We start from the raw sequence: 1,082,364 nt of genomic DNA, 5'->3' as shown, positions 1-1,082,364 counted from the left end.
TCCTAAATCCTGTTAGGACTGAGTAGGGTGGAGATTGATTCCAAGTATCTTCATTGTATCAATTCTAAAATCAATCATTACTCAAAGAAATTCCTGTTCTATGCTTAAGCATAGGTCAAAGTCCTTTCCATTGTTCAGCAAAAGGTTTCTGTCCTAAAGTAATCTTAAGAAGGGAGGAGGAGGAACCTCCCATGGCAATGGGGTTCACATTCCAATAGACTATCAGTAAGAAATTTTCCAAGTATGAAATATCCCAATGGTGAAATTTCCAACATTTATAAGTCTAAGGAATTTTAAGGTTTACACTTCTATGCTGGTGGAGTTGGCTCTGTCGAGGACTTCCCAGTTGGTGATTCGGTCCTGCCATCGGATCCTCATGATTGACTGGAGGGAGCGTTGGTGGAATTGCTCCAGCTGTTTCATGTGCTTCCAGTACAGTGTCCATGTCTCACAACTGTACAGGAGCGAGCTGAGGACCACTGCGTTATACATTTTGAGCTTCGTCTCAGTGCTTACACCGCTGTGTTGGAGGACTTTGGAGCACAGCAGCCCGAGTGCCTGGCTGGCCTTTTGGAGCCTGGCATTGATCTCGTGGTCTAGGGAGTCATTGGTGATGGTGCTGCCCAAGTACTGAAAGTGTTGACGTTAGAAAGCTGAGTGCCATCGATTGTAATGCAAGGCTGGTTAGTTGGCCTCCCTGGTGCGGGTTGGAACAGCACCTCTGTTTTGTTGAGGCTGATAGTCAGGCCAAACAGTTTTGTTGAGGTGGAGAACCAGTCCACAATGGTTTGGAGATGATTTCCTTGGTGGGCCATGAGAGCACAGTCATCTGCGAAGAGAGCTTCCAGGATGAGTCTCTCTGTTGTCTTTGTTTTTGCAGTCAGGTGGCGAAGGTCAAATAGTGAGCCATCCAGTCGGTATTTGATGTAGACGCCCAGGTCTAGATCCATCACAGCATGTCGTAATACTTGGGTGAAGCATAGGTTGAATAGTACCAGAGCGAGGACACAGCCTTGTTTCACGCCATTGGAGATGTTGAAGCAATCAGAAGTCTCTCCACCAGATAGGACTTCCCCTGTCATGTCGACATGAAAGAGCTGGATCAGTTTGACGAATTTTGCTGGGCAACTGAGCTTGCTAAGGATCACCCACAATGTGTCTCTGTTCACTGTGTCGAATGCCTTCATCAGGTCTATGAAGACAATGTAGAGACTCAGGTTCTACTGAAGGCATTTTTCCTGCATTTGCCTCACCATAAAGACCATGTCAATGGTGTTGCGATCTGGTTGAAAGCCACATTGTGATTCATGCAGGTTCTGCTCTGAAACAGATGACAGGAGTCTGTTGAGTATAACACGGGTGAGGATCTTTCCAGCAGTGGAGAGTAGTGAGATGCCTCTGTAGTTGTCACAGGCTGCTCGTGAGACTTTGTTCTTGTATAGGGCTATGATGGAGGCATCTCTGAGTTCTGGGGGCATGTCTTCCTCTTCCCATATGCTGGTCAGCACTATGTGGAATGCCTGGAGCACCTTTCCCTTTAAGGCTTTGTACACCTTGGTTGGGATCCTGTCTTTACCGGGTGCCTTGCCTGCACTCATTTGTTTAATGGCTTTTTGGACTTCTATTGAAGGAGGGACGTCAAGTTGTTCAGTGGTGCGGTTTTGGGGGATCTGGTCAAGGGCGCTTTGGTCGACTGAAGAAGGTTGTTTGAGAAGCTGACTGAAGTGTTCTTTCCACCTGTTTCTGATGCCTTTTTTTATCTTTTATGAGAGTGTCACCATCAGAGGATAGCAAGGGAGTGGTGGTGGGTTTTAATGGCCCATAGACAGTCTTGAGGGCACTGAAAAATTGTTTGTAGTTTTTCGTATCAGCAAAATGGTGGGTTTCTTCTGCCTTTTTTCCCCACCATTGGTCTTGCATCTTTCTGATCTCATATTGTGCCATGGCTTGGAGAGACTTGAATCTGTCCTTTTTAGGAGCAGAGTTTGGGTTATTTTGCCACTCCGTGAAGGCTTTGTTCTTTTTGCTCAATAGGTCTTCAATAGCAGTGTTGTTCTCAACGAACCAGTCCTGGTGGTTGTGTTCTTTGGGGCCTATGGCTGCCTTTGATGATTCCATCACTGTGTCTCTGAACTGGTTCCATTTCTTGGTTGAGCTTCCAGTGAGTGGTCCTTTGGCAGACAGTTTGTCATCCAGGCAGGACTGGAATGTTTGCAAATAAGATGGATCTCTAAGACGACTTATGTTGTAAAATGCGTGAACTGTCTGGGTGTGTTTTGGATGGCGAGGCGCAATGCGCATTTGAAGAGTCACTCTAACCAATTGGTCATCTGTCCAGCATTCAGCTCCTCTCATGGCTCTGGTGAACTGTACATCCTGGATGTCTTGCCAGCTTACAATGATAGAGTCAATGAGATGCCACTGTTTTGATTTAGAAATATGTAAACTAACTCCAGGATTGGGAATGTAGTTGGAAGAATGATCTGTAGAAACATTTCAAGGACACTAACTTGCTCTGATCTCCTGTGATACTCAGGTCCTTTCCTCCTTGCAGCTCTAAAGCCAGTATAGCCAAATTGAAGTTGGGCCATTGTGAAATAGGGATACACCCCAGAAGTACAGATTCATTCCCAGGAAGCTCTCTTTCTTGTATAGTTGTTAAATCTGGCATGTCTTAATGGAATTGAATCTCGCCCCCACTCCCTCATTCTCCAGTAATTAATATTTTCTATTATTACTTTTCCCCCATCTCTTGGAAAATGATTTTACTTTGTATTTTGCACTTACTTATCTATGTACACGCTAATCTTCCCAAAATGACATAAGCTTCTTGAGGGAAGAGAGTGCTTTGATTTTATCTTTCATCTCTAGCAGGTAGCAGAGTTTCTGGTATATAGTAAATGATGAATAAACACGTACTGAATGAAAGAATGATTCTCCAAAAGCATTAAATATATCTCAAAGAAATGGTCATATTCTAGCTTCTTATTACTGATGTTTAAATGTTTTATTAATGCCCTTTGTAAAAATAAATAAATAAATAAATTCTTGGGTATTTAATTAAGCTCAGTATAGAACACGATAATCAGCATGTGATCAAAAGAAATAACTTCCCTTTATTGTAAAAGTTATATTTAAATATAGTTATGATCCCACTCCCACCCCTAATAGACTGATGCCTCCATGAGATCAGAGGCTCTGAGATTTTTGTGGTTGGGAGAGAAGGGTGTTACCTTCTTTTAAATCTATAATATTTAGCACTTGGTAGATCCTTCTTAACAAATGCTTCTTGTTTTGACTTTACTTAACTGAACCCTGTCTTATGAACTAGGAATAGAAAACTATATTCCAAGGTAATGGAGATCATAGGCTATGCTATTGTCAGTGATCTTTGAATGATCAGAGAGAATAGAATAGTTCTTTAGGACTAGACAGAAACAAATATTCTTATTTTCCAAAAGGATAACTTTAGGAATTATTTCTGGTGAGTTTGACTTCAATTTGTAAAAAAAAAAGAAAAAAACAAAACTCTAGTATTCATTTTTAATTTTATTTTTTTCAATTAAAAGATAGATTTTTCTTTTTATTAAATGAAATTTCAAGCCAAATTAGTTTGTATAAAAGCCTATTTCTAGTAAAGAGATGTCTTTTAGCAGACTGTGAATAAACAGGTTAAGAGAATTATCACATATACCTTTTGGACAATATAAACAATTTCTTGTTGCAAAGGAACAGTATCCAAAGTAACATTTCCAATTGCAAAATGTGTTTTTAGATCAAATTTGAGTAACATGGAACAATTCCAACAAAATAATTGTAAGTTATATTTAGTACAATACAATTTGAAATTTTAAGGTACATGAAAAGAGTCAATTTCATTACAAATGCATAGACATTTAGAAAATGTTTGTAAGTAAATTAATAATAGTCTTTTGCAGGCAAAGTTCTCTTAGTAAAAAGTTCATTTGTGTGGATAGTTCATTAAACCTGTTCTTAAGTCAGTGGCTGTGCCTTGTTTGTTCTGCTGTTTTTCTGGGATTTAGTGGCTGTGTTGTCTGGTGATTAAAACTGGACAGACTCTCTGGGTTAGTCTTCTCTGGGAATGCTTTATGACTCTGGTTTTCTTCCTTGGATATCTGATATCTTGACTCCGTTTTATCTTACTTAGCAGCTCTCTGTGATCTCTCTTCAGGTGTCCATGCTTTTTGCAAAAATAACACCTTCCCTCCCTCAGCCTTTTGGTTGGGTACCTGAAAGAAAAACATCTTTTTTCCTTGCTTGGAGATTGATCCAGCTCAGATTGTCTCCTGGTATGTCTCTGAAGCCATTGGTTGAAAACTTCCCTTCTTCCCTTTCTGCATTTTCGATTCCTTGAACTGGCCACTCTGATAATCTTGAGCCCTTGACTCAACTCCAAATGGGTTGTGTGGGTACCTCACATCTTGAGGTCCTTGTTAGCAGGGCAGCTTAGGCAGCTGGGACTTCGCAATCTCAGTGGAGAACCTCCATTTGTTAACCCTGGGAATGCCAACTGCTCTAGATTGGACAATTCCCCAGTATTCATTTTTAAATGGACAAATTGTAAGCACTTAGAAAAGGAATCACGAAGAACTAACTGGGTTTCACCAAGAACTGATGGTATCAGATTAACCTTATTTCCTTTTTTTGACAAGGTTGCTAAACTAGTAAATGAGAGAAATATGATAGTTATTGTATTACTGGATCTCTGCAAGACTCAAGATATCCTTGTGGAGAGATTTCAAAAGAGTTAAGGTACAATGAAGTGTAATAAGAACTAGTTTGACAATTGAACCCAAAGACTAGTAATTAATAGATCCACGTCAAACTGGAAGAAGCTTTCTAATGAAGTATCCTGTGGATCTGTCCTTGGGTCTCTATTGTTCAACATTTTTACCAGTGATTTTGAAGAAGGGATAGTTCAATATTAGTGATGTGGCAGCAAAAAAAAATGTGATCTTAGTCTTCATCTTTGAATAAAAGTTCCAAGTTAAAAGGAAAATGTATTCTCTCGTCAGACAGTATCTGGAGTACTACTTAGTTCAAGGGTCAGGATGTATATCTCTCTAGGGAAGCCCAGGTTACCAGAATACCTACTAGCATTTTGTAAAACCAGACAATTATTGCTCTTTTTTGCCTGGCCCTCCCTTCCATTGCAGCATTGCCTCTGACAAAGTTTGAGGAATTCAGGAGAAAAAGAAATAGAGAAAGAGAGGAGGGAGGTATTTGTTCTGCAGGCATCATGCTTTTCCCTCTTGCTGGAACTTGACTCGAGGATCACTTAGCTGGTTTGGGTAGTCTATGCTACTTATCTTCTCCCACCTCACCTCTTTACTATAGATAATTTGTCCGGCTCCCTATTGTATGATGTTACAATGATGATATATGCTCTGACAAATTGTCAAATTTCAGAATGGATTTTGGAAAGCAAAGTAAGTTCAACAAGATGATAAGGATAAAATCATGCCAGGACATGTTGAAATAACTGGAGACTCTTAGTGGAGAGAAGACATAAGGAAGAATAAGAAAAATATCTTTAAGTACTGAAGAAGCTATCATGTGTAAGAGGGATTATAATCATTTTGCTTTGCCTAATAGATCAGAAACAGGAGCAAGGTATGACATTTGCAGAACTCAACCTTGATTCAATATAAGAAAAAACTCCATAACAATTAGAGCAGTGAAATGGATTGCTTTAGAAAATACAAAGTTGTTTTTCTATCACTGAAGATTTTAAAGATCACAGGATGACCATTTCTTGTGAGTGTTTGTTGAGATTAGATTGTAAACTCCTTCAAGGCAGGGATTGCCTTTCTTTTTCTTATTTGTATCCCCAGTTCTTAGCACAAGTGCTTGGCACATAGCAGGTGCTTACTAAATGTTTATTGAACTGAATTAATAGAGATATTTTTTGTTCTGATTTAAGCCAGACCAGAAATCCTTGGTGGTGTTTTCAAACTCGAGATTTTGTGATTATCTGAACTCTCTGAGTCTGACTCATTGAAAAGATAATTTATTGTCTACCTTCCATAAAGTTACTGTGGAGCTCTTTGACCTCTCTAAGTGCTTTTCTCCAGAATATTTTTAGATGTGCTTAAGCAATAATATACATATTAATGGATTAAAACCAAAGATTATGTATGATATTACTTTTCTTTAATTTTATAGATTATTTTGTTTCCACATTTTCTTACTCTTTGAGATTTAAAAGAACTTTTTGATGTAGAAAAAAAATTAGGAAATGTACAAACCAGGTCACCTTATGAGTACTTTAAGCATTTTTTCCCTCTTCTATTAATCTGGGCAATTTATATTTTTGTATTCATCCATTTTACTTAGATTTTTCAGATTTATTGGTATTTATAGTGCAGTCATTTGGTTGTGTCCTACTCTTCATGACCTCTTTGGAGTTTTCTTGGCAAATATTCTGGAGTGGTTTGCCATTTCCTTTTCTAGTTCATTTTATAGATAAGGAAACTGAGGCAAACAAAGTTAAATGACTTGCCCAGGTTAACATAGCTGACTAGGGTTAGCAGTGAAAAGTGGTCTCTAAAATCATAGAAGTTCTCTGAAATCAATTTTTTCCATAATGGTGCTTTTGACATGGGCATTTTACCCCCAGAAACTGAGGCAAACTATTAATCAGGGAAACTCCCTTGTTCCCTTACATCCTCCTGACTCTGAGCCTAAAAACATCCAATGACTCCTCTAAGGTCCTGAGATAATTGTCCTCCTTTGATTGATCCTATCAGGCTACATCTCAGATATCCGTTTGTTTCCTAAAACTAAGGAATCTTTATGCCTCCAGGCAGACCCCAGTCAGATGACCACCTTAGGCCACCAAATGCCCCAGTGACTAGCACTCTAGAGTCATGTCCACACCATGACATACCATCTGTTGTAAAGAGTATAAAATCCCCAGAACTGATGTCATCTGGAGGACAGCTTTTCCATTCATGCTATTCTCCCAGGAACTGCTCCCCATCTTGCTGTCTCACCTTGCTATCCTCCTGGCCACTCTCAACATTACTCCCTAAACTAATAAATTTCTCTTTTTGTTTTTAAGCTAGTTTTGGAGTCTTGCATTATGGCAAAAGGTATCCTTCCTGAACCCCCGGGGTACACATCTGCACCCCATAACACTTTTTACTTTTTATGCTTTTTACTAATTAGCAGGTATTAGAATCTATGTGTTTCCCCAGCTGCTCCCAGCTAAAGAGCTTGCCTTGTTAAGTGGAAGAGGGGAAGCACTGAAGCTAACTTGTAAATTATTATAACTTTATTATCTTTTGATGAGAGTTTGAAGGCTGAGACACCACAACATCCTTGACTGCCAGACAATGGGACTTTGGGAGGAAAATTGCCTAGAGGCACTGGGGATCTTAGCATTCTTTCCGGGTCCCCTTCCTCTGGAGTGTAATCTAAGGAAGGGTGGAGAACTCATAGTACCAGAAGAAGGCAGACCCATAAAACAAACAAACAAACAAACAACAACAACAACAACAAAACAGAAAAATCTGAAACTCTGGGAATTGGGGGTATTTCCATCACCCTGGGCATTTCATTACCAAGAGCATTTTTCATCACTCTGGGGCTTCCCCATTGTCCTGGCTAAAATACCTGTAAAATCATGTAATAACTATTTTTATTCCTTAAGATGAAGGAGTCTGTATGCAATTATCTGAGCAAGAACTAAAATTTGCTCTCCTAAAACAAAATTTGTTTTTCTGCAATAAAGCTAGTAAGTGCCTGAGGCCAGATTTTAACTCGGCTTTTCCTGATTATAGGTTCAATGTTCCATCCATTGACCACCTAGATGCCCCTTATTAGCATAGAATTGGGCAAAATAGCTCCTAATAATTACTTTAATTTCATCTTCATTGGTGGTCAATTGAAGTCATCAATTCATTGGAGTCAATACTGTGTATTGGCTCCAAGGCAGAAGAGTGGTAAGGGCTAGGCAATGGGGGTCAAGTGAATTGCACAGGGTCACACAGCTGGGAAGTGTCTGAGGTCAGATTTGAACCTAGGATATCCCGTCTCTAGGCCTGACTGGCTCAGTAGAGCTACCCAGCTGCCCCCACTCTTTTCATTTTTGATTCTGGTCATTTGATTTTCTTTTTTTTTTCCTTTTAAACATTATTATATTTGGTCATTTTCAAACATTATTGATTGGAAACAAAGACCATTTTCTTTTTCTCCCACCCCCTCACCCCTCCCATAGCCAACGTGTGATTCCTCTGGGTATCACATGTGTCCTTGATCTGAACTCATTTCCATGTTCTTGGTATTTGCATTGGAGTGTTCATTCAAAGTCTCTCCTCAGTCATATCCCCTCGACCCTTGTAGTCAAGCAGTTGCCTTTCCTTGTTGTTTATACTCCCACTGATTGTCCTCTGCTTGTGGATAGTGTTTTTTCTCCTAGATCCCTGCAGATTATTCAGGGATATTGCATTGACACTAATGGAGAAATCCATTACGTTCGATTATACCACATTGTATCAGTCTCTGTGTACAATATTCTCCTGGTTCTGCTCCTTTTGCTCTGCATCACTTCCTGGAGGTTGTTCCAGTTCCCATGGAATTCCTCCAGTTCATTATTCCTTTTAGCACAATAGTATTCCATAACCAACATATACCACAATTTGTTCAGCCATTCCCCAATTGAAGGGCATCCCCTCATTTTCCAATTTTTGGCCATCACAAAGAGTGCAGCTATGAATATTTTTGTACAAGTCTTTTTCCTTATAATCTCTTTGGGGTACAAACCCAGCAGTGCTCTGGCTAGATCAAAAGTCAGACAGTCTTTTATTGCCCTTTGGGCATCGTTCCAAATTGCCCTCCAGAATTGTTGGATCAATTGACAACTCCACCAGCAATGAATTAATGTCCCAACTTCGTCACATCCTCTCCAGCATTCATTACTTTCCTTTGCTGTCATGTTAGCCAATCTGCTAGGTGTGAGGTAATACCTCAGAGTTGTTTTGATTTGCAACTCTCTGATTATAAGAGATTTAGAACACTTTTTACATGTGCTTATTAATCATTTTGATTTCTTTGACTGAAAATTGCCTATTCATGTCCCTTGCCCATTTATCAATTGGAGAATGGCTTGATTTTTTGTACAACTGGTTTACCTTTTCGTAAATTTGAGTAATTAAACCTTTATCAGAGGTTTTTGTTATGAAGATTGTTTCTCAATTTGTTGCTTCCCTTCTAATTTTGGTTACATTGATTTTGTTTGTACAAACCTTTTTAATTTGATGTAGTCAAAATTATTTATTTTACATTTTGTGACTCTTTCTAAGTCTTGCTTGGTTTTAAAATCTTTCCCTTCCCAAAGGTCTGACATGTATACTATTCTGTGTTCACCTAGTTTACTTATAGTTTCCTTCTTTATGTTCAAATCATTCACCCATTCTGAGTTTATCTTGGTGTAGGGTGTGAGGTGTTGATCCAAACCTAATCTTTCCCACACTGTCTTCCAATATCCCCAGCAGTTTTTATCAAATAGTGGATTTTTGTCCCAAAGGCTGGGGTCTTTGGGTTTGTCATAGACTGTCTTGCTGAGGTCATTTACCCCAAGTCTATTCCACTGAACCTCCTTTCTGTCTCTTAGCCAGTACCAAATTGTTTTGATGACCACTGCTTTATAGTGTAGTTTGAGATCTGGGACTGCAAGGCCCCCTTCCTTTGTATTTTTTTTTTTCATTATTTCCCTGGATATCCTTGATCCTTTGTTCTTCCAAATGCACTTTGTTATGGCTTTTTATAATTCAGTAAAAAAGTTTTTTGGAAGTTCAATGGGTATGCCACAAAACAGATAGATAAGTCTGGGGAGGATGGTCATTTTTATTATATTAGCTCGTCCTACCCATGAGCAGTTAATGTTTTTCCAATTGCTCAAGTCTAGTTTTAGTTGTGTGGAGAGTGTTTTGTAGTTGTGTTCATATAGTTCCTGTGTTTGTCTTGGCAAATAGATTCCTAAGTATTTCATATTGTCTAAGGTGATTTTGAATGTGATTTCTCTTTCTAGCTCTTGCTGCTGAGATGTGTTGGAGATATATAGAAATGCTGATGACTTATGTGGGTTTATTTTGTATCCTGCCACTTTGCTAAAGTTGTTGATTATTTCCACTAGCTTTTTTGTTGATTCTCTAGGATTCCTTAAGTACACCATCATATCATCCACAAAGAGTGACAGCTTGGTCTCCTCGTTGCCAATTTTAATACCTTCAATTTCTTTTTCTTCTCTAATTGCTACTGCTAGTGGTTCTAGTACAATGTTGAATAATAGAGGTGATAATGGGCATCCTTGTTTCACTCCTGATCTTATTGGGAATGCATCTAGTTTATCCCCATTGCAGATGATGTTTGCTGATGGTTTTAGATATATACTATTTATTATTTTTAGGAAAGACCCTTCTATTCCTATGCTTTCTAGTGTTTTTAAAAGGAATTGGTGTTGTATTTTATCAAAGGCTTTTTCTTCGTCTATTGAGATAATCATGTGGTTTTCGTTGGATTGCTTGTTGATATGGCCAATTATATGGATGGTTTTCCTAATATTAAACCATCCTTGCATTCCTTATATAAATCCTACTTGATATTTGATTTTCTTATTCATTTTTAAAATCAATTTAAACAAAGGTTTATCTTATTTTATTGTTTTCCCCCTCACAAAACCAACTCCTACTTTTATTTGTTCAATTTTTTTACTTTCAATTTTATTAATATATTTTTGAAGAAAATTTTTTTCAGGATTTTAATTTTGATGTTTAATTGGAGATTTTTAATTTGTTCTTTTCCTAGTTTTTTAGTTGCATGCCCAATTCATTGATCTACTCTTTCTCTTTTTTATTGTTGTAAATATTTAAAAATATAAGATTTCCCCAAAGTATTGTTTTAGCTGCAGCCCACAAATTTTGGTATATTGTTTCATTGTTGTCATCATGATATTTGAATTGTTTCTTTTTGACTGCTTACAGTAGAAACTCAAGAAATTAGATCATTCAAAATTAGTTACTATCAGTTGGATATAAAATGCCTTTGAAAGGAAATTACTTTCCTTTGCTAAATTTCCACAAAACACATAATCCAATGGCTTAAAGAAATAAAATACTTTTCTCAGCCTAAGATAATGTCCAGAAAGGTGGACAGAAGAGGCAAAGAAGTGTGTTGTCAAGCATGCCCAGGTTCCACCAAGATGGTTATTATCTTCTTCAACCAGGGCAAACCTGACTGCTAATGAACTTTCTCTTGGCCAAGAATCCAGATTATTGATAGAATGGCTCCTTTTCCTTTTAATATTCATCTTCTCTCTTCCTTTTCTATCTGAAGAGAAAAAGATTGAAATCCAAAGTTCTGTGCCTCCTTTCAAACTATGATTTACTTTTCCAATAGTACTTCAATGTTCTCTACATCAAAGATAAAATTGATCTTACTTGTTCTGCAAGTATGTCTTTTAATTGCATGGATAGAGAGCCAACTGTATAGCCTTTGGCTGTTGAACAGCATCAATTTTAATTGGCTTGGAAGTTTACTTTTCAACTTAGAGGCAGAAACCACTTGGGACTTGACAAGTTGTTATAATTGTATTAATAACCAGTGTAAAAGGGGACTGATGAGGAGGCTTGGTGTGCTTGGCTGATGCAATCTCTGCATGGAAGAGGCTGAGAAACCTGTTCCTGGTGTCAACATGGAATCTAGAAACCCCCAAATTATAGCCTATTAAGATCTATTGAACCCCAAATTTTAGGACTAGATTGTAAATTGGAGACCCCAAAGCTTGTACTTGTTCCCTGTTTCTGTGAGAATCCATCCTGAAGGGAATCTCAGACTAACAGTTCCTAGTTAGGTGGGACTAAGCATATGCTAAGTACCCTTTAGTTTTAGGTAGTTCTTGCTATTGTATCAGAGACCCTCCCCAATAAGACCCACACTTGTGCAGGGACCATCCTTTAGTATCCATTGTAAGCAGCCCCATCCCTTAGACCCTAGCCTCTAGCTATGATTCTTTTCCCAAGCTTGATTGTATTTTGTCAGTATGGTTTGAACACTCCACTTTCTTTGTAGCTATGGTGATGTTAATCATCTTCCCCTGCCCCTAGATCCCCCAAATGGTATATAGGTTCCCCAAATTCTTTTGTTTCTTGGAGTTGTCATCTAGTATGGTAGCAATTCCAGGGATTATGTCCCCAAAGTCCAAGGTGTAAACCCTGTAAAAGTTGTGGCACCAGACTCTGAGTAAAGGGCCAAATATTGGACTTATCCCTATCCTGATTAAATAGTGGTTTTTCTGACTACTTTGGTAGTTCCATGTTATTTCCAAGTTAACACTGGAAAGACATGATGACATGTAATGCAGGGACCCTACACCTCAATTTGGAACACACACAGACATTCCAAAACCAGTTCCTTTCTGCTAACCACATTATGAAGAGCCTATCCGTTGACTGATTATAGAGTCAGAATGGTGTGCATTCAAAAGATACTAAGTAATACGAAAGAATCCTCATTCTTGGCTGGCTGTGTTCATATGAGGAGGCAAAGATTTGGTCCTTGGTGGACATTGAGGCTTTTCTCATACACTCATGCTTCACTCGTTCATGTAACTCATGAACAAAAAGCGAGGTTGTAAAGAAGTCCTGAGTACTATAAAAAATAGACTCGAATACAGGACTACAATCCCCATGAGCCTTTGCTACACTTCCCCAGAATGCCTTGTAATCTCACCTGGGCCGAGATAGAGAAGGTATTTAAGCTGATTCAAAGGCTTTTGAGGCTCTCACTCTTTTGGACTTCCATTTTGGAGCAGGCGTATCTCTTGCGTGATGTGAGGTTATTTTGTCTAGGCCTCTGGCCTAGGCACATGTTTCTTACTTGTATATTCTTTAATCTTTAACCTTTAATAAACCTCTAAAAAATATAATACTTCTTGCAGAGAGAAACTAATTTCTACCTGCCTCAGTCTCCCCATATTCCTAAATTTTAATCTTTACAGTACCCTACCCCATTGTGAGACCAATCTAGCATAAATAGAAATGTAAGCTGTTCAACCCATTTACTGTGCCACCTTCAGAAGCCCTCAAGGAAATCACAATGTAATGGGAGACATCAAGCAAATAAATATGTAGTAACAAGTTATATATTGAATAAGTAAAAAATCACTAAAAGAAGGAAAACACTAGAGAGGATGTGAAAGGTTTCCTGTACAAAATAGAATTTTAGTCATGACTTAAAGGAATCCAGTAGACAAAGGGAAGATCCAGGAAGAAGAGCATTCCAGGTTCATGGGGTATCCAGAAACAAATCCCTGGGATGAAGAGATGAAGTATTTTATTCATGGAACGTCAAAGAAGCCATTGCACTGGATAGAAGAGTATGTGGCAGGGAGTAAGGTATGAGATGAAAATGGTAAATTGTTTTCTTCTATTATGAAAGTAAGTTCCTTGAGGAAGATTTTGTTGCAATTTTGTCTTTGTTTTCGTCAGCACACAAAGCAGAACCTTGCATAGTAAGTACATATTAAATGTTTATTGAATTTAACTTAAATACCAGTATTGCATATTTCTGTATATACACATATTTTTCAGTTATATATGTTATATCTGGAGCAGCTAGGTAGCAGAATGGATATAGTGCCACCTAGCAGGCAGGCTTCCACCTATTCTGCTCTCCTGGTCAGATTCAGCATTATTTTCCAAATTAATAAATTTCTCCTTTTATTTATTTTTAAATTTTTTTATTTAGTCAGTTTAGAACATTATTCCTTGGTTACAAGAATCGTATTCTATCCCTCCCTCCCCTCCCCTCACCCTTCCTATAGCCTACGTGCAATTCCTCTGGGTTTTACATGTGTCTTTGATCAGAACCTATTTCCATGTTGTTGGTGTTTGCATCAGGATGTTCATTTAGAGTCTACATCCCCAACCATTGAAGTGCCCAGTTAATGATCCCAAGGATGAAACAGGACCAACAATGTAACACACAGGAGGGAGTTTATTAAACAAACTGAAGTTTGGGCTCAGCACTCTAAAAATAGCTGGCCCTGAGTCTAGGGCTTGCAGGCTTTTTATACACTTTTGTGGTAGAGGGAGTGAACAGGAACTCCTGGGGCTGGGGTGTTATCAGTTCCTAGCACATTCCAGGGCATGGTAACTGTTTCTTCATTAACTTGACATTAACTATGGCTGGTCCTTCACCATATCCCCTTGAACCTATGTAATCAAGCAGTTGTTTTCCTTCTGTGTTTCTACTCCCACAGTTTTTCCTCTGAATATGGATAGCATTTTTTCTCATAGTTCCCCCCAAGTTGTTCAGGAACACTGCATTGCCACGAATGGAGAAGTCCATTACATTTGATTGTACCACAGTGTATCAGTCTCTATATACAATGTTCTCCTGGTTCTGCTCCTTTTGCTCTGTATCACTTCCTGGAGGTTGTTCCAATTCCCATGGAATTCCTCTACTTTATTATTCCTTTGAGCACAATAGTATTCCATCACCAAAATATACCACAATTTGTTCAACCATTCCCCAATTGAAGGGCATCCCCTCATTTTCCAATTTTTTTGCCACCACAAAGAGCTCAGCTATGAATATTCTTGTACATGTATTTTCCGTTATTATTTCTTTGGGGGTATAAACCCAGCAGTGCTATGAAAGGGCAGACAGTCTTTTAGTGCCCTTTGGGCATAGTTTCAGATTGCCCTCCAGAATGGTTGGATCAATTCACAACTCCACCAGCAATGAATTAATGTCCCAACTTTGCCACATCCCCTCCAGCATTCATTACTTTCCTTTGCTGTCATGTTAGCCAATCTGCTAGGTGTGAGGTGATACCTCAGAGTTGTTTTGATTTGCATCTCTTTGATTATAAGAGCCTCTGTTTATTTTTGAGCTAAGTTTCAGAGTCTTGCATTCTTACAAAAGGTATCCTTCCCAAACCCAGGGGTTCACCTCTATACTCCACAACATTTTGGCACCCAACGTGATTGACTCTCCTGAAAACTACTCTTGTACCCTGGATCATCCATGAGGACATACCTCAGGAAGATCATCCCACACATGTACAACATGCACGCTTATGGCTGCTTACAACAGGGCTGGTGCCTCAAGCTGAGTACCACTTGGTTCCAAAGATGGCTCTCAACCATTGTTCTCCACCTGCTCTTAGAGTCACAGAATCAGTTTCTACTTGGATTTTTCTCCTATTCCCATTGTATAGCAGGGTGTAATTCCAAAGATTTTTTTCTGTTTTCCTCCTATATTCAAATAACTCTAACCTCTTAGATTTTTTTTTTCTGTCTGACATTTTTTCTCCTTGAAATATCAGGGAAACAAATAGGAATAAAAGAACAGATAATGGGGAACTTCCCAATAATAAGAAATTTTTAAAATTCTTAGCAAATTGTACCTTTCTTCTAAGACCAGCTGCCATGGCGGGGGGTTGGGGGGGGAGACAAAAGAATTGAGAAGGAAATAGATTTTAAAAATTTGAAACATTTTATTTGAAATTAGTTTAAGAGCTGAAACAAGAAGACAACATGTTGGTTTATGGGTCACAGAACGTATGGAGTAAAAGATAGAGTGTCCCTAAACATTAGATTTTCAGCTTTCTCACAACTAACTCAAATTGGCTAACCCATGGCACAACAGAAAGGATCAGATGAGAGATTCATTTAATAAAAAGACCAAGGGAAAAAATGTGTTCTGAACTTAACCTTTTTATTATTTAAAATTTCTTAATAGATGAAAAAAATCACAGAAATCTTTTCCTAAGAAATATTTAAACAACCCGAACTTTATAAACTATATCCCTCCACCCAACCAGTTAACAGAAAATCTTATCTTTTAATTTTGATTGGATATTCTAATCTTGACTTTTGTATTTGACCAGAGTTGGTGTTTTATAAAATCTATAGTAATGATAAAAAAAATTTTTTTTTGGTAGAGGCTTACTAAAGGTTTGTTGACTACAATGTAATGGCTTGATGTTTTCCTTTAAGTATTGAGGATGTTAGCTCTATGTTTATCCAGGCATCAGGGAAAAAAAGAACATTTCTATATTTTCTCTTGTGCTCAAATTTATAATCATCTTGTGTGAAGGTCATCATATTGCTTACAAGTATATTGGTAGAACTGCTACAGTTTCATACTTGGTATAGTAAGAAGAGCAAAGGATTAGGAGAAAGGAAATTTGGGGCTAAATATTAATTTCATGATTGATTGTGTGATCTTGGACAACTCCCCTAACTTTTCTATGTCTCAAGATCCTAGTTTATAAAATAGATGTAGTTGTTATATGCAATTGAGGAGAGCAAAAGGAAAGACTCACTTTTCTCTGATGCCTTGAGCCCATACAATGGTGTCAATAAAAAGAATTATATTCCCTTAATTCCCTGGGGCAAGATGCTGATTATGATTTGAAGAAAGGAGATTTATGGGAACAAGATGGTGTCACCATTCTTCTAGACTCCCAAGTTCTCAAAATTAAAGACATCCTTGATTATTCTTTTTTCTCAATCCCCATATCCAGTGTAAATCTTGAAATCTCTCAGACTTGTGAATGTTAAAAATTTCCCCATCGGGGAATTCTTAATTGGAACAAATTCCCTACTGAGAAACATTCCCCATTTTGATGTGAGAACGCGCCAGGATCAGAAATGGGAGGACCTCTACTCCAATCGTACTTAAGACTGCTTTAGGGGAGAAAACTCCTTGCTATGGGAGGACCCCTACTCTACCTGTACTTAAGACTGCTTTAGGAGAGAAAACTCCTTGATAAACAATGAAAGTACTTGGACCCATGCTTATAATAAAGCAAGGAGTTCTTTGAGCCAGACCTGGTTTTAGAATTGATACAATGGGATGCTAGGTACCTAAAAGGGTCGGGCAAGTTTTCTCTTGATGAGATTAGTTGACTCAGCTGTGTTTTCTCTCATTCAGATTTGCTGAGGAGATTGGTCGACTTAGCAGGAATTTAGATGGGCAGTCTTTTGGAAAGCATCTACAGTGATTGGTAGATTTAGGGACTTAGGGGAGGTGACATGGGAGAAAAACCCCAATATAAGAAAAAGCAGAATCTCTTGAGGGAGATCCTTTTGGAGAATTCCTTTTGGAGGATCTCTGATGAGGACCGCTTGGGAAGAATCTCTTGAGAGAAGCTCTGGAGAAGGGAAGCTCTTGGAGGACAATCTCTAAGGAGGTCTCGCTGGAGCTCATCTAAGGGGACTCTGTCCCTCTGGAGGCTCTGGAGAGAGGCCCTTTGGAACAGTCTCTGGCTGGAAGGCTCTCTGGTGAAGTCAGCTGAGATGGAGCTGTCCTGGTGTCACTAGAATCCTTGCTTAGGCAAACCTTGTGGTGAGTGTTAAAAGACTGACTGACTGATCTCTCTCTCTCTTAAGACTCAGGTCTAGGCCATGCTGGCTTAAGGCCCTTCATACTTATTTCCTTTTCTTTCTTTCTCTCTTTTTCTTTAATTCCACATTTGTATTAATTAAAATCTCTATAAAATCCAGTTGATTTGGGTATTTGAATAATTGGGAATATTTCCCTGGCGACCACCTTATATTTGATTTAAAAACCAAGACACTGTAGTGAAACATATTTTTCTGTGGTCAAATTTATTCACCCTCTCTTATATCTATCACAATTTATATCTTCCACCATTTTAATCACTACAGTTTAAGACCTCAACCATTTTAAATCTTACACCAGTCAGTTCCAAGTTTTATTGGCCCTACCTCCATACCATTGTTTTAATCCATTCTCATTTCTTGTCCTCTAGAATGTCTGAGCAGTGGTCTCTGAACCCTCTAGTCCTAAAAATATTTTAGCATACACTTCCAATATATGAATGCAACCATTGGTTCTGTCTCTGGAAAGGAGAAATGAATGCTAGGGATGAAATCCTGCTTGCCAAAGCCAATATTCATTGTGTAACAGGCATCTAACCAAGACTGGGGCATTTTGTATACTACTATATCTGATGTGACTATGAATTGATGGAGAGAATATTGAGTGTGATGTAATGCTGCATATGTTAATGATTAAGAGACAATGAGTTGGGGCCCAAGTTTCCTTGGAAAGAGACACATTTGGTTCTAGGGAGTCTTTGGGAGAGATAAATGAAGAGAAGCTGTAGACATGTAGGAGAAATTGTCACCTTCACCTGGTGTTCCTAGAGACTACTAGGATTGAACTCCTTAGTTTGGACTGTCTCTCTCTCTCTCTCTCTCTCTCTCTCTCTCTCTCTCTCTCTCTCTCTCTCTCTCTCTCTCTCTCTCTCTCTGCCCTGCCATCAAAGCTAACTCTTGGCTCTCCTCCCCTACTTGGCTTCTGAGGCAAGCATGTGTTTGGAATGGGACCAAATTTAGGTAGTATCTTCTTGGAGTCTTGTTAGATGTCAAAAGGCAATAATCATCTCTCCCTCTTCCTGGGAAACCATGCAGCTACAGAGGAGTTGCAGCAGCAAGTATCAACGGAAGTATATTGGCCAAAAGAAATAGAGTGGCCCACAGAAACAAAGAATACAGGAAATAAAGAGCCCTTTTGAGATTGATCAGGCTATACACAGTAGATGTAGACTGTAAAATAGCTAATGAACAGCCCTGTAGCAACTGCCCAGTGAAGCTTGAGTATTAGCTTCTCATCCAACTATAATTATTATATGGTTCTTTATTGCTTAGCATTCCCTTTTCTGTATTTCGGGAAAGAACTTCCTGTTCTGTATCTGGTTCACATTTATATTTTAAGCACCATTTTATTTCCCCAGCCCCACTCCCTGCTGGGGAGTACCCCTATATTAGAATCACAAATGTAATTATTCCTCAATGATCCTCAAGGATCTGAGGTAGAATCAGAAAACCCAGATCCAAAAACAATAAAGCCATTGCAAAAAGGACAGGATTTGGTGAAGCTCCTCACCCTTTTCGGTCAATAACCTAGACTCCTTTGGTACCTGGCTAATTACTGTGGTAGATAAATATGGATTGATCATTACTCTTCCAGATGCGTGATTTCATTCTTTTTTAATAGAGAATTAAGAAAAAACATAGCCAAGGAAGACAAAGTATAGAAATAAAAGGAAAGGGGATAAAGAGAATGTACTCTGTCTAAATTATAAAAATTCTATATTGACTGGGGACTCACAAATTATAAGACGAAGTATTCCTGATTATTCTATTGTATTATATTTTCCAAAACAAAGTAAAAATGTGGATCCTGTCCTTTTGTTTTCTTTTAGCCTAAAGGGACTGTGAACCTAAAATTAGTAAGGTGGCTGCCTGGTACAGGCTGGGTCCTGGATTACTTCGCTTTCTCCCTTATTCCCTTCCATGTGTGCTCAGAGAAATCCTTCTGGTACAAGTGGAGCTAAGAGTCATTATTAGAGAGTAGATCAAACTTGGTGGGAAAACCAGGGGAGGAGTAACTATTTAAGACCAAATATGTACATTACATATGTAATATGTATATGTATTACATATATATATATATATCCCTATAAGACTAAGGGTAAGTGCCTAGAGAGGGATAGGGAGTACCTCTCCCTTCATAGAGTAGTCCAGGTTGAAACTTTTTTTTTTAACTTTTCACTAAAACAAACCTCTAATCTCTTTTAGATGCCCTGCTGGATGTATATTATTTTCTTTAAAAAACTATGTACATATTTGTCACTGTTGTTTATTTGTGTCTGATGCTTCATGGTGTAAAGATTAAAATTTAGGGAATATGGGGAGACTGAGGCAGGTAGAAATTAGTTTCTTTCTGCAAGGAGTATTATATTTTTTAGAGGTTTATTAAAGGTTAAAGATTAAAGAAAATACAGAATAAGAAAAAACACATGCCTAGGCCAGAGGCCTAGGCCAGATAACCTCACATCACAGAAGAGATGCATCTGCTCCAAAACGGAAGTCTAAAAGAGAAGACCCAAAAACCTTTGCCACCAGCTTAAATCCTTCCTCTATCTCGGCCCACCTCAGAATTCCCGTGAGATTACAAAGCATTTTGGGGAAGTGAGCAAAGGCTTGTGGGGATTGTAGTCCTGTATTCCAGTCTATTTTTTACAATGGCCCCATGGGGTTTTCTTGGTAAAGATCCTGGAATGGTCTGTCATTTCCTTCTGCAGTAGATTAAGGCAAATAAAGGTTTAAGTGGCTTGCCTAGAATCACACAGCTAGTAAGTGTATGAGGCCTGATCTGAACTCAGATTTTGTTGACTCCATGCCCAGCACTCCATCCACCAAGCCACCCAGATGCATCCTTATATACATAAGTACTATATATACTTATGTAAGTATATATACTATATACTTATATACATTAGAACATTGTAATAATAATATGTATATTACAAAACACACTCAAAAAGAAATTTTAAAGAAATGAAGTGAAGGTAAAATAAAATTTGATCCTAGAGACAATAGGGAACGAATAGAATTTACTGAGTAAGGGAATAACATAATGGGATACCTGTTTTAGGAAAATCGCTTAGTCAGTTCTGTGGAGAATAGACAGAAAATGGGAAAATCTTAAGGCCAAGAGACCAATTAGGAGACTATTGGAATATTCCAGTGTAAAGGGGATAAGGGCCTGACCTAGGCTATGCAGGGGGATAGGAGACAAGGTATAGGGGAAATGGAGGGGAATGGAGAGAATTTTGCTCCTGTAACTGTTCTGGGTACTGGAAACTTAATTATAAGAGGTAACCACACAGGACCCATGCCTAAGTAGATATATGGTTGGCCATTGAAAGAGGAACAAAGCAAGAGAATGATGAAGGAAGTGGACTAGTTGTATTGCAGATGATCTATTAGGCATCAGCAGAAGACAATCCTGGTTTCTTCTCTTTCTGCTAGACTGGCCATTCTTTCTCCTGAGAATCCCAATTGAAAAAATTCTTTGACTTTCTATACACAATTAGGTGTTTCAAGGCCTAATCAGAAAAATTTGGTTTTGTTTTTAAAAAAGCATTTTGTATCAGCTAATTGGTAAGAAGAAAAGTGGGTTTCTATCTACATCTCATCTCTTCTGTAAATACTAGGTCATATTGCCTGGAAAAAGAAAACTTGCCATGTTGGGAAAACCTTCAGATGAACTAATTGCTAAACTATAATTGACTCTGTTACTTAAAAACCTTGCACCATATAGTGTTAGGCTGATTTAACTGAACTGTTTTTCTTTATTACAAAAGAAGATTCACTGTGGCCATAGGAGGTGGGAAATATCTATCTAAAAATGTCTGTGATGTACAAACAAAAGGCATCAATCAAACTTTAATTAAATATAAAGAAACACTCTAAACCAAAATAATCTTTAGCTTAAATGAGCAATCTACAAAATTTTGGCTTGAAGGTAGTTATTTTCTGAAAGGAATATTAAAGTATCTAAATCTAGGGAATCACCCTAAGCCCATTTTGGTAGCTATTCAATTGGATTTACTTCATTTTCTAAATTGCCCTTCAGATCTGATAGGCTGCCTTATGCAATAGTTTAGATGGAAATTCATTTTTAGTTATTGATGGGCAGAGATTTTAAAATAGCAGTTCATCTTAGAAATGTAAAAGCAGCTCATTATATTTCCCAACAGCGCCTCTGCCAAAGGTGCTATTTATTTGCCATACTGCAGCTTATTGCAGAATAAGCCATTTCACATGGGGAAGGAGTATGAATTGTCTCCCTGTCTTTACTTTCCAGTCTGTTTTTTGCTGCCTATTTTCGAGAGAGGTTATAAGCCTTAATACAATGTAAATTCTACCTGTATTCCAAATAGCTAGGCTATAAATACTTTATACATGTTATTAATATTTTGGGTTTTTTCCTTTTTAGCCTGAAAGAAGTCCAGTTGAAAGAAATGGCTTTTTGTCTTGCTGCATTCCATTTACAGTAGGTGTATGCTTATTATGTGTACCTTTAGTCATTACTAAGAGAAATATTCATTATTTTGCTAAACAACATCAAAATTAATCTAACCTGGATGCTTTGAGGAACATTCTTTGAGAATAACTTTGGCTGCAGTATCAAACATCCAGATTCCAGTTTCCTTAAGTGTTATTCCTTTAAGCTATGCATCTTGAAAGTTTCCCACCCCAAATACTTACTCTAAAAGAGCACAGTCACTGTGTAGGTTGGATTTGCTTGACTGTTTTCTTTTGTGACAAGAGAGGGCTCATAGTGGTAGCAGTGGGGGAGGACACATCAGGAAATGACAGATGAAAGAACAAAAGACATCACTAAAACTTCTTTTATTAAAAGAGGCTTTGGAGGAACATTCCTCACCACTCTTATTTCCACAGTGGCCTTGAAGCAGCAGAGAGGGAGACAAAGGAGAACAGTTAGCTATGGAAGTAGAAGAGAGGGAGAAGGAACATTTCATAGGATCATAAATCATTGGATCATAGATTTAGAAGTCGAAAGGATCTTAAGGAAGGGGAAGAAAATATTCATATAGCATCTACTATGTGCCAGGTCCTAGTCTAAGCACCTAACAAACATTCTCTCATTTTATCCTTACAACAATCCTGAGAGGTAGGTGTTGTTATTACTCTCATTTTCCATTTGAGGAAGCTGAGGTGAATAGAGGTTAAGTGGCTTGCCCAGGATTCCACAACTAGTGAGTGTCTGAGGTCAAATTTGAATTCAGGTCTTCCCTGTTTGCCTCAGTTTCCTCATCTATAAAATGAGCAGCAAAAGAAAATGGCAAACCACTCCAATATCTTTGCCAAGAAAATTCCAAATGGGGTCATGAAGAGTCAGACAAGAAATGACTGAACTGAACCTCATGAGTTCAGAAAGAACCCAGTGCTCCATCTACTGTATTACCATAGAAGCTAGAGAGTCCAGCCCCTTAATTTCATAGAAACTAAGGCTCAGAGAGATTAAATTACTTTGCCCAAGGTCATATTCTTTGAGAGTGTCTGAGGCCAAATTTAAACTCCGGTGTCCCTGACTCCAAGCTTAGTGCCTTATCCATTTATATCACGTTGTCTTCAATTTCTTCTGTGCTGTGTTCCTAGAATCAGTGAATCATAGAATTATTTATTATAAGCAACCTTAGAGCTCATCTAGCCCAATACAATCTGGACAGGAATTCACTCTGTAGTATTGACATAGTGAATAAATGGCCATCTAGTCTTTACGCAAAAATATCCAGTGATGGGATACTTTCTCTTGAGAAAGCCTGTTGAACTTGGAGATCATTCTGGCTGCTTACAGGAAGTTTCCTTTAGCTCAAAACCAGCTTCTCCATGGCTTTGAACTATTGCTACTAGTTCTGTCCTGTAAGAACAACTCTTATCCTTTTTCTAAGCAACAGTCAGTAAGACAGAAAGACAATATCTGTGTCCTACATAGGTCTACCCTTATCATAGTTCCTTTTAGACACAGAAGATTGCACATTAAAATGGGAAGTCTTATTGGTAGGACCAGAAGCCTTTGGCTTAGCATCATCATTGGTTGGAAGAGAGATGGTGAATCTTAAAGAGACTTTGTTGGGTAAAGACAGTCTGTCCCACTCTTCCAAAGCCAGGTCACCTACATCAGCCTCTCAGGGTTCTAGGGTACCATGAATTTTGTGGGTGTCTATATTTACTACTACCATTTACTCAAACTCTCACTAGCTATGTTTTTCTACCACCACCTTAGATATCAGTGACTCAGATCCGTTTAGCCACTCACATTGAATAGCTTTTACAAAAAAAAAATTTACTTTAAAAATGATAAAGAACAAAGTATGTTTTTCTCAATACCTCAGATTTCATTCTCTTTTATATCACTTCATCCTCTGAAGAGTGGAGGCTCATGTAACAGAATTCTTATATGACATTGGTCTGACCAAGTTCTCATTCAGATGTGGCATTACTAACTGATAAATCCTTACTGCTTAAGGCTGGGTCCTGAAAGTCACTCTTTGCTCCACAGGGCAAAAATGCTGGGTTGGCTACAAACTCTAGCATGGATTCCAACTCCCAGATTCTTCTGGTTCTCTATCATGACCTCTAGATTAATTCCCTTCATCAAAATGGAAAAGAATAAATTTCTTGGGGACACAGAGCCTTAATGGGGAAAAGGTCACAAAGCCTCTTCTCATTACAGAAATGTCTCTCAGCAGACACCATTAGTAGAATGAGTGAGATCCTCCAAGTGCATAGACAAAAAGAAAATGGCTAAAGATATAAGACTAGGCTGAGGCTAACTGAAGCCTTTTTTAAAGATATCTTCAGTTCTGGCTGCAGAGCCAACTAAACAAAGTCTTTCCTAATAATGTAATTAGCACACTGGGACCAGTTATAAAACAACTGACAATACATATTCCATATTCTTTCTAAGGCAGTTCCATCTCCGGTCATCCCACCTCTAATAGAAGGAGGTTTCTCAGCCAAGTGCATTAGCCAAACAAGTTAATACACTTTGGGCATACACTAGATCCCCATTAGAGTTGTCTCCATTGTTTTCCCTACTGTAGGACAGGCATCACATAAAGTAGAGAATGGGTAAGCAAAAAGTCTAAACATCTAAGCTGTAGTGGACAGTAGCACCCAGAGTTTCAATGAGTTTTGTTTGCATTAGGGATTGTGACTCGAGAATGGTTTTGAGAAAGAGAAATGGGGAATGGAGAAGAGAGGGCTAGATATCATGGACTATCCCAACCTCAATGAATCCAAGAAGGGATGTGGCTGGAATGGACTAAAGTTTGTAGAAATGTTCTTTCCTAAGGATTTCATAAAAGACAATGATATCATTCCTTTTGACTTCCTTCTCCCCTTCTTGTTGCCTGAGATAAGATGTATTAATGAAAAATTTTCTCATATTTTGTCATGATTGATGATTTAATTAATACTTAAACATTGGCTTACATTCAAAACTGCTTTTGACTCATGTGCTTTGTTATTTGTGAATAGAAAAGAGCAAAAGAAAGTATCAGTGAGTAGTCTTGGTATAGAGGTAAAAGTGAATTAGTTGTAAATCCTGATATCAAATGGAGATTCAGTCATAATATGAGAAAGAATATTATTGATGTATTCATTTTAATATATATTCCCACAGTATATAAAGTAGCATATAAGACTTTTCCCTTTAGGGAAAAGCAAGTCAATCACCATCACTATTGAGTAGGAGGCTGGGCCATCAGGTCAAACCATTCTTTTTTATTATATCTACTTTTCTCCTATATATGTGCAAAGAAATTTCTGTAGATGTAGAGTTGAGGCAAGTGATTAGTGAGAAATTCTATCCAGTAGGAGGGGGAAGTATATCTGGACAAGGATAGTAGCATCCACATTCTGAGGGTAGTGGGCCACAGAAGGGAGTATGGACTGTGTGCTTTCCATTTTCATCTTCTATCCAAAAACACTTCAAACCTAGGCAACACAAAAGCTCCTGGGCAATGTAATTGGATCATAATGTTATAGCTTTAGACCTGGAAGGGAACTTAGAATGTACTTAGTCTCACTCCTTCATATTACAGAAAAACTGCTGCCCAGAGAGATTAAATAGGTTGTCCTAAGTCACCCTACTAGTCAGTGTCTGAAGCAAGATCCTGGTCCAGGACTTCCTTACTCAAAAGTCCAACACTGTAGCTACTATACCACACTGCTTTCATTTCCTTTAGTCAGGAGGACAGGGAGATCTATAGACTTGAAGACCACTACAAAACCTGAAGTGGGACTTCCTCAAGTGTAGCATTTTCTGAGTTCCCCTGGTTGCCTTACTAATATAACGGCATCAGAAGAGTTTTTGTATTGGTATCCCTGGGCTGCCATGTAAGTTTCTGGCTATGATTTTTACTGTCCCAAAACAGTTTATCTTCATTCACCTAGGGGACAAGACTATGCTGCCAAATCCACAAATGCTTCATCCCTGAGAGCAATCTCTTTGAGCTACTCCCCTTAAGGGAATGTCAGTGCTAACAAGGAATTATACTGGACCCAATGTAATGATAATCTATATATGTAGCACTTCAAGATTTACTAAAAGCTTTTCTCATTATAGCCTCACAAGGAAGATATACAATAATTATTATTACCATTTTACAAGTGCAGAAATTTAGCCTTAAAACATTCAATGATCTACCCATGGCTATTGTGAAGATAGGATTCACTCTGTCCTTGCATATTTTTAGTTAAACAATCAAGAACTCAAAGCACCCCTACTTAACACTAAGTAAGAGAATTCATGAGTCACTTACTAGAGTAAGTTCCCTTTGGTAGTGCTAGGCAAATTGAAAGATTGTTATTGATTCCCATAAAGTGGGAAAGGGACAGGAAGTGCTGTGGGAAAAATACTATAAAAAGTCCTGAACTTCCTGTCCAAGGGACTTCTGCTTTGGGCTTCATTCTCTTACTTAGTGTTAAGTAGGGGTACTTTGAGTTCTTGATTTGTTTAGCTAAAAATAGGCAAGGGGAGAGTTAATCCTATCTTCACACTGTGTAGCCCAAAGGCCGCAGGCCTGGGACTAAAACTTAGACTTCTAATTCCAAATTCATTTCCTTTTCCACTATAACAAATTGTCTCTTTCATAACTCAAGAAGTATCTGCATATGTTTCTCAAAGTATCAGGATTAAAATTCTCTGGAGAGTGTATATTAATTTATAATTATTTGTTAGTAAAAATTAGGCATAGAGAGAATCCCATAATAATCTGGCCTTGCCTAACTAATCTGAGTTCTTCCAAGCTTGTCTCTGTTTTTTAGACAAAAGTGGCCACCCCAAGAGTCTCCAGTCACTTCCTCCCACCTATCTCTTAAAACCCCACTGATATCACTCTTTCTGAGTCTCTCTGGTTAGACAGACTTGACCACAGTCTGGGTCAGAACCCAGTCTTCCTAATGCCGGGAGCCACACAAGATTAAGGATAGCTTCCTCCAGGTATCTAGGGAGTCAGGAGGCTTCTGACATCTTCCCATAGTATGCATACATACCCAGGCAAAGTGTTGGTACTAATACAGACCAAAATGAGTTTTCAAAAGGAATACAATTTATATTAAATTTACACAAAGTTCTTAGTGGTTTTGTTTTCATAGAATACAAAATGAGCCAGCAATGAACCAAAGTCATCCACTCTGTTTTTGAATAGTTCTAATTATTAGGAAGTTTGTCTTACATGCCAATAAATGCCTTTCTGGACCTTCCACCCATTGAACCATTGCATCTGGTTCTGGTCTTTATTTGCAAGCAGAGAAAGTCTTATTTCTCTTCAACCTGACAGATCTTCAAATACAGTCAAATATCACCCCTCCCCCCCAAGCATCTCTTCTTCTCTAGAGTATGTCTAGTTCAACAAATTTTCATTTGAAATGACCTTGAGGCTCTTCATTATCCTGGCCCTGTTCCTCTGAATCCTCTCTAGTCTGTCAGCATTATTCTGAAAATATGATGCTCAGAACTCAGTTCAGTATTCCATAGATATGATCTGATTGGGCCAGAGTATAATGGAACTATCACTTTCCTTGTTTCAGATGCTAGGTTTCTTTTAATATAGCCTAAGGCCACAACAGTTTTTCTTTTTTTGGTCATTTCAAACCCTTGAAGGATATATAGCTTAAAGCCCACTAAAGCACTTAAGATATATTTTTTGGATGAACTCTTTATCTATTCATGCTTTTCTCACCTATTATTTGTGAGGATTTTTTAAAACGCAAATAAAAAGCTTTACAATAGTCTCCTTTAAATTTCATTTTATGAAACCAGTCAAATCTTTGGGAATTTTTACCCATGGTTCAATGTGCCCCTACTAATTTTTTGTCTTAATGTTGTTTTGAGGGTGTTTTGATAAATATACTTCTATACTTTTTAGGCAAGTCATTGATAAAATTTTTTTGAACAACAAATGGTCAAGCACAAATCTTGGGGGCTATCCAATAGAAACCTCTTTTTAAGATGATTGAGAATGAGTATTAATTACAAATAATATTTTTTCTGTAGCAGTCTACCCCTAGCTGTGGGCAAGGGGAACAGTTGGTATGTACAGATTGCCTTGGAAGAGAGCATGCTCAGTCTTGAGCATGCTCAGTATTGCATGTGGCTGGGAAGGCCTCTGACCCTTGATCCCAGCTTCCCCCAGGTGAGGCGGGAACACAAGTTTCTTTGTGCTCACCTGGTTAAGAGAAACCACACCTAAACCTTGTCATTAACCAGTGATGATCATCCCTATGTACTGTGTATATTTGCATATCAAAGAGATTAAATAGGGCCCAGCCAGCTCCGCCTCTCTCTCTTCTGCTCTTGCTCCCTTCCAGCTAGCACTGATGGCTGTCCTTGCTGGAGCCTGGCCCAAGGCCAGGCTCCATCTTTAATCTCTCTCTATTATCTCTCCGACCTGTGTGGTATTAAATCTGGATCTCTGGACTGGTAAAAGCCTTCGGAAGGGTCCTTTGATCAGAGCTTTGGCTGTGGCTCATTGGTAATTAATAAAGACTCATTCCTGCCACCTCATATCTCTAATTCGACTCCGTCATCCCCCTCGTGGTATCTAAAACTTCTATCCTTTCTCTATCTTCCTACCTTAAAGCTTCTCTCTCCCCTCTGAGGAAGCTTTATTTTCTTTGGGTCAGTCTATTCAATCCATTTCTAATTCACTTAATTATTTCCTCTAACTCATAGTTTTCCATGTTTTCAGCACAAATAACAGAAAAGATTTTGTCTAATAATTTCTTAAAATCTAGATGAACTATATTATCTTCACTTGAGCTATCGATCAAATAACTTTATTTTTAAAAGAAAATGATATTTTTATGGCATAATTTGTTTCAAAAAAAGACATGTTGGGTCTTTATGATGCTCTCTTCCTTTTCTAAATGTTTCCAACCCATACCTCTTATAATATGTTCTAGAATTTGACTCTATGCTCTTCTCTTTTTAGAAAAATAGGATATTTATCTTCTGTGGGATGACTAAACAAGTTGTGATACATGAACGTAATGGAATATTATTGAATTATAAGAAATGACAAATATAAATAGAAGCATGAAAAGATTTACATGATCTGATTCAGTTAGAGACAAGAAAACAATATGATATACATAATAACTACAACAATATCAAGAACAACTTTACAAAACAACACAAATTGAATATTACAAAATTATTAAGAACAACCATATCTCTAAAGAAGTGAGAGGAGAAGAAAGTCCTATCCCTGTTCCTTTGCAAAAGTAGAAGATCCATAGATGTGGTGTATTGCATATATTTTCAGACTTTTTTGATATGTTGATTAATCTTACTGATTTTTCTCTCTTTTTAAAAAAACTATTCTTGGTTACATGATATAGCTCTCTGGGAGAGATAAAGAGAGAAGCACCGGGAGAAATTTTGGAGATATATGAGAGAAAAGATAATAAAAGTTTTTTTTTTTAAAGATTAGAACATTTACTTTCCATCCTTGAGATACTTTCCCCATTCTTTCTGATCTTTCAAAGATCCCTGATAGTGGTATAGCAATCACATCTACCAATTATTTAGGTATTCTAAGATACAGTTCTTCTAGACTTGATGGCTTGAAGTCATGAAGAAAAGTTAGGGGCTCTTAGAGGGTTTTACTGTCTCCCAATTTAGGTTGGAATTCAGCTCACTGTTAGTCTTTTTGTTCTGTCCTTTCCAATTCCAAAATAAGTCTTCATGACAGACAAAACAGAAGCAAAATGATTTTAATAGTTCAGTCATTTTTCTTTACCAATGTTCCATCTATTTAGAGCATCTCCTTTGGCAACCTGAAATAAAGAGGACTACCAAAGTAGCAATAACAAAAGCAAGGGGATTTCAGTCCAGGATACCACACTGCACAGCACCTAGGGCAGGAGTGTCCACAAGGAGCAGAAGGGGAAGGGTTTAAAAATATTTCAGTGGGGAGGGAGTCATTAGGAGGGGCAGCAACAGAAAGGAATTAAGTTGTTTTGCAAAACAGCAAAAGGCTGGGGAGTGTAATATCAGAACCATGGGTTCCAGGTGCAGAGAGTTGGCAGATATCACAAGATCTGCTCCAGCCATGGGGTTAGTGAGGTCAGGGTTAGGTAGCCCCTTCTGATGACTGCATTCAACACCTTTTTTTGAGCCTCCTATAACTGCTGATATAATTAAAACAAAGGCCCTTTTTATGCCTTTAGCTTTCTTGGTTAACCTCAGGTCATTTAGAACATTAGCAGTCTTGACACTAATTTTTATAAGATGATACCAAGAATTTATATTTGTCCTCCACTATTACCTGCCCTTGTTTATACCTTTGGTACACTTAAAAAAAATTAAATTAAGGAAGTTCTTTGTTTGTTAGACTAATGTTTCCAGGTATCTCCAAGCACTAGAGAAGGCATCATTTGACAAAAAGATATATGTATCTGTAAAACTATGTCTTTCTTGCTTATTTCTGTTTATCAGTTCTTTCTCTGGCAGTAGTCATAAATAAGTTATTCTTCAAACAATATTTCTTTTGCTGTATTTCATGTAGGTCTTTCCATGATTTTTCATGTTTTACCATCCATTAAGGGTTTGTAAAGATTTTTTTGTTATGTTGTTTTCTAGAATACATGTAGATACAATTTTTAATAATCATTTTCTGACATTTTGGATCCATGTTCTCCTTGAGATGGCAGGTAATATGATGATATGTTATACATGTGCTATCATGCAATACATATTTCCATTTTCATCATGATATGAAAAAAGATATATATTGCTTATACAAGAAAAAAACTCCTGTAGGAAATAAAGTTTAAAATTTTTTGCTTCAATCTACATTCAGGCTTCCATCTTTAGCAGTGAATAGTTTTTTTTCTAAGTCTCTTGGATCCTTGAATTGCTGATAATATTTCAGTCATTTACAGTTGATTATCATATATTATCACTGTTATTGTGTACAACATTCCCATTTCTACTAATTTCATTTTGCATCACTTAATATGTCTTTCCAGATTTTTTTGTGATTGTTCTTTTTTTTAAATTTGCCATTTCTTATGGCACAATAGTATTCCGTTGCCATCATATACCACAATTTGTTCTTCCATTTCCCAATTGATAGACATCCTTTCAGTTTCCAATTTTTTGCCACCACAAAGAGTTGCTATAATAAATCTTTTGGTGCAAGTAGACCCTTTCCCCCTATCTTTGATCTCTGGATTCAGACCTAGTGATGGTATTGCTGTGTCAAAGGGAAAGTACAGTTTCATGGCCTTTTGAACATGGTTACAAATTATTTTCCAGAATGGTTGTATCAATTCATAGCTCCACCAATAGTTTATTAGTGCCTCAATTTTCCTACATTCCCTTCAACATATGTCATTTTCTTTTTTGTCATATTAGACAGTCTAATAGGTATGAAATGGTACCTCAGGGCTATTTTATTTTTCATTTCTCTAATTAATAGTGATTTGGAAAATTTTTTTCTTATGACTAAAGATTATTTTAATTTCTTCATCTGAGAACTGCCTGCTCATATCCTTTGACCATTTGTCAATTAGGGAATTTCTGTGTTTTCAACAATTATCCTGCTCATCATTTCTTTAATACAGTAGTATTTTCATCAACTTGTGGCATATGATTGTGATTATTCCTCAAGGGATAACCAGCCTTTCAGTGTCTAATTCTTTGCCACCATAAAGAGAGATATAGCTTCTTTACTTTTTACCATGATTACCTTAGGAAACAAACCTAATAATGATATTTCTGTGTCAGAGGGTATACATTGTTTTTTAATGCTTTGGGCATAATTCCAAACTACACTCCAAAATGGTTGGATCAGAGTTCATAGGTCCACCAATAGTGTCCCTATTTTACCGCATCCCCTCCAACATCTATCATTTTAGCTAGGATGATAAGTATGAGATGGTATTTTAATGTTTTGATTTATACTTCTCTATTCAAAAATGGTAAAGAATATTTTTCTATATAATTATATATAACTTTGATTTCCTCATTTAAAATTGTTCCTATTTTTGACCATTTATGAATTGGGGAATGGCTCATATTCTTATAAATCTGATAAAGTTTTCTATATATTTTAGATATGAGATTTCTACCTGAGAAAGGCTGTGAAGGAATCCCAGAGATCATATAGTTCAGTGAACTCATTTTACAAATAAAGAAACGGATATATGCAAAGTCAGAAAGTAGAAAGCATCAGAGACAGGACTTGAAATTGTTTCCTTTGACACCAGAAAAAATGTTCTTTCTGTTGTACTATGTTGCATAACGAAGCATATACTCATTTCTAGTCCTTCAGGAAGAAGCTACAGACCAAAAAGGAAGATGTTAGGGAAGGAAAAATATTTGGCATCTAACAAAAATTGGTCAAAATTGTCCTTCTCATATTTTTCCTTCCTCCTTCTCTGCCTGTTTATTGCCTCCCTTTTGTGGTGATATAACAAGAAAACAGTGTGGCTTTTTGATTTAGAACCTAGTGGAAAACAGGCCATAAAGTTTGTTAATGTTTGAGTTCTGACACGGAGAGAAAAAGTAGGGTCAGACGAGGGCCATGCATAAGCTCCATTTATTATAGATATTATAGATATTTATTATAGCTATGAGAAAGATTTTATAGAGAGTAGAGTGCTAAGCATTACATCCTATCAAAGGCATTTCTTTTCCTCAGAATATTGTTTTTGTAAAAGCATTACCCAAAACATTTCTAGGACTCTTCTACAAACCCAAACAATCCCAGGGGCCATAGTTCACTCCCAGATATCCCACCTGCTGCTTGTGTAAACAGCTTTGCTGTGTCCTTCAGCAGAACACGGAGATGTCCCTGCGAAAATTATTTGTGGCTCCTCTCTCTGGGTCAGACCCCAAATTTATTCATGGCTCTTTTCTCACTGGATCAGACCCTAACATCTCTTTGACCTTATCAAAAGTTAATGGAAAATTGTAAAGTATAAGATAGCCATTTAGACCAAATCTGTAGGATATATCTCCCACCACTCAGATATCCCCCTTCATGGAAGCTCCCTCTTAACTCTAGAGAAGTACATGGCCCAACCAACCATGGACTGACTATGGAATAATATAGACATACCATGTAACATGCTGATTGGGGTTTTTTAAATCATCCAGAGTTGCAAACAAGAACACTTAAATTTGTTCATGAGTGGACAGAGTTGATATAATTAAAATGAAAATCCTACTTAAACTAATCTACTTATTTAATGCCATTCCAATTAAATTACCAAAAAATTATTTTATTGAATTGGAAAAAATAATAACAAAACTAATTTGGAAGAACAAAAGATCAAGAATATCAAAAGAATTAATGAAAAAATGTTAAAAGTCTAGCTGTACTAGATTTTAAATTTTATTATAAAATAGTAATTGTCAAAACAATCTGGTTCTGGTTAAGAAATAGAAAGGTAGATCTGAGGAACAAGGCAGACTACAATAAACAATGGTGAAAGATTATAGTAATCTTGTTTTTGAAAAAAAAAAAAAGCAGAGAGCCAGGTTTGAGGGATAAGAAATCATGATTTGGCAAAAATTGTTGGGACAACTGGACATTCTAAAATATGAGTCATGTCTGATTCACTACAACCCAATTTCGGGATTTTCTTGACAAAAAAAAACTGGATTGGTTTGCAATTTCTTTCTCCAGCTCATTTTACAGATGAGGAAATTGAGGAAAACAGGGTTAAAAGATTAGCCTAGTTTTTCTCTCAACTAGTAAATGCCTGAAGCTGGATTTGAACTGGTGGGGAGGGGTAATAACGTTAGTGGAAAATGGAGAAAAGGCAGAACTACTCAACTTTAATTTTGTTTCTAGATTATTTGCCCAATTGAATGATTTGGGGACCAAAATAGGTACATAAAAATGTTTAAAATATAATTAAAAACAAAAATGGAAAGAGATAATATTATTTTTAAGTCACAATGCCCTGATGAATTAAAACCAGGGTAGTGAATATGATTTGGAGGCAGTTTTCAGGGATTTTGAAAATTCATGGAAAGTGAGAAATTTTTTTTAAAGTAATGGTGACTATCACCATTTTAGTTTATTTAAAAAAAAAAACAACTCTTACCTTCCATTTTAAAATCAATGCTGTGTGTGGTTTTAAGGCAGAAGAGCAGCATGGGCTACACATTGGGAGTTAAGTTGCTTGTCTCTAGTCACACAACTAGGAAGTATCTGAGGACATATTTGAACACAAGATCTTCAGTCTCTAGGCCTGGCTCTCAATCCATTGAGTTTCCTTGCTGCCCCCTTCTATCACCATTTTCAAGAAAAGTTTAATCATTGCAATTAGCAGGGAGACCAAAAAGGGCCAGGAACTACCAGCAAATACTTGCCGAATAAATATAGTAGTTGAACATTTTCTTTTTTTTTTGTTGCTGTTTTTCACTGCTTGTCAAATCCAGAATCTTCCAACTCTCTTCATATACATTGTATTCATAGTGTACATGCATGAGGACTCTGAGTAGTGTACATATTATCCTTTCATTTCTTGATACTGAAACATATTTTAAAATATTACTTTCATCATCCCAGATCTATATTGAAGTCATTGAGCAGCAATGTATAAGTTACTTTAGCTTGGAACCTCTCATCAAGATCACCACAAAATGTCTCTTCATCTTTTGCACCAGATGTCAGGTCATAAACTGCCTGAAGAGATAGAACAACTTACAGACAAATGCAGTAGCCATGCAGTATGCAATTTGGTCAGCAGCCATGTGTCTTATATCTAAGACTCAGCATGCTTTACCAAGTGATGTACGATGGAATCTGTTTGTTTGTTTAATAGGAATTTTTAAGGTGGTGACAAAAATGAAAAATTGATGTAGAAACAAAAAAAAGAGATAGGCAGAAGGAAGAAGGGAGGACAGAGTAGGAAGAACACATAGTATTTGAAGTCTTTTTCCACCTCACCTAAAGAGTTATAATCCAAAAAGTTATTTTTATTTTAACCTACTTTCTCTCTACTTATTAAGAGAAGACTGCAAAGAAGTAAAATCATAAATAGCATTGAGAGGTATATTCTGCTTTAGAAATTGGTGCTAAAATGTAGAGAGACTCCTTTAATTCATTTTTGCCCTGTTTATGCTCAGAAAAGGCTAAAAAAATTTCACTAAGTTTGAAGTATGACTTTCAGAAAACAGTTTTTCTGACAATAGTATTATTTCTGACAGTATTGCAAGATCTTTCCCTCTCATCCCCACCCCTGTAAATTTTAGGGCTGGAACCACACTGAGATCAGAAGTAAAGTAATCATTGCTTCAGGATGACATAAGTGTTAATCACTACAGCTTCTGCTGAGTGTTATTACTATTCCAACTGTTGAGATAGAGCACAATGGTTTTTATCTAAAAGGATTCCAAAATCAGAATCTAATCTCATCATGACTAATTTTATCCAGTGAAAATGTCACAGGGCCCTTTCAGAACAAAATAATTGATTTTAAAAGTACTCTTCTTTAGTGAAAGGAGAGAAAACAGTACTGTCCCCCAAATAAAAGCTTAGCATCCTCACCCCCACCATCCACCTAACTGCCTGCCAAACACACACACACACACACACACACACACACACACACACACACACACACACACTTAGTATTACTCTTCACGGAGCAAAACTTTTAATGACATGAATGACAATTTTGGAAGTGGAACAGAAGCTGAAACTGGAAGGTTAGAACAATAATTGTGGAGAGAGAGAAGGGTAGTGCCCACACACAGGAACTGTGACGCCAAAGTGACTACCTCTGTGTTGTCTTAGACATGCATCCTCCAAAGGTAATGTGGCTTAAGGTGGGAAGGTGGAACATTAGTCAGAGAATGAGGTGGCCATTCTTCTCTCAGCGCATTCACCAGCTAATCTATACTTATTAGGAAAAGGTAATGCATCATAATGATGCATGCCTCAGGTACAGATATTTGTATCTAGAGCTATAACAAGAGTGAGTGGGCTGAGGCTTTGTTCCTGGGTATCACCATCTAGGGGACACATTCTTTCCCAAAAAGTCCGGATACCTCCATCCCCTTGCCTCTTAGTTCCTTGCCAGTTTATACTCCCATCAAGAGCTAGTGAGGAGTTTGATTGAAGATGAAGGACACTTCGGTGACAGGGACCCTGGAAACTGGAGCCAAGGGTTGGTTGAAGAAATAGGACTACAAGCCAGCAGAAGATAGGGACACCTGCAAAGGGAATGAATTCTGGGCTGCTATTGCCTTGCTCCCCTTCACCAATCCTCCCTTAGTTATTTTTGTTTTGTTAAGGTCCAGTTCGTCACCCACCACCATGGAGGTCATTGGATAGGTGTGAGTGCTGGGCCTAGGCTATGGGGGCTGGGTCCCCAAGGTTCCTATTTTTGGATCTTTCCTGAGCCACGTGTGTATATATAAATTAGTTCAATATTTATTGCTGGGGAAGGGACTGAAATTTTTTATAGTTTGTTTTTTGACAATGCTTTTTTAATTTTTAAGTCAAGGCTTTGCCCTTTCTGTGAAGCAGGGGCAACAATTAAATTCATTTGGAAAAACAAAAAAATGCAAAAAAAAAAAAGACAATGCAATCAAGCAGGAGGGTCCTTTATTCTGGTATACGCCAGGGGAAGCTCAGCACAAGAGTTCCGCCTGCAGTTGTGAGTGCAGAGTCTTTTATACCCAATGCCTGACAGCATATCACTAGCCACCATACGTGGCCCACAAGTTTCTCCTGGAATCTACGTTTTGGGTGTCAGTACAAGTTTCTCCTGGACTCTACGTTTTGGGCGTCAGCACATTTAGGTTCCCTGACAGGGGTCTGTTGGTCAGATATCTATAGTGATATGTGCTGTACTGACCAAGCAGCTCCCTGCTTGGGGCTCCTTCAGTTTCAGGTGGAAAATTCCTACTAATGATGATTTGTAACCATTGAATAATAAACCAACCAGAATTAAATTCTCTAACACATCAAGGTATATGTTTGACTACAACAAAGAATACAGGAGAAAAGTGGAGAGATTTCTCTTTCTTGCCTAGGAAGGCACACAGTTGGTTCCAGCCTGGATGTGAAAGGAACAAAATCCATGTAAACATAAGAACTAGTAAACGTTCTGGCTTTAGTTATTTGTGTGACCTTAGGGAAGCCATTTAACCACACTGAGTCTCAGTTTCCTTCCTTGAAAATGACACAAAATGTTCTTGATCTTGTCTAAAGGGTCTTCCAGCTCTAAAATCCTATGATTCTGAGATTCTGTTTTATTATTATTGTCTTTAAATAAAAACTACTCTAAGCATTCCTTAAAACCTTCCTTATACCACAAGTTTCTTAAAAGTGGATATCTGTATCAGTGGCCAGAATGTAAAAGTTGTTTATTAGCTAATGTTTGGAGAGTAAATATTATTATATACTAATTTCAAGCTATTTGTCAGAAAGGTTGTCAGGGAGAAGTTTTTCGTGAATGAAGTAAAAGGAAAGGAAAGAAAGTCGCTCCCTTCTGACTAGAAAAAGATAAGAACTAAAATTTAGGCTTCTGACAAGATGATTAATTGAATATCCTTAGTTTGTTCCCTTTTGTGACTTCTGCTAAACTGTGTGGAAGGGTAAAGTAGAATTCTGAATACAAAGGAGCTAAAAGTTCTGGAGAATCACTTCATAATAAAAGAAAAAGGAGGACAAGGTGGGGGAAAAAAGACTTCAGAATCTAAGAAAGAGAGGAGCTGACAAGGATTTTCTTCCCCAGGTGAAAAATAAAGAGAGGTGGTGGGGAGGTGGAGCATCAGATTCATGATCTTAGATAAGAGCTTAATTAACTTAGTCTTCTAGGACCAGTTCTCAAAAATTACTTTTACCTCTAACAATCTGATCATCTAACATTTAACAATCTGATACCAGTAGTTCCTCTTGCTCACCAGTCATATGATTTTTATCCAGTGCCACTGGGTCTCAGTTTTCTTATCTTAAAACGATGATGTGGCACAAAATTATTTCTATTTTATACTAAGGAACTCAGGGCAGTCTTTAATGGGCCAACCTAGAGATAGAATCAGAAACCTGTACAACAGGTAATTTTGGGAGGTAAGAGTTACAGGTACAGAAATAGAGAAATTTACTGATTCATCCAGTCCTACTTCTATAAAATAATATGGAATCCCTACAATCACCTTTCTCAGATTGTCTTTAAAAAATGGGCAGATTGAAAAAATCGGAATCAGCTGTATCTCTGAGGTTGATTTTTATAGTCTCTGGCAGATTTACTCCAATAGGGGCATCCACTGAGAGAACATACTTTAGTGGCACTATTTGTCATCTTCTCTATCATTTACCTGTCTCTTCCTATTCTCTTTCTCTTCCATATTAACTGCAAAACTGCTAGCACTACTTTCATTGAGTGCATATGTATCTCTTTATTTACTATCAGATATCTACATTACAGAGCCTCAGGATATTATCTTTCTGTCATCCATGACAGATTTGAACTGCTGACAGCTAATATCAAAAATAGCTATTATGGTAAAGGTAGCTAGAAGGAATTTAACTCCACAAATCCAGTGGACTTTTAATACTGGAAAAAGAAAGAAGGAAAGAAGGTGAAAAAGCAAAAGGATTAAGATTCATAAAAGCTAAGAATTAATGAAAAAGTCATTTATTGTCAGAGCTATGTGAAAAGTTTCGGAGGAAAAACAGCCAAGAGCCATCAACGTTCCTGTAAGAACCTAATGCAAATGAAGTAACCAGAGAGCAGAAGAGTAATCATCAATTCTTAGGGAATAGTCAAAAGTATAAACTGAACATGAGTTAAATGAAAAAGAATGGGAAACTGCAAGAAATAGAACAAAGCAAATAAGACAGAAGAACAGAGTAAAGCAAACCAGAGGATCCAGGAGTCAAAACTACAAAGGAGTCTGGTGAAAATACTGTACATGAAACTAAGCAAAAATGGAAAGAAATTGTTGAATGACAAAGAAAGCTAGGGCACTGGGATATGGCAGCTACCAAAGATATGGTTATCTTAGAAGGAAACACTACTTGAGGGCAACATCCCACATATCTTATTCCTAAGTAGTTATATCTCTTTAAATTTTGCTATAAAAGTCCTTTGGTAGACAAACTCTCAAATATCTTCCCTATTCCAGAGGTTCTTAACCAAGGTTTTTTGAACTTTTATATATAATACACACATATGTATATATGAAATAACTATTTCAATATAGTTGATTTCCTTTTTAATTTTTATACACTAAAAACTTTATTCTTATAAGGAATCCATAGGCTCTAACAGACTGCCAAAAAGAATCCATGAACACAAAAAAAGTTAAGAATCCTAACCCTATTTCATGCCCTGCTGATATGACCATGTGACTGATAACTAATTCTTTCCTTCTCTGTTGGAGGAGGAGGGCAGAAACCTCCTAAGAATAGTGATACCCAAGAGCAGAGCTGGAAATGGCAACTAAGAGGAAATGAGGACACTGGGGAAGAGGACCAGAGTCACTACTGCCACCAACACTGTCACAAAACATGAAAGCCAATGAAACTACCAGATTGAGAAGTAGACCCCCTCAAATATGCTGAAAGGGGACAACTTTTAGTTTATCAATCAATGAACATTTATCAAGCACTGTGCCAAATTGCAGATAAGGAAGGATGCTGCAGATAATGCTATGGTGAGTTCTGACTTTCATAGAACAATGTAGTCATTCTTAACCTGATGCCGTAAACTTGGTGTCTAAAAAATAGTTTGATAGCTATGCTTCAATAAAACTGTTTTCTTTTGTATAACATGTATGCTCTGGCCCTAATCTCTCAGGCCATACCTGCTACTTCTATGCCTCAGGGTTCCCTGGGAATTTTGGGGTTTGTCTCTCCTCTACCTCCATTGGCTCAAGACCCCACTGTGGTGGTAGGGATGTTTAAGTTTTTGGTTGATTAATTTAAAAGTTGCTGATTGTTAGACAAAGAAAGTTTGATTCACTCTTCACAAGGGGATAGTCACTAGTGTCTCAGTTCTATTTAACTACATAATACCAGTTGAGTTTTACAAAGGGAGATTTAGTTTGAAGATATAACAAAAATAATCATACAAACATTTTTCTCATCACCTTGGGGACATAGTCCTCTCTATACCCTAGCAGTCTCTGGTATGGGGAAAGATTGGGCTCAAAATTGAGCCCAATTCCTACACAGAATTAATTTTACCAAGTTCAAATCCAAAGACAATATTACAGACAAATGAACTCTGTTCATTTGGTGTCCTAACAATCCCTCCCAAGGCTTGCCTTAATCTTTGTTCTTTGGGATATTGATATTGCACTGGCAGAAGTACTCTGCCTGAATAATGACTCCTGGATTCCTGTAACTAATACTTCTAGCTGGCATAGAAAACTCCACTCCTACATCTGGAACAGAAAATAACAAAGGAGTAAGCAAAAAACAAAAATAGTTTCCATGGGGATGAGGAACATGGTGATTGGAGACCCTTGGGTTCCTAAGGTCTTGCCCTTTCCTTCATGATCTCACCAGATCTCTTGAATTAAAGTCAACTTGTTTTCTCAAAATGTAAATACAACAGAGACAAGCAGAGCTGACTTCATCACAAGCTCCCAGAAGGGGTTCTCCAGCATCCTCCACATAAAAGGCCTCATTCTCAGGTGGTCTTGAAATGTACCAGTACCCAATTAAATTTCTAATCTTATGTATTTTGCCTTTTCAAGTGGCTAGATGATTCAGAGGATAGAGCAAGGAAGATCTGAGTTCAAATTCAACCCCAGATATTTACTAGCTGTATAATCCAGGGCAACTCATTTAACTTCTGTCTGCCTCAGTTTCCTCAACTGTAGAATGGGGATAATAGTAGCACCTCTCAAGATTGTTGTGATGATCAAATAAGATGATATTTGTAAAAAGCACAGTGAATGGCACCTAGTAGGCTCTATGTACTTTTTTTAAAATGGCATTAAAATTTTTTATTCTGAGAAGTCCGTAGGCTTCACTGGACTTGCCAAAGGGATCCATGCCACACACATAAAAAAAGGCTAAGATGAAGTGTTAGTGAAGGGATTGGCACAGTTTTTTTATATACTGTTTTTAATCCATTCCCTAAATCTAGAACTTAAAAGCAACTGAACCAAAGATGCTGGCTTGTGTTATCCCTTTGCTTTTTTTTTTCAATCTCCAATAATAGTTCCTCTGAGAATGCAGAGCCAAAGTTATCCCAATATCCATATATCTCTGTTAGGAAAGCTTACTAACAGCTCCTTTGTGTGGGCAAACAAAGGATCACAAACACCACAGGTTCTGGTTGATTTTGATTACCAAAAGGGAAAACAACTAAGTTTTCTGGAGGAGTCTTACATCAAAATCTAAAAAAAAAATTTACCTGGGGGCAGCTGGGTAGCTCAGTGGATTGAGAACCAGTCCTAGAGATGGGAGGTCCTAGGTTCAAATCTGGCCTCAGACACTTCCCAGCTGTGTGACCCTGGGCAAGTCACTTGACCCCCATTGCCTAGGCCTTACGACTCTTCTGCCTTGGAGCCAATACACAGTATTGGCTCCAAGACAGAAGGTAAGGGTTAAAAAAAAAATTACCTCAGAAATTAAATGAAATTTATTTCATCTGATATTCTTATCAGAGACTTAGTCCAGTTCTCTCTTGTTCCCTCTTATCAGGAATAGAAAAGCAAACTGATAAGTGCACTGTCATGTCACATGATAAGTGTCACATGGTTCTGAAAGGCAGGTCTAATTAATACCTTAGCAAGGTTTCTTTTGTTTCTGTCTCTAAGCCTAACCCTAACTCTCCAATGGTGGATAAATCTTAGCCTCTTGAATGAATCTGAGTTTCTGGGTTTCTCCTGCCAATCCTATGACTGGCCAGAACCCTGAAATTCCAGATTTCCCCTCAGAAAGAATTATAGGGTGGCCAGATCAGTCCTCCCTGTAAGGGGAGTGTCACTTGGAGAGGTGGAGGCTTGTGGGGTTTCAGGACATAGGAGGCAAGTGATGACCCTCTAGTATGCTGGAGTGAGATTTTCTAGGTGCCTTATTTCCTTCCCCCTCCTCTTTTTTCTCCTCCTGCTATTGCCACTAGCAGGTTGTGCCCACCACAGGTTGTGGTCGATGATGCAGAGACTGGCACCTTGAGGCACAGCTTTGTCCTTGCAGCCTAGGTTGAGAGAGGCCAATCCTGTGTGAAGTTTCCTTCACTGACCAAGTATTGGGTGTTTTTGTTGTTATTGTTGTTTTAGTCAGCTTTTCTAGAAATGTCTCCCTAGCTAACTCTAACCTAACCCAATCCGACATCCAGCCGGAGTCCCTAGTCCCAGGTCTGGATGATGAACTTTTTCCTTTGCGTCTAACCCTAAATTCCCATTTGGAACCGTAACTCCAATTCCAAGGGTGCCAAAGGGAGGTGAAAGAAGGCAGCAGGCACAGAGAAGCCAGAGCCAGGGGGCTGGGAGCCCGAAGGTTCTGTGACAAGGCTGCTTTGAAGAGACAGGGCAGGGAGAGGAGGGAGCTGGAACTCAGTGGCTTCCCTTTCAAGGGTTTCCCCACACCCCCAGACTCGCAGCCGCCCCAGACATAGCCAGGATGCCGTGGGCAAGAGGCTGTTTGTAGGTAGGTGGTCTCAACTTCAATATGAACAAGAACAGGGGCTGGAGCAGCCTTTAACCTTAAATTTTAAACTTTAGTTATCTCTCCAAAGGTGAGAAGACCCGGTGCTGATCCCCCTAGCCCCGCCTCCTGCATTTCCCCGCCTCCTGCGTAGCCCTCCTCCTATATAGCTCTACTTCTTACATAGCCCTTCCTCCTGCATAGCCCCGCCTCCTGCGTAGCTCTCCTACCTAGCTCTCTTACATAGCCCTTCCTCCTGCATAGCCCCGCCTCCTGCATAACTCTGCCTCCTACATAGTCCCACCTCCTATTTAGCTCTGCCTCCTACATAGCCCTGATTCCTTCAAAGTCCTATTTCTTGCATAGCTCCAACTCCAGCATAGTTCTACCTCCTGCCTAGCCCCACCTCCTACTTAGCTCTGACTCTTGCATAACCCTGCTTCCTATAAAGCTCCACCTCCTGCATAGCTTAGCCTCCTACATAGCCCCGCCTCCTGTGTAGCCCCACCTCTTACAACACCCTGCAGTCTTCCTCTTCTGGCCAATTGTTGGTACTGAAGGCCAATTTTTTTTTTTGCTTTTGTTTTTGTAAGTTTCTATAAAGATGTCTCCTTCTCTAACCCTAACCCAGTCGTAATCCTGAATCAAACCCCAGGCCTGGACAATGAGCCTTTTTCATTGCTGCTGGTCTAACCCTAAAATCCTCCTTGGAACCCTAACCATAATTTTGGAATTTGTGGGTGGCCTCATCTTTGGAATGGAAGAAGAGGGACTGGGGCAGCCCTTACCCCTAAATTTATAACTTCAGCCACACTTCTCAGGGTGAGGAGACCTGGCATTAGCTCCACTGTTTACAACTCCTCATGGCCTGACAATATTGCTTTTTTTGTAATCTTAGCATTATTAAGGGAAAATGGGAAAGAGGTTGTGGGATTTTAGCTGAGACTTGAAGAATCCAGGACACAAAAGCTAAGAGAAAGAGCATTCCAGGCATGGGCAATAGCCAATGAAGATGCGTCATGCAAGATACCTGGCCTTGTGGCAAGAATAGCAAAGAGGCCTGTGTTACTAGATCACAGAAGACATGGGGACCTGGGGCAGTAAGATGTAAGAAAGTAGTATTGGGCTGAAAATGGTCCAGACACACACACACAAAAATATACGATTTATGAAGTAAAACTAAATAATGACTAAGGCAAAACTGGAGGTCAATAAATCAAGAGGCAAGGCAGGAAGATAAAATGTTTGATTAATATAAGCTAATAAGAACAATGGGAGAGATACTCATATAAACATATAGATATAGTATATATACTTGAATGAGGTTATGAATACACATAGATATCTGTATACATTCATATATACATACATACATGTTTGTGTATATATATATATATATGAGGGTTTTTTTGTTAAATAATTTCAGTCATGGCTGACTTTTCATAACTACATTTGGGGTTTTCTTGGTAAAGATACTAAAATGGTTTGTCATTTTCATCTCCAAATCATTTTATAGATGAAGAAACTGAGGGAAACAAAGTTAAGTGATTTGCTCAGGGTCACACATCTAGTAAGTATGTGAGACCAGATTTGAACTCAGGAAAATGAATCTTCCTGACTCCAGGCCTGTCACTCCATTCACTATGCCACCTAACTGCCCATATATAGTCTTTTTGTCTTTTTATATTTATTATTTTATTTTTCCCAATCATATGCAAAATCCCAAATTTTTAACATTCTTTTTTAAAATGTTGAGTTCCAAACTATTCCCTGGCCAAGAGATTTTAGTTTTTTAGATATCATCCCAACATATTCAATTTATACTCATGCTTTCTTATGAGTATTCCTTCTAATTACCCTAATAATGAAAAAGTTCTTATATGTTACTAGCATCATCTTCCCATAAAAGTATACTGTTTAACTTTATTTGATCTTTTAACATTTCTTTCTTTTCTGTTTACCTTTTTATGTTTCTCTTGAGTCTTTGAATTTGAATTTGAAAGTCAAATTTTCTCTTGAGTCTTGAACTTGAAAGTCAAATTTTCTATTCAACTTTGTTTTTTTTCATTATGCATGCTTAAAAAATTAAAAAATATTTCATTAGATATCTATTTTTTCCCCTGAAGGATTATACTTTGTTTCGTTGAGTAGGTGATTCTTATTTGTAATCCTAGGTCCTTTCATCTCCAGAATATTATATTCTAATTCATTTTATCCTTTAATGCAGAAGCTGCTAGGTTTTATGTGATCCTGACTAAGGCTCCATGATATCTGAATTGTTTCTTTTTGACTGTTTGCAATGTTTTCTCCTTGATCTGGGAGCTCTGGAATTTAGCCATAATAACTTTGGGCATTTTCCTTGAAATCTCTTTCAAGAGGAGAACAGATAATTCTTTCCATTTCTATTTTACCTTCTGGTTCTAGAATATCAGGGAAATTTTGCTTGATAATTTCTTGAAAGATGATGCTTGGGATTGTAAGGTATTAACTGCCAGGGGAAATTTGGGCAACACCGTATCTTCTTGTAGGCTCTAGTTGCTCTTGCTGTTAAAATCAGTTGGCTGTCATCTGGGTTTGAGCTGAGGCACTGAATAACAGTTTGGGCCTAGTAAAAAAAAATGGCCAAGTAGCACTCCTTGGAGACAGCTTAATAAAATCTAGCTTAATTGTTCTTAAAGATTTAAGGTAGGAAAGGATAGGTAATGGAGGATGGAGAATTAGTTTCCTAAATCTAAAAAGGGTCTAAACTTATCTCACTCCCTGCTGATTCATAAGAATCTTTCTTCTTGCTCAGGTTTCCTGAGCCTCTTTATAACTCCTTAAGCTATGCTACTCCCCCCCCCCCATCTGTGTTAAATATCCTATTCTAATCAATAATCTCCTTAAATATATATATTTTAATATCAATGTTTCCTTGTACTTTTCCTTCCCAGCTCCTCTTACAACTATCAACTCTTTCTGGGCCTAGTCAGGCTTCTGGGCCTGGTAGGCCTAACAGACCTACTCTATAGTCACAAAACCAGGAAAAAACAATTTTTCTTTCTTCTTGTCTATTGGTATTCTTTCTCCAGCTATTCCCAAAGTTCCAACTTTTTCTCCTCTCTAACTGCCACTTGGTTTTCCAGTTTTTCCCACAGAGCTGATCCACAACCCCCTCCCCAGGCAGATAGACCTCCAAGAGTGAGTTGACAGTTGGACTCCAATAGACTTCCAGATCCTCAGAATTACTTACCAAGGAACCCTATCCAAGAGTCTAACTGGGCCTTAAAATAATCTGACAGTCATTATATGCTAAACTCCTAATTTACACCAAATGTTTATTTTAATCCCAATAGGGTCTTTTTTTGATCATGGCTTTCAAGTAGTCCAGTAATTTTTAAATTATCACTCCTGGATCTATCTTTCTAGGTCAGTTGTTTTTCCAATGAGATATTTCACATTTTCACCATTTTTTTATTCTTTTTATTTGGTGTTAAGATTTCTTGACATCTTATGGAGCCATTAGCTTCCACTTACTCAATTCTAAATTTTAAGAAATTATTTTATTCTGTGACATTTTGTACCTCCTTTTCCATTTTGCCAATCCTACTTTTTAAAGAGTTCTTTTCCTCAATTATTTTTGTATATCTTTTTCCATATGGTCAATTTTGCTTTCTAAGGAATTCTCTTGAGTAGATTGTGTGTGTGTGTGTGTGTGTGTGTGTGTGTGTGTCTATTTTACCATTTGAGAGATTCTGGATTTTGTTTTTTTCTTCAATATTTTGTGTGTATGTGTGTGTGTGCCTCCTTTATCAACCTGTTGACCCTTTTTTTGTGATATTCTCACATCACTTTCATTTCTTTTCCTAATATTTCCTCTACTTTTCTTATTTTATTCTTTTAGGAATTCTTCTTGGGCTTGAGACCAATTTGCACTTTTCTTTGAGGTTTTGCACATGGAAATTTTGACTTTGTTTTCTTCTTCTGAGTTTGTGTTTTGATCTTCTCTGTCATCAAAAAAATTTTATAGGGTCAGGTTCTATTTTTTTTAATGTTTTCCAATGTTTGCTGTCTTTACTTATACCCTTTATTTTAAAAATTGAGTTCTGTTTCCGGAGACAGTGCCCCACACTTTAGTTTTTTTTTTTTGTGCAGCTGTTTTCTTTTTTAGTAATAAAAATGTATTTATATACATACATATAAACATACAGTATAGTCTCAGTCCCTCCTTCCTTACACCATAGGAGACATATAGGAGACAGATATGTATATGTAGAGTTTGTCTTTCATGTTTCCATTTTTTAGTTCATTCTCTGAAGGTGACAGTAGTTATTTTTCAAGTATTAAAATCTGTACTGTGAATCTTTAAAACTACTCATATTGTACTTTAGAAGATTTGATTTAGCTATTTCCTTATTGTAACAATGGAGATACTTGGTCTAACAGATTTAGGAATGTCTTGGGAACTTTACATTACTCCACCCATACTTAGACATACTTTAGGGGAAGATAAAGTTGTAAACTCCTGATTGAACAATGAAGATACTTAACTCACACCTTATAGTGAAGCTAGAACTTGAACTAAGTCTATTTTTAGATCTAATACAAAAAGGTGTTAAGTACCTATAAAGGTTAAACTAATCACAAAAAGGTCAAGTAACTCACAAAAGGTAAGCTTATCAAAGAAGTGTAAAGTATTTCAGAAGATATAATCTAACCAGAGAAGGTGAGAACTAAAGAGTGGTGAAAACTAAGAATGGGCAGTCCTGGAAAAAAGCTTCTACTGTGATTGGTAGATGTAAAAATTTAGGGGTGGTAACATAAGAGAAAATTCTCTTTAAAAGGAGGCTAAAAAAGTCAGTTCAGGCAATTCAGTTCAGAGTGGAATTGGATTCTGAACTCATTTCAGGAGATTGAGTTCAGTGAAGGATTGGAACCCAGCTTGGAGATGGTCTCATGGTGAGTGATAAGACTGACTCCCTTTCCCTTAGGCTCAGGGAGGCCACTTTGGCCAAGGCCTTTAATTACTGCCTGGCTCAGCCTGAGCCAGAACAGTTTAAATTAATTCTACTCTCTCTCTCTCTCTCTCTCTCTCTCTCTCTCTCTCTCTCTCTCTCTCTCTCTCTCTCTCTCTCTCTCTCTCTCTCTCTCTCTCTCTCCATTCCTTCTCTCTATATTAATTAAAATCTCCATAATTCCCAGCTGACTTGGATATTTTATTATTTGGGAATTATCCCTGGCAACCAATTATTTAGATTTAAGTCAAAACACTAAAATTATCTTTTTATATAATGTTCTCCAGGTTCTTTACTCATTTTGCTGTTCATTAGCTAATGTAGTTCTTTCCAAGTTTGTTTTTTAATTACCTGCTCATTGTTTTTTTTTTAAACCCTTACCTTCCATGTTGGAGTCAATACTGTGTATTGGCTTCAAGGCAGAAGAGTGTTTAGGGCTAGGCAATGGGGGTCAAGTGACTTGCTCAGGGTCACTCAGCTGGGAAGTGTCTGAGGTCAGATTTGAACCTAGGACCTCCCATCTCTAGGCCTGGCTCTCAATTCACTGAGCTACCCAGCTGCCCCCTCATTGTTTCTTATGAAATAGTAGTATTGCATCACAATCATATACCACAATTTGTTTAGTCATTTCCCAATTGATGGGAATTCCTTCAATTTCCATTTCATTGATGCCACAAAGAGAGCTGCTATAAATATTTTGCAACATATGAGTTATTTTCCTTTTCCCCTGATCTCATTGGGATACAGACTCAGTAATAATTTTGCTGTGTCTAAGGGTATATGCACAATTTTATAATTCTCTAGGTGTAATTCCAAGTTATTCTCCAAAATGGTTGGATCAATTTATAGTTCCACCAACACTTATTAATATCCTCATTTTTTCCATATCCCCACCAACATTTGTCATTTTGACCAATCTGATGGGTGGGAGTTAATATCTCAGATTTGTTTTGGTTCACATTCTCTAATCAGTAATGATTTAGAGCATATTTTCATATACCTATAGATATGGATTTTGCTTATTAATCTGAAAATTGTTCATATCTATTGCTCATTTATTAATTAGGAGATGGCTTTTATTCTTATAAATTTGACAAAGTTTATATACTATTGGGATTAATTATTCTTTAAATGATTGATAGAATTCACTTGTGAATCCATCTGGCTGTGGAAATTTTTTCTTACAGTGTTGCTTGATGGCTTGTTCAGTTTCTTTTTCTATAATAGGGTTGTTTAAGAATCTTGTTTCCTCTTTTGCTAATCTGGGAAATTTATATTTTCATAAATAATCATTTATTTCATTTAAATTGTCAGACTTGTCATATGATTATTCAAAATAGCTAATAATTGCTTTAATTTCTTTTTTCATTGTAGTAATTTTACCCTTTTATTTCAGATACCAATCATTTTTCTTCTTTCTTTTTTCAGTCAAATTAACTAATGCTCTATCTTTTTTTCTCTCCCATAAACCAACTCCTAGTCTAATTTATTAGTTCAATGGCTTTCTTATTTTCAATTTTATTAATTTCTCCTTTATTTTCAGGATTTCCAATTTGATCTTCAATTGAAGATTTTAAAATTTGTTCTTTTTATAATTTTTAGTTACATGCCCAATTGATTAATTTATTCCTTTCTCTAATATACAAATATAAGCATTTAAAGATATAACTTTTTCCCTAAGTACTACTTTGGCTGCATCCTATAAATTTTGATATTTTGTCTTGTCATTCTCTTTAATGAAATTACTGATTGTTCCTATGATTTGTTCTTTGACCCACTGCCTTTTTAGAACCTAAGATTAGTTTCCAAATAATTCTTAATTTGTTTTTTTCCAGGATCCCTTATTGATTGTAATTTTGTTGCATTATGATCTAAAAAGAATGTATTTATTATTTCTGCTTTTGGGGTATTTGGTTGTGAGGTTTTTATGCCCTTAATACTTAATGCTCAGTTTTTATGTAGGTGCCATAAACTGCTGAAGAAAAGGTATATTTCTTTCTATTTCCATTAAATCCTCTCCAGAGATCTACTAAATCTAATTTTTCTTAAATCTCATTCACCTCCTAACCTTTCTTCTTGTTTTTTTTTGTTAGATTTATCTAGTTCTGAGAAGGGAAATTTGAGGCCTCCCACTAGTATAGGTTTTTTTTTTTTGTATATTTCATTATGTACCTCTTTTAATTTTTCCTTTAAAAATTTGGAGGCTGTAGCATTTGGCAGATATATGTTTAATATTAATATTACTTTATATTCTATGCTACCTTTTATCAAGATGTATTTTCCTGTAGGTTTTGAGTACTAATATATGTATAACCCAGTGGAATTGCTTGTCAGCTCTGGGTGGTGAGGGGGGGGAGAGAAGAGGGAAGGAAGAAAACAGGGATCATTCACCCATGGAAAAATATTTTTAAAAAGAAAATTATATATTAAAAAGTTGTAATTTCCTTTCCTAAAATTATATATTAAAACGTTGTAATTTCCTAAGAGCAGGTTGCAAAAGAGGAAAAGATGGAACATTGAAAGAAGAGTTGATTGTCAGCAAAGACTGTTGGGAGCAGAGGATGCTAGAGAAGAAGGGACTTAGCAAAGCTTCAGGAAGAATTCTGGGCTTTTGAACAAAGACCTTGAGCAGGCAGGAAGCATTTCTTTGCTGGGCATCTTGCCAAGAGCCAATAAAGGATTCACCTGTGTAGAGCCCTGAGATTATGCCTACCAAGGTATTTCAACAACATAGTACTTCAAGGAACATCTCAACAGAGTGTCATCTTCACACCCAGGAGGGTCACAGACTTTGCCTGAGAGCCCAGCTCTCTCCCTTTGCCCTTTGCACCTGCTCATACTATTCCTTAGCCCAATAGTATCATAAACAGGATTGAGAGAATTAGTGGATATTAGAAGGAGAAACTCAAGTTGGTTTGATAACTGCCTGAGTGATGGACCTTTAGGGGGATAAATCAGGGACTCTGCCTTCCTCATTTCAACTCCCCAATTCTCCTTATATTTTTATCTTTGCTCATAAAATCTTCCTACACACAGTCAGATATTTCTTGTGGTTTATTGCTAGGAGTTAAAAGGAAGGGTATCTGTTGTGGCTAGATTAGCCATAACAGAGTGCTAACCAAGATCCCTCCCCTACTGAGTCAAAGACTTGGGGAGGCTTGTCCCCATTACATCCTTGTGCCAGAGAAATCTGGGGGTACCTCATATCACCTAATAGGGAAGACCATCCTTCATCTTCCCATCACCCTCACACAATAGGGGAATCCCAATTTCCCGAGAAGCACCCCTAGATAGCATTACCCAGGAGGAGTGAGTGAGAGAGAGTAGGAGTCATCTTATCAAAGCTCCTACCTTTCAACACCTTTCACAACTAGCTCCCTTTGACCATCTTTTTAACCAACCTTAAAGTAACACCAGGGTCAAGTTCACATATAATCATTACACCTATCTTTTTATATTAGATCTATTTTTGTTTTAGTTTTGTCTGAGATCATGATTTCTGCCATTTTTACTTCAATTGAAACATAACAAATTTTGTTCCAGTTCCTTACTTTTATTCTATGTGTCTCCCTTTTAAAAATTCATTTCTTATAAACAACATATCATAGAATTCTGGTTTTTAATCCATTCTGCTCTGTACTTACATTTTATGGGTAAGTTCATCCCATTCTCATTCAAATTTATGATTACTGTGTATTTCCCTCTAGCTTGTTTTCCCTTTTTTATTTGACTCTTTCTGTCCTTTCTCACAAGTATTTTGCTTTTATCCACCAACTCCCTCACTTCAGCCTCCCTTCTATTACCTCCCCTTCTATTCTTATTCCACTCCTTATCTATAGAGTTAGATAGGTTTGTTTACCCAACTGATTATAGGTGTTACTCCCTTTCTGAGCCAATTCCAATGAGAGTAAGATTTAAGCATTACCTATCACCATCCTTATCCTCCTCTTCACTGTAATAATATTTTTTTGGGATGAGATAATTTATCCCATTCTACCTTTCCCTTCCCTTTTCTCTCAGTTCAATCCTTTTTTTCCTCCTTGATTTTTTTTCTTTTTTGTATATCATGTCATCCTAGTCAACTTGCTTCCACAGCCTCTATCTATGTATATTCCTTCTAACTGACCCAATAATGATAAAAACTATAAGAATTATAAGTATCATCTTCCCATATAGGAATGTAAACAGTTTGACTTTATTGAATCCCTTAAAATTTCTTTTTCTAGATTACCTTTTTATGCTTCTCTGGAGTCATGTTTAAAAATCAAGTTTTCTATTCAGATCTGATCTTTTCATCAAGAATATTTGGAAATCTTTTATTTTATTAAATGGCCATTTTTTCCTCTGAAAGAATATACTCAGTTTTACTGGGTAAATGAAAATCTAGCTCATTTGCCTTCCAGAATATCATATTCCTAGCCCACTTATCTTTTAATGTTGAAGTTTCCAGATCCTATGTAGTCTTGACTATGGCTCCATGATATCTGAATTGTTTCATTCTGGTTGTTTGCAGTATTTTCTCCTTGGCTTGGGAGCTCTTGAATTTGGCTATAATATTCCTGGTAGTTGTCATTTTGGATTTTTTTTTAGGAAAGGATTGTTGGATTCTTTCAGTTCTATTTTTTACCCTTTTGTTCAAGATTATCAGGGCAGTTTTCTTTGATAATTTCTTAAAATATAATGTCCAGACCTTTTTATTTTATCATAATTTTCAGGTAGTCTAATAATCTATAAATTGTCTCTCCTAGATCAATTTTCTAGGTCAGTTGTTTTTATGTTATGTTTTATATTTCTTTTATTTTTTCATTATTTTGATTTCATTTTATTGTTTCTTGGTCTCTAATGAAGTCAATAGCTTCCAGTTACCTAATTCTAATTTTTAATAAGTTATTTTCTTCATTGGATTTTTGAACCTCCTTTTTCCATTTGACCAATTCTACTTTATAAAATTTTGGTTTTCTTCATTAATTTTTGTGTCTTCTTTTCTAGGTTGTTGATTCTTGCATTGTCTTCATTTCCTTCCCTCAGTTTTCCTATTCCTATTTTATTTGATTTTTGAAGTCATTTTTGAGGATCTGAAACCAATTCTCATTTTTCTTTGAAGTTTTGCATGTAGCTAGCTGCTTTGATCTCATTGTCCCCTTCTGAGTTCATGCCTTTCTCTTTCTTGTCTCCATAATAATTTTCTATGGTTAGATGTTTATTTTTATGTTTGCTCATTTTCCCATTCTTTTTACTTTTCTTTTCATATTTAAAATGGGCTCTGTTTTTCCTTGCTGCTACCCTCAGCTCTAGTTCTAAGTATGTTGAGCTTTTTGTGCTTTTCTTCTTGCCATTTTGGCTCTACCCTCTGTATGTCTTATTTTTTTAACTATCTCTTTTTAATGTGAAATGACAAAAATAATATTTTTATCATTTGCCATTTAAGAGTCAATAAAATTGCAACTAATAACTAGTCAACTTAAGAATATTCTTCTCATAACCTACTCTTTAAAACTGGGACATGCTCTTAACTCAAAAGAAAAAAGACATTTCCACTTAGATATAAATTCCTTATTCTCTGTCCTATTCTCAATTCAATCTACCTATCTCTTTCTTTTCTACAGCAGTCCTTTTCAATGCCCAATGTTAGCTAACATGTAATATGTGGGAATTGAAACCTTTGAAGCATATTTAGATAAGTTCTAAGTAGTATTTAAGAAGAATTAATGAGTCATTGATTTGATTAAATTATTCAACATATTATTTCCTGAATATGTAACTGAAACATTATCCCCATACTCCAAAATACAATTGCATATGCTTATGAGATAAAGATGAAAATTAAAAAGTCTTTGGTCTTCCGAAGTTCTCTTGATGAATTTGAAATACAACACAATAGAAGCTATTCCTATTTTAAGCAGAGGAAATGCCAGATAATTCTAAATGTCTAGTGTGCAGGCTTGTGGATACCAGCAATAGCCTTAGGAGGCCTTACACAGCATAAGAGTATACTAGTGAGAAATGAGAATTAACAATCCAGGAATAACCCTAGAACCATTTTTCCTCTCTTACTCTTCATACCACATTTTCCCTCAGTCACTTGGATGAAAAGACAGCTTCTAAGTACCTGTTAGGATAAAAGGAGGAGAAATTCATGTCTTCTTGGAAGCTCAAGTACTTTTAATATCTGCTTTTAATTGGAGCTAGTGAAAGGGTAGAGGGTTGATCTAATCAATTACCTCACTCATATTAAAGTAACTCCAAGATCCTCTTTTGTCCCACTCTTTTATCAGATGAGAACACCTTTACTCAATCAATCAAAGGCTTTAAACTAAGTGCAAAAAGTTTTTAATCAATTTAGAAAGAATAAAATCCACTGAATAAAATGAAATGATGCCACACTGGAAATATATTGGGATTGTTTGAGGAAACTCAATCACCCCCTATGAGTCTTCCAAAAAAATAGCAAGTCTGCAGTCTAGTCAGCCTAGTAGTGGAAATAGTCCCATTCAATCTCCAGAGAGAATGGATTGGTGTAGATTGGATGAGAGGAGTGCTTCTCTCTCTTGCCTTCCCTCTTGACCTTATGAAATCTGAAGGGCCTAGCAGCATCTCCCAAACAGCAGGGCCTTCTATATTAGAAGTTGATGACAAGTTAGATACACTGAGAAAAGATATCTTTAGCAAGGCAGATAGGTGGATAGACTGCTAGAGTTATAATCAGGAAGCCCTAAGTTCAAATTCAGTCTCAGACACTTATTAGCTATATGATCCTGGACAAGTAATTTAATCTTTCCTCAGTTTCCTCCTCTATTAAATGAGACGAATAAAAGTATTTACCTCCAGTGGATGCGATAATAAGATAATATTTGCTAAGCACTTTGAAAATCTTGACATTTTATATAAATATTATTATTATTATTATAAGAATCCCAGTAGATAGCTCCACAATAAGAACTTCATGAAGATCCAATGAAAGGGAAGGCAAAAAACCTCATGTCATCTACAGAGACAGTCCTACCATCACAAGAAAGGTGCAAAGAAACTGATGAAAGAGGAGCCCATGCCAGTAAATAAATTTTATTGTCAGAGTTTACTTAAAAGACTAATCTTAAGGAATGGCAGAACAGTTATAGATCTCTACACCAGGAGATCAGGCCAGATATTATAAAGAGAACAAAAAAAAAGGCTTAGTGCCAAAGGATGGTCCATAGTCACATGGGTGGTTACATGTAAATTTTTCCTTGGGAGTTGTTTTACTATTACAACAACCAGGATGCTATAGGTCACATTCTTAAGCTCTTTTTCCACCATAAATCCCAGCAACAAGTAGTTATGAATAATTATTTTGTTACATATGCCCTCTAAACTTGAGCCCACGTTCTCTTGGACTCTACATGTACTTTTAGGAGAGTATGGACCTGATTTGGCATCTATCGTTCTTCTTATAATACATCATAAATACTTGTTTCTGTGTGAATTTAATATAAAATGAATCCCCTTATTCCATTTGATAGCTCTACCCTTTGACTGGCCACACACACATGGCTACATGGCATCCTGGCATTGGGCTGGTGGAAGTCTCTGAACTTTGGTCAGAAAGTCAGGACTCAGGACGCAGGCTGAGGTTTAGCCTGCCCAATCAGAGGGTCCCAGGAGGAATAGCCAAAATGGGCTATGTAAGCAAATGGAAAGGAAATGTTGGCTCTCTCTCTTCCTGGACATGAGCATCTCTCTCCCTTCTCTGGGGTGTGTTTTATCTCACTGGCTCATCTCAAAGCATCATAAAAGGTTTTTAGTTAAGGAAGCCTAGTGATCTCTTCTTCTTATCCTTTCTCTCTCTCACTCTTTTCATCCCTCCCTCCCCTCCTCTTTCCTCTCTATCTCTCCTTCTCCCTCTTCCCTTGGTCTTAATCTCTCTCTCTCTCTTCTCTCTCTCTCTCTCTCTCTCTCTCTCTCTCTCTCTCTCTCTCTCTCTCTCTCTCTCTACCTCTCCCACTCTCTGTCTCTCATAATCATAAATAAATAGGCAGTCTCCAGAGAATCTTTTTGTCATATTTCTAAAAGCTAATCAGATTTGACTGATTGATGTCAACAGATCATTGAGAAAGAAAGAGCACACTAGTTGGGGCTCATTAGCAATAGGACTAGATAGTGTCAACTTGAAATCTAGAAACCCCCAAGTTTAGTTAGCTTGAAAACTGAAGACATCAAGTTTGACCTCAAATTTCTCCTGAAGGAAATCCCAGCTTCACAAGTTTCTAACAATAGACCTTAAAGTGCTTTTTGGGTAGAATTAGTAGATTCAGTCAGATGTTAAATACCCTTTTGTCCTAGTAGATTCTCCCATTGTGTCAAAGTCCTTTCTCAGGTAGCCCAGCCCTTAGGCTGAATCTTTTGCTTTTGTATCCATTGTAAAGGATCAGCCTCTACTTTATAATCCTATTTAGAACTCATTTCTTTGTAGTCTTTGTAAATCTAATCAACCATACTATTGTGTATTCAGTTCCCCAGTAGGCATATGAGTTCCCCAGATTTTGTGGTTCCTCAGAGCTATCATCCCCACAGTGATTTCTCCCAGGGATACAGTCCCTGAGTCTGAGTCCCAGAATACAGACCCTGTAAAGGTTTTGGCTCCAGGCTCTCAATGTGGTCATATTTTGGACCTCTCCCTTTTCTGATTACAGACATGGTTTCTCTGACTATTTAATAGTTGTGTTTTTTTCCAGTTTAATAGTGGACATTCCCAACTACACTGGGCTTTCCTTGAATCCATGAGGGAAGAAGAAACCAGTTATTCTTTGTGGAATTGAATTTTCAGCTCAAGTCTCAAACCCCCAAATAAGGGTTGAGATGATGAGTTCCAAAATATCTGCTACATTAGTAACACAGTTTAGATAAAAGCTGCTAAAAAATGTGTTTGAGCATTTTTCTTGCACATTTTAAAATGAGACATGCATTTTAATTTTGAGTTTTCATATCTCTTTTATTCATTCAAATAAGCCCTAATAACTTCTACTTTTTATGACAGTTATTTTCATACATGTTTTCCTCACTATTAAATGATAAGCTCCTAAAAGTGGAGGACTATGTATGTTATTTTCATCATCACATCCCTAGAATTTATTTGTATTTTGTACACCTAGTAGAAATTTAATACACTTTTTGCATCTCACCATTTCCTGTTGGTTCTGTTCCTTGCTCTTTTACCCCATAGAAATTTTTGAGGGTTAAGTATTGTTGGTTATTATTATTATTATTATTTTGTTGTTGTTGTTTGCTCATTTTCCCAGCCTTTCTCTCCCCCACAATTCCCCCATGGACTAGGAATTCTGCAAGCTGCTTGCTGATTCTGTCTCTGCTTCTGGATTGCAGGATTTTGCCTTGGGGCTAAGTCTTCACTGCCAAAGAGGAGGCTTGAAAGGGCCCAGCCCTTTGGACTTTTGGACCTCACTGCAGGCTGGTGCCAGGGCCTGGAACTTCAAGGAGTGGGTCTAAGGTGCTCTTTTTTTGGTGTAGCCCAGATCCCAGGATCCCCAAAGTCAGCCTATGCCCAAGTTCTGAGTCTGGCCCATTAGGTAGGGGGTGGTTGGCCAGCACTCCTCTGTGTGCAGTTTCCAGTTACCCCTTATTCCGTGAAAATAAACTCTCTCTGCCTACCTTTTAAGTTGTTTTCAATGAGAGAGGCCCCTCACTTGTCCTACTTTGATTCCTGTCCTTTTGAAGTATCTTCTAAAGACCAGTTTGGAAAGATAGAGCAGTTTCAGGCTATCACTGCTACTAAGCCGCCATCTTGGCTCTGCTCCACATTAATATTCTTTTAATTGAATTGATTCAACCCAAAGGGTGAACTTCTCTGTCTAGTTCTATTGCTATGCCACAAACATGAGTCCATTTGAGTACGCTAGGTGATCCACCTAATTCTCTAAGAGGTCTGGTAGCCTTGTATAGGAATTGAAGTCAAAAGATTGGTGTCCATCTATGACATGTGTTCCAAGGACAAAAACATTTCCAGGCAACTTGATCCTTCTTGCCACTGCCTAATGACCACAACTCCTTGTCACCTTTCATTTTACTGATAGGAAAAGCCCCAAAATTGGAGTTATCAGAATGTTCCATTACTTACTAGCTTTATGGCTTTGAGCTGGTCACTTAGATTTTTTGGATTTTCAGATTATGTACACAGCTACAAAGTTACTTATTTGTCCTCTCTGCTTCTCAGGGTTAGAGTGAGGTTAAAATGATAAAATTTATGTGAATGCTCTGTGTAGTTTGAAAAGCACTATATATACAATATTATCTTATATAGGATGATAGAAATCCTGACATGGTAGCCCCCTTCATCCCTAGTCAGGGATGTAGGCAATTAAGGCAGTCTGACTCCTTTTAGATCTGAATGAACTTTGGTTCATAGCCTCCCAGACCAGGAACCCAATTTGAACTCTATCCCGTGTACTATATACTCTTCTACCTTCTGCCCATTATCTCAAGATAGTCAGATTAAGCATATCAAATAGAATCTACAACAGTTATTTCCAAAGACCTAGTCAGCAAAAGCAAATATCAGTATATACAATTTTTACCATCAAAGATTTTTTATAGAATACACACTTAAGAAATGAATGGACTCTTTCACTCTATAGCATTTTCTCATCACCAACTTCTTTGTTCTTCCCAGCTTTGGGGATTATCCTGGAGTTTTCGACCTTCATTAGGATGTGAGCTCTTAGAGAGTTGAGACCATGTTTTCTTTCTATCCTTAGCTCTGTGTATAGTATCTGGCATTTAGCAGGTGCTTGATAATAGCTTATTGAATGTTGATTGACTGAACTAAAACTATGGAAATAGAGTAGCCCATGGAAGATATTTAGTTATTTTACAAACTCGAAATAGAACTTCATTCATTTGATATTGTAGGTTTTGGGGGTGTCTATTGGAATATTTCCTAGACTAAAAAGTTTGTGACCCAGAAAATGTAGAATTCAGCCCACCACATTCATGGCTGCTGTATAATCCAGATTTTCCATCCAAACCAGAGTCACATCATCTTCACTAGAAGACAAGTTGGGGCAGCTGAGTGGTTCAGTGGATAGAGCCAGACCTGGAGACAGGCAGTCCTGGTTTAATATATGACCTCAGACACTTCCTAGCTGTGTGATTCTGGGCAAATCACTTCACCTCAGTAGCATATCCCTTACCACTCTTCTGCTTTGGAACTAATACTTGATATCAATTCTCAGACAGAAGGTAAGAATTTAAAGAAAAAAAAAGGAGACAATTAGAAGGAAAGAAATGACTGTAAGATTTTGAAGTTCTATACTTATAACCCTGGAAACTGCTAAAGCAATCTTCAGTACCCAACTAAAGGGGGAATTTCTGTTTGAGAATGTGGCTCTCATTGAGAATTTAAAAGGCATTGTCAGAACATTTCTATTGGACCTGGTCTCTTAAGACCCACAGGCTCCGACTTGGGTGAGGTAGCGGAAAGAGGTCAGAGTCAGCCCCTATAAAAAACTATGGTCTGGGGAATCATTATCTTTGATAATATACTTGTTTTATTCATCCTAGACCATTTGAATTCAGATTTCAGATTAGCCCTGGGCTTGACTTTTTGAGAGAATACTTGATCATGACAGTTCACCTAGTACTGACTTTTGCATGCCCCTAACCAGTCCATTCTTGTCTTTTGTCAGTGATATCTAATTATCCCTAATTTTCTACTGTCAATTTTTCTTTTCCCCAGGCTAGTTTTAACTGTTCTTACTAATAGAATTACTTGACTGATATGAAAATAGCAAATCAAGCCTAAGTTCTATGTGAATCCAGAAGTATTAGTAGGGTGGCTTATTATTTTTATCATTATTTGATTGTTTTGATGTTTTTATTGACAAGTAAGAGTGTATTGTTTTGCTGCAGTTAAAGTAGTAACAATGGGATCAAATGGCCAAGTATCTGCATGAGTCTCCCAGAGGATCTGCAAGATTTCAGCTTTGTAGTCTAAGAAATTAGTAGATCATACTCAATACTTGAAGTTGTAAGGGATATTACAAACCATCTATATACAATCCCTTCATTTTAATGATGAGGAAGATTACGTCCAACAAACTCAAATCCTCAGTATAACAAACTTTACAAATGGTCATCCAGACTCTGCTTGAGTCCCTCCATGAGAGGGAACCTACTTCCTCCTAAGGAAATCCTCTCCTTCTTTGGTTTGCTCTAATTGTTAGAAATATTTCCTGACATCAATCTTATTAGCCACTTTGGGATCTCCACCCACTTCTTTGCTTCCATCTTCTGGCAAGATTCAGAACAAATCTAATTACTCTCCCACATGACAGCTCTTCAGATAACCAAAGACAGCTCTCATATTCTTGCTGACACTTCTCCAAGCTAAACATCTCCAGTTCCTTCCATTGAATCTCATAAGGCATGGACTCAAGGCCCTTTATGATCCCAATTGCCCTCCTTTTGATGCTCTACAGTTTATCAATGTCCTTAAACTATGAAACTGGGAACTAGTCCACGTATCTCCATCGTCTCCATAAGAATAACATGAGATAATTTGTAAATTGTTTTTCTAAAGTTTCAGGAAACTGCATTAATAGCATCTACCTAATATAGTAGTTTAGTAACTCTGTCCAAAAAAATTAATGATGTTCATCTGGCATGACTTGTTCTTAATGTAGCTAGACTGGACTACTTCTTTGTAATTACCACTTCTTTTTTATGGACACAGCCATATGGTGCATTTGAATTCAAATCTAGTCTCTGACTCTTATTCCTATCTGACCTTGGGCAAGCCACTTAACTGCTATCTACCTCAGTTTACTCATCTGTAAAATGGGGACAATAATTATATCTAACCTTCCAAGGATATTGTGAGGATCAAATTAGATAATTGTAAAAGTGTTTTATAGACTTAAGGACTATATAAAAGTGAGCTATTTTAATAAATATATATTTATTTGCTATCTACAATAATGCATCTAAAGGTTTCCCAGGAATCAAAATCAAGTTTAATGACCTATAGTTTTATCACTCTATTCTTTATCCTTTTTTCAAAATTGGGAACATCTGTTCTCTTATGCTTTAGTACCTCTCCGTTTTGCTATGATCTTTCCAGACTACTAACAATGACTCAGTAATAATTTCTGATGATTCTATTAAACCCCAAAGATATAGTTAATCCAGACCTATTAACTTGAATTCATAAAGGGCAGTGTCTTCTTCCTATCTCCTTATTTACCTAAACATCAACAATCTATCCACATTCAGAGGAAAAACTGTGGGAGTAGAAACACCAAAGAAAAACAACTGCTTGATTACATGGGTCAAGGGGGATATGATTGGGGATATGGATCATTCTAGTGCAAACATCAACAACATGGAAAGAAGTTCTGATCAAGGACACATGTAATACCCAGTGAAATTGCGTGTCAGCTATGGGAAGGGTGGGTGGAGGGGAGGAAGGAATAGATTATGATTCTTGTAACCAAAGAATAATGTTCTAAATTGATGAAATAAAATTAAAATTAAAAAAAATAAATATCAACAATCTGTTAGTCATTTGTGTTCAATGTTATTTCAAGTTCAAAAATCACTTGAAAAGAAAATCAACAAAATGACAATTGAATAATTCTCTCCTTTCTCATTTGTCAGTCATGACCTAACTTAAGCAACCTTATTATTATTATTATTATTATTATTAAGCAAGTCTTATTGCTGCTTTGATTTTCCCCTTTTCCCTGACTTAACAAAGATCATATATAGCAAGTAGCAATGCTAGGATTCAAATCTAGATTACTGGCTTTTAAGCCAACCAATTAAAGAACATTTCCTAAGTACCTACTATGTGCCAGTCACTAGAGACAAAGATATAAATGACACAGTCCCTGACTTTAAGGAGATTATGTTCATTGCTCTTTACTACAATTTGCTATCTTCAGAATTGACCTAATTTTTCTTATTTTACCCTTTAGATGTTAGTGCAATATTGAACATAGTACAGCAAAACTAGGAAGAAAGGTAGAGAATAGCTGTGACTGCACTGGGAAAGTGCCCCAACATTTATACCCATAGGAGAGCCATATTTTTATGCAACAATGATATTATAACTATTGCTAGTGTTGCTCTTTAGATAAGTCCTTTTATAGTCTTGGGAATATGGAGGAGAGACAAATCAGGTGAGTCCAAGAGGACTAAGAGTCAAACTTAGTTGAAATTTTTAGAGTAGTAACTAATTAGTAATTAATAAGAATTAATTTAACACTTAAACTTTGCCCAACTGTGCTAGGCACAATAAATACAAATACAAAGAAGAAAAAATTCCCAATATAAATAAGTTTACATTCTATTAATGGAGACTATACACACACAAATATAAATATATTTATGTCTCTGTTTATAAATACATATATATAGACATATAAATATATATGCATATGTATGTATATACAGAATAAATTCCTAAAATTAAGAAGGGAAAATATTACCATTTGGTCATCTCAGGAAAGACTTCAAAAAAAGAGGTGGTGTATTGTGATGAATTTTGAGGGCAAAAAGTGATTTCTATGAGTTTGAAGTGCATTTCATGCACAGGGGATAGTCAATGCAAAAGCACAATGGGAGGTGGAATGCTGTATATTGGGAACAAGATGTTTGCCTAGATCATAGAGCAAAGAAAAAAAAAGAGTACTATATAATATGTCTGGAAAGATAAGTTAAGGTCAAGTTGGAATGAGCTTTTGTAAAAATTAAATTAATTTCTAGTAATAAAAGCATTATATTTTATGAGGTTTATTAAAGATTATTAGAAATCAAGGATACAAAATAATAAACCATGTGCCTAGGGCTGATTAGCCCATTCACATCTTACTCCCTACATCTTGCCATGTCCAAGTAGAGGAAGAGAGAGAGGCTGAAGTAGGCGTTACAGCCAGTTTAAATACAAATTGTGATCTCACCCAGTGGGGACTCATGTGAGATAATAGAGAATTCTGGGAAGTATCAAGGACTTCTGGGGATTGAAGTCTGGGGTTCAAATCTCCATACACTTTAAAAGACAAACCAAGGAGTGGATACTTTGATCCTAGAAGCAATATAGTACCCCTGTAATTTACTGAGTAGGGAAGTGATATATAATTAGATATGCACTTAAAAGGAGTATCAGTTTGGCAGTTCTTCATCTACATGGTCTTCCCCTTTAGTTCGAGCCCTCATCACATCTCACCTGGACTATTACAATAGCTTTACAATTGATCAGTTTCAAAGTCTCTCCCCTTTCCACCCAGCATTTAGCTAGAGTGATGAGAGACTTGAGACAATAATCTAGGCAAGAGCCTGTGTAAGTAGATTCTAATCCATTCTGCTATTCATCTACGTTTTATGGGTGAGTTCATCCCATTCACATTCAGAGTTATGACTGTCACTTGTGGACTCCCTGGCATTTTGATATCCTTCCCTAATTCTAACCTTTCTTCTTCAGCTCTACCTTTCAGTCCAGTGATTTACTTTACATCAGTCCCCCTTGTCCCTTCCCTTGATATGTTTTCCTTTCTAGTCCCTCCCTTTTAGTTCCCTCCCCTTCCCCCCTCTTCTTCCCTCCCTTTTTTGTGTTCCCTCCTCCCTACCCCCCTTGGTTTTCCCTTCTCCCTTCCCTTGTTGGGTAAGATAGAATTCAAGATCCCAATGGATCTGGATGTTCTTCTCTCTCAGAGTTGATTTCCCTGAGAGTAAGGTTTAAGTAAAAACTCTCTTCCTCTCCTTCTTATAGGAGTTTTCTTCCCCTCCCCTTCCCGTGTGAATCTTTGTGTGAGAAAGATTATTCTATTTGGTTTTTCTTTTCCCCCTATTTACACATTACGTTTCCCCCACATGTACATAGATTGATATAAATGTAGTCCTTATAGAAGAGAGTTTGAGCGAAAGAAAAAGGTAACATTTTTCTCCTTTTCCCTTTCCTTCATAGTTACCTTTTCAGGTATTCCATGCTCTTTGTTTTTTGATATTGAACTTTCCACAGAGCTCTGGTCTTTTCGTTGCAAAAACTTGGAAATCTTCTATTTTGTTGAATGCCCATACTTTCCCTTGGAAGTATATAATCAGTTTTGATGGATAGCTGATTCTTGGTTGAAGGCCCAGCTCTCTTGCCTTTCTGAAAATCATGTTCCATGCCTTACGGTCATTCAGAGTGGAACTTGCAAGGTCTTGTGTGACCCTGATTGGCATTCCTTTATATCTAAATTGTCTTTTTCTATCTTCTTGTAAGAATTTTTCTTTTGCTTGAAAGCTTTGGAATTTGGCAATTACATTCCTGGGAGTTGTCTTTTGGGGATTTAGTGTAGAGGGTGTTCTGTGAGCATTTTCAGTGTCTGTATTGCCCTCTTGTTCTAGGATCTCTGGGCAATTTTCTTTGATTATATCTTGTATTATGATGTCAAGTTTGCTGTTTATTTCTGGCTTTTCTGGTAGTCCAATTATTCTTAAATTGTCTCTTCTCCTTCTATTTTCCAAGTCTATGACCTTGTCAGTGAGATATTTTATGTTCTCTTCTAATTTCTTGGTCTTTTGGCTTTGCTTTATTAGTTCTTGCTCATTGTCTTCGAGTTGCCTAATTCTGACCTTTAAAGTCTAGTTTTCCTTTTCACATTTGTCAAACTGGTTTTGTAGATGTGTGAATTTCTTTTGCATTATTTCCCACTTTTCCTCCCAGACGGCTTCCATCTTTTTGATCATTTCTGATTCAAATTCTTCATGGGTTTGTGGAGAGTTTCCATTTCCTTTGGGAGGTTTCAGAGCATTTGCTTGTGTTTCCTCTTCTATCTCCTCTGTATTTTGTATTTTTGCTCCATAAAATGTGTCCAAAGTCGCCCCCTTCTTCTTGTTTTTCTTGGAATTTTGAGGCTTTTGTGCTTCTGTGGAGTTTGCCATCTCTATCTGAGTGGGGAGGACTAGCTTTTCTTATCTCTGTCTGGTGTTCAGAGGTTTTAGCCCTAGGCAAATTGTCCTTTCTCCTCAGCTGTTCTGTCTTCCCAGGGAGGCCAGGAATTGCTGGTGTTTCTGTGTTACTGCCCTCCTCAGTTCCCTCCCGATGCTTCTCCTTTGCCTTACTTCCACTCTCTGAGCCTGGCTTGGCCCTTTCCGCGAGGTGTTTGTTTCAGTTCCTTAGCTGGCTAGAAGAGCCTACACTCTGAGGGGGGGGGGAGGGGCCATGGCTTCCCAGAGCTCCGAGGGCTCCTGATAGGATTAACTTTCTCTGAGTTGAACTGAGTATGCCTTGAGGCAGGGACCTTCCGTGAGACTCGGATGGAAGGATCCAGCCAGGGGGCTGCAGGCTTCCCCCGTCTCTCTCTGTTTCCCTGCTGTCTGGGTGCCCCCTCGACTGGGTCAGGTTGTTTTCAGGAAGTGGCCTTCAGAATAGCCAGCTCCCGAGGCCCTTTTGCCAGCCCTGAGGGTTACTGTTGTTTCAGACGACCCTGCTCTCTGAGGGGGGAGGAGCTGTGGCTTCCTGGAGCTCTGAGGGCTGGTGATAGTATTAACCTTGGACTGAGTATGCCCTGAGGCAGGGACCTTCGGTGAGACTCAGATGGAAGGATCTGGTCGGGGGCTACAGGCACTCCCGTCTCTCTCTGTTTCCCTGCTGTCTGGGTGCCCCCTCGACTGGGTCAGGTTGTTTTCAGGAAGTGGCCTTCAGAATAGCCAGCTCCCGAGGCCCTTTTGCCAGCCCTGAGGGTTACTGTTGTTTCAGACGACCCTGCTCTCTGAGGGGGGAGGAGCTGTGGCTTCCTGGAGCTCTGAGGGCTGGTGATAGTATTAACCTTGGACTGAGTATGCCCTGAGGCAGGGACCTTCGGTGAGACTCAGATGGAAGGATCTGGTCGGGGGCTACAGGCACTCCCGTCTCTCTCTGTTTCCCTGCTGTCTGGGTGCCCCCGCGACTGGGTCAGATTTTTTTCAGGAAGTGGCCTTCAAGATAGCCGGCCCTGAGGCTCTGAGGTTCCCTCTGCTGCCTCGGACTCAGCGTTCTGGGTTGGGGGGATGGGTCCTGGGACCTTCCTTCTGCCTACCCTTTAGGTCCGAGTGATCTCGGGTTCTGGCTTTTGGGGGGGCCGTATGTTTTGATCCAGGTCCAGGTCCAGGAGGAGGATTCCTGGGGTATAAGCTGCTGTTCGTTTTGAATTTCGGTGCCCTAGGAGCATATAGTTTGAGTTTGGTAGGGAAGGATTTCCAGAGATCTGAACTTTAGCTTTCTCTAAGCCACCATCTTGACCGGAAGTCGAGCCTGTCTAAGTAGAGAGAAAAGGGAAAGCAAGATAAATAAGGAAGCGTCAGCAGACTGGGAACTTCAGGAAATTTTTCTCTACTAGGATAACCTCCCCTTTAGGAAGAGAAACTAGAAGGGGGTGCTTTTGCCTATGTCTTTTTATATTTCTTTTGTATTTGTAGCTGCCTATGTTTGACAAATTATCCCAAAGTCCAGGAATAGCTAATAGAATAAGGAGGATCAGTCTGCATTCAGACTCAATTAAAGTTGTATACCTGTTTAGTACCATCAGAGGTCATTCTTGACCTGGGAAGAAAGTTGGAAAAGACTTGTACAAGTTGCCAAGAGTTTTCAAGACATGGGGGAAATGATTCATGTAAAGAAAACTTGTAAGAGACTTATCTGGAAAGTAGTATTTCAATTTATTAATTTTCAATGAGAAATATAACTGCCAAAAATCAATCAGAATATTGATGTCAGATGGTCTACACATTCTCCTCAAAGTAGAAAAGCCTACTTGAAAAAATAAATTAATATCAAAAGGTTTGTTGGTGAACAAGAAATCAAAGTAAATACATTTGGATGATTTTCACAGAATTAGAGAATCTCAGAGTTGGATGGGATCCAAGAGGTTCCAAGGGGAATCCTGTCAACAATATGCCTGCCAAATGGTTATCCAGCTTCCAGTGAAGAGGAACTCACTGCCTCCTGTGACAATTAATTACACTTTTGGCAAAAAATGATTAAAAATTTTTAAAATTGAGATGAAATCTATTATTTTGTAACTTTTATTTATTTTCCTAGTTCCATATTCTGTACCCAAGTAGAACAAGCATAACTCCAATTCAACAGAATAGTCAAGGCTACCATGGAACATGTGCTTTAAATAGAATCAAAAAAAGCTAAAAGTAGGGTCAGCTAGGTGGTTCAGTAGATAAAGAGCCAGGCCTAGAGCCAGAAGGCCCTGGGTTCACATCTGACCACAGACACTTCTTAATTTTGTGAACCTGGGCAAATCACTTAACCCCAGTTGTCTAGCCTTTATTGCCCTTCTGCCTTGTAGCTGATACTTAATGTAGCAGTCCACACCTGTCTAGGGGCAAGGGAAATAGTGTGTACAGATTGTCTTAGAAGAGAGCATGCTCAGTCTTGAGCATGCTCAGTCTTGCACATGGCTGGGAAAGCCTCTGACCCTTGACCCCAGCTTCTCCCAGGTTAGGCGGGAAAACAGGTTTCTTTGTGTTCACCTGGTTAAGAGAAACCACACCTATACCTTGTCAATAACCAATGATAATCATCCCAATGTATTGTGTATATTTGCATATCAAAGAGATTAAATACAGCCGCAGCAGGCTCTACCCCTCTCTCTTCTCTCTCTTCCTCACTTGGATCTTGGCTCTCACTGATGTCTATCCTTGCTGGAGCCTCTGGCCAAGCTCCATCTTTAATCCTTCTCTATCTCTCTCACCTGGGTCCTGGCCTTTGGCCAGGCACTTTCTTTTCTCTATCATCTCTCTAACCTGTGTGGTATTAAGTTTGGGTCATTGGACGGTACAAGCCTTCTGAGTAGTCCACTGATCGGAGTATTGCTGTGGCTCATTGATAATTAATAAGGCCTGCATTTCTGACTCATTCCTGCCACCTCATATCTATAATTTGGCTCCACCATCCCCCTTGTGGTATCCAAAACTTCTATCCTTCCTCTATCTTCCTACCTTAAAGCTTCTCTTAATATCTATTCTAATACAGAAAGTTAGAGTTTTTTTTTTAAAGACAAAAACTTGAAGTAGAAGGTAGTCCTTGGGATGGCTTTTGGCAATATTAAAGCATCACAAGAAGTAGAAAGAAGAGAGTTGAGAGTTGGAAGGAATCTCAGTGGCTATCTAAATCAACTCACACAGAAAGAATTCCCATTATAATATACAAACAAGTGGTTACTCATTTCTAAATGTGTGCTTTCTTATCACATTGATATTCTATTTGTGGAGGCATGACCTAATTTGTGGGTGAAGAGGATTAGATGTTCTTTATTCCTCTTTTACACTTACTACTCCATTTTGACAAATGCCTGTTTTGAACTAATTGTGCCCATTTGCTGACTACTAATGGTGAATGTACCACTAGAGGTTCAGGAGCTATAGTTTTTGGATTGTGGCCAACCTGGACCTAGGGTAATTGTTCTACAGTGGACGTCAGTGGGAGTGTCCATTGGAGGGAATTTGCAAGGGGGTGCTACATTTTAAGTTTGAGTTTCTTGCAATTCTCAACTATTTCATAATGCTAGGGTGAAGCATGTAACCTTTCTAAGATTCTGTTTTTATATTTAAAAAATGAAGATAATATCTGTAGTAACTAAATCTCAAGTGGTTTTTGTGAAGTTACAATGCAATAATGTACTGAAGTTGCTTTATAAACCTTGAAGCATTATAGAAATGTTAGTGATAATGACACATTCCTGAGAATCCAGGTAAAGCGTGATTTAGTTTAAATGACTGTTGAGGTCTCCATAGAATTTTTCTTCTTCATTATCTCTTGCTAATGCTGGTGAAGAGGCAAGGTGTTATAGTGGAAAGAATAGTGAACTTAGAATCAGAAAAAAAAAAAAACATGGTTCCAAGTCCTGATGTACTTATTTTATTGTTTTGAAGAAGTCTGTTATGAGCCTTAATATTCTCACCTATAAGATGGAAATAATAATACTTCATAGGATTCTTGGGAGGAAAACTTTTGAAATATTAAAGAGCTTTATAAACGTCAATGACAAGTTGGAATTGGAGGATCAGAGAGATTCAGAGCAGGAAAGGACCTTAGAGGTCAGTTAGTGACATACCCTCATTTTCCAGATGAGAAAATTGAGGTTCTGAGATGTTAAGTAACTTTAACAAGCTTTCACTGGCAGTAAATAGCAAGTCACCTATCTGGAAATCTAGTGCTCTTTCCATTGTGTTTTTTTTTAAGCTACCAAGCCTTAAATGCATCTCATCTCTGACTCTTGGAACATCTAGCTTCCTTCAAGACTCAAGTCAAATACCACTTCTAGTGGCCAGAACTTAACAGAGCTAACTTAGGCAAATCTCTGGGTCAGATATTAATAGGGGAATGAGATCTATTAATAAAGGACAGGAAAATGGCCTCCATTTGGGCTTGATTTGTATTCTTTCTGATTGGTCTAACAGTGCATCATTTGGACAATCCCTGGCCATCCTGACTGGTGGGTATTTTAATGGAGAATTAATGGCTTAGAGTTCTTAGACTCCACCCCATTGAATGGGGGCAAATTAATCCTAAAGTGAGCCTAGGGAAAATGCTTTCAGCTAACCCATCTCTCTCTGTCACCTATGAATGGAATTTTAGCTGGTTTAAGAGATTTGGCTTTCTCTAGCAATCTTTGACTTGAAAAGTATAAGATCATCTGCAATGGGGATGTTAGGAGCCTTCCCAATAAGATCACGAGTGAAGCAAAAAACTAAGAACCAGGAGTTTTAATTTAACTTTAACACAAGGATGCCCATTATCACCACTACTCTTTAATAATGTAATAGAAATGCTAGCAGTAGCAATTAGAGAAGAAAAAGAAATTGAAGGGATTAAAGTAGGCAATGAGCAAACTAAACTATCACTCTTTCCAGATGATATGATGGTAAACTTAGAAAATCCAAGAAAAACAACAAAAAATGTAGTAGAAATAATTAAATAAACCCACATAAATCATCAGCATTTATTTATATTTCCAAAAAAACTCAGCAGCAAGAGTTAGAAAGAGAAACTCCATTTAAAATCACTCTAGACAGGGAATAGCTGGATAGCTCAATGGATTGAGAGCCAGGCCTAGAGATGGGAGGTCCTGGGTTCAAATCTGGCCTCAGATACTTCCCAGTTGTGTGACCCTGGGCAAGTCACTTGACCCCCATTGCCTAGCCCTTACCACTCTTCTGCCTTGGAGCCAATACACAATATTGATTCCAAGACAGAAGGTAAGGGTTTAAAAAATAAATAAATAAAATCACTCTAGACAATATAAAATATTTGGGAATCTATTTGTCAAGACAAACTCAGGAATTATATGAACACAGATACAAAACACTTTTCACACAAATAAAACTATACCTAAACAACTGGAAAGATATTAATTGCTCATGGGTAGGATAAGGTAATATAATAAAAAATGACAATCCTATCTAAATTAATTTACTTATTCAGTGTCATACCTATCAAATTATCAAAAACTTTTTTATAGGATTAGAAAAAATTACAACAAAGTTAATCTGGAAGAAAATCAAGGGAACTAAAAAAAAAGTGAAGGATGATGGCTTAATAGTACCATATCTTAAACTGTACAATAAAGCAGTGAGCATCAAAACAATGTGATACTGGCTAAGAGGCAGAGGGTGGATCAATGGAATAGACTTGGGATAAATGACCTCAGTAAACTAGTATTCAGCAAACCCAAAGATTTTTGAGCAAGAACACACTATAAAAAACTACTGGGAAAATTAGAAAATAATATGGGAAAAATTAGGCTTAGATCAACATCTCACATCCTATACTGTAAAAATAATCAGTAATGAATTAATTATGGATATAAACTGATAAGATACTCTACTTGCTGTGCTTACAAAATTCCTTAAGTTTATATAAATGAAGTGAAGCTCATAAGTGAACTTTTCTTCAGGGCCAGGTGCAAGGATGCTAAGGAGACTCTTGTTATACAAAAATAAACTATTTACTGAGAATATAAGGATATAAAAGGATTTCTAATTCTAAGGGATTCTAAGTCTACCCAAATAAAACTTCCTGGTTCCTCAAGGAACTGCTTCTCCTGTTTTCACAGGCTACAATGATACTTCCTGATCTGACTAACCTAAATTTTCCCTATTCTACAATAAACGAACACTATGTCCTTATAAGAAGCATATAATTCTTAACTTTGTCTCCAAGTTATAAAAAGAACAAGGCCAGCTGGCTGAACCTCAGCAAGAACCAAGTTGGGACTCTGAGCCTTAGCGACTCAGAGTCCAAAACAAAGACCAGGTCTTTCTTTGGTCTTCTCAGAGATAATGAATCAGCAATAGATAGTCACTAGTGTTTCCCAAGTTGAAAAAGGAAATCACTTAACTCCTTCAGGTTTTTCCCTTCTTTCCTTTTACCTCAGACAGTGAGAAGAGAGAGAAAAGAAGATGTCACCTATTCCTAGCACTCTGAAAGAGCAACTGCAACTCCCAGAGACTAATTGCCACAGAAAAACCATTACATCTCCCACACACACACTGTCAGCATTGGAAACTGACACTCTGTCTCAGATCTGTTTCAAACTCCAATTCTTTCTCAAGCCAGCTTCTCTACTTCTTATCTCTAAACTAATATAATAAGACTTAATTTCTAATATCATGCTTATAATTTTCCCTCTTTGAGCATATGGGAGAGATAAAAAGTCTCTACCATATGCTCGCAATTCTATGTAATTCTAAAGCTATAACTAACATTATTATTATATTCCCCCCCCAAATTAGTCCTAATCTTATGCTTATCTTATCCTATTCTTACCGCTACACTTTATGCTAACCTGCACTAGGTATCTAAATCAAAGAAAAGAGTTTCAATGAAAACATACTTGTATAAATGCAAGTGTAAAACATGCAATTACAGAAATGCAAAATGCAAACTTTTGAAACAATAAAATACAGTTACAAAAACAAATTTGTTATGTTTTACAAAAAACTAAAGTCTATCTAAACTAATAACTATGCAAAACTCATGCAAACTGCATTTTACAAATCCCATTTGAACAATTCAAACAAAATGTTTTACTATGCTAAGACCTTATCCTATTGCTAATACAAAAATACAAAACTACATTAAAACTCAAAATCAACTTGCTATACTAAAAAAATAAAAATTTTGTAACAACTTAAATATACACATCTATATAAATATACAGAACTATATAATTTCTAACCTATGTATATGTTATGTAGAAATTATATTATAGACTATGTGCATAGTATTTACAAACTATTTACATGTTGCAGGAGGAAAATAAACTTCCCCCCTTAAGATAGTCTCAGAAAACCATAAAGATTTTTTTAGAAAGATATGTATTTTCTTCTGATGTTATCTCCTAGGAACATATAAAGTCTTCCTGTGAGATAAGATCTTATTAATTTAATGTGTGCAATCATTATTATCCTCCCAAGGTGATTTATCTGTATTAATTTATTTTCATAAATATTCATCACCTGGTTATGATGTTGCAGAGTTTGTGAGAAATGTATCCTATATGTGTATGTTATTTTGTAGTGAATACTTACCAAATCTTCAAAGTCACCTCCTCTGCTACTATAGTAGCAGTATGTTTGGGAAATTATACACAGAAACTCATTTGAAGTGGCCAGAGATTTTGCCTCTAGCGCTATTCTATCTGCTCACTAGACCAAGAGGAGATATGTATATCTCACCATATGAAGTTTATTTGGACATTCTGTAGTAGAAGAAGAGTAATCTTCTTCTTGAATAATTTCTTCTTCTGACATCTTTTTGACTGCAGCCATGTTATCTGATATAATCTCTTCTGTTGCTGTTGCTTTTCTCATATGTGAGCAATGTAGTCATGATTCTTTCTCTAATACACTAACAGCTGAAGGTGTTGTCAAAATAATATGGAAAGGCCCTACCCATGAAGGCTATGTTGCACTAGTTCTATTAAAGTTTTTTTATGTAAACTGAATCCCCATGTTTTATTGTATGGAGTACATAATCTAACAGAACCCCTTGAGTTAAAATTCCCATGTCTTGTAATTATCTAACCCTGTTTTGTAACTCTGTCATGTATTTAGCAAGTGCACCATCTCCTCCAACCATAGATACATAAGCTGTCTTAAAACTTTTTGCCTGCAATGGTGAAAGTCCAAATAAAATTTCATATGGTAAGATATGCATATCTCCTCTTGGTCTAGTGAGCAGATAGAATAGCTCTAGAGGCAAAATCTCTGACCACTTCAAATGAGTTTCTGTGTATAATTTCCCAACAATACTTTTGATTCCTCTGTTTAGTCTCTTCACATGACTAGAGCTTTTGGGGTGATATGGGACATGAAATTTTGGCATGATACCCAGATTCTCATAAACTTGTTTTAGAACTGAATCTGTAAAATGGCTCCTTTTGTCAGAATCTACTCTCAGTGGTACACCAAATCTTGGAATGATCACTTTCAACAAGATTTTGGCTACAAACCTTGATATGGTTTTGCTGATGGAAAAGCTTCTGGCCATCTAGCTAGTTGGTCCACTATTACTAGACAGAATTTAAATTGTCCTGATTTGGGCATGCTGATATAATCTATTTGCAAATACTCAAATGGTGTGTGAGCTAGTGGACAACCAATAAAAGTTTTTGCTTAAATATACTTTGATTGAATTGTGCAAACAGGGCAAACTGAGCAGATCTTATTTGCCACAGTGCTAATTCCTAGAGCTATCCAAGTTCTCCTGACAGTATCAATTAATGCTTGTGTCCCAAAATGACCTTTTGTATGTATTGCTTGACAGATGTAAGAGTAAAATGCTTTTGAAAGAATTGGTTTTTCCACTGAAGCTATCCAAATCCCATTTTCTTTTCTAGCTCCAAAATTTTGCTTCCACTTCTGAACCTCTTTGTCATTGTATGCTTCTTCTAAATTTGTATTATCAATAATAGAGAGATTCATAATGCAAACCAGAGCATTTTGTGCAGCATATCATGCAGCCATATCTACCCTATGATTAACTCTGGCAATTAAGTCTTGTCCTAAAGAATGCCCTTTACAGTGAATCACTACCAACTCCTTTGGTAGCTGGAGAGATGATAGTAATTCTCAAATGATTTCTGCATGAGCAATTCATTTCCCACTAGATGTTAAAAATCCTCTCTGAAGCCAGAGAGGACCAACGGCAAGGCAAATTCCAAATTCATATTTGGAATCAGTGAAAATATTTGGACGTTTTGGAAAATGGGGGGAGGGGTGTCCCTCTATTGGGCAATGGCTGAACAAATTGTAGTATATGATGTTGATGGGATACTATTGTGCTATAAATGATGAACTGCTTGATTTCTATAAGAACTGGAAAGACCTCCATAAACTGATGTGGAGTGAAATGAGCTGAACCAAGAGAACACTATACACAGGAACTGAAATACCATGAGACAATCAGATGTAATTGACTTTGTTACTAGAAGTAATGCAATGACCCAGGACAATCCCAAGGGACTTATGAGAAAGAATGCTATCCACATCAAGAGAAAGAAACACAGAAGAAAAATATATGATTTATCACTTGTTTATGTGGACATATGATTTGGGGTATTGGTTTTAAAAGATTACTCTTTTACAAAAATGAATAATATGGAAATAGGTATCAAGTGATAATACATGTATAACCCACTGGAATTTCTTGTCAGCTCTGGGAGGGGGGAAGAAAGAGGGGAGGAACAATATGAATGATGCAACCATGGAAAAATATTTATAAATAAATAAAATTTTAAAAGTAAAGAGAAGAAATATAAGCTCTCAATAACCACATGAAGACATGTTGATATTAATAATTGGAGAAAAATAAACTAAAACTCCGAGATTCTACCTTATATTTATCAGATTGATGAGGCTGATAAAAGAGGAAAATGATATGTTTAATCAAACAATAAGCTGTAAACATTTATATTTTTTAAAAAAACATGAGCTATGTTGATCTCATTTTTACTGGCTTAGTTTCCCTTATTATAGACCAGATCACCCAAATCTAGATGAAAGGAATAGCCAAGACAAAGAGACAAAGCCATAGGTCTGGCTGACTTGTTTGTAGGTTAAACAATTAGCAAGGGGCCTGATCCTAATTACCTTACTTAGTTATACTCTTCATGAATTGGCTGACCTTTGTAGATTGGAGTCCAAGGAATTAGTTGGATCCATATATGCCACGGTCAGGGTCCAGCCTTGCCCACGACTCCAGGGTATCCTGACTGGTGACGAACAACCAGTCAAAATAAATAAAATAAATAACAAACAGAAGACAGCTTAATCATTATGGCCATGGGACTGCTTTGCATCTTAGCTGCTCCAACATTCCCAGGCCTGGGATTTATTTTTATACCCATTTTCTTGGCATGCAGGTATACAAAATGAAACAGAGATAATTGGAAAAGTGATACATTAACTTTTAACAAATCACTTGATTAACATTCTATATTTTTGTATTGTGATTACAGACAGAATACAAGATAAATGATTTTGTCACAGGCGGCTTACTAGGGAGTTTGAGTTACTGATTTGTGTAATTGAGTCACTGAGGCATATTGAAGCTTAGTGTACCTGTACTGTACCTGTACATATTGTATGGGCCTCTATGATTGTGTGCTGGCTTCATGAGAAAGTTTTGGTCTTGGCCTGTAGCTGTGGTTTTGCTGGAAATTATGTACCTAAGTAAAAGTTAACCCATGATAGTCTTTTTAAGATTGGGTTTAAGGGTCTGATCTTTTGGTGATGTTTTAGGGAATTAGGGTTTTGCTCTTGCATTATTTCTTTTGAGACTAGGGGGAATAATAATCATGTCAATTCATAGGTAAGGGGCATTGATGAAAGAGGTCATGCAAGGGGGATAGAGTGGGCAGGCACATCTCGCCAAGGACCACTCTGTATTCTACCCAGCTACCAAGTGTGACTCTGTCAAAGTGTCATGGACTGATGGCCCCCAGCACATATAGAAATATTGCTAATAAATGATACAGTCCAACATCTATTTTCTTTACACCCACTATGAGACCTTGCCTGGTTTCTCTAGCTATTAGGGTCTCTCCCCAAATTTTTCCCCTCTTTTGACTGAATAAACCCTCTATTGTGAACTGTTCCTTTTATGAGATAATTTCAAGACTCCTTCTCATCGTACTCACTTTTCTGGAAAGGACTAATTGGTTAGTTTCCCTCTGAGATGTATAAAAAAACTGAACACTATAGAGGCAGAATGATATGTTGGAAAGAGTAGTTGATATCATAGAAGACTTGTGTGCTGACCCGTGACAGTCATTAAGATGGCTAAATGGAGTGGGCTGTGGATTATCTAGCTATTTCTTACATAGATGCAATAAGAATATGACATAAAAGCATAGGGCATAGAGTCTAAGAATATGGATGGGGATCTATAATTTATTATCTCTGTGATTTCATATATGTTCTGACCAGGGCAAAACCCAACCTGACTATTACCTCCTTTACTTTGGTTATCATTTATCATTCAACTAATGGCAACCCAAGAATGCATAAACTTGTTTGACAGTCATATCAAACTACTCAGTCAAGTTCAACTTGCATTTTACTAAAGACCTCTAGCCTCTGTTCACATCAATTGCCTTTATCCTATGCTAGAAGATTTGTTTTGTTTTGTTGTGTGTGTTTTTTTACACAAGTTCTGGACTTCACATTTCCTTCTATTCAATTTTATTTTGTTAGATTTGGGCTCAGTGTTTCAGCCTGATGAGAACTTTTTGGAACCTGATTAGACCATCCAGCTAAAAAATTAAAATTCAAGAATTTTTGTCTTCCACACATGCGATGAGCCTGACTTTTTCATCTTCATCCCATTTATTGATTAAAAGTATCAAGAGGCCGGCTTCTAAAGCAAAGACAATAAAAAAGCATGCCACTAGAGGGCTCTAGTGACTCAATCCAATATTCTTTCCATAATACTATAGCACTTCAAAAAGATTTAATTGATAGTGTGCTGAACTGTGACAATCATTAAATTGACTAATTTGGCTTGTTTGTGGATCATCTATATTTCTCATATAGATTCTACATGAATACAGCACAAAAACACAAGACTGAGTCCAAGAATTTGGGAAGGAATTTATAACATTGCCTTTATCTCTCTGAACCTCAGTTTTCTTACCTCTGAAAAGAGGCAGATGAATTAGATGTCCAACTATGGCAGTTTGAAATCCTATGATCTTCTGACATTGTTTCAAAAATTCTAAATTCCATTTTCAGTGCTGTGAGAACTTAGTGACCAAAATCAATATATGAACTCAAAAGAGGACAATGGTGCAAAAAAGGAAATGTGAATCCCCAAAAGAAAATGTGAAAAGATGTCAGGTTCCCCCTGCCCCCCAAGCCCTGGAAGAACTTGAAAAATTTTTAAATTTAAATCTGGGGTTTTTATATGAAAATACAATACAGTCCTCCCTGAAGAGGGTGTTCACCAACACCCAGATCAACTCAATACATGGTTGAGTTATGGGGTATATGAGTCAATTATCAAAAGAAAAATCAAAAACATAAAAAGAAAAATAAATAGAAGAAAAAGTTAAACTTTGGGAGGAATAAAAAATTCAAAATCAGAATCCAAATATCCAAAACTATGTATAAAAAATTTCTGAATAAAACAAGAATAAATTCATAACAGGCCCTTGTATTAGGGTCTAATTAAAGCAAATTTCTGCCCCACAAATCTGTAGGGAACAAAAATTAGTAATCTAGTATTTACCCATTATAAGACAGGACAACAGGAAGTTGCCATATTATAGGAGAGAAAAAAGGACTAGATTTTTGTGCAAAAGGGAAGTGTCATTCCCTGCTCTGATCTTTCACCGTTTCTCAGGGATAGGGGAGCCAGAACAGCCAATTGTTAGATACTTTGATAGAAAGTATTTTACAAGGAGTGTGGTTCAAGGAATCCTACATCTTAACATATGTAAAGCACCACAACCTCGAGTCTTATACTAGTTCAAGTCCTTTCGTATTGGCATGGAAGTTATCTTCAATCCCACATGGATTTGTTGGGTTTTTTTTTTTTTGACCTGAGTGCTCTTTTTTCAGCACTATTCAGGTTAAGTTCGTGCTTCTATGGCACTGTGTATATGAAGTTTGTGCTCCTTTTTGATCCCATTTCCTAGAATCAGACACAAACATTAATTACAGGCTCATAATATTTATCAATAAATGGCAGGTTTACATAGTCTAAAGGTTTTGGCTATGCATTTATGTGCTAGGCAAATGGACATCTTAGCTTATTCTATTGCAAAAATCAAAAATAATTAAAAGAAAATCTCTCAATGCTGGTGGCATGAACTTCAAAAAAATGAGAGAAAAAATCAAATACTGTATTTCACATGTAGGAAGAAAAACAAGAATGTTAAAAATGTGTTTCTCAATCACAGAGATACAATGTTCAAAAATCTATTTCTTCTATCTTCCTTCTTCTTTGCTACTATGTGGAGGATAGACAAAACTGAAAAGGGTTAATATCAACAAAATCAATAGAGTCTAAGAGGTACCACCTTTTGCCTCACATGGAGGGGTAGTAGCATCCTGTGTATTTTTTGGATGAGCTCCACTTAAGTTATTCTGTTGAGGAGTTATTTGGTTTGAGTTATCATTTCCCCATTTTCTATTCCTAGAATTTTTATCATTCCTTAAATTGTGATTCCTATAATCATTATTACAGTTATTTCTATCGGTCCTAAAGTTGTGATTTCTATAATATTATTATAGTCATTTCTATAGTTATTATTTTTGTAGCTATTAAACTGCATATTATTTTTGATTGCCTTGAATAAATTTCTACAGTCCATCATTTTTTTGCTCTTCTCACAGAAATGGCAGGTAATGGATCGATAGTTAGATTCTTGGAGAGGGACAAGTGCCATTGGTTGAGTATCATGCCATTTTTCTTGTTTATCAATTCTATTTCTTAAATATTTCAATTCTTTCCTAATTGTTTCCATGAAATCATTAGTCTCATACTCCTTTTCTTTGTTGCCTTTTGAAACATAAACAGCAGTTTTTCTCAATTCATCAAGATCCATTTCAGGCCACTTTGGGCAATGAGTCTTAAAATAATTCCTGATCATTTTGCAAGAGTTATTGACAGAGTGTCTTCTAATTTGTCTTATGTCATTCTCTTTAGAAAGATCAAAATCTAGGTATTGACCCCCAAACTCAATGAGCCTATCCATGAATCTGGAGGGTGTCTCTTCAGAAAATCCAATATGAAAGGAGTTAGCCTTTCACTCACCATGTCTTAGGTCCATTCAGCAGATTCTCCACCAGCCTCCATTCCAAAGAAATAACTGCCAGTAGAACTGACTTCAGGAAGCTCTAACTCCCTTTTAAAGACACTTTCTTTTGCATCACTTCCCATGTCTTCCTCCACTTTTTACATGGATAAATCATAGTCTAAAGCCTTGCTTAGGACTGCCCAGGAGGCAGTCAGTCAATTCTGATTCATCACCCACTATTGCATATGTGGGTCACAGACTTCCCACTTAATGATTAAGTGAGATGTTTACATTTTTGGTGATTAGATCTAAAAATAGGCAGGGGTTACAATTTAATCTTCACAATCAGGGGAGAGTTAATTTTGTTTTCATAATCAGGAGAGAGTTAAATTTAATCTTCACAAAAATTAAATAGTTAGAGAATCAGCAGAGAATTTAGTGATCCAGTAAATGCTTTAATAAAGTGCAGATTTGTTGTTGTTGTTGTTGCTGAAATGAATGCCGAGCAGAGGAATGCTTAGATGAAATGTTTTTTTATATACAATTCATTCCCTCAAAGCCACTGCAAGAATTTGAATCGAAAATCATACCTTATGATATTACTGTTTATTTAGTAATTCAGTATTTGATAGGTAAAAAACATCCAAGCTTTTGAGACAAGAACTCACTATTTGACGAAAAAAAATGTTAGGAAAATTGGAAGTGGTATGTGTGAAAAGGGAATTACCCTCCTTTTGTTTTCTTTAATGTAATCAATCAGCAACTTTTGATGCAATCAGTCAGGAACTTAAAGATCCTTTACCATTGATGTGCAAGTACAGACATACCCTCTGAGACAGGAAATTGATCCCACAGGCATTGCCCCCCTGGGTGGTGCCAGGCAAATTAAGGAACTGTGATTGGGTCCTGAGATGTGACTTGAGAGAGTTAGTGGGTAGAGAAAATGGCTTATAAAGGCATTTTCAGAAGGTTGGACATACATTCTTGCATTGGTGATACTCTTGCTGGAGACACTACTGCACTGGTGACTCTTGCTGAAGGGAGACGCTTACTCTGGGGACTCTTGCTGAAGAGACTCTCTGGCTCTTCTGACTGGAGATTGGAACCTGAAGGCTCACACTCTTGGGCTCTTCTGATTGGAGATTGGACCTGAACAAGCCTTTGTCAGAGGTGAACGTCATTCCATCAGAATACAATTAGGATATTTAGCTAAACTGCTCTCTACCTCTTTCCTACATTTCCCTCTCTTTATTATCTCTTCTTTGATTAAACTAAATTGTTAAAGCTACTAACAGACTCATAATTTAATTTTAATTATTACAGTTTGGTGACCTTTAACTATTACATATGCCAGAGACTGGGAAAAGATCAACAACTCACATTGTATACCAAGAAAAGGCCAAAATGAGCATATGATCTAGACATAACCATAAGCAAATTAGGGGAGTATGAAATGTGCTTTCAGGTTCTTTGAACCAAATTTTGAGGACATGGAACTTTTATTACAAGACCTATTTAGCCTCCAAGAACAAGCCCAATTCCTTAGGAAGACAAGGGAGGATGCAAATCTTACCAGTTGGCCAGAATACTATGGGGACATTGAATTTTCTAGGTCCCAAAACTTAATATACCGAAGAAAAACTAGGTAAGATTTGCTGGAAGCAATCAAATCCTTCTGTGTTGGTCTGAATGCATGGGGAAATTTTGAGTGAATTAGGTAGGACCCTAAAGAGCACCCATCCATTTATTTAGATAGGCTCCTGGAGAACACGGAGTCCATCTTAGGGTACTCTCAGGACAGTGAAAAAGAGACAATTTTTACAGGGATGTCATAACATATGTAAAAATTTATTCAAAGGATTCTGCCCCCAATTTGAATCACTTTCTTTATAAGAATTGTGAGATTCTGCAACATACTTGCATGACACAAATTCAGAACGACAAAGGGAGAAGGATGACCAGATCAGGGACCTAAAGCAAAAAATTAGAGGGTTTAAAAAATCAGTATTCCATTGCAATTACACAGCATAACTTGCTCAGCCATTCCCCAATTGATGAACAATCCCTCAATTTCCAATTCTTTGCTATTTTAGGTTCTCTCTCTGTCTCTCTGTCTGTCTTACTCTGTCTTTATCTCTCTCTGTCTCTGTCTCTGTGTCTCTCTCAGATATAGACCTAGTAGAGGGATTACTGGGTAAAAGGGTATTGCACAGTTTTAGAGCACATAGGTGTAGTTTCAAATTGCTCTCCAGAATGGTTGAATCAGATCAGAACTCCACCAACAATGCATTAGTGTCTCAATTTTCTCATATACCCTCCAAATGTGTCATTTTCTTTTTCTGTCATATTGACTAGTCTGATAGGTATGAAGTAGTACCACTGCACTGTTTTAATTTGCATTTTTCTAATCAACAGTGATTTGGAGCATTGCTTTATTTGTCCAATGATAATTTTAATTTTTACCTGAAAACTGCCTATTCATATCCCTTGATCATTTATCAATTAGAGAATGACATATTTTTTTAGAAATTTAATTTGTTTCTTTATATATTTAAGAGATGAAACCTTTATCAGAGGTACTAGCTGTAACCTTTCCCCCCACCCCCAGCTTTCTACTTTCCTTCTAATCTTACCTATACTGGTTTTTTGTATACAAATCCTTTTTAGTTTAATACATTCAAGATTATACCTTTTATAGTCTATAATGGTCCTTATCTCTCACTTGATCATAAATTCTTCCTTATCCATAGATCTGACAGGTAGACTATTTCATACTCCCCCCAAAGTTGCTTATGGTGACAGCCTTTATGTTTAGATTATGTACCTATGTTGACCATATCCTGGCATATGATGTAACCCACTGGTCTTTCCTCACTCTCTGCAAAACCATTTTCCAATTTTCCCAACAGTTTTTGTCAGATAGTGAGCTCTTGTCTCTAAAGCTTGGATTTTTTAACTTTTCAAATACTGAGTTACTAAATAAAAGGTGTTATTAAAAAGAATGATAAACAAATTATGGATATACAAAATAGTTTACCTATCAGATCTATGGATAAGGGAAGAGTTTAAGTCAAAACAAGATATAGAGAACATTATGAGATATAAAATAGATAATTTTAACAACATTAAATTTAAAAGTTTTTGCACAAACAAAAACAATGCAACCAATATTAAAAAGCAAACAACAAATTGGAAAAAAATCCTTAGAGCAAGTCTCTTTGACAATGGTTTCATTTCTCATACATATAGAGAAATGAGTCAGATCTCGAAGAATACAAATCATTTAACAATCAACAAATGGTCAAAGGATATGAATAAGCAATTCTCAGATAAAGAAATTAAAACTATCTTTAATCACATAAAATGCTCTAAATAAATACTGATTAGAGAAATGCAAATTAAAACAATTCAGAATTGCCACCTCATACTCATCTGATTAGGTAACATGACAAAAAAGGAAAAAATAAATACTGGAGAGGATGTGGAAAAATTGGGACACTAACACACTATTGGTAGAGCTGTGAACTGGTACAATTCTTCTGGAGAGCAATCTGGAAACAGGCTCAAAAGGCCATCATGCTTCTTTGACCTAGTAATACCACTATAAGGTCTCTATCCCAAGGAGATTAAAGAAAGTAGAAAAGGACATATTTGTACAAAAAATATTTAAAGCAGCTCTTTTTGTGTAGGCAAAGAACTAGAAAGTGAAGGGATGCCCCTCAAATGGGGGATAGCTGAATAAAGTTGTGATATATGCTTATAATGAAAGACTACTGCGCCATAAGAAATGACAAATCTGATGATCACAAAATAGCTAGAAAGACTGATATGAAGTGATGCAAAGTGAAGTAAGCAGAACCAGGATAACATTGTATACAGTAATAACAATCATGTATGATGATCAACTATGAATGACTTAACTATATTACAAATTAGGGAAGAATCCAAGATAACTTCAACCTATATCATATTATCTGGCTTCATGGGGGGAAGGAGAAATGGGAAGGAGAGAGAACATGGATTACAAAAGATCAGAAAATGAATATTAAGAAATAATTTTGATATGTAATCTGGAAAAAATAAAATTTATAAAAATACAAAAACACTAACTTATTATGGTCATTTATTACTAGGTATGGTGTATCTAATCTATTCCACTGATCTACCACCATATTTCTCATCCGATAACAGTTGGTTTAGACAATTATTGATTTGTAGTACAGTTTGAGATCTGGTATTTCTAGGTCATCTTCCTTCACATTTTTTCTCATAGATTCCCTTGATATTCATGATCTTTTGGTCTTCTAGATGAATTTTATTATTTTTTCCTAGCTATATAAAATCATTTTGGAACAGTTTGATTGGTATGGCATTGAATAGGTAAATTTATTTAGGTAGAATTGTCATTTTTATTATATTGGCTAGGCCTACCCATCATGAAGATGGGATTAACTCTCCCCTGCCCATTTTTAGATTTAATCACCAGAAGTGTATTCACCCCACTTACACTTGAGTGGGGGAGGTCTGTGATCCACGTAGGCAATAGTGGCTGATGAATCAGACCCCTGGGCAGTCCTAAGCAAAGCTTTAGCTATAATTGGTACACATAAAATGGAAGGAAGTCACAGGAAGTGACAAAAAGGAATGATCTTTAAAAATGCCAAGAACTTCCTGTGAAGTGGTCTTTTGCTTTGAACTTGATCTTGAAGGAACTCCAGCTTGAGACCCTGGACTGCTCTTGGCTTTTCCCCTTTGAACCTGTTGGTGAGTGAAAAAGACTGACTCCTTTCCTAGATTTTCTGAAGGAACTAGCCTCAAGAGAAGCCTCCCCTCTTGAGACAGGCTTCCTGACTTTCATCCCCCAGTCCTTGGCTCAAGGCTGAGGCTTCTCTAGCTGAGGACTAATTATCCCTGCCTGGGTTGAGCCAGGGGTTGGAGCAAAATATTTAGTGTGTAGGTTAGATATCTTACCCTATCCTCTCTCTGATTTTCTTACTTGCATTCTTTCTATATTTTATACATAAGTTGCTAAAAAGTCATTTTGGAATTAATTAAATTTCTGGTGACCATACTCTGATAAATTCAGTCCAACCATAATTTTACCTCTTACATTCTGGTCCTTACACCATGAACAATTAATATTTTTGCAATTATTTAGATCTGACTTGGTATGAAAAATATTTTTTAATTGTGTTCATAAGTTCCCTGGTTTTGTTTTGGCAAGTAGATTAAAAAATATTTTATATTATCTACAGTTAATTTAAATGAAACTCCTTTTTCTATCTCTTACGGCTGCACTTTGTTGGTAATATATAGAAATGCTAATGATTTATGTGGGTTTATTCTATATCCTGCATTTTGCTCTATTTTTAATCATTTCAACTAATTTTTTAATTGATTCCCTATGATTTTCTATGTAGACCATCATGTCATCAGCAAAAAAATGATAGTTTTGTTTGATAATCATTGCCTATTTTAATTCCTTCAATTTCTTTTTCTTCTCTTATTGCTATAGCTAGCATTTCTAGTATACTATTGAATAATAGAGCTGATAGTGAGCATCCTTGTTTCATCCCTGATCTTTTTGAGAAGGTTTCTAGCTTGTCCCCCTTGCAGACAATATTTGTTTATGGTGTTAGATAGATACTACATTTCATTTTAAGGAAAGCTCCACTTATTCCTATGTTCTCTAGTGTTTTTAATAGGAATGGATGTTGCATCTTTTTAAAAGCTTTTTCTTCATCTGTTGAGATAATCACATGATTTCCATTGGTTTTGTTATTGTCATCATCAATTATGCTGATAGTTTTCCTAATATTGAATCAGCTCTGCATGCCTGGAATAAATCTCATATATATAAATTGTAGTAATCTCCTTGCTAATATATGTTTTTAATTTTTGCATCAATATTCATTAAGAGATTAGTCTATAGTTTTCTTTCTCTTTTTTTACTCTTCCTGGTTTAGGTATTAACAACATATTTCTGTCCTAAAAGGAATTTGGTACGGATTCTTCTTTGCCTATTTTTAAAAATAATTTATATAGTATTGAGATTAATTCTCTTTAAATATTTGGTAGAATTCATTTGTGCATTCATCTGTCCCTAGGGACTTTTTCTTAGGAGTTCATTGATGTCTTGTTCAATTTCTTTTTCTAAGATGGAACTTGATGATACTAGAATTAAATGGATACAGAAGGGGCAAAATACTAGATAAATGACTAAATCCAAACAAAAAGTGAGGAACAGGTCGTGGCAACCCAACCAAATAATGGCATGCCCACATATCTGGAGTTGACCTTGTAGTGTTCAACTTTTTAAATGAATGTTTCTGATGCTGGGAGGGTGGGGAGTGCCTGGGATATTAGAGGATAGGATTTACTATGCAGATAGGAAGAAAAGTAAACTATACATAAAGGAGTTTATGATTTTGTGTACTATTTTCTTTTTCTTTGTATATGGAAATGCTTGTTTCATTTGGTTTTGTAAAATTTGGAATAAACAATTTAAGAAAATGTTTAATCCTGAATTAATTAATTAATGGTTTATTATAGTGGTTTATTTGCTTATGCTTGGCATGAACACAGTTAAAGCACATCTGAATATTCTATGAAATGCTTCTTTTTGCCTTTGAACACAAATGAAGATAATTCTTCCAACTCCCTTATTTGCCTCTCTGTAGAGAACCAGTCTGCCAACTTTCCAATTAGCGAAAACTTCTATGTATTTTATGCAGAACCTTAAGTAGCAATTTTGGTCTTTAGGACAAGCAGTATGACCATCCAGGGTAGGTAGCATAGATCAAATTCACAATCAAATTTGTAATTAATGATTTGAAAATAGTACAAGATCTATTTAAGATAAATTTAGTTGAGCAGGAGGGGAAATTACTATAGTGGCTCACAGATGGATGTCATAAAATTAGTTCACCAAAAGGTGATTTTTGTTTTTGCTAAAGTTAGTTGTTGTTTTTTTAACCTTCTATGCTGCTGAAGAAATACAGGTGTTAAATTTTTTTACCCTTTAAACTTTGGTACAGAGCAACTAGGTGGCACAATGGATAGAATGGCAGGCCTGGAGTTAGGAGGACTTAGTAGCTGTGTGACTTGGCAAGTCACTTAATCTGTTTGCCTCAATTTCCTCATCTGTAAAATGAGCTACAGAAGGAAATGGCAAACCACTCCAGCATCTTTGCCAAGAAAACCCCAAATGGGGTCACAAAGATTTAGACATGACTGCACATAAAAGTGGAGCTGTGGGACAAAAATCCTGTCATTCCACCTGAATTTTGACTCCACTTTTTTTTATTTAATTTACAACAACAACAAAAAAAAGTCAATATGGTTGTGATTCATTTCCTCAAGAAGTGTATCTGTTTCTTATACTCTGGGCAAAGACTCCATACCTCATTTTAACATTTAGATTAATATTTATAATGGGTCTAAAAGTTATGGGATTTCTAATACTCCTTTTCCCCTTTGCGGTCACCTGGTATCATCAGCACAAAATCAGACTGAGGATCATGTTTTAAAAAATTTGTTCAGTGGCCAAAACATCTGATGAGCTATTCTGCAGGCATTTAGTCTAGTTCTTAGACAACAGATAGCTTTTATACTCTGTCTTTCTAATTTTTTTTAGACTTCAGGATAATTTGTATTTCTGTAACAACTCAAGATTACCTCCATGCCTCAGAATAGGCCTTTTTTGGAGACCTGATTTTCCTAGAAAATGTTAGGTGGCTCAGTGAATTGAGAGTCAGGCCTAAAGACAGAGGTTCTTGGTTCAAATTTGGCCTCACACAGTTCTTAGCTGTATGATGCTGAGGAAGTCCATTAACCTCTGTTGGCTAGCCTTTATTGCTCTTCTGCCTTGGAACCAATACATAGTATGGATTCTAAAATAGAAAGTAAAGGTTTAAAAAAAAGAAAAAAGAAAGAAAATGTTATTTCCTTTATCTGACCATAAGAACAACCCCATAAAAACTCTAATTTTAATTCAGACTACACATTGATTTGAAAGCACCTTTTGCTTTTCTCAGTACATGATTTTTATTCTTCTCATTTTGAGTAAAGGGAAACACAGGCCTGAAATACTAGATAGTTCTAAATCTGGCATAACCAATGTGATTTTTCAAATGTCTGCTTTTTCATCAAAGTCACAGCATGACATAAATGTGTATAAAATGCAAAAAAGCTAAGGATGGGAAAAATAAAATGATGTTAGATTAAGATAAGGTGTTGCTTTCTTTTACAGGCACCTAATCTGATTAGTACAAAAGTACCATTATTACCGTGCTTCAGACAAGTCAGCATTCATATAACTCCCTGTAGGGAGCTCATCCAGGAATAAGCTCAGAGGTTTGAAGCAAGCTAGATAATTTGATTATTTCCCCCTGGATGCAATTTATTTCTATGATCCCAAATTCTGTGTACCATTCAGAAAGTTTATTGGTGCTTTCCTTTGGCAATTGATAATGCCACAGTAAAAGACTCCAATAAATCTGTTGCTTTACAGAAATATGCTAAAGAATATCAGCCCCCAAAGAGAAAAAATATTTTCCTCTTTTACTTGATAATAAAATAAGGAATCATTTTGCTTCAAATGGGCCCTTCTTGATTCTTGGAAGGGGAGGGGGATTATTAATGTGGGATAGTGGTATTGAGCTCAAAAAATAGTCATAAGGATCCCTCGGGGCCCCATTTTGACTTAGTTTTAAAATGTAACATTATCTGTTTTCTTGTATTTTTAAAAAATTTGGTTAAATATTCCCCAAATTATATTTTAATCTGGTTCAGGTGCCCTGCAGAGTGTTGTGGACCACATGCTGCCTGTTTGAGTCTCTGGTATATGGTATGGTTCTAAGGTCCAGGGCCACTAAAACTAACACAATTGGTTAAACAGCAGAGAATGAGTTAAGAAGGATGATAGAAATGAGGTCAAATACAATTTTCTTTGAAGATATAAAATCACCATCTCATGCTTACCCCTCTACTGATTCAATTGATTAATTAACAAATCAACCAGCATCTATTAAATGCCTTTTAAGTAATTGGCTTTTTAAGTTAAAAAAGGAAAAGCAAAATAGTCCTTGTTCTCAGAGTACTTACATTCAACAAAGGAGAAGCAAAACAAGTACAGGAAAATAAATACATCAGACATGTACCAAAGAAATACAGATTGTCTTTTGTTTTATAGTAATAAATCACACTTATAGAGAGCATTACAATTTAAAATACAATTTCTTCACAACAACACTTCATGGTAGATGGTGAAAGTATTTCTATTTCCATTTTACAGATGAAGAAACAGATTCAGAAAAGTGAATTTGCATACAATCATATAGCTAGAAAGTAATGTAGCCAGAATTTGAACTCAGGTTTCCTTACTTCATATCCAGCACAGTGCCTTACACAGAGTAGGTACAAACATTAATATTTTTTTCAATTGATTTTAATATTTTTATAACATGCTAAAGGCTTGCTGGTGAAACTATAGCATGTGTGCTGAGGTGGGGTGGGGGGCTGCTCCCCTCTCCTTGTCCCCTGTGCCTGAGGACATTTCTCCCATCACCCCCACCCCTGCGCAGCAACCCAATTGGGAATGCTTTCTCTTGCCCCTGTCTGGGGTAAGGGATGGCTCACATACAGCATAACAGTTGCAGTTTGGACACTCGGTCTCTAAAAGGTTCGCCATCACTGTGTGCTAGAGGGTATTCATCAACTAAGCCTTCTTGGCAAACAAGATAAGTATTTATGTAGACTCCAGTAATCTTTTTATAAAAAGTGATTTTAAAATAATCAAATGCTTAAATGGAAATGAGGAGCACATGATCAAATATTGTTGTAGCTATTTGAAGAATTTTACTATTGAAACTTGGGAATCATAAATAGGTTCAGCACAGTGGGTGTATTATTATTTTTCATGCCTTGCACAGTGTCACAGAAAACAAACTTTTAATGTCAATGGAATAGTTTTCATTTTTTTTAATCAGATAAGGGAATTTTATGTAAATCTCATTTATTAGTTTCATTGAGAATATTAACATGTTAGATGAATTTTTAAATTCTAATGCTAATAAACATATAGATATGTGTGCTGCATAATATTTAAGCCTATGAAATCCATTTCACCTTAATATGTCTCTTATGGTAAGATCAGGAAATCAAAGACCTAGAAAGCAACCTCCTAGGCGCCCTAGTCCAAATCTTTCATTTTCATATGAAAGGAGAAGGAAGGGAAGGAGCAAGCACTCATAAACACCTACTATATGCCAGGTATTATGCTATGTACTTAAAAATATTATCTGATCCTCCAAACAACACTGTGAGGCAGGTACCATTTTGATCCCCATTTTACAATTGAGGAAACTGAGGCAGACAGAGGCTAAGTGTCTTGTCCAAAGTAATAGAGTTACTAAGCAAGGATGGATTAGAACTCATGCCTTACTGACTCCAGGTCCCGTGCTCTATCCATACAAGGAAACTGAGGCTCTGGAAGGTTTAGTCACCTAATATCACAGAGGCAATAAGCAACAAGAAACTAGAGTAGCCCTAGTCTTATGACTTCAGAGTCAGTGTTCACCTTCTACCACACTGTCTATGAAACAGTTACTTTTCTTTTGGCCACTGTAAATAATTGTTAGTTAATTCCTCTGGTTTTCCATCTGTCACTCACCAATCTGATGTCAATTAGAACTGCAGAGACTTTTGGGCTAAGATGGTTGAAGAGTAGAAGGAACTTCACGACTCTTCCTACTACTGATTATAACAAAGCATCTGAAAAGGACAAAAATCAAAATCAGATGAGGGAAGGGGCTCTGCCACAGAGAGTAGGCAGGGTTTGGGCATTTCCACGCTATCAGGGGGCGTACTAGAGGGGGATCAAGAACCAAAGCTTGACAGGTCTCTGAGAGGGAGGGAACACATAAAGAGACACACCACTTCCTCTCCCAGGCAGAGCTGCCCCAGAGAAGATTAAGTTGGATCAATGTTCAGAGCTGAAAGGTAAAGAGGGAATTCCCTTCAGTCTCTGATTTCTGTTTTCTTCCCTGGATTGATATTATCTTGATTCCCTCAGTACATTTGAAGAATGAGATGTTTAATTCTTCTGTAAGTTATAAGATCTATTTATTGTCTGGAGATTCAGAGAAGAGGGAAACAGGAAGTCCCTGTTCTATTTTCAACCTAAATCCCCTTCAGGGGTGGAGGGCACAGGTCTGGGGACCTAAGTCCCAGAAGACCATTGTGGAGTCAGGCTGGTGTAATTTCCTGATATAGAGATACAGCTTTGAAGGAAAATCTTCTAGGTGGATAGTCTTTTGCCTTCCCCAAAGGGAAAAAGTCTCTATCTACCACTTATAAGGAAAGATGGCAAATCTGGGTCTCTTCAGATCAATGAAGGATTATAGCAGACTAATCTCAGCGAAGTTGCTCCTTCCCCTTTCAGTTCAGAAGGGACAAGAACTCTCTTCCCAACAACTGTCCATCTGCTTTTCTTAGCTGAAAGTTCCAGTCCCATCTCCTGTTGGCAGCCAAGGTTCTATTTCCTTCTTGCTTGAGATTACCTTGTAAAATCCAGTCCTTGCAGTGCCTTCTGTATCTCTCTTGTCCACAGGGGTAAAATTACACCTACCAAAACTCAAGCTGATCAACCCTCCCTCATGTCACCTACTGTGCCAGTGTCAGAGCAAGGGCCGGGTAATCCCTTCAGAGCACAGAGCTCAGGTGTGGAGACAGGTCAGACTCAATGGAGACTGGAAAAATAGCCTCAGGGAAAGACTCTTTAAAACCCACTACACCAAAAACTTCCTGCCCATCTCACTCAGACTTCTGGCTGAGAAGCCAAGATAATTCAGAGAAAAAAAAAGTAGCGTAGCAATGGCTACCAACACCAAGGAACCACAATCCACAAGGACCAAAAGAAATAAAAAGCCTTTGGCTCTGTATAACTTCTATGGAGAAAAGGAGCAGAGTACAGAGGCAACATCAGAAAGTGAAAAACAAGCAAACACATCTAAACATTATAAAAAAAATGGACATTGGTCACAAGCTCTTGAGGAACTCAAAATGCAGTTCAAGAACCATGTAAGAAAGATAGAACAAAAATGGGCAGAAAAGTGGGAAATAGAAATGCAAGTAATTAAAAAAACAACAGTTTAAAAGATAGAATCTCCCACTTAGAAAAAGAAACACAGAAATCACATGAAGTAATAAGCAAATTGGAGACCAGAAATGACCTGCTGAAAGCCATGAAAAGCAGAATAGACCAAACCGAAAAGGAAAATCAAAATATCGTAGCTGAAAACTAGTCTTTAAAGATTAGAATTGGGCAAGTAGAAGCTAATGATCTCACAAGACAACAAGAATTTATAAAGCAAAATCAAAAGAAAAATAGAAGGAAACATGAAATATCTCATTGAAAAGAACTGCATTTCCCCTCACTAATAATAAGAAAAATGCAAATCTGAACAATCCTAAGGGGTAGGGGAAAGGGAAGAGGAGAAAGTAGAAAGGGAAGGGAATAAACATTACTATAATTCCTACAATGTGCCAGGTACTATGCTAAGGGCTTTTACAAATAGTTTTTCATTTGATCCTCACAACAACCCTAGAAGAAAGGCACTAATATTGCTATTTTACAATTGAGGACAATTGTAAGTGTCTGAGGTTTGAACCCAGGTCTTTCTGAGTTCAGGAAGGCATAACATTCTGCCCACTGAGTGACCATTTGCTTAGATTTCATCTCATACTCAGAAAATTGGTAAAGATGAAAATGGTCAATGTTGGAGGTGTTGTTGAAAAATAGTCACTCTAATGTATTCCTTAAAAAAAAAACTGTCACCTAGAATCAATAGAATAATAGATTCTATTAGAATAAATACTGTGTATTAGTTCTAAGTGTTAATTTTAGATTTACTACACCCTTCTTAGTCTTAGAATTTTAGCAACCAGGAATGTATACACCCCTACTTAAGGATTAAGTGTTGAGGAGGATGGCCTATGACTGACATGTGCTAGCAAGTGACAAATCAAAAACAATTGACAGACTCCCTGGGCTGTCCTAAGTCAAGCTTAAGCTACCATTGGTACATGTGAGACACAGGAAGTGATGCAAAGAACGGTCTATATATTTTGCATCACTTCCTCTCCCTCCCTCCCTCCCTCCCTCTCTCTCTCTCTCTCTCTCTCTCTCTCTCTCTCTCTCTCTCTCTCTCTCTCTCTCTCTCTCTCTCTTTCTCTGAGATGTTGGGTTTTTTCCTGGCATTGGGAGCTCATGGAAGCATGCTTGGCGTCTTAGTGGGTTTTGGCGTTTGCGGCTTGGCAATGAGGTGACTGATTCCTCCCTTCCTCCTTTCCTTGACCTCCAACTCCTATTTGGCTTGCCAGAGCAATCCAATTCCCTTTCCTCTCTCTCTTCTTCTTAATTTCTTCCTACTATTGTAATTAAAGCACCATAAAAAATCCCAAACTGACTTGAGTATTTTATTGGTATTGAATTTTAATCCCTGGCGACCACTAGTATAATATATTCAGTCAACAACCCTAATTTTTACCTTCACACAAGGCAGAAGAGTAGTAAGGGCCAGGCAATGTGGGTCAAGAGACTTTCCTAGGGTCACACGGCTATGAAGTGTCTAAGGTAAGATTTGAACCAAGGTTGTACCCTAATGTATTCTTAGTGAAGCTGTTATACTGCTAGGTAAGGTCACTGACAAAGAAGAAAGGGGACAAATGGACCTAAATATTTGTAGCAATGCTACTAAAAAAAGTAAATGTCCATTAGATGGAGAGTTTTAAATAAATTGCTGTGTGGATATAATAGAATATTACCATGTTTCAAGAAATGATAGATATGACAGAGGCAAAGAAGTAAGGAAAGATTTACTTCAGCTGATGCAAAGTGAATTAAGCAGAGCCAATAAAATAATATACATAATGACTACAAAAATTTGAATACAAAGAACAACCACAAAATGAATATTGCAAAATTACAAAAAAGCAAGTTTGACCTCAAACAAGACATATGTGAAGGCAATTCCTCCTTCTATTTTGAAGAGGTATAGAGGTATAGATAAGAGGTCCACAAATATGGAACACTGAATATACTGTCAATTGTTTTTCAACATATAGATGAGTTTTACTGATTTTTTTTCCTCTTTTCTCTCTTTTTCTTAAAAAAAGTCTTTTCCCCCCTCTGGGGGAAGGGAATGGATTCCTATACAGGGGAAATTTTAGGTGATACATGAACAAAAGATAAAAATAAATAAAATTTAAATAATTTATAATAATCAATATTATAACAACAAATAAAATATGTAATTTTGGTATAATTATTATTAAATTATAAGTGATTAATAAAATAAATATAATAATATAATTTAAATAAAATATACTTTCTTTCAATAATAAGAGAAGTACACAACAAACCATCTCAGGTTTTGCCTTACATTCAGGATATTGACAAAGATTAAAAAGACAGACATAGTCAATGTTGGAGGGGCTATGGAAAGACAGGAACACTGATGCATTGTTGGAGGAACTAATTGACTGACCCAAGTATTACAGAAAGCAACTTGGAATCATTTTAAGGGAAAAAAAGTTACTAAAATGTCCATACTTTTAGTCCAGAGATCTCACTGCTGGTCATATACTTCAAGATCATATACAAAAAAGAAAGTTCCCATACATGCCAAAATACTTCTAATAGAACTTTTGTGGTAGCAAAGAACTGGAAACAAATTAGAAGTACATAAAATGGAGAATAGCTAAACAAATTATGGTGGACTTCAGCTACTGGGATAAAGATTCACAATTTGTTAAAAACTTCTTGAAAATTATAAAGCAGAATGTCAGGAATTAGAATTACATCAATTCCTTATATCATATGTCCATATGAACTCCAAATTTTATAGGCTGTTTCATAGACATAGGTCTTCCATCCAAAATATACAGAGAACATTGTCAAATATATAGAAATATGATCGAGGTATATGAATATACAGTTTTTGGATTAAAAAAATTAAAGCTATATATAACTATATTAAAATGCTCTAATTCACTATTGATTAATGAAATGCATGTCAAAACAATTCAGATACCATCTCTCACCCTTCAGATTGGCTAAAATGAAAAAAGGGGAAAATGACTGGAGATGTGGAAAAATGGGGACATTAAGACATTGTTGGTGGAACTGTGAACTAACCATTCTGGAGAGCAATCTGGAATTATACTTGAAAAGTAATAAAATTGTGTATATCTTCTGACCCAGTAATACCCCTATTGAGTTTATTTCCTAAGGTGATCAAGGAAAAAGGAAAAGAAACTGTATGTTATAAAATATTCATAGCAACTCTTTTTGTGGTAGCAAAGAACTGGAAACTGAAGAAATGTCCATTAATGTCAGAATGGCTGAACTAATTGTAGTATATTATTTTACTGGGATATTATTGTGCAATAAGGAATGACAAACAAGATGATCACAAAACACAATGAAGTAACGTAAAGTGAAATAAGCAGAAACAGGAGAACATTGTACACAGTAACCACAATAATGTATGATTATCAGCTGGGAATGACTTAACTATTATCAATAAGGCAAAGATCCAGGACAACTCAAAGAGACTCATGACAAAAAAGGATATCTAGCTCTGTAGAAGGAACATGTAGAGTCTGAATGCAGATTGAAATATACCATTCTTCACTTTATTTCCTCAATGAATTTTTCATTAGTGTAAGAAATATGTGTCTTGTTTTACAACATGATGAAAAAGGAAATATGTATTATATGGCAATATATGTACGATCTACATCATATTAACTGCCTTCTTGGAAGGGGAAAGAAGGAAGAGGGAAGGGAAGAAATGAGACATAGATTTAAAAAAATAACTAATGTGAGAATTTGCTTCTTCTGAATAAGTTTATTATAATTTATTACACATGTATAATAAAGCATGTATTAAGTTATTGCTATATTACATATTGTTACATATATAAAATAAATGATAACTCAAAATACATATTTATGCATATGTATGTATATGTATGTATGTATAGCAGCTCTTTTCTTTTGGTTGCAAAAAAATGGAAACTTAGGAGTGACCATTAAATGGAGAATGATTGAACAAATTATGCTATATGAATATAATGGAATATTATTGTGTTTTAAGAAGTGACAAAAGGGATGTTTTTAGAGAAACTTGGGAAAACTTGTATGTATTAATGAAGAGTAAAGTGAGCAGAACCAGGAGAACAATTTATATTATAAAATTATATATAATATATTATAAATTTATAAAAATGAACAATTTGGAAATAATAAAGAAATTTAATCAATGCAATGAATAAGCAATCATCATTTCAGAGGTCTGCAATGCTAAAATCTCACTCTTCCAAAGAAAAAATTGACTAATGTGTAGAGTGAGACATATTTTTGGACATAGCCAATTTATTATATTTGACTACACTTATTTAATGCACAGGTTTTGTTTCTCTCTTCTTTTAAGTCATGTGGGGAGTAGAGAGAGGCAGAAAGTAGGGAAAAAACAAATTCCTGAAAAATTTAAAAGATTAAATTTAACTAAAAATAAATAATTAAACTCCTGGGCATTACTTGAATTTTCTTTCCTTCTCAAAGATTAGGATGTTCCAAATGGCTCACAGGGTTGAGTTCCCTCTGAACTACAAATTCCAGAATGTCTATGAATTCTTAAACCCACTAAGATATATCTAATCTATCTAGAACTACTAGATTGGTTTTAAGGGATTTGAGAGTTTACTGGCACATCTAGGTCTAGATATTTGTTATCTCTGATGTCTCTCTGAATAGAAAATAAGTTTCAAGGGCAGTTACACATTTGTCTTGGTGTTCTCAGTGCCTTGTACAAGTGCTCAACACCGAGTAGTCATTTAAGAGATGCCTGTTGATTGATTGATATCCAAATGTTGATTGGAGTCTTACCCTCCACACCCTCATGGCAAAATTATAAAAAGAAGAGAAGTGAGAAGAAAGGAAAGGAAATAAGGGACTGGGAGGGAAGGGGAGAAGAAAAATGAGGGCATCAGGTAAGAATTACTTTTGTATATTCTATTTTGGATAATACCTAACAGCAATGCACAGAATGAATTAGGTATTTAATAAGTGTGGTTCACTAATTATTGATGATATCTTAGGATAATAGCGGTTGTCATGTTTCAGACCCAAAGACTTTTATGGTAGATTTTTAGAGGCTTTATTTTTGCTTTGTTTTGTTCAATTTCACTTGTTTCTAAATATAATTACTTCTGCCTCACTCAACATACCAAAACATCTGTTATAGCTACAAATAATAAAAGCTGAGCTATGCCTTCCACCCTGCTCTTGACTTGCTTATTATCCCAATTGTTATAAGAATTTCAGGTTAGTTTGGGATTTTTATGTATGCTGTTTTGTTGCTTACTTCAGAGCTGAAGCACAAAGAATCATTCAGTATAAAGTGCAAACCTTTATATGTACTTGTGGCTATATATTGAGGAGTTAATGTTGCCTTGCCATAGTTTTCTATGTTGCAATTTCTGGTGTGACTTGATGGTATGCTTAAAAACAATACAAAGAAATGATCTTTATAAAAATGTATAATCAGCTGATTATGTATTCAGTAGAAAGCTACATTGTGTTTGCATTACATTATGTCAGATAAAACCCCACAATTATTACACGAAAAATCCAAGAAGGATAATTATAGGCAACATTTTGTGGGTTGAATAGGCTTAACTGAGGCCTATCTATATAGAAAAAAGAAAATATTCATGGAATCAAGAAAACTATGAAATAAAGATAATATGAATCATATACATTGTTTTTCTGCATTGTTTTCTTAAAACACTTTTTCTGCATCTCTCCTTTGCCCTTATCACATCCTGCCCTATATTGTACTTATGTATGCATGTCTCATTCCCCTTCATTAAATTGTAAACCCTGTGAAGGTAGGACTTGTGTCTTTTCTATTTTTTTAAGTCCAGTGCTTTTCAAGTAGAAGGCACTAAATCAATGATGTTGAATCAAATTGAACTGAATTGAATCAAATTTTAGTGATTTCCTAGAAGCATACTAATCGATACTAATCATCCATAGACATGTCTTTTCTTCAGTCATTGATATGATGGATGATTTTATTGGCATTCTAGTGAGACCACCAAACAATAAATTAAAACATTCAAGTGAAAGAAGCATATGTACTACAAACCGCAATCTGTAATTATTTTAAATTTAATTATGTATGGCCTACAAAAATGTCTGTGTGTTTGATATATTTAACAGGCTAATTCACTAGCCTGAATCTAATAAGATAAAATTGAATAGAGGTAAAAAGCTTATTCTTGTGTTAGAAAAATCACTTGTACAAGTACAAAATGGAAAAGGCATAGCTAGATATTCATTTGGTTGTAAAATTAAAGATTGGGAGGAGGGAAATTAGTAGACTAAAATATGAATCAACAATACAATTAGAAAACCAAGAAACCTAATGGTTGGTATGTGAAAATGCATTAAGAAAGAAACAGTGTTCAGAATGAGAGCATTTATAATCCTTCTATCTTGGATAGAACTTCTGCTCAATTCTGGAAGTTATATTTTGAGAAGAATGTAGATATATAGCTTAGAGAAGAGCAATCAGGTTAGGGAAGGGTCTCAAGATAAAGTCATATAAGTATCACTTGGAGAAACAAGTGGAATCTAGCCTAGAGAAGGAAAGACATGATAGCTGCTTTTAAGTATTTATTTAAAGGGTTGTCCTATGGAAGAGGGATGAGTTTTTTCTGCTTGGCCTCTGGTGGGCAAAAGTAGAAGCAAGGAATCAAAGTTACAGAAAGGCAGATTTGGAGTTGATGTCAGGATGAAGTTAACAAACAGAGTTATTCTAAAGTGGAATTAACTTCTTCAAGAGGTATTGGGTTCCACCTCACATGAGGGCTTCAGGTAAAAGTTGGATTACTTCTGGTGGCCATATTTCTCATGATAAAAACCTACCCCCAAGCCATTGAAACTGGTTTCTGTGAAAAGACAAGAATTATGAAATATGTAGAGAATAGAGAAAAATATTTCACTCAAAAGGCAAGTAGGAGGGAAAGTGGAAAATAGAGATTTAGAGAGAGGATAAATTAAGGGAGATATTTGCCTTAAACAAAACAAACGCTAAGTATAGACAAAAAAAATATTTATTGTTCTTTCTGAGGTAGCAAAGAATAGGAGTCTTAAGAGGTGCCCATAAAACAGAATGATTAAACAAGTTATGGTATATGAATGTGATGGAGTACTAGTGTACCAAAAGAAATTATAAAAGAGATGATTTTAGAGAAACCTGGGAAGACTTATATGAACTGATACAGATTGAACAAAATCAGGAGAATAATATATACAGTGACAAAAATTTGGCAAAGACAACTTTAAGAGAATGAGGAATTCTGATAAAAATCATTAACCATAATTTCAAAGGACCACTGATGTCCACCTTCTAGAACATAGATGTAGTCTCAGTGCAGAATGAGACATAAAAAATGTAGAAATATGTTTTGCTAGAATATACATTTTTATAATGAGAATTTTATTTTTCTTTTCATTTGGAAGTGGCATTGGGATAGAAGAGAGGGAAGATACATGTTTTGCCGAGTTAAAAGAAAAAATTATATAATTTAAAATAAAAGAATAGTGAATTCCTTATCCTGTAACTGGAGTTTTTCAGTTTGTCAAGCACCATGCTTTTATGTTTGCTTTTGTATACTCTAACTAATCTTTTCCACTTATTGATCTCCCCTATTTAAACCAGTAATTATTTTTTATTAACCCTTACCTTCTGTCTTAGAATTAATACTAAGCATCTGTTCCAAGGCATAGGAGTGATAAAGGCTAGGCAACTGAAGTTAAATGACTTACCTAAGATCACATAGCTGGGAAGTGTCTGAGGACAGGCTTGAGCCCAGGACCTCTCATCTCTAGGCCCAATTCTCTATCCACTGGGACACCTTACTGCCCCAGTAATGAATTATTTTAATGATTATTGTTTTGAAATCTTGTATTGATAGACATTCCTTCCCTTACCACTTTTCTCATTATTACCCTTGAATTTTTTAACCTTTCCTCCACATGAATTTTCTTATTATTTTTTCTAGTTCTGTAAAATTTCCTTTCTGGAATATTGATACAGTAGTGATTAAGAAAATTAATTTTTGGTAGAATTACCATTTTTATTATACAATATTTGCTTCATTGGCCAATGGGTTACTATTTCTCCAATTATTTTAGGTCTGTATTTATGCAAGAGTGTTTTATAGTTAGACTCACATAGTTGCTGGGTGTATATTAGAAGATGTACTCAAACTTTTTAGAGCTTTTATAGGTACTTTAAGTGGGATTTCTTTTTCTAGTTCTTGCTGTTTTTTGTTGGTTATATATAGGAATGCTGATGACGAATGTGAATTCATCTTATATCCTGCAACTTTGCTGAAGTTTTATTAATTAATTTTAGTCAATTCTTTAGGACCTTCTAAGTATGTCATATTATGTGTAAAAAAAAGAAAAAAATTTGTTTTCTCTTTTACTTATTTCCTCAGTTTTTTTGTCTTATCACTTTAACTACCATTTCTAGCACTCTATTAAGTAGTTGTGGTGATCATGGACATCTTTGCTTTATCCCTGACATTATTGTAAAAATTTCTAACTTTTCTTCATTACGTATGATGTTTGTTCTTGAATTTAGATAAGTACTATTTACCATATTAAAGAAAGGCCTATTTATTTCTATGATTTCTGGAGTTTTTAATAGATGAATATTGAATTTTGTCAAAAGCCTTTTGTGTCTATTGATAAAGCACATGATTTTTATTGCATAAGTTAATAACATAGTTTATCATATTTATGGTCTTTTTTTTAATCAATCTTGCATTCCTGGTATAAACTTAACCTAATCATAGTAGAAAGACTTTGTAATATATTGTGTTAACCTACTTAACTGATATTTTACTTTAGATTTTTTGCATCTGTGAGTGAAAGGAGCAGAACCAGGAGAATACTGTACACAGAGACTGATACACTGTGGTACAATAGGATGTAATGGACTTCTCCATCAGTGGCAATGAAGTGATCCTGAACAACCTGGAGGAATCTACCAGAAAGAACACTATCCACATTCAGAGGAAACACTGTGGGAGTAAAAACACCAAAGAAAAAACAACTGCTTGATTACATGGGTTGAGGGGATATGATTGGGGATGTAGACTCTAAATGAACATCCTAGTGCAAATATCAATAGTATGGAAACGGATTCTGATCAAAGACACATGTATACGCAATGGAATTGCACATCAGCTATGGAGGGTTGGGGTTAGGGAAGGAAGGAATAGAATATGATTTTTGTAACCAAGGAATAATGTTTGAAACTGACCAAATAAAAAAAAATTAAAAAAATTTTTTTTGCATCTGTGCTCCTTGGGGATACTGTTCTACATCTTTCTTTCTCTGCTTTGTGGTTTCCTAGTTTAACATCAAGACCATATTTGTATCATAATATGGATATATACCTTTTTCTTATTATTTCAAACAGTTTGTGTAGTATTGGAATTAATTGTTCTTTGAAGGTATGATGGAATCCATTCGTGAATCCATCTGGTCACAGAGTTTTTATCTTTTTAAGTTCATTTATAGCTTGTTCAACTTTTTTTCTTTATATTTCGTTATTTAAATAATCTGCTTCTTCCTTTAATAATCTGAGTGTTTTATATTTTTGAAAGTATTGAGCTTAATTGAAATGAATTGAAATATTGGAGATTTCATAGAATTTGCCTTGAAGAATTTGCCTAGGCAGAGAGGGCATTACAGGCAGGCAGGGCAGCATCAGCAAAGGCAAAGTAATAATGGCACTGAAATTGGTTTTAGGAGATAAAACATGGCGAGGATTATGTATCTGAAATAATTTCTTTTCACTAATTATGATCTCCAAGAGGTAATGAACCTGATAATATATGTCATATGTCTTACTAGTGAGCCAGTTTTTTCTAATTGGTCTGACCCACTCTATCAATCTCTGATCGAGTCTTGAATATAATGTAGTAGAAAACCCACTGTTTTTGGTGTCAGAAAATTGGAATTCATATACTGACTCTGCTACTTACCTTTGGGTCTTTAAGCAAGTGAGTTAAAGTATCTGGACCTCATTTTAGGTTAATCATATATAAAATAAGGGGGTTTTTAGGTCAACATCTTATAGGTTTAACAATTGATTAATTAAACATCTAGGTTGATGTATTCAGTTCTGGAAACCACATTTTAGAAAGAATTTTGGCAAGCTAGAGAATGTCCAGAGAATCTCGGTCTGATGACTCAAACCATGACGTCAACTGAAGGAAATGGGGGTGCTTGGCCTGAAGGAGAGAAGACTTAGAGCAAACATGACCTTGTCTGCAAGTCTCTGAAGAGCAATCCTATAGAAGAGGGATTCGGCTCATTTTTCTTTATCCCAATAAGCAATACTTGGAGGATATAATAAAGACAGGCACATTTTTGCTTGCTATCGGGACAACTTTATAACTCTCAGTTATCCCAGAGTGGAATGAGTTTCCTTCTGAGATAGTACACTTCCTGTCACTGAAAGTGCTTAAGAAGTGATTAGCTGACTATTTGTCTGGGGTGTAGATGCCTGTCAAATTCCAGTTTGGATTACAAGGCTTTTGATGTCCCTTTCATTTCTTGAAATTCTGTGAAATGTGCATAGTGTAGAAATTAAAATACTAAGAAATAGCAGTGTTGTGAGGTTTCAGACATTTAAAAACTGTCATTCAAATAGAAAGCAGTACTTTAGTGGCAAGGAGATGCATTGAATCTTATGAATGCTGAATGGAGTCGGGGGTCTCTCCACAGCCCTAGCCACTCTATGCAATTCTATGCCTTCTTTGAGTTGTTGGATTGGCAGGTGGCTAAAGATAACACAAGGAAAAGGAAAGGATGAAATCCAAGATCTTGAGGGACCAAAGGTAATAGTGTTATACCACAATGTTCCTTTTCTTTTTCTTCTCTCAGCAAAGTTTGACTGGTTACCAGGTGTTCCTAATTTGATTCATTTCATTAACTCCTTACAACTTGTTCCAGTAGCTCTTCAGATAATTGATTTTATTGCCACATGCTCCAGAAGCTCTCTGTCCTAACTGTCTCTGCTATGTTAATGCTGTCTGGAGGACATCACATACTTCTTCTGAATGGCAGACAGGATTTTCCACTTAATTTCAGTCATTCCTCTGAAGATGATGATGGCTTGTCTTTTTTTCCCTTGATCAGTTTCTTTATGCTTTAAATGGATCTTCTATAAACATGTTACATTTTATGTTGTCTGTTGCAAATTTTCACCTTTTGAACTATTGTCTTTTACAGCTTGGCACTTTCCTTCTGAAATAATAATTACACTCTACATGCTATGACAGCTCCTAACCTTGACAAAGGCAGTGAAGAAGGTGAAGCTACAGAGATGACATGACTCAATTCAATATGCAATAACACAAGTCTTCTTTAATGCATCTGTACATAAAAGGCAAGTTTTTGGCATTAAGTCAAGCTTCCTTCTTAAGAGCCAGCATTGATATACTAACTGAATTTACTGAAAGTATCAATACAACCATAGAGATCAAAAGTTCCAATTTTATTTAGAAAGCTCAAATTAGAATAGTTGTTCACTTTTTAAAGGAATTATAAGATCATATTTCATATTAATATGTCAATATAATAATTAATTAAATAATGTATATAATTATATAATCAATTAATGATGTAGTATAGTAGTGGTAGTCTCTCGGTGACCTAGAATGACAATTGTCTTTGTGCATTATCATCTATTGATGTACCCTCATGTGGCTTTGGAGTCCAAAGGCTGAGGCGCACAGTTTGTGGCACATGGGGCATGGGACGCCAGTTGTTACGGGAGGTGCGGTTGCGGCCTGGTGTCGGCGTTCACGCGCAGCGGCAAGACATCGACGTCGCTCATCTTCAAAGGTGGTGGCAGCATGGTTAATGTGGGTTCGCCAGCTGCTTCTGTCAGAGGCAGCGAGTTCTAGTTGCTTTGGTGTAATGCCAGCCCACTTCAAGTTTGACTTTAGCTGATCCTTGAATCTTCTCTTTGGTCGGCCTTGTTTCCCGAGTCCAGCTGACAGTTCACCATAGAACACCTGTCTTGGTATTGGCTGTGGGTCCATGCGGATGACGTGTCCAGACCATCGTAGCTGGGTTCTGAGGACCATGACTTCAATGCTGGTGGAGTTGGCTCTGTCGAGGACTTCCTGATTGGTGATTCGGTCCTGCCATCGGATCCTCATGTTTGACCGGAGGGAGCGTTGGTGGAATTGCTCCAGCTGTTTCATGTGCTTCCGGGACAGTGTCCATGTCTCACAGCCGTACAGGAGCGAGCAGAGGACCACTGCGTTGTACACTTTGAGCTTCGTCGCAGTGCTTACACCGCTGTGTTGGAGGACTTTGGAGCACAGCCGCCCAAGTGCCTGGCTGGCCTTTTGGATCCTGGCATTAATCTCGTGGTCTAGGGACCTGTTGTTGGCGATGGTGCTGCCCAGATACTTGAAAATGTTGATGTTAGAAAGCTGCGTGCTGTTGATTGTAATGCGCGGCTGGTTCGTTGGCCTCCCTGGTGCAGGTTGGAACAGCACCTCTGTTTTGCTGCGGCTGATAGTCAGGCCAAACAGTTTTGTTGCAGTGGAGAACCTGTCCACAATGGTTTGGAGATGATTTTCTTGGTGGGCCATGAGAGCACAGTCATCTGCAAAGAGAGCTTCCAGGATGAGTCTCTCTGTTGTCTTTGTTTTTGCAGTCAGGCGGCGAAGGTCGAATAATGAGTCATCCAGTCGGTATTTGATGTAGACGCCCAGGTCTAGATCCATCACAGCATGTCGTAATACTTGGGTGAAGTATAGGTTGAATAGTACCAGAGCAAGGACACAGCCTTGTTTCATGCCATTGGAGATGTTGAAGCAATCGGAAGTCTCTCCACCAGATAGGACTTCCCCTGTCATGTAGACATGAAAGAGCTGGATCAGTTTGACGAATTTTGCTGGGCAGCCAAGCTTGCTGAGGATCACCCACAATGCGTCCCTGTTCACTGTGTCGAACGCCTTTGTCAGGTCTATGAAGACAATGTAGAGACTCAGGTTCTACCGAAGGCATTTTTTCTGCATTTGCCTCACCATGAAGACCATGTCGATGGTGCTGCGATCTGGTCGGAAGCCACATTGTGATTCATGCAGGTTCTGCTCTGAAACAGATGACAGGAGTCTGTTGAGTATAACACAGGCAAGGATCTTTCCAGCATTGGAAAGTAGTGAGATGCCTCTGTAGTTGTCACAGGCTGCTCGTGAGACTTTGTTCTTATATAGGGCTACGATGGAGGCATCTCTGAGTTCTGGGGGCATGTCTTCCTCTTCCCATATGCTGGTCAGCACTATGTGGAATGCCTGGAGCGCCTTTCTATTTAAGGCCTTGTACACCTCGGTTGGGATCCCGTCTTTACTGGGTGCCTTGCATGCACTCATTTGTTTAATGGCTTTTTGGACTTCCTCTGTTGAAGGAGGGACATCAAGTTGTTCAATGGAGAGGTTTTGGGGGATCTGGTCAAGGGCGCTTTGATCGACTGAAGAGGGTCGGTTGAGAAGCTGACTGAAGTGTTCTTTCCACCTGTTGCTGATGCCTTTTTTATCTTTTATGAGAGTATCACCGTCAGAGGATAGCAAGGGAGTGGTGGTGGGTTTTAATGGCCCATAGATAGTCTTGAGGGCACTGAAAAATTGTTTGTAGTTTTTCATATCAGCAAAGCACTGGATTTCTTCTGCCTTTTTTCCCCACCATTGGTGTTGCATCTTCCTGATCTCATATTGTGCCGTGGCTTGGAGAGACTTGAATCTGTCCTTTTTAGGAGCAGAGTTTGGGTTATTTTGCCACTCCAGAAAGGCTTTGTTCTTCTTGCTCAATAGGTCTTCAATAGCAGTGTTGGTCTCGTCGAACCAGTCCTGGTGGTTGTGTTATTTTGGGCCTAGGACTGCCTTTGATGTTTCCTTCACTGAGTCTCTGAACTGGTTCCATTTCTCGGTTGAGCTTCCAGTGAGTGGTCCCTTGGCAGACACCTTGTTGTCCAGGCAGGACTGGAATGTTTGCAAATAAGATGGATCTCTAAGACGACTTACGTTGTAAAATGCGTGAACTGTCTGGGCGTGTTTTGGATGGCGAGGCACAATGCGCATTTGAAGAGTCGCTCTAACCAATCGGTGGTCTGTCCAGCATTCAGCTCCTCTCATGGCTCTGGTGATCTTTACATCCTGGATGTCTCGCCGGCGTGCAATGATGTAGTCAATGAGATGCCACTGTTTTGATCGTGGGTGCATCCACATTGTTTTATATTTATTAGCCATTCTGAACACAGTGTTCGTGATGGTGAGTTCGAACTCTGAGCATTTGCTGAGTAGCAGTAAGCCATTGTTGTTCATTTTGCCCATGCCGTGTTTGCCGAGCACTCCTTTCCATCTTTCATGGTCCTGGCCAACACGGGCTTTGAAGTCTCCCAGTAGTATCAGCTTGTCATTGGTGGGCACTGAGTGCAGGACGGCACTCAAGTCAGAGTAGAACTGCTCAATGGTCTCCTCTGTGCTGGTCAGTGTTGGGGCATATGTGCTGATGATTGTGGCATACCGGTCTTTGCTAAGAGGCAAATGGATCTTCATGAGCCTCTCGCTGATGCCCACAGGCAAGTCTGGCAGCTGCTTGAGCAAACTGGTCTTGATGGCCAAGCCAGCACTGTGGATTCTGTCTTCATTTGAATCTCTACCTTTCCAGAAGAAGGTGTATCCAGTGGTGGGTTTGCTGAGTGATCCCTCTTCTGGTAAGCGTGTTTTGCTTAAGGCTGCGATGTCAATGTTATATCGCGCCAGTTCTTTACCGATTAGAGCTGTTCTTCTCTCAGGTCTTGGGGTATTCTCTCTGTCAAGTAATGTCCTGATGTTCCATGCTCCTAGTAGGAGTTTCTTTGTATTTTTTCTTTGATTTCGACCACTTAAAGGGATGACCCGCCAGCCGCGGTGTGCTGACCGGGTGTTTGTAGGGCAGGCAATGTTTGGGTCACCTTTTCTAGTCCCCTCCCTTGATTAGGGTGAGCAGTGCTGTCCTAGAGAGGGCTGCTCAGTCGCCCAGGATGCTGCCGAATGTCCCTGCTGCCCACAGGGCCGAGCAACCACTGGTCCGTGGGCCGCCTACGTGCAGGATCGTGACTACCACTGCCAGTGGTCACCTCCACCTGTTGCGTCGCCACTCCCCCATCACCGCAGATCTTGAAGAGGGTGGACGGGGTTAGGATATATGAGTGTGCACAAAGATACTTGTGCATGAAAGAGATTTAAGTGGAAAAGTCGATGCACAGAGACAGTCCCATTCTCTCGGCGTTGGAAGCCTGGGTCCAGTGGCACGAAAAATCGTTACACCTGGAGACTTCCTCAGCTGCATTGGATGGCCGTGTTGTCTTTTGTGCTCCAACACGTCCTAAGCACTCCACAGTGATTTGCTGCATCGCCCTCTCAGCTGTTGAACCTTCTTATTGGTTTCTTCCGTCTGTTCAGCCAAAGCAGTCTTCACATGCTGGGTGAGCAAAGCCCTGGATCACCAGGGGTCCACGATGACCTGATGGCTACCCTCACAAGGTTTGGCCAGCCTGTCGAAGCCGTTGCCCGGGGTGTGGCCGCTGCCGCATGCTAGCAGCTACTGGGAGCCACAAGTGAGAGCTGGGTGTCAGGTGGGGGTCAGAGGCTGGAGAGCTGCCCTAGGAGGGCACGACAAGCCCTCCATACCAGAGATATTACCCCTCCCTGAGCACCCCATATACCCCAATGATGTAGTATATAATTAGTTAATTTAGTTAATGTAGTATATTAGTTAATTAGTTAATATAGTTAGTTAATGTAGTATATTAGTTAATTAGTTAATGTAGTATATGATGTAGTATATAATTAGTTAATTGACATATTAGCATCTTGATTAAATAAATAATATAGAATGTATTATTTCAAATCATATTTTGTATAACAATATTGAAAATATGACCTCTTTTATTTTCTGGTCATATGTTGTATTTATAAAATTATATTTTCATAATATAATTACACCTTAACACACTTGACCTAGTTGCCATCATTTGATCTTCAAAACCTCAAAAGAAATCTGGTTAGGACCCAAAATATTCACCAGCACTTTCTATATCTCCTAATACTGAAATAATAATGAATCTGGTTTTACTGATTAACCTACAATCAACTAAAATATAGTATTTGGGTAGTGGCTTAGCCTTTCAGTGTCAGAATAAAGTTTTCTAGAATATGATGTTATATAATAGAAAATGTAGGATAGAAATACACAAAGAACTAGCATAATACTAAAGGAAAATACTTAATTCTTCAAGGGATAAATGGTCAAAAGGTTTAAACAGTTACCATTGAGAAGACACAAATTACAAATAATCAATTGACAAAAGTGTTTGACTTCTCTAGAATTCAATTTTAAAAATCAAGAGAATTCAGAAATACCACCTTGCATTCGTCAGAACTGCAAATGTCATTCTAAATAGTGTTGGCCAAATGAGAACAGCCTATAATACACTCTAAGAGTTATAAAAATAATTACATCCTTTTCCCAATAATCTTATTCATGTTATACCCTAAGAAAATGCATGAAAAAATTTTTTAAAGATATTTATTCAAAGGTATTTTAGCAACATAATTTGTAATTGTGGAAAAACTGGAAATAAAAATTGAACAGTTGAGGAATGGTTGGGAAACTTATATATGAATAAATAGAGTACTATAATTAAAAATATGAGTATGTAGGAAAACATATGAAACAAAGCAAAGAAATCAAAATTATATCTTTGATCTAAAGATGGAAGGGACCTTGAAGCCATCTATTCCAAATCTCTTATTTTTTTTTACCTTCTGCTTTAGAATCAAGGCAGAAAAATGGTAAGGGCTAGACTACTGGGGTTAAGTGATTTGCCCAGGGTCATAGGAAGAGTCTGAGGCCAAATTTGAACCCAGGACCCACCAACTCCAAGCCTGGCTCTCTAGTCACTTAATTGTGTAGTAGCCCCTCCTCTTGTTTATAAACAAGGAAACTGAGGCACAGAGATGATAAGTGATTTGTCCAGGGTCTCACTTGCTTCAGGAATAGAATGCAAATTGGATCCTATGACTCCAGAGCCAGTGTTCTTTCCACTGTCACCATATTGACTGATTATGTAAAATAGAAATATATACACATATAGGAATCATTAAAGATACTAGAAAGGGAAATAACAAGGGAATCATTAAATATTCATAGTGTTTCATCAGTTGGTTTTATTATTAGTTAATATAGGTTATACTAAATTACAACTTTAGTACATTAAAATGACTGTGACTAAAGTGCTATTTATCATTTATTTTTTAAACATAATTTATTTTTATCATTACCATTAGTGTGGAAACATCTTATAAAATGGGATGTGGGAACATTCTTTAGGTTCACCGAAATGCTTTAGTTTTATGACATATCATGCAGAAAAATTTTCTCCATACATTGTAAAGCTGATCATGGCCTATACTTGAAGCATTTCCCACTTGGTGAGCTTTGGTGGGCTATACTGGACATTGTCCAACAATGGCTTAGCCTCTAGAATGCTGTTACTCGTGACAATGAACATTGGTATAAAACTTTTATTATTTACTTTTCACATTTTTTTAAACTCTTGACTTCTGTCTTAGAATTGATACTGTATATAGGTTATAAGGCTGAAGAGTGGTAAGGGCTAGGCAACTGAAAGTAAGTGACTTTGGTCACACAGCTGGGAAGTGTCTGAGACAAGATTTGAATCTGGGACCTCCCATCTCTAGGTTGGTGCTCTTATATACTGAGTCACCTAGCCCCAAAATGTAGATCTATTTTTTTTTAACCATTACCTTGTCTTAGTATCAATCCTACAAAGAGTGGCAAGGGTTAGGTGATTGAGATAAAGTGACTTGTCCAGGGTCACACAGCTAGGAAGTGTCCGGATCCAGATTTGAATCCAGAAACTCTAGACTCCAGACCTGGCACTCTATCCACTGTGCTTCCTTAGCATTCATTTAAAAAAAGATTTTGAGTTCTGAATTTTCATTCTCCCTCCCACTGTTCCTGATATCAATCATGTATGTGAAATCATGTAAAACATATTTCCATATTTGCCATGTTGCCAAAAAGAAAGGAAAATAAAGTGAAAAAATTATGCTTCAATTTGTACTCTAACTCCATCATTTCTTTCTCTGAAAGTGGATAGCATTTTTCATCATAAATTCTTCAGAATTGTCTTGGATCATTGTGTTGATCAGAATAGTTAAGACATTCACTGCTGATCACTGGACCATATTGCTACTATTGTGTCCAGTGTTCTTCTGGTTCTACTCACTTCACTTTGCATGAGTTTCTATCTTGCCAGGTTTTTTGGAACTACCTTGCTCATCATCTCTTATGCCACAGTAGTATTCCACTGCAATTATATACCACAACTTGTTCTACCATTCTCCAATTGATGAACTTCCCCATAGTTTACAATTCTTTGCCACCATAAAAAACCACTATAAATATTTTTTAACATACAAGTTCTTTTCCTTTTTCTTTGATCTCCTTGAAAGACAGATTTAGCAGTGGTATTGCTGGGGCAAAGGATATGCATAGTTTTATAGCACTTCGGGGGCATAATTCCAAATTGCTCTTCAGAATGGTTGGATACAATCACTTTCCAGTTTTCTCATCAGTTTTTGTCAAAGAATGAGTTCTTATCCCAAGCTGGGAATTTTTGTTTTATCAAACTCTAGATTTCTGTGGTCATTTGTTACTATGTATTGTGTAGGTCAATTAGAGGGCACCTTGTATTGAATACTGGGCTTAGATAATTATGAGTTCAAATCCAGTCTCATAAACTTACCAGTTGTATGACTGTTGACAAGTCACTTAACCCTATTTGCCTCAGTTTCCTCATTCTTAAAATGAGCTAGAGAAGCAAATGACAAACTACTCCAGTATGTTTGCCAAGAAAACCCTGGATGGAGTCACAAAAAGTCAAACATGAATGAACAACAATAAATTGTGTGCCTAATCTATTTCACTGACTCATCACTCTATTTTTAGCCAAAACTACATTGTTTTAATGATTTTTAATGATTACTGATTTGTAATATAACTTGAGATTACTAGGCTACCTTCCTTTTCCTTCACATTTTTCTCTTGATTCTCTTGATATTCTTGACATTTTGTTCTTCCAGATTAATTTTTTTTCTAGATCTATAAAAATAATTTTGGGGAGTTTGACTGATACAACACTGAGTAAGTAAATTAATTTAGGTAGATTTTTTGTTATATTGGCTGAGCCTACCCAAATTATTCAGATGTCTTCATTTGTGTGAACTATTTTGTAATTATATTCATATAATTCATGGGTTTGTCTGGATTTTTTTCCTGATTATCCTTCTCTCTTCTATTTAACCTTGTCCTTCTTTAGTGGCCTGTTTCTTCTATTTCCTCCCTTAATCTGTCCTCCCTTCTGTCAGCCCTGCTCCCTTCTCTTCTTCCCTTCCTCTCCTTTTTTCTCCTATATGTTAGAAAATTTTCTATACCCAATTGATGTTGTATATTATTACCCTTTTAAACCAGTTCTGATAAGAGTAAGTTTTAAATGTTGCCCACCAACCCAATTGTCTACATTTCCCCCTCTACTGCAAAAATTCTTCCTTGCATACCTCTTTTATATGAAATAATCATCTCATTCTTCTCCCTTTCCCCTTTCTCCCACTGCTTCTCTTTCCCATTCCTTCATTTTTTGAGGTCAACATAGTCAACTGACACCTATGTTTTCTGTCTTTATCTATTTCTTCTAACTGCCCTAATAATGACAAAGTTCTTAGGAGTTACAAGTTCCATCATCCCATAAAATAATGTAAATAGTTTAACCATGTTTAAGTCCTTTATTATTTCTTTTTTATGTTTACCTTCTTAGGTTCTCTAGTCTTGGGTATTGTAAGGATGATATTAGAAAAATAAGTATTGTTTTATTAGTTTAGAGAAAAGAACTAAAGTGGATGGCTTGAGAAAAGAACTAGAGTTTGAAGCAGAGCTGAGAGCATGTTGATTAAAGATGTGACAGTTATAACTGTTTTTCTATGTCAGTTACTCTCGCTGACAGTTGGGAGTTGGTCTCTGGCAGTTGGCTCTCTCTCAGGGCTGGAGGAGGCAACGTCTTTGCCTCTCTGTCTGTCTGAGGGAAAGATCTGAAGGAGCTCAGTGTTTTCCTTTCCCAACTTGGGAAACACTATTGAATATCTCTTGTGGTTTTATAGATTGTTTAACTCTGAGAAGATCAAAGAAAAATCTAGTCTTTGGTTTGGACTCTGAGTCTGTTAAAACTCAGAGTCCTAACTGGATTCTTATTGAGACTCAACCAGCGAGCCTTTGCTATTTTATAATTTGAAGGCAAAATTAAGAAGTATAAGGATAATAGTGGTAGTTTTTATTTAGATAGTATAAATTTGGGTTAGTCAGGTAGGATTAGTGTAGCCTATGAACCAGGAGAAGCAGTTCCTTGTGGAACCTGGGAGTTTATTTGTGTGGATTTAGAATCCCTTAGAATTAGAAATCCTTTATTTGTCCTTACATATTTCAATAAATACTTTATTTTTATAAAAGTCTCTTTAGCGTCCTTTTGCCTGGCCCTGAAAGGAAGTTCACATTTGATCTTCACTTCATCACTGAAGATACTTTTGATTACCTCTATCAAAAGTATCTAAACAGTTTTGAACCTATATTGGCAAGTTTTCCATCTATATTTATGTAGCTCACCATTATTTTTTTTACAATATAAAAGACAGATTTTCTATTCTGCTCTGTTATTTTCATGAGGAATGCTTGAAAGTTCTCTGTTTCATTAAATATCAATTTCCTCCCCAGAAGAATTATACTTAGTTTTGCTGGACTAGTGATTTTGGATTGTAATTCTAGCTCCTTTGCCTTCCAGAATGTCATATTTCAAGCCCTATGCTCCTTGAACCATGGAAGTTGCTAAATCTTGTGTGAGCTTGACTATGCCTCCATGGTATTTTAATTTTTTCCTTCTGGCTACTTAAAGGATTTTCTCTTCTACCTGTGAGCTCTGGAATTTGACTATAATATCCTTGGGAATTTTCATTTGGGGACCTTTTTCAATCAGTGGATTCTTTCCATTTCTATTTTATTCCCTGGTTCTAGTGTATCAGGGCAGTTTTCCTTGATAATTTCCTGAAAGATGATGCATAGGCTCTTTTTTAAATCATAGCTTTCAAGTGGTCCAATCATTCTTAAATTGTCTCCCCTCAATCTGTTTTCCAGGTCATTTTTCCAATGAAATAGTTCATATTTTTATTTTCTTTTTTTCATTCTTTGATTGTTTTTTATTGTTTCCTGATGTTTTATGGAGTCATTAGCTTCTACTTGCACAATTCCAATTTTTAAAGAATTATTTTCTTCAGTGAACTTTTGTACACCCTTTTCCATTTGATCAATTCTGCTTTTTTAGGGAGTTTTTCCTCTTCAACTAATTTATGCAAATCTTCTAACAAGCTGTTGACTCTAAATTTTGTTACATCACTCATTTAATTTTTCAATTTTTCTTCTTTTTCTCTCTTATTTGAACATTTTGAGTTCTTCTAGGAATTCTTGTTGAGCTTGTGCCCAATTCAAATTTTTTAGATTTGAGGCTTTGCTTAAAGCTGCTTTGTTGTTGATGTTTTCTTCTGAGTGTGTGTCTTGATCTACCCTGTCATCATGGTAGATTTTTTTTTATATTCAGGTTCTTTTCTTTTTCTTGTTTGCTCATTTTTCTCAGCATATTTTCTGACTTTTAACTTTATATTAAAGATGGGCTCTGCTCCTGGCATTAAGGTTCATTTTCCCAATCATCAGGAACTTTGTGTTGTTGGCTTCAGATCTATTTCGAGGATGTCTGTACATTTTTGGTGTTTCCAAAGTGGTATAATGTGAGAAGACGTGTGGTCACTCCTCTTCTGACCTATGTTCTGGCCATTCAGGAGAGGTCCCTGGTCTCCTGTAGCTGTAAGTGCTAACATTCTTGACCCTGGAACCTTGACCAAATCCCCTGCATCCACAAATGTTAGTTATCCTTTTTGTCTTAGAAGTCAGGCAAGGGTCCCTACTCCCTTGTAAGTGACCTCAAATACTCTTTTCCACCCTGAAACAGTGACCAAGTTCCCTTTTCCTTCTAGCTGCAAGCATTAGTGCTCCTTTTCATCTGAAACTGCTATCCAAAACTGAGTTTAACCCAATTTAACCCAATATCAGCAAAGGGTCCTGTAAAATCACTTTCTGACCATTTGACTGACCCACTTATCATCTCTGGGCTGAGAGCTCCTGTAGCTGTTGCTTCTACTTTCACAGCTATCTCCAAACTCTGCTGGTAGTGTTGCTGCCACTGGACAGTACTATTGGCTGACCTCTACCCTGGTGTCACAGAACTTTCCTGCAGATTTCCTAAGTTTGTCTAAGGCAGGAAAGATGTTTTGCCTGATCTTTTTTTTTTTTTTGGTTCTACTCCTACAATATTTCATTTGAGGGATTATTTTAAAGTTCTTTGGAGGGGAATGTTGAGCAAGTTCAGCTAAACTGCTGTTGTTACTCAATCTTCTTGTTTCTACCTTTAGTATATGACTTTAAGTGGAGATCATACAAAATACTTTTAAATGAATCAATCATTGATCTGAAACTTAATGAATGATAATTAAAATACTTCAAAGCAAACTGTAATTATACAATATAATGTATAGTATAGGAATTTAAAATTTAGGTTTTATGCTAAATATGAAAGTTCTAAAGTAATATTGTAATCACCAATTAAAAAGTATTATAGCTTAAGTCAAAATGACTTTTAGCAGCTTTATTTACAAAGAGGTGGGAAGAGTAAAAGTGGAAAAATGTAGCTAAAGAGACAGATTTTAATAAGCCTACCAGCCCTTCTCTGGTGAATTGAGGCTCAGCCCCATAGGGGCTTCCCCATGTCCCTTGTCCCCATGTGGATTTGTGGTAGTCTCTTAAGCCAGGAGTCTCAATGGTATCTTCAACAAGGGTTCCACCAAAATAGCCTCCTTCAGGAAAGGAAGGCCTCTCTGGAACCAATCTCTCCAGAAGCCAGGAAAAGAAGGCCAGCTACTCACCCAGCAAGCCAACACAGGATCCAGGGAAAGAGTCTCTTCCTTCAGTCCAGCTCACCAACACAGTGTCCAAAGATGAACTCCATAGGAGAAAAAGTTCAAAGGAGAAGCCCAAAGGAGTTTTACAAAGAAGAAATCCAAAAGAGAAGTTTTCCAAAGAAGAAGTCCAAAGGAGAAGTCTCTTGGACAGGAAGTTCAGGACTTTTTATAGTCTTTTTCCCACATCACTTCTTGTACCTTCCCACTTTACAGGAACTAATTGAGCACTTCCCAGGAGCAGGGCAGTGGCTTCTGGAGTTGTCACCCACTTTAGCAAGTGACTTGTGAACTCTTTTACTTAGTGTTCTTGATTGATTAATTTGAAATTGACAAGGGGAGAGTTAATCCTATCTTCACAATAGTCAAACAAGCATGAAGGAACAGCAGGATCCCTTCAGTGAAAATACATTAAAATGTATAATTCAGGAACATATATTTTCCTCACATAACCTCTTTAAACAATATTACTTGGGAGTTTTTGTTATTGATCTTTTTTTGTTTTTTAGATTCAGAACTAAATCACAGAATTTTAGCATTAGGAAAGACATTAGAGCAACGGTGGCGAAGGTTTTCAAGTTTGCTTGCTCAAATTACAACTTGAAGCTGCCTGTGAGTCTACTGCATTACTTCAGAGAGTGGAGAGAGGAAGTGCTCACCTTGGTTGGCTAGTGTGAACCTTAAAAATTCTCAGACCCTACTTCATAAGGTTAGGATTGTAAACTGTAACAATTAAAATTTAGGGAATATTGGAGACTGAGGAGACTGAGGCATGTAGAAATTAGTTTCTCTCTGCAAGGAGTATTATATTTTTTAGAGGTTTATTGAAGATTCAGGATTAAAGAAAATACAGGATAAGAGACATGTGTCCAGGCCATAGAGAGGCCTAGACACAACCTCACCTACATTATGAAAAAAAGCCACACCTGCCCCAAAACGGAAGTCCAAGAGAGCGAGAGAGAGAGCCCTCAAAAGCCTTTGAATCAGCTTAAATAACTTCTCAATCTCGGACCAGGTGAGATTACAAGGCATTCTGGGGAAGTGGAGCAAAGGCTCATGGGGATTGTAGTCCTGTATTCGCATCTATTTTTTACAGAACCTTAAAATTTTCCCAAACCCTTCTTCATAAGGTTGGGTTAAGACCATTCCCCATTGGGACCATTCTCCATTTGGGCAGTGAAGGTACTTGGATCAGGAATGTGAGAACTCTACTTAGATCAGGAATGTGAGATCTCTACTCCACCCCTACTTAAGTCTGCCCTAGGGGAAGATAAAGTTGTAAACTCTTTGCTGAACAATGAAAAGTACTTAAACACATACTTATAGTAAGACAAAAAGTTCTTTAAGCCATGCCTATTTTAGGACTAATACAAAAGGGTGCTAAGTACCTATAAAGGTCAAGCAACTTGTGAATTTACAAGAAACAAAGAGGTGAGAAACTTACTCAGAGCTTTCCTGGTGTGAATTACTCAAAAATTTACAGCTTCTTAGGTGTGAACTAAGAATGGTCTGTCCTTTGAAAACCGTCTACTGTGATTGGTAGATGTAAGAATTTAGGGGAGGTGACAAAGGAGAAAATTCCCTTTAAAAGGAGATGAAAAGCTCTCTCAGGGGACAGTCAGCTGGGAAAGGCTGAATTGAAGGAGGCAGCTGGCCAAGGCTGCCTTGAAGGGTCTCTCTCGGGGACATTCGGATTGACATTCAGATTGAGGATTGAGCTGGTGGAGGCAGCTGAGATGAAGCTGGCCTGGTGTCACTAGAATCCTTGCTTGGACAGATCTTGTGGTGAGTGATTAAGGACTGACTGATCTTTCTTTTAGGGCTTAGGCCTGGGTTGGCCAGGGCTGCCCTGGGCCGGCCTATCCTTTTCTCATTATTCCCCCTTTCTCTCTTTCTCTCCTTTTCTTTAATTCCACATTTGTATTAATTAAAATCTCTATAAAACCCAGCTATCTTGGGTATATTTTAATAATTGGGAACATTTCCCTGGCGACCACCTTATATAGTGATTTTAAAAACAAGACACTGTAGTGAAAACATATTTTCTGCGGTCACAACTTACTCATCCACTCTTATATTTACTACAATTTATATCTTCCACTATTTTAATCACTGCAGTTTATGACAATCATTTTAACTATTACACTAGACAAAGGGGTGTGCATGAAAAAAATGTCCTTGGCCACCGGGAAGAGGGGGAACAGAGCAGTTCCCCAGTGCAGGCTGGGCATGCATGCCAATACTTTGCCAACACTGTCTTAGAGAATGATCAGTGGAACCCATTCATTTTCCATGCAGCAGGTGTTCCAAATATCTTTTGGAAGTTTTATTGGAAGAAGTAAATCAGTAAAACAATTGGAAAAATGTATATGAGTATACATTTCCTAAAATCTCCTAGTGTCCTCTTCCTTTGACCCTTGAAAGATTTCTAGTCAACTATTCTAGGGAATTCTTTCCATATAAGAGGAATAGAAAGGATTTCCTCTTTTTTAAAAAAATGTATTAATAGAATTTATCCATGTGTCCCAGCCCTTTTCACCATCCCTGCATCACAGAAGGCATTGTCTGGGAGACAGAAATGTTCATACAAATTAAGTCTTTCATGTCTCTACCTTTCAGTTCATTCTCTGGAGGTAAACATTTACAAATTATTCTTCCAATATTAATTCTTTATGTAACCACAAAAATGTGGGTTCAAGACTGTGAATTGCCAAAACTGTAAAGATAATGTTAGTGTCTTGAATTAAATAAAAAATAAGTGGTCACCATGGGAAAAATTCCCAAATATGAAATACCCAAGTCAGCTGGGTTTTATGGAGATTTTAATGAATACAAATGAAGGAATTAAGGAAAGGGAAAGAGACAGAGTAAGAGGAAATAGTAGGAAAAGGCTAGGGCCTAGGCCTTTTCTCTTGAAGAGAGAAACTAAGTCAATCTTTAATCACTCACCACAAGATCTTTCCAAGCAAAACTCTAGTGTTCAGAGACCCAGCAGCCTCCTCTGACTCCTGACCTCCAATTCAGCTACCAAAGCTGAACTAATCCCAGAGCCCTCCAGCTCCTTCCTTTTAAAGAAAAATTTGTCTTGTTTCACCTCCCCTAAATTTTCACATCTACCTATCACAGTAGACTCTTTTCCTAGGATTGCCCATTCTTAGTTTTTGCTACTCTCAAGTTCTCACCTTTTCTGGGTAGATTATATCTTCTGAGTATTTCTCACCTCTTTGCTAAGCTTGCCCCTTGTAAGTTGCTTGACCTTTTAGTGATTAGTTTGACCTTCATAGGTACTTAGCACCCTTTTGTATTAGATCTAAAAATAGACCTAGCTTAAGGGCTTGGCCTCACTATAAGTATGGGTTGGGGACTTTTTCTCATTGCTCCATCAGGAGTTTTACAACTTTATCTTCCCCTAAAGTATGCCTAAGTATGGGTGGAGTAATGTAAAGTTCTCACATACATTCCTGACTAAGTACCTCCATTGTTTAAAATAGGAATAGCCTTAACCAAATGTTCTAAGGTAGAGTCTGAGAAATTTTAAGATTTACATTTAGTTGTGTATGATGTTCTCTTGGTTCTACTCATTTCCTTGTTCATTATCCCATTTAATTCTTTGAAGTTTAAAAAAAAATTAGCCTACTCTTCATTTCTACTGTTGCAGTGGAATTCCATCACAATCATATACCACAATCTGTTTAGCCATTCCCCAATGATGCATATCTCCTCAATTTCCAATTCTTTGCTACTACAAAGTATAAAAGTTAAAATTAAATCTCAATAAAAAATATTATGAGGGATTTATTAATGATCATTAGAAATCAAGGAATAAAGAAGATACAAAATAAAGACCATGTGCCAATGGCTGATCAGCCTGTTGAAAATCTCACCACCATTAATCCAAGATGACCCTCCACAGCCCCGCCTAATATTCCCTGACTACAGGAAGTATGTAACAACAGGAAGTCAGTGGGCTCCTGGGAAATATAGTTCTTTTTTAGGGTAACAATTATACAAAAGAGAGCTTCTATAAATAGTTTCTAACACATGGGTTCTTTTCTTTTTTTTCCTTGATCTCCTTGGGAAACAGACTGTATTTCCTTAAGTATACTATTGCTGTGTAAGAAAGGATTTACTCTTGAGAAGATTTCTGGTTTGTCTTTCAAGTCATTCCTACCATGCTGCAAGGAACAAATAGGTGGAAACTGGAAATTCTCTGTGGTGCAGTTTCCATATAGACCATTGATATCTAATAGCTCCTGTCCCTGCCCTTGAACTATTGCATAGCAGTGGAAGAACTAGGATAGATCCTGGACAGCTGTAGTGACTTCAACAGAAATTAAGATGCCAAGAGACAATGATGAGATATTGGGGTGTGAGATAAACTACCCAAAGGCAAAGAGGGAGCCAGGCTGGACTGGACTGGCAACCACCCCAAAACCTTAGCTGTGGATGAGATTGGGCGTCCCTGGGATGAATCCCAGTATTTTCCAACACTACTGTTTATATATATTAGAAAACTAAGTCTAGGTCACTGAAGTGGTTCAGCTACAAATTAGGAAAAACTTAACCTAGTTTGCTTTTCTCAGTGATGCTCTTTCTGCTATACCACTGATAAATTAAAGATTCATTGTCATTCCATATATTTGTGTCTGGGCTCAGTGCTGGCCAGATAGTAGGGGGTTAATAAATATTGACTGATTATCTTCTAGAGATTAAAAGGAATAAAAATGGGGGGAAAGTTGTTTTTAAGCTTCTCAGGGAAATTATAGATCCTAAAATAGTGAATATGAAAACTTCTCATTCTCTCATTTTTTTATCTGAGTGAAGACAAAATGTGTAGCAGCTAGCAGCATGGCCCCTCCTCCCAGATAAGTTGGGCAGATACTGCCCAAATACTATTTGAAGTTAATTCAGCTGGCAGAAAGTATGATTTTTACATAAAAGCTCTAATTTCATGGATGGAGTACAGTTGATTGGGGTTTCTTGCCTCCTAAGTGGTACATAGATAAGGGTATTTCAACTGAGGTTTTTTTTCTCCTGATCAGGAAAACTAAAATTCCAAGTTGTTAGTTTTTGTTTTTTCCACTAGAATTTGAATGAAAACAGTTTCTCTATGAACCTTAGTGACCAAAAATTTTCTGGGAGAATAAACTCCAGTTGTCAGCCAAGGTTGAAATTGCTAGTATGCCTTGCAAATTGCTACAGGGCTAAGTTCCCATGGAGTCTCAGAGCATACAGTGTGTTTATATTTATTTAAGCAGGAAAAAGACATCTATCATACTTTTAATATGGTGGGCAGCTTGTGTTCCCAAGTTTCCATTCACACACTCACATTTGCCTGGAGCATTTTATAGAAACTCAAAAACCAAAAGCTTGTGGAAAAGAATTAAGCCAAAGAAATCTATCTTTGATTTAATTAAATGAGGAGGAAAGCAGCAAGAATTTGGGAAAGGGTCTCTGTGATTATATCACATAGGCTATCTAGTCATCCCTTACAAAGGAGGTTTATGATCCGTCCCCAGGATCAGCCTGTATTTTAGTCCATGGGCTCAAAGGAAATCCTGCCTCTGAATTTTTTTTTATGACCTAGCACAGCTTCCCACAGTCTGATTCCTGTAGCAATAAAATGAATAAATGAGCTTGCTTGAGTTGCTGATCCATGATGAATTCATTCTCTGTAAGAGGTGAGCATACTATAGCTTCTCCTCCATCCTGTCATGTTCTTTACAATTGAAATGAATAGATAGAGTTGCATCATTTGACCTCAGTCCCTTTTGTAGTTGTTGGCAAAGATACTGGAAGGGAGGAATGGAGGTGGGGGTTAATTGGTGAGAGTTGTAACAGAAGACAGAGGAGGAGTTGCCTAGTGATGAAGATAAAACATTTTATACATTTCAAGATGTCACACAATTGAATAAAACGTTTAATCATCTTTTTGTGATCTGGGAATATGAATCAGAATTCTTATGACTCAGCCTTGCCTTTTTCAAAATGTTCTGTCGCAAGCTTTCCCCCTAATCCATGGCCTCAGGAAAATGAGTACCCTTGATATCTGTGGATGTGACATGAGCAGACAGAAAAATCTAAATTTGAGTCCTAATTTCCCCTGAACCTCAGTACTTTTTAATTAATTCTTCCAGCATGTCGGGTTCTTCACTTCTCATCTACCCGGTTGGCAGTCACACGTTGAGCGTTTAATAAGCAACTTGCTCCCTAGTGCCAAAAGCATTACTGAGAGTAAGCTAAGTGCCTGGGGAATCACAGTAACGTTTAAAGGTCATTTGGGTACCATTTATTGTATTACTAGGTGGCACAAATGTATTAATGCTACAGTGCATTAAAGGGGACTCTGGGGCTAGCAAAATTTACTGACTATTTAAACCACAAATGAAACTCTCGAAGTCTGACAGGAGTGAGATTCAGAAATGGTTACCCATGAATTTTTAAATACTTTATTCTCCCATCCACCAGTCTTCTTCATATTCAACTTTGATCATTCCCTCATGTTGGCATTCCTGAAGCTATCCCTATCAAGCCTCAGAATAAAAGCCCAGATTCTATACTTGAATTATTCTCATTCTGCAGCTAATTCAAAGATTTGTGTTCATCTCAGGATGGACTTTAGAATCCATTTCCGTTTAGGAACTCTGAATTTGGCATACTGGAATAACTTCACACTTACACACTGATCCCTAAGCTGCTCTCAAGTTCCTAGTTTCCTAGGAATGGCCTGGCGTTTGTTTCGACTTCTTCCCCGGGACTGCTTTGTATCAGCAAAACTCTGACTCCCAACTGTCTTTGCGTGCATCCCCTTGAGGATGGATAAAAACAGAGGACAGAAAGGTCAAGGTCACTCTGTGGTATTCAAATGATCGGCTAAATGAGGTCCTTCAAACTCCAAAATAACTTTCCTCTTAGAAGCTCATCAAGGACATATCTACCCTCTTTGGTAGTTATTGAAAAGAGTATCCAGGCTTGGACTCCATCTGCTGGTCTCTGAGACAACTCAGACAAAAGTTGGAAATCCCTAACATTATTGTAGTGACTTGGAAAACATGCTTAAGTCTGGTGGAAAAAAAGAAGAGATTCCTGCTGTTTCCAGAATTGCTCTCTTGATAAATGTTCTTTCTCAAGATATGACCAATTCGATAGGTACAACTAGATAAAATTGACATTGCAAAGCTGTCTTCAGCTTGTGGGTGTATGTTTTTTACTGACATCGATTGAGTTGAATGACAACTTACTGACTCTTAAAGTAAAATGCTTGAGACAATCACTAATATGTTGCCACATTTTGGACACTTACTAAGAACATTTTGGGGGCCAAAATTTTATCAGGAAATGGTAGAGAACAATATAGATGTACACATACTATTAGCCAAATTCCTGAAATATATTTCTTGTGATATAGTACTAATTAATTACAGAAAAGCTACAATGTCTTTTAGACCCAGCATAAGTACTTTAAGATGGCTCTCCAAGCTTTAATGAGAATTATTAATGATAAAACTCTCTGTGTAGCCATATTAAAAATCCCAATACTTCAAATCCAACAGAAAATAAAGAAGCCCAAAACAGAAAATTCTGAGCAATTCATTCAAATTTTACCTCAAATCTATAAAAGTAAAAAATGTGATAAAAACTAGAAATAATCAAAATTGTCAGAATAACCTGAGTTGGTTTAGCCATTATGGAAAAAAATCTAGAATCATGAAAAATGCGACTAAAGTATTTTTGCCCTATGATCCAGGGATATTACTCTTAAGCATTCATACTTAAGGAAGTTGAAGAGATAGAGAAGGGCCTAATATGTATATAACAACATTTATATTGGTTCTTCTTATAGTAGCTAGAACCTGGAAGTGTGAAGGTGACTACTGATTGAGGAAAGATGAATTAATTGTAGCATTTGAATATAATGAAATGAGGAATGTTGTTGTACTATAAAAATAACAAATGTGAAGAATTCAAAGAAATTTAGGAATATCTATAAGAACTAATAGAGAATAATGGAAAGAACCAAGAGAACAATATAAACAATGATCAAGATGATATAAAGGAAAAGAGCACTAAAAGAAATCAGATTAATGCATTGAACAAAACTGAATTCAGAGGACTTCTTGCAGAATGATGGACTAGGTGGGAAGGTTGTGGATTAGGGTCTGAAGTTTCCTCAACCTCCTAATACCCTCTTCATAATCAAAGATAACTTGCATCCCTGAAGACACTACTGGAATCTGCAGGCTGAGGTCCTTGTGGCCAGTTGCTTCTGTAGGAGCCTCATCTCTGAAGGATCCTTGCTGGCCCACAGCTGGGGACTGGGAAAGTGGATACCACAGAGTCTATAGGCAGGTTCAGTGGGCAGGAACTCATACCCTGAAGCTAACAAATGAGGAGCATGAACTAGCCACCTGCTCTATCTCTGGCTGCAGCAGTGGGAGAAAAGGATTAAGGAGGGAGCATGCAGTGGTGAGTGTGGTTGTGTAGGGACTGGGGCCCTCTCAGCTGTGGTCATTTCCAGGAGATTGTAGTCCCTGATTGCTGCCACAGGGGTAGGTGGACTGGCTGCCTGCAGTTGCAGTGGTAGAGCTGCCTGAGGACTCTGGCTGGAACACCTGAAGTCAATCATGAACTGGAGCTTTAGCAGGGGACCTGGGAATAGATCAGATCCTGAACTATACAAACTGAAATCACTAAATAGGACCCAAGAAAAATCAAATAGACAAAAAAATCCTGAAATCTGAAGTTAACATACCCCAGCTCACTAGGAACCCCTGAGACTCAAAAAAAAAAAAAAGTCAGTAATTAAGTCTACTAGCCTTGCTACTAATTTTTTTTTAAAGAGCAAGCAAAGGGGGAAGGACAGAACTCTTGATAGCTGTTATGGGCACAGAGAAGACCTTGATTCAAACTCAAAGGACAGTAAAGTAAAAACACCTTTTAATAAAGAGCAAAGAAATACAATAAATGTCCACAAGCTAAAAAAGAATTAATTTTGAAAGAGTTTTAAAAAGATCTCAAAAAGCAAATAAGAGAGGTAGAGGAAAATTAGAAAAAAATAAGAGCAATGCAAGAAAATTTTTAAAAATTATGAAAAAAGGATCATTCAAATGGAAAAAAAAAACTTCAGAAACTCATGGAAGAAAATAATTTAAGACTTGGACAAGAGGAAGCTAATGGTTTCCTGAAACAACAAGAAATAAGAAAACAATTTTAAAAAGCACAAGAAGAGAAGAGAATATGAAACATTTTGTCACAAAAACAATTGGTCTAGAAAATAGATCAAGGAGAGACAATATAAGAATGCAGACTCCCAAAAACGTTCAGAAAAAGTTTAGACACTATAATCCAAGAAATAATCAAGGAAAGCTGCCCAGAAATTCTAGAATCAGAGGGTAAAATAGAAATTGAAAGAATCCACTGATCACCACCTTAAAGTGACCCAATGATGAAAATGCACAGGAATATCATTGTGTAAAGAATGAATCAAACTCTCTGTCTACCAATCAGCAACTTTTAAGTTAATCAATCAAAAATTTAAGTACCCCTACTTAGCACCTTACTAGTCACTAAGTATGAGAGTTCACAAGTCACTTGCTAGAGTTGGTGACAACTTCAGAGGCCACTGCCCTGCCCCTGGGAAGAGCTAGGCAAATTGAAAGACTGTGATTGGTTCCTGTAAAGTGGGGTCATGACAGGAATTGACAAGGAAAAAACTGCTTTTAAAAGGCCAGCTCAAGGATTCAGTCATGCTTTCTGTGTTGGTGAGCCAGATTGAAAGAGGAGACTCTTTTCCTGGATCCTGAGTGGGCTTGTGGTGGTGAGTGGAGTGATTCCTTCCTTGGTTCTTTGGTGAGGACACCCTCTCTGCTCTTTGGTGCTTTGGAGGGACACTCCTTTCAGCATGAGTTCTAGGGAGATTCATGGCAGTCTTAGCTTCCTGTGAATTGAAGGTTTTGGCAGATCCTTCAGCATCTCCTAGCCCTTTGGATTTTGGTTTCCTAATTAGGACTTTGGATTCTGGTGAGATTTGATTTTGGATTCGCATTCGAGGTCTGGAGGCATTAGGATTAAATTTAGGGTATTTCATAGCTAGACAGTACTTTCTGTCTCTTTATCTACATTTTTCCATTTTCACTCTTTCCACCTTTTTGTAAATAAAGCTACTAAAAATCATTTTGGCTTAAGCTGTAATATTTATAAATCAGCGACCACAATATTACTTTACAATTCTCATACTTAGCATAAAACCTAAATTTAAATATTTACAATGGGTGAGTTCATCCCATTTACTTTCAAAGTGACAATTACTAGTTGTATACTTCCCTCCATCATAGTTTTCCACACTGCTTATCATCTCTCTCTCTTTTTGCCCTATCCCTCCTCAAAAGTCTAATATACTTCTGACCACTGTCTCCCTAATTTGTATACTGTTACGAGTCCACCCCTCCCTTATCCTATAGAAAGCCTTCCTCTTTCTCTGCTAGTTAAGGAGACTTTTACCCCCAACTAGACACATGTTATCTTTAACCCAGTTCTAATGAGAATAAGGTTCCCATGCTGTCTGTCCTCTACCTCACTCTCTCCTCCATTGTAAAATTCTTCCATTCATGCCACTTTTATATAAGATAATTTGCTCCATTTTACTTCTCCCTGCCCAATTTTATATTTAAGATCATCCTATCATAATCAATTCATGCCTAGACCATCTATCTTTATATACTCTTTGTAACTACCATAAAATGATATTTTAAAGGGTTATAAATATTTTTCCACATGAGCTAATTAAAAGCTCAACTTTATTAAGTCCCTTATGATTAGTCTTTCACATTTATCTTATTTTTTCCCAATTTTTGTATTTGAAAGTCAAAATTTTTGTTCAATTCTGGTCTTTTTCTTGAGAAAGTCCAAAAGTTCTTTAATTCATTGAATACCATTTTTCCCCTTGCAAGATTACCCTCAGTTTTACTGGGTAGGTTAGTTACAAGCTTAGTTCCTTAGCTCTTTAGAATATCATATTTCCTGCCTTCTATCTTTTAATGTTGAAGCTGCTAAATCTTGTGTTATCTTGACTATTGCTCCACAGTATTTGAATTGTTTCTTGCAAGTTGCTTGTTTTAATAGTACATATTTTATTCCATTTTTTCAGTCTTTTGACTATTCTAAAAAAATACTCTTTTTTCATGGAGTTAATGAGTTATTGTTCGTGTCTATTTTTTAAGGGAGTCTGCTACTTCTAATACCTGTTCTCAGCTATTTATTCTCCCTTCCAGGGCTCTTATTTAAATTCTAATTTTACTTTGTAAGTCTTGTAATTCTCTCAACGCACAGTGATTTTAATTGCATTCATCTTTTTAATTTTTTAGTCCACATTTCTAACATCAACTTCTTGTTTGAGATTTTGTGCTTGGGTCAGAGTCCTGGATGATATGGTCATATCCTGTTTAGACCTTTTCTCTCTATCGTCCTTTCTACCTTTCTAGAGCCCCATTATGTCCATGGAATAGCAGCTGTTCTAGTTGTATTCTCCCTCTCTTGGTCCTTTCTAACCTCTGAGCTCCAAATCTTTATTGCTCCCTTAAATGACAAATCAACATTTGTGTGAACACATCCATGTATGGCTTTCATATCCAAGGGGAATATGTTCCAAGATCTATCATGGATGGCTGAAACCATGGATAAAAGTGAACATCTGCTAACTCTCTATATAACTTTATTTTCTTGAACATACATATGTATAATAAAGTTTGATACTAAGTAAGACAATACTAATATTACATATAACAAAAATAAAGTATATTGTACATTACTGTATAATAGTCCCCTCTTACGTATATTCCAAAACCCTCGGTGAATGCCTAAAATTATGGACAATTCTCCTTTGCCTTTTAATTTTTAACACCTATGTTAACTTTACAGTAATGTGCTCTTCCTCCCTGCTCTTGCTCCTTGGCTAGGTACTCCATGACCTTCTGCCAACTGTAAGTGTTAAAATTAATGGTTTGGCTAAATATGTGAAAATTATAAATCTTTTATTTACAAAAGAGGTGGAAAGAGTGAAAGCAGAGGAATACAAAAGAGAAGAGAAGACATTAACCTATCTAACTAAATATTGTTCCAATGCTTGGCTCAGCCAGGACTTGTTAACAACCTTCAACCAGAATTAAACTATCTCCAGAACAAAGGAAAGGAAAACCAGCTATCCACTCACCCAAGTTCCCTTTAAGAGGCAGGTCATGACTTGAGTTGAAGATGACTCCTGAAGCTGAATTCCTTCTTGGAATGACTCTCTTCTTGGAGTCCACTGTCTCTAGCCTCAGAAATTCAGGACCTTTTAGAGTAGCTTCTTGTCTCCTCCTCTCTTCACAGGGGTCAATCACAGCCTTCAAATTGTCTAGCACTGCCCAGGGGGCAGTGTTTGTGGGAACTAGTTCTCACCTTCTGGAGGGAGTGAATTCTTAACAGATATCACAAGTTTCTGACTGATTTAGAAAAAAGAGTGGAACTCTCCAAATATCTTGCTGGCTTCTCACCTAGCACTAGGTGTAAATTCACTAAATGGTTTGTGAGCTCTTCCACTTAGTTCAAGCTTGTGTTGATTCAAAGTTAATGTTAACCAAAGTGTTAACATCAGAATAAAGCATTCCCTTTTCACAAGTGTGAACTCAAAGAGAACAAAGAGAACCAAGAATTTCCTTTCACACAACCACCGCCCCGACCCCCCCCCACCCCAAAACCATCCAAGGAAAGCAGAAGAACTGAAGCTCAGAGAGAATACCACTGTGGGTAGACTACTCCTAGGATGAATCTCTGTTGCCTCATCAAGAGGCAGCCCTCTTCCCACCTCCCTCCTTCCCTTGGAAGTGGGATAGAAAGAAATACTGAAATGTTTAGAAAGCAAAACAACAGATATGGGTAGATGGAAGGGACTACTATAAATGTCTTTTGTTTTCATCATCACAAGTTTTCTGCCTCTTCATTTCCCAGCAGGCTACATTCTTCTAGACTTCTTCATCATGCCCCAGATTCATCCTGGAAGATCACTGCATTCCTAGAATTCACGTTTCACATCTTATAAGTGCCTTCTGACTCTGGGAACTCTCCCTGTGTTTAAGGGGTAGAAGTCTTCTTCCAGAGCTTTCTTCCAGAACCTAAGGAGGGCATCCAGGCCATCCATCTTTTCATTTCCCACCAGGATACATTCCTTTGGGCTTCTCCACAAGCCCCAGATTGGAAACCTTCTTTATGGCACTCCTCCCTTTTCAGCTTCCTTTTATGTGTTGTCTTCTCAAATTAGAATATAAACTCCTTGAGGACAGGTACTGGTTTTATTTGTATTCTTTCTGATTAAGACAAAGCCTGACACATAGTAATCACTTAATAAATGTTTGTTGTATTAAATGTGGGTATTTAAACTATAATATGGCATAAATATATCATTTAAACATTATAATAATATAGTATATGATTGTCAGGTTTCCCTGCTAAGTCCAGCCACAGAGAACCATCACAGAATGCCTGGCCATCCAGATATGCAAATGACCCCTAATCCCTTCTCCTGATTGGAGATCATGGTCCTCTTTGTGAACTGATCAGGAGCCTTGTCTTATTTGGACAGACTGCCTTCTTATTCCTTTTCACCAGTCCTTCATCCTCTTCCTGTAGGTGGTTGTAACCTTTTAAAATTCCTATTCACAGTCCACTCCAGGGGGAGGGCTAAACTCTGCATGCATGCTAACTTCTCTCTCAATAAAACTTTGATTTTAAGACAGATTTGTCTCCAATTATTTTCCAAGTTAACATCTGGTATCACAAGCAGGATTGGAAGGCTGAGGATAAGCCACTGATGGACATTGGCCCTGTGGAGGAGCTCTGGTGATAGGTAGGGTATTTGACCCCATCCACACGTCGACTATTGAAAACCAGCCCCTTCTCCTCCTAGTTCTTCTTGAACTACCCCCTTTCAGGTTGGGTTTTTTTGTTGAAAGAGAAATCTAGAAGCCCCAAGGATTCTTTCCAGTTAAATTGAGAATTTTCAGATAAGTCAAGAAATATTGTTCTTTAATAAGGAGCAGGCCATAGTCAGTTGTGAAAGGGTGCATAGAAAAGTTATAATTTCTTTTGTTGATTTTTTTCCCAATTAGATATAGCCCAGTCCAAAAGAAGGGGAAATTTCTTCCTTCCTCAGCAACTTCCCATTCACATAGCTAATCAAGCCTCTAAAGATAAGGATGCCCTCCCTCAGGATAATTCTGCTGATCAGATGTGCCTCCAGTTTGACTCAAGACTGTTTTAAGAGACAATCCACAGCACTGTTGGTTAACTGTTGGTATGTTTGACAGGGATAAACTAAACCATCTTAGAGGCAAGGCATTTACCTGAACTACTGTTTTTAAAGTAATGCTATCTCTGCAAGCCTCTGAAATTCCTTTTCACGTCTTGTCCTTTTTGATATTGTCTTCTTCAGAAAGGTTTCATTCTTTTTTGGACGGGCCTTTTTTGCTGGAAAGTCCTAAGTCAAGAATAGAGACCATGAAGACCTCTCTCTCCTTATAGGATTTTTAAAATAAGAAAGTCTTTGCTTTTTCTAGTTTATGTCAAGGACAGGAATGTTTGTGACCATGGATATTCTTGCCCAGCGGCTAAGAGTCTTCAGCTTATTCTTTGTCCCTGTTAAGTAGAAATTTGAATTGTTTCTGAAGCAAAACATGGACGTGTGTGTTAACTTGAAGCCAGCATTTTTTTTAAGTGCCTAGAGTAAATAAGTGCTGAGTAGAATGAGTTGGATGAGAATAAATACTATAAATATAAATAATAATAATAAATAAATAAATAATAAAAATATAAATAAAAATTCTTTTTTTTATTAATTTATTTAGTTAATTTAGAACATTATTCCTTGGTTATAAGAATCATATTATTTCCCTCCCTCCCCTTCCCCAACCCTTCCCATAGCTGACGCACAATTTCGCTGGTTATTACATGTGTCCTTGATCAAAATCTATTTCCATGTTGTTGGTGTTTGCATTAGGATGTTCATTTAGAGTCTTCATCCCCAACCATATCCCCTCAACCCATGTAATCAAGCAGTTGTTTTTCTTCTGTGTTTCTACTCCTGTTTTTCCTCTGAATGTGGATATTTTTTCTTGTAGATCCCTCCAAGTTATTCAGGATCACTGCATTGCCACTAATGGAGAAGTACATTACATTTGATTGCTGTACCTTTAATTCTTGAAGGATATATTCTCCAGTTTCACTTGGCCTCAATTAATAATCCTCCCACCTAAGCTAGAACTTTTGGTCCTGTAAGTAGGGAAAAGAAAGGGGGCATTGTAATGATACTCTCTCAGATCACAGTGAAGATGTTTTTAAGGGAACAAATAACAAAAGAATTTCCCTTAGAATGCCTGAACCAAAAAGAACAGAAAATTTAAGAGGTGTGTAACAGTTAAAATTTAGGAATATGGGGAGACTGAGGCAGGTAGAGATTAGTTTCTCTCTGCAAGGAGTATTATATTTTTTAGAGGTTTATTAAGGATTTAAGGATTAAAGAATATACAAGTAAGAAACATGTGCCTAGGCCAGAGGCCTAGACAAAATAACCTCACATCATGGAAGAGACGCCTCTGCTCCAAAACGGAAGTCCAAAAGAGCCCCAAAAACCTTTGCCACCAGCTTAAATCCTTCCTCGATCTCAGCCCACCTCAGAATTGTGTGAGATTACAAAGCATTTTGGGGAAGTGGAGCAAAGGCTTGTGGGGATTGTAGTCCTGTATTTGAGTCTCTTTTTTACAGGTGCGAGGGACAATTAGGAGCATATTGCCCAAAAATTGTAGAAAGAAAAAAACTGGGACCCCAAGAATGAGAGCAGTTAGAGAATCCCTAAAGAGTAATAAGGCATGAGAAAGGGGCAGGGGAAAGACTATGGATCTCAAAGATAGGTTTGAGTTAAACTATGGAAAGAAATTTTGTTTTAACTCAGGAAAACAGTAAGAGGTTTCCTTCCTGTTTCTAAGATTAAAACTTTAAATGGAAAACTATCTTAAATAATAACATTTATAAATTCAGGTTCAGTTGTATCCCCAAACTAAAGTGTTACTTATTAATATTTATTTGATAACTGGATTTTTGGGAGCCCCAAGTTTGTCCCTGTCCCCTAAGAATTCACCCTGAGGGAGGTCTCAGACTTCTTAGTTTTCTAAAATTTCATTCACTTCATTTATTTTTTTCTTGCCTGTTTTTTGTTTTGATTTATCTAGATCCAAAAGGGGGAAGTTGAGGTCACTCACTAGTATAGATTTATTGTAAATTTTCTCCTGAAACTCATGTAATTTCTGCTTTAAAATTTTGGACACTTTACAATTTTGCATACATATGTTTAGTATTGATATTACTTCATTGTTTATAGTACCTTTTATCAAGATATAATTTTCTTCCTTAACTTTTTTAATTAGATCTAATTTTCCTTTAGCTTGGTCTGAGAACATGATTGCTACTCCAGCTTTTTTACTTCAGATGATGTATAATATGCAACAGCCCCTTACATTTACTATGTGTGTGTCTACCTTCCTCAGATGTTTTACTTATAAACTGTGAAGAACAAAACAACATATTGTAGGATTCTGGCTATCTGCTTCTATTTTTGGGGTGAGTTCATCCTATTCTCTTTCACAGTGTGCACCATCTATGTAGTTCCCTCTATTTTATTTTCCCCTTTTGATCTTGCTCTTTCCTCTTTCAATCTGTCCCTCCTCACAAGTATCACCACCTCCTACTTTCTCTTCCCTTTTATTACCTTCCTTCTTTTTATTTTTCCCCTCCTACTTCCCTAGAGGGTAATATAGGATTTTATATCTGAATGAGTATGTTTGTTATTACCTCTCTGAGTCAATTATGATGAGAGTTAAGTTTAAGCATTGTCCATTGCCACCTTCATCCCCCCTTTATTGTAATCATTTTTTCTACCTCTTTGGTGAGATCATTTATCCCATTCTACCTCTCCCTTTCCTCTTCTCTCAGTGCAATCCTTATTTTCACCCCTTGATTTTTTATGCATTTCATATTATCCTAATCAGCTTACTCCCACACCTTCTATGTATACTCCTTCTAAATGCTCTAATTCTGATAAAAAAATTTTAAGAATTACAAATATCTTTTCATGTAGGAATACATACAATTTGACCTTATTGAACTCCTTAAATTTTCTCATTTTTTCTGGGTAAGTGATTATGGGTCATAAACCTAGATCTTTTGCATTCTGGAATATCATATTCCAAGCCTTCTAATCCTTTAATTTAGAAGCTGCTAAGTCCTGTTTAATCCTGATTCCATGATATTTGAATTATTTCTTTCTGGATGCTTAAAGTATTTTCTCCTTGGCCTAGAAGTTCTTCAGTTTAGCTATAATATTTCTTTCAAGTTGTCATTTGGGAATTTATTTCCAGAGGTGATCTGTGGATTCTTTCAATTTCTATTTTACTCTCTTCTCCAAGAATATCATGGCAGTTTTCTTTGATAATTTCTTGTATTATGATATCAAAAGTTTTTTTTTGGATCATATCTTTCAGGTAGTCCAATAATTCTTAAATTATCTCTCTTAGATCTGTTTTCCAGGTTAGGTTTTTTTTTTGGAGTGAGATATTTCACATTTTCCTTTTCTTCCCCTTCTTTTGATTTTGTTTTATTGTTTCATAATATCTCATGAAGTCATTAGCTTCTATTTGCCTAATTTCTAATTTTTAAGAAATTATTTTCTTCCACGAGTTTTTATTAAATCTCTTTTTTATCTGCTTACTTCTACTATTATTTATCTCTTGCATTGCTTTCATTTTTCTTCCCCATCTTCCTCTGCCTCTCTTAAGTGATTTTGAAATCTTTTTTGAACTCTTCCAGAACCTGAGATCAATTTATATTTTTCTTTGAAGTTTTACATGTGCTTGCTTTGCTTTCACTGTCTTCTTCTGTGTCTGCTTCTTGCTGTTCTTTGTCTCTATAAACATTTTCTTTGATTAGGTGGTTTTTATTTTTTATTTATATTTATATATTTTATTATATATATACATATATATTTATTATTATTTATTTCCCCAGTTGTCCTGTTGACTTTCACTTTTATCTTAAAGGTGTTCTCTATTGTAAGGGTAAATGGGGGAACTCTCTTAAACTTCAATTTTTCCTTGCTTCTTCCCTCAGCTCTATTTCTGGGTTTCTGCAAATTTTAGTTCTGCTAAGGTAGTCTTGTGACCTGTAGGCTGGGAGCTCTGAAAGTCACCTTCCACTACTGATTTGGTCTCCTTGAGGGACTTCTGATGGCTTGCAGGGCTCACAGCACTGTGAGCTACTTTGTCCTGGACTTTTGAAAAAGTTGGAAATTACAGATCTCTGGCAATTTTTTAATATGAAGAGAAAGGAATATGCATGTTATTCAGTTATGCATAGCATCTTTACAAAAACTGACCATATATCAGAACATAACACCTTCACAAATTTAGAAAAGCAGAAATATTAGAGATATCTTTTTTTGATAACAATGTAATAAAATGTTTATTCAATATTTTTTGTCATACTAATTTGTGAAACAAATAAGGCATGGACAAGACAAAATTATTAATCTTTTCAAATATCAAAATTTAGTTATCTGAGTGTATATCTGATGCTCCTTTTTGATTGTAAGCTCTGTGAGGGATTTATTTTCTCCAGAGCCTAGCACAGTGCTTTATATTATTAATTACTTCACACTAGATGAATGCATGGCATAATGGAAAAATATCGTGATGATCATGTTGCTACTTGGTCCTATCTCTACCCACTTGATATTTTATGTGGTTTACATAAAACATAAAACCCAAATATACATAAAACATGTAACATCTCTGGGGAAAGAAGATAGATTCTGCCTTTCCTATAGTCAGGAAGAGTGTTCTGAAGTCCTAAATACTTATGGGGTTTTGAGTTTTTACTTATCTCTGGATGCAAAAAAAAAGCATTGAGTAAAAGTGGAGATAAGAAACTTGCTTATTCTCCCTAGAAACAGGGACAGTGACATGAATCTAGAAGCAAGCTTATTTAATAGCAGAAGTGCCAAGGTCAGGCTGAAATCCTTCCAAGGTTACAGGAGAAGCATGAAGATTGTTCTGTATTGATAAGATTAATAGGCAGTGTGAAAAGTTCAAGGCAGGGCAAATGCATTGCTTGGAATACAAAGGAACTCAACCATCCCTATCCAAATTCCTCTCTCTCTATTTGTTTGTCAATTAACAAACTTTCATTTGTGCCACAGGTACCCTCTCCTCAGTCTCCCAGAACAAGACTGGCTAAATCACCTACTCAGGGTTTTAGAGATATCATTGAATGATTAGAAGTGTCTTTATCTAATCCTATTCACTAAAGCCCCAATTCTGTTGGGTTTGCACCACTCTTAGCTATATGTAACTAGTAACTGGGATGTATTTGATTAATGTTTTAATTAGCTCTTATGAAGGGATATTTTCTTTGAAGATAAAGCAACAACAAAAAAATTTCTCTCTCCAATTCAGAGCCTACTTTTCACTTCATATCTCTGTTACCTTGGCATTCAGGAAGAGTGGGCTCAAACTTAATGTAGTTTCTATAAAGCAGTGGTCTCAGCAAGGTCATAGGCAAAGGTAGCAAAGCTGCTAGTAAGTCCTTGTCTTGACTACCATTGCCCTGGATGATTTGATTCTTTGGGGATTAAAAACTATACTGTCTAACTACAAATCCCAGCATACTTTACTCCTGGATCTACTAGTGGCTTGCTCTTCTGAGCTTTCACAATTCACAAGTTGTTAACTTCTAATCATAATTATCTAAAATAAAAGAATAAATGTCAAGGAAAAGAAAGGAAGCCTATATATATATATATATATATATATATATATATATATATATATATATATATATATATATGGGACATATCAGCTTCAGATGAGAACGTCTGATGGAAGTAGGGTTATAGTACTAACAGCTCTCCACCCCTTCCTTCCCTTCTTTGTTGCAGTTCCTTCATTCATTCCTCTTCTGTATGAGACATCCATTCCACTCAATCTCCACCTGTTCTATTCCGCTACCATTTTGGCTCATTATTTTACATTCACCTCAACTAGTTGAGTGTATCAACTGACCAACATCACCTGGCCCTTATCAACATACAAGAAGAAATTATATATAAGTAAGGACACTGTTCCAATATCATCCTTATAATACTTAGTGTCTGGTAATGTACTAAGTAGGGGTACTTAAGTTTTTGATTGATTAACTTAAAAGTTGCTGTTTAATAGAGTTTGAATCACTCTCCACACCATAAAATGGAAACAGCAAAATGGATTAAAAATCAGTACCTGACAATACCTTGTTTACAAGAAACACATTTGAAAATGAAAGACATGGAGTGAAAATAAAGTTTTAGTGTCAAATTTATTAAGCTTCAGTTGATAGGAAAAAATCATGGATAGCAATTTTGATCTCAGGCAAAGTTAAAGCTAAAATAGATTTCATTAAAAGAGATAATCCGGGAAACTACATTATATTAAAAGGTACCATAGATAATGAAATAATAGCAACACTAAACATCTATGCACTAATTTCTATAGCATTGAAATTTATAAAGGAAAAGATAAATGAGTTAAATATAGAAATAGATAGCAACACAATAATAGTGGGGAACTTCAACCTTCCACTTTCAGAACTAGATAGATCTAACTAAATATAAATGAGATTAATAGAATCTTAGATAAGCTAGATATGGTATACATCTAAAGAGAACTACACGACAATAGAAAGGTATATACCTTTTTCTTAGTAGTTCATGTCAGCTTTACAAAAATTGACCAGATATTAGGGCATAAAAATCCTATAGTCAGAAGCAGAAAAGCAGAATTATTAAATATATTCCTTATAGATCATGATGTAATAAAAATTACATTTAGTGAGAGTACCATGAAAATGCAGATTAAAGATTAATTGGAATAGAAATGTTAAAGAATAACTGGGTTGGGGCAACTAGGTGATTCAGTGGCTAGAGAGCCAGATCTGGAGATGGTTGGTCCTGGGTTCAAATTTGACCTCAGATAATTTTCGTGACCCTGGGCAAGTCACTTAACCCCAATTGCCTTGCCTTTACTGCTATTCTTAAAATTGATATGTAATATCAATTACAGGTAAGGGTTTAAAAAGAAAGAATAAATGGGTCAAAGTATAACTCAAACATCAAGTCATTTCATTAAAGAGAAAAATATGAAACAACAAACAAAAATTTATGTGATGAAACCAAAGTGTTAATCAGATAAAAATTATGTATTTAAATGCTAATATCAATAAAAGAGAAAAAGGAGATCAATGAAATAAGTGTACAATTTTTTAAAAATATAAAAGAATAAATTAAAAATTCTCAATTAAATGCCAAATACAAAATCCTGAAAAATAAAGGTTAGAATAATAATAATTGAATGTATCAAAAAACTGCACTGAATTAATAAATAAAGCTAGGAGCTGGTTTCATAAAAAATAAAATAAATTATTGATTAATATGGTTTTTAAAAATAGAGAAAACTTAATTAGTAGTATCAGAAATGAAAAGAGTGAATACACCAGTAGTGAAGATGAAATTAAAGAAATTATTAGGACTTATTTTGCCCAATTATATGCCAATAAATTTAACAATTTAAGTAAAACTAAAGAATACCTATAAAAATATTAATTGCCCAGTTCAATAGAAGAAATAAAATACCTAAATAATCTATTTTTAAAAAGCACTTAACCATTTGTCTGAGAAACAACTCTAAGGAAGAACAAGGACTAGGCAAATGAGGTTAAGCGAGTTGCTCAGGGTCACACAGCTAGGAAGTGTCTGAGACCAGATTTGAAGCCATGTGTAGGACTTAAATTAATATCCAGCAACTCCAAGTATTAATTTTTATAAAGTGTATTAATAATCACTTGAAGTAGAAGAAATAAAAAGGAAATAGAAGAAAAAACCCAATTATTTAACAAAATTAAGACCATGTGACTAAGTTCTCTTTATCTGTTTAAAAAGTCCACTCCAACCTGCAGGTTAAGATGGCTGTAGAGTAGTAGCAAGGGGATCTTTCTCCTCACCACTGACCAGTGTGAAAAGCCTCAAAAAGACAAGGAGCAGAATCAGATGATCAAAGGGATTCTACTATAGGGCGCTAACTAAAAGATAGGCAGGGGTTGGGTATTTTTCCATGCTATAAGGGGATAAAACTACTCATACCAAAGCAGGATCTGATCACCCCTCCCCCACTACATCTACCAAACCAGAGTCAGAGCGGAGTGCAGGGCAATCACTAAGTTCTTGGGGTGCTGGCCGAGGACACCACAAATCCACTCCTGAGAGCAGTGAGACTTAGGACTCCAGGAGGCTGATAAATATGGTGCTTGGGCACAAAGAAAGGGCAGAGAGGAGCAGCCCACAGAAGATACCTTGGAGACATGAAAAGTAGTCTCAGGGCAAAACAGATGAAGTTTGATACACAGAGAGCTGCCTAACTTCTTCACATAGATTTCTGGCTAGGAATGGAAGAGAAAACTAACATAGCAATGGCCAGCAATGCCCAAGAAAGTCAATCTATAATTATAAAAAAAAAAAAAATTAGAAAAAGCCTTTGACTCTGGATAATTTCTACTTAGAGAAACAACAAACTATAGAGGAGACAGCAGAGGATGACAAACAAGCAAATACATCCAAACTTTCCCCCCAAGTGGAAACTGGTCACAAGCTCTCCAAGAAATCAGACTGGAATTTGAGAACAAAATTAAAAAGATAGGAGAGACTTGGCAAGAAAAGTGGGAAATACTTCAAAAAGAAAATAATAGTTTAAAAGACAGAATCTCCCTCTTAGAAATAGAAGTCCAGAAATCAAATGAAAAGACAAGCAAATTGAAGACCAGAAATGACTTGCTTGATGCCATGAAAAGCAGGATAGATGAAACCGAAAAGGAAAATCAAAAAATTCAACACTAAATCCTCACAACAACCCCACCCCCACCCCAAAATGTAATTGCCAAATTCAAGAACTTCCACGCTAAGGAGAAAATATTGCAAGAAGCCAGAAAGAGAAAATTCATATATCAAGGAACACCCATCAGGATTACATAGCCTCCACACTATAGGACCTCAAGGCTTGGATTATGACATTCAGAAAGGCAAGAGAACTGGTTCTACAACCAATGATCACCTACACATCAAAACTGACTATATATTTCCAGGGAAAGTATGGGCATTTAACAAAATAGAAGATTTCCAAGTATTTGTGAGGAAAAGGCCAGAACTAAATAGAAAATTTGATGTCCAAATACAAAAGTCAAGCGAAACATGAAAAGGTAAACAAGAAAGAGGGGGGAAATTTTTTAAGGGCTTCAGTAAAGTCAAATTGTTTATGTTCTGTACTAGTGGGGGATCAGGAACCAAAGTTTGACAGGTAACTGAGAGGGAGGGAACAGATAAAGAGAAACACCACTTCCCTCCAAGGCAGAGCTGGCTCAGAGAAGTTGAATTTAATCTAAGAGCTGAAGAGTAAGAGAAAATCCCCTTCAATCTCTGTTATACTATTTGTAAGAATTGAATTACTATTTCTACCCAGATATATATTTTATAAAAGTTTATTAGATACGGCAATCATAATTTAAAATCTCATCATTCCTCTAAGTAAGCTGACCACAAGTTGCCTAGCCTGCCAATTCCTTCCTCCTTTCCCCTTACCTGCCTGCTCTGTTCCAGCTTCCTCCAAGCCTCAAGCCCAAAAGCCCTAGTCTGTCACTGACCCCTCACTTTTATTGATGTACAGCATGTACACAGACTCAAAACCTGGCATAATTGTGTTATGTGAGGAATGTTGATGGACAAGTCAAGCTACTCAGGAGGGGGAGGGAATGAACTTCCTTGATACATATTTGCTTCTTTAGATGCTTGTTATCTATGATCCCCTTAGGACATTGAAGAAGATATCTGGTTCCTCAGAAAGTTAAAAGTTCTATTTATTAGGGGATAGGTCTGGTATGGTAGGTTAGGGAGGAGAGAAACAGGAGGTCCCAGATCTATTTTCCACTTAAAGTTTCTTCAAGGGGTTGAAGATCAGGTCTAGGGACTAAGTCCCAAAGACCTTAGGATCTTTGTGTAGTCAGGTTGATGTATTTTCCTGAGACAGAGATACAGCTTTTGAAGGAAATCTTCTGATAGATAGGCTCTTCCCTTCCTCAAAGGGAAAAAGTCTCTATCCACCAATTATACAGAAAGATGGTTAATCTGGATCTCTTCAGATTAATGAGGGATTTGTAGCCAGATAAGATCGGTGAGATTTGCTCCTTTCCTCCTCAGTTCAGAAGGACCAAGTGGAGGTATAAAATAATCCCCAACTGTTCACCTGCTTTTCTTAGCTGAAGATTCCATTCCCATCCCTCACTGGCAGCCAAAGTTCTGTCTCCTTCTTGCATGAGATTTCACTGCAAAATCCAGTCCTTGTATTTCCTTTAGTATCTCTCTCTCTTCCACAATTCCTATATGGAAAAATAATATTTGTAACTCTCAAAAACTGTATTCACTGTCATAGTAGTTAGAAGGATTATCCATAGGTAGAGGTTGGGGTACTAAGTCATTTAAGATGATATGTAAAAAAAGAAAAAGAAAAAGCAAAGGGGTGGGAATAGAAGATGACATCAAGAGATACTAGAAGGAATAAGAAAAATGGGATAATTTATACCACATAAAGAGGTCATGGGGGGGGGCTTGAGGGGAAGAATACAATTATAAAAAGGAGTGGAAGAGAGTGTTAATAGGTAATATTTAAACCTTATTCTCAGTGTAATCAATTCTGAGAGGGAAGAGCACATAGATCCATTGGGGTATCAAATTCTCTCTTACCCTATAGGGAAGTTGAGAGGGAAAAATCAAAGGGATGAGTGGGACAGGGAGTGCCTAAAGGAAGGAAAAGAGAGGAGGCATTTAATAGAGTATAAAGGAAAATAAGAGTGCAATAAGAAGAGAGGGGATGGGAAAAGAAATAAAATAAGAGTGGGGATTAGGGAGACTGATTAAAAGCAAAACACTGGTGTAGAAGGAAATAGTGAAAGAAGGAAGGGCAGGACTAGGAGAAGAAATCAAAATGATGGGGAATACACAGGTGGTAATCATAACTCTGAATTTGAATGGGATGAACTCACCCATAAGACGGAGGCAAATAGCAGAGTGGATTAGAAACCAAAATCCTACCATATGTTGTCTACAAGAAACACATATGAGGCAGGTAGACACACACAGGATAAAGGTAAGAGGCTGTAGCAAAATCTATTGGGCATCAACTGAGAAAAAGAAGGCAGGAGTCTCAATCATGATATCTGACAAAGCCAAAGTAAAAATAGATCTGATTAAAAGAGATAGGGAAGGTAATTACATCCTGATAAAAGACAGTATAATGAGGAAATATCAGTACTCAACGTGTATGCAACAAATGATATAGCTTCAAATTTTAAAAGGAGAAACTATTGGATCTTAAGGAGGAAATAGTAAAACTATACTAGCGGGAGACCTAAATCCACCTCTATCAGATTTAGATAAATCAAACCAAAAAACAAACAAGAGGTAAGAGATGTGAATGAAATCTTAGACAAATTGGAGTTAATAAATATATGGAGAAAAATAAATAGGGATACACCTTCTTTTCAGCAGCACATGGTACATTTACAAAGACTGACCATGTACTAGGGCATAAAAACATGGCAAACCAATGCAAAAAAGCAGAAATAATAAATACAACCTTTTCAGATCATAATGTAATAAAAATAATTACTAAGGGTACATGGAGATGCAAACCAAAATTTAATCGAAAATTAAATAATATGATTCTTCAAAATAGGTTAGTTAAAGAACAAAGCATATAAACAATAATTTTATTGAAAAGAATGACAATGATGAGATATCACACCAAAATCTATGGGATGCAGCTAAAGCAGTACTCAGGGGGAAATTTATATCCTTGAGTGCATATATTAACGAATTAGGGAGGGTGGAATTCAATGAATTGGGCATGCAAATTAAAAAACTAGAAAGAGAACAAATTAAAAGTCTCTAGATAAAAACTAAATTAGAAATTCTAAAAATTAAAGAAGAAATTAATAAAAGTGAAAGTGAAAGAACTACTGAATTAATAAATAAGATTAGAAGCTGGTAATAAAAAAAATAAAATAGAAAAAGTACTGCAACAGAGGGTCTGCACTCTGGGAAGAATGACAGGCTGAAGAGTTGATGGATCTGATCACCTCAACAGGGGAGGGGTCCAGGAGGTCTGGAATGTTGAGAAGCCAGGAGATTCTGGCTGGGAATTCAATTGGATTTATCTCTCAACCTTCAGAAGCCTAGGAGAGAAGCCTTTCTCCTGGGATTTACTCATCTTTTCCCTCTCTTGGTGACTGGACATTCCCCCCCTCTCCAATTTCCAACTAAAGGAACATTGAGCCTTTGTCAAAACTTTACCTCACAGCTTCTGGTGCCCTGCGTTTAAATGTGGCCAGGGGGCCAAAGACCAGGGTCAGTCAACCTGACTATCTCTCAGTGGGCTCAGGCTACCAAGGTCTGAGTTCCCCCAAAACTCCAGGAGGGAGGGAAAAGGGATAGTTAGAGAAGGGACAACTTCCCCACTTTCCTCCCCCTTTCTTTCCCTGCCAGCCATTTTCTTTGTGTTACCCTACTTGACTTAATTTATATTAAAGTTGTTATCTTTTCCCAAATTGACTCAAGTGTGAGTGGGACAGCTTGAGGGGGTGGGGTGGGGAGAAGAGTAATCTTCTTGAGAAGAAACCTTTTAGGCTCTAGCAGTGGAAGAAGTCAAGAGCCATATTTGTGAGAGTAGCCATAGCTGAGGAGGGAAGGCTTAAGGGGGGGAAATTACTCAAACTCCCCTATCTTCTCTCTGAGCCAATCTTAAACATCAGCAGCCTCTCCTTGATCCTGTTTTCTCTTTACCACCAACCAACCCCTCCATTACAGTACTGGTTAGTCTAATAAAAAAAAAAGGAAAGAAGAAAACCAAATTAACACTATAAAAATGAAAAAGATGACCTCACCTCTAATGAAGATGAAATTAAGACAATCATTAAAAACAATTTTGTCCAATTATATGGCAATAAATACAGAAATCTAGGTGATATGGATGAAGATTACAAAAATATAAATTATCTAGATTAACAGAAGAAGAAATAGAACACTTAATCTCATATCAGAAAAAGAAATTGAACAATCCATCGAAGAACTCCCTAAGAAAAAATCCCCAGGGCCTGATGGATTCACAAGTGAATTCTATCAAATATTCAAAGAACAAGTAATCCCAATATTATACAAACTATTTGACAGAATAAGCAAAGAAGGAGTTCTACCAAATTCCTTTTATGACACAAATATGGTACTGATTCCAAAGCCAGGTAGATCAAAAACAGAGAAAAAAAAAACTACAGACCAATCTCCTTAATGAGCATAGATGCAAAAATCTTAAATAGAATACTAGCAAAACAACTCCAGCAAGTCATCATGAGGGTTATTAATTATGCTCAGGTGGGATTTATACCAGGAATGCAAGGATGATTCAATATTAGGAAAACTATCCACATAATTTACCATATCAGCAAGCAAATCAACAAAAATCACATGATTATCTCAATAGATGCAGAAAAAGCCTTTGACAAAATACAATACTCTTTCCTATTGAAAACACTAGAAAATATAGGAAGAGAAGGGTATTTCCTAAAAATAATAAACAATATATATTTAAAACCATCAGCAAGCATCACTTGCAATGGGGAATAAAAATTAAAAGCCTTCCCAATAAGATTAGGAGTGAAACAAGGATGACCATTATCACCTCTATTATTTAACATGGTACTAAAAACACTAGCAATAGCAGTTGGAGAAAAAAAAGTAATTGAAGGTATTAAAATAGGTAATGAGGAGACCAAACTATCACTCTTTGCAGATGATATGATGATCTACTTAAAGAATCCTAGAGAATCCACTAAAAAGCTAGTGGAAATAATCAACAACTTCAGCAAAGTTGCAGGATACAAAATAAACCCATATAAATCATCAGCATTTCTATATATTTCCAACACATCTCAACAGCAAGAGCTAGACAGGGAAATTCCATTTAAAATCACCCTAGACAATATAAAATACTTAGGAATCTATCTGCCAAGAAAAGCACAGGAATTATACAAACACAATTACAAAACACTTTCCACACAATTAAAACTAGAACTAAACAATTGGAAAAACATTAATTGCTCATGGGTAGGATGAGCTAACATAATAAAAATGACAATCCTACCCAAATTAATTTACTTATTTAGTGCCATACCTATCAAACTACCAAGAAACTTTTTTTACTGAATTAGAAAAAACTATAACAAAGTTCATTTAGAAGAACAAAAGATCAACAATATCAAGGGAAATAATGAAAAAAATATGAAGGAAAGTGACCTAGCAGTGCCAGATCTTAAACTGTACTATAAAGTAGAGGTCATCAAAACAATATGTTACTGGCTAAGAAACAGGAGGGAGGATCAGTGGAACAGACTTGGCATAAGTGACCTCAGAAAGACAGTCTATGATAAACCCAAAGATCACAGCTTTGGGGACAAAAATCCACCATTTGACAAAAACTTCTGGTTAAATTTGAAAACAGTATGAGAGAGATTAGGTCTAGATCAACAAATCACACCCTGCACTAAGATAAATTCGGAATGGGTGAATGACGTGAATAAAAAGAAGGAAACTATAAGTAAATTAAGTGAACACAGAATAGTATACTTGTCAGATTGTTGGGAAAAGAAAGATGTTAAGACCAAGCAAGAGTGAGAAAACATTACAAAATATAAAATAAATATTTTTGATTACATTAAATTAAAAAGGTTTTGTACAAACAAAACCAATGCAACCAAAATTAGAAGGGAAGCAACAAATTGGGAAAAAAGACTTTATAACAAAAAATTCTGACAAAGGTCTAATTACTCAAATATATAAGGAGCTAAATCAATTTACAAAAAATCAAGCCATTCCCTAATTGATAAATGGGCAAGGGACATGAATAGGGCAATTTTCAGATAAAGAAATCAAAACTATCAATAAACACATGAAAAAACATTCTAAATCTCTTATAATTAGAGAAATGCAAATCAAAACAACATTGAGGTACCACCTTACACCTAGCAGGTTAGCTAACATGACAGCAAAGGAAAGTAATAAATGTTGGAGGGGATGTGGCAAAATTGGGACATTAATGCCTTGCTGGTGGCATTGTGAATTGATGCAACCATTCTGGAGGGCAATTTGGAACTATGCCCAAAGGGCACTAAAAAACTGCCTGCCCTTTGATCCAGTCCTAGCACTGCTGGGTTTATACCCCAAAGAGATCATAAGGAAAAATAGTTGTACAAAAATATTTATAGCCACACTCTATGTGTTGGCAAAAAAAATTGTAAAATGAGGGGATACCCTTTGATTGGGGAATGGTTGAACAAATTTGTGGTATCTGTTGGTGATGGAATACTATTGTGTTCAAAGGAATAATGAAGTGGAAGAATTCCATGTGAACTGTAATGACCTCCAGGAATTGATGCAGAGTGAAAGGACTTGAAGAACCTTATACACAGAGACAGAGGGATACACCATGTTACAATCGAATGTAATGGATCTCTCTACTAGAAGTAATGCAATCATCCAGGACAGTTCTGAGGGACTTATGAGAAAGAACACTATCCACATCCAGAGAAAGAACTGTGGGAGTAGAAACACAGAAGAAAAACAACTGCTTGATCACATGGGTAGATGGGGATATGATTGGGGATATAGACTAAGTGATTACCCTAGTGTGAACATCAACAACATGGATATAGTTCTTGATCAATGACACATGTAAAACCCAGTGGAATTTTGAGTCGGCTATGGGAAGGGAGTTGGGAGAGGGGATGGAAAGAACATGAATCTTATAACCATGGGAAAATATTCTAAATTAATTAATTAAATAAACATTTCCAAACTAATATATATGAGTAAATGTTTTGATTGGATAAAATAAAATAAATAAAAAACCCTGCTCTACCAAAGCCCCAACAGGAATACAAGAAAGTGAGAGGCGGGGCTACACCAAATTTATATTCTCCCTATGTCAGCACATAATATGAGGAAAGTGGGGTGCTGGGAATTGTGGTTTTTAGGGTAACAGATTCTAATTACATTACATACCATGTACTCCTGATTATAGGTCTGGTGCTTTATCTACTGTGCCACCTAGCTTCTCCTAAATAAATATGTTTTAGAAAAAGTAATTCAACAAGCCATAAATTCACTTTCTTAGAAAAAAGCATCAGGATCAGATGGAGTTATAAATAAATTCTACCAAATATTTAAAGATCAACTAATTCCACTATTAAATAAATTATTTGGAATAATAGTTAAAGAAGGAGTCCTACCAAAGTGAGGGGATGCATATCAATTGGGGAAATGCTGAATATGTGGTGGTGTATTGTGACAGAGGGTTTGCACATGAAAAAGTGCCAGGCTGAAGAGTTTGTGGATCTGCTCACCTCCATGGGGGAGGGGTTCCAGGAGGTTGGGAATGTTGAGAAGAGAAGATTCTGTGAGTGAGACAGCTTTAAGGAGGAGAAACATCTTCCTAGAGCCTTTTAGGCTCTAGTACTGGAGGGGGACAAGAGCCAATCTGTGAGAGCAGCCATAGCTGAGGAGGGAGGCTGAAGGGGGAAATTCCTCAACCTGTCCCCCTCTCCTCTCTCAGAGCAAACCTTAAAACCATCAGCTGTCTCTCCTGGATCCTGTTTCTTTTTACCACTCACAAACCTTCTCCATTACAGTACTATTTAATGGAATATTATTGTGCTGTGAAAAATGATGAGCAAGCTGGTTTTAGAAAAACATAGAAAGACTTGCATGAAATAATGCACAGTGAAATGAGTAGAACCAAAAGAACATTGTATGCAGTAATAGTGATATTATTTGAAGAGTAAATGTGAATGACTAAACTATTTTGAGTAACATGATCACAGAAATCAACTAAGAAGGATTTATCAACTAATCAACTAGGATAGTTCCAGATCTAAGATAGTTCCAGAGAAAGAATTCAAATATGGGAATATATATTGTATATTTAAATACATACACACAAAATATTGTTCTTCTCTAACATGAGGTTGCGAGGGAGGAAGAAAGATACCTCGAACTCAAAATATAACAATGACAAAAAAAGGAATAATAGGACTCCTTAAAAACAATCACCATACAAAAAAAATCTTATAACTATATTTTAAACATCATAAAACATCCCAGACTTACTAGAACCAGTGGGCAAAGTAAAAATAAAAAGAGTCCATTCTGTACTTTCTGAAAGAAAGCAAAAAATGAAAATTTCCTGGAATACAATACCCTAAATCCAGTGCTTCCAGTTAAAAGAAAAAAATGCTATAAATAGTTAGAAAGAAAGAGTTCAAGTAAGAAACCATGGTAAAGATTGTACAAGGTGATATTGCAACTACTTTAATGGAGAAGGTCTTGAATTACAATATTCCAAATGTAAAAGGTAAAGGTTTACATCCATGAATATTATTGCCATCTATAGGGTAAAATGTGGATTTTTGTCCATATTAGTTTTTTTCATCACCTTCATTTTAAAGACACAGGAGGTGGACAAAGATGAAAAAAAAAAAGGATAACAATCATAATTGTAATGTGTATGGGATGAATTCAACCATGAAACAGAAAAAGGCAGCAGAATGAAATAGAATGCAGAATTTAACAATATATTAGTTGTAAGAATCACACTTGAAATTTATTAAGAGAGGCAATGTGGTGTAGTCAAAATAAAAGAATTAAGGGGCCAGCTGAGTAGCTCAGTGAATTGAGAGCCAGGCCTAGAGACAGGAGGTCCTAGGTTCAGATGTGGCCTCAGATACTTCCTAGCTATGTGGCCCTGAGCAAATCACTTAACCCCCATTATCTAGTCCGTATTACTCTTTTGCCATGGAATCAATAAAGTATTGATTCTAAGGTGGAAGGTAAGGTTTTTTTTTTAATAAATAAAAGAATTAAAATAAAAGAATGGAGCAGGTTTTATTATTTTTCAAATCAGTTTCAAAAAGCAGGGATGAGTATCATGGTATCAGACAAAGTAAAAACAGATAATGTTAAAAAGATAAGCAGCAAAACTATTTTATGCATGTTTAATATAGTTGCTCCAAATGGCCTAGCATTTAGTTACTTAATGGAAAATTTTAATCAAACTATAATTGGGAAACTCAGCGTGTCCCTTTCAGATCAAGACAAGTGTAACAAAGGGATAAACAAGAAAATCTGAACTGTTAGATATGGTAAACAGGAACTGAAAGGAATATACCTATTTCTTTACTATTAATGGTACTTTTAAAGAAACTGACCATGTACTAGGTAGGGTATAAAAGTCTCATAAACAAATGCAAAATATGCCTTTCACATATTAAAATTATAGTCAATAAAGGGCCTTTGAAGAAAGGATTCAAACTTAAATGGAGATTAAATAATTTAATCCTAAAGAAATGTTTTGTCAAAGAACAAATCATAGAAACAATAATTTCATAAAAAAAAATTACATCAGTTAACAACATAACAACACTTTTGGATATAGCCAAAGTAGTCCTTGGGGAAATTTTCATATCTCTAAGTGTTTTTGCCAATAAGTTAAAGGACTAGATCAATGAATTGAATATGTAATTTAAAAACTATCATAACAAATCACAAAACCCCAGCTAAACACAAAAAAAGAAATTAAGAAAATTAAAGAAGAAAAAAGCAAAACTGAATTAGAAGAGAAATAGTCAATATGGAGAATTGATTTTGATACATTAAAAATAAGAAAAGTACATCAGTGAAACATTTAAAATTTTAGAGAAGACAGCACAAGGAACTTTATTCAGAAGGGGTAACTGACAAAAAGTACAGGGAAGGATTTATAATACTAGGTTGAATTTGATGCAGATTTAAACAACAATAAGTTGTACATGGTAGGTTCATGGTTTCAAATTGTAAAAGAGAGATGCAAAGGATATCATCTGTCAATCAAAAGTAGCATTCCATTGGAATGTCCCCAGGAGGAGCAGTTGGAGCCAAGCCAGCAGCTGAACTGAGAAATTTACTGCTGAGCTATGCTGAGAGGCTTCTGACTGGATCCCTCTTGACTTCTGACCTAGGCTGAGAGACCCTTTTGGCTTCTGGAGCAGAGGGAGAAGTTTTTGAACTAACTTTTGGATAGTGTGGCTGATGGTGGTGGCTGAACTTGTGGAAGAACTAATTGTATATCTGAGATTTGAGTTTGAAGAAGAAGAAAGAAGAAAATATTTGTCCTTTCATCTTTCTCTGACTGTCTCTGATAGTGACTGATTGCCAATACTCCCAATACCCTCCAAACTCCTTGTATAGATTAGGGAATACCCCATCCCACTTACCTCATCCTCTATCCTTGTCCTGTCTTCCCCAATAAATCCCTTACGTGAGAAAAGAGAGAAAAGAGCATCTTCTCTAAACCTCATAGTTCACCTTGAGTTACTGAAAAGATGGCTGACTAAGATGGGGGAGGAGAAGAGAGGCAGGAGGGAGAGGGAGGAAAAACAGGAGGCATTTGAGGGAGGAGGGTAGGCAAAAATCTTGATCCATTAGCCATCTAGTAGTGATCCAATAGACACCCTCTGGAAGTATCCCTCTATCTCCAAGTATCTCCTTTATTACAACTAGTATCTCTCCATTACAATAGACACCTCCTCTGAAGTATCTCTATTATAATAGAAACCAGAGTATCACCCTTTATTACAATATGTAATTCATTTGTCATTTTTTGGTATTTCTACATGCTCATATTTGTTGATGACTATGATAAAATATTATTTGGAAATAATATTAGTGACTTTCTGGTGCTTCTAGAATCAAATGACAACTAATTAGATTTAAGACTCTTCATGTAAACAGACTCAAACATTGTGATGCCCTTGTCCCACTCTCTTGGAGTCAGGTCTGCTCTATCTCCTTCCTCAGACTTCTACAGTGATTGGAAGGATTGGAATGCCTCTCTTTAGAGCCACTGGATTAATCCCCCACAGGCTTGTGCTGTTAACATTGTTAGAGGCCAGTTATCAATGCTTCACTTCTGTTTAACACCCTCATATTGATTAGCTTTTACAAAAGATATTTGCTTCAAAGCTATCACATAAACATACAAGCATTTTCTTCAATATCTCCATGGCATACTTTTTCCTATATTGCCTTGTTTGTCATGAGAATGTTTAAACCTTAGTTCAGTCTCTTCATGGTCCTGCTAAGTTTATGTGTAGATATAATATGACCACCAGATAAATCTTTCTACTGGGCTGGGATTTCAAAGATCATTCCAGCTCTCAAAGATTGCATTTATTTTTTGGAGTCATTGATGTGTTGGCTGAATGATCCAGCCTAGATTCTGACTCCTAGCTTCTGGTCATTTGCCCTCCTGATCTTTGAAACACTCTGGGTCTGAGACTCCAATCCTTTCACTAAAAGGAAAAGGTCAAGTTCCAAGACCTATTTCTTGGCCATATATTCACAAGAGAACAGGCCCTAAGGTTCCTTAACTTATAGTCTCTTCTGAGACAATGTGAGCAAAAAACACCAGGTCAGTAGGGATGAATCATGCTGTTTTTGTTTTTGTTTTTTTAAGACACTGGCAGTCCCAGCTCTATAGCTGTGAGAAGCGGCTTCCATCCTGCAGCAGCCTGAAGGTGGGAGTTAGAGAATAACATCCTATCTAATGGCCAGACATCCCCTGGTGTAGTGGGCAATGTCACCTTGGAGGGAGTAGTTAGTGGGCCTTAAAAGGTGAGAGTGGGAAGGAGAGGGGCCTTTTTTGACTTCTGCTCTTGAGCAGACTTGCTCCCTGGGTTAGTGCTTGGTGAGCTGCAGCCAGCATGGATGGGACCAAGCTGGGCTGAAACCTGGGACCAGCTCTTACCTTTAATTAGTAAGGCTGAAATCTCTCTCTCTCTCTCTCTCTCTCTCTCTCTCTCTCTCTCTCTCTCTCTCTCTCTCTCTCTCTTCCCCTCTCTCTCTCTCTCCCTCCCTCCCTCTCTCTCTCTCTCCCTCTCTCTCTCTCTCCCTCCCTCCCTCTCTCTCTCTCTCCCTCTCTCTCTCTCTCTTCCCCCCCTCTCATTTTTATTAATAAATGCTTATAACTGTGGTCTAGACCCCCTTTTATTTGTAACATAGCCAATTGAAAAAGGGTCCTTGGGGCAGGTAAGTGGCTCAGTGGATAAAGAACCAGGCTTGAAGATGGGACATTTTGGGTTCAAATTTGGCCTCAGCTACTTTCTACCTGTGTGACCCTAGGTAAGTAATTTAACTTCAAATGCCTATCCTTTACCACTTACCTTGGAACAGATACTTAGTTTTGATTCTAAGACAGAAGGTAAGGATTTTAAAAAGAAAGAAAGAAAAAGGTTCTTTTCAACCATATGGTTAGCCAACTGGAATCAGTTACAGAATGTCTACACAAGCTCATTAGTATCTCCACAGCATGTCCCTTAAAGATTCTGCTAAAAGAAGGTTCCCTAGCATTAACTAGGTGGAAAAATTGTATCAGCTAAACAAACTGATGGAGTCTACACATGTGCCAGAATTCCATCATGCTAATCATTTTATATGACTGTCATCATTCACTATGTTCCAGAAAAACTGTGTAGCTAATGAGATTGATATTCTATCTTTTGCCTACCTGCATTTGTTAAAACAAACCATTTGGCCATACTTGAATTATGCCCCCTACTCCCCACTTTTCCTTTCAGAATTGTTATTTTCTTTCAAGGCTTAGCTCAAGTACTTCTTTCTTGAAAACTGCCTTGGGAACAAGAAAAATATTGGAAAGCAACTTGTTGAGCAAAACTGACTTTATGGTGAGAGCAACAGTTCACAAAATCAGGGGCTCCAGACACCCATCATTGCCTGAGAGAATCTAATCTTATTAGCTGACTGGCTTTTATACTTTATATTAAAAAAGCTAGATTACATAAATTGAGTTTTGAAGGGCTCTGCCACCCAAGGTCTTTCTTCTGGGGATCATCCTTCCCTGGGAGGTAGGGCATCTTCCTGGAAGTCTCTCTGTCAAAGGTAGAAGAGGGATAAGAGCATAATATCCAGCCATTTGCGGTAGGTTTCAGTACAGTGTCATTATCATGGTCTTAAATTCTCTGATCATCCTCTCAGTTTCTAAACAGAATTCAATATACAGACATAGGGGGAAAAAAAGAAAAGATAATACTAAAATGATTATCAGCATTAAGCTGATTAAGTCTCTTCATTTTTTTATCCTCTCAATATCAACAAATTTTATCTTAGATCTTAGATGTTCCATGTAGTTGTCTAAGTTCCAAAAGTATCTTTTCTTAGACATCCAGGGAAAGGCCTCCTCTTTAAGAGATTTGTTTCTTTGACTCCAAGTTACTTGTAGAGATTTCTTAAAAATTCTTGCTAAAAAAGCAGATCTCAATGCAAATTAGTATAACTTTTCAAATATTTTTCTCCATAACTAGTTAAGATGGTGAAAATCATTCAAAACATTGTGGATTTGATCTTTTAAACAATAGAACTATTATAAAAACTGCAAATTGGGAACTCACAATGCACTTAAAATTCAGAAATTTTAGGTTTTTCCATGTCCCATTAAAATAATTTACACTTAACACACAAGATAATTTAACCTGTTGATTTCTCAAAAAAAAAATTCAGTCCAATTAATTAGTTTCCTTAGGAGGATCAGATGTTATTAGGGATCTAATTCTAAATATAAAAACATAAGTAACTACTTTTCCCCATAAAGTTTCTCAACTTCTAAGTTAAATGATTACACAAATGAATTTATTTATAAGGGATCTCCTTAATTCCAAGTGAAATGAGATTGGGATGAGGATTGAAGATACACAGGTAATTAATTCCAGGGGTAATCAGAGAACAATGCACATTAAATAGACCGTCTGCTGTAGAGATCATTCAGCTGTTAATCACTATCACTAAAAACTATTACTGAATTCAAATGGAAAGATATTACAAAAGCATTATTTACTTTATGAAAGAATAAGGTATTTCAGGTACTTAATTTTATAAATGACTATACATATTAACAGGCAGATGACAAGTTCAAAGACTAATTCACTTGGTTGTTTGGGTTATGGAATGGATACACATCAGAATGAAAATAGTAACACCTTACAATTTTGCATTTTGATCATATCTTCCATTGACTACTTGCTCTGATTATAAAGTTGTTATCAAAGGAAAAAGCAGGGACAGGATTAAGAATCTTTAACTGAGGGTGAGGTTGCTCAATAGATTGAGAGCCAGGTCCAGAAATGGGAGGTCCTGGGTTCAGAACTAGCCTCAAATACTTCCTAACTGTGTGACCCTGGGCAAGTCACTTAACCCCCACTGCCTATCCCTTACTGCTTTTCTGCCTTGGAGTCAATACATAATATTGATTCTAAGATGGAGGGTAAGGGTTATTTTTTAAAAAAGAATCTTTAACTCTATTTGACTTCAGGTTAGAATCACAGTTGGCAAGCAATTATGCAGTAACAATTTTTACCACATAGCCAGACACAGAAATAATCAGATGGAAATATCCCTACACAAAAGGAAGCCAGTGGGGAAAACAGGTCAAGAGGCTCCTACCTTTAATTATGCTAAGACCAATCTGTCAACTTTTTCCCAGATAAAGATCTGTCTATCAAGAGTTAAGGTTCACACTCCTTCTGAGTAATTTGTGCATTTCTCTTGAATGACTGATTACTGACAATGATCAATGATCCATCAGACAACTATGACTGACTTCAAAGTTTAAAATAATTTCAGTAACAGTCCCAAGAGCTAAAATGACAAGTTTCACTAACCACAGCTTAGAGCTGAATACAATGAAATCATTTCTGTGTTACGGATTAAATTTACAAATGTTCAGTAGTACAATTTTATTGTTTAGAAATTCTATAACCCAAGCAAGCTCTTTTGATACAACCAATGATCTTGCCCACATAGATAACTTCAAGAAGGCTTATAAACTTATAGACAAAAGGTACCACCCCCTCCAGCTTTTTCTATATAGTAATTACCAATGGTCTTTTTTCTTTTTACTTTTTTTTCCTTTTCCCATCATTTTTCCAGTTCTTACCAAATCTCACTATTTAATAACCAACTTAACTAATAGGATTTGCCCCAAACTAATATAATTCATCTATCTGGGAATTCTTAGGAGGACTTGGTACTGCCCCTCCTGTCTTTTTTTTTTTTAAACAAAAAAGAGATTTATTAATTTAGAAAGTTATGTTGAGAGTGGCCAGGAGGATAGCAAGGTGGGACAGCAAGATGGGGAGCAGTTCCTCAGGAGGATAGCATGAAAGGAAAGGCTGTTCCTGCATGGGGACAGCATGGGTGGAAAGACTGTTCTCCAGATGACATCAGTTCTGGGGTTTATATACTCTTTAGATGATATGTCCTGGTGTGGCCTAGAGTATTAGTCCTTCAGGCATTTGGTGGGGTGAGGTGGTCATCTGACTGGGGCCTGCCTGGAGACATAAAGATTCATTTCTTTGTCCACCTTAAATCTAGAGGACAAAAGAGGGTAAACATCTCAGCACCCTAGGTGGGGGTCATTGGGTGTTTCTAGGTTAAGAGTCACAAGGATGCAAAGGCAAGGGAGTTTCCCTGGTAATAGTTCCCCTGGGTTTCTGGGGTACAGTGCCCATGTCATCTCCCCCTTCTCCTAATAATAATAATAAGGGAAAGGGGACAGTGGTCACTGTATTCTGTAACTTCTTCACAGCTGAGAATGGGATTAGAGTTGTCCCTGCTTAATGTTAGGAGAGAGAGGTATTGACTGTAGGCCATGTCCAGAGCATCAGGCTGGGATGGTTGCCGAGGTGGCATAATCTGGCATCTGGGTGACTCCCATGAGTGCTTTTACCCTAGAAGCAACTAGAGAGATGAATCAGAGAATTATATGCCCAGCTGGCTGGTTATGCATGATTTAAAATATAGAAGACCCAAAATTTAAGGAAAGAAATAGTTATGGTCAGGTAGTTAAGAGCTAAAGTAAAAGGGGTTGAAGATAGCAGGGAAGGAAAGGCTGTGGGCACAGGGTCTTAGGGACATGTGCTCAGTGAATGCCTGGGTCCTAGGTAGCTGGGAATCTGCTTGGAGATGTGAAGGATGTCCAGCGACTGCTTCCCCTGATGGGCAGACAGGTCACAAGGGCAAGAGTCAGCCCCTAAGATAGAAGTTTAGAAACCAAGACTAGGGGGATAGAAACAAGGAAAATTACTACAACAACAATTGGCATTACACATTTGCATTTGGGCATCTTAGCCAACAGACTTCTTCAGAAATCATCTTCTGACAGGAATAGATCCCTTTAGGAAATCAGATTCCTGAGTTGTTTGCAGAGTTGGTATGTGATGTTTCTGTTAAAGAATATCCTTTTGCAAAGTACACATTAACTATAACATCTATAAACACTGGAGTAACAATATTTTACAGATGAATTTATTTACTCCAGATTCTGGGGAAAATTCAGGAGAGCTTTGAGCTATTCCAAGTTCAAGATCCAAACTTCAATTAAGGCTGCAAATACAATCCATCAATTAATAAACTTCCCCTACTGCTCAAAGTATGTTCCCAAACAGTTTGAAAATGTCCAATTATTAACCAAATAGGTTGTTTGGGGAAATGGAAACTTTAATTTTTACCCATAGTAGAAACAATCCAAATGTCAATTTCTCCCTTTGTCTTAATTGGGCTGGCTAGTCCCTATCTGGCTTGACCTCAGGCTGAAAAAAAATTTTCAATTTTAGGGTGCCATGGATAGGCCATGCCTCTTGCTTACCAAGGATGTAACATGGTCAGTCAACATTACAAAAAGAAATTGGTTGCTTTTTCTTTTAAGCTGTTTAGTGCCATTTCCCCCCAATCTTTAAGTATATACCCCAAAGGGGAATCTTGGGGTACTCTCTGTCTCTGTCCCATTTAGATGCAGGATGGCCAATTCCACATTGGAGGGTCAACAACTGTGCGTCCACAGAGGTTGCCCGACCAAGAGCACTCAGTTCAAGACTGAGGCGAGCACTCAGTGTAATACTGAGGTGAAACTCCCCACACACCAGAACGTCTTCTAGTATCAGAAGGGGAAGCCTACAGATAGACCCCAAGTTCCAGTGGCCAGACTGATCTGGGGCTGATGGGAGAGCGCGCACGAAAGAGTTCCCATAAAGATATCACCCAAAATATGGGAGTTTCAGGAGTCAAAGAAAAGGCTCCTTCCTACCTGAGAAGCTGTGTCCTCGCGGACATCCAGAGTACAACAAAAATGTTGGGCATCAAAATATTATGGGGGTCGATGTGTAAAGGTGCCAAAATGTTATATGGGCAGGAAGGATACCTTTGGGGTTTGGGAAGGATACCTTTTGCAAGCATGCAAGACTCCAAAACTTAGCTTAAAAACAAAAAAAGAGATTTATTAATTTAGAAAGTAATGTTGAGAGTGGCCAGGAGGATAGCAAGGTGGGACAGCAAGATGGGGAGCAGTTCCTCAGGAGGACAGCATGAAAGGAAAGGCTGTTCTTGCATGGGGACAGCATGGGTGGAAAGGCTGTTCCCCCTGTCTTTTTTTTTTTAAACCCTTACCTTCCATCTTGGAATCAATACTGTGTATTGGCTCCAAGGCAGAAGAATGGTAAGGGCTAGGCAATGGGGGTTAAGTGACTTGCCCAGTGTCACACAGCTGGGAAGTGTCTGAAGCCACATTTGAACCTAGGACCTCCCATCTTTAGGCCTGGCTCTCAATCCACTGAGCTATCCAGCTGCCCTCCCCTCACTCCCCCCCTCTTAACAATTTTTTCTTTTTGTAATGGAGAAACAAAACAGTTCCCAATTGCTAGGTCTTATTTGAAGCTTATTTAAAACATTGCTCTTAGGTGCTTTAAAACAGATTAACAATAGCTCAAATTTATTAGCACTTATAAACATTCAAATCTTTTACCTTCTGTTTATACTGTGGCAAACCAATGGCAATTTTCTTTAACTTTTTGCCTATATTCCTCTCATTCTCAGTTGCTTAAATTTACACATTATAATTTCCCCCTTTGTATCTTTTAGACCTTGATTAAAGCCTCTTCACATGTCTTGTTTCTTTAATATTCTGATCTAGCATTCTTCATATCTTCTTCAATTTGTTTTTGCCAATCATTTTCCCGGTACTCCTTGCTCCCTCCCTTCATAGTATTTTCCTATTTCATTTTCAAATTAAACTTCAACCTTTAATACCATAGTTCCCAAAACAGGAAGTTCCACATTTTCCAAAAATAAAATGTCCCCTAAACTATTCTTATTCCAGTAGTATGGTTTTTAATAGTTGATAGATGTTCAATTGTAATACTAATTTCTTTTCTTGCAAAGTTTGCAAGCAAAAAAATGAGTTAATACTGACTGTACAAATAAAACAGAATGCCAATAAAAACGGTAGATTAGGATATCCCCTTTATTTCCTATAAAGGGGAAAAAAGCAAGATCCAGATTAAAAGCATAAGCACAAATAGGACAGATACAGAAGACTGACACAAGCAGGTCTCTTTGACTCTGAGCTTCTCTTTCACTCTCCCTTTTCATAAGTTGTTAATGTCACTATCCCTATCATTCTTGGTTTTTTCTGTTACCCTTCTTCTCTGGGTTTCCACTGTCACTTTTAGTGGACAATGGGTCCTTATGGCCATCAATGTTGTACTGGGTTAAGGAGGCATCATATGCTTTCCTTTGATCCCCCTTCTTCCTAAAACATACTCATTCTAGGTATCCTTTTTACCCATAGTAGAAACAATCCAAATGTCAATTTCCTTCCTTCCTTTTTTTTTAAGCAGGAACAATCTGGAGAATTATATTTCTTTGCCTCAAACTTATTGTGAAAGGAAATTCTTAGTTCTCTTTGTTTGTTCTGAGTTTGCACTTGTGAAAAGGGAATCCTTTTTCTCTTTGCCTAGTTGGAGTTAACACTTTGGAATAACAATAACTTAAGTACCCTTACTTAGTACCTCACTAATTTGAAGAAGGGAGTAACTCTCTTTTGTCTGCTTTTGAATTAATCAACAAAAACTAATACACCCATACTTAACTCTAAAGTAGGGGAAGTTCACAAACTCTTACTCCTAGGAGAGTTAACACCTTTAGAGGTGAGAAAACAGCAAGATACTTGGAAGAGCTCCACCCTTTTTTCTAACTCAAATAGCCAGAAACTTTTGAATTCTTTTAGAATTCACACATTCAGAACCATGTGAATCCAAAGGTGTGAAACATAGGAAGAGAGTTGCTACCTTTAGAGGGTGAGGTGTGACAATTTTGGAAACTGTGATTGGCCCCTGTGAAGACAGAGAGGGATAAGAAACCACCACAAAAGTCATAAAATCCTTTGGCTGGGAAGGCTGGTGAAGTTGAGTCTGGAAGAGAGTGTCTCCTGAAGATAGTCTTTGAAGGAACCTCATTGGAGACTGCTGTGTGAATCTTGACTTCAACTTAGACTCTGACTCCTGGACTGGATTGGTTGGGTGAGAGGAAAGGCTGACTACCTTCCTAGTTTCCTAAGAGACTAGCTTGCATCTTGGAGGAGGCCATGTGATTACTCACTACTGGCCCTCCTAGCTGAGGACTAGTATAGGTATTTTCTCTAACCTCTTTCACATTTCTCTAATTTATTGTTTCCCCTCTATTTTGGTAAATAAACTGTGTCAAATCACTAAATTTAACCTTTACATTATGAACTTGTTCCTCTGTTATGGGGTCTTGTCATTTGGCATATAGGAGAAGTTGAGGCATAGCCATGCTTACACTCTCTTCCTGTGCTTGAAGAACTCAGATACCTCAAGGAGGTAATTCAAATTGATTGTACCTGCTCCATGAACTCAGCTGGAGGGGCCCAGACCTGGGGGTTGGGGGATGGAATAAGAAAATGGAATTTTAGGGCTACTAGGCACAGTGTTTTATCTATCCTAGAGTGAGATTCCCTTTGTTTTCCTTCCTGCTCTGAGATGGACACACTTATTTTCAAAATACTTATATTTAAATTTATAAATAACATATGTAAAAAAGTTTAAAATCAGACCTAGTAAAGCTAATTTTTATCCTTAAAGTTTTGAAGGATATTTTTCTTTGACTAATATATATCTTTTGTGACCAGTTTTAAATTCTAAGTTCCTAAATCTGATTTCTTCCTGATGTAAAGCTAGTCCTTTGAAGAAAGTACTGGTGGTCAAGTGTTAGGACTGGAAGCTAAATTTTCCTGATTCTGAGGCCTTCTCTGATCCACTATACCACACCATCTTTCTTAAATATCACATAGTCACAAACACAGACACACAGAGATGCAGATATACTTGGAGCAAATCTCCCAAATGTAACCTAGTTAGATGGATTGTTTATATAAATATAGCTATGCAGGTTTAACTTCTATATTTTAATGATAAATATAGTATTACAGTTAAAATTCTCCAGAGACATATTAATTTTATAATTATTATTTATTAAATAGCAAAAAGTTAGCCAGAGAGAGAAACATGGGCTGTTTGGCTGGCTAGCTGGGAGAGCTGGGGTTGTCCTAAGGATCAAGTGAGATAATGATTATAAAGTACTAACTAGCACATAATGCTATATAAATGTTAGCTGTTATAATTATTTTATATATATACATACTTATATCATATATATATGCATTTGTTTTACACACATTTATATCCAGTGCTCTTTTCACTATACCATGATATATACTCATATATCTGTTATGCTACCTACTCATATACTATATATGTATGAAAATTGTCATTAACTATCAAATTAAATTCATAATTCTGTATCTGCCATTTAATAATCTGGACCTTCCCTATAAATTCATAGTTTTCTTATAGATTCCAAAATGTATCAAGTCTTTACTGTTGACTTTACTTCATTTTTCCCTTGGTTTTTGATTATACTTCTTATTACTCATCTAACCAATTCTCTTCATTTTTCAAAACCCAACTCAAATCCCATCTGCTTTAAGATACTTTCCGATTAGCTCTGCCAGTGATTTCTCCTATTTCTAAACTTTTAGAGCACTTAAGGCCTGTTCTACTCCTATTTAGCAAGTATCTTTTTTCTTATGGTGAAATTTTAGTTTCCCAAACAGAATACAAACTTCTTGAAGGGAGGAACTTTGTCTTAAATTTAAGGTAGATTCCTCACATTGAAGCAAATATTTATTCATTTATATCAATCATATAGAACTAAAATTTTTCTAGTGGCTAGCATATAATGAAAGATGATGTAGACATTTCTAGCTGTCCAATAAGAATCCTTCCCTGATCCTCATTAGTATTCTCTCCCTCCTAAAGTTATATTGATTTTACTTGTCATGTTCCAATGTAGAGTACTGGATTTACTATAAGTGGACCCAAGTTCACATGACTGTGCTCTTCTGTTTATCAGGTGTATGATCCCAATTGGGTAAGTCACTTAACTTTTCTGGGTCTCTATTTCTCATCTTTATACAAAGAGCTTGGATTAGACTTCTAAAATCCTTCCAGGTAAAAATGTAAGATCTCTTCCTGGTCTTTGTAAATGTTGTATTCATCTCACAGTTTCTCTTTTCCCCTATATGTAGTAAGATCCTTGAAAGCAGGGATTATTTTAATTTTTATCCTTGTGTCCTCAGGGCCAAGAACATAAATTCTTGATGAATTTAATTTTCATTTTCAATAATTATTTAAGTATCATGTATGTACAATGTACTTTTAATTGCCAACGCTTACTGTTATATTGGACCAGTACTTTATTTATTTTTTCTTTTTTTAAATCCCTTACCTTCCATCTTGGAATCAATACTGTATATTGGCTCCAAGGCAGAAGACTGGTAAGGGCTAGGCAATGGGGGTTAAGTGACTTGCCCAGGGTCACACAGCTGGGAAGTGTCTGAAGCCACATTTGAACCTAGGACCTCCCATCTCCAGGCTTGGATCTCAATCCACTGAGCCACTCATCTGCCCCCAGGACCACTACTTTTAATGTAACAGAAATAGTTTTTTTTGCACAATATGACTGGAGTCTTGAACATGAAATATCCTCCCCCACTCCCACACCCTCCCATAGACCATTTTCTATCCCCCACTTCCAGCCTTTATTTTCAGAAAAACTGAGACATCTTGGTGGAAAATGGATTACTTGTGAGTTTTTCAGTTCTTCTTTGAAATAAACTATTGCTAGGTACTAAAACAAAAGAGTAATTTACCTGATCCATATGTAAAAAACCAAAAAAACAAACAAAAAACAACCCTTGCTCATTTAACCACTGCACAAAAATGTTAATTTTTGTATAAACTTTGAAAATTAATAACAAATACCAAGGAAAAGGATACAAATAATAAAATATTTCACCTTTCATTAACTTCTTCAGTAGAACAACTAAAGTTGGAAAATAGGACATGCCAATTCATGGTTCAGTTAACGAAAGCTGATGAGTTTTATTTTGAACTCAAATACCAGACATAATAGCACTACTCTCTTTTCCTCTTAAGTTAAAAGAGAAAGTAACAATATTTACATATGCAAATTATTTTGCCTTTGCAATTACATTTATATTGTCCAATTTTGAAAACCTTTTCACCATTAGAAAGGCATTCTCATTTATGTGTATAATAGTTTCACCCTCAGGAGAGGGTTTCACTTATGAATTACTTAGTTATTTCCACTTTCTCTACTAAAGAGGGAATGTATTGTAATGTGAAAAGAAGACTACTGGGAGTCAAAAGATTTGGAGGCTGGTCTTTAACTCCATCTCTTTATAGTTCTATAACTTTGGGTGTCAATTTCTCATTTATAGAGTGAGATTTGGATTTCATAATCTCTAAGTCTTACAGATCTAAAATTTTTCTTCAATGCCTTCCTTGTGATGGTGCAATTCTATTTCTGTCAAATTGTCCTTTCTTCTTTCACTATGCACTTAACAATTGTATTCTCTTGCTGCTGGGGTCAGACATTTGGCAGAATACTGATAATACAATTAAATTAAATCCACTAACATTTACTGAATGTCAATGTCAATGTCAATGGTGATAGGTTCTGAAGGAAATAACAATATTCTCTCAAGTTCTACCTCCTATACAAAGACTATTTTGATTTTTCCCAGTTACTAGTACCCTCTCAAGAATGCTTTTATTTATTTTATTTATTTATTTATTTATTTATTTATTTATTTATTTATTTATTTATTTATTTATTTATTATGTTTTGTATTCAATTATCTGTGTACAGGTTCCTCCTAACCCTCATGGCAAGTAAGGATCTTGAGGTGAGTAGCCAATTAATTTTTGTCTATTTCCCATACTTAGCATGGGCCCTTTAAGTTGGATATTTTTCAATTGGGAACGCTCCTGCAGGGACTAAGGGGAGGGTAGGGCTAAAAAATTTAGATGTGTCATGATTCTTAGGAATTTTACAGTCATTTGAGTTGGTTTTTAAAGTTGGTCAGTCATATAAATTTATTAGGAGCCTATTCCTTGTCAGGCACTACGCTGAGCTAAGCATCTGGGATACAAAGAAAGGCAAGAGAGTTCCTACCTTCCAGGAGCTCACTATCAAATAGGGGAAGCAGCAAGCAAATAATTATATGCAAACAAGTTATAAATTGAGAATAGCAGAGGGAAGGTACTAGAATTAATAAGTAGACAAGCAGGAAAAAAGGGAGAAGTGAAGGCATCAAAATAATTTTTAAAAAGCACACTAATGGGAAAAAGCTGAAAATCCAGGTGCAGGGAGTAGTCTTTCATGTATGCAATTGGAGAAGTGGATGGTTGGGGTGGTATCAGATTACAGGGGGCCTTGAATGCAAAGATGAATAAGAAGATGCAAAAACTGTGACATTAAAAATCCCAGCCATTTTGTAATTGAGAGAATTAATTTTAGCCCATTTCACGGGTTGTAAGAATAATTATATCCCTATACAGGCAAACATGTCTTAAGCAAACATATGGAAAACAGGATTTGGTATCTCCTGTTAATTCTAAGCGTAGCGTGGGAAAGAATGAATGGCCTGGCTGAGCTCCAGGGGGGTTTACTTTTCGTCCACAAATCCATCAATGGCGCTCAGGAGGGCTGCAATTTTGACAAGGGATCAACTGTTAAGTCTTCCCCTACTTTTCTCCACCAAAGTCAACAAGCCTTTCGGGGCAGGCACGCAAAATGTCGGTCGCCCCTGCTTGCCAGTCCCTCTCCCCAAAGCAAATCGGCTTTCAGTACTCCCAATGCCATGGGGGCAGGTTGTTGGGTTAGAAAGTCGCAGAAGTCAACATTGCCCCTGCCGCCTGGTTCTGCGCCCGAAGCCTCTATCTAGCTTCGGGAGCATTTCAGAATACCCGGATGATAAGTCTGAGCGGAGGGGAGGGGGCAATCCCGAGAGGCCGCGACTACTAACGTCCGCAGCTTCTTCCCCGCCCCTGCCCCCGCCCCCTCCCGCTCGCTCCATCCCGTCGGCGCGCGCCGCGTTCACGCGGCGTGTTCCCCGCGCGTGCGCGCCCCCACCTCCTTCTCTCCCGTATGTCTGTATGTGTGTGTATGTGTGTGTGTGTGTGTATGTGTGTGTGTATACACACTGTGTGAAGGGGTTGGTCCGGCCCCCTTTCTAGCTGCACCTAAGCCGCCCTACCCCATCAAACCACCGCCGGGGAACTATGCCGCGGGGCCGTCCTCCGAAACCGAAGGAGACCAAAACGAGCGGCGAGACCGGTAAGGTGGCCGGGGAGGAGCCCAATAAATCCCTCGGCGACCCTGAAAGAGGTCTGGCCTGGCCAAGGGGCTCCGTGGGGCTGGGGACTGCAGGAGAAACGTGCTTTTCCGCCGCGCATATAGTCCCCGGATGTGGACGGGGCCAGCACTGAAGTGCGGTGGTGGCCGCAGCCGAACTCGTCTCCATTGTGCGAGGGAGGCGGCAGCTGCCTCCGTGGCGACCGCTTCGCTAGCTGCTCCTGCCGCCGCCGCCGCCGCCGCCGCCGCCGTCGTCGCTCCTGACTGCGATGGAGGGAGGGAGGGAGGGAGGAAGGAAGGGTGCGGAATGATACCGCAGTGGACGGGTCGCTACCGCCAAGGCCCCTCCGCCAGATACTCGGCCTCGGTGTTGGCCCTACTTTTGTCTCAGTTGTTCGGAGGCCTTGGTAGCTGCTGCAGGCCTGCAATTTTCTCTTCTCTCAGTTCTTCCTCCTCCCACTCTCCTTGCTCTCCACCCACCTTCTCGCCTTAGAGTATTGTTCGATCCACGGCTACCTTTTCGTCTATCCCTGCGTCCTCTTTCCCACTCCAGCATTTTTGGGGGATGACTTGTATATGAATTGTTTTTATGTTCCTAGTCAAACTAGAGAAAGCTCCCCCCCCTCCCCCCCATCCCCGCTTCTTGCTTCAAACAAATGGCAGAAGTTGCAGGAAGAGCTCAGACCCTCTCTGTTCAACTCCTTTTTGCGCCCCAGAGTTGGCAGGCTCTGATTCGAAAGTTTTCTTTGAAATAATAACAAAAGTATTGAATAGCTAGCCTCCCTCCCAATTTTCCCCTCCCCCTAATTTTGAGAATTCCTAGAAAAATACGCTTCGTCCCCTTTTTCCAACTCCCCTCTCCCCCCATCCTCCAGTCCCTTATTGTGGAGATTTGGATTTTTGAAAATTGCTGTTGATAGTGGCATTAGCTATCTCTTAGTAGTCTGGGGAAAGGTGTTTTTGTTTTTAAGGTCAGCACTTGCTTTGAAAGTAGTATTGCCGGCGTCTAAAAAATGTCGACATTATTGGATAGTTTTATTCTTTGGAGGTTGGGAACCCTGTAAATTGGAATTAGGTTTTAAATGATTAAAAAATGAAAAAAAAATACGTATTTACTTTAAGATTTTCAATCACCAAATAAAGACTTGGACATTTCTGTTATTTATTTGGGAAATAGATAACTTTACTGGAACTAAACTTTGATAGGCTTCTTAATGGGATAAGAGTTTGCATAGTGCATGTTAAAGCACGGTATTTGATCAGTGAATGTTTTGCTGATTGATTTTTTTTTTTGCAATTTTTGTAAGTTAATTCAAGAATTTTTCATTGGTTCGAGCTTTGATCTTGAATATAGTAGATGCTTAATAAATGACAGAGTGATTGTTGTGATAAGAGTGATGATGCAATTTACAGCTTTAACTGTTGAATTAATGAAAGAAAAATTTAAAAACAGGCAAGTTAAGTGAACATCTTTAGACCGAGAAAATTTACAAAGATATATCTTGAGACAGCAGATCAAGGGTTAGTCTTGGGAAGATTTTAGTTTCAACCTACCTGGTCAGGACTCTTAGTTCCCAGGGCCCAAATAAACTCTAAAATTAAAATTATATGGTAGTTGCTAATCTGCCTCTATGGAAGGAATTTGCCTCTTAGGAGTTCCCCACAGCAGTGAAATGCATGTCTGGACCCAAAAGAAATTATGAACTTTTACCAAATTATCTAAATTTAGCTTGCTATAGTACAACATAAAGAATTAAAAATGTGAAGGGATTATGAAATTTACCAATGTAAATTATTTTTAAAATGCTTACTTATACCTCCAATATTAGTTTGTTTCCTTCATTATCATCAGAAAGGTTATGTTTGCTTGGAGATGTACAAAGAAAACTATATACACAGTCCCCATTCTTTGAGCTCAATGTCCATTTACTTTAGTTTTCTTTATGCCATAGTTGAGGTCTAACTTGTGTACATATTTTGTTAAAACTCTGAAGGATGGTTTTATGATAGAGCAAATGAACAATATTTGGAAGAATCTTAGAATTTTAAAACTGAAAAGGTTTGTAATGGTCATTTTTTTTCCTCTATCTTCTGAATTTTATAGGTAAGTTAGCTGAAAACCAGAGAGGTTAGAATTATTAATGAGTATTTTGAGCCAAACCCCCAGCAATGATTAGTGTGGTTTTTTATATCTCTAATCTCTTGGCTTCTATAGCATACTTTTACTTTTATGATTTAATGATTGGGCATTGTCATCTTTTAGATAAGTTAAGGTCCATCATAGAATATTAAATGAGAGAAATGCTAGAAAATGGAAGAGATCCTGGTATAATGATTTTCAAACAGGAAGTATGAAAACTAGCCCATTGGCAGCTAGGTGGCTCACTGGATAGAGAGCCAGGCTTGGAGACAAATGTGGCCTCTGACATTTCCTACCTGTGTGACCCTGGTTGAGTCACTTAACCCATTTGCCTAGCCCTTATTTCTTTTCTGCCGTGGAACTAATACTTAATATAGATTTCAAGACATGGTAAGGGTTTTTAAAAGAAAAAAAGAAGCTACTGCCCAATATGTTTGATTTTGTTCCCTGAAAAAATTTTAGAATGGTTTATTAAGCTGTTATCTTGTGAGCACTTAGAAAAAGAAAGAGATCACTAAGAAGTGATGAATTCATTATAAACAAATCCTGTAAAACAACATTTTTTACACCTATTTTTTTATAAAGTTACCAAACTGGTATTAATGAAAACTATATATATTGTATCATGATTTAAACCGACTATTAGACATCTTTTATGCATGCAAGATAGTGAAAATTTATTGAATTATACATTAGAATCATAGATTAGAGAGCTGAAAGGGACCACCTTAGAGGGTACTGAATGCAAGTTTCTCTCTTTTTACAGATGAAGAAACTGAGACACAGTGGTTAAGTCACCTTGCCCAGGATGACATAGCTAGTTCCTGAGGTGGCACTTGAACCCACGTCTGTCAAAATCTAGTTCCTCTATTCACTATGTCTTGCTGCTGGTAGTATAGTTTGTAGTTGAACAACTTTATCTAAAGATATTAATTAATATTTCAAACCAGAGTGGTTTTTAGAAATGTTCTTTAGGGTTTTATTCATCATTTTTGCTGTTATACATTTTAATCACTGACTTGGATGAAAATATGTAAAGTGAGATTTGATAGTACATTAGATAATCAAATTTCAAAATTATGTAAGATGAAACTTGAACATCTTTCGAGGAAACTGGGTTTGACCTCAGTTACTATGAAAGAAAGGGATTTTAGTTGACCTTAAAGCCCATTGTGAGTCACCAGTGTGATGCAGCTGCCAAAAAAGTCAATGAAGTCTTAGGTTGCATTAATAGAATTATAGGACTTATTTAATATATCTGTGTCTATATATGGACTTGGGTTAAATTTATGTCACTTTTCCAATTAATAAATGACCAAAGGATATGAATAGGCAGTGTTCAGAGGAAAAAACTAAGCTATCAATAGCTATGTGAAAAAATACCCATAGTCATTAATTATGAGAGAAATGCAGATTAAAACAACTATGAGGTAGTATCTCACACCAGATTGACTGACTCTGAGGTACCATCTCACACATGATTGCCTAGCTTTTCAAAAATAGAAAATGACATGTGGGAAGGGTTGTGGGAAAATGGGCACTTTTATAATGAACTGTTGGTGGAGGTGTGAACTGGTCTAACCATTCTGGAAAGCAATTTGATACTATAACCAAATAACTAATAAATTGAACATACCTGTTGACCCAGAAATACTACTATTAGGTCTTCTATACACCAAAAAGATAAAAGGAAAAGGACCCTTATGTACAAAAATATGGCAACTCTTTTTGTGGTTGCAAAGAATTGGAAGCCAGAGATGCCCATCAATTGGGGAGTGACTGTACAAATTCATGGTTTATGAATATGATGGAATACTATTGTGCTTTATGAAGAGAGAAAAGGAATGGTTCAGAAAAAACAATTATTGGGAAAGAGCTTTATAAATGATGCCAAATGAAATGATCAGAACAAGAACAATTTTTACAATAATGATATTGTAAAGATAATTAGCTTTGAAAGACTTAGGAATTCTTAACAATTCAATAACTAGCCACAGTAACAAAAGACTTACATTCCCACATAGCCTATGGACTTGGTACAGAACGAAACATATGGTATTCCTTTTTTTTTTTAACTTGGAAATGCATATAGGGTTCAAATCAAGAGTTGAAGAGAGTTTATATTTCTCTGAATTCCTCATATATATTTTTTACTGGTGCAGTAATATTTCATTATATTTGTGTTCCATAATTTGTTTAGCCATTTCACAGGTGATTGGGTATCAACTTTGTTTCCAACTTTTTGCTACCACAAAAAAATGTTACTATGAATATTTTGTTAGATATGTTCTTTTTTTCTGTCTGATTTTTTTGAGGCATAGGTTGAACAGGGAGATCTGTGAGGCAAAGGGTATGTATGAATATAGTTACTTATTTCATATTTCCAAATTGTCTTTTAGTACAGTTAGATTGAATTACAGTTTTATCAACATTGTACCTGTCTTCCAGCAGCCCAGTCCAACATTGTCTGCATTTGTATTTTATCTCCTTTGCCAATTTGCTAAAACCCTCTATGTTTATAGATGATACCAGAAGTTTAGGAAAGTGACTTAGTCAAGATAACACACCTTGTCAAATAGCATATCAGGGACTTGAACACAAATCCACACTTAAAAATTCAGTGCTTTTTCTTCCCTCTTAATTACATCTCTAAATTCCAAGTTCAGGTAGAAGAACAGCTCAATTTAGGAAGGGTTCCCAAGGGAGGAGGGATTCTTGGAACAATGCAAAACAGACTATGAAAGAGTTTTATTTTGAAAGCCACATGGAAAATCAGATGTAATGCCATCTATGGAGATTTTTTTTGTGTGGTAACAGGTCTCATATTCTTACAGTTTGTAAATTGGGAGAGAAGCAATCATGTATTCTTCCAAATGGATAGATGTTAAGAGAGCATGGTTGGGAGTCACCACTGCTACAGTTACCCTCCAGTCTCACCATTATTTCTGTTAATAAGGTATGGAGATCAGCAGTGCAGAGTTAGGGCTGTAGTAGTAATGGCTTCAAGCTATACCCAATTTACTTGTGCTTTTTTTCAGGGACTACTGGTAGTTAGCAGTCTTTAGAACCAACTCTTTAATCATAATTGACTGGTAAAGAGAGTCTAATTGGTAATATGATTTTGCTAGAGTTTAATACTACTAAAGTATAAACTAACTGATTTCAAAAGATATCAGGTATATTTTACTTAGTGCCATTGATTCCATGAAAATACTGAATTAGATGACAAGATATTATTGAGGCAGTTAGTTCCCTTCAAATATAGATAAAAGTAGTAAGGCAACAAAGTTGATAGGTTGTATTTTGTATCAGTAGAGGGAGATTGTTGAGATCACAAAATCATGGATGAAGAAATATGTACAAGGTGATATGCTAGGCTCTGATAATACAAAAATAGGAATCTATGCTCTGTATTGGTTCCAAGGCAGAAGAGCAGTAAGGACTAGGCAATGGGGGTCAAGTGACTTGCCCAGGGTCACACAGCTAGGAAGTGTCTGAGGCCATATTTGAACTTAGGACCTCCTGCCTTTAGGCTCTCAATCCACTGAGCCACCCAGTTGCCCCCTCTGGAGTACTTTAAATTCCAGGCTAAGTTCATATTTTATTCTAGAGGTACCACTGAAGATTTTTGACAAGGGGAGTGGCATTGTATAACCTCTGCTTTAGGAAAGATTACTTAAGGAGTTGTGTGGAAGATGAATTGGAGAGGGAAGATATTAGAATATATTTATATTTAGAATATATTTAGGAGAAGGCTATTTCAGTAGACAGACAAGATGTAATGACTTGGAAATAGGTGGCCATATCAATTTGAGAAAGGATCTGATTTGAGAGAGCATATATAGATAAGACTTGGCAATTGATTGATGATGTCAGTTAGACAAAGGGAAGAGTAGAGAATGAGTATTTTCAAAGCTATGTAATTAAAGTGTAAGTGGTGCCTTAGTAAGTTCTATTTAGGACACTTAAAAATTTGATACTGATGGGACATCCATATCTAGTGGGCCTTTAGTGATGTGATCATGGAGTTTAGTAGAAAGAATAAGATTTGACTGGTTAAATTTGGAAGTCATATGTGTAGAGATAGTAACTTAATACATAAGTGTTGATGAGACTTCCAAGAGAGTATATAGAACAGGGGAGGGCAAACTATGGGTTCATATTCCGATGGTTGCCTGTTTTTGTATGGTCCAAAATTATATAGTTTTATTCAAATACAATTTACTATAAATACAATGTAGTAGTATTTTAAAAATTAAAAACCGTTTTTAGGTCCCCTGCCTTACAAAAAACAGTGATGGCAGGATTTGGGTCTTGGACAGTAGTTTGCATAATATGTAAGACTGATATAGAAACAAGAGTTTAGACAGAATTTTGGATGCAGGAAATAGATGATGATCCAGCAAAAGAGACTAAGAAAGAAGAGTCAGAAAGTCGGGATCATAATGAGAGAGCTGTGTCATAGATGTTAAATTTTTTGGAAGAGGGATTATCCAGGATTGCTACAGTACCCAAAGCCTCAAAAAATAGTTTTTATTTCTGTCTATATAAGATCACTTTAGCTGTTAGAATAGATCATTTATCATTAATTTCATTTATTTCATTAGTTTGCTAGCAATGCTTTATTTATTCCTTCCTTCCACCCTTCCTCCCTCTTTCCCTCTTCCAGTGCTGATCAACAGCTCTTCTATAAGTTAGTTTTAGAGTTTGCCTGATATAAGAAGTTAAATCACTTTCCCAGGATCACACAATTAGTATGTGTCAGAGGCAGGACTTAAACTCAGTATTTCCTAACTTCCTGTATGACAGCCTGGCTCTTTATTCATTAAACAGTGTTGATGATGATGAATGTTAATTTTTTTCTCTTTGTAATATTTAGAGAAGTTTTTAAAAAGAGTACTTCCATATGAAGTGTAATTGCAAAAAGTATTGTTGAACACTGACATTTGAAAAAGTGCACAGAAAAACCATTTCATTCTTTTTTTCTGAGATGTTCTTGTTCAGGTATATGAGGCCTTTTTCAACTAATATTTTATCCAAATTATCTCACTTTTATATTAGAATTTCTCAACAGATAGATGAACTCTTGTAAAAAAAAATAGATGTTTGAGATAACCACAGAGTTCTTTAGGTAGGAAGAAAATTGTCCTTTGATTTTACATCTTTGAATTTTCATGGACTCTTAAGTGTAAAGTAGAAGGGAACTTGTCTAGCTCCATCATATTACAGATGAGAAAATTGAGACCTAAAAAGAGGAAGTGACTCATTTAGTGACTCAGATTTAGATCCAGTTTTTCTTACTTGAAATAGTATCTATTTCCCATTAAGGTTAAAATATATATTAATGGCTATTTTCTTGGACTTGAGTGTTTAGAATTATTTTTTCATATAGTTATTTGTCAATAAATTTTTTTGGGAGAAAGGCTGAAACTACGTATTGGACAGGCCTAATTCTAGGAAATCTAAGAAGTGAGTACAACTTAATTGCCATTTTTTTCCATAGTGTGCTTTTAGTTATGAAATATTACTATGATACTTAGAGAAATTTTGAATTGATGAGTTTTTTGCATTAAACCTAATTTCTCATATATTCACAAAGAAATTTGGAATTATTGCCATTTTATTAAGGATGCCCAGGAATGTGTTGGCAGATTATACATTTCTTTTGTAGATCAGGAGTAAATTGCATATTACTAACTAAAATTATTGCTTTATGGGGGATAAAATTGTTTTCTGATTTGTTGATGAATTCTTTTTGATAATGTTGACAGAAAATGAAAACATTTAAAATTTTTATATAATATGAATATCATTATAATATTAATAATATGATTCCATAGGAATAATGGAATAAACATTTATTTTGCTCTGTGACAGGTACTTTGCTAATTGCTTTACAGATACCTTATTTGAAATAAATGGGATAAAACAATGTACCGACTTTTAGAGAAATTCCTACAAAATGCCAAATTGTAAAAATTGTATAAAGTACTTTGAAAGATAGAATAATCTAGTTTATTTGTTTGATTCTTTCTGATTATCAGTATATGAAGAGGCATTAAAGCAAACATGCACATGTTTACCAAAGGTATTAAGACACTGTCCTGGAAGAAGTGTAGTAAAGATTCCACATTGACAGGAATTTTGTTTTGGGGAAGGACTCCAGTTGTTTCTGTTTTTGGATGATATTGTGCTGCTTATGTCAGCCCCTGGAATTTTGCAGAGCTTTCTTTATAATATCCAAGTCAACAAGTATTTAATAAATCCTTAGTCGTGTCCTAGGCATTCTGCTAAGTGTTGGGAATATAAATACAAGCAGAACAACAGCCCCCTGCACTCAAGGAACATAATTTCTAGTGGAAAAAGACAACAAATACATTAAAAAGACTGAAAGGGGGAAAATATTCAAATGGCAGCATAGTGGAGAAAGTTAGGAGAGTTAGGAATAGAGTCTGGAGAATAATGAAGATGAGTTGACTTGGGCATGTTGTTTTTTATTTTTTAAACATATTTTTTGTTTTGTTAACATAAATTATGTAATTACCCAATAATGTAAAAATTTTTTGGACATTCATTAAAAAAAAGTTCAAGTTCCAAATTCTCTACTTCATTCTTGCCTGTCCTTGAGAAGGCAAGCAAATGATATCAGTTATATATGTGAAGTCATAAAAAAAATTACAGTATTGGTGGGCATCTTCTTAAAATGGAATTCTGAGAGGAACTGAGCAATCCCAGAAAGGGTCAGAGAGTACTTCCAGAGTAATGAGGCTGCAAAAACAGAATGACCTTACAGGATTTGCCATGGGCAAAGTCCACCCTTGCCCACGACTCCAGAGTTTCCTGACTAGTGGCGACAGAAATAACAAATGGAAGACAGCTTAATCATAACAGTCATGGGATTGCTTTGCATCTAACAGCTGCTCCGCCATCCAGATGTCTGGTCTTTATTTTTATACCCATTTTCTTGGCATGCAGGTATACAAAATCAAAGAGAGATAATTGGAAAAGTGATACATTAACTTTTAACATATCACTTGATTAACATTCTATATTTTTGTATTGTGATTAAAGACAGAATAAAGGTTGCACACAAGATAAATGATTTCATCACAGGTGGCTTAGAGAAGTTTTGAGCTTACAAACAATCAAGGAAAATTACTTATTGCTTTTAATAAAATGGAATAATTAATCAGAAGTTCTTAAAAGACAATTCAACAATCATATCATTGAGGCTGAGGGGTCTGGGAACACAATTCAAATTTAGACTGGTCATTTCTCAGGGTTCTTTACTAGGGAGTTCCTGAGTTACTGATTTGTGTAATTGAGTCACTAAGGCATACTGAAGCTTTATGTACTTATCGCTTGGGCCTCTATGATTGATTTATGTGCTGGCTTCATGAGAATAGGTTTCTATGAGTGGGGAAGTTTTTGGGCTTGGCCCATAGCTGTGGTTTTGCTGGGAATTATGTATTTAAGTAAAAGTTAACCCATGATAGTCTTTTTGGGATTGGGTTTAAGGGTCTGATCTTTTGGTGATGTTTTGGGGAATTAGGGTACAGGTGTTTTGCTCTTGCATTATTTCTTTTGAGACTAGGGGGAATAATAATCATGCCAATTCATAGGTAAGGGGCATTGCTGAAAGAGGTCATGTAAAGGGGGATTGGTTGGGCAATCACATCTCGCCAAGGACCACTCTGTGGTCTCCCCAGCTACCAGGAGTGATTCTGTCAAGGTGTCATGGTCTGATGGCTCCCAGCAAGGATTAGATGACCTTCCATGGTATAGAGTAGGAGTATCACACAGATCTCCTGCATTCTACAGTACTCCCTAATTGGCAAATATTTAACAAAATAAATAAATACACAAAATACAACACAGATATTATTGCATTTTAAAACTAAGTCGACATGCAGTTTGCATTGATCCTTATCTGTGTGTGTTTTAGTTGTTACATTTCTGTTTGCATTTGGCATTGCTGGTGTAGAAAGTCCCAAGAGTCATGAGAGTCTGGTAAAAAAAGAAGACAAGGCCAGCATGTGAACTTTCCTTTATATGGAGTTTCTGGGATGAGATAACCAGAGTTCCCAGGAACTCTAAGAAAAAGGAGTTGTAGGTTCAATTCACTAATGGCATGAGGGGTCTAGGGACAGAGTGATCTTTCAGTGTGAAGAGGCTCTGTTAAAGTTAGGTTTACTATTCATACAACTAAACTTAAAGAGGAAGAAGAATGCCTGTTGTTAAAACTCTGGTATACAGTTGGATAATATATATAGAATTTATCCATCATATTTATGTGGGACAGACTTGTAAACAGACAACAAACATAACCCAGAGTCAAATAGGGAGTCTAGATGGCTGGATTACTTTTGAGAAGTTGTACAGAGTTCTTAAAAAAAACCCAGACATTTCCCACCTCAGACAAAGATCCAGCTGTTTTTACACCAGTATTCTTCCAGTGATTTTTGTGATTGATGGAATACTACAGTTTCTGAAGACTTGTAGGTAAGAATTACTCAAAAGGTAATGCGGAAGTGGTACAAGTAATGATGAGCAGGCTGAAAGGTATTACAAATGAGAATTTATGCAGGGAAAAGGGTGTGAAGAATGCCATTAAACAGAAATATAATTGAAAGAAACATTGGATTACTCACATGGAAAAAGCAAGGGACAACTAAATGAGAGCCTATGTTTCCCACTGGAATACATGCAATGTAAGGAATCTGAAGACCCATCCTCCCCTTCAGCTCATCAAAACCCAGTAAGGCATTCTTTCTTACTGCCTGGAGTCTACTAGATAATGGAATACAGGTAGAAAGAAATTGTTCTTCCTCCTCCTCAACTTTAGGTATTGTGTTTTGACTTAATGGCAGAGCCATTGATTTCTGACCCACTACCCTCAGCTAAGGGAATGTCTTCATTTCCTTTTCCCTCAGATTTTGAATGCTATTCTTCTGCCTTACAATTGTGATGAGATTATATAGCTCAAAAAAGTGGGGTAGGTACCTTCATTTGTTTTCTGGTCATAGGCTTTCTTTTTGATTCTGTTTTGTTGATTTTCACTTTGGGGGCTTCTGTGTTAGGGTAATTTGGGAACTTTTAAAGAGATTTGTTAAGGGAGTATATGGGGAAGTGTGTTGGGATTACACACTTAAATACCGTATCAAACCAAATAACTATTTTTTCAGATTTTGTGATTTTGAATTGAAAGACTGGAATGGATGATACCCTCCATCTTTTTTTTTTTTACACAGGTAAATAATTCCCATAATTCCCTTGTTCAAGAAACATCAGTGTAAAGCCATTCACAGTGGCTTCAAACTCTCTTTCCAAACAGATATAACATGACTCCTCCTCATGTACTCTTATGTCTCAGATTTTCTTACTTGGTGTTCTCTAAATGTGACAGTCCATTTACTGCCTCTGTGCCTTTAAAGCATAGGCTGTTTTTTATACCTAGAATACTTAACTTTTTCACATCAGCCTCTTAGAATCTTTAAATTGTATTAGGATGGAGTTCAGATTCTTCAATTGCCTGTCCCTCTCTGCATTTTATATTGACTAGCACCAAAACTTCATGTCTCAATTTGTATATCAAGTCCATTTACTTCTCTGCCAAGAGGTTGGCTGTCTAAATCATCAGTCCTTTGGAATCATGGTTGATAAGAATTCTTTAAGTCTTTCAAAATTGTTAATTTTTATGACATTGATTTTATAGTATAGATTATTCTCCTGGTTCTGCTTTCTTTTGCTTTGTTATCAGTTCAAAGTAAAGTTCAAGTGATACCAGCTCTTACCACTTCCTCATTATTATAGAGTTCTACATCTACTCCCTAATTATATGAGATAGTCTTGCTCCTCTTTCCTTTTATTCTCAGTGAATCCTTTACTACCCCCCCCCCCACTTCTAAGATAATCCAAACATAATGAAAATCACTCCCAAGTAAGACTTCCTCTATGATTCTTGATGAGATTATATTCCTTAGGGCATCTTCTTGGTCTAAGATTGGTTTTGGTCATCCTTTTGCTGCTGGTCTTGCTCTAGGACTTGGCCATTGGGAAGTGAATCTCTGATTCTAGCCCGCCCTTGTTCCATAGTTCCTGCTTTTGTCACTGCCTCTATTTTTAAAAAACCTTTACCTTCTGTCACAGAATTGGTACTAAATATTTTTAAGGTAGAAGAGCAGTAAAGGCTAGGCAGTTGGAATTAAGTATAAATTAAGTAGGCAATAAGGGTCACACAGGAAGTGTCAGAGGTCACATTTGAACCCATGACCTCCCATCTCTAGGCCTGGCTTTCTATTCACTGAGCCACTTAGCTGCCCTGTCACTTAACTTTAGATCAAATTTGTGATTTTAGCTGGAGAAATAACTCAACTGTAGTTTTTTCTTTGCTTTTCCTATTGCTAGAGTAGTTAGTAAGGGTAGCTAGACCATACTATTTTCTTCCATTTGGCTATCTCACAACTCCCTACCCCAAATTCCCCAAATTACTTTGTATATATATTTACTTGTTTATATATATGTTTACCCCTCTTCCTCCAAACACGCACTATTTAAAGGAGTTTCTGCTTTATTTTTTTCTTTTGTATCCCCAGAACTTAGCACAGAGTTTGGCACATCATTTGAAACTGTATTTTTTTGTACATGATTTGATACTTAATAAATTTTTTTAAAACTCTCTTACTTTCAGCCTTAGTATCAATTCTAAGACAAAAGAGCAGCAAGACCCAGGCAATCAGGGTTAAATGACTTGCCTCTCACAGCTAGGAATTATATCTGAAGTAAAATTTGAACCTAGGTCCTCCTAACTCCAGACTTGGTACTCTATCCACTGTTCTATGTAGCTATCCCTAAATGTGTGTTGTTTTTTTATTTGAATTGGTGTGGCTATGGAGTAGATGAAGTATAATTTGAGGAGCAGAGGCCTAACTTGGAGCAAGTTCTTTCTTGGCTTTTAGTTTTGGTGGGGGTGCTGCTACTATACTAGGCTGTAAATGACTGATTATATGAAATTAAGAAGTTTAATGACTCTTGAAAGTATTGTAACCGGATTGTGCCCAAACAGAAAAACCAGAAATCAGGGAGTTTGGTGATTTTGACCATGACAGGTACTTTAATATAGGTAGTTCAGAAACGAAATTGTCCATGCCTTCCATATGTAGATATCTTCAACATGTGCTACTTCAAAATTAATGTTAAGAATAGATTTTTCTTAAAAGTAACCTGTGTTACCCAAACTGGGGGAAACCATGAAGGTTGCTGTATATTTTATATTATTTAGTTTAGAAAGTAGATAAATTTGGAGTACAGATCAAGAGGAGAAGACTGAAAAAAACAACCTAGCATTGATGACCTGTGTGTGGTATGAAGATAGAATTAACTCTCCCTTTGTCTATTTTTAGTTAATCAAATCAAGGATTTAAAGTACCACTACTTAGTAGCTAGCTAACCATTAGGTAAGAGAGTTCACAAGTCACTAACTAGTTCACAATCCCCAAAAAACCATAAGCACTGTCCCCCCACCCCCCACCCCTGTCAGTGCTAGGCAAATTGAAAGACTGCAATTTTTTTTGGTGAAGAGGGGGAGAGACAGGAAATCACATGGAAAAAAAAAGGGTATAAAAGAAGAGACCAACATGGTCTGTGCTCTTTCCCTCCTTGGATTTTGGAGAGCCTGGTTCCTTTGAAGAGACTCTTCCCTTGGATTCTGTGTCAGTGAGTAGAGCTGATGAGACATTATTTTCCTTGGAGTTATTCTGCATTGGTGGAGCTCTGGATGAAGACACCACCGGACTTCTGACTGAGGACTACTAGGAAATCCACTTGGAGACTGGGACTTGGGGAAGCCCCCCGGGGTTGAGCCAGACTTCATCAGAGCAGCACTTAGGGTTGGTAGGCTAGACCAGGCTTTGTCTCCTTCCTGTGTCTCCCACTTTCACTATCTTTACTTTGTTATAAATAAAAACTGCTAACAGTCATTTTAACAAAGGGGCTAATATTTTATAATCAGTGACCATAATATTATTTTTTAATTCTCATACTGAGTCACAAACTAAATGTAATTGTTACAGTGGGTAAGAAAGCTCTTTTGGTGATTTTTTAAAGTTCTCTATATTCTCTCTCTTGAATTCCCTTAAAGCTAAATTCATCAGAAGCTTATTTAAAGTTACTATACCCTTTTGTGTTTTATCTGCATGCCATGGCCAAAAAATTAGTTGCTGTGTAAGTTTTTCAGGATAAGCAGCTCTATTTAACAGGACACCTTAAATATGGTCTGTCATTGGGCCTATATTATTAGCTGGACAGGCACTGGTTAGACTGGATTCCAGATTGAGTAGAAATATATCAGGATGAATTTCAGTGGAGAAATTTTCCAATGCTTTGGAGTATTCCAGGTTGGCTACGGTTAAAAAAAAAAACAAACCAAAAAACAAACCCAACTTATTTAGTTAAAATCAATATGTTTCTTGTTATGCATGGAACTCTGTTTTTAAAGAATCCAAATTGTATCTAACCAATAGGGCATTGGAAGGTTGGGTGTAAGGTAGTATTAGGGGTAAAATTTATGGCTGGACTGAATATTTTTTGAGTTGGTCACCAGGGATTTAATTACTAAATCCCAATGAATTACTCAAGTCATAATGGCATTTATGGTAGTTTATTTACAATAGAGGGAAATGAGAGAAAGAGAAAAAGAGAGAGATAGCTGCCCTGGCCTGGTCTGATCCAGGCAGGAATTCAGAGGCCCCAGCAAGGGTGGGGTGGAGCCCAGAGAATTAAATTGAACAAGGCTTCCAGCCATGATACCTCCTCCAAAATAAGGGATCTCTCCAGAGGCTGATGCCTCCAGAAAGCCAAGAAAAGAGAGTCAGCCTTTTCATTCATCATGTGGCAGACCAAGGGGAAGCAGTCAGATCTCAAGCCCAAGCTCCTTCATGATCAAGTTCCAAGGCAAAGACCTCCTCACAGCAAGTGACTAAGAAATATAAAGGCAGTTCTTTGCATCACTTCCTGTGTCTTACCTGTATCAATGGTGGCTTAAACTTGGTTTTCCACTGCCCTAGGGTGCAGTCAGTTGTTTCTGATTTGTCACTTGCTAGCACATGTGGGTCAAAGATCTTCCTCCCCCACACTAAATACTTAAGTGGGGTTGTATACATTCCTGATGGCTAAAATTCTAAAGAATAAGTAGGATGGAGTAAATCTAAATTTCACAGTAGCATAGCATCTACCAAAAATGGTTAACACGTGATTTCACATAACTGGGGAAAAAAAAATTCGCACACCAGAAAACCAGAAAACAAGATGGGCTGATTATGTGGTAAAAATTAAACACAGCAGATACATAGTCCAAATGGCATATTCTTAGCCAAGAGTTAAAAAAATTTTTTTTTTAAATGAGGCCTTAGCTTTATTGGTAGGATTTTAAATGGAATATTTATGGAAAGATATAAGTAAGTATCATATAGGATGAGAGGATGGGGAAATTCATAGAATCATAACTTTAGACCTGGAAGAGACCTTAGAGTCGAGGAGTTCTTAACCTTTTTTAATGTGTGTCATGGTTTGGCAGTAAGATGAACCTCATAAGGCCCTTCTCTGAATAATGTTTGTTGCCTACATTCATGATTGAAGTCTATACTGAATTTAAAGGATAATGAAAATAAAAGATGTCATTTTTCCCCCAAGTTCATGGACTTTAGAGCTCCCAGGTTAAGAAGCTCTTAATCTAGTCCAGCTCTCTGGATTATTTTTTTTTACTTTTCAGTATTTTACTTTTTAAAATTAAAAATCATTTATTTTCTCTTTCCCAGCTCACACAATGGAAAAAGAAAATAAAACACTTTTTAACAAATATAGATAATCAAGTAAAACAAATTTCTGTGTTAGCCATATCCAAAAATGTATGTTGAATTCTGCATCTTGAGTTCCTCATCTTTCTCTGAGGAGGTGGGTAGCATGGTTTAGCATGAGTACACCCATGCTGAACCGTGGATATTTGCATTTATGAGAGTTGGTCATTGCATTTATAAGAGTTCTTTCTGCTTTTAACGTTGTTTGTTTTCACAGTGTTGTTATATAAATTGTTCTTTTAGTTCTACTTACCTACTAGTTGAAGCAAGTTCTCCCAAGTTTCCATGAAACTATTTTGTCATCTCGTGGCACATTAATATTCTATTATATTCATATACTATGGTTTGTTCAGGTATTTCCTTCGTTTCTAGTTCTTTGTCACCACAAAAAGAGCTCATATAAATATTTTTGTATTTAGAGATACTTTTCTTCTTTCTTTAATGTTTTTTGGGGAAACATACATAGTAGTGTTATCATTACTAGTCAAAAGAAATGCACAGATTAACTAATTAATTAATTAACGTTTGGGGCATAGTTTCAAAATGTTGTCCAGAATGGCTAGACTATTTCACAGGCCCAGAAATTGTTCATTAAAGTACTTGTTTTCCTACATCTTCTTCAACATTGTCATTTTTGATTTTTCTTATCTTTGCCAACCAATTGGACTGAGATGGGATCTAAGAGTTGTATTAATCTTCAGTTTTTAAATTAATAATGATTTGGTGCATTTTTTTTTGGTATGATTGTTGATAGTTTGGATATCTTCCTTTGAAAACTTTCCACTTATCTCCTTTATATATCAATTGAGGAATGGTTCTTATTCTTATAAATTTAAATCAGTTCCTTATTGGTTTTTTTTTTTAGTCCTGTCTGACTGATCCCATTTGGGGTTTTTCTTGGTAAAGATAATGGAATAGTTTGTCATTTCCTTCTCCAGCTCATTTTACAGATGAAGAAACTGGGTTCAAGTGACTTGCCCAGAGTCACACAGTTAGTTTGAACTTGGAAAGTTTAGTCTTCCTGATGTCCAGCACTCTTTTCCCCTCCTTACTCTTTTCCCCTCCTTACTCTTTTCCCCTCCGCCACCTAGCTGCCCTTCAATTCTTTATATATCTTGGAACTGAGATTTTATTCTCATGAATTTGAACCCATTCCCATTCCTTTATATCTTGAGAATGTGACCTTTATCAGAACAATTTGCTGCAAAGCTTTTTACTCCCTTAGTTGATTGCTTCTTAATTTTAATTGCATTGGGTTTGTGCAGAAGCCCTTTCATTTTATATAATAATAATTATCCATCTTATCTAATGTAGTCCTTTTTTTTGGGCATAAATCTTTCTTTGTCTGGAGATATGTTAGATTTTTCTTCCTTGTTACTCTAATTTGCTTATAAAACTGACTTTTTTGTCTTCATACTGTATCTGCTTAGAGTTTGGTTTATGGTGTGAAGTAATCTATTTCTATTAAATTATTTTCTGGTTTCCATAGCAGTTTGTGTCAAATAAAACTTTCTTACATCAGTAGTTGGAGACTTAAGGCTTATCAAACACTACCCTTCTAAATTCATTTTTTTTTTAATGTTATATACCTAGTCTGTTCTACAGAGCAACTTCTTTCTTTTTTAACTAGTTGCAAGTTTTTTTTTTAATTTAAACCTTTATCTTTTGCCTTAGAATCAATACTGTATATTGGTTCCAAGGCAGAAGAGTGGTAAGCTAGGTTTAGCAATGGAGTATTGGCTCCGCCCCCACCTCCCCAGATCAAGTGCTGTGCCCACCCACTCCCAAAGATTGAGTGCTGTGCCTCTCCTCCTACCACATGTTGGGCACTCTTGCACCCCTGATCCCCCACAGTAGAGGGAGAAAGCGCTCCCATTGGACTGCTGGATTGAGGGATGGGTGAAGTAAGGAATGTTTTCATCAGGTGTAGAGAGGGGGAGGATAGTAGCTCTCTGCTCCCCTCCAGCTCTGCTGACTGTGAGCCACCCACCTTACCCCCTGTGTACTCCTATTGGGCACTGGGCAGAGGGGTGGGTGATGTGAAACATCATCAGGTGTGGTGGAGTCGGGGCCGGGGGAGAGGGGGAGGGAAGAGGGGAAGAACAGCTCCGCTCTAGTCCCTCTGTCTTTCTAGTAACAAACTCTGGGAGTGGGGTGGGGTGGGGGGAGGAGGGAGAGTGGCCAAGTGCCCACAGAGAGCATGTCATCTTTGGCACTCCATAGGTTTGCTATCACTGGGCTAGGCAGTGGGGTTAAGTGACTTGTCCAGGATTACACAGATAGGAAGTGTCCAAGGCCAGACATGATCTTGGACCTCCTGTCTCTAGGCCTGGCTCTAATCCACTGAGCTACCCAGCTGCCCCCAGAAAATTGTTTTGATGATTACTGTGCTGTGCAGTATAGTTTGAGTACTAGGTTCCCTTCTTTCTCCCTTATTTTCATCATTTTCTTTGTGATTCCTGACCTTTTTATTCCTCTGGACAAACTTTGTAATTGTTTTTCTTTTTCTTAATAATTTTATTGATATGGCACTAAAAAAGGAAATTAAATAAGGTAATATTTTCATTGTTATGATAATGGAACAGCCTACCTATGAGCAATTACTATTCTGCATGTTTCTCAAGTATGTGTTTATCTTCACAAATAAAGTTTTATAGAATTTATAGAATCCCAAGTGTTTTCAAAACTGGGGATGGCCAGTGAGAATATGGGAAATATTTGAAGTATGGGAAAGAGGAAGAAGTTTTTATGGTCAATCCTGACTATCTGTATATTATGACCCTTCCTTATTATAGATAACAATTTTTATACTTGATTAAATTCAGCAAATATATTAAGCACCTACAATATGCCATGTATTGTGCTATGTTCTAAGTATATGCAGTCAATTAATAAATATTTATTTAGCATCTGCTTTGTACCAGATACTGTGTTACAAAAGTGAGGAAAAATAATTGTATTTTAGATTTGTGAAACAACTTAATTTGAGGGAATGTCTTGTTTGGGAAGCTGCTAACAGGAAGGTTTGACCAAAAGATTTATTGAGGGAAGAGAAAGGAATAATGTAACTGGAAATGTACATGGGGAGTCAGATTGTGGAGGGCTTTTATATGTGCCAGGTTGAAGAGTTTGTATTTTATTTCTAGAAACAGTAGGGAGCCATTGAAGATTTTTTTTGGGGGGTAAGAGGGTGTTATAATCACAGATATGATATTCTTAGCCTGCATATATTATAGGATGTAGTAGGGTTTCTTCCATTAAAGATTTGACATAAAGCCAGACCTAGAATATCATAATTTCTGCTAGATTTTGTGGTGGAAAGTTTTCTTCATTGTAATGTAATCATGTGTTTTAGCGTAAACTTAAATATCTTAGGTTAAAAAAGAACTTTCCTATTTCAAGACCCAATTTCTCACATAAGGGAACCTGTACAATGCTTTGCAAATCTTAAGGCCCTCTAAAAATTGTAGCTATTAATATTATTTGTCCTGATGCTTATATTTTTGATTGACATGTTTATTTACTTTGTAAAAATAAGTTTCTCTAAATTAGATCAATGTTGTTTTTGTTTGTTTGAAATTTAACTTCATGTAATTCCACAAAGTCCTCATCGTGGTTTAGAAGTATTCCTGGATTCCTAAAGGTTATGCCAATGTAGTATAAGTTCTGGCAAATCCTGCCATGCTAGAAATGCTTTCAGTATCCTTAATTAATATAGAGAAGCTCATCACTAGTAGGCTTGGGGATGAATTCTTTAGCCCTGGCCACCCACAAAATTGCCCTCAATCATGTGTAACTTCTTTTGCTTTGATGATGATAGAGTGATGGAAAAAGAGTCAGAGGATGCTAAGAATCACAGTTTTTAGATTGTTTATAAACTTTCATTTGTATATTGGCACCCTAAAATGAGAGTTTTTCATTTAGTGACCAGTGGATGGTTATATTGCTAGAAAAACTGAATCATATCTTTCTTGATATTGTCACAATAAATGAAATAATAATTATAATGAAGAATATTATAAAGAAGTAGTAGCTAAATGAATAGATAACCTATACTTATTTATTTAGGGGCCAATAAAGGAGTTGACAATTTTGTCATATACTCAGATACAAATGTTTATTTGATTGTCTCATGTTGAAATATTTATGTTGATTATACGTATAACATTCTCACAATTGAAAAAACTTTCTTATGCATAAACATTGGTTGCTAAGAATGAAGAATTTGATAAAATCTTCTACATTAAATCAGCATACATATTGGAAACTTGGTGATTTAAAGAAAAGGGAGAATAGTGAGATATTTGTTGTAAAACATTTCTTCTGGAGGCATAAGAATGGTTAAAGAATTTAAAATTACACAGCTTCATAGCATTATATCATGGACACTTTGAGCACAAAATCCAGTCCATTCCAATAAACAGTTTTATCAAGCACCTCCTATATATTAGGCACTCTGCTGAGCACTGGGGTGACCATTAAAAGGCAGTACCTGCCTAAAAGGAGTTTATAATCTAATGTAGATAGACAACACACAAAAGGAGTCAGGAAATGAGGGAGGAAGACCCAGGTAACCCACTCAGGGCACCTCGTTCAGTGGAGTTGAAGTCAGACAGGGCACAGATGCAGAGTGGAGACAGCAAGAAAGTCCAGTTCTGACCTCTATAAAGGAATGCATTGGATGAAGTTTGTTATCTAGGCCTCCAATTAGAGGAGAAATTGTCAAGAAAAGACTAATTGATATGAGTTATTGAATCAGTTATTTGTATATTCAGACCACTGACTTGTCAGAGCAAAGATCAGTAATGACAAAACACTAGAAGTAATAATAATAGAAAAAAATTGTTGTATAATTGAAATGACTCAATCCTGGACCATATAAATTTAATTTCTAACATAATTTGAAATTTATCAATAATGAGGAATGGAAAATTAAAATTGCCACCAATTACAATGATGTTATATGGAAATTTTAACCATTATATATCAGTATATACCGCAAAAAGATTACAAAAACCTGGAAAGTGCTTTAATAAACACTTGCCTTACTTAGCAGTAGAAATTGAAATTAGAACTTTGGTTTCATTGATATTGGGAGCTAATGGTAAGGAACTTTCTCTGAGAATGCATGTCAGAACCATATACAGTTATCTAGGATGTGGTTAAATGACTTGCCTAGGGCCACGCAGTTAGGATAAGTTAAAGCTAGGACAAGTTGAAGCTAGGACATGAACCCAGGGCTTCCTAATTATGAATTCAGCTTTTTAACTGTTATTCCATATAGATTTACCTGTCAAGTAGGAAAGAAACAGGCATAAAATATAAATTAATTTGTAACATTTTACTAAGGATGATGGTTACTTATGAGCCATATTATCTCAGAATAGAACAAAGGAGTTAGTTAAAATCAGTTTAAAAGTTGTGGCAAGAGAGCTAACTTAAAATAATTTCAAAGAAATAAAAAGGTAAAGTTGGTCAAAAGTAAACAAACAGAAGAAAAGTAGAAGAGATCTGCCAAAGTCTTTGCAAAAATTTTTAAACCTCAGGGACAGTAGAGCCACCATATTTGGACTCTGTAAAGGAGGTAGACATGGCTCCAAAGAGAAGGGAAACAGGAAAAGCAATGAGATAGCACTAAGTGTATTTAGAGAAGGTATGTGCTGAAGGTTACAAAATAGAGAGAGATCAAGGGGAAACTAGGGGAAAATACTGGAAGCATAATTAAAATATCAGACCAAACATTCCGACATTTCACATCCACAAGATCTACAATATATCAACTTCTATCCGACATTTCACATCCACAAGATCTACAATATATCAACTTCTATCCTATACTCATAACTTTTCCAAAATCTTTATTTGGAGCATCCTTAATATGGGTATTATTAGGAAACAACCAGGCTTTCACAAATGGTGTTCATTAATAGACTACATCTTTACTGTTTCATTGTTTACTAAAAGATGTAAAGAATACAAAATCCTCCTGTGTTTTGTGTTTGTATGATATGAAAAAGCATTAAATTCAGTGGAGCAAAATTCTGCCTTAATTCTGCCTTTCAACAAAGAAGCTCCCAACTATATATTAGAAATATTCAAGGTTCCTTCAAAGATTTACAAGATTAATGACTTTGTTCAATGACTTTCTGATTTCAACCATCAGGTAAGATTTTTTTTTATCTTTACAATTTGAGATGTATTCGTGCCACAGGTGTTAGAAGAGATGCAGTGTAGAGGTGAAGAGCTATTCTCTTTATGTGACAAGGTTCTCCAGATGCTCCTATTTGTAAATCACATTGTGTTGATTGCGTTTAGCCCTGGAATGTGTTGCCTGGTTTCCTTCTGAAAGACATTTATAGCTATTCAAAAGAATGTGGGATAAGTATCCACAAGGGAAAGGTCAAATGAATGAAGCTTATCTATTGTCCAGATTATAACATGCATTTGGATCAGTGTGACTTGTGTCTCCTTTCATTTAATGCTGAGTAATAGTAACAGTATTTTTATAGAGTAGGTTAAGATTTACAAAGCACTTTATAGGTTATATCATTTGATCCTCACAACTCTTTGAGGCAAACTGCCTATTTTGTAGAAAGGGAAACTGAGACTGAAAGAGATTAAGTGACTTGCCCAGGGTTACATAGTTGGTAAATGCTTGACCTCAAATTCAAACTTATATCTTCCTAATTCCAAGTCTAGTCCTTGATCTACTCTGCCATTCAATTACCTGGTATTTGGCTAATTTTCTGTAATTATTTTGTGTATGTACATGTATGTACATGCATGTGTTTTCACACTGATTCTGACATATGATTGTGTGGCCCTGGACAAATCATTTCCCTTTTGGTGCTCTGGGTAGAGTGAGAAATTATAAGACTAGAAATTGCCAAGAAAGTGCCAATCTGTTTTCCTTGAATCTCAGAATTTGAAGGAATTTCAGAAGCTTATGTACAGTTCCATCATAACAGAATAAAAATGCCCTCTACAACATACTCAGCACATGGTCTTTTGGAAACCTGAATAGTTTCCTAAAACTCCTAAAACAGTATGTTTTATTTTTCAATAACTGTACCTGTTAGATCTTATCTCTTTAAACTGTTACACCTAGTCTTCTGGGGCCCAGAAAAAGAACTATTTGTTCTTCTACTTGATAGTTCTTCAGATTCTTTTAATTTCATTTCATTGATCAAGACTTGAGAGATAGAACCACTATAATGATCTATCTTCTGTTTCTGAACCTTTGCACACATTTTCAATCTCTAGAATGCATTCCTTTCTCAATTCAACCTCTCAAGGCTCAGTTGAACATAAATCTGTTCCTGATCTTCCAAGCTACTAGTATCTTCCCCCAAATCACCTTGTATTTATTTTGTATCTATTTATATATGTACGTGCTGTTTGCCCTGATTGTAATAACAATTTTGAGGACGAGGACTAGTGTTTGGCACCTTTTAAGTGCTTAATACATGTATTTTGAGTAACTTAGAGCAGGAAGGAAAGAGATTAGGTAGCCCATATTTCTTATTTTACAGTTGAGGAAATGAGGCCCAGAGACTCATTTAAGTGATTTGCCCAGTGATACAGAGGTGGCAGAGCCTGCATTTCTCGTGCAGGAATTCTGCAAATCCAGAGCTGTTTCACTATTATATAACTCATCTTTTTAATGTCATGTATGTCTTTAATGATGTCTTTTGTCCTGTAGAAGTTATCATTGGTAATATGCTGAAACCTCTTTCTTTGTCAAATGGCCTTTTCATTGCCTTTACTTTTACTTATTCTGTGATTTGCTGATCATGGGACTAAAGCAACTTGTAGGGATAGAAATTAATTTCTAGCTCTTTTTTCAAAGAATAGCTAAAAGATCAGTGGAATAATTTTGAATACCTATTTGCTATGGGTATACATACATATACATATTTGTGTAAAGGAAATTAGTCATTTCTGAGTAGCTTTTTGAAAGAGAATTGACCATCTAAAATATTTTTAGAAACAAGCAGGCAGAATAAATAAATATTTAAAATTTATTATAATTTGTTAATTTTAGGTTTAATTTATGGTATAAAAGAGTTAACTATATTTTTACATGTATACTTTTTTTCAGGATCCTCATAATAAGCATTTACACTAAGTTTATGGTCATTTAGAGCATAAATATAACAATTTTAAATTGCTGTAGAAGTTTATAATTCTACCTTTTCTTCATGGCAGATTATTTAATACATTTGTGGTTTATTTGATGGCATACAACAGTTTCCAATTATAGCACTTCCATGGGAAAACGTTATTCACTTTATGATTATTAACCTAATGAAAATTTTCAGGAAATAGCTCATAGTTAAAAGGAAGGATGCTTAGCTATTGCTTCAGTAGGATGGTTTAACTATTAGACTGTAAATTTTAGACCCAACATTGCCTTTTACCTTTGTATTCTCTGTGCTTGGCATGTAGTTTTTTTGTTTGATTTAGCTGTTCTTTCATAGTTCTGAGTAGACTATCAAAGATTTTTGTACTTATGTTAGAAGTTTGTTTTCATTATATGTCAGTATTGAATCTGCAATTCTTGGTGAGGTACAGTTAAAATGGAAAAAGAAAAGATGAGATGTGAGATTCCTGGATGATAAGATTAAGGTAGCATCATTATCTTAACACTTTTTTGTTCTGCAAGCTTCAAGAATAATGAATTTATTTATTTAGAAATATATTTTAGAATTATTCTAACATCCCATTTCTTTCCTACAAATTGCTTGCTTGTAATTTAGAAATATCCCTTACTACAGTTTGAAAAGAATTTCCTTAATTTGATTTTAGACTCTTATAAATAATAGTTTTTCTCAAATATATCAACACCATATAGTTTTTCAGCTAGCCAAAGTACTTACATTTGTGTAATGAGAATGACAACCAATGTTTATTGTCTATACTTGTGCAATTTTGTAGATGGAGTTTTAACATTGAATGCGGAGAACACTAATTATGCCTATCAAGTTCCAAACTTCCATAAATGTGATATCTGTCTGCTATCTTTTCCAAAAGAGACACAGTTTCAACGCCACATGAGGGATCACGAGCAAAATGATAAGGTATGTATTTTCAGAAGGGAGAGTAAGAATGTGTGCGTTGAAACTGGAGGTACCTATTGAAATTAAACATTCTGAATTAGATTTTAGTTACATTATTAATCATAACTTTCTGATAATATATTTCTTATGGGCTTCTTTCTGACTAAAAAAAAAAGCCATTATTTTTATAGTTTATTTCAACCGTGTTATTTTCTTAGCTTACCAGTAGGTTTGTGAGTTTCTAAAGAGATTGGAAACTTCATTGAATTCAGGTATTTGGATTAATTATGAGATAATATTCTGTACCCAAATTTCTTTAGAAAATATTTTATGTTTTTCAGGAGTTTAGTCATTAGCTATTGACAGCATAGAGTAACTATTTTCTGTAGCAATTTGGTACTTGCATTTAAGAATTTTGGAAGCGAACTTTATACTCTTCTGAATAAAGATTCTAAATCTTCTCTGTGTATGTCAGGAATTGCATTCTTAGCAGCTGCATAGAATTAATTCCTTGACATATGAAAAGTACCAGTAACAACTGACCAATGCTTCTTTCTTTTCATTTGTGTAGTTAAATCTAGACTGATGGGTTGTCTGAGACAAGGGAATCACAAGGGATCTTTTTGCCAGGGAATATGGGTATGGCCAATCCAGGCTTTATTTCCAGAATAAAGCAGTGACATAATTAAAGCCTTGCTTCTTTGCATCAACATGTACATGTTACCTTCTTCCATTCAGACCCCAAAAGAATGACTCTCACCAAAATTAAACACAATAATTTTATTAGCAAGAATGTTGGAAATATGTTTTCCCTCTGTTTATTTCTTTCTATCTAAAATTTAAAACTATGTTAAATTAAGTCTTTTTTGGACCTGGACATTTTTCTTTTTTTGAGATCTGTGGGTTCACTTGAAGTGGAGTTCTTTTGATATTATAGTCTGAATTTGGTCACAAATATAGGTGAACCTAGCTTGCTTTTTTATGCAACTTTCTTATTCTTAAAAATTGTTTTTTGAAGACCACAACATAATATATATGTGCAGTAATTTTTATAATTTCCTTTTGCACTTTTGTATACTGCTGGTCTAACTTTGGAAAATATGATAAGGGACTTGCTATGTGCATTTTGAAAGAATTTCTAGATTTCCATTATAGAAAATATCCTAGAAGTTACAAAGGTAGAAGAAAGAAAATACTGTATTTGATTGATGGTGCTTATAAATATTTTAAAAACCTTTTTAATGTACAAAGCATCTGTGAAAGATATTTGTATTTCAGTGGCTTTTTCACTTTTCTCTCCAAATAGCCACATCGATGTGACCAGTGTCCCCTTTCATTTAATGTTGAGTTCAACCTGACACTTCATAAATGTACCCACAACGGGGAAGATCCTACCTGTCCTGTCTGTAACAAGAAATTCTCCAGAGTGGCTAGTCTCAAAGCGCATATTATGCTACATGAGAAGGAAGAGGTAATGATTTTGGCATATACTTTTGAAAATGATTTTTTTGAAAGCATCTGGCTCCCAAAGGGAAGGACTTTTAGGTGTAAGTCAAGGACAGAAACCAAACATATGGATTTAGAAAATTTTATTCTACCAAAATTGTCTTGGCCAGTCTCATATTCACTGATTCACTTTCTAGCTGTAGCAGTCTCGTAGAATTAGAGGCATTTCACTGTAGCATATTTCTAGAATCAGAATACGATTGACAAATCAAATTAGCAGATTTGTGAACCTTGTAGAATGTTGCTGTGAAAGATAGCAATTCTCACACAAGAAATAATATAAGGATTTCCTCATCTCTGAAGGTGGTTATCTTTGCTTACTTTTGCTTTTGACTTCCATGTAATTGGAGATGGTGTAATAGGAAAAATGGCCAACTTAAATTAGTTTTAAGCAGTCTCTGTATAGGGTGAATATTTCGTCAGAATGAAATAATAAAGGAATTTTAGGTCAGTTTCACATAACTACTGAACAGACTATGATCCTAGGAAAGTTCATTCAAATGTGAATGACAATATTTTGATAGAACTAAGTTTTAATAGAAATGAAAAAAAAAGAGTTGAAGTAAATATAACATCCCTTGTTGTACTATCTTTTTTCCTAAGAATTAGTTCTTCATTGGTGAATATCAATTTTGTGGGTTATACAGGTCAATTTATGCATTTTGACAGTTTTGTTGTTCGTCAGTGTCATTGTTATATTGTAGACAGAAGAAATAAAAAGGACTTATGACTCAAATCATTCAACTTTGCTGTTTGGTAGGTAGCCTTTTGATGAAAAATTCTAGAGGAAAGAAAATCAAATGAATTGTCAATGTATTACTTTGATACTTTTTCTTAGGAAAACTTTTCATTAAAAACATTTAGTGTTAGAAAATCAGATGTGAAACTTTCTATTTTGACTATAATTAAAATCATAACTTATTTCTTACTGATATTTACAAACAAAATATATATTGATAAGAATTGTACTGGGGAAGAATCATTTATAGCATTATTTGGATTTTGTGGAGGTCTCCCTCTCAGCGAAAAAACAATTGGTGATTAGTTGACCAATCATCAAGTGCTCAATAAGCATCTACAGTCTGCCAGATAGTAAGGACACAAAGACAGAAATGAAGCAGTTTCTTTATAACTTCAAAGAGTTTGCATTCTGTCAAGGAGGAGTGTGTGTGTATATCTATATGTAGCTACATAATAAGTGCAAAGTATTTTGTGGGGAAGAATAGTGGATAAGGAAAAGAGTTCATGGAGAAGGTGATACTTGACCTGAGTTTTGGGTGAAACTAGATTCTAAGAGGTGGAGAGGAGGAAGAAATATATAACAGATATGAGAGATGTCTATTGGAAAATATGAGCATTATGTGTGGGGAATAGTAAGAAAGCCAGTATGTTAAAGTAATATGTAATAATACTGTAAAGTAGATTGGGGTCAGGTTGTGAAGGACACTGAATGTTAGAAGAGTTTGTATTTGATCTTAGAGGCAATAGCAAGTCACTGGAATATAATAATAAGTACGAGTGCTTATGACTAGGCCTGTGTTTTAGGAAAACCACTTTGGCTACTTTATAAAAGATGGCTTAGAGAAGAGAGGTTTGAAATAATGAGACCAATTATTAGGCCATTTTAGTAGTCTAAGTTAGATAGAAGCCTGAATAAGAGTGGTAGCTCAGTGAGTGAAGCTCAAGGTGGACAGCTAGGTGGCTCAGTGGATAAAGCAGTAGGCTTGGAGTCTGGAGTACTTTTTTTCAAATTTGGCTTCATATACTTCTTAGCTATGTGACCATGGACAAGTCATTTAACCCTGTTTGCCTAACTCTTGCCTTTCTGTTTTAGAGTTGTTATTAAGACAAGAAAGTAAGGATCTAAAAAAAAAATTTTTTTTTAGAGGTAGGGAGAAGGGATTGCATATGAGGAAGAAATGAACAACCGAATAGATTTGTGGAGCCAGAGAGTAAAGAACGAAGGATAACATTTAGTGTGTAAACCTAGGAGATTGTATGGATGGTAGAACCCTTGACATAAAGGGGAAGTTTGGGAGATGGGTTAAGTTTATGGAAGAAGATAAAACTGCTTTTGGACATGTTGAGTTTTAAATGCCCATTAGACATTCACTTGTAAATGTCTAATATGTATTTGATGATATGAGACTGGAGTTTAACAGAGAAACTGAATTAGGGTTTATAGATCTGGAAGTCATCTATATAGGACAGATAATTAAAATAATGGGAAATGATGAGGTAACCAGCTGAGAAAATGTAGTGAGAGAAGAGACAAGGGCTTCAGGTTAGAGCATGAAGCATAAACCCACTGCTAACTGGTGGGCTAATCTAACAAAAAAAGGCTGAATGGAGTGTTTGAGAGAGCAGTGATATGAAGGAAAAAAAAAACAGAAAGTAGAGCATATCCTGGGAAAAAGAGTAGCCAGCAGTTTCAAATGAACAATAGAGATTAAGAAGATTGAGTATTGAGGCAAGGCAATTAAGATTTGGCTACTAAGAGAATGTAGTAATTTGGCTAGACAGTTTCAGTTAAGTATTGAAGTAGGAAGTGGTATTGCAAAGGGGTGATAAATGAAATGACAGAAGAGGCACCATAGTATTATGAATAGAAAGCCTTTTTCAATGCCCAGAAGACCCAAGTTCCAACCTTAATACATATAGATTGTTGTGTCCTTCAGCAAATCACTCTTAACCCAGAAAGTCACCTCTCCAAGGCTGTTTCAGATAAAGTGATTCCTTTCATTGGTAGAGGGAATTTTCTCACCTAGAGGTCCCCTGTGCCAGTAAAATCACAGATCCAGCCCTTTTAGACCCTTGGCTTGGAAAGGGAGGGAAGATAATAAAAGTTTTTAGGGGATGAGGCTAGTGAAGTTCTTTGATTTTTTTTTTAAAGAAACAGATTGAAAATTAGAGGAAATAATTTTGCAAGGCATTCTGTTGGAGGCGATGGGCTCAAGGAGATAGGCTATGTCTGATCTCTGTCTTGGGACATCTCTCTCAACATTGTCTCACTTGGTAACCTAATCACCTACCAGGAATTTAATTATCTTTTCTTTGCAGATGACTCCAAGATTATACATTCAGTCCTACTTTTTTTTTCTTCTGAGTTCTAGGCCACTATCACTAACTACCTAATATACATTTAAAACTCTGTCAAATGGGTACCTCAAAGTCATTGTGTTAAAAACAGAATTTATTATCTTTCTCTCCAAACTCAACTCTCCAATTTCTCCAAACTCAATTTCTCCAAATTTCCTTACTTACAGTGATGGCGACATTACCATTCCAGTTTCCCAGGTTCACAGTCTTAGCAGTAACTTTGATTCAGTACTTTCTTTTAGCCTGAATATTCATTCAGTTCCAAATCTTGTCTATTTTACCTCTGTTATATATATTTCTTCATTCTTGCTCTTTTCCTCTACTAATACAGTCATCTTAGTAGTTCAAACCCTTTATCACATCACACTTTGACTACTACAAAAAGATCCCTCAGAGTCCTATCTCAGCCTACTTCAGATCTTTGTGTTTCTATTCCATTTTCTTCACTGCTTATTCTGGTAGTATGCTGAGGATACAAGTGTAAACATATTTTACTGAGGGAAGATATGATATACTTATTTATATAAATATAGTATAATTTCTGGGGCCAGGACTAACAACAGGGAGCATCAGAAAAGTCCTCTGGAAAGAGGCAGCATTTAAACCAGGGCTTGATGAGAGTTTGGAATTCCAAGAAGGGCTCAGAGGCTGAAGATGGATTCTCATGTGTAGGGAAAAGCAAGTATTCTAGTTTGTCTAGAGCATAGAGAATGTGATGAGCCTGTGAAGGCTGCTGTAAGGATGTTTTAACCCAAGGTGAATGAACCCACTGAAGCTTCTTGAGCAGGGGAGTGATATTATCATAACTGTGTGGCAAATGTATTGCAACTTTGAGAGGTTGGGTACAAAAAGACCAATTAGAAGGTCTGATGTAGTAATTGAGGTGAAAGGTCAGTCAGTAAACATTTATTAAATTCATCCTGTGTGTCAGGTACTGTGCCAAGCCTTGGGGATACAAAAGAGGCAAAAGATAGTTCCTGCCCTCCAGGAACTCACAGTCTAATGGAGGAAATAACATTTAAACAATAACATAAGAAAAAAGCTAAATACAAGACAAAAAGGAAGTAATAAACAGATGGAAAACATCAGAATTAAGACAGATTGGGAAAGGTATTGTGTAAAAGGTGAGATTTTAGCTGGGCCTTAAAAGGAAGCCAGAGACACTAAGAGCTATAGATGAGTAGGGAGGCAAGGTGGTTGGGAAATAGAAGGGAAGAGGCATTTATATAATCCTACCATGTTCTAGATGCCATGTTAAGTCCTTTGCAAATATTATCTCATTTGACCTTTCCAAAAACTCTCTGAGTTGGTGCTCTTATTATCTCTATTTTATAGTTGAGGAAACTGATTTAAGTGACTTGTTTAGGGTTACTCAACCAGTAAGTGTCTGTTGCCAGATATAAACACAGGTCTTCCTGATTCTAGGTGCAGCCTAACTGCTCTACCACTTAGTCTGGAGCAGTGGTTCTCAACCTTTCTAATGCTGTGACCCCACAATACAGTTCCTCATGTTGCAGTGACCCCAAACCAAAAAATTATTTTGGTGGCTACTTCAAAACTGTAATTTTGCTATAGTTATGATTTGGAATGTAAATACCTGATATGCATTATGTATTCTCATTGCTACAAATTGAGAGGTTGAGAACCGCTGGTCTGGAGTATTCCAGTAATGGAAGATAGTCATTGAAAATTCCCAGAGTTGGGAGATAAAGTATCTTGTTTCAAGGAATAGCAAGGAGTCCGGTGGGGGTAAGGGGTAGAGTACAAGGTGTAATAAGATTGAAAAGGAGGGCTTAGAATGCCAAATTGAAGATTTTTATATTTGTTCCTGGAGATGATAGGGAGCTACAGGAGTTTGTTAAGTAAGGGAGTGACATGGTAGATCTTGTGCTTAGAAAAATCACTTTGATGGCTAAGTGGAGAATGAATTGGAGTGAGGACAGACTTGTGGCAGGGAGGCCAATCAGCAGGCTATTAAAATTGTGCTGGGATGAATAAGTGAGGGGTCTGCAGCATGGTGTTGACAACATCAGAAGAGTAGGGGCTTTATTCAAGAGATATTACAGAGGTAAAATTGATAGGCCTTGGCAACAGAATGGGTATGATTGGGTGAGAGATAAATAATGAGAATGCCATCTACTACTTTTTGAGTCTGGGCCACTGAGAAGATGATGTTGCCTTAGACAGCAATAGAGAAATTTGGAAGAGAGGAGAAATTGAGGAAAAGGATAATTAATTACAATTTGGACTTGTTGAGTTTATGCTGTTTACTGGATAGACAATTTGAGTTGTTCATTATGGAATTGGAAGTTTGAAACTGAAGTCAGCAGAGAAGTTAGGACTAGATAGGTAAATTTGTGAATCATCAACATAGAGGTGATAATTGAATCCATGAAAGTTGATAAGAATACCAGGAGAAGTAGTAAAAAGTGACAATTATTTGGTACAACCACGGTTAGTAATTGTGATCTGGGAGAAGATCTAGTAGAAGAACCAGGAGAAATTAGTATCCAGAAAATCTGGAGAGGGGTATCAAGGCAAAGAGGGCACTTGACAGTGTCAGAGGCTGTAGAGGAGATAAGATAGATGAATCCTAAGAATAGGTTTCATTGGATTTGGCATTTATGAAATTATTGGTAACCTTGGAAAGAGCAGTTTCAGCTGAGTGATGAGGTCATAATCCAGATTGTAGAGATTTAAGAAGAGAACAAGAGGAGAGAAAGTGGAGGCACCTTTTTTTTTTAAATGAATTTATTCACAGAAAGGAGGTGAATAATGGGATAATAATGGGTATAAAGAATCAAATGAGTTTTTTGAGCCTGGGGAGACACAGGCATTTTTCTAGGCTGTAGTAAAACAGCCAGTTGATGGGAAAAGATTGAAGATGAGTGAGAAAATGAGGCTAATATAGGTGAAAATCTACTAGAGGAGACAGGAGGGAATGAGATCACTTGTGCATGTAGGTGATTGGCCATGGCACGAAGAGCTACCTCATCATGGTAGACAGAAATGAAGGAGAAGATAATGGTAAAAGGGATTTGAGAGATATGAGATAAATGGGAGAGAAGAGAGAGTTCATGATGAATAGCCTCAGTTTTTTTCTGTAAATTATGAGTTGAGAGGGCAATTGGAAGGAAGCCATGAAATGACTAGGAAATGCAAAGATTTGGAAGAGTTACTTTGGGGAGTGGGATAATGAGTTAATTAATTCTACAAGTGTTGTCTTGAATTAGGCAGCCTAGTAGGACCCAGTTCAGGTTATATAATATAAATGTAGTGGACAGAGACAAACAGGATGGTCGTATGATTGTCTCCATCTTCTATTAGCAGCATGTGTGCAGCAGTGAATATTGTAGATGATGAGAGTGATCTGGGGCTGAGGCTTGATAGTACAAGTTTAGTAGAAGGATAAGGGTGTAAGGAATTCAAGAGAAGAGGACCATATAGAGTTGAACTATTTCACCAAGGGGCCAAGATTAGGAAAGGAAATGAGAGCAATGAGTGCAGGAGTGATGGCCTGAGGAAGATATGAGTTTTTTGAGATATTGTAGATCATGGGGTGGGCAAAGAACAATTTTTGGTAAGAAGAGGCAGAAGGATAGATTGAAAGCCAATGGATTGTGATCAAATAGGGCAATTTCAGAATTCATGAACATGGAGATTGTACATTTATAAATTCTAGCAAGATCAAGGGAATGACCTTTGTGTATAGCTGAGGTGGGATGGAAGGTCCTGTGAAGTGAGTGAAGACTGAGTGGTTAGGGGTTTGAAGGAGAGTCATTGGGTATGTTCAGTCTTCAAGTATAAAGGAGTAGGAGAGGAGAGAAAAATAGTGAGTCAGGTATTAAATTAAACGAGGAAGGAAGAGGGGGTAGCTTTGATATCTATATAACCACTACCAAGATTTTGATTGGGTAATCAATGTAGATTAAGTGAACCTCAAAGGAGGAAAGGTTACTGAATGATAGAGGTAGAGGGGAAACCTGGAAATGTCAGTTTAGTGCAAGAGATATTCTAGTTTTAGAGTGTGACTCTCGAGTTGGTAAAAATAAATGAAAGTGCCATTAGTGCTGTTAAGGGTTGTCAGGAAGGCTATGTCAATAGGACAGAATCAGAAGATGGAAGGAATTGGAAAGGATTTAAGATGAGACCATCTTTGATGTTTCTGAGAGATTCTAGAAGGCCCAGTGAAAAGGGTGGGTAGCTTTTTGTTGGAACTTTAGTGGGGGCTGGGATGGTTTGAAGGAAATGGGAAAAGAGAGTCATGTGTTATAGGATGGGAAATGAAATTTAGATGATGACCTCTGAGGTTTCAGAGTAACTGACTGGGGAGGGAATGACCAGGGAAGAGTCTGTTAATCATTAAGTAAAAATTTTAGAGAGATTTTTCAAAGTCAGTAGTATTATGATTTCTGTGTAATATCCTTTTAGAGGTTTGGGCATTTAAGGCTGAAGAATAAGAACTTGGAGCAGAAGGAGTGGGGAATATTCTCCTTCCCTGAAGGCAGGAGACTTAGACTGGAAACTTGAAGGAATGTGCCCTCTTCTTTCATCTTAGCAGTAGGAGCCTGGTATGATGGAATGGTGCCTCTCTTCTTCCCCTGCAGGCTGCAGATCAGGCAGGAGACACCTGGGGCACGATGGTATGATGCCTCACTCTCTTCCTCCCACTCTCACCAGAGGCTGGAGACCAAGCAGGAGATTTGTGGAGATCAGGCTTGATGATAATGCCCCCTCCTCTCCTCTTCCTTCCTCTCCTCTTCCCTCTGGTGACTGGAGGTCAGGTAGGAGACACATGGGGCATAGTAGTATGGTACAAAAAGACCATGTCAAAGGCTAATGAAATCATTGAGGTGAAAGGTGATATGGAATGAGGGGTTGTGGTGGATATAGGAGAAGGAAACAGATATAGAGATTTGAAAAGAGAATTGACATGATGGGGAGTGAGTGAGAGCTAAGAGTTGATGATGACTCCTACATTGAAAACAGGAGTGAGCAGAAGAATGTTAAGAGTCTTGGACAAAAGTAGGAAAGTTAGGAGGGGGAGTAAGTTTAGAGAAGGGGCTTCTAACTTAGATCTAGAGTTCTGCAAGGTGTCTATGAATAGATTTCTGAGAGTCTATGAGCTTGGATGGAAAAAAAATGCATATTTATTTTCACTAACTTCTAACTGAAATTAACCATTCCTTCAATTATCACTATAGGCAATAAACATTTTAAGAAGGGATCCGTAGACTTTATTGTACTGCCAAAAAAATCTATGACCTAAAAAATGGTTTAAAACCCTATTTTAGAGTGAAAGATGAGTTTTATTTTGCACCTGTTCAGTTTATGATGACTGTAGGACATCTAGATGGATATGGCCAACTTTTGGCTGGAGATTACAGACCTGGAGATTAGAGGAGAAATGAGAGCTGTTTATTTTGAGTCAGACATAGAGATGTTAATGTAGTTCATAGGAACTGAAGACCATTACTAAGAGAATGAGCAGAGAGAAAAAGGAGAAAGCCTACAATAAAAGCCCTTGGGAATATCCTCACACTGAGAGTAAATCATAAATGATTTTCCTTTTAAAGAAACTAAGAAGTATTAACCTGTTAGGTAGGAAGAGGCAGAGCAGTTACAAAAAGCCTGGGAATGGAAAGTATCCATAAGTAGGATGTGGTCAACAATGTTAAACCATTAAAGTGAAGAAGGGGGGGAACCAAGAAAAAGCCATCAGATTTAGCATTAAGAATCAACTTCTATATAAATTATAATCTGTTGTCTCATTATGATTTGGACATACCCTAAGTTCTCATAGGCTATGGCAATGGAGCATAATTCTTGGCAGGTTTACTATGATGGAAATGCTTGAATTATATAGATCTAGCAAAAATTTATGTCTGTTATCTGAAGGCCAATCAAGTTAAATATGGAGGTCATCACTGAGAAGTTTATTGTGCCATCACAGGTTCTCAGAGTTGGAAAGAACCTAAAAAGGTGTCTAGTCATACCTGCACATACCCATGTAGAAGGTATCCCTAAAGACCTTCATTGAGGAGGAACCCATGATATCACAAGGTATTCAGTTCTACTTTTAGATAGATAGCTCTTTTGTTGTTCAGTAATTTTTCAGTCATGTCTGACTGTGATTCTGTTTGGGGTTTTCTTGGCAAAGATATTGGGATGATTTTCCATTTCCTTCTTCAGTTCATTTTATAGATGAGGAAACTGAGGCAGAGAGGGTCAAGTGACTTGCCCAGGTTTACACAATTAGAAACTGTCTGAGACCAGATTTGAACTCAAGAAGATTCATCTTCCTGACTCCAGGCCTGACTACTGCACCACCTATCTGTCCTTTAGATAATTTTAATTGTTAGTAAATCAAGTCTACATTCACCTCTTTTCAGTTTCTAATCATTGTTCCTAATTTTGGCTGTTGGAACTAAGTAGAACTAATGTGGTGGGTGGTGCAGTAGGTGGAGTGTTGGACCTGTAGTCAGAAAGGTCAGAGTTCAAGTCTTCTCTCAGGTACTTATTAGCTGTGAGCTCCAAGGCAAATCATTTAATCCCTGTTGTCTCAGTTTTCTCAGTTGTAAAATGAGGATGATAATATCACCTTTCTCACAGAGTTTTTATGGGAATGAAATGAGATAATATTTATTAAGTACTCTGCACAGTGTTTGGTTCCCCCTTTCATATAATAACCCTTCCAGTATTTGGAGGCAGCTACTTCTTTTCCATTTACTTTTTGCCAAATTTTTTCCAGCCTTTTTATGTTCTTTTTTAAAATGAAGCCTTGAGAATTAAATATAATACTTCTAATGTGGTCTGACAGTAGCAGAGTACAGGACAATTACCTCCCTAGTTCTAGAGATTGCATCTCTCCAGATCACTAGTTGTTTGGCTATCATGCATTTTGTCATGATGCATTTTGGGGGCTGTGCATTCCACAAAAGGGACAGATTCATAAAATGGCTTTCTTTTTTGTGATATCCTCCTTATGTAAAATTTGGTGGTTACTTTGTGCCAAGCACTGCTATAAATACTGAGGATATAAACACCAGACCAACAAGATACTCCCTATCTTCAAGGTGCTTACATTCTAATGGAAGAAGACAATACATTTAGGGAACTGGAAAATGAGTGGAGATGGAGGAGCTTCAAGTTGTTCTTAAAATAGTGGTCTCAGGAAGAAGTCACTAATCGATACAGCAGGGACTCAAAGTGAGGGGTTTCTTCAGTGGGCAAGGGGTTAGGAAAGGAGAGGGAGTCCTGAGCTGAGAGAGTGCATGACAATGGCAGTGCAGTGGGTGAAGTGTTGGACCTTTAGTCAGGAAGACAGAAAATATAGTAGGTGTTGCTAAAAATCAGATGAGTTTAGATTGCATACAAATAATAATGTAAACATTAATATATTTATGCAGCATGTCATGTTTATCCCACAATCATCAAGTTTATATGCTACTACATCTTTATTATAATTCTTGCTATAAATGAAACTTGAATAAGTTGCAACTAAATTTCAGTGATTCACAATTTGTCTTTAGAGAGATCAAATAAATGAGTTCAGACTTGGTTTCAACATTTTCATGAGTTGCTTGGCCACCTGGTATTGTAAGAACAGGCAAAAAACTTTGTTATGATACTTGTACCTTATGTGCACTGGATGAAATATGACATTAGAATTTTATAAATTTCTTTAAATGAACTTCTTATTACTTGATGATTAATGTGAAAAAGAGTAGAAGAGAGGATGTTGGAAACTATGTTGGAAAATTATATTTGGGATCAAAGATTTGTTGACTATGCAGAATTTTCACACCTATACAAAATAATTTTTTTGAAATTTTCTAGTATTACTCCTCCATTGAAGAGCTACTTAGAGCAAAACTAACCACATCTGAGATTATATGGAGTATTCTTTTGTTATCTCCCACCTCTCTCACCTCATTGTGTTTCATCATCTGTTCTCTGGGACCAAGATTGATTATTGTGATTAATCAGACATTTTAGTTTGCATTATTATTGCCATTGTACATATTGTTCACACTTTTCTTTTATTATTCTTCATTAGTTCATATAAATCTTTTCATGTTTTCTGACTTGTTTATATTTGTTGTTTCTTACAGTGAAATAATATTTCTTTATATGCATAAATTTATATGACCATTTTCCAGTGGGCACCCACTTTGTTTCTAGATTATTATTATTTTTTTTGGTACCACAAAAAGTACTTCTAGAAACATTCTGGAATATCTTTTTATCTTAAAGCTTTAGTCTTATGCCCAATAATACGATTACCAGGTCTAATAGTATGAACAGTTTCTTGTCTACTTTCTTCTCCAAATATTCTTAAAGGTAATGAATTTATTGTGTATACAAAATGTCATTAAAATGAAACTGACTACATATACTTCTGTTTGAAACATATGAGTGAATTTGGTATGTAATATTTCTTTTTTAGATAAAAAGTAATTTTTCTGAACTACTGGCCTTAAATCATGATTAGTATTATATTTGCAGATTGCCATTTAGGATGTTTTGTTCACTGGTAATTATTTTTAATGCACATTTTTTCCAATATATTTGGTTGGAAAAAGCTATATTTTTTACATGTAGAAATAGCTTTGGCAAAGAAGCTTTATTGTGATTTACATCAGTTTAGATTGAAAAATATGTTTTTGTTTACATAAATCATTAGTATTTCTATATATTACCAATAAAGTGCAATAGCAAGATATAGAGAAATTCTATATAAGGTAACTATGGAGAATATAAAATACATGGGATACTATCTGCCAAGACAAACCCAGGAACGATATGAGCACAATTATGAACTACTTTCCACATGAATAAAGTTAGATCCAAACAATTTTAAAAAATATTAATTGATCACAGGTAGGCTAAACCAAAATAATAAAAATGACAATTATAGCTACTTATTCATTGCCATTTCAATCAAGTTACCAAAAAAATTAATTCATAGAACTAGAAAAAATAATAAAATTCATCAAGAACAACAAAAAAGAATTCAGTGGAATTTATGGGGGAAAAAAGTTAAGGTAGGTAGCCTAGCTGTATCAGTTTTCAAAGTATATTATAAAACAGTAGTTATCAAAGTAGTATCATACTGGTTAAGAAAAAGAATGGTAGATCACTGGAATAGGTTACACAGTACAAAGTAGTAAATGACCATAACAATCTAATGTTTGATAAAGATTCCAGATTTTGGGACAATAACTGACTTTCACAAAAATAGCTGGAAAAACCAGAAAATAGTATGACAGAAACTAGGTATAGATCAATGCTCATATCATGTACCAAGATATGATCAAAATAGATATGTGATTTAGTCAAGAAGTATGATACCATAAGCAAATTGGGGGAGCATGAAATCGTTTACTTGTCAAATCTATGTATAACAGAAGAATTTAGGATCAAACAAGAAATGGAAAGATGAATTTTAGGACCAAACAAGAAATGGAAAGATTATAGGTTGTAAAGTGAATAAGTTTCATGATATTATGTGAAACTGTTTTTGCATAAACAAAACCAATGCAAACAAGTTTAGATGGAATGCAGAAAACTGGAGGAAAAGTTTTATAGCAAATATATCTGATAAAAGTCCCATTTTTTAAATATATAGAGAACTGACTCATATATATATATACACATATATATATGTATGTATATAAGAAAACAAGTCATTCCTTGTCATGTCAAAGGAGATGAACTGACAGTTTTTGGATGAAAGACTCAAAGATATCTATAGTCAAGGGAAGAGCCTTTAAATAACTCATACTTAGAGAAATGCAAATTAAAACATTTCTGAGTTACTACTTCATACCTATCAGATTGGCTAGTATGACAGGAAAGAAAAATGATAAATGTTGGCGAAGATGTGGGAAAAACACTAATGCACTGTTGGTGGAGTTGTGAACGAAATCAATAATTCTAGAGAGCAATTTAGAAGTATGCCCAAAGGGCTATAAAACTGCATACTCTTTGATCCAGCAATAACACTACTAGGTCTGTATTCCGAAGAGATTTTAAAAAAGAGGGATGGGGAAAGGATTCATATACTTTTGTTTATGTTTATAATGTTTATAAAGCTCTTTATATTGTGGCAAAGAATTGGAAATTGAGGAAATGTTCATAAATTACAAAATGACTGAACAAATTGTGTGAATGATTATAATGGAATATTATTGTGCTATAAGAAATAATGAGTAGGATGATACAAAAATTTTGGAAAGACTGAACTGATGCAAAGTGAAATGGGGAAGATTAAGAGAACATTGTACCCAGTAATAGCATTATTATACAATAATCAGCTACAAATGACTTAGCTGTTCTCAGCAAAGCAATGATATAAAACTCATGACAAAAAATACTACCCACCTTCAAAGATAGAATTGATAAAATGAATGCAGATTGAAGCATACAGGTTTTCACTTTATTTTCTTTTTTTTAAATACGAGTCTTCTTCCACAACATGACCAATATGTTTTGCGTGATCACATATGCATACCATTGATAAAATTGCTTACCATCTCAGGAAATGGGGAGGGAGGGAGAAAATTTGGAACTCAGAATTTTAGAAAACAAATATTAAAATTGTTTTTACATGAAATTGGGAAAAATATATTTTAAAAATTAATATGCTTTTGGAAATCAGAGAAGATAAACTTGTTTATTATCTGTGTATTTGTTATACATTTGATATTGTGATTTACGATGATATTATGTGGGCCGGAGTGCCTCTGGGAGTATTGAGTCAGAGACAGGTGGGAGTTAATGAAGAGTTAAAAGGAATGACACTTATCAGCAGACTTCTTGTTTTATTCCATCAAGCTTCTCCTCCACTAGGCTTTAGCCTTCTGCTTCAAGCTTCTGACTCTGCTGAGCCAGAAGCAATCCCTATATTACTTTTTACCATGGGAACCAAGCTAGCTCATTATTGGAATCAAACAGTCAACAAAAATATTTTTGACTAGAGCCTGGCATCTGGAACCATGGATGGAATTTCTTCCTACTCTCCATATCTTTATCAAGGTTACATTGTTCTCTTCAACTGTGTCCTCTTTGTGACCTTATAGGATGAGGGGAGGGAGAGTTTGGGGGGGATTTAACCCCTTGATCCCCCAAGTTGTGGATACTGAATTCAAGGTTTTTGTTGATTTTGGAACTTTGGGGAATATAGAATCAGAAATCCATGTTTAATGTAATGTTGCTACTTTTACCAGGAAACAGGGTGTTGGGAGGAACATAATGTTACTTTGTGTTGCTCTTTAGTGATTTTATTATGAGCAAGAATTTCAGTTTTGAGGTCTAATTCATTAGAAGGAAAAATGTTAAGCATCAAAGAATGAGATAACTTATAGGAAACACTTTTTAAAATGTATACTGTGTAAGAATATGTGTTCTTAAGTGCTAAACTAAATATATGCATTTGCTGGTTGTGGGTGTGTATATTCTCATTTTTTTCTGAAGATTGGTACCTACTTTTCAAGACACATTTTGTGTCAGTCCACTTTATGGAATTTTAACCATTTTTTATTATTATTAATTTATTTTGCATGCAGCTACCTGTTTCCATGCTTTTATGTTCCCTTCTTCTCATACCCATCATATATTTTCTTTTCATCACCCCATTTTAGACTCTTTATCTTTTTTTTCACTGAACACCACTCCTACTCCAACACCATCCCCAGCCCTCCCTTGGGTTCTTTCCTTCTTAAAAATTTCTTATAACAGTTTGGATCACTTTTTTTGTCCTTTTCAAATATCTCTTTTTAATACTTATCTCTTATGTATCCTGGTCTCTCTTCAGTAGACTAAACTCTTTGAGAGTTGCTTAAAACAGTCCTTTGCATAGAACAAATACTTAATAACTCAGTTGAATTTAAGTATTAGAATGTCTTGAGGTGCATTTTGGAGTGAACAGAATTTTGTAGATTCAAACCTACAGGATTTGATTTTTGAAACTAGTTTTGAAAGAGTTGAGTGAAGGGAGTGTAATATAAGGAGCAAGACATTTCAGAGAAGGTGTTTAATATGTCGAAGCCTAGAGTCAGGAGAAAGTTGTGTAGGATTCTTTAGGAAGGATTAGAATAAGGTTTCTCTGTTGGGAGGAGTAGAAGAATGAGGAATTTGGTAGCCAATTGATAGAAGGCCTGAATACCATATTGATGAATTTAGATTTTATAACCAGTAGGAAGCTACTATGGATTCTTGAGCATGAAAGTGTTAGAATTCGTGTAAGATTACTTGAGTAGGAGGGTAGCTCCGTGAATTGAGAGCCAGGCCTAGAGACAGGAGGTCCTAGGTTCAAATGTGACCTCAGACACTTCCTAGCTGTGTGACCCTGGGCAAGTCACTTCACCCCCATTGTCTAGCCCTTACCACTCTTCTGCCTTGGAACCAATACACAGTATTGACTCCAAGACGGAAGGTAAGGGTTAAAAAAAAAAAAAGATTACTTGAGTAGCTATTAAGTAGGAAGAATTGTGAATAATACTATTGTCTAGAAGACCAGCTTAGATACTAAGTGTCATATAGTATTTATGTATTTATTTATATTTAGAATAATAGCTCCTATTACATGTCAATCCCAAAGAGTCTTATTTCTATTTTAAAGATTTGGGAACTGAGGCATTGAGATATTAAGTGACTTTCCCACAATCATGCAGCTAGTAAGCATCTAAGGTGAGGCTGGAACCCAGGTCTTGGGATGTCAAATCTGGCACGTTAGCAGTTTTACCTAATATAAAATGTTGGGGAAAAATACAATCATAATTATTTCATAATAGCTTTCTTTAAAACATTTTTTTAGACTTTTTTCCAATAACATGTAAAAGCAATTATCATTTAGAAATTTTTTTTAAGTGCCAAATTCTCTCCTTCTCTTGCTACCTCCCCTCTCCCTGAGATGGGCAAGCAATTTGATATAGGTTATATCTATGCAGTCCTGCAAAACATATTTCTGTATTCATGTTGTGAAAGAAAACACAGAAGAAAAAAAAGTCATGAAAAATTATAGAAGTCAAAAATAATATACTTTGATTTCTATTCAAACTCTTATCAGTTCTCTCTCTGGAAGTAGATAGCATTTTTCATCACAAGTTTTTGAGAATTGTTTTGGGTCTATGTACTTTGTATTGCTGAGAATAGCTAAGTCATTTATAGTTGACTTGATATCTTTATTGATAGACCATGGAGCAATAATTGCATAATTTCTTCCTAGTAGAAAATCTTCAACTCCTATTGAAGAAAAAAAAATAAAATGTAACAAACTATATGAGAACAGAGAAAAACTGCACCGTTATAACAGTTTTTTTTTTTTTTATAAAAGCTACCTGCAGTCTTGTCGCCCTGGATTCTTCATTATATGTCACCTTCCCCCTCTCCTCCCATCCAATTGACAAGGCCTTTCAATTTTACCTTTGGAAAATCTCTCAGATATGCTTCCTTCTTTCTGCTGATACTGCCACTGCCCCAGTATAGGCCCTCATCACCTCACATCTAGTGTAACAGTAACCCCAACATGTAGTCTTTGTTCCAATGACACTGTACTGTTGGCTATTCCATGAACAAGATAATCCACCTCTTTCATGCCTGGATTGCTTTCAGTCCTCTCTTGCATTTATTGACCCCACTAGCTTCCTTTAAGTACTACCTTCTGCAGAAAGTGTTTCTCAACCTCTTTTAATTCTATAGTGGCTTTCCTTTATAAATTGTCTCCTGTTTATCCTTTATATATCATTCTTTGTGTCTATTTGTTTGCATGTTGCCTTACCTATTAGATCATGAGCTTCTTGAAGGTAAGAATTATCTTTTGCTTCTTCTTGTATCCCCAGTGCTTTGCATAGTGCCTGCCACATAGTAGATGCTTAATCAATTTTAATTGATTAATTGATTGGTTACCTCAACTCTGTAATTTTTTCTAAATGGACTTCTTTAACAATTGTAAAAGTATTTTGTCATCTCTTATCTCCTGCTGGGATTACTTTCTCATTCCAGGAATAAACACTTCTAGGTATATGGTAAATGCTTTCTGAGGAGAGCCCCCTTCCCACTTTTCTTTTGTTGATTCCTCCTTTCTCTGTCTTTTCATTTCCATGAAATACTTTACTTATCTATCCTGTATTTCCTTAGAATGCTGCTGATTGACTGCAAGTTCTTAGCTGACTTGAAAAGTCAAAAAACCAAATCTGTGGCCTAGGTAGCTGAAGCTGCTATCACTTGTGTATTTTTCCTTTGGTTAGTATGCTAATAGATTTCTTTGCTTTAAGTTTGACCTTTTTTTCTTAATTGAAAAAATTTATTTAATTAAGTAATTTAGAATATTTCCCCATGGTTACATGATTCCACTGGTTTGACCAAGACCTATTTCCATATTATTGATAATTGCAGTAGGGTGATTGTTTAGGGTCTACATCCTTAATCATGTCCCCATCAACCCATGTGATCAAGCAGTTGTGTTTCTACTCACACAGTTCTTCCTCTGGATGTGGTTAGTGTTCCTTCTCATAAGTCCCTTAGAGTTGTCCTAGATGATTGCATTGATGCTGGCAGAGAAGTCCATTACATTCGATTGTACCACAGTGTATCAGTCTATGTTTATAATGTACTCCTAGTTCTGCTTCTTTCACTATGCATCAATTCCTGGATTACAGTTCACATGGAATTCCTCCAGTTCATTATTCCTTTGAGCACAATAGTATTCCATCACCAACATATACAATTTGTTCAGCCATTCCCTAATCAAATGGCATCCCCCTCATTTTCCAATTTTTGCCACCACAAAGAGCGCGGCTGTAAAATATTTTTGTACAAGTCTTTTTCCCTATAATCTCTTGGAGGTAGAAACCCATTAGTGGTATGGCTGGATCAAAGAGCAGACAGTCTTTTAAAGCCTTTTGGGCATAGTTCCAAATTGGCTTCTAGAATGGTTGGATCAATTCACAACTCCACCAGTAATGCATTAATGTCCCAATTTTGCCACATTCCCTTCAACATTTATTACTTTCCTTTGCTGTCATATTAGCCAATCTGCTAGGTGTGAGGTGGTACCTCAGTGTTGTTTTGATTTGCATTTCTCTAATTATAAGAGATTTAGAACACTTTTTCATGTGCTCATTGATAGTTTTGATTTCTTTATCTGAAAATTGCCTATTCATGTCCCTTTCCCATTTATCCATTGGGCAATGGCTTGATTTTTTTGTACAATTGATTTAGCTTCTTATATATTTGAGTAATTAGACCTTTGTCAGAGTTTTTTATTCTTATTTTTGACCCTTAGTCATTTGACTTTTGCTGATGGGTGCAATTCATGGTTTCTCAGAAGATAGAATTCCCAAGCCGTAACCATCTTAGATAAAATAAAAATACAGAATTGGGATTAATGTATATTTGAGGTATGTTTGCAGTTGAACTTTTCCAATTTTCTACCTGGTCTTTAAGTATCTGGTTAGAGTTTACTCAAGACTCTGGTCCTTACCCTTTGTGGAAAGGAGACATTATAGTCCTCTTTTGAATCTTCATCATTGAGCTGGGGACAGAGTCAATAGAGTATTGAGTGGGAAAGAAAGTGATAAATGTACTGTGACAGTGGTGAAGGTAGGCTGCTTTTGAAGTACAATGCCATATCTTTGCTGAACATTATTTAATGTTCTGGTAAATTTTAGGGATGATGGCATGTTTACTCTCTGAAGATATCTATGTAAATCACTCAACCAACCATAAGGAATTGACCTATCATCCTCCCAAAATATATTCCATGAAATTCCAGCGTCATGGGGGGAGGGGCATTATAGAGACTATTGGTTTCAGCACCCCTATTTTACACCCCATTCATGAGACCCTAGATTCTGTCCAAGATTTTGCTCCTTTAGGAAGCAGAGATCCTCTTAGTCCGTTTGTGGGTGGGATCAGCAAAAATTGCTCAAACTTGTTATTTTTTAAAGAAATATTATTGTTGAATTATGTTTGAAGACAGTTTATATACCATAAAGTGTGATAATCTAATATCTAATTAGGATATAAAAAAAGAAAAAATCAATTCTGATATGTGGCAAAAGAATCATAAAATCATGAGATTTACATTTAAAAGTGATCTTAGAGGCCATCCAGTTCACCTATTTCCTTTTTACATATGAGGAAATTGAGGCACAAAAAGGTTATATGACTTGCCTAGGATCCTACACTATGTTTGTCTCTTATTCTAGGCCAAGCATTTTATCCACCATTTTCCTGTGAATGTGAAGGATAGGAAATATGTTAGATGATAAGAAAAATATTTACATAAAAATAAAAAAATTACTTTAGACCCTCCAGTCTGAGAGACTGGAGAGAAAGGTAGTAGCTCCATTTCTTTTAAACCTTTATCTTCTGTCTTAGAATCAATCCTGAGTATTGGTTCCAAGGCAGAAGAATAGTAAGGACTAGGCAGTTGGAGTTAAGTGATTTGCCCAGGGTCACACAACTAGGAAGTTTGTCTGAGGCCAGATTTGAACCTAGAATCTCCCATCTCTAGGCCTGGCTCTCAATCCACTGAGCCACCCAGCTGCCCTGGGTAGAAACTCTATTGACAGAAATCTTAAAGAGAATTTCTTTTTTTAGCATTTAGCATTTTAGAAGTAATGTTCATAATATATATCTCTGCTAATCCCCACCCCTTCTGTCAAGGGCATTAACTAGTTAAAGACAATTTCCTTCCATGTTTTTACTGATTATAAGGCCTAGGAACGGAAAATGCTCTTTTTGTTGTTGTTGTTGTTTGTTTTTTTGAAGAATTTTATAAAATTTGAGAGTTGAAGGGACTCAATCATCTAAATCATCTAATCCAAACTTGAACTGTACTTGAAAGTGATTCCCACTATAACATACCCAACTAGTTACCTTCTAGCTTCTTGGAGAACTTCTTGGAGAACTCTGGATTACTCCACTGTAGGCCTCCATCAGTGTTGACATTGAATCATTAATAACAATTCTTTGAATCTGGCTTTTCAGAAAATTTGAGAGCATCTAATTGTATTAACATCTAGTTGGTCCATTAGTTAGTCAATCAACATTTATCAAGTACTTACTATGTGCTAGATACTATGCTAAGTATAGAAGCTACTAAATTAAAAAAGCCAACTGTCTTCAAGGAGGCAGTTGTAGTATCTGGGTCCATAAGACATATATATGAGTAGATGAGGGTAATCTGAAAGGGGAGACATTAGCATCTGGGTTAAATTAGGCCTTCTTTAGAAGGTGGTATTTAACTGAGTTTTGGAGGAAGTGAGGAAGGAGAGAATTTCAGACAAAGAATTTAGCTGATACCAAGGCACAGAGATGAAATATGGAATGTCAAGTGTGAGAAGCAGTAAATTGGTCAGTCTATCTTCAGTATTGAGAAGGGAGTAGAGTTTAAGAAGACTAGAAAGATAAGGCCAATTTGCGAAGAGCTTTAAAGAATAAACAAAAATCTCTATATGTATTTGATTCAAGTGATACTAGGGAGCCATTAGAGTTTATTGAGTAAGTGGAAGGAGGGAGGGTATTGTCAAACCTACTCTTTAGGAAAATCATTTTGGCTGTTAAGTGGAATGTAGTTGGGAGATACTTTTTAGTAGGGAAATAAGGTAGAAGGCCATTGAACTAGACCTTGTCTTCCATCTTCTCATGAATAATATGAGATGTTTTATTAAGATTGTTGTAAAAATCAAGTTAAATTATATTAATAGTATTCATTTCATTTATCAATTTAGTAATCTTCTTTGTCAAAAAGAAAATGTATTTAGCTTGGTTTGACATGTTCTTGAAGTCATGTTCTTCCTTTTTTACTATTAGCATGTCCACCAACAGTCTTCTTAGAGTGATCTATTCAAGAATTTCCCAAGGAATCACTGCTTACTGGATTATAGTTGGTCTCTCCCTTTTTTAAAAATAATTTGGACAGGGGCATTTGTCCAAAAATCTCAAGATATTTCTCTTTTTCTAGCATTGTTTTCATTATTACTTGAAATGACTCATCATTAACAACTGCTAATTTATTATGTGAACAGAAAGGGATATATCTTATCTAGACCAAGTAACGTGGCTTCATTGATCTTTTTTGTTTTTCTTAGCTTCCCATACCAACTTCAGGTCATTTTGAGCTTCTGCACTAATGTCAGTATAGAACTGTGCTTTGTATGGTCTACATTATATCCCTGCTTTTATCTTCTGTTCATTGCTATTTAAAAAAACAACTATGTTAATGATTTCCATATGTATTTCCATTGATCTATTTAGAAATCTTGGGCAGTTAAGTGGCACAGTAGATAAGAGTTCCAGGCTTCGATTCAGGAAGACTTACCTTCCTGAGTTCAGATCTGGTCTCAGACATTTACTAGTTGTATGACCCTGGGCAAGTTATTTAACTGTTTACCTTAATTTCCTCATCTGTTAAGTCAGCTAGAGAAGGACATAGCAAACTACTCTATTTGGGGCAAGAAACCCCAAATAGGATCATAAGGATTTGTACGTGACTGAAGACAACTGAACTACAATAACATTCAGACATGTTATTGCGTCAGATTGGAATTGTTTCACTTTTGTCTTTAGAAGTCTTATGCATTCCCTATCCTACATATACTAACCCCCTTTGTAAAATTTGAGTTCATGGGATTTGATCTAACCCTCCTTCAAACTGTTTGAAATCTGCTTTCCCTAAATCTAAGGTACATGTTAAATAGTGTTTGGCTTTTGTTTCTTCTTTTCTATGAACTCTGGGAGGGAGTGGTTACTTTTCCTCAGGATACCCTTCATTTCCATCCTAGCAACTCCTTGGTCATTAAGTGAGAATCAGAACTGGAATAGAATTTCCCATTGTTGTTTCTTCCACATTTTGAACTAAGAAATCATTGCTAACCCATATCGAGAAGTTTTTTTCTCTTCTTTTGACTCCAGAAAATAACTGAATAATTATTCCCCCCCCCCCCCATCATGACACTGTCATGTCTTTGAGACAGATTTGTGATGTTTCCCAAACTTCTCATCTATTTCCTATTTTTATCCTGGTGGTCTTTAGTATATTCAAATGGAAAAATCACTTCTGATTCTACCTTTGTTTGAACCTTTATCCAAATGCAATAAACTACCATTTCTTCAGAGTACCCCTGATAGAGGTAAAGAAAGAGATACATTTTGGTATTTGGCCACCATGTGGATTCGTTTTGCTTTACTATGCTTATTTGTTATCAGTTTATTATATTTTCTTTTTCTTACATTCTCATGGGGGCTGGGGCAAGGTAGCAATAGTGATGTAAAAAATTCTAGAGGGTCATTGAAATATGTGTGTGTTTGTGTAGTGCTGAAGAGAACAGAAAGAAATTTAGAAGGAAGCACATATAAGCAGGAAAGTTTTGGAACTAATGTAAAATTTATTATTTTCTTTTTAAAAAGCAAACAGTATGAAATGGAAATCCATGATTTAATAGTCTTATTTTTGTGTTGTATCTATATAGAAATGCTTTTAGTTTTTGGTATTTAAGTTCAGAATAAAATTTTAAAAATATATTTTAGGTACAAAGCAAGAACCAGGAGTCCTAACACAAGGAGGCAAATGTGACTGGGTAGGATGAAACATATTAACTAGAATGTGGTCCTAGATAGCTATATGTTATGCCCCCCCCCCCCCCAAATAAAAAAGGGAAAGGTTAAAAGTAGAAGGGGCAGAGTTATAGAATTGTATATTAAGGAGGTATATTTATATACAAAACTTCAGCCGTTGTAGATAGGGGAGTGCAGTGGAAAGCATTTAGGTAGTCTTTTGGACATAGTTTCAAATTGTTCTCCAGAATGGTTGGTCTAGTTCATTGTATTCCACCAGCAGTTCATTTTTCTCTTATCTCTTCCAGCATTTGTTCTTTCTGATAGGTGTGAGGTGGTTCCTCAGGGTTGCTTTAATTTGCATTTCTCTAATCAGTAGTGATTTAGAGCATTTTTTCATATGACTATAGATCAGTGATGGTGAACCTATGGCAGGGGTGCCAAAAATGGCATGCAGAGAGCTCTCAGTGGGCATGTTCTCCCCCAGGTCCTTAATAGAAAGGCAGGGGGATTTGGACAGAACTGTTTGTTCCCTTCCCCCTGTCCATCATGCCTGATGGCATTTTTTCACATACTTCATCCCTCTGCCCAGCAGCCCAATGGTAGTGCACAAAGGATAAGGGGTGGGGGAGCAACAGGAGGTAGAGCTGGAGTGGCAGCTGAGTGCTCAGGCCATTCCCCTCTCCCTCTCTATACTTGCTGAGGACATTCCTCACCCCTCTCACCCCTCTACCTAGCAGCCCAATGGGAGCTCTTCCTCCCTCTCCTGTGTGGGGTAAGAGTGGGGATGGGGTGCACCCAACACTCAGTGGGGATGAGGGGCACAGTATGCTGTCTCTGGGAGGAGGTGGGCATGGCACTTGGTCTGGGGTTTGGGGCCCAACACTTGGTCTCTAAAAGATTTGCCATCACTGCTATAGATAATTGATTTCTTCTTCTCAAAACTTCCTTTTTATTTCTTCTGAACTTTTATCAAGTGGGGAATGGAACTTATTTTTATCAATCTGACTAGGTTCTATATTTGATATATATTTGAGAGATGAGACCGTTAGCAGAGGAACTTGCTGTAAATTCTGTGTATATTTAGAAAGAAGTCTCTTATGGATCTTTGTGTTACCACTTTAATGGTGCTACTTTCTTTGCCTTCTACATTTATTCACTTCTCTTGCATTTCTGTTTGGTTGCTTGAGGTTTAAGTAATCGCTTTAGTTTCAGTTTTCTTTAAAAAAATATTTTATACTCATTTAATTGAATATCCCATTTTTTGCCTATGATTAAGCTCAGATTTGTAGGATAGGTCACTTTAGACTGCGTTCTGAGCTTCATTACTTTTTGGAACACAGTATTTGAATATCCTTTCTTCTGATGGCTCACAGTCCTGTTTTGCTTTTAGTTGTTTTACCAAACTCATAGAGTTTGTAGTCTTTTTTTTCCCCCGTAGAGACAATCTTTGAATTCTTTCCATTGGAATTTCATTTTCTATGTTTAGAAGCTCTGGGCAATTCTCTTCTCTTATTTCATTATGATGTTGAGGTTTTTTTTGGCCATTCATGTTCTTTTTGGGAGACCTATCGTTTTTAGCTTGTCTCTTTGCATCCTCTCATTGAGTTCAGTATTTTTTTTTCCATAGTAAGCATATTTCCTCTTAATGTTATTTATTTATTTATTTTTGCTTCTTTTCTTCACTTTTGTGTATTTGTATTTATAAGTGTTTGTATTCTTCTTTTTGTTCCTTTGGTGAGGCTTGCCATTGTGATTCAAGTTTTTGTGTTCTAGTCATTATTTTTACTATGGAGGATATGTTTTACTCTCATAATTCTCAGTTTTCTTTTAATTCATTCAGTAACAGCCTATTATAGTTCCATGTTCTCAAATTTCACAGGATCCTCTGTCTCTTTTATAATTTTTTCATATTTATTCATAGATACCTGTACTCATTTATTTGGTCTGGAAGCCATATTTCCTTCTATAATTACCATTTTTTCCCCTGTTGATTTATCAGATGATGTTCAAGGGCTTTGAGTTTTCTTCCTAAAATTTGAACTTTCAGTCTTCTTTCTGTTGCTACTTTTTCTCTGGCATAACTCACTTCTTGACTCACTGTCCTGTTTGTGGTTCCTTTTTGGGACCAGATATCAAAATGTGACTATGGTTCATTAGCCTAGATCTCTGCCTCAGCTGATTTATAAGTGAACAGAATTGGCCATGTGCTTTTTCTCTGGCTTGGTAGAGTGCTACTGCATGTCTCCCCACATGTATTATGTCCTGTCCTGATGATGTGTCCTACTCCTTCTATTCTTCAATTCTCTATATGACAGAGGCAATTTAGAGCCTATTTTCTCCAATACCAGCCAGTCAGAGCATTGTATCTTCTGTTCCCATGACCCAGAAGTCATTGCAGGGACTGCCTTTCTTTGTTTCCCTCATACTTACTATTATACTTAGTTTCTATGTAAATTTATCTTGGTCATAAGCCTTTATTTTTTTGTTTTACACAGTACCATATTACACTATCCTCTCCTTTCCAGTGTGTCTGTTAAATTTGTACCTTTCCCCTCTATCTACTTGCTGTTGTTTTTTTTTTAACCTTTCACCTCTGGATTTTCACTGACATTGCTGGGAGTTTTTATTTTGGGATTTCTTTCAAGAGGTGACTTGTGTATACTTTTTATTTTTATATTGTCTTCTGCAGTAGATCTAGGCATCTTTCTTTCATAATTTCTTTTGGTCATGGCTTTTAAGTAGCCCATTGATTCGTCTTCTTTTTTTCTTTTTAAACCATTACTGCCATGGGGGCAGCTGGGTGGCTCAGTGGATTGAGAGCCAGGCCTAGAGATGGGAGGTCCTAGGTTCAAATCTGACCTCAGACACTTCCCAGCTGTGTGACCCTGGGCAAGTCACTTGACCCCCATTGCCTAGCCCTTACCACTCTTCTGCCTTGGAGTCAATACACAGTATTGACTCCAAGACGGAAGGTAAGGGTTTAAAAAAGAAAAAACCATTACTGTCTGACCTTGAATCAATATTATATGTCAGTTACAAAGGCAGAAGAGCAGCAAGAGCTTGGTAATGGGAGTTGTGAGTTGGTCAGGTTGATGATACAGCTAGGAAGTATCTGAGGTCATATTTGACTTTCCATCTTCAGGCTTGGCTCTCTATCAACTGAGCCACCAAGCTGCCTGCTACTCATTTTTTTCAATAATTTGTTCTACATAACCCAGAGCTGTGTGCCTAACTGGGAATTAAGGAGCCTTAGTCTTTGATCTAGGCTCCTTTGAAAGAACCTCTTCTTCCCGACTTAACTCCCCTCTTTACCCCTTCTTTCCTTATTTGTGCTTCTCTTTTGAACAAGGATTGAGTCCCAAGATCTTCTCTGAGCTAGTCTAGGTCTGGGACTGAGTCTGAACCCTAGCTCTTCAAGGAAAACCCTCCTACCCTCCTTTTATGTTGATCTTGGTCTAGAATCTTGCCTCTCTCTGCATGTCCTCATGCTGCTAGATTGGCCCCTTTGGGAGATCCTGTACTTGGGCTGGCATCTGAATATGAGATTACAATCTCTGACCTTGTTTTGATCTCTGGGTGCCCACAATGCACTCTTGGCCTCTCTGGGAGAGCCTTGCTTGCTGGCAAGGACCAGAAACTGGTTCCACGATCATCTCTGTATGTCAGTGCATTACTGTTGGCCTAATTCAGAGTTTTGAGTACTGAGTTTGTGTTCCATGGCTCTCTGGAAGACGCTGTGCTGCTTTTGTGGATCTAGAATTGAGTCTTTGATGGCCTAGCTCAGAGCTAGAGCATTGCGTCCATGATCCAGACCTACCCTTTTCCCATGATTCTTTCCTTGGTCACTTGTCTGTAGTTTGAATTTGTGATTGGGAGAAGAAAGTTAATGCATTGAAGTTTATCCTTTGATTTGAGGGGTTAGGGAGCTGTGAGAGAGAAGCCATCTTGGGGGACATGGTAGAAAAAAAAAGAAGTCTGGAGAATTAGAAGCAGAAGAAGCAGAGAGAGGAATGAAAGAACAAATATTATTGGTCTTTACACTTTGCTTAAAATGGAGGTTCTAGGAAGAATTGACCAAGGAGAGGAAGGAGCAGCAGATAAAGAATGATCTTCCAAGGTTAAGAAGTAATAAAATATTCTTTAATAAACTATTTGTAAGTTTCTATAGGCCTGTGACTATTTTATTAGATGAGATTAAATGAAATATATCTTGAATATTTTCTTTAATTTAAAATGTTATAAAAATGTCAGTTATTTACTATTCATCATAATATTTTGTATACCTAGTACAATGTTTTGATCAAAGTAAGACAATTCAGTACATATGGTTTATACAAATTAGAATTTGAAGGTGTCTCAGTAGTCAGCTTATTTAAATTCTTCCTTTGTATAGATGTGAAAACTGAATCATAGAGTGGTTAAGTGTCTTGGCCTATGGTCAAACAAGTAGTGAATGCAAAGCTGGTATTATCTGGACCTAAATAACTGATCAGTTCATTCTGAGGGTGACTTAATCAAATACTATATGGCTAAACAAAGTTGAATCATTGCTCCAATTGAGAGTGATTGCTTGTATGAATGATTTTAAAACTGTTGAATTATAGGTCTCATTAAGTACAATTACCTAGTGTTTGTGTATTCTGATGTATCAAATTCCACTAGTCCTATTTTAAAATTTTAAAACTTGCTCTTTTGTTATAAGATAACTTAATGAAAATACATAATATAAACTGTTTCCACATAGGGTTTATTTAATTTTTTTGTACATGTATTCCAGTCAGTCAGTAGTGTCAGGCATGCTAAAATCTAGGTATACAAAATTGGAAAAAAGATAGTTCTTTCTCTTAATGAGATCAAGATCTAATGAAGGAGATGATAAGAAAACACATGTGTATGCACAATATTATACAGGATAAGTAGTATATTAATTATCAGAGGGAAGTCACTACAATTAATAAGAATTAGGAAAGGCCTCCTATAGAAGATGACATTTTAGTTGGAACTTAAAAGGAATCCAGAGAATTCAGTAGGCAAGTGATGAAAGGAAATATTCTAGGCATGGGTGACAGCTAGAGAAAATTCCTGGAGCCAAGAGATGGAATATTTTATTCTTGAAACAGCAAGGAGGCCAGTGTCAGTAGTTTAAGGAGTACATGGTGAGGTGTAAGGTATAAAAAGACTGAAAAGCTAAGGAAATGATGGGTAGTAAGGGTAGGTTATGATGGGTTCTGAATGCCAAATAGATGATTTAGATCATGATCCTAAGGGCAATAGGTAGTACTGAGTTGAGTAAGAGAGTGACATGGTTGGATCTGTGCTTTAGGAAAATAACTTTTGTAGTTGAATGAAGGGTAGTATAGAATGAGTCTTGAGGGAGTCAGACCTAACTGTAAGCTAATGTAATATTTTAGGTTTGGAAGTGATGAAAGCCTATATCAGAGTGACAGTGTCACAGGAGAGAAGAGAGTATATTAGAGAAATGTTGCCAGTGGTCAGATCGTCAGGTCTTGGCAGCAGTTTGAATATAAGGGATAGGAGATAATGAGGAATCCTGGATGATTCCCAGTTTGTGAGCCTGAGACTAGGACGATGGTGTTTTCCTCTGTAGTAATAGAGAAGATAATAGATAAGGATTTTTTTTTAAGGGGAAAGATAAATCTTTGTTGGTTATAGTGGGTTTCGGATGTCTCTTGGACATCCTGGACAATTTGAGATGTCTGAAAAGCAATTGGAAATTCCAGATTGGAGGTGAGTAAGGAGGTCTTAACCTCTCTGTTTATGTAAGATAGGAAGATTTGAGAGTCATCAGGAGAGAGAAAGTAATTAATCTATGGGAGCTGATGAGATCACCAAATGGAGGGAGAAGAGGTAAGGGGATGGGAATAAAGAATCAAGTGGTGGGGATGGGTAATGGGGTTTGGATAGTGATCAGAATCTCTGGGATATATGGAGAATAACAGGGTGTGATAATGTTCATTTCTGAGGAGACGACTGCTCTTCCCAAGGGAGATTCAAGATTGGGCTGGAGACAAATGCAACAGGAAATTTTAGGCATAAAGTCAGATGGAAAGCTTTATTTCACTAATTTTTCTCTGAAAACTTTGGCTACGCAGTAAATAGAAAAATAGCACAAGAGATGTTAGTGGAAACTTCTTAGCCAAAGTCCTTCTTCCTCCTATCTCTCCTCTTCCTCGTCCCTCAAGGGATAGACACAGCAAGAGATGGAAGGCCTTGTAAAATGGAGATTTGAACCCTAGACTTCAATCCCCAGAAGTCCTTGGTATTTCCCAGAATTCCCTATAATCTCACCTGAGTGTCCACCTGGGCGAGATCACAATGAGTATTTAACTGGCAGTAACGCCTACCTCTCCCTTTTCTATGCTCTTGCTCTCTACTCAGCCATTGCAATGGTGTAGTTAGTAAGCTAAGTGCGGGCATTCTGAATTGGCTAATCAGCCATTTGCACGGGGTGTATTTTCTTTATTCCTTGATTTTCTAATAATCCTTAATAAGCCTCACAAAATATAATATTTCTTTTAACTAGAGACTAAATTTAATTTTTACAGCCTGAGGCCAAAAAGAAGGTTGTTCTATTTTGTTATGGAGGTTTTCTACATCCTGGTTGGGAGAATAGCTGGTAGCAGGAGGTGGTAATTGCGTTGTGCCTCCTTCTTTAAGCATATTTATGACAGGAGATGGGATTTGTGGCAGGGTTGGGGTGGAGGGAGGGTCAGGTAGTCTAAGGAAGATCTGGCTTTTATTCTGACTGGAGACTGGAGATGAGGTTGTGAAGCCAAAAATGTAGGAGGAAATACCAATAGAAATCAATTTGGGGCAAATGGAAGTCACTAGCCCTAGCCTCTTTGTAACTTCTCTTAGGAGACTTGAATGACAGAAGATGGAAGACTATGGTGTAGCTAAACACATAGATGGTGCTTAAGAAATGTTTGTTGACTGAAGGATTGATCCTCTTGGCTCTAGTATCTTATTGGATTTCATTAGTGTATGAAAGTTTTCAAGTTATTATGGCATATAGTGGTAAATATGAAATACTCTGTGTTCTTCTTGAAATAGGCTTTAATTTAGTAAAGTTAAAATCTTCTATATTCATTCTTTTTCTTTTACCATAGTTCAACTTATTATTTCTGTTCATATAAATAAGTTGTCATTTGGAAATGAAAGGATCTGAAAGTGGGAAGAGAAGTCATTTCAGATAAAAATATTACTTTTGGTAGTGGCCTAAAATATATACTATTGGAGTTATAAAAAGTATTGATTTTGAAGTACCTATCTTTGTTATTAATAGTATTTCTAATATCTTGGTCATTGAGCAGAGAAATATTTATTTTTTAATTTGTAGAATCTCATCTGTTCTGAATGTGGGGATGAATTTACTCTTCAGAGCCAATTGTCCATACACATGGAAGAACACCGGCAGGAATTGGTTGGGAACCGAATTTATGCTTGCAAGTCCTGCAAGAAAGAGTTTGAAACTTCTTCACAACTCAAGGAACACATGAAAACTCATTATAAAATAAGGTAAGAGGTTTTTGTTTGTTTCATTAAGAAGCCGTACAGTACTGACCTCAGACTCTTCCTAGCTGTTTGACCTTTCACAAGTCATTTAACTTCACTTGCCTAGTCCTTAGTTGCTCTTCTTTCTTAGAATTAATACTAAGACCAAAGGTAAGGGCTTAAAAAAAAAAGAAGCTGTTCAGTAAATTAAAAGTATGCTACATAGGTGTTCTGTGTTTGATTAAATATGGTTTAGAATTATTTTACTGGGTTAGTATATTTTTTGATATAATAGGACTTAATGTCCATAGCAGGGAAGAGGAGTCAGCAAATTCATTGTTCAGTTTAGTTTATAAGGCTGAATCACATCTTAATATATTTATGAGGTATATGGTTCTATTTCTAGTCAAGTTTTATAGCTCATACAAAGTTTTGCTTATATTATATATGTAGGTAAATAACGAGCTTTTATTAAACTTGTAAGTTTGGGATAATATATAAAAGTTCTTAACACAGAGCCTTGCACATAGTAGACATTTAATACTTTTGTTTTCTTCCTTCTTCCATCTTCAATATTTCAGTCTTTGGCTTACGTGCTAGAAATTTAAATACCAGCTTGATAAAGATAATTCCAGTTCTTATGGTACTCACATTTTAATGATGAGAGAGAACACATTTTAAAGGGAGCTGAAAAGAGATGGGGTAGGATGGTGGAAATATACAGAGGTGTAAAAGAAGGTAGAATAATCCTGAAGTACTGAAAGTCACAAGTAGAGCTGGGAGAGGAATGAAGGTTGGTAGCATTGTGCTCTGTTCCAGAATGTAGTCCAAACTAGTTAATTTACCAGTAAGAGGAGACTGGCATAATGGATGGTTGTTTCAGGTGAACGGGCCTCATGTGCTGAGATCAGTTCTAGTGAGACTGCAGCATAGACCTGGTACAGAAGTTGAGAAAGTCATATGTACACTGAGGAGGAGAATATGGCTGCAACAAGCTTTGAAACAATTAGTTTGCCAGGATCTGCCCATTATTAGAATAATTAATGATGTTCTTCTGGTAAAGTATTTTTATGTATAGTACTTACCTACATTTGAATGTGTATGTTATTAAATATTCTTGGTGAAATTTAATGGTTTAAAAATTTTGTGATGTTTTGGAGAAATCTAAATTTATTTTGACTACACCTTTTTTTTTTTAATTTTATAACTTTACCTTCTATCTTGGGATCAATACTGTGTTTTGCTTCCATGGCAGAAGAGTGGGAAGGGGTAGGCAATAGAGGTTAAGTGATATGCCCAGGGTCACACAACTAGGAAGTGTCTGAGGACAGATTCAAACCCAGGACCTCCTGTCTGTAGTGTAGGCCTGGCTCTCAATCCTCTGAGCCACCTGCTGTACTTTCGACTACACTTTTAATAAGGATGTTTGTACTGGCTTTAGGGGCTCAGGCTAGTTAAAGTTGGGAGAAGTTGTCAAGGAAACCTAATTTCTTAAAGCATCAATGATAAGTTTTTCATTTGTCCAAGCACCAATGTCTGGTAAAGATGTAAATCAAAAAAAAAACAAGCCTACTGTATAGTTAACATATAACTCAGTCCAACCCTTTTAAAATTAACCTCTTTCCCCCTTACATTACCAAAGACATTCTGTTTTTCTGCTTCTTAGACAATACATTACTTATAATTTTTTGATAAAGAATCTACTCAAAGGTGCAAAATTTTTCCAGCCTGCATTGATGTGAAGCTTTTGTATCAGTTTTACAAGTAGTATACTTAGTCATATACTATTAATATATAAAATCAATCCAAACATAGTAAGAATACTAGGATACTTGATGTACTTTTGGAATACTATAATATATTTAAAATATGCCACTAATATAATGGTATGAACATTTGATAGAAAATGTATGTTCTCTAACATGGAGACAGTTTTGGGGCACTGTTCTTGCTTAGCCCTAAATCCATTAGCAGTCCTAAATAGAACTGAGTATGTTCTGTCATAAAAGAAGTATTATTATTGTATTAATCACTTGATGGTAAATGCATGACTTCAAGTTTCATGGCTCGGCTTGAAAAGCATATCAAATGCTACTCCATTTCATGGATATTTTTTTTCAGTAATGCCTACCACTTCATTTGACTTGGTAAGTGTGTAGCATTTTTAATGTTAAAGGAAGAAAAAAAAATTTAAGCATTTAAGTTTGAGTAGGGAGGCCAAATTGAATCAGTACTTAAAAAACCTTAGTTTTCTCTAGTTAACACATATAAAATAGGATATCATTTAGAAAGCTGAGACTTTGTATAGTGAGAAATTGGCTCCTTGAAGTCTAAGCTTAATGGGGAGAACATATTTAGAACAATTAAAAGCAATGCAATACCAATCTTTTTTTTTTAGTTAAATTTTATTTTTTCAATTGTTAAGCATTTTTTTCTCTCCTACTACCACTTTCCATCTCCCCCTTCACATCTCCCTCTTTTTCTAATGTGGGGGAGCGGGAGCAAGAGTGGGCAAGAAAATCCTGGTAACAAAGACAAATTGTCACGCAAAACAAATTCCCATATTGGTTGTTCTGAAAAATATATGTAACATCCTACATATTAATCTATCACCTCTCTGATGGGAGATGAAAAATTCCTCTTTGGTCTTCTGATTGATTACTCCATTGATTTGAGGTCTTAAATCTTTGTTCATTTTCTTGGTTCTATTAACTTTTTTTTTCTTCAGCCTTTAAGTCATCTCAGGTTTCTCTGAAACTATTTTCTTTCATTCTTATAGCACAATGGTATTATGTTAAAATTATATATGATAATTTGTTCAGTCATTCCTTAGTTGATGAATAATCTTTTAGATTCCAATTTTTACCACCATACTCAAAGCTGCCATAAGTATTTTTCTACATTTATAAGACTTTTTCCTTTCTTTGATCACTTTAGGGTATAGACCTAACAGTAAATTCACTGGGTCAAAGAGTAGGGTAGGATTTTACTTTTGGGAGGGTCCTAATTCCCCAAAGCCTTCCAAATTGGCTCTGTCAAGATTTGCTATTTTCCTTTTTTGTATTTAAGGGGAAGGTATTGGGAGACAACTTTACCAGTCTAATGAATGTGAAATATAACTCAGAATTGCTTTAATCCATACTTCTCTAATTAATAATGATTTGGAACCCTCTCTTTTTCATATACTTATAAATTTGAGTCAATTCCTCTTGTAGATTAGAAATGAGATTTTTATTATACCCTTGCTGAAAAAAATTTTTTTTTCAGTCTATCCTTCACTCAGTTATCCAAGTAATCTTAAAAATGCAAGTCTAAGTATGTTAACTGCCCTCTCTTCTCTTCCCCTTCCATTTAATCAACTCCTTTTAATTCTCTGTGAGTGCTAGGAACAAATATTAAAAACTCCTTTTGGCTTTTAAAATCTTTTGTAGCCCGGCTCCATTCTACTTTTCAGATATTCTTGAACTTCACTTCCCTCCATGTACTACTCCATAATCCAGGGTTACTGATCCCCTTCTAATCAGAAAGAGGAACTCCTTATCTTGATTTATGTGTTTTCACTGGCTTTCTTTTATGTCTAGAATGTTCTTTTTCCTTGTCTGTGCCTCCAGTCTTCTTCCCTAGCTTTCTTCAAGTCTCACTTGAAATCCTGTTTTATAACTGGGGGTCATCCTTTTCCCTGGGTTTGTTTCTTGGGTTTCTTATTTACTATAATACTATTTTATTATGGAGGTTTTTTTTTAATTTATTTACTTTGGCCTAATTTTTATTCTCTAGTTCTTTATTGCTCTTCCCACTGGGTAGTGAATGCTTTGTTTTTGACATTCTGGAAAGTAATTTGGAACTGTACCTCAAAAGATATTAAACAATGCATAAATTTATTCTTAGGCCTAGCAGTACTAGGTCTATTACACCAAAGAGATCAAAGAAAGAGGAAAAGATTAATATGTATGCTCTTTTTGTGATGGCAAAGAATTGAAAACTCAGGGGATAACGGTCAGTTTGGGAAAGACTAAACAAGTTATGGTTATAAAAATGTGATACAATGCTGGTGTTCATAATGAAGGGCATGGTTTCCATAAAAATCTTGGAAAAATTATACAAACTGATGCCAAATGAAGATAGAGCAAAATTAGGAGAACAACTCATACAGGTACAACAATATTGTAAAGATAATTAGCATTGAAGGACTTAGTAACTCTCATCAACAAAATGACTGTAAGGGTTAAATATTAATGATTTGACTAAAATATATGAAAATTATAAATAATGATGGTGGTTGCCATTCTAAAGAATTATTATTGCTCAAAGTCTAAATGACTTTTAATAGTTTTTATTTGCAAAAGAGGTAGAAAGAGTAAAAGTAGAGAAATACAAAAGATAGAGAAGATATTTTGCCTATCCAATTAAATATTGCTCTGGTGCTTGACTCAGCCAGGACTTGTTGATCTTCAACTGGAATTAAACTCTCTCCAGGAGACAGGAAGGGAAAGCCAACTATCCAGTCACCCAAGTTCCTTCCAAGAGCAGGTCAAGACTATGACTCAAGCTAAAGGTGACTCCTGAGACCAACTTTCTTTCTTGAGCCTACCGTCTTCTTGAAGCTGACTTCCTTCTTGAAGTCCAACTCCTTCTAAAATCCTTTCTTGGATTCCCTTCTTGGATTTAACTTCCCTCATCCCAGAAATTCAGGGCCTTTTATATTAACTTTTTGTCCCTTCCTCTTTTCACAAGAGCCAATCACAGCTTCCAAATTGCTCAGCACTGCCCAGGGGGCAGTGTTTGTGGGAACTACTTCTCAACTTCTGGAGAGGTGAATACTCATCAGAAGAGTTCATAAATTCCTGGATGATTGAGGTGTGAATTCTTACTTCCTGTCTGATTGAGTTGAAAAAGATCTCCTCCACCTAATGCTAAGTAGGGTGTTCAAGCTTTTGTTGATTCAATTCAAAAGTAATCCTCTCTTCACAATCTGGGAAGTACTAAGTAGAGGGGTACTTAAGATATTGTTAACCAAAGTGATAACTCAAAATAGATAAAGGGAATAAAGAATTCCCTTTCACAAGTATAAACTCAGAGAGAACAAACAATTCCTTTTTATATAACCTACAATAATTCCAAAGGACTAAGGAATAATGATGCTATCTACTTTCAGATAGTGAACTGATGAATTAGAGTATAGATTGAGGTATATTTTAATCTTTCTTTTAACTAATAGCTTGGAGTAGAAGACAAAATAATCAGAAAAGATAAAACATTTTTTTTATATAAGGTAAGGTATTGAATGGGGGAAATTTTTTTGTATTAGATTTGTTTGAGAGAGTTTTCATATCCTAGTTACATAAACAAGTCACACACATTTATTCATTCTCTCTTTTTCTCCTTCCCTCCCATTCTCCCTGCCTTCCTTCTTACTCTCTCCCTCTCTCTCCTTTTCTCTTCTTCTCCCCAAAAGCCATTCCACAGTAAATAGGTGTTCATAAGATATGAACAGTTCTTTTCTGAGAATGGAAAACTACTAATAACCATATGAAGGAATATTCCTAATCACTAATAAGAAGAGAAATGGAAATCAAAATCACTCTGATTTTCTAACTGAAAATCTGCAGATTTTTGAAGGGGATTGTCAAAGATAAACACACTGTACAATTTTTTGTTTGTGTGTGTGAAGATATATGTAAATAAGTTTTGGAAAACAAGTAGAAATCATGCAAATAAAGTTATTATGAATAATAAAGGTCTATAATTGTATAGAGCATGAGTTTTCAGACCTTTTCTATATATTGTTAGTTTTAATGATTTTTTCTTTAAAATGTTAATTTGTTATATGGAATGGCTGTTTGGGAGAAATTAGAAGAAGGGGTATAGAAGCAGTTTTTTTAGTGATGGTTAAAAAACCAAAATGTTGATGAGTTTTTTTTAAAAAATAGTTTGTTCCTTTGTTCTCTGTAAAGTAGAAAAGAAAAATCTAAAAATTAAAGGCAGAAATAATAGTATTAAAAATGCAAAATCAAACTGATTAAGTAATGAGCTATAAAACAAAACAGAAATAGTCAATAAAGTTGATATCTAATTTAAAGGCATGAATCTAAAAGAAAGGGAAAAAAGAAAAGACATCAAAACAAATAAAATTAATACCATTATGTTTTATTATATAGTGTTGTATGCTAATAAATTTTGAGTACTCAGATGGATGACTATTTTAAATGGGAAATACAGCTAGGTGGCATAGTGGATAAAGTGCTGGCCCTGGAGTTAGGAGGACTTTAGACACTTTACTCACTGTGTCTCTGTAACCCTGGGCTAGTCCAATTGCTCCTGTATGTCTAAGTTTCCTCATCTGTAAAGAGAACTGGAGAAGGAGATGGCAAATCACTTCAGTATCTCTTGCCAAGAAAATCCTAAATGAGGTCATAGAGAGTTGGACACAATTGACTACACAGCAATAAATTTTGAATGAATGAATGAATAAAAAACTATTAAGTACTATGTGTCAGGCAGACATGACTGGTGCTTATATATTTCTCCCTGTTTACACTTCTTAGTATATTAGAAGTGTTTTGTTTTTTAACTAAGGTATCACTTTTTAGGTCTTTTTAAACTTCTTAAATAATTCTGACAAAAGATTGATACATTGTTGGAAAAGGAGGTTTATGAAGAAGGTATTTTGTTTATCAAATAAAATGATTTTTAAAAATAGTCAAACAATAAGCACAGAGGTGAGATCTTGTATTCTTTCCACCTTTTAATTTACATTTGACTCCAAAGAAGTGCTCTTCCAAAGAATATTGTTTTTAGAACCTTGTTTTGTTCCCTTCTTATACTTTCACAAAATATTTTGTAGTGTTATATGTGTGTAAATTATCAAAAAGATTTTGTAGAGATGAGAAATTAGGCATATATGGGACAGTAACTCTTCACATTTCCTTATGTCAATTTTGTGGGGGTAATAATAGGTTGATATTAATGAAAATGTGAACTAAAATTATAATAGCTTATTGGCTATGAAAAAACATTTAAAAATTATTCATCATTTTAGAGCTATATCAGAAATGTTTCAATATTTGGGGGAAACACTTCTGTCAATACAGAAAAAGGTCTTCAGCAAATATAACATTCATTTCTTTAAAAACATGAAAAGAATAGAAATATTTTTCATCAGTATAATAAATGGTATCCTGTTTGGCTTCCAAAGCACTCAGAAACCTGACCTCTGCTTCCTCTCCTTCTTTTACAGTATTCTTACACTGTAGTCCCTTATACATATTCTTTAATCAAGCAAGACACTCTGTCTTCTTACTTTGTGTCTTTTCACTGTGTCCCCTGTGTCTGAAATATTCTCTCTTCTTGTCTCTTGCCTCCTGACTTCCCTTCCTTTTTACAAGTCTCAGCTTAAATTCTGCCTTCTGCCATAAGCCTTAATGCTAGTGCTTTATCACCCCAGTTTATCCCATCTGTATCAGTACAGTGTATATTTTGGTTACAAATAGTTGCATTAGTTAGTATGTGACTTCTTTGAGGATGAGAATTTTTTTTTGGTCAGTCATTAAGCATTTATTAGGAGCCTATTAATGTGCAACATGCGGGGACTACAAAGAAGTGCTTACCTTAGAAGATCTCACAGTCTAATGAGGAAGTTTACAATTCAGTGTTTAGTATAGTGCCTTGCACATGAGGAAAATTTAACAAATGTTTCTTGACTGTTTTCCATGTAATAGCACAGTGTGCTGTGTGTGTGTACATGTATGCATAAGTGCTTACTAAATATTTTTGGATTGACTTTCTTAAATAAAGTCTATAGTAGTGTCTGCATGTTCATTGTTGATTTCTGATTAAGGTTTATATTAAGATTCTTATGAAAAAAATCTGCTAAAACTTTCTGATTAAATTTTTAATGCATCAGAGTGAATACTAATTAAATTATGAACTTTCTTTGTCACCAGAGTATCAAATACAAGGTCCTATAATCGGAATATTGACAGAAGTGGATTCACATATTCATGTCCACATTGTGGAAAGACCTTCCAAAAACCAAGCCAATTAACTCGACATATTAGGATACACACAGGTATGAAAAGATATATATTTTAAGAAAATGTGAAACTCTTAAAAATAAAAAATTAGATATTAAGTGCCTACTATGTTCAAGACATTCTATTAAGTACTAAGAATACAGGTCCAATAAAGGGAATTGATCTCACTCATGGAACTTATAATAGAGGAGACAGAAAATGTTTTCAGAGCAACTACAAATAAATCTGAAATAGTTAAATACAATGTAGTTTTGAGGCAGGGCACTAGCAGTTAAGGGGATCAGCAGAGGCTTCACATAGTTTCTGGTGCTTGAGTTATGACTTGAAAGAAGACTAGAATTCTGCAAAGTAGTGCTAAGGAGAGAGTGAATTCTAGGTATTGAGAGCAGTCATTGAAAGTAGAATATGCCATTTGGATGAAGCCTAGAGAAGCCTAGATTTATTTTTATTTTTTAATTTTTCTAAAACTGTTACCTTCTGTCCTAGAATTTATACTGAGTTTCTAATGGTAAGGGCTAGCCACTGAGGGTTAAGTGATTTGCTCAGGGTCAAAGAGCTAGAAAGTATCTGTGGTCAAATTTGAACCCAGGACCTTCTGTCTGCAGGCCTGTCTGTCTATCCACTGAGGCATGGAGCTGCCCCACAAATTTATAATCATACACTTTTGACTACATGTTCTGAAGTTTTAAAGTATTTAACAATTCTATTTGACCTGACTCCTAAGATTTTTTCACCTACCATCTGGCTTTCTTAGTAGAAAGAAAAATGACTCTTGTATTTTTATCTGTTAGTATGATAGTGTATTTGTATATCATCATATTTATTTATATTGTATTCATTGAAGAGTGAATAGTATTTTGAAATATCTCGACAAATTTGAGTTGGTTGAGCTTCTAGTTTTAATTGAGGTCATAATACATTGCTATATTCTCCATAGACATTCTAAAAAAATTTATAGAGGATCACGAAGTACCTTTTGAATCATTAAGGAAAGGTCAATTAATTCAAATGTATCCATCCAATAGTCTCATTTTTTTGAAAAGCTACTCATTTTTTTCCTGTAACACCATTAACTTTTAAACTTGTATAAAACTTAAGAGCTCATTTATTGCTTGTTTAATTTCTATTTCTGAGGTAGGATTATTTGCATATTTTATTTTCTGTTAATCTGGGCAATTAAAATTTTTATAAGTCAGCCATTTCATTTAGATTGTCAGCTTTGTTGGCATATAATTGAATCAAACAGCTTCTAATAATTGTTTTCATTTATCATCATTGGTAGTGCATTTACCCTTTTCATTTTTGATACTGGCCATTTAGTTTTCTTCTTTTAAGAAAAAAAGTAACCAGTGGTTTATCTATTGTCTTTTCTTTTCTTTTCCATTTGAATTAGTTTATTTAGTCAATTTAGAACATTATTCCTTGGTTACAATAATCACATTATTTCCTTCCCTCCCCTCTATCCACCCTTCCCGTAGCCAACACGCAGTTTCATGGATATTACTTGTGTCCATGATCAGAAACTATTTCCATATATTCTTATTTCCTATTTCCATATTGTTGATGTTTGTACTAGGATATTCATTTAGAGTCTACATCCCCAACCATATCCCTTCGATCCATGTATTCAAACAGTTGTTTTCCTTCAGTGTTTTGACTTCCACAGTGTTTCCTCTGAATGTAGATAGTGGTTTTTCTCATAGATTCCTCCAAGTTGTTCAGGGTTGCTGCATTTCCACTAATATAGATATCCATTACATTTGATTGTACCACAGTGTATCAGTCTCTATGTAAAATGTTTCCTGGATCTCCTCCTTTCACTCTGGATCAATTCCTGGAGGTTGTTTCAGTTCCCATGGAATTTCTCCACTTTATTATTCCTTTGAACACAATAGTATTCCATCACCATCATATACCACAATTTGTTCAGCCATTCCACAATTGAAGGGCATCCCCTCATTTTCTAATATTTTGCCACCACAACGAGCGCAGCTATGTAAAGATTAAAAATTGGGGAAACTGAGGCAGGTAGAAATTAGTTTCTCTCTGCAAGGAGTATTATATTTTTAGAGGTTTATTAAGGTTAAGGATTAAAGAAAATACAGAATAAGAAAACACGTGTCTAGGCCTCTGGCCTAGACACCCTCACTTACATTATGAAAAGAGCCATGTCTGCTTGCAAGCGGAAACAGGAACGAAAAGAAAGAGCCCCAGAAACCTTTTCAATCAGGTTAAATACCCCATCTTGATCTCGGTCCAGGTGAGAATTCAGTGATATTACAAAGCATTCTGGGGAAGTCGAGCAAGGACCTCTGGGGATTGAAGTCCTGGATTCAAGTCTCCATTTTTACAGCTATGAGTATTTTTGTACATGTCTTTTTCCTTATTATCTCTTTGGGATGCAAACCCAGCAGTGCTATGGCTTGATCAAAGGGCAGACAGTCTTTTAGTGCCCTTTGGGCATAGTTCCAAATTTCCCTCCAGAATGGTTGGATCAATTCACAACTCCACCAGCATTAATGTCCCAACTTTGCCACTTCCCCTCCAGCATTCATTACTTTCCTTTGCTGTCATGATAGCCAATCTGCTAGGTGTGAGGTGATAATTCAGAGTTGTTTTGATTTGTGTTTCTCTGATTATAAGAGATTTAGAACACTTTTTCATGTGCTTATTAATAGTTTTGATTTCTTTAACTGAAAATTGCCTATTCATGTCCCTTGCCCACATATCAATTGGAGAATGGCTTGATTTTTTGTACAATTGGTTTAGCTCTTTATAAATTTGAGCAATTAGACCTTTGTCAAAGGTTTTTGTAATGAAGATTGTTTCCCAATTTGTTTCTTCCTTTTTAATTTTGGATGCATTAGTTTTGTTTGTACAAAATCTTTTTAATTTGATGTAATCAAAATTATTGATTTTACATTTTGTGATTTTTTTTTCCTAGCTCTTGCTTGGGTTCTTGCTCCTTATTTTCCCAAAGATATGACAAGTATACTATTCTATGTTTGCCTAATTTGCTTATAGTTTTCTTCTTTATATTCAGGTTGTTCACCCATTTTGAGTTTATCTTGGTGTAGGGTGTGAGATGTTGATCCAAACCTAATCTGTCCCATACTCTCTTCCAATTTTTCCAGCAGTTTTTGTTAAATAGTTGTTTTTGTTCCCCAAAATTGGGATATTTGGGCTTATCATAGACTGTCTTGCTGAGGCCATTTACTCCAAGTCTATTCCACTGGTCTTAGAAAGTCTCTTAGCCAGTACCAAGTTGTTTTGATGACCACTGCTTTATAGTATAGTTTGAGATCTGGGACTGCAAGTCCTCCTTCCTTTGCATTTCTTTTCTTGATTTTCATGGATATCCTTGATCTTTTTGTTCTTCCAAATGAACTTTTTAATGTTTTTTTCTAATTCAATAACAAAGTTTTTTGGTAGTTAAATGGGTATGGCACTAAATAAGCAAATTAATTTTGGTAGGATTGTCATTTTTAATATGTTAGCTTGTCCCACCCATGAGCAATCAATGTTTTCCCAATTGTTTAGATCTAGTTTTAATTGTGTGGAGAGTGTTTTGTAGTTGTGTTCATATAGTTCTTGTGTTTGTCTCAGCAGATAGAATTCCTAAGTATTTTATATTGTCTAGGATGATTTTACATGGAATTTCTCTTTCTAATTCTTGCTGCTGAAATGGGTTGGAGATAAAATAGAAATGCTGATGACTTATGTGGATTTATTTCATATCCTGCAACTTTGCAAAAGTTGTTGATTATTTCGACTAGCTTTTTGGTTGATTCTCTAGGATTCTTTAAGTAGACCATCATGTCATCCAAGTGATAACTTGGTCTCCTCATTGCCAATTTTAATACCTTCAATTTCTTTTTCTTCTCTAATTGCTACTGCTAGTGTTTCTAGTACAATGTTAGATAATAAGAGGCAATAATGGGCATCCTTGTTTTACTCCTGATCTTATTGGGAAGGCTTCTAGTTTATCCCCATTGCAGATGATGATTGCTGATGGTTTTAGATATATATTGTTTATTATTTTTAGGAAAGGCCCTTCTATTCCTATTCTTTCTGGTGTTTTCAATAGGAATGGATGTTGTATTTTATGAAAGGCTTTTTCTGCATATATTGAGATAGTCATGTGATTTTTGTCAGTTTCCTTGTTAATATAGTCAATTATGTGGATGGTTTTCCTAATATTGAACCATCCTTGCATTCCTGGTATGAATTCTACCTGGTCATAGTGAATAACCCTTGTGATGACTTGCTGGAGTCTTTTTGCTAGTATCCTATTTAAGATTTTTGCATCTATATTCATTAAGGAGATTGGTTCATAGTTTTCCCTCTCTGTTTTTGACCCGCCTGGCTTTGGGATCAGTATCATATTTGTGTCATGAATTGAATTTGGTAGAACTCCTTTGCTTATTCTGTCAAATAGTTTGTATAATATTGTGATTAGTTGTTTTTTGAATGTTTGATAGAATTCATTTGTGAATCCATCTGGACCTGGGGATTTTTTTTTAGGTAGTTCTTTGATAGCTTGTTCAATTTATTTTTCTTATATGGGGTTGTTTAGGTAATTTATTTCTTCCTCTGTTAGTCTAGGCAATTTATATTTTTGTAAGCATTCATCCACATCACCTAGATTGCTGTATTTATTGCTATATAATTGGGCATAATAGTTTTTAATGATCGTCTTAATTTCCTCTTCATTAGAGGTGAGGTCTCCCTTTTCATCTTGGATATGGTCAATTTGGTTTTCTTCTTTCCTTTTTTTAATTAGACTGACCAGTACTTTGTCTATTTTATTTGTTTTTTCAAAGTACCAGCTTTTAGTCTTATTTATTAAATCAATAGTTCTTTGACTTTCAATTTTATTAATTTATCCTTTGATTTTTAGGATCTCTAATTTAGTTTTCATCTGAGAATTTTTAATTTGTTCACTTTCTAGTTTTTTAATTTGCATACCTAATTCATTGACCTCTGCCCTCCCTAATTTGTTAATATATGAACTCATGGACATAAATTTCCCCCTGAGTACTGCTTTGGCTGCATCTTATAGGTTTTGAAAGGATGTCTCATCATGGTCATTTTTTTCAATGAAGTTATTAATTATTTCCGTGATTTGTTCTTTAACTGATTTTGGAGAATCATATTGTTTACTTTCCAGTTAATTTTTTTATTTACCTCTTCATGTGCCCTTACTAATTATTATTTTCATTGCATTGTGATCTGAGAAGGTTGCATTTATTATTTCTGCTCTTTTGCACTTGTTTGCAATGTTTTTATGCCCTAATACATGGTCAATTTTTGTGAATGTACCATGTGCTACTAAAAAGAATGTGTATTCCTTTTTGTCCCTATTTACTTTTCTCCACATATCTACTATTAATTTTTCTCAGATTTCATTCACTTCTCTTACCTTTTATTATTTACTTTTTGGTTTGATTCATCTAGTTCTAATAGAGGAAGGTTCAGGTCTCCCACTAGTATAGTTTTTCTATATATTATCTATTTCATCCTTGAGCTCCACTAGTTTCTCCTTTAGAAATTTGGATGCTATGCCATTTGGTGCATACATGTTTAGTATTGATATTTCCTTATTGTCTATACTGCCTTTTATCAGGATGTAATTACCTTGCTTATCTCTTTTAACTAGATTTATATTTACTTTGGCTTTCTCAGATATCATGATTGCGACTCCTACCTTTTTTTAATCAGTTGATGCCCAGTAAATTTGGCTCCGTACTCTTACTTTCACCCTACGTGTATCTTCCTTCCTCATGTGTGTTTCTTGTAGACAGTATATGGTAGGTTTTTGGATTCTAATCCTCTCTGCTCTTCACTTGTGTTTTATGGGTGAGTTCATTCCATTCACATTCAGAGTTATGGTTACTAGCTGTGTATTTCCTAGCATTTTGATTTCTACTCCTGGTCCTTGTGACAAGGAAATCACTTTAAAAGACTGATATATATTAATTTAAGGTCGCCAAGGAATTCAGCTATGTAATTCCTAAATGAAAACTCAAGTCAGCCGTCAACCTTTTATAGAGTTTAATTACAAACAGGAGGAAGAAAGGAATTAGAGATATAGAGAGAGAGGGAGAGAGAAAGGGGAGAGAAGGGAATAGGGCTTAAATACCCCTTCTGTTTAGGCTGGGCCAAAAGGCCCAAGCCCTTAGATAGCTGGGGCAAAGAAAAGAGATCAGTCCCTATTACTCACGTGACCAAAATGGAGAAACAGTCTCACGGGCCTCCACCTCCAGCTTCCTTTAGAGCAAGCTTCTCAGAGCACCTCTCCAACCACTCAGAGCCAAAACTCTCCAACCACCCTTCAGTCCTCAGACCCCTCTATCTTTAAGGAAACCATCCAAGTTCCCTCCCCTCAGTTCTCACATCTACCAATCACTGTCCATCATTTTCCCTGTGCCAATGGTGGCTCTAGCTTAACCCAGGACCGCCCAGAGGTCTGTGGCTTTGCACATGTCTGTTGGAGGTCATATTCTCAAATAATTAAATCTTGATCTTTTGCTACAGCCCTTCCTAAATCCTGTTAGGACTGAGTAGGGTGGAGATTGCAATTTCCAAGACTTGGTTCTGTCATTCCAAGTATCTCCATTGTATCAATTCTAAAATCAATCATGACTCAAAGAAATTCCTGTTCTATGCTTAAGCATAGGTCAAAGTCCTTTCCATTGTTCAGCAAAAGGTTTCTGTCCTAAAGTAATCTTAAGAAGGGAGGAGGAGGAACCTCCCATGCCAATGGGGTTCACATTCCAATAGCCAAGACCCACTATCAATAGGAAATTTTTCAAATATGAAATTTCCCAATGGTGAAATTTCCAACATTTTTAAGTCTAAGAAATTTTAAGGTTTACATCCTGCCTTTTCTTATTTCAATATTTCCTTCTACACCAATGTTTGTTTTTAATCAGTCCCCCAATTCCCACCCTTATTTTACTTTTCTTTCTACTCTCCTACCTTCTTATCCCCCCCCTATTTTCCCTGCAGTCTTTCTAAAACAACCCCCCCCCTTGTACTGCTTCCCTCCCCACCAGCCCATTTTTTACCCTTCTACTCCCCTATAGGGTGCAAATCTATTCTCTGCCCCAATGGATTGGATTGTTCTTTCCTCTTTGGGTCAGTTTCAATGCACGCAAGAGTTGAGTAATTACTATCTCCAGCCTCTTTACCCTTCCAGTGTATTGATGTTCTCCCCCCTCCCGCCATGAGCTTCTTTGTGACATATAAATTTACCCTCTTTTGTTTCTTTTTAGTATTAACCTCCTTTTTTAGCTCTAGTTGTATATATATATATATATGTACATATATATTCATAGACACATTTATATGCATTTATGCATACATATATCTATATACCTATTTATGTCTTGTCATTTCATCCTATACAGTTTGTCACTGTTCCCTCTAAGTGTAATTCTTCTAGCTGCTCAGGTGATAATAACAATTTTTAAGAGTTTCCAATGACCCCTTTTCTTATAGGGATATATATCATTTTAACTTAGTGAGTCTCTTAATAAAAAGGTGTTTTTTTTTCTTTTTTCCCTCTTTTTAAATTACCTTTTGATGATTCTCTTGAGTTCTGTGCTTGAGCATCATATTTTCTGTTTAGGTCTGGTCTTTTCTTTACAAATTCTTGGAATATTTCTATTTTGTTGAATGACCACACTATCCCCCATAAGAATATAGTTAGTTTTCCTGGGTAGTTGATTCTTGGTTGTAGACCTAGTTCCCTTCCTTTCTGGAGTATCATATTCCATGCCTTTTGGTCCTTCAGTGTGGATGCAACCAGATCCTGCATTATCCTCACTGTGGTTCCATGGTATCTGAATGACTTCTTCTTGGCAGCTTGTAATATCTTTTCTTTGGTCTGATAGTTTTTGAATTTGGTATAAAGTTCCTGGGTGTTGTCAGTTGGGGATTAAGTACCAGAGGTGATTTGTGGATTCTTTCACTCTCCACTCTTCCCTCTTGTTCTAGAATATCGAGGCAGTTTTCTTGGATAATTTCCTGTAGTATTATGTCCAGGATTTTTCTTTTGTCATGATCTTCTGGTAGACCAATGATTCTTAAATTGTCTCTCCTCAAAAGATTTTTCGAAATCCTCTCTTTTGTGAATGAAATGCTTCATATTTTCCATAATTTTTTCATTCCTTTGGTTTTGTTTTATAGTGTCCTGCTGCCTTGTGAGGTCACTAAATTCTAGTTGTATTCTGGTTGTTAACGACTGGATTTTATCCCTGGCTTTTTGCTCATCCTTCTCCTTCTGGTCTGATTTTCTTTGGAGGCCATCTTTCATTCTCTTTAACTTATCTCTTATCTCCTTTTGCCCATCTTTCATCTCCTTTGCCTCATTTTCAAGCTGGTTGATTTTGGCTTTCAAGACAGTATTTTCAGTTTCCAGATGACTTATCTTAGTTTTAAAATTCTTTTCCTAATTGTCTTCATCCTTTCTTAATTGTGTTTTGAATTGCATTTTGAGTTTTCCTATAGCCTATATCCGATTTGCTGGGATTTCTGTTTTATTACTTGTCTCCCCCTCTGTTCTTTGCCTGTACAGAAACTGTTGATTGTAATTTTTTCTTTTTCTGTAGTTTGCTTGTATTTACCTCTTCTTTGCTCCCTGTATTTGTCTGTGCTCTTGCTCCTCTCATATTTTTTTTGTTTTGGGGCTTTCTGTCAGTCTTCCCTCTTGGAGCTCTGTTTGATCATTCAGTGCAGTCTGTGGTGGAGGGGTGTTGGAGTTTGGGCTTCCCTGACCTCTGCAGAATTTTGATGGGATTAAGTTCAGCTATTGGGCTTGATGTGGTCTGAGGCCAAAACCTCCTGGAAGGCTGGAGCAATATGGAGGGTCTCTGCCACTCTGACCAGGCTTCCAACTATTCGCTCCCTCTCCAACTCTGAGCCTGGCACAGCCCTGCCTGCAAGGTACACCCTCCAGGCCAGTGCCTTTGCCTGCCCAGAGGTTCCTGCTCTGCCGCTGGAGGCTTAGTGCTCAGGGGGAGGGGTCCTGGGACTTTCCTTCTGCCTTCCCCTTAAATCCAAGTGTTCTTGGATTCTGGCTTTTGCGGGGGGGAGGGGGGGGGTGTCGTACCTTTTGAATTGAGTTCTTTGAGGAGGGTTTTTTGACTCTGTCTTGTTTTTAGGTTTGATTTTCTGTCCCCTTCAAGCATTCAGTTTGTGATTGGTAAGGAAGGCTTTTCAGAGGTCAGAACTTTTGCTACTTATTCACTGCCATCTTGACTCTGCCTCCTGGTTTATCTATTTTAATTGATTTTAAGAAATTATTTTAAGAACTTTACATTTTGTCTTAGAATTAATGTTATGATTTCTTTTGGTTTCTGACCCTTGATTGGCCTTGTACTTTTAGTTACTGGTAGTTATCCAAGTAGGGGCCTATGGCTTTTTTTGTCTTTTTAAAATCCTTGCCTATATCTTAGAATTGATACTAAGTAATTCTAAGGCAGAAGAGTGGTAAAGGCTAGGCAATTAGGGTTAAGTAATAAGCCATCTATATGCTCCTATTTAAAAATTTCAGGGGAACCAACTAGGTGGCTCAGTGGATTGATTATGATTATTACTTTTAAAATATTGAATGTTAAAAAAAGAAATTCTCTTTAAGATTTTTATCAATATTGCTACTACCCGGGGCAGCTGAGTGGCTCAGTGGTTTGAGAACCAGGCCAAGAAATGGAAGGTTCTAGGTTCAAATTTGACCTCAGACATTTCCTAGCTATGTGACCCTGGACAGGTCCCTTAACCCCCATTGCCTAACCTTTACTGCTCTTATGCCTTAGAACCAATACGCAGTACTGATTCTAAGATGGAAGGTAAGGGTTTTTAAAAAAAAACTAAAAAAAAAATCTGTCATAAAACGATATCCTAGCTTTATTTCATTTACTAAATTTTTTTTCTTTCAGTTTTAATAATCTCCTTTAATTTTTAGAATTTCTATTTTGGAGTTTAATTGGTCATTAAAATCCCTCACTTCCCCCATATATTTTTTTTTAGCTGGATACACAATTCATTGATCAGCTCTCTGTTTGACCTTTAAAACCTTTCATAATTTAATCCTTACCTTATGCCCTACATCCTCACTAACATCACCAGCTCCACCACTCCAGTCTTCTTACACCTTATTTCCCCGATCATGATTTGTGATCTAATAACACTGCTTTTCTTGCTGTTCTTTAAACAGGACACTCCATCTCCAACTCAGGCTTTTTCACTGACTGCCCCTCATGCCTGAAAGTCTCTTATCTCTTCATCTCACCCTTTTGGTTTCCTTGGCTGCCTTTAAGTACTATCTTGAATTTAATCTTCTTTAGGAAACTTTTCCTAATGTCTTAATTTAAGTGTCCTCCTTCTATTGATTATCTCTAGTTATCTGAATGTAGTTTGTACTTAGATTAGAAGTTTGTATTTTTTGTCTGTCCTATTTGAGTTTATTGAGAATGGGGAGTGGCTTTTGCATTTCTTTGTTTTTCCAGTGCTTAGCACAATGTCTGACCTAAGGATACTGGTAGGCACTTAATAAAGTTTATGAAATGACTGACTCCTGTAGAGTATTCTTTATCCATACTTTTTGCGGTGACTTAATTTAAAATAAAGAAACCTCTTAGAAACTTAATCCAACATTATTCTTTACTCATTTTGTGCCAGTAAGGAAAAAAAAAATTTTAACAACAACTGTAGTTTTCTAATCTTTGGAGCCTGTCAGAATATTATAATGAATTGTAAAGCTCTAAGAGACCTTAGAGAAGATCTTGTCCAAACCCCACCTATATATGCTCTGTTTGAGAATTTAAATGACTTGTCCAAGATAAAGCAGTTGTGAATCAAGTATTCACTGGGTAAACATTTCAGTATGGCGCATATTCTTCAAGAGGCCTTGTCTTTTGCATTATTCCGTATAGTACAATTTAAAAATACCATTTTCAAGTACTGACATTTAACTCATAGTTGCTTTGATAACTATGTACGATACAATAAAACATGAGAAATATGAAAACATCTTTAGAGAAAATGTCTATTTTGAATATTGTTTTGACTCTTGACAGATAACATGTATAAATGATATTATTTCTCAAATAAGTTCATATATTATATTCACTGATCATTTATTAGACTGTGACTATTTGTGTTAAATGCTAAGTGAGATAAAATAAGGATATTATGCCCTTAAAAAGTATACATTCTAGTAGGGGATTAAGATAAATTACTGATACTAAATAACAGTAAAAGGTAAGTACAAAATGCTAGGAGAGTTGCAAGCATAGTAAAGTGGCCTCTGGTTGTGGGGAATACTTTAGCTAAATTTTTAAGTAGTAGGAATGATTGGGCATGAAAACCATTCAAGAAGACCATTGGAATGACATTAGCAAAGTAATGGAGGTAGAAAATCAAGAGACATTTCAAGACACTATGATTATGCTGGTAGGTGAGAATTACTAGGATGACAGGCTAGAAACTAGCTAGGTTAGGGTCAGAGGGTAGAGAGCATTAAATGTCCAGACAAGAATTTTGTCTTTATTGTGTTGGCATTTATGAAATATCTCCCAAATGATCAGCTCATAGATGAATGGTATTATAGTTCTTTTTAAAAATTCATTTGCTCCAGAGGTGATTAAAAAAAAATTGCACAGAACAGAGAAATGTAATTACCCATAGTTTATTAAACAGCAAATATTTATTAAGAACTTACTATGGGTTAGGTATTTTGCTAGTCCCTAGGGAAACAAACAAAAAGAAAGAATCTCCACCCTTAGGAAGCTAATACTCAGGTGATTGAAAGTTGTTAATAATTACTCATTATTAAGTGGTTAGTCCTAAATGTCATTTATTCCCTACTATGGAGAGAAACCCTAGAATACTTTTGGTAATTTGGACTCCCCCCCACCCCCTCACCCCCCCATGAGGTATGTTGTGGTGACTTGTGCTTTCACAATTATAGGATTTTGTTTTTGTAACTTTTTCATTTTAGGTGAAAGACCATTTAAATGTAGTGAATGTGGAAAAGCTTTTAACCAGAAGGGGGCATTGCAGACCCATATGATTAAACATACTGGTGAAAAACCCCATGCCTGTGCCTTTTGTCCTGCAGCCTTTTCTCAGAAAGGAAATCTTCAGTCACATATACAGCGAGTTCATTCAGAGGTAAGTTGAATAGTGAGTGATATAGTATTACAAATAGAATCTTTTTTTTTGTATGCTCACTTTTCTTTTTTTAAAATGTAGATTCATAGTTATTGAGTAGTCTATAAATTTTATATTTGCAATTATCATTTTTATCTTTCACTTATTTTATTAAAACATTTAATTAATAAGCTGCATAGTAGAAATATTTCAGGATTTTATTTCAACTCTGGTATTTATAAATTTTTGAAAAATGAATGTCACCTTTGTTAGTGGAAACAAAATTATATCTAAGTAGAACTGAAGAATCTTCTCAAGTGGTTCGATGAGGATAAAATAGTGATCTAAAAAGTAAAAAGGGAAAACAAAACTAGGAAGAGTAGTAAAACATATGCATTAGTGGGCAGCTGGATGGCTCAGTGGATTGAGAGCCAGGCCCAGAGACAAGAGGTTCAAATCTTGCAAGTCACTTAACCTCCACCGCCTAGCCCTTACTACTCTTCTGCCTTAGAACCTATACCCAGTATTGAGTCTAATAGGAAGGTAAGGCTTAAAAAAAAAAGGAAAAAAACCCCAAACATGCATTATAATTGTGATGTTATAAATAGTAATGAATTCTTTCATTTGTTAATTGGACTCGTAATTTATTTGGTACCTATCATATAATTAGACACATCTGTTTTCTGATCAATGAATTAATAATGTGATTAGGCAGTTGTTTTAAACTCAATACTGATTCTAAAGTACTTTTTTCAGATTTTTTTTCTGTTTCGATGAATGTTTACTATTTCAGTCAGGTTAGCCTTCTTAACTGAATGCAAAAACTTGCTTTTATAATTTTTTAAAGTATTTGAAGTTTTTTTGGTTCTTAACTATGGTCAAATTTTCCTTTTATTTTATTAATTTTTATGTTTTAGTCACTGACATATTCTACTTAGTAGAAAATACATGAAAGGTATTTATTTTTTTACCTGACTAATTTTTAGTACTGTTGAAGATGCATGGATTGTCCAAATTAGAATCAAACTTTGAAATCAGTTAGTTCAGTCCTCTCTTATTACACACAAGAAAATGGAAGCCTACCTAACCTTGTCCAACATCATACACCTAGAGCTAGAATTGATATTATGACTACCAGAAAACTCTCTTTTTCACTATGAAATCTGCCTTTTGATTCTTTTTTTGTTTCAAAATTGGAATTGTCTCATCCTTTTAAAGTTGTATTATTTTAAAAATGTATTTCAACATTAATCCCTAACTTAACTGATTAATGGAATTTTTTAGTTAGCTAAATCATTCTATTTTATTTTGATAGAAGTCTGAAAAATGTATCAAGAATAAATCAAGTAGGACAAATATCTTTCCTCAAAATTTTTCAAGTACAAAAATGACTTTAACATCCATGAGGTTTGATTAAAAATGTAATTAGCTAGAAATGGTTCTAAACACCAGAGTTAAAGTAACCAGTTTAAGAGAGCCAGTGATAAAGGCCTCGGATCATTCTTTAGGATATATAATCTGCTCTACAAAATTTAATACTCTTTTATGTTACTATTTCTCTTTTTTTAACGTGTTAGTCTTTTAATTGAAGATTGTAATTTTCTTGAAAAGGATCAAAACGTTTATTTAGTTTACAAGTGTTTTTTGAATAAAGCTTTGAGCTGGAGCTCTTGAGAAAGATAATTACTTTGAAAAAGTTAAAATACTTTGAGACATTCAAAGAAGTTAAAAATTCTCAGAGGAGTGTAAAAATCCAGGAAGGATAAGATTGACCAAATAACTAAAATGAAAAAAATAAATAAAAAGCAAATTCAACAGTCATTTGTTAAGGTACCTACTATGTGCCAAGTACTGTGGAAGATTCTGGGGATACAATGACAAATATGAAAACTTTTCCTGCCTTCAAGGAGCTTCTTTTTTTTTTTTTAATGATAACATATATGCAGATAAATACCTATAAAATAAATGTGTAATTTGAGGATAGTGTCAGGGAGTGCTAATGATGGAGTGGAACCTACAACAGGCTTTAACAGATACAGGCATATTCTGGAGATATTATGGGTATCAGATTACAGTGAGTCACATAAGTTTTTGATTTCTCAATGCATATAAAATTATGTGTACATGATGCTGTCATCTATTAAGTGTGCAGTAGTATTTTGTCTCATCTTACTTTAAATATATGTTCTTGCTAAAAAATGCTAACCATCATCATAGCCTTCAGTAAATTGTAATCTTTTTGCTGTAGCAGAGGCTTATCTTGATGTTGATGGCTTCTGAGTAATTAGGTTGGTAGTCGCTGAAAGTTAGGGTGGCTATGGTAATTTTTTAAGACAACAGTAAAGTTTGCCACATGGATTGATTCTTCCTTTCATGAAAGATTTCTCTAGAGCATATGCAATGCACTTTGATGGCATTTTACCCACAGTAGAGCTTCTTTAAAAATTTGAATCAATCCTCTGAAACCCTTTTGCTGCCTTATTGACTAAGTTTATGTAATATTCTTTAGTATTGTGTTTCAGGAAATAGAAAGGCCTGTGGAGAGGGAAAGAGAGGGGAACATCTGATTGGTAGAGCAGTCAGAACACACAAAACATTTACCAATTAAGTTCACTGTCTTTTATGGTCATGGTTTGTGGTGCTCTAAAACAATCATCAAAGATCAGTGATCACAGATTACTATAAAAGATATAAAAATAATGAAAAAGGTTGAAGTAGTGCTAGAATTGCCAAAATGTGACACAGACCTAATGTGAGCACATGCTGTAGAAAAAATGGTGATGATAGACTTACTCATTGCAGAGTTTCCACAAACTTTGGATTTGTGGGGGAAAAAATACACTATTAGGCACAAAAACTGAAGCATAACAGGGCAGATGGGTGGCTCAGTGGATTGAGATCCAGGCCTGGAGATGGGAGGTCCTAGGTTCAAATCTGGCCTCAGACACTTCCCAGCTGTGTGACCCTGAGCAACTCACTTGGCCCCCATTGCCTAGCCCTTACCACTCTTCTGCCTTGGAGCCAATACACAGTATTGACTCCAAGATGGAAGGTAAGGTTTAAAAAAAAGAAAACTGAAGCATAATAAAATAAGGTATGCTTGTATTGCACTTGATTTGGACCTTGAATGGAGATAGAGATTCTAGGAGGTAGAGGTTAGGAGGGAATGTGTATGCATTTCACATTTGGAGAGACAGCCAGGGCAAAGGTGCAGCTGCTCTAGAGGAAGGATTGAGATTTGGCAACTGATTGGCCTACTGGGGTGAAGGAGAGGGAAGAGTTAGTAATCACTCTGAAGCTGTGGATCTGGATTACGAATGGTGTTTGTTGCTCTAGAAAGAAATAGTAAAATCAGAAGAAAAATAAGTGTAAGAGTAAAGTTAATGAGATAACAGAGCTATGATCACTAAGTTCTGTCAGTTTTATGTTTATGTGAGTCATAGCAACTAGTTATGGGATAGAAAAATCAATCAACAAGCATTTTTTTTGAGTGTATACTGTGTCACATTGTTTTAGGTACTGGGGATAAGACAACAAGAATGAAATCGTTCTTTCTCTCAAAAAAGTAATGTGTATGTATGTCCTAAATAAATATAAGATAATTTTGGTGGAGAAAGGATTGGCAGCTGTAGAAATCAAGAATGGATTCTTATTAGAAAGTAAAGAGTGAAATTGAGGCAAGCTTTTAAAGGAAATTAGTGATTCTAAGAAGCAGAGGTGAGAAGGGAGTGTATTCTTGGCATGGGGGACAGTTTGTACAAAAGCATGGAGAGGATGATGTACAAGAAATAATAAGTTTTGTTTGGTTGGCCTGAAGTATGTATTAAGGGAAATATGTAGATGATATGGAAAGAGACCAGAAGCTTTAAATGCAAAATAGAGTGGTTTATACTTGATTTTAGTGGCATTTGAAGTTTACTGAGGTGGGGAGTGATTTTTGAATTAGACTTTGTTATAAGTTTTTACATGTTGCTGACCAGATATATTCTAATATATACACTTGTGAGAAAAAGGAAAGTTTGGAAGGAAGATGGGTTTTGAAGAAAGATAATGCTGTTTTGGATGTATTGAATTTGAGTTGCCTACTGAACATTCTGTTTAAAATATAGACATTTCACTCATTCTGCTGGAGTTCAGTAGGGAGATTACCGAGAAAGATTTTTGCAATCATTGACAGATACTAATTCAGGGCTCTTGTGAGGGTCAAATGAAATAACAGGTTCAACACTTTGCAAAACTTAAAGTGCTCTATAAATGCTATTTTCATTATAATTTTCCAGTACAACCTATAGTAAAAGGAATGTTTACTATATTTATGAAGTGTTTCATTGAAACAAAGTAGGTCCGTGATTTTGACACATATGGTGAAATATGGTGTTTGATAGTATACCACCTGAGCTGTTAAGAGTTGATATTTGAGTACATGTGGAAGAATTAGTTATTTAAATGGAGATATTCTTTCTTTCTGATGGTTTTTAAACATATGTTATTGTGTTAATTTGCATTAAACCTAAGAATATACTGCAACATCTCACTGAGGTCTATGTTGACTCAAAATACAATATTTCAACAATTTGCCTATCAAAAAAGGCTATACCAAGATGGAAACTGAGCTGGGACTAGAATTGAATACAAAAAAGAGATCAGACTGTATTAATTTGAGAAATTACTCATCTCTTTCAATGATCTTAAATTGCAAACTAATCTTTCTGACACCAGTAATCTCATGTTGTTTCTGAATTTGCTTCTATAAATTCAAGTATTACCTCTATATAGGTGTTTATATATATGTGAATATATATATATATACATATATATAAATATAACCTTGTTAACTTTTTTGCAACTCTTCATCAAAAACTACCTGTTAGATATCTCAACTTGTATCCTCTCAAACTCTGTATGTCCAAAGTGGGATTTATTATTTATATTCTCTCTCTTTTTTCCCAAACTTCCCTTTCTCTTAAACCCACCTAATTAATTCTAATCACTCAGGCTTTCAACGTTGCAATCATCCTCAATTCTTAACTTTCTCTCTTCCACACATCCACATATCTCTTGCATCTATCTCCTTTTCTCTCTATTCAAAAGGCCTAGTGAGACTTCATTCTACACTGTCACATTTCATGTGAACTATTATAATAGATACAAAACTGATTTCCTTATCTTTAGTCTCTCACCTCCATAATCTATCCTTCTTGTAACTGCTAAGCCAGTTTTCCTTGGGTATTGGGCTGATTATGGCATTTTCCTGCTCAGAAATCTTTATTGTCTCCTTGTTTCTTTTAGGATAACATTCCCAAACCCTGGTATTTAAAAGTTTTCTAGTGTGTGGTTGCAACCTGTCTCCCTCCCCAGCCTTATCTCACATTACTCTTCTTTATATAATGTATTCTTCACACTGTATTCAAGTTGTTTTATTGGTTCCCTTAATTTGATATTTTTGGAATTCATCTCTTTCACATCTGTTTTTTAGAATCTTTTGTGTTCTTGAGTGCTCAATTACAAATTCTACCTCATATACCTTTCTTGATCCCATCAGTTGTTAATATTGTCTCCTCCCTTGGATTACTTAGTTTTTATTTATCTGTGTTCATTTGCCTGAAGACTGTGAAAGCTCTTTGAGGGTAGGAAAGTTTTGAAGATTTTGGTTTTTGTATCCCAAGATTTTAACAAAATAATTTAATATTTCACATAGTACCAATGCTTTTTCAGTGATATTATTTGGAAGTCATGAAATATTCTATCTTTCAAAGATTTGAAGTTGAAAAATGTACAAAGAACTGTTAAAAAAGGTATTGTGTGTATAAGCACATATGTACTTTATTGTGAGCATTAATATATTGTCACAAAGGAGGAATTATCCAAGAGAATCAGGGTAAAGGATATTATCAAAGAAATATAGTTTTGAAAAGGTGACCTATGCATATTGAGTGAGATATGGTTATGTGTTCTGCTTGCATCCTTCACAACATCAAGAGGAAGTAAGGAAAGTAGCTAGCATGTTGGTGGACCTCTACATTAAATTCATGTTATGCAAAGGTTGAGAATGAGCAGACTTCAAAGGGTAATCCTTCTCACCATGTAAATAGCACATATATTTTTGCTTTGATTTCTTTGTTACTTTGAATATCCTTTACATAATTTCTTGTTTGCAATGTGTTCTAAGAGTTGAAAAGGATTGGTGGTTGTGGAGGGCTTGAAAACAGAAGGAATATAAACATCACTGGGATATTGGAATGGAATGTAATCTTTACTTACGACTATCTAACATATAGGATGTGTTGGTGGTATTAATTTTAAATAAAATCAAGCAAAAATTCCCACCCTTTCCCCCCCAATAAAAGTAGGGTTCAGTGGTTTTCCTAGTTTTGGCTGTCAGGAAAAACTCATTAGAATGCATTTTGATTGTTGTGGTTATGTTTATAATTTAACATTATATTAATGATTGTAATTATTTAATTGCTTTTTTCTAAAACAATTCTTTAAGGTCAAGAATGGTCCTACGTATAATTGCACAGAATGCAGTTGTATATTCAAAAGTTTAGGTAGCTTAAATACTCACATCAGCAAGATGCATATGGGTGGACCACAGAATTCAGCAAGTTCTACTACAGAGACTACTCATATTACAACGGTAATGTAGTTTATAAAAGCAAATACAGACATTTCTTTCTTTCTGTAAATGTACTGTCTATATACCTCTATGTAAAAGAGATTTTTACTAAAAGCAAATTTACCAGTGGACATGGAGAAAGGAAGGAGGCAGAGGGGAAGCTTCATGCCCTTGGAAGGAGGGGATCTGTATGTACATGGCTCAAGGACATATGGGGATCAGGGTCAGAGAAGTGAGATTAGGAGGAGGAACATGTGGGGCTAGGACTAGCCACATGGAGCTTGACTGGAATCAAGAGGAAGAATGCAACTTGTAAGGGGAAGATGGGGTGTGGAATGGACATGAACTCAGACTAGAGAGGATAGGCAACACAGTGGCTGAGGACAAATATGCCTGTGGGAGAGTGGAGCAGGGTAAAGACCTCCTCTCTTGGTGCCAAAAGTTTTAAACCAAACACTAGATGTGTGGTGGTGACAGCAATCTATGGATCAGTTCTGCTTTCACTTAGAGTGGGTTTGTTTTTATTTTGGCTTGTTTATTTGTATTTATTGGTAATAAATTAGAGACCACATAGTGCCAAGCTGAGAGGCAGGAGTGGAGAGAGCACAAGACTTTACAGTAAAGTTAACATAAATATTTTTTTTAAATACAGATTTCTTTCAAAATTCCTTACATAAAGCTGAATGTGTGTACTGTCAGTTTACATAAAATGAGAATTACCTGTTTGGGAAATCTTTGTCTCCATGGTTGAATTGTGTATCTAACTATTTTAAAAGTTGACAAAATTAAATTTCTTCACAAAAGGAAGTTCTTGATTAGATCTTTGGTTACTGGAAGGAAATTTGTATTTTTCTGTTATACTAATTGACCCCAAATACTAGACTCACCAGAATTAAAGAAAACAAAATACGATATAAGCATTCATTTATAGAAGTTATATAATTCCATTGACACTTACTAATAATAACGATATCTTCAAATCATAAATTAGGAACTTATTTTTCTTTAAGGTTAAATTTCCCCATGACATGGAGTGAAAAATTTTCTTAAATTGTATATACTTTTTGGAAGCAAAATTGTATTTTCTAATGCTTGTTTTTTAATCTTGTGTGTGTATGTTTTTATTTTTAGGATTCAATATCCCCATCACAAAATACTACTTCTACTACACTGTTACAACCAGTTGATAATAAATGGAAAAATGTAAGTACAGAATTATTTAAGTTGTATTTAAGATCTAGAAATTACCCTGACTTTTAGTTATGTGATGATTTCAAAAGCATTACTTTATGCTCATGGATAAAACTGATTGTAAACATAAGATTTCTGTTAAATTAAAAACCTTCTATGCGTAATGGGAAAAGAACTAATTTTTTTTATTGCTTTTATAATGTTTCATTTTTTAATTTCTTGTTTTTCCTTTGGGGATCTCTTGAAGTTATTTAATTCCAGGTGGGGAATGAATTTTAATAAAAAATTTGTATATTTTAGAGAATTCTACTTTAAGGAATATCCTAAAGTTTAAAACTCATTCATCCATATTCTCTTGGTTATCTTCCTAGTAATTAATAGCATAGATTTGTGAGACAACCAGTTAGGGATTTGGGATAAGATGATTGTAGACTAGAACAAAACCAGTTTACATTTTTGTGTATGGATGTCACTGAACCAACAGTTTTACTACTAGAATATGGAACCTTTTTTTCTTTTAATAAGACAAAATCATTTAAGGGTTTGATTAATGTTTTTAAAAATCACATGATTTAGGGGGCAGCTGGGTAGCTCAGTGGATTGAGAGCCAGGCCTAGAGACAGGAGGTCCTAGGTTCAAATCTGGCCTCAGACATTTCCCAGCTGTGTGACCCTGGGCAAGTCACTTAACCCCCATTGCCTAGCCCTTACCATTTTTCTGCCTTCTACACAATACTCACTCCAAGACAGAAGGTAAGGTTTTAAAAAAAGCTAAAAATAAAAATCATATGATTTGGTTTGGAGATGTTCTATGTCTACTAGTAATGGAAATAGATATATGCTTTCTTTTTCATTGCCTTTGTAATACCTCATTTTTAAAATTTCTTGCTTTTGTTTTGGGAATGTTTTGAAACTACATATATGATAACTATTTCACAAGTCCATATGGTACTTAACTGAATAGTATATAAATATATGTGTTTAGTCCTTTTCACTTGTGTTTGACCTTTCATGACCCCATTTGAAGTTTTATTGGCAAAGATACTAGAGTGATTTGCCATTGTCTTCTCCAGCTCATTTTACAAATGAAGAAATAGAGGCAGAGTTAAGCAACTTGCCCAGAGACACACATTGCAAAATAGATTACTCAGCTGAGTGAAGGATGCCATTTTATTTTTGTCTTTGTATTCTGGGTAGTGTTAAAAGGAATTTCTTAATCTTTCCTTCTGTCTCCTTAAGAGGCAGAAAAGGAGGCAGGAACAGAAAAGTTTCTAAGTAAGAGTCAGCAAAGAGCCCAAGATTCCATTACTTAGGAGACGAGGATCATATATATAGGAGATGAGGATCATATATAAGGGGCACCATTGAGTATTTGAGGGCTTCTTTTCTCTGGCTTCCTAGGGAGCAGGAGTTCTGTGTTGGTCTCTCTCAGTCAAGAGGAACTGGCAGTTGACTTCTGACAGTTTGGATTGAGATACTGATTTAAGGAGGTTGTAGTAGATTAATGTTCCTTGATTAGCTTAGGTAGGTAGTTAAGGAATATATTTCCAGAAAGGAGTAGTGTGGTTAAGATAGATCTGTTCTGGCAGGCAAAAGAACCTGCCCTCGAAGGCAGTTAGATTTAGGGTTTCTTAGAAATTTTAGTTAGTATTTGGATTTTAGGCATAGTTATAAGATATTAGAGTGATAAACTTTCCTCCCTCCTTTTTCCTATCCAAACTTCTCAGAATAAACTAAGTATTTGTGTTTTATCAAAGGGCTCTCTGTACTTATGTCAAACTCCTACCAAAAATTTTAACCTTTTACAGCCTGGTGAGCTAGGTAAAGAGTTTGGTTAATCTATTGATCTTCAAAGTATAACCATAGTGCTAGATATCATGGTATAGTTAGTGCAGGAGGAGGTTCCACTATACCTCAAACAACTCCCACTACTGGGGAACTTTAGTGAGATATTATATATACTAGATTGTCTCTGGTTATTACCATTCATGGGATTTCTTGTTTTGTCAGTACTGATTCAGGGATACCAACTTTATCTGATAGTTGATCAAATTTTCTCAATGAAAAGGAGGCAGCTGAAAAATAATTTAATTGAAACTAGAGTTCCATATCTAGAATATTGCATCTCTCAGTTGACTACCACTATCTACAAACAGAATCTAATTATCACTCAATTTACCAAACCTGCCTGTCCTACTGCTTCTACTTTGTCCATCAAAGCATCTACTGTTTCTATTCCCTCCATCGAGGCAACTAAAACTAAACCCCAGAAAAAAAGAAGATAATAGCCTACTCCTGTTAAGAGAAATTAAATGTTGGAAGTGCCAACATTTAATCCTAAGAAGGAGTTGGTAACTATTAGGCATCAAAGACCATTTACCTCTCAGAATATCGAGGGATTTAAACAGAGCACCCCTTCATTTGAGGAGGAGTGCATAGCAGTTATAAAAAAGCTTGAAACCATATGTAGACAATTTCATCCAATCTGGATTGATTTCAAACATCTACTAGATGAATTTTTAACCAAAATTTAAAAGGATAAAGTTGTCAGGCTTACAAGCTTATTAGAGAATGGGCACTGTTCACTGTTCTTAGCAACCTATCAGACTACACGAGATTGTGCCAAGCTAGGGAGGCAGTACTTAACTCCATGAGAGCATGTTCTGACCAAGTGGGTACCTAGACAAAATTTGAAAAATTAAAACAAGAGATAGGAAAAAATCCTTCAAAGGTTATGGGCCTACTAATAGAACTATATATCTTGAGAAAGATATATAGATTAAGATTTGACCAGAGAAAAGGATATTAGACAATTGAGTAGGCAGTTTGTAAAAAATTGTTGCAAGGTGGGCAAGGATTATTTCTAAACCATTTTTCCTAACTGGGTGAATATGAACCTTGATGAATTAAGTAGAGTGGCAGTATATGTATATAATGGACTAGAAAGGAAAGATCCCGATGATAGTGAATTAGTGGATGCATTAAGAAAGGAGATAAAAGTATTAAAGGGAAAAATTGAAAATTTTGAAAAAGCAGATACAAATTTTGGGGTAGCTATGGCTCTAGTGGGAGAATATACAAACCAAAGACCAATGTGTTACGCAGGAAAAGACACCTAATGATAAATTTCAGGTGCTGGAATCAAATAATTCAGTAATTTTAATAATAATAATGGTGGGAACTTTAGGAACAACTATCCTAGGAACAAGAACTATTTTAGAAATCATAATAGCAACAGAAACAATTTCAGAAATAATAATTATGGAAATTCTGGGAATGAAAGAAACAGTAACCAAAACGAAGCAAATGATATTTTACAATATATCTGTAATGGGGCATATCCTTGTAGTAGCCAAAATGTAAATCCTCCTGAACTCAGAGAGACTCACATGGACCTTTATGAAGGTTTGACAGGGGAGAAAGGACTCTGGAATCAAAGATTGAAACATTTGATTTTCCAGATACAGATATAATTACACCAATCATACCAATCCATTTTCTCCCAAATAGTACTGAACCACTTGTGACTGATAATACCTTACAATCCAGATACTGGGTCATCAAGATCTATGATGATGAGTTCACCTGATTCTAATTGTAATTCTGTTGGCTCTAGTAGTGTTGTTGGGGTGTCTGGAACACCTTTGGAAGTCCAAAAGCTTTCACCATGAATGGTGCCTGTAGGACCTCTATCTGTGAAACATTCGTTCCTTTTAATGCCTATCTTCACAATGAATTTATTGGGGAAAGATCTTTTGTCTAAATTAAGGGCCATGATAGCATGTACTCAAGATGGCAATATTACATTAGAACTACTTGAAGAATCTCTAAATTTGTTCCTGGTACTTTTTCTAGATAGTCAGAAGATGAATACAACTCCAACCTTTAAAATACCAACAGATATCCCCAAATCATTAGGCCTACTTAAATCACCGGTTCCGGTTCAAATTAGAGGTGAATGAGAGGTGGTCTACCTCCATCTATTCTGCAATATGTATTATCAAAAGAAGCAATCGAGGGAATTACCCCAGTGATAAATTCTTTACTCACACAGAAAATAATAATCCCATGCAAATCGAAATACAATACACCTATTAAAAAACTGAAATTAGATGAAAACGGAAAACTGGTTTATAGATTTGTTAAAAATTTAAGGACTATTAATAATCATATAATTAAAAGACATCCTATTGTTCCAAGTCCATCAACTATTATTTCCAGTATTCCTAGCAATGCTAAATATTTCACAGTAGTAGATTTGTGTTCTGCTTTTTTTCAATACCCATCCATTCCCAAAACGTATTTGCCTTCACCTGGAAAGAGTCTCAATATACATGGTGTTATCTACCTCAAAGTTACATAGAACATCCAACTTTATTTTCTCAAATTTTGACACAAGAAATATCGAGTTTAAGGAGAGCCATTTAAAACACTTTGTGGATGATTTGCTCTTGGCCTTGCCAAATGCCGAAGCATTCCAAGAAGATAGCAAGCATCTTCTGTTGCAATTATATAAGAGAGGACACATGATTTCAAAATCAAAGGTTCAGTGGTATTTCCCAAAAGTGGAGTATTTAGGATTTGTTTTAGCTGAAGATCCTCATTTCATTTCCCTTAAACATATAGAAGATATCCAAAAATTGAGTGCCCCATCCACTAAAAGACAATTGAGAGAAATTTTGGGAACAATAGGATTTTGCAGGCGGTGGATTTCTTGCTATGGGGAAATTACCAAACCCCTTATAGCACTAATAAAAGATGTGGTTATTGAACCTCTTAATTTGGATGCAGAAAACCTGGCAGCACTTACTAAATTAAAACAAGCTATTCTATCTGTACCTGCTCTAGACATCCCCGATTATAAAAATCCATTCATTCTGCATGTACATGAATGAAGAGGAGTAGCCCCAGGTATCTTAAGACAAGCCTTAGATCTGTCCAACATCCAATTGCATATTATTTAACTCAACTAGAACCAATAGCTTCTGGAGCACCACCATGCCTTAGAGGAGTAGCTGCGACAGCTTTGCCAGTAACAATATCTGCAGATTTAGGATGCCCACTAATGAAAATATGCCCTCATGAGGTTGAAGCATTAATGCTAAGACATAGAAAACAGGCATTCTTTGACCAGACTTACAAGATATGAAATAACTTATTAGGCAATGAAAACATCCCTTTAAAATGCTACACAACACTCAACTCAGTTACCTTGCTTCTAAATTTTCCAGTCGTAGGAGAACCATTGTATAGTTGTGAATCATTAGTGTCTATGGCAGAAAAATCTCTTGAAAATCTCCTGTACATTCCTTTGGATAATGCAGATCTAGTTTTGTTTATGGATACTTCTTCCTTTATGAGTGATGGTAGATGTTAAACTGGAGCAACTGTAGACAGAGAATTTACAGCTCTGTGGTCATCTTTTCAGCAAATATAAGTGCACTAGGTACAGAATTAATAGAGTTAAAACAAGCCTGTTTAATTGCAAGAAACAAAAAAGCAACAATCTATACAGATTCAAAATATGCCTTTGGAATATGTCACTCTGTGGGTACCCTTTGGCTTCAAAGAGGTTTCTTAATATCAGTTGGTAAAATGATCATAAATGTAAAACTTATAAATGAAGTTCTTTCAGCTCTCCAACTACCTGAAACCCTGGCCATAGGATATTGCTCTTCTCATACAGGTGGAACCGATTATGTTTTGGGAGGCAACCACAGACCAGATGTGTACTGCTTTAGAAGGCCCTTAATTGATTTTTAATTTGACAATTATAAATGAATCAGATTCATTCCTGGCATATAATGAAAAAGAGATGAAAAATGGTAACAAAATTTTAAGGATAAATAAGTTAATGGCCTATGCATAGCATCAGAAGGTAAACCAATACTTCCTAGAACTTTTAATCAACACATTTGCCAATCCTTTCATAAAAATGGTCATTTTGGAACCCAAGGCATTGTAGATTTGGTAAAGAAAGTATGGCTAGCCCCTGGCATAACAGATATCACCTCTAAAGTTTGTGCAGCTTGTGCAACTTGCCAAGTGTATAACCAACATATATTTTGTGGAAAAGCATTTGGAGGGACGTCCTTTAGCCTATACACCATTTGAATATCTCCAAACTTATTTTATAACAGTGCCAAAAGCAGGACATTATAAATTTTGTTTTGTTGTAGTAGACCAGCTAACAAGATTGTTGGAAGCATTCCCAACAGCAAGAGCTGGATCAGTGTTTATAGCAAAAATATTACTAAAAGAAATCAGATCTCAATTTGGTTACAGGAAGAATTGATTCAGACATAGGAACACATTTTACAGATTCAGTTTTAGCACAAATATATTTATGCTTAAGAATAATCCCAAAATTTCATGTACCATATAACCCACAGAGCTCAGGGCAAGTAGAAAGAATCAACAAAGAATTAAAAGACCTTGATTGGCAAGTTATATACTGACACTCATTTGAAATGGCCTGATGCTCTCCCTTTAGCATTATAATATCTTCGAAGTAGGCCAGGTGGAGATCTACACATATTACCATTTGAGATGCTGTTTAGGCACCCACCTATTCATGCAAAACCGTTTAATCCTGTATATACATCATTGTTAGGAGGAGATACTATTATTGCAACGTATATAAGAGATCTGCAATTCAAGGTACAAGAACTTCAAAAATCAGGAGCTATAGTGCAAGTTGGACCTATAGACTTTTCTCTACATTATTTAAATCCAAGAGATAAAGTGTATATAAATAACTTCCAGCACATGGGAGCAACTCAGCCAGCCTGGGAAGGTCCATTCCAAGTACTTTTAACAATCCCTACACCAACCAAAATAGGAGAAAAGACATCATGGATCCATTGTTCTCATGTGAAAAGAGTAACTTCCATTGAAAATGATTAACTGCATATATCAAGGATAAGACTACAAAGACCACTGGACACTATTTTCAATGACATTGAACTCCTGAACTTATAGTTTACTTTTCAGTAAAAGGTTTGATTTTCTTGTACATAAAGGTTTCAAATAGAATGAGTAATACCCAATAGGTAAGTGTATAATTTATGTTACGTTATAGGATTTCTATTTAGAAATAATAATTATTAATATACTTTTATAGGATTATAGAATGTCAAATAACTAAATGATAAGTAAATGATAAAGTGTTACAAAGTGTTATAAGTGTTGATCAACACCCACCTGGGGGGGGGGTTTGTTCATCTCAGGGGGGGATATTATATGTATATAATGTGTATATAATTTTCTTGTATTTATTTAGTTTTTTGTACATAGTAACTGTGAGGTGAATTTGGGTTAATATCTTTAGGTTCTTATTTCTGTAGAGTATAGTCAGAATTGTGTTATTCTGTAACTGTAAATATGTGTAATTGTATATAATGTGAGACTTGCGTGTTGCAAGATTTGTTTTGCTTTTTTTCTTTCTCTCTTCACTTCTTCCTGTGTCTAATGTAGAATATAAGATAGTTTTGTTTCAAAGATCCATTGGGGAGACTGGTCTCCCTAAGGATCTCATGGTGGGATATATTAAAAGGAGTTTCTTAATCTCTCCCTCTACCTTTTTAAGAGGTGAAAAGGAGGCAGGAACAGAAACATTTCTAAGTAAGAGTTAGCAGAGAGCTAAAGATTCTGTTACTTAGGAAATGAGGATTACATATAAGGAACACTGCTGAGAGTTTTGGGACTCTTTTTCTCTGGCTTCCTAGGGTGCAGGAGTTCTGTGTCAGTCTTTCTCAGTTAAGAGGAACTGGCAGTTGATTTCTGACAGTTTGTATTGAGATACTGATTTATGGAGTTTGTAGTAGATTAATATTCCCTGATTAGCTTAGGTAGGTATTAGGGAATATATTTCCAGAAAGGAGTAGTGTGGTTAAGATAGATCTGTTCTGGCAGGCAAAAGAACTTGCCCTCAAAAGCAGCTAGATTTAGGGTTTCTTAGAAATTTTAGTTAATATTTGGATTTGGGGCATATTATATTAGAGTGGTAATCTTACTTTCCTCCTTCCTTTTTCCTATCCAAACCTCAGAATAAATTGTTTGTGTTTTATCAAACTGCTTTCTGTACTTGTGTCAAACTGCTACCAAAATTTTAACCCTTCACAGTAGCTTCACACATATAAGGAACTTGCTTATTCTGTTATGGAGATATGAAAAAGATTGCCTTGCTAGAGGGAAGTTTCTTTTGAGATTGTGTGATATACATTTGTAATGGACCTAGTAAACACTGCTTTGTGACGTCCCCCCCCCCCTTTCCATTCAGCAATATATCACTAGGAATTAATGCAGTGGAAAGTGATAAGAATTCAATTTGGGGCCATGATAAGGCATATTTAATTATAGGATGAAGGGCAGGGGACTAACCTGGATAATCTATAGGTTTTTGATTTGAAAGAAGATACTGAGGTATAAACAATATAGGGACTGTGGTCTTCTTTTCTTGAAAGTGATCGTTGATCCCCTAATAGTATTAAAATTGGCTGAATATTCCTTTATGAAGTCACTTCCATTTTGTTGTTTAGGTCATTTCTTTTAAATGTGGTTCTTGGGAACTAGAATTGAATTTTCCTACAGAAATAATTCACACAAAGAATTTAGGAATGTAGACAACCTCACAAAAGTGTACTTTACTCATTTTATAGCTAAAATATTTTCCATACTTCTTTAAGTTCTAATGAACATTTATCATTGTTCCTATGGGGAAATGTGTTCTAAATTCTAAATCAGGAAGCCAAGAACATATCTTTTACTCTGAGATCCCAGTGACAAGAAGGTCTTTCCCACCTGGAGTAGGGTTTCTCTATCAGTTCTTCTTTTTTTTTCCTCTCATTCACACAGATAAATATGTAGACAGATAGATATATACACACACACTCATATATATTCTACCTTGTTCCTAACTCAGAGAATGAGGGAGATTACATGTGGTGGGGGCTCCTAGGATGGGAATGGGAAGTGTGAAGATTTTGGAATTGATAGGTGTAAGGAAAATCAGGACTCTGGCAAATGAGTTTATGGGACTAGGACTTTTGGGGAGGGGCAGATGATGTCATGTATATGCCTCTGTGTGTGTATATGTGTGTCTGTGTGTGTGTGCCTGTGTGTGTGTGTGTGTGTGTGTGTGTGTGGCGCTAAAAGTAGAGAAAGGAGGAGTACTCCTGGTTAGGAGGAAAGGAAGGAGGAAGGTGTCAGAAGTGGAGGCTTCATTGACAGCTGCTTCTTCAGGGCTTGTGGAGTAAGGGAATCTTCTTGAATGGAATTGTTTGCAACAGACTACCAGTTTCTCATTTATTTAGTAAAAACAAGATTTTAGATTAAATGAGGGGAAGATAATTTTCATTATTTTGAATAGGTCACTTGTAAATCAAATATTCCCAAGTAGTACACTACCAACATTTCTCATAGAGAAAGTAGAACAAAAATAAAGCTAATTTCACTGTTATGCTTTATATAAATATTATGTATTTCAGGCCACACTTTTTCAACCTTCACCTCTCCAACAGACAGAAACCTCAGCAACTTCATCGGCAAGTCAACAAGGCCCACAGGCAGTGACTGATGTCATCCAGCAACTTTTGGAGCTGTCAGAACCAGGGCAAGTCGAAACAAATTCATCTCCACAACCAGGCCAGCAATTAAATATTGCAGTGGGAATCAATCAGGACATTTTACAGGTGAATCATGTTTACATAGAATTATGAAAAAAAATTAACATCTCTACCCAATTAAATAAAGTATCTGAATTTTAAAAACAATAATAATTTTGAATATACCATCTACTAAGTTATTGAGGGTTATCAGTCTGCTAGGGAAAGGGATATACTTGCATTCAGGAAATATGTGAATGAAAATCCATATAATTTTATTTTAAAATTTTTACTTAGTAGAAAGGTTTGTCAAACAAATGTATTGGCATTTCTCTTAAAATAAATTTGGTAAAATAGCATTTATTGCCATTATTTAACAAAAACAACAAAAAAACCCCTTACTTTCCATATTATAATCAATACTCTGTATTAGTTCAAAGACAGAAGAGTGGTAAGGGCTAGGCAATGGGAGTTAAGTGACTTGCCCAAGGTCACAAGCTAGAAAGTGTCAGAGACTAGATTTAATCCAGGACCTCCTATCTCTACAGTTGACTCTCAATCCACTAATACACTTACTCGCTATTGCTGTTATTTAAGAAGGATTTTAGGAATGCCTTATTGAAGATCTTTTTCCAAATTTGGTTATTAGTATTGCTATATCTCTTCCCCTCCCCTCCCCTTTTCTTCCCTCCCCTTGTCATCCTCTCTTTTCTTTTTAAACTCTTACCTTCCACCTTAAAATTAGTACTGTGTATTGGTTCCAAGGCAGAAGAGTGGTAAGGGCTAGGCAATGTGGTTAAATGATTTGCCCAGGGTCACACAACTAGGATGTGTCTGAGGCCAGATTTGAACCTAGGTCTCTACTGAGCCAACCAACTGCCCCCTTGGTATTGCTAGTTCAAACCAAACATAAATTTTTCATTCCAAGTTATTCTTTATGTTGGTGTATAATTTGAATAAACATCATAGGGCACATAAGGAGAAGGGAATCTTTTCAAGTCTTCCAATTTATTTAACCTTCTCTCCATGCATATTCTTCATTCACTAATATACATCTTCTCTACTCTGTCTTCATTGTTAATAATTCTTCCTAGATGATGCTTCATGGAAAATCAAAGTGTCACACTGATTGGAAAACAATACTTTAAAAATAATATTGTTTTATAACTCTTCCCCCCATCTCAGTTACTCTAGTGTATGACTAATTCACTTGAGTGGTTTTCTGAAATTCTGACAACCAAATTAATTTTAATCCATTTTTATGGAAATTTAAGTGAATACTATTTAATACTTAAATGGGAGTGGGTTCAATTATATAATCAAACCATCAGGATATAATTCTGAGAATTTACTGCTTTACAGTAAATCACTTTAGAAATACACTTTAGAAATATGAATTTTTGTTTTCAGTAGATCAGAACTATAATTTTATGAAACAAATAATACTGTTATTTGGAAGATATTACTTTGGTATTTGGTAGTCAAATTTGGATTCTTATATTAACCTTTTAGTTTTGTTCTATCTTAGCAAGCCTTAGAAAACAGTGGGCTGTCTTCAATTCCAGTTGCAGCACATCCTAATGACTCCAACCAAACTAAGACTTCTGCATCTCAGATTCAAAATTCAGATATTCACAGTGTTTCAAATGAGCCACCAGACCCTACAGAAGCAGAGCAAGATAAAGAACAGGACACTTCAGATAAATTGGATAAGAAAGAAAAGAAGGTTATAAAGAAGAAATCACCATTTCTGCCTGGTAATTTTAGTAACACTTTAGTATTTGGATCTACTTTTAATTAACTTTGAATAATAGCAAATTGTTCTTAATCATTTAGAAAGAATATCTTTTCTTTTTTCTAACTATATATGTTTTATGTATGATTCATCACCAAAAGTTAAATAGCAAGATTTTTATTTGTTAACCTTTTTATTCAAGAGACAAACTTCACATATATACACATACATAAATATGCACCTATATACTTTTATTTTGTCATCCTATTTCATATGTGCATATATATGTATGGGTAACTATTAATAAGATCACCATTTTCCTATGTTTGAAATCTCAGAGTTATCTTTAGGATCACAGATTTAGAGTTGAAAGAGACCTTAGAAGACATCTAGTTAAACTAGTTTTATGGATCAGTGAATTGAAATCCAAGAGTTGATTTGCCTGAGGTCATAGAGGAAGTAATAGGCAGGATCTGAACCCAGTTCTTCTTCCCAGTGCTTTTTCCATTGTGCTTTTCTTAATGGCCTACTATGTGGAGGGAGATGCTAGTTGCTGGGAGAATAAGGAATAACTTCATATAGAATCTAGTGCTTGAAAAGAATTAAAAAACAGCTTCTAAGAGGGGGAGAATCAAGAGGCAATGTATTCCAAATGTGGGAGGACACCTAAAATATAGGTTTCTTAAGTACAGGGACTTTTAATTTTTGCCTTTTAATTCCTCAGTACATGGTACATAGTAGACAATAAATGCTCATTGATTTTATTAATAGAAACATCAATATCTTGGAAAATAACTTTTTATTTCATCCTTTTTAAAAAGAAAAGATTAATGTGACTATATGTCTGGACATTCATTTGCCAGGAGAGTTGACTAACCTGTGTTGGACTGCCAAAATTTGTTCTGCTAAAGTTTCTTCTAGCTCAGGTTCTCTGATTTCCTGTGTTCTCTATTAGGAAAGTTATAGTCTAAAGTTTGCTTAGCTGGACTGATTTGTTTTCATGTGCACATGCTTAATTTTTTATCCTTCTATACAGGTTCAATTCGTGAAGAGAATGGGATAAGATGGCATGTGTGTCCATATTGCACAAAAGAATTTAAAAAACCCAGTGACCTAGTGCGCCATATTCGAATTCATACTCATGAAAAACCATTTAAATGTCCACAGTGTTTCCGGGCCTTTGCTGTGAAGAGCACTCTTACTGCTCACATAAAAACTCACACTGGCATCAAAGCATTTAAGTGCCAATATTGTATGAAATGTTTTTCCACCTCAGGAAGTTTGAAAGTTCATATCAGACTTCATACAGGTAAGAATTAAATTTATCTCCTGTTTGACAACCTACAAAAAAGACAATATGGTATAGCACCTTTTTTTCCCCTCACTATATATATATATATATATATATATATATATATGCCAATAAAACTCAACATCTTGTGGTTATTTTTCCTAGAAGATTATAAGGGAAGAGGGAAGAGCACTTTTATGTTCTAGTTCCCAGTTATATATTTGAATTTTTTAAAAGATGAAGACACATAGCCTTTTCAGTTTGCATTAATAATGTGTTTATTAAGGGATCTTGAATCAGTAATAACAATAGTAAAAAATGTGACCACCATATAAATATTAACACTACATAAGCATGAGTTACTATTCTTTTTGTTGTATTATGCTTTTTCTTTTTTCAAGTCAAGTTTCACATCTATTATATGGTAGTTTTATTGCTTAATTTGCTGTATTTTGCTATTGCCTAATGATTTGACTAGGAGATTGACACTATGCAGAAAACAAGAGGCAGAGATACTGTCTTACATAGACTCCTTAAAGATGAATGCTGCTTATGAATCATGGTATCAAGGTAAAACAGCAGATTGCTGTTTATTTTTCCAGATTGTGAATTTAGAAGAAAATAGGTTTATTTTTTATGATACCATATTTGAACCTTTTTATTGTTTGGATACTAATTAATTTCATTTCCCTGGAATATCATTATAGGCAGAGGATAGAATGAGCCTGAAATTTACTTAATTAATATTTGCATTTCAGAGAGTCAACTTATTTTTATGTATTATAATCCTCTGCCCTCAAACATTTATTCATCTTAGAGGACAAAATAGCATCCTTTTCGAACTATGGAGAAGAGAAAAAAAGGCCACTGTCTTCCTTGGTTCTTTGCCTGAATCAATTTTTAGCATGGAGTAGTGGTCTTTTTTTTTTAAATCCTCACTATGTCTTAGAATCAATACTGAGCATCATTTCCAAGTTAGGAGAGTGGTAAGGGCTGAGCAATTGAGGTTAGTAAGCTCAAGATCACATAGCTAGGAAGTATTTGAGTTCAGATTTGAATTCAAGACTTCTTGTCTCCAGCCCTGGCTCTCTACCCATTTAGCCACTGTTTGGCCTTGGAATAGTGGTTTTATTGCTTCCATGACATTGTATTTGTGGGAAAAGTCTTATACCACAGGATCTCCATTTGCAAGGCTGCTATACAAATTAGAGAATTGGACTAACACTGCAGTTTCAGTGCCTTCTTATATGCAGATTTGAAGTTAATGATAATGTCTGTATTTCGTTTTCATCTCATAATGATAGAAATCTTAAGTCTGGGAAACATCAGGATGTAACATAACTTAGTAGTAATTTGTTAATATCTTTATGGTGAAGTCAGAAGCTGGTACAGAGTCGTTTTTTTATTTTTTTTATTTTTGTTTGTTTGACCAAGTTGATGATATGATGGTAGCTTGAGGAGATGATAGGATTAAGTGAAGATTGTTTAAGGATATGGGATATATTCAGATATTTATGGGCTAATGAAAAGAAGCAGTATATAGATATTGAAGATTAGAAAAGTGAAGAAAATGGTCAGAGATCTGTTTCCTCTGGAGAAAATAGATACGGAATGAACTGGGGGCTCAGTTTGAGGGATTTGACTAAGTAGAAGTGTCATATCTTCTTCAAAAAGTAGAGCAAGAGAGAAAATAGAGGATGAATGGCTTTTGAAGTATGGAACAGGAGAGAAGAAAATTGGAGCCTCTATATTTTCTCTGTAAAATAAATGTTGAAGTTCTCTTCTTAAGGAGGGGTGAAGAAATAAGAAGTTCGATCTCTAATATGTCTTCTAATATGTACATTAGTAAAAAATTTAATACTCATAGTAATAAATGTCAGCAATAATTGTGTGTGGATGAGATTCAGTGTGCAATTCCCAGAGTAGTATTTGGTTTGTAATCCCAATTTTTCTAAGACCCCTTAGTATTACTATTCCTTGGAGTAGAGCTACCCCACCCCCACCCCCACCCTCGCCCCAATAAAACTTTTAGTTTTCCTGACCTATTTTCAAAAACCTTTAGAAGAGTTTATTTATACCCCGGGAAGAAAGCTAAACTATAAGATAAGCTGAAGGAGGGAAAATACAGTGAATATCAAAAGTATCATTATGGTCCCAGACTGGGAATCCCATGATAGTCATAGGTTTTTCTTGATCAAGGGGGTCTTTATGGGTACATAATGTTGAAAATCATGCGCTCAAGACTGTAAATGTCACTCCTCGCCCCCCCCAACCCCCCACCCCCAATAGGATTGGACAAGAGGGGAGGAGGAGAATCTTGCATCAGGGTTATTACAAAAGTCTTCTATTGTACCTAGAAGAGAGGATATTTTTGCCCTGAGCAAGCCTTTCTGGACAGAATCTCTTTTCCTTCCCTTCCCCTGCTCTTTGCTGTTTTCTCTAAATAAAGCAGCTTTTCTCTGCCAACATCTTCTCAGGGCTCCTGGCTGCTCATTAGAGTGATTTCTGGGGGTATGAGTCCCCCTAGAATTCCATTCCACACAAGTGCGTATGTGTTAAGTACAGGCATTCAGAGCTAAAAAATAAGTCATTACTCTCCAGAAACTTCTATTGGAGAAGACCCTCATTCATATAAAAACAAAACAAATCCAAAATAATTGGTAGAGGGACAGCTAGTTGGTCATAGATTGAATACCAGCCTGGAGTTGAGAAGGTTTGTTTTCAAATCTAGCCTTAGACACTTCTAGCTGTGTGACTCTGGCAAATCACTTAATCCTATTTACCTAACCCTTCCCCTTTGCCTTAGAGTTTTTACTAAGATGAAAAGTAAGACTTTAAACAAATGCGAAAACAAAATAGTTGGTAAAGGGTGAATATTTGGGAGGGAATAGGATACTTGCAGCTGGGAATGATCAGAAAAGGCTTCATGAAGAAAATTAAGCTTGTGCTGAGCATTGGAGGAAACTTGGGATTCAAAGTGGAAAGGAGATTCATTCCAGCTCTGGGGAAGAGGAGCATGGATGTGGGTACTGAGGTGCCCTATGTGAGCAACAGTAAGAAGGTTAGGTTGAATAGAGACTGTAGAGTGCCTGGAAGCAGGAGTAATGTATGATAAACCTGGAAAGGTTATGAAGGGCTTTGAATTCCAAACAGGAATTTATATTTGATCCTAGAGGTAATAATTGGAATAGGTGAGTGATGTGGTCAGACATGCTTAGAAAAATCATTGTCAGATGGTTGGAGGAAGGAGTGGGTGGGAGGATGATGAGGCAGAGAGTGCATTTGATTACAATAGTAAAAATGATCCATGTGCAAAATTCCAAATTAGTCTTTAATTTTGAGGGAAAATATTGATGTTTCAATGAGCTCATGGAAGCTCCATTTTAGATCTGATTTAGGCTATAAAAGTTTTAGTTTTTCATTTTCTAGTACTTTAGATGCTCAAATTTATTTCCCTTTTGCTTAATGCATTTATTTTTTAAATTATGTATATTATATTGATTTTTAAATGAATTCATTGATACTTTTTATGAATTATTATTATTCTCTAATACTTTAAGGTTAAAATAGTAAATTTTTAAAGCTATTTGTTAAATTAAATAATAGATTATTTTAAATTTCACTCTTTAAGTGACACGGAAAGATTGACGATATGTTTTAAAACTTGTTATATATCTTCAAATTAGTAATAACTTTTTTTTTCTATTTTCATTTTAAATAATTAATACACTATGGCATAGTTGATAGAAGGGAGGAGTGGACCTCAGTCAGGAATATCTAGTTTTAAATCCTGTCCCTGTTACATATTGATTCTGTTATTTTGGGCTTGTCAACTTGTTCTGATACTACTGCTGACTCTCTTAAGTCTCAGACGGGTCATTTATTTGTATCAGGAGAGAATATTTCCAAGGAGGGTATCTTCATGCCAATAAAAGTGAAACCTGAGTTGACTATACCTAGCTAGGTGGCTACAGTGGATAGAGCTGGGGTTGAGAATATCAAGCCAGAAATCAAGAAGACTTATCTTAGTTCAAATCCAGTCTCAGAAACTTACCAGATGTGTGACCTTAGGTAAATCACTTATCCCTATTTGCCTTAGTTTACTCATCTGTAAAATGAGCTGGAGAAGGAAATGGCCAACCACTCCAATATTTTTACCAAGAAAATCCTAATGGAGTCACAAAGAATCAGACTCGGAAGAGGCACAAAAAAGAACCATCTTTCCTTTCTCCCATTGTCTTAATCTAATAGAAACCTATATTGGTGAATATGTTGCATTAAGATTCTCATATTTATAAACTAAGAAAATAAGTTAGTGATATTTGGATAAGAGTACCATTAAACCACTTGAAGTGAGTATTAGGAGAAAATGAAATCAATATTGTTTTTAATATCATTATCTCCTAGACTACTTAATTAACAAGTAACCATATGGAAGGCCAGCAGGAGAAAGGGGTAACTGTAGGAAATCTGGAAAACTTAGTAAAATTAAATAGTAGTCTGCTGCAAAAATTTTTGCACAAAATCCTTTTACTAGTCTCACAATTTGGTTAATGTTGCAGTTTCTGTGGTTTTAAAGTTACACATAAATCCTTTAATTTTAAATGTTAAAGACTTTTATGAGTATGCAGCTTTAGTTTTTACTTGAAATACTTCTGTTGCATACCTTCACTTCAACATTGTGGAGGAAAACACAGGTGTTCATATGAATGTAATGTAACATGTAATGATGAACCAAGTATTTGGATCAATATTTAATATGTTGTAATATTTCTCATTATTGTTGAGTTGTTTCAGTTGTGTTTGCCTCTTCATGACCCTATTTGCAGTTCTCTTTGCAAAAACCTTTAGTGTGATTGATATTTTCTTTTTTAATCTCATTTTACAGATGAGGAAACTGAGGCCAACAGGGTTAAGTGACTTACTCAGGGTTACTACATAGCTAGTGTGTCTGAGACCAAATTTGAATGCAATAAGATGAGTCTTCTTGACTCTAGGCTTAATATTTTTGCAACTGTAACATAATTATTTTATACTTGCAATAATTTTTTGAGATGTATTATTTGTTAAAATTATGCACAATACTGCCTTTTAATTTCCAACAGGAGTTAGACCTTTTGCGTGTCCTCACTGTGACAAAAAATTTAGAACGTCAGGTCATAGGAAGACCCATATTGCATCCCACTTTAAGCATACTGAACTAAGGAAATTGAGACATCAGCGTAAACCTGCCAAAGTTCGAGTAGGCAAATCGAATGTTCCAGTGCCAGATATTCCTTTGCAAGAACCAATTCTCATAACTGACTTAGGTAAGATGTGTAAATATTTTATAATTCATTGAGTAATCTTTCATTTCATACCCTCTTGAATTGTTTAAGTATTAGAGCCTGTGTAGTTGAGTTGGTTTGAATATTATGTTAATTAAATTATACTTAATGGTGTCAGACTCTTTATGGAACTTTCTTGTTAAAAAAACAAATCTCTCAAATTTTTTACTTTGGCTTAAGAGTATGACCAAGTGAGGACATTTTCCTAAATTTATGTCAATCTATGTTCCTGGGAGAAAAGGTAAAAATGTATGCATACTTGGCTGTTAAAGAAGAGACAGGAACATGATGATGACATTTTTTGTCTAAAATTATTTTAAATTTTTATTTATTTTTTATAACATTTTTTAAACGGCTATATTAATGCATTCTGAAGAATTAAATAATTTAAAACATTTTAAGGAAATCACGCTTTACAATACACACTGTGCCTTGGAGATGGTAAAGAAGAGCTATAAAACACTCTCCAATATTCTTTGTCAAAATATGCAGTTGGAGCAGAATATTTTTCAACAATTATCAATATCTATAGACCTATTATCTTAATAGACCCTTAATTTCCCTTTTAAAATTATCATAGAGGCAAAAATTCTTAATTTTTACTCCAAAGTCTTTATAAGAAGACTCTTAAGGAAATTTTGTTATTATTTTAAAAATTTAAGCAATTTGGTTAATGTCTTTACTTTTGAGTGGTTTCAGTGATCCTCTTCTCAATTGTGCATTACCTACTTAGTTCAACCTCCCAGAGCCTTTTTCTTTAAAGTATTGCACAGACATCATACTAAAAGACTACTCTTTTAGTAATAATAGCTAACATTCATGTAGGGTTCACTCTGTGCTGGACACTGTGCTAAGTGCTTTATAGTTATCTCATTTGATGCTCATAACAACCTTGAGAAATAGGTGCTTTTATTATCACAGTTTTACAGATAAGGAAAATGAGACAAACAGAGGTTTAGTGATTGTCCAAGGTTACACAATTACTAAGTATTTCAGACTTGAGTCTTCCTGACTGCAGGTCTGCTATCTGCTTAGCTCTCACAGTTTTCCTGTTCTATCAATCTTTCCTTGCTCCTCTAGTTGCCCATGTTCTCTATCCACACTACTTTATTTGTGATGTGTTCTCACTGTCTCTCTTTCTCTCCTTTCCCATCTGCTCTAGTAATTTGTAAGTTCCTCAATGATCAAAATCACTCTTTAGTTTTTGTGTTTGAATTCCTAGTGCCCACATGGTGCCTTTCATTTAGTTTGTATTTAAATTCTGTATAAGTTGAATTAACAGCTAAAAAAAGTCTGATAGTGTTCAGTAGTTTTGGTGTCATTTTAATACTATTGAGTTGCCCCTATGGATATTCAGTGAATTTACTCTGTTCTAGGGATCCTAGGAATCTCCTATGACTCCAGGTATAACTAGGAATCTATTGGAGAGAACTTTAAAATTACTCTGTATGCTTCCTAGATAAAGAGTAGAGTCCCATCTTGGAGTTTATACATGTTACAGGATTTGTTTGTTTCACATGTGTTTTTCTATTTTGGTCCAGAGATATAAGCACTTTTTAGAATGAGGTTGGGGGGTTGGAAGTGCTAGCCATTCCTGTTGTCAATTCATCTTACTGTTGTCAATAAATACTATAATGGCTACCATGTTCTTTGTGGGATTTTATTTAGGGCTGACTTAGGAAAAGCTTTTTCAAGGATTAAAAAAATTGGTGACCATGTTATTGGAGGGAGGACCCTTAAACATTGGGCTACACATGCTGACACCATATTTCTTAGAATTTTGTACTTGCTTTCAGGGGATTATGTTATCAAACTTTATTAAAGTGAAATTTGTTTATGGTAGCATTGTTATATTGCACAATACCTTTTTATTTGAAATTGTTAGAGAGTAGAGAACTCAAATATTTGGGTTATTAGAGTATTCATCTATGACAAATAGAATTATTAAATTTTGAACAATTGGAGTACTGTCAAGTGTTTGCTCTTCTTTTTGACTCCAATATAATTTTACTACATTGTAGATATCACAAATGTCAATACCAAAAACTAGTGCTCTCTGTCAAAAAATCACCTTGCACTTATTTTCACTTATTTTGTGCTTATTTATACAAAATGGTAAAATTTTTACATGTTGTAAATATAACTATATGTGTAGATGCTGCTATCTCTTCTAATAGAATATGAGTTTCTTGATTAAAGACATGGACTTCTAATTTTTGTCTTTGTTTTCTTAATGCCTAGCAACAGTGCCTGCCACATATTAGGCACTTAATAAATTGTTGATTGGTTGATTCATTTATTCTGTTTTATTGATGCTATTAATCAACCTAGATGTTCCACTTATTTAAAATTTTCTAAATAGTTAAATTATCCAAAAATAGGGAGAACTTGTATTTTTTCAAATATTTACACCTTGAATTTCTATATCTTGTCTTATTCCTATATTTGGTAGTTTTTGGGATTTGTTTAATAATGGTAGCTATAGTTTGAAACCACCCTTTTTAAAATAAGGAATCTAGATTTTCTCTCTTATTTGTTCTTGGTATTAAAAATACTTTTAATTCTATTAAAGAAGGTATCTTTCTTGCCTAGAATGTCTAGACTTTTAAATATTAAATGAATACATCATACTTTTTTTTTTTAGACTCTTACCTTCCATCTTAGAATTAATACTGTGTATTGATTCCAAGGCAGAACAGTGGTAAAGGCTGCATATTAGAGGGGTTAAGTGACTTGCTTAGGGTCACACAACTAGGAAATGTCTGAGGCCAGATTTGAACAAAAGGATGTTCGGCTCCTGGCCTGGAAAATCATAATTTTAAAATACACACATATGTACCATTCATACATATGGTAGTTACTGTATCTCTGAAGCAAAGGTTCCTAAAGGTTTATGTGCAGTGGATCCCTTTAATAGGGTTAGGGTTAAGCCTCTGGGAGCCCTTCTCAGGATAATGTTTTTCAGTGCATAAAAAATAAAAATGAATAGAATTTATAAAGGAAACCAGTTAAGTTTAAATATAATTAACATAATATATTTTTAAAAATTAATGTATATGAGGTTAAGAACTTCTCGGGCCAGCTCGGTGGCTCAGTGGATTGAGAGGCAGACCTAGAGATAAGAAGTCCTGGGTTCAATATGGCGTCAAACACTTTCTAGCTGTGTGACCCTGGGTAAGTCACTTAACCCCAATTGCCTAGCCCTTACCACTCTTCTGCCTCAGAACCAATGCACAATATGATTCTAAAATGGAAGGTAAGAGTTTTAAAAAAAGAACTTCTTTAACAATATTTGTAGGATAGCCACATGAGCATTCTTATTTTTTTTTTAAAGGACTATTATGTGACATTGTTGAATCATTATTTCAACCTCATTGAAATTTGTGGAATCTATTTTTTGAGTTTTTAAAGGCTTTATTTCACCACTTTTAACTTCTGTCCTATAACCTACAACTTTGGGCTAAACAAATAAAAGAAATTACCTGCTTAAAGTAGTTTTGATAGTTGTAAAATAAAAATGTTAATTACTCAATTTTTTATGTTAATAGCATTACTTATAATGAAAAGAAATTGACCATTCAGTATTCTACCTTAATAGGTAGTAAGTATCATCACTTAGATTGTAATAACTCAGTAATTTAAGTGTACTTTTCTAAATTTAGTAATGGCCAAAACACATTGATCTGTTTTGGTTCTATTTTGAGAGAATACTATTATAAAGTGTTTCCATTTATTTTCTTTTGTAATTTCCCACAGGAGATATTTATACATGGTTTTTTAGTAAATTTATAATTTTCTGAGAAATCTCAGTGAAAAAATAAGTACAATAACAAATTTAGAATGAAATAAAATTTGATGATTATCTCTGAAATTCTTTATAATAGGTAATAATACATTGACAATTAGTAACAAAAGATATTTAAATCCATGATACATAAATTTCACACAAATCCATATTGCATAAAATAGTGTTATATAACTAAAACTTCTGTGTCAGAAAAATGTGTTATTAGAGAATGGATATTTTCTCGCTTAAAATTTTTTTCTAAGAATTTAAGTTTGTTTATTTAATTAATTAATTTCAAATATTTTCCCATGGTCACATGAATCATATTCTTCCCCTCTAAACAAGGAGTTCCACTAGGTTTTACATGTGTCATTGATCAAGACCTATTTCCATATTATTAATATTTGCACTAGCGTGATCTTTTAGAGTCTACGTCCCCAATCATATCCCTATTGAATTATGTGATCAAGCATTTATTTTATTTCTCTATTTTTACTCCCACAGTTCATTCTATGGATGTGGATAGTGTTCTTTCTCATAAGTCCCTCAGAATTCTCCTAGATGATTGCATTGCTGCTAGTAGAAGAAGTCTATTCTATTCGATTGTGCCACAGTGTATCTGGCTCTGTTTATAATGTTCTGGTTCTGCTCCTTTCACTGTGCATCAATTCCTGGAGGTCATTCCAGTTCACATGGAATTCTTCCAGTTCATTATTTCTTTTAGCATAATAGTATTCCATTGCCAACAGATACCACAATTTGTTCAGCCATTTCCAAATTGGAGGGCATCCCCTCATTTTCCAGTTTTTTGCCACCACAAAGAGTGTGGCTATAAATATTTTTGTACAAGTCTTTTTCCTTATTATCTCTTTGGGGTACAAACCTAGCAGTAGTATGACTGGATTGGGCATAGTTCCACATTGCTCTCTAGAATGGTTGGATCAATTCATAACTCAACCAGCAGTGCATTAATGTCCCAATTTTGCCACATCTCCCCCAATATTTATTACTTTCTTTTGCTGTCTTGTTAGCCAATCTGCTAACATGCATGATTTGCATTTCTCCAATTACAGGAGATTTAGAACACTTTTTCTTGTGCTTATTGATAGTTTTGATTTCTTTATCTGAAAATTGCCTATTCATGTCCCTTTTCCATCTGTCAATTGGAGAATGGCTTGATTTTTTTTGTACAGTTGATTTAGCTCCTTATAAATTTGAATAATTAGACCTTTGTCAGAGGTTTTTGTTATAACGATTTTTTCCCAATTTATTGCTTCCTTTCTAATTTTCTTTGTATTGGTTTTATTTGTACAAAATCTTTTTAATTTAATGTAATCAAGATCATTTATTTTAGATTTTGTAATATTTGTTATCTCTTGCTTAGTCTTAAAACCTTTCCTTTTCCATAGATCTGACAGGCAAACTATTCTATCTTATAGTTTCCTTCTTTATATTTAAGTCATTTAGCCATTTTGAATTTATCTTGATGCAAGATGTGAGATACTTATATAAACCTAATCTCTCCTATACTGTTTTCCGGTTTTCCCAGCAGTCTTTTGTTTTTTGTCCCAAAAGCTGTGATTTTTGGGTTTATCATAGACTGTCTTGCTGAGGCCACTTACTCCAAGTCTACTCCACTGATCTTCTCTTTTGTCTCTTAGACAGTACCAAATTGTTTTGATGACCACTGCTTTATTGTATAGTTTGACATCTGGGACTGTTAGGCCTCCATCCTTAACATTTTTTTTTCATTATTTCCCTTGATATTCTTAGCTTTTGTTCTTCCAAATGAACTTTGTTATATTTTTTTCTAATTAATTAAAAAAGTTTCTTGGTAGTTTGATAGGTATGGCACTGAATAATAATTAAGTAAATAATAAGTAAATTAATTTGGAGAGGATTGTCATTTTTATTATGTTAGCTTGGCCTACCCATGAGCAATTAATGATTTTCCCATTATTTATTTATTTATTTTTTTAAAATATATTTTATTTGATCATTTCCAAGCATTATTCGTTAAAGACATAGATCATTTTCTTTTCCTCCCCCCCCCCCACCCCCCATAGCTGACGCGTAAGTCCACTGGGCATTAGATGTTTTCTTGATTTGAACCCATTGCTTTGTTGATAGTATTTGCATTAGAGTGTTCATTTAGAGTCTATCCTCTGTCATGTCCCCTCAACCTCTGTATTCAGGAAGTTGCTTTTTCTCGGTGTTTCGACTCCCATAGTTTATCCTTTGCTTATGAATGGTGTTTTTTTCTCCTGGATCCCTGCAAGTTGTTCAGGGACATTACACCGCCACTAATGGAGAAGTCCATTACGTTCGATTATACCACAGTGTATTAGTCTCTGAGTACAATGTTCTCCTGGTTCTGCTCCTCTCGCTCTGCATCACTTCCTGGAGGTTGTTCCAGTCTCCATGGAACTTCTCCACTTTATTATTCCTTTTAGCACAATAGTATTCCATCACCAACATATACCACAGTTTGTTCAGCCATTCCCCAGTTGATGGGCATCCCCTCGTTTTCCAGTTTTGGGCCACCACAAAGAGCGCAGCTATGAATATTTTTGTACAAGTCTTTGTGTCCATTATCTCTTTGGGATACAGACCCAGCAGTGCTATGGCTGGGTCAAAGGGTAGATATTCTTTTGTCGCCCTTTGGGCATAGTTCCAAATTGCCCTCCAGAATGGTTGGATCAGTTCACAACTCCACCAGCAATGAATTAATGTCCCTACTTTGCCACATCCCCTCCAGCATTCATTACTTTCCTTTGCTGTTATGTTAGCCAATCTGCTAGGTGTGAGGTGATACCTCAGAGTTGTTTTGATTTGCATCTCTCTGATTATAAGAGATGTAGAACACTTCTTCATGTGCTTGTTAATAGTTTTGATTTCTTTATCTGAGAACTGCCTATCCATTTCTCTTGCCCATTTATCAATTGGAGAATGGCTTGATTTTTTGTACAATTGATTTAGCTCATTATAAATATGAGTAATTAAACCTTTGTCAGAGGTTTCTATGAAGATTTTTTCCCAATTTGTTGTTTCCCTTCTGATTTTAGTTATATTGGTTTTGTTTGTACAAAAGCTTTTTAGTTTGATGTAGTCAAAATTATTTATTTTACATTTTGTGATTCTTTCTATATCTTGCTTGGTTTTAAAACCTTTCCCCTCCCAAAGTTCTGACATGTATACTATTCTGTGTTTACCCAATTTGTTTATGGTTTCCTTCTTTATGTTTAAGTCACTCACCCATTTTGAATTTATCTTGGTGTAGGGTGTGAGGTGTTGATCTATTCCTAATCTCTCCCACACTGTCTTCCAATTTTCCCAGCAGTTTTTATCGAATAGTGGATTTTTGTCCCAAAAGCTGGGATCTTTGGGTTTATCGTATACTGTCTTGCTGAGGTCGCTTTCCCCCAGTCTATTCCACTGATCTTCCTTTCTGTTTCTTAGCCAGTACCAAATTGTTTTGATGACTGCTGCTTTGTAATATAATTTTAGGTCAGGGACTGCAAGGCCCCCATCATATGTGTTTTTTTTCATTATTTCCCTGGATATCCTTGATCTTTTGTTCTTCCAAATGAACTTTGTTATGGTTTTTTCTAAATCAGTGAAGAAGTATTTTGTTAGTTAAATGGGTATGGCACTAAATAGATAAATAAGTTTGGGTAGGATGGTCATTTTTATTATATTGGCTCGTCCTATCCATGAGCAGTTAATGTTTTTCCATTTGTTCAAGTCTAGTTTTAGTTGTGTGGCGAGTGTTTTGTAGTTGTGTTCATATAGTTCCTGTGTTTGTCTCGGGAGGTAGATTCCTAGGTATTTTATTTTGTCTAAGGTGATTTTGAATGGGATTTCTCTTTCTAGTTCTTGCTGCTGAGCTGTGTTGGAGATATATAGAAAAGCTGATGATTTATGTGGGTTTATTTTGTATCCTGCAACTTTGCTAAAGTTGTTGATTATTTCAATTAGCTTTTTGGTTGAATCTCTAGGATTCTTTAAGTAGACCATCATGTCATCCGCAAAGAGTGATAACTTGGTCTCCTCCTTGCCTATTTTGATGCCTTCAATTCCTTTATCTTCTCTAATTGCTACTGCTAGTGTTTCTAGTACAATGTCAAATAGTAGAGGTGATAATGGGCATCCTTGTTTCACTCCTGATCTTATTGGGAATGCATCTAGTTTATCCCCATTGCAGATGATATTAGCTGTTGGTTTTAGATATATACTGTTTATTATTTTTAGGAATGACCCTTCTATTCCTATGCTTTCTAGTGTTTTTAACAGGAATGGGTGTTGTATTTTATCAAAGGCTTTTTCTGCATCTATTGAAATAATCATGTGGTTCTTGCTAGTTTGCTTGTTGATGTGGTCAATTATGTGGATGGTTTTCCTAATGTTGAACCAGCCCTGCATCCCTGGTATGAATCCTACTTGATCATGGTGAATGATCCTTTTGATCACTTGCTGTAGTCTTTTTGCTAGTATCCTATTTAAGATTTTTGCATCTATATTCATTAGGGAGATTGGCCTATAGTTTTCTTTCTCTGTTTTTGACCTGCCTGGTTTTGGAATCAGTACCATGTTTGTGTCGTAAAAGGAGTTTGGTAGAACTCCCTCTTTGCTTATTATGTCAAATAGTTTGTATAGTATTGGGATTAACTGTTCTCTGAATGTTTGATAGAATTCACAGGTGAATCCATCAGGCCCTGGGGATTTTTTCTTAGGAAGTTCTTTGATGGCTTGTTGGATTTCAATTTCTGATATGGGATTACTTAGGAATTCTATTTCCTCTTCTGTTAGTCTAGGCAGTTTGTATTTTTGTATATATTCATCCATTTCTCCTAAATTGGTGTATTTATTGCCATATAATTGGGCAAAGTAATTTCTAATGATTGCCTTAATTTCCTCTTCATCGGAGGTGCTGTCCCCCTTTTCATCTTTAATGCTGTGAATTTGCTTTTCTTCCTTCCCTTTTTTAATTAGATTGACCAGTACCTTGTCTATTTTGTTTGTTTTTTCAAAGTACCAGCTTCTTGTCTCATTTATTAAATCAATAGTTCTATCACTTTCGATTTTATTAATTTCTCCCTTAATTTTTAGGATTTCAAATTTGGTTTTCTGCTGGGGGGTTTTAATTTGATCGCTTTCCAGTTTTTTCATTTGCATTTCCAATTGATTGATCTCTGCTCTCCCTTGTTTGTTAATATAAGCATTCAGGGATATGAATTTACCTCTGATTACCGCTTTGGCTGCATCCCAAAAGGTTTGAAAGGATGTTTCGCCATTGTCATTTTCCTCGATGAAATTATTAATTGTTTCTATGATTTCTTCTTTAACTAAACGGTTTTGGAGTATCATATTGTTTAATTTCCAATTGGTTTTAGATTTGGTTTTCCATGTACCATTACTAATCATTATTTTTATTGCCTTGTGATCTGAGAAGGCTGCATTCATTATTTCTGCTTTTCTGCATTTGTGTGCTATGTTTCTGTGACCTAATGTATGGTCAATTTTTGTGAATGTGCCATGTGGTGCTGAGAAGAAGGTGTATTCCTTTTTATCCCTATTTATTTTTCTCCATATGTCTATTAATTCTAATTTTTCTAAGATTTCATTCACTTCTTTTACCTCTTTCTTATTTATTTTTTGATTTGATTTATCTAAATTTGATTATGGTTGGTTTAAGTCTCCCACTAGTATGGTTTTATTGTCTATTTCTTCCTTCAATTCTCCTAGTTTCTCCATTAGAAATTTGGGTGCTATATTATTTGGTGCATACATATTGATTAATGATATTTCCTCATTGTCTATAGTCCCTTTTATCAAAATATAATTACCTTCCCTATCCCTTTTGATCAGGTCTATTTTTGCATTGGCTTTATCAGATATCATGATTACCACTCCTGCCTTCTTTCTATCAGTTGAGGCCCAGAAGGTCTTACTCCATCCTTTAATTCTGACCTTGTGGGTGTCAACCCGCCTCATGTGTGTTTCTTGAAGACAACATATGGTAGGGTTTTGGATTCTAATCCATTCTGCTATTCGTCTACGTTTTATGGGTGAGTTCATCCCATTCACGTTCAAAGTTATGATTGTCATTTGTGGACTCCCTGGCATTTTGATTGCCTTCCCTAATTCTAACCTTTTCTTCTTCGGCTCTACCTTTTAGTCCAGTGATTTACTTTGAAACAGTCCCCCTTGTCCCCTCCCTTGATGTTTCCCTTTTTAGTCCCTCCCTTTTTGTTCCCTCCCCCTCCCCCCTCTCTTTCCCTCCCTTTTTGTTCTGCCTCTCCCCCACCCCCCCTTGGTTTTCCCTTCTCCTTACCCTTGTTGGGTAAGATAGAATTCAAGATCCCAATGGATCTGGATGTTTTTCCCTCTCAAGAGTTGATTTCCCTGAGATTGAGGTTTAAGTAAACCCCCCCCCCCCATCTTCCTCTCCTTCTTGTAGGAGTTTTCTTCCCCTCCCCTTCCCATGTGAATCTTTGTGTGAGAATGATTATTCTATTTGGTCTTTCTTTACCCCCTATTTATACATTACATTTCCCCCACATATTAGTATACATAGGTTGATATAAATGTAGTCCTTATAGAAGAGAGTTTGAGTAAAAGAAGAAGATAACATTTTCCCCTTTCCTTAATATTTACCTTTTCAGGTATTCCTTGCTGTTTGATTTTCGGTATCAAACTTTCCACAGAGCTCTGGTCTTTTCTTTGCAAAAAGTTGGAAGTCTTCTATTTTGTTGAATGCCCATACTTTCCCTTGGAAGTATATAGTCAGTTTTGCTGGGTAGCTGATTCTTGGTTGGAGACCCAGCTCTCTTGCCTTTCTGAAGATCATGTTCCATGCCTTACGATCATTCAGAGTAGAACTTGCAAGGTCTTGTGTGACCCTGATTGGCATTCCTTTATATCTAAATTGTCTTTTTCTGGCTTCCTGTAGGATTTTTTCTTTTGTTTGATAGCTTTGGAATTTGGCAATTACATTCCTGGGAGTTGTCTTTTGGGGGTTTAGTGTAGAAGGTGTTCTGTGAGCTCTGTCAGTGGCTGTATTGCCCCCTTGTTCTAGAATCTCTGGGCAATTTTCTTTGATTATATCTTGTATCACCATGTCCAGTTTGGTGTTTATTTCTGGCTTTTCTGGGAGTCCAATTATTCTTAAATTATCCCTTCTCCCTCTATTTTCCAGATCTATCACCTTGTGGGTGAGATATTTTATGTTCTCTTCTAATTTCTTGGTATTTTGGCTTTGCTTTATTAATTCTTTCTCTTTTACACGATCGTTGTCTTCCAGCTGCCTGATTCTGGCCTTTAAAGCCTGGTTTTCCTTTTCAGTTTCATCATACCGGTTTTGTAGATGCGTGAATTTCTTTTGCATTATTTCCAACTTTTCCTCCCAGAAGGCTTCCATCTTTTTGGTCATTTCTGATTCAAATTCTTCATAGGTTTGTGGAGAGTTTCCATTTCCTTTGGAAGGTTTTGGAGCATTTTCTTGTATATTATCTTCTATCTGCTCTCTATTTTGTATTTTGGCTCCATAGAATGTGTCCAAAGTCGCCCCTTTCTTCTTATTTTTCTTGGTATTTTGGGGCTTCTGTGGTTCTGTGGAGTTTGCCATTTCTGAATGTGGAGGATTAGCTTTTCTTGTCTCTGTCTGGTGTTCAGAGGCTTTAGTCCTGGGCAGATGGTTCTATGAGCTTTCCCTGGGTTAAACTGAATATGCCTCACTGGAACTGGAATGGAAGGGTCGGACCACATTGCTTTCCGGAAGTTGCCTTCAGAATGGCTGGCCGTGAGGCTGTTTCATCGGCCTGCGGGGGGATGGGCTGCAGCTAACCCAAGCTCCGAGGGCAAGGACTTTCACTGAGACTTGGATAGCAGGATCCAGCCCGTGAGGCTGTCTTGCCCGCCCTGAGGGTTGCTGTTGTTTCGACCAGCTCTCTGCAGCGGAAGCCCCAGCCAGTAACTTTCACCGGGACTTGGGTAGAAGGCCCTGAGGGTTGTTGTTCCGAGGACCCTGCTCTCTGAGCCCGGCCTGCGGCTTCCGGGAGCCTTGGACTCTGCGCTCCTACCCCTGAGGTCCGAGTGATCTCGGGTTCTGGCTTTTGAGGGGAGCTGTACCTTTTGAACCGGGTCCAGGTCCAGGAGGAGGGTTCCCAGGGTCTGTGCTGTTGATCGTTTTGAATTTCGGCGCCTTAGGAGCTTATAGTTTGAGATCGGTCGGGAAGGGTTTTCCGGAGATCTGAACTTTAGCTTTCTCTAGGCCGCCATCTTAACCGGAAGTCCCATTTTCCCATTATTTAAATCTAGTTTTAATTGTGTGGAAAGTGTTTTGTAGTTGTGTTATATAGTTCCTGTGATTGTCTTGGCAAATAGAGTCCTAAATATTTTATATTATCTAGGGTGATTTTTAATGGAATTTCTCTTTCTAATTCTTGCTGTTGAGATGTGTTGGAGATATATAGAAATGCTGATGATTTATGTGGGTTTATTTTGTATCCTGCAACTTTGCTGAAATTGTTGATTATTTCCACTAGCTTTTTAGTTGATTCTTTAGGATTCATCAGATCACCATATCATCTCCAAAGAGTGATAGCTTGGTCTCCTCATTGCCTAGTTTAATAACCTCAATTTCTTTTTCTTCTCTAATTGCTACTGCTAGTGTTTCTAGTACCATGCTAAATAATAGAAGTGATAATGGTCATCCTTGTTTCACTCCTGATCTTTTTGGGAAAATTTCTTATTTATCTATCCCCATTGCAGATGTTGCTTGCTGATGGCTTTAAATATATACTATTTATTATTTTGATAAAAGGCCGTTTTATTCTTATACTTTCTGGTGTTTTCAGTAGGAATGAGTGTTGTATTTTGTTATATGCTTTTTCTGCATCTATTGAGATAATCATGTGATTTCTGCTAGTTTGGTTGTTGATATGGTCAATTGTGGATGGTTTTCCTAATATTAAACTATCCTTGCATTCCTGGTATAAATCTCACCTCATCATAGTGAATAATCCTCATGATCACTTGCTGGAGTCTTTTTGATAGTATTTTATTTAAGATTTTTGCATTTATATTCATTAAGGAGATTGGTCTGTAGTTTTTCTCTGTTTTTGATCTGCCTGACTTTGGAATCAACACCATATTTGTTTCATGAAAGGTATTTGGTAGAACTCTTTCTCTGCTTTTTCTGTGAAATAGTTTGTATAATATTTGGGTTAGTTGTTCTTTAAATGTTTGATAGAATTCAATTGTGAATTCATCAGGCCCTGGGGATTTTTTCTAAGGGAGTTCTTTGATGGCTTGTTCAATTTCTTTTTCTGATATGGGATTATTTAAACATTCCATTTATTCTTCTGTTAATCTAGGCAGTTCATATATTCATCACTATTACCTAGATTGCTGCATTTATTGCCATATTATTGGGCAAAATAGTTATTAATGATTATTAATTAGTATTAGTATTAATGATTGCCTTAATTTCCTCTTCATTAGAGGTGAGGTCTCCCTTTTCATCTTTGATACTGTTAATTTGGTTTTCTTCTTTCCTTTTTTTATTAGATTAACTAGTACTTTTATCTGTTTTGTTTTTTTCACAGTACCAGCTTCTAGTCTTATTTATTAATTCAATGGTTCTTTCACTTTCAAGTTTATTATTTTCTCCTTTAATCTTTAGGATTTTTAATTTAGTTTTTATCTGGGAATTTTTAATTTGTTCTCTTTCTAGTTTTTAAATTTTTCATGCCCAATTCATTGACCTCTTCCTTCCATGATTTGTTAATATATGCCCTCAAGGATATAAATTTCCCCCTGAGTACTGCTTTGGCTACATCCCATAGGTTTTAGAATGATGTTTCATCATTGTCTTTCTCTTCAATGAAATTATTAATTATTTCTATGATTTGTTCTTTAACCAGCCAATTTTTATTTACCTCTCCATGTACTTACACTTATTAATTTTTATTTTTATTACATTATGATCTGAAAAGATTGCATTTATTATTTCTGCTCTTTTGCATTTTTTTCCTTTTTTTTGCCATAGTAAATAGTAATTTTTTTGAATGTACCATATACTGCTGAAAAGAAGGTGTATTACTTTTTGTCCCAATTTTTTTTATCCATATATCTATTAACTTTAATTATTCTAAGATTTCATTCACATCTCTTGCCTCTCATTTGTTTTTTTGGTTTGATTTATCTAGATCTGCTAGAGGAAGGTTCAGGTTTCCCACTAATATAGTTTTACTATCCATTTCCTCCTTAAGCTCAATAGTTTCTTCTTTAAAAATTTGAATGCTATACCATTTGGTGCATACATGTTGAGTACTGATATTTCCTAATTGTCTATACTGCCTCTTATCAGGATGTAATTACCTTCTTTATCTCTTTTGACTAGATATATTTTTACTTTGGCTTTGTCAGATATCATGATTGAGACTCCTGCCTTCTTTTTCTCAGTTGATGCCCAATAGATTTTGCTCCAGCCTCTTACCTTTATCCTGTGTGTGTCTACCTGCCTCATGTGTGTTTCTTGTAGACAACATATGGTAGGATTTTGGTTTCTAATCCACTCTGCTATTTCCCTCCATCTTATGGGTGAGTTCATACCATTCAAATTCAGAGTTATGATTATCACCTGTGTATTCCCCATCCTTTTGATTTCCTTTCCTAGTCCTGCCCTTCTTTCACTATTTCCTTCTATACCAGTGTTTTGCTTTTAATTATTCCCCCTAATCCCCACCCTTATTTTACTTCCCTTCCCACCCCCACTTCTTATTCCCCTCTTATTTTTCTTTAGGGTCTATCAAATTCTCACCGCCCCTCCCTCCCTTTTGGTACTCCCCATCTCACTCCCCACCTTATTTTGTCCATTTAAATTTCCCTGTTGGGTAAGATAGATTTTGGTACCCCTGTGGATCTAGATGCTCTTCCCTCTAAGAGTTGATTCCACTGAATGTAAGGTTTAAGTATTAACTATTAGCACTCTCTTCCTCTCCTTATAATTGTATTCTTCTCCTTTTCCTCCCATGTGCCTCTTTATGTAGTATAATTTATTCTATTTTTCTTATTCCTTCAAATTTTTCTTGGTGCCATCTTCTATTCCGCCTCCTTTCTTTTTTTTTACATCTCATTTTAAACCACTTTGTATGCCAACCACTACCTATGAATAATTCTTTTAACTACTATGATAGTTAATACAATTTTTGAGAATTATAAATATCATTTTTCTATATAGGAATATAAATAGTTTGACCTTACTGAAGCCTTTAAAATTTTCCCCCCTCTTTCTTGTTTAGCTTTTCATGTTTCGCTTGAATTTTGTATTTTGACCTCAAATTTCCCATTTCATTCTTATCTTTTCTTTACAAATACTTTGAAATCTTCTGTTTTGTTAAATGCCCATACTTTCCACTGGAAGAATATAGTCAGTTTTGATTGGTAGGTGATTCTTGGTTGTAGACCCAATTCTTTTGCCTTTCTGAATATCTTATTCCAAACCTTGGAGCCCTTTAGTGTGGAGGCTGCCAGATCCTGTGTCATCCTGATGGGTGTTTCTTGATATCTGAATTGTCTGTCTCTGGCTTCTTGGAATATTTTTCTCCTTAGCATCGAAGCTCTTGAATTTGACAATTACATTTATGTGGGTTTTTTTTTGAAGATTTAATGTAGAGAGTAATTTATGGACTGTCAATGTCTAATTTGCCCTCTTGTTCAAGAATATTAGGACAGTTTTCTTGGCTAATTTCTTGTAGTATGATGTCAAGGTTTCTGCTCATTTCCAGGGTTTTAGGTAAGCCTATGATTCTCAGATTGCCTCTCTTCAACCTGTTTTCCATGTCTGTCATCTCAATGAGACATTTCATGTTTCCTTCTAATTCGTCATTCTTTTGACTTTTGCTTTATTAATTCTTGCTGTCTTGTGAGATCATTAGCTTCTTCTTGTCCAGTTCTAGTTTTTAGAGACTGGTTTTCAGCTATGATGTTTTGCTTATCCTTTTCAATTTTGTCTATCCTTTTCCTGACTTCCAGTAGATGATTTCTGGTCTTCATTTTTTTTTTTACTGGGCTTCTTTTTCAAAGTGAGAGATCTTGTGTTTTAAACTGTTAAAGTATTTCCCACTTTTCTTGCCAAGTTTCTTCTATCTTTCTCAATTAGTTTATAATCTCAAATCTGAGCTTCTCAAGAGCTGTGACCAATTTCCATTTTTTGGGGGGAAGGTTTGAATGTGTTTGCTTATTTCTCATCCTCTTCTGTCTCCTCTGTATTCTGGGGTTTCTCATTATAGAAATTATCCACAGTCAAGTTCATTTTTTTTTTGTACTTGCAGATTTTAGTTCTGGGGTGTTGTTGGCTATTTCTGTACTAGTTCTTTCTCCCTTCCCATTCAGAATTCTGAGTGAGGAGGATAGACAGATCTTTGTATGGAGGTATAGAGCGTTTTTTGCCCTGACGTCACTTTTCAGTCTCTGCCATGTCTGCTGTGTGCTGCCCCTCTCTGCCTTATTTCAGCACCTAATGTTTGCATTCCTCAGCCTCCTGGGGGTCTCAAAGTCTTGCTGCTCTCTGGGGTAAGTCAGTGGTGTTCTCAGCTAGCCCTCAAGAACCTAGCCATTTCCCCACGCCCACTCTGACTCTGGTGCTGTAAGTGGACTAGGGAGAGGGGTAATCTGCTTGAGCTTTGCTAGGAGTAATTTTACCCCCTTAGAGCATTTAAATGTCCAAACCCTGCCTACCTTAAAGGCTGAGCCCTACGGAAGAGCCCTTTCACTCGTCTGCTTTTGTTTTTTGTCCTTTTATGGTGCTTTATATTGGTAGGTGGTAAGGAGAGGAAGCCCCTTTCTTCTACACTGTGGCCATCTTAGCCTGGAAATCTCTCTTAAAATTTTGACTTAAAATCGGACAATTTTCTTTCAGTTTTGATATTTTTCTTCCATGATATCAAAGGGCTACCTCATTTAAAAGAACAACATATTCATAAAATTTTAATTTAGTTTGAAATTCACTTTACAAATTCATACATATACATTTATTCATCAAGTTCTCTATTGTACTTAAATTATGGTTCACTTTATAAAAATTCTATTTAACTAGCTTTCCAGGAACATAATTCATTATGAATTACCAATTTTAATATGTAATTAAGTTTTCAAGGAGTTTTGACATTGAACACAGCCTTTCTTTTGATTTTTTTAGGTCTTATTCAGCCAATCCCAAGAAACAGCCAGTTTTTCCAAAGTTACTTTAATAATAATTTTGTCAATGAAGCAGATAGACCATACAAATGTTTTTATTGTCATCGAGCATATAAAAAGTCTTGCCACCTTAAACAGCATATCAGGTAAGATAATATATAAGGAACACAAATGAAAGTTGAATAATGCTACAATAATCTTTTAGGATTTTCATGTGGACCAAGGGAGATAATGTATGAAAAGTGCTTTGTAAACATGAAAGTGTTTTTGTCAATATAGAATATTTGGAGTATTAGTGAGGTGTAGGGTAGAGTAAGGAGTGCCAGACTTAATATCTTAAAATCTCAGTTTGTGCGATTTGTAAAATCGAAATAACACCTACATTAATTTTCTCACTTTGGGTTGTTTTGAGGAAAATATTTTGCAAGCTTCGTCATACAGTGCAAATGAGATCATTTAGAAAGCACTGAATTTAGTATGATTCAGTGCTCTAATGACTGACAGAAAATACCTTGGTAGAATTTATGGTGCCAAAGAGAATAATGCTGATTTTGGATGCCCAGAATTTTTATTTGTTCTAGAATTATTTGATTATTGGGTTATTTAATTTTGATTTACCTTTTAACTCCCAACATGATTGGATTCCTTTGGCCTCATTTCTTTTTATTACTGACTTTGTGGGGATTACAGGGAATATCATAATAAGCATGAATAATTATTATCATCATCAGTATTAAAAGAAATATTTCTTGACACTTCCAGGATCTTTATTGGTTTTGAGTTCTCCCTCCTATTCTGCAGATCCCTTCATGCCTTAGCTGACAGATTTTGTAAATTTTGAGGTTTAAAAGAAAGTGTCAGTTGATGACAGGCCTTCTGATAATGAGCCTCCAGAGTTATCTGGGTATGTCATGGACTATAAACCTGCAATTCATTAACTATGTCATATTCAAAAGCTTTTCAACTTCGTAGGATGTTGTTGACTTTATATTTTGTTGACATATACTTTTAAGGAACCATAAGTCCCTTCTGAGCCATGATTAGGTATCTGGGTCTATGATAATTTCTATTAGTCCAAAATTACTTTTTAAAAAATATTTTTCAGGTTTATTCTTATATAACTAATAATATTGAAAAGTAAATATTAATTCATTCATGAGGACTATTATAGAAAGAACATTGGACTTATTATTCCAGAATCTGATTCTAGTTCTTGCTCTGCTCCTTAGTGTATGTATTGTGTTGGACAAATTGGTGAACTACTCTGTGCTTACAATATAAAAAGTAATATCATCTGCCTTACTTGTGGTACAGGCTTCATGTGACAATCTTTGAGCTAATACATTAGCATACTTTGCAAATTTTAAAATGCAATGCTAATTTAAAATATTATTTCATTTTTTCCCCTTTCCTCAGATCACACACTGGTGAAAAACCTTTTAAATGTTCTCAGTGTGGAAGAGGTTTTGTGTCTGCAGGAGTGCTGAAAGCACATATCCGAACACATACGGGGCTGAAAGCTTTCAAGTGTCTTATATGTAATGGAGCTTTTACTACTGGTGGTAGCCTAAGGAGGCATATGGGTATCCATAATGATCTTCGACCTTATATGTGTCCATATTGTCAAAAAACATTTAAGACCTCGTTAAATTGTAAAAAACACATGAAGACACATAGGTAGGTATTATACTATTTGTGGTATTACTTTTAATTTTCAGTACTTCTATACTCAACACTTCATTTTTTTTCATGTAAAAAGTTGTTCATTTATCCAAGTAATATGTGGCTGTGTCTTGTTGGCCAGCTTTCCTTTCAGGATGTTTAAAGTTCTACCTGAGTATTTTATCATGCACTTTTTTTGTGCAGCCACATGACATTGTTTGACATACATTGAGCTTGATAAAATCCTCATATCTTTTTTGTAAAATAATTTCTTTTGAATTGACTTTATCCTTCTAGAGCTGTATTTGAATCATTTCATTTCACTAAGCCACAGTGATAGCTATGAAGTAAAATTTACTCCTGCATTTAGAATTTCTACCTTGCTTATTTACAGATACTTTGTGCATTTGTGTTAAAGTATCTTAGGAGATTTGTCTAACCCTTTCCTGCATTTTGTCTCCTCTGAATCTACTAGTGTCTTTATTTCTCTCCTTACTCCTACATTGTACCTATTTTCTAGTTCTCTTGCATAGGCAATCTTTTTTCTTCCCTTAATTAACTCTTTCTATTTAGAGCTATTTTAACTAGATTTGTAAGATTCTAGGCAATTACCTTCTTATACCACTTGATAGAAGAATTTGATTCTTGTTGAAGAGTTTGTCATTCTTTTATTTTAAACTATGGTCCAGAAATCAAATCCTATTTTCAAACATTAATATATTATCATTTAAAAATTAAAAATCAAATTTTATTTTGAATTTGACAGAATGTTACTATGTAGAAAAAAAGAAAAAGGAGAATTATATAATACTGTAAATAGCAGTTTTATATAGCTTCAAAATAATCAGTTAAATTCTTTACTTTCAAAGTTGTCCTTTAGTCTGTCTCCCTTTGGCCTTCCTTCATTTTTTTTTGGGGGGGGGTGCATTTTTCTTTAAATGCTTCAGGGACCTTCTTTCCTCTTTTCCCCCTATCATTATCACCTCCATGTCTTCTCCACCCTCACTCTAAAATTAGATAAAATCAATATTTTGTGACAAATAAATGTAGTCAAGCCAAACAAATTCCCACACTGACTATATCTTAATATTATATTCTACATTTACTCTCTTTTTGGCAGCTTGGTTCCTTAGTGATTCTTTGTAGTCATTATTGGTCATTGTATTAATCAAAATTCTCAAATCTTTCAAAATTGTTTTTCTTTTTAGTGTTCTAGACTTTTAAAATAAATTGAATACCTAATTTTACTTCATTTTGTGATAGTTCATGAAAACTACCCAGATTTCTCTGAAATTATCCTTTTCATTATTTTATATGATACAGTAATATTACTTATAACCATATTCTGTAATTGTCTCGCAATTCCCAAATTGATAGGAATGTTCTTAATTTCTAGGTCTTTGCTACAATTAAAAATTCTATTTTAAGTACTTTTGTTCCTGTCAGCCATTTCTAGAACTTTTTTAACTCTTTGGGGGCTACTCCTTCCAGATATATTAGTAGGTCAAAAGCTATTTAAATGTCGAGTAAATTTCTGTTTATAGTTTCAAATTGCTTTCCATGGTGGCTAGATCAATTAAAAGATCCATGAAGAGTAATTCATTTACCTGACCTCTCACAACTCCTCCAGCTGTTGTCAGTTAATGTTTTTGTCTTATTTGCCAATCTAATAAGTGTGACATAGAATCTTAAGAATTGTTTTAATATGCATTCATCTTATTATTTGTGACTTTAAGCATGTTCTCATATGATTGTTGATAGCTTGGCATTCTTCCCTTAATAACTGATAGTACATATTGGCTGATCATTTCTCAGTAAGGAACAGTTTTTATTCTTATATTTTAAAATCATTTCTCTATATATCTTTATCAGATTTTTATCATAGAAACTTACTGCAAATTTTTTTCTCCAGTTAATATTTTCTTCTCATTTTAGCTTCTTTGATCATTTGTGAGTGTAGAAGCTGTTCAATTTTATGTAGTCAAAAGTGACCATTTAATCTTTTGATGTCCTTTATTCCTTGGGCCATAACTCTTTCCTTAATCATAGCTACAAAACCCTTTTCCTTATTTAATTTGTTAACTTTTTACAAATAAGCCATTTATCCATTTGAAGTTTATCCTGGCAAGCAATAGAGTCTGTTATAGCGGGATAGGCTATGGGGGAATTGGGATATAGCAGGATAGGGACAGTTAGGTGACACAGTGGATAGAGTGCTGGCCCTGGAGTCAAAAAGACCGATCACCTGCATTTCAGATCCAACCTCAGACACTAGCTTTGTGACTCCATATGATTCACCCATATTTTTCTCAATTTCCTCATCTTTAAAATGAACTGGAGAAGGAAATGGTAACTCACACCAATATCTTTGCCAAAAAAACTCCAAATGGGATCAAGAAGAGTCAGACATGGCTGAACAACAACAACAAAATGGGTTAGGGTGTCCTGGAGCCATCACCAATTATCTTTCATTAAATTTTTTGAATTACCATTTATACTTCAGAAATTGGCACTTAACTACATATCATGGCTTGATTTATTATTTTGTTGATTGTCTAGACTTGGTTTTAATAGTGCAGATTTAATTTAAAAGTATATACATACATTTTTTACCCAGTTATTAAGAATTTATCAACACATTCCTTCCCATATTGCACTTTAAATTGGTGTTGATCTCATCAGCAGTGCAGTAGAAGGCTCTAGGAATGAAGTAATTTCTAGATTGGAAGACTAGTGTCTGTAGGATGATAATAGTTATAATTATAATAATAATGGGCATTTATTGGCACTTTATGTTTTGCTAAGTGCTTTACAACCATTATCTCACTTCAGCCTGAAACTTCATTGTATGTAGTGTTAGTCTCAATCTAATTTCTGTCAGACTGTTTTCTAGTGTGTTTTGCGGTTCTTATTGAATTGTGACTACTTATCCTAGGAATTTGGGGCTTTGGGTTTAATTTAACACAATGCTAGTAAGTTTATTAATGCAGCTAAGTGGTTTTGTGGGGAAGAAGGGGAATAAAGACCTGAACCTAGAGTCAGGAAGACTGGAGTTCTAATCCAGCCTCATACTGCAAGTCATTTAAGCTCTGTGTATCTGTTTCCTCAGTTGTCTAATAGAGATCAATACACCATCTGCTTGAAAAGGTTGTTTTGAGGATCAAATGAGATATGTATAGTACTTAGTATGGTATCCGGTATCAGAATACGTGATGAAGAAATAATTATTTCCTATTTCAATAAATTCTTTATGGCTGATAGCTAATCTGTTCCACTGATCTCTTTTTTAACCAAGTTGAATATTTTCAACAAGAAATTTAAGGATAATAAGATAAACATTCATTCAAAATAGCAAATAATCCTAAAATCATAGGATATTGAGTTGCAGTAGTTGATTGTATAGTCTTCTGTCATTTTCCAGATGAAAAAACTGAGGCCAGAGATATTAAGCAAGTTTGGGCATTTCACATATCAAGATAGTAAGTTGCAGAGTTAGAAATAAATCTTAGGTCTTCCTCAAAGTTATTGTCTCTTTTTATCATATTTTACTCACATTAAAGTAATTTTCTTTGAAGACAATTATTAGCAACTTTCTGACAACTGAATTTTTTCCCCTTTCTTTAAAGGTATGAACTTGCCCAACAGCTACAACAGCACCAACAAGCTGCTTCAATAGATGATACCACAGTTGATCAGCAGACCATTCATGTTTCTACTCAGATGCAAGTGGAAGTAGAAAGTGATGAGCTACGGCAAAGTGAAGCTGTTACTGCTGACCACGAAGCTATTTTGGAACTGGACCAGCAGCATGTAGTAGGTCCAGAAGAAACAGATCTTGGACAACAGTTAACAGACCAACCTTTGGAGCCAGATGAAGGTAACTCTCTGAATATTAAAAATGTATTTTTATTGTATATGGAATGATGAATTTGCCCTAAACTACTCTGGTCTACATTGAAGCCTTCATTTTTGTAACCTCTTAACAGCTTCACTTACTCATCTTGCATTTTGATATATTGACATGTAGTTCTCTAATCATATGTAGCCATATAGTTTATTGGTCATTTATAACTTTCCTTTGAATGCTGCCTATGTCTCTAAAAATTGATCCTATTAAGGGGAATAAAAATTTAATTATAAATAGAAAACTAATAATAATGATATATTCCACTCATTTTTCTATTGATCATATGAACTTTCTGGATAAGGACTATATTTATATTTCCTATTTTCCCCTCCTATTGTCTAATCCAGTGCTATGTTTGATGTTGTTATGCAAATATTTGTTGAATTTAACTGGGTTATAGAATGTTACTTAAAGATTTCTATTTCATGACAAAGTAGTTAGCCACATATGTCATCTAATTGCTCAGATAGATTTTCCATCCTTTGTACTTTTATGATTTTACATATCTTGGATAATCTCTTTAAGAAAAAAAAATGCCAATAGAATTCTGTTGACAGCTCATTCTTGTTTTTTTAAGTCAGCATTTATATTTTCTTCCCCATGATTTTTTTTGGGATTATTAATGCTTTTTGTTTTTACATCACTTTAATTTTAAAATATCTCTTGTCTTCCACCATCTAGTAAGCCTTCCTTGGCACTGTACGATTTAAAATGGTTGAGGTCATAAACTGTAGTGAGTAAAATAGTGGAAGATATAAATTATAGTAGATATAAGAGTGGGTGAGTAAATTGTGACCACAGAAAATATGTTTCACTACAGTGTCTTGTTTTTAAATCAATATATAAGGTGGTCTCTAGGGAAATATTCCCCATTATGAATATACCCAAGTCAACTGGGTTTTATAGAGAATTTAATTAATTTTACAATGAGGAATCAAAGAAAGAGAGAGAGTAAGAAAGGAATAAGTTTGAAGGGCCTTAAGCCAACATGGCCTAGACCTGAGTCTTGAGAGAGAGAGATCAGTCAGTCAGTCTTTTATCACTCACCACAAGGTCTGTTTAAGCAAGGATTCTAGTGACAGAGTCTCTTCAGAGAGAGTTCCAGCCAGAGTCCTCCTCAAAGAGCCTTCCAGCCAGAGACTGTTTCAAAGGGCCTCTCTCAAGAGCCTCCAGAGGGACAGAGTCCCCTCAGAGGAGCTCCAGCGAGACCTCCTTAGAGATTGTCCTCCAAGAGCTTCCCTTCTCCAGAGCCTCTCTCAAGAGATTCTCCAAAAGTATTGTCCAAAAGGATTGATTTTCAAGAGATTCTGCTTTTTCTTATATAGGGGGTTTTCTCCTATGTCACCTCCCCTAAGTTCTTCCATCTACCAATCACAGTAGATGTTTTCTAAAGGACAGCCCATTACTGCTGGGCTGACTAATCCCTTTAGTAAGTTTGAACCAGAAAAACTTCTGAATAAGTTTTCACCTCTTTGCTCCTGGCAAGTTTACAAGTTGCCTGACCTTTAATAGGTACTTAGCACCCCTTTGTATTACTTCTAAAAATAGGCATGGCTTAAAGAACTTTTTGCCTCACTATAAGTATGGGCCCAAGTACCCTCATTGTTTAGCAAGTTTTTTCCCCTGAAGCAGTCCTTAAGTTTGGGTGGAGTAGAGGTCCTCCCATTTCTGATCCAAGTCGAGTTCTCACTGTCAAAATGGGGAATGTTCCCAGTAGGGAATTGTTCCAATGGAGAATTCCCCAATGTGGAAATTTTTAACATTCACAAGTCTGAGAAATTTCAAGATTTACAGCACCAAAGATTAAAAAATGTTTAGCAAAAGTCTTATTAACAAAGGACATGACACTTGAGCTGATCTTTGAAGAAAACTAGTAATTCTGAGACATTGGAATAAGGAGATTATATTCCAGGCATGAGAGAATATTTGCAAAATGGAACGTTATGGAAGAGGAACAGCAAGTAGGCTAGGTTTGATCAGGGGAATGACTTATGCAGGCATGTGCTTTTTGTAATATTATTTTGACAATATCTTAGAAAGGGGAGATACTTGTGGTAGGGATACAAATTACTAAACTATGGTAAATCATAGTCATGATGAGAGATGTTGAAGGCTTAAATCTTTCTGAATTGAGAGAAGATGGAGGAAAGAGAATGGAGAGAAAATGGAGAAAAGAGATGCTATAGAGAATCAATTAGTGTGCATCAGATTGGATATGGAAGGGCAGAAGAATGAGTCAAGGATGATTCTTGTTGGTGTCTTCAAAAGAAATAAGGAAGCCAGAAAAAGAGATGAGTTTTGGAGAAAAGATGAATTCTTTTTTTATCGGATTGAATCTGCAATATTGCTATGATAGTAGTAGACAGTTGTGATGTGTAGTTGGAAGGGATTGCTTGTGGGTCAACTAGAGCTTAGAGCTGGATATTTAAATTTGGAATTCACCACCAGAAGAAAGAAGTAAGTTACTTAAATGGAGGGATGGTTCACAGCAACTCCTTGAAGGGCCAAAGGATGGAGTTGGTAAAATAGATTTATTATCAAACCAAAACATTATCATATGACTAATAATAAGCATTTTTTAAAAATTGCTATAAAAATAATTATACCTTATTGTGGCAGCATTGTTTCTTGAGGATGAAGTAGTATTAAAAATGTTAGGCCCTCCCTTTTAAATCAACCTATGTAGAAGTTGTTTAATTTCAGAAAAAATATTAGAGAAATGTATGGGAAAGCATGGTTCAGGAATAAGGAATAAAAAAAGACCAAAGTTTTGTAGATAACAGAGCCTTCTACTTCTGTATTATAAATATTTTCTTTGAAAACATGTCAAGAAATTGGTAGACATTGAACATCTTGGGCACCAAATAGCATCATTAAGAATGAAAAAGTTATATTTTAATCAGTGTGAAAAAATACATAACTTAAGGCTAAAAAAATTCCTTCTCACTGTTCAGCAGTTTGAGCTTATACCAAACTACGGCTGGAGATGAGGCTCTAGTATTAGCTCTTCTTCCTGCTCAGTTTGGGTCTAACTCATCATCCCTCTTCAGTGTCTGCCCAAGATACATGTATTTGTATACATCTTACATATTATTTTGTCTTCATGATTGTGATATATTATTATATATTGCTTATAGAGGACTTTGGATTTTATCGAGGAGACTTGAGAAGTTATGTATGCTAAAATTTACTCAGTTGGCCTTTAAATTAAAAGAAAATACTCTGAATAGGTGTATAATAAAGATAAGTTTCTGAGACTACTTTTTAAGGTTAATCAATTTTAATTTTAAGATTAAATATTAAAACCATTCGTTTGTATAAATAGATGATTGAATCTACCATACATGGCTAAATCATTAAATTTTTTCTTTGTATTATGTTTTGGCTTTAGATAGGTTTGTGACTTCAGAACATACTCTCCAAGACAATATCAATCAGTTTGAACAGCAGACTATCCCACAGCAATCTTATGAACCAACAGGATTACCTCAAGGTCAGTGTATATAGTTTGAATGGAACTTTTAAAAGAAATATAGCGTGTCTGGTTGTTTGAAATTTAAAATTTTCACAATTCTTACTACTTCTTTTAATCTTTGCTTAATTTTGTAAAGTATGTGGCTAAGCCTATACATTCAAAATGTTTGTATTCAATTGAACTCTGTCACTTCTCTGTTCAGTATGATTCAGTGGCTCCCTACTACTTAAATGATGAAATATAAATTTCTCTGCCATTTAAAGTAGTCCATGTCCCGACTATAGCTTATCTTTTCCAGACTGATTATATACGTCTTCTCTCTTATATACTCTCTGCTCCAGCTGTACTGACCTTCCTGTTTCTCCTATTGCCATGCCTTTGCATAAGCTGGTGCCCATTCTGACTTTTGCAGACCTGCCTCCTTTCAAGGCTAAGGTCATTTCGTATCTTTCAAGATGCCTTTTCTCATCCCCAACACTTTATGTCTGTGTTGCATATATTCTTTATTGTCTTCTTTGTTAGTATTTTTTTCCATATTGAATATAAATTCCCTGAGAATAAGACTCTCACTTTTGAATTTGTATTTCTGGCATCTAACAGTACCTGGCACATACAAAAAAATATATTCTTGTTGATCGATTGATAGGTGATTCTAGAATAGAGAGTTTGAATTTGTAGTTTTCTTAACTGTCCCATATTAAAACTTTTAGTCATTTTATAATTACAGTTTTTAGGGTTTCCCACTGGCCAGGTAATGATTATTGAGATCTTAATTGGAGACTTGATAAAAAATAATTAGATGGATATAGCAAAAGGCTCCTTATATATTATATTTTTATTACTTAATTCAGATTCCTACTTTATTTTATATTGCAATAAGCATCTCTGTACTAGTTAATACCATATAGTAATAATGCACACATCATTGCTCTGACCTGTTCTTGACATTGTTGACCAAGGGTGGTAATGTAATAGAAAGAAATTTGAAGACAAAAGTTAAGTCCTGTTCCTGACACTTATTGGCACTGTGGCCACAGGCAAATAGCTTAACCTCTTTAAGCTTCTGTTTTCCTTATCAATAAAAAAGGGATAATAATGAGCCAATTACCTCCTTCACAAGATCATTATGCAGACATAGTTCACTTTAAAGCTCTGAGTGGATATGAGATAGAATTGTTATTAAACTCTACCTGAAAGTAGTGAATACTGCTGAAAATTATTTCAATATCAGACTAACTCATTCTCTGTATATATTTATCTAGTTCTATATTCTTTTGTTTTCATATATCACCTACATTTCCCACTCTTCCATCTTTCACATACTCTTGGAATTATCCCTTATAACAAAGACTAAAAGAAGGGGGAAGAAAGATTAGCAAAACCAGCCATCTTTATATAGATTTAATATTTTAATCTTTTATATGTAGTTTAAATGTTTCTTCTCATATAGCTTCTTTTTCAAATATTAATCTAAGATAAAATTTAAATTTTCATTAGAAATTTGGCATCAAGCATTAATACTAATAATTATACTTGCTTAATAATTACATACATTTAAATAAATTTTTCTGCTATTCTTTTTTTTTTTTAAACCCTTACCTTCTGTCTTGGAATCAATACAGGGTAAGGGCTAGGCAATGGGGGTTAAGTGACTTGCCCAGGGTCATACAGCTGAGAAGTGTCCGAGACCAGATTTGAACCTGGGACCTCCTGTCTCTAGGCCTGGCTCTCAATCCACTGAGCCACCCAGCTGGCCGCCCCCCCCCCTTCCACCTCCCCTTCTGATTCCTCATGGTGACATGGATTTTAACCCTGGAATTTGGAAAGTTATGCCTGCAGAGTATAGGCAGATTCTGACTTGCTAGAAAAGCTTTATGTATTCTTGGCATCAGATAGAATCTGGTTTCTGAGGACCAGCTTTGTAGAGTAAAAAGAGGTATATATCACATGTAGGTTTACTATTTACCAGTAAATGCTTTGGTTATAGCAGTCTAGGAGACATAAATAAAAAGGGGGCATCAGTATTATATGTCTTCTGCCCTTGTATTAACACTGGTAAAATGGAAGAAAATGGGATCCAAATGCTAACGATCATGTATTTTTTAGACTGTCTAAATTTCTATTTAGATACTGATACTGTAAATGTGAGCCTTCATCCACTGAGCAATAAGTTTGTTGTCTATACTATTAGATGAATGGATTCCTATCAATCTTGACATTCTTGCTAGAAGTGAAATGAGAAGAAAGATAGGAGTTGCAGCCAAGTTATAGGTTCTTGTTGGGGAGTCAAATTAATAAAATAATGGGGTTGTTTTTGTATGTATGTGCACTAAGACAATAAGAAATATATTTCAGAGAACCTCAGTGTCATTGTAGTACTCAGGACCAACATAACTTTGAGTAATTGTAGTTAGAGTATCAATATATCAATTCAATAAGATCCCTTAAATAATCATATTCTTTGATAATTGATGACTTTAGTGCAATATTGTAATAGGCAACAACTGCAAAAAAATCAACCAATAAGCATTTATTAAATACGTACGATGTGCCAGACAATATGCTAAGCACTGGGAATACAAACAACCTTTACCCTTCAGAAACTTAGTCTAATGGAGGAGACAATTTTTAAACCAATATACTCAAAGCAAACTACACACAGAATAAATGGGAAAAAATCAAAAGAGGAAAAACATTGGAATTAAGAGAGATTAAGGAGGGCTTTCTATAGAGATATGGGATTTTTGTTGAGACTTAAAGGAAGCCAAGGAAGTCATTTGTCTGAGTAGGGGAGGGGTGCATTCTGGGAACGGGAGGCCATCAGAGAAAGTGGTTAGAGCTGAGAGATGTAGTGTCTTATACATGGAACTGCCAGAAGGCCAGTGTCACTGGATCAAAGAGGAGGGTGTCAGAAGTCATGAGAGTGGAGCTTAGATTATAAAAGGCTGTGAATGCCAAACAGTACAATGTGCATTCTCTCCTTGAGGCAAAGTACAGAGTACAGGCCAATTCTAGAATTTATTGAAGAGAGGGAGGTGATATTATGAGATCAGTATTTTAAGAAAATCACTTTGGTGGCAGAATAGAGATTGGGGGTGGGGAGACTTGAGGCTGGCAGATCCATCAGCAGCCTGTTGTTACATTCCAGGTATGAGATGATGAAGACCTGTATTAGAGTAGTAGCAGTGTCAGAGAAGAGAAGGGGCCATATTTGAGAAATATGGCAAAAGTGAAATTGAAGGGACCTAAGGAACTGGGAGAATGGTACTCTATACAGTAATAGTGAAGATGGGAAGGTGAGACATTATAAGGGGAAAAAACTATACGTTCTGCTTTGGAGGTACTGAGTTTAAGGTATCTTCTGGACATCTAATTTAAGATATCTAAAACGCAATTACAGTTTCAGATAGATTGACCCAGGAAAATCTACCTTTTGCAGAATTAATATAGAACTGCTAATTAAGTACTTGACAGCTGATGAGATTGCCAAGTGAAATAGTATAAAAAGAGAAAAGCAAGGAACTCGGGACAGAATCTTCAAGGAAATTTATTGTTAAAAGGTGTGAGCTAGAGGAGGGTCTGGCAAAGGAGACAAAGAAGTAGGGGTTTAGAGAAGAAGGAAAAGAACTAGGAGAGACAGGTATTCCAAAAAATCTAGGAAGAAAAGTGTATACCTAGAATATATTTGGAGAGGAGGGAGTGTTTAATATTGTAGAAGACTGTAGCAAAGTCAAGGAGAATGCCAGTGAAGAAAAGACTATTGGCAATTCAAGAGATGACTTTGCAAGAGAACAATTTTGGTGAAATGATAAGGTTGGAAACCACAGTTTGAGGCATGAGAAGTAAGAGAGGACAAAAGATTATGAGCTATCATAATTTCCTTTTTTGAAGAAACAATTACAATTTAGATGTGGAGAACAAATAATAGCATAAAAAATGAAACTGATTATATTTTAGCAGACAGTAAGCAGTACTGAAATGAGAGTCATTCTTTAGCCTTTTATGTAAGTTCAGTCACTGCTTTGTCAAAATAGTGTTCATAATTAGTACCAAGCCACAAGGAAGAATAATCATGAGCCAAAGATACCATGTACAATTAAAATTCATCTTGACTGAAGTTATTGATGATAAAAAACAACATAGATCACCATAATTTCATATAGAAATTCTTTAGTGTAAGTTAGTTGTTACAAAAAATTGACTATAATAATCTAAAAAGCACCTTTTTTCAGTAAATACTGGTTTTCCAGATAGATATGGCATTCAAGGCAGTTATTTATTATATAAACATCTTCATAAGATCTCAAGGAGAGGAACATTATAAGCAATATTACCTGATAAAGAAAGATAATAAAGGATGAAGCCAATTTGAAGAAAGGTTTTCAATAGATTCAGTTAAGGTAAAACATTCTGAGTCATCCTGTTAGTTGACACAGAGGATAGAGTACTGGACTTTGAGTCAGAAGACCTGAAATCAAATGTTCCCTGAGGTACTTACTAGCTGTGCAATCCCAGCCAAGTCATTTCATCCCAGCTTCCTTAACTGTAAAATAGGGAGCACTAACCCCTAGAGTTGTTGTATGGATCAGATGATATTATAAAGTACTTAGTAAGTGCTTAAAGCTTGTTCCTTTCTCTTACCCTTCCTTTTCCCTGAGGGCAATAAAGAATGAAAATGGAAGGAGGATAAAAAAATAGATAAGATAGTCAAGGATTTTTATGAACATTATCAAGACAATAGAGCTACCACACTTGGACTCTTATTGTCACAGTCCTGGATATGATGATAAATGAAAAGTAGCATTGAATTAAGTAGATACCTGTATGAAAATCACAATTATGAGCATGCTGAAGGACTGATTCATAAGATATCTGAAGGATATCAAAGAAATAGGGAAAAATTAGATATCATTCATATTTTCCCCAAAAGTAATGAAAAGCATTGACAGTTACCATCCCATATGCTTATTTTCCTGTCTACAAAATCATACTTGATTTTTTTCAAGTGATATTCCACAGTGTGCTGTATCTTGACTAAAAGTTGTAGGGAGAAAAATTCACTGTGCTCATTATTTATTAAAAATCAGCAACATAGCCATATTCATTTGGTTATATAGTGGAAATGCCACCTTAATGGCTATTCCAACTAGCTATCTTCTGTTAATACTGGGCAAGAGATTTTTTTTTCCCACTTTAAACATTATTTTATTTGGTCATTTCTAAACATTATTTATTGAAAACAAAGATCATTTTCTTTTCCATCTCCCCCTCCCCCCACCACCTTCCCACCACCTCTCCCATAGCCGACGCATGATTCCACTGGGTATCACATGTGTTCTTGGTTCAAACCCATTTCCATGTTGTTGGTATTTGCATTAGAGTATTCATTTAGAGTCTCTCCTCAGTCCTATCACCTCCACCCCTGTAGTCAAGCAGTTGCTTTTCCTAGGTGTTTTTACTCCCACAGTTTATCCTCTGCTTGTGGATAGTGTTTTTTAGATCCCTGCAGATTGTTCAGGGACATTGCATTGACACTAATGGAGAAGTCCATTACCTTCGATTGTACCACAGTGTATCAGTCTCTGTGTATAATGTTTTCCTGGTTCTGCTCCTTTCGCTCTGCATCACTTCTTGGAGGTCGTTCCAGTCTCCACGGAATTCCTCCACTTTATTATTCCTTTTAGCACAATAGTATTCCATCACCAACATACACCACAATTTGTTCAGCCATTCCCCAATTGAAGGGCAGCAAGAAATTTTTAATGACATAAGCACAGAAGTAAACTTGATGTTGAAGCAGATATAGTAGATAAAGAATGATGGATTTGGAATCCAAAAAAACTTAGATTAAATTCCTCCTAAGATACATTCTAACTGTGTCCCTGGGGCACATCAGCCTCAGTTTCCTCATCTCTAAAATGGAGATAATAATTATGCCTACTTTTCAGTGTTTGGAAGAAGCAGATGAGATAATATTTATAAAGTGCTTGCAAACTTTAAGTTTGTTGTTATTAATCAATTCTCTAATTATAAGAATCAGACTAAGCATAAAATAGGGTATATGTACACCTACCAGAGGATATTCATCACTGACGGGGATCCCAATGCACATTACATGTTGAGGATGGATTCCCAATGGATAGGTTCTCTAGATGCTTCTGAATGACATTCTTCCTTTTCTTGTATGGATGGTTAATAGAATTTGACCATAAATGTATAAATCATGGACAGATACTATACACGTATAGTTAAGTCATCCCCTGTATTAAACAAGAGAACAGACTGGACTGTCTTCAGCAAATTGCAAGCTCCTTTAGTAATTTCAAATTTCACCTAGAGACCAAAACCTCAACTTTTTAACAAACATATTCTTATGGTGATATTGTTTGGTTGTAAGTTATGGAATATTGCTATAGCTGAACAATTAACAAAAAACTCCTCAGGAGGCATTGAAAAGGTTTAGAAATGGTTTGAGTAGGCTACAGCAAAAATAAGAAATATAAAAAAAAATAAGAGCAAAAAAGATCATCAGAAAAATAGAATATGGCTCTCACTCATGTAGAATTCCTTAGGTAAGTGTACAATAGGATGTAGATCCAAATTTCTTTCCTACCAATTTGAAAAATCAATTTTTCTATTTGCTTTTGTTATATAATATAACCTTTCCCTAATTTTTATTTTTAAAGGTTTGTCAAGTGTAATGATTAGTGTACATTTAGATGTATGTGTTATATCCATTTTATTTTATTGATCTATTTCTCTTTTTTTTTTTGTCCAGTACCAGACAGTTTTGATAGTAAATGGATATGCAATATTAAATCTGGATATGCATCATTAGTGTTCTATCTTCTTGCTTCTATTCTAGGATATCTTCTGTTCATTTTTATTTTATCTGCAATTATTTTCCTTAGCCCAGAAGGGGCCTTCATGCATAAACCTTGACCCCTTACTGACTAATTTGATATAGGCTCATTTGCCCTACCTCCCTGCCTCCCTCCCTCTTGTCCTTTCCTCCCTCATGCCAAGAAATAGAGTTAAGGGCTAGGCAATGAGGGTTAAGTGAATTGCCCAGAGTCACATAATCAGGAAGTGTCTGGGGCCAGATTTAAATCCAGGAACCCCTATCTCTAGGCTTGGTTCTCAATCCACTGAATGACCTAGCTGATCCCCCTCTCCCTCCTTGCTATTTTCTAGAACATCAACATTCTGGTGAAATTCCTGTATCTCTCCACCAGCCACCAGCCTGAGGGGTTGCCCTGATGACACCGAATATCAGAACCCTACCTAGATTTTTATCGTTATAACTAATATTTTCTAGACTAGCAAGTTCCCAAGAGTTCCCTATTTTAGCCTCAGGTATCTGTAGAATACAAATTTTGAGCTTATATAGTACAAATTTTATAGCACAGAACCGTTTTACATTTATTACATTGTTAGTATAATTCATTATATATGCACATATACATTTATCTCTCTTGCAATATCATTTTCCTTAAATTAATGATATCTAATTCTGAGATCAATTTATAAACACAGTGTTGGCTTATCTTTTCATAAACTTCTGCTATTAGAATACATATTTATAAAGAGTTAAGGGTCATTTTACAAATGTAGAAACTGAGATCTGGGAAGATTGTTTGGACCACCTCTTTTTTAATCTCTTACAGGTTTTGCTGTGACTGATACATTTAATCAGAATCAATTTCCACCTGTCCAACAACTACAAGATTCTAGCACACTAGAATCTCAGGCTCTTTCAACCAGTTTTCATCAACAGAACCTGCTTCAAGTTCCTAATACAGACACTATTAATGTAGTGAGTATTTATTGAAAAATAATTCATGTTTAATCAGTGAAGTCTTTTTCTTTTTCTATATGTGCTAGCTTATCTTTTCCCTACTAAATTTTGGTAGATTGAGACAATACCAAAGAAAAATAATTAAAGAAACAGAGACACCTTATTGCTGAAACCTGATTGTATCACTTGCGACTTCTTAAAATGTTTACATTATACATAATTTAGTTTCATCTTAATTTTTTGTTACGTCATTTTGATTTTCTCCCCAATATGTTAGTACCTTGATACTGCCATCACTGTTTAACTAAAAACTAGGTTTGATAATTTCATTTAATGGGTCATAGATTTAGACCTGGGAGAGATCTTAGTGCTAATCAAATGCAGTCCCCTCATTTTACATATGATATGATTGATACTGGGATGAGTTAAGTGACTTACCAGGAGTCACACAGTTTGTAAAATTCTGAGATGGGATTTGAACCATACCTCTCTAATTCCCAAGGTAAATATTCTGTGCATTATATCGTGCTCTATGTCATATTGTCTAGGCACAAAACACCAGAACTATATCTTACTTTTCAATGTGATAGTTAGAAACATGTTGAAGAAATAGGCTTGTTAACATCTTTTATGTAACTACTAAAATGCAGTAGTTTTTTAAGTCGATTATCTTGGAACACAGGAGAGATTTCACTTCTTTAAATGTATGTGGTACCATTTGTTTAAAGTTAATTTCAAGATGCTTATTTTATGATAAGATGCATACTATATGAATTCTGGGAGGGAATCTTATTAATAATAAGATTGAGACAGTTGGTAATTTTCAAAGATTGTATTGGAGATACTTCCACCTTTTTATTTCATCATTAATTATTATCTCTTTCTCTATTGTACACTTATTGAAATGACAAATAATGAAGTTATAATTATCGCTTTAGCACTCAATATTTAGCATAGTGCCTCACACATAGGAAGTACTTAATGTTTATTGATCTATTTGTCACCTAAAAGTAAAATCAATAGATTATAGCATTCAAATATGACTCTGATCTGCCTTCATCCTGTTGATCTTCTTAGCTCTTATCCTGAATTTAGATGCTCCAAGGATCTGTTAATGGTCTTATAGTAATAAATATTTTTATCAGTCTGGGACAAAGGCAGTGATGGAAATCTTATCCGATGGCAAAAAGTTAGGAAGGAAGGAATCCCTAACACACTGGATGACTTGGGCAAAAAATAAAACCTTGAAATTAGAACTTCGGGTTTACAATAGAATTCAGAGAACTGACCTCATAAATTCAAGGTTAAAGGGACATGGTTTGTCTGAAAAAGATCTGGGAGTTTACATAATCTTCAAGGTCAAATGTTTGGTATAAAAGTCCAAAAAATTTATATAATTTTAGGCTGTTGTTTTTTATCCTCTTTTTAATTGAAAATTTTATTTAATCAATTTAGAATGTTATTCCTTGGTTACAAGAATCATATTCTTTCTCTTCCCCCTTCTCCCTTCCTGTGGCCAACGCGCAATGTCCCCAGTCATATCCCCTCGACCCATGTAATCAAGCAGTTATTTTTCTTCTGTGTTTTTCCTCTGAATATGGATAGCGTTCTTTCTCATAGATCCCTCCAGGTTGTTCAGGATCACTTCATTGCCACTAATAGAGAAGTCCTTTACATTCGAATGTTCTCTTGGTTCTGCTCCTCTCACTCTGCATCAGTTCCTGGAGGTTGTTCCAGTCTCCATGGAATTCCTCCAGTTCATTATTCCTTTGAGCACAATAGTATTCCATCACCAACATATACCACAATTTGCTCAGCCATTCCCCAATTGAAGGGCATCCCCTCATTTTCCAATTTTTTGCCACCACAAAGAGCGCAGCTATGAATATTCTTGTACAAGTCTTTTTCCTTATTATATCTTTGTGGTACAAACCCAGCAGTGCTATGGCTGGGTCAAAAGGCAGACAGTCTTTTAGCGCCCTTTGTGTATAGTTCCAAATTGCCCTCCAGAATGGTTGGTTCAATTCACAACTCCACCAGCAATGCATTAATGGTCCCAACGTTGCCACATCCCCTCCAGCATTCATTACTTTCCATTGCTGTCCTGCTAGGTGTGAGGTGATACCTCAGAGTTGTTTTGATTTGCATCTCTCTGATTATAAGAGATTTAGAACACTTTTTCATGTGCTTATTAATAGTTTTGATTTCTTTATCTGAATATTGCCTATTCATGTCCCTTGCCTATTTATCAATTGGATTTAGACTGTTTTAAAAGAAGCATATTCTTCCTATAATGAGATATGATAGTGATGATGTACTCTGCTCCAATCACACTGAATATTATGTTGAATTTTGGGTGACAAAGTTTAGGATAAGTTAGAGAATATCTAGCGAAGGACAAACAGAATAATGAAGGACTTTGATTTAAGGCCATATAAGCATCATTTGAAGTAACTGGTAAAATTTATGTTGAAGAAGAAAAGATTGGAGGAGTAGGGAAGATAGTAGCTATTTTTAGGTATTCAGTGTTGCTATGTGAAAACTCAGTAAGATTTCTTTTTGGTTACAGGGAGAAAAAAAGTGGAGCATTTGAGTCGGAGTAGCAATTAAATCACGTTTGAGTGATGTCAAGAGGGAAAAAATATTAACAATTATAGCTCTGGAAGCAAATAAATCATATCAGCCCTACTTAATTGTAACTCTTAGAGAATTTTGACTTTACTCAGAACAGTATTTTTGAGCATATGATGTTCAATAAATGTTTTGAGTATTAAACTGAACAGTGCTTTGTGAGGTCCATGTAAGGAAAGATTATTGCCAGTTGGTACTTTCTTGGATAGAAGAAGTATGTGGAATAAAAAAAAAAAGAGGATATTGTGGGAAGAATATGTGAATAAAAATAAAAGAAGCAAAGGGGCCAAATTATTATCACACAATATTGCAGACCACCTGGATAGAACAAAGAAATAAAGCAGAAGTTTCGGAAACAGAATGAGAACTAGGCATTCTAGGCACAGGCTGGTAATGATTGGGGGGCATTAGTTATCTAGATACCTTCTGGAACTCTCTCTGTCTCTGTCTCTGTTTCTGTCTGTCTCTCTCCCTCTGTCCCTTCCCCACAAAATCACAATAGCCAATAATTTATTGTCTTACATTAATGAGTTACATTCTTCTGGATATGATATCAGTGAGGAGAAAGCAGTTGCTAGGACAGAAGTGTTGGGAATCTTAATTGAAAATGAATACTTTTCGGGGAAGATAGATGGTTTAATGGATTAAAAGCTAGGTCTGGCCTCAGGTACTTCCTACTTATGTTTCCTTGGGCAAGTCACTTCACCCCCATTGTCTAGCCCTTATTGCACTTCTGCCTAGGAACCAGTTCATAGTATTTATTCTAAGATGGAAGGTAAGGGTTTTTATAAAAAATTAAATATATTAAAATGAACACTTGGTCTGCCATAGTCTAATTACTTACCCTAGATATATGGAGAATAGATTTCTGAGTATTAAGAGAAAGAATAGGTTTAATTCCATGGCCTGAAATTCTACAAGGAAAAATCACTCCAAGAGGGATAGAAAGCTCTTAAGTAAATTCTGAATACATAAATAAATGTTCTCAAAGAGGAAGAAAAAGGGGGAATTGTATACTTGTCTTAATTGAGGGAACTCATCACCCAGCCTGATTTTTAAAAAACAAATATCTAGGGGGCAGCTGAGTGGCTCAGTGGATTGAGAGGCAGGATGAGAGGTCCTAGGTTCAAATGTGGCCTCAGACACTTCCTATCTGTGTGACCCTAGGCAAGTCACTTAACCCCCATTGTCGCTCTTCTGCCTTGGAACCAATACAGAGTATTGATTTTAAGACAGAAAGTAAGGGTTTAAAAAAAAAAACCCACATATATCCAGAAGAGAAGAGCAAGAATAAGTCTATAACTGGATGAATAGATATGCATGGCTTGGTTCCATAGGAATGTTAGGAGTTCTTCTGGAGATAGTGCTGAACTTTTAATAGGATTCATCACCTAGTATATTACCATTGACTGCCCTATAGCACCACTACTACTAATACCAGTCTTTCTAGAATGTTAGGTAATATCATTGTCTACCCTTACACAGAAAATAACAGAAATCAATGTGTGTTATGTGCTAAGGAAGACACTCTGTGTGTGTGTGTGTGTGTGTGTGTGTGTGTGTGTGTGTGTGTGTTAAGGAAAAGCTCTAATAATACTAAAATAAAAAAACAAGTCAGCTGAGTTTATGGTGCTTCCAGCATATTAGATGTGTCTATGACAGAAAGAAACACAATTTCCTTCTCGAGGAACAGAAAATTCTGAATGTTTTAAGGAAAATAAAATAGCAAAAGTATAAAGGAAACAATGTTTAAGACTATTAAAAGAAAGGATTATCGTGAATACTAAAGCTTTTGGGGGTGGGGTGGGGAAGGGGAGTTCAGGAAAGGGTATATACCAGACCTGATATCTCCCTTATCCACTCATATCTTAAATTTTTCTTTCCTACACTACTTATATCTCATGCCATATAATTTAACTTGTACATATTACATCTAAGTGAGAATATAGGAGGGAAATTGTAAAAAACAAAAGCAGTATTACAGGATTGAGGAAAAACAAATGCCCAAATATTTTTAAAATGGTTGAGAATCAACTGTGCAAATACCATTCCAAGTTATTGGGGTTTCCTGAGTGTATTGACGAAGGTAAAGTTAATATCTAGTAAAGGATAGTAATCACAGAGAACTAGTATAGCTTCATCATTAAATCATATCGGATTAATTTTATTTCTTTTGGGGGGCATAGTTTACTAAACTTGTAGATCAGAGGAATTTTATAAGTATTAGTTGGTTTTAGGGAACAATTTCATAAAATGTCATGTGCTGTTGTTTGGAAAAGTTGGAAAAATAAAGCTAGAGAATAGTATAGTTAGTTACATTCAGAACCATTCAATGACTGGACCTTAAAATTAGGTGAAATGGTTTAATATAAACTTCAAAGGTCTCTAGAAACATTCCTTAGAAATCTATATTTGCCTTTGACAAAGATTTGATTGATAGCTCACACATTGGATAACAGTCAGACCTAAAAAAGAATTTGGCAGGCTAGAACATTGGGCTAATGAAATTTAGTAAAATTAAATGTAAAGCCTTAAAACTTGAGTACTTAAAAAACAAACAAAGTATTTGGTAGCAGAAGATAGAAATATGTCAGAATAGTTATATAGTGAGAAAAAGATGTGAGGGTTGAGACAGCTAGGTGGCTGAGTGGATAAGAGATTCAGGCCTAAAGATGGGAGATCCTGAGTTCAATTATGGCACTTTCTAGCTGCGTGACCTTGGACAACTCACTTAACCCCAATTGCCTACCTCTTACTGCTTTTCAGCCTTTGAATTAATACTTAGTATATCAGTCTAAGACAAAAGGGAAGAATTTTAAAAAATGTGAGGGTCTTTACAGTAATGCTAGGTCATACAAGTCACATGTATCCTGGGTGGCACTCAGTGGCACTCAAATAGTGTCTAGAAACAAAGGAAAGATAAATCTGATAAACACTATCCTGGTCTAGATGTTTTTGGAATATTGCTTTCAATTCTGGGCACCTTATTTCAGGAAGGACTTTGATAAATTGCAAGCATCCAGAAGAATGCCTTGATATAGTGAGGAATCTTGACTTCAATCCATTTAAAGATCATTTGAAACAACTGGGGATGCTTAACTAGCAAAAGAAAAGTTGTTTTTTCCCTTGTCTTTTATGATATGGAACTAAAGAGAGGAAAGACAGCCATTGAGAGCTTATTTCAAGTGGAAGCAGAAAAGGGGTTAAGATTTGCTCTTTCTTGCCCTAGCTCTTCCCTAAAATCAACATATTTTAAAATATAGTAGGATTTACTTAAAATTCAGAACTTCAGGGGTATGGATTATGGGGAGAAGTGACCTAAAGGAGAGAATTAGGAGTGATTGTGGTAGAAGTTACTTAGAGGAAATTTAGGATTTTTTTTATTGTTGTTGTCTTCCTTTTAAGTACTTCTTGGCGATTAGGGCAATTCAAAAGTTTAATTGGCTTTCTGCTGAATTTCTCCCTTACTTGACCAGAAGTATGAAAGACTGTATGAAGATTTTTCATATAATAAGAGAGATTCATTTTCAGGAACTATTTAGACTATATGGTCACTGAGGCTCATTCATACTGGTTTTGGGAAGCTCTCAGTAAGTTATATTTAAGCTGGCATTTGAAGGATATTTAGAGTTTCAATAGACAGGAATAGCAACAGGGTTTGGGCGTGATATTCCAAGAATATAGAAATTGAGCAAAGACATAGAACCTGGAAAGTTTGGAATGTGTTCCAAGACAAGTTAATTTTGCTGAACTAAATATGAAATGGAGTAGCTAGAGAGGTAGGCTAGAATCAGATTTAGAAGGCCTTCATGTTAAGACCAATGAGTTGAGATTTTATTGTTCGCAGTAGAGAATTGCATAATATTTTGAATAAAGGCTGAAGTAGTCATGTATCAGGAAACTTAATTTAGCAGAATTGTAAAGAATTGAATTTAAATGAGAGCAAAACTAGGAATAGGTAGACTTAATTCAGAGGCTAGATTAGACTATTATTATTAGGAATAGAAAGAAGGCTCAGAATGAGAAGTATTTTGTAGGGAATAGATTATATACATAAGGAAGGATTCAAAGATGAAAGAGACATTTTGAGAATGCAGAAATGGAAATCTGGAGGTTTTACTTTTTTCTTTTTTTTTTAACCCTCACCTTCTATCTCAGAATCTATTCTGTGTATTGGTTCTAAGGCAGAAGAGTGGTAAGGGCTAGGTAATGTGGGGTAGTGATTTGCCCAGGGTCATACAGGTAGGAAGTATCTGAGGTCAGATTTGATCCCAGGACCTCCAATCTCTACATCTGATTGTCTATCCACAGGCATTTGCCCTCAAGTCTGGAGCTCTTAATCTCTGCTGGGGATTCTAATTTTGGGGAAGGCAATTTAGAGGTAATAATCACCTCTTAAATGGAGAAAATTAAGGAAGAGAATGTTCTACATCTCTTAATTGTTAAGAAATCAGAAGTGGGTAAATTTGGAAGACACACTGAGGGAAAAATAGAGGATAAGGAATTCAATAAATAAGAGAAAATTGAGAGACACTGGGCATGTAGAAAGACAAACGGTTCACTCTGGTGTGTAAGGTGAAGAGTCTTGCTGGAGTACAAAAGTCAAGTGTCAGCTATTACACAAACTTGAAGGCTTGGAACTGAAAAAAGGCAACTGGATTTGGCTGTTAAATTACTGATGGCTTCTGAGATACCAATTTCAGTAGAGTTATAGAAAGAAACCATAAAGTGAGTGTGATGGAAAGTCTAATTAGGCAAGTAAGATGGAGGGAAAGGTTGTTTTGTTTTGCTACATTTTGTTTTATGATAGGGAACATTTTGAGCAGGTTTGTAGGCAGAGAGGATGAAAATACTTTGGAGAAAGGGAGATTAATTGAAAATATGATCCAGAAAGAATGAATATGTTAAGAGGTAAAATCCTTTAACAGAAGGATTTCCAAGCAAAAATAGAGGTCTAGTTAAGATTACATGAAATATGTTCTAAGTTGCAAACAACTAACGTTTTTTTTAGAATGCAGACTTTTTTGTAATTTGCATATTGTTAGCCCAAGTAGTACAGGGTTTTTTTGTTTTGTTTTGTTTTTAAACACCATTCTAGGATGTCACATACATCTAAAGGCACTGCTTTTTTGTCTGTAAATTTCTTCTCTTTAGTTCTTCTGAGAAAAAAGAAAACTTTAAAAATCAATACTTGCAGAGTGTGGTCACAGTGTGACTCCAGGCTTATAAGAGGGATAATCTCAATATTAGAATTGTGTCAGAAGATGATACCTTTACTTTGCAGATTCATTTACATACTTTTTCAAATTGTTTTAGATTTCATTTTTCTTCAAAGGATCCTAAATTTAGAGCTTAAAGATCAACCTAAATACATAACCCAAGGCCTCCTTTTTATAGATAAGAAAACTGAGATCCAGAGGTATTAAATGACTTGATCTGGAGCCTACATTTAGTAATTGTATTAGTAGGTAAGTAATCTGATTTCTTATTTTGACTTTATATTGATGTAAGTCTTTTAATTTTAGACAACTCGTTTGATTCAAGAACATTCACAAGAAGAAATGGAACTACAAACTCAAAGACCACAGTTTCTTGAGGACAATGAGGATCAAAGTAGACGGGCTTACAGGTAAATCTATAGCTGTTTTTCTTAATTAAATTTTGTTTAATTGGTTTTGTGTCTTTCTCTGAGGATCCAAGTTCTTATATTAGCTTGTGTTTACCCACACATGCATGCACTCACAAGCTTCATCATGTCAAGGAGGTGACCCTCAAAGAATATGCTGGCAAACTGCAAGTTTTGACAAACCTGGTTTAATAAGGTTTTAAGTAAGGTCTTAATGATAAGGTTCCCTGAACTTAGTGAGACAGCTTTTAAGATATTAGAGAATCTGCCACCAGCAGGATGGCCTTTAAATGATACAATGTTTGGATAAGAAGGCCAATAATAGAAGGAAATAAGCATTTATATATCACTTAATATGTATTATATACTGTGGTAAGGGCTTTAAAAAAACATATGTTTAATCCTCACAACAACCTTGGGAGGTATGTACTATTATTATCTCCATCTTACAGTTGAGGAAACTGAGGCAGACAAAACTTAAATGACTTGCCCAGGGTCATAGATCTAGTGAGTGTCTGAAGCTGGATTTAAATCAAGATCATCCGAAGATGATAACATGTGTGTGTGTGTGTGTGTGTGTATACATATCTAAACAGTATAGATATAGTGATATTATAAAGTACATGACCTTTTAAAAAATACTATAATTTATTATTAATTGGCCAGACTTTTTTTTTATCTTCTTCCTTTTCTCCTTTTTGGGTGGTATAGTGAAGAGTGCTATGTACTCAGGGCAAGAAGCCCTGATTTCAAGTCCAACCTCAGATACTTAATAGCTACATGACCCTGAGCAAATAATTTAACTTTGTCTGTGTTAGTTTCCCTATCTGTAAAATTAGTATGTAATAATATCTTTCTCCCTTGGTGGTTGTTAGGACTGAATGAGATATTTGCTTAATTTTTTAATAAAATGCGTTGCAGATCTTCAAGTACTATAGAAATATTAATTCTTGTAGTTGTTGATGATGATGATAATGCTGACAACAATGCTGACTAACTGGACGTCCATTACCTATCTTGTGCAACCCAAAAGTGTAGGGGCTTTAAGTAGACTAGTCTCATTGTGTTCAGTATGGAAGATTTGACCTGTTTCATTTCTCACTAAGTTGATTTACCTTTCCTTAGGTAACCCAGTGGTCCCCAACTTTCAGGGGCTCACCATATTAATGCCTAACTTTGTTTGGACCTCTATTTGGCTCACTTCACCTCAGAACTCTGGCTCAGATCTGTAATTTTATGGTTGCAGTGAACTCCAGGATGAAGAAATCCCCTGTAATAATAAAAGTTGATACTTTCTCAGAAGTTTAGCCTTAGAAAGTATTCTGGGGCACTGAGAGGTTAGGTGATTTGCCCAGAGTTAAAGAGCCAATATGGATCAGAAATAAAGAACTTTAGTGTCATGACCTGGGACATGAGACTTTAGAGTTAGGACTCTTAAATCCATCTGTCTATCAAATATTCCACTGTATACTTTATTCATTATAATAGCAATAAATGATTCATATTTATACAGTGTTTTATGGTTCGTAATGCTCTTCTTCTGTGTTATTTGTAACCTCGAAAGGCCAGCCACTTTTTCCAGTGATACTACCATTACTCAAAATAATTTTTGGAATTACTTTTTCTTATTTTCAACCAGTGATTATCATGTAAATCTGCTTTAGTTTCTGTTTTTCAGAAACAATTGAAGTAGAATTCTAAAATAATTTTCTATTTTTTTAGAACATAATAAATCTTTTTTATACATACATGCACACACAGTATTTCTGTATAAGTAGATATGTTTATATTATACATATATATGAAAATTTATGTGGAAATGAAAAATAAAATATTAGTGCTATTCTATGTCATTTTCCATTTACAACCATAACATTGCCTTAACCCAGTTAATGTCATTCATATATTTTTGCCAAACACAGTAAGTTGTTGACTAAGCACAAAGAATGTAAATCAGATGTTCATCAGTAAAATGAGAGAGCACTTGAGACTTAGAGGTATTACTAACTGTACTAAGAACCAATTGATTTACTAATTTTACTAATATAATTTGTATGTAAACATTGACCATCTGGAAATAGATATTTCCATAATGCTGTTTTTGCCTAATGTCATATTTTTAGAATTTATTAAACTGAATTTATGAATTAAACTTTTTTAGATTGATTTGTTGTTAATATAGTTTTTTTTTATAAAAGTTAATTTAAAGAATGTCCACAGTATTATTTTTGTATGTTTCTGGTTTGAGGTACAGTGGTATAAATAAAATTTTGGTTAATAGATAATGATGGAATGTCTAATTAAAATTCAAAGCTGCATAAATATAGCATTGTATATAGTGTTGGCCATTAGGCCATTTAAGTAGAATCTATTTCTATGTTTGTCTTTAGGTTCACATTTTTAAACACTTGAAATGCAAACAAAATATATATTATCTTATAAATCCTGAAATAATCATGATTTACTTATTATTATTAAAACTTGAAAAATCCAATACTTCATTTATATTTTTAAAAAATAACTTATTAGCTGTTTTATATTGCATTATTAACTTGAATTGTATGTAAACCAGCACTTTTATTCTTTAAGAAGCAGTGGTTATTGTTATTCATATATGATTATGTCTCTGAGGCAGAATAATATATTATAAAGTTACTTATAATAAATATTATAGTACATTATAAAGTATAATATATCATAAGGTATATTATAAAGTTAGTAAGGCATTGTTATTTTCAAATAATATATATAAGATTAAACTTAAACATAATTTAATGTAAACTTTAATAGTAATCACAATTGCTATTTGTATAATATGTTGGAATTTTCATAGTACTTTCATATGCTTCTAGTATGTTGGGTAATAGAAACCCACTGCTCCAATATAGACAATTTAGGTAAATAAAGTCAAATTCTCCAAGTCAAGGTAGAAAGTTAGAATTTATTGGAAGAGGGCCAATTCCCCCAATAAAAGCAGACTCTTGCATGTATTACATTGTTAAGACCCCAGCAAGAGACAATACCTAGCGGCAGAGACCTGGTTTATATACCGGGACATTAACAAAATGAACATTTCCATACAATATTGATGACATATTACAAGACATAATATCATATAAATCTTATTTAGAAAGTTGTCCAATTAAAAGCTGATTGGTTAGTTCATTTAGGAAAGCCCATATTAGTCTAAAGATTACATCACATGGCAATACCCTTATTTAGTCAGATAGTGATGACCATTACCTCGGACTCATCTGAACCAGAGGGAAGGATGGTTATTTCCAAACATGGAAGGGTGTGTGATGTTTGCACCCTATCCTGACATGAGTCTCAGATGGACAGCATTTTATGATAAAGGGAAATATAAACTAGGGAGGTGTTAGAAATCCCCTTAGAAACAGTTTTTATGCTTTAGTTAGAAATCCTTATAAAAATTATGAATTCTACTGATTATATTAAAATTTTAATGGAATTTATACTAATAACTTTAGAATCACAATATCAATTATCTTAAACCTATCACTATCACTAAAATCCAATCAAGGAGGTAGGGGGTATATCTTCCTGACAATTATTAATAATCGATGAGGATTTTTTTCATTTTATAAAAATTACTGATCAATTTTCTGCCCTCTCTTATAGATATTAATTTTTAAAGTCACCAGAAATCAAGTGAGATATATATATATATAATTTATTCTTTTTTTCCCCCTTATAGATGTGAATATTGCAACAAAGGTTTTAAGAAATCTAGTCACTTAAAACAGCACGTACGATCTCATACTGGTGAGAAGCCTTATAAATGCAAGCTCTGTGGACGTGGATTTGTTTCCTCAGGTGTTCTCAAGTCCCATGAGAAGACACACACAGGTAATAGTCTACTTTTCATTTGGAGATCATACATTTGGAATGTCAGAATATTGTTAACATTTCTGTCATTTACTGTTAAAAAATACAAAAGGCTTAATTGCCATGACTGTTAGAGCTATTTTCTCCTTATATCTCCAGTAAAGTTTTTTTTTTAATCTTACTCTTTCATTTTCTAGCCTAATATATTGCTACCTGGCACATATTTCATTTTAAGTTGATTTGCTTCTCTATATTTAAGTAATAAATGGCAATTTTTAAATATTAGTAAATTTATATTATTGAATTAACCCAAGAGATAATAGTTCTTCAGATCCTTTAATATGCTATCTTTCTTCATTCAGTAGAATACAGAATCCATGTTTTAACTATTGTCTATATTGCATGGTAATAAAAACAAATGTCCGGCAGGTGTTCCAACCAAGGTGACTTACTTACTTGAGGCAATTTCATGTATTAGCTTGCCCCCCCATTCAAGACAATTACTGCAGTTTGTATTATGAAGGCAACATTAGAGGAGTGAAGCTCTAGTTTATATTGAAAAGTATAACTTCCTATAGGCTTACGTACTACAAAATAATAGAACACATTGAAATCAGAACCATTCTCTTGTCCTGATTTTTTTTTTTGCTAGCCTCTTGTGTGATCTTTGTTTATACTATTCAACTTTTCTGTTCTTCAGTTTCCTCATTGTGGAATAAAAGGTTCAAATAAGTCATTTATTTGGTCCTTTCCAACCCCATAATACCTTACGTTTGAATTACATTTTGCATTTTAACAAGTCTTTTACATATACAGTAGCTCTGGGAGGTAGGTAGCAGGGATGTTATAGCCATTTTCTAGAAGACAAAACTTAATATGAAGAGACTAAATAAACTTTTCCAAGATTGCATAGCAGATTAAGTGGTAAAAAGATTTTGGCAACCTGCCAAAACAAAGCCAGGAACTAAATAAACGTAATTATAAAATATTTTTTACATGCATAATGCAGATATAAGTAATGGGTAAAACATTAATTGTTCATGGATGGACAAAGCCAATATAATTAAAATGACAACCCTACCTAAACCAATCTACTTATTCAATGCCATCCCAATCATAGTACCAGAAATTATTTTATTGAGCCAGAAAAAAAATAGTAAAATCCACTTGGAAAAACATAAAATCAAGAATATCAAAAATATCAAAAGAATTAATAAATATGTAAAGGAAGGAGGTCTAGCAGTACAAGATATTAAATTGTATTATAAAGTAGTGATTATCAAAATTATCTAGTAAATAGAAATAGAAAGGTAGATCAATAGAACAGGATAGGCACACAAGAAATAGTAGTAAGAGATTATAGTAATTTGGTATTTGATAAAAGCATAGATCCAGGTTTTGAGGATGTGACATCACTATTTGGTTGGTAAAAATTGTCAGAATAGCTGGAAAGTAGTTTGGCGGAAACTAGGTAGGTACCAATATCTTATACAGTTCACTAAGAGAAGATCAAAATGGATACATCATCTAGACATATTATGAAATATAAGTAAATTGGAAGAAAAGGGAACATATTTTCTATCAGATTTATGGACGGAGAGAAATTTATAAGTCAACAAGAGAAGAGTATTGTGAAGTGTAAAATAGATGGTTTTGAGTACATTAAATTGAAAAGGTTTTGTACAAATAAAACATGTTGCCAAAATTAGAAGGAAAGCAGAAAATCACAACTGATTAGAGCAATGCAAACCAAAACAATTCTTAGATATTTTAGCTAGTGACAAAATGGTATAATGATAAATGTTGGAGGGGATGTGAAAAAATGGGGACATTAACACACTGTTGGTGGAACTGTGAACCAATCCAACCATTTTAGAGAGAAATTTGTAATTATATCCAGAGACTTACAAAACTGTGTATACCCTTAGAAATAGTAATATGATTCCTAAGTCTTTTTCCCAAGGAGAGTAGAGAGAAAGGAAAAGAACCTATACTTTCCAAAATATTTATAGCAGCTCTTTGTGTGGTGGCAACAGACTGGACACTGAGGGGATACCCATCAATTGAAAAATGGCTAAACAAATTGTGGTATATGAATACTATTACATAATAATAAATGATGAGCAGGCTAGGTTTAAAAAAAAGTTAAGAGAGAACTACACAGGATAATGAACATCAAAATGAGTTAAACCAAGAGAACATCATACACAGCTACAGATTTAATATTTGAAGAATAATTTGTGAATGTTACCACCAGAGACTGAATTAAAAAATGGACACATGAAAGATATTTACATATATATGTAAATGTATTCCCTGGATAATGCCTTCTGTGATGCGAGGGAATACCTGAGATACTTGTTAATAAACTCTTACTAAAAATAAATAAAAATAAGAGACTTGAACACAATATTTTTTCCATTAAATATCACTACCTTTCTTTGTGTCCAATTTAAAACATTCTTTGAGGTGACAAGTAAACAAAATGTATGTTATTTTAATGTGTTTCAGTATATGCCACATAGATTAGAATATCAAGATATTACATTTAATCAGATTGTTATTTCTTTCCCTGTAGATAGTGTTTGTTTTTCTACTTTGCAGTTCATATTTTTTGGGAAATAATTTTCCTTTGAAAAGTTATACACAAGATAGATACCTCTCATGTTGTAATTTGTCCCTCTTCCCGTATATTATAATCACTAAATTAATTTTTAGAAAATTAATGTAAAGTTCCATTTAAGAGGCAGTGGATAGAGTGCTGGGCTTGGAGTCAGGAAAAACTGATTTAAAATCTGACCCTGAATCTTGTGACAAGGAAATCACTTTAAAAGACTGATATATATTAATTTTAAGGTCGCCAAGGAATTCAGCTATGTAATTCCTAAATGAAAACTCAAGTCAGCAGTCAACCTTTTATGGAGTTTTTAATTACAAACAGGAGGAAGAAAGGTATTAGAAGAGGGGGGGGGGGAGAGAAGGGAATAGGGCTTAAATACCCCCTCTGTTTAGGCTGGGTCAAAAGGCCCAAGCCCTTAGATAGCTGAGGCAAAGAAAAGAGATCAGTCCCTTTCACTCACGTGACCAAAATGGAGAAACAGCCTCAGGGGCCTCCACCTCCAACCTCCTTCAGAGCAAGCTTCTCAGAGCACAACCTCTCAGAGCAAAACCTCTCAAACTCCCCCAGTCCTCAGACCCCTCTATCTTTAAGGAAACTATCTAAGTTCCCTCCCCTCAGTTCTCACATCTACCAATCACTGTCCATCTCTCCCCTGTGCCAATGGTGGCTCTAGCTTAACCCAGGACCGCCCAGAGGTCTGCCCCTTTGCACATGTCTGTTGAAGGTCATATTCTCAAATAATTTAATTTTGATCTATGCTTTAGCCCTTCCTAAATCCTGTTAGGACTGAGTAGGGTGGAGATTGTAAGTTCCAAGACCTGGTTCTGTCATTCCAAGTATCTCTATTGTATCAATTCTAAAATCAATCATGACTCAAAGAACTTCCTGTTCTATGCTTAAGCATAGGTCAAAGCCCTTTCCATTGTTCAGCAAAAGGTTTCTGTCCTAAAGTAATCTTAAGTAGGGAGGAGAAGGACCCTCTCATGCCAAGGGGGTTCACATTCCAATAGACTATCAGTAGGAAATTTTTTCAAGTATGAAATTTCCCAATGGTGAAATTTCCAACATTTATAAGTCTAAGAAATTTTAAGGTTTACAATCTTAGACACATAGTATTTGTGTGAGGCTGGACAAATCACTTAGCCTCTGTTTTCCTTCAATTTCAGCTGTAAGATGGGGATAATTACTGCACCTACCTCCCAGGAATCGAAATAATATTTATCAAAATTGCCTAACACAATGCCTATCATACAGATTTTAAATAATGCTTATTCTTTTCCTTTATTTAATTGTAAGAGATGTGTTTGAATCACATGTAGTATGCTTATGTGAGCAACTTATGAAAACAGTTGATTCTAAAAATAGAAGTATTAAGTGAATGTGGTGAACTTGAATAAATAAGGAAAACAGATCTTATTCACTAAATTGTGGGGTTTAATGAAGAATTGCATCTGTTGAAAGAGACATACTTAGTGTAAACAAAAGAAGTGGAGCACCATATAGATATTAGTAAATTTGTGGCATGTATAACCAAATGATTGTCTAGACTGAAATCACAGTTTTTAAAAGATAAAAGAGTAACAGAGGTATAATAAGTTACTGAAGGAAACTTAAGATATTTGAGAGATTTGCCAACCATGAAAGTTAAAAATCAACCATGATATCTTTGCTGTTTGACCTATATTCTTTGGTGCCAGTATCAATGGTAGAATATTAGAGTGAATAAAACAAAAATTTGACTGCACAATATGACACTTAAGTTCTTAAAACAATTCATTTCTTAAAAAAGAAAACTAACCACCTTCATTTTATTCCTATTGTTTAGTAAGAGAATTCTGACTTTAAAATTTCCCATGGTCTTTTCAAAGTAATGAAGATTTTTTTTTTTACTGCATAGGTTTTGATGATACTATTTTTGTTGTAGGTGTAAAAGCATTCAGCTGTAATATCTGTAATGCATCCTTCACTACCAATGGTAGTCTCACCAGACATATGGCAACTCACATGAGCATGAAGCCTTACAAGTGTCCATTCTGTGAGGAGAGTTTCCGAACAACAGTTCACTGCAAAAAACATATGAAGAAGCACCAGACTGTCTCTTCTCCAGTAGTAACAGCTGGAGAGGGAGGAGGAGGAGGTGAATTAAAAAAAAAATTAAAACAATCTACTTATTCCTATAACTGCTAGATGCTGATGTATTGATAAGTATTAAAAATGCTGAAAATGCAAATCTTAAATGTGAAAAATGAAAACTTACTGATGTTTTCATCTCTTAATTTACAAACACTTTTTCGAGTTGCATCCATATTAATTTTTAATATTTAGAGGTTTTTAGGCGGTACATTCATTGGATAGGATGTAAGTCTTGGAATCAAGAAGACCTGATTTTGAATCCTGTATCAGACATTTACTAACTGTATGACTCTGGAAAACTCTATTTAATTTGTTTCATAGATTCCACATCCATAAAATAGGAATAAAATAATAGGGATAATAATAAGCACCATGGGTTGTCATAAGAATCATGAGTTAGTGTTTTGCAAACCTCAATGTCATATAAAACCCAGCTGCTATTGTTATTTATTAATGAAGTCACAGAGATGGGTATTTATGTCAGGAAATATATTGGAATCACTGAAAGTGATATATAACTTCCTAACTTCCATTCAGCACTCTCTCTTAATTCTTGCCTGTCCAAAATATATATCATTGGACTTCTCATATAAATCTGTCTGTTTTGACAGCAGGCATTCTTTATCCACAAGTATGTGTGAGTGTATGATTAGGTTATATCACATCAATAAAGTAATATGAAATTACAACTTAATATCTCTTCCAATAATCAATTCTCATATGGTAAGATCATACAAAGAGTGTGAAATATGGAAAAGAGAAATAACTTTGTTCATTGAGGCATAAAATAAGGTGCTAAATGAAATTTGAAAAACAAAATAGGAAATCATTCTGAAGAGCAGGTAAACAGGAGTTGCCTAAAGAGATAATAGTACCCTAGATCTTAATTCCTTTATTAATGTGTCACTTGAAAATAGGAGCATCTAGAAGTTTTCATCATCTATAGGCAATTCTTATTAAATTTAGATTATACAGAGACAATACTATATTATGTTGATGAGCATGCAGTTCTTTTATGAATAAAATAATTTCTGTTTTTCCACCTATCATAAAATCTTATATGATTCTAACATGAACATTGAAATAAGATTTTAAGGTATATTTTGTTCTAAGTCAAGTATAGTATTTTGGGGGAGGTAATTATGAATAAATAGTAAACACAATAGATCTTGTGTTCTTTAATATCAGTTGACAGGGTGATGGGAAAATGTGGTTTGCTAAAGAAAGTAATTTCAAAAACATTCTCAAATTTTTATCAGATATATTTAATACTTATGTTTTATTAACAATGGGAAAGTAGACCTGTGGATTGTTAGTTACTAATATAAATTTTTATCTTTTAGCAAATAATATCCTGTGATTTCCCCCCAGTCATTTTTAATTTTTTCCTTTTTTTTAGTATATTGACAACTAATAATTCAATATCTTGAAAGTGATCTTTAGGGTATTTCTTTGCAATGTTATTTTCTTAAGTGCCATTTTCACAGGGACCAGGATATTAAAAGTTCAAAAGCATTAGTTTTAAAGTCATCAATGATTAATAGAAACAGAAAAATTGATGTAAAGTGTTCTAAACTAGAACTTTATGCCAAAAGTAAAACAAGTAATTATTTCTCTAGCTTTTAAAGATAATTTAATCTTTCAAAAGTAATAGGGGGAAACAAGGAAAAATTTTATTTTGAATTTGATTTAGGTGATCAGAGCACTTATGGAATAAGAAATGATGGTAAACATTTTCATAGAACTTTAAAGGCTATCCAGTCCAATTCATACCTAAATTAGTATACAGAATGACGTATCAGTCAAGTGGCATCTGTTTGCTGATTGAATTAATACAGTCAAAATTTCACTTCAGTATACCACTATTTCCTAAAATAGCTTTTTTTCTACTTTCTGATAGCTCTAATTATTAGGAAATTGTTTCTCACATTATTCAAAATTTGTATTTTTGCATTTCCACTCTTTGATCCCATTTCTGGCCCGTGGGACCAAGGAGAAAATCTAATTTCTCTTCCATTGATAGCCAATTAAATACTTGAAGGTGGCTGTCATGTATACAGTCCTCCCCCACTAGTAGCATTCTCCCATATTTATTTTCTAGGCTATTGGTCCTCATTTTCTTCAGTTGTTTCTCATGTGGAATGAGTTTGAGTACATCACTAATTTTATTCCATCTTCCTACCTTAGACAATTTAATTCTCAATGTCCTTTCTAAACTATTGTCTCTAGAACTGAATATGAGACTTAAAATATCATCTGACAGACTACATCTACTTTTCTCCCCTGTTACTCTTTTGGTGATGACATGCTCATGGACCACCCTAATTTTTGAGTCAAAATTGTACATTACTCAAATAGAGATTTCCAATCTAAGCATTATTAGGCTTCAGCATATTGCTAGTTTATAGCCTAGAACAGACTTAAAGGATAAACTTTAGGGATTTACCATTGCAAAAAAATTAAAAATAGCTAGTATTTATAAAGTCGGATTTGCAAAATACTTTATATGTATTATCTTGTTTGATCTTCACAAAGCCCTGTGAAAAAGAAATAGAGAAGTTAAATGATTTTTCCCCATGGTCTCACAGATAATTAGCTTTTGAAGTAGGATATGACCTTGAGTCTTCTTGACTCTAGCTCCAGCAACTTATTTATTGTACCACCTAGCTGTTTAGGAGATGGCCAAGTTATATTTTGGGGATCAATCAATATTAATAGACAATCAGAATATTTTACTGATATCCAATAAAGGTTCCAATATACCTTGTACAGTATTACTAAGTTTGCTCTGAAAGAATTATGGAAGGATACAGGTACAAGAATTTCATAAAAGGAAAAGTGATTAATATACTATACAATATTCTAGTAGATGGAGCACTCACTTTATTAAGATCATAGATACTTTAAAGGATTCTTCTGTTTAAAATCTATGAGAATAGTAAGTTTTGTGATAGGGACCTTTTACAGTCATATTAAAATTAAATATTGATGAACTTAAATCTCCAATTTAAATCAATGTACTTCCACATAACAAAATAATTTTTTTTAAAAAGAGAAAAAACAGTTTAGGAAACCCAACCTTCATATTAAGAAAATTCTGACATAATATACAATATATAATTCACTGTACCAGTATTCTCCCAATTCTGCTGAAGTGTGTATTTTTGGGGTAAGGTGTGGTGTGTGACCACGAAAATATAGGTTTCAAGTCTGTGAATTGCCCAAACTGTAAAGAAAATTTTTAGCGTCTTGATTTTATATCAAAAATAAGTGGTCGCCAAGGGAAAAATTCCCAAATATGAAATACCCAAGTCAGCTGGGTTTTATGGATATTTTAATTACTACAAATGAAGGAATTAAGGAAAGGGAAAGAGACAGAGTAAGAGGAAATAGTAGAAAAAGGCTAGGACCTAGGCCCACAGCCTAGGCCTTTTCTCTTTAAGAGAGAGAAACTAAGTCAGTCTTTAATCACTCATCACAAGATCTTTCCAAACAAAACTCTAGTGTTCAGAGACCCAACAGCCTCCTCTGACTCCTGACCTCCAATTCTGCTTCCAAAGCTGAATTAAATCGAACTACCTTGAACTGGTTCAGACAGCTCCTTTTAAAGAGAAATTTCTCTTGTGCCTCCTCCCCTAAATTTTCACATCTACCAATCATAGTAGATGCTTTTCCTAGGACAGCCCATTCTTAGTTTTTAGTTCTCACCTTCTCTGGGTAGATTATATCTTCTGAGTACTTCACACCTCTTTGCTAAGCTTGCCCCTTGCAAGTTGCCTAACCTTTTAGTGATTAATTTGACCTTCATAGGTACTTAGCACCCTTTTGTATTAGATCTAAAAACAGACCTAGCTTAAGGGCTTTTGCCTTACTATAAGTATGGGTTAAGTACTTTTTCATTGTTCAGTAAGGAGTTTTACAACTTTATCTTCCCCTATAGTATGCCTAAGTATGGGTGGAGTAATGTAAAATTCCCAATACATTACTGATCAAGTACCTCCATTGTTTAAAATAAGGAATAACCTTAACCATAACCTTAAGGTTATGCTCCAAGGTAGAGTCTGAGAAATTTTAAGATTCACAGGTACCTTCTCATATTTCTGCTTCAGAGTATACCTTGCTCATACTTAATGTGAAATTTAGTTTTGTTTTCTTAATGTTCTATTTTGTTTATATTCTGTATATTGTTTTCCTGTTTCTGCCAACCACATTTTATATTCATTCAATTTTTCCCATGTTTCTGATTTTATCATAATTGTCATATCTTACAGAATAGTATTATTCCATTACTTTAGAACTTATTTAGCCAGTCTTCAGTGGATTGGTACATTTTTTGTTCATAATTACTTGATGCTGCAAAAAGTGTTACAGTAACTATTTTAATACATTTAAGGCTTTATTTTTGTCATTTATTTTTTTGGAATGTAGGACTATAAGTGAAATTGCTAGGTCAAAAGGTAGGAACATTTAAGTCACTCTCCATATAATTCCAAATTACTATCCATATCTAATTCATAGTTCTGTAAACACTACTTCCCCCTACCTTTATAATCCCTCAATAGCTTCTTCAACATTGTTTCTATCTTTTATTGTCCTTGCCAATTTTCTTTGTATGACTTGGAACTGTTTTGATTTGCATTATTTATTGCCATGATTTAATTTTTAAATCCAAACTTCAAAATTGTATACCTTTAATAATAATGTTAAATATTGTTAATATTATAACATAGACAGCTAGATGTTTTAGTAGATCAATTTAGGACCTGGAGATAGAAAGACTTTTGTTCAAATCTGGCCTTTACATTTACTATGTAACCTGGTCAGATCATGTACCCTTTTCCTCATTTTCATCATCTGTAAAAAGAGGATGACAATACAGTATTGTAAGGATGAAATGAGATAATACTTGTTAAGTGTGTTGCAGAACTTAAAGCACTGTATAAAAACTGGCTATAATCATCCTTATTTCACTGTTAACATCATCATTATTATATGAAATATCTTTTTTTGATATTTTAAAATCTTAAATGTTTACTTACTATAAATTACAAATATCTTTAAAACTTTAAAAAAATGATCATTCTCTTTTGGATCTTTGATTCAGTTGCATGCATGGAGGAAGAAGATGAAAATTCTGAACGAACAGCACCTAGAAAATCTCGTCCAGGGGTCATTACTTTCACAGAAGAAGAAACAGCAGAACTGGCAAAAATCAGACCACGAGAAAGTGCTACAGTTTCTGAAAAAGTACTTGTCCAGTCTGCTGCAGAAAAAGACCGAATTAGTGAAATAAAAGATAAGCAGGCTGAACTTGAAGCAGAGCCAAAATATGCCAACTGTTGCACCTATTGTCCCAAAAGCTTTAAAAAACCCAGTGACTTAGTGAGGTAAATTTTGCTAATATTAGTGTTAAATTGTTTGCACTAACTTTTCTTCTTAAAGTAATTATGTTGAAAGACTTCCAGTGCTTTCTACATATAGCTTCAGAAGTTAATTTCAGAGATTTATGGTCACTTTTATTTGACATCCCAATTTTCCTTTGGTCTCATTTCTATGTAACCATAGATAACTCCTATTTAAGTTCTTCTAGAATTTCAGCTTTGAAGCATTGAAGCATATAAAATGGTAGTCATGAAAAAAAAAATATTGAGTACCTGATGTATGCGAGGTTTTACGCTAAGTATCTAAATAAGAAACAATGTCTACTCTTAGGAATTGATAAAAACCTGTTAGGGAAATTGGCCATAAGCACATGAAAATATTGTACCTGCTTGGAAATAATTTTTGGAAAACAATCCATAATTAATTGCCAGATGAAGGGTAAAACACCATATGTATCTAAAGTTATATTTAGATATTTGGAAAACTGTCATGTGGAAAAGCGAATAGACTTAGTTTTGTATTCCAGAGATCAAAACCAGGACTAATGGATAATAGTTATAGTTAGGTAGATTTAAACCTTTAAGGACAGGAAAATATTTTAATAATTGGAGTATTGAAAATCAGTTTTATGTTAATTGATGTATTAATATAGAACCTGGATGACTATATTTCAGCTATGTTAGAAATGTTTCCTGTTCTGGACAGGATGGTGGAATCGATGATAATAATAGCAGCTTACATTTACATAGCTTTTAAAAGTTTACAAAGTACTTAACATATACTCTCTAATTTGCTCTTTATAAAAGCCCTATGAGATAAATGATACATGTATTATTTTCCTGTCTTGCCAATGATCAAACTAAGGGGTTGAATGTTTTGTCCATGGGCATAACTCATGCCATAGTCGGGTCTGATCCCATGCTATTTATTACAAGGTAGGAAGTGGAATATACTTTCACTGTACCCAGTTTTTTCTGAGCTTTTCTTCCATCTCTTAGACTTTCTGGCCCTATAAATGCTATAAATTTGCAAGAAGAATATGCTAATATATTATAGAGTAGTTTGGGAATTATCTTCAGTTTAATATAATTCAGTTTCTAAAACAATTGGTTTCTACTATGTGTAAGACACCAGACTGAATGAGTGCTGGGCATATGAAGACAAACCAAAATTCTGCAAATCCTCACTCCTCTGAAACATGCGTTCTGTTAGAGGGATACAGCATATACCCAAATATGAGGTACTTTGAAGGTGCAATATTTATAATTAGGGGAGTCAGGAATGATTGCTTAGAAAAGGAGACATTCATAATGAGACTTAAAGGACATGTGAGGATTCTGATGGCAGGGAAAGGGAGGGATGGAGAGTACAAAGAATGAAGGGGAGGGGTTAGGATAGAATAGATGGCATGGAATGAAGGTATAAGGGATAACTTTGGCACTTTTAAGAAGGCTATGCTTCCCTCTTAGGCTGGAGAGACGAAGAGTTAACATTTTATTATGCAAAGAGTTTAGGCCTTAGGTATCAGGTCCTGCTTTGACATTTATTACCCAAATGACCATGGACACAGCCTTTAGCCTCTTTGAACCATGGATACCTCTTCTATTAAGTGGTCCTGCTTTCCTTTAAAATCTTCTATAACATGCTGATGATAATAACTATAGTACTCAACCTCTCAAAGTTGTGAGGAACACATGAATTACATAAAACTGAAACTGTATAAAAACATGTTTTTAATAATGGGTAGAATTTTATGTTGTTGCTTGGTAGTGTGGTGGATAGTGCTGCACATGGAGTTGGGAAGACATCTTCCAGAGTTCAACTCTAGCCCCAGACACCTACTAGCTGTGTGACCCTGTTTATCTCAGTTTTGTCATTTGTAAGATGAAATAGAAAAGGAAATAGCAAACCATTTCTGTATCTTTGCAAAGAAAACCTTGAATAGAGTCACAAATTTGTGAGTCAGACAAAACTGAAACTACTGAACAACAATAGTTGCAAAAGAAATTTTTAGGTAGAGAAGAACATTTTGGGTAGAGGAAATGGACATGAGCAAGTAGATAAAAACTGCTAAGTACAAAGTATGTTAAGGAAATGTGACTGGTGTAGTTTTCTAGTAGAAAAGTAATGCCGATAAAAGACTAAATGGGGAGAATTGTATGAAGTTTGTGGATCTCAATTGTACTGCTAAGGAATTATTTTTATCATATATTTTTGAGAACTATTAGATACTTTAATGAGGGAATTGACATTGAAATATACAAAAGGAAGTTTAACTATCAGTAGTATGAGTAGTTTGTTATATGAATACTACTAATAAAACTAGGGAAGTTAGGGGTACTAAAATCAGAGAACTTATTTGGAGAAAATGATGAATTGGGTTATAGACCTTTGGCATTACATTAACAGAACATCCAAGTATAAATATCCAGGGGATAGTGCCATTTATAAATGTTTTCATTTCTCTTCAAACTTCCATGACTACCTTATTCCCCACTGTTTCAGTTGAAAACTATGCCTCATATTTTATTGCAAAATTTGAGGCCATTCACCAAGACCTCTGTTTTTCCCATCTCTTTATCTCTCATCATTTAGATGATTTCCCTTGCTTTTTAAATCTTCACCCTTGTCTTACATAGCAAAGTGACTCCTCTCCTTTCCAAGGCCAAGCCCTTACCTGCAGAAGTGATCCTATTCCATTCTGTCTCCTCCACTAAATTGCCCTGGCGGTCATCTGTACTCTTACCATTTATCATCAATTACTCTTCTACACTACCTATACACAGACCAATTTCCCCCCATCCTCAAAAAAAGCCTTATTTGATTCATCCTTTACTACCAGCCATCAGCCTTCATCTCTCCGCTTCTCCATAACTAAACTCCTTGAGAAAGTCATCTACAATGAGTGTTTCTGTTGTCTTTCCTCTGAATCTTAGTGTCTGTAGTCAGGCATCAGACTTCCTCATTCACTTGAAATAATTCTCTCAAAAGTCACCAATGATGTTTTAATTGAATAATCTAATGGTCTTTTTCACAATCCTCATCCTGAAGTACAGATACAAAAGGGAGATAGTCACTTCTCTCAAGGAACTCATGTTGTAAAAGGGAAGATAACATTTCAATCAAAAAGTATTTAAGGATCTCCTGTGTGCTAGGCACAGTACTGGGCCTGGGAATTCAAGTACAAAGAAAAGAAATAGTTGCTGCTCTGTAGGAGCTTACTTTTTGTAGAATCAATGGGCAGGGCCAGTGATCCTCAGGGTGTGTAGCTTGAAGGTAGATGGTAATTATAGATCAAGGTTTGTTCACTCATTTTCATTCTGTTATATACTTGTCCTCTCACAAACACTCTTAAGAGAAACAACCTAATTTTATCATTTTCTATTTAGTAGTCTGAAAGCCTTCTTCTTTTGTTTGTTTTGAAAAGTTCAGCTGCCTACTTATTATTCCTTGTTCTTATTATAGATGACCAGCTCACTTTTCTTTTCTGATCATATATTTCCTTATTATTATGGCATGAGTTAGTGATTTGCTGTAGTCAGATTGTTAAGCCTTTTAATGTGTGCCAGGCATTGTGTTAAGCACTGTGGACCAAAAAGGTCAAAACCACAATTTTTGCTCACAGAGAATTCACATCCTAATGAAAGACACCATGTAAATAATAATCTGCCTACATACTAGGTATAGAAAGTATCAGTGGAAATTATTCTGAAAGGGAAGGCACCAGTGGAAGGACAAGATAAGTCTATTGATAAATAGAAAGAGTGAGGAGACTAGAAAAATAGGAAGAGACCAGGTTGTGAAGGGCTTGGAATGCCAAATTGAGCGTTTTATATTTGATTTTAGAGGGAATGTGGAACTTTTTGAGATTTGATGGGTCAAGGTGATTTACTCAGGCTCGAATATTAAGAAAATTACCTTGTTTTTTGAGTGGATAATGAATTGAAGTGAGGAAAAACTTGAGGCAGGAAGACCAGAAGACTATTACAGTAGTCCGGGCATTAGGTAACGAGAGCCTTTTTCAGGGTGTCACCCATGTGCTTAGGGAAAAAGAGGACATATACTCAAAATGTTGTCTACAATCTACAAGCTACACTCTACATGATTTGGCAACAGATTTAACATGGATGATAGTAGAATGAGAAGTCAGATAATATTGAAGCAAGGAGAATGGTGGTGTCCCTAACTGCAATAAGGAAGTTGAGAAAATGGAGTATTTGGGGGAAAAAAAGAGTTCTGTTTTGAATGTATTAAGGTTGAGGTGCCTAGAGATTATTCATTTTTGAGATGTTTAAGAGACAGTTGGTAAGGTAATGTTAGACTGGAGCTTAGGAGAAAGATTTTGGCATTATGTATAGATTTGTTAGAGATATACCTGTGGAAGCCTTTCTGTATCCTCCATCAATGTGAACTATCATTAGCATTACTTTATAGTATACTTACTTGTGTAAGTATGTATGTATATATGTATGTGCGTGTATATAAATATAACATGGCATAAGAGATACATCTGTGTACGCAGAGTAATCAGATCATAGATTTAGAGATACACACCCATAAAAGCTCTTTCATCTAACTCTTCATTTTATTTATTTCTTTTTTTTTTTAAACATTATTTTATTTGGTTATTGTCAAACATTATTCATTGGGGAAAAAAAAGATAATTTTCTTTTCCTCCCCCCCTCCCACCACACCTCCCATATCTAACCCGTGATTCCATTGGGTATCACATGTGTCCTTGATTCAAACCATTTCCATGTTTGTGTTCATTTAGAGTCTCTCCTCAATCATATCCCCATAACCTCTATAGTCATGCACTTGCTTTTCACTCTGTTTTTACTCCCACAGTTTGTCCTCTGCTTGTGGATAGTGTTTTTTCTCCATGATACCTGCAGATTATTCAGGAACATTGCAATGGAGAAGTCCATTACGTTCGATTGAACCACAGTGTATCAGTCTCTGTGTACAATGTTTTCCTGGTTCTGCTTCTCTCTCTGTGCATCACTTCCTGGAGGTTGTTCCAGTCTGTAACAAGGGAATCACTTTAAATTTCCAACATTTATAAGTCTAAGGAATTTTGAGGTTTACAAGTCTCCATGGAATTCCTCTACGTTATTATTCCTTTTAGCACCATAGTATTCCATCACCAACATATGCCACAATTTGTTCAGCCATTCCCCAATTGAAGGGCATCCCCTCATTTTCCAGTTTTTGGCCACCACAAAGAGCATAGCTATGAATATTCGTGTACAAGTCTTTTTCCTTATTATCTCTTTGGGGTACAAACCCAGCAGTGCTCTGACTGGATCAAAGGGCAGACAGTCTTTTATTGCCCTTTGGGCATAGTTCCAAATTGCCCTCCAGAATGGTTGAATGGTTGGATCAATTCACAACTCCACCAGCAATGAATTAATGTCCCCACTTTGCCACATCCCTTCCAACATTTATTACTTTCCTTTGCTGTCATGTTGAACAATCTGCTAGGTGTGAGGTGATACCTCAGAGTTGTTTTGATTTGCATCTCTGATTATCAGAGATTTAGAGGACTTTTTCATGTGCTTATTAATAGTTTTGATTTCTTTGGCTGAAAACTGCCTGTTCATGTCTCTTGCCCATTTATCATTTGGAGAATGGCTTGATTTTTTGTAGAATTGCTTTAGCTCTTTGTAAATTTGAGTAATTAGACCTTTGTCAGAGGTTTTTGTTTTGAAGATTGTTTCCCAATTTGTTGCTTCCTTTCTAATTTTGGTTACATTGGTTTTCTTTGTACAAAACCTTTTTAATTTGATGTAATCAAAATTATTTATTTTACATTTTGTGACTTTTTCTAAGTCTTGCTTGGTTTTAAAGTCTTTCCCTTCCCAAAGGTCTGACATATATGTTATTCTGTGTTCACCTAATTTACTTATAGTTTCCTTCTTTATATTCAGGTCATTCACCCATTCTGAATTTATCTTGGAGTAGTGTGTGAGGTGTTGATCCAGACCTAATCTCTCCCACACTGTCTTCCAGTTTTCCAAGCAGTTTTTGTCAAATAGTGGATTTTTGTCCCAAAAACTGTGGTCTTCGGGTTTGTCATAGACTGTCTCGCTTCGGTCATTTACCCCAATTCTATTCCACTGATCCTCCTTTCTGTCTCTTAGCCAGTACCAAATTGTTTTGATGTCCACAGCTTTATAGTATATTTTGAGATCTGGGACTGCAAGGCCTCCCTCCTTTGTATTTTTTTTCATTATTTCCCTGGATATCCTTGATCCTTTGTTCTTCCAACTGAACTTTGCTATGTTTTTCTCAAATTGGTAAAAAAAATTTTTGGAAGTTCAATGGGTATGGCACTAAATAGATCAGTTTGGGTAGGATGTTCATTTTTATTATATTGGCTTGTCCTACCAATGAGCAGTTAATGTTTTTCCAATTGCTCAAGTCTAGTTTTAATTGTGTGGAGAGTGTTTTGTAGTTGTGTTCATATAGTTCCTGTGTTTGTCTCAGGAGATAGATTCCTAAGTATTTTATTTTGTCTAAGGTGATTTTGAATGAGATTTCTCTTTCTAATTCTTGCTGCTGAGATGTGTTGGAAATATGTAGGAATGCTGATGACTTATGTGGGTTTATTTTGTATCCTGCAACTTTGCTAAAGTTGTTGATTATTTCAATGAGCTTTTTTATTGATGCTCTAGGATTCTTTAAGTAGACCATCAATCCATCTGCAAAGACTGATAACTTGGTCTCCTCATTGACTATTTTAATGCCTTCAATTTCTTTTTCCTTTCTAATTGCTACTGCTAATGTTTCTAGTACAGTATCAAATAATAGAGGTGATAATGGGCATCCTAGTTTCACTCCTGATCTTATTGGAAATGCGTCTAGTTTATCCCCATTGCAGATGATATTTGCTGATGGTTTTAGATACATATGGTTAATTATTTTTAGGATTGACCCTTCTATTCCTAAATTTTATAGTGTGCTTAATAGGAATGGGTGTTATATTTTATCAAAGTCTTTTTCTGTGTCTATTCAAATAATCATGTGATTTTTGTTGGTTTGCTTGTTGATATGGTCAGTTATGTGGATGGTTTTCCTAATATTGAACCAGCCCTGCATTCCTGGTATGAATCCTACTTGATCATAGTGAATGACCCTCCTGATCACTTGCTGGAGTCTTTTTGCTAGTATCCTATTTAGGATTTTTGCATCTATATTCATTAGGGAGATTGGTCTATAGTTTTCTTTCTCTATTTTTGACCTGCCTGGCTTCAGAATCAGTACCATGTTTGTGTCATAAAAGTAATTTGGTAGCACTCCATCTTTGCTTATTATGTCAAATAGTTTGTATAGTATTGGAATTAGCTGTTATTTGAATGTTTGATAGAATTCACTTGTGAATCCATCAGGCCCTGGGGGTTTTTTCTTAGGTAGTTCTTTGATGGCCTGTTGGATTTCTTTTTCTGATATGGGATTATTTAAGAATCCTATTTCTTCTTCTTTTAGTCTAGGTAATTTATATTTTTGTAAATATTCATCCATATTGCCTAGATTGGTATATTTATTGCCATATAATTGGGCAAAGTAATTTTTAATGATTGCCTTAATTTCCTCTTCATTGGAGATGAGTTCCCTTTTTTCATCTTTGATGCTGTTAATTTGCTTTTCTTCTTTCCTTTTTAATTAGATTGACCAGTACTTTGTCTATTTTGTTTGTTTTTTTCAAAGTACCAGCTTCTAGTCTTATTTATTAAATCAATAGTTCTATCACTTTCAGTTTTATTAATTTCTCAATCAGTTTTTAGGATCTCTAGTTTGATTTTCTTCTGGGGGTTTTTAATTTGTTCAATTTCAAGTTTTTTGATTTGCATTTCCAGTTCATTGATCTCTGCACTTCCTAATTTGTTAATATATGCACTCAGGGATATGAATTTTCCTCTGAGTACTGCCTTGGCTGCATCACATAAGGTTTGAAAGGATGTCTCACCATTGTCATTTTCCTCAGTGAAATTATTTATTGTTTCTATGATTTGTTCTTTAACTTAACAATTTTGGAGTATCATATTATTTAATTTACAATTAGTTTTTGATTTGGCTCTCCATGTACTCTTAATGATCATTATTTTTATTGCCTTGCGATCTGCAAAGGCTGCATTTATTATTTCTGCTTTTCTGCATTTGTATGCCATCTTTCTGTGACGTAGTGTGTGGTCAATCTTTGTGAATGTACCATATGGTGCTGATAAGAAGGTGTATTCCTTTTTTGTCCCTATTTATTTTTCTCCATATGTCTATTAACTCTACTTTTTCTAAGATTTCATTCACTTCTTTTACCTCTTTCTTATTTATTTTTTGATTTGGTTTATCCAAATTTGATAGTGGTTGGTTTAGATCTCCCACTTATATGGTTTTACTGTCTATTTCCTCCTTAAATTCTCCTAATTCCTCCATTAGAAATTTGGGTGCTATGCCATTTGGTGCATACATGTTGATTAGTGATATTTCCTTATTGTCTATAGTCCCTTTTAACAAAATATATTTACCTTCCCTGTCCCTTTTAATCAGGTCTATTTTTGCTTTGGCTTTGTCAGATATCATGATTGCAACTCCTGCCTTCTTTCTATCAGTTGAGACCCAATAGGTCTTACTCTATCTTTTAATTCTGGCATTGTATCTACCCGCATCATGTGTGTTTCTTGAAAGGACACATGGTAGGGTTTTGGATTCTAATCCATTCTGCTATTCTTCTACGTTTTATGGGTGAGTTCATCCCATTCACGTTCAAAGTTATGATTTTCACTTATGGATTCCGTGGCATTTTGATATCCTCCCCTAATTCTGACCTTTCTTCTTTAGCTATAACCTTTGAAGCCAGTGATTTACTTCATCAGTCCAACTAGTCCCCTCCCTTGATATGTTTCCCTTTCTAGCTCCTCCTTTTGTGTTCCCTTCCTCTGCACTCTCTCCTTCCCTCCCTTTTTGTGTTCCCTTCCCCTACCCCTCTTGGTTTTCTCTTCTTCCTTACCCTGTTTGATAAGATAAAATTCAAGATCCCAATGGATCTGGATGCTCTTCTCTCTCGGAGTTGATTTCACTGAGACTAAGCTTTAAGTAAAAACTCTCTTCCTCTCCTTATAGGAGAATTCTTCTCCTCCCCTTCCCATGTGTATCTTTGTGTGAGAAAGATTATTCTATTTAGTTTTTTTTTCTATTTCTTGTAGTATATCTTAGTACCATCAACTATTCCCCCCTTCCCTTTTTCTTTCAATCCCCCACTTTCTCCATATCCTCTTGATGCACCAAACTTTCCTTTTGCGAGATTCTTCTTACTACTCTAATGATGCATACAATTTTTGAGCGTTACACATTATATTTTCCCCACATATTAATATATATAATTTGATATAAATGTATATTTATATCTCCTTATAGAAGAGAGTTTGAATAAAAGAAAAACATTTTTCCCTTTCCTTTATATTTACCTTTTCAAGTTTCTCTTGCTTTTTTTGTTTGTATGTCAAACTTTCCACAGAGCTCTGGTCTTTTCTTTACAAACACTTGGAAATCTTTTATTTTGTTGAATGCCCATACTTTTTCCTGGAAGTATATAGTCAGTTTGATGGATAGTTGATTCTTGGTTGAAGACCCTGTTCTCTTGCTACTCTAAATATCATGTTACATGCCTTACAGTCATTCAGAGTGGAAATTGCTAGGTCCTGTGTGACTCTGATTGGTGTTCCTAAATTGTCTTTTCCGGCTTCTTGTAAGATTTTTTCTTTTGCTTGGAAGCTTTGGAATTTGGCAGTTACATTCCTGGGAGTTGTCTTTTGGGGATTTGGTGTCGAGGGTGTTCTGTGAACTCTTTCAATGCATATTTTGTCCCCTTGTTGTAGTATCTCTGGGCAATTTTCTTTGATGATATCATGTATTATGATATCAAGATTACTGTTTATTTCTGGCTTTTCTGGTAGACCAATGATTCACAGATTGTCTCTCCTTCCTCAGTTTTCCAGGTCTGTCACCTTGTCAGTGAGATATTTTATGTTATCTTCTAATTCTTTAGTGTTTTGACTTTGCTCTATTAATTCTTGCTCTTTTGCAAGATCATTGTCTTCCAGTTGTCTTATTCTTACCTTTAAAGTTTTCCTTTTCAGTTTGGTCTGACCTGTTTTTTGAGGCTTCGAGCTGTTTTTGCATTTGCAAATTTTGGTCCTTCAGATTGCTGAGTTCCTTTTGCATTGTTTCCCATTTTTCCTGCCAGAAAGCTTCCATCTTTTTGATAATTTTCAATTCAAATTTTTCAAGAGCTTGTAGAGAATTTCCATTTCTTATGGAAGGTTTTGGAGCATTTGTGTTTCCTCTCCTATCTCCTCTGTATTTTCCATTTTTGCTCCATAAAATGTGTCCGAAGTCACCCCCCCTCTTCTTGCTTTTCTTGGTGTTTGGAGGCTGTTGCACCTCTGCACTGTTTGCCATCTCTGGTTTTTCCTCCCCTTTCCAGTCAGAAATCTGAGTGAGGAAGGCTGGCTCTCAGTGTATGCTTTTGATGATCCAAGGCTTTAGCCCCAGGCAAATTGTCCGTTCTCCACTTCTGTGCTGTCTTCCCGGGGAAGCCCAGGGTCTGCCCTCCTCTGCCTGCCGTTGTTTTGGGTGTTACTGCTCTCAGTTTTCTCCAGCTGCTTCTCCCCTGCCTCACTTCTATGCTCTGAGCCTGACACAGCACAGTCTGCAAGGTACCCCAGTGGGTTTGCCCTCCCTGAGGTTCCTGTCCTTTCGGGAGGCCCTGCACTCTTAGGGGGTGAGGGGTCCTGGCCTCCCTGAGCTCTGAGGGCTCCTGATGGATTTAGGTTCAACTGGGTTGGTCTGGATGTGTCCCGAGTCAAAAACCTCCAGTGAGGCTCCAATGGAAGGACCCAGCCATGAGGCTACAGGGTCCCCCCATCTCTCTCTGGCTGCTTCCCTGCCTTCAGTGTTGGATGCCCCGAGCCTGGCCCAGGTTGCTTTCAAGGTGTACCCTTCAGAACAGTACTTTTGCCTGCCCTGAGGTTCCCGCTGCTGCTGGGGGCTCAGCGCTCTGGGTTGGGGTGGGGGCTTCCTGGGACCTTTCTTCTGCCTTACCCTTAGTCTTGAGTGTTCTAGGATCCCGGCTTTTGGGGTCGGGGTGTGCCTTTTGATTTGAGTCCAGAAGGAGGGTTTCCCGCCTCTGTCCTGTTGTTAAGTTTGAATTTCAGTCCCCCAGGAGCATTCAGTTTGTGATCGGTAAGGAAGGGTTTTCAGAGGTCTGAACTTTTGTTGCTTCTAAGCCGCCATCTTGACCGGAAGTCCATTTTATTTATTTCTATTAAAAAATTTTTTTTAAGTGAAAAATTGTCTGCTTTCGTCTGCATTCCTACTCCAATCTATTCTTTCTCTGGAGTAGATAGCATTCTTTGTCCCAAATCCCTCAGAATTGTCCTGGATAAATTACATTACTGAGAGTAGCCATGTCTTTCACATCTGTTCATTCTACATCATTGCTGTTACTACTATGTACAGTATTTTTCCGGTTCTGTTCATTTCCCTTTGCATCAGTTCATGTAGGTTTTTCCAGCTCTTTCTGAAATCATCCTGTTATTTCTTACAAACAATAGTATTCCATCACTATCATATAACAAAATTTATTCAGCCATTACCCAATTGATAGACATCCCTTCCGTGTCCAATTCTTTGCCACCACAAGAAGAGGAGCTGTAAATATTTTTGTATAAATGGGTCCTTTCCATCTCTTTTTTTATCTCTTTGTGATATAGGCCTAGTAGTGATATTACTGGATCAAAGGTTATGCATTGTTTTATAGCCATTTGGGCATAATTCCAAATTGCCCTCCAGAATGGTTATACCGGTTCACAATTCCACCAGTAATGGATTAGTATCCTAATTTTGCCATATCCCCTCCAACATTTAAAATCACTTTCTTTCACTGTCATATTGGCCAATTTGAAAGGTGTGAGGTGGTCCCTAAGAGTTGTTTTAATCTGTATTTCTCTAATCAAGAATGATTTAAAAATTTTTTTATATGATTATTGATTATTTTTTATTTTTCCATATGAAAACTGTTTGTTCATATCCTTTGACCATTTATTTGTCAGTTGGAGAATAACTTGTAATTTTACAAAATTTGACTTAGTTCTCTCTATATATATTTGAGAAATTAGATCTTTATTAGAGAAATCTTGCTTACATTGGTTTTGTTTGTACAAAAACTTGTTAATTTGATATAATCAACATCATTGATTTTATATTTTGTAATATTCTCTATCTCTTGTTTGGTCATGAATTCTTCGCTTCTCTGTAGATCTGATGTATAAACTATTCCATGCTCCCCTAATTTGCTTGTTATATCACTATTTATTTCTAAATCATTTACCCATTTTGACCATATCTTGGTATAGGATATGATATTGGCCTATGACTAATTTCTACCATATTGTTTTTAATAGCAGTTTTTATCAGATAGTGAGTTCTTATCCCAAAAGCTAGGACCTTTGGCTTTATTAAACACTAGATTGGGTCATTCACCCCTAATCTATTCCATTGATCTACCATTCTATTTTTTTTTGCCAGTGCCAGATGGTTTTAATGATTAATTAACTCTTCATTTTAGATAAGAGAAAGACCCTGAAAAAGATAACTTGCTCAACCTACCATACCAGATATTAAAAAAAAAAACAAACAGGATTCATATTCTTGTTTTTTTGACATCTGCCTTTCTTGGCTTATTTTTTAGTAGTTTAAGGTCATGAGTATCAATGTAGCATTTAAGCAGACCATTTATCATTCTTCTGTCTTGTTACATGACCAGTTAACCTCCTTTTTTTTTTAAACCTTTACCTTCCATCTTGAAATCAATACTGTATATTAGTTCCAAGGCGGAACAGTGGTAAGGGCTAGGCAATGGGGGTTAAATGACTTACCCAGGGTAACACAGCTGGGAAGTGTCTGAAGCCAGATTTGAACCTAGCACCTCCTGTCTCTAGGCCTGGCTCTCAATCTACTGAGCTGCCCAGCTGCCCCCTAACCTCCTTTTTTTTAAATGAAAATCCTTAATTTTTCAGAGCTTCAACTTTTTAACCTATAAAACAATGTTAATAAAAACAATAACTTCAGAACTTTATAAGGTTCTAAGGAAACTATTTTGTTTACCGTAAAACTCCATTAACCTTCTTAGCATCTATTATAAGGAGGCACTAATTGAATTATTAAATTGAGAGAATGTAGAGTGTTGTCATTGTTGAAATGACTGACCATGAGAGTCTGGGCCAGTGAGGAAGTATTCCATAGTTAGGAGGTTAATAGATTAGGGGACATAGAGCTACTAGAGGGCCCTATGAGAATTAAGTTTTGATTGAGAATTTGTGGATGAGTGGTCCAGTTGACAGTTAGTAAATATTTATAAAGCACCTAATTTATATCAGGCACTGAGCTAAGTACTGGGGATACAAAGAAAGGAAATGGTCTTTGCTTTCAAGGAATTCAGTCTAATGGGGAAGATAACACATTAACAAGGTATAAACTAGATAAATTTGAAATGATCACTAAAGGGAAAGCACTGGAATTAGGGTTTTAGTTGGACCTTATAGGAAATCTAGGTAGAGAAGGGAAGCGAAAGCATTTCAGATAGGGGGTCAGCCAGTAAAAATACTTATTTGGCAATGGAGTTTCTTATTTACAGAGGAATAAGAACAGTGCCACTAGATCACAAACAAGATGACAAGTTGTAACATGTAAGAAAACTACAAAGATGAAAAGTCTTTCTTTGGAAAGAGGCAAATCAAGTATGGAATCTTACAGCTAGAAATATAGCATTTAATGAGGATTTGGCTGTGATGGTGGTTGGTTGTTGAGTAGTAAAGGTTAAGCTTAATGAATTAGAACTCAAGGAACTGTACAATTGGAAGCAAAATGGCTAAAATTATATCTATAACTATTGGTAACCAAATTGAATGAATTATAAATACTAATTAGGTCAGGGGCAGCTAAGTAGCTCAGTGGATTGAGAATTAGGCCTAAACATGGAAGTTCCTAGTTTCAAATCTGGCCTAAGAAACATCCTAGCTGTATGACTCTGGACAAATCACTTAGTCCCCATTGCCCCGCCCTTACCACTCTTCTGTCTTTTAATTCAGTATTGATTTTAAGATGGAAGGTAAGTGTTTAAAAATAAATAAATGATTTGATTTAGGAAGCGCGATTTATTTCTCTTTTGATTTTTTTCTTAAAGAATGGAAGTTGTAAGGTTTACCCAACCACTTAAATTATTATTTTTTAACCCTTAACTTCTTTCTTAGCATTAATCCTAAGACAGGAAAGCGGCTAGGGCTAGGTAATCAATGTGACGTGTCCAGAGCCCCATATCTAAGAAACATTTGAGGACCTAGGTCCTCTAGATCCCAGGTCTGCTACTCTATTCACTGTGCTACCTACCTACCCCCAAACCATTTATACTTTAAGTTGTTTAAATATACTTTCTGTTTTATAAATTGGAATTCATCTTCAAAAAGTGAAAGTTGATCATTGTTTTATAGACAATGAGTAAATACTTTACAATTATATTAAATATTTTATATTTTACTATATTTGAAGTTTATGAAACAGTTCAGAGACATCAAAAAGAATTAACTGTATGCTTTGCCTACTAGGCATGTCCGAATCCATACTGGAGAAAAGCCATATAAATGTGATGAATGTGGAAAAAGTTTTACAGTTAAGTCTACTCTGGATTGCCATGTAAAGACACACACAGGTAAAGAAGTGATTTTTACTTTGTGTGGACATTGAAGAGTTATTTTATTGTGTCAACTGGATATTCTTTTTCCTTTTAAAGATTTTACTTTAGTAATGGGATTTTATTTTCATGGACAACCTACATTCTGAACAAGATGAATTCTATAGCCCTTGTAGAAGCAATATAAATTATGTGTAAATTGCATAAGCATAAGTCCAAAATAAGAGTATTCCTGACAGTGGTAAAGTTTTATTAATTTTTTTAACAAGGCTTTTTATTTTTTTTGTATATCAGAAACATCTGATTAGAACTTCAAATACCAATTAATACTTTTCTGAAATATTTGTAATATTTGCTTAATATCCTGAGAAGTTAAATGATTTATTTAATAGCACATGGCCAGTGTCTGTCAAGTTTGTTAAATCCAGGTCTTCTTGACTCTGAGGCCAGCTTTCTATCTACTAGCTCACTGTGTTTTAGGTTAAATAATACATATAAGAAAATATGATGGTCTTAATGAGAGATTTAGATAGTTGAATTATGTTGTTTCACAGACTTAAACTATTTTAGTACTGCCGTTATCTTTTAACACATTATTGATAAATATTTTATATAATCATCAAGAAAATTAGCATCTTTGCATCTTGGTCCTACTTAGCACTAGGGATATTTTTAAGGTATCACCTCATAGTATGAGAATAGGATTCCATAATAAACAAAATAATCAAATAAAATTTCCTTTTATGTAAAGATGTAATATTAAAACAACTTATTCAATAATTGTTTGGAAGAGAGAAATTATAAGTGGAAGAATAAATAGATAACTTTAAATGACATTATTTTCTTTTTTTCTTAAAAATTAAAAGCACACTGTATTCAAACGTGACAACGATGTAGTTGTAAAAGCACTGAATTCAATGTCAGAGGATCTGGGTTAAAATTATGCCTCTGTCACTATATACGTTTGAGAAAGTCTTTTAACCTTTTTGGTTAAAAGTTTTCTTTTATCTTTCAGCATATAGTTCAAGTATTATTTCTGTTATTCCCTTTTTACTTATAAGGAAACTAGTCACAAAAGTTTTAAATAATTTGCCCTTATATACTAATTTACCTTTTATACTTCATTTATTACTTATATACTACATATATATATATATATATATATATATACACACACATATTTATTAATTATATACTAATTTCTCCCACACCTCACTGTCATACTTTCTGATGGATTCCAGGTTGGATTCCAGTGGTACCGCTTTTTTGTTTGGGTTAGAAGATAGTATGTAATTTTTTATTTAACATATAAAGAAATTAAAGGGAAAATGCTATTGTGTGTAACATTTCACTCATCTTAAATGATATGTGTTAGTTAACAAAAGTTAGATGTAGACTAAAATAGAAGATGGATTTATGTAAGCAATTTCTTACCTATTGTGCCTATTTTGGAAGTGCATAGTAGTTGTAGCATTTTTTTTATTCTCTGACTGATTTATTCTGTTGCTTTTCCAGGTCAGAAGCTTTTCAGTTGTCATGTGTGCAGCAATTCTTTTTCTACAAAAGGTAGCCTGAAAGTTCATATGCGTCTACATACAGGAGCAAAGCCTTTCAAGTGTCCTCATTGTGATTTACGTTTCCGTACTTCTGGACGAAGGAAAACCCACATACAATGTCATTATAAACCAGAAAACAAGAAAATTAGAAAGCCTATGTCCCGAAGTCCAAATGAGAGTTTGCAGCCAGTTGGTCTCCTTAATTCTTCTTCAGCAGATCCCAATGTGTTCATTATGAATAACTCAGTGCTGACAGGACAATTTGATCAAAATTTGCTTCAACAAGGACTTGTTAGTCAGGCCATTCTCCCTGCTTCCATGTCAGGTAAATCCTTTAATTTCTTCAGGTTATACTCATTGGAATTCTTGTTAACTTTTTTGTTTTTGACAGATTATATTCTCCTTTTTCCCCTCTCTCTCCCTCTCCATCCTTTTCCATCTCCTTCTTTCTCTTCCTTTTTTTGTATTCATATATAACTTTAATCCAAAATTGATTTGGATTTACATGTCCAAAGAAGTACAGTTGCTGAGTTCAGTGTTTATACACTTTGTCAAAGGAAGTCAGAATGTAAGTGTCATGGAGCATCATGACTTCTTTTAAAAAAAGTAATGATAAGCAAGAAAACTTTTGGTTGCATTGCTTCTAGATTGCACTACTATTTAATTTACTTTTCTTTTGAAAAATATTACCCTAATCACACCTTTTAAAATAATATCTCACATTTATATAGCACTTTTAAAATTCCCTTAAGGCAAAAATTTTTCCTTTCCCTTTCTTCCCCTCTTCCTCCCTCCCTCTTCTACTATCTCCTCCTAAATCCTTCATGTTTTATTTAAGTGATTTGGCCACAATCATGTAACTAGCAAATTTCATTGAGACATTCAATTTGTTAATGCTAATGTTATTTCGAAACAATTTTGGCTACTAGTCTTCTAATTTTTTTCTGTAATGTTAGTGTTTACAAAACACTAAATTTCCTATAATTATTTTTGTTTGCAAATACCTGAAGGTATTCATGGTACTTGTTTGTGTGTATACTCTTTTATATGAGGCATGAGATGGAATAGTACACATAAATCATTTTGTAAACCATATAGTATGAATATCAGCTATTATCAGATGCTATAGGATTTTATGACAATATATTTTGTTTGTGAAAATCTTGCTATTTAAGAATTATGAATCTGATCATTTAAATAATATTAATATGTCTTTTTTTTGGTAGCTGGTGGTGATTTAACTGTGTCCTTGACAGATGGTAGCCTAGCCACCCTGGAAGGCATACAGTTACAATTAGCTGGTAATCTTGTTGGACCCAATGTGCAAATTTCTGGAATTGATGCCTCTAGTATTAATAACATTACACTACAGGTAGGAAAGAAAGCTAGTCATTTGTGTTAATACTATAATATATTTTAAATATAATTTAAATGTGAAATTTTCATTATATAATTTTATCTTGTTTTTTTAGATTGATCCTAGTATTTTACAGCAAACATTACAGCAAAGTAATATACTTGCTCAACAACTAACTGGGGAACCTAATTTATCTACACAAAATAACTCCCTTCAAACACCTGACAGCACAGTTCCAGCCAATGTTGTCATCCAGCCAATTTCAAGTCTGTCTTTACAGCCCACGGTGACATCTTCTGCTAATATGACAATAGGACCATTATCTGAACAAGATTCTATGTTGACCTCTAGCAATAATGGTAAGAAAGATTTAGTTCACAGAGTGAGATTCTTGACTTCTGTTACTTGTCCAATATTTTTATGAAATTATGATGTTTTGTTTCTAGAAGTCATTAAGTGAACTTAATGAAAGTATACTTTCTAAATGATTCCTAATATCTTTGTAATATGCATGTTAATTGCATTTACTTTAAATAGTTATGCATATATGGGAATGTGTGTCTTTTATATATATGCATATGTATTTTTTACTTTTAGTCCATCAAAATTTATTAGGCAAATTAATACAGCTGGCATAATTGATTTCCAAAATCACAGTTGTTATTGGAAAAAAGATACTGGTCATCTTACCATTCAATAGAAATTAGGCCATTTAACAATAAAGTAGAAATACATGTACAATTCCCCTGCTACTAGATATGAGATTCTCAATTCTTAGGATGTATTTGCACTAATGCATTAATTGAATAATTTTATAAAGTACTAGATTTAAGGTACTAAGTTGCAAACTGATTCCAATCTATGATTAGGTCACACAAAAAGAATCCACAGATGTGGATATAGCAGTTTTCACAATACTTAACAAGTACGGGCTTGATTACAGGTAAATAAGGCGAATGATGTTATTCAGTAAATCTAAAAAAAATGAGGTTATTGACCACTATGGAGTGCTGGATATATATATACAGATATGTGTACATAATATCTGTATGCATATACATAATTGTATATACACAACCCCTCCAAGCCACCCCAAAACTCCCCCCAAAACAAAAAGACACATACCACTCTCATCCTTAACAGTTGTTAATTTGGGTTATTTGGAAAAGTAATTATTTACCATCCATTTTTCCCTCACTCTTTCTGAAAGTTTTTAACTAAAACATTAGATGTTAGAAAAGAGAAAATGATCTTGAGGGAAGGAGCAAATGCGTATTTTGTAATCATTTATTTATTTAAATAATTAGGTACACAAGATCTTTCTCAAGTGATGACCTCTCAGGGTCTCGTATCCACTTCTAATGGTCAGCATGAGATCACCTTGACTATTAATAATTCAAGTCTTAGTCAAGTTTTAGCCCATGCTGCTGGTTCTACTGCTCCAACTTCATCAGGATCTTCACAAGAAATTACTCTCACCATATCTGGTTAGTATTTTATATTATAATATTTCTCATATATAACAGTTTAGGCATACTCATTTTGCTACTTTGTAACTTTTCTATTGAGTAAGGATAATGTGGAAAATTAATATTGAGTTGTTAATTTTTTGTGAAATGACTTTCTCTCTAGACTTCCATTTTCCCCCACTTGGATGGGGTTGAAACTGGGTTGAAGTCTTCCTTTTTATTAAGGTAAAGGGATTAGGGAGCAGCTGGGTAGTTCTGTGAATTGAGAGTCAAGTCTACAGACAGAAGGTCCTAGATTCAAATCTGGCCTCAGATACTTCCTACTTGTGTGACCCTAGGCAAGTCACTTAACTCCCATTGCCTAGTCTTTACCACTCTTCTGCCTAAGGCAGAAGGTAAGGGTTTAAAAAAAAAAAGATAGAGGGATTAAGAGCAGAGATGATTGGCTATCCTTACCCATTTGAATGATTTAAGAGTGGTCTGAGCAGTTGTGATGAACTCAAAAGTACAGTGATCCTGTCTTAGGGAAGAATGTACTGTTATCTTCCAGGTTCTTGCAGTGAAGTAATAAGGGTAATGTTAAGTTCTCTAAGTCTACCTTTTCTCTCAAAATATTCACCAATGGGGACTGACAGAAATGGCTCTATGTTGAGGGGAACAATTCCCTTTATAAGCCAGAGATAGGACTTGCTCACTGTTTTTTTGTTCAGGAGACCAGTAAGTGTCATTCTTTGTTAGCAGACACATGCATCTGTTAATAGACAGTGTTATTCCTGGAGAAATGACCTCATTCTCTATTGGTTAAAAATCCACATGCTACAAGAGCACCATAGAATAGTTTCATGCTATTATGATTTCATCATGTACAGTCATAGGATCTTAACTTTTGAGAATATATGGATACATTACAGGTGTTAGGTTAATCTAATAAAGATGATATTCCTTATATTGTCAAAAAATGTGCCTCCAAATGTGTGAAAAAAACAATTTTAAACAGAACTCCATAAGAGATTATTTAATACGGATAGAAAATGTGGGTCTTCATCTTTGGCAATATGACTACCTAGATGCTAAAATTTAAATGAAAAAAGTTTTGATTAGCTTTTAGTGTTTAAAATCATAGACACTTCCTTATATACTCAATATTGTTAATAACCTCTAAATATATTTTAAAAAAACTTCATGTTTTCTTTTTGAGCAATGTTTGCAATTTTAGATTATTAGCTGTAAAATCTTTGTTCCAAATTTATTGACATTTATGTTTCGTTTTGTTTTGTTTTTTAAAGCACAGAAAACATACTTGGCTAACTTTTAAAGGATAGCAATGTAAAAGAGAGCAGCATCTGGTGTAGATGGACCATTAGTTTGAGCTACTATTCAATTTCTTATATTTTAGTGACATTTCTACAATAGGTTAATACAGTAGAATATTATGGGGAAAATTGATTTTATTTTAAATAATTAATTACAAAAGAAAACTCATAGTTTGAGCTTTGCTTTTAAATTGTATTTTGAAATACAGGAACTGTTGAACAACAGAAATAATTTTAACTAATGGTATTAATTCAGCTTGATTAAGTTCATAGCTATTAATTGAATGCTTATCATATATGAGATACTTTGTTTAGTACTATAAGAGATAAAGGTATTTGACCTCAAGGAGTTTAAATCCTAGTTGAATTGTTTATTTAATTTCTGTTTTATCCAAGATTTTTGCTTTTATCATACTTTTCAAATTACTAGGCCTTTTGGCTAATTTTTTATATTTGAAAGATTTGAGTACTAATAAAGGTTGAAACTAATCCTTGAAATAAGATTCTAAATTTTTTTCTCTTCCACCATTCTGAATAAATATTTAGCCATATTTGCCAACATTTAAAAAAATTCTTTTCAAAATCAATTGTGAAATATAATACCATAGGAAAAGTTGAGAATTATGATGTTGTAAGTTGTTATTGGAGGTGGCTGGAGTTCTCATGGAGATAAACTTTTTCAGATTACAGATTACACTTTGCTTTTCTTAAACATGAAGCTTTACATATTTTTGTGTCTGCTACAGTATAATAAAATCTTTCTCTGTTAGAATTTGAAGATAGTCAAAATATGACTGTAGTAGGATTATTTCTTAAGGAAGCCCTATTTTCTCTCAATTAAATTAGCATTTTCTTTTATGTTGTTATTTTTTGTTACAAATACAAAAAGCCTAATTTACTTTGAGGGTGAATTTTAAAATTTATTTCCATATCTCTTCTCACAACAGGAAAATATGTCTTATCTTCATTTCCTTCTGTGGTATCAAAATACTGAGTTTTGAGAGAGCTTTACTAGTTTTAACAATTGCCTATAAGCAAATAAAGTTGATTTTTTAAAATTGTTAACAATATTGTTTTCTATTTAGGTCAAGATCTTATTCAACATAACACTAATGGAAATAGTGAATTAAATGGAAGCATACGGTTGTCAGCTCCTGCCGTTAGTAATCAGCCTCCTGGTGCCACATTAACAATAAGTAATGATCAACTTCTCTCTCAGAGCACAACGTTAAACTCTTCAGGTATGCTGTAATGATTTAGCCAAGAGAGACATTCCAAAAATTACATACTTCATTTCTTAAAAGTTATGGAAATCATTGTAACAATTTGCATTGTTTTCAGGATGAAATATATGTATTCAGGTTTCCCAAGTTTATAACACAAATAAGATGAAACTGTGCTGAATTAGGTTTTCTTTTTCAGTTTAAGAATTAAAACTTTATAAATCAATTGTTATAAATGAAATTCTTTTCAACTAAAATAAATGAATTTAATAGATAAAAACAGTAAGTAACAATTTAGCATTTTGCTATTCCCTAAGAAAAAGCTTCTCTTTATAGCAATGAGATCTTTCATGTTAACAGTTCCCCTGATATAGGTTGCTTTTTGCATTGCAGTATGCTTTTTTATATTTTGGCTACCACCAGGTGGCATTTAGTTCATAGTCATAGATAAATGAATAGTGCTTTTGCTAAGATGAGAAATATACTACTGATGAAAATACTGCATTATGTCTTTATTATTCAAACAACTAAGTTAAATAAAGCACTGGTGCACAATTAACAAACTGAGAACTTCATAACAGTGTTGAGAGAAATTAAAATGGCTTACTCTGTACTGTTTATAAAAACTTAAGTTTTTTTAATAAGCTTTTCTATAAGACAGTCTTCATCTAGTTTTGCAAGAAGTTTTCTCATTAAATTCATTCATTATTTTCTCCCCAAACCTAGACTTCCAATTCTTTCCATAGTAAAAATTTATCTGATTAACTATTGAGCTGTACCTAAAATGAACACATAAGCAAAATTTAATTATATCATATCTAACATCCCATTTCCTTCTTTTTTTCCTTCTCCTAAGAAACAATTCTTCTTTCTATCCCTTAATGTAAGGTAGGAGAAAGGAGATGGTAGGCCTCCAGGAATGCAACCCCTGAGAGCCTTAAAACCTTTCCATTAATTGGAGGTCTGAGATACAAAACTCTTTAATTTAAACTTAGTAACTGAAAGAGTTTTTTTTAAAGTTTTAGAACCTTAATTGAAATAAAAGGAAAACAATAAATAAAATTTTAACTTAGAATCATATTAGAGTTCAATTAGAGTATAAAATGTTAGAAAAAGGAACAATTCTTGGAGATTTGTCTAATCTAGCCCCTTCATTTTATAGATGAGGACCTTGATTCCAGATCTATGGAATGACTGGCTGTTATTATTTTCCTCTGCTACAACATCATTTCTCTTATTTTGGAATGCTCTTGACTCTTTATAATTGTTTATGATTGTTACACTTTAATTTTAAAAAGTCTAACTTGCTCTCTTATAAGCTTTTTGTCATTTAATCCAGAGTAATTAGGAGACTTTCTTAGCTTCTTTTAGAGTCTTACTTTAGAAATCCTTATTTTTAACCAATTAAAGTATATTAAGTATCTTACAATAATGTACATTTCTCTGTGAATTTTAGTCTCCAAATCATTGCTGATCAGGAAAAATTGCAGGCTAGCCACACTATTGAGCTCTGTTAGATTTCCAGAATGAGAAATTTACCCCCCAAAACGTATTGAAAAGATAATGTACTTTCTTGCTCCTTAAATGGCATTTTTAAGGAGCCTTCAAAGCCCATTAATAATTTCCATTTCCCTTGAGTTAAGGGCAAAAGAAAATTTTGTCATGTTTCCATTTACTATTTGGTATGTTCTAAGATATAAAGGCATAGTTTCCCTTTTTTGGTTCCTTCTTTGATAGGGAGGAACAAAATGTCAATCATTCATATTCTACCTGGGACCTCTCATTCAAGAGGTTCTATAATTTCCATGTTCCATTGAAAAAATTATGTATCAGTGGTCAATAGGGTAGCAGTCCTTATGGTAGCAACTTTATTGGGGATATTCAATAATTTTTTGGCAGATTGATGGAACAGGACATGAAATTAGAGAATTTCTGGTTTAAATGGAAGAATATACAGTTGTCTCTGCCACTTGGTTATCCTGATGTTTGATGGCTCAGTATATTACTTGGAAATGGGGAATTCTAGTAATAATGGACCACACACGGATGGAACAAATATGTGAATACATTGATCTCAATCCTGTCCACAAGTTTTCTCTTTAAGGGTATTGTTGATGTAGTATGAGTACAGATTATTGGGCATTAAAGTACTTTTTGCTTCATAAAATTGCCCCCACAGATAAATACTGATGGAGTCTCACACCAGCAGGGACAGATCCAGAATCTTTTAATGCAGTATAGCCATTGTTAATAAAATGCCTAAAAGCAGCCAATATATTATGTCAATAATAACTGACTAAAGAAAGCAAAACAGTCTTTTACACCTGAATTTTTTTTTTATCATCTTGTGGAGCTGTTTTAAAAGTTGGCCAAGAAATTTCCTATTTTTTAATTATCCTTTCTCTACTTATTCTACTTAATAATCTGGAAGGATTTAAGATTGTTGTTTTGTTCTGTAAACTTGTCCAAAGAATAAAATTTGGAACCTGAGATTAAATGCTATTCAAGAGGATCTATGTGTTTTACTTTTCTTGTGTTGGCTGTAATTAAATATAGGGCCATTTTGGTATAAGCAAGTGAGTTGTGTTCTTAGCTTTCTTCAATATTTGAACTGGTTTGAATTTTAGCAGATATTCTCTGTCAGTTATGCTTCTTTCTTAATATCAAATAGGTTAACAGGTAAGAAGACTTTGGTAGAGTTGTTTAAGTATCCTATTGCCATTGGTTGTAGTTAAGACATTGGTGCCAGTTATAATAGTACTGAAAATTTTATTCTCATTTATAAACTTTTATATCAGAGTAAAAGTTATTACCCAATTTGGTTTATAGCACTAATTGCAAAAAATTGTTTTGTTTTCATATTTCTCATTTTGTTGGATTTAGTAATTTAGAGCAATTACAAGTTCTTTTGAGAGGGATTATTCTACCAACATTGTTATAATTCCCACTATTATTTCATAATTCTTGTATAGTTCTAATGTCTTTAAACAGCTGTTAGGATGTACCAAGCAAATATTCTCTTTTGTATCATTCTCTTGAACTGAAAGGTGTACCACAAATTTCTTTCTTCCTTCCTTCTTTCCTTCCTGCCTAGATTCTGCCTTCCTTCCTCCCTTTCTCCCCTCTTCCCTTCCTCCCTTCCTTCCTTCCTCCCTTTGTCCCTCCTTCCCTTGCTCCTTCCCTCCCCTACCTTCTGTTTTAGAATCAATATTGATTCTAAGGAAGAAGTATGGTAAAGGCTAGGCAATGGAGGTTAAGTGTCTTGCTCAGGGTCACATAGCTCTGAAATGTCTGAACCCAGATTTGAATTTAGGATCTCCTGTCTCTAGACCTGGCTCTCAATCCATTGAGCCATCCAGCTGTCCTGAATCATTATTCTTAAGTATATTTATGGTTCAGTTCCATTTAAGAATTTAAAGAGGAAGGACATTACTTTTTAGGTTTAGAAGTTCTCTTTGGAATTAGGAAGCATTTTTATGGTGATATTTATGAAGTATACTTTGTTTTTGAAGGATTTAATGTGGAGATGTAGTGTCTCTTAATGCCTAATATTGACATTACTCCTTAACAGATTACAAATAAGGACAGATTCCTATACAAGTGAATTTCTGTTAAGGAAAATAGAATTTCATATATTCTCTGAAAACCAGATGATATTAACAACTATAGCTTAAAACTGGACACATTTCTTCATAGAAATTAATAGCATTCTTTTATTTAGAATACCATTTAATATTAAATGTGGGAATAGTCTTGATGAGAGTAATTAATTTTTATCTTTCAGTATTGTGAAAGATACATTCATTTTTCCTTACACTCTCTCTTCAGGATACTAATTAACCTTGGGGGTTCTGTCCCTAAGATTTTGGACTTAGACCTTTTTTCCAGGTCAGAAATACATTTGTATTTTATAAATGCTTTCCGAAAATATAAGTGCCATTTAGTCATTGTTTCAGGCAAATTAATTTGAGATGACCCTATGTTGATTGTATTATTATAACAGAGAATCTTGTTTTGATATAGATTAGTCAAGATAACTAGAACTGAGACGCTATTATTTTTTAGAGTGGTGAAAAACAGTAATTCATTTGGTAGAGTTTTGGACATTTTTTAAAAGCGCCTCAGTATTTGCATGCTAAATTTTCTGGAAACTGAAAAACTTCTTTAAGTATTTGAGATCTAGGCATCTGTACTTCTTTTAAAAGAGTCAATACTTGATTCTCACCATTAAGCCAAAACCCTATGCCATTATCCTTGCCCAACCCCCAAATTTTTGTTAGGACTCAAAAAAAAAATTGGAATTGTTATTATTTTCAGTTCTTTATGGAAGTCAAGTCAGAGTTTTAGAAGTATGTTTTTTTAAGATACTATACCTTTTGACCCTGAAGTTTTTGATAGTGGTAGGTCAGATAAAAATTAAAAGAGATTTAACTTATCTTTTATGGTTACTTTCTTGTAAAAAAAAAGTTTTTCTCATTTCTTGTTTTTGTTAGTCAAGTAATTTGTAATGCAGTTAAGAGCTGTCCATCACTAAGTTTCTGAAAAGTTCTAATTGACTTCTGCATATAGTAGTTCCAGTTGGAAAGTCTGTATAAATAAACATAACAAATAATTATTTCCTTTTTTATAATGTATTTTATTTCTTTTTCTAGTGACCTTAGAGAATCAATATTAAGAAACAAATAAGAATTCTTTTATCTTTTTGGTATATCAGATTATGTTATTCCAGTCATATAGATTTGACATCGATATGATTTCTTCTAAGTTCCTGTTAGGCAGAGAGGACAGTTCTATTTGAGCTATAGTTATTTTTGTGTGTGTTTAAAATTGGATTCTGCAGAGACTAGAATTAGATTTGAGAGTATATTTGTCACTATATTTGTCACACAGAATTTGTCACACAGAAGAATATAGTACCGTCTTTTTTTCTCTTTAGATTTCTTAATGCTGCATGGACCTGGAACCTTTTGATCAATTTTGAAAACATTGGAAACACTTTGCTTCTTAGAAAAATGTTTTCTGACCCTTTGAGGAATTTTCTTAATGTTTGAATTTCTTTGTAAATAGAAGTTCTTCTAGATAGTGAAAGAGTAGGTTAACTTTTGCTTTGATAAAGGAACATAGAAATATGCTGCTTCTTTCCTCACTAGCACTTAAATTGCTTTCTAAAGGTATTTTTGCAGGATCTACTAGTAGAGAAGTCTAGATTGGCCATTTAGGTCACAATTTTTGCCTTAGTGTTTTTGTTGGACACAAATTTAGATTGCTTTTTATAGGACAGCCTTTCAGGATTTCTACTTTTTATCTTCACCTTATCTCTAGAATGTTTGGTAACAAGTAGTTTGCAAGAGTAGGGATATGTGGAGGCAATTTTATGAAGAACATTAGGTTGACTAGTTTTCTGGTAACTGGAGTACTTGGAACATAAACCCTCCACAAATCCACACTCGTTATTCTCCTACCCTTGTTTGTCTTAGGAGTCCTGTATAGTTAGTTTGTCGGAAAAAGAGAGAGAGGTGGGAGGGATCTTACTGTCTCCTTATGTAGTAAACTTTGGAGCCCCCGGTGGCTGCTTCAATGCACTAGACTCCTAATGGTTATACTGCTTTTAAAGGTTCCAGGTCTGTGCAGCACAGTGTGAGACTCCAAGAGTGTGGATCTATGGAGGCAATATATTTGGAGAACTCCAGTTACAAGTAAGTAACCTAGTTTTCCTGTTGGCTCCCTGACTGATATGAGGAGGCTCTCTCTGGACTGGTATAACCAAGTCACACAGTAAAGCATTAACAGGAGTTTTCTTTTTATGTGTGATTAGCAGATCACTTCTTTGCTTTTTGATAGACGAGTCTGAGGAAAGATCTCTATCTTTAAAAAATAAGTTTTTAAAATGGAAATTCAAAATGGACATTTCTTCTTAACTATGTCCACCAAAAGACCTGACTAGCCCCTACTGAGCCAATCCCATCCACCTGGATAACAAAGTTTGCCTTTTTCAAATAGCTCTATGAAGAAGGATAGTCTGAGAGGATAGTCTCTCAGTATACCTTCCCTTCCTCTCATCATTGGTCACAAGGGGAAAAAAAATCCACCATAGACCTTTGTGGAGATAAAAAGTCTTTTGCTATTTTAGTAGAAAAAATTAATACATATTAAAAAGAAAAACAACTTTATTGGACTAGATGATGTTCACATTTATGCTTAGACATTCAAAAGAGAGAAAAATGACAGAGGTGTAATATTTTAAGTGGGAAAAATCAACCTTAGAGACCAAAAACATGGAATTACTAGTTGTCCACTGAATTAGATTTGATCCCATTTTACTGTATTTTGACTTAATTCTGAGTAGCAGATAAATGGAAAACTAAAAAAAAAAATAACCACTTGAATTCTTTGTCCTTTCTTGATAACAGCAGTCACTGAGACCAGGTTTTTCCATTCTTTCCTTTGATACAACAGATCCTCCACAAATATGTAGGAAGGCACAGTAGATCTACTTGTGGAAAAATAAAATGAGCAGCTTAAATTAGCCTTTTAGTTCATTTAATATCAACAGTATTCCATCACCATAGTTAGCAAATAGCCACAGTTTTTTTCTAGTCACAAAATCATGCTTAACAAATAGCTATTCTTCCTAGACATCAATTTTTATTTACCTAGGTTATATTTTGATCTGTTTTTCCTCTATTGTTTTGTGTTTTTAGACCTTAATACTGCAGCTGGAAACCTTCCTTCAGCAACATCCATGTCTCCATCTACTATAGCTACTCAAAATCTTGTAATGTCTTCATCAGGAGTTGGAGGCGATGCCAGTGTCACGTTAACTCTGGCTGACACTCAGGGTATGCTTTCTGGTGGCCTTGATGCAGTTACACTTAACATCACTTCTCAGGTCAGTGAAATTTAATAGTTGTTTTTGCTATAACTTTTTCAATAGACTAGTATTGAGACTTCAGATAATCATATCTAAGAGTTTGTTTTGATTGGTAGTAAATATATGTTCATTTACTTTTGAAAAACAGTTTCATATTCATATTACAAATGAACATCCTCATTAGAGAGAGTAGGCATAATAAAACTATTTTGGTGGCTTTTTGCTATTCTATATAATAAATCATTTCCTAAGTATTCTCCATATGACAGTGAATCTTTTATACGGCAAATTCCAAATAGTATGCTGAGAAGGGATGCCTGTTGCCCTTTTCTATCTCTTCTGCTCTACTATCCAGTATCAGTTCTCCTTCATCTCCCCACTCATTTTTCAACTCTAATATCCAAAAGATTCCAAAGCTTTCACCAAACCAAACATACCCATGCAGATATAGGAATAGGATAGATGGAAATTGTCAACATAAAACTTTATTCTTTGTCCAGTTGAGTTCATAGAAATTTGTATTACAGTAAAGCCATAACCCCAAATCTTAGGATTCTACAATATTCCCCAAACTGGAAGTAACATTTTAAAAACACACACACAGGTTAGGATAATATGGTATAATGGAATGAGGATGTGCTTTGGAAATGGAAGTCCTAGGTTTGCAGTTTGTTATTCATTACTTTTGTAATGAAACACTCTGAGGTTCAGATTCTTCATCTATGAAAGGACTAGGGTGGCCTAGATATCTGAGATCTCTTTTAGCTCTGAATCATATAAACTTATTACTAGCCTAACCAAAACAAACAAACAAACAAACAAAACAGTGGAGAAGATATAAAACCTGATAAACCAGATGATGTGTGTCTGGTTCCTAGAGAAAAGTGAATGTTCTGGCATCTATAGAAAACTGCTTTTTTATGATATGGGGGAAATGACAGATAAAACAAGAAAAGTAGTTAGAAAGGGAAAAATAATAAAATCAGTTTGTGATTTTAGATGACCCACAGAAATCTTAACCAAATCAAGTCCAAAACAGACATATCTTCTTTCTCATGCTATACCCACTCTCTTTTTCATATGTATGGCTCTTCTATACTTAGCTTCATACTACCTTTCCAGTCTTACTAATTAGCCCCCTTTAGGCATTCTAAAGTCCAGCCAAACTGATATGGGTGATTCTCAAATGTGATATGTAATCCCTACTCTCTAAACTTTTTTGCACCATCTGACCCCCCATGGCTGGAATATATTCTTTCTTTATTTCTGCTTGTTAGAATCATTAATTTCCTTCATAGAGCAGCTGCTCTTCACCTCTCTCCCTCCTGCCCTACACCCAAAATAATATACTATGTATTTATGTATTCTATGTATATGTCTGACATAATAGATAAAATGCTGATCTTTGATCTATGAAGACTTGGGTTCAAGTTTAACCCTGGCACATATCAGTTGTGTGACTTTGGACCATTCACTTAAACCTCTCAGTGTTCAAGGCACCCAAAATCAAGAATTGCAAGGAAAGTGATACCTGAAATTAGTAGAGAGCATTTCCTTACTTAGGAATTTCCTATGTCCAAACCCCTGTGAATCTTAAAATTTCTCAGACTCTACCTTGGAACATTATCTTAAGGTTATGGTTAAGGTTATTCCCCATTTAAACAATGGAGGTACTTGATCAGGAATGTATTGGGAACTTTAAAATTACTCTACCCATACTTAGGCATACTTTAGGTGAAGATAAAGTTGTAAAATTCCTTAATGAACAATGAAGGTACTTAACTCATACTTATAGTGAGGCCAAAACCTTAAGCTAGGTCTATTTTTAGATCTAATACAAAAGGGTGCTAAGTATCTATGAAGGTCAAATTAATCACTGAAAGGTCAGGCAACTTGCAAGGGGCAAGCTTAGCAAAGAGGTGTGAAGTACTCAGAAGATATAATCTACCCAGAGAAGGTGAGAACTAAAAACTAAGAATAGGCCGTCCTAGGAAAAGCGTCTACTGTGATTGGTAGACATAAAAATTTAGGGGAGGTGACACAAGAGAAAATTTTCTTTAAAAGGAAGGAGCTGGAGGGCTCTGGAGTTTAGTTCAGCTTTGATAGCTGAATTGGAGGTCAGGAGTCAGAGGACTGTTGGGTCTCTGAACACTAGAGTTTTGCTTGGAAAGATCTTGTGGTGAGTAATTAAAGACTGACTTAGTTTCTCTCTTAAAGAGAAAGGCCTAGGCCTTTGGCCTAGGCCCTAGCCTTTTCCTACTATTTCCTCTTACTCTATCTCTTTCCCTTTCCTTAATTTCTTCATTGTCTTAATTAAAATCTCCGTAAAATCCAGTTGACTTGGGTATTTCATAGTTGGGAATTTTTCCCATGGCGACCACTTATTTTTGATATAAAATCAAGATGCTAAAAATTATCTTTACAGTTTGGGAAATTCACAGTCTTGAAACCCATATATTCGCAGTCACCCCCCCCCCCCAATAAATGGAGGCATTAGACAATAGGATTTGGAAGCAGGTACCATCTATATCACAGCCTTTGAGAATATAGGGCCACCTCTACATCCCAATGAGATAGCTATCAGATTGGGATTTTATTGGAGAAGGAAAGAAGTAGAATTCAACATTTATATTTAACAAGCATTTATTAAACTATTTTAAGCAGAATCCTGTTGATTCTGATGATGACCCTGTTTCATAATACATTCAGTTTAATTTGAGGTATAATATACCCACAACACAAAACCCTCCTATAAATTTCGTCTCTATGAAGATGACTGCCCAAACTACATACCTAGCTACCCTCTTGAGCTCTAGTCTTATATTATCTATAACTTAGCTCACCTTCTGACACACGTTAGCTTTGTGACTATGAAAACTGCTTAAAATGTTATTTTTTTGGTCTATTTGACATACTTAAGGTACAAAGGAGTTTGCACTCTTGAGTTTATGCAGTGAGCACTCTACACTGCCCCCTCCCACTAGTGCTGAATTTATTACCCTGATGCCCTTCTTCTCAAGTAAATAAATGAAAAAAGAATGAAATAGAAATAGGAAAATCAGGAGACAGTGGTAGTAGGGAATCAGGGCAAGGCAAAATTGGAAGAATATGATGAAGTTGGTTTCAAAAATGTTGTCCTTTAGCAGCTAGCAGTGCAACCATGTAGCCACAGGTGAGGGGAAATAGAAATGTGGAATTTGAAAGAGCAATTAATGTGTAGAAATATGCATGTGGAAGTTATCTGAATAGGGGGAATAGTTGAAGTTAAGGCCATGGATAAGTTTCCTGAGAGAGGACAGAATGTAATAGAGAAGGCAAGCCCGAAACCTTGTGAGAATTAATACATTTAGATTAGATGGTAGGGAAAGGCAAAAACATAAAAATTCCTTTGATCTTTTAACGTTCCTATAATAGAGTGTTACAGGATTGGAGGACTGGAGTAGATCAAATAGGGGTGGGGGAGGAGAGAGAGTGAGAGAGAGAGAGAGAGAGACAGAGAGAGAGAGAGAGAGAGAGAGAGAGAGAGAGAGAGAGAGAGAGAGAGAGAGAGAGAGAGAGAGAGAGAGAGAGAGAGCGCACTAACAAAAGAACTGGTTTGTGACTACATCCTAAGAGAAGTAGTGATGACTAATATAAGCTTCTTGTACATAGTAGGAGCTTAAATGTTTATTGACTGGCTAGATTCAGTAATCATCAATAGATAGCTGGTAAGTTCTCTTGATCGTCTTTATTGGAGTGCCCCAAGTAACTGTTCTTAGTTTTCTGTCATTCAACATTTTGAAAAACCCTTACCTTCTATCTTAGAGGAATCAATACTGAGTATTGGTTCTAAGGCAGGAGGGCAGTAAGGGCTAGACAAGTGGCTTGCCCAGGCTCACAAAGTTAGGAAGTATTTGAAGCCAGGACCTCCCAGAAGTCTCTAGGCCTATTTCCCAATCCACTGAGCCACCTAGCTGCCCCTCATTAAACATTTTTATGAATTAGATGAAAATCTAAAAGTGATGATTGTCAAGTTTCTAGATGAGACAAAGTGGAGGAGGTCCAGTTCCAAAAAGGTCTTGACAGACTTGAAAATTTAGCTAAATTTAATGATATGAAATTTTAAAACCATAAGTTTAAAGTTATACAGTTGCTGTTAAAAAAAATGAATTTCTTATTTTTTGCAGGGGCAAGTATGTCTGACTGTACAGCAGTCTAAAAAAATCTGTGTATTTTAGTATATTTTAAGTTCACTTTGAAGTCACATGACATGTTAACCAAATAAGCTAATACTCTTCTAGACTATAAGATATCCATGATATCTATAATAATAGAACATACTAGCTGCTTTGCTCAACAAAAATATGGAGCACTATGCTCAGTTCAAGCACCATATTTTACAAAGACAGGATTAACTGTCGCTTGTCTAATGACTTTTTTACAATCATAAAATGATCCTAGAATTGAATCCAGGTTCTCTGACTTCATTTCTAATGTTCTTTCCACTACATCATGCCTTCTTTCCTCTTCAAATCCCACTTTTGATACTACCTATATGACTGTCATTATGACTCATCAAGTTACTTAACATTTCTGGGCCTTAGTTTTCTCATTTCAAAATAAAGGGATTGGACAGAAGACTATCCTTAATTAATAGATTACATGCCTCTAATAATAAATGATGTTATACTCTGAGAAATCACTTCATTTTATTTATTAGTTAAAATTCCAGTTACTACAACTTCATGGGTTCTCTGTTACCTTCAAGATCAAATATAATTTGAGTTTTAAAGATTTTTATAACCTAACCCCTTCCTGTCTTCCCATTGTTCTATATTTTATTCCCCTTCACCCACACTACAATCAAGATATACTGGCCCACTTGTTCCTCACAAAGGGCACTCCATCACTCATATCTGTGCCTTTGCATTGACTGTCCTTAGTGTTCCCGTCATTTCCTTTTTCCTTTTAGTTTCCCTGGCTTTCTTCAAGATGAGTTCAGATTTTACCTTACCTTTGAGGTCTTTTTCCTTCTTTCCATCTGCTGATGCCTTCTCAGAGATTACTTCCAATTTTCAAAATATAAATGTAGATGTAGATAGATGGATAGATATCATATATACATGATTATTAATACATTTTCTCGCCCATTAGGAGGTGAGCTATCTAAGATAAGGATTTTTTTTTTGCATCTCCAGTACTTACAGAGCCCAACATATAATAAGCACTTAATAAATGAATTCCTATTGCTTTCCTTTTCCTGACCAGCACCTTTAGAGAGGAATAGATTTTTTTTTACTTCTCTCTACTCATTCACTTCTCTCCACTCACTCATATTTTCTCAACTTTTCATTCTCCTTGTAGCATAGCCTTTGCCCTAAATGAAATTGCTTTCCAGAAAGCTCTTACAAGTCCACCATTATCAAATAATGTTGCTGAGCCTATGTTATGTTAAAGAATAAAATAATTAAGTCTTGACTTTCCAGTTGTCAAAACCTACTATATACCTTTTTTCAGACTTTATGGATCTTGTCTCCCAAGAAGCATTTAACACTTGATCACCAACTCCCTGAATCTCTCCCTTTTGCCTTTTGATATTTATTAACATTTAATTCTCCTGCTTTTCTTATCTCTGACTACTCTTCTGTCTCCTTTGGTGAATTTTCCTCCTTTTCTTCCTACTGTCACCTAACTTTAGATCTTCAAGGTTATGTACTCTTCACCTTTTACTCTCATTGATCTCATACTCTTAGTTTCAACTATCATTTCTGGATAGATCATCTGGAGAGAACTTCCAGATATGTATTTCAAGCCTTTACTGTTCTCTCAAGATTCATTCCTATATGTAAAAGTAGTGCTATACTGAATAGAATGATGGCCTTAGTGTACTCACATCCTATTTTAGACACTTAGTATTTGGGGAACTCTGGGCAAGTTATCTAACATCCTCTGTACCTCAGTTTCTTGATCTGTAAAATGAGGAGGTTGGACTTAGTGACCTTTAAGGTAGTAGTATTAAATTCTACTAGACGGAGCCCTGCTGCTGCATATTGACTTCATTATTGTTGTTCAACTCTTCCTGGCCACCATTTGGGGTTTTATTGGCAAAACTACTAGAATGGTTTGCCATTTTCTTCTTCAGCTCATTTTATAGATTGAGGAACTGAGGCAAAGAGGGTTAAGTGATCCGTCCAGGATCCCATAGCCAATTACTATCTAAACCCTAATTTAAACTCAGGAAGATAAATTCCCTTTAAACTCAGGAAGATAAATTCCCTGATTCTAAGTAGTCCTGGCACTCCATCTACTCTGCCACCTAGTTGCTCCACATATTGAGTTAGAAAACCACAAATTAACAATATCTTTGTTGTTTTATAGTTTTATTGTTAAACATTTCCCATCTACATTTTAATCTTGTTTGGGCAGTAAATGTGACACCTCTACTCTTAAGGTGTCTTCCAGCTTTGTGTCAGTATTCCCAGACAGTTTTCCCAGAGTGTCCCATTAGCACCTAATACTCAACATAATCATATCCAAAATTATGTCCCTCTTCTGCCCCCCAACCTTTCCAAATGGCCTTCCAACAAACAAACTTTTCTTACTTTGTTATTTCTGCAAATAGTGATTCTACAAGCAAGAAATTAATCTCTGAAACCTTGAAATTGTCTTATACTTCTCTGTTTTTTTCCATTTACCTCAAGTCAGTTCTTTAGAACTAAATACTACCTCTATAGGATCCTTACTATAATAGACACTTATTTTTATTTTTACTATAATAACTGTGATTCAGATTCTCATCTCTCATCTTAAATATAGCAGGAGACTTTTAACTGGATTTCCCACATCTGTATTATTTCTATTCCAACCCACTCTATACTTTTGTCCCATCATCTTTCTAAAGTACTGTTACTTTCCATTGTCCATGTTATTTTCAATGAAGACCAACTTTATCAGTCTTATATTCTATATTATGATTGAAACCTTTATTTCTAGACTTATCTTCCAGGACTTGTCTGTTTTACCTTTATATTTTATACTTTTGATAAATTATTTTATTTTGCAGCTTGCTGTTGCCTTTGTCATGTAGCTCTCTTAAAATTCTGCCTAGGTGAAACTTAAATGCAACTTCCTGGTCAGATATAAAGTACCTTTCCTCCCAGTCTTTTGTATCATTTTATTTGTACAACTCTTTTATGGTAGCTATATTTTTATTTATGCTATGCTGAAAAACTTATCTCTTTTCCTAATAATTTTAGACTCATGAAGAGATGAGCAGTCTCATTATCATTATATTACTTATAAGCCTAATTGAATAATGTAACTGTTCTAAAGATAATGTGAACAACTGTATACAATACAAATAACTATAAACTTTAAAATATATTACTGTATGTAATAAAAGCTAACGTTTATATAGGTTTACAAAGAGCTTTACTTATGCTATCTCATGTGGTCCTGACAACAACCTCTGATGTAAGATGATGTAGAATTATGATCTCCAATATTAAATGACTAGGTTGAAGTCACATAGTTAATTATTTTAGGTAGGATTCTAACTCAGGCATTATCATCAAAGTCCAACATTCTAGTCACTTCATCACCCAGCAATTGAGCATTTCTAGCATTCAAAGGGAAAAAAGGAATGAAGAACTTGTAACAGGGGAAGAAAGACATCCTGAAAAAAGAAAGAATTATGATGGTGATTTGGAGGCCTCTAAAATTGTGAAGTGAATCAAAGATTGAATTTCTTCAGAAGAAATTGCTCTTTCATGTGGGGAGAAGATAATTCTAAGGAGTAACAGGGCTCAAGTAGAAGGGTCCAAGGAAGAAGAAAAGAGGTAAATAAAGAGGGAGGACTCTATCTGAAACAAGGTATAGGATGAAGGGAGAAGATGGAGTTAAGATAAGGAGAGGTAAAGGAAGTGTGTCTATCAAGGTATTGCTAAATAGGCTGTCATATTGTTAATAAGTGCTAAAGGAAAGAGTCATACTTTGAACCCTGCAGTTCAAATCACCTAGCTAGGGAAACTGAGCAACCTGACCTTCTCTGGTATGTTAAGAAATTTAATGTCACTGAGCTTATGAAACCCATCTTCTTCCAGCAATCTTAGGCTAGATAAATATATGTTGTCTCAATCTTGTTTTCAGTGGCTCTTGTCCCTATTGTGGTAGTGGTCACCCTAAATCTAGATGATATGTTTACCAAGGGCAGAGAAGGCTTATGCTTTATAATGCTTCAGGGAGAGTGTTCTTGTTTATAGATAAAGGAGGTGGTCCCCACCCTACCTTAAAGAAAAGACAAGTTCCATTTAGATGCCTTGAGACTTAACATGGAAGTAACCTCACCTCGAGGGGGTATGGAGTTTGGAAAAGGAATGATTTTATATACTGTAACATGAAATATTCTAGAGGCTGTATTTTAAGTTTTAAAATACTAATTTATTAATCTTCTGCTCAAGAAAAATCTTAACTAGCCAGTGGACTCCCTCAGTCTGAACAGATGCTAAAGAATTCAAGCAAGGCAGAAGGTGGAGGCCCAAGAGAGAAAGCAAGATGTAAGCATGAGCAGCCAGGCTGGGCCAGAGAGAAAGCAGAGGATTAAGTACAGCTAGGCAGGAGAGCTGGACTAGACAGAGGGGCCAAAGTGATCAGGTAGACAAAAGAGCTGGACCAGATAGAAGGGCCAAAGTATTCAGGTAGGCAGGCAGGAGAGCTAGGCAAGCCAAAAAGACCTGGTGAGCCAAGCACATACATATACATATACATATACATATACATATACATATACATATACATATACATATACATATACATATACATATACATATACATGTGCATGTGCATGTGCATGTGCATGTGCATGTGTGTGCATGCATGTATACATATACATGCATATATACATACATGTATATATGCATATATCTATATATATATCTTCTGATGCCATCACTTAGTTCCTCCCCAGCACATCTCTGGTTGGAGAATAGTCACACAAGAAGTAGAATCAGAGACTGGAACTCTTTCATCACAAGAAGGCAAGTATCCCAAAGACTGGCTGCCAGAGTGGCATCTTACACTTTACCACTATGGAAGCTAGAATTGATTTCATCACCCAAAAAATTGCTCGTTTATAGATAAATAAGGAGCAAATTTCCACCCTACAAGTATAAAATCTAGACAAAAGAAGGGAGGACCCTAGTTTCATAGCCTAGGAAAGACCTGTTTCATAGTTTTAAATTCAAATTGTTCTTGGGGGCTCACAGGGGAGCCATTTCTCAAAAAATATCCCAATTCAATATTAATTTTCCATAATGGAAATATTGCTAATAATGCAATTCAACGTGAATTTTCCCTCCAAGAATGCCTTCATATGAAAATCAAGAAGAAAAAGTTCCTGAAAAGGTAAAAGAGATCTTGAATCATGTCAAGAGACTGGATAAGAGAATGTCACAGAGGAAAAAGGGAAGGAAGGATCTCTAAACACTTGAATGTAAGAAATGAATACTATTCTTCCTGAAGAAGTGGTGATGCTATAAATGTACAGTTACTGTCAGAAGAAGAGATAAGTAGTGTCAGCTCTTAAAAACCCAGTATCACTCTTCAATAGTGATAACTGATATTTCCTTCCTGGATTGTACCAAGAAGTTGTTTGCTAAACTTGTAACAGAAGAGAGCTCTGCTGTCCTCTCAGGACATTTGTATCTAGGATATGATAAGGAATGAGAAATTGTCAAAATGGACAACTGCTACCTACTTGTAGTGATTCAAATGGGCACAAATGATATTTCCTGAAGGAATCTTGATGCATTACTAAAGATTACAAATCCTTGGACAAAAAATAGAAGGTGATAGGGCTCCAATTGTTTTTATACTACTGTTGTTTTTTTTTAGACCCTTGCCTTCTGTCTTGGAGTCAATACTGTGTATTGGCTCCAAGGCAGAAGAGTGGTAAGGGCTAGGCAATGGGGGTCAAGTGACTTACCCAGGGTCACACAGCTAGGAAGTGGCTGAGGCCAGATTTGAACCTAGGACCTCCCATCTCTAGGCCTGGTTCTCAATCCACTGAGCTACCCAGCTGCCCCCTGATAATACTGTTTTTTATTGAAGGCAATAGACACAGAAGAATATAGACAGGAACTATATACAAAATAAAGAGGAGGTAATTTGGGGAAGGGATTAATAGAGAAGGGTCAGAAATAGCTTTATGTAGAAAGTGGAATTTGAACTAGCCTTTGGGAAATTAACAGCTACTTTTGAAGATAGCATATATATGAATGGAATTCTATTTCTGAACTGATTTTCTATTAAAACATATGAATGGCATGCTCTTGACCTGGAAATTGGTATAATAAACAAGAGCTTGAAATCTTTAAAATATGGCTTTAAATTATAGAGAAATCATGAGGAAGAAATGCTAGTTACAGTATAAATGAGCTTACATTGCAGGAAGAAAAACATCATTGAAGTATCTAGAATTTCACACAAGAACTATTTTGTTTTGGGGTTTGTTTCTTCAATCGAGTACTTGCATTTACTAAGTGCTAACTCTATTAGGTACCATGCTGAGCACTGGTGATACAAAACAATAATGAAACAATCCCTGCCCTCTAGAGCATACAACATGAATATATATGTATATATGTGTCTATGTAAGTATATACAAAATAAATATAAAGTAGTGTGGGGAAGGGATTAGCAGCTAGGGAAGAGTCAGAAAAAGTTTCATATAGGAGATGGGATTTGAACTAAATTTTGAAGTTTAGAAATTTTACGAGAAAAGAAAGGGGAATGCATTCAAGACTAGGGGACCAGTCCATACAAAACAGACATATTGTTGTGTGCAGAATAATACTATGAACATCATTTTGGATAGACTATAGAGTGATAGGGAAATAATGCTGTCAAGGTAGGTTGGAGCAAGATTATATAGAGTATTATAGGCAAACAGAAATGTATGTTTGATCTTATCACTAGTATGTTGTCACTGAAGCTGAGTTAGTAACATGGTCACATCTATTCTTTAGAAAAATCACTTTGGCAGCTTTGTGGATAATGGATTGGAAAAGACAGAGACTTTGGACAGGGAAAATAATCAGGAGTCTAAGATTTAATAAAGGCTTGAAAAGAATAGAGGCATGTGAGCAGAAAAAGGAAGCATATACAAGAAATAGAAAGAAGAAAAGATTTGGCATTTATTGAATTTGTGAGGTGAGGTAAAATTAAGACCTCAGATAATCCCTCTGAGGCTACAGATTTTGGTAATTAATGATGATAGTGCTTTTGACAGAAATAAGTAGGTTTAGAAACGAAATCAGCTTGTGGGGAAGAGATTCTATTATGAACTTGTTGAGTTTGAAATTACCAATAGGATATTCATTTTAAAATGTCCAATAGGCATTATCTAATGATGATATTGTCCAGAAGAAGAAGAGAACTAGGAATGGATCTAGGAGTTATCTACGTGAAGTTCATAAAACTCATAGAAGCTAGTTAGATTGCTGGAGTCTAGGAAAAAAAGGAGGAACCAGGACAGATCATTGGAGTGCAGGTGCAAAAAAAGAAACTAAGGAGTATTCAGAGAGAAGGTGGAGAAGAATTGGAAGAGGTCAGTGTCATGAAAATTTAGAAAACATGATAAAGAGTGGAAAGATTGTTCACCTGTGTTAGTTATAATAGGCAGGTCAAGAAGGATTGAGGAAAGGTCACTGTGTTTAACAGTTAAAAGATCATTGATGACTTTAAATAGAACAATATCAATTGAATTAATGGTATTGGAAGCTAGAATGCAAAAGATTTAGAAGCAAGTGAAAGGAAAGTGGAGGTAATGAAAAGTGACAACTTTTTATATGAATTTTTTTTTTCCTTTCTGAGAGTTCTTGGCCACTATAATGTATTGGGTGATTGTCAACTTCATTTCTTTGGACACTGTGGTGTTCCATGATTGGTATCCATATTATCACAAGAAAAGTATTGGTGTAACAATGATGGATTATTGTGTTAGGATTATAAAAGACGTTTGTAACTTCCCAAAGAGAATTCAGTTTTCTCTCTTCCTTATCAGTCAGACAGTCAGTAAACATTTATTAAGCACCTATGTGTTGGGCACTCTACTAAGTGCTGGGGATAGAAAGTCAAAAGCCAATGCCTACTTTCCTCCCCTGCCATTTATATAGATATTTTATTTTACCAATATATGGAATAATAATATTCCACATGAGTTTTCTGAAGTTAAATGATCCAAATTGTCTCCCTCCCTCCCTTTTGCCTCCCCTTCCTGGAGATGGTAAGCAATTTGATCTGGGTTTTATATGTATTATCATGAAAAACTTATTTCCAGACTCCATATTCAGATTCCAACAGTTCTTTCTCTGGAGCATCCTTTGTCATAAGTCTTTCAGAATTGTCCCAGATAATTGTATTGCTGAGAGTAGCTAAGTCTTTCTACAGTTGATCATTCCACAATACTGCTATTATTGTATACCTAATATATATGACAGTTTGTTCAGCCATTTCTTATGTTGATGGACAATTCCCATAATTTCCAATTCTTTGCCACTACAAAAAGGGCTGCTATCAGTATTTTTGTACAAGTAGGTACTTTTACCATTTTTCTGATATCTTTGGGATACAGACATAGTAGTGGTATTACTGGATCAAAGGATATGCATGGTTTTATAGCCCTTTAGACATAGTTCCAAATTGCCCTCCAGAATAGTTGGATCAGTTCACAACTCCACCAACAATTTGTACCAATTTTGTCACCTCCCCTTCAACATTTATCACTTTACTGCCATATTGGCTAATCTGATAGGTGTGAGATGGTACTTCATAGTTGTTTTAATTTGATTCCTCTAATCAAGAGTAGTTTGGAGCATTTTTATATGATCATTGATAACTGATTTCTTCATCTGAAAACTGCTTATTTGTATCCTTTGATTATTTCTCAATTGGGGAATGGCTTATATTCTTAAAAGTCTAAATTAGTTCTCTATATTTTTGAGAAATAAGACATTTATCAGAGTAATTTGTTTTAAAAATTTCCCCCCAGTTGTTTCCCTTCTAATTTTGGTTACATTGGTTTTATTTGTACAAAAACTTTGAAGTTTAATGTAGTAAAAAATATTCATTTTGTATCCTATAATAATTCTCTGTTTTTTAGTTTAGTAGTTCTTATTTTAAATCTTATTAATTTCTCCTTTGATTTTTAGTATTCCCCATTTAGTTTTTAATTGAGATAATGAAATTATTTATTTCTATAATTTGTTCTTTGACCACTCACCCCTTTTGAAGAATTAGATTATTTAGTTTCCAATTGATTTTTAATTTGTCTTTTCATGGATTCTTATTGATTAGAATTTTTATTGTATTGTGATCTGAGAAACATGCATTTCTCATTTCTTCTTTTTTGTATTTGGTTGTGAAGTTTTTATGCCTTAATGCATGGTCAATTTGTGTGTAAGTACCATGTACTAAAAAAGAAGGTATATTCCTTTTTATCCCCATTCTATTTTCTCCAGAGATCTTTTAAACTTTTAACTTTTCTAAATTTTCATTTATTTCCTTTATTTCTTTTATGCTTATTTTTTAGTTAGATTTATCTGGTTCTGAGAGGGAAAAGGTTCGGGTCTCCCACTAGTATAGTTTTACTTTCTGTTTCTTCCTAAAGTAAATTTAATTTCTCATTTAAAAATTTAGAGGCTATACCATTTGGTGCATATATGTTTAGTACTGATATTACTTCATTGTCTATCATACCCTATATCAGATAGATACAATTTTCTTCTCTCTTTTAATTACATCCATTTTTGCTTTAGCTTTGTCTGATATCAGATGTCTGCTACTCCTGATACTTTTACTTCAGCTGTCGCTTAATAGATTCTGCTCTGTCACCTTGCCTTCACTCTGTATATGTCTTCCTGTCTCAAATCTGTTTCTTATAATCACCACAATGTAGGATTCTAGTTTTTAATATATTTTGCTATCCACTTCCATATTATGGGTGAGTTTTTCCCATTCACATTAATAGTTATGATTACTATTTGTGTGTTTCCCTCCATCTTATTTCCCCCTTTTTATCTAGCCCTTTTTCTCTTCTTTCCCTTTGTTCATCCTCACAAGTGTTTGGCCTTTAATCACCACTCCCAACACAGTTCCCATCTCTTTTATTACTCGCTTCCCCATGCCCTCATCTTATTACCCTCTTCTCTATAGGGTAAAATAGTTGTCATTGGGGGATTTATTGATTGGTGGTTTCTTTCAGTTTCTATTTTATTCTCTTGTTCAAGAATATCATGGCAATTTTCTTTGATAATTTCTTGTAATATGATGTGTAAGCTTTTTTTTTTTTTTGATGATGGCTTTCAGATAGTCCCATAATCCTTAAATTGTCTCTCCTGGATCTATTTTCAATGTCAGTTTGTATTTTTTTTTATTAGATATTTCATATTTTCTTCTATTTTTTTTCTTCCCTTGATTTTGCTTTAGTTTCCTCATGTCTCATGAAGTCACTAACTTCTATTTGTCATAGTCTATTATTTTTAGGAATGATTTTCTTCTGTGAACTTTTGAACTTCCTTTTTAATTTGGTCAGTTCTACTTTTTATGAAACTTTTCTTCATTTGATTTTTGTGCCTCTTTTTCCATTTGGTCAGTTTTTCACTTTAAGCTGTTATTTTCTTTTTGTTTTATTTCTCTTCTCCATTTTTCTTCTGCTTCTCTTATTTGATTTTTGAGCTCATTCAGTACCTGAAACCAATTCTCATTTTTCTTTGTTTGAGTATGGCTGCTTCTTACTGCCACCCTTGTCTCCATAATAATTTTCTTTGGTTAGATTTTTTTTATCCCATGTTTGTTCATTTCCTCAGAGGTCGGAGGTAGGGGGATTTGGAACTTAACTTTTATCTTAAATGTGGCTTTGTTCTTAGGGTAAATGGTGCCCTCTCTTAAATCAGTTTTCCTTGCTGCTACCCTCATCTCTTGTTCTAGTTTTCTCTAAGTTTCAATTCTTCCATGGTGATATGATAGCCTATGGGCTGGGAGCTCTGAAAGACACCTCCCAGTACTGATTTACTGTCCTCTAAGGACTACTGATGACTTGCAGGGCTCAGAGCAATGTTACTGTGAGATACCTTGTGCCAGAGATCAGGGCCTCACCTCAAGGCTGGGCAGGGACTCTGGGCCTCACTCTAGTCTTATACCAATCCAGTGCACTATGGATAATCCAGTGCATTTTGGACTGCCCTACAGTGGAACTTGGATCTTCATTGTGATCTTGGGGCTTTGGAACTCCACTTAGGCTTGAACTAGCCAAGAGCTATCGACTACCTTGTACTGGGACTTGGGTCCTCTCTGCAGGCTTATGCTAGTGCTTGGAACTTCACGGGCTGTGCTGTTGGAATAGGTAGGATCTTGGGGTCTCAAAATTGGATTGTGCCCAGAACCTGGAGCAGTAGATAGAGGAGTGGGCAGCTTGTACTCTTTAATGTATGGCTTTGCTTCGGACTGTTTCCAGCTGCCCTCCCTTCACACCCCAGTGAAGTAGATCCTCTCTGCCTACCTTCAAAGTTGTTTTCTGTAAAAGAGTTAATTGACTCCATTCTCTTGTTGGTTCTGTCACTCTGGAATTCATTTTGAGGTATTTTAAGGTTGGTTTGAGAAGATTCTAAAAGCAATTACAACTTTCTATGCTACTCTGTCACTTTGGCTCTACCTCTTCTGATGCCTACTTTTAAGACACAATCTAGTGGCTGATATAATATACAAAAAGTAGGTACAGCAAGGTATATGAAGGATAAATGGGAAATAATCAACAAGAGAATGAGGAAGATCAAAGAAGGCTTCCTGGGGGATACCATAGGTCTTATAAGGTTCCTAATAGAATTTCTCTACAATTTTATTCCCAGAACCAACATTGGTAAATAGGCTGCAATTATTATTACTGTCATCCTTTCACAAATGCTTATCATTATGACTGATTTGGATGGCTGGTTGTCCTTTGTAATTGAAGAGGAACAAAATGACATAATTACGAGATTAATTTATGACGTGTCATATGTGACTGATCAGACTTGGAAGCTTGGAAGGCTCTATCCCAAGTTGGGCACAAATAGTCTATAAAAACATTGGAGATATCTCTAAATTTTCACATCTTACATTTCTTTTTTAAGCTACTGTAATTCTGTTTTGCTCAGAGAGCTCAGTTTCTCATTTAATGCATGCAAGCTATGCTGAACAGTCCTGTATTAGTATCTTCCATTTCTCCCAATCAGTACCAATGTTCTTCAGAGAGACCTTAAGAAATGGTCTTGTATCACTTCTTCCAACCCCCATGTGAGCACTTGCCTTGTGAATTCTCCATAAAGTAGTCTTTTAGACATATGTAAAGTTTAGCATTCTAACAGTGTGGCCAGCCTATCAGAATTATACTCTCTGCAGTAAAGTGTGCATACTTGGTAGTTCAGCTTGAGAAAAGACCTCATTGTCTGGTACCTCACCTTACCAGGTGATCTTCAGAATCTTCCTAAAACAATTCAAATGGAAGACATGACTCTGGTATACTGTCCAGGTTTCACAGGCATACAGCAATGAGGTCAACATAACAGCTCTGTAGAACTTCAGTTTGGTAGGCAACCTAATACCTCTTCTTTCCTACACTTACTTTGGAATTTCTCAATACAGAATTCCAAATATCTCAGGAAATAGTGTTTCTTACTTCTTTTAGGTCTACCATAAACCCACTCTGTCAGCTCCTTTTTTTGCTTCTCCAAGAAAAATCTGGAGGCAGTCCTTCCAATTTCATTTATAACAAGAATTCAAGATTACTGTGATTCAACTACCTTAACAGTATGTTTCTTCATTAGTCTTTGGACAAAGATAATCTTATTTAGATTACCAGTAGAGAAATCAGTCAATATTATTACTTGCCTGCTATGTACCAGACACTGCTATAATAGTCTTTGCTCTCTAAGAACTCACAGTCTAATGGCAAGCAGTTGGAGGAGGGATAATATACTAATGAATGTATACATTCATACAGGATAAATAGGAAATAAATGGGAAGTCACTAGAATTAAGAGGGATTGGGTAAGGCTTCTTCTAAAATAAAGAGATTTTAAGTTGAGACTTAAAGGAAGCCGGAGAAGCCATTAGGCAGACTTAAGGAGGAAGGATATTCCAGGTTTGGAGTTGGGGGCAGGGGGCAGCCAAGAACAATGCTAGGAACCAAGAGATGGAATGTCTATGGCACTAGATTGAAGAATATGTGGCAAGAAGTAAGATGTAAGAAAACTGGGAAGGTAGAAGAGGTCTAGGTTATGAGAGACTTTGAATGGCGAACAAAATTTTGTATTTGATCCTGGAGGCCGTAGGGAACTAATGGGGTTTATGGAGTTGAGGGAGGAGGGAAAACAGGAATTAATTTGATTTGTGTTTTAGGAAAAATCACTTTGGTGGCTCAGTGGAGGGTGAATTGCAATGAGAAAATTATGGCAGGTAGAGACCCTTCATTGCAATAATATAAGGTAATGAGGACCTGCTTCAGAGTGGTTGCAGTATCAGAGGAGAGAAGAGAAGAGGGTGTATTCAAAAGATTATAAAGGTGAAATCGGCATACCTTGGTAACAGATTGGATATTGGGATCATAGGGTGAAAGATAGTGAAGAATTGAAGATGAACTCCCAGGTTAGGGGTTTGAGAGGATGGTGTTGCCCTTTAAGGTAATAGAGTAGGTAGGAGTGGGGTGGTGTTTAGGAAAAAAGGGTAATGAGTTCTGTTTTGGACATGTTGAGTTTAAGATGTCTACTGGACATCTAGATTGAGATATCTAAAAGGCAATTGGAGATGTAAGATTGGAGCTCAGCAGAGAGGTTGAACAAGATCGATAGTTTTGAGAATTTTTGGCACAGATATAGAAATTCCATGGGAGCTGATGAGATCACCAAATAAAGGGAGAAATGGGGGGCAGAATCCTGAGGAACACTAATGATTAGAGACATGAATTGAATGAGCCTAGAAAGGGGTGACTAGATAGGTAGGTAAAGAATGAGAAGAAATTGGTTTCCTAAAAAATCTAGAGAGAAGAAGGAATCAAGGAGAATAGGGTGTTCAACAGTGTAAATTTCAGGATCCTTGAATGTGGTCATGGTGGTACATTATTAAAGTTTATTAATAGTCTAAAAATAGTGTGATTCTTGCTACCCTCCAGTCCCTTTCCCAACATCATCACCTCAGAAACAGAAGGCATATTTACATAGTGCCAAAGGCCTTTTTTTTTTTAGACTTTATTTCATGGCTGGCCATAGCCAAAAATATTTATAATCAGTTGACCAGCATGTTGGTGATGTGCTTTTTCATAATTTGCTAGGAGTGGTCCTTGAAAAACAGATTGTACCTATTACTAGGGCCATATCCCAAGACTTTCAGCAAAGGTAATATATGCTAAAACTTATACATCACTGGAATAACCATTGAGAACTCAGGATTGCCTTTATCTTATGACTGTATTGTCCCTGGCTATTCCCCATACTTGGAATTCTCTCCCTTTATTTCTCTCCTGGTTTCTCTGAAGTTACAGATTAATGTTAGTGCCTTCCCTTTGTTATTATCTCTAATTTATCTTGTATATCTTTTTTGTAAATAGTTCTTTACTTGTTCTCTCCCCTGTTAGATTCCTTGTGGGCAATTTTTTTGGGGGGGCCTTTCCTGGTCTCTTCTACCCTTGGCATAGTGCCTGGTACATAGCAGGGACTTAACAAATGGCTAACATCATTATGAGAATTACCTTGTGGAGGATTTCAAGAATAGAAATATAAAATAATATTTAAAATAAGATAGTGACCGTCCAGTGGAGGTGACAGCATTGAAACAACAATGTACAATCTAAGGAAGTAACTAAGATTAAAGACTGAAAAGATTCTGGCAAAAGATGAGATTTTTTTGGGGGGGGGGGTTAAGATGGGATTTTAGATGAGAATTGAAGGCAGCCAGAAGGGGTAGATAAAAAGAGATAGACTTTAAGGTATGGGAGAATATTAGCAAAAATGCACATTGTAAGTGCCAAATAAATGCTCATGAATTGATAGGCATTGTACTCATTGCTAGAGATACAAATACAAAACAAGAAAATCTCCGCCCTTAAGAAACTTATATATACCCCAAAAAGTGAGAGAACATAGAGGAAAGTGGTGACTACAGAAAGGAATTGTTACCTGGAAGCTACAGCATCAATAGTAATTACTGTTCTCAGACCAAGGAGTAAAGTTTGGGGGTGATTTAGGAGAAGTCACTTTTAAAACCATGAAAAGACATTGGCCTTCTGGAAGAATGGTCCAGGGCCTGTAAGAAATTGGGGGGGGGGCAATTCAACTTGAAACTACTGTCCGATTTTTTTTTAAAGGAATAAGACATTATTAAATGTTATTTAGCTATATGTGTTTATCCTTCCTACATAGTAAATTTACTGGAAAGTTATATTACTACATTGCACCTTTTTCATGAAATGTTCTAGCTTTATTAGGATGAAATTATACTTTAAAATAAACAAGTAATTTGTTGATGCTTTGGAAATTACAATGGCTATTCTAGTATTTGCCTATTATAGGTCTATCTTTTTCTAAAATAGGTTTATTAGTATTTTCTTTTCTTGAAGAACTATTCTTATCCTCATTTTGTGTTTGTATTGTTATTCCTACTGTGTTTACACAAGTAAATTATCTAGAGTCACACATCTAGTAAGTATTTGAACACAGAGTTCAATACAGGCTTTCCTGAATTCAAATTCATCACTCTTTCCATTGTGTCTCTGTAGTTATGTGTATAGAAATATGTAGTGTTCTCCTTCATTGCATTTTCCTGTTTCAAACAAGAAATTCCTGCTTCTAAATTTGAAAAGTTATTACCTCTAGGCTAGCAACTGGAAATGTGTATCTATATTGCTATCTTCTTTTTGTGCTTCTAATTTCACATTATACTTGTGATTTTCTTCTCATTGCCTATTATCTGAGTTCTGAAGTATATGTTATTTTTCCATTCCAAACTCCATGTTCCTCAAAACCATTTCTCATTTCCACTTCCCTCACATTATGCTTGTTGCTTTTCAAGATGAAATGACTTTGAGTAAGGGACATTAAAAGTTCTAGGACTTAAATTCTATAGTATAATAGCATTTTGAGGTAGATTTAGTGATTTTAACTCCATTTGATCAGCTTTGCTCTTTATAATTAATGTCACTTTCATTTTGTAATAGTTTGCCATTTTGCAAAGAAATTTATTCGTCTTGAATTTTTAAAGCATAAATCATGAGCTTCCAAGGTCCTGTCTAGTTATAAAACTGTGATACTATTCTTATAAAATGTAATTCACCTTTAATGTGTATAATATCTTTAAAATTATTGTTTGCTTTGATAATTGTTTGCAACTCATAAAATCATATATTTTTTTTTCTTTTATTAGGCTCAGCAGTTCCCAGCTTTACTGACAGATTCTTCTCTTTCTGGACAAAGTGGGACAGGCTCACAGCAAGTAATACTAGTGAGCCACACACCACATTCAACTTCAGGCAATTCTGATGAACTTACCTATCAGGTACAGCATACTGTTATATATATAACAGTTCTTATTTTTCTGAATATTTTAGAGTCAGTAAAATTAATTTAATCCTCAAGTATTTATTAAGTGTCAGCTAAGCATTGGAAATTAAAAGAAAAGCCCAAAGCAGTCTCTTTTCTCAAGGATCTCATTCTAAAGAGAGAAAGAACATGAAATTTCCAAACAAAATATATACAGAATAAATTGAGAATCATATAAAAGGGAAGAAATTAAGATGAAAAAGACTGATAAAGACTTCTTTCAGAAGGTGGGACATTAAATATAGGAATAAAAATGAAAAAGAAAGTCCCAAGAAGTGGGAATAGCTACTGAAAATGCACAAAATAAGAAAATGGATTACCTTTTTCAAGGAACAGCAAAGATAAGGACATTGCCATTGGATTGTATAGTGGAAGAGAGGGAGGTGTGAGAAGACTGGAAATATAGGAAGGAGCCAGTTTTGAAGGGCTTTAAAAGTCAAACAACACAATTTGATATTTAATCCTGGTATTAATAGTTTAATAATAATTTACTAATTGTGGTAACATTGTCAGACATAGGTGTTCAGGAAGATCATTTTGACAGCTGAGTTAGTTTAGAATAGACTGGAATGTGGAGAAAATGAGCAGAGATATCAATCAACACACTATTGTAATAGACCAAATAGCATTAAAAGTGTCAAGAGGATCAAGAAGGATGAGAAAAATCCATTTGATCTGACAATTGAGCTTTTTGGTAACTTTGGAGAGAGCAGTTTCAGTTGAATGATGAGATCAGAAGCCAGACTGCAGAGTTAAGAAAAGAATCAGAATGGCAGTTGAGATACTGTTTATAGACTGCCTTCTCAAAGAGTTTTGTTCCCAAAAGGAGGAGATGGAGAAACAGATAGCTAGTGAAGAATGGGTAGATCAAGTGAGGCTTTCTTTTTGAGCATGAGAGAGATGTGAATATATTTGTAGGCAGCAGGTAGGTAGACAGTAGAAAGGCAAAGATTGAAGGTCAGTAAGAGTAGGAATGACAGAGGCAATCAGCTAGGGAAGATGAGGATGGAATCACTTGTAAACATAGAAGGATTTGTCTGGGCCCCATATATTTTTTTAAAAGTGGAATATGAGGCAAGATTCTGGAGGGGAGGGAGTGGGAATAATGGGTGACTGCCATAAGGAAGAGCAGAGGGGGAGGGGAGATTAGGAAAAGTTTGAGAGATTACAGAGATGTTTAATTTTTTAATTTATCATGCATTGTTTTATTCATTATTAAATGCATTATTATTAAATTAATTAATTTATCAAAGTAAAAAGATTGATAATGTTCATGTGTTCCCCCACCACCACCCCACCCCACCCCAATTAACTGGTACCCATTGTTTTCCAGTTTGGGACTGTCATAAAAAAAGCTGCTATAAATACAAGGCTTTTATTTCTGCCTTTGAATATGCTCAGCAGTGGAATCCAGTGGTCATAGGGTTTGAGCAGTTTAGTGACTTTCATTGTTTAATTCCAAATTGTCTTCCAGAGCAGGTGAACCAATACACAGCTCCCCTAGAAGTGAATAGATGTTTCTTCCAGTCAGTCAGTTAAACATTTACTAAATCCCAACTATATTCCAGACATTATGCTAAGAGTTAAGAGATTCAAAGGAAGGTAACCCTGAAAGAACTCACAGTTTAGTGATAGGAAGCAACATGCAGATAACCACATACAAACAAGTTATTTATAGATTAACATGCTATAACCCTTGCGGTATTTCATACTTTCTCTACTTTTTTTCCATCTTTGCCGATTGACTGAGTGTTAGAAAAAAATCTTAACATTATTTTAATTTGCATTTCTTTATTTTAGTGATTTTGGGAACTCTTTTCTACAGTTATTGATAGTTTCCAGTTCTTATTTTAAACTTTTTTTTCTATCTGTTGGGAAATGGCTCCTGATCTTACATTTACCTCAGTTCCCAATATATATCTTATTTTTCACACTGTAAGTGAAATGTGGTCTACTTTTTTCTTACTTAGCAACCATCTTCATCATTCTACTGAAACTGCTCTCTCTAAAGTTGCTTTTTGACCTCTCTTCAGTCTTTGACACTACCAGTCACCCTCATCTGAATACTCTCTTTTATGATACTGCTGGTTCTCTTGGTTCCTCTACCTGTTTAATTACTTCTTCTCATTCTTCTTTGCTGTAATTGACTAACCCTCAGCCATACCCTTCTAACTGTCACAGACTGACAGTTTACACAGTAGGGGGGCTCTTACTTGGAAATCTTATTGCTTCCTTGCCTCTTAAATAGAAAAAGGGAGAAATTAAGAAAAACTCTCTTAACAGTATAAATATTAAATGTATAAGGAATGAAAAAGAGGCCAATGTCACTGAATTATAGAATATATAGAGTGAAATGAAAAAGGATAAAAAGATGGGAAAGGTAAAAAGGGATCAGATTATGAAATATTTTGGAAGCCAGATGAGGATTTTATATTTGACTCTGGAAGCAAAAATTAGACATTGGACTTTATTGACTAGGATGGTCAGAGCTGGGCTTCAAAGATCAATTTGATCAAGATGAGTGGAGAATGAATTAGAGTGAGAAGAGAAGAGGCAAGGAGACTACTATGAAGGCCATTGAAATAGTCAAGCAGTGAGCTATTTTATCACTTAATAAATTTATTTTCCTTTCTTATTTTTCTTACCTTCAAGTCTTGGTAGAATTAATTATTTCATGGAAATAATTAGCTTTCAAGTGATTACGGCCTGATTTTTTTTTTTTGGTCATAATATATAATTTATAGAAAAGATGGTTTGAACTCTCAACAAGTTATAAGGGAAAATATTAACAGCTAGCCAAATTGACAATAAAAAAAAAGTTGCATGTAGTTTATATGAAAGACCAGTTTTGAGCAAAACTGCTATCTGAAGAAAACACCTTAATTGACCTAACTGCAAAATTATAAGTCCAAGTAGATGAATAATTTAAAGCTATTGGATGGGCTTTTTTTCTGTTTACTCATTTTTCAGTCGTGTTTAGCTCTTTTGTGACATCATTTGGGGTTTTCTTGGCAAAGATATTTGGAGTGCTTTGCCATTTTGTTCTTGAACTAGTTTTGAGGAAACCGAGACATAAGTGATTAAGTGACTTGGCTAGGATCACAAAGCTGTGTCAATGTCTGAGATCATAATTGAATTTGGGACAGTTGAATCCAGGCCTGGTACTATCCACTGTAACACCTAGCTTCCCAGGGCCTTTTCTTGAATTGCTTATTTAAATTTTAAATGCCTGCAATATTCAGTGTTTTTCATTTTAACAATTTGACAGCTTAAGGTTAGTTAGTCTTGCTTGAAAATAATACAAATGTCATTAGCATAGAAGAGATTTTTTCTTTTTATTATCTGAAATTCAAATTTGCTATAATTTCAGTGCGCTAGAGGAAGGACTAAGGGTACTGATCAGAGAATGAAATTTCAGAATTTGATATTTTTAATTCAGATGGTTCTCTGAAGAACTGAAGCATTTGAACAGTATATATAGTTGAAGTTAGGGGAGGCAACAGATTTTTTTTTAAATAGTTAAGGAGAACATAGAATTTTTTGGGTGTTGGAGGTATCTTTTGAAATGACTCTAGGATGATTTCAAGACAAATACCATAAGTCAAGTATAATAGTCATTGAGAAAGTTAGAAGAGTGGTCATTCAAAAACGATAGAATATGAACTCCTTTTGTGAGGAAACATGTCTTGTTTTTATCTTTGTACTTCTGTTGAATTTTTCAAATTGAATGTTCTCTGCCTTCAGGGAGCTTAAAATTCTAGTAGTATAGTAAGAAATTATTAGAGAGAACCTTAATATACACTATGATATAACTTCTTATATCCAGTTAAAATTTATTAATGATATGATTTCAGAATGACCCTAATTGAGGCAGTTATACTTATAAATAGAGAATGACATAAAAAGCTGGTAGCATTTTGTTTTTCAGTTCCACATTGATTTATATGTGTTCTATATATGCATTTATATACTATGTTAGCATAATTTATGGTCATCTGAAAATATTTGAAAAAGAGTAAAATTTAACTCACTTTTGAGAAACAAGAGGTGATTCTAATGTGTATGGCAGTTACTGATGGAAAATAAGCTAAATTATTTCCAGGACTTTTTGGGCAGTGGCATAAGTATTTATCTTCTCAAGATTGATTACTTCCTTATCTCTACTTGTTTCCCAGTTGAATTTGATGCTTGCATGTGTCTGTGTTTGTCCATTTTAAATAAGTGAGATCTGACATATTTTCACCCTTTTCTCCACAATTGCCTACTTCTTATATGCTCAAATGAAAGAATCCTTTACTCTTCTTTTCTAACTTGGTATATTTCTTTTTCCCTTCTCTTTCCCCCAAATGCCCTCTGTAAAAATAATAATGGTGAGTTACATAAAAATAGATGTTAAAACTATGCCAATACAAGTTCAAAACTGTTCAGATACTTTTGATAATCAAAAGTATCTTCAGTGATAAAGTGAAGCTCAAATGTGAACTTTCCTTCAGGGCCAGGCACAAGGATGCTAAAGAAACTCTTTTTGTAAAAAATATAATAGTTATTGAAATATTTAAGGGTAACAAGGATTTCTAATTCTAAGGGATGCTAAATCCACCCAAATAAACTCCCAGGTTGCGCAAGGAACTGCTTCTCCTGTATTTCACAGGCTGCTCTAATCTTTCTTAATCTGATTAACCCAAATTTATATTATTCTAAGGAAAAGCTACCACTTTTATCCTTATAAATCTTAACTTTGCTTTCCAATTGTAAAATAACAAAGGCTAACTGGTTGAGTCTCAACAAAAATCACATTATGACTCTTGAGTCTTAGACTCAAAGTCCAAACCAAAGACCAGATCTTTCTTTGGTTTTCTCAGATATAAACCAATTTATGAAGACAGAAATAGATAGTCAATAGTGTTTCCCAAGTTGGAAAAAGGAAAAAAACTAAGCTCCTTCAGGTCTTTCCTTTAGACAAAGAGAGGCCAAGATGTGTGAGAGAGTCCCTGAGTGTATGTCTCTGCCAACTGCCAGAGACCAACTCCCAACTGCCAGAGCCAGTAACTGACACAGAAAAACAGTTATAACTGTCAACATTTGAAATTAACATGCTCTCTCAGCTCGGCTTCAAATTCCAATTCTTTCTCAAGCCAGCCATTCTACTTCTTATCTCTAAGCTAATAAAACAATACTTATTTTCTAATATCATCCTTATACCTCAGAAGAGAATCAGTCTATCCCTAGTTACCTGTGTTTTTGTTTTTGTCTTTTTTTTTTACTTAACCTCCTCATTATCCTTTAAAGATATTAGGGTTCTGAAAGAGCTCTAGTTTCTTCATTACAAAGTTAGTACTTTAACATATATTTGGAGAAAATAAAATATTAAATATCTTTAAAAAGTTTGCACTACATTTTATAGTCCCTTTAAAAATTGCTCAAATATACCTTTCTAAATTTCTCTTAACTCTTGTGTTTCTATTTCCACATTACTACTTTCCTCATCTTTCCTTTAGAAATATTTGAAAGTCATTTTTCTTATATTTGTTTATTTTTCCTCATAGGATTATACTATACTTTGTAGGATAAATGATTTTTGGTTATAAGCCTAAATATTTTGCCTTCTGGAATACAATATTCCAAAAACTCCTATCACTTTTAGTAGAAATTGCAGAGTTTTGTGTGGTGCAGATTATAGTTTCATAGTATTTGAACAATAAGCCTTTCTCAATGTTTCCAGTATTTTTCTGCTTTCAGTTTTGACTATGATATTCCTGGAATCTTTTGATGTTACTTTCAGGAGCAAATCAATGGATTCTCTGTATCTTTATTTTGCCCTATAGAGCTAATAGATCTTGACAATTTTCATTTATGATTTCTCAAAATAGAGTACATAGATTATAAAAAAAAAAGCATAGTTTTCAAGTGAGTTCAATTTTCTTTTTTTTTTTACCGGTTTTTTAAATGGATATTTTCTGATTTTTTTATATTATCAATCAATGTTATCCTAAGTATCTCTTTCCCTCCTCTTCCCATACTGTTACCTCATATATCAAAGTGTTTTAAGAGGAAAAAGTCTTTATAAATGATTGACAACTTGAAAAAGTGAAATCATGTTGTGATACCTATGGACCTCCCACTTCCACAAATGAATGAGTTTGGAATGTCTTCTCATATCTCTTCATTCAGGTCCTCCTTGGTTTTAATAATTTTGTTATATTCAGTTTTGATTTTTTTAATATCTATCTCTCCCAATATTATCGTTTATTATTTTCTTAGCTCTGCTTACTTCATTCTGCATCAGTTCATAATGATCTTTCTATGACTCAGTATTCATCACACACAGATCATTTCTCACAGCACAGTAATATTTTATTACATTCATTCACCACAATTTGTTTAGCTCTTCTCCAGTTGATGGGTATCTTCTTTTTCAGCTATCACAAAAAGTGGAGCTATAAGTATTTTAGAATGTGTAGGAGCTTTCTTTTTGTCAATGGCTTCTATGGGGTAGGAGTCTAGTAATAGAATTTTCTCTAATTCTTAGGGTATAGACAATTTAATCACTTTATTTGCATAATTCCAAATTGCCTTTCAAAATATTTATACCATTATTCATAGCTCCACCAGCAATATATTGGTGTTGGTCATTCCACAATTCCAACATTGACTATTAACATTTTTTGTCATTTTTTCTAATTTATAGGGTATGAGGTATTAATCTCAGTGTTGTTGTGGTTTGCATTTCTGTTGTTATTAGTAATTTAGAACTTTTTTTCATGTGGTTGTGAATACTTAGCAATTCTTCTGGGAACCATTTGTTAATATCCTTTGGCCACTTATCTGTTGTGGAATGGTGTATGTGTGCATATATTTGTTTGTGTCTGTACACACATACATATGTATATACAAAGTCTTATCAGAGAAATATACACAAAGATTTTTTCCCCTTTGACAACTTGTTATCCTAGATACATTAATGCTGTTTGAACAGAAGTCTTTCACTTTCATATAAACATTAGCTTTTACAAATGCTTCCATCTTTGAGGTCTAGAAGTGCTATTCTCCTCTCCTTACTTCTTTTTATCATTTCCCTTGATATTTTAGGTTTTTTTTTCCAAATGAAGTTTGTTATTATTCTATCAAGATTTCTTTTATTTTTAAAAGCCTTATCCTCCATCTTAGAATCAATACCATGTATTTAGTTCCAAGGTAAAACAGTGATAAGAGCTAGGCAGTTAGAGTTAAGTGACTTTCCCAGGGTAACATTGCTAGGAAGTATCTGAGGCCACATTTGAATCCAAGGCCCCTCCATCTCTAATCCTAACTGTCAATCCACTGAGCCGCCTAGCTGCCTCCCTTTATAAAGTTTTATGAAGTCTTCTCTTGGTAATTTGATTGACATAACATTAAAATGTATAAATTAATCTTGGCAGCATTTCCATTTTTATCATAATGGCATGGGCTAACCAATAGAACTAACTGTTCCATAACTGTTGTAGCCCCCAGTAGTGAGAGTAGGCCCCAATAAAATCACAGCCATAACTTAGAAACAGCTAGACATGTAACCTAGGCATCACATGAGGTCCTAAAACCCCTCTTTGTAACCCCTCCCTGCTGTCCTTTGTAAAAACTGTATGTTCTTCCTAGAAATTACTGACGCAGTAATTCTGTGATAAGATTGATTAGATGGTTACATATTTATTTGTGATTTATTATCCTATAGAAAACTCTTTCTAAGCTTCAGTGAGGTAAACTAAGTCATTGGACTAAGACTGTAAATCATTACTAACCATTGTCCATGTAAAAAGCTTACCTAATCCCTTGCCTATGCCACTTTATAAAATACTAGCTGTGATCAGTAAACCTCGCCTCTGATTGCCACCAGCTTTAGTGGTGCTCCTGATGTGTGTCATCCTTCTCACCACATCTCATTCTCCTCACCCCTTCAGGATCCCCTGAATGTTTGTCAGTATCACCTGACAAGCTGTGTGTAGTTTTTTATTGAAGGAACACTTCGTAATTGAAGCTATGCATGACTTTTATATGCTTTCATATAATAACATATAGTGTAACTTGGATGAATGTTCAAGGTATAGGGATATGTTTATTTTTTTTTTGTTATATCTGTCAGTTAAACTATTTAAATATAAGTAGAAAAAAAAGGAAATAATGCCATCCATGTTATTGCTTTTAATGGTCCACATATGGATTTAAACACAAAAAATAAACTTCTTTGTGAAAAATAAAAAATAATAATACTCTTCATAAATTTCTCTAGGTCACTGATGTTTCACCAAACCTGAATAAAAGCAGTCAGTCTGAAAAAGAAGGCCGAGTACACCAGTGTTTTGAATGTAATCGCACTTTTTCATCTGCAACCATGCTAATGCACCATAGCAAAGAGGTTCATGGCAAAGAACGGATACATGTTTGCCCCATCTGTAGTAAAGCCTTCAAGCGGGCAACACATCTCAAGGTAATTTTTTTTCCTTTAGAATGATAGTCGTCATTATTGGGCTTATAACCAACTACCCATTATACTATGAAAAATACTTGCGTGTTGGACGTGAACAGTTATGATTTTCTTGTTGTTTTTTTTACTTAGGACTTAAAATGTCTCCTTTCTTTTCCTGAAGTGTAATAAACTAATTACCCCATGAAAAAAATAAGTGGTCTGAGGAATCAAGAATTTCTCAAATGCTTTGAAAAATTATAATTGCCAGTTTTCACATTCTGTATAAACGTTTTTAGAATGCCCAATGAGGTAATTATGCATTTCTAAACCTCATTCACTAATAAAATTAGTCCATATTAGATCCCAAATGTTGACTTAACCTTCATGGAATATGACTATGTACTAGAGAATTTTTTTATCATCTTCATTTTAAATATGTGACCCAAGAATCCTTTTTAACAATCCCACTCCTTATACTGCCTACTCTTTCATCATGTTTTTTTGACTTTAAAAATATGCTTTTTCAAGACCAAATATTCATTTTATAAAATACTAGCTAAAAGATTCATTCTTTTTGCTATCAAGACCCAGGCATGACATTGGACACGTGAGTTTATAAAGAAGAATCCCATATGTCAGTCAGTAATCCTTTCTAATGGACTTTCCCTCATCGCAAGTCACATACAAAGCAAAATAAAACAAACTCACATTTATTCATTAAATTCAACAAACATTTTAAACATTATTTTGTAGAAGACACTACACTAGACATACATGAGATTCAAAGACAGAAAAAGAAACTTCCTTTATTTCATGAAATTAATATTCATTGGGGGTTACAACAATAAATGTAATGTAAATACAGAGTAATTTCTGAGAGAGAAAGAGCACCAGCACCTCGGGGAAAACTAGAAAGCATTCATATGAAGTTGTAATTAAATTGAACTTTCAAGGCTACTAGGGATTCCAGAGAATGAAACTGAGTAGGGAAAGCATTTCAGGAATGAAGGGACTACTAGTGCAAATATATAAAGATAGCAGCAAGAGTTCTTTCTACAGAAATAGCAAAAATGCTAATTTGAATAGAATGTTAAGTATGTGAGATGTAGTATTATGAAATAAGTTTGTAAAGAAAGAATCAAGCTAGACCATAAAGGGCTTTAGATGTCATACAGGGTAATTTATCTTTTATCTTAAGAGGCAATAGGGAGCAACAGAAGCTTCTTGAGCTAGAAAGTGACGTGGTATATTGATAAGAAAAGAGAAATGCATACTTTTTTCATTTGGCAATGACATGGCATATAGATTAGAGAGAGAGAAAAATCTGAACTAACAAGACCAATTTGGTTATTGTAATAGTCCATGGAAGAGGTGATAGGGTATTGGTAATGGCCCTCTTAATGGCGAGAAGTGGGGAGTGATTGATATGAGAGGTTATAGATATTATGATCTCCTGTGAGCTACACTATGCTCGGTGTTGGGGTTGATTTAAATAATTTCAAAAAGACATTTTTCCTATCCTAATGGCCCTTATAGGCTTACCTAAGAGATATAACAACATAGTCATAGTAAACAATATCACACAATAGGTGCATTGTTGTTTGTTATTCATTTCAGTCATATCCAACTCTGTGATCCCATTTTATGTGTTCCTGGCAAAGATACTACTTTGTCATTTCCTTTTGCACCTCATTTTATGCATTGAGGCAAACAGGTTTAGACTTACCCAGTGTCGCACAACTAATCAATATTGGAGGCCAGATTTGACAAGTCTTCCTGTCCCCTAGGCCCAGCATTCTATCCATTGAGCCACCTAGCTACTTCAGAAAGATACTCCCTTTAAGGGAATGATGATATCATTGAGTTGTTTTTCAGTTGTGTCTGACTCTTTGTGAACTGATTTGGTGTTTGGCAAAGATTCTGAAGTGGTCTGTCGTTTCCTTCCCTAACTCATTTTACAAATGAATAACTGAGAGTTAAATGACTTGCCTGGGATCATACAATAAGCATCTGAGGCCAGATTTGAATTCAAGAAGATGAGTCTTCCTGATTTCTGGACTGGCACTCTTATCTACTGTGCCACCTAGCTGCTCCCCTCTCCTCTCCCCAAGGGTAGGGGTGAATGGGAGCAAGAAGCAACATTTATGAGAATCATCCCTTCATTAGTGGTGATTTTCTTGTTTATTTTGCCATTTTGATACCTGACATATTTATGGCTTCCACACAGTTCATACTTTCTTCTGCCTGGCCAAACAAGCACATGCTTATTGATCCAGCAGATCAATCATCATTCCAGATGAAAAACAGGGAGTCACGTGTTATGCCTAGCAGTTGCCACAGGCAAGATGCCAGAGCCAGTGTGCTTCTGTATGAAATTCTCATCAGGAAATTTCTCCCTGTGTATGGACTTGACTCCAGTGCTATTATGGCATATGAAATCATCACCTTGGCTCATAAACTCAGCAGTGATCCCTTGCAACCAAAGGGATTAATTCTCATATCATGGAAGTTTTCCGCTATCTTTGGAACCTTTTCTGCAAATAACTTGAAAGTAACTCATCCATGTTGCTCATCATCAGTGGTAAAGCACAAGTACATAATGAGGTAGATAGTGGTTGGTTTGACTGGGAGCAACAGTATGCAGGGTTAGCATCCAGCCAACTGAGTGAAGTTGAGGTCTCCTTGTGGCAGCATCTGCAAAGCCTTCTTCATTCTTCTGTTCTCCAGTAATGTCACACCTTATCATAGCTTCAAATAGGGATTTACTATAAATCACTGTAAGGGACCACACAATGGACAGAATAGGCCAGTGATGGTGATTTTTTTTAGAGACCAAGTGCCCAAACTGCACCCTCATGCTGCATGTGAGCCATCAGCTTTACCCCAGACAGGGGAGAGAGGACACATTCCCTTTAGGCTACTAGGCAGAGGGGCAGGTCATGGTGTGAGAAATGTTCTCCGGAGTGTTTGGGGAGGGCGGGGGAAGGGGGGGTCAGTAGGTTCACCAACCCAGGAATAGCAGCTTCAAAAGTAGGTGAAAAGAGCAACAGTTTTAAAGGTTGCAAAGATTCTTATTCCCTAATATACTGTATTAATTCTGATATATTAGAGAGAATTACTATGTATTCCTGTATCTGGGATCTGGATCGGAGATACCCTCCAGTCTCTTGTTTTTTTCCTTGGGAATCTTCTTTGTCCTTGAGAATCCCAAGGAATGTCTTCCTTTTTAACAGAATATGTTTAATAATTGAAGGAAACACAGGTTCTTTTCCTGGGTACCTTTCCCATGATATAAGTAGGGGGAAGGATAGGTAGGTTGATGGACCACTCCTTAATTAACTATTATCTATTAAAGATGGTTTGGGATGGTAAGGGAGGAGCTAAATAATGAGCTCCTAAAAATCTGTTCATTAGGCTGCCTGGCCCAACTCAGGTTGTCCCTAGCTGTGAAAGACAGCCATGGAGACCTTTTTACTTTATTCATTATGATGCTGTCCTAACCAATGAATCTGATATAATCAGTACACTTTATTCTTACCCAAAAATCACTCTCACAAGATAATTTTTTTTTTTAAACCCTTACCTTCTGTCTTGGAGTCAATACTGTGTATTGGCTCCAAGGCAGAAGAGTGGTAAGGGCTAGGCAATGGGGGTCAAATGACTTGCCCAGGGTCACACAGCTGGGAAGTGTTTGAGGCCAGATTTGAACCTGGGACCTCCCATCTCTAGGCCTGGCTCTCAATCCACTGAGCTACCCAGCTGCCCCCTCTCACAAGATAATTTTAATTGTAACTGACCACATAAGCTAACCACAGTGGGATCACTGAATCCTTTTACTTGCCAGAAAAGTTTCACTCCGACACTGGGCTCATGTGGGAGTTTTTCTCCCAGTGTGATTCCTTTTCTGATGAGTAAAATGTGGGGGAAGTTCATCCCTATTCCTAATGATGAGATCTTCTATGGGTAAGAATTATAGCTTATATATGTCATTTATGGGCATGTGGTAAAGTTATCCTTTTGTAAGGTCTGTATGTTTTTTTTTTTATGTTAGGTATTTGTATATGTTAAATGTATCCTTTTGTAAGCATTGAGTGTCCTGGGCTTGAATCATTGAGAACCCCTCAAGTTGGTTAACATTGCATGAGAGAAATGAATGGAGACTACTTGAACAAGTCGGTGTGTGTAGTGATGGGCATTAACTTGGGGTTCTTTGTTGAACTCTTTATAAGACTTGGCTTTTCAAGAAAAATTGATTCTTGAGAAGTAGAGAGACCATCCAGAAACTGGAAGTGACTAAGAACCCCCTTGGTGTGGAGTGAATAGGCTTATATGGAAATCTTTGGGTGAGGTTTAACTTTCAAGCGAGGGAGGTCTTTTTAATTAATTAGGTTAGTCACAATTTTGTATACTACCTATTTTCCTTCTCACTGTTCTTATTGTTTATTGGTTCACAGTTCTGATGTTTCTTAGCTTTTAACATCTTTTGTACCCTTCATTTAGAACAGGGATCCCCAAACTATGCGGCCCCCCAAGGCCATTTATCCAGCCCTCACCACACTTCCAGAAGGGGCACCTCTTTCATTGGTGGTCAGTGAGAAGAGCACTGTATGTGGCAGCACTGCAAAGTCCAGCATTGCTCACGCACAGTACTACTTCTGGTGACATAATCCTTTGCAGGGTGCCTTGTTCTGAGAGTAATTGAATGAGAACGAGGCACCTCAGAAAGGATTATGTGGCTGCACAATGGAAGACTTCAGCATGGTGAGTGACTATCTGGAGGAGGGGACCACACTGTGTATACTGCTGCCCAGTATAGTGGTGGTGGTGATGGGTCTGTGCAAGGTGTGACAGGCCCATCACAGCCAATGCTGCAGCCTCCGCTATCCCAGACAGCAATATACAGATTTGTTCATAGTTTTTGTTTATAGTTTGGCCCTCCAATGTTCTGAGAGACAGTGAACTGGCCCCCTGTGTAAAAAGTTTGGGGACCCCTGATTTAAAAGATGTGAATTGCTGAGTCTACATTTTGCTTGCTTAATCTTTCTGTGGCATACCTCACTTTAATTCTCGGTTACGTCCTAATAAAGTACCACCTTTTGCCATCCTAATTATAATATTTAAAAGAGGTTGTCACCAAATTATTAATAATTAAAACCAAAATCAAAAGGTTGTCAGTGGCTTTACCAATTTAATATAATAAAAATAGAAAGATAAGAAAAGGAGGAAATTACAGAAAGGAAATAAAGAATTACTTAGCCTAACACCCTAGTGTTTGTTTTCAATAAAATCACCAATGTGAGAGTATGTCTCAGTCAGTCTCCCCAACTTCTTACTAGTGGTTTCACCTTATAAGCAGTTTTCTTCACCCACTAGCTCTCCCATATCACTTCCCAGGAACCAATCACAGTTCTTCAATTTGCCTGGCACCACTCAAAGGATCAGTGCCTTTGTTATCAATTTCCTGTCTCTCACTGATTGATTAAAATTGAAAACAAAAGGAGGTGAAGTCCAAGCCCTAATTGATTAAATCAAAAAACCAATTCCCTTCTCACATAATACAATGCTAATTGAGAAAAGGCACTGCCCTATACGAACCTCCAAAGCTTCCTCTCTCAGGATAGTGGTATCTGGACATACTTTGTCTTTCTCCTATAGACTTTCCTCTCCCAGTTTTCAGGGTATTCATAATCTGGACCAAATAGTCCAGGGACATTTAACATATGTAACTCCATTATTTCTTGGAAATGTAAGTTTTGTATTTTGATCTCACTCCATTGGAAATTTGTTTGCCTTCTTGCTTCTTAGGATGATTTAATCACAGGGACAATAATATGCAATTAAGAAGAGAATAAGAATAGTTTGTGGCTTTCTGATAAGGCATTGAGGATTAAAGAAAAGGGGGGAAAACAGATTTGTATACCCAATGGCATAACTTTAAATCATTTTGGATGCTTAATATAGAAAAATTACCTGTCAGTTATTTATGACTTTTAAAATGAAAGTGAAAATACATTAGATAAAAAGAAGGTAGTGTATAATTCTCACTAGGGAGCTTTCCTCTGTACAATTGTCATGGTGAACAATCCAAGACCATGATAGGCTTTGGGAATCATAACTCATCTTTACATCCTCCCACCAAAAAATATAATGATATACCAAGCTGATTTCTTTTCTAAAATAACATCTCTTTTTCTTGGTTGGCTGATATAAGTTATTGCTAGCATTTGTGTAGTTGGTAGCTATTGGCATTAGGATACCTGACACTATAGTCAAATAGTTTGTTATCTTTGCCTTTACTTTATCCTGCATTTTGCTTTTTCTGTAAAAGCCATTTATGAATCTCATTATTTACATTTAGATTTTTTCATTCATGCATCAGCGCTCGAAGATATTCTTTTGAACTTCCTAGTAAAAAGGGTTTTCTGGAACTTGGTGTTGTGTGTAGATTCTTTTATGGACAAGAATATTGGCCCTAGAATCAGGAAGACCTCCAACCTTTACTGAGCCTCAGTTTCTTCTTTAAAATAGGGGAAATAATAACTCTTGTCTCACAAGATTATAACAATCAAATGAGAGAATATATGTAAAGTGCTTTGCAAAATGCAATACACCACCATGTAAAAATTGTTAATATTATTGTTTTGTGAAGCTAAATGATTAACCTGAAGTTAATTTGTTTACTTTCCAAATACAAAATCATAATCTATTGTTTATGTCTAAATACAAATAATCTGATCTGATTGAAGCACTTTTATTTCTGTTTATGAATGTCATGGGGAAATGTAACTTTGGGTTATAAAATTCTGTGACTATTTTCTAACAAGTTTAGCTTTGGGCAGCTTTGGTACCTAAATTCCTTATAAGCTATATATAATGTCTAGCACAGTGTTCATGATAATGCTTAATAAACAATGTTCCTCAGATATTAGAGGTTTAGATACCAAAGTAATTTCTTAGTTGTGGTGTTTGTGATTTTCAGGGCATGCATGCCTTACAAATGTATGTGCATGACACAATGCCCCAAAGAGTAGTACTAGTTTATTTATTATTGTTGCTCAGCTTTCACTATTCTTCAAGGCTGTCTCACTTTTGAAGTGTACCACAGAGGTATTTTTAATTGCCTTTTGAACACATCTCCTGGAGATCCCACCAGTTCTTATGTCCAGAACTGAATTTATCATCTCTTGTTCTGAGTCTCTTTTATTTCCTTCTCTCTGTTGGTAGCATTATAATTGCCCCCTCCCCCCCAATTAAAAACATCATGTTTGCTCATTTCTTTAATTCCATCCCTACAATGTCTCTCATATCAATCTCTTCATTACTACTAGCAGTATTCTAGTTAAGTTACCTGGAATGCTAAAATTATCTTCTAACTGGTCCTTCTCCCTTTAATCTTGTGATGGTCTTGAACACTCATGCTAAAATTCATTTCAGGCAAGCAGTAACAATGTGAATATTAACTATTTTCTGGTATGGCCAATGAGTGAACTTTTTTCATTGTGTTGTGCTTAATTTTTTTCCAAGATGTAAGTCAAGAGGGCTAGGAATGTTATCAAGGAAAAAAAAGAGGAAACAGGGCCATTGAAGCATTTAAAGGAAAATGAACAGAAGAGAATGGACATACAAAGAGACACAGACAGATAAGAAAGATACAGGTTTCACTTGCAGTCATCCTTTTCTATTTCATTTTTTATATAGAAATGCTCTTCTAGAGTTAAATGAAGACTGAATACATACACATTTGTATATATACACTTCACATATTATTAATTAAACAAGTATTAATATGGTGCCTTCTATGTCCCAGACACTACATAATATACACTAGAGATAAAAGGTTTAAAATGAAATTAATTTTCGTCTCAAATCTGAAAAGGGCAGTAGGAACTAGAATGATCAGGAAAGGATTCACATGGAACAGGATTGTTGATCTTAGCTTTGAAGAAAACTAGCTTTTTAAGAGATAGAGGTGAAGGAGCAACTAGACCTAGAAATGGGAGGTCCTGGGTTCAAATTTGGCCTCAGACACCTAGGAAGTCACTTAACCCCAGTTACCTAGCCCTTATATTGGGACAAATAGTTAGTATTGATTCTAAGACAGAAGGTAAAGGTTTAAAAAATGAGGGAGTTGGGGAAGAAATGGATTCAGGAAAGGAAAATAACTAGTACAAATGTTTGGAGAAAGGAGATCCCAGAATGTTGTATTTGAGGCACAGTAAGAAGGCTAGTGGAGGTGAGTAATATATTTAAAAAGCCAAAATGTAAGGTGGAGATAGGTTGTGAGGAATTTTTAAAACCAAGCAGTAGAGTTTCTTTGTCATCCTAGAAGTGATGAGGGCATGGATAGGGTTTTGGAAATGTCAATAGAGAAGAGGATAGATAGGTGTGGAAAAGATTGGCAACTGATTGAATATACAGATAGAATGAAGAATAGAAGTTGACACTTAAGTTGTACATATGAATGATTGGAAGGATGTGGTTGCCCTTGACAGAAATATGAAAGTTTAGAAGTATGGAATTCAGGGAAAAGAGAATGAATTGTTTTGGACATGTTGATTTTGAGCTGCCTATCAGACTTCCAGATAGAAATGTCAAATGTATAGTCAGCTATAAATGCAGGACTAGAGCTCAGGGAAGAAACACTAGGTTCTGCTTGAAGATATTAAACCTGTGGACTGACATCAGTAAAGGAGAGCATGTGAAGAAATAACAGATTTGAACCCAGGACAAAGCCTTAGAGTATACTTATACTTAGAAATTGATTGGGATGATGATCCAGCAAAAAAAGGCTAAGAAGAAGTAGGTAGGAAGAGAACCCCCCCAAAAGGACAATGTCATAAATGCCCAAAGAGGAGATAGTATCCAGGAGATATGGAGAAGTTAATATTGTGGAATGTTGTAGAAAAGCCAAAAAAGGATTGACTTACCAAAAGGAATTGCAAAAACAATAATGAAGTGGCCAATGGTCTGGAGGAGTTTGCATTCTATTCAGAGGAAATAGCCTATAATTTGAAGGGGAGAGCAAGCACTACAACTGGGAAAAAACATTGCAGGCACTTTGAAGGAAACTAAAGGATAATAAAAAATGGCAGTAAAAAGAAGGGAATATTTTTCCAAGCATGGCATGAATATTAGAAGTTGAATGTTAATTTGAGAAAATAGCTAGTGATGTAATTTGGCTGAAATATAGAAATGTATGGTGGGAGTTGATATTGCTTCCTATATAACAAATCTAGATAGTTAAGTTGTTAGATTGTGAAGTTTTAAATGCCTCAATAATGCATTTGTATTTTATACTAAAGGCAATATGGAGCTGCTAAAGATTTTGAAATAGGATTTGATGGTAGCTGTGTGAAGGATTGATTTGAGAGACCAGAAGCAAGGATATGTATTAGGAGACTATTGAAATAGTCTAAGTAAGAGGGATTCAATTCTGAAACTAAAGCAGTGTCATGCAGGTAGAGAGAACAGGACTGATACAAGAGATATTATAGAGTTAGAATTGATGTCTTGACTACTGATTGAATATTGGAAGTGAGAGGATGAGGGAGAAATAAGCATTTATAAAGCACCTACTATATTCTGGGCACTTTCCTTTGCAAATATCTCATTCATTCTTCACAATAACCCTATGAGGTAGGTGCTATTATTATCCCTAATTTACAGATGAGGAAACTCAAGCAGACAATGACTCACCATGGTAATAACATAGCCAGGAAGTGTATGAGGCTGGATTTGAACTTGGAACCTCCTGACTACAGGCCTAATAATCTAATCACTGCACCACTTCACTCTCTCAAGAGCCTAGAGTTAAGGATGCCTTATTACTTTATCCAAAACACAGCTATGATTGTTATGGTTATTATTTTTAAGGTACTAATACTCAGTGCAATGGCTAGCTTTCACTTTTAACATGTCTTTGTTTTTTGTTTCAGTTTCTGCATAATTCTCTATTGTTAGTCCTATGGGTTTGCTGATACATTCCTATCACTGCCCAACATTAGTTCTCAGCTCTGTCAAAGACTTCATACTCAGTTTTTACCTTTAAGCTTTTGTTCAGACCATGTATGCCCCTTGAAGTCCCCTTTTCCTTTCTGTTTAATCAAATATCAACCATCACTTAGACCCCAATTTCAATTTCTACTTCAATTCAAGAAACATATACTAAGTATGGCATACTGGACTTTTCCCCATAAAGTTTTCTCTAGTAAACACAAGTTCCAATAAGTCAATTCAATAAATATTTGTGAAGTGCCTGATAAATACAAGATCAGAGGAATAATGGCATTTTAGATCATAGGATTTTCCTTGGAGTTGGGGACATCTAGGTTGAAGTTTTTGCCTTTGGTATATACTAGCTGTGTGACCCAATGTGAATCCCTAGCCCTCTCAGCACCTCCGATAACACTGTAAGTAAATTCTAAGATCTGTGTTGGGAGGAGTTTCTATACCAGGAGTTCAATACAGTAATGAAATTATAAACATACTCTCTCCTTCCTTTTCCCTCTCAAAAAAATTACAAAGGACCAGGGTACATGAGATAGATAAAAAATTATTTACATTCTACTATGTGGTAATAAGGGAGGTGGGAAAGTGAAAAACCTATGTAATTTAAAAAGAATGAATTGAGAGTTCAGAGATTAATTTATTAGTCCTGTGTTTGTGATAAGTGATGCTAAGTGATTTAACCTTATGTCCCGCCTTCTTGATATGTAAAACAAAGGATTAGTACTGAATGATTTTTTTAGATATCATTCAGTTTCCAATTTCTGTGATTGTAAGCAGGATAATTAATTCACAGATGAATCACTATGCAAGTCTGTTCATCTGTGGGCCTGTCTCCCCTCATCTGCCTGCCAAATGAGGAAGTTGAACTATATGACCTTTAAGTACCAGAAATTTTGTAGGTTTAATCAGTCTAATAAATAAGGCAAAATAATACATCAAATTAAAAGATGTTCCTTTCATCAATCTCACTTTATTGGGTTTTGTTATTGTTGGGGGGGGTGGCTGCCTTTTTTTTTTTAACCCTTGCCATTCCAAATTTCTGTCTTTCCAAAAGATTTCAAAAAATGCATTTTTTTTGTTGTTGTTTATTAAACAGGAGCATATGCAGACACATCAAGCAGGTCCTTCTTTAAGTTCTCAGAAGCCAAGAGTATTTAAGTGTGACACTTGTGAAAAGGCATTTGCTAAACCAAGTCAACTAGAAAGACATAGCAGAATTCACACAGGTAATTAATAAAGAGTGATATGCTTTTATTTTAATCACCTCTGAATTTAAATTGTTGGTCTCTGGGAAAATAAAGTTCCAAGTACAAATATTCATTTAACATGTAATCTGTAATAGGTGTATTTAATGTGTAAAGAAAAATTAATTTTCCCAATACTTAATGAATCTATTTTACATGCTTTTTAAGTCAAAGGTTTTCAGTATTCATATCCTGACCATATAGCTTTAGAATTGCAATTATTTGCTTAATTTGCTTTTACATTGACTTTGGAAAATGGAGAAAGGGGAAAAAAAAAACCTTTTGAATGATGTAATTTACTAGAATTTATTGACAACTATAATTTTAACTTAGTTTATTTCTAATGTACATTCAAGAGTATAAGATATCACTAATAGCACTGTAATACAGAAATATTTGTGACAGCCATATATAAAATTTTAAAACAAACTATACACATGTCAAGTGTTATAAGTAATTTAAATTTTGAATGTGGTCCTTTAGTTTTTACATTGTAATTTGCAGATATAGGTGATAAACTTAGTATGTTGTCATTCAACAGTGAGATCTTGGGTAAAATAGGGTTTTAGATATTAGATATGTTAAAGAAGCATTTTCAAGGGAATGGTTATGAAGAAGCTTTTATCTTTATGGTTTTAGAATCTTCTTCAAAAGACACAATTGGAATTTGTATTTTGGTGATATTATTTAGCATTTAGGGTCTACACATGCATGCTTAAGATATTATATTTAATTGTTTCAATTCAAATATTACTTTTTATTGATTACTTTTGCACATATTACATATAAGACCTTGGAGATGTAAAATGAATATAGTTACCTCAACGAGTTTGTAATCTCATATATAAAAATAAAATATGTATATAAATAACTATAATACAAGTTAACATAAGAGTATATGAGATTAAATAGAAACCTTAGAGATTTGAGGGTCATTTCTGTCTAGAGAGAATCCAGGACAATTTTATAAAACTTGACAAAAATTTCCCTCAAATCAACTTTGCCAAATTTTACTTTTACATAGCTATCACTCTTTTTCAGCTCCTCATCCCTTCTCATCTTTACTCTCACACAGTAGCTTCTTAATTGGACTTTTGACTTCCAGTCTATCTCTGTGCCAAGCCATTTTTCACATAGCTGCTAAAACAGCCCTTCTAATGCAGAAGTCTGGCCTTGTCTATTTTGTTTCAGAAGAATCAGTAGCTCCCTTTACCACTAAAATGAAATATAAACTCCTTTTCTTGGCTTTTTAAAGTCTCCTAAGTCTGGCTCTAGCCTCTTTCTCCAGGCTTACTGCATATTATTCTCTTTTATACTCACTGTATTTCTAGCAAATTTACCTACTTTCCAGTCTTTGAACTAGAATTTAGTCTCCTTCCCACTTGCACAGATTTTAAGGAAAATCAGATATACTTGCTCTTCACTTCTAACTCAGATCATTAGCTTTCTTCAAAACTCAGGTCAGGGACAACTTGAGTAGGTCCCTTTAATGAGTTTATAGAGTTTACAGATTCCCATCAATCCCATTGGGATTGGATGGCCTCCTTGACCTTGTGCTTTTTTTTCACTTTGTCCCCTTTTTCTGGAATCAGACACAATCATTAATCGCAGTCCCATAACATTTCTCAATAAATGGCAGGTTTCTATAGTCTAATTTTTAACCTTTACACTACACTACACTACACTACACTACACTACACTACACTACACTACAATACACTACACTACACTACACTACACTACAATACACTACAATACAATACACTACAATACAATACACTACACTATACTACACTTCTACACTAGGTGGCAATGACATTCAAAGAAACAAAAAAGTTAGAAGAAAATGAGATTAGTGAAAAGAGTGGTTTTAGACATGATGAATTTGAGGTGTCAGCTGGCCCTCTAGGTGAAAATATAATAGACAATTAGAAATGATTTAAGCTCTGGAAAAAATTAGAATTACAAACTATAGATCTAGAGCTGATAAATATCTACTTGGGAATAGATTAGCTTTTCAAGAGAGTAATAAGATAGAGTACGGAATGGAGCCTAGGACAGACTTGTGGCAGTATGCTAATTTAAAAAGCAAGAGAAGGCTGATAAGAAATGCATTATTGAAGAGGCTAGCCATAAGGTCAAGACAGGGGAAAGAAAAAAAGAGACTAGAACAAGATTGATAGACCAGGAAACTTAGCAGTAAATGAAGAATCAAAGGTTATGATGAGAACATACAGGTAGGAAAGAATGGGAGAGACTGACATAGCCAATAGATTTTATTGCTGGGGAGGAATAGAGCATTCTCCCTCTCCCTCTCCCTCTCCCTCTCTCTCCCTCTCTCCCTCTCTGTCTCTCTGTCTCTCTGTCTCTCTCTCTGTCTCTCTGTCTCTCTGTCTCTCTCTCTCTCTCTCTCTCTCCCTCTCCCTCTCTCTCTCTCTCTCTCCCCCTCTGTCTCTGTCTCTGTCTCTCTCTCTCTCTCTCTCTCTCTCTCTGTCTCTTCCCCTCCCCCACCCCCTCTCTCTCACCCCCTCCTTCCCCCCCCCACCTCGATATCTTGTATTTTTTGTTTTGTACGTTATCTCCTGTTCTGCCTCTAAAAATAGAAGTTCGTTCCAATTAGGACTGTTATTTTTTAGCATCATATATATTCCCAGTGTGACTTATATACATCATAGGATCTTTTTTTTTTCCTTATTTTTAACCCTTATCTTCTGTCTTATAATCATTATTTAATATTTATATATGTTAATATATTATATATAATTACACACACACACACACACACACACACACACACACACACACACACTCCATTACTGCAGAAATGCAGTAATGCTTGGCAATAAGGGTTTTGATTTGCCTGGGGTCACATAGCCAGGATAGTCTGAGATTGCAGCCCAAGATCTCCTGTCTTCAGATCCACTGAGCCACTTAGCTGCCCCCCCCCCCCATCATAGGATCTAAATAGTTTCATAGAATTGAAATTGCCTGTGATTTAACACTTAAAATTTGAAACATCTCTTTTGCTAATTCAGAAATCTTTTTTTGCATACTTTGTGTATGCAATATTTTAGCTGTATTCCAACTACCTGGGAGTCCTATGTGGGTTTCCACATAGGTAGAATATTATTTTATCTTCCATACATAGAAAATTGACAGTAGAGGACAACTGGAAAAACATATTATTTTTAAAAAAGTAAAACCAAGAAATTATTTTCATCTTCTCAAAAGAATACATATAGTGTTAAAATTAATGTTAAATATAATTTATATATCTTTCCTCCTTTTAAAAAATTATTTATTTAGAATATTTTTCCCTGGTTACATGATTCATGGTCTTTCCCTACCTTCTTCCCTCTCCACTCCCAGAGCTGACAAGCAATTCCACTGGGTTATACATATATCATTGTTCAAAACCTATTTCCATGTTATTCATATTTGCAAAAGAGTGATCATTCAAAGCCAAAATACCCAGTCATGTACCCATTGAACCATGTGATCAATCATGTTTTTCTTCTACATTTCTGTTCCCACAGTTCTTTCTCTGGATGTGGATAGCATTATTTCTCATAAGTTCCTCAAGATTGTCCTGAGTCTTTGCATTGCTGCTAGTAGAGAAGTCCATTACATTTGATTGTACCACAGTGTATATCAGTCTCTGTGTATAATGTTCTCCTGGTTCTGCTCCTTTTGCTCTGCATCAATTCCCAGAGGTCTTTCCAGTTCACATGGAAATCTTTCAATTCATCATTCCTTACAGCACAATAATATTACATCACCATCTGATACCAGTTTGTTCAACCATTCCTCAATCAAGGGATACTCCCTCATTTTCCAAATTTTTGCCACTATAAAAAGTGTGGCTATAAATATTTTTGTACAAGTATTTTTCTTTATTATCTATTTGGGGGTACAAACCCAGCAGTGATATGGCTGGATCAAAGGGCAGGCAGTCACCCATTTATTCATTCATTTATTTATTTATTTATTTATTTTATGTTTATTATTTATTTGTTCAATCATTCTTTTGTTTATTTGTTTATTTCCCTTCCTGGAACCAATTGGAATCAATACTGTGTATTGGTTCCAAAGCAGAAGAGTGGTAAGGGTTAGGCAATGATGGGGGTTAAGTGACTTGCCCAGAGTCACAAAGCTGGGAAGTGTCTGAGGCCAATTTAAACCTAGGACCTCCCATCTCTGGGCCTGGCTCTCAATCCACTTAGTTACCCAGCTGCCCCAAAAGGCAGTCTTTTAAAGCCCTTTGAGCATAATTCCAAATTGCCCTCTAGAATGGTTGGATCAATTCACAACTCCACCAGAAGTGTATTAGTGTCCCAATCTTTCCACATCCCCCCAACATTTATTACTTTCCTTTGCTGTCATATTAGGTAATCAGCTAGGTGTTGTGTAATTAGAAATTTTGAACCCTTGGACTTCATCTCCCAGAATACTTTTCCCTTTTTCCACATACTCGCCTTTATGTATTGTAAATAAAAGTTTGCTGTATCTCTGCCTTTAAACTCTTTTTCTTGTGCTCTCCTCTTTGCTCTCTTCCTGCTTTTAGTGGTCCGGGCAACTTTCTCTTTGCTAAGGCTATCATTTTCTTTTTTCTTCAAGTTATTATTAACAAATTCTTTTAAAAATATAATACTTGAAGCATTTGGATATTAATTTTAATCTTACAGTGTGAAGTGGTAGGTACCTCATATGTTGTTTTGATTTTCATTTCTCTAATTATGAGAGATTTAGAACATTTTTTCATGTGCTTGTTGATAATTTTGATTTCTTTGTCTGAAAATTGCCTATTCATGTCCCTTGACCATTTGTCAACTGGGGAATGGCTTGATTTTTTTGTACAATTGATTTAGCTCCTTACAAATTTGAGAAGTTAGATCTTTGTCAGACATTTTTGTTATAAAAATTTTTGCCCAATTTATTGCTTCCCTTCTAATTATGGTTGCATTGGTTTTGTTTGTAAAAAACTTTTAAAATTTAATGTAATCAAAATTATTCATTTTACATTTTATAATATTCTCTCTCTCTTGCTTGGTCTAAAATTCTTTTCTTTCCCAAAGATTTGACAGGTATATTATTCTATGTTCACCTAATTTACTTATAATTTCCCTCTTTATATTGAAGTCATTTACCCATTCTGAATTTATCTTGGTAGGGTGTGAGATGTGATCTAAACCTAATCTCTCCCATACTTTCTTCCAATTTTCCCAGCAAATTTTGTCAAAGTAGGTTTTGTGATTTTTGGGTTTATTGAACATTATCTTGCTGAGGTAATTTACCCCAAATCTGTTCTGTTGATCTACCCTTCTATCTCTTAGCCAGTACCATATTGTTTTTGATGATCACTTCTTTATGGTACAGTTTAAGATCTGGTATTGCTAGGTCACCATCCTCCACATTTTTTGATATTCTTGATCTTTTGTTCTTCCAACTGAACTTTGTTATAATTTTTTCTAATTCTATAAAAAAAACATTCTTTGTAGTTTGATAGGTATGGCACCTGGCTTTCCTCCTTAGTGAAAGCTATGCTGTAGGTATCTAATTGGGTGAATAAAGAAAAGAAAATGCAGAATAGCTTAAAATATCATTATAGGAAAAATATTTATTTCTTTTTTAAATCAGTATTTGTGTCTTATTTTGGGAAGTTTATAATTGACTTTAGAAATTAATACTGTAAAATTATATAGTTATCCTTAGTTTTCATATGTTCACCTTAATTGTTAGTAAATAAAGGTCTTGAAAGTGAACCTTTTTTAAAGAAAATTGTTAATTTTGTAATTCAATTAATGGTCATTTAAAATAATAATTTTTTTGAATACACAGAGAAGCAATAGTTTTGAGGGAACAATGTTTGGGATTGTTAACTATATTTTGTATATTTGAATATCATTTTGAAAAAAATTTTTATAAAAGTCCAAACCACTATTTATTCATTAAGTAGAAACCAATAAATATATGAAGTTTTTGTCTAGGGATTTCAAATCGATTTCTGGATGAAATAGGCAGTGTAATTATGAGAAAAATGCTTTTTTTCTAAATGAGAGAAATATTCTAGAGTGCTGTGAAATAATTTATAGAGATATGCAGTGTTTATAGTCGAATTACAAATAAAACTTGATGAAGTACTGGAAACCATTTTGAATATCATTTTGTTTGTAGAATTAATATGTAGAATTTGCATAAGAATAGCTCTTTGGGACTTTCAGCTTCATTATGAAACTCTTTTAATTAGAAAAGAGATGTTTTCCACTGTGAAGGTTTTCAGTGGTATAAAAATTTAGTTCTAATTTATTACTTTAAGTAAATCTCTTTGTATTCCTTCTCTCTTCCTTCGTTTTCCATGATACTGTTCTCCTACTTCTTTGATTATTCCTTTTCTTTATCCTGTATTTCTCTTCCTTCTGCTCCCAGAGTTGCTCTCAAGACTCTTGTTCTTGGCCATCTTACCATTTTATACCATTAGCTTTGTTGATTTCATATATAAATTCACCTATGAATATGGATGATTCCTAAGTCTTATATATTCAACTCCAGATTTCTATGTACTTAAACTGTATATTTCTGTCTAGATATTTTATCTTGATCTCATCATCTCCAAAATTTAACCCATTTTTTTCTTTGACCCTTCCTCTCAGTTTTCCTATTTCAGTTGATAGAACCATTATTGTACTAATGCAAAAATTTTGGAGTCAACTTTGACTTCTGTTTCTCCTCATTCTCAACATCTAGTCATTTTTCATGTTCTATTATATCTACTTTATAAAATATTACATTCAACTGTTATTCCTACCTTTCCATTGATACCTCTGTGTTTCAGGACCTTAATCTCTCTCACTCTTTGTGATCTGTTCTGCCCTCTCTGTCTAGCCAAGTGTCCCTGGAGATATTTTAAATTGAACCAGACGTTTTTATTCATATAATTTGTGTATATCTTTGTACTAGATATGAGAGGAAGTAGAAATATGCAAAACAATAATCTCTACTCTTAAAAGCACTTATATGCCTTACTGGGTCTTTAAACAAATGCCTATTAAATTTTATGCTATTTCAGTATGGACTAATAGGGTTATAAAAAGTTTTCATTATCTTAGAGATAGGGTCATTATCTTAGAGATAAACATTATTTTTAAATTTAAAAATACTATCTCCACTTTAAAAAATCCATATTTGTTTTTCTAAATGTGTCTTATTTTCTAATAGAGTCTGATAAAGGAAATTGAATATGTTTTTCCCTCCTCTTAGGAGAACGTCCTTTTCATTGTACTCTTTGTGAAAAAGCATTTAATCAGAAGAGTGCACTTCAGGTACATATGAAAAAGCACACAGGAGAGAGACCATACAAATGTGATTATTGTGCAATGGGATTTACACAGAAAAGCAATATGAAACTCCATATGAAACGAGCACATAGTTATACTGGTAAGTAATATTATTTTAATTTTTTCCCAAGTGAGAGTATTGAAACACACCAATGGAAGAAAGTGCCGAGGCCAAAATGATTACATGGTTCTCATGAGCACCATTGAGTTTTGTATATTCACTCCTATCCATCTTAGGATCAGAGAATCATAAGTCATGTCATAAATATAGATCACAGGCCACAAATTAAGAATTGTAAATAACCACTTTGAGATCGTTCAGCCTTTCTCTTTTATTTTATAGTATTATGATTAAAACTTTCTTAAGGGATTGATTTTTGGATAAGAATATTATTGATTACATTGGGTTTATTGGCTAGATCAGCATCATAACTGATAAAGTGATATAGGCTTCCATGGTTGTCTGTCACGACCCAGGACAATGCAAACTGGATCAAGCAGCTTAATAGAATATTTAGAAATTCATTATTTATCCTCTTTGTTGAACATCGCAACACATCTTTAACTGACGAATAGCTAATTAAGCTATCCATCCCTCCCCATACCTACATCATAGGGAAGACATATAGAGAAAAAAGAGCCCTTGTTCCCTTTAATCAAATTCTGTTCAAAAGAAAGGTATTCCTTGGAATTCTTATGGTCAAAGAAAATGCAAAAAGCAATAGACTGGATGGAATCTCTGACCCACATCCCAGACAATGGACATGCAGTCATTCTCTCTAATTTATAGGAATTCTTCTTGATTCTAAAACTAACCCTCTATATTGCCTCTTATATATGTGGTATTCATAATATTGCAAAGCTCTGTTGTACCCCATTTCCTGGTTCAGACAATTGTTTTAATTGTTCCTAAAATACATTAAATATTTGTTTAAAGTCTATTGACCTGTATATTTTTCTATTTCCTGTCACACCTAGCACAAAGATGTGCACAAAATGTAGAAAGCAATTCAATAAATATTTATTATTTATTTAAAATTCATCCTCTCTGATCCTTCAGCAGACCCTGGGTCTTTATTTTGTCTGCTTTAGTAGAATCGAGGTTTGGTATTCCAAAAACTGTTGAGGCCATTCTTCTGAATGCCAAGAGGAAACTCACTTTCTTCCTTATATCTGGGGTGCCTCTTTCTGACCCCTGCCCTACCCCCATCTACATTTGTTAATGTCCTTAAGGCCAAACTTAAATATAATTGTCTATGACATGGTGTAGGAAGAATCCCTGGCTATGGAAGCAGGAGCCCTCATTGGAATCACTGTAGACTCTGTAAGGCTCTTATTTTTTCATATTAAAGCAGGGCTTGGGGAGTAGGAAGGAGACACATTAGTGCTTACACTACCCACTTCATTGAACAGCATTGATGAACCTTTTAGAGATTACATGCCCAAACTGCATCCTCCCACCGCATTTAAGCCCCCATATTATCCCAGAGAGTGGAGGGAGGAAGTGCTCATTTTGGGCTGCTGGGCATGGAATGTGAGAAGTGTCCTTGGGTTCTATGGAAAGGGAGAGGGGAGCAGTGCCCTCTGGCATGCTGGGGCATGTGTGCCATAGGTTTGCCAACTTGGTCATAGAGGCTTTAAAGAGAAAACACTTTGCAAACCTAAAAACTGTTGGTGTGTGAGTAGTTATTGTCATCATCATAATTAATCATCCTAGTTAACCTCAGTATCTTCTCCATATTACTGAGCTTTGAAAACAATTGATTTTAACCGTAAGCATTTACTACCTATTAGTTTTTATTGTGTTTCTATATATGAGGAGTCAGAAAAGTAGCACAGTGGATTGATTGGAGACCTGGAGTCAGAAAGACTCATTTTCCTGAATTCAAATCTTTCTAGTTGTGTAACCCTGGGCAAGTCACTTCACTCTGTTTGCCTCAGTTTCCTCATCTATAAAATGAGCTGGAGAAGGAAAAGACAAACCATTCCAGTATCTTTGCCAAGAAAACACCAAATGTGGTCATGAATATTTGGAAAGGACTGAATGACAAAAATGTGTATGTTTTTCATAGTTCCATGAAGATAGAGTGAAAAGACAGACCTAGCATTCTTTAATCTTAGCCCTTTGAACTGTGCTATGCTGTTCAATATACACTTAACAAATTTCAAAATTAAATAGTACCCCATGATATCATTCAACTTCATGATACTTCTCCACCAATTCATCTGGAATGAAATCTCACACAGAGCCTTGCCATTATTCAAATAATTACTTGAATAATTTAAATGAAAGAATAGGGACTCACAGCTAAATGCTAGAAATCTAAAAATCCCAGGTGTCTTAATTCTAGGATTGCTTCCTCTCAATAAGACCATCCTTTAAAAGTCACTTATTCATTAAAAGAATGAAATTATCTAGAACTGTATCAGGAGATTTTGCTTTGTAGTCCTACTCTATAGAATTTCTCAGTATATATTTACCTCTTCTTTCTACCTCCCATCCAAGTAGAAAGTCAATTAGCAGCAGGTATATTTCCAACCTGACTCATGTTATATTCACAAAGTTTAAAACTTTTCACAGTCTCTGTTTCTTCCAATTTCAATGAAAAGAAAAGGGAACTTAAAGAAAATGAATTTAGGATTTTTACAAACAATAGAACCCTCTGAGGTCTCTATAACAGAAATCAAATTGCTTTATTAACTATATTTTAAATTTATTTAAATTTACAGACTAGTAAGATTTAGAGGAGTATATATGGAGAAGCTTGCAATTTTTAATGGTATAGAGCTTTAGTGAAGGGGCCTGTTTCATGGTTAAGATGGAGAGTGTACATGGAGAATGGAAAGCCTGGGGGGAAAAAAGCAGAGGCCATGCTTTCCTTTTTACTTTGCATCTAACCTGCAGTGCTTTTTTTCTTTCTCTTTCTCCTCTCCTAGAATTGGAAGAAATACAGTTTTTCATTTATAAAAATGATTATAATTTACTTGCTTCATAGGGTTGTTGTGAGGATTAAATAAGAATACATGCCCATTTACATAAAATGCTATGTAAAGGTAAACTATTGAAATAATAATACAAGCTCCCTGTTCAATCTGGATAGTGAGTAATTGTACGTTATGGGTGCTTTAAAGGGCTCAATTTATGAACTATTGATAAATATTTAAGACATTCTTTCATCTGTAGCTCTTTACTTTTTATTGGAAAGTAGAAATCAGATCATGATGTTTCATAATTATTTATCTTAACTTTAATTTTGAGACATAGCTGTTTTTATACTTTCTTCATTTGCTTTTCTCTAATAGGTACTTTACAGGAATCAGCTAGTCATCAAGAGCAAGAAGGGGAAGATCTCCATCGTGCGCTCCACTTGGAAGAAGTTGGTCAAGAAACCTCAAATGAATGGCAGAGCCTAACCAACGTCTTTCGATGATAATTTAAATAATACTTTCAACAACAAAGTTTCTGAAGTTAAATTTTGAAAAGAGAAAAGCATTTGGATTTTTTGTTTGAAGCTTCGTGTTAAAAATGTTAACAAGAATATGTGGTTTTTAGTTATCAAACATTATTTAAATAATCATTGTCTTTCATAAGCTTGTAGGAGAAAATAGGAAAAAGGTAAACTGTTTTGTGCTCATTGATCAACAAAATCAACGAACTCAGGTAATGCAACAGGCAGTTTCATCTTCTAATCCACAGCCAATACATCTTGTTTAAAAAACAAAAAACAAAAAACAAACTTTCATTGGATCTTATCATTGGGGTGTGATTTCATTGTATTAGCAGATTGCCAACATGGGGAAAGTATGAGAATTGATACTTAACACTTTCTGTTATAAGAAACCTAGCTTAATATTAAAAATATGATAAGAGCATTAAATACAGGAAAGAATGTGCAATGCACAGTGAAATATTTTCCCCCTGCTCATTTTTTTTTCTGTACATTTTGGCTAGTGGTAATAAATGACTTTTTTGTTATGGTAAATTAATTAAACTGATATCCTGAGAGATGGCTGGACCAATTCTCTCTCAAATAAAAGTAACTAATCATTAGTTAGCATACAGTATCTGGGGCATGAAAATAATAAGTAGAGTGCAAAGGGTGAATCTAAAGTACAAGTAAAAACTAAGCTGTCCTAACAAAAGTGATTAGTATTTGTATATATTCTGCATAAAAATATATTCAGCTCCTGAGTTGGATTCTTGCAGAAAGCACAAGCCATATTTTGAAGGCAGAAGGTACCTACCCTATGAAACTAGACTCTTAGCACTGAAGCTCTGATAGCTCAGGCTATCCCAAGAAATAATATTTTTCTGAGCTGTAAAAATCCAGAAATGCACCAGTATTTTTCCTTTGTGTGTAAACAAATATTTTTTTTTAATTTCAATGAAACTGCCTAAGCAAACTGCTTTTTTTTTTTTCCTGAAAGGTGCCACATAAATATATCCATAACCAAATTTGAACCTTATACTGGAGTCTAGTGTAAGTCATCCTTTCAACATTCCAAAGATGGAAAATTCTTTGCTTCATTTTAGTTTGTTCTTTTAATATTATTTATATGTTCTATATATAAATATGTATGTATATATACAGATATATGGGCCTCTGTGTGGCTGAACAGTATATTTTGTAAATATAGTACTAGTCCCAATTATAGAGAGAGTTCATCAAAGTTTTCAACTTCACATGAGCACTTCTAGATCAGTATTGTATTCATTTTATTAATAAATGAATATTCATTTTATTATAATGTAATATAAAACTGGGTTTTATTTTATTTCCCTCAAAATAATTGCTTTTATGTGCCCACATTGCTACCTTAGTTTCAGAAAACACATTTGTTTGATTGTAAATATTATGTGGGCTGTGTGTACTAAGACACAAGATCATTTCAAGTCATTGAAGGAAGAGACATTTCACTGTTATTTTGATAGGGCATCTTTTGATTATTTTGTTAACTTTTGGCATATGTATATAAGTAATATAGTTGGTGATATGAAAATACTTTTTGTTATGTGGAAATATTTAAGTCAGAAAATGTTAAATAATATTACTTTTTTTCCAAACTGCTTTGTGTATTGTATATTTTTTGGGGAAAAGTTTGGTTTTTTTAAAAACCTGAACTAATCTTCTTGTGGTACTGGATTTGTATAAATCCTGAGGATTCTAGTGAATGTCAGCGCTAAGCCTGACTCCAAACAATTTGTTTTGGATAATTGTAATTGCCCTTGAGTGGTAGATGTTCTATTTTTTATGCACTTTTCCTTTGAAACAATGTATGGCACTACTTTAGGAATCTTGATAAATATTTGTGACTTTATGGGCATACCTAACATTGAAGTTATTTGTTTATTTTAACATTGAACTTCTGATAGATAAGTTTTTAACAGGGGTTTGCTCAATTTCTGTCTGTTTGTTATGTCTAGTTTAGTCAGCTATATTGGTTAGTTAATTTTATCCTAGACACATGCAGAAGGCCTTAACTGACAAGCTTAAAGCCTAATGATAGTTTGGCAAGAAGGATTTTGAGAGAAGAGAAATTTATCTACCATCCATTCTGTAACTTTCTTTCCAGTTTATATGAGCAAAAAACTTTTTTCATTTTTACATGTTCAGTTACAAATGTGATTTTTCAGGTTTGTTGTCCTAATATTAATAGCTGCTCCTATATAATAAAACTCCTTGGAATATGAGGACTATAAAACAATTTAATCTAATCTTTAAAAGGTTTATTTTTATTGTATAATATTTTTAAAAATTTTCTTTAAAGAATTTTTCCCTTGGACATAAGCAGGGTTTCAGAGATTGAGTATACTAAGGAATACCTTTTCTCATATTGTGATATTAACATATGATGTGCTTTATTAGGTGTGGTTGAAAAAAATGACTCCAAATATGACCATTTTCCTCTTTAAATATAAGTTAAGATTATAGATTGAACTTTCTTAAGGAAGAACCAAAACCTAATTCAGGTTGGCCTGAAATACGACATTTTCCTTTGCTTCCAAGTATAAACATTATAAACTTCAACATACATTAATAAACCATCTCTCCCTGGAAGATGAGTTGTAAGCAAGAATACTGTAAATGAGAGCTCAGACAGTAGATACTTGCCCAGATAATTTCATGTTTCTTTTAGTCACTGGTCATCCTAAGCAATGCTCTAGTTAGTAAATCAAGCACATCTGAAAATTGAATGAACACTTTTAAACACATGACAGTACAATGCTTAAGATGCCTTTGCATTAAAATAATTATATAGTACATAGTTAATATGAAATAATTCCATTTCAAAGATATTGACCTTAAAGCTGGGGAATGGCTTCTTTGGAAAAGTATAACAGTATAAAGTATATAAGGATAACAGGGTTCATAGTTTTTTAGTGGTAGTGGCTAGAAGTTAAGAAAAACTTTTTAAGATGAAAAGTTAAGCTCTCAAATAATCTTTCTTTTAAAAATCCAGTTAAATTGTAGTTACTTCCAAAACTAAAACTTAATCCATACCATATTTGTTTAAGTAGAAATAATTAAGGGTTCTAGAAAAAAAATGTTTTATTTGTAGCAATTGAAAAAATTGTCCTTTTACAAATTCTCCTGGGAATAATGTATGTGCTGTAGATACATGCACACATGTACTGATTAGAAAGGAAAAATTGAGCTTGTGTTCTTCACATGAATTCTCCTTTTTCATAGCAACATTTGTAATTCCAAAATACACATTTTTTAATGCCAAATAATTTTCAGACAGGTTGATGTGAGTGACATCTTCTTATAACAAGAATGCATAAATAACTCTATGTAGAATACTGGTTTTGTGAAAATTCATTTGAAGAACATGTTGTTTTAGCTTTAAGGATATTCCCAGAAACTTAACTCTTCAATAAGTCATGAGCCAAAAATGGTCAATCAAAGATGTGATTATTATAAATAGTTTCCTGGAAACTATAATGTAGGAATTGAAGTAGTCAGGGTAAAATCCTCTAAGTGGTCATTTGATCCAAGTTCTTGGGTTGTTGGGTTTTGTTTTTTTTTCCACTTAATTTGTATTCATATCATTTAGGCTTCCCAGACTTTTTAACCAGCCTAGTTTTAGAAAATATCAGGCATTTTTTGTTTTTGCCCTAATATGATATCCCTGATAGGGTGCCTATGGAACCATTTTGTTTACCTTTCAATAATTTTAGTAGCACACTGAAAATGTTGCACTTTTCAAGGCCATCCATGATGTAGATGCTTCCATTTATTTTGACAAAATTGATGAATCATGTGAAAAATTTAATCAGTATTGAACAGATTTGAATTCAGTCCCTCTTTCAAAATACACAGAAGTACTCTTATAGCTCTTTATGTGGATGGCTAATCAGATGTTTAAAACAATTAAAATACAAGTTACTCAATGTAAATTATGGGAGAAAGAAGTAGTTTTAACAAACATTGCTACTTAATCTTTTGTGTATATTGCTATATATATATATATAGCTTGATGACTTTTGTATTGATGAAATCAGGATTTGTGTTTTATTCTTTTACAAATTCTACCATGACAGAGTGATCTGTTCTTGGTGATTAACAACTATAGAAAATTTAGAAAGTTAATTTTTTAAATTATGGAAAAGTTACTTTTTTTACCTTCAAATTGGTTTCATGGTTTATTTATACATCAGATGATATTTATTTAATCCAATTTTGTATTAGAAATGCATAAGCAGTCTGCCAAAGCCAAATGTACTGGCTTTGAAAATAAAAATAGTATTTTATATTATTAAAAAGCTCCTGCATATTTAATTATTTTGTGCTTTAGGGGAAAATTACTTTGTTTCAAATGGATGTTTTCCATCAGTTACTTTTTTATGCATTTTTAAACAACATATTTAACCTAAACATATTGACTGCCTGTCTTAAATCATATTATAGTCTCAAAAACTGTGAAAGCTTGTCTACATACAGACAAAACAGATGCTGCTCTAGACAAAGTCTTCCAATACTTGAAGCTTGTAAACATTCTCATTTTGTGTTCTATATATTATTAGTGAAATATTCTTAAATGTATTTTTCACATATTTGAAATGTTTGCTTCTGAACTTATTTTTCTAGTTGAGAATATTCTTCTCTCTCAGAAATTGAATTATGAGACCAAAAGAAAAGTGGTTATAGACACAGTACTCCACATTTTTATTGATAGAGAGGGCATATGAGCTATGTATTCCAAGTTGAAAAACAGTGTTACTCTACTATCCACAAACCCATCCGTACCCCGGTGCTACTGTACCTAGAGGGTACTAAGAGCAGAAATTTCCAGCTAAAAGGAGAAAAAAAAACAAACACATGCATCTTCATCTACACTGTTGTCAGAGAGCTGATCTAGATTAACAGTGGTTTCATTGGTTTCAGCAGCAATGGCACAAATCTAGATTTTATTAAGAACACATCAGGCCCAGTTTAGCATCCATGTATGATGAATCCTAAAATTCCTAGGAGCAGAAAAATTGCCAAAATGAGAGAGTTCTGGTAAGGTAACTCTCAAGCCTATGGAAGCAACCAATCTACATTCAGTGTATAAATCAGTGTCATTATATTTGATGACTCTGTCCTCTATTGCTCTTGCTAGGAAAAGGATCCGATTTTTTTTCAGCAATGCATTTTGAACTTTTCATTCTTAATGGCTGTGTATTATACTACGGGTCTGAATAACACAAAAAGACTCAATCTCTTGATAGTGATTTCTGTTTTCATGTTCATATGTTTAAGATAAAGAAGAAATAATCTATGGTCTTATAATCCTAAATACTTTTAAAGAGTTTTTAATATGTTCATGGACCAATTAAAATGCCAAAATAAGAATTTACTTTTGCCTCAGCTAGTGTAGGAAACTTCTAGAATAATTCAGTCTAAAAACTACAAAGATTGATTTCTTCATCTGTGAAATGAGAGTTTGTTTGAATGACTTCTTAAAGCTCTTCCTTTATAATAGAGACTTCCAATTCCTTCCTAACTGAATGCTTTGCTGTGTTATCTTTACATTGGTGTTCTGAAGACAATGCCTTTTTTAAATGGAAAAAGAAAAAGTTCATTTCTTCCATTGTTTTTCTTAAAATGAGTTTTTTTGCAGAGCATTGAATTTACTGAGATGAAATACTGAAAGTTCTTGTTCAGTCTTAGTACAATGGAAGGAATACGATTCTGGATTCAAAACTAGATTCTAATGCTTTCTTATCTTTTTGACCTTGAACAAGTAATTTCATCTCACTGAGCCTCAGTTTCTTCATCTATAAAGTGAGGAATTGGAGTAGATGGTTCTAGCTTTAAGTGTGTGGTCTGATGAACCCATGTTCAACACAATAGGAAGTAACAGCTTGGACTGCTTCATGGAAACAGAAGTATAAGCTGGGTGGCGTTGTGGATAGACCACTGACCCTAGGGACAGGAAGACCAGAATTCAAATCTGACACGGGACATTAATAGCTGTGGGACTCTGGGAAAATTTCTTTGACCTCTGTTTTCCTTAGTTTCCTCAACTGCAAAATAGGGATGATATTAATAGCACTAGTGCTGTTGTGAGGATCAAATGAGATAATATTAGACAATGGCTTAACACATTCCTGGCATATAGGTGTTTAATAAATGCTTCTTTCCTCCTTGTCTTTCTATCAGCAAGGCTTGCCTACAGAGAGAAACAATAGACCTATCCTTTGCATATTGTAAAACCAGACTGGGAATCAAGATGCCTTTTGTTACTTGCAGTCTGATCCTGAAAAAGTCTTTTAAATATAAATTCTTCACTTGTTAATTGAGATATATTGGACCAAATTGCTGAAGTCCATTCTCCCTCCAGAATTCATGGATTCTGTATTTAAAATAAAAAAAGTTAATGTTTAGCTGATAACATACCTCTGAGGCCCAGAAATCATGAAGCATCTATTAAGTGCCAAGGTACTCTGCTCTTTGGGAATGGAGAAAGGCAAAAAGCAACCCTTTCCTTCAAGGAGCTCACACTTAATGGCAAAGTATTTTATTTCCTATTTAAACTTAGTTGTTAATATTTGTGAGGGAAATCTATATCATGAAATACAATAGAATTTCTGAAATTATTTTATTTCAAGTATAATTTACCTAGAGTCGTGGTTATATCTTTTAGTTCATGGTTACTAAGCTTGTGACCTCGATGCCAACCATGACTCCTGACTCTCAGTGCCATCTATTACCAAGTCCTGTTGATTTCGTTTCTCAGGCTTCCCCTTCTGACACTACTAGAACCTATGCGTAGGTTCTTATCACCTTATGCCTCTCCCCTCTCCAGTTCCTCCATCATTCAGCTACTACAGTGATCCTCCTGTAATATAGATTTGACCATGTCATTCCTCACTCCAATGACTCTGCAGTCACATAAAATCCTCCATGACTTCTTCTACAACAGCCAGGTGGTGCAATGGAGAGAGTGTCTGGCCTGGAGTCCAAAAGTCTCATCTTCCAGAGTTCAAATCTTGCCTTACGATACTTACTAGCTTTGTGACCCTGGGCAAGGCATTTAACTCTGTTTGCCTTGTTTCCTCATCATAAAATTAGTTGGAGAAGAAAATGGCAAACCACTCCAGTATCTTTACCAAGGAAACTCTCATGAAGATTTGAGCATGCCTGAAAGGACTAAATAAGATGGCTTTTAAAATCCTGAATTTGTCCCCTTCTTACCTTTCCAATATGCTCTACAGTCCTGTGACTGTTGCTGTTCCTTACATACATGCCATTTCCCTATTCTGAGTCATATAACTCCCCCATATGCCCACATTTTTCTCCCTCCTCACCTCTGTAGGCTGACTCCACTTCCCTTGTCTCAGCTAAAATTCTACTTTTATAAGAAGCCTTTCTTTGTACTCATTAATGTTAGTACTTTCTATCTTGAGATTATCTCTAATCTATCAAATGTATGCATGTGTTTGTGTGTATAAAATCATACTTATACTTAGTAATTTCCTTCTCAAACCCACGGGACTGTGAGCTCCTTAAGGACAGAGACTGTTTGCCTTCCTTTTCATTCCCAGTACTTGGCATAGAACAATCCATAATAGTAAATTGATTTGACTTGAAATAATAATACCTAACATAACATTTGATCTGCCTATGCAATGAATCCTAATATAGGATCCCATCATTGAAAATAGTATAAATTTAATTTCAATAATATTTTTGTCTCACACCAGCTTCTCTAGTCACATCAATGCATTTAGGGTCCTAAATTTTGAAGATGTAGACTGTAATATAAAATTGTTGATAATTTTATTCCCGACACCAATGCCATCTCCCATGCTGGTGCTTCTTTGCCATTCACTTTCAAATGGAGCTTAAATCCTACTAATTCTGCCTCTTTTTTAGCCTTCCCATTCCTTCTGCTGCCATACTAGACTACTTAAGTTTTCTCTTGGTTTTCCCACCTCCATCTCACCTACACCACTGCAAGATCAATCTTCCCAATGCACATTTCTCATCATCTACTTTGCTCAGATACCATCAATAATTCCTCATTTCTCAAGTAAAATCTCCTCCCCTCTGAAGTTCTGTAGTATTTTATTATGTCCATGGAAACATTCTAGCCCATCCTACTTCCTATTACACTATGAGCCAGAAGTGAGCTTCACTCCTCTTTGTATCCCCTGCAATGGCTAGCATAGAACCTTGTACATTATAGACACACAATGATAGAATTAAGTTTAATATCTAACTTCCCAGTGGAGAAAAAAATATTAACAAGTGTCTTTTCAATGGAAGTATTTTGGGGGGAGGTAGGAAGAAGGTAGGGAAACAAGTAACCAATTCAAAGCTTTGGAATTTATATTGAGAAGGAAAGTACAAGTTAAAAACTATAATATAGTTATTTCTCATAAAATTGTCCTCAAAATGTTTATCTACTCTTTTTCCACACTTTCCTCAGTATTTCCTTCTCAGTTCATCCTTTCATTGTTTACCTTGTTTCTCTAAAACTGTCCATAGTGATCCTCTCTGGATCCAATGTGCACCATTAACAATCACCTATAATTCCATCTTCCTGTCCTTTCATTCATGTATGAATTGATCTACTCTGTCTCTCTGAGGAGAGACGAGCATTTTCTGTACATTAAGATGTTGATTAGAGATCTTTCTTTCCATGAATCTGATGGGGAAAAAAGTTTAGTAAACTTTCCAATCCTTGGGGTGGGTTGCAGAGTTTTCATTCATGGGATTTTACATGTTGCTCCCTTTTACCCATGTGACTTTGACTCCTTTTAGCAAATAACTTGTAACTAACCAAACTAAAAAAATCATACCAATTTCCTTGGGTGTGGATTCAAAGAAGGTTAAAATTAGATATTTCTCACTGTTCATTGTTTCATGAAAGCCAGCCTAGCTCAAAAAAGAGGGAACCCCTAGGGAAAGACAGGAGGTGATATGTGCCATCCAGGTCAAACCACTATCACCATCCCAACCATTGCATTTCCTCTGATCCCTGTGGAAACCTAGAGCTAGATCTAGGATCTAGAATACAAGAGTCTTAGAAATGATATTATGCCCCAGACCACTTCCAACTTGGGCAATCACTTCCTTGCTGCTACCAACACCAAATACTGATTGACTACCACCTTGGCAGGTAAGCCCAAGAGCCCCAGACTAATGACTACTACCAGCCCTGCTGCAGAAGCCACCATCCCAGGAAGCAATCTCCCATGAAGATGTGGCCTGTTACCTGATTCTAGTGCTGCAACACCCAGATGGTGAAGGCCAGAAAAGGTTCTGGGCACCAAAGTTCTTAGCACTGTCAAATGGTTTAATAGCAGAAATGAATGACTTATCAGTGGAAATGAAGTTAAATGCATTACTCTCTACTTTGCCATTGCACCTTAATGACCATGGATTTCTTAACATCAGATTTGAATTTGAAATTTTCTATATGTGCTGTCTACTCCCATTAAAATGTGAGCTCCTTCAGAGTAGGCCCTATTTTTTTCTATTTTTCTAGGGGTTTTTTTTTTCCTTCATAGTAAACATTTAATAAATGCCTTTTCATTCATTCTCATATTAAGCTAATATTTACCACAATATCTTATTATAATTGTGGATATGTACTACAACTAGATTTTACCCCTTAAATATATTTAAATACATTGAATATCTCAATAACCTAAAAATCTTTATAAAAACTTTTACAAATAGTTTATTGAGCTTTACATTTTTTCTCCCTCTCCCAAAAAAGAAAAAGGGCAGAAAAGGAATATTTTCACACAGGAAGATCTTAGTATTCATTGGAGTTGTTTTTTACCTCATCATTCAATCATGGTGTCCTACTGATTATGCCTTCTAAATCTAAATCTAATTGTTAAGCAAAAAATTTAGCATGTTCTAAGCATGTAGAAACAAAGCCAAAAATTAATAAAAAATAGTTCTTGCCCTTGAAAAGCTTACATTCTATCTCAAGGAATGTCTCATCTATTCTCTTTCCATTTTCACAACCACTATTCTAGTTCAAGTTCTCATTGATTATGACTCAAATGACTGCAGTGCCTTTTAAACAACCTCCATATCTGCTGATTCTTCTTAATGATTTTGCACACTACTGTTAGAGCTCTGAACTTCCCACTCCCTGTCTCAAAAACTTTTATTAATCTCCACTGTTTGCAGAATTAAGTCTGGATTCCTTTGACTTGGCATACAAGATTGTCCCATCCCTTAGATCATCCAGTCTTTTTTCTAGCCCCTCTCACTACACTCCATTTAATATTCTAGCCACACTGAAATTCTCAGAGTTTTGAACTCCTCCCTTTCTTCATTCCTCTTTGCTTTTTTTTTTTTTTTGCTTTGAAAACTGTCCATTTATTTTACTTTTGATTGATGGCATGATATATGTTCACTGGTTCTCCTTGGACACCCAAAGCAGTTATGAATCTTCCTTGTTCCAAATCTCCATCACAGTTTTCTAGCTCTCACAATTAGATTCTGCTTTATGTATCAGTTATCTGTGTACTTGTGGTCTCTTCTGTTCTTCCCTCCTCTCCAAACAATAAACTCCGAAGACAAGCATCATGTCAGTCATTTGTATATTTCTTGTCACTCGTAGTAGAAGGACTCTTACAAGGCAGAATCTCGGAAAATATTCCTTGAATGGAATTAGATCTTCAAGCTAGTGAGCCTGCAGATCAACCTTTTTGTTTTGTACGAAGGCAAAGTTTTGTCAATGCCTATAGATTTAAAAATCTATGCTTTCTATTTTCTCCTATAAGTCAGAAATGACCCGATATACAAAAAGAACCCACAGTCCCACTTTCTCACCTCCAAGAAACTAGGGTGAGTAAAGGTGAATAAAAAAGCAAGTTTCAAAATAAGTTTGACAATACCCACATATATAACATGCTAATCATTTTAAATGCTAATTAAATATTTATATAGATGCTTTGAAAACTATGTTTATGAATCCCCTTTGCTCATGGTGGTACCTTTATTGCTATCTTAGCCACTCTAATAATGAATATTATCTAAGATTTTCTGAGGATACGTAGGCCCTTGTTATTATGGCAAGTGCTACCAAAATCAGCTCTTGAGACCCACAGTCCCTGCCTTACATACAACTTTGACATATCAAATAGTGAAATAAGACATCTCATCCAGATAGCATTAAACATTTATTATTTTTATTTTGATCATTTTTATAAGCTTAAGATTTTTCCACTTTTGAGCACAGTGTAGACTTTTAAACTCAACTATATTGCAGAGTTTACTTTTGGGGTGAAGCTATAGAGAGAAAAACACATCTACAGAGAGAAAATACATCCAGCAACATAGCTCAAAGATAGAATTTTTTTTTTTTGCTGAATAATTTGGAGGCTTTTTTTCTCCTTAACTTTGTTCCTGGTTTTCCTTACCCTCTCTTCATGCATTGCTACCTGTTAACAGACATCACGTTAAATTACACTAAACATAAAAGTGAACGAGAATTAAAAACAATGCATTGAGTCATTAACATTGGCTATTATTGATACCCATTAACATTAAAGAAAGCTGGATGCCAACAGTGGATGCTCTATTGCTGGCTATAAAGGATATGCTAGAACCAAAATATCTGGCTCAATCAATACATTAGAATTCGTGTTAAGAAACATTTGGCTTATTTAAGTTAGAAAAAGAGTGCAATTCAGAAGAGCTTTTGTTTTTTAAAATTCTTTTCATATGGTTGGTGCTTTCCAGACCATATGTAGATAAGTCAGTATATTCATGAATAGTTACATGTCTATGTCTAATTCATTATTTCTAGTTTATTTCTAGGAGGCAACTATAGTAGTCAGGTTTTCACAGTAGCTGGGGACTGGCTTATTATGCACTGCCATTAAGAATCTGGGACTGGTTTTATGGTTTCAGAGCAGCTTACCAGCTCGACACTGCCAGGCCAACAAGAAAACTATCAATGCTACTGTGAGATGTGCAGAACTATCTAAAAATCTCCTAGCTAGCGAGCGGGCTTCCTTTAGGAAACTAGACTTCTTGGTTTTCTTGCAGGAAACTAGATTTCTTGGTATTATTGCAGGAAACTATCCTTCTTGGTTTTATTACTGCTAAAGAAATACTATGATATCTTTGCCTGTGTGGAGCAGCAGTGACATCCAGTGGCCACGTGTACACTCAGAATTGTCCATTTTGCTGGGAAATTCCTTTTGTTTCCTGTTTTGAGGCAATAGCCCAGCCCTAGTTTGACGTCCTTTCCCTTTCTCTGCCACACACGCGAATTCAAATTTTTTGGGTGTGATGAGCAAATCCAACTCTGGAAGGAATTCCTTCCCCCTCTTTTCTCTATCACATTAAAACTGTTAACAGCTGCCCTGTCCCACATTTCACATACCTGGAGCTCCTAACATTTGTAAACCCACTCTGTGACTGCCTAATCCTGTTATGAAAAATAAAGTGTTCTTGAGGTGAGAGAATGGGGCATTAAAAGAAAAACAAAGTAAGCTTGGATCAACAGTCCATACCAACTCTGCACATGTGTTTTCCACAGTGGCATGTCTTCAATGGCAGTGCTCAGGAACAAAAGCTTTGGTTTTGTGGTGCCATTCGGAGGCATTTGGGTCAGTGAGAAAGAAATCCAAAGATGGAGAGATTTGATGGAATGAGCTTTGATAAAATGAAGACCAAAGTATTTCTGGGTGTGGAAGGGGGCCTTCTGAAGTGGAATGAATACTCTGAAGAATCTGTTACTTTATTTTAAAACATAAAAAAGCACTGAAAGCTACTTTGTGTTTCTTATTTTTCTGTTCCATTCAACTGTTGGCCAGAAATTGCCAGTGGGATGTTGTCTGGCTCTACCTACTGCATGCACAACTCAATAGACATTAGGTGAGAAATTGTTTGTCTATCTAGGCAATTTATGCAAATATTATTAAAAATTTAAGGCAGTTATATTAAGAAGCCAAGTACATAATAACTGTAAAGACAATGAAGAACTTCAGCGTCTAGCCATGGGTGATCCAGATCGACTATCTCTTCCTCCCTAGGGAAAAGAAAATGCCAAAGATTAGACAAGAGTTCATTGTGGTCCCCTCCTGCACATCTATCAACACAGCCTCTTCGTGAAGGCCTACAAATACAGGCCCTTCTTGCTGGCAGGCTGTGTGCTTTGTGTTTTAGGCTGTGATGATAGCAACTGGGTCAGTTATCTTTGTATCTCACCCCAGTGCCAGGGCAGTGCTTTGCAAATAAATAGCTGGTGGATAATTGGATGGATAGATGGCTGCCTACAGATTGGCCACTAAAAATTATGGCACCAATGTTTCAAGTTCAACAACCACTTAAGTGCCAAGTAGCTGGAAGAGACAGGATCACTGCAAGGAGTTTACAATCTAACAAATAAAAGAAGCCACATACACAAATAACCGTAATGCAAAACAGAACATGAGTGCATAAATGAGCTACAAAGAAAGTGCAATTATTCTAAGCAATTAAAGATAATTTTTAACTTAGGGGCACAAGAGAAAGCTTCATGGAGGAATGGGACAAGTTTTCCGTAGGCATAGAGGAGGGGGAGAAAAGGGTAAGGGATTGCAGACAAGGAAGGACAAAAAGCACAGGCTGTTTTGGAGAATCTTGACCAATATTTGTTAGACAGGAGCCCAAATGCAAGTTCTTAATTACCTTTCTGACTAAAGAGATTGGCCTCTCTTCTTAGGCAGCAGGGAGCCATTAAAAAGTCTTAAGTAGGGGAGTGAAGGGATCAAAACTGAGCTGAAAGTTTAATGAGGAAATGGTGGGAAGGATGGATTCTAGCAGGAAAATTCCATTTGAACCTTTAATTTCACTTCTCAGGATAATCCTTTGGATCTTGTTAACTGAATTTTTGAACACTGCAAGATATGTCATCCTTTGGAATTAGGTACTCCAACACAGACTCCTTCCTAGGATTTATATTTACTTCTGTTGGTGATGGTCATAAATAAATGATTGCTATTCTTTGGGTAATTAAATGAAATGAAGAGTCTCGGGGGCCAATCTCAACGAAAGCAAGAGTTCAGTAGCCACAAGCACACAGCCATTCCCCAAGTTAAAGATAATCAAGAAAAGGTGAAATGAAAAAACCAAGTAACAGTTGTCCTTAGAAAATATTCTCTCTGATTCGTCCCCTAATTTGACATTGTGGGACAGATAAATTACAATGGCAAGCATTTCAATGTGCCATTGAGTTAAATACAGGCTTAATCAATCCAATCTCTTGGTTTCCATTGAAATTTGGTTTGAGAAGAGAGTGCAAAACCAGATTCTGGTCCAGTTCTAACCCAGTGGAATAAATACTATTGGTTATATGTTCTCTATAAGAAAAAGAAAAATGCTTCATCTGTTTCCCAGATTTTTGTGACATCTTCCCCCCACCCCAAAATGAGTCATTCATTATCAATTTATTTTAACCCAGGAATGAAAGAGTGCACTGACTTTCTGCCAAGTCTGGGATGAAATACTTGAAAGAATCCAAATTGCGATGTTCATTCTTTCTCCCGTGTGTTATTATGGTCCAGATGTACAAGTCCCTGACCTACCAAGACCCTCTTTAGTTTTTTCAAATTTCTTTTTGACTCTGGGCCCCAGAAAAGCAAAATATCGCTCAGCCAGGAAGAAAATTAAAGAGCTTTTAACAATTATTGGCCTCTTCTTATGCTACTGTTTATCCATCACTGTTATGAAAAGGAGGAAAGCATCATTTTAAAGCAGCAGCAGGATTAACTGAAAATACCCTGGGAAAGAAACTAACAATGAATCACTAAAGTTTTCATTTCTGTGTGGCTATTCTTTTTTGGGGGGAGGGGTAATGTGAGGGTTATTTATTTTTCTCCTAAGAACTCTACAAATATGCCTTCCTTTAAATAAACTATTAAAGAGAAGCCTTACGGGGCAAGGGAAGAAGGATATTCCAAGGATATGGACCATATTAAAGAGGGCAGACCTCTTTTCCTTTCTAGTGAAGCTTATGGGCCCTTCCTCAAAATAATGTTTCTTAAATGCATAAAATGCATTGAATTATAAGGGAAACCAAGTAGGCTGAAATACAGTTAGCTAAGTTAAGAAACAATTTCATGAACCTCATGTTGAGAACCCCTGCACTCGGGGAATTACATTTCAAGAAGATCCAATAGCTTCATTGTTTGGGAAGGTACTTTAGAGCTGGATTTATTTTCAGACAATATTGGAATCTCTTCTGGACAAAACCAAAAAGATAGTCATTCAATGATTTGAATACCGCCAGTGACAGGGAGCTTATTCTCTAACAAAGCTCCCATTCCCTCACTGAACGGTCTTACTTATTGGAGAGTTCTTTCATACATTAGGCTTAAAGGGGTTTTCCTCCAACTTCTGTAGGTTTTTAATGACAGTTGCTTTACAGAATGCCTTTAAATTCTACGGTTGAGGTAAGGAAAAAAAGTTACATAACCATTTATTTCAAAAACCAAGATTTAGCTGTGCTAAAAGTGTTTGCCTGACATGTTCTCCGAGGTGCCACTTTCGGCTTCTTCAGAAATCCAAAATCAGCTCATGTGACCTTTACTTTGGAATGTGTCACTGGACACCTTAGCTTAAAGCATATGACTTTAAGGGAAAAAATAAATTCCCTAAACGAGGCAGAGGCTTGGTGGATTTTAATCATGTGCAGATTTCATTGTTCAATACTATGCTAGACTGAATTTTAAAGCTAAATTTCCTTACTTTTTTTAGGACAGGGAAGCATTAAAATTGAACCAGACCTCATTACTTCCCCAGAATATTCCTTTCCAGCTGCAATTCTTGGCAGCCCAAACTGCTTCTGTTTAAAGATCTGCCTGAAAATGTAACCAGCAAATTAATCCGAGCCTTTCTTTGAGATGTTAGCTGGGTGAATAACCAGATTTCGACAGTCCCTTGGCCCAAGCAGCCATTCCACTTCAGTCTTACAGAAAACAGGGAGGGGCGAGACATTTAGGGAAAGGATGTGTGAGGAAGTTTGGATTTGAAATTATTAAGTGTGAGAGCCCGGAAGAGGTCTCCTTAAAGAAAAGATGCCATCTCAGGATTTGGTAAAATGCTATGAGCACCTGGCAAGAAATTGTCTTGACATTTGAAACAGGCCTTTTCTCCAAGTGCTTTATGGGCTTCTCCTTATCCATTAACATCTCCGAGATACCTCTCTGAAATAAATGGTTGCTATATATGAAATATGAGGAGGCATGGGCTCAGCAAGCCACATCTCTTACAAACACTGGGCCTTGAATCTGGGAGAAAGTTGCCCTATTCTATATTCAATTCCTAGTCCTAGTCTATTTAAAATAGAAATGAGAAACCCTCTTGCCTACATTTGGGACACAGTGTAGTTTGGTTTAAAAGACCACAATGGTCTTCTTCCATATTCACTTTTCCTCAAAACAACTCTCCGACCTTCCAAAATTCCAGCTTCTTTCCTTTATCATTCCCTTCTCATCCAGAAAAAAAAGAGAGAGTAAAACAATGAGAGAAAAAGCAGAGAAGAGAATATGTGCGACTGCATTAGATGCCATTAAATCTTGGCCATCTCAATCTACTACATTGTGAATCCCAAGACAGATGCATATTAAACAGGAACAAATCCTTCAGCCATCAATCCAGAGAAGTAATAAAAACCTGATTGTCTACTATTAAATATCTGTTTTATTTCTCTCTGTCCTAGACTGGTTTCCCTCTATTATAATCTTTGAAAAAAAAATTTGCTAAGCAAATTAATTGTGTGAAAAAGCTTTCAGGGAGAATATTCTTTGCCCTTTCCCATACTTCCCCCACCCAAACCCCCATTATTTGCATATAACATTAGTTGCAAATGACTCATCTGGGCTCTTCAAAGCAGGTCTGCCTCAGCCTCTGCTTAAATTTCTTTGTAGTGCTGGTTCCAGTTACAACAATTATTTCAAAGCCCTGAAACTGGAGTTCTTTTAAAAATTCTCTCTTTCAAATTATTCCCTAATTCAAAACTGCCTTGCTCCATCAGACTCAATCAGTGATGTTTCAACCACCTCTAACCATTTTTTTTTAGTCCCAACAATAAACAATACTACAATATTCCCTACACAGTTCCCATCTTAGACCTGGCCACTGCGAGCCTCTGATTCCCTCTCTCTGAGGCCATTTTTATAAACAAAAAAATTATTTGGATAATTCAACCAACGAGAGGCAGAAACATAGCCTAGTAGGGGATAAACCTTGGAAAAGTCTGAGCCCTGCTTCTTGGTATAGATTAATAGAGTCACCACAAGCCTGTCTCTGAACCTCCTGGTATCCTAAACAACACTGTAAAACTGTCATTAATTGTTTTACAGTCCTGTCCAATTCTTTGTGACCCCTCTAGGAGTTTTCTTGGCAAAGCGCTGGAATGGTTTACCATGTCATTCTCCGGTTCATTTTACAGATGAGGAAACTGAGGCAAACAAGATAATGTGAATTGCCAAGGGTGACACAGCCAGGAAGTGTCTAAGGCCAGAGTTCTACTCAGGAAGATGTGTCTTCCTGACTCTTACAAATATATGTGTGTGTGTATAAAACCTATTTACAAATATATAAAATGGGCATGTGTGTAAATGTGTGTATGTATAGATGTGTGTTCCTATAGGTGAGCCTGTACAATAATACACACAAACATGAATGTGTATGTACACATATCTGTAACTATACATATAAACATTCATGAATATGCACATGTGCAGGCATCCAGGTATTACAGGGATGGCACTGGAGCTGAAGTCAGGCATTGCTGAGTTCAACTCCTGACCCAGTCACTTACTAGCTGTGTGACTCTGGCCAAATCATTTAACCTCAGTCTCTGTAAAATGGGGACAATAAAAGGACTCACCTCACAGGGTTTTGGTGAGAATCAGATGAGATCCTTAAAGTATTCTATAAATGTTAGTTGATGATAGTATTTACTTAATTCCGAGGATGGGTGTTAGACTCTCTGAACAGTGGCAAATCCAAGCCAGGGGAACACGGTATCTCATTTTTATCGAAAAACACAAACGTGGTTCTGGTTAAGCATCCATGACTTCCTCTACCTCCATTTATGTAATCCCATGTTAGTGATGGAAAATAATACCCTGGGATGTTTCTTTCTTATTCTAATCTAGAGAGAAGACCTGAAAAGCTTTTACCACTTAAGTTTCCTGACCAAAAAGTACATAACATAGGTGTAATGGACTTTGGTGTTTTTCTCTCTGTATCTATCTCCCTGTTGATCATAGGATATACTGATTCAGAACTAGAAGGCACCTTCAAGATCACCCAGTCCAACCCTCTCATTTTACAGGTAAAGAAACTGAGGCACAGAGGGACTAGGAGACTTGGCTAAGGTCACACATATAGTAAGTGGTCAGGGGTGGATTTTACTCCAAAGCTGGTGACTCTAAAATCTTTACCAACCTGTCTCTCATCTCTGACACGTCCTGCCTTGTTATTTGTAAGCCTGCAGTTTGATTGTGACATTCCATGGATGGAAAGGTGGAAATGCCTATAACTATGACCAGGCATAGCCTCTCCATCTGTCTAGCCTTATACCACTCTTTTTCTCTTCTCCCCCTCTAAGAAGCAAGACAACTGAACTAAGTTGAGATGCATTTCAACAGCTCTGTCCCTCCTCCATCACTTTCTTCCATGCCTGAAAAACATTCCTTCTTCGTAACTTTATATATTAAAGTACTTTTCTCCCTTCAAAGCCACCTGAGCTGTGACCTCTCTCATGAGTCAAGAAAACTTCCCTTTCCCCACAGTTGAAGACCATCAAAATCTCTGAAAGCACTTTTTCTGGATCTCTACTTTGACCCTCATCATTGCTTCCAGAAAGTATTGATTTGGGTGCATGTCTTATTCTTCCTCTTATTAAATTGTAAATAAAGTACCTTGTTCAAGGTAAGCAGATGCTTAATAAGTCTTTGTTGCTGTTGATTGAATTAAATTGAATCCAGTGATGCTTTTAATCCTGGCTGTTCCAACATCAGCCAAGGGAGGAGAGTGGACTGACTTTGCTTAAGGGTACGTGATGAATAGGAAGACGTAGAAGCATCCATTTAAAAAAATATATTCTCTAAAGAGTTCACTACCCAGAAAAAACTCTAACAAACAAATGAAGAAAATTGTAGAGAAGGAGAAATATAAAAAAGTTGAGCAATAAGTCAGGGTGACAAGTCCCTCCCAGTGACTCCCAAAGTGGCAGGTTATTTCCAGGGTCAGAGCACGCTGCTTTCTAAAGCCTGTTCTTTCTAGCTACATTCTATGCTTTTTCCTACTTGAAAGTAGACACAGTTACTAGCTCTTGAAACTAGTTAGAATAATCCCCTGATGTCTTTCTTAATTTTCCTTGCACAGGGAATGAAAATATCAGAAACCTTTATTTTTTCTATTCCTGGGCAGGGAAAGAGTAATTGGATTTTAACCCTCTGAGTAGGAGAAGCCCAAGTACAACTACCTCCCAAGCAGCTCTGTGCTCAGGGGTGCAATAGTAGAATATGGGTGGCAAGGACACTCCTGGGGGCAATGATATGGAGGTCAAAGAGATAGCTTGCACAGCTTTCCTTCAGGGCCTGGAATGCAAAGATATGTGCTATTATCCAGGGAAAAGTCACTCCAAAAGTCCAGTTTAGAGACAGCTTATTGGCAAAATCCTCTCAGCAGGGCCTCCAAGGGCTTCCTCCTGACACACAGACCCCACCTACTCCCTGGTGCTGGGGGAAATCTGGCCCCCAATACCTAAGAGGAGCATACAGCATCTTGAACATCCTAACAGGTCTGTGACTGATGTCCTGTGCAGACAGCCACGTCTCTGTTGTTCTGTGGGCCCTGCATTTCATGGACTGTAATAATTGTTTACTTTACCAGTTTAAAGATTTTGGAAAGAGTGCCCTGGCCATCTGGGTGTGCACCCTTGTATCCCTTGTGAGCTGATTTATAGTCTGAAGCCCTTCCTCCATATCCACACCCTGGCTTCTGCCCTTCGGCTCCCTGCAAAGAAAGACAAACAGGTGACTCAGGCTCCTTCCCAGGAGGGATGTGTTGGCTGGGGTGGAGGGCCAGTAGCAACTATGGACAATGGAAGGGGATGAAAATTGTTTTGGTTGTGCAGACCTGAGTGTCCCCTGGTGGGAATGTAAATCAATCAGTAATTCCAAGAAAACATGTTTCATTATCACATTAAAATATGTGAGAGGGGAAGCTTTGTGAATGTGATGGATGTCAGGGTAGAACTTGTCAAAGGAAATCCGTTCAAATAAAAAAAAAATCCTGTAAAGACGGTATGGGGCAGAACAAAAGAAGCTAAGAAATCTCTGCAGAGATGGAGGCACTCAGGGGATTTGTTCCTGCTTATTTTAGGTGAATTTGTATTATATGGTCTGGACTGCTTCTATCTGGGCCTTTAGAACACCTAAACTGGCAAAATAAATGGATGTTGAATGGATGAATGAGTTAATTCTTGACCCTTATATCATTTAGCAGATGTTTAAGCCTCATTTTCCTTATCTGTAAATAAAAGGGTTAGCCTAGATGGCTTCTCAGGCCCCTTCTTGCTCTAAATCTGTAAACCTATGAAGAAAGGGTTGCATGTGAACAGAACTGGGCCTGGTGTCCCCCTTTAACCCTTCCTTTGCTTTGTCTTAAAATCACTGAACTGGAATGGCCTTTCAGTACCTGAACTTCAGTGCCCAGCATCCTTAGTGTGGGCAATGGCGGAGCCAAAAGACAAGTGCCAGTAGGTGGCTTGCAGTCTTCCTTCTGGTACAGGAGGGTCCCCTGCCCATTTTCACCTTCTGCATCTTGCAGGTGATGAAAACTCTCAGAGTTAAAAAGAATAAACTAAGCAATCCTGAGATTTCATTACCTAGATCCCTAAGAGTGATCTTGTTTTCCAATGTGCTTTATTTTCGCATGACATGTGTTATTTTTGAAATTAAAGAAGGGCACAGAGAAAATATTAGGGTAGTTTGAAGTCTATTGGCAAGACAGGAAAAAGGAAAGTCATCTGACATGGCAAAGGGGTATACAGATGCTCTCAGCTCCCACATGTGGCTCATTGGGGAAGATGGTTCTACCTAGAATGTATATAGATAGCACTCTCCTATGTCCTCTCTCCTTTTCACTTTGCAAATCCTTAGCAGTCCTCTTGCTGCTTTATAGATGAAAAATGAAGCCCAGAGAGGCTGACTGATATAAAAAATCACGCAGTTGGCAGCAGAGCCAGGAAAACCAGACCCCTCAGCACCACCCCTTCCTGCCTCGTCTGTAATCCTGCTTTAACCTAAAGGACTCTTCATGGAGCCCAAGTCCTGTTGTGGACGTCCCCACACTACTTCCCCAGAAAAGCAATGCTCTCAGGTTTGACTGGCAGGGTTAATAAAGTGAAATGGGAACAGGAACAACTTTCAAGTGCTTCCTGATAGCTCGAGGCCAGGGTTGTCCTGGTCTCCCTGTAGCTGCCACCAACGAGCTCTCTCCATGCTGGTACACAGAGGGATGGATGATGGTTAATCGGAGCTAAGCGAAACAAATAAAGAAAATAACTGAAAATGATAGCAGGATGGCATTTTCAAGTTAGAATGATAAACTGCTTTGCATTTCCTGTTGCCTTCCTCTGAAGACAAAGTGCCTTTAAAACCTTAGGTTCTCGAGCTATTATCCCGATTCATAATTTGCTTGACTGGATTTCTCCTTTTATAGTCTCACTTGTTCTTCTGTTGGACAACCTAGAATTTGTCAGGAAACATGTGGCACAGGTTGATAAAATGAACCACGGGCCTGCAGAATCTCCCAACAAGGTGGCTGGCCATCCTGGAAACCTCTGAAAGAAACCAGGGTAGACTTTTGCTTGGGGAAAAGAAAACTGTCAACCAATATTACTTGGGCTGGAAATGGAGCAGACACAGTAAGGGAGATAAAAACTTTCAGGTTAGCTGCTGGGCTGGAGTTGTTTTCTCTCCCAGAGCCCAGGAAGATGAACCACCCCAAACCATAACAGCACAGTCCCCCCACACCCCAGCCTCCCATCTGAGGATGATTTATTTTAACCCCTTCAGTCTAAGGCTCCCAGCCCAGTTCCAATGTAAAGACTTTAAGGTGTTATCAATAGTTGTGACTAAAGGATCTGACAGCAGGTTTTAAGAGGTGGAGAAAAATCAGGACAATGGCCCAGTCTGGGAGAGAGTTCTGCAAGAAGTAGAGGCTACAATCAGGTCTGCTTCAGGCTTACCTTTGGGGACCCTTGCTTAAAGCTTTTGGCAAAAGGAAGACCCCGTAAGAGATGAATGCTGCACCGTATGTCACAGATAGTATCACACAGAGATTTTTAAACATTAAAATCAGATGGCCATTTCTTCATCGTCTAACTACTAGACCATAAGCTTTCCCAAGCTTTGAGGCTCCTCAAACAGGAGTGATACAGTGCAGCTGGTAGGCACTTATTCACATACACCTGATGACTGCCTGGATGAGTAGCCCAGGTGTTCCCACTCCACTTTGTGCATCCTCTAAAAGCCCTGACTTCTCTCCCTGCTCTCTCCTGCTGCCTTCCTTTGGGTCACGTTACAGATTGTTAGCACCTCTGCCAAAAAGGTAGCATGTAAACGGAAGGAAGAAAAGAAGTGAAATTCCTGGTCATTTAAAACTGATCCATTGTTTGTTTGTAGCTCTTTCAAAGGTCTGGAGAGGAAGGCAGTGGAAACTAAGGGTTAGAATTCTTTGTGAATGATTCTTATCCATACCATCTTTGTCTCCTCTTACCACAGATAGTGGATAGCAATCTACTTATCTCTACATTTTTGTATGTGTGGTAGCAGAGGAGGATATCTTGTAGATATTTTCCCTCTTATTTACTCCCATGACATCAGGGAGAATCCCTGAGAGTTCACTCAGTGAGATTAGGCACTCATTTGCCAATGATAGTTCTCCAAAATCTCCCTGAATGACCCTAAACTGCTCCCAGAAACAAAGGTCTGGCTTTTTAATATTGATATTCCTCTAGTGGCATCATATGACTCGGAATCATTTAAACACTACTGTGTCTGAAGAATTCAGAATGAGTATCATGTTCTGGGCAATGGAGAGTCAAATGGTAAGTGTGAGTAGGCTGCAACATATAACAACTAAAGAACTTGGAAGAATCTGGAGAAAAGGATATCACCAAAGAAACATATGATGGAAAGAGAAGATAGGCTGGTAGCGTGGAGAGAGCAAGGGATGACAGGTGGATGGCCCAAATGGTCCACTAATCCCTTAGCAATGCCAGAAGAAAGCAAAGGAAGGCCCCCAGTATGGTGGGTGGCCCCACTGTGGCAAACTTGTGAGTGGACATAGCCAAGAGTCACATAGGATGGCAGATATGAATGGGTAGAGATCAGTATCTTGGAGGGAATAGCCAAAGGGATGTTATTACATATCCATTTTGGGGTTTTTGCATACTTTTTTTCCAAAAGACAAATCCCAGCTCTGCTTCTCTGTGTGACTTTGAGCATGATCTCACAGGCTTCTAGATTTAGAGTTGGAAGGGACTTTTGAGATGGTCTGGCACAATCCCCTTGCTTTACAGATGAGGAACCTCAGACCTAGCAAAGTGACCTGTCAAAGGTAAATGACAAGCTGGATGACCCTGGGCAAGTCCCTTAACTCCAATTGCCTCATTCTTACCAGTTCTTCTGCCTTAGAACCAATACTTAGTATCTATTCTAAGACAGAAGGTAAGAGTCAAAAAAAAATAACCGTTCAAACCCAGGACCTCTGATTCCAAATCTATCACTCTTTCCATTTTGCTATACTACTTCTGGGGGGTGGGAGAGTGGTAGGGATGGCGCTCAGTTTCCTCATCTATTAAATGAAGGATTTGGTAAAGTCTTATTTAGCTCTAAAGCTCTGATCTTGAAATCACAGGACTTGGAACTAGAAGGAACCCTAAAGATAAGCTGTTTTAACTCCATTTTTAGAAATAACTGAGGCTAGAGGAGTTGATTTTCCCAGGGTCATTTAGATAGTAAGGTACAGAGCTGTTATTTGAACCCCAGGTCTTAATGACAAATCCAGGGCTTTTCCCCCTCACCAAGTTGCCTTTATTTTTAAAAGAAGAGTATGTTTTCATTTGCCAAGGTGATACGGTCATTGATTTAAATTTTTAAAAAAAGTTTCCCCCCTTTTTAAAAACTTTATGAACCCTAATTTGTCAGTGCCATTTGCGCCAGTTTTTCCTTTAAGCTGAGGAATGGAAGGGTATAGATTTTGTCACAGGCAAAGTCCTCTGGGAAGGAAGGGGTTGGGAGGAAAGGGTCTATATGCTTTGCAAATTTGTGAAGCAATCTGAGGGACTGATGAAGTGTTTAGATGAGGCTAGATTAGGACAGATCTGCTTCTGGATACCTACAGTGCCAAATTTTCCCATTTCTGCTCCTCATGTCCCACTCCTTTTGCTGTGGAGAGAAGAAAATCTTCTATTGGACACTCCTATTGTAGGAGAACTGAAGTTTCCCACCCCCTCATAAATCCTGCTGAGGCCTTCCCTATTCATACCCACCCCCCTACCCCAAGCCCCCACCCACATCCCAGGGTCAGAGAATCAGGCTCAGAATATAGTTTGGAACACTAAAGATAAAGGTCCTTTCCCAGAGTCCTACTGGAATGCTTCCTCCTGATTGGGAGGTAATCTTGGGTTCTCAAAGACTATTCCAGTGGAGCATAAGCTCAAACACACTGAACCATGCTAGAAAAGCCCAGTGACAGAGTGGATGTCTGTCAACCAAGGTCCAGTCTAGCCAAATTTGGAGGACTTCCTCCCTAGAACTGTAATCATTAAATTGTTGTTTTTTCCTAGCCACAGTGGCTCATGAAGAACACCTACTGGCTACCAACTGCCTGGGTGCAATGAGTAGCTGCACTGACCCAATCACATTCCCTTAGATTCCTGAAATTTAAATAATAACATAGCTTAGGGTTCATCCTAGAGAAAGTGTCCTCTCTAGTCATTAGAAACATTTTTTTTGGTAGTCATTTAGGACCTCCTAGAAGCATTCAATTTCTGTCTGTGATAAAGTGTATTGATGTAATTTCTTCTACCCCCTCCCCACTTTATTTAGAATCTGTGAGTTTGTGAAGTGGAAGGCAAATATAGCCTAGTGTACAAGTGATATCTGCTAGAGAATTTTATCAACCTCAATGGAGAGACCTTTGAAGAATAAGTGAGAGATCATAAGGTCATAGTCATTTCCAATAAATGAGAGGGGAAAAGCAAACCCTACTATATAGAGTTTATGTTTATTGAGCCTTGTGGTCTTGCTAGCAGATGTCTATAATTTCATTTTCTTTTTTCACTTGATTTTTAAGTTCAAATAGTTTAAGGACAGAATCTTATTTTAAATGGAATTTTCTTCTGTCTTTTTCTTCCAATAAATGGAATTAGCCTTCAAAAGCTCCACTGAAAGGTCATTTTTTTAACTCTTTGTTAACACTGCTGCCCTCTTCCAGACCCCAGGATTCACTTCCCTCATCTCCTATGTCTGAGGGAAAATTTCAGTTGGCCAAACGAGGTGCTACCGTTCTGTATTATAAGACAAACCAGGATTGGGTAACCAACCCTGATTTTATCTTTTCCCCATCCCTCCCATCCTTCCAAAAGGAAAAAGAAAAAAAGAAAAAAAAAGAAAGAAAAAGAAAACGGAAGAAAGAAAGAAAAGAAAAACAGCCGAATCTTCCAGGAGCCTTGAAGGAGAAAAGGTGGTTTGCTATGCGTGAAGTGGGTTTGTCCCACTGGAGCTAAAGCGGAAGCATTGTCACTGTAGAGAAGGACACATTTCCCATTCAGAAGCAAAGCACCCAAATTACAGCCACAAGCAAATTGCTGTTTATAGGGAAGAAAAGGATCGGAATAGGTTAAGCAACTGAAAAGAAGACCAGAACAGAAAAGTCAAGTGGCTGCAGTAGCTAGACTGGTAGAGGGAGCCAAAGGAAAATGCAGTCTTCACCTACCCAGCTAAATCTGCTGAGGGATAATCCTCTTCCCTATACCGGAAGAGAAAGAAACAGTAACATGGTCAACAAAAAAGGGCCCGCCAAGGAGATGAGCTCTCAAGACCCTACTGACTACCAGCAAGAGTCCAGGACCCAGCAAGCCCAACATGGCCACTGGACGTCATTCCACTTGCGCTGGCTGGTGATGAATTTTTCCTGGACGAGGGAGAGTCAACCTCTCTCCTACTTGCTTTAGGAACTTCCAGGGAATGACTAAAGAAAAAGGATGGCTTTTTAAAAAATATCAGCTTTGGTTGCCTTCCTTCCACCCTCCCTCCCTCCCAACCCTCCCACCCCTCCCACAGTCCCTTCAAGATCGGGCCTTACCTTTCCTTGTCCTGCAGGTGGTGTCCGAGGTGACACCTGGAAGACAATGCAGAGAATGGTGAAGCAGTGACCAAGGGGCTGATGAGTCCTCAGGTCGCTTTGTTAACTGCCTTTTGGGCTGCTAAGCCTCACGGGATTACCCTTTCTGAGCTGGCAACGCCCAAAGTCTGAGATTCATGAGATTCCCGGCAACTCATGCCAGGCCTCCCCAAGACTGAAAACAAGCTGCAGGACTTAGTACTTCAGCTAGAGTTTGAAAAGCCGCAGCATTATTTTACAATACTCTCTTACCACACGGGTTTCCCAAGAAATATTTGTTCAGAAATGTTTAAGATAAAGAGCAAGAAAATGTTTCAAATGTGACTGTAACTTCAAAAGCGAATGTTTGTCCTTTAACAAAGATGTGCACGTTGCATTGTAAGCTTTTTGAAAGTAGGAATTATTTTTTTTCTCTGTGTCCATAGTTCCTGGCATATAGGAAGTGCTTGTTGGCAGATTGATCGATGATTGCCTCATCAGTACCATGTGGCATTTTGGTTCTTTAAATGACAATCAATTGGGGTAGCTAGATGACTTAATGGATGCAGCATCGGGCTTGGATAAGGGAGGTCCTGAGTTCAAATATGACCTCAGACACTTCCTGAGTTGTGTGAAGTCACTTAACCCCATTTGACAAGCTCTTACTGTTCTTCAGCCTTGGAAATGATTTTTAGTATTGATTCTAAGAAGAAGGTAAAGGTTTTTAAAAAATAAAATTTAAAAACATGTAATTCTATGAGATTTAATCACTAGTAGTTCTCTAAATACACAGAAGGATTAGCTTATGAAAAACAGAATGAAGAAGGGCTTGTTTTAAACTTTTGAGCATTGCCTGATATTTATCTCAATTGCCAATGTCATCTTCAAAATCAGAGTCCAGTATTTTCTTTTTCCCCCCTTCTTTAAACCCTTACCCTCCATCTTAGAATCAATACTGTCTTTTGTTTCTAAGACAGAAGAATGGGAAAACTAAGCAATGGGGCGTCAAGTGACTTGCCCTTAGACACATGGCTAGGAAGTGTCTGAGGACAATTTTGAACACAGGACCTCTCATCTCTGGGCTGAACCTCAATCCCCTGAATCACCTAGCTGCCCCATTAGGGGCCCAGTTTTTTAAAGTAGAAGTAGCTTCTGTATGTGGTTTGCCAATAACAGGACCATTGATTCCCATCTTTACCTTCAAGGTAAGGGTCATGCCAAAGAAATATCCAAAGACCAATCTGTTCCCCCAACAAATATCTTTCTTTTCCCAAAGATCCCACAAGGAAGAAACTTACAATGTTCTTGAAGAAGTGAACTACAGGGTTGTCATCATAAGTACGGCCATGCTGAGACTTCTGTGGCAGGGAGCCATAATGGCCAGCTCTTGTTGCATGATGGAGATCCTGAAAGGCAAGATGCAAAACTTGACATGAAGATATTGAAAAGTGAAGACAAACTAAGAGCCACAGAGAGGTGAGATCAGAAGTTAGGGTATACACCTGGGGGAAAAACACTTAAAAATATATATATAAGGATTCTTTTCTAATATAATACACATTTCTCTATTCCATGGTAGACATTGTCATTCATTTTTCCATTATAATATAGAAGAAGTGTACTTATTACCATTGAAAACATGAACTGTCACTTACGTGAGCCTATTCCAGTTGAAATTATAATTTAGAGCATCAGAAATGACTTAGCCCTCACTGTTGGTTCAGGGGAAGGTCAATTTGGTTTAAAGCCAAAGGAAGGTTAAGGAAGGCACAGAGAGATCTCCCTCTGTTATCCAGGCTGTCAGTTTTGATGAAGGAAAATATCCTAGGAGCTACCCATTGACTAACTAGTAAAAACAATGAAGTACCAGACCATTAACTCTGAAGTGGTTACAAAGCATGAAATAGCCTTGGTCAACTGAAATGGATGTCTTGTGCTCTAACAATAATGGGGTCTGCACAATTTGGCACAATAACTGCCACATTTTGATTTAACAGGAGGTAAAGATGTAAGCACTGTTGGGTATGAGTGACCCATGGCAGATTCATGATCACTGGGTAGCATAACTTTCTAGCTCAGTAAATACAGCAATAACAAGGGGTGGGGCACACTGAGACCATTTCATCCTGGTCAGGAAAAAAATGAATTCAGAAAGGGAAAGGGGAAACTGTGGCTCTTTCAGGGTCTCTGAGTTCTGTAGATAAAAATAAAAATTCCCAATCCTCAATAGTAACAAAGACTTTAAAAAAAATAATCCTTACCTTGTGTCTTAGAACCAATGGTATTGGTTCTAAGGCAGAAGAGTGGGAAAACTAGGCAATGAGGGTCAAGTGACTTGCCCAGGGTCACACAGCTAGGAAGTGTCTGAGGCCAGATTTGAAACCAGGACCTCCTGTCTTTGGGCCTGACTCTCAATCCACTGAGCCACCCAGTTGCCCCCAGTACCAAAGACTTTTAAAGATACTTAAGAGGAAGAGAAAAATCAAGAAATCCAGTCATATATTGTTATATAGAGAAGGGGCAAGGAAGAGGACATTAGAGAAATATGTAACCAGGAAAAAAAGAGTTGACCATTCTGTGAGACTAATGAATAACCAACAGATAGCCCATATATATTCCACTAAGATCCATACAATGTCAAGAAAATGAGCTAAAGGCCTCCAGCAGATTGAATGAACTTTATTTGGTGAATTTATATAAGGACATGAATGAGAGTCCTCAGGATGGAAAAACATGACTGACTTGTGATCTCTGCCCACATCTCTAAGATCACACATCCATTAGATTATAGCAGTAAAGAGAAAGAACTCCATTTGGGTATAATTGGTCTTGTCAAAAAACAGTGATGCTGGGTTCAAATCTGATCTCAGACACTTCCTAGCTGTATGACCCTGGGCAGGTCACTTAACCCCCACTGCCTAGCCCTTACCACTCTTCTGCCTTAGAAAACCTTAGAATAGAATAGAATTGATTCTAAGGCAGGAGGTAAGTTTTTTTTAATGGTCCCCAGAAGGAAAAAAAAAAAACCAGGACCTTGTAAGAAAAGTATACTAAAATTAATTTTCAGGAACTAGATGGCACAGTGTTAGAGCCTGGGACTTGGAGTTGTGACAAGGAAATCCTGAGTAGGGTGGAGATTGGAATAATTAAATTTTGATCTATGCTGCAGCCCTTTCCATTGTTCATCAAAAGGTTTCTGTCCTAAAGTAATCTTAAGAAGGGAGGAGGAGGAACCTCCCTTGCCAATGGGGTTCACATTCCAATGGTGAAATTTCCAACATTCACAAGTCTAAGAAATTTTAAGGTTTACAGAGTCCAGAAGTTTAAATACTGCTTCATGTGCTTGTATAGCTGTTCAAGTTCATCAGTTTCAGTTTTCTTACATGTAAAATAAAAATCTATAAAAATAAGAGTACCTATCTTCTTTGTGAAGATCGAATAAGATAACATACAAAGAACTTCATATTCTGAATGATTTCTTTCTTGTAAGTCCTATTTTACATTGGTCTGCCTTGGCTCTTCTCTTTCACATGCACCATTGTACATAAATACATATGATCTGCTGCTTTATTATGTTGCAATTGTGCAAGTATGAAAAAAAGAGTAGAAGGAGAGCAGGAAGACTTTCTCTCTTATAAGGTCAGGTTAACTTGGCATAGCCATCAGCCAGTGAAGTATAGTCAAACCACTGGCTCTAAGTGTGTTAAAAAAAAAAAAACAATTTCTTTTCCTGATGGGTTTAACTTTCACATTTTATTAGAGCTACTCTCTTTCAAAGGAATGTTTTGCTACAGGCAAGATCTGCCTGTGCTCTGTAAGGATTCTGATATTCTTTTTCTTGTTTGTGGTTTTAAAAGTTATAGTAATACAGAATCTTGCAGGATTTGTTATGTTTCCAAATAATTCCAGATAGCAACAAATAGATTCCCATCATTTTCATTAGCTTGGATTAAGTTTAATGGATAGACTTGTCATCAAAAGTGGGTGAACAGGAGGCAAATTAAAGATTGACAATCAAGAAGTGAAGAAAGTTGATTTCAAGGATAAGACTTTTGAAATGCTTATACTATTAACCAAAAAAGTAATGTTTTAGGGCCTAGATGATGTTTAAGGCATTTCAAACTTTAAGGAGATTGCATATAATTTTTTAACTAATAGAATGAGCATAAGCCAAGTGAAAAATGGCTTAGGGGACCCCATGAGCTGTCAGATTGGGAGGTTTGATTTCCTGGTATTACTATCATTTTCCTTTCAAAAGAGCTTCTTCCCAGTCAACTTCCCTTCTGGTTTCTGTCAATGATAAAACCATTCTCCCAAGATGCTCAGGTTTGAAATCTTTTAGTAAACTTGTGATTATTCTTTATATCAAATCCTCATATTTGCATTTTCTTTTAAAATCTCATTTCATCCTTTCCTTTCCATTTACCCTTATTTAGTCCTTTTGTCCCTGTCCTAGACTATTGCAACAGTCTCTCTGTTGACCTTTGTTAGTTAAATCCAGGCTTTTCTCAAAACTCCTTTATAGATAGATCTTACTCAAAAGGATCTGGACTCTTATCTCTAAAAATCTTCCCTTCAACAATATTGATTGAAACAAAATTGATTGATGATTCATGCATGTCCATCCTGTACAAAACTTGTCCTTTTTTCCCCATAAATTTACCCTTTGGAAGCCTATCCACCAAACTAGAAACTTTTTTTTACTTTTTTTCTGACATCCTTTACTCTCCTTGAAAGAGTGGTCTAAGTTCTTCTTCAATCAACTATTAGTTTGTTGAAACAAAGTAAACAGAGTCAAGAAAACAATGTATGATTCCCCACCATACACAAAGTTGAAAGTGAATGTTGCAAGTGATAAAGTACATGCTGAGTCCTGAACAAGAGATATGAGAAGACACTTTCCTCCACTCCTTTGCAAAGACAAATGGATAAGGGTGAGTGGTGGGTGGGGGTCCTTGGGTATGGAATATTTTATATTATGGCAGATTTTGTCAATGCATTGATTCATTTTCCTAAAAATTTCTTACCTTTTTTCATTTTTACAAATTAAAAAGCGATGGTTTTCCACTCTCTCCCCCAGAATCCCAGTTATGTATCTACTTAACATGCTAACGGAGGGAAAATATAAGCCTTCTCACTCTCTTTTTCTCCTGATCATGGCCAGGAAAGTTGGGTGAGTGCCAGGCAGGAGAATTTTTCTCACATTTCTTTACTCAGGCTTTTATTTTTGTTCTTGTAGTTTTCCACTTCAAGTGATTATTAATAAACTTTATAAAATATAAAAGTGATAGTTTTCCAACTTCATTCATGCTTTTCTACATACTGAATTGACAATGATTCTACTGTCTGTCTACCTATCCCAAATCTGCCTATCCTTCACTCTGGAACAAGTCAATGTGCCTTTGTTACATGTCTCCCGTGGGTGGAGCAATACTGGATAAGGGTGTCTGAGGGGAAAGAGATGAGAAACAAAGTTCAGATAACAATGGGTCCCCAACCTTTAAAGACCTTATGGTCATGTAGGGGGATTCATAATCCACAATATCACATGACAAGTGCATTAGAGAGTTACAAATCTTTGTTGAAGGCTTTGTGAAGGAGATAGTGCTTGAGCTGGACTTCAAAGGATGGCTAGGAATTCAACTGGAAAAGATGGAGAAGTGTGGAGAGAATGAGCATTCTCTGCCTAAGTAGCTTCTAAAGTGCTAACAGGGTAGTGAGGGGATCCCAGAGAATGTTGGGAAGTGGTGCAGATTGCTTCCCAGTTTGGCTGAAGCATATATTGCATGGAGGGGAGTAAGATGAGATATAATTGAAAGGGAGTGGGCCACAATGTTGAGGAAGGTCTTGAATGCCAAGAAAAGAAGCTGGAACTTCAGAAGCAATAGGGAGTCACTTTTGAGAGGCATTTAGAAGTGATAAAGCTGTTAAAAAACTGTTGGTGACCTAACTGGGATCAACATTCAAAAAATATTATTCTGGCAGAAGAAGGACATGTGGATTAGAGGAAGGAACGTGCAGATGTGGGAAGGCCCAGCTCTACTCCTTCTCTGAAGACTTCCTTGAGTCTTCTAGTTCTTTCCCCTAACCTCCTAAAACAAATATACTTGGTACCCATAGGATAGTGCTTGGCTACCTATATATTATTATCTCATATTATTGTTTATGTCAGCCTTATCTCTTAGTGACATAACTTCATTAAGTTTTTAGTTTCCCAATCTGCAAAATGGCAACAATAAAAGGTGTGTGTGCCCCATGCCTATCTCCTTCACTGGTTTCTTATTAGGTATGTGAAAACTCTTTGAAAAAGCATGGAGTGCCATAAAAATGTAAAGCTTTGTTATTATCAGCTCAGAAGAATGTTATTGGAAAAGTGCTTGACATCCTCAAGAGAAGACTCCTACAGAAATGAGAACTTTCAGATAGTAAGAGTGGCATGGAAAGTAGCAAGAACTCTTCAATTAATGAGCCTAGAATCTGCTGGGAAATGGTTCTCTTCAAAGTTCTCTAGCTCTTAGGGTCTACAAAGTATGTCCAGAGAGGCTATTTACTAAACACCACCCTTGTGGCCTGAAAGAATTAATGAATGCCTTAAAATGGGAGCAATTTACACCCTTATAAGGTGCTTTGGGCCCTTCAGGTGAAGGGCTAAGAAAATAGGAAACTTTCTGCTTTCTCAATTTTTCCACATGCTGAAAATTATTTGATAGCTTTTGAGTTCCAGGTAGTATCATTCCATACTGAGTCACATGCAGTTTTTTATGAATAAGCAAGTATCTAAAAAATTCGAGAGATGGACACAGAGAAACACAGAGAGAGAAAGACTAAGAAAGAGAGAGAAAGAGGAAGGAGGAGAGGGAGAAAGGCAGAGAGGAGAGAGGAAGAAAGAATGTTTATATAATAAAGCATTTTGGCCTTTGTAATGAATTTGTGAAAGGATCAAACAAGTAGACCTATGTTTGATACCATCAGTAATGATGGCAAGCAGATGGAAAGCAAAATGTGTGTGATGCCTTTGTGATGTGAATGACTGATTACTGATTGTAGTAGTCACACTAAACTCGGATCTTTCAATGTATGCACGTGGAAACGTTACTTTATTTGCTTTTATTTTAGCTCTTCTAGCTGAAAAGCTGGGTGTTAGAATTCAGGATACAGCTCTCTCTCTCTCTCTCTCTCTCTCTCTCTCTCTCTCTCTCTCTCTCTCTCTCTCTCTGTGTGTGTGTACACACATATACATAAATATTCTGGGATGTATATTTAAATAATAATAAGATAACTGACTTCACATAATACTAAATGTTATGTACTTTAACTTAGTACTTTACAGGCATCATTTCTTTGGATCCTCATGAAAACAAGTAAACTAGGTAGTGTGAGAAATAATACCCTGGAGGAAATAGCATAACAAATGATAAAGCCAGGATTTACATCCAAACTTCTGATCCCTAATTCAGTGATCTTTCTGCTCTTTGGACAGCCAGAGAAAACAAGGTATAATGAATATGGAGTCAGCCTCAGAGTCAGGGAGACCTCAAGTTAAATGTCCTTCCTCTGATACAAACTAGCTGCCAAGACAAGTCAAACAATCTCTCAGTATTTTAGGCCAGCCTCAAAGACATTGAGTTACAGAAAAGTTATACCTTAATAAAGGAAGTTCCTCACCAGGAACTCCCTTAATAAATGAAATAAGGTCCTGTAAATAAATCCTTGTATCTGATATTATATTTGCTAGATATATGTAACATATGTTATATTTACCTAGCATATAGACTATACTACATGCTATAGAGTTATATACATACATATATCATGTTATAAATAGAAATAGATAGGTATAGCCATCTATATAAGTAGATAGATAGGTAAATGTACAAATTCAAGCAAACTGTCAATTTGTCAGTGTGGAAACTCCATCCTTAGATAAAGATTGAGAATTTCTTTTGAATATAAAGCCTAAGAGGATTTGTGGGGGGCAGCAAACAACCTTCCCATGAAAGGAATAATTTATAACAAATCATATAGGTAATATATGTGTGAGTTGGGATGTGAACCTCAGGACCTTCCACGGGAGCCCAATTTATCCATTTCTTTGGGCTACTTCTGCATAGTTCCTAATAAAGGGCTGAGTGGTGAGTAGGCAATCAATAATAGATGCTCACTTAAGGAATGTCATATTTTGAGAGTAGGGATTGTTGAAAAATTTTGTCTTTGAATACCTAGGATCTAACATGCCTCCTGGTTCCAGAACATGAACTAATAATCCCTGCTCTCAGGATAATGCTTTAGACATCATACAGTTGATTGATTATAACACTGTAGATACTATCTTAGAATATAACATAGGGAACTAATGTAATATTATTACAATAAATTCCATTGATCTACCAGGTTGGAAGTTTGCTATACCGAATTTTGCTTGAAAAAAGAAAGTAGATCTTTTGTTGTTGTTGTTCAACAGAGAATATTATTTATTTTTTCATCAGTGGCTCTGACCTGCAATAATATTTGGTCTATAGAGCATTTACTATGAACCATCATTCTGTAGCCAGAAATAGAAAGCATTACATTAGCAAATGTGGAGAGATCAGCCCTGAGTGGTAACTGAAGAATTTAAAACAGCAATTTAGCAGCATTTCGGTCTGGTGCCCTTTCACAGGCTTTTAAATATGTCTCATTTATTTGTTTCCTGATATGGCTTAATACAGTTGTTGGTGAACCCAAGATAAGAGTCCCTTAGCTGCTAGAGAAAGAATGTCAGCTAATGAAGGGAGCATCTTAGTTTGGTCCCCTTATACAGCTTAAAGAAATGTCTGTCAGCATGCAGGTAGAGTACTGTGGCATGATCACCAAGGTGTGTAAACCTAACATATGGCAGTATTTCCATCCTTTTTAGAAGCTTTCTAGCTGAAGGTATGCCACAAGTCATAACTCAACTTCCCCTAATAGTCCCAAACTAGCACCTACCTAGCAATGGATGGCTTTATTTTCAGGATGACATTGCTAGGTTGAAGTCATTCTGAGGGTCAAGCACCTTTCTAAGAAACGCATGGCTTTCTGCTCTTCTGAATTCCGATCATAGTCAAGGCAGGGATAGACAAAGGACCTTTGGGGTGACATCATGGAATCATCGAATTTAAGAGTTGGAAGGGACCTCAGGAACCATCTAGTCGATCCAAACCCCAAAGGAGTCCACCCTATGACATACTAGACAAACGGTCTTCCAGCCTCTGCTTAAAAACCTCCAAGGAGAAAGAATACACACAAGTAGTCCATTCTGCCTTGGGACTTAAAGGATCTTTTCCCACCACAGCTTTTCTCAGTGTCTCATTTTTCATTGTTTCCCTTCCTCTGGATCTCTCTTTTAAATTGCAGACTGCCTGGGCAGAGGGGAGGGGAAATCTCTGAGGGGAGTTTCTCACTTTGTTTTCCCAGAACTGACAGGATCACACCTAGGAGAGCACAAGGGAGAGGCTAGAGATAGAAAAATGTAGGGAAGAATTGCTAAATGCATACTTTGTCCATTTCCCAGGTTTCCCTAGGGCTAGCCTTCAATCTAAGGAATATGAAGACATTATTGAAGTTATCCCTTTATGGAGGGTAGCTAGTGAGAGCAAGATTTGTAAGAATAACTAAACAAATTGCAGTGGATAGGCTCATAGATCATAGATCTTTAGCTGGAAAGAGACTGCCTTCCTGGGGTGTCATAGTGCTTAGAGGTATAAAGGGTTACAGAGAATTCAGAGAACGTTTGGGAAAATTTGCTTAAAGTCGCCTTGAAGGGACCTTAAGCACAACTAAGAGCAATATAAATGGGGTTTACACTGATGTAAATGAAGGCAGAGGATAATATAATTTAGGTCAAAGACAATGGAAAATGTCAGATTAAAGTGCATCCTTCTGGGTTACAGACAAAAATAGACAGTGATATGTATTGTGAGCCCACTCTCTGATATTTTGTGTAAGTTTCCCAAGAAGGTGCTTTGTGGGGGCTTTGATTATTTGTTGGGGGTTTGTTTGCTCCATCAGAACAAAAAGTATCCATAAATATTAGTGACTCTGTCTTACAAAGTCTAGGAGTCCTGATTGAATAAAGAACGTTCCTAATTCTCTGATCAAGCATTTTGGGGTCAGCACTGAGAGATGTGTGCAATTAGCTTATTGCTTACTCTTCTTCTGCTACAGAAGTAGCTACCTTTTTTGTTTTTTTGAACTCTGCAAATCTAAAGCCCTTTAGCTGTGCTAATTTTCTGAGATGAAAGACCAAAGGAATTAAATAGATTCCAAGCTTGAGAGCAACAAAAACTCAACAAAAAAACATGAGGAATTTAGTCTGATGATACAATCTGAATAATTTTGAGAATTATGCTTGTATATTCTGAATAAAAATAAAGTAATTATGGAAAGTATTGAGTTGGAGAGATCTCTAGAATCAATTAATTGAATCCCCTTTTTATATAGCTAATAAAACAAAGAGACCCTCAGTGGTGACTATGACTTGTATGGGCTTTTGGTCATGGATGTTCTCTTCTAACCTGGAAGTGTTATATGAGGAGGTAGAATATTGTGTTAGCAAGAGCAGCAGGTTTCAGTTTAAAGCCCAATTCTGCGGCTTGCTACTTGTGTGACCCTAGACAAAGCAGTTCATGTTTTGGAGCCTGAGTGTTGTGGCTTGGAAAATGTGGGGATTGGCCTAGATAATCTCTAACTTCTTGCCTTCCAGAGTCAGAAGGGACCATCTTCTAAGTTATCGAGTCAAACTCCACTTTCAACAGCTCTCAGAGTTTTTAGTTTTATATGCAACTCCTTGATTATATAACACAAGAACCTGCAAAGGTTTAAATGATGCCATTTGTTAAAGTTAAGTCTCATGAGGTTTCTATTAGAAATAAAAGCTAGCTCTTAGTTGCTCTGTTTTGCTTTCAACTTGGGATAATATTCTTCACCAGCAAGAGGAGCTCTTCTTCCCTTGCTTTCAGATTCATTCTTCTTTACCTAAGAAGGCATCCAAAAAAAAAAAGATTCTTATCTTATTTTTCTCTCAAGTTGCTTGGTGGCCATGATTCTTCACTTTTGAGCTAATAGCAAAAGATTAGCATTCCCTTAGTGTGGCTTGAAAATGCATCCCTTTGGATGATAGGAGTTGAATTGTGAACATGGGTTTGAGACTCCTTAAGCAAATATAGAATTTGATTAAAAGCAGCGTGTCCAATGAGTCTTTCATTACCTCTCAAATGAAGAACGTACTCAGTAAAGATTAATAACCAATGCTCTTGGGATTTCTCTGTTAGGGAGAAGAGGGCCAAATGCTCCTTTGATTTCACATTATGGAACAGAACAATTTTGAAATCCTTCTCTTAGAATCCACTATTAGGTTCATTTCCTAAGGTGATCAAGAAAAAAGGAAAGAAACTAGATGTTTTAAAATATTTAGGGGGCAGCTTAGTAGCTCAGTGGATTGAGAGTCAGGCCCAGAGATGGGAGGTCCTGGCTTCAAAACTGATCTCAGACACTTCCTTGCTGTGTGACCCTGGGCAAGTCACTTAACCCCCATTGCCTAGCCCTTACCACTCTTCTGCCTTAGAACCAATATACAGTATTAATTCTAAGACAGAATGTAAGGGTTTAAAAAAAATTATAGTAGCTCTTTTTGTGGTGGCAAAGAACTGGAAACTGAAGATATGTCCATCAATTGGGGAATGGCTGAGCAAGTTGTGGTATATGATTACAGTGGAATGCAAAAAGCTCAGAATAAGAATAAAATGTAGTTCCTATCTGATTTTAATTTCTTGATGTATTCATAAAATAAATATGTTAATGCATGTGATTTTCTAAATAAAAAAAGATGGAAAGAAGGAAAAGAGGAAGAAGAAAGAGAAAAAAGAGAAAAATAGAATGAATGAAAAGGAAAAAGAAGGAAAGAAAGTAGAAAAAGAGAAGAAGCTATGAAGTGATGGCAGTGGTAGAAGAAAAGGAAGAAAGAGTATGATTCATGAACAATCCTCCCTTACACCATTTCTGCATTCACACCTTCAGGCACAACTCATGAATTTGTGGTTTCCAAAAGGTTTTTGAGCCAGAAAAGTTTTCAGTTGATTTCCCCTTCTTTCTGCTCTAGGTCTCCTCTTTCTTTGAAGGCATTAATGATATTGGATGGGTGATAAGGAAGAGAGAATGTAGTAATAGTCATCCTAAAGAACCTCCAGCATGGCTATGATTAAACTTGAAATTTGCCTGACTTGGCTCCACAGTCTTTAGAGACACAGGGGAAATAGAGTAACTTCCTGGTAAACAACACCCTTTCTCAGAATCACTGAATGTCAACTAAGGAGGATCCTAGAAACTCTCTAGTTCAATCCTTTCGTGTGACAGGGGAGAGAAACAGAGGCCTGAAGAGAAAAGTGATAATGCTACTGCTGATGATAAAGGGTCTTCAAAGTAAAAACTGTGAGGAACTCTAGAAGACAAGGAAGCATTTCACTAAAGTCACTGTGAGACTAAATTGTGTTTGGGGATGTCAGTGTTAACTTCTTTTTCTAGTTAAATGAAAATTGATAATTATGTGCTGGGTCCTATGGTGAACTTTATAAATATGACCTCAATGGATCCTCATGACAACCCTGTGAGTTGGATGCCACTATATCCCCATTTTGCTATTGAGGAAATTGGGGCAAACAGACATCAAGTGACTTGGCCAGGGTCACAAAACCAGTGAGTGTCTGAGGCTGGATTTAAACTTACCTTTTCCTAACTTCAGATTCAGCACACTGGCCACTGAACTAGCTAGCTTAATACTAATATTAATAATTATCAATTAATATTAATACACTGAACTAGCTAGGTACTTAATACATTCTTATTGATGTATTGAGTAAAGCAGAAACTAGAGAGAGGCTCTTCCCTCCCTTTAATCCTGCTGTAATTTTATTAAGGATTGAGCTGAAATATTAGAAAGAATATCTGTAATATGGGATCATGAAATAATTATGCCTTATACCCTTCAGGAAATACTTATTTGCATCTTAGCAGAGGGGCAGCTAAGTGGTACAGTGGATGGAGGGCTGGGCCTGAAGTCCAAGATAACATGTCTTTGTGAGTTCAAATATCAAATACTTACTAGCTGTGTGACCCTGTGCAAGTCACTTAATCCCGTTTTCCTCAGTTTCCTCCTCTGTAATGAGCTGGAGAAGGAAATTGCAAACCACTCCAGAATCTTTACCAAGAAAACTCCAAATGGGGTCAAACATGACTGAAAAAATGACTGAATAGCAACTTAGGAACTAGATTCATTATTTTACTGCTATCAGGAACTCCCAGGTAAGAATATAACCTCTTTACTGGCAAAGGTAGGAATGTTCTCTGCAATTTCATTTTAGAGAATTGCTTAGTCAGACAACAATCATTTCTTAAGGGCTTACTATGGGCCAAGCACTAAATTAAGCACCGAGGATCCAAAGAAAAGCAAAAGACAATCCCTGCTCTCACAGAGTTCACAGTTTAATGGGGCAAATGGCATGCATACAATGATATACTAGAAATATTGAGGCTAATCTCTGAAGGAAGGCCCTAAAATTAAGAGGAATAGAAAAAGATCCAAGTTCTACAGAGGGAGTAAATAGAATAGTGGGGCTTTAATTCTTTTCCCAAACTCCTTCCCCTTCCTCACACTGACTTTCAGAAGTTCAGAGATCTGAAATTTAATGCTGTAGATATTTAAAGAAATTGAACCCAGCCAAGTGTAGGGAGCCTCATTTCTGACAGTAAGATTTTGACTCATGAAGCTTATGGGCAATTCTGGATTTGGAGTCTTGTACAAAAAGGCACCATTTTGCAATGAATATGGAGTTCAAAAATCAAGAAAGAGCATAACTAGGTCATTGGTACCTTTAAGGAAAAAATGACATGATTTTTAATAAACAGCACTGGATAAGAGAGAGGAATGGTGGAATGGAGGATAAAAGTCAATAGTAAGTCACATTTACATAGTGCTTTAAAGTTTCTATGGTACTTACTTTAGAGCTCGATGGAACATATCTTCTCATTCTTATCTTACCCAGGCAACAGGGTCTTAGAAAAATGAAGTGGCTTCCCAAACGTAATACAGGTGGTAAGTAAATATTACAGCTGAGATTTGAACCCAGGTCTCCAGACTCTGGGCTGCAGTTTTCTCTTGGTAAAATGAGTAGAGTTGATTAAATAATCTTCAAGTCTCTTCCAACTTTAAACTATGACCCTAATTTCATAATTTTTCATAATTGTTTTCATAATTGTGTTGTTGTTCACATGGGGAAACTGAGCAAGAAAGTATGAGTAGATCAGTGTGAATTCATCACTACTACTGGAATTCAATTTAATCCCACAAACTTTTATAAAGCCTCTCTTATATACAAGATATTATGCAAATTCTTTGTCTTCTTTGCTCCTCCCCTGCTTGGGTTGCTTTTCTTACATGTTGAATCTGATTTTCCTCTCTTACAGGATACAAGGATGTAGACAAAAATGAAAACAAACCTCCTCCCTTCTCTAAGGAGGTAAAATTCAGAAGGAAGAGTAAGGCACAGATAAATAAGTACTAGATAATTTGAGGAAGGAGAGAAAGCTAACGACTGGGGAAATCAGTCAGTATGTAGGCAGTGCCTAGGTTGAGTCTGGAAAGAAGATAAAGAATTTAATGATAGACTTGAGGATACAGTGAATTCCAAGGATGAGGCAATAGCCTGTGTCAGTGAACAGAAGAAATAGTATTTCCACTTAGTTTGGCACAGGTGGAATAATGTAAAAAGACTGGAAAGGTAGATTGAACCCAGTTTTTCCATGGCCTCAAGTGTCACATTGTGAAATTATGAGGTTTTTTGTTTGTTTGTTTGTTTTTTGTCCCAGACACTATGGGAAGTCACTGAAGGTTTTAGGGAAGATGAATGATGTACTCAGATCTGTGCCTTAGGACATTGTTTCTTTAACCTATGTAGAGAATATATTGGATTGAGGAAGAACTGAGTTCAGAGAAGTTAATTAGAAAGCTGCTTTGTAATTGTTCAAATTAAGGTTTTAAGTTAGGGTGGTATGAGACTAGAGAAAGAAAATGATATGTTGTGAAAGTAGAATTAATAGAACTTAGCAATTATTTATTCCATATAGGAGTATGGCAAAGGGAAGAGTCTAGAACACTAATCCAGGATGTTGACTTGGATGATGATGAGGATGACCATACGCTCAGCAGAAGAGGGAAATTTGTTGGGGGGGTAAGTTTTGGGGGAAAGGGAATATAATGAGATTGGTTTTGTACACATTGAGTTTGCTTAGGAGGTATCTAGCAGGCAATAAGAGAATCAGGACTGGAATTTTGGTTAAAGATTAGAGATGGTTATATACAAGTAGAAGAATCATCTGTATAAAAATCATCATTGAACCTATGGGAACACAGATCACCAAGGAGAATATTTAGAGAGAAAAGCTGAAGTTAGAAGAGAACTGAAATCCAGAGCCTTGAGGAATTAGTGATTGATACTTCGGGGAGAGGAAATGAGGAACTAGCTTCCTCCTCACTTTTTCTGGTATCTTGAAGACACAACAGTCAGACATGATAGGAGGAAAGAGTGAGGACATAGAGGCCAATGGAGGGGAGAATAGACAGGAAGGGGTGTGTGTGATAAAGAGTACCAAAAGTTTCAGAGGTCAAGAAAATTGAAAATTGGACAGAAATCGAATTCATATTGCAAGGAGTTGAGAAGTGAGATCTCTTCATAGGACAATCAATTCAGTGGAATGAAAAAATGTTACAACTGAAGTAAAGGAGATTTAGGGGGCACATGATATTTGTCTTTATATTTCTGAAGCGTTGTCATGGGCTTAATTTTATTCTTCTTAATGCCAGGGGACAGAAGTGAGAGCATTGGGCAGAATCTGCAAAGAAGCAAATGGGGGCTTGATGTAGGGAAAAATTTCTTCCCTAATCTTTACAACTATTCAGCAGTAGAATGAGCAAGAGGTATCAGTTCCCCCTCACAAAAGCTCTTTTGAGCAAAGGCTATATGCTATAAAAGGAATCCTTGTTCACGTAATAGTACTATGTGGGATTTAAAGTTGGTTTCAACCCCAACATTCTGGTATCCTGTATTGTTAGTTTTTTATAAAAGTACCTATCTGTAATGCCAGAAAATTCAACTCTGCCTGGTACATAGAAATTTAATTTATGATAAAATTGTTAAATGTGGTGCAGAGAAAACTGAGGGTCTCAGTTGTTCCTCAGTGCAAAGGGTCTAAAATCTTCAAACCCCTTGTTGGAAGCTGTAATGGAGGGAGAGGATGAAGAGAATGCTTTGTGTCAGCCTTGGAGTTGTGGATGGGATGCATAGTTGGATCTATAATAGGACAAGAAAAAGACTCAGTCCATAGTCTCGAATCCTTCTGGCCAGTAGTATGTAGTAGCAGGGTTCAGGGGCACAAAAGGAAAATAAAAGAGTTGGAACTCAAGACCACTGAGAGATTATGGACAAGTTGCTTAACATCTCACTGCCCCAGATAATACTAAAGATGAGTCACTGATCTATAACAGTGAAGAACTTTCAAGGAAATCAAGTCTAATTCTTTTTTTCCTTAAGAAAAAAACCTAAGTAAATTGGAGTATTCTAGATTCTAGACCCAGTAGGGGCATTAAAAGTCATTAAGCCTAACTCTCGCAGAGAAAGTTATATTTGGAAAAAGAAAAGAATACAAATTTGAATAAAATTGTAATCATACTGACATTTGTTGCCATCTTCACAGCTAGGACCTAAAAAGTCCCACTGTTGTGTAGTATTTAGTTGCAGACCAAGTATATGTTATTTTTGTGAGTGTTCCTACCGTGCATCATTTCACATATCTTTTTGTATTTCTTTCTTTGGGGTTGCCATACTTGCTATTTCTAACCATTCAGAAAGATTTCATTTTCATAGGCAGAACACAACTTACTCAGCTAGTCTTTTTCTCTCCCCCCACTTTAAAATAATTGAAATTATTTTGGAATTATTGTGTAGAAAAGCTTAACAGAAATCTACCTACAGGGTAGTGGAGCTGGAGATGGAATTGAGTGGCTGGAGGAGCAGTATCACCATCTCAAATTTTCTGAGGTGAAACCAGGCTGGGAGGGGCCCGAGTCTCCCAGAATAGAGTTGTTCCTATCCTAGCTCCTTCTGCCATGTGCCTCCTCCTCACTTTTCCTGGTGGACTAGGCCACTAGGAAATTAAGTCTGTAACCAAAGAAATATGTTATTTAGACAACATGGTTCTAGTTTGCTGTCTTTGCCTGCCATAATTTTATTCCAGGGAGTAAATGATTTTTTAGAGGAAGCAATTACAATATTGCTGCTCAAACATCTTCTAATATGATGCCCTTGGGGAAGGGGGAGCTATTTCTGCTGAGGTCCAGGCAGTTTAGAATTTGCATTTCAGACAATATTCTACTTTGAATGTTCTATCTAATTCTTCCTTTGAACTTTCCTGACCTGAATAACATGGTTATTCTTAAAAAAAAAAAATTGAATTAAAAAAGTAAAACAAAAACTATCGTTTTTTTCATTCTTCATAAAGAGCCAGTCTCACATTCATTCCCTATAGAAATAAGCAGTTCCATAAGTCTTCTGATTCTGCCTGAAATTTGAATATTACCTCATGACCTAATAGCATACTGCAACAGGAAGCTCACATGTTAATGATTTCCAACTGAACTGGAAATGTGCCTTTGCTCATTCGCCCTCTGTTGTACCCAGAATTCTGCTAGTGTATATGTATACTATTTCTATACATATCTATTATACATATATATCCATTTTTAGCTCTCTATTGGAAACTGGATCTCCCTGTATTGGAGAGGCTAGAAGTACAGCAGCCACTCTGAAACATTCCTTTGCTTTTTCCAAGATGAACTTGCTTAGTTGCCTTGCTAAGAGGTTTCTTCTAAATATGGAAAGACAGTGTGAATGGTAATGTTTGATAAGCCACTACCTGGAGAGTAGATGAGGCTCACTTCGGTCTCCATCTCTGATTTTCTCTTTTTTTCTTTGACTCTATATATTTGTTTGTCTCTTTTTCTCAGGTTAGCTCAATTTCAATTCATTAAACTTAACCACATTTTCTTACAGGGTCTATTGGGCGCAGAATATTGTGTGAGGTGCTGGCAGCGATGTAAGATTTAGATAAGACTTAGTTATGAAGATTATATTCTAACCTGGTGCTTTGTGGAAGACTATGAGGTCATGACCAAGTACGGGAATGGCCTGGAAGAATGGAGATTGATTAAAGACATAGAGGACATGAAATGAATGAAGAGTAGGTCTAGTATAAGTGAGAGAGTGGAAGGATGGGAAGTTGTAGTAAGAAAGTTGAATTGAGAAATTAAGAATTTCAATGCTAATAATAGAGTTAGAGCTCATCTCCATTAGGTCAGCTTTTTCATTTTATACACGAGGAACATGAGGTTAGCAAAAGGAAAACGGCCTGCCTAGGTTCACACCAGAGAGTAAGCATTCACACCAGACGCTATGTTAGAGACAGCATTTGAATTCACAACTTCTGTTGTCAGAATCAGTGTTCCCAGGTCCCGTTTTATCATTTCACAAGCCTATGCATTTCAATCTGCAACTAAAATGATCTGTTGAGAGAACATTTTGCCATTATTTCATGGAAGAGCAGTGACCAGGACCAGAGGGTGACCGGAAGATAATAAAATAGTAAAAGTTCTGAGTACCTGATGTCCAGAGCCAAGTGATGGAAAGAAAATTCCAATGAAAATTCCAGTGAAATGCTTGGAACCTGATGGTTCTGAGCAGGAAATTAAGTTCTTTCATGACCTTTTTTCTGCTCTTTTTGGATTTAGCTCAAGTTCAGGAAAAGATCTGATTGCCATTCCTGTTATACTCCTAACTTCTTATCTGTTCAGACCCTTTGCCTGTGATCTGTGAGCGATTGTGAATGAGAAGAGCAAAGAATATTTCAGAGGAAATCAAATGCTGTCTGCAAGCTTTTTAGAAAGTCATAAAAATCCTTGTCAGTCTCCTATCTTATACCATTTATAGTTTCCTCTCTGCCTTAGATGATATTATACTTTGAAAGAGTTAAATATATATTATTGAACTATTTATTAATATTAATATTTAATATGTTATAATTTAACAGAGTTAACATAATAATATAATAATAACAGAGTTCTTTTGCTGAAGATGAGTCATTTAGAAATGCTCTTAATAAGTAAGGACAGAGCCATGTAAGATTATTCTTCAGATGGGTGAACACAGTTACCTGCTATGTTGAGAAATCAGTGAAAATCTGCAAGTACCAAGTCCAGCATGAACTCTTATCTAGATGGGAGGGAAGCTAACAGAGCCCCCAGTTTTCCAAAGCTTGGTCCACCCCAAATCTAAGGCGAGTATTAATTTCTCTGGTTATATTTAAATAAATGAATGATCTTCATTATCTTTCAGCCTTTCAAATTCTTACCCATCCCTGAAAACCCAACTCAAATACTATTCTTTTCCTTGATCCTCTTTTGGCACTGTTAACGCTTGCATGCACTGGTAATTTGAGGATAATATCTTGATAATTTGAGGGAGGAGCCTTTGACCTTATGGCACTAGAAATTTCAGAGAGGAGCAACAGTGAAAATCCCCTCCCTCCTCTCTCAGGTGTATATGATAGTCAATGGGTTGAAACCCCCCCCCAACTAAAAGTATGATATTTGCTTTAGTGAATTATGTACTGAAACACCCATAACCAATAATATCCCATCTCCAATCTCCATGCCTTTGCACTTACCTAACTGTTCATCTGACATGTACTTCCTCCTTGCCTCCACATGATGGAGTCTCTCTCTTCTTTTAGGACAAAGCTAGAGCACCAAATATGTGAAGCCCTTCCTGATCCACCCAACTGCATATATTCTTCTTCCTGAACTACCTTGTCCTTGACAATGTCATATTTCTTTGTATTTATTCACTTTACATTGATACTGGATATTTTCTCATGTACTTGTTTTTCCTCTCCGAATGTGAGGTCATTTCCAGAATGGACTGATTATTTCATTGTTTTGTACTCGCATCCCTAATTTCTAGCACTGTGCCAGGCATCTAGTAGGCAATGAATAAATATTTGGTAATTGAAAATATCCCACCATATCCATCGCAATCTCTTTTACAAGTATACATGAAAAATTTCAAGTAGAATGCTTTACATCCCACTACCACATCCTTCATATTTTAGTGTATACTAATAGTATGTGTTTGTGGCTCATTCATGCTTGTTCAGTTATTTCAGTCAGTTGTATCTGATCCTTTGTGACCCCATTTGAGGTTTTCTTAGCTGGGATATTGTAGTGGTTTGTCACTTCCTTCTCCAGCTCATTTTACAGATGAGGATGATGAGGCAAACAGGGGTAAGTGACTCCCCCAAGGTCCCATAGCTATTAAGTGTCTGAGGCTGGCTTTGAACTCAGGCTTGATTTTTTACTATACTATAAAACTCCATGATACAGGTCCTGTGACTTAGCTGAATTTTGGATCCTCCTCAGTGGCTAGCAAAGTGCTCTGCCCACAATAGACACTTACCATTTGTTGGGATGTAAATCATCTCAATTATGTACTTTGGGAGAGACAATCAGTTTACAACCTCATGGTCATTTTACAGAATGCATCTCTGCATTTATATTAAGAAGGCATGCTTTGGGTATCAATTTAAATCATCATGAAATTCCTGGGAAGTTGTGGTGAGAAGGTAGAAGTTAGGGATTTCAGAGCTAACACACTTCTCCTGAACCAGGATGACCATTTAGAGCTAGAAGCTACATTAGAGCGCATCTACCTTAGGCCATTTTACATATGAAGAAACTGAGGCTCATAAAAAGAAAATGATTTAGTGTTAGAGGCAGAATTTACACCTTTCCCTTTCAAGTGTTCCATTCAATCAGACTAGGGTGTAGTAGAAGAAACAGGAACTATAACCCAAGAAACTAGGGTTCAAATCCTTGTATTTGTGATTCTCCCACTTACCTGTGGGACTCTGGGCTAGTCACTCCAGCTTCTCTGGGTTTTGGTTTCTTCTTGTGTATAGTAAGAAGGTTGGACATAGCTCTAAAATTGTATAATTTGATGTAAAACAAAGCATATATACAAATGCAAGATTGGGAATAGGGCCGGTGAGATTTTTTGGAAGCAAAGATCTAAGAATCAGAGTGTGCTTAAAACAGAACAGAACATGACTTAGCCATACAGAATTGTAGTTTGGGAAAGATTCTAGGAAGCATATGCTTATAATGCAGACAAGAGTGAGCCTATAGCCAGGCCATTCCCTGAAAACTGCCTGGTCTATGTCCCTGCTATTAAAACATGATATGGAGGTTTCAGAGCAAACAACCAGAAAGATTTTTTTAAAAGAGAGTCTTATAAGGAAATTATAGAGAAATTGGATTAATTACAGCTCAGGAGAGAGGAAATGTTAGCTTTCCATATTATATGAAGGAGGAGTAGATCTTTAATTTTTTTTTTATAAAAACCAGACCAGATACAACAGATGTGAGCTGTTAACAGGAAGTCTGCTTACTTACCATTTCCTGACTACTGTCTTGTGATACATTCTCTAAAGTTCTCTCTGTCTCTCCCTCCTCTCTCTCTCTCTCTCTCTCTCTCTCTCTCTCTCTCTCTCTCTCTCTCTCTCTCTCTCTCTCTCTCTCTCTCTCTCTTTCTCGCTGTCTCTCTCTCTCTCTCTGTCTCTCTCTCTGTCTGTCTTTCTCGCTGTCTCTCTGTCTCTGTCTCTCTCTTTCTTTCTCTATCTCATAAAACAAAAAAACATTGAATAAAAAGAATCATCTAGTCACCTGGTCCCATACCTCATAGAGGAATTTGCACTCTAGTTAGTAAGACAGAGCAAACACATTCCCATGCAAAGTTAATAACATGACCCCAGGAGCAGATATATAAAGCAGGGGAATCATTGCTGGCTCTGGAGCCAGAGGGTCTGGATGACCTTGGACAAGTCACTTGACCTTTCTGGGCTCCAGTTTCCCCATCTACAAAATGAAATAACTTGACTAGTTGGCCTTTAAAGTCTTTCTAAGGTCTAAATATATGATTCTGGGGTTCTAAGTAGATAATAGTTGCCAAAATGTATAGATGACAAGGCTTTTGGGAAGTCATAGGAGGACTAGATCACTGTTTTTTTTTTTTTTAGTAATATCTGATTCTTCATGACCACATTTGTAATTTTCTGGAGTGCTTTGTCTTTTCCTTTTCTAGCTCATTTTACAGATGAGGAAACAGAGGTAAACAGGATTAAATGACTTGGCCAGCATCACACAGCCTAGTGTGAGACTGGATTTGAATGCTGATAGATAAGTTCCTGACTAGGTCTGACACTTTATCTACTGTGCCACCTTGTTTATGGAATCTTATTTCTAGTCATTTCATGTGTAATTGGTATAAGTGACCAAACACCCCTACCTATACCGCTACTCCCCCCCCCCCAACTGCCATAGTTTCCATATTATGGCCATAAGGCCATAATAGAGAAGCAACTGGCTACCAGGGCTCAAAGTAGAAAAGGATGAGCATTTGTGAGGTCCTGGGGAAGGCTGGGAGGGATTTGGGCTCAAACTGGGCAAGAGATTTCTATGCCACCCCAATGCCTAACCATCTTTGCCTTCTTCCAATCTGGTATAGGGTTTGATAAATCTGCATCTAGGGAAGAAGGGCTTTTATGTAGTAGGTCAATTCAATAAACATTTATCAAGGGCCTACCAGGTGCAGAGAGCATTATGATACATTACAATGAAACAGCCCATCTTGAAGGAAACCTAGTAACTACTAGTACACAAACCAAGAAATAATATACACCAAGTGATTTCAAGAGTATGACTTTCACCGACTTGAGCAATTGGAAGAAGCTTTGTTTAAGGAGTGGTAATGAGCTATGCTAGCATTTGTCCTACTCTTCTAAAACAAGGAATATTTATGTTAACTTCCATGGAAAGAGCAACGGCCCCTAGATATACATGTATATGTAGATATATGTGTGAATATTTATATATATATTTCTAATATATATACAGGCTATTTCTATGAAAGTTAACATGAGAAAAATACCATGTTTTAGAAGAACATAGTAAGTGGGACAAATTAAGTGGAAAGAAAGGGAATGAGATATGCCCTTTACCCCCTCCCTACCTTTAACTCCTTTTTCATTTGACCCTTATGCCCTAATGCCACCCAAAGTTGTTACAAAATATTTTCTGGAGACTACTCTGATCTAATATCCCCTGCCTACCTCCAAGAACCCAACTTCTCAGGTGGCATATTGAGCATATCCTTAGATTCAATGAGACATTTTGTTGTCCTTGTGTTTCTCCTTCTTTTTCTTAGTGGCAATTATGAATTAAGCAGGAAATCTGAATTCAGATAAATCATAACTTTTCTATTGTCAGAGATACTATCTCATCTCCCCACCTCCCCTTATGTCTTTGTCCTAGTTGTTCCCTTGGTATTCTACTCCCCCCCTTCCCTCCGGCCTTCTTTTGGAATTTCTAGTATTGCTGAAGTGCTCCTTCTCTTGGGCAGTACATAGGGAATTCCTGAAACCCATATTCAGAGCTAGTGACCAGGTATTTGGGAGGATGCCAGGGTAGCCTTTGATCACCACAATTGATCCTTGGAGGAAATACCTCAAGGTTCAGTGCATATAGTTTGGGCCCTGATAAGTTTTACATTTTGTTGACTTACAGCTCTGACTCTTTTGTCTCATTGCTTTTTCATCCAAATTATCTCTTGTCTGTGGAGGAGAGTAGGGGAGTGGGATTGGCAATAATTGCCAAAAGAGTCTTGAAGTTGTGCCCCAAGAATTTCACATTTTTTGAACAACAAAGGCAGGATGTTTTCCTATTCTGTCAATCATGGTTTAATCTTTGAGCATAGTATATGAACAGTATTGCTTGGAGTTTCTACTCTTCATAATTCCTATTGCAGCAACCCTACCCTCCAGTCAAAAATAAGATATCCTTAAAATGAATTTGATCCATGAATCATCTTAGTTTTAGTGCATCTATCCCAAAATGATTACTGCAATTTCTTGAAATAATAACTAACCTGAGGCTACTTTATTCTCTGATTGGTTTTGTTTGGGACAAAGACATTAAAATTTTAAGAAAAGTGAGAAAGTATCCATCACCTGAGTGAGAGGCAGATAGAAAGTCATTGAAAGATCTTTCATAAACAGGAAGGAGAAAAATTATTAGCTTACTCTTTACTCAACATGAAAACAACCGTAGGATTGCAGTTAATATTGCCCTACTTAGAGGATGATAAACATTCAATGAGTCATCAGAGAAAATGTTGGCATGTAACTCAGAAAAGCTTCCTCATTCTGCTACTCAAATTTATCCAGTGGGAGAAGCAGCATGTTGTTCTTTTACCAAAATACATTTGGGAGACTGGAATAATAATGCAGAAATGTTTCTTTATGGAAAGAAATCAGATTAAGACATCCTTATTGTTATTATCATGCTTTTTCATATCACGCCCAAGTGGACTATGGAGTGGTATTGGGTATTTTAAGCATGAAAACTTTTATTTCCTCATGAAAAGTAATTTCACAAAAGCATATATTGACATAACTTCTCTTGAATTTTAATAACCTGTATGCTCTGACTACAGAATGACAAATATCCCACTGAGAAGAAAAATATTCACTCAACCATTTAGATGTGTGGTATTGTGCAAAAAAGATGGATGGATTATTGAATTTTTCATTTTTCATCAAGATGTTTATTGTTGTATAGATATCAACCATCTAGAATGGAAGCATGGTGATCAGAACTTATTTTAAAGTCCAACTGATACACTTGCCAGATAAAGAAAATGAGACTCGTCACCACATAATTAATTGACGGAATGGGGACTCAGATCTAGATTTGGTCTGACTCTTCTGTACTTTAACCCTGCTCCAAACTCTTATTAAAAGAGCATGAGTTTGCTGAAAATTTCCTAAAGCTTGATTAACCACAAAAAGTTATTTTGTGGAAGCAGAAAATATGGTCTGCATCTCATTGGAGATTGGGCTCAAAGAACAGATGTTTTTTCACGTTTAAGAGATGTGGGTTAGCTTTCTCATAGTCCTAAAGGAAATGATGTTATTTGTTTGTCATAGTAAAAGTTATACAGAGGGATCTTGGCAATTATCAAAGGGTATGGCTTCTATATTTTTTCATTTGGGGAAATGAATCCTTAAGACATGCTATTTGATAAACATTCAAATGAAAAATAATAATTTAGTATGATGAAGAATCTAAGGCCATCTCATTTCCAAGGGTAACTCATTTTTAGGACATGAACTACTACTGCATTCTGTCTTCTAGCTCCATTCCACTCTGAGCACTTTGTTCAAAGTTATGCAGCAGACTCTATCATGAAATGCTTTCCATAGTGACTGCGCTACATTTCCTTAAAGAAAATGGGATGGTATTCTGGTTTGGGCAACTATAGTACAAATGTTCCAAGGAATGCCAGTGCTTTGGGGTCAATGCTACTGAAAGGAAAGATGGATGAGCACAATGGATGGGGTCACAAAAATGTAGAACCTTACCTTTTGGTTTGGTATCAATTCTAAGACAGAAGAGTAGTAAGGGCTAGGTTACCAGGGTTAAGTGACTTGCCCAGTGTCAAACACCTGGGAAGTGTCTATAAATTGCTTTAAATAGCAAGCTCCCCCATTGGATTTCAAACATGATTGGATTTATAAAGAAACTTTTCAGAAAAATTGTATTAAATAAAGTCAGCCACTTTTGTTCTGACTACCATTGGTAGCTCCAACTAATTGACAATGGAATTCACAAGCTCGAGGATTTGTTTTCATCTTCCTTGAAGAGTAACTTTCTGAAAAATTTAAAACCCAAGACCTGGAAAGGGGTGGGAGGTGAAGAGCTATTTAATTTAAAAATATAGACATTCTGTTTCTGAGTCCTTTGGGCAACTGATTCTTTATATTTTTGTCCAGCATTTTCAATGCTTTATCTCAGTTGATGAGTCTCCATGCATTCCAATTCTTTATTGTTCTACCCCTCACGTTTGACTCCCAATCCTGTGCATTAGTAGGTGCAAATTCAGATACTGATGTCATTTGTTTCTAATATATTACCCATAGTTGCCACTATGTTTAACCAACAATGCTGTGTAGTTAAGAGATGTAGACAGCATAATGTGGTGGAAAAAAATATTTGATTTGGAGTCAAAGGACCTGGCTTAGAATCTCAGATTTATTTACTAGCTGAGAGAATTTTGGCAAGTAATTTATTCTCTTTGAGCCTCAGTTAACTCATCTGTAAAATGAGAGAGTTGGTCTAGATGGGTTCTAAGGTCCCTTTTAATTCTACATCTGTGATCCTGTTTAGCTTTCCATCAACTGGAATATTTCTTAGCCTTCAGTTTGATGCCCACAGTCTGCCTTCATTATTTACTGTGAAATAACAGATAGTTTTTCTTTAGCTATCTCTAGCCATTCAAAGTGAAAAGATATTATACTTAGGAAACTGGTTCAAAGTTCATCCTCTTAGGTTTGACTCAGTATCATTGGTTCTTGCAAGAATGTGCTCCCACCTTTATTTGAGTACTTAGTACTTTTCATCTGTTTGCATTTTTCCAGGCTGGGATAACACACTGGCCAAAAGCCTAAGTAGAGTGATGGATAAGTCATGTTAGTGATTGTAACTTCATTGCTCAGTTCTGGTCAATTACTTAAGGAATTACTTAATTACTTAAATAATTTACTTAATTTACAATTATTGAAATAAAAAATGCATTCTCTTCTTTCCCTCCAAAACTATGATAGCTTGCATAAAACCCATATAGGAGGAAAGAGTAGCCAATCAGATACCACTCAATGAGCCCCAGCAGAGTAATTTTTATGGTGTAGAAAGTGAATTGATTTTGGAGTCAATTCATATACCATCCACTACCTGGGTGGCTTTGAGCAAATTACTTAACCTTTCTGGGCCTCAGTTTCTTCATCAGTAAAACAATGAGGTTCAGACTAGATAATGTCTAAGATCTCCCTTAGTTCCCAACAATTTTGTTCCTGGCCTTAGCCTCGGGGAGGAAAGAACCCTGGGAAGTTCATAGCTTTCCCTCACTGCAAAGCTCCTTATCCTGGGTTCTCAGGTAGAAATCAATGTAACCTACTGACAAAGGCCACAGGGTAACTCTGTTTTGAAAACCAGCTTAGTAGTGGCTCATTCTTTTAATTATTATTATTATTATTAATATTATTATTTCTAGAACACATCTATTATTACTGTTTTTTTCTTTGAAGTTGCTAATTTACTGTTGGCTTCACAACCTTACAATTGAATCTTGGTAGGCAAGTCCACCCCAAATTTTGGTCCATCTTCTGCATACTCCTCAGAATGGATTTTCCCAACATTCTCATTAAGGGCTTGTATGTTCCTGGTTCACTAACATTATTTGGGAACAGATGTGACCCTAGTATCCTCTGACTGGAGCTAGGTCATGTCATTACTAATGCCTTGCATTTTAGGGTCTATAACTAGGGGAGTTCAGAGATTATTTTAGAAAGCACAGACACACACACAGACATTCACTAAGCAAGAAGAGGAGCTCTGGAGTAGGAAACTGTCTCAGTTCTTTAGTTTTAGCAACATATACCTTAGATATTCTGAGAACAGTTGTTATTTCAAGAAAAGAAAGTTAGCTTTTTTAAGGAGGCTTTGTAGAAGGTACATAGGCAATAAAGTAGAAAGGATGCTTAGAGATTATCTAGTTCAACCCTTACATTTTATAAATTAAGAAATTGAGTTACAGAGAGAGATAAAAAAGTAACTTTTCCCAGGTCACTTAGAGGCTAAACCAGGATTCAAACCCAGGGCCTCTGGTTCCAAACTCAGTGAGTACTTTTCTGGTGGACCACAAAACCCATACCACACTGCTTCTGTTTTTATCGGACAGTTCGAATTCTCTCCTTTTTAGTTGGATATGATGGTCATAATAAGTATGGCTCTCCTGTGTGTAAGGAAGTCAATATGGTACTTATTGTGATTCTATAGTATGGGGATCAGTGACTGATATGGCCTAATTTCTGGAGGTAGAGCCTTGTTTTAGCCAGGGATTCTGCCAGGAAGGAACCAAGTCAAGGATTTGAGTCTAGGGCAGCCCTACTCTGGTAAAATCTGGTAAAAAAAGGGCTAAGAAGTTGCTTTTTCTTTCCAAGCACTGAACTAACTCTGGGAAATGAGATGAAAGGAAAGAACAGAAGACAGGAGATCAAGTTATCAATGAGATGTTCATAGGTAGAAAGACAGTGAAGTGAAAGAGAACAAAGAGAGAACAAAGAGAAAGCATAGACAGAGACAAAGAGAGAGACACCTCTAGAGAACTATACAGAGGCAAGAGAGAGATAAAGAGGCAGAGAGAGATACAGAGAAATGGAGCAGAGGCTAGAACCTGACCAGAATCGAAGTTCCCTGTCTCTAACTTGCTCTGTTTATTACATGTCATTGATCATATTTTCTAAATTTATAGATAAAAATTCATTATTTTCTTTAAAAACATAAAACTATTACATTTAAAAAATGTTTAAAGACAGTCACTTTTTCTTCTTAATAAAAGTTTTAGAATCAAAATTGAATTTCCAACTAGAAACAATCCTTGCCTGGAGTTTACTGGACACTGAGCAGGTTTCTCTATTTCCTTTCTTCTTTTGTTAGACTTATAGCAGTATTTTCCAGGTTTTCATACATTTAAGGAAATATTTTGAGTTCAAAATATATTCTTTACAATTTCCCTAACATTAGAATAGTGGGTATGTCTCAGTATTGGCTGTTTCAAATAACTATTGGGTATCGCGAATCCCATTTCTAAAGTTTATTACCTATGAAGCCTGGGGTTCAATGAGCCTTTTATCTATTAAATGAGAGGGTTGGATTAGGTGACCTCTAAGGCTTTTTCCTCCTCTAGGGCTGTAAAACCTTTGAGCTTGAGATGTGGAAAGATTTTGGAGTTGGAATGAAAGGAGACTCGAGTTGGAATTCTGGGCCAACCTCTTATGCCTGACTATAATAGTGCAGAAGAATCTCTAGTTTAGGGGGCCCCAGGCTTTGTAGAATAGGCTGTTTCTACCTCATCTGTATTTTTTTTTCTGACTTAAGCCTCCTCTCTTTTCTGTTTTATTGGGCTAGAAACATTCATCCTCTATTCTATATATCTTTGCTTGTACTTGCTGTCTCTGACATCTGAGAAGAGAAACCAATTTGCTCTTTTCTAGAAATCACCCGATTCTCTCCAGTTTCCTTCTTAAAATGAGTGAGGATGGGAGTGATGAAAGCTTGGTGGAAAGTCCTTTCTATTGCCTTCTCTTCTTCCAAAGACTCCTCCAAAAATCTGATTATGTTTTTGTCCATCTGGTTATTAGAACCAAACACTGTATTCTGCCCCCTCCAGATACTGGTGACAGGATTGATAAGAAGGAAAAGTCTCTCTGCTTTCTACTTTAAACAATCATAACAAGAATTTATTAAGCACCTATTAGCAGCTAAGGAGTGCAGTAGATAGCATACTTGCCCTTGATTTAAGGAAATGTACTTGAATAAAATTCTGGTCTCAATTATTTACTAGCCATGTGACCTTGGGAAAGTCACTTAACCTCTCTTTGCCTCAGTTTTCTCAACTGTAAATAGGAATAGCAATAGCACCTACCTTGAAGAATTCTTGTGAGGATCAAATGATAATATCTGCAAAAAATACTTAACAGTGGCTGGCAAATAATATGTACTATACAAATGCTTATGTCCCTTCCCAATTAACATTCATTAAGTATCTATGTGCTGGGCACTGTGCTAAATTGGGGGTGGGGGTGGGAATACAAAGAAAGGCAAAAGACATTCCTTGCTTTCTCAAGTTCACAGTCTGATAGGGAAGACAACACGGAAATAATTTTGTACAAATGAGATATATGCAGAAAAGTTAAATGTAACCTCAGAGGGAAGGCATTAGTATTAAGGAGGACCAGGATAAGTTTCTTGTACAAGGTGGGAATTTAACTGTGTCTTGAAGGGAACCAAGGAAGTCATGAGGGGGAGATGAGAAAAGATACCATTTCTAGCATGGGGGATGGCCAGTGAAGAGACACAGAATCAGGAAATCATGTGAAGGATTTTTCAAGTCTTAAAGTGCTATTGATTAGTTATTATTACCCATAAATCTATCAGTCAGTCAGCATGTGTCTGGCCCTGAGCTAGATGCTAAGGACATAGTGGTAAATAAATCAAATTATATAGAATGCACAAATGACCCCAGATGTTGTTTGCTTCCATTTTTTTCCAAGCTTCCATGTTCTAGCATGTATACAGGAGCAAAGATCAGACTAAGAGATCAGACTGAGAAGTTTCTAGAGTAGTTTCACTAATAAGTTATAAGTCAATAACATATCTCTGGAGGAAAGTAGCCAGTCTGCCTTCTAAATAGGAGAAAAGAAATTTAATCTTTTCAAGAGACTTGAGGTATTGACTAAGAAATACATTGATCTTAGTAAGTCCCCTAATTTTCTAGGAAGGTTAAGAGTTAAGGCAAGGTTCAATATTCTTTCTCCTTAGGGAGTGAGGTTGCTCCTGAATGCCTTGCTTCAAGAAAGCTAGAATTATAGGCACTTTCATTTTCTGTCAACAGTTACTGAAAGAGTACTAAATGTAATGTATTTATAGGTTTCTTCCTGTAGAGAGGTCTTCAGTAGTTAGAATCTTGACAAAATGCAGCTTTTGTTAGCAATGAGAGATATTCCTGAGGAGACAAATTAAAGAGTGAAGGCACATTCAGCCCATCTGTGCAACTCAAAAGGTTAAAGAAGACTTTTGAATAAGCAAGCCAATTAAACAGCTTGTTTTCACTTTACCAAGCAAGTTAGGATAACATTGTTCCTCCCTAAAGGGACGAAGATTCTGACCTGCCAGTGAGAGGATTTCCCAAAGTACATGTATGGTTTTGTGCCAGACCATCTACAATCTTATGCCAGATCCTTTATTTGTGAGACAACTAGACAGAGTGAGCAATATAAGTGATGCCCCAGAAGCCATCTCCTTCTATTTGATGCTAACCCATGACTGTGAATTCTTTGGTCTCATGGGTCTACAGAGTGTCTAGTCTAAAATTCAAAATAAGCATCTATCCTATCTCTGCTTTACTTCATAGGAAGATGTTTTATTTCATATTGAGTTTCTCAGGGTATGTCTAAAAACTAGAAACCTGTTAGTAGTAGAATTAGGAAACCAAGAAGGAAAAATCATAGGATAATGGACTTTGATAGAATTTTGGAATCATCTAGTCCAACTTCCTCATTTCTGATGGCCAGAGAGGATAAATGACTTGCCTAAGGGCACATAGATACTCTGACTCTAAATTGAATGATATTTTATTATACAACACTATATTTTCATGAAATTCATGAAATCTGGTTAAGGCAATGATAGATGGTGCTAAGTGCTGGACTCCTGACAGATATATCATGATTTTTGATTCCCATAGTATTATTTCATAAACCATTGTCTGGAGAACAGATTTCTCTCTCTCTCTCTCTCTCTCTCTCTCTCTCTCTCTCTCTCTCTCTCTCTCTCTCTCTCTCTCCCCCTCTCTCTCTTTCCCCCCCTCTCTCTCGCCTTGGGGATAGGGGCAGAAGAAAGAAAGAGACTTTGGAGTAAGAGTCTGATTTTAAATCCCAGATTTTCCATTAACTACTTGTATTACTATGGGCAATTCACAAACATCTGGCCTTCAGTTTTCTTATCTGTAAAATGAGAGGGCTTGACTGGATGATTTCTTAGGTCTTTTCCAGGTCAACATTTATTATCCTATGATAATTTATAATCTTAGAGACTGGGACACTGGGAGATTAAGTGAATTACCCATGGACACACAGCTAATAGGTGTCAGAGGTTTGACTTGAACTGAATTCTTCCTGATACCAAGGCTGACCACATATCTGCTCCATTGGGCTCCATCTGGCTCATTGCCTTTATGTGCTAGATAAAAATATTTATTCATAGAGTAGGACCACAAGTTCATCCATTCATAAATTATTCAATAAGTATGTATTGTGCCACTACTGTGCAAGACAGTATGCTAAGAATAAGAATATGAGCATTTTTGATGCAAATTAGTACTAAACAGCTTGAAAACAAATGTTGGTGTTAAAAATACAGCCATAATGACAACTATCTGAATACTATAAATTGTTGATGTGAGCAAAAATGATTGTAAAAACATAATGCATAAAGGAATAGGTGATATACTCTGATTTAACTTAATAGAAGTGATTAAAGGTTAGATGCTTAGAACCAACAAATGCCCATCTCCATTTCTAAATGGCTAGTATATCTTGAGATCATAAAAATACAATTCAAAACCTGAAGAAGTCATCTGGTTTCCTGAATGAATGTGCTTTTTTTCTTGTTACACCAAATTGAGAATAAAAAAAAGTAAGCAATTAGTACACCATTTCTGTTAAACAGTTTAATAAATGCACAAACTTCTTATAAAGCAAAGGATCAATACAAATGGCCACAGAGCCAGTACCATTAAATACAGAGGTCATTTACATGCTTGCCATTTAAATAGCAAATATACCGAAATAAACAGCCAATATAATGACATACAAGTCTGTTTTAACCGAGTTCTAGTTAAATAACATAGGCAACTGAGATAACGGAAAAACATAGTTAATTTCCAGCAGTTGAGCCAGAGTTTTGGGTAACCACTGATCAATAACTTCTTTAAGATGACATTACTTCACAAGAAAATCCAATAAGAAACTTCAAAAATATCTGTTTGTGGCTAGGGGATGAAATAGTATCCTAGACATTTGTTATTTCAAAAGGATTTTTCATGGCAATCATCTGGCAAACACATGCTTTGAGTTGCTGTGTTACTAACCACTTTACTCCATTTAGTTGTGTGATTCAATCTGGCGTCATATATACTAGTATACAGGAGATAAGAGAATGAAGTCTGGTAGAATGAAACTATTATGAGCAAAAAAGCAAACAAACCAAAACAAAAATAATTTTTTAAAAAAACAATGAATGCCGTTCTTTTTACCAAGCAGCAGAATAAAAAGATGACAAATAGGTTGATGAACTTAGACTTGGGAATTTATGTTGAAAAATTTTGAGATCTTCAAAATCAATGTCTTTCATGTTAGTTCCAAATGCTCTAATGTCCCATGCAAAAAAAGCTTACAAAAGTTAGTGTGATGTTAATGGTGAGGGATTAAGTCATCATGTAATTAAAAAAAAAACAATTTTGGGGATATGGAAAAAATCAGGAAAACATTCAAGTAAATTAATTTGCAAGAATGCTTTCAGAATGGACTACATATTTAGCTGCAAAATTAAAATTAGGAAAAAAATTTTTATAACAGCAACAGAATGTAGAAAGCATCTGAAAGAGGCAGAGATTTTAAGGAAAATAAAACTGAGTTGAGAAAAGATTTGTTCTGCTTAGAAGTGTCTTGTCCCTCTACATCAATACAAATGTAGTTTCAAAAGATGAAAAAGAAGCCACTTAAAAATTATGGGGAATGTGTCTTCCCTATATTCTGATAGTCATCTGTGATTTGTCTGATCATTCTTCTACCCAAGGGCAATAACTATGGTTTTATCTGACTAGTCTCAGGGGGAAAAAACAAACCAATCTAGTTTTTATATGTAACATTTCAAAGCTTTTGTCATATTTGCAGCGATGAGTTTAAGGTACTAGTTTGGTCAGTTAGCATGGCATTTGGAATGGGTGGCACACAATGAAAAAACAGATAACTGAAGCTAGGGAGGCAATCTCCTTCAAAATAAAAGTCAAGTAAGTTTTATTTTTACCCCATACTCCCACCTATTCTTTGTATTGTTCCAACATTCCAGCAGATGGGAGAACCTTTTCCCTCCAAGAAACAAGAGTTATTCTTTTTCCTTCTCTTACAACAAAGGGGGGTTGTTATGTGCCAAGCCTGCTTTATTTCTGCCTATCAAAAGAATATGTCTAATCAGGGAATTTGTAATGCATTTTCCCTGAATGTCAGCTCTCTTTGGCCTTACAAAGGGCAAGTGTTGTTAGTACATTCCATGTTCCTGGTGTGGGTAGTTCTGAAACATGGCACCCACTGGCACCATGGAATGGTCACTGAGGGGGGAGGTGAGAAAAGAAGAGGTCAGGGCAAAACAAACAAGCCAACAAATCAAGTCCTTTTCAATGTCTTAGTGCAAAATCATTTGGAAATTTCTTCTAATCAACTAAACATCAATGACTCCTGCAAATTCCTCTGAAATATATATACACATATGTATATATATTTACAGGTGAGGTGGTTTGCAGTTCTATTGGTAAGTTGACTTTTTAAAAATAGCTATCCATTTTATAAGTGCTGAGAAAACACAAAAACAAAATCTGGCCAATGTGTCGATGTGGTTAGTGATCACAGCTACTCTTTCCAGTTGTCTGGATTTTTGAAAGCTCTTGAAGGCTCTCTGAAATATTTTTATATCAGTTAGACTAATAATTAATATGATCTGGGTTTCATTTTACAGGAAGAACAAAAAACAACACCATAACTAATCACTCATCACCACCAATAAATAACCAGAGTTTCACGATGACTACTTTAGGCTTACTTTTCCATTATTTAAAATAAGCAAAGACTCTAAATCATGAGAGTTGGGTTGAACCAAATATTGCCAAATCCTCTACACTTTCAGCAAAGATGCTCCATAGAACTGTCTAAAAATGTGTGGTTAATGAACCTGCATATTTCTATAGCTATAAATTCGAACAAAGCACTAATGTTCTCAGCTGATGGTTCAAAAATCACTCATAGCCAACATTCCATAATTTCTGGAATTGGTATTTCAAAAGTTAAAAAGCAAATATTTTAAAAGATGAGTTTGAATTTTTAAAGAACCAAGAAAAGATCTGGTATAGATGTTTTGATTCATCCAGGATACTTAGTTGGTCTTTTGTGATGGGAATGACTCCTTTGGATACTGGTAGCTTCGAATAATCAATTACTAAAGATTTACACAGATACAAGCACAGCACAGGCTTAAATATCAAATGCATATGTACAGTTTCAGTTTGAGGTACATTTTCACAATGACATCAACAAAGCCACAATTTATACCCAATTTAAACTACTCCTACTACAGAACTGAAATTTATTTTCTAATATATAAGACCTAGCTGCTTAATCTTTCATTTGTAAGACCAATGCAATTTATCTGTTCCCTTGAGCTATTGAGAAACACTCAAGGTTCAAAACTGGTGATACTCTTGAATATAGTACTTAACATAACAGCAAGATTTGAGTTAGTCCACCCGAATCCACAGCAATCAGCTGTGGTTTAAGAGTTGTTCTTTGGAAACCATTGCAAATTGTCATCAGCTTTAAAAATAGGTCAGATAACAGGACTTCTGTTGCAGGATGAGGGAGGCAGTCTGAGAAAGCCCCAGAAAAAGCCTGCTTAAACAGTCACTGTAGGTACCAGAATATGAATTTGATAAATCAGAGTAGAATTTACAAATAAAGGAGAAGATGAGAGGCACCATGCTTAATGATCTTGACACTGAATGGTCCTCTTATATTGAAATGAATGTACTTAAGCCTTGTGTTCTAATACAGAAATGAGATTGGCAGACATATCTAAAGTCCAATGTACCCCTTTTATTGATTACAATAGACTTCTAATAGGCATACACTATTCCAATGAAGCACTGAAGCATTACCTTCAAGATTTTGAATTAAATTAAAACATTTTCAGAGCAAGATGAAGGGAATTTCACCTCCGGTCCTCCTCCCCATAGCAATAACTACGGTATTGTCACTACTATCATCTTAAGAGACGTGTTATCACTCAGGAAGGAATTTTTTTTTCTTTAAAGTTCCTTCAAATTCCCAAAGGCAGGTCAAAAAACATTGTCATAAACACAATATATGCTCAGGGGAAAAAAAAAGTTACATTCTAAGAGACAGTTATCAATACTCAGGCACTTATTTTGAGAACAAACAGAAGAAGCTCGGCATTCAGAAATCAAATGAAAATCTCTTGAAAATATTTGAACTGCTCACAGGGAATCAGTTTCTTAATTCAATAACAACTGCAGACCAGCAAGAACTGGGAGCTCCAGGACTCCCACTACCAGCCTATGGGCTCCTTGTGCTTCTCAACAGGAACATTTCTTGGCATACAGTTTGGTCCCCTAAATATAGATTTTCACTCACTAAAGGTCACAAATTCTATAGTTCAATTTAAGCAACAATACACTTAAGAATAAAGCCCTGAATTACACATACAAATATTTCCCCCTCCCTCTAGACAGATGAGAAAGAAAAAAGCAGGTCTGCATATAACATCAGTAGTATATTAAATAGTCTTCCTCCAATTCCAAGTCAGAGGAAAATTGTCATTGTTTGTTTTAACCAGCAATGGGATTGAGAGAAAAACAAATCACCGAAACACCTAAAGCATCAGGTAAATTTTTTCTGCACTGCCCTATCACTACAAACCAGGGATTCCCCCTCAGATTTCCTGAGACTCCCCCTGATTTCCAGCCCTCATGAGGGGAAAGAACTCTAGAAAAAGGGAAAATGTACTAAGCAGAAAGCCAAGAACATTTCCTTGTGCTACTCTGTGTATTTTGATTTTTAAAGCAAAGAGCAGCATTGCATAAATCCCAGTGAATACCCACTATCTGCTGGTTAGATTAATTCTTGCTCCATGGTAGTGATTTAGCTCCACTACTTCCTTTTTTCTTTCTCAACTTTCTTAATTTAAAAATGAATGAGCACACATTTTGCTGAGGTCCCTCTATTCCTCAGAGCTCACCTTGCCTGAGGCCCTCCTGGGCACATCCCTGTCACCTCCAAAGAATCTGCCCAGTGAGTCAAGTATACCCGTGTCTCTGTGCCTCGGGTTGAATCCATGCCTAGCATGGTCCATGGTACTTGCAGTTGCCAGGTATTTTGATCCGTGTCTCTGAGAAGATCTTTTCTGTGAAGCCATCAACTCTGAGCCTTCCAAAGCTGCTGCACTGTCTTCTTGGATGGTCTGAAGCTCATCTGACTCGGAGGGCCGATCTTTGAAGGTGTTGTCTTCCCTTCCTGGAGCATCTCGGGAAAAGAGGCGGATTAAGTGGGGGCGACCCACGGTGTCAGCTGGTTTGGCCTCTGGCCAGGCATTCTTTGGGTCCCCTGTGCTCTTGGAGTCTGTCACCGCTGTGCCCTTAGAGGAGAGCCCATTGTTCTGGTTCACATCTGCCTCTCCTGCAAACAACAAGGATGAGATATGAATACAGGCCTGTGAAAAACAGGGCGTTGGAACAATGCTGCTTTCTTTGACTGGCCTTGACTTAGTTATTTCATACAAAATCCACAGAATATGGGTCGTTGCAATAAAATTGCACCCATCCTCCCAAATGGCCATCTGTAAAATGGTCCCAGAAGTAAGCACCCTGTTGGGGGATTTTGGCAGAAGCAAGGCCCAAGAATCAGCCAGTGAGAATCTGAGTAAGATGCAATACAGTTTCCTAATGAAACCAGCAGATCAAATATAACAGTTATCAAATGTGTCCTCTCTAATGCTGATATAAGCATATGCAAGTACATCAGGAACACTAATGAATTTATTATAAATTAGCGCCACACACTAAAAATGTATTGATCAAACAGCCTCCTTAACAGATAACATATCAAACACTTGAAGGTTTCCCAGTTAAATATTTGACTTTCCAATGATTCCATATCCATTATTATTATTTTTATGTAGTCTTAGGAAGGGGACAATTTGGATTCCTGAACTCCACAGTTTGTTCACCTTGGAATCCCCACCATGAAACTGGGACAACTGGCAAAGTTCAAGGGTGCCAGCGATTTTGGGGGTTGTGTGCCATTATTTTTCAACCTAACTTTTTTTTAAGCTGTATTTCTCCTGAGGACATGTTCCTCTAAAGTTTTAGAGAAAAACGTCAATCTCAACTCAATCAGTTCACTCTTTTCTGAAGAGTTTTGGCCTATATAATTCATCCATGGGTTTTCAAACCAATTAGAACTTGTACCACCACAAATAATTCTATTTTATTTTAATAATCAGAAGGCAATGCATTTACTTTGGGAAGGAAACTGCTTCTCTAAGACAGTTTGATCTCAAATTCCATTAAAATGCTTTTAGGGGTGACTTTGGTTCAAGAAATCTAAAGCAGTCCAACAAGTAATAAGCACCTACTCTGTTCCAGGCATTGTTCCAGGTGCTAAGGATAAAAAGATATAAATGAAAGTCTCCAGTTAAATTCTTATATTCATATAATTTTGACTAATTAAAGCAATAAATGAGTAGCCACAGAAGCGCTTACACATCAATTTAATGTAATTCAACTAACATTATTATTTAAGGCATTATGATGACACAGGTGAAGAATGTCACAGTCTCTGCCTCCTTAAGCAACTTAACATTCTTTGGGGGGGGGGGAGAAGTTTAAAACAAGAGTTAGTTTGTTAAGTTCAATGGAGTAGCCCAAAAAAGTAACATGAAAAATGTGACAAGGGCAAATTATTTCTAACTGGGGTGACAGGCTAGGCTTCTTGCAGGAGCTGGCACCTGAACTAAACCCTAATAGAAAGAAAAGTTTCTAAAGGGGGGAGGAACAAGCACTTTTTTAAGCTGCCATATGTGCCAGATCCTCTTCTAAGTACTCTCCAAATATGATTTCATTTGATCCTCTCAACAGTCCAGTAAGATAGTTGCTATTTTCTTCATTTTATGGTTGGGGAAATGGAGCTAGAGAGAGCATAAGTGACTTGCCCACAGTCATATAGCTAGTAAGTGTCTAAGGCTGAATTTGAACTTAGGAGAGACCAGTGACAAAGAAGTCAAAACTGGAAGAACTCTCAAGGAATAGGATAGATAAAATGTATGATGGAATATGAACTTCTCAAGATTCCATGATATTTCATTTTTGTCTTTGTATTGCAATTGTATAGCATGACATCTTACAACTTCTAGATATTAAACAAATGCACATTGATTATCTCTCAACCATATCAAATGATGCAGAAAAAGTAAAGGAGTTTAAACACCATGAAGAGCCCATTAGATTCTGGCATTAAGAGGTCATTAGTGACTTCTGAAAGAGCAGTTTCAGTAGAGTGGCAGGGAGAGAACCCAAAGTTCACTGGATAGTTGAGATTAGTGGGACATGGGTAAATTTTAGCTTTGACAAGGAGAAGGACTACCTCATCTTCTTATAAAAGAGGGAAGACGAGAGATGTTAAAGTATGAAGGAGAGGAAACAATATTTGATATTTGTACAACACACATTATCACATTTCATCCTTGCAACAAAACTGAGGCTGACATTCATTATCTACATTTATATTTAATTAAACTTATTTAATAATTACATTTTACAGATGAAGAAACTGAGTCTCAGAAGACCAAACTGCGTATAGTCACATAACTAGAATTGTTAAGAAGCTAGCTTTGAAACAAAGACTCTTCCTTCCAATTCTAGGTCTAGTACTCTTTCCACTAAACCATAATGTTTCTCAATAAGGTCCTGGCTCTCTATTGGTTCTGTCTTATAGAGAAAGTGTAAAATAATGACCTCTCCTGAGAAAGGAGAGATTATTGGTGATGGTGGGTTGGGGTTTAGGATGGTTTAGAATAGTTTGCCCTTAGAGCCAAACTGAGTTTCTAAGGGATCTAGCTGGTAAGACTTTGTGACTTTTTTCTCATAACACTCAGGAATAAGAACAAAAAATGGCAGTATTTACCAATGGTTAGAGTTGAACAAAGAAGTAATATAGTAGAATGAAAAGGTGGGGGATTTAAAACTGGAGGGGAGTGCAATGATGAAATGGCTAGATATGGAGTCAAGAATGCAGAGGGATGGAAGCAAAGTAGGAGCAGAGGTTATGGAAAGGGAGAACAGGGAGAATGAAGGGTTTAGGAGGAGGGTAGAGATATGGAAGGACACAAAATTGTGATGAGATAGGAACTTAGAATTTGGTGATAGTTAAGAACCTAAATACACTCATTACTTATTTTTTTGTCTAAAAACAAATAATTATTTCAAGACACCGATGCACCTTGGGATAACAAAACAACATGGCATGGGGAAAGAGCGCTGGATTTTGAATCAGAGTGGCAATAAAATACCAGCTCTATCACCCAATATCTGCATGGGTGTGTGGGGCACCTTAATAAGCCCTAGTTCCTCAATTTTCAAATGAGGCAGATGGACCAAATGACCTCTTATTCTCTTTCAGATCGAAATCTATGAGCCTATGAACTAGGCATGCAATGCTCTCCATATAAACTCTGAATTTAAAACTGTTTCTCCTCTTGAATCAATTCATTGTGCATTATTACACCAAGGCCTTGGCACTATTTGCCTTTATTCTGAGTTTTCTGAAGGAAAACCAAAAGAAAGCTTGCTCTAAATCTCCTATTGTAGCTAATGTTGCATTTTCCTACTTTCTTCTTACTCCTAAATATGTAAAATTTATGTTCTGTATCTGTTATCTCAACCCCTTTCCTTTCATGGTACTTTTAAGCTACTGTTATAATAAGCAAAAAGATAACAAAAAACCCCAAACTCTTGAAATCTGATATTCACATTCATGGTAACATAACTTGTTACCAATGACAACCTTTAAACAAATTAATGGACTTTTTTTTGCTTTCTTTTTCTTTTTTTTTCTCCTTTACTCATTTGGGCACATAACACAACTGATTCCTTCTTGAAAGTCTTTTTTCTCATGGTTTTCATGACCCTGAATTTTCTTCATTCTCTTCCTCCATCTCCAATTGCCCCTGGCTTTTTATTTCTTCCCTTTTTCTTCCTTGAGATAAAGTGGGAGGGGGGCAGGAATCTCATGAATGGGAGTATGCTTTCTTTACCTTTTGGTTGTTTAACATTTTTATCTTTTTTTGGGTGAGTTGAATTAAGCCATGACATTCTTAGCAAATCTATAAATGATATCAAACTTTAGAGGAATGGATAACACACTGGATGACAAAGTCAAGATGCAAAAAAAAAAAAATCTCCATGGGCCAGAACATTGGGCCAAATTGAAAATTTAATATGGATAAATGGAAACAAAATTCTTGGGTTAAAAAGAAAAACCACTTGAGGAGTACATTAGAGGAGAGGGATGACTAGACAGTGATTTGAAAAAGATCAGAATATTTTGGTGGACTAGAAGCTTAATATGAGTCAATAATGTAATTGGAAGCCAAGAAAGTCACAGAAACAGTATTTGGACTAGGGAGGTAAGAATGCCTCTGTATTCTGCCCTGGTCATATCTTATCTGTTATACTGTTTTCAACTTTAAATTCTACATTATATGAAGAACATGAATATGCTCCCCAGGTTGAGAGGAGTGGAATCATAATAGTGAAGGAATTAACAATTATGATGTTAATCCTGGAGCATAGAAGAGATGTGTGTGTTTAGGGATGGTGGCATAAAAATGATAGCTGTTTTCAAATATGAAAAGGGCTGGGATTTAAAAGAAGCATCAGATTGTTCTGGTTGGGCCCAGAGGATTGGATGGAAATTGCAAGGAGACAGGCTTAGGCTTGATGTTGGGAAAAACTTCTTGAGAATTAGATGTCTGCAAGAGTAGAATTGAACTGCCTTGGAAGGTGGTAGTGGTTTCTTCCTCATTTGAGGGTTTGGATCAAAGGTAAAAATGTGCACATTTATGTAGAAAACATTGGAATTGAATAGTTGGTATGACTCAGTAGGTCGCTTCTAGAACTCTGTGATCCTGCTTCTTAAAGATAGATGTCATATCACCCAAACTTGTTAACCTCTTCCATCTCATTTCTCAGAGTTGTAAAACCATTACTGCAGTCTCCCAGGCTAGAGATCTCATAGTCATTTTTGACTCCTCTCTTTTTTTGTCTTTTATATCCCACTTATAATCAACTCTTTTAATTTTTTATACAATTTTAATAATAATTTTCTGGTCCATATTCTCTCTATCCCTTTCTCCCCTTGCTCTTTCCTGAGGTAGCAGGTAAAATTATATAGTTTATGCATATGCTAACATGTAATATGTTTTTCCATGTTCATCATGTTATGAAAGAAGATAGATATTGCTTATAAAAAATTCTTGAAGAAGACAAAGTGAAAAATGGTATGTTTAATTTGAATTCAGATTCTGTTGTTTCCTTTTATGGTAGGGGGTAGTTTTTTTTTTCTTTGTCATGAGTATCTTGGAGCTGTCTTAGATCCTTGCATTGCTGATAATAGTTAAGTTATTCACAGTTGATTATTGCACATTATTGTTGCTATTGTATATAATATTCTGGTTCTGCTTACTTCACTGTAATTAACTCTTGTTAGCCCAACTTAAGATTCACTTTTACAATATAGTCTTCTGTGTCTAGTTCATCTGTCAAGCACTGAATAATGTTCTATTTATCTATCTAAATATTTATCTCTCCCTCCATCTTTCCATTTCATTTAATCCTTACAATAAACTAGAAGACAGGCACTATGTATTATTTCCATTTTACAGAAGAGGAAACTGAGGGCGACAGAGGTTAAATGAAATTGCCCAGGGTCATATAGCTAGTAAGACTCTAAGGTTAGATTTGAACTTGTGTTTTCCTGACTCATGGCCCTATTCACTATACCACAAATATGTCTGTCTGTCTGTCTATCTATCTATCCATCCATCCATCCATCCATTCATCCATCCATCCATCCATCCATCCATTACTTATCTCTAGCTCGTATTCACTTCTTTGTCCTTTGAACTATTATACTTCTAGCTACTAACACAGCAATTAAGTGATCTTATATAATATTTCCTGCTAGTATACTGAGAGACTAGCCAATAATCTTCCAGTTCTCAGAAGATGTTTTAATTTGTCCTTCTAGGTGAGTTATCAGGACATGCAAAATATGGCCTTCCTGGTTTTATCCAAAATAAGGAAGTTTGGCAAGAGTCCTGTTGATCATGAGCAAATGAGGAGTCCACACTAAGAAGTAAGGGTTTTCTGTTTGGCTAAAGAGCCAGAAGAAATAATATCGCAGGAAAGGCTAAGCTTAAACTGAGGATACCTAAAAAAAAAAGGTTCAAGTGGATTAACTCTTGCTCCCTTTTATGATATCTTTTAAATGAGGATTTCTGTGAGCCACCAGGTGAAAGAAAGGTAGGCTTTTCTCTGTCCCTGAATGCATTTATTCTTTCTTAATTATAGGTGAATGAGAATCCAAAGATAGAATGGCTCAGACTGTGACTTTGTGAACTTTGAAAAGTTGAAGAAACAATCAGCTACTAGATTAAGTAACAGAGACCACTAGAGTTGGTAGCAGCAGTAACTGAGTTTAGTGAGAGGCCAGTTCTTAGCAGTTACCTGTGTGATCCAGCCCATTCATAGATTCTCATAGATTCGCCTGTCATATAAGAGCTTGCAATTTGCAAGAAACCATATCAGCTGGAAAAGAAACAACTCATCCATTAGTGAGGCTACACCTACAAATAAATTTGATTTCTCTTAGGGGAGAAAAGAGCTCCAAGGACCAAGAATCATGGGCTACCCCTTTGACCCTATGTATTCCCTACATGTGTATTTTAATGCCTTCATACTTTAAGCTTGAGCTTCCTTTTCCAATGGAGTCAATTTATATGTAGCAAGAAGTTATGCTGCTGACTTGTGCAATATTTTCTAACTTCTGTCCTTGTCATATCTTATGAGTAAGCAATAATTTTTTAAAAAAGGTAATTGATGTTAACTGATTCATTGATAGTGGGGAAGAACAACCCTAAAGGAAGTTTATGGCTAATAGTAACCTTTCAGGATTAATCCTAAAACCCTGGGAGAGTAGTTAGCCATCCCAAGGGAACTCAGTCTAAAGCAAATGAGAGTTGGGGAAAAAGACCCAGGGATTATACACGTGAGGTTGCTTTTTAACCTCATCAAGCCTATAGATAATATACATATAGATATAGATATATAGATATAGATAAAGTTTAAAAAACTTTAAATCAGTATAAAATGACATTTATTATTTTTATTTAATCCCATAATCAGAGATATAGAACTGTGAGGGACCTTGGAAGTCACCTAGCATAGCCACTCATTTTTTAAAACTTATCTAAGGGCAAAAGGATAACTTCAGAGCTAGAATATGAAGTCAGATCCTGGGACTCTAAGTTTAGCATTTTTTTCCCCTATTATACCATGATATTTCCCATCACTGTCATTTGGTTTTGAACTGAATCACATTTATACTTCCATTAACCACCTCAGAGACGTAATTATGAATATGAGCTTTTTCCAGGCAGGCACTTTTTCAGTTTGTCATAGTATCTAGCAACTTGATTGTTGTTTCGCATGTGGTCAGTGTTTAAAAAGTTGCTTATAGATTAATTCATTTGATATATGTACATATGACATGTCTTTGATACAAAATATTGTATTATTTAACATGTTAACAACTGCTAGAAGACATATAGTTGATGACAAACAATATAAGTATCTGTTAATAGGCTGATAATATTTTACATACGGGGACAGAAGTATGTATGATTAAAGTGAAAATTTTAATGTAAAATACAGAAGTTTTTAAATATAATTACTATACTTTTCTTCTTCCCTAAATTATCTTATAGTTGGCCAACTCTTCATCTTCAAAATACAGAGATTTTTTGTTCAGGTTAAGTACAGAAGTACAAAAGTTACATTATTTTATCTATTTATTTTTCTATCTCAACGAAAGATAAAAACTTCCAAAATACCTGGAGAAAATCATATGGGAAAAGAACCATACAAGGATAAAATTCATCATTTACTGATATTTCAAAGTCTATTTTCAATGCAAAGTAGGATTTTCAAGCAGATGTTGCAAATCTACACCTGAGACTTAAGCTGGCAACACATGCCATCACTCAAAAATAGTTTGGAAAACAGTAGAAATGCAGAAGTCTGAATCCAAATTTTTGTTATGTTTACCAAAAACACTTTCAGATATCAACTTCATCTCATATAACTTAGAAATTTGCCTTTCACCTCAAGAAGACTATGGAGAAAAAGGTAGAGAGAGAAATGGGATTACTTGATATCAACGTTTTATCTAAAATGTGATTACTGCTGATTAAAAACTGAAAAGAGACTTTTTAAATAAAGCATATCTTATTTTTCATCTACTAAATGAATTCAGGTAAAATAATCATGGACTATATACAGAATGATATTTTGTAAGTGATAGCTCATAAGGACATTTTACTTGATGAAATATCTCTTATGGGTGGTAGAAGCAAGAGAAAGGGTAAAACATCTGAATCATTAGCAGTGTTTTATACTCTATGCCATAATATAAATTAATGCAAAATGAAAAGGGGAAACAATGAACACATTGTGCTTAATCAAATGCATTAACAAAACACAAGAGCATCTGCATACTAATATTTTTTACAACAGTTGGGCTTTGTATCCTTGAATATAGTTATTTGTAAGTAACAAAGAAGGGCATTTGTGTCACAAAAGTAGCTTCTCCCAACATATAAGATGTATTCTTCAAAGTCTAAATCATTACATATGTCTTTTGGGCATGATAAAAATGCAGCTTAAACTATGTTACTAAATTTACCCTACAGTAAATCCATGTTGCAGTGCATGAAGAGAATAAGACATTCCTTGTCTGTGTCTTTAAATACACATGTCTACTTCCATCTATGAGTGTTGCTTCTGGTAAGCACATGATTATTTTAAAAAAAGCATGGATGAATTGCATTTCCAATCATGTGTTAAAATATCTGTGGTTTTCCTAAAGAAGGGCAGTGAATTCTAATTTGCCACTTTATTCTAGAGAAATAACAACAATACCAATCAAAGTGACTTGCTATCAGATTTGGTTTCTGGAAATATTTGGTGAATTAGGAATTCTAAGAGATCGTCCTGGGAAGCATGAACATTTTCTTAAAACTCAATTCCAAAGATCCTGGGATTCCACCTTAATCTTAAATTCTCTAAAAACACAAGATACACTTTTCTTTGTCCTTTAAGTCGCAGTGTCACAAACCTTACTCTGATTCGGTAGCATCAGAATATTCTAGAATCAAAAGGGGTCATGGAGATTATTGTTCAGTCTTACTACTGTAGTGTCACCTGAGGTCATCCTGCTACTTAAAAGCAGCTACCTGGGTACTATTGGTCTATCAACTTAACCTTTAGGGCTTCTGTTTCTATAATTAATGGGAAAGCTACAGAGATAACAATATCACAGCAAATGACAGAGTAAAATAATAGATAGCAGAATAATTTCCAAAGTCAAATAGCAAGTTTAAAACAGTCTATAGTGGATTAGACCTCACTTCCTGAGGAAATTCTAAAATGAATTATCAAAGAGATAGTTAATCAGCATTTAGAATCAGAAGGAATGATTACAAAGAGCTTTGTCAAGAACAGGACCTGCTGGGCTAATATTATTTCCTTTTTTGAAGGATCACTATACTATTAAAATTGAGGGAAGATTTATACATATGTATATGTACATACATACATACATTTATATCGAGAGAGACTTTAGGATAGTATTTGGTAAAGTGACTTATACTGTCTTTGTGAAGAAGATAAAGACTAGATAGGATATGGTTACAATCAAGCAGTAATGGTTAGTGGTTTGATAGCAACTCAACCTTTGTATAGGTACCTGTGCTTGATCCTGTGCTGTGAAACATGTGTTTCAATGATTTGGATAAAGGGATATACATATAACACACACACACATATATACATATATATGCACATTTATATTTATATATACACACACACACACACATATATATGCATGCCTACATATGGTGTGCTTATTGAATTTGCTTGTAACATAAAGCTGAGAGGGAGAGCTAACATCCTAGAGGACAGGTTCCAAAAAGACCTTGACAGACTAAAACACTGTAAGGAATCTAATAGGGGAAATTCAGTAGTTATAAATATAAAGTCTTCTGCTAGAGTACTTGTAGCAGTCCACTCCTAACTAGGGGCAAGGGGAACACAGTATGTGCAGATTGCTCAGTCTTGGGCATGCTCAGTAGTGCTCATGGCTGGGAAGGCCTCTGACCCTTGACCCCAGCTTCTCCCAGGTTAGGCGGGAAAACAGGTTTCTTTGTTCTCACCTGGTTAAGAGAAACCACACCTACGCCTTGTCATTAACCAATGAGGGTCATCCCTATGTACTGTGTATATTTGCATATCAAAAACTATATCTAGCCCAGCAGGCTCCGCCTTCACTCTCTCTGCTCTCTGCTCTCTGCCCTCTGCTCTCTGCGCTCCTTCTCTTTCAGGCTACCTGATGGCTGTCCTTGCAGGAGCTTGGCCTCTGGCCAAGCTCCATCTTTAATCTTTCTCTATTCACCTCTCTGACCTGCGTGGAATGGATCTCAGGACTGGAATAGCCTACTGAATTGGTCCTTTGATCAGAGCTTAGCTGTGGCTCATTGATAATTAATAAAGACTCATTCTGAACACCTCATATCTCTATTAGGACTCCGTCACTTCCCTCGTGGTATCAAAACTTCTATCCTGTCTCTATCTTCCTACCTTGTGGCTTCTCTCACCCCTCAGAGAGAGAGCTACAAATGGCGCCCAAACGTGCTTAGGGCCCACTCCTAGCACTCTCGTGGCACTCCACTCTTTTATTTCACACAGCGAATGGGAGAACGCGTTCGAGGACACGAGGCTAATAGTAGGCGGGTGCCGGAAGTCCAGGAAGGTTGCCGATCCTCTGGCCAAGGACGGTAAGTCCTCCTCTGCTTGAGGTGGGTCTCCCCTCTGAACCCTGCTCGACTCCTAATGTCGTAGCTTGATGGGGGAGAAATGGAAGTCTCAAGAGCTTAATTGCCTGGGACTGAATCAGGATGAGGGAAGCACACGATCGGTCAGAGAGGGATTCTTAAACTATCTCTGTCAGGGAGGTGCAGTTTCCCTCCCCCACCTGGGTCTGCTAGTCGGAGGCCTCCTCTCTCGGACCTGGATCTCCGGAGGTTAAGAAACACCTGAGGAGTGGTCTGAGGGGGAGGGGAAGAAAAAGGACATTTGACCCAGGGAAACCCTCACTAGGGGCGATTGAGAACTTGAAAAATCTCAGTCTGAAATAAACAGTTGCTAGAGCATAGTGAATTTCAAAAGGAGCAACTGGGAAAAGAAAAAGCAGGAGTTAAAATTTCATCAGGAAAGCAAAGTCAAATTTACCTGCTATTCATACGCAAAAGCGGGAAAGGCTAGCGAAGAGGCAAGGCAGAAACTGCTGCAGAATGCTAAGGAGTTCTTTCTTAAGCACTTCTTATTTCAAAAGTTCTGCAAGCTAATCTTTACAAGAAACTCCCTGTGCCTTTTCAGGAGAGGTCGGACTCAGATGCATTTGAAAGGCCTATCAGGAAATGGTTGCTTTAACTGAAAGCGGGGCATTTAAAAGATCAGAATTACTTGGAAAAAACGGATAAAAAACAAAAATTTTTTTCTAATAAAACCGTAGTTCTCAGCAAAATTAAGGAATCAAGGTAATAATTCTGAATTAGGTTAAATTCGGAACAGCCTAAGTTGTAAAAAGATATCGCCATTCTGTAACCAAAGGCAGAAGATTTTTTTTAAACAAGCAAGCCTCCGAACTCATTTAGCATGTGAAAAAGCTCCTAGGAACTCTTTTGTTTGAGGTCCAGCCAGGTAAAGGCAGGCTTTACCTGGGCGATTGCAAATACAGTAAAGTAAGATTTGGGAATTTGAATTTTAATTTAGTTTTAATTTAGATTGGATTTAGGCAAAATTATAAAGGAATGTCTGCTTATATATTTTGATAAAGGAAGTTAAAAAAGGAGAATTAAAATATCTTTCTCTGACTTTTGTTATATGCCACAAAATATCAGGACTAGAAATGTTTTATCTGTAGAGAAATTTTGGTATGAATCACAAGGTAGTTAAAGTGCACACAGAAAACTTTTAAGGTTTGGGCTTAGATCTGAAGCAGCTTGAAATGTTTTTTCTCTACCGGCCACGTGGCTTGAGCCACGTGGAAGATAGCATCAGAGCAACTGAGGTTGCAAGTTGTATCACTAAGGCTGTAATTGGCTAGAAGAAGAAATTTAATACTAAGATATAATAAGCATGAATTGGAATATGATTTAAAGGAATTTATAAAGCTTTCTAGTTTTAACTATGGAGGAATTATTAACACTTTTCTAAGCAGGACATAAAGCAACAGGATGAATCTTGAGCAGAGCTTATTCAAACAGCCTGTATGCAATTCAGAAACTTTTTTACTGGGCATATTAACATACCTGTATCCAGAAAGCAAATGATTTATAACTAGAATAGCTTTTACTATGGAAAATTAAGACACATGCTCAGCAGAGTAAAAGCATGGTTAGAAGGATTCAATCTGTTTACCAGTGGTTAATTATTAAGGTTATCAAGGAATTGGTTACTCAGTACAGTGATTTATTAAGGATTTGAAAGAGGCAATACTATCATGTATTAAAATTGCAGATACTGAAGCTGATCATGATATTGAAAAGAGACCTATGATAATAATGCAAATTCAAAGGTTACTGGCATAATTTGATTTATTTCTGCAGTGAAGATTTGCAGAATTAGCAGATGGAAGTAATGATTTTAGTCACAGTAATAAGATCTTTTCAGTTATGAAGCTAAGGGCAGTAGTTCAGAAATAACAACTTCTATGCAATTGTTTGATAATTCTATGCATATCTGTACAGCATAAGACAATGCTATAATTTTAATAACTGCACAAGGTGGAAATTTTTCAAAAAGCAAAAATTGTGTGCAGGCAGACAAAGGCTTAAGATCCCAGCACACATGGGTCAATTCATAAGTGATTTATAGAATGATATTTTTCTGATTATGGGTTTGAAAAAGCAAATATTTAAGCATCTATACATGCTGTTTTGAACAAACAGCTGCTGGCATTCTCTGCTCTAGCAGAGGGCCAGATCTATGGTACATCTATATCCTGAACAAGCAGGTGATATGGCTTATCAATGCAAACTGCTGTGGATTAATTTCACCTCTGATAGATATTCACTGTATATTTTGGAGCAAAAGGTGCATTTCAGTATGCTCCTGGCACAAAGGTTGAACTGTGAAAAGTGATGGGAGATACTTACTCTCCTGGTTTATGGGTTCAAGCTCAAATGAAGAAGTGAGCAAAGTGATTGCAAATTTTATAAATATCTGTGCACTACTGTCTATTCCAAACAGCTTGGAATAGCAGGGCTTTTAACAGCAATGCAAAGGCTAAATTGCATAGCTCATGGCTTACATGCAAGCTATGGTACAAAGAGCTCAGAGGAATTCATGAGCCCCAAGGTTCAAAAACTGAAGGTATATATGTTCTGTCACTTTCTAACTTTCTAAGACCCAATGAGGCTTTCATTTGGGGTCGAGGTTTTCTGTTTACTTTCTCAGATACATGGAGTCCATGGAAGATGATCAAGGGCATCTGGTGGCAAGAAAATCTGCCCGGAAGAAGGACAGAAGGCAGAGGTGTCTGGCACAGGACACCAGAAAAGCAGCACATGGACTGTAAAGACTGCCCTATAGGCAGGTTTAACACACTATACACACACATGTAATTGTATGAGAAACAATGTACATGCAGAAGAGTATCATTAAGTCACTAACAGATATTCTGTTCTAGGAATATATGGGTATTTGGTAAAAGATCTAACTTTATTACATGCCTGAAAATTTTGAATGGTATTGGTACAATGTGTAACTTGAAATGATATTATTGGAATTGTTCCATGTTAGCCAAATGTGATCAAATATCAAAAGGGTATAATTGGGAATGTTATGACAGTATAAGGAATGCTGTCCACTTGCAGCACAAAAGGGTATTGCTATCCAAAATGTAATGATGATTAGGATCTTAAAGAGTACATTATATTTGCAAACAATATGTTTTTATTAGAATCAGACTTATCTAGAAGTCAAGTTTGTTAAGCTATGACTGTTCCACTTTCATAAAGAAAGAGGTGGATATGATATCACTAATCATCTATCTTTTCTACACCCCAGAAAGAATATGTTAAAGCTTTGTAACAATCAATATTGAATTTAATGATAAAGATCACATTGTGTGAGATACCTGAAGTGGGTTAAATATCATCAAGATATTGAGACTGTAAGGGACCCAAGGGGATGATAATGTTGGGTCGAGGTCTTGGTTGTATGTTCACAGATAATGAAAACATCTGGTCGCCCACGTCATGCTTCATGCCAGCTGATACAGACCAGGAAGAGAAGCAGACGGAAGGTGATGGCATCAGCTACCTACATGCCAGCCACAATCCAGGCACGCTGGAAGGACACTTCTTTGGTGACTAATATCACTCTAGAACAATGACATTACACTATTAGAGACATTGGCTATTAGGCCACTGAAGGACACTTGTCATGCTGACATCCACTGAGATGGGGTACCCAGAGCAACATCAAGTATGCTAACTCAGAAGGACTAAATCACACTTGTGTCTGTACAAGACACCAGATACATCCCACACTCCAAAGACTTTGCGATGGGATTGAGATGAAATAGCTACAATTGTCTAGCTACTAATGTATACCTTGTATTTTGTATATGATACTGTCAAAAGAAATGTATATTGTATGCATTGTAAGGCTACCACTTGTATTGTAAGAAATGCTGTTATCAACAAGGGTATAGACCTTGGTATGACTCTCCAAAGAGTAGGAGATAGAAAACTCTCATCCATAGGATAGATCTGATACCTCTGACATCAAAAATGAGCTGCTAAGCAGAAAATGCTGCACAGACAGGTTTAATGGACAGATGACACTGATGTTACTCTCAAGAAAGAATGAGAGATCAGGAAAAAGACATTAGGAAATCTTTAATCAGGAACTTGAGTTATTGTAAGAGATCATTGACATCCAGGCAAAGATTATGTTCCTGACATTACGTTAAGGGCTGACTACCATAGCAGTAGTTAAGTGTTAATACCATTGTTAACCATTACTCCTGATACCCTGTCTTTGTGGGTAATATCTTAATAGGAAAAATGTCTTGCTCTCCTCCAACAGTCCCAGAATTCAGACGGCCGCTGGATTCGGGATCTATTGGCTTCCCTTTCATATACTGGAAGACGTTCTGGTATATGGAAGTAAGACCTCATGAAAAACTGAGGGCTCTAGGTTTGACAATTTCTGTGGACGCGCAGTCATTGTCTCTCCTAGGTAGAAAAAATTATTATTGCACAAAAACATGGAGCAAGGGCAAAGTATAATCTAAGTTTTACTGTTTTGGAGTATGGATTAAAAACATGACACGATAGGCACAGATAAGCTTGTAGAAAAAGCTATGTCAAATGCTGTAGGTACAAGAAACTGTAGAAATTGTTTCTACATGGGAAACAACTTAAGCTTCTATTTACCCAAACATTGGTTTGGTGGAATGAATTTTGCAAATATTGGTAATGGTATAGGCTTGGTTACCATATTGATGGGTTTATTTATACAAGCAGAGATTTAAAATAAGGAAGACATTAGGAATATGCAGTCAGAACTTGAAATATTACTTCATTATCACCATCATGGTTATTTAAGCTACAATTGAGAATGTAAAATGGATGGGAATATTGGTATTTGTTAAAAATTTGCACTGTGATTGATGTATTGATGTTTTTGCACAGCCTGTAATGGTGCAAAATTATGTTCATATACAAGGCAAATTTTGATCTATTTAGATCAGGAATTAGAAATCATTGGGAATGTAAGTTCTGATATTTTACATTGGCTCAGTTTCAAAGATACCACATAGACAGTGAGCCAAGAGAATCTTGTATTAATTTTGGGATCAGGTTCCCAGGATCAATTTTCTGAGATCATTTGACATGTGATAACATGATCCTCCAGAATTGTTAAGAGAGGATGTTTTTCTTTGAAGGGATCTCTCCCAACACACAAACAAAAAGAAAAGGGAGAGGAATCTTATAGAGATCAGTATTTATATTTTTAGAGGAAACTTTTTAAAGTCACTCTTGATTGATCAACCTTGATTTTTTCTTTTACACTATTAAGGCCAGAATTTTTAAGTACAAGGAAGATACTGTTAATGCTCTGATCCAGAATTATGAAGGTGCAAAGATTTCTAGAATTGCAGTCACCTAACAGTCGGTGAACATGAGAACATGACAGCAATTGTTAATTTTCAGATGACCATACTGGAGAGTGATGTCTGATTGCATGTAAGGGGAATCATAATGAATCTTTCATTATGGACCAGACAGCCTCAGCCACGGTTACATTTTCCATGTGAAATGGATGTTTGAGGTTGGGAAATGCAGAGACATGGTGTACTGACACCCTCAGTCGCTGGATGTCCTGGCATCGAGCTACCAACCAGTTTTCTATGTGGCAGGCATCTGGCAGTGAGCACGGAAAGATCCCCAAGATGCAGTATCAGGACGAGAGAAAGGAAGGACTTATCCTTCATCTCCATGGATAGTATTTTGCTAACTGTTGAAAAGGCTGACAACTTCTGATAGTCCAGACTGTGAATGGTGGCATGTTTGGTTGTTGCACCTGTCATGTGAACCATGGAGCTCTACCTCATTAGATCAGGATCAGTAGCGTGGAAATTATTTTCTTAACATTTTTATATCTACTAAGACTGTTGCATTGATCTTGAAATGCAGACAGGCAGATAGAAAGATCGGTTTGGGGATTTTTAAGATTGATCACTGAATCAGTTTATGCTGATGTTCATTCGTGATTGTTATATCTAAGTTATACAATCAGGATGGGTTTTTCATCTCTGTATCAGAATATGATTATGCACCAGAGTGTTTGTATTTGTTAATGCTGTAATGTTGCTACATTTTGATATTACCCTATTCATTTGTGTGTAAAACAAAAAGGGGGAGATGTAGCAGTCCACTCCTAACTAGGGGCAAGGGGAACACAGTATGTGCAGATTGCTCAGTCTTGGGCATGCTCAGTAGTGCTCATGGCTGGGAAGGCCTCTGACCCTTGACCCCAGCTTCTCCCAGGTTAGGCGGGAAAACAGGTTTCTTTGTTCTCACCTGGTTAAGAGAAACCACACCTACGCCTTGTCATTAACCAATGAGGGTCATCCCTATGTACTGTGTATATTTGCATATCAAAAACTATATCTAGCCCAGCAGGCTCCGCCTTCACTCTCTCTGCTCTCTGCTCTCTGCCCTCTGCTCTCTGCGCTCCTTCTCTTTCAGGCTACCTGATGGCTGTCCTTGCAGGAGCTTGGCCTCTGGCCAAGCTCCATCTTTAATCTTTCTCTATTCACCTCTCTGACCTGCGTGGAATGGATCTCAGGACTGGAATAGCCTACTGAATTGGTCCTTTGATCAGAGCTTAGCTGTGGCTCATTGATAATTAATAAAGACTCATTCTGAACACCTCATATCTCTATTAGGACTCCGTCACTTCCCTCGTGGTATCAAAACTTCTATCCTGTCTCTATCTTCCTACCTTGTGGCTTCTCTCACCCCTCAGAGAGAGAGCTACAGTACTGAATATGAACTTTCCTTGTACTGGATGGGGAAGTTAATGTGAGACAACAATTTGTTTTTGATAAAGACTTCGGTGTTTTATAGGATTATAAGGCAAATATGAGTGAGCAGCACAATGTGGCAGCAAGACCAGTTAATGTAATCTCTGGCTACATTATGAAAGGCATAATTTCCAGAAACAAGTTGGTGATATTCCCACTATACTTTGCTCTGCATAGATCTCTTCTGGAACATCGTGTTCAACTCTTGGCTCAGGACCAACAGATTTTGAAAGACATTGATAAATTGCATAGTGTCTAGAGGACAACCAGAATAGTGAAAGACTTTGAATCTATGTCGTCTGAAGATTGGCCAAAGGAAATGGAGGTGTTTAGCCTAGGAAATAGGGATTAGTGTAGACATAACAACTGTCTTCATATTTTTGAAAGGCAATCATGTGAAACAGGGGCTAGTGGGCAAAATTAGGGATGATGGATCAAACTTGCAGAGGCAAATTTGGGTTTGATTTTAGGATTTATTTTCTAATAAATGGGCTACTTTGAGAGAGGTAGGTTCTCATTCCTTAGGAAATCTTAAAGGTTGTATGACCGTTTGTCATCCAGATTGATAGACTGGAGATATAGGAGAGAGCGCAGGAGATTTCAGGGACAAGATTTTGAGAGCCTAGAGAGAATTGGATAAGGATCACAGATATAGGGGGTTAATCTTAGTAAGAATAGAAATACTTATTTTAACTATAAGGATGGACGGAACAGAGAGCAGATGATGCTATGGAAGTTCTCAGAAGCAGAAATGTGGTTTTCAGGCCTTATGGAGGAAAATTTAGAATAGTCATTGTACAAAATAGGACCGGTAGTTGATTAAAAGTAGTGTAGAAAAATTATCATACTACAGTGAAGAGCTTTATTTGTTTGGTTGATTTTTTCCTGCAGTAATGTTTTGTTCTTTCCCCAATTACATTTAAAATTTTTGGCATTTGTTTTCCAACATTTTTGAATTCCAAATTCTCTCCCTCCTTCTTAGATGGTAAGCATTTTTGTATCAGTTTTACATGTGCTGCATTATAAAGCATATTTCACATTTATCATGTTGAGGAAGAAGACATAAAAATACGAAAATAAAGTGTATTATAGTATGCTTTGATTTTCATTCAGACTTCTTCTGTACTTTCTCTAGAAATGGGTAGCATTTTTCATCATATTCTTTGAGATTGGGTTGCATCATTGTGTTGTTGAGAAGAGCATTAGTTATTCACAGTTCATCCAAAAAAGTGTTGCTATTACAGTGTATGATTTTCTGATTTTGCTCACTTCACTCTGTATCAGTTTCATGTAAGTCTTCCCAGTTTTTTTGGAATCTTCCTGGTCATTATTTCTTATAGCACAATAGTATTCAGTTACAATAATATGCCACAATTTGTTCAGCCATTTCCCAGTTAATGGATATCTCTCAATTTCCAGTTCTTTGCTACCATAAAAAGAGCTACTATAAATATTTTTGTACAAATATTTCCTTTCCTGCCTTTGGAAAAAATCTCTTTGGGACACATACATGGTAGTAGTATTGCTGGATCAAAGAGTATGCAGAGTTTTACAGCCCTTTGGGCATAATCCAAATTGCTCAGTGAGAGAGAGCCTTTAAAAAAATAATTAACAATAGTATTTTATGAGGATGAAACACTAGGATATTTCTTCTTTGTAAAAATGGAAATCTATAAAGTTAACTTCATTTTATTTCTAAGTGGTAAAATGATTTTTAACCTAGTTTTTGCAGAGGTGTATAGAGTTGGAAAACATGGTTTTATTATAAAATGGACATATCAAGATAATTACACAATGTACTTCAGAATACTTAAAATATTACAATTAATTTTACTTGACATAATAATGGCTGAAATTTTTTGATCTTTAATGTTTGAAGGCATTTTACATATGTTATCATATTTAATAGCCACAATATAAAGAAGGAAGTACTATTATTCTTTTACAAATCAAGGAACTGAGGCTCAGAAAGACTATGATCTGCCTGTAATTAAACAGCTAGAAAGTCCTATGAATCAGATTCAAATCACATTCTTTCTTCATTACAATTCTAGTGATCTTTTTAGGTGCAGTAGAAATTTGAAGGTCTATATTTTAAAGAGAATGTTGACAGTGATTTTAAAAAACATATGCTTCTTACCTCACTTTCCCTGAAATCTAAGTAGTGGAATGCTAAGGTAATAAATTCAAACATAGAAACTGGAGGATGTATTTCTAGGTATATATTATTATGAATGCTTGTATCACAATTTGTTCTTCCTAACTTTGTTAAAGAAATGTTTAATTTCACTCTTCCAAACCCTATCTTCTGGCTGAACTCTTCTTTTTGATGAAGAAATATAATTAGAAAGAAATATTTCATACAATGACAGTGCCTGACAATAAATATTATATTCTGTCCTACTAGTTTCCCCACATCTCTGTAATGAGAGAAAAGTAATGTTTTAATAATATCTGTTCTCTAGTACCTACATTAGCTTTTCAGTTATTTAGAATTTGACTTCCTTTCAGTGAGTGATCTTTTCTATTTACACTGCTATATTCATTGCATACATTGATCTCTTGGCTTTGCTTATTTGGCTCTATCAGATCATAGAAATCCTCCAGCATTCATCTAAATTCTTTATTTCTTAATCATGCAGTAATATTCCATTTTATCCATAAATCATAGTTTTAAAGAGGCACCCCTCTGTTGATAGACACTTAATTTCTATGTTTTTGTTAAAAAAAAGAATACTGCTAGCAATATTTTGATAGAATACTGGACTGTTGTTTCTTCTTAATTACTTTTCTTGCATTATTCTAAAATGAAATCCAGAATGGTAAGAAAAATTCATAGCTCAACCAAAGTGCATCAGTGTACTAAATTTCTCTGACATCAATTATTTTCATATTTTGTCATCTTTGCCAGTTTGCACAAAGTGATGTCAAATACCAGAATGCCACTATTAACCATCACAGTCCTTAAATACCATTATTCTAAAGTAATTAATTTCTTTCAATAGTCATAGACTCTATTCATTGTTTCTAATTCAAAAATGAATCTTGGTAGTTGAATTAATTTAGGTAGTTCATCTAGGAGTAGCTAGATAGTACAATGAATGAGTGCTAGATCTGGAATCAGGAAGACCTGAGTTCTGATCAAGTTTCAGATGCTTAATATTTTGTGTGATCCTGGGTAAATCATTTATCCTCTCTCTGCCTTAATTTCCTCATCTGTAAAATGGGGATAACCATACCACCCACCTCCCAAAGTTGTTGTAATAATAAAATTAAAAATATTTTTTAGTGCTTTGCAAACCTTACAGAGCTATAAAATATGTGAGCCATATTTCGTATTCTAATCCACCTTTGGTCCCTTTAGTGATTTCTTAAAGTTAGCCAATCACTATGACCCTCAAATATATAAAATTCCTGAAACAATTTGATTTTCTTGTATATTTGACAGTGATGTCAACATTATATTCTGGAATTATAAATTTAAGTCGAGTCATATTGCACCTTAAAAGAGATTAAAAAAAAAAACCAAACCACATAACATCACTGAGAGCTCATAGAGTACAACAAAACCATAAAAAGTGATGGCAGTGACCTTAGAGATCATTTAGTTTTGCCTTCTTATTTTACAAATGAAGCCAAGGGGGATGACTCGCCTAAGGCTACACCTACATTAATGGAAAAGCTGAGATGAGAATCCAGTGATCATTATTCTTTTTTAAATCTTACCTTCAGTTTGGAACAGCCTTAAGACATAGCATGTATACACATCCAAGCAGCTTGGATGACCCAGTGGATAAGATCACTGAGTGGATATTGGGATTCTGCAGCCACAAGGAATTTAGGATAATGAATAAATTCAGGTGGCCCAGGCAGATAGGGCACCAAGTTTGGAGTCAGGAAGAGCTGCCTGAGTTCAAATTCAGCTTCAGACATTCACTATAGCCGCGTGACTTTGAACAAATTTCCTCAATTTCCTTATTTGCAAAATAAGATGGAAAAGGAAATGGCAAACAACTTGAGAATCTTTGCAAAGAAAATCCCAATTGGGGTCACAAAAAATTGTACATGACACAACACATATTCAATGATTGTGTATTCTCCCTCCTCACCAAGTATTGAGTAATGAAGGCTAGAAACAGGAAACAAAGAGACCTGCTGGGGAACAAAGGATCACCCCTCTGGGAATTCTACAGATGTTAGAAAAGGGGAACAAAGAGAAAAAAGGAACAGTGAAGATTCTTCATACTTATTTTTTTTTACATTTGGAATGAACTCATTTGAACAATTCCTGGTTTATCTATTACATGGCACATAGACAGGCTTCTTTCAGTGAAAATTTTATCCATATAACTTTTATCTAAAAAAAATTTTTTTTTCCTGGGTGACCTTGGACCCTTTAAGTTTTCAATGGCCCCAGGCAGCTCTCTAAGATTAGAAATTACAAAAAAAAGTGGCTTGTTTGCATTTATTAAATGATATTTTCTCACCAGGAATTCTTTCCACTAATCAAATCACAAGCTTGGACTCCCATCCCTGTTAAAAGCGAAGCAAAAAAAGAGAATGTTACTTGATTTCAGTAGGTTGCCTATGAATGGAGGAGAGGCTCAGAGATACTTTCTGGAAAAGTCTGCAGAAAACTCTTTCTGGAGGTAAGTAGTGGAAAAGAGACTAGATGAAGCTCACTGTTACAAAGTCAATGTTATTTTATAGCATGATGTTAATAATAATAATAATGTAGCATTTATATAGCACCTGCTAAGGAAAAGGTACTGTGCTAAGTGCTTTACAAAAATTGTCTCATTTGATCCTCACAACCACCCTGGGAGCTAGAGGTTACAATTACCTACATTTTACAGTTGAGGCAAAACAGTAGTTAAGTTACTATGATAGGATCATACAGCTAGCAACAGTCCAAAGCTGGATTTGAATTCATCTTACTAACTTCAAGCCCAACAATCTATCCACTGTGCTACCTAGCTACCTAAGGTGGGGGGGAGGGGGAGCCTTTATTAAGCAGTCTACTATATATTAGGGACAGCACTAAGTGCTTTATAAATAAAATTTTGTTTTATCCTTAAAACAACCCTGTGAGTTAAGTGCTATTATTATACTGCTTTACATTTGAGAAAACTGAGGCAGATGGAGGTTAAGAATAGAAAAGTTTATTCCCTTCTTCCTGCCATTCTTCTAACCAACCATTTGACTATAAATCAAAGCAACAAATGAGAAGAAAGCAGAGAAACAGAGTCACAGTAAGAACTAAGAAGAGTTGTCATTTGTGTGGTTCATTAAGATTAGCAATTATCTCATTTTTCTGGAAGAAAAGAATCAATCCAGTGCAATAAGCCTATTTGCCAGTTCAGCAGACTCTTTATTTTATGTGTAAATACTTGTCAGCTAAGGGCATGGTGTTAGAGGCCTACACCATTGACCCACTTTTTATTTTTTGCCATAAGATACAGTTTCTGTTAATTTCAAATAAAAGGCTTCTACAGGCACCTTGAAAGGTATTTTGTTACACATTTTTTAGCACACTAGGAATGATATATAAGCTTAAAGTTATGAATATTAATGGTTATTTATAAAACCTTGCCATTTCTTATCATTCTAAAATAATAAAATGAGAATCACATACTTATCTTGTTTCTGCTATTTTAATGACCACACCTATAGTAATTCTCTACTTAAGTGTTATTTTTATTCACAGTGATGCTTTATCTGACAATTTTGGGAATTAAGTATTCCATAAAAGAGTATTTTCCAAATGAATGAATTTTCTTTTTTACACATAAACCACTAAACAATTTTTACTCTTCTGGATAGAAATGGACATTTCTGTAAAATGTATTACACAATTCCTAGCCTTCTCAATGAGCATACTCAAAATAATTTAACCCTTTTCTTGAAAATTCATTACCATTCATATGAATATCAATTGTGAAAGTATGAATAACATGGTAGTTCTAATCTGGGATCTACAGAATCTGTGGCCATAGATCAAGGAATCCATGAACTTGGAAAAGAAAACTTAAATTTATCATTTTCCTATATTTAAAAAAAAAAACCACATTATTCTGAGGACTCTATAGGCTTCATCAGATTGCAAAAGGAGTCCACAGTAAAAACAAACAAACAAACAAAAAAAACAGGTTAAGAGCCTTTACTAAAAATACAAGCAGGACCATTCCTTCTTAATCATTACAATTACTTTAATGAAGTATAGGCATAAATGAATACACATGTATTTATTGTCTGTGTGATACATGTATTTCTTTTTGTTCATATTCATATTTTCAACTTATATTGAGGTATCAAAAGCACCAGACTACATAGATTACAGAACTCTGTGGAAATGTATTTTGGTTCATAAAAGCACCACTAAGCTGACTTTTTAAAATAAATTATCAAATAAACATGAAAAAAAGAAATAGCATAATGACAAAACTTTAATATATGCTGAACCCTTTAACAATGTAGAGCCAAATTAATAAACAACAAATAAGGCAAAATTGGTAATATAATTCCTACTCTGATTTCCCTTCTATGTCTATTGGATAATCTGAAACCACAGTTGTAGTCAATATGTTTTTTGTTCTGATTTTGCTGATCTTGATTTATATAACTTCACAGAGATCTTTCCAAAGGTTTTTCATGTTTGTTCTTCTTGGGTCATGATATTAATAATGGAATCATTATTGCTAATATAACACAGTTTATTCAGTCATTCTTAAAATCCTGGATAAGAAATATTCTATACTTTTAGAAGTGGAAGGGAACCCTAGTGGCCATCTAGCCCAATGCCCTCTAATGATGAGGGAACTAATGTCTAATGAATTTGACTGATCACCCAGTAAATAAGTGGTAGAGCCAGCATTTGAAGTTAAGTTTTCTGACTGCAAATTCATCGGCATTGCACAACACGGCCATCTATAAATTTTTTTATTAGTCTCTCTCTCTCTCTCTCTCTCTCTCTCTCTCTCTCTCTCTCTCTCTCTCTCTCTCTCTCTCTCTGTATATATATATATATATATATATATATATATATATATATATATACACATACACATATACATATATGTGTGTGTGTGTGTACATATACACACACACATATCCATTAGTTACCAAGGATTATTGATTCTTTCTCCACTACATCTTTCAAATATATTCCTTCCTTTTTACTCATAAAGCTACCTACTTTAATTCTTGCTCTTATCATCTCCTGCCTTGACTCAATTATGGTAATCTGTTAATTGTTCTCTTTATCTCCTATCAATTAATAAAGGTTTGTTATTTCTAGAGATAAAAAATAAGCAAGTGAGATAGTTTCTGCCTTTAAAAAGCATGCATTCTAGTGAAATACTTCTCCCCTCTATTTCAAACACTTGCTAAAAAATATTCCTTAGGCACAATTCTGGCTAGGTCAATCTCTCACCTCCCAAGCCCTTGGTTTGCTCCCCATTCCTTTTAGAATAAATTTCTTAGCTTAATATTTAAGCCCTCTTTAGTCTGGCTCTAGTCTATCTTTCCTGTCCTGTTTTGCTTTATTCTTTGAACAGCCCAGGATCCAGACAAACTAAAAAAAAGAGTTTTCTAATTCCCCAAATTTGTCGTATTATCTTAGGCTTTATGCATTCCTACAAGTTTGTCAACTCCAAGGCCTTCTTTTCTTCTCACTTCTACCTTCAAAATTCCGATCTTTTGTCTAAGCTCACATGGATATCTTCTATGGAGTTTTCTCATAGCTATCCAACTGAAAATGTTCTGTCACTTCGAATAATGAGAGCTCACTTGGGATTTCTTTTCCCCCTATATTTACATTACTCTCTCTCCCTAGTCTTACCACAGTACTCTGAACAAAGTAGGAACCTAATAAATGTTTTTTGAATTAAACAGAATTAGTCACATATTAGATTCTCAATATGAAGAGAACATAAGATCTAGTTATTTCTGTTGTTGGTGTTAAGAAAACATCTGACTTAGTAGTACATTACATTTCTTAGATAAGTTATAAAAGCTCCCATATGGATAGGGACTAGACCTGTGATTTTATTGTTTGAGAAAACTCTTAGGGGAGGAAACTCCTTTTATCAATGTAAGTTGGTATCTTCTCTGCCATTTATTGCCTAAGAGTAGCAGTTCTCAAAGTAAAGTCCAAGGACTAAACTAAATTGTTAAATAAGGACACTGAACTTGCACTTAAAGTCTTTTCCAGCTCTAAATCTATAATTCTAAAAATGTTAATTTCTTTGGGCCTTTACAAATGTACATTCCCATAAAAACTTAAAAGAAAGCAAGAGGATGGTGTAGAACTCAGCTGACCTCTCTAAGGAATGATTTAATTTAGACATTGGGCACATTCTGTTTAGCATGGATACCTGAAGAATTGCTCAATCATTATTTGAAGAAAATTTCCATTTATAAAATTGACGAAAAAACAGAAGCTGTTAACAATGGTTGTACTACCACCTATCATTTGACAGATCATTTCTTTTGAATTTAAATAATGAAAGTAAGGCAAAACTAATGTTTTAAAAAAGTTATTGCAATTCAGTGTAGGAGGATAATGAAATTTGATAACTGGAGCCTAGAATTATGGAGTCAGAAGTCTGAATTATACATTAAATGCATTACTAGCTCTGGCAAGACTTCTGACAACTGTTTTAGGTTTTTTATTTGTAAAGTGGAATTGTGTCCTAACTGAAACTTTGTCTAAATAATGAACAACAATTTCAAAATTCTATTTATTTATTACTCAGATACTCCTATTTAGAGAGATGGCATGGCATAGTGTGCATAGGTAGCTTGACTTGGAGTCAAAAAGACTTTGGTTCAAATTCCATCTCTGATACATACTAGATATGTGTGACTAAGAGCAAATCAACTTCTCTAAGTCTTGGAAAATGAAGATTTCCCTTAGTTATAAAGGATTGCATAAAGGGATTTTTCATACCTAGGAGATTATGGATTCTTTACTCATGCATGATGGATATACAATGTCTTCCAAAATATGTATATCCATATATTTCTGAAATTGGTTATTGATTACAAATTGATTAATGATTACAAATTAATAAATATTTTAATTAATGAAATGAATGTCTATGGATCAGATTTGAATTTAACACTGTAGGCCTTAGAAGTAGAATTTTAAGAGCTTAGATACTGGGACACCTAGGTAGCTCAGTGGATAGAGAGCCATACCTGGTGTCATGAGGACCAGGGTTCAAATCTGACCTCAGAGACTTCCTAGTAATGCAGTCCTGGGCAAGTCACTTAACCCCAATTGCCTAGCCTTTACCACTCTCTTCTGCCTTAGAATCAATTTTAAAGACAGAAGGTAAGGTTTTAAAAAAAAGTCAACTTGGTCAAGAGATGTTTTGTCTAGGACTGGGTCTTTCTGATGCCAAGTGATATCTGTCATGCGACTTGACAGAGGATGCTAACTAACTATGTGTTTTCTCTGTTATGGATTCTGGAGACTCCTATGGCCATTAGTGTGATATTTATCCCTCCATTTGCCTTTCTTATACACCATTCACAGTCAGTTTAGGTTGCACATTGGAGCTTATACAACTACCAAACTATATAAAAAGCTGCTTTGATTGTAAGGTGTGTCTCTGGTCACTGAGAGGTCATTGCAGATTTTTACTGTGACAGTCTAAAATAAGAGTTTGAGGCTAGAATACATTTTAGTAGCTTGTAATATCTTTTCCTTGGTGTGGAAGTTCTTGAACTTGGCTATAACATTCCTGGGTACTGTCAATTAGGGATTGAATGCAGGAGGTGATCTATGGATTCTTTCTATTTTACCTTCTTGTTCAAGGATATCAGGGCAGTTTTCTTGGATTATATCCTGTAGAATGATGTCCAGGCTTTTTCTTTGGTCATGATTTTCCAGTAGACAATTCTTAAATTGTCTCTCCTGGATCTATTTTCCAGGTCTGTTGTTTTATCAATGAGGTTTCATATTTTCCTCAACCTTTTCATTCTTTTGATTTTGTTTTATAGAATCTTGCTGTCTTGTGAAGTCATTCACTTCTAATTGTTCAATTCTAATTTATAAAGACTGCATTTCAGCCCTGACATTTTGGACCTCCTTTTCCTTTTGATCTATTTTTCTTTGTAGGTCATTGTTTTTATCTTTTATCTTCTTTGCCTCCTTTTCAAGCTGGTCAATTTTGGCTTTATGAACACTATTTTCTTGTTTTAGTTCATGAACCTCTATTTCCAGATGATCTATTTTCCTTTTTAAGTTCTTTTCCCAATTTTCTTTGACCTCTCTTAATTTTTTTTTCCGAATTATGTTTTGAGTTCTTCCAGGACCTGAGTCCAATTTACTGGAGTTCCTGAGCTTTTGCTTGTTGTTCCTTGGGCCTCCTCTGTTCCATTTGTTCTTTGTTTATTACCTGAATAGAAGCTGCCAATTGTAATTTCTTTTTCTGTTGTTTACTCATATTTTTCCTTCTTTCCCCCTCCTTATTGGCTGTATTCTTGCTCCTCTGTTTATTTTCTGGATCTGTGAGTTTGGGCTTTTCTGCCCTGAAGGGGCTTCTTCTTGGCTCAGCTAATTAACTGGATCAGGCTGTTGGAACTATCCTGTTATATTAATGTGTCCTGTGGCCATATCTTTCCCAGCTGTCAGCAGAATTGGATTCAGGTTAGATAGAACAGGAGAGACCCATGGATCTGTCTTGCTTCCCAATCTGACTCTCTGTCCACTCTGCACCCTTGCTCCTTTGGTTTTCTGCTAGCTCTGTGAGACTAAGCCTCCCTCGTTCTCTGGAGTCTTCTTCTCTGCACTATTGATAAATTGGCTTAAGCCAATTGAGCTGATCTGCGGAGCTGAATGTGCTCTGAGGCCAAAACTTCCAGAGGCCCAAGATGGATGTATGGTGGCTGAAGGTTGCAACTAGCCTGCCTTCTTTTCTGCTTTTCTCCTCCATCTGCCTCTTTACTAGCTATGGTCAGAGATCTGAGCTTCAGGTAGTTGTGGTAGCAAGGCACACTATCCCTGTTGGAGTCCTAGCCCCAAAAGCGCACTGACCACCTGAGTCTCAGCACAGTAGACAGGGGAAGGGCTCTGGGACTTTGAGCAAGAGGGTTCCTCATGTCTGTCTTCTTGTTGGATTTGGTTTTCTGTCCCTCTTGAAACTCTGTTTTTGATTGGTATGGAAGCCACCATCTTGTCTCTGACTCTCTTGAGGCCAGAATACTGACATAGTAGATTTAGTCAGGCTAATGTTAACATATCTACCTCCACTATCTAGATGGAAGAGGTTAAGTTATCCAGGAAATCCATAAAACCACAAAAATATTTGGGTTCAATGTATTAAAAGCAGGTATGCCTATACTCTCACTTGCATATGCTTCTGTACTGAATAGCCTCTTTTACCAGAGTACAGAGTTGGAATCAAATATTTTATAACAGATTAGTTTTACAAAACAAAGTCAAACCATAAGAAAAACAAACAGATACAGAACAGACAAACTAAAAAATGGCCTCTGAAGGATGAACCTGCCTTTTGGAACTTAAATAAGCACACTATACTTATTACTTTTGTCTTTCACATAAAAAATTGGAAAAATAAAGTGTAATGCAAATGGAGCCTATCTGGATATCATTAAAGCCTTCACTATCTTGGTTGATGGGATCACACAGCATTAGAGAAAATAATTAATAGAAACAAATAATGAAGAATAAAATTAAATAATTTTAAGAAGCTTTTGATGGCCAAAAGACTCTTAGTAAGTGAAAAAGGGGGCATGTTATAGACAAAAGGGTATTAGATTTAGTCAGAAAACCTGTTTTTAAATCTTGCCTTTGCTAATCCTTTCAGTCTCTTTTTCTGTAAAATGAGATTAGATAAGTTCTAATCATCTAGCTCTAACTTTCTGCTTATTACAATGTTAATCAAAGTCATTAGTCTTCATCATTTCATTAGTTATATTGCCTAGAAAAGGTAGACTGGACTGGATAGTGATTGTAACCCTCTTTTTCTGGATACCCCAGCAGGACTTGGATCTCTGGGTGGAAAGCACGTATCCTAAGGTTAAGAAAAGAGGACCTTTAGCCCAACAGAAGATTCTGGAATGAATCTGGAACAGAAATGTAGACACTATCTATCCAAAGCTTTCTGGACACTGAATGTGTCATCTAAAATGTGGCAAATGGAGTGTCTCAAGTTAAGAGAATATATCTTCAAAGTGACTTGGAAAATTATAAAATGGGTAACATCAGATATCTTCTTTCTATATGTGGCAGTTTTATTTCCCAGGAACTAACCTTTCCCTATTCTACTTTTATAAGTAATGGGGCATGTTAGATTTTAATTGTGAAATAATAGGGTCCTATTTTTAGCACAATGACAAATGTGATGTTCATTGTAAAAGCAAATAAGAACTCATTGCTATTGCTGCACATTTATCTCGGCTGAAGACTAAATAGCCTTTTAGGAGGTGGTTCCACATCTAGGATTTCTAAGAATGCATTTCACTTGTCAGCCTTCATAGAACAAAAGTCCTCTCTTTGATAAGAGCTACAAATAAGTTAATAGGATGTAGAATTGGAAACTACCTTGGAGATCACAGGCAAAATCTTCATTTATTAGTACAGAAATGAAAGACAAGATTGGTGACTGTACTTGCTACAGATTATACAATGTACTTGCCAAAGGTTACATAAGTGGCATATAGGTTAAGACCTGAACCCAAGTCTCTCATCTTTAAATCCAGTGCTCTTTCTATTGCCCCATATTTTTTTAGCTTCATGCTAAGTGAAAATGGGCCAGATGTCGCTGTGGCCCTTATAGGTCTACAGGGGAAAAAGCTCTCAATGTCACAGAAGCACAGTCCTTAAATGTGACATTCAATTTAATTCAAGAAGTATTTACTTACTATGTGCAAGGTATGCCAAGATAAGCAAGGAATTCACAAGTGAACTACTACGGATTAAGTTTCTGATGGTCAGTGAATACATTTAAGCAAGCTACACCAAGATGACATATTCCTAGTATGCAAATTCCTTGAAAGCAAGGATAGTGCCATATTCATTTTTATAAGCTCCTTAGCTCCTACCAGGTTTTGTAGGGGATGTTAATCTGTAATTGCTCTGATTAATTCCTGAGTGACTTAACTTATGGTTCCTATAACCAACCTTGGCTTATGATATATATATATCATATATATATGCATATTATATATATGTAGATGTTATTTAGAATTTTCTGACTTTGTCAGTTTTTCTCATTTTGAGTAATGCAATTTATTTGACATTACTTGCTGTAGAATATACATGTGTAAATACTTTTATATGAATAATTTGGGTCTTTTCCTCTACTTTATTCTTTGTATTTGGGGAACTTATTCCCCCACCCCTATGGAATGTGAGTTAACACTCATCTGTAGAAACCTGAAAACATGAAAACTCCCAAAGTTGGCCTCTTAGTACTTGCCAGATAATTTAAGAGGCTATAATACCCTTTGGGAAGATTCATGTGCATAGCAATTGGCTAATGGCTTGTAAATGTCAATTGTTTCTTGCTTTTTATTATGCTTTCCTTTAAAACCAGTAAAAAAAAAGTTTCCTACTTTTAAACCAATTACATCCACAAAGATAAGTATCTATCTGAGTCCAAAGGGCCCCATGAAACTAAAATTATAGGACTGACTCTAAATAGCCTCACAGCAGTTTAGGAACAGAAATAGGTCCCCTATTCAGTTTTAATTGCTTTCATTTTAGAGAATTCTTATTCCAAATGCTCCAGTGAGTTGTCTTAAATTAAAAAAATTGTTGTTGTTGTTTAGTTGTGCCTGACTCTATGTGATCTCATGGTCTTTTGCCCATGGGGTTTTCTTAGTAAAGATGCTGGAGTAGTTTACCACTTCTTTCTCCAGTGTGTCCTAATTTTACAGGTGAAGAACTGAGTCAAATTGGGTTAAGTGACTTGCCTAGGGTCACATGGCCAGTAAGTATCTGAGGCCATATTTGAACTCGGACTCCATGCCTGGTTCTCTAGTCACTGTCCCAATGAACTTGAATACCTTATACATAATAGGCACTTACCATTTGTTAAATTTACTTTGTTGCATAATAGAGTCCATCTTGTAAAAAACCATATATCAAAGAATGTGGAATTTGGACCAATAAACACAGATTTGAATTTTAATACCATTATTTACTACCCACTGACTTCAAAAATCTCACTGAAACTTTTACTTCATCTGTAACGTGAAGGGTTGAACTTACTTATTTCCCGAGTCCCTTCTAGATCCAAACTCTAGGATCCTATAAACTGTGAGAAGAGCTCTAATAGAGTATTGGACTTGGCATTATGATATCTGGCTTTGAATTCCACCTTAGATACCGCTAGATCTGAGATCATGGGGAAATCACTTAACCTCTTAAAACGACAGTTTTATTATTTAAAACAGAGGCAATGACAATTATAGTACTTTAGATACTATAGATAAGTATAGTATACTATAGTGATAAACATCAAGTACAAAGGTTACATGCCTGATTATTATTATGAATCAGATGCAGTCTTATTATTCAATTTTTTTAAACTTTGAGTGAAATCTTCAAGGAACCCCAAACAAAGATGATAGAATATTCAATGACTTTCTATTATTTCTGTGATACAATAGAAAACTATACAACTTGTCCCCAACCTGTCTTTCCAGCTTCAATGAACATTATATTCCCCTTTCTGCACACTGAGATCCAAATTGGTCCTCCCTCTATCCTTTACCAATGACATTCTATCTCTGTGTTCTATATCCTTATACTGGATTTCCCTTCATGCCTAGAATGTCCTCCCTCCTTACCTTTAGCTTATAGATTCTTTCCTTGCTTGATGCAGCTAAAGACAGTATCTTCTTCAATAAAGTCTTTCCTACCTCCCCAGCTTCTAGTGCTTTTGGTCCCAAACTGCCTGGTATATAGTTATATTTATTAACTTTATGTATGTTTTGTATATATTTTTAATATGTTTTTGTTGCCTCCCCTATTAGAAGGTAAACTCTCGGTAAGGAAGAACCGTTTCCTTCTTTGTACTTATATCCCTAACATCTGGCACAATGCCAGGCACATAGTAGGTACTCAATAAATACTTATTGATTGATTGATAGTTTTCAACTGATACATGTAGATTATGAATAAATGGAAGGAAAGAAAATAAAGCCATGCAGTCTTCATTATGGCTATAGGTACCCAATTACAGAATGACTAATACCTCTGCATTACACAGTACTTGGACAATTCGCCATGAAAAGAGGTGATTGCCAGTGTGGGGCTTTAGCAGGGCAGGGCAGTGGAATTTGGAAGTGTAGGCCTGCGCTGAAAAAGATCCTCCATTTCTATGGAATATTTTTGTCACTGACACGGTTTTCTTAGGGTCAGAAATGAGGACAGAGAAAACAAAAAGGTCCATGGTTATGGCCAGTGGGATTTGCTATGGCAGAAATTCTGCATCTATGAGAGGCATGTGGCAGTCCTCCAGGCAACCCAAAGGGATTTCTTGAAAAACTTTTACACAAATGAATTTCATCAACCCACCTATTTCACACTAAATAGTTCTTTTGTGGAATAGAACATATAGTTTTTATTTGCCCTAAAAATCTCAACCATCAGAGCCTCCCACAGTAAAATGTACTATGAGGTTACAACTGAAACTACAGCTCTCTGGAGCCCTGTTTACTCCTCTTTCCATTCCTTTCTCCTTTCCCAGCCTATTCTTCTGCTAATCTTAAATGAACCCCACCATCTTAAATGACTGTGAAAATAGGGGGATCTACTGAATCATGGCAGAAAGAACGGCTCAAGTGGCCTCTATAAAAGGGGGCTTCTCCATTTCATTTACCCTTCCTCATGAAAATACCATTAGAGAACATTTGCAAACACTGTTAGAATACAAAGCTTTATATAAATGTAGAGGCAACTGGATGACTCAAAGGATAGAGAGCCAGGCCTCTGTAGAGGTGGCAGGTCTTGGGTTCAAATTTGACTTCAGATATTTCCTACATGTGTGACCCTGGGCAAACCACTTAACTCCAGTTGTCTAGCCCTTACCACTCTTGTGGCTTCGTATCAGTTCTAAGACAGAAGGTATGGGTATCAGAAAGATAAAAACGCTTACAAGTGTCAAAGTAATTGAAATTATTCTATGACATCTTGGAAAACAATGTATAAAACCTCAAGGCAAACTGGAGCAACACTGTAGAATTTGAATTGAAAAGACTTTGGTTCAAATCCCACCTCTGCAATTTCCTACCTATGGATTTTTGGTTAGGCAAGGTGAACACTTTGGACAGTAAAAATGAGGGGGCTGAACTAGATGGCCAACAAGATCTCTTCCAGCTCTAAAACTATGATTCTATGAGACTAAGTGGAGAAAATGGTTAAAGCTTTATGTAACTTCTGCAATAGCAAATGTTTACCCGACTATCTTTTATTTTAAAACATAATTTTTCCTTGAAATGAGTAATTTTGATAAGAATGCTTTTTTTTTTTTTTTGCAATGCTAGTGGGCTGGAGCTTAATAAAAGACTACAATGATCCATTTGCAAGTTTAATAAGCTGGCTGAATGAAGGAATACCAAACAGATTTCTGAGTTAAAACATATTTAGGCCTAGATTTATTTCACTTCAAATTTGACAACTGCATAAGGTTTCTCATTTTCCTCAAACACTGCTGGCTAATGTTTTGTATAACAAAGACTGTAAATGTGCAGATTGTGTCTGCCTTGACACTTATGTCCTAAAACTATGTAATTGTTATTTTAAATCTATTAGTCCACTCTAGGGTCACGATGGAAAATCAGTTTCTTTTAAAATAAAAAACCAAATACATGCCTTGTAGCACCTTTTGTTGTTTCAGAGCTTTGGACAAGCAGCTGTAGTTTTGTTTCTGATTGGCTTTTCTGCATTACAAAAAAAATAACACAGATATAATTTTCTATACCTTGAAACTCTTCACAGGAGGGGCAGGGATGAAAATGGAGGAAAGGCATAGACAAGAGAAGTCCAGGACTGCTGGTACTGCCAGCCCGGCAAAGGAGGCATTCATTCTTTTATTCAATAATGGACAGTACACACAGCAGGCTCACAAAGGCCAATTGTAGCTACCAACTTTATTTCTAAATGGGATTCAGAATCTGCTTAAGAACAGTATCTTCTCATTGAGGGCACTGAAGGGCTGAACATAATGTACATTCTGGGCAGCATCAGGTATGACATCGTTCCATCATCCCTTAAGGTTCTGACATCTTTTCCAATAGAGAACATATCAGTTTTTGCATTAGGTACTTATTTTGTTTTGATATACTGAGTAACCAAGAGAAATTCCCAGGGAAAGAAAATACAAACATCTCATTTTTTTGGCCAAAGAAAAGCCAGTTTGATCAAAATGGCCATGGTAACAGGGAAACTTTGAAGACTACAGATAAAGAGCTGGCGAGTGGAGGATGTGGGGTAGGAATCAAACTTTGATCATCTTAAACCAGTAGCCTTTGTTAGCATTTTTTCTTGGACCACCTCTGATGTATAAAATTGTTGTCAGTCACAACCATATTTTATTTTCTTTGCATGTTGTTTACATATATCTTCAATGGCTATCCTCTATCCAAGCAACTTTTGATGTAAAATGTATGATTATCCTGAAGATTGTCATTATTCAGTTTCTCTTTTCTATATTAAAGCTTTCTTACTCACCAACACTGACCCATAGTGTTGACATGAAAAGTGTACAGGAAAGAGGACAGGGATGGAAAAACACATGTTTTGGACAGGGAGGAGGAAAGGGAGGTGGCTAGGGCCAGGGCCATATTTGCCAAGCTATTAATTAATGAATTAATGAATCATTGACAAGTCGGGGAAACTCTATTTTGAACTAAATAATTTATTTTTCATAAGCATTTAGGGAATCACGAGAAACCTAAATTTTTACCATACTCATTAAGCTTTGTTTTTTGCTTCTACTATTTCTCTTGCCTAATTTCTTTTGTTCTCTCAACAACACTAGTCTATTATAAAATTATATTTATCTCTGGGTTATGAGAGTCTAAGATTCAAGTGACTTTTTCTTATTAAAAAACCTTTCACAAAGAGAGTCACATTATCATATTTCCTTTGATTTATTCTAATAGCAACAAGATTATTATTTCAGATGTCCCTATGAGGGCCCTTTGTTTACAAGCTATGTGCCCATGGGCAAGTCTTTTCAGATTTCTGAGTTACTGCCTCTTTGGTAAGATGGAATAATCATGCCTAGAAGACCTAGAATTTTTGAAGATCAACTGAGATACTGAATGGAAAGTTCTTTGCAAACTTGAAAGTATTCTGTGTAATAGTTATTATCAGTATCATGATTATCACAAGAAAGAAAAAAAAATGGCTATGATAGGTTTCGGCATTTTAAATTTTATTTTTTGGAGCTAGCTATCCCAGTGGAGTAGGAGAAAGAAAAATTCAATATGCATAGTTTTATTAGGAGAAGGCTAAATGATGACAGACGTCTTAAGAAGTACCTGTAGGCTATAACTGAGGAGGAGAATATTAGAACAATGTTAAGGATAATTCAATTTAGAAGATTCTAATAAAAATCTGGAAAGGAAAAGAGATTCGGCTTCATCACATATTTTTCTATGGCATTGTTACTACATATGATGACCTGATGAGTTTTTTAAAAAAACTTAGGAATTTCCTTCTTTTTCCCATGGAAAGCCAATTAGGAACCTGGAGGTAGATATGAGAGAGAGAAAATCTATCTCTGAAGGATGGGAACAGAAAGAGCATTATTAAGCACCTATAATGTGCTCTGTTTTGTGCTAAGCACTTCATAAATCTCAGCTCATTTGATCTTCACAACAATCCATTGAGGTATGCATATCATAATATGTATTTTACAATTGAGAAAACTGTGACAAAAGTTAAGCAATTTGCAGAGTTCCAGTGCCTGACTCTGGATTTGAATTCAGTTCTTCTTGACTTTAGACCCAGCACTCTGTCTCCTAAGGAAGTACAAATGGTTGCTAGCGGCAGCACAGTTTCCTTGGTTTTTAAAAATTTCAATTAAAAGCTCATGTGTTCCTCCAGCTCTTCTTTCTTATCATTTAGTTCTTAGCAATTATCTGATCTCTCATGATCTCTTGCTTACCATTTTTGTCCCTTGAAGGAAATGAAAGGCAGAGCCATGCACCCTAACAATCACAATTAAGATTTGCTAACTTGCAGCATTTCCTCCACAGAGGCAGAAACTCATTCTTTATTCTGGAAATCAAATCATATCAGTTGGGTATGTGGAAAGGGGATGGGGGGCTCTAAGAAGGTGAAAAGAAGTCAAATAATACATGGGAAAATGTTTAGCATTTTTCAAATGAAAATATATAGTGGCTTAGGTTGACAAAATGTTTGTCTTTATCCCCTCCTGCTGCTGCTCTGCTGTCTACAAACTGTGTTTGTACTGTATTACCACAGTGTAGTAACTTTATGTAGCAGAGGGAGTGGGGTCTGGGCTCCTGGGAGTGAAGAATAGGATGGAGTGAAAAGGAGGATTGTGGAGAGAGTACTAAAGAAAGCCACAGGATCATAGATTTAGAGTTAGAAACACCCAAAGGGAGTCACTAGGTCCAATCCCTTCATTTTACTAGTGAACAAATTGAGCTGAGGAGGGTTAAGTGATGTAGTTGACAAGTCTAAAGAGCTGGTGAAGGTTAAGACTGGGGTTCAAATTCTGCATCTACTACTTTCTCTGTGGCCTTGGGAAATTAATTTCCATCTCTCTGAGCATGAGTTTGCTCATTTGAAAAATAGGAGTGACAGACTATGATCCCTTCTTGTTCTAAATCTTAGGACTTTATATGAGTTAATTTCCAAAAGCTGACATATATTTAGAAATAAGGACATTTGTTGTAAAGGTTTTGAAGCCAGTAAAAATTTGTCATCAACTTATTTGGGTTAACACTGAGATTGTGTTAACAAATACAGTATTGCCTTTGTTTTCAGAAATTTATTTCATATACATTAAACATGAAACCACACATTAAACTGAGAAGGATCAGTCTTTTTCCTTCACTATGTGAAATTTGCCTTTATTTTAATAAATTATTAGAAATGTAAGTTAAAAAATCACCATTTTAAAGACTATTCCAAGGCAAAGGAAATATATATATGGTATACTATGGAAAATATCTGAGAAAATAGTATCCCATTTTGATGTCGAAGAGTTCTGAGTACCAAATCATTCAAAGTTAACTTTATATACTTAAGTTTAAATTATTAGTTAACTTTTGGAATTAGGGTGGGAAGATACTATTTATATGTTTGGCCAATTCTATTTAATTAGATGTGTAACAACTGTTTTTATTGATATAATTTTTGCTTTTGGATCACTATCATTTTTGGATATACCCCACTTAATCTTCCTTTTCTTCCCGTTTCATCTATCATAATTTATTTAATTTGATTTTTCTGGAAAAAATTCTGACAGGGCTAACTTGGCAGATGCCACATGAGAGATCAGAAAGAGTTCTGGATGTTGAATCAGAGGGCTTGGATTCAAGCTACGTGTTACCTATGTGAGCTGAGGCAAGTAGTTTTACCTCTTGGGTCTGCTTTCTCACCCATTAAATAAGAGAGTTGAACTAAATGGCCTCTAGAGGTCCTTTCTTTCCAGCTCAAAATCTGTGGTCCTAAGAGGTAACTGAAAAATGAAATTCCCACTGTTTAAATGTGGAACATAATTTGTCTCCCCCTCCCCCAAAATTTTATGGTCTGGCAAATTTAAGCATGGGGTAGCTAAGCGGCACAGTGATTAGAGTTCTAGGCCTGGAGTCAGAATGGCTTGAGTCCAAATTCAGCCTCAGATACTTGCTAGCTTTGTGACCCTGGACAAGTCACTTAATTCTGTATGCCTCAGTTTCCTCATCTGTAAAATGAACTAGAAAAGGAAAAGGTAAATCACTCCAGTATTCTTACCAAGAAAACCCTAAATAGGCTCACAAAGAGTTGGATAAAACCAAAAATGGTTGAATACACAAATTTAAACAATACAAAACTTTTACTATGAATTCTTATGGTTAAAAAAAAACCTATACAAATTTTAAAAACTGAAGCATAGGAATAGAGGCTATAGACCTGGAAGGCAGCTTAGACATCATTTAGTTCATTCCTCACCCCCTTTTATATACGGAGGGCCTGAATTCATGTTTATCCCTGCAGAATGACTTTCTACTACTTATTCAGACATGCCAAAGACAAAAAAAGCAAAACAAAAACAAATCATAAAAGTAGGGAAGTATTGCCTTTGACATGTTGCTGAAGGAAACAAATTTGCCTCTCTCCTATAAAGGAAACATAGCATCCCTTCAGTGTTTAGAAATTTATTCCACATACATTAAACATGAAAGAATACATTAAATTGAAAAGGATCAGTCTTGCAAGTTTTCATTATGTGAAACTTGCCTTTATATTAACAAATTATTAAAAGTTTAAGTTAAAAAGTGGTGGCTGTTCCACAGCAGAAATGGTTCTTTATCACGCAAAGCATTTTGCACAGATGTAATAGTTTTTCTATGGAGAAAGGAGGAAGATATGTATCCAATTGGCATTGGGTAAGATGAAAAGGAAAAAATGGGAAATTGAGAAGAATTCTAATACACCAGAAATTCTTAGTCTATCTTTATTTAATTAGAAAAGAAAACAGAAATGGTCAATGGGATATCGATGAATATTTGTATCACTTTAAACTCCCTCCTAAATGTATAATGGATAAATGTATAAGTGTCATTCCAGAAGTGTAATTTGAATTCATTATTGTTAATGGTCAGAATAGAGTTTACTCTGCTTATTTGAATAGCTGTACAGAGTAACAGTTTGGTACAGTGGGGAGATTGGCTTTGAAGTCAAAGACAGGAGTTTAAATCCCAGCTCCCTAACTCTGTGGCCCTCACTTTATTCATATATTAAATGAGGGAGTTGGTCTCTCTGACTTCTAAGGTCCCTTTCAACTTATGGTCTATGATCCCATGATTCCAAGTTATGTTTCAAAAAATATAGAAAGTAATGCAAATATCACTGTCTAGGAAAGTTTTCAAAATGGGGCTGATTTTTTATGTGTCTGTGTTCCCAAGACAACTTATTCATTCAAGAACTTGCTCTCACTAACCTTTTGAAGTACAGTGATACCTTGGTTTTCCTCGATAATCTGTCTGAAAACAATTGGTGAAATCCAAAACCAAGGAAAACCCAGGCAATTATTTCCATATCAATCAATGTAAATCCAACTAATTCATTCTAGACACTCCAAAATACACATCAAGCACATTTTATAGAGAATATAGTGTTTAATACTAAAAATAAGAAATGAATATAAAAGACCAATGTAAAGAATAAATGAACATTTGATATGGCATTTACCTTTTTGAAGACTCTTCTTGGCATATGGAAGATGGTGAGGAGGGGAGAGAGAGGTTATTGTTTGGAAGGGGAATCCCCCCTCTATAAGGACCTTAGGTATCAAGGCACTATCTGGAAAGAAGCTAAAATGTAGAGGAGTTGTTACCTTGATTATATCCCTCTTCTCAGCTGAGATATTATTGGAGAATTTCTGCTTGACTGAGATGAAAGAGCTCATTCATTTTGTAAAGTCAGGTAGATATTTTCCTCTAAGTGCTTTATCTGAGTTTCCTTTATCTGTATGGATAAGTGGATTTATTTGCTTTTCAATACATGCATTACTCATATAGAGCAAGAGAATGGGTGAGTTGCCCTTTGTTTTACAAAATTAGCATCAAGGTTGAAATATTTATATATAACTAAAATAATTGTTTCTAGAAAGATACCTGATGGTAATGGGATTTTAGTAGGTAAAGAAATGATTGTTTAGGACCAGTATCAGAAGAACACAGGGTTTGGGAAGGCCAACAGGATAAAGCTTACAGGATACCAAATGCTATTAAACAGGGTTTATTTAAGATAAGGGAAGGAAGGGAAGGGAATTAGGATAATCTATCTTAAAACTACAAATAACTTCCCCCTCAAAATCAAGTTGATTACTATGACAGTAGGTATCTACACTATTTAACACTTCTCTACCTAAAAGTCCAATTCCTAGAACTAGCTAAATTAACCCACCCTTAGGTGATGTATAAAGATGGTAAGGAATTGAAGGTAGCAGGAACAGGAAAAGAGGAAAGAGTTGGAAAGAGTTCTCACTGACAGTTGGCACTTTGATGTCTTGAGTAGTTCTCTTGGAAATCACTCTATCAGCCACAAGATACACTCACAGGGGCACAGCAACCAGCCGTTGGATAGGGGATATAGTCACAAAAGTGGGAGACTAGTCCAACTCATGAGTTCTACCCAAGGAGCTAGACTCACAACCTCCAGCTTCAACTGTCCCCACGGAAAAGCCCCTCTGTCACTCTTCTAGAATTCTGGAACCTTCCTGCTTCTTCCTTTGTAGCATTGCCTTCTGCTCATTTCCTTATAACAAGGTCAAGTGGGCATGCCTAAAGCAACTGAGGAAAACTGAGACAATTTTTTCATGGAAAAAAATTGTGGGATGAAAACCGAAACTGATGAAAACCAATGTCAATGAAAATTCAGGTATTAATGTAGTTAGTTGTTCCAGAAGAGCAGAATCAGTGTAGTAGGCTAAAGAGAAGAACAAAGCTGGGTCTAAACATCAGCCAAATATTTTTTTCTGAAACTGTGCTGATTTCTCTGATCTTGAAATTATGATTTGTTATTCTTAGTCTGTTGTTAGGCTCATCCTCAGTGTTCCAGGCACTTTCCTGAAGCAATGAAGGCAACTACCTACATGGTTCTCTTCCCTTTCAATCCTGGCATGTTTTTGCATCCTGCTCCAGAATGGAGTTCTGATTTAAAAGTCAAAGAAGGATAAAGAAGGATTTCGGATTGCTGGGTGGGAGTTGGGTGGGGATCATGGCATACCTAGACTACTGCCTCACACAGGGTAAATATTTGCTTATAGACTGATGGACCCTCATCACTGCCTAACATTTTCCAGGTAATGCTATCTTTAGCCTAACTTTTAACTCGGTTGTCTGTCTGGCAATATGCAGGGCAAAATGATTTTTGTCAAAGAAGATGCTTGAGAGCAGAAATCATGCTGTGTGACCTTTAGCTTTTCATCTGCTGTACCCTGTCAGAGAGAAGCCCTGAGAACTATTGCTCGAGTTTTAGCCAGTTTTCTAAGTGGCATCAGACAAATCAACTAACTTCTCAAGATGTTAGTAGCCAATCTAAAAAAGGAGAATAGCTCCCCACCCCCAATCATCTACCTTGATCAGTACTTTATTTGATATGACTTCATATTATTTGTGATTACTCTTTATAGGGAGATTGTTCCTTCCCCATGTTGGCAAAATTCCCATGTCCTAGTTCCCCACTTCTCAGAATGAAATGCATTTACATAAGGTCATGAGGTTTAGTACCTGAAAGCTGAGACTGATGAGTAGTCTAGAGAGAGCTGCATCCCTTGCAAAATTCTTAAGTGCAATTACTAATACTAATGATTTGGAATTTGGCTTGGACATAACTAATTACATCTATTTAACTTTCCTTGGAAAGCCTAATGGTTTGGTCAAAGCAACAATGGATTTAAAATCAAGACAGTTGAGGCATTTTAATCTTTTGCCTAAGGGCAATCTGTCTGCTTCAGTTACCCTGATTGAACAGAGTATCTCTTATTTCCTCTTAACTCTCAGGAATGCTCTCAGAAAGTCTCAGAATAAAGGCACTATGTTGAAATGAGGCATCCTGGGTACATCTGATGCATTAGTTAGAACAGACCTACCAAAAAGCAGCATAATAAAATTCATTAAAGAACTTCTCATTTTTAAAATAGAATAAACTTGATTGATACTTTTTTACAAATTTTAATTTTAAAGCATAAACATTTGGTAAAGGAAAATAGCAATAAGTATTTTTAGTGATCTAATATACTTAATTTACATATTTCCTATAAACTCAAAAGTCTTGGAAGACAAAAAATTTAATCAATATTACCGCCCCCCAGTTGAAACAACATGCAAATGAAGTATTAAAAGCATTTAAAGATAAAGAGTTTTATCAATACATGCTTGAAGAAATTTAAAAAACCAATTTTTATGATTACAAGACAGTAGAATGAATCAAGCAAATGACCAGTATGGAGAATAACGATTAAAATCTGTATCATCTGCATAAAAATTAAGGCAAGATTTTGTACAAAAAATTACATCCTGCATTGAACCCCAAGGGAACTGTGAAGAACAATTCAGTTTAAAGTAGAGAAAACATGATTAGAAAAAAGCTGTGATTAAAAAAAAAAACAGTGCATTTAGAAGTTGCAAGAAAGCCTAATATTTGTTAAATTCACATATAATTGTTCTTTCTTGATGAAAATATACATCTGCATATGATCTTTGAATTTTGCTGAAAGACAGAACAGAAATAGAAATTTTGAAGTACAAGAAACTTTTACAAACATCTAGTCTACTTAGTATTTCTGAGAATGTATAATTTGAGTAATTATGCATATTTTTCTATCTCACTTTATATGACAAATATGTATATTTGAAACTAGATTATGGTCTTTAGACAAATTTAGAATCCCCCCCCCCCACATTTTTGATCAGGTACAAATCAATACAATTGTCCTATAAATGGCTTGCACCAAAAATTCGTTGTATTTTTTGCAGGGAGCATGGTGCAAAGGGACTTGATTTGGAGTCCGGGGACAAGGGTTAAAAACCCTGGGCAAATCTTTGACCTTTGGGTCTTAATTTCCTCATCAGTTAAATGAGAGCATTGGATTAGGAGATTTGAAGGCCCCTTTCAATTCTAAACCTGTAATCCTATATTATAGCTCTGAGAACAGAGGTTTTATTAGTTAGTATTTCAGAAACAGGTGCTAGAAAGATATATAGATAATACAAATTTCATTGCACTTATAAAAATATTCAGATTGTTGTAAATTTCTTGCCTGAATGAAAACTTTTAGGCACGCTGAGAATGAGTTATTAGAAAGACAGGCAGGATGATCCTCATGAAAGGATCATTTTAGTGACTGGCTTCAAGACTGAAATGAATAGTCCTAGCATTTAAGACTCAGAAGATAAATGAGTGCTCCTGTTGAAAGAAAAGCAAGAGTGGGAGCATTTCTATTCATGTTGTGCCCAGGGGCCATTTTGGAATCACTTAGAGAGCTCATGTTAATGGAAAATAAAGCCTAGAAATCAGAATCTTTCTGGAATGTAGAGATGGAATGCCCTCAAAGCCAAGTTTGAGATGATGAAGTTGGCGCAGGGCATCAGGTACCTTTTTTATTTAAAGAGAATCAAAATAAAGATAATAGAAGGGTTAGCAAGGAAGTAATATGAAAAAAGAACTAAGGTAAATGGGAACTTACAATCTTTGAAAAGCTTAGGAAAAAGAATGGTTAATTGATTATTTAACAGTTTTGCTGTTGAGAATAATAACTTATGATGATGATTTCCATAATTATTTGCTCAAAGAAAGGATGATTAAAATATAGATTTTTAAAATCTTTTGTATAAATAACTCCTGACTTCTACAATTCTCAAACAGTTAGGCCATAATAGGCCATGAAGGCTATTTTCACTTTATAGAACTACAGAACATAAGAGCTGAAAGGAGACTATACCAACCTCTCCCTCAAGCAAGAAATTAAGTTACAACATCCCATTTTCTTCTCTTGGACCAAATAGAACAAGTCCAATCTATCTCCATAAGATGGCATTTTAGATTTTTGAAGACCTTAATCATATCCTAATCCCCAACAACCTTAATCTGTGGCAGGTTAAATATTCCAAAATTTGTAGTATCCTATGATCATAGTTTTTAAGCAAGAAGAGTCCTCAGAGCTCATCCAGTATACCTTTCACTGCCTCAGTTTATAGATAAGAACACTAAAGTGCCAAAAGTGATATGATTTGCCTAGAGCAAATAAGGGCAATAAGTGGCTGAGATAGGATTTTGAACCCAGGACCTCAAGGTCCTGACGAAGTGCTTCATCCACTGTACTGCGGATGTCTATATACTGATTATTGGCAGCCTTGATTATTTTGACCTAGCAAAAGATTAAAATCAGAAACTGTAATGTTATATTAAAAAGCATAAGCTAGAGGAACTTTGATTAATTTTATACAGAAGCACTGAATTTGCTAGCTATCACTTTTAGTGTAATATATGCATTCATATTACATTGTAAAGCTTTAAAATATGAAGTATACATTACATAATTTTAGACATAAAGTATATTATATATAAAGTTTAAAAAATATGAACAAGGCTGTAATTTTTATATATCGATTCTTTTTCTGGAACCGTTGCAAATCTGTACCATAGTTCTAAATGTGACTCAGGGCACCATGTAGAACAATGGTGACAAACTGTATAACATGGCAGTACTGATGGATGGATCTTGGCACAATATCTGCTTTTCAGTAATGGCATTCTAAGGTTGAAAAAGTACTCACACAGTCTCAGCCCTTGTACCAGCTACTGACAGTTACTGCTATTTTTTCTTAATGTAAGAGAAAAAAAAAAACATTAAAAATTCCCTTCAATTTTTCTTATTATATAGCTATCAGAAAAATATTTAGCCTTTTTGTCAGAAAAAATATTGTCATGAAGAACTTATTTTTTTCCAAAAAATAGTTTAAGTCAATGAGAGTGGAGAAAAATATCAAGAAAGTACACAAAGATTTGGTTGAAAGTAAACTCCCCTTTTGATTTCAATTGGATATGCAATGTTTATAAATATCACAATTTAGTAACAAACATACTTATTTTTCTCACTAAGGAAAAGTTGTGGACATAATTTCTCTTGATATTATACAAACATCTTATGATATATCATGCTAATACAAGAAATAAAGAAAAATATAGTTTTCTCTAGCTGATCTTTGAAAATTTTACCTTATAAAGAAAAATCCAGTACCTTTTCTATTGCAGTTTCAAGATTCTTTGTGTGAAACCTTACAAAGACATTTGAATAATAGTTTACATATTTTAATAATAATAACTAATATTTATATAGTTTACTATGTGCCAAGTACTATACTAAATGCTTTTTAATTATCTCATTGGATTCTCAAATATCCTCTTTGATCCTGTGATGTAGGTACTATTGTCTCCATTATAGAGATGAGGAAACCAAGGCACACAGAAGTTAAATGACTTGTTCAGTGTCACACAGCTAGTGTCAGAGACTGGATTTGAACTCAAGTTTTCCTGACTCTGGGCCCACTACTCTATTCACTCAACCATTGTCTTTCCTCATAAATACATTCTTTTTCTAGTGTATTTCTGGTATATTTATTGGAAGGTCATTAAATAATATATTATGTTAGTGCTATTTTAAAAAAGCAGAACTTTTTTGGGAGGGGGTTTCTAGAAAAGAAATGTAATTATAACATTATTGGAGCCAATTAATTGGCAAGCTAACAGTTTAATAATCTCCTAAATAGGAATTGTTAAGAAATCACACCAAAGGGGCAGCTGGGTAGCTCAGTGGATTGAGAGTCAGGCCTAGAGATGGGAGGTCCTAGGTTCAAATCTGGCCTCAGACACTTCCCAGCTGTGTGACCCTGGGCAAGTCACTTGACCCCCATTGCCTAGCCCTTACCACTCCTCTGCTTTGGAGCCAATACACAGTATTGACTCCAAGACAGAAGGTAAGGGTTTAAAAAAAAAAGGAATAACACCAAGAAAATGCCTGCCAGAGATATTTAAAATTAAAGATGAAAATTTAAGAGTTAAGAGATTATTAAACTGTTAGCTTGCCAATTAATTGGCTCCAATAATATTATAACTGCATTTCTTTCTAGAAATCCCCTCCAAAAAAAGTTCTGCTTTTTTGAAATATCACTAACATAAGCTTAAATGTAAGCTTCAATTTTAAGCCTCTAGTTGGAGTAAGAATATGCTTCTACGGTATAAAATCAGCTTATCATGGGTGCCTGGCTTGTTCAGTTGTTTCAGTTTTGTAAAACTCTTCCTGATCACTTTGGGATTTCCTTGACAAAGATGTGGAATGATTTGCCATTTTTTCCCTCCAACTCATTTTACAGATGAGGAAACTGAGGCAAAAAGGATCATGTGACTTATCTATGGTCACACAGCTAGTAAGTGTCTGAGATCAGATGTGATATCAGGAAGATGAGTCTTCCCTACTCCAGACCAGCACTCTATTGGTTGCATTACCTTGTTGCCCTTCTTGTCATATCTTAGGTGCTTAATAAATGCCTGTTGACTGACTGGTTAAAAGTCTCAGAACTTTTTAGAGTTAGAAGGAATTATTCTGGCTCATTCAATTGAATTCACATACTTTATAGTTTAAAAAACCTGAAAAAATTAATTTATTACCCAAATCTAAGTAGAGAACATGTCAAAGACACATTTATAAGATTTAAAAATCTTTTTATTTTGGTTCTAGATGATAAGATCTTTAGAGACAAGTATTTTTTCTTAGATCATTAATTTTGTATTTTTTTGGTACAGAGATTTATTTTAAAGTATTCATAATCTGAAAATATTGTCCATCTTAGACTACTGAAACTAATAATACTTGTTACCATGGAAACATACACTGATTTAAAAATTGTTAAGTATGGAACATCTTTTAGTTTAGCAGAAGCAAAAAGAAAACCCCCAAAACACTGTTCCAGTAATGGGCAATATAATCTTTGTTCTTTTGTTTATTTCAAATAATGACTAATGTTTGGTAAGTGTATTTCTTTTTGGCTACCATATTCTACTGGGAAGGAAGAAAGAGAAAAGCATAAAATGCTAGATTATGAATTCAAGGTTTGTTAATAAATAACGAAGAAGGAAGAAAAGAAGTAAATAGTTATTAAGTTTTACTATAATGCCAGGCACTATACTAAGTACTTAACAAAATATTGTCTCATTTAATTCTCACAACAGCCCTGAAAGGGAGGTACTATTCTTATCCCCATTTTATAGGAGCAGAAACTGAAACTTAAAATAATAAAGTGGCTCACATCACTAGTTAAATGTCTGGAGGCAGGATTAGAAATCAGACTTTCCCAAATCCAGATCTATCACTCTACCTTCTATACGCAATAAGTCTTGGGTTCCTTATTACTTAAATTCTATAGTTACTGAGTTAACATCATAATTCTAAGGACATGGATTCTCAGTCTTCAGGGAATTGTAATGATTTACCATTTATTATATTCTTCCACCATCTTCTTATTGGCTCAGTCCCACTGGGCATTTTCTTTAATGTTCTCTTCACCCTCCTGATGATGCTATATGAGATATCCAAATGCTCAAATTGCTTTCATTCTGTGACATTTTTTTCTGATATCTATTCTTCCTTCACTTTGGCTTCCAGTGATCCTTTGTGATTATATGCCCATATTTATTTATTTATTTATTTATTTATTTATTTATTTATTTATTTATTTATTTTAAATTAGTTTGGAAAATTTAATTTAATTAACTTAGAATATTTTCCCATGGTTACAAGATTCATGTTCTTTCCTTCCCTTCCTGTAGCCGACACACAATTTGACTGGGTTTTATGTGTGACACTGATCAAGACCTATTTCTATATTATTAACATTTGCACCAGGGTGATCAATTAGAATCTATATCCCCAATCACATCCCCATCAAACCATGTGATCAAGCAGTTATTTTTCTTCTGTGTTTCTATTCTCACAGTTCTTCCTCTAGGCGTGGATAGCGATCTTTCTCATAAGTCCCTCAGAATTGTCCTGGTTCATTGCATTGCTGCTAGTAGAGAAGTCCATTACATTCTGTTGTATGTACTACAGTGTATCAGTCTCTGTGTATAATGTACTCCTGGTTCTGCTCCTTTCGCTCTGCATCAATTCCTGGAGGTTGTTCCAGTTCACATGGAATTCCTCCAGTTCATTATTCCTTTTAGGACAATAGTATTCCATTCCCAACAGATACCACAACTTGTTCAGCCATCCCCTAATTGGATATGCCCATATTATTTTAAAAAATTGAAATGAAGTAATACTACTTTTGGAATTGATACCAGATTTCAAAATAACCCTGGAGATAGACATATCCTATAGTGTTGAGAAACCATAACTGGGAATCCTAATTCTTAGAGCAAGAGTCTGTAATTTAAAAAATAGATGTGTGTTTCAATAAAATAAGTTTTTATTTTATGCATTTAAAATTATTATTCTGAGAAGAGGTACATAGGTTTCATCAGATTTTTGAAAGGGTCCAAGATCCTAAAAAAGGAAAAACTTCTGCTAACAACTCCATATAAGGAACTCTTTATGGCAGTCAATCCTAGCATTCTATATAATTCTATGTAACAATTATTATTAGAGGAAGAACACACCTGGTCATGCTATACTGTGAAAACTTCAGAAGAATTATTTTATTTTTATCTTTGTGGGAATGCTAAAAACCTTTTATTTTTTTAAAAATCCCTACCGTCTCTCAGAATCTATACTAAGTATCAGTTCCACGGCAGTAAAGCAGTAAGGCATAGATAAGTGAGGTTACATAACTTGTCCAGGGTCACATTGCTAATAAGTATCTGAGGCTACATTTGAACCCAGGACCTCCTGACATCAGGCCTGGCTCTCTATCCATTGACTCACATAGCTGCCACTAAAAGTCTTTTAAATGGGATAAGCACTGTCTGCCAACATCATATTACTATTATATTCTGCAACCTAATCAAACTTGGTCTTTGTGTTTATTTCATAAACATAGTTTGTCATGTTACATTATAGATGCTAAACATTTCAGATAAAATGAGTTACTGAGTACCCTGCTTTGTGACTGTATCTGTGTCAGCTTCTAAAATGATCCCAAAAACATCAATATTTTGTACACAATTGATACATGATAAATACAGCAGAATGAACCACAGTATCCCTACTTCCTCTTTAAAAATTTTCCTTGTCTTCACTGTGGTTAAAGATATATTTCTTTTATCTGGATGAAATTAAGAACGTGAATATGACATCCCTTAGAATTTACATAACGCTGTTGCATTAAGGCCAAAGCACATAATCTTAATACCTCAAACAAAGTTCCTTTTCTTTTTTTCTCTTCCAAAATAAGGTTTTCTGATTCTAAATTCCAGTTGTTTTGTTAGTACTTTCATAAATATTTATTAATAGAGCTTACTACCCACAATGCTAGTTTTGAGTATGAGAACAAGATGACTTTTCACAGAAATCTATCCCCTTCCCCAAAAGACACATAAACCTTCAAGTAAAATGCAGTCATGGAATGTTTATATTTTTACTATCTCCTTTGCTGAAAGACATCCCTCTTATGTAAATTGTAGCAGTGTCAAAATAAAAAATAACTGATACGAGAAGCTCAACCTAATGAAGTACTCGAATTTTGATGTATCTAAATTATACCCATCTCCCCAGATTGCATTAGACAGTGAGTGATGTATGCATCTCTAAATTGCTTCTTACCTCCCTGATGGTGAAATTAAATTGGATAAAAAGGATGTCATATTCCATTTTCCATTTGTAAAATCCCCCTAGCATTTACTGTTGAAGCCTACTGTAGCTCATTAGGGAGTTGCCTAAATCAAGAGATACCTAAATGCTTCTCATATTTAAGGAGTGGCACTTCACTACGGATAGGTGAGAGAAAGGGCATAATCAATAATCATGTTAGGTGTCTATAGGCACACAATTTCCATTTTCCTCCATTAAAACATTTTTTTTTTTGAGGAGGAGAGAAGAGGAAGAAGAGTAGTGAGAATACTGGTAACTATTCTTAAAGTAAGAAAAGCAATTTGAAGAAGAAAAAGAAAAAGATGCTTCATTAGGAAGGTAGGAAGATAGAAAAAGGAACTACCAGGACTGATCCTTGCTATTTATCGTGAGTGAAACCTAATGAGGAAGAAGCAGCTTGTTTTAAGAGTCCTCTGGTCTCCCTTGATTATCTCATAGTTCTCCACCATTTATGAGTCAGAAAACACAAATAAGAAAGGTTTTGGGGTTTGGGGATTGGGCAGGAAGCTGCAATATGAACTAGCTTGCTCTTTGAAATAATGTGTCCAAGATACAATGGACCTAGATATCAACAGAATTAGGGCGATAATTAGCAAGACAAAGGGGTAAAACAGAGATTGACTTCAGTTTGTAAGGAGTATTCTGACCAACACTGGAGTGAATGCTAGTACTTGTTACTCACCACTGGCCAAAACCCATCACATCTGTTATTTGTACTATTCTAAGATTGTGTATTCTCTTTGTTTTACCAACTATTCACTTGTCCTTCCATGGACCTAATGACCTGGAATAACTCTAAGTAATACATTTTACTTTGAAGGGTCAGGATCAATAATGGGGTACACAGGGAAACAAATTTCAAGTTCATCAAATTTTTATGAATCATAATAAATGATGTCATTATTCACAGTGGACAAGGTAATGCTATTCTCTCTCTTCTCTCTCCTTCAGGGATCTTCCACTGTCTACAGAAGTTCCTTGGTTCCTTCCCCTCCCAGCTGTATTCTGAGTCTCTGTACTTTGCCACACCATGACTCTGCTGACTACTCACATTGGAACATCCCTCCACTATGCTATGCTAGTCAATAAATAAATAACATTTAATAAGCACCTACTATGTGCCAAACATTTGGATAACCTGTCTCTTTCTTTCCTTTTGGTGAATTCCTTCTAGGACCTTCATTTTGGGGACAGGCTCAGGACAAACATGCGTCATTTCCTTCCTGCTCTCCTCTCGACTCTAAGCATTCTCTCTCCTTTCCTTCCCACTGTATTTATGCTGTTTTCCCTCATTAAAGTGTAATCTCTTTGAGGTCACAGATTTTCTTTGTGCCTTATTAGTACAGTGCCTGGCACTGAGTAAGTGCTTAATACATGCCTGTTGCTTGTTACTATGATGAATTCAATATTTAAGAATGCTTATTATGTGCAAAATTGTGGTCTAAATGCTAATGCTTTGAAGATAGGACAGACTCCATTCTCAACAAACTTATAAGAAACCTTAGACAAACATGGGCTGTGATTTCTAGGGCTTAAAGATGCCAGGATACTGTGTCTGACATATAATTCAGAGATAGGTGCTCGAGTTAGAAGAGATACGAGGTTCATATACTTAAAACCAAGCCATAACATTCTTTCCCTCGTAACCTGGCTTTCTTCTTTACACACATACTGCACAGTTTGTTCTTTTGTGACTTTATGGCTACTGCTCTTGCTATAACTTTTACTTGATATTACTTGGATAAATGTTTTCTTGTTACTGTGGGTGCTATCTTTTTGGGGAAGACTAGCAGCAGTGTTGTAGCTTATCCAAGATACATTCCTCTTTTAAATAGTCAGCAATTGTGAGAAAGGGAACACCTAAAGCAAGGCCAATTCTTTCTCAGTTTGGTGATGAGCTAATATCAGCCCCAGAATCTACAGGCGCCATAATATATACCATAGTCACGTGAATTCTTTCCAAGTTGGATAAAATTCATATCCTTGATATCAGGTATATAAATGAACATGAGTCAGGAAACCATGAGGATGAGGACTGTATTTCTTTCTCTCTCACCACATTTGATTATTTTTATTTTTACCAGATGACAGTCCACTGGGGCTCTCGCCATACAATATCCATTCACTGTGGAAGTTAAATTCTATGTTTAGTTATGCTCGTAGTCTGAAATCTTCTATTTTAATTTGAGCCTGGACATGATGCATTTGGGAAGTTAGCCTCCTTCATTTGAAGGAAAGCACAAATATTTAGCCAGAATATTGAATTAGAAACCCTGAATGTGAATATATAAATGTTCACCCTATCAAAACCCAGAGACTGGCATTGCAATAGAAGCCCAGTCCTAAGAGAATGCACACTCAATTCTGGCTGACATCCCAGGCAAAAAGCTTTTCTTGTCCACTCACTAAGTGGATGGCAAATAATCCCAGAATAGCTTCACTTGCTTTGAAGTGGAAAGTTGGGCCTTTCCATTCTGAGTCATCTCAGGCTTCCAGAAACACACCTTCCACACAGTTTGCCAGAACGGAGCCTATCATGGGTGCTCCAAGGACCAGACCCTTCGTGGTCAGGCCCTTATTACAGCTGATTTAATGGAAAGTTATTTTTCTCAGAGAAGGCAATTCTCTGCCTCAGCAACACAGCACTAGTCAAAATATTCTGCAAACATGTAAAATTCCCTTGTAAACTCATTTAGCCTACTGAAACCAGTCTTACTAGTTAGTCTCTCTATTCATGACATGAAGTCAAAATGCCTGTATAGATTTCCTTGTGAGATAGTATAGCACAATTGAAAGAGATCTGGTTTGGAATCAAAAGAACTGTATTCAAATACAAACTCTGCTATTTACAACTATCTTTGTGTCTTTGACAATCCCTTCACCTTTGGGGGCTTTAGTTTTTTGACTACAATATGAGCTATTTGGGCCAGATGACCTATGCCCCTTATGACTCAAATCTTTCATCTGATAATGAGAGGATGTTCCTGTTCCTGGGTGTTTTTCTTTCCCACCAGTTTTTCTTGATTCATAGGACTTCCTTCAGGGAAGCCTGGAAAAAGATAGTTCCTAGAGAGAAAGTTAATAGCACAGGTCGAAGACTAACTGAACTAGCCCAAAGGGCTAGGGCCTCCTAGCAACAACCATCCCACAAGAAGAGCAGAGAAGGCTTTTGAAGCTCAGCACTGCTAACCACTACTACTGGCTCCCCACACAGTAAAAATTTGAGCTTGTTGTGTGGTTGAGGCAGCAGCTGGAGAAATATTATCATTTAGAATACAGAAGACTGCAAGACTTTCTCCTAGCCTAAAGAGAAGTTTAAAGGGGGAAGCGAAATCAATCACCCATATCTCAAAATAGACCAGTGGGAGAACTAAAAACCACTATTTCAAAACTAAACTCTAAGACAATTGCATATTGCCCATTAAAGGTTATTTTGTCTTTTAGATATACTACAATCTATAGATGGTCTCAGATTTTTTGCCATTTAAACAATTCAGTTAAAAAAAATTTTTTTAAATATTTGTTTTGTTTGTTATGCTAAAATTCCCAGTTATTCTCCCACCATTCCTTTTGTCTCTGCACTAAAAGCATAATTTAACAAATATATATGTATATATATATATATACATATATATATGTATATATTTTCCTTCCTTATTTCTATCAGTTCTTTCTTTGGAGGTGGATATACCCAAGTCATTCTCCAAACAATACTTCTGTTGCTATTTAAATATTTTCTTGGTTCTGCTCATTTCACTCTTTACAATTTCATGTAGGTTTTTCCATGTTTAAAAAAAAAATAATCTGCTCATCATTTCTTATGGCATAGTATTCCACCACAGTCATATGCCACAACTTGATCATAAAAACATGATCTGGTACATGACATGGTATTCCCCCATAAACTTTAGGTGATCTAGTATCTGTAAATAATTTCAACAAACCTTTTCTAAATCCTTATATCATACATTCCAGGAAGATGAACCAAGATTATATTGATACCTCAACATTTTCCTTTACATATATATTTCAAGTCTTGAAGAAATGTCTATTTTCTGTTTAAGCTTTCATAATTTCTTTATTTCTTCCTTTTATACTTTGCTGGATCACAGAATCATCTAGATTATAAAAGGGCTTCTGGGATTCCCCTAGTTATTGTGTATTGCTTCTTTACCAGTACTTATTCTAACTTCATTACCAGCTCTCTTTTACTTCATGGTTATATTGTCTACTACTCTATTTATCACTGTAATTGGTACTACCAGTACTAGCTAGGGCTCTGTTCCTTCTTTTTTTTTGACTTGGGCTTTCTCCACTCCTATCTTCTATTAAAACTATTTTTTTTAGTCATGTCCTACTCTTTGTGACCTCATTTAAAGTTTTCTTGGCAAAGATACTGGAGTGGTTTTCCATTTCCTTTTCCAGTTCATTTTACAGATGAGGTAATTGAGGCAAACAGAGTTAAGTGACTTACCCAAGGCCACACACATACAACTATGGCTGAATTTTAGCTCAGATCTTTTTGACTCTAGGCATCACCTAACTGTCCCTGTGAAAAGTACAGAGCTGCTTAAAAGAAGGCTGTTATAGGCTGTACTGAGTAGCCCATCCCCGAGGGTCTTTAGGCAGAGGTTGGATGACCACTAGTGAATGATGTTAAGGAGGTATCTGATCAATTATGGGTTGGGGCACATAATCTTGGAGGCTCTTTTCCCACTCTCACTCCTCCCCTTCTTGTCTCCAATTGTTTTTCCCATGCTTCCAGGCTTTCTTATGAGGCAGTTCATTTCTTATTGATGCTGATGAGCTGCCTAGAGTGTTTCTCTCTTTTCATGTAAAAAACTGATGAATTCCAACTCATTGGCCTTGTTATGGAGTTTTCAAAGGCTGCTTCTTCTCTCAAAGGGGTGGGTTTTTGTTTGCTTGTTTTTGGAGGTGGTGATGGAGCAAGGGCAGGCAGGAAGAAAATCTATTGTTAAAGAATGGAATGTCCAACCCAAGAATTGTTCCAAAAGCCTGAGAATTTTGAAAAGTTAGCCATGTAGAGACATAAGGTGATGCTTCATTGCAACTCATGATATAAAGAAATAAACAAACATCTTTGTCAACTCAATTCCTAGTACAGCAGAATGACACAGAAAATGTCCATGGGAAGAAGGGACAAGGGCATAAGAAAGGAGATGTGAGTGTTGGTAGAGCTTAGTATACTAACAATATAAAAGATAGCATTCTTAGAGTTCTCTGCTGTGATAACTACAAGGCTCTAAGGAACTGCATGCTTGTCACTACCAGGATATCTCTACACAAGCACTAATGTGTGGAGTCAAAAATAGTACTTTTCACTTCTCTTTTCCTTGTTCTTATAAAAAAGGGAAAGCAAAGACATTTCACACTTTATTTTAAGTTGCATATGTCCTCATTTGAAAGAAACCTTTCAAATAGATTTGATAGAGATAGAGAGCTGCAGTCTTTCCTTTAATACCTTTTAGCTGTATGGTTCTAGGCAAGTCACTTGATCTCTTAGTTCTAGATATAAACCTCTTAAGACTTTAAGTTTCCAAGAAGTTATTTGGATCTGTATAAAGAGAGAAAGTTCTTCAACTGCAGCTTTCTACACTAATGAAACCAAAAGTCTGGAAAAAATGTCCATTTTTATATTAAAACATCACTGTGAAGACTGTTTTTTCTTAACTGATATATTTATATATATTTATTTTTTATTTATTATATATTTATACAAATATATATAATTTATAAATAGGTCTTATTTTATGGATTCATATTAATTACACTTGAAAAATTAAATTTAAAGTAGTTGAAAGCATTCTAAGAAAAAGTGTTCAGTTTCAGCAAAGTATAATTTTGTCTGAGGTAAAACCAAAAATCTTGATTGGATTACTAAAATTAACTCCTTGAATATAGCTAATCCACAATTTATGAATGAGCTGTATCCAAAGCTTAATGTTTAAGAGAGTTAATAAACATTTATTTAGTACCTATTCTTTGCTAGGACCTGTGCTAAACACTGTGCTGTCAGCCATCTCAAACCCTGAAAACTCTTTCAAATAGAAACCATGTTATAAGTACCATGCAGGTGACTCTAGGTTCTTGAATGCCAAGCCAGCAGGTCACAAGTTTTGGTAGGTAGTATTGGAGAGGCTTGGGGCTTGTTATTTTTGATGCATTTTGTGTCTATTATCCAGGAACAAAGATTGTAGAAGCCCTTTCTCATAAGGCTAAACATTGAATAACGATTCTTTTTAACCTAAGCATTTTATTAAAATTTCCATCATGGTATGGTAGGTATAATATCTACAAGAGTTCTTTACCATGTGTGCTGAGGTAGTTCTTTTCCTTAAAAGGTATCAAAACTATCATTTAGACTTAATTGCCTTGTCTCTTGGCCAGCTGAGTACAAATCATAAAGAGAAGATCCAGTGATTCATGGATGTTTGGTTAGTGAGACGCCATGGGCAACTAAAAGGCTGGGGAGCTGCATCTATCTGAATTAATGTGGTTTCCTCACCAAAAATCTTTGTTAAATATCCTTCCTTTGCTATGGCTATGTAAAAATCCTTCTGCTAGCCATTAGACAGACTACAAGTGTCTCATTTTGGTCTAGTCTCAGATCTATACTAGTAGAAGGCTGGCTTGGTTGGTTCTGAGTCATAATACATGAACAAATCATTTACACTTAGCCTTTCTGAACTTCAGTTTGCTGATGTATAAAGTAGGGATAATAATAATACTCTGTACCTCAGAGGGTTGTTTCAAAGATCAAGTGAGCTGATGTAGCTGTGCTTTACAAATTTTAAAGTTCTTAATACATGTAAAATATTATCAATATTAATTATGATGATAAAGAGGAAGAAGATGATATGGATGTACAAGAGGAGTTGCAGTATATATTCATTAAGGGAGTATTCACACCAACAAAATAATATAATCTTGAAGTTCTCAAGTATGTAATTGATATATTACATTTGTAGCACACTTTAAAATTTCCTAAGCTTATGCACGCACATTAGATCATTTAGGTAAGAACTGAAAAAAGTACATCTCTTTCCTTGTAGCTTCCCTGAAGAGAGGGGACTATCTTGCTGAACTTCATTTTTCTCCTAGGGTCATGAAAGACAGATTGTAGGGGTAAGATACAAGACAGAAGCTCAACTGAAGTCTTAAATTGATGGCACAGCAGTGCTCTATCTGGGGTCAACTGTTGTTGAATAATCAATCAATCAAAGTTTATTAAGGGTCCGGTACTGTAATAAGCATTGGGGAGTTTACCATCTAATAGAGAAGACAACATGCAAACAAATGTATACAAAGTAAGATATATACAGGATAAATAGGAAGCAGTTAACAAAGAGAAGACACTGGAATTAAGAGGAGTTGGGGAAGGCTTCCTGCTGAAGGAGGGATTTTACTTGTGACTTAATTGAAGCCAAGAAGGTCAATAAGAAGAGTAATGATGTTAGAGACTTTCAGGCATAGGGGACACTCAGAGAAAATAGCCGAGAAATGGAGTGTCTTGTTTGTTCTAGGAAGGTAGGGTCACTATCAAAATGTATGTGTATGGAATCACATTAATTCAGATGAATGCAGCTCTCCAGTCTTTTAGTTGCCCATGGTGGCTCACTAGATTCATCCATGAATCACTTAATCTCTTGATTTTTTATACTCAAGTGGTTGGGAGGTCCTTAGCCCCAAGCCAATTAAATCTAAAGGATAGTTTTGATGCCTTTTAAGGAAAAGAACTAGCTCAGTCCACAGGGTAAAGAATTTTTGGAGATGTTATGCCCACTGTACTATGGTAGATATTTTAATAAATTGCTTAGGTCTTTTTAAAAAAGTCATTGTTTGAAGTTTAGTTTTGGAAGAAAGGACTTCTACAATCTCGGTTCTGGGATAATAGCCACAGAATCCATCAAAAGTAAGTAAGCAAGCATTCAATGATATTTGAGAGACAAAAAGAGACTGAAGTAAGGATAGCATCCACAAAACTCAAAGGAACATAGAAACAGGAGAGGGAGAATAGAATATATTTGTTTGTCAACCAGTTAAGTCAGACCATCTTGTTCCTCATTTCAAAAGGGAATGGGAAAGGAATATGGAGTTCAAAGAACTTCTCCTCGGATAGAAAGCTCAGCAATAATACTGCAGTCTGACCACTTATGGAAATGCCAACTCTGATCCCCTCTTATCCATAGTGTGGAAAGTTAATCCTTTCACTGATGAATTTAAATATATCTCTTCATTGTTCCAGTTAACAAAAGAGAAAGATAGATACCACTTGAATTAAAAATACTGCTTTTTATAATCTAAGACACTGATAAGTTTGTTTTTCTTCTAAATTTCTGATATTATAATATGGAAGTATTTATTTGGAATGTAATTTACAATAGGAAAGCTAATAATTTGTGCAGCTAGCTATTTTCATTAAATTAAGTTTAGAATCTTAATCTGTTTTATTAGGTATAACCTTAAAACTTACATATGAAGATATATACATACATACACACATATATATATATATATGTATATATATATATATAATGCTATCTTTCTACCAACTTCCACTATAATTTTGGAGATGTTTCCACAAGGAAGCAAACTACCACAAGAAAGCAAACTACAAGTTTGCATTGGTGTAAGTTTTTTAAAAGGAACCATATACATTCTGTTGAACCTCATACAATCCTGTGAGGCTGGCATTTTAAGTTTCATTATGTCTCTTTTAAAGTTCTGGGATTTGTGACAATTGGGTCTTTAATTCAGGTCTTCTGACTCCAAGTCTAATTTGTTTTTTATTACCCTATCTGCTTCTCTAAAAATTTTTATTGCTTTCCACCATACACTATTATCCCCACCTCCCCAAAGTTGGGATCTAAGTCAGGCATATACGTTTTTTAAAAAAGAATTTGGATGCCTTTTGTTGTATATCAGCTATTTCCTGTTATAGCAGTCTTCCATCTCTTATTGACCAGTATAACAAAAAATGAAAAGATAAAAACAAATAGCTTTGCCAAATCAATCGGAAAAGTGACTATGTCTGACATTGTAGATTTAGCTGCTGTAGTCCCCAGATCAACCACTATCCTCTGAGATAGAGACTGATCTTCAAGGCATAATTCTTTAGAAAGATATGATGAGGGGCAGCTGGGTGGCTCAGTGGATTGAGTCAGGCCTAGATATGGAAGGTCCTGGGTTCATATCTGTCCTCAGACACTTCCTAGCTGTGTGCTCCTAAGCAAGTCACTCAACCCCAATTGCCCAGCCTGGTCTGATCTTCTGCCTTGGAGCCAACACTTAATATTCATTCCAAGATAGAAGGTGAGGGATATATATATATATATATATATATATATATATATATATATATATATATATATATATATATATATATATATATATATATAAGACTTGATTATTGGGGGGATTATATCTATTTATATATATCATTGTCCTATTTGCTGTTTTAGTGATTAGGCTATTGACTCATACTTGCCTCTCAAGCTTTAGGTATAAGTAGAACACTTAAGTGTCAAGACTTATTAAAAGGACAGATAACCCTATACTCCTTAATTTGTTCTCAATTTGTATCTGAGCAAAATTCAAAGTAGCTGTGGCTTCTGAAAATGATTTACTGAACACCTGAAGTTTGATTACAAAAAATCAATTCCTGTGTGTTCAGAAAGCCTAGAATGACATAATATTTAAATATCTTAGGGCGCATTATAAAAGAAACTTTTTTTTTCAGTGCAACAGTGGGGATAGAAAAGTAGCTAGAGTCAGGGTGAAGAAGGGTACAGGTGACATCTCACATTATATATGGGAAACTCTTAAAAAGAACAAGCACTCCAGGAAACAGCTGAAACAACTGTTAATTGATGGCAATGGTATGGCCATTGGGGCATTTAAAGGAGCCAGATAACAAACGGAAAGCACTACTAGAGTATCTCTTGGATCAAATCAGTCTCTACTTGGTGGTGGAAGAGCATCTAAGTTTCACTGGATGAAATGAGAAAGAATTGTAAGGATTGTGTTCTAGCAATGGAGTAGGTAAGAATAATGCAGTATTTATTTGCTCTGCTTTCTTCTGTGTCTCTGCACCTTTTATCATCATCATCTTTTTGGTACATGGGGTGTGCACATGTGAGTGTGTGGTAAGGATTTCTGGGTGTAGTTATTAGTCCTGGGGTAGACATGTAGCATGTACTAGGATTCAAGGAATAGGCAACGAGGTCAGATCTAGTCTAGTGATGCCTATCTGTATGGCACCATCCTGGCTGACTCAGGATTTCCATTTCTTGTAGTGAGTAGACACATATACATTTTTTTTAAAGCAAAGCTATGTTATCACTTAAAAAAAGAATTAAAGTTAAATGCTAAGTAACAGAAGTATTTTTTAGTGTTCCGTTATGTAGAAAGGTATTTACTGTTTGTTGTGAAACTTCTAGCTCAAGATGTAGGCAATAGAATAAACCAGAATATTCCAGTATGTTGTGTGGTAGAACTAAACTTATCACACATAATGAATTTGTTGTTGGATAAGTTTCAAACAAACACAATTGTCTTAAAATACAGTTATCAGATTATAAGCAGTGCTCCACAAATGTACCCTTGATATGTAAAAATTGAAGTAGAAAAATAATTATAGTACCATTGTTCCATTAAAATGAGCTGAAAAACATTTAGTAATTGCTCCAACTATACTTTTGTCCTTAGAAAACACATGAATGATTTACAGAGAGTGTTCATGGATTTAGAGTCAGAAAAGATCTCAGAAGCTGTCTAGTTCAACTTTCTCATTTTATAAATAAGGAAATTAAGGTTCACTTACCTAAAGTTAGTTAACACATATAAGGAAACCCTAGCGATAAGATTTGAACCAAGACTCCCTAACTCTTGAATGCTCTTTCCATTATACCAAAGTTACAGAGATTACTTTCATATGATTAGAATAAAATTTAAATGGCAACACTGGGTTCATTTTGTGGGACCCAAAACACAGTTAACACTTTTATTTTTTCAGTTCTTAGCTTTGAAAGAAAAATTGGTAACTACTCTGAGGAAGTTTCACTGATTCTTTGAAGAGGGCAGTGGTTCCCCCTGTTGGATATATTTGATATTTCTATAAATGTGATTTGAGGGATGATTAAAATTACTTAGAATAATAGAATTTTAGAATAATAGTTCTGAAAGGAGCCTTAGAGAAGATCTTCTCCAATCCTTTCATTCTATAGATGTGGAAATAAGAGATTAAGCAAGCTTCCAAAGGCACACCACTAATTAGGGGCAGTGAGGAGGATGGGATGGAGGATTAAAGTTACTATAGAAAACCTAGGAAGTAAAATGGTTGAAGTAAAATACATAATATTAAAAATCTTTCAATTATCTGAATCGTTTGAAAGTATGGTGGAAAACACCATTTCTCCCCTTAGAATAAGTATTTTGTATTACCTGTTTTCCAAAGCTGCCAAGGATTTGTGTTTCTTAAACAAGATAACCAGATTATAGCAAGACAACATGGTTCTACAAAACTTGGTAAAAACATTGTTATCTGGGTTATTTGGAGCATTCAAAGTTTTTCTTTCTAACGATTCAAAACAATATCATGGTGTTAGTATAACTTTCATGGTCTTAGAGGAACACAGACCTCAACAAGGTGAGATTCCAAATGTAAGAAAACCATGAAGCCCAAAGGAGATGAGAAAGGGCAGGATGAGAGTATTTAGTCTGTTAATAAACATTTATTAAATATCTGTTAGGTGTCAGGCATTGCACTAAGTGCTAGAGGCAAAAAAAAAAGGTGAGGGGGGAGGGCAAAAGACAGCCCCTGCTTTCAAGGAGCTCCAAGTTTTGTAGACAAGTTGATAAGCACACAAAAATGCTACAAACACAATAAAGAGGAAATAATGAAAAGAGGGAAGGGAATAGAAATAGCAGAGATTGGGAAAGGCTTCTTGTAGAGCTCATTATCTTTTCTCTTCTTGTACTCTCCTAAATTCCCTGTTACTGTCAAGGGCAACACCATTCTTCCTGTCCAGTCTGGCTGAAATATAGATTATATAAAGGAAAGTAGTGATTGAATTCAGACAACAGGAGTTTATACTAGATTTGGTAAGCACTGAAAGTCTTTGAATAGAATAGTAGTATGATCAGAGAACTGGGAAAGGGAAGATTATTATTTAGAATTGAAACATCAACTGGAGAATTCTAGATCTAGAGGCAGCAAAAACTATTTTGGGAGGTGATTATAGTAGCCTAGATGAGAAGATATGAAGGCCTGGACTAGGGTTGGTAACAGTGGGAATTGAGAGGAAAGGATGAATTCAGGAGACAATGTAGACTCAGAATCAACAATCTATTCAACTAACTATACGTCTGGATACATTGCGCTCTTCTTGTTGTTGAATTTGAGTTGTGTCTCACTCTGCATGACCGCATTTGGGGTTGTTTTTTTGGCAAGGATACTGAAGTGGTTTGACATTTCCTCCTCCAGCTCATTTTACAGATAAGGAAATTGAGGCAAACAGTGTTAAGTGGCTTATCTAAGATCATAGGACCAGTAACTGTCTGAGGCCAGATTTGAAGTCAGAAAGAGTAATCATTCTGACTCCAGACCTGGAACTCTATTCACTGCATCATATAGCTGCCAGGAGACAGAATAGCATAATGAAAAAAAAAATCAAATTTGGATTCAGAGGTTCTCCATTCAAATTCCAGGCAGGCTCTGCTACTTGCTATTGAGTTTCCTTGGGTACATCATTTCACTATTCTTGGACCTCACTTTCATCATCACACAAGGAGAGGGTTGAACTAAGGTTTCTGAGAAACTGTGATGCTGGGTTAGTCACTTAACCAGTCTGCCTCAAGTTTCTCAACTGTAAAATGGGAATGATAATAATACCTACCTCTAAGGATTTTTAGGAGGATTAAATGATATATTTGTGCATGTCTGCATATGTGCATTTGTATATACACATGTATTTATGTGCATATACAGAATATATATGGATATATATAATATATAATTAAATACTTTCCATGGCTGTTGTGAGGATTAAAGGAGATAATAATTGTAAAGTGGTTTAGCACAATGCTTAGCACATAGTCAGTGCTATGTAACTGTTAAGTATTTTAGCTATTTTGTAAAGTGCTTAACAAAATGCCTAGTAGAGAGTAAGAGCTTAATAAATCTTTATTCCCGCTTTCCCCACTTCTGGCTAAAACTGGGTAGGTTCAAAAATGACTAAATGATTCCAAAGTTGTTAGACTGAGTATCTGAGAGGAATGTGGTACCATTAACAGATGGAAAGGTTATATTAGGTCACAGGAAATGCATCTGCTTTGTATTACAGAATTCCTGTTCTAAGTCCTATTCAGTCATACTTAAGCTAGGGGAGTCTATGATCATTTACTTGTGAAGAAAAAAAATGTTGCTTAGAAAGGGATAACTTAGAGAGCAGTTCAATTTGCTATGCTTCTCTCATATTTCCAGTTATATAAGTGTGAAGACTAGATTTAGCTATCTCCTGATTGTAACAATGAAGATACTTAGCTCTTCCTTTATTTGAAGATTAAATTGTAATCCCCTGATTGTAACAATGAAGGTAATTAGCTCTTCCTTTATTGGGAAGATTGCATTGTAATCCACAATCTATTTTTAGATTTTAATCCCCAAAAGGTGGTAACTCAGTATTTGACATTTTAACTACAAAAAGTTGTTAACTACAAAAGGTGAACTAACCAAAAAAGGTGTTAAGTAACCAAAAAAAGGTATAATCTAACCAAAGAAGGTATGACGTAAAGAGTGGGCAGTCTTGGAGAGAAGCTTCCGATGTGATTGGTAGATGTGAAATTTAGGGGAGGTGACACAAAAGAAAAAGATCTTTAAAAAGAGGATCAGAGGCCAGAAGAAGATATATTTGATTCGAGATTCCATTTGAGGAGATCCAAGAGTTCTTGGCCTCCGAGTTGGCCTGGAGGAACTGGACCTCTGGAACTCATGCAGGAGACCTCAGACTGCTTTTTCTTTTAGACAGTCTCCATTGGTGAGTGAAAGGCTGACTTAGTGACCCTGCCTTTTAGGCCCATCGTTTTTGTGAGAAATTTTTCCCCTGGCCAGGATTTAGAAATTCTATCTGGTATCAGAGGAAGCCAGAGCGCGCTCGCTCTCTCGCTCTCTCGCTCTCTCGCACTCGCGCTCTCTCTCGCTCTCTCTCGCTCTCTCTCGCTCTCGCTCTCTCTCGCTCTCTCTCGCTCTCTCTCGCTCTCTCTCGCTCTCTCTCTCTCTCTCTCCCTCCCTCCCTCCCTCCCCCTCCCCCTTTATCTCTTCCCTAATATCTTCCCTCTATTGTAAATAAACTACCATAAATTCCATTTACTTTAGTAACTCATTTTGGGATTTAGAAATTAAATCCCTGGTGACTATCTAATTAATATATTTCAATCTCAACCACAAATAAATTTAACAATAAGAAATGCTAGAAATAAGCTTATATAATATTGTTTTTCCTGAAGAAAGAATGTGTCTTAAATATTCTTGTCCCCCAGTTTTAAAGTTCATTTGTATACACTGATATGGATGGTACTAGCTAATCACAAACATTTACATAGTGCTTTAAGGTTTGCAAAAGAAAGCACTTTACAACTATTATCTGCTTTACTCCACACAATCACCCTATGAGGCTGGTGCTATTATCACCTTTTCCAGTTTAAGAGATGAGGAACTTGAGGTTAGGAGAAGCAAAGAGATTTGTCCTAGGCTACACATTTGTTAAGAGTCTCAGGAAGGAACTGAAATCATGTCATATTTCTAGTTACCGTTCTATCCATTATGCCATCTAGCTGCCTTGGTGATATCCTGTGTCTTGAATGTTCATCCCAGAAAGGTTAATGACTGTTTGGAGGGCTATCAACCACTATTTCATTTTTTTAAATGAGTCAAAAGCCAATCAAATTACAACAGATTCTCTGCTTCACTCACATCAATTCTATAAGACTACCAATAATCAATCAAAAATCTATTAAACACCTATTATGTGCTAAGTAAGCAGTTGGTTGGTACAGTGGACAGAGTTCTAGGCCTCTTTGATTAAGAAGATTGATCTTCTTGAGCTCAAATCTGGCCTCAGAAACTTGTTAATTGTGACCCTGGGCAAGTCACTTAACTCTGTTTGCCCCAGTTTCCTTATCTATAAAATTATCTGTTGAAGGAAATGACAAACCATGCCAGTATCTTTGCCAAGAAAACCCCAAATAGGGTCAAGAAGTTGGACACAACTGAAAAATGACTTTACAATAAAAAAAGGCCAGACACTGTGCTATTAAGCTTGGGAACAATCCTCATACTTTCTGCCAATACTCCAGCATCAAGGGTAAGATGGAATTTCTTTGAAGGATGATAGAAGGCTGGCTAAAATTATTGTAAAATCACTTTTACCCACAATATATAAAAACTAAATGATTTACATATACTTTTTGCTATTTCTTCGTCATAATCTTATGAGAATGTCATAAAAGCCCATCTATAATCAGCCTGGATAGATAAGAATTGGAAAGAAATCTAGAGAAAATTTGCAAATAGAGTTGTTCTTAAGGATCATGGAGTCCACAGAAATTCTATTTAGTTCACATAGTCTGATTTGACTCTGCTGTTCTTTATCAGTACAAACAATGCAATCACTCCTAGATTCTTCTCCTTCCTCCAGCTCTCCTTCTATAAATCTCTAATAATAATGGATATTTCTGAACTTAAAGGTTCAAGAGTACTTTGTACTCCTTATCTCATTTGATTGTCACAACCACACAGTGAGGCAGGTATAGTAGGAATTCTTATACCTATTTTACAGCTGAGAAAACTGATGCTTAGAAGAGTTCTGCTGCATCACAACTGGTACCTCATGGATGGGATCTGGAGCAATATCTCCCTTAACTTTAGCTCTCTTTTCATTAAGCCCACTGCTTCTAGCATATAAAAACATTAAGTTTACACATACATTATTCTTAGAGTTGTTAATCAAATTACTGTGGAATTCAATACAAATAAAATAAAAATCAGACAGGTTTGTATTGTATTTGTTTTGTGCTTACTATCTGATTTCCGTTAGGGCCATCTGTATTTCATTCTTGCTTTGGTTTGGGTCTTTGGATCCATGTTTATTTTTATAGGGGTCTTAAAATAATGAAAAACTAAAAGTCTTCTGTAGAAAAAGGAAAGAGAGGTGTGTGTGTGTGTGTGTGTGTGTGTGTGTGTGTGTGTGTGTGTGTAGGAACAAAAGAATGGAAAGAGGAAGAAGAGATACAAGTAGATTCCCATCATAATAAGACCTGGTAAGAAGTTGAGTACAAAAAGACAATTTTATAAAGAAGCAATGAGAATGGGGTGGAGGGTGAGGGTGGGAGGTAAAAATAATATTTGCTCAGCAGTTACGTAAAACATAAATATTCAATCAATCAGACTGACCTTGGATAAAGAAAAGCAGATTTTAGTGATTTTAGCCTGCTACCTATTTGCATTCACTCATTATTCTGGCAATACCTTAAAGTCTTAGATTTTTAGAACATTTAGATTTTAGAATTTAGATTTTAGAACATTGGCTAAGGGGGGAAAAAGAACTTTTCTTTTAAAACTGTTTCTGATCATTTTTTCATAATGAAAAGTCAAAGTTAACAAAAGTGAAACACTTTGGGGTATTTTTACTTCCTCATTTGCTCATTTTTATGAGAAATGCCAGTTTTTCTGAAAAACCAACCAATTCCTATAATATAAAGAAACATGCTCAGAGAAACAATTATAATGACCACAAAAATTCTAAGTACACTAAACAGGTTATCTTGACTACTAAAGCCATGGGTACCTCTCTATGGGTTTACACAGTATTTTATACATAATATTCTCATGTACCTCTAAACACATGACAGATAAATGAGAGTGTAATCAAATATTGTGTGCATTTATTCTAGATATCCTCCATTTTCTAGTTCCTGGTGTTACATACCAAACACATCATTGTCTTCTGGGGTTTCCTGAGGAAGTTCTTGAATCATAGTAGTTCGCTTATTTTCTATCTGCCCCACATTTGTTTCAGCATCCTGTAACAAAAAAATCACATGTTGAAAGATGTGTTTGATGGCTCTGTGATCTTTTATGATTTCACAAATGAAGCTAAAAATTCAGTCACACCTTATTCAGTGTGATACTTGTCAACATCTTTCTGTAAAATCATAGAGGACATCTAGTCCAACACTTCAATTTAAAGATGGAGGAAGGTGAAGTCTAGGGAAGTTATTACTCATTCAAGGTCACACAGGTAGTAAAGCTCAGAAACAGTATTCAAACCCATTTGACCCCAATACCAAATGAGATACTCTTCCATAGTAGCTACCTCTCCAAAAGGCACTGTTTTTTAAAAAATGGTCCTAAAGCAAGTATTTATGTATATTCTATTTGTATATTATAGCTCTTTTGAGCAATTGTGATTAGTGGTTACCTATTTGCCAGATACTTTAGCCCTCAATCAGTAAGATCCCATGAATTATCTTTAGTAAAGTAGAAAGAGGTAGATATTTCATTTCATAGGTAGTAGGAAATGGAGAGAAATGAGGAGAAAGAAAAGAAAGAAATAAGGACTAATATGGACCATAGAATATGCATAAAAGATGTACTAATGTGCTCATTATGGGTCTTTGCCATGTATAACCCACAAAGAGTTTAGGGCTCTCTCTCTGCAGGTGATATCAGGAAAAGACCTTTTTATACTCTCTACTATGGTGTCTCTTTTTTATTGTAAAACATCAAATTATTTGTCCTCAGTATCTTTTCTAAAAGAATGATCATGTGTAAAGAATCTAATATCTCTGTAAAGTGGGTCTATTAATATTTATACCAACAACCTCATAGAGTTGTTCTAAGGACAGCCCTCTCTAAATCGGACTACTATATGAATGTGGGGCAGCTACATGGCCCAATAGATTGAGAGCCAGGCCTAAAGATGGGAGGTCCTGGGTTCAAATGTAACCTCAGATACCTCCTAGCCTTGGACAAGTCACTTAATCCCAATTGCCTAACCTACAGCTCTTCTTCTTTCCAATACTTAGTTTTACTTCCAAGATAGAAGGCAAGGGATTAATAAATAAACAAACACCCTATATAAATGCCCAGACAGAACTACAGTGGGAGATGGAGCTAAATAAAAGAAGACTTTGATGTTTTGTTGTTGGCAGATATACATAACAAAGGCAAAAAGATTTTGACAGTGGAGACAATGACTTTTTTTTGCTAATTTCCTGCCTCAGCTTCTTTCAGGGAGCAAGGGATGGACATGGTTAGGCCATAGGTTAGACCTATGTTTTAGGAATATCAATAATTAGTCAAACATATAGGTCAAAAACAAACCAATTTATAAAACCTTTTTAGCTTCACTCTGTTTTGTAGAAACTTGAAACTTTAAATATAGATTTTTACTAAAAAAAGCTCATAAATTTAGAGTGAAGAGGCATTTTAGAGGTCATCAAGCCCAACCTCTTCATTTTTAAGTTGATGAAAATGCGGCCCAAGAAGGTTAAATCAATCTCTCTGCTAGTAAGTGCCTGTGGCAATATTTCAAACTGGGTCTTCTTGACTCCAAGGTCAGTGTCCTATCCCATGGAAAGTAGTAACTATAGGACATACAAGTCTTTTGACAGTCAGGGAAGTCCCCCCCCCCCCTTTTTTTTAAGTTTCTCATTTGTGTGAGCTTAACTTTGATATATTATGCAGTGTCACCATTTAAACATTCTTGAAATACTACTTCATTGCAGGTGGTGAGATGACATTGAGGAAAAAAAGCTTGAAAAATTAGCTTCCTTAGTGAATCAATGACCAAAAGAAAATCCAAATGTTTGATGGAACACAATGTTAGAAATGTAGTGGTTTCTTTTGAAACACAATAACCCAATATAGTCATCCTATAAACTACTCAGTATCTATATAAATAATACAATTTCCCAAATTCAAAATGCTAGATTCCGAAGTGAAACAATGTGTTTAACTCATATAACTTTCAAAGGCCAAAGAGAAGTTTTCTGAATATAGTCAAAATTCAGTTTTCCAGTAGCATTTCATCTGTTTTTGGAGTGAGCCATGTGATTGAGGCTTCCTTTTGGGAAATATGATGGTGGTTAAGTAGATGAAATACTGTGTTTGAGTGAGGAGACTTGGGTTCAAGTTAATCTCAGCTCTGCTTTTTACCAGTTATGTGACTTTTAGTTCACATAATTTCGCCAAGGCTTAATTTCAACATCCTTAAAATGAGGGCTAATACTTCTTGATGCCTTATGGTGGTTCTCTGTATAGGGTGTTTCTGAGGTCTTTTAAGCTATCACTGCTGTAATCTTTCTCATAATGTCTGATGTACATTCTCTATGATATGACCCATCCTTATTATGCATATACACAAAAGCACGGTAAGTTCTGCCCTTTCTTGCTCTGAAGATTGTAAATGAATCAATATTGCTTAATTAATAACTCAAACCTTTATTCCCCTGCTATTACCTTTGTGCATGGAAGTTCATACCTTCACCTCTGTGGAATCTGAGTTAGCATTTCACATGAAGCATCCCAAGAAGGAAAAATAACCTAAGTGCTACCAAAAGATCTTTGATTTTTCCTTGAGGGGATAATTCACCTTTTTTCTGGAAAAGTAGCTAAAGAAATAAAATTATGTAGCAGGATTTGGCTTCATATCACTTGGCACTTATCCTTTAAGTATTAATTGCCTCTTGCTTCTTTTGCTTTCACTATTAAAACCAAACTCTGTTCCCAGTAATAAGACAATAGATAAAGTATCTGTCCAAGACCAGATGGTTCCATGGCACCTGGTATTAAAGGCAAAGTTCTCCATGTGTAGTCCTTGTTAGCCAGCCTTGAATAGTTCAAGAACAAGCCACTTTCATAAACGTATCCCCCTCAACCAATTACTGTGCTCAAAAATTCCAAAGCATAGATTTGGAAGAAGAGATAACAGATGAGAACTTGTTTTACTAGAAATCATCATCATGGAACTCCCCCAAATGAAGGAACTTCTCTGACACATAAGGATTTTTTCCTAAACCAAAAGGAAGATCTGGAAAGTCAAATTTGAATTACTACACCAATCTTGTAATTCAGATGGGAGTATGCCAGCTCACTTTGAGTCTCCTGCTTCAGTTAACTATATGAAATATCCTTTAATTTTTTTGGATATATGTTATATGTGTGAACCTTTCTCTTTTCTCTCAGTGCAAACCCAGAATTAACACCTAATTTCATTTATTAAGACAGGCTTTTGCTTTTCTAGCAAGAGTATAAATTCTTCTCAGGCCCTCAATTTCAATAAGTGTACTCTAATTCAAAGGCGTTATAGGGGAAGCAGGACGTTATGGTTCAAATAAATATATATGTATGTTTGAAATTAATTACTTCTAACTGTATATTCCTAAATGATTCTAAACAGAAATATTTCTTATTTTTGGATTATATGTTCTCTATCCTATCAAACAATTCCTTTGAATTAATCTTACTTGTTTTCTCATATAATAGCCTAAATAATGGCATTAATATGCTCAACTTGAGCCACAATATTCTTTAAGCAGGGGAGGAACTATGTTCTTCCTTTCAAAAATCTTCTAATTTAGAAATATCATTGATTTTCTAGGTATTTCAAAAGAAGTTTGGATTTCTTTATTTATTCAATGTCAACAATGTTAGTTAAATACACCACAGGCAGAGAACTTACTCCAATACTCTTGAAGTAGCACACTGATTCTTTGCTTTCTCACCCAACACAGAAACATGAAATATCTAAACAAGTGAGGGAGCTCCAGTGCCATAGCCATCACTAAGAAGCTATGTACCATCTGAGAGTTATTCAGGGCATGAAATAGCTAAAGACCTTAGTTCCTACTTATTTCTCTCCAAAGTTTTGTCCCCATTGGACAGTTGCCCAATCGAGATTCTGTTAATCTCACAAAAGTGCTTTCTGGAGATGGAGGAGCAGGACACATTTACTGATGTTCACTAGACTATGCTAAGACACAAGCTGTATGACAAGATTAAGTGGTTTGGAAAGTCCAAAGGATACTAAAAATTCACTTTAAATAATAATGCATGCTTAAAAAATGTCTAAAAGTAAGCTAGAATTTAGAAGACAGAGTTTCAGAGAATGGGTAGCTAGGTGGCATTGTGAATGGAGTACATGACCTGAGGTCAGGAGAACTAATCTTCTTGAGTTCAAATACTTCCTTAGCTGTGTAATCCTGGGCAAGTTACTTAACTCTGCTTACTTCAGTTTATTTATCTGTAAGATGAGATGGAAAAGGACATGGCAAACAACTCCAGGATCTTTGCCAAAAGAAACCCCAAAACCCAAATGGTGGCAAGAAAAGTTGGATGCAACTTGAACAACTTTACAGTCTTCTATAGAGGTGATATACAATTAAAAAGTGCTTAACTATTTCTTGTACCACTCGAAAATACTTCACCAGTAGGAGAAATTCAAATTTGAGGTGTAGAAGAAATTCATTTTATTAGAAACACAGCAGCAGTGTGTCCTAGTGAGTGAATTTCTGCACTTAAATTTTCATTGAAAAGTCACCAATGCAAAGCAATAATTCCAATGCATCAAATTTCAAATGTGACAAAATAATTATCATTATTTTATATGTCCTATCCCTCCACCATTTTTAATCTTTACTTGACCTGTATTAGAAGCCTCTATCCTTTAAAAATCCTCACTTACCATTGCCATTCACTTAATCAATCATTTGGTGTTTCCTCCCTTTCACAACTGAAATAAAAAAAGGTGCATATACTTCCTGCCTCTACTTCCTCTCTTCTCACTTATGCTCACAATCTTTTCTAATTTGGATCATGACTCCATCAGTCAATTGAAACTACTCTCTTCAATAATGATGCCTTAATTGCCAAATCCATGACCTTTATTCATTCCTCATCCTTCTTGCCTTCTCTTTGGAATTTGATACTGTTGACCACACTCTTTTTCCTTGATACACTCTATTCTCTAGGTTTTTGTGATGCTACTTTTTCTTGATTCTTCTACCTGAGTAATTCTGCCTTCTCAAAATCTTTTTTACTGAATAACCATCTATGTTCTGAGTCCTATGTAAATTCCAAGACTCTGTCTTCTGTTCTCTCTCAATTGTCTTTCTCAGTGACCAAATCAGTTTTTATTGGCTCAACTAGTATCCCTTTCTTTCTGTTTATCTCTGTCTCTATCTTTGTATACACATATTTGTGTATACACATACATAGATATGACATCTCAAATTCAGCATGTTCAAAATAGAATCCATTTTCTCTCCCCCAAATCCAATTCTATTTCATACTTCTCTATTTCTGTTAAGGGAATCACCATCGTTACTCTTTTTCATATTTTGGGAGTCATTCTCAATTCCTCACTCATCCTCACTCCACTTATCCGATCAGTTGCCACATCTTTTTTTTTTTTAATTTTACTTCCACAATATTCTTCTCATTCTTCCTGCGTCTCTACACACATGACCAATACCCTCACTGAGACCTTCATCACCTCTTTTTTGGACTTCCAATAGGTCCACAATTGGTCTTTCTATCTCAAGTGACTCTCCTTTCCAATACATCTTCCACAGAAGGGCCAACATAATAGTCCTAAAGCACAAGTACTCCTGCCCAATAAACTCCAGTAAATTAATTTTAGCCTCTGGAATTGGATAGAAACTCATTTATAGTCCTTTGCAAATTTGTTCCAACCCAACCTTTCCAGGCTAATTATAAATTACTTCCCTGTGTGTACGCTATAGTTTGATCAGCTGTCCTTTACTGTTTATGACATACAATGTCCTATGTTCTATCTTCAAGTCTCTGTCCCAACTATTCTACTTTAAGCCAGGTATGCATTGACTCTTTACCTCCCTCTCTTTGTATTTCTAAGCTTCTTTCAAAATTCAGCTCAAAACCCACATCCTCCGTAAGCACAGTCATAATTTCTCCAAATGCTAGTGCCTCCTTCCTGAAATTACTTTGTTTTGACAAAGAATATATTTTGTTTATATCCGCATATATGCATGCATATTGCTTCCCCTGAAAATGCAAGCTCTCTGAATACACAGATTGCTTCATTTTTGTTTTTTGATGAGCACACAGTAGGCCCTTAATAAATATTTATCTATAGGTTCATGAATTGAGATAATGAAAATTTATCTTCATTTTTAAAATGGGGACATTCGGTCTCAGAGAGGTTCACTGACTTGCAATGGCCACAAAACTAATTAATGTTCCAGCTGGTCATCTTTTTACTACAATCATAATGGTTTCCAATAGCAGGATATACTATAATATGTATGGTGGCAGCTAAGTGGCGCAGTGAATAATGCGAGGCTGGAAGTCAGGAAGCCTCATCTTTGTGAGTTCAAATCTGACTTCAGTCATTTATTAGCTATGTGACCCTGGGTAAGTCACTGCTTGCCTTATTTACCTCATTTATAAAATGAACTGGAGAAGAAAATGGCAAACCACCTCAGTATCTTTACCAAGAAAATCTTAAATGGGGCCATGAAGATAATCATCAGATGATAATTTTCAGACATGACTGAAAACAACTGAGCAACAACAGCTATTTCTACAGAAAAATTATTTTGTTTACATAATAGATTTACATAAAAAGGAATAGAAAAGAAAATAAGCATTTACATAATTTCTGTTATGTGCCAGGTACTATGCTAAGCAATTTAAATAGTTATCTCAATTAATTCTCATAATAATCTTATGAGGCAGACGCTATTATTATTGTCTCAATTTTACATATGAGGAAACTGAGGCACACAGAAATTTAATGACTTGCCTAGGTTCACTCAGTCTGTAAGTGTCTGAATCCAGATTTGAATACATGTCTTCCTGACTCTAGGCCTAGTACTCCAACCTAGGTAATGGGGAGTGAGAGATGCTATACAAATGTGCTGGATTCAGAGTCATTGAGTTAAAATCTCAATTCTATTCCTTACTACTTTGTGATTTTGGCCAAATTTCTTAGCCTATCTTGGCCTCAGTCCCTTTACTATGAAATGAGGGTTTTTACTTGATAACCTGTGATGTCTTTTTCAGCTATAAATCTATATAATCCTATGAAGTTGCAAGGTAGTAAGAGATAAGGCTTGAGATTGGAAAATGGAGGAATTAATTTTCATTCGTAGCTCAGCATTATATGAACTGAAAGACAATGGGGAAAGGAGGAAAAATGTACAGTTTAGGAGGGACACACAAAGACCAAAGTTCCATTTGAGATCCAGGAGATTAGGAACTGTTATTCCAATAAACCTCAAGATATATCCTATATTGTCTTCCTGCCTGAGGGCATTTTCCATGTAGTTTGGTTTCCTCATTTGAGAAGATGAGAACTTGAAAAGAATCTAGTATCATTTCAGATTATTAGAAAGCATTAAGGGGTCCTTCAGAGGAAGGAAGAAGTAATTAAGAAATTAAACTAAAGTAAAAAATATTATGAAGAGGCACAGGGAGATTAAAACCAGTTCTAAGATATTAGTGAGAGCCAGATGAAAAATAATGTGACAGAGGAGAAAGAGAAAGCAAATAAACCTGAATCTTATTCTAGATTTACAGATTTCCCCCACGAGGGGTAATTCTGGATAATTGTGCAGTAGCACCATCATCTGATAATCCACTGTTCAGTCGTTTCAGTTATGTCTTACTCTTCATGACCCCATTTGGGGTTTTCTTGGCAAAGATATTGGAGTGGTTTGCCACGACCTTCTCCAGTTCATTTTACAGATGATGAAACTGAGGCAAACAAAGTTAAGTGACTTGTCCAGGGTCACACAACTAGTCTGAGGTCAGATTTGAACTCAGGATGACAAATCCTGACTTCAGGCTTAGTACTCTATCTGCTGGGCCACCTAGCTGAATATAATTACATACAATTTACCAAATATTTGTTGTTGTCAACTAAGTGCAAGGCTCTGAGGTAGGTGGTAAGTCTGATCAAAGACAAAGATGTTAAGATCTCTCCTTGACCCACAAGATATTAAAAAATAATGGAGGAGAGGAAACATAGATATGAATAAAAGGTCAGACTAAGTGATCCTGAAGTTCCCTTCTAGCTATTAACATTCATTCTATGACTCTGATATGAATTATAATATTGTTAGCATGTGGGAAAAGAAAGTGTTAAGATTAATCAGAAGATGGGCAGATTCCTTCTGACTACAGTATGCATGTTGGAGGCAGGGAGAGGGAACAATCTAAGCTGGACTTTGAATGCCAGAGAAAGTTTCAAAAAAGGAAAAAAAAGGAGTATATTACTTTTTTTAAAAACATTTACCTTCTGTCTTAAACAGAAGAGTGGCAAAGGCTGATCAATTGCGGTTAAGTGATGAGCCCACGGTAATACACAAGGAACTGTATGAGACTAGATTAGAACCCAGGTCCTTGTGACTTGAGGGCAGGTATTCCATCCACTATGTTTACCTAGCTGCCCCTAGTATATTCCTTTTTGAACAAAATGGTATCATAATGCAGTTTGGCTAACATCCAGACCATGTGAAGGTAAGTAGTGGGATATCCTTTGGGTAAGAAATCAAAGTAGGTTTGAGTCTGATTGTGGAAGATCTTAAAGCAAGATGAAAGAGAATGGATGCTTTTAGATGGCATACAATGAGGAACAATTGAAGATTTTGGAAAAGGGGCAGTACTAGGAAGATTAGGAGTCTACTTCTATGATCCAGAATAATAAGGAAGATCTGACAATACTAGCAAGGAATATGATCATGAGTCTCCAAAGATACTAAGTAGTTAAGCAATTAGGGTGGATAGAGCACTGGAATTGAGTCAGAAAGATAAATCCTCCATCAGATACTTACTAGCTGTGTGACTATGGACAAGTCACTTTGTCTCACTGTGTCTCAATTTCCTCATCTATAAACTGGGGATAATAATAGCATTTAATGTTGTAAAGACCAAATGTGACAATATATGGAAAGTGCTTTACAAACCTTAATTTATAAACCTTGCTTGCCAATGCTAGCAAGTATATTGGTTTGTGGTTCCCTACTTAGGGGCATATAGAGAGATAAGGGGAGAGATTAATGCATATTTATAATATAATTTTAAAAAGATTCTTGCCATAACCTTTCACAATACCTCTAGAATTCCATTTTCAAACATCTTCTGGATGTTTCTACTTGTATATCCTATCAGCATCTTATAACAATATATGGATCAAAATGGATCTCATTATCTTCTTCCTCCAAACTTTCCCTCCTCCAAAATTTTCCATTTTTTTTTAGGCACAACCATCTTTCCAGAGACCATGGTGTCTGCTGAATTAGATTTTCAATGCTAAGTTTGGGAAACTACTTTTTAAAGGGGATACTGTCGAGCACACTTAAAAGGAGAGAGTCAGATAGTGAAAGGTCTAAAATTTATATCATTTAAGGAAGATTTCCTTTAACAACTTAACTTTATTTATTCTTTGGAAGAAGAGAAAAATGAGCCAGCTATATTTAGGAATATCATCAGTCCCTTATAATACTAACAGAATAGATTCTATTATATGTTCCCTAAACTAATCTAAATATTAATCCATTTCTGTTCTTATAAAGAAACTAAGAATTCTAATCACCCCTCAAAATTTTCTTATATAAGAAAATAGGTTCCTTACTCCTTCCTATGCATAATTTCTATTACAGAGGCTAGTGCCACATTCTATTTCTCATGTGACATATTTTCCCAGAATCTTAGAGTTAGAGGGGATCTCTGAAGTTTCTTGGTTCATCCATAGGTAGCTAGATAATACAGTATATAGGGTATTATGCCAGAACTTAGTGCAATACCTGGTACAGGGTAGATATTTAATGTTTAATAAATGAACATGAGTTCAAATCTAGCCTCAGGTACTTGCTATTTGTGTGAGACTGGATATATCCTTTGACTCTGTCTACCTCAGTTTTCACATCTGTAAAATGGAGTTAATAACAGCACCTACCTCTCTGGGTTGTTGTGAGATCAAATGTTTATATATATATACATATATATATGTATGTATACACACACACACACACACACACATATATATATATATATATAGTTATAAAGTGTTTTGTAAACATTAAAGCACCAAATAAATGCTAGCCCATGTCTACTGTAGAAGACATTTGGTATTATTACTATTGTTATCTTGGACCTAAATAAGAAACATTTTGACAATATACTTGACAAAATTATGGTCATCTAGCCTTTCCTTACAGATGTAGAATGGTATTTCCCCCAGAGACAGTCCATTTCATTTATGGATAACTTTAATTATTAAATGCTTTTCCCTTGGAGCAAATAGATGAATCCCAAATTTACCTCTCCAAATCTTCCACCCATTGCTCCTCATTCTGTTCCCATGGGCCATGTAGAACAAGCCTACTGCTGCTTCTATCCTATAGCCTTCAAAAACTTGAGGGCAGCTACTCTATCTTCCCCCTAGATTTTTTCTTCTCTAGGCTAAATATAAACATTTTCTTGAATTAATGTAGTATGATCTTTGAGTCACTTGCCATACTAGTTGCCCTCCTTTGGAAGCATCCCAGCTTATCAATGGACTGCATGAATATTTCTAGAAAATGTAAAGAAGCAGAATAGCTCTCTTCGATATCTACAGTACCACCATCTAGAAGAATTAGATTTATTCTAAATATCCTATGTTATTTTAGAAAGCAGAATTAGGACCAATAGATAGAAATCTTAAGGAAGAAACTTTGGACTCAATAGAAGACAGACATTAAAAAATGTGTTCTGTAGCCTTAGGAAGAAATAAATGTGACATCTACCATCACTAGAAGTATTGAAAAGGAGTCTGTCAGTCATGGTATAAAGATGATTCTGGTCCTAGAAAGAAGGTTAGAAAGGATGACCTCAAAAGTATATTCCAGTTCAAAGATTCTATAACATAATATGAAAGGAGCATATACTTCTGCGGTGGAAATGGGGAAAGGAGGTTGCTAGCTAACTGGAACTTTAGATCTTTCTCAGTATACAAATTATGTGTGGTACCTGAGAGAATTAAACTGTCTCTTTCATGTGCATGAACACAAAATTACCTAAAATAATGAGTAGGATGAAAGAGACTTCCTGGGATGGTGATAATCAAGTTTATTTATTAATTTCTTATAGTGCCCATAGCAATAATTAGAACCATTCTATGCATAAGCAAAAATATATTAATTCCTTTGAGATTTGCTTGTTTCTTTCTGTTATAAGTCATTCTGGCATTTCCTCAGTATACTCAATTAATGGAGTGAGGATAAAAGCAAATGTATTGCAAAGTTTAATATAGATTTGCTTTTTTCTCATATGTGAGTCTTTGCCACTATTGGCACTACACATTTTTCCTAACTGGTGAAAGTATTTTGCTCTGCCATGTGCTTATATGTGCTTTTCATTCAGCATCCTGACATCTTAGCAGTTGACAATATTTTCATCCTGCCAAAATTCTTTTATTATAGTGTGTAGGCAAATGGTTAGAATGATCAGATCAAAGGAATGACTTGCTTTTATTTTTGAACCATCTGGAAACAGTCTGTTCACTGGCAAATGGCAGGAAGGGAAGGGGGCTAAGACAAGGAAGGGAACTTTGGAAAGGATGTAAAAATGAAATAGAGGAAGCCATTTCTTAAGACTGACTGATAAAACTAGTATTCCCATGCTAGAGATGTTTGAGAAGTGTATGAGATACAGTAGTTCACAATATCAGTGATGGCACTATCTGAAAATACAAAGGTACTCCCTGACCATGAGGTCTTTAAAGTCTAGTGTGGGGGATGATGGCACGAAAGCAATACTGACTCCATGGGAGGACATATGGGTTGTCTTTTGGTTGTAAGCTGTTCTTAGGTGGATTGCATACTAGGCTGATGGTGGATGTGACAGGGACAGGAGGTGAGATTAAGATGGGTAAAATACTGCTTAGCCCGAATGGGCTAGACCTAGGAGGTGGAAGCCTGCTTTGATTCTGTCCTTCACCTTTTTTTCTTGGTTCTCCCCTTTTGAATGACTTAGATTCTTCAGCAATATTCCACAGTCTCAATCAAGTGATGAGGATGGAATCTAGCCTGCTTTGGGGAGCAGATTCAAATTTGGAGAGTTCCTTTTTACTTTTTTAATTGCTTCATGTTGGAATTTTTAGCTTCAGAACTTAAATCAGTTTAGTGATAGTTATTATGGACAGTGTCACTATTTAATTAAGTATTTTTATAGGAAAAATGATCATTATACATGCAACATATATTGATAGTAAAATATAGACAAGAGTGGGGACCTCTGCTGACAGGTTGGAGAATCATAGGATAACAGGCTCAGTCAAAGATGTTAATCCAAACAAGTCTTTTGCAAGAGACTGATACTGACTGGCAAATATAAAAAAGGAAATGATTTAGTTTGCCAGAGATAAGGGTAGTTATTTTTTGAATTACATGTGAAAAAACTTGGAAATAGACTTGCAAGTGAAAGAGGTATGACTAAATATAAAGAGAGGCAAAAAAGTAAACAACCAGAAGAACAAAAGGTGAAGGTAAGGGTGAAATATGATGTGATAGAGAACAGAGTTCTCTTCTAAAGGGAAAGAAGCTTAAAGGTCATGGTTATTACTATAGTCGTTTGAATTTTGTGTGGATGACAATAGAGGATTTTTTGTGACTAACGGTAAGAAGTACACATGATGTCTAGCACTGTACAAAACAGTTGGGGAAAAACTTGAACAAAAGGTTCAAGTTGCTATATTAGGCATCAGGTAATCAGAGTCTGAAAAGGGGATTTATTTGTAGGTGCGAACGAGAAAGCTAGATTTCGTGAATGCCTGTGAGGGAACATCAAAAAATGAGACCAAGAAACTGTAAAGATTGTCTTATGATCTCTTACTTGGTAAGTGTGACCACAGATGGTATGAATCCTGGTAATGAGGATTATATTTAGGAAGGCTTCCATACTAGAAGAACTGGTTGGGAAATTAACCTCTCAATTTCTGTTTTAAAAATTATAGTGCCATAATTACAACAGAATTAATACTTGTGTTACTCTGAAGAAATAAAGTGAAATGTTTTTTCCCCTAATACTTGAATGCAAATACGCAATGAAACTTAATGATTCCAAGTTTTCCTGGATCCTTTCATTCTTCTCCCAGAGAATAAGCAGAAATATCAATCAGCTGATGCCTAATTCAAGTAATATACTGACTCATTTATAGAATTGCATTACATTATCACATCTGAATCAGGAGACCTGCTGCCAGCTGAGGGCTGGCACAGGAAAACTAATCATGAAGGATTAGGATCAGACTTTCTAATGACATCACTGAAATATATACAAGTCAGAGGCTCCATTTAAGGAGTAATGGAAACTTATTAACTGTGAAAATAGGATGAATGCTGACAAAAACCATATGCCAACTGAATACTCTCATCCATAATTTACCCATGAGTAAAAGTAAAGTTGGCACACTATCAATCATTTATACTCAAATACTCTCATAGATTTGTGTTCTCATCAACCCTTGTCTTCCTTCCAGTGATGGAACTCGCATTCCTGCCTCTTCTATGTGACTTTTGCCTCTGACTTCCTGTAATTTGCCAAAGTGCCTCAGCCTATCTAGTGGCAGCCTTTCTCATGTTCTATTTTCACAGTGTGGACTAATCAATATGAATAATGAATATATGGTGATTTAGAGTCTATGTAACTAGAGAGGCAATGCCAGAGGATGAAATAAAATATTCTTAAAGTGATAGTAAGTAACCCCTACATGTTTATCCAGATAATTTTTTAGTGATTAAATTCAAATTCTCTAAGCATCAATTATTGTTAGTAACTGGGAAAGGAGCCAGAATGAAATTCTGAAAATGGAGTCATTTTTCTTATACACGGAATACTTTTTGCAGTTAAACTGGAAAAAGGGAAAGAAACTTGGCTTGCAGGATTAGGGCTGTGGCAAAATAATTGACAATTAAGTTTGAACCTCATACAATTACTACGGTATGGTATTACAGGTGTTTTTATTGAGGCTCAATAAATTGATACACATTTATTAAGTGCCTTTTACATATGAGATATTCTGCTAACCACTGTTCAGAGAACATTAAATGATTTGTCCATGGTCTCAATCAATCCAGAGTTAAAATCTTTTCTTTTTCTTATGCCAACTCTAACATGCTTTCTTTTGCACTCTGTGTGTGTGTGTGTGTGTGTGTGTGTGTGTGTGTGTGTGTGTGTAATCCACAGGAAGCCTGTAAGTAGCCTGCTAGGTCTACATCTCTTTTTGAAATGAAAACTGAATTTTCAAGGATGAGGAATGAGTGTAGAACAATATATCCATGTATTTCCTGGGACTAAAACAGTTCTAGTATTAGGTCATTTAATCTCTTGAAAATAGGCAACTAGTTAACACAGTGGATAAAGTGGAAAGTCTAGTGTTAGGAAGATTCTTCTTTCTCAATTCAAATCTGGCTTCAACCACTTGTTAGCTATGTGACTGTGGGCGTCACTTAACCATGTTTGCTCCAGTTTCCTCATCTAAAAATGAGCTGGAGAAGGAAATGGCAAAGCACTCTTTTATGTTTATTAGGAAAGCTCCAAAGGAGTCATGAAGAGTCTAACATGACTGAACTGACAACAGGAAATGAATGACTTACTTGACTCAAAAATTGGATATTTAAAAGTTTATCCAGGCCTGGCCAGTCTAGTTACTACTAACTAGACAGCTGATTACCTTATAATATGACCGAAAAAGGCACTTTACTATAGTGGATAGAGAATTGGCCTTGGAGTCAATAAGATTTGTTGTGAGTTTTGCTTCTCACAATATTTATTCTGACCAGAAGCAAGCTGTTTAAAGCTCCCAGTACCTCGGGCAACTCTTTAAGACTAAAGTTGTAGGGAAAGTGCTGACCTTTTTTGGCAGAGGGAGTTTCCTTAGGCAGGAGTTTCCAATGCCAACAAAATCCTAGGTCTAGTCCCTTGATTGAAAACAAAACTGTACAGTATGAAAAGCATTGAATTTTTTCAGTATCTACATAATATTTGATTCTCTACAATGTTTTGGTGAGGAAGAATTTACAGAAATTTTCAAGACTTCTGTTTCAAAATACTTAGAAAATTTGATTCAGATCATTTCTTGGTACCTTCAAGAGAGGAAGACAGAAAAAGAGAGTAAAAATGTAAATAGACATTCAAATGAAAATTCAACTACAACTAGGAGACCTAATTTTATTTTAATATTAAACACAGTTTTGATGGTTTCCCTTTCATGTCAATTAGAAAAAAAGAAACCAAAGAGCTTCTTCTTTTGCTCAAATGCTTGACCATCACCAATCTTCCAGAGTACATGGCTCACCATTTTAATGCATTCCTTCACAATCCATACAGTGATTTACTTGAATTTACTGTCCTAGTGGGAGACAAGTTTATTATTCCTTTCCAATTACTTAAAAAAATTCACCTGGATTTTCAGTAATTTAGGAAAAGTCTCTATGTCGGTTGTAGACCCCTGGTGAACTGAGGCTTTGCTCACCCAGCATGTGAAGACTGCTTCGGCTGAACAGATGGAAGAAATAAATAAGAAGGTTCGACGGCTGAGAGGGCGACGCAGCAAAGCACTGTGAAGTGCTTAGGGCGTGTTGGAGCATAAAAGACAACATGGCCATCCAATGCAGCTGAGGAAATCTCCAGGTGTAACGACTTTTCGTGCCACTGGACCCAGGCTTCCAATGCCAAGAGAGTGGGACTGTCTCTGTGCATCGACTTTTCCACTTAAATCTCCTTCATGCACAAGTGTCTTTGTGCACACTCATCTATCATAGATGAAAGTGCACAAAGACAATCGTCATCCTCGGTTATGGAGAGACTACTACTATACTATACTATGTAAGTATAAATTGCTAACCTAAAGTTTATTAACAACTTGCCTGCACAGTTTGCTTCTTTTGTAATATTATGATTTTGAATCACCACTTCCTTATCTTCTACTTATTTGGAATGGTGAAGGTAGTGGTGGTAAAAAGAACAAAGCAGAGAACCTTTGTTTCCCTTAATCAGTTTGAGCCAGAACAATAGGTAGAACTTAGCAGTTAAATCATGCAATCTGATCAAGGAGGCATCTTTTACTTAATGGAGTTGAACTGCCTCAATTCAAAACCAGTTGTCCCTTAAAAGAAGACAGAAAGGGAGTAGTTAGGTGGCTCAGTGGAAAGACAGGCCTGGAGTTGGGAGTTCTGGTGTTGAAATTGGCCTCAAACACTTCTTAGCTATGTGACCTTGGGCAAGTCCTTAATTTCCTAGCCCTTACCACTCTTCTGATAGTATCAATTCAAAGACAGAAGATAAGTGTAAAAAAATGCACTCCCATTAAATCAGACATAGAACTTAGAATACAAAATGTACAATTTTTGCTTTTGGGGCAAAGATGTTGAGGAATAGGTTATAGAGATTCTTGTAAGGTCAAGGACAGAAGTGAAAGGACATTTAGATACTTCCCAGTGTTCCTTTTGCCATTTGCTCTGCTCTGATAGGTGGAATACCAGGACTCTTATATTTTGCCCAATAATTCTTTCTCTTCTCTCTTGTGGATAGGTGAGCAAGTGATGTATGACATTCAACTCTGTTTAGACTTGATATGGGAGGACTACCCTCTTGGATCCAAGGACACCAGTTGAGGCCCAACCAGTCATAAGAGAGAGAATTGAATTCCCTTCTATTGACAGGAGTGCTTATCTGCCTATGTCCTTAGGGTTACTGTTAGACATTAATTTAAATAAGCTATCTTTGAACATTTTGAAGATTTAGATGAGGCAGGAATGTCTCTGAAAGCCCACATACTTGCAAATCCTCTTTCAATATTTCTTTTGAGCAAAATCACCTGGAGGGTTAGTCAGCCTACTATCTAAAACTTGAAGACATTAAATGTTAATGGATGAGAAGGAAGTTCCCAATGTTCTCCCAAATCCTTTCCCAGAATGATATTATTAACAGAATGGCTTATAGCAGATGAGGAAAATACTATCAAAACAGCAGATGCTAAGCTTTCCGAGAATAAAGGATACTTACAAAGTGCTGACTCAAATTAGAAAATATGCAGCTTGTAAAAAACGTTAAGACACCTTGGACCAATAATCTCTGCTATTTTTGGAGCAATGATATCTTATCAGTTTGTTGAATTGTGAGGTATACTACTCTTTTTTTTCCTTAAAATAAAAGGCTATCGGGTGTATATGTATATACATATATATGTATATATGTATATACATATATATATGCCTTGCCCACCACCCACAACATTAACCAAAACCCAAATTCCCTAAATAAGTCATAAAATCCTCAATGAATTCATAGATGAAATTGACAGGAAAAAAATGGAAAAAGGAACAAAATTACCAGTGTTTGTATAATAATCTCTAGTCATCACTGATGAAACTGAGACCATCTCATTCAGGCTCTTATACCTCAGTTCCAAGTATGCAAATTGAGTAGGTAGAAATAACACTTTAAAAAAAAGTTGGGAAGAGCAGCTGGACCAAAGAACGACTTCACACAGGACATTTGTTTTGAAGATGAAGAAATTTTGAAAGCCTTGAGGGATTATTTGGCAAGATAGCTTGATGAAAAGTTATCAAAATAATGGAAAATAAGAATAGATGACATTGCCCATTTTCTTATCTTAAAAAATAGATAAGAGAATGATCTGTTCATGTCTTGAGAGTGTAGACTGGAACAGGAAGGCTTACCTAAACAATCTTTAGCAGACCATATCTCTATAGTCACACAATTAATTTTGAGAGACACAGAGAAAACTAGTTCCTATCATATTTGCATATTGATTGTACAAAAGCTTCTGCAGTAATATTAATGTACACATTAAAATCTTATGAAATTCCTTTATTAGTCAGTCAATAAACATTTATTAAGCATCTACTGTGTGACCAGGAGTGTGCTAAGTACCAGGAAAATAAAGAAAGGCAAAACACAGTCCTTGTCCTCCAGGAGCTCACCACCTAATTAAGGATAGAGAAAACAAAAAAATATGTACAAACAAGCTAAATACAGGAAAATTAAGGAATAATAATTAAGGAGAAGACATTGGAATTGAGGGATTGGGAAAGACATCCTTTAGAATGCAGTCATTTTAGCTGAGATTTGAAGGAAGCCAAAGAAGCAGAGATGAGAAAGGGAGTGGAGACAGCCAGAGAAAAAGCCTGAAATTATTTGTGGAACAGAAAGGAGGTTAGTGTCATAGGAATAAAGAGTATGTTGGAGTGGAGGTGGGGATTAAGATGTAAGAAGACTGGAAAGGTAGTGGTGAGGGCTAGGTTATGAAGGACCTTGAACAACAAATAGGATTTTTGTATTTGTGGAGGCACTGGAGTATATTGAGTACAGAGATGATATGGTCAGGCTGGTTCTATAGGAAAATAACTTTGTTGACTAAATGGAGTATAGACTGGAATGAGCAAAGACTTGTGGAAATTAGACCCACCCATTGGGATATAATACAGGTACACATGGCACCAGATTGGAAAAAAATTGAGGGGAGAGCTATTAAGAAGTTGAGTATGATATCTAATTTGCAATCTTGGAGGACTCTGAAGATGACAGTAATAGGGAAGTTTAGAAGGGAAAAGGGTTAAAGGAGAAACATAATGAATGCAGCTTTGGCTAGGTTGTGCTCATGAGGTCAATTGGACATCCTGTATAAGATGGCTAAAAGGTAGCTAAACATGTGAGATTGGAGGTCAGTAGAGAGAGTGGGGCAGGAGAGGTAGATATGAGAATCATCATCATAAACATGGTTATTAAATCCTTGGGAGCTGATGAGATAACCAAATGAAGAAGAGGGTCTAGATAGAGATTTGGGGAACACTAATGCTTAGTAGGCATAGCCTGGAAGGAGGTCCACTAAGGAAGACTGAGAAGTGGTCAAATATGTAGGAAAAGAGTGCATGGTGTCCCAAAAATCTAGAGAGAAATGAATACTAAAAAGAAAAGGATAATCTACAATGTCAAAGACTGCAGAGAGGTTAAAAAGAATGAGGACTGAGAAAAGGCCATGGAATCTGGAAGTTAGGAGATTACTGGTAATGTTGGAGAGGGTTTTGGGTGAATGATGAAGTCAGAAGCTGGATTGTAGGAAGTTAAAAAGAAATTGAGAGGAAGCGGAGGTCTTTTCAAGGAGTTTAGCAACAACAATGAAAAAGAGATAATTATGGAGGATGGAAGGATATAGGGAGGTGTTTTTGAGGATGGAGAAAACAAGGGCATGTTTTTAGGCAGTAGGGAATGAGATAGTAAACAGGGAAAGACTGAAAATAAGAGAGGGGAGGATGACAAGAGGGATTAGTCATTGAATGAAAAGGGGGAGAAAGGGATCATTTGAACATATAAGTGAATTTGCCCTGGCAAGGAGTGGGACTACTTCTTTGTGTCTAATGAGAGAATAAGAAGAGAGCAGCAGAAGTCATGTGAATAATATGATATGAAGAAGAGGGGACAAGAGGGAGCTCTTGGGGAATGACCTTTATTTTTTCAATAAAAAATAAGGGGAAACTCTCAGCTGAGAGGCTACAGGAAGGAAACATGGGATCTTTGAAGAGTAATGAAAAAGTTTAAAAGAAACCACTAGTAGAGTGGGATAGTGACTTCATAAAGTAAATATAAGACTGCTTGGAACCAGTAAGGGCCTAGTTGAGGATATATAACATAAATTTGTAGTGGACTTGGTCAAAATGATGCTATAATTTTCTCCAACTTTGTTCAGCAGCATGTATCTAGGAACTAAGGCAGTGAGTGATCCCAGGCTGAGGTTTGGCAGGGCACAATCTGTGATATGATAAGAAGGCTCAAGAGAAAAGTGTAGAGTAGAACTGAACTGGTTCATCAAAGGGTCAAGAAAGATGAGGAAAAAAGGAGAGAGTAGCTAATGTGGGGGGATGGATTGGGAGAAAATTAAGGGGTTAAGGGATTAGAGGCCATTGTATGAACTTCATGGTATGAAGTAGGTATTGGTATGGGTAAGCAGAGGAAGAGATGAAAAGCTAATAGTGGCCAGAGGAGAGGATTTCAGAGTTCTTAAACTTGGAAGTGGTACATTTGTGGATAATGGAAGGATGAAAAATAATATCATATTTATGTGTCTGAGATGTGGTATACATATATGTTATAGGGAATTGGTAGGTTGAGGAACTGAGTGGTTAGAATGTTTGAGGGAAAGTCAATATGTATGTTAACGCTCCCTGGTATGAGGGCAAGAATTGAAAAGAGAAAGATTATGAGCCAGGTACTGCACTAGTTGAGAAAAGAATAGGAATGTCCTGGAGTTCTGTAGACAATAATTACCAGGATCTTGATTGGTTAAAATTTGTATGGATCTCCAGAGTCATAGTGGTAGACGAAGAACCCATAAGTATCAGTTGGGAGCAAGGAATATTCCAACAGCCTTACCTCAACCAGTGAGCTAAAAACAATGAATGAAAGTGCATCCAATACTGGAAAAGTTGACTAGGGAGGCTGTGTCATCAGTGGAGGTTGAGGGTGAGGGCAGGGGAGTTTCAGAGGCTGCCAAAATATGAAAGGAGTGAGAAGGGAAAAGATTTAAGATAAAGATAAGTTTATTACTTATGGAATAGGTATACCAGAGGGCATAGTGGAAGGGGAGGGTCTCTTTGTTTGGTTCTTTAGAGTGGGAAGCTTGATATGAATGAGAATAAGGAAAAGGGTGGTTGTGGATGAGAAATGGGGTTTGGATCAATACAACCTTAGAGATAACTAGATCTTTAAAATTAATAAGGTATAAAACAAGCAATTAATCAATAAACATTTATTAAGTTCCAGGCACTGTGCTAAATGCTAGGGATACAAATACAAAGAATAAAATAATCTAACCTCAAAGAGATTACATTCTAATGTATGTTCAACAATGGTATTTCCCACTATGATGAAATAGAGGGTCAAAATGGAAAAGAGGCATTCCCTAGGGACATTAAGGTTGTGCTGATGCTCCAAATTGTAGATTGCATTAAACTTGATAATATCATAATACCTCCTCAACTATTTACATGATTACTTAAAAGAGATTGGCTTATCAATACAAATAGGAAAAGTAAGTAGATGAAAAATGCCCATTATCTCAACTATGTCATGTAGCTAGAAGAAGAATCCATTCAATTGGAAAAAAGTATATGTTATTTGGGACATATTACAGATGGCCCATAAGTTGCACTCAGAATTGGACCGAAGAAAAATAGTTGGCTGGATTGCATTTGGAAAATTGTACAGACTTGTAAATTTGAAGTTACTCACTGGTAAACAAACAAAAAAACAAATTTGGCATGAACTCCCTGCTTCCCATTTTTCTTAAATAAATGTTATCTCAGTGGTGCCATGTATTTATGAATCTTGAATATCAGATTCTTTGATGAAATAAAATTGTTTGTAACTCAAGTATACTACCAAATAGCTACAATTTTAACCCATATACAAGAAATTGAATGAGGGATATTGTATAGAAAATCTATGATGAGAGAAGTGTTATCAGTCATGTAGTGACAACCATATAAGGTGCTTTTATTATCCTTCTTTAACCAATGAGGAAACTGAGTCAGACAGAAGTTAAGAGAAGAACTTGTCCAGGGTCACACATCTTGTAAGTGTTTGTGGTCAGATTTGAACTTGTTTTCCTGACTTGAGCCTGAGAGCTCTGTTTCTTGCATTACCAGCTGCCTTTTACATTGTTCAGAAGATAATCTGGAACATGCTTTGTCATTTTTTTGAGATATAGTTAAAGAAATTTTCTTGAGTCATTTATTTTTGAAATTCTAGGGCATGCTAGTAACATGTGTTGCAATGACCAGCTTTCTCTTTGCAGCCCTGTGTTGTTACAGTATCTTGCATTCCAAAGACTATATTGTTCTTGTATAGTACAAGAAATAGTCATTTTGAGTTTGTGAATGAATAAAAAATTATTAAGGATATACCATGGGTAAAGCACTATGATAAGGATACTAGGAATACAAACAGAAAAGCAGGGGTAACTGCAGCTCTTACAGAATGCACATGCTTATGGGGAAGACAACAGGTAGAGAAGGTTCTAGCCAGATATAATCATTCTGGAGAGCAATCTAGAACCACAACCAAAGGTCCATAAAGGTGTGCCTGCCCTTGAACTCAACAATACCACTATTGGGTCTGTATCTCAAAGAAATCAAAGATAGGAGAAAAGGACCTAATTGTACAAAAATATATATTTGTAGTGGCAAAGAGTTGGAAAGTGAGGGCATATCCATTAAATGGGGGAGAGTTGAACATTGAATGAACAAATGAAGTTGTGGCATATGGTTGCAATGGACTTTTATAGTGCCATAACAAATAATAGACAGGATGAGTTCAGAAAAACCTGTAAAGACTTCTATGGAAAGACTTTATAGACAAAGTGATGTGAGCACAATCAGGAGAACACTATACCATAAAAGAAATATTGTATGATGATCAACTGTAAAAGACTAAATTACTATCAGCAATGCAAGGTTCCAAGATAACCCCCAAGGAAATTTTGGAGTCTGACTGCAGGTCAAAGTATTGCCTTTTCACTCTATTTCCTGCATGAGATTTTTCTTATATGTGAGTTATATGTATTCTTTCATGGTGTGAGGAATGTGGAAAAATGTATTGCATGACAGCACCTATTTCAGACTATTTATCATCTCAGGAAGGATGGAGGAGTGGGAGGGAGGGAAAGAATCTGAATTGCAAAATGTCAGATAATTGCTAAAAATTGTTTCTACACATAATTGAAAAACATTTAAAAATAGTTTTAAAAAGTTCTAACTCAGGAATGTTCCATATTTCTTAAGGTGCATTAGTAAAGCAGATGGTTATGAATCTTCTTTAAGGATGTTTTCACTGAAAAGCTATTTGCTTATTTTTTGTTTTGTTGTCATTTTGTTGTCAAAATTAGTGGTCAAGACTCAAGATAATCTGTCAAAGAAAAGAAGAAAGTGCTAGGTCAATTTTATGAAAGTCACCAAAACATCTTTGTGGAATATTTTGGAGGTAGATTTTCAAATATTTTAATGTAAATTATATATTTGAGAGAGATTAATATATTCCTGAACACAAAATATATAATCTACATTGTTAGTTTTGAAATGTTGCTTTTTAAATAATACAAAACCAGGATAAATAAATTATTTGCTTTTTATAAGAAAAAGTTGAACTATTTTACTTTTGCAAGGACAACCATATGCTACATTTTAATTTGGTGGTGAGAACCTGGTTTTCTGGGTCTGTAGCAATTTTGGCTGCTGAGAATACTAGATTTGTTGTACTTATAAAACCAGTTGCCAAGTTACCTCACCACAAGGCTTTCTGGGATAATGGCTGTGGGGGTTGGGTTGATGGTAGAGACAATGAGATAGGGAACAGAACTATTCCCAGGGCTCTTGGCCAAAAGGATCCTGGACTTTATCAGGGTTTTAGAATGGTGTTGGCAGTGATTTGACTCTCCTGGAGTTCCTGTAAGGATGCCTGCTTGCTTCAGCTGACATCTGACTGGCAGAAATGGTCATCCTCTACATTTTAACTTGGTTGCTCCTGAAAATTCAACCTTGTAAAATATGTTTAGAATTCCCACTATAAAATAGTTTCTATACATTTTCCTCTTATCAAAATGAAAGAATTCTAGTTTACATTCCATTTGTCATGGGCTAAACAATAGAGCCAGGGGAATTTATTATTATAATGTTCTTTAAATCCCAGTTGTTTATTAAAAGTCCACATTTTTAGTCTGGAAAAAAGCAGGATGGGGTAGACAAATTAGGGAAGCCAAAGGAGCTTCATATCAAGAACTGAAAGTACAGGTATCCCTTCCACATTGTGTCTTTCCCCAACATGGTTTTGGGATATCCTGGGTCTGCATAAACAATGACATGGGAATTTTGGGTGAGTTTTGAGGAAGCCTCAGATGACATGTGAAGGTCAGCAGATGACAGAAAAAGTTTAGAAACTCAGAAATGCTTAAAATGTATGTATCATATTATATAATATCAACATATTAAACTTAAAAGTTAGCAGATAATATGCAATGGCTAGAAATGTAGAGATATCTTTTAAAAGCATAGCAACTCATAAATACATAAAATGTATGTATTATCATTATTTTTTAAAATTTCTTTTGTAATACATGTAATATGTTCAGTATTCTCAAATTTGTCATTAAATTTTTTCATATTAATTTTATATTTTTAAAGTTTCTTTTTCATATATTATTTTTACTTAACATTAATCTATGTATAACCTATGATAAATACTTAACCCAAATTATGCAATAAGGTACTAAAAATACCCCATAAAAGAAAAAGAAAAAAATTAAACTTCTCTGGTACAAAGAAAGGGTCAAAAAATTATATGTAGATTTTCCAACTCATGGGAGCACTAAAGCCCTGCAATGTGGTAGGTTGTAATGTTTGCCATTTAATACCTTGAAGCTAAGAACTCAGAAGTGATGTCTATTCTAGATGGTTCAACTTGGAATCTAATAAAAGAGTCTGGTAAAAAGGCTTCAAGAGACTGATACATTGTGGTACAATCGAAGGTAATGGACTCCTCCATTGGAGGTACTGCAGTGATCCTAAACAACCCAGAGTGTTACAGGAGAAAAAACACTATCCACATCCAGAGGAAAAACTGTGGGAGTAAAAATGCCAAAGAAAAACTACAGCTTAATGACATGGGTCAAAGGGGATAAGAATGGGGATGTAGACTCCAAATGAACATCCTATTGCAAATACCAACAACATGGAAAGAGGTTCTGATCAAGAACACATGCAATACCCAGTCAAACTGTGTGTTGGCTATGGGAGGGGTGGGGGAAAGGGAGGGAGGAAAAGAAAATGATTTTTGTAACCAAGGAACAATGTTTGAAATTAAAAATAATAAAAAAAAGAATAAGTGACCCAGTTCTTATTAAGGAAAAAAAAAAAAGGCTTCAAAACAAGACAAATGCAGTGGATTATATTTACCCAGTTTTTAACCTTAATGACGGTGAGAAGCACTACTCCTATCATGGCTTTTCATTATTTTTAGTGCTTAGATAAGTTGAGGAGTAATTTTCCACAAGGATATATGAGTCTTATATTATTGATATATTGCTCTTGGATGCCACAACTATCTTTGTGTAACAGAAATCGTGTGCTAACGTTATAAGTATTTAAAACTTATATAAAAATATCAAAGTTCTCAGTTTAAAACCCAAACAGCTAGTGTGTACTAGAACATATGAATTGCTTAGGTTTTATTAGAGGAAAAGTCATGAAATAATATTTCATGTTGCCTTTGGAAAAAATAATAAAACCAACTTCCTTATGTGCCTTTAAGAACTTGGTCTGGTGAACAGTCTGCCATTGTCTAGATAGTGCTTGCAGATTCAATCTGTTGGTGGGAGGGATGGTCATGAAACCAAAATATCATGATAGAATATGATGGACTCTACACTCTACTAGTAGATGATCTTAATCTGATCTAACTATACACCAGGAAACCAGAGATTAATTTTCCATTTTGCTAGCTTCTCTTCTGTCACTTATAGATTCTCTACCTCTTGTCCCCCACTTTCTACATCTTGCTCTTGTTAAGGGAACAGAAATCAAATCATTGTGACCATTGCTACTGGAAAGGGTACGATAGTTATTTTCCTATAATTCCATCATGATCCTCGCAGTTCTCTAAGCCAAAATTATTTTTTTCTGCCTCTATGATTCCCTATATACATCACATTCTTGTAAGGTCACTGAGAATGGGGACTGTCTTACCTTTATATTTATATCCCCAGCACCTAGGTTGTTTCTACTCATAGCTGACACAATATTCATTCATTCATTCATTCATTCATTCATTTGCTCACTCACTCATTCTTTTAACTTTTCATTCACAATGTCTAAGACCCCAGGGTCACCTGCAAGAAATGCCATAGGTGCTCTTTTCAATATACTGCTACCAATCAATATATAAGTATAGACTTACACCTCCTGTGCAGAACTTTAATAGATACTGATAGGATGCAGAATGTGTCCAAGCCAGTGTTCTCCTCAAGTTTATAATCTGAGTAATAAAACTCAAACATCAGAGACCATTGAAAAATAAAAAACAAGGTATTACAAAATGCTAAACTCTTTGATATTGGCTATGCTTCAGAGACCTGTGGCATGAAGGGACTATTTTGGATTATACTCCTGATTTAAGACTCATTCCTTGATGGATTCTTTTTTCATTTCTCTTAGATTGTAATGAAATTTATATGACCTTCTGGAGCTTCTAACTAGAAAGAATGATTGCTCTTTCACTTCAGTAGCAAAATGAATATATCAAGAGGGAGCAGCATAGATCACTAGAGAAAGAAGTGTGTGCCTCTGGAGTTAGAGGACAGTGGGTTCAAAGAATATCATTGATGCTTACTACTTGCATGATCACTAACAAGTCTCTTAACTTCCTTGGATTAAGTGTCCTCATATTTAAAATGAATGAGTTGAAAAACAAAAAAGGACAGCTGGTCTATGATCTCAAAATTATCTAGGTTAGGGAAACCTTGCTCTTGATAAGCAAGCATATAAAATAATAGATGTGAGAATATAAGTGATTCAATTTGATAGGAACTAAGCACTCATTAATGCAAGGCTGTGCTAGGGTTGGGAATAGCTAGAGAAAAAATGATGAACAGTTTGTGACAAAACATTATTTAACCCTCTATCCCTTTTGATGGAGTAATTCTATTACTAGATATTTATCACAAGGAACTCAATCACACAAAATTGCATTTACACAATAATTTTCATAGCCACTCTTTTTGGAGTAGCAGAATCAATGGATAAATTGTGACATATGAACAGGCAATATGATGCAGTGGTTGAAGTTCTATACTTGCAGTAAAGAAGACATGAGACTATATTGAGACATCCATCTTTCTAAAGCAATGGTGATATTAATAACTTTCATTTAAAATGTATTTTCTAATTTCATTGATGAGGGTGAGGTAAACATCAAGTTATTTTCATGTGAATATTTTTTAAAATTGTTGTTTGTAGGTTTGGAAGAATATTTTAATTTTATTGCTTATAATTGGTATTTCTAGTTTTCAAACTTAACAACTGGCTCTTATTTAGTTTTTTTTTTAATTTTTTCTAGACTATATGTTGTTATAATTTTTAATATTTTTTTCTGACATGGGTCAATCAATTCATATTCTCTTCCTCCCTCCTACCTTTCTCCCTTCCATAAAAAGAAGGTAATAGGATATAAGTTGTGCATATGTTATCATATAATACATATTTCCATGTTTGCCATGCTATGAAACAAGGCAACCATTAGGTACACTAGAGAAAAATTCATCTTAGTTCTTTGTGCCAATTCTATATATATATATCTGATGTCATGACTACAGTATAAATAATTTTGCTTTTAAGATTTTCTGATCATATCGAATCTGAATTTCCTCCCCTACATTATGAATAGGGGAGAAAAAACTAAGTCCGTTAGTGAGAAACACCAGAAATAAAACATCCTCGTGTGATAATAACATAAACCTAGTGTTGGTTAATAGATCAAAGACTATAGATCTCAAAGTAGAAAAGTTGACTATCCCTTATCTCCTAAATAGTCTTAGAGAAAGTAGCACAAAAATGAATCAAAATCAAAATCTATTTGCTAAATTGCTATAAATATAAAGACAAAAACTGTAAAATAGTCTCTGCCCTTAAGGAACTTATTAATACCTTCCTAGCCAAATTAACTTTTATTTAAAACTTAGATAACCCAAGAATATTTTTTTCTAGGAGGATAAAATACCTAAATTATCTAAAATTTGACCTTGGAGCTAAACTGGGCTGGGCATCAACTTGGCAGATCAGTATTTTCATTCATTTTTTAATTATGCAGCTGTAATGATATGGCCTAAGATAGTTGTTGTTGAGTTGTTTTGTACAACTCTTCAAGATCCCATTTGGGATTTTCTTGTCAAATGTAGTGGAGTGGTTTGCCATTTCCTTTTCTGGCTTATTTCACAGACAAGGAATTTAATCAAACTGTTAAATGACTTGCCCAGAGTCACACAGCTAGTAAGTATCTCAGGCTGGATTTGAACTCACAAAGATGAGTCTTCTTGACCCCAGGCTCAGTGCTCTGTATTCTGAGTTACCTAGCTGTCCCTAGTCTGAGATAAGAGAAAGGTAATTACATTTCATAGAAGTCTATTTTCTCTGTATTCTTTTATTTGCATATATACAAGTAAAATTACATATAAGCCTATAAATATACATGTAACATTTTTTACATGCATATAGAAAAGTCTACTTGGCAGATTAAAATGTTTTATCTGCCTCCTTATATATGTCATCATTATTTTACTTAATCCTTCTTCTCCATGTATATTCATATCTTGGTTATATGCACAAATGGAAAGCAGCATCAGGATGGATAATGCAAAACAATTATTTCAAAGCAAAATCATAGCCAATTACTTTTATAATGTGTTTAATAACCTACATTTTATTACAGAGGCATTGCATATTCTGTAGGTACACATCATATCAAACGAAGTAATGCATGTGCATGGTAAAATTCTAACTTCGGAGATGTGACGTTCCTAAACTCAACTAAAGATGATTGAAGTAGAGAAAAATTGCTAGATCCAGAGCCAGAGGGAGGAGGGTTAAAATCCTGATTCTGCCAATATGGGCAAGTCATATGACTTCTCTGGGCTTGTTTCTTTGACTGTAAAAGAAGGGGGGATGAACTAAATGGTCACTCAGGTCCCTTTGAATTCTAAATCTATGATCCCTCAGGCTCTTTATTCTAAGCTATCCATAGACAGCATCACCACTCACAATTAGACAAAGAAATAGCATAACACAAGCTGCCTTAGCTCTCTCTGACTTCTTTGTGGTCTGATTTATAATATCCTTGGAAGGCAGAGGTAATTAAAGATTATTATATTAAAGTAGAGGACTTATCTTCCAGTGCCTGTTAAGCTATAATTCTGAGTAAGAAAACAAAAAAGAGAGCAGTCTTAGCACAGGAATAAACTCATTTACCTCTAATATCTATAAATAATGCCTCCTTAAAGTGATTACTTCCTCTTTTTTAAAAACTATTCTAGTCAATTTCACTGTTGGTAACTTTTGGGTAAAAAAAGTCAAAAAGAATTTGAAAATAAAATTTGTCCAAGAAAAGCTACAATTTCCTTTAGGTTAATTATACCTTATGAATCACACAGTAAGATCCCAGACCTGTGTACTCCTGTTTTCTCCTTCTTCAACATTACTTAGGTAGAAGGCACAGTGTGGGGATTTCCATTTCCTAAGAATCTAAGCCTCGTCATCCAGGGCTTCCTCAATACTTAGGGCTTTGAATAGCACCTGAAATCATAAACCACAGCTGGAAGCAGCAAACACCTCCTACTACACATGGGGAGTGGTAAGACTTAGGGGCTACATAGAGGGAACTAGACTCTAAATTTTCCCACCATCCCACTCTGTGTGATTGTTTATTCTATAATTTGTTGTCAGAAGAATAGGACATGAGTGTGTCCGTGTGACACTCCAGTGAAAAAGAGGTCTGCCCTTGACTAGGGTTTCTTCCTTTCAAAACTTTCCCCAAAGACAATCTTCTAAAAGTACATGAGATGAGTCAGCAATGTATCTGGGATACAAAGAATGCAAAGGACTAATGTTTACAAAACAACACAGCAGCATGTAAGAGTATTATATTCTGAACTCATGTCTAGATTCTTATTAAAATTCTCTGAACTACCAACTCAAGAACTTGAGAGTTAAGTATGAAAAATGGAGACGCTTCTGGAGTGATTAAAATGTGAAGCATAAAGGTCCATGAAGTATAAATTTAGAGGATTTATTTAGCTGGGAGATATTGCTTTCACATATTAAAGCAAGAATGATCTCTAGTCCATTGTGAACTGGGGCAGGGAGGATTTGGAGCCATACATTCTGTGAAATTGAGAATAAGAGTTTCTGCAGTGACAGCAGTTAAAAAAAAGTGGCTCAGAGATATAAGTACGAGCAGTAGGAGGGGGAGTGCTTTGATCATCAATTATTGCTCAGAGGATGATTCAGAGCTGTTCAATTCAGAGCTGTTTCACTGAAAATAAAAATGGGTTTAAGTAGTAGCATAAGGCACTGAGGTTTAGAGATAAAGGAGAATTAACAGATTAACAACTGCCACTACCAGGAGAATAATAAAAGTAGACTGCTAAGGAAAACTGCTGTCTTTCTCAGAACTTCTATCATTTGGGACAACTGACATGTGTTCTGATAAAAAAAAAAAGGGTTGTGGTGGGAAAGCTGATTAAAAGAGCTACTTATGGGATTCTTCAAATTTAGGATTATAAGAAAGGATATGTTTTTACCATCTGTTGCTGACAGTAAAATTCAAGACTTTCCCACACTTTATATAGATGATAAAACACATTTCTTTTCTTTTTCTCACCCTCTAAATATTATTAAAAATAAATATTCAAATATCATTGCAGAAACAAATGCCAGGTATGTATAATGCAATGCTAATTTTTAGAAAACCAAAGTTTCAGTAAGTTTTTTACCAATGGAACTGTGAGGAACTTTCTGCAGAATAAGTTTGTAAAATTAATTTAAAAAAAGGGGGGGATTAACATAAGAAGAGTTGGCATGCACCAGAGCATACATTTATTCTGAGTGAAAAGAAGAACTTTTTGCTATTTAAAAGAAAGCTCATAATGCAACTAGTGCTGTCATCTAGATCTGGGTTATGGATCAAAAAAAGTCACTGGTGAAGAAAAAGCTTTTGAGATCAAAGTAGGCAACATAAAAAACAAACAAACAAAAAACCGAAATAGGCAAGCTCATCTCAAAGTGATCTTTTCCCACAGAGAAATCAGACTTAGTTTAGCAAGATTATGATGAAGGTGAAGTGGTACACTTCACAAATGAGTTCAAACACCTAGAATTTCAATTATTGGAACCATAATTTATTAATAAAAGAGAGAAATAAAGAATCTACCAGCTGGAACAGAATTCCCTAACGGAAAACTGCACTGGTTTGACATTGAGACAGCTTATATACTTTACTGGTTCTTATCTGACAATAAAACAAACTTTAATACAGGAATCTGGGGTCCGAGATGAGGAGGCAACCCTTAGATTTATGAGGGGGCTGTTATCCAAGGAGTACTTATCTTTACTTAGTCAAATGTTAGTTCACTGACCCTTTGATATTCCTGAAAGTCCTCTTTGTCTCCTGCCACCCAAGCTAAGCAGAAACCAGTTTGTTATCTGCATAAACAGCTTGATCTCCTCGGGGAGGGAAGCCAGGTCTTTCCCCTAAAAATGTGGACAGGGGTCTACCTGCTTTATCTCTTTTAAGTTTTCCATCTTTGGTCTTTTTGGGGCTACTTCAAATGGACAAGTCTCAAACTGTCTAGAAAAAGTTCCTTAGAGAGAGTGTTGACTAGGAACTGAGTTCCTGAACTACACTGCAGTTTTAGATTTTCACATTGTTGTTCAGTCATTCAGTTGTGTCCAACTCTTCATGACTCTGTGAACCAAAGCAGGCCAATTCTGTCCATGCACTTTTCTTGGTGAGGATATTTGAGTGGTTTACTTTTCCTTCTCCAGCTGATTAAGGCAAACAAAGGTTAAATGATTTGCTCTCAGTCCCACAGGTAGTAAGTGTCTGAGGCCAGATTTGAATGAAGCCTTCTAGACTCCAGGCCACCAAACCATCTAGCTGCCTCTATATTTTCAGGAAGTAACTATCACTTTTTTATAGACTCTCAAACAAAACAAATACAACATAGAAAACAGATAATGGAAGGTAAGATGAAGAGTAATGAATTAGAAAAAAACAAATTCATACTAATCCTGAAAGTCAACAGGTACCTAGTCATTGTAAGATTCCAAAATTTTGAGTGGTAAGTATAAATTATAATTTGTTCAAAGTTTTACAAAAACTGAGTTGAGGACAAAAAGTATAAAAATGAAAGGAAATCATCTTTATTGCTCAGCTCTCATGTGAATAGTAAAATGAATAAGCATGAATCCACCTGACTACATGTTTGCATAGGGTCGGGAATTCAGGATTACTGTCATTGATATGAATTTGAAAATATAGAGGGAATAACACTTTGACAGGTTTGTTTATTTTGTCAAATCTCTTTTTTATGCTGACTTAAATGACTACTATTATTGATTGAGTACTGAAGATCTCAGGTAGTTTTTTTTTTTAAACCCTTACCTTCCATCTTAGAAGGTATTGGTTTCAAGGCAGAATAACAGTAAGGGCTATGCAATGGGGGTTAAGTGACTTGCCCAGGATCAAACAGCTAGGAAGTGTCACAGGATCTTCTGTCTTTAGCTCTGACTCTTAATCCACCTAGCCACCTAGCTGCCTTCTCCACAGAAGTTTAAAAAAAAATCTTAAAATTATTTATAGGGAAGGTGGGATCATAAGTTAATAAGAATTAATTATTTACTAAATTCAAAGCTTTCTCTAAGGCTGGGGATAGAGAAACAATCAAGAAACAGTTGCTGCCCTCCAAAAGCTTCTTTTCTTTTTTATTCAATCAGGATCTTGAATTTTTTTTTGCTAGATCTACCTTTCTTGATAGTTACAGGAAAAGAGGACTAGAAAACACATTCTTTGATAAAATAGGTATCTAGAAAATATGGGGATTTTCCTGTATTACATTTAACCAAACCTTTATTAACTGCCTTCTTGTATATCAAGAACAGAGCAACCCCAGAAGTTCTCTTTCCAAATATCAAAGGGTAAAACAAAAGGATAAAACTCTACTAATGTAGAATGCAGAATTACCAGTTGCAGGCCCTTTGCTATACTCCTTTCCTAAGGCAAAAAATTTCCACTAGTTTAGGAAATGACCTTTTTTGGCTTCGATTTTTAAATTATATTATTTTCTAAGATGTTTTTGTAATGTAATTAGGCAAATGCTCCTTAAATAATGAGTGGGAGCAATAAAGAGAAATAAAACAATAATACTAATAAAATATTTAATATTTTAGTTATAAATTCACTTTCATTACATGTCAACAAAATTAAAGCTCATTATCATTAAACTATTCATTAAGATTCTTTATCTAATTATGTATATTATAATTTACTTCAGAGCTAAATCCAACTTTCTTTTGCTGATTATTCCTGCTATCTTTTGATATTTTAGCTAATTAGGCAACACATGCACAGAAGTTGATCAAATATAGAGAATGTGCTCAGTCTGTTTATAGAAAATAAAGAAACTGTCCATACCTTTTGACAGATAGGACACATACACTCTATGGAAGTCAAAGACAGGAAGGCCTAAATATATAATGAAATATTTATGGCAGCATTTCCCTCACATTTTAGCAAAAAGTATACTAATAAATATATCAGCATGTAATTAATACATCAGAATCACACATAAACCTAGTTCATACTCTCCCAACTAAAACTCGTTATCTATGTTGAGGGAGGACACAATAATAGAAATTATAGCATGACTCATTGTGGTAACAAAGAACAAAGAAGAAAAAATAAAGCTATTCACTGATTGGGGAATAGCTCTAAAAACTATTATACATGAATGTGTAAGAGAATGGGTCTTCATCATGGAAAAAGGATCAGATAATGAAATACTGAACTAACTTTAAACATTGGCCAAATCTTGTCATCTCTCTCTCTCTCTCTCTCTTTTTAAACCCTTACCTTCCATCTTGGAATCAATACTGTGTATTGGTTCCAATGCAGAAGAGTGGTAAGGGCTAGACAATGGGGGTTAAGTGACTTGCCCAGGGTCATACAGCTGGGAAGTGTCTGAGGCCAAATTTGAACCTAGGACCTCCCATCTCTGAGTCTGACTCTCAATCCACTGAAATACCCAGGTGTTCCCTTGTTATCTCTTAATGAGAGAGAGATTAGTTCTTTGAGCAAATCAATAGGAACCAAAGTGATAGAATATATGATAGATATCTCTGATCAATCAGTTGCCTAAATTGAAACTCAAAGAACACAGCTTCTGAGTTGAGGTATTTAGAAGATGCCTGAAATTTTAGAAAGGGAAATTATAATAAACCATTTGAAAGTGAAAGGGTGGAAGAAGTATAAAGAAAGGGCTCCTGTAGGATTCTGGGAAGGAAGCTGCTTCGGCCAAGGGGCAAGAGTTAGGCCAAGACAGAAGTCTTTTGGCTAACCTATTTTTCCCACACCACCACCCCAGGGCTAGGGGCTTTCTTTGAGCTCTTACTTGGGAGTTTGAAGTATTTTTCTCTGAGCACTGGGAAGTCTAATTATATTACTTTGTTTTAAATGTTTGTTTTATTTTTATAATCAGTTTGACCACAAGCACTTGCTAGTCTTGGAGTATTTATTGGGAATACAGTTGGGAGGAGGCAATTGAGGGGAACATATCCACAAAGAAGAGATATGATTAGAGTCAGTGATGGGCAGGGATCCAGCTCCTAATTCCTAGAGAGCCAACTGTTAAAATTTCCCTATAACCATTTTATCTTAGAAATCAGAAAATACTACAAATAAAGGCTTGATTAATTTTGAGTTGATTATCTATGCCTAAAAATGCGATGGATAAAATGATACTAATGCACATTAAATTTATTAGTGTAATGTGAGTACATTCTCCATTTCCCGCCCTTCAGAACTGGTTATAAACATATACTATTTTATGGATGTCAGATCTACTACTAATGTGTTTTGCCAGAAGTCCAATCTCTAAGCTGGGAGAGCAGAGTTAACCAAAAAATTGAAAAGGAAAAAGAAGAGAACCAGAAATCATTTGATTTTAATTTGACATATCAAAGGGGAAGAGTTTTGTTTTTCTTGCAAATGTACTTGAGCAGCAAGTTGGTAATAAGGGAAGAGGACAAATAGATGTGGCTGAACAACCTTTATCACCATACTATTCCTTCAACGCTGCTATAAATGCAATGAAACATCATCATGCAGTTAAAAAATAAGGAACTGATAGAAATGTGGAAAGTTTTATATGAATGAATACCTAGCAATATAAACAAAAACATAAGAATATACACAAAAACCATGATGAAAAGATCACTGAAAGCCAAACAGTAATTGGGGGAGAAAATGTAGGTCATGGAGAATAGAAAATGATCCATAACTTCCAGCAGAGAGGTTAAGGACTGCTTAGAACACTGTATACATTCTTAGAGATGGTAAATATGTGTGTGTGTGTGTGTGTGTGTGTGTGTGTGTGTGTGTGTGTGTGTACATCTCTTCCTTCCTGCTCCTGGAGTTGGTAAGCAATTTGATCTGCATTATTCATGTATTATCATGCAAAGAATTCTAAATTGGTTATTGTTATGAGAGAACATTCATATAAAATCAAAACCCCCAAATAAAAACAATTAAACCAAAGTACAAAAATAGCATGCATCCCAACTGCAACATTCCTTTCTCCAGCAGTCTTTGGCATAAGTCCTTCAGAATTGTCCTGGATCATTATATTACTAAGTGTAGCTAAATCTTTACAATGTTGTTGTCACTGTGTACAATGTTCTCCTGGTTCTGCTTATTTCACTTTGCATCAGTTCATGTAGATCTTTTCAGCTTTTTCTGAAATTGTCCTGCTCATCATTTCTTATAGCATGATAGTAGTCTATTATCATCATATACCATAATTTGTTCAGCCATTTCCTAATGGATGGACATCCCCTCAATTTCTAGTTTTATGCCACTACAAAAAGAGCTACTTTAAATTTTTTGTATAAGTAGATCTGTTCCCCCTCCCCCCTTTTAATGATCTATTTGGGATACAAACAAAGCAGTAGTATTATAGGATCAAAATGCATGCTCAATTTTATAGCCCTTTAGGCATCATTCCAAGTTGCTCTCCCGAATGATCAGGTTAGTTCACAACTCCACCAATAATGTATTAGTGTTCCAATTTTACCATATCCTCTCCAAAACGGATCATTTTCATTTTCTGTTATTATGGCCAATCTAATAGGTATGAGGTGGTACTTCAGAGTTGTTTTAATTTGCATTTCTCTAATCAAGAGTTATTTAGAATGTTTTTATATAATTATTGATAGTTTTGATTTCTTCATCTGAAAACTGCTAACTTAGTTCTCTATAAATTTGAGAAATGTGACCTTTATTAGAGAAGTTTACTGTAAAAATGTCCCCAGTTTGTTGTTTTCCTTCTAATCTTGGTTACATTGGATTTGCTTATAAAAAAACCTTTTAAATCTAATATAATCAAAATGATTCATTTTATGTCTTGTAATATTCTTTAATCTCTTGGTGGGTCATAAATATTTCTCTTCTTCATATATCTGAAAGGTAAGCTATCCTATGTTCTCCTAATTTACTTAGAGTATCACGTTTTATGTCTATATCATATATCCATTTTGACTTTATTTTGATATAGGGTGTGACATATTGGTCTATAACTAGGTTTTTTTCATATGGTTTTATAGTTTTCCTAGCAGTTTTTATTGAATAGTGAGTTCTCAACCCAAAAGGCTTTGGGTTTATCAAACACTAGATTACTAAAGTTATTTGCCATTTACCCTTTACCATTATTGTGTTATCTAATCTATTCCATGGATCCACCATTCTATTTTTTAGCCAGTACCACTCTTTTATGATAATTACTGCTTTGTAGTACAGTTTCAGATCTGGTACTTCTAGGCCACCTTCCTTCACAGTTTTTTTTCCCCCATTAATTCTCTTGATACTCTTGATCTTTTGCTCTGCCAGATGTATTTAAATTTTTTTTTCTAGTCCTATAAAACAATTTTTGGGGAGTTTGATTGGTTAGGCACCAAGTAAGTAAAAATTAATTTAGCTAGAATTGTCATTTTTATTGTATTGTATTGTATTATATTATTTTATTGAATTTGCTTGGCCTATCCTTGAACAATTAATATTTTCCCAATTGTTTAGGTTTGACTTGATTTGTATGAAAAGTAATTGTGTTTATAAAATTGCTGTTTGTTTTGGCAAGTAGATTCCAAGTATTTTATAGTATACAGAGTTATTGTAAATGCAATTTCTCTGTCCCTTGCTGCTAGACTTAGTAATATATAGAAATGCTGATGATTTATGTGAGTTTATTTTGTATACTACAATTCTGCTGAAATTATTAGTTATTTGACCTAGTTTTTAGTTGATTCTCTAGATTGCTCTAAGTATACCATCATATCATTTGTAAAGAATGAGTTTACTTTCATCATTGCCTACTTTAATTCCTTCCATTTCTTCTCTTTTTGCTAAAGCTAGCATTTCTAGACAATTTAAATAATGGTGGTGATAATGGGCATTTTTACTTCACCTCTGCTCTTTTTGAGAAGGCTCCTAATTTATCCCCATTATAGATGCTACTTTTAATGGTTTTTTATGTTGATAGTATGTATCATTTTAAGGAATGACCCATTTATTCCTATGCTTTCTAGTGTTTTTAATAAGAATGAGTGCTATATTTTGTCAAGGGCTTTTTCTGATTCTGTTAAGATAATCCCGTAATTTGTTAGTTTGAAAATTGATATGGTTAATGATGCTGATAGTTTTCCTAATAGTAAGCCAACCTTTAATTCCTTGTAGAAATCTTATCTGGTCCTTGTGATATATTGCTATAGCTCCTTGCTAGTATTTAAGTTAAAATTTTTGCAACTATATTTATTAATGAAATTTGCCCATATTTTGTTTTATCTCTTTTTTTCTCTTCCTGGCTTAAGTATCAGGCACTATATTTGTGTCATAAAAATAATTTGATTGTTTTTTTTTGCCTATTTTCCAAATAGTTTATATAGTATTGGATGGTTTTTTAAATGTTTGATAGACTCAGTTGTGAATCCAACTGGCCCTGGATTTTTTCTTAGGGAGTTCTTTGATGGTTTGTTCAATTTCTTTTTCTGAGATGAAATTATTTAAGTATCCTACTTCCTCTTTTATTAATTTGTATTTTTGTATTTATCATCTATTTCACTTTGCCTGTCTGATTTACTGGCACATGATTAGGCAAAATAGCTCCTAATGATACTTTAATTTCTTCTTCATTGAATAAAATTCACCCATTTTATTTTTGATATTGCAAATATAGTAAATGTATATAAATCACCTAAATATATGTTCTTTATGACATGTTTTTCTTTGTTACATGAAAAGGCTCAATCCAAATGCATATGTAAAAGGACTAATGTCAAGATAAAAGCAATTCGTAAAACATCAAAGATGTAAAAAAAGAAAACATTCTATTGAATTCAATTGAATTCCCTTCCAATTCCATCAACACTATATTATTATATAGTCCGAGTTGAATTGTTTTAATAAAAATAATTTCAAAATACTCAATGGCACACCTCTAATTGGAGAGAAAAAATAAAGAAGTGGCAGATAAGAACCCTTCATTTAAGAAGATTAATTTAAACATGGAACTATGTTCCTTAATTTGGCAAGAGAAAACGGATTGGTATTAGTCACTGATAAGAATAAAATTTAAGTAGTGGCCTACTCAATTGTTAATGTATAACTTTCCTTATGGCACCTAGGCATTCCTTTGATTAATTGTATTTTACATATTAGTATGTTAACAGGGCAAAAAAGCATGGAGTCATGTTAATCTTGTGTGACTATAGACAAAGATTCTGGTCTTCCAATTTACTCAAATAATCATGTATCTGACAGTACTAAAAAAAGATTAAATTCTTGGCATTTGCACATTTTAAAAGAAAAAAAAATCAGAATTGTATCTTTGACATGTATACATAAAATTATTTCTAAATAAAGAAAAATGATAATTATTTTAATTAAAAGTCATGCTTGGGTCCCAAAGCAAAAAAAGAAGGAAAGAGTGGAGGATGACTGACTCTGCATTCTGCATCATCTAATGCCCTAAAGAGATATGCATTCAAGAATGTAATTGTCATCCAGTTCCATAGTTAGGCTACTCCAAACTTGATTTCTGCTATGATCCTAGAATGATGAATTGTCAGAAGTTCTAAAAAAACTTGTTGAAACTTGTATTTTGTGTTAGAGAAGCACACAAGGCTACATTTTTCCTATGAAGGCTGATCAAATAATTACCTGAATTTTAATTAGGGGCTGAATAAACTCCAAAAATTTCAGGCATTTAAGTTCTGATCTACGCATAGTAATCTTAAAAAATTTAGATCAACTCCTAGTTCCTTAAGAGATTTAAACATTGTGGAATCTACAAATATACAAGATAAGTCATTTATAGGAAAATTAAGACATCCTTTTGGAGAAAGGTTCTTTTGTCTGATTGTAGACTCCTTTTTGCTTCACAAATAACCAGATTAAATTAGTTCAAAACCTAGTCAATGTAGAACATTTCTTCTTGAAAAAGCTTTGGAGTGTGTCCTGTTAATATATTCATCCTGATAGGATATATGTGATAGAATCAGGACATAAAAGAAATCTGAATAAATCAAGGGAATTGCTTTGTATTATTCAGAGAACATTTTTTTATCCAATTGTGAATTAAAAAAAAAATTCATTCAACCTCTTATTTTTAAGATTTTTATAAAATCATACACTCAAAAATAAAGACATTTGCCATGAAAATTTAACTTTGCTCTTTTAATTTTTTTAATGTTAAAGATTAACAAAGAAAGAATGAAGTATGACACTGGTGAATAAAGTAACTAAATATTTTGTACTCATGGCAAAGCAGAAGAAATCTACATATTAAATTCAAAAAATAGTTTAACAAGGAAGAATATTGTTATCCTTAAGGAAAGACCTCCCTCCAAAAGTCATATTTCATAATAACATTATTATATGATTAAGACTATCCACTCTTTAAAGCTGACCAACCAAAGCTTACATTAAATAGATCTATTCTACAGTGAGAAAATGAATTTTCTTTCTTCTAGGGTGAGAAAAATGTATATCTATTAAAAAGTGAAAACAGTAAGTACTACCCTTTTTTAATACTTCCATTGAAAAATTCTGGACATGTAAAACTGAACCTCAGGATGATCTTATATTCAAGGCAAACAAAAAACAACTGCTGTCTTAAATGAAAAGTGGCGAGAACCTTACCTATTATTCAAGAGGTCTAGTAAGGCACCACTATTCCATTATGTTTCATGTATGATATGGAAACTAACTGTGGAATACTTATTTCATGAATTTTGATTTTACCAATATGTTTGATATGAATATAAAGTCAGTGCTAAATACTGACTTCATTGTAATATAACCGTGAATATTTAAAACAATCTTTTCATAAGTGAAAATTTTAAATGGCAAAAATGTACTTTCCCACTCCTTTTTCCTAAGGGCAATTACTCAGGGGTAATCTTGAGAAAAGAAATCTGTTTTGGTTTTGCTCCATTTGTTTAGCCCATGCTGGTTCAGATTTGTGTTCTGTGTAATGGAAAATAAAATGGCTGTTTTAGAAAACTGAAAATGCTGTTAGTAAACTGTCCAAAATGAGGTTTGAATGAGAACTTAATCTCTGTGTCCCTAACATGAGCAAAGCAGAAAAGGAGAGACAAAAGCTGCCTGCCTGCCTCTCTGTCTCTGTCTTTTCCTCTCTCTGTCCAGCTAGCTAGCTATCAGGTCTTCCTGACTCCAAGCCCACAACTCTATCCGACCTGAGTTCAAATCTGCTCTCATACAATTACTAGCTGTGCAACCCTAGGTAAGTCACTTAACCTTTGTTCCCTTCAGTTTTATCAACTATAAAATGGGGATAGTGATGGCATCTGATTTCACAGGGTTGTTGTGAGCATCAGCCAGGATAATATTTGTAAACTGCTTAGCACAATGCCTGGCCTGTCGGTGCTTTAAAAATGCTTCTATCCTCCCTCCTCTTTCCTTCTCATCAACCTGGAAGATAAAGAGATGAATTAAGACAGAAGAAGCTAAATGAATCTCAGCTCCTTAAATATGATAGAAGGATAAATATATTGTATCCTAGTACTTCTACTGCCCTCTCACTCTACATATCCTATTTTTTCTCCATTAAAGCTCATTTTTTTTAGGGATCTCATTACAGCCTGTGTCCCATGAGGAGGTATATGCATATAATGACTATGAAATCCTCACGTAAGAAAAGGGGAAGGAGAGATGCTGAGAGATTATTGCTGCATGTGGGAAGACAAAATCAGTGTCCTTTGGGATTTGGTTGGCTAGGTCCGACATTCATATTTTCTTGGAAGCATGGAACTTTAAAAGTTACTTTAGTTTTGTCTGCTTAGTAATGCAGAAACAAGAGAGTAGAGAATACCTCAGGGTTATTACCTGGTAAAACACCAGTGATGAATAAAGTTACATAGTAGGTTTAGCCTGAGGCACCATTAGTCAACATTCTTTGCTTTAAGACAATGGCAGAGACATAGGATCTTTCGTAGAAAGGTCTAATTAGGTCAGAGGATCATAGCTTTAGAGTTGGAATGGGCCACAGAAGCCATTTGATGCAACATCCTGATCTTATGGATCAGGAAACTGAGGACCAGAGAGGCTAAGCGATTTGCTTAAAGGAGCTTGGGTACAAAAGAAAAAAAATTAGTTTTGATTCAATTGCAGTATGATGGAATACTGGGAGCCCTGAAACCCTTGGGGGTCACTTGAACTCATCACTTAATCAGTAAAGACAGACAGGGTGGGCAGGCCAGTGGCCTGGCAGGTCGAGTATGTCAAAAGTATCCTTTCTCTGTGTCCACCTGTGGCAGTACTTTATTATGTGTATATATCTATGTGTAGATATATACATATATATGAGAAAATCCAGTGTTTGCTTATATCTGTGGTTTCTGCCATCCAGGTAAGTCTTGTAATACCTCTCATAGTTATGGGGTTTACAGTACTCTGGGACATGAATTTTGTTGCTCTGTAAAATGATTAAGTCATTTTCAATTGTGTCCAACTCTTTTTGACTACATTTGGGACTTTCTTGGCAAAGGACCACTGCAATTGTTTGATATTTCTTTCTCAAGATCATTTTTGCTAGCGAAGAAGCAAAGGTAAACAGGATCAAATGATGTTTTCAGAGTTATACAGCTAAAGAGCACCTGGGGCTGGATTTGAACTCAGGAAGATGAGTTTTCCTGAAGTCAAGTCTAGCACTCTATCCACTATACCACATCACTACCCATTATGAGGAGATAGCTGAACTTAATGCCCTTCAGCACCAACTGAAGTCTGGGAAAAAAAAAAAGGAAAGTTGCCTCAGGGAGTTAATTGCTTTGCTTTCTGTTGCCCTTGAAACTCCTCAGAATCTCAGAAAACAAAGCTGAGGAACTAGATAATTCTCTGAATTAAGGGAGCTACTTGTCACACTGTCTTTGCATCTAGCCACAGGAAAAGACCTAGACAGATGAAGACCCAACTTTTAAGGCTGCAGTTTCAATGAAAGAGCATAATGATATTATTTTACTGAAAGAGCTTAAAACTGTTTTAATAGCTCAGAGGAGGTCAAAGCTTTGTTCAACTAAAAAGCAAAACTCTTAGAAGAGGATTAGATGATATATGGGCAGATAATTTTCTTAAAAAGACAATATTAATACCTGAAGTTGAACTGCCCCAAATACACGAATTTCTCTACTCATGTGAATTCAACTCTCCCCCATAATACACATTAATAAGAGAATATGATTTAGATTTAAGGTGGAGAAAGGTCAATATACTTTGATTCTACCCACTTTTGGCTTCCACTGAATATGTATTGTTATGATTATTGCTTTTTCTTGTGTAGTAAATTTTTTCAATTTTAAGGGTTAATGGCATCATGAGTGGCTGATTTGTTTCTATTAAAACACTGATGGGGGTATAGCGACACCCCCCCCAAGAGGAGTGCTATAATATTTATCTGTGGATAATAACCTGAGGTAGAGAGAGGAGGCTAAGGAAGTGGGAATAATGATGACTCAAAGGCAAAAGTAGAAACAGGTGGGGAGTAATGCAAACTCTGAGGAAATAAGAGGAATAAGAGAATAGGTGGGGAGTACCAACCCCTAGACACTCCTATAGACAAGGGAGTCTACTTTGGGGGTGACAGTGTCGCTAGAAAAGGTGATGAGTCTCAACTACTTGGTGCCTCTATAGCAATAGGGGGCATTGGGGCGACTGCATAAAGGTGAGGAGTCTCAACTCCTTGGTGTCCCCTATAGCAATAGGGGGCATGGGGGCGACAATGTCGCTAGAAAAGGTGGGGAGTCACAACTCCCTGGTACCTCCTATAGCAATAGGAAGCACTGGCAACAGCATCTCTCTGAAAGAGATATAGTGAAGCAAGAGGGAAAGAGGAGAGGAAGGGAAGAGAGAGAAAGAGTAAAAGTGAGAGAGCTAGCAAGAGAGCTTGAAAAAGAGAGTTTCCCACTAGTCCCTAGTATTTATTGAAGGTTTTAGGAATGTGGATCAACAAATTCGTAACATGACATAGGTTTTAACACTGGTTGAATTAACAATGATGAGATCAAAGAGGTGGGTATTAATCCAACCCGTGGTTTGCACATGAGCGTAGTCCCAGCCCAAGCAATTTCCTAATCCAACAGCGCTATGCTAATAAAAGTACTCCAAGCTGAGGCAGCCTAGCTAGCCCTGTTAAGACCAGTCCATGAGTTTGCCCGTCCTTTGCTAGTGCTTTGGCCTGTCCCTTTCCATACAATGACCATCAAGAGGTCTGACCATGTGTCTGGTAATACAATAGCAATACATCAGTCATACTTCCCAGATGCTAACATGCCTGGTATGCTACAGGGTCTCAGGAGCTATAGGAACTATAGAGTTGAGTAGTAGCTCAGTGGTCATCACTATGGCTATGTCTTTTTCATTCTTGCTTACCCTGCAATTCAATTTAATTGACAAGTCTTGTCAATTCTATTTCCACTACATCTTTCATATGTTCCTCCTTCTCTCCATTCATACAACCACTTTTCCAGCTCAGGCGCTTATAGACTCTAGTCTTAACTATTATAGTTGCTTTCTAATTGGTGTCCCTGCCTTTCTTATCTCTCCAATTCACCTTCCACATAGCTGCCAAATTAATATTCCTAAAGCAAATATCCTGCTATATCACTCCCTTATTCAAGAAGCTTTAGTGACTAATTACTACTTTTAAGATAATACACAAAGACTACTAATTGTCATGTACAGCTCTTTACAATTGTTCAGGTATTTATTTAACAACTTAATTACTTGATGTTCCTTGACAACATGACATTCAATCTCCTACCTCCATGGATTTACACAGGCCTGTGCCCATGACTGGAATGACCTTTCACTTTTGCTTCCACCCTTAGAAAGTCAACTTAAAAACAATTTTTTAGCATGAGATTTTTTTTTTCTCTTTCCAATTGTTTATACTCCTTTTTCTCAAAATCTCTTTGTATTTACTTCATATAGATTTTGCACCTATTTGTATGGATGTCACTCTTTTCCTCAAGGAGAATATAAGTTTCTTGAAAGCAGATACTGTTTCCATTTTTTATTTTGCATCCCTAGTGAGTAGGACAAGTCACGGAACCATAGGATTTGCTTAATAAATGTCTGATGAATTGAACTTAATGACTTTGGGCCTGTATGTGACATTGAGATACTCTATTTAAAAGTGGTAACATATACAAAGCAAGTTTTTAAAGTTAAAGATTCAAATTAATGCCCTTTTCAACTGTCTATAACTTTTTCCTATCACAACTTATTGTAATCATGATATCACTCCCTACCTTAATTAGAATGCTTTAAAAATACTTCATTTTGATTTTTTTTCTCTTGCTGTCAGCTTATATTTGGAATCTGGCTTAATTACTTAAGGCCATCTTAGCATTGTAAAAATAAAAAAGTGACTATAAAACTAATATAGCAATGGATTAATTATTTATTAAAAACTGATTTGATACTCTGCTGTGCTCACAAAGTATCCTCAGCTTATATTCATGAAGTGAAGCTCATAAGTGATTCAGGGCCAGGCGCAAGGATGCTAAAGAGACTTGTTATGAAAAATAAAATATTTATTGAAATATATAAGGATTAAAAAGGATTTCTAACCCTAAGGGATTCTAACTCTACCCAAATAAAACTCCTGGGTTCTGCAAGGAACTGCTTCTTCTGTTTCACAGGCTATACTGATCCTTCCTGATCTGACTAATCCAAATTTTCCTTATTCTACATACACTAACACTATTATCCTTATAATTCTTAACTTTGCCGCCAAGTTAAAAATAACTAAGGCTAGCTGGTTTAGTTTCAACAAGAATCAAGTTAGGACTCTGAGCCTTAGCAGACTTAGAGTCTAAACCAAAGAATAGGTCTTCTTTGGTCTTCTCAGAGTTGAAACAATCTATAAAAACAGTAATAGATAATCAATAGTGTTTCCCAAGTTGGAAAAAGAAAACACTAAGCTCCTTCAGGTCTTTCCCTCCTTTCTTTCTATCTCAAACAGAGAGAGAGAGAGAGAGAGAGAGAGAGAGAGAGAGAGAGAGAGAGAGAGAGAGAGAGAGAAGAGAAGAGAAGAGAAGAGAAGAGAAGAGAAGAGAAGAGAAGAGAAGAGAGAGAGAGAGAGAGAGAGAGAGAGAGAGAGAGAGAGAGAGAGAGAGAGAAAGATGTTACCTCCTCAAAGCCCTCAGACAGAGAGAGTCTCTGTGAGTGACTTTGCCTATTGTCAGAGAATACCTGTCATACAGAAAAATTGTTAGACTTGAAACTGACACTCTGGTTTAGCTCTGTTCGAAACTTCAATTCTTTCTCAAACCAGATTTTCTACTTCTTATCTCTAAACTAATAAAACAATACTTATTTTCTAATATCATTCTTATAGTATCGAAGGTCCCTATGAGGATCTCAGCTGCTGACAAGAGGTGGTGAAATTCTTCCTTTGAGGTGAAACCTTTCTGAATCTCTCCCAGGCAATAATACATTTTCTCAACTGGTCCACAAACAGCACTTTGTTTAGCAACTCTCTAATACATTCATCAAGTAATCATGTGAATTATTATAGTTACCTGTTTTTGATTCCTAACCACCCACCTCTCTCCAGTATACTAGAGTAAGCTCCAAGTCAGGGACCATGTCTTATCTAAACTTTGTATCTCTTCCTGACACTCTACATTCTAGTTACTTAATAATTTTCTTGTTTTTATTGAATGGAGTTATCCCCGTCATTGATTGTTCTCAAATAATTGAATCTCTGTGCTAAAAGTATTGAAAACTTAGTGCTTATTCCTCCCCCCCCCCCCGCCAATTTTAACATTGGTGGGTGGCAGTTCTCAAAACTATTATAAAAGAAAGTAACTTTCTGATCTATTTAATAAATACCCCTTCTCCTATCTACACAACAAACATCCCTCTTCCTTAGAGGTGTTTCCATTTATTACTTCACTTTTTAGAAATTGAGAGAAATTAGCATACACTGGCCAAGTGATTCTGGATCAGAGAGGACCATCCTCCAAGGGGTAAATTAGAGAGTATTAGCCATTCTGGATAGATGGGATTCTCTCTGTAATCCATGTGGTACTTAGAGATTTTGTCTGAAGAGGGACCATTACACCTAATCAGAGTTTCTACTAATGGAGAACCACAGGTGAAGAACAGAAAGTGAAATCATAATACAGAGAAGTCAATCAAGGTGTGAATCAGGAGTAAGCACCCAAGACTACTTGTCTAATAATCTGTGTCTTACAGGCAGTCCTTGGGAGCCTGCTCTGCTACTGAACACAGGCACCTTCACCAACCCTATGCACCTATATACCTTTGATATATTTTAGAAACCCTTGTCCCAGAACTATCCACTAGAGAGCTGGCTGCTGCTCCCACATATAGAATCATTTATAAACTCTGACACACTTGTTTTCTGATGAAATTCCTTAATATTTATTTCAAACACAGTCTACTTTCCTACTTGGAAAACATAAAATAATATTTATGTAACATTTTGAACCTTCTTCAAAGTGGTTTTGCAACATCATATCTTTTTACAGGCTTTAATTCAATCTAAAAATGCTGCATTAAGACACACCTCTGAATAACCTATGCTGATAAAGTACTTGAGTCATTAGGCTTTGGCAACATCATTACCAAATTGCTTTGTGTATTTCAATAATATGTGCACTTGCTCATATATAATCTACCCGTATGTTATTAACTTGAGTTATAGTGAAATAGTAAAGAGAATGTTTTAAAACATAAAATGACATGAGTTTAATAAAATTAATAATATGTTTTATTCACACTTTAAGTATATCATCACTAAATCAAGGCAATTACACCATCACAATTATAATAATGGCACTGCCATAATTATCAGACTATGGAATTCTAGCTATGTATCTGAATATAATCACATACATATGAAGCTTCTTAAAAAAAGTAAAAAAAAATCGAATAACATGACACAAATAAATGTGAAAACAGCATAACACAATTTTACAGATATACATCAAAAACATTACTTTTTAAGTCTAATTCAGAAAGTTGGACACATCATAAACAAGATGACATCTGGCCTCAGACACTTTCCAGCTGTGTGACCCTGGGCAAGTCACTTAACCCCCATTGCCTAGCCCTTACCACACTACTGCCTCAGAACCAATCACAATATTGATTGTAAAACAGAAGGTAAGGGTTAAAAAACAAACAACAAGATGTCATTCATAAAAACAATCTCCCAATTGATGGGATGACTTTTTAAAAAAATATAATTTTTTTAGGACTAAGTTCCTTCAAACTACTGTGACAGAATTTTTCAGATGTGTAAAAAATTATCTGACAAAATAAAAACAAATGCATTTAATTTGAATGGATGCATTTCATATTTAAGGACAAAAAAGAAAAATACCTTCATTACAGACAACAAATGCAGAAATAAACTGAACCTTTTACAACAGTGAATGAAAAATGTCAGCTCAGTTAACTATTCATAGGGAGGAAAATGAAAAAAATTAACATGATTTTAATTACATAATTTTAAGACTAGGGTGTTTTTTATATTCAGTAATAAAAGTAATGTAAATGTTTATTTACATTTTGAAGTCATGCGCAGGCATTTTGACTTGGGCCAGTGATAAACTATACTGGTGACTTGTGATCAGTCTAGTTGACAAGAGTTCATCCACAGAGTAAAGTCAAGTGGACATGAGCTGGAAACACTGGATTCTAAGCTGATACAATGTTGATACAATTCTTGGTTTTACATCTAGTTTGTTGTAACAATATAGATGCAACCTTAACTTAGGGAAAAAAATAAAATTTCTTCAAGGGTTATGCTAGCTTGCAGTACCATATATAATATGATATTTATTATTCCAGTATTTCAATGAGAATTTAACTGATCCAGCCTCATTAAAAAGAAATTGTACTTTAAAACTGCTCCCTGAGTGATTTGTAATTCCTGAACTAATATCTTCCTCATCAATCAATTCTTCTCTATAGTGTCAAAGTAAATCTAGAAACAAATTGGTGAACTATTTTTAGTAGGAAAGTCTATCCATCATAAGGGCTGAATCATTTCCCAGCTATTATAATTGGTTTGTATTTTATTGACTATAAGTCAACAATCATTTATCATGCACTTGCTATGTCCCAGACACTCTGCCTTTTAAATGAAATATAATAATAACTGACATATATATATATATATATATATATATATATATATATATATATATATATATATATGGGGTGCATGGGGTGCTCAGGGAGGGGTAGTATCTCTAGTATGGAGGGGGCTTGTCATGCCCTCTTAGGGCAGCTCTCCAGCCTCTGACCCCCACCTGACACCCAGCTCTCACTTGTGGCTCCTAGTAGCTGCTAGCATGCGGCAGCGGCCACACCCCGGGCAACGGCTTCGACAGGCCGGCCAAACCTTGTGAGGGTAGCCATCAGGTCATCGACCCCTGGTGAACTAAGGCTTTGCTCACCCAGCATGTGAAGACTGCTTTGGCGGAACAGGCGGAAGAAACCAACAAAAAGGTTCAACGGCTGAGAGGGCAATGCAGCAAAGCACTGTGGAGTGCTTAGGGCATGATGGAGCACAAAAGACAACACGGCCATCCAATGCAGCTGAGGAAGTCTCCAGGTGTAACTGGAGTGTAACTGACTTTTCGTGCCAATGGGCTCAGGCTTCCAATGCCGAGAGAGTGGGACTGTCTCTGTGCATCGACTTTTCCACTTAAATCTTCATGCACAGGTGTCTTTGTGCACAAAAACGCACAAAGTCAATCATCATCCTCGGTTACCGAGAGACTACTACCATATATATATATATATATATATATATATATATATATATATATCTCATTTTAAAGTTTCCAAAACCCTTTAGGTAAATTCTTTTGAGCCTCAATGCATTCCTATGAGGTATTGAGGTATTTACCAAATGCATCATTATTCCCATCTTAAAGATGAGAAAATAGCACCTTTAATAGGATTATAAGATTAAGAGCAAGAAGTGATATCAGTTCATAGATTCAGAGATGGAATAGATTGTTGAGGTCCTATAGTGTGGTATACACTCATTTTATATATGAGAAAACTTAAGATCAGAGAAATTAATTGGTTTCCCCAAGGTCTCACAGATCAGCAGTCATCAAAGGCAGGATTTTATTCCAGGACCTCCAACTCCAGAGTCAGCATTTTTTCATGCCCTCATTTTATGGATAATGATATTGAGGCCAAGAGGGAGTCAGTGACATTCTAAATCATATAGGTAGTATGGGGGTAATATTGGGCTTTAAATCCAAATTAAGGCTTTTTCCCCCCTGATGGACTATATAGCCATACCAGTTAAATGATTTGCCTAGATCACACATCTCTTTGGTATCAGAGGAAGAATTCCAACCCGGGTCTTCCTGATTTCAAGTTCAGGAAACAATTTCTGTTCAGTCTTCTGATTTCTGACAAGAGCTGAAGAGCTTTTCCTGTCTTTCCAAATGCCAATTCTCATAAACTAAATGAGTGGAAATGGGGAAGTTATTATTATAATAATTTTGGCAATTATTATAATAATAAATTAAGAAATGGGGAAAAAGTTTTTTTGAACCCAGCTAAATATCAATATGTTATATAAGATATTCATTATTTATTTCAGGAAATCGGTCACTTCTGTCAATCATAAAGTAATGAACAAAGTGGCTGCTCTTGGTGTAGACAACCAGAATTCAATCAATAAGTATAATAAAAATGTCACACATGTTGACCTAGAAGTTTTACACATGGCATCTAAGTTCAAAATGTTATTTCTGTATTCTCATTAGAATAATTTTCTTCCTCAGCTGATACATTATAGGTGAACCTGAATGTACAACAAATGAGTTTCATTTCCAAAGTTAACTTTTAAGTCTATTGGACTTTGAAATCTGAAATGTATTTTCTTATGGAAATAATATTATGGAAATCAATTGTGGTGGGATGACCAGTCCAGTCTACTAATACCTTTAAGTACTTTGCTTATTTTTATGCATTTGGCTACAATGGAGCTGAAAGTATGCTGATGTTATGAGACTCACTTCTAATTATATTACTAAACACTGCTGACTCTTAATCCCCTACATTCCAATGGGCCCTGAGTTGCCCCTGACTTTAGAGAACATCACCCTTTGCTCAGTGAGGAATGGGTTGGGAATGAAGAATGGCAAAAAAAGCAAAGATTTTGATGATGATGGTCCAGTTTTTGTCCAAGATATTTTAGAAGTTCCTAGAAGTAGGGAAAGTAAGGCTTCAATTTCTTCAACTCTGGCAGTTGGGTAGGGGGAACAGAGGTTCAGATGTAGCCAGAGATTTTGGAGACTCACAACAAACAAGGAGGATATTCTGGAGAGGTGTGTGAGTATGTGTGATATACATGTATGTGTGTGTGTATATCTATATATCTATATATATCTTCTTTATGATGTTTACCCCTCTTGTCCCATAGGCATTGCTCCCTGTTTTTACTGTAATAGCATTTTCCCCCCCATTAAGGGCCACTAAGATATTGTCTGTTTTCTCATTTCAACCTGTAGTTGTAATAAATGTATTTTCAAAATAGACTTGTTTCTGCTTCATGTTTATAAAAGTAAAAGGGTTCCTATTTGTCAAATGAAACATATCTGGGCTAATTCCATGTTTCCTCTGCACTGAAATTCTACTCAGTGAATCAGAACAATCCTTATGTTAGTAAAATGGTGGGAAGAATACTTTTCCTTGGATTCATTAAAAGGGCTTCACTGTCATACAAAATTGCAACTAGGTGTGAATTTAAAAGATTTTTGCTGGATGTCAGCAAGAAATTTGGCACTTTGAATACCCTATTCTGCTCAGAGATAATTGAGAATTCCCAAACAGAGGGAAATACTGTTGTCATTTGGATGAACACAATTAAACTCACCAAGTGAATACATTGTACAGAAAGCTCTCAATTGTTAAATATATTTTACAAAGCATAAACTTAATGAAGATAAAGTAGTTGTTTGCAAGGTATGCTCTTTGGTCATCCAAAAGTCATATGTAAATCAATTTTTAATTTCAGAAATCGGTATTATTAGCTGTTCATTCATCTTTCATGGCTTTGTTTTCAGGTTTTACCTCCACATATTTACAAGACTAACAAGTATTAGTCCCTTGTCATCTCTGCCTCACCAAATCCTTATCTTCTTTCAGGTACCAACTCCTCCATGAATTGAGTATATGTGTGTTGGGGAAGGGATGTAGATCTGCACTTTAGGAAATTACTTTAGCAGCTGTGTGGATTGGGATGATGAGAATTAAGAACAAAAGACCAATCAGGAGGCTTTTTTGCACTAGTCCAGAAAGGACAGGATCAGAGCTGTGTGAGATGAGATGAGATAGCACATAGAAGATATTTAGAAGCAGATAAGAGGAGTAAAGGATTGCAATGAGATTGTCAAACTGGCTGGCTGAATACTGGGTATAACCTTAAAATTTTTGATAAGTTCAGAAGATAAGTTTTTTTTAAAGAGTTAGGCAGAAGTTGCGAAAGAGTTTTGCCTTGGAAATATTAAGTTTGAGATGACTATAATAATACAGCTTGAAATATCCTGTATATGGCTGGTGATATGAAATCAGAACTCAAAAAGAAGACTAGGGCTAGATATAAAGCTCTGGAAATCATCAGAAAATCCACGGGATAACCCAGTGAAAGAGTGTGGAGGGAAAAGAGAATAGGGGATGCAGTTAAACAGCCTAGTGATAGAAAGCCAAGCCTGGAGATGGGAAATTCTGGGTTCACATTTGGTCTCAGACACTTCCTAGTTTTGTGATCCTGGATGAGTCACTTACTGCCAGTTTCTAGCCCTTACCACTCTTCTTTGGAATTGATAAATGTTTACTGCTGATTCTAAGATAAGGTATGAATTAAAAAAAAAAATAAGAGAGAAGAGGGACCAAAGCAGAACTGAGGGCAGTACTCAGAGTTAGGAGCTATAATATAAATGATGGAGAAACATGGAAAAGGTTCCCAAAGATAACTAATCTTTTTTTTTCTTCATTACTAATTAGGGATCACTACATTTGGTCTATAACGTCATGGTTCTTGACATGCTAAATAAAGATATTAAAATGACGCCAAGAAAAACAAAAGTTTACAAGAGAAGAAATTACCTTGAGGTCAAAGAGGAATTAAATTTAAAAAATCTGAAAGAGCACAGAGTGAAACCAAATGGTTTGAAAAAACTCATAGACTGGGGGCAGCTGGGTAGCGCAGTGGATTGAGAGCCAGGCCTAGAGGTGGGAGGTCCTAGGTTCAAATCTGCCCTCAGACACTTCCCAGCTGTGTGACCCTGGGCAAGTCACTTGACCCCCATTGCTTAGCCCTTACCACTCTTCTGCCTTGGAGCCAATACACAGTAGTGACTCCAAGATAGAAGGTAAGGGTTTAAAAAAAACAAACTCATAGACTTTATTTTTATGTTAAAAAGATGATCAAGGAAATATCAATAACTACTGGCTTACAAGTTTGATTTCTCATTTTTACAACAGATATGTGTGTGTGTGTCAGTGGGATCCTTAATGAAATTATGAGAAGGAAATCGTTTTTTCATAAATTAAATATCTTACAACAGACCACATCTTTACAGTACAAGGAACAAGGAAGGTAAGATCCTATTGTACTTACTTATCATTGACTACCAAAAAATTTTGCCTCACAGAGATGATGCCTTTAAGTCTCTTATAAGAATTCTATTTTATGACTTCGGTTAAGATGGCGGCTTAGAGAAAGCTAAAGCTCAGATCTCCGGAAAACCCTTCCCGACCGATCTCAAATGATAAGCTTCTAAGGCGCCGAAATTCAAAACGATCAACAGCACAGACCCTGGGAACCCTCCTCCTGGACCTGGACCCGGTTCAAAAGGTACGGCTCCCCTCAAAAGCCAGAACCCGAGATCCCTCGGACCTCAGGGGTAGGAGCGCAGAGTCCAAGGCTCCCAGAAGCCGCAGCCCAGCCGGGCTCAGAGAGCAGAACCCTCAGGGCCTTCTACCCGAGTCCCAGTGAAAGTTACTGCCTGGGGCTTCCGCTGCAGAGAGCTGGTCTAAACAACAGCAACCCTCAGGGCGGGCAAGACAGCCTCACGGGCTGGATCCTGCTATCCAAGTCTCAGTGAAAGTCCTTGCCCTCGGAGCTTGGGAAAGCTGCAGCCCATCCCCCCCGCAGGCCGACGAAACAGCCTCACTGCCAGCGATTCTGAAGGCAACTTCCGGAAAGCGAGGGGGGGGGGGGAGGAGAGTGTGGCCTCGTGGTCCGACCCTTCCATTCCAGTTCCAGTGAGGCATATTCAGTTTAACCCAGGGAAAGCTCATAGAACCATCTGCCCAGGACTAAAGCCTCTGAACACTAAACAGAGACAAGAAAAGCTAATCCTCCACATTCAGAGATGACAAACTCCACAGAAGCACAGAAGCCCCAAAATACCAAGAAAAATAAGAAGAAAGGGGCGACTTTGGACACATTCTATGGAGCCAAAATACAAAATACAGAGCAGATAGAAGAAGATATACAAGAAAATTCTCCAAAATCTTCCAAAGGAAATAGAAACTCTCCACAAACCCATGAAGAATTTGAATCAGAAATGACCAAAAAGATGGAAGCCCTCTGGGAGGAAAAGTGGGAAATAATGCAAAAGAAATCAGAGGCAAATTCATATCCCTGAAAGCTTATATTAACAAACAAGGGAGAGCAGAGATCAATCAATTGGAAATGCAATTGAAAAAACTCGAAAGCGATCAAATTAAAAACCCCCAGCAGAAAACCAAATTAGAAATCCTAAAAATTAAGGGAGAAATTAATAAAATTGAAAGTGATAGAACTATTGATTTAATAAATAAGACAAGAAGCTGGTACTTTGAAAAAACAAACAAAATAGACAAAGTACTGGTCAATCTAATTAAAAAAAGGAAGGAAGAAAAGCAAATTCACAGCATTAAAGATGAAAAGGGGGACAGCACCTCCAATGAGGAGGAAATTAAGGCAATCATTAGAAATTACTTTGCCCAATTATATGGCAACAAATACACCAATTTAGGAGAAATGGATGAATATATACAAAAATACAAACTGCCTAGACTAACAAAAGAGGAAATAGAATTCTTAAATAATCCCATATCAGAAATTGAAATCCATCAAGCCATCAAAGAACTTCCTAAGAAAAAATTCCCAGGGCCTGATGGATTCACCTGTGAATTCTATCAAACATTCAGAGAACAGTTAACCCCAATACTATACAAACTATTTGACATAATAAGCAAAGAGGGAGTCCTACCAAACTCCTTTTACGACACAAACATGGTACTGATTCCAAAACCAGGCAGGTCAAAAACAGAGAAAGAAAACTATAGGCCAATCTCCCTAATGAATATAGATGCAAAAATCTTAAATAGGATACTAGCAAAAAGACTCCAGCAAGTGATCAGAGGGATCATTCACCATGATCAAGTAGGATTCATACCAGGGATGCAGGGCTGGTTCAACATTAGGAAAACCATCCACATAATTGACCACATCAACAAGCAAACTAGCAAGAACCACATGATTATCTCAATAGATGCAGAAAAAGCCTTTGATAAAATACAACACCCATTCCTATTAAAAACACTAGAAAGCATAGGAATAGAAGGGTCGTTCCTAAAAATAATAAACAGTATATATCTAAAACCAACAGCTAATATCATCTGCAATGGGGATAAACTAGATGCATTCCCAATAAGATCAGGAGTGAAACAAGGATGCCCATTATCACCTCTACTATTTGACATTGTACTAGAAACACTAGCAGTAGCAATTAGAGAAGATAAAGGAATTGAAGGCATCAAAATAGGCAAGGAGGAGACCAAGTTATCACTCTTTGCGGATGACATGATGGTCTACTTAAAGAATCCTAGAGATTCAACCAAAAAGCTAATTGAAATAATCAACAACTTTAGCAAAGTTGCAGGATACAAAATAAACCCACATAAATCATCAGCTTTTCTATATATCTCCAACACAGCTCAGCAGCAAGAACTAGAAAGAGAAATCCCATTCAAAATCACCTTAGACAAAATAAAATACCTAGGAATCTATCTCCCAAGACAAACACAGGAACTATATGAACACAACTACAAAACACTCGCCACACAACTAAAACTAGACCTGAACAAATGGAAAAACATTAACTGCTCATGGATAGGACGAGCCAATATAATAAAAATGACCATCCTACCCAAACTTATTTATCTATTTAGTGCCATACCCATTGAACTACCAAAATACTTCTTCACTGATTTAGAAAAAACCATAACAAAGTTCATTTGGAAGAACAAAAGATCAAGGATATCCAGGGAAATAATGAAAAAAAAAACACATACGATGGGGGCCTTGCAGTCCCTGACCTAAAACTATATTACAAAGCAGCAGTCATCAAAACAATTTGGTACTGGCTAAGAAACAGAAAGGAAGATCAGTGGAATAGACTGGGGGAAAGCAAGACAGGATACGATAAACCCAAAGATCCCAGCTTTTGGGACAAAAATCCACTATTCGATAAAAACTGCTGGGAAAATTGGAAGACAGTGTGGGAGAGACTAGGAATAGATCAACACCTCACACCCTACACCAAGATAAATTCAAAATGGGTGAGTGACTTAAACATAAAGAAGGAAACCATAAGTAAATTGGGTAAACACAGAATAGTATACATGTCAGACCTTTGGGAGGGGAAAGGCTTTAAAACCAAGCAAGATATAGAAAGAATCACAAAATGTAAAATAAATAATTTTGACTACATCAAACTAAAAAGCTTTTGTACAAACAAAACCAATATAACTAAAATCAGAAGGGAAACAACAAATTGGGAAAAAATCTTCATAGAAACCTCTGACAAAGGTTTAATTACTCATATTTATAATGAGCTAAATCAATTGTACAAAAAATCAAGCCATTCTCCAATTGATAAATGGGCAAGGGACATGGATAGGCAGTTCTCAGATAAAGAAATCAAAACTATTAACAAGCACATGAAGAAGTGTTCTACATCTCTTATAATCAGAGAGATGCAAATCAAAACAACTCTGAGGTATCACCTCACACCTAGCAGATTGGCTAACATTACAGCAAAGGAAAGTAATGAATGCTGGAGGGGATGTGGCAAAGTAGGGACATTAATTCATTGCTGGTGGAGCTGTGAATTGATCCAACCGTTCTGGAGGGCAATTTGGAACTATGCCCAAAGGGCGACAAAAGAATATCTACCCTTTGACCCAGCCATAGCACTGCTGGGTCTGTACCCCAAAGAGATAATGGACAAAAAGACTTGTACAAAAATATTCATAGCTGCGCTCTTTGTGGTGGCCCAAAACTGGAAAACAAGGGGATGCCCATCAATTGGGGAATGGCTGAACAAACTGTGGTATATGTTGGTGATGGAGTACTATTGTGCTAAAAGGAATAATAAAGTGGAGAAGTTCCATGGAGACTGGAACAACCTCCAGGAAGTGATGCAGAGCGAGAGGAGCAGAACTAGGAGAACATTGTACACAGAGACTAATACACTGTGGTATAATCGAACGTAATGGACTTCTCCATTAGGGGCGGTGTAATGTCCCTGAACAACTTGCAGGGATCCAGGAGAAAAAAACACCATTCATAAGCAAAGGATAAACTATGGGAGTGGAAACACCGAGAAAAAGCAACTGCCCGAGTACAGAGGTTGAGGGGACATGACAGAGGAGAGACTCTAAATGAACACTCTAATGCAAATACTATCAACAAAGCAATGGGTTCAAATCAAGAAAACATCTAATGCCCAGTGGACTTACGCGTCGGTTATGGGGGGTGGGGGGGAGGAAAAGAAAATGATCTATGTCTTTAACGAATAATGCTTGGAAATGATCAAATAAAATATATTTAAAAAAAAAAAAGAATTCTATTTTATGTAAACTCCTCCAAAACTTTGAGAACCATGTTACAATACAGATAAACTTTTCCAATGATTATTTCTATCAAGTGAAATATATGATCACTAAATATATTTGTCCCCGTCATGTGTGATAACCAGCACAAAGTAAATACTGAAGTGGGATTCCTTATAGATGGTAAGTACCTCCAGATGTGTCACTGTATGGATGACATTGTGTTAAATGCATCAAATCCCAGAAGATTAGAGAGTCCTCTAAATGAGATCTATAATATTTTAAAGAGTTTGACATACCTATTCATATAGGAGATAACAAGTAGATAAAGAATATATGTTTTGCAGACTGGCAGAGTTGAATGGGCAACTTAGGGAACTGATTAATTAATATAATATCTTAGACAACACTGTGCTTGAATAACATAGTGGGTGTGGAGCTGAAAATAGAGTGAGCTAGTTTGATTTTGGAATTTTTGCAGTAATTTTAATGACCCTAGGCAACTCCCTTAAACAAAGGTCATCTTTTGACCACCATGTAGATATTGAATACCATTAAAATTAAAATTATAGGTCATGAAAAATGTAGAGATGCACATGACCAGAGTGAGCATGTAGAAGGATATTATGAATAAATAATTACTCAGAAGGGCCCTAAAGGATGAATTTAAGAGGCATATAGTCAGAAAATGAGGTGGCAAGCAGGACACACAAACAAAATGGAAGATAACTAATGGACACCCCAATTGTTCTACTGTCAACCATACAACAAGACATTTAAAATCAAGATATTTAGAGCAAGACTTTGCGTTATATGAGTAGACCCCTTGAAGAGGATTCTCAGGAAGCCATAAATAACATGACATGGGGTATCTAGCCCCAAATGATTAAAAGGCCTCTAGAGATGCCTGACAATATGAGCAGATACAGGTAGGTTATGATTTGCACAGAATACCCACATTAATGAGATCACAAATTTATTAACTTGCTAACTATCCTGACTGATACTACAATATATTGCCCACAGAAAAGATTTAAATGCTTTTTTAAATGAATTGAACATTCAGGTGCTGTGACATATTCTTAGGAGCTTTAGAACATTTGGATGTATCACATCATGTTATTTTGAGGTCTATGGATGACCAAACTAATGAATAACTTAAACACAAAACAAAATTCTACCCTTTTATGGTCACTGTGTGAGCAATAAAAATAATCACACCCATTATGCAGAGCTTTAAAGGTTCATAAAATATTTGTCTCATCATGATCTTGGGAGGTAGCATAGGTATTATTAACCCCATTTTATTGTTGAGGAAATGAGAGTCAGAGGGGTAAAGTGGCTACAGGCAACAGCTGGACCTGAAACTCAGGCCTTCTGAAAACAAGTTCAGTGGTGTTTCTACTAACCCACTAAACACCTTCCTGGAAAGTCAACCTTTAACAAAAAACACCACATAAATATCATTCTTTCAGTTTCCTGAAGTTATAGATCTTGAGAAGTCTCAGAAGCAGCAACTGTCTTCAATGGTGCATATGAAGATTCTTTTTTTTAACTGAAATTCTTTACTGGACTTTGACTTTCACATGAAATTTTGTGAGGATATCTTACCCATAAAGGTTTACAGACTACTTGATGTGAGCATGCCCAAAGGGGTTCTGATGTCCAATTATTGATTATTGACCCCCCCCAATACCAAATTCTGGAATGCTTGTTTGATAATTTGTATTAAATTACTCTCAGTATTACAGAGATTTCCAATAGTACTGGGAAACACCACCCCTATCAGAGGTTACCTCAATGTACTAGTTTGTCAGAAACCCTATATAATTAGGGCTGACAGCCAAGATATCCTTTCCAAACATAGAGCACTAGATTAAGCAATCATTCTAACCTAAAAAGAGTTTAAGGCTGATAATTTATATATGACTGAAGACCCAGAGAAACTTTTGTATATTCCAATCCCAAGTTATAATTTTATTTAAAAAAAAAACCCCTACCGTACATCTTAGAATTACTATTAATATTCTTTATTGGTTCCAAGGTGTTAGAATGGAAAGGGCTAGGTAATGGGGGTTAATTGACTTTCCCAGAGTCACACAGCTAGGAAGTGTCTGAGATCACATTTAAACCCTGGACCTCCCATCTCTAGGCTTGGCTCTCAATCCACTGAGCCAATTAGTTGCCCTCAGCAAGTTATTTTTTTAATGGGAACTGCACACCTATGTGCTGTTTCATTTATGTTGTGCTTCTATCATGCTGCATTGTTTTAATGAATACATGTCCATGCTGAATGACTGGTGGGTTGTGTTTCATTGTACATTGAATAACAACCATTAAATAGGAAGACAAGAATAGGTGGGTTAAGTAAAACTTTTATAGTTTACAACACAGCAGCGAGTGGGTGATTATTTATATTCTTGAATTGTTTTTTAGTTCTTTTAATTGGACTGAGATTCATTAACTGCTTAGTAGGTGAAAGGCAATGTGCAAGGCACTAGAGATAAAAAAGAAATAATTAGAATCTCTGTAAGGATTTTACATTGGTGAGACACAACTGGGGAGCTCAGGGAAAATTCCACGGGCAAATTGACACCTGAGCTGAGCCTTGAGGGAAGATAAGATGTGGAGAGTGTTGCTGCATTGGCATAGGTAATAGTTTGGGTGAATTAACAGAGGGGAAAATGGATTTTGAATTTGAGAACCAGTTTGGCTGGAATATACAGTGCATGAAGGGAAGTAATGCAAAATAAGGCCAGAAATAAGGTTGGAGTCAGATTGTGGAAGACAGCCTGAAATGCTAGCTGAGAAGTTCTATTCTCATTTAAGGAGAGTAACAAGCTGAGCAAGACCTGTAATTTATGGAGAATGGTTGGCTATGTGGAGAATGAATTATTAAATGAGAAAAATGAGGAAAGGAAAAGACCAATTATATTTCACCAAAGGTAAGGTCAAGGCAACAATACCATTTTTTCCATATAAAAACAAGCTTAGTCATTTAACTTTATGTGTTAAGGCATAGAAACATAGGAAAACAGAAACGAGGAAAATTGGAGGCAAATGACTACTCCATCATGTCATTTGTATTAGAGGAGAAGGAGCCAGGCACAATCTGATATATACCCTATATTTTGGAATAGCAAATTTCAAAGTGTTTGGAGAAAAGATAAGTGTAATCAAATGGTCTAGTATTCTTAATGGGAAGTTAGTCCAAATAGGAAGGGAAAAATTCTAAAAATACAATTCTGAAGATTTTTTAAATAGATCAAATGTGTCCTTTTTAGTAGCATCTATATATGGCTTATTAAGACAACTAAATTATAAATTATCTTCTACTTAAAAACAAAACAACAAAGCTCAGTGTAATTATGAGCCCAAGGTAAATACTTAATAAACACCTATTGAGGTAACATGATGGATCTAGTTTTACACTTGGGAATTCAAATACTTCCCTAGACAGTTGCCACCTGTGTGACCTGGGCAAATCACTTGCCTTCACTCAGTCTCAATCTCCTTAGCTGTAAAATAAGGAAACAATAGTAGTACCTACCTCACAAGTTTGTGAGGATATAATGAAATCACATATGTAAAGTGCCTTGTAAGCTTAAAAGTACTATGCAAATGCTCGCTATTATTATTATTGATCTAACAAAAATACTGGTAACCCACTGTTCTAAGACCCTTGAGTTACCTGCCCAAGCTCACAGCCACAATTATGCAAGTAATTCTGGCTTCAAAAATCTATTTCTGATCTACTTCCTAAGTAATTATGACCTTAGCTTTGTATTGCTATGGGAAAATAACCAAAATTTTCAGTAACTGGCCCTTTCCATGAAGAGAATATGATGAGAGCATATTTTAAAAGATTCTGTGATGTAAAAATAAGTGCTGAATATGTATTGTTAGCAAAAAATTAAATCTCTTCTTATAATGCTACCATGTCAAAGTCCTGAAAATTAATGATGTCAAAATGAAACTAAGAGACTGAAATACATTTTAAATATTCTGATAAGGGGGGAAATAATTTAAATTTATAATTCCATCCCTGGCATCTCTGAACTAAAAATTTGATCACAAGGAAATGATGAAAAGGTATGAGAAATATTTTGTGTCTTAGATGTTAGGAACTTTAATATAAACTTAAGTATTTCTCAAAGTGGGAATTTTTTATTGACTATTGATAAAATTATAGTGAAAATATATATTTGTGGACTCATGTCTCATATTTCAGTTTATGATTTTAATCATGCCTGTAGAAAATCTCAAGATAAAATATGAGTTTTAATAATGGCTCAAATATACTAATACATATTACTATGTCTATTATGACCATACAAAGGTATTTAAATCCCTTAAATTTCACTGTTCTCTGAGATAATTTTTTCTTTGATATCTAGCTTAAATGACTCCAAGGCCTCGTGTATTGATTTAAATACTGATACAAATACTCATAGACTCTCTAAGTGTGACTTTTCAGGATACATTTGACTTTTGTAAGCTATATAACTCCAGCTTTTTTTCATTATTTTTGGGTACCATTGTAAATTCCAGTGAAGAAGAAATCTAGACATGTGGCTGAGTTTCCATTCAGTGAAGCCCTTTTAATCATTAGTGTGGTCATTTTAACCAAATATTAGTGTAAAAGAAGGGAAAATGACCATTTTGACAAAATCCATTCCAGAAACACACACACACACACACACACACACACACACACACACACACACACAAAATATTATTATATAGGATGTAAGCTGCCAGATTTCCTGTAAAAGTGAAGAGATCAGAAATTATGTGAAATGATGAGAATTTTTTCTCCAGATAATAGTTGCTATTTTATGTTGCTCTGTTGTAGTGGTATCACTTCCTCTTGCTTCATTTAGAACTAAAATATACCCATTTCACAGCCCTCCTTGTTTAAAATTGTTTTCCAAGTGAACTGTAATATTCAGACTCTCTTTTATGGACTCACAATAAAAAGTTAAGAAAAAAAATCATTAAAACAATGTTTTTTCTTCATGCCAGATGAGTAAAAAGGAGTATAAAATTAGACAAGTCTCATCTCAAAGTATGTGAACTTTTAAAATGGTAAACTGACTGTCTCAAAATGAGTGGATACAAGTTTCTTCTGCAAGAATCTCCACATCTCATTTATGTCTCCAAATCTTCAGGACCACAAAGGAAACAAGCAAAAGGATGAATTTGGGGTTATTACCTAGGCTGCCCCCATCTTATAGATTCTAGAGTGGACAAGTGACAATGCTTCATACTGGGCACTGCTGACATGGAAGGATTTGTAAAAATAAAGAGTTGTAAAAATCAAATGAAACAATATTCCTTAAGTTTTTGTAAAGTGCCTAGCACATAGTAAGCACCATATAAATGCTACTAATAACTTTCTATAATCATGATTAATTATATTGAAATACAGTTTTTTCAGCCCTAAACTTTTTCCATTTTATCTGCTGCATTTGTCACTAATGACCAACATCTCCTCCTGGATACTCTCTTTTTTGGGTCTTCCTGACACTACTAACTCTTGGTATTAATTCCATCTGGTTGATCACTCCTCCATTTCTTTTGTGGGACTATCAACTATACCGGGGTCCTCAAATTTTGGGTATTCCTCAAGATTCTGATCCAGATCCTTTTTTCTTCTTCCTCTACCCTCTCTTTCTTGGTAACCTTCTCAGTGTGTCTATAGGTTTAACTATCAGCTATATGGAAATGACTTCCTGATTGATTTTCTGGTTCCAGGCCTTCATCACCAATGTCTTACTGGACATTTCAAAATGGATATCCCAAACTTAGCTCATTATTTCTCCTACTCCAAATTTCCTTATTTCTGTCAAAGGCTCATCTTTTCAGCATTGTTAATGACCTTGGCATTATATTAAAATTTCTCACTCTCCCTCATATCAACCAGTTGCCAAATCTTGCCATTTATAACTTTATAACTTCTCTCACATCTGATTCCTTTCCACTTTCGTAGATACCACTTAAGTAACTACCCATTCACCTAAATTATTGCAATAGCTTCCTAATTGGTTTCTTGTTTCAAGCATGTATCCTCTCTCTGACACGATGATGCCAATATTAAATTCCTTAAATATAAATTTGCCCATATCACTTTTATTTAATCAATTCCATTGGTTTCAACTAGCCCTGCTTTGTTTGGCATGTGATTAAGGTGCTTTACCATCCAAGTTGCCTTCTTGGGACACTCTCCAATTTAGCAATTTTGTTCCTAAAATGTGGAGATGGGTATGAGGATGTAAGACAGACATGCCTCACCTTTTCCTCTAAGGGCTGAGACACCATAATCTAGAAAAAGATAAAGTCATCTTGTTCTTCATCCCCCCTTTTCCTCTTGTACTCTGATTTTCTGTTCATAGGACCCAGAATTTAGCCAACTAGCATGAGTACTCTTATTTTCATGAGTTTGGGAACCCAAATAACATTTGTAACACTGTTTCTATGTGAAAATCAATACTGAGCTTCAAAGAACTCATTTGAAAAATGTACTTTTAGCCAAAACTTATTTGTTGAGAACTGCCTGTTCATTAGAAATAAGTGATCCCTTCCTCCTCAGCTTTCTCCTAGTCCTTTGCTTGATCTTAGCATTTCTTCCCATCATAAGTTCTTTGAGAATAAGGTATGTGTTTTACATAATTTATGTATCCCACATACCTAGGGTAGAGCCTTACACACAGCAAGTACTTAAAAAATGTTTGTTGAATCAATGTTATTTCTTCTACTGGAGAAAAAACAAGTTAATCTAAACACATATTCTTTCTATCCTCACACCTACTAAAATGATCAACTTTTGATTCTTTTTAAATCAATCATCCAAGAATAAAACATTTCACATAAATCTTCCTTTACTAAATCAATTAAATCACTTATTTTTGTCTTTATTCCTTTTCCCTGGGAAACTCTTCATTTGTAATTTTTTTCTCTTCTCCACTTGGCATTTTCCATTTTAATTGGGATACTTCTTGTTTTTATTCACAAAGAATCTCACAGAGATAACTCAGTAGGTTCATTCCTATCAATCAATAGTCAGGGAATGATGTCCAGAATTGAAAGCTAGTTTTTTTTTTCAATACAACACTAAGATTTTGGACACAAAAAATTTTCCTCTTATTGGCTATTGATTCTGTCTTCTGGTGATATTCATAGGAAATGGTCTTCCTGTCATTTCTGCCTATGGACATTTTTTTCCTCCTTTAAGAGCCAAACCATCTCTCCTTTCATTAGAAGTAATATATCCCTCCTTGAATAACTCATGTCGCCATTTGACATTTCCAGTGTTCTTAATAATATTCTAACTTACATGATCATTATTTGAGTTATTTCTCCTCTCTAAACTAGAGTGGAAGGTCTTTTAGAGCAGTCAGAAAGGGAATAAGCATTTATTAAGCACTTTATGTGTGCTAGGGCATTGTACTAAGCACTGGTAGAGTTAATTTTCATTCATGTTTCTTGAACACAGTACACAATAAATACTTATTAAACTTAATATAATCACCAGTTGAGACTACCACTGAGATTACATACTTACATTTCCTATGCATGTGGCATATTATATAGGAAGCTGTCTTTGAAGTCAGGGAGATCTAGAGTCAATCAAGTTTTATATCTCACAGATTATTTCTTTTAAAATATTTATTGATTAGTTTGTTATACTAAAATTCCCAAGTATCTCTTTTCCTCTTTTTCCTCCATTAGAGAAGGGATTACTTGAACAACAGATATATGCATAGAAAAAAATTGTCTTGCTTGTTTCTATTTATTGGTTTTTTTCTTCTGGAGGTGGACATACACAAGTTATTCTTCAAACAATATTTCTCTTGTTGTATATAATGTTCTCTTCACACACAATTTCTATATGACCCTGGGCAACTTTAAGTGTTAAACGGCATTCATAGAAGGAGTTTCCACTTCTAAGTGTTTCTTTAACCACTGAAGTCACAGTCACTAAAACAATGATTAGTACCCTAGTCTGCTCCATTCTTTGCTCTTTTCTCTAAGTTTTTCTATCTTGCAAAGCAATTAATTTGTGTTTTTAATACTTCACACTTCTACAAGGTGTCCCAAAACTTTTAATGTAGTTTAAAAGTTTACATACTTTATTCTTCATTGATTCTGAGATATCAATAATATTCTGTACTTCTAGTGGCAGCCTGAGATTATTGTTTCTCTCCTCCTGTAAATCCTCTCTATTCACTATGTTAGAGGATTTCTTCTAGATCTCTTGATTTTAAATGGGTACTTGCAAAGCATGCAGGTTTTCCATCTGGTGTTCCTTACTCTTGCTGTACAACCAGGCTACTCTCCTTGTCTAGTTATGCATCTCTAGAATATCATCTGGGTTGCTTTCTGTGGCCAATTAAACACCATATTGCAGTCTCTGTTCACTGTGTCTCTTTCCACTAATCTTGCGCAACTAAACAATTGACTCCTCAGAGGTTATGATGTTCCATGATTCATAACAATGTTGTACTACCAAAAGAATAATGGTGTTAAAATGATGGGCTTTTGTTTTAGGGGGAAGTTTTTAGTCACTGAAAGCACAATGTAATTTCCTAGATTAAAAAAAAACCCTTAGTCTTATTATCAATGCTAAAATAGAGTAGTGGTAAAGATGAGGTAACAAAGGTTAAGTGACTTGCCCAGTTTCACACAGTTAGACATGTCTAAGACCAGATTTGAAACTAAGTCCTTCTGGCTCCAGGTCTGATTCTCTATCCACTGTGCTACCTAGCTGCCCCTCCCAAATGGTGAGGTTTTCTAAGGAAGGGAAATGACATGGTCAGATCTATGCACTAAAAGTAAATTTTATAATTTTTTCTTACTAGAAAATGTTCCTTATTTTAGGGGGAGTGGGCTAGATGATTTCAATTTTGCATCAAGATTCCAAGCTTCATAATGTAAACATGTTGGACATAGGACTTCTCACCATCGCTAAGCATTAAAACTTTGACAATAGCTCCAAATCTTGGAAAAATGCCCTTATGAGAATCAAGCTTGATCACTATGACATCATGAAGTTTCCTTGACCACTGAGTCTGCTAGGAATCACCACACCCTGGTCTTCACTGTGGATATCAAGGCAAACAAGCATCAGCTCAAGCAGTTGGGAAAGAAACTATATGATATAGATATGGTTAGAGTGTATGATCTGGATGAGGATCCAACAAACAAGACTGAGAAAGAGAGATCAGATAGGTAGAAGAAGAACCAGGAGATCTGCTATGGCAGTAGAATCAGTGGGTCTTTATAACTGGTTAATATATGGGGGTGAAAGGAAAGTGAGTCTAAAATTTAATAAAGTTTTAAACATGGCATCTGGGGTGAAAGTTAAGTGAGGAAGCATGGCATTGTAGAATGGATACTAGACTGGAAGTCAAGAAAACCTGTTATGTATCATGCTTCAAACACTAGTTGTATGATCCTAGACAAATCACTGAAATTGAACTTCCACTCAGCTGTAAAATGAGGTTAAATCTAAGCTGGCATCACATATGCAACTACTGAAGTTAGAAGGAGGGAGTATGTTTTTGGGGAAAATACAGAAAATAGTTTAGGATATATTGGATTAAAGACAAAGGCATCCAAGTGGAAATGCCTTTAAGATAGTTATCGACATGGGTTCGAGGTCAGGTCTGAGACATAGACTTGGGAGGCCTCTGTGTATGTTACAGATTTATAGATTTAGAGTTGGATGGGAGCTTAAAGGTCATGTAGTCCAATTTACTCATTTCACATATTGGTAAAATGGAGCCCAGAAAGGTTAAGTGACTTGTCTCACCATAGAAATTTAGATAATAAGAGGTTGAGGTAGGATTTAAAGTCTTGCCCTCCAATTCCAATTCCAAAGGTTTTTTTTTTTTCCAGTATGCCACATTGCTTCTAGGTAAAAAGTGAAACCATAAGATGAGATGAAGTAATTCAAGGAGAGTTTATAGAGGATTAAAAGGTGGCAGAGGGAGGGAAAGGAGAGAGAAAGGAAGAGTGAGGGAAAGGGGAGAGAGGAGAGAAAAAGAGAGAGAATATCACTGTGTTTTTTTTTAAATTATGGTACAGAATATTTAGTTTTTTCAAGAAATAAGTGCTATGCATGAGACCTTAGGTAAATTTCCTAACTTCTCTGGGTCTTTAATTTCTTCATTTGTAAAACTGACAGAGTTTAATTAGATGACCACTATGGTGCTTTTCAGCTCCCCAACTCTGGCTTCTAAGAAAACTCTGGAGTACTTTAATGCACTATAACAATCCTTAAAATTCAATCAAAATGTCTCTTTAGTGAACTTTTCCTAATTTCATGTCAATCTTACTGAGAAAACTATTCAGAAAATTCCGTCTTACATATTTCAGGGGGCTTGGGGAAACTTCTGACCTCAAATAGCAGAAATCTTTTTGTCTTTCTTGTTTACTGTTGGTTGAAATCCCCTGAACTGGCATTAAAGTTTTTCATTTCTCAATCAGAAAGAAAACCCCAAAGTGGAAACCACCCTAAAATAACATACTGGTAAGCTTAAAGCATTCAAAATAAAGGTATGTAATTGGCATGAGATCTTTTTCTAATTTCTAAAATATATGTATATTTTAGATAATATATATATGAGGGTGAAGAGGGTCAAAAGCACTGGGACACTAAATGATAAATATCAAAGGAAGCCAGAGAGCTTAGGGTAAAGGCTGGAAAGAGAATTCTATGGAAGAAAATGGTGCTTAAACAAGACCAGAGGAGCTAAAGAAAAGCTCTTCCAAATTTTGCCAAGGATTAGTCCAGCCTATTAACCACCCATAGGATCAGTTTCCTAAATATTTCATCTATTTTAAGGCACTGGAACATCAAATTTTCAAATTTGAAAATTGATGAACACTTCTTTTTATTTTAGAATTTGAAATGGACAAACTCTTATAGGATGTCATGCCCAAGAAATATTTTGTTAAGTTTGTTATTTAGTGCTTTTTTTTTTGTAAGGGTGCAAGAAATTATCCTAAACTGATATAACAAAGGAGGCAATTCATTATGACTTTTAGACCATTAAACTTCTTTTTATTCCCCCCTGGGAAATACTAAAATAGAGTAAATGAATTAATGTTAATAGGAGTACTGTTAGCTTTCTCCTAAAAAGCTGTTATACAACATAGTTCAGAAAGAAAATTGTCGTTTTATTTGTCAACATATGAAATTTGGAAACTTTCTAATAGTTTATAGAAGTTATTTTCACATCATTGAACAAATCAATGATGTTTCATTGTACTCAAATAACAGGAAGACACTCAGAAGTTGTTCAGAGATTTTCAATAATAGGGAGTCTCATAAGTCATTTTAAGATTAAAAATACTACGAAATGTTCAACATCCTGTATCTCTCTTTGATATTACTTTCTTCACTTTTATTTTTAATAAAAAATATTTCCTTTATGGGCAAGTACCAAGGTGATAGATAGATAGATATATAATTTATATATGTATTTTCTTCTTTCTTTTATTTTCTTTTTCTTTCTTTCTCTTGAGATAATATATGAATAATATATGTACATACCCCAACATCAAATTTAGAATTAGGAACAAAAAAGTCATTGTTATGTATCTGTATCAGTTCTGAAAAGAATATGTAGATAAAGCTTTGGACTATTTATGTCTGAAGTAAGGCAAGCTGTTTGGTAAGGATGAGCACCTTTTGGGGTCATTGGCATAGTTTATTATCTTATGATTAGTCATTTAAAAATGAAAACTGTATATTTTATATATGCACATATATATATATACACATATATGTAATTTTATTAAATAAAACCTGATTGATGGCAGGCAGAGTATTACAACTCATTAAACAAATGAACATTTAATTAGATAATGCTCTATTTTGTTAGTTGTAAACTATACAAGTAGGCATTATGATGCTGCTAAGATTACCCACCAGCAATTAGCTCTCAAATGGGGGTTGACTAGGAAATTAGCACAAAAGAAATATAAATCAAATTCGAAATTAGAAAATATCTATTTAATAGACTGAGAGAGCCATTACTAGAGATCAACAAATTCTATGGCAGAAACAAGTTAATTGTCTCGCAAAGAAGCCAACAAATACAAAAGAATTTCTACAGAACAGATAGCTAAAAAAATTGTCGGTTTAGGTGACTTCTAAAGAAAAACCTCAAAAACAGTTGAATTCATTTTGCCCAACGACTTGAGCTTCCTTCATGTAAGAAAGAATTTATCAATTAAACTCCCACATCTTGTAAGGGCTGTCAAACAGTTGTGTGCTGATGCCACATACATACAAACATAGTTGGGCAGCTAGGTAGTGCAGTGGATAGAATGTCCAGCCTGAAGTCAGAAAGCTCATCTTCCTAAATTCAAATCTGGCCTCAGACATTTAGTAGTCATGTGACCCTGGGCAAATCACTTTACATTGTTTGCCTCAGTTTTCTTATTTGTAAAATGAGTTGGAGAAGGAAATGGCAAACCACTCCAGTATCTTTGCCAAGAAAATCCCAAATGAAGTCATGACGCAATAAAAATGAGAAGCCTCAGATCTTACCTAAGTGCCAACCCATGGTGGGTGAAGTAATGCAGTAGCTAAAACCCATTTTTAAAGTCTGTTATTTGTAGAATTTTTAAAATAATAATTATTATTCATATTTAGAATATATTTTTTCAAAACTCTGTGATGTAGGTTGTACAAATATCACCCCCATTTTTGCAGAAAAAGAAACTAGTATGAAGAATTAAAGTGACCTGCTAGGAAATGGAAGTCAGGATCAGAAATGAAGTCTTCTCTGAGGCAAGTCCAATGGTTTTTTCATAACATTACTGTTTCTTAAAATTCAAAGCAAAAGTCTCTTAAAATAGTTATTCAAATATTCAGAGATGGCACATGAATTTTTAGAAATGAGCTTCATTTTTAAGGTGAATTAATTTACTATATTCAAGTAGAGAATAAGAACACAGATGAAGAAACACAGGAAAGAGGATTAAGTGACTTCCACAGGGTCACACAGTTAGGACATATCTGAAGCCACATTTGAACTCAAGTCTTCCTGACTCCAGCCCCAGTGCCCTATCCCCTGCGCTACCTGGTTGCCTTAAAGATAAAAGTAATAAAATATAAATTGTGAAGATAAAAAATGTACTAATATGCATTTAGATTGAGAGGCTGAATAAAAGAATGAATCCAAGTGATATACTGAATCTAATAACCACTGAATGTATAAAAGAAAGAAGCAGATCCCCTCTGGAGTACTTATGGCCAAAATAGACAAGAAACAAACCAGATGAGAAGATGTAGAGGAATTAGAATCTTGGTTGAATAGCAATCAATGAAATTATAGAACATTCAAAAATGTCACTTTTTACCTTATTAGGCTTCTCAGATGTTAGTTCTCTCTTTCCTACGTGGTTTCCCATCCTGAGTCACTCGACTAGTTGAAAGCTGTAAGGGAGGAAAAAAAGGTCTTAGTTTAAGAACTTATAGTGTGGAGCAAAAAACTGGATAAAATGTGATGGAAATGAAAAACTATGATGAAAACAGAACCATGTTGATATATGGTGAGGTGGATAGAGATCTGGCCCTGCATTAGGGAAGATCTGAGTTCAAATTCAACCTCAAACACTTTTGACTGTGTAACTTAACCTTTGTTTGCCTCAGTTTCCTGAACTCTAAAAGGGGAATAATAATAATAAAAAAACCAAACAACCCTAGGGTTGTTGTGAAGATAAAAGTGTGTTATTAGTTCAGTCTTTTCAATTGTGTCCAGCTCTTCGTGACTCCATTTGAGGTTTTCTTGGAAAAGATACTAGAGTAGTTTACTATTTCCTTCTGTAGCTCATTTTATAGAAAAGGAAACTGAGGCAAACAGAGGTAAGTGACTTGTCCATGGTCACAGAGCTAGTAAATGTCTGAGGCCAGATTTGAACTCAAGTCTTCCTGATTCCATGTCTGGTACTCTTATCCACTGAATCCCATAGCTACCCTAAAGACAAAAGTAGTAAGACAAAAGATAACTTGTGAAGATAAAAGTATAGGAGGCATTATATTATTGTCCTAGGAGATATGGATATACAGATATACAGGATATACAGAAAGGTAAAACCAAGCCCACAATCCCAAGCCCTGTCCTCAAGGAATAGATATTCTAACTAGGAGATACAGCATATGCACTATGTATGACCAAGTTCTATATAGAGCAGACGAAAGGTAATTAACAGAGGAGGCATTTAGCCATCACAAGACACACAGCCACACATACACCTCTATCTTTAGTGTAATCTGGAGACTGTTTTGGGAAAATGTTGTTATTCTCTACACATCTTTGAATAATCCAATGAAAGACAATGTTCAATCTTTATTAAATAAGAGCATATAGTATCATAGTAATTGTTTTTATAAATTAATTTCTATACCGAATCACCACCGGAAATTTTGCACATGGACATTTTCAGGTGAAAATAAGGGAAAATATAATGTTGCTTTTTTGTTATTCTTAAAGTCTATAGATGGCATTCATTCTGTAAATTGTCTGTTTCAGTCACCAAATATTACAATGTGCTTAAACAATGAATCTTTTCTCATATCAGCTAATGTAATTTTCTTCATCTAATCTCTCCTTATTTTTCATTTATGGTTTCTCTGTAATTCCACTCTACATAGATCCATCAATATATTAAAATTAATATGCCAGAGCAACAGAAAACAATTGTTCTAAAGAACGGAGGGCTAAGTTTAAAGTGGCAAAATTCAGTAGCTAATTTCTTTTACTTCTCTTTTTTCCTTGTTTACAAAATCAAAAATAATTACTTACCTCATAAAAAATCTTTAAGCTTATATATATATATATATATATATGTTTTTACTATGTATATTCAGACATGACATAATAAAGGTCAGTGAAATAATATTAGGGAATTTCTTGGAACTTTTTAAAAAAGGTAATAAGAAATGGTTAAATTTTATATAAGTTATGAGGGGCCGCTAAGTTGGCACTGTGGATAGAATGCTGATCCTGGAGTCAGGAAGATTCAAATTAAAATCTAGCCTCAAACACTTACTGGTTGTATGACCCTGGGCAAGTCACTTAATTCTGTTTTTCTTATCTATAAAATGGACTGGAGAAGTAAATGGGAGACCACTCTAGTATCTTTGCCATGAAAACCCCCTGAGGTCTAACAAGTGAACAATACTCTCCTGTAAACCCTTTTATAAAAAGCTCTCCTGCTTAAACATAAGAACATCAAGAAATTAGACTTACTAAAACAGACAAGAATTTAAAGAATGTTCAGAATTTGAGAGAAGAGATAACAGCTGGTCCAAAAAGCAAAGTTTATCCATTCTGATTTACTGTCTCAATCATACATCATCAACTTCACAAATAGCATTTTGGAAACTTTCTAACATCTTTGGGGGTTTTTTTTAAATACACATTGACCAAAATAATTACTACGTTAACAGTGTATTTCCCTGGACATTCCTACCAACAGTATAGCCCTTGGTTGAGGTTATTAGTTGTTAAAGATAATATTAAAATTTTGTTATTTTCCCCCCAAGACCAGAGTTCTAATGTTCTTATGAGCGTTTCAAGTTTTCATTATAGTAATGAATGTCACTTGTTGGGTTGAGAGAACACAAAAGATTTTCCTCTGAGTGCAGTTTTCTTTCAAAGAAATTTTTTTCTCCCCTGAAGCCTAGATTGTTTCTCCATAATCAGAAAATATGAAAAGCAGCCCTGTGTACCAGCTGCTGTTGAGATGCCAATGTAAACAATGCCTAAAAGAAAGCTTTATGCTAATATCTCTTCTTTTGCAGGAAAGCTTTATCCTAATGTCTCTTCTTTCTGCAGGCATTTCAAGATTTTAATGCTTATCTTTGGACAAAATTGTGACTTTGTTGGAATCTGTGTTTAGGACACTTCATCTTTCTTTCTGTGCCCTCTAATTTATTTTGGCCCCTTCCCCAAGGCAGTCAATGCCCTAATAAAGCTTTCTGGATAGTCTCAGGGCCATCTTACAGAAGGGTAGTTGTCTTCCCACCATCCACCCCCAGGCAGCATCTAATTCTTTACTCTTATCAAAATCATTCCCTCTCAGAGTCTTTCAGTAATAATATTAATAGCTAGTAGTTCTATAATGCCTTAAAGTTTTCAAAATTCCTTATAAATCTTATTTCACTTTATCCTCACAGCAATCCTGGGAGGTAGGTACTATTTTTGTCCTTTTACAGATGAGGTAACTGAGGCAGACAGGTGTTAAATGACTTGCCCAGAGGCACAAAACATTTTTGAAGGCAGTTCCTCACATACAGGGGGCTTGGGAACCTGCTTTTGGGAGAACCATGATGATATTCTATGAGAGTAACATGCTATATGGGGGTCTGCTAACCATGTAGTTTGGAGAAGTCATTTCAATTGGCTACATGGCTGAAAGAAGGGACTCCTTCAAAGAGACCTTTATTGGTCTCAGCCATTCTCTTCAATTCATTTTCTGTTCAGTTATTTAATCTGGGTGGATCTCTTTGATTCCATCACTCAGTACCTGGTGAAAGTCAATGCTGTAGAAAGGAAAGTGATGAATGTTGGGGGGGATGTGGCAAAATTGGGACACTAATACATTGCTGGTGGAGATCCAACCATTCTGGAAAGCAATTTGGAATTATGCCCAAAGGGCTTTAAAAGACTGCCCTTTGATCCAGCCATAGCACTGCTGGATTTGTACCCCAAAGAGTTAATAAGGAAAATGACTTATACAAAAATAGTTATAGCCATGCTTTTTGTGGTGGCAAAAAATTGGAAAATGAGGGGTGTCCATTGATTGGGGAATGGATGAACAAATTGTGGTATGAGTTGGTGATGGAATATTATTATGCTGGAAGGAATAAAGAAATGGAAGAACTCCATGTGAACTGGAACAACCTCCAGGAATTGATGCAGAGTGAAAGGAGAAGAACTAGGAGAACATTGTACACAGAGACTGATACATTATGGCACAATCGAATATAATAGACTTTTTTACCAGTAGCAAAGCAATGACCCAGGACAATCCAGAGGAATTTAAGAGAAAGAACACTATCCACATCCAGAGAAAGAACTGTGGAACCAGAAATGCATTAGAAATATATGTGATCGACTACATAGTGCGATTGGGATGAGATTCGGGTTTTGATGTTAAAAGATCTCTCTACTGAAAATATGAATAACATGGAAATAGGTTTTGAACAATGATACTTGTATAACCCTGCTGGAACTGCTTTTCAGCTTTGGAAGAGGGAAGGAGAAAGTGTGTGTGGGGGATCATGAATCATGTAAACAAGGAAAAATATTCTAAATAATTTTTTTTTTAAAAGTCAGTTCTGTAAAGACAAGAGTTCTCAAACCTCTCCTCTGAGGCGGTGGAGACCTGAGAATATAGGCTGAGCTGCTTTGCATGCCTTGCTTCTTGTTTTTTTCATTTTAGGTAAAGGATGAGTGTTGTTCTGGTGTCCCAGTGTCTAAACATTGAAGCGAGTCCAATGAGCAAGGAATGAATGACTTTAGAAATGACTCGGAGGATCCATCCAGTGGTAACTAAGGACTCATCCTGTGAATGTGAACTTGGTGGGACCACTGCTCGACAAGCACACATTTAAGTCTAACCTTACTATCTACAGACTAGCCCAGATAGACTCTGATGTGTGTGTGTGTGAAAATGGACTTTTGTTATGGCTACATTTTGGAAGTAAATATCTCTACATAAAAGCTAATTGATATTAAGTGGCTAAATAGAAGTGGGGCACCAGCACTTATGAGTACAAGGAATATAGCATGGAGGGGCCAGGGGTGGCTCAAGTTGATGGCAGTAAAGAAGAGAGCAACCTAACTCTTCAAGGGGATTCTGGAACCCTGGAGTGGAAGTTGAAGTTGACTGATACTGATTCTGGATCATAGTGTTCTCCCCACCCCAAGACTGGGAGAGGGGGGAACCTAATACTTTGTTGCTTACCTAGTCCTTGGTGCTTAACCAAATAAGAATACTCTTCCCAGTATCATAAAAAAGAGATTATCTAGCCCCTAGAGAAAGAACTGATAAATTGAAATAAGGAAGACATATTTTTATATATGATTTTTTTTTTTTTTTGTAAAATGATGCCTTCCCTAATGGGAGAAGGGAAGCAGAAGGGGAGTTACCTGGGAATTTTAATGCAGAAAATAAATTAACCTAAAAACAAAATTAAACTGTTCTTGCCAAAGTTACCAAAGATTCACTAATTATGAAAGCCTTTTCCCAGTCCTCATTCTTCTTTACCTCTCTGCAGTTTTAACCTCTGGATTTTCATTATTTTGTAACCTCTCAATTCCCCTCCTACCTATTTGACAGATTCTTCTCAGTCTCCTTTGCTATATTATCATATACCCTATGATCCTATGATTCCAAATGCCTGCTATACATCTTAACCTGGTTGTTCTATGGTGATCTCAAAAACTGACAAACTCAAAAGTCCCAAACAATTATTTGTGTCCTTCAAAATACATTCATTTTTCTGTTTCTGCTGTGGTTACCACAATCCTTCTAGTCACCCCAGGTACTTCGACCTGGAGTCATCCTTAATTCTTCATTTTCCCTTATGTCTCATATCTAATCACCAAGTCAGTGATTTTTATCTCTACTGCATCACAAACACATTATATATAAAATTCTTTATATTCATATAACCGCCATCCTAGTTCATTCTATCATCACCTCTTGCCTGAACTATTGCAGTCATCTCCTACTTGGTTTCAAAACTTCAGGGGTGTCATTTTTCTAACCCATCTTCCAAAAAGCTTGCAAATTAATATTCTTAAAGTACTTATGTAAGCAGCTCCTTCCCCTGCTTAAGAATTTACAGTGGTTCTCTACTGCCTAGAGGATGAAAAACCAAAAAATAGAAAAAAAAAACCCCATTCCTTTAAAACTCTTTAGCATCTAACTCTAGGCTATCTTTCCAAACTAATCTCACATTACTCTTCCACTTTGGTGGCTAATGTAAGTCAACCTATTTAGCAGTCACATCATTCCATCTTCTGTCTCTGTGCCTTTTCATAAATAATCTGTCTCTCATGCTTGACATGATCTCCTTTCTCATCTCTATTTCACAAAGTCCTGTGCTTCCTATGAGAGAAAGCAACTTAGGTACTACTTCTCACATGAAATCTATCCTGATCCTGCCTGGGACTAGTGTTCTTTCCCTCAAAAATTAATTTTATTGAGTCTCTGTATGTTTGCATATACTTATATTAGTATAATGTTATTTTTCTGCTAGTAGAATTTAAGCTTTGATAAGCTTTTGTAACCCTAGTGCCCTGCAAGATAAGAGGACAGCCACAGAAGATTCAACCAATGCAAGTTGTATTGAATTGAATTTAATTAAACATGGGTGGAGAGAAAACAACCGGATTTGTAGTTAGAGGACTTGGATTTGATTCATTTGATTCTGGTGTTACTATTCATGTGACCATTGGCAACTTGTGTAATCTCCCTGGGCCTCAGTTTTCTTCTCTGTAAAATAAAGGACTTGGACTAGAATACTTCTAAAACCCCTTCCAAATGTGAGATCCTGTAAGTCACACTACAACGTTCATGTGTTATCCCTTTCCAAATAAAATTGCTCACTTTAACAGACTTCTTTAATGCTTTGAGTCTAACAGTTAATGTGGGAAGTTGGTAGAAAGAGGTATTTTGGGAGGTATTTGGGGGCATGGGGATATTTATATATTCTTCAAATCTCAATGCAAAAATGTTTTTTCTATTTTAAGTAGGGAAATGATTGACTCTGGCTCTGTTTCTATGTTGCATGGAAGGAGAGAATATTTTCTCTAAGAAAAATGAGCTGTTTTTTGTTAGTTTTCCTAAAAGCCGACATATCAATAAGGCCTATGATAATTATTCATAAGATAAAATAAATAACAACTTGTATTTACTTAACACTTAAGGCTTATAAAGTATTTTACAGTCATTATCTCATTTGAACCTCTCAACAACCCTGAGAAGAAAATGATAGCATCTTCATCTTAAAGATTAGAAAAATGAGGCTAATGGAAGCAAATTGATTTGCCCTGATCAAATAGTTATTAAGTGCCTGAGCAATGAATCAATTTTTCCTGACCTCAAGTTCTACTCTCTCTGTCCAGATGCCTTCCTAGATATTCTAGTCACTACTTAGTAAAATGGCAAACTTGCTTATACTACTTCCAGACTCCAAGATGCTGACAATGGAAGAAAAAAATTCCATAAATTTGAGTCATTTGAGGTTATGTTAGAGCTGAACTCAAATCTTAACAACAAAATTTCTGTGATGGAAGGAAAATGAAAAAAAAATAAGAAAATGATATAACAATTTGATGTATGAGAGTCTTTAAGACTTTAAGTTATTTCAATCCAATGAAGGTCTCCCAGATTATAACACTTCTAATATAACTACAGACTCAAAGAACCACAGAGAATTAGAGCTAGAAGAGAATGCAGAGACAGAGCCTCTAGGGTAGTGGTTTCTAACCTTTAAAAAGTATGAAGATCCTCTTTTAATGACAAAATGTTTTCAGATTCCCACACAATAACAGTTTTACTATGATTTGAGTGAGAAAATATATAATGTCAGAAGGCTACTATGTAGGATCCTAGATTTAGGAGTCAAAGGAACCCTAAAAGTCATCTAATTTAACACCCTTGCTTTACAAAGGGTAAAACTGAGATCCAGGGAAGTAAAGTGACTTATGCAAGGTCACAGAGTTCTAAATATAAGACCCAGGATTTGAACCCAGGACTTCTGATGTTCAGTGTATCACAAAATCTTTGGTAAGTCTTCTTAAAACATTTCATTAATAATAATAGCATCTACATACATTTGGAAATGAGGAAGATATTATTGATTCAGTTTATATCAAGTATGTGCTTATTATATACTGTTATCCTGAATATTTTATTGGGACTAAAGGAAATCAAAATGCCAAAGCTCAGGACACAGAGTATATCTCAAAATGGATTTAAATAAATAACAATAAATAACTTGCAATAAATAACTCTACTCCCTCCTCTTTATGTCCATACCAGAACCCCCAATTCATAGTTTAGTCCACAATCAACACTTCTTTTAGTGGCAGAATTAGAGGCCCAGAAAGGTTAAATAACTCACTGAATACCTCAAAACAATTTATAGACATAGCAGAAAAAAGAATCCATGCTTCCTAAGCTACTCATTTTCTGGCTAATAACCAAAAATCACTGACAAAATATTTCATTAAAATGTAACACTGTTTAACTTAGTAGTCATGATAGTGGGATGGTACCAACTAAGAACACAATACTAGGAACTGATTGCTGCAGCAGGCTGAGAGAAACCATCTGCTAGACAAAATGATCTCAATGGTTATAGGTCACCAGGTTTTGGAACTAATCAAATTGAAAGAGCAAAATCTCATAAAGGCATGGAATGACTCACTGAAGCTGTCCCAGTAATCAGAAAGCTCATAGTACAAATGTGAATCATTCATGGGGTAAATACTTTTAAGACTTTAATGCACAATGATGGAGAAAGGCAGAGAGAAAAGCAAGAGAGAGAGATGATTAATAAACTGTCTACAAAAGAGCCTCACAGGGTTGCTGAGCCACTGGGTATCTAAATCTTGGTTTTTTATGGTGAAGTATCTGCTTGCTGATTGTAATGTCCTCAAGCAAAGTAGATGGTAAAATTGAATTACTAAAAAGTAATATATGGTGAATCTAACTGTTTAAGCTTTTGAAAAAATTCTGGATCCTTTCTGGCTGGTAAAACTGATGAAAGGATGCTATACTTTCTCAATATGGTGCCTCTCTATCTTAAGAGTGGCTTTTACTGCAAGTTACTCCTCCTATATTGTGGCATTCTTTTCCAGTGTGGTCAATTTGCTTTAGTAGAAGTAGCATCCTGGGGAGGGGAAGCATATAAAAAAGGGAACAGCTTCTATAGCGATGTTGACGTGTCATCTTCATGAAGATTTCTTTTTGTAGGGGGATAAAAACAGGGTCTGGGGAAAAGTAGGGCGTAAGGTTGTTGAATATGTCATCTGCTTGTATTGTCCAGTTGAATGCCTTAGAAAATTTCAGAAGGTGAGCGCCATCTTTGAGAAAGTCATCTATTTCAAGTGCTTCTTCTGCCTGCTTTCCTCTCATTACCTTCTCAAGTTTTGTTGCCAAACTCAACCAAAGCTACTTCAGATTTGCCACTGATCTTTTAATTCTTAAATCCAATGGCTGTTTGTTCAAACCTCATCTTTTTTTGTGCTCTCTTGAATGACTCTGATGCTGTAAATTACCTTCTTTTCTTGGATATTTTCTCCTCAATTTATTTTTATAACTTTGCTCTTTCTTGATTCTTCTCCTACATGTTTGATTGTTCCTACTCAGTATCATTTGTGAAATTATCATCCATTTTTTATCCCAAGCTGGAGGTTAACCCTAAGGCTCTATCCTGGGACTTTTCTCTTCTTTCTATTTTCTTTCCTGATGACCTCACCAGCTCCCAACTATAATCTCTATGCAGATAACTCCCAGATATTAATAATAACAATAGTTAACAACATTTATATACATCTACTATGTGCTAGGCATTATGCTAAGTACTTTTCAAATATCATCTTATTTGATCCTCACTACCACCCGGGTAGGTAGATGCTATTATTCTTCTCATTTTACAGGTGAGGAAACTGAGGCAAACAGACATTAAATGACTTGCCTAGGGTCACACAGTTAATAAGTATCCAAGACTGGATTTGAACTCAGATATTTTTGATTCTACATCCAGTGCTCTATCCATTGTGCAACCTTTAGCTTTATAGCTGGTTATTATCTAGTCTAAATCTCTCTCCTGAACTCCAGCCCCACGTTCACAGACTTCCTTTTGGATGTTTCAAACTGAATATTCATTAAGGCATCTCAAATTCAACATGGCCAAAACGGAATTTATCTTTCCCCAAAAACTTTTTTTCCCCAAGCTTTCCAATTAGTACTAATGGAATCACCACCCTCCCAGTCACCTCAAATGCCCCTTGCATTTACTCTACATAAAAAATTTGCTATAAATATCTTGCCCTTTTAACCTTTAAATCATTCATATATTATCTTCTCTTCTATCACATAGCAAGGCCCTCATCTCCTCCCTCCTAAACTATTGATTTTCCTTCTTATTAGTTTGTCAGCCTCCACTAGCTGCCAAAGTGATTTTCCTAAAGCCCTTGTCTGGAAATGTCATCCTCCCTGTTTAATGAGCTCCACCAGTTCCCTGTTACTTTCAGGATTAAATATTAAGTCCTCTATTTAGCATTTAAAGCTTTCCATAATCTAGTCCCTTCCTTCCTTTCCAGCTTTCCTATATGGTGACTCTCTCCATACACTCTATAATACTTCTCTAGCCTACTTGACATTCCTCATACATGAAACTCCATCTACTGACTGTCTGCCTTTATACTGGTTACTCTGCTTCCCTAGATTCTCCTAACCTTAGACTCCCAGCTTTTCTCAATTCCTTTAGGGCTCCTCTCAAACTCCACCTTCTGTAGGCTCATTCTACAGGTCCCCTCCCTACCTGCTGCCAGGCTCTTCCCTCTGAGGTTATATGCACACATGTCCTCTCCCTCTTTGGAATCTATCATTTCAAACTTTCCTAAAGTTCTATTCAGTTTTTCTTAACTACTTTTATATTCATCTTCTTTTCCTGTTGGTTCCTATTTCTGAGAGGGAAACATTAAGGTATTATAGTTTTACTGCCTATTTCTCCCTTTAATGGAAATAACTTTGATTAAAATGCTTAAGTACCATTCAATGAATTTTTAAAGTATATTTAATTGTCTATTGTGCCTTTCTTGAAATATGATTGCCAGACTTTTTTTGGTCACCATTTAAGAAAATTGATTCTTAAATTTATCTTTCCTTGATATTTTCCATATTAGTCATTTTTGATGGTAAATATCTTTTAATTTCTTTTTTTAAAAATCCATGAATTTTGTTGTAATGTTTCTTATTCTTTTATAGAGTCATTGAATTCCATTAAATATAGACAATTTTCAGTTATTTCAATTTTTGGCTAATTTTGCATCTTTTGTTCTTCGCTATTTATTCTTCTCACCCCCCCTCCATACCCTTAGAGTTCTAATTTCACTTTTAATTCCATTTGTAAAATTCCTTGATTGATTTTAGTTTTCATCTATCAGATAAAGTGGTGGTTTGGGGGCTAGGAGGACCTGAGTTTAAATCCAGTTCACACAAATTGGCTATAAGAATTTTATATAAAGTCACTTTATCTCTTAATGCTCAATCAGAGAAGACTGGTGCAGAAAATGATAAGCATTGGTAGATAGTTTCCTCATTTATGAATTCCCTATATAAATTAATCATACCCTCCATCCCTATCCTTACTCCTAGAATCCTGATAATCAAGATTTTTTTTTTCTCTTTGAACATATGCTTGTAGAAGCTGTGGAGTTACTCCCTTCTTCTAGGTTTACCTGGAGGCTGTGTCTTGACTTGCTCTACTTTTTCATATTGTTCAATGTTTTTTTTCTAATTGTTCATATCTCCATCTTAAGTTTTCCATTTTGGGTTTCATGCCAGGACTAGGCTCTGCCTCTTCCCAAACTCTTAAAATGTAGAGGTAAAGTCCTAGTTGGTGTTTTCCTTAATTTCTTTAACTTCTGCTACAGGTTTTCACCTCTTTTGATATACCTGGTCAAAGTTAACAATTCCTGGTCAAGAAGATACCTTCCTTCACCCTACCTTCTTCCACTTCCCCCAGAGCTTCCCTTGCTGTGACTTTTGGTCTGTTCACCTGAGTTAATGCTGACTTTCTTGACAGACTACTTCTTCCAGAATTTGGGGATTCTAGATCTTTTGGTGTAATAGGAGGGATGAAGCAGTTTATTGATGTTTCTCTTTGGATTTCTTGGTTGATATTCAATATGTGGGAGAATTTTGTTGTTCTGTGATCTCTCATAATAATACATTAATCATTTTCTGCTGGTTCTTTTTCAGAAACCTTGGTACCATTGGAGTCTGGTCTAGGTAAATCCAAGTGGCCAAAATTAGGACTCCAAGGACTATTAATCTAAGTGAACACTTATAATGGCCTATTAAGTAACTTCTCTGTCTTCATAGTGCTAAAAAGTTCCCCAAAACATAGTACTGGGGAACGATTTCTGGGTTGGGGAATATGGCACAATTCCATGGTTGGATATACCATACATCTATCTGAGGCAATATTTCTGATACAGTTGACAGCAAAATGTGACATTTCTTAAATCCCACATAATGACTAGATAATGGGAAGTCAGCCACTGGATTCCCAGAATCCATAGGAGGGGGTGGGGAAGGGAGTAATATTTAAATGGAGAACTTCCTTCTTATGTCTACAGAGGCTTGATATCCAGGATCATGGGAATATCCTTCAAATGGACAATTGCTTTATATTGGTTAACCTGAAAGAATTACAAGAGTACTCTGGAACAGAGGGATCAAAAACATTGCCTGCAAAAGGACCAAAACCAAATTTAAATGTAATTGGAAAATATTTAACAAAATTAATTAAAATGCAATCAAACAGATGACTTTACATTTTAAAAACTTAGTCAATATGCAGTCTATAGGAATCCTTATGGAAGGAATAGTGGCTCTCATTGCTATTTCAGTTCCATATCATGGCTCTAGAAATTTCTCAGTTATCATTCTGCAAGGAAATTTCTTGTTTCTTGCCTGTATTTGTGTCACTATGGACTTTCCTTTTTCTTGGGATTCAAGGTTAGGCTGATTCCTCATAAGCTTCATCCTACTCTGTTATGAGGGTTTCTACTGAAGCACTGTTTTAAGCCCAAAACTGAAGATGCCTCTTGGACAGATTAAAGAACTATCATATAATATATGATATATATATATATATATATATAATCCCCTTTCTACAAATGAGGGAGCTGAAGTTCAGAAAAATGAAGCGACTTGCCCTCATGGGCACTAAGTAGAAGATTTGGCCCTCATAGCCACATATCCATGATAAGGTATTCTTTATGTTCCATAAAGCAAAAGGTATTAACTTATAATAATAGTACATACCTCACAGGGTTGTTATGAGAATCAAGTAAAATAACACATATGAAGTACTTTATAAACCTTAAAGTGATGAGTTATGCCAGCTATTACTATTCTTGGCAATATTAACTGCCCATTATTGCAATTATTAGCAAAGTAGCAATAATAAGCATAAGCATTACAAGTTTTCCAGTTAGTTTTGTTATGGACAATAGCTTTATAGGTTGAAATTATTATATGTAAAAGGGCAGACAAATTAGCAAATCGTGAAAATGAGGGGCAGCCAAAGGATAATGGAGAGACACATGGTGAGTGTGATCAGGGATGTATCACATGATAAAAAAAAAGTAGTTTTGAAGGAGAAGGCAATTAAAAGATAAAATCAAAGAAGTATAAAGTTGAAAAGAATAAGGTTTGGTCATGTGGCAAGAATGAGGAAAAACTATTGAATAGTATTTATGCTCCAGGACGCCTCAAGCAATGAGTGGATTCCTTGGGGTCATTTAGAAAGGTATGGATAAGAGGTGCACAGGACCAAAGGATCAGAGGGGACTAAAGATCTAGAGCTAGAAAGGTCCTCAGAAAACATTTGGTGCCTTCTAAAGCTCATTCTCCCACCCTCCAAAAATAGGCAGTCATGGGTGCATTGGGATCTATATCAGTAGAGGGGATCCTCACACTGATGGAACTCAGAAATCCACTAAGTAACGATACATTCAGGTAGACAGTGGCTCGTGTTTGGTTGCTACACCCAGAGTGATTTACCAGATTCCAGATGAATATAATGAAGTTTACCTCAATCTACCCTTAAGATTATAGAGTTAAAAATAACTTCAGCCTGGATGAAGGAGAATGACTTGCTGTTTCACTGAATGTAGAGTACTGAAAATAGGGAGTTAATTGTTATCCTGAAGTAGTAATCTTCTAGTGTATCTCCATAGAAAATACAGGAGCAGAGGCATGTTTCTGTCAGGACAGGGTACTTCAAATCCCACAGAATAAGAGATGGGATCACTTTGCTTCAGCAAATCTTAAGAAGCTATCTTATTTTCTGTGGAGTCAGGACCAATGTTCCCTATAACATTTTGAAGTTGTGAGTTAATCAACCATAACAAGAAGAAACAGCAGCAATTGTATAATGTTTTAAGGTTTATAAAGCTCTTTACAAATACTAACTCCTTTTATTCTATCAATAACACTGGCAGGTAAAATGCTACTATTATCCCCATTTTACATATGAGGGAACTGAGGCAGATAGAGGCTAAGTGATCTGCTCAGGGTCACATTTGAACTTTGTCTTCCCTGACTCCAGGCCACTTTATCCATTGAGTCCCCTACCATGTTATACATTATATCAATAATAGATATAACAACTGAGAATACGTACATATATATATGTTATCTATTATAATCACATTTGCAAACTTGCTCACCTGAATTATATTGCATGATATTAATAATTATTATTCTCCTGCATGATAATAAGATACAAATGATGAACAGCTCATAATTACTGATTTATCATATTTGCCAGGATATAAATTACCTTACTAAATCTCTATTTCTTTAAAATGAGATTTCTTAAGAGGAAATGTGTGCGGTACATATTAGTGCTTAATTAATGCTTTTTCATTCACATATATATTTGTGTACACATATGTTTATGTATATGTGTACATATACACATAAATGGGCATATAGTGAAAAAATTTTCAAAAATTACCAGATAGGGTAATAGATATAGAGTTTATTCCTTGGAGACCATTTAATCTAACTCCCTCATCTTACAAATATGGAAAATCAAAAACCTCATCCTCTACAACATTAGCAATAAGTGACATTTAGTTCCACTCCTCAAATGATAAATTCTCAAAGAATACAAGCTTCCACTTTTCAAAGGAAGAAATCCAAGCTATCATAAACATAAGAAAAAAAAACTTCAGTAATTAGAGAAATGAAAATTAAAGTGATCCTGAGTTTTTGGCTCATACCTGTCAGAATGGCAAAGATGACAAAAAAGGAAAATGATAAATATGAGAATTGCTATAGGAAAACATTGATGCACACTTTTAGTGGAGTTTTGAACTGGTCTAGCCATTCTGGAAAGCAATTTGGAACTATTTTCAAAATCACTAAACTGCATATCATTTTAGCCAACCATCTCTTTCTAGATCTCAGCACTAAATGGATCAAAGTAAAAATAGGAAAAGACATAAGTATAAAGATCCTATAAATATAGTGATATTCATAGGAGTTCCTCTAGATGTAGCAAAAAACTGGGAACTAAGAGGTGTCCATCAATTGGGGGAATGGCTGAACACATTGGTCTATGGATATAGCTGAATATTTTTGGATGGTTTCTGAGAAACCTAGAAAGACTAGCAGAGTAAAATGAGAAAAACCAGGAGAACAATTTATACATACAATAACAATATCATAAAGAAAAGCAATTTTGAAAGATCTGAGAATTTGGATCAATGTGAGGACCAACCACAAGTCCACAGGAAAAATGATGAAACAGACTTCTGTAAGAGTGATGATAGATTCAAAATGCAGATGTGGCATACTTTTTTGGGGAACAAATCCAACATGGGAGTATGTTTTGAACAGTTTGAACAGTTGAGTTCACATATTTTACAAAAATCCTCTCTTTTTTAACTTTTCCTTTCTTTTTTTCACCAATTTGATGTAGGGGAGGGGAGTGGAAAGAAGAAAAAAGAAATGCTTAACTGGGAAAAAATTTTCAAGATGTTAACAGAGGGATAATTACCTAAGGCGACCTATTCTACTTTTGAACAGCTTTAACTATTAGGAAATTACCAGTTAGCCAAGTTAACCTTCTCTTCTACAATTTCCCCTCATTACTCTGCCCTCTGAAGTCTAGCAGAACAAGTCAATCCATACGACAACACTTCAAAATTAAGATAATTATGATGTCTAGAGTAAACCTCCTCTTCTTCAAACTAAAAAAAAATTGCCATTTTTATGAATAGACCTACATGTGCCATGTTTTCCATTGTATTAGCATCCTTGTTACCCTTTTCTTTAAGTACTCCAGTTTATCAATGTTCTTCCTAGAATATATCACCTAAAAAGGCACCCAAAACTCAAGGAGGGATCTGTCATAAGCACCTATGACTTCCCTCATTCTGGATACTATAACTCTTTCCATATAGCAGAGAAGAGCATTAGCCTTTTTTTGGGGGGGGGGCACTGTCTCAATATATTTTTGCTTATATTTAACTTTTTGCCCATGAATTCCTCTTATATATCTTATCAAGTTATTAGTTTACTAACCATGTGATAACATACTATATTTGTCCTGTATTCATGTTTTATGCAGGATAGAATTTTTGTTGTTGTTGTTGTGGAAGTATGGATAATATTGTTTCAAAATATACAAATATAATTTGGTGTTTACCTTACATTATTTTTTTTTATTCTCTAATACTCTAGTCAGCATAAATATGTCACCTTTCCTGATACCTGACGTATGTAAAAGGAGTCCCTGTCATTTTAATAAGCCCCTTTAAGGTACTTCTCCTTTGTATCCAAAAAGGATTTGAAGTTTCCTTATATGTACACATATGTGATTATATTTTAAAGTTATGTGTATGAAGTTTGGTTGTTGGTGGTATTAAAGTCAGGAATATCATAAGGAAAAGAATAGCCTTGCTGACTGAGCTTAGTTTTGTTTCTGTGACTTATTTCTTCCTATTTATTTGTATGGGAGACTAAAACTATCTTTATTGTTGTTTTTATCATCATATCTGACTCTTTATAGTTCCTTTTGGGATTTTCTTGGCAAAGATAGTTTGCCATTTCATTTGCTAGCTCGTGTCATGGATGAAGAAACTGAGGCAAACAGGGTAAAGTGATTTGCCCAGGGACTCTGATCTTTCTGACTACTGGTCAGGTACTCTACCCACTGAGCAACCTAGCAGCAGTTGGTTGGGAAAGCAGATTCAAAACTGACACTTACTGTGTGTAGTTTAGCGATCAGATATAAATTTCAGTGTCAAAAATATTTTTAATTGTAAGTCAGAGTCAGGATCCTAGAAGAGACTACCCTTCAGGAGCAGGAAGTTATAGTTAAAAACAGATTTAATCCTGCAAGACACTAGTTAGATGAAGCTTGAATCTTGGAGACTGGAATCCCCTTTTAAAGAGGTAATGATTATTACAGCTAAGAATATAAAAGCAGTCAGACCCTCTTTATGGGAAGAAAAGCCTCAAGAGTGTTTTCCTTAGTTTTGTAACTGGGTATATCAGAGGTCTGCCTTCATAAAGAACTGTAGCAAAAATCCTTTGACTTTTATGCTACACCACCCTGTAAAGGAAAAGAAATGGTCCTGAATTAAGTAAACAACCATACCCTTCCATGGGTATGTCCTGGCCATGTATTTACTCTACACATGCCTCTCTAGGCTATATCTGCTCTTTCCACAAGTGCATATGTGTTTATGCGAGAAATCCTGTTTATGAGAGAAATATTTTATTGCTACTTTTCCTTTTATCAAATGCATTAACTAGGAATTAATTATTTTCTGTATATATAATCACAGAGTATCTGTAACCCAGCCTGTGAAATGGTAGGGATCCCTAGGGGCTACATTACATATGCATGTATACAATGCTTCCTTCTAGCATACTTCAAACTTGGTAAAGGATGATCCATTTTTATCTAATCTTATATAGTTGACACTTAACAAATGTTTGTTGAATTGAATTTAGTGATCACTTCTTTTATAGATTCTAAAAGGTGACTATTCTGAGATCTTATTCCCCAAAGGCTGATTTTTTTTCCCCTTACTAACCCAAAGCTGAGTTGCCTCATTCTCTATTCATGGCTTCTGGTCTTTCTAGTTCTTTTCCATCTAGCTCTTTCCCAAGCAGCTATAATTTTTCTCCATGGATGACCACTACACTAGAGGATTTGAGGAAGAAGAAATTCTAGGTTTCTTCTAGAAGAAAACTCTAGGAGCTCTGAATTAACTGTCCTCACATGGCAGCAGGATCACCTTGCTAAAAATTTGGATGAGGAATGGAGGCAAAGGTGAGAGAAGAGTGTACAAAATAGGTCTGGATACTCAGAGAATGGAGGTTTTGTGATAGAAGATGAGGTGGGGAAACGATTAAATTTAAAGGAGAAAGGGAGGGAAAGAAGGAAACCAACCCAAGTACTCTGTGGTTCCTTCTCATCAAAGTTCCTCAAATGCCCTAAAAAGTAAAAAATAAAACATATTTGCCCAGTAGACTAGTCACAGGAATAGCATAATTTCAGGGACAACTATCTCTTCCATTTCCAAACTGTCACCAAACTATTTATATGGGACACAAATCCTTTTATTCTATAATTAGAAATGAAAGTCTTAAAAATACAAACATTTGGGAAATTTAAGGCATTAATATGAATGGGTTTGAGCCCCAGCCTATGAATGGTACAAATGATATCAGATGTTTCCTGTTTTGATGGGCAAGAACATTGAGTCGGTGAACCTCAACGATTAGGGAGAGAGAAAAACCACTGGAGTTGGGGGGTGGGGAAAAAACAGCTGAAAGGATGAGAGACTTCAAAGTGTTTATGATGTTACTCAGAAACAAGTAGAAGCTCTATGTGGGTCACTTCATATTCAGGCACCCTTGGAGAATCATTTGATCATAGATCTAGTGCTGGAAGAGACTGGAAAGAAACCAAAGGCAAGATAGTTAAGTGATTTGCCTGAGGTGGCAGTAAATTGCATTGATAACATTTCAACCTAGGATCTTGGACTTCAAAGCCAGTCTTGTTTTTACTGTACTGCACTGCCTTGATAATAGCTTACTACTGGAATGCAAATATTCTTCTAGATTTTTGGAATTCCCTTTGGAAGGAATCACTACATAAACCTGCAGTGGACCCAATGCACTTGGTTGTATAACTTTCCAGTGGCAGTCAGCATCAAGGGAGTAGGATCAGAGAGAATAGAAGATGTATTTTTGTGTGTGGTGGGGATAATCTGGACCTGGAAGTGCTTTGGAAACCTTAAAACAGTGTATAAATGTTAACTATTTTTGGGATGGATTTTAAAATGGGGTGTATTATTCTTCTACCACTTGCCCCAGACCTTTTTTTTACTGCAAATTGAATACTTAAAAACTAATTTTCTTCCACCTTGCCTCCAAACTCTCCTCTCCTCCCGCAGAGCAGTTAGTATACGCAGCATTGGACTCTAGGTAGCTTCTTTATGAAGGATGTTCTCCACAGTAAAGAATACTCTGGGGTTCTGGGTTTTAGACTTTAAGGACCTAGTGTAAAACAATTTAAAAGTAAGGGACCTCTTATTGAGTAGTATTGCTTTCCCACCATATTGGATTCTTAAATGCCTTTGTGTATTATGTACCTCTTTGCCAGTTTGGTGAAGCCTACAGACCTCTTTTCAGAAGCACATTAAAAATGTATAAAATAAAAAACACACGATTACAAAGGAAATCCATAATATTAAAATATAGCTTTAGAAATATTTTAAAAAATAAGTTCAGACTTGAAATTAAGAATTTGTCTAGTCTGAGACATGCTGAAAATGTGTTCCCTTCTCAGGCACAATGAATGATCCCAAGATTTTGCAGTTGGATTAGTCTTATCCTAAGGTTTGGAAAAAGGTGGTTTGTTTGCCCAAAGCAATCTACAAAGGACTTTATTATCTTTTTTGAAGTATCCAGAGTCTGACACATGGAATCACTTCTGACACACACATGCTGCCAATTGAAAAGGATGGCATTTTTAAAGTGTAATCTGCAAACATTCTGCCTTACTTGTATCAGAAAAATTGCATGGAGACAAATGCTCTTATACCCATGTAACTTAATGGCTTTGGTGTCCTCCTTCCAAAGCGACATTTGCCTAGTTCTGTATTTAACATGGTTTAATTTACTAGCTGTGGGACGGGTGAGTCACAACCTCTGGGAGCTTCATGTTCTCATTCTGTTAAATAACAATAACAATAGTAATAGCTAGTATTTACATAGTGCTTACCACGTGCCAGGCACTGTGCTAAGTGCTGTACAATGATTATCTCTTTGGATGTTCATAACAACTCTGGGAGTTATTATCCCAATTTTACACATGTGGAAAGCGGGATAAACGGAGGTTAAATGGCTTGCCTAAGACCACACAGTTATTATGTGTCTGAGGCCATATTTGAATTTAGGCCTGTTTGCAGGACTCCTTTGCAACACTGAGCTGACACTGATGAAGACAAAAATAGGTGTAACTCTCCATATCACAGGTCTTTTCCCCAAAATTTCAATAAGAATTGCGGTTGTAGTAATCACAGCATTAGTTGCCAGTTTGAAGCTTTGAATTATATGTAAAAAGACCACACTGCTTAGCTTCTCTATAAACTTTTAAATAGGGAGTCTAATGTTTTTAAAAGGCATATACCGATATTTAAAGGCCATATACTTGAATTTGATTTTTTTTTCCATTGGGGGACAGGGAAAACTAGACACATAATTTCACTGGTTAAAAAGACCTCTTGCTGATAAAACCCATCTACCACTTCAGATTATACCCTTCTCTGCAATTTACAGTCCTAAAAGAATTATCCATGGGACTGAGAAGTTAAATGACTCTACAAAGGTAATACAACCATTGTATCAGAGGTAAGGCTTGAATTCAGGTCTCCCTGACTCTCTTTGCTACGCCACATTGACTTTTGAATTTCAGGTTCAGATATTCACATACACCACCTGCTTCCTATGTTTGTTGCCGTAAGTGATGACAGCCTTATTGTAGTGGTCTAAAGATTAGAGATGAATTCCTCCATGGCAATGGAGTTGACTGAACTAATTTTTAGTCCGAATCTAATTTCACATCAGACCCCCATTTATTTCATTTTAAAAGTAATACTCTTTTTTTAAAGTTAATTTTCCTGAGCACAGGCAAGGATGAAGTATTTTATGCAAATATTATGCTATTTTATCTGAATAGACATAGATTCCTTATCTGATCTAGAAAAGCACATAAAATCCTTATAAACATAATAAAATATATAATTGTGGCTATACTGATCTATTCTATAAAATGCTTTTACTTTTAAAATTATTAATTTTGTATCCATATAAAAATCTAACTAGAAACATGTTAAATTCTTACAAAAGAATGATATGCTATATATGGCTTACATAATTTTATTATAATGAAAGACAAACTCTTGAAAAGATAGGTCAATCATTATTTATTTTTTAAACATGACTTTGCATAATGCCCTACATTCTGTTATTTTAAAAAATTTTCTATATAAGAATATTTAATCAACATCTGATACTGATTGTCTAATAAACCTCATACGTAGTCTCTGAGGAAGAGATCTACATCTACTGTTAAATACAGTTTACCAGAAAACAAAACAAAAAAAACAAGCCATCTACTAAACCCATTAGCACACACCATCCCCACAGCACCTGCACTGTAGAGAGAAACCAAAGAAAAGGAAGACAGGTTCTTTCAGAACCTTCTGATCTAAAGGGAAGATGGTAAAAACTTAATCAACAATATATAAAAGGGATACAGAATGATATATAGGCCAAAGAAATAAGTTTAAAGAATCAAAGTGCTTACAGAAATAAATAAAAGATTGGAATCAAGCTGAAAAACTAAATAAATGGTATAAATTATAGGAATAGTTTTCAAATTATAGAATTTTTATCTAAATACTCAATTCAATAAATACTTATTAAGCTCTTACTGTGTGCAAAATACTTTGACTTTATTCATGCATCAGCATTCTTCCATTTTTCCTACCATCCAATGCACAGATTTAATGCTGATGCTCTTGGCATTTGCTATCAAATGCCAGTTATTCTCATGAAAACTTCTGATAGACTATCTTTTAAATGACAATTCAATTCAAATGTAGTCATCTATTTATTAATTTAAAAAACATTTATTGTATACTTATTGCAAGTATAATATAGTTCTGTAAGGTACAAAGTAAATGAAAATTGAGGTTTCTTTTTCTGAACATACATCCATACTAGATATCTATTTAAGACTGCAAATGCTGATAGTTTGGTCCAGATTGCATTAATTATAACCTATTTTTGGAAAACTTCCTAGAGAAAATCATTCAGGGTCATTCACAATTATTAGGACCATTAGCAGTAAAATGTAGAAATGGACCACAATTACTCCCTCTTCTGTGCTACTAAAATGGAAAATAAAATTACATCTACTGCCTTCAAATGAAAAACTAAAGGGTCAGAGAAGGAATGCTGGTTATGGAACACGGTGATTTCTCTTTCTTCAGAAATAGACTGGCGAGTGTCTTTCAACAGTTATGATGACTTTTGCCTGCACTGGGTGAATTAAAACAAATCCTACACAAAATCTCATTAAGCTGAGTTCAAACTGAAATCTAAAGTTCAGACTTGAAAACTTTGCTTGCTTGCCTTGTTTTATTTGAAATAGGAGACAAATGAAAATAACCCAGAACACACATAGAAAACGAAGTTTACACTGTGCCATGGTAGGCAGAAAAGCTAAGTGATATCTGAATATTTTAATAACAGTGTTCAGATCCTGGAGGGTGGGAGCACCACCCTCATAAGATCCCACTGGGCACACAGTGTGGTACACTAGAAACTAAACCAGCCCTAGAGGCAGAGAACCTCAGTTCACATCCATCATCTAAGATTTACTATCTGTGTCTAAGCACAAATCACTTAAACTCTGCAGCCCTTCTTTACTGCCTTGGTAAAATGGGGTACTAGGTATTGCTTGAACCCCCTTCCAGTTCTACAATCTGAAACTGAGTTGGATAAGGAGCATCTGACTGACAGGAGGAGAGCCAGAATAGAGTTAAGTAATGAACAATTAGAAGAGCAACTGAGCAGAAAATTAATGGTGTCATTGGAATTACATTTGGGTTGAGGAACCAAGCTGCATTCTACTTTTTATGACTTTTTTTTTTGCATTCTCTTCTAAACAAATGAAAAACTGGCTTATGAATTTGATAATGACCATAGGTTTATAGTGAAGCTCACTGGTTCTGATATTCTGAGAGCTTAAGGATAGAACTATTTTTTTTCCTTTACCAAAAAAGCAGCCTTTCCATGAAACATGGATCTCAGCAAAACTACTCAATTATTTGAAGTAGGTTTTATGTAATAGAAATAACTTGTATATTTTCATATATCTTTTGAATAATAATTTTCTTTGTATCATAAATGATAGATGATGTCTTGTAAAACAGAATGAAGTAAAACTAGCAATATTAGAACCAAATATTTTATTTGCTACAATTTAAAAAACTTGGTTAAATACTAAATGATGTCATATATACATTATGGTAGAAATGCAATGAATTCTATAATCAAATTCAACAGTATCTATTATGTATAAGTTATTGTGTAGGTATTAGCATTATAAAGATGAAAATGATATAATACTTTCCTTCAAGAAGTTTCCATTCTACCAAGGAGAAAAAAACATGCCTATGAATAAGTGAAAAATATTATATATATATATATGTACATATATATAATAAATGGAAAATGAGGAAGAAGAGAGAAGTGTAATTAGGGGCTCCAAGGGAGGCTTCACAGAAGTGGGAATGCATTTTAGACCTGGAATATGGAGAGAGGAAAGACAGTATAATGTTTTTCATGCATTGAAAACACTACTTCTATTGTTTATGATAATTTAAGGACCAAAAAGAGAGGAGAGGAAACTTCTGGTTTCTTAATTCAAAGATTTTCTCACCTTTGGTTTTGACTTTATTCACTAGAGAACCACTAAATGTTTTTGATGTTGATGGCAATGTGATCTGGCTAAAAAACTGTGCAAAGATTAATTTAACAGTCATATTTTTCAATAAAAGGAAATTAGGAGGCAGAAAGAGACTTTTTGCAATAGTCTTGCAAGAAGTAATAAGATCTTGAATTGAAACTATGGCAGTGGATGGAGGGAATGAACTGGAGGAAAACTGTTGAGGTAGCACCAATTTAATTATTCACTGAATATGGGAAGATAAAGGAGAGAGGGTCAGAGATAGCTCAGAGGTTTAAAGTATGGGTGCAATTCAATGAACATAACTAGGTGACTCAGAAAGAAGAGCAGATTTATGGGGAAAATGAATTCTATTTTGACCTTTTGGGTATACATGGGACATGAAGGTAGAGATGTGAGGTAAATGGTTAGACAATCAGGAGAAAGATCAGAGGAGACATCACTAAATCACACATACAATTCTGGTGTAAAAGGTCCCTTAAGTCATATAGTTAAAACTCTCACCAGATATAGTAATCACATATATAACATTACTGAAAAATAGTCACTCAGATTCTGTATGACACTTCTAGGGACAGATTTTTAACTCCACAAATAAGAGTGGACAGTTGCCTCTGGGCAACTAAGCAGTACAGTGGATAGGAGACAGAAAGACAAATCTTCCTGAGTTCAAACCTGGCCTCAGACTTTTACTAATTGTGTGACTCTGGGCAAACCACTTAACATTGTTTGCCTCAATTTTCTCATCTGCAAAATGAGCTGGAGAAGAAGAAAAACTATTCTAATTTCTCTGCCAAGAAAATACTAAACGGGGTCACAAAAAGTCAGACACAACTGAAAATACCTGAACATCAACAACTCATCTTTAGAACAGTTTCCCATATATTAACATAAAATTTGCTTACCTCTTATTGATCAAATACATTTTCATAAAGCTTCAAATTTTCAATGTATTTCTTTTTTGTTGTTATAAAACCCAACAAATCATCCAACTTTTGTCTGGAGGCAAGCAGTATATTCAAATAGAGAAATTCACAACTCTTCTAGAGGAGTACCATTATAAAAGTTCTTTGCAAGCATCCTAACTTGAATTTGTAGAAAGCATTATTAAACCATAGATGTCTTGTTATTAGAAAGGTAAAAGATTTTGTCAAAACTTGGAACTCATGCAATCACCTGAAACCTTAAGAGTAGCTAGGATTGTCAAGTCAGAGAATAAACACATTGAGAAAAAAAAATTGGGAATAGAGAATACCAACCTTGAAGAAGCCAGAGCAAGATGAAGAGCTAAAGAAAGAGACATAGAAAGAGCAATCAGAAAGCTAAGAAAAACAAAGAATACCAAGTGGCTTATAAATAAATATGTTGAATTTTACTTACTCTTTGAACTTATGTGACTTTAAATTTTCTTCCCACAAAAATGTACTGGCAATTCCTTCCTGTTATAAAACTTTTAATAATAAAATGAAATGGTCTAAGTCTTATCTTGCTGCTTCAGTCCCACTTCTTTCCTTCTAAAAATGTTACCAATATGAACTTTAAGCAATCCATTAGGTGGTATTTTTATTCCAGCAAAAAAAAGCTTTTATTTTGTACTGATTATAAACAAATTAGTGCTAAACATGATTCACTTTTATGGCTTGGAATGCATATGAACATGTGTTTGGAGAACTGGGCTATATGCCCAAGATGATACTGCTGAACTTATATGAACACAATCCCTCCCACTAAACCTTTGAAAATAATTAACTGCTGCCATATTCCACAAAAGGAATACATTTTTTAGTTTATTTTACTAGACACTCTTGATGATAATTCAATAGTAAATAAAAAAATAATAATCTTGGCTAACATTAAGCCTTAGAGACTCTATTCACTGCCAGTTCATCTCAGCATTATGCTTTCATGTGAGTTGAGCAATTTCCTGCCTCAGTCTCCCTTACTGGTAATGTTTATCTTCTAAATTATTGAGAAAGAACTGGTGGAAGCCTGACAATTTCTAGTTTATTTTTAGGAGGATCAAAAAGTATTATTGCCAGTAGCACATTTGCAGATAAATCTCAAATATTAATATAATGATGCAAAAGGAAAGCTTACATAATTCCAGCAAAAACATCTTGAAATCTTATTTTAATAGTTTTTTTTTTCAATCTTTCCACACTAAACTCTTTGCTTTTTAAAAGAATTAGCCACAAAGTAGCAAAATGGATGAATTTAAATTTTAATTCCTCTCTCTACCCTTTAATCTCTATTGGCAGGATATCGATAAATGGGAAATTGGAGAACAGATAGGAACCAAAAAAAGGAAAAGGGAAAAACAAAATGACCTGGCCAAATCTGTAAATTTATTAATTCATCTCTCAGTGACTTAAGATGCTCAGAATTGTATCTCTGCATCACAGAAAAACAGATTACTATTAAAAAGAACAACTAACATTCAGTGATGTGGAAATTGATGGATCTTTTAAAATTTACAGTTAATATTCACAAATCTGTTAAAGAGTGAAGGAAAAACCATGAATTTGGGGACATTTTTCTTCAGTGCTGATTTTTTTCTTGGGGGAAGGTAGTGTTTTATTTATATTAACTTTTAAATGCTTACTTTCTGTATTATAAATGTTGCTAAGTATTGATTCTGAGGCAGAAGTGTGGTAATGGCTAGGCAGCTTGGGTTAAGTGACTTGCCCAAGATCACAAAGTAAGGAAGTGTCTGAGGTCACATTTAAACCCAGGACTTTCCATCTCTAGGCCTGACATTCTATTCACTGGTTACCTAACTGCCTCTGTAATATATATATATATATTTTTACTTACATGTCTCACAAATGTTTTGCTTCTATCGCCTTCCCCTTCTCCCTTCCTTCTATCAGTTCCCCTTCATTTCTTTTTAGTGTCATTTTTTACTACTTTTCAGTTCTCCCTTCTAGCTACCTAGTATCTAACCTTTGCTGTTTAGGGTATGGGCAAAGATCCCAGAATTTAGAACTAGAAAGGACATTAGAAATTATCAATTTCAAACACTTCCATTTTATAGCCAAGGAAACTAGGACCCAAAGTTTTTACCTTTTCAGGTATCCATGTAGCAAGTAGCTGAGATAGGTCACCCAATTTCAGAAACCAAGAGGGCACATTCTAAATGATACAGGCTTCCTCACATCCCTATACTCACTGTCTTCATCTGTTAATTAAAATGTGCAATTCTCCATTTCTTTAAGTGAGGCAGTGAGGTGGCACAGTAGATAGAGTGCCAAGCCCAGAGTCAGAAAGGCTCCTCTTCCTGGAGTCAAATCTGGCCTCAGACCCTAGCTCTGTGACCTTAGCCAAGACCCTTAACTTTGTTTGCCTTAGTTTCCTTAATTGTAAAATAATTTGAAGCAGGAAATGGTAAACCATTCCAGCATCTTTGCCAAGAAAACCACAAATGGGATCATGGAAAGTCAGAGAAGACTGAAAAATGACTGAACCACAACAAATTGCTTTAAGCAATAATTTCTGCTTTCAAAAAGTCTTGGTAAAGATGGAAGAGAAAAAGTAGGGTTCTCCTAAATTTTTCTTCCTAAATAACACTCCAAAACTAATTCTAGAGACCACACAAAAGAATGAGATGAAAAACATATTCCTGCCCAAGACAACTTGGAAGGTCCACAAGAAAGGTCTGTTGTACCAGGGTGGGTGAAGTACAGCCCTGTACTGGACAAGTATAGCAGGCCTTCTGGGCAACCGAATCAACATTAATGGCTTCTGAAACTATCAGCTCACAGACAGTAAAGATAGGACAACTGGTCAGAAAAAGACTTCAGGGTCTCTTTGCTAGCACCGAGTGCAGGATGCTGTTGCATTACCCTCACATGGATTTGGGTCTCAGTCCCAGTGCAAGGAGGAACATTAGCATACCAGAGTTTACAGCCTCAGGGAAATGCATTGGGAAAAAGAGTGCTAGTGGTTGCTCATAGACCAGAGCACAATTCAACACAGTTAATTAATCTCTCCTTAGATCATACCACTTTGGAAGAACTGAAAACTTAACACACCCAGAACTAGCTCTGGAAATAGCTGCCCAAAAAAGTCAAAAATTTCAGACAGCACCTACTCTGGCCTGAGAACACAGCCCAACTGAGGCATAAAATTAAAACCAAGAAATAGGCTGGAAAAATAAGCAAGCAACAACAAAAAGAGGACCTAACCACAAAATATGGTTACACATGGTAACAGGGAAGATCAAAATACAACCACAGAAGAAAATAAAATCAAAACACAGTAAAAAACCTCAAAGAAAAATGTGAATTGGTATCAGTACCAAAAAGGTTCTAGAAAGGTTAAAAAATAATTTAAAAATCAAATAAGAGAGGTAGAAGAAAAATTGGGAAAGGAAAGTGATGCAAGTAAATCATGAAGAAAAGAGTCAACAGTATGGTAATATATAGAACTAGCCAAGTGGAAAGAAAGGAATAAAATCTCAATGAAGAAAAGAATATCTTAAAAATTAAAATTGGGCAAGTGGAAAGTAATGACTTCATGAGATATTAGGAAACAATAAAACAAAGTCAAAACAATAAAAAAGAAGAAAATGTGAAATATCTCATTAGAAAAACAACTGAGCTTTCTTGAAAAAAGATAAAAAAGAAATAATTTAAGAACTATTCAGCTACTTGAAAACCATCTTTAAAAAGGAGCCTAGAAGTCATATTTCAAGAAATTATCAAGGAGACTTGCCCAGATATTCTGGAACCAGAGATAAACTAGAAATGGAAAGAATTCACTCCTGAAACCTACTGAAAAAGGTCCCACAATGAAAACCCCTAATAATATCATAGCCAAATACCACAGCTCCCATGTGAAGGAGGAAATATTGGAAACAGTCAGAAAGAAAAATAAAATCAAATATTGTGGAGCCATGCTTAAGATCACAAAAGATTTAGTAGTTTCACCGTAAAGGAGAAAATATGATATTCTGGAAGGGAAATGTGTTAGTATTAAACCAAGAATCACCAACCCAGCAAAACTGAGTATGATTCTTAAGGGGGGAAAATGGATATTCAATGAAATAGAGGACTTTCAAGCATTCTCAATGAAAAGACCAGAGCTGAATAGAAAATTTGACTTTCAAATATAAGACTCAAGAGAAGCACTAAAAGCTAAAAAGAGAAGAGAAATCATAATGTTTACATTTTTAAATGGAAAGAAGATACATGTAACTCCCAAGAACTTTGTCATAATTATGGCACTTAAAAAGAGTATACATAGGAAGAGGACACAGGTGTGAATTGAATATGATTGTTATTTAAAAAATAAAATTGAGTTGTGATAAAGAGGAATACACTTGGAGAAGGTAGAATGTAGTTAATTATTTCACATAAAAGAGGTTTGAAAGAGCTTTTGCTGTGAGTGATAGGGAATATGAAGGGAGCTCTTGAACCTTCCTCTAATAGAAATTATCTTAAAGAAGGAATAACATACACATTTAAGCTCAGTATAGAAATCTATCATGCCCTACAGGAAAAAAGGAAGGGGTGAATAGGTTAAAAGAAAGGGGAAGTGATAGAAGGGATACTAGATTAGGGAAGGCAGTAGTAAGAAGCAAAAACCTTTTGAAAACACACAGGGTAAAAGGAGACAGGAGGGAAATACACACTAACCATAACTTTGAAAAAAATTTCCAGCAAGTTTCTCTAATAAGAGTCTCATTTCTCAAATATAAAGAGACCTGAGTCAAATTTATAGAAATACAAATCATTCCCCAGTTGTCAAATGGTCAAAAGAAATAAACAGGCAATTCTCAAACAAAGTAATTAAAGCTCTCCATTGTCATGCAAAGAACTTCCTAAATCACCATTAATCAGAGAAATGTAAATTAAAACAATTCTGAGATACCACCTCAAACCTGTCAGATTGGCTATTATGACAGAAAAGAAAAATGACAAAACTTGGAGAGGATGTGGGGAAAGCCAGGATATTGGAGGAGCTATAAACTACTTCAGGAAGGCGATTTGGACCTATGCACAAAGGGCTATAAAACAATACATATCTTTTGACCCAGCAATACCATTACTAGAAGTGTGTCCCAAAGAAATTTTAAAAAATGGGAAGGACCTATATGTATAAAAATATTTAAATAAGCTCTTTTTATGGGGGCAAAGATTTGGAAAGTGAGGGGACACCCATCAATTAGGCAAATGGCTGAGTAAGTTATGGTATATGATTGTAATGGAATATTATTTTGCTGTAAGAAATGACAAGCAGAAGGGGTTCAGAAAAACATGGAAAGACTTACAGAACTGAAGAAGAGTGAAATGAATAGAACCAGGAGAACATTATACAGTGACAGGAATATTGTACAATGAACAAATGTGAATAACAGCTATTCTCAGCACCACAACGATCCAAAACTATCCCAAAGGATTCATGATAAAAAGTGCCTTCTACTTCCAGAGAGAAAGAACTGAATCTGAATCTAGACCAAAACGAATGTTTTTCACTTTCTTAATTTTTTTCTTAATTTTCAATAAATAATATGGAAAACTGTTTTACATGATTGCACATGTAACATCTATCTGAGACTGCTTACCATCTCAAGGTGGGGGAGGAAATTATGGATAGGGGAGGGAGAGAATTCAAGACAATATGTTTTGGAAAATGTTGGAAACTTTATATATATATATTTAGGGAAAAAAGAAAATTAAGTTAAAAAATAAATACATTTATGTATTAGTGACTCACATAGGACTGGGAATTTCAGGTTTGTTGGAGAGTTGTTTGGAGCCTGACCCTGTCAGATGATATTACCCAATGGTATGTATATGAGTCATAATGTTAATATGTTAGTTTACTTTTTAAATGGCAGTTGTTACTGACCCATTTCAGAGCAACTTTGGCTGTGAAGTACTGATGCTAAAATTTTACGATAGAGACTTTTCCATCTTACCCATAGCCATGGTTTCTAAACATAATGGATATGAACAAATCTTGTCTCAGCTCTTACCGTTCATAATTTAAGTTCAATCCAAGGATCATAACTCCTATGGGGCATTTTCTCAACCCATGTGACAGCTAGTGCATATTTATATATAGTAAATATGTACTTTAAATTTGGTTCTACTTCTTTGTCAGTCATTTATCTTTATGAATTAGTTTTATTTGTTTTCCATTGTCCTTGGTGAGCTGCAATAATAATGTCTTTTCTATACTCTCATTGCAGAAAGGTACCAAATAGATTTTCTCTTACAAGTACAAATCCTTTTAACATAGTTTTGCAAATGGCAGTGACATTTATTTAAATTCAAGCGTTCACCTTTCCACTATAATACTTTCCTACAATTGGAAATAAATTGCTCATACTTTCCCCACATGTGGATATTAGATATTTTGATTATATTTGTGCTCCTAAAGAGTTGTTTTGGGGTGGCATCCTTGAAAGCAGTTATTGGACTGTATGGATGTCATCACTATGCAGGGCTTTAAAAAAATCAGTCATGATTACATTCAACCATTTGCCATTTAAACATGCTACCCAAAACTAACTGAAAGTAGTAATAAGGTTGGTGATAAATGGAGAAAAGAGTAATAGCAAATTTTTATTTTATGTTTGAAGTCACAAAAGCAGAGAGAAAGTTTAGGTCAACTTGTGGCTCTATTTCAAAATTTGTCATGAGTCCAAGTCATATTACTGAAAGTTAGAACATTTTAACAACAGTCTGATAGCCTCAAAATATTTTGTTTATTGTTGTATTGCTTTAACAGCAACATGGCATAAACAATATTTTCCATATCACATAAACACACAAAAAAACCCAACCTATAATAACACCCAAAACACACCTTTTCTTCTAAATTTCTCCAACAAAATTATCAGCTGAACTTGTCATTTTTTCATCTTGTAACCCTTACACAGCTACTTATCCCTTTTGACTCAAAGCCTAATCTTCCTCTTCACTGTATTACTTGTATATCTAAATAGAAAACTATCCAAGATTGATTGGTATTAGCTTTATCTTATTTGGTGATCCTTCTCCTTACTTCTAGTGCCCGGAGTTATCTATCCCGTGGATCTTTCAGGTTTAATCACCCTTGTCCTTACTTCCTCTCTTTCTCTTAGTCACTACTAAAATGTGAAGGATTTGAACGTACAAGACTTCTGTAGCAATTACAGTGCCACTTGGAATGTTCAGTCTGCACTGAGCTGAGGTGACTAAGCAGTGAATACTGATAGACTAATGATGCGGTGAATGATGCCACATGCACCAACTAGTTCAGATCTACCATGATCCAGGGATGCCCCTTATAGTTTGAGGTCATAACCACTAATACTAGGTTATATCCTGTTCATTTCAAGGCATGTTACAATTTCATTGTAGTTTGAGTCTTTCCTCCTGTGACTACATTCTCCAATACAATCAGGATTTCCTTAGTCCCTAGTAATCTTAAAAACTGAGCTGACTAAAAAAAATGGGTATCTTTGTGTGCCAGGAGAAGTTGCTAGGACCTGGCTAGATTTTGTCATAGCTGGGCTGCTCTAGGAAAAAAAAATCTCTAAGGATCCTTATCATAAGTAGTGCTAGAGTTACTACCTCTCAGATTATGCACAGTCTCCTGATTTTAAGTGGCTCCATTCCTCCTTTGGAGGAAAACATACAACACAGTAGAACATTTTAAAAATCAATTTTAAAAATCATGGAATTAAAAAAAAAGAGTTGAAAGAGATTTTTAAAGCACCTGATTAAAGGACAATCCTGAGGGACTTATGAGAAAGAACACATTCAAATAAAGAACTGTGGAAGTAGAAATGTAGAAGAAAAACATAGGATTAATCACATGGTTCAATGGGGATATGATTAGGGATTTTGGTTTTAAATGATCACTTTAATAATTAATTAATAATAATGATACATGTATAACCCAGTGGAATTGCTCATCAGCTCTAGGAGGGGGAAGGAAGAGGTGGGGAGAAAGAACATAAATCATGTAACCATGGAAAAATCTTCTAAATAAATAAATAAAATTTAAAAATAACACCTGATTAAAAGATATCTTATACTAAAGCATCCTAAAATTTTACAGGAAAAATAAAAGAATCACTGAAAAAGAGTTGGAAGGAACTTTATAAACACTTGATTGAGTTCCCTTGCACTTATCACTAAGAGCATCAGCTAGCTTTGAAGATAGTGAAGTTATTATAAAGCTGAAAAGAACTACCATCTATTGCTCCTTTATCTGTGATGTGGTTTTTGCAATTACTATTCCAAACTACTAAAGAAGCATTTTTCTCAAGGGAAATGTCACATAGGATCAGCAGCAGTTCTATTAATGTTGATCTTAAAACAACAACACAAAATCCATAAAATCTTGATGATGTATTTGCAAAAAAAAAAAATCCTCTGAGACTACAATCTTCATCATTGTTAAGTTCATCACAGAGGGACACTTTGATTTGCAGTGTACAAATTACAAGGGAAGGAAAAAATGTTTCTGATCTAAAATATAGTGTAATCAAGCAAAAATCTATTTTCCATGGAATCTATTCCATGGAATTTTCTGAACATAGAGAAAAACTGAATTCAACCAGATATATAGAAAAACTAACTATTAATCTCATTGCATTATAGTCAAACCTCCTAAATAGATTCTGGAACTAAGGAGGGTGAAAATCTGATTGGATTTTGTAAGTCACAGAAAATTCCCAGCAATTGTGAACTGAGAAAGTTGCATAATCCCAGCAGAAGAGGAAAGGCAAACCAATTTCAAGTACAGTATTAAAAACAAACAAACAAACAAACAAAAAACCCTTCTAAGACCTAACCTAGAGAGGAAGCAGAGCAGAGCAAAAGACAACACAGAAGTACTTATGCCTCCTAGTCCTGGTTCTTTTACACTTACTATGTAGCTTTTGGCAAGGGCCACCCTTATCTGTATGTAAACTAGACAGTTAAAATAGATCTCCTCAAGGTGTTTGGGGCATAATTAGCTGTTGTTTTGAAAACACTGAGTGGGCACACTATTATGTCAGAATAATTTTAACAATCCAGAGCATGTGTTTATTCCTTTCTGCATTTGGCCAAACATTTCATCAGCTAAGTATTGTGTCTCATTATAGAGAGTCATTTCTATTTAAGACACTGGACAGTGATGCTGCCTAATTACAGAAGAGACAAATACTTTAGTCATTCTTCATAGGTAAAGCTGGGGATAAAAATAACTGAAGGAAGTTTATGTAACTTCGTACACCTTAATCTAATCCATTCCTGATGCAACATATAAACTTGTTAAAGTCTTTGCTATTTGGTATAGATGTAACATTGTGGATCACAATAAGTCCTAAATGATAAATATGGAAGTCCAGCTTCCTGGGCCACAAGTTCAAATATTTTCTAGGGACAAAAATTCCTCTTTTGTTCAGCTTAGCTACAATAAAGTCAGTATCCCAGGAAACACACTGTACATTTGAATTGTAAAACTGTTAATCTACAACCTCCAGATTCTAATCAAAGAGCAGAATAATAGTTTGAATCATGTGCTAAGGTCCCTGACTATACCTTTAACCCTTACCAGCAGTCCTCACATGAGTGCTATGAATAACAAGAGATGGTGTGGTTAAGAGAATTAAATACAGAGACCCCAGCATAAACCCACCACAAACTTGGAAGGAAAATTATTCAAGACATCTGTGGTTACTTCAAAAAGGCTTTACAACTCTGGTGTTATACTCCAGTCACGCCACATAGCTGAGGACTTGCCAAATCTTATCATTTCTACCACCTCAACATCTCTTGAATGTGCTCCCTGCCAGTCACACACTACAACCCAAGTTCAGGTCCTCATTGTCTCTTGATCTTGAAAAACATTTAAAACACTTATCTTCTGTCTTAGAGTTGATACTACTCATTGGTTCCAAGGCAGTGAGGGCTAGGCAATTTGGAGTTAAGTGACTTGCCTGGCATCACACAGCTAGGAAATGTCCAAGGAGAAATTTGAACCCAAAGAACTCCCTTCTCCAGGGTCTTCAAGTCTCTATCTCTCTAATCTATTCTCTACTCAGCTCCTAAAATGATTTTTAAAAAATGTAACATTTTTCAAAGCATGGGTCTAATCAATCTTATTCCCTTGCTCAATGAGTTTAATTACTTAATTACTTCCAAGATTGAATAAAGTCCTTTGTTGATATTTTAAGACTTCAATGTGGCTCCTTTCTATCTTTGTGGATTTCTTATATTCTAACTCCCTACTATCCAGTTACACTGGCCTATTTGTAGTTCCTCAAACACTACATTACAACTGTTTGCATTTCTTTTGGAGGACTTCCATGTTTGGAATGAACCCATGTCCCATAATTTCTCTGGCTTCAAGAAGCATCTTAAAGTCCATTTTCAGTAAGAAGCCTTTCCCATTCTCCTCAGCTATTAATGCTTTCCCCTCTGTAATTACTGTCCACTTATTCAGGCCATATCTTCTTTGTAGCTAGTTATTTACATGTTTTCTCTTTCATTACAAGCTACGCTCCTTGAGGGCAGGGACTTTTTAGTTCTTTGTGTCCCCAGCACTTAGCATACTGCTAGGATTAGTAAGCATTTCATAAATGCTTGTTTGCTGATGGTTCTTGAAATAAAATGAAAAATGAAGAGATGAGGTAGCAAGAATAAAGATGATGGGGAGTCTGTTTCATGTTGAACTGTTTCTTAACCTACTCAGCCTTGAATTAGTAAGAAAGAGATTCATGTAAAGGTAATAATCATTGCCTTTCAAAGTTCATATTATGAAAATTCAGTGAACAACCAGGTATGGAAACAAAAACTTTGTAGGAAAAAGAAAATTATTCTCTTCTGTATCCCAGTCCCAAGTATCAGCATGAGGTGGTAACTAGAGAGTAGCTTCAGAGCTAAGAACTGGATAAAAGTCATCACACATACCAACAGTATGACTTTGGGCAATTCCCAAATCCTTTAAGTCTCTGGACAACTTTAATTCTCTGAGTCAGTAGTGGGCTCTAAAGTATTGATGGACTTCTTGCATTTAAGAGTTCCCTATGTCAAAGAGATCATATTCTCTATCCTCATCCCTAATTTTTTTCACCTGAAAGTCAGAACAAAAGGAATAAGGTAGAGTGGAATAAGCCCTGGTTCTAGATTCAGAGGTCCTCTGTTTAAATAGTCATTCTGCCATTTAGTACTATTTTGTGTCCTTGGGCAAGTCCCTGGGGTTCACATTCCTTCTCTGTGAAATGAGAAGTGGAGAAGATGATATATTTTAACAAATTTTATATCATCATTAATCTTTCTCGCTCTAGATATTCTAATTCTAGATGATAGAAGCAATGTCAGCAAAACCATAGACAGAAAATTTAAAATATTAAAAATGCCAAATAAGCTCTAAAATAAAAATGTTGGGCTAGATGATCTCGTAAGTCTCTTCCAACTTTAAAACTCTGTAATTACCATGTTTTAGAAAGTTCATTTCCAAGGTGACTAAATGAAGAATAAAATAACAAGGACCAAAATTTAAAAATGAGAATTTAGAAATAAGCTTGCAAGTGATGAAAGTAAGTTGTACTGCACTAACTTTTCAGCCCTCCATTCATTCAGTTAATTTATAAATGTCATTTAATTAATACATTAAATACAATGATTGGAAAAACGGTATCAGAGTGGCCTAGAAGAGTCAATGTACCTTGCAAAGGGAATACTTTATGTGAAGGAAGTTAAGACTTTGTAACTTCAATTCTTTCAATGCCAGACTACTAGGAATCAGTCTTAAGTAATATGTTCTACTTTCAGTGAAAATACAGAGAATCAGCTTGGCTTAGTGGACAGAAAGGGAGCCTCAGAATCATAGTTATACGGTTTTGAATATTTCTTGACACATATTTTATGTCCCTGGGCAAGTCACTTAACCTCTCACTTGTCCACGGCAACTCCCTAAAACTATAAATTGCAGAAGAACTTCTCTGTACTGACAAGCATTCCCTTCACACCAAATGCAATCACAGATCTGAGCAAAAAATCAGCTTCAAAAGTCCCATGAATAAATAGCTTAATAAAGGTACTTTTCATAATATGTATGAAAATATTGTGTCTCTCACGAAATACAACTTTTTAAATGACTTAGTTTGTTTTTTCGGCTTAGATTTGTGAACTTGCCTTGAGTAAATTGGAGAGAAAGAGAAAGGAATTCAGAGAGAGAAAGAGTCACAGGGGGAAAGTAGTATAAAGGCCAGTTTCATTTTAGAGAATGAGATTCATTGGGTGTATCATCTTTAGAACAAAATTATGTTTTGTTGACGATTCAGATGATTTTTAAATTGTCATTCTATTTATGACTTCCATGAGTTTGAAAAATTACTGCTCTTCAATCAGTTTATTCACCTGTATAACAGTCATCAAATAGTTTACTTCTTAATTTCCTTTGTGGATTATTCATCTTCCTAATGTACTTTGAACACACTGAGGAAAGAAATTTCAAGAATTTTTGATGAGTTGAATTAGTATTATATTACTTACAACATGATGACAGACAATGCACCATCATTATATGAACAATCTACTACTTAGGAAAACTAAAATTTTCAGTGAAATGCTCTAAGAACTGAAAATTTTCCAGCTCTTAACACAAACTTTCAATTATGTCAGTAAGTGTGATGGTACTTTTGTTTATGTGGCAACAAAATAATACTGAGAGAAAGATTCTATGGCTGCAATTCCCTGGCTATTTATTCATTCAATTTTTATTAAGTAGCAAGTAGCTCCTAAGTCCTTTTGAAGCTATTGTGTGAGAGTTAAAGACTGATGTTCCTAGTTTCCCCATCATGCCACATAGAATTGCAAAAGTAAAGCAGAACAATCACATCTTTCAATTATACTAGTTTTATCAACAATGACATACACTTTTCTTCTACCCTAAACTATCACCCTAAACTATGTAAAGGAATTAATACATATAATATGACTATTTCCTACAATAAAACTCTTACAAAATATTTCCCTTGATTTATCTAAATACCACCCCACCCTACAAAATGTCAATAAACAAACACAAGACAAAGAGACTCATATTCTTTAGTTAAAATATTTACTAGAACATTTTTGACTCTTGTTGCTCCAGCTCAATCCATTTCATACATTAGAACATACTCTCAGTAGGCTAATAATTATTATATCTTTAATTTAAAAGAGATTATTAATTACTTTGGTGAGCCTTTGAAACCATGTAAAGAAAGACAATTAACCAAGATGAAACCCTATAGCAAAGCAAGGACAAAGGACTGGGAACCAGAGATCTGGGTAATAAACCTATCTCTTCTATTTACTAATCCTATGAACTTGGGAAAGTCATTTAAACTTTTTGATCTTCAATTTTCTCTGATGTAAAATGAGTACATTAGGTTAGATCAGTGTTATCAAATACAACACTCCCAAATACTGTCCAAACCATATTAAAATGTAATTGGGAAATAGTTAACAAAATAAACAAAATACAATAAAACACAGATAATATTACATTTTAAAACTGTCAATACTTTGGCCCATGGAGGTCTTTAGGTATAGTTTGGTGGCTACTATTTCTATTTGAGTTTGCCACTGCTGGACTAGATAATCCTATAAGATTAAATTGGAGAAAATGTCATATAATATTTATTAAGTACCTACTCTCTACCAGGCACTATGCTAAATGCCAGAGATATAAAAAGGGGTAAAAATCAAAGAGCTTACAAACTTTGGTGTAGGCAACATGAAAACAATTACAAGTATCCTTTACCTATATCAATTTTCCCATTACTGTTTCAATATATAATTAGCCAGTATAAAAACGTAAATGGGATTTTTGGGGGAGTTTTGCATATACCTCACATAAAGACTAGCAGGTAAAACAGAAAAGGTTTAGAAAATTAGAAATGCATAGAATATATGTATAGTATTGAATAATCTCAATGTATTTGATCTTTTAATACCATAAATATAGATGCTTTCTTTTATTGAAAACAACCCATTAAAGAAAAAGAAAAAATTCAGACTTCTTATCTGATGTGGTAGGGAGGAGGGGAATTTTCATTTAGATTTTCCAGATTGTGGGGCACCATTCTCCTACTCCTGTGATGTAGAAGGGATACCTGTATATACAAAATAAGATATATACAGGAAAAATGAGAAATAATCAGCAGAGGTAAGGTACTGGAATTAAGAGAGGTTGGGAGAAGTCTCCTGTGGAATGTAAGATTTAGCTGGGGATTAAAGGAAGCCAGAGAGATCTGAAGGCAGAACAAAGACAGATAATATTCCAGGCCTGGGGGACAGCCAGAGAAAATGCCTGGAGCTGAGAGATGAAGTGTCTTGTTCATAGAACAGCCAGGAGGCCCAAACCTTTGGATCAGAGAGTAGGTATTTGTGGGAGTAAGACTTAAGAAGCCTGAAAGGTAGGAGAGGGCTTGGTTATGAAGAGCTTTGAATGTCAAAAAAGGGCATTTTGTATTTGCTCCTGGAAGCAATAGGAAGTCTGGATTTTATTGAATAGGAAGGTGATATGATCAGGTCTGTATTTTAGAAAAAACATTGAGTTTTTGTAGAAAAGGGATATAATTGTCCACATGCAAAAATCTATTGTATTTTTAAAGTTATATGTTCTGCTAATGAAGAAAGACTTGTTATTTAGGTGTCACAGGAGAAAGAGCCTTAGATTCAGAAAGAGGAAATGTAGTGTTGAATTCTCATGGGGACAGTTAGTAAATTGCATGATCCTGGGCAAGTCTCCTGACATCCTTTGAGCTCAGCTCTTCTTCACCTGCTTTGTGAGGAGAGCATTTTGCAAATCTTAAAGTGCAATTTAAATGTAAGTTGTCAAGTCCTTTACTTTCTTCATGGAGATTTGGCGGTCATGGCAAACTTCCAAAAGTCAAGATTAAGATAGTACAGAATAAAATTCACCAAAATTGAAAATTTCCTTCCAAATTTGTTCTACATTAAGAAATCCAGTGTATTAAATTCACCACTTAAGGGTGGTCAGTGCTTATATTTACTGATTTACATACACTCAAATGAATGCTACAAACTGGTAGCTCTTTTTTGCCCACCAGCAAGAACCATTTCTATTGAATTTGGAATCTTCTGGTACCAGGTGTTAATATGGATCCCACTTCACCTTTACATTTAAAATTAATTTAAAGTGTGGGAGGAAATTCTTAAACCAGTTTGTCTCATAACAATTTGGTCAAGTCAGAATAATATTTTTAAATATAAAATTTTAAATGCAAAAGTAACCAATCCTATCCAAATATATTTATGAAAATCTTTTTAAAGAACAAAACAAGTTTACTGACACCCCCACCTCCAAGATTAAGAGCCCTGGTTTTAAGGAGGAGCTGCTAAAACATTTTACTTTTTATATAGCTACTGACATTTGAGAGACAGTATGTCACAGTGGACTGATAGCCAAAGCCAGAGAAAGTTGGATTCAAGTTTGGCCTCTGACACATTGTTGGCCTTGTGACCCTGGCCTCTTCCCAACCTCTGCTGTTCTGAGCAACTCCCTAATCCTCTAAATTGCAGAGACAGTACTGATTTGCACTGGCAGAAGAAGTTTCTTCATTTGGGAGTTCTTCACACCAGTAAAAGGACAGGTTTAATCTCTATCCCCTACTCCAGTGGTTCTCAAACTTCTTGCTCAAACTCTTAAAAAAATTATTGAGGTCCTCCAAAAGAGCTTTTTTTTTTTAAATATGAAATCTATCACTATTTACTATACTAGAAGATTAAAATATCTAAACATTATTATGAAAATAGTTTTAGCCACACAGATTCTCTGAAATGGTCTTGGCAGCTGGTGACAAAATAGGGTGCTGGGCCTGGAATCAGGAAGATCAGAGTTTAAATTTAACCTCAGATACTTAAAAGCTGTGTGACTTTGGGCAAGTTATATAATCTCTGTTTGCATCTGTTTCCTCAACTATGAAAAATGCGGATAATAATGACACTACCCCACAAGATTATTGTGAGGATCAAATGAGATATTTGTAAAAAGTGCTTAACATAGTCCCTGAAACATAGTAGATGCTATATTAAGGTGTATTTCTTCCCTACTTCTTAGGAACTCTTAGAGTTCCTCAAACCACGCTTTGAAAATCATTGTCTTATATTATCTCTTGTGTCCTTTGAATGTTTCCTTCTTAAATAATTTAGCTTCAAAAATGCCAAGTCTGGATTTTTAGTAAACACTTTTGCCAGGTCTGTCTTTCTAGAATGACTCTTTAATATTCTCCCTACTCTTCAACATCAGAATTTTTTCATATGGGAGGTGTACATACATAATATGTACTCTTTAATATTCTTCCTACTCTTCAACATCAGAATTTTTTCAACTGTTAGCTTGGAAAGTCTTTAGGAAGCTAATTTAAATATTCTCTTCAAATCGAGACTTGCCATTTGACAACAATGATGAAATAAAAAGAGAACTATCATCTTCCTCTAAAAAAAAATAACAGTATGAAATGATGCACTGCCTTAAAAGTATTTATGGGGAAACATAATGTGTACCCACAGAAATACAAAGTGAATTTATGTTTATGTTTTAGAAATCTCCTGTTCTTAAAAGAAAAATCAAGTCTAAGCTCTTCCAAATTAATTGTGTAGGAAGTAAAGCATTTGGTTCTGGGATTGTTGGCATGTGAATTACATTCACTGATACAAATCAGCAATTTGTTTGTAACCTCTAATATTAGAGAGCTGCCTAGGGCCCTGCAAGGCTAAGCAATTTCTCTGTAGTCAGAAAGTTAGTATGTATCTGGGATAGGACTTGAGCCCAAGTTCCACTGAATCCAAGGTTAACATTCTATCCTTTTATTATAATGTCTCTACCAAGCACTACTGACAAGGAAGGGCAAATCATAAGAAAAAGAAATAAAAATGAGAACACAGAAAACTGAATTATAAAAAATATAAGCATTTTCTTTGTTAACTTTATCAAGTTACTAGTCCATTCTGAGAAGGCTAGATGCTCAATAGTGACATAAAGCAAGATGCCCACACACATATCAAAATGTCTACATCTCTACTATTTGTAGAGTAAAAGTTTTAGACAAGGAATTACGGTAAACCTAATGTGCGTAAAATTTTTTGTGGAATATTTTCCTTCATTCGGTAAAGAAATACTGAGGTGTTAGTGGATTATATTCTAGTGACAAATGGCAGTATTCTAGGAGATAAAAGGATACAAGAAATTTATAATCTGGGAGGGGAGATGACAATTATTCAAAGTTATAAATCTAAAGTAGAATGTGCTTTATAGAAAGAAAGTGATAAAGAATCTGAGAGGAGAGATTATTTCTTGTTTGAGAGCAGGTGGAAGAGGGAAGAGATAAGAAGGTTTTATGAAGGAAGAGGATTTGATTTGAGGCTTTTGATTGGCTTAAAGTCCAGCAGTCAATGAGGATGGATGGGGAGCCTGGGCTTCCCTGCGTTCTGGAGACTTTTGATGGGATTTATCATTTCTTAAAACTACTCATAGTCACTATAAAATTCGTATCTAAATAAAAATCTGGTTCTGTTGTTCTGTTTTTAACCTTTGCAACCTTATGTCCCACTATTTTCTTCTAAAAACTCTGTGCTTAAGACACATTGGATTACTTGGCATTTCCCTAGGCTCTACCCTAAATAGCCTACACTTTCTTCTCTCTCTTCTCCCTCATTTCACCCCCTCTCTAGAGATCTAAATCCTCTACAATCAGGTAGGATTCATTCCAGGAATGCAAGGATGGTTCAATATTAGGAAAACCATCCACATAATTGACCATATTAACAAGCAAACCGACAAAAATCACATGATTATTTCAATAGATGCAGAAAAAGCCTTTGACAAAATACAACACCCATACCTATGGAAAACACTAAAAAGTATAGGAATAGAAGGGCCTTTCCTAAAAATAATAAACAGTATATACCTAAAACCATCATCAAACATCATCTGCAATGGGGAAAAACTCAAAGCCTTCCCAATAAGATCAAGAGTCAAACAAGAATGCCCATTATCATCTTCATTATTTAATATTGTACTAGAAACACTAGCAGTAGCAATTAGAGAAGAAAAAGAAATTGAAGGCATTAAAATTGGCAATGAGGAGACCAAGCTGTCACTCTTTGCGGATGATATGATGATTTACTTAAAGAATCCTAGGGAATCAACCAAAAAGCTCATCGAAATAATCAACAACTTTAGCAAAGTTGCAGGATACAAAATAAACCCACACAAGTCATCAGCATTTCTATATATCTCCAACCCAGTTCAGCAGCAAGAATTAGAAAGAGAAATTCCATTTAAAGTCACCCGAGACAATATAAAATACTTAGGAATCTATCTGCCGAGACAAACACAGGAACTATATGAACACAACTACAAAACACTCTCCACACAATTAAAACTAGATCTAAACAATTGGAAAAACATTGATTGCTCATGGGTGGGACGAGCTAACATAATAAAAATGACCATCCTATCCAAACTTATCTATCTATTTAGTGCCATACCCATTGAACTACCAAAAAACTATTTTACGGAATTAGAGAAAACTATAACAAAGTTCATTTGGAAGAATAAAGGATCAAGAATATCCAGGGAAATAATGAAAAAAAATACAAAGGAAGGTGGCCTTGCAGTCCCAGATATCAAAATATATTACAAAGCAGTGGTCATCAAAACAATTTGGTACTGGCTAAGAGACAGAAAGGAGGATCAGTAGAATAGAGTTGGGGTAAATGACCTCAGTAAGACAGTCTTTGACAAACCCAAAGACCCCAGCTTTTGGGACAAAAATATCCAGTATTTGATAAAAACTGCTGGGAAAATTGGAAGACAGTGTGGGAGAGATTAGGTTTGGATCAACACCTCACACCCTATACCAAGATAAACTCAGAATGGGCGAATGACTTGAATATAAAGAAGGAAACTATAAGTAAATTAGGTGAACACAGAATAGTATACATGTCAGAACTTTGGGAAGGGAAAGATTTTAAAACCAAGCAAGACTTAGAAAGAGTCACAAAATGCAAAATAAATTATTTGGAATACATCAAATTAAAAAGTTTTTGTACAAACAAAAGCAATGTAACTAAAATTAGAAGGAAAGCAACAAATTGGGAAACAATCTTCATAACAAAAACCTCTGACAAAGGTCTAATTACTCAAATCTATAAAGAGCTAAAACCAGTTGTACAAAAAATCAAGCCATTCTCCAATTGAAAAATGGGCAAGGGACATGAATAGGCAATTTTCAAGAAATCAAGACTATTAATAAGCACATGAAAAAGTGTTCTAGATCTCTTATAATCAGAGAGATGCAAATCAAAACAACTTTGAGGTATCACCTCACACCTAGCAGATTGTTCAACATGACAGCAAAGGAAAGTAATGAATGCTGGAGGGGATGTGGCAAAGTAGGGACATTAATGCATTGCTGGTGGAGTTGTGAATTGATACAACCATTCTGGAGGGCAATTTAGAACTATGCCCAAAGGGCGATAAAAGACTGTCTGCCCTTTGATTCAGCCATAGCACTGCTGGGTTTGTACCCCAAAGAGATAATAAGGAAAAAGACTTGTGCAAGAATATTCATAACTGCGCTCTTTGTGGTAGCCAAAAATTGGAAAATGAGAGGATGCCCTTCAATTGGGGAATGGCTGAACAAATTGTGGTATATGTTGGTGATGGAATACTATTGTGCTAAAAGGAATAATAAAGTGGAGCAATTGATGGAGACTGGAACAACCTCCAGGAAGTGATGCAGAGTGAGAGGAGCAGAACCAGGAGAACATTGTACACAGAGACTGACACATTGTTGTACAAGAGAATGTAATGGACTTCTCCAGTAATGGCTTTACAATGTCCCTGAACAACTTGCAGCGATCTACGAGAAAAAAAAAACAAAAAAAACCTAAACTATCCTCAAGCAGAGGACAAACTGAGGGAGTAAAAACACCAAGGAAAAGCAACTGCTTGACTACAGAGGTTGAGGGGACATGATCAAGGAGAGACGTTAAATGAGCACCCTAATGCAAGTACCAACAACAAGGAAATGAGTTCATAGCAAGGACACATGTGATACCCACACGAATCGTATGTTGGCTAGGGAAGGGGTGGGGGTATTTGGGGGGAAAGAAAAGAAAATGATCTGTTTCCAATGAACATTGTATGAAAATGACCAAATAAAATAATGTTAAAAAAAAGAAATGATAAATTACATTGTCCAGGATAAATTCCCATTGATTAACCTTGGAATTTATGAAGGATCTTTCTCCTCAGTTCAGTAAACATGCTAAGGTTAGATGCTATTGAAGTCTGAAAGTTAAGTCTTTTAAAAAGTTTTCTTTTAAAAGTTTAGAGCTTTCTATATATTTTTTAATTCTCAGACCAATATTAGTTTAAAAATTAATCATGAAATTTATGGTTAGAAACTACTCTAAAAGACATATCTGTTACCAGAATTATAATTTGCATTCTGAAAGGAATGAAAAATATAATTTTATCAGGTAAGAGAAAAATGAGGGAAGAAGTACATTATTCTTTGGTGTAAGAAAATAACAACAAAAACAACAAACAAGGTACATGGCAAAGAATAAAAAATTTTCTGATTTATAACAAAAATATTCACCTATAATTTTTTTCCTTCATAGAAAATATGCAAAGGAATTTTAACACTTATGTGAAATAAAATTTTATATAACTTAATAAAATATATAGCAGATCTACATAATGTGATTCATCTGAAACCTTAAATTTGAATATTAATCTTATAACATGGATTATTGGGGAAATAGTAAGGAGCTGCCAAAACAGGAGCTCTCATCAATGACATATTATCAGTTAGGTCAATCCTATCATTTGATTTCAGTTTTTGCTTAAAATAGGTCAGTTAATCAAATTAGGAGACTTTTTGTTTTGCTCTGACCATTATTAAATTTTGCCTGTTCAGAAAATTAAACTGAATTAGTCACTTTTGCTTAGGTACCTATTTTCATGCTGCCTGGTCCCACCCTTGATAGAAACATAACCACAGAATCTTAGAAATGGAAAAGATATAAAGGACATTTAGGTCAATCCCTTACCTGATGATCCTGATGAAAGCAAATTTCAGTCTCCAAAGAACCCCAAATGGAGTTCCTCTACATCCTTCTTGCCAAGTGGTTCTTCTGCCTCTGCATTAATAGAAGTATAGTGTTCAGAACAAAGATCATTCCTATCCTTTTTTTCCCTATTATCTGTCCTCATTTAGGTCCACTTCTTGTACATTTACATAACAGATATAGGCATATACACACACATATAAAACTTATCTACAAGTGCCCACCCCCTCTGCACCTCCCTGCATTACAGAAGGCATCATCTGGGAGATAGACATGCTCGTACAAATCATGTTTTTCATATTTCCACCTTTCAGTTCTCTCTCTGGAGGTTACTATCACATTTTTTTCTTCAAAAACTAAATTCATAGCTGTGTGGTGTTCTCTTGGTTCTACTAATTTTGCATTATCCTGTGTTGTTTTTTCTAACTTTTATAAAATTAGCCTGCTTATCATTTATGTTGCAATAATATTCCTTTCTAATCATATACCACAATTCATTTAGCCATTTCCCATTTGATGGGTATCCCCTCAATTTCCAGTTGTTAACACAAAGAGGGTTGCTAGAAATATTTTGGGAATATATAAGGTCTTTCCCCTTTTTCCTGACCTCCTTAGGAAACTGACTTAGCAATGGCATTACTGTATCCATGAGTATATACAGTTTTATAACTCCAGATGTATTCCAAATTGCTCTCCAAAATGGTTGGATGAGTTCATAGCTCCACCGAAAATGGATTAATGTCCTCATTTTTTCACTTCCCTTCCAATATTTGTCATTTTGCCTTTTTGTCATTTTAACCAATCTGATGGGAGAGATGATATCTCAGAATTGTTTTGATTTGTATTTCTTTAATCAGTAGTGACCTAGAACATTTTTTCATATATCAATAGATGGATTTGATTTCTTCATCTGAAAATTGTCGGTTCATATCTTTTGCCAATATGTCACCTGGAGGATTGCTCTTATTCTTAAATGACAATAATTTTAATATATTTTAGATATGAGACCTCTATTTGAGAAGCTGGCTATAAAAATTTCCCACAGTTTTCTGCTTTCCTTCTAATCTTGGCAACATTCATTTTATTTATATAAAACTTTTTAAGTTTAATGTACTCAAAATTATTCATTTTGATTTCACAATGCTCTCCATCCCTCGCTGATTCTCATAGCTAAAAAAAAAATGTATAGACAAAATGAAAAATGGGTCTATTTTGACAAGACAAATTTTGTTCTATGGCTGGAAGTTACTTTTGTCCCCTTGGCTCCCTTGGTTTTTCCTATGGCTTATCATTGTTTTATAGTGCAGGTTTATTTGGACACGTCTATTATTATATTATTATTTGGATTTGAAGCATTGGGAACACTTAATCTCCTTCATATTAGTTTGCTTTTGAAAGCTTTTTTTTTATTGGGGCAGCAATAGAAGTGGTTTCTATCTCCATTAGGCAAGGAAAAGATACAGACTGGAAAAGCTCATACCCATACAGGGTAAGTCTTCCATTAATTCCATAACATAAAAAGGTGGCACTGTTTTCTTAGTGACTACAAATTTGAGCATATGGGAAAGGTCACCAATGTATTCAAGTAGTATTATTTGTTTACTTAAATAACTAAGATATGAAACCAGATAAGATGAAATTCATAGTTGTATTTAAAAAATAATTGTTATCTGGATATTATGTTGTAAAATTTCTTCATTTAATTTATTTAATAACATCTTTCTGTCTCTTTCCCTTCTGATTCCCTCCCCTCAAGGGCCCCTTCCTACCTAGTCATGAGACTTATGAAATTTTCCTTCCAAATCATTGTGGTAGATCTTTGAAATAGAAAACACTTCCTGAAACTGAGTTTGTTAGTAAATGCCCTATTTATGATTTAATGCACATCTGTACTAGGCTCATCTTAATCGCAAAAAACATATATATATATATATATATATTTACCAAACTATACCAGTTGGTTAAATTGTTCTGTGTTTAATTTCAAGTTAAATTATCCCATTTAGTTATTACAATTTATGTATTAAAATCAAAACATTAAAAAAGACTGATAATGCAATGCAAATTAAACACAAAAAATAGACAATCTTAATTTTAAAAATGAAAATGTGACTTCTGAATGTAAACAATTGAAAATTGTAACTGAGTAAAATGCCTATACTAGAGGACAATACAGATCTAATATGATGGAAGATCTGACAAACACAAGTTGGCAGTTTTGTGTCTTTTATATCTTCAGTAAAAGTAAGGTATAACTACAAGGCTTTTTATTCTTTTCTTTCTCTCATGAGGGATACTAAAAGAGCTCCATTTTTTTTTTTGGTACATTTGCCTAAAAGCTAGTTTTTATATGTGTGGAAAATTTCAGCTGGATAGAAGGAAACTGATAAGGATCTAATCTTTGACCTGAATTCTCCTAATGCCTTATTAATTTTCTTTTATTTACACAAGGCAAAGTCAGTCAACGAGTATGTATTAAGTATGTACCAGGAAATGTGTTACATGTATAAGATACAGCAAAATGCAACAACAGTCCCTGCCCTTGAAGAGCTCCTGTTCTAGAGGGGGAAATGATACATAAATTACCAAGATACTTATTAATCCTATACAGTGTACATGAAGGTAATTTGAAAGGGAGGGAGTTTAGCAGCTTGGGTGGGGTGGTGCAGGGTGAGGGAAGAAAAGGCTTCCTGAGAAAGGTGAGATATCTGAACTGGATCTTGAAAGAAGTCAGGGAAACTTATATGGTTGAGGTGCACTCCAGGCCTGGGGGATAGCAAGTGCAAGGTCACAGTAATGGGAGATGAGAGTTTTGTGCCATGAACCCCACACTGGACAGTATAATTTGATCTGAAACTGAAGTGAATAGCAGAGGGGAGTAATATGTAAAAAGCCTCTAAAAGTAGGAAAGGTCCTGTTAAAAAAAAAAAGGAAAAGCACTGTAAAGTGCTTTAAGTGCCAAATAGATATTATATTTATGGGGAAGCAAGCATTAAAGGCCTCTGAAGGATCTCAAAAATACTGTAAGAATACAGATATGTAAACCAAATTCAGTTTATAAACAAAATTTCAATAAGTTACTGATGAAAAGAATTCAATCGAAAGAAGATTTAATATCATAATCTTACTAATGATTTATACATATATGTATATATATGTATATGAAATGCATAATAACCACAGAGAATTCTAACTTGAAACACATTTCTTATAAGAATGTAGACCCAATCAGCTATGACTGTTCCTTGCCACAAACTAGTTATATTAAGCTAATAAATAGCTTAGATATAGATTTTTAGAAAATATAATTGTTCTGAAATTATATTTTGTCAAAGGCACTGATCATTTAAATCATTGTCAGTCTTAGCTGTTTTTTTTTTTTATGGAACTGCTTCCATAATTTTCTATTCTTATTTTCCTTTAAATTTTCTAGGGTTAGTTCCGTCTTTCATAAAAAAAGAAAAACTTTCTCCACCTCCAAAACAGAACTTCCTCTAAATCAGAAAACTCTTTTTATGCAACAGTGAAAAACCAAAGTCTCAGTTTAATTTTACACTGTTGTTAATCCATGAGTGTTGGCCAAATTGTAACTGAAACAAAAATGATAATAATAGTTAATATTTATATAACACCTACTATGTTCCAAGCATTCTATTAAGTGCTTCCCTATTATCACCTCATTGGATTCTCACAATAACCCTGGAAGGAAGGTGCCATTATTATCCTTTTTTTATAGCTAAGAAAAGTGAAGCAAATAGAGGTTAAATGAGTTGCTCAGGATCCCACAACTCTTAAACATTTGAGGCCAGATCTTAACTCAGGTCTTCCTGATTCCAAGCCTCTATCTACTGTATCACTTAACTGTCCTATTGTCATAGAAATAAAAGTTTCTAAGAATAATTTCTCTTATAACTCTGATATCAACTAACCACAAAAGTATTTATTAAGCATTTATTACTTGCCAAGCTCTATGATAGATGGTGTGAATACAAGAATCAGGTCTTGGAAAATTTGCTATGAGAAGATAAAAAAAAAGACAAAACCCTAAACTAAACTAAGCACTATCTGTAAGGATTTGAATATTTGTGAATAGACAACATAAATATAGAAATATGTATAAATATATTTATGCCTATGCATACTTTTTAAGTACTTTGACATGGAAATACTGTTAGATAGTAATATTTTGAAAGGATAAAGGCTATTTCATTCATCAGTACTTCGAAATTATTTTTGAAACTATCATTCCAAGGTATTTAAAAAAATAAATCAAATTTTTGATATATTTAACTCAAGGTGGGATTAATAGATGATAGGAACCAAAACAAAACAAGTATCAGTTATTCTTTGCCTCCCCCAATAAATTTCAGTAATAATATACTGCCAAGCTTCAAGGACCATAATTTCTTAGAAACAAATATATTGAAATTTAAGTTGGAATAAGTATTTCAATAGTATACCTTTAAGCTTTAACACAAGACACCAAGCCATCTCCCATGTGCAACACAGACTGAAAAACTAAGTATGTCAAAAAGCAATAATAATTAGCAGCCCAAGTAACTTGCAAGATTACAATGACAAAGGATACAATAACAAAAAAAAAAAACATTCATAATACCTATCCTCAAAGGACCTTCTTTCTACTACTTTTGTGTTGTGTTCAACTGATTTCCCCTTCCGCTCCTAATAGATCATTATTGATCCATAGGAAAATAATTCCCTGCCCCTGTTATGTGGGTAGAGACTGACTAAATTTTTACTACTTGTGGGTAAGATGTAGAAATAGATCAAAGATTAAAATAAAATCCCTTGCTTCTAAGTCAGTCTTACTGGATGGATAAGTAATAGGAGATGAACAAAGGGTCCATTTCCAGGCTCTGTTCATGGATTGCTTTATGTCTGGAGTGAGAAAGGGCTCATTGTAGATGTTTAATAATGATATCTAGTATATAAGCTTCCCACCACTTGCATAATTTTCTTAGGTCTCTCAAGGGGTTGAGTGAATTAGTCAGTAGTATGTAGATTACTTTTTACAATATAATTATACTCAAGGGGCTCACATTTGTTGTTATAACCAGATTAAAGGGAAGCAATAGCCAAAGAAAAAGAATACAGTGACCCACAAACAAGGTGTTTCCTCTTAGAAATCTGGTAGGTTGGTTTTCTCAAAATAGTCCACAGAGATATCATGTGAAACTGCCAAAACTGAATAGAATCCAGAGTAGTTATTCACTGGTTTGTGTTTCCCTCCCCCACTGTCAGAGCCCCTTACATTCTTTGTGGCACAGATTTTTTTTTTTAAATCAAGACCTTTGAACTTTTATTTTCTTTCTTTCTATAATACAGTATTAATCTAATGATATGAGATTAAGAGACAGGAAACTCCCCTCTTAACTTCAAATCTTTGTCTTTGCCACAGGCTCTAATGATTAGTTCTTTAATATCTTTAATATCGGTTTCAATGCCTACTAATTATTGTTATTTCTTACCAACTTAGTGTTGTATATTTCATCCTCTTAAAAGCCTTGACATTTATAAAACTGTAGTAGTTGGCATAATCATTATTTATCTTGGCACTTTCTAGACTACTTAATAGTCTTCATAGATCTCATCCCTTAAGAAATTAAGACCAAAATTTCCAAATGTTTAAGTCATAGAATTTATAGTTTTACTAAAAGCTAAAGTATTGATATTTAACCATCACTTTTTTCTATTTGAGGGTTATTTTTAAATTCTGTGAAGAATTTATCTGTTTCTCATCTGGCGTCCTTGCTCAATGATAGCATTTAGGGTCTCTAAAGTGTGTTTTATTGCTCCATTAAAAGACACTCTTGTCCTACTCAGGCTTACTTCCCTAAATGTGTTGTAATCAACCAATAAAAGCACAACTCCTGGCATTTTAATGTTCAATGGCTATTTATTAAAAATGTTTCTACAATAACAGAAATAATTTTTTCTTCTTTATTGACTAACACAGCATCTAGGAGTATGGATTTAGAACAATAAAAACATAAAATAGTATCAGACTAATAGTTTGATCATTCTGAAAAATATTGTATGACAATATGCCAAAATGAATATTTGCAATTGTTCGACTCAACAAATATTTATTAATCACCCACTGTGTGTAATAGTAACTATCCTATCCAACTGGAAAATAAAAACAAGCAGTAGGGGTAGTAAGTGAAGATGCCAAGAAAATTCTCAAAAAATTTAAATCCTTGATATTTCAATTTGTCTTAAGTTTTCTTCTTTCTGACAAAAACAAGCATATTATATAATGATAACTGATGTCCAAAATTATGGTTTTGAGTGATTGTACAACTCGTCACCAAAGAAAGAATATTTTGTTTCCCTACTTGCTGAAAGAAGTGACATTACAGACATTTTTCAACAATTGTTAAAACTAAAAATGTTTCAACTACTGTTGAATTAAGAGCAATACATTCTCTTGGTATTTTGGTTAATTAAACTTTTAATTTTAATTAATTTTAACCTTGTTTCTATTTCTTTGGTTACACCGCTTTTTTATAGCTTCAAATCTCACATATTGTACTTTGTTAGGGATATGTAATACCCATTTCATTAAATCACAAAATTTTTTATCTAGAAACCCTTAGACTTAGACAATAAGAATTTGAAGGTGTCCTAAACATGATCTAGTCCAGTGTTCTCATTTTACAGAAAAGGAAAAAATAAAGTGATTTTTCCAATCTCACATCTCTATGGTAAAACCAGGATTTATAATCTAAGTTGCTGATCATGTAGTAGTCACCTTTATTACTGAAGGCCTGTGTCCAAAAAGATTAATGAAATTGTTCAAGGTTATACAAATGTAGAAGAAGTGGGGGGCGGGTGTGGAAAGTTGGGGGCAGGGATTGGGGTGGGGGGTGGAGGGAGCTGGTGGAGGAAGAGGGGTGGGCTTGGTAAACTAAGGTCTATTCAAATTCCAGGAAAAACTGAATGTTGTTGATTCTCCCAATGTTGTAACAGCAAAACAGAGGGAAAAGGAGAATTCATCCTTCCAGCGTCATAGTGAAATTCAGTAATATTTATGGACTTTAATTTACCTCTCCTCACCCAGCTTTCCAAAATATACGATTAAACTAGGCCCTGAAAAGAATCAGGCACTTACACCTTCCACGTCTTTTACAAGACCTACAAGTTACCTTTGTGAACACAGAATGTCTGAAATAGGAGCTAATGGGATTTCTTCGGGACCTACCGAAACCGCGAGTAGTGAGAGACCTGAATGGAAAAACAAAACAGGCACACCCTTTGGAAGCTATTCTTTGACTCATAGGTGCCAGGGACTAGATTTAATAAGACCAAAAGAAATCGGAGCGGGGGAGAGGGTAAGAGGGTAAGAGAAGGGAGAATCCGGAGTAAAAAAGTTTCCATTCAAGCCTTCAGGGAAAGTAGCTCCAACAGTAAGTGTGGCAGGTGTTGACAGCAGCGGAGGTAGCAGAGGTTAAGGATGCCAAAGGAGGGCAGAAGGGGCACTGGCCGAGAGCTACAGATAAAGATTTACTCAAGAGCTCAGTTACTGAGCTTCTGGGTCAAAGAGAAATTTGGAAACTGATCAGCGGAGCAGTGCGAACACGCCATAATCTGAAACCGGAAGCAACACAAGAAACTGGGGCCACAGCTCCTTAACTGAAACTCTGGACTTGGAGGAAAGGGCAGCGCAGGCTTGCAATTAAAAAACAAAACAAAACACTTGGATACATTGTTTCTTGGCCAGTCAGCCGGCCCAGACCACCTGCTTGGGATAGGAATGTCCTCGGTCAATCAATAGAATACAACATCCTTTAAACCTTTGTCAACCACTAAACTAACTAAACCCCTCCCCAGCAAGAAGCTTCGGAAGGCAGGGTTAGTCCCAAAGGTGCTGGTCCTATCCCTAAGTGACACTTGGAAAATCCACCCGGATGGTACACTGCTCACTCTCCAGACGACCCAGTATCCTCTAGAGAGCTGCGTACCCTTCCCCCAGTTGGAGCAGCTGCTGCTGCAACTATGCGAATGAAAGTCGGCCTGCCTTCCAGAAATCATCTTTTATCCCTGAGAAAGGAGTTTCCGTGCTGTAAAAGGCACAGATTTCCCTGGAAATGCCTCGGACACGGGTTGCCACCGGTCCAGATCCTTAAGCCGCGTGGGGAGTAGGGGGGTGATGGTGGAAGCAGGTGCCCATTCCACCTCGGCCACCTGCGCTGCAGCGGCGACTACAGCTGCTCAGGTATCGGTCTTGGTCCCAAGAGTGCTGCACCTTCGCTCCCATACCGCAGGGAGCATCTCACCCTCCCTTCGGTTTGGTATATGATCCCTCTCTGACGCCCTACTCCCCATGAGAAATCCCTGCTCTGAAGACTATAAGAGCAATGGCCCTTCCTCTCTCTGACCCCCATCTCTTTGTAAAAGAAGGGGGGGGGGCGAGGAGAGGAGCACTTTCTCACTATTCCATCCCACTGACTTGTTTCCCGCCCCCTCTCCCCGCCTTGGGCAAGGGAAAGATGAGCAAAGAGACAAAGGGCCCTGGAGGTCCCCCAACCCCTTTCCCCAATGTTTCACGCACCCGATCCTTCAACTTGTCTCGTTGACTCCGACTGGTTCGGCTACCGCATCCACGGGCGAATGGGTGGCGGGGGGCAATGGGGGAGAGGTGCGTTGACCTCTCCCCCTGGAGCAAAGCCGCCCTCAGGTAGGGTGAGTACGAGAGAAGAGGCGAAGGCACCACAGCAGCAAGGACAGGAGGAGGAGGGGCTAGGAAAAGCCCGAGAGGGGAGAGGGAGGGGTGAGAGAGAGAGAGAGAGAGAGAGAGAGAGAGAGAGAGAGAGAGAGAGAGAGAGAGAGAGAGAGAGAGAGAGAGAAAGAGAATCGGGGGTGAGATGCTCTTCCCTGGTTCCTAGGTTCAGAGAGGGGGAAGGTGTGGAAAGGAGAAGTAGGACGTTTAGGGGCTTGCCACTCTACTCTCCTACTCTCCAGGGCTACCTTCCGCAATGTCAGTCCTAGCCCGGGGATCTGGCCGCGGCGGAGATTACTGAGACTCAAAAGACTAGGTCTGCTCTCTAGAGCTGAGCAGCTGGTGACTGACAGGCAGCTCTAGGAGGGACACTCACTCACACACCCTTCTTCCCCTCCTCTTTACCCTACGGCTTCCTGTGAACAAGGTAAACACTTGGGCTGACTCGTAGCTGACTCCCCTCCCAAGACAGCTCCACCTAGACACTGTGCCCTGCCTCTCCAACCCAGAGTGCTTCCTTCCCCCTTGAGACTCCCTCAACGGCCTCCCTCTCCCTCATGAAGTCTGTGACTGGCAACAGTTCCCTCTTGTTCGATGCAGAGCCAGATAGAAACTAAGTGCAGGGTTACCTTGTATAAGTAAGAGGAAATTAGCACTTTAACCCAATCCTGGGTCCCAGAAAAAGAGGAGGCTGTAGGACTGAGGCCCCTCCTTTGCTTTAAGCATGGCCCACTTTGTAGATAGATCTCTGTCAATTCTATCCCTCTTGCCTCTTAAAGGAGCCTTTCATTTTCCTTCTATCTGGTCTACACTGTGCATATACCTGAGGATTTTCCCTGCCTCACCTTTTCTCTTCTGTCATATTGAAAGAAGTTACTGGATATAGATTGTGTAATAAGCTCTTGAATTTTAAAAAGGGAAGAAAGTAGTAACTACCTTTTGAGAGACTAAGGTAAGTATTCTGCTCCCCTCTTTCTTTATCTTTACTCTTAAACCTTCCTTTTCACAGGCTACCTCCTCCCTCTCCCCCACTAACAAGGCCAAGCCTCTCACTCTAAAAACAAAACAAAAACTTCCATGAACTCTTACAACTTTCCCCCCCTATCACTGCCAGACTTCTTCAAACAGTCTATTCCTTATGTCTTCACAACATTCCTCAGCCCTTTAAAGACTGATATTTATCCACACTACATTTTAGAACCTGCATTCTGAAAAGTCACCTTCTTGTCTAATCCAAATGGTTTTTCTCTGGCCTTATCACTTTTTGATCTCTGTAGCATCTAACATCACTGACCACTTCTTGATCCTCAATATTCTTTTCCCTGTTACCTCCTTCATAGAACAATACACATTCCTCAAATTTCTACATTTCTTCTTACTTCTTATTGTATCATTTCTGTATCCTTTAAAGGCTTCTCTGTTATTTCTTGATCTCTTAAGTTCTAAGATCTTTTCCTAATTTTCAGCCTTTTTTGTTTGCCAGTCTTATCTGTTCCCATTTACCTCTCCCCTCCCTCCACAAATTACCTCTACATCTATAGCCCTGCATTTCTTTCCTGAGCTTGAAACTAGCATTTCTAGTTGCCTAGTGAACATATCCACCTGGATATCTCAGTATAAACTCTTTTGAGCATCATCTAATTCTACTCTTGGCCCTGTGTGCTAGTCTTCAAATTGGACTACTCATCATATTTTATATAAAAAAAATTTTTAAACTTATGCTTCAAAGTGATTTTAATGTTTTTGATGTGATGATCTAGTGTTCATATACTCCTCTCAACCCTCCAAATACTCTGGATGAGTAAGGATAATGGTTATTTAGCCATTGATAGGAATATGTAAATTGTATTGACCTTTTTTTCTGATTGAATTAGGTTTTGATTTAAGCAATGAAATGAATGAATGAGCAGACACTGATGCTCTGAAACAATCCAAAACTCTTTATCTTCCAACCCTGAAAAATTTCAGCAGTTTGTCTGGATTTTTTTGTTTAAATTTTTGAATTATACCTCATATCATACTTAATATGGTGGTCTTTGCCTTCATTTGAGCATTAGGCATTGCCTCACTTTTCATTTTTGTATTCCAAGGGCTCAGAATAGTGCTATACACATAGGCCATTCAAAATTTATAAAATTTGTTGGACCTAAAGGAGAACTGGTTCTCCAGATAAAGTGCCAAATTCCAGGCAGTCAAAGTGACACCAGACTGTTAGACTCTTGGGGTCAGGGAGGATTCTTTGGACCTGGTGAATAATGGAAGCACTGAGAACAGAGTTAAGAGAGTAAACCTGGGAAATATTCAAAGCATAATTTCCAGTTTCTCTTATATGCACTTCTGGTTACTACTGCCCTTGTAATGGCTATTACTTGCAATTTTGTATCTTTTTTCCATTAGAAATATATATATATATATATGTATATATATATACACATATATATGTAAAAAAACACTCATTATTATTGAACTAGAAAAGAATGTAGGAAAAGGGATTAATGATTACATAACATTAAAGATATGCAGACAAGGTAGCAATATGGCTCTAGGGTGTTCAGAACTAGAGATCAAAGTGCAGGCAAAATAGAAAGTTTGTGAGTAGAGTTCTAGGTCCTGAGCTACTTATGGATGAAGACATGTACAGATTATAAAGAGAAGCTATTGACTAAGACAGAGTGTCCTAACATAGGGAGGTCCAGATTCCACTGTCATATGATTTCCCTTTGATCCCTAGCCTGGAGGTTTCTTTTCATTCATCCCAAACTTTGCTTAAATTAGTAGCTGTACCTAAAATGTCCTTCCTTTTCCATTCTTTCCTTTCCATCCTACCCTTCCTTTATGAGTCAGTTTAAATAGACTTCCCTTGATGAATTTTTTACTCCAGATCAGGCATGCTTTCCACCATGCCTTGAATTTTAGCAGCTTTTTAATTTTAGTATGAATAATTTATTTGGCAATAGGCTAGAACTAGAAGAGAATTTACAGCTTCCACAGTCTGACTATGTCATTTTACATCTGAGGAAACTGAGGCACAGATAAATTATGTGACTTACTCAGGGTCAAAATCTACTTAGTGATAAAGCCAGGATTAGAAGGAAGGTCCTCCAGCATGTATTCCACTAGACAGTGTTGCCTTCTTTCTTTTAAGAAAGTTTTGAGAAGGGTAAGAAAGCCTTAGGCTACTTGGTATCTGAGCTAGTGGTGGGACTCATCAATATAAGAGAACAGGACCATTAGAAAAGCAATGCTGAGGATATCAAAGACCAACTTTACAATTTTCTTCTATAGGTTTTCCCCTCCTTATTTTGCCTTATCTTAACTTTTTGAACTCAGTTCATCAGTGTTAAGAAGGCCTGAAGGGGAGGAACAAACATAAGGAAAGCACTAGATCTGAAAATAAAGGCTACAAACTCCCAAGTTTCCTAATCTAAGTGATCCTTGAACTATGTAAGAGAGAAGTTACAAAGGGAGAGAAAAAAATCAGATCCAGCAGTGCAAAGAACAGCTCAAGTAGGGGAAGGGCAAGGAAGACTCAAGATTCCAGGAAGGAACAAATGAGCTGGGAGAATTCAAAACTGCCAGATTACATCTGGTCAGCTCTCTCCTGAAGAGGAGAACCTCTGAGACAGACTATACTATATATATATATATATATATATACACTATACTATACTATACTCTGGACATTGACTACTTTCCAGTGAACCCCTAAATCTCTCTGGTTCAAGCTAAAGATAAAAGTAGCCTGGGACTTTATAGGAAGCTGTCTATTGAGAAGATCTCTCCCCAAATTGTCCTGAACTTCAACTCATAGCCAGGTTAGCTTAGGAGGAAGGACAAACCCAACAACTGACCAAAAGGAGGGTCAGGCAGACAACCTGAACCCCTCAGGATTTGGGGGGGTCAGTTGCTAATTTGTAGGGATTCCTATCTCTCATTTTCCTCACCCAACACACTCACTCTCCCTGCCCTGTGTGTTCTCAAGAATAAAGTGTTACCTTTTAGATCAGGTCTGCCTGCTTGCTGATATAAAAGAAGGAGCCAAAAGATTTGGGGAGAGTCATACCGTTCTCCAAAAGGGAAAACGAGTGCAAGACAAGGGCTGAGGAGTGAACTAAGTCTCAAAGGGAAAGGTGACAGTTGGAATACTGGGAGGATCCAAAGGTAGGAAATTTACCTGCCTCTCAGCAATAGCTAAGATCAAGAAGGGAGGCAGTGAATCTTTTCTCTAAGACTTTCTCCTCCAGTCCTTAACCTCTATCTCCCAAACCTAATCTCTGAGGAGACATATTCTGTCCCTCTGGAAGACAAATTGTGCTATCTTCCCAAAGGGGAAGAGAGGAGAGGATCAATCTCTTCCCTCTCTCCATTTCTTCAATTCTCTCATTCTCTCTCTCCAGTTCCCCAGTGTGTGTGTGTTTGTGTGTGTGTGTGTGTGTGTGTGTGTGTGTGTGTGTGTGTGTGTGTGTGTGTGTGTGTGTGACCTCCTTCTGGTCATATATTACAACTACTAGCAACTCAGGTCAAGAATCTAGAGAACATTGTGAATGTTGGTGCTGGCTTCCCTAGTCTAAACTCCTTCAAAAATCCCTTGGCTTCCCCCTATATTTCTCCTGCTTCAGCTTTTCTCCATTTATTTAGTTATTGTCCACTCATTCTGGAGCTGTCCAAATGAAATCTCTATGAGAGTTAGTCAGGCCAGTGAGGGAAGGGGGTTGCTAGCATTACCGTCCTGCAGTTGGCAGATTGACACTGAGCAGGGGATGATGATGTAAAAACATAAATGCAATGCATTGTCCTTCCTCTTCCCACTACTTCTGCTAATTTGCCAGTGTCTGTAAATAGAAATCACATGGGCCAGCAGTCATCTTTCCATGTGCCTTGCCTACCAGCTTATAGTCATTTCCTCCTGACACTTATGAAATCATACCATTCTCTTTTTAATATTGTTAGCAGATAAGTATTTTTTAAAAAACCACAGGTATTCTAGAATATAACAGAATCATAGGATCATAGATTTTAGAGTTGGAAGACTTAGTTAGCTGTGTGACTAGGGGAGTCAATCTTTCTAGGACTCCTGTTTTCTCACCTATAAAATTAAGGAGTTAGACTTGATGACCTCTAAGGTGCCTTCTACCTCTAAATCTATGATCCATTGATTTTAGAAGCAATTGAGTCCAATAATGATTTTATAGATGAGGAAATGGATGTACAGAGAGGTTAAGTGACATTTCTAAAATCACATAGATAGTTGGTCCTCTGATTCCTGTAGGTTCAGTGACCTTTCAAGGACACCATACTATATATACAAATAAAAAATGTTGTTTAAATAAGTATTAGAAGCCTGTAGCCCAAGTAAATTATTTTTAAAAATAATATTCTAAGCATAGAATATTCTTGGATGAACTTTTGATTGGGGAAAAGACTGAGTAAGTAGTACAGTAGAGAAAGAAAAAGGAAACTAGAGCAAGCAGGCAAGTATATATTGCCATAGAGACTAAAAAACAATTGACCTTTTCTTCATGCTAAATATAGGTGAAACAGCTCTTTTGAAAAGATTTCTAATATAAAGTCAGGATTTACACATTTCCTTGAATTTTAAGGAATTTAGTTCTCCTTTCAATCATCCAACCTAATGGATCTGAGTAGTAACATGAATAATTCAAGCATTAGGGAAGAGAGAACTAAGGAGAATAATTTTGAAACATGTGATTCCTACCCACCACCCTTCTTCCAGCATATTTACATTTCAAATCAAGTTTTGTTTAGAAAAATATTAAGTTTAGTTTTCATTCCCTGGCCTGAGATGAACAATTTACTGTTGACATCTCACTAAGTGGATAAATTACATACAGATAATTGAGAGTTGCCTATATTTGAGCATAAGTTCTAAAGATGTTTATTTATAGCTGTGCAGATAGCAATAAAAAACTTGAAAAAATAGGAGAAAAAACTCCTAGAAGATGTAATATAAAGGAGACAAAAGTACCAATAACTATAAAATTGAGACACCTTACTACCAAAAGGAGGTTTTGTAACTTGTGCCTTATGAACCAGTAAGATTACATAATGTGTGCAAGATTGGTTTTAATTTACCATAGAAAATGAAAGTGTCTTTAGCTAACATTTTTACCATGAGTTTGTTGAAATGATACTTTATCAATTTAGATTTGTTAAATGTAGTGTTTTCATTTATTAAAGCATCTATATGATATTAGACCAAAGAATAAACTAACTGATGAAGTAAGTGCTCAAAATCAGACTTGATAAATATACATTATCCAGTCTATGGTATTTAAGGATGGAAAATGTAGACATGTAAATATATAGTATATAACATATTATTCTGTGGCAATTAACTAATTTCTCACATTAAAATGTTATTAATTTATTGAATCCTTACCTTCTGTCTTAGAATTAATACTGTGTATTGGAACAGAAGAAAGATAAGGGTTAGGTAATGAGGGTTAAGTGACTTTCCCAGGATCATATAGCTAGGAAGAATCTGAGGCCAGGTTTGAACTCAGGACCTCCTATATCTGGGTCTGGCTTTCAATCTCTTGAGCAACTTAGTTGGCCCCTTTCTTATTTCTTTTAGAAATTTCAGAAGATTTCCAACAGGGCCAAAAAATAAGGAACTGCTTTTTAAATGTAATATGAGCTATCCTGTGTGGCTCTCAGGGAAGACTGACTCTTTAGCATATCCCCCCATCTTTTTCCAAAGAAGACTTTAATTTCTCCCAGGAAGGGAAAAAGGAAGTAGGGTGTGTATATATGTATGTGTGTATATGTATTTCCTTAAATATTATGAGCTTATGGGATGTAGTTTTCAAGTTCAAGATAAACTCCTCGTTACTATTTTTTAATGAGTAAAGTAGGGGCCCCAAGCTTTGTATAAGACTTAACTCCCTTCCCACCAAATACCAGTTCCACAATGAACACACATAACAAATAGCAATGAAACACATTTATCCACGGAGATAACAAAACAGAAATTAGGGAAAAGTATAAATATGATAATATATACCAGACAATTCAGACTGAAGGATATATATCCTTCAGAGACATCTCAGCTCAAAGTCCTAGTTCTCACCCAAAAGAAATTCTCCAAAGTCTCTAGTGTAGTAAGCTGAGAATAGAGACATAATCAAAATTATGTCAGCCTCTTTCCAGAGTCTTCCTTTCCCTTTAGATACTTGAAGAAAAGTTGGAATGGTGCATCTCCTATCTTGAAGCTGGAAACCAGAAGAACCTGAAGAAATTCAAGGGAACAGATCTCCACCAGTGAGGAATGAATCCCATATCAATGGGCTTTCCGGTTTGGGTTATGTAAACAAATCATATATTTTAGCCTTTTGGTACTAGAGAGTATATATCTTAATGAGAAAAAATGGAAAGATAGATTAGTAAAAAAGAGGAGTGAATATTTCAATTATATTATGGTTACAGCACTCCCAAACTGTTACCTTCTCATTAGTTTAACTATTTTCCTACTCTTGCTGCATATAAACTTTGACTTCTTTTCCATGAATAGTAATTTCATTAATTGACAATTTAATTTAACAAGTATTTGTTAAATGCTTATACTATTACTCATCCAATTCTTATTAAATGCTTATTTTATCTTAAGAACTGTAGGGGAAATAGAAGAATTAAATATCATTAAACTCCTTGTAAGCATGGAATGTCTACTAGGGGAGACAACTTCATGGGCTAGTTGGAGAACATTGAAAGATAACATATGCTTATGCTCTTATATGTGTGATCTACTCTAAATGCTTTAGAATTTAAGAGAAGGGAGAGATCATTGAAGACCAGAATATTTGGGGAAGAATTCACTGAGTGGAATATAAAATGACATGAAAGGACTGGAAATAGCATTTATATGGTGCCTATTGTGTGCCAGGCATTATGCTAAGCACTTTTATGAATAAATTTCTTTATTCTATCATCACAAAAAAATTTGAAATAGATGTTATTATCTTATTTTCCATATGAAGAAGCTGAGGCAGATAGATTAAGCAACTTTCTCAGGGTCACATAGCTAAGAAGTTTCTGAGTTTGAATTTGAAATCAGATCTCCATGACTCTAGGACTATCACTCTGTAGTTCACTGTAGTACCTACTTTGATTTGGAAGGAAAGAGAAGAAAAAGGCATTCCTGATTTCAGGGGGCAGAGCTGGTAAATGGAGTAAGTACTCTAGCCACTTAATTTGCCTCCCTGATTTTCATTACCACATATATGTTCCAACATCCCTAAAATTATTGAGTGATTACTTCTACAGTACACACAGACACACAGATATCAATCACATATAGCATACAATTTTTAAAAATAGATAACATTAGGAGGACTGGAGGAGGGATTTTGAGTGTATAATATAGTAAGGTATGCTACTTATAAAATTTAAAAATTAAAAACAACTACTAGATGTATGGAAATACCCATTTTAATAGGTATTAATTGGGGTTTGTTAAGTTCAGAATAAAAATAAATTTAGAAAATTAAGAACCCAGAATATATAACTATTTGATAAATAAGACAAATAATAATACTATATCTTACTTCCATATTGTAGTTAGTAAGAGGACGGTGATGGGCAGACAAAAAAGAACAGGTAGAACGAATATGAGAAAAACATTTGGAAGTGAGAGAAGGAAGAGAAAAGTGAAGGAGGAAGAAGACAGAATCAGATGCTAAAGAGGGGAAGAAATGTCCTCTTAAACCTGACTGTTCAGAACAGTTCCACTCACCTTTAGGTGGCTGCTTCCTGTGAATTCCTTTAGTACAACAATAGAGCCAAAATTAAGATTCTTTTAGCTTTGCCACAGTAGTCCAGATTCTTCCTCCCTATTAGACTGCTACAGCTTGCTCTGTCCTGATCCCATGTACATCTGGCCACATCCCACATCCAGATGTGTCCTGTTGCCATTTAGTATGACCTCAGTCAATTAACAAACATTTATTCAAATCGTCTATTCTGTACCAGGCACTCTGCTAGGTGCTGGAAATAAAAAGATAAAAAGGAAAAGAAAAAAATCCCTACACTTAAGTATTTTTCTATTGAGGGATGTAACATTTACATATAAATGTATACAAAACAAATGCAAGGTAATTTTAGTGAGAACCTGCCTTTGGGGGCCCCGGAAATATAATTCATAAAACGAGGCTTGAATTGAGTTTTAAAGGGAATTAGGGATTTTAAGAGGCAGAAGTGATGAAAAAGTTCATTCCAGACTTGGGGACAGTCTCTGCAAAGGCAGAGATAAATGAGATGGAATGTAGTAAGTGAGGAATCACAAAAAAGTCTAGTCAAGCTGAACCATAGTGTGTTTCAAAGAGAGGTAATGCATAATAAGGCTTGAAAGATAAGTTGGGGCCAGATTGTGAAGGGCCTTAAATGCAAAAAAAGGGAGTTTATCTTTGGTCTTATAGACTCTAGAATTTTTTGGTCAGCAAATGGCATAGGATGATGCTTCAGGAATATCATTTCCTGTTTCCACTTTAGTGTACAGAATTATATTGAATTGATACGTCTACAATTGCATCCCAAACACACAAATATACAGTTCCTTGCCTAGGTTGGGGTAGCTTGGACTCCACTGACATTGTCACCATTCTCAAACTTCTTGTTCAGAATTTAGTATATGTTCATCCATCTAGAATGCTGGCTCAGAGTGAAATATTGAGTCAAGAGATACCCCAATGTAAGACAAAATAGTCATCTTATCCAAAAAAGACCCACACAATATGAACTATTTGTTCTGAGTTTTGTGCATTTATTTGTTTTTGTTAAAATAATATTTTATTTGTTGTGTATTTTGTGTATTTGTTGTGTATTTTTTCATCTCAATGACAGAGTAGGTGAGATCCATAGAAACTTCAGTTGAGAAAACATTGTATGGAGGACCTGCAAGGGTAGCAAGGCATTTAGTGAGTGAGAAAATGTTTTGTTATTCAGTTGTGTCCAACTCTTGCATGATCTCATAGGCCAGTGATGGTGAACCTTTTAGAGATGGAGTGCCAGGACCCACCCTACCCCCCACCCTCCAGACCAAATGCCATGTCTGCCCCCTCAGAAAACATGTGTCATGCTCCCCCCACTTACTTCATACAGGGGAGGAAGGAAATGCTCCCATTGGGGCTGCTGAGTGGAGAGGTGGATGAAGTGAGGAATGTCCTCAACAAGTGTAGGGAAGGGTAGGGGAGTGGCCTGAGCACTCTCCTTCCCTCCAGCTCTGTCATATGTGAGTCTCCCATCTTATCTCCTGGGTACTGCCATTGGGCTGCTGGGAAGAGGGGCAGGGATGTGAAAAAATGTCCTCAGGCACAGTGGAGAGAGGGAGGGGGTGCATCTCTGTCTCAGTTCCTCTGCCTTTCTAGTCACAAAATCTGGGAGGAGGGAGGGAAGCCAATTGTCCACAAAGAGCTTTCTGTGTGCCATATTTGGCACCTGTGCCCTAGGTTCTCCATCACTGCCATAGACCATAGCTGTTCATGGAGTTTTCTTGGCAAAGATACTAGAGTGGTTTGCCATTTCCTTCTCTCATGGATCCAGTGGATCCTTTTGTGAGGAAATCAGGGTTACCTAGTAAGGAAAGCCTGATTTGAACTTAGATCTTCCTGAGTCCAGGCTTATCACTCTCTATGGAGCCATTTAGATGCCTCCTAGGTAGAATTGAGGAGATAGATGGGGACTAAAGGGAAATATGGCTAGAGACAGCTTGGCCAATATAACGGGACCACATGAAGATATAGTTATCAGTCAGAAAGTGGAAGTTTCAGAGATGAAAGGCCCAATTCCTCCCATGACTGACTTGTGGTCCTAGTGTCAAGGCAACAGTCAAGGAAATAGTCAGGAATTGAAGTGTGTGTGAGCATCTTACCTTGCTCCTCATGTGTGATAGTGTCATGAAAATTGCATATAAAAATGATTCCTAAAGGATTGCAATTTCTAAATGTAACTTTTGCTAATTTAAATTGTTCTTATTCTTAGACATTATGGTTTATAAGGCAAAGCACTAGGTACATGAATAAGGAAATTTAATTAATTTGACCCATGAAGCATCAATATCTCCCTGGGATTGTACTTTGGTTTCCTCAGTTAGTGAATAGCATATAAATTCTTTTTTGTTCATTTGTTTGTTCACCTTGTGGGATCATAAGAACATTGTAGGAAGGAAGGAAATAAGTATTTATTAAATATTTACTATGTGCCAGACACTGTACCAAATAATTTACAAATATCTTATTTTATCCTTATAATCTAGGAAGCAGGTTTTATTATTATCCCCATCTTATAGACGAGGAAAATGAAGCAGACAGAGTTTAAATGACTTGCCTAGGGATCACAGCTTATACATGTCTGAATATAGATATGAAATTAGGTTTTCCCAAGTCCATGCCCACTATCTATCCACTGTTCTACCTACCTATAGGACTTCTTCATCTCAAGGAAGCATCTTTCAAATCTCATATACTCCTTATGACTTATTGCATAGTTATTAACCCCAGAAGAATCCTTGATTAAAATAGTATCTCTTCCCCTGACCCCTAGGTTTAAACTTTTATGGTTTGTGACTTTGGACAAATAATTTCTTTTGGGATTTTTATTTCTTCATTGACAAAGTAAAGTAAAATTATCTATATTTTTATTTCTTATAGTTATAGCCTGAGGCCTTGGGGCCTAGTAATATTTAATGTAAAGGTGTTTTATAATACTTTCTATTTACTACCATATTTATAAGATAATGATTTTGAAGTGTGAAGCCCTTGGATGAATGCTGTCTGATAAATACAATGCAATATTATAGGGGGCAATGATTAATTAAAAAATAAACTATTGTATTTGTTAAACTGATACTTAAATAAAAGATGTTATGATGATGTTTAATTATTCTGCCCTAATTTTATTATTGTTTCTGGGGTTGACTGCTTATAAAAATTCTAGTAGTAACAAGAGAAATATTCTAAAGGTTTGCTTTTGATAGGGAAAAATAGATTTTTCTCCTATTTGTGGAAACATGTGCATTGTAAATTTTATGATAATCAACTATATATAAATATATTATTATATACATTATATGTTATAGAAATATAAGCAAAATATAAACAAATATATTGATAAAATGTTATGTGCAAAATATTCAGATTATATGTTATAATAATACACATATAATAAGTATATAAGACACTAGAATATATTTTTACATTACTATTATAGTCTGATAGGGAAGGAGTTGTATAAATTAGGTAAGCACTCCATTTTGAAGGTAGTATGTGTGTAATCCACATGGTGCTACCCATTTTGGATCCCCTCTGTGGATTTGAGTTCAAAATGAATTCTTAATGCTAATTTGCCTCATCTGGCTCAATTTGCTCCTATTCAGAATTTGACACCTTTAAAAAATTATGTTTATTTGTTACATTAAAACCCCCACATAACTCTTTCCTTCCCTCTCTCTCTCTCTCCTCTTTCCAGTAGAGAAGGCATCATTTGACAAAAAGATATATGTATACAACCAATGGTTAACCTAATTGGTTGCTTATTTCTAATTATCAGTTCTTTCTATTAAAGTAGACCTACACAAGTTTAACTATACTATGTAGAAGATGAAAGTGTTATATAATATGCACCTGTAACCTAAACATATATACTATTGACATTTGCAAGGAGAGGAATTATTTTGTTTTTATTTTTGTTACTTGAAGGAGGATATAACTAAGATGTCTAATGTGGGAAAGGGATCCTTCCAGATTCCTAACCAGACATCAAATTCAGTTTCCTATGAATCCTTCAAATAAGATTCTGTTGCTGTATATAATGTTCTTTTCTTCTCATTTCATTCTTCATAATTTCACATAGGTCTTTTCATGTTTTTCTAAAATTAATCTCTCATTTCTCACTGTGCAGTAGAACTTCATTGCCATCATTTGCCACAATTTGTTTAACCATTCCCCAATTGATGGGCATCTCTTCAATTTCCAGTTCTTTGCCACCACAAAGAGAGCTGCTGTAAATATTTTAGAATGTATAAGTTCTTTTCCTTTTTCCTTGAAAAAAAGTGATGACTTCTAAAGTTATTTTGGGTCTAGATATTCAGCTATTTGCCAGACTAATAGAACTGTTGGAAAAAAACATTTAATTGAGACAGAAATTAATAGTAAAATAAGAGGGAGACAGTATCACTCTTATTTCCTAGTGCATACAATCTTATTCCCACATAATCATTAACTTTGGTAGAATGCTTCATTAAAATGTTATCATTCTCTTTGAAGTCTTCTTGTTCCTATCCCTAGATGTAGCATACCAGGCATGTTAGCATCTGGGAAGTATGATTGATGTATTGATATTGTATTACCAGACACATGGTCAGACCCCTTGGTGGCCAGGCTGCCTCAGCTCCGAGTACATTCATTTGCATAGCGCAGTTAGATTAGAGCCCTCGGGGTGGAGTACTTTCATTTGCAAAGCATGGTTAACAGCCATGCCTCCCCTCAGACTACACTCATTTGCAGAGCTCTGGTTGGATTAATCCCCACCTCTTTGATCTTGTCATTGTCAATTCAACCAATGTTAAAACCTATGTCATGTTACATATTTGTTGATCCACATTCCTAAAAACCTTCCATAAATACTGGGGACTAGTGCAAAACTCTCTCTTACAAGCTCTTATACTAGTCCCTTACTAGCTCTCTCCCCCTTCACTTCCTCTCTCCCTCTGTTCCTTCCTCAACACTCTCAGTATTACTCTTACTCACTCTTACTCTCTCTCTCTCTCTCTCTCTCTCTCTTTCCCTCCTCTCCTCTTGCCTCTCTTGCTTCACTGTATCTCTTTCATAGTGATTCGGTCACCCCAGTGCTTCCTATTGCTATAGGAGGTACCAGGGAGTTGTGACTTCCCCCCTTTTCTAGTGATGTTGTCCCCCCCCCCCCACTAATGCTCAGACTCCCTTGTCTATAGGAGGCACCAGGGAGTTGAAACTCCCCCCTTTTCTAGTGATGTGGTCGCCAGGGCACCAAGGAGTTGAGACTCCTCATCTTTTCTAGCGACAGGGTTGCCCCCAAAGCAGACTCTCTTGTCTAGGAGTATCAAGGAGTTGATACTCCCCACCCATTCTCTTATTCCTCTGATTTCCTTGGAGTTCGCATTACTCCCCACGTGTTTCTACTTCTGCTTTTGAGTCATTATTATTTTCGCATTTCCTTAGCCTCCTCTCTCCACCTCAGTTTATTACCCACAGATAAATATTATAAGACTCCCGTGGGGGGTCACTATACTAGATATACTCTGTGTAAAAGGATTTATAGGAAAACAAATTTGATGTCTGGTTAGGAATCTGGAAGGATCCCTTTCCCACATTAGACATCTTAGTTATATCCTCCTTTAAGTAACAAAAATAAAAACAAAATAATTTCTCTCCTTGCAAGAATCAATAGTATATATGTTTAGATTACAGGTGCATATTATATAACACTTTCATCTTCTATGTAGTATAGTTAAAGATAAACTTTCGCCACTTAGGCTACATTCAACCATATAGTATATAGGCATATGATACATCAAAACTCTTATTTTGTATACTTAACATACAATTCACCAATGGAAAATCATTTGACATTATGTAAAATGATCTCTCCCCCTTCCAGGTAACTAAGTGGCACAGTGATATGCTTGCTGTCTCTAGGACTTCTAAATTTTCTAGGAACCCCCAAGAGCATATATGTGGAAAATTTATTTTTGTCTGTGTGACAAACGAAACCCCCAAAATGAAAACATGACACATCAAACATGCAGGAGTGTTGTACACCATTAATGTCATGAACCTTAACATCAGTGGCACATTAATTACTAGTGAGGCACTTTATTCACTTCCTTTCTAATATAAACCTGATCTCACCCTTTTTAATGGGAAGAATCATGTATCTACTACCAAAGGATGCAAACACCAATGATTTCTCAAATTTAGGTCAGTTATGTGTTTATGTAGTTGATACAAAACATTAACAGCTTGTATCAGGAAGACAAAAATGTAAACATTAAAAGAAAACAATAATAAGAGATATAAATAGCAACTTACTTCTATACTCATAGCTTATTTATGTATTAAACATATATAAAATAAGCTCCATCATGAGAACACTGTAGTATGATATCTATATGGAATACTGTGTCTTATTATTTTGGTGGTCTTTGGTGGATTATTTTGATGATAATGTCAAGAACAAGTAATATAAAATGTGGAAATTTTCAAGGAAATGGATTTCCTTCATGGTTCTGTCTAGCTTTAGATCCATTGTCATTACTCCTGAATAGAACTAAGTATGACTTTTGAATTAATGTAGAAGTTAAACCAAAATATTTTATTAATTACTTGAGGGATATGAATGATACAGAGCTCAATGACTCTACCAAAAAAAAATTAAACAGATCCCTTGTCTTGGGAATTCTTTTTTTCAATGATAAAATGTTATTTGGACTCATTGAGTGTCTCATTCTCAACATAAGCCAAAAGTATAGAGATGTAAGATCTTAAACTTGAGCTGGAAGATCACAGGGAAGCAGCAGATGAAGCTGATATAACTATTACTACTAAAACAATAACAACTAATGATTATATGGCACTTGGACATTTACCAAAAAGTACACATACATACATATATATATATGTTGTCATTTTTAGGCAAGATATATTTAATGCATGAATAATTATTTTTTCTAGTCAATCTATATCAAGCATTTGCTGTTGTTGTTCAGTTATATTTCAATCCTGAATGACTGTGATCCCATTTGGGGTTTTCTTGGAAAAAGTATTGAAGTGATTTGCCATTTCCTTTTCCAATACATTTAAAGATGAGGAATCTAAGGTGAACAGGATTAAGTAACTTACCCAGTGTCACGCAGCTTAGTATATTAAGAAGTTGAGTCTTTCTGACTTCAGGTCCAGTCCTCTGTCCACTGACCTAGTATATATCAAATATAAATATGTAAAAAAAAAGTTGTGCTGAATATTGTAAAGGATAGCTTTAGCATTGTGACCTAAACTATGTTAATTATTTGGTCGCCGTGGATATCTCAAATATATAAAAAATATATAACCAAGTCAGCTGGAAATTTATGGTGATTTAATTGATATAGTGGAATTAAATTAAGAAGGAAAGGGTGTAGGATTTCTCCCACCTGGCTAATGACAGGAGGAAGACCAGAGGCTCTAGGAAGGTAAGGGTTTTGGAGAGTAAGGAGGAAGGAATCAGCCTGAAGTCCAAAAAGGGCTCAGCCAACATGCCTGAACCTGAATCCACTCAAGGGCAAAACTCACCGCCAAATCCAGACAAATAGCTGCCACCACGCCAAGATGTTGGAACACTTAGCCTGCTGCCAGCCAGAGTCACCTCTCCAGGGAAAGAAAGAGAGCAGAAGAAGTGTTGTGCCTTATATAGACGGTTTTATGTCACTTTCCTGAGTCTCATCTGTACCAATGATAGTTTAGCTTGACTTAGGACAGCCCAGGGGTCTGTCCTCTGTTTCTGCACATGTCTGTTGAAGGCCATTTCCTCAGATACTTAATCCTTGAGTATGGTACAGACATTCTTGACCTTGTTAAACTAAGTAGGGTGGAGCAATGTAGAATTCCCAAGACCTCATTCTGTTAAACCAAGTATCTCTATTGTTACTAATCAGGAAATAGCTAAATCAGATCTTCTAAAGTACGGTCTGAGTAGGGTGGAGTAGTTTTAAAATTCATAATATGACATGATATTTACTGGTCTTCTGAATTTATATCTGATGGAGAACATGCTTAAAGCAATTAGCATTTTTATAATCTAAGTCTTAATGGACACCTTTGGAATTTTGAAATGAACCATAGGAGATTTGAAAAGTTCCTTTAAAAAATCTGTATATTGTTTATGATATATAGGGTCTATTATCCTAAAGCAACTTTTCCTTTTGCATTAAAAAAGGTGATAACATTTCTTAAAGCACAGGGAAAATGTTTTTTAAACATAAAGAAATATTTTAGGATGAACAGAAATCACTTTGCCAAGCAAATAATAGTAAAGGCTGATAACAGATACATACCATTTGATTAGTCAAATAAAACAAAAAGTGACTTATCTCTGGTTCCATATTATGAAAAGACTATGATGCAAGAGCAGAATCAAAAGGTCATTCATGGGTAATGCCTAACTAAAATTAAACCAAAGTATGTTGATAAACAAGAGGATAGGGACTGTACCTATGGATTCCCTGGTGTAGGGATATTCCTGGTGAAAAACCTCCTTTTACCAATGCTGGTCTACTCCTCTGCTACTCATAGACAAAGATAATTTTCTAGAGTACTGAAAAAGTTAAGAGACTTGTCCAAGCCCCATCACCAGTATATATTAAACCAATTTCTTCTTGACTGAGATTGTCTCTCTATCAACTACACCAGTATTGATACTGAAGTATATAGATTTGTTTGTGGGAAGAGGAGTTTATGTTAGCAATTAAAGACCAAGTCATTGCCATCAGATTCACAAGTATTTTATCTGTGTTATTTCATTTGATTCTCAGAAAAAGTATATGGGGTAAATGCTGTTATTACTCTTGTTTTACAGATGAGGGAACTGAGGCTCAGAGAAATAAAGTGCCTCAAGTCTCATAGTTAAGTGTCTGAGGCAAGCCTTCCTAACTCGAAGTCAAGCACTGTATTCAATGCACCCCCTGTTTAGAAATTATACCCAAGATAAACTACAGAAACTTTTCCGGGTCCTGGGGTGGGAAGGACTCCCCTTGCTGATTTATTCCATACCTAATATCCTCCCTCACTGGATTTTGGAATCATTAAAATGCTAGCTCAGAAGCAACAGACATTCTGGGGAACCCACAATGTCTCCTAACTTAATTACTGTATAACTATGGAGGAAAGGTACTTGAGGAATAATGGGTTAAAATTCACTTCACCATAGAATTAGTGGACCTGTGATTGCTCTACATAGTGATATCTGTCTCCAAATATGTTCTAGGAATAATTAGCCCATGATTTTCCTAGGGAGATAAAAGTGGGTAGATCAGAGTAATAATACAGGGTAGGAAGGGAAGGTAGAGAAGGGGAGGTTATTCAAGGTGCTCTAGGAATATTTGTGGTGGAAAGGAAGCATAAACAACAGATGGTGGGGGTGAAAGGAGGGAGGGAAACCTTTAGAGAAGATATAGCACCTCAGTTGAGCCTTGATAATATTTGTCCTGTCCTTGGTATGCCCACCATACATAGCAGAGAACCTGGAAAACCAGCCCTCAACACATATTTACTGAAGGTACAGCTTAAGAGAATCTTCATTGTGCATTTCAGTTTCATAGTCACAGTGGAATTGCTAGATGTTGGTCTCTCTCTTTGTTAATTCATTTGGAACCATTCCCTAGTTGCCACTTTCCATCTGGGATGTTTATAGCTAGAATGTGACTATTGGCAGAGTTCAGGTGAAGCTCTTCCCAAGCATAAATGAAACTTCCATTAGTGCATTAGATTTTAAGTGGGATGAAATAGATCTAGAAATGATATATTAATGTGCAATAATCAGGTTGACAGAAAAGAGGCACTTAAAGGTTGAAAATGCTGGGCACAGACATATTTTAATATACCTTCAGAAAATCACATAGAGAAAAGTTACAAGTGAAGCCTTTTCCTTATACTACTACCACATGAATCTTCCTTCCGACAATTTAAATTTCTAGTTTCACAAGATGGCATGGCATAGCCAACTATTAGCATTTGTAGGCTGGGGAGAATTTAGATATGTTTACAAACTGCATCAGCCTCTTCAAGTCTCTCGAGAAAGGCAAGTACTCTTGCTTTGGGCATTGTAAATACTGTCCTTAGAGAGCTGATTTAGCTTCTTAATTTTTTTCTATTGGGAAAAGCTGGGAGAATCTCTAGGGAGACTTTACATAAATATATTTGTAGGACTTCTTTATTAGCAAAATTTACCTGGTGTGTGTGTAGCTCAATTTAATTATCGTTTCAGTTTGGAGAGTTTAATTGACAGCATTTTATAAGTAACTCAGGATTTCTGTAGGCTATATTGATAAAAAAGATGAATATCTTAATGTAAATGATTCAAGTAAAATAAAATTTGCCATCCAAACTGGAACTCCTCATATAGGAAAGCTTAAAATCATAATTGAGATTTAATTCTTAACATATTGCTGTGGGAAAGACAAAATCATTAAAAAGCCATTTCTCAGAGTTTTTATGAACTTCATTGAGTTAATTGCCTTTAACACAGACATCTATGTTTATTTATTTGTTTATTTTTAAATAGCTTTTAGAAAAACTGAAAGAGAAAATATTTTTAAAAGGGCCATTAAAATGTATGAATTGACACACTGAATTGCAATGACTTTTTGTTGGTAATATGTGCTGATGCAATTTGAAAGCAGTCAAATGATCAATAGAGCATTGTAGTGCTGGGCAATCAGTCCTTCACATACCCTCATCTTTCCAAAAAATATAGTCAGCCAACAATTTCCAAACTTTTCTTGTACAAAAATGATTTAATCATCCATAGTCTAATGTGGGAATTCATACTACATGTTATATAAATCCAATTATTGCTTTAAAAAGAATAATATAAATTTAACTAATGAATATCTTTATGAGGAACCTATTTATTATCTATGCCAATTTATAATTTCAAATCCTTTATAAAGCAATCAAATATAACCTCACTGTGATTAGGCCAATAAAATTATGATAAATCTAGTTCACTTTTATTTGGAAAAATCTAAAAGGTGATTAGCTTACAAAGTATGATTACAGAGTAACTACAAGAGATAGCTTTCATCCAAAATCATTTTCATATTTGATGTAATTCTTCCATTATGTTTTTACTCTTTAAGCTTAAGATTGTGATTCCTGTTATTAATACAAGTACCACTGAAAAGGATTTGGGTTTTGAATCATCAGCCATTTATATATTAATGTGAAAAAGTTTCAGTTAAGTTCAATAAGATTTTTTTAGTAGAAAAAACCATTAATTCATAGATTAGAGGTAGAAAAGAGATTTCACTAAAGGAAGAAAGGGCAGAGTATAAATAAAGAGAATGTATGAAAAACAAACATTACCAATTTAAAAATGTTGATTTTTAATATCAACATGGGCATAATTTCAGAAGAGGCAAGAAGTTATGACATTATTTACAAAAGTACTCATTTGAAAATCACATTTTTCAAGATTATGTATAATTTTCCTTTTGTGTCCAGTATTTCAAGAATATTATATTTTATTATGCTGAGACTAGGTGGTTGAATTGCCTTTGGGAATTTGTTCTATTTTTTTTAATAACACCAAGCTTTCTCCTGAAACAAAGGCATATGTTCTTAATACCAACATTCTTCTGTTGACTTTGTATGTTTGTGAGGCTTTAAAAATTAGTCTCCAAAGAATTAAAATAGAGGATTATCCAAAGTGCATTGGAGTGCTGTATGGTGAGTGCCATCAGGTTGTAAAATATTGCAAATGATGAATTATTGAGGAGAAACAAAGAAAAGAATGTCCTCAGAGAAATGTATGTTTACAAATTTAAAAAAAGGTAGGCTAGTTAGACCTGGAAATAGGGTCAGAAACAGAGGTATGAATGAAAGAAATGTTATAATAAAGGGAAAAAGGAGATAGAGTGATGGCAATGTAATGGCAACCTTATTCTCATGGGATCTAGGTAAAAGAGGGAATAATACATACAGAAGGGTAAAGTTTTTTAAATTTATAAGGTGATAAAAGAATGAGAAATAAAGATTAAAATTGGGAAACTTAGAATGGCATATAAAGAAAAACAAGGACAAGAGATATGTCAAGGGAGGGAATGATATGACATCTTTTATATTAATAAATAATAGGGTAAGGTAGAGATAAGGGAGGGACTCATAGAAAGTTAAATAGATTGAAAACTAGGACAGAAATGGGAAGTGAAAAGGGAGGGGACCTTAGAAGGGCAGGAAAGAAAAATGAAGGTGGGACTGAAGAAGTGGTGGGGATTAGGGGGGTAGTAATTAGAGGAAAATTAGATTTCTGAGGAGGAATAAGTTAAAAGGAGAAACAAAGAAGGAAAAACAGTGAATAAAAATAGAATAGAGGGAAGTACACAAATAATTATTTTAACTTTTGTGATTGAGAGAAATAGGCAAAGACAGAAGAAAAGAGGTGAGATGCGAAGATGAGCTCAGGAAGAATGGATGGAATTCTCCAGACCCAGTGGGAGAAGGGAGAATTCCATAGAAGGTTCAAGAGGAGGGGCAGTTAGCCAGAACTGTGGTCTGGTGTGGTCACTTCACCACTTGCCTTCACTTCTTTCTGGCCAACTCCTCTGAAGTAGAAAGGCTGAAGAAGTGCTTGGCTTTTAACCTCCTTTACCTGGCTGAACTGAAAAGAGTCTTGCCCAGTGAAGAGCCCAGCTGATATATAACTGATTTTCCCTCAGGGAAAGTCAACCTTAATTTCTTTGAAGAGACTTTGAATTGAAGCCTTCAACCAGCAGATAGGGGTTTTAGCTAGGGAAATTCCTCTCCCTCTCTCCTTTTATTTCCTTATTCCCTTTTCCCAAAAGAAAACAAATTAGACCTTCAACTATAAGAAACTGTCTTCAAACTTTGTAGTAGGAGGGAGAATTTCAAATATTCAAAGGAGAAGGTTTGGGGAGGGGTGACTCACCATCTGTTAGGTCAAACTCCATTAGAGCTGTCCAGCAGAGAGAAACAGGAAGGAAGTTGTGACCTTGAACTCAGTTCTTTACCTCAACTGTTTCCTGTGTCATCATCTTACTAGTCTCCCTCTCTCAGGATCCCTCACCACTACACTTTGAATGGAATGGGATGAATTCACCCAATCAGAAACAGCAGAATGGATTAAAACTGAAACCCAACAATATGTTATTTTAATTTAACACATTTAAAAACGAGAGTCACACATAGAGTAGAAATAGAGGGACAGAGTAGAATATATTATGCTTGAGGTAACAAAAAAAAAAACCATTTGCAATAATGATCTTAGACACGGTTAAAGATGAAAAGGGTCTAATTAAAAACGATGAGCAGGAATGTCACATGATGTTAAAAAGTGCCATAGATAATGAAGCATCATCAGTTATTAAGAATATTTACCAAATGTTACAGCATCTAAATTTTTAAAGGAAAGGCTAAAATAGTTACAGATGGAAATAGATAACAATACTATAATGGCAGAGAATTTAAACCTACCCTCAGAACTGGATGAAACTAACCAAAAATAAATAAGAAAGAAGTTAAGGAGATTAAAAAATAAGCTAGATATGATAGATATCTGGAGTGAACTATACAGGGAGAGAAAAAAATACGTTTTTTTTCTCATGAGCACATGATAATTTTACAAAAATTGCCTAAATATGTAACACAGACGTTTTATAACTAAAAGCAGAGCAGAAATATTAAATATATCCTTGTGAGATCATAATATAATAAACTTGTATTTAATAGGGGATCACAGAAGCAGAATAAAATTAATTTGAGATTAAATCTTAAAGAATGACTTGGTAAAGAACAATTCATAGAAATAATAAATAATTTTATCATCATACCAAAATGTATGTGATACAGCAAAAGCATTAGAGGAAAATTTATGTCTCTAAATGCTTATATGAATTAGGTATGCAATTTAAAAAATTAAAAAAATTAAAAATTCCTAATTAAATACTAAATTGGAAATATGAAAATTAAAGGTGAAGTTAACCAAACTGAATGTGAGAAAATCATTGAAGTAACAAATAAGAGTATTGGTTTTATAAAAAAAATGGATAAACCATTGGTTAATATGAATTTAAAAGAGAAGAAAACCAAATCTAGCATCAAATGAAAAGGATAAATTTACCACTAATGGAGATGAAATCAAAGCAATTACAAGGAGTTAATTTACCCAATTATTAGCCAAAAATTGAATATTTTAAGTGAAATAGATGAATACTTACAAAAATACACATTGCTTAGACTAATAGAAGAGGAAATAAAATATTAAAATGTCTGTTTTAGAAAAATAAATTGAGCAGACTCTAAAAGACCTTCCCAAGAAAAAAACATCAGGATAAGATGGATTGACAAGTGAATTTTACCCAATATTTAAAGATAATCTAATTCCAATATTAAATAAATTATTTAGAACAATTGGTAAAGGAGTCTTGCCAAACTCCTTTTATGAAACAAATATGGTGCTGATGCCTAAACCAGAAAGAGCAAAATCAGAGAAAGAAAATTATAGGCTAATTTCATGAATGAACATAGTTGCAAAAATTCTAAATAAAATATTATCCAGGAGACAAAAATGGTATTCACAAAGATTATATGTTATGACTACAGAGGATTTATAGGATGGTTTAACATAAGGAAAACTATTAATATAATTAATTACATGAACAAAAATCATATGATTATATCAATAGATGAAAAAGCCTTTGACAAAATAAAACTCATTCCTATTAAAAATGCTGAAGTATCTGACTATAATGTAATACTATTATGCCATAAGAAATGGCAAAGGACAACCATTAAAAAAAACTGGAAAGACATGTGAATTAATGTAAAGTGAGGTAAGTAGAACCAGGAGAATATTGTACACAGTAGTAGCAATAATGTAAGATGATCAACTGTGAATGACTTTATTATTATCAACAATGCAAGAATCTAAGGCAACTCCAAGAAACTCATGACAATAAAGGGCTATCTACTACCATAGAGAAAACTGATGGAGTCTGAATGTAGGATGATGCATTTTTTACTTTATTTCCTTCATGAGTTTATTCTTATATAAGTGATATGTTTTCTTTCACATGTCAAACATGGAAGTATATACATTGCATAATAGCACATGTATAATCTATGTCATATTATCTGCCATCTTAGGGAAGGGGAGGGAAGGGAGAGAATATGGATCACAGAATGTCATAAAATGATTTTTAAAAACTATGTACATGGAAGCTGGAAAAGAATATATAATAAAACAAAAACTGTATAAATATAAATTTTGGATATTATTGCTATAATTCAAGTCAGTTAAATATTTATTAAGCACGTACTATAAAATTTATTTAACTGTGACACATGTTTCTTAAACAAATGTTTTAAGTCAGAGACAAAGATAAAACAGGATGGTACCCCTGCCTTTGATATTTAATTCTAATTAATTTGATACAATAAACATATAACTTTGGGATTTTCTTGGCAAAGATATTAGAGTGATTTGTTATTTCCTTCTTGAGCTAATTTTACAGATGAAGAAACTGAGGGAAACAGATTTAAGTGACTTGCCTAGGATCACACTACTTTGAAATGTCTGAACCAAATTTGAATTTAGATCTTCCTGACTCTAAGTCCATTGATCTATCCACTGTGCCACCTATGTGCCCATATATAAGTAAGTACCTATTATAAGAATATCTGCCTTTGTTAAGAATGAATCTTGCTATTTTCAATAGCTGTTGTTTCTGGCAAAGATACCTGGAAAAGGTAAGTTCCTTGAGGACAGAAATTATTTTGCACTTAATCTTTGCATTCCCAACACCTGGCTCATGCCTATTTAATTGAGCCAACCACATAGCAAAGTTGAGGGATTAAAGGATGGCATTCTGAGAGCTGTAGTGGCAGGCATGAATTATTGTAAGAACAAAAGGAAAACTACCAGGATACTGAGGAGAGCTTTATGGAAGATTTAAGGAATGTGTGGGCAACAATTTCCCAGAATGAGAAAGCAATTATAATTTGCACCAAAGGATGAAACATCCATATTAGCCTTCATGCCAATGAGATATTCCTTGAAGAACCAAAGACCAGTGGGTCCAATGCTGGGGATATGCTGATAAAGCTTGACAAAGATGCTCCCATTTCCATTTATTAAATGTTGAATTGAATTTAGGTACATGAAAATGTCTTTCTTTATTTTCTAATACAATATTCAATTTTACACCTTCTTCTCTGTATATTGGACATTCCACATTCTTGAAATGAGCTTCCTCCTTTCTTCTCTCTACCTCTTAGAGTCCTTTTCTTCCTTTAAAATGCTGCTGAAGCACAATCATCCTCATGAAGTTTCTCCTCATCCCCACTTCTCCAAACTTCTAGTACTCTTGATCCTAAAATATCTTGTATTTATATTGTGTTTGCATGTATATGAAGATATGTATATAAACATGTATATATATGTAAATATATATATATGGTACTGAAGTATGAAAATCCTTTAGCATTTGTTTCTCTTTGTCACACAAATACAACATTTATTCATTTTAAATTGTATACATTTGTATCTGCCACCTTCCACCAAATCCATTATAATGTAATCTACTTTCGAGTAGGGATTGTGTCATTCTTTATACTTGTAGCCCTGACATTTGATATAGAAATGAAAATGTGGCCTCCATTTCTTGCACTAATATCTGGCCCCTTCAACCTGTTGAAGCACTTATATATTCATATATAGACAAAGATCCCTTCCAACAAATGTCTCCTAAAGAATCAGAGAAGATCTATGAAAGTTCTGGTAGGTCAATGAAAACATGACTGCTTAGAAAATGCTTTAACTATAGCTTCTTCAGAGGATAAAATACTTAAAAAACAAACAAACAAACCTTCACAGATGCAGAGACACTGACTCTATGTCATTTGGATTCTTTTTGATTTTTCACTGATTTTCCAAATTCATCACTGTTTGAAATTCAAATATTAATGCAAATATAACTCAGAAACAGAAGCTTCTAAATTCCTTTATAATAGGCATCTTTCATTTATAGTTACTCTGATTCTTACTGTTTACCCCTGGAGATATGATAACTATCATTATCTTCTTTTTGACTTGTGAGGAAATAAAAGGAGCACTATGGCTGCCCTGGAAACACATATCACATGGTTTTGGTTGGATACAAACCAGAGCTCTCAAAGTAAAATTACACAGGGGTAGGGAAAATAAAGACTAATACTCCAGGGTTCCTCTGCTTATTCACTCCATGATTGTACAAATGTAACGGGTTGTCAGCTGGGTTGTCTTGGGGACAGATTTCCCACTTTCCTCTTTCTCCTTACTACACAGAGCTCCAGAGATTTCTTTTTAAGTTCTCAGCATGACTATATGGTGACATTTAGGGTCACTCGTTAATTTTCTATTGGTTTTCAGCTTTGAAGGCTGCAATTGATAGAAATAGACTGCCTGTTCTACAGCTTCATGTGACATAGTGATTAGAAGAATGAATTCAAAAGCAGGTTGTTTGGCATAGTTAAGAGTAAATTAGAGTACTGAAAATCTGACATGATTTTTAAAAAATCAAATAAAATATTCAAGCCCACAAGCAGTGTACTGTAGCAATTGGAGAAGACTAATGGATATCAGAATCTTTTAGCCATGACAGTCACTGTGCAGCCATGGCTGTGACCTCTTTACACCTTGCTTTATCTGTCTATAAAATGAACTTGATAGCGTTCATTGAACAGTTCCATGAGTCACTATGCTTGGATTCATAAAAGAACATTTAGGGAGTGTTCTTTCTGAATTGGTCACCAATTATCTGTCACTTTGTAGCTTTATCCCTCTAGATTTTTGTTTCCATATTTGTAAAATGAAGGGATTGAGTTTTATGCTCCCCGAGTTGCCTCTCAGCTTGAAATCCCATGATTCCTTGTCTAAAGAAAGGCATATTTTAATGAAATTCCCTTGTGATTGCTACTTTCTTTTTTGGATCTAAAATTATAGTTGAGGAAGAAAATGAAGTCTTTTCAAGAAAGTCTTTTAAGGGCTGATTTGTGTGTTATGAAGTGCTTTTAAATTTAGTTCTATGACTTCTTAAAAGGTCATAAAGCAGGGAGATGGCAAAATGCAATAGATTTGTTTGGTGGGATTTTTAGCACCTGACTACACTCTGTGCCATCTCGATACCCTAGAAACGAGGCTAAAACTTTTGACTTTCAAATTTACTGCTTTTTCTAGCTTCTATAAGAAAACATAGTGGTACTTCACCTTTTTACATAAAAGACATGTTTTTGACTGTTTTTTAAAATATATTGTGCTTTCTCTTAATTTAGCTGGTCCCTGAGAATGGAACAGGTTGTACCTAAATTTGGTAGTTTCCTCGGGCTCTATCACAATGCTCTATCTACAAAAAGCACTTAATATATGTTGGTTGAATGGAGTTTATAAGTAAATCAAACAAGAGAAAATTGAACTTTTAAAATGTATTGGGTAATCACTATTTCATGAGAAGCCAGTTGATTATTTTAGTAGATTATCTTCAAGTGTTGCTGTAATAGTCCCCAGTAATGTGAACCTTTTGTCATCACATTAAAATTTTTCAAGCAATTTAAGAAGAAAATTGCTCCATGTAGTATTGTCCCTTGGGATGAAGGTTTATTGCCATTTTGTGTTGAGTTAGAAGTTTTTAGAAGTTCCTCTGTCTTTGGGTTAGAGGTTCCAGGGTCTTCACTGTGCTATAGGTAATCACAGAGGTTAACTCTAATGACTTAAACCACTCACTTGCTTCCTGAAAGGTAAGGTTATAATGAATTCTTTGGAGTTCAATGGCAGTTAGAGTCTCAGATTCTCAGAGCCCCATCACACCCCCAAGAGCAAGAAGGCTTTGTGGTGACTCATAGCAGTGATTCAAGAAAATCAACAGAGCCCAAGCTTGAATCAATCACTCGGGAAAAGGTGCCATAGAAGCCATAAGTAGATGTTTTAAATGTCCTTACAGAGCTCCTGAGCATTCAATTCAAGGATTAGAATGGAGATGGGAGCAGAAGTTGTAGAAGTGGGAAGTCCTAGGAGGGATTTCAAGACTGAGGATTCAATACAGAACCCAACATAGTTAATAGATTACAAAGGAACCCCGTAAATGTTGGTGAAAATGATGCTTTGTCTCCTGGGACTTTCTTGCTCCAAGGGACATTCTTATTTTTGGAAGAGCTATAACCTAGTTATTCTCCTGTCCTGTTAGCATTGCTAGGGAATAAAAAAATTATCCCAAATGGCTTAATACTATTACAAATGATTCTTCTGTTATAGTGCGTAGATTCAATTTTCAACATTGCAGTAAAAGTTTTAATAAAAAAGATAGTCAAATACAATCTTGTGAGTGATAGACTGACAGAATGCCACATGGGTGAACTATAATTTGTTTCTGTCAAGTAAAAGAAATCTATAGATGAAAGTCATTAAGGTTTCTTTGGCAGATTTGAATTTGCAGGCCTAGTGGCTTAATATGTGCAACAATGGACTATACAATAATTTAAATGGATGTAATCAGTCATTCCAACTGCTGATATCTGCTTTAAACCACCATGGGTACTAGGAAAGATATATGTTCTCAAATATAAAGGAAATTCTAAATATACTTCTTTGTTAAACTTACACAATTGAAAGGAGATGAAATCTGGGACATTGAATAATAGGATGTGGCAGTTTGGAACTTTTCCATTAAGAAAAAAAAAAACCCACCACAAAATAACAAAAAAGTGCAAAGCATTGACAAACAAAGGTGGAGGTATGCCCTTATAGAATTAGAAATGGGCTATTGTGCAATGTGAGACAGCCAGGTGGTACAGTGGATAGAATGGGGGGCCTGGAGTCAGAAAGATGCATCTTCATGAGTTCAAATTTGGCCTTAGACACTTACTAGCTGTGTAATCCTGAGCAAGTCACTTAACTCCATTTGCCTCACTTTCCTCATCTTTAAAATGAGCTAGAGAAGGAAATGACAAACAACTCCAGAATCTTGGTCAAAAGAACCCCAAATAAGGTCACAAAGAGTCAGACATGGCTGAACAACAAAATAGTAGAATGAGGGCTTGATGTTAAGGCAGAAAACTAGGTTCTGAATTCCAGTTCTGTGGGATCTTGGGAAAATCACTCTACCTCAGTTGTCCCATCTGTACAATGAAAAGCTTGCACACGGTGCTATTTAAAATCCATCTCAAATCTAAATTTTATGATTCCATGTGTCAGAATGAATTCTGTAATTTTTATTGTGGAACATCATTCATATTCCTTCATTCAACTATATTGAATACCTCTTAACATGCAAACATTGTTCTACTGTTTGTGAAGACATGGAAATAAATCAGCCATATCACTTCCCTTTAAGGATTTACAGTCTTAAGGGAGGATGAGATGTATCTTAATAATAATCACATAAAATAGATATTGTGAGTTCAAAGGAGGTATAAGAAAGGCATAGAATTCCTTTCAGTTGATTAGATGGAGATACCAATTCCATGTGGATATTTATCAGAAGAAAACTTTATGTAAAAATTCCAATCCAGAGAACACTATGGGAGGGAACTTCAGTGATCTGTACTAAGTCCTCTTCTCCTCTCTCTATAAACTGGGTGATCTCATTTGCTCTCATAGATTTAATTCCTATCTCTGTGCTGACAATTCTCAGATCTACTCATCCTGCTCTAACCTCTCTGCTGACCTCCAATCTTACATCTCCAACTATTTTTCAGATATCTTGAATTGGATGTCCAGTAAACATTAAAAACTTAACATGACCAAAACTGAACTCATTATCTTTCCCCAAAAACCTACCACTTCCAAACTTCTTCATTAATGCTAAGGGCATCACCATCTCTCCAGGTCCCCAGAGCCCCAGGTCCCTAGTTGTCACCCTCAGCTCCTCACGACCTCATTTCTACATACCCAGTTGTTGCTAAGGTTACTAAACTCCATCTTTATAATATCTCTCAAATATACTCTTTTCTTTCCTCTGATACAGCCATTTCTCTCATGTAGAGTCTTATCACCTTATGCCTGGACTGATGCCATAGCCAAATTGGTCCCCATGCCAAAAGTCTTTCCCCATTTAGTGTTTTCCCCATTTAATCCAAAGGGATTTTCCTAAGCACTCATTTGACCATATTGCTTCCATACTCAATAAACGTGACTGGTTCTATCACCTTCAGAATCAAATGCAATATCCCTTGTTTAACAAAGTCCTTGATAACCTTGCCAGTCTTCTTATACTCTGTCCTCTACTCCTTCAACATACTCTTCTTCCATCAGGTGATACTGGCCTCCTTAATATTTGTGAGATTTAAAATAGTGAAGCCCATAAACTGTAGTGAGTTAAAATGGTGGAAGATATAAATTGTGATAGATATAAGAGAGGGTGAGTAAATTTGACTGCAGAAAATATGTTTCACTACAGTGTCTTGGTTTTAAATCAAATATAAGGTGGTTGCCAGGGAAATATTCCCAATTATTCAAATATCCAAGTCAACTGGATTTTATAGAGATTTTAATTAATACAAATGTGGATTTAAAGAAAAGAGAGAAAGAGAGAAAAAGGAAATAAGTATGAAGGGCCTTAAGCCAACATGGCCTAGACCTGAGTCTTAAGAGAGAGAGATCAGTCAGTCAGTCTTTAACACTCACCACAAGGTTTGCCTAAGCAAGGATTCTAGTGACACTAGGCCAGCATCATTTCAGCTGCTTTCACCAGCTCCCTCCTCCATCTGAATGTTTCAGAATGAGTCCTCCTCAATCTGAATGTTTCAGAATGACTTCCAGCTCTTCTCTGAGCTGTTATTTTTAAGGGCAAAATCTCCTATGTCACCTCCCCTAAGTTCTTCCATCTACCAATCACTGTAGATGTTTTCCAAAAGACAGCCCATTTTGAATTCATAGCTGAGTAGATTAATCTCTTTAGTAAGTCAGAAAAAATGCTGCTGTGTCGACTAATTTCATTAAGAGAAAATCTCTGAGTAAGTTTTCACCTTTTAGGTCTAAGTAGTTTACAAGTTGCCCCACCTTTATAGGCACTTAGCATCCCATTGTATCAATTCCAAAAATAGGCATGGCTCAAAGAACTCCATTCCTTTATAAGTATGGTTTTCAAGTACTTTCATTGTTTAGCAAGGAGTTTTCTGCCCTAAAGCATTCTTAAGTATGGGTGGAATAGAGGTCCTCCCATAGCAAGGAGTTTTCTTCTCTAAAGCAGTCCCAAGTAGGGATGGGGCAGAGATCCTCCCATAGCAAGGAGTTTTCACATTCAAGTAGAGTTCTCACTATCTGGTAGGGAATTATTTCAAGTAGGGAATTGGAGGATTCCTCAATGTGGAGTAAAATTTTTAACATTCATAAGTCTGTGAAATTTTAAGGTTTACATATTCTAGGAGCAAGATGCTCCATGTCTCAGTTCCATGCATTCTCATTGGGTATTCCTTATGCCTAGAATGTTCTTCTTCCTTATCTCTCCATTCTGTCTTCCCTGGTTTCCTTCAGGTTCCATTTAAAATCTCATATTCAGGAAGCCTTTCTCAATACATTTTTAATTCTAGTGCCTTCCTTCTATTGATTATTTCCTATTTATTCTATATATAGCTTGTTTGTACATATCTTTGTTCATTGTCTCCCCTGTAATATTTTGAGTTCCTCAAAGGCAGGCATTGTCTTTTGCTTTTCAACATATCTCTAAGCAATTAGTATAGTGACTGACACATAGTGCTTAATAAATGGCTGTTGATTGACTGATTCAATGCACTTGAAATTTACATCTATTTATGTTCTGCATTCCATATTATCCACATGGATAAAGAGTTTATTTTTGATTACTTATTAATTAAAATTAATAAACCAATGAGGGGATATAATTTATAATTTTCCCATAAGATGGTGCTATACTCAAACCATCAACCCAGTAGTTCTGTCATGTTCTCTTTGACATTCAAATCTTGCTAAGTACATTCACAAGCTGCCTACCCTGCCTATCAGAGTGGTTTCAAAAGTTTTGCCAATAAAAAACTCTGGCTAATTGGGTTTTGAATTTTAGTCCAGGAGTTCATCATAAAAATGTCAATACCAATTACAAAATAAGAATATCTATTTTTCTAGAGTGCCTATTTTTTCATCTGGGAAATTAACTAGTTCACTCAGTCTCAGTCTTTCACTTTTATGTCATAGGTAACCAACTTTCTGCACTAACATGGTTTATTAGATGTAACAAAAAATCAAGCAACACTATTTCCTCCTTGAAGAATGCTTCTCCCTAAACCTTCTATTATCATGTTCTCACAAGGAATTATTCTGAACCACTACTTTTTTTTTACCTCCTCTGCCATACCCTCAGTCTCCTACCCCCTACCTCCTACCCCCAAATAAATTCATGAGTAATATCAAGGGAAAGAATTATGTGTCTGGAAACTAGCTGGGGTCAACTTTATGAGCGAGGTACAAACCAGGAAAGAAAAAGGAAAAGCCTGACAGGAATCACAGCAATGAGCATCCTCATCTTGCTTTCATCCCATTGATCACTTATATCTCTTACTTTAGAATTGGTTTACTACTGTTCTGGCTGACTTTGAGTAGTTTCCATTGCTGATTGTGTATATGAGGTGCCAGCCATTTAGGAACAACCAGTAGGTACCACAACAACCTCTGTCTATCATTTGTGTGGTTTCTCTATAGTTCTCTGTCTTTCCTTCTCCTGCTGAGTCATAAAGGAAGAATAACTGACATTCAGTTTCTGTGAAACTCATGTCACTGTGGCTCTATGGTCCAATAGTCCAATACCCAAGTCAGTTACCTCTAACCATGATTTTTCCTAGCAGCCACCAAAAGTTCCAAGTTTCTGCCTAGTAATAAAGGAAAATCATCTTATAATGTGTGGAAATACAGTATCCCCAAATTGTTCTTATCTTCTGAATATCGATAGCTTATATTCTGCACATCAGTGGTGAAAATGAGGGAAAAACATGGCAATAGTAAGAAGTTCTTAATTCTTCTTCTATTTCTGTTACCAAACTATGATCATCCTCAGCTCTGGGGCAAATAATAAGGGTGATAAGAGGACAAAGAATAAGAACAGATCATATTCAAAGTGTTGTTGGTTGTGATGCCAGGCTGCTTATTCAAAAGATATAGAATTGATTAGTCCAAAAAGGGAGAAGCATTGAATATTAAAATATGTCTTTACCTCAGAACTCTAAGAACTAGTAACAGGAAGCAATGTATATTTGGCTAAAGATCAACAGAAGAATAAACAAGAGTAATGTTATGGTTGTAGTTGTTTAGTCTTTGCAGTCATTCTCATTCTCTAGTGTAGCTAAGTAGGACAGTGGATAGAATGCTGTGCCCAGAGTCAGAAAGACTTATCTTCCTGAGTTCAAATCTAACCCCAGATACTTACTTGCTGTGTGATCCTGGATAAGTCACTTAATTCTGTCTGCCTCAGTATCCTCACCTGTAAAATGAGCTGGAGAAGGAAGTGGCAAACCACTCCAGTATTTTTGTTTTTTTAATTTTTAAATTTAATTTTAAAATTAATTAATTAAGAATATTTTCCACTCCCCTTTACTCCCCCCTTCCCAGAGCTAACAATCAGTTCCACTAGGTTATACATGTATCATTGTTCAAAACCTATTTCCATGTTATTCATATTCGCAAAAGAGTGATCGTTTAAAGCCCAAATCCTAATCACATCCCTATTGAACCACGTGATCAATCATATGTTTTTTTTTTTTTCATTTCTACTCCCACAGTTCTTTCTCTGGATGTAGATAATGTCCCTTCTCATAAGTTTCTCAGTATTGTCCTGGGTCATTGAATTGCTGCTGGCAGAAAAGTCTATTACATTCAATTATGCCATGATGTATTAGTCTTTATGGACAATGTTCTCCTGGTTCTGCTCCTTTCACTCTGCATCAATTTCTGGAGGTCATTACAGTTCTACAGTTCATATGGAAATCCTCCAGTTCATTATTTCTTTGGGCACAATAATATTCCATCAACACCAGATACCACAATTTTTCAGCCATTCCCCAATTGAAGGGCACCTCCTCATTTTCCAATTTTTTTTGCCACCACAAATAGTGTAGCTATAAATACTTTTGTACAAATATTTTTCCTTATTATCTCTTTGGGGTGCTAACCCAGCAGTGGTATGGCTGTATCAAAGGGCAGGCAGTCTTTAAAAGCCATTTAGGCATAATTCCAAAATTGTTTTCCAGAATGGTTGGATCAATTCACAGCTCCACCAGCAGTGTATTAGTGTCCCAATTTTGCCACATCCCTCCAACACTTATTACTTTCCTTTGCTGTCATATTGGCCAGTTTGCTAGGTGTGAGACCATACCTCAGCATTGTTTTGATTTGCATTTCTCTAATCAGGAGGGATTTAGAACACTTGCCAAGAAAACTCCAAATGGAGTCATGAAGAGTCAGACATGACTGAAAAAAGAATGAATAACAACATTGTTCAGGAGCAGACAAAAGACCACTTGAACAGGAAAAATAAACAGACGAGGTTGGAAATTATCCCATAATGGAATTATGATATTTCAGTAATGGGGTACTTCAGTTATTTAGAAATCTACTGTCTCTCTCTGTCTCTCTCTGCCTCTCTGCCAAAGGAAAATATACTAAAATATTCTTGCTTTGCCTTAATAAGAATAGCATTTCTTTCCAAAAAGAAGTAAGAAGGGGAACTGCTGTTCTGGACCTAATTCTACCTAAAAAGGAGGAACTAGTTTCAGGGGAGGAGTTGATGTGTATCATATGGGGAAGTGACTATTCCACTTTAGAATTAATCATTTAGGAGGAAATGAGATGTGAATAGTTTCATGGGCTCTCTAGATATTAGAGATCATGTTAAAAAAAAGGATCAGAAAAAAGTTAGAATCCCATGTTTTAACATTCTATCATTCAAGAGGGACAGGGTGTTTTCAAGAATAAAATTCAGTTAATAGATAACAAAACAATTCCACTGAATAAGCAAAATGAATATCATCTAGAATGTAGTATAATTACATAGAAAACTCATTCAGCCAACTTAATGTTTGAAAAGATGTGTAGAAGAGGAATGGTGGCATAGTGGATAGAGTGCTGAATTGGAATCAGGAAGAAATTAGTATAAATTTTACTTAACATAGTTACTTGCTGGTTGATCCTAGATAAGTTACATCTCTTAGGATCAATTTCCTCATTTGTAAAATGTTGTTCAGTCATTTCTGACTCTTTGTGGACTCTATTTGGTTTTCCTGGCAGAGGTACTGGAGTAGTTCGCCATTTCCTTCTCTAGCTCATGGAAACTGAGGAAAGCAGAGGTCTATGGTTATATTTGAACTCAAATTTTCCTGACTCCAAGTCAGGAGTTCTATCCAGTATGCCACCTAGCTACTCTCTGTAAAACTAAAATAATAATAGAACCTACCAGATAGACCCTATCTCACAGAATTGTTGTGAGGTTAAGTGAGAAAATATAGATTAAGTGCTGTGCTCATCTTAAAGTGCCATAGAAATGTTAGTTATTAACCTAGTAGTGAAGAATAGAAAATGGGAGATCAAGTGTGACATAGTCCCTCAAGAATAATCCCAGGAGCTCTAAAACTCAGAATGAGATAAAGGGGGATGGGGTGGTGGGAGGAAGAGTTGAAGGAAAATTTTTCTTTAGATATTTTGGAAAAAAGAAACAAATCAAAGAATGAACTATTGCTAGAGCTAGGTAATTGCATGATAATGGAGAAAAGGGAAAACTATTAAAAATATATATGTACATATATATTGCTTTTGATTTCTCTGTCCAAGAGAAAGATTCTTGGATGACAAAGGGCAGATTTTCTGGTTTGTAAGGACTTAAGAAAAATAAGAAGATATTGTAAGAAAGAACCTGGGGCAATCGCTTTTCCAATTCAAAGTCATGAGGCTCAAATGAATTCTTTTTCTGGGATCCAGACCCAGATCTTCTAATTCCAATTCCTCTATTCTTTCGACTAACTCTCCTTGAAGCATGGAGAGACATGAACAGAGGCATGGCATTTTTTTTCCTTTTACATATAAACTAGAAACCAAATGAAATTCTTCTTTGAAGTTAAAAAGGCTTATCAAACTCTAATGATTTTTTCTCAGTCTTCACCATCCTTGATTTTTCTACAACCTTTGATACCATTAACCACTCTCTCCCTAGAGATTCACTCCTTCCTCTCCCTCTATGGCACTGCTCTCTCCTGTCTCTTCTAATTGTGTAATTTTTTTCCCCTAAACTCCTTCGTGGGTTCATCATCCACTGCCTAGGTATTGGTATTCCTCAAGACTTTTTCTAAATCTATATTTTCTTGATATATACACATTCTTCTTGGTGATCTTGCCAGCTTGCTTAGGTTCAGTTATCATCTTTATGTAGAACACTTCCAAATCTCTAGCTATGCAATTCTAATTTCTCTTTTGAATTTAAATATTGAATTATTAACTTTAGGAAGCTACGTGATACAGTGGATAGGGTACTGGACCTAGAGTCAGGAAGACATGAATTCAAATTTGACTCAGACAATTACTAGCTGTGTCACCCTAGGCAAGTCACATAATTCTGTTTGCCTTGGTTTCCTTATCTGTAAAATGAGCTAGAGAAGGAAATGGCAAACCACTTCAGTATCTTTGCTAAGAAACACCCCCTGAAAAAATGTCCCAAAGAGTCAGACACAACTGAAAATGACTAAACAGCAACAATTATTAATTATTGGTTGGACATTTCCATTTGAATATTCTTTCAACATCTCCAAAATAGGACCTATCACCTTCCCCCTAACTTAAACTTTCACTTTTTTTCCAAACTGCCATCTTCCTCTCAAGTATTATTATTATTCTTGCAATGACCCACATTAATAGCCTTGTAACAATCCTGAACTCTTAACTCCCTTTCACTAATTTCCTCCATGCATTTTCAATTATCTCTCACGCTCTTTACTACTACCTTTATATCAGAATACTCCACAACCCAATGCTAGTCACCTATTCATTAAATTTCGCAAGATTCCTCTCTAACATATCCAACACCATGATTCTTGGGATTGATGTGCTTCCAAAAGCAGGGCCATACCTTCACATTTTCCAATTGTGTTCCCTTCTCATCACTCACATAACCATGCCCATATACAACTATATTAACTTTTTATTTAAAAATTTTTTTCAATTACATGTAGAAAAATTTCAACATTGTTTTCTGAAGTTTTGTGAATCCTCTCTGTCCTCTCTCTCTGAGGCAGTAAGTATAGGCTGATTTAGATGATATCAGTACTTTCATGCAGTACACATGACTGAAGACACATATCATATATACAAAAAAATTCACGAAGGAAATAAAGTGAAGGATGGTGTGCTTTGATCTGCAATAAGATTCCAACAATTCCTTCTTTGGCTATGGATGGCATTTAGAAATTTTTTATCATCAGTCCCTTGGAGTAATCTTAGAAACTTGTTTTGCTTATAATAGCTTAGTCCTTCATAGTTGATAATCATATAATATTTCTGTTACAGTATACATTGTTTGCCTGATTCTGCTTACTTCACTTTGAAGCAGTTCATATAAATCTTTCAGGTTTTTCTGAACTCATCATGTTTGTTATTTCTTTTGAACTGTAATTTTCTCTTGACTGGTTTATATCCTTCAGACTCCCCCTTTTCCAATCTGTCATATACACATTTTTTCCCTCTGTTTGTTTGGCTACCTCAAAATTCCCAGGTATCTTCCTCTCTTCCTTCTTTCCCCATGTCAGAGAAAGCATTACTTGGCAAAAAAATGTACTTATAAACTGCCTTTTGTATTTCTAATGATAAATTCCTTCTCTGGAGGTAAACATTTACAAGTTATTCTTCAAACATTAGTTATGGAGCAATATATAATGCTCTCTTGGTTCTATTTGTTTAGCTTTTCATAATTTCATGTAGGTCTTTCCATTTTTAAAAAAGCCCTTACCTTCTGTTTTAGAATCAATATTAAGTGTCATATGTAAGGAAAAGGGTGCCTATGAACTTTTTATAAGTGAATGGATTTTTAATAAACTTTAACAGTAAGATTATGCCCACTTTAAAATAGATTTTGCCAGGAGACCCTAGATTCAAATCTGTCCCCATACTTTCTAACTATATGATCCTGGGCAAGTCAAATCATCACAACTGTCTAGCACGTAACACTCTGCTACCTTGAAACCAAGAGGGAAAGGAAAGGTTTAAAAAGAAATAGATTTTGTTCTTTGATTACTTCACATTCTGGAAGTAAAAGAAAAAAAAACATTTAGATGGTGTAGAACTGCATCATTTATGGGATTTTGGAATTTGAGTTATATTTTAGTAAAACATTTATGACTCAGTAAAATAATCAGAATTCATTATGATGCAGTGGAAAAAGTGCTGAACTTAGAGTTTTAGGACCTAAATTCTGCCACTCTAACTTGACCTTGAGCAAATCACTTAACCTCTAGGGGCCCCATTTCCCTCAACTGTGAAAGGAGGGGATGGCATAGACAACCTCTAAGATCCCTTTTAGCTCTAGAATTAAATGAAAAAAAAATAAGCCTTACATTTCTAAAACAAACTAAGGTATCTGAGAATTCCCAAAGAAACTCATTTTTTGTCATTTGCAATGTAGTGTCTTTCCTCTGATGGCATAACACTGTTTTTGTTTTGTTTTGTTTTGTTTTTTTTGTTTTGTTTACCTCAGTAAATTTTAAAGAAACACTTTTAAAATCAGCTAATAACCATTTTTGTGAAGGAAGTCTGAAATCATAAATGGGCACTTATGCAAAAGTACTCATTGATAATTACTCATTTTATGCACACAAGAAAGGATCCCACATATTTGTTTGCCTGTTTAGGACTCATAATATGTAATGACCCAGAAAAAGATAAATTCATTTCTGTGGATGCACCCAGTTATATTTAATAATTTATTCACAAATGGCCTAATGAGAATTCTACTAAAGTTTGATGTTTTTCCAATGCTATCCTATTTATTTTTATAAATGAATATTTTAAAACTCACAAATCTAATATGTTAGGTGTGAGAATTTTTAATAGCAGGGAAATAGTAAGTTAAGGTTCGTTGGGCAAGGTAAATTTGGCTTCTGTGGATCTGTGGGTTAAAAAAGCCAAGACAACAGATGTAATTTGAAAAAAAGATACCAATCAAACTGTCTTCTCAACAGTACTAAGAAAATAGTGAATGGAAATAACTTACATTTCATGATTTCTGTGATTTCAAATTCTCAGTCTCCAAAAGGTAGTAATTTCTCTCTCAAAGTTCATTTCCCCTTATCACAACTACTTAAAAATGTATAGCTTTTAAGAATCTCTTTTCATTGTAAATGCAAATATCTTCTCCCCTCCTCCAAAATCCTGAAATTATTTTGAATGTAATTTGGCATTAATATATCATCTATCCCATGTTAGGGCACCACAGACTTCTGATGTTCTCTCCCAATTTTCATGTGAGTTTTTCCTTCTTGGAGAGTATTCTGAAAGAAATCCTGATGTGAGTGGGGTTCCAATCAACTGAGATTGCTGGTCCTAGACGTAGGTAGAATAGATGTACTTGGGAGATAGTATGATATAAAGTTACAGATTCCTATGAATTCAAAATAATGTTTTATCATTGTAGTTCCTTTTCCATATGAGTCAATGACCATCATCAAGATGGTTGTGAATCAAGAGGGAGCTTGGCAAATCTGGTCTATTATTTAGGTGGGTCACTAGCATAGGCCAGGGGTGAGGAACATAGTCATAAAAATTAGAGGCCCAATGGTTTAGGGAATCAGGTTGAGCTAGAAAAATAGTTTATAGCTTCATGGCATTTTGGCTCCTGGTATAACATAGTCTACCTGGTCTTGAAATACTGATCAAGCAACTGGTCTTCCTTCTTGTCTCAGTTCATTGGGCACTGATGTACCACAGGGACCTATCTTTTTGGTTTACTCTTACCTCCCAATTTGGATTCAGTGTCCTTTACTCCTACCATGAATTGAACGAGTTTGCCCAATTTTTAACTAATGTTGACCTGACTTTTTAAAATAAGATACAACAATATCAACTGATTAGGGAAAGGGATAGAGACTGAATTTGTGATTTCACTGATATAGGAAATTCTGCAAGGAAAAGGAAACTATTAATTCAAGCAATATCTACTCAGAGATTTTGAGTCTTAGAAAGTTGTGTAGGGCATTAAGAGGCTAAGTGATCTGACCAGGGTAGAACAACCTAGCTATGTCAGAGATGGATCGTGAACTTGGACTTTCCTGGCTCTGAGGGCCAGTTCTCTAATCACCATGATATACTTACCTTGTCAACTGATTTAATTCAATACTCAACATTCATTAAGTTCCTACTACTTGCTAGCCATTATGTCATGTACTTTGTATCTAGAGACAAAAATGAAATAATCCCTATTATCAAGCAATTTACATTATACTCACAGATATGTAAACAAAACATTTTAAGAAAATAAATAGAAAATAATTTTAGGGGGATTGCTAAAATCTGGAGGGAACTTGGAATGGCCTCATTTAGATGTTAGCAGTTGAGTTTTGGATTAAAGGGATCTAAGGATTCCAAAAGGTTGAGATGAGGAGGTACCAGATTCTAAGCATGGATGATGGCAAGTTCAGTGACTTTCTTGTTGGTTACTGACAAAAACCATAAAGGAATGCTAGGTCTATGGTAGCAGCCTTATTTATGTTTGTTTTAAAAAGTGCTCTGATGCTATGGATAACTTGACATTTATAACAGACTTAGGTTTGATCAGTCTTTATAGAGCTTCAGAACCCTCCATGTTAATTGCTTCCATTGTGCCCAGTTTATTTAATTGGACTTTCTGTCCATTTGACAGTAGTGACCACCACTTCTTCCTAACTACTTCCTGGGCACAATGGAAGCAAACCTGGGTCTATTGTCAGTAACCAACAAGAAAATTATTGAATTTGCCATATATGAAATTAAATACTATAAAGAGGATAAGAACATGGTATCTTCCACTGTAATGGAAGGGACTGGTCAATGAAGACATAGTCCTTAGAACATGACTGTATTTTCCCTTCCTTGTGACTTGTACAGAACATGTATTCCTTGCTGGTTCCAATCCAACACATGCGGTTTTGGGGAGGCAGTTTCTGTCCATCAGTGACTAAGGGATTAATATTATGTGGTGATTAAAAGTCTTTTAATTAACTTCTTATATCAAAGAAGCTAAAAGTTCCAGATTTAGGAGAAATTGAGCTAGAACTATACATGGATATAAGAGTTTTTCAGTAGAATATCCCTCATTTTTTTGGTAACTTTTTAATAAGGAGGATTACTGTGAACTGCTAGGTCAGGGAAAGAAGCTATTCACATTTGTCTTCTAAGGGGCAACTAGGCAGTACAGTGAACAGTGCTTAATCTGAAATCAGGGAGAATTGAGTTCAAATGTGGCCTTAGACAATAGTTTTGTAATATTGGGCAAGCCTTTTAAACACTTTTTTGCCTCAGTTTCCTTATCTGAAAAATGGGGGTAATAATACTACCTACCTTCCAGGATTGTTATAAGGATCAAATAACAATTGCAAACCATTTAGCACAGTGCTGTTCACATAGTAAGCTATATGTTAATCATTATTAATATTGTTATATTACAGTTAAAATTTTAGGAAAAGTGAGAGAAATTAGTTTCTCTCTGCAAGGAGTATTATATTTTTTAGAGGTTTATTAAAGGTCAAGGATTTAAGAATATACAAATAAGAAAAGGCATGTGCCAGGTGGGCCATGAGGCCCACCCAAAATTTCACTCACATCATGAGAAGCGTCTGTTTGCCAGGGAGACAGGAAGTAAAGAGCCCCCACCGTGGGCAGAGATCCTCTAAATAACCATTATGCTCTTGGCCCATTTGAGAATTCAGTGAGATTAGAGGGCATTCTGGGAGCTAGCAAGGACTCCTGGGGAATGGAGTCTAGAGTTCAAATCTCAATTTTACATTCCCCCCATTTGATCCTCTGGGAAGAAGGACTTCCCCAAAGGATCATAAAAACATAATCAATTTAAAGATTACAATAATTTGAGGATAAGAGAAAAAAAAAGAATAAAACCAATAACTGCTGGACGCATTGACAAAAAGCCAGTTAGGGGGCAGTCCCCTTTGGCATGAAAATATAGATACAAATAAATGTTCAATCAATTATATCCAAAGTTCATTTTTGTGCAGCTTGTGATCTGGAGGCTTCTTCATGGTGGCTTCTCCAACAGTTCAGTTCTGGATTCAGAGAGGTAGCATCTTTTTTTTACCTAAAATTCTTCTCAAAAGGAATTTAAACTTTGCAATTTAAATAATGATATTTTTTACATTCCCCCCTTTAAGAGAGTGATTAAAAAAACAGGATCACTTAGGGATGCATGGCTGAGGTATGAGGTATGTGAATCAATTGGTAAGAGATATTAAAAAGATATCAGAAAAATCCAAATAAAAAGAAAAAACTCTGGATGAAAATATAGACTATTAAAGTCTTATGTGTAAAAATTCCAAGCAAAAAGAAAAATAGATCTATAACAGGTCCTTGAATCAGGGTCCAATTAGAATGATTTAAGCAATGATGCATTTACCCAGTCAATAGCCAGGACTACAGAAAGTTACCACACTATGAAAGGCAGAAAAGGGGACCAGATTATATGAGCCAAGGTTTCGGGGATACTCGTCTGTGAGTATTTTCAGAGTGAGTGTGGGCACAAGGAAAGCTGCCTATGTCTTAACACATGTTAAACATAGTAACCTCGAGTCTTCACACTAGGTTCAAGACCTTTGTATTGGCCTAGAAGTGCATAAATCCATCTTGGATTGGCTTTTCTTTGGCCCTGTGCAATGGCTCTTTTGTGTATATCTTGTCCTGGAATCAGACAGAATCATTAAGCAAAGTCCCATAATTTTTTAAATAATTAGTGGCATCATTTTTATAGTCTTCTAGCTTTTTGGGCATGAATTGACAAATGTTTAAACTTATATTACTGAAAAATCAGAAGGTTAAAGAAAATATTAATGCTGGTGACATGTGCTTCAAATATAAAAAGGAGAGAAAAAATAAAAAAAATACTGAAATAGTATATTGCACATGTAAGAAAAATATAATAATAAAAGAGCTATAAAAATTAAAAAATATAGCTTATAATCATTGACACACAGTGTCAGCTAAGAAAATGAAGATTACAAGGCTTTCTCATCAAAAATGAGATCCATTTCCTCTTAATGTCTGGCCATGCTCCACTGTGAGTATAAGGCAAATGAATTGAACAAGGTAACATTTTTTTAAATAAAGAACAGTAGTAAAAATATGTAGATATCAATATCCCCAAAATTCTCAATAGCCCAATTAATTACAATAGCAAACAAACACACCATCATATTTCACATAAGTTGCTCTATGGCATTTTTAAACCTATGAATTGATGGACATTTGTTACAAGTTTTACAAACGTAGCAATCTTTCAACTTTGGTATTTAAACATATTTTTAAACAAAGTAAAACTTATCTTGGGTTAAGAACATAATCAAGAAATCTATATATCATTCTAGTGGAAGTAAAGTAGTGAGCTGAAGAGTATAAATGAGAGATGCTCCTTTTTTGGAGGCTTTTTTAAGGGTACAAATGCCCTGAGATTAACTGCCCCAACTTCCATTCACATATTTAGAAATGTGGGAAGGTTGGGGGTTATAATTGTATTTCACTTCAGCTATGGGTCTTACCTCGTGGTAGGGGCAGGCAAATGACCAGAGATTGTTAAAAAAATTCCAAAAATCATATTTAAAAAAAACCCCTTAAAATCATTTGAGGTATTTAGCACATTAAATTTTCCAAAGGTTGTTATACAATTGTAACCAGTTCTGATGAAATCCATCTATCCTCTATGTGACAATTTACAAAGGCAAAAATAGAAAAAAAAGCTGTTTTTTTCATATATGGGCTTAATTAACCTATGAATTTTTTCAATATGGTTATAGGGGAAAAGCAACAGAATTTTAAAACTCAGTACATTAAATGAACAGTATAACAGAATAATATTGAATCCAGTAATATATGAACTTAAAATCACAAAGTTATAAATGCAATAGAAACACAGAGATTTTTTAAATAAACCATTGGAGTCTGAGATGCCTTAAAATATATAACCTCCAGTCTTTAAAGTTCCTTGTTGTTGTTTTTTTTTGTTTGCTTGTTTTTAATTATCCATTTAAATGTCTATTGTCAGAAGGCAAAGTGGTAAGGGCTAAGCAATGGGGGTTAAGGGACCCATCCAGGGCCCCACAGCTGGGAAGTATCTGCGGCCAGATTTTAACCAGGACTGCATGTCTTTAGGCCTGACTCTCAGTTCGCTGAGAAGTAGAGTTTTTTCCCTAAAGTTAGCTAAAAGGAATGCAGGTAAAGTCAATAAAAGGATCAATGCAATTAAAAGACATCCTTGTAAAACAGCCATTGCTTTTAAGTTCCTGCTTGAAAAAGTCTGTTTCTTCTTTATCTCTAGTCTCTTCCCCTCCTCCGATGCCCACGTGGCCAATACTGTTACCAGCTGGTAGAAGTGAGTCCTGAGTGATCTACTCCAAGGATCTGGGTGATGAGCTGGCTGGGTTGGAGGCCAGTTTTTGCTGGACTGGGATCAGCTGGGCCAGATGGGCGAGAGACCCCTGGGGTGGGTCGGGGCAGGAACGCGGGGCCGGGAGCCGGAGCACCAGGTGAGGTCAGAGGGGCCAGGAGCAGCAGCCGGAGAAACAGGCAAGCAGGCAGGCAGCCAGGTGGGCGGCAAATGCAACAGGTCCAGAGCAAGCCTGTGAGCTATCTAATGGCTGGAAAAAGCAGCAGCTTTACAAGGGTAAAAAACCTCGGCCAGAGAAAAGTGTATCAAAAAAATTTCTAGGCACTAGCTATTAAAAGCTGAACTTAAGATCAGAAAAAAAATCAGAAGATTGAGAGTATTTTGTTTTCCTGAAGTGGTAAGCCAAACTGTTACAGTTAAAAATTTAGGGAAACTGAGGCAGGTAGAAATTAGTTTCTCTCTGCAAGGAATATTATATTTTTTAGAGGTTTATTAAAGGTTAAGGATTTAAGAATATACAAGTAAGAAAAGGCACGTGCCAGGTGGGCCATGAGGCCCACCCAAAATTTCACTCACATCATCTATTTGCCAGCGGAGACAGGAAGTAAAGAGCCCCCGCCGTGGGCGGAGACCCTCTAAATAACCATTATGCTCTTGGCCCATTTGAGAATTCAGTGAGAATAGAGAGCATTCTGGGAGCTAGCAAGGACTCCTGGGGAATGGAGCCCAGAGTTCAAATCTCAATTTTATAGTTATTATCATTACTTGGTCTCTATGTGTTTTCAAGCATTTGGTGCCTCTTTCTTTTGTATTTATTTTTTTCATGGTTTTAGGTTAGTCTTCCTCATATGGGAGTTCCCAAGTGATTTCAGAGACTAGAAGATCCAACAAAGTCTTCAGATCCCATGAACAACATGTTGGATTTGTAGTTGCTGAAGACAGAGGAAATGCTTTCAGGTGGAAGTAAAAAAAATCAGCCTCTTTAGGATAGTGACAGCATCAAGGATTTTGACTTCTTATAATGCAGAGAAATGCAGGCTATAGACACTATAAAGGCATTGATTCTCAAAGCACTAAAGAAAGCTTAACTTGTATTTCTAACAAAAGTTTTGAACAGGATGAACAATTAACATCTAGAAAAGAAAGTGGTCATCACAAAGATCAAGATGTCATAGAACAACCTCATTCCCATTTTTGATGGGGTTGGGGGTGTGATGGTTCATAAGCTAAGTATTATTACAACTTCTGACAAAGATTCTCACACTATTTTTATTGATCAGATGAAGAGATATGGCTCAAAATATAGGTGATTTCATAATTGCTTAAATAGCAAGCCCCAAACATAGTCATTAATATTTCAATGTCACCTCCACCCTAGTGAAGTACCCAAGGAGTCTTATTTTTAGTAAAAATAATCAATTATTTAATAAAGTCATAGATGACATATTTATCAAGTAGTCTCATTTTAAATATTAAAGAACAAGCATAGTCTTTCATATGCCTTAAATCTAGTTAAAACATGATTTACTGAAAACACAAATTCCCTGAAGGCATACACATTCAGAAGAAAGAAAAGGATGCAAAGATATGTTTTAATTCATTTTTAAATTCATGACATTTCTCATCTATCTGTTCCTAAAGCCCAAAATAGGTGGTGATCGTTTCAGGAAAACCAAGCCAGCCCAGGTCTGTAAGCTTAGGCCAGTCATCCAGCACAATAAAAAGACCATATATTGCAAGTTCTTCAACAATTATAAGAATATTCCCTCCAGTAGTACAGTTCACAATCTATCCTCATTTTCTGCATAATTTCTATCCATATATTTTCATAAATCCTATATAGAGAATCTATCCAATGCTTTGAAAGACTTCACCTGGATGTAGAAGAATCATTCTCCAGTGGGTAAGTGATCAAAAGATGGGAATGAACTTATCTAAAGAAGGATTGCCAACTACTACAACCCTATGAAACATTTCTCCAGATTACTAATAGCAAGAGAAATATACAGAACAACTATACATCCCATCTGTCCTGCCAAACGGTTATAACACGCTCTCCTCCAACTTTAAGCTTGCTGCTCTGACTTTATTGGGGCAGCTTCCAAGGAGTCAGAGCACATGTCTAACTCCATGGCAGTTCAGCAAATTAGTATTTTGATATGATTATCCTTGATACCATAGAAACTAGATATCAAATACTTTACTAAACAAATTTTCTGTGAATTGAAATAAGCATGGTATGAGAAAATACCACAATTTTAACATGGAGATATTGTATCACTTTAATGTGACAAAGTGACTTCATAGTAGTTACTATCTCTTCTGATCTATTATTCTAATTAAAGATGAAATAACAGCACCTTAGTCAGGCAGGACTAGAATAAAAGTTAAATAATTATTGTGTTTCTTGTAGGGAGTACTGTTTAATACGTCATTTGGATATGAAGATCAGATACACATGTTACCTCTGTGATATTCTGTGAGAATCAGAGTTTAACTATTCTTCAAATCTTCAAGTCCAGTGATTTCTCTACTTTACCATATTGACTCCATTCTACTTTCTCTTTCTCAGTTTCTCCTCTGATATTTAAGAATTAGGTTATCTCTGGCCAAAGAAAAAGAAAAAGAAAACCTAAACTAATCAAACCAAAGTAAAATCCTCAGTACACCAAGCTTTGTGCTAATTGTTTGAAGACACCAATTTTAAAAGTGAGATAGTCAAGGCTCTCAAGGAATTAAATTTCTAATAGGAAAAAAAAAAACACACACACACACAGAAGGGCTTATTTGCAAGGCAGATGGAAAATTCTTGTCTATGGTCCATAATTCCAGAGGCAGATGTAGTGGCAAGGCAGATGGTGAGGTCCAGTACTCCTTTGAAATAACTTAAAAAGTGGTAGTCATCAGACATTTGACAAGTCTTGGGAAGTTCTCTCCTCTGTATTGGATACATGCTGTGTGAATATAGCAGATTTCATTTTTTTTCTTATCAGGTTGATAAATCTCACCAACTATCAATACCTCTCTCTGTTTCTTTTGATAGTTATTGGATGATACCTGACTGACCTGTGATGCCACATTATTGTTTCTTGGAAGACAAGCAGCTCTTTCCTTTCCAGAAATTCGAGTTCCTTTGTTTTTAGGAAGAGCCTTATATGTACTTCTTAGCTCCAAGGGATCAGTGGTACTATTTTCCTTTCTCTGTGTGATATGAACTTCCTGACATAGGTAAACATGCCCTCTGCCTTTCAAATAATATCAATAGAGAGGTAGATTTGGAAGGAACCTTAGAAATGATTTGCTCCAACTACTTCATTTTATAAATGGAGAAACTGAGGTCCACAGAAGGTAAACAATTTGCTCCAGGTCACACAAATAATAAGTATTAGAGCTGGGGTTGAATCCAGGTCTTCAGTCTCCAAATTTAGTGCTTGAATCATTTTACTTCTTTGTCTTCTTTATTGAAATATTTCTTGCATTTTTAAATGGAAGAATATATTCTTGGGGACAACCTTGAGGGTAGAGATATTATACTCAATTCCTTTCACACCTTCTAGGAGACAGATTAGCCTTGTACTATGAGACTGAGTATGAAGGGCAATTGACTGACCATGGCTGAAATATAAACATTCTATAGATTATTTGCTGGGCAATATGAAATTTTCTCTCCTTAGAAGATCCCAATTCCTATGCATCTTACAAGAAGTGATCTTAGTTGACTTCTAGTTTAGTTTCCTATGTCCTGCCTCATTAAGTTAGCTGATAAATGCTCTTTTCTCACAATTTCTTCTTTCACATATCACTTCAGAATTATTTACAAGTTAGTCTGCTGTATTCTAGATTATTGAATACTGGATTTCTTATCTACAGGGTTCTTAGGTAGTCCTCAGTGATTTACATTTTCCTTGGCATTCATCTCCTTGTTTTTTCATCGTGCCAATCTGGGTAGTGGTAAATAGATATTAGCTCAATAAACTAAATCCCTATCTACCTTCCCAAACAACACTTAAAATACTTAAAGCCCCACTTTTATATATCAACATGATTCCTAAATTCACAATTAATTAGAGGAGTAGAATAATTTCGGGAATACTTTAAAGCTCAAATGATATCATAGATGTTTTAAAGCATTTTGCAAACCTAAAAGTGTTATATAAATGCCCATTATTGTTATTATTTATTAATTTATGAGTACTGTAATGACTTTCCTGAGCTTTCTACTGAACTCCTGCTGAGCTCAAATGGTATTTATAGAGTGAAACAGTTATATTGGTAAATGTTGAACATAATATGTAACATAATCCATCTCATTCTTTTTCCCCTCCTTCCCTCTTTCCACCCCGCCTTCAGGAAGGCAGGATATGATGCAGGTTGTATGTATATTCTCATATAATACATTACTAACACTTTCTCAAGTCTAGACAATCAAGAAAACAGTCAAAGCTTGATTGGAAGTGATTGCAGTTGTCTGAGATGTAAATGTTCACACTGAAAAATTTAACCATAGCCTCCAGCATAGCCCTAGATATTTTGGAGGTTGATTCTAGTTTTGGATTAGGACGATGGGGGATTGGTATGGGAGCTAATTGAAGCTCTTCCATTCAGATGTGAAGTCTTCAATCCTCTAGCTGGTTCTAGGGAGAATAGAATAAAGTTGCTAAGCAACCTTCATTCACACCTCTCAGAGTTTGTTTGTCCAGTTTCCCAGGCTAGGATTTCATTTGACTGTTTTACAAAGGATCATCTTTGTGGGAGCTCAACAATGAAGAAGCCTCATAATTATTATAACCCCCCCCCCAAATAAAAAGATTTTCACCATTTCCAGATTGTGTAAGGTGGGGGAGAACATGGCAGGTAGCAGCAGCCTTTTTCAGATGCCCTAATTCAGACTCAAAGATTATCTACATAACTTTCTTGCTTTTGGAGAGCTTTTTTGCTTAAGACTGGGAGCGTAGACCATAGAAGGAGAAGGACTTCTTTCTTCCTTTCCCCTCCCCATGTGTGTGTATGTGTAAGCATGCACACACAAACACACACTTATGCATACTCTCTCACACACTCACACTTAGACATACACACTTATATACACTTACACACATACATATGCATTCTCACATATACACTCACGCTCACACATTAACACACACAGACACATGCTCACATATACTCATATTCACACATGTTAATACACTCACATACACTCTGGCACACTCACTGACACACTCACACATTAACACACACCCTCTCACACACATACACTCACACAGTCTCTCCAGCAAACAGAAACACAGGAAATTTGAAGATCTTTCCACTTGGGCCTGTTTTATTAAGAAACCAGAAAGAATATTATCCAATAGTAGTAGTCTCTTGGTAACCAATAGAAGCTATTATAAGCACACTTGCCTAAGAACTGCTAGAAGCACAGGGTGCCATCAAAGACTAAAAATTACAAATTATTGCTAGCCTTGGTTGATTTGGAATAAACACTTAAGTGAGTAATTAAGGAAAAATCATGGACTTCTCTTTGAATAAATTCTTTTGAAGAAACAGAAATTATTGGTAGTGGTGGTTTTCCATTACTATAATCGCAGTTAAATTGCAAAACTGAGGAAGCACAGTAGATAGGGAACTGGACCTGGAGTCAGGAAGACCTGAGTTCAAATTTTACATCAGGCATTTACTAGCTATGTGACCACAGGCAAGTTCATTACCTCTGTCTGCCTCAGTTTCCTCATTTGTAAAATGATCTGGAGCTGGAAATGGCAAACCACCCTAGTATCTTTGCCAAGAAAACCTCAAAGGGTCATGAAGAGACAGAAACAATCAGAAAATGACCCCAGAATAACAACAAATCATAAATATTTGTTAAGCATCAAAGCTAATAACACTGATTGCTGACATTTATATAATCTTTTAATGCTTTCCAAATCTTTTATATAAACTAATTTGATTCTTCAAATAACTTTTGGGAATTAAATAGTGTGGACATTAGTATTCTTATTTTATAGATGAGGAAATTAAAGCATTACAGGGCTAAGAGGCAGAGTTAGGATTTGTACTTTGGTTTTTTGATGCCAAATCCAGTGCTTTTTCTACAAGAGTGCACCACTTTCCAAGTGGAAGACATGATACTGGACTGCTATAAAAGAACTCTGGTAATGATCAACCCCACTGGGAAAAACAGGATTCTTTTTCGAAAAAAAAGCATACTGAAAAGTAGAAATTTATTCTTGATTTGATTTCCTTTTGATTTGAACTTTAATAAATAACTCAGAGATTTGAGTCAGATGGTTAATAGCTATAACCTTCCTCTATATTTGATAATTATTGAACAAACTGTGAATTGAGAAATAATGCTCACAAAAAGTATTTGCCATCATCATACAATAAGATATTCAGGGCACAGAATAAAAAAATAATTCCCTGTAGATGATGAGTTTTCTTGGAAGGTTCATTTGGCAGATGTTATTATGTTGATTACACCAAACTCTAGAGCAACACGGAATGCTCTAATACTCTATACTCTAATATTCCTAAATGAAATAAATACTTATCCAAAAGAATTCATCATGACTATCACAGAAAAGACCAAGTAGGAAAAATGTGTATTGTCTACTATATAATATGCAGTTGTGTAGATAGATAAATCTTGGCTTAAGTACACTGAGGGTCAAAGTTTTAAAGTCCTAAAGGCCAAAAGAAAGTGAGGCTCAGAATGGTTAAGTCATTTGCCAGGGATCATCCAGAAAACAGGTGACATATCTAGCAATTGAACTGGTCCCTCTGGCTCCAACTCCGTTATTTTTTCTAATAGTCTGTGTTGTCCCCCAATACCTGGCTTGACAATATTTTTGCAAGACTATAGGTTGGGTCCAGAACTGAACAACAGAAGGAAAGTAAACTTTGGAAATTGCATGGTATTTTTAAGGTGCTTTCAATGATCACAATCATCTCTCTTTTTCTGCCCTTTGCTTTTGGAGTTCAAAACAATGCCTCAACTATTGTCTCATAGAAGCTTATTCATCTTGTAAGATCCAACTACTCTGCAAACTTTTCACCCTGGAATAATCCTCAACTATGACAACACCACTTCCATCCCCCATTTTTTTCCATTGGTGAATTCCTCCTAAAGCCTCCATTTTGTAAAGGGGCACAGGCTGGTCAACCTTTGTTCCCTTACTGGTTCTCCTTTTCACTTTATGTCTTCAATCCTGCCCCTCTTCTTCATCTTTGCCTATTTCACTTTTCAGCTTCCTTTTATATTCTATCTTTCTCCATTAGAATGTAAACTCCTTGAGAATAGGGCCTCTCTTTATCTTTGCTTATAAATAACCCCAGGACTTAAAATAGTGTGTGGCAGAAAGTAAATATTTAATAAATGCTTACTGCCTTGCCTAGCCTCCCTGAAACAGAGAAGCTTATTTTCTTTTAGTGTCAATGGTCTTTTATTATATGTAGCTGTGAATATCCAAGTCTCAGAAGATTTAAAGATGTGGGTTACTCAAATGACAATGAAGAAGTTCATGGTTGACATGAGGAAATTGTAACACATCACCATGGGAGAATTGGATACAAATGATTAGAAAATATCAACAGAAAAAATTGTGACTGACAAAGAAAGAAGGACGTTCTAAAATTGAGAGTTTGGGATAACCATTGGGCAGCCCACATGCTACCTTGGTATCTGCAGGCATGCCTTGTTTTATTATGCTTCATTTTATTGTTCTTTTTTTTCCAGAGAAGCCCAATGACATTGATATCATGACTTGTGTATTAATTGGATTTAAGGGAAGCATAGTTGTGCAAAATCATCAGCCATTGAAGTCCAGTCATTGAAGTCCAGTGGCAAGACAAAAGTAAGAATTACTGACAACATCCTGGAATCAATGGATGACTTTGGGGTCTTTGATGTCTGGCCAAGTTCCAAGAGCACTAGAGCATCTGCTTTAGCTGCTTTCATGGTCACTGGAACAAATTGTTCCCATCTTCCCATTCTACTAGGATAAGTCTTCATATTCTTGGGGTAGATATCACTCTAACTCACCAACAGGTTTGAGGCTGTCAGTTACCATCAACCTAGTTTAGTCTGTTGGGGTATGGCCACTGCTCATGCTACTGCTTCATGGAGCCACAGGTCAGAGTTGAGTGAAAGGTAGACACCAAAGATAGATAAGCAGCCCTGAAAAATACTTGATGACCATTTTCACTAGGAGTGCTTGTCTTCCCTGATCACCCCGTAAACTTTATCCAGAGACTGAATTCTCCTGGCATAGCCTTTCAGAGCCCATAATAATTTCCATGCCAAGATGAAGCATTAGAATAGGAGGGTTTTGGAAAGCTTCATGTAAGGCATGCAATAAAGATTTGTTTATAGATTGATTTAATAAGAATCACTGTTTATTTGACCCTAAATATGTGCTGAGTTGCTCAGTGATTAGGTGTTAAGAAGGTGAGCTGTATTTTTTTTATCCTTTGTTAATTATAAAATAATTTGAAATCTGAAGTCTACTCTGAAAAATAGAAAAAAGGATATATAAATCAACGTATGTATTTAGACATTTAGATACACACACACTTATGAATCAAAATTATCTGATCATGCCCAGATTTTCTAACATTGATCTCTATGTTAGGAAGGCACTGAGGAGGCAGTTGGAGAATGCCCAGATTACCTAAAATGGAAGTGCTCTGCATTCTTTACCACATGTTGTGGGGTAGCCTCCTTTTATTGGTTGCATAAATGGAATACACCTTGGAAAGGAAAGACTGTCTTTAAAATGGGCGAAATTGATGCCGTCACTCACTTTCTAACTTGTGAGTTTCTTTTTATAATCTCTATCTTACTATTCACAGAGGGTGAAAATTATAGTTCATACAGTGCTATTATCATAAACTAAAGTGGTGAGAGAGCAGGGATTTCCTTTCTTTGATTTCTCTCTTTAACTTTGGCTATAATAAATGGGCCTGGAGGTATTTATTTCTATTCTGTTCTATGTTTGTTCTTTATAATTTTAGATGTAGGCACTGGACTGAGAATGGAAACCATGGGGATCTTGGAGTCAGGATTTCAGTTGGGATGATGAAGCAAGCCAACCTGTCAGGGAACCCCTGAGAAACCAGAGTGCCCAACACACAAGCCTGAGGAAGGTTTTGGTTTTGAAACTGAAATTGTACTCTGAAGTAGATATATCAACTTTGCACCTGGGACCCACAGCATTTCTAGGTGTGGCCCAAACCAGATTAAAATGTAAAAGGAAAATATTTGATAAAACAAACCAAAATATAATAAAATTTAGATAATATGTAGCCCACAGGAGTGTTTTTTATAGTTTATTGTCCCCCATTTATATTTACTCTATGGGAACTAAGCTAAGCTGTGCTATATTTCTCCCTTCTCCCAAGGTATTCTCATATACTCAAGGAGGTTGGGGGTATGTAGGTTCTCTGAAATTGACTGTGGCCCACACCATTGGTATTCTTTCCATTTGAAGAAGTGGTTTCCTTTACCCAAGTTCCATTTAGCCACTAAGAGGAATACTAGCTATACAAGGAAATATTTACCCAAAGGATAATCAGAAATAAATAAACTTAATGTCCCAACATGGGAAACATAATTTTCTCTTCATTACTACTCCAGGCTAATGGGAGAGATGATGTATAAAACAAAACAAATAAAAAAAAACAACCAAAAAGTAATAAGCCAAAACAAAACTGTATATAAACAAGAGAATAAAGAGGGGAAGAAGGAACTTCAGAGGCAATCTAGTTATACACCCTCATTTATAGATGAGAATCCAGAGACCAAGGGAGATTAAGGGACTGGTCCAAGGTCATATAAGTGGTAAGCACCAGAAGAGGGATTAGAACTCAGGACACTTTCTCACTCCAGTGTCATTTTTTTCCTCTCTCACTTTACCAAATTTAATAGAACCAAGTAAGTGATTGCCATCCTGTAGATACCTTTACTTCCAACCCCATTCCCAGATAGTTCAACACATTCTCCTAACTAAGACCTCAATTTAATCTGAGGCTTCCATATTGTCCTTACATATGCATAGTGTGTTTTACTTTTTTAAATCTAGGATTCTAGTCCAAAGAGAGACTCTTTGAAAAATTGAGATACAATCCCATTTTTAACAAATACCATCATTTATTTTTGTTGTACATCATGCAACTATTTTTGTGTCCTGAGAGTCCATCAAACTGCTTTTGCTGATAAGTATACAATAAAATTCTTTATGGAAAAATCAGTTGTTCAATCATTTAAGTTGTAAAGGACAATTTGTGATCCCATTTGGGGTTTACTTAGTAAAGATCCTAAAGTGGCTTGCCAGCTTATTTTACAGATGAGGAAACTGATGCAAAAAGGATTAAGTGATTTGCCCAGGATCACACAGCTAGTCCATATCTGAGGTCAGATTTGAACTCAGCAAGATGAGTTTTCCTGACTTCAAAACAAAAAATAGTGTCTTGAAAGCCAAAATCAACCAGCTGGAAAATGAGGCAAAGGAGATGAAAGATGAGAAAAAGGAGATGAAAGACGAGGTAAAGAGGATGAAAGATGACCTGCAAAGAAAATCAGACCAAAAGGAAAAGGATGACCAAAAAGCCAAGGATGAAATCCAATCTTTAAGAACCAGAATACAACAACTAGAATTAAGTGACCTCACAAGCACAAAACCAAAAGAATAAAAAAATTGAGGAAAATATGAAGCATCTCATTCACAAAACAGAGGATTTAGAAAATCATTCAAGGAGAGACAATTTAAGAATCATTGGTCTACCAGAAGACCATGACAAAAGAAAAAGCCTGAACATCATACTATAGGAAATTATTAAAGAAAACTGCCCCGATATCCTAGAACAAGAGGGAAAAGTAGAGATTGAAAGAATCCACAGATAACCTCCTATACTTAATCCCCAACTGACAACACCCGGGAATGTTATAGCCAAATTCCAGAACTACCAGACCAAAGAAAAAATATTACAAGCTGCCAAGAAGAAGTCATTCATTTTACCATGGAACCACAGTGAGGTTAACACAGGATCTGGCTGCATCTGCACTGAAAAACCAAAAGGCATGGAATATGATATTCCAGAAAGCAAGGGAACTAGGTCTACAACCAAGAATCAATTACCCAGCAAAACTGACTATATTCTTACAGGGGAAAGTATGGTCATTCAACAAAATAGAAAAATTTCAAGAATTCATGAAGAAAAGACCAGACCTGAACAGAAAATTTGATGTCCAAGCACAGAATTCAAGAGAATCATCAAAAGGTAACTAAAAAAGAGGGAAAAAATAAAAACAAAACAAAACAACTCTTCTTTAAGAGACTCAATAAGTAAAATGATATGTATCCCTATAAGAAAAGAGGTCATTGGTTACTCTTAAAAACTGTTGTTATTACCTGGGCAGCAAAAAGTACACTTGGAGGGAACAGTGACAAACTGTATAGGATGAAAGGATAAGACATAAATAGGTATATAGATATATGCATGCATTAATATTTATACATGTGTATACAGATATATATATATATATATATATATATATATATATATATATATAACTAGAGCTTAAAATAGGTTAATATTAAAAGAAATGGGAAAAGAAACAAATGGGGGTAAATTTATATGTCACAAAGAAGCTATGGAGGGAGGGGGGAGAACATCAATACACTAGAAAGGTAAAGAGGTCAGAGACAGGAAATACTCAACTTTTACATGCTTTGAAATTGACTCAAAGAGGGAAAATAATCCAATCCATTGGGGACAGAGAATAGATTTGTGCCCTATAGGGGAATAGAAGGGTAACAAACGACTGGTGGGGAGGGAAGCAGTACAAGGGAGGGAGGGGGTGGGGGGTTAATTTTAGAAAGACTACAGGAAAAATAAGGGGGGAAATAAGAAGGGAGGGGGGTAGAAAGGGAAGTAAAACAAGGGTGGGAACTAGGGGGACTGATTAAAAATAAACATTGGTATAGAAGGAAATAGTGAAAGAAGAAAAGGCAGGAACAGGAGTAGAAATCAAAATGCTGGGTAATACACAGCTAGTAATCATAACTGAATGTGAATGGAATGAATTCACCCATAAAATGCAAGTGAATATCAGAGTGGATTAGAATCCAAAACCCTACCATATGTTGTCTACAAGAAACACACATGAGGAAGGTAGATATGCTTAGGGTGAAAGTAAGAGGATAGAGCCAAATCTATTGGGCATCAACTGAGAAAAAGAAGGCAGGAGTCGCAATCATGATATCCGACAAAGCCAAAGTAAAAAAAGAACTAGTTAAAAGAGATAGGGAAGGTAATTACATCCTGATAAAAGGCAATATAGACAATGAGGAAATATCTGTACTCAACATGTATGCACCAAAATGGCATAGCATCCATTCTTAAATTATGTGACCTCTTATATTCTGATTGTCTATCCATCACTCCAGGGCTTTCAACATGTTTCAGTTTGAACATCTTCATTGCATTCATGTTTGTTCTTTTAGATTCCTAAATATATCTGCTCCATTTGTCAAAACCTCAATGAATATGTAATCCCATTACCATGTATACTCTAACAGTGCACATCACAACCTTCCTACCACTGTTCACTGTTCATCTTCTGCAACTGTTCTCCCCAATGACTTCCATAAAAGACATGTCTAATATGTTAGTTGGCCTTTCACCTGCATTGGTAACATTCTTTGGATGCTAGTGCATGGCTTGCATTATTATTGCTCTCATATGAGCACCTCCTTTTTTGAGCATCCATTTTCTGGTTGAAATATTTTATAATAATTCTTGCAAGTGGGAAATCAGAAAATAAGACTTACTTATGTCACCATGCAGCTTTCTATTGCTCTTTGAGAACATTATCTATTAAGAGGGTTATAACATTTACCCAAGAGAATGTAAACTCCTTGAGGATAGGGATTGACATATTGTTTTCATATTCCTAGTATCCAGCATAATACTTTGCACAAACTAGTCACTTATTTGTACAACTCTGGTGAATAGCTATTAAATTTAGAAGTATGATTAAACCTGACAAAATATGTACAGAAATTCATTTTATACAATTGAGAAGATTTCAAAGAATTGGAAAAATATTCACATACTTTCTACCATAAGAAGGGTCCCAAAATTAATTTTGGCTATTATTTAGTTGCTTCAGTTGTGTCTGACTCTGTCACCTGATTTGGAGTTTTCTTGGCAAAGATACTGGAGTGTCATTTCCTTCTCTAGCTCATTTTACAGGTGAAAAAAAAACAAGGCAAACAGGTTTAAATAATTAGGACAGAGTCCCACAGCTAATAAATATCTAAGGCTGGATTTGAACTTCTTGACTCTAGGTCTAGCACTGTCCACTGTCCCACTCATTCCCAAAAGTTAATTCACAATTATTTATCCATTTTCCCACTTTCTCATAGTTATAAAATTTGTAGAAAATTGTCTTCACATAGGAATGGAGAAAATACAAATTAGAGCATCCAATGAGAATTGCAGAGGCTTCATTAGGGGGATATTACAAGTTGTACCTGGGATCTCTCTGGCCAAGGGAAGTAGGATTCACTAAAAGTTCGGTGATTAGTTTTTCATGAATGCCTTTGGGCTTGGGCATGAGTTCTTTTAGTGCTTTTTGGTGTTAAGTTTAATAAAACTCATCCTATATATATAAACTTCTATTTACCTGATTTTTGCAAGGAAAATGTATATCCTTAGAAAAGAGCTAAAAAAGTCAAATTCTGATATTTCCTAGGGCAGAGTAAGGGTACCCTAAAAGAGAGGCACTAACCAAAGTTTATGATTATTGAGAAGTCCTCAAGCATAATGTTGGTCAGTTTGAGATTAGAGTGGTCAAACTGTAAAATATGTCACTATTGACCCATTATTACTCTTCTATTTTTCTCTTTTTAAATTTATTCAAACACACGCAACTCTAATTCCTCAACTATTGGATAGAGTTCTACTAATCATCTCTACTGTTATTCCAATTTCACCTCTGGTTCATCTTTGGTTTTATGTCAGTTTAGTTTTAGACAATCCCTTTGGCAGAATCTATCAGGAATTTCACCCTAGTAGAATCTGACTCTTTAGACTGGTCAAATCTCATCAATAGTTCTTGGCTCTTGCTGTATTCAGAAGTGTGGACAGTGTTTTGTCTGAAGCAAGCTTTGCCTCAGTTTCAAAGTCCTTTTGTCCTCCATGTGTGGTATCTACTTTTGCTACTCTGATAGAAAGGTCCAAGCCATATCATCAGAGAGAGCTCTCCACTGTGACATGGAAATCACTTTAAAAGACTGATATATATTAATTTAAGGTCGCCAAGGAATTCAGCTATGTAATTCCTAAATGAAAACTCAAGTCAGCAGTCAACCTTTTATGGAGTTTTTAATTACAATCAGGAGGAAGAAAGGTATTAGAGAGAGAGAGAGAGAGAGAGAGAGAGAGAGAGAGAGAGAGAGAGAGAGAGAAAGAGAGAGAAAGGGGAAAGAAGGGAATAGGGCTTAAATACCCCCTCTGCTTAGGCTGGGCCAAAGGCCCAAGCCCATAGATAGCTGAGGCAAAGAAAAGAGATCAGTCCCTATCACTCACGTGACCAAAATGGAGAAACAGTCTCAGGGGCCTCCACCTCTAGCCTCCTTCAGAGCAAGCCCTCCTCTTAGACCTCTCCAGGAGCTCTCCCTCCAGGACCTCTCTCCTCTCAGACTGCTTCAGAGCAAAACCTCCTCCCTCTGTCCTCAGACCCCGCTATCTTTAAGGAAACCATCTAAGCCCCCTCCCCTCAGTTCTCACATCTACCAATCACTGTCGATGTCTCCCCTGTGCCAATGGTGGCTCTAGCTTAACCCAGGACCGCCCAGAGGTCTGTTTCCTTTGCACATGTCTGTTGAAGGTCATATTCTCAAATAATTAAATCTTGATCTTTGCTGCAGCCCTTCCTAAATCCTGTTACTCTGAGTAGGGTGGAGATTGTAAGTTCCAAGACCTGGTTCTCTCATTCCAAGTATCTCTATTGTATCAATTCTAAAATCAATCATAACTCAAAGAACTTCCTGTTTTATGCTTAAGCATAGGTCAAAGCCCTTTCCATTGTTCAGCAAAAGGTTTCTGTCCTAAAGTAGTCTTAAGTAGGGAGAAGGATCCTCCCATGCCAAGGAGTTTCACATTCCAATAGAGTTCTTACTATCAGTAGGAAATTTTTCAAGTATGAAATTTCTCAATGGGGAAATTTCCAACATTCATAAGTCTAAGAAATTTTAAGGTTTACAATCCCCCCTGATGATCATGGGAGACCAGTCTCCCCATTGATCAAACAACATAATCAATTTTGTAATTCTGAATTCAATTCTAACTATAGATATACACAATATTCAATTTTTTTTTAAACCCTTACCTTCCGTCTTGGAGTCAATACTGTGTATTGGCTCCAAGGCAGAAGAGTGGTAAGGGCTAGGCAATGGGGGTCAAGTGACTTGCCCAGGGTCACACAGCTAGGAAGTGGCTGAGGCCGGATTTGAACCTAGGACCTCCCATCTCTAGGCCTGGTTCTCAATCCACTGAGCTACCCAGCTGCCCCCTCAATTTTTTAAAGAGAATTAGAATAGTGAGAGAGGAAATAGAAAAGAAAACAAAGCAAAACCAATGTTTTGCTAGGTGCATTGACAGAAAGGCAAATTAGGGGCAGTCCCTTTTGGCATAAATGTGTACAATTACAATAAATGTTCAATCAAAAGTTCAGTCCTATCAATCATATCCAAAGTTCATTCTTGATCTTCTTAATGAAGTGTAGGTTTTCGGCATCTTTCTGCAACAGTTCATTCTCTGGATACAAAAGTTTCAAGCTTATTTCTTGAAGATCTTTTCTCGAACAAAATCAAATCTTGAATTTTTACAAAAGTACAATCTTAAACAAAATTCAAAATTCTTGGATTTTAATCGTTACACCACTAAACTGGTCCCAGCATTCTTGAACAAGGTAACAAGGTAAGACAAGGAGAATAGTTTGTAGTTAAAATAAATTGATTGTTATTGTGATTGCAAAGGGCAGTTTGATTAGCAGAAGTGCTCCAGAGTACTACAGAAGATCAATATGCTTTTGATTGTTGAATGCCTTTGGGTTTCACAATTGTATTTAGATCTTATTTTGCAATTTAAGAATTGATTTTCTGGGGAAAATTTGTAAATTCTTTACAATTTTGAACGCATGCATTCCTAAATGACAGGTCCTAAACAAGGAGAACATAGAAGGCTACATACTTGGACTGGCCTTATGCACTTACTAAATTGGGCAGATTTTTGCCAACTATCCCCACTGGCCTGGATAAGGTGGTCTATCCAAGAAGGGAGAAATTCTGCAGGGGTTTTTATAGAAAAGACCTTTTTACTACTGAGTGTGACAATGGCCCATTTCTAATAATGTAATCCAGTCACTGGAAAGGACTACATAACAATGGGTCCCAGATGGCATCAGCCTCATTATCTTTCATTTTAGCAATTCTTGAAAAATGTCATAGTCTCTGGGCAACGGATTATATTCTTTTAACATCTTTACAGATCCAGACAGCAGATTCTTGTGAAACCATGACAACAGCTTAGGTTAGGAAAGTACTTGACACAAGTACCCTATCTGAGTGATAGTCCTTTCAATTGCTAAGTACTTGTGTTCAGCTAAAATCAGTGAGGGTTGCATTTGTATTAGGGACCAGTGAGGGAAATTAATTGTGCAGAATCCATGAAGTGTTACAACTTATTAGGTCTATTTACCTTAATTACAGTGTTAGATAGCTATTTTTACTTTAAATCTCTGCTTTCAGCATCAGAGTAGAAATACATAAGGGGGGGGGGGCGGCTTTTATGTTTCCAGCAAAGCTTTCAGAATTACATCCTTAATCAACAGGTATCTTTCAAGAGGGATATTTTGAACAACCAAGAGGAGCAAAGTGCTAGGTGCTGTACTTGAGAACCCAGTTAACTGTGCTGATTTGCTCAGGATTTCATAGAAAGATCTTATTAGGCCTGGAAACAAAAGTGAAAGGGGATCCAACTTTAGAAAGATCTTAATGTTTGGTCCAAAGAATCATTACCATCATCACCAAATTGCATATTTTATACAGACTGAGCTTTATATACATTAATGATAATAATAGCAAATACATGTATGTTTATATATATATATATATAATATGGTTTTTTGTTTTCAAAGTCTTTACAAAAAATGTTCTCATTTTCTTCCCACAAAAACCATGGGAAATTGATGCTATTATTCTCCCATTTTACTGATGAAGAAACTGAGACAAACAGAAGTTATATGATTCGCCCAGGCTATTCCTGACTATGGCTAAAGCACTCTGTACACTCACTGTACCACCTACGAGCCTACATTTTTCCTGAAGGTCACACCGAAGTCAATGAAATGGATATAAGTATATACACAATACTTTCACAAAGTATAAGCCTCTTCACTTAAATCATTAGTTATAATAATTTAATTATATTTAATTGCTGTTAAATATAATTATTAGGTTCATATGCAATTCAGTAAATTCTATTTAATAATTATAATTAAATTGCTATTAATTATTTAAATCTGCATTTTTATTTATTTCAAATTATATGATCTGGCTTCTTTAGAAAGGCAGGTTGCATGGCACATGTATTTTGATGAGAGTTACACTCCTGAGATAGAAATTAAGACTAATTGAAGCACATGTTCATTTCCCCCCCTGTAATCACTATAAGCACATCTACTTATTTCTATCTACAGCATACAAAGATTTCCTTTCATAATAACCTTGTGAGGTAGGTAGTTCAAGTATTACAAATCCACATTTTATAGACAAGAAAGCTAAAGTTCAGAGAAGTCACATGTTAAAATTAAATTGTGTGGTTGAACTCTGAATAATACATTAATTAGGTGGTGTAATAGATGACATTTGGAGGGTATATTAGATGGGTAAATGGTAACTAATAGAGATCAGGTAGTTAGCTTCTTTTTTCCTAACCTCCTCTCTTTTGTACTTCCCTCTTCAGAAGCCTTTCAGTCTCCCCTCCCCCCTTCTTCAGTCTCCCTCAAGTCACTCAGTGTGAGCTGTGAGGTTTCAATGAAGTAGTTTTAATCTTCTTTATTAAACAAGGGGGTTATTTGGGGAAGACGGGACAAGTGTGGAGGATAAGGTAAGAGGGGTGGGATATCCCTATTATCTACAATGAGTGTTAGGTTGGAGGATATTGAGAGAAATGGCAATTCAGTCCCTAGCATGAAACAGAGCCAGTCAGAGAGAGATATATGGACTATTGTCCTTCTTTTTCTTCCTTCAAATCAGCCAAGCCACCTCCAACTTGATTATCCCAAGTCCCAGAGATAAACCCAGCTTCTTCCTTCAGTCAGATAGAAAGCCCAAAGACCATCAGCCAAATCCCAGAAAAACAGTCACCGTTGGCTTGGCTCCAAACTGCTTTTCTTGGTCACAGTCCAAAAGGAATCTTCATTTGACTGACAGCTGACCCATCTCCAGTTTCTGTCCTTTGCATGCATTTTCTTATAATTTTTCTCTTCTCCACAGTGGTTGTCTGGGATTTAATTTCTAAATTCCAAAATGAATTACTAAAGTAAATGGAATTTATGGTAGTTTATTTACAATATTTACAACAAAAGGAAGATATTAAGAAATGAGAGAGAGAGAAAACTCTGGCTTCTTCTGATACCAGTTAGAATTTCTAAGCCCCAGTCAGGGGAAGAGAGTCTCAAGAAATTGGGCCTTGCCTGGAGGTTTCACATCTCCAGAAAGGCCAATCACTAAGTCAGCTTTTCACTCACCAATGGTAACAGTCTAAAAGAAGTCTGGGTGTTGGTCTTCCAGTAGCTCCTCCGTCCTTCACTCCAAGACTCCTTCACTCCAAGACGGGGTGACTGACTCAGATGAGGTCCAACCTCATCTGAATATCTGAATCTGAATGAATCTTCAGCCTTTTCCCCCTCTATTTAAGGACCTTTTTCTCTTGTTGTCACCTCTTCTAAATTTTCACGTCTACCAATCACAGCAGACACTTTTCTCCATGACTGCCCATTCTTTAGTTCTCATTGGCTTTGGTTATATTTTCTCCAGGACTGTCCATTCTTCACCTTCTTTAGTTAGATTTTAACTTTTTAGGTTACTTAACACCTCTTTTGTTAAGTTTATCTTTTGTAGTTATTTAACACCTTTTTGTAGTTAAAATCTAAAAAGAGATTGTAGCTTAAAATTCTAGCTTCACTATAAAGTAAGAGCTAAGTACCTTCATTGTTACAATCAGGAGATTACAATTTTATCTTCACAATAAAGAAAGAGCTAAGTATCTTCGTTGTTATAATCAGGAGATAGCTAAATCCAATCTTCACATATGAACTTGTTCATTTTTACAAAAACACACACACATACATACTGACTGAATTATTTGAACCAGCATCTCTACCAAATCCAGTATTCAGCCCAACACAGTTTTTTTTTCCTTTAAAAAGAAGCTTAAATTTACTAGAGAGCACAGTGGCTTAGAATGAATTGCATTCTAATGTAATGAACTTTTTATATGTGAGTACAAAACTATAATTGAGAAATCAGGCAAACTGGGAGAAGAACTTAATATTCTCTTGGGGGATGTAGAGAACATAAATAATTCAAGACAATTTGAGGAGGGAGAGTACTGACAATTATGGGTTTTAGGAAAGATTCTCTGTGAGAGAGAACACCAGAGCCTTGCAGGGAGATAACAATTAGAAGAGATAGAGGAGAGGAGGGAGACAAATGTGGCACAGGTATTATGGCAAGAGGCAATCTTGCAATCTTAATGTTTCTTTCCTGTTTTCCATGAGCATTCAAACATTCCTGCTACTGACTTAGCAGTCACTTCCACTAGTTCTTTCAGTATAAGAGAATGTGGTTCATTTGGGTCAGTTGATTTGAACTCATCAAAAATAATTCTATGCTTTCTTAATATCTCTTTAGTTATCTTGGATATATTATCAGTCCACTAACAACTATTTTTGTCTGTACTTTTCTAGTCTAAAGATAATTTGCAACAACAAAAAAGTTGGGTACAACTTCCATAAGATGGATATTTGTATATATGTTTCTGTGTTCATAAATGCATACATCCATGTACTTGTGCATATAAATATGTATACTATAAATATACACACGTATATATGTTTAGAAACATATGCACATGTACATATAAATACAAATAAATTCATATAAACACATCACAGAAATGCAAATATATGTATCATATGTGTAAATATATGTACATGTAAGTATATATATGACAGGTAAGTATAAATACATACATATATGCTATCTAGATGTAATAGAGAGTAACAGATAAAACACAGAAAGACTAACAGGAGGAAGGGCCATTAATTTATTGATGACAATATCCAGGAAGTTATCCAGTAGTACAACTCATGGTCTTAAATATCTACAAACAAATAAATAAAGCATGGATACAAAAGAGTAATAAGAGAATTTAATGGAAGGCAATAAATTTTATTTCTGTTTTATCATTGAGATCTGGTAGATGGGATTCATAACTAGGCTTTTGACTTGGGAAGAGTATCCTTTAGTTTTCTGAAAGAAAAAATCTGAAAGAGTAGATTTGCATATTATTATTATAATTGTCACTATTATTATCATTGTTTTCTCTATTCTTTCTTTGAGACTAGGCCTTCATAGCTATCTAGGCTGGAAGTGAAGTGGCCACTCATGGATTTGAACACATCGTTGATGGATACAGAAACTTTGACCTGCTTTGTTTTGGACCTAGCCTGATTCATCCTTCCTTAAGCATCCTGGTGGCTCCCTAGTATTGGGGATTCATTATATTGGTGTCAGATTTTGTGTGGGAAAACAATTAGCTTTAGCCTAATTGAAGATCAGGAGTCTCATCCATAGGGCCCACTCCTCACTTAATCCTGCAAAAATATATAAGCATATGGGCACCATATTCTTAGTTTTATATATTAAAAGATAAAGCTATGTGAAGAAAGTGTTTAAATTAATGGAAAGTATATTTGAGTGAAGATTTTTAGAATTAAATGAGTTAACATGTAAACACCATTTAAACCTTAAATCACTATATAAGTGATTGTTGTTATTTTCAGCAGCATCATACAGAGGGAGAAACAAGAATTAACATAAGGAAGTATGCTGTGGACTTTTGGGAGAGGGGATAAAATAATTGGAAAATTTGAGAAACTGATTATAAACCTATTATAGAGGCCTCATACATTAATAATAGAGAACTTGAATTAGTTAAATATCTGGTGTAATTCTCACTATAAACAGGTAGCTAGGTGGCACAGTGGATGGAGTGCTGGGCTTGAAATAAGGAAGACAATTTCATATCCTGCTTTAGGTATTTCCTAGCTATATGTTCTTGGGAAAGTTATTTAATTCCTCTTCAGGTGCCTTTTTTGTAAGCTTAAAATTAATACACAATAATTCTAAGTATCATATTTAATAATATTTATTAATAATAACTAAAATAAAAAAGTTAGAGTAAAAAGGAAGCTAACTCAGCTGAGGTGATGAGAGAAGGGAGAGAGAGCAAGCAGTTACAGAAACTTATATACAAACAACATAAGCACACAACTTGGGGATGAAAAGGAAAGGGATTCTGGGTAATGCAAATGAATTCTGGGAGATGAAGTCCAAGGGTTCAAGATTTCTAATAATATACATCCCCCTGTGATTCTTTGGGAGACCAATCTCCCCAAGGGATCATTTAAAACATAATCAACTTAAAAATTGCAATAATTTGTGGATAAAAGGAAAAGAGAACAAAACCAATGATTGCTAGGCACATTGACAAAAAAAGCCAATTTGGGGCAGTTCTCTTTGGCATAAGAGTATACATGCAAAACAAATGCATTTAACACCCCACAGTTCAAATCACCACATCCCAAAGTTCACTCTGGATCTTCTAGTGAAGTGTGTGGTTTCTGCAAGCATCTGCATGGCACCTTCTCCAAAAAGTTTGCCTTCTGGATTCTGGGAGGTAGCAAGTTTCTTATTCTAAATTTACTCTTAAAAGAATTTAGACTTTGCTTTACAGGATAATAATACATTTCCCCCTGAGGAGGTTGGTGACAAACACAGGGATCACTCAGGGATGCATGGCTGAGTTATGATGTATATGAATCAATTGGCAAAAGAAATCAAAACATCAAAAAAAAATCCAAATAAAAGAAAAAAATAACTTGTGGATGAAATATAGAATATGAAAATCTTATGTGTAGAAATTCTAAGTAAAGGAAAAATGAACCTATAATAGGTCCTTGAATCAGTGTCCAATTAATAAAAATAAAGTGATTTACGCAATTATGAACTTACCCAATCAGTAGCCAGGTCTACAGAAAGTTTGCCACACTTTGAAAGACAGAAAATGAACTATATTTCAGTAGTAAATTGGGAAAATAGCACTCTGTGATCTGATTTTACCTTTTCTTTGAGGGATACTAGATCCAGGATGGTAGCCAATGTGAGGTGCTTGGTAGAATGTGGCTCAGGGAAGACCTGCTCTGACATATGTCAAGACAGCTGCAACCTCAAACCCCAAACAAGTTCAAGTCCTTTTGTCTTGGCTCAAAATTTTATCAATCCTACCTGGATTCCTTGGTCTCTTTGACCTTGTACTTTGATAGGCATTATGCAGTTTAGCTTTGTGCTTTTTGGCATTGTGCAGTGGCTCTTTTTATATTACCTTCTCCTAGAATCAGAAAGAACCATTAAGCAAAGTTCCATAATTTTTTTCAACAACCAATGACATTATTTCTATAGTCTAAAGCTTTTGTGATATGGTTAAAATTACCCTAGTGCCAAAAAAACCAAAACAAAACCCAAAACCCAACAACTTAATAATATTGGTAATATTTGCTTCAAGTTCAAAAAAAGGAGAGAAAAAATAAAACTCAAATACTGTATTGCACATACCAGGAAGAAAAATAATTTTTAAAAGTTTAAAAAATCAAAAATATTTAGCTTACATCAGTGACACACTATGTCAGCAAAGGAGAGGTTGAATACTTTAAAAGTTAAAATCAAATCTCAATAATAAAAATATTATATTTTAGAGGTTTATTAGAAATCAAGGAATAAAGAAGATACAAAATAAAAACCACATGCCCATGGCTGATCAACCAGTTCAAATACCTGCCTTACCACCACCAAGCTCAGGACAGGAAGTAAAGAGGTAGGACCCTTCACGTCCCTGCCCATTATTCCCTACCTATAGGAAGTATGGGGGGTGTATGGGGTACTATCTCTGGTATGGAGGGCTTGTTGCCCTCCTAGGGCAGCTCTCCAACCTCTGACCCCCACCTGACACCTAGCTCTCACTTGTGGCTCCCAGTAGCTGCTAGCATGCAGCAGTGGCAGTGGCAGTGGCCACACCCTGGGCAACGGCTTCGACAGGCCGGCTAAACCTTGTGAGGGTAGCCATTGGGTCGTAGACCCCTGGTGAACCAGGGCTTTGCTCACCCAGCATGTGAAGACTGCTTCAGTCGAACAGATGGAAGAAACCAATAAGAAAGTTCAACCGCTGAGATGGTGATACAGCAAGGCACTGTGGAGTGCTTAGGGCGCGTTGGAGCACAAAGGACAACACGACCACCCAATGCAGCTGAGGAAGTCTCCAGGTGTAAAGATTTTTCATGCCACTGGACCCAGGCTTCCATCGCCGAGAGTGGAATTGTCTCTGTGCATCGACTTTTCCACTTAAATCTGCTTCACGCACAAGTGTTTTTGTGCTTGCTCATCTATATCACAGATGAAAGCACACAAAGACAATTATCATCCTCGGTTACGGAGAGACTACTACTACAGGAAGTACATAATGACAGGAAGTCAGTGGGCTCCTGGGAAATGTAGTTCTTTTTTTTAGGGTAACAGATTTCCAATTATACATTACAAAGGTTTCTCACCCAAAGAATGAGATTCATTTCTTTTTTAGCTTGGCCATGAACTACTGTGTGAGTGCAAATTATTTTCACAAATTAACAGCTTTATAAAATGGTAGTACAATAGATAATGCACATTCGAAGAAGATAGCAAAATTCCCAAAATTAACAACAGCCCAGTTAATGACAATAGCAAACAAAACCACTATCATGTAGGATTCACATGAGTCTCTATATAGCCACTTGATGTGTAATATTTAAAAACCCATGAACTGATGGATACTTGTCACCAGTTCTACAGATGTAGCAAATATTTTAACCTTGGAAAAGATATTTTTAACAAAGTCTATTACTGCCATCATTCCAAAATTTGGCAGAAGAGCCTAGAAAAAGCACAAACCTCTGTACTGCTGATGAAAACCTTTTGAATCTAAAACATCACCAAGAACCTAGATTGTTCTAGTGGAAATAGATTAAACTGAAAAGTTAAAATATTATGCAGAAGCTACTTTGGCTTCATGCTTTATATAAAATTTTGTGGCAGGAACTTCTATTTTGTTCTCTATCTTTAATTCAACATTTCTTTCATATATATATATATATATATATATATATATATATAAACTTCAACATTTCTTTCATATATATATATATAAACTATCATTCAGAAGCTACTAGCTATCTAAAAATTATTTCTGAAGACTCCTGAAAGTTGATTGAGATATTTAGCTCATTAAATTCTCTAAAGGTTGTATACAATTGTAACCAGTTTTGATGGAGTTCATCCATCATCATCTATATGTCAATTAACAAAGGCAAAAAGGAACAAAAGACTTTATAAAGAACATGTGACCTCAATGGATCTGATGACAAATCCAGTATACATAAGGAGCTATGGTTTTGCCAATTAAGAGAGTTCTTTCACCTCCTCCCTATGGGCAAACCTGCCAGGGAGAACAATAGGGTATTTGAATATGAGAGACTAGCTTCTCTTAGTGTTTTTTGGGTAAGGAGAAAAATAACAAAAAAATCAGGCAAATTCCCAAAAAACTTCAGCTTCAAATCCACTGATTTGGGCTATCTGCCCTCCCTGTTTTCTTGGGTTGTAGAATGGCAAAGAAAAAAAATGGCAGGGTCAGCTAAGGAATTCAGTTTAGAAACTAGAAGGGGGTGGGACTGAATAGTGCACTTTTTTTTTTCTGTTCCATGCTGTGTTCCCCTACTGAAAAATGACTGTAAACCCATGTTGGGGGGGGGGGGATGGGGGATGGAAGGATTTATATGTTCCTCTCTCCCTCTCTCCACAGGACCAAGAACATATAAATCCTTCCATCCCTCTCCTAAACCCCCCCCCCCCCCCCACTCCGCCAACATGGGTTTACAGTCCAAACTCCAAACAACTCTCAGACTTCCCAGCACACCTCCGCAATAGGGAGACTAGTGCTGGAGCAAAGGCACAAATAGCAGCAGCAGCAGCAGCAGGAATGCTGACTCAAGCAGACGGGCATGGGAAGTGGCAGGAGAGAAAATGTGGCTTGTAAAATTTATTTACTCTTTATTCTTTTTTTAAGGCTTAAAATATTTTTTGAGAATTCTATTCCTCTGTAGGTAGCAAATTATAAGCTTAAAATTTAATATACAATAACTCCACGTATCATACTTAATAAAATATATTAATAATAATTAAAATTAAAAAAACTAGAGTAAGAAGGGAGTTAACTCAGCTGAGGTCATGAGAGAAGAGAAAGTGGGTAGAGTTACAGAAACTTATATACAAACAACATAAGCACATAAGCACACAACTTGGGGATGAAAAGGAAAGGGATGCTGGGTAATGAAAAAGAATTCTGGGAGAGGCAGTTCAAGGGTTCAAGATTTTCAATTATACATTTGTATAAAGTGGGGATAGTAGTAGCTTCCTTTCAGTATTGTTGAGAGGATCAAATAAAAAAATACATAAAGTTCTTTGAAAACTTTAAAGTACTTCATAAGTTATTATCATCATTATTATTCTTAAAACAGAGCAATCAATACATACTGAGTGAACTTAAATCATATTTTCAAGAGAAGTAGAAATTGGCAAATGAAACTTCCAATTTGAGGCAGATCCTAATCAAGAAAGAGAAACTTCTGAAGTAGAAATAAGGAGGATTCGGGGGTCAATGGAGTTCTTGGAGTATGGAGTACAGTGGAATACTTAATGGAGTTCATGAAAGAGAAGGAAAAGAAAGTTATGCAAATGATGGTAGATATCTCAGATATTTAGTGAATAATTATTAAGGGATTCAGAGAAAGGAGAGGTAGTATTCAGTGGCCTGACATTTTATAGGGGAAGTTGGTCCTGGTCTGAAAGGAAATTTTCAAGAATAAAGTTCTAAGACAAAAAGAGACATTTTTGATGTGGAGGTAACAAGGTATGGAGGTATAAAGATATGAATGTGACTCCCCAAGAAGTTCATCTACTACTATCAGATTTTAAACAGGCACATAGAATAAATGGAATATCCAGGGCCCCCCCAAAAAAAAAGCCTGGATGGGTTCCATTAATGTAGTATCAGGAGTATTTAACTCAGAATGAGTGAAGACTAAATGATCTAGGGATAACAAAATTTGTTTTTATTCAAAGACCCCCACCTTCTATCTTAGAATCAATACTGTGCATTGATCCCCAGACAGAAGAGTGGTAAAGGCTAGGCAGTGGGGTTTAAGTCACTTGCTCAGGGTAATATAGGTATGAAGTATCTGAGGCCAGACTTGAACTCAGGATCTCCCATTTCTGGGCTTGACTCTTAATCCAGTGAGCAACCTAGCTTCCCCCTGTTTTATTTTTTTAAAGCTAATCTGGGAGCAAAGACAGGACAGAACTGTTAAAAGAATTGAATGGGGTTGATGATAATAGAAGATCAATCAATCAGTCAGTCAATATTTATTGAGTCCACTATATGCTGGGCACTGTGCTGAGCAGGGATACAAAAAGAGGTAAAAGATTTTTCTTGCCCTTAAAGACTTTATAATCTAATAGAAAGATATATGAGAAGATGAATAATAGTGGTAGATCACGAGAAGAAGAAAATAGTCAACATTATTTTGTTGTTGTTCTCTCCCAAGCAGAATGTCCTCTTGGACTAGTAAATAGAGAACAACAACAACAACAAAAACATTAATAAGGTATTGAAATTTGAAATAAATTAGGATATGGTAAGAGAACACCTACAAGTCCTCAATGATTTCAAGTCACCAAGTATGGGCAAACTCCATGTTGAGCTTCTGGAAAATTGGCTGATAAGGTTTTTGATCAGGTGATAGAGACCTTGGAAGATTGTGCAGTGTAGGAGGAGTGTCAAAGAACTAAACATTTAACAAAAAAAGTAGTGATCACAAAATGTCAGGTTGGCTTCATCAACAGGTCATACCCAAACTATCTTATATTCTTCTCAACTTTAAAAATAAAATATAAGTTACTAAACTGACAAAACAGGAGTTTTCTGGAGATAGTTAATTTATATTTTATCCAAACAGTCAACATAATCTGATATGTTGTTCTTGTAAAAAGGGGGAATGGTGTTTGGATTAATAGTATAGTACTATGGATTCAAAATTGGTTGAGTGACCACAAGGAATAGAAAATAATGGTTTGACACAACTTGGAAGAAGATTTTAGTGAAGTCTCCCAGGGAAGTATGTTTGTCTTTATGTTGTTTACCATTTGTATCAATATCATGAATGTCTTAAATCCATGGATGGCATCCTTATCAACTTTCAAGTGACACAAAATGAGGAGGGATAGTTAACATGTTGGGTGACAGGTTAAAAGATTAGGCCAAAGATAAGATGATAAGATTCATTAGGAAAAATATAAAAAATTTATGATTAAAAATTTCATTCACAAATATAAGATGAGGAGTAGACTTCAAGTTCAATGAGTCAAAACCTACTGATATATTGGGTTGCATTAAGATAGATATAGTGACTAGAAAGTGGAAGGTGATAGTTCCACAGTATTGGACAGATCATATCTAGAATATTTTGCTTAGACTGGGAAACCACATTTTAGGAAAGTCCATAATAAGCTGAGAATTTTGAGAGGAGGACAACAGGGATAGTTGAAGGGTTTTGAAAATATTTAATTTAGAAAAAGTAGATTTAGGACAGGACAGTTATTTTCATGTATTTGAATGGTTGTCATATGTAAGAGGGATTAGATTTATTCTGTTTGGTCCCATATGATAGAACAAGATGTTCAGGAATTCATGGAATTTTTGGAGTGGTGAATTTAGATTTAATGAAAAAAAAACCCCCAATTATTATAACTATCTATAAGAAGAATGGAGAATGGGTTAACTTAGGTGGTAGTGGATTCCCCATTGCTGGATATTTTCAAATGCATCTGGGATGACAACTTGTCAGTGATCATGCAGAAATGATTTTTGGATCAGTGTGGGCTTGATTAGATGATTTCTGAGATTCTTTTATTCTTTTGAATATTCATGATAGAATTGTGGTAATGATGGATTTATGTCACACACACATACACACACACACACAAACCTATCTTGAGACTGAGGGCACAGTTGTGAAGGTGCTTCTTTGTGAGGAAAAAAGGTTATGCTTTCCTTTGAGACTGTAGAGAAAGAAAAAATGAAATACGCTTGAGAATTTTAGAAAAAAAAAATCAACTAACATTTCTTAAGTCAAGCGACTATCCCAGGTGTTGAGCTGAGGGAATTCATATTGAATCACCTCAGTCATCTCAGTAAAGTTGGATCAACTGTCTAATTCGTAAATATTGAAACCACAGCACTTGACTTCATTTTCCCTCTTTCTATTTTTTTCCCTAATGGCCAGTAAATTATTTCTAATCATTTGATGAGGTTGATAAGGTCAATGCATTTTCCCTATTAGAAAAGGAGACTCAAATGCAAGTGTTAAGTTAATGAAAATTAGGAAAAATGTTTTCATTGGTTCATTTCATTTTGACACAACAGATGCTTTCTAACAAACATTCAAACAAACTTTTCCTCTCTACAAAGCACATTTCCTAAAAATAATTTAGCAAAACTATTTAGTGGCATGATTAGGACTGATGGTGCACATTACTTTCTAATTTTATAATTTACTGACTTTTAACAGAAATGATGTTCATTTTAACTTTGTTAGTATGACTATATTTGTCTAGTTTTGTTACCTCTTTACTTACAATGTTGTAGTCCTTATACATATAATATTATTTTGGCTCTATTTTCCTCATACTGAATTATTTCATATGAACATTTAATATTCATCATCCCTTCCAGCACAGTAACATTCCAATATGTTCAGATAACATAGTCTTGAATTCATTTCTCAATGTTTTGGCACATATTTGTTTCTTTTTTTGTTATTACAAAAATGCTTTTATGAATATCTTTGTTGATGAGTCTTTTATTTCTGTCATTTCCTTCCTCTTTTGGTATAAGTCTAGAATCTCTGGTACAGAGGCAATGAACATTTTAATAGCTTTCCTTGGAAAATTCCAGATTGTTTTCAAGAATAGTGCTACCATTTCATAGCTTCCCTAGTTATGATTAAGCATGATTGCCTTCCCAGAGCTCCTTCACCAATGACTTTTCTAGTCTTTTATCATCTTTGCTAGCTTGATGATGGGAGGTAAAATAATTCTTCAGGGTTGTTTTGATTTTCATTTTTCCACTTATTAATTATTTTGAATTTTTTTCAGATAGTTGTTGATTTTTTTCACTTGATAATGATTGCTCTTATTTTTTGGATTCTTATTGATTGGGGAATGATCCAGTGACATCTTATTAACTTTGTTCTCTTTATAATAAATACATATATGCATATATGTATTTATACACACATATATAATATTTATAGTAGATATAGTGAATGGATTTGGGGCTATTCAAATCTATCTTTTCTTTTGATATGTGAAGTCATACTAATTCCTGAAAGGAGAAATCTCTTGTACTACAGGGATTCTTTGGTTTCATTTCATGTTTCTTAAATTTATCTTCCTTAACCAGTCTCAATAGATTCTGGATTGACAATTGTTACTCACATGCCATCTATTATTTGGTGCCCCAAATCAAATTATATTTTTCTTTCTTATATGCCATTTAGTTAATGTAACTGAATTTGGTATCTTTAGTGGTGTGGTTAAAAAGAATAAAATTTTAGAGAATGTAAGTAGCCTAATTATCCAAGTCTTTGCTAGCCATTGTGAATCTTAAAATTTCTCAGACTTGTGAATCTTAAAAATTCTCTGACTCTACCTTAGAACATTTTTGGTTAAGGGTGCTATCCCCTTATTTTTCAGTGAAGGGACTTTGGTCAGGAATGTAGGTGGGAACTCTAACATTACTCCACCCATACTTAGGCATACATTAGGGGAAGATAAAGTTGTAAACTCCTGATTGAACAATGAAAAGTCCCCAACCTATACTTAAAGTGAAGCAAGAACCCTTAAGCTAGGTCTATTTTTAGATCTAACACAAAGGGGTGCTAAGTACCTATGAAGATCAAATTAATCTGGCATCTTGAAAAGTACAAGATTGGTCTACTCAGGTGTGAATTACTCAAAAGTTTTAGTCTACTCAAGTGTGAATTAAGAATGGTTAGTCCTTTGGAAAACGTCTACTGTGAATGGTAGATATAGAAATTTAGGGGAGGTGATATAGGAGAAAAATTTCTTTAAAAGGAAGGGGTTCTGATGAATTCAGCTTTGGAGCTGAATTGGAGGTCAGGAGTCAGAGGAGGCTACTGGGGCTCTGAACTGGAGGCTGTCTCTGAACACTAGAACTTGCTTGGGACAATCTTGTGGTGAGTTGATTAAAGACTGACTTAATTTTCTCTCTTAAAAGAAAGGCCTAGGCCATTTGCCTAGGCCCTAGCCTTCCTATTATTTCCTCTTACTCTCTCTCTCTCCCTTTCCTTAATTCCTTAATTTGTATTAATTAAAATCTCCATAAAAACCTAGATGACTTGGGTATATTTAATATTTGGGAAATTTCCCATGGTGACCACTTTATTTTTAATATAAAATCAAGACATTAAAATTATCTTTACAGTTTTGGCAATGCAAAGTCTTGAAACCATATTTTTGCGGTCACAGTTTATGGCAACCACTCTTTTGTCTGTAACACCATGACAAGTTGCCTAATATAATAAAACTTTAAAAATTCAATAAAATAACTATATAATTATCCATGACTAAATTGGAGATTTAAGTGAACATATTCATTTCCAGGAGTCTCCAAGATCCCTTCACCTGCTTTAATTTCAATTTGGTAGAGATTTAACAGAGTAGGCTGTTAGATGCATTGCCACAATTTAAAATTTTGCTTAATTAGTTTTGAAGTAATTTGTCTTTGCTGGTAATAGATCAGATAAGAGTCCACAATTCTTATAATAGATTTGATAAGTAAGTCATATATTTTCTGCCATTACATGATAATATGAGTATTACCAATTTTTCTGTTTTACCATTTGGAATGGTTTCCTAGAGAAACTTTTACTAGTTCTACTGGTTAAAAAAAGCAAAAATAAGATGGTGGGGAGAAGCCTTGTACATTATTCAATAAGTCAAAGGGTGCTGGGATTTCATATGTATGGGGACTCTATCAATGCAGGTTGCAGCTCCCTTACACCTCAGTAGATAATTCCTTAATTTGAGATGATCAAAACAATTAATGACTTAGTGCCTGCAATTTTGTTGATAAAAAATGTTTCAAACTTAGATGGTTTTCAGAGAATGGACATAGTTTCTCCCCCCCCCCCCCAGTCAACACCCAAATTCTTTATAGTTTGTTAGGAAGGGTATAATAGAAGTTATACTCTATTGGCATAACCTTGAGAACCCATAGTCACCTCTTGGCTCTGATGAAACATTTCTGTACTAAATGCTTGCTGAATGACTTATTCAAGTGGTGCAAGCTTAGGAAAAGTCTATATGCTGCTTTCTTCTCTCTGATGTGTGTCTGAACTGTTTTATAATGTAGTTATTTGCTGAATTCTTCTTTCCTCTTTTTAGACATAAAGGGAGGGATCACACCCAAACTTTGTACAACTCTTGGCAACAAATTTCATACTATGTAATTAAATTTTGGTCATTCATTCTGTCATCCTATGTATTAACTATCCCTTCCAGATTTGTGTCACTAAAATATAGAAGTATTTTCCTGTAATTTCATCCAAATAACTGTTAACTGTGTTACAAAGAAACAGAATAGGCTATGAAGTGCTTTTCTAGAGAAAACCTTTTATGTGACATTGTTCCATTAATTACTACCCTTAGATTCTATTTGTTCAATCAAAAAATGAATTCATTTGAGTGTATGATCCTGCTCTTATATCTCTACCTTGTTCTACAGATTTCAAAAAAGGTTTGCTCTTGTCTTTCCAAAATCCACTTATGTTATGTGTGTGGCATTTGCCTTTTCATCCTGACTAGTGACCTTGTTAATCAGGGAATGTGCTTAATTTGGTACAATTTATTCTGAATAATCAGTGCTGGTCTGCAGCGAGCACCATTTCCCTTTCTAAGACTTTGCAATATATGTTTTTACATGTAGTCATTTTAGAATGTTACCAGGAAACTTATTCCTCTCCAGGTTGGAGTTTCTACCTTCTCCTCTTTGTTGAAAGTTGGTGTGGTATTTGTCCACTTCCAGTTGCTTGGCATCTCTCCTGCTTGTTTCTGTTTTCTGATAATTTTTCAGGCTTTTTGGCATTGGAGAGTGTGTCTGTGAAGTTTTCATTTAAACTGCTCCCTGTATTATAATTCAGTTTCTCAAAGATATTTAGCTAATAGCTTATTCAAACTCACTCCTTTTTATGAATACTCTTTTTCAAGTATAATTGTGTATTCCTATTATATTTATCTCTAAAGACTCCATCATTAATCTTTCCTTCCTTATTCCCATTAGAGCTTCTGCCTTCTTAGACATTGTTATGCTAGTGCCTCTGTTCATGATCTTTTGTCACCATTTATATGTACATTTTTCCTCTTTGCTTTTAACAGAAAAAAATGAAGAAAGTTAAAATATATCTATGCCCTTTCTTCTAACTATGTATCTCAAATGATATCTTTCTAAGATATGAAAAGGGAGATGAAAGTATTAGATTCTGGAATTTGATTTGATGAGGTCCAGGGTATATAGTCCCAAACTCTTTCTTACTCCTGAATCATTAGGGGGTTTAGTAGATGATTAACTCTATGAATCAATGTGGTATGCCAGCCAAAAAAACTAATATGGTTTTGGATTGCATTAAGAGGCATAGATTTCAACAAGAAGTAGCTGACATTCCTGGTTCAGTGCACCATATTTTAGAGAAAAAATCCCATTATTAAAGCTGGAGAATTCCCAGAGGATGACAGCTGGAATGATATGGGGCTTAAAGGTCATACCATGGGAGAATCAGTTGAAGAAGCTGGTGATAGCTTGGACAAGGGGAGACACAAGAGGGACTCAGTAGCTGTCTTTGGTGGCATAGTGGATAGAGTGTTAGACCTAGAGTGTAGGAAACCTATATTCAAATCTTGCCTCAAACACTTGTGGATTCTGTGATTCTGGAAAAGCCACTTAGCCAAATTCAATTTCTTCATCTATAAAATGGGTATAAGCATAGTATCCACCTTCTGAAGTTGTTCTGAGATTCATATAAAACTATATACATAAAGAACTTAGCAAACCTTAAAGTGTTATATAAATTCTAGCTCTTCCTTGCAGATCTGCCTCATAGAGGCTGGATTGGATTTGTTCTGTTTGGCCCAAGAAGGCAAGACTTGAAGTGATATGTGGAAGTTGCAATGAGGCAAGGTTGGGATTGATGTGAGCATTTCCTAACAATTACTTCTATTCCAAACTGCTTTAGGCTGACTGGACAGGTGTAGGGTTCATCTTTATTGGAAGTCTTCAGACAAAGGTTAGGATGCTATATCAGTTAAAGACTGGATTGGATAACCACTGAGAGACCCTGTAAGGTTGAAACTCTGTATCTTCAATAGTTCACGGAAGTAGATACCCAGAGAAGTTGAAATCTGGGAAGCTGTGCTTATTGTTCTCTGACTTTAGACAAAACAATTTCCATGAAGGCTTCTCATGTTAACAGGTATATAGTTTCTATAGGGTCATATGCTTTGGTTTATAGTGGTCTGAGTGTTTCTAGTGATTTCTGTACTTCAAGGATAGAATTCTCTAAGATATGTTCTGCTAAAAGGCATACAATTTGTCCTATAGTCATAGTATTAATAACCATTCCCATGTAGGCTTTGTCCTTCTCCATTCCTTCATCCTATTGCAAGGATTCCATAGAATTCACCCACTGAATGACATGCATTCTGTGCCAGAAGGTTTTGAGACATACACGTAGTTATTCTCTCACTTATGTTGTAGCCAAAGTACCCTCCAGAACTGAGCAACTGTTGTTATTTGATGCCCCACAAGGATCCCTTGGAATGCAACATAGGCAGAGCCTCTTTTCAATATTTCAAGGAATCTTGATTTTCTCAAAGTAGGCACTATCAATGCTGATAAAAGCGATGACCCCTCTTTGTCTTGGGAGATGGTCTTTGAAAATTACTGAAAAAATTCACACTGTAGCTTTAATAATGAATTTCTCCAAACGTGGTCAGTCTGTTCTTTGGGCAACGGGGTCAAGCGTCAAAGTCTTTTCAAGTTCAGTTAGAGTTTGTGACTTCTGAGATCTGATCACCTTCAAGTTATAGTGAGTCATCACATACAGATGACTCAATGTTTCACATAGTGGAAGTGATCATCCTTGAAAATGTCTGATTAGATAAAAATATGCCAAAGAAAAAGCATATTCCTAAATTTGTTAGCTTGTGTTATAAATGCAGACCTCATTTAGGACCTTCCTCTCTCAATTTACTTTCTACCCCAAGCACTTAAACTAAACATATTCCTATAGAGACACTGTATGGTATCCTAATTTCTGGTCCTTATGCTAGGTATTACCTCATCTCACTTGTCTCCTGGACGTTTGTCTACCAGTGTCCCAAATGAGCCATTTTTGAGACTTCCTCTTTCTTATACTATCTTCTTCTTTCATACCTTATAATCCACTTTGTTCTGATTGTACCATGCTCCCTCTATATCCTTCTATCCTGCCCCATTCCATATTCTCTGCATATTACATCTGTAATTACATTACAGAAGGTAGTAAGTATTGTAGAAAACTCTGTAACTATTCTTTCATATAACAAAATATGATGCTTTCAGTTCAATTTCTTTTCATTCTTTGTAGGTTGCAAAAGCATATGGGAAACCCAAACATTGTCTGAGAGTGTTATTATTCTTAACTCAGCAAACAAACTCCGAATAATACAAACTAGGAAAAAATATTATAAATTATTTAACTAAATAAAAGGTAAAAAAACTTTTGGAGACTTTACTCTTTATAAAAACTGTTTTATTTATTAACTACTCTTATGATTGTATTCCATTTGGGTCTAGAACTATAGTTTCAGATATGATTTATTTTGCTAATTCCTTAGAAGGGAACTTCTGAAACTTACTTTTAGAAATTATTTAATTGACAACTTTTCCTCTTCTCCATTTAGAAAATGTAAATGTGCTTTACTTCAGAGTTTCTTAAGATTTTTTATCTATTAGACTAATTTATCTCTCCATAATGGTAAAGATGACATGGGCATATGACAAATGTGGACATATTCCTAACCATTGTATTTGATTTTCCTTTTCTCAGTTTTTATCTGAGTGTGGGGGATCTCAGAGCTTCTGAGTTTGGACTATCCTGATCTGTGAATTGCACTCACTAGTTTGCTTAGCACTGATTGCTGCCTATTGTCTCTTCCTGGGGCTTTACAGTTCTTTGTGTTTCTGAGCCTCCTAAACCTTTCTAAAGGGGAACCCTCCTTTTGTTTCCTCTTTTCACAGAACTTTGAAGGCTCCAAATGTTCTGATGCTGAAGTTTGCAGGGCTAGAGGCCACTCCCCCAACTTTTCCTATTGTTTGTGGACTTCTAGCTAGATTTTTGTGCAATTCTACACTATCATTGTAGTATAAAGTTGACATCTCAATAGATTTCTTGGTCATTATCACATGTAAAGTTTTGATGGAGTATATATGAGGGAACTAAGCATCCTGTCTTCCTGTTCAGTCAATCACCTTCAATTTCCTGAAGCATTTATTATGCACCTACTATGTGTAAGCACAAGGGCAGCTAGGTGACACAGTGAATAGAATGATGGATCTGGAGTCAGAAAGATTCATCTTCATGAGTTCAAATCTGGTCTCAGTTACCTATTAGCTGTGTGATCTGGATTACTTAACTCTGTTTGCTTTGGTGTCTTTCTCCATAAAATGAACTGGAGTATGAAATGGCAAATCTCTCCAGTATCTTTGTCAAGAAAACTCCAAATAGTTTACGAGGAGTTGGACACAACTGAAATGTCTGAACAACAACATGCGTAAGACACTGTGCTAGTGCTGGGAATACAAAGATGAAAACAACATAGTCCCCATCCTCAAGGAGCTTACAATCTATTAGTGATATATAACTTGGAAACAACTGAATATGATATGAGTTAGACTATGGTGGGTTCTAAGGAGAGATCCAGGTGATTTGAAGAGAGTAATTTCAGCTGGAGGGATGGTCAGGAAAGGTTTCATAGAGGAGGTGACACTTTAATAAGCCATTGAGGACGATAAGGAACCTAAATGGCAAGATGAAGTGAAAATACATTTCAGACATGGAAGGTTAGCCTGGGCAAATGCACAGAGGTGGTAGGAGGCAAGACAAGTTCAGTTTGAGTATAATACAGAGTATAGTGAGAAAAGCATGTAGAATAAGCTTTAATAGTTGGGTTAGAGACACTTCCTAGCTGTATGACCCTAGACTAGTCACTTAACCCAAATTGCCTAGTCCTTGCACTCTTTCTGTCTTAGAACTGATAGTAGGACAGAAGTTAAGGACTTAAAAATTTTTCTTTTTTAGAAAAGTTTTTCTAGAAAAAAGTTGGGTTAGGGATAGTCTATGGTAAATATTTAAATCTTAGACTAGGGATTTTTCATTTTTGTTGTTGTTATGGATACTTTAGGCAGTTTGGTGAAGCCTATATACCTCTTCTCAGAATAAGCACTTTTCCATGCTTAAAATTAATTACATAGGACTAAAAGGGGATCAATTACATTGGAAAAAAAGATCTAATTTTTCCTACAATTACAGCAAAATAAGAGCAATTTTTTTCATCCAGATTCATAGATGCACTGTAATCTATCCATTGACACCTTAGAGGTTTGAGGATCCCAGTCCACCAATCCTTGGCCTCTAGGCAACAGGGAACTACTAATGTTTTTGAGAATTGAAATGGTGTATTAAGAAGATCTGTGCCTTAGGGAGATTATTTTGGCACTATGTGGAAAATGGGCTGGACAGAGATGAGACTGGTGGCAGGGAGTCCAGATAGACGATGCTTAATAAATGCTTCCTAAGTCATATTAAATAAAAAGAGCAGGTTGGAGAGGAGAGCCTAAATTAGCACAAGGCAGTCATATGCGATTTCTTTAATTTTGATTTTTTTCCCCCTTTTGCTTAGGAACCCATGGTTTTGTCTGTGGGGGAAACCTTCCATTGTGGCAACTTCTTTTCCATGAAGATTGATGCTAATCTGAACATAAAGTTATTGAAAATTATTTCGGACACCAAGAGGTCATATGATTTATCCATAGATAGGTAGGGTGTGTCAAGGACAGGACCTCAACCTAACTCTTTCTGTCTCTGAGGTTCTCCCTATCTACTATCCCACACTGCCTCTCTTCTGACTAAATATTTTAAAATTAATTTCTAACAACTGCTATAAAAGTTTCTCTTTGATGCTTTCCTCATATTTTGTTATCTTGAGCTATTTTATTAAAGCATATGTTAATGTGATTCTTGATTTTAAGTTGAAATTCAATTTTAAATATTTGCTCAAATTCCCTAGGATTAAGTCAGTTGAACTTTTCATCTATTCTCCCATCTATGACATTCATCATCTGTTGTTAGGACAACAAGATTGATGCAGCTAATGATCCAGAGAAACTCCAAATCAGCTCTCTCAGTCTGACATTGTGCCCTGACAAGAATATAATAGCTCAAGTATATTTTTCTCCTTCATTCATTTCACTTTAAAGCATGCAAGTCATTCCTAAAATGACAATTTAAAAGAACCAAAGATACTTTCACCTACAATCTTTTTTTTAATTAAAAAAAGTTTATTTTAGGAGAGGGAGTTACAAAGGTTAGGACAACTGTGAAATGGCAGCAATTTATTTGATATTCATAGTCCTGAGCAGTCATACCTGCCTGAACACTGCTTAGTAGAGAACACATTTCTTGAACTTTTGTTAAACTTTTAAATTTGAAATGCAATTAGTGTCTGATGATAAAGAATGATGTACTGGGCCACAAGCTTAGTCATACAGTCTTGCTAATATGCTATTAACCTGATTAGCAACCCACAGTTAGACCTAGGCCTCTAGAGGGAGAAGAAATAAGAGGCCAATTTAAAAAGGGAAAAAAATTAGACATACTTGTTTTTACCCAGCATGAAGACAGTTTGTGTTATCTCAGTGCCACCCAGTGCCTAAGCAGTTGTGAAGCCTCATCGCTGAAATAAACAAGAATCATTTCTCCCATGGCCATAAGGAAAAGTAAAGTGGTATACTTTTGTTCCATGCCTAGACCTTTCATTGGGGCCAAACCAACTCTGCTGGGCATTTTGCCGTCACTCACTATGACTGGTTGACAAGGCTGTACAGGATCCATGCTGGCTAAGAGACACTTCTTTGTCTCTTCTGTAAAGGAGCTGTTACACTGGTTTCTGTCTCCTGGTAACAGCCAGGAAATTCTCTTCCCACCTGAGTGATAGTTGTCAACAACTCTCCTGGGTGGAACTCCTCCAGCTTACCACCTCCTCCATTTATTTTGCTCTGTTTTTTTTTCTAGAGTCACAGAGGAGGCAGATTTCAGGACCATCTCTTTGGCATTTGTGACAGAAGTGAAAAATTTATTTAAGAATTCATAATGCTTCTTTTTGAAGCTAAATTCAACAAGAGATTTTTAATCTTTTTTAAAATAAGAAGCATTCATGAGAAACTTATTTTTATTTAAAGGGAGAATTAGGTCTAGTAAGTTTTTAATTCAAACCATCAACAAGCATTAAGCACCTATTCTATGTACCAGTCATTTTGTTAGGGACTAGGGCTATGAAGACAAAAGTTATGGAATTCCTTCACTCACAGGATTTATATTCTATTATAATTGAACCCTGAATATTTGAAATGGCCACAAAATACTTTTCTTGGCAGAGCTTCCAGTTACAAATGTTCTATTTTAGCTTTTTTCCATATTAGCAGACTTAAAGGAGTATACTGTTCTGCATATAGGATCAGTGAATATGTAGTGCTTGAGATACCACAGAGATTCTTTGGCCAGACTCTCTCATCTTATAGATGAAGAAATGGTGCCCCTGGGATAGGAAATGTCATAGCTGTTTATTTATTTATTTAATTTTTAATTTTTAAATTTTTATTTATTTATTGAGTCAATGTAGAACATTATTCCTTGGTTACAAGCATCATATTCTTTCCCTCCCTCCCCTCTTTTTCTCATATGGGGGTGTTTAGGTTGTCTATTTCTTCCTCTGTTAGTCTAGGCAATTTATATTTTTGTAAATATTCATCCATATCACCTAGATTGCCATATTTATTGTCATATAATTAGGCATAATCGTTTTTAATGATTTCCTTAATTTCCTCTTCATTAGAGGTGAGGTCTCCCTTTTCATCTTAGATACTGTCAATTTGGTTTTCTTCTTTCCTTTTTTAAATTAGATTGACAAGTACTTTGTCTATTTTATTTGTTTTTTCAAAATACCAGCTTCTAGTCTTATTTATATTCTTTGACTATTTTTGACAATAGTTTGACAATATTTGACAATAGTTCTTTGTCAATTTTATTAATTTCTCCTTTGATTTTTAGGATCTCTAATTTAGTCTTTGTCTGAGGGTTTTTAATTTTTTCACTTTCTAGTTTTTTAATTTGCATGCCCAATTCATTGACCTCTACCCTCTCTAATTTGTTAATATATGAACTCAAGGATATAAATTTCCCGCTGAGTACTGATTTAGCAGCATTCCATAGATTTTGAAAGGATGTATCACAATTGTCATTTTCTTCAATGAAATTATTAATTGTTTCTATGATTTGTTCTTTAAATAACCAATTCTGGAGAATTGTATTGTTTAATTTCCAATTAATTTTTGATTTGCCTCTCCATGTTCCCTTACTAATTATTATTTTCATTGCATTGTGATCTGAGAAGGTTGCATTTATTATTTCTGTTCATTTGCACTTCTTTGCAATGCTTTTATGCTCTAGTACATGGTCAATCTCTGTGAATGTACAATGTGCTGCTGAAAAGAAGATGTATTTCTTTTTGTCCCTATTTATTTTTCTCCACATATTGACTAACTTTAATTTTTCCAAGATTTCATTCACTTCTCTTACCTCTTTCTTAATTATTTTTTGGTTTGATTTATCTAGTTCTGGTAGAGGAAGGTTCAGGTCTCCCACTAGTATAGTTTTTCTATCTATTTCATCCTTGAGCTCCATTAGTTTCTCCTTTAGAAATTTGGATGCTATGCTATTTGGTGCATACATGTTTAGTACTGATATTTCCTCATTGTCTAAACTGCCTTTTATCAGAATGTAATTATCTTTCCTATCTCTTTTAACTATTTCTATTTTTACTTTGGCTTTGTCAGATATCATGATTGAGACTCCTGAATTCTTTTTCTCAGTTGATGCCCAATAGAATTGGCTCCATCCTCTTACTTTTACCCTATGCTTTTCTGACTTCCTCATGTGTGTTTCTTGTAGAAAGCATATAGTAGGGTTTTGGATACTAATCCACTGTGCTATTCGCTTGCGTTTTATGGGTGAGTTCATTCCATTCACATTCAGAGTCATGATTACCAGCTGTGTATTTCCCAGCATTTTGATTTCTACTCCTAGACTTGCCCTTTTCTTCTTTCACTATTTCCTTCTACACCAATGTTTTATTTTTAATCAGTGTTCCTAATTCCCACCCTTATTTTACTTCCCTTTTTGCCCCTCCTCCCTTCTTATTCCCCTCTTATTTTCTTTACAGTCTTTTAAAGCTACCCCCCGCCCTTTCCCTCCCTTGTACTGCTTCCCTCCCCACCAATCATTTGTTATCCTTCTACTTCCCTATAGGGCGCAAGTCAATTTTCTGCCCCAATGTATTTGATTGTTCTTCCCTCTTTGAGTCAATTTCAATGCACATAAGAGTTGAATATTTCCTATCTCCAACCTCTTTACCCTTCCAATGTATTGATGTTCTCCTCCCTCCCACCATGAGCTTCTTTGTGAGATAAAAATTTATCCCCTTTTCTTTCTTTTCCCATTTCTTTTAGTATTAACCTCTTTTTAAAACTCTAGTTGTGTGTATATATATATATATATACACACACACACACACACATGTATTTATTCATACATATATATGTGTGCATATATATATATGTCTTGGCATTTCATCCTATACAATTTTTCACTGTTCCCTCTAAGTGTAATTCTTCTAGTCACCCAGGTGATAATAACAATTTTTAAGAGTTACCAATGACTTCTTTTCTTATAGGGATACATATCATTTTGTTTTTCTTTTTTCCCTCTTTCTTAATTACCTTTTGATGATTCTCTTGAGTTTTGTGCTTGGGTGTCAGATTTTCTGTTCAGGTCTGGTCTTTTCTTTACAAATGCTTGGAATTCTTCTATTTTGTTAAATGACCATACTTTCCTCTGTAAGAATATAGTCAGTTTTTCTGGGTAATTGATTCTTGATTGTAAACTTAGTTCCCTTGCTTTCTGAAATATCATATTCCATTTCTTTTGGTCCTTCAGTGTAGATGCAGCCAGATCTGTGTTATCCTCACCGTGGTTCCATGGTATCTGAATGACTTCTTCTTGGCAGATTGTAATATTTTTTCCTTGTCTGGTAGTTCTTGAATTTGGCTATAACATTCCTGGGTGTTGTCAGTTGGGGATTGAGTACAGGAGGTCATCTGTGGATTCTTTCAATCTCTACTTTTCTCTCTTGTTCTAGAATATCAGGGCAGTTTTCTTGGATAATTTCTTATAGTATAATGTCCTGGCTTTTTCTTTCGTCATGGTCTTCTGGTAGACCAATGATCCTTAAGTTGTCTCTCCTGGAACAATTTTCTAAATCTTCTGTTTTGTGAATGAGGTGCTTCATATTTTTATCAAATTTTTCCTTCTTTTGATTTTGTTTTATAGTGTCCTGCTGCCTTGTGAAGTCACTTGCTTCTAATTGTTGTATTCTGATTCTTAAAGACTGGATTTCATCCCTGGCTTTTTGGTCATCCTTCTCCTTCTGGTCTGATTTTCTTTGGAGGTCATTTTTCATCTTCTTTGCCTCCTCTTTCATCTCCTTTTCCTCATTTTCAAGCTGATTAATTTTGGCTTTCAAGACACTGTTTTCTGTTTCCAAATGACTTATCTTGCTTTTAAAGTTATCTTCAACCTCTCTTACTTGTGTTTGAAATTGTATTTTGAGTTCTTCCAAAGCCTGTATCCAATTCTCTGGGGTTTCTGCTTTTTTTTTTTTGCTAGGTGTTTCCTCATCCCTCTCTGTTCTGTTTGATCTTTGTTCATTGCCTGCATAGAAGCTGCTGATTGTAAATTATTTTTTTATTTTTCTGTTGTTTGCTCATATTTACCCCTTCCCTACTCCCTACTCCCTGCAGTTGCCTGCACTCTTGCTCCTCTCATTCTTTTGTTGGATCTGTGGGCTTTTCTGTCAGCCTTCACCCTTGGAGCTTAGTAAGCAAATCTCTCAGGGTAGTCTATGGGGGAGGGGTGTTGGTGCTTGAGATTCCCACCCTCTAAAGGCTTTGTTGGGATTAAGACCAGCAGTTTGTGGGGGTGTGGTGTTGGAGCTTGTACTTCCCTGCCCTCTGAAAGCTTTGATCAAGTCAAGCTGGGTTGAGCTGGATGTTCCCTGAGGTAAAAACCTTTTGGGAGGGGCAATGTGGAGTGTCTGCACTGCTGCAACTAGGCTGCCCACTCTGTGGTCTGTGCTCTGCATTTCTTCTCCAACTGCTTCCCCATCACCTGTGTTCGATGCTCTGAGACTGGCACAGCTTTGCCTGCAAGGTATTCCCTCCCCTCCAGACCAACACCCTTGCCTGGTCAGCAGTTCCAACTGCCCTGGAGGCTTAGCACTATAGGTGTGTGTGTGGGGTTGGGACCTTCCTTCTTCCTTCCCCTTAAACCCGAGTGTTTTCAAATTCAGGCTTTTGGAGGGTGTACCTTTTAAGTTGAGTCCTGCCGGGGTATTCCTTGGCTCTGTCTTGTTGTTAGTTTTGACTTTCAGTCCCCTAGGAACTTTTAGTTTGTAATAGTTTTCAGAGGTCTGAACTTTTGCTGCCTCTATGCTGCCATCTTGACTCTGCCTCTGTCATATCTATTTGGAAGCACAATTGGGACTAGAATCCAGCTCCTTTAAATTGTCACCCTGTGCTTTCTTCCCAACATCTTGCTGAAGAATAGTAGAGGAAGAGAAAAAACAGATCTCTATTTCCTGCTTCTGTCCTGGAGAATGTTGGAAGAATAAAAAAGATTTTTTTCTCTCCCTCTAATCATCTCAGTCCTATATTTGTTGCCTTTCACATGATGATCTCTGAGTATTTGAATTCATTTTGTGGTGATAGTGTCATAGATGGAGCTCTGGGCCTGGAGTTATGGAGACTGCCATTTATGTGTTCAAATCTAGGCTCATACATTACTAAATGTATGACCCTGGGCAAGTCGATTAATCCTGTTTGCCTCAGTTTCCTCATCTGTAACGTGAGCCAGAGAAGGAAAAGGCAAACCACTCTACTATCCTTAGTAGAAAAAGAGTCATAAACAACTTAAAATGAGTAAACAGCATGTCAAATTAGTATTACCATCCTGCTTTGCATATTCTTGGGAACCCCATTGTGGGTTCAGGGAATTCAAGTGAGTTTTATTATTATTAATATTAAAATTGTATTGATGCTAATAAGTTTTTGATATTTTAAATGGAACAAATGGAAATCATATGTACATTTCAAAATTTGACAAGAGGGGTTGGTATATGAAAAGCTTATTTGGGATTATTTCCACTGATGTCTTTCTTTGCTGAGTGCCCAAAGAATCTCATTATAAGCCAGTTTCATGTAGATGGCAGTCCCATATAATGAAACCAATTTTTGTTGTTTTTCAGTTGTCCTATTCTTCATGACCTTATTTGGGATTTTCTTGGCAAAGATACTGAAATGGTTTGCCATTTCCTTCTCCAGCTCAATTTACAGATGAGAAAATTGAGGCAGGCAGGGCTAAGTGACTTGCCTGGGATCACACAACCAGGAAGTGTCTGAGGTCAGACTTGAATTCATTAAAATGAGTATACCTGATTCCAGGACTGGCACTCTATACACTGAGAAACTTAGGTACCCTTATGAAATGAATGGGAAATGCAATCAGAAACCATCATAGATATAGATATAGATATAGATATAGATATAGATATAGATATAGATATAGATATAGATATAGATATAGATATAGATATACATAGAAGGCATTTTAGATAGAAAGTATATAGATAGAAGGCATTTTAAATTAATATTTGTTGAATGAAAAACTAACACAAATATAAAAAATATTTTGTATATAACTTAATTTGACATTCTTTTTTCCCCTTTGCTTAGATCACTGAGAATTGTTCAGAACAGTGGCTTTGGGGAGTATTTATCTGACTGTAGCAACAGTTATGGACTTGTGAAAATGAACTGAATGCTTGCAGATGGTTGTAATGGAGATTTGTGGAGTGGGAGACTAGGCTTTATGTTTATTATTTTCCAAAATATACAGCAGGCCTGGAAAGAGGCTGACATTTTTTGACAAACTGTACACAATGGATTCTGTTGGATGTATTTAGGATGAGGATAATTTAATTTGAGACTAATGTTTGAAATTCTCTTTTATTTTCAGTGAAGGTAAAAAAAATACCTAGCATAGGCATCTTATGTGTATAGTAGGTTCTTACTGTAATATCACTGTTAAATTGTATGAAAACTTGGGATTTCCCAGTATCTAGATTTGGCCATCTATTATTATTTTCATCCCAAGAATTTTATTATGATATCAGCTATAATAGGGCCTGTTGCCTAAGGGACCTGAAAGCCTTCAGTAGTCATTTCTTGCTTGCATTGCAATGGGAACATCTGGTAGTTGTAAGAGATGCATTACTTTTCATTCAATTCCACAGAATTTCAAAGCCCTAATAATGATAGATATTTGGTAAGTGAATGATCATATAACTGTTTTTAAACACAAACTACTCTTCCTTTGAGAGAATCTCTGCGAATTTTTACCACTTTGGATATTAGATAAATGGTTGACCATGAAGAAAGGAAGGAAGGATGGAAGGAAGAAAAGAAGGAAGGAAAGAAGGAGGGAGGAATAGAGGAAGGAAGAAAGGAAGAAAGGAAAGAAGAAAGGAAGGAAGGAGGAAGGGGGAAAGAAGAAAAAGGAAGGGGAGGGAGAGAGAGAGAGAGTGAGAGAGCGCTTTTCACTTAAGAGCCTCTTTTGCTTTATAGCTGCCTTAAAGCAGAAAAGGATGCTGAAATAAAGTTACATCTGGAATCTCTCTCCAGTTTATTCACATGGAGACCATGTTTGATGTCACTATATCACCTTTTGAATTCAGGTTTGCAACAGAAAATAAGGTAACACTAAAGATTTATCCTTAATTGAATACTAAGTAGAAAGACCAGGTAATATCACTGACTTTCTTCATCTGTCTTTTGACCTCTGAATTAATTATCTTGGTAACAGAATTTATAGGAATGACCAAGATGATATAGGCAATGACATTTTCCAGATGACAGATCACACATCAATAATAAGATATGTCAAGCAAGCTTCTCTGAATGCTTTTTGGAAATGGACTTAAGTCTTTTAAACCACAGGAACCCAAGAAAAAATCTCTCTCTAGAACCAAACTACCCTCAGACTCCTAAAATAGCATTGTCAACTTATTCAGATGGGCATATTTATAATCATGGAAATGTTTCTGCATATCATATTTGACTTATTAGAGGATATGAACTATATCTGTGATTATAATTATATAGAAAATTCTTGGAGGAATAAATTCTTTTCATTAATACAGATTGGAATCTTCTTAGCAATTTATGGGCTTTGAGTGTTGCCTAAGGCATTGGTTCTCAAAGTGTAGTCCAGGCCTCTGTTAGGGGTCTGCAAGGTCAAAATTATTTTCATGAAAATTCCAAGATTCCAAGATGTCTTAATTTTTAATATGATGAATATTAATAAATAAAACTCACATAAAGAAAACTCATAATTAAAAAAAAAAGCTTTACCTTCTGTCTTAGAATCAATACCAAATATCAATTCCAAGGCAATTGAAGTTAAGTGACTTACCCAGGATCACACAGCTAGGAAGTGACTGAGGCCAAATCTGAACCCAACACCTCCTATCTTCAGATCTGGCTCTTTATCCATTGAGTCACCTATCTGCCCTAGACCTTATTAATTTTTAAGAGTTATAAGGGAGCCTGAGGCCAAAAAGTTTGAGAATCATTAGCCTAAGGCATTATCAGATAGAAACTGAACTCAGATTTTCTTGGCCACGAAGCTATAAATTCTGTGTAACATTACTTGTTACAAGCTTAGGGCAAAAGTCACCTTTTCCTACAAGTAGAAAATTAATTTCCTTGTCAAATAAGTACATGTCATGGAGTACCTTGGGCCAGAAAATATCCAACAAAAAGGTCACAGTTGCTTTTCTCCTTTTATTTCTGGTTCAGAAAATACTCCCACAAACAAAAAATACCCAGGAATTACTCTACACCAACACATGCCCCTCTTCTTGCTACTTTCAGAACACTTTGTAGCAGACCTATTTTGTTTAGTTTGTTTTTATCTGTCCTGAAGCTTTTTATCTTCTAGCTGACATAACTCAAAACCTGATGCTGGTAAATCTGAAGACTTCCAAGTGAGGAAAATTAAAGTCATTTAGTAGCAGCTCCTGGAGTAGGTATTTAAATAATAACCTCTTCTGAAAATAAATGGCAATAGTTAATATTTATATAGGACTTTAAGGTTTATGAAATGCTTTTTTTATATTAGCCCATTTGATGCTCACAACAACCCCCTGAAAAAAGTGTTATTATTATCATCACCATTTTTACAGATAAGGAACCTGAGGCAGTGACTTGCCCAATATCACATAGTTAGTTGAGGCAGGATTTGAAGTAAGGTCTTCCCGATTCCAAGTCTAGCATTCTCTTCACTTTATAGATGCATAGATTGTGGACCAACAGATGTTTGGGGGGGTGGCACTCATAGTGATTCTTGGGAGGCCTAGCTATATTTCCCCAGGGCATACTAGTGCAAACAACTTATGTTATACACACATCAGCAATTGGAGCCCAGTGACACCAAACTTTGAAGGAGACTCCTTTAATAAATACAGCCTAGAAAATGAAGAATTGGAGACAGATTTTTGTTTTCCTGGATTGATAACATTCGAAGATTTAGAATTCAGGTTATTGCCTCAAGTACAGGCTTCTAGAGAATAAAGTAAGACCAAAACCCAGGTAGGGTTTTGTGAGGATCAGTGACCTTGGTAAGGAGGGGAATGCAAAACTGGGCCATATTCTCATATGGAATCTTTGTCACAGAGTAGGGGATTATTCTGGGGAAGTGGATGGCGGTAGGTCTAAGCGGGGTTCATCTCATGGATCAAGAGGACTAGCAAAATTAGTTTCCTTCTGAAGGGAAAGAAGGAAGGAAGAACATCTTGCTAAATTTTGGGCAGAGGGAATCATATGATGGAAAGAATCACTGGTTCTTATAGCATTTCTATTTTGGGTCATTAAAATTTTTTTTTTTAGTTTTTAAAACATTATTTTATTTGGTCATTTTCATACATTATTCATTGGAAATAGGTCATTTTCTTTTAACCCCCCCCCCCTCTCCCTAACACCCCTCCCCTAGCCGATGCTCAATTCGTCTGGGTATCACATGTGTTCTTGCTCTGAACCCATTTCCTTGTTGTTGGTATTTGCATTAGGGCGCTCATTTAGCATCTCTCCTCAATCATGTTCCCTCAACCTCTGTAGTGAAGCAGTTGGTTTTCCTTGGTGTTTTTACTCCCTCAGTTTGTCCTCTGCTTGAGGATCTTTTTTTTTCTTTTTCTTGTAGATCCCTGCAGATTGTTCAGGGACATTGTAAAGCCATTACTGGAGAAGTCCATTACGTTCTCTTGTACCACAATGTGTCAGTCTCTGTGTACAATGTTTTCCTGGTTCTGCTCCTCTCACTCTGCATCACTTCCTGGAGGTTGTTCCAGTCTCCATGGAATTCCTCCACTTTATTATTCCTTTTAGCACAATAGTATTCCATCACCAACATATACCATAATTTGTTCAGCCATTCCCCAATTGAAGGGCATCCCCTCATTTTCCAATTTTTGGCCACCACAAAGAGCGCAGCTATGAATATTCTTGTACAAGTCTTTTTCCTTATTATCTCTTTGGGGTACAAGCCCAGCAGTGCTATGGCTGGATCAAAGGTCAAACAGTCTTTTAGCGCCCTTTGGGTATAGTTACAATTGTCCTCCAGAATGGTTCGATCAGTTCACAACTCTATCAGCAATGCATTAATGTCCCAAATTTGCCACACCCCCTCCAGCATTCATTACTTTCCTTTGCTGTCATGTTGACCAATCTGCTAGGTGTGAGGTGATACCTCAGAGTTGTTTGATTTGCACCTCTCTGATTATAAGAGATTTAGAACACTTTTTTATGTGCTTATCAATAGTTTTGATTTCTTTAACTGAAAATTGCCTATTCAGGGTCATTAAAATTTTTGATGCCAAAATATGCAATTAGAAAGCACTATTCATTAAGTGAAGTGTGCCACATGTATATGTGCTAAGCACATTTCTTCAGTTCAACATTTGAATTTTCAAAGTCACTAGAAAATTTTTCTTATTGTAGGATTATAAAAACAATCATCAACAAAGCAGATCAAGAAGACTCATACAAAATAGAGCTAGAAAAGACCTTGGAATCTTTTGGTATAAGTCCTTTGTTTTTTAGTTAAGGAAACGTAACTAGTTCAGGTAAATTAAATGGTTAGTTGAAGGTCAGGTCATAAGTCACAGAGCCCCACTCTTTAGTTCCAGATTCAATGCTTTTTCCATTATATCAAATTGTACTTTAAAAATTTCAAGTGACTAAAATGAAAGTCTGAATATATCATAATCTTGGAGGATGCTAAGATTGGAACATCTTGATTATGGCCATCAATTACAATCGGAATAGCAATAGAGAGTAGTCTAGCATTCACAGAACAGCATGAGGATTTAGAGGAAATACTGTCACCACTCCTTCATTCCTTTAAAAGCTAATTGAATTTAGAAGAGGAAGGGAGTTATCTTAAGTAGTTCATTGACACATAAAGCATCAGTTTGTTCTTTGTTCTTAATTCAATCAAAAGATGGTATCAAATTGCAACTAATTCAATCAGAGAATGGGATATTTTCAAATATAATATGAAATATATTATGAAACTTTCCCTTTGAAATCCAAGGCAGATATCAAGGTATTAAGAGAAAAAAGTTGGGTGTAGGCTAGTGTGAAATTTTTACAATACCTCCTCTGATTCACTGGGGGACATGTTAGTCATCCCCTGAATCATTCCATATATAATATCTATAAATTTCAGGATTGTTTTACAAAAGGATACATAAGGGCCCAAAGATATTATACATTTCATGGAGGGTCTAATTACATTTGGATTATTTCTTCACATTAAAAATGAATGCTAGATACATTAACAAGGAGACACTAGGAGGCATTCTCCTTTCTGGCACAATAAAACATTGGCATGTGGGGAGGATAGAAGTGAATGGATGACCTAACTTCCACAATTCAGTTTCTTATATCCAAAGGCTCACTCAGAATATCATAAGATAGTGTCTAATTTCTGGGGACATCTTCTTTTATTGTCATTTTTTTTAGTTTATCTGGAATCAGGATGGTTCTCACAGCATTTTCTCTGGGAGATCTGCTTTCCTGGTCCAGGTTACTGGTGGTATCTTCCTCTAAAATTGCTTTTAAAAATCTTAATCTATGGAGCTTTAGGAATTTCCCAATCCCTCCCTGGCAGGATGAGATATTGCTCAGGTTCTAACCTTACATATAAGTACTTACAAACATAATCTGATGATAATACAAAATAGTGTCCCAATATGGTATATATTCTTTTACAACAACAATAAACTTGGTTATAGGATGTATAGTTAGGCTAATCATTTAAGAATGTATTAAATAAGTTACCCAAATAATATGAATCACCTTCCCCAAAATAAAAGAAAATAATAAATAAAAATTATAACATGTTCCTGATACTTATATCCACTGTCTAGTGGAGATAACCTATATCTAACAAGCTTGTGGGTCAGGTAAAACAATATTGTAGTTACTCACTACCTGCCATAACTAAAGAATATTGCCATACTAAAGAGAAGAGAGGGACAGAAGGCTGACAAAAAGAGGATCCCCTAGTCTGATTGCTATTCTATCTGAGAGCCATAGGGATAGCAAGCCAGAGTCAGAGCTAAGTGAGAATGTTCTCCACCAAAGGAGATGTCCAACAGGCTGTCAGAAGAGTCCTATCTCAGAGTCTTTGCTCTCCCCACTTTGGCATGGACATATATCACTATTGAAATCCATGATCATCAGCTCATTCGCACTAAACAATGGCTTATTAGCACTCCCTTTGTAGTTTATCTGGAATCAGTCTCAAACATCACATAGTCCCATAAGATTTTTGTATAACTATCTTTGTCAAGGAGTCCGTTTCCTCTTTGAGGAAAAAAGATAGCTTTAAAAGTTCAGGAGGTAGCCTGAACTGTATCCTGAGCCAATTTCTCAACCTCCATAAAGATGTTCCTAATAGAATCTATTAATGTCATCATCCTAAAAGGGGGTGTAGCAGCCCGGAAAAAAAACCTCTGTGCTACAGAGGAAATGTCTATTGAATTAGACCTAGATCTCTTGCCCCATATATGCCACCAGCTGCCCCAATTCCTAATTGCAGGCTTATCCACCTAGCCAATAAAATGATTATGGTGGGGTTACATAGGCCAAACCATAGGTCCCACATCACCCTTGGGAAAGGAAAGAGCAAACTTAGGAGCTACAGACATAGAACTGCTCAGGGGTCACCAAATCCCACGGGAACTGAGGTGAGGCAGTAACAATTGCAACGGCTTTATTTTCTCATTACATATCCTTTATCCTACTGGGCTATGTCTTAGCATAGATAAATGTTGAGGTAGAGAATGGATTAGTGAGGTTGTGCTTGACATTGTCACCTATGTATCTGCTACTGAATAATCGTTTCTCTCTCTTAACACACTAGTCAAAGTTGGTTAGTCAGGGGGAGTAGGGCTCCTAATGTCTAAAAATTACCTTGGAGGACATATGAAAATCAATGAGATTTGAGCATCTGTGAATCTCTCAAAGACTAATGATAGCAGTTGTGACCAGGTAGATGGGCTCCATCTGCTACTACTGATGTGGCATGTAACAAGGCAAAAGGGTTGTCCCTTTTGTCTCATTCATATGGACTAGAATTGTTACCCATGATAAAACAGAGTTCTTATGGAGCTGGTGATAGACCAAGCATCTATAAATCCCAATAGTCTTACTCTAGTGTAGAGTATGTTCTATTTGGTTATGTACCCTCATAATAGCATTATCCTCAGTTCAGTCATCAGAAGAGGGAACAAAAGAGGCAATATGGTTTAATGCTGAGAACAAAATAGAGGGCAGCATTTTTTGAACAAACTAAATTTGGTTTTCTTATAAAATCCCTAATCACAAAAAAGAATAACAATAAAAACTATACCAAAAACAACAAAAAGGGCAATAATGTAAATAATGAATATGTGACAAGGAAATCACTTTAAAAGACTGATATATATTAATTTAAGGTCGCCAAGGAATTCAGCTATGTAATTCCTTAATGAAACTCAAGTCAGCAGTCAACCTTTTATGGAGTTTAATTACAAACAGGAGGAAGAAAGGTATGAGAGAGAGAGAGAGAGAGAGAGAGAGAGAGAGAGAGAGAGAGAGAGAGAGAGAGAGAGAGAGAAGGGAATAGGGCTTAAATACCCCCTCTGTTTAGGCTGGGCCAAAAGGTCCAAGCCCTTAGATAGCTGAGGCAAAGAAAAGAGATCAGTCCCTATCACTCACGTGACCAAAATGGAGAAACAGTCTCAGGGGCCTCCACCTCCAGCTTCCTTCAGAGCAAGCTTCTCAGAGCACAACCTCTCAGAGCAAAACCTCTCCAACCACCTCAGTCCTCAGACCCCTCCATCTTTAAGGAAACCATCTCAGTTCCCTCCCCTCAGTTCTCACATCTACCAATCACTGTCCATGTCTTCCCTGTACCAATGGTGGCTCTAGCTTAACCCAGGACTGCCCAGAGGTCTGTGGCTTTGCACATGTCTGTTGAAGGTCATATTCTCAAATAATTAAATCTTGATCCTTTTGCTGCAGCCCTTCCTAAATCCTGTTACTCTGAGTAGGGTGGAGATTGTAAGTTCCAAGACCTGGTTCTCTCATTCCAAGTATCTCTATTGTATCAATTCTAAAATCAATCATGACTCAAAGAACTTCCTGTTCTATGCTTAAGCATAGGTCAAAGCCCTTTCCATTATTCAGCAAAAGGTTTCTGTCCTAAAGTAATCTTAAGTAGGGAGGAGAAGGAACCTCCCATGCCAATGGGGTTCACATTCCAATAGAGTTCCCACTATCAGTAGGAAATTCCCTCCAAGCATGAAACCTTCCAATGGTGAAATTTCCAACATTCACAAGTCTAAGAAATTTTAAGGTTTACAAATAATGAAAGTGGCAGGATATATTAATCAATGCCAATAGATGGCACTAATTTTACATGAGAGCAATGAATCTAAGAGTTTTTTCCTCCAATTTTGATGGCAGTTGGAGTGATCAATAACATTTGGAAGAGAGCTTTCCAAGCAAGTTGAGTTCTTCCAGTTCACAGAAAGTTATATATACCTTGTCTCATGGGCAAAGATTATGGAATGAGAAGTCTAAGGACCTAGCCTTTATGCTGCCTCAGAGTCATTGAGTCATGTGTGGCAAATACCCTCAGAGGAAATTATCTAAATTATCTAAAAGAGTCTAAATTCTGCATGAAGACTGAGTAGAGAGGGCAAGGAAGAAATGAACCTCCTCTGTTCTGAGGAGGCTAGGGAGATGATTGTGTTCTGTGGAAGGACTTCCCAATGGTGAAGGAGGGGTGTAGAGAGTGGGTTGTGTAGCAGTTAAAATTAGTTTCTGTGCTAAAAGTATTATATTTTTTGAGGTTTATTAAAGATTAAGAATTTGAGAAAATACAAAATAAGAAAGCACGTGGCTAGGAGGGCCAAAAGGCCCATTCAATTTCACTTATACTACATTTTGAGTGACATGTGTCTTTGGAAGTACAAGCAGGAAGAAAGACCTCAGTAGGTTTTACAGCCAGTTTAAATAGAAATTTTGATCTTGCCCAGGTGGGGATCTCAGTGAGATTAGAGGGCATCTTGGGAACTAGAGCAAGGACTTCTGGGGATTGAAGTCCGGGGTTCAAATCTCCATTTTTACAGTGGGGAGGCCAAGGTCAGAATTGAATGGAGTGGGGTCAGAGGGGGTTGGACACAGCTGGAGAATGGGAGATAAATGGCAATGTGGTATAGAGTGAAAAGACCCAGGGTAGTGAGAAAGGATCTGGGCATGTGCAAATAGAATGTGGGGAAGAAGGAACAAAGGAAACTTTGGGGAGAATTTAAGAAAGGAAAGAAAGGGGAGAAGGCTGAAGCAATGGGGCAGAGGCCAGGGAGGAAGAAGCAGCTATACAATGAGAAGCATATGAAAAAGTAGTGGGAAAATGGTTAAAAATTTGGCTTCTTGGTTGAACCTTTGTAGATTCATTAAGGACCATGGCCCAAAGGTGCCAATAATCCATTTCTTTCTTTCTTTCTTCCCAGAATCCAAGTTCTTCTTTCCAATTGCCAATTTAAAATCTTTTAATGTCTTAAAGACAAAAGACCTGAAACAAGGCCAAAAGGGGTTTCCAGCTAATGTAGTCATAGTTTTAAACCATTTTTTACATAAGTTATTGGCTTGTTTTTTCAGCCCGCTGTATTGGCAGAAGTTCTTGTTCCCATAAGATAAGTGGCCTATGTAAAGGAGAATCTCATGGGATATTCCTACTTCATGTATTTCCTATTTCTACACAAAATAAACCCCCAAACAAACAAACCAAAAAGAACTAGAAACTTCTTATAAAACAAACAAAAAAAATTAGACACTGTTGGTTATTGCCCAAGTCTCTACCTTAGGTATCTCCCTATAGGCTATGTGGTTCTGTTGACCTTCCTATGCCCGGTTTAATGTGTGTGTGTGTATGTGTGTGTGTTTAAATAAATATTGAAAAATTGAAAAAAGTATTGAAAATGAAAATGAATGAAAAATGAAAAATACATGAAAAAAGGAAGAAGGAAAAGTGAAGGTCATCTCTCTGTTACTGCTTTATGTAATGACTGGTTATCTTGTTGATTTTGCCTCCCTCTTCATCCTTTTTGCTTCACTCTACAACCAAGAAAAAATTGCACCTTAAAGTGTTGTGTAACTAAAAAGGCAAAAAGGGGAGGAATTCAGACTCTGTGGATGCTAGGCCTGTTAAGATTAAAAATTTTTAGAGACTATTTTAATTTACATGTATTCATTAAATAATTTAAAAAGTAGGTCAGAGAAACAATAAGTTCCAGTCGCATGTGGATGACTGTTCCCTTCACAAGCCTCCTCTCCTAGCCAGCTGCATGGTCATACTACAGTCATGCCAAGGCTCACCTAGCCACTTCCTCTCACCATGATTCTGAGATCAAAGAAACTTCCTTCCTTCCCAGGCCAAGTTTATACTCCTTGTGAAGTCACTTTTCTGAGTACCTCTAATTTGGTTTATCCAACCTTAGTATGGATCAGAGGCAGGTGCCACCAGGAATCAGGTGGCATCAGAGGCAAGTGACTTCTGTGCATTAGGAAACTTTGAGCCTCTTTCCCCACAGAACATCTCCCTTATTTCAGGTAGTTTGTCAACAAATAAAGCATAGCCTTTGTTTTTAAATCAATCAAAGGATGAGGTTGAATTTCAACTTTTTTCAGTCAGAAAATAGGTTATTTTCAAATACTATATGAAATTTTCCCTTTAAAATCTAAGGCTTGTCTTAGAGTACTAAGAGAAAGAAAAGAGGTACAGGATATTGTTAAATTCTCACAATAATTCATCCCTTTCAGCTTAGAGATCAAGAATCTGAGACCTAGAGGGGTATAGAGATAAATAGTTGACTGCAGAACCAGGACTCAGGTAATCAGATTCATCCCTAAGCTAGTGACTGTTCTAGTGTATGTTTTTCTTGTCTTTGTGATTAAAGTGTCCATCTTCCTGAATATTCATTTTGAAGATTAAAAGCTACAAAGATCCAAAAGAATGAGACTATTATGGTAAAAGGAGACATTCTATGACATGGAGTGGATAATCTGTTCCCTAGCCCCTATTCTTTCAAATCACAACAGTCTTGGTGTTTATCTACTGAGTCCATTTGTAGAGAGAATTTGATATTACCTCTCAATGAAAACACTCAATTTACCAGCAAAATATCCCACAAAAATACATTTCCTATATTATCTTATTCATGCTTTTGGTCAAAACTCGGTATTCTGGGCTGCTGAGCAGGGCCAATAGCATATACTAGACCTAGTGAGAATAGAGATCTGGTATAGTCATTATTGTCTTATAGTAGCAAATACTTCTAATGTTGTCGACAATTATCAACTACTGAATGTATTTATCACATTCAATGGATATTTATTCTAAATTGTAATTAAAATACATTAGTCAGTACTTCAGGGGTTCAATGGTCTGTGAAATCACAGTGGGATATTTTTCAAAGTAGTACAGGTGGAATCATACTCATACTTTCTCATACTATGTGATTCTTCTCCATATTTTCTCTCCAAATCTGCATAGAGTATCTACCCAACATCCTGTAAGCCTTCCTCTCCATCTTCTTCCATTTCATGTGTACCTGTGAAGCACTCAGGCTATCTATGGGGTAGCCTGGTCTCCTGCTACATGAGCAGCCCATCTCCTTTTCAAACTACTTCTAGAAGCTGTCCTGGAGGAGCTAAGCCATTCAGTTTTGAAATCCCTTCCTTGGAGTGATGCTGTCTTGACTGGTGAGATACAGATATAATCTAACTAATCCCTGATCATGCATTCTAGCAATATTCCTACCATGCTACTTGTGGTGAGCATACCTTCCGCTTCTCCCCAAAATATCCCTTTTCCAGCTTTTGCCTTGTGAACAATCATTGAATCAACAGCATCAGTATTTTTGGAAAGGAAATGCCAAGTGGCAACACTACATTTCCACCTAAACATTGTACATCTAAACGCAATTCTCTGTAGTTCCCCTATATGTGTTATCTTCTATTATTTTATAGAAGATTAAAATGAGGTTCAGGGAAGTTAATGAATTTGCTTATGGCCACACAGTTAGTGAATATCAGTCACCACATTTGAAATCAGGTCACTTTTCCCATTATACCACGAAATCTCTCCAATAGTAGAAATAATTAGGAACAGAACAGCAGAAAAGATGATAAGATGTTTCTACCATCTCTTTTGTATTGGGTATGAGAAGGAGATCTTAGAGCCTGATTGTTTAGTTACAGCAGGATGATCTTTAAATGGGTTCTCTGGTGGGCAAGATAGCAGAGTATTGAATATTGAAAACTGGAAAGAAGTGTAACTATTTTTTTGGTCCTTGCTAATCTAATTTGCCTTTAGACACATTGCTTGTGAGACTTAGGGTAAATCACTTAGCTCATTTGGTGGGGCACTTCTTTTTCTCAGCCTATTACAGTTATTACAAGGATCATTTGATAACTATTCTTAATTGTGTTATAAAGAGGTTAATTGGTTCTCTTGAACACTTTAAGATGTTCAGAAGAAAAGTATTTTTTTAAATGGCAGCTTCTCAGTACTCTATAAATCAAAAATTTTGAAGGGAATAAAAGTAATGAAGTATTATCTTAAATTGTAATCACAACTCTCTTTAACAAGATAGAAAAAGATTAAGCTCTTCTGAAGGTTCAGAGATTTAACAATTTGTAGAAACAAAATCAAATGAAGTAGAAACAGAAATAAGGCTCAATGATAGCATAATGAGCTGTAACTTTACTGAAGCATAAACTCCATCATACATCATCTATAATTTATTATCTTAGTTGCTAAAAATTCCTTATATTGTGACATACCTTTGGTTATACTGCTAATCAGTGTGAGAGGTGGGATTTGAAACCAGATTTTTCGTGATTCCAAATCTTTCATCCTATTCACTGTCTTTGATATTGATGTTGTCAGCTGACATTGTGCAACTATATTTATCTTTTGTAGTTAATCAATCACAATATAGATACGTTGTGCAAAGTACTGTATTTAGATACTCTGAAAGAAACAAATGCAAGAGAGTCGGTCTCCAATAAGCTGACCTGACCTGCAGCAACAAATCCCTTGAATATGGTTATCTCACTTTTTAAAGAAAGGTCATTTAATCTTCCATATTAATAGAGAGAATATTGTATGAACTTTAGGTCAGGGAATGTTTTTCATTTTATGTTTGAATTCCCATAACAGTATAATATTTAATAAATATTTCTCTTTTTTCTTTGTTGTTGTTGATGATGCTATTTAACCACCAGGGGCATTGATGATGGAGTGCTTAACCCCATCCAATAATTAGGGCTAAGTACTTTCAGTTGAATGCTCATGCCAGTGTTTTTGTGTTCTACCCAACACCAGAGATGTCTTTCAGAAAGCTGATTACCTCCCTCCCTTCCCTCTGCCCTTTTTCTAGGTTGCCACATTAGCCTTGTTCATGTAAGAATATCAGTATGTTTGTATTATCCAATCAAACTGGCTCAGCTCCTACCTAGTGGGAAAAGTCAATACAGCCATGTTTCATAATCCTGATACATTCCAATGTTTCAGTGTAACTTAATCAAAGAACCACTTACTGCCTCTTTCCATTATCTTATTGCTTTGAAGTTTGATGCACTGGGCCTACCCAATTCCTGGGTTTCCTCTTCCCTCTAGGTTCCTCCTTTTGTTGATTCATAGAGAAGATGGGAAAAACTAAGGAAGAAACTTACATTTCAGTGGTTAAAAACCCATCAGAAACTGAGAGGCAATATGATAGAGGGAAAACGACATTGATTCTGGAGTCTGAAAACCTGGGTTCAAATGCCAGTTCTACCAGTGACCTTAGTCATGGAAGCCGCTCTGTGGACCACAGTTTCCTTATGTATAACACTATTGGACTCGTTGACCTTTAAAGTCTCTTCAAACTCTCTGTCTGTTATATTATTTTCCTTAGCATTAAAATGAATATAGAAAACTTAGGGATGCAAGACTGAGATTGTGCCATGGATTCCTTCTTCTTTTTCTTCCTAGGCAACTCATTTTATGGTTGGGGCACATCTTTTCTTGCCTTTGACAGTCTGTTAAGCATTGCTGTCTCTTGCCAGCGACTGAATAATTGAGAACAGATCATAATAACCATATTATCCCAAGAGCAGGCTTCCCCCTTTTGGGTGCCATCTGTCCCAATCTAATTTCTGGTCACTCTGGCTTTTCATTAAACATAGGAAAAATTAAGGATGCAGCAAGTGCTACCAGAGGAAAAGTGTCCTCTCCAGAAGGAACTGATGACAGGTTAAACAACTGGCTGTCCAGAGGCAGAATCTTTATCATGAATCTTGAAAGGTCATTTATGTTAGTCACTTTGTGAGTGGAGCCCTGATAGGCTATTATGCCACTGGACAAGGGGCTGACAGACCTGGATGAGTGTACAGCTTTGGCCTCTATTCAAAATAGCTGAAGATTTTGCTAGTGAAATGCTTCAGTGGAATTCTACTTTGCCAGAATCATTACAGTTTCTAAAGTGTTTGATGCTATTCTGTGCAACATTTGCCTAATTAGTGAGAGGAGTAGGAAATTTGAAATCAAAGATGAGGACTTGATTTTTATAGCTATTAAGGTTTGCAAAGTGCTGTTCATGATACCTCATTGGATTCTGTCAACTCTATGAGGCAGGTGAGAATATTATTCTAACTTTACGGATAAGGAACTGAAGACTGAAAGTTGTGACTTGCCTAGAGTCTTACAACTAGTATTTGAGGTAAGATTTGAACCCAGGTCTTCTTGACCAAGATCAACACTACCTACTATGCAACCTAGTGTCTTCATTTATTAGCTTTTTGATTACCAGGAAGTCATACAACTATGATTAACATCAGTTTCTTTATATGTAAATGGGGATTATTCTCATATTACCTATCACATAAGATTGTTGACAGGATCAGAGGAACTAAGGTACCTTAAAGTGTTGGGTAACTAAACATTTTCTTGGGGGGTGGGGACTGAACCTATGATTTTGCTGGTGTAGGGAACTCCCTTTGACTATGTAAGCCAATTCTGTTTTGCAATTTAGAAAGTTGCCTGGGGTCACTGAGATGTTAAGTAACTTGAATAAGATCATACCACCAGTTTTGCCAGAGAGAAGACTTTTAACCATTTCTTTTCTCTCAGTTCAGTTCTCTATCCACTGTGCCATGTTGTCCCCTAACTATAATGTACTATGTTGGGTATAAAGTCATTATTTTTATAGTTTAAAAAATAGGGGGCAGCTGGGTGGCTCATTGGATTGAGAAGTCCTAGGTTCAAATCTGGCCTCAGGCACTTCCTAGCTGTGTGTTTTCTGCCTTGGAACCAATAGACAGTTTAGATTCTAAGACAGAAGGTAAGGGTTTTAAAAATAATAATAATAAAATAAAAAAATAAGTTGGCTCCTTTTAACACAGTGCTTTCAAATTTTTCATTTGAAAATTGCAAATTATCAAGTTAACTCATGGTTCAGGAATTTTCACAGAATCTTATATTTGGCAAGACCTCAAAGGTTACCTAATTTAAACTCTACCAAACAAAAGTACTTGGAAAACAACCCCAATAAATAGTCATTGATTCTTTGCTTAAGATCCCCCAATGAAGAGCAATATGTTACTTCTCCAAGCAGTCCATTCCACTTTTGGATAGCACTGATTGTTTGGAAATTTTCCCTTCATATATTATCAAAAAGTCCTTTTTGTGGGATTCAATCTTTTGTCTCCTTTGCCCAGGTGATGCTCATTTCTGGAAAGCACTTGTACTGAGGTATATCCCTTTCATAATTTTCTTTGAATAGAATTTAATAGATTTTGAATTTGAATTAGTAGAATTTGAATAGAATTTATCTTTGAGGATAGGAACTGTTTAAGTTATGTCTTTGTATCCCTATTGCCCTACACAAGTGATGGCAAACCTTTTAGAGATGGAGTGCCAGGTCCCGTCCCCACCCTACCCACCAGACTGAGTACTGTGCCTGCCTCCCCAGAGGTTGAGTGTGGTGCTCCTCTCCTCTGCCAAGTGCCAGGCATGCTCTGCTCTCCCAGGCAGAGGAGGGAGAAAGTGCTCCTATCGGGCTGCTCTGTGGAGGGGTGGGTAAAGAGGGGAATGTCCTCAGCAAGTGTAGAGAGGAGGGAGGGGAGTTGTCCAAGCTCTCTGCTCCCCTCCAGCTTTGCCACCTGTGAGCTTCCCACCTTACACTTTGTGCACTCTAATTGGGCTGCTGGGCAGAGGGATAGGTGATGTGAAAAAATGCCGAGAGGGCAAGGGGAGAAGCTCTTCCTGAGTCCCTCTGCCTTCCTAGTAACCAACTGGAGGGGGGTAGCTGAGTGCCCACAGAGAATACTCTGTGTGCCACCTTTGGCACTTGTGCCATAGATTTGCCATCACTGCCCTACACAATGCCTAGCACATAGAACACACTCAAGGAATGCTTACTGATAAATGGATTGATTGAATTAAGTAGTCACTGGATTTGTTCAAGTTTTCCCTCTATGTCTTTTTTTGAGTATGAGAAACTACTATGACTGACATGCCGGATTGTAACTCTAAGGAGGCAGTGAGCACCTGTGAGGAAGAGTATCTTGATGAACATATTCTTTAATTCTTTGATATAATTTTTGGAATTATATTTTTAAGAAATATTTTATTTCCCCCAATTACATGTAAAAACAACTTTTAACATTTATTTTAAAAAATTTTGCATTCCACATTCTCTTTCTCTCTTTCATTCTTCCTCCTCACACCCCTCCCAAGATAGTAACCAATGTCATTCTTTGATGACATTTTTAACTGTCGACCCAGCTATGTTTTTTTTCCTTCTTTGATAACTACCGTGGAGTTGCTTAATTAATGTATCATCCTTTTTTATTTCTATCTGTTAAGACTCATTGGTGTAGGAGTCTATAAAGATTAGGAACGACTTAATGCTTTTTATTAGGTGACCTTTCTGGACTTTGCTCTTTTCACTAAACTATGGCTATTTTTGAGTAACAGAGAAGAGCCCTGTTGCCTGTCTTCCTATGAAGGAGGGGCAGGGCCCAGGGAGCAGAGAATGACCCCTCAACTTTTCAATACCATGAAAATTTAGTGTGTCTGGGTACTTTTATTATGCTTAACTTGTTTGCTGTATATATTTAAATATACTCCAAAACATTGTTGTTATTGTTCATTCATTTGAGTCTTGTTCAATTCTTCATGACCACATTTTTGGGTTTTCTTGGCAGAGATAATGGAGTGGTTTGCCATTTTCTTCTCCAACACATTTTACAGATGAGGAAATTGAAGTAAACAGGAATAAATGACTTGTGCAGAGGTATTCAGGTAGTGTCTCAGGCCAGATTTGAAGTCAGTAAGATGATTCTTCCAGCCCATCAATCTATCCACTGTACCAATCAACCATACTAATTTGCACCAAAAATTTAGTGTGTTCTCTACTTGCCTCTTGTCTCATTTTTCTATAGAGAGTGACGTTCTCATTCTGGTATTTGACTACAATAACCTATCTCTGGGATTATGTGTGTGTGTGTGTGTGTGTGTGTGTGTGTGTGTGTGTGTGTGTGGTGGTGATAGAAAAGTGGGATGGGAGAGGAGAGATTCTGGTCCTGTGATTTCATCAGTATAATTAAATGTCAAGGTAGAAACTCTATCCACAGCTGTAGATGACAACTAATTTTTAACTTAAAATTTTAGAGTTGCCTAGGGAAAAGAAAGGCTAAATGATTGATTCAGGGTCACACAGTTAGTTGTGTCAAGGATAGCACTTCAGTAAAGGGCTTTTTAATGCCAGAACAGGTCCCTCTACCAATAAAGTCATGCTATTTCCCATCAGAAAAATAAATCTGTAGAAACAAGGTGCTTTATATGATACTAGATGCTGTCCATTCTTTTAAGAAAATAGAGTATAAGACTTTGAAGCATTTAAAGGGAAATTGAATCTTTTCACTAAACTATTATGCTTCAAAAATATTTCTGACATTTTAACCTATAAAATAAAACAAATATAAATCTTTCCCCCCAAATCTAGATTAGTCGTCTGAGGACCCTAACAGCAAAAGGGACATCAAAATGGAAGACACTGTTAGAAACTAAGAAACTTTTCTTATCACCTCATCCTCAATGTATTAATGTTCCAATTACTTTGTATCTGTTTTCTAAGTTATTTGTGTATGTATTATCTACTATCCCCAAATAGAATATTAGCCTCTTAAGGACAGAGACTATTTAATCTTTGTCTTTTTATCTCTAGCACTTAACATAGTGACTGGCACACAATAGATGCTGAATAAATGTTTGGTGACCCTAAAGAACAGTTGAGGGGATAAAGGAAGAACTCATTTCTTGCTAATTATGGCACTTTTCTATTCTGCTAATTATTCATTTTTTATTTCTTGGTAATTGCTCAATACATATATAATGTGTAAATGGAGAGTAGTTCCCAACTGTGTCATGGCATAAACAACAGGAATCATTGTAGTTTCCTGATTAATTACCCCATAAATTTCTAAGGTTAGTTATCTCTTATCTGTGTATCTTTTTTTTTCACTTTAAACATTATTTTATTTGGTCATTTCCAAACATTATTCATTGGAAACAAAGATCATTTTCTTTTCCTCCCCCCCCCCCCATCCCCATCCCACCACCTCTCCCATACGATTCCACTGGGTATCACTTGTGTTCTTGGTTCGAACCCATTTCCATGTTGTTGGTATTTGCATTAGAGTGTTCAATTGGAGTCTCAGTTGTATCCCCTTCCCCTCTGTAGTCAAGCAGTTGCTTTTCCTCTGTGTTTTTACTCCCATAGTTTATCCTCTGCTTGTGGATAGTGTTTTTTAGATCCCTGCAGATTGTTCAGGGACATTGCATTGACCCTAATGGAGAAGTCCATTACGTTCGATTGTACCACAGTATATCAGTCTCTGTGTATAATGTTTTCCTGGTTCTGCTCCTTTCTCTCTGCATCAGTTCTTGGAGGTCGTTCCAGTCTGTGTATCTTTTTGAAAAGAATATTGGTAATTCAGATGACAATCTTCACTTTCCAAAAGAACACAAAGATGAATAATCTGTAAAGAGTTCCAACTGGTTCACTTGAACACAATTTGAATACTACTTTTAAGTGAAAACCATAAGACTGATATGGCCAAAGCAAAGCGGAGAATGAAAACAATATCAATGGTTTATATTTGAATGCAAAAAATTTTAAATTGAGATGTTAAATATTCATCTAGAAAATTTTTCAGAACTCTCTGTTTCTGTCTCCATCTCTGTCTCTGTCTCATCAAGATACTCCTGATCAATTGATTTCCTTCAAGCCCCACAGATAAAGTTGCTTAAGGTAAGGGTCATGTAATCAAGAAAATGAGATGCTAAGGTATCAAAGTGCAAAGAAATGACCACATTGTTACCCCTTTATAAGATGTAAAGCATTTCTTCAGTTAAGCTTGTTGAAATTAGAAGGAAGATTCCTATTTAGTAGAGCCAGGGGTATATTACACTTCAGAGAGCCCTTTTATAAAACAAGACTTGTTCTCAGTTTAGTAGAGGAAAGAGAGGTCTGAGGAATGTGAGCTCTGGCAGTTGAGAAAAAGAGTTAGCTATGGAAGAACTTGGCTCTTGAGAAGGAATAGTTCTCTTTTAGGATAGGTTGTAAAGGGATTTTGCTCTACTTCTCCAGTTCCTCTCAACTACCAATCAGTCATGGAGTCTTTAAAAAAATGTTGAATTCCAAATTCTTTTCCTTTCTTCCATCCCTAACCCCTCCCTGAGAAGGCAAGCCGTTTGATTTTGATTTGTGTGAATTGAATTTGTAGAGGACCTTCCACCCAGATTAATTCTGGAAAAGACTTCCCAGTGAATGGACAGATGAGTGACAGTCTTGTGTCTAATGTGACAATGTGAGAGCACCACAGAAACCAGGTGGCAAGCTATTGGCCAATGGCAGAATCTGCGGGGAGGAGCTTAGGTTTGAAAATCCAGTGCCTAAAACTAAGTGGTTCTCTTTGCTTCCATAACTGTCTCTGGGCTGGTGCTTTTCTCTGAGCTCTTATCTTATCTCTTGATCCCTGGCAAGTGGCAGAGACTTGTTCCAGCTCCAACTGACCAGAATTTTTACCTTAAGTTAGAAAAGTTGGATATCTTATTTCTCTTTTTCTTTCTCTTTACTAATAAATGCTTATAAATTCAATAAAAACCTCCAAAATTGTTTTTTATTCATAACAAATTATATATGTGAGGTTTTTTTCATATGTTGGTATTATCCATGTTGCAAAAGAAAACACAAATAAAATTAAACAATAAAAATAAGGAAATTTTAAAAAATAAACTTTGTGCTGAGTTCATAATTTTTCTCTCTGGAGGGGTATAGTATTTTCATCACAAGTTCCTTGGAATTGTCATGGATCATTGTCTTGATCAGGGAAGCTAAGCCTTTTACTGTTTATCATTCCTTTGACTTCCAATTCTTTGTCAACACAAAAAGAGCTAATATAAATATTTTTGTACAAATAGGTCCTTTCCTCTTTTATTTGATCCCTATGGGGTACAGACCTAGTAGGGGTATTATTGGATCAATGAGTAGTCCTGGTTTTATAGCCCTTGGGATTAGTTCCAAATTGTTATCCAGAATGGTTGAATAAGTTCACAACTGCAGCAGCAGTCATGCATTAGTGTCCCATTTTTTCTCCATATCTTTTATCATTTATCATTTTCCTTTCTGGCATATTAGCCAATCTGATAGGTGTGAGATTGCATCTTGCTTTAATTTGCATTTCTCTACTCAACAGTGATTTAAACATTTTTTTTTGTGTGACTATTGATACATTTGATTTCTTTTTCTGAAAACTGTATAGGCTGAGTATTCAAGGTAAGCAAGCATACATATTGTAGGAAGAACTGCTTGTGAACTACAGCTTTAGGAATGAGAAACTACAAAGGCCCTAGAATCTAGGGATAGTGACCACCCCCTTCCTTTACCTTGGATTCAATCTAAGGGTTAAAATTGTGGGGAGTATGGGGGTTTTCTACAAACTGATTGGAGACAAATTAGGTAAGCATAGCCAACTTCCTTAAGATGAAAATTCAGTAAAGTATTTCAACATTGCAAATGTGCAAAAGGGGTCAAAGGAATGCAATGCAGAAAAATATGCTCTATAGCTCACATTACTGTGCAGATTCCTAAAAGCATTCATCATCTAATACCAGGCAAAACAAACAAAAGAAGTGTGAGGAATTAAGGTGTGTGCTAGAATGAACTTGTTGAAATTTCAAATAACTCTGAAGATGTAGTTGGAACATTTTTTTAAATGTTAATTGAGATCACTGCAAGCAACTCAGCTAGTCTGCATTGTTCAAGGTTTATATAAACATATCTTTCTTCTTTGAAGGAAAAAAAAGTCAGCTTTACTGTGATAGGTAGAAAAATTGATTACCTATAAATCTGATGTCAAGGATTCTGGGAAGACCTACTACAAAAGATGCTTCCGCTGCCATTATTATCATTACCACTACTATTACCTCTCTTATCCTTAATGCTTTATTATTTGCCAAGTGATTTCCTGTCAATGAGTTTCACAGAAACCCTATGGGATAAGTAGGTCAAGTATTATTATATCTATTTTTCAGATAAGGAAACTGAGATTTCAGGGATGCTCAAGATCACATAGCTGGTATTATAGCAGAACTGATACTTGAAATTGAGATTTCTAACTCAGAAATCTGTGCTCTTACATTATGTTTTGTGCTCTTATAATATGTCTTCACATTTGCCAGAAATCACATTGTTAAGCTCTGTTGCTTTTCTTAGGATATTATTTCTTGGTAAAATGTAGAAAGAATGCCTGAGAGGGATAATACTCTGAGTCTTATTAGTAATTTACATTTTAGTATGAATTAGTCTGTTAGAGTCCCTTATGGTTCATAAAGGCATTTTGGAGTATGTTTTGCAAAAGTTAGAGAGAAAAGTAATTTGTTAATCAATAGGCCTTTACTTTGTTTAGTTTTAACTCACACAAGGGAAGACTTAAGTATGAGAATAAGATTACAGGAAGTGGGAGTAAGGGGAGCAAGAAGAATTATTGATCCAACCAGGCAGATTGCTGGATCCTCTGCAACATTGGCCTTCAGGCTATATAACAGGAGGGGGAAGGAGACAAGTGATGCTTCTGAAAAAGGCTGCCTTTCAAGGTTTTGCAGAGAGGTCCTATCACTCCTGGTTGATTTGTTTGATGCCTGAGTTTATTGTTGCCTCCTATCAAGGGAATTTCCTGAATCAGACAGGGCCATAGATTTTATAAGGAGGAGATGGATCCTTGCTCAGGCATGTCTGATGGATCTCACTAGGAAGCAGGAAGACCTAGAAATTGGCAGCATGTGGTACAAAGCATTGGCATGGGGAATAACTGTTTCAAGCATGGGCTATGGAAGACTACCCTAAATAGGCTGTTGGGAGTCTCTTAATTTTCACTTATAGAGGACCATTGGCTAACTCTAGAACCCTGAGGGGTTGGGGTATCTTTTTAATACTTTGTCCTTGAGCTCCCATTACAGTATATTTCCCCCCAAAGTAAATTTAACCAGTTACTTGATACCAATAAGAAATTCACATTTATTAGGTTGCTTATTCTCTATTTTCTAATACTCTCTTATCTCTAGGTTTCTAGGACACCACCCTCTTCAGATTCTGCTCCTCTCTTCTGTTCCTTCTGTCTGCTTTGCTTGATCTTCATCCAAAACAAGTCCTCTAACCATAGGCATCCCACAGGATTTTGTCCTGAGTCTTCCTTTTTTTGTCTCATCAATACTACTTTACTTGGAAATATCACTTCCCATGGTTTTAATTACTATCTCTATGCTGGTGAATCTCAAACATATCCATTCTTCCCTAATCATTGAGTTGATTCTCCAATCTTGTATCCCTAACTGCATTTCAGACAACTTGAACTAGATGTCCACTAGATATGTTAAATTTGATACTTCCAAAACAAACACATTCTTCTTCCTAAATCATCCCCATCTTTTAACTTCTCTATTACTATAGAGGGCAAGATCATCCCCCCGGCCCTCAAGTTCACAACCTGGGAGTCATCTTGGACTCCTCACTATTATTTCTGACCCTCCACATTCAAGCTGTTACCAAGCTCTGTAGAGTTCACCTTTGCTTCATCATTTGAACATATCCTATTTCTCCTCTGACATTGCCACTACTTTGATAAATTACTCCATACTAATATTGCCATAGCCTGCTACTGGATCTGCCCATCTCAAATCTCTCTCCACTCTAATCCATCCTTCATTCAGTCTCTAATGTGATTTTTTAAAGTATAGGTCCAACTTTGTTACTTCCTCCTTTTACTCAATAAATTCCAATATCATCTTCAATATCAAATATAATATTCTCTGTTTTGTGTTCAAAACCCTTCACAACCTAGCTACCTCCTATGTTTACAGTTGATCTCTACCATATACTCTTTAACCCAGTGACACTGGCATCCTTGCCATTTCATGAACAAAATACTCCATTTTTTGACTCCAGACATTTTGTCTGACTGTTCCCCATGTCTTGGTTGTTCTCATTCTTCATCTTTACCTTCTGAATTTTTTAAGCCTCAGGTTGCTCTTTGGAGTTGTGATGATGAAAAAGTCTTATTTGGTCTCCAATTCCTAGAAATTTGGCAGCTTGTTTTTTTTCCAGCAGGTCAAAGTTCATAAAGTTGTAGTAGTCTCCAGAATTTTCCCCCTAAGAATAGTAAATAACAGACTCAGTAGAGACAGAAGCAGGACCTGGGAGTGTTGGGAAAAAAAAGCTTTGACTACTTCACAACTTCATAAGAAGTTCTGCCCCTGGTAGATAGCCTCCCTTCCCATCTCTTTTTTTCCACTTACTTTGCCTGAGAAATAGAGTGATAAAATGGGAGTGGAGGTGGGGAAACTCCTTCTGAAGTCAGAAGAGATCAGCATTCAGCCTCCAAATCTGATCTTATTAACTGTGACAATGGACAAGTCACATGACTGCCCTCTCTTCTTAGTTTCCTTTTCTGTAATGATAACCTCATGGAGCTATCTATCAGATTAGGTGATACCTGAGAAAAGATTTGCAAACCCCAAATGTTTACAAGTGTCAGCTATACTTATTATTCTCCTTCTATTAGGTGACTTGCTTCTAGGAAGGAAAAGTGGTACAGTATTTTCCTTTGAAATGGTGGAGGAAGAGGATGTCTTTAAAATCTATTGACTCTTCCTTTTTGCCTGCCTTTCAGGGAAGCTCTTCCCATTTAGGCTTTGGGGGTAGGGAATGGTGAATCTATAGTTGATTGGGCAAAGTTCCAGGTAAACATTGCTCAAACTTGGGTAGCTTTTATGCATTTGTTTGAAAGATTTGCAGTGAGTACATTCAGCACACAACCTAGACTATAGGGATAACTAGCTGACTGGTCTGCTTACTACAAATCTCTCCCCTCTCCAGTCCATTTCCTCTTCATTGCACAGTGCCTGGAACAAAGTAGGTGATATATTTGTTAATTTTCATTTTGAGCATCTCTTGTTCCTGCTCTTCCATAGAGGTTTCCTTAATGTGCTCAAGGCTTATGTTTCAGCATATAGTCTCTCCTCTGTTGTCTCTCACTTTTGCTAACCTTCAATCAAACTCTTTTTCTAAATGTAGGTTTTGATACCATTTTTTTCTGTGTGGATTTTAAGGATCAATTCTTTTGATTGTGTAATAAAATAGATACTGAGGCTGCCTATAGTAATTAAGGATATACTTGGAGATAGAGATATACTTCAGAGACAGAGAGATACTACAAGAGATACTATCAGAGGGTGCCTATTAATCACTACTGATGGCTAATTAATTAATATTTTTCCTATCTTCCTCCTCCCTCAATACCACCTTTTACCACCCTATTCTGAAGCCTTTAGCTTCACCCCTCCCCCCTCCTTCCCTGAGTAGATTATGAGATTTATGAGGAAAATAATCTTTTCTCTTCCTTTCTCAAGTAAGGGGGTTTATTGGGAACAACAGGACAAGGATGGAAGATGAGGTGAGAGGGATGGGGTTATCCCTAGTCTATAATGAGGATTAGGAGGATTTTTGAGAAATGTCAGTCCTGTCACAGCTATGATACAAAAGTCTGTCAGGGAGTTATGAAGGACAATTGATTTTTCTTCTGTCTTCTTCTAATCAGTCCAGTATATAATGTTCAATCACCAACATTAGCCATACCAAAGCCTCAGTCTAGGTCAGAAGGAGCCAGTCTCTTCCTTGGTCAGAAGCCAAGGAAATGTCCCCCTAGGTCAGAAGTCAAGGAAGTCTCTTAGTTCATCTCCTGGACAGACTCCAACTGATTTTCCTGGGAACATTCTATTTGGAATGTTCACCTTGATTGACAGATGATGTCCCCAGCTTTCTGTCTTGCATGCATGAAAATTCTCTCTTCCTTCATGCCTCTTCCACAATTGTAAATGAACTTGGAGTTCATTTAATCTAATCAGTACCTGAACAAAAAACTTTATAATGTACCCAACAATGTCAGTTGCTCAATGTTTCTTTGTGAGTGAGAGAGAGAGAATCCATTACTTCTTAAAGCAGTCCATTCCCCTTTGGGTACCTCTAATTGTTAGGAAGTTTTCCCTTAAATCAGATGATGTGGATAGGTTCCTGGGAGAAAGAAGATGAGAAAAGAGAGTTTTCTTAATTATTTATAGACTATACTACAAATTGCTTTTATACATTTGCTGTGGTAAAAAAAAATATAACCTTTTCTATATAGAATGCTTTTCTCAGCCTGGGATCTTTAAGGGCGGGAACCAAGTGAGCGAGAATCTAAAACCATTTTTCTGTAGTGATAGGGATTAGCTAGAGATTTTGTGAGATGTACCTGTAAATTGTGCCCAGACTCTCATCCCATTATCAGTTCTCTGACATCATAAAGTCTTAAAGCTCTGAGCTTGAGCTTTAAGAGCCTAAATTTTAAGTTCTCTAAGATGAAATTTCACTAAGACTTCTGGGATACCCTCTATCAATCCATCACTCTATCTATTTTTCTATCTTTCATCTGTCTATCATCTATCTATAAATATCCATTTCTTTAGTAACATATTATATATAATGTTACATGTCATATGTAATATATGTAACATATTCTTAGTATATATTCACACATACATTAAATATGCCTACCCATACACATTTATAAAATGAATATACCCATTTTATTCATAAATTTATTGGAGGTACAGGTTTTGTCACTTTAGATTTATTATGGTTGTTATGGACACATAAGGATAGTAAACAAATGTGGATTTTATTTATTGAATAATGTCATGTATTGTCACATTAAAAAGGAAAATATAATAAATACAACAAGCTTAATGAATATGTATAGTGGCCATTCCAAATTTTTAATATTCACAGAGGGCCAGCTTTTTGTTTTTTCCTATATTTGGTGTTCCTTTCAAGTTTAAATAAAATGAAATAGAAATTCTGTTCCCCATTTGTAGATTGAACCTTAGTCACATTTAAGGTGGACTAGGAAAGTCACACTGAAAGCATATATAGTGGATTTTATTCTGGTGAATGTAACATATCCCTCTTTTTTATGCTTTATGTTCCTTCTAGAGGCCACTGGAAATTATAGGCCAATGACTTTTCTACTGTGGAAAGAAAATAAGACTGACAGTTTGTGGGGGAAGGGGCAATTGGGAGTGGCAGTTGGGTCTTGTGACTAGCACTTCCTTCCTGCTGGGAGTGGCAGTTGGGTCTAGGGACTAGCACTTCCTTCCTGTTGGGTGAGACTTGCTTCCGGGTGTTGGAGGAAGAAGGAGCTTGTCAGCCCACTCTGGTGTGGTGTGCCTCTTCTTGGTTCAGCCCAAAGATTCAGGCCCAATCACTTCTGAAATTTAGACCTGTTCTTGTTTGCTTTCTGTCTACTGCTAAAATTCTAAATTAGACAAAACTGGACTGATATAGAGTGGAGGGGAGTGGAAGACCCTCTGCCAACCTCTGGCCTGGCCTCAACTCTGAAGCTGAGGAAAGAACTCTAATCCCAACTGGTTACTAAACTTTATGTCAGATAAGTGGACTATCTTTTCTGGTCATAGAGGGAGCTGAACTTCAGTTCAGTCATTCCAGGACAAACAGGCCTTATCACACCCCTGCTGCTTCCTCTCAGCAGGAGGCATCTCCCTCCCTTGCCTCACCAAGCAATATACCCTCTCTCCCCTTAAATTCTCATTACCCCATACAAACCTCCCAATAAATCCCCATTTTTCCAATCCTATTTCCTTTCCCAATAAATATTACACTACTAAGCTTATTGAAAGTTATGACAAGAAGCTTGTGGTCAAGATGGAGGCTTAGAGGCAGCAAAAATTCAGACCTCCATAAACTCTTTCTCACCGGTCAAAAACACAGTGCTTCCAGGGGACTGAAAACCAAATTGAACAACAGGGAAGACCTAGGGAACCTTCCTCCTGGACCCAACTTGAAAGGTACACATCCCCAAAAGCCCGAACTCTAGAACACGAAGGAAGAAGGACCCCTCCCCACCTTACAGTGCTGAGCCTCCAGTGTGGCTAGAATCTCTGGGCTGGCAAGGGCGCAAGTCCAGAGGGAGAACCTTACAGCCAAAGCTGTGCCAGGCTCAGGGCATAGAACACAGGCAGTGACAGCTGAAGACAGCTGAAGAAGCGCAGAACAGTCTCAGCTGAACTGCTTCATCTTGCTTGCCAACCCCCCTGGAGGTTTTGGCCTTAGGACACAGCCAGCTTTGCAGATCAACAACTCCTCCACCCTAGCTGAATCTCATCAATAAGGGCAGATAAGAAACCTTCAGAGGGCAGAGAAGCTCAAGTTCCAACACCCCTCCCCCCACAGACTAATATGAGAGCCTTGCTGACTGAGCTCCAAGGGGGCAAAAGCAGCAATAAACTACAGGCAACAATCTTGACCATAGAGTGAGAAGCCCAGCTCCTTCTAAGCTTCTGCTGTCATCTGGGGAAGATCAGACTACCTAACCAAACAGCAGAACAGCCCAAACTCACAGATCTAGCACAAAATGAGAGGAGCAAGACTACAGGCAACTACAGAGAGGGTAAAGGGGGAAATATGAGTAAACAACAGAAAAAGAAAACAGAAATTACAATCAACAACTTCTATCCAAGCAATGAACAAAGAGCAAATGAAACAGAGGAAGATCAAGGAACACCCAAAACACAGAAACTCTACCAAATTGTACATCTACTTTGGAAGAACTCAAAATACAATTCAAAAAACAATTAAGAGAGACCATAGACAACTGGGAAAAAGAACTTAAAAAGCAAAATAAATCATATGGAAATAGAAAATAGTGTCTTGAAAGCCAAAATTAATCTGCTTGAAAATGAGGCAAAGGAGATGAAAGCGGAAGCATAGACAATGAAAGATGACCTCCAAAGGACATCAGGCCAGAAGGAGAAGGATGATCAAAAAGACAGGGATGAAATTTAGTCTTTAAAAACTAGAAAACAACAACTAGAAGCAAGCAACTTCACAAGGGAGCAGGAAACTATAAAGCAAAATCAAAAGAATGAAAAAAATTGAGGAAAATATGAAACACCTCATCCACAAAACAGAAGATTTAGAAAACAGATCAAGGAGAGACAACTTAAGAATCACTAGTCTACTGGAAGACCATGATGAAAGAAAAATGCTGGGCATCATTCTACAGGAAATTATTCAAGAAAACTGCCTTGACATTCTAGAGAAAGAGGGAACAGTAGAAATTGAACGAATCGACAGATTGTCTCCTGTACTTAATCCCCACCTGACAATACCCACGAATATTATAGCCAAATTCAAGAAGTACCAAACCAAGGAAAAAATATTACAAACTGATAAGGAGTCATTCAGATAACATGGAATTACGATAACACAGGATTTGGCTGCATTTACCCTGAAGGACCAAAAGGCATGGAATATGATATTCTGGAAAACAAGGGAACTAGGTGTACAACCAAGAATCAAGTACCCAACAAAACTGATTATATTCTTGCAGGGGAAAGTATTTAATAAAATAGAAGGCTTCCAAGCATTCATAAAGAAAAGACTGGACTTGAACAGAAAATTTGATGTCCATATACAGAACCCATGAGAATCACTAAAAGGTAATTAAGAAAGGGTGAAAAATAAAAACAAATAAACAAACAAAAATCTTTCTTAAGGGACCCAATAAGTTAAAAAGATTGGTATTCCTACAAGAAAAGAGGATATTGATAATTCTTAAAAATTGTTATTATCACTAAAACTGAGTTAAAAAAGAGGTTAATACTAAGAGAAATGAGAAAAGAAACAAACTGGAGTAAATTTATGTCATAAAGAAGTTCATGGAGGGAGTGAGAGAATACCATTATACTGGAAGGGTAAAGAGGTTGGATAGGAAATACTTAATTCTTATGTGCATTGAAACTGACTCAAAGAGGGAAGAACAATACAATTAATTGGGGCAGAGAATCCTATAGAGAAGTAGAAGAGTTTTGGGGATGGAAGCCAAACAAGGGAGGGAAAGGGTAGGGGAGGTAGTTTAAAAACACTGTAAAGAAAATAAGAGGGGAATAAGAAGGGGGGCTAAAAAGGGAAGTAAAATAAGGGTGGAAATTAGGGGAACTGATTAAAAACAAAACGCTGGTGTAGAAGGAAATATGGAAAGAAGAAAGGGCAGGACAAGGAGTGGAAATCAAAATGTTGGGGGTAATCATAACTCTGAATGTGAATGGAATGAACTCACCCATAAAACGCAAGCAAATAGCAGAGTGGATTAGCAACCAAAACCCTACCATATGTTGTCAACAAGAAACATGCATGAGGAAGGTAGACACAAACAGGGTAAAGGTAAGCAGATGGAGCAGAATCTATTGGGCATCAACTGAGAAAAAGAAGGTAGGAGTCACAATCATGATATCTGACAAAGCCAAAGTAAAAATTGATCTAGTCAAAAGAGATAGGGAAGGTAATTACATCCTGATAAAAGGCAGTTTAGATAATGAAGAAATATCAGTACTCAACATGTGTGCACCAAATGGCATAGTATCCAAATTTCTAAAGGAGAAAGTAGTGGAGCTCAAGAATTAAACAGATAGAAAAACTATACTAGTGGGAGACCTGATCCTTCCTCTATCAGAACCAGCTAAATCAAACCAAAAAAATATGAAAGAGGTAAGAGAAGCAAATAAAATCTTAGAAATTTAGTTAGCTGACATGTGGAGAAAAATAAATAAGGACAAAAAGTAATACACCTTATTTTCAGCAGCACATGGTACATTCACAAAGATTAACCATGTACTAAGTCATAAAAACATTGCAAACAAGTGCAAAAGAGCAGAAATAATAAATGGAATCTTTTCAGATCACAAGGCAATGAAAATAATAATTAGGAAGGGTACATGGTATAAAGGATAATTTTAGCATTGTGACTTAAAAATCTAAAATTAATTTGGTCACCAAGGAAAGTCCCAAATAATAAAATACCCAAGTCAGCTGGAAATTTTATGGTGATTTAATTGATATAGTGGAGGAGATTAAGAAGAAGGAAGAAGGAAGGGGTTAGTACCAGGTGGGAAGATTAGGAGATCCAGAAAGTAAGGTTTTGGGTGTTATGGAGGAAGGAATCAGCTTGACCTCCAAAGGGGCTCAGGTAAGATGTCTAAACCTGAATCAGCTCAAGGGCAAAACTCACTGACAAACCCAGACAAATAACTGCCATCACTCCAAGATGTCTGAACACCCAGCAAGCTGCCAGCCAGAGTAGCCTCTCCAGGGAAAGAGGAAGAGAGAGGAAGTGATGTGACTTATATAGATGGTTTTATGTCACTTTCCTGCAACTCATCTATACCAATGGTAGCTTAGCTTAACTTAGGATGGCCTAGGTGTCTGTCTGCTTTTTCTGTACATGTCTGTTAAAGGCCATTTCCTCAGATAATTAAATCTTGAGGTTGGTGCAGACCTTCCTAATCTTATTTAACTAAGGAGGGTGGAGAAATTCAGGGTTCCCAAGACCTGATTCTGTTAGTCCAAGTATCTCTATTGCTATTGATCAGGAAGTAGCTAAATCAGATCTTCTAAAGTATGGTCTAATTAGTGTGGAATAGTTTTAAAATTCACAATGGAGAGCCAAATAAAAATTAATTGGAAATTATGTAATATGATTCTCCAAAATCAATTAGTTAGAGAACAAATCATAGAAACAATTAATAATTTCATCAAAGAAAATGACAATGATGAGACATCTTTTCAAAATCCATTGGATGCAGCTAAAGCAGTACTTAGGGGGAAATTTATATCCTTGAGTTCATATATTAACAAATTAGGGAAGGCAGAGGTCAATGAATTGGGCCTGCAAATTAAAAAACTATAAACAAATTGGAAATCCTCAGATGAAAACTAAATTAAAGATCATAAAAATTGAAAGAGAAATTAATAAAATTTAAATCCAAAGAACTATTGATTTAATAAATAAGACTAGAAGCTGGTACTTTGAAAAAACAAATAAAACAGACAATGTACTGGTCAATCTAATTTAAAAAAGAAAAGAAGAAAACCAAATTAACGGCATCCAAGATGAAAAGGGAGACCTCACCTCTAATGAAGAATAAATTAAGGCAATCATTAAAAATTATTATGCCTAATTATATGACAATAAATATGTAAATCTAGGTGATATGGATGAATATTTACAAAAATATAAATTGCCTAGACTAACAGAAGAAGAAATAGAATACCTAAATAATCCCATATGAGAAAAAGAAATTGAACAAGCCATCAAAGAATTCCCTAAGAAAAAATCCCCAGGACCAGATGGATTCACAAATGAATTCTATCAAACATTCAAAGAACAACTAATCCCAATATTACATAAAGTATTTGACAGAATAAGCAAAGAAGGAGTTCCTTCTATGACACAAATATCATACTGATTCCAAAGCCAGGCAGGTCAAAAGCAGAGAAAGAAAACTATAGACCAATTTCCTTAATGAACATAGATGCAAAAATATTAAATAGAATACTAGCAAAAAGACCCCAGCAGGTGATCATAAGGGTTATTCATTATGATCAGGTGGCATTCATACTGGGAATGCAAGACTGGTTCAATATTAGGAAAACCATGCACATAATTGACCATATTAACAAGCAAACTGACAAAAATCATGATTATCTGAATAGGTGTAGAAAAAGCCTTTTACAAAATACAACACTCATTCCTATTGAAAACACTAGAAAGCATAGGAATAGAAGAACTTTCTTAAAAATAGTAGTAGTAGTCTCTCGGTAACCAAGGATGACGATTTTCTTTGTGTGCTTTCATCTATAATAGATGAGTGTGTACAAAGACACTTGTGCGTGAAGGAGATTTAAGTGGAAAAGCCGATGCACAGAGACAGTCCCACTCTCTCGGTGTTGGAAGCCTGGGTCCAGTGGCATGAAAAGTCGTTACACCTGGAGACTTCCTAAGCTGCATTGGATGGCTGGGTTGTCTTTTGTGCTCCAACGCGCCCTAAGCACTCCACAGTGCTTTGCTGCGTTGCCCTCTCAGTCGTTGAACTTTCTTATTGGTTTCTTCCGTCTGTTTGGCCGAAGCAGTCTTCACATGCTGGGTGAGCTAAGCCCTAGTTCACGAGGGGTCGACGACCCGATGGCTACCCTCACAAGGTTTGGCCGGCCTGTCAAAGCGTTTGCCTGGGGTGTGGCGACTGCTGCATGCTAGCAGCTACTAGGAGCCACAAGTGAGAGCTGGGTGTCAGGTGATGGTCAGAGGTTAGAGAGCTGCCCTAGGAGGGCACGACAAGCCCTCGATACCAGATACTCTACTCCTCCCTGAGCACCCCATACACCCCTTCTTAAAAATAATAAACTGTATATATCTAAAACCACCAGCAAACATCATCTATGATGGGAATAAACTAGAAACCTTCCCAATAAGATCAGGAGTGAAATGGGGATACCCATTATCACCTCTATTATTTAACATTGTACTAGAAACACTAGCAGTTGCAATTAGAGAAGAAAAATAAATTGAAGTTATTAAAATAGGCAATGAGGAGACCAAGCTATCATTCTTTGCAGATGATATGATGGTCTACTTAAAGAATGCTAGAGAATCAACTAAAAATGTAATAGAAATAATCAACAACTTTAGCAAAGTTTCAGGATACAAAATAAACCCACATAAGTCATCGGCAATTCTATATATTTCCAACACTTCTCAGCAACAAGAATTAGAAAGAAAAATTACATTTAAAATCCCTCTAGACAATGTGAAATACTTAGGAATCTATCTGCCAAGACAAACAGAGGAACTATTTGAGCACAACTACAAAACACTCTTCACACAATTAAAACTAGATCTAAACAATTGGAAAAAAAAAACATTGATTGCTAATGGGTAGGATGAGCTAATCTAATAAAAATGACAATCCTACCCAAATTAATATACTTATTTAGTTCCGTTTCCATTGAATTACCAAAATTTTTTTTACTGATTTAGAAAAAAAAAACATAACAAAGTTCATTTGGAAGAATAAAAGATCAAGCATATCCAGGGAAATTATGAAAAAAATGCCAATGAAAGAGGCCTTGCAGTACCAGATCTCCAGATCTCAAACTATATTATAAAGCAGTGATCATCAAAACAACATGGTACTGGCTAAGAGACAGGAAGGAGGATCAGTGGAATATACATGGGGCAAGTGATCTCAGCAAGACGGTCTATGATAAGGCCAAAGATCCCAGCTATTGGGACCAAAATCCACTATTTGATAAGAAATGCTCGGAAAATTGGAAGACATTATAGGAGAGATTGCATTTGCATCTTACCTCCTACACCAAGATAAACTCAGAATCATTGAATTATTTGAATATAAAGAAGGAAATTATAAATAAATTAGGTGAACACAGAATAGTATACAAGTCAGATCTTTGGGAAAGGAAAGATTTTTAGACCAAGCAAGAGTTAGAAAAAAAATCACAAAATGTAAAATCAATAATTTTGATTACGTTAAATTAAAAAGTTTTTGTGCAAACAAAACCAATGTAATCAAAATTAGAAGGGAAGCAACAAATTGGGGGAAAATCTTCATAACAAAAACCTCTGACAAATGTCTACTCAAATTTCCAAATAACTAAATCAGTTGTACGAAAAATAAAGCCATTCCCCAATTGATAAATGGGCAAGGAACATGAATAGGCAATTTTCAGTTAAAAAAATTAAAAGTATTAATAAACACATGAAAAATTGTTCTAAATCTCTTTTAATCAGAGAGATGCAAATCAAAACAACTTTGCAGTATCACCTCATACTTAGCAGATTGGCTAACATGACAGCAAATTAAAATAATGAATGCTGGAGGGAATGTGGCAAAGTTTGGACAATAATGCACTACTGGTAGAGTTGTGAACTGATCGAACCATTCTGGAGGACACTTGTAACTATACCCAAAGCGTGCTAAAAGACTTTTTGTCCTTTGATCCAGCCATAGCACTGCTGGGTTTATATTCCAAAGAGATAATAATGAAAAAGACCTGTAAGAGAATATTCATAGCTGCTCTCTTTGTGGTGGCAAATAATTGGAAAATGAGGGGATGCCCTTCAATTGGGGAATGGCTGAACAAATTGTGGTATATGTTGGTGATGAAATACTATTGTGCTAAAAGGAATAATAAAGTGGAGGAATTTCATGGGAACTGGAACAACCTCCAGGAACTGATGCAAAGTGAAAGGAGCAGAACCAGGAGAACATTATACACAGAGACCAATACACTGTGTTACAATTGAATGTAATGTACTTTTCCATTAGTGGCAATACAGTGATCCTGAACAACTTGGAGGCATTTATGAGAAAGAACACTATCCACATTCAGAGGAAAAACTGTCAGAGCAAAAACACAGAAGAAATACAACTGCTTGAATGCATGGGTCGAAGCGATATGGTTGGGGATATAGACTCTAAATGAACATCCTAGTGTAAACATCAACAACATGAAAAAAGTTTTTGACCAAAGACACATGTAAAACCCAATGGAATTGCAAGTTGGTTACAGGATGGGGTGTGGGGAGGGGAGGGAAAAATATGATTCTTGTAACCAAGGAATAATGTTCTAAATTGACCAATTAAATAAAACTAAAAAAAAAAAGTTATAATGAGCTCTGTCCCTACTTTTTAAAAAAATATAATTTTAATTTTTAAAATATTTTTTCCATGGTTATGTGATCCATGTTTTTTCCCTCCCACCCCAGTTCCTTCCTGCTTCCTGGAGCTGACAAGCAATTCCCCTGTTTTATGTATATATATATATATATATATATATATATATATATATATATATTTAATGACTCAAAACCCATTTCCATGTTATTCATTTTTGTAATTTTAAAACCAGCACCCCAAATCCTATACTCATATAAACAAGTGAGAAATCATGTTTTCTTCTGGATTTCCACTCCCACAGCTCTTTCTCTAGAAGTGGATAGCATTCTTTCTCATAAGTTCCTCAGAGTTGTCCTGGATCATTGCATTGCTATTAGTAACAAAGCCTATTACATTTGAATGTCCCATAATGTTTCAGTTGCTATGTATAATGTTCTCCTTACCTTCCCATTTTACTCTGCATCAGTTCATGGAAGTCTTTCCAGTTCATATAGAAATCAAACAGTTCATCATTCCTTATAGCACAATAGTATTCCATCACCATCATATACTACAATTTGTTCAGCCATTGCTCAATTGAAGGGCAACTCCTGATTTTCCAATTTTTTGCCACTGTCCCTACTTTTCATGTGGTAGGAAGATGCTTTTATGTATTGGCCCTCTCTGCTGGAGAGGTGATGGTAGACATACAGGCTGCTTGGCAGGATTAGGGGAATATTTCTGATGAAGAGAATGATTCTCTCTTCCTTTAGGCACCCAGGGAACCTGTGTCAAGTAGATTTGTTTATTGGTCTGTGAGGCAACCAGATATTATCTTTCTTTTTGTTTTTGGAGTAGAAAAGGCAGAAACCAGGGTTTGCTATCTCAAGAAGCTCTTTTTTAGTGGTTTGTCATGGAAACTCTTATGATATTTTATTCAGGTTGTCCCACCCTAATCTGATTATGAAAAATAAATGAGCAATGGGCAAATGATGGGCTAGTTGAACAGTGTGTTTGCTGAAGTAACAGATGAATAACAGCAAAGGCTATTTATAGAAATAGTGCTGTGGTTGCAAGCACTGTACCAGCTGTGCCTCATAAGTACCAACTTTATAGGGAGAATCACCTTTGTAGGACAATATTCACATTTTTCCTCTGAGGGGAAAAGGTAACCATCCGCTTTTTATTTGCATGCACAACCAAAGAAAACCAGAGTGGCAGAAGGGCAACAATAACATTTGAGGAAGATTAAAAGGCATCCATTTCTTCATCTTGAAAGCTTCAGGGGATCCCAAAATGTTGTACCATCAGTGTGAATTAACACATGAGCTTTCTTTGTTCATTATAATTGATTAATATTCAAAAGAAAATTCTGCTTCTCTTTCAGGATATGTATCTGTCTGTCACCTTCCATATTGTGGAAGTCATTAATTCTCCATGTACCTCAGTTTCCTTATTTATAAAATGAGAGGTTAGGTTAAATGGTCTCTTAGAGATCCCTTAAAGATATTATTTTATGAGCCTAAGATTTGTTGTTATGGATTTGTTTTGTGACTCTTTGCAACCCCATTTGCCATTTTCTTGGCAAAGATACTAAAGTAGTTAACCATTTCATCCTCAGCTCATTTAAACAGATGAGGAAACAGAGATAAACAAGTAAACAGGGTTAAGTGATTTGCCCAATGTGATATAGCTACTAAGTGTTTGAGGTCTAATTTGAACTCAGGTTTTCTTAACTATAGGCCTGGTGCTCTAGCTGCTACATTACCTAACTGCCCCAAGTTTCTCTTTCCCTGTCTCTCTCTCTCTCTCTCTCTCTCTCTCTCTCTCTCTCTCTCTCTCTCTCTCTCTCTCTCTCTCTCTCTCTCTCTCTCTCTCTCTCTCTCTCTCCTCTCTCTCTCTCTCTCTCTCTCTCCTTCTCTCTCTCTCTCTCTCTCTCCTTCTCTCTCTCTCTCTCTCTCTCTCTCTCTCTCTCTCTCTCTCTCTCTTCTCTCTCTCTCTCTCTCTCTTTTCCCCCCTCTCTCTCCTTCCCTCTTTCCCTCAATCTCTCTCTCTTCCTCCCTCTCTCTCCTTCACTCTTTCCCTCAATCTCTCTCTCTCTCTTCCCCATACATATATATATATGTGTGTGTGTGTATTTGTATATATACATAGAGCCTATGATATATATATATATATAATTATACAGACACAGAAACTACAATATGGAATTAATAAAGATCTATATGCATTTCAATTTTCCATGAAATTAGTTTTTCATAAAGACTATTTTTATTTTCATACCTATATAATAACTTTCCCATAATAATATACAACCTCCACTTTCTTAAAAATAAAATAAAGCATTGTTGATAGTAATAGTAATACATTTATCTAACATTTTATTACATACAAAATAAGCTTTCAATTACAGTGCTTCTCTATAGCCTTTTGCTATTATTCAGCTGCTATTTCAGCAACTATCCTGTTCCTACCAGTTTCTCTCTCTATGTATTTATATATGAATATGTATATACATATATGCCCACATGTATACATTTCCTAGATTAATACAGGCACAGAGACAGATGCAGATATGCTTCATCTAATGCTGAAGAACTGTCTAATTTTCATACCAAATCTTTTCCCTCTATATTAAAAACTACTTTTATCTAAGGACATGTCAACCTGGAAAGAGAATTCTCAATGAGTCATAGAGTCTGAGAACTGAAAGTGCCCTTAGGGATTACCTCGTCCAATTGCTCCTTTCCTAAATAGGGAGCCTGAGAGCCAGAGGTTAAATGAATCACCAAAGGAAATAGAGTTAGTTATTGGCAGTCACAATAACAAGCCCTAGCTTCTAAACCTGGTCTAGCACTCTTTTCTCTAGACTAGGCTTCCTCTATGTTTTCTCATTTGTAACAATTACTTTTTAAATGTTTAATTTTCATTTTTTAATAATATGGAAATAGTTCAAGGGGTTAGGTTTGCATGGGAACTCTCTCCAAGGATATAAATTATCCTTCAGACATTAGCACATAGTCTTAATAAGCTTCTGTGCCCATACATATAATTTAATAAGATGGATGAATTTGTTTATTGCTACAGGGGTATGGAATTCAGTAAAAGTCATGAGCTTTCCTAATTTAATAATTATAACTCTGGCTCCTCGAAGTTATGTCAATGGAGCATTGTCTTTACTAACATAGAAAGGTTCTGAGAATGGTGTTGGAGAAAGATTGTGTCAGCTACTCAAGGACCAACTTAGCACAGGTACAGGGAAGTGCTTTCTTAGCTGACTGACCACTAGAGAAATTCTTTGGCTATGAACACCCATTTAGAATATACATGGACTTGGCATCAAAACGCTGGGTTTGAATCCTAGATTTGCCACTTCACTTAACCCGTCCGAGCCTCACTCTTCTTATCAATGAAATGAAGACTGTCGTATTTGTATTACCTACATATAAGAGGGAGGAGATTGAATAAAGTTAACAAGGTTTGGGAAGGAGGTCTTTACTCTGGGTTTGAAGATGGCATTGATAATATATTTGAGAATTTGTTTTGGCATAGGATAATATATTTACAGTTGGAAGGGATTTTAGGAATCATTTAGTCCAGTCCTCTAATTTTGAAGATATGGAAAATGAGGCTTAAAGAGTTCAAATAACTTATTCAAAGGCACACAAGTAGTTAAGTAGAAGATGCAGGATTCAAAAGCAGTGACAGCAAATACTACATTAGTTCCATCATACTCTGCTATGCTGATATTGTCTTCTTGATTAGCCATGAAATCTCCTTGTCCTGGGTACTAGTTGAGAATAAATGATATGAAACAAGTTGAAGTTATATTTTTTTATTGGACTTTATGGGCACGTAGGTGGCACAGTGGACAGAGTGCTGGCTCTGGCATCAAGAAGACTCATTTTCCTGAGTTTAAATCTAGCCTCAGACAGTAACTAGCTGTGTGATCCTGGGCAAGTCATTTAACTCTCGTTGCTTCAGTTCCTCATCTGTAAAATGAGCTGGAGAAGGAAATGGCAAACCATTCTAGCACCTTTGCCAAGAAAACCCCCAAATGGGGTCGTGAAGTGTTAGACATAACTGAAATGACTGAATAATGGCAACAAGTGGGTCTTAAAAAGGGAAGCCAGAGATAAATACAAGGAACCAAAGCTGAGAGGCTATGATAGAAACTCAGACCTGATATTCTAGGGGGAAATGTGGTCTCAGGAAAGAAAGGAACTATATTCTATTAGGAGAAGAACTATCTGTTTGGTACTCTAATTTACCTGCATTTATTGCCATCTCTGGCCAAATCTAAAACAAGAATGGAGTCTAGAAGCAACAAACAACAAAGTCGTAATGTGGAAAAGCCAACATAGATTATGACTTTCCTTGGTAGTGTGCATTATGTGGACCTGAAGGTCTAGTGAAAAACTGGCCAGTTCTCTAATGTTTTATTCTTGCAGGGAAAATTTCAGTTGTAGGGTAAGTACCTACCATAAGTCTGAAGGATTATAGAATTATGTAGGAGACATGGATAACCTTTTGAGAAGAGAGTACAGTTGTTTTTGGCTTAAAAACAACAATAGCAACAACTAATATTAGACCTGAGAACATATTCTCGTTATTTTGTTTGGTTAAATAAAAGCAGTCTGTGTTCACTGTATTGCTAGCCTACATGTTTTCTTGAGAACTGTGTGTGTGTGTGTGTGTGTGTGTGTGTGTGTGTGTGTGTGTGTTTTAACTCTTCATAGAGGCCTCAATATTTGCTATTTTCTGATGTATTCAAAGGAATTACTGGATAGAGGCTACATAAGCCAAATTGCAGTATCCACAGAGGAAACAATGGGCAGAGGAACAAACACCAACGTGGGTATTTGTGAGATACCCCCAAGATTATACCTCTTCTATATAAACCTAGAGCTGAACTATAGACCATGAGCAATTTCATGTAAAGTACTAATAAAAGATTAAAATAAGATAATGTTGCTAAAGTACTTTAGAACCATCAGATACTAGAAATATGATTTTTATTGTTGCTAATATAATTGACAATGGCTCATTTTTAAGAAGGCTGAGATTCTATGTTTTTATGGAAAGTTATCATCTCTGTGCTAAAATAGACATATCATCATAAAAGATTATTTTATGGAGAATTGAAATTGATTTAGAGGCTTTAGTATTATTTTACTTTTAAGGCCAAGTAATAAGTTGACATAAATGTTGTGATCACTCACTCTAAGCTCCATAAGTGTCAGCAATAAATTTCTAATCTTTACCTCTGTGCCACCTCCCACAAAAGAAAGCACAGATTTAGAGCTGGAAGGGATTTGAAGGCCATTGAATCCATCTTCACACAGTGGGCAAGTAAAAAATGAGGGTAGGAACTCAGGTCTGATGATTAAATCTAGTGCCCTTTTCATCATATCATTGTGCTTCAGATGTTGTATCTGATATGATGAGATTCCAACTATTCCAAGGCTTATACTTTTAAAAATTATTTTATTTTTCCCCATCATCTTTATTTTAGAATGTAGCCAATCAACCCTCCCCAAGAATGAAAAAGAAAGGATTTCAATAAAACCAACTAACATCAAATGAGTTTGACAGGGTGCAAAATCCTTCAAAGATTGCATGTCTATTAAGAACAAAGTCAAACACTTGCAGCTGTGGGAGTGGTCAAACATGATGAAGCTAACTTTTAACCAGTTGTTTGTCAATCTTGTTGAAATTTGTCTGTTTATAGTTTAGGATAAAAGTCGTCTTTTTATGGTTATTATTCAGGATAAAAGTATCCAGGATACCCTAGAAGACAGGTGACTTTATATTCATTGTTGGTCATATTTACTTCCATAATTGAGAGGAATAACAATCATTGTCCACTTTTAGATTTAGAACTTGGCATCATGGCTTTGTCTTTTTCTGTGTCCTGGATTTTCTATAGTGGGTCAATGCTCATTGTCATATTATTTGTTCAATCAGTCATTGAGGCTGATTTTTTAAAATGAGTATATTTAAAGTATATGCTTAAACAAAGGATCTAATTTGATCTGGTTGAATAAACAAATTTGGCTATTTTGCTTTCTCTCTCTTCCTTAAGTGATTATTACCTATTGGCTCCAGTCCTGGAAACAGCAACAGTAATTTTCTTGGACTTGAGGTCAGTGCCTCAGTTTCAAAATGGAATTGTTCTTTTTAGAATACTTTAAATTGGGAGTAGTTGATTGCCTTTTATTACTAAAAATTCTTTAATCAACCACTTTTCCTAGGTCTTCCCTAACCAGATCAATGTGTATTAGAAAGTTTTCTTTGACTACATTCCAAAACTCCTTTTTGGACTCTTTTTATAACATTTTAAATCATTTTGTTGATATCTTGTTTTTATATATAATCTCCATTTCCAAATATATCCTTTCTTCAAACCCTTAGAGAATAATCCCTTGTAACAAGGAGAGAGGGCAGGTTACAAAATTAAGCAGCTTTCCAAGTCTGACAGAATATGCCTATTTTATACATATAGTCTCCTATCTCTGCAAAAGGAGGGAGGAAATTGTATTTTCTCTATTTTCCTTTGGGGTCTAACACTGCTAGAATTGTATTTCTAACCCCACTATTTACATTGTTATAGAAATTTTAAATATTGTTTTCTTAGTTTTGCTTATTTCATTCTTTATCAATTCATTTGTTTCCCCATTCTTCTTTGAATTCTTCACATTCATCATTTTTTATGGTGCTACAGTAATTTATTATGGTACAGCCTTGTACCACATTTTCTTAGATTATTTCCTAATCATATTCTTGACTTTTATGGATGAATATCTGTCCATATCTCTTTCAAAATGGCTTCTTTAATTTCTTATGTCCTGCCAAACAAATCCTCCTGTTAATGCTGATGAGTGGATATTTACAGCTAATTGTGCTATTTTTTTTTTTTTTGAGAAATAGATAGAAATTGCAGGCTAAGAATCCATTGAGAATGACAAATGGTCAATTAGGATATGCTTTATTCCCAGTTTGCATTGTTTTTCCTCAAATTGTCTAACATCTCTGGCCATCTCAATGTTTATTTTTGACTTGACTGCTGCTTCTGTCTACTAATGCCCTACTTTTTACACTTGTTATTTCCTATCATGTCATCTATGTTCTTTTGTAGATTATGAGTCAACAAGTCAAGACAAGTCAATAATCATCCATTAAGCACTTTCTATATGATAGGTACCATTTCAAGCACTGGAGATACAAAGAAAGGCAAAAGGCAGTCCCTTTTCTGGAGTTCACAATTCAATGGAGAACAATATGCAAAATCTTTGTACAAATAAGATACAGTAAATGATAAATATATGATATTCTTGGAGGGACCATACTACTATTAAGGAAGATTAAGAAAAGCTTTCAGAAGATGAGATTTTAGCTGAGACTTGAAGGAAGTCAAGAAAGACAGAGGATAGAGATGAAGGAGAGCATTCTAAACATGGGGAGAACCAGTAAAAATGCATGGAGTTGAGAAATGGACTGTCTTGTGCAAGGAAAAACAAGAAGGTAAGGGTCATCAGATTACAGAATATGTGGAAGTGAGTAAGGTATAACAAAACTGGAGGAGTAGGCAGATTAGGAAGAAAACTGGGCTTTAAGAGCTTTAAAAGGCAAGCAGAAAATTCAAAATCTATTCTTGGAGGTAATAGGAAGTTATTGGAGTATATTGAATAGAGGATGTGTGACATGTTGAGACTGGTGCTTTAGGAAGATCATTTTGATGGATGGCTCAGTGCAGGATGGACTAGAGTGGAGTGAGACTTGAGGCAGGCACACCAAACAACCCTGCACTAAGTTGGTAGCAGCTTCAGAGGAGAGAATGGAGTATATGACAGAAATGTTATGAAGGGAAATCAATAGACCCTGGTGACTGAATTCAGGGGAGAAAGTGAGTAGCTGAAGATGATATTTAGATTATAAGTCTGAATGGCCTAGGGAAATAGTGATACCCTGCATAGTAATAGTGAAGTGAGAAGAGGGGAAGAACTTTTGGGGAAAAGTCATGGTTCCAGAGGCAAGAAGAACAGTTAACATTGCTGCAGGGAAGCAGGGGCCCTTCTTGGGTAAAGACCAGAGAGCAGACTAGGAGAACAGTGATCATGTTTCCAGATCATACAACTAGATGCACAAAAACTAGTTTTAAAAACAACATAATGAAGTATGGCATAGTGCTTCCTCACTTCAGGTGAGCAGAGGTGTTCAATAACATAAAATTCAAAGGGGAAACATGAGCTGGGAAACAAGGAAAAAACAAAAAAAGAACTGACCCCACAAAAAAACCTATTAGAGTGTCAGGGAAGACCAAGACACAAACCCAGAAGACAACAATGTGGAAACAGCTACAAGCAAAACTTCAAAGAAAAATGATAATTGGATCCAAAGTCAGTAAGGATTCTTGGAAGAGTGAAAAAAAAAGATAGGTGGAGAGGAAAAATTTGGGACAAGAAATGAGAGTTGTACAAGAAAATTATGAAAAGAGAATTAACAGTTTATTAAAAGAGGCACAAAAATATGGAAGAAAATAAACCATAAAAAACAGAATTAGCCTAATGGTAAAAGAGGTACAAAAATGAACAAGTCATGGTGGCATATAATCATGGATTACTATTATGCTATAAGAGATAGTGAGAGGGATAGTTTCAGAAAATCCTGACAAGAGCTATGTGAAATGTTGTAAAATAAAGTGAGGAGAATGGGGGATTATTGTGCATAGTAACAGCAATGTAATGATCATCAACTGTGAAAGACTTGGCTACTCGATCAAGACAATGATCCAAGATATTAGCAGACTCATGATGAAAAATATTATCCACTTCCAAAGAGATTACAATTCATTCTCTCTCTCTCTCTCTCTCTCTCTCTCTCTCTCTCTCTCTCTCTCTCTCTCTCTCTCTCTCTCTCTCATATATAGCTAATGTGGAGATATGAATTATATGATTTCACATGTATCATTGCCTTTTCAGTAGGGATAGGAGTGGGAGGGAGAAAGAGAATCTGGAACTCAAAATTTTAAAAGAATTTTAAAAATAATAAATTAAAAAAGAAGGATCACTTTATGTGAGGTAAGGATTAAGGAGGAGATGGTGATGGAAGACATATTGGTAATGAGAGATGAGAAGAAGAATTTCTTGGTAAATAGGTTCAATTTTTTCAGTGAAATATGAGGCAAGGTTCTCAGCTTAAAGGGTTAGGGAGGGAGTCATGAGAAGTTTGAGGAGAAATGAAAAGGTTTGGAGAAGCCTTTTTTTTTTTTTTGGTGAGTGAATGGGATAGTTGTAGGTCCATAGATAAATGCTACTACACAATTAACTAATAAATATGGATTGAATTAATGACAAAGGGGTGATAGTGGAAGAGGGAGATCCAAGGTGGCAGGAGATCTCAGTAAATGCAAGAATATAGGAGTAGAAAATAAAAGATTTAATATGAAAGCATATCTATTGCCTATGGAATAGGAATTCCAGAGAGCACAGTAGAATAAGTGAGTAGCTTTGGTGCTACTCAAAAAAAATGGATCTGTTATCTAGAATCATGAAATTTTACATAATATTGCTGGAAACACATTGACCAGTTCTTATTCTCTAGTACTTCTTTCCCCCACCCCAGATCCCTGCCAGATAATCATTAGGTTTTTATTTAATTCAATTTCAAACGTTTGTTAATTATTTAATTGAGTGGAGGAGGGCTGGGTGAAGGGGGATAGGAATAAAGGAGCAGTCACTAGGAATAGGGAACAGAATTTGAATAATGATAGGTTGGGGTCCAGAGTCACTAGAATGGAAAGAGTCTGATAAAACAAAGAATATTAATTATTGAGATCTGAGTTTAGGTAAGTTATCATTGTCCCTAGGGGAATGGTTTCTAAGATTCATGAGGATGGAAATTTTCATTTTGTTTTTTATCTCTCTTAGTGCATCACACAGTGTAGAATGTAGGCACTTAGTAAATGTTTAAAATTGAATTAAATGAAAACATAATGAAGATAGACTATGAGATCTGGGGGGGAAAGTAATGGAAAATAAATACTGTTCAATGTGTTTTCAGCACCAGTTTGTAAAATTTCTTGATTCTAGATAACAAGTCCAGGCTTGATAGAAATATTCCTAGAACAAAGGAGAAGATCTGACAGGCTGCTAGAGCTTGTTAGAAACAGATGTGCCATTAAATAACTGGGAGACCTTGAGAAAAATTACATTACCTTTGAGGGTCTGTCTCTTAATTTGTAAAATAGGATTAATAATATCTATAGCACCTACCTCATAGAGTCATTGGAAAAATAAAATAAGAAACTGAATGTAAAAATCTTTTGAAAACCTTTGTGCTAAACTATGCTATATACACATACAAATTATTATTAATTACCTTTTTGAGCTCTGGTTTTCTCATTGAGAAAATGAAAATATTATGCTAGATGAGCTGTAAAATTCTAATAATGTGAAACATCCTTCAAGAACATTTAGCTAATTTATTTTGCTCTAAGACTATACTCACAAAGAAGTCTTATGATCTATCTCTTGTGTGAAAGGGCTGCTCTGATCAGATGATCAGTCTTGGTATCTTGGGCAAGTTTGTCTTCCATTATAAATTGAATAAATAAGTTTTTTAGTCTTTCGAAAATTGGTTTTGGTTACTGTGCATCAATTATACAAGGCCCTAGGACTTAGAATTGGAAAGAATTATAGAAAGATCACCTTATCCAAAGGTTCTCCACTTTTTTGGTCTTGGCACCCATTTACATTCTTAAAAATTATTGAGGTTCCAAAAGAGCTTTTGTTTCTGTGGGTTATGTCTACCAATATTTACTGTGTTGGAAATAGAAATTTTAAAACATTCATTAAGATAATAAGATTATTAAATCCTTATTAAGATTTAAGATAATAAATCCATTATACATGAATACAACATTTAAATGAACAAATATTTTCCAAAATACAAAAAATTAGAAAGGTACTATTGTTTTACATGTTTTTGCAAATATTTTGAATATCTGGTTTAATGGGAGACAACTAGATTCTCTTATCTCCTTCGGCATTCATCCTTTTGCTTTGCTGTTTTGGTTGAAGTATATGGGGCAATTAAGTGGCACAGTGAATGGAGTACAGGGTCTGACATTGGGAAGACTCATTTTCCTGAGTTCAAATCTGGCCTCAGACACTTACTAGCTGTGTGATCCTGGGAAGGTAACTTAACTTCGCTATCTCAGTTTCCTCAGCTGTGAAATGAGCTGGAGAAGGAAATGGCCAACCACTCCCCAAGAAAATCCCTAATGGGGTCACAAAGAGTTGAATGTGACTGAAAAACAACTATACATAATATGATAAAAATCTAGCCTCACATCAATATATAATTGAAAAGTTAGGAGTCTTTTAATAGGCAAATAATGTCATATTATTATTTTGAAAATAGTTTTGACCTGGCAGATTCTTAGGATACCACACTTTTTGGGCCATTGATCTAGTCCATATTCTTTTTATGGGACATGAGAAAACTGAAGTCCAGCAGGGTTAAGCTGATTTATGCAGTCACACAGGTGATAAGTGGCAAACCTGGGTTTCAAAGTTAGGGACTCTGCTTTTAAATCAATTACTTTTTCTACTATGTTAAAGGTTTGGGATCAGACCTTAGCACAGAATCCATTTCTACTATGGGTCACATTGTGAGATTTAGGCTGTTAGCCATTTTCATCTTTTTTCCACTTTTCTTTCAATATCCTTGAAATAATTTGTTCTATAATGAGAAAAAGTAGGCTAGTTATAATACGTATAGTTGAGGAAGGGGTTATTTATCAAATCATTCAGTGTGAACTTTGAACATCACTGCTAAGTACAGAGGAAGCAACTAGTAGCAGAAAGAATCTTTATTATGTTCAACTCTTGGCCCGAAATTCTTGTCCCTTTGTGAACAATGTTGCAAAACTATTTTAAGTTTCTGTTTATAGATCTCACTTGGAAATTGCTTTAAAGAATTTTGTTCTTGTAGAGATCCAGAATCTTATAAAATAAGGTCTGATTAACTCTTAGCTAAGCAGTTTGAGCTGCAATGATTGGTTGGGGATTGACTATAGGATAGTCAGAAAGAAGGGTTAAGGTTTAACTAGAAAGGGATTTGGGAAGAAAGCTCTCTCCTTCCCTCCCTCCCTCCCTTCCTCTCTCCCTCTCCCTCTCCCCCTCTCTTTCTGTCACTCTTTCCTTTATTTTTCTCTTTATATTTCTCTTCTTTCTGTCTCTCTATCTCTTCTTTATTTCTCTCTCTTCATTTTTCCTTCTCTTTCCACTCTTCTTCTCCCCTCATTCTCTCTTCCTCTCTAATATTTCTGTCTTTTTCTCTATATCGCTCTCTGAAAATTATCTTAATATTAGAAAAAAGTGATAAGGTCTAATCACTTTAAGATGAAGAGATGTTTGGCTTTCCTCCTTAATAGAAAAGGGAAGTGAACTGGAACAAAGAAGAAAACATGGAAAAGTGATAGACTGCATCATTTTTCTGTTTGGCATTTATTGCTTGTGATAGTTGAGAGCCAGCTAGATTGCCAAGTTAAGTTTCTGATAGTTAAGATTCTGAGAAACCAGTGGCAAACTAAGCAAGAAATCTCCTGGCAGACAGAAGACTATAAAGTCCCTTCTGGGTCTGAAATTCTATTAATTTAACAAAATAACTTTTGAGGACAACCCACTAACTTGATTTGCTTTCTGTATTTTTGAAAATAATTTAGTCTTCTAAATGGAAGAAAACATATTTCCTCCCAGGAAAGGAACACATCACCAAAAACAAAACAAAACAAAACAAAACAAAAACAAAAACAAACCTGAAATGTTACAAGGATTTTTCAGCCCTTGCTCATTTATTTAGACAAAAATTGTTTGAGGAAAGCAGAAAACAAAAAGTTTTTACAGCAAGTTTCTCTGAAAAAGCCTAAACTTTCAAATACATAGAGAAATGAGTCAAATTTGATAAGAATGTGAGTCATTATGCAATTGTTAGTTAAATGATATGAATAGGCAGCTTTTGAATGAAGAAACCAAAGATATCCATAGTCATATGAAGAAATACTCTAAATCACTATTCATTAAAGAAATGCAAATTAAAACAACTCTGAGGAGAAAAAGCTAGTAGAGTGGATAGAGTTTAAGACCTAGAGTAAGAAAAATTTGAGTTAAAATACCTGGTCTTTGCTGTGTGTCTATGGACATGGAACTTGCGCTCTCTAAGGCTCAAGCAACTTCCCAAGACTTACGATATATTCATGATCTGCACTGGTAGGAATGATTTCTCACCTCAGTGAAATCATTGATCATATTGTCTTTAAGAAGTTATATCTTTTAAAAGATATGGAAATGTCAAGCCTATATATCTGAAAGAATATTTTAGTAGCACTGCCATAATAATTTTAAATAAGGCAGGAACCTCCTAATTTGTACCCATGACTAAGACACCCTACTGTATTATTAAATTATTGCCTCCAAAGTACCTAAAAAGACATAGTTGAGAGACGAACAATTTCTTGAGCTCTGTACTTATTAACCTTAAAATATTAAAAAAAGAACTAATGCCAAAGATAGTGTGGATTTTAGGACAGACTTCTTTAAGCTGCGCTTTCTCAATTGGCAAGCACCATTTTCAGACTTTCTTCTCATATATTTGTTTAATTTATTACGAATTTTACTCCTAATAATATATACCATAGAAAGAAAATTCCTCTTAGGCATGAATTACCACAATAAATGGATTTCTCCATAGTGGATCAGCCTTTGATTATATTCTTTTTCTCAGTGTTTAATTATAGCATAATAGTATTTCATCTCATTCAAATATCAAACTTGTTCAACCTTGCCCCAATTGATGATCATCTCCTCCAATTCCATTTTGCCACTACAAAAAGAACTGACACAAGTATTCACAGTTAAAAGCTCTCCATATTTGGACTTGACTCAAATCTTTAATTTTTCCTTTATTTGCTGTGTACAGATCATCTACCCTCTCTGGCCCCTCATTCCCTCAGTTTTCCCATCTGCAAAATGAGAAGGTTTGACTAGATTCCTTCCAGTTAAAAAATTGATGATATGATTCCAAAATACCATTTATAAGGTTTCCCAGATATAGATTTGACCCAAGTGGTCACTACTCATGATGGTGTATTGAGAGTAGGGCTCCCTCTAGTGGTTTTCTCCTTAAATTGTTCTGCGCCTCATTACACAAGTTGCAGTAATCACTTTTATAAAATCATATTTATTCTTCCTGATTCTCAGGATAAAAATGAGCAGAATACCTAAGTTTCTTCTTCTTTCCTCTTGTTCCTCCCTTAAAAAGAGAATTCATAAAAATTTAAATAATAAATGTTTATTGGCTATTTTGGATAAAATGTAAAAAATATTTGGCCTTATCTCTCAGATGAAAATTCCTTCATCAAAGGTCATTTAACTAGTTCAGATGTTCTGGCCAGTCTTCGTTTTCATAATTTTGTAATGTGACCTTTTCAAATGTTTTCACTGTAATAAATTTTATGTAAAAGCAAAAGATGAAAGTTAAATTTATGACTCTGAAGGATGAACTTTTAAAGGCCAGAATAAGAACTAAGATTTTCAGTGAAAGGACTCCATTGGAAAACAGCTTCTTAGGCTTACTTCACATTAAGTTGGGAGAATGTCATATAATGCAAAACTAATTTTGCAAATTATTTTCAAGAAAAACGTTATTTTTTAATTTTTGTTTTTCAAACTTTTTCTCTATTGTTACATGATTCTTGTTGTCTCCCTCCCTAAATCCCTTCCCCCTCCCAGAGTTGACAGGCAATTTCACTGGGTTATACATATAGTATCACTTAAAAACCATTTCCATATTATTCATTTTTGTAATAGAGTAATCTTTTAAAAACAAAACCCCAATCATATACCCATATATTATAGTGATAAATCATGTTTTCTTTTGAATTTCTACTCTCACAGTTCTTTCTCTCGATGTGGATAGCCTTCTTTCTCATAAGTCCCTCAGAGTTGTCCTGGATCATTGCATTGCTGTTAGTAGTAAAGTCAATCACATTTGATTATCCCATAATGCTTCGTTACTGTGTACAATGTTCTCCTGGTTCTGCTTATTTCACTCTGAATCAGTTCATGGAGGTCTTTCTAGTTCTTACAGAAATCAAGCAATTAATCACGTAAATTATTTTCAAGGAAAACATTATTTCAAGAAAATTATTTTGTGTCATATAGCCCATTTACTTATAGATAGGGTTCCAATTGTTGTAACTAGATGATTTAACATACTTTCTGCAGTCTTTCCACCTCTTTTTTCCCTCTCTTGACTTCCTTTCTCCTCCTTTTTTTTCCAAGATTCAGGGGATGATTAGTAAGAGGAAATGTTATGATGTCCTTTGATCCTTTCTTAGGAGGCAAGGTAACATTTAATTCTACTACATCATCATTTTGACATATGACTAAAATTTCCCATTCCTTTCAAATTCTGTCAAGTTGTATTGTGTCATCAACTTGTCATTTTGGTGACATTTACCTGAATCTCAGCATTTCAGGGATAGCTGACTCTGCCCTATAAGAGAAAGTCAATTTTGTGTTATGAGATATTTGGTACTAAGAATAATAGTTTAGCATCAATTTCCAGGCATTATAATATATATGTGTTTGTGTGATATATCCATACATAGTATATTCACATATACATATATATATATATATCATCTATCAAAATTATTAAAAACTAGTAATCAGCATGCACCTCAATAGTTCAAAGATTTGTGATTTTGAAAAACTGATGCTTTTATTTATACATATTAATTTCCAAATAATCTCTTCCTTCTTCTTTCCCTACCCTGAAAATAGGCAGTTTCTACAAAGCCAATAATACATTGACTGAATCTAACAGTTTACTTAATTCTACACGCAGTTTCCTACTTCACAAAAAAGGAGGTGCATTTTCCAACACTTCTCCAGAATCAAATTTTGTCACCACAATTATACCAAATTAACTTTTATTGAATTATTTTCTTGATTTAAAACTTTGAAGTCAACATGTGTATTGTTTTCTTGTTTTTCCTTATTGCACTCTGCTTCAGTTAATGTGAGTGGAAACTAGGTGACACCTTGCATAAAAATTTGGATTTGAACTCTGGGAGACCTGAATTCAAATTCTTTCTCAGATACTTAGTAGCTATGTGATTCTGGGTAAGTCACTTAACTTATATTACCTTCAGTTCCCTCATCAGTAAGATGTGTAAAGATGAGATTGCAACACAAAAGAGATTTGCAAGAAAAAGCAAGAGAGTCCGAATTTTGGTGAACTATCAATCAACCAGATGGAGACAAGGTTCCAATAAAATTTTGAAGAGGGCAGTTGGGAAGCCTAGCAGCTTGAACTCACTTCCTTTTCTGACTGTGGAAAGGAGGATTGCAAAAACAAACTCCCTTTGGGCACTGCCTATTCAGGAAACTGAGTGCTGTGGAGACCCTTGGTTTCAATTCATGAGAAATCTTGTCAGCCTCTTGCAATCAACATCTCTCTTTAGGGAAACTGACTATTTCTTAAATTCAAATTTATATTTCAAACTTCTAATCAATAGGGATAATTTAAAAGATTAGGGAAACCTGTTTTCCTCTCACCCCTTCCCATCTCCCTACTTCCTCTATCTTAAAGAATAAAACCCTTTTAGTTAAAGATCTAAATTGTGGGATTAGTTATTGGGGAAACCCTTCAAGCTTACCATTCCTGAGAAGAACCTTAAGATCAGTTGAGAAAAGGGACAGGAAGTGGTGCCAGGGAAGGAGAAGATCCAGCTTTTCCTCTAGCTGGCTTCCTGGTGTCCTCCCTGTCCTAATACCATAAATCTCCCAATATTGGCCTCTATTACAGATGGGGATAATAATAGCACCTACCTGACAGAGTTGTAGGAATCAAAAAGATAATATGGCAAGTACCTGACAAATCTTAAAGAATTGGCATCATCATCATATCATCATCATCAATATCATCATTTTTTCTCCCAGGCTTCTCTGACTTCTTCAGAGTCATAATTTATTACTATTAAGTATTACATTCAAATACTGTGATTTGTTCAGTCATTCTCTAATTGATGAATACTTATTTGGATTTTAGGTTTTTGCTACTGCAAAAAATGCCACCATGAATATTTTGGTATATACAGTACCCTTCTTTCTATTTTATACAACCCTGGGCAAGTGATATATTTTTTTCACTCTCAATTTCTTCAACTGCAACATGGGACTAATCACTGTACTTGCTTTACAGGATTGTTGTAAGGATCACATATTATATATATAATATGTATATTATATATGTTATATATTGTAAACAATAATTTTAGCATTTTGACTTGAAATCTATTTAATTGGTCACCAGGGAAAATTCCCAAATAATAAAATACCCAAATCAGCTGGAAATTATGGTGATTTTAATTAATATAGAGAGAAGGAATTAAGGGAAAGAGAGAGAGAGAGAGAGAGAGAGAGAGAGAGAGAGAGAGAGAGAGAGAGAGAGAGAGAGAGAGAGAGAGAGAGAATTAATTTAAACTGCTCTGGCTCAGGCAGAGACAGGCAGTAGTTAAAGGCCTTGGCCAAAGTGGTCTCCCTGAGCCTAAGGGAAAGGGAGTCAGTCTTATCACTCACCACGAGACTATCTCTAGGAAGCTGTCTGAGGGGGATCCTCCAGGTTGAGTTCTAGTCCTGGCTGAACTGAACTCCGAATCTAATTGCACTCTGAATTGAATTGAATAGCCCGGACTGACTTTTTTAGCCTCCTTTTAAAGAAATTTTCTCTTATGTCACCTCCCCTAAATTTTAATGTCTACCGATCATAGTAGATGCTTTTTCTAGGGCTGCCTATTCTTTAGTTCTCACCTTCTTTGATTAGATTTTCTCCAGGACTATCCACTCTTTAGTTCTCACCTTCTCTGGTTAGATTATATCTTTTGAGGTACTTCATACTTCTTTGTTAAGCTTACCTTTTGTGAGTTACTTGACCTTTTTGTGATTAATTTAACCTTTATAGGTACTTAACACCTTTTTGTATTAGATCTAAAAATAGACTTAGTTTAAGTTTTAGCTTTACTATAAGGTATGAGTTAAGTACTATAAATCTTGAAATCTCTCAGACTTGTGAATGTTAAAAATTTCCCCATCGGGGAATTCTTAATTGGAACAAATTTCCTACTGATAAACATTCCCTATTTTGATATGAGAACTTGCCAGGATCAGAAATGGGAGGACCTCTACTCCAACTGTACTTAAGACTGATTTAGGAGAGAAAACTCCTTGCTAAACAAAGAAAGTACTTGGATCCATGCTTATGGTGGGGCAAGGAGTTCTTTGAGCCAGGCCTGTTTTTAGAATTGATACAATGGGATGCTAGGTACCTAAAAGGGTCTTGATGAGATTAGTTGACTCAGCTGTGTTTTCTCTAGTTCAGACTTACTGAGAATCTTGGTCGACACAGAAGCATTTTTTCTGATTCAGACTTACTGAGGAGATTGGTCAACTTAGCAGGAATTTAGATGGGCAGTCCTTTGGAAAGTGTCTACAGTGATTGGTAGATGTAGGGACTTAGGGGAGGTGACATGGGAGAAAAACCCCTATATAAGAAAAAGCAGATTCTCTTGAGGAGAGATCCTTTTGGAGAAATCCTTTTGGAGGATCTCTGATGAGGATCGCTTGGGAAGAATCTCTTGAGAGAGGCTCTAGAGAAGGGAAGCTTTTTGAGGACAATCTCTAAGGAGGTCTCGTTGGAGCTCCTCTAAGAGGACTCTGTCCCTCTGGAGGCTCTGGAGAGAGGCCCTTTGGAACAGTATTTGGCTGGAAGGCTCTCTGGTGAAGTCAGCTGAGATGGAGCTGGCCTGGTGTTATTAGAATCCTTGTTTAGTCAGACCTTGTGGTGAGTGTTAAAAAAACTGACTGATTTCTCTTTTAAGACTCAGGTCTAGGCCATATTGGCTTGAGGCCCTTCATACTTATTCCTTTCTTACTCTCTTTCTCTTTCTTTGATTACTTATTGTATTGTTAATTAAAATCTCTATAAAACCCAATTGACTTGGGTATTTGAATAATTGGGAATATTTCCCTGGTGACCACCTTATATTTGATTTAAAACCCAAGACACTGTAGTGAAACATATTTCTGCGGTCAAAATTTACTCACCCTCTCATATCTATCACAATTTATATCTTCCACCATTTTAACTCACTACAGTTTATGGGCTTCACTGTTTTAAATCTCACAGTACCTTCATTGTTCTATCAGGAGTTTACAACTTTATCTTCCCCTAAAGTATGTCTAATTAAGGTGGAGTAGTTTCTAAGTTCACAATATGTAATATACATATCAAAAAACCCCAAATATTTGCTTCTCCTTTTTTGCTGACAGTTTTCTTCCTTTGATTTTGATTGTGTAAAAGCTTTTCAGTTTCATGTAATTAAAACTCTCTTTGTGATCTCTTCTATCCCTGGTTTGGTAAAAAAATGTTTCTCTAGAAAAGTTATGAAAGATATATTCCATCCATTTCATCTAATTTTTAAAGGATGCGACCTTTTATATTAAGTTATATATCTCTCATTTCATATGACTGCAATTGGCTTTGAAACACTTATTTCTCTCCTTTCAGAGGCACCAACTTCAAAATGTATGCATGAGTTTATTATCAATTTTATTGTTTCCTTGAATGTAGATTCAATTATTATTATTATTATTTTATTTCTAGAAATAAATATGGATGATTGATGGGGGCTTGGAATTTCAAGGAAAAAGTGACCATAGTTGGTTGTTCCTTCATATTTATTTCTGTTCTCCAAATTGAACACTGAAAGTAGTATTAGTGAGTAGAACCAATGCCCCACTTCTGTTTGTCTCCCTATCTGCCCATGTCTCTCACTCTGAATAAAGGGAACAGAGGTGAGAATTAGGCAAGCTATTCGTCAAAGTAATTCTACCTCTGTGGGTTTATTCCTAAGTGAATTTCAAGAGATGATTAATAGAAGCATTTAGGGATGTCTGCATAGCTCATAGCTTAATTCTATTCACTGATTTTCTCTTTTAAAAAGTGATACATTTTATTTCAATTGAACACATGTTACTTTAGAGAATAACATAACAACTCAAAGAGCATATTCAAAGAAAGTGGTTCCTCAGTTATTTACAGGAAAGGGGAGTAATTTGGATAATTATGAACTAACAGATTGCTTTTGATCTGGATAGTCTAGAAATATCTTACAGTAAACATATCTAAAAATTCAATCACTACACCAGCCACCCCTTAAATTTCACTTTCTCAGACTTGTCTATTTCTGTCAAAGGTACCACCATCATTCTAATTTTTCAGGTTCATAATTTAGCAATATGCTAGACTCTTCATTCTTTTTCACCCCAAATATCCCATCAGTTTTGATCTTTTACTAGCATTTCTCACATCTGACATCCCTCTGCTCACAGTTATGACTTTCATCCAATCTGTATCTACCTAATTTCATCACCATAGTGCTAACTCAAGCCTTGGATACCATCCACTCCAGCCTCTGATTGGAGGACTGGAGGGAAGAGCACTTAACTCTCAAAGCTTTCCTTTATAAAACACAGAAACCGGACATTTTAACTCACTCTATCCTGTATTTATTGATCTTCCAGACACAATCTCCACAGAATAAGATATCACCTGGTCTCCCTGCCACTTTATTTTCCTGTCTTGTTTTGGTGTTGTCCACCTCGCCATCCCCACCCCAGATTATAAATTCCAAGATTAGAGAGACTTTTTCTTGTTATTAATCCAACACGCTTAGCATAATGTTGGACACATAGTAAGTCCTTAATAAATGTTTATTGGTTTAGATTAGATTAAAGGCTCTAATCACCTCTTGACCCAGACCATTGCAATACCATGCTAATTGGCTTTCCCACATCAAATCTTCCCAACACAGGTCCATCCTTCAGTCAGGTACCAAAGTGATCTTAAAATAAAGGTCTGACTGTATCAGTTCTTCACTAGGAAGATTTCAATTCTTCTAGGATCAAGTATAAAATCCTCTGATGGCATTTGAAGCCAGTCATAACCTGCCTCCCCTTCTGAAACCCTTGCCTCTCTAGTATTTTACACTTTGCATCTCCCATATATTCTGTAATTTAGTGTCCTTGGTTTCCTTTCTGTTCCTTGCACAAGATTCTATCTTCTGATTTGGACATTTTTTATTGGTTGTCCTATATGCCTGGAACTCTCCTCCTTCTTATTTCCACCTCTTGAACTCCTTAGATTCCTTCAAGTCCTGGCTAAAACACCACCTTCTGATAAAACCTTTCTCATCCCTTTTAATGCTATGCCTTCCCTCTCTTGATTATCCCCTACTTATTCCCTATGTAGCTTGTTTGTATAGGTTATCTCCCTCATTAGACTGTGATCTCCTTGAGAGAATGTAGTGTCTTTCCTTTCTTTGTATTTGCACAATGCTTGAAACATGGTAGGTATTAAATAAATGTTTATTGACTGACCTGTGTGATTCATCATCTGTACTGCTGGCATAGTAAGTGAATAATAAATGCCTATTGATTGATTTTACTTGAGCATAGATTTGACAATGAGACACCCCCTATTCAAACAACCCAACTTGCTTCTTATTTCCTCTGGATGAAATATAACCTCCACTGTTGAGCTTTTAAAGACCTACCTATAAAACTTGACCTTAATCCATCTTTCCCTCTCCACTAGTATGTAGTTCCCTTCCCATATCTGTGATTTAATCAAAGGAACCCTGTGCCTTGTATGTGATTCCATCTCCACCTTGGCCCTTCTCTCCCTTTGCCTCTATTGAAATTAATTTCTTCTTATCTCTTTCCCTCTGAGTTGCAGCTCAAGAACCATCTTTTGCACAAAAATCTGTTTTAATCATTCTAAGAGCTAGTGTTCTCATATTACCTTATATTTACTATTTTGTATATATTTGCTTTTATTCACTTTATACTTATGCTTCATATATTTTATATGTATTTGTCATCTCTCCCACTGAATATAAATTCATTTTGATTAAGGATCATTTCATTCTTTTTCTTGTTTTCTCAGCACCTAGCATAATGCCTGAGTCATGGTAGATACTTAATATATACTTGTCAGTTGATTATTTTGGGCAGCTAGGTGGTGCAGTTAGATTGAGTGTTGGGCCAGGAGTCAGGAATTTGTGAGTTTGAATTTGATCTGTAATATTTTCTAGCTGTGTGTCTCTGGTCAAGATGCAAGCCTGCCTCAGTTTCCTTATCTGTAAAATGGAGATAATAATAACACTTACCTTCTAGGGTTGTTATGAGGATCAAATTGGATAATGTTTGTAAAATGCTTAGTACAGTGTGTACCATGTAGTACACATATAGTACTTTATGCTGTTTTTGAATCATTTTTTTCCAATTGTGTCAAACTCTGTGACCCCTTTTGAGGTTTTTATTGGCAAAGATATTTGAATGGTTTACCATTTCCTTCTCTAGTTCATTTTACAGGTGAGAAAACTAAAGCAAATGGTGGAAAATGACTTGCTTAGGATCACATAGCTAGTATTTGAGGCTGGTTTTGAATTCAAGCCTATCTGACTCCAGGTTTAGTACTCTATCCAAGGTTCCACCTACCTGCTCAAGTGTTTTATAAGTGTAAACTGTTTACCAAGATAAGATCAAAATAGATACTTGACATAGACATAAAGGGAGAAATAATAAGCAAATTAGAAGAAGAAACATTACCTATCAGATTTATGGATAAGAAAAGAATTTATGAATAAGCAAGGGATAGAAACTATTATGAGATAATAATAGATAATTTTGATATATTAAATTGAAAATTTTTGTACAAATAAAACTAATGAAGCCAAGGTTAGAAGAAAAGCAGTAAATTGGGGAAAAATTTATAAGCCATTTCTCAGATAGAGGTTTCATCTCTAAAATATATAGAGAACTTTTTAAAATATAAGAATATACCAGCTGTGTGGCCCTGGGCAAGTCACTTAATCCCCATTGCCTAGCCCTTACCACTCTTCTGCCTTGGAGCCAATACACAGTATTGACTCCAAGATGGAAGGTAAGGGTTTAAAAAAAAAAGAATATGAGTCATTCCCTGATGATAAATAGTCAGAAGTTTTGAATGAAGAAACCAAAGCTACATAAAATGATAAGAAAAGATGCTCTAAATCATTATTGATTAAAGATATGTGAATCAAAACAAATATTGATATCATCTCATGCCTATCAGATTGACTAAAATGATAAAAGGGCGAAATGACAAATGTTGGAAAAATGAAGACACTAATATATTGTTGTTGGAACTGTGAACTTTTGGAGAGCAATTTGGAGTTATATTCAAAAATTATAAAACTGTGAATACCCTTGGCCCAGCAATACCACTATTATATTTATTTCCTAAGGTGAACAGGGAAAAGTTAAAGAACCTAAATGTTCTAGAATATCTATAGCAACTCTTCTTATGGTGGCAAAGAACTGGCAATTGAAGGGATGCCCATCAAGTCGGGGAATGGCTAAGCAAGTTGTAGCATATGATTGTGATGGAATACTACTATACCATGAGAAATAACAAACAGATTAATTAAAAAAACCCATAGAAAGACCCTCATGAAGTTATGAAGGATGAAGTGAGCAGAAACAAGAGACCATTACATACATCAATAGATATATTGTTTGAAGAATGACTTGTGTATATTCATCTCCAGAGAAAGAACTGATGAACAGAAATAAGTAAGACATAGTTTTATATATGCACATATCTTTTTGTAAAAGATGCGTTTTCTAGTGACTTTCCTTGTATAATTTTCAGTTGTGTGTTCACAATGGTTGAATCAATTTATAGTTCCATCAGCAATGAATTAGTATGCTTTCTTTCCACAATTCCTTTAATAATTAGTTTTGCCATCTTTTAGGACCTCTGCCTGATTAATGAATAAGAGGAATTACTTCAAGCTTTCTTTGATTTGCAAGCCTGAATCTGAAGTTTAATTTACCTGATTATTAGTAATGATTAACATTTTTCAGGTGATTTTTTAGCATTTGTGGCTCTTTTACAAACTGTTTGATACCAGACTGCTTTCTGTTTTAACTAGATGTTTGTGCCAAATAGAGTTCCTGATAAGTGCATTTGTGAAATCTTGCTTATCTAGACCACTTGACTTATCTATTTTTCTGTCTTATGTAATAACAATTTCTCTAATCATTGATTTCTTTCATGGTTTCAGTTGTGGTATCATAACCCTTTCTCCCTTATTTTTTAATGACATCTCTTATTTATTATATTTTTGTCTTTCTATTTTCCCAAATAAATTATTTTAGTGCACTCTACAAAATTTTCCTTTGGTCACTTGATTAATATAATCCTAAATTTGTTATATTGGCATATAACAGCTATTAAATATCTTTCCAATTCTTTTAGTTCTAATCTATAAAACTTGTTTTGAGAAGGTTGTTATCCCCATATTTGATGCATTTAAAAAATTTTAAGTGATAATTTGCTTTTTTAGCTTTTTTTTTAGCTCTTCTTTCTGGGTTTTATTATTATTTTATTCTATTCTATTTATATATTATTATTATTATTTGATTATATTATTATTTATTATAAGATGATTATTTTTGTACTTTCATACATTACCAAAACTACTATTGTCTAGTTCTACGCTGGAAGGGACTTCTGAGAGAATTTAATTCAGTTTTAGAAATGAGGAAACTGAAGTCTTGGAAAGATAAGTGACTTGTACAAAGCCATTTAGGTAAGTGAAAAAGGCAGTATTTAAGATCTTGTCTTATGACTCTGAAGCCAATAATGTTTCCACTTAGCCATACTGCTATCAATTTTTCTTTTGATTCTCTAGGGTTTTATGTGTAAGGCAAACAGAAATAATTTTGCTTCCTATTTACTTATGTTTAATCTCTTTCATTTCTGAAAATAGTGATCATTATGGAGGGGATAGTCTAACATGATTTGCTTTGAGTATGAAGTGTTTCTACTTCTGCCATACCCAAGTCATTGCTATTAGTATGCTAACATACTAATACTAATAGTATACTAAGTGTATTTCTAAATGTATACTATTAGAATACTATGTATACTAAGTGTATTCTAGTTTTCTTCCTAGAAGAGAAATGAAGGGCCTGGAGAAATACTTTTTAGAAAGGTCTTTAAATATGTGTGTGTGTGTGCGTGTGTGTGTGCATGTTTTAGGTCTGAGTGTACAAATGTTTATTTCTTTCTATTTCTCCTCTGTGATATTTTTCCTTTCTTCAACCTCAAGATGAGTTTTCCCTTCAAACCTCTATTTCTTTTTGTGCTTTTGAAGCCCCAAATTCTATACAATTTCAATAACCTATTTAATTTATGATCTATATGTATACTCCACCTTAATTATACAAAAGGATGGTACTATTTTAATATCTAAAACGATTTCTCTAAAATCTGCAACAGGAATTTTTTTTTATTTGACCATAGCTATAGCTTCTTCAACCATTCCTAATTGATGGGAACTCCTTCAGTTTCCAGTTTTGCTACTGCAAAAGGAAATGTTATATTTGTCTAGAGAGGGGATACTTTCCCCTCTTTCTCTGATTCTTTAATATCTAGTAGAAATATAAGACTAAAATAGTATTCTTAATAGCTTTTGGGGTCATATATACAAATTACTTTCTAGAATGGCTGTCAGCTCAAAGTTCCACCAAAGAGTACATTAATGCTGGGGTGGGGGTGGTGATTGTTGGGTGGAAATTCAAAGTTCTTTGAATTTGAATATCTAATTATTAGTGATTTCAAGCATTTTATATTGATAGCCTAGAGTTCTTCCTTCAAAAACTACTTATTCATATCTTTTGACCATTTAACAACTTGGGACTGCCTTTGTTCTTATAAATCTGAATACTTTTTTTATTTGACTATAAATGACACCTTTATCAGAGAAATCTTGCAAAAATTCTTTTTCCTCATTTATCTGTTTCCTAATTTTAGTTGCATGTTTTTTTTTTGTGCAAGAACTTTTAAATTTAATATAATCATAACTGTCCATTTTATTTTTTATGATTCACTAGCTTTTTTTGTTTGGTTATGAATTCTTCCCCTATCCGTAGATCTGAAGATATTTTTTCCATACTCCTCATTTATTTATGATGTCACCTTTATCTAAGCCATGAAATTATTTGGAGATTGTCTTGGCATATGATGTGATATATTGCTCTGGTTTTTGCCATACTCCTTTTAGTGTTCCCAATAATTTTTTTCAAATAATGAGTTCTTGCCTCAATACCTCTCCTACTTTTCCAGTGTCATCAGATTTCTTTATCTTTCTCCTGAGAGAGAGAGAGAGAGAGAGAGAGAGAGAGAGAGAGAGAGAGAGAGAGAGAAGAGGGAGGGAGGGAGGGAAGGAGGGAGGGAGAGCCAAATAAGGAGAAAGAAATAATGTAAATATTTTAAGGAATTTGGCCCAATAAATCAAGACAGAAGATGAATTTGAAAGAAAAACTTGGGGAGAACTTGAGAAAATTTTGAAGGAAAATAATATCCAGAACTATATAATATACCAGATTTGACTACCTTATTGAAAACATACAATAATTGAGTATAGTTAAGGAGGTTATAAAAGAATGAAGGAGCACTGTAGAGTAGAACCTTGAAGAAGGAAGTAGAAAAAAGAAAGAGAAAGGATGGAAGGAAGAAGAGAAGAAAAGTTGGAAAGAAAATGAAGGAAAGTTAGAAAAAGTTACTGTATGAAGAAGTTGATGGAGTGGATTGAGAAAATGGAAACATTGTTGAAGCAATAAAGATTCAAAGTGTGATAGGAGGTAGATATGACCATGGCAATGTTGCTGAAAGAAAAGGAAGTGTGGGATTGAATAGTCTAACACATTAATAAGTGATAGTCGATTTTAAAAAAAATTATGAGGTATAAAATCTAACAAATAATTTTAAAATGAGGTTGAGAATTTTGGAATAACAAAGAGAAGAAGAAATTATATAATTACTTGTCTCACTGGGAAAAGGCATTTGAAGTAGATTTGAAAAGATGGAAAGATAAATTCTTTTAAAGGTTTTTTTTAAATCATTTTAAAATTATGCCAAACTTTGTAGGATACAAAAGTATAAACTGTTTTTCTTTTCCTTTTCATTTATCACATTATAGTTTTTCCTTTATTTTCTCTTAGAAATAGTCTTAGAAGTAGTCTACCTGGAGTTGTTGGTTTTTAAAAAAAATTTATAATCTATTTCTTCCTAGTTGCTTTTAGTATTTTCTCTTTGATCCGGAAGTTTTAGAATTTGACAAACCACATTTCTTAAAGTATAAAATCTAGATTTTTCTCTTCTGGCATCCTCTGAATCCTTTCAATCTATACATTAACAGTCAATCAGGCAATAAGCACCTATTAAATGCTTGTTGCATGCCAGGTGCTATGCTATGTATGTGCTGGGGATATAAAGAAGTGTTTCTTACTATGAAGGAGATCACATCCTAATGGAGAAAACAGCATGAAAAAAGATACAATCTCTCTCTCTCTCTCTCTCTCTCTCTCTCTCTCTCTCTCTCTCTCTCTCTCTCTCTCTCTCTCTCTCTCTCTCTCTCTCTCTCTCTCTCTCTCTCTCTCTCTCTCTCTGATAGCAATGTCAGAAGAAAAGTACTGGCAATGTGGGACATTCATTGAGAAAGCTTTGTTGCCTTTGCCATTTGAGCTGAGTGTGGAAGGAAGTCAAGTAAGTCCGGAAGTAGAGGTGTCAGAGAGTGTATTCTAGACCAATGGAAAATCAGTGAAAGGATAGAGTTGAGAGATGGAGTTTTATGTTCAAGGAACAACAAAAAAGAACAGTGTTTCAGTAGTATAAAGCACACAAGTAATAAAGTGTGCACACACTAGAAAAAATAGTAAGAGGCTTCTAAAGCCAAACAGAACATTTTATATTTGACCCAGGAAGTAAAAGGAAGTCGATAAAGTTCATTAAGTAGAGGAGTAACACTATTAAACCCTGCTTTAGCAAAATTACTTTGGCAGATTTTTGGAGGATGGAATGGAATAGGGAAAGATCTGAGAGAGGGAGACCGACTAGAAGGATATTACAATATTCCAGGCATGAAGAGGTAAGGGGCTGCACTAGGGTGGCAGTTGTGCAAGTGGAGAGAAGATATATATGAGAGTTATTGTGAAGACAGAAACAATAAACTTGGCAATAGATTGAATATGTGGGACAAGTAATACTGAGGTTGTGAGACTGGGTAACTGGGTAGGAGTGATAGTGAAATCTTCTACAGTAATAAGGAATTTGAGAGAGGGGAGAATTTTAGAGGAAAGAAACTAAGTTCATGATATGTTGAATTTGAAATGTCCATGGAATATGTTTCAAGAAATTCAAGATTTTCATTCTCTTTCTAGGGTGTCTTAGAAATTTTCTTTTGTGTTTTACCAAAATGTGATATTTAAGCATTGTGCTTCATCTTATTTTTTTATGCCAATACAATTTTAAAGAATTCTTTTTTGACATTTTGCTCTCCATGTTTTCTCCCTCCCTTCCATCCCTCTCTCCTTCCCTCTCCCCAAGATGGAAGGTTACATAATATAGGTTATACATGTGCTATCATACAATACATATTTCTATGTTCTTCATTTTGGGAAAGTAGATACCATGTAAGCTAGAGAAAAATTCATGGAGATAAAGTGAAGAATGATATGCTTCAATCTGCATTCAGACTTTTATTCATTCCTTCTATGGTGATGGATAGCCTTTTTGTCATGAGTCCCTTGAAGCTGCATTGCTGATAATAGTTAATTCATTCACAGTTGATCATTATATATTATTGCTGTTACTATTTACAATATTCTCCTAGTTCTATTCTGTTTACTTCGTATCATTTCATATAACTATTTTTAGGTTTTTTAGTGATTGTTTTGTTCATCATTTCTTATGGTACAATAAATATTCCATTACAATCATAAACTACAACCTTTGAGTTATTCCCCAGTTGATGGAAACTCCTTTCAGTTTCCAATTCTTTGCCACCACAAAAAGAGCTGCAATAAATATTTTTTGTACAAGTAGGTTCTTTCCTTTTATCTTTGATCTCTTTAATTTGTGTTGCTAGACTTATCTTATTTTTAGCAACAACATTTAGCATTTATATAGCAATCAAGAGTTGTAAAGAGTTTTCACATTTGATTCTCAGAACAACCCTGCAAAGTAGATGCTATTGTTATTTACCTTGACAAATGAGGATACTGAAGCAGAGAAAAGTTAAATGATTTGTGGAAGATTATAGAACTAGTGTCTAAAGCCAAAATTGAACTCTGGACTTCCTAACTCTAGGCTCAGTTATGTTATGTAACTGCTTCTTGTTTTTTTCAAGGTAGTTATAAAAAAAACAAGCCCTCATCGTCTGCCTTAGAATCAATTCTAAGGCAGAGGAGTGGTAAGGGCTAGGCAATGGGAGTTAAGTGACTCACCCAGCGTGTCTAGCTAGGAAGTCTCTGAGGCAAGATTTGAACCCAGAACCTCTCATCTCTAAGCCCAATTCTCAGTCCACTGATTCACCTATTTGTCCCTATGATTGTGTCTTAAATTGTCTCTAAACCCAGACCTCCAGACCAAGATATTAAGAGAATTCTTTATAACTTACACTTTTTAATCTTGCTTTCTCTTGATATTGCATTAAGAGTTCTGATTACATTTAGTCTCTTCCATTCAATTTTTTTGCTTTCTTTAGATTTTTCCTCTAGAACCTCTCTAAAATACTGATGAATATGTATAGGTTTCCATTCAGCCCTATTTCCACCCCTTTTCTCTTCCTTCAGTTTTAAAAATAAGTCTTTTGGATTATCCTGGCGATTTTTGTGGCTATAGCTTTCTCTTTCTTGGTATTCTATCTCTAACTAATAAGGAATCATTTTTTTCTTCTGGAGATTGCTCCTGACATTTTCACCTACTGTATTGCTCCTTTATGTTCCAAGCTTGTTTTCTCTTTAATTCAGTCTTTCTGCCAATTTTCTACAGAAATTTCTTGGGAATGATTTTTTGACTTTTCCCTATTTCAGTTAGTCTTATTTCACTTCATTTTGGTGAATTTTATGCTATTTTGAGATGATGGAGAAAAGCTGAACTTGGATACCACCTCTCCTTCAGTCATCTAGATCTATTCTGGCACTTTTCTCATTCAGTCATCATTAAAGGGAGGGCTCTGTAGAAAAAATGCTGCTGTACTTAAAATCAAAAGATCTGGGTCTGAGACCTAGCTTTGGTACTGTGCAGTTTAGGGAAATCACTAACCTATTTGGCTCTCAATTTCCTTTCCTATATCATAAAGGAGTTTGTCCATTTGATCACATCATCTATGAACATAAGTCTTTTAAATTTATACTTCTGATCTTTACTCAGTCATCATAAAGTCCTTATGTTCTAAAACAGCATTTTAAATATCTGCTGGTATCAGTAGGGTTAACTACTATTCTGGGCATGATGCCAATAAGGGAATGCTTATTTCCTATTCAGTCTGTTACTTCTGGCTATTATGGCAGGAAATTCAGTTTTTATTTCATGTTTCATAAAACATACATTTGTGGAAAAACAACCATCCCTCATATTTCATCAATCTAAAAAAAAAGAAATGAAGATGTCTTTTATTGGTACTTATTAAAATTTTCTTTCATCTTTACAGAATATATTACATACACTTCCTTAAGATTCACTAGCAAGAACTATGACAGAAGAAAAGATTATAATTTTCCAATAAGCTAGCTTGATCCTTCCCTCTCTCACCTCCTGTTGATCTTATATGCAACATATATCTTTAGGTATTTTTCATAGACAATTTTTTCTTCTAAGCTTCCATTTTTTCTCCCCAGCAGTACTTAAAGTTCCTTTAGGAAAGGCATTGTTTTTGTTCAGTTGTTAAATCATATCTGACTCTTTGTGACTCTGTGGACTATACTGTCCATGGAGTCTTCAGTGGTTGGCTATTATCTTCTGCAATGGATTAAGGTAAACAGAAGTGACTTTCTCAGAGTCACATAGCTAAATAAGTGTATGAGACTGGATTTTAACTCAGATCTTCCTGACTCTAGATCTACCACACTATCCACCAAACCAATTAACTACTTTTCCTATATTTATTTCCTTTTCTTTTAAAAAAATCTCTTACCTTTCATTTTAGGATCATTATTAAGTACTGATTCCAAGGCAGAAGAGCAGTAAGGGTTAGCGATTGGGGTAAAATGACTTTCCCAGGATCACACAGTAATGTTTCTCTTACATTCCTTTCTTCTACCTCCAGGGTTCTAATACCCCAATATCCAATTCATATTGAGTCCCTGTTTGGCAAATACTGAACTGAATCATTTAGTTCTACCAAGAAAGTCCTATGGCCTCCTGGGAACCTAGTAACTTACAGAATTGTTTAAATAAACTGAGAAGCACAGATTGCTCATCATACATCAAAGATAATTGGTAATAATGTTTTATTATGGTCTACTATTGATTTTTTATGACTTGTACATATCTTTGTGGATTATTTAACCTCCACTTACTCACTGCCCTTTTATTTCCTGCTTTTAGATTCAATACCACCTTCACTAATGGAAAGAGGTCATGGGAAGAGAAAAATAAATGAACTTCAGATCAATTAGGGTGACCAACCCATTTGACTACACATTATGGTATCTTCTGGCCAGCTGTTCACCAGCTGTTCTGCAGCTATAGTTTTAAGGAGGCTTAAATAAGCTCAAAGATTTACCTTGTAGTTGCAAAGATTATCCTGGGTTTCCTTTAGTAATATCTTCAAGAGCTTCCTTAAAACCTTTCAACCTCACAGAGCAAGATAATGGACTCAGCTGTCATATTGTACAGTATAGTTAAATGGCGTAAATTGGATGAAGGAAATGCAGTCTATATCATCCATGCTAATAGTCAGAAAGTAAACTGTATTAAACCTCGTTAAATTTTTTCTGAAATACTGAGAAGGAAGAAAACAGGCTAAAAAATTAGAAAGTAATGAACATTGTCTTCCAAGTCAGTGAACTCTTGTAGTTGCATAAGAATGTGACAGAAGGAATAATTGAGAATCGATGGTACATAAACTTAGAAATTTAAGCCTCAATCAGCTTGCTGAAAATCTGAAACTGATGATAATTTCATCTGACCGTTTCTGATTTTTAATCTTTGAATTATCTATTAGAAGTTTATAAACAACCTGATTATAGAACAAGACTCTTAAAGATAAATAATTAAATTATTTATCAGGATACCAGAGAGCAAGTGTTTTAGCAGGTCTTCTTGTAAACAAACAATATCTTGAGCACATAGGAACATTAAAGATTGATTTGAAGCAAGTCCAGTACGATTGACATTTGTTAGAAGTGAAGTTGGCTGTTGTTTAATTTATTTGCAAGATAAGCAATTTTACATTTCTTTGCAATGTCCTTTAGATTACACATTTTCATTCTTCACTCTCCCAGAAGACAGGTCTCTTCTATGCACAGGATTCCTCCAGTTGCTCTCTATAGCCCTGATCTCTCTCCTGACTTATAGATGGATATTTCTAACAGCCTGGCTAGCATGTCCCCCTGGAAATATCATTATATATACACATCTATGAAATGTAACATGCATCTGTATTACAGATAAATATATATATATATTTCTGGTTCTGTTTTTACCTCACTGTATAGTAATTCTTTTATTTCTAATATACTTCATCTGTCAAAGAACACAAATACTTCATTATATTAATATGCCACAGTTTGTTTGGTCTTTCCTCATTTGATGAGCACCCACTTTGCTCTATAAAAAGGGGAAAAGGAAGGGAATAAACATTTATTAAGTGCCTGTTAGGTACCATTGCTAAGTACATTATAAATGTTTTATGTGATCTTCATAATAATTTTGTGAAATGGGTGCTATTATGATACTCATTTTACAGTCGTGAAAACTGAGGTAGACAGGGGCTAAGTGATTTGAACAGGGTCATACACCTCGTACCTAAGGCTACATTCATACTCAGGTTTTCTGACTCTAGGTCTAACACTCTAGCCATCTAACTCCCTCTAAAAAATACTATCATAAATAACTTGGACTTCAGCCATTGGTCATCCTACCTTTGACATTTCACCTTTAACCTGCATGGCCAGTCCTCTCCCACAACTCCTGCAGCCTCCTCCCCATGTTCCAGTCCTAGTACTTTCCTTCCCTCTTCCTTGATTTCCAGTTCCCCTTTTATGTATTCTCTGCCTTTTGAATATAAGTTCTGCAAAGGCAAGGACTGTCATGCTTACTAGTATTTGTTTTCTTAGATCTTAGCACAGGTTCTAATTCATGGACACTTTTTTTTCTGTTATTTTCTTGGTGTATATATTGAGCAGTGGGAACTCTGGGTCAAAAGATTTGAACAGTTTAAATTTTTTCTTGCATAATTCTGAATTTGTTCCCAGAATTTGGTATTTCCATTATTTTTAGTCAATTGGCATTGACATGCCAATGACTCTAAATGTAAATAGATTGTGACTAGGTATACCTGAACTCATGCTCTCTACATTTCCATGCCTTCAGCTGTGCAATCATCTTGGACTTTTCATACTCCCTTATTCTTCATCTTTAATCAGTTAATTCTTTCTCCATAATCTTATGAGCTACTTCATTCTTACCATTCTATTGCCACCAATTTAGATTAGGCTTCAGCACCTTTTGCCTGGAGTAGTGCAATAGTCTAAATAGCTTTGTCTTCCTCCAATATCTCCCCATTACAATTGTAAGGTTGGAACTAGAGCTGGGACAAAACTTCGAACTTGTCTAGGCCAATATCCTCATAGGAAAATATAAAGGTGTAGTGCCTTAATTAAAGTCACAGATTAGGGATAGATTTCAGAGCCAGGTTTTATGTTTGAATCCTCTAACTCTCCCCTCCTCTCAACTCTGTTCAATATCTTATCATTGCTTAATTTGAAAAAGTGCAGGAGACTTACCCAGCCACTCAAAGCATTTGCTTTAATCTACCATTCTAGATTTATATCTAAGCCCTCTCGTTCATATGGCTAATCTAGATTTCTGGCTATTTCTGTAACATTCTTTGCTCCATCCTTTGGCTCTTTTTCCTTTTGTAAGAACACTTCCTCTTTGCTGCCATTTATTTTTTCTAGTTACAAGGACCCAGGAAAAGAAAGGCAGTAGATCTGAAGAGTCAGTGGTATTAAAATATTTAAAATTTTTTAAGAATGTGAGGTGCTAAATGCATTAAAATGCTGAGCAGTATTATGGAAAAAATCGGAGCAATGTAAGGCTTTTGACTCAGCAATGGAATAGGAATACTGGATTTAGATCAAGACAGTGAATCTGAATTCAATTTCTGACTCTGCCATGTATTATTATTTCCCCCCTCTTTATAACCATGTTTATTTCTGCATAAAACCATTATTTCACACAAAGCGAACCCATCTCCTTACCTCTTCACCCTAAGGAATGGGCCTCCTGTGCCCCTCCTCTTCCTAGACCAGACCAATGACCCATCCTAGTGGAAGTTCTTCCTTTGTGCACTGTGGGCCACTCAGTGAAGGGATCCCAACTCTGGGTTGGTAGTAGCACACTAATAGAGGTGGAGGCTCAGTGAGGGAAAGAGAAGTCTCATCACCCCATCCTGGGCATGGTCAGTTTGGATAATCCCCACTGGGGCAATAGGACACACTTGATTTCACAGTGGCCAACAGACACCCAAGAGCCCAAGGTCACAGGAAGGACCAGAACCATCAGTGTAAGCTAGAGAATGGATGCTCAGCCATCTTCCACATAGAATAGTCATGCTGGGTCCCCAGGCCAAATACTTGAGAAAATAAGTAGTTCCCTAAACTGAGGAGTTCCTTCCTTCCTTCCTTCCTTCCTTCCTTCCTTCCTTCCTTCCTTCCTTCCTTCCTTCCTTCCTTCCTTCCTTCCTTCCTTCCTTCCTTCCTTCCTTCCTTCCTTCCTTCCTTCCTTCCTTCCTTCCTTCCTTCCTTCCTTCCTTCCTTCCTTCCTTCCTTCCTTCCTTCCTTCCTTCCTTCCTTCCTTCCTTCCTTCCTTCCTTCCTTCCTTCCTTCCTTCCTTCCTTCTTTTCTTCCTTCTCTTTTTGCTTTTCTAATCTTTGTCTGATATCCTACCCATCCTTCATGGTTCCAACAAATGCTACCTCTTCCATGAATCTTTTTCATGATGCTCTTGGGTGGAAGTAAGCTCTCAGTGATTTAATCACAAAGGAATTTTTACTTTTCTTAGGACTTCTTTCTAATTTGTAGTATTTATGTGTTGTGTGTATGTGTGTGAATATGTACACATCTTATAACCTCTACCAAATAATGTTTATTAATTCTATGGTTCATTTCTTATTTATTGACCTTTTTATTTCTATATATTCTCTGGTGCCTAGTTTAGGTTTATCAGACAGTTGCTTATTAATTTTTTTGAATATATGAATCAATGAACTTGAGAGCTTAACTATATCCTACACAGAAAGAACTCTCTGATAATGGCTTATGCTATGTAATTGGCCAAACCAAGTAGGGCAAAATTCCATCTCCAATTATAGGGATTCATAGGGTCTCATAGATTGTTCTTGTGATAATTTAGAGCTTTTCTTTTAGTGCTGAATGCTTTACATATCTCATAATAATTTATCGGACCAATGAGATAAGATCAACTTTGTTTTTTCCCCACATTTCAGTTGATCATTTATTTTAAGGCTATTTTGCCTTGTTTACAAGGCCTCAATAGATATGAGAGACATACAAGTCTCAATATTAATTTATCAGTGGATAAAATATCTTCAGTTTATTTGTTTTATTTTTCATAAGAGAGGAGTTCCAAAACTTTCTTGCTGGCTCCAATCATTTTCCCTCCCAGCTAACTAGAGAGTTCTTTGTCTTCTTAATGAGATGGTCACTGCATGCACAGCAGATAGGAAGGAGTAGTTTGATTTAGCATCATGATTTTGCATAGCAATAAAAATAGCCTATAGCCTTGTGTTGCCAGAGGAGCAACAGTATAGATGGGATACTTAATGTGCTTCCTCTAGAAATATAATATTAAAATGTTTCCAACTTTACAAATAAATTACATTCCCAGTGACAATTATTTCCAATTTAAATTATATACAAATTATTGAGAAAACATGAGAAAGAAAATTCCTGGAGGGCTTGCTAATAGTTGAGAAATTTTGTTTATGCATAGAATTATAGAATATTAGAGTCCCAAACTTGGAAGGGGCCAGGACAATTCCCTACCTGATACATAAGTTGTGTTTATAATGGCCCTAACAAGACCCTCATCTAGCCTGCAATAATGAAAAACAATTTCATGATTTGGCTCATTTTATTTGGGAACAGATTTAATTGTTAGGAAATTTTTGGTTATAATACATTTACATTGATCCTAAATCTGCCTCTGTAATTTCCACCCATTATTGTCAGCTTAAATTTCTGAAGCTAAGGAAAACAAGTATAAGTATACCCATGGGGTATTAGAGGTATGCTTATACATAGATTAATGTGCCCTAAGCACTCTCAGTGGGGTGAGAAATACAGAAGTATATCATTTTCTGTTGTTGGGGTTGCCCTGTTGCTGTAGTAACTATTGGACCTACACTTGTTTCTTTCCTCTTCCTATTCACTTCTTCTCTACTACCTCTACAAGATTCTGGTGGGAGAGGGAAGAGGCATGCCTGCTCACTTGAATTCTCACCTTGTACTCTAGGGCTCCATTAGCATCCTTTCCCAACAGAAGCAAAGCTCCTTGGACTGTTCCAGTGGAACTTATGCTTGATGGAACCCAGTTCCTCTTGGGGACAAATTGACTACCTTTTCTCTTCTTTTCTACTTTCAGAATATCTAATTTTTGATTGATGACATTAGCCAGCTACATTCAGAGAAGGAGAAAAATCAAGAAGATATTTTTTCTCTCTGACATCTTTAGACATTTTATATGATTTAACTCGATGTCAAAGTCAAATAGAAATAGAAACCTCTAATTTATAAAGAAGGATCCCTGTAGGCCATATGTTGATTTAAACTATATTATTTGTTTTATTTTATTTTATTTTGCTAAATATTTTCTAATTAAATTTTTTATTTTAATTCTTTTTTTACCTTTTAAAAATTATTTAGAATATTTGTCCATGGTTACATGATTCATGATCCTCTCACCCCATTTTTCCTCTCCCCTCCAAAAGCTGACAAGCAGTTCTACTGGGTTATACATGTATCATTGGTAAAAGCCTATTTCCATGTTATTCATATTTATAGTAGAGCAATTCTTTAACATCAAAACTGTAATCACATTCCTCTCACACTACATGGTCGATCATATATTTTTCTAATGCATTTCTGGTTCTACAGTTCTTTCTCTGGGTATATATAGTATTCTTTCTCCTAAGTTCCTCTGGATTGTCCTGAGTAATTGCATTGCTACTGGTAGAAAAGTCCATTACGTTCAATTGTGCTATAACATATCAGTCTCTGTGCACAATGTCCTCCTGGTTCTGCTCCTTTCACTCTGCATCAATTCCTGGAGGTTGTTCCAGTTCACATGGAATTCTTCCATTTCTTTATTCCTTTCAGCACAATAATATTCCATCCTCAACATATACCACAATTCATTTATTCCCCATTCAAGGAACACCCCCCCCCCATTTTCCAATTTTTTAGCAACACAAAGTGTGGCTATAAATATTTTAAGTACAAGTATTTTTCCTTAGTATCTCTATGGAATACAAACCAAGCTGTAGTATGACTGGATCAAATGGAAGACAATCTTTTAAAGCCTTTTGTGCATAGTTCCAAATTGCCCTCCAGAATGGTTGGACCAATTTATAACTCCACCGGCAATGTATTAGTATCCCCCATTAGATGCCACATCCCCTCCAACATTTATTGCTTTCCTTTGCTCTCATATTGGCCAAACTGCTAGGTGTAAGGAGGTACCTCAGAGTTGTTTTTATTTGCATTTCTCTAATCAGGACAAATTTAGAACACCTTTTTCATGTGTTTATTGATAGTTTTGGTTTTATACCTATTCATGTCCCTTGACCATTTGTCGATTGGGGAATGATTTGATTTTTTTATAGATTTGACTTTTATAGATTGACTTATAAGATTAGACTTATATATTTGGGAAATTAAACCTTTGTCAGAGAGTTTTTTTATAAAAATATTCTCCTAGTTTGTTGCTTTCCTTCTAATTTTGGTTACATTGGTTTTGTATGTACAAACCCTTTAAAATTTGATATAATCAAAGTATTTCATTTTACATTTTGCAATGTTTTCTATCTCTTGCTTGGTCTTAAATTCCTTCCTTTCCCACAGAGCTGACAGGTATTCATTTATGTTCACCTAATTTATTTATGATTTCACTCTTTATAGTTAAGTCATTTAACCATTTTGAATTTATCTTGGTATAGGGTGTAAGATGTTGCTCTAAAACTAGTTTTCCCCATACTGTTATCCAATTTTCCCAGCAGTTTTTTGTCAAATAGTGAGTTCTTGTCCCAAGAACTGAGGTCTTTGAGTTTATCAAACACTAGTTTACTGAGTTCATTTACCCCTAGTCTTGTAAGGGGGCAGAAATGTAAGGGGTTAATATAAAAGGTTGCACTGTATTATTTAGGAGTAGGGTCACCAGGAATTTAGTCAAATTCCAAAGAGATTTATTAAACCAATTTATTTATAAATTATAGGAGTGAAAGTAAGAAAATTAGAGAGAGGATAGGGTAAGATATCTGGCATATACACTAAGTATTTTGCTCTGACCCATGGCTCACTCGAGAAAGGGATAATTATCCCTTAGCTGGAGGGACCTCAGCTTTGAGCTTAGGACCTGGGGATGCAGGAAGCCTCTCTCAATAGGGTAGGTCTCTCCTGAAGCTAGTCCCTTCAGAAAACTCAGGAAAGAAGTCAGCCTTTTACACTACCAAATGTAGTAATTTTTAAGGAAAATAGAAGCAGTTTGAGATCCTCAGTCAGAGTTCCTCCAAGTCAAGTTGAAGATGAAAGACCAAAGAGAGACCTTCACAGGAAGTTCTTTGCATTTTTAAAGATCATTCCTTTTCATCACTTCCTGTGACTTTCTTCCATTTTAAGTGTACCAATTATAGCTAAAGCTTTGCTTAGGACTGCCCCAGGGGCAGTCAGTTGATTCTGATCCATCACCCACTATTGCACACATGGGTCATAGACATCCCCCACTCAAGTGTAAGTGAGGTGTATAAGCTTTTGGTGATTAGATCTAAAAATCAGCTGGGGAGAGTTATTTTAATCTTCACAATCACGGGAGAGTTAATTTAATCTTCACAGTCAGGGGAGAGTTAATTTAATCTTCACAGTCTATTCCATTGATCCACCCTTCTGTCTCTTAGCCAGTATCATGTTGTTTTGATGACCACTGCTTTATAGCACAGTTTAAGATCTGGTACTATCCCCCCCATCCTTCACATTTTTTCCATTATTTCCATTGATATTCTTGTTCTTCTAGATGAACTTTGTTTTAATTATTTCTCATTCTATAAAAAAGGTTTTTGGTAGTTTGATAGATATGGCACTGAATAAGTAGATTAATTTGGGTAGGATTGTCATTTTTATTGTATTAGCTCATCCTATCCAGTAGCAGTTCATGTTTTTCCAGTTGTTTAGATCTAATTTTTATTGTGTGAAAAAGTGTTTTATAGTTGTGTTCATATAATTCCTGTGCTTGTTTTGGCAGATAGATTCCTAAATAATTCATATTGTCTGAAATGGTTTTAAATGGAGTTTCTCTTTCTAACCCTGCTGCTGAGATTTGTTGGAAATATATAGAAATGCTGATGATTTATGTGGGTTTATTTTGCACCCTGAAACTTTACTAAAGTTGTTCATTATTTCCACTAGCCTTTTAGTTGATTTTCTTTCTAATTACATTTTAACCTGCTTTGGACCATACTTGAGAATGTTGTTGCCCACATAGGCTGCATGTTTGATGTAGTTCATAGCCCAGGGATTCTGGTTGATCTAGATAAGTTTATTTACTAAAGGTATGACATCCAAGATATATAAGAAACGGACTCAAATTTATAAGACTAAATGTCTAGTCATTATGAAATATTTTTGCTTAACTTTTTCTTAGTTACAAAAGTAGGAGTTTAGAGAGGTATGAGGAATAGGGAGATCTTTCTAGAAAGAAGTGTCATATAAAAAAACTCCTTTAAAAATGTTTTTTTTCAACCAACCTTCCAATGAAATGGTTTCAAATCTCTGCATCATTCTGATTGCTTTCCCCTGAATGATCTTTCTCAATATTTCTTCTAACATATGCTACAAGAATTCAATGCCTCAAACACACACACAAAATATTTTTAGCACATAAGTTTCTCAAGTGTTTCTGGGTGGCTCTCAGAAGAGGACATTAACATCTGCAGAAAATCCAGTCTTCCTGAGGACTTTTCATTCCCAATTATGAAGCAGTTTGGCTTATGAACAATCGCATGAGAAAATTTTTTGCACTGTTACTCAGCACAAGTAACTCTACAGAGATTCCATTAAATAGAGCTTCTATAAATTGACATACAACCAGCATCATTGCAATATAAAACTGAAGGTACCACTAACCTCCTTAAAAGCATTGCTCTTGGAGAAAGCCTGTAGTCACATAGCAAGCAACATTTTGGAAGGAAATATTCAGGACCAGAAGCCTCCAATTGCCAAGTCACTGCTTGTCCTCATAAGTTTCTGCCTGGGAACATGACTAGACTAAACAGTACAGTCATGAGAACTAGAAACAGCTTCAAGAGGGAATTCTGAGAAGGTTCTCTTGGTACAAGGGAACCATTCTCTAATAGGGAATGAATGTAATATCTTCCAGCTTCTAATGTGATAGCAGAGCATATTGGAGATGTAGAGATAAGCAATAAAAACCAGTAAAAGTGCGGTCATACAAGACAGAGGTCTCAAAGATGAGAGGGTGAGGGGAGCCTTGGGGTACCTACATAAAAAGGCAAAATTGAATGATGAGCAAAAATAAACTCCAACAAAAATAGCAATACCAGACATGCCTCTCAATTGAAGGGGATAGATAGTACAGTTATGATTTCATTACTGTAGAGAAATTCTAAAGGAAGAAATTCAAACCAACTCAGGTCAGCACTTCCTCTACAACATATTATCTTAGAGAGAGTTGTGTAGAGCAGTGAGAAGTTAAATGACTGATCCAGTGTCATATAGTCAGCATATGTCATAATAGGGACTCAAATTTAGGACTTTCTGACTCTAGGGTTGACTTCCTACCCACTACCTTCCAGTTCCTTTAATTTCTTCATCGAAGGTGTCTAGAATACATCTGATATGTACCATAATTATGTACTTGGAGTAAATTTACTTATTATAAAATGAAGGTGGAGTCTGAATGTCAAGAATATCACTCTGACAATTCCTTTACCCAAAGCTTCCTAGATTCCTCCCCTTTACTAAAAGTTGGTGATCTTGACTCTCTTCATCTCTAATCACTCAGTTGCCAAAGCCTGTTGAGTCTTACTCCATAATACCTCACATATTTCCCTTATCTCTATCCTCAAGACCACCGCCATTCTTAAGGCAACAACAAGCCTAGACTATTGCAAAAGCCACATGATTGGTATGCTTCAATCTTGTCTTTCCTGTCTTCAATTTATATTCCATACAATTGCCAAGATAATTTTCTTACAGCAAGGTGACTTAAAAACGTTGGTAGCTCCACATTGCTTCTCAGATAAAATACAAACTGCCTCTTCTTGTATATTAGACCATTCAAATATGTCTCTAGTCTTTTTTACAATAACATTTTACCTTGCTCTCTTTCTGACATCTCTCTTCTGTCAAAAATAGTTTTGGTGGTATTCTCCAAACTCAGTATTCTAATATCCACTCCTATGTATTTACACACGCTAGTCTCAAAGCCTAGGATGAATTCTTTCTTCATTTTGACCTTTCTGAATTCATATCTTATTAAATGACTCAGCTTAGTTACAATCTTTGTGAAGCCTTCTCTTATTCCATGAACTGTTAGTATGCTACTTTCTTATATTTCACTTTGATCCCTTTCTTGTGCACTTCCCTCCTTACCTAGTATTATATCTTTGTGAATCCTCTCCACACTCCAACCATCTAGAATACTCAAAATCATTGCAATAAATAAGTGCAAGTAATTTGTGTTAGCTACGAGTGACACACAAAAGAAAAGCAAAATAGTACGTGCCTGAAAGAAATTTGACATCTGATGTATATGATGCTCTATCACTCTCTACCGACCCACACCTTCTCATTTTGTATCATTTTTGCTTGTATTCTCCCAAGAAGCCTCTGTAAAGAATCTACCAACTGTATTAAAGGTTCAGTTCTTTTAACATTTTGTGGATCTCATTGAAGATATTCTATGAATCAATTCAACCACTGTTGATAACAATTTGGAAAATGATATTCTTCTACATTCTTTGAATCAGTAATTGCTCTGCTAAGTTCACTTCATGAAAATCAAAAGAAAAAATAGAAGAAAAGTTCCTATACATACTCAATCCTCTATAGCAGCAATTTTTGTGGTAACAAAAAACTGGACAAGAAGTGGGCATCCTTTATGCACTCATTGAACAAACTGAGGTATATGATTATAATAAAATGTTGTTGCATCAAAAGAAAGAGTGAAGGGAGAAACAGGGGAAGACTCAATTGAATTGATGAAGCATGGAAAAAGTAGAAACAAGAAATCATATACTCAATGACCATAATAATGCAAATGAAAACTATTTTATAACACATTAGGTATTTAGATATAATGAGAATTGGTTCCAGAAGGAGGATGAAATCCTCTTCCTTTAAGAACAGAGGTGGTGGAATAAGTGGAAAGAATGTTATGATTTAGGCTCTGATCTCAAGTATTCTGTTTTACTTAGATATTCATGTTGTCGTTACAAGTGAAGTATTTTATTATTGTTATTATTATTATTATTATTATTAATATTAAGTATTTTATTACTGTTATTGAGAAGTAATGATAGTATAAAAAACAAAAAAATCAATAATACTATTTTTAAAAGAAAAAATGCTATCCCTTTCAGTATAAATCTCTTCCATGTGTCATTGATGTGTTTCAAGCATTAATTCTAACTGCATCTTTCTTCTCCACCATTACATATAGTTTTTAAAAAAGCATATTAAATTTAAGGGCAGCTAGGTGGCTCAGTAGATTGAGAGCCGGGCCTAAAAACAGGAAGTCTAGGTTGCAAATCTAGCCTCCTAGTTGTGTGATCCTGGACAAGTCACTTAAACTCTATTGCCTAGTCCTTACAGCTCTTCTGCCTTGGAACCAATATACAGTATTGATTCTAAGGCAGGAGGAAAGGGTTTAAAAAATAAATAAAATGTATATTAAATTTGAATTTGATTAAAAAGGTCAATAATATCCTGCTTATTTAGGTCTCTCTTGTTTTATTTTTTTTTTTTAAGGACCTTCTCTCTGCAGGCTTGGCTCTCTATATCCACTAAACTACTTAGCTGTCCCTTTAGGGCTCTTTCTTTCTCAAGTTCCTTCTGCTGTTCTCTGTGTATTTTTAAAGGTTCCATTGTCACTTCTCTTTTAAAAAAATGCATTATTATTAGTACCCATCTACTGCTGGAAAATGAATGTCTCATTCTCTGTTTCTAGGATATGACTCATTCTATACCTTCTAAGGGCAGGAAGCTTGCTCCGTTATTAATCTTCTGTAGTCATTATGTGTCTTCATATTGATTAGGATTCTTCTGACTTTATTTTATTAAGTAACTTTTATCCTTTATATAATACATTGAGCACAGAAGTGTCAGAGGTTGATTGTGGTAGTTTTGTCATGAATGATGAAAAAAGATCAGAGAAATGTTGACAATTCTGTTACATATTTTAGGTACTTTTTGTCAGAATTTCAGAAACATCATGTTCCTTCTGAACTGTACTGTTGTCTCATCTATGCAGGCCGTTCTCTAGTGTGCCATAGAAACTCTTCATCCTGGAAGCTCCCTTCAACTCTGGACTACTTTTCAAATTCAAATAACTCTGTATCCCCATAGCCCCATCTTCCGATTGGTCTTCCAAAACTTCCAATATAAGGAGGAAGCCTAGGCCAAATATGTCTTCCTCCTTCTTCAGAATGTGCTCCTATCTCATCTCCACAAGAATTCCCCATAATCTCATGACAAGTACTTTCCTCCCCTCAACTCCCTGCATCACATACTTTTCAATTTCTTTTCTATATTGTCTTCTTTCACTGGAATTTAAACTTTTGGGGGGTATGGACTTTCTCTCTCTTTTTCTCTCTCTGTCTGCCTGTCTCTCTCCTCTCTTTCTCTGGGGTTGGGGGACAATCATGGTACACACTGGGGCTGGGACACAGCACACAGTCTCTGAAAAGTTCTAAAAGGTTCACCAGACTTTCTTAATATGTGAATGTTTTTCCCTTGTGGAGCTCCCCTGGTGGTGTATCTTGTTTTAGTTCTGGAGGTTTTGGTTACCTGGCCCAGGCTATGAAGGTGGGCGTGAGAGTGTTACCCTAGTTTTGGAAGTGTTAGCTCGCACTTTGGGCATTGAGAAGACATGGGCTCTTGTCCATGTTTCACCACTGACTTGCTACTACAAAGCCTCAGATGCTTATGAGTCCTTCTATAATAGCCTTATTAACTCCTAATCACTGCCTGCCGCCATACTTCTCCACCATACTGACTTCTAAAGCTTTTCTTTTCACTATCATTCCCTTGCCCTCATATTTTTAAAATTCTTACTTTTTGTCATCCTGATGAATCAAGTCAAGTCAATGGGTGTATTTATTAAGTGCCTACTACATGTCAGGGGTAAAAATGGAGATTTGAACCCTGGACTTCAATCCCCAGAAGTCCTTGCTCTAGTTCCCGAGATACCCTCTAATCTCACTGAGATTTCCAACTGGGCGAGATCAAAATTTCTATTTAACTGGCTGTAAAAGCCTACTGAGGGCTCTTCCTACTTCTGCTTCCAAGCAGACGTGTCTCTCATGATGTAAGTGAAATTGAATGGGCCTTTTGGCCTGGGCATGTGCTTTCTTACTTGTATTTTCTTAATTCTTAATCTTTAATAAACCTCATAAAATATAATACTTCTATAGAGAAACTAATTTTTAAATGCTACACAGGGAATGTGGTAAGTGATGAAGGTGCAAAAGAAACACACACACACACAAAATTCTCTCCTTTTAAGGAATTCAGGATCTCATGAGAGAGACAAAATAAAAGCAACCATGTGAAAACAGAATAAATGTAGGATAAACTGGGGAGATAATCTAGAGGGAAGGTACTCACATTAATAGAGATTGGGAAAGAGCTCTTATAGGAGATTTTACCTGAGACTTGAAGGAAACCAAGGATGCTTGAAGGTAGAGGTTAGGAGGGTGACAATTTTTGGCACAAGGGATAGCCTCTGAAAATGCATTGTCAGTAGATGTAGTATCTTGTGCAAAGAAGAGCAAATAACATAGAAAAGAAGGATTTTATATGAAAGTACTCTTTTTGTTCTAAAGCTATCCCACTTGTCTCTATTTCCATATGAACATACTATTTATTTTTCTTCTTTCCTTCCTTTTGTCTGATTTTATGATTGCAACAACTCTGAGAGATAGGTATAATTATTATCTACATTTTCTAGATGCAGAAACTGAGGGAGAGAGAAGTCAAGTGATTTGCCCAGAGTTACACAGATAGTAAGTATTTGAGGTAATTTATCTAAACTCAGATCTTCCTGACTCCCTGTCCACAACCCCATATACTAATAGATTAAACTATTCATTCAATACATGTCAATCCTCACCCTCACCAAATGCAATCTAGCCCACTGCTGGTTCAATTCTCAGTCCATCTGCATTACATTTACAAGTACATTTCCTAATTCTCTCCTTCCCTCCCTCCCTTCTTCCTTCCTTCCTTCCATTTCCATCACCTTTGGCAGCACATGTACCATCTCTATCATAAGCCCTAGTCCCCAGTAGAAAAATAATTCCCCCCGGAGCAAGTTAACATATTCAAGCAAAGCAAACTCCTGTATTTCTTTCCCAAAATGTCACACTCTGTATCCTAAATCAATTACTTTTGTTTTGAGTTTGTTAGTGTACTCTGCCATGGGCCATCTGGAGTCTTGGTTGATTGTACTGATCAAAGTTCTTACGTATTTCAAAGCTGTTTATTTATTACAGAATTTTTTTGTATAAATTTTTTTTGCATAAATTGTTTTCCTCATTCTGATCACTTTACTTTGCATCATTTCATACAGGTCTTCCCAGATTTATCTGAAATCATCCCTTTCATCAATCTGTATGCCACAGCATTCTTTTAAATTAACATATGTAATTGTTCAGTCACTCAAGATGGGTATATTTTTAGTTTTACATCCTTTGGCATTACAAAATAAGCTGCTATAAATATTTTTGAATATGTGATTCCTTATTTCTTTCAAATCTTTGAGATACCTTAATAATGGTATTGTTGATCCAAAGAGTAAATATAATTTAGTGACTTTTGGGACTTAATTACAAATTGCTTTACAGAATGGCTAGACCAATTAATAGCTTGACCAAAAGTCATTAATCTGTCTATCATTCTTTAAAATAAGAGGCCAATAAAGTTATCTGTTTTTGAAGTTTTAGGTTTTCCACTTTACTGCTCTTTCCCCTCTTACCTTATTGATTCTTGTGGTTATTTTTTCCTATAATTTTAATCCTTGCTTCAGGATCCTGCCTTTGGAGTTGAAGTTTGTTTTGCTTGTGACTATTGCCTTTCTGACTCTTCTCTGCCTTTTAATCTCTCTCTTTCCTTTCACTGTCCCTTCTTGTTTTCCTCTTGATTATAATGTATTGCTATATCAAACTCTTTCTGTGTGTGTATGTCTCTGTATGTGCGTGCTCAATCTGTTCAATTTGTCTGTTTCAATTAAGAGTAAAGTTCATGTGATTCCTTTGATTGCTACTCATCCCTCTGTATCTGAACATGTGCATTCATTAACTAATGCACAAACTAACTTTCCATCCCTTCTTCCCTATTCTTTTCCTCATATAATTAGTTCTCTCCTCTTTCCCTTTTCTTAAGAATAAGATAGGACAAAACTGCTTATAGACTTTTGTTTGTCTTATTTAACTCCCCATTTGACCCTTGAATACATTAGGATTCTGAGAGGGCACTTTTCTTTCCATCTTAAAATGTAAACACTTTATCATTATCCCTTCCAAATAACTAAATGTATTTACTTTTCTAGGTTTCTCTCAGCTGAAAATGTTTCTATTTAGTTCTAATCTTTTCATTAAAAATAACTGAAAGCCTTCTATTGCAGAAAAGGTTCACTTTCCACTATAGGATTATATTCAGTTTAGTAGGCTATGGAATTCATGATTGTAAGCTATATTTTTGCCTTATGGAATATCACATTCTAATATTTTATTTCATTTAGAGTAGCTTTGCCAAATTTTGTGACTCCTCAGTACTTGTACTCTTCATTTCTGGCTACAAACAGTATTTTTTCATTGACCAGTTGCTTGGGGATTTGGCTAAAACATTCTTGGACATTCTATTCCCCTCCCCCCCCCCCCCCCCCCGACTGCCTATTCTTTCTATTTTCATTTTGCTCTCTGGTTCTAACAGAACTGGGCAGTTTTTTGTTTTTGTTTTTTGCAGTGAAGGGGGGAAATCTTTGTTTTCAGGGAATCCTATGAGTTTTGAATCACCTCTTGAAATGTTTTCCTGGTCAGTTGTTTTTGGTAGTAGAGGTTTAATTTTTTTTCTTATGTTTTCAACATTTTAATTTTGTTTTAACATTTACTAATATATTTTGAGCAATTGATTTCAATCTAATTCCCAGGTAGCCTAATAACTTGCATGCACTTTTTTACCTTTTTATTTCAAACATCAGACAAAAGAAAGATAAATATAATAGCAGAGCATCATAACAAACACATTGAAATATTTTTTTCCTAAACAGACAGATGGTGACAAATATAAAGGAAGCAATCAAAAGAAATAATGGAAGAGAAACAGTATTAAAATATTATGGACCAAACTTTTTTTTTTCTCTTTAGAGTTATTTCACATTTTAATCTTTTGCATTATTTCTTTCAGATACTCTTACAGTCCACTTTAAAAAAATGAATGCTAGCTTTTGTCTGAAGAAGCTCTTATGAGCTTTTCTCTTTGATTTTTGAGCCATAATTTTTAACAATGATATCTGTAGCCTTCTTTACTTTTAAAAAAATGCTTTGAATACCTCTTTCTTATTGAACATCCATTCCTTTTTCATAAATGGTTAGGCTTAGTTTATGGGTAGGATGCCTTGGGTTGCATCTTGAGATATTTTACTTTTTAGAATGCATTATTCAGTTTCTCCTTATGTCTTGTAATATGTAGCCAGATGTGGTACTTATTAGAATTTCTTGTTCATCAGCTGAATTTTAAATTTAAATACTATGTCTTGGAGTTTGCATCATGTTTTTTTTTTCTTTCTAGAAGTAATTGCATATTCTTTTGACTTGCAATTTGCTTTCAGTGTCCATATTTTCTGTGCAGTTTTCTTGTATTATTTTTTTGCATTAGGTTATAGAGATTTTTCCAATGGGAGACAATACTTATCATAAATCCTTTCTTTGAAATCAACATATAATCAACTCATGCGGAAATTGTGTTTTATTTTAATATTGCTATGTTTTGCTTCTCTTCTTCCAGATATTTTATTAGTTCTGAATATTTTAATTCTTTATCAGTTATTCCTTCTTTTTTTTTTTTTGGTGAGACTTTGCACCATAGTTTTAAGAGTTTTCAAATCTATTTTACTAGTTCTGCTTTGTGGTTCATCAATTCTGCCTTTACAAGACTTATTTGTTTTAAACCATTCAGGAACATCCTCCTATTGGTTCTCTTTTATATTGGAAATCCATAGAGTCCTTCATCTCATCAGATTTTGATCGATTTTCCTTTATCTTGTAATATGTATTGATAAATGCTTGAAATTTTTGATTTGCTAATATCATGTCTACTTTTTTTTAATCTTCCATGTTGGTTTATTTCTTATATTCAAGACCTTTCTATTTCATTATGGCCATTTCTGTCTTGTGAGAAAACTTTCTTTTTATTCAATTGTGAGAATTGTGAGAGGATGTTGCTGCATTGCTTGAACTAAGCCCTGTGTGTCTGGGTACCTGGACCATTTCTGCCTGCTGCATAGAGACCAGGACATTAGTTATGCTGATCATATACACAGATTGATGCAAGGAGTTTTCTCACAATTATCCATTTCAGGCAACCCACACATCTTATTTGAAAAATGGCCCTGTATTGGTAAATAAAATTATTGTTTCTATTTTCCTTTAATCAAATATAGAAACTTGGGTTGAATAGGACAAATCCTTTTGATTTTAGGGAATTATAACTATTTGCTTTTCCCTTCTCAAACTGGCAAGTCCATCGTATTTCCTCCAATTAGAAATCATAATACCCAATTTGGTATCCTGGTTAATTGTTTTATTTTAATTAATTGATCTCATTTTATTAGTTGTTTTTGATGTAGAAAAATCTGCCCTTCCCTGTTCAAAGGCAGTGCCAAAGCTGAAGAAGGTTACTGATCCCAAATTATTGGGCAATTGGTATGTATTGCTTAATAAATCAATATTCTTGGAAACTCAAATCTTCGTTTCCTCAGTCATTTTGTCTTTCATCTACCAGAGGGGCAAGAGCTATAAAGTAGATTTTTAAAGGAAGGAACCCCAAAGATATCCCTGTGAAGCTTCAATTTCTTCATTAATATAGTGACTAAATTTGCAAAAAAAGACTATGAATCAAAGAATAATAGTTTCAAATAGAAAAGGAAGATAAAAATGAAGAAATTTAGGGAACGGAATTCTTTATAGAAAAAGGTATGAAAAATGAAATTAAACAGCTAATGTACAAAGGAAGCTGAATAAGAGAAGGAGGGGATTATAATTTACTACTTAATTAAGAGGAAAAATTTAAAGTAAGAATTAAATAACTAGATAAAAGGAAAAAGAGGATAAATTACTACTAAGTTACACAAAACTCCAAAGCTAGGGAAAGGAGTAACAAATGGGAGGAGTGAACTGTGAAGATTAGAGAAAGAGAGCAGGTATGAATAAGGTGTTCCAAAAGTAGATTAAGCTAAAATAAGCAATGATATATAGTACTATATTTACAATGATAGAGGGAACAATCCATAAGTCATGTCTGAACTAAGCTTATTTATCACATGCATTTTCTCCCTAAGGCAAATCATAGTCTTCTGCTTAAAACCACAATCCAGCACTTTAGCATTATAATTGGGAGCCATTTTAAACAATGGAATCTAAAAAAACCCCACAAAAATATGAAAATGGCACTAAATAAGCAGCAAAAAAAGGACACTTGTTTATACCATGAGAGATGAAACCAAATGGAAGAGTTTTTTTTTTATCTTTTTTTGACTTCGGTTGAGAACATGTACATTGGGTGACTCGATTTTTTTGCTGATCTGTGCATGTCCCTGGGTAACTTCAAGAGTGCCTGAATATTTATTTTTGGGTTACAAATGCATTTTAGTAATAAGAGATTATAGTAACTTTGTATTTAACAAAAGCAAAGACCCAGGTTTTTGAGATAAGAATTCACTATTTGGTAAAAAAAAAATTGAGAAAACTGGAAAGCAATTTTGCAGAAACTATTTATCAAAATAGATAAATGGCTAAGGCATAAAGGGAGATTCATGAGCAAATTGGATAGGAGAATTTAAAAATAAAAATCTATGAATAAACAAGCATTGTGAGGTATAAAATGGATGTTTGAATACCTAGATAAAAAGCTTTTGCAGAAATAAAACTATTGTAGCCAAGATTAGAAGGAAAGCAGAATGTTGGGATGATTTTTTTATCAACAGTTTCTCAAGTAGAAGTCTCATATCAAAAATATAGAGAGAACTTTGTCAAATTAATAAGAATATAAGCTATTCCTTAATTGATAAATGGTCATCAGATAAAAATAGAAAGTTAATAGATAAAGAAATACTCTAAATCATTATTGATTAGAGCAGGGGTCCCCAAACTATGGCCTGTGGGCCACATGTGGCCCCCTGAGGCCATTTATCCATCCCACACAACACTTCTGGAAGGGGCACCTCTTTCATTGGTGGTCAGTGAGAGGAGCACAGGATGCAAATGCATCCTGTGCTCCTGGAGTACTATATGTGGCAGCGCTGCAAAGGGAGGCTTCGGTGCAATACTACTTCTGGTGACATAATCCCTTGTGTGGCGCCTTGTTCCCAGAAAGAGGTGCCTCAAAAAGGATTATGTGGCTGCACAATGGAAGACTTGGTGAGTGGTGATCTGGGGGAGGGGATTCCGCACTGTGTATACTGCTGCCTGGTATAGTGGTGGCAGTGCTGGGCCTGTGCAAGGTGTAACAGGCCCATCACAGCTAGTGCTGCAGCCTCCGCTATCCCAGAAAGCAGTATAGTATCACAGCCCAGCACCACCTCCAGTACTGTGTACAGGCATCGGATAGCCGTGATCTGGCCTGTGACATCAGTGGTGGGACCTAACTGTGAGAAGCTCACCACTGCCACTGGGTGTTTTATAAGACACCCCCCTATTTTTTGGGTCAAATTAATATAAGACAGTGTCTTATTTTCCCGGAAACATGGTAGTACAATGGCCCTCATACTCCCCTAGATGTACAACATAATGGCCCTTATTATAGGGGCCATCATGTTGTCAGTTTTTTATTTAAATTTACTTGCTCTTTATTTTAAATATTGTATTTGTTCCTTTTTTTTTACTTTAAAATAAGATATGTGCAGTGTGCATAGGGATTTGCTCATAGTTTTTTTTTTAATAGTCCAGCCTTCCAATGGTCTGAGAGACAGTGAACTGGCCCCCTGTGTAAAAAGTTTGGGGACTCCTGGATTAGAGAAATGCAAATCAAAACAATTCTTAAATATCATCTCCCCTCTCAGATTGGCTAAAATGATAAAAAGACAAAATAAGAAATGTTAGAAGGAATGTGGAAAAACAGAGACCCATACATTGTTGTTGGAACTGTGAACTTATCCAATCACTTTGGAGAGCAATCTGGAATTATGCCCATAGAGTTATAAAACTGTACACTCTTAGATCCAGCATTACCACTGTTGGTTCTTTTTCCCAAGATGGTTAAAGAAAAAGGAAAACAATTTATGTGTTCTAACATATTCAGAGCAGTTCTCTGTGGTTTGGCAAAAAAACTGGAAATTAAGAGTATGCCCATCAGTTGAGGTTTAGCTAAATAATTTGTGGCATATGATTGTGATGAAATAATACTGAATCATAAGAAATGATAAGCATATTAATTTTAAAAAGGAAAGACCTACTTTAAATTATGCAGAATTAAATGAGCTGAATCAAGAGAACATTATATAGAGCTTAGGAATTAATGTTTGAAAGATAACTTGTGAATGTCCATCTTGAGAGGAAGAACTGATAAGTAGAAATGTACAAGACAGAGTGTATGGATACTTTTTTGTGCACTGATGCTTTTTATAGTGTGGGGAAGATAGGCAGGGAGATACCTGGGAATTCTGATGTAACTAACAACAAATAAAATAAATAAATTTTAGTGAATGGGAAAATTTGCAAGTATATAATACTTAAATAACAAGGATTGTCTATATTTTGAAAGTTAACATATAATTTTTATGCTATACCAATCAAATGATTAAAGAAATTATTTAATGAACTAGATAAAATGACAAATTTCATTTGCAAAAGATCTAAAATATCAAGGGAAATAATAGAAGAAGGTAAAACTAAAGGTGGTATATACCTTCCACACTTCATATATTATAAACAATAAGCCATCTGGTATTATTTGAAAAAAAAAAGACACATCAAATGAAAAGTTTAGATAAAGAAAAATTAGAAATAATAGAATGCATTAATCCAATATTTGATGCTAGAAATAATACTGAATTATAAAACATACATTACTCAGGAAATAATGCAAATTGGATGAAAAATGGTGAGCAAATTAGAAAACTGTGGAAAAAATTAAGCTCAGATCAATTCTTTGGACCATATTTCACAATATATCATGAATGGCCATGAATGGACATAAATTTATGTTATTAAATATTAGAAAGGAAGTAGATCATATACTTTTCATAGCTATGGGTAGACAAGAAATCAAAGAAACCTTTACCTTTTTTCTTAGAATCAATACTATGTATTGGGTCCAAGGCACTTCCAAATTCTTCTCCAGAATAGTTAAACCAATTCACAACTCTATCCACAATGCAGTAGTGTTCCAATTTTTCCATTTCCTCTCTAGCATTTATCATTTCCCTTTCCTGATTTGTAAACCAATTTGATAGATGTGAGGTAGTTCTCAGAGTTGTTATAATTTGCATTTATGTATTTATAGTCATTTCAGAGCATTTTTAATACGAATATATATATATATATAACTTTGATTTCTTCTTCTGAAAATGATATTTATATCCATTGACCATTTAACCATTTGCGAAGGACTCTTTTATTCTCTATAAATTTGACTCAATTCCCTATGTTTTTGCGAAATGAGGCCTTTATCAGAGAAACTTGCTGTAAAATTTCTTGATATTACTTCATTATAGCAAATGTAGTTTTCCTGATTCTCTCTTCTAATTCTCTATTTTAGCTTTCACTTCATCTGAAATCCTGATTGTAGCATTTGCCTTTTTTTATTTTTACTGAAGCATAATAGATCTCGCTTTGGTCCCTTATTGACTTTGTGTGTGTGTGTGTGTGTGTGTGTGTGTGTGTGTGTGTATGTGTGTGTGTGTGTGTGTGTTTCTGTTTCAGGCATCTCTTGCAAACTAGATATGATTATATTCTAATCTCTAGCTCATTCTTCTATTTGTTTTTGTTTTGTGGGTAGTTCATCTATTCACATTCACATTTGTGACTACCAACTTGGCATTTCCCTTCACCCTATTTTTTCTGTTTATAGGTCTTCTCTTTGCAACATTTTTAATAGTTGTTCTTTCATTCCTCTTTCATTTTCTTCTTTTTAATGAATAAACATTGAAAAAAATTGCTAAGGATTGTTTCCCACCAGTATGACACTTTAAAAATAACTTTCTGACAAAACTAGAAATATAGTAATGACACTAACATACAACGAATTTTCTACTATAATATTAATAACTCAAATAAGTAGATATTCCCCAATGAGTGACACTATCAATTGGGCAACCTAAATTTACTTTGAAAATATTTTTTCATATTCTTGAACTATTAATCTTTTTTGGTCTACACTGCCACTTTTAGGAATTAATTAATATTTTCCCTAGAACTAATCAAATGAGTTCAAGGATGTGACTGAATTATCTGTAGAGATTTCTTTAAAAGAACTGAAAGGAGCATTATTCAACCATAATCCAAAAAACAAACAAACAAAAAAATAACAAAACAACCCCCCCCCTGCAATATTTCAGTTTTTATATTTAAACTCAGTTAAACACAGATTCTTTTTATTTTTTAAACCTTGAGACATAAGCAATCTTAGACATTCATTATTAGGTGATTTTTATTTTATTTTATTTATTTATTTATTTATTTCCCACAGGTCTCTTCTCTATATAGTATTTAAAATATTTTGTTGTTATTTATTATATGATTAGTAATCACTACCCATCCCCCAAATCCTTTTAAATAAATAAGTGTCCCAAAAAGATTATGTGCAAAATACAAACTGCCCATAGTTTAAAATTTATTCAAAATATGTAAATTACATATGTATGCTAACATAAACATCCTCTGATTTTGAGTTCCCTTTGGATTTCTTTTACTTGGAAACTTTTTTCTCTTGATTTTGTGGTTATGTATTTTTTTTACTGCAATTATAGTATATTATTTTTAGTCTCTTCATTTTTAATCTTTTCATATATTTCCCTTAATTTCTTTATATTTCTAATATTTGTCAATTCAATAACAATACAATCCATCCCCATTCATTGCATTTATTTCCAGTTATTTTATCATAATAAGCAAAGCTTCCATGAATATTTTCATACATACACAGCTTTTTTTCCTTTCAATAATGCCCTTAAGGCTTAACCCACATCTCTAGATTAATGAGCATTAACAGCTTTACAACTCTTAATGTTTAATTCCATATTGTTTTTTTTAAATTAATAGTTGCCCTAGTAATGCAATGTTAGGCCTGTTTCTCCATGTTCCTTTCAGCATTTAACTTATTCACTTAGCCCCTCTGGTTCTCAGTTTACATATATATAATGAGGACCATATTTTGCTAGATTGGTCCTTAGGCAGCAGATACAATCTATTGTTGCCAGGACCATACTCTTTCCAATTAAGTCTTTCTGTCTTGGTCATACCTGGTAGAACTTTTGTTCCAGTGCCACAACCCCTCAGGGATGGAGCATTACCTCCATAGTATGATGAATGTTAAGATTTTGTAGAAGGAAGCCATTGTTGTCCCACCAGAAATTATTTCTGGATTATGCTCAGATTTAGAACTACTACTAACCTCATGCAGGTGTGTGTGGGCTCTTTAGACATATGCCATCTTTATCTTATCTATGATTTTATTCACCTCGTTAACTCCTTTCTTATTTATTTTTTTGACTAGATGTATCTGTTCTGAGAGGGAAAAATTAAAGCCTGCTGCTATTATTATTTTGTTATTTATTTCCATCTGTATCTCATTCAGTTTTTCCTTTAAAAATTGGGTAACATTTGGTGCATATAGGTCCAATACTGATAATGTTTTGTTATCCATAGTATCCAGCCCACCAACACAATGTAGTTAGTCTATCCCTTCCTTCCATTTATATCCATTTTAATCTTAACTCTATCAGAGATCATTACTGTTACCCCTGCCTTCTCTGGATCAGTTGAGGAACAGTATATTCTGCTCCATCCCCTCACTTATTCTATGCCTGTCTCATTTTCAATGTGTTTTTTGTAAACAACACATTGTGAGGTCCTAGTTTTTGATCCTTTTTGTTATCCATATTCATCCTATGTGTGAATTTGTCCCATTACACTCAATATCATAGTTACTACTTGTATATTTCCATCTACCCCCTTCTTCCTCACTTTGTCCCCTTCTTCCTTTCTTTCTGCTGTATCTCAGATGGCCAATTGCCTTTGACCAATACCTCTCCTATTCACCAAATTCTTCCTTATCATCTCTGCTTGCCCTTCTAATTCCAAATTGGCCCACCTTTCTAAAGGTCACTGACTTATCTCTTCACTCTTATCTTTTATTTCTTATTCTATCTACTTTTTCTAAAATCCCTTTCCTATTTCCCAGATGGGTCCTCTTACTTCTTGATTTCCTTACTCAATCACCTTATCCTCTATCTCTTGATATGCACTCCTCTGTAGGTATCCCTCCTTTGTCCTCCTTTCTCTTCCAAGTCCTTCTCTTATCCCATGCCCCTTCCCTCTTGTTTCTTTATATGTTAAGAAAATGCTTATGCTTTTAATTTTGTGTTATTCTCTTTTTTATCCCAGATTTTGTGAAACTGGAATCTGTACCCTAAAAACTACAATTCCCAGGAACCCACTCACTTCCTGTCATTACCTGATGAGGTAGACAGGATATAAATTGGGTGGAGTTCTATATCTAGGTATCTTTCCTTCCTGTGGCAGTTTTGGTGTAGTGGGGATTTTTGAACAGGTAGAATAACTTAGTCATGTGGTTCTATTTTTTCAGATAATAAACTTTATAAAAATTATACTTGAAGTATTGGACATTAATTTAACTCTTTATAGTTTGATGAGAGCTAGGCTTTTGTATTCCTAGCCCTTCAACTCCTTGTCCCCTTCTCCATGGCAGTTTCTTTACTCATTCCTCCTTTATATGAGATAGCCATTCCAAATCTGCCTCCTCCTGAACTATTCCATTACTATTTTGGCTCATTCCGGTAGATTCCCTCTACCTCAATTCTTCAATCCACACCTGTCCCTTCAAAAGACACAGGTAATGATGTCATTCACAGGAACTACAGGTGATATTTTTCCATGACAGGATAAAAATTGTTCCTTTTGGGTTGCTTATGATTACTGTTTTATTACCTTTGTATATTTCTTATAGATTTTTTTTTGCTGAATTCTGGCTTAGGGTTAGGGTTTTCTCCAGGAATAGTGGAAACTCCTTTTGTTTATTAAATCTTCATTTATTGCCTTTTTATAGCAATGTCCATCTATGCTGGATATGTTATTCTTGGTTGAAAGCTCAGTTCTTTTGCTCTGTAAAATGCTATGTTCCATGTTCTGTTTTCTTTTAATGTCATGGCTGATAAGTCTTATGTTATTCTGATTGTAGCTCCACAGTATTTAAATTGTTTTATTTCTTATTGCTTGTCATAGTTTCTTCTTAACCTGGCAGCTTTAGAACTCATCATTGATGTTCCTCTACATTTTTATCTTTGTATATCTTTGGGGTGGTGACTGGTAGATTCTATTTTACTCTCTGTTATAAAATTTCTGGACAATTTTCTTTAATGATTTCTTGGGACATTGTATCTAAACTCTTTTTAAAAAACCATAACTTTCTGAAAGTCCAACTATTCTTCTGTTGTTTCTCTTTGATTTATTTTCCAGGTCAAGTGTTTCTGTGATAAGATTTTTATGTTCTTTTTTATTTCCTTCTTTTGATTTAATTTTATTACTTCTTGTTGTATTAGGAAATCATTAGCTTATCCTTGACCATTATTGTCTTCAATAAATTTCTTGATCTCTTTTTCCATTTGAGTGATCTTTCTTTCATAATTTTCTTGATTTTCTTGTATTACTCTTATTTTTTCCCCTAATTTTTACTCCATTTCTCTCATTTGATTTTTGAGGTCTTTTTAAAACTTTTACAAAAACTCTTTTTGAGCTTATGGTCATTTATAGTATTTCTTTGCTGTTTTTAAAGTAGATGCTTTTACTTCATTGTTCTCTTAGTTTGAGCTAAGAACTTCTCTGTCCCCATACTAGCTATCAATAGTTGGATTCTTCTTTCTTGCTCATTTTTATTCATTCATTCATTTATCTATCTATCTATCTATCTATCTATCTATCTATCTATCTATCTATCTATCTATCTATCTATCTATCTATTTGTTTGTTTATTTATTTATATATATATATATTTATTTGTTTGTTTGTTTGTTTGTTTGTTTTTAATTTTAGTGACCTGGCTAATAGACTTAATTATTGGCTTTTTTTTCTGAAGTACCAGTGTACCCATTGACGCATGTTATCACAACTTCCAGGATTTTTTGGGGGTATGCGTTTGTTTTTTCCTGGGTCCCATTTAGTTATTGAAGTTTTTGATAGCCTAGAGTTGCATATACTCCCAGTCTCCAACTCAGAGCCTAGTTGTTGATTGACTTCAGATGCTCTAATTAGAGCCCTTGAGCAAATCTCCAACTACAATTGTAAGCAGTCAATCTATTTCCTTCTGTGTCAACAACTGAGGACTCCTTTTTCCTTAGAGTCACTAAAGCTAATGGGGTTCCAGTAACTCAGAGAACACTCTCACCCTTGAACACTCCTTCCTCACTCTACCAGCACAGCCCCAAATGGAGCAAATGTCAGGTCTGAATTTTTCAGGACTTTAAAGTACCTTCTTTGTTAGCAATGAAGCTTGAATTCCTGCCCTTAGGGCCTGGTACTCACCAACTCTGAGGTGTCTACTCCTTTAGTCCCCAGCTGTGGGCCAGCCAGGATCTCCTGAGCTGAAGACACAACTGCTCCTAGGGCCCCTGCCTGTAGATTCAGATTCCAGTGGTATTCTTGGGGAGTCAGGCTCTCCTGGTTTAACAAACAAGATGAGGTTACTAATTTTCCCCTTAAGGTTGCTTTGTGGGTTACCTCTGTTTGCTTTATTCTTGCCCTTGGGGCCCCAAACTGTGGGATAGAGGTCAGGGAAGTCAGGAACCTTTCTTCCTAGTTGTCCTTAACTATTCAGCTTCACTCTGGACTCCTATCTTTTTGTTGCTTTTAATATTGGTTTTATGGAATTATTTTTGTGGTAGTTTTTAGAAGGGCAATATTATTTTGCCATCATCCCACCATGTATCTCTATTATTAAGTGATTTTAAAAAAAATTAGAATTAATTTATATAAATAATAGAATTCACAGAATTTTATAGTTGAAAGGGATCTTAGAGGTCTGCTACTTCTACACCAATACTTAAATAGTATTGTCCACTACCATAGCTCCAATTGAAAATTGTATAGCTTTTCTAAGTTTAACAACTAGAAAAATAAACTTGATTTAAAAATTTCAAAACTGGAGACCTAGGGATGATATTCTTATTATTTAGGTATGAACTATTTAGTAATGCTTAAAGCTAGGTGGAGAGATATAATAATTTCTCAATTTCTCCAGCATTATGATCCTATTAAATTCTGAGATTGTATCATTGCACACCAATGGTTTGAGTGTTTTCAGTGAATGGACTCATTAACTTACTGATTACCAGTTACCAATTTGTGACTAGTTCATTAGTTAAATCAGTCAGATTAGGTGCCATAGAAGTACCTAAAATATTTAAAGAAAATTCGAACTATAGATTACACAGAAAAGAGTACATCATGTATTTATGGTTTTATTTTAGGGTTTTGGTTATGTATGAGTTTGGTTATGTATGAGTTTGCTCTTATAATAACAAATTTGTAAGTGTTAAGTATGACTATAAAAAAAACCAGAATAAAATAAAATGAAAAGAGTGCTTAAATCCTTGACTCTTCATTATCTCTCATCTTCCCTCCCCATCTCCAATTTGTTTCCAAGGCCTGTTAATCTCACCTTTGTGAAGACTCTTGAATACACCTCCTATTCTCCACCACTCCCACCACTCTAGTGCAGGGTCTTATTATATATTATCTGGATTATTTCAATAGTCTGCTGGTAGGTCTGACTGCCTCGTCTCCCAACTCCAATCAGTCCTCCATTAAGTTATTAAAAAGATTTTCCTAAAGCACAAGTCCTAATATATCACTCTGTCTCCCATTTAAATAAACTCCAGCAACTCTGTATCATCTCCAGGATCTAATACAAAATGTTCTAGTTAGTATTTGAAGCCCTTCCTATCCTAGCCATCTCTTACTCTTTCACTCTTCTTACACTTTAATCTCTACCACATACTCTTCTATTCAGTGACACTAACTCCTAATTGTTCCATAACCAAGGCACTGCAGATATTTTTTATGGCTTTCTGCCCTACCTGGAATACTCTACTTCTTCAACCCAGACTACTGGCTTCCCTGGCTTCTTTAAGTCACAACTAAAATCACCTCATTTACAGTTATCATTCCCCATAGCTTATTAATTCCAATGGCTTCTTTGTTAGTTATTTCTTATGTATCACGTACATAACTTGCTTTGCATCTATTTCTTTGCTTGTTGTCTCCCCATTTGATTCTAAACTCCTTGAGGAGAGGAACTGTCTTGCCTCTGTGTACCCAGCATTCAACACAGTCCCTGGCACATAACAGTGATTTAAGTGTTCTTGATTATTTTGAGGTCAGGGAAGATGAGAAAGGATAATGTGCCTTATTGGAAAATGACAGGAAGAAAGGAGGAGAAATTTTACCTGCTTTGTAGTTTTTCTGACTATGGCTGACTCTTTTGTTGGCTGTCTTTATATGACCTATCTGCTGATTACTGGGATTAGACCTATGGAGATACAATTAAATTATATTACAAGGTGTCTGAGGTTGGTGAACAAATAGAAATATTTTAGCTTAAGACAACACTGGGTAGGGAATAACATCATTTAATTAGAGTTTTACTAATCAGCTCTTTATCATAAAAATGAGTCCAGAAGACTATTGAAATAATTTGATAAAACTGGAACAAAGAAGCATTAGAGAAATATTTTTAAACTGCTCTAATATCATGGAATGCCAAGATATGCAAATTCCAGTTGAATATTCTTGAATCATTCTTAGACATTTTAGGCTCTTGATAGTCTTCTCTCTTGATTTCCAAAAGTCTTATAGATTTGATGTAGAAAGTGGTTAGAGTCAAGAAACAAAATGTGATTGAAATGTTGTTATGTTGTGTTATGCTGAATAATTCATTCAAGTAGCATCCATTGCACACCCACTGAGTATGATGTTGTTATAGTCTCATTAGTGAAAGTTTTATTTCCAGAAGGAAAATTAAAAAACCATCTGATCTGAAATTGTTTTATCAACATTGTTTTATAAATGGTAGCACATTTCCCATGAAGGAAGGGGAGAGAAAAAGCTGAAAATTTCCCTCATGATGAAAAAGCTTTCAAGGTTGCCCAAATAAATCTTAAAACAGAATACTCAGAGAGAAAACTGAAAGTTTTCATGTAATGAAAATAATTTCTTGTTAGACACCCACATTGATCACTAGTTTTATCTTAGCATAACACCTGTTCAAGGGAAGAGATGCTCCTAATGATGCAAAGGTGATCTGTGCTTCATAGTCAATCCACAAAGTCCAAACAAAGTGAACAACTGATAAATCATTTACTGAATATATAATTTAGAAAAAATGAGCTCTGAATCCTATAGATTGCTAATCTCATTGGGGCTGGTAATAGCTTAATTTTTCACTTAAGAAATGAGAGATATGTTTACTAAATATTTAGTTAAGTGTGAGCAATAACATTAAGTTGTTTGGGAGGAATGGGTAGATTTTGATGATTTAAGTAGATTTTGATGATTTGAGAGTGGAATAAATCTTGAGCACAAAACACTACATTGTTATTAAGGGTCTTATAATATTCTTTAGGCAATATGTGGGAAAGACACTATTCACTTGTCATGGCTTGACAAATGGTAATAATGACAAGCTAAGCTTTGTATTAAAAGGCTTTCAAAATACTGATTTTTTAGGGTTTTTTCTTTCCAAGAAGTATGGAATAATAGCTATTTTCAGTAGAATTTAGTGTTAGAACATTGCATTCAGATCAGTTCCCTTAAGTTCTATTCAAATTAATTCATTTAATGACAAAAATAAAATATCTACAGATGTTATACTATGCCTGGATAATACAAAGTAAAAAGTGATATCATTTCTGTCCTCAAGGAGATTGCTATATAGTGAAAGGAACTAGACACATAGAGATATGTATAATTTTAAGGTAGAGAATAAGGGCAAGAGGGAAATCAAAGTACTATCACAATATTTTGCAGAAAGAAAACACCAATAGTTTTGTGTGGTTAGTAGTGGGAGGAGGATTAGGGAAGAACCCAAATTTACCAATCTATGAAAATACAGAAGGTATATATCAGTGAATTAAGTTTCATTAAAATTTTGCTTTTCTTTTATTGTTTTTCTCATTTATTTCCAAGATTGAAAATAAACTATAAGGGATAATTTTAAGGACTTTGAATAATAGCCTTGTGGCCCTTTCAATATCTTCTAATAAAAGATTATGAAAAAATAAATGTTTATAAGAGAGTGCTTTCTGAGATTATTGGTGCCAGAAGATGACTTGCAAACATAGCTGTCTGAAAGACATTATTTTTGTGTTAGACTACTTTATTGGGCAGAAGATTTTGAAAGTAAGCAACTTTTCCTTAGCTTTGATATTTTGAAAATTTTAATTGCTGTGCTAACATTGACTAACTTTAGTACAAAATTATTACCATCAGTGCTAATTTTCTTCCAAATGATTTTACCTGTGTCAATGAGAAAATATATAAGGAAAGAGGAGAATGTCCACACTTTTCAATGGATAACTGTTGTAGTCATAGGCTAAAGTATTATCGTTCCTTTGATTATCCAATACATGAAAGACTGCATGATATAGTAGAAAGATTGATTGATTTGGAATCATAGAATCTGGGTTCAAATCCTACCTCTCCCAGGTGACCTAGGGAAAATCACTTAAATTTTCTAGGCTTCCTTAGTTTCATCATTTATAAAATGAGGGGGTTGGATTAGATAGACCTTTAAAGTCCTTTCCACCTCTAAATCTATGAATCTATGATCTTTATTCTTCTCTCTTCTCTTTTGGAAACTTCTATCCCTTAGTGCCAATTTATTGATAGAAATCTCTGCTTGGATGATCTATAAGCTAATCAACTTACTAATGTCCAAAATAGGACTCATTACACTTCCCCAAAAATACATCTTGGAAGAGGAGGTGGAATTAAAGGAAATATCTTTTTTCTTCACCAGTTTTAGCATATTTTCCTTCCATAGAGTATGAACATATGAATCAATACTTTTTTTAAGAGGGCAAGTGACAACTTTTGATTAGTTTCTATTGACTTGGCCTCTAACTGATTTTTCGTGACTGAATTAGTTTCAAGGGAAATCAGGAGCATGGACTCATGTTGGAGCAGCTCCCTTTGCAACAGTTTATGAAAGAAAGCTACAAACTCCTCTTGGTCCTTTCTTGGACTCTTATTTGATTTTTGTTTTTTAGAATATAGACAAGAGTGCTTCAGAATGGACCTGAGTGTAAGAGGAGTATAGATGGAGGAAGGGATGGAGAATCCCCTGGATGCATCAATTTTTTCCATACCCAGCTTGCCCATCTCAAGAACTAAGCTTATATCCAAAAAAGTTTGGAGGAAGAGGAAAATGATAGTCATGTACATAATTTTGTAGCAAAAATTTTTGTTGGGGAAAAACTTTGGAAACTAAGGGGAGTGCCCTCTTAAATGGGAAATGGCTGACTAATTATGGTAGATGAAATAATGAAATCTTATTGTGCTGTAAGAAAAGAATAAAAAGGATGGGTTCAACAAAAGCTGGGACAACTTAGATGAACAGCATACTTCATGGAGAAATAAATTCATCACATGATTCCTTAGGTTGGAAGAGCAGTGAAGGAGACCTATGTTTCAGGGAAACAAGAGATCTGGACCTAACTATATCAAGGATTTATTATGAGGTATTAGTACTGTGAATGCTCATTCAGAAGAGGACTCCCTGATTAGCAATTTCACCCTTTGATTACCTTCTAGGGGAGTTTATAGGCTATTAATGTACTTTATTTGGTTTCTGCTCATAGGTTCCATTGACTTCAATTTGGTGTCTTCATCACTTTTGTCAAGTAAAATAATATTATCATCGGCAGAAGTTTCAGACCACCTTTGGCTTCAATTAATCCATTATAGAGTAGAGTGGGTGGACTTGGGAGACATTCTCAGCAAAAAAAATTGGGTAACCCTGCTGTCTTCTCAGCTCTACTATTTGCTCCCAAAGCTCTATGTTACCCCTTCTCTGGCTGTCTACTCTAATACTGGATAGCAGAATGGGTGGGTATTGGAACAACTACAAAGCAAGTTGTGTCCTCTAAATTTCACCATGTTTGTTGATATAATTCTTATGGTCATTTTGATGCATCACTGTGGAGTAATCCATGGCCCTTTCCTTCTTCTCACCCTTCAATAACCCATCAATTTACAAGTATATGCTAATTAAAGTGACTTACTAATTGTTCCTTGTACAAGATAGTTAATCTCTGTGCCTTTGCACAAGGATTTCTCCATGTCTGAAATGCGCAACTTCCTTACTTCAGCCTCAGAGAATTCCTAGATTCTTCCAAAGCACAGCTTAGGTGCCCTTCATTCATGAAGTCTTTCCTGATATCACTAATTGTTAGAATGCACTTTAAATTAATTTATATAATTGTTATATACTTCTATAATCCTTATCTTCCATTTTAGAATCAATACTGTGTATGAGTTCCAAGGCAGAAGAGCATTAAGGGCTAGGAAATTGGGGCTATGATTTGTCCAGGATCATACAGTTAAGAAGTGTGAGGTCAAATTTGAATCCAGGACTTTGTTTGCTATGCCTGGCTCTGAATTCACTGAACCACCTGGCTGCCTCCCACTTTTGTTTATAATTTGTATCTCAGAACCTAAAATGGTTCCTTGAACATAGAAAGAAGAAACAAGTCCTTATATAGCACCTACTAGTGTCAGGCACTGTGCTACGTACTTCACAAATATTTCATTTGTTTCTCACAATAACCATAGGAGGCAGGTGATATCATGATTCCTATCTTACACTGTTTTACATAGAAGTTATGCTTGAATGCATGCTTGTCATAGTTCATTTCACAGTTACATAAAAGAATCTAAACAAACATCATTATTTGTACTATTAAAATATTGTAACATTTATTATCTATCATAATAAAAACACTAAAATATTTTTCTGATTTTTCTTTATGACTAGTTTCTTAAATATTATGTCAGAGAAACACAAGTATAAGTTCTGCCAAAGTTTTACCTACAGCTTCTATATAGCAACAAAATCTTGTTGTAATTAATGTGATTAATATTTGTTAACTGAGAAAATACATAATGATAAAAATTTCCCATGAATTCAGTTATATTTTCAATGAATTTGAATAGATTCAATTATAAACTCATACGTAGATATTAAAAATAGTAATAAATATATGCAAAATGACATTTATTCTCTCTCCTTTGGTTAGGTTTGCTTATTTATCATTCTGACATTTAAAAAGAGGTACTTCTTGCATCAACTCTGAAGTCCCCAAAGAAGTATTTGACCTTCAGTTTGGAAACCTTTGGTAGAGTGAAAAATTCACTGGGAAGTTGGAATGTGGAAGCTCTGAGGTTTTATCATACTAATTAACAGTATCCTCTTGGGAAAATTTACTTGCCTGCCTCTGTTTTCTCACTTGGAATAGCAGGATTGTGATGGATGATTTCTAAAATCCTTTTCAGCTCCAACATTTCATGGAATGATTGTGGTATTTTCTAGAAATCATATTTCTCTCTGAGACATCATATTTTGGTTCTTTGGAAAAATCTACCACTCTCAATAAATCTGGTGGGCTATTCTTTAATGATAAAAGGATTGCTATTTAAGAGGCAGAAATATCACTAGGATTCTCAGTGACTAAATAGTTTGTTAAAGTTGTTAAGTATAAAAGTTGGGCCCCAAACAGTGATTTGCCTTTGTCTTTAGGGAAGTGAACTAGAATAGGCTACATTTGTCATAATTTTCTAATAGAACGAGTAACCAGAGCCAGTCTTGGACAAATAGCTGAAATTCTTTTAAAGAGTATTCTTTAAAAAAAATCCTTCTGTAAAAATTCCTGAACTTAGTCACTAAAAATGAGAATTTGTATGCATATAGCAGATGTAAAGGCATATCTTTATGGGAAACTTCTTGAATCTCATTTTCACATCAATTGCTTTTCTACATGCACTTTCAAAATTGACCTCTATGTTTCCTTCTGAACTTCCTACTGTTCTTTTCTGTGTATTTAAAAATGTTTAATGGCCCTCTTTTTTAATACCACTATTGGGTAAGGTTTATCACTTTCCTTTCTATGCTATTTATTCTGTAAGGTGTTTCCTCAATACTTTTATTTCTATTTTTAAAAAGAAAGCTGTTTCATTAATTCTAGTTATTCATGTAGCCCTTATGAATAATCCCTTTATCTCTACTCTTATCTTTGAGGTTCAGTATGTTATTTACTTATTTATTTTATTTAAATATCCAGTTAACTCTCCCTTACCTTCCCTCATAAGAGAAAGCATCATTTGGCAAAAAGATATATAACTATATCTTACTTATTTCTATTTATTAGTTCTTTAGAGATGAATATACATGTCATTCTTCAAAAAATGTTTCTATTGATACATATATACACACATACATATATATGAAATGTTCTTTTGGTTCTGTTAATTTCATTCTTAATAACTTCATTTAGGGCTTCCCATGTTTTTCCAAATTAACCTGTTCATACTTTGTTATGACACAATAATATTCCATCACTATCTTATGGCATAACTTGTTTAGTCATTCCCTAATAGATGGGCATCCCTCCAAATTATAGTTCTTTGCTTCCAAAAAGAGAGCTACTATAAATATTTGAGAACATAGACTTTCTTTTCCATTTTCCATAATCATATTAGGAAATGACCTAAAGGTGGTATTGCTGGGTTAAAAGGTATACAGTTTTATAACCTTTTGAGCATAATTCCAGATCACTCTCCAAAATGGTTGGATCAGTTCACAGTTCAACCACCAGTCTATTCTTGTTCCTATTTTTCATGTGCCCTCTAGCATTTGTCTTTTTGCCCTTTTCTTATTTAAGCTATTCTGATAGATGTGAGATAATATCTGAAATGATTTGATTTTAATTTCACTAATCAATGAAGATATTTTTCAAATAGTTATGCATAGTTTTGATTTCTTCATCCAAAAACTGTCCATATTTTTGATCATTTATCAATTAGGGAATGACTCATAGTCATAAATTTGGCAAAGTTTTTTATATATTTTAGATATGAGCTCTCTATATAAAATGTCTATTAGAATCCCCCCCCCCCATTTATTGCTTTCCTTCTAATCTTGGCTACATTGATTTATTTGTACAAACTTTTCAATTTAATATATTCAAAATGATCTACTTTACAAATCATAATGCTTTCTATCTTTTCTTTATTAATAAATTCTTCTACCTATAAATCTGATAGATAATAGGCTCTTTGTTCTTTTAATTTGCTTATATCTCCCTTATATTTGTCCATTTTTATCTTATCTTGGTAAATGGTATAAGATATTGGACTATATCTATCTTCTTCTAGACTGTTTTCCAGTTTTCCCAACAGTTGATACCAAATAGTGAATTCTTATATCCCAAACTTGGATCTTTACTTTTGTCAAAAACTAGGTTAGTATAATATTTTACAACTATTTGTTATATGTCTGTTCTTTCTATTTCTTAGTAAGTCCCTGATAATTTTTGATAACTAATATTTCATAATGTAGTTCAAAATATATAGAGCTAGACCACCTTGCCTCAGATTTTTCATTAATTTGTTTGATATCCTTGACCTTTAGATTTTTTCAAATGAATTTTGTTATTATTTTTCTAGTTCATTAAAATAATTTTGTGGTATTTTAATTGGGACGACATTGAATAAGTAGATTAGTTTAGGTGAGATTGTAATTTTACATATTAATTATGCCCATCCACAAATAATTAATAATTGTACAATTATTCAAATCTGACTTTATTTGTATAAAATGTATTTTTTGTGTTCATATAGTTTCTGGGTTTGTCTTGGCAAATATATTCCTGAGTATTTTATTTCATCTATAACTAGTTTAAGTAGGTTATCTCTTTCTATATCTTCTTGCAGTACATTGTTGTGTTATATAGAAATGCTGATGATTTATGTGAATTTGAGGGTTTTGTTTTGAGGGTCATCTCAGGTATGTCTGTATATAGCATTCAGGGACCAAGTATGAGGACACTATAGCATGATGCTGCTTTGCACCAAACTAATTTGTATTGAGCCTCAGGCAAGTGAATCAGGCAGTGGGCATCAGGCTGTGGTTTCATGGGCATTGGGAAGTGCAATATCTGAGGCAACTAGGTGGTCCAGTGGAAATAATGCTAAGCCTGGACTCAAGAAGACCTGAGTTCAAATCTTTCCTCTGATACTGACTAGATGTGTGGCCTTGGGTAAATCACTTAAAGTTTGTTTCTGTCAGTTTTCTCAATAGCAAAAAGGGGGTAATAATAATAATTAGCATGTACCTCATAGTGTCATTGGAGGATCGATCAAAAGAGCTAATATTTGTAAAGTACTTAGCACAGTACCTGGCACATAGTAAGCACTTAATAATTGCTTATTCCCCTTTTGGTAAGGAACTTTCTATATCAATATAGGTGAAATGACTTATCCAGGCAAGACTTTAATCTGGGACTTCCTGACTCTGAAGGCACATCTATCCATTCTGCCATACTGCTTGTCATTAACAAAATTCTGTGCATAAATCATCTTTGCATTTGTGCAAACTCTACTCCCTGGATCTTCTTCTTCACATGCAACATTTCTAGTTTCAAGGCTCATAGGATTGTGCTAATTAGAGTTAGAAGGATGCTCAGACACCATCAAGTTTAATCTCCTCGTTTCAGATGGCTTCTTTATTACCATATTTCAGTAGTCCCTGTCTTTGAGTCATTTCAAACACTTAGACAATTCAATTAAACTTCACAAGATTCCCAGAGGTAAAAAAGAGGTGTGTTAGGGATTGGAAAATTTCAGAATTTTGAAGCAAAGAAGGACACTTGGGGCCATGTAGACAATGAGGTATCATTGTCAGAATTACAAATCAGGTCTACTTTCTCTCTTATTTGTTCTTCCTGTCAGCTTCATTAGCAATAAATTGAAAGCAAAATATGGGTAAGAAAGATTTCAGCTTTTATGTTTGATTTTGCACAGCATTTCATTTTACATGATAGCAATGTAGAAATCTTTACAGTGCATCCACAACAGAATTATAATTGCATGAAAATGAAATGACTAAATTATCATAAGATGATTCTTATAAAGATGCTTTTAAAATGGCAATGAGGCAAAGAAATGATTTGTGAATTCTACCTTTTTATGCCCCCCAAAATAGGAAGATGGGAAATTATAAATACTGGTTATAGCTATAATTTAACTTTGAATAATATTCTTTAATATTAATAATTTTGTAAAATCTGATTTTTAAAAATAATTTTCATTTTCTATATCATATATAGGCTGTTCTTTAGGCAAATGCTGAGAACATTTCAGGGGCTCGTTTTTATAAAGTTATAAATTTGACACTTCTGTATTATGGAGCAAACTCTTTTCTATGATAATGAGGATCATTGATATAGATGAAGCATCCTCAGAGGCTTTCTAGTTCAATTTACATGAGGAAATGGGAACCCAGAGAGAGATTTTCCCAAAATAACTTATGTAGCAAATATTTGAGACATGATTTGAACCAATATCCTGTGACTCCAGAGCAAGTATTTTTTCTCGTCATTGTGCTACTTCTCTGTGCTATATTCCAGGTGTAATATTTAGGGAATATTTATTGGTCCTGGATGCCTCCTTTGGGGAGAAAGTTTGACAAGCTGTAGGTTTTTCAAAGGAAGGTGAGCACAGTGGTGAGAATGTCAAAACTATGTCAAATTGTTTGAAGGAAGGGGCAGCTGGGTGGCTCAGCTGATTAAGATCCAAGCCTTGAGATGAGAGATCTTGGGTTCCAAACTGACCTCCGATATTTCCTAGCTGTGTGATCCTGGGCAAGTCACTGAACCCCCATTGCCAATCCCTTACTGATCTTTTGCCTTGAAACTGATAACTTGAAAATAAATACAGAAATTCCAAGTAGTTAGAAAGCCCACTCTTTAATCAGGAATAAAGGATAGGCTCATTAATCTGGGTACCACACAGAACTAAAGGCTCTGAGACTCTGGGAACCATATCCCTGGGAGAACAACAACTCTTAGTGCCAACTCCAAAGAGAAACTGGACCTGACAGTCTTCTTATACCTTTGGGAAGCCTACAAAGACTAAGTACAACAAGTGTGGAAACTTCCAAACACTCAGCTATGACATTAGAAAATGGTCAGGTGTAACAAATTGAAGACAAAGGTCAAACTCAGGATCTGGGCAGATTCTGGAGAGGAAACTTTCAACCAATAGAGAAGCTTCCAAAACAAGAAGGTGCTTAACATTTAAATCAAAATAGGTGTGCTTAGTACTGGGGTTTCTCAAAAGTAAAGGTAAATTGAGTCATCCAAAAATTCACATTGACAAAACCAATACACAGTATTAATTAAAAATGGAAAGTAAGGCTTTTAAAAAAAGATGGAAGGAATCAGAGTTCATGTAGTCTGGAAAGGGAAAATTTAGCTGAGATATACTAGATATTTTCAAAAATCCAAAGTAATGCCATTTGGAGGAAGGGTTATGTGTTATGTATTTTTGTAAGAGGTCAGAAGATAATGGACAGAAATGATTAGGAAGGCTGAACAAGAAATTTGTTTTGATTTCTTTTTTTTTTTTTAAACCCTTACCTTCCATCTTAGAGTCAAAACTGTATATTGGCTCCAAGGCAGAAGAGTGGTAAGGGCTAGGCAATGGGGGTTAAGTGACTTGCCCAGGGGCACGCAGTTGGGAAGTGTCTAAGGCCAGATTTGAACCTAGCATCTCCCATCTCTGGGCCTGGCTCTCAATCCTCTGAGCTACCCAGCTTCCTCCTGTTTTGATTTCTAACAGTTATATTTGCTTAAGAAAGCCTTATGAGGTCTTGAGTTCCTTGTCACTGGAGGTTTTTAAGGAAAAATTGGGCAATTGTTTTTTTATAATTTGCATTACAATGGAGATTCACCAAAGATGAGGGGATCTTAAAGCTACAGATCCTTTACACAGAACAATGTTGTTGTTTTTTTTAACCCTTACTTTCTGTCTCAGAATTAATACTGTACATTGGTTCTAAGGCAGAAGAGCAGTAAGGGACAGGCAATGAGATGAAGGTGACTTTCCCAGGGTCACACATCTAGGAAGTGTCTGAGATCAGTTTTTTGAACTGATGAACTGCCACAGCATAATGTTTTTAAATGATAAAGTAAAATGCATAATATTACAAAAGAAACAAATTATATCAAAATAGCAATGTGAAATTATTTTCAAAAACAACTTTATATACTCCAGGCTAAGAATCTTTACAAGTTTTCTCTAAGATTTATTCCATGAATCCACTGAGATTCATTGCTTCTATATGCTAGCAATAATTTTTAAATGCCAGTTTCCAGAATATTTATCCAGCTGAGGTAATGACCAGCATCACCTGGCTACAGTTTGGTTTTGCTTGTTATAAATGGACTTTGTGACTGTCTCCCAGAAAGCTGACAGTGCTAAAGCAGATAGGATTAGCATCGTCTCAATTAGAGGTTGTGTTTATGTGCCCATAATCAAAAAATTTAAAGAAACTGAAATTTGATCTAAGAATCATCTAAGGATATTCTGTTCAGCTACACAATAGTTAAGAGTTAATTAATACTGTGGAATTCATCTATATTCTGCTCCTATGAAAGCTCTTCTCAAGGAGGCACTTACCTATGTGGCATGATTTTTTTTTCCTCAAAAATCCTCCTTAGATAAGCTGGCTACAATACAATAGTATGGATGGAGCAGGATAATTTAAAGTCATCTTAAAAGATAAATAGTCCCTAGTAAGACTTACTTTTCTCAAGTTTAGATGGGTCTTTTCATTAACTTTAGCAATTAATTTCCAAACTATGGTTGTCCCATCTTAGGTAACTTGTATTTATAAAGCCTGCAAGTAAGAGAATGAAAGATTAAAAAAAAAAGTACTTATCGCATAGCAGACATGGTCCTAAGTGCTAAAGATACAAACAGTAAAAGCAAGATAATTCCTCTCTTCACAGGGCTCAATATACAGTCAAGATATAAACAGTGTCAATGGAACCTAATGCCAGAGAAGGTGATAACACTGGGTGGGTTCAGGCATAGGGAACATCCATTGAAAAGGTATGCAGTTGGATGAGGGAGTGTCGGGCTTGAAGAACAATAAAGTCACTTCAATGGATTGTAGAGTCAGTATTAAGAAGCCTGGACATGCAAAAAGGGCCCAGGGTCTGAAGGGCTTTAAATGATGAACTGAACATTTTTGTATTTGTTGCTGGAAGTAAGAAAGGCCACTGGAGTTTGCTGAGTGGAGCGATGGATTGGAAAGCAAAGACTTGAGGTAGAGATGTCAAAGAGAAGGCTATGATAATATTCCCTGTACTGAAGTGGTAAAAGGCTTTCCTTAAGTTTTGAAGTTATGAATGCAGAGAAAGCAGAAACAAGGCTTAACAAGGGATTTGATATGTGGCATGAAGAGGGAGGTTGACATTGAGGTTGCAACCTTGATGACTTGGGGGATAGTGGTTTTCATCAACAATAACTGATTGAAAGAGTTTTGGGGGCTGTGAGAAGATAATCATTACTGTTTTAGGAATATTACATTCCAGACATGTTGAATTTGAGATTTACATAAGTTCTAGATCTAGTAGAAATACAAAAGGCAGGCAATTATAAAAGACTGTAGTTTAGTAGTTTAGGTGAAGTTAAGGCTGGATATCTGGATAGTTAGGTGACCAGATGAGATCATCAAGAGAGCTAGTATAAACAGAAAAAAGAAAGCCCAGGATAGAGTTTTGGACTACATGAAAGTAGGACATGACCTGGTTGAACACCTGATAGATTAAGAAGAGACTTATGAGTAAAGAGACAGAGAGTAGGAAACTCCAAAGAAAACAGGTTCACAAAATCTTGAAAGGACAAAGTATTAAGGAGAAGAAGGTGATCAGTTGTGACTCAGTGGATTAAGAACCACATTTAGAGATCTGGTCCCAGATACTTCTTAGCTGTGTGAGGTGTAACAAGTCACTTAACCTCCACTGCCTATGCCTTACTGCTGCTTTTCTGTCTTGGAACCAAAATACAGTATTGATTCTAAGAAGGAAGGAAGAAATTTTAAAAAAGGAGTAAAGGGAAGAAGGAAGAAGGGGGAAAATTTAATAAGAAATACAATAAATTCAGTTTTGAACAAGCTGAGTTTAAAATATCTATTGGGAATCCTGTTTAAGCTGTCTAAAAGGCAGTTTGAAGTTACAAGAGTTTAAGTCATCAGAGAAATAAGGATAGTTTAGATAGGTAAATTTAGGAATCATTAACATGGAGATAATAATTATATCCATGGGAGCTGATAAGATCATTAAGTGAAATAGTTGAGAGGAATATGTAAAAGAGGATCAGGATAGAATCAAGGGAGAGAAATCTATGGTTAGAAAGAGTAATATGGATAAGGATACAGAAAAGGAGAATGAAAAGGAGCAATCAGAAAGGTAGGAGAGAGGTTTTTGAAAACCTAGAGAAGACTGTCAAGGAGAAGGGGATGATCAAATATGTTAAAGGTTACATAGAGATCAAGAATAATGAAGATTGAGAAAAAGACTGGATTTATCAATTAGGAGATCAACAACAACTTTGGAGAGAGTAGTTTCAGTGCAATGATGAGTTCAGAAGTCAGATTATATGGGATTATAAAGAGAGCGAGAGGAGAGAAAATAGAAGTCCCTATTGTACATGGTCTTTTCAAGGAGTTTAGATATAAAGAGCAAAGAAAAATAGAATGATAATTGTTGGAGATGGAAGGATCAAATGAGAGATTTCTGAAGACTGGAGAGACATGAGGATGTTTGTAGTCAGTAAGGAAGGAGATAGCAGACACTTAGATGGATGATAAATGATAGTTCTCATTTTGGCAGCACATATACTGAAGATAAGTGATAGAGAGGGATGATAGAAGAGGCAGTCCTGGAGGAGATGGGATGGAATAGGATGGCTTATATAGACAGAGGTGATGGTCTTGTCAAGGAATAAGGCCTCCTCTTAATCTGAAACAGGGATAAAGGAAGACAGTGGCAGAAGGCATTTAATTGATATGAGACAAGGGAGAGGAGATGAGAGATCTCCAGTTAATGATGTGGTTATACGATAAGATAAAAACATATAGAAATACTTTTTATGTAAGCAGATTTTATTTCACTGAACAATTGTAAATACTGATAACACCCCATGAGATTTATTATCACCAAAAGTGGTTTACCTCCAGTTGATACCAATGAAATGGGTAAAATATTAGAATATAATGAAAAGACTCTTGTTGGATGACATTTGCATTAACTCACTCAATATTCTGTAGACAATCAAATAAATATCTGTCATGTCAATTTGTGTGTGCTTTTTATAATTCAAGACTATGCTATCGCCACCAGATATTATAGGAGGCTATATTATGGTGGATGAGATTAATAATTAGCATAGTTTTTGCAGCTAGAAGATACAGGGTATAGAGTGCCAGGCCTGGATTCAGAAAGACTCATATTCTTGAGTCCAATTAGGCTTCATACACTTATTAGCTATGAGATTATGGGCAAGTCATTTAACCCTGTTAGCCTCTCTTTCTTCAGAAGGAAAGGACAAACTATTCTTCTGTCTTAGCCAACAAACCTGAAATGGGGTTCCAAAGAGTCAGATATGACTGAAAATGACTGATCAATAAAAGTTTATGCAGGGAAATAAACATTATACAACATATTGCTGAAGTCTACAAAAATTGATAAAATAATTTGCAATGTGTGACCTGTTTAATACATGGAATATTGTTATCTTTTATGTATTAACAGGCAACAATTCCCCAAACTACAAGTAGAGATTTTAAAATATTTTAAATTAAAAAATTAAAATATATTAAAATATTAAAATAAAATAAAAACTCAACCAATAAACTGTGTGCTGGAACTAGATCATTATTACAGAGCAAAGTGATTTCCCAAGTTGCCTAGACATTATGTTGATCCATAAAAACTTGAGTAATGTCTTAATAGATCTTACCATACCAAATACACATAAACTACCAAGAGCAGAAAGCTTTTAAAAGAGAGACTGATTTAGAAGGATCAAGATCATATGGTGACAAGCATGTTTCCCATCCATATTGTTCTACTGGAATTGGACTAATAATTCCTTTAATTTTTTTTCATCTGTAAAGTTATTCTAGTCTGCTTGGTTTTTGCTTCTGTTTGCTGCCTGAGAGGATTTGATTTAAGGAGAAAGAAATGACCTAATCTGTTGACTTAAGAGAATCTCTATGAACAGGTGGACATTTCATTTCTAAAGCTGAATAAATGAAAGTCAACAACAACAGCAAAATCAAAATTAATGAATGTACACAGCTGCAATTTTTAGTTATTTTATACACCTCTTCAACAGTCAATAATTGAAGACAAGGAAAAAGCCTGATTTTATAATGGTAATATTGTATTGGGAAGTCATTATAAGAAAATTTTCTTTACCATTTCAGGTTAGCACATTCTCTGCAACTTATATTTTTAGAGGGTTGGCTAGAGCACAGAAAGATTAAGTGGTCCATGTATTGCACAGCAAGGTGATATAAAATTGACCCAGGTATCCCTGGATCCATGGCCAGCACCCTATCCATTATAAACATTAAATATAAGAGAATAATAGCATATTAGCTATTTGTCTTAGGATTGTTTCTATCTGAATAGCACTGAAAAAATGAGATGAATAGGATGAAAATGATGATGATGATGATGATTTCAGGAATTAAAGAGGATAGGCAAGCATTACCAGATTTAAATCATATTATAAAGCATTAATCCTTAATATTATTTAGATAACAAATAGACATTGATTAGCAATACATTTGAATGCTTCTGTCCCCTGGGAGTTAGTTCCTTTAGGTTCCTGTCCTTAAATTATCTATTAAATTTCAGGAGTTGCTTCATCAGAGATAAGAATCAAATCCCTATGAAAGATAAAGACAGCTTTGTTGTGGCTCAGACTAGAGAACATACTGTAGTATGTAAGGGGGAATTTTAGGGTTGTGACTTAATCTAATTAAAATGGTCACCAGGGAATATCCCAAATAAAATACCCAAGTCAGTTTGGAAATTTTATGGTGGTTTAATTAATATAGTAGGAGGAATTAAGGAGGAGAGGGAAAGGGCATAGGATTTTTCCCACTTGGCCTGTGCCAGGGGAAGTTCAAAGACCTCTGCCACAAGGTCTTTTCAGAAGATTAGAGGCTTTCCTAAGAGGATACTATTTTGGAAGATAAAGGAGAACAGAATCAGCCTAAACTCCCAGAGAGCTCAGAGAAAATGCCTCACCTGAACTAGGTTACTAAGCTTCCCCCAGTAGTGTATCAAGGACTCTCACTGCCAAAGCTGGACAATAGCTGCCTCCACACCAAGATGCCAAGACACTCAGCACACTGCTGCCAGAGCCATCTCTCCATGAAAAGAGGCTGAGAGAGGAAGTGACATGAAATATATAGACAATTTTTACATCACTTTCCTGTGTCTCACATGTACCAATGGTAGCTTAAGCTTGACTTAGGACAGCCCAGGGGTCTGTCAGTTGTTTCTGATTTGTCATTTGCTAGCATATATCTGTCATAGACCATCCTTCTTAATACTTAATCCTTAAGTAGGGGTGTAGACATTCCTGTTTTGTTAGACTAAGCAAGGTGGAGTAAATCTAAAGTTTACAAGTATGATCATGCCATTCAGATAGACTGTGGCAGATAGATCATGTATTTTGGTTGTGTATATCCCTGATGCCTAATTTGCTGGTCACTTGTTTTTATGGAATTGGGATTATTCTGTCCTCATAAGAATTCTTTTTAATAGTTTCAAGGGGGCAGTGGTTAAAAATTAGGTTGCAGCTATGATTCATGCTATAGCTAACTTTGTCAAGAATTAAATGAATCAGGTCATTTGGGTGGCTCAGTGGAGAGAGCACCAGGAGATGAGAGGTTTGTTAGATTTAAATTAGTTTTTGAGCTTTAAATAGTTGTAGATAAGAGAGTGGGAGACATAAAATGTGATAATTAAAATGTTTGGGAGCAAGGGAAATTATAACAATTATGACCGCTGAAATATGTTTTCTACTGTGTCTTGGGTTTATATAAATATAAGATGGTCGCCAGGGAATATATTCCCAATTTATGAATATGCCCAAGCCAACTGGGTTTTATAGAGAAATTTAATTTATAATACACTGATTAATCAATAGAAAAAGAGAGAAAGTAAGAAAGGAATAAGAATGAAAGGCCTCAAGCCAATAAGGCCTAGACCTCAGTCCTAAGAGATAAATCAGTCAGTTGGTTTTATCACTCACCCAAGATCTCTCTAGGTAAGGCCTTCTCATGCCAACCTCAGGCTCCACCTTCAAGAGAGCCTCCTTTCAAGAAATTTTTCCAGAGAATTCTCCTTCTGACTCCTCCTGAGTTCACCTTCCACAGCCTCCTTCAAGACCTCTCCAGGAGCTCTCCCTCCAGGACCTCTCTCCTCTCAGACCTCCTTCAGAGCATCATCCTCCTCCAGTCCTCAGACCCCGCTATCTTTAAGCAAAAAAACCTAAGTTCACTCCCCTCAGTTCTCACATCTACCAATCACTGTCGATGTCTCCCCTGTGCCAATGGTGGCTCTAGATTAACCCAGGACCGCCAAGAGGTCTGTCTCCTTTGCACATGTCTGTTGAAGGTCATATTCTCAAATAATTAAATCTTGATCTTTGCTGCAGCCCTTCCTAAATCCTGTTACTCTGAGTAGGGTGGAGATTGTAGTTTCCAAGACCTGGTTCTGTCATTCCAAGTATCTCTATTGTACCAATTCTAAAATCAATCATGACTCAAAGAACTTCCTGTTCTATGCTTAAGCATAGGTCAAAGCCCTTTCCATTGTTTAGCAAAAGGTTTCTGTCCTAAAGTAGTCTTAAGTAGGGAGGAGTAGGATCCTCCCATGCCAAGGAGTTTCACATTCCAATAGAGTTCTTACTATCAGTAGGAGATTTTTTTAAGTATGAAATTTCCCAATGGGGAAATTTCCAACATTCATAAGTCTAAGAAATTTTAAGGTTTACAGGTTCTGGGTTCATATTTGACCTCAGACATTTTCTAACTTAGTGACCCTCAGCAAGCCACTTAACTTCAATTGCCTTCTACTCTTCTACTGCTCTTCTACGTTGGAACTAATGCTTAGTATTGATTCTAAGATAGAAGTAATTGTTTTTTTTTTAAATTAAATGATTTAGAATGGAATGGGAGCTTGGAATATAGTTCCTACATTTTACAGAGGAAATTGAGTATCAGAGAACTTTACTTTCCCAAGGTCACACATGGTCACAAACAGCAGAGTTATTTGAAATCAGACTCTGGATTGGGACATGGACATTTTCCCCAAATTACTATAAAACCTACTGTAAAAATAACCTTTAAACTAGATATAAAATTTTCATAAGATCGAATTTGTACAGGTTTTGGAACAATGCAGAGAGTTGGAGGGATTCATATTTGTGTTTGTGGAGAATTTGAAAAACAAGCTGTTTCTAAAGTTTTAGTGCCATTTTAAATGATTGAAACCTAAAAGCTTGAAATCTGTCTACGTAAATCAGAGTTCAAGATTATAATTCTACTGCAGAAAATTTCAATATAATTTCCTTTTTAAATTATTTTGATACTTGAGCTGTAGAAAACAAATTTTAAAGTCTAAGCTTAAACCTGTGTGTGTGTATGTGTAAATTCAAGATCATTTTGGAGGAAAAAATTAGTGAATAATTAGTTGGTGGAAGGAATAATTGATTCATTTATCTATTTTCATTAGCTTAGATTTTCAAGATTACTCCTTTATGGTTAGGTACACTTTATTCTTTAGCTGTTCTTTGTGTGTTTTTTTTGTTCATATTAATTTTTGTGACCTTATTTTCTAGAGATTATGTGGTTCATAATTCACATTTGTTTCCTTTTGTAAAATACCCCCCCCACTACTTCTTTCTTAGAGCCTTTACTATTTATTGGTTCTAAGATAAGCATAGTAAGAACTAGCCAACTGGGGTTTAGTGACTTGTTCAGCAACAGGGTTTAGTGACAGCTAGGGAGTGCCTGAGGCCAGATTCTCTCTTCACTGAATCACCTAGCTGCCTTATAATTGTTTTAAATATGTGTTTGGAATTGCATTGTATTGTATAATGTTGCTAGTTTCCAAAATGTATATTATCCTGACACAGTACCTTTTTTTCCATTTTTTAATTATTCCTTCTCTATCTCTTTCACTGGCTTTTCTAACTCCTTAATAGGCATTTCCCAAGGTTCTACACTTGGCCTTCTTCTCAAGCTCTTTTCAGGTCACTTCCCTGTTCAAAAACTGTCAATGGCATTCTTTTGCCTTTTCAATGGAATGCAAACTATCTTGGCATTGAAGGCTTTCAAAATTCTGTTTGCCATTTCCCTTGCATTCCAATATTCCCCTTTATGTTACTCTCTCTTTTGCCTTATGGGTCTTCTTTGAGCACACTGCTTCACCTAATTTTGGATTCTGTGACTGAAAAAGTGAAAAATCCATAAAAATGATAGGAGAGAAAAACCTTTGAATTAAATGGGTATGAGAAAACACGCAGGCTGTCAAAAATGAGGCTTCTTGAAAGAGCAAGTAAGCCTGTTTCTTAGCAGAAAAGCTTGTGCATGCTATTTATTAAGAGAAGGAATTAATGGCCAAGAATGGCTAATTTGGGGGAAGAAAAGGACAGTTACTCTTTCCTGCACAGTATTCATTTTTTATTGTAATTACCTAGATTTCTCCTACCTTTCTATTTGTCCTTTCTGGGAAAATACTCCCTTACCAGCATTTTGCCTATCTGCTTTGCCAACTGGCTTATTGATTCTTTGATTACTGCTAAATCTTATGTTTCTTGTCTCTCCAAGTCCTAGGGTCTACCTGATGACTAAGGTCATAGGCTTGTGATGACATCTGATCTCTCCTTTTTATCAGAGTAATGAAAAAACATGCCAGAAAGGAGAGAAAGATAGAATGAATCTTTCCCTTTTCTCACAGTCTTCTCTTAAAATGAGAAAAGATAGACATCGACCCTCTCATTTGGAGGGTCAATTCTCTGATGGGAGTCCTCCCTCCACAGAAACTTTATCTGCTATTTTTCCTCATCATTTTTGAAGAACTCAGAATCCTCCTTCTTGTCTTATTGTTCCCCAACCCCCACCCACTTGTTCCCATGACTAATCATTTGATTTGAGTCTATAATAGGTCATTAATTTCCAAACCAGGTTGCTCCAAGCAACAGATTGTTTTTCAGACTTAAAATACTTTGCTTATTTGCTTTGAAAAAATCATAACAAAATCCAACTATTTTATTTAAATGTATTTTCCACTTTAAACATTTATGTCAGGAAAATATTTTGCAATGCTGTTCAATAATATTCTAAGATAATATATATTAAATATTTTAGAAAAAAACAATGTAGGAGGTTTTGTATCAGAGACCTTGTATAACAGATGAATTCAATCCCTTTCCAAGTGAGTAAGGTGTAGATGCAAGTCAGATACTCATTGGGAGGGAGGAGTAAGGATAATATTAGAAAATAAGTATTGTTTTATTAGTTTAGGGATAAGAAGTAAAATGGCTGCTTGAGAAAAGAACTGGAGTTTGAAGCAGAGCTGAGAGAGCATGTTAATTTCAGATGTGACAGTTATAACCATTTTTCTGTGCCAATTACTCTCTCTGGCAGTTGGGAGTTGGTCTCTGGCAGTTGGAAGACACACACTCTCAGATATTCTCTCTCAGGGCTAGAGGAGGTAACATCTTTGCCTCTCTCTCGGTCTGAGGGTAAGTTCTGAAGGAGCTCAGTGTTTTCCCTTCCCAACTTGGGAAACACTAGTGACGATCTATTGCGATTCTATAGATTGTCTAACTCTGAGAAGACCAAAGAAAAACCTGGTCTTTGGTTTGGACTCACTCAGAGTCCTAACTTGATTCTTGTTGAGACTCAACCAGCTAACCTCTGCTGTTTTATAATTTGAAGGCAAAGTTAAGATGTATGAAGATAAAAGAGGTAGTTTTTTATTTAGATAGTTTAAATTTAGGTTAGTCAGATCAGGGAGGAGTAGTGTAGCCTGTGAAACACAGGAGAAGCAATTCTTTGTGGAACCAGGGAGTTTATTTGCGTGGATTTAGAATCCCTCAGAATTAGAAATCCTTTATTTATCCTTATATATTTCAATAAATATTTTATGTTTATAATAAGAGTCTCTTTAGCATCCTTGCACCTGGCCCTGAAGGGAAGGTCACATTTGAGCTTCACTTCATCTCTGAGGATACTTTTGATTATCTCTATCAAAAGTATCCAAACAGTATCCGAACAGTTTTGAACCAATATTGGAACAATTTTTCCATCTAAATATTTTATTTTTATAACTCGTCAATTTATTTTTATAAAGGAGAGCAAAATTACATCTATAACATTTAAAAATGAGTGAGATAAAGACATGAAGAATATTAGACAAATGTGACAGCATTGGCCATTTCCCCCCATTCTTTTAATTGCATTCTGTTATTACATAAGTTAATTTCTCTATTCTTTGTCTGCCTTGGAATAGGAACAGAGAAGAATCAAAGCAAAACTGAAGGCTAGAAAACAAAGTAAAAAGGTCTCTTTAATTGCCCTTAATAGCCTCAACAGAGTTAATAGATCACTTCTGGGTGACTGGTTTAGAGAGAAAATGCTTCCAGTTGAGGAATGCTGCTGGAGAGGCTTTTAATGTCAAATTGGCCTGATGGATTAGAGATCTGAGCCAGCTATAAAAGAATGATTCAAGGCAAGTTAGAAAGAAACATCCCGATCAAAGTCTGTTTAGATCAGAGTTAGATTTAGCACTGATTAAGGACCATTGGGAAATGTATCAAACTGTACTTTTTATAGAGTTGCTTTTCCTTTAGTTTTCTCAACATTGAGATAAAGGACTCCATCCTGAGGGTGCCAAAGGGATGAGCAGTGTGAAGCTAAATAGATTCAAGACATTTTATTTTTTTATAAAAATCCTGACCTTCCATCTTGGAATCAATAATATGTTTTGGTTTCAAGGCAGAAGAGTGATAAGGGCTAGGCAATGGGAGTTAAGTGACTTGCCCAAGGTCACACAGCTGGGAAGTGTCTGAGGCCAGATTTCAACCTAGGACCTCCTATCTCCAGGCCTAGCTCTCTAGGCTCTCAATCTAGTGAGCTACCCAGATGCCCCAGATTCAAGACATTTTAATATAAACGCAGTTACCTAAAGTCCTCTGTTATACTATGAAGAGGCCATTTGAAAGAAAGTTAATAGGGACAATGAACTTCTAGCAGGAGTTCAAGAGGATGACTACTATTATGATTTGTTTAGGGACTATTCTCTCCCTCACAACATAGCAGATTTACTAGATGATTTTAAAAGATATCAAAGAAAAATATGAAATTTGTTGGAGAGTTTAGAGAGAAGACTTCCAAGGCAACTAACATTTTTAAGGGCTTACTCTATGCTAGGCATAATGCTAGTGCTGGGAGTACAAATGTAAGCAAAAAGAAAGACAGTTCCAGCCTCAATGAGCTTACATTCCTATTTTTTTAAGTTTAACATCACTATCTTTCCTATAATTTTATTGTTGGTATTAATTTAGTTTTAAAATATAAAAATTAAATATAATGTAGTAACAGAATATAAATATGTAATACATTTTAATAAATAATTTTATCAAATAGAAAAAATTTCCCATATAACCATGTCCAAAAATCTATGTCTCATTCTTTTTTCCCCTTCCCTTTCATTCCCCCTTCCTTACCAAGAAGATAAGGTAATATGCTTTTGGTTGCACAATTATTATGATATAATACTTATTTCCCGTTCTTCATGTTGTGAAACAAGACCAACACTGCTTACACTAGAGAAAAATTCATGAAGAAAACATTATGAAGAATGGCATGTTTTAATGTGCATTAGGCCTCTATCAATTCCTTTTATGGCAGTAGAAATTCTTTTATTTTTTTCTTTCTCATAAATCCCCTGGAATTTTCTATTCTTGATGATAATAGTTGTCATTCACAATTGATCATCATACATCATTGACATTACTATATATAGGGTTCTTTTAGTTCTGCTTATTTCATTTTGCATCACTTCATCTAAATCTAGTCTTTTTTGTGATCATCGTGTTCATCATTTCTTATGGAACAATAATATTCCATTATAATCATTTAACACAACTTTTTTGACCATTCCTTCAATTTCTAGTTCTTAGTCAACACAAAAAGAACTGCCATAACTATTTTAGAATGTATAACATATTTTACTTTTGCCTTGATTTCCTTGGGACATATACTTAATAATGGTATTATTGGGCTAAAAGGTATCCAAAGTTCTATAACTCTTTGAGTATAATTCCTGATTACTCTCCAAAATGGTTGGATCAGTTCATAGTTTCACCAATAATATTAGGGTCCCTTTTTCCACATATCCTCCAATTTTGCCATTTTTCCTTTTTATCCTTTTAGGCAATCTGATAGCTTTGAGATAGCTCAATGTTGCTTTTTTTAGAGGAATTTATATTCCTCTAATCAATAATAATTTAGATAATATTAATATATTTATATATACCTTTGATTTCTTCAACCAAGAACTGTCTGTTCATATGCTTTAGCTATTTATAATTTAGAGAATGGCTCATATTCTTTTATATTTGACAAAATTCTCTCCATATTTTATGTATAAGACCTCTAAACAAGAAACTATCTATAACTGTCCCCTCCAACTTAATGCTTTCCTCCTAATTTTGACTATATTAGGTTTATTTGTATAAAACTTTTCAATTTAATATATTCAAAACCATTCATTTTATATCTCACAATACTTTCTATCTCTTGTTAATCATAAATTATTCTCATAAAAATCTGATAGGTAATAAATTCTCCATTCTTCCAATTTGTTTTAATATCTCCCTTTATACTTTTAATGTATCTATTTTGATTTAATCTTGGTAAATGGTGTTAAAATATTGATCCATACCTAGTTCATGTCAAACTCCTTTCCAATTTTCTCAATTTTTACCAAATAATAAACTCTTATTCCAAAAAACTTGGATCTTTACTTTTGTAAAATGTGAGGTTAATATATTCTTTTGTGAATGTTGTTATGTCTATTTTGTTCTGGGCTCTCTAGTTGGAAATTTAAAGTACCCTTTTCAGCTAAAGGATTGCTGTGTTCTTTCATCCTAGGTTTGGCTTCTGCCTCTTGACTTTTGACTTTACCTCCCTAAGAGTCTCAGATCTAAAGTTTGTCATTTCCATTGAGAAAGTTAGGCTCTTAGACTCTTTTCTTCCACAGTCCTTTAAGATTCATAAACAGCTTCCCTTTCTTGAGGATCTCTATCTTTACTGAAGGAGCTCAGACCTAACAATTTCTAGATTACTCTTGGGACTTATCAGATAAATGCCAGAAGGTGAAGGTATTTAAGCAGTCTGTGCCTTGGAGAAAGTTCATTGTCTGATTGACCTCAAAGACTTCAATTATATCTGAAAGGAAAGCCTTACACTTTACATTTCATTGTCTTAGTCTTTTATGTTTGTAAGCTTTAATAGCTCAACAAGAACTATATATATATATATATATATGTAATTTAATTGGGATGGCATCAATAATTTTTTTAAAATATATTTTATTTGATCATTTCCAAGCATTATTCGTTAAAGACATAGATCATTTTCTTTTCCTTCCCCCCATCCCCCATAGCCGACGCGTAAGTCCACTGGGCATTAGATGTTTTCTTGATTTGAACCCATTGCTTTGTTGATAGTATTTGCATTAGAGTGTTCGTTTAGAGTCTCTCCTCTGTCATGTCCCCTCAACCGCTGTATTCAGGCAGTTGCTTTTTCTCGGTGTTTCCACTCCCATAGTTTATCCTTTGCTTATGAATGGTGTTTTTTTCTCCTGGATCCCTGCAAGTTGTTCAGGGACATTACACCGCCATTAATGGAGAAGTCCATTACGTTCGATTATACCACAGTGTATTAGTCTCTGTGTACAATGTTCTCCTGGTTCTGCTCCTCTCGCTCTGCATCACTTCCTGGAGGTTGTTCCAGTCTCCATGGAACTCCTCCACTTTGTTATTCCTTTTAGCACAATAGTATTCCATCACCAACATATACCACAGTTTGTTCAGCCATTCCCCAATTGATGGGCATCCCCTCGTTTTCCAGTTTTTGGCCACCACAAAGAGTGCAGCTATGAATATTTTTGTACAAGTCTTTTTGTCCATTATCTCTTTGGGGTACAGACCCAGCAGTGCTATGGCTGGGTCAAAGGGTAGATATTCTTTTGTCACCCTTTGGGCATAGTTCCAAATTGGATGGCATCAATAATTAGAGTAGTTTAGGTGGGACTGTCATTTTAATTATTTTGACTCTTCTGTCCATCCATGAACAATTACTATTTCTTAAATTAATTAGATCTGACTTTATTTGAGTAAAAAGTGTTTTATAATTATGTTCTTATAGTTCCTGGGTTTGTTTTAGCAGCTATACTTTCCCATGTTTTACTCTATATGTGCTTATTTTAAATGAAATATCTCCTTCTATCTCTTCTTATAGGACTTTCTTAATAACATATAAAAATGCTAATGATTTATATAGGTTTATTTGATACTTTGCAACTTTTCTGAAATTCTTATAGTTTCACATATACCATCATGTCATCTGCAAATAGTGATAGTTTTATTACCTTTTTTTCTCATTCTGATTCTTTCGATTTTATCTCTTATTGTTATTGCTAGCATTTGTAATACAATGTTAAATAAGATTTGTGATGATGAAAACCCTTGTTTCCCTCCTGATCTTATTGAGAAAGCATCTACCTTGTCCCCAATACAGATAATACTTGTTGATGGTTTTAGGTAGATTCTTCATACCACTTTAAGAAAAAATACATTTATACCTATCCTTTCCATTGTTTTTAATAGGAATGAGTTTTGTATTTCATCACAGGATTTTTCTGCAACTATCTATATATTTATATTTTTTTCATTACTTTTGTAAAAAAACATAATCAAGTACACTGCTAGTGCTCTTTCTATTAAATTATCTTCACATTCCTGGCATAAATCCTGTTTGGTCACAACATATAATCTTTGTAATATATTGTTGTGCTCTCTTAGATAGTATTTTACTTAGGATTTTTGCATCCATGTTTCTTAGTGAGATTGCTCTATAACTTTTGTTCTCTGTTTTTGCTCTTCCTAGTTTAGGTATAAGCACCACATTCATTTTGTAAAATTAGTTTGGTAAAACTCCTACCTTATCTGCTACTTCAAATAATTTATTCAATATTGGAATTAGTTGATCTTTAAATTCTTGTTAGAATTCACTTGTAAATCCATCTGGTCTTGACACTTTTTTTTTTGGAAGTTCATTTATGACCTGTTCATTTTTTTCTACAATAGGTTTATTTTTATATTCTGTTTCCTTCTCTGATCATCTATGCAGTTTATTTTTTGTAAGTATTCTTCCATTTCCCTTATATTGTTTGTTTCCATATATTTGAGCAAAATAATTCCTAATAGTTGCTTTAACTTCATCTTCATTGGTGGTATATTCACCCTTTTTACATTTAAGGCTAGTAATTTAATTTTTCTCTCTCTATCATCATATTAACCAAAGTTTTAACTATTTTATTGATTTTTAAAAATAAAACCAAGTCTTAGATTAATTAATTAATTCAATGGTTTTCTTACATTCAGTTTTATTTTATTGATCCTTCTATAGATTTTTAGGATTTCTACTTGTTTGGAGATTTAAAATTTTTGTCCTAGGTTTTTTTTTTTTTACAATTGTATTCACAACTCGATCTGTTTATAAATTTTCCTAAAACTAAAGGGACCTGCTACAACCAAATAAGACAATTTTTTAATCTGGTTTAGATCAATACGACTAATTTGAAACTGTAAGATTGACGTCTTACCATTACCATAAAACTAGAAATACAGAAAGCTTACCTAAATATGGAAGTTATTAAAAGAAAAAATAAACAATATTTGTCTTAAATTCATGTAATCCCTAGCTTGGTGTTAAAAAAGCAAAACCTCACAATTCTTTTTGCTTTTATTTCCATATTTGTCAGTGAGCATAGCTGATTTCTTCTCTTTCAAGATCTAGATTAAAGACTTAATTATATTATAACAACAAATAAACAAAAAAACAAAAATAAGCCTTATGGTCAAGTTTTATAAAGAGTTATTGAAGACAAAACACATTTGAAGCAGTTGAAGGACAAAGCTAACATGGAAGAAGGAACCAATCTTCTAGTTTTGACTGAAAATGTTATAATGGTTACTGAAATGCAGAATCTGATAGTTCTGAGTAGGTAATAAAGGGGATTAATGGTGGATCATTTAACCTCCAAGCAATTATCAGAGAAGAAATTTAACTAGAATTTAGAAAGATGCAATTACATAGAATGTCTAACACAATGCCAGGCAAACTGTAGGGATTTAAAAGATTTTGTGCTGATGAATTTCTTAATGTATACATATAGCCAAACTTACTTGCAACTACTCAAATCATGGCCAACTTGTCAATCTAAGTCTAACTAATGCTGACATCTGTAAATATAACTAAACATCTGTCTATAAGTTTTGATTATATCCAGTTATCACTATTGACTGTACTATTAATCATAATTATCTAGACAGTGAATTGACATAAGTGACAATAGCTAAGGGAAGTGATTTGAGAACATAAGATTATGTTTTAGTAGAAGCAGTGGATTTATCAATTTCAATATATACAAGGTAGTCCCAAAGATGTTTGAATCACTTCTGTTTACATAGTGATTAACCACTAATTGAACTACATTATATTTGAAGCAGCTTGATTCTGAAAAACACTTGATTCTGAGTACAAATAAATAATTTTTTATCATTTAAAAAATTTCAAAGCACTTTATATTCAGTGAGTATTTATTAAGCACCTAATGTGTGCCTGGTAATGTATCAACTACTCAATATAGGAAGGCAAAAAAAAATTAGGAAGTTCTTCTCTTCCAGGAGTGCCATGGGCAAAGTTCACCCTTGCTCACGACTCCAGGGTTTCCGAACAGGTGACGAACGACCAGTCAACAAAAATAACAAACAGAAGACAGCTTAATCATTACATACATGGGATTGCTTTGCATCTGACAGCTGCTCTGCCATCCTAATGCCTGCTTTTTATTTTTATACCCATTTTCTTGGCATGCAGATTGCATTAGCTAACACACATGTTCAAAGAGAGATAATTGGAAAAGTGATACATTAACTTAACAAAATATGATTAACATTCTATATTCTTATATTGTGATTACAGACAGCATACAAGATAAATGATTTTGTCACAGGTGGCTTAATTTTATCATTACCCTGTGGGAAGTTTTGAGTTTACCAACAATCAAGGAAAATTACATATTACTTTTAATAAAATGGAATAATTAATCAACAGGTCTTAAAAGACAATTCAACAATTGTACCATTGAGGTTGAGACGTACTGGGAACACAATTCAAATTTAGACTGGTCATTTCTAAGGGTTCTTACTAGGGAATTTTTGAGTTACTGATTTGTGAAGTTGATTCACTGAGGCATATTGAAGCTTAGTGTACCTGTACTGTACCTGTACATATTGTATGGGCCTCTATGATTGATTTGTGTGCTGGCTTCATGAGAATAGGTTTCTGTGAAAGGGGAAGTTCTTGGGTTTGGCCTGTAGCTACAGTTTTGCTGAGAATTATGTACCTAAATAAAAGCTAACCCATGACAGTCTTTTGGGATAGGGTTTGAGGGTCTGATCTTTTGGTGATGTTTTAGAGAATTAGGTAGGTTTTGCTCTTGCATTATTTCTTTTGAGACTAGGGGGCATAATAATCATGCCAATTCATAGGGAAGTGGCATTGATGAAAGAAATCATGTAAAAGGGGGACTGGGTGGGCAATCACATCTCACCAAGGACCTCTCTATGGTCTCCTCATCTACCATGCATGACTCTGTCAAGACGTTGTGGACTGATGGCCCCCAGAACAGGAGCTTATATTCTACAGTGGAGAAACAACTAATATTTTTATAGTGTTTACAATATCCTAGGCACTATGATAAATACTTTGAAATTATTATCTCATGTGATTCCAACTTTAATAATAACTTTTGGAGGTAGGAGCTATTATTGCCTCCATTTTATAGATGTACTAACTGAGACAAGCATAAGTTATATTACTTAACCCAGAATCACACAGCTTAAGTTTTTGAGGCCACATTTGAACACAGATCATTCTGATTCCTATCCACTGTATTACAGAACTTCTATTTAAGAAAATACAAAATAAATTGCGAGCAAAGATAGAGTAATTTCAGAGTGAGAGCACAGACAATTGGTGGAATCAGGGAAGAACTTATTAAGCAAAAACATTTGAGCTAAATATTTAATAGGGATGAGAAGAGACCATATAAAGGTATACACTCAGTTTTGTATATGGCACAAAAAGTAGTGCAATTTGTCTGGAATTTGACTGGAAAGTAGATTTGTGGGGGAATGATGGGAAATGAATCTGGAGAGGATAGAGACATGTTATGGAATGATTTAAATGCTAACCAATATTTTCTCTCATTTGGTTTAAAAAACAAACAAACCCCTTATCCTATATCTTAGAATCAATGCTAAATATTGGGTCCAAGGCAGAAAAATGGTAAGGGCTAGGCAATTGGGGTTAAGTGACTTTCCCAGGGTCACAAGCTAAAGTTTATGGGAGGCTGGATTTGAATTCAGGATCTCCTATCTCTTAATATGCTGAGCGATTTAGCTGCCCCTTCATTTGATCTTTATAACAATCCTGTGAAGTAGGTGCTATTATTATTTCTATAAGGTAACTAAATCCCAGAAAGGACATTTGACTTGCCCACATATCCATGATTATTAACAGTCTGAGGCAAGATTCAAACCCAAGTGTTCTGAACTCTAAGTCTAGTATGTCATCCATTATACCATCCAAAGTTAGAAAAAAATCACTATGTTTGATAAAGATGATAGATAGATAGAGAATAGTCAGAAGATAGTTGATTGAGTTTATTAAGCAACAACTATGAAGCTGGCACTATGATAAGGGATACAAATACAAGCAAACAACAGCTCTTGGCCTCATGAAATTACATTCTAATAAAGCAAGACAATATCTTAAGAAGGACTAGGAATTAGAAGAGGGGAAGAAGGAAGGGTATCAATCTAAAAGAAATAGTTGAAGTTTTGGTGAGCTGGATGAGAAGAGGTCTTTAAGAGTAAGTGAGAAGAAGCATGATTAGATGCTCTTCTAAAATAGTTATCCCTGGAGAGACTCACTAATCAAATGAGTATGACTTCAGGACAGAAGTTTCTACAGTGTGGGAAGATCTCTGGTGAACAGGAAAAAGGAAAGTATGGAGACTGTCAAGTTGTGATGACTCATGTTCAGAATTTTTTGCGATATTAAAACTACATCAGTCAGTTGAACATTAACAAGATATTTCTATCCAGGCTCCACTCCTGACTTACCAGTTTCTTTACCATGCTGAAGCATCTTCTGCACCCTGGAATTTCACTTTGTTCCTTGTCCTGTTACCCTGATAATATACTCTTCTCTCAGAGCCTTTATTTTAAGTGCCCAGACCAAGCCCATGTTGACTCCTTCATTCCTCACCAGACTGTGATCCTGTAATACTTCATTTACCTTTGGGCTGTGATTTCAGGATTTCTTCCTGCCTCTTCCTCAGCTCTCCTTTTTTAGATTCCCTTTAAATGCTGTCTTTCTCAAGCTCCTTGAGGGGAGAGACTGCTTTTCTTTGCAATTGTCTTTGTATTTCTGGCAGTTAACAATGCCTGGCACATAGTAAGTGCCCTAATAAATGCTTCTTGAATTTTTGACATTGGACTAGAAAAAAGATCTATAGTTAGCAATAAAACAAACAAACAAACAAAAAACAAACAAACCCTATGGGAAATAAAATCCAGCCATGAAAAACCACTTATAAATACTTGATTCAAGATGCTATTTGTGGGAAATGAAGTGATTATTAGTTAAAGAGGTGATTTGACCACTCCTAAGTAAAATATCAATAAGAACTTGATTAGCCACTCATCAAAATCATGATCATGCAGAGAACTGCGTAGCTGCATATATCTATATGAAAGTATATACATATCGACACACATATACCTCAGTCTAGTTTCAAATTATGTTTGTCATGACCCTGTGCTATTTTAGAAATCATTACTGAGAAGGAGTTTGGATATTTTTATCTGGGAAAAAACTATGAGACATCTCTGGAGAATACAGAGAAGGTTTGTTCCTTCCTGATCTCCAATGAGCTGGTATTAATGCCTTCTTTTCATTATACACTTTGCAGGATATAAACTAAGTGGAATTATTATATCAACATAATATTGATGGCCTTAATATGGTATTCTTTCAGTTGCACCAATATGATACCAATTAATAACTAATGAAATTCAGTTTTATAAAATCAGTACCATGATAGAAATATTAAGGTATGAACTATAAAATTACTATTTTACAGCTTTGGATAAAATTGGGAAACCCATATTCACAGAGTTATAAGAGTTGCTTTCATTAAGGGAGCACTATAATCAGATTTAAATTGGGTGGTGATAACTGCTAATTGTAGGCTACAAAACTTTGCCTAACTTGGAAGCCTGGTATTGAATTTTCAGCATGGGTCAAATACTTTTCTACCCTCTCTGAAAGCCTTTCTGGTTATGGCCCCATCAGGAAATATCCTCCAAAACATGGTGTAGGCAATCTGAACTAGTTTAGATTAATTTTGTTTTGGAAGACTGCCTCCCTTCCCTCCCCTCTGCCCCACCTCATTTAAGTAAGGAGTCATGAAATCTGATTTATTAGATCTGAGGACTTTTCTGGCACATTGTAGGGGAAATTTCTAAATGATTCAATTCAGTAAATATACCTGAAGTATCTACTATGTACTTAATACTACATAATTATTTCCCTCAAAGAACAAATGTTTTTGAGGAGATAGAACTTATTGGCATTAACAAAAACATAAAAAGTCTTAGGATCAATGGGGGCAAACTGGCATAGTGGATAGAATACTAAATTTGAGTTCAGAAAGATCTCAATTCATAGTCTTTTTATTAAAAATTTTTATTTAATTAATTAATTTAGAATATTTTCCATGATTCCATGATTCATATTCTTTCCCTTCCCTTCTTCCTCCCCTCCACCCCCATAGCTGATACACAATTCCCCTGGGTTTTACTTGTATCACTCAGTTGATATTCTGCCTCTGACATTTACCAGTCTGGCCTCAGCTTCCTTATCTATAAAATAAGAGGATTGAATTTGATAGTTTTTTATATATCTGAAAGGTAAATTTCAGCAAAAGCAAAGAATCAGTCAAATGGAAACATTGAGATAACATTTCTTCTTTTGATTAGAAATGAAAAGGATATCTCATGTAGCATAAATGTTAATTAGTTTTGGTGTAGAGGGAATAGCAGGCTGATGGGTAGGATCAGCATTACTATGGTAGAGTCCTTACTATCTTAACAAAATTAGCCTGATGTTGTTGATATTAGTTTTAAGTACTCTGCTGATCCACCTGTAGCCAATTTAACCATCTCATAAAATTGTAAGTTCATAGAGCTATAGCTAGAAGCTCCACCTTAGAGAATATATCATCTAATCCCCTCATTTTACTGAAGAACTTGAGACAGAGATACACCACATGCCTTTTCCAGGGTCACAAACTAGTAATAATGATATTTTTATATTTTAATATTAGCCATCTTACAAAAGAAAAAAAATGCCCCCCAAACTCCAAGAAAAATAAAAAAGTATGTTTCAACCTGCATTCAGAGTTCAACATTTCTCTTTTTGGAGATGATGGATAATATTTTTCATTATGAGTCCTTTGAATTTGACTTGACTCATTGTCTTTATCAGGGTAGCTAAGTCTTTCACAGTTGAACTTCTTTACGATTTTGTTGTTACTGTTTACATTGTTCTGTTTCTGCTTACTTAGCTTTGTATGAATTCATATGAGCCTTCCAAAGTTGTTGGAAACATTCTGCTCTTCATTTCTTATAGTACAATGGCATTCTATCACATTCATATACCACAACATGTGCAGCCATTCGCCAACTGATAAGCATCCCTTTGATTTCCAAATCTTTGTTACCACAAAAAGAGCTGCTATAAATATTTTGCCATTTTTACTTTATTTTTATCTCTTTGATATAGGATTGAGACTCACTAGTAGTATTGCAAATGGGTCAGAGGGTATGAATAGTTTTATATCTCTGGTTGTAATTTCAAATTATTCTTTAGAATGATTGGACTAGTTCCTAACTTTAGCAGGAGTGAATGAGTATGTCTATTTTTCATATCCTCTCCAGGATTTGTCATTTTCCTCTTCTGTCACATTAGATAATCTGATAAACTTGAGTTGGTATGTCAGAGTTGTTTTAATTTGTATTTCTTTGTAGTGATTTGGAGGATTTTTTGATGTGCCTATTTATAGCTTTGATTTTTTACTTCTGAAATCTATCTATTCATATTCTTTGGAAGTATATTAATTGGAGAATTGTTCTTATTTTTATTATAAATTTGACTCAGTTCTCCATATGTTGAAAAATGAGGCCTTAATTAAAGAAACTTGTTTATTAATTTTTTTCCATTTTCCAGTTTTTCCTCTAATTTTGGCTATATTAGCTTTGTGCATGAGCTTTTTAATTTCATATAATCAAATCTTTTCATTTTACTTCCTGTGATTCTCTATTTCTTGTTGGTCATAAACTCTTTCCTCATCCATAGATCTGACATTTTTCCTCATGCTCCCATAATTTACTTGTTATGTCATCCTTTATGTTTAAAGCATTTATCCATTTTGTTTTCATATAAAGTCCTGGGTTTATCTTAGTGGGTAGACTTCCAAATATTCTATGTTGTCTTTAGTAATTTAAAATGGAATTTATCTTTCTATTTCTTGATGTGAGGTATTTTTAGTAGTGTAGAGAAATGCTTACGATTGATCTGGGTTTGTTTTGTATCTTGAAACTTTGCTGAAATTGTTAGTCCTTTCAATTAGTTTTCAACTTGAATTTTTAGGTTTTCTAAGAATATCATCATATCATCTTATCATCACATCAAAGGGTGAGAGTTTAGTCTTTTCATTACCTATTTTCTTCCTTCAATTACTTTTATTGTCTTACTGCTATAGTGTAGTTGTAGTATAATATTAAATAATGTTGGTGATAATGTACATCTCTGCTTCACCCCTAATGTTATTGGAAAGGCTTTAAGTATATCCCTATTAGAGTTAATAATAATAAAGAAATGATAATAAAAAAATAAAAATAAAATAAAATAAATAATAATAAAATACATTTCTCCCAACGTGGGGCACCAAGTATTGGGACTGCCTGCAGTCCCTACAAAAATTTCTTGTGGGTGGTGACCTGAGAAGGAGAATGGAGGCTAGAGGAAAATGGATGAATACATAATGGAGATATAGGGAGAAATGCAGGAATAAAGATTCAGAGACAACAAGTTAAAACACGTGGGGTGAGCAAGATAAAATGTTCTTTGTCCCATTATTTAGTTTCCAATTAATTTTTTATCTATGTTTCCATGGCCCTTTAGTAAATGTAACTTTTATTGCATTATGGTCCTATTAACATGAATCAAATATTTATTTTCTACATTTGGATACAAGTTTTTAATAACATACTACATGGTCAATTTTGTGAAAGTGCCATCCATGTACAATTGATAAAGATGTATTCCTTTCTATTCCCTTCCCATTCAATTTTCTTGAAAGGCCAATCATATCTAACTTTTCTAAAAACTTGTTTATCTTCTTGACTTCTTTCTTATTTATTTTGGAATAATTTTATCTAACTCTGAGAGAGGAAAGTTGAGATCCTCCTATATATAGTTTTACTGTCAATTTTGTCATATCATTCATTTAATCTTAAACTTTTTGATACTATGTCATTTGGTTTGTATATATTTATTATTATAATTACTTCATTGTCTGTGTTTTTTTTTTTAGCACTATTCAGTTTCCTGCTAATCTCTTTTAATTAGATGTATTTTCACTTTTTTCTTTGCTGATGTCATGTTTACTATCCCTGCCTTTCATCCCCCTTCAGTTGAAGCATAATTTTTGCTCTAGACCCTTATTTTAACTCTGCGTATTTCTCTTTGTTTCAGGTATATTTCTTATAAACAACACATTGTTGGATTCTGGTTTCTAATCCATTCTGCTATCCATTTATGTTTTATGAGTGAGTTCATCCCATTAACAATCATCACTATGATTACTGTTTATTTTTCTCTGTCCCATTTTCTTCTGTTTTTTTTTCTGTTTCTTTTTTCCTGTACCTCCTTTGTCTTTCCTTTTTTTGGCTTCTGACCACTTCTTTATTTTTTCTGCCTTTCCTTTTATTACCTCCCTTTCCCTTATCCCCTTTCATTCTTGTGACTCTGTTGGGTAAGATAAATTTCTATGACCAATTGTCTATGTGTGAACACACACACATTCCCAATTTGAACCAATTAAATGTGAATGTAGTACAAGTGTTGCCCACTCCACCCCAGTCATTTCCATATAAATGCCTTTTCTTGTGAACCTCTTTTAAGTGAAATATTTTCCCATTTTCTTATTCTCCCTTCTCCTTGTTGCAGGGCATCCCCCTTTTTTGCCTATCAGTTTTCTTATATCATCTCAACAAAATTGATGCCATCCTTTATCCTTTTTTCTATATAGAATCTTTCTAAGTACCATAACAATTAGAAGTGACATGTATCACTTTCCCATATAGAAAGATACAAAGTTTAATATCATTTAGTCTCATGATTTCTATTTGATGTTCACCTTATATTCTTCTCTTGAATATTGTATTTGAAAGTCAAATTTTCTATTCAGTTCTGATCTTTTCATGGGAATATTTGAAAATCCTCTAATTTATTAAACATTTTTCCTTTGTAGGATTGTAATCAGTTTTGCTGGATAGGTTATTGTAAATCCAACCCTTTTCTAGTACAATGTCAAATAATAGAGGTGATAATGGGCATCCTTGTTTCACTCCTGATCTTATTGGGAATGCATCTAGTTTATCTCCATTGCAGATGATATTAGCTGATGGTTTTAGATATATACTGTTTATTATTTTTAGGAACGATCCTTCTATTCCTATGCTTTCTAGTGTTTTTAATAGGAATGGGTGTTGTATTTTATCAAAGGCTTTTTCTGCGTCTATTGAGATAATCATGTGATTCTTGTTGGTTTGTTTGTTGATATGGTCAATTATGTGGATGGTTTTCCTAATATTGAACCAGCCCTGCATCCCTGGTATAAATCCTACTTGATCATGGTTGATGACCCTTCTGATCACATGTTGGAGTCTTTTTGCTAGTATCCTATTTAAGATTTTTGCATCTATATTCATTAGGGAGATTGGCCTATAGTTTTCTTTCTCTGCTTTTGACCTGCCTGGTTTTGGAATCAGTACCATGTTTGTGTCATAAAAAGAGTTTGGTAGAACTCCCTCTTTGCTTATTATGTCAAATAGTTTGTATAGTATTGGGATTAACTGATCTCTGAATGTTTGATAGAATTCGCTTGTGAATCCGTCAGGCCCTTGGGATTTTTTCTTAGGAAGTTCTTTGATGGCCTGTTGGATTTCATTTTCTGATATGGGATTACTTAAGAATTCTATTTCTTCTTCTGTTAGTCTAGGCAGTTTGTATTTTTGTATATATTCGTCCATATTGCCTAGATTGGTATATTTATTGCCATATAATTGGGCAAAGTAATTTTTAATGATTGTCTTAATTTCCTCCTCATTGGAGGTGATGTCCCCCTTTTCATCTTTGATGCTGTTAATTTGCTTTTCTTCTTTCCTTTTTTAAATTAGATTGACCAGTACTTTGTCTATTTTGTTTGTTTTTTCAAAGTACCAGCTTCTAGTCTTATTTATTAGTTTAATAGTTCTATCATTTTCAATTTTATTAATTTCTCCCTTAATTTTTAGGATCTCTAGTTTGGTTTTCTTCTGGGGGTTTTTAATTTGTTCGCTTTCAAGTTATTTTATTTGCATTTCCAATTCATTGATCTCTGCCCTCCCTAATTTGTTCATATATGCACTCAGGGATATGAATTTACCTCTGATTACCGCTTTGGCTGCATCCCAAAAGGTTTGAAAGGATGTCTTGCCATTGTCATTTTCATCAATGAAATTATTAATTGTTTCTATGATTTCTTCTCTAACTAAATGATTTTGGAGTATCATATTGTTTAATTTCCAATTCATTTTTTATTTGGTTTTCCACGTACCATTACTGATCATTATTTTTATTGCCTTGTGATCTGAAAAGGCTGCATTTTTTATTTCTGCTTTTCTGCATTTGTATGCCATGTTTCTGTGGCCTACTGTATGGTCAGTCTTTGTGAATGTGCCATGTGGTGCTGAGAAGAAGGTGTATTCCTTTTTGTCCCTATTTATTTTTCTCCATGTGTCTATTGACTCTAATTTTTCTACGATTTCATTCACTTCTTTTACCTCTTTCTTATTTATTTTTTGATTTGATTTATCTAAATTTGATAATGGTTGGTTCAGATCTCCCACTAATATGGTTTTACTGTCTATTTCTTCCTTCAATTCTCCTGGTTTCTCCATTAGAAATTTGGGTGCTATATTATTTGGTGCATACATGTTGATTAGTGATATTTCCTCATTATCTAAAGTCCCTTTTAACAAAATATAATTACCTTCCCTATCCCTTTTAATCATGACTACTTTTGCTTTGGCTTTGCCAGATATCATGATTGTAACTCCTGCTGCCTTCTTTCTATTAGTTGAGGCCCAGAAGGTCTTACTCCATCTGTTAATTCTGACTTTGTGGGTGTCTACCTGCCTCATGTGTGTTTCTTGAAGAAAACATATGGTAGGGTTTTGGATTCTAATCCATTCTGCTATTCATCTACGTTTTATGGGTGAGTTCATCTCATTCATGTTCAAAGTTATGATTGTCACTTGTGGACTCCCTGGCATTTTGATATCCTCCCATAATTATGACCTTTCTTCTTTAGCTATAACCTTTTAAGCCAGTGATTTGCTTTAAATCAGTTCCCCTAGACCCCTCCCTTGATATGTTTCCCTTTCTAGCCCTTCTCTTTTTGTTCCCTCTCCCTCCCCCCTCTCCTTCCCTCTCTTTTTGTATTCCCACCCCCCATCCCCCTTGGTTTTCCCTTTTCCCTACCCCTGTTGGATAAGATAGAATTCAAGATCTCAATTGATCTGGATGCTCTTCCCTCTCAGAGTTGATTTCCCTGAGAGTAAGGTATAAGTAAAAATTCTCTTCCTCTCTTTCTTATAGGAGTTTTCTTCCCTCCCCTTCCCATATGTATCTTTGTGTAAGAAAGATTATTCTATTTAGTTTTTTTTTCTCTCCCCCTCTATTTCTTGGAGTATATCTTAGTACCATCAACGATTCCCCTCTCCCCTTTCCTTTCTATCACCTCCTTTCTCCATATCATCTTGATGCCCCAAAAGTTCTCTATGCGTGATTTTTCTTACTACTCAGATGATGCATGTAATTTTTGAGAATTACATATTACATTTTCCTGACATATTAATATATATGTATAAATATAAATTGATATAAATGTAGTCCTTATAGAAGAGAGTTTGAATAAAAAAAAGATGACATTTTTCTCCTTTTCCCTTTCCTTCATATTTACCTTTTCAGGTATTCCATGCTCTTTGTTTTTTGATATTAAACTTTCCACAGAGCTCTGGTCTTTTCTTTGCAAAAACTTGGAAATCTTCTATTTTGTTGAATGCCCATACTTTCCCCTGGAAATATATAGTCAGTTTTGATGCATAGCTGATTCTTGGTTGAAGACCCAGCTCTCTTAACAGGGAATGGAGGAGCTGAAGGGAGAAAAGGAATATGGCTGCCAGTGAGGTAAAAGGAATGAGATACCCCCTGCTGAGAGACTATCTTTGAAAAATGGGGTTCCCGGGGGCAGCTGGGTACCTCAGTGGACTGAGAACCAGGCCTAGAGATGGGAGGTCCTAGGTTCAAATCCGACCTCAGCCACTTCCCAGCTGTGTGACCCTGGGCTTGACCCCCATTGCCTAGCCCTTACCACTCTTCTGCCAAGACAGAAGGTAAGGGTTTAAAAAAAAAGAAAAGAAAAATGGGGTTCCCGAGAAATTGGCCACCTATGATAGCCTGAGGGAATGTTTTCTCTATTGATTGATGTTGAAGATACATCAGAACAGGTAAACATGGACTTTCTTGAGGGACAAACCTCCCCTCAGACCAAGATCACCCAGCAGATGTCCAATAAGCACTGTTTGTGGTTGAATGGCTGGCCTGATGTTCATCTCCCTCTATGTCCCCCTGAAATGTCAGTCCTCTTATCTGACTGTGGTTATTTAAATAAAGATGAATTTTAATAACAAGTTTGGATTGGGGAGGTATCAGGGAAAAGGGAATCGGGATTTCCCTAGATTGGGTTTGAGTCTCTCTCTCAGCTTTTGAATTGAGGCCAGGCCTTGCAGACTGGTGGAGGGTTTCTTTTATTCCTGTCTATGCTAATCTATGCTAGTTTTCTTAAGTTCAAAGTCTTAGCAGTAGACAGCAAGAGGAAGAAAAGGTTCTGAATTTCAGTGCTGTTTGGGCCGGTCTCTTTGGGCTGATGCCCCTAAAGACCTGCCTTACAGTTCAAACCGCTCCCCTCAAATCCTTTTGTTCAAGGACACAATCACAGGAATCCAGGTAGAGAACACAGTTGGGAAAATCAGGAATAGAAGAACTTCTATTCCGAGACAGGGAGAGAGCTCCTTCTAGTCCAAGGGCCAGGAAGACAGTCAGTGACCAACTGTCACTCCAAGTTCCACTTCCCCCACCAACTGTCATTCTTGTCAATATCTTCTCTCTAAACTTCCAACTGCTGTTTGTTTCCTCTGAGTGGCAGAAAGTCCAAAACTTGCTTCAGTTTTTCTTTCCACACTCCATAGAAGGAAAGATGAAGTCTGAGTGCAGATTGAAGTATTCCACTCTTCACTTTATTTCCTTCATGAATTTCTCTCTAGTATATGAGGTATATATCTTCTTTCACAACATGATAAACACAGAAATACATATTTCATGATAGCACATGTACAACCTATATCATATTACCTATGGTTTTGGGGAAGGTGAGAGAGAAGGAGAGAACATGGATCACAAAGTATCAGAAAATGATTATTAAAATGTATCTACATGTAATCTGGAGGAAATATTAAAAAATAAAAATAAAAGTTTTTGTTGCTTCCTATGTGCTATAATTGAAGGAGGTGAAGTTACTGCTCTACTGGTCTGCCCTTTGTTCCCTACACAAGAAGTCCCCTTCTTTGGGATTGTAGTTGATACTGTCCCTCAGGGGCCCTGCTCCCTTGGGACTGGACGTGATGGTGTTCCTCAGTGTCCCTGATCCCTTTTGAACAGAAGCAATATTGCTCCTCAGAGCTTTCCTTCTCTATTGACCAAAAGTACTCCTCTCTGCCTTGGAACCATATAACCCAAAAGTGGGTTTAGGAAATGCTATATTTCAAATAGTGTCTAATCCTGTGTCCAGTACTAATAAAGGTATTCCCTGCAATCACTTTCTGACCAGTTACCAGGTCTCCTAACCTTTTCTGCCGTTGATTCTGTCTCTACCATCATCCTAACACTGCTTTTTATACTCCACAGATCTCTTCTTCCCATCTTTTAAGTTCTCATAGGTTTGAAGAATGTCTCAATCTGATCTTTGGCTCACTCTGCCTTTCTCTAATTCTATTTGAAGTGTTATTTTAAAGTTGTTTTGAGGTAAACCTTATGAGTTTCAGCCAAGTGTTTTCTCAACTCTGTCATCTTGATTCCACACCCAGTAGAATCAATAAAAATTATAGATTGATAATTATAATAGCTAACATTGATATATCAGTTTAAGATTTATAATCAATCCATATATAGGTCACTTAATTTGATTAAAAATGTCTCTCTTTGCAGTGAACCTTTCATGACTTCATGGAATGGAGTTCCTCTTCCCAGGTGTTTGTGACATACCATTCCTGCTGAGTACGCCAAAACATAGAAATCTCAGTTCAAGGCTGCATAAACAGTTCCAAGAAATCCTGGGAATGGGTTAACTCCCCTGTTCACATTCTGGGGGGGATTGGGGAGGATAGATTGTGTCTCTCAAGAAGAGCTTTAAATCTGGTGTGCTGTTTTCAATAAACATTCATTATCCCTCTTTGATAATGTTCCAGTCTTTCTTTCTTGCAACTCCATAGCTGTTCTCTGACAGCTCTAAGCTGTCCCCTGACAGTTCTAAACTGTCCCCTATTGTGACTCCGTAGATGTCCCCGGCATCTCTTAGTATCCATTCTAAGATAGAAGAGCATCAAGGGCTAGGCAATTGGGGTTTAAGTGGCTTTCCCAGGGTCACACAACTAGGAGGTGCCTAAGACCAGATTAAAATGAAGGTCCTACCAACTCTAGGTCTGGTGCTATATCCACTACAGCTACCTAGATGCCCCCACCTCATTTGAGTTTCCTGATAATTTTGCAACACAGGCCCATTTTACAAATGAGGATATTCAGGATAGGTTAAATAGTACCTTGAGATTACAAAGGAGTTGAGCCTAGTTTTTAAGTGATTCCAAGTTCAAAACTTTATCCACCATGTAAATTGCCACTATGGCACTTCAAGAATAGTGGCAATCAATCAGTCAATTAATCAATAAGCATTATTAACCAATTCCCATTTAACATTCTCTGTGCTAAATACTGGAGACACAAGGACAAAAGTTACAAACATCTGGTCCTCTATGAGCTTTCATTGTAACAAGGGAGATTGAAAATATATATAGTATATAAATACATACATGATATATACAAAAGGAATATAAGGTTATTTGGGGAGAAACTGCATTAGTTGCTACATTAGTCAGGCTTCATATTGCTATCACAGGAGATGAGTCTTGAAGGAACCCACAAAATTTAAAAGGTGGAGGTGAGAATAAAGTATATTTCAGATATAGGGGACTGTCAGTGCAAAGTCATAGTGATTGTAGATGTAGTGTCAGTTGCATAGAACAGGGAATTAGAAGGCCACCTGAAATCTGTTGAAGGTCTTATAACAGGAAATGGGAACCTTTCAGAATATGTCTTCCAGTTGTTCCAGAGGGATCTAAATATTGGATCTCTAGATATTTAAGAGCAATATTTGGCAGTCCTTACCACCTTGAAGAATAGAATATGGACTAAATTTCTTGATACAGAAAATCTGATCTACAAGCTTGTTGATGTGGAATCTAAGTGAGTTTGGGTACTACAGACTTTCAGAATAAGGATTTTCTTCATTCCAGAGCTCAATCCAATCAGCTTTTCCAGGGAGGATTACTTTTTTTCTTATGACTATTGACAGTAGGAGATTTTCTCTTCCATTGACCAAATTAGACCAGTGGGCTGGATTAGCAGAGGAGAGAGAGAAACTTGGATTTAGAAAAACCATTGCATAAAGAACTCATTAATTACTTATTTTCTGGAGTTAAGGAGAGACTATCTCTCTTAAAATACATAGCCTTTGAAGTCTGAAATTAAGGAGGGCCTCTGGCAAAAATGTAGCACCCACACTTCCTTGCAATCCCTATCTCCTTTTTCTGTCCTCCACCCCCTTCCTCTGTAATGCTTTCTATTTCTCTATTTCTCCAACTCCTTCAAAATCTAGTTTCAGGCAAGTATGCTACTATTAACCATTTACATCCTATGGTGGCTTTCCCCAGTATTTTTAAAGATTTTACTCTAATTGCTTTTTAAGATTTTACTCTAATTGCTGAATGAAATTTTTTTTTGCTTCTTTTTTTTGCATTTAAAATTTTTCTGAACATGTGTCAGAGGATTTTTGGAATGAGGAAGGGAAGGCTAACATATGCTCCTGAAATTAAACCACATAGTTGGCTACCTTAACTCTTAGACTAATGAATTTTAATGAAAGACTTTAATGAATTTCCCTTTATCGTTACTAGGGTAAAACATTTCTGGTTCCACACCAGAAGCCCTTTATGTAGGATTATACTGTAGGTTTCATTGTTATCTGTTCTTGTTTGAGTTGCTCGAAGCAACTGATATTGCTTATTGGTATACGAAATTGGTATTGTCAAGTCTAGACTAATTAAGACTTGACATTGTACTACATGCATCATAAGAGAGAACTGAATTTTACTTGTCTCCCCTGCATGGAGAGATGGGGCAGACATCAGTATGAGGTATACACTGTTATTGGGATTTTAGGGAAAGGGGAAAAGGGCTTTATAGGAAAGGAAGAACACACAAGTAAATATATATATATACATATATATATATATATACATATATATATGTATATATATATATATATATATATATATATATGATGGGGAAGGATAGAGAATAATGGACCAGCTTACTAATTAACCTCAGATACTTTACCCACTATAGCTATTATTCTAAACTTATCTAAACTAAACTACACTAGTGCTAGCTAAGGATAAGTCCACTCAAAAAGCCCAGATTATCACAGAGTCCTTATTGAGTAGGTCAGCAGAGATCCAGTTGCAGAGTCCTTAGAACCTTGAGAGAAAGTGAAATCCTCTTCCAAATCACTCTGTCCAACAGAATGAATGGGGAACTTCCTCTTCACCTTTCCTTGATGTTAATATAAGGCAGGCAGCTTGATGGATGCATTTGTACAGGGAGAGTCCCAGATCAACACCTTCAGGATTGAACTCCAGACTCCAGATAGCCTGAGAGTCAGTTGAAAAACTGCTTTTTCTAACCCCTTAGAATTCTGACCCAGCCAGCTCTTGTAGAGTCCTTGACTTGAGGGCTGTCAATCAATCCTTTGCAACTTCCTTTGCAATAGTTCTCCCTTTGCACAAAGCTGAAATCGTGTTGAAAACACTATTTTGGCATTTTTTTAAAACCCTTATGTTCTGTCTTGGAGTCAATACTGTGTATTGGCTCCAAGGCAGAAGAGTGGTAAGGACTAGGCAATGGGAGTTAAGTGACTTGCCCAGGGTCACACAGCTGGGAAGTGTCTAGGCCAGATTTGAACCTAGGACCTCCAGTCTGTAGGCCTGACTTTCAATCCACTGAGCTACCTAGCTGCCCCCTTATTTTGGCATTTGTGCACTAACTTACATATATATTACTTAAACTAAAATATCTACCCAAAATAACAAACAAGCTACACTCAACTATCTTAATCTATCTAATACTATCCTATTCTAGGGATTTAATCAAGGAAAGGAAAAAGGGAATTAAATAATGAACAATTGCAAATTTCAAAATACCGATCAAACATATGCAAAAGCACAAGTAAATAACTTCAAAATCAAAAGATAAACACAACTTTCATGCAAACATTAAACTCCTAGATACTACTCTTAACTAATACAGAACGTTCTATTACTATTGTAATGCATAAACATCAAACTTAGAGAAAAAACTTTTGAAAAATACAATAAACAAAACATTGACTAATTTTACAAAAAATTAAACCAAAACATTAAACTCACTTTTGCAAAATACATTTAATAATAGATAAAATTAAACACAAATTATCTATTTACATAAAATTTACATACATACACATATAATACACACAACACTATATACATACATGCATACATATACACACACTCCACATTTACACATCTTACACATATGTTACATATATACATATGCATACACTAGAATACAATTAATTTATAATCCTAACTATAATACACACTATTTACATGTGTATTTACAATTTTGTGTGATATATAATATGTCATTTGAGTTATGTAATGTATGTTGTTATGTATGTTGTGATGTATTTTGTAGTGTACTTCAGAATCTTACCTTATATTATCTATCTTAAATTTTAATATATCTAACTAAAGACCTATCTTCAACATTCTCCTGTCTACCTATATTTTTATACTAAACTAAGTATCTAACTTTTATTTTAGTAAGTAACTAATTTATAGCTAATTATAATATTGTTAGTACCCTAACTATACATTGCTTCACTCATTCAAGTAGTGAATCAATGTAACCTAACCTTGTTTATGTATTTGTGTTTATGTGTTTGTTATATTTCTATTTTTGCTATGATATATTGTTTTTTTAGTATTATGTCAATGTTATTGTTATGTTAGTGTTATGTTACTGCTGTATGTAATATATTTACCATTACTTCAGATTTTCTTTTTCTTTTATCTCATCTTGATTGAAGAAGAATTCTTCTCCAAATCCATGGTAGTAAATGTAATTATTTTTATTTGTGAATGTATGTTATGTTTTTGTTATAATACATTACCCAAATTTTAATCCCTTAGTCCATTAATTATCTGATCCTCTTCATTGCAAATTTCTTCAGAGTCTTTGTCTAAATATTTATAACTCCTTACAGTGTTTTAACAACGTGCATTAATTTCCTGAATTCTCCTCTTAATCTGCATTGTCCTCTTGGAAATTATGGAGAGAATAATCCAATGAACCAGATTAGATCAGTACTCCCATACCATGTAGTTCTTTAAGATGGTTGTAAAGCACTTCAGTATGAAGCAAGTTGGCAATTTCTTCCCAAGATGGATGTATAGACTGTCTTACAAGTTTTTGCCTACAGTGGAACATGTCCAAAGAGCATTTCATAGAATAATATATGTAAATCTGCTCTTGGTCTTGTACGTAGGTAAAACAAAGCTATGGGAAGAATATCTGGCCATTTTAGATGATTATCAGCACAGATTTTCCCTACCATAGTCTTGAGTTCCCTATTTACATGCTCCATTTGACCTGAACTCTGTGGATGATAAAGAACATAATATTTAGGTGTTATTCCTAGATTCTCATAAACTCTTTTCAGGATATCTTGGGTGAAATGAGATCCTTTATCAGAGTCTATGATAAGTGGTACAACAAACCTAGGAATAATTTCCTTAATCAACACTTTTATCACAAAGCTAGCTGTATTTGTATGTAATGGAAATGCTTCAGGCCATTTTGTTAACCTATCCACAATTTCTAGACAAAACTTGTATCTTCTAGCTTTTGGCATGCTGATGTAATAAATTTGCAGACTCTTAAGTGGAAAATATGCTAAAGGTCTACTACCTAAATCTTTCTGTCTGAATGCCCCTTGATTGAATTTTTGACAAACAGAACAGCTTGTACTGATCTTATTTGCCACAGTACTTATTCCCATTGCTACCCATTGCCTTTTCACAATGTCTACCACAGTTGAGTACCAAAATAACTTTTTGTGTGACTGGCTTGACACAAATAGGTATACAAGTCTTTTGGTAACAGTGGTTTTCCAGTGTCTGCAACTCATATTCCATGTTCTTTCATTGCTCTAAATTTCTCTTTCCACTTTTGAATTTCTGAATCTACATAAATTTTTTCTAGATCATCATATTCAATAATTGATAAATTCATTATATACTGGAGCATTCCTGGCAGCAAATTTTGCTGTTATATCAGCTCTATCATTTCCTTTAGTGATTGAATCTCTGCCACTAGTATGATTTCTACAATGGATCACTGCTAGCCATTTAGGTTTTTGGATAGCATCCAACACCTCAGTTATTATTTCAGCATGAGCAATTGGTTTTCCCAATGCAGTAATAAAACCTCATTGTTTCCAGATTTTTCCTGTAGCATGACATAGTGAAGATGCATAATGAGAGTCTGTATAAATATTTGTACTTTTTCCCTCAGCTAGAAGACATCCTTGCTTCAAAGCAACCAACTCTACCCTTGAGCACTAAGATTACTAGGTCATGAGCCTTACCACAGTGACTCAAATTCTGTGACCACTGTAGCACCTGTACATTGAATTCCATTACACAAGTATGAAGATCCATCAGTGAATAACACCAAGTCTGTATTTTCAATAGGAGTGTCTTTTAAATCCATCCTAGGTATATCCACTAGATCTACTACTTCCACACAACCATGTGATGGTTCACCTTTCTTTGGAAAATCAGGAAGAAGTGTAGCTGGAGTTAATACACTACATGTCCTCAACTGAATGTTCTTAATCCCTAGGAAAATAATTTCATACTTAGAAATTCATTGATCTGAATAAGCTTGAGTACAAAATATCCTCATTAGTGCTTCTATTTGATGTGAACAATATATAGTCAATGAACATCCCAGAACTAAATTTGCTGACTTTTGGACTAACACAGCTGCAGCTGCTACACCCCTTAGACAAGGAACTGTACTATCAGCTATTGCATCAAACTGACAACTGTAATATCCAATTGGATGACCACTTTATCCTAAAGTCTGTGTCAGCACATCAAAAACAATACCCTTAGTTTCATTTACAAATAATTGAAATGGTTTTGTATAGTCTGGGATACCCAAAGCAGGAGCAGAGAAAATGGCTTATTAACCTTACTTCAGGCTTGCAGGTGTTCAGGTTTTAATTTCAGAGTTTCTGGTTCTGTATTCCTGCTTAAATCTGTTAAACATTTTGCTAATTCAATATACCCAGGTATCCATTGCCTACAGAATCCAGTTATCCCAAGAATAGCTCTGAGTAGCTTTTTGGTCTTAGGAGCACTCAGTTACTGGATGTCTGCTATTTTTTTTTCCTTTATGATACTTCTTGAACCCTCTGATAATACAAATCCAAGATATTCTATTTCAGGTAAAACCCACTGTAATTTTGCCTTGGAGATTTTATGTTCAAACTTATATATAAGTCTAACAAAAGAATCTTGCTCTCTTTGACACACCCTTTAGCATTTGAGGATGCACAGAGAATATCATCCACAGAATGCACTATTTTCTTTTCTTTTAATGTTATAGTTTTTAGATCTTTATTTAAAATTTGTGAAAATTGACTCAGCAAATCTGTGTACCCCTGGGGAATATGAGTCCATGTCAATGAGTTTTTTTCCCTGGTAAAAACAAAGATCTTTTGAGAATCCTCATAGATTGGTATTGAGAAAAAAGATGAGCACAAGTCAGCCATGGTGAAATGTCTTGCCTGACTTGGAAAGAAAGAAATTATAGCAGCTGGACTTGGTACAATAGGTTGTGTTTTGATTACATAATCATTTACAGCTCTTAAATCCTATTTGGATCTATATACCACTTTGCCATTTTGATCTAGCTTTGGCTTTTTTGATTGAAGAATAGGTGTATTAAATTCAGAGAGGCAAGGTATTATGATCCCTCAATGATTGATCTGATACCCTCTATTGATTCTTAAGTTAAGGGATATTGAGGTACACAAGGAACTGGTCCTTCATTAGTCCTCACCTTTATAGGAGTAGCTGATTTCAATAGACCTACATCTGTGGAACACTTTGACCATAAACCTTCAGGGATATCCTCAGTTTTTGGATATATTGAATTCAAGTCATTTTCTGAACTGACTGAATCTAAGTAGGGCAATGGAAAGGCTTTCAGAGATTCTTCTTATAGATGTTATGAGATATCACCAGCATTAGTACATTGGATTGTTGCTCATAATTTACATAATGAATCCCTACATAAAAGATTCATGGGACAGTCTGGCATACAAAGAAATGCATGCTACACAGGTAAAGGACCTAACATAATCATTTTAGGTTGTAATTTTGCTACTCTCTCAGGTTTACCAGTAGCTCCTATAACTTCCATTGTACCAACAGCTCTATAATTCATAGGAAGACAGCAAAAACTGATTTACTGCTCTAGTATTCACCAGAAGATCATAAATTTGATCACCTATAGTGACAGATACATATGGTTCTGTACTGTTTGGATGTTGAAATGTTTCCAACACTGGTGCAAGCACAGTAACATCAATACAAAGCATAGTCATTTCCTGTCCATCCACGTGTACAGGTGCTTGAACTGCATGATATTCCCTGGATTTAACATCTTTAACACCATCATCAGCTTTTACACTACTATTCTTGGTCCTTCTACTCTCTACCCTGTTATCATTGTTCTCATTTATAATCACATTATCATTATCCAGTTTACATTCTTGACAATTTTCCATTTTTCTATTATTAGAATTTTCTATTAATTTTCTATTACAATATTATTTTTCTGTACAATTATTAACACTAATTACATTATCCTTTGATTAAATCACATCTTCTATGTCTTCATTAACCTTATTACCCTTACAACCACTTTCATTTAATCTCATTCCATTCTCCCTTGATTCAAAGAATCAGGGGATTCCCAGAAGAACACTGGGTAAATAATTCATAAAGAGCAATCCCCTTTGTTCTGATCACCCTTAACAACTTGACTATATGTGGGCCTTGCTCCAGACATAACCATGTCCTGCATAGTGCTCAAATCTGGTGCTTGAGCTCCCTGAAAACAAGCATTCTGACATGTATTTCCATTATTCCTTTTTGGTATTTATTATAGTTTTTATTGTTCTTATTATTGTTCCAACTATTATTGTTGTTATTCCAAATATTATTGTTATAATTATTTTGTCTATTAATTCCTCCATTCCTATTCAATTGACTGGAAAACCGACCTCTATATCTGCATTCCCTGACAAAATGGCCAACCCTATTGCATAAAAAGAACCTTTGGGGACCAGATCTTCTGTCCCGAGGCTTTTAAAAGTTATTAGGTTTCATGGATCTTAATGCTGCCACTGCCTTAAGTTCTTTAATTTCACTGTCTCCTACTTTGCCCTCTTCTTCCTTCAATTTTCTTTTTAGATCTTTTATAACTATATCCCTTTCCTCCTATTTGTCCTCATTATCTGTACACAGGTATGTTGCCTTTCTTTTCAGATCCTTTAATTTAATCTCCTCCCAATTTGGGTAATTATTCTTAAAAAATAATTTGATTTTAGGGATAGCATTGTTTGCAAAGATTCTTTTTATATATGCAGTTGTTCTCTCTTCCAGAACATCCATGTTTAGAAATGTTTCAGCTGCTTCTGTAATGCTATCAAGGAATGTAGTAGGTATTTCATTAGCCTTTTGTTTTATTCCCTCAAATTTAGACCATGCATTTGGCCTTTTAGTGTATTTCCCCATAACATCTAGTATTGCTTGTCTAGCTTCTTTCATTATATCATATTGGGCTTTTTTATTCATATATGTGTCATGATAATCCTGTGGCCATGGTGTTAATAAGGGATCCTGCCTCATCTCATCTATAAACTTATTCCTTTCCCTTTTGGTTAAAAGTTCTTTCATTAATAAAACAAAGTCATTATAGTCTGGATCAAACAGATCAATGGCTCTCTGCTTTTCCTTGATCACTTTATTTGGTTCATACACAAAGGCAGGTGTTCTCTTTTTATTGACTCTAAATCATCAGGTATACATCTCTTATGTGATTTTTACTTGAAAAATCTCATCCCTAGGAACCACAGGGAGATCTCTCAGAGGGAATAAGGTAACCTTCTCTTCTGTCGTCATTCTTCTAGCCTATTTAAATTTTTAGGTGTACCATCTTTTTTCTTTATATCAAGACCATATTCATTAGTTGTAAACCTTTTGTCTTTCATGTATATTTCCATTTGATCCAGTTGTTATTTCATCATTATAACAATTTGTTTTTGTTCTGAATCCTTGGTAACCCATACAATTTTAGCCTTAAACCCATTTCCAAAACTAAAAAACCACAACTCTACACTTATAGACAATATACAAAGAGATACACAGTAAAGGGTCATATGACAAGACAGTTTGCACAGACAATGGCATACATGGTTTCATCCATTGATAATCCAATAATATATAACAAACTTTAGGGAACAGGGTGAAAACAATGTAAGGGATGTGTACAAGACACTCCCAAAACACATACATGAAATCCTTTAATATGGCTCTAGATATGTTTACATTTAACATTAATCTAGTATATACAATAGAATTACTATTATTATACCCCACTGTGAACACTTTGTACCTTCACACAATTATAGAGGAAAAATAAATTAAAAAAAATTCCAAGATGGCTGCCTAGTCCATGTGCCAGGGGATTTAAACAATTTAAATGTCTCTCCCAGTTCAGTTAGAGTCCCAGAGTTCTGTTGCCCCCACTTTTGGAATGTTCCACCTGTTGAGAGCAAAATGGAATCTTCCCAGTCTCTAACTGACTTTGGCTTTCTGACTGTTATATGCCTGTATTAAAGTCTATTTTCCTAAGTTCTGTCCTATCCTAGATTTACCAAATTGTTATAGGAATTTTAGGTAAAGGGATAAAGGGTTTTATAGGAAAGGGAGAACACACAAGTATAAAATATATGTTTAACAAACGGGGAATGATGGGCAAGGATAGGGAATAATGGACCAATTTGCTAATTAACCTCAGTTACTTTACCCACTTTAGTTATTATTCTAAGCTTTTCTAAACTAAACTACACTAGTGCTAGCTAAGGATAAGTCCACTCAAAAAAACCCAGATTCTCAGAGTCCTTAGTGGGTCAGTCAGCAGAGATCCATTTGCAGAGCCCTTAGAAGTTTGAGAGAGAGAAATCCTCTTCCAAATCACTCTGTCCAACAGAATGAATGGGGAACTTCCTCTTCATGTTTGCTTAATGTTAATATAAGGCAGGCAGCTTGATGGATGTATTTGTCCAGGGAGAGTCCCAGAACAACACCTTCAGGCTTGAACTCCAGACTCCAGACAGCCTGAGAGTCAGTTGAAAAACTGCTTTTTCTAACCCCTTAGAATTCTGACCCAGCCAGCTCTTGTAGAGTCCTTGACTTGAGGGCTGTCAATCAATCCTTTGCAACTTCCTTTGTTACAACACCAAACTACTCAAAATTCCTGTGTCAACTCTAGACTTTTCCTCTCCCTTTCCATAGTACTGAGGCATCCTTTTCAAGGCTGGCTCTTAATCCTAAAAATGGAAGTTTAATCAGAAACATGGTGTCAGGTCAGCTTAGTTGGAAAGTACATTTTGCTGATGAGTAAAGCTATGGCTCCATCCTTCTATAATCCAGAAATCTTTGTTTCAGTTTCGTGGTTGCATTTTCTATCTGCTGCCCTGTCTGGTTTCACATCTGTCTCCAAAATCCAATCTCCATTACTTAATATCTAACAGACATAATTACTTAATACATTTCAAAAAGCTAGGTGGTACAACAGATAGAGCACCATGCCTAGAGTCAGGAAAACCTGAGTTCAGATTTGTCTTTAGACATTTCTACTAGCTGTGTGATCCTGAGCAAGTCACTGAATCCTATTTTCCTCAGTTTCCTGATCTGTAAAAATGAACTGGAGGAGGAAATGGTAAACCCACTTCAGTATCTTTGCTTGCCCATAAAATAGGGTCATGAAAACTTGGACTTGACTGAAAGGATTGAACAATGTATCAATCACTGCTAAATACTTTATAATTATTATTTCATTTGATTCTCACAACCTCCCTGTAGGTAGGTGCTATAATTATCTCCATTTTATAGATGTGGAAATTGAAGGAAAAGGGGCTTAAATGGGTCAGATAGGATCAAACATCTAATAAGTTTCTTGGGTAGAATTTAAAGTTAACTCTGCATTTCCTGCTCTGCCTATTTTTGACACCACAGAACAAGGTGCCAAGTATCCCTTTCTCTCCCTTGTCCCTTTTCCTTCCTCTTTTTGTATGATGATTCCCCCTATTAATTGAGAGTTTCTTGAGGGCAGGAATTATCTTTTTAGGAGAGCACATAATACATAGTAGGCAATTAATAAATGTTTATTGGATTATATCATATTGGATGGCTTCAGGATATTCCCTTAAACCCAGTGAGAGAAAATAATGTCCTAGTACCCCTATATAATTGCTCTGATTCTTCTCCAAAAGGATCAGCAGTACAGTCAGTGAACAATGAGCTTCTCTAGAGATTACTGCTAGCTCTAGCCTTATTTTATTGTACTTTGTTTTGTACTTTTCAATCTAGAAGAATGTTAGCATTGTGATAGAGTCTTTTGAGGTTTGTTGATGACATTAGACTAATCCAGCTAGTGAATGTCACACCAATGGAGATAAACTGTCAGGAGATTTGGAGAACCTTTAGACAGCAGATGGTCTTCAATATGTACTAGTACAAAGTAATGTGCTTTCAAAAACTAATTCAAAGTATAATTGTCATATTGGAAATTTTGAGTTCTCAATGGAAATGTACCCCTGGATTTGCTCTAGATTGTAATCAAATTTTCTGGGTTTCATTAATTAGAAATTGTAAGTGTAGGGGGAAGCTGTGAGCTCAGTGGATTGAGAGTCAGGCCTAGAGATGGGAGGTCCTAGGTTCAAATCTGGCCTCAAATACTTCCTAGCTGTATGACCCTGGACAAGTCACTTAACCTCCATTGCCTAGCCCTTACCACTCTTCTGCCTTGGAGCCAATACACAGTTTTGAGTCTAAGATGGAAGGTAAGGGTTTTATTTAAAAAAAAAAAAGAAATTGTAAGGGTAATACAAGTCAATATCCTATCTACCCTAGTACAAAACAATTATATACTAATTCACATATGCACTGGTACGTTCAGATTTTGTTGGACTTAAAAAAAATGAAGTAGAATTGGAGTAGGGCAACTAAAATGACTCTCATTTGAAAGCTCTGTGATGTTGGGATGGTTACTTAGACCTTCTAAAGTTGTATTAAATGTCATAGTTGGGCTAGATTATCTAGAAGTAGAATGATATAGTTGAAAAAGTCCTAGACATGGAATCAAGAAAGATCTCAGTTTAAATCCTATCTCCAATATGTACTGCCTCAGTAACCAAGAGATAATTACTCACCATCTCTGAGCCTTAGTTTTCTCCTCTTGAAAATGGGGAAAATAATTGCTATGATATGTACTTCATAGGAATGTTGCATCAGACAATATATAAAAAGCATTTTGTAAACTTTAAAGCAGAATATAAAAGTTACCTGTTTTCTTAAGGCACCTATTTTCCTCATTATAAATACCTTTTATCCAAGATCTAAACGATATTGATTTAGTCTATGATCGAAAGGATTGGAAAAGCTATAAAATATGATTATATTTTATAAATATATATATATATGTATATATAATGATTAGGATGAAGAAGAGTGAAGATAAAATATGATCAAGATCCATAACAAGACTAGGGCTAAGGTAATCATGGACTTGTTCTCCAAATATAATAATGATAATGATAATACTAATAGTTAGCATTTGTTGTGCCTTAGGTTTTCAAAGCACTTTTACAATTCTTTCTATGACTGTCTGTCTCTGTCTCATTACAACAACCCCGGGGGAGCAGATGCTATTATTGGCTCCCTTTTATAGAAGAAATAAACAGAGGCAAATAGGAGTCCAACAGCTTTACCAGAATGACAAACTGGTAAGTGTATAATAATAGTACAGTGGGAATACCTCTTGAAGTTCAGGAGGAATAAGCATAGGAAAAATTAAAAAGTACTACCTCACACTAAATTATGAGGCAGAGCTCTGAACTAGATATTGGCAGACTGTATCAAATCTTGCCTCAGGGTTTCTAAACATTGGCCTAAGCAATTGATTTAACCACCCTGAGCCCCAGTTTCCTCATATTTAAAAAGGGGATAATAAAAGCACCTATTCCACAAAGTTATTATGAAGTTGAAGTGAGATAATATATATAAGGTATTTTCAAGCCTCAAAAGATCAATACTATATGTAAATTCATTGTTATAATAATGTAACAATTAGCCTTTACATAGAAATTTAATTTTTGTAAAGGACTTTACAAAGATTATCTCATTTTATACTCACAATAACCCGGGAAGCTAAGTGCTATTATCAGTCTCATTTCACAGATGAGGAAACTGAGATAGATCTTAGAGAAGTTTAAGTGACTTGTCCAAGGTAACCCAGTTAGTAAGTAGCTGAGGTCCCCTTTGAGCTCATATTTTTCTGACTTCAGATATAGTTCTATGTCCTCTGTACAATCTAGCTTCCGTCTTATAGCTATAAGAAGTTGAAGACATAGATACAAAAAATGTTTAGATACATTCAGGAATGAGAGGGACAGAATTGGTTATACAATACACACAAAATTCAATAACTGGGATGTTATAGAATATAGATTTGCTCTGATATCTAGGAGGAAAATATTATAGTTGCTTGAGGCTGTCATTGTTGTTAAAGGAATATTAGTTTGTAGTGTGGGTTACAGGTAAAATTTTGAAGAATATTTAACCACAGAAAGCAAAGTTGAACGTAGATGTCAGATATAAAGTCTAAGGATGTTGGAACTTTGATGAACAAAGTGACCAACCACAATTACAAAGGACTCATGAAAAAAAACAAACACTATTTACTTCCAGATAGAGGGCTAATGGGCTCAGAGTGCAGATTGAACCATATTTTCATTTGTCTGTTTGTTCTTTCCTTTGTTCATGCGTTCTTTCTTTTGTTGGTTCATTCGTTCATTGGTCCGTTTGTTCTTCCTTTCTTCATTTATTCCTTCCATCCTTCTTTTTTTGATGTGGCAAATGTCAGAATTTGCTTTGCATTACTATATGCATTTGTAACATTTTTTGTTATTGTTGCCTTCTTAATGAGTGGGAGAGGGGAAGGAGAAAGAAGGGAGACAAGTCAGTACTGAAAATAAAATTTAAAAAATTTTAAAATGAAGCCTATGGACTAAGTTTTTGTGCATAAAATATAGATAGCAACAACGAAAGGTAACTAGAAATTATTTCAATAAAGGTAAATTTGACTTTATAGATTTTACAGTGGGAGAAGATTCAAGACTGGAATATAGCTATGGAAGGATATAGGTTACTTGAAATGAATAGAATAGATGAAAGGGAAGTTTGTGATGCTAAATATTAAAGAAAATATTTGCAGGTGGGGAAATCCAGAAGCCAGAGTGGGCTGGGGAAAGTGGGCAGGATTTGTGTGAAAATCAATGGAGGTGGAAATGAAAAAAAATATTGTCATAGCAATATACTGCAGATTATAGAAAGAGGCAGTAAATGAAGTACAGAACCTTCACATAAAAGTATCATATCATAGTTATGAATAATTTTAATCATTGGGGTTCATATTGAAGATTTTACTCTTTCTGCCTAAACCAGTCACTTAATCTTTCTTATTAAAAAAAAACTTATTTAGAATATTTTTCCATGGTTACACAATTCAAGATTTTTCCAACTGCTCTTCCCTCCCCTCTCCTGGGGCTGACAAGCAATTCCATTGGGTTATACATGTATCATTGTTCAAAACCTATTTCCATGTTATTTGTATTTGCAACAGAGTGAACTTTTAACATCAAAATCCTAATCATATCCCCATCTAACCATGTGATCAATCATGTTTTTCTTCTGTGTTTTGTTCCCAAAGTTCTTTCTTTGGCTATGAATAGCATTCTTTCTCATAAATTCCTCTGGATTGTCCTGTATCATTGCATTGCTGCTAGTAGAGAAGTCCATTACATTCAATTGTGCCACAGTGTGTCTCCTACTTTTGCTACTTTCACTATGCATCAATTCCTGGAGGTCTTCCGAGTTCACATAGAAATCCTCTAGTTCATTTATTCCTCACTAAAACTTTAACTTTTTAAATGATAAGTTCATACTCCAAATGATAGAAGAAACAAAAAGAAATGATACCTGAATTTCTCACTAATAAGGAGGAGTTTTGGCTAGAATGTAAATAAGAGGAACTTTGGGGAAAAGCAATCCAACTTTTTTTTTAAAAGAATTTGTAATAGGTAAGCACAGACAAGCTCTGACTTGAAACCTAGATTTTAAGAGAAAGATTTCAAAATCTGCAGAGACAGATTAGGTAAGATGCCATGGCTTGAAATGTAGGACTTCTGTAGGAGAAGTCAGCTCAATAGGAATAGGAAAATATTGAGAATGAAATTCTGAAGACACAGAATTAAGGTTGGAGGAGAAAGGAAGAGTTTAGGCAATGTTGCCAGAAACAGGAAGTTTACAAAGTTTAGGAGGAAAGGTTTGTTAGACATGTTGTGTTCAAGATGTCTATAAACCATTCAGTTCAAGATAGATTATAGGCAGTTGGATGTGAGTCTGGAAGTCAGCTAGTTAGGTAGATTTGAGAATCATCAGCATAGTAATATTAATCCAGGAAAACTAATGACATCACTAAGTGAATTTATATATATGGAGAAGAGAAGACAACTTAGACCAAAGCACTGTGAAAGGATATGACCTCGATCAGTATCCAGCAAAGGAAATTGAAGAGTGGTCAGGTTGATAAGGGAAGGACTTAAGGGATGTGATGTTCCCCCAAACCTAGAGAAATAGGGTCTTAGTGGAGCGCATGACACAAAGTATTAAAGATTGCAGAGAGGTTCAGGAGAATGATGATTGAGAAAAGGCCACTGGATTTGTCAGTTAAGAGATCATTGGTAATTTTGGAGAGAGCTTTTTTAGTGTTATGATAAGATAGGAAATAGGGTTATAGGAGGTTAAAAAGAGTGAGATGAGAAGAAATGGAAACATTTATTATATATGGCTGCCTGAAGGATTTTTGCCACAAAGGGCAGAAAAGATATAGGGTGAGAGTTAGTAGGGTTTGCATAATCAAGTGAAGATTTTTTTTTTTGATGATGGAGGAGAAAGGGGCATGATTATAAGCTTTAGGGCAGGGACTAACAGACGTGGAGAAATTGAAAATAAACAAGTGTGGGGATAACAGCTTCAGAACAGTGAACTAAGTGCTGTTAAAGAAATCTAAAGAGAAAAGGAAAAGGTCTTTTGGCTACTTTTGAGAGATGATTACAACTTAGGGTTGATAGGACAATGAGGACCAATGGTGGAGAAAAGGAAAATAAATTCACCAATTGAAGGTAAATTGAATTACATATTTTTTTCCATGCCACAGATAATAAAGATGATTAAGTGGTCCAGTGGATAGATCACTGGACTTGGAATCAGGAAGACTCATCTTTTTGAATTCAAATCTGGCCACTATTAGAGCTATTTATGAGTAGAATTGATTGACCCTTAGAAGTAGTGGAATACCCTTGACTAGAGTTTTACTAACAATAGCTGGATCAGGGAGGACTTAATACAACTGGTATGAGGTCTTGCTGAACATTTTTTAGGATCGTTCATCCACCTTTGGTGTTCACCTTTCACCTGACTCCCACTTGTGGCTTCAAGAAGCTGTACATGCGCATTGGCCACATCCCAGTAAAACCATCAAAGCAGACAAGTTAAATCAGATTAAAGGTAAATCATAAACCTCAACCCCACAGGTAGATTTAGAGAGATGGCTATATAAAGTATATGAAGATTATCCCTGGCAGAATAGGTAGATATGAGCAATTTGCTTCAATGGCCATGAAGGCACCGGAAGCAGGTGCTATGGAGTACTTAGAGCTTGGTCAGACATAAAAGATGCCAAGGCCATCTACTATATCCAGGGCCATTAACAGTCATTCTGACATTTGTTTGCTACTGTACTTTGATGACTAGGAGAGAGAGTAAGGTTAAAGAATTTGTGCAATTCTGCTTTGCTTAAATGCAATATACATTTAAGTCAAAAGGCATCATGAACAATAGTTTGAAGACTTCTTTCTAGTTCAGGTATGGTTTGAAGTATTTGGACAGTGAAGTTATTTCTACAGTACTTTTGAGATTCTGCTATGATGTCAGGCAATGTATTTGCCCATTTATTTGCTCTTTCCTTTTTTTCTGTCCTTAAAAAAATTCTCAATAATTCTTTCCCCATTTCTGAACTTACTGTATCTGTACTTTGCATAAGAAATTAGTTCCATAGAAAGTGGGAATTCATTCATGTTTAAAAAATGATTTCTATAAGCTTAGAATTTTATAAATATTTTGGGAATTTGCATTTTCACAGAGCTTAAAGCCTTAAAGAAACTAAGCTTTTAATGGAATATCAGGCATCAATAAGCTGATTTCTATTACATATAGAATGGATATAGGGAGTCAATATGGAGGCTTAGAAGCAGCAGGAGTTCAGACCTCTGAAAACCCCTCCTTACTGATCACAAACTGAATGCTCCTAGGGGAATAAAAATCAGACCTAACAACAGTACAGAGCCAAGGAACCCTCCTGCTGGATTCACTCCAAAAGGTACACCACACCAAAAGCCAGAATCCAAGAACACTTGGGTTTAAGGGGAAGACAGAAGGAAGGACCCAGAAGGGAAGCTCAAACTCCAACACCCCTCCCTCACAGACTGCAGGGAGAGATCTTCTATCAAAGCTCCAAGAGGGGAGACTGACAGAAACTCCCCAAACAAAAAAAATGAGAGGAATAAGAACACAGACAAATATGGGGAGCAAAGAAGGGTTAAATATGAGCAAACAACAGAAAAAGAAGAATAAAATTACAATAGACAGCTTCTGTACAAGCAATGAGTAAAAAGGAAATGGAACAGAGAGGTAGGGATCAGCAAATGATAAATCAGAAATCCCAGCCAATTAGATACAGGCCATAGAAGAACTCAAAATGCAATTCAAAACACGATTAAAAGGGGCTGAAGACAATTGGGAAAAGAACTTAAAAACTAAGATAAGTCATCTGGAAACAGAAAATAGTGTCTTGACAGCCAAAATCAACCAGCTTGAAAAATGAGGCAAGGGAGATGAGAAATGAGGCAAAGAGAATGAAAGATGACCTCCAAAGAAAATCAGGCCAGAAGGAGAAGGATGACCAAAAAGCCAGGGATGAAATCCAGGCCTTAAGAACCAGAATACAACAACTAGAATCAAGTGACTTCACAAGGCAGCAGGACAGTACAAAACAAAACCAAAAGAATGAAAAAATTGAGGAAAATATGAAACATTTCATTCACAAAACAGACAATTTAGAAAATCATTCGAGGAGAGACAATTTAAAAATCATTGGTCTACCAGAAGACCATGACAAAAGAAAAAGGCTGGACATAATACTACAGGAAATTATTCAAGAAAACTGCCCTGATAATTGAGAACAAGAGGGAAAAGTGGAGGTTGAAAAAATCCACAGATCACATCCTGTACTTAATCCCCAACTGACAACACCCAGGAATGTTATAGCCAAATTCAAGAATTTTCAGACCAAAGAAAAAATATTACAAGCTGCAAGCAGAAGTCATTCATTTACCATGGAACCATAGTGAGGATAACACAAGATCTGGCTGCATCTATACTGAAGGACTGAAAGACATGGAATATGATATTCTGGAAAACAAGGGAACTAGGTCTACAACCAAGAATTATCTACCCAGCAAAACTGACTATATTCTTACAGGAGAAAGTATGGCCATTCAACAAAATAGAAGAATTCCAAGCATTTGTAAAGAAAAGACCAGATCTGAACAGAAAAATTGATGTCAGCACAGAACTCAAGAGAATCATCAAAAGGTAATTTTAAAAAGAAAGAAAAAAGAATAACAAAACAAAACAAAAATAATCCACTTTTTTAAAAGTGACAATAAATTAAAATGATATGTATCCCCATAAGAAAAGAGGTCATTGGTAACTCATAAAAACTGTTGTTATCATCTCTGCAGGTAGAAGAATTGCACTTAGAGGGAACAGTGACAAACTGTATAGAATGAAAGGACAAGACATAAATAGGTATATATATATATATATATATATCTAAATACATATACATGTGTGTGTGTGTATATATATACAACTACAGCTAAAAAAGAGGTTAATACTAAAAGAAATGGGAAAAGAAAGAAAAGGGGGTGAATGTATATGTCACAAATAAGTTCATGGTGGGAGGGGGGAGAACATCAATACACTGAAAGGGTAAAGAGGTTGGAGACAGGAAATATTCAACTCTTACATGCTTTGAAATTGACCCAAAGAGGGAAGAACAATCCAATCCACTGGTGCAGAGAATACATTCATGCCCTGTGGGGAGTAGAAGGGTAACAAATGGACTGGTGGGAAGGGAAGTAGTATAAGGGAGGGAGATGGTGGGGGGTAATTTTAAAAAGACTACAAAGAAAATAATGGGGGGAATAAGAAGGGAGGAGGTAGAAAGGAAGTAAAATAAGGGTGGGAACTAGGGGGACTGATTAAAAAGAAACATTGATGTAGAAGGAAATAGTGAAAGAAGAAAAGGCAGGACTAGGAATAGAAATCAAAATGCTGGGAAATACACAGTTGGTAATCATAACTGAATGTGAATGGAATGAACTCACCCATAAAATTCAAGTGAATAGCAGAGTGGATTAATATCCAAAACTCTACCATATGCTGTCTACAAGAAGCACATAGGGTGAAATCATAGGGTGAAAGATGATGGAGCCAAATCTATTGGGCATCAACTAATAAAGAGAAGGCAGGAGTCACAATCATGATATTTGACCAAGCCAAAGTAAAAATAAATCTAGTTAAAAGAGATAGGGAAGGCAATTGCATCCTGATAAAAGGCAGTATAGACAATGAGGAAATAGCAGTACTCAATATGTATGCACCAAATGGCATAGCTTCCAAATTTCTAAAGGAGAAACTAGTGGAGCTCAAGGATGAAATAGTTAGAAAAACTATACTAGTGGAAGACCTGAAACTTCCTCTATCCAAACCAGATAAATCTAACTAATAAAATAAATAAGAAATAGGTAAGAGAAGTGAATGAAATCTTAGAAAAAAATTAGTTAGTAGATATGTGGAGAAAAATAAATAGGGACAAAAAGGAATACACCTTCTTTTCAGCAGCTCATGGTACATTCACAAAAAATGACCATGTATTAGGGCATAAAACATTGCAAACAAGTGCAAAAGAGCAGAAATAATAAATGCAACCTTCTAAGATCCCAATGCAATGAAAATAATAATTAATAAGGGTACATAGAGAGGTAAATCAAAAATTAATTGGAAATTAAAAAATATGATTATCCAAAACCAGTTAGTCAAAGAACATATCATAGAAACAATCAATAATTTCATTGAAGAAAATGACAATGATGAGACATCCTTTCAAAATCTTTGAGATACAGCCAAAGTAGTAATCAGGGGGAAATTTATATCATTGAGTTCATATATTAACAAATTAGGGAGAGCAGAGGTCAATGATTTGGGCATGCAAATGAAAAAAACTAGAAAGTGAACAAATTAAAAATCCTCAGATAAAGACTAAATTAGAGATCCTAAAAATCAAAGGAGAAATTAATAAAATTGAAAGTTAAAAAAAATCTATTGATGTAATAAATAAGACAGGAAGCTGGTACTTTGAAAAAAAAAACAAATAAAATAGACAAAGTACTGGTCAGTCTAATTAGAAAAAGGGAAAATTTACAAAGAGCTAAATCAACTGTACAAAAAATCAAGCCATTCTCCAATTGATAAATGGGCAAGGGACATGAACAGGCAGTTCTCATCCAAAGAAATCAAAACTATTAATAAGCACATGAAAAAGTGTTCTACATCTCTTATAATCACAGAGATGCAAATCAAAACATTTTGATGTGAGGTATCAGCTCACACCTAGCAGATTGGCTAACATGACAGCAAAGGAAAGTAATGAATGCTGGAGGGGATGTGGCAAAGTAGGGACATTAATTTATTGCTGGTGGAGTTGTGAATTGATCCAACCATTATGGAGGGCAATTTGGAACTATGCCCAAAGGGTGATAAAAGACTGTCTGCCCTTTGATCCAGCTATAGCACTGCTGGGTTTGTACCCCAAAGAGATAATAAGGAAAAAAAGCATATTCAAAAATATTCATAGCTGGGCTCTTTGTGGTGGCAAAAAAATGGAAAATGAGGGGATGCCCTTCATTTGGGGAATGGCTGAACAAATTGTGGTATATGTTGGTGATGGAATATTATTGTGCTCAAAGGAATAATAAAGTAGAGGAATTCCATGGGGACTGGAACAACCTCCAGGAAGTGATGCAGAGCAAAAGGAGCAGAACCAGGAAAACATTGTACACAGAGACTACACTGGTACAACCGAATGTAATGGATTCTTCCATTAGTGGCAATGCAACAATCCTGAACAACTTGGAGGAATCTATGAGAAAAACCACTATCCACATTCAGAGGAAACACAGTGGGAGTAAAAAGACTGAAGGAAAAACAACTGCTTGAATGCATGTGTCTAAGGGATATGGTTGGTGATGTAGACTCTAAATGAACATCCTAATGCAAACAACATCATTGTAATAGGTTCTGATCAAGGACACAAGTGTCGGCTGCGGAAAGGATGTGTGGAGGGGAGGGAGGGAAATAAAGTGAGCATTGCAACAAAAAAATAAAATAAGATAAAAATAAAAATAAGAATGGATATAATACATATTTGTTCAGTAAGTATTGAAAGTAAGGATTGGGGAGTAAGATATTCTGTTCACACGCAAGTTTAATTCCCTTGGGCTAACTGGATCATAAATCTGATCAAGCATAATATTTCCTCATATTTGTACAGAAAATTGAGTTCTGTAATTCATATAAAGTCAGAAAAGTGACCATAGTTTGATGAGACCTTACTTACGAAGCTGGGACATAATCCTGAAGGGAGCCTACCCATAAAAACTGTAGTGATAATTCATACTAAATTCTGAATCCTCACTATCTATGGGATAAAGGGAAGGTAGTTGTGCTTCCCATGCTACAAGAAAATGCAAAGAAAGGCAAGTATTATTATGAAAACAGGTGATGTGAGTGAATTGATGATATGTGTTCAGCCCCCTTAGAAGATGGTGTAAATGGCAAAAGATATAAAAGTTTCAGCCTTTGAAACTATATCAAATTGAGGGTAACTACATGGCTCAATAGATTGACAGCCAGGCCTAGAGACAGGAGATCTTGGTTCAAATTTGTTTTCAGACACTTCCTACATGTGTGACCCTAGACAAATCACTTAACCCCAATTCCTTCAGCCTTTTCACTTCTTCTGCCTTGGAACCAGTATACAGTATTGATTGCAAGACAGAAGGCAAGGGTTTAAAAATATGCCAAATTTGAGGTTACATAAATATTCTTGTAAGGGTTCTGTCTTATAATTACTTGACATTTATTTTGTGTCTTTATTTATCTCTAAACATTTTGTATCTTCCTCTTAGGGGAAGCCTGATTTAGTCTATTGCCTCATCACTTAAAACAGAAGAATCTCTTTGGAAAACACCAGGGACCTGCTTCTGGGCAAAGATATTCTACATTTCTCTAACACATGGATGGGACCAGCATCTTTCCATTGGCAAGGTATCCAGAAAAAGATGCATCTTTTAAACCACAGATTGGGACAGTCTTAATCTCTCTTTTTTTTTGGCATTTGAGTCAAGGATAGTGAAGTTCTGTTCACTCAAACCTTGATTATACTGCATATTAGTTCAGGGAGGAAATGCTACCTTCTACCCCTTACCTTTTAGGCTTCAGGTTTTGTTATGTTTTGTTCATTTTTTTTTCATTTCTGGATGCACACTGGACCTGAACCCAAACCCAATTCTCAACTTATGACAACCTTGGAGACAAGATTCCATGCTAGATATTATTACCATCACAACAAGGAAATTCTGAGAATCCAGGATGCCTGAGACTTGAACCCAACTGCTGTTATGTACTTGGAATTTGGTGAGACTAGTTTATATTTATATATATATATATATATATATATATATATATATATATATATATATATATATCCTTAACTTAGTTAAATGGTGACTTTAATCCTTCTCTCCACCCCAGAGAGCAAGGTAGCACAGGGAGGATAATGACCTCCAAGTATTTGAGGTGGAAAATGTTTGAATTATTGTTTATATTATACTTTTGAAATAAATATGACTTTGTTAAAGCTAGTGTTTGAGAAGTTGTCAAACATAACTGGAGTGCAGGGAACTCCTTAAAATTGAGACAATATTACCAAGTGAAGTTTGAGTCAAAGGCAGAGCCTAGACAGCCAATCCCCCTGAAATCTCAAATAACCAAGAAACGAGGTTCTAGTTTCTGAGGATATAGATTTATTAAGCAATGTATACTAATTGTATGAGAAATTGGGAACAAACCTCCTCAGGCTAGCACTGGACTCCAATATAGGGGCAGGCAGATTTTTATGCAGTAAAAGCAAACAATTATTAGGATATAAACAATGATGCAAGATTAGGCCATTTGTTTTCTAATTGGGAGAAATAGTAGGGGCTTTCCATGTTGGGAGAAGAATGAGTGAGTTTTAAGAGTTGGAAGGAGGAAGAGTGAATAGGTAAAATTACTTGAAGTCAGAAAAACAGGAATCCCCTCAAGCATCTATAGTCAATCAAAGAACTTGGAAACAGTAACTGAGTGACCAGAATGGATAAGATATGTGGGTATATTGAGATTTATAATTGTGAGAAAACTCCTTACATCACTCTTCAGATCCAACTGAGTTTCTGATCAGTATACCTAGTTCCTTAGCTGAGGATCTCTAAGCAGCAGGTAAAGAGGTTCAGCTTCTCAGTTGTGCAGAAATATGTTCAAACAATGCAATATAGTTTTCTCACACTTCCCATATATGAATAAAGTTTTCTCACAAGACAGAAATCAGATTAGATCCACAATTGAATAGAAGGGGAACTAAGATAACTCTAGAACTGAGCCACAAAATGGAGTCAGTATGATTTATTCAATTCACTCAATTCCCTTAGAGGGACACTGAAGAAGCCTGGAATATGGGTGAAAATGTATATGGCACATTTGTAATCTAGGATCCTATTTTTTCTGCCAGGAAGTGGTTGACAAAATTCATCACCAGTCTTTTAAAGCATAAAAAACACTTAAATGATTGGCATCTTGCTTTGAGCAGAGTTCCTAAATATTTCAGAGTTCTTCAGATCTTTTAGACTGCTCCTCAATTCCAACTATTAGTTTAGTTAATTTTGTTTAGTGCTGTTAGCACTATTTTTGGATTTTTTGTCTTCTTCACCATGCCCCTGCATCAATACCTTCTCTACTCCCTTTGCTTTTTAGTTTTCCTTTTTTGTGCTCTCTTTCTCTTCCACTAGATTGGAAATTCCTTGTAGGCAAGGAGTCTTTCTTTTTCTTATCAGTATCCTTAGCATAATAGCACTGTATCTAGCACATAGAACGCACAAATAAATATTATTTAAACTATTGGCTTATTGAATGGTTTTTCTTTTTCTTTTAAAAATGTATTTACTTCTTCAGACTATTTTTCCATGGTTACATGATTCAGGATTTTCCCACCCTTTCCCCCTCCACTCTCCCTGAGCTGACAAGCAATTTCATTGGGTTATACATACATCATTGTTCAAACCCAATTTCCATGTTATTCATACTTGCAAGAGGATGATCATTCAACACCAAAACTCCATTCATTTCTCCATTAAACCATGTGGTCAATCATATATTTTTTCTTTTGCCTTTCTACCCCCACAGTTCTTTCTCTTGATGTGGATAGTATTCTTTCTCATAAGTTCCTATGGATTGTCCTGAATCCATGTATTTCTGCTAGTAGAGAAGTCTATTACATTCAATTGTGTCATAATGCATCAGTCTCTGTGTACGTTTTCCTGGTTCTGCTCATTTTGCTCTCCATCAATTTTTGGAGGGCTTTCCAGCTCACATAGAAATCCTTGAGTTCATTATTCCTTTCAGCACAATAGTATTTCATTACCATCAGATACCACAATTTGTTCAGCCATTCCTCAATCAATGGAAATTTCCTCATTTTCCAGTTTTTGGCCACCACAAGGAGTGTGGCTATAAATATTTCTGTACTAGTATTTTCCCTTATTATCTCTTTAGGGTAGGAACCCAGCAGTGGTATGACTGGATCAAAGGGTAGGCATTCTTTTAAGGCCCTTTGGGCATATTTCCAAATTGCCTTCCAGAATGGTTAGATAAATCCACAACTTCACCAGCAGTGTATTAATGTCCCAATTTTGCCACACCCCTTTCAACATTTATCATTTGAATGGTTTTTCTTTAAAAATTTTTTATTGTATAATTTGTTGATCTCGATTGTGCTCCATCAGTTCAGTCAAGCATCTGTTACATTTCTCAAAATCTATCACTTTTGTAATTTCTTACATCATACGGAATTATATTCACATATAATTTATTCATCTGGGTAATATGCTTGGCTTTCAGTAAGTAGGGGACAAGGAAGTCACTACTCACTAACTTAGTTGAGTTTTAACCTGAATGTAAGTGTTTTCCCATGTTTGGCAAAAGATTTGCTTTTAATATTTCATCATCTAATGCTTTGCAAATTAGTTTATATTCTAAATAAGTGTACTTTTTTTGGCTACCATATCTCATTACTTAGGGAAGAAATCAAATGTTTGATGGCTGAGAGTTTCTGAGCCGTTTTGGTTTCTTTGTAGTAGTAATTACTTCATACTGTTCAAACTTTTTTGTGAGAAATTGCTATAATCAGAGTCAACAAATCATCTTATGTTTTCTCACATTTTATGCAAACCATTTATTTGAATAGGGCTGATTGGAATTTACTCATATTCTACTTTTTTTTTTATCATGCTTGTTTTTTGAAATTTGTTTTAACTAGTTGATGCTGTGGTTGGACAAACAGGTAATTTGGAAATTACTTCCATATTGTTAACATTATTTCCTGACAATTAAAAAGTCTTTTTAAAGTGATGTCAGTTCTTAGATACACGGTCCCTTCCAAATTTCTTTTTGAAGAAGATATTTATGGTATACATGTTAGAAAATTCTGAGTAGTATGAAAGTTTTGACTTCTTTGTTCTTTAACCTTATACCATATTTTCCAAGGTGTTCTTACACTCTTTGTGAACCCTGTGCCACCTTTGTTTTGAAGTCATCAAGTGGATATGAACATGGTTTGGATTATTTTGTAAAGTTATTTATAAAATCTATCTCCCATTTTGTGTGAACACTTAAAAAGCAGCAATCTTTTCCTTTTCTCTCTCTATTTTTTTTTAGAATGTGAACTGAAACATCAACATGTATAAAGAAAAATGAGGATTGTACATAAAAATGTGAATCTCATAAAAAACTTAAGTTATAGTATGAATCAATTTAAACACTATAGTACCACCATAGTCCTACTTATCTATCTCCATTTCTGAACTTCTTACTGGACTTTTGGGTATATTAAATTTTTTTATTGTTCATGTTCCCTCCTTTTTTTCCCAACATATTCACTATCTACAACCTCCTTCTAAGTCTCCTTTGTCAATATAAACTCATCCTTTTACAAATAACAATTGTTAATGTTTTTAAAACCCAGAGATTTAAATTTCTGAAAATATATGTGACATTCTATAACTTGAAACAATAACCTTTCTGCCCAAAAGTGTCAGTCTTTGAAAGGCATGCTTGTTCTTTGACTTAAGGAAAGTTCTTAAGTCTTTCAACATAGATTTTCCTTCTTAATGTTGTTCCTGTATAGATTGTTCTTTCCTTGGTTCTGTTCTCATGATGCATCATTTCAGACACACACAGAGAATCTAGAGTTCTCTGGATCCATCCCTTTTGTCAATTATTAAGGCATCTTGTTTTACATTCAAATATCATAAATTATTGTTATTCCTTAATATATGAGCAACAATTTTGTAGTTCTTTGTAATAGCAACTGAAGCGTTGCTAACATAATGCCTGGCACATAGTACATATTTACTAAATAATTATTAATTAATCATATATATGGATGTTATTTGTGTGTGTATGTATATATAACTTTGATCTCTCTGGGATATATACAGAGTAGTCTGCTACTGTCTTCATGGTGTTCCTTTGGCTTATGTTCATCATGAGAACTAGAAGATAAAATGATCAAGTACTCAAATGTAATGATAATTTTTTTTGCATGATGAAACAATATTTGTCAACTCCTTTATCTCTTCAAAGAGAGTTTGTAATCCAGTCCTTCAATTAGCTTCAATGAAATCCTTTAGCTTTAGGTTATTTTCTCATTTAAGGTATATGGACTTTAGGGAGGACTAGCACCTCTGAAGGCTAGCTGAGTCCTTTTCAGGGTCATTAATCCACTTTAGTGTCCACTTTTCCACCTAACTCTCACCTGAGTCTCCAAGAAGCTATAGTATGTTCTGTAGCTGCACCCTTTACCACAACAAAACTGTCTCAGCAGATGGCCTAAACATCTTTGATGATCTGAGCATAACTGATGGACCTCAAATTCATTAATGAGTTAGGGAGATGTTAACCTGAACATGTGAAGACTTCCTTTGGTCGAATGGGTGAATGAGAATAATTTGTTCCAGTGACCATGAAGGTACCTAAATCAGGTGCTATAGAATGCTTAGAACCTGGTCATATGTAAAAGATGTCAAAGTCATCCACTGCTTCTCAGGCCATTGCCAATACCCCTGACTTTTGTCTTGACACTAGACTTTGATGACTCTGGAAAAGAGTGAGGCTGATGACTTTGTACAACTCTGCCTTGGTTATATCCTATTCAAGCACAAACTGAGACATCATCTGTGATGTCATTGGTCCTCTTCAAACACAAAGTATGAAAAATAACAGCAACAACAATACACATTCCCAATTAGCTGTAATGGAGTGCTTCCTTTGTAACTTTTATTTCTAATTTGTTTTAATGAAATCATTTATTAATTAAAATTTGATGCAGAATTGTTTGCCTTTAAGTTTATTTGATAACAAGTATGTCAATATGGAAATGGTTCAGTTCTTGTAGCATCTTATCTACTTCTTGTTTAGTAAGCAACAACCACATATTTAGTGGATCAACTGATGAATTAATGATAAGAGATGACCTAAGAACTGTGTCATTCTTGACAATGACTTTTTTTTTTAATTTTGCTACTCTGTCACCATCATTGCAAGGCAATATATATATATGACTGTGGGCCAGTTTAAAATCTTTCTTTGTTTCATTAGTTGCTAATGCTAAAATATTCCTCATCTAGGGGAGAACCTACTAATGATAAGCCTCTCTGTACTTAGTTATATTGGCCCTTGGATAGTAGATTCAGTTTGGCAATGAGCCAGGCCTTGGAGATTTTACAGCGTACCAAAATATATCAGATGCTTTCCTAACCTGTGTGAACCCAGGCTCACTGTTACATATTGAAAGAAACATGTTTATCTTGTTCTAAAATTCAAATGTATGGAGGCTCAATATAACAGTTTCAGGAATGATCATCAAAATAAAAAAAGAATAAATACAAAAAGTCAAGTGATATAAAAGAGAACACAAGATAGTTAAACTTCTTTGCATATCCTTCCTAAACCATCTAAATCTATGCTTAGCACTTATTATATACCTTATAAAATGTATCTTAAGCGGCTATTGCAAATTTCTAAGATTGGTCTCTTTCTGCCCAAGTTTAGGTCAATAAATATTTCCTAGTCACTTTTAATGCCATTTCTATGGTTAGGTACTTTGTATCATCATGCTGATGGTAGTTCCAATGTCTTTGCCTTAAGAAGAAGTGAAGAATGTTTAAAATTTCCACATGTACATATTTGATTCCTTTTCTAGATGTGTTAATTGGTTGACTGTTTCAACTTTTGAGTCACTGGGGAAGTGCCCCCCCATAAACTTTTCTGTATTTCCATTCCTTCCCTTCATCTACTGCATACGAAAAATGCTAAACTAATTCTGTTTTGTCCCAAAGAGAATTTATGTTGAATTGATTCATACTGAGGAATATGAAAACCTGAAAAAAATTTTTGGCTCCTTGCATTTGTTTTGCTGCAATTGTTTTCTTAAATCTTTTTGTTCAGTCAATTCAAGATTTCACAGGTCAGACCTACTTTTCTCTATTTAGCTGAATGTCTATAAATTGACCCTAAGAAATAGTCAGCTAAGAAGTTCATCTGCCTCAGAGAATAATTTTGTAATGTCATACTCTTATCTGATTTTGATTTTGATATTTTATTTATTTTCCTGGTTAAAATGTTTATATTTTTGAGGGTCTTGTTATCAATGAAAAAGGAAAAAGGGGTTTTCTGGAAGATAATGAGATTCAGGCTTTTAAAAAATTATATGACTCCAGGAAACCCTTCAAGTGTGCAGTCTTCAATGACTCCATATGATTCAGCAGTCACTGAATTTCATGGACAATAGGTTATTTCAGGGTGCTACCTTGAGATTCTGTTTTGTTACATATTGTACATACATATTGTTATAGAACGTTCAAAGTTTTAAACTTCTAACACTATTGTGCAGTGTCTGTCTGATGCTCATCTTTATTTTGTATTTAAAGCCTGATGTGTGTTAAGCTTCTAGCAGGTGCTGTTCAAGGTTCTGACATGATTATTGAAGTGGTGCCCTGATGATCTTCCTTTAACTTTTCTTGGAGTGCACACTTCTATAGGAGACTGGGAGCTGGGTATATTAAAACATGGTTCTTGTCTCAGTAATTAAAAGAATAAAAACTGACATTCTGTCCTTTTACTCATGAGTTCAAGCTCAGTGTGGTAGCCTTTGATTTTCATTTATAGTATGATTACTATGGCTACTATAAACTAGTTAGGCTAAGGAAAATTCAAGGGGAATTCATTTTTCCTTTTACCCCTGCTGAAAGCTACTTCATAGAATGTTACAATAGCCATTTCTTTAGTGAATCATCCTCCTTCTTGATACAAGAAACAGCAGGACATATTGAAGAACATTCTGGGCTTGGCTTCAGGAAGACTTCAAGTTCCCCCTCAGACACTTGCTGGGAGACTTTGGACAAGCCACATGACTTCTATGTGTTTCACTTTCTTCATCTCTATAGTAAAGGGTTGGAATCCACATCCTTTTTTTTTGTTTTGTTGTTTTGGGCTCTAAATTTATATTATGATAAAATAACAGTTGTATATTTACCTCTGTTTTTTACACATGTACATAAATGTAGTGATAGAATATTGGTATTTTAAAAATTAGCCTTTGTATTATGAGAAGGTGGTGCCATCAAAGGATCTTTGTGTATCTTCAAAGACAATCCAATCACACTCTATACCTGTTTAATTAGTATTCTAACATTTTGTGCCTTTATATCCATTTGTCTAAGATAAAAATACTGGTGGGTGATCACTATAGTTTGTTCATCTAACTGAATATCATAATTCATTCTTCATCCATTTGTTTTTTTAATGGATGATTAGAACAAATTCTCTTGAGTTGATCTCATTCACAATGATTTGTAGTATTCCAGGGCTTGATGAAACCAGTGCAATGTAATCCACAAATAGAATTATTTATAAGACCATATATATATATATATATATATATATATATATATATGCTTTTCTATTATCTTTCTATTTCTTTCTGTCTTTTACTTGAACTTTAGTGGGGTTCTAATGTGCTATATCTTCTCAATGACTAGTCATTCTGAACTCCAAATGGTCAGCATTCAAAACCATTCTTCATCCTTTACTTCCTAATCCCTTATTCTTCTCTCTCCAACAAAATCCCACAGTGCCCCATTCTAAATGTACCTCTTTCTTTCACTGTCCTCTCTGGAATGGCTGTTCCATAGGTCACAAATTTGCTTTTATCTTATATCTTTTCCTTTCCTACTCCTTATATCTTCTGGCTCTCACTGAACTCTGGCTGCCTCCTCATGACATGGACTCTTTGGCCTCCCTTTCCATTACTATCTGTACATTCATTAAAACCTTTTGACTCTGGGAAAGGAGAGAAGTTGGAATACTTCTTGTTCTTAATTTATATTTCCCAGTTCTCCCTGTACAATCATCACTCACTAATTTCCTTCTCCTTTAAAATTCACTCAATCCATATATACCATTCAATTAATTTCTGGTAGCTATTATCTATCACTTCTCAGGATATTCCCTTCTTTCCCTAATGAATTCAGAGTCTGGCTCACAGTTTTTATTTCTTACTCAAGTTCTTCCCTCATGGTGGGGACTTTGATATACATGTATTGATAGTCCCAAAAATTTTAACCTCACTATTCCTCAATGTCTTAATTTTTCTTGATGTACTTCTCTCTCTAGCCCATCTCAACCACACTCAAAGATGGCCATATTTTTTATCTATCCATTACTCACAAAGGCACAAATTCCATGTTCATGAACTCTGAAATTATTATTAGCTCTTTATAATCCCTTTCCCAAACAATCCCAAATCTTGTTTTTTTTTTGTCCATGCTATATTTTCTATTCCTTCAGTGTCTTAATTCTCATAGGTCATTGTGTCTGCATTGCCTACACTCTGCTTCCTTCCCCATCTTGACTCTGGTGAACATCTTCAATGTTACACTTTTCTCTGAATTCCTCTCTCCCTTAGCCTATTGCCAATCATGCGGCAAAGCCTCTGCCCTGTATTATTCTCACCATCTACTACATTAACTCCCACCCAGTTACTAAGTATGTGAAGTATTTAAGCATCAGGAATTAAATGAATTTTATTTTTGATATGGAAATCTACTCTGTTACCTGTTACCCTGTTTCTCTCCCTTTTCATTCCTACTTCAGGCAAAAAAAAATTCTTTAGGTTTAGTTGTGCCCAGTGTACAAAATAAGTTTTATTATAGCCAGCAAGGTCTATGAGATAAACTGGTAAAACATTTCCCCTGAAGCCTAGAAATGATTTACTCCTGTCACTGAACCTAATGACAATCAAAAGAGTCTTAAACCACCATTTCCTTCTGAGAGGCTGTTTCATTGTGTATTCTGAATTTATCTAGCTTTATAATTTTAAAAAGATGCTTTATCATATAGAGTCAACTGAAGAATTCAAAGACAAATTTAACCTATGATGATTTCCAATAAACCTTGGTGATTTTCTCTCAATAATCATTTTCATATCCTCACAGAATCCCCAAGGTGGAAGACATTCTCATTCCCATACCTGTACAAGACTCATCTCTGCAAAATACCTGATAGTTGATTATCTAGTCACTCCTTGAAGAGCACACATGATGCAATGAAGGCTACTCCATTTTAGGATTGTTCAAAATGTTAATAAGTTTGAATTTACATCATTTAACACTAAGGAGAGAATGTCTTTTGTAGTTTCTAGCAATAATAAGTGAGTTTTATGCACCATATAGAAAGTGCCAATAAAAATTCATTACTCTATTGAATTATATATATATATATATATATATATATATATATATATAGTACAATGAGAGATTATTCTCATAATCTAAAAACCAGCCTATTATTTTCCACTACTAAAACTCCAAGTCAAAGTTAATTTGGGAAGGATCTAGGTACTAAGTGAATTTAGGTGTATATATGTGTGTACTTTGCAAAACTTGGAGCACTATATAAATGATAATTAAAATGACAATGATGATGATAGTGATGATGATTTCAGACATGACTGTGTTAGTTCTACCTCTGCTTCATCAAATAGAAAAAATACCTTTGTGATTAATAGTTAAGTTTGAGTCAATTTTATTACTTACCTGATTTTCAGTGATCTGATAACAAAGATGTGCAAATTTTTCTTTATCTTTAACCTTTGCTAAAAGAGTTTTGAGGTTTCCTCCCATAGGCAGTGTCATTCTCAAGCACTAAAGAAGAAATCAAACAATTGCAATAGCCTACTGAAGCCTTTAGAAGCAACCTTAATAAGTGTGACAGCCATTCTTATTCCAGTACTCAAACTAGAATAAAAAGTGAAACTTGGAGAAAATGCAAAAGAACACTTTCCAGCTTTAACACTAATGCAAACAATTGTATTTTTAAAAAAAATTTGGTTCACAGTCAGAACTCAATAGATAAAAATCTTCCCTAACTGATTTAAAATTGATTATATTAATCTATGTAAGTGGAGGGGAAGGATGGACAGGGTGTAGTAAGCATAATCTTTCATGTTAGCTTTTCCCTCTATTATTGTTTTATATTACTCTTTGTCAAATAAATTTTCAAAAAGTTATTTTTGTGGTTATCTTTGAGAAATATTTCCTATAATGTGAACTCACACTTATTTTATTTATTTTGTTTGCTCTTAAAAAAGATAATTATAAGATTATCAAGAATTGCTTGTTGATGATGTTCCTGCAGATGTCTAAGAAATCATAGGTTTGCATATTTATATCTGGAAAGTTCTTTAGAAATCACTTTAAAATGAGGGAAATAAGGTCTAAGTAGGTGAAATGATTTATTCAAGCTCACACATGTGGTTAGATGCAGGTTCAGTTTTGAAAGACTTCAGATGTGGTGCTCTTTCAATTACCTTGAGCTAAAAGTTGATTTAAATTAAGCCTTTAGTTTTAAAATATATGAAAGATGACCTTCAAAGAAAATAAGACCAGAAAGAAAAGGATGACCAAAAATCCAGGGATGAAATCTAGTCTTTAAGAACCAGAATACAACAACTGGAATTAAGTGACCTCACAAGGCAGCAGGACACTATAAAACAAAACCAAAAGAATGAAAAAAATTGAGGAAAATATGAAGCATCTCATTCACAAAACAGAGGATTTAGAAAATCATTTGAGGGGGGACAATTTAAGAATTATTGGTCTACCAGAAGACCATGGCCAAAGGAAAAGCCTAGACATATGTTACAAGGGAATCACTTTAAAAGACTGATATATATTAATTTAAGGTCGCCAAGGAATCAGCTATGTAATTCCTAAATGAAAACTTAAGTCAGCCGTCAATCTTTTATGGAGTTTAATTACAATAGGAGGAAGTAATTAGAGATAGAGAGAGAGAAAAGGGAGAGAAGGAAATAGGGCTTAAATACCCCTTCTGTTTAGGCTGGGCCAAAAGGCCCAAGCCCTTAGATAGCCAGGGCAAAGAAAAGAGATCAGTCCCTATTACTCACGTGACCAAAATGGAGAAACAGTCTCAGAGGCCCCACCTTCAGCTTCCTTCAGAGCAAGCTTCTCAGAGCCCACACGAACCACACTGACCAACTACTCCACCCTCCTTTGAGTCTTCAGACCCCCTATCTTTAAGGAAACCATCCAAGTTCCTCCCCTCAGTTCTCCCATCTACCAATCACTGTTCATCAATTTCCCTGTGCCAATGGAGGCTCTAGCTTAACCCAGGACCGCCCAGAGGTTTCTGGCTTTTGCACATGTCTGTTGAAGGTCATATTTTCAAATGATTAAATCTTTGCCCCTTTGCTACAGCCCTTTCTAAATCCTGTTAGCCAGAGTAGGGTAGAGATTGGAATAATTAAATTTTGATCTAGGCTGCAGCCCTTACTCAATCCTGTTAGGACTGAATAGGGTGGAGATTTATTCCAAGTATCTCCATTGTATCAATTCTAAAATCAATCATGACTCAAAGAAATTCCTGTTCTATGCTTAAGCATAGGTCAAAGTCCTTTCCATTGTTCAGCAAAGGGTTTCTGTCCTAAAGTAATCTTAAGAAGGGAAGAGAAGGAACCTCCCATGCTAATGGGGTTCCCATTCCAATAGACTATCAGTAAGAAATTTTCCAAGTATGAAATATCCCAATGGTGAAATTTCCAACATTTATAAGTCTAAGGAAATTTGAGGTTTACACATAATACTGCAGGAAATTATTCAAGAAAACTACCCCGATATCCTAGAACAAGAGGGAAAAGTGGAGATTGAACGAATCTATAGATCGCCTGCTGTACTTAATCCCCAACTAACAACACCCAGGAATGTTATAGCCAAATTCAAGAACAATCAGACCAAAGAAAAGATATTACAAGCTGCCAAGAAAAAGTCATTCAGATACCACAGAACCACAGTGAGGATAACACAGGATCTGGCTGCATCCAAACTGAAGGACTGAAAGGCATGGAATATGATATTCTGGAAAACAAGGGAACTAGGTCTACAACCAAGAAGCAACTACCCAGCAAAACTGACTATATTCTTACAGGGGAAAGTATGGTCATTCAACAAAATAGAAGAATTCCAAGAATTTTTAAAGAAAAGACCAGACCTGAACAGAAAATTTGATGTCCAAGCACAAGCACAAACTCAAGAGAATCATCAAAAGTTAATTAAAAAAGAGGGGGGAAAGAAAAACAAAACAAAACAACAACAACAACAACAAAATTTTTTAAAGAGACTCAATAAGTTAAATGATATGTATCCCTATAAGAATATAGGTCATTTGTGACTCTTAAAAACTGTTGCTATCACCTGGGCAGCTAGAAGAATTACACTTAGAGGGAACAGTGACAAACTGTATAGGATGAAAGGATAAGACATAAATAGGTATATAGATATATGCATGCATAAATACATATACCTGTTTGTGTGTGTATACACACACACAAATACACACATTATATATATATATGTATATATATATATATATATATATATATATATATATATATATATATATATATATATATATATATATATATATATATATATATATATACAACTAGAGAGAGAGCAACCCTTGATAAATAAACATATAGGCCATGAGTCTAATAAAATTGCACAGAGTGTAGCCAGGGCAAAGGGACCCCTTTGCCCTTGATTATAGAGTGATTTTGAATTAAAAAAAATAGAAATAGAGATACTAACCAGAGACTGTGAAACTGAAATAGAATAATGCCGAACACAGATAGTATAAATTTGGATTAGTTAGATCAGGGAGGATTAGTGTAGCCTGTGAAACACAGGAGAAGCAGTTCCTTTTGGAATGTAGGAGTTTATTTGGGTGGATTTAGAATTCCTTAGAATTAGTAAACATGTATACAAATCTCCATCTCAAACCTAGACTAAAATATCATTAACCTCTACAATTAACCACAAAGGAATATTATAATTGCCTTACTATCACACATTAAGAAAGATACCTACATTCATAACAAACAAAAAATATCTCATTTGAACACATGAAGATGGCACAAACATTTTGTATAAAGTTTCACTCACATGCATCAACTTAGTCACTCTTACATGCACTCATGTTAATCTTACATACACGCATGATCCTGTAGTTCCAAATACCTGAGATTGTCTTTCGAGGTGAGATGACAGGCAATGATGTATCCTGTAAAGGAAAAGGTACAGAATTGGTAACAAACTTCAAACAACACCAAAGGATAGAAGCCACACTGACAACTGGAAAGAACTTTGAAACAAAGACATAATGGGGAATGAACTTCAGGAACATGGGTCATGTAAGATTAATCGCCAATCACATTAAGTTCACATATAGGGAATTGAATTCACATGCAAATTGGAATAAATAGGCATCCAAAATGACATATCTAGAACACAAACAAATTTCACACTGACATAAGGGGCTGTGCCATAAATAAAGACAACCCATAAATTGTATATCTGTAAATAGATCTTTAGTACCAAAGGATGTATATAAATAACATGTAACATATGTAAATGTGTAGATAACTCAGACATATACATATGTAACATACTAATGATCTAATCAATGAATATAGATAAAAAAGAAAGAGTTAACATACTAACCGTTAATAGACAGGGACAGAATAGATTAGCGTGGAAAAGGGAATGTTATAACTAGAGAGGTAACAGGGAAAGAATAAACCAGATTTCATTAGATACTAGTTAATATATATGTATATACATATATACACATATATATAATTGTTATGAATCATTACATTGGAATTAGTATTATATAAGGCATAGGATAGTTTAATTTTACTTAAGAGTTAAATTTTATATTGATTGCAATAGTAATGACCTTTGTTTTAAGAAATTGTTATACTGTAAAAATGTTGTTGGTACATAATCCTAACCCTCTTCCCAAAATTCAGTCTTAGCATAAAATAGGACCTTAGATTAGCAAATAGACAGATTAGAATAAGATTTATTATTTTGGGATGGGTGGTGTTAGATGGGAACAATAAGTAACATAGGTAGATGAGAATAGACATAGAAGGCAAGTAATTGGCGTGCGCCAGGGTGGCACCACACAAAGAGGAAATGGAGGATTTGTGACAGAGTCTGGCACTAAAGAAAAAGTGCCAGGCTGAAGAATGAGTGAAACTGATCACCTTGATGTGGGAGGGGCCCCAACAGATTGGAAAGTGGAAGAGGAGAAGACTCTGGCTGGGGGAGGAGTTGGGCTCTCAGTCTTGAGAAGCTGAATACAGAAGGTTGGAAAAGACTTCTTCCTGAAGTTACTAACTTTTCCTGCTGGTGACTGGAAATCTTTCCCCCAACACTTCCCAATTGAAGGAACTTTCTGAAGAGAAACCTGAGCAGACTTTACCTCAGCTGCTGTTACCCACGGGTGAGTCAACCTGACTTTCTCTCAGTGGGCTCAGGCTGCCAAGACCTGAGTCACCCCCCCAAACTCAAAGAGGAAGGGAAGGGTTTAGATAGAGACAAGAACCCCTTTCCCCCACATTCCTTTCCCATTCTTCCCTGCCTGTTATTCCTTTTGTATTATCTGATTGAGTTGACATTCTACGTTATCTGTTCCCAAAACAGAGTGTGAGTGAACAGGTCAAGGGGAGACCCTTTGGTCTCTAGTAGTGGAGGGGGGCAAGAGGGACAAGAACAAATTGGGGAGAGCAGCTTTAGCTAAGGAGGGAAGGCAGAAGGGAGAAAATCTTTAAACCCCCCTCTGCTCTCTGAGCCAACCCTAAACATCAGCTGTCTCCCCTATATCCTGCTTTGAGTAGGGGGTTATCCACTCTTTCCACCTTTCTATACTGAAATACTGAACCCCTCAAAAGTACAAATTAATCTCTCCTTATAATACAAGAGAGCAGAACAATCAACACAGAATCTTCAAGAACCAGTAGACATCAGCTCAACTCATGACTCTTCCAGAAGTAACAAAGCTGTGGAATGGGAATAAAACCAGCCAAAACCACTCTACATAGGGGCTATAAGGGAGAAGAGAGGGGTAATTGGGTCTATAGTGACCTACAACTCACAGGTGTCAGCTGAGTCTCAGGTTATGTAAAAATTAAAATTAAATCTCAAATTTATCAAAGAATAAAGAGGATAAAAAATAAAGACCATGTACCCATGGCTGATTAGCCCATTTAAATTCCCCATGCTTAGCTTACCATTGCCACCATGCCAGCTATAAGCACAGGAAAGAGCCCCAATAGGACCTCCCACTTGCTAATATTCTCTGTCTACTGGAAGTACATAATGACAGGAAGTCAGTGGGCTCCCAGGAAAAGTATTTCTTTTTTGGGTAACAGATTTTCAATTATATATCCCCCCCCCCCACCGAGATCCATGAAAGACTAGTCTCTCCAATGGATCTTGTAAACACAACCAACTTTGAAATAACAATAATTTGGGGATAAAAGGAAAAGAGAACAAAACCAATGATTACTAGGCACATTGACAAAAAGCCAGTTGGGGGCAGTCTCCTTTGGCATAAGAGTATACATACAAAAAAATGCATTCAACCCCACACAGTTCAAATCACCACATCCCAAAGTTCACTCTGGAACTTCTGGTGCAGGATGTGGTCTGTGGAGGCATCTTTATGGTGCCTTCTCCAAATAGTTCCCTTTCTGCATTTGGAGAGGTAGCATGTTTCTTATCCCAAAATTACTCACAAAAAGAGTTTAAACTTTGCATTTTAGAATAATAATACATTCCCCACTGAAGAGGGTGTTGAAAAGCACAGGAATCACTTAGGAATGTATGGCTGAGTTATGAGGTAGATGAATCAATTATCAAAAGGAAAAAAAAAAAACCAAAACATAAAAGAAAAACAAATGGAAGAAAAAGTAAAATTTGGGGGAGAAAGAAAAAATTCAAAATCAGAATCAAAATATCAAAATCTATGTACATAAAAATTTAAGTAAACAGTAATAAATTCATTATAAGTCCTTATATTTTGGGTTCAATTTAATACATTTCTAACAGGCCCTTGTGTTGGGGTTCAATTGAAGTAATTTCTATCCCTCAAGTATGTAGGACAAAATGCAGTAATATTTCACTTACCTATTTGTAGCAAGACTACAGGAAATTGCCATACTATAAGAGAGAAAAGGGATTAGATTAAAGTCCCATAATTATTTATCGATCAATGACAGGTTTCCATCATCTAAAGCTTTTGGGTATGTATTAATATCAGTGCAAATATATATTTTAACATATTACTGCAAAATCAAAAAAATTAAATCTCAATATTGGTGACATGTGCTTCAAATATGAAAAAGAGAGAAAAAATAAAACGGAAATAGGATATTGCACATGCAAACAAAAATAATAATAAAAGAGTTTTAAAAATAAAAAAAATATATAGCTTATAATTATTCACACACTGTGTCAGTTAAGGAAAGGTAGAATACAAAGGTTTCTCACCAAAAATGAGATCCTTTTCCTTTTCAAACTTGGCCATGATCCATTAACAATTTTTTAAAAAGAACAGTGGTATAACAAGTAATGCACATCCAGAAAGTATTAAAATCCCCCCAAAATATCCCATTTAATGAAAATAGCAAACAGATCCATTACCATTAGGATTCACATGAGTCTGCTATGTGACATTTAAAACTAATGGGTACTTGTCACAAGTTTTTCAGGTGTAGCAATGTTTCAACCTTGGCTGAGATATATTTAAATATCTATTAAGGCCATCATTACTAAAATGTGGCAGAGGAATCTAGAAAAAAACAAATGTCTGTATTGTTGATATTGGTTCTAAAAAAATGTCACCAATAATCTAGATCATTCTGGTGGAAGGGTAGAATAAGCAGAAGAATTACAAATGAGAGTCCAGGGGTACTATACCCTGGGATCTACTTCCCAGATCCTTTGGTATGAGACTGTTAGGTCCCATCCATTCACATTTTTACAAATGAGGGAGGTGGGGATTATGATAGTGCTTCACTTCAGTTACTAAAATGAACTCTTTATCTCTTGTTACAAATAACTCAGAGGCAGGCAAAATGATCAAAGTTGTTGAAAATAATTAACTCATGTCTAAAGAAAGTTTAAAACAAATTTGAGATATTTAGCTTATTAAATTTACCAAAGGTTGTTAACCAGATTGACAGAGTCCATCCATCTTCTGTGTGACAATTTACAAAGCCAAAATGGAAGAAAAAGATGTTTTTATATGGGCTTATTCAATAATATTTGTTCAATTTAGTTATAGGGGAAAGGTAACAGAATATATTAGTAGTTAAAATAGTATATTAAACTGATTCAGTGTAACAAAATAGTATTGAATACATTAATATATGAAACTAAAACAATGAAATTACATCTTACAGCAGACTATCAGCAAAAAACAATAAAATACAGAGACTTTCATAAAAAATAGAGTCTTAAAGTGCATAAAATTTTCACCTCTAGTCTCTTTAAAGTTCCTTTCTCTATCTGTCTAGATTCCTTTTGTCAGATTTTTTGGCTCTCCCCTAGTGAGGGAGAATTCCTAGTTGAACATGGTGAGGAGGAATCCCAAATTGGATGAATTCAAGAGACTTGGCAGGCTCAAATGGCAAAAGGTTGTTGGGAGATGAGTTTTCTCCCCTGAATCTTAGGCAAGTTAAATGAAAGGATTAGTGCACTCATGAAAAAACATCCTAAAGCTTGAAGCTGTTTGAAATAGGCAATACATTGCTCTTTCATAGAATGAACAATTCTTGTAATTTACTTCCTGTTTGTAAGAGTAACTTTCTTCTTCTCTTCCCTCCTGACGTAAAACTCTAGAGTGCAACCTTTCCCCCCCCCCCAACCACGTGGAGAGGGAGTTAGGAGGCTAATCTTTGCCTAAGGAAATTAAACCCCAGTTTTTACCATCTAGTTTGTGATTCTGAAGACATAGCTGCAGCTACCAGCAGCCCAGCAGGACTGGGGCTGTGGCTGGGCTGTGGCCAGAGATCAGGTGGAGGATTTAGGAGTAGGAGCAGGCAGTATCAGCAACAGCAATGCCAGAGGCAGCAGTGAGGAACTGAGGAACATAGGTTCAAGCAGATGGGGGAGAGAATAGGCTTATCTCTTCTTAGCCAAGAGTCCCCCAGCTAAAATAGCCCCATCAGTAGGGAGGGCAATTGGGCAAAAAGTAAGGAAATAAAAAAGGAAAAAAACAAAAAAAACTGGCAGGAGCAGGGCAGAAGAGTTCTTTCAGAGTTTAAGAAAGGGGAGGGAGGGGGAGAAAAGCCCTGGCAGAAGAATCATAGCTTAAAAAATTTTATGTAGACTATCTTAACAAAAACTGAGAAATTCTTCTCCAAGTAGTGGTTGCCATTAATGAAAAATTTAAATTTAAATCTCAATAACCAAATGATCATTAGAAATTAAGGAATAAAGAGGATACAAAATAAAGACCATATGCCTATGGCTGATTAGCCCATTAAAATCCCTGTACTTAGTTTGCCACCACCACCATGCTGGCTGCAAGCCAAAGAAAGATCCCTAAAAGGACTGCCCACTCCCTAATATCCTCTGTCTACAGGAAGTACATAATGACAGGAAGTCAATGGGCTCCCAAAAAATGTAGTTCTTTTTTAGAGTAACAGATTTTCAATTATTCAGTTATTGAAAGAAGAGACAGGAAATTAGAACCACAATGAAGTAACCTGCTCACTCTCATGTTTGCAGAGGAGTCCCTCGGGCAGCAGAACCCAAGTTGAGGAGCCTGCTCATCCCAGGCCACATGTCAGGGGAAGGGAAGCAGCAGAGTGGGGACCAGCCTAGTCCATAAAACAATGGAGGAACTGGTAGCATGGGGTGTTGAATATAGCTGAACAAAACATCTATAAATTTCCCAAGAGCAAGCTAACAGGGTCCCTTCCTTGATAGATACACCAGGAGGAACAAGATCACTCAGTCCTTCTCCAAACACCAGAGAAGAGTTCTCTATAAGCTTGGAGCAGAACACTCTCTACCCCAAGGACAGAGAAGAACCTCAACAGATAGGTAAGGTAACAGGGGGAAAATAACTAGAAAAATGAGCAAAAGGAAAAAAAAAACATAGACTTTAGAAATTTATTTTAGTGACAAAGAAGACCAAAATATGAACTCAGAAAATGACAATAATGTCAAAAAGGAAACACTCAAGCCTCAAAGTAAAGTGTGAAAGGCTCTCAGGTCTGAATAGAATCTCTGAACAAACTTGAAAAGAAGTTAAAAAATACCCTAAATAATAAGAGAATTGACAGGAAAACTCAATAGTGTGACAAGGAAATCACTTTAAAAGACTGATATATATTAATTTAAGGTCGCCAAGGAATTCAGCTATGTAATTCCTAAATGAAAACTCAAGTCAGCAGTCAACCTTTTATGGAGTTTAATTACAAACAGGAGGAAGAATGGTATTAGAGAAAGAGAGAGAGAGAGAGAGAGAGAGAGAGAGAGAGAGAGAGAGAGAGAGAGAGAGAGAGAGAGAGAGAGAGAGAGAGAGAGAGAGAGAGAGAGAAAGGGGAGAGAAGGGAATAGGGCTTAAATACCCCCTCTGTTTAGGCTGGGCCAAAAGGCCCAAGCCCTTAGATAGCTGAGGCAAAGAAAAGAGATCAGTCCCTATCACTCACGTGACCAAAATGGAGAAACAGTCTCAGGGGCCTCCACCTACAGCTTCCTTCAGATCAAGCTTCTCAGAGCACAACCTCTCAGAGCAAAACCTCTCCAACCACCTTCAGAGCCACCTTGCTCAGAGCAAAACCTCCTCAACCACCTTCAGAGCCACCTTGCTCAGAGCAAAACCTCCTCCCCTCTCTCCTCAGACCCCGCTATCTTTAAGGAAACCATCTAAGTTCCCTCCCCTCAGTTCTCACATCTACCAATCACTGTCCATGTCTTCCCTGTGCCAATGGTGGCTCTAGCTTAACCCAGGACCGCCCAGAGGTCTGTGGCTTTGCACATGTCTGTTGAAGGTCATATTCTCAAATAATTAAATCTTGATCCTTTGTTGCAGCCCTTCCTAAATCCTGTTACCCTGAGCAGGGTGGAGATTGGAAGTTCCAAGACCTGGTTCTGTCATTCCAAATGTCTCTATTGTATCAATTCTAAAATCAATCATGACTCAAAGAACTTCCTGTTCTATGCTTAAGCATAGGTCAAAGCCATTTCCATTGTTCAGCAAAAGGTTTCTGTCCTAAAGTAATCTTAAGTAGGGAGAAGGAACCTCCCATGCCAATAGGGTTCACATTCCAATAGAGTTCCCACTATCAGTAGGAAATTCTTCAAGTATGGAATTTCCCAATGGTGAAATTTCCAACATTTATAAGTCTAAGAAATTTTAAGGTTTACAATAGCTAGGGAAAAAAATCACTGGAGAAAACAACTCCCTAAGGAATAGAACTGACCAAATGGAAATGGAGGCAAAAATAAACTCACTGAAGAAAACAACTTTTTTAAAGCATAATGCTTAACCAAATGGAAAGGAAACACAAAAACTCAAAGATCAAAATAACTTTCTAAAAATTGGAATTGGACAAACAGAGGCTAATGAAAGCATAAGACAGCAGAAAATAATAAAACAAAGTAAGAAAAAAGTGGAAAAATAGAAGCAAATATAAAATACTGAATTGGAAAAGCAACCAACTGGAATATAGATCCAAAAGAAATAATCTAAGAATCAATGAAATACTATGGAATGTCATGCATTGGAAAACCATGATCAAAAAGAGAGCATGGACACCATATTATCAGACATCACCAAGGAAAGCTACTTTGATATCCTTAAACAAGTGGAAAAAATAGAATTAGAGAGAGTCCACCAATTACTTCCTAAAAGAGACCCTGAAGTAAAATACCAAAGGACTATTTTAGAAAAATTCCAGAACTTCCAGGCCATGGAAAAAACCAACCAAAAGTTGCCAGAAGGAAACAATTTAAATACTGAGAGTATCAAAATGTATGGAAAATGATATTCCAAAAGGCAAAGAATCTTGAACTACATGCCCAGTAAAACTGAGTATAATCCTCCAATGGAAAAAATAGAGAAATTTCAGACTTACCTGATAAAAAAATCCAACCCCATAATGAAAATTTGGTGAGCAAATTTTACACTCAAAGGAAACATAAGAAGTAAAGTGAAAACTTAAGGTTTTTGTTAAAGTTGAACTGGGTACATTCATATGTGGGAAGATGATAATTGAAATAATTAAGTTTCCTATGATAATTGAGAAAGTTAAGGTATGCTAAAAGTAAGTAAAGTAAGATACTTAAGGTATGAAAGATAACTAAAGAACCTAAGATACTTAAGTACTGTATCACTATTTGAACAATGAAAAGGAATATAGTTAGAAAGAAGGAAGGAAGCTAAACAAAATGGGAGAAGAGAAAAGGAGAGATAGAAGGGCATAAATAACCTCTCATTAAGAGGCATATAAATAGCAAATACAATGGAGAACAAGATAAGGGTTGATTATATTTGCATAATATTTGTATTTGTAAAATATTTAGCATAATCTTTTCCATAGACTAGGTATATAATACATATTTGTTCTGTTCCCCTTTCCTACTCACCCTATCTGAGTGACTTCTGCTTAAAAAGCCACTTGAAAATATGCTGTAGAGATTTAAAAAAATATATGAACATGGATAGGGATATAGAGGTGAATGAATTAAGGATTAAAACAGGTGGGTTATGGGCTTGAAGGAGGATATAAAAACAGGGAAGATAAGCACAAAGGTGTAGCTCTCATCTTTCCTTTTACCTTAAAAAAATATTTCAAAGCCCCACTTTCAAAGAAGAGTAATACACTAAGGTGAAATACCAAATGCTGGATAATTATTACTTCAACTCAATAGGGTTTCCCATTCTTACAGATTTTCAGTGTGCTTCCTTTCAAAGCATGGCATTTCTTAATCACCTAGCTGAATTCACCAGTATCACAAAAAGTTTCATGAAGGTGTTATATTTTTAAAAGAAATAATCACCCAAAAGATCAAGTATGACAATTTACTGGTTCTTGGTAATACTTTAGGAATACTGATAAATCAAGTAGCTTAGTCAATAGGTATTAATGTAGAATGAATTATCTATTAAATATTTATTTGAACAGGACAAAGATGGAATGTAATTGAGAAGAATATTATCCATCTTAGACCTCTAGGAATTATAATTTGGTAGATCTCTATATACCTCATCCAAAAAATTCATTATAGTAGGATATATAGAGATCTACATGATTTTAATAATCCTAAATACTAAAGGATATGGTCACATGGTCATATTCTATAGTAATTAAAAAACCTTTTAGTACAATAATTTCTACTGAACTGTTGTACTTTAGTCATCATTCAATAACTAATTACTAAAAATGAGTATTTGGGATAGAAAATAAAAATAAATTTATTAATAGCATAAAAACTGTGCTTGAAGAACTTATAGGCTAGCTAAACATTTTAGAAAAACACGAGAGGTTGCCCATACTGATATCAAATATAAAGATATAGTCCATTCTTAAATATCTGGCATCTTGACATATCATGGAAATAAAAAAGAGAAAAATGTTGGCAAAGATTTATTAATTATAGGTTGTGATGCAACTTAAGACAAAATTTCAATGTCAATTCTGCTAATTACTTCCTGTGTGACTGTGGACCAGTTATTTAACATATTTTGAGCTCAGTTTCCTCATCTGTTAAAATGACAGAGCACATAAAGTGATGGGCCTGGAGTCTGGAAGATTTGAGTTGAAATCTAGACTCTTAAATTTACTAACTGTCATCCAGGGAAAATCACAAGTTCTGTTTGTCTCAGTTCCCTGATCTGAAAAATAGGAATAATGAAAGAACCTGCTTTACAGAATTATTATGAGAATGAAATTAGATAATACTTTGAAGTGCTTAGCACAGTAAGTTGTATGCTTGGAGTTGAGATGGAGGAATAAAGGATGTTCCGCTCACCAGAACTACACACACACACACACACACACACACACCTCTAAAAGAATATAAATTGCCTCAAAACAAAAGAAACCATGAGGAATACATTTTACTTGAGTAGGAAGAGAGAAGAGCTGAGGGAAAAAAGCATCTATGGAAAGCAACAAAACTAGAACCAGCCCAACATATTGCTATAGGATCAGAGATAACAGTAGCACAATGGAGAACTAGCCCAGCTTAAGCCATCAGTCATGATCTCAGAAAAATCAAAAATAAAAATTGATATACTTGAAAGATAAAGAAGGGAATTATATCCTGATAAAAGCATTATAGACAATGCAACAATATCAAAACTAAATCTATATACCCCAAATCACATAGTACCCAAATTCAAAAAGAGAAATTACAGGAATTATATAAGGAAATGGATAGTAAAACACTACTTGCGGGGGATCTTAATCTTTCTCTCTCAAAAATAGTCAAATACAACCAAACCAGAAACCAGAAAGAAGTTAAGAAGGCAAAAGAATTTCAGAAAATTTTGATAAGATAGATTTCTGGAGAAAACTGAATGGGAATAGAAAGGAATGTACCTTTTCCTCAGTATTATATGGTGCTGTGTGAATTGTAATTATTTAGGGAGTTTGGATCCTGTGTACCCTGGTGGTAACAATCTAGGAGTCACAGTCACATTGTGTTTTGGAAGGGTGGACTCCTGTATTCCTCTTCAAGGTCGGTGTCCTGGTGGCAGAATCAGCATGACATGGCCAAGAAGGGAGTTTTTAAACCAATGCAGGAAACCAAGTTGCTTTCTTAGATTCCAAATTTATCAGGTTGGTGTTTTTCTCTTGGAGCTGGCAATCTCTGGCAAGTGACAGTGGTTGCAGCAGCCATTATGCAAAATGAAGTATCAATTCTAGTAAGTCTGGAATCTGTAAAATTGAGATTTGAACTCTGGACTTCAATCCCCACAAGTCCTTGCTCCACTTCCCCAAAATGCTTTGTAATCTCACGGAATTCTGAGGTGGGCGAGATTGAGAAGGTATTTAAGCTGATTACAAAGGCTTTTGAGCTCTCTCTCTCTCTCTTTTGGACTTCCATTTTGGGGCAGACATGGCTCTCTTTCCATAATGTAGGTGAGGTCTTGTCTAGGCCTCTGGCCTAGGCATGTTTTTCTTATCTTGTCTTTTCTTTAATCCTTAATCCTTAATAAACCTCTAAAAAATATAATACTCCTTGCAGAGAGAACTAATTTCTACCTGCCATAGTCTCTCCCCATATTCCTAAATTTTAATCTTTACAAATCTTCCACTCTTACTCTTTCTTTACTAATAAATGCTTATAAATCTGATGATAAGCCTCCAGACCAATTTTTATTTATAATAGCACCTTCACAAAATGGATATTCTAATAGGACATAAAACCTTACAACCTAATGTAGAAGAAATATTAATTGAATCTTTTTCAGACCATAATGCAATAAAAATTACATTCAAAAAAGGACTGCAGAAAGACCAAAAATTAATAAGAAACTAAATGATCCTATCCTAAAGAATGAATAGGTGAAAGAAAAAAATCAGAAACAATCAACAATTTCATTAAGGTAAATGGCAATGATGAGACAGCATATCTAATTTATGGGATGCAGTGAAAGCTAAATTGAAGAGAAAATTCATATCTCTAAATGCTTATATGAATAAAATAGAGAATGAGCAGATCAATGAAATGGGTGAGCAACTAAAAAACCTAGAAAAAGAACAAATTAAATGCTCTCACTTAACAACCAAACAGGAAATCCTGAAAATCAAAGGAGTATTTAATAAAATTGAAAGTAAGAAAACTATTGAACCAGTAAGTAAGACAAGGAACTGGTTTTCTGAAAAAAAAATAGATAAGTCACTGATAAACTTGATTTAAAAAATGAAAAAGAAAATTTATACACCTTTCAGGAACTATATGAACACAAACAAAACCAACAACTTTATGAACACAATTACAAAATACTTCTCATACAAATAAAGTTAGACCTAAACAATTGGACAAAACGTTAACTGCTCATGGACAGGTCAAGCCAATATAATAAAAATTATCATCTACCTAAATTAATTTACCTAATCAATGCCATACCAAACAAAATTTATCTCATAGAACTAGAAAAAATGCAAACAAAATTCAAATGGAACAACAAAGGGCCAACCATATTAAAGGAATGAATGGAAAAATATGAAGGAAAGAGGCCTAGCTGTACCAGATTCAAAGTATAATATAAAGCAGTAATCATAGAAATAATCTGCTCCTGGCTAAGAGATATGATAGAGGATCAATGGATTAACAACAAAGGAATAAGCTAGTTAATCAAACTTTTGGGGAAGAACATACTATTTGACAAAAATTGCTGGGAAACCTAGAAAACAGTATAGCAGAAACTAGGCATAGACCAACATATAACTTCATACACCAAGGTAAAGCCAAAATGGTTACTTGATCTAGAAATAAAGAGTGACATCATAAACAAATTGGGGGAACATGCAAAAGTTTGTTTGTCAGACTTATGGATGATGGAAGAATTTATGACTAAACAAATTATAGAGAACATTATGAACAATGAAATGGAAAATATCGATTATATTAAATTAAAAAGTTTCTTTACAAATAAAACTGGAAGGGAAACTACTAAGTGGGTTTTTATAGCAAGTGTCACTAATAAGGGCCTAATATCTCAAATATGCAGAGAACTGACTAAATTTACAAAAAAATATGAAGCATTTCCCAATTGAAAAATGGTCAAAGGATATGAACTGGTAGTTGTCAGAGGAAGAAATTAAAATTATATGTAATATATGAAAAAAATGTTCCAAATCATTATTCATTAGGGAAATACAAATTAAAACAACTTTGAGACACTACCCCATACCTATCAGATTGACTAATATGACCAAAAAGGAAAATGATAAGTATTGGAGGGCATGTGGGAAAATTGTGATACTAATATACTAATACACTATTGGTAGAACTATGAACTCCAGCAACCATTCTGGAAAACAATATGGAACCAGGCACAAAGGGCCATAAAAACAATTATGCATATCCTTTGACTCAGCAATACCACTACTGGCTCTATATCCCAAAGATAAAAGGATAAAGGGAAAAGGACCTACCTGAGCAAAAATATTTTTAACAGTTTTTTTTTTTTGGTAGTAGCAAAGAATTGGAAACTGAGGGAGTGTCCATCAACTGGGTAATGGCTGAACAAGTTGTGATATGTGGTTGTGATGCCATACCATTGTACCATAAGAAATGATAAAAGAAGGATGAATTCAGAAAAAACCTGGGAAGTGTTATCTGAAATGATGCAAAGTGAAGTGAGGAGAACCAGGAGAACACTATGAATAGTGACAGAAATATAGTACCATGATCAACTGTGAATGTCTAAACTATTATCAGCAAAGCAAGTTTCAGAAGATATCCACAAAAGACTCATGATGAAAATTACTATTTATAGCCAAATGAAGAACTATTGTAGTCAGGAATGAAGCATGTCATCTTCTACTTTATTTCCTTCTTGAGTTTTTTTTTAATTTTATGTGTGATAGGTGCCTTCTCTTATGGCATGTGCAACATGGAAATATGTGTCACATGAAAGTATGAATATAACCTATATCAGACTACTTACTGCCTGGGGTTGGGAGAAGATGGGAGAGAATCTGAATTACAAAATGTTAGAAAACAACTGTTCAATTTTATTTCTACATATAACTGATTTTTTTAAAAAAAGGTAAAAATCTGAAGTGCTCATCACAGAGTAAGCTCTCTAGAAATATTAGCACTATCATTAAGATAAAGTTGCTTATCTGAATGACCTCTAATGTCCTTACTATCTCTATTATAAACACCTTGAATGACACAATGAATAGAAACTATATTTTGTACCCTTTATGAAACATTCATTATGGTATGGAGCTAGTCAGGACAAGTTCTAGGAAGCTCTTTCAAGCTCTAAAGAGTCAAATATAAGTACAACTGGGTTGAAAGTTTGATCATTAGAATATTGGCCTCCAAGTGAAACATTTTTTTAGCTATAGCAGCTCTAGAAGAATTTCTATGAAAGCATAGGAGAGGGGAATTTTAGAGAAGTAGGGGTGAGTAAGAAGGTGGGAGAGATTTGGAAGTTTGTAGTGTGAATTCATGATATTTTTAATGCATATATTTTAAGGCACTAAAGAAATTACTTTGTGTATCAATTTTGAAAGAAAGTCGATTAGTTTATTTAAAAGATGTTGACCTCAATTTATTGGCTGTATAGAAGATGATTGTAAGGTTTTGTATATTTTATTAGTCATTACTTTAAAAATATTGGAAAATTACTAGAGCAGTAAGATTACTATAAAATGTGTTATTAGATGATTATTGGAAAAAACTGGGTATATTTTGTCTAAAGATGAGAAGTCTTAGGAGGAATATGATAGCCGTCTTAAATATTTGAAGGTTTGTCAAATAGAAAAGGAATGATTCACCCTGCTTATACCTTCTCTCTGAGAACATCTTCAATTTCTCCAATATATAGCTTGCTTGTACGTAGTTGGCATGTTATCTCACCATGGTTCATCTCAGACAATGGTTTGAGAGCAGCAATTGTTTTGTTTTCCTTTTTGTATCTCCAGTGCTTACATAACCCACTGCCTGGTACATATTAGGTGTTTAATAATGCTTGTTGACTTGGCCAATGGACAAAAACGGCAAGGAAACAGAATTTGACTTATATATATGGAAGATCTTATAATTAGAGCTGTCCAAAATCAGAATGGGCTGCCTTGGAATTTTCTGAATTCCTTGTCACTGGACCTCTTTAAATGTAGATCCTCTTGTTAGGGTTGTGATAGTTGTCATTTGTACTTCAGATAGAGGTTGTAATCTAGATGAACTCTAGCCTAATACAATTCTATGATTCAATATTCCCTTTAACTTTGTAGGTAGAGGTGTAAATTATATTTCCACTAAAATCTCATGTGAAATATGTCAAAGCTAGCATTTTAAGAATATAACTTTTAAAAGTAAAACAATAAATATAACTATGCAAATTCACTCATTCCAAAATGTGCTGAGGTTCAGCAGTAAGTAGTATGAGCTAAAGAAATCCAGGAAAGATTGCTGAAAGGAATTCAGTATTTTGTTTCTTCCTTCCATTCAATTTTTTTTTCATTGAAGGACATTTGTGGATGTATTTTCTTAACAGTCAACTAGGGAGTTATATTATCTATAAAGTGGTAAGATATGGGATTAGGAACCAATTCAAATTTTATGGCAATGGAAAATTTTTCATGAGCAAACTGAGGAAACAGTGTGATGCAAAGGGAAAAAATATAGACTGGACTGGGAATCCATAGACCTAAGTTTTAGTCCCAGCTCTTCTATTAATAATTCTTTATATGCTGAGCATTATGGTGAGTCCAAAGGAGCTTTCTAACTATCTGAGGAGAGGCTTGATCCCAGATTTTCTTGATTCTCAAGGTCTATTACTTTATTTGTTGTGCCTCTCTCTCTCTAATTTGCTATGATGCCTTGGGGAAGTCATCTAGTTTCTTTAGGCCTTAGAATCTTTAGTAGATGCTTTTGAAGTTCCTTACAAATTTACTACTTTATTAAAGATTCTGTTCATTCCCCTCCCTGGAACATTTTATCACAGATATTTTGTGGAGTATTAAAATAAAGTTGTAATTGCTATGAACAATCTAAATACTTAATTGTATTTGAAAAAGGCACACACTAATTATTCTTTAACCTAATATTGCCATATTTTGAAGAAGATATTAATTAATTGGTCTAAGAACCCATGGGTCTCAGATGCCATAAACACAAACAAAGTGACACTTGGTTTTAGACAGGCTGCTTTAAAATGTATTAATAAAAACTAGCTGAGTTAAGAGCATCTTGACAAAGAGGAATATTGAATTTCAATATAACATAATTAAATTAAATAATATAACTCTAGCCCAAGGGAAGCCTGTCTCTTGGGAAATCAAAATAAAGTATTCAGTAACTGAGAGAAAACTTTACTTACTAAGATTTAGCACCACAGGAGGGTTTAGGGAACATCAAGTCATTTTACAGATAGGGACACTGAGGCCCAGAGAAGTTGGATCAGAATTGTTAAGATTAAAAACTAACACGAGACATGGTGATACCTATGTTTAAGGGGATTCCTTATTACTATTGACATAGGCACTTTTTAAGATACTGATTAGAAAAAGTAAGGAGTATTGGACTGTATAGATATTTTGTTATCCTATAATTTTATTGAAAGATAAACAAATACACTGAAGAATCTTTAATTTCCTAAGCAAGGGAAGTTCTCAGTGTGGAAACTCCATCAAAGCAGATTGAAACTGGTTTTTGATTCAGGGGGAAAAATTTCAAGGCGTTTTCTGAGGCAACAGAACACTTTGACTTGCTTAAGTCACACAGTAAATGCAAGCTCAGATACAGAATCTGAATCCAGATTTTGCTGACTCTAACGCTGCACTCTGACTACTACCTTCACTCTGCAGCTAATAATTGAACACTCAAAAGCAGTTGAGTCACTGCTTCCTTCCCTATAACATAATTATTCACCTCTTCGTGGTCTTTTTCTTCTCACACAGCAACCTCTCCTTCCAAGTTCCCCCACTAACAATACACATGCACGGCGCGCGCGCGCGCGCGCGCACACACACACACACACACACACACACACACACACACACACAATATTTCGCCAATCCACAGTGTCAGATCCATTGCTGCTCATTTCCTTCCTTCTCCTGTAAAGAACACCTGTTAAAGCTTTTTATATCCTGGGAGGTAATTTCGTTGATACCTGAGAGTAGGGACAGCATTTGAAGGAAACTGGAAAAGGGTGAATCTCACCCCCTTTCTCGTTATGCCCTTTCTAGTCCACCCTTCTTTAAGGGCTCTCTGCTCTCAGATAATGATGTAGAAGTGAGGGGCGGGTGACTGAGCCAGAAGTCCCCGTTGTACCCTGGGTGAGTACTCCACTAGCAAAGCTGGTTGCAGGCTGCTACCTAAGGAAGGATGTGGGCGGGAACCCACCAAAGGGAGAAAGGGCGGCGGTTAGAAAGGATTGAGGGAGCTAGTGCTATTTGCCTTTCCTTGGGTGTGGGAGGTTTAAAGAGAAGGAGGGAGGGAAAAAGAAATGTGTGCTCATTCCCTGCCTCCACTGGTTGAAACAGAGACATCCATGCCCCCCACCTCACTTGCGAGAGGAAAGGGTAGTAGAGCAAGTTCACTTTCAGCTGACTCTCTCTAGTCTCTGCTAAAGTAGGAGAAGGAAAAAGAGAAGAGCCCCATTTTTCAGAGCAGCAAGCTGGAATTTCAGGGAGCGCCCGCCGAGATCCAGGGGCTGTGCCTGGTCAGCTCTCACAGTCGATCTGCAGCTGCTGCTCTCGCAGCGCCACCTCTCTGCCTGCCCTCTGTCTTCTGGCTGCTCCAACTGCAGAGGGCAAAGTCAGCGCCAAGGAAAGCAACAGGTTCGCTCTCGCTCAACTCTATCCAGGGAGAAGAAAAAGACAAGAGGCACAGTCGGACCTCAGCCGCTGGACCCGGTAGCCCGGCACAGTCCCCTTGAGTGATTCATTGCTATCAGATCCCTGCAACTCCACATTAAGTGGCTTCTAGGGCACCAAGGAGACACTGGATAGGACACAAACCAGCCCACAGGATCCTTCCTCCTTTGCTGGCTCTTTTCATTCTCACTTATTCACGACTGGCTTTTAGATCTCTTCAACTCTATTAATCGGCAAGTTTTAATCTTAAGAAGTATAGCGTCTATTGCTGTTTCTGTCAAGCGTTGACCAGTAGAAGAAATTTCGTGCCATTGACCTGAAGCTGCCAGGGAAGTTAGTCAATCAGTCAACAAGTATTTAAGTCCTAAAGCGTTCAGCACTGAGTTGAGCTCTGGGGGTACAAACAAAGACAAATATAGCCTTGGCGGTGCCCTCTATTTTCTTCGTATCGGAGGAACTCAGCCTTTCGAGAAAGAAAAGACTCTGCGGTTCAGCCAAGTCCCTACGCGCCGTTCCTAAATACAGGGCTTCCGCGCCCCGCTTCCCTTTTCTGCGCTCTGAGCTCAAACTTAGGCCATGGAACCAGACCTTGCTATGGAAAACCAGAGCGAAGTGGCTGAGGAAGGATTGAATGGGACTCAGCCGAAGCTGACTGATGGGGAGCTCAAAACCCTTTTTGGTCTTGGCATCGAGAATTTCATCACACTGGTGGTGTTCGGGATGATCTTCACTCTGGGCGTGCTGGGCAACACTCTGGTGATCACAGTTTTGGCGCGTAGTAAACCGGGAAAGCCTCGCAGCACCACGAACCTATTCATCCTTAATCTGAGTATCGCTGACCTGGCGTACCTACTCTTTTGCATACCCTTCCAGGCCACAGTGTACGCGCTGCCCACTTGGGTGCTGGGCGCTTTCATCTGCAAGTTCACACATTACTTCTTCACCGTGTCCATGTTGGTCAGCATCTTCACTCTCTCTGCCATGTCCGTGGACCGTTACGTTGCAATTGTCCACTCGAGGCGCTCTTCTTCCCTACGGGTCTCCCGCAACGCTCTGCTAGGTGTTGGGGTCATCTGGGCGCTCTCCATAGCTATGGCCTCACCTGTGGCTTACCACCAGCGGCTTTTCCACCGTGAATCTGGCAACCTGACTTTCTGTTGGGAGCAGTGGCCCAACCAGCAGCACAAGAAGATCTATGTGGTCTGCACTTTCGTCTTTGGGTACCTGCTCCCCTTGCTGCTGATCTCCTTCTGCTATGCTAAGGTGGGAGGTAGAGTGTATTGGGATCAGGGCCAGAGCCGGGCGAGGGGAGTTGCGGGATAAGGGGAAAATGAAGCTGTAGGGGAGGGGAATGAGAGGGCTAGGAAGCTTTGCTTCCCATGGGGTTTTATTTTCACATCTTTTCCATCTCTATGTCCATAGATTCTGCCAGCCTTTCATTTCTCTGTCCTACTTGACAGTTCTTTTGGTTGCCCAAGAAATCGCTAGAGATTCCCTCTGTGTATGAACTTTGGTGAATATTTTAGCATTGAATCTCAGTCTAGACTGAGTAAACACTGAGTAAACTACCCCAAAGTCCCCTTAAAGAAGTTTGCTTTCACCATTGTGAAGGTTTCTATTCTATAAAATCTTTGTTTTCAGCAGTGAACGGTGCAATGTCCCAGAAGTGTTCGATACGAAGATATCCTTTTTCACATTCCTTTAAATTGGGTCGCCTTTTACAATGCTTTAGAATGGCCTTTTCCCTCATTTTGTGATATTATAGTTTCCTTTACATGTAGAGTGAACATGTGTAATGTGGAAACCTCATCAAACAAGTTGTAGACGCCTAACTTTCCCAGTAAACGCAGAGCATTCGAAATTTGTAAAGGTGCCAGCTGTAGAAATCTTTGAAGGCAGAGTCCGAGTCCTTTTTGTTTCTCCTTCTGTCCCAGAGCAAGAGCTCAGTTGATGGTCCCATCCTGAGACTTATCTCTTTTGCTATTGACAAACCATAACAATAAAGGGCTGACAATAATTAAAGCAAGTAATTGGAGAAGACTGAGCTCTAGTAATGAACAGAATGGAAACATTAAGAATGTCTTCAGTCACCTGAAGATCCTGGCCTGCCTTGCTCCCTGACTCCCCTATAGTCCACTAAGAAAGGATTCATTGAAGAAAGATTGTGGCCCATTGGGGGCAGCAGGTCTAGAAGTAAGGGTTCATATTGTTATGTTAATCACCTGCCCACTGTTTTCCCTTCTGGTGCTTGTATCCCAATTTCTTTGAATTTGTAGAATGAAAGAAGCCACTGGGAACTAGGAGAGTTTGTGGACTTAGTTTTATTTATAGGCTGAAAATAAACATTGAATAACTAAAGTCTTTTTCTCTTCAGAACCCTGAAGGGAGTCAGAGATTCCATATAACTATTTCCTTCCCTCTAACAGTCTTTCAAATTATCAATTTATCATTCTGTGATCTATGGTAAAAATTCCATAGACTCCTTTTCCCTTTTCCCTCCACCTATATGGAGCACCCAAAATACCTAAAAGGCCTAGCTAGGTGCAAGAGTATTGAATTGAAATTTCCCTTAGACGTTGAGGCTATCTATCCATCCATCCATCCATCCATCCATCCATCCATCCATCCATCCATCCATCTATCTATCTATCTATCTATCTATCTATCTATCTATCTATCTATCTATCTATCTATCTATCCATCTATCTATCTATCTATCTATCTATCTATCTATCTATCTATCTATCTATCTATCTATCTATCTATCTATCTATCTCTATCTCTCTATATCTTTTGTTTATTGTTTCTTGTCTTCCCAAATTGCCTTGGTTTAGTAATTATTGCTCTCCCTTACTAATGTCCCTTACTAATGGAAGATTTTTTTGGAAGATTTTTCTATCTTTGATCTTTGTTTACAAATTTTTAATCTTTTAAAACAACTTTTTATATTTGAGCAAATAAGATTATGCTTCAAATAAATATAATTTGTAGGATAAATCACTGTTCATATTATACTATCTTCATCATTTTCAAATCAGAATGCAATTAATTCATTATAAAAATAGTCTGCCACTGGTTTCTAAAATTTCTAAAATACAAATTGTATTTGTATAAGAGGCAGTCACTAATCTGGGCAAGTAGAAAGTTGCTTAATAATAGTAGAGTTGATGTTGGTTATTTATTGCTATCCATACAAAGTGACTTTATGCTGAAAAAAAACCCCTTATTATGTGTGAAAGAAGACATCTTGTTTTTTTTCAAAATATTCCTGCAAAGTTTATGGGTATGCGTATATAATTTCTATAGGTATATATGCTGATATTATCTGGAAGCATGATATGAACAAAGGGGCACTTCCATAAAGATAGACATATTCCAAATAATTCATTACATATAATTTTGTAGTTCTAACTTTTATTAAGGACTGAAAATTAAACCACAGTTACAGTGTTCATTGAAAAAGTTCAGAGGCTTAGAAAGGTGTTAAGCCAAATCTAAATGGCACAAAGAAAAGAGGAGAATTAGGAATTAAAGGGTTCTTGAGCATAGTTTAAATAATGTATCTGGATACTTTTTCGTCCTTAAGATTTCTCTTCATTCAAACTTTTGGACAAAAGAACATTAAAAGAAAAAATCTAACCTAGATTATTCTAAGTGTACCAATATAATTTTAACTTTCATGGATTGGCATTATTGAATAAATTATAATACGAGTATTCAGGCCACATTTGTATAGCACAGGGAACCAAGATTAGAAATCATCTATTGAACTTTGATTTTGTAAATAGCTGGATTTTGGCAATTCATTCATGAAGAATAATCCATTTAAGTTGTCTTCTTTAAAATAGTGGGTGGCTTTCTGTTTTATTTTGGATGAGTGGATATAATGCCTTTTAAAATACTTTTAGGAATTTGAGGAAGCTATAAAAAGAAAGGAAGAACACAGACTTTAAAACTACAGAATGTTGTAGAATAATATCAACAATTAACATAGATGTACAATGTACATCTATGTATATAAATATATGTATATTCATGTATCTATTTGGTGCTTTACAATGTGAAAAGCACTTTCCCCAAAATGATTATATGAAGTAGTTTTCTTACTTTTAATATGTCAAGTCTACTCAAAGTTTTTCCAGATTTGTGGGAGTGGACTCTTTACTATAAGATAACCAAACTGAGGACCATTGAGGCCACATAAGGTAGTGGACATAGAGCTAGTCACACAATTTAAATATATGTTTCATAGGATCATAACTTAAGAGATCAAAATGCCCTTTAAAGACCCATCTCTGCTGCATGCTTTCTGTGTGTGCTTGTTCAAGTCATGGAACTATAGTTGCTCTAGGCCCATAGTTTTTAGAATAGTTTAGTACAGTAATAAAACCACAGGTTCAAAGTGGGTAGAAAAGGATGGGTGAGAATTTATATTTCATTGTAATAATATTTGATGAGAAGTTAGAATCACTTAATTAAAAGTTTCATATATGGACAGCTGGATAAAAAGTGATGACTGAAAATATTACCCTTTCTGGAATATAGTTTAATGTATGGAAAAGATGAATTTCTGGTCAGAAATAGAGTACACCTAACAAAGTCTAATAAATATGTAGTTATCAGATGTACTACAAACCTAATCAAAAGGTCTTTAAACTCAAAAGGTTAGGGAAAGAAGACTATCTCCCAAGTTAGATTCCTGAGAGAGAAGTTATGAAGAAGGAAGATTAGCTTTTGAGACACTTGGAAAATGAAATCTAAGTAAAGGCCCCTAAACCACTGCCTCAAATATTTATATACAAATCCTCAAGAAATGTAGGTGACACATTTTAATTATATCTAAGACTTGATATAATGAAACTTATGAAAGGACCATGGCTCTGAATAGTTATGTGTCAAAATGGAAAGGGTTACATTCTCTCTCTCTCTCTCTCTCTCTCTCTCTCTCTCTCTCTCTCTCTCTCTATATATATATATATATATATATATATACATATATATATGCATATATATGAATATAGTAAGCATAATGTGAAGATATCTGGGAACCACAGATGGGCAGCGTGACAGAGAACATTTGTGTGTATAGGCCACTAGATGAGGAAAAAGAAGTGACCTTATTTTTCTATAAATCACCTGGACAAAAAAGAAATTGATGAGGACTTTGGGAAATGTTTCACAAGCCAGGAACATGGATGATATGGCAGTGCTGGGGCCTTCAGTTATCCAGGCATCTGGTGGAAATCTCTCCCTGCCAAGAGCAGAACACAATTTGCCTTAACAATAATTTCATTCTTCTAGAGGTGGAGGAAACAAAGTAAAATTCTATCCTAGATTTTAAAAGTTTTCAAAAGAGGAAAGAGGACAGTATGAGCCAGTGAGATCAATTTTGATCCTCTAGAAAAATCTAGAATGAATCATTAAAGAGGTAATTGACAAATATTTTAAAAGGGTATCAGTGATTACAGTCATAATGATTTCCTAAAAAAGTTAATGCTATGTTAATCTTATTTTCTTTTTTCAACAGGGTTAATATGAGGCAAGAGAAAAGGGAAATGAAATAGATACAGTTTATCAGGAATTTAACAAAGCTTTTGCATATTGTATCTATTAATTTTTAAATGAAAAATTGATATTTTATTTTAAAAATTTATGTATAATAATTTCCAACATATGTTTCCTTTCCTTTCCTTTTTAAACTTTTACCTTCTATCTTAGAATCATTACTGTGTATTCGTTCAAGGGCAGAAGAACTATTAAGGCTAGGCATTTAGTATTAAGTGACTTGCCAGGATCACATAGCTAGGAAGTGTTGGAGGACAGATTTAAACCTAGGACTTCTCATATCTGGTTCTGGCTTTCATTCCACTGAATCACCTAGCTGGTCCCCCAATATAGATTTTCCCCAAAACCTTTGATAATCAAATTTTCTCCTCCCCTACTCTCTGAGATGGCACACAATCTAATCAATTATATATATATATATATATATATATATATATATATATGTATATATATATATATGTGATCATGCAAAACATATTTCCATTTTGGTTGTGCTATGAAAGGAGACTCATAGAAAACAAAAGCTGAAAAAAATCACACCCACAAAGTGAAAAATAGTATCTTTCTATCTATATTTAGACTCTATCAGTTCTGTCTCTGAAGGTTGATAGCATCCTTCAGAATTGTCTTGGATTGTTGCATTGCTGAGAATAGCAAGTCCTTCACAACCGATAATCTTATAAAGTCACTATGTACAATGTTCTGTTTCTTCTCATTTCATCTTGCATCAGTTCATGTAGGTCTTTCTAGATATTTCTGACATTATCCTGCTCATCATTTCTTACAGCACAGCAGTATTGCATTACAATCAGATACCACAACTTGTTCAGTCATTCCTCAATTAATGGACACATTTGCCACCACAAAAAGAACTGCTGTAAATAATTTTGTACAAATATATCTTCCCTCCCCCCTTTAGATCTTTTTTTAGAATACAGACCTTTTGGTGGTATTACAGGACCAAAGGGTATGCATAGTTTTATAACCCTTTGGACATAGTTCTAAATTGCTCTCCAGAATGGTTGGTTTAGTTCATAACTCTACTGACAATAGATTAGTGTTCCAGTTTTCCCATATCCCTTCCAACATTTGTTACATTCTTTTACTGTCATATTAGCCAATCTGATAATTTTGAATTGGTACCTCAGAGTTGTTTTAATTTGAATTTCTCTAATCAATAGCTATTTAGAACACTTTTAATATGGCTATAAAGATATGTTTGATTTCTCTAAGAACTGCCTGTTCATATCTTTTGGCTATTTATCAATTGTAGAATTTAAAAAAGCTTTTTGATAGAAGGATATGGACTAGTGATAATATAATTGTGTGGATTCAGGACTGGTTGACTGAACTGACTGAAAAAGTATTTGCTGATAGGGAAAGAGAAAGAGAAAAAAATAAGCATTTTTTATAGTGTTAACCATGTGCCTGGCAGCATGTTAAGCACTATACAATTGTTTCAGTATTCTAAGATAGTGGTCTTCAAAGTGGGAGCAATGCAATCTCAAGAGGTGATGGGATAAGCTCATGTGCATGAGTGTATAGCAAATTGGAGTTTGGTGAAATGGATCATGTTCCACCCTCCCTCTGATAGTCAATTGTGTGGTTTGTCTCTAATATAGTCTCAACATGGAATTCACTTATTATTGCCTAGTAGTCTCTTATTCCCTGCTATCCCACTATGCAAGCTCCCAGCCTCTCCATTTTTTCCATTTGTAACTTAATTATGATCTAAACAATGCCCTTGGGAAAATCTCTGCTTCCCTCAATCTACTTGAAGCCTGCTTCCCAAAACTCAACTTACCTCATGGCTGTTGTAAAGACTGCTTAGGTGGTTCTGTGCTCGAGAGCTTTGACCAATAAGATCTTCACCCTCCTTCTTAAATTCAGTGTAACAAAGTGAACTGCATAGGTGAGTTACCATGGTTAGTTTGTAATTTTTCAGATGATACTGACTTATTAATGACTACTCTTTAGATATACACATTCAACTAATTCTGAGTTCAACTAACTGCCATTTCTTAGCACATATCATCCCATTTTATATATTATGGATGGCACAATAAACTTTTTCATATGCCTTGATAAAATCTAAACATTTTATATCTATAGTACATTCCCATTACCTAATAGTTTAATAAACTTGCCAAGATATTGCATGAAGTTATTTTGACATGACCTGCTTTAAAAGAACGTTTTAAATTTTAAAAAGACTTTTACTGATCACTGCATTCCTTTCTAAGTATTTACAAACCATCTCTTTAAAAATGACTTCTACAATTTTGCTTGGAATAGAAAGAAAACTTCCTGGTCTATTTTTGCAGATCTCATCTTCTCCATCCCCCTTCTGTTTTTCCTCCCTGAAAAATTGAGGCATTTTTCCTTCTCTAGTGCTGCATTGCTCTTCTTTAAGAGTGCTAGAATTCTTTGAGTTAAAAAAAAGTCCATTCTATCTTTTTATTACATATTCAGATCTATATAATTCTGCCATGTGGTTCTATGGGAACTATATTAATGTCTATCAAATGCTGTATCTTGGTCCAAGAGAATTTCAGGAATTCTTGTCTATGATTTGTATTCAGATGCTATTTGTCAGCCCTATAACTCAATTTGCTTTTAGGAGAAGTTAGTTATTTCTAAAAACTAGAGTGAGAGAAATATTTCCAACCCCACCCCTATAATGCATTATTTTTTCAGTTTTCAGTGTTTTAATGCATGCTTTTGGGGGTTTAATAATGAGGTCCAATACTTTTCCATGCCTCTAGTATCTTCTTTCTGGTTTCTTGTGAACTGTTCTTCTGTATTGTCTCCTTCATGTTTCCTCTATACATAAATTTCCCTGATTCCACTATGTTCCAACTATCTCTTTTCTTAAGTGTAATTTCTTTTTTAATTTAGATTTATTTATTGTTTGTTTGTTACATTAAAAATTTCAGTTAATTCCCTTCCTTCCCCACCCCAGATAGAGAAGGCATCATTTGACAAAAACTTGTATTTATATATAAAATTATGCCTTCCTTATTTCTAATATTAGTTTTTTCCCTAGAGATGACCACACACAAGTCATTCTTCAAACAACATTTCTGTTGCTATATATAATGTTTTCTTGGTTCTGTTTGTTTCTTTTTCAAAACTTTACATAGTCCTCTCCATGTTTTTTTTTTTAATTTAACTTGTTTGTCATTTCATGTGGTATAGAAATGGATCAAGGCTTGGGACAACTTGGTATGACAATGGATAAAGTGCCAGACCTGAAGTCAAGAGAACATAAGTTCAATACTGCCCTCAGACATATCCTAGCTATGTGATCCTGGACAAGTCATTTAAACCCCATCGGTTAGCCTTATTATTCATAGTATCAATACTAAGATAAATGGTAAAGTTTATAAAAAAAGAATGGATCAAAGCAAAAGGCGAAGAAACTGAAAAAGTTGGTCAATTAGTTTGTTTTTATAGCTCACGGAGAAAGGTGGTACCTCTGAAAATAATATTTCTTCCTGATTAATGAGGCATGTTTTAAGATCTCTTAGTAAAGTCCTAGTAGGCATTCAACATCACAATGGAAGGCACCCTACAGATGAAGACTAAGGACCTGTAATCTCATGTAATCCAAGGAGAACTGACCTGCAGGTACCTTCAAAAGAATATGCATACTCCATGGTTTTATCAAGTTTATTGGAGAATCCATCAATTTGATTGATTCCTTTGACAATCTCCAATAATTCTGTCCCTGCCTGAGTTAAATAGTTGCTACCACTAGCATGTTTTGTGGCATATTGGTCAATATACTCAATTCTGAAAATCTCTCTAGTGGTTTATGGAAGTTCCAAAAATTGTTCTCTTGATTTACTCCTTCGCTGATGTATATCGAGTCCAACTGATGTACATGATGCATAATTCTTAGATAGTCCTCAGTTAAACAATTTTTTTGAAACCTCAGGCCTCCCATATTTGGTGAACCTGCAGATTTTGCTAATTCCCAAATACATGGTTACCAAAGTTCAGATAGTTCATGCTTTCCTTGGTCCTTGTGTCTGTCCTCACTAAAAAACAAGAAATGTTTTTTAAAAGTTAATAAATAACTAATAAGAAATAAATAAACAAAAAAGGATAAAAGTTATCTTCTTGGAGAAGTTCATTCTAGAATATACTTCTAGAGATTTCTTGAAGTTTCCTTTTTGGACTTCTCTTGGTTAGGAAAAAAAATGAAAGTCTTTCAACTCTCAGAAAAAAGGAGGGGGTTTTGAGAAAAAAAAAAGACAAGAGAAGGGAACAATTGTCCTGTGAACTCATGTGTAAATCAAAGGAAGGAAAGAAAAAGATAAAAAAGAGTAAGAGGAGGAGGAAAGAAAAGCTTATAAGCTTATACTTATAATTTGTGATACATGATTAATATACTTTGATTTTTACTCCTAGAGCCAGGCTTGCTATCTTGCTATCTTTGCTCCTCATGGATCTAGGATATCTTGTTAATTTGGAGTTCCTTCTCTATTTCTTTTATGTTGTGCCCACATTACCTGTGTGATACCTTCTCCTCTACCTGATAGATGTAATTGACTAGCATCTAAGTTCCATTTAACCTCTTAACATCAATTAGCTTTTAACAAAAGGACATTTACTTTGAATATATGGAAAGACCAAAAGTTCCTGGCAACATCTTTGGAATAAATGCTTCCCTATAATATGCCAAACTTTGGATGAAGTAGGCTCAAAACAGTTTACCTCCTACCTAAGCATTGGTATGACATTCACATTCAGATGTAGCATGAGTGCTGGATGCATCCATGTCTTAGCTGTTGAAGGAGGGATTCTAAAAGTGGCATGATTTCTCCTTGTTTTTCTGTGCACCAGTACTGAACTAGATGCAAAGCCCAGGTGCTGGAAAGCCTAGATATTTACTCTCCTTACCCTTTGAAACTTAATTTTTTCAGGCTCCACTCCTTTTACTTAGAAAGAAAAAGAACACAGAGAATAATGATCAATGTCTATTTCTTGGGGCCACATGACCTAAGAAGGGAAAATGCCCCAAGAGCTCTGCTCTTACATTATTATTTTTCACTGGATAATGTCAGCAAAGGACTCTAACCAAAGAGCCATTCACTGAGGCTGACAGGTCTTTTTGAATGGATGGGCTATTAAAGAACCTTCTCTTCAACACATGCTTAGCTAACCAGAATAGCTTACAGATTGTCTGTGCATGTTCCACAGCCATTTCAAGTCATTTTATTACATGCAATAACAACTCAACAGGATGTAGATTTCTGAAAGTTTTCATGTGGGAAGAAGACATCAGAGATACTCAAAACATATGCCAGACTCTCAGTGCAGGTACATCTATACCTATATCTATATTTTTGTATTATAGATTTCTACACATTCATATATAGTTATATAGATAGAATTCTATACTTATATCACTATCTATATATCTATCTCTCTATAAATAGACTTATATACACAGGGTTTCCCAAAAATTGTAGGGTAATTTTAAGCTTTAATAGTCCTAAGACTTTTGGAACTATACACAAACACACTCATGTATTTAAATTTCAATACACATAGATATCATTTACATGCATGACTTTTTATGTTAAGAATATATTATAAATGCTCTTTGTTTAAAATATCTATTCCCATTTTAATCTTTTGGGCCTTAAAAACACCCATTTCTTTCCAGTATAGATATGTTAGACATTTTGAAAAATATAGTATGGAGTACTTAGCATATTCTTCAAGGATTAACCAATTTATTTAGAAAGTTGTATTGGGAAAAAGCATACATGTGAAGATCTTACTGAGGACTATATTTTGGCCCAGAAATTACAAATTGACTTTGCATAGTTTTGTGGACTTAATAATTTAAATAATATTTTGATCTTAGGTAAATTTTGCTTTTGCATACATACAAACATATTTATATATGTGCACATATAAACTATCAATTAATATAATATGTCTTTATGTTAACCAATAACTGTAACTCATACCAGGATTAAACCTGATGAGGGCTATCCTTTTTAGGGTTAAAAAAATAAGAGGATCTTCATAAAATGCTTGCTACCTTCCCACCACTTTGGATGATCCTCCATTAAACCTTGACTCTACTTTCATGTGTCCTACTAATATCCAAATGAACCACTTGTAATTATAGCTAAGCTTTCAAAATATCTTCCATAAGTCCTTATTAATTATGCTTATAAAATAATTCAACTTATTTTATTTTGGTGCTCATTTCTGGCTACCTCTTTCTATCTTCCTGTATGCAGATTCTCTGAACCACTGATTGAGAGTGAGGCTTAATTATTGGGTGGACCAAGCAGACAAGGCTTGAGCATATAAGACACAAATTAATTTAAAAAATCAATCAGTCAATCAACAATATCTATCAAGTGCTTATTATGTACAAGGCATTATATTCAACTCTGGGGATGAAAAGAAAAAAGCAAAAACAGCCCTTGCTTTCAAGGATCTCAGAGTTTAATGGCATAGGCAACTATAAATCAATAATTGAGATATATATGATATATACAAAGTAAATGGGAGGTTACATTGGAGGGGAAAATGCTACCATCTGGAGGAATAAGGAAAGAAGCATGGATCCTGTTATCTAATTAAAAGATAGTCATACCCTTTCACCATGCAAATGGTTTACAGATAACTCCCTCTTATGCCTCTTCTAGGCTCTGGGAGAGGTGTAGGGGATGACAATTTATTCCACAGATCGAAGCAAACAAGATAGAAGCATACAAGCCTTACAGACATGATACAAGATCTGTTGTTGCATTTGCTGATCTACACATAACTCTCTCCACCCCCAGATGTTATGTTCCTTGTTGTCTTCCATTTTCTGGTTTGCTAGTTTTGTCTAGTCTTTTCTCAGCATTACTTCACTCCCAGACAGTGATCATTGTTCACTTGTAATCCTTCCTGGTTGCTATCCAGAATATATACTATTTTGGTGCCCTATACATGTTTGTACTCTTTTGGATATCCCTTTCCTTGTAACCTTCCCATTCCATCCAAATTCTAGACATTCATTGTTCTAGATCATGAGTTCTTAAACCAAGGGATCTATGATAACTTTTTGGTTGTCCCTAAACTTGGATGGGAACAAAACAATTCATATATTTATTTTTACTAATCTCTTATATTTATCATTTTCTTCAATTATTTAAAAAAGATTATTTTGAGAAAAAATATCTAAAGGTTTCATCAGACTGTCATTGGGCTGCATGACAAATTTAACTCCCAGTCCTGGAATATTGTTTCAGAATAGTATCATAGAATCATGGAAATGGAATGGATTTTATCACCAATATATTATAAACAAAATCTCACAGTAAAGTTGTAAAACCCCACTGTAATGATGTTATAAGCCAATTGTTCATTTAAAACATGGTTCTTAAAAAACTAATTTCTCCGGTAATATTGTTCTACAAAATAATAATGGTAATATTTGGGATCTCTCCTTTCTGTTCCTATTGCTTCATTGATTTTTATATCTCCATATCTATATGCTTTTTTTGCATCTCCCCCTTTAAGTTCTTTATCTCTCTTGCTAATCAAAGTAGGGGGTCATGGTGGAGCAAACTTGTGCCACTGATTATCACTAGAACTTGAGGTGGTGAGATGAAATCTCAATTAAGATCATATTTGTGAAGTACTTAGTACAGTATCTGGGTCATAATAGGCATTTAACAAATACTTGTTCTTTCTCTTCTCTCTCTTCCTTAGAAAGAAGTAGGTTTAGTGTTGGCTTGCTATAGGATCTGTTGGTGAGCTACTTACATAATTCAAACTATTTCTTTTTATTTTTAAAATGAGTTTTATTTTATTTTTCAATGAACAAACAAAAAATTAATCTCTCTCTTCTACTATCCCCTTGTTTAGCAAATTAAGAAATCAAAATAAAATGAAAACCCCTGACAACATATTTTTATAAAATTTTGACCTTTTATGGCCTCTCTCTGAATTGCATGCCTCTACTTTATGCTGAGCTATTGCTGTGGTTATAGGCAGGATCTCTTCAATCTCATCCTACTCAGCAGATAGTCTTTTATAGGTAAATAATAAATGAATGTCAGGTTAATAATACCTGCTTAATGTATTCACTATTCAGGTTGCATTTGAGTAATGACCTATTATAGATAATGAGAAGTCAAGTAATTTGGGGCAGGTCAATGGGAGAGCAAAATTTTTCATTATTCATAAAATTCTGAATTTCACAGATAATAAAAACAGGATGACTTTACTCAAAGGACTGATCTTATAAATGAATGAAGTTCATTGTCCAAAATAACTTTAAATGTTTTGTGGTTATTCTAATAGAGAATAATATCTTATCTCAAAGGTAATGTATTTTTCCAATCTATTCCTTATGACCAATGGAAGTAGTCAGTTCAATCTAATTCAATTAATTTCCTCTTGCAGTGTTTTAGAGTATTAAGAAGTTGCACATAGTGAGGCTGTTTTGATCCCTTTTGAATACAAAGGACAACAACCAATCAATTGACTTCTAATGCCAATATTTTAATCACCAATTTAAAAACATTGTCTGAAACCTGCCAATTATCCTCCAGACTTGTACTAAGCTGGAATACTGGAAAGCAATGACAGATAATTGTTTGCAGGACCAACATAATTATGATAGGGTTCATGTGAGAGATTATATGTAGTTGAACACTTTCATATGCAACACAGAACTGAATTATACTCTTGGGTATCAATGAAAAGATGGTAGATAAAAATAGGTCACAGTTTTCAAAACCCAAATTGAACAGTGATGTGAAAGCTCAATATGAATTAGTAGTGTAATGTGGTAACTGAAAGAGCTAATGCAATATTTGCCTTCATTAAGAGAGTACAATGTTCAAGTAAAGAAGGTGATAGTCCCACTCTTCCCCTGCCCTGATCAAATGATTTCTGGTATATTATGTCCAAAGATGGATATACTCAGGAGCATATGGAGAGCAGGGTGAACAGAATAATGAAGATTCTTAAAATAATTCTGTATGAGGATTAGATGAAGAAACTAAGGACACAATTTGAAGAAGATGAAATAGGATTAACATGACAGTAGCCTTCCAATATTTCAGGGGTCATTATACAGAAGAGTAATTAATTTTGTCCTGCTTGAATCCAAAGAATAGAACTGGGACTTACAGATGGATGTTATAGAAAAGCAAACCCATGCTTAACAAAGAAAATAAACAATCCTATGAGAGCTAGCCAGAAACAGAATGGTTGCCTGAGGGAGGTTGTGAGTTATATGTTACTGGAAGTGAGAATACAAAATGAGCCCTCATTGGTTTTGTTATAGAAATAAATTATATCCACACATAATCCCTGACTATTTTATGCATATTATTTCACTGAATCTTGATATCCTCCCAGTAAGCAGGCATTGTTTTCCTTTTCATTTAGGGAACTTCCCAACTGTAAGAATCTAGGAATTTAACTGAGTGGCTTCACCATATTATTTTATTCATTGGTGACACTTTCCATGGCAGATTTTATTCATGAGTCAAGAAATGACAATCAGTTTTACCTTATGTCTGCAGAAAGTAGTTTGCATTAATGATTGTAAGTTATAGGGAGGCAAATTTTAGTTAGGAGAAGGAATGACTTTTTAACCATTCAAGCTGTTCCAAAATGGAATAAGCTAACTTGTAAAGTAGCAAGCTCACTTTTATTTGAAGTTCTGTATTTAAACAGATTCTAGATATTTACCTGTCAGAGATATTTTATGGAAGGCTTTCTCCTTTGGATGACAAACCTTTTAGAGATAGAGTGCTGGGCCATGCCCCCATACCACTCCTTAGACTGAGTGCCATGCCTGCCCCCCCTATTGAGTGTTGAGTGTGTCCCACTCCTTTTACCCCTCACAGGAGAGGGAGGAAGCACTCTCATTTGGCTGCTGGATGGATGGGTGGGTGAAGTGAGGAATGTCCTCAGCAAGTGTAGAGAGGGGGAGGGGAGTGGCCCAAGTGTTCTGCTCCCCTCCAGCTCTGCTACCTGTGAAGCTGCCCATCTTACCTCCTCTGAGCTCCCATTGGGCTCCTGGGCAGAGGGGTAGAGCATGTGAAAAATGTCATTAGGTGTCAATGAGAGGGGGAGGGGAGCAGCTGGATCGAGTCCCTCTGTCTTTCTAGTAAGGATCTCTGGCAGAGGGTGGGAGGTGAGGGTTACAGTGTGCTCACAGAGAGCTCTACATGCCATTTTTATCACCCCTGCCATAGGTTCCCCATGACTGGATTAGAGGATCAAGTAGATGATGCCTTAAGGTGATCTCATCCAACCTTTATCTCTCTCTCTCTCTCTCTCTCTCTCTCTCTCTCTCTCTCTCTCTCTCTCTCTCTCTCTCTCTGTGTGTGTGTGTGTGTCGTGTGTGTGTGTCTGTCCCTCTCTGTCTGTCTGTCTGTCTGTCTTTCTCTCTTAGATTCTAAGAGTAATTTCTTAAAATATGGTTCATTTAAGTAAGAAGGACATGTACAGGAAAGAACTAGCATCAAAATTTATAGTAATATGATGTTTGGTGAGTTGTTGTGGGATAGTTATAAACAAAGGGCACAGAAGAAACATAGTAAGGCACAATTTCAATAATCTTGTGCTATTGTGGAATGAAGAGGAAAAAAGTAGATCGAAAGGAGTAGAAAGACCAACTTAGCATGGAACAATGGGAGCTAGGTCAATCAATTCACAAGTATTTATTAAATGGCTTATATGCCAGGCACTGTACTAGATTCTGGAGTTTCAAGAATGACATGGCATAGATGTTTTCAGAACTATTACAACATGAAGCAAAAGTACAAACCTACAAATACTGGCATTCTGCATAAAAATATTCTATAACCATAGGCCAAAGGGAGCTTTTCTACAAGGAATCAGCATATTACAAAGAAAGAAGTATTGAGTAGAAGACTGAGTTTGATACTACTTGACTGTGTGATCCTGGGCAAGCAATTTAAGCTTTTTGATTTTAATTTCATTCTCTGTAAAATGAAAAAGGATAATGGAACCTGCTTACCAGGAGGGTAATGATGATGATATGCATGAATACTATGAAGTGGTAAATAAAAAGCAAGGATTATATGTGGGCATTAATTTTTTTCAAGCATATTTTTACATATTTATGATGGGATCCTGGGTAATGTTGTCTTTAACTTTTTAAAAACAATGATATATATGTGGGAAACAGTCCAGTGCTAAAGCATTATAACAACCAAAACTATTTTTGTTCCTCTGTAATAAGTATTTAAAATTAATGTGAATTTGAAACTAATAAAACTGTCATTTCAAAATTTAATGATTATGTTTGATATCAATGAAATATGAGATATAAAAAGATTCATTGAAGAATTAAAATACTCTTTTATGCTTTTTTCAGGTTCTGAACCATTTACATAAAAAACTGAAAAATATGTCAAAGAAGTCAGAAGCATCAAAGAAAAAGGTGAAGTTTCCCAAGTTTATGATTTTTTATCCTTAAACATTCTTTTTTATTTTTGCCTCAGATTTTAGTATCCATTTATTCTCAATTAACATTCCAAGCATTTGATATCCTAATACAAGCTTTTAACTTAAATAGCTCCATTATTCACTGGGGCAGTGAGTTTACATGAAGGGAAGGGAAATACAGTTCAATATATATAGTGGAGATAATCCTAGGTGTAGTGGAAGTAATGCATTTTTGTGTGGATGTTGGCCTTTAAAAGAAGTGGAAAGGGATGATTATAGGGAAGATATGGAGGAACTGACTTGTGTTAAACTCTTACCCTTCTAAAGTACACTGACTCTACTCTTACAAACTCTTTCAGAAAGGCTTTTCTGAATTCCTTTGGATAATCATATTGTAAGTGCTATAATTTTTTCACTCTTCTGGAAAAAATACCAGGCTGTCTCTTGATCTTTTTATTCTTATGCTCATGTATGGTCAGAGAAGAAAATATGAAAGAGCATAGGAAGAATTACAGAGGAAATCATCTCTTTGCTATTGTCTTTCCTGACAAATGAATTCTAGTCTAAACAAGTCTCTTTTGATGAATGTTAAAACATGCAGCTGTTCAATTTTTATTTATTTCACAAGTTTTTATATTTTCAAGAAACACTGAATTCTCTGGAACTAAATCAATTTGACTCTTGTTTTGACAGTATTTATCTGATTTCTGTTTGGCACAGTATAACCAAGATTTCAGGCTGTATAACCATGGTGATGGAAGGAGACATATGATTAATTTCTTTACCAGTAATGGTAGCCATACTCTGCTAATGATTTTTATGCTATTGTTTCAAACTGAACATTTTATGTAAAATATTTAATTAATAGGGAAGAGAATATTACCCTACACTAAATTATATTTCTAAACAAAGTAGTATCAAATAAAAAATCATAGTATCTCTGATGAATCAAAGGTCTGCTGCAATGTTCTTAGTGATGGTGAACTCATTACATCAATTACACCTTATTCCATTTTTAAAAAGTTTTATCTGATATCTTTTACATTTCATCCTATTTACTTCTCAATATATACTTGATGTTCCTGCCATCTAGAAGACTGTTTCTTATAACAAAGAATAAAAAAAAAGGAAAATTCAATTCAGCAAGACTAATCAATAAATTAACCAGGTTACATAATATATATGATGTTCTTCATTCATATTATCAACCTCTTCACAAAAGAGAGGGAAATACATTCTCATATTTCTTTTTCAAGATCAAGCTAGATTATTATATTAACAAATATATCACCTATTTTTGTTGTTCTTTCCATTTATATTAGTCTAGTTAATATGAGTATTGTTTTTTTGTTATGCTTATTTCATTTTGTATCAGTTTACATGAATCTTCATAGTCTTCCCAATGTTCTTTTTTATGGCACACTGACATTTCATAAAATTTATGTGCTATAATTTGTTTAGCCATTCCTCCAAAATGATTTATTAATTTTGTTTCTATTTTAATTATAAACGTTCTGTTACTAATTTTTTGGTGTATATTGGACCTTTTTTGCTCCTTTGTACCTTTCACTTTTTACTATGTGTGCTCAATATTGGGGACTCTGGGTCAAAGAATCTATGTAGTTTATGTAGTTTACTCACTTCCTTAAGATAATTCCAAATAGCTTTTCAAAATGGTTGGATCAAATTAGTTATGTAAAAATGCATTAATATTTTTTCCTCTCCATCATCACTTCAATATTAATTATTCCTATTTTTGACATTCTTGCCACCTCATTATATTTTTAACAACTTCAATTTTTAGAGTTTTGACTTCAAATGAGTGGATAATTTCTATGGAGCAATACAAAATAAGTCTACTCCTAATTCTTCCTGGAAGACATCCATATAATCAGAAGATAATAATCCTGTTCCCCTAAGTTTTCACTTCATCAGGCTAAACATACTTTGACCCATGAAGTATTCTTTATATAACAATGTCCATGAATATTGATACTTCTGTCACCTGTTTTTTTTGTTTGTACTTAAAATATAGTTACTAGAATTGAACACAATATTTCTGTATAGTTTGGTCAGTTCACAGTGTGGTGGAACTGTTACCTCTTTCATTTTGAACATTGTATTTTTGTTAATTCTGCTTAAGTTTGCATTGCTTTTTGATCACCATCTACTAGTATTGATGCATAAAGATTATAAAATAAACAAATAATTCTTTTTTTGCTAACACCAACTATTGTTAAGTCATTTGAGTAAATTTTTCAAAGCCATTCCTTTGTAGTTGACATTTTAACCCCAAATGGAAGATTTTACCTTTAATCCTATTAAATTCCATCATGTTAATTTGGGTTCATCATTGTTAAAGCTCCTGTATTTTTTAAAATTCTAATTTGTGCCATTTAATTTAGGTTTTCAGATTGGAAATTTTCACATTCAAATGTGTTGGGAAATTCATGGGCATGCTACAGGCTCAAGAGCTTAAAGAGATATTGTTTAGATATCCATTAGTACAACATTAATGATAGACGAGTCTACTTGGAGATTCAGCATCATATCTAAAGAATAGTTATAGAACCTTAATATCATTCTGAGGAATGTACCAAATTTTGAAATAATATACTTTGGGAGAAAGGTATTCTAGTGTCAAGGCTATTGAGAAATTTGGGTATTGGATTATATATATTGGGATTTTGAAAGCATATAGTTAAAACAGTTTATAAAAAAGAATTAGGAGTATTCAGCAGATCTAAAATTCTGTGGTTGTCATGAGAGAAGGGGAGTATGCAAGAATGAAATGCAAATAATATAAAACCAAATTATTCTAATGGGGAGAAATGGAACTTGCTGTCTGAAGGAATTAATGTGAATATAGAAGAAATTTATCCATCAAATGTTAGAAAGACTTCTTAGAAAATGAATTTTTGAGGGTCATATAGGTTGATAATGGATTAAGAACCAGACCTAGAAGGGGAAGGCACATGGTTCAAATCTGGTTTTCCTTACCACATGACCCTAAGCAAGTCACTTAACCACCATTGCCTATACCATACTGCTCTTCTTCCTTGGAACCAATACACATCTTTAATTATAAGTTGGAAGGTAAGGGTTAAAAAAAAAACCAAATTCTCAACATTTTTGGCTTCTTTAAACTTTTTATGAAACATTTATTAAAAATAAGTCTAGCTTTACTATATGTATACCCACATACAAGTTAATGAGATTAATAATTTTTATAATTTTCATAAATTTATTCATTATGTAACCATAATTTTTTACTAATTTCTACATTGGAATGTTTCAATAGAATATAATGTTGATTTGTAAATATTCCTTCTATTTCATAGCAAAAATTTTGTACCCTCTGGGGGGGGTACATATACTTCCAGGTGGTAGAACATCTGGCATCAAAGATAGAAACAAGGACAAGGATCTGAGGAAAAATAAAAAATGAATGGCATGGTCCTATAAAAATAATGAAAAATTAAGTTAAGAAGTTGAAATTAGTGATAAGTATAAAGAACTAGAGAAACAACTTATATGCCCCCACCCCATTACCTTCTGTCTTAGAATAAATACTATGTGTTGGTTCCAAGGCAGAAGAGATAGAAGGGTTAGGCTTTGGTGATTAAATAACTTGTCTAGGGTCACACAGCTGTGAAGTGTCCGAGGTCAAATTTGAACCCAGGACCTCCTATATCGAGGCCTGGGTCTCAGTCTACCAAGTCACTTAGTTGTCCCTGAGAAATAACTTTTTAAGCTATGTTGGAAGCAGGAGAAATCTTAAGGAAAGGATAGAATTGATGCTTTGGGAGAATAGGAGAATGATAACTGATAACATACTTAAAAGAGGGTAGAACTATTCAACTCTGATATGATTCCTGTTTTAACTGTAAAGAAGCATTTTTGAGGTGAAAATATATATTAAAATAGTTAATTGTATTTGAAATTAAAAAAATTTAATGAGCATATACGTATCACCTATGTGCCAGACACTATGATAAATGATGGGAATAAAAAAATGCAGCTCCTAATTTCAAGAAGCTCACAGTTTAATGGGTTAGAAAGCATTCAAACAATTACATGCAAATAAACTTAATACAAGATAAAGGAGATATTCAACACAAGAATATTGGAAACATAGGAGGGAGTCAAGTTATGAAGGATTTTAAACACCAAAGGATTTTATATTTCATCCTGGAGATGATAGAGAGCCACTTGAGTTTATTTAATAGGAAGAGGAATAGTATGATCAGACCTACCCTTTTTGACAGTTGAGTAAGTGATGGTCTGGAATGGAGAGTGTTAACAACATAGTAAAGCCGAACAATTGTGAGAGCTCTAAGAACTATGATCAACACAATGACCATTCATGACTCTAGAAGACTGATAAATGAACATATTATATTGTACATAAATACACAGGTTCACACATTTATTGCATATGCTTGTTTACATGCATGTGTATGTGTAATGAATAATTAAAAAGTTCCTTTGATAGCCATGGCTAAATGAATAATTATTAACTAAAATGTGTTAGAAATGATCACAAATAAATAAGGTGATTGTGAAAATGACCCATTTTGGGGGGCTATGGAAGTTAAGGGATATTGGGGGAAGTTTTTGAGATTTGGAGAAAGATGGGCATGCTTTTAGGCAAGTCTTCTAGAGGAACTTTAAATCACTCCCACCAGTTTGGAAGACAATTTAAAATATTACCCCCAAATGTCACTAAACTATGTGGTATTTGATTCACCAATACCTCAAATAGATGTAATATTCCAAAGAGAGCAAAAATAGATGGAAAGAAATCATATGCCCACTAATATTTAGAGTAGAACTTTTTTTGTGTTAGCAAAAATGGGGGGGGGGATGTTGGTGCTTATGCAATAAAGAATGCTAGGTCAAATTGTGCTGTATGAATAAAATGGATTACTATTGTATCATAAAAACTGATATAAATGAAGGATTCAGAGACTTTGAACATATTTATTGAAATAATTATAATTTTTCAATGGTGAGGGCCAAGTCATTGGATGATATGTATATTTAACCCAATTTTAAAATTGATCAAAATGTTGAGTCTTTGGTAACAAAAAATTACCTTTGTATGACCAGATTGCATTTTAAAGAAACCTTCAACATAGATGGTGTTCTGGTTATTTAATTGTAAAAAAACTGGATGGGGGTGGTAAAAGCAGCACTTCACAAGCTTGTTGTGAGGATGATATTAAAAGTTATTAGCATAATGCCTAAATTGTATTAGATGCTATATAAATACTTATGTTTCCTTTCCTCTTTTTGGCTACCACCAGTGATCATACCTTCAAGACCCTGTCCCTAGGCTAGTTTTTGAATGTCATAAGAAATACAATGGAGCTAAGGAGATAGAAAACCCTTGGGATTAGCAAGATCTACAGATAAGACATTGTGGAGGACAAGATGGGAGAAATGTAATAATAATCCTGGTGGCAAATAGACAGAGAAAGAAATTTTGCATATTCATATTTTCTATAATCCAATTAAATTAAATACAGACCTATTAAATATTTACTATATGTAAGGCACTTTGCTAGGCACAAGAAATTTAAAGAAGAAAAAGGAAACAAAATAAAGAACAAGAAAACAGTACCTATCTCAAGGAATTAATAATATTTTGGGGATACAACATATGCATAAAGTAAGTAAAAACATATACAAATCAATTTCAAGGGAGACAATTTTAGTACCTGGGAAGATTGGGAAAAGTCTAAAGCAGAAAGTAGCAATTTATCTTTACTTTGAAGAAATCTAGGTGTTCTGTTAGGTACCTACCTAACATCTTTTTGATGTCAGCTAGGTGGCCCAATGAATAGAGTGCTGGACTTGAAGTAGAGAACACCTACATTCAAATCTAGACTTGTACTCTTACTACATATTTTTCACTGGGCAAGTCATTCTCTCTGTCCTTATTTGTCAAATGGAGATAATTATAGAACCTTTCTTCCAAGGGTTGTTGTGAAGATCAAATGAGACTATATTTGAAAAGTTCTTTGCAAATCTTAAGGTGCTATATAAATGCTAGCTGTAATTATTGCTAACTTCCTAGAAAGATTAGTCTATTATTCTTGTCTCCTCTTTCTCACCAGCTACTCATTCTATAACCCACAGCTGTCTCATTTGCTTCCCCATAAACTCACTGAAAGTATTTAAACTCATCAATAAATTGAAAAAAATTGCTCTTAGTTATATACCTGATCTTTTACCTAAAATCATATTTCTGTTTCTCCTAGCAAGAAGCTTTGAAATATGAGTTTGTGTGACACCTGATGTTATAATGTGCTTGAATAATATGTGTATCTGGACATATTAGGCACTCAAAATGCTTATTGACTGATTGACTGCTCTCATATTTAACTCTTCTAGCAGTCAGCTCAGGATTTTAAGAATTAGAGATAGCGACTTGCATCATAAGCAAGTATGGAGTTTATTACCAACACATAAAACATTAGTAGAATACACTCATTCATAAAAAAAAAAAACATATGGGAAAACCCTTTTTTAGGTCTGTCTCTGGGGGAAATGAGGCTGCACCAACTCTGGTTGGGGTCAAAGAACATGAGTCCAAATCCAACTCTAGTGATTACTATCTATGTAACCTTGAATAAATCCTAGTCTCTGTGGCTCCAAGTTTCCTTGCTTTAAAATGAAGTTAGGATGGGTGGGCTCTGAGCTCTCTTCCAGCTCTAGCTCTTTGATATTGTAATCTGGAAATGTACCTGGATTGGTATATCTATGTTGACAACCCACTCAAATGGGAGATGAGAATAACCCAAAATACTCATCAGATGCTTCAAAGTTTTATTCTATTGATGGGGAAAGATGATGGGGAAAGACCCTTACCCAAGGTTAACTCAAAATGTCAAGGTAGGGTCCTGATGCATATAATTATAACAAGACAAAGAAGGTATAACTGTAACAATGGCAAAGTTTACTTATGACAAGACAGAGTCTGACTGGCATCAAAGATTCTATTCTTATGTATTGTCTAGAACAATAAGTTTTCTTTAGTGATTGAAAATCCATTCATGACAGGGCTGTGTTGACTGGGATGCTTTCCTGCAGGTGTTTTCCATTACTCAGAGCTGGCATAGTTGGTTTGAGTTGAACCATGGTTCTGGTTCATGGTTTTGACAGTAACAGATTGACAGCAGCAGAGTTCACCCTAAGTGTACATTCTCAAAGGACTTGTCATGTCAAGCTCTCAGCACATCTTTATTGGGTAAAGTATGCTCAGTAGCTATTGGGCCTGGAGCTGTTAGATCTGAGTCTGGGGAACATGGCAACTCACGAAAATGAGTGAGGGGTTAATTTGAGTTTCTGACATCTATGATATTGTGATCATGGACTGTACATGAACAGGTACAAAAAGTATTGGAGTTTGTGTGGTTTTTATGTGGAAGTAGAAAAAGAGAGCTTAATCCTTTGGCAAATTCATGAATATAAATAAGGAAATAGTCTTTATCTTTGGTCTTAGGGGCTTCAGATATGAACGTGTCAGTCCAGCTATTTCTAACTTTATCTTTCCTTCTGAACCCCTTTCTCTCCCATCTTTTATGAAAGAGCACAGTTGAAACTGATTCATTCATGAGCTGACCTTATTTCTAACATTTTTTTCTCATTGCAATACTTTGAAATTGCCTTGTGGGTTTCATGTAAACATAATATACTTGCTCTTTCTTCTGCCCCCCCCCTTCCCAAGATGTATGCATATATGAAAAATACATCAATTTCTCTTTCTAATATATTGCTATGTCCTCCAGAAGATGGAAAATTTGGATTATCCTGTGGAAAAAGATGATTGATATTTTTATAACTTGCTACAGGACCAAATTAAAGGAAAAGAACTTTAGTTTAAGCAAGACAATTAAGCTAGGGATAGGCAAGGTGGCCTTTTAAGGTTTCAAATACTAAAGCAGTCATTGGGTCTTTGGGTCCAAGTTATATGGTAAATCATTTTGTACTATAATTTACAAGATTTCAGAAAAATTTCATTATTTCCATATATCAGATTTGTCAAGATTTGTTTTTCTTTTGAGCCAAGTTCCAACAGACATTTTGACAGCAGCATTCTTTGAAGGAGAATTATATTCTTTAGATGCCTTGAAAAAAGCTCTTCTCCAAAGAAGAAAAGTAATAGAATTTAATGTATCAGACATTTACAGCACAGAAAAAAAGGGGGGGATGACAAGTTTAGAAAGAACCCACTACCAAGTTTAATAAGAATCCATGTAGAGATTGAATGCAGTTTCCATATCAGCATTTTCCTCCATCAAATGATTTTCTCTAATACCCTGAATGGAAAAAAAAGATGATGTAAGTGAGAAGCAAACATAACAGGTATAACTATGGCTCTAATACAGCCAAAAAACTGCAAGAAGGAGAAAAAAATCTTCAAAGAAAAGAAGCTCCTTCTCTACCAGAGGTGAGCTTTCTAAGTCACATTCTGATATTTCAAAGGACAAAAAAGAACAGGGAGACAGAAGATAGCTTTTCCCATCAATTTCTATGAAAACAATTCAGAATTAGAGATTACCATTAGGACTGAATAAAGTATCTTTTGAATAGCTTATGTGTTGTAGCTTTGTGTGACCCTCTACTTATTTCTTAGGTTTGAGATGATAATTAATCTTTTCTAGGAGTGAAATGGAATAGATGTTTAATAATTGTTGCAATATGTGGGCACCTGTTTGTTGAAGTGTGAAAAATGCAATATCTAGCTTTTTGGCATTCAGTCATGACCATCTTCCTCTAGCCCCAAACCATAGCTATCCATGGGGTTTTCTTGGCAAGAATCATGTAATGCTTTGCCATTTCTTTTTCTAATGGATTCTTTTGTCAGACAATCAGAGATTGAGTGGATTGCTCAAGGTCACACAGTTGGAAATGTGTGAGGTTGGATTTGAATTTAGGGCTTCCTGACTCTATGCTCAGTGTTTTTAACCTCTGAACCTCAGCTGTCCCTGGATGAGGATGATCAGGTCATTTACTTAGTGTGTGATGAATCTTAGTTTAACTGTAAATGTCTTTTTCTGTTCTGAATCTGAAAGCTAGGTAGCATTGATAAACTAAAAGAAATCTGTATATAGGTTTCTATTAACTAAACCTTGGTAGAAAATAATCATTTCTGTTCCTATTCTTTATTGATTAAAAATATCATGCTTTTATCCATATCTTTGTAGGCAAGATGCATTTATGTGTTATTCACAAGTTTTCAATTGTATCAGGTGATCTAGCTACTGATTTTTTTTTCTGACTCTCAGCTATGAGCAGCCAATTGCCTTGGCCTGTTGATCTCCCAATAGTTCCCATTTTCCTATCATTTCTCCTTTATATCATCAGATTATTGCTCCCTGGAAGCAAAGTTTGGCAAGGAATAACAGAAAATGTTACTGTTTCAAGTTTTCTAGTGACATATGTCACTATAGTAATTTTATTTATGCTGAGTTTGAGATAGCTCAAGTTAATCCCAGAGCCCATTTCACATAGTCCATAAGAAATTTGAAAATACTAAGTCTGGGGCAGCTAGGTGCCTAAGTGTATTGAGAGAAAGGCCTAGAGCTAGGAGGTCCTGGGTTCAAATATGACCTCGGACACTTTTTAACTCTGTGTCCTGGGCAAGTCCCTTAGCCCATATTTCCTAGACTTTAAATCTCTTTGGCTTTAGAACCAATAAAATATTGATATTAAGTCAGAGGTAAGGTTGTTCTTTTTTAAAGAAAACAAAAGAAATGAATAATACTGAGAGGCCCAAGGGCCTGAGTACATCTGACACATTCTAGTAAAAAAAAGTTGTATCTAAAAGCTTCAGATGAGTAGAATAGGCAACAAATAAATGAATAATTTTTGAAACCCCAGGATATCTCTAGTTATGAGTATTTAAGAGAGTGTTCAAGTCCTTAATTATTTTGGTGAGCTGTCACAGATCATGTCCATGGTTCTGAGTTCCCTAGTGAAAGTTGTGAAGTTAAAAGGGATTAAAATTTTAAGATATTCCTTTTAATAAATAAATGAAAGAATAAGAAAACATTTCTAGCCTGCAATTTCTAAATCAATAGTCCTATAAAACTACTGCCTACATTGCTAGCTATCCCAAGTGATCACATTCCAGAAACTTCACAGAATTCAATCTGTGTCTTAGATGTCAGGTGATCAAAGTGTGGCAGCTGTAATAACCAGCTATATATTAACAATTTTAATAATTTTAGATTTTTTCCTGTTAGTTACAAGTAAATCTAAAGTTAGGAATGTCAAGTACTGACTATTGTGGCAGGTAGGTGTGCTACAGCGGATAGCACATTAGGCCTGAAGTCAGGGAGTTCAAATCCTCCCTTAGGTCATTAAGTAGTTCTGTGACCATGGGTACAGTTGTTGTTAAGATCAAAAGTGATAATAATTGTAAAGTGCTTAGCATGGAATTTGGCACACACTTAAATGTTAGGTATTATATAAATATATAAATATTAGCTATTGCATAGAACATAAATGTTCTATGGTGCCTTGTCTCCATTTCATGCTGAGCCTTATCTCAATCTAGCACCAATCCTGCTGTCTCCAAAACCATCATCCATATGGAAGGCAGAGAGGCACAGTAGTAATTATGCATTGTAGTATTTTAGTTTTGTAAATGAATAAATTAAGATGTCTTACAATCTTAATCAACTTTTATAAGAAAATAGGATTTGGGATAATAGCCATAAACCATATTTGGTATAGATCCTTGTATCATATACAGTAGTGATACTCAGCATGACATGAGCAAGGTGACACAAGTTATTTGTTTCTAAAGTAAATGGAGTATGAGACTAGAATTATTATCAGTTTTAAGGTCTTTTTTAGCCGAAGTGGGTTACATTTGCTTTTGCTTTTTTCACTCTATGTATATCTGACTTTCTGTTCTGAACTTTGGCCAAAGATAAAATCCTTGACTCCAAATATTAATTTATATTTCATTTTTATCCCCATCTTAGGTCTTTTTATACTGGTTTCTAGTCCCACTTCCTTAAATACTATACAAGTACTAAATTTGGAAAATCACTCTGATAATAACTACAAAAATAGGAAAACTTGTATCAGTGGTTTTGTTCTTTGTCTTATTAAGGTGTCAGAAACATATTTAACAGAATTGGATCTTTTATGACAGTCCACTATTCCACTGCATTTATGATCTCAATGTGGATATATTTTCCAGTAATTGATATTGCAAGTAATTTGTGTCTTTCCAGTATATGTTAAACTTAGTCATATCCATCTAAGAAATAACAAGAGGGGATGCCCAATGGTCTAGAGATTTTCTTTACATTCTCTTGAAATTGTCATCATTGATAACATAAGTTTTCATGATGAAATTTCAGTGTGTACTGGGGTAGTAACAAAGCTCATTAGTTTTCAAGGTAGCCTCTCATTTTGGCTCAGTTCAAGTAGTCAACGACTTATTGCACTATTCTGTGCAAGGCACTGTGGCAGGTGCTACTGAGAAAACAGAAATAAGATATAGTATCTAAAAAGGAACTCATCATTTAATAACAGAAATAAAACATATATATTAATCACTTGAACTTTTGAAAGAGAAATGTGCCCAAAAGCAGGTAAAATTGAAATTCCATCAGAGTCATGGAAGGAGATAGAGGGGAGCATTTTTCCTGGTTCCCTCCTTTGTCCCTATCACAACTTGACTTTCTATACTCATGTATGAATGAAGCCATATCAATAATAAGAGCTAGCTTTTATAAAATGGTTTAAAATTTTCAAAGAACTTCACATATGTGTGTCACTTAATCCTCATGACAACTCTTTGAAGTAGGTGCTATTATTATTCCCATTTTATATATTAAGAAACTGAGGCAGAGTGATGAATAATTTGTTCCCGTTATATAGCTAATGTCTGTCAAGATTTTTAAAAAAATCTCTTACCTTCTGCCTTGGAATCAATATTGTTTATTGGTTGCAAGGCCAAAGAGTGGTAAGGCCTAGGCAATAGGGATTAAATGACTTGCTAAGGGTCACACAGCTATCAAGAGTCTCAGGTCAAATTTGAACCCAGGACCTCTAGTCTCTAGGCTTGCAGCTCAATACATTGAACCACCTCACTGCCTCATGAGTTATGTTTTGCACTCAGGTCTTCCTGACCCTTACGTCTAGTACTTTATCTTCTATACTTATAGCTACCTATATTTAATGGCTTACCATTAGCCAACTAATATAATAATCAGTGGGGATACAAATATAAAATCATGAGATAGTCCCTGTTCTCAAGGAACTCACTGTCTAGTTGATGATGATAATAAATAAAACAACATTTAACTGCAGAGAAGATAGAAAGTTTTGGAAGATCTAAAGGAATAGTAGCAGGGGCTGATGACTGGCACTATGGATCCTTAGATTACATCAGCAGATCAGTAAGACAATGTGAGGGGTCTATACTTATGGGCACAGAAACAGCACAGAGAAGGTATGAAGGACTTTAGGTGAAAATGACACATGGTAAGCAGTGAGGTGGTAGAGTGGAGAGAGCACAGGACCTGAAGTCAGAAGAGCCAAGTTTAAATCCTGACTCAGGTACTTACTATGTAACACTTTATCATTTAATCATTTAATCTCGGATTGAGTTTTTCCATTTATCAAATGTTGATAATAATAACATTTACCTCCCAGGTGATTATGAGAGTAAAATGAGATCTTTGTTAAACACATTTCAAACCTTAAAGCATTACATAAAGCAGTAGCTGCCATGATCATCATAATCATTATTATATGGTGAGACCTAGTTTTCCTTGGTGTCATGGATAGGAAAATGGTTGACGATTTCCCTATCATTCAAGCTATGTGAGCAGGCAAACAGTCCCCATAAGCTCTGCGAGGGATGGACTAAATGAGGGGCCAAGAAGAGAAGTCAAAGTGAAAAGGAGGTCCTCAGGGAGTGGGATCTATCCAGTTCCAGGAGAATGTAAGAGCTTGGAGGAAAAGAACTCAGTCATTTAAAACATCTTAGTATCCTCAGTATCTTTCAGATTGTAGATACTTAGTATTTATTAATTGAGGTGGCAATACGCAGGATGTTTGGAAAATGTCAAATATTTAAAGGCACAGTCTAAGAAACTGAGCAGCAGAGACATTCAATTCAATTCATAGGAGACAAAATCCAAGAAAAGGGTGAGCAAGCAGACTAATGTCATCAGTTATCTAAATGAAAAATGAATAAAATATGAGCAAAAAGCAAAGTGTAAATGTTTTTATGCAGTTAGGTAAAGTTTAACACCAAAAGCATGACTGAAACTTGGTGGGATTGAACTGTTTACCAGAATATGATTCTGGATAGATATAGCTGATTCTAAAAGAACCAAATAAATAAGAGGGGAGAGGATATTGGAAAAATATATGTATGTAACAAAATTTAGGAACCAGATGTATGAATCATGGTAGAGAATATTTGGATAAAGAGGAAGAAATAGAAGGAAAATCAATATGACTATTGGATTATACTACAGCACATGTGCATAGGAAGAGGAAAGAAATACATACTTATATAAGCAAATCATCAATTTGATATGACATAGTAGTGAGGGAGGAACATTAATTATATTCTTATGTTATGTGTTGGAGTTCTTTTACAATGAAAACCTGCTTGTGATAAATGAGATAACAATAACAGATGATCAAAAAAAAAATGAAGACTACTCAACTTTGATTTTCTTTTTGCTTTCTCTGACAGAGAAACTGATCTTTGTTTTGCAAATATTATACAAAATTGATACTAGGGATAGTGGATTTCTAAGATCAAATGTGATATAGTAAGAAAACATTTTGCTATCCTTTTTAAATTCAAGTCACCAGACCTAGGTGAACTATTTCCAAGGGCATCTAAAGAACTGGCAGTTCTTGTTCAACTCCTTTTGATGATCAAAGAAAGATGAAAAGAATGGAAATTATCTCATAGGGCAGACTAGAGTCTAAAAATTATAGGCCAGTCATCTTGATTTCAATAACATGTAAAATTGTAGTCAATAAGCATGTATTTAACACTATTATTTGACAAGAAGCATGCCAGAGATACAAAGAAAGTAACAACAATCTATACACTCAAGGATTATGTATTTCATTGTAGTCAACAATATGTCTATGTTCACATACTCTCATAACTAGCTACATTCAAGATATTTGTAGAGTAGATAGAAGGAACTCTGAAAGGGTATGACATTAGTAGCTATAAGGGGAGGAATAGGAAAGGCTTCCTTCAAAAGGAGGGACTCGATTTGAGTCTTGAAGGAAGTCAGGTAAAGAACTTTGAAAAGTGTACATTTCAATATCAAGAAATAAAAATACTTTCTCAGATCACCCTGTATTCATTCATTCAGTTTTTACATATATATGTAAATAAACAAAAATATATGTAAATAAATATATTTTACACACACACACACACACACACACATATATATATATATATATATATATATATATATATATATATATATATATATATATATATATATATAAAGAAAGGGTAAAAGTAAAAAGAGAAAGAAACTTGGCATTAAAGGTTATCCCAAAGTGGAATACTCTATCTCTCTATCTTTGGAGGTTGTGACCTCCTTATTACTAGAGATCAAGTAAAGCTGGATGACCACTTACTAGGAATACTGAAGTAGGGATTCTGATTTTCAAACAGGTTGGACTATATACCTTCTAATATTTCACACCGCTCTGTTATTTGATCATTCTATGTTGTTACAGTATGGGTGTGCTCCTTTTTATATTCCATATAAGTGATTGTTGGGAAGTATATCAAGTACATCTTAAGATAATAATTAATAAAAATGGCTAGAAAGATCATAATTAGCACAGTATTCCATGCCTGCTCTGTAATGCTGGTAGTATAAAATCCTCCAAGCTATTAGTTTAAATGAACAAATTGTTTTTCCATTGATGCAATTGACATATTTTTTCCTTTTTTTCCTAGACAGCACAGACGGTCCTGGTGGTAGTAGTCGTATTTGGCATATCCTGGTTGCCACATCATGTGATTCACCTCTGGGTTGAATTTGGAGTCTTTCCATTGACTACAGCCTCCTTCTTATTCAGAGTCACAGCACACTGTTTGGCTTATAGCAATTCTTCTGTGAATCCTATCATATATGCATTTCTCTCTGAAAATTTCAGGAAGGCTTACAAGCAAGTTTTTAAGTGTCAGATTGGCAGTGAATCACCTCAGAATAATGCTAAAGAAAATAAAAGTCGGATAGATACTCCACCATCAACCAACTGTACTCATGTGTGAATTAAACAAATGTTATAATCAGGAATTGTTGGGTTTCATGTAAGTGGACCAGAATTCTAGAAAACAAAGCACAATAGTCTGCCTGAGAGATTTGCAATTGAATCTTGATCTAAAAATTGACTCAATTACTGAAATTCTATGTGCACTAATTTGTAAATTCTGTTACCTTAAATGTCTTAGTGCACTTAGGAAGCCTCTTGGAAGACTCAATTCAAGGCAAGAAATTTCTTTCTTCTAAAAAGACATCCTGTGGAAATGAGAAAAGAAAGTTTTTGTTATATTTCTACACAAGGAAAGCAATCCTATAGATTGTTTCAATTTCTATTAGCGAATTTACCAATTCCACCATCATAGCATGAGATTTTTGTGATGCATATTTGAGAACAAAACTATGTCACAGAAATAATGTCTAATTTCTTTGACTTCAAAACAAGACTTCACTATTAGAAATTATTCATCAAAATATTTGTAGTCGTGGAAAGAACATTGAATTTGGAGAGAGGTGACTTAAGATTGAATTATAATAATTTATCACCAGTGTGATCCTGGGCAAACCATTTCATCTTTAAGGGCCTTGATCTCTTCATATGTAGAAAAAGGTGGTGGTGGACAAGAGACTATTTAAGCCCTAAATGCTATGAACCTTTCTTGATATTGAACTTGCCATCAAGTTTTGGTTTGAATTGATGATTTCTTGACTTTTAAAAGGAAACTCAGAACTTTCACTTGAGTAAGACTAAGGAATTTTAACTATCTCCAATGGTCAGATTTACACAAAATATATTGTACTTTGTATAATTATTGGAGCATCACTATTATGCAGGGTGTGAGATTTCTTGTCCTTACTCGACAGTGATGCAGAAAATTAATGTTATTTCCACATGTCAAGTAAAATGTTAAGCTTTAACTTGTAAATATCTGAAGGACTTGCCAGCAGTAGATACTTTAATCAATGCCTCATAATTTGTGATTTTGGTCAATGAAGTCAATGAAGCAGAATAATCCAAAACTCAGTATAAGGTAATAAATCATGTTTATTTTGTTGTTAGTAGAAATAATATGTGTGTCTAGAGAGTGAGATTGGAGATTTAGGGATTTGTCAAGGTACTTTGCTGATACATGTAAATTTTTGACAGTGCTATGATTCCTCTGATGTCTGATAAGATTTGTATGATGACATGAGCTATGTGGCAAAGAACAAAGCTATGTAACAAAGATTAATTTTTGGAGTGGATGGATCTTTGCGTTATCCTCTCTAAGTCCAAACAGAAATGTATTAGCATTTAATTATGACGATCCCTCCAATAACTGTTGTCCCCTTAGTAAATTTCAGTTTTGACTTAAAAGCATGACATATTAATATTTAAAATGTACTTTTCAAGACAATTTCAATATTTATTGATATTTACACTGGAAAATAGTATGAAAAGATAAAAAAAAAATTCCCAGACTGTGAGATTCCAGTATATTCTGGGCACAGGAGATATTACTATCAGATTAATCTTTTTTGATAGTATTTTTGTGTGTTATCCAATTTAGTAAAATCATAACTATCCAATAAAATAGCAGCATGCAAATATGAATTAATCTTAAACTTTCTGGCATCTTTGCCTCATTATATTTTTTGACAATTGATTATATTCACTGGTATATTTTCAGTGAATGAGTTGAGCTGGTTTCTTCCATAACTCTTCTGAGAGCAGTGTTTCTTTGTGAAATGCCATGAATTATGTTTTTGTGTATTGTACATTGAAATTGTTAGCAAGGTCAATTATAATATGTTTAGATACCTTTGTGGACCCAGGATAGAAGTGTGTGTATGCATGTGCATGTGTGTTTGTGTGGGTGTGTGTAATTTTGTGTAGATGTGCCATAAAAACCATGGTATCCTGAAAGTCATACTGAGAATACTTTTTCAGCCTTAAAAATTTCCTTTCCAAATGTCAAAGCAGCTATGTATAATGACACCTAAATAGGTGCAAATACTTTCCTGGTCAGGTGGGACCCTTAATCATTCTCTAATTCTGTCAAGTTGCTGTGGAGCACTCTTAGCCTCCTGTAAAGTGGAGGGAGCATGGTGATTGTTATTCTCAGAGATGTTTGTTAAGAAGTATGTTGAGCCTTAGTTTCATCTCTCTCTCCTTTCCATTTCCATGTTCCTATCTAGGTGCTTTTGCTATAGGATAAGCTATAACCCAAGTGTAATATTTTAATATGAAAAAGTCACAATTGACATGTATAAAGCTCTGAGTGCTTGTCTAGTGCTTTCTGTTCAAATAACAAATTTAAATAATCTCAGTGTATTGCCAGAGAGAATATCTACTTTGTCTTGAGCATTTCTCTTTTCGTTTTTAGGTATACCATACCTATAATGAATTCTTTTAAAAGATAATTGTAATCTTTACACTTAGACCATAGATTTGTAGTTCAAATGAAAATTTCTAAATACTGAAGAATAATAGAGAGTAAAAGGAGGGTCATGGATTTTAGCCATAAAAGAGCATCTTTCTTCTTTTATTTTAAATGTGCTTCTTTAGCTTTTCCCTAATGGAAATTTTCTGATTAATTTCTAAACTAGAATTAATCCGATAAAGACTGAAATTCTTGCTCTTTAGCCATTAAATAATCTTCAAATGCCAAATACATTATTTTTGTTCTAGCAAGTCAGAAAGAGAAATGTAGTATTTGGCTTTAATGTTTGGTTGCCTGTTTTGGAAGCTTGTTTATAACCTAACTTCAAAAAAAGATGGATGCTTTCCCCTTCAACTCATTGTCTCCTCTGTGCTTTAAAGCAGCTGCTCTTCTTTAGTGATTATTATAATTTTTTTTTTACTTTCATTGAAGGATGCAGAATCTATAGCATTTGACATCATTCTGAGATCCTATTTTGTGTGTAACTCTTGCAGCTGTCCACTGCTGAATATAATGGTTGGGTAGGGAGGACTTCCCACAACCAGATAGCCAAGAGACCTCATAGAGCTATCCTTTTCCTCTGATCTCTGCTAGGTTTCTAGAACCAACAGAGTGGAGGATTCAGGATATTTTCCAGATGATTTAGCTAACACATTTACATTTCCTGCCTTGGACTAGCTGAATTCTAGACATTGTAGCTTGCTCACATATGTCTTCTTTTCTATTTTGTTTTTTAGCATTCTAATCCATCTCTCTTTGCAGTGCTAATTATTCTTTATTACAAATACACATGAACTTTAAATTTTCATCTGGAAACCAGAAGCAAATCCAGCTCTCTCTCTCTCTCTCACACACACACACATTTATATATAAGAGGAAATGCTTTTTCAAATTACATGAGTCAATGGGTCATGGAATATTCAATTGAAAAAAACTTTCTGGCAGCTTTGTACTGTGATATTATAGAAAATCATGTTTGCTGAATTCTTTCAAAAGCAAAAAGAAGGGAGTAATGTTAATTGTGGTGAATCACTTTTTGTATAAAGGATAGTCATTTATGTAATCTTCTATTTCCTTTTCCCTAGAGTAGCATAAAATAATCTTTTGCTCATGCATCTTTTAAACATCCATTTAGGGTCATTATACATTAAGAGACATTCTATATATGTGTAACTATTATTTGTCACAGGAAGGATTTATTAGTTCATATGAGAATTTTCTAGGCACTGTGAAAGAATTTGGTAAAATCCAAATGATTCTTGCCTTTCTAAGAATTTGTAATCTAAAATCTATAAGATTTTACATATCCATACATACACATACATATGTACCAATATATGTGTACATATATTGATGTCTTATATTTATGACCTTTTCCATGAAAGGGGATTACTTTCATGACCTTTTAAAATATTATGAATGAGTATATTTGGCAATTACATATGAATTATTATACTTTAAAAGGCAATGTTAAACTTGGGTTTGTTAAAGGATTAGTAGATAAATTGCTAGTTCATTTTAAATAGTTATTGTGAATAATTTCAATGATTGTTTTAATATTTTTCTTTCAGTATAAAATTATTGAAATATATTAATCCAAAGGAGAGATTAAACTATTTAAGTCATTTGAAACTTTGATCAATGCTGTATATTGTATAAGGCAAGTTGTACCCATAGGCATAATGTATTGGGGGCCAAATATTTAATTTTAGTGTCCTACTGTAGTTGTTAACATTATAAAAATACCAAACAAAGTTTGAATGAGGATATGCTTTTTACACTGAAGGAGGTCCACTCATCATTCACTGATTCCTCCTGTGCTCATATCCTGGGGCTCATAATGTCAACTTGTCTATCTAACCAGCTAGATAGTTCTTTAAAATCAAGACATTGGTAGAGATATTTGTTTACTTGCTTTCCAAGTTACTCTATTGTATATCAGTAAGCACTTATCTTTCTTCAGCTTCTTTCTATGTGCTACTACTCACTTTATAGTCATGTTGTTTTTTGAAGGAACAAATTTAAGATGACTAATAAAAATGAGTCCTCATGACTGCTCAAGGATGTGAAGGGATTTAATCAAGCTATAACTTTGACAAAGGTTGAATATTTTTATCCCTACTCAGGCCAAACCATTTTGTGAAGTGAAAGAGAAAACAAATACTTTCCTAAAAAATTGTGATAGATTTCTACCATTTGACTTTTTAGTGTCCTTCTGGCATATCATATCACTTAATTAAAAATAATATACCAGATACTAAAGTCTTATAGCTAATTTACCTGGCCTTTCTTATTTCCTTAAGCAATGGTTGGCTTCTTCCACCACCTTTCTGAACAGACATAGAGTCATAGCGCATGCCAGGAGAATTTTGTACATCACATCCAGATTTTCCATTCCTAAGATCAGAATTTGATTAGTTCTAAAATCATTTATATGCTTCTATTACAAATATCATAGTAAACTTTAACCTGTAGTTAAATATAAGTTGTGTGTATTTTGTGCTGTGTCTTTGTGTGTTGTGTTGTGAGAATCCGAATAATGTTCTTTTTCTATGTGAAAACATGCTCTGAAGAAATACTTCAGAGCCTTGGGTCTCTAGACATCATTTGACTAGTATTGTTGAAAGATGAACTGTAGTTATTATAAAAGTAGCTGACACTCCTCAATAATAATGTTGAAATATATGGCTGTTTTTAATTCAATGTAAAGGCTACTGGAAGCACATTTTCTTAAAGATACTATTTAATACACTATAACTACATAATGTAGTTATGGCTTACCATCACTAGCCTCTCTTATGTATCAAATAGACTTAGATGATGTATAATGAAAAAAATGTTGAACCTCAATCTCCTGGAAAATGTCCATGAACATTGTCCACTGGATACTATGCTCATATCTTTGTGATGATACTCAAAATTTTAATGTCCTGGTGGTTCAAGAGATCAGTGCATATCATATAATGACTATTTTCTACTATTGCATAGAATTCAATCTCACTTCACCTAATATTATTATTTTCATTATTTTTCTCATATATGTCATTTTCTTAAGATTAATCAAACTTGAGATGGGCTATTCTACCATTTTTGAAGAAGTTTGCACATGACTAGAAATTGACCCTTTCCCATAGATTCCAGTAGGCTGTCTTCCAGCCCTTCTCTCATTCTATAAAAGCAAACAATAAAAAACAAAAGCATAGAATATGTATTTTAAAAAGACCCACTTTTTAAAATGAAAAGGGCTATGGTTTGAATAAGGAGATCTTAGCACCCCTTTTTTTTGTTTTGGTAATTTGGTGCAACTTATACTTCCCTTCTCATAAAGATATTTTTAGATAATTGACAGGAATGCTAAATTTCATCTAGAGACTAATTAAAATAATTTTTCTCTATTCAATTTTTCAGATCTCTTGAAATTGATCAATATACTCTTTTTTGAGGAGAAATTCATGAATTCCTGATTAAGGACTTTCAAGGTAGCATGTTCTAGCAGAAAGAATATCAGACCAGGTGGAGTCAGAAAACCATCAAATACTAATTTGAACAAGTACTAGCCAGTAGACCATGGACAAGTAATATCCCTTCTCTGAGCCTCAAGTTCTTCATTTATAAAAGGAAACAAAAATATGCATGTTACTTATCTCAAAGATTGTTGTAAGGGAAGCCAATTATAAAGTTGAAACTGTTATAAAATCTGATTTGTTCCTGGGCCTACCAATTAATTAGCACATATTTATTAACCACTAATTTTATGCCTTGTACTGTATTAGACCTAGTAATTACATTTAGAGAAAGGATCAATTCCTACTTGAAATGATCTTATAAATTCAAATATCAGCTTATTTTTTATTTATCCTATTTATGTTTTCCCTTTGATCATAACATCCTTCAGGTGCACTTTTAATGAACAAATTTACCTATACATAGCATTTATAATCAATGAGTGGGGAAGGAGAAAAAGAAGAATGAGAATAATAGTAAGAAGGTAAGGGATGATATGAGATACTAAAAGATGAAGAGGAAAGAAGAATATTTTGAACTAAGAGATTTTTCTTCCCCATTGAGGAGACAAAAGGATGATTAACTATAGGGACATGCTTCATAGGACTTCCAACATGATAATAAACATTTCTGAGCAGTAGCCATAAGAAGACCTGGCCAACTTTCACCACTTTTGGGGTCAACTAGACTCTAAAAGTCTGGAGCAGAAGAGAACTGTTAATTGATAGGATTGTTGGTTTCTTTGTCACCATGATTCTAAGTCAGATTATATCTCTGCTGTATTAGAATAGACAAGCTTATGATAGGCCCTTTGCCAAGGTTAAAAATTGGCAAATGAAACTTTCAAAAGTGGGGAGAAGTAAACTGGAGAAATATGAGAAATAGTTATTTTCAGATTATTTCTCTTCTACTAACTCTCCCTCCCCCTTTTCATTCTCTGTCTTCTATTTCATCATTATGCTTTTTTAACCATTGTAAAAATTGGCATATAGTTTACTAAAAACTTGTTTAGGTCTACTTTGATTCCCATTGCCAGGCTTAATTGTTTTCTGATTTATTATCTTTAATCTAGATTTTACAGGGTCATAATACCTTTTGTTTTGGATTTTTCAAATTTGCAGAAATAATGGGAAACATAGAATTCAAAGGACTTTGTGCTTATCATGTCACTTTTATCTGATAGTCCATTTACTTCCTAATGATATCAACTTTTGATACTAGTTTTCCAAAGATGCTTGACAAACAAGTATTGTTCCTAAAGTTAAAATTCATGGTCATCATCAAAATGCATTTGCTAAGTATTTGTGCACAGTGTTATTATAGTGTAGGGTAGCTGGTAACAATTTTTCTTATATAATTAAATTTTATTTTCCTATCTTAAAGAACTCGTCACTTTATCTTTTTTCAAATAGGAAGTATTCTATGATTTTCTTTAAGGAAGCAGGGAAACAAAATTACCTGTTCAGTTCAACTTCCTGCCCTCAATATTTCATGGCTTTTTTCCCCCTGGATATTCCAGGAAGATTTGAGGAAGCAGACCTAGAAGATGATGATGATAATTGTGGGAGTGGGTTTGGACATAGTGGCAAATCCTTTACATTTGGATTACTTTTGTAAACTGGACAACTGAAGTTCCTAAGGAATTTAGAAAGGTTGTTTTTTTTTGGCAAAAGATTTCCCTTTCAAAGATAACAAAAAATTGCTCCAGGCAAAGAATAAGGAGATAGGTGACAGAAAAAAAGACTATTACTAAAGGTCAGAGGGAGATCTTGATCATTATTGAAGAAACATGTAATCCTTATATTAGTAAGTAAAATCTTTCCTTGTTTTGGATCTATGAAATTATGGAGGTAATACTAATATGTTTATAAAATAAAAAAATTGACCATTTATTTGGTGAATATCTTATTCTATTTCATTCCTTAAGCTTTATCTCTTGGAAATGGAAGCTTAGAATGAATGCAAATTGCATATTCTCATGCCATAAAGAAACAGAGGTGAAATGACTTCAAACAATAGAAATGATTCTGCTGCTTTTGGTATATACTCCTTCAAGGTGAATGGTCATGACTTGATGTGAAGAAATACCGTGATAATTATTCCATGCCTATCTAAAAGGAGAGTAGATCCTTCCTGATATTGAGAAAAGACTTGAGCACTACCTTGTGGATATCATTAAAATTATGTTTACTTGATTGGGACTGGCTTTCATCATAGTATTTAAACATGGCCTGAGCCCCTGTAGCCAGTTATGTTCATAATCTCAAAAAATAGGAAAACCTTTATTGGTTGGAGCCCTTCTCCTAAAACAAATCTATGAAGATTTCTCCTGACCAAGTGAATTTAATGGAAGAATTAGGTTCCTGACTGAGTTACATTCTAACAAGGAAAGGTAGAGAATTCTACCTGCAAAATCAACTGTGTTAGCTGACCTATCATTTTAGCTCAAGTTCAATAAAAATTTTTTTTTGCTATGTAAAATAATAGTAAAACAAGACTTCTATAAAAAGTAAGGGTGAGTCCTTGGTTAACAAGGCATTTTGTTGTTGATTAACCACAAGAGAATCTTTTCACCTAGAAAATCTTGCATCCTTACTACAAATGATCAGGTGCATTCTAAAATTGTTCTGTGGTTGGGATAGTTAACCATAGGAACCTAAGTTTGATTTCTTTAAGGAGTACTAGCAATTCTTGAATTCATATCTCTTCCACCATGTAATGAAATGATATTCATTTATGGAAAGTTATAGCTTGGCAAATTTTATTGCCAAAGTCTGAAAATTAATTGAAATATAGCATTTTGGTAAGAAATAACTTGATATGGTAGCTGGAAAGTTATTCTTGAATGAAGCTGAGTTCAGGTTCTCTTTCCAGCACATACTGGATGTATGACCCTGAGCAAGTGACTTAAATTCTTAGTACTCTAGACAACTTGAGGAGAAGGTCCCTACCTGTTTTCATAAAAAGGATTTCCAAAACTGAAATTTCTAAATAACAATGAAATCATTCATCTAGTCCTTTCCCTAAATCAATTCCTTTCATTAAGACTTAAGAACACCTTTATTTATTTTGTGCCATTCTCCCCATAACTACCTCTATAACTTCAAATGAAATGCTTACGCAATTTTTTAACTAAGGGAACACTGAAGTTTTCAAGATATTTTAAAAATAGGATTAGCCCTAATTTAGAGGGTCTGGCTTTAAATAATAAAAACATACCAGAGTAAAATTGGCCCATCCAAAATATTTGAAACATGAAATACACACAAACACATATAAATTCTACATTCCATTCATGGTCCACTAAGTTTCTAGCACTCATAAAATGTATGCATGTGTACATGTACCATATAGGCAAAATATTTCTCTATATATGAGTTCATGTATATAGTGTACACTTGTATAAGTACTCATATATAGACATAATTTGTATGCATATACATCTATATACATGCATTTCATTTGAATACAAATCTCTGAGTACATTTGCATATGTGAAGTAACAGGTTGTGACAATTACTTAGTTCAGGTAAAAAGACCATATATATTAGACATATATTGGAAAGAGCTCTGGATATCAGCTGAACTTGTTTTGGTGCTGACTTTGCTCCTATAAAGCTTGAGACCAATGGATAATAATTTCCTTTCTCTAGACCTTTTTGTTTTTCATCTGTAAAGGCAGGTATTGGTCTGAATGGACCCCTTTGACTCTAAGTTATATAAATATAAAATTATGCATTTTGAAAGTGGCCTGTCATTTAGATTTGTGGTCTACACTTCTCAGATTAGCAAAATATTAGCTTAACTTTTTAGTAAGCTTTTCTTGGTATAACCTTTCTTCATGGAATCCCCACAACTACTATGGGAAGATCAGTTTTTGCTTATTTTTCAGTGATTTTTGAGCAACTTTTTTTTCTAAGTATTATACATATACCCTCAAAAATCAGTATTACAATATTATTACTCTAATAATTTTCATATGTTTAGGAAACTGGCTCTGTTCTAAAAGTGGTGTAATGGTTCATTGCACATTATTAACATAACATTTAACTCATAGGTTAAGAAAACAAAGAAGCTGCCTGTATATTCACATTATTTCTATTCTTAAAAGAAGTATTAAGGAAAAGATATTTAAAATCTGTTACATATAATTTTTAAGGCTGTATAATTTGAATGTATGCATGTGTTTTGTGATTGAATTTTCTTTGTCTTGTACATTTTAGCTTTGAAGTGAAACAACTTTATTATCTCTGAGAGATAAGGACTGTTTGTATTGCCCTGAATGTTTTACACTGAAGAAATATTTCCAGTACATATAAATTGTGTGAATTATGAAAAATTATAATCATTGTGTTTTTATATTGCAAAGTGGGTTTAGTCTATATTCAGCGTATGACTGCTGAGCCTGGTTATATTTAAGCCTGATAACATTTACACTCATTATCTAAAGACCTGATAATGAAACTTTTCTATATAGATATAACTGTGGCATGCACACAAATTCTTTGAAAAGCTACTAAAATTATGAGTCTATTTAGTTGACTTATGAAGCATGTAGTCATTCTAAATTATTGTACTACTTTGTTCTGTATGGTTCCCAATGGATCTTTATTATGTAAAATTGAATATAATTATGATGCATTAAAAATAAAAGAGATCTTAATACGTTTTAATGTGATAATTTTCCACCTCCCAAATCAACAAGAATAAACTTCCTATAAAATGTATTGTGTTGTGTTGTAAAGGATTTTACCAGGAACAGGAAATCCTGAAAACTAGGAAGTCCTGTAGAGCAAGGAGAACTCCAGAACATTGGGGAAGAGAAACTGTTGCTTTTCCCTAATAGTCAGAAGAGCCATGAGGATTGTCCATCTGGTTATTCTGGGGTGGACCCAGAGAGTCAGTGATTCCCTCTCCTGTGGGATTTCTGCAGACTCTGTTTATCCTTGCTGTTGCTGCTGAGGAGTGGATGTTCAACAGAACTGCTGGTGACTTCCTACTGAGACTACTGCTTGACCCAAAGGACTACAGTTGTGTGAGATCTACTTTGGCCTTGTTCTTGCTCCTACAAAACCCTCCTTAATCTTAATTAATGATTTAAGGACTTAGTTTAGAATAGTTATAGGAAGTTATAAGGGTTTTAATCTCTGTTTTGGGGTAAAAGTTAGTTATTTGCTGATTCCCTTTCCCTTCTCCCTTTAGTTTAATAAACCGGTTATTTGTTATATATTTATAATTTTGGACCCTTATTTTAACCCACATATTTCAGTTGGCAAGTCAGTAGGGTAAATACACAGGAATTGGCCTAGGCCAGAACAGATTGGAGATAGTCTATAATAACTAACAATTAGGGCACCTTGCAACATTCCATTGTCCTTCCCAGCACTTGGTTGCTATCCAAGGTCCTTGTACAGGGAACTCTGACTCTTGATTGACAGAGAAGGAGTTTTAAATTTTAAATAGACTAAAGGCCAAAAGCACATGTGTTAGGTAGACATTTTTTTCTGGTTCTGTTATTTGGTGATTGTAATTGCTAATCAAGGTGGATACTAATAACACATGTCCTGTGCTTTATAACAACTTCCTGTATACTTTGAGCATCATGTCAGGAGACATGGCAAATGCTATTTTATATTTTTTCTGGGATTGTCTCCTGCATATCCCTTATGGGATTTTCAATTTGTTCCCTCATTGCTGTTATATTATGTTGGGTTATGAATGGATGGAACCAGTAATGCCATTTACTGTAAGAATTATTTTGGCTTATGTACCATTGATATGCTTACATTTAACTGTGTTGTATAAATGCTGATTTTTGTTTTTTGGTGTTGGCTATAAATTAAAGGCAATTGTTCAATGGATAAAGAAAGATTCAGAAATGAAGCAAATGCTCATGATAATAAAAGATAAAATAGAAGCAATAGAACTATGTATGAAGAAAAGAATGATTTTAAATAATGGTATTTTGAATTATTTAAAGGATAATGCTATTGATAAGGAATTTAATGAAGTAAATATTAAGAAAATTTCCAGATTGGAAAGGGAGAATGCTAAATGTAATGAGAATCAGGTTTTGTTGTTCTCTCAAAGAGATATAACAGTCATTACACAGGATAAGATATATAAAGTTAAAACACAAAGTTATCTACACCTGAGGATTTAGAAACTATCAGACGTAGAACTCCTTGCTTTTCTGATGAACCTAATAAAGTGGTAAAGGAATTTCAGAGGGCATTTGAGATCTTTGACCTCAACTATGCTGATTTTTTTTCTTATTGAAGAAGGAATTACTAACCAAGAAAGAGAAGGACCAATTCATAGAGGAGACCAGAAATGATCCATCTTTGACCCCATGGCCACAGGATTTTGAAGGAACAGGTATGAATTCATACCCTAATTATAGAAGGATGAAACAGCTTAGGAGGTCAATCATTGATGTAATTAAAAGTCATTCCAAATGTCCAAATGCTTGGTCCAAATTTGAGAACATAAAACAGAAACAGAATGAATCAGCAATCAATTTTCTAGAAAGAATAACATGCTGCTGAATTAATATTAGGACTTGATGTGTTAGCAGATGATACAACTGCTCACACCAAGAGATTATTTGTTTAAAATGTCTATCCCAAGAAAATTATTTTTTAAAAATAATTGCCCAGACTGAGAAGAGATGGGCTTGGAAGAGTCAAAGAGAAGAGCAACTTATTCATGTATAGATGATGATAGATAGATATGAAGACAGGGGTATATAGTAATTGAGGATTTGAAAAAGAAATTAAGAGAAGAGGAAAGTAAAGGATAAAGGATAAAAGGGATAAAAGAAATAAAGAAAATAAAACAGTGGCAGCACTTAGATCTGTTCAACTAAACAACCAGTACAGGCCAAGAGAAAGAAGATCTGGACCTCCAAGATGTTTCTTAAGTAATTGAGTAGGACACTTTGTGAGGGAATGTGGATTCAGAGATCAATATTCTAGGCAACTTTATCAGAATAATGGATATAAAAGACAGTATAGTAATGAATGGAATAACAATAATTAGAATAACATAATTATCAGAAAAGAAATAGTAATAATTAACAAAATGCTTGCTGTTAGGGAGCCCAAGCACCTGATTTGAACACAATGCAAGAGTGGGTAAAATCAGGAGCGAGGCCCAAGTAGACCCAAGTAATTTTTGGACATAAGGGTGATCAGAACAAAGGGACATGTTCATTATGAAGGTGTACCCAGAGTCCTCAAGTATTTGAAGAATCAAGGGAAAATTGATTGGAATTAAATGGAATTGAATATAAGGGAGATAAGGTTAATGAATTTATAAATGATGTGGTGGAAACAAAGGATAATATAAGCAGTGTTAATAATTGTGAGGAAAGGGAAAATTTTAATGTAAAATTAGTTGTAAATTCTAATAATTGTGAAATAATGGAAAATAATGAAGAATGTAAATTGGATAAAGATAATATGATTTTAACTGAGAACAATGATACCAAGGTAGAGGTTATAAAGACCAATGAGAGTAGTGAAAAATCTGATGAAAATGTTAAAGATGTGAAATCCTGGGAATGCCATGCAATTCAAACAGATGTAAATTTGAATGGACAGGAAATGACTGATCTTTGTACCGAAGTTACTGTGCTAGGACCAGTGTTGGAAACATTTCAACCACCAAATAGTATAGAACCATATGGGTCTGTAACTATTAGAGAACAGATTTATGTCCTTCTGGTTGATACTGGAACCATTTAATCAGTTTTGCAAAGTTTCCTTAAGAATTGTAGAGCTGTTGGTATAATGGAAGTAATAGGTGCTACTGGCAAATCACAGAGATTAGCAAAATTACAACCAAAAATGATTACTTTTGGTCCTTTATCTGTGGAATATGCATTTCTGTGTATGCCAGACTGTCCAATGAATCTTTTAGGTAAAGATTTATTATGTAAATTAAGGGCAAGGATCCAATATACTGATATGGGTGATATCTCATTTCATCTACCAGAAGAATCCCTGAAAGCTTTTTCATTGATGTTCTTAGATTCAGTCAGTACAGATGGTGACTTAGATTCAATCTATTCAAATACCTGAGGATATCCCTAAAGATCTTTGGTTAAAGTCTTCCACAAATGTACATCTATTGAAATCAGCTACTCCAATCAGGGTGAGGACTAAGGAAGGACCAGTTCCTTGTGTAACTAAATATCCCTTGACTAAAGAAGGAATTGAGGGTATAAGACCAATCATTGAATCCCTAATCCAACAAGGGATCATCATATCTTGCTTCTCAGAATTTAATACTCCTATTCTTCCCAACAAAAAGACAAAGTTTGATCAGAATGGCAAAGTTATATATCCTTTTATACAGGATTTAAGAGCAATCAATGATTAGGTAATCAAGACCCATTCTGTTGTACCAAGTCCAGCTGCTATAATCTCTTCCATTCCAAGTCAGGCAAGATATTTCACTGTGGTGGATTTATGTTCAGGTTTTTTTCACAATTCCAATTCATGAATATTCTCATAATATCTTTGCTTTTACCTGGGAAAAATATCCAGTGGACCTGGACTCATCTGCCCCAGGGTTTTTCCAATTAACTGAGCCAGTTTTCACAAATTCTGAACAGATATCTAAAAACTGTAACATTCAAAGAAAGTAAATTGGTGCATTTTGTGGATGATATTCTTCTTGCATCCCCAAGTGCGAAGGTATGTCTGAGAGATAGCAAGTTTTTTTTGTGTGTGTGTGTAGAATTATATAAATGAGGGCATAAAATCTCCAGGGCAAAATTACAATGGGTTTTGCCTCAAGTACAATATCTTGATTTTGTGTTATCAGAGGGTTCAAGAAGTATACCATAGAAACGAATAGCAGATATCCAGAAAGTCAGTGCTTCTAAAATAAAAAAGGAACTCAGATTTTCTTGGACCAACTGGATTCTGTAGACAATGAATTCCTTGACATAATGAACTAAAAATGTCTAACATATTTTACCAGAAATACAGAACCAGAACCTCTGGAACTAAAGTCTGAACATCAGCAAGTCGTAAGTAAGCTTATAGAAGCCATTTTATCTGCTCCAACTTTGGGTATCCCAGACTATACAAAAGCATTCCAAGTATTTGTCAATGAAACTAAAGGTATTACTTTTGGGGGTACTGACAAAGATTTTAGGACATAGTTATCATCAAATTGGATATTATAGTTGTCAACTTGATCCAATAACTGCAGGTACTATACCTTGTGTAAGAGGTATTGCAGCTGCTGCAGTGTTAGTCCAGAAGTCAGCAGATTTAGTTTTGGCATGTCCATTGACTATATATTGTTCACATCAGATATAAGTACTAATGAGGAAATTTGATACTTAAGTTTATTCAGATCAATGAATTTCTAAGTATGAAATTAATCTCCTGGATAGTGAGAACATCCAGTTGAGGAGGTGTAGTGTATTAAATACAGCTATGCTTCTTCCTGATTTTCCAAATAACAGTGAACCATTACATGAGTATGTAGAAGTGGTAGAACTAGTGGATATGCATAGGATGGATTTGAAAGACACTCCTATTGAAAATCCAGATTGGTATTATTCACAGATGGTTATTCATATTTGTCTGATGGAATTTGATGGAATTTGATTTACTGGTCAATGGTCACAGAATTTGAGACACTGTGATATGGTTCATTACCTAGGAAACTTAATGCTCCAGGAGCAGAGTTGGTGACACTGAGGGAAGCATGTCTTCTAGCTGATGGTAAAAGTGCTGAAACTTTTACAGACTCTCATGCATTTTCAGTATGTCATGCAACAGGGAAGATCTGGAAACAATGAGTTTTTATTACTGTATTGGGAAAACCAATTGCACATGCAGAAATAATAATGAGTTGTTGGGTGCTATCCAAAAAACCTAAACAGCTAGCAGTAATCCATTGCAGAAGTCATACCTGTGGCAGAGATTCAGTTTCCAAAGGAAATCATAGAGCTGATATAACTGCTAATTTTGCAGCCTGGAATTCTCCAATGTATGTAATGAATGTGTCCACTATTGAGTCTGATGATTTAGAAAGAGCCTATGTAGACTCATAAATTCAGAAGTGGAAAACTGCTGTTACCAAATGATTTATATACCTATTTGTATCAGGCCATTGTGACTGTGAAAATATGGGTTTCAAGACTGTGATTTGCCAAAACTGTAAAGATAATTTTTAGCATCTTGATTTTATATTAAAACTAAGTGGTCACCATGGGAAAAATTCCCAAATATGAAATACCCGTCAGCTGGCTTTTATGGAGATTTTAATTAATATAAATGAAGGAATTAAGGAAAGGGAAAGAGACAGAGTAAGAGGAAATAGTAGGAAAAGGCCAATGGCCTAGGCCTTTTCTCTTTAAGAGAGAAACTAAGTCAGTCTTTAATCACTCACCACAAGATCTTTCCAAGCAAAACTCTAGTGTTCAGTGACCCAGCAGCCTCCTCTGACTCCTGACCTCCAATTCAGCTATCAAAGCTGAACTAAATTGAACTACCTTGAACTGGTTCAGACAGCTCCTTTTAAAGAGAAATTTCTCTTGTGTCACCTCCCCTAAATTTTCACGACTACCAATTACAGTAGACACTTTTCCTAGGACAGCTCATTCTTAGTGTTTAGTTCTCACCTTCTCTGGGTAGATTATATCTTCTGAGTACTTCACACCTCTTTGCTAAGCTTGCCCCTTGCAAGTTGCCTGACCTTTTAGTGATTAATTTGACCTTCATAGGTACTTAGCACCCTTTTGTATTAGATCTAAAAATAGACCTAGCTTAAGGTTTTGGCCTCACTATAAGTATGAGTTAAGTACCTTCATTGTTCACTAAGGAGTTTTACAACTTTATCTTCCCCTAAAGTATGCCTAAGTATGGGTGGAGTAATTTTAAAGTTCCCAATACATTCCTGATCAAGAACCTCCATTGTTTAAATGGGGAATAACTTTTACCATAACCTTAAGATAATGTTCCAAGGTAGAGTCTGAGAAAATTTAAGATTCACACTATGTTGGTATGGGAAAGATCTGTGACTTGGTTAGCTCTCAGGAACTCCCTCCAGCAATGATGACTCTCTCATTGTGAAAAAACTAACATTGTATTGGGATATTATTGAGATCTCATTTTCCCCTTTTCTCCTCTTTATGGTCAGGATTAAACATTTTGATTTAAGAACTATATTCTCTTCTCTAAAATATGAAACTTGGTTAGGTCTGCCCATCTTTTGGCTAGATCTTTTGTCTTTGTTAAGAATAACAGGGTTAAGAGCATATCACTGAGCTGGCTTTGCTGTAGGGAGGGTAGAGACCTATTCCTTGTTTATCTGTAAATAAGAACTCTCTTGTATGTTCAAATTAGCTAGTTCTAGCTACCATGTTCAGACTAGTGCTCTAGGCAGTCATTTTGGGCAACTGCATGGCAGGTTTGTTGATGTCCTGCTGAGACTGACTACTTCCTGTGATGAAGTGGTGAGGGGAGAAGCTGAGGTCTCTGGGTCACTTCTTGCATGCCTCTTTTTTAATCAGATATATCAAGGGAAGATTTTGGATGATGACAAGGGATATATATATATATATATATATATATATATATATATATATATATATATATATATATATATTGGCTTGTACCATAGCAAATCTTGCTTTTTAATTTTACCCACCTTGCTGCCTAGATGCTCCTGATTTTTGCCCTTCTTTCTGGCCCACTTTCTTCCTAGCTGCTTGTGTTCTTTTGATGTATTTTCAGACTGTGAGGGGGTCCATTGGTTAGTTAGAAATCTAGTGTTCAATTAAGAAATTAACTTAAATTTAATATATATACTCTCCAAAGAAATTAATTTATTACACCATCTATGACTGATAAGTCCTACAGAGTTTCTGAGATACATAGAGGTTAAATGACTTACCTGAGGCCACTATGCTTGGAAACAGTGGCATACTACCAATCCAGATCTTCTTGAATCCAAGCCTAATACTCAATCTACTAGGCCTTTGTAAATTCTGTACCCTCATTTTTTGTACAGACCAATAATTTAATTGGTTTGAAAATTTTCCATGTTGAGACTACACTTGCTAACATCTATAAATAATTAGTAACTTTTTTAGGAAGTTGATGGGCCACTTAGAGTTGGATATATTGCCCTTTGTCATGTAAATATTAGGACTGTATATAGAGATAAATATAAATGCAGTTTTTTTCTGTCTCTGAGGTCAGCTCTCTATCTCCTGCTTCAATAGTCAATGAAACCAATTAATTTATTGAAAAAATGCAATAGTTGTAATTCTTGCTTTAAGAACTGTTTGTTCATGTCCTTGTCTCTTACTTTAATTTCAGAGATGGAAAGGTATACAAAATACAAATTCATATGAAACTATGATTTTCCTCATGTTATGTATTATATTTCTATGAAACCACCTGAAGACTGAATGAAGTGTCTAGCATATAACAGACAAAACATTCTCTTCAAATCTTTTCTATATGACCTTCTAACCACACTTTTCCATGATGTGTTTATATAATCAATGTGGGTAACCTAGGTTACCCACAAGACTTAGGGAGACAACTTCCTTATGTTTGCATTTTAGTCCTTTATCAAATAGATATTCTAGATAGTTGATGGGATATGGCAAGATGTACTGAGAATAATCCTTTCTCTCTCTAAATTTACAATTTTTTTTAATCATATGAGTGCTCCCACATCATGTGCTACACAGTCCCTTGGGAGGATATTAGGGGTGGGGTGAGGCAAGATATGGGAAAACAACAAAGCGATCCTCATTCCTCTAGGGAGAGAAAACAAAAAAAAATGCAGGGCTGAGCATTTCTCCTCTCTTTCCTTTGACTTTTATCTTCATGCCATGTACTCTGTGCAGCAGTCCTATCTCTACTTTGATCTTCTTGCCCTTAATATAGCTAAGAGTATCTTTTAGATCTCAAGTTTTTAGAGGACCAGGCTACTCTTTATATTGCTCCTTGGCACCAGAATTTCCTCTGATGTCTTTTACATGTCTTTTTGAAAATTCAAATATTATTTTTATTTTCAGTTCTGAATTTTCTCTCTCCCCGCTCCTCTTTTTCTCCACCTTGACAAGCCAGGGAAAATGAAACCCATTATCTTCACAGTACTATTTTTATTTTATAAATTGTTCTCCCAGTTATTCTTACTTCACTTTTCATCAGTTCATATGTATCTTCCCAATTTATCTAAAATATTTCCCTTCCCCATTTCTTATGGTGTAATAGCATTTCATACATTCATATATCATAATGTGTTCAACAATTTTCTTATTGTTGGGCAACTCCTTAGTTTCTAATTCTTTGCCACCAAAAAATGATGGATTTTTTTGTACATATGTATCCTTTTCCTCTTTAATCTTTCTTGGAAGTAAACCTAGTAGTAGAGTTGGTGGGCCAAAGGGTATGCACAATTTAATAGCCTTTGGGTGTAGTTCCAAATTACTTTTCAGTATGGTTGGACTAGTCTTCTTTAAATATATGCTGGTTGATAGGTTCTCTTCACTTGCTCTGTGTTCCAGGCAAAATGACCTGTTTTGTGCCTTTGCATTTTGCAATTTCCCATTCCTCATACACATTTCCTCCTTATAATAGACTGTTAGAATCCATATTTTTCTATAAAGCTCAATTAACATCCTCTTTCCTATTCAAGATTTTTTAATTCATTTCCCCAACTAGTTTCTGTTGTTTCCCCCATGAAATTATTTTTTATTTACTACTTCTACATATCGTATTTGTTTATGCAATATACATATATCTGTGTATATGCATCATTTCTCCTGAAAAGATTTAAGTTCCTTGGGGATAGGGGTTCATTTTTTTTCTTTGCATCGACAGCATTTCACAGAATGCATAGTCCACAGTATGTATTTAATAAATGCTTTCAATTTATCTACATTGAGATAAATGTAGATTTTCTTATTGAGAGTTTCCCATTTCCATCTTATTGGAATAACTTGTAATATCCTTTTATACAATCAGAATTTCTTTCTTGACAGTATACTATTGCATTGATTCTCCCCTGTCCAAAGAACCTCCCCCAATTTTCCGGTACAAACAATAGCTATTCCTCCAACCTATTAGGAGGAAATTTTGGGGGCCATTGAGGGTTTTATAATAGGGTGCTGAGTTGCAATTTAGAAGGTCTAGAAAAGAGAGAGCCTTCTGGCATGACATACCTTGTACTGAACCTGGAACAGTACTTCGTAACTGAGAACAGAAAAAGGAAGGGAGAAGAGGTATTGCCCCTAAAAGTCCCATAAGTAGCATCTTTTTAATAGATGGTTTTCTTCTGCCCATTTTCCTACTATTGTTTTATCTCACTGATTCTTTTTCTTATTTCTTTGAAATCCTTCTTACCAAAATCTAGGAAAAATATTATATCACACTGGAATTTCCTTTCTGCCTTTATCTATCTATCTATCTATCTATCTATCTATCTATCTATCTATCACTAATTCTAGAATGATAGAGTCACTTCCTGCCAAGACTCATGTTATTTCTATTTTAGCACCCGAATTGGTGGTAGTGTAGAATAAGATAGAATGTTGATTTTGGAGCCAGGAAGACCTTAGTTCAAATCTGACAGCAGATATTTACTAGCTGTGTGACTCTGGATCAGTGACTAAATCTTTTCCTCTCACTTTTCTCATCTGCCAAATGAATGAATTTGACTTTATAGGCTTCTCAGATCCTTTACAGTATAGTTTTTGATCCTCTTAATTGATCAGAATATATCCCAGAATAGTGATTCTCTTGATCACGGCCTCCACATTTTGAATTATGAACTTGTCAAGAAAAGTTAGTAAACCTACTTTTAGCTTAAAAAAACTGGAGCAGATGCTTGGATAGTTGAAGTGCCTACATTTAATGTCAGAAATGTAGATAGTATCTCTTGTGATCCCATTTCCCCAAGAGTTCATAATCCTTTAATTTTTAATCTTTTCTGGCAGAAACCTTAGTATATATGTGAATTAATATAAATTGGGAGTCATCCTAAGGGTTTACAAATCTTAGGAAACTCTGCCTGATACTTGGATGATAACATGTTTCCCAGTTATTAACACCTTGTTGTAATATGGCTTCCTCACTAGCTCTCATAAGAAATTTGCTAAACAATAGTTTATCTCATTTTCTGACCAGTATTGGATGGCTCCTCTTCTGGTAGTATCCTGGATTCTTAACATTTAATGTCTTGGAAGACAGATAGCTGCCTCTTTCTTGACTCACTGTGGCAAGAGTCCTTTATTTCATATCAAACTCAAAAACTTCAGCGGGCCTTTCCATTATTCTGTGTCAATGTGAAATTTCTTAATCAGCAACCTCACCTCCCCCATCTTTTTTAGGTAATTGTATTGTTTTATCCATTTGTTTTTCAACATGTTCATATGTAAAACATTTCATTTAATAAGAATTAAAATGCAGACATATAGCAAATGAAGATAACTCTATTAAGTATATTTCTTATTTTCCCATATATATATATACATATATATATACATGCCTATACATAAATATACACAAAATAGTTTTGAGAAGTAAATGTAACAATACACAATATATGATAACCTCACTATTGTTGGAAGGTGTCTAAAACACAAAGCAAAAACATTGATCTCATTCATTATATCCATTGCCCTGTTTATTTTCCAGTTCCCTCCCCCCCAGCCCCAGATCATTTAAATGAATGGGCAGGAACTCTGAGCTGAGCAGAGCTCTATCTGATGAGATAGAAACCTTGCTGAGCACCAGTTAAGCAGATGGGGAGTCTACTGACACAGTTAGAATGAGCCCTTTGAAATAAACATTTAATGCATGTACTATCTGAGATGAATTTAATACAATCGGTGGAAAAATTGGAATGGATTTGTTAGACACTTTTGGTAAGCACCAGGGACCCATTTCACAGGTAGAATCTAGAGAAATTGGGCTAACACAGAAGAGTTTATAAGCATTTATGAGACTGACAGTTGGGGCACCTTGCAACATTCCATTTTCCTTGGGAGTAACTGGTTGATATCCAAGGTACTGCAAAATAGAATTTTCAGCTGATTGACACTGGGGGCATTTAAAATTTAAAAAGACAATTTAAAGAGCCAATTTAAAGGGACAAAATTGCACATTGTTTTTTCATTTTTCATTTTCTGTTCTGTTGGTGTTCCTTTTTGGTACTCAAAGTGGATACTAATACCACCTATCCTATACTGTATTACATGGTATTACATAGATACAGCATTATGAGAGGAGACATGATTAATGTGATTTTACTGTTTCTGTATGATTGTTTCCTTTACATTCCCTATAGAATTGTTACATTGTTTCCTGGAATTTTTCCCCGAATTTTGTTATATGGTGTTAGGCTTTCATTGAATGAAACCGATAATGTGTATAACAATCCAAACTGTTTGCTCCTATGTGCCTCTTGCAAGTTAAAGTTTGTTGGTTCTGTATAAATGTAGAAAACTGTTTTTTGCAATTATTGGGAAAATGAGAGTACTATTTCAATGGATGACCAGAGATTCAGATTTTTTTTGGCATTAAAATAATTTGATTTTTTTTCCAAAAATTTTTATTGGGGGAAAAAACTACAAAACATTTACAGTACAAAGTTTACAGTCACACAATTTGTAGTGAACTGGCTCCCCAAAATATATTACAACTCAAGTTGACTTACTCTTTAGTTATACATTCAAAAACATACTTCTGTTAAAGTAGTCCAAAGAGTACATAGGGCTCAGTTCTGTGCCTATGTACAAACAAGACTCAAGCTACTTATTCATTCATCCACCATCCAGGAAAGTTTTGGAGAGGGCGGTGGGGTGGGGTAAGAGAGAGGGAGAACTCCCAACTTTCTACAAAGAAAAAAAATTACAAGTTTTGGAATTGAAATAACAAAAAAAGGCATGTTCATGTTACTACAATAAAGTCTCAGATCCAAGAGGTGGCCTCTTGCATATATTTTAATAAAAAGTGGTAAAATTTTTCTATTTTTGTAGCTGAACCCATCCCTACATTCAAATTTTCTCAAGCATTAAGAAAGCACTAAAACAAATGCTAGTAGTAATGAAAAGACTAATGCTATGGAACAATGTATTAAAGATGGCATAATACGGAATAATGTTGCTGGATATGGTTTAAAGGAGGATGTTATGAAGTAAACAGTAAAGAACAAACTAGATTAGTAAGAGAGATTGCTAACATAAATAGGACCCCAGTATATTTGATCCCTCTTAGGGATATCCCAATTATTAATCATGATGAAGTCTTCAATGTAAAATCCCATAAACAATTCACCTCTGAAGACCTGACAAGCCTAATAAAGTCATCAAAGAATTCTAAATGATAATTAAAATATTTGACCTGGACTATGCTGATTTCCCCCTATTAATGGTGGAATTGCTCACAAAGTGAGAGAGAAATTAGTTTATTGAGCAAACCAGAAATAGTCCTCCATTGACCCCATGACCAGAAAATTTCAAAGAATTAGATATTAATTCTATGCATAACTATAGAATGATGAAGTAGGCCAGAAAAACCATTATTGAGGTCACAAAGAGACACTCTAGGCATCCTAGTGCATAATCTAAAATTTAAAAATTAAATCAAAACTCAGATGAAACACCAGCTAGTTTTCTTGACAGATTTACAGAAGCTGCTGAATTACATTTAGGTCTTGATGTGATGGCAGATGATACCATTGCCCATTTCAAAATATTATTTGTAAATAATGTCTATCCAATGATAAAATGTTTTTTTAAGAATAATTGTTCAGACTGGGAAGTGATAACTTTGGAGGAATAAAAAAGGAAAACTTTGCAAAACTGATTTACTGGCTCCAGTATCAATAAGAGAGTCATAAATCTGGTCTCCAGCAGTTATAGATACATGTGGTTCTGTAGTATTTGGTGGTTGAAATGTTTCCAGCAACGGAGCTAATACAGTAACATCAGTACAGAGCCCAGTCATTTACTGTTCATCCAAGCTTACATCTGCTTGAATTGCATGATATTCCCAGGATTTCACATCTTTAACAACTTGATCAGATTTTTTACTACTCTCATTGGTCCTTATTACCTCTATCTTGATATCATTGTTCTTATTTAAAATCTTCATCTTTATTAACTTTATCTTTATTCAATTTACATTCTTCATTATTTTCCATTATTTCACAATAATTAGAATTTTCAACTATTTTATATTTTAATTTTCATTTTTTTCTCAATTATTAACACCAATTGCATTATCCTTTGTTTCAGTCACATTATTTATAAGTTCATTAACCTTTTCTTCATTACATTTAATTACATTTATTTCCAATCCACTTTCCTTTGATTTTTCAAATACTTCAGAACTCTGGGTACACCTTCATAATGAACATGCCCCTTTGATCTGATCACCTTTATGTTCAGTAACCAGTTGGCTATATTTGGGTCTTGCTCCAGATTTTACCCACTTTTGCATTATGTTCAAATCAGGTGCTTGAGCTCCCTGATAACAAACATTTGGACAATTATTGTCATCATTACTTCTCTGATAATTGTTATAATTATTCCAATTATTATTTCTTCATCCATTATTATGACATTGCTTATTGTACCCATTATTCCTATTGATTGTCTAGAAAATTATCCTCTATTTCTACACTCTGTTACAAAATGTTCTAAACTATTACATAGAAAACACTTTGGAACTCCTGATCTCCTTTCTCTTGACATGTATTGATTATTTGGTTGCACAGATCTAAGTATCAACACTTCTTTTATTTCTTTATATCTCACTATCTCTTGCTTTACTCTCTGCATCACTTTTTTTTCTTTAAAACTTAAATTACCATATATTTGTCATCATAAGATCTACTTGCATCTTCTGAACACACACACATACACACACATATGTATATGTAGTTCTCCTAAGACCAAAAGCAGCTCAGAGATATTCTTGGAACAACTGGATTCTGTATACAATGGATACCTGGATATAGTGAACTAAGAAAATGTCTAAAAGATTTAACCAGGAATACAGAACCTGAGCCCCTGCCGAATATCTGCAAGCCTTAAGTAAGTTTAAAGAAGTCATTTTATGTGTTCCAGGTTTGGGTATACAAGACTATACAAAACTATTCCAACTATTTGTTAATGAGACCAAAGGTATGGATTCTGGGGTACTGACACAGACTTTGGGACAAAGACATCATTCAATTGGATATTATAGTTGTCAGATTGATCCAGTAGCTGCAGGTACTGTACCTTGTCTAAGGGGAGTAGCAGCTGCTGCAGTGTTATTCCAGAAGTCAGCAGATTTAGTCTTGGGATTTCCATTGACTGTATATTGTTCATATCAGATAGAATCACTAATGAGAAAATTTCATACTCAAGCTTATTCAGATCAATGAAGTTCTAAGTATGAAATTAATCTCCTAGGAAGTGAGAACATCCACTTGAGGAGGTATAGTGTATTAAATCCAGCTATGCTTCTTCCTCATTTGCCAAAGAATGGTGAACCATTCCATAAGTGTGTAGAATTAGTAGATCTAGTAGATATGCTTAGGATGAATTTGAAAGATATTCATATTGAAAATCCAGACTTGGTATTATTCACAGATGGTTCTTTGTATTTGTGTAATGGAATTCAATGTACTAATGCTGCAGTGGTCACAGAATTTGACACATTGAGGTATGGCTCATTACCTAATAATCTTAGTGCTCAAGAAGCAGAGGCTGGTGGCATTGAAGCAAGTCTGTCTTCTAGTAGATGGTAAAAGTGCTAATATTTTTACAGATCCTTGGTATGTTTTTTCAATATGTCATGCAACAGGGAAGATCTGGAAACAACAAAGTTTTATTACTGCATCAGGAAAACCAATTACAAATGCAGAAATAATAACTGAGTTTTTGGATCCTATTCAGCAATAGTATAGGTAGATAGGGTTAATTTTAGGAGATTTTATTAAGGTAGGGCTGAAGTTTGATATATTGGAGTTTAAGGTTGATAAGATAAGATAAAATACTCAATTATATTACAAAATACATTGCAACACACACCCCAACATACATAACATATTAGATAGTACATATAATAGATCACATATCACACAAAAATTTAATACACATGTAAATATACATAAATAGTATGTATTATAGTTAGGATTATAGAAATTTATTATAGCGTATATATGTATGTATGTAACATAAGTGTAAATATGAGGTATATATGTACATATATCATATATATAATAGATATATGCATTATATCTATATGTGTATATATATAATTTTGTAAATAGTTAATATTTTATGAGTTTTTAATATAGAATAATCACATGTTAAATTTTCATCTATTGTTAATGTATTTTGCATAAGTAAGTTTGATGGATTGGTTTAATATTTTTGTAAAATTTATGCAATGTTGTGTTCATTGTATTTAAAAAAAATTTTTTTGTCCAAGTTTGTGGTTATACATTACAATAGTAATAGAATTTTCTGTATTAGTTGAGCAGAGAAGAAGCCCCTTCAGGAGAGAATAGCCCAAACACACAGATCCAGCACATGAGAGGAGCAAGACTATAGGCAAGTACAGGAGGGAAAGAAGGGGCAAATATGAGCAAACAACAACAACAAAAAGAAATTATAATTGATAGCTTCTATCTAGGCAATGAGCAAAGAGCAAATGAAACAGAGGAGAGTCAAGGAATACCAAGCAAAAATACAGAAACTCCAGCAAATTAGACACAGGCTTTGAAAGAACTCAAAATACCATTCAAAAAACAATTAAGAGAGACTGAAGACACAGGGCTTCCCCATGTAAATATGGTGGCAGTCTAGACGCAAGATGCTTCCTCTCCTCAGCACCCACCAATATAGATTACCTCAAAAGATAAAAAAAAAATTCATAAGAACAAAGGGACTCTATAGTAGGGCAAAGCATTGAAGGTATGTGGGATTTGGGCATTTCCACACTATAAGGGGGTGAAAAATCTCTGATCAAAACATGAGCTGATCTACCCTCCCCCACCCCACCTATGGAGCCAGAGTCAGAGACAGCACTTGCCAAAATAAGCTAGTGAGAGAGGGGCACCTCTAGAGTCATTAAGGGGTATCTCTAGATCTTTGGGAACTGACTAAGACCACAAAAGACCTACCCCTGAGAGCAGCTACACCTGAAACCACAGCAGGCGGAAGAGCATAGACGATGGGTGCTTGTGGGAAGATAACACAGAGAAGGGCAGCAAATAGCAGAAGCTGTGGAGATTCGAGAGCTTGTCTCAGGCAAAATCCTTGATCCTTAACTCCTTACATAGAGAGCTTTCCCATATCACTCAGATTTCTGATTAAAAAGGGAAGGAAAAACATCCACAGTGATGGCAAATTGTGCCTAGTAGCTACAACCTTCCTCCAAGAAAAACTGGAAGAAGGGATTGATCTTAGAAAATTTTTATGGAGAAAAACCCCAGACTACAGAGAAAACAGAGGAGGAAATTCAAATAAACCCAAAACCTTCCAAAAAATGAAAATTGTCCACAAGCTCTTGAAGAATTTAAATTGGAGCTTATCAAAAAGATAGAAGCCTTCTGACAAGAAAAGAGGGATATAGTTCAAAGAGAAAATAACAGTTTAAAGGACAAGAACTCCTAATTGGAGAAACAGCTGGAAGCCACGAAAAGCAGGATAGACTAAACTGAAAAGGAAAACCAGTCTTTAAAGACCAGAATTAGGCAACTGGAAGACAATGATCTTGCAAAGCAATAAGAATTAATAAAGCAAAGTCAAAAGACTGACAAAGTAGAAGAAAACATAAAATATCTCACTGAGAAGATGACCGATCAGTAAAAAAGGGGAAGGAGAGACAATTTGAGAATGATTGGTCTACCCGAAAAGCCAGAAATAAAAAGAAATCTTGACATCATACTTCAAGAAATCATCCAAGAAAACAGACCTGATGTTCTTGAACAAGGGGAAAAATAGATATTGAAAGAGTTCATAGAAAACCCTCTACACTAAATCCTCAAAAAACCCTCCAAGAAATGTAATTGCCAAATTCCAGAGCTTTCAAGCTGAGGAGAAAATTCTTCAAGAAGCCCAAAAGAGACAAATTAGATACCAAGGAGCACCAATCAGGATCACACAAGACCTGGCAGCTTCCATATTAAAGGACCACAAGGCCGAGAACATTATATTCAGAAAGGCAAGAGAACTGGGTCTTCAACCAAGGATCACCTATCCCTCAAAACTGACTATATTCTTCCAGGTGAAAGTATGGGAATTCAACAAAATAGAAGATTTCCAAGTATTTGTAAAGAAAAAACCAGAACTGTAAAGGATAATTTTAGGGTTGTGACGAAAATATATTAATTATTTGGTTGCATGGATAGCCCAAATATAAAAAAAAATACCCAAGTCAGTTGGAAATTTATGGTGATTTAATGGATATAGTGGAAAGAAATTAAGAAGAAGGAAAGGATTTAAGATTTCTCCTGCCTGGCTTGTGCCAGGAGGAAGATGAGAGGCTCTAGGAAGGAAGGTTTTGGAGAGTAAAGGATGAAGGAATCAGCCTGAACTCCAAGAGGTCTCAGCCAAGATACCTGAACCTGATTCAGCTCAAGGGCAAACTCACTGCCAAAACCCACACAAATAGCTTCCACCACTCCAAGATGTTGGAACACTTAGCATGCTGTCAGCCAGAGTCACCTCTCTGGGGAAATCGGCCAAAGAGAGGAAGTGACATGCCCTTTATAGATGGTTTTATGTCACTTTCCTGCATCTCATCTGTACCAATGTTAGCTCAGCTTGACTTACGACAGACTAGGGGCTTGTCCTCTATTTCTGCACATGTCTGTTGAAGGCCATTTTCTCAGATACTTATTCCTTGAGTATGGTGTTGACATTCCTGACCTTGTTAAACTAAGTAGGGTGGAGCAATGTAGAGTTCCCAAGACTTGATTCTGTTAGACCAAGTATCTCCATTGTTAGTAATCAGGAAATAGCTAAATAAGATCTTCTAAAGTATGGTCTGAGTAGGGTGGAGTAGTTTTAAAATTCACAGAACTAAGTGGGAAATTTTATCTCCATAAAGAAAGATCAAGAGAAATATGAAAAGGTAAATAATAAAAAGAGGGAAAATGGGAAAATATTTTTTATTCAAACTCTCTTCTTTAAGGACTACAATTAGATCAAATTATATATAGTATATGGGGAAAATGCTATTTGTAACACTCAAAAATTATATTCACTATTATAGCAATTAGAAGAATCATTCACAGGAAAAGATTGGGGCATTAAGAGATATAAGATGACATGCAAAAAAAAAAAGAAAAAGGGAGGGGGAATTGAAGATGGCACCAAGAGATACTTGAAGAAATATAATAAATAGGATAATCTTTATCACACAAAGATACACATGGGAAGTGGAGGAGAAGAATACTCTCATAAGAAGGAGAGGAAGATAGTACTAATAGGTAATACTTAAACATTACTCTCAGTAAAATCAATTCTGAGAGGGAAGAGCATCTAGATCCATTGGGGTCTTGAATTCTAACTTATCCTACAGGGAAAGTGAGAAGGGAAAAGGAGGGGGGAGGAAGAGAGGGAGTACAAAAAGTGAGGGAAAGAGATAGGCGAGGGAACTTAACAGACCCTAAAAAAACAAGAAGGGAACAAAATGGAGGGGCCAGAAAGGGAAGCATATTAATGGAGGGGATTAGGGGGATTGATTAAAATTCAACCACTGGTTTAGAAGAATATAGCAAAAGAAAAAAAAGGACAGAACTAGGAGAGGATATCAAAATGCTCGGAAATACACAAGTGACAATCATAACTTTGAACATGAATGGGATGAACTCACCCATAAAATGAAAACTAATAGGAGAGTGGATTAGAATTGAAAATCCTACCATATGTTGTCTACAAGAAACAGACCTGAGGCAGGTAAATACTCACAAGGTTTGAATTAAAGGATGGAGTAAGACCTTCTGGGCCTCAACTGAAAGAAAGAAGGCAGGAGTTGCAATCATGATATCTGACAAATCCAAAGTAAAAATAGATCTGATTAAAAGGGATATGGAAGGTAAATATATCCTCATAAAAGGGAGAATAGACAATGAGGAAATATCACTAATCAAGATGTATACACAAAATGGTATAGCATTTAAATTTCTAAAGGAGAAGTCTAGTGGAATAGAAGGAGGAAATATATAGTAAAACTATATTAGTGGGAGACCTGAACCTACCATTATCAAATTTTAATAAACCAAATAAAAATTAAATAAGAAAGAGGTAAAAAATGTAAATGAAATATTAGAAAAATTATTGTTAATAGATATATGGAGGAAAATAAATAGGGACAAAAAAGGAATACATATTCTTTTCAGCAGCACGTGGTATATTTACAAAGACTAATTATGTACTAGGGCATAAAAACATGGCAAAATTTAGAAATAATAAATGCAACCTTTTTAGATCATAATGCAATAAAAATAATGATCAGTAAGGATACATGGAGAGCCAAATCAAAAATTAATTGGAAATTAAATAATATGATTCTCCAAAATCAGTTAGGTAGAGAATAAATAATAGAAACAGTAATTTCATTGCAGAAAATAACAATGATGAGACATCGTTTCAAAATGTATGGGATGCAGCTAAAGCATTACTGAGGGGATAATTTATATCCTTGAGTTCATATATTAACAAATTAGGGAGGGCAGAGGTCAATGAATTGGACATGCAAATCATAAAACCTTGAAGGTGAACAAATTATAAATCCCCATAAGAAAACTAAATTAGAGATCTTAATAATTAAGGGAGAAATAAATAAAATGAAAAGTTAAAGAAGTATTGAACTAATAAATAAAAGTAAAAGCTGGTATTTTGAAAAAAAAATAGACAAAGTTCTGGTCAATCTAATAAAAAAGGAAAGAAAAAAACCAGATTAACAGTATCATAGATGAAAAGGGAGATCTCACCTCCAATGAAGAGGAAATTAAGGCAATCATTAAAAACTATTTTGCCCAATTATATGGCAACAAATATAGCAATAGAGGTGATACAGATGAATATTTACAAAAATTTAAATTGTCTACATTATGAGAAGAAGAAACAGAATTCTTAAGTAATCTCATATCAGAAAAAGAAATTGAACAAGCCATCAAAGAACTCCCTAAGAAAAAATTCCCAGGGACTGATGGATTCACAAGTGAATTCTATCAAACATTCAAAGAACAGCTAATCCCAATACTATACAAACTATTTGACATAATAACCAAAGAGGGAGTTCTACCAAATTCCTTTTCTGACACAAATATAGTACTGATTCCAAAGTCAGGCAGGTCAAAAACAGAGAAAGAAAACTACAGACCAATCTCCTTAATGAACAAAATGCAGAAATCTTAAATAGGATACTAGCCAAAGGAATCCAGCAAGTCATCATAAGGGTTATTCACTATGATCATATAGGATTTATACCAGGAATGCAAGGATGGTTCAATATTAGGAAAACCTTCCACATAATTGACCATAATAACAAACAAACCAACAAAAATCACATTATTATCTCAATAGACACAGAAAAAGCCTTTGACACTCATTCCTATTGAAAATACTTGAAAGCTTAGGAATAGAAGGGTCTTCCCTAAAAATAAATAAAAACTATTTATCTAAAACCATCAGCCAACCTCATATGCAATGGGGTAAACTAGATGCATTTCCAATCAGATCAGGAGCGAAACAAGAATGCCCTTTATCACCTCTATTATTTAACATTGTACTAGAAACACTAGCAGGAGCAATTAGAGAAGAAAAAGAAATTGAAAGTATTGAAATTGGCAATGAAGAGACCAAGCTATTGCTCTTTGCAGATGATATGCTGGTCTACTTGCAGAATCCTAGAGAATCAACTAAAAAGCTAGTGTAAATAATCAACAACTTTAGCAAAGTTGCAGGAAAAAAACCCATATAAGTCATCAGCATTTTAATATATCTCCAACACATCTCAGCAGCAAAAATTAGAAAGCGTAATTCCATTTAAAATCCCCCTAGACAATATAAAATACTTAGGAATCTTCTGCTGAGACAAACACAGGAACTATATGAACACAACTATAAAACACTTTCCACACAATTAAATCGAGATCTGAACAACTGGAAAAAATTAAACTGCTCCTGGCTAGGAAGAGCTAACATAATAAAAATGATCATCCTATACAAACTTATTTACTTATTTAGTGCCATACCCATTGAATTACCAAAAAACTTTTTTACTGAATTAGAAAATAACATAACAAAGTTCATCTGGAAGAAGAAAAGATCAAGGATATCCAGGGAAATAATGAAAAAAAATGCAAAGGAAGGTGGCATTGCAGTACCAGATCTCAAAATATACTATAAAGCACTTGTCATCAAAACAATATGAGACATATGAGAATATGAGGCTAAGAGACAGAAAGGAGGATCAGTGGAATAGACTTGGGTTAAGTGACCTCAGCAAGACAGTCTATAACAAGCCCAAAGGTCCCAGCTTTTGGGACAAAAGCCCGCTATTTGATAAAAACTGCTGTGAAAACTGGAAGACAGTATGGGAGAGATTAGGTTTGGATAAACATCTCAAACCCTACACCAAGATAAACTCAAAATGGGTGAAAGACTTGAACATAAAGAAGGAAACTATAAGTAAATTATGTGAACACTGAATAGTGTACATGTCAGACCTTTGGGAAAGGAAAGTTTTTTAAGACCAAGCAAGATTTCACAAAATATAAAATCAATAATTTTGATTACATTAAATTAAAAAAAGTTTTTGTAGAAACAAAACTAATGCAACCAAATTAGAAGGGAATCAACAAATTTGGGGGAAAATCTTTATAACAAAAACCTCTGACAAAGGTCTAATTATTCAAATATGTAAGGAGTTAAATCAATTATACAAAAAAATCAGGCTATTTCTGAGTTGATAAATGGGCAAGGGACATGAATAGGCAATTTTCAGTCAAAGAAATAAAAACTATTAATAAGCACATGAAAATGTCTTCTAAATCTCTTATAATCAGAGAGATGCAAATTAAAACAACTCTGAGGTATCACTTCACACCTAGCAGATTGGCTAACATGACAGCAAAGGAAAGTAATAAATGCTTGAGGGGATGTGGCAAAGTAGGGACACTAATTCATTGCTGGTGGAGTTGTGAATTAATCCAACCATTCTGGAGGGCAATTTGGAGCTATGCCCAAAGGGTGCTAAAGGTCTGTCTGCCTTTTGATCCAGCCATAGCACTACAGGGTTTGTACCCCAAAGAGATAATAAGGAAAAAATACATGTACAATTCTATTCATAGCTGCAACAAAGTGGAAAATGAGAGGATGCCCTTCAATTGGGGAATGGCTGAACAAATTGTGGTATTGTTGATGATGGAATATTATTGTGCTCAAAGGAATAATAAAGTGGAGGAATTCCATGGGAACTGGAATGCCCCCCCCCCAGAATTGATACAGAGTGAAAGGAGCAGAACCAGGAGAACATTGTACACAGAGACTGATACACTGGGGTACAATCAAATGTAATGGACTTCTCCATTAGTGGCAATGCAGTGATTCTGAACAACTTGGAGGGATCTATGAGAAAGACCACTATTCACATTCACTAAATGATCATCCTAGTGCAAACTTCACCAATATGGAAAAAGGTTCTGATCAGGGACACATGTAAAACCCAATGGACTTGCAGGTCAGCTATGTGAAGGGGTGGGGGGAGTGGAGGGAGTGAATAGGATTTTTTTAACCAAGGAATAATGTTCTAAATTGTCTAATTAAATAACATTTAAAAAAAAATAAGCAGGAGCAGAAATATTTCAGGCAGGAGGAAGATTCCTGAAGTTTGAAGAACACATAGACAGTTTCTGCTCAGGGAGTTAACAGTTAAGCAGCCAGGAGCTGAGTAAAATTTTAGTCTTTCTAGGGTGGACCTAGCCAATTATCTATCCTGTGGCTTTTCCTAGTGAACTACTGTATCCTTGGGAATCCTGCTGATACTGAAAGATTTACCAACAAATCTATTCAAGACTACAAGAGGACAACTGTTAGTAAGATTTCCTTTGGTTCTTGTTACTGTAACCTTCAAGTCTTTCCCAAATTTATATACTAAAGGGGGTAAAATTAAATAGTTGTAGTTAGCTTGATTTGTAGGTAGTGAAATTATTAGATAGTGAGGTTCACAATTTGGTTTTGGGTTTAAGATAGATGATCCCAATTCCTTTCCTTTCTTTCCCTTATCCTAAAAGAAACTATTAGTTATATATATATATATATTTATTTATCTATATGCCTATTATTTAATATACATATTTCAGTGTGTACCCAGAATTTTTTAGATGAGGCAAAGCTGGTGAATATAAGCTAAAGGGCTTATATGGAGAGTATGGTAATGTAGCTCTCTCTCTCTCTCTCTCTCTCTCTCTCTCTCTCTGAACATAGATTCATATCCCTAGAATAGACAATTTGAAAGATAATGGATATAGTTCTGAGTTAATTATCACAGATTTCTTCTTGGAATTTGTGGGCATAGCTAAGTATCTGGTAGTTCTTGATCTTGCCTGCCCCTCTCCCAGGTAGGTAGATGGGTTATCTGAAAGACCACCCCACAAAGGAACTAAGGCCTGATCCATCTAAGATTAGTTCTATTCACAGCAACCCTGGGCTTTATATATATTTAGACAACTCTATACTTAATCATTCATATATGTATATATATGTGTATACATATATATATGGAAAGATAAAAATCCATTTTGTATCATCACTCTTCTGCATAGAACATATGACAAAATAATATCTTCTTAGCATGCCCTATGTATTCTAGTTTCTGTGAACCTTCTGTGAGTTTATCCCCTGATACTACTTAATCCCTAAGCTTATTCACAATCTACCAAAATTCTTGACACATTTAAATCTTGCTTTTTTCTGTCCTTTCCCCTTCCTCCTTTATAAAATCTTTCTAAGTTTCTCTTGCCTCTAGTAGTCTCTTTTTTCCCTCAGTTCCTATGATATTTATTGATCACAGAATTCACTGGGTACTTAGCCATGTACTCTAGGCAGCATGGCATAATATATACTGGATCTAGATTCAGAAACATAAGGCTCCAATTCTACTTCTTACATTTAATAATTAGGTAATCACAGGAAAATCCCTCAATTTCTCAGCCTTGGTTTCCTTATCCATGAAATGGAAATAAAATGCCAGCAGCATGTAAATCATATGTTCATTGTGAGATCAATGTATATAAGGTCATATTATGTTAATGTATATAAAAGTACACTGCAAAATTAGTGTCCTCTAGATATGTGTAATTATCATTATTTTGCATTGAAAGCTGTATATATTCAAATTTTCACTTGAGTTATTTCAGAGACAATACTTGGAATCCAACATGATATAGTAGAAAAAGCATTGGCTTTGGCTTCACAAACAAGGCTTAAATTCATCTGATTATACCTTTGTAATCTTGGGCAAATTATTCAACTTTCTTTGGCCTCAAGTTCTCTCTCTGTAAGATGAAGGAGGGTTGGACTAGATGGCCTCTGAGATATGTCTTAATTGGCTTTGCTCTTCTATAATCTCTCTTTAGAGGAAAGAATGGGATCTTAGCTTTTTTTTCCCATAATGCCTAATACTCTGCAAAGACTAAATTTAAAGTATTTTCTTGTTTACTGATTAATTGAATATGAACAATTAGGAGTTCATTTAAACAGATGGATGACTGAAAAATTAATTTTTAATCAAGTTAAACTAGTTTTTGTGGCAATGTGCAGAATGAGTGAGAAGTAGAAAGAGAATGAAGCCTGAACACACATTTGCAGGCTCTCATAATATTCCAGAGAGAGGTAATAAGGTTCTGGATTGATAAGAAACTTAAAAAGCACTTTAATGGTTCTGAAAGCATGATGAAAAGCATAAAGTGGTGTTAAAAGGTGTTGTAGTTTAGAAAAGTGCCAAGCTTTTGGCCTGAGTAATTCTACTGACTGCTTATCTTGCCCTTTTTTTTTTGAGGCAGTCAAGAGTCCAAATTGTCAACATATGTGCCATAAAAAGGGAACTTCCTATATCAGAAAGGGCATTAGACCCGATGTGCATTCCTCCCATAAACTACCTTTATAGTTGTGAACAAGTTATTTGCTCATTTATATAATGTGGGTAATAACAATTTTTAGTTACATAGAACTGAAGGTTTGCAAAGCCTTTCCTCATAGCAATCTTGTATGACAGGCAATGCAAGTAACTATTATTTCATTATGTTGATGAGGAAACTAAGGCTTAGTGACTTGCTCAGGATCATATGGCTGCTATATCCTGTCTTCAACATCAGAGATCTTTCTACTAATCCACATTGCCTCATCTTCTCCCTTTGTGGGTTGTTAGAGGTGAAATACTATCTAAATGTTAACTGCTGCACTTCGTTTTAGCCTTGGAGATTTGACCCTAAAAATATTCAAATGCTCCTATTTAAAGAAGTAAAAATGACTAAAGCATTGCTAGGCATTAGCCTGGTAGTTTACCCCTGCCTTCAGTTTCAAGTAAGCAAACATTTCCAAAACAGAGTGCATCAAAGACTTGGCCTTTATACTCAAATTAATTTGTACATTGTGCTCTCCAGTTTAACATGTCCCCAAAGTCCATCCTTTGATTTTTTCCATTAGCATCTTTCCATTTATAAATGGGTTTCAACATTTCAGAACTAATTTTCTTATAGTAGAAATTTTCTAAAATGGATGAGCAAGATTAAAAAAAATATCTTGAACATATAACAGGCTATTTTTATCTGTTTCTGAAAATAACATAGTTTGAAAGCTGGTTAGCAGCTTTATGTAACTAATTTCAAATATGTATTTTCAATCTGCTCAATGCACATCTAATATCCATTTCCTGTTCTTCTTATGGTTTATTGGCAACATTAAAATGTGTTCATACCAAATATTATCCGGTGTAGAACAGATATATTTGTTTAAGTCTCTGCCAGTAACTGGAAAGCTGGGAGAGTAAAGGGCAAAGGTAACTTTGGATCAAGTTTCCTTTAGGGAATGTATTGTGCACACAAAAATATCCAATAAAAGTTTGATGATAATAATAATGAATAATAAAAAGTACCTTGTAGGTGATTCTAGAAATTATTTACAGAATTCCTTGTTCTTTGATTACTGATCACTAAAAATTATCAGTGGAAATAGAATTTCTAAAAGATAACTCATAAGCATTAGTCCAGTTGACACTGGCACTGACCAAGAGAACTTATACTTAATATATACATATGTAAGTATATATCATACTAGCAAGTAGTCAATAGCAATTATGATTAATTGCCCTTATTTTATGTGTCCCAAGTTATCAATCTTTTGAAAAATCATATTTTTTTTATATCTGTCACTACCCACTAAGTCATTAAACTCTCTAAATATACTCCTGCTGTTTGAACAAATATATATGGATTTCAAATAAACACACATATGTTCATATATGCAAAATAGGATATTTGAAATGCACAGATAACAAAAAAGATACAAACATATCTTCATGAAAACAATGTAAAAAAGTTCTTAGGTTCTTACAGTGTATAAAAAAGTTCATAGATTTTTTTCTTTGTTCTCTTTATACTGAAATGTATACTGGCTGATGATGGCTAACAATAAAAAAATACTATAAAATATTCCTTAACTCAATATACTATAAAATAATCCTTAACTCAATATATTTATTCAACAAGTACCTCTTAATCACCTGCCTTGTATAAAGCTTTATTCTAGGGGTAAATGATAAAAAGGTATACTCTATAAGTCATAGATCCTGCTTATAGAGATCTTAGAATCTACTGGGTATAGAGCACTAAAAAGTAGTAAGAAGCACAAACAAAGAGATATCGATCATATTGGAGAGTAAGGTAAGTACTAAGGAGAAGTCCAGGTATAGTGGTATAAAAAATTGAGGATCATGAAATCACATTTGACTAGGAGTTTGTTTTAGAGAAGGAGCAAAGGAGTAGATTTGGGGGACAGCTGGAGGCACAGGACTGAAGTTGAGCAAGTAGAAAAAAAGGGATAAATAATATTTAAATTAGAATACAGAATGTATGGCAGGTGAATTCAATTTGGCCCAGATTGTGGAAGGCTTTGAATAAAAAAAAATCAATAGTTTATATTTTTTAGAGAGTCATTGAGGAGTCACTAATACTTTTTGGCATTAAAGTTACATGATCAGGGTTCTATTAAAGGAAAATTGTTGGGAGGATAAACAGTAGAGGAGATAGACAAATGATTTTGACTAACTAGGAGACTCATAATAGTCTATGTGAGAAGAGATGAGGGTCTAAACTAGGGCTGGTTGAAGTAGAAGTGGAAAGGAGAATCTGTGTGAGGGAGATATTGTAGAGGTAGAAATGGTAGGACTTGATAATTGATTGGATGTGAGCAATGAAGGAAAAAGAGTAATTAAGGATAGTTAAGTCTATGGACCTGAATTGCTAAGAAAATATTAGTGTCCTTAAAGGAAGATTGAATGAGGGCATTGCAGTTGAATTTTGTTTCATTTGAGAGAGGGAAGATCTATAGTTCAATTTTAGCCATGTTGAATTTTATATATACAAAGACATATTACATATATTTAATATATGTGTAAAATATAGTTACATAAAATATGTAATGACTGAAACAATGAATATAGGTCTTTATTAAATGAATACTATGTGACAAGCACTATGCTAAATTCTGGGGTACAAAGATAAAAACAAAAATGATCCTTGACCTTAAGGAGCTTACATTCTAATAGGGGAGATTACCATTATTGGGGATTGATAACCAGAAAGTGGGGTTTTGTTTTGGAATATATCAAGTTTGTGAGTGGAGATGAATATGACTATGGTTCCAAAAATGGAAAGCTTTTATGGGAGGATAGGGTAAAGAGGATGAGTGGGTATATGATGACAAGAGAGTTGGTGAGAAGATAAACAGGAAGTAGAGTAAAGCAAAGTTGGGGTCACTGTGAAGACATATACCAGTCAGAATATCTAGCGTCTCTGGATTCAAGGTAAATCCTTAGAGCATGATTTCTTGTCTTGACAGATGATGGAAAAGAGAGTTAAGTTACTTAGAGAGGCAGTGGGAAGTACAATGAACTAGAGTCCAGAGGTAAATATACTGTTAACCTTCAAGTGGTATATACTAGCATTAACTATTTATTCTTATTATTAAATATACTTTAAAGTTCTATTCTAAAGATATTTATTGAACAAGGATTATGTATTCAAAATTATGTTTGGTTCTTCAATTGATGCAAAAGTATAATTTATACCACTGTCCTATCCTTCAGGGAGCCAACTATAGTTGAAAAGAAGTCCTCATCCCTATTTCTATTACTAAGTCTTAGAAATCAAATGAAATTTTGAACACCGGAGAGACCCCAAGATGTTCCATTGCAAATAAGAGTGCAGGTTGGGTCATACCAATGTGAGACATCCTGAAATCTCCTGTGATTGATTCAGAATTTTCTTAGGGACATCTACTCACTTGGGGGTAGTGATTGTCCACTTCAAATCCAAAGTTTCCCTCCTAGTTTCACTATAAATGCAGGAAGGTTCTTCATACCTCTCCTTGGAAAAAACCTTCAACTTTAGATTGATCTTGGTGGCCATCCTAGAAGTGAGCCTAATCAACTTTCAGATATTCTCAAAGTTACCAAATTGTCTTAAGTTTGGCTTGACTTCTAAGAATGTCATAAAAGTAGTATAAAGAAAGAGAGATGAAAAAATATATCTTTGAGAATTGAAGGGACAAAAGCAGTGATAAGGGCATAGGACTTACCTAAACTCATCAATTGTATTATCTGTGGCACTGAAAATGTTCCCTATTTTGTGTGTATATGTATGTTGTACAGTTCTTAGGAATTATAGAACTGTTAAATACTCTTCTCTCTTACCTATTTTGATAGCCAGAAGCCTCACTTAAATTTCAAGCTGAATCATTTGATTTTCAGTTTTCTACTTAATTCTCTACTTGGAGTTATAAATGTAAATGATCTCTAAAGTATTTGATAGGCTTTTAGATTCTTTGCTTTGATGATTTTTTTTTCATTCCCTCTGTTTCCTGGATGTAATATCTGTTTAGTCTTGTGAATAGTAGCGACCAAAATCTGAGTGTCTATTTGAGCTTTTAGTGTTGAAAAATCAATCATGCTGCTATTAATTTGCCACTGTGCCCAGTTCACCAAACCATTTTGGGCCCCAAACTTGATTTTATGTTCACTTTTCATTTTACAGTTTTAGGAGAAAAATTTACAATTTCAGTAAGTCTCAATTTTCATGTCTGCTTGTAAAGCTAAATGTTTTATAAAACGTTTTGATGGAATTTGGGTTTACTTCTCAGCTCTTCTTGCTAGAGGTTAAGAGTTAATTAAACTCTCTGAATCTGTTTTCATATTTGTAAATGGATTAGATGATAGCTCATATCTCTTCTAACTCTTAATTTTTGATCCTATAACACAATATTGTGTTGGGTATATTTGAAAGCTTGTTTCACAATCTTTTTTTAAAAAATATTTTATTTGATCATTTCCAAGCATTATTCGTTAAAGACATAGATCATTTTCTTTTCCTCCCTCCCCCACCCCCCATAGCCGACACGTAAATCCACTGGGCATTACATGTTTTCTTGATTTGAACCCATTGCTATGTTGATGATATTTGCATTAGAGTGTTCATTTAGAGTCTCTCCTCTGTCATGTCCCCTCAACCGCTGTATTCAGGCAGTTGCTTTTCCTCGGTGTTTCTACTCCCATAGTTTATCCTTTGCTTATGAATAGTGTTTTTTTCTCCTAGATCCCTGCAAATTGTTCAGGGACATTACACCACCACTAATGGAGAAGTCCATTACATTCGATTATACCACAGTGTATTAGTCTCTGTGTACAATGTTCTCCTGGTTCTGCTCCTCTCGCTCTGCATCACTTCCTGGAGGTTGTTCCAGTCTCCATGGAACTCCTCCACTTTATTATTCCTTTTAGCACAATAGTATTCCATCACCAACATATACCACAATTTGCTCAGCCATTCCCCCACTTGATGGGCATCCCCTCGTTTTCCAGTTTTTGGCCACCACAAAAAGCGCAGATATGAATATTTTTGTATAAGTCTTTTTGTCCATTATCTCTTTGGGGTACAGACCCAGCAGTGCTATGGCTGGATCAAAGGGTAGATATTCTTTTGTCGCCCTTTGGGCATAGTTCCAAATTGCCCTCCAGAATGGTTGGATCAGTTCACAACTCCACCAGAAATGAATCAACGTCCCTACTTTGCCACATCCCCTCCAGCATTCATTACTTTCCTTTGCTGTTATGTTAGCCAATCTGCTAGGTGTGAGGTGATACCTCAGAGTTGTTTTGATTTGCATCTCTCTGATTATAAGAGATTTAGAACACTTCTTCATGTGCTTATTAATAGTTTTGATTTCTTTATCTGAGAACTGCCTATCCATGTCCCTTGCCCATTTATCAATTGGAGAATGGCTTGATTTTTTGTACAGTTGATTTAGCTCTTTATACATTTGAGTAATTAAACCTTTGTCAGAGGTTTCTATGAAGATTTTTCCCAGTTTGTTGTTTCCCTTCTGATTTTAGTTACATTGGTTTTGTTTGTGCAAAAGCTTTTTAATTTGATGTAGTCAAAATTATTTATTTTACATTTTGTGATTCTTTCTATGTCTTGCTTGGTTTTAAAGTCTTTCCCCTCCCAAAGGTCTGACATGTATACTATTCTGTGTTTACCCAACTTACTTATGGTTTCCTTCTTTATGTTTAAGTCATTCACCCATTTTGAATTTATCTTGGTGTAGGGTGTGAGGTGTTGATCTATTCCTAGTCTCTCCCACACTGTCTTCCAATTTTCCCAACAGTTTTTATTGAATAGTGGATTTTTGTCCCAAAAGCTGGGATCTTTGGGTTTATCTTATACTGTCTTGCTGAGGTCGCTTTCCCCCAGGCTATTCCACTGATCTTCCTTTCTGTTTCTTAGCCAGTACCAAATTGTTTTGATGACTGCTGCTTTGTAATATAGTTTAAGGTCAGGGACTGCAAGGCCCCCATCATTTTTTTTTTATTATTTCCCTGGATATCCTTGATCTTTTGTTCTTCCAAATGAACTTTGTTATGGTTTTTTCTAAATTAGTGAAGAAGTATTTTGGGAGTTCCATGGGTATGGCACTAAATAGATAAATAACTTTGGGTAGGATGGTCATTTTTATTATATTGGCTCGTCCTATCCATGAGCAATTAATGTTTTTCCAATTGCTCAAGTCTAGTTTTAGTTGTGTGGAGAGTGTTTTGTAGTTATGTTCATATAGTTCCTGTGTTTGTCTCGGGAGGTAGATTCCTAGGTATTTTATTTTGTCTAAGGTGATTTTGAATGGGATTTCTCTTTCTACTTCTTGCTGCTGAGCTGTGTTGGAGATATATAGAAAAGCTGATGATTTATGTGGGTTTATTTTGTATCCTGCAACTTTGCTAAAGTTGTTGATTATTTCAATTAGCTTTTTGGTTGAATCTCTAGGATTCTTTAAGTAGACCATTATGTCATCCGCAAAGAGTGATAACTTGGTCTCCTCCTTGCCTATTTTAATGCCTTCAATTTCTTTTTCTTCTCTAATTGCTACTGCTAGTGTTTCTAGTACAATGTCAAATAGTAGAGGTGATAATGGGCATCCTTGTTTCACTCCTGATCTTATTGGGAATGCGTCTAGTTTATCCCCATTGCAGATGATATTAGCTGATGGTTTTAGATATATACTGTCTATTATTTTTAGGAATAACCCTTCTATTCCTATGCTTTCTAGTATTTTTAATAGGAATGGGTGTTGTATTTTATCAAATGCTTTTTCTGCATCTATTGAGATAATCATGTGGTTCTTGCTGGTTTGCTTGTTGATGTGGTCAATTATGTGGATGGTTTTCCTAATATTGAACCAGCCCTGCATCCCTGGTATAAATCCTACTTGATCATGGTGAATGATCCTTCTGATCACTTGCTGGAGTCTTTTTGCTAGTATCCTATTTAAGATTTTTGCATCTATATTCATTAGGGAGATTGGTCTATAGTTTTCTTTCTCTGTTTTTGACCTGCCTGGTTTTGGAATCAGTACCATGTTTGTGTCGTAAAAGGAGTTTGGTAGAACTCCCTCTTTGCTTATTATGTCAAATTGTTTGTATAGTATTGGGATTCACTGTTCTCTGAATGTTTGATAGAATTCACTGGGGAATCCATCAGGCCCTGGGGATTTTTTCTTAGGAAGTTCTTTGATGGCTTGTTGGATTTCATTTTCTGATATGGGATTATTTAAGAATTCTATTTCCTCTTCTGTTAGTCTAGGCAGTTTGTATTTTTGTATATATTCATCCATATCCCCTAAATTGGTGTATTTATTGCCATATAATTGGGCAAAGTAATTTCTAATGATTGCCTTAATTTCCTCTTCATCAGAGGTGCTGTCCCCCTTTTCATCTTTAATGCTGTTAATTTGCTTTTCTTTCTTCCTTTTTTAAATTAGATTGACTAGTACTTTGTCTATTTTGCTTGTTTTTTCAACGTCCCAGCTTCTTGTCTTATTTATTAAATCCATAGTTCTATCACTTTCGATTTTATTAATTTCTCCCTTAATTTTTAGGATTTCTAGTTTGGTTTTCTGCTGGTGGGTTTTAATTTGATCTCTTTCGAGCTTTTTAATTTGCATTTCCAATTGATTGATCTCTGCTCTCCTTAGTTTGTTAATATAAGCATTCAGGGATATGAATTTACCTCTGATTACCGCTTTGGCTGCATCCCAAAAGGTTTGAAAGGATGTTTCGCCATTGTCATTTTCCTTGATGAAATTATTAATTGTTTCTATGATTTCTTCTTTAACTAAACGGTTTTGGAGTATCATATTGTTTAATTTCCAATTGGTTTTAGATTTGGTTTTCCATGTACCATTACTAATCATTATTTTTATTCCCTTGTGATCTGAGAAGGCTGCATTCATTATTTCTGCTTTTCTGCATTTGTGTGCTATGTTTCTGTGACCTAATGTATGGTCAATTTTTGTGAATGTGCCATGTGGTGCTGAGAAGAAGGTGTATTCCTTTTTATCCCTATTTATTTTTCTCCATATGTCTATTAATTCTAATTTTTCTAAGATTTCATTCACTTCTTTTACCTCTTTCTTATTTATTTTTTGATTTGATTTATCTAAATTTGATAATGGTTGGTTTAAGTCTCCCACTAATATGGTTTTACTGTCTATTTCTTCCTTCAATTCTCCTAGTTTCTCCATTAGAAATTTGGGTGCTATATGATTTGGTGCATACATGTTGATTAGTGATATTTCCTCATTATCTAAAGTCCCTTTTAACAAAGTATAATTACCTTCCCTATCCCTTTTGATTAGGTCTATTTTTGCTTTGGCTTTATCAGATATCATGATTACCACTCCTGCCTTCTTTCTGTCAGTTGAGGCCCAGTAGGTCTTACTCCATCCTTTAATTCTGACCTTGTGGGTGTCAACCCGCCTCATGTGTGTATCTTGAAAACAACATATGGTAGGGTTTTGGATTCTAATCCATTCTGCTATTCATCTACATTTTATGGGTGAGTATATCCCATTCACGTTCAAAGTTATGATTGTCATTTGTGGACTCCCTGGCATTTTGATATCCTTCCCTAATTCTAGCCTTTTCTTCTTTGGCTCTACCTTTTAGTCCAGTGATTTACTTTGAATCAGTCCCCTCCCTTGATGTTTCCCTTTTTAGTCCCTCCCTTTTTGTTCCCTCCCTTTTTGTTTTCCCTCTCCCCCTACCCCCCTTGGTTTACCCTTCTCCCTATCCTTGTTGGGTAAGATAGAATTCAAGATCCCAATGGATCTGGATGTTTTTCCCTCTCAGAGTTGATTTCCCTGAGATTAAGGTTTAAGTAAAAAACCCCTCTCTTCCTCTCCTTCTTATAGGAGTTTTCTTCCCCTCTCCTTCCCATGTGAATCTTTGTGTGAGAAAGATTATTCTATTTGGTCTTTCTTTACCCCCTATTTATACATTACATTTTCCCCACATGTTAGTATACATAGATTGGTAGAAATGTAGTCCTTATAGAAGAGAGTTTGAATAAAGGAAGAAGATAACATTTTTCTCCTTTCCCCTTTCCTTAATATTTACCTTTTCAGGTATTCCTTGCTCTTTGTTTTTCGGTATCAAACTTTCCACAGAGCTCTGGTCTTTTCTTTGCAAAAAGTTGGAAATCTTCTATTTTGTTGAATGCCCATACTTTCCCTTGGAAGTATATAGTCAGTTTTGCTGGGTAGCTGATTCTTGGTTGGAGACCCAGCTCTCTTGCCTTTCTGAAGATCATGTTCCATGCCTTACGATCATTCAGAGTAGAACTTGCAAGGTCTTGTGTGACCCTGATTGGCATTCCTTTATATCTAAATTGTCTTTTTCTGGCTTCCTGTAGGATTTTTTCTTTTGTTTGATAGCTTTGGAATTTGGCAATTACATTCCTGGGAGTTGTCTTTTGGGGGTTTAGTGTAGAAGGTGTTCTGTGAGCTCTGTCAGTGGCTGTATTGCCCCCTTGTTCTAGAATCTCTGGGCAATTTTCTTTGATTATATCTTGTATCACGATGTTGAGTTTGGTATTTATTTCTGGCTTTTCTGGAAGTCCAATTATTCTTAAATTATCTCTTCTCCCTCTATTTTCCAGATCTGTCACCTTGTTGGTGAGATATTTTATGTTCCCTTCTAATTTTTGGTATTTTGGCTTTGCTTTATTAATTCTTGCTCTTTTACACGATCGTTGTCTTCCAGCTGCCTGATTCTGGCCTTTAAAGCCTGGTTTTCCTTTTCAGTTTGGTCACACCGGTTTTGTAGATGCGTGAATTTCTTTTGCATTATTTCCCACTTTTCCTCCCAGATGGCTTCCATCTTTTTGGTCATTTCTGATTCAAATTCTTCATGGGTTTGTGGAGAGTTTCCATTTCCTTTGGAAGGTTTTGGAGCATTTTCTTGTGTATCGTCTTCTATCTCCTCTGTATTTTGTATTTTGGCTCCGTAGAATGTGTCCATAGACATGTCTCCGTAGAAAGTTGCCCCTTTCTTCTTATTTTTCTTGGGATTTTGGGGCTTCTGTGCTTCTGTGGAGTTTGCCATCTCTGAATGTGGTGGATTAGCTTTTCTTATCTCTGTCTGGTGTTCAGGGTCTTTAGTCCTGGGCAGATTGTTGGTTCTATGAGCTTTCCCTGGGTTAAACTGAGTATGCCTTAAGGCAATGACTTTCACTGGAACTGGAATGGAAGTGTTGGACCAGGGGGCCACACTCTCCCCCTGCTCTCTCTGTTTCCCTGCTGCTAAGGTGCCCCCTCGACTGGACTGGGTCTGGTTGCTTTCCGGAAGTTGCCTTCAGAATAGCTGGCCGTGAGTCTGTTTTGTCGGCCCTGAGGGTTGCTGTTGTTTCAGAGGACCCTGCTCTCTGTGGGGGAAGGGGCCGCGGCTTCCCAGAGCTCCGAGGGCAGTGACTTTCACTGAGACTTGGATAGCAAGATCCAGCTGGTGAGGCTGTCCCGCCCGCCCTGAGGGTTGCTGTAGTTTCAGACGACCCTGCTCTCTTAGGGGGATGGGGCCGCGGCTTCCCAGAGCCTTGGACTCTGCGCTCCTACCCCTTAGGTCCAAGTGATCTCGGGTTCTGGCTTTTGAGGGGGGCCATACCTTTTGATCCAGGTCCAGGTCCAGGAGGAGGATTCCCAGGGTCTATGCTGTTGATCGTTTTGAATTTTGGTGCCGTAGGAGCTTATAGTTTGAGATCAGTTGGGTAGGGTTTCCGGAGATCTGAACTTTACCTTTCTCTAAGCCGCCATCTTGACTGGAAGTCCTCCTTCTTTCACATTCTTAACATCTCAATCTGTATGAATGACCAACTGATTGAAAGAGACATGAGTATTTATCAATATATTAAGGCTGAAGTTAATATACATATACAATAATAGATTACCCTCAAAATAGCTTACCTTCAATCTTTTAAAAGAATCATTACATTGTTTATTTTTTATTTTCTTTCTGGATAAGTATCCCAGGATTACATATGAGAAACCAAGTCCAAGGAAAGTGAAATGATGCTTGAAGTTGCAAAGATAGATGTGCTAGAATCAGGAATAATTGGTAGTTAGAATGGAACTTGAAAGTCATCTAGTTCAACTAATAGGGAAGAATCCTCCAATAATGAAGTCCAGAAAATTAGGTGATTTTCACAAGGCCACATTGTTTATTAATATCTTATATGAAGCTAGAACTCATTTCTATTGATCTCTGGAGCTGGGTATTTTGCTAGTGTAATATGGGGCTGGTGAATAGAAGTACTCAGCTGATCCATTCCCCTAAAATATGGAAGAGGCTGGGGTGCCTGGTTACAGACAGTAATGGTTACATGTAAGAGAAGTGTCTTGGTGATACTTGGAGTACATGTAGAGCTTTTGTGATGGGTTTTGTTCTTTTAGTTAATTGATGAAGAGACATTTTTTTGATTGGTTATGTAGCTGGATCAGGGTGAATGCCAAAGGCAAAAGTGAGTCATAGCTATCCCTTTGGTCTGAGTCCATTCTGTTTGACTGAATTACTGTGTCAAGTAATTATGTAAGAGGAGAAGTCCACAAGTGACCTTCCTCATAAGGAGCCAACATATGGTTCATGAAAAGATTTTTGAGTCTTTTACTTTTTAAATCTATTAATCCTTATTTGAGAAGAAGATAGGAGATAAATACAAGCTTTGAAAGGTTATGAAAGAGTAGAACCAGGTGGTCTGAGAGAAATGTCCTTGCTGGATTTAGAGATAACCAGCTTCGAGGCTCTGAGGTGCAATCATTGGGACTCAGATCACTGGCTGTTTAGATAGACTATGACCCATTTGGAAATAAACAAGGTAGGATAGATGCTCTGTAGAAACTGTATTGTCTTGGTCCATTATCACTCAGGACTGAAGTGAAATAAGGAAGGATGTGCTTTCCAGCTATTGGAAGAAAATATTTGTACTACTATGATTGATTTAATCTCAAAGCAAGTATCCCTTTGGAAAATGAATTTATGTTAATTGATTACATTGAAGCTGTGAAATAGTCACCAGTTGGTTAACATTAGAGGGGACACAAAAGAATGTGTTCTTGAGCCAGTAACATTAAAGGCACTTCCAATCATTCAGGACTATTTGTAGAACCCTGAGGGGGTATATAGTCAATTTGGATCTGGGAGAATAAGATATGAGTCACTTACTACACTTGAACAAAATGCCTAATGCCATATATCTGGAGCTCTGTGAGTTTTGTCATGGACCTAATGAAGAGTCAGCCTCATCCTTGTTGCATAATTTTTGTCTTTGCATTCCAACTCTATACTAGTTATTTATTTAATGCTTTCTGAATGAATTTAACATTATGGTATAGGTAGAGAAGCAGAGGAAAAAAAGGTGAGTAAACTTTATTATACATTTGATATGTTTACCTTAAGATCCCTACTATATATTTTCTTATAAAGACCTCATTCTATAGCTAATGGTATTATTTTTCAAATAAAAGAATAATTGTCCTCTGTTTTTAATTAAGTGATTATAATAATAGTAGTAGTAACATCTTTATAGCAACCCATTGAGATATGTTTCTAAAGGCAACAAACTGTAAAAGGAAATTTCAAATGAATTTTAATGAAAGATACCTTGTACATGTAGGTCATAGCATGAGCACTAGAAAACACTTTCCTGAATCATTCAAAGATACCCCATGGAGTCATTTAGTCTATTCTACTGCTTTCTGGAAGTACTACATCCAAATAATCTTAGGCAGATGAGAATGAATATGTCTTATTCTTTTATGATCACTATGCCAGAAGTCAGGTTTAGGAAATATTTCAGTGAAATAATGCTTACCAAATTGGAAGATGTTGAAAAAGGGACAGAGAGACAGACAGACAGACAGACAGACAGACAGGACAGAGGCAGAGAGACAGAGCCTGTTAGAGTAGATGATGTAATCAGGATTGAATATAGTAGGGATACATAGATAATCTAAAAATTTGCTACTTATACATATCTCATCAATATGGATGCTCTATGAAATTATAGAAATTATAACCCTTCCATACTCTTTCATCTCTTTTCTATCTCCTCTCATAAATTATCAGTGTGTCAACCAATCTTGCTTGGACCTTCCTCTAGTTCTTTTTGACACATATTTCTGTGATGACATACATAAGCTACTTCTTTGTGCAATCCATGGTAGGCAATATATTTGAGGCAGTTTACAAGAATGATGTGCTTTGCCATTACTCTTTATGGGATTCTCAAATATAATTCTTCTGAGTTTATGGTATTCTGTATCTTGCTGTCTTACAACATCACTAGAAGAGCCTGGGTATTAAAATATGGGCTTTGCATCATAGCAGAGGGGGTTAGGTGGTCTTCATTGAAAAGATAAAGTGAATTCTTGAGCAGTTTCAAAAGACTAGGACTGCATTGAAGATAATTCTCAACTGAACAGGAGTATGACTTCTTGTAGGGACAGGTCAACCCTTTTGTGATAAGTGAGAATGATCAATTGCCTTGGGCCTCTTTTATTGTTCTTTCTTTCCTTTTTAACTCTAGCCTAAAGTACAATAAAGTGTGGTGGTGGTGGTGAATTTCTCCTCTGCCCCTTGGAGTAGCAATAACCATGTAGAGGTATCATGGCATATTGAATAGAATGCTGGATTTAAAGTCAGGAAGTCCTGGATTCAAACCCTCAGCCATTGCAGGGCATCTGATCTTCAGTTTATTTCTCTATAAAATGAAGGTCTTTGATTTGATGAATTCTAATGTCCCTTTCAGCTCTCAATTTATGATCCTAATATCCTTTCAGCTCCATATCTTTAATACTTTGAGACAACATTTTGTAGTAAAAGCATATGGCAGTGGAACACATGCAAGTTGACATGATGCTAACCCTTGATCTCAATTTCCTATTCATCTTTTTCTTCCTGACCATTTCATTTTGTGAACATAGGTAAGTAACTAATAATGTAGCATTTCTAGCCTCAGTGGTTATCTTGTTGGTCAAGCATTCCTAAGTTAGGGATTTGTATGTCATCAGATTAAGAAAATATTTTAGCAATAGTTTTCTTCTCTGAGAAATAGAACATTGTCAGGATCATAATGCAAGTTAGAGTAATAAAATAATAAAATAAAATATGGGGAATATGGAAATACGCATTGCATGTTAGCACTGGTATAATCTATATTAGAATATTTACTGTCTTGGGAAAGAATAGGAAGAGTGTGAGAAATTAGATTGCAAAATATCAGAAAAAAATTGTTAGAATTGTTTCTACATGTTTTTAAATAAATAAAACTACGTAAAAGTAAATAATACCATGCCTTACATTTTCTTTCTGTAATACTTTTGATGAATTTCTGGAATTGTTTATGTTTGAGGTTAAGTGAAATATCAACTTGGCAAATATACCAAAATTTAAATTTTTTAGCCTTTTAGGTAGACTCAAAGTAATATAATGGACTGAGTAAGTTTTCTTTTATATATTTGCTTATGTGGGTCTTTCAGTCCTTTGCTTCTTCAATGTTTTCTGTGGAGAAAATTTTTAAAAATGCCGTTTCCTAATTTATACCCATATTGCATATCGAATACCTATTTGAGAGGGGATTCTAAAAGTAACATTTGGGAAGAATCTAAACATGATCCATACCTAAACTTTGCTTTGTAATAAAGCTCCAGGCTAAAAGGCAATACTGGAGAAAGAATTTAGCCCTTTTGGCAGACAGAACTTCCAGAATGAAATTGAGTCAATATGGAGATAGGTATTGAGTGATAATACATGTATAACCCAGTGGAATTGCTTGTCAGTTCTGGAAGGTGAGAGAGGAAAGGAGAGGAAAAGAATAAGAATCATGTAACCATGGAAAAATATTTGAATAAAAAAGAATGAAATTGAGTCTTTATGAGTTGAGAGTTCCTTTTCTAAACTCTCTGGACTATGGGGTAATTTCTTATAGTGTCATAATGTTTCATTACATTCATGTGCCACAATTTATTTGTTCTTTTCCCTGTTGATTGCCATTTGCTTTCCCCCCAGTTCTTTGTTATCACAAAAGTAGTAATAGCTAGCTTCCATATATTCCTTTATAAATATTATTCAATTTTATCCTTACAATAAATCAGGAAAGTAGGTGCCAATATTATCATCATTTGACAGTATATGTATATATATATATATATATATATATATATATATATATGTTAAATGAATTGGTCAGGGTTACACAGCTAGTGAATGTTTGAGATTAGATTTGAATTTGGCTCTTCCTTATTTCAGGTCCCATGCTGTAGTCATTTTACCACCTAGTTGCCTATAAGAAAATTATTGTCATAGATACTTTTAATGTATATTGGAAGATTTATTATTATTTTTTATGAATGATGTTTTTGGATAATGTACCTAATAGTGCACTCTCTAGGTCAAATATGGTCACTGATTATCCTTCCTTCCTCTACCTTCCTTTTCTAATTCTCATTGTTTAAGACATCTTATCTATAAAAACAAAATCAAGGAGAATATGTGTGTATGAATGTTCTTCTTCCTATATGGTTTCCTCATATCATACTATGTAAAATAGGAAAGAGAGACAGAGGCAGAGACAGAGACAGAGAGACAGAAACAGATAGAACAATGCCCCATTTTTAATTAAACCATTTTATACTTTCATAGAAGGTGGTAAATTAGGACAACTTGAGATCAAGTCCTACCTCTTACTGTGTACACTTGCTTAAATCATTTAAGTTCTTAGCAAGTTGCTAGAGTATTATGGTGAACCTTTTAGACATTGCCTGTCATGCCCTTCCCTCCCAGAGATTTTGTGCTGTGCCCTGCTCCCCCACCGAATGCTGGGTGCATTCTACCCAGCAACCCCCCTTACCTCACACAGGGGAGGGAGAAAGTGCTCCCATTGGCCTGTTGTGCAGAGGGTGGTGGTGTTAGATTTAAAATATTTTTGAGCATTAAATAGTTGTAGATAAGAGAGTGGGAGCCATAAAATATGATAATTAAAATGTTTGGGAGCAAGGGAAATATATAACAATTATGACCACTGAAATATGTTTTCTACTATGTCTTGATTTTATATAAATATAAGATGGTCGCCAGGGAATATATTCCCAATTTATGAATATGCCCAAGCCAACTGGGTTTTATAGAGAAATTTAATTTATAATACACTGATTAATCAATAGAAAAAGAGAGAAGTAAGAAAGGAATAAGAATGAAAGGCCCCAAGCCAATAAGGCCTAGACCTCAGTCCCAAGAGCTAAATCAGTCAGTTGGTTTTATCACTCACCCAAGATCTCTCTACATAAGGCTTCTCATTCCAACCTCAGGCTCCACCTTCAAGAGAGCCTCCTTTCAAGAAAATGTTTCCAGAGAATTCTCCTCCTGACTCCTCCTGAGTTCTCCTTCCACAGCCTCCTTCAAGACCTCTCCAGGAGCTCTCCCACCAGGACTTCTCTCCTCTCAGACCTCTTTCAGAGCATCCTCCTCCAGAGCAAAACCTCCTCCTTCTGTCCTCAGAACCCGCTATCTTTAAGGAAACCATCTAAGTCCCCTCCCCTCAGTTCTCACATCTACCAATCACTGTCAATGTCTCCCCTGTGCCAATGGTGGCTCTAGCTTAACCCAGGACCTCCCAGAGGTCTGTCTCCTTTGCACATGTCTGTTGAAGGTCATATTCTCAAATAATTAAATCTTGATCTTTGCTGCAGCCCTTCCTAAATCCTGTTACTATGAGTAGGGTTGAGATTGTAGGTTCCAAGACCTGGTTCTGTCATTCCAAGTATCTCTATTGTATCAATTCTAAAATCAATCATGACTCAAAGAACTTCCTGTTCTATGCTTAAGCATAGGTCAAAGACCTTTCCATTGTTTAGCAAAAGGTTTCTGTCCTAAAGTAGTCTTAAGTAGGGAGGAGAAGGATCCTCCCATGCCAAGGAGTTTCACATTCCAATAGAGTTCTTACTATCAGTAGGAAATTTTTTTCAAGTATGAAATTTCCCAGTGGTGAAATTTCCAACATTCATAAGTCTAAGAAATTTTAAGGTTTACAGTGGTGAAGTGAGGAATGTCCTCAGTAAGTGTAGAGTGGGGGAGGGGAGTGATCCCAAGGGCTCTGCTCCCCTTCAGTTCTGCCACCTGTGAGCTGCTCACCTTATGGCCTGTGCACTGCCATTAGACTGATGGACAGAGGTGCAGTGGAGAGGGGGAGGGGAGCAGCTTCATCAGAGTCCTTTTGCCTTTCTAGTGACTAACTGTGGGAAGAGTTTGGTGGTGGGAAAGCAGCCCATGTACCCACAGAGAAAGCTCTGTATGCCATCTTTAGCATGCATGTCACAGGTTCTCTATCACTGTGCTAGGGTTGTGGGGAAAAGTGTCTTGAACCAGGCTACATAGCTGGTATATGTCAGTATGTTGCATAGCAGGTGCAAATTTACCTTGGTTCTAGGACATCCTAACTGTGGAGATAGGTAGTTCTTTAAACTGATGGGATCAAAAATCTATACAAAACATGTGGTAATGGCATTTTTTCAAAGACACTCACTGGGATATATTCCTAAGGGCAATTAACTGAATAACAAAAATTCAAATGAGTTCTTGGTGGACAAAAACTGCTTCAATTAAATGCACAAAACCAACTGCACAATTTTAGGATAGAGAAAGGATAGATTAGCTGTAATGCAGATTACGATAATACAACTAGAGTTTTAGTAGACTGGAAATGTAATTGGAGTTGATAGTGGGATATCCAGTAAAAAAAATTGATGCAATTTTAGGCCCCATTAAGAATGATATTCAAAATAAGGAAATGGGCTTGATGGGTCTATACTCTGAGCATTTTGTTTAGTTCTCCTCCTCCCATTGTAAGGGAAGCAATGACTAGTTGGAAAACATTTGAAGGAGAGTGACAAAGCTGTATGGAAAAACATATCATATAAAAGAGTAGTTGAAGGATATATGGCTGCTTATCATGGAAAAGATAAGAAATGGGGGAAAATGAGAGCAAGTATTTGAAGAATTATTAGGAATAGGGATTATACTTATTCTAGTGGATTTAGAGGATAGAGTTTATAGTAAGAGGCAAAAGCTACAGAGAATCAAATTTTAGCTCAATAAAACTTAATGTTCTAGTTACTGGAGCAATAGAAAACTGGGGTATGTAAGAGGGACATGTAAGTAATAGTGAGTTCTCCATTATTTAACCTTTTCAAGCATAGACCAGATGACTGCCAAGATATGATAGATGGAATTTCTGCATAAGGTAAGAGATTTACCTGGATGATCTCTAAAGTTTTTTCAATCCAGATTCAATGATTCTTTGACTCTGTCTATCCTTAAGTACACCTCTCTATCACTTGGCATTTAAATCAGTGAGTCAAAGGAAAAAGATCTTTTGCAACAATAGCAGAAAGATTTAAACTTTTGTCAAAGTAATAAATTTCATTTAAAGTTGAATGGCAACAGAATGGGATGAGTACACAATACAGTCTTAAGCACTTCATCCATGTTGTATGACCTTGAAGATGATTACCATTCATGGATTCATTAAATAATAGTTACTGAGTAGCTATTGTCAACCTAAAAATATAGAATTACCAATATAGTGATAATAATGGGCTTTAATTGAAGTATAAAGATTAATCTGGGAAGCTGCACAGAACCTCAGTCCTGGGACTTCCAGAGAACTACAGGATGACGTATGCTTATATAAATTTTGGAGAAGAGGATGGGCTGGTGCTCTGTCACTCAGGATGTGTACTAGTCACAAACTAAACTGACTGTGAGGCCTACAAGCAAAGCCTAAAGCTAGGGTACCTGAGAGCAGACAAAATACAAAAAGAGAAACTAAGGAAACATGAAAGGTACTTAAGATTTGATTATATCTGCTAAGATAATCAGAGTGATTGAGTATTTATGGTTCAGTCTGGGACAAGGGCTAGCAATAGGATTTGTTGAGGACAGGCTATCAGGGAAGAGGGTCAACTGGGAGTTTCATAAAACCAAGTTTTCATTATTATGTACAAGATTTTGTGTTAGATGTGGAAGACAGGAACATAGGAAACTTCTGTTAAAATCAAAGTCATCTTTATGAGACTACATAAAATTGCAGAGATTTTAAACTTAAGAGCTGTAAGTACATTTTCTGGTCTCTAGCATGTCACTCCAAAATCACTAATGTGGTTTGAAATTTCTCTATCTCTCAAAAGATAAAGCTTTTCTCTCCATTATTAGAGATAAGTTTTAAAATGTGAAAATCTCTGCATATTGGCTTAAATTCATAAGATTTGCATGATTAATATTTTTCCCTTTTTTGGGAATGTTTTATAAATAGGACATTGGTTACAGTAAAAAATAGAGTGGATATAATACATGGTGGGAAATTTTGTAGGGAAGGGGTGGTTGCAGATATACTCTAAAGGATAAATTACTTGACAATTTTTTTAGCAGAACTCCTGTTTAGGGCACAAAAGTATTGAAATATTTAGATCCTATAAGTGATGGTGTTGATGATGGTGAGATACCAAGGTTGACTTGGTTCCTTGGTACCTCTTAGTGAAGGAGGCCACTGTGACCAGTGTGCTGTTCAAATTTCCCAGACAGGTTCATATAAAACAGGGCAGGGATTTATTTCCAAAACAAGGTAAATTGAAGGGGAGGATTAAGGTGTTAGGTTTCCCTACATCTAAGGGTTCTAGCTGTAGCAAGGGAATTGTGCAAGATCGACCGACAACCTTCAAACCAAGATTCCACAGAGCTGGCTGGGTCAGCATTCAAAGGCAGCTGGAAAACTGGCAACTGATACTCTCTCAATCTGGTGTGCAGACAGAGAGACTGTGTGGAAGTGTCTCTCTGAAGGAAACCAACTTTGGAATTGCCAAAGACTTGAATCATCTTTAAGGAGAGGTTCAGTGAGTGTCCCTTTCACACTGGTGGACAGCGTGAGTGGGTGTGAACCTCCTCTCTTCCTGAACCTTGTGAGGACTCATCTTGATACTGCAGTTTGACCCAACCAAGGATTCTGGAGTTGTGAGAATCTGGGCCCTGTGGACTTTATTAACCACTTTATCTTTTATTACTCCTTTTATTTAGTTAGGTTAAGGTTATTTAGAAAGGCTAAGATTTGAATATCTGGGTGGGTTAGAAATAAGTCACTCCCTGATTCCCCTCCTAAATCCCTTGTCCTTTTAGCTTAAAAAAAAACCTGTTTTTATATATTTTGTTAGTGATCCCTTCTGGTTAACCTTCCTTATGTAAACCTTAAAATTTCTTAGACTTGTGAATGTTGGAAATTTCACCATTGGAAGGTTTCATGCTTGTAGGGAATTTTCTACTGATAGTGGGAACTCTATTGGAATGTGAACCCCATTGGCATGGGAGGTTCCTCCTCCTCCCTTCTTAAGATTACTTTAGGACAGAAACCTTTTGCTGAACAATGGAAAGGGCTTTGACCTATGCTTAAGCATAGAACAGGAAGTTCTTTGAGTCATGATTGATTTTAGAATTGATACAATAGAGATACTTGGAATGACAGAACCAGGTCTTGGAACTTCCCATCTCCACCCTGCTCAGGGTAACAGGATTTAGGAAGGGCTGCAGCAAAGGATCAAGATTTAATTATTTGAGAATATGACCTTCAACAGACATGTGCAAAGCCACAGACCTCTGCGCGGTCCTGGGTTAAGCTAGAGCCACCATTGGCACAGGGAAGACATGGACAGTGATTGGTAGATGTGAGAACTGAGGGGAGGGAACTTGGATGGTTTCCTTAAAGATAGCGGGTTCTGAGGACTGAAGGAGGTTGGAGAGGTTTTGCTCTGAGAGGTTGTGCTCTGAGAAGCTGGTTCTGAAGGAGGCTGGAGGTGGAGGCCCCTGAGACTGTTTCTCCATTTTGGTCACGTGAGTAATAGGGACTGATCTCCTTTCTTTGCCCCAGCTATCTAAGGGCTTGGGCCTTTTGGCCCAGCCTAAACAGAGGGGGTATATAAGCCCTATTCCCTTCTCTCCCCTTTCTCTCTCTCTCTCTCTCTCTCTCTCTCTCTCTCTCTCTCTCTCTCTCTCTCTCTCTCTCTCTTTCTAATACCTTTCTTCCTCCTGTTTGTAATTAAACTCCATAAAAGGTTGACTGCTGACTTGAGTTTTCATTAAGGAATTACATAGCTGAATTCTTTGGCGACCTTAAATTAATATATATCAGTCTTTTAAGTGATTTCCTTGTCACATTTACACACCTCACTATAACATAGCTAGCCTCCCACCTACTAAAATCTCCTCATGGAGATTGCTTCTTTTGCTTCCATGCTCCCTAGGCCCTGACCCATCTACATTTCCAAGGCTGACTGGCTGACCTGACACAACTTAATCCTCACAAATTACTTTGTAGGATGAAGCAGGGCTTCTGAGTAGCCTCAGGGTGAATCCTTTATGGCAGAGTTCAACTCTGGTAGGGTCAGGCCGAAGTTGGCTTCTGGCCTTTCCCACACAGAAAGTTTGTACAGACTAGCTGGCAAATGTCTTCTGAGTAGACAGGTACTTTCAGCAAGCAGGAACACTTCTGATTTTACAGCTAGGAAGGTTTTTCTCCAGTCAGGACCAACAGAGATAAAGATATTCAGCTCTAGGGGATAGAAACAAAATCTCCTCAGCTTCAGAGACAAAGGAAGTTTCAGCTCCAGACAGCCAAAGAGAGAGGAAGTCTAAGAGCCCCCAGTAACTGCTGGTGTTCACTTTTTATCCCTTCTCTGTATTCCAGAACTCTTGTCCCTTCATTCCTAGAATGAGACCTGGTCCAGCAAACCTCTCTCTCTTTTACATCTTGTAAACCCATTTCTCTTTTTCCCTTACTACAATATGTTACTGGTTTCCAGCTTCCTGTTTCAAATTGAATTGTTTTTCAAGTGCGCAGAACGAAGGTTAATAGAATATCTCCTATGATAGAAGATTATTATCCATTCATTCATTTGTTAATAAGCATCTAACATATGCCAGCATTGGTATATACTACTTAGGTATGGCCTGGTTTTGATGTCATCTAAGGATCTCTCTAATTTTATGACTTGGTGATTCTGACTTTTTGTTTTCTCTAGAAGGGAATGGACAGGGTTGCAAATGCAATGACAAAAATGGTAAGGATACTTTCTATTGACAATTATATTCTTAATAGATTCCAGTCATTAGCCAATTGTGTAGAGGTTACGATCATTTAATTTTCACTCCTAGAAAGACTGTGGGAGGGTTTGAACCCCCTGTGACAATAGCAAGGCATAAAGCTCCAGACATTTTATTGCTGTTCTTATGAAAATAATTTAAAGAAAGAATTTACAATGGACCTAACAACAAATGACAAGAGAATAATCAAAGGGAGAATATTCAATAATGATGTATCATTTTTCTCACTTTATTCTCAAATGTGAAAATGTGAGAATCCTTTATAATTTCAAATGTTACTAGAAAGTGAACCAAAATTCATCTTTGCACATAACATGTTTTACAAAGTTGTTGGAATCTTAAATTAGTGAAGAAGTATTTTTTAGTTTTCAAAATGACAGGTGCATTTATCCTTTTTCCAATCACTGAAACTTTAATCAGAGACAGCTACTCCTTTTTGAAAAAAGAAATCAGAGAGTCTGTGCTTGTTGAAGAAAAGCTATAGATTTGGGGTTGGTAGAAAAGGGCTAAAATCTGAGTTTGCTACTAACTAGAATTATAATTAGAGGAAAGTAAATATGCCACTTTTACTTTCACTTTTATTATCCATTAATGAAGGTATTGTACTTTCTACTTTATGATCCTTTTCAGTACTTCCATATATAATTAATTATGTCTGGGTCTCTTGCCTGGAAAATTAAATAGCCGACTTCCAAATTGCAAACACCAAGTTTTAATTTTAAGTCTGAACTCTTTATTCTAATATAAATGATAGAGGAATGGCCTTGAAAATAGAAAGAATTGAATTCAAATTCTCATCTTCCATATATTAGCTATCTGTGTTCAAGGCATTTAACCTCTCCCTAAAAACCCAACATTGTACATTTCAGGTCAGTTTATCTTCATTGTTTGTCCCTCTAATTGCTGCCCCCAAATAAATGAATCTTCAATCAGTTTCCAAAATATGTTAGTAGACATCAAAGTAGTTTTTGGTTACAAAAGCATTTCTAATGCCCCGAGACTGAAATATTTATTTTTCAAAGTATCTATGTTTGAATCTGTGTACTACCTATTTCAACTTGAGAATGTCGTTGATCTTTCCTGGGATGTTGGAAGGATTAGGTTAGATTACAACTAAGGTTCTTTCCAGGTATAATTCTATCATCCTATGACCTATAATATTACAAAACCTCCCTAATAGATCTAATCAATACTCTTCTCTAATGTCATTCCTATAAACCATAGCTAAATTGATTTCCTACTCCCCCAAAGTATTGCTTTCATTAAAGTATGTGCCTGATCAAAAATATTCATTGCTTTCTTATTACTTACCTCCATAGCCTGGCATACAATGCCTTTCACAGTCTTTTCCCATGGGACCTTTCCAACTTATACTCTTCTATTTTCTTACATGAAACTTGATTTTTAGTCAGTCTTATCAATTTTTTCTTTCTTTTCCTTCAATATTTCATGCTGAGACTGAAAATATTCCTGAATTTTCCCCTTGTGTTTGCACTGTCTTCTCATCATGCCTGGAATGTTCAGTCCCCATCCTCTGTGCTTACTAATAATCCATTTTACTTTCGATAGTCAGTTCAAAACTCATTTGTAAGCTTTTCTTTCACCTCTTCAGGATATAGTGATCTTTCCCTCATTTGGTGCTTACATTTTTTATATTTTATTCTAGCTAGTTTATCAAGTCTATAAGTATTTATTAAATGCCTACTACATCAGGCACAACATTTTTCCAAGTCTCCAAATATTGGCTGATTCACAAAATAAATGAACAATTTCCTTCAAATGAATGCATTTCTTTCTTCTTTGCTTCACTTATGGGTGAATTCCCTGGTTTTATGGAGAATGAAATGAGTGGTAGAATAAAGATCATCATTTGACACTTTTTGTGTTCACTGTAATTTTGAAGTAAAGTGGATATTTCAGCTCAGTATGTAACTCTTCAATTGGCTAAAAGGTTTTTTTTTTGGGGGGGGAGCATCAGGTATAATGTGTCCTTTGGTGCATTATGTACTTTAAAAAATTACAGTAACTGTAGCTTTGCTACAGGGGCTCCTTGGGCATTATCCACACATTCTTAAATAGAAACTTTTCCCAAATTCTGGATATTCTACCTGTGTGTGCTTATACTTGATTGGATTTGGTTTATATGTGAATTATACTTTATTATTCAATGGTTCTTAATTAGGTTTGGATTGAATAAATACTAAATTATGGGGAGGATTTTTCAGATTTCTACTTAATTTGAGCAAAACATCTTTTTTGTTACTCTCTCAAATGAGAAACTAATTTTTATAATTACCTGTGGCTCATCTGTCACATGCCAAGTTTTCTGCACAACTGTTTTTGCTCTTTTGAGTCTCATAATTTCCTGCTCTACTCTATTGTGCCATGTAAGTGAGTTTATATTCTAAAACATTGCCCTTGCCTGCAACCTCTTTCTTACTGACAAGGAGATCTAAAATGTACTGGGTGAAGTTTTACCTCATCCCTTAGTCTGCCTGGTTGTGTCAGATATATGAGGTAAAACTTTTGAGAATGATGAGAATGAAGGTCAATATCTTTCACTTTCCCCCCTTTTTGAATCTTTGGTTTTCCTAACTCATTTTAATAGATCCAGCAGAAAAAGCCATTGTAAAATACGTTGTTATGGCTTTTAAAAATTATAAAACCCCAAATCGTAAAAGTAGAATCTCAAGTTTTTAGAACAACCTTTAATTAATGAAGAATTGTTGTGTAATACAAGTTTAAAATGGTCAACCAGCTTTTACTTAATGATCTCAAGGGAGGAGGAGAAAATAGTGGAAATTAGGCCCAACACAGCTACTTATTTCCTTTTCTGAAAATGAAATGAAACACAAAAGATTCATGAGTGGGAATTAAATTCTTAAAACATGAAGTTGCAACTTGTTACTTCTTTTTTATTTCATTTCATTTTTTAGTTTAGAATATTTTTCCATGGTTACATGATTCATGATTACCAATCACCTTCCCTCCCCACTTCCAGAGCTGACAAGCAGTTAGTTCCACTAGGTTATACGTGTATCATTATTCAAAACTCATTTCCATGTTATTTACATTTGCAGTAGAGTGATTTTAACAGAAAACCGTAATCATGTCCATATCGAACTTCATGATTGATCATATGTTTTTCTTCTGCATTTCTGTTCCCAAAGTTCTTTCTCTGGATGTGGATAGCATTATTTCTCATAAGTCCTTTAGGAGTTTCCTGGGTCATTGCATAGCTTCTAGCAGAAAAGTCCATTACATTTGATTGTGCCATAATATATCAGTTTCTATGTACAATGTTCTCCTGGTTTTGCTCTTTTTGCTCTGCATCAATTCCTACAGATCTTTCCAGTTCACATGGAATTCCTCCATTTTGTTAATCCTTTCAGCACTATGATATTTGATCACCATCAGATACCACAATTTTTTTAGCCATTCCCCAATTGATGCACACCCTCTCATTTTCCAATTTTTTTTTTTGCCACCACAAAGAGTACAGCTATGGATATTCCTGTATATGTATTTTTCCTTATCTCTTTGGGGTACAAACTTATCAGTGCTATGGCTGGATCAAAGGGCAGAGAGTCTTTTAGTGCCCTTTGGGCATAGTTCCAAATTGCCCCCCAGAATGGTTGGATCAATTCACAACTCCACCAGCAGTGTATTAGTGTCCCAATTTTGCCACAACTTCTCCAATATTGCAACTTATTACTTCTAATATACTATTTCAAAATGCATGAAGGAATGGTAATGAAGGATGCAAAAAACTCATAGGAACTTAAAAAGAGACAGAGAAAATACATGAAGTACTCAAAGAATTTATATAAGCTTCTAAATATTCAATTAGACATGTTGCCCATTCCTAGTCAATTTAAGGATATTTTTGATGGAATTATGGCTAGGTAATTTATGTTATGCATATTACAGGCTAAGAGTCTCCAAAGCCCTTCCAATTGGAGAACTCCAAACTTATACCTGGCAAGAAACAAGGGTCTTGGAGAAGCCAGGAGTCACTTATAGAATGGCAGCAGAGTGCATATTCCCACTATCTTTCCTTTACTCCTCTCTCTTAAGTAGCTTATTTATAGTTAAACAATAACCATTGTTATATATTCTTATTTAACCAGAGGAAATAGGAAAAGAAGCCAAGTTATATTAATCTTAATTTCAAGCCATCCTCCCTTTTTAAAATCCAAAGTTTCTCTTGTGGTACTAAAGTAAGGGATATAAGCTACTGTTAATTTTTCACAATATCTACATGTAAATAGTATCAACCTGGAAAAAAAACATGGAACAACTAAAATAGTATTTATTAATCTTGATGACCAAAATTTTGACATTCATCTTTGTATTTCCTATATTACATAGCATAGTGATTAAATATTTGTTGAACTAAAAGTCTACTATAAAATGTAAGTATTTAAACGAATTTGGATGAATTTAAGTATTATATCTAGATAATTAATATGACAGACAACATAATGTAGTGTATAAGAGACTAGCCTTGTACCTGAGAAGATTTAATTTCAAGATCTGTCTCTAACTTGTAGTAACTTTGGGAATCTGGGCAAATCATTTACATTTTGAGAGTCCCAAGGAACTCTTTAAGCCAATAAGTTATTGACAATGTGCCATTCTACATTGAAGAGGGAATTCATAAATCAGATTTACACTGAAGAAATCACAGATCCAGGCCAAAATTGAAGTAAAAAATATAAGAAATGATTTTGCGACCTAATGGCTATTGACTAACTGCGAAGTAAATGACATTTGTCATATAACAAATAGCACTATGACAGAATAGAATGAGTCTTATAAATTTAGAGGATTTGTATTTGAATTACATATATCCTGGAACTATCTTTATGATTTTAGGCAATTAATTCACATTGCCTCTCTGAAACTCAGTTTTCATATCTGTAAAATGATAGGTTAGAATAGATTCTAAAGTTCTTCTAAAGTTACTTCATTTTTGAGATTTATTTTGAATATTGAATCACTTTTTACTCCTATGTAATCAGTATTTCAAACTGAGGCTTAATCTGTTTGTCAAACCTCTTTCCTCAGTCCTTTGTGTCTATCAATGGAAAGAATCCTTTTATATTCCATAATCCAAATCAGCTGCTAAACTGGGATGACTGAATTTGAGATTGTGAGCACCATCTTTTCTAGTAGCCAGAAACTAGTTTAAGCCAAGTATGTATGAAGGCCTTGGATCCCTAAACTGAAAAGTATTAGACAATTTCCCTTTTAAATGGGCGTAATATGATTTCTTCATCTAGGCATTGAAATCCTAAGATTGGGAATGAGATTTTCTATTATGATGAAGGAATCAGGGAAATTGCAAAATTTGTAAATTGAAAAATTGTGAAAAATTAGTCTTTATCCTCATTAAGTATTCACTGATTAGAGATGTCTAGGGGGAAGGGCAGAATAAAATGCTTCCAAATTATATTTAATGACTCAAGATGCTCATGTATTTTGTCTTTGGCCACCAAGAGAGATCTTTGATTAATTAATTTATTGTTTATTGCTATCCTTATATGTCAAAAATTGATTTTCTTACCCAGAATCCAGTGTTCCAGAATTTTTAACATTATGATTTTAAAGTCTTTGATCTCCTCTACTTTTTTGATCCCTCCCTTTCAATGTTTCTCTTTTCTTTCTCCATCCAAGGTGTCTGATATTTTCATGGTAAAGAAACCTCACTTGAAAAACTAGTTTTTTTGAAGGTATTAATTACTTTTCTATTATTCTTTCCAGGGGTATTTTCATTTGAAAATAAGACAATATAGAGAAGCCATTGAGGAAAGCAGAGGAATGAAATATTAAAGAAGAAATGCCAAGTATCATTGTGAGACCAATAGGGGAGATTTGGAGGACAGTAGGCAAGGTGACTGTGAGGGACCTTATTAGTGGCTTTAATCATCCAATGTAGAGCAGACCTTCTCTACTTCACAGAATAATTGTTGATATTTTTTCTCAGGAACCATTCCTCTTCAAAATTTCACAAGGAATCTAAACAACATCTCTTGTCCAAATATTTTTTAACTTGCTCTCTAGCCTCTGTGTTTATATTGAACAGACCTTTTCAGTCCTGTGCTTCATCTCATAGAAAATCATCATCTCAACAGAGAGAAAATATTCTGTGCCTTTTAGAAGAAGATTAATTCCTCTAAAAATGTCAGTTCAGTTTCTATTAGCTAAGAGATTTGGTGATCTCTAAAATATACACGGGATTAAGAATATATTTTGAGAATCTTTCACAATCTGAATGATTATTTTTGTCCTTGCAATGCAACTTTAAAAATGACATGAGTATTTGGCTGCCACCATCTGACTAGAGTCACAGAAAGACCTCTCACAACTCTATTCTAGTGCTCAACAAATGTGGGAACCTTCCTGACCTATATTTGTAGAACCTGTCCAAGTTTTAGAATCCCCAGAGTTATTCCATACAGGTACAGTTTAAAACATGTTTCTTCTAATGGTCTAGGGAATACTTGAAAAAAGTATAGTTTATCTAAATGTCATCTCTCTTATCCCCAAAATATACCTTTCTCTGGACCACTAACCTCATTCAACAAATAGGACTCCAGAATGTTCCTATCCTAAATATGGGCAGGCCAAAATGACCTGAAAGTGGCTAATTTGGAAGCTGAATGGTCAGGGGAAAAGAAGAGCCTTTTAAATACAGAGCTTTTCATCTTTTTTTCACTAGAATGAAAAAAACATCCCTGGGGAAGTCCTGTTTTAAATATTGGCTTACTGGGTTATTTATTGCTTTGGGAAATGCTATTTTGCATTTAATTTATCTAGAATAACATGTAATCATTGTCAAAATGGCTAAAGTAAAAATGCAAGGCACATTTATTACAAAGGAAGGAGGCCAAATTTTGGGCTTCTAATTTGCCTTTGATTCAGTACTCATTGTTATTGCTTTTTTCCCCCTTTAGCTCATACTGTCCCCATGTTGAGTATCTCTTATTTTCATTAGTCACTTATTTATTTATTTCTAGTAATCATAAGACAGAGGCCAACTTGGGTACTCTATGAATAACAAGTAAATTAAATTGCAAATAGAACCCAGTTAAAACCTCTTCAGATAAGTTAGTTTGCATAATTTGGATTGAGCTTCCTTTCATTGTAGTAGATTAATATCTCTCAATTTATAAGATTGTTTTCCTTGAATTCTTACCTCCTGTTAGCTGAGATTTCTTAGAATTTCCAAAGGAAGGAACATGGTATTTCTTTTTCATTTTGAAGATGTTAAGACAATAATTCATTTGAGATCCAGTTGTAAAAGCTTTTTGTGAATTGTCCTTATTCCCATAGGCTTCTAAGAATAGTATCACTTTTCATAAAAAGAAAAATTAATTGGTATATTCTTTTTTCTCCCTTACCATTCCTATATCACTCACAACAATTTTCTCATCTCATTTTCTTTATAACAAAAATCAACATAGTTCTGTTCGATGCATTGTTAAAAGAAAACTCTGGTTCAGGTGTTAGGATTTTGTTGCTACTTCTAGGCACCGAGCAGTTGTTATGGGACCACCCAATTTCAGAATTCTAACTTCAAGCTGCTTTTATTAGACAGGAATAAAATAATTTTCATATATATGAGGGAAAGACAATACTAATTGGTAAACCTTTCAATGAGGAAGTGAGATTAGTATCTCCTTAGGCCCTCCCCATTATAGTCTATTTGGGAGAAGGGAAAAACTCTCAGGTGAGGGGAGTAGCCCTCAGTTGATAGTAGTAGTCTAAAGGACAGTGGTGGTGAACCTTTTAGAGATAGAGTGGCAGCCTCTGACCCCACCCCACTCTCCAGACAGAGGGCCATGCCCTTCTACACCAAAGAATGCAGGGCACAACACACCCTGCCCTCCCCTTATACCACATAGGGAAGGGAGAAAGTGCTTCCATTGGGCTGCTGGGTGGAGGGAGGGTGAAATGAGGAATGTCCTCTAAGAGTGTAGAGAGGGAGAGGGAAGTGGCCCAAGTGCTCAGATCCCCGTCAGCTCTGCTACCTGTGAGCTACCCAACTTATCCCATGTGAGCTCCCATTGAACTTTTGGGCAGAGGGAGGGATGTGAAGAAATGTCACCAGACATGGGGGAATGGGGGAGGGGAAGAGCTCTACCCTGAGTCTCTGCCTTTCTAATAATGAACTCAGGGGGGAGGGCAGCCATGTGCCCACAGAGAGTGCTCTGTATGCCATCTTTGGTACCTGTACCATAGGTTTGCCATCCCTAAAATAGGAGATAGGTTTAGTCTGCAGGAGGTGGAATTAGTTCTAAGGAGCCCTAGTCCTCTCTTACAGGCTGACTAAGCATCTTACCCAAACATTGAACAAGTCAAAACGTGAGGATCATAACACTGACATCATCATAATGGCTATTTTTATACAGCATTATAGATCTAGAGCTAGAAAAGTACCTCAGAGACCATCTCATCCAATCCCCTCCTTTTGGAGAAGAGACATAGAGAAATTAAATTACTTACTGAAGGTCACAATATGTTAAAGGTTAGAAGCAGTATTTCAACCCAGGTTCTCAGATTCCACAATGAACTTTTCATTCTTTTCACTGTGCAAGCTACAACTATGCTATAGGAAGTTAAAGGATACTAGAAAGAAAATACTAGCATGAGCCTTCCTAAAGGAAGTAAGCAGGACTTCAGTTGTCCCAGTTTAAAAGATCTGGGGAAGAATTTTGCTCATGATTTAAACCAAAATTCATGTCTTCTCAGATCCTTACATAGTTCACAAACTATGGCCCAAAAAGTAGAAAGTATAAAAATAAAGTTGAGAAGTAGAAAGGATATCAAGCATTGGCTTGACACAATTGAGTCACATGTTTCAGTAGTATGTATGAACTTTACTTATGTTCCTAAACAGTTTAATGTTCATGGGAAGAAATTGCTCTTTCACTCATCTATATAGGAGCCCAGGTTTCTTCTTACTGCTCTAGAAAAAAAATGGAAAAAGTGAAAAAAGAAAAGGAATTTGAGTATATGCTTCTTCATTTTGCCTATAGAATAGTTTGTCCTAGCAGATTTTCCCCACTAGTAATTACAAAAACATTCTATTTATTTAGACCTGATATCATAATAAAAGAAGATAGTTGAATAACAATTGTATGGATATTGTGTAATGACTTCTGGAGATATCTCTCACTCATCTCAATATAACAATAATAATTCTAAAAATGATTATGTAGCACTTGAAGGCTTATAAACTGATTTACATACATTATCTCTCTTTTCTCCTTAAAGACCTTAAAAGGTCAATATTATTATTATCCTTATTTACTTATTATTAGGGAACTAATACTAGAAGAGGATGAGTGACTTGACCAGTGTGACACAGAAATCAAGATGCAAGAGAGAGACTCAAACCCAGGTTTTTCTGAGTACAAGTTCAGCACTTACTCCACTATATCATATTTCTTCTCACACTGATAGGATCTTAGAAGCCCAAATAGAGGAGGTAGAAAAATTTGCTGCACAAAACTTTGGAATAGAGTTATTTCTGACAGAGAGTAACTTCAATCCTCTGTTCTCTGCAAGTAAGGATGTAAGAAACAAAAGAATTTCATTAAATGAGATGTTTGTAAAGTATTTTGCCAAACAATGCTGTAAGCAAATGCTATTAATTATCATTATTATTATTTACTATTATTTTCAGGCAATTTATGTGATCTTAAAGATAAATTCCACAACAAAGCAAAACAAAACAAACCAATGTATGGATAGGGGAAGGATTGTGAGAGGTGGGAAAGTAGAGAAGGAAAAAAGACAGTGTACCAGAGCTCAAGTGTGGAGAAGTCTAGCAGTTAAAATAGGTTTTGACTGTGAGAAGGACATTTTTACACTACCCATGGGTAAAATTGCAGACTCAGAATTGCTGTGATTCCCAATGGGTGGTTTACCATGAAAATAACAGTGACTCAAACCATTTCTTGTTCCTTTCCTTCTTGAGCAAGGTCAGCGAGGTTCACTGATGATTTATTTTATACTACATTAAATGACCTTGTAGGTCCCCCCCAACTTTCATATTCGTTGATTCTATGACAGTGTTAAGCTATATAAGTTAACTTGCTTTTTAGGCAGGAAGCAGACAAGAAGCTGATTCCACTAGTGATGTCTTCATGCCAGAGAATGAAACACAAAGAACATTCACTGAAGAGACTATTAGAACAGATTGATTGTTTTTCAGAGTTCATCTATGAATAATACATGTTTAAAATCATTAGGAAAGTTATCATCTAAAACAGAAATAGGCAGGGATAAGTAATCAGATAAAGCCATAAATGTGACATTAATAGCATATTTTATTCTCCAAGAAACTGTTGAAATAACAGAAAATGAAAGCCATCTAGATGATATAGGCTTGAAAGAAAACTTTGCATTTGCAAGTAGAATATCAGAACTGAAAAATGTGCCTGGAGGAAGAGAAGATAATTTGTCTAATGGGGATGATGACACTTTGCCTTTTGTCATGGAAATACCATTTACTCTGATGAGTGACCCCAGGTGCTTCACACTAGCTTTTAAATTTACAAAATGCTGACATATTTTAGACAAGGAAAGCCTATGACAAGAGTAAGAGTCTAACATATTTTATAGGGTTTTAAATGAGATCAACAGTCTCAGATATACTAAACTCCCAGAAATAAAATTTATAATAGAGCTGAAGCTCACAAAGACTGTTTCTTATTTCCTTGAAACCCATGTTTCTTAAAGTGTGTGTGTGTGAATGTATGTATACTTGGGTCATATGTCAGAGTGAATGATATTGCCATCACTGAAGAAAATTACATCCATATTAGATTGGTTGCTTTTTTCTTTATCTCCTAATTATTTTTAGCATTTGTACCCAATTGAGGAATGCACAGTGAGTCATATTGAATCAAAATAATATTTTTCAGTTACTTTAATTCACTAATATTTCAGTGGTTGTTGGAGAATAATATTTTCTAATGAAGTAAGGTTTATTTTTTTCCACATAGTAATGACTTTTTCTTGATACTCAACCTTGTATTTTAATGGTAACTTACTTAATTGTTTAATTAAGCAGGAATTATTCATGGATGAAACATGAGATGCAATGAATCACTCCTAATAGTCTCTTTAGCCTTTATTTCTTATGCTTTTTATTATCAGTCCCATAGTCTTTGGATTTCTAAGGATCTTCCATAAAAAACATGATTTTGGATTCTTAAGATTCTGTAAACTTCAAGATGATGTAATAGCTCTTTAGGTTTCTTTCCTTAGGAATATGACTGTTTTCTGTCCATTCAAAAGAAGATAGGCTTTTAACTTTGTTGTCAGGCTCTAAAAATCTGAAGAGAAATACTGATGATTAAAAAAATGTTCTCTATCTGAGTTGTACATGGAAAGTATTTCTTTCCCTTCTTTCATAGTTACAGGGTAATGATGCTAGTGTTATGAAGCCAGGAAAGAGTCAAGGTGTATAGCTTTAAATGAAACCGGTTTAAGAAACTTCCACTTTTTGAAAAGTAAAGACTAGAGTTCCTCTTTGCCACTCAAAGAATTTCTCCCATTTTGAACATTGTTTTTAAGACAGTGAATTGTTACAATGAAAGTATCATGAGATATAAAATGGATAATTTCAAATATGTTAAATGAAGAGTTCCTGTACATATTAAACAAAAATAAAAACATTTATAGACATTTTCTTAGATAGAGGTCTCATCTGGAAGATTCTTGTGTCTTGTCCCTCTTGACTCCTGGTTTTCAGAAGATTGACCTCTGACCCAGACTGAAGTCAAATCTGTCTGACCAGGGAGACCCAGAAGGAGTGACATCACTGGGATTATAAGAGAGGGAATTGAGGTCCACTGGGGTGTTTTTGGTCTTTTTGGTTCTTAGTACTTGGTCTGGGGTGTATGGGGTGCTCAGGGAGGAGTAATATCTTTGGTATGGAGGGCTTGTCGTGCCCTCCTAGCGCAGCTCTCCAGCCTCTGACCCCCACCTGACACCCAGCTCTCACTTGTGGCTCCCAGGAGCTGCTAGCATGCGGCAGTGGCCACACCCCGGACAAGGGCTTCGACAGGCCGGCTAACCCTTGTGAGGGTAGCCATCGGGTCGTCGACCGACCCCTGGTGAACCAGGGCTTTGCTCACCCAGCATGTGAAGACTTCTTCAGTTGAACAGACGGAAGAAACCAATAAGAAGGTTCAACAGCTGAGAGGGCGACGCAGCAAAGCACTGTGGAGTGCTTAGGGCGTGATGGAGCACAAAAGACAACACGGCCATCCAGTGCAGCTGAGGAAGTCTCCAGGTGTAACGACTTTTCATGCCACTGGACCCAGGCTTCCAAACCGAGAGAGTGGGACTGTCTCTGTGCATCGACTTTTCCACTTAAATCTTCATGCACAAGTGTCTTTGTGCACAAAAATGCACAAAGACAATCGTCATCGTCGGTTACCGAGAGACTACTACCACTACTACTACTTGGTCTGGGGACTTGATTGGCACACACAAGCCTTAGTTAGGAAGCAGTGAGTGACCCTTTTGACCCTTCCAAGCATGGTCTCTCTTAGCTAGCAAATGGAGATACAGGAAAGCAAAAGGCAAACTCAGATTGGCTAGGTACAGCTATGGGACTATGTGCTTTTCTTCCTCTTCAACCCCAACTTTTACTACCTAGCAAATAATTATAAATTAACATACATTCTCCAGAGAATTTTAATCCTAACAAAATCAAGTATCATTTTTACTTTACCTTAGAATATGGTATAAGGTGTTGGTCTAGGCAGAATTTCTGTCCTTCCATTTTCCTATCAGTTTTTTGTTGAATAGTGAATTCTTCTGAAAGCTTGGATTTGGGTCTGTAAAAAACTAGGCTACTATACTCATTTACTATTGTACTATTCTGTGCCTAATCTATTCCATTGGTCCACCATTCTATTTTTTGACTAATTCCAAATTGTTTTGATGGCTACTGCTTGTAATATAGTTTGAGATTAGCTAAACCACTTTTCTACATTTTTTTCATTAATTGTCCATGTTAGGCCTTTTGTTTTTCCAGATGAATTCTGTTATTATTTTTTCTAGCCCTATCAAATAATTTTGGGGTAGTTTGATTGGTAGGACACTGAATAAGTAAAATTTAGGTAGAATTGCTATATTTATTGCTTTGGTTCAGCTTATCCATGAGCAATTGATGGTTTTCTAATTGCTTAAATCTGACTTTATTTGTGTGAAAAATACTTTGTAGTTGTGATCACATAGTTCTTTGTTTTGTCTTGGCAGATAGACTCTCAGGTATTTTATATGTCAGGAGATAATTTTGGTGGGATTTCTCTCTTGCTGGTGGGATTTATTGGTATAGAGAAATATAGATGATTTATGTGGGTTTATTTTATATTTAGCAACTTGGATAAAATAGTTAATTTTTCTATGAGTTTTTTTTGCTTGATTCTCTAGAATTCTCCAGGTATGCAATTATGTTATCTGCAAAAAGTGATCCCTTTATTTCCCCACTGCCTTTTCTAATTTCTTTAATTTCTTCTATTCTTATCATGATAGTTAACATTTCTAGAACAATATGAAATAGTAGAACAATAGAAATCATAGAGAACCTAGCTTCTCCCTGATTCTATTTGGAAGAATTCTGGTTTATCCCTATTATAGATAATGTTTGCTGATGGTTTTTGATATATGTCATTTATCACTTTAAGTAAAGCTCCATTTATTCCAGTATTTTTATAAGGAATGGGTGTTATATTTTGTCAAAAGCCTTTTCTGCATCTGTTGATATAATCATGTGATTTCTATAGGTTGTGTTGTTGATATGGTTAATTATGCTGACAGTTTTCCTAATAGTGAACTGTTCATTCATTCCTTGTGTTATAATGCTGCAATCTTGCTAGAATTTTACTTAAATTTTTTGCTACCATGTTCATTAGGGATATTGGTCTATAGTGCTTTTTCTCTATTTTAGCTCTTCCTGATTTAGGTATTTTTATTGTATTTGTCTTATAAAATGAATTTGGGAGGATTCTTCTTTCCCTATTTTTCCAAATAGTTTATGTAGAAATGGAACTAATTGTCCTTGGAAAGTATGGTAGATTTAATTTGTGAAGTCATCTTATTTTGGGGTCTTTCTTATGGAATTCTTTGATGGTTTGTTAAATTTCTTTTCCTGTAGTGGGTTTTTAAGTATTCTATTTCTTCTTTTATTAAGGTGGGTATTTTATATTTTCATTAATATTAACCTGTTTTTGTAGGTTGTCAGATTTATTGGCATATAAAAGGACAAAATAATGTCTAATACTTGCTTTAATTTCTTCTTCATTGGTTATGATTTTGCCCATTTCATTTTTTATTTTTTTTTTAAATATATTTTATTTGATCATTTCCAAGCATTATTCGTTAAAGACATAGATCATTTTCTTTTCCTCCCACCCCCCACCCCCCATAGCCGACGCGTAAGTCCACTGGGCATTAGATGTTTTCTTGATTTGAACCCATTGCTTTGTTGATAGTATTTGCATTAGAGTGTTCATTTAGAGTCTATCCTCTGTCATGTCCCCTCAACCTCTGTATTCAGGCAGTTGCTTTTTCTCGGTGTTTCCACTCCCATAGTTTATCCTTTGCTTATGAATGGTGTTTTTTTCTTCTGGGTCCCTGCAAGTTGTTCAGGGACATTACACCGCCACTAATGGAGAAGTCCATTACGTTCGATGATACCACAGTGTGTTTGTCTCTGTGTACAATGTTCTCCTGGTTCTGCTCCTCTCGCTCTGCATCACTTCCTGGAGGTTGTTCCAGTCTCCATGGAACTTCTCCACTTTATTATTCCTTTTAGCACAATAGTACTCCATCACCAACATATACCACAGTTTGTTCAGCCATTCCCCAATTGATGGGCATCCCCTCGTTTTCCAGTTTTGGGCCACCACAAAGAGCACAGCTATGAATATTTTTGTACAAGTCTTTGTGTCCATTATCTCTTTGGGGTACAGACCCAGCAGTGCTATGGCTGGGTCAAAGGGTAGATATTCTTTTGTCGCCCTTTGGGCATAGTTCCAAATTGCCCTCCAGAATGGTTGGATCAATTCACAACTCCACCAGCAATGAATTAATGTCCCTACTTTGCCACATCCCCTCCAGCATTCATTACTTTCCTTTGCTGTAATGTTAGCCAATCTGCTAGGTGTGAGGTGATACCTCAGAGTTGTTTTGATTTGCATCTCTCTGATTATAAGAGATGTAGAGCACTTCTTCATGTGCTTGTTAATAGTTTTGATTTCTTTATCTGAGAACTGCCTATCCATTTCCCTTGCCCATTTATCAATTGGAGAATGGCTTGATTTTTTGTACAATTGATTTAGCTCTTTATAAATATGAGTAATTAAACCTTTGTCAGAGGTTTCTATGAAGATTTTTTCCCAATTTGTTGTTTCCCTTCTGATTTTAGTTATATTGGTTTTGTTTGTACAAAAGCTTTTTAGTTTGATGTAGTCAAAATTATTTATTTTACATTTTGTGATTCTTTCTATATCTTGCTTGGTTTTAAAGCCTTTCCCCTCCCAAAGGTCTGACATGTATAATATTCTGTGTTTACCCAATTTACTTATGGTTTCCTTCTTTATGTTTAAGTCACTCACCCATTTTGAATTTATCTTGGTGTAGGGTGTGAGGTGTTGATCTATTCCTAGTCTCTCCCACACTGTCTTCCAATTTTCCCAGCAGTTTTTATCGAATAGTGGATTTTTGTCCCAAAAGCTGGGATCTTTGGGTTTATCGTATACTGTCTTGCTGAGGTCGCTTTCCCCCAGTCTATTCCACTGATCTTCCTTTCTGTTTCTTAGCCAGTACCAAATTGTTTTGATGACTGCTGCTTTGTAATATAGTTTTAGGTCAGGGACTGCAAGGCCCCCATCATATGTGTTTTTTTTCATTATTTCCCTGGATATCCTTGATCTTTTGTTCTTCCAAATGAACTTTGTTATGGTTTTTTCTAAATCAGTGAAGAAGTATTTTGGTAGTTCAATGGGTATGGCACTAAATAGATAAATAAGTTTGGGTAGGATGGTCATTTTTATTATATTGGCTCATCCTATCCATGAGCAGTTAATGTTTTTCCATTTGTTCAAGTCTAGTTTTAGTTGTGTGGAGAGTGTTTTGTAGTTGTGTTCATATAGTTCCTGTGTTTGTCTTGGGAGGTAGATTCCTAGGTATTTTATTTTGTCTAAGGTGATTTTGAATGGGATTTCTCTTTCTAGTTCTTGCTGCTGAGCTGTGTTGGAGATATATAGAAAAGCTGATGATTTATGTGGTTTTATTTTGTATCCTGCAACTTTGCTAAAGTTGTTGATTATTTCAATTAGCTTTTTGGTTGAATCTCTAGGATTCTTTAAGTAGACCATCATGTCATCCGCAAAGAGTGATAACTTGGTCTCCTCCTTGCCTATTTTGATGCCTTCAATTCCTTTATCTTCTCTAATTGCTACTGCTAGTGTTTCTAGTACAATGTCAAATAGTAGAGGTGATAATGGGCATCCTTGTTTCACTCCTGATCTTATTGGGAATGCATCTAGTTTATCCCCATTGCAGATGATATTAGTTGTTGGTTTTAGATATATACTGTTTATTATTTTTAGGAATGACCCTTCTATTCCTATGCTTTCTAGTGTTTTTAATAGGAATGGGTGTTGTATTTTATCAAAGGCTTTTTCTGCATCTATTGAAATAATCATGTGATTCTTGCTAGTTTGCTTGTTGATGTGGTCAATTATGTGGATGGTTTTCCTAATGTTGAACCAGCCCTGCATCCCTGGTATGAATCCTACTTGATCATGGTGAATGATCCTTCTGATCACTTGCTGGAGTCTTTTTGCTAGTATCCTATTTAAGATTTTTGCATCTATATTCATTAGGGAGATTGGCCTATAGTTTTCTTTCTCTGTTTTTGACCTGCCTGGTTTTGGAATCAGTACCATGTTTGTGTCGTAAAAGGAGTTTGGTAGAACTCCCTCTTTGCTTATTATGTCAAATAGTTTGTATAGTATTGGGATTAACTGTTCTCTGAATGTTTGATAGAATTCACAGGTGAATCCATCAGGCCCTGGGGACTTTTTCTTAGGAAGTTCTTTGATGGCTTGTTGGATTTCAATTTCTGATATGGGATTATTTAGGAATTCTATTTCCTCTTCTGTTAGTCTAGGCAGTTTGTATTTTTGTATATATTCATCCATTTCTCCTAAATTGGTGTATTTATTGCCATATAATTGGGCAAAGTAATTTCTAATGATTGCCTTAATTTCCTCCTCATTGGAGGTGCTGTCCCCCTTTTCATCTTTAATGCTGTGAATTTGCTTTTCTTCCTTCCTTTTTTTAACTACATTGACCAGTACCTTGTCTATTTTGTTTGTTTTTTCAAAGTACCAGCTTCTTGTCTCATTTATTAAATCAATAGTTCTATCACTTTCGATTTTATTAATTTCTCCCTTAATTTTTAGGATTTCTAATTTGGTTTTCTGCTGGGGGTTTTTAATTTGATCGCTTTCCAGTTTTTTCATTTGCATTTCCAATTGATTGATCTCTGCTCTCCCTTGTTTGTTAATATAAGCATTCAGGGATATGAATTTACCTCTGATTACCGCTTTGGCTGCATCCCAAAAGGTTTGAAAGGATGTTTCGCCATTGTCATTTTCCTCGATGAAATTATTAATTGTTTCTATGATTTCTTCTTTAACTAAACGGTTTTGGAGTATCATATTGTTTAATTTCCAATTGGTTTTAGATTTGGTTTTCCATGTACCATTACTAATCATTATTTTTATTGCCTTGTGATCTGAGAAGGCTGCATTCATTATTTCTGCTTTTCTGCATTTGTGTGCTATGTTTCTGTGACCTAATGTATGGTCAATTTTTGTGAATGTGCCATGTGGTGCTGAGAAGAAGGTGTATTCCTTTTTATCCCTATTTATTTTTCTCCATATGTCTATTAATTCTAATTTTTCTAAGATTTCATTCACTTCTTTTACCTCTTTCTTATTTATTTTTTGATTTGATTTATCTAAATTTGATAATGGTTGGTTTAAGTCTCCCACTAGTATGGTTTTATTGTCTATTTCTTCCTTCAATTCTCCTAGTTTCTCCATTAGAAATTTGGGTGCTATATTATTTGGTGCATACATATTGATTAATGATATTTCCTCATTGTCTATAGTCCCTTTTAACAAAATATAATTACCTTCCCTATCCCTTTTGATCAGGTCTATTTTTGCATTGGCTTTATCAGATATCATGATTACCACTCCTGCCTTCTTTCTATCAGTTGAAGCCCAGAAGGTCTTACTCCATCCTTTAATTCTGACCTTGTGGGTGTCAACCCGCCTCATGTGTGTTTCTTGAAGACAACATATGGTAGGGTTTTGGATTCTAATCCATTCTGCTATTCATCTACGTTTTATGGGTGAGTTCATCCCATTCACGTTCAAAGTTATGATTGTCATTTGTGGACTCCCTGGCATTTTGATTGCCTTCCCTAATTCTAACCTTTTCTTCTTCGGCTCTACCTTTTAGTCCAGTGATTTACTTTGAAACAGTCCCCCTTGTCCCCTCCCTTGATGTTTCCCTTTTTAGTCCCTCCCTTTTTCTTCCCTCCCCCTCCCCCCTCTCTTTCCCTCCCTTTTTGTTCTCCCTCTCCCCCTCCCCCCCTTGGTTTTCCCTTCTCCTTACCCTTGTTGGGTAAGATAGAATTCAAGATCCCAATGGATCTGGATGTTTTTCCCTCTCAGAGCTGATTTCCCTGAGATTGAGGTTTAAGTAACCCCCCCCTCTTCCTCTCCTTCTTATAGGAGTTTTCTTCCCCTCCCCTTCCCATGTGAATCTTTGTGTGAGAATGATTATTCTATTTGGTCTTTCTTTACCCCCTATTTATACATTACATTTTCCCCACATATTAGTATACATAGGTTGATATAAATGTAGTCCTTATAGAAGAGAGTTTGAGTAAAAGAAGAAGATAACATTTTCCCCTTTCCTTAATATTTACCTTTTCAGGTATTCCTTGCTCTTTGATTTTCGGTATCAAACTTTCCACAGAGCTCTGGTCTTTTCTTTGCAAAAAGTTGGAAGTCTTCTATTTTGTTGAATGCCCATACTTTCCCTTGGAAGTATATAGTCAGTTTTGCTGGGTAGCTGATTCTTGGTTGGAGACCCAGCTCTCTTGCCTTTCTGAAGATCATGTTCCATGCCTTACGATCATTCAGAGTAGAACTTGCAAGGTCTTGTGTGACCCTGATTGGCATTCCTTTATATCTAAATTGTCTTTTTCTGGCTTCCTGTAGGATTTTTTCTTTTGTTTGATAGCTTTGGAATTTGGCAATTACATTCCTGGGAGTTGTCTTTTGGGGGTTTAGTGTAGAAGGTGTTCTGTGAGCTCTGTCAGTGGCTGTATTGCCCCCTTGTTCTAGAATCTCTGGGCAATTTTCTTTGATTATATCTTGTATCACCATGTCCAGTTTGGTGTTTATTTCTGGCTTTTCTGGGAGTCCAATTATTCTTAAATTATCCCTTCTCCCCCTATTTTCCAGATCTATCACCTTGTCGGTGAGATATTTTATGTTCTCTTCTAATTTCTTGGTATTTTGGCTTTGCTTTATTGATTCTTGCTCTTTTACACGATCGTTGTCTTCCAGCTGCCTGATTCTGGCCTTTAAAGCCTGGTTTTCTTTTACAGTTTGGTCACACCGGTTTTGTAGATGCGTGAATTTCTTTTGCATTATTTCCAACTTTTCCTCCCAGAAGGCTTCCATCTTTTTGGTCATTTCTGATTCAAATTCTTCATAGGTTTGTGGAGAGTTTCCATTTCCTTTGGAGGGTTTTGGAGCATTTTCTTTTATATTATCTTCTGTCTGCTCTGTATTTTGTATTTTGGCTCCATAGAATGTGTCCAAAGTTGCCCCTTTCTTCTTATTTTTCTTGGTATTTTGGGGCTTCTGTGGTTCTGTGGAGTTTGCCATTTCTGAGTATGGAGGATTAGTTTTTCTTGTCTCTGTCTAGTGTTCAGAGGCTTTAGTCCTGGGCAGATGGTTCTATGAGCTTTCCCTGGGTTAAACTGAATATGCCTCACTGGAACTGGAATGGAAGGGTCGGACCACGAGGCCACACTCTCCCCCCGGCTCGCTTTCCGGAAGTTGCCTTCAGAATCGCTGGCTGTGAGGCTGTTTCGTCAGCCTGCGGGGGGATGGGCTGCAGCTAGCCCAAGCTCTAGGGCAAGGACTTTCACTGAGACTTGGATAGCAGTGTCCAGCCCGTGAGGCTGTCTTGCCCGCCCTGAGGGTTGCTGTTGTTTCGACCAGCTCTCTGCAGCGGAAGCCCCAGGCAGTAACTTTCACTGGGACTGTAGAAGGCCCTGAGGGTTCTGCTCTCTGAGCCCGGCCGGGCTGCGGCTTCCGGGAGCCTTGGACTCTGCGCTCCTACCCCTGAGGTCCGAGTGATCTCGGGTTCTGGCTTTTAAGGGGAGCCGTACCTTTTGATCCGGGTCCAGGTCCAGGAGGAGGGTTCCCAGGGTCTGTGCTGTTGATCGTTTTGAATTTCGGCACCTTAGGAGCTTATCGTTTGAGATAGGTCGGGAAGGGTTTTCAGGAGATCTGAGCTTTAGCTTTCTCTAAGCCGCCATCTTAACCGGAAGTCCCCCATTTCATTTTTTATATAGATAATTTGGCTTTCTTTTTTAAATCAAGTTAACCAATATTTTATCTATTTTATTTTCCCTATAAACTAACTCCTTTTCATATTAGTTGAAAGTTTATTTACTTTCATTTTTAATAATCTCTGCTTTGATTTTTAGGATTGTCACTTTGGTTCTTAAATGAGAATTTTTCATTTATTCTTTTTCTGGTTTGTTTTAGTTGCATGTCCAATTTATTGTTATGTTCTTTCTCCATTTTCTTGATGTAAGCATTTAGAGGTAATTCTCCAAGTACAGCTTTGGGTGCATTGCATAAATTTTTCTCTTCACTTTCATTTTCTTTAATGAAATTATTGGAAGTGTTTCTATCATTTATCCTTTGAGTTACTCATTCTTTAGGGTAAGATTAATTTCTGATTAATTTTTAGTTTTTATTCTGTTCTTTGCTGAATGTAATTTTTATTGCATTATGGTTCTAAATTTTTTTTCTTCTTTTTTACATTTGATTTTGAGGTTTTCTGCCCTGTTATATAGTCAATTTTGTGAAGGTGCCATGCACAGCTGAGAAAAATGTATATTCCTTTTCTATTCCCATTCAGTTTTTTTCAGAGGTCTATCACATCAATTTTTTTCTAAAGTTCATTTTACCTCCTCAATTTCTTTTAAAAAAATTATTTTTGGTTGGATTCATCTTCTTTTTCAGACTTTGGCTTTTCACTGATATTTTGTTTCCAACTACCACTTCCCAAAAATTTCCCTCTTTTGTAAATCTTCAACCTTCTTTTATTAAAGCTTCCTTCCTATTTCCCTTTAGGGTAAAATAGGTTTCTATAGCTGACTGGGTGTAAGTGTTATTCCCACTTCTGATGAGAGTAAGTTTCAAGCATTGCCCATTACTCCCAACTTCCCCTTCTCTTTATTGATTTTAATGCTCCTTTTTTTTCTTCCTGTGCATTCCTTGTCCCAGTGCCTGGATTTTTAAAAAATATCTGCCCATCCTTTTTAGCTTACTCCCTTTCTTCTTTCTATGCCTATTTCTTGTTATTGCCCTTCTAGTGATAAAATTCTTAAATAACTTAAGAACTTTAGATATCTTGAATATTGTAAATACCTTAAGTATCTCAATTATCATAGATAACTTAGATATCTCTATTTTCACCTTCTTAGGCATGGAGGGTCTCAATTTGACTTTATTGAAACCTTTAAGTTTTCAATTTATCTTTCAATTCTTCTCTTTAAGTGTTGAATTTACCTATTGAATTTTTTTTCAGGTCTGTTTTTTTGGTCAGTAAAGTGTGGAAGTCCTTTATTTCCTTAAACATGAAATCCCCTCCCCTCCAGAAGATTATGTTCAATTTAGCTGGGTATGTAGTTTTGATTATAATTCTAGACCCCTAACCTTTTGGAATATCATATTTCATGTCATAGATGACATGTCTTTTAATGTAGAAGCTACTCAATCCTGGGTAATTACTACTTTTGTTCCATGATATTTTAATTGTTTCCTTTTGGCTGCTTATAGTCTTTTTTTCTTTGTTTCAGGACTTCTGAAATTTGGTGATAATAGACTTGGGTATTTTGTTTTGGAATCTCTTTCAGAAGGTGATCAATGGATTATTTTAATTTCGATTTTCCCTTCTTGTTTGGGGATTTTTAGGGGGGTTTTCCTGATGATTTCTTCTAATATGGTTTCTTGGCTCTTTTTTCCATCATGAATTTTGAGTATTCTTGTAATTCTTAGATTATCTCCCCTCCATCCAATTTCTAGATAAGTTATTTTCCTAGCAAGGTATTTAAGATTTCCTTAAATTTTTTTTTCATTTTTTTGATTCAATTCCTGATATCTTATGTGTTCATTAGCTTTTATTTTCTAAATTTTAGGTAATCATTTTTTTCCTCAAGGTTTTGTATTTCTTTTTCCTTCTCTCTTCTTACCCGAGTGAGATGTGTTCCTCATTTTTTCTTTGGTTGTGAGGTGTTTTATTTTCTTTTTTTCCATGTGTGTGTATGGTGCCAGTGAATGGAACCTACTTTACTTCATCATCTTATTTCCCAGTATGTAATGTTAAGTATAACTTTCTAAAATTTTATTTCCCTCCTTAATTTATTTCTTTTTTTTTGCTTGCTTTATTTCATTCTGAAAGTGGAAGGTTAATGTTTCCTATTAATATAGTTCTGTCTGTTTCCTCTTGTAACTTTTCCTTTCAGAATTTGAATGCTATTTCAATTGGTGCATTTATATTTAATATTGATTTTATTTCACTGTCTGTGATTCCTTTTAGTAATAGTAATTTCCTACTTCATCTCTTTTAATTAGGTCAGTTTTCACTTTTGCTTTGTCTGAGATCCTAATTGCTACCTTTGCTTTTTAAACATTTCCTGAAGCATAGTAGATTTTGCTCTAACCCTATATTCTGTGTGTCTCCTCTGCTTTAAGTGAGTTTGTTGTAGACAACATATTGTAGGATTCTGGCTTTTGATACACTTTGCTACCTTTTTCATTTTGAGGGTGAGTTTTATTTATTTTTTATATTTATAGTTATGATTTATATTTATTTATATTTATATTTATAGTTATTATTATTAACTATGTGCTTCCATCCATCTTATTGTCCCCTGTTTACCCCTCTCTTTCTCTCCTTTCAGTCTTTCTCTGTTCACAATTGCTTTTGATTTTGTTTTCCCATCTCTCTGAATTCCTCCTCCTTTTTTTCTTTCCCTCATTCCTCCCCCACCCCCTTCCCTTCTTACTTCCCTGTTATGTAAGACAGGTTTATATATTTGAGTATTATTGTTATTCCCACTTGGTACTAATTCTGATGAGAGTAAGACTCAAATATTGCCTGTCCCCATCTTCTTTTCCACTGAATTGATTCTTATATATCTCCTCATCTGAGATAATTCACTCCCAATTTTCTCTCATTTTCTCTTTTGCAGTGTATTCTTCTTTCTTGTCCTTTTATTCTTTGTATAATTCCATCATATTCAACTTACTCCTTGTTCTTTGTCTATATATGTGCCTATTCATTGCCCTAATGTGATAAAGTTCTTAAGTATTTTCAATACTTTATGTATCCTAAATACTTTTGATATCTTAGGTACTTCAAGTATCACAGTTTTGATAAACATCTTAGTTATCACTTCTTACTGGTGATTTTTTCAGTTTAACCCCATTCTTTCCCTTGATTACCTTAAAGTATCTTAAATATCTCATTTAACAGAAGAGTTTTAACTATTCTAGTCATCATTTTCCCATGTCATGAGTATAATCTATTTAGCTTCTTTGTTTCCCTTGATTGCTTTAAATAATATATTTTAATACATTCAAGTTCTTTAGGTATCTCTTATATCATAGAAATTTTAATTTTCTCAGTTATTACCTTCCTATGCAGGGATGTGTTTTATTTAAATCCTTTGAGTCCCTTGAGGTTTTTTTTTTTTTTTTGGTTTACCTTTTATGATTTCTCTATATCAAATTTGGTCATTAAATTTTCTTTTTAGCTCTGGTCAATCAAAAATGCATGAAAGTCCTTTATTTCATTAAATGTCCATTCCTTCTATTAAGCTCAATTTTACTGGATTGGCGATTTTTGGTTGTAGGCCTAGACCTTTCAGAATATCATATTCCATGACTTCTGATCCTTTAATGTAGAAACTGCTAGGTCCTTTGTAACCTTGAATCTGGTTCCACAATATTTGAATGTGTTTCTTTCCATAGCTGTTTATAGTGTTTTCTTCTTGGCTTGGATGTTTTAGAATTTGGCTATATTCGTTTTTAGGATTTTTAAATTTGGAATTTCTTTCAGGAGGTGGTTGGTGGATTCTTTCAATTTATATTTTCTTTTCATATGCAAGAACACCAGGGCAATTTTTCCAGATAATTTATTTTGATATGGTGAGTATGTTCTTTTTAAAATCATGACTTTCAGATAATCTGATGATTTTTAGAGTATCTCTCCAGTATCTATTGTCAATTGTTACTCAGTAAGAGATTTCCGATTTTCTTCTATTTTTCATTCCTTTGAATTTGTTTAATTGTTTCCTGGTGTCTCAGGTTTTTTCTTAAGAAGTTATTTTCCTGCTTGAGGTATTTTATTTCCTTTTTTAGGGGACTGTTTTCCTCATTTCCCCCTTTAACTACTAATTTTAATATAATTTTCTTTTTCTAATTTTTAAGATTTTATTTTTTATTTTTTTTTAGCTCTTCCAGGGGTTCATTTTGGGCTTGAAATGTTTTTACATTTTCTGTTGAGACTTTTATTTTTGTACTGCTATTCTCTTTTGAACTTGCATTTTGGTCAGCTTTGTTGCTGAAATATTTTTCTAGTGTCTGGATTTGTAGCTGTCTTTTGATAGCTTTAGGGTCATTTTTTTCTCTTGATTTTTTTCAATATGCTAAATCTTAGGTCTATTCTTAGGGTGGGAGGAGTAGTGTCCCATGCTTGTACTGTGCCTGGGCTTGACTTAGCTGTCTATATTTCAGTTTGGGTATTTAACTGAGGCAGCTTGGCTGGCCTATTGTATAGAGGCTTGTTGTAGGTATTCATTTCAGCTAGTTTGAATTAGGTTCTGCTCAATCCCATTAAAACTGAACGTTTTGGGGATAGATTTCTCCTACTGCTGCCTATGCTGGGTCATGCATGGCCTCTATAAAGACTGGACTATGTAGGCTACTTCCATCCCACTGATGCTTTTTCTGTAACCTATTGGTTTATGCTGTTATTTTACTGGGACGGAACTGAGCCAGCTGTGCTTTTCCCCCTCCTGCTTGTGCTATATTATGTCTGATTTCCATGGAGGCTTTTTCAGCACTCCCCTCAAACCCAGGTGAAATGAGTTTACCTTGTTGCCTCTCCATGTTTTTCTGGGCCAGAAGACTGCTTCATCCCCACTTTCTGTCTCTTTCTTCCTTCATTTCAATTCAATTTAACAAGTAATTATGGCTTACATAAAGGCTTACTTGTGCCTTGTACTGTGCTAGTTATTGATTATACAAATAAAAAAATAGAACTGTCCCTATCCTCCAGGACTCTGTATTCTTTTGTAATTCCTTACCCCAGAAGTCCCCTCAGTTTTACCTTATGTCTTATAAATATATCTCCTTTTTATTTCTACTATTACCTCCCTAGTTTAGAAACACATTGCCTCTTGTCTGAAAAATTTCATACATAAATACATACATATATATATATATACATATATATATATAAAATACACTCTACCTTTAGGATTTCCCTCCTTTTTCCATTTGGCAAGCTGATATAAATCTTGCTAAATTTCAGCTATTATTATTTACCTTTAAAACCCTTCAATAATTTTCTATTGCTTTCCAAATTAAATTTAGATTCCTTAGGCCTCTATTTAAAGCGATTCAATTTTTAAGCTTAATCTTTCTATCCTATCCTTAAATTCTACCACAGGACTTTACAGGATCTATTCTTCAGTCCAAATAGACTTGGTTTCCCTAAATTCATCCTAGGTCTTCTTCCTTTTGAAGCTTTGCATATATTATTCCTTCCATCATTCCTTCCAACTTCTCCCTCATCTGTTAAAATCACACCCAATCTTCAAGGCCATGTTCAGATGCCTTTGCCTTCTCCATGATAATCGTGCATTTTTTCCCTTCTTTCAACCTCACTGGGATCATTTGAACCCTTCTCAAGGCACATCTTGGCTCCTTTATGAACCATGTATTTATCTTATCTTTTTACTGGATTGTAAACTTTGTGAGGTAAGGGACTCTCTCATTCATGTTTTTAATCACTTACTGTGCTTAGCCGAGTATTCCACACATAGGAATAAATATTTGGCAAGGAGACTGAACTTATTTCCTAATGAAATAATCATACTGGAACTGTAATCAATCTTGGTACCATGCTCAATGGTTTTTGTTGCTTAAATTTTAAGTGATGGGATAGATAATATTTTTTTACACAGATTACATATCTGATTGTAGTCATATCTTACTGAGAAAGCTCTGACATTGAGGAGATGGCATGCTCTTTTATAATGCAAACAAAAGAACCTAAGCACTCTGAAGATGGATGGAAACAATTACCAAAATTGGGAAAAATATGTTCCAATCTAACATCAAGGGGTTCAGTCATTCAATATGGACTTAGCAAAGTTCATTGATTTAGTTAGAATTCCACAGAGGGTAAAGAAAATGGATTAATTTGCAAATGACTATATTATTTTTAGATTTCTTCAGGTCAAGCCTTTATTTTTCCAGAGGAAATGGCCACTTCCTGGAAAGAAAGGTTTACTTGTAGCAGAGTAACTCAATGTTCTGTCCTCAACACTTTCTCTTTTCTCTCAGTGATCTAATCCACCCTTACAGCTTCAACTCTGCCCTTTATGTTATTATTTTCAAATCTATATCTCCAACATTGACATCTGTTCTAAGATCTAGACCATTTTTTCAACTCCTTATTAGATAAATTTACTTGTACCTCAAATTGAAGATATCCAAATTTGAATTCTCTCTTCCTGTAAGTCTACTTAAAAAAAAAAAAACTGCTTGACTTACTCCTGATAATGATTCTGCTTTTCATTCTATCACTGAGTAATAAAAAACTTGAGTCAAATTTGCATCTTTCCCTTCCATATCTGTCCAGTTACCAATGTTTAACAATTCTATCTTACTAATCATTCTCTTTTTTACTAACAGAAGCTCTACTATATTTCAGGGTTTTATTATCCCATATCTGAGTTATTTCAGTGGTATTTTAATTGCTTTTATTCTGGGGAAAATTACCTAATCAATTTTGAGGAAATATTCTGTTATTCTAAAATCATGCTATCAAAAGAAAAGAACATTTCTACATGAAAAACAATCACCGAATTGAGAGAAAATCCAAAACAAAAACAAATCCAAATCCAAATTTTTTACTTATAAGAAAAATAAACCTCATAGGTGAAAAGCACCTGTGAAGATATTTTACCTTTTTCATTTTACAGATAAAAAACTGAATCTTTGGGATGTAAAGTGACTTTCCCAAGTAAGTAGCAAAGCTAGTATTTGACCCTTCAAATCCAAAGCTAGTGCTTTTTACTTTGCACTACCACTCAAACATTGGTACTTGCCATCTTCAGAGTTTGATATTTCTTTATTGCCTTTCTATATTCCATTCCATAACCAGCTGTCTGATTAATCTTCCTATTGCATATTCTTATAAAATAAAGTTACAAACTCTTATTATAAAGAGTAATATTCAAAGCCTTTTATTATTTTACTTCATTTTAGTTTTCTGGTTTCATGACAAATTCATATTCTTTAGATGCTTAACTTTAGCCAAGTTTTACCACTTAGTGGTCACTGCATTCATTTTATATTTTCCTTCCTCTGTGCTATTATGACTTAGAAATGGATTATAAAGTCTATTTGAGTATGCAAAATTAAAAACATTTTGATACTTATATTAGAGAAAAAATCCAACATCTATTCTGAGGTGGGATGTGGAATTTTCATGTTACAAATAATCTTCCAATTTATTAACCTTGACAGCAATATGCACTCTGATTTCACATTACATTTCTTAACTTTTCTTACTACATGTGCTTGCAGACTACTTGCTAATTTCAAATCCTTTGTATTCTTCATCCTGTACCTTTGCCCATGCCATTCCTTATGCCCAGTGTGTCAACAACTCCATCATTTACTATTTAAATCCTATTAATTTTTCTAAACCAAACTCAGATGTCACTTCTTTAATAAGGTCTTTACTGATCTGAGACAGAAATCATCTTGCTTTCATTTCATATAAAATGTACTTTGGTATCTATCATATACATGTACAATGTTCCTTTATATTATAATTGTTGAAATGGCTGATCTTCTCTAGTACACTGAAGGCTCTATGAGAACTAGGACCAAGAACTATATTTCTAAATAGAACATATTTCCCATTTTGAAACTTTTGGATAACATTTTTCTTGGTTTCTTCTTTTATATTTTTTGTAAGAAATAATTTTTCAGCTTTGGCATATCTTCTGCCTAATTAAGCTTCCTTTCTTTTTACAAAAGCATAGTTGTAGCACAGGTTAAAATAAACCCACATAAATCAATAGCATTTTATATATTACTAACAAAGTCCTACAAGAAGAGCTAGAAAGAGATATTCCATCTAAAATAACCACAGATAGAATAAAATACCTTGGAATATACCAGGCAAAACAAACCCAGGAACTACATAATCTAATTTAAACAGCTTTTTAAACAAGTAAAGTCAGATATAAAGAAAAGGAGAAATATTAATTGCTCACAGATGGGCAGAGGCAAATGACAATCCAATCTAAGATAAACTATTTATTCAATGCCAATCTAATCAAATTATCAAAATATAGCTTATTGAGCTAGAAAAATAAAATATCAAGAACAACAAAAGAATAAATGAAAAATGTTTCAGATGATTGCATTGCTGCTAGTAGAGAAGTCCATTACAATCAATTGTACCACCACGTATTCATCTCTGTGTATAAGGTTCTCCTGGTTCTGCTCCTTTCACTCTGCATCAATTCCTGGAGGTTGTTTCAGTTCACATGAAATTCCTCCAGTTCATTATTCCTTATAGCACAATAGTATTCCATCATCAACAAATACCACAATTTGTTCAGTCATTCCCCAATTAAAGGGCCTCCCCTCATTTTCCAATTTTTTGCCACCGTAAAGAGTGTGGTTATAAATATTTTTGCACAAGTCTTTTCCCTTATTATCTCTTTGGGGTACAAACCCAGGAGTGGTATGGCTGAATCAAAGGACAGGCAATGTTTTAAAACTTTTTGGGCATAGTTCCAAATTGCCATACAGAATGGTTGGATCAATTCGCAACTCCACCAGTAATGCATTAATGTCCCTATTTTGCTACATCCCCTCCAACATTTATTACTTTTCTTTGCTGTCATGTAAGCTAAAATGGATAATTTTGAGTATATTAAATTGAAAAGTTTTCATATAAATAAAACAAATTTTGCCAAGATTAGAAAGAAAGCAGAAAGCTGTGGAAAAATTTTAATAGATAGTCTCTCAGATGAAAGGCTCTAAATAGATAATGTTTTCTAATTTATGGAACTAAGAGCCATCCCTCAATTGATAAGAATAGATAGTTTTTAAATGAAGATATCAAAGCGTTATATATACATACATACATATGTACATAAAACTCTATAGATTAGGGAAATGCAAACCAAAATAATTCTGACATATCATCTCACACCAGAGTGACTAAAATTACAAAAAGGCAAAAATGGCAAATGTTGGCAGGGATATGGAAATATGAAAACATCAGTACAGTGTTGGTGGAAGTGATCCAATCATTTTGGAGAGCAATTTTGCATTATATCAAGAGAAGTATAAAACTGTATGTCCTTAGATTATTGCTGGGTCAATTTCCAAAGGAGATAAAGGAAAAGAGATAAGAATCTATATGTTCCAAAGAATTCATAACAGCTCTGTTTGTGGTGACAAAAAAACCCTGGACATTGGAGGTATATCTATCAATTGGGGAATGGCTAAACAAATTTTGGTATCTGATTGTGATGGAATACTGTTGCACTGTAAAAAATGATGAGCAGATTAATTTTTAAAAACTTGGAAAGAACTACATGAGAAAATGAAGAATGAAATGAGTAGAACCAAGATAACATTATATATAGCTATTGATTTAATATTTAAGGAATAACTCATCAATGTTTCCTTCCAGAGAATGAACTAAGTGAAAATATGAAAGACATAATCTACATACAATATCAGTTTGCCAGATGATGCCTTGTATTGTATGAGGAGGAAATAAATGCTATCAATAAAATTTTTATTAATTAAAATATAGTTATTAATTTGTTTATTATATCTATGATTTCATTTCTGTTTGAATATGAGATAAAAATCTGAGAGTAAATATTTTACCATATTGTAATCATATCAGCATCCAGGAATTGTAAGGCTTTTGCTTTCTTTCAGTGATATTTAACTTTTCTTTGTAAGTGGTTATCATATACCTAAAGCTTCCAAGAAAAACAGATAGAGAATTTATTGATGAAAAATTTTCTTCTATTAAATTATTATTAGACAAAAATCTAGCTTTCTACATATTCAGATATTACTGTTAAACAAAAAGATAATTTAATGATACATCTGGATCATAGATTCCTTATACCCCAATTCCTCACAATTTGGATCTGCTTAACTTCTACCTGCCAGATTAGCTCTGTTCTAGGTCCTGAATCATGTGAGTTGCTGGCATTTACACTTCTTTTTGTGTGGCTCAGCATGTCTAGTTTTGCTGATGGTGTTGGTCTGATTTTCTGCTCTAGTAACTACACTTTAATCTTCTGATCTTAACATTGCCTGAAATCATAGGCCCCTTGTTGTGGTCTTCTGTCTGGTTCTCCCATTACTATGGGACTGAATCTTGCCTTGCTTTATTCTCCATCTAATCCCATAGAGTGCAATTTGACCCAGAGTCTCAGGCATAGTTGCTCAACCTATGCTGTCAATCTATGATTAAATTAATGTATCAGAGGACACATTTATCTTAATGGCCTTTCTCGGTGTATCTGTGATCTCATTGGATTAAGATTCTTTCCAAAGGTACACATTTTAACCAATTCATCTTTTCCCCTTTTGTGTAATTGCTGACTATGTCTCCCCATTTACTTCAATTCAGTAAGTATCTATCAAGGGTCACTTATGTTTGTAAAAAATAGACTCAAATACAGGACTACAATCCCCACGAGCCTTTGCTCCACTTCCCCAGAATGCCTTGTAATCTCACCTGGGCCGAGATTGAGAAGGCATTTAAGCTGATTCAAAGGCTTTTGGGGCTCTCTTGGCGCTTTTGGACTTCCGTTTTGGAGCAGGTGAGTCTCTTGCGTGATGTGAGGTTATTTTGTCTAGGCCTCTGGCCTAGGCACATGTTTCTTGTATATTCTTTAATCTTCAACCTTTAATAAACCTCTAAAAAATATAATACTTCTTGCAGAGAGAAACTAATTTCTACCTGCCTCAGTCTCCCCATATTCCCTAAAGTTTAATCTTTACATGTTTCAGGCATAATTCTAGATATTGGGGGATAAAAAGACAAAAATGAAATAACCTTACTTCATTGAACTTATATTTTCCTCAAGGAATCTGTCTATCCAAGACACTAGTTGTACACATTATGAAATCTTCATCTTTGACATCTCTAATGGTTTATTCTGGTAACTTCTTTCAACTTATGCTTTCTAGAGTCAGCAGACAGAGCAACTATCAGTTTACTCAAATAGTAGTGAAAGTTTTTTCCTCTAATTACTGATGGATATCTTGATCACTAATTTTTGTAACTTAAAATATGAAATAGTATGAGGAACTTGCAATCTGGTTAGCAAAACTAAAAATAACATATGCAAATTCAAGAAAGGCAAGAGTTAATCAATAATATAAGAGAACAATGTGAGACTTCACTAGTTCAGATTATATTCCTGCTATTCATCAGTGTTATCTATTGTCCTGATTCAGTGGTCATTCTCTCGTCCTGGATAAATAGTTGTGCCTACTAATAAATTACTTATTTGACTTCTCTGAAACGATTACATTTCCTGATATTGCCTACTTCTGAGCTATGTTCCAATTGCTTGTTTTATCTTATCCTATTAAGTCTCTAATTTCTGGCAATCTATAGCATTGTCCATTAAATTGTTGCTGGTATTATAGTTCTGAAGTTTTATTTGTTGTAGTTAGACTTATCTTTTGCTCAGATGTTTACCTTAATCTGCTTGTGTATATTAAAATTTTGTCAATTTTTACAAGGAAACATGACTTTGTGAGATGTTATCTTACTTCATATCCAGCACTTTATCTAATATACCACCTAATTTTCTGTCAAATGTTGTCATATCATTTCCCATATGGATGACAAAAGACAAATTTGAAAGGAACATAACTAGTACTTTACTTCTGAAGTAGCTTTTTTGGTGGGGTGAAGTAAGGTACTTTTTCTCTAAACAAGTCTTTTACCTCATCCACTCACCCAAACCCAGGTTGCCAGCACAAGAGTTGTCTCATCATGGTGTCCCTCTTTCAGATCTTTCCTTTCCACATTGCTATGTCCTTCCACCTTCTGGATGTTGGGCCTTGAGTTGTGCCATGATGTAGTCAAATTATATAGAATGTAAACTTCTCCTTCTGGGAATGACTGTACTTAGGAGGCACTGTTCTATGTTACCCTACTCCCCACAACCAAATCTAAGCAAGGTATAAAACTCCTAGTGTTGTTTCTGGGAGTTGAGATCTTAATTTGACCTACTGTATATGCATATAATAGAAAATGCAAAAATAGAAAAAAATAGAATAAAATAAAAATGATTTATGCATCAATTTAAAAACACAAAGAAAATAATCATAAAGCTGCCTAATTTCAGAAATGTATAAATGGATATGAATGGGGACCCAAAAGAAATAGTCATTTTTAAATTTTGTTGAAATTTATATTCTAAAATGTACTTAACGTGGTCATCATGGTTTTATTTGGAGATATATTCCATATGCTGCTTGATTACTTGTTCAATTATGTTGAGAGTTTGCTAAGAAAATTTTTAAAAGGACAAGCATTTCAAGTACAAAATAGCCATATGAAGACATTGTAAAGTGTGTATAAAGCCATCAAAGTATGACTTTTAATTCAATATTCTTTCCTTTTTAATATTCTTTTTGAGTAAGAGGAAGTCCCTGTGAACTATGAACAGTAGGACAATTGTCTAGTGATCAACTTAATGCATAAGTGATTTTTCATGTAATTCAGATTGTTAATTTTAGATTTATTCCACCCTGCTTACTCTTTAGAATTTTAGCAACCAGGAATGTATACACCCCCACTTAAGTATTAAGTGTGGGGGAGGATGGTCTGTGACATGCGTGTGCTAGCAAGTGACAAATCAGAATCAACTGACTGACCCCCTGGGCTGTCCTAAGACAAATTTAAGCCACCATTGGTACATGTGGAACACAGGGAGTGATGTAAAGAACTGCCTTTATATTTTGTGTGACTTCTTATGAGAGGGGATTTTGCGGACTTTGGTGGTGAAACTTGACTTGGTGGAGTGTGGGCCCTCAGCCTGCTTCCCTGAACAACCACAATGTGAGTCTTAAGGCTGACTCCCCTTTCTCTTGACCTTTCTGAAGGCACCAGCCTCCAAGGAGGCCCCTCATCTTGGAGGAGGCCTTGTGGATGGAAGCCAAGCTAGATTTAATCTTCTAGGAAGGCCCCTTGGCTGAGGCCTCTGAACTCCCCCTGCCTCAGGACAAGTTGAAGCAGAGATTTTCCCCTCTCTCTCTCTCTCTCTCTCTCTCTCTCTCTCTCTCTCTCTCTCTCTCTCTCTCTCTCTCTCTCTCTCTCTCTCTCTCTCTCTCTCTCTCATTCTTAATTTCTTCCTTTACCCTTAACAAGGTCTAAAGAGTTTTCTTTTCATTCTGAATTATCTAGATTTGCTCCAAATATTAGAGTTGTATCTGACATTCCTCAACTCTATGTAACTTCATTTTGGTAGTAAAAACCTGTCTTTAATCTAAATTAACTTTTGATTTATGAAGGAAGGAATATTGAACAAAATACACCCTCTTGCCCAATTGCACACCAATGGATTATGTCTGAATATTCTTCAAATAAAGTGTTATGAAATGAACAAATTGTTTCATTTATACACTGTAGGGATTTGCCTCACTTCCCAAATGTCCTTTCTTTTGGAGCTGGGTGTCTCTTATAACACTTAATGATGGTGTTCCTAAGGGAAGCAACATACTTTACCAAAGTGGGAAAAAAAACTCTCAAGGAGTTGATTACATGAATTATGTGAAAGGTTGAAAAGGATTTTTGAAAAGTCTAAAGTCCTTAGCCCAATCTCGGAAACACTCTATAGTCTGTCCCTCTTAAATCTTTTAAAACACATTACAGGGGGCAGCTGGGTAGCTCAGTGGATTAGGAGGCACTCCTAGAAATGGAAGATCCTAGGTTCAAATTTGGCCTCAGACACTTCCCAGCTTTGTGACCCTGGGCAAGTCACTTAATCCCCATTGCCTAGCCTTTACCACTCCTCTGCCTTGGAACAAATACACAGTATTGTTGCCAAGACAGAAGGTAATGGTTTAAAAAAACTTACTATAAATTACACTATTAGATGACCCTTACTCCTTAGCCAGTATTTAGCTACTTTTGTGTGTATGTTTCTATTAGTATGTATTAAATTGTTGTCTCTTTGAATGTAGTTTATTTCTTTGAACTTGTAAATGTGGTATCTTAGAGAATGCTCAGAATACAATAGGCACTTAATGACATGCATTTTGATTTACTGATAGTCAAGATGTTTTACTCAATATCTCCAAAACACATGCATTCCCTCTCCTCCTTTGCTCATTCTATTACTCTTCCCCCCTCCCCCACTTTACCTAGGTGTATCCTCATCTACATTTTTATTTTACTTTTTTAGATTACACATAGATATTATTTTAGTAATTATTTTCTGACATTTCATGATCTATATTCTCTGGTTCTTTGCCACCTTCCCCATCACTGAGATGGCAGGTAATATGATATATGTTGTATATATATTTTCATGTAATACATAGTTTCATGTTTGTCATGTTATGCCCTAAGTATTCTTAATGACCTGAAATGACCTGAATCAGATCTTTTCTTCTTTCATGAAGTTTTCTTTGAATTGCTTCTTACAAACTGGCATATTTCTAAGCTCCTATAGATGTCTTTGCTGCCTGCCTCTCATTTAACATCACAGCATATATGATCCTATGAAATTCTAATACATGTTCTCACATTATTACATAATATTTGTCTTATGTAACTCACTGTATCTATTAGTTCTTAGTACTTGCTGCCCCTCAAGTTAAGTGTAATTTAACTGTTTGGTTCAATTCAATAGCTATTTACTAAATACTCATTCATTTCTGGGTACTAGAGATACAAAGATCAACAATTAAAACAAAGGTAAAACTCAGTGGTTGACCTCAGCAGTTTATGTGCCACTTGGGGAAAACAATATGTTCATAGGCAAGTAAATCAAATAATAAATTCAACTGGATTGGCAAGAGGATATTTTGAGCTGAGTTCAGAACCAGGTGATAAAGAACTTCAAAAGCCTACCAAAGGGACTATATTTTCCCTTATATAGGAATTAAGTAGCCTCAGTCTTGGCTAGGTGTGGCTATGGGTTTATCATAAACTTTCTGAGCTTCAATTCCATCATTAGCAAAATTGAAATGGTAATGTTTGTAGTGTCTGCATCATGGAATTAGTCATCATTTATTCAAGAGATGTTTGAGTAGACGATAGATGTGTAAGGAAGTATTAGTACTGTATTAATACTAGAAGGATATGGATTTTTGCTCAGTTTCTTCCTTTATGGAGCTTAATTTATAATAGAGAGATATCTACCAATAGACTGCATGTAGGAAAGACTAGATGTAGGAAGTGACAATGACTTTGGCTGCAAAGGATATGATTGGCTCTTGTCCTTCATATTTAACTAGGACCAAAATGGCATCACTCTTTTAGGGTCTATTTAAAGTATGTCCATTGTGGCTGATCATACCAATATGAGCTCAGAAGGCTTTACCACAGTTCAGGCTCAAATTGTATATATGAACATTGGAATGGAGATGTCTCTAAGGTTGCACATTCCATGTTTCTCTTGAACTACTGCAATTCTTCTTTGCTCAGAGAACACAGCACATTTTTTGATGTGGGCATGCTATGCTAGACTATCTTGTGCCAGTGTATCCCATGTCTCACAGTCAATACTAGAGTTCCTCAGAGAGACCATTAGAGTGTCTTTGTATTGCTTCTTCTGACCTCTTTTTGAGTGCTTGCCTTATGTACAATCTCCACAAAACAGTCTTTTAGGCAAACTTGCTTTTGGCATTTGAACAATGTGGCCAAATCACTGGAATTGGTCTTTATACAGCAGAATCTGAAGGTTTGGCAATTTATCTTGAGGAACGATTTCAATGATCAGTTCCTTATCTTGCCAGATGATCTACAGAATCTTCCTAAGACTATTAAAGTGGAAGCAATTTAATTTTCTGGCAAGACGCTGAATGTCCAGGTTTCACAGTCATACACCATTGAAATGCACACAATGTTTCTATAGACCATCAGTTTGGTATGCAGCCCAATGACTCTTTTTTCCCATACATTCATTTATTTTGTTTTTCTTTTTTTCTTTCTTTTATTTTAATAACAAATTTTCACATAAGTTTTCCAAAATTATGATTCATGTTATCTTCCTCCCTTCTTCCCTCCCCCTTCCAGGAGTAGACAAGCAATTCAGTCTGGGATATACATGTATTATCAAGAAAAACATATTTACATATTAATAAGTTTGTAAATGAATAATTTTATAAAAGCAAAATCCCAAATCATATATCCAAATAATTAAGTGATAAATGCTGTATTCATATGCATTTATACTCCAATAGTTCTTTCTCTGGATGTGGCTAACATTTTTTTTTCAGAAATCCCTCAGAATTGTCCTGGATCATTTTACTGCTGTTAGTAGCAAAGTCTAACACATTTGATCATTCCACAATATTTCAGTTATTATGTATAATGTTTTCATGGTTCTGCTCATTTCACTCTACATTAGATCACTTAGGTCTTATCAGTTCTTTTCACAATCATTGTGTTCATCATTCCTTTTAGCACAATAGTATTCCATGACCATCATATATATCATTTTGTTCAACCATTCCACAACCGAGGGACATCCATTTAGTTTACAATTCATTGACACCAAAAAAGTGTAGCTATAAATATTTTTGTACAAACAAGTCCTTTTTCATTTTTTAAAAACCTTTTTTTGGGATACAGACCTAATAGTGGTATTGCTGGATCAAAAGGTATGCATTCTTTTATAGCCCTTTTGGCATAATTCCAAATTACATTCCAGAATGGTTGGATCAATTCACAACTTCACCAGCAATGCATTCGTATCCCAAATTTGCCACATTCCCTTCAACATTTATTATTTTCCTTTACTGTAATATTGGTCAATATGATAGGTGTAAGGTGTAGGAGTTGTTTTAATTTATATTAATCAAGAAGGATTTAGAATATTTTTTCATAATATTTTTGATTTCTTCATCTGAAACCTGCCTATTCATATCCTTTGGCTATTTATTAATTAGAGAGTGATGTGGATTCTTATAAATTTGCCTTAGTTCCTTGTATATTTGAGAAATTATAAAAAATTCCCCCTGCTTTGTTGTCTCCCCTCTAATCTTCATTGCATTGCTTTTGTTTGTACAAACCCTTTTTAGTTTAATGAAATCAAAATTATTCCTTTTACAACTTATACTGTTCTTCATCTCTTTTTTGGTCATAAATTCTTCCTTTCTCCATAGATCTGACAGGTAAACTATTCTATGTTCCCCTAATTTACTTATAATATCACTCTTTATGTTTAAATGATATACCTATTTTGACCTTGTTTTGGTATAGGACAATGATGGTAAACCTTTTAGAGACTGAGTGCCCAAACTATAACCCTCACATTGCATGTGATCCCCCTGTCTTACCCCAGACTGGGAAGAGAGGAAGTGTTCTCATTGGGATACTTGGCAGAGGGGCTGGTTATGTGAGAAATATCCCTAGGCATGCATGGAGAGGGGAAGGGAGCAGCTCCCTCTGGCATTCACTGGCACATATGTCATAGATTTGCCAATATGGGTAAAGGGTTTGAGGTCTAAACCTAATTTTTGCATTAGTGTTTTCCAGTTTTCCTAACAGTTTTTGTCAAATAATGATGTCTTATCCCAAGAGCTGGGATCTTTGTACTAGATTGCTGAAGTCATTTACCCCTAGTTTATTCCATTGATCCACACTTCTCTTTCTTATGGTCTTTCCCTCCTCCCTCCCTTCTCCCTCCTGAAGTGGACAAGCAATTCCACTGGCTTTTACATGTTATTGTTCAAATCCCATTTCCCTATTATTATTATTTGTAAAAGAGTGATCATTCAAAGTCATTATCCCCAATCATATCCCCATTGGACCATGTGATCAATCATATGCCTGCTTGTTGATTCTGGTTCCTCTGCTGGCCTGCAAATTCCGGCACTGTGCTCTCTTGCCCTTGGGCTAGGTTGTCAGTCTAGCAGCCAGAGGCTCAAAAGGGTCAATGCTATGAACTTCTTTACCTCATTGTGGTCTAGTGCCAGGGCCTGGGACTTCAACAGGTGGGTCTGAGGTGCTCTTTTGTTGATGTAGCCCAAGTCCTGGGATTATGAAGTTGGTCTCTGCCTAGGTTCAGAATCTGGTGTAGTAGATATGGGGATAGGGTAGCCAATACTCCTCTGTGTGAAGTTTTGCTTCCAGTTTCTCCTTATCAAGTGAAAATCAACTCTCTCCACCTACTTTTGTTCACCAGAAGAGCCTCCTCACTCCATATTGCTGTTGTATTTTGATTCCTATTATTTTGAAGTGCTTTTTTAAAGATTAGTTTGGAAGGATATAGCAGTTTTGACTTTTGCTGCTACTAATCCACCATCTTGGCTCCACTCCCACACTATCATTTAGAGCCTCCCAAACACTATGCTGGTTTGGAAATGCATGCATCTCTATGTGGGCATTCCTGGAAAGAATACTGTCAAGGTAAGTAAACTTATCCACAACATTCAGAATTTCACCATTTGCTTTAAATACTCAGATGATAAGGTGCTGCCTATTGGAGAACATCTGTTTTCTTGGTGTTAATTGTCAGGTTGAAATTAGGACAAGTAGTGGAGAATTAATCCACATTTTGTTACATCTCAGTCTCAGAGATTTCAGTGAGTGCACAATCATATATGAACAAGAAGTCACTCACCAACTCTCCCTCAACTTTAGTCTTGGCCACTAGCCTTTTCAAATTAAGTGATTTAAAGTCATTGTCATAGCCAACCTTGATGTTATTTTTGTCTTTATTCAAGGTATCCAACAACATGGCTTTGAATGTAGTGGATGACCTTGGATTCTTATGTAGCTGACCAAGCTCTAAGCACTCTACCTGACTTACTTCATCTGCTTTTGTGGCCACTGGAACAAATTATTCTCATCCTCCCTGTCTAAGGTTTGAGTCCTATAAATGACCTTCAACATGGCTTAGCCTATTTGGTAAGATTGTTTTACCAGGTTGTGTCTGTTGTGCATGATATAGCTTTTGGAGCCACTGACAAGAGTTAGGTGGCAGGTAGACACCAAAGTGGAAAGCTTCTTTGAAAGAAAGGCTTCTGCAACACTGTTCATAGGCATTAATCTTCCTAGAACATACCATACATCCCTCAATAGATGAAGTGGAATGGAAATGGGAAAAAGATAAGGAGAGTATTCAAGGCATAGGAAATAAAACAAAAGCTTGAAAGTGGGAGGGTAGGTGTTACTTTCATGGGATAGAGCATATCCTAGCTTGGATGGAGAATAGTATCCCCATAGGAAAATAATTTAAGATTTCATGAGAAAGACAGTGAGGTATCTGAAAATGACAAAATTTATGCAATTTAAATTTAACATTCAAGATGATAAGTAGAATAGATTATCTCAGAATAAAGGAGAGGTAACTAGCATATTAGAAGCCAAAAATCATGGCTCTACAATATCTTTACAGGTTAGGCTTCTGGGCTAAAACCAATAAGATGAAATTTTCTCCTATTGGAGGAGTACTTTAGAATTTTCCCTTTAGCATGGTAAATTTTTGTTTATTTGTTCTTGGATTCTGATTTAAAAATACCAACACCTTTGGGGCTACATCTAGGGCAGAGGAGATTTCCAACATTCAACTGAACTTTTGAAACTCAACAGTTTCTCCTGTTCTCCTGTGGCCAAAGGGAATGGGAGGGATGTGGGAACAAAATATGGTCATTATCAAAGTAAAAACTTTCCTTTAATTGTACGTTTTAAAGATATATACTATTTAACATTTTGAAAAACATTACCTTTTATTCTAATATTCTCTAATGTTTTAAATCAGAATGGTTTTTGAATTGTGTCAAAAGCTTTTTCTGCATTTATTAAAATAATCATATAATTTCTGTTGGTTTTTGTTACTGATATGGTCAATTATGCTGATGATTTTCCTAACATTGAACCATCCCTGAATTGCTGATATATAACTCACCTCATCATAGTTTATTATCCTTGTGGAATGTTGATCTCTTTGCTAGTATTTTAATTAAAATTTTACATTAATATTCATTATAGAGATTAGGCTATAGTTTTCTTTCTTTTTTTGTACTTCTTGGTTTAGTTATTAAGAACAAATTTGTATTATAAAATGAATTTTATAAAGTTCCTTCCTCAGCTATTTTCCCAAATAGTTTACATAATATTGGAATTAATTACTCTTTTAATGTTTAGTAGAATTCATTTGTGAATCCATCTGGCCCTGGAGCTTTTTTCTTAGGCAGTTCATTGATAGCTCATTCAATTTCTTTTTCTGAAAAGGGGTTGTCTAAATTATTCTATTTCTGCTTCTGTTAATGCAGGCAATTTATATTTTTAGGAAAAATTCATTTATTTCACTTAGATTGTTGGATTTATTTTATATAATTGGGCAAAATAACTTCTAATATTTACTTTAATTTCTTTGGTGCTTGTGAATTTGCCCTTTTCATTTTTGATACTGATAATTTTGTTTTCTTTATTTTTTTGATCAAATTAACCAATGGTTTATCTATTTTTATTTATTATTTTATATATTATTCATTAATTCAATAGTTTCATATTTTCATTTTCATTAATTTCCCTTTTGATTTTCAGGATTTTAAATTTGATTGGGGACTTCAAAATTGTTCTTTTCTAATTTTTAGTTGCATGCCCAATTTGTCAATTTGACCTTTCTCTCTTTTAATGATATAAACATTTAGAGGTATAGATATTCCCAAAAGTATTGCTTTGACTGCATCCCACAAACTTGGGTATATTGTCTTCTTGTTGCCATTCTTGAAACTATTGATTTCTTCTATGATTTGTTCTGTGACCTGCTCATTCATTAAGATAAAATTGTTTAATTTCCAATTAATTTTTAATCTTTATTTCTGCTGCATTTTAAATTTAATTTTTCTAACATTATTGACTGAAAAGGATGCATGTAATATTTAGGCATTTCTGCATTTGGTTGGGAGGATTTTATGTCTTCTAATATGACCAATTTTTGTGAAGGTGCCATGTCTGAGCCTGTACCTTCTTAGGGGTGTTCTGGAAAGCTATGCTTCCTCAACCATTTCAATTCATTTATTCTCTATTTTGATCATTTATACTAAAAACACACAGGTAAATTTATTTTTATCTCCAAAGACAAACATATATATTTTTTTGCAATGCCACTCTAGCTAGGACTTTTCATATTTAATCTAAAACATGAATAATCAGTTGATTCATCAATTAACTTAATTATCTAAATCAATTATTCAGTGAATAATTGAAGTAGTGTGATATCAAAAAATCAATAGTTAAAATAAATACTTTGGCTTTTTAACAAATATTCCAATGAGAAATGTTTTATAAGTACGTAAAAAATGTATTTGGATGAAATTAGTATGAATTATTTTCCCCCTCAACCCTTTTAAAATAATACCATATTTTATATTGGCAGGATGGTTACTTTCTAATAGTTGAGATGCTGTATTTTTCTTATTTTTGCTTTTCTACCAGTGAAATTTTTATTTTTTCCCCCTCCCCATTACTCCGAAGGTGATCATGTAGTAGAGAGCAGAATGACCTAGTTAGTAAGTTGCAACTAAACTAAATGTTCAAATTAACAGGGAATTGGGCTTTGACTTGGGTAGTCACAGCTAAAATGGAGGATTCTTTTGTATTTTCAGATAGGCGAATTCATCATATTAAATATAAGATAAAGATTTTGAAGCTTTATTGCAGGCTCATCAAAGGAGACTAAAAAAAAGCTCAAGACTTTCCCAATATGTGATGCATTTACTTTTACTTTTTCTAAAATTAGCAAAAAGTCTTCCATTTGTGCCTGCTCTAGAATACTACTCCACTTTATGTCTGTCTAGGTAATCTTTCTCTCTCTCTCTCTCTCTCTCTCTCTCTCTCTTTTTTTTTTGAGGCACACCAAGGACATCTCTGTGAAGCCTTCATAACTCTTCTGTAGGGGGAAAAATATGTTAACTTAGTGTGTGCTGATTCATTTTATTTTGCTTTCATTTTATGATTAAGTCTTTTGTAATAAGAGAGGCACATTGTTTAAAAATGGCCAAATAAAATAATAATATAAAAAAGAGAGGCACATGATTAGCATATTTTGGCAATTACCAAATTTGATAAATTTGAACTAATAATCATATATTTGTCTACAATTTAATTTGTTATAAAACTGATAAATCCTAAAACATTAGTTGTTTTTTTAAACCCTTACCTTTCATACATCTTAGAATCAATAAGAGCTGGCAATGGAGATTAAATAACTTGTCCAGGGTCACAAAGCTAGGAAATGTCTGAGGCCGGATTTGAACTTAGGACCTCCAGTCTCTAGGCCTGCCTTTCAATCCACTTAGCCACTCAACTTCTCCCAACATTAGGTTTTATTGATAATTTCTTTTCATCATAAGGTTATATGAGGTGTTCAGGGAGAAAGAGCACCTTTGCTGTGAGGGCTTTCTGAGCTTTTTACAAAGCTGCTCATTCACTTTTTGTGTCTTCCTTTTACCCAGCTTTCACTTGTAGCTCCAAGAAGCTGCAGTATATGCAATAGTCACATTTCCAGTAAAACCACCTAGACAGATGGGTTAAATGAGGTTGAGGATAATTGACAGTCCTTAAAGCTGTCTGTGATTGAGAAAAAATGTCTAGCTCAATTATGGGAAGACTTTCCCATATAGGAGAGGGAGATGAGAATGATTTGTTTTTATGTCCCTTAAAATGGCTGAAGCAGGTGCTGTGGAATGCTTGAAGCTTGTTCAAACATTGAAAATATGCCATCCACTGCATCTTAGCCTATCATCAGCTTTCTTAACTTTTGTCCTGCCACTGGGCTTTGATGTCTCTGAAAAAGACAGTGAGGCTGATAACATTGAACAATAGACATACTTTTCTATCCAGAATCATTAAAAAACAAACAAGCAAATAACCAGATGCCCTAGCCATCAATTTATTTTGAGTAGAAACTGGCACAGATTCCTGAATTCCCATACTTTGAAAAGCATATGCATCTTGGATATGATTGAGAGCAGTATGAATTGATGGAGACTTGATGGAATGCTACCTCAGAAGACTCAAACATATTTCCCTTGCTGAGAAGAGGGAAAAACTCGATATTAAAACCACTATGAGACATACTTATTACTGGGATTTTCAGGAATCAGATTGGTAATTTCTTCCAAGAAAAGTTGCTGCTTCTGCTATTTAATAGTCAACAAACTTTGATTAAATGTACCGATGAGTGTCTTATTAGTGCATCACATATTCTATTAAATACATATGATAATAAATTTGTCTATGACCTGTGCATTATATTCTCACAAGTCAAAATAATGACTTTCTTGTAATTTTCCTAAAGCACTCTGTCTAGACCTCTTCTATTACCTTATAATACAAAATTTCAATAGCTAACATCAACATGTTATTTATAGGTTTACAAAGCGTTTTGTATACATTGATATTTACAATAACCCTGTGAATTAGATGCCACTATTATCCTTATTTCATAGATTAGGAAACTGAGTCTGATGGACTTTCCCAGGGTCTCATAAATAATAAATATTTGAGGCAGGATTGAACCATTTTCCTCACCACAAATCCAATGTCTTATTCCTTGTGGCACCTAGATGCCTCTATTCTACCATATATTATGCTTATATAGACATGTCATATCAATCCCTTCCTCATATGACATTAAAATGATGTGAAGACTGGAGCTGACTTATTTACCTTTACATTTACTTCACCAGTGCACATTAAAATACTTTGAACATAGTACTTAATACATTTTTCAATCATCACATATTTTATTTTGTTCAATCTTGTTTATTACCTTCCTTCCCTTTGCTTATTTCCATGCAGTGGCCACTCAAAGATCCAATCTCACTACTAATCTCTATGGCAGCTTTGATATATTATTTATTTTTACCTGGCCCATTTCACCCATTCTTATGCAGTATGGTAGCCTTTACTTAATATATTGATACCATTATGGAAATAATCAACTTAACCCTAAATAAATATAATTTAGAGTTCCTAAACTCAAGAGCTCCACCTGCTTCATACTCCTTAATAGCTGAGATTATAGGCAAGAAGCATCACACTTAAATTTATTTCATTTATTCTTGCTTTATTCTTCCACCATGTTCCCACCAGCTTCAATGGAATTTCATTCATTCATTCTTACTCCCCCTTTCTTACAATCTGGCTTATGATCTAGAAGACCCTTTGGAACTCTATGATGCCATGATTGACCAAATGAGAAAAATAAAGGGGATGAAGAATATTCTTTCTTTGCAGTTGGATGGACAGTTCATAAAGTTAGGTAAATACTACATATAGATGAGACTCACACCTCAGATGGATGGCTAGAACTGAAGATCAAAAAAATAGGCATGATTGTTTATGTGAAGTTGTACAATGATTTTTAATAATACCAGGCTTATAACTGAAAAAAGGCTCATTTTTTTCATACCAATATTCTTCTGGTGTTGCTCCATGTGTATGAGTCACAGTACACATTAGTTAATCATACATCACAGCTGTAAGTCACCCAAGGGGCAATGGAAAGATTTATGGTAGGTGTTAATAATCTGTCAAATATCATAATTGAAGAACTGTGACTAAAAAGTGAGGAAAAAGCTATTATCAGAAATGTATTTAAACAGAAAATGAGGTGGGTTGCTCATGTAACAAGAGTGAGAGAGACATTATAAGAGTCAATCATTTCTCAAGTGTCTACTATGTTCTAGGCACCATGCTAAGTATTGGACATCCAAATAAAAACAAAAACCTGTTCATTCTCTCACAAAGCCAACAGTCTAGTGGGAAAGAAAGCAGGTAACCAATGAACTGAGGACAAACAAGTTATATGTAGGATAAATTGGAGATTATTTATAGGCAGAAGATAATAGCATTAAAGAAGAATGAGAAAATCTTGTAGAAGGTGAAATTTTAGCTTAAGTTCAAAAGAATCTAGGGAGACTAGATAAGAGATGAGGAAGGAAAGAACTCTTAGCCAACAGGATAGCCAATCAAAATGGTTAGAGAAGGAAAATGGAGTATATAGCCTTTGTGTGTTTTGATATCAAGGTAATTTCAAGAGATCTAGAGAAAGCCCCCTTGGGTTGACACTTTTGAGGAAGATTTATGGAACAATATGATCAGAGCTGTATAGTAGAAGACATAGATATTTGCTATCTGCATAGCCAGGGGAAGCAATGGAATATGGTCAACTAAAACATCACTTTGTGACTTAGAATAATCAGAAAAATGTCATTTGGGAAAACAAGCACCTGAATTTCCTCATCTTCTGTAGAGTTCCTCTTCTATTTGTACTCTATGCAGGACTTATTCCCCTACTGGTTTGAAGGATGGTTTCCAAAATTAAGGGAATATATCACATCATATTATGCAATTTTTTAAAACATTATTTTATTTGGTCATTTTCATACATTGTTCATTGGAAACAGATCATTTTCTTTTCCTCCCCCCTAAGACCCCACCACCCCTTCCCTAGCCGATGCTCGATTCATCTGGGTATCACATGTGTCCTTGCTCTGAACCCATTTCCTTGTTGTTGGTATTTGCATTAGGGCGCTCATTTAGTGTCTCGCCTCAATCATGTCCCCTCAACCTCTGTAGTCAAGCAGTTGCTTTTCCTAGGTGTTTTTACACCCTCAGTTTGTCCTCTGCTTGAGGATAGTTTAGTTTTGTTTTTTTTTTCTTATAGATTGGTGCAGGTTGTTCAGGGACATTGTAAAACTATTAGTGGAGAAGTCCATTACATTCTCTTGTACCACAATGTATCAGTCTCTGTGTACAATGTTCTCCTGGTTCTGCTCCTCTCACGTTGCATCACCTCCTGGAGGTTGTTCCAGTCTCCATGGAATTGCTCCACTTTATTATTCCTTTTAGCACAATAGTATTCCATCACCAACATATACCACAATTTCTTCAGCCATTCTCCAATTGAAGGGCATCCCCTCATTTTCCAATTTTTGGCTACCACAAAGAGCGGAACTATGAATATTCTTGCACAAGTCTTTTTCCTTATTATCTCTTTGGGGTACAAACTCAGCAGTGCTATGGCTGGATCAAAGGGCAGACAGTCTTTTATCGCCCTTTGGCCATAGTTCTAAATTGCCCTCCAGAATGGTTGGATCAATTCACAACTCCACCAGCAATGCATTAATGTCCCTACTTTGCCACATCCCCTCCAGCATTCATTACTTTCCTTTGCTGTCATGTTGAACAATCTGCTAGGTGTGAGGTGATACCTCAAAGTTGTTTTGATTTGCATTTCTCTGATTATAAGAGATCTAGAACACTTTTTCATGTGCTTATTAATAGTCTTGATTTCTTTAACTGAAAATTGATTACTCATGTCCTTTGCCCATTTTTCAATTGGAGAATGGCTTGGTTTTTTGTATAACTGGTTTAGCTCTTTATAGATTTGAGTAATTAGACCTTTTTCCTAAATCAATTTTCCCAGCAGTTTTTAATCAAATACTGGATTTTTGTCACAAAAGCTGGGGTAATTGGGTTTCTCAAAGACTGTCTTACTGAGGTCATTTACCCCAAGTCTATTCCACTGATCATCCTTTCTGTCTCTTAGCCAGTACCAAATTGTTTTGATACCGCTGCTTTGTAATATAGTTTGAGATCTGGGACTGCAAGGCCACCATCCTTTGTATTTTTTTTTCATTATTTCCCTGGATATCCTTGATCCTTTATTCTTCCAAATGAACTTTGTTATGGTTTTCTCTAATTCAGTAAAATAGTTTTTTGGTAGTTCAATGGGTATGGCACTAAATAGATAGATAAGTTTGGGTAGGATGGTCATTTTTATTATGTTAGCTCATCCCACCCATGAGCAATCAATGTTTTTCCAATTGTTTAGATCTAGTTTTAATTATGTGGAGAGTGTTTTGTAGTTGTATTCATATAGTTCCCGTGTTTGTCTCGGCAGATAGATTCCTAAGTATTTTATATTGTCTCGGGTGACTTTAAATGGAATTTCTCTTTCTAATTCTTGCTGCTGAACTGGGTTGGAGATATATAGAAATGCTGATGACTTATGTGAGTTTATTTTGTATCCTGCAACTTTGCTAAAGTGGTTAATTATTTTGATTAGCTTTTTGGTTGATTACTTGGAATTCTTTAAGTAAATCATCATATCATCCGCAAAGAGTGACAGCTTGGTCTCCTCATTGCCAATTTTAATACCTTCAATTTCTTTTTCTTCTCTAATTGCTACTGCTAGTGTTTCTAGTACAATATTAAATAATAAAGGTGATAATGGGCATCCTTGTTTGACTCCTGATCTTATTGGGAATGCATTTAGTTTATACCCATTGTAGATGATGTTTGCTGATGGTTTTAGGTATATACTGTTTATTATTTTTAGGAAAGGCCCTTATATTCCTATACTTTCTAGTGTTTTAAAATAGGTATGGGTGTTGTATTTTGTCAAAGGCTTTTTCTGCATCTATTGAAACAATCATGTGATTTTTGTCGGTTTGCTTGTTTATATGGTCAATTATGTGGATGGTTTTCCTAATATTGAACCATCCTTGCATTCTTGGAATGAATCCTACCTGATTGTAGTGGATAACCCTTGTGATGACTTGCTGGAGTCTTTTTGCTAGTATCCTATTTAAGATTTTTGCATCTATATTCGTTAGGGAGATTGGCCTATAGTTTTCTTTCTCTGTTTTTACCCTGCCTGGCTTTGGGATCAGTACCATGTTTGTGTCATAAAAAGAATATGGTAGAACCCCTTCTTGGCTTATTCTGTCAAATAGTTTGTATAGTATTGGGGTTAGCTCTTCTTTGGATGTTTGATAGAATTCATTTGTGAATCTGTCTGGACCTAGGGATTTTTTCTTAGGGAGTTCTTTGATGGCTTGTTCAATTTCTTTTTCTGATATGGGGTTGTTAAGGTAATTTATTTCTTCCTCTTTTAGTCTAGGCAATTTATATTTTTGTAAGTTTTCATCCATATCACCTAGATTGCCATATTTGTTGCCATATAATTGGGCATAGTAGTTTTTAATGATTGCCTTGATTTCCTCTTCATTAGAGGTGAGGTCTCCCTTTTCATCTTGGATACTGTCAATTTGTTTTTTTTTTCTTTCCTTTTTAAAATTAGACTGACTAGTACTTTGTCAATTTTATTTGTTTTTTCAAAGTACCAGCTTCTAGTCTTATTTATTAAATCAATAGTTCTTTGACTTTCAATTTTATTAATTTCTCCTTTGATTTTTAGGATCTCTAATTTAGTCTTCATCTGAGGATTTTTAATTTGTTCACTTTCTAGTTTTTTTAATTTGCATGCCCAATTCATTGACCACTGCCCTTCTTGATTTACTTATATATGAACTCAAGGATATAAATTTCCCCCTGAGTACTGCTTTGGCTGCATCCCATAGGTTTTGAAAGGATTTCTCACCATTGTCATTTTCTTCAATGAAGTTATTAATTGTTTCTATGATTTGTTCTTTAACTAGCTGGTTTTGGAGAATCATATTGTTTAATTTCCAATTAATTTTCGAATTCCCTCTCCATGTTCCCTTACTAATGATTATTTTCATTGCATTGTGATCTGAGAAAGTTGCATTTATTATTTCTGCTGTTTTGCACTTGTTTGCAATGATTTTGTGCCCTAGTACGTGATCAATTTTTGTGAATGTACCATGTACTGCTGAAAAGAAGGTGTATTCCTTTCTGTCCCTATTTATTTTTCTCCATATATCTACTAACTCTAATTTTTCTAAAATTTCATTTGCTTCTCTCACCTCTTTCTTATTTATTTTTTGATTTGATTTATCTAGTTTGGATAGGGGAAGGTTCAGATCTCCCACTAGTATAGTTTTTCTATCTATTTCATCCGTGAGATACTCTAGTTTCTCCTTTAAAAATTTGGATGCTCTGCCATTTGGTGCATACATACTGAGTACTGATATTTCCTCATTGTCTACACTGACTTTTATCAGGATGTAATTACCTTCTCTATCTCTTTTAACTAGATTTATTTTTACTTTTGCTTTGTCTGATATCATGATTGCTACTCCTGCCTTCTTTTTATCATTTGATGCCCAATAGGTTTGGCTCCATCCTCTTACTTTCACCCTATGTTTATCTACCTTCCTCATGTGTGTTTCTTGCAGACAGCATATGGTAGGGTTTTGGATTCTAATCCACTCTGCTATTTGCTTGCGTTTTATGGGTGAGTTCATTCCATTCACAATCAGAGTTGTGATTACTAGCTGTGTATTTACCAGCATTTTGATTTCTACTCCTGGTCCTGCCTTTTCTTCTTTCACTATTTCCTTCTACAACAATGTTTGTTTATAGTCAGCCCCCACCCCCTTTCCCTACCTTATTTTACTTCCCTTTCTAACCCCCTCTCTTCTTATTCCCTCCCTTATTTTCCCTAGTAATCTTTTTAAAATCCCCCCCCCTCCCTCTCTTGTACTGCTTCCCTACCCACCAGTCAGATTTTTACCCTTCTACTCCCCTATAAGACGAAGATCTATTCTCTTCCCCAATGGATTGGGTTGTTCTTCCCTCTTTGGGTCAATTTCAAAGTACGTAGGAGTTGAGTATTTCCTGTCTCCAACCTCTTTACCCTTCCAGTGTATCGATGTTCTCCCCACTCCCGCCATGAGCTTCTTTGTGACATATACATTTACCCCATTTATTTCTTTTCCCATTTCTTTTAGTCATAACCTCTTTTCTTTTTTAGCTCTAGTCATGTATATATATATATATATACATACACATGTATATGTATTTATGTATGCATATATCTATATACCTATTTATGCCTTGTCCTTTCATCCTATACAGTTTGTCACTGTTCCCTCTGAGTGTAATTCTTCTAGCCACTCAGGTGATAGCAACAGTTTTTAAGAGTTACCAATGACCTCTTTTCTTATAGGGATACATATCATTTTAACTTATTGAGTCTCTTATAAAATTTTTGTTGTTGTTTTGTTTGTTTGTTTCCCCCTCTTTTTTAATTACCTTTTGATGATTCTCTTGAGTTCTGTGGTTGGACATCAAATTTTCTGTTCAGGTCTGGTCTTTTATTTATGAATGCTTGGAACTCTTCTGTTGTGTTCAATGACCATATTTTCCCCTGTAAGAATATAGTCAGTTTTGATGGATATTTTATTCTTGGTTGTAGACCTAGTTCCCTTGCTTTCTGGAATATCGTATTCTATGCCTTTCATCCTTCAGTGTGGATGCAGCCAGATCCTATGTTAACCTCACCGTGTTTCCATGGTATCTGAATGGCTTCTTCTTGGCAGCTTGTAATATCTTTTCTTTCATCTGATTGTTTTTTAATTTGGCTATAACATTTTTTGGTGTTGTCAGTTGGGGATTAAATATAGGGGGTGATCTGTGGATTCTTTCAATCTCCACTTTCCCCTCTTGTTCTAGGATCTCGGGACAGTTTTCCTGGATAATTTCCTCTAGTATTATGTCCAGGCTTTTTCTTTTGTCGTTGTCTTCTGATAGTTCAATTATTCTTAATTCGTCTCTTCTTGAATGATTTTCCAAATCGTCTGTTTTGTGAATGAGATGCTTCACATTTTCCTCAATTTTTTCATTCTTTTTGTTTTGTTTTATAGTGTCCTGCTGCCTTGTGAGGTCACTTGATTCTAGTTGTTGTATTCTGGTTATTAAAGATTGGATTTCATCTCTGGCTTTTTGGTCGTCTTTTTCCTTCTGGTCTGATTTTCTTTGATGATCTCCTCTTTACCTCATCTTTCATCTCCTTTGCCTCATCTTTCATCTCCTTTGCCTCATTTTCCAGCTGGTTGATTTTGGCTTTCAAGACACTATTTTCTTGTTTTAGTTCAAGTGCCTCTGTTTCCAGGTGACTTATCTTAATTTTTAAGTTCTTTTCCCAATTGTCTTCAGCCTCTCTTAGTTGTGTTTTGAGTTCTTCCACAGCCTGTATCCAATTCACTGGGATTTCTGGTTTATTGTTTGCTGATCTCTCCCCCTCTGTTCCATTTGCTGAGTAGTAGCTGTCTATTGTAGTTTCTTTCTTCTTTTTCTGTTGTTTGCTCAAATTCACGCCTTCTTTACTCCCTGTATTTTTCTGTGCTCTTGTTCCTCTCATTTTCTTTGTTTTTTGGGGACTTCTATCAGTCTCCCATCTTGGAGCTTTAACAGAAGATCTCTTGGTGTAGTCTCTGGGGGAGGTTTGTTGGGGGTTTGAGCTTCCCTGTTCTCTGGAGGCTTTTGATTGGCTTAAAGTCCAGCAGTCAATGAGGATGTCTGGGGAGCCTGGGCTTCCCTGCTTTCTGGAGACTTTTGATGGGATTAGATTCAGCTGGTTCTTTCAGAAGACTCTGCTCTCTAAGGGGGAGGGGTCGTGGCATCCCTGGGCTCAGAGGGCTCCTGATGGGATTAGGTTCAGCTTGTTTGTACTGAATGAATCCTAAAGCAAAAAACCTCCTCCTCCCAAATCTGTGTTGAATGCCTGGAGACTGGCCCAGGTTTCTTTCAAGGTAAGTCCTTTGTAGGCCCTATTTCTGTTCTTTCAGAAGCTCTGAGGGCTCCTGATGGGAGTAGGATCAGCTGATATGGGCCTAATGATACCCGAGCCAAAAAAAAAAGAAAAAGAAAACCAACCTCCTCCTCCACAATCTGTTTTGAATGCCTGGAGACTGGCCCAGGTTACTTTCAAGGTAAGCTCTTCGGAGCAACCTCTTTGCTGGCCCTAAGATTTCTCTCTTTTCAGTAGCTCTGAGGGCTCCTGATGGGATTGGGTTCAGCTGGTGCCCTAAAGCTGGGACCTCCCTTTAGACTCAGTTGGAAGGACCCAGCCAGGGGTCTACAGGCTTCCCCTTTCTCTCTATGTTTCCCTTCCGTTTGTGTTGGGCATCCTAGAGACTGGCTCAGGTTGCTTTCAAGGTGAATCCTTCAAAATAGCCAGCCCTGGGGCCCTTTTGCTGACCCTGAAGTTCCAGCTGCTGCCGTGGGCTCAGCACTCTGGGTTGGGGGGGATGGGTCCTGGGACCTTCCTTCTACTTGCCCCTTAGATCCGAGTGATCTAGGGTTTTGGCTTTTGGGGAGCTGTATCTTTTGATCCAGGTCTGGGAGGAGGGTTCCCAGGGTCTGTCCTGTTGTTCAGCTTGAATTTTGGTGTCCTAGGAGCTCTCAGTTTGTGATCGGTAAGGAAGGGTTTCTGAGGTCTGAACCTTCACAGCTTCTAAGCCGCCATCTTGACAGGAAGTCCCCCCGTATTATGTAATTTATACTATCTATATATAATTTATTCTCACTCAACCCATTATATCCTGACTTGTACAGAGTTTTGACTTCAAATTCCCATTTTGCTTACAGGGTATTGTTCAAAATTCTGTTTTCATTTAAGTTGCTGAAGATCATGCTACACATGGATTGGGAAATGAAAAGTTTTCAGTATTGAACCTCAAAGATAGGAACTTCAAGTGAAAAGTGAAGAAGCAGCAACAATATCATATATGACTGTTTCACTTAGATTATTTGGTGCAGAATGGCTGTCCCCTCCCTCACCCTGAATCATAGAGAATGGCTATGTATCTAAATTAAATTTACTAGGTACCTGTAAAGATTTCATATTATACTTCTTCAGTAGACTTGACATATCCAGATAATTAAAGCCTTATGTAACTTTAAGGAAATATGAGAAGCTACAGTAGCTAATTTCATTCATACTAAGAAAAAATTGGGTATAAATTAATAATTTCAAAATTTTTATTATTCATCATAGTTCATATGTCATAGGTTTAGTGATGGAAGTCCAATTTCTTATTTTCCACTTTTTATTATGAGCCCTAAATAGTGATGATCTACCTATATTTTATTTTGTAGAAATCTTCGTATAATTCTTTCTTTTTTATTCTTTTCTTTCTTCTCCTCTTTGCCTTTTCCTTTTTATTTCAAAAATTTCAGCTTTGCCTAAGGTTATATATGGTCTATGAAAATATTATGTTTGTCTAAAATAGTAACAAAACTTTCTTGTTGTCATTTTCCTCATACCTGCAGTTATTTGCCTCACCCTTCTCTCCCTCTTTCCTGCTTCTGTGATTTCCTTTTATGGTTTGAAAAACAGAGAGAAGACATCTTCATTGAAAAATTTCTCATTTTCCATTTTTATTTTAAGAAAAAATATCATTAATAAAAAGAGAATTTCTCCTGGAACAACCTCCAGGACTTGATGCAGAGCGAGAGGAGCAGAAACAGGATAACATTGTACACAGAGACTGATACATTGTGGTACAATCAAATGTAATGGACTTCTCCATTAGTGACAATGCAATGACCCTGAACAACTTGGAGGAAAATATGAGAAAAACCACTATCCACATCCAGAGGAAACAAAATAGGAGTAAAAACACCAAAGCAAAACAACTGCTTGAATACATGGGTCAAAGGGATATGATTGGGGATATAGACTCTAAATTAACATCCTAGTGTAAACAACAACATGGAAATAGGTTCTGATCAAGGACACAAGTAATACCCAATGAAATTGCCTATTGGCTGCTGGAAGAGTGGGTAGAAGGAAGGGAGGGAAATAACATAATTATTGTAACCAAGGAATAATGCTCTATATTGACTAAATAAACTTATTCAAATGGAAAAAAATAAATAAAAAAAAGAGAATGTCCCCTCTGCTTCAAAACTTTGTTATATTGGGCATATGTGTTCTACTAGGTGTTTTTGCAAGTTGAGCTAGATAAACCCTCAACAGCATGAAACATTAAGTCACATATTCTTAGAAGCTGATATGAAACACAGTATTTCTCATCCTACCAAGTCTAGTCATGGGCAAATAGCAGCTAAGGAGCAAAGAAATCTATTGCCCAAATACCAAGACCATAAAGGGCTTTTACAAATGTTAACTTCTCAGTTCAAGAATAGACTGGCATGTACACTGCAGGAAATAGATTTATTGGGATGGTGCATCTGGCTGGTTAGAGAAAGAAGGTTGTTGACTTTTCAGTGTGATCATTTTGTGTAATTTGAATCTGCTACCTTAAAAACTATGATCCCCACAAAACTATGATTCCCAGCACTCCAGTAACTTCCTTTTTTTGAGCAAGTAGAAAAACTAAGTCAACTGGTTCTGTTTTGTCAGATAATAAACTTTATAAAAATAATACTTGAACTATTGGACATTGTTACACCTCTGAAATTGGCAAATTCTACAAATCAGAACTTGATTTACTATATTGGATTGTCTAGACTTGAGAAATATTGGAGAAAATGCCAATTATGCCTATTAAATTTAAAAATGTGTCATGGTTTCCAGAGAATATGTAAACACATTTAGACAACTATTTATTGCTGGATAAGGATTGCCTACAAGTTGTATAGATTATACAATCCTTTTCTCTATCATTCTATCATTTCTATCATTCTAGATTCTCTTAAAATATTTCCCAGGTTACCATCTTTATGGAGTGGTGGGTATTATTTGTTGTTTGCAAAAGCTCTTTGCACAAGGGCAGAAATTTTCCACTGTGGATTTGATTGTATGCAGTATGATGTGAAGCTTATTACTGTTTTCAAGGCAAAAGATAAATGGATCCATGGAGGGAAGCTGTCTACTCTAATAACTACTTAAATGCCTACAGAGAGCAGCTTGTTTCATTTTGTTTTAGTTCATAGTTAGCTAAATAATATTCCAGTTAGTTCACAGTCTTAAATGATCCAGAAAGCAGCCACATATCCTTCACATATTTCATTGTATTTCTTTACTTCTCTCTATATAATTTGATTTGGGGGGTGCCTAGATTGACTCCATGATGTTCAATGAGCTTCTCCCTATGTTCTATACAGTTCAAAACAATAAAGAATGGTAACAGGGAGTTCCCACTAGAATACTGACATTTCAGAAAGGATGCTTCATTCCATGTATCCTGTCAGGTGCCAATCCCATGTCTCACAGTCCTCTGCAGGTCCCATGCTACAGTGACCTACAATATAAGATTACCATCTCATTTGGCCCACCCTTAGGATATTATCTCCATATGATCCTGGGACTAATCTACACCCACAACAACTCATCCCATCTACCTGTTCAAGACACCTGGCATTTGAGAGGTATCGTATAGTCACAGATTTTACTGTAGGGATTGAGTTGAATTTCATGGGCAATTAGATGCCATTATCCCAATGTGTTTCTCCCTCTTTATCCTTCCCTCTAACCTCCACTAATAGAATTTATACTGGCTATCAGAGTTGTTAGCTATAGCTTTATTTAAAAAAGGAGTAAAAGAAAAAAAAACAAATTGCTCTGATTTTAAAAGCCTCACAAATTGTTTCATCTACATTCTGGGTTAGTTATCCCCACCTTTAGCTTACCTAA

General features: G+C 35.5%; 3 protein-coding genes and 1 long non-coding RNA gene across 22 annotated transcripts; 2 read left to right on the top strand and 2 right to left on the bottom strand.

Annotated features, from left to right (window-relative positions):
• The first annotated feature begins 161,702 nt into the window (after positions 1–161,702).
• Positions 161,703–402,221, top strand: ZNF236 (zinc finger protein 236). Of its 11 annotated transcripts, none has more exons than XM_007487800.3 (33): positions 161,704–161,940; positions 186,889–187,031; positions 188,317–188,481; positions 218,545–218,723; positions 226,643–226,767; positions 238,737–238,909; positions 245,379–245,525; positions 246,636–246,707; positions 256,216–256,386; positions 257,828–258,056; positions 259,071–259,343; positions 264,431–264,634; positions 281,644–281,788; positions 283,059–283,319; positions 286,931–287,181; positions 290,603–290,704; positions 298,354–298,502; positions 306,641–306,744; positions 310,460–310,611; positions 315,135–315,347; positions 320,448–320,730; positions 335,386–335,489; positions 336,987–337,352; positions 338,254–338,399; positions 338,500–338,743; positions 339,692–339,871; positions 342,252–342,407; positions 349,091–349,278; positions 369,688–369,819; positions 378,127–378,324; positions 389,408–389,537; positions 396,813–396,989; positions 400,193–402,221. In XM_007487800.3, the coding sequence occupies exons 1-33, from the start codon at positions 161,886–161,888 to the stop codon at positions 400,318–400,320; spliced, it is 5,745 nt and encodes a 1,914-aa protein (XP_007487862.1). In that variant the 5' UTR covers positions 161,704–161,885; the 3' UTR covers positions 400,321–402,221. The 11 variants fall into 11 exon arrangements, with proteins under 11 accessions (XP_007487867.1, XP_007487862.1, XP_007487861.1 ...); XM_007487799.3 differs by having other exon boundaries at positions 256,183–256,386; XM_056823559.1 differs by lacking the exon at positions 188,317–188,481.
• Positions 402,222–411,517: 9,296 nt separating this feature from the next.
• Positions 411,518–677,769, bottom strand: MBP (myelin basic protein). 9 transcript variants are annotated; one of them, XM_056823552.1, is made up of 12 exons: positions 677,690–677,769; positions 671,890–671,962; positions 647,239–647,328; positions 626,431–626,458; positions 601,702–601,777; positions 530,924–531,017; positions 463,631–464,067; positions 428,052–428,159; positions 426,736–426,771; positions 426,367–426,399; positions 420,247–420,372; positions 411,518–413,389 (listed from the first exon to the last, which is right to left on the bottom strand). In XM_056823552.1, exons 5-12 carry the CDS (start codon positions 601,750–601,752, stop codon positions 413,345–413,347), a joined length of 930 nt encoding a protein of 309 aa, XP_056679530.1. In that variant the 5' UTR covers positions 601,753–601,777; positions 626,431–626,458; positions 647,239–647,328; positions 671,890–671,962; positions 677,690–677,769; the 3' UTR covers positions 411,518–413,344. The 9 variants fall into 9 exon arrangements, with proteins under 9 accessions (XP_056679530.1, XP_016287216.2, XP_056679531.1 ...); XM_016431730.2 differs by lacking the exon at positions 626,431–626,458; XM_056823553.1 differs by lacking the exons at positions 671,890–671,962; positions 677,690–677,769 and adding exons at positions 424,769–424,814; positions 655,832–656,572 and having other exon boundaries at positions 411,518–420,372.
• Positions 677,770–918,177: 240,408 nt separating this feature from the next.
• Positions 918,178–940,826, bottom strand: LOC103092467 (uncharacterized). The gene is made up of 3 exons (XR_008917650.1): positions 940,716–940,826; positions 921,181–921,213; positions 918,178–918,265 (listed from the first exon to the last, which is right to left on the bottom strand). It is a non-coding gene; the product is annotated as an uncharacterized LOC103092467 (long non-coding RNA).
• Positions 934,934–978,495, top strand: GALR1 (galanin receptor 1). The gene is made up of 3 exons (XM_001374302.4): positions 934,934–936,842; positions 952,531–952,596; positions 967,594–978,495. Exons 1-3 carry the CDS (start codon positions 936,156–936,158, stop codon positions 967,909–967,911), a joined length of 1,071 nt encoding a protein of 356 aa, XP_001374339.2. The 5' UTR covers positions 934,934–936,155; the 3' UTR covers positions 967,912–978,495.
• The last annotated feature ends 103,869 nt before the right edge of the window (positions 978,496–1,082,364 follow it).

The sequence above is a fragment of the Monodelphis domestica genome, chromosome 3 (genome assembly GCF_027887165.1).
Source record: "Monodelphis domestica isolate mMonDom1 chromosome 3, mMonDom1.pri, whole genome shotgun sequence".
NCBI lineage: Eukaryota > Metazoa > Chordata > Mammalia > Didelphimorphia > Didelphidae > Monodelphis > Monodelphis domestica.
The sequence above is the reverse complement of the archived record's forward strand: the minus strand, read 5'-3'. Positions and strand labels throughout refer to the sequence as shown.

Coding starts and splice junctions, on each gene's coding strand:
- MBP (XM_056823552.1), bottom strand. CDS start 601,752: ATGGGAAACCACGTAGGAAAGAGAGAACTAACATCTGAGAAGCCTAAT. Junction 531,018..601,701: donor CATCTGAGAAGCCTAATAAG/GTAAAAAGTGAC, acceptor TTTTTGTTACAG/GATGCTGAAACAAATGTGGG. Junction 413,390..420,246: donor TTTCCAAAATCTTTAAACTG/GTAAAGTAAACA, acceptor TCTTTTCCCTAG/GGAGGAAGAGATAGTCGATC.
- GALR1 (XM_001374302.4), top strand. CDS start 936,156: ATGGAACCAGACCTTGCTATGGAAAACCAGAGCGAAGTGGCTGAGGAA. Junction 936,843..952,530: donor TCTCCTTCTGCTATGCTAAG/GTGGGAGGTAGA, acceptor TGCTTTTTTCAG/GTTCTGAACCATTTACATAA. Junction 952,597..967,593: donor CAGAAGCATCAAAGAAAAAG/GTGAAGTTTCCC, acceptor TTTTTTTCCTAG/ACAGCACAGACGGTCCTGGT.
- ZNF236 (XM_007487799.3), top strand. CDS start 161,886: ATGCCGCGGGGCCGTCCTCCGAAACCGAAGGAGACCAAAACGAGCGGC. Junction 245,526..246,635: donor AGACTACTCATATTACAACG/GTAATGTAGTTT, acceptor TTTTATTTTTAG/GATTCAATATCCCCATCACA. Junction 246,708..256,182: donor TTGATAATAAATGGAAAAAT/GTAAGTACAGAA, acceptor TATGTATTTCAG/GCCACACTTTTTCAACCTTC.